At 39.9% G+C, this 1,080,898-nt stretch overlaps 9 protein-coding genes, 1 non-coding gene and 4 pseudogenes across 21 annotated transcripts; 6 read left to right on the forward strand and 8 right to left on the reverse strand.

Annotated features, from left to right (window-relative positions):
• Nucleotides 1–23,848: 23,848 nt before the first annotated feature.
• On the reverse strand, nucleotides 23,849–34,815 carry FASLG (Fas ligand). Its single transcript, XM_028123036.2, has 4 exons — nucleotides 34,294–34,815; nucleotides 33,677–33,722; nucleotides 29,043–29,099; nucleotides 23,849–27,784 (listed from the first exon to the last, which is right to left on the reverse strand). Exons 1-4 carry the CDS (start codon nucleotides 34,627–34,629, stop codon nucleotides 27,390–27,392), a joined length of 834 nt encoding a protein of 277 aa, XP_027978837.1. The 5' UTR covers nucleotides 34,630–34,815; the 3' UTR covers nucleotides 23,849–27,389.
• A 29,558-nt stretch (nucleotides 34,816–64,373) lies between these two features.
• Nucleotides 64,374–154,305, reverse strand: SUCO (SUN domain containing ossification factor). 5 transcript variants are annotated; one of them, XM_088017021.1, is made up of 24 exons: nucleotides 153,940–154,305; nucleotides 131,216–131,324; nucleotides 129,075–129,185; nucleotides 126,798–126,952; nucleotides 125,062–125,199; nucleotides 124,685–124,835; nucleotides 116,877–117,000; nucleotides 115,977–116,113; nucleotides 114,859–114,926; nucleotides 101,980–102,087; nucleotides 100,273–100,378; nucleotides 98,125–98,145; nucleotides 97,883–97,938; nucleotides 97,304–97,395; nucleotides 96,757–96,822; nucleotides 90,693–90,761; nucleotides 89,824–89,914; nucleotides 86,089–87,252; nucleotides 83,152–83,239; nucleotides 80,159–80,263; nucleotides 78,415–78,569; nucleotides 77,878–77,969; nucleotides 67,369–67,424; nucleotides 64,374–66,402 (listed from the first exon to the last, which is right to left on the reverse strand). In XM_088017021.1, exons 1-24 carry the CDS (start codon nucleotides 153,999–154,001, stop codon nucleotides 65,959–65,961), a joined length of 3,768 nt encoding a protein of 1,255 aa, XP_087873147.1. In that variant the 5' UTR covers nucleotides 154,002–154,305; the 3' UTR covers nucleotides 64,374–65,958. The 5 variants fall into 5 exon arrangements, with proteins under 5 accessions (XP_087873147.1, XP_027978828.1, XP_087873148.1 ...); XM_028123027.1 differs by having other exon boundaries at nucleotides 115,977–116,101; nucleotides 153,940–154,091; XM_088017022.1 differs by lacking the exon at nucleotides 98,125–98,145 and having other exon boundaries at nucleotides 115,977–116,101; nucleotides 153,940–154,304.
• A 55,837-nt stretch (nucleotides 154,306–210,142) lies between these two features.
• On the reverse strand, nucleotides 210,143–210,244 carry LOC148162809 (U6 spliceosomal RNA). The gene has a single exon (XR_015766591.1). It is a non-coding gene; the product is annotated as a U6 spliceosomal RNA (small nuclear RNA).
• Nucleotides 210,245–216,858: 6,614 nt separating this feature from the next.
• Nucleotides 216,859–239,980, reverse strand: CUNH1orf105 (chromosome unknown C1orf105 homolog). The gene is made up of 7 exons (XM_028123011.1): nucleotides 239,906–239,980; nucleotides 239,560–239,645; nucleotides 236,242–236,332; nucleotides 229,061–229,135; nucleotides 223,095–223,162; nucleotides 220,111–220,178; nucleotides 216,859–217,004 (listed from the first exon to the last, which is right to left on the reverse strand). Exons 1-7 carry the CDS (start codon nucleotides 239,978–239,980, stop codon nucleotides 216,859–216,861), a joined length of 609 nt encoding a protein of 202 aa, XP_027978812.1.
• Nucleotides 239,981–240,631: 651 nt separating this feature from the next.
• PIGC (phosphatidylinositol glycan anchor biosynthesis class C) lies at nucleotides 240,632–243,278 on the forward strand. 2 transcript variants are annotated; one of them, XM_028123034.2, is made up of 2 exons: nucleotides 240,632–240,715; nucleotides 241,889–243,278. In XM_028123034.2, the coding sequence occupies exon 2, from the start codon at nucleotides 242,046–242,048 to the stop codon at nucleotides 242,988–242,990; it is 945 nt and encodes a 314-aa protein (XP_027978835.1). In that variant the 5' UTR covers nucleotides 240,632–240,715; nucleotides 241,889–242,045; the 3' UTR covers nucleotides 242,991–243,278. The 2 variants fall into 2 exon arrangements, with proteins under 2 accessions (XP_027978835.1, XP_027978836.1); XM_028123035.2 differs by having other exon boundaries at nucleotides 240,683–240,786.
• Nucleotides 243,279–265,456: 22,178 nt separating this feature from the next.
• On the reverse strand, nucleotides 265,457–840,860 carry DNM3 (dynamin 3). 3 transcript variants are annotated; one of them, XM_028123033.1, is made up of 21 exons: nucleotides 840,565–840,860; nucleotides 751,720–751,793; nucleotides 703,766–703,915; nucleotides 702,330–702,533; nucleotides 631,371–631,469; nucleotides 630,623–630,783; nucleotides 626,161–626,303; nucleotides 622,986–623,121; nucleotides 620,385–620,452; nucleotides 616,910–617,048; nucleotides 594,694–594,780; nucleotides 589,601–589,671; nucleotides 568,402–568,453; nucleotides 521,712–521,825; nucleotides 418,820–418,929; nucleotides 360,614–360,725; nucleotides 352,938–352,949; nucleotides 295,419–295,583; nucleotides 287,300–287,526; nucleotides 286,246–286,494; nucleotides 265,457–265,526 (listed from the first exon to the last, which is right to left on the reverse strand). In XM_028123033.1, exons 1-21 carry the CDS (start codon nucleotides 840,723–840,725, stop codon nucleotides 265,457–265,459), a joined length of 2,604 nt encoding a protein of 867 aa, XP_027978834.1. In that variant the 5' UTR covers nucleotides 840,726–840,860. The 3 variants fall into 3 exon arrangements, with proteins under 3 accessions (XP_027978834.1, XP_027978833.1, XP_027978832.1); XM_028123032.1 differs by lacking the exon at nucleotides 352,938–352,949 and adding an exon at nucleotides 567,553–567,582; XM_028123031.1 differs by lacking the exon at nucleotides 352,938–352,949.
• LOC114223962 (small ribosomal subunit protein uS5 pseudogene) lies at nucleotides 799,187–800,244 on the forward strand (annotated as a pseudogene).
• A 6,756-nt stretch (nucleotides 840,861–847,616) lies between the features above and the next one.
• LOC114224001 (ubiquitin-ribosomal protein eL40 fusion protein pseudogene) lies at nucleotides 847,617–848,081 on the reverse strand (annotated as a pseudogene).
• A 38,837-nt stretch (nucleotides 848,082–886,918) lies between these two features.
• Nucleotides 886,919–905,407, reverse strand: METTL13 (methyltransferase 13, eEF1A N-terminus and K55). 3 transcript variants are annotated; one of them, XM_088017024.1, is made up of 8 exons: nucleotides 904,980–905,407; nucleotides 902,806–903,565; nucleotides 901,130–901,329; nucleotides 899,564–899,759; nucleotides 898,530–898,697; nucleotides 897,061–897,276; nucleotides 894,150–894,281; nucleotides 886,919–888,809 (listed from the first exon to the last, which is right to left on the reverse strand). In XM_088017024.1, exons 1-8 carry the CDS (start codon nucleotides 905,130–905,132, stop codon nucleotides 888,598–888,600), a joined length of 2,037 nt encoding a protein of 678 aa, XP_087873150.1. In that variant the 5' UTR covers nucleotides 905,133–905,407; the 3' UTR covers nucleotides 886,919–888,597. The 3 variants fall into 3 exon arrangements, with proteins under 3 accessions (XP_087873150.1, XP_087873151.1, XP_087873149.1); XM_088017025.1 differs by lacking the exon at nucleotides 886,919–888,809 and adding an exon at nucleotides 891,732–892,870 and having other exon boundaries at nucleotides 902,806–903,370; XM_088017023.1 differs by lacking the exon at nucleotides 886,919–888,809 and adding an exon at nucleotides 891,732–892,870.
• Nucleotides 894,707–895,142, forward strand: LOC114224023 (large ribosomal subunit protein uL15 pseudogene; annotated as a pseudogene).
• A 63,929-nt stretch (nucleotides 905,408–969,336) lies between the features above and the next one.
• Nucleotides 969,337–980,238, forward strand: LOC148162810 (eEF1A lysine and N-terminal methyltransferase-like; annotated as a pseudogene). Its single transcript, XR_015766500.1, has 5 exons — nucleotides 969,337–969,439; nucleotides 971,335–971,500; nucleotides 973,304–973,519; nucleotides 975,682–975,813; nucleotides 979,353–980,238. The product of XR_015766500.1 is annotated as an eEF1A lysine and N-terminal methyltransferase-like (transcript).
• Nucleotides 980,239–993,948: 13,710 nt separating this feature from the next.
• Nucleotides 993,949–1,022,077, forward strand: VAMP4 (vesicle associated membrane protein 4). 2 transcript variants are annotated; one of them, XR_003612274.2, is made up of 9 exons: nucleotides 993,949–994,118; nucleotides 997,069–997,188; nucleotides 1,003,775–1,003,821; nucleotides 1,007,166–1,007,216; nucleotides 1,011,757–1,011,857; nucleotides 1,013,108–1,013,187; nucleotides 1,015,805–1,015,856; nucleotides 1,017,968–1,018,116; nucleotides 1,020,229–1,022,077. XR_003612274.2 is itself a non-coding variant. In XM_028122966.2 (8 exons), the coding sequence occupies exons 2-8, from the start codon at nucleotides 997,123–997,125 to the stop codon at nucleotides 1,017,994–1,017,996; spliced, it is 426 nt and encodes a 141-aa protein (XP_027978767.1). In that variant the 5' UTR covers nucleotides 993,949–994,118; nucleotides 997,069–997,122; the 3' UTR covers nucleotides 1,017,997–1,022,077. The 2 variants fall into 2 exon arrangements, 1 of the variants encoding a protein (XP_027978767.1); XM_028122966.2 differs by having other exon boundaries at nucleotides 1,017,968–1,022,077.
• A 24,402-nt stretch (nucleotides 1,022,078–1,046,479) lies between these two features.
• On the forward strand, nucleotides 1,046,480–1,059,066 carry MYOC (myocilin). The gene is made up of 3 exons (XM_028096967.2): nucleotides 1,046,480–1,047,041; nucleotides 1,056,644–1,056,769; nucleotides 1,058,282–1,059,066. The coding sequence occupies exons 1-3, from the start codon at nucleotides 1,046,480–1,046,482 to the stop codon at nucleotides 1,059,064–1,059,066; spliced, it is 1,473 nt and encodes a 490-aa protein (XP_027952768.1).
• An 11,614-nt stretch (nucleotides 1,059,067–1,070,680) lies between these two features.
• On the reverse strand, nucleotides 1,070,681–1,072,671 carry MYOCOS (myocilin opposite strand). Its single transcript, XM_028097033.1, has 2 exons — nucleotides 1,072,577–1,072,671; nucleotides 1,070,681–1,070,822 (listed from the first exon to the last, which is right to left on the reverse strand). Exons 1-2 carry the CDS (start codon nucleotides 1,072,669–1,072,671, stop codon nucleotides 1,070,681–1,070,683), a joined length of 237 nt encoding a protein of 78 aa, XP_027952834.1.
• Between the last annotated feature and the right edge of the window lie 8,227 nt (nucleotides 1,072,672–1,080,898).

Here is a 1,080,898-nt window from a genome sequence, read left to right on the forward strand (position 1 = left end):
ATTCTAAAATTCTATTTTAAACTACCCTCAGACCACCTCTCTTAGGTAAAGTTCTCTGGGAATAGACATCAAGAGAGAGATTTGAGGAAGATCTATTTATTGAGATTAGCTTTCAGGAAGAACACCTTTGTGGGAGTGAAAGAAGCAGAACTATACAGAGGGAGAAATCGAATGCAATGAAGTTTCAGCAAAGGTCACTGCCCACCCCATGGGGAGCTCTGGAGGTGGGATGGCCCTTCAAAGCTGTGTTGTGATGAGCACTCGGTGTTATACGCAACTAATGAATCGTTGAACACCACATCAAAAATTAATGATGTGCTATGTGTTGGCTAATTGAACATAATAAAAAAAAGAAAAAAAAAGTTCTTGTGGCAAAAAGACAATGTACCATCTCGTTAACCAGCCCCTGGATGCAGATGCCTACAAAGAAGGTGTGAAACCTTGCACAAAGCAACTTCCTTCTGCTAAGGGCAATTTTCCTCAGCTGTGAACCCTCAGTGGCCAACATTTTCAGCTGCTGGGAAATGATTATCTAGGTCCTGACAGGAGAGGTGGGCAATGCACTGCATTATCCACTACACCTGTTAAGTAAAATGTAAGTTTTGAACAGAATCAGGTTCAACACTGTTTTTTGTATTGGGGGAGGGGAGTGGAGGGCATGTGACATCAAGACAGTTGAAGTACATAATACCTTGCCCCACCCTAACAACCTTTTATCTAATGCAGTGGTTCTTTACAGGGTCAATTTTGCCCCCATCAGGGGACATATGGCAATATCTGGAGATATTTTGGATTGCCATAACTGGGGAGAAGGTTGAGTGCTACTGACATCTGGTATGTAGAGGCTAGTGATGCTGTTAACCATCCAGCAGTGCACAAGGCAACAGTATCCCCAACAAAGACTGATCATGCCCAAAATGTTAATAGTGCTGAAGAGTGAGAAAGGCAGAAGGCCTTGTTGGCAGCGTCAAAGAGACTCTAACCCCAAAAGCTGGAGGACAGAAAAGTCTGAGCATCAGGCCCACGTCTAAATTAACAGGTCCCAGAGAAATTTAAAACCCCAACTCCAGCAAGTCCACTATACCAGAGTAAGGACCCAGGTTGGAAAAAGAATGGCACCCTGAAACGGAAACGGGACATCTGGGTCAATGCATTCAAAAAATCTTGAAACACCTGATTCCCAAGATCTTTTGGGCCTGCAGAAGAGGCCTACTCTTCCCTGTTAAAAGTTAACATTCCCCTTGCTTGAAGATGATACAGAGGCCTCTGCCTTGGAAGAAAATACTTTCAAATACAAAATTTACTTCCACCTCCCTTCTTCCTAGCCACCTGGCCAATAATTAGGGTCATTTGCAACATAGTGCATTATAGTGGGAAGACCAAACTCCTTCAGCCAAGACAGTAAATAAAAAACAATCTTGCATGCTGGGAGGAATGGCAGGGGTGATAGTCCTCATCTTATTTCCATTGAATTCGCCAGTCTGACTCTTGAAGAAACCATGTGGATCCTGGAGGATGACAGTGGACTACTATAAACTCTATCAGATACTACCTCTAAGTGCAACTGTGGTGACAAACGTGATGTCACATGGCTTTGATAGAGCACATTAGTTGGCTACAAAGTACAAGCCACGGATCTGGTCAATGAGTTATTTTCCATCTTATCAAGACAACAGATCAGAAACAGTTCACATTCACATGGAAGGGACAACAGTCTTCATCATGGTCTTGACCTATATTAACTCTCTTCCTCTGTCATAGTCTGAAAGGATTTGCACCATCTAAGCATCCCACAGAACATCACTTTAGTCTATCCTACAGATGACTCCAAGTTAACCAGCCAAGAAATGGCAAGTATTTTGGAAGCCTTGGTAAGACACATGCACTGCAGAGGGTGGGAGAAGTATCTCATGAAGACTCAGATCTCATCAGTAAAGACTGGAGGGGTCTAGTGGCCTGGGGCATAATTTACACAATTCCTTTACCAGGATCTCCCATCTCCCCTTGTACTCTTATCCTTCTACCACGATTCATGCAGACTTCCAATCACCCATCTCTTTATTTCTTGAGTGACACCAAAAAGTGCATATCCAAAACTGAACTCATAACCCTCCCCAGAGACTCTGCTCCTCTCCTGTTTTGTATCTCTTGGTGAATGTGTCTACCACCCACCCAGCTGCCCTAACAGAAAATCTGGGCATATGCCCAGGCTTTATTTCTCTCTTTATCCCCACATCCAGTTAATCACTGAGTCCTAAACATCTCCCATGTCAGGCTTCTCATGTTCCTCTCTACTACTCCTCTAATTCAGGCCTTCAGCATCCCTTCCCTGGACTGACAATGGAGATAATATTTGAGTGGAAAGAATAGCAATTTTGGAAACTTTTTGGTCTCCTGACTTGGGTTTCATTTCCATTTTACCCATTCTCTGTGTTTATTTACTTGGACAAGTAAATTAACCTCTCTAAGCCTCAGCTTCTTTATCTGTAAAATGAGATAACAAAAAGCCACCCCATAGGGTTGGTATAAGGATAAAATGAAACAAATGTGTAAAGTGCCTGACATAGAGGTAGAAGTTCATAAACGACAGCAATCTGCAGCACTGCTAGTACTAGTAGCAGTACAAAAACTTTCCCTGCTGATCTCACTGCCTTTAATTTCAAGTCTCTGGTTTATCTTGCCAAAGTGATTATTTCAACAGGTGGGTCTGGTGATGGTGCTACGTTGCTCCCTAACAAAAATTTTTCATTGATTTCTATCTAATGAAATGAAATTCCTTTGTAGCATTAACGAGTTCCTTTGTGACCCGCCGTGCGTTCTTTACACGTGCCCCACCCTGGGCCACCACCCTGACATTCTTCACTCAGACAACACGAATAGGTTTGTACATCCTCAACAACCAATACTCTCTCATGCCGCATTGCCTTTGTGCATGCTAGCCCCTCCGTCTAAATGTTCACCTGCCTGGCTCCTATTCATCTCTTATGTTTTGGCTTAAAAACTCTTTCCTCTGAGAAGCCACCACTGAATCCCTCTAGCAGATTTAAACACTATCTGAAGCTCCCATGAATTTTATACTCTGCTCCACTCCTGCAAGACCCCACTGTACTCCCCTGTGACTAGATGCATGCCATTCTCCCCCACTTTACTATGCAACCCTTGAGGTCAGGGAGTCTGTCTGATTCATATTTGTACCCCACCCCACACTCCACACCTGGTACCTAGTAAAAGCTGAATGAAGGAATGATGGCCACCATCTTGTGCATAATTAAATCCATATTTAATAATATAATAAATATAGAAACCTCAGCCCCAAAATTCAGGAGTGTACAAATACAACTTTCTTTATTTTGTTATCACTCATCTCAATCTTTATCTCGTGTTCTCATTCCAGTGCTGCAGGAAATTTAATCTTAATTTAATTCAGAGTTTTCTCAGTTAATTCAGGACTTCTTTCCCACCCTTCCTCCTGGATACATCTAAGTATCTCAGGTTGTAAAGTATCCCGAGGCACTGAGAAGGGGAGGAGAAACACCTGGTCCTTCGACTTCACTTGGCCCTATTTAGCATCAGCTCAGACACCATCATTCCCTTCTGGGTTATATGGGACACAGCTACATTCTCCCTGCCCCACCCATTATGTCCCCCCAGGATGGTGTCTGTCTGTCTGGGGTGTGTATGTCTCTCTCTCCCAGCTACTTCCATCCTGTTCTTGGGCATCCAGAACATATTCAGTTGTTTCACATGCTTTATTGGAGTGAAAGGAAATTCTGCAAGCTCTTTCTGCTTAACTATCACATGTGGTCCCATCTACTCCACTACCCCCCTACCATGCAGGGTAGAGGGAAACTTCTTCAAAACTGTCACCACTCCTGGCTCCACTGAGATTATAAGTATAGTTACCCTCTGCTCTCTTATCACCCAAATTCATGTAGGATTCTTACCATATGTTCCTCCCATCTCCAGACTGTGCCTGAAGGAGGGTGTCAAAAAGGAACCCACATCAGCATTTAGTGTTCCAGTTCACATGACTGCTTTCCATCAGGGTGCATCACTTCCTCAGAGACAGAATGATCTAGTCCGGTATAAGTAAAATTAGCTCTGACTCACCTGCTCTTCCAAATCTATTATATTTCTCTTTAACTTGAAGACCTGTGCCTTTTGGGACTTAGGCTGTTGAGACTCCAAAACATGGGTCTTTGTAACTCAAAATAAGCCTCTGAAATGCAACCATCAAGAATCTGATTCTTTTCTTCATTAATTCAACAATTATTTATTAGGTACAAATAGGGACTGTTGCAGGTTCTAGTGACACCGGAGATAAGTCCTTTCCTTAATGAGATTAGAGTTTGGTGAAATCTTACTTTCCTAAGTGTTTTTAGAAAGCTCTTTCCTAAGGCAGTAAACATAGACAATCCTAGCTGACTGTAGTATGGGAGGATGGTTCCCAAGCTACAGAAAGGGGGAGGAAAGTAACACATCAGTTAATTTGTAACTAAGTGCTATCTCACTACAGCAGGCAAAACCCTTCATGAGATGCCCCACTTCTAGATTACCTTCTGTTTCCCCACAAATATTCTATACTCCAGCCTTACACAATGCAACAATAGCCACAATGGGTCATGCTCTCTTACCCCTTCATGCTTTTACCCTTTCTTTCCCAAGCAACTTTTTAAGTAGCTTCAGTTGGACCTCCCTATTAAGCCTTCCCTGCCCACTAAGTTAAGGGTCCCTTATCAGTGTTGCTACAGCATTTGTGTTTACTCCTTCCACAGCATGTGTCCCAAGGAATTTGCTGGGGGCTGGATTTTAGCACCTCGTCATTAACCTGTGAACTCCTTGAGAATAAGGACAGTTTCTTTTATCTCTGTATCTTCATGTTTAACATACTGTAGATGCTCAAAGAATATTGAATGATACGTAGCTTTTAAAATGAATATATTTTCCATATAAAAATTTAGCATAGGTTGGAATTAAAAAGAAAATAATTGCAATGGTTCAGGAATGGCTAAATAAAGGTACGAAAGGGAAGGTGTCTGTTAAAGTAAACTATGACAGGGGCACCTGGGTGGCTCAGTCATTAAGTATCTGCCGTCGCCTCAGGTCATGATCCAGGGTCCTGGGATCGAGCCCCGCATCGGGCTCCCTGCTCGGCGGGAAGCCTGCTTCTCCCTCTTCCACTCCCTCTGCTTGTGTTCCCTCTCTCGCTGTGTCTCTCTCTGTCAAATAAATAAATAAATAAGTAGTATTTTTTAAAAAAAAGTAAAACTATGACAAATTCAAAGATGAAGGACCACTGGGCCTGCAGTAGTATCACAAGTAACCTATAATGACATCTGCCTTCCTCAGCCCTCCAGTCTCTCACCAGTGCCACAGAAACCCAGGCAATGCAACCTGCAGGGGTCAAGGCAGAGCAGAGGAAATGTTAGAACTCAGCGTGAGGGCAAACAGGGTAAGAAATGAATGCCATTAACTAACTTCCCAGTTGCCAGCCAACACCTGAGTTAATGGCTAATATTTTAATATGTGTTTCTGGATAATCTGAGAACAAGACCCTTTGAGAAAGCGTTATTGGAGGGTTGGAGGTAAAGGAGAAAAAAAGGCATCAAAGAGTAAGAGAAAAAAAACTAATATTTTTAAATTTAAATTTTAGGTAGTTAAGATACAGTGCAATATTGTTTCTGGAGTAGAATTCAGTGATTCATCACTTACATGTAACACCCAGTGCTCATCATAACAAGTGCCCTCCTTAGGACCCATCACCCATCTAGCCCATCCCCGACCCACCTCCCTCCACCAACCCTCAGTTTGTTCTCTGTCATTAGGTCTCTTATGACTTGTTTCCCTCTTTCCTTTTTTTCTTCCCCCTTCCCATATGTTCATCTCTTTGCTTTCTTAAATTCCACATACGAGTGAGATCACATGGTATTTGTCTTTCTTTGATTTATTTCATTCATAACACACTTTAGCTCCATCCATGTCATTGCAAATGGCAAGATTTCATTCTTTTTGATGACTAATAAATAGTCAATTAGTAATAATAGTAATACTAAATAGTAATAAATAGTTTTGATGACTGAGTAATAAATAGTATACACACACACACACACACATACACACACAAATACACACCCCACATCTTCCTTATCCACTCATCAGTCAATGGACATTTGGGTTCTCTCCATAGTTTGGCTATTGTTGATAATGCTGCTACAAACATCACAGTGCATATATCCCTTCAAATCTATATTTTTGTATTCTTTGGGTAAATACCAAGTAGTGCAATTGCTGGATCATAGGGTGGTTCTATTTTTAACATTTTGAGGAACCTCCATACTGTTCTCCAGAGTGGCTGCACCAGTTTGCATGCCCACCAACACCTGTTATTTCTTGTGTTGTTAATTTTAGTCATCTTGACAGTTGTGAGATGGTACCTCATAGTGGTTTTGATTTGTATTTCCCTGATGATGAGTGATGTTCAGCATCTTTTTGTGTGTCTGTTAGCCACCTGGATGTCTTTTTTGGAAAAGTGTCTCTTCATATCCTCTGCCCATTTCTTAACTGGGTTATTTGTTTTTTGGGTGTTGAGTTTGATAAGTTCTTTGTAAATTTTAGATACTAACCCTTTATCAAATATGTTGTTTGCAAGTATATTCTCCCATTCTGTAGGCTGCCTTTTAGCTTTGATTGTTTCCTTTGCTGTACAGAAGCTTTTTATCTTGATGAGGTCCCAATAGTTCATTTTTGCTTTTGCTTCCCTTGCCTATAGTGATGTGTCTAGTAAGACCTTGCTACAGCCAAGATCAAAGAGGTTGCTGCCTGTGTTCTCTTCTAAGATTTTGATGGTTTCCTGTCTTACATTAAGGTCTTTCATCCATTTTGAATTTATTTTTGGGTATGGTGTAAGAAAGTGGTCCAGTTTCATTTTTCTACATGTTGCTGTCCAGTTTTCCCAACACCATTTGTTGACGAGACTGTCTTTTTTCCATTGGATATTCTTTCCTGCTTTGTTGAAGATTGTTGTGGGTCCATTTCTGGGTTTTCTATTCTGTTCCATTGATCTATGTGTTTGAAAAACTAATTGTTTCAAGTCTAGCCCATTGAGAACTAAGGTTTCAATAAAGTGGCTCAATATAAAACTATAAAATATATAGAAAAAAGTTAAGAAATGCACAAAACCTATATAAAAACTTCAGCAATCATAGTATAAGACATAAATGTATCCTTACACAACTCAATATCAGAAACAAGTAAACAAACAATCCAATTAAAAAAATGGGCAGAGGACCTCAACAGACATTTCTCCAAAGAACACACACAGATGTCCAACAGATACAAGAAGAGGCACTCAACATCACTCGTCATCAGAGCAATGCAAATCAAAACCCCAATGAGATATCACGTCACACCTGTCAGAATGGCTATTATCAAAAAGACAAGAAATAACACGTGTTGGGGAGGATGAAGAGAAAAGGGAACCCTGGTGCCCTACTGGTGGGAGAGCAAAACAATGTAACCACTGTGGAAAACAGTATGGAGGTTCCTCAAAAAAATTAAGAATAGAACTCCTATACAATCCAGTAATTCCACTAGTGGGTAATTACCCAAATAAAATGAAAACAATAAGTTGAAAAGCTATATGAACCCTTATGTTCATTGCACCATTATTTACAATTGCCAAGATACAGAAGTAATCGAATGAAGTGTCCACTGTTAAGAGTAATGGATAAAGAAGATGGGGTATACATATACAATGTAATGTTACTGAGCCATAAAAAAGAATGAAATCTTGCCATTTGTGGCAGCATGGATGGACCTAGAAGTTATGATGCTGAGGGACATAAGTGAGAGAAAGACAAATGTATGATTTCACTTATGTATGGAATCCAAAAAACAAAATAAGACAAAAGAGAAACAGATTCAAAGACACAGAGAACAATCTGGTATTGACAGAAGTGGGTGGGGAGATGGAGGAAATGGGGGAAGGGGGTTAAAAGGTACAAACTTCCAATTATAAAATAAATAAGACATGGGGATGCAATGTACAGCATAGGGAATATAGTTTATGACATTGTAACAACCTTATATAGTAACAGATGGTTGTGGTGATCACTTCATGATGTATATGCTAAATGCTAAATCACACAGCAAAAGTGATATAATATTGTATGCCAACTACACTTCAATAAAACAAATAAATAAATATATCGAATTAACATGTTATACACCTTAAATTGACACAATGTTATATGGCAAATATGTTAATAAAAAAAGAAAGAAAACTATAACTTTTCTGAAGGAATATAAAATAATCAGTAAACACTGACTCCATATCATATTCTCCTAGAAAGGTAGACTTCACAGTGTAGAGTGGTAAATTCCCCCTAATTAAATTATAGTAAATTTTCTGTAATTCCAACCAAAAGTCCAGTACGATTTGGCAGGGAAGTAGGTGGGAAGAACACTGAATGAGTTGATTAAGTCTATGTACAGAGTAAATATACCAAAATTGCCAACATTTTGAAGAAAAAAAGTCACAGAGACAGTTATTAAAATAGTCATGACTGCAATACAAAGAGATCAAAAGAACAGAAGAGAGAGTTTAAGATGAAACCTAAGCATAAGAGGAGGCTTAGTCTAAGACAGTGCTGTCGTTTTGACAGAATGGGAAATTAAAAGATGGTGTTGCTTATGTTATCAGTTATCTATCTTGAAAAAGTTATGTTTACTACCTAACTCCCACTATATAAAAGTGGGTTTTTAAATACATTATAGAGCTAAAGCACAATGAAAATTTTATATTAGAAAAAATAGAGAAATACACAATTTAATAGGGTGAGGGAAGACTAAGTGTGACAAGAAGTTGAATAAGAAACAATAGATTTGGAGGCAGAGCAAGATGGCAGAGGAGTAGGAGACCTGGATTTCGTCTGGTCTCAGGAATTCAGCCGAATAGGGATCAAACCATTCTGAACACCTACGAACTCAACAGGAGATAAAAGAAAAGATCACCAACAACTCTTTGAACAGAAAAGCGACCACTTACTGGAAGGTAGGACATGCGGAGAAGTGAATCCGAGGCGATATCTGGGAGGATAGACGGCGGGGGGAGGGGGCCTCCGTCGGCTGCTTCTGGCAAGTGATAGAGCCACGGAGCACAAAATCGGAACTTTTAGAAGTCGGCTCCGCTGAGGGACGTCGCTCCAGTGGCTAAGCGGGGGGTGGAACCCTCACGGGACAGTGTAGTCTCAGGACCCTTGGGGTCACAGAAAGACCGGGGGTGCCTGAGTGCGGCAGAGCTCCTGGGTATCGGAGCGGGGAAGCTGGCTGCAGAGACGGAGCCGAGGCACAGGCTCTCAGCTCGGGGTTGCCATAAACTGTGATCGGTGACAGTCGGGCCACTGCTCCTCCAGCAGGGACCCAAAAAGCGGCAGATCCGGGGAGACTCCCCTTCCTCCTCTGGGAGGAGGGGTGGGAGAGTGCACCGCAGGGATCTGCTGGGTTTGGAAACTCCACACGGAGTCAGGCGCCAGAGATAGAAACGCTCGGTCACATCCCGGGTGAGCACGGAGTGCAGCCGGAGACCGGGGAGACGGGAGTGATTGGCTGCTTTTCTCTGGGGGCGCACTGATGAGTGGAGCCCCGAGTTCTCAGCTCCTCTGGGGCGGAGATTGGAGGCCGCCATTTTCACCCTCTTCCTCCAAAGCTGTATGGAAAGCTTGCAGGGAACAAAAACTCCGGAGAGCAAACCAGATCAGATTACTTAGCCCGGACCCGGCAAGGGCGGGGCAATTCCTCCTCCGGCAAAGACATTTGGGAACCACGGCAACAGGCCCCTCCCCCAGAAGATCAACACGAACAGCCAGCAAGCCAAGACCAAGTTTACCGATCATTGAGAACGGGAGAACTCCAGCGCTAGGGGAATACTGCACATAGAATCCATGGCTTTTTTACCATGATTCATTAGTCTTTCAAAGTTAATTTTTTTTAACTTTTTTTTTGAATTTTTCTTTTTCCCTTTTTCAACCAACATCTTATCAATCCCTTTTAAAAAAAAAATTATTTTTCATTTTTAGAGTCATATTCTATCCCTTCATAGTAGTTACCCTTATTTTTGGCATATATATATATATATATATAAGTAGTTCTCTCTTTAAAATTTTGAGACACAGTTTCTTCTAACAGATCAAAATATACCCGAAATCACTAGTGTATGGCTTTCTTCTAGTCTCCTGCCTGATCACATTCTCTCCTTTTTTTTTCTTTTTTTTAAATCTTCTTCTTTCTTTTTTCAAACAACTTCTTATCTTATCAATTCCTTTAATAAAATCTTTTATAATTTTCATCTTTACAATCATATTCCATCCCTTCATTGTATCAACCCTTATTTTGTACATATATAATTCTTTCTTTCTTTAAAATTTTAGGAGGCACTTTCTTCTAACAGACCAAAATACACCCAAAATCTAGTGTGTGGCACTGATCTATACAACAGCCTGATCATACTTGATCATATTCTGGTTTTTTTGTTTTGTTTTGTTCTGTTTGTTTTTATCTTTATCTTTTTTTTCTCTCTTTCTTTTTTCTTTCTTTCCCTTTCTTCTGCCCTGGTTTCAGGTCTTTTCTGATTTGTTTAGAGTATATTTTCTGGGGACGTTGCTAACCTGTTAGCATTTTGTTCTCTTATTCATCTATTCTCTTCTGGACAAAATGACAAGACAAAAAAATCACCTCAACAAAAAGAACAAGAGGTAGTACCGTCTGCCAGGGACCTATCAATACGGACATTAGTACGATGTCAGACCTAGAGTTCAGAATGATGATTTTAAAGATACTAGCTGGGCTTGAGAAAAGCATGGAGGTTATTACAGAAACCCTTCCTGGAGAAATAAAAACTAAAATCTAACCAAGTCGAAATCAAAAAGGCTATTAATGAGGTGCAATCAAAAATGGGGGCACTAACTGCTAGGATAAATGAGGCAAAAGAGAGAATTAGCAATATAGAAGACCAAATGATGGAAAATAAAGAAGCTGAGAAAAAGAGAGATAAGCAACTACAGGATCACGAGGGCAGAATTCGAGAGATAAGCAATACGATAAGACGAAACAACATTAGAATAATTGGGATCCCAGAAGAAGAAGAGAGAGACAGAGGGGCAGAAGGTATATTGGAGCAAATTATAGCAGAGAACTTCCCTAACGTGGGGAAGGAAACAGGCATCAAAATCCAGGAGACACAGAGAACCCCTCTCAAAATCAACAATAATAGGTCAACACCCCGACATCTAATAGTAACACTTACGAGTCTCAGAGACAAAGAGAAAATCTTGAAAGCAGCCCGGGAGAAGAGATATGTAACCTATAATGGTAGAAACATTAGACTGGTAACAGACCTATCCACAGAGACCTGGCAGGCCAGAAAGGACTGGCATGATATCTTCAGAGCACTAAATGAGAAAAATATGCAGCCAAGAATACTATATCCAGCTAGGCTGTCATTGTAAATAGAAGGAAAGATAAAAAGCTTCCAGGACAAACAAAAACTAAAGGAATTTGCAAACACGAAACCAGCCCTACAAGAAATATTGAAAGGGGTCCTCTAAGCAAAGACAGAGCCTAAAAGCAGCATAGACCAGAAAGGAACACAGATAATATACAGTAACAGTCACCTTAGAGGCAATACAATGGCACTAAATTCATATCTTTCAATAGTTACCCTGAATGTAAATGGGCTAAATGCCCCAATCAAAAGACACAGGCATTCAGATTGGATAAAAAAACAAGATCCATCGATATGCTGTCTGCAAGAGACTCATTTTAGACCCAAAGACACCCCCACATTGAAAATGAGGGGGTGGAAAACCATTTGCCATGCTAATAGACACCAAAAGAAAGCTGGGGTGGCAATCCTTATATCAGACAAATTAAATTTTAAACCAAAGACTGTAATAAGAGACGAGGAAGGACACTATATCCTACTTAAAGGGTCTATCCAACAAGAAGATCTAAAAATTGTAAATATCTATGCCCCGAACATGGGAGCAGCCAATTATATAAGGCAATTAATAAAAAAAGCAAAGAAACACATTGACAACAATACAATAATAGTGGGGGACTTTAACACCCCCCTCACTGAAATGGACAGATCATCTAAGCAAAAGATCAACAAGGAAATAAAGACTTTAAATGACACACTGGACCAAATGGACTTCGCAGACATATTCAGAACATTCCATCCCAAAGCAACGGAATACACATTCTTCTCTAGTGCTCATGGAACATTCTCCAGAATAGATCACATCCTAGGTCACAAATCAGGTCGCAACTGGTACCAAAGGATTGGGATTATTCCCTGCATATTTTCAGACCACAGTGCTTTGAAACTAGAACTCAATCACAAGAGGAAAGTCAGAAAGAACTCTAATACATGGAGGCTAAAGAGCATCCTACTAAAGAATGAATGGGTCAACCAGGAAATAAAAGAAGAATTTAAAAAATTCATGGAAACCAATGAAAATGAAAACACAACTGTCCAAAATCTTTGGGATACAGGAAAGGCAGTCCTAAGAGGAAAGTATATAGCAATGCAAGCCTTTCTCAAGAAACAAGAAAGGTCTCACATACACAACCTAACCCTACACCTAAAGGAGCTAGAGAAAAAACAGCAAATAAAGCCTAAACCCAGCAGGAGAAGAGAAATAATAAAGATCAGAGAAGAAATCAATGAACTAGAAACCAAAAGAACAGTAGAACAGATCAACGAAACCAGGAGCTGGTTCTTTGAAAGAATTAATAAGATTGATAAACCCCTGGCCAGACTTATCAAAAAGAAAAGAGAAATGACCCAAATCAACAAAATCATGAATGAAAGAGGAGAGATCACAACCAACACCAAAGAAATACAAACAATTATAAAAACATATTATGAGCAACTCTATGCCAGCAAATTAGATAACTTGGAAGAAATGGTGCATTCCTAGAGATGTATCAACTACCAAAATTGAACCAGGAAGAAATAGAAAACCTGAACAGACCTATAACCACTAAGGAAATTGAAGCAGTCATCAAAAATCTCCCAACAAACAAAAGCCGAGGGCCAGATGGCTTCCCAGGGGAATTCTACCAAACATTTCAAGAAGAATTAATACCTATTTTCCTGAAACTGTTCCAAAAAATAGAAATGGAAGGAAAACTTCCAAACTCATTTTATGAGGCCACCATTACCTTGATCCCAAAACCAGACAAAGACCCCATCAAAAAGGAGAATTACCGACCAATATCCTTGATGTACATGGATGCAAACATTCTCACCAAAATACTAGTCAATAGGATCCAACAGTACATTAAAAGGATTATTCACCACGACCAAGTGGGATTTGTCCCTGGGCTGCAAGGTTGGTTCAACATCCACACATCAATCAACGTGATACAATATATTAACAAAAGAAAGAACAAGAATCCTATGATCCTCTCAATAGATGCAGAAAAAGCATTTGACAAAGTACAGCATCCTTTCTTGATCAAAACTCTTCAGAGTATAGGGATAGAGGGTACATCCCTCAATATCATAAAAGCCATCTATGAAAAACCTACACCGAATATCATTCTCAAAGGGGAAAAGCTGAGAGCTTTCCCCCTAAGGTCAGGAACGCAGCAGGGATGTCCACTATCACCACTGCTATTCAACATAGTATTAGAAGTCCTAGCCACAGCAATCAGACAACAAAAAGAAATCAAAGGCATCCAAATCGGCAAAGAGGAAGTCAAACTCTCACTCTTTGCAGATAATAGGATACTTTATGTGGAAAACCCAAAAGACTGCACCCCAAAACTGCTAGAACTCATACAGGAATTCAGGAAAGTGGCAGGATATTAAATCAATCCACAGAAATCAGTGGCATTCCTATACACCAACAACAAGACAGAAGAGAGAGAAATTAAGGAGTCGATCCCATTTACAATTGCCCCCAAAACCATAAGATACCTAGGAACAAATTTAACCAAAGAGGCAAAGGATCTGTACTCAGAAAACTATAAAATACTCATGAAAGAAATTGAGGAAGACACAAAGAAATGGAAAAACGTTCCATGCTCATGGACTGGAAGAACAAACATTGTGAAGATGTCAGTGCTACCTAGAGCAATCTACATATTTGATGCAATCGCCATCAAAATACCATCCACTTTTTTCAAAGAAATGGAACAAATAATCCTAAAATTTGTATGAAACCAGAAGAGACCCCGAATAGGGTGCCTGGGTGGCTCAGTTGGTTAAGCGACTGCCTTCAGCTCAGGTCATGATCCTGGAGTCCCGGGATCGAGTCCCGCATCGGGCTCCCTGCTCAGCAGGGAGTCTGCTTCTCCCTCTGACCCTCTTCCCTCTCGTGCTCTCTATCTCTCATTCTCTCTCTCTCAAATAAATAAATAAAATCTTTAGAAAAAAGAGAGAGAGACCCCGAATAGCCAGAGGAATGTTGAAAAAGAAAAGCAAAGGTGGTGGCATCACAATTCCAGACTTCCAGCTCTATTACAAAGCTGTCATCATCAAGACAGTATGGTACTGGCACAAAAACAGACAAATAGATCAATGGAACAGAATAGAGAGCCCAGAAATGGACCCTCAACTTTATGGTCAACTAATCTTCGACAAAACAGGAAAGAATGTCCAATGGAAAAAAGACAGTCTCTTCAACAAATGGTGTTGGGAAAATTGGACAGCCACATGCAGAAGAATGAAACTGGACCATTTCCTTACACCACACACAAAAATAGACTCAAAATGGTTGAAAGACCTAAATGTGAGACAGGAATCCATCAAAATCCTAAAGGAGAACACAGGTAGCAACCTCTTCAACCTCAGCCACAGCAACTTCTTCCTAGAAACATCACCAAAGGCAAGGGAAGCAAGGGCAAAAATGAACTATTGGGATTTCATCAAGATAAAAAGCTTTTGCACAGCAAAAGAAACAGTCCACAAAACCAAAAGACAACTGACAGAATGGGAGAAAATATTTGCAAATGACATATCCGATAAAGGGCTAGTATTCAAAATCTGTAAAGAACTTATCAAACTCAACACCGAAAGAACAAATAATCCAATCAAGAAATGGGCAGAGGACATGAACAGACATTTTTCCAAAGAAGACATCCAAATGGTCAACAGACACATGAAAAAGTGCTCAACATCGCTCGGCATCAGGGAAATCCAAATCAAAACCTCAATGAGATAACACCTCACACCAGTCAGGATGGCTAAAATGAACCAGTCAGGAAACGACAGATGTTGGCGGGGATGCCGAGAAAGGGGAACCTTCCTACACTCTTGGTGGGAATGCAATTGGTGCAACCACTCTGGAAAAAAGTATGGAGTTTCCTCAAAAAGTTAAAAATAGAGCTACCCTACGATCCAGCAATTGCACTACTGGGCATTTACCCCAAAGATACAAATGTAGGGACCCAAAGGGGTATGTGCACCCCAGTGTTTATAGCAGCAATGTCCACAATAGCCAAACTGTGGAAAGAGCCAAGATGTCCATCAAAAGAGGAATGCATGTAGAAGACGTGGTATATATACACAATGGAATATTATGCAGCCATCAAAAGGAATGAACTCTTGACATTTGCAACGACGTGGATGGAACTGGAGGGTGTTATGCTGAGTGAAATAAGTCAATCAGAGAAAGACATGTATCATATGACCTCACTGATATGAGGGATTCTTAATCTCAGGAAACAAACTGAGAGTTGCTGGAGTGATGGGGGGGTGGGAGGGACGGGGTGGCTGTGTGATAGACATTGGGGAGGGTATGTGCTATGGTGAGTGCTGTGAATTGTGCAAGACTGTTGAATCACAGACCTGTACCTCTGAAACAAATAATGCAATATATATTAAGAAAAAAAAAGAAGATAGCAGGAGGGGAAGAATGAAGGGGAGTAAATCAGAGGGGGAGACGAACCATGAGAGACGATGGACTCTGAGAAACAAACTGAGGGTTCTAGAGGGGAGGGGGGTGGGGGGTTGGGTTAGCCTGGTGATGGGTATTGAGGAGGGCACGTTCTGCATGGAGCACTGGGTGTTATGCACAAACAATGAATCATGGAACACTACATCAAAAACTAATGATGTAATGTATGGTGATTAACATAACAATAAAAAAATTTAAAGTAAAAAAAAAGGTAGAGATAGTCAAAATGAATAATAAAGCAAGACTCAACTATAAAAAAAAAACCAATAGATTTGGTTTAAAAAAAATTAAACATTTCTACAATGAAAATAACAGACAGATGACCCAAGGGGAAGAAACATTTACAATACATGTAAGAGTTACATTTGTACCACATAAAGAGCTACTATAAACCAGTAATAAGACAATAGCTTAATTTTTAAAAGAGTAAATCATATTACGTAATTCACTGGAGAAATACAAATGGCGATAAATAAAACTAGTGAAAGAGTTTCAATTTCAAAAATATTTTTTGAAATGTAAATTATAATGAAAAGATTTTTGCCTGCTAGTGTTATAAAATTTTTACAAATGATAATATATATAGTGCTTACAGTATAGAGAAAAGGCACTCTTCCATGGTGTTGGTGGGAGTGTAACTTGTACAGATTTTTATTTTCTTTTTTTTTTGAGATTTTTATTTATTTATCTATTGGAAGTAATGCAGGAGCATGGGGGAGGGACGGAGCGACAAGAAGACTCCCCGCTGAGCTCTCTTCAGAGATAATGACCTGAGCTTAAATCAGATGCTGCTATGCATATTGCTATGTACATTATAGTCCCAACCAATAATGCATCGTTTTATCCAAAATAACATGAACAGGCTCTCGTCTCTGCCTGGAACCTCCTCAGCTTAATCTTTGTATCCCTGGCTCTTGTTTATATATATATATATATATATATATATATATATATATATATATATAATATACTATATTAGTATATACTACCCGGGTGCCCCTTGTACAGCTTTTTAGAGCCCAATTTGACAATACCCATCGAAAGTTATAAGATAGTTTAGGACTATCCCTTCCAATTCTACTTTTCTATGCTAGAGAAATCCTAGCAGAAATGCACAGATATGTATATAAACAGTTTTACAGCGTTTTTTGTTTTTTTGTTTTTTTTAGATAGCTGAACTCTGGGAACAAAGTACATGTCCCTTAGAGAAACAACTGAAGCAACATGGTGATGGTCCCTGCACACAGCCATCAAAAAGAAAGAGGTACACCTGTGTTATGGAGCTAAGGAGGTGTCCCTGGTGTTTTGTTCAATCACTTATTCTACACTTTTATTAAGCACCAGAATAAAAGTCGACATGGATCTAATTGGAAAAGTACACAAACAGGAGAAAAAGGACTAGGAAATAATTACAGTAGGTGCCGTAAAGGAAACAGAGTAGAAAATAGTGGGCGTAATCCCTGATTCATCTCTTTTCCACACACCCAACACCCAATCAGCCGAACTGAAAATTCTTAATTACTAACACGTAGATCAAATTTTTCCACTTCCCTCCAATTCCCCTGCTATGATGCTTTTCAGTATCTTCCCTTAGTCCTAACAATAAACTCTAAAGCCCCCAGCCCAGTTCAGAGAGCCCTACCTGATCCGGGCTCAGTCTACCTCTCCAGCACCCTCCCGCCATCCTCCGCCACACCTGCCCTCACTCTTTCCCTGCTATGTGTGTGCCAAGTTCGCTCTGGCTTAAAGCCAGGCACCTGCCAGGGTGACTTTCAACACGGACAGAGGAAAGAGCCACCCCCAGTGGCAAGTTTGGAAATGTAGGTAGGACACATCTGGTAGCCCGAAAAGATTTCAACCTCAAACTGAACAAAAGAATACAGAAACAGGGAATCTCATGCATGCGCCCTCAGAGCCTAACACCCCGCGAGACTGATTCCCGTAAATGCCTGATTTAGGGGAAACTGGCACTTATCTCCTCACCAGTGAATATCTGCCAAGAATCTCTCCCCATCCTTAAGCCAACGAATTTACTGCTTGGACTCTGGCTGGTCTTCCCCCTCTTTGTGCTCCCCGCCCATAAATAAAGCCTGACTAAACCCCTCCAAGGGACTGCTTGGAGCTTGGTACAGCATGCATCTGCCAATAGCAATTCCCTGCTACTCGGAAATCAACTGAATTTCTGCTAACTCAGGTTTGCCTCAGTTTACCTTTTTATTTAAATTGACAGTTGTCTCAGTAATGAGGGAACATATGGCCCTTAAGCACTTAAAACTGCTATGAATATTGCTATGTGCATTACAGTCCCACCCAATAATGCATTGTTTTATCCAAAAAAACATGAACAGGCTGTCGTCTCTGCTTGGAACCTCCTTAGCTTAATCTTTGTATCCCTGCCTCTTGTTATATATATATATATATATATATATATATATATATATATATATATATATATATATTATGTAATCTCTATGCCCTCAAACCCACAACCCTGAGATCAAGAATCAGATGCTCTACTAACTGTGGCTCTTGTTATTTTAAATGACACCCCCTCAGAGAGGCTTTCCCTCCAATGTAGTTATCTTAATACTCTATTTTAATTCTCTATCTAGTGTTTATCATTATCTGATAATTTATGTATTTGATTTATTTGCTTGTTTTTTATTAAATTTTCTCCATGACTACCACCATTCTTGCCCTTAACTAGGCTGTAAATTTAAAGGAACAAGGAACTTATCTGTCTTGTTCACCACTGTATCCCCTAAACAAAGCTTGGCACCTAGTGGGTGCTTAAGAAATGTTTGTAGAATGAATGAAGAATATTGACATTATCGGTTCTGTCAGAACATAATTCTCCACCTGCTGAAAAAAAAGGCATATAGCTTGTGATAGTTTTCTACTACTTTTTAAAATATTGATATATAAGCGTATATATTTATAGAAAATTAAAAACAAATGGAAGTACTATCAAATTATTGTTATAGAAGTAACCATTATAAATTTTGAAGTGTCTAATATCCATCTCAAGCTTCTATCAGGAAAAAAAGCCAAATCTCTAAAACAAAGAAGATGGAGAAGAAAAAAAAAAAAAAAGGAATAGCAGTACTGAAGGGGTACCTGGGTGGCTCAATCGGACTTTGGCTCAGGTCATGATCCTGGGACCCTGGGATTGAGTCCCACGTAGGGCTCCCTGCTCAGCGGGGAGTCTGCTTCTCCCTCTCTTTTTGCCTCTCTCCTCCACTCATGCTCTCTCTCTTTCTCTCAAATAAATAAATAAATAAATAAATAAATAAATAAATAAAATCTTAAAAAAAAGAATAATAGTACTGAATTCATGATCTTGGTATCTATTCATGAAAAACAGTCACAGTTTTTATTATGAAATAAAATGTATTGATTCAATTCCAGAGTCTAAAAAAAAAAAAAAGAATACTGACATTATAATGGTGGAGTATGAATCTGTTTTAGGTATGATTCCTTGTATCAGAAAAGCCTGGTCTTGAATCCTATTTCTGCTACGCTTTGACCTTGGTAACGTTACTTAATCTCTCTAAACCTAAATCAGTTTTTTCACTTACAAAATGGAGTTAGTAACGCTTGACTTATGGAGTTGTGAGGATTAGTAAACATAAATGTAAGATGCTTTGCATTAACTTTACAAAAAAAGAGTCAGTAAATTACAACTATTATTGCTATTTATCTAGTTCATAGCTTGACTTAGGGAAAGAATAAGTCCTGTAATAAATGTCCCATTATTTTTAAGTAAGAAGTTGATATTCTTACCTATTTTGTAAGCCATAAAATATGACAATGTGGGCTTGGCTGTAGGGCAGAGAAAACCATACCCCAAATTCACCTTCCTTTCAAAAGTGGATCCAGCTACCTGGCTGCCTCCCTCCACTGATCGCACCCCCACTCCCTTCCCAGAGCCGAAAAGTCTTTTCACATTCTTTGGGAAAGTTAGAAAGAGCCAATTAGCTATCCTAGGCAACACCATTGAGTAACCCAAGAACAAAATGCTAAAGTTTCCTGCATTACAATTTTCTCTTTGCCACCCTCCCAGACCTTTGTAGGAGCCTCTAGACTTTCTTAGAAGCCAGAACATAACCCACCCTAATGAGGCAAAGAGGATGCTGAGGTTTGAGATGTCTTCTCTTGCAGCTCACACCTCAGAGTTCTGTTTAACACCTTTGTGTCTCTTTCTCATCACTGAGTCAAAGCTGTTTTTTCTTCTCAATGAAGACATGGGGTGAGGAGAATAGAACACATTTCATGTTCCTGGAACCTCCAGTTTCTTCAATCTACAATCTTTAGTCTCTGTTATGAAGGTCTAAAATCTGAGTTCATTTATTTAAGGCCAAAGACTGTTGTAGCTTCCTGAATCTTCCATCTGCCTTCTCTTCCAGTCAGGAACAAATTCTAAAACCTTCCCTTCCAGAAAATGTGCACCAAGTTCCCTTCTGCAGACTGGAAGTGGTGCACGTGTGGTGTTAGGGGTGGTGTATGTGAGAAAACTAAGACCTAAACCAAGTGAAACTAAAAGACCCTTGCCCAGAGAAGCATTTGAGACACCGACAGATGCCCATCCAACTCTCCAGTCTCCTTTGCAAGGGTGCTTCTCTTGTATATGGTGCTTTACATGCGTGGACACTTTCAGAGATCGATAATATCAAAGATGACTCTTACTAACTCACATTATCTTTGAAGTGGTTTACCCACAGAAAGCCAGGGCTATGACATGAGAACCAAGAAGTTCTATCCCTTCTGTGATGAGCAGCTGGAGGAGGGGGATTCCCTCAACAGCTCACATCTCCTGAGACAACCCTGGGTTAAGTTGGGGGTTTTAGCTATATATAAGGACAACAAAGAGCGTAAAGTGTTCTATCTCCCGAGTCAAATGTTTAAACAGCACCCTATTTAATTACACTTCATGATTTAAAAAATAGGCACCAAAATGGCATCACACTAGGCTGTGAATATAATGAGTACAGAAAATATTCAATATATTCAGTTAATATTTATAGAGAAGCTGACCACAAGCCAAATGCTTTTATGTGTATTACATCAGAGGGTTTAAAAAAAAAAACAATTAAAGCAAAAGACAAGTGAAAAAAGTTTTAAAGGCTATGAAAATGTAAGATATTATTTTTATATCTCAGAATATTTACCTATCTGTTGCTCCTAATTAGTGTTTTTACATTTGATGGGATTCATACATAATATGGTAGGGTTATGGAAGATCAATTTTGTAGAAACTAAACCGCAAGTAAGAATTTTTTTTGACAGTGACTTTATCAGGAAAGTTGCTGAGGAATATAACTCCACTGACCTACCTTCAGAAGTGTCATTCCTAACAAAGTGGCTTCATTCCATTTGGCATTAACAATATTCCTATAAAACCACAAGAATAGGAATCAGTGTCCTCATTTTACAGAGGACACAACTGAATCTCAAGATATTCCCTGTCACTTACTCAAGGCCACACACAGAGCTAGTTGAGTAGCAGAAGTTGGACTCAAACCCAGGCCCTCTGACCCCAAGTTCATTCTCTTTCCTTCTCACTTTGTTAAGACTAGGATGGACAATAAGGGCAATTCAGTTAAACACAGTAGAGAGATGAAATGAAAGAAGAAGAATGTAAAAGCAACTGTCAACTATGAAACTCTATGACCTCTATAGGGTTGTGATATCAAATATGTAGATTATATTATATTATTATATTATATTAGGCAGAATGTAGATATTAATCAAAGTGAGACTTAAACTAAAATGCAAAGAGATGAGGAATCACTGAAAATTAAAGGGGTGAGGCTCATGTTGAGTGCCATCACACAAGGTACAGTGCTAAGAAATCTCTGCACTTGGAAAGAACATCAGATGTATGGTTAGATGACTAAGGTTTAGTCCCAGTTCCGCCATTTATTAGCCACGTCACCTTAAGCAAGACTCATAAATTTTCAGTGTCTCAGTTGTTTTTGTGTATAAAATGAAGACAACAATCTACCTTCCAAGGTTGTAATGAAAATTAAATAAGATAAAGCATATAAGAAAGCTTTACAATCTATAAAATACTGCAGGAATATTAAGCAGAAAAGAACTATATCCAATGTGTGGAAGTTACAGTGTAGAGGATTTCAGTCAAATTGAGAAAGAATTTTCTAAAATGTAATACAGTCCAGTGCAGATATGGGCTCCATCACAGTTCAGTGAGCCCCTCTCCAGGAAGTTTTCAAATTAAGGATGTGTTGGAAATGGAATCCCACCTGTTGGAAATGTGGTAATGAAAACTTCGGCCTTAAAAGAGAGGTTGCTTTGTATGATTTCTAAGAGGCCCGTTATAATGTGGGCTGCCCAAGAGAATGAGGGTGCTCCCTGAAATTTTCAGGAAACTGGAGAGAAGACTTGACTTTCCACAGAATATGACATTGAGTTCATGTTATTCAATCGAGAAGCAGAAGAAAAGGTGACCCCATAGAGCCAAAGGAGCTTCCAAGTGGGAGAGGAGGGATATCTGCCTTGTGCTCCTCTCCGAAGACGTACAGTTAGAACTGTGGAGAAATGTCTCCCAATAAGGATGATGCTTTGGCAATAGTGAGAAAGTCACCACTGAGGTGAACTCTAAGGAGCCGAATACCCACTTAGCTGTCTATATTTCCAAGGCATGTTGGCTTTTAGGTGAACCCCAAAGGCTCCTGGCTACCAACTACAGTTATGACATTTCCAAATAAGGTTTGTTTCTGAGTCTGAAGACCCTAAGGAATGGGGTTCTGATTCTAATTTCCCAAGGCCACCTCATTCTGCCTCTGGATGATCCAAGTGCGGGGAGGGAGGGGAGAAAAGAAAAAACAGAAATTTTTACAGAAAGTAAAAATTTATCCCTACTAATACCAGAACATAAGCAGACCCCTTTGAAAAATATAATTTAACATATGGCTGGCATACTTTTTAGATAAAGACAAGGGAATGTCTATGGCTTAACCCTAAGGAAATCTTACAGTCCAGCTCAGAGAAGTCAGTCTTCTCTCTCCAATTCCCGTCTTCCAGTGATCTGTTGGTTCAGATGAGTCACACTCATAATGTAGAACTAATTTCCTAGTAAACTGTGGTAAGTCAAAACCTACTTCAGAGAATATAAGGTCACCACCTTGGGGGTGCTAAGGAAAAACATGGGTTTTGTATGTTTTTGGTTGTTTGAAAAGAAAGAAAACCTCAAACTACTGAACCAGCAATAATCCTCTCCTTCTTCTTTTTTTCAAGTGTTCACTTTGAGTTTAGCATTTCAAAAGTAATGATGGCAGATCCCACTTTTAATGAGCTCATCAGAAAGTTTTGATTTTTTGGCATTCTTCATGTTCCTACTGAGGCAAAGTAAGTCAAGTTTCCTGAAGGAACTGTTAACGTCTCTTTCCTAGAGCTTAGTAAGTTATGGACCTATCTTCAGAAAATCCCAAAGGCATCCTAGTAGAGCTCAGACTTAGAGAGATAAAAGTGTCGGTAATAGCACTGCTAGCTGATTGCTATGTCATCTCGGGATGCCCCAGTGCCATTCCTACTTTCTTTTTGCTTTGGTGCCATTATCTAGAAGGATCTATTGATTTAAAAAAAAAGGTCCAGAAAACTTCCCATTACCCTTAGAACCGGTATACTTGATGGTTGGAGCCAAACGGGGAGAAGAAGGGTGAGGTGGACTTCATTGTGAGGTCATTTAAATAAAAGTGGTCATTTAAATAAAAGTGATTTTTTTTAAAGGTCCATAATACAGACAAGCAGCCAGAAGAAGGGTGAATACCTCCCTGACTTTCTCCATGAGGTACCTGGTCAGGAAGCAGATGAATCAACAGAAGAGTTTTAAGGAGAGCAGGTGACACACTCCAGCCTGGACATTTGTTTTGTTAATTAATTTATTCAACAAATATTTATTGAATATCTTCTAAGTGACAAGTTCAGCTTTAGTTACCCAGCAGTTTCCCTCAACAGTATCCTGAATAATTCCTGGTAATGCCAGACACCAAATAGATTTTTCTTGCTTTCCAGTGCTAAGAATGAGGATGCACTATTTTTTCCATCTGTAGCCTCCAATTCCCATTAGATAATCTACTCAAAGCTGGAGAAACACACACATATATTCATGAGGCAACACTACGACTAGTAGTGAATATATTCACTACTCTGAGAAACATACACACATAACCCAAATTAAGAAACATTTGTTTTATAATTAAGGTTATCCAGTCAACAGATATTTATTGAGTTCCTAATATATGCCAAGCACTGGATTTGGTGTTGAGGATACAGTGGTAAACAAAGCAGAAAAGGTCTTGTTTGGGGAACTTTATTTTAGTGGAAAAACATTTTTAAGTGGTCAAATAAATAATATAACCACAAGTTATGCTAGTTACTAATAAGGAACTAAAAAGAAATAAAATAATGAGAAAGAGAGGAGCTCTAAGAATGAGGAGGTGACATTTAAACTAAGGCCTGAAAGATAAGAAGAAGCCAGGCACATGAGGAGCCTGAAGAAGACTATTCCTGGCTAAGGAAAGAGCCCATGTGTGTGGAGACAACCTTCTCAGATGTTTGTCTCTACCAGGAAAATGAGAAATGCAACCATCACTGGAGAAGAGGAAAGGTAAAGAAAGGTTTGGGATTTTTTTTGGTTTGGGCTGGGCTGTCTTTTATTGAAAAAGGATATTTGAACATATGTTCATGCTGATAGAAATCACTTCATAGACAGAGATGATTTGACAATCCAGAAGAGAGAAGAACAATTTTAAAGAGGCAAAGTAGGGGAATAGAAATGGATCTAGTGCACAAATGAAGAGATGGTCCTCTTCTTCCACTATAAGGATAAAAGAAAGAGATCGTGCAGATGTGGGTAGTGTGTTCTGGTGGTATAAGTGAGGTTCCATAATGGGAGGAGGGGTTTGCAAAAGGAAAAGTTATGATGTAACTGTCTCAAACAATGGAAAAACATGGTTGGCAGGGAACTGAAGAAGAAGTGGTAGGCAGCGCTGAATGTCCATTTGAGATCTGTGATCACTAATACAAAGCAGTGTTTCTCAAGCAGGGCTGATGTTTTTCTTCCTATCCCCAGCCTGGGCACATTTGGCAATGCCTAGAGATATTCTTGGTTATCACATACGGAGGAGAGGACAATGCTACCAGCATCTAGTGGATAGAAGGCAGAGACACTGCTAAACATACTACAGTGCACAGGACAGCCCCCACAACAAAGACTTCTCCAGCTCAGAATGTCAATAGAACCAAGGTTGGGAAACCCAGATGTAAATTGATGTCATACATATAGACCATCTCTGGAACCCTACATAAGGAGACAGTGATAGTCTCTGTGGGCAGAAATGGGGCCATGGGAAAAGTGAAAAGAGGACTTACTGCCATCCTATATCTTTGTGTGCCTTTTAAAATTTGTACTATGTACATGTATTACTTATTCAAATCAATCAAAAGATAGAAATAAATCAGTGATAAAGAGTAATTGATTTAGGTAGATGATAGATAAAAATAAACTGAAACCAGTCTGTCTGTTTGGCTAATTTTTCTCTAAGCAACATCCAGCTTGTAGGACGCCAGCTTAAAAGAAACGGGAGTTTTGCAAGGAGAATACAGTGAAGGACACAGAATATTCTGGAATTGAGAAATTTTCCAAGATACTGATTGTAATGACAGAGGGTAGAATCTAAGCTTGTCAGAGAGAGGAGTGAAAATAAGACGGAGCTGATGGATATGTAAGGAAATGATAAAGGAAAAGGTCATTGTGAGGGAAGAACAGGAGTATCTAAGAAACCAGGTGTTTGGATGGATGCCTCAGGTCAGTGGTTTCTTCTGGAGCAAGAAGTGACTCTCATAGAGTGGCTTATTAAAATGATAGACGCCATGTATCAGATACTTGATATACATATCAGTCATTTTTGTCCAGGAGAAGTCAAGTGACTCACCCAGTGATTGCATTTAGAAAGTAGAGGAGCAAAGATTCAAGTTCAGGTTTTTCAGTCCAAAGTCAGTGCCCTTTACACTATGCTATGGCTCTGCTCCTGGAGGAGCCTGGGGGAAGTTGTCATCAAACCTGTTGAAAGTTGGGTGAGCTTAGCATTGGCAATAATATAGGTAATAAAAGGGGCTCCTGGGTGGCTCAGTTGGTTGAGCGACTGCCTTCGGCTCAGGTCATGATCCTGGAGTCCCGGGATCGAGCCCCGTATCGGGCTCCCTGCTCGGCGGGGAGTCTGCTTCTCCCTCTGACCCTCTTCCCTCTTGTGCTCTCTGTCTCTCGTTCTCTCTCTCTCAAATAAATAAATAAAATCTTAAAAAAATATACATAGGTAATAAAAACTCTGGATAATGGAAAGAGACTGGGGGAGAGATGTGTCTGGCAACAATAGATATGCATCACAGTTCTCACTCCAGTGAATTCTTAACGTGGCCTTAAGGCAAAAGGAGTGAAGAAGCCATGGAGGAAAGAAATAATAAGGGAAAAAAAAAACCCCAAATTTTAGTGATTTCCAAAAAGTACATTCATAATGTTGACCTGTATTCTAAAATATAATTTTTATTACACATATTCTTTTTATTAAAATACACAAAATGTATATAAATACTGATTATATTATAGGAAAACAGCATCAACAGCTGACAATTAAAGAGTCTTGAGGACTATTTTGAGGACAACTGAGTCAGTTGCCAAGAAGTATTCAAAATCTACCACTAAATGCAACCCATATTTTCCTAACATATCCTTCACAATCTCCACATTGTCTCTTCTTACGTAACTCTTTTAGTCACATGCACACACACACACACACACACACACCCCGAAAATTGCACTGGAAATGTACACGCTGTGTGGGGAATGGAACAACTTCCCAAAAGATCCCCCTTACTTCTGTCTTAGCATCACCTGGTGGCTCAAGCTCTGCCTTTAGAAGTAAAGATGCTTCCAGTGCGACACTGGCCTTTGGTCTCTTTAAGCTTATCATGCAAGACTAGTCCTCTTTTTCCAACCCTTATACACACACGTCACATCCATGGATCTGAAAGACAGCCTCCCCTGAGGTAGATAGTAGATAGTAGACCCACCCCAAGAGGTGAGTTAACAGGTGTCCTTTTCAATGTGCCAAAATGCTTTTGGACACTTAAAATGAGTGTAGAACACTCTGGTAGCTGCTTCTTCCTGCCTCTGCATCTTTCACACGGCAGCCCAGAGTCTCAAGTTCTTCAGTCATACTCCCCCTCCTGGCTGGCCCATGAGGTGAGGAAGTATGGACCTGCTGGACCCTGTGGTCTCTAGATACTCTTGGCTCATGTCTTCTCACTTGACCTCAAGTGGGCTTAAGAAGACTCTCATTCAAGACCATATTTTCAGTGCCTGTAACAGGGAACCATATGGAGAGAATTCCCAAAGTGCTTTTCTTAGAGCTTATATAAGCCAAAAAATGTCTTAGATTCCTCAAAACTGACCAAAGACAGTTCAGATACATTGACATATAAACGGTCAGCGCTGGTGAGATTGAATACCGCCCCCAGGTAGCTGCTACGGGCCCACATCTGGCCAGTAGTGCAGTAGTTCATGATCTTCCCCTCCATCAGCACCAGATCCTGGGGATACTTAGAGTTCCTCATATAGACCTTGTGGCTCAGGGGCTGGTTGTTGCAGGACTGACCCCTGAAGTACACCTTGGAATACACAAAGTACAACCCAGTATCATTGATCACAAGGCCACCCTTCTTATACTTCACCCCAGAGACAAGGGCAATTCCGTATGTGTCTTCCCATTCCAGAGGGATGGATCTTGAGTTGGGCTTGCCTGAAATCAAACCAGAGAGGAGCTTTCAGCCAGGAATGCTCATGCACCCAACAAATGAAGCTTCCAAGGCAAAACTGTGGGCCTTTCCTTGAGCAAATAACCAAAATGACATAGCCCATACAGAGCTGGCTAATGGATCAGACTCGATCCATCACTGAATTCCTGTGACACCTCTATCAAAATTGCTTGCTTCACTTTTATCATCTACACAACTGGGACAATAATATATACCCTAATCAATTACAATGAGACATTATTGAGATTATTTTAGTTCTCTGGAACAGAGATTCTATGATCTTCAGAACTAACACCAAAACTTCTAGGTTTTGAGGTCTCTCCAAAGTGCAAGTGGAAAAAAGTGAAACCCAAGGAAATTCTAAAGTTGGGAAGAACCCTTAGGGATCATGTGGTCCACTCCTCACCTATACTAAAGAGTCTTCAGTACCCCCACTTTGGGCTAAAATCCCCTTTCTTTTATGTCCCCACAGCAGTATATTCATACCTTAAGCAGAGAACACTCTCCAGTACTGAAATTATCACTTATGTACCTGTATTTCCCTATTAGACTTTAAGTTCCTTGAAGGCAGGAACCATGTATTATTAATCTACATGTCCACAAGGCTCGGCACACAACATGTGTTCAATAAATATCTGGTGATCCAAACTGGATCATTCCACAGCCTCTGACTAAATAATTCCAGGGACAGTGGCATACCACTTTCTGTGATACTTATCCACTTTTCAGATATTCATGGACTGTACCCTGGGAATGCTCACACCACAATGCTTTCAAATCACTTCACTCCACTACCTGGCCACATGCAGGAAGTCCACCAGTGCCAGGACTGGGTCCTTCTTCTCACTCCTCCATCTACTCATGCAAAGCAGAGTGAAGCTCTTCCAGAAAACCAGAAAAACACTGACTAAAATAATTGATCACTTCCTATCTTTCCAGATCTCACCTCTTGAACCCATGCCCCAAATCCTCTAAGGGTCTTTGGAATGATTGAAAAGAGTGAGCTCCTCCTGGGTGGGGGTCATGTCATAATCAGCTCCATTTTGCCAGTTCAGAACATGGCCTAGACTAGCACAGGGGCTCAGTATGGGTGCGAGGTTGACTTGACTAGAAAGATGGGACTATTCTTGGGTGTTAAATACTGTCACCAGAAAGTAGCAACTCTCTCTGAGCACAGTACCCAACCAGCTACTCTTCCTGTCAAAGGCTTTCCCAAGCCCCATGTACCTTCCAGATACAGACCTGTTAAATGGGCCACTTTTCTCAGCTCCCTTTTTTCAGAGGGTGGATTGGGTTGACCTGTATCATAGAGAGATGAAAGATATATGTAAAAATGAGATACTAACTATTCTTTTGTTGGGACTCCGAACTGGTCATTTAAATAAAAGTGATTTTTTTTTTAAAAACATAAATGACAACAGTCTAACATATATATACTAATCATTCAAGTCCAGACTGTAGAACTCACAGCAACATGTACTTCATAATCAAAGAGGTAAAAAATAAACCAAATTGAGACAGACATATGCACAATTATGTCACAAAAGAACAATAAAAAGTTTGATTGATAAAGAGCTATCATATCAGTTACTGCATTTGAACTTGCCACAGTCCTGTGAGATAGAGATTACTGTCCCACCTTATAGATCGCTAAATGAGCTTAGAAGTTGGGTGATTTGTCCAAGAAGACCCAGCTACTCAATGTCAGGATAGGATGGACACTCAAGTCTCCTGGCTTCAAATTAGGGTTTTTTCTACTCCAGTTCAGCTGCCTCTAGGACTCCACAGGATAGAGGCCAAAGAAGACTATGATTTCACCTCCTGGCCCCTAGATCTTCCCCCCCAGTGGCATTCAACCATCTGCCCAAATTAATCATCCTCAGATCTCAAATGCCTTGAATAGCTCCCCATTGAATGTATACTTGTGTAAAAGTTTCCCCAGCCACATGATCTCTGCCTGTCTGTCCAGCCTCACCTCCTCTGCTTGCTCACGTCAGCCAAGGCTGCACAACACTAGTTCTGATGTAACCTGAACACACCCAGCTTCCAGCCCCCATGCCTTTGCTCATGCTGTTAATCTGCCCAGAATGCCCTCCAAACAGATCTTTGTGGCAAATTCCTATCAACCCTATACATACCACTTGCAATACCTCTTTCTTGGGGAAATCCTCCCAGGACTTTTTAATCGAATATGGTTTTTCCCTCCTTTGAAACCTAGAATCACTTTGCCTTTACCTCTTTTGTCGGTTCTGGCTCCCCATTTCTGTGGTAACTGTATAGCTTGCCTTATCCCCCACCCCAAATAAATGGCAAATTTCCTACTATATGTTTAATCCGCAAGAGTACTTAGCTCAGTTTCTAACTCAGGGCATGTGACCAGTAAATATTTGCTAAATTAAATTGGAGGCATTAAAATAGGCAATAGCTCCCAAAGTAGACATTATTTCTCTGACTTCAAATATGTTAACCAAAGAGAGCCACCACTTAGCTAATGAATTCAGCTAAGACATTTAAGAAAGATTCACAGAAAAGCCCTCATCCACATCAAGCTCATTGCGATTAGCCTGCAAAACTCCCCTGTGGCGTGAGATTGCCTCCATCAGCTGAGAGCATGACCTGAGCAATCATGACCTCTTTAGCCACCCAAGACCACCCACCATGAATGAGGTGTTAGCGAACAGGAAAGGCAAAACTGAGTCTCCTCTACATTCCTATACCACAAACCATTTGTGCAACTCGTCTGGCATTCAGCCATGTACTGACAGGAAATGGAACAGAGAACCACAGGTTGCATATCTTTCTATCCCTCGCAGAACCTTGCACAGTGTGATTCTCATAGAGGGTCCTCAGTAAAAATATCTGCTGGATAAATGCTGAAATAAACTGGAAATAGATACTACACTTCCGTGATGAATGTTTCCTACCCCCGGGGCCTTTGCACATGCCATTCTCACTGCTGGAATGTTCTCCCCTATCCTCCCACACCACCCCACACACACGCACGCACACACAACACCTCCTTAGAGGGGACTTTCCAGACCACTCTATCTTACATCCCGCTTAGTACAATTTGGAAATTATATTGTCTGCTTGCTTGCTTTTGTTTACCCTTTCTTGCACGCTAAGAGCTCCCTAAGGGCAGGACCCTTGTCTCTCTTGTTCTCAGTCATCACCAACACTCAGCACCCAGCCCGGGACAAAAGAAGCACTCAAGAACATTTGTGAATGAATAAAAGACTTAATGAGTTAACTGTAGAAAAATGGAAAATGAAAAAAGAGCAAATAAGTTTGTTTAAATAATCTATGATAGTACATCCCAGAGAAAATCACTGTTAATTTGTTGAAGTATAAATCCTTCTAATTCTTTACTAAGAATATAAAAATATGCACATACACTTATATAGTCAATTTATACTAAGCATACTGTTTTATAACTTGTCTTTTTTATCTAACAATATAGAACACACAATCTCCATGGCCTTAAATGTAATTATATGGATTTCATTTGCTGCATATGATGCCCTCTGAATATATCATGATGTATTTAATCTCCTGTTAAGAGGCATTTAGATTTCTTCTGACTTGTTTATTATAAATAGCCTTATAAGAAAATGATGAACACCCTTATTTATGAGTTTTTGGGTATATCTCTGATTATCTTATTAAGAAAAATTCTTAGTGATGAGATTACATGGTAAATTAACACTTTTTATTTTAAAGATTTTATTTATTTATTTGACAGAGAGAGAGTGTGTGTGTGAGCGCGAGCGGGAGGGGCAGCAGGCAGAGGGAGAAGCAGGCTCCACAGGCTCTAGAGGCTCCCCTAGGAGCAGGGAGCCCACTCTGGGGCTCCATAAGGGGCTCAATATGGGGCTCAATACCAGCACCCTGGGATCACGACTTGAGCCGAAGGCAGATGCTTAACCAACTGAGCCACCCAGGCGCCCCGGTAAATTAACACTTTTAATCCTTTGGTACATTTTTTCCAACTGGTCTTCAGAAAAGTTATAGCAATTTACATGTTCCCTGGCTGTCAACTAATGTTTAAGCAAAATTTTTCTCTCACATTTTTGCCAATCTGTTTTTTTTTTTTAATCTTTACTAACGGGATGAATGAAAATGGATATCCCTTTGTTTTGATTTGCATCTCTTTTCCTATTAATAAAGTTGCTACTTTGTTCTCCATGGAGAAATTCACCAATCTCTGGTCCATCCGGGTTGGTAAGAAGATACTTGTTTACTGGAAGAGGTAGACCTGACTCATCTGTTCACTTGACTTTTAATCGCTAAAATGATCCCAGAGAGTGGGTGAAAGATGAGTAATTAGGGACCTGTTTCACCAGCCACATTCCACTGATTTTCAAAGCTATTTTATTTTAGAAATCCTCCTAAGGTTTTATTTTTCTAACAAGTATTCCTACCCTGCTTGAATACATCTGGACTTTCTAACACTTAGGGACTTGGACCTAGAACTAGAGACCAGAGCATCCAAGGGATGGCTCCTCCAGAGCTTACATTCTGGAGCAGGAGGGTGACTTCGGTCACCTACAATAGGCACATAAGAGAAACTGGAACAGGCTCCCCCACCAATGGATGGCCAGCGCTGTCTTCCATTTTCTTCCCAAGATTAACCTATTGTCTTTGCAGAGGCATCTTGCTTCTCATCTTTATTTCTCATTCCATGGACATCATAGACAGATGGAAATTTCCCTATTTCATAGGGCACCAGTCTATATGCTGGAAAGCCCTGTAGGCAACAAAGCACCAGGAGCCTGTGCTTCTAGCTCCAGTTCCACACTAGCAGTTTAGGGCATATCCCCTAATCTGTCTGGTATTCTGTTTCTCTTCCAAAAAGTGAGATGACTGAACCACGTTTGCTCCAAGCTCCCTTCCAACTCTTATCAAATCCAAAGTTCAGTGAATCTTAGTTGAATGAACCAGAGCATCCTAAATCTACCAGCCCATAGTTTCCAAACTATGACCTGAAACTTCACACAAGGTCAGTGTTCAACATTTTCATCTCCTCCCTAGTCCTGAATCTCATAAAAGGGCTTTCTTTTATTATTGAAGGTAGCTCATGATTGCCTTTGTGGGGGAAGCTGGAATAGCCCTTGAGAAATGGCTAAGGTCTTGCCCCCAAGACTGCCAGTGAGTGCAAAAGAACAACCTTAATGTGGATGATTAATTGCATACTTTTTAAAAGCTTAAAGGGGCACCTGGGTGGCACAGTCAGTTAAACATCTGATTCTTGATTTCAGTTCAGGTCATGATCTCAGGATCGTGAGATGGAGCCCTGCATCAGGCTCTGTGCTGGGTGTGGAACATGCTTAAGATTCTCTCCCTCCCTCTCCCTCTGCCCCTCCCCGCCAAATAAATAAATAAATAAATAAATAAATAAATAAATAAATAAAAGCTTAAATATATCCTAGAAAAATTTTTTAAGTAAAGCTTGACTCCTGAGTAATCTCTCAGAGAGTTTAAAGAAGAGACGACTTTTCCCGGAACATCTGTCTTTGTCCCCTACACCCCCCATCTCCCTGGGAGTTACAGCCACTGCCCTGTTCATGGAAACCAGGAGGCCTGAGGAAGGGACAGGCCTGGAGCCAGCTGTATATGTGTTGTCTCTTTCCAAAGTCGAATGGAAATTATTTGAATTGTGTGCAGTACTCAGTTACACTGATTTTAAATGATTAAATTCACTTCGATGTTAGGGCAGCTCAAGGAATGAAAATGAGCAAAGATTCCGAATTAGCCAGGATTTGTTTTGTAGTATACATGTGTCCAAGAATGGGATGGAATTCAAGGCATTCAACCAACATGGTTCAGCAATGAGGACTGTCTTTAGAAACTCAATATACACGCATAAAAAGACTCACCTATTTGCTTCTCCAAAGATGATGCTCTAGGACTTTGGCTGGTGGACTGGCAAAAGAGAGAGACCAAAAAAAAGATGCATAATAAATATGAAGTTCTTTAAGCTAGAGGAGGCAAAGTTGTCAAACAAACCAAATAAACCTGAGAAGGAAATGGAACCTCAGAACCTCTCCTAACTCAGACTCTGGTCATGCAATCATGTCTCACCATGCCCTGGTTTTGTGATTTGGAATAGTTATAATATTTTTAAGCATTTTCAGGGAAATTATTTTGCTCATTTAAACAAATTCACTTCTAAGCAAGACTCCAAATTCCTTTTCTTTCTTGAATCACTAACCTCTAGTAGGGGTTCAGCAGGTGGCCTTGCCCACCGAGAAAGGAAGAATTGTTAAGTGCCATTCCTATCTGGGCCCTGATCCTCTACAAGAGAGCAAATACTCCTTTGACTCATTTGAGCCTCCGTTTCTCCGCCTCTGGAATAGAACGACTAGAATGATCCATTTCTAAGACGGGGATGGGGGAAAGAACTAGAAAATACTTTGCAAGCGAGGCCACGGCCCCTCTGGGCCTCGGCATCCCTCGGGCCTCCGCTGCAGCAGAGCTGTCTACACTAGCTTACCTCTCTGAGTTCAGCCAGCTCCTTTTGTAGGTGGAAGAGCTGAAACATCCCCAGCCCCAGCCCCACCAGGGCCGCCAGAACCATGAAAAACATCACAAGGAGACACAGGCCTGTGTTGTGGTCCCTCCGTGTCTTCAGCGGCCGCAGCGGCAGCTGAGCTAAGGGCGCCGGCGGTGGTAGTGTTGGCGGCGGCGGCGGCGGCGGCCTCCTCGGCCCAGGCCTTCCCGGCACAGAGGACGGACACGGGAGGACCGAGCCCGGAGAGGCCCAGGGAGAGCTAGCACTGCTGTCCACCCAGTAGATTTGGGGGTACGGGTAACTGAAGGGCTGCTGCATGGCAGCCGGTTCCTCGGGCTAGCCCCCAGCGAAGGTGTCAGGGCCAAGGCTGGCACAGCTGTTTTTCTGGCTGCTCGAGAGAAGACAAGCCGGCTCTCTCTTTATAGAGTTTCCATCGCCAAGGGAAACACCTCTCTTTCGTTCTCTCTTTCCTTCTCTCTTTCTGCTTCTCAAAGAGACACCCACTCACTTTGCATCTGAAGCTGAGAAGCCTCAAAGGCAAGACGCTAGAGCAAACCCCGGGAAGTTTCCGCCCACAATTTTCTGATGAAAGCCTGCAGGGCTGAAACGCTGGTGGGGTCGCCTGATCTTTCTCAGGCCCCCGCGAGCGCGGGGAAAGCTGGGCGCAGCGCTGTGGGCTCTGCCCACCAGCCGGCTGCCGGGAGAGGGGCCGGCGGGGGGTGTCCAGGTCTTAGGGGGCAAGACTATGGAGTCGCGTCCACATCTCACCTTTTGCATGAGGCAATCAATCCCTTGCTGCTATCCTTTGCCCACACCCAAGTACTATTTACCCTTAACACTGCAAAGCACTGTAATTTATGGGGTAGAAATCTGCCCCACCCCCTCTCCAGGGATTAGATCAGAGGTTGCAAACCAGTGGCTGATATGCCCTATGGAACCCATGGACCTCACTATGTTTTTTCTCTTCTCTGTTGCCCCCTTTTAAAATGGGGATAGTCCACATTAAAATATATCTATTTCATCATATTTTTGAAACATTAGAATCCTGGACACCCTAGAGGCCAGCCAAACCCCTGCACCCAGAGCTGCCCCACCCTGCACTGTGCCTCACACACCAGGTCCTCCAGCAATGGCCCTCTGGTCCCTAAAGGCCTTTGTTTGCAGCCTGTGATGTGGTTGTCAGGTGTAACACATGGTGCTCAGTTAAATTTGAATTTCACATAAAGAAATCATTTCTAGGATAAGTATGTCCTAAACATCAGGTGGAACATGCTAAAAAGTTATTTGTCATTGATCTGACATTCAAATTTAACTGATTGTCCTATTGGTTTGTTTTTTTAGTAAAAATGGGAACTCTATTGTCCTATTGGTTTGTTTTTTTACTAAAGATGGGACCTCTATCTGGACTGACCTCACCTTTTCTCTGGCTTCGAATACCATTTATATGCCAGTAACTCCCAAGTGCTTGGTGGCAGTCCCAATCATGCTCTGATACAAACCCTATAAACCTCTCATTAAACTCTGTTTTCCATTTTACCGGTGAGCCCTACTTTTCAGATTTCATTAGCATTTCCCTCATGCTGTGGCATTTCTGTGGCTGTCATTCTGGCTCCCCACCTGAGCCAAAGCAACACCAGATTTATTTCCCGGCCACCTTCTTCCCCCCCCCCCCAAGCCCCTCCTCCCCCCATACTACCTGTTTCACTTGCCATCAGTCTCTCTGGTGATGGCTTCAACTCCTCCCTCTTTCTCCCGCAACATTGAACCCAGGCCTGTTGATCTTTCCACACCTGTTTCTCACATCAGCACACCCTCTCCATTTCTATTTTTCCTGTTATTGTCTTAGGGCAGACGTTTATTACCTCTCACCTGCCCTAGGGCAATGGCACCCTAACTGCTCTCCCTCCCACCAGCCTTCCCGAGCACAGATTACCCTGCAGAATGACGCCAGAACCACCTGATAAAAACAAACTCGGAGGTCTCACTTTCTCGCCTAAAAACTTGTGTTGGAGGGTTTGAAGCCTCAAGTCATCCAAATTCCCTAGCGTGACGGGGCCCCTTCCCGTTAGACTCCAACACCTGGCACTGTCTCCTGTCCAGACACTTCTGCCCACATCCTACTCTGCACTCAGGAGACAGCGTGACAGATGAGAGCAGAATGACTGCATGAGCTTCTCACTATCTTTTCGAGATGTGCAGAATGAATGTGCTTTTTGAACTCACATATGGCTTTACTCATACTTACGAAAAATGGCAAGTTTAAAGTTCAGAAGTGATCATAGGAATGTATAATTTTAAGAATTCCACCATACATACAACCAAAAAACTAAAACAAAAAACACCTTGAAAGTATCCTGAAATAACTCAGACAAAAACCCTATAGAGTCATCTTTTTTAAATAAAAATTTTACTGAAGTTGGCAAAGATTCAAATGAGTGAAAAAACACACCACATCGAGGATGGGGAGGAGAGAAAGTGGTGCATGATGCTTAGGGGTTTCTGGTTCTTAAGTTAAAGTGCCTGGGGTCCAAATCCCAGCACCTCTACTTATGAGCTGTGTGAACTGGACAGGCCACTGTCCCTCCTCGGTGCCACAGTTTTCTCATCTATAAAAATGGGCCCGATCAGAACAGTATTTATTTCACAGGGCATTGTGAGCACTAAGTGAGTCAAAGCCCTTGTTACACTTAAAATAGTCCCGAGTTTCAAAGTAAGCTCTTAGCAAATGTTGTGCTTGCTGTTGTAAATGCAGCAAATCTTCCCACATGTAATCCATCTGTAGACTTAACATACCTGATGGTCTTCCACTAAAGATAAAAGAAGGTGCAGAGGGGAGATAGGTTGCAGGAAGAAGTACAAGTCAATGCCCAACAGCCAGGATCCGCAGAGATTCTACCAGTGGACTGATGGACTGACGGGCCCCTCTGTTCCAGGCTAAGATCCTCCCTGCTTTTCTCTCTCAAACTCACACAGAAACTTCTAGCATTCTTCAGTAAGAATTATGCTATACTTTCACATGTCCCTCTGCCCTGCTTCTTGATTTAATCCGGGATAGGAGGAGTCAGGATCCTAATATCTGCCCCCAACCCATCCAGCGCCCTCGGATCCTGGGGAGAATCTGAACAGAAATAGAGACAAAGAGCAGTCTTTAAACACCAATATTGCTCTTTGATAATGCCACCAAATATCATATGTTGGCTAAATCATGGAGAAATAAACACTCTAGCAGATAATAACAGGGACTTGTCCTAGTCTGGGGTACTACCAGAACCTTGTTCATTAGCAGAAATAATCTTTTCAAACAAGATGTTAGCTCTGTGATTGCTGGGGGGTGTGGGGGGAAAACACATATATTTGCCTTCGAAAGATGCACTGAGGGGGCTCCTCTTTCTTTCTGTCCCTCCCATGTTTTAGCAGGGGAGTGGCCTCAGTGGACTGTCGTGGCCTGGAGCTCTAGACATGACTCGGCAGTCGCCCGGAGTGGTGCACGATGGAACCATTAAGATCCTTCTGCTTTCTCACTCAGTGATGCTGAGCATGCCATCTTCGGAGGACACGCTGCAGATGCCAGTGGCCCTGCTGCCGACATGGGGAAGCACACAGCATTGCACTGTCCCCTCCTTTCTCTGAGGCCAGCACTCCTTCCGTCGCCACCAATGCATTTCCATTGCCATTGAGAATAAAATCTGAAATTTTCAGGGTGACTTCCAACCCCCTCGTTATCTGGGCGCTTCCTTACTCTGCAACTCGCTTTCTACTCTCTTCCTTTTGTGCCACACTGCAGTCACACAGGCCTTTCAAATATGGCATCAAATATGGCAAGTTTTTGCCCACCTCAGGGCCTTTGCCCGAGTGGCTGCCATTGACCGGAATTGCCCCACGTCGGCCCTACTTTTATATGACCAGCTCCCAGAATCCTTCAGTTCTAAACCAAATATCACTTCCTCAAAGAGGTCTTCACTGGTCACTCCATCTAAATGAGATAATCCCAGTTAGCATTCTCTCTCATCATACTCTGTTTTTTTTCCCACAATTTCATAAATAGATATCATCAGATATAGATACAGAATCATGTCTGTCTTCTGCACTCTCTTGTACATGCAGCCGAACACAGTGCCTGACAACTAATGTGTAATAAATATTGAAACAATTCTTACCAGACTCCCCATACAGTAGTTCTATAGCACTCAAATCACAGCTCATTCACTTTCTCAGTTTCTCATCAAATTTTGGCTCTTAAACCCCGAGACAAGTCAGAAGGCATTTGAGAGGAACCTCACAGGCTTACACCCAAAGGCATCCATCCCATTAATAATCCAGCTGGGTGCCAGGTTGGTCTTTCCCACCTCCAGATGACCTCCTTGCCACTGAAGAACATCCCAAGAAGCCAGGGAGAGACTGTCCTCCCTCCTGACTCAAAAGTCTGAATACCATTCAGTGCAGTCACTGTTTCTCTCAAGAGGCTTATCAAGTTTTCTTGTAGTTAGAACCCTGGTGGCTGACCCTGACATGATAAAGTTTAGGTGGTGACTCAGGAGATTGACCATCTTTATATTTGATTTTTTTTTTTTTTTTTGGAAGCCTCCATGCCCAGTGTGGAACCCAATGCGGGGCTTGAACTCACGACCCTGAGATCAAGACTTGAGCTGATATCAAGAGCCGGATGCTAAACTGACTGACCCACCCAAGCACCCCCAAATTTTTGTATTTTTATTGAAGTACAGTTGACACACAGTGTTATATTAGTTTCAGGTGTGCAGCATAGTGTTTCAACTTCTCTATATATCATGTTGTGCTCACCACGAGTGTAGCTCCCATCTGTCACCATGCAACACTATTACACCATTGACTATATTCCCTGTGCTGTAGCTTTGATTCCCGTGACTTAGTCATTCCATAACTGGAAGCCTGTGCCCCCCACTCCTCTTCACCCATTGTGCCCATCCCCCCATCCCCTGTCCTCTGGCAGCCATCAATTCATTTCCTGTATTTAAGGGTCTTTTTCTGCTCTTTATTTGTTTTATTTTTTAAATTTCCCATGTACGTGAACTCATACAGTATTTGTTTTTCTCTGTCTAATTTATTTTACTTAGTATAATATCCTCTAGGTTCATCCATGTTTTAAATGGCAACATCTCATCCTTTTCATGGCTGAATAATATTCCATTATGTATGTATGTACACACACACACACACACACACACACACACACACCCCCAAGGGTGCATATATCTTTTCAAATTAGTGTTTTTATTTTCTTCGGGTGAATACCCAGTAATAGAATTTCCGGCTCATTTCTATTTTTAATTTTTTGAGGGACCTCCATACTGTTTTCCATAGCGGCTGCACAAATTTGCATCACTGTCAACAGTGCACACGGGTTCCTTTGTCTCCACATCCTCACCAACACTTCTTATTTCTTATCTTTTTGATTCTAGCCATTCTGATGTGTGAAGTGATCTCTCACTGTGATTTGGATTTGCATTTCCCTGATGATTCGTGATATTGAACACTGTTCCATATGTCTGTGGGCCATCTGTGTGCCTTCTTTGGAAAATGTCTATTCGGGTCCTCTGCCCATTTTTAATTGGGTTATTTATTTTTTTGGTGTCACATTTAGGTCTTTAACATTTTGAGTTTATTTTTGTGTATGGCGTGAGAAAGTGGTTGTCCAGTTTCGTTCCTGTGCATGTAGCTGTCCAGCTTCACCATTTATTGAAGAGACTGTCTTTTCCCTATTTATACTCTTGCCTCCTTTGTTCTAGATTGACCATACAAGTATGGGTTTATATCTTGGTTCTTTATTCTGTTTTATTGATCTATGTGTCTATTTTTGTGCTAGTACCATACTGTTTTGATTACTACGGCTTTGTAGTATAAGCAGATTGACCATCTTTTCTTCTGAGTCCTCATATGCAAGCACAATAATACATTAGGACCACTGCAAACAGCACTGAGGTCAGATGCTGGTTATTAATCATACGAATAATCTAACTGTCTGGATTTCTGCCAGTTAGAGAAATGGCTAACTGTGAATTCCAAATCTAGAATAGTACCTGGTTTTAAAGGCACTCATAAATATCTATTGACGAGATGAATATAAGTGAGGAAACTAACATGCAAACAATTGCAGCGACTTACCTAGGATCACAAAGCCCGCTGATGCTTGAGCCAAAATTCTAACCCGAAGAGGGCACAACATGAAAATGATTAGGAAACAAGAGTGCTTAAACCTACCCCGTGAGCAGCATGCCCAGGTGCACAGGGCTGGGAGCGCGCTGCCTCCAGGGCGGTGAGGAGGTAGAATAGGGTGTGGGGCACACCCCTAAACAACATCTTTTAAGAATGGAAATGCCTGAGTCTTGTGGGCTCTTTTATGAGCCCCTTATTGATGTTTGAAATGCTTCATTGCAAAAGCACATGTCATGGTGGGTTTGTGGGAAAGTCAGAAGCACCGAAGATTGACTCAAATGTCAAAGTCGTTGTCTTTGTCACCCACTGTTTCCTTTGAGTGTCTAGCAGATGTTGGTGAGGGCTGTGCATCTGGATGCCTCGAGAGTCTTCCAGCCTGGGGGTCTCACGAGAATCAACTTTTGGGCGCACAGCCTCTGAGTCTGGGATATGGTTTGCTGTCACGGGCCGTGGGGCAACAGGAAAGACAGCCTCAGCCCAGTGAGTGAAGAGTCCAGAGTTCTGTACCAGTTTGTTAGTAAACAAATGAGGCTCTCACCTCTGAGCCTTGTTTGCAAACCAGGCGCAATATGGTCATATCAACCCCACACCTTCCCGGGTTCTCGAACCTCATCGCTAGAATAATGTGGAGATCATCCTGCCGCGCCCCTTATTTCACAGATGTGGACCTGAGCCCCAGAGAGGTGAGAGGATTCTCCCAGGGCCACAGCCAGAGTGTGGAAGAGTTAGGAAGAAAACCTATCTTGTCTCCCAGTGCTTCCCCACCACGTCGTCGTAAGTATCTGGACAGAAAAACGCAGCATTTATTTCTGTCCAATTCCATCTCTACGTTCTCGAGCACCAATTCATGCAAAGCACCATGGAGGGTGCAAAGACACGCCCTTGGCCATGGCGCGTTCCTTAAGGAGTTCCCAGTTGGGTGGGATGTCCCTGTATCTTCTACACATTCCCTCAAATCCATAGGCCTTTCCTGTCCCTCGCAGTCAAAATGCTGACTCGGTGTCCTGTTGGGTTGGGTGGGGAGGAGAGGGGAAGGAAAAAACATTGATTCTGCGACCACTATATGCCAGGCACTCTATACATTCTCTTACTTGACTCTCAAGCAGCCTTCTGAGGTAAGTAGTATCTGCATTTTGAAATGATTCAGAAAAGCTGAAGAATTCATGAAGTGGCTGAGCTCAGATTTGAATTCAACTTCCCACCAGACCACACTGTCACTCTTTAGCTTTCTCTTCTTCCCACAGCCATCCTCTTGCCCCGCAGAGGCTCAGGCACCTGGAGAACCTTTGACAGGTAAGTTCCCCTCCCCCAACACGTAACCTCAAAATCCTTCCCGTCATTCTAGGGAACCTGAGTTCTAAGTTGAAGGTCACATTCACGCTTTTCCATCCCCACACTGCCCCCCTCCCCCTTCCCTGCCCCTCCTGCTTTTATAACACCTACCTGCTTCACTCTCAGCCATTAACTATCCTCACCTCCCTAAAGGCACTGTGTTCCAGGCCCTGAGGCTTCGACAGACTCCGCTGTCCCCCTCTCCTCACCCGCACCTCAAGACAGGCAGCCCAGGTATTGCCACCTCCTCTGTTGACAGAAGAGGGCACAAGAGCCCAGCCAGGCTGTCCTTCCACCAGGAATGCCCGGACCAGCCCCCACCTGCGCTCCTCAGGGCTCCTGATCCTAGACCTCACTGCGCTGCTCTGTGTGCGTGGCTCCCACATCATGGTACAAGGGATTTTCGTCCCCTTTTCCTGGGAAGAGCTCCATCATTCCAGCCCTTCGTTTGGTTTGTACCTTCCTTCACAGTTAATCCTAGTCATCTTCTAGTTGCCTAGCTTAGCCCAGGATCCCCAAGTTACACTTGGGAATAGCCTCTGCCCACAGTGCCCTTTGGTCTTCCTGATGAACTTTTCCTTCCAAAGTCAGCTCAGACAACACCCCGTTTGTGAAAACCTTCCCCAGGTACAATGAATGCCTCCTTCCTCAAGGTTCCTGTGGCCTGTTGATTATAGCACTTAACCCACCAAGTCACTGGAAATCTCTCCTATTTCCTAAACTCAAACATCTTCACTACAGGGACACTCTTGTGTCCATTTTGCAATCACAATCTCTAGCCCAGAGGCTGGCACACAGGAACTGCTCAATAAACATTTTCTGAGTATTGTTCAACCAAAGAGACACTATGGGGTAAAACAAGAACCAAACAGTGGAAGGTTCTGCTCCACTAGACTCTGAGCTCTGCAAAGGCAGGGAGACAACTTCTTCCATCGGTGGATTCCCACTGTGCCGACAGAGTGCTACAAACACAGAAGGAGCCGCCGTGGGCTACCGTCAGTTCCCGGTTCCAGGAGCTAGCTAAGCACTGGATCAATGATGCCTTGGCAGAGATTTGGGGCAAGGGGTTGCACTAGATGATCCTGAGCTCCCTTGTAGCTCCAAAGAGCATGGTTCCATGGTGAGCAAGAGGTTGGTTAACAGCTCAAAAGACAAACAGGAAAAATGGAGGACAGAGGAATGGAAGTAAAAGAGGCACAAGGTGGGAAATAAAGGGTCAGTGAGGAAAGGCAGACTGAGCACTGGAGAAAGGGAGGAGATTGGAAGGACTGGCAAGAAGAGGAACGTGGGAGAGCGGGACTCCTTAACCACGAGGAAGTGCTTGCACACCAGCATGGCCAGACTCAAGAGAGCCCTGCTAGCCCGGAGGTCAGAGTTGTAGAGAATATTAAAGCTGACGTGCTAAGGGCGCCTGGGTGGCTCAGTTGGTTAAGCGACTGCCTTCGGCTCAGGTCATGATCCCGGAGTTCCAGGATCGAGTCCCACATCAGGCTCCCTGCTCAGCAAGGAGCCTGCTTCTCCCTCTGACCAACCCCCTCTCATGTACTCTCTCTCATTCTCGCTCTCTCAAATAAATAAATAAATCTTAAAAAAAAAAAAAAAAAGCTGACGTGCTAAAAGCTGCTGCTCCTGGAAACCAGCCAGAAATGGACTTGATGCCCGTTCCACCCAGGCAGAAACCGAAATCCTAGAAAATCAGCTGCAACGAACAAAACCAAGCCACACAGGAACACAGGGAATGCCCTTTCTGCCCTGTGCCATCTGGCCATACTCAACGGGCTGCAGCCTGGCCAGCCCCGAGCCAACACACTGAGCATCGGTCCTCAAGCAACAGAACTCGCAGAGGGCAGCCTGCCTCCAGCTCTGGTCACCCGCTGGCTCTGTACCCCATCCATCTCCTTTCTCCAAAACATATTGCCCGTTACAGGTGGTGCCACTGTAGGCCGAGCTCTGGGACCAGTCCAATTTCCTAGGCCAGCAAGAATAGGAGACCCGCACTCATGTCACTTTTGCTATGCGTCCGGCTCTAACTTCATGGTCTGTTTTTTTTTTTTTTTTTAAAGATTTTATTTATTTATTTGAGAGAGAGAGAATGAGAGACACAGAGCACGAGAGGGAAGATGGTCAGAGGGAGAAGCAGACTCCCCGCTGAGCAGGGAGCCCGTTGTGGGACTTGACCCCGGGACTCCAGGATCATGACCTGAGCCGAAGGCAGTCGCTTAACCAACTGAGCCACCCAGGCACCCTTCATGGCCTGGTTCTTATCAGCACACAGCCCCCTGCTGCCCCCAGGGATGTTTGCAAATATCACGAGTGTTCACGTTTACGGGGTACCCAATACGTTCAGATACTGAATCAGATCCTCTGCATGGATTCTCATGTTGATTCCTCTAAACAAGCCAATAAGGTTAAATATTCTTCTTGGCAGATCGGGAGACTAAAGCTCAGAAAGGTTAAGTGGTTTTTCCAAAACCACACACACAACTATTAAGGGGCAGAGCCTGGATTTAGACCAGTTCCAGGGCGCATGACGCAGGGCCATCCAGGAGTGGAGACTTGCTTCCGGATCCTAGAGTCCCTGCCCACATGTCCCTTCCTCGAACACTCAGGCTCTGCTTTGCACCCTGCTGTCTTCCGAGGCCCGCTCCCCTGCCCCAGGCTCTCCTCCCTGGCCCCTGTGCTTGAGCCCCCCGAGGCAGCCCGCTGACAGGTGCCCCGCCGGCCTACCCAGGTGCCTCCTAGCCATCTCCTGTCCTACGCCTCACTGCTGTGGGGGGCCAGCCTGCCTGCCCTTTTATCATCAGCCTCAGAAACCTGCCCTCATCACCACTACAGAGGTTAACCTTTGCCTCGTGCTGTCCACATCTAGTCTGTCCTTCCTCCAAAAGAACTGGTTTGAACACACGCCGAGACCTGAACGCATCTCCAGAGAGCGACTGACAAATGGCTGAATCAGCTGCTTCTTTGCTGTAATCTAACCCGTGCGTGCCCTTGATCCTACGCTGCACCTATCCTTGCATGTCTCACTGTTCACCTTTTATCATCAGCCTCAGAAACCTGCCCTCATCACCACTACAGAGGTTAACCTTTGCCTCGTGCTGTCCACATCTAGTCTGTCCTTCCTCCAACAGAACTGGTTTGAACACACGCCGAGACCTGAACGCATCTCCAGAGAGCGACTGACAAATGGCTGAATCAGCTGCTTCTTTGCTGTAATCTAACCCGTGCGTGCCCTTGATCCTACGCTGCCCTTATCCTTGCATGTCTCACTGTTCACCTATCAAGGTTACTTGACAGCAAGGAAAGGGAGATGTCAGCCCTGGGCCTGGCACTCCTCGGGCTCTGATCTTCTAAGGGGAGGTGGGGGTCGGATTTCAGCCGAGGGAGCAAAGGTCCCTTCACCTTGCAGCTCTGGATTCACTTACTTCTCGGCTCTGGGCCTTCCTCACTGCTGCACGCCGAATACTTCTCTCACACCAGCAGCCTGACGTGTGCACACACGCGTATGTGACCTCCTGCCCAGGTCTGCTCCTCTCCCTGTGCTCGGTTAACCAATACCACCACACGGGGCGGGGGGCGGGGAGGCTGGAGAGGATGCGTGCAGAGAAGAAAGACACAGATGACCCACAGATGACTGCGGTCGCTAAAGCAGCTCGGTCTTCCCAGCACTCCTTGGCCTTGTTCTCTTCCAGCTGCAGCTCCACAGAGTGAGGTGGGTGCTGAGGAAGTGCTCAGTGGGCGGCAGAAAGCACTTCTTTTCACGCAAGGCCCCAGGGCCCGATGCAAAGCGTCATCACATCTCCTTCCAAAAATCTCTCCTCCCCGCTTCCCCTTTCTCTAGTGGACAGGCACATTGTTTGTGTTGCCCATTTTTTACGTTCTCTGATACCTGTGGTGTGCTGGTTGCCGTCATGGTGGGGGATCCCTGTGTTCACGTTCAAGGTCAGGGGAGTTGGCGCTGGAATGCCTCTTAGCACTGGGCTATGTGTTCGTTCACGTACTCACTCAGCATCCGCGCGCCCCTGTGCCAGGCATGGACCCTGCCCTTGGCCTTCACGCAGTGTGCCCATCCAGTATAACCTCCCCATCATCCGTCCAGCTGGAAGTCTGGGGTGAAAGACCTTCCCAGATATGCTGAGCATCTTGGCTGGCAGCATATGATTTCCAAAAATAAACTATGTCAAAGCAATTACATATTAAAAGTGTTATATTCAGAGGTTTCTCGTGCATGGATGTCTCCTTCCCAGCCTCCTGATCTCCACAAGTCAGGCACGCAAGGGGCGTCTGCTTGCAGTTGGTGGTGAGCAGCTTTGTGCACAAGGTCAGGGCACACCTGATAGTTGATTGACTCTGTCCCAAGAAACGAAGTCTGGTCCACACTGAAGATATATACCACGTCCTAAGTGACATCTCTCATCCCGAAAGAAAGGTTAGACGTTATTGTCACTGACACTCCTCTTCTTGAATCAGACAGAAAGTCTCTTTCTTTCATTCAATCCAACTTTTGTCCCCGTCTAAGAGCAGAGATTGTGCTTCTTGATTGCTTCGCTGGACTAGAAATAGTGAAATGGTATTTGCCCTCTTGGGGATTGTCCTCCACAAGAAAATAGCCAACTTTCTAATAAAACAAAACAGACAACCCCCCCCCCCCCAAAAAAAACCCAGCTCCTGTGTGGAACTGGAAGGAAGTGGGGAAGGGGAACCCAATTTAGGAGCCCAGCCCTTAAGGCTTAGATAGAGAGACATGAGTGTTTTTATATGAACACTTAAACGCAGGGAGGATGCCAAAATCCTCATCAGTGACTGCACTTGTTCGCTGCAGTGGAATCTTGCCCTGCCACCCCTGCCCCATATGTGGTAACAACAGTCTAGTTTTCTTTGGTGGATCACCTGCCCTCCCTCTTTGTCTATGTGGTTCAGTCACAGCTAATCCCACCTGGATACCCTCCATGAAAACCACGAATCCTGCTGGTCCCAGTGATTGGAACTGAGAGATGGACAAAGACAGATACTTGGTGACATCACTTGAGTCCATCAGGGCCTTAATCTTGGAGTTCTACCACTATGTTTTATAAGCTGTGGAAGCCATAACTTTCCTTTTCTTTTCTTTTTCTCTTTCTTTTCTTTCTTTCTTCCTTCCTTCCTTCGTTTCTTCTTCTTTTTCTTTCTTTCTTTCTTTCTTTCTTTCTTTCTTTCTTTCTTTCTTTCTTTCTTTCTTTCTTTCTTTCTTTCTTTCCTTCTTTCTTTCTTTCTCTCTTTCTTTCTTTCTTTCTTCTTCCTTTCTTTCTGAGTGTAAGCTTATTTGAGTTGGATTTCTCTCACTTGAAACCAAAAGAGACCTAATGAACACATAGTAAGGACACTGAGTCACTGCTCAAGGAGAATGAGAGCTTCAGTAAAGGGCAGTGACAACATTCTGGGCACCTGGCCTGAGTCTGCCGCTCCTGAGAAGAGGAAAGGTCAGCCCCACCCAAACAGGGGTGCGGGCCCTAAGGGGGTGTCCTGGTGCCCTAGCAGAGCTCACCAAGATGACAGAGCTCATCTTGAGTTGACATCTAGTTCTCTACCCACCTAACTTTCCAGTGAGATTCAATGTGAGAATATGAAACTGCTTTTGATAAGGTTTTGTCTCCTCTGACTCCCACAGTGCTTTCCAGGTCCTCAGAATATAATTTTTAATTTAAAGGCACCCAAAGATGCCCGAATCAGGATTCACCACCAGCCATATTTTTTTCTGTTGCTTAAACCCACACTTCCTCCATTTATAATAGACACCTGATCCAAAGTCCTTCTTTTTCCATGATGGCTGTCCTTCTCTATGTTCACCTGGCACAAACAGGGAGGACATCAGTTCTTTAACAAACGCACAATATTAGACCTTCATAACTGACTGCAGGTCCTACTTTTTGAGTAGCTGCTTTGATTTCTTGCTGCCTTTCCTGGCTCATTTCCTGCAAATCATCAGTCCTCCCTTCCCATCTGGAGTTGGAGAGAGGCGGCAAGTTACAGACTCATGCGTCACAACCAAACCAAGAGCTACCCAGTCATTCTCCCAACTTCTGCTGAGCATCAGGCCTTGCATACCACTGTGGGGATGCAATGGAGCACAAGAGATCCTTTGTCCCCAAGGATTCTACCCAGCAACCCATTAGTGAGGATCTGATTTGTGGCTCCTAGATTACAAAATGGCTGTAAAATTATGGGGAGGCTAAAGACATAACACAATTCTGAAGCTCATGCTGTGCTGTGTGCTCTACCAACCTGACCTGATCTACTCAAAACACATGCACAGCATCTGGCAATTCCCTTCCCACAATGTGACCAGTGCGGGCTGTCAGTCACCAGCAGTGGGCAAGGGAAAGGGGTGAGCGTAGGTGTCCTTGATTCTAACCTCCATCTCTGAACTCCTGGTGCCAAGCTCTGTGCTGCACTCATCAGGGAGGCAGAGAGCAGGCCAGTCCTCATGCTGGTCGCCCAGTTAGAAAGATGGCCCTAAAGCTGAAGAGTCTCCATGTGACAGTCACTGCATTGCAAGACCAAGGGTGAAAAGCACTCTGGGGGCCTCCAAATGAGTACTGGGAGAGAAGTCCTGTTTGGAGTGAGTTTGGGGGAATGGACGGTGAGGGGGCTTGACAAATCAGCTCCTCTTGTTTATTTTAGCTTTATGTTTAACAACACACAAGCATAGGAATGAAGCTGGCAAACAAGTCATGAGAAGTTGTAATCAGGTTTCTGACCAAATCTCCACTGCTCAGTGTGCTCAGAGCCCCAGGGAACTGTCCCTGAGCCACAGCCCCATGGTCCTCCTCCTCCTCCAAATGACCCGCCTGGGTTGCTCCTGGGAGCCCTTCCCCACAGCCGCCCCTCGGGGCACACACTCCCCAGCAGCTTCCTGCTGCCTGGGCTTTCCTCTCCCCACGCGGCTCCAAGCCCGGTCACTTTCTTTTGGGGCAGCTCTGACACAGCCTGAAAGTCAGGATTTCCAGAGATGAGACACATCAGAGGCTGTGCGGGCTGGGCTGAGAGCTCGAGCGTTCCGCCCGCAGTGGAACACATATGCTCTGCCCGCCAGTGAAAGACAGTCAGCCCTCCCCTTGTTCCACAGGGCGGCCACACGGGCATAGAGGGAGCCTCAGCCCCGGGTCTTCTAGAAAACCGAGCCCGGGCACTGGCTGGTGGCCCACTCGCCGGTGTCCTCAGAATCTGAGCCCAAAGGAGGCTTTCCCCACTGGAAACTCAGGCAGCAGGAGCCAGATGGAGGAAGCACGGCAAAGAGCCAGTCAGAGATACGGGTCTGAGATGCGGTTGTGCCAGGAGCAGCTTCTGGCGTTTGATGCTTGTCAATCGTAAATCTGCATCCTGTTTGCCTCAGTGGCCCAGCGTAAGTGCACATGGTTCAGTCTGTACACACAGGGGACGTGTTTTTCACCTGATGTGTATGAATGTGTGCATGACTATGCAAACACAAACTGCAACTATAAATATATGAGTATGCAAAGAAAATGAGTACATCAGGATCTTCTCATGACCAGGTAAAGTTAGCTTTGGCTCATTGACTCACTGATAATATAAGACAATATTTCACATTCATTAATAACTTGTCCCTAAACCAAAGGATATAAACGATGACCTTTAACCTCATTTCCCAAGTAACCACAAGCACAGTTCTGGGCTTGAACAGCAGAGGGAAGCACTTTTCTTACTGGAAAGGGAAAGAAGAAAACAGGTGGGGAACATTTCTCTCCCACCCAGCAGCTTCCTCCCTAAAGATCTTCACAAAGAGGATGCTCCATTGATTGACAAAGATTTATAGAAAATTTAAGGAAATACAGAAGCCCTCAATTTAGTACTATCTGGTGGTAGATACCAAAAAGTAAATACTAGCTTAACAAACAGTTATAACCTCACAGTAAGAGTAGGCACAGTGCCTTGGGAGCTAGGAGGAGGGTCACCAACCTTACAGGGCAGAAGGCAGGGTCAGAGAAAATACCGCAAGATTGTGATGCTCAAGCTAAGCCTCCAGTGATAGGCAGGTAGGAAGCAGCTAGGCGGCAAGGGAGGGAAAGTCATTCAAGGCAGACAGATGAGCATGACAAAGAAAGCATGTCCGGCAACCAGCCTGCTTTATTTTTCTCGCTGACTCAGGGCCATCTGACATGTTATACCTTTATATGTGTATTGCCCATCTCTGCCAACTAGAATATCAGCCCCCAGAGGGCAGGGACTTTGTTTTGTTCTCTGCTATATCCCCAGCATCTAGAACTTGCTTAGGATTTAGTAGGAATTGATAAATCTTGGGGAATGCATGGCTGCTGGAGAGGAGTGAGAAAGGAAGCCGGGAAGTCAGGTAAGGTGGCCCCACAATCACAAGGGCATTGTGTGCTGCACTGGCGAGGGTGAACATTACCTTGGAGATCCAGCACATGGTTTATAATCTGGAAGCCCACAGACCAAACACATGAGTGTTTTGCTTGACCTATAGCATGTTTTTAAAATTAGGATATTATATATATATGTGTGTGTGTGTGTATATATATATATGGCTTCCCTTAAAATGTGGTAATTTGGGCTCTGAAGTCTTGCAAGACAAAGTTGCTGGTGCTGATAGCAGGTGGTCCTTTAATAAGGCCTGTGCTCCAAAGGATACAAACATAGTGATTCAAAGTGGCACCTGTACCACAATGTTTATAGCAGCAATGTTCACAATAGCCAAAATGTGGAAAGAGCCAAGGTGTCCAACAACAGATGAATAGATAAAGAAGATGTGGTTCATATATACAATGGGATATTACTCAGCCATCAAAGAGAATGAAATCTTGCCATTTGCAACGCCATGGATGGAACTAGCGGGTATTATACTAAGCGAAATAAGTCAATCAGAGAAAGACAAATACCATAGGATTTCACTCATATGCGGAATTTAAGAAACAAAACAGATGAACAAAGGGGAAGGGAAGGAAAAATAAAATAAGATGAAAACAGAGAGGAAGACAAACCATAATAGACTCTTTTTTTTTAAAAGATTTTATTTATTTATTTGAGAAAGAGAGAATGAGAGACAGAGAGCACGAGAGGGAAGAGGGTCAGAGGGAGAAGCAGACTCCCCGCTGAGCAGGGAGCCCGATGTGGGACTCGATCCCGGGACTCCAGGATCATGACCTGAGCCGAAGGCAGTCGCTTAACCGACTGAGCCACCCAGGTGCCCCCATAACAGACTCTTAACTATAGGAAACAAACTGAGGGTCGCTGGAGGGCAGGGCATTGGGGGATTGGGGTAACTGGGTGATGGGCATTAAGGAGGGCATGTGATGTAATGAGCACTGGGTGTTATATGTAACTGATGAATCACTAAATTCTACCCCTGAAACTCATAAAAAAATGAAAATAAAAATAAAATAGAAAGTCAGGCCTGTGCTCTCCAGTTCCCCTCAGTCTCCTCCAGTGGCACGTGTCTTGCATCAGGCCTTCCTTCCTCATATGTCACCTGCTTGCTCCATTTAGATACTTGGGTTTGCAACTACTAGCCTAGGTTCAGAATGCCTGGTTTAAAAATCCCACCATGATAGCAAGTTTCCAAAATAATCCCCCAATTTTATTTATGTATTTATGCCCTCCACATTGACTATGAGCTGGTCCTGTGTAGCTAATAGCGTGTGAGGGAAGTGACACTGTGTGACCTCCAAGGCCACTTCATAAGAAGCCAGTCACCACATGAGAAGTCTGACCCACCCCGGGGCCTCCATGCAGTGAGGAACCCTACACTAACAATGTGGAGAGGCCAGAGAGAGAGATGGCTGGACAGTCACCAAGTGTAGTAGCCCTCCCTTTGGAAATGCCAGACCTGTGAAAGCCACCTGGGACACCCAGGCCAGCCGCCACCCACCTGCAACCATCCACAGCCGTATGAGAGCCTCCAAGAGAGAGCCATGTAGCTGAGCCCATTCAACCCACAGAATCATGACAAATGATAACAAATTATCTTAAGCCACCATGTTTGAGGTGGCTTGTTACACAGCAATAGATAGCCAAACACCCACATTACCACTTACTAGGAATGTGGCTTTGGGCACATTATTTAGCATCATTAAGCCTCAATTTCTTCATCTTTAAAATAATGGTGATAATAGTACTGACTTCAGAGTTTTTTGAAATTCAAATTAGACCATGACTGGAATGTACTTAGCTTTAAAAGCCGACACATCTTAGGTGCTTGATAAATGCTAATCATTATTTTGTTGTAGTTGTCAGAGTTGTTGTTGCTGAAGTCTCTGTAGTGGGTAGTTATCTCTCAAAACCAGCATGCCAAAAAAGGGAACAGAGGCAGGGAAGGTGCTGAGGGAATGATCAGGGGCAAGGAGGGTGTCCACGCAGAAGACAGTGTGGTGCATATATCTTGATATCCTAAACCCTGAGACACCAGGCAGTTGGCCATTTCCTTCATTTTTTGTGTCTATACTAAGGATTCTGGGAACTCCTATCAAATCACAATTGATTAACTCAAACCCCATTCAAAAATATTTATTGAACACTATATGTCAGGCACTGTTCTAGGTGATCTGGGGGTACAGCAGTGAACAAAACAGATAAAGACCCCTGTCCTTGGGGAACGTCCATTCTTGTGTTAAGGAACAAATACCAAACAAATAAGAAGTAAAATATGTAGTACGGCAGATGGTGATAAATACAATGGAAAAAAGTAAGAGTGATAATGAGTGTGACCTGGAAGAAACTGGGTTGTAATTGTATGTAAGTAGGTCAAAGAAGGCCTTCCCGAGATGGTGGAAGGTGAGAGACAATACTGGGGTGGGGAAGGACCATCAGAAGGATCCAAAGGTAAAACAAAAACAAAAGCAAAAACAAACCCTAGAGGCTCATATTGTTATACCTGATGATCATCAATCACATGGATGGATATACATGTTTTCTCCCAATGATTCTCTAAGGCAAATGTTATCCTCAATTAGTCACTTTTTTATCCTAGGGTGCTATATATCTCTTTAAGCTACTTTTAACTTCTTTTCGGAACAAGGGAAGATGATGTATTAGTCAGGTTAAGTGAGGTTAAGTAACAAATAATCCCCAAAGCACATTAGCTTAACAAAATAATAGTGTATTTCTTAGTCCTTAGTGGCTGGACTCCACAGGGCCTTCATTCAGGGACCCTGACTGCTGAGGCACAGTGGCACGTTGCCAATCACTGCAGCAGGAAGGAGGGAAGATGGAAAATGCTGGAAGACACAGGTCACTACTTCTCTCCTAATTCATTGACCAGAGCAGGTCATGTGTAGCTCTGTGTGTGTGTGTGTGTGTGTATGTGTGTGGGATCATCCTAAATGCCTAGAAGTAAAAGGAAATAAATATTAATGAATACTTTAATATCTACCATAGGTGGATACCTGCATAGATAGAAATGATAGATAATAGTAGTGATAAATAATAGAGAGAGAGAGAGACAGAAAGTAAATAAAAGGAAACTGAGTCTTAGAAATGCTCAGCAATTTGCCTAAGGTCAAGCAGCTTGTAAATAGCCAAGTCAAGATCAGAACTCAGATTCCTTTGTATTTCAAATTGACCTCAGTGAGACTGCTTGGAATCTATGGCACTGAACGGAGTTCTTTGATATCCTGTCATATGTTAGCAACTGAATGTGCCTTTCTGACTGGGTGTTAAGTTTCTCTCTGAATTTTGTTTTCATGAAGCACAATTTGAGAACCTCTGCCCTTTTTCCAGCAAATTTTAAAAACTATCATTATTCAACTATCACCACAAAGAACCTCAGTCATCTCAGCAAACACTACTGTTTCGTGGGATCAGAGTTTGAGAATCACTAAGATGAAAGTGAGACTCCGGGGTATTTCCCAAAACGAACAACCAATTCTCCGGTTCTCCAGACACCAACTTGGTGTTCCACAAGTGAATTCAATTCTGACACTAACTTTCCAGAGTTAGTGAAGACCTCATAGCCTAAGGGCTCAGCCCCACAAGACTGCCCCCCACTTCAGATGCCAGTGGAAAGGTTGGGATCCCGTTCTTCTGACTGACTATAAATCAGGGGTTCAAGCTTCCATGCCTTGCTGGGGCACACCACCTGCCTAACACCTTGAAGTGTTTACAACGCTGTGATCTCGCCAAACTCTGATGTTTAGGGGTTTTATGAAGGTTTTATTATGTAGACATGATGAAGTAAATCACTGGGTCATTGGTGACTCAATGTCAAGCTCCTCTCCTCTCCCAGGAGGGAGGTCGGGGTGGGGGCTAAAAGTTCAACCCTCTAATCAGTCACCTCATTAGCATACAAGAGATATTCTTTTTTTTTTAAGATTTTATTTATTTATTTGAGAGAAAGATCGAGCGAGAGAGAGAGTGAGCGACAGAGAGAGCAGGAGCAAGGGGGAGAGGCAGAGAGAGAGAGAGAGAGAGAGAGAGAGAGAAGCAGGCTCCCGGACGCTGAGCCAGGAGCCCAACTTGGGACTTGATGCCAGGAGCCTGGGATCATGAACTGAGCTAAAGGCAGACGCTTAATGGACTGAGCCATCCAGGTGCCCTACAAGAGATATTTTTATCACTCTGGAGATTCTAAAGTTTTAGGAGCTGCACACCAGAAACCCAGGACAGGGCCAAACATTTACAGATCATCCCCAACTTATGATGGTTCAACTTGCCATTTTTCAACTTTAAAATGGTATAAAAGTGACATGCATTCAGTAGAAAGCATACTTCGAATTTTGAGTTTTGATCTTTCCCCAGCCTACTGATATACAGTACAGTCCTCTCTTACAATGTTGAGTGGTGGCAGGGACCCAACTCCCAGTGAGCCACGAGGTCACAGGGGGAAACACAGATACGCTTACAGTCATTCTGTGCCTGTACACCCATGCCATTTGCCACTTCCTGTATGGTATGCAATAAATTACATGAGACATTCAACACTTTATTATACAATAGGTTTTGTGTTAGATGATTTTGCCCAACTGTAGGCTAATCTAAGTGTTCTGAGCACGTTTAAAGTAGGCTAATCTAAGTGTTCTGAGCACGTTTAAAGTCGGCTAAGCTAAGCTATGATGTTCAGTAGGTTAATGAATGACATGCATTTTCCACTTAATGGTATTTTCAACTTGCAATGGGTTTACCAGGCTGTAACCCCTTTATAAATTGAGAAGGATCTGTATTTTTTTTTTATCATACTACATTCACCATGCTTAGACTAATTTCATTCCAAAATATCCCAAACTTGCTGCTTTGAATGTGGAGACAATTTGTAACTCTCCAGAAATGGAAACTAGGAGTGGGAGATGTCTGAGAGAAACAAATTTTAAAAATTATTCAATTAGGGGCTCCTGGGTGGTACAATCAGTTAAGCATCTGACTCTTGGTTTTGGCTCAGGTCCTGATCTCAGGGTGGTGAGATCAAGCCCCACATTGGGCTCCGCACTCGACATGGAGTCGGCTTGAGATTCTCTCTCCCTCTCCCCCTTCCCGCACTCATGCTCTCTCTCTCTCTCAAATAAATAAGTCTTAAAAAAAAAGTTGTTCAATGGAATTGAAAACGGAAATTACTGAAACTGGACATTAATACCTGGAAAACTTCAACGATTTTTTATAGGTGGTGTATCTGGGGTGCCCCAGTTGGATGGGGGCCTGCAGTGCAGATGGTAAAAGAATTCACCCAAAGCAGAACGAAAGGGATAACAGTGTGTAAGACGGCAGAGGAGAGGCTAGGAGGCAGTGTGGGGGGGGGGGGGGGCTGTTTTTAAAGGGGGAAGATGAGGAGGTATGGCGACATATGGAATTCTCCCTTTTTTGGTAACTATGCCTGGTTGTAAGTAGCCCGTTGGTCAACTAGGGCCTATGGCTACTTCGAGGTGGGCCGCTTAATGAGCTTGACTGCATTCAGCTCTGTGGGCGCAGTGGGCCCTTTTGCCTTGCTGAGGATTCCATGGCTCAAGCCTGTTGCCTAAAAGCAACCTCTACAGTGTGTGCATGGTTTCTATGAAATATTTCACTTGTTGAGTTGTGGAGATCTGTATATGTATATATAATACAGACCTACAGTCCCTCTTCCAAGCTGGAAATTTTTCAAAACTCATTAGGCCCTAAATTGAATTCATTTGGTGACAATATTTGACCTAAATGGTCATGAGGCTACTTAAGAGTCTTTATAGAGTCTTTTTTTTCCCTCTACTAGTGTGAATATTCAAAGAACTGTCAAAATGTGAATTTTGATCATGTCAACCTAAAATTATCAGGAGGCAATAATTAAGAGTGTTTATTTTGCATCAAAATATTGCAATTTGGGGTACACAGATTTGGGAAGCAACCCCAATAGTGTCCCATTAGGAAGCAAAAGTCAAGTGTTTTTAAAGCAAAAAGGGAATGCTTGCATACATTGTTTACAAAGAATTTTTGATTGGCATTGGCGGCAGAAAGCTGACTTAGACTGAATGTAATTGGTTGCTAAGGCTATCATTAAGTGAAGTCTCTTACTATAGCAAGTTGCAAGTGTTCGGGCTGAGTCCTGGTAATTTTTGAGGTTTGGCCCAGTTCAAAAGTTCATGGTTCCACCCGGTGAGGACGTGCAGAAGGCCCACCTCCTTGATGGCCTCTCGGCTCTATTGTAAAACCCCTTGACATAAGTGACCCCGTTTCATTTCACCTTTCCCAACCAAATATTAGTTTGATCAAGGAAAGCTGATCCAGAGTGGGTATTACATCATAGCAAGATATGTACTGTGTTATCTTTGTAAAATGGAAACATTTCAAAATTTTGAAGCACATTCGGCCCCCAGGATTTGAATCAGAAATGGTGACCTAGATGGTCATCTGTCCTGCTGATAAAACTGTCCAGGTACTGTGCCAGTTGAACCAGTTTGGGAGCCAGTACTCTCCCCCTTGTAGGGATGTCTTTTCTTACCCACCCCCTCCTCCAAGGCTGAGACAAGGGGGGATTATCCTGCCTGCTCTCTCACATCAGTCAACGATGTTGCTGACGTCCTTATCTCTTATTTATCTTCCTCTAGGGAAAAAAGAGGTCCTTGTAATTCCCTGTTGCGGTTTTACAAGCTCGGCCTCATGGTTTCCTCTTTCCGTTGGTCTCTCTTTTAATAAGCATCCTTGTTTGCGCCATTCTTCTCTGTCCCGGCGCGGAGCCTCCTGCCCCACAGACTCTCTTTGTATCTGAGCCAGTGGAGAAGGATGGGTCTCTGCAGATGTTGTCTTCCCATTTCTTCCTCACAAGAGTAATCTGTGATTTATTGCCAGAATTTTTTTAAATAGCCAGATGGAAAGGGTTCTGATGTGACTTTTCCTGTGTCCTTCGGATCCCTCTTGAGAGAGATGTGACAGCATCGAAGGGAGGTTTCACCTCTCTCTTCCCCTCCCCCAACCCCGCTTGCCCCCTAAGATGGAAGGACTTCAAACACACTGTATGACACTCGAGGTTTTAGGAATGACAGAGCCCTCTGTGAAATGATGAAAATCAAAGACCCCTAGACAAAGAACAAACTTGGCATTTTGCATAGAGCTTCAGGTTTCTCAGACACCCTCTGCCAGGCCCAGATTAAGAACTTCCATCCTGACCAGTGATTCTCAAAGGCTAGGGACCTTGGGAGGTCCCTCCGATCTTTGGGCAGGGAGGTTCAAGTTCTACACCACACTCTCTCCCACTCTGAGACACACACCCAGCACGACCAGCTGAAAACATTTTGAATAACAAGAAAGAGATCCCACGTGTGTCCTCAGTCTCACATTATTCAAGGAAAATAATTCCTCCAGGTGGTTTGCCTTTTTGATGTGAAATCTTCTTTCTGTAGAGTCATTATAGAAGATGAAAATTTTCTTGAGATAAATTCACCTTATCAGGACTGATCCTGTCTTGACTCAGACTTCTGAACTCAATCTCCTTGGTCATTTGTGTCCTTAGTTTCTTGCATGCTGATCACTATTTAAAAACTAAATTTTTCTCTTATATTTACTTCGGAATTTTTTTCTCTGTCCTCTCTGGAGAAAGGCAATGAAGAAAATGAGAAGGGACTCACTCTTCTCCATCCTTTGCCTAAAAGGGATTTAAAATTCCTACAGCACCCAAAGATTTTAGAAACAGAAGTTAATTCAGTTGATTCATCCAGAATAGAACCAATAAGGACTCACAGGGGTCCACAATCACAGCCAAGTCTCCTTCATTAGTCCCCAGTCAACCATCCTCTCAAACATAAGTCTACGGTCACAATAAGGACCAGACGATACTTTGGAGGCCCCACACCTACTAATGAATCTCCAAGAGCAGAAAGCTCTATGATGGTGGTTAGTCATATGATAAGAGAAAGCCAAGAGGAGATACAAGACTCTGATGACATTTATCCTGGGAGAGAAATTGAAATCCATCTGGTCAATCACCAGCTGTGGCTACGAAGATCATTGCACTCTATGCCTCTGGGCTTTTTAGGGCTCTTTCTGGAAGAAATGCCCTCCTGATGCCTGGTCCTAACTCCTACCCTTCCTGACAATGTCTATCACCCCTGCTTCTCTTGCCTGGTAAACTCCGACTCACTCGTCACAACCTAGCTTATAAAGGCAATTTCTCTGTGAAATGTGCCTTGCTCAGGCAGAATTAAACCCTCCTCGTTTAATACCGCTGCTAGAATACTATGATATTATATTGATGGCCATATGTTTGCACTTCTTTGTCCACTCTGCTCATAGACCCTGAAGTTCCTGAGATGAGGAACTCTGTTTTTTCCATGTAACGTAACACTTAAATTAGCTTGGCCTGGAGCGTCTGCATTTTGTTCTTGGGGAAGTTTTGTAACTACAAAGTAACCCAAATGAAGATGTTTCTAACAGAGATCTTAATTGGGAATACATTACCTATGATTTTTGAGTGAACTATGCATATCTTTTGGCCTTATTCTAGAACTTCAATTTATCAGGAACTTTACAATTGTAGTAAGGAGTCGACATAAGCCAATGGTCATCATTATAATATTATGATTAAGGTGAAATAGGGTATGAGTAGAGAGAGGACGATGGTTAGAACTTGTTTTCTAAATGTGCATTTGACAGTCTTTGAGAGGTATGGGTTGGTTTTTTTTGGAAGGCACATGCACATGCACAAGCATGTGGGTGAGCGTGTGTGTGTGCAAGCACGTGTGAGCTTGTCCCAACTGTGCCTTGGGAGATGGGAGCAGAACCAGACCAAGGCAGGAAGCCAAGTCGGTTTGACCGGCTCTTCTTCCCAGGCCACACCTCGAAGAAAACAGAACGAGACTTGACACAGCCCAGCGGCTGCCGGACCGGGCCTGTTGGTTCCCCTACCACCACTGCTACCACGAGGGTCTCTGTATGTGAGCATGTTTTATTGGACTGTGAAGATTTTAAAGGACTGGGTTGTGCTACTCAGGGAAAGTTTTGAAATGGGTCAGGCAAAGATCTTCTGTTAGGCCCCTTTGAACTCAGGGTTATAAATGAGTTACTAACAGGTAACAGTTACTGGATCCCCCAGAGAAAGACCTCTAGGACCTAAAAAACACATGATGAAAGTCAGCAAATGACAGATTTGGGGGAAACTAGTTCACCTAATTACTAGTGGAAGTTTGTTCATCTGTAACTCCTCTTACAGGAGGTAGGAAATCTATTAGCAATTAATGTTCCTCAGTAGAAATCTTGAGAACAAGGAATCATTTCCTTAAATTTTATTGTCTTTTAGTTATGTGACTCCTCTTTAACAAATACTGCAGAATGGAAATGCAAACCACAGCCACTTTTCGAAGATGGGTTGACAATTTGTCATAAATAACAGTTTGTGAATCAGTTTAGTCACCATAGGATCAACTAAAGGCTTGGACTCTCGCTCCTGGTAACATCCGAAGAGGCTCACTAATCTTTACAATCAAAGAACCAGAGGAGATAGCTCTAATTGATCTTTGCTATAGTGAACATAATAAACACTCTAAAATGCCCAGTGTTATTTGATAGAACTATAATTAGGCAAATCAGCAATGTGACAGAGTGAGCCTTGGATAGGCCATATGGCCCTTGGTAAATATTTCAGGTATTTCTGAGCGACTCAATGAGCTCAGTGGCTCTCGGATACAGAGACAAAACGATCAGAGCTAATGAAGCCTGGGTAGGGCTCACACAATACATGCGAAGGGTGTTCTGGAGCCGTGGGGGGAGTCTTGGGGAAAAAGGAGAGCCACAGCTTCCGTTCTCTGCTAGTCGTTGTTATTTTTAAAGCAGAGCGTCTTTGATGTGATGTACATTAGCATTTCATGGTCCTTCAGTATTCTTTTTCATGTGGGGATTTTGAGTCATTTTTATATTTCCTCTTTTAAAGTTCCTTAAACCCCAATAAATAAGAATACTGATTGCCTGCTCTTGGAGAAAACAGACTTTACCACTGATATAAATACTATTCGTTTCTCCTCATTGTTCCCTGGTTCTTGGAATTGGACTGTATAGACTTCCGGACCCCTTAAGGTTAAGGGCTATGGAAGTCCCTGCCTAATGAATCATGTTCATAGAATATTTAGTTTACCTCATTGAACAAAATACCTCCTTGAAGGAAGGATTCACATATTCTTATCTGATAACTACATGCTAACATATTCTTGGCATATTTTTTTTTCTAAATTGGACCTTTCTCTTAAAGAATTTACTTCGGGCCCCCAATTTCCTGGCATAAATAGAAAAAAATTTAAACCGAGGTATACTTGACATATAACATTATATTAATTTCAGGTGTACAGCATAATGATTTGATGTTTGTATGCTTGTAAATGATCACCACAATAAGTCAAATTAATGTCTGTCACCTTACAATAAATTACAATAAATCAAAAATTTTACAACTTTTCCATTAGGAAATTTGGTACCCATAATTTTTTCAAAGAGTATTATGGATTTGTTCCCCCCAAGAACTATTGCAAAACATAACCTTGGAACCTTTATGGTAACTACTTTAGCTATCATAAAAAATTTTTTTAAAGGAACACTGAGAGGACGGATACTAAATGCAACATTCTGTCCCAAATATGTATAGTTAATACATTTCTGAGTCTTTGGTCTCACCAGGGTGTGACTACAAAATAAGGACTTTACAGGACAGGTCCAACCAGCCTAATGCCAGGAAGTGGTGCTTCTGTGAGTTCCTCAGAGGGCTCTTGGGCATTCTCGGGTAGTGTCCCCCATGTCTCCACCAGGAGGCATTACAGCATGGTGAAGAGCCTAGTCATTGAAACCCTACAGAGAGATATGGGCTTAAATGCCTGCTCTTCCACTTACGAGTTTTGTGACCTGAATAAACACCATGAATAAACAAAATGAATAAACTGAGGCACAGTTTATTGAATGAATGAATGAATGAACTGTGCCTCAGTTTATTCATTTTAAAACTGGCACAATAACAGTACTTATATAGATTGTTAAATAAGAGGCTATGTATACAGTGCTTTAGCATGGTGTTGGCACCTAGTAAGAGCAACTTCTATCAGATGGGATGCTTTTGGTGTAACAAAATACATAACACAAAAACCAGTTGAGAATGGCTTAAACATGAGAAGGATTTATTATCTCATTTAACAAGGAGTCCCAAGGTATGGTGGCTCCAGGATTGGTTGGTTCAGTGGCTTAGAGTGAGGCCATGAGCAACTTCTCTTTCTACTCTACCCTCTTCACCGTGTCAGATTTTCCTCAGGCTGCCATTGTGTGTGAGAAATTTATGTATATCATCCAGACAAGAAATTATCCAGAGGGAAAACATCTTTCTCTTACTACAACTTGATTTTTAACAACAAAAAAAGCCCCTCTCTTGGCAGACTTCTCTTCATTTGCCACTGGTCAGAATTTCACCACATATCCATACCTAAACCAGTCACCAGTAAGGCGAATGAATGGATTTACCATGATTGATTTACACTGACCAAGATTTACATCGGATCTAGGAATAAGATCACGTCCTCCAGGAGTATATGCCCATGAAGTTGGGGGAAGAAGGAGCACAAAAGACTGGTGACTGATTCCCACATAGAAAACGAAAAAGTTGAGAGACTGGCTTGCTAAGTGCTCTGATGGTATGAGCAAGGAGTCTGCAACCTGTTGGGACTGAGCAGCATTCCCAGGGTTTATGGCTGAAGATGCCTTTTTTCCCCCTAAGGGAAGGGAGGGAAAACTGAATGGGAAGGAATTAGAGAGGGAGACAAATCACAAGAGACTCTGGACTGAGGGAAACAAGGTTGCAGGAGGGAGGGGGGTGGGGGAGTGATGGGCGTTAAGGAGGGCATGTGATCTGATGAGCACTGGGTGTTACACAACTAATGAATTATTGAACACTACATCAAAAACTAATGATGTACTATATGCTGGCTAATTGAATTTAAATTAAAACTAAAAAAAAGAAAACACATGCTTAAGTATTTAGGGGTGAAGGGTCTTACTGTCCCAACTAACTTTCAAATGGTTCACCCAAAGAATGTGTGTGTTGTGCATGTATGTATGCAAATAGACACACACAGACACACACACAGAAAAAAAAAAACAAACTAAAAATGTTAACTGCTGAATCTGGGTAAAGCTGCACAGATATTCAACTGAAATTTTTCAAATTGAAAGGCTGGGGAAAAGCATGAGGTTCTTTTCTCCCCCCCCCAAATAGGACGAGTTTATTTTCAGTATTAAAGAGATTAACAATAGTTCTCATTATTCTGACTTACCCATATTCAAACTCACCTGTTCAAAAAGTTGCAGGCCCAGTTTCTAACAAGTCCTACTGGTCATTAAGAAAGGACTTACAATAAAGTTTATGTGCATAGGAAAGATCAAAGAGTAGAAAATGCCAAACAGAGGTATCCAGAGAGAAAGAAGGCTTTCTGTGACTGAAATATTTTGTGTCCATGGTTCAGGAATAAAATGCTTCTGCTGGGAGCTGAGAAATCAAGATGAGAAACCTTTGGCATCCCAATTGGATGTCGGAGTTCTCTGCGGTGTCATTTGTGGCTAGTTTAATGCAAACAGTGGGAGAAAGAGACCTGAGGAGGAGGAGGAAGAAATTCTCAACCTCTACTCAATAACCAGGGTTAGGACTGAGAACCGACTGCGAATACACTCAAGGCCTGACCTTGAAGGGCACTGGGACAACTCAGAAAATGAATCACAGTACTCAAGTCAAGCCTGTTGTGAATGAAGGGCCAGCTCAGTTGCAGCCCAGGGCCCTTGTACTGGAGACCCTCAGAAGAATGCGCACCAGAGGCGAGGATGACGCAGCTAGTTATGTGATTTAAAAGGTAGTAACCCACAAGGATGGAAGTAATAGCCCTCACCACTATTCTGCAGATAATCGACAGGACTCCATTCTTAGGGCAACAGGACTGACTAAATCCCTAGTAATTTCATGTCAGGGAGGATTGTGGGTCATAGCTCTAAGTAGAAGCTATAGGTTCTACTCTATAAAAATCGATGTACGGTATAGATCCAGGAGGCTGGGACACACAGAGTGTGGCAGAACACATGGTCTTCAAAGATCTTCTCTTTTGCTGGGAAGGTCTTGTCACAAACTGGACAATTCAAACAAAGGGTCTGCATGAGGTTCTTAATAAATCTGATGACTGACATTACTTCATATGCCATGCTCTTATGTAGATTTGTTCGAGTAGGTTAACAAATACCTATTTCGTATTTCATATATGTAAGCGTGTATCTTCATATTGGGAACACCTCTAAAACTGGAAAACCAGTAGGTGGTAAAAGCAGCACACCAACTGGGGACAAGAGTTGCAGGCTGCTGTTAAGGAGCAAATAGTCCCTGGAGGGGCCCCCCCCGGGGGCAGTGGCAGATAGAGAACTCCTGTTTTCCCATATAAGGCTTATCAAAAAGCTATTTAATTCCTCAAATTATATGTAACACAATATTTTTAAAAATCCAACTAAAAGAACTGTTTTACTTGGCATCTTTGCTCTTATCCCTCAGTTTCCTTTTATTTTATGCTGTTTTAATGCTAACGTTTAGAAGAAAGAAAATGAGGCCAACTATCAAGCAACACTGAAAGCCTAATTTTGTATACGTAGCTTCGCTTCGTACCAGGCACACGTCTACAACTGGCAAGAACTCTTTTTTTTAACTCCTGTAAGTATAATCTCAGAGAGGAAAAATAAGCCCCAAATTGGAAAATGTTATGCTCTGGTTAGATGTTTAAAAGTTGAAAAGTAAACTGAAAAGCATTACACTCTATTTAGATGTGGAAAAACTCAAAAATTAGTAGTCCTCAAGATGACACCTGATAAGAAGACACATACATGTATTCTACTAAATAAAGATCAAAAACCCTCATTTTAGTGTTTGAAATGGTGAAATTACAATTGTATAGGGAACAAAATGTTTACGTTTAATTTCAATTTAAATGTTTAAGTTCAATCAGTTTAGAGTTGGTTGAAATGTGATCAATTATGTAATGAGATGTTGCTGTAGTTTTTAAAGTGGCAAAAACTTCATTCTATGTTCCAAGTAATATATCTGTAAGTTCTCCTTCAAAGAACAAAAGAGCCAGTAATTAATAAAGACAAGTGTTCAGATTTATTTGGAAATTCACAGTTTCTAATGGCGCTACAGCTCCGTAGTTACAAACTGAAAGTCATCTTTCCACAACACTGGGTGCTGCACGCAGATTGTGTAACTCCCGTTTTCCCTCCGCTCTCATCTGGACCTCTTCTCAATGAGTTTCCATACAATCGGGCCCTCTTGCTCTGAATGGCTAATTGTACAGACTGGAAAAAAATTTAAATCATCTAAAACATACTGTTAACCTAAAAGCAGCAACTTAAACAAACAAAAAAAAGGCTTTAAATAGGTCACATTACAAAAATACCCCCAGAAAGGTATTAGACAAGTTTAAAAACAGTTATTACTAAAAGTGCTCAATAAGTTATAACTTAAATCTTACAACACAAAATGGTCAATTCTCTCCCTTTCAAAAAGAAACTTCCCACTTTCACTCATTACTCTACAAACACACACTAAGAAATCATTTTATTCAAATACAGTCGCTGCCCATTATTTTTAAAGAAAACAAAAGACCAAATGAAGACAGACACATTGACATCACATGTATAACTCTGCACATTTGTAGCCAATACAAAGCAAACATCAAGGAATAATGATCCCTTTAGACTTGACCAATTAGACGAGGTATGGCAAACTCACTGGTTCCGTGCATATGTACATAGGCAGTGATTATATCATGAGACCTGGACTCAGGTGACAAACCTTCAGATGTTCTACTTGTAGTAACAGGAAACAATTACCTGAAAGTCTGGAGGATTAGTGCTTACTGTGAATGTTTAAAATGTAATGTAGCTAATGAAAACCCTTACAAGTGGTTAAATGTGTTTAAAAGGTGAATTTATAAAAAAATTTAGTTGCAAATACCCGTCATTTGCAAGGAAAAATCTTGTAGGCTTTTTTCTCATTGAGTTAGTAACTAGAGAAAAATGAGTGCGGGTAAGTTAAATGAAAATATCAGTATTGCCGTTTACCCAAAAGCACAGAAAAAATTCCAGCAAGTTTTTGTTTCAAGTGAGTTTGCTACACAGAAGTCTATTTGGCAAGTCTGCAGGATCTTTACACTGACCCACATTACTGAACTTCAGGTGCAGATCACCTTAAAGCCTTGTAGTGTTTGCAGCTTCAAAAAACTAACAAAGTTATAAAAGAAATCAAATGACAGAAAAAGTTCTCCCTCCTCTTCCAGTGGCATTATAAATAGACAAAAGGCACATAAATATGGGAAGGTGCAAGAAATAGGAACAAAGCTAAAGGAAGAGGTTTAGGCTTTCATTCCTATCCCACCCCAAGGAACTGGGCTTCCAAATTACGTTTGTCCCAGTAATTAATCTGTGAAAAAACATCTTTATAAAATGTCTACCATTGTCCTTGTAGGACGTGATCAGCCTTGTAAAACTGTAGCTCATTAACCAAGATTGACACAATCCCACCTACTTTTTTAAAAAGGCAGAAACCATAATTTCTGAATACTTTTCCCATTAATATTTCTCCCTCCCCCAAACCCTTCAAATACCACAGACTGTTCTTCAAAGAACAACAACAAAAAGTCTCCAGTATGAAAAGTTCTATTCATTTTAGATATGTCCCGAGACCGCTGTGACACCAAATGTTCCCACGGTGATCTCTTTGTTTCCTTTGATTATGTCATGCAGGCTCGGCAATGATCCTGACTTAGTCTGTATTAGAGTTTTTATCAATTTTCCTTGGTCTTGGACTTTAGATCGCCTTCGTTTTAAAGCCCTCTTCTCAGTTTTTGTCTTTTGGGACTGTCCATTGCACAGACTTGTGCAAGCGGAAATGCCACAAAAGTAAGACTCTTCTGACTGTGATGATGTTTCTGAGCTTCCTTCAGACGGAGGACCCTTGTAAGAAGAATGATAAACTTCGCCCATATTAGAAAAATCTCTCTGGTTCATAAAGGGCTTCCTTCCTTTTAGGTCCCCATTGGCTACAGGGTGCAATGGATCTGCTGGCTTTATGGTTTCAATTTTTTCAGTCTTGTACTTGCAGCGTTTCTTCTATAACACAAATTTTAAAACAAGGTAGTAATGAGACCTCCAACAGTTACCTCATCAAAACATCTAGAGAGCTGAGCTAATGGAGGAAAGTGCCAACTCCCGGTGAAAAGTAAAACAGTATTATGAACAGCATACATACTGTTATGTTCTGTATAGATATTACCATTACCTTTCCATTCTGTAAATGCTACTCAATCAAAACTCTTTCCTTAGCTGCCACCTCTGAAAATAGATTTAGGGAGTGGTAACTAACATCTGAGTACTTACTACGCACCAGGTATTATACTATTTGCTTTCATGTGTATCTTACTTCCTGAGAAGTGAGTATTTTATCCCTGGTAAGTCCAAGTTCTTTCACCTAGAGATCATTACCTCTAATCAAAATGAGTACAACTTACTTTGAGAGGCAAAATGGAAAAAGCACAAACTTTGTAACCAAAAAGCCTAAGTATATTTTGAGTTTTACCATTGATTTAATGAATCATTCAAAGACAGACGACATAAACCCTCTGAGTTTCAGTTTTCTCATATCAACTCGGGGACACTACCATCTCCAGGCTGCTGTGAGGACAACAGGAACAGCACACACACACACACACACACACACACACTGTGCCAAACACACACTGATACTCAATAAATAAGGACTATTAGCCAGAGGTCAGCAAACCTTTTCTGTAAAGGGCCAGGCAGTAAATATTTTAGGCTTTGCGGGTCTCTCTTGCATATTCTTTTTTATTTTGCAACCCTTTAATGATAGCTCCAGGCTCATACAAAACAGGCCCCAGGCCAGATACAGCCTGTGGGTCATAGTTTGCTGACCTCTGTAACATTTATATATCATCATTACTATGATTGGAAATAAACAGTAAATTTAAGGACCACTTAAAGATCATATCAAACCTTTCTACTCAGTTCTTCATCTACTATCACATAACACAACAATACACTTAATCAAAATATTACCTTTTTTTCTGGAGAGAACTTGAGGGGTTCTACGATGTACAAATCATTTGGGTCTACTATAAGTAAGAGAAAATAAAAAGCAGATGTAAAATGTAAAGTAGGTTATGCTATGATAAACACTATGAAAATATTATATATTGTCCCTTAGTGATTATTTTCCTAACAGATGCAATGAATTTATAATTATACCAGATTAAGCATATATTTACGCATTTTAAATTAGTGCAAAGCAACAAGGTGGCTCTTATTTTGGGCTTGACTGGTCTCCTTCAAATAATTTCCCTAAGATTTTAACTGACAGCTAGCCATCAGCCAACACAGTAAGCATCCTTCTTTGGGCCCAGCCCTACCCTCTTACCTGATGAGAAGGACACCACCACCGGGTAAGCTAATAACAAACCTAGAGATTACCTGAGTATTTCCCTAAAGACTGAACTACACTGTGTCACAAATGTGGGTTAATTATGTGCAACAAGCAGTTGTGACCAGGTACAAAAGCCAGTTAAAGGAACATACACATAAAAAAGAGATTTAAGAAGTGTTTTCTAATTGTATTTTACTGTGACCAAAACTATGAACGCCAAAATCTAAAAACAGCTTGAACATGCAATATAAATGACAAAGCAATAATGCATAAACACTTCTGGCAAGGTGAGTAAATTCGAAATATTCGCTTTAGGTTTCTAAGATTTCATTATTGTAAGCACATTAAAGACAGCTGTATACCACTCCCACACTGACAAATGTCTTCACAAGACATCTGACTGACAAGATAAATGAGATTTCAGTCCTACTGAACCCATTAAAAATAAACAATATGTGGTCTGACAGAGCCAGAAGTTTATAAAAGCTGCAAAATTCACTATAAAACTTTATACTGCAAATTTACTAATAACATGATTCCACCAATTATAATTTTTTTACATTATGTCCTAGAAATCTGTTGAGAAAGTCATCAAATATATAAAAACATCTAAACATTCCTCTAAATAGCCATTTCTATCAGGTTACTAATCTCGCTCAAATTGATTTAAAAAAAAAATGACACTTCTAGGAATGGTTGTTAACTGTTACTCAGATCACCCTCTCTACTGAAAGCAACTAAATATGGATTTAACAAGTCAGGAAACAACAGATGTTGGCGAGGATGCGGAGAAAGGGGAACCCTCTTATATTGTTGGTGGGAATGCAAGCTGGTGCAGCCACTCTGGAAAACAGTATGGAGGTTCCTCAAAAAGTTGAAAATAGAGCTACCCTACAACTCAGCAATTGCACTACTGGGTATTTACCCCAAAGATACAAATGTAGTGATCCGAAGGGGCACCTGGCACCCCAATGTTTATAGCAGCAATGTCCACAATAGCCAAACTATGGAAAGAGCTGAGATGTCCATTGACAGGTGAATGGATAAAGATATGATATATATACACAATGGAATATTACACAGCCATCAAAAGAAATGAAATCTTGCCATTTGCAACGATGTGGATGGAACTAGAGGGTATTATGCTATGCAAAATAAGTCCATCAGAGAAAGACAATTATTATATGATCTCACTCATATGTGGAATTTAAGAAACAAAACAAAAGAGGAGCATAGGGGAAGGGAGGGAAAAATAAAACAAGATGAAACCAGAGAGGGAGACAAACCATAAATGACTCTTAATCATAGGAAACAAACTGAGGGTTGCTGGAGGGGTGGGGAGTGGAGGGATGAGGTAACTGGGTGATGGACATTAAGGAGGGCACGTGATGTAACGAGCACTGGGTATTATATAGGACTGATAAATCACTTCTATCTCTGAACGCTACCTCTGAAACTAATAATACACTATATGTTAATTAATTGAATTTAAATTTAAAAAAAAATCCCTAAAAGCACTGAAGAGCAGCCAAGATTAAGTAGGTAATCTCTAGGCCAAATCTGAAGTAAAAGTAGGAAGCCAGACAGTGAAATGGAACACAAAAGTCATTTTTGTCCTGACAGCATTTGCCAAAGCAGGAGTATGTGAACTTTAGCTCTGATGGTAGAGTCAGAAATAAAATCTCCAGACCCACCCAAAGTAGTAGTCTAATAAGAAACCTTCACTCTCCCCTCTGTAAGCTAGGACTCTAAAGAACTACCCTCAGAGAAAGAATTAACCCATGCAATGCAGGAACTTACAGTTCAAATTCCCATCATCTGGTGATCCAACTAACCTCATGCCATAAGCATAAAATATTCCTGAATATAAAGCAAACACAAATTTTCTCTGGAATAAGGACCTACCTCCTAGCTCTCTAATTATCTCTACAAATAATTTTCCAGAGAAGGACCAACACACAAAGGTAACCAAGCACAGAAAGACACAAGGCATCTTGAGCAAGAGCCTGCAGACACAACTAATGAACAGATTCACAAAGACTTAAGATATCAGACTTATCAAACATAAGAATCTATAAAGACAGTTATACTTACTATGTTTAAATAAAAAGCTTGAAAATATCTGCAGGAAACATCAAACAAAAAAGGGACCCAGATGTTTAAAAAAATACTAAAATAACTCCTAGAAATGAAAAACGTAGTAACTGACTTTAAAAACTCAATGGAAGAATTTAATAGCAGACTACAGATAGCTGAAGAATGTGTGGTCTGGAAAACAGTTCGGAGGAAATCACCCAAATACAGCACAGAATGGCAGAAAGAATGGAAATAAGAGTTTAGGGGGATAAAGTGAGAAGGATGGTAACATACTGAATTAAATGGGGACTCTAAAAGAGAACGAGGTAGAGGGAATGTTTTGGGGGAAAAAATAATGGTTAAGAATTTTCCAATACTGATAAAAGATATCAATTGAGAAATTCAAAAAGCCCAACAAATTTAAACAAAATTTAAAGAAAAAAAGATAAATGTTTCAGTATGAAGGGAAGTAATGGCATATGAAAAGTCTCAGAAAGCAGACCTGAAGAATTAAGAAATCGGTATATATGTGGATAAATGTAAATGAACATTAGTGTAATGTTATAATAATAATAATAACAGTATATCTTGTTGAATTACAACTAAGCAAAAAAACAGAATTTAAATACACAAAACATTAACATGTAAGTCAAGTTGGGGATAAAAGATCTTGGTACTGTCCAAGAATAGGAAAAAGTACTGATTAACTGCAGACTTTGACAAGTATTTGTAAATTCTGAAGTATGAGATGTCAAAAATAATGCACAACTCATGACAGAAAAAGAAGAATCTCTTCCTAGCTCCAACAAAAAATCTCTTTAGGAAAGGGAGGAAAAATAAAAAGAGTTAATAGGTAAAAGATATGTGAATACCTTTATGCTAATAAGTTTTAACATTTAGATGAAATGGAAAAATTAATGGAAATTTTTAATTTAAAAAATTTAATTTTTAATGAAAAAAAAATCAGGTTCCTATAACCAAAACTCCTCTTACAAAGACAATTCTGGACCTATGTGACTAATAATACACTTGGCATTATACTCTCCAGGTCCATTCATGTTGTTGCAAATGACAAGCCCTCATTCTTTCTTAAGACTGAGTAAGGTCCCGTTGTGTATGTATATATATACACCACATCTTAATCCATTCATCTATGGATGGACATTTGAGTTTGTTTCCATATCTTGGCAATTGTAAATAATGCTGCAATAAACACAGAGGCGCATATATCTTTTCAAATTAGTATTTTCGTTTTCTTTGGGTAAATAGCCAGTAATGGAATTACTGGATCATACAGTAATTCTATTTTTAATTTTTCTGAGGAACCTCCACACTGTTTTCCCCAATGGCTACACCAGTTTGCCTTCCAGCCAACATGCATGAGGTTCCTTTTTCTCCATATCCTAACACTTGTTGTTTCTTGTGTTTTTGATTTTAACCATTCTGACAGGTGTGAGGTGGTTATCTCATTATGGTTTTGATTTGTATTTCCCTGATGATCAGTGATGTTAAGCATCTTTTCATGTGTCTGTTGGCCATCTGTATGTCTTCTGTGGAAAAATGTCTATTCAGGGTCTCTGCCCACTTTTAATCGGATTTTTGGGTTTTTCTGGTGTTGAGTTATATAAGTTCTTTATATATTTTGGATATTAACACCTTATCAAATAGATCATTTGCAAATACTTCTCACATTCAGTAGGTTGCCTTGTCATTTTGTTGATGGTTTCCATTGCTGTACAAAAGCTTTTTATTTTGGCATAGTTCCAATAGTTTAATTTTGCTTTTGTTTCCCTTGCCTAAGGAGACATATCTAGAAAAATGTTTCTATGGTCAATGTCGAAGAAATTACTGCCTAGGTTCTTTTCTAGGAGTTTTATGGTTTCAGATCTCACATTTAGATTTTTAATCCATTTTCAGGATCTTTTTTGTGTATAGTGTAAGAAAGTAGTCCAGTTTCATTCTTTTGCAGGTAGCTGTCTGGTTGTCCCAGCACCATTTGTTGAAGAGACTGTGTCCTTCCCCACTGTGTGTTCCTGTCTCCTTTGTCATATATTAAGTGACCATACAGGCATGGGTCTATTTCTCGGCTTCCTACTCTGTCCCACTGATGTATTTTGTAGTGTATCTGTGTGTCTTGAAATCTGGGAGTGGGGTACTTATAGCTCTGTTCTTTTTTAAGACTGCTTTGGCTATTTGGGGTCTTTGTGGTTCCATACAAATTTTAGTAGTGTTTGTTCCAGTTTTGTGAAAAATGTTGGCATTTTTATCGGGATTGCATTAAATCTATAGATTGCTTTGGGTAGTATGGACATTTTAACAATGCTCGTTCTTCCAACCCATGAACGTGGACTATCTCTCCATTTGTTTGTGTCATCTTCGATTTCTTTCATCAGTGTTTTATAGTTTTCGGAGTACAGGTCTTTCACCTCCTTGGTTAGGTTTATCCCTAGGTATTTCATTATTTTTGGTGCAATTGTAAATGGGATTATTTTCATAAGAAACCCACTTTAAATATAGATATAGATGAAAAGTACAGGGATAAAGAAAGCTATACCATGCTAACACAAATCAAAAGAAAACAGGATTAGATATATTAATTTCACACAGAGCAGATTTCAGAACAAAGAAATTATCAGGGATAAAGAGCATTTCAATACTCCAAGAAGATGTAACAATCTTTAATGTGTATGTGCCTCACAACAGAGTGTCAAAATATGTGAGGCAAAAACTGATAGTACTGCAAAAGAAGGAAGACACATGAATCCATTATTATGGCTGGAGGCTTAAAATGCCCCTCTATCAGAAATGGATAGATCCAGCAACCAACCTCAACAGCACCAAAATCTATTGTATTTCTACCTACCATCACTCAACACAGACTCACACACACACACACACACGCATGCCCGTGATACCATTTACAACAGCACCAAAAAATATTCCAGGAATAAAGCTCCCAAAAGTTTGACCTTTTTGGAGTAAACAGAGATATGCTATGTCCTTCCCAGATTGATATGCAGTAGTCAATGTAATCTCAATCAAATTTTGTTTGTGATGAAACATTTAATAGATGATTCTAAATTTATACAGAAACATAAAGAGCCAATAATGGCCAAGAAACCTGAAAGAACTGAAAATTCATATAAAATTTTACACTGGAATTCCTAACACCAAACACAAAAAAATAAATTCCAGGTAGCTTAAAGACCTAAAAATAAAAACCAAAGTAAACATTTAAAAGAAAATATAAGAGAATATCATCCATAAACTTGGAGCAAAAAATTCTGTTTAAACAGGAGATAAAAAGCACTAACCATAATTGCAGAAAATTTATACATTTGATTACACTAAGAGGAGCTTCTCTTATTTAAAAAACCCTATATAAAACACAAGTTTCAGAGCAAAATAAGATATCTGCAACATATTTAATCAATGACTAGGATCGAAATCTTAAAAATAATCATAAACCAGTACAAAAGAGATAAACAACCCAACAGAAAAACAGGCAAAAACCTTAAAATTGCCCAGGAAGGTCATATGACTAAAAGGCATAAGTAAATGTGTTCAACTTCATTAGCAATCAGGTAAATGCAAACTACGACCACACTGAGGTTAATGAATACCTTAAACCTGAGAATCCTAAGTGTTTGTTGGCAAGAATGCAGAATAATGTAAATTCTCACAGCGCTGGTGGAAGCACAAACTATTTTATGACCACTTTGGAAAAGCTTGCCATTATCTGATGACTTGCAGATAAGCATACTCTACAACCCAGCAGTTTTACATCTAGGTAATATTCCTAGAGAAATTCATACAACTATGTTCCGGTATACAAACAAATGTTTACAGCAGCATTATCTATAAAGCCCCAAAGTGTAAGCAACAGCAGAATGGATAAATACACTGTGAATTAGCTACTGAAATAGGATGGGATGCAATCGTGTATATCAATCTCCCAAGAGAACGCTGAAGAAGAAAAAAAAGTTTACATGTGGTATGATTCTATTTTATCAAAAGCTCAAAATCAGGCAAAACTTATACTGTGAGGAGTCCAAAGACCAATGGTAAAACTATTACATTTTTTCAAAAGTCAGGATAGCTACCTCTGGGAGAAGCAATACCAAGAGTGCTGATCTTGTTCTACTTCTTGATCTGAATGTTAGTTACACAGGCATTCACTTTATAATTACTTTGCAAGTTGTACATTCTAGTTTATGTACTTTTTTGTTTTTTTGTTTCCCTTATATTTCACAGTAAAAATGTGTCACAAAAATCAAAACTATTTTGATCCACCTAGTTTGTCAACAAAAATGAGAGTTGCAAATCAAAGCGTAAACCTGAGGAAAAGAGAGGACACTAAGAGAAGAAAACTTATAATGAATTAAATGTAAGTTACAACATGAATTATCTAAGCACCATTATTACCTCAAATACTTAGCAGGCAAGAGATTATGTAATTTGTCAATTTTGTATTAATTCATATCAACTTTGTACAAAAGTCCTAGCTTTATATAAAAATAAGACATGGACCATTACAACCAAGCCACAGAAAAATTATTATAAGAGACTACTATGAACAATTGTACTCCAAAAAATTGGAAACCTAGAAGAAATGGATAAACTCCTAGCAACACACATCAAGAATGAATCACGAAGAAAGAGAAAATATCAACAGATCAGTAACAAGTAAGGAGACTGAATCAATAATCAAAATCTCTCAACAAAGAAAAGCCCCAAACTAGACAGCTCCATCAAAGAATTCTACCAAACATTTAAAGAAGAATTAACACCAATTCCTGAAACTCTTCCAAAAATTTGAAGGGAACACTTCCAAAGCTCATTCTATATAGCCAGAATTACACTGATACCAAAGCCAGACAAAGGCACTACAGAAAAACTACAGACCAGTATCCCTAATAAATACTGATATGAAAATCTTCAACAAAATATGAGCAAAGCAAATTGATAGCACATTAAAAGGATATTACACAATGACCGAGATTTATTTCTAAAATAACAAGCATGATTCAACATATGAACATCAATCAATGTGATATACATTAAAAGAATGAAGGACAAAAGCCACATGATCATCCCAACTGATGTAGAAAAAGCATATGACAAGATTCAACACCTTTTCATGATAAAAATACTCAATAAATTAGGAACCGAAGGAAACCTCAACATATTAAAAGGCCATCTATGAGAAAGCCTATAGCTAACATAATAATGATAAAAGACTGAAAGCTTTCCTCTAAGATCAGGAACAAGGCAAGGATGTCAGCTCTCATCACTTCTATTCAACTTCGTAGTGGAAGTCCTAGCCAGAGCAATTAGGCAAGGAAAGGAAATAAAAGGCATCCAAATTGGACAAAAGGGGGAGCACCTGGGTGGCTCAGTCAGTTAAGCATTGTACTCTTGATTTCGGCTCAGGTCATGATCTCAGGGTTCTGAGATTGAGCTCTGTGTTGGGTTCTGTGCTAGGCATAGAGCCTGCTTGGGATTCTCTCTCCCTCTCCTTCTGCCTCCCCTCTCCGCCCCCCCCAGCCAACTGGACAAAAGGAAGTAAAATTATCTGTTCAGAGATGACATGATCTTATATGTAGAAAACCCTAAGAATTGCACAAAAAAAACTGCTAATGGATTCAGAAAAGTTGCAGGATACAAAATCAAAGCACAAAAAACCAGTTGCACGTCTATACTTCAGTTGCACGTCTATACTTTTAACAATAAACAATCCAAAAAGGAAATTGAGAAAACAATTCCATTTACAATAGTACCAAAAAGAATAAAATACTTAGGGATAAGCCTAAGAAAGTGTAGGAGAACTACAAAATATTGATGAAAAAAATTAAAGAATATACAAACAAGTAAAAAAAAAAAAGAAGACACAAATGGGAAAACATCTCACTGGTTCATGACTGGAACACTTAATACTGTTAAGACGTCCATACTACCAAAATGATATACAGATTCAGCACAACCCCTATCAAAATCCCAACAATATTTTTTTGCTGAAATAGAAAAATACATCCTAAAATTTATATTGATTCTCAAGGGACCTCAAATAGGCTAAACCATTTTTAAAAAGAAGAATAAAGTTTGAGGACTCACACTTCCTGATTTCAGAACATGTCACAAAGCTATAGTCATCAAACAGTGCAGTACTGGGATGACTGGGTAGCACAGTCAGTTAAGCGTACGACTCTTGGTTTCCACTCAGGTCATGAGGTCAATCCTGGCGTCGGGCTCTACACTCAGTATGGAGTCTGCTTAAGACTCTCTCTCCCTATCCCTCTGTCCCTCCCCACCACTATCTCTCTCTCTCTCAAATAAATTAATCTTAAAAACAAAACTAAACAAAACAGTGTGGTACTGGAGTGCCTGGATGGCACAGTCGGTTAAGCATCCAATTCTTAGTTTTGGCTCAGGGTGTGATCTCAGAGTTGTGAGATCAAGCCCCGCATGGGGCTCTGCACTGAGCAGAGTCTGCTTAAGCTTCTGTCTCCCTCTCCTTCTGCCCCCCCTCCCCGTTTCTCTCTCTCTCTCAAATAAATAAATAAATCTTTAAACAAAACAGTGTGGTACTGGTATAAAGACTGGTAAGTAGACCAATGGAATAAAGGACCCAGAAACAAACTCTCACACATACGATCAAATAATCTTCAACAAAAGTAGTAAGACCAGTCACTGAGGAAAAACAGTTTCTTCAACAAACAGTCCTGGGAAAACTGGATATTGACATGCAAAAGAATGAAGTTGAACCCTATCTTACATGATATACAGAAGTTAACTCAAAATGGATTAAAGACCTAAATATAAGATATAAAACTATAAAATTCCTACAAGGAAACAGAGGAAACTTCATGACATTGGAGAAATTAACAACAACAACAAAATTAAATAAAAAATCTTTTAAATTGGGCAAAGGACATTTCTCCAAAAATAATTTACAAATGTCCCCCAAGCACATGAAAAGATGCTCAACATCACTATATCAAGAGTCAGCGGTCAAAACAGTGGCTATCCTGGGAGGGGGTGGACAGTGACTAAAAGAGCACAAGGAAGTTGCTGGAATGCTGGAGCATGTTCTCTATCTGTCTGGGTGTTGGTCACACAGGTGTGTTCATTTGGTTTATGAAAATTCATCAAGCTTTACATATAACGATTACACTTTTCTTACATGTAACACTTCAATTAAAAATTTCAGTTATAAAAGAAAATCAGCCAAAAGAAGAAAAAAAGAAAGAAATAAGCAGGAAGGAAGAAGAGATTTACTAGTCCTAAGCAAGCACAATGTAATGGGTTAAACTTGTGAAGCTTTGTGATAAACAGTAAACAGTAAATCATGCTCAGCAATGATTACTCGAATTATTTAATCAACTGAAACATGCTGCTGTTACTAAATCCTGAAGAAAGAGAACCTAATAATTATTAAGAAAGCAATCCTAATTGAAATATATAATTAACTTGGTTATTTTAAAACTGCTATAAAGTTAAGTCTCTCAGTAAGTGCTAATTATAAAAGAACTAATATAGAAAAAGAGCTACTCGGTACAAATTCATTCATTTAAGTATTCATTGAGTATTAGACAATGGAATGCTATTATAGACCCTGGTCTATAAAAAAGAGAGAGACTAGATCTTTTTTTTTTTTTTAGAAAGTGCCTCACAGTCCTAAACTAGAGACAAAAGGGGTCCCACCTGTACAAGAGAGGAGGCAGATAAGCACAGGATGCTATGGGAGCACATTCAGGTTTTCCAAATCTGTTGAACTTTCTCAAACATCCCTTTCTAAAAAGAAATACTTCTAAACAGGAGCATGTGCAAACAAAGCTACCAATGGCTAATTAAACTAAGCCCTCCTTCCCCACCCTCTGGGCTTTCAGGAATAAAGATAGATATAAAGTGTGAAAATGATAAGGTGGCTTTGGCATAGCACAAACACAAAGGTTACTTATACCCATTATTCTGTTGCAGATGGTTTTGAACACAACACTGACATTCTACTTCTGCCAGAAGTAAGCTTGATTCCTGTTTATATATATGTATATTGCACAAAAATCTACCTTCTTTGCCAGTTAACTGTAGAGACTTAGATCTGATGAGTGGGAATGAAGTTCTCCTTTTCAAATTCATATCATCATAGGAAGAGAAACACCTAAAACATGAAGAAAAATCAACATCGGGCACAATGAGTAAACTACATATAATTTACTCTGCAGCTGGGGCTTGATGGAAGCTATTGAGAACTGAACATGCCACAGAATACTAACCTCTAATGTAACACACCAATTATTACTATTACATGTAAAAAAAAAATTAAGGATCATTCTCTAAAAGGTGCTATATTAAAATACCTATAAATCCTCTCCTTTTGAACTCCACATTCAAGCATCCTTCACAACCAAAATATTTCAAGGGTTTATGCACTTCCTATTAATGTTTTCTTTATTCCAGTCTACAGAACCTCCCAGATACAGGGCTATCTTGTTAGTTCCAATGATGTTTTAACTGCAATTTTAAGATATCATATGGGGAAATATACAAATTTCTCAAAAATATAAAAAAACAGTAAAAAATGTGAACTAAAATGCTGATATTACCTTTTAGGGCTTGGATACTGATTATTTTTAGGAAGTTTTGAAATATAATCTCCATCAAATTGAGAAGTGTTTCGACAGCGTTGCATACAAAGCATCAGTCCCAAGACAACACAGAGAACCAAAGATATGACAAGATAGCTTTGTCGATCTGAAACCTGAGAGGAGAAAAGGATTTAATTATTATATATTTTATATATTATAGTAATATTAAATATTATATTTTGTTATTATAATTTAAGAATTCTATTAGGAAAAATATAGTGGGATATAAAATTCAAAGGACAAATAATTTTAAACATTTTTTCATGTGTTTCAAAACCATAAAATGCAGGGCATGCTCTTAGAAAATGTACTACTGAGGTAATGTCTTACTCTGTCTTCCTTTCCCCCCCTAAAATCTTTGAACATTTTCAAACCTATGGAAAATTTTTAAAAATAGGAATGAACATATTCATGACTTTCACTTATGTTTACCAATAATTAACATTTTGTCACATTTGCTGTGTTTTTCCATCTGTACTACCTCCTACTTGGGGAGAAAAAAAAAATCTGGCTCCTGCCTAGTCTTTGCCATCTTGTAATAATGAACCAGCAATCACCCAGTTATTTAAGCCAAAAACATGGGGGTCATCCTTAGTTCCACATCCCACATATCCAATCTTTCATCAAGGCTTGTCTTTCTCTTAAATATTTCCTGAATTCAACAACTTCACACTGTTCTCCACTTCTAAAACCCTAGTCCAAACCAACATCACCTCACCCAGGTTACTGCGACTGCATTCTAGTTGGTCTCCTCCCCACTTCTGCTTTTGCAGTTTCTTAAGAGGCAATTCTCCACAGAGCGACAAATGGGGAGTTTCTCCAAGCAGCATCAATGAGATGACTCCTGTCACTTCTTAATTCTTTCCAATGAGTTGCAATGATTAGAATAAAATTCAAACTCTAAATTGCCTACAAAGGCCTACAAGACCCAGTCCCCATCATATCCTGAAGGTACTTCTTACCCTCCTTCCCCTCATTCTGCTCCAGCCATGCCAATTTTCCTTCTGCCCTCAGATATATTACACTGTTTCTAATCGTGGGTCCTTTGCCCTAGTGCTGCTAGTAACAGGTTTGTTCTGACTCTAGGCTGCATGTAGCTGCTCGCCTCTTGAGCAGTCAAGTTCTAATGCCACTGCCTCATATAAGCCTTCCAAAATCACTCTAGCTAAAGGAGCAACTCTTACCAAACCACTCCACACACACACATTTCATCTTCTATCCCACTGTCCTTCACATATATTTACTATATGTATTCCCTCTCTCCCCCAGAAGAGAGGCTCTGTGTGGCCAGGGACTACTCACTGCTGTACGCCCCAAGGACTGTACAGCGCTCACACCCACATACAATGGATGCTCAATAAATACTTACTAAATCAATAAAATTTCTGCTTTGTTAAACAACTCAATAAGCCTTTGTGAAGTGAAAATGAAGTATCAGTGCTTTGCAAAAGGCCTAATAGAATTGCTTTATAACCATATTTTAGGTAAGCCCTAAACTATGAATGCCTTGTTTTCCAAAAAATTATCATAATTAGTATATTTCCAAAACTTTAAAATGCCACATTCTGGTATTCTAAACAAGTTCTCTATAAATGACCATTTTGTTTGGTTGAAGTTCTTAGATACCATGTTCTTAACAAGCCTGCCTTTATGACAACCTCTATATATGCAGTGTGTCTTAAATACCAGCAAATAACAATACCTCGTGTTTTAATTCTGCCACTGTTGTTGATAAGTTTGAAACAAGCTGTGTCATGTTGGTCAATTGTGCCTGTAGTAACTGGATGGCTTCAGTTTGCCGCTGATCCTATCATAAAGGAAGCAATATTATTTTTGTGTGTGTGAAAGTTTCATCTGTACATTAAATACACTGTAAGTTCCAGTAAAATTACTAAGTTCCTCAAGAAAAAAAAATATTAATAGGAAGCTTCTAATGAATGAAGTGTGACCAGAAATTAAAAAAAAAAAAAACCAAAAAATGAATCTGAGACTGTTGAACCCTCCTCCCCTACCCCTCCAAAAAACCATTTTGCCATTTACTGCTACCATTTGGATTACCATCTAACAGACGTTAATAAATTCCTTTTCAAGTTAATATGGGCTCTACATGTATAAACCAGCATATAGTCAGCTGTATGCAAAACAAGCACTTTGTCACATATGTATTTTTAAACCAAAGCAGTCAGCACAAAAACATGTTGAAAATTTTTGAAAAATGTTTTTGGATATAAAGCAGGCTCATACCAAGAAGCTTTAAAAGTTCTAGTCTATTGTACACTAGGATGGAACTTAGGATGTCCCATAGTCAAAAATCTGCAACAGTTTATCTAGTCAACGTTGGATATCATCAACGAAAATAAATTAATCGAAAACATCCTTCTTTCCAGCTCTAGATTTTTAACTTTTATAATCAACAAATATGCCTTTATGTAAAATATCTGCATGCATATTTTAGGGAATTATGCATCATACTCATGGTCAGGATCCTATATTAATAGGGAGACTGTATTGAAAATTTCAACTTACTACTGAATTTGGGGAGGAGGAAGAGGGCAGAATGTAAAGAAAATCTAACACTCTATTTAGGATCATTACAAAATAGCTATATAACCATTTATCACTTTAGACCTAAGTTTTTCAAATTTAGATTTAAATAAGTTTTAGGGGCACCTGGGTGGCTCAGTAGTTAAGCGCCTGCCTCTGGTTCAGCATGATCCCAGGGTCCTTGGATCGAGCCCCACATTGGGCTCCCTGCTCAGCAGGAAGTCTGATTCTCCCTCTCCCTCTGCCTCCGGTCTCCCTGCTTGTGCTCTCTCTCTCAAATAAATAAATAAATATCTTAAAATAAATAAGTTTTAAATCTCAACTGTGTGTGTGTGTGTGTGCATGGGCCCACGCAGGGTTGGGGGGTAGGCTGGGGGGAGATGGATACATAAAACTGTAACAAAAAGTTTCACTTACTTCACTTACTGCAATACTCTGTGATACTTTCTATCCTACTTCATCTGTTTCAAATGCTGAACCTGACTCATTAAACTTTCTTCTGACTCACATTTGACAAATACTGAAAAATTCCAGATAGTTATAAACATTTGAAGAAAAAGCTATGAAATTTAATAAGTTAGTCAACACTTCCAATCAAGGTTTACCTCCAATACTGTTAATAACACACAAATTATTTAAAAGTATTTAAATAAGTCTTTGAGATGAGAAAATATAGAGGGGAAATCATTTTAACCATTAAAATTAATGAAGAACTAAATAACTACTGTGTTCATGGGTCAGAAGACAATATTGTTAAGATGTTAATCCTACGAACTGATATATAAATTCAGTAAAATCTAATCAAGATGTAAACAGGTTGTTTTTTGTAGAAATTGACAAGTTGATTCTAAAATCAATATTAGCCAAAACAATTTTGGAAGAGATGAACAAAGTTGGAAGATTCACACTATGTGATTTCAAGAGTTCCTATAAAGCTACAATAATCGCAACAGTCTGGTATCAGCATAAAAATAGATGAACAGAACAAAAGAGAAGCCCTGAAACAGACATATGTAATATATATATATACACAGAGAATTGATTTATATTTATCAAAAGTACAAAGGAAATTCAGGGGGGAAGGGTAGTCTTTTCAACAATGATACTGGAATAAAGGGAAATTTACTCATGTTTTTCTATCCCCCTCCCCACCAAAAAACTTTGAGCCATACTTTAGAACATGTAAAAATTAAAATAGATTATAAATCTAATGTAAAACGAAAACTATAAAACTTTTAGAAGAAAACAGGAAAAATTCTTTGTGACTCTGGGTTAGGGAAAGATTTTATAGAGCAAAGAGAAAATAAACAGGCTTTAACAAATTAAAAACTGCTCTTCAAAAGGCACTTTTAAGAGAATGACAAAACAATGAACTGGGAGAAAATATTTGCAAAGTATATCTCTAATAAAGGACTTGTATTCCGAATACATTTTAAATAACTCTCAAACTTCAATTAAAAAAAAAAAAAAACTAAAGGAGGAAATCTGTATGGAACCACAACTGGATTGTGTTAGGAACTAGCAGTAAGATGCAACTAAACTCTGAAACCTCAGGCCTCCTCACTTCATCTCACCATCCCCTAGTCCCAGATAAACTTTTAGAAAAGTATAAAATTTCTTCATCATAGTAACACACTGTAAAAACTTTCATCTGGATATTTCAATACTGAAATTGTGCAATACTGAAATTGTTTCCTTAAAATCAACAAGACAGGCTAATGGCCAATATTACCAGTCATATTGCATCACAGGCAAGAGACAGAGGGGGGGAAAAAAGAAGAAAAGGTGTAAGGATTAAAAAGAAGAAACAGAACTGTACTTATTTGCAATCAATTAGATTATCTGTGTAGAAAATCACAAAAGATTTGATTTTAACAAAGCTGCTTAAAAAAAGGCCACTGCATTTCTACCACATATACACACACAAACTTAGGAATGTAATAGGAATAATGCTCAAGAAAATTTTCTCTAGAGGAGATGTAGATGCTAATAGCTAGGTAATTTCTCAAACATGACATCATATAATAGGCTTATCACCACCTATCAGGGGAAAAAAATGAACCAACACTACTTATCCTTCTTACCAGCAAGAGCCTACAAAATTCAAAAGAAATTTATATAAAAAGTAAATAAGGGTTGAAGATGACCAACCTGCTCCTCTGCTATTCTTGAAGTATTCTGAAGTTTTACTATTGTTTTATTAAAAGCCTTTTGCATTTCTTCCATTTGTTTTCGGTACCTACGGAGTAAGAAAGGATTTATTAAATTAGCTTTAATTTCATATTTCTTAACTTATTACTGGAAACACACTTCTGATTGCAATATAGGAGATAAATCTACTTTTTTTTGAAAATGACTCTTATCGAGGCCTGGAACAGTTACACAGGTAAATTAAAGAGATCCCTTGAGGTATTTGCTACCTTAACATCAATTCTACACATCTCACTACTATTATGTAAGATTAGTCACATATATGATCAATCAATTTATGACAAAGGAGCTAAGAATATAAAATGGGGAAAGAACAGTCTCTTCAATAAATTATGTTGGGAAAACTGGACAGCCACATTCAAAGGAATGAGAGTGGATTGCTATCTTACACCATACACCAAAAATAACTCAAAATGGATTAAAGACTTGAATGTAAGACCTGAAATCATAAAACTCAGAACACAGGTGGTAAGCTCCTTGACTTTGATCTTGGTGACGGTTTTTTGGACTTGACAACAAAAGCAAAAATAAACGAGTACATATCAAACTAAAAAGCTTCTGTATAGCAAAAGAAACCATCAATGAAATGAAAAGGCAACTTACCAAATGGGAGAAAAACTTTGCAAATCATATATCTTATGGAGTTAATATCCAAAATACATAAAGAATATATACCTCTCAATAATAAAAAATTAAAGAATCCAATTAAAACAGTGGCACAGGATATAAACAGGCCTTCTCCACAGTCATACGATGGCCAACAGGTACATGAAAAGATGCTCAACATCACTAATCATCATGGAAATACAAATCAAAATCACAATGAGAGATCACCTCACATCTGTTAGAATGGCTGTTATCAAAAAATATAAGACATAACACATGTTGGCAATGATGTAGAGAAAAGGGAAGCCTTGTTGGTAGAAATGCAAATTGACACAGCCACTCTGGAAAACAGTAGGGAGGTTCCTCAAAAATTAAAAATAGAACTACTTTATGATCCAGCAACTCAACTTCTGAGTATTTATCTGAAGAAAATGAAAAACACTAAGTTGAAAAGATATACGTACTCCCATGTTCACTGCAGCATTATGTACAATAGCCAAGACATGGCAACAACCTAAGTGTCCATCGAATGATAAATGGATATAGTAAATGCGGTATCTGTACACAGTGGAATATTATTCAGCCACAAAAAAAGAAGGAAATCTTGCCATTTGCAATAACATGAATGGATGGACTTGAGGGCGTTATGCTAAATGAAATAAGTCAGACAGAGAAAGACAAATGCCATACGATCTCACTTATATGTGGAATACAGTAATAATAATGATGACAGTAATACCCTCAAACTCAGAGATACAGAGAACAAATTGGTGGTTATCAGAGGTAGGGGATGGAAGATGGGAGAAATGGGCAAAGGGGGTCAAAAGGTATAAATTTCCAGTTATAGAATGTATAAGTAATGGGGATGTAATGTATAGCATGGTAACTATAGTTAATAATACTCTGTATTTGAAAGTTGCTAGGAGAGTAGATCTTGAAAGTTCTTGTCGCAAGGAAAAAATCTTGTAATCGTGTGGTAATAAATGTTAACTAGACTTATTGTGGTGATCATTTTACAATATACAAATATCAAATCATTATGTTGCATATCTGAAATTAATTATATCTCAACAAAAAATTAAAAAGAATCAGTAATTTCTGTGGTTCCCTTAGGGGGGCAATTAGGGTAGAGAGAAGCAGGTAGGAGGTACTTTTTTTTTTTTAAGATTTTATTTATTTGAGAGAAGAGAGAGCACAAGTGGGGGTGGGAGGGAAGGGTAGAGGAAGAAGGAGAAGCAGACTCCCCACTGAGCAGGGAGCCCGATGTGGGGCTCAATCCCAGAACCCCGAGATCATGACCTAAGCTGAAGGCAGACACTTAACTGAGCCACCCAGGTGCCCCAGGTAGGAGGTATTTAAGTGGGCATGCATGCACATGCACACACAATTTGCCAATAAATTCTGTGGATTAGGAGGAAACCCATTAGTATATAATGATGACCTTAGTGCAATCTCAGTAGTGGCATTTTAATTTAAAAGGAGTAGGGATATGGTGATTAACATAACAATAAAAAATTTTAAAAAGAAAAAAAAAGGAGTAGGGAAAGGTGGTGTTTCAGACATTCTGGACACTTAGTGCCTAGGTGGTTGCAAAATGTTGGAGAAGCCCTGAGGACACTGGACACTTAAGGGATAAAAAAGAGTAAACAGGTATAAAAAAATGGAGAATTGTGCCTGGGGTCCCTAATCACTGCATAAGCACACTGGCACTTATGAGCACAAGAGCATAAATTATCACAACGAGAACTAGGATTCTAGGACTTCTTTGAAAGACTGCAAATGTTGCCTAATCATCCAGTTCAGTCTACTCTCGTCTTCACTGATTTAAACTCTTACTTGTTATCTTGTCTAGTTCCACTAAAAGCTTCAATATCTAATATTTTTATAGATATTACATATACAGTGTGTGTGTGTGTGTGTATATGAATGTGTATATGTATGTGTGTATATATATATATGTTATATAATACTATAATTTTCAGATGAGTAGTGTGGGAGCCAAACAGTAAAAGTGGCTAAAGTTAAACAACAGAAGAAAGGAAAAACTGATTAAAGATAATTCAAACTTGTGATAAAGATATTACATCGCTTAGTACTTCTAAAAAAGAAAATCAATTCTTTAAGTCACTGATCAACATCTAAGTAACACTCTCTCCAGCTAAAATGGTACTGACTAGTACTAAATCATGAGATAATTAATCCTCTACCCAGAAAACATACTATGCTACTTACGTTGCAAAGCAGAATGTGCTAATTGATAATAAAGCTTACCTTTGGCTAAGCTCCTCCAGATAGCGGCCACTGAGAGACATGTTAACTTCTAAGGCTTTTATACGATTATTAAGTCTCATAAATACTGACTCCTTTTGGTTTGATCCATGTACAAGATTTCCATTAGTGTATCCTAGATCTGTTGAATTTTGCAATTCGGCATAAAAGTCTGTAGCTGTCCTCTGTAGCCCTCTTAAAAGGGCATCTTCCGGAGACTGTTCTTCCTCTCTCACTTCAGGTAACGAAGAAGAATCCATAACAGGAGTCAAAATTTGCTTTGGTGTGTCAGCTATGTTCATTTTGGCTTCCCCATCTTCACCGTCTGGCATAGTAGCTGTGTTTACAGGTGGCACTACTGTTTCAGATAGCCTTGTGATAATGTGCATGGAGTTTATATCTTCTTTTACAATATTATCCATTACTTCACTAAGTTTATTTGTTTCATAGATCACAGCTGGCTTCTCTATAGAACTAAAACTCTCAGACTTTTTTTCTGTTTCATTATCAAACTCAACAGAATTCTCCTGAGGGATCACTTGAGATGGTGTAGGTCCTGCCTCATATTTACTAGGCTCAGATACTTCTGTTTTAGGTAATGAATGGATTTCTGGAGTAACATCTAAGAGAAGAGACTGAGAAAGAGTTTGAGGATGGCTTGGTTCAAGTTCAATTGCATCTGCACTGTGATTAATCAAATCACCTTGGTGCATACTACTTAAGTCACCTAGAACAATAGTTTCAGCATCCTTTTCCTTTCTCTTACTGTCCAATTCTCCACTCGGAGGTTGCAATACTAAAACATCCACTGATTCTGCAGGAAGTGGTAATGGTGGTTGAACCGACATGAGATGATCTTTTTCTTTACTCACAGCAGTTCTGCTACGTTGCCGATAAAGAGCAACTCTAACTGAACACCATTTATATATGTATTCCGAAAAACTAGAAATACAACAAACTGTGGTCAGTTCACTGCAAAATATTTGTGTCTCTGACTCAAACCAGGGTGATGATTCATCCTCCTGTTCACCGCTACCCAGAAGGGTCACTGTAGATGGACTTGCCTCCTCTTCTTCCTCTTGAACCAGCTGTACAATTGGACTCTCTTTTGGAGTATCAGGTGATGATAGCTCTGTATCATGTATGTGTCCTTTGGTGGTTACAAACCTAGAAATACATACCATAATTACGTATCACTTTAATTAGAAATCTAAAGTTAAAATTATGCTAAAAATCAATGTATCATACGTCAAATAAAAGGAAGACTAGAAATATAGAAGAAACTGAAATTTTTTTTCGGATGAATTTTTCCCCTTCAAAAGTCAGTTTCATTATAAAAACAAGTATTATTCAGAAATGGTAACAGAAAGACCATTTATCAAGTGATCAGTCAGATGACTCAAATCACTATTTACTAAATCAAACTTGCTTTTTAAAAATATCTATTTAAGAATTGCTTACATGTGGATTCTAGGAACTAGAATCTGGGATTCTTAATATATGAATGCACTTTGTATTTGAATATCATACTTTTAAAAGGTAGCTAGATTTCTCAAAGAAAATTTTTCTGTGGATGACTTGAGGAATTCCAGGGCAGCATTACACATACACACACGATTATCTGCATCCCTCCCTCCCCAAAATAATCTTAACATCATCTGGGCTAATTTTCTATTATTTAAAGCCAAATACTTAACAACTCTAATGAAAGTCCTAGCTAATAATAAATAGTGCCCCATCTGTAACTTAATACCATCTGTAGGATCTAGAGTATGTATGTAAGGTAGGGGAGTAGGGGGATGGAGCTGGTAGGAATAGTGCTGTAAATTATAATGTCTGTGGTTCATTCCAAGATAAAAATACATTTCCAGGTGCAGCCCTTACAGTACAAAAGGTACAAACTGAAAAAATAAAGTCACTTGAATACCAGAAAGAAACATCTTCATATATAATTTTCCTACTCTGAAAAATTACTAAGAATGCCAGGAAATGTCTTTGAATAAAGACTAATATCATAGCAGCAAAGGCAGGAATAAAATAGTATCTAAAAGCTAGATTTTCATCTTGACAGTAAGTAAATGGACAAAACTAAAACATAATTAGACTATGCTTCTCTAAATAGATGATATATAGATATATGGTCTCTAATAACATTTCTTACATCTTTATTGCTTACTATCTACAACATAAATTTAGACAGTAAAAAGGAGCAGTGTCTGAAGAAAGGGAGGGAGAAAAACTAAAATGAATTAATTTGGTACAAATTAAGTTATATACCATCTATATATACCCTAATCAGAGCTATACTTTAAAAAACTCAAATGTGGGAAAAGAAAGTAAGTCATCTTTTCATAGTAACTTTAACAGTGACACCCTATCATGGATTCTTTCATTTTCATTTATTTTCTTCAAAGGGTTGCCATATAGTAATAAAAAGAATTTAAAACAAATATAAAGAAACATTAAACTAAAAAGTAAGCAATTATATAAAAAATCTATTAAAATCAAACTAACAGAGAAAAGTAAAAACTACTATATAAGCCTGATGTGGTATCTTCCAATAAATATTCATATGTCTATATGGAGGAGAGTGTGTATATATGTGTATGTGTGTGTGTGTATATACACATATATAAAGTGAAATCAGTTTCCTTTAGTTTTGAAAAATAAGACATACTATGTGTTGTTAACTGAAGAAGCCTAGTCCTAAAACTGGGACTAGGAGGCACAGTTCCACATAATTAGAGACAATACCAAGAATGTCCCTATCCTAAACAGATTTCTTAGGACCTCCTAGGACTCAATGACATAGAATGCTATATTTTCTCTCTAGTCATCCAATAAACAAATATCTTTAGTCATTTTACAAATAAACACAGAATACAAGTATGTCACTGTGCCCTTCAAAGCACAAAAATCTCAGTTTTTATTTAGTATGGTATTTAGGAATTACAGCTCAAACCATACCCACTGCACGTTTCATTACATATTTCCCTGTTCAAATATCTCATCCTGTTAAGCAGAGTTCTGAGACAAAAGGCTTTCAACATTTTACAGAGTATATCTATGAAATACACATAAACTTACAATAACTATACCCAATTATCCGGTCTATGAGCTTAGCTGTTATAGATAAGAAGAAGTGGCAAAAAACCTTAATCATCTCTGGTAGAAAAAACTAAAGAAATGAGGACATTCTATTTTAACTACATGACAGACATTCCTGTCTAAAGTGCCCCACTGCAGTCCGGGAGAAGACGTCTATCTAATTCAATTTAAGAAAGTGAACACTGTAAGAGTTTGTTTCGAGACAAATACATAATTTAAGAATCACCGCTCTAGGAATATCAGGCACCTTTGTAGCTTTTGAGGCACAGCACAGGTACTTAATCAATGCTTTTAAATTTGAACTTAATAAATGCAAGCTTTTAAAATTTGTCCTCAAACCTACACCTGCAGAATTAGGCCAATTATTTGCAATAAGAAAAAGATTCAGTATTGTGAATAATAGAAGTAATATATAATATCAAAACAACAAACATCTGGTCTGAAGTGAAGTGCATTCCTGGTACCCAAGAAGCAACTCAAAGATATTTTAAGTGGCTGTGGAATGCTTACCCTATGATTCAGAGCTTTCTATAGATAATTATTTCACACATAAACCCCAAGTACCTTTCTATGTACTAGTACATTCGGCTCTCCATTTTAACAGAACTCTAATATCACAATATAACTTACTCAGGTGATGGAACAGGAGTTGAAACAGGAGCTAAGTCAGGCATTTTAGGTGCAGCTGTGGCAGTGGCATTCTCAGATATACTTTTATTTCCTATTTTAAGAAAGATACCCATGTTGAGTTTAATTTTAAAAAGCTATGCCGTGACAATATTTCACTATAACAAATAAGGAACTTTAGTTTCTGGGGGAGAAAAAAAGTCAAATAGGTTTGCTACTGCAGACTTTATTTTCTTCATCAAGGTTCTTTTAGAAAGAAATGACCATTTGTGTACAAAGTCAGAACTACAAATTATGCATATTCTCAACTTCTCAGATAATTAAAGCAACTCAAATGACTATAAATTCTGTGTAATCTTAAGTGATTAACATGCCTTCTAGACACCTAAAGGAGTTACTAAAGAGAATAAGAAGAAATGTATGGGTCATTTTAAGTTCGCACTTGGAGCTAAGTATTTTCTAAGAACAAAAAAAGGAAGATGGTTTCTCCTTGCTGTTAATACTCATATTTGGCATTCTGTAGAGGGGGAAAAAAAAATCACTTTGTAAATTGAGTATTTATTTGATAAATAAAAGCATGCATGAAGTACCACTAGAAAACTTCAGGAAAGAGATAAGGGATAAAATTATTACTTCTACAGCAGGAAGAGTCAAAAAAGAAATTCATGAATTTTATATAGACAGGATCGTATTATGAGAGAACTTATGAAATTCAAATAAACAATGAATAATAGAAGATTAGTAAGTCCCTTTGATTCACTTCTATATTTCTAAATGAAAAATTAAGTTCCTTGGCTTATTAATTAATTTTCCTAACTAGAATGACCCTTGGAGTATCAGATATTTAAAAGACCCATAAAATGATTAGGTACCTTCTGTCAGGTCTTCAGTTTTTGCTCCCAGAATATTAGCGGCAATATTCACCATATTTAGAATGGCATCTAAAACAAAATTCAATCAGAAAAAAATACCAATACACCTAAAAACTCTTATATAGCTTAGTATCAGATAGTCAAAAAACCATTTATAATGGTCTTTTTGTATTTTTTTGGACTAATTACCTTTTTGTTCATCTTACTATGTAAGTCCAATATAGGACACAAATTTCAGCCAAAAAGTATAAAACATAAATCTGAATTTTTATGTTCAGAAGGAATTTAAAACTTAATTATACTTTTTTGGTTAACCTTCCCCAAACCTTTTGCTAAAACACTATCTTCAACATATTACAAAATTTAAGTAAAATTCAACATATAGCCTCTACTGGGGCAGGGAAAAATATGACAACCAAAATTAGTATTTTACAGAAAAGCTTGTTTTTCTTTAAAAAGTTTCTACCGTTTAAAACAAAAACAAAAAAGTTTGAAGTAGTAGTTTTTCCTAAACAGGTGATTTTTATAGATATAAACAAAATGGGAAGATTATTATCCAAAGGAGAGCAGGAAAATTTTATTTTCAACTATAAACATATCTTAGGAGAGCAGGAAAATTTTATTTTCAACTATGAACATATCTTATTTATTGATAATATGGTTAAATTCCAACTTGATACTGCACAGAATCAAATTTCTTTGGTAACTTTTAATGATGTTTAATGGATAACACATGACACAAAATCTTTTGTGAATTGGGTGGGTATGGGCATGGGCAGGTTAAGTTAAAGTCATAAAACTCTCAGTGCTGTAGGTAAAGCAATCTGCATACCTGCAAATTCTGCCTCTTTCTAAAGAGGATACTTGGATGATGAGTAAAGTGGTAGAAACTTTAACATCTGAATAAATAGCCAAAGGCACATGAGTATCACAAAATACCTAACTCCATAAAAAGCTGGTGCTGAGAATAGGAGGCTTCCTTCTATGATGTAATTTTAAGGGAAATTAATTTCCATCCCCAATCTAATCTCTAATATTCCACTAGAAGTTAATTAACCAGTTGTCAGGTATTTCTCCTTTTAAAATATTAATATCTGGCAAGGGCTACATATTAAGTCTCATCAGTTATTTCTGTCTTGTTTTCCTTTCCCAAGAGATCCACAGGGTTTTCATCACACTTCCAGTGAAAATCAGAGATGTGAAAAGTAGGAAAGGCTAACACCCTATCCAGAAAATTGAGAGGAAGCCAAGCACTGTCACCTGGAGCTGATCCCGTAGATACATGTTTTACGGTAGGAGAAAATAGTAAGAAATTTTAGACATGTTTAAAATGATAACTGGTAGTCCTAAATTTTGATATTTACAAAGTACAGGAATGGTACTTTGTTCCACTCATTGGTACAACACACAAAAGCTTTGTACTTGCTTTGTAAATGTCTAGGATTATAGGTCAACCTTGCCCTTCCTTTGACCAGACAAACTGGTAAACAAAGAAGCAGTGTTGATTCTTAGGCTAAAGCATGAGATAAAAACAAGAATGGAAACACCATATTTCCACACAAACCAAAATAAAGTAGCAATGGAAACTCTTTTATTTCCACATAAATCCACTTTTAATGTCAACCAATACTGCAATAGGATCTGACCTTCTACTTAGCCTGCTAGCTGAAGTTCAGTCAAAATGGACTGCTTCATAGAATCCAAATTCTGGAATCAAATCTATACTCTGAAGTCCTTGTGCTTCAAAGGGCAATCTGACCTCAGATAACAAATTTTTTGGCATTTAAATTTTGGGGTATTTATTGTTAAAGAATTCAAGAACAGAACACATCTATGGATCTGTGTAAAGAAAGCAGGTTTAGAGTATTACGTTTTAACCTAAACATAAAGAAGATTTACACTATCCTTCATTTACAAATACTATTTATCATCATTTCAGGGGGCTACTTGGTAACAAAAGCAAAATTTGGCAAATTTCTACATTCTCAGTCCATCTAAAAATTAATTTTGCTTCTGTTCACAGAACACTGCCAAATGTAGTCTTATTCTGTCTTTTGAGAGAAAGCAGCTTTGTGTATATTCTATTCTGACCATTCCCAATTTGCATCCAAACACATGATAGTTTGTCACAATCATAATGTGGCCACTAATACCTTCTGAATAGGCTAAGGTAATAATTTGGAATACAGTACCAAGCTAGACATTTGTCCTCAATTTCTCCCAGATTAGCCAACTCCTTTATCTTTGAGCTGGGCACTATTCATCCAATCTCATTCTTTTAGGAATGAAATTCTCCCCAGGGACCATCAACATGTTACACTCAGTCTCCAGCACACTAAGGCTCCTTTTGATATGGAAAACAAACTACCTACGCTACAACATAACAAGACAAACCAACAAAATAACTATTTCCTACCATTTGTATTTAGATACCTCTGCTGCATGCCCACCCTCATTCTCACTTCTCCTTCCAGATCTATAAAATACAGACATTCATAAAAAATACTTTGATGTAAGAGAACACAAAAACTGTATTTTGTCTTAAACATATACACAGAAACCTGGCCTTTAAGCGATTCTAACAAAATGCAGACCATATTTAGAAGTAAAGGCAGACTTGTAAGAATATCAAAGTAGAAAGTGGTCTGGAATATCCACATGACAAAGTACAAGGAAAGCAGAATGATATTAAGAATTTTTTGTTGAAGTAAAATATTTAAATGTTCTGGTTAAAGAATGTAAATAAAAGAATCAAGCAGAAGAGCTGCCATAACTGGCATATATACGAAGTCAAGAATGCTGCTTTCTCTAACATAGTAGTTTCTCCCTTTTTGGTAGTTAAGAAAATTACATAACGTCAAGAATGTCCAAACATTCAGTATGTATGCTCTTTGACAACCAAGTTCCAATAGAATCAATGTACTCTGGTGACATGTATTTCCTGTAACTACTAACTGCTCAATACCAAAAGGAAAAGGGAGTTTGTATTAATATTAAAGCCACAGGGAAAAAAGGGTGGGGGGCCGCCTGGGTGGCTCAGTCAATTCAGAGTCCGACCCTTGATTTTGGCTCACGGTTGTGAGATCGAGCCCTATGTTAGGCTCTGTGCTGGGCATGGAGTCTGCTTAAGATTCTCCTTCTCCTCAGTTGGTTAAGCGGCTGCCTTCGGCTCAGGTCATGATCCCAGGGTCCTGGGATCGAGCCCCGCGTCGGGGAGCCTGCTTCTCCCTCTCCCTCTGCCTGCCTCTCTGCCTACTTGTGCTCTCTCTCTCCCTGTCAAATAAATAAATAAAATCTTAAAAAAAAAAAAAAAGATTCTCCTTCTCCCTCTGCCCCAGCTTAAAAAAAAAAAGATTAAAGCCACAGAATTCTTTTTTTTTTTTAAAGATTTTATTTATTTGACAGACAGAGAGAGAAGAGCACGGGGAGCAGCAGAGGGAGAGTGAGAAACAGGCTCTCCGCAGAGCAGAGAGCCTGATGCAGGACTCGATCCCAGGACCCTGAGATCATAACCTGAGCCGAAGGCAGAAGCTTAACCAACTGAGCCACCCCAAGCCACAGAATTCTGTTTTGGTGCCACTATCTAAATTTAAAAAGTAAATCAGGTTCAAAATTGGCCAATTTCAAGCTAATTCATAAAGTGTGATGATGATAATAAAATTCAGATATTTCAGTGCCAGAGACTAGCTCTTTGGCCTGATTCCACTCTGTTATTTACTCCTTAAATATTATACCACCTTGGAGGTGGGAGCAAAGTCAGGCTCAGAAACAGTCCCAGACTCTTCAAAAGGACAAGTACAGAACACAGCTGTGTTAGGTCATGTCTATAACCTTTATGACACCAAAGTCTTATCACTGCCAGCTACTATGGCCTCTTTTTCTGAAACTTCAAGAGATGGAGATCTTTTTAAACCCTACTGTATTTAGGTTTAGCTGACATCTTCCCACCCTCCCTCCCTCTCACTAAACAAATTTTTTCAACACTAGAACACTGAAAGGTAAATAGAAGATCCATAAAAAGAAAAATAAATGATATGTTACCAAAAAAGACATCTTTGAGGAAAAAGATCCCAAAAGTGGGATATAAAGAAGATTCTTTATCTAATTAATAAAAATAATACCTTGGTCACAGAAGTGATTACAAACAGGGAAATGCCCTCCATTGTGATATAAACTAGGTTTTGTCTAGGAGTTAATACCGTAAGAATACAGAAAAAGAAACCAAGAATATTAACAGGAATTTCCTTTACCTACAACTATGGTAAGGCATACACTTCCCCAAGGTGCCCCTTCCTCTCCAGCAACCATCAGAAGCTAGAGATCTTTCAGTCTGGGGCTATTTTCTGACTCCATAAAATAACAATGCTTACACACAGCTAACTAATATAACATCAGTGAGCTATGATGATTACTACATAGAACAGAATTTTTAATACATATTTAAGGACATGAACAATAATATTAATATCCAGAGAGATAACACAGCATGTTTTCACTCCTAAAAAACTATATCCCATAGCAGTGAATGAAGTCATCAACTAGATAGCTAAGAATCCTACTTAAAAGTAGTCACTAATATATAGACAGTTGACTAGCAATAGAGGGAAACAAAGTATATTGAGCTAATATGCAACAAAGTTACATATTATATAAAGGGTTCCTCTTCTACAGGTATTTTTAGCATTCTCCCTATGCCTTAAAAAGCCCACTGAATACATTGTATGTTAAAAAAAAAAAAAAAGGAAAAAGATAGTAGGAAGGGTAAAATAAAGGGGGGAAGTTAGAGGGGGGGACGAACCATGAGAGACTATGGACTCTGAGAAACAAACCGAGGGTTCTAGAGGCAAGGGGGGGTGGGAGGATGGGTTAGCCTGGTGATGTAAAGAGGGTATGTATTGAATGGAGCACTGGGTGTTATATGCAAACGATGAATCATGGAACACTACATCAAAAACTAATGATGTAATGTATGGTGATTAACATAACATAATAAAATTTTTAAAAAAAGCACACTGAGGACTAGTTTTCTATGGAGAGGAAAAGGGGAAGAAGGGAACAAAAAAAATAAAAGATGAAAAAAACCAGAGGCAACTCCTAGCTCCATATACTGTAGCTCTACAAAATATCTACCTAAGTATATATACCACTGATTGATTAAACCTAAAAAGGTGTAAAGACAATGTACATCATGAGACTGGGATTGAAGCAACTCAACTCACTAAGGGCAACAAGGGAAAGGCACAAGAAATTAGTCATTGATTTTACAAAGATTTACTTTTATTATAATCAATCATTAATCTCCAAATAAAAACAAAACCCCTTCCAGTATTTTATGTTCTTTACGAATAACCAAAAACAACCATTAAAATATACCTACCTGAATTATAACAATAAAAATTAAGTGTCAGTTGGTAATGGTCTCTCCAGGAGTCTCCTTAGCCAGCTTACCACTAGGTTCAGAATTTAATAGGCTGGCATGACAAAAACTAAACTACTAGTATCTTAGACATTATTTCTTTAGTTTACAAAGAGTGTATTATTATTATTGTTCCTGCTTGAGAATCATTATTATTATGGATAAGAACAGCCTTTATATTTGTAATTAATTAGGAAACTAATCACATCCATAGATCAAGGATTTCTTGTTTGCTAAGACTTCACTGATGCCTACTACCTCTGAACTACCATTCGAATTCCCTTCCCATCTAGAATGACTACCCAGATACTTCTACTTATATGGTCTGGAGCTCTTTAATAATTCTTTCCCCAAGTAAATTCATAGCCCATTCTTCTAAGGAATCTGCTTAAAAATATAAGCACTTAGGGTAGAAGAACCAACTTGTGCTTGCATTTTTTCCTCTCCTCTTTCTTTTCATTCACCATTCCTATTTTATCCCTAAGGAAATACATTTCAATGCTAGTATCTTTGATTTCAACTCAAGTTAAACATTGGGAGGAGGAGCTTCCCAAACCATATACCGCAACAAAATATCCACATATGTCAGGGGGGGAAAAAAGGTTGGGAAATATTTTAATAGTGTCTAGAAAAATCCCAAATACTCACTTGTAGCAGAACCAAGAAGATTTTTTGAGGATTTATCCTCCACAGTATTATAATCCAAAGGATAATCTGTTTAAAGAGAAAATGAAGGTAATTACACTGAGAACTATCTTCAATAATATGTTTAAAAGCTCAAATTATGTCCTGTCAAAGTCAGCTGTTGTTTAAAGCATATTTTATAATAAATATTCACTACACATCTAAAACATGTTCACAAAAAGAAAATGAGATTCAGAAGCCATTTATCAAACAGATGTTTTAAGCCAAGGAAAATAATTCCACTGCTTACCGAATTTTAATCACATTTATAAGACTTTATTAAGTTTTCCATGTACTTTACCAACCCCTGATAAATGTCTTCATTTCACTTATAGGAAAATTGAGGAAGGGGAAAATTCTATTTTTCAGGCTATGATTTAAGATCTTTTAAAACAAGGACTTGATAAAGTAGAAATGGAGGGTGTCATAAAACCTTCTCCTATCCCTTCAGGCTATTACTTTAAAAAACAAAAAAATATACATAATAGTCACATGTCTTAAAGTCACTTACCATAGTCCTCATCAAATAATTCTTGACGTTCTGACTGATACTGGGAATCAGCAATCTCTTCATATTCTTCAACCATACTAGTGCCAAATACCCTATTAACAACATTGCATTAAAGACTTTCAAAATAAAATGAAATTGTTAAGACTCATCTCTTCATAATAAATGACAAAATACATTAACTTTGGTCATTTTTTGAGGGCCATTAGCTTTTGGACTCCAAAATAATGACTGTTTCTTACACTGTAGTCATCCATCCACTGTTTCCATTAAAATTTTTTCTATTTAAGGCATTTAAAAATTTGATGGCCAGTTTTATGTCTAAGAATTTTCCATATACTATCATCATAGCAAAACAGCAAGCAAGCTAGGCCAGACACGCATAATAGTTATTTTTTCTTAGAGCAAATTTTTACATTTTTCTAAAACAGATTCAAGGACAAGAAGGGTTTAACAGCTTATGTTTCTTTGGTATTAACTTCACACAGGAGAAAATTATTTCTTCACTTTAAATATCCTGGGATTTTTGTGTATCACTTTAAAAAAAAAATCACTCAATAAGTGTCTGTTGTTCTGTATTACCTTATAAGGCTTAATGGACAAAAGTGCTCTGATCCAAAATGTGATACCAACTCTACCTAAAGAATAAAAGCACAGTGCACATGAGATTATCTAACAATATATGCAGTTTCTTTCATTATAACATTTCTAAAAATAAAGTCCTCATATCCCCAAAAATCAGTAATTGTAAAGTTTTGCTTTTTTGCCATGCAGTAATATGCCATGCCCTGTTATTCAATATTGCAAAAGAGAAGGTTGCTAACCTTTATGTACTTGATGAACATCTGAAGCAAGAGAAAGGAAAAGAAAAAGAAATCAGTTCCAAAGTCTGGATAACATGCTATAGGCAACATTTAATATTTGTAAATTATATTGTTTAACTATAGAAAGCAATGAACTGTGATGGATAACATTGTAGTACTCTTATTTCTTTGCAGAAATCAAATCAATGGTTTAAATTTTTACCATCACAGCTAGAAAGTATAATCTAACTGTAAGGAAATTAACTTTAAGGTTAAGCTGAATAACCTAAAATTCATTGCTGCTGTTTTATCTGTCAGGAATAAAAACATTCTAAAAGTAATAAAGAGTAACTAGAAACAACCTGTGTCTTATACTAATTCAATTATTATAGATATGTATCACATATATGCCTATATATATATATAAATACATATGTGGATATACACATGTACATACATATTGATAAAAGATTAAGTAGCATAATATAAAATAGTATTTATTCTTGTACCATACTGTATACAAATTTTTTTAGGGAAAGCATGAATTTTTTGGATACTATATTATTTCAAGTATAACTTACAGAACTAAAAGATATATATCAATCCACTTTTAAAATAGTAAAATCAATCCACTATTAAAAGTAGACCGTATATCTGGGTTTAGTTTTGGGATAAGGAAAACCCACATAAATTTACATATTTATCGACATTAGAATTAGAATTAAATGTTTTTTCCTTTTAGAATTAATGCTACCAAAAAGAACTTTTTAGAATAGTCATCATCAAGATGCTCTATAGTGTCCCACCATAAAAAGAACCAAGTAGGAAATGACACTTTTTATACCACCAATAAATTATGTTCTGCCATTATTAATAAAAGATGGTATGAAGAATAATTCTTGTAACTATTTCATTAACAGGTGGGTTGCCTTAATTGTAAAATTAATTGTATCACCTGCCAAATAATTTAAAAAATTTTTCCTTATCACAGTGTAGAAACTGCCATATAAAAAGGTCATGAAACAATTGTTTAAAAGAAATGGAAAATATACCTTCATTTTTCTGAACACTGTTGAACCATTAACTGAGAATATCAACTGTATTTTAAAAATAGAATTTAGCATTTTTATATTGAGACTAGGAATACTACAAGTTTACCCATTCATAGAAGCCAATTTAATACATGCTTAAAAAAGACACAGACGGTAAAATCCCAGAGGACGATCAGGTAGCTATAAGTTCTCACATTTAAAGAAGACAGAAATCAGAGCTGCTATCATTCCAAAACACAGTGGTACTTTAAGGTGTGCTATTATTTTAAAGAAAAAAAGGGGAGGAGAGGAGTAGGAAATTCCTGTATTTTGTCTAAAATCCAATTCGAGAGTGATAATTCTACTTTGGTAGATAATTCATTCTCTACATTGGTGGAGGAAGCAGCAGAAATACTGAATAAAAGTGTTTAAAAGTTTACTTGAAATTGGTATTTGGACAAAGAATATTTCACTTGAATATACAACAGAAAAGGCAATAGGTGTAAGACAAATAACTGGATATTAAAATTAAAACGATCTAAGAATCAGATTCTAATAAAAAAATCAGACCTGCTTTAAAGACTTCAGTGACTAACAATGATTTGGACTTTGAAATACAGAAAGACATGATACCATGAAGATGACATTTTACATTAAGACTCAAAAAAATACTAAGACATAATTTGAAATTTCAGGGATGCCTGGGTGGCTCAGTCAGTTAAGTGTCTGCCTTCAGCTCAGGTCATGATCCCAGGGTCCTGGGATCGAGTCCCGCATCAGGATCCCTGCTCAGCAGGAAGCCTGCTTCTCCCTCCCTATGCCTGCTGCTCCCCCTGCTTGTGTCCTCTCTCCCCCCCACTGAGAAAATAAATAAAATTTTTAAAAAATTTTGAAATTTCATCAGAGCTGCAAATATCAAAACAATCAGCCTCAGTTTCCAGTTATACAAAAGGGAATGTATTAATATTTGTTTCATAAAATAATAAATGCAAGTGAGAATCATTTTATCAAAAAGAATATTGCATTAAATTTCCTCTTAAGTTTTATGATTTCTAAAAAGGTGGGGTGAGGTATAAAAACGTATGAATAATAGGTATGTTTTCATTATAAAACATAGTCCTGTAGGTATAAACATTACCTTCACATATTTTGCATACATCTGCTCATCTAAAGGGAAACTCTGGACATTCCTCTCATCTCTACCATGAAAAGTACCCAGCTTAATCCACTTATTTGTGGGATATCTAGGAAATATAAATATAAACATTCTTTTTAAAATTCACAAACCACATATTGAGAGGTTCCATCACATCTTCAAAATACATCCTGTTTAATTTTTTCCTCTCCAGGTGCACACACTCACTTAACAGTTTAAATAGTAAACTATTGAGTTGAAGAAATGCATTTTCTTTTCCAACTAAACTCTGACAAGTTCCTCTTTACAGGGAAAGAATATCTTGCAAAACTCACACCATTATCAAAGAGAAAACAAGAAAAGGAGAAGACAAAAAGTAGGACCAAAATGGCTTCTTGGGCTTCCAAGTAAACTGGAGGTTTTAAAACAGAGTAGCCAAGAGATTGTTTTGGAAGCAGGTACTACACTTCATGTAGTAAGAAGTGTGTGATGATATAAAATACAAATAAAAGTGCTGGTGGAAAGGGAAACAAAAAATCCTTTATCATTAGACTAGAATTTCACAGATCTTACATAGCTGTTTCCCCATCTTTAAAAGAAAATCAAACATAAAAGCCTTAAAGTATTATTTTTGTTTACTACAGTGTTTTAAAAATCCCTCAAAGTAATGGAGTGCTATTAAAACAAAAAAACACTTTGTTAAAGCTGGGTATGTCCACTTGACATATAAGAAAATTACAGCTTAGAGAAAAAGAAGTGATCTGAACAAGGTTATTAGGTGAAAAATGGATGGAATTCAAGAGGTCTTGAGAATTAATTTCAATAACTGCATATATGCAGTGCAGAGTGTGAGGTGGAAGAAGAGCGTGGGTAACCATTAATGATCAACAACAGAAGAATGGTTAAATAAATAACAGCATTCTACATGCCACATCAGAGACACTCAAAAAGTATTTATTGCATGAGTAAATACCTCCAGTGGGGGGAAAATATAAACCATTCATTAAAAATGGTATACTTATTGTAGAGAATTACTGAATCAATATGTTGTACACCTGAAACTAATGTAACATTGTATGTTAATTATACTCAAAAATTTTTAAATGGTGTTTAAAAGGCAAAAGGATATTATCAGGATATAAGCAGTAAAAGCTGATTTTTTTAAATAGGATTAGTAAATATATGAATATATAGAAAAGCCTGGAAGGAATATATTAAGATGCTAAGTTATCTTTGATTGAATGGATTGTGATTCTTTATCAAATTCCTTATGTTAATTCTTTCATAATCACACACACGTAACAAATTTTTAAATTATACTTTAACAAAAATATGCCTCATGATATATAAAATGAAGTATTCATGAAAGTTTTTAATAACTTTTTAAAGAAATGTTTGGCAGCAACAGATCATAATAATTAAAAATAAGGACAGATCTAGGTTTGAATTCTGATTTTCCAATTCACATATTATGTGACTTTTCCTCATCTGTTTCCTCACCTTATAAAGGAATATCATGTGATTATAAACACTATATGATTTAATGAAAGTAAGTTGATTAGCAAGTGCCTAATACTACAGTATTATTACATTCTTACAAATTGATATATTAAAATAAAAAATAAAATGAAGTTTTAAAAAGTGACCCATCTTAAAATTTTTATTCTGGAGATCCAACATAAACTTGTAGAAAGCAGCTTTAGCATTTACCTGTCACTGATAGAAACCAGGAAGTCTTTAGGAGTTGAAGAAAATAATTCATAATTTGCAATATCAAGCTGTTTTACTTGAATTGGTTCACAAAGTTCAATAACAAACCTTTAAAAAGAACACAAGACAATTACTGAGATAAGCCAACCAAAATAATAGTTCGTATTAAACATAAACAGTTTGCATAAACTAGACTTCCATTAAGTCACTCATTATTTCCCAAGCATATCATTAGTTGGGGGGGTGGGATAACTATAATAACACAAGATGTTGCTTTTGTCCTACAATACTTTTTTAAAGGTTTTTTTTTAATGACAAAGAACATTCTTGGAGAAGGAATGACTTCACTAAGGAGAGCTAGCAAAAATGTAAAGTGACTAGTCTAGAGGGCAGTTTGGCATATACATGGTCTCAAGGGGTACCACAGTCTTTGATTTAGCAATACACTTTTAGAAATTTATCCAAGGACATATAGCTCCAAACATTCACCCTTGTATATACATTGTAATATAGCAAGGCACAGTTTATAAGAGCAGGGAGAAATAGTCAACCTACATGTTTATTAGCATAGAGGATTCAAGTATGGTCCACCCAAACAATGAAATACCAAAAGGCATTAAAAATTTTACTAGGAACTATACATTCCGGGGCACCTGGGTGGCTCAGTCCGTTAAGCATCTGCCTTCAACTCAGGTCATGGTCTCAGGGTCCTGCTCAGTGGGGAGCTTGCCTGTCCCTCTCCTGCCCCTCCTCCCTGCTCGTGCTGTCTCTCTCTCTCTCAAATAAAATCTTAAAAAAAAAAAAACTATACATTCCATTTATATAAAAATCTAGAACATGTAATTTATAATGATAGAAAACAGATCTGTAATTGCTGTAGGGGCACAGGAGTTAGGAAGGAAAAGTTACAAAGGAGGATGAGAAAACATTTTAGGAAGGTGGATATGTTCATTATCTTTATTGTGGTGATAATTTCATAGATGTATAAATGTCAAAAATTATCAAACTGTACATTCTGACATGTTGCAGTTTATTTTACATGTGTAATATATTTTTATGTCAATTATGCCTCAATAAAGCTATTCTATAAAAATGATGCCAGAGACCTATATTTATGGACACAGAAAAATGCCATAAAACACTGCTTCTTAGGAAGAATTACAAATATGGTGCCATGTGTGTAAAATAAAACTGCACACAGTGTGGCATTTGGGAAAAAGAAATACTCATATCAAAAACTAATGATGTAATGTATGGTGATTAACATAACAATAAAATTTAAAAAATGTAAGATAAGTAACAACAAAAAAAGAAATAACTCATGACATCTAGCACTCTAATCAATACTTTCAAAAAGTAGTTACTGTACCAATATATTGACAATGAAATAAATCAAGAGCATTAAAATTAACATATTATGTTTAATTTATGAGAGCAAAAGAACCAAGTTCTAGCGGATGGCAAAAACAATCAGGTTTCAGAGAAAAGCTCATGAAGAGAAGCAAACTAACATTTGCTGAATGCTTACTCTGGGTCAGATACTATGTTAGATGATTTATATCCACTCTTTGACTTAATTCGTACAACCAAACTGCAAAGAACATTACCTCCATTTTATAAAACAATTCAATAAAAATTAATTGGTTACTTCACAGTCTCCTCTTCTGCCTTTTAGTAAGAGGCCCCCTCCCACCACCTCCCCAAACGTAGCTGAGCTTACGGCCACACCTCAAAGACTGTGCTTCTCAGTCTTGGCTGGCTGTGCTATTTAGTTCAGGGTGAAGGACTGTGAACAGAAGTGTCAAGTGCAACTTCCAGGTCAAGCCCTTAAAAGGGAGCTGCTACTTCTCCATTTGCTTTCTCCCACCTTACAGGTTGGAAAGAGAATGTGGTAGGAATAAATCATTTCAGCAATGCAGGCAGGGACAACACCTTTAGAGGAGGCAAAGGAACATGACAGAAAGTGTGTAGGTCCTTTAAGTGTTCTATCTATCTGGCTCCAAAGCTTAAACATATCCCACACCACCAAAACACCTTTGGGAGAGGGAACTAAAGAAAATCAAACTCAGACTTTGTTTATTATTAACAACGAAGAAAATAAATCTAAAAGAGCATTAAGAAGAAAATAAAATGCTAATTCTCCCCCACCTTTCTTTTGCATACAATGTTCTCCATTTCTAAGATATGAGCTATATATCAGAAAAAATGAGCTTTCAAACAAATGTATTACCAAGTATAAAAATTGAATTCAATGTGATGAGCACTGCATGTTATATGCAACTGATGAATTATCGAACTCTACATCTGAAACCAATGATGTACTGTATGTTGGTTAATTGAATTTAGATTAAAAAAACACGAAAAAAGGGAATTCACCAAGATTTAACAATTCTAAAACTTGTATGCACTTAACAGCCTCATAATATATAAAATATAAGCAGGTATGTAATTATTCCTCAGTTAGTTGATTTTAAAGTGCTCTTTCATTTTTTTGCCTCATTTTTTATGTTTTCTTAGAAGCAAAGAATATTCTATGCAAATTAATAGAACTACATATAACAGTTGACAAACCCAATTTCAATATGCTTCTTTTAATTATTTATAGGCCAGGAATTTTAAAAGATCAGAGATCTAAACACAAGAGTAGCATGATGAAACACCATGTATCAAAATTTAGTTGATACAATTAGGAAGGAAATTTATAACCTTAATGTATACACAATTAAGTTCAATAGACTGAACTTAAAGAAAATATAAGATACTAAAGTTTCAAGCAGAAATCCACAAAACAGAAAAAAAAGACATGATAGAGGGAATCAATAAAGTCAAACTGGTCTGTGGAGAGAAGACATAAATTAAAATATTAGGAATTTTTTAAAAAAATCATTAAAACAATAAAAGAATACTACCAACAACTTTATTACAAAAACTTCAAAAATGGATTAAAGATAAATTCCTAGAAAAAAATTATTTACTAAAACTAACTCAAGAATAGTAAACCTAGTCTTATAACTACTCTTTTTAAATTTTATTATGTTAATCACCATACATTACATCATTAGTTTTTGATGTAGTGTTCCATGATTCATTGTTAGCGTGTAACACCCCGTGCTCCATGCAGAACGTGCCCTCTTTAATACCCATCACCAGGCTAACCCATCCCCCCACACCCCTCCCCTCTAGAACCCTCAGTCTGTTTCTCAGAGTCCATAGTCTCTCATGTTCGTCTCCCCCTCCGATTTCCTCCCCTTCATTTTTCCCTTCTTACTATCTTTTTTTTTTTTTTTAACATATAACGTATTATTTGTTTCAGAGGTACAGGTCTGTGATTCATCAGTCTTACGCAATTCACAGCACTCACCATACTACATAACCTCTACCGTACGACCCAGCAATTGCGCTACTGGGTATTTACCCCAAAGATACAAATGTAGTGATCCGAAGGGGTACGTGCACCCCAATGTTTATAGCAGCAATGTCCACAATACCAAACTATGGAAAGAGCCAAAATGTCCATCAACAGATGAATGGATAAAGAAGATGTGGTATACATATACAATGGAATATTATGCAGCTATCAAAATCAAACCCTATTTTTTTTTTTAAAGATATTATTTATTTATTTGACAGAGAGAGACACAGCGAGAAAGAGAACACAAGCAGGAGGAGTGGGAGAGGGAGAAGCAGGCTCCCTGATGCGGGGCTCAATCCCAGGACCCTGGGACCATGACCTGAGCCGAAGGCAGACGCTTAACAACTGAGCCACCCAGGCGCCCCAAACCCTATTTCTTTTAAAAGTAGTTTAAAAACATTCCCATCTACTCACACCAGTACAAAACAGTACATGCCCAAGCTTATTTATAAGTAACACTGTCTGCCACAGCAAAAGATTAAAACACCAAATATCCACCATCAGAAGTCTAGTTGAATATTGGTAAAAGCATATAATGAAATTTTATACAGCTATCAAAAAGAATGAAAAAGTTTTCTATGAACAAAATAAAAAGATGACCAGATGGTGATCCCAAGGTCCCGGGATCGAGCCCTACATTGGGCTCCTTGCACAGTGGGGAGCCTGTTTCTGCCCTGCCTGATGCTCCCCCTGCTTGCTTTTACTCTCTCCCTCTCTGTGTATCAAATAAATAAATAAAATCTTAAAAAAAAAAAAAAAGGAAAAAGGAAACAAAGAAAGATGACCAGATATTGTTAAGTTAAAATTCAACTCTAGGTGAAAAATAGTGTGTATAATATACTAAGTTCTGTGAAAAGAGGGAGATCAATAAAAATTTACATTTACATTTGCATAAAGAAACTAAAAAGATAACTAAGAATTTAACACTGAATAAGAAGATGGATGACAGAGATTGGAAGAATATCTCTCATTGTAACTCCCCTACCCTTCTGAAATACCTTTTTGGGTTTAAACCATGTGAACATATTACTTAGTTTTTAAATTACACCCTTAAAAGAAAATTAGTATCTTCCCATAGGCCGGGATGGTTTTATAATTGAGTTCCAAACTTAGAAGATACCTAATGGTACAAGATTAGAAGCAATGCCTCCAAAATAAGGAAGATGATGACACTGACTACTATCACTGTTTCTATTCACAATTTTCTTAGGGACCTTGCCAGCATGTAATGACAAAAAGAAAGTAAAATACAATGAAAAGGATTAAAATTTTTTTAAAAAAGAAAGATTTGTAGGGAAGCTATAATTTTCTACATAGAAATCCCAAAGTAAATCTACATATTATTAGAAAAAGAATATAAAAAGATATCTGGATATAAGATGTTTATAAAAAACTGGACATTTATATACAACAAAATGTAATTTTTTAAAAAATTTTATTATGTTAGTCACCATACATCATTAATTTTGATGTAGTGTTCCACGATTCACTGTTTGCGTATAACACCCAATGCTCCATGCAATACATGCCCTCCTTAATACTCACCACCAGGCTAACTCATCCCCCCACCCTAAAATGTAATTTTTTTAAAGATTTATTTGAGAGAGAGAGAGAGCGTGCACATGAGTGTGAGCACGGGGAGGGCCAGAGGGAGAGGAGAGAGAATCCACAAGCAGACTCCTCAGCTGAGTACAGAGCCCAAAATCAAGAGCAGGCCAATAACTGACTGAGCCACCCAGGCGCCTCAAACCCAGCTAGTATTTTTATGACTCTTGTTCTAAATTCTTGTTCAGATACACTCCTTATTAACTGTTTTGAGCAAATCCCTGGCTGTGATTTCTTGATATTCCTTTTGGGGAAAATTCCTCTGTCTTGTCATTTTGTCTAGGTTTCTGTCTTTTGCATATTATGAAAGCCTGTAATGTTTCCTGTTCCTGAGAGTAATGCTGTATTAAGGGGTCATACACTGTCTGGGGCCTGGCACTTCAGGAAGTGTTTCTGGTGTATGCTGTGTGCACTCTGCTGCTGTGTTTGGCTGCTCTTTCCCACAGGTCAGTCCTCTGCAGAGTTCCTTCTTGCTTGCAGTGGGGAGTGCTTGGACCTTTAATTAGGTGTGCTCTGATTTGTTTGGTAAGATAAGCCTGATTTAAAAAAAATTATCTAACAGAAAAATGAGGAGGGAAGCATGAATCCCTCCTACACACCATATAGAAAAAATTCCACTGGGATCAAAAACCTAAGGGTGAAAGGCAAATTTTCTCTAGAATTTAAAAATTTAAGCTCTCTCTCTTTTTTTTAAATGTCAGAGAGATCTGACATTTTTATTCAGTAGTTCCACACTTTACCTCTAATTTACAATGTACCTTTATCATAAAGTTTCCTTATAAGCATGGGTTTGTTTCTGTACTCCCTGTTCTGCTCCACTTGTCAGTTTATCACCACCTGCAGTAACACCACACTTTCATTAGCTTTATGGACCACAGTATCAGGAAGGGCAAGTTTTTGCATCATATTCTTCAGGACCATCTTGGCTATTCTGCTTCTGCTTTTTTCTTATTAATCCCAGACTTAGCCTGAATTCCCCAAATGTCATGTCGAATTTTGTTTGGGATTTTACTGAATATTCAGATGACTCAGATATTGAGTTTTCTTTTGTATAAACAGGACATATCCTTTTGTCTTTTAATGTCATTCAGTTAAGATTATTTTTAAAAATTTTCATGAAAGTAATATATATCTTGTTAAATTCATTTCTGAGCAGCTATTTATTTGTTACAATTGTAAATATGTTTAAAAAAATTATATTTTGTTGGGACGCCTGGGTGGCTCAGTTGGTTAAGCAGCCAGCTCTTGATTTCAGCTCAGGTCATGATCTCAGGGTCCTTGGGATCGAACCCTACATTGGGCTCCATGCTATGTGGGGAGTCTGCTCTCTCCCTCTGTCCTCCCCCCACTCCCCTGTGCCTTCTCTCTCTCTCTCTCTCAAATACATTAATTAAAAAAAAAAAATACTAGGTGGGCTTGAAAAAGCATAGAAGACACCAGATAAACCCTTGTGGCAAAGATAAAAGACCTAAAAACTAGTCAAGCCGGAAAAAAATGCTACAAATGAGATGCTGCAAAACTGACTGAATGTAATCACAATGAGGATGGAAGAAACAGAAGAACTAGCAGGTGGTAACAGAAGATAAAATTATGGAATATAAGGAAGATGAAAAGAAGAAGGAAAGAAAACTAGTAGATCATGAATACAGACTTACGGAACTCAGCGATTCCATGAAGCACAATAATATCCGTATCATAAGAGCAGGAGAAGAAGAAGAAGAGCAGGAAAGAGGAACAGAAGGTTTATTTAAAGAAATTATAGCTCAGAACTTTCCTAATCTGGGGAAGGAAACGTATTCAAGTCCAAGAGGAAAAGAGAACTCCCCTCAAAACCAACAGAAACAGGTCAACACCAAGACATATCACAGTGAAACTTGCAAAATACAAAGATAAAGAGAGAATTCTGACAGCACCTAGGGACAAAACGTCCTTAACCTACAATGGTAGACACATAAGGTTAGCAGCAGACCTGTCCACAGAAACTTGGCAGGCTAGAAGAAAGTAGCATATATTCAATGTGCTAAATGGGAAGAATATGTAGCCAAGAATACTCTATCCAGTAAGGTTGTCATTCAGAATAGAAGCAGAGATGAAGAGTTTCCAAGACAAGCAAAAATTAAGGAGTTCATGAACACTAGACTAGCTCTGCAGGAAATATTAAAGGGGACCCTCTGAGCAGGAAAAAGAGACCAAAAAGCAACAAAGACTATAAAGGAACAGAGATAATCTACAGGAACAGCGACTTTACATGTAATACAATAGCACTAAATTCATAGCAATAATTACTCTGAATGTAAATGGACTCAATGCTCCAATCAAAAGACATAGGCTCTCTGAATGGATTAAAAAAAAAAAAAAACCATCAATATGCGGCTTACAAGAGACTCATTTTATACCCAAAGACACCTCCAGATTAAAAGTGAAGGGGTGGAGAACCATCTACCATGCTAATGGACATCAAAAGAAAACTGGAGTAGCCATATTTATATCAGACAAACTAGATTTTAAACCAAACAGTGTAATAAGAGATGGAGAAGGGCATCATATCATAATAAAGAAGTCTATCCAACTAGAAGATCTAACATTTGTAAATATTTATGCCCCCATCGTGAGAGCAGCCAAGTATATAAATCAATCACTAACAAACTTAAACTCATTGATAATAATACAATACACTATAGTAGGGGACTTGAACACCCCCACTTACAGCAATGGACAGATCATCTAAGCAAAAGATCAACAAGGAAACAATGGCTTTGAATGACACAGTGGATCAGCTGGACTTAACAGATACATTCAGAACATTTAGTGCTAACGTAGCAGAATACTCATTCTTCTCAAGTGCACATGGAACATTCTGCGAATACATCACATACTGGGTCACAAATCGGGTCTTAACCAGTACATAAAGACTGAGATCATACCATGTGTATTTTCAGACCACGACATTATGAAACTTGAAGTCAACGACAAGAAGAAATTTGGAAAAGACCACCAATACATGAGGTTAAGTAACATCCTACTAAAGAATGAATGGGTTAGCCAGGAAATTAAAGAAAAAATTTAAAAAATACATGGAAGCAAATTGAAATGAAAACATGACAGTCCAAAACCTTTGGGATGCAGCAAAGTCGGTCGGTCATGAGAGGGAAGTATATAGCAATACAGGACTTCCACAAGAAGCAAGAAAAATCTCAAATACACAACCTAACCTTACACCAAAAGGAGCTGGAAAAAGAACAGCAAATAAAGCCTAAAACCAGCAGAAGGAGGAAAATAATAAAGATTAGAGCAAAAATAAATGATACAGAAATTTTAAAAAATAGTAGAACAGATCAATGAAACTAGGAGCTGGTTCTTTGAAAGAATTAACAAAGTTCATAAACCCTTGCCCAGACTTATCAAAAAGAAAAGAGAAGGGACCCAAATAAATAAAATCAGGAATGAAAGAGGAGAGATCACAACCAACACTGCAGAAATATAATTATAAGAGAATATATTATGAGCAATTACTTAACAAATTGGGCAATCTGGAAGAAATGCATAAATTCCTAGAAACATACAAACCCCCAAAACTGAACCAGAAGAAATAGAAAACTTGAGAAGACACATAACCAGCAAAGAAACTGAATCAATAATCAAAAATCAACAAACAAGAGTCCAGGGCCAGATGGATTCCCAGGGGTTAATTCTACCAACCATTTAAAGAAGAGTTAATATCAATTCTTCCGAAACTGTTCCAAAAAGATAAAAATGGAAGGAAACCTTCCAAACTTATTCTACAAAGCCAGCATTACCTTGATTCCAAAACCAGAGACCCCACTAAAAAGGAGAATTACAGGGGCGCCTGGGTGGCTCAGTTGGTTAAGCGACTGCCTTCGGCTCAGGTCATGATCCTGGAGTTCTGGGATCGAGTCCCACATCGGGCTCCCTGCTCAGCAGGGAGTCTGCTTCTCCCTCTGACCCCCCCCCCATGTGCTCTCTCTCTCATTCTCTCAAATAAATAAATAAAATCTTAAAAAAAAAAAAGGAGAATTACAGAACAATATCCCTGATGAACATGGATGTAAAAATTCTCAACAAGATACTAGCAAATCAAATCCTACATTAAAAGAATTACTCACCATGATCAACTGGGATTTATTCCTGGGCTGCAAGGGTGGTTCAATATCCACAAAATCAATATCATATGCCACATTAATAAAAGAAAGGATAGGAACCATATGACCTCAAAGATCTTCTCAAAAATCTCAAAAGATTCCATCCCAAAAATTGCTAGAACTGATACATGAATTCAGCAAAGTTGCAAGATATAAGATCAAAGTACAGAAATCTGTTGCATTTCTATACACCAACAGTAATGAAGCAGCAGAAGGAGAAATCAAGGAGCTAATTTCATTTACAACTGCACCAAAGACCATAAGATACCTAGGAATAAACTTAACCAAAGAGGTAAAAGATCTGTACTCTAAAAGCTATAGAACACTTATGAAAAAAATTGAAGAGGACAACAAAGAAATGGAAAAATATTAGATGCTCATGGATTGGAAGAGTAAATACTGCTAAAGTATCTATACTACCCAAAGCAATCTATACATTCAATGCAAACCCTATCAAAATAATACCAGCATTTTTCAGAGCTAGAACAAACAATCCTAAAATTTGTATAGAACCAGAAAAGACCCAGAATAGCCAAAGTAATACTGAAAAAGAAAAGCAAAGCAGGAGGCATCACAATTCTGGACTTCAAGCTGTGTAACAAAGCTGTAATCATCAAGGCAGTGCGGTACTGGCACAAAAACAGACACATAGATCAATGGAACAGAACAGAGAACCCAGAAATGGACCCACAACTATCTGGTCAACTAATCTTCGACAAAGTAGGAAAGAATATCCATTGAAAAAAAAAAGACAGTCTCTTCAACAAATGGTGTTGGGAAACCTGGACAGCAACAGCAGAAGAATGAAACTGGACCACTTTCTTACACCACACACAAAAATATATTCAAAATGGACGAAAGACCTAAATGTGAAACATGAAACCATCAAAATCCTAGAGAACACAGGCAATAACCTCTTTGACCTTGGCTGTAGCAACTTTTTACTAGACATGTTGCCAGAGACAAGAGAAACAACAGCAAAACTGAACTACTGGGACTTCATCAAGATAAAAAGCTTCTGCACAGCAAAGGAAACAATCAACAAAACTAAAAGGCAGCCTATGAAATGGGAGAAGATACCTGCAAATGAAGTATCAGATAAAGGTTTAGTATCCAAAACCTATAAAGAACTTGTCAAACTCAACACCCAAAAACCAAATTATCCAGTTAAGAAATGGGCAGAAGACATGAATAAATAGACTCTTTTCCAAAGAAGACATAGAGATGCCTAACAGACATATGAAAAGATACTCAACATCACTCATCATCAGGGAAATGCAAATCAAAACCACAATGAGATACCACTCCACACCTGCCAGAATAGCTAAAATTAACAACACAGGAAGCAACAGATGTTGGTGAGGATGCTGGGAAAGGGGAACCCTCATGCACTGCTGGTGGGAATGCAAACTGGTATAGCCACTCTGGAAAACAATATGGAGGTGCCTCAAAAAAGTTAAAAATAGAACTACCTTATGACCCAGCAATGCACTACTAGGTATTTACCCAAAGGATACAAAAATACAGATTCAAAAGGGTATATGCACCTTGATGTTTACAGTAGCATTACCAACAATAGCCAAACTATGGAAAGAGCCCAAGTATCCATTCAACTGATGAATGGATAGAGAAGATGTGATACACACACACACACACACACACACACACACACACACACACACACAAATGGACTATTACTGAGCCATCAAAAAGAATGAAATCTTGCCATCTGCAACAACATGGATAGAACTAGAGTGCATTATGCTAAGTGAAATAAGTCAGTTTGAGAAAGACAAATACCGTATGATTTCACTCATGTGGAATTTAAGAAATAAAACAGATGAACAAAGGGGAAAGAAAGGAAAAATAAGATAAGATAAAAACATAGAGGGAGGCAAACTGTAAGCCACTCTTAACTATAGAGAACAAACAGGGTTGCTCAAGGGGAGGTGTTTTGGGTGGAGATGGGCTAAATAGGAGATGGGCATTAAGGAGGGCACTTGTAATGAGCACTGGGTGTTATATGTAAGTGATGAATCACTAAAGTCTACTCCTGAAACCAATACTATACTATATGTTAACTAACTTGAATTTAAATAAAAACAAGAATAGTGATGAAAGTTTTGAGGAAGATGAGGTATAAACTTACTCTACCAGATATTAAGACTTATAAAACTACAGTAAGACTGCATGGTCTTAATATACCTTAGGAGGATTAACCTACTTAAATCAAGTGAAATCAGTTAAAGGTACTCTGAAGTTCAATTACAGTGAAAAGACACATATGTAAGTGAGCAAAAACTAAATATGCAGTAAACACATATACAGAAATGCATGCTGTTTGGGAGAAATGTTAAAATACAAATGGGCAGCTATGACTACTTCATGGAACTTCATCCCAGCATGTCTCTGCTTAAAATACAAAATTTTGGAGAATAAAAACTTGAGCTGTTACTGACTACAGAGGCTCTTACAAATAAAAACAAAACTTCAAAATAACACTTTAATTATAATCTCAGATAATCATTTCCTCAAATCCAATTTATGACATAAGGAAAAATACACTTTTAAATTATCTTTAATACCCTTAAATAATTTGTGGTGTAAATGTGCCAAAAGGAGTGAAGGGCCAAGAACAGAAAATAAGCATTATCTTTAAAGTTTAAAGAGTTTCTCCTCAAATTAAAAAATATATATATATATATTTAGTAAATCAATATGATGGCAGTAATTTATCTCAATTCTTTTTTGAACAGCTGCTTTTGAGCAATTAAATCAAATAATCTAATAAAACTGTTGGTATATCACACATTATTTTCCTCCATAAATCTGTTCCTTTGCCTGTATTCTTTCTTAGTTAATGGCAGAATTATAGATCCAAGTACGAGTCAAAATCCTGGGAGATTTCCTAGATGACTCTCTCCGCATCCAATTACTAACCAAGAGCTGCCAATTTTATCTGCTATAAATATCTTTCATAACCCCCTCTCTTCTGTATCTATACTGCCAATGCCTTAATTAAAGCAGGTTCCTAACTGGTTTCCCTGTTCCCAATTGCATTCTGGTGTAGGCCATCCTTTGAGGACAAGCCTTCTTAAAACACCAGTGAAATCATGTCACTTCCTACTTAAAACAAACACTTCCCTCCATGGTCTTTAACAAACTTCAAAAAATTGTAAACTAAGTATACACAGCATTGGATGGCCTGGTTATTGGTAAACTAAATCTCCTGTCTCCTCTTCCATGATTACTCTAGTTATACCTTTATTCTTATCATGACTAAAATAACCTCTTCAGGCTGCTTCTACTTACAGCTGCCCATAAGAAATATGTTTCTTTTAGCACTGTTCCCTTATTCTTACAGTTCCTGAATACTTCTCCCTCATTTGTGACTTCAAGATTCAGCTCAGGAATTACTCTCTCACAGTTAAATATCATCACTGTTCCTATCATAATCTTCCAGCAATACTTTTTATACTATTTCATAATTATTTGGCTAGACCTATTTTTTGTCTGTGGCTGTGACCTTTTCAAAAGGAAAAGTATTTTGTCTTCAATTCTGTATCCCAGGACCTAAGGTAAGTACAGTACCAGCACCTATCAATCATAAATGCTTTTTAAGTGACTATAGGAACAAATCAATCTAATCCTAACATAAAAGCTTAACATAATATGTACACACATAGAATGCACTTTACTTACCAAATTTTAGTGCTGCAAGGATTCAACATATAAAGATCCATATTTTCTATAAGAATAGCAGATGTGCTCTATTTTAAAAAGGGGGAAGGGAATAAATTACTTAAGGAAAAATATTTCAACTCTAAAGATTTCTAGGATTTCTACATTTTTAGATCTTAAATACTAAGATTCTGAAACACTCATTTGAGAAGAAGGCATAAAAATGGCTAAAATTTACTGGTTATGTCTATAGTGTTAAGTTAGCCTTATAACAAAACATTTTAAATTAAATGTCTGTTCCTATAAAGGAAAAGTGATTTTCTATTAGCTATTTTCTTTTTAAAATTTCAAACAGGTTTTAAAAGTTAAAAGACAGGATGAATGCCCTTCATTGGATGAAGAGATAAACTGCAGCACATCCAGACAACAGAATATTATTTAGCACTAAGAAGAAATGAGCTATCAAGCCACAGACGAAACTTAAAGGCGTATTTACTACACGAAAGAAGCCAATTTGAAAAGGTTACATACAGTATGAGTCCAACTACATGACATTCTGGAAAAGACAAATCTATGAAGATAGTAAAAAGATCGGGGGTTGAGGGGAGGGAGGGATGAACAGGTGGAGCACAGAGGATTTTTAGGGCAGTAAAAATACTCTGTATGATACTATAATGATCGATACGTGTCATTACACATTTGTTTAAACCCATAGACCATATGGTAAGAGTGAACCCTAAGGTAAAGTATAGACTTCAGGTGATAATAATGTGTCAGTGTTAAGTTATCAACTGTAACAAATGTATCACTCTGGTGGGACATATGTTGATAATGGAGGAGGCTAAACGTGTGTGAGAGTAAGGCTTATGAAAGAAATCTCTACCTTTCTCTCAATTTTGCTGTGAAACTTAACGGCTCTTAAAAAAACAAAGTCTTTGAAAGAAATAAAAAAGGTGCAACGTATCAACCAATATAACTAAGAATTCATACAAGAAAATGTCTTTAAAAGCATAATCCTACATTTATCAGTGAATCAGAAAAATAGCTCATGTTAAAATATAGTTATCAGCAAACTGCTACCTTTATTTAATAAAGTTACTAGTGTCCTACAAGTATAGAAGAATTTTATAGTTAAGTACCTTGGCTTCTGGATTAGCTGCCAAAATTTTGGCACCACATTCTACTGAAGCATAATTATTTCGATTTTTCTGCACTTTTTTTGTTGCATGTAGACCTCCATTAGAAGATGGATGCATTGACTGACCTGCAGACAAACCTTATTATAAACATATATATATGATGATTATGATTAAAAATACTCCCAACAAACAATGATCTCAAAAGCAGTAGCTGATGTGTACTGAAGAACAGGTTTTAATGCTTAAGAGAATATTTTAAAAAACCCATTAAGAAATTCAAAATGCTTTACCTCATTGGCTTTAAAATACTCCCCCAAACCAAATTAACTACAAAAATCCCCATTATTTGATTTATGTCTAAGTAATATAATTCTCAAAATAAAGTTTATCCATGAGAGTCAAAATATTGTATATACATATTTTATTAAAGATGAATGCTATCCTAACATTAAGAATTTTTAACTGAGACGTTAAGTTCTTTACAAAAAGAAACTAATACCTCAGTCCAACTCTATTTACAGTTCAAAGCTTTATGACTCAAAAGTTTCATTCATATCCCAGACAAGCCCCCCCAAAAACAAACAAAAAAACAACAAAGTTTCTGTGCAATTTTCCTCTTATAAACTGAAATGAAAACTACTGCTCTGCCTACTTTATCTTATTTTTTCCTCATTTAATAATTTACAAAATGGATTTTAATTAAGATTAAAACTATATAATTGTACACAGGTAAGTTACATAGGTTGATAATTATACATTTTAGTAACTTTCACCTTTAAAAAGTTCAAAAGTTTTATTTTATTTTACCAACTATGGAGAGAAATGCATATTTAAACCAGGCCCCTCCCCCCAAAAAATAATAATAATAAATAAATAAATGGAATCACAGTGTTTCATTACTTTTTTCTTTTTCTACTTCCATAACTTTCTTCTTCCATTCATCAAATGTTGGTATATCTTCTGGGTCTTTGGGACTTGTTACAGATATATGGTCAATTTCCCCTGGTTTTGTATAATCAGAACTCTGAAAGAAATGTGAAAGAACAGAGAAAACAGATTAATAAATTATAAAAGTATATACAAATGTTTATGTGAAATTAAAGTCCAAGTTTATAGTTGACAGATAATATTTCAAAAAAAATGAAATGTAAAAACTTCTGGTTTACTTAAAAGTTGAGTTTCTCTTGAAAAATTGAAATCTTCTACCTAAGCACGACAAGATATATTCCTTCACATTAGCAATATAAGCATAGGTTGTAAAAAAAATTATATCCTAAGCAAACAATTACTTACACATAAAACTGTACAAATTAATAAATACTATAGTTGTAATGCATCCATCTTAAAATTTAAGTTAAAATAATATATGCATTAAAGAAAGCGAACTAATTTTAGACGTAGCATATAATTTCTAAAAGATCCTTAACACGAATTACCATTCACATAAAAATTTAAGGTGGATTTAAAAACATAAAGAAACAGTCTAAAGAAAAACAAAGCTTTTTAAAGAAAGTATAGAAAAATCTTCATATATAAAAGGATTTAACAATGTGAAGAAAGAATAAATTAAAAAAAAAAGGCTGATACATTTGGCTGGATTAAAATTTAAAATTAAATGTATTGAAAGACCATAAACTACATCGTACAATAAGCCACAAGCTGAAATAAGTAGTTGCAATATCTGCAACCAATAAAGGATTACTACCAACTACAGACTACCTATAATCAATAATGCAGGAGATAAACAATAAATTCAGCAAAGAGAAAATACAAAATGCTCAATCTCAGTAATAATCAGGGGATTGCAAATGAAAACCAGAGATGCTGAATAAATTATACCAATCTGATGGAGTTTGAAGTGTGGCATGTTTGTTGAACCATGGGACATCTATTAGACTGCTGAAGGGGGTTCAAAATTTAGCAATATTAAGGGTGCATGGCTGGCTTAGTCAGAAAAGCATGCAACTCTCATCTTGGGGTCCTGAGTTCAAGCCCCAAATTGGATGCAGAGAAGTTAAATAAATAAACTTAAAAAGATTTAGCATTATTAGTAAAGATGTGCTTTACTTTAAGCCATCTTAAAGGTCACAGGTATGACCTTTGACCCAATGACCCAATAATTCTAATCCTATGTATGAGTGAAAACATGCACATGTGCCTAGGAAAATATGCATGAGAATGCTTACTGCATTGTTTTTAACATCAAAAAATTAGAAAAAACCTAAATACCCACTAATTGAAGACCAGATAAATTGTGGTAGTGAAATACAACATTGTAAACAATGAACAGACAAATCTCAAAAACAATGGTGAGTAAAATGATATTTAAGGCAAGAATGATACCACTTTATATTGCTTCAAAATATGCTAAATGATAGCATGTACTGTTTATAATAATGCACTTTTGGAAAAAGTCTAAAAACACACTCTTATATATACACACACACACACACACATACATACACTGAATTTGACACAGGTGTTCTATCCGAAGAGGAGACAAGAAATATAACTGGGAAAGCAAAGAAACACATTGACAACAATACAATAATAGTGGGGGACTTTAACACCCCCCTGACTGAAATGGACAGATCATCTAAGCAAAAGATCAACAAGGAAATAAAGACTTTAAATGACACACTGGACCAAATGGACTTCACAGACATATTCAGAACATTCCATCCCAAAGCAACGGAATACACATTCTTCTCTAGTGCCCATGGAACATTCTCCAGAATTGATCACATCCTAGGTCACAAATCAGGTCTCAATCGGTACCAAAAGATTGGGATCATTCCCTGCATATTTTCAGACCACAATGCTTTGAAACTAGAACTCAACCACAAGAGGAAAGTCGGAAAGAACTCAAATACATGGAGGCTAAAGAGCATCCTACTAAAGAATGAATGGGTCAACCAAGAAATTAAAGAAGAATTAAAAAAATTCATGGAAACCAATGAAAATGAAAACACAACTGTTCAAAATCTTTGGGATACAGCAAAGGCAGTCCTGAGAGGAAAGTATATAGCAATACAAGCCTTTCTCAAGAAACAAGAAAGGTCTCAAATACACAACCTAACCCTACACCTAAAGGAGCTGGAGAAAGAACAGCAAAGAAAGCCTAAACCCAGCAGGAGAAGAGAAATCATAAAGATCAGAGCAGAAATCAATGAACTAGAAACCAAAAGAACAGTAGAACAGATCAACGAAACTAGGAGCTGGTTCTTTGAAAGAATTAACAAGATTGATAAACCCCTGGCCAGACTGATCAAAAAGAAAAGAGAAATGACCCAAATCAACAAAATCATGAATGAAAGAGGAGAGATCACAAGCAACACCAAAGAAATACAAACAATTATAAGAACATATTATGAGCAACTCTATGCCAGCAAATTAGATAACCTGGAAGAAATGGGTGCATTCCTAGAGATGTATCAACTACCAAAATTGAACCAGGAAGAAATAGAAAACCTGAACAGACCTATAACCACTAAGGAAATGGAAACAGTCATCAAAAATCTCCCAAGAAACAAAAGCCCAGGGCCAGATGGCTTCCCAGGGGAATTCTATCAGACATTTCAAGAAGAATTAATACCTATTCTCCTGAAACTGTTCCAAAAAATAGAAATGGAAGGGAAACTTCCAAACTCATTTTATGAGGCCAGCATTACCTTGATCCCAAAACCAGACAAAGACCCCATCAAAAAAGAGAATTACAGACCAATATCCTTGATGAACATGGATGCAAAAATTCTCACCAAAATACTAGCCAATAGGATCCAACAGTACATTAAAAGGATTATTCACCACGACCAAGTGGGATTTATTCCTGGGCTGCAAGGCTGGTTCAACATCCGCAAATCAATCAACGTGATACAATACATTAACAAAAGAAAGAACAAGAATCATATGATCCTCTCAATAGATGCAGAAAAAGCATTTGACAAAGTACAACATCCTTTCTTGATCAAAACTCTTCAGAGTAAAGGGATAGAGGGTACATACCTCAATATCATAAAAGCCATCTATGAAAAACCTACAGCGAATATCATTCTCAATGGGGAAAGGCTGAGAGCTTTTCCCCTAAGGTCAGGAACGCGGCAGGGATGTCCACTCTCACCACTGCTATTCAACATAGTATTAGAAGTCCTAGCCACAGCAATCAGACAACAAAAAGAAATCAAAGGCATCCAAATCGGCAAAGAGGAAGTCAAACTCTCACTCTTTGCAGATGATATGATACTGTATGTGGAAAACCCAAAAGACTCCACCCCAAAACTGCTAGAACTCATACAGGAATTCAGTCAAGTAGCAGGATATAAAATCAATGCACAGAAATCAGTGGCATTCCTATACACAAACAACAAGACAGAAGAGAGACAAATCAAGGAGTCTATCCCATTTACAATTGCACCCAAAACCATTAGATACCTAGGAATAAATCTAACCAAAGAGGCAAAGGATCTGTACTCAGAAAACTATAAAATACTTAGGAAAGAAATTGAAGAAGACACAAAGAAATGGAAAAACGTTCCATGCTCATGGATTGGGAGAATCAACATTGTGAAGATGTCAATGCTACCTAGAGCAATCTACACATTCAATGCAATCGCCATCAAAATACCATCCACTTTTTTCAAAGAAATGGAACAAATAATCCTAAAATTTGTATGGAACCAGAAGAGACCCAGAATAGCCAGAGGAATACTGAAAAAGAAAAGCAAAGCTGGCGGCATCACAATTCCGGACTTCCAGCTCTATTACAAAGCTGTCATCATCAAGACAGTATGGTACTGGCACAAAAACAGACACATAGATCAATGGAACAGAATCGAGAGCCCAGAAATGGACCCTCAACTCTATGGTCAACTTATTTTTGACAAAGCAGGAAAGAATGTCCAATGGCAAAAAGACAGTCTCTTCAACAAATGGTGTTGGGAAAATTGGACAGCCACATGCAGAAGAATGAAACTGGACCATTTCCTTACACCACACACAAAAATAGACTCCAAATGGTTGAAAGACCTAAACGTGAGACAGGAGTCCATCCAAATCCTAAAGGAGAACACAGGTAGCAACCTTTTCGACCTTAGCCGCAGCAACTTCTTCCTAGAAACATCGCCAAAGGCACGGGAAGCCAGGGCAAAAATGAACTATTGGGATTTCATCAAGATAAAAAGCTTCTGCACAGCAAAAGAAACAGTCCACAAAACCAAAAGACAACCGACAGAATGGGAGAAAATATTTGCAAATGACATATCAGATAAAGGGCTAGTATCCAAAATCTATAAAGAACTTATCAAACTCAACACCCAAAGAACAAATAATCCAATCAAGAAATGGGCAGAAGACATGAACAGACATTTCTCCAAAGAAGACATCCAAATGGCCAACAGGCACATGAAAAAGTGCTCAACATCGCTTGGCATCAGGGAAATCCAAATCAAAACCTCAATGAGATACCACCTCACACCCGTCAGAATGGCTAAAATTAACAAGTCAGGGAACGACAGATGTTGGCGGGGATGTGGAGAAAGGGGAACCCTCCTACACTGTTGGTGGGAATGCAAGCTGGTGCAACCCCTCTGGAAAACAGTATGGAGGTTCCTCAAACAGTTGAAATTAGAGCTACCGTTCGATCCAGCAATTGCACTACTGGGTATTTACCACAAAGATACAAATGTAGGGACCCGAAGGGGTACGTGTACCCCAATGTTTATAGCAGCAATGTCCACCATAGCCAAACTGTGGAAAGAGCCAAGATGCCCATCGACAGATGAATGGATAAAGAAGAGGTGGTATATATACACAATGGAATATTATGCAGCCATCAAAAGGAATGAGATCTTGCCATTTGCAACGACGTGGATGGAACTGGAGGGTGTTATGCTGAGTGAAATAAGTCAATCAGAGAAAGACATGTATCACATGACCTCACTGATATGAGGAATTCTTAATCTCAGGAAAGAAACTGAGTGTTACTGGAGTGGTTGGGGGTGGGAGGGATGGGGTGGCTGGGTGATAGATATTGGGGAGGGTATGTGCTACGGTGAGCGCTGTGAATTGTGCAAGACTGTTGAATCACAGATCTGTACTTCTGAAACAAATAATGCAACATATTTTAAGAAAAAAGAAAAAGAAGATAACAGGAGAGGAAGAAAAGGGGAGTATGTCAGAGGGGGAGACGAACCATGAGAGATGATGGACTCTGAGAAACAAACTGAGGGTTCTAGAGGGGAGGGGGGTAGGGGGATGGGTTGGCCTGGTGATGGGTATTGAGGAGGGCACGTTCTGCATGGAGCACTGGGTGTTATGAACAAACAATGAATCATGGAACACTGCAGCAAAAACTGATGATGTAATATAGTGATTAACATAACAATAAAAAATAAAAAGAAAAAAAGAAATATAACTGGGAAAAGGCACATAATTTAATTTCTAATTTTTTCCATAAGCTGAATAATATATGTAAAGATGCTCATTCCATTATTTATTTCTGTATTCCTAAAACAATGCATAACATATTTATTAACAGTTCCCTGAGAAGTGTACAACATCTATTTAGACAGCTTACTCCGGTAAATAACACAAGTCTCATATAGTGTACATGTGCTATAGATAGTGTAGGGCATAATACTCGCTATATTAAAGCACACAGGTTTTTTTTTTAAGATTTTATTTATTTTTTTGACAGAGAGAGAGAGAGACAGCAAGAGAGGGAACACAAGCAGGGGGAGTGGAAGAGGGAGAAACAGGCTTCCCGCAGAGCAGGGAGCCCGATGCGGGGCTTGATCCCAGGACTCTGGGATCATGACCTGAACCAAAGGCAGACGCTTAACGACTGGGCCACCCAGGCGCCCCTAAAGCAAACTTTTAAGGACTGATACTAGTATATTAGAATTACACTAACACACTAGCTTATTAGAATTACATGAATTACATGAATACACGAATACAAATACCCATAATCTCCCTCTAGGAAGACAGCAAATTGGCTCCCATACAACCTCCGTCTTGGAGTGTTTTGCAGAACAAGCTAACCGACTAAATAATGTGGCTATTAAAAAAAAAATACGTAACAGAAAGTAAAATTAAAGAGCTAGTATTACAATTAATTAAAAATTTAAATAAAAACCCAGTTTGAACACGAGAAAATAAGCAAAAAACATTTATTTATAAAAATTAAACTGAGTACTTAAGAATAAAGCCCAATACTAACAGAAACACAACAAAAAGTAGAGGAACATACACACAGTTTTTGAGGCCCAGGCAAAGCAATCACTATCACCTCTTAGCAACAAATATTATGAGAACTAAACAATACAATAAAAACACTTGGTAAAGCACTGTCTCTCAGTATGGCAAAGACTGTCTTCCAGATTCTTGAGATAACAGGGATAACACAAAGATCTTCTTGCATCAGAAAAAAAACTCTCTCCAGTCACACAAACTTAACTGGGAAGAATTATCCTAAACTGGACAATACATAAAACTACTGGATATTTCATAATGCGCTTATTATCTGATAATTTTTCCAGGATATTAATAGTTAAAAATTATACCATTTTGCCTATTAGCACAAACTCAGAAACCATTTTTATATACTAGGTAATGAAGGCAGTTTCAGTCTGCTAATGGTTAAGGAGAACAAGCAAAACTGGGACAAAACTAGCTGCCATGTAGTATCAGAGAAGTCTATGTAGTATCAGATGAATCTTAAATACCTCCAAAGAAGATATTTTTGTAATGTTTGTCTAATTTTATTTATGGCTGTAGACAACTGAACTATAACATAAGCTTGATTTGGTTTCATTGGGAAAATTAGTTCCTTCAAGATGGTGGACTACGAAATGTTGAGCTCCTGTAATTGTAAGAAGCATCATAAAAATAGCTGGTAGTGATAGTAAAGTCTCCAGAAGGAAATTTAGTTAGTTGTGAGTACAGATTCACTGAAAATATATGACAGAGAAGGTGGAGAACAGAAGATCCAAATTAAAAGGGAACAAATGTGGACATGGCACTCGGTACTTTGAACCTCTCTTTGATTCCGCATATTTTACTTTTGTTAAGTTCATGGAGTGGACCTCATCTCTGTTACTCAGTTATTTCTTACCTGAAGGAGGCCTAGACTTCTCTGTCAACATTTCTTCAGGAAATTCTGCATTGGCCTCTATATTAAGTCAAAGCAGAACTCAAAAGGAGAAAGGAAAGTAAAACTGCTACATGGGGCTAGTATAATTGTAAAACTCACACTCTTCAATATAAGCTGTATTCTGCACACAAATAACAAAAGGTGACGATGTCTCTTTAAAATAATTCTGGTTGAAGAGTCTAAATTTAACATTGTATATGGAGTTAAACTTATATTCTGAAGATACCTGAATTTAATAATCATAACTCCAGAAACTTCTTAAGTAAGGACTTTACATATCTGCTATCAAACAGTTGATGGTAACAGAAAACCACTTAATTATATACAACTAAAGGCAGTTCATACTTGGAACAACTGTATGTATAAATAATATACTGGTAAGAGTACCCAGGAAGTAACCATTTGCTCTCAGGAATTACAGCTCACCTCAGTTCCGTATTCCTCATTAACTATTTAATCCCTAATTTTATGGCAAATATGGTTAGCAAATTGCAAAATTAGCTAATAATGAAAATGCATGTAATAAAGTAGGAAACAGTACAAGTTATATACCTACCTCATTTTTTAAATTATCTGAAGCGTTCAGTGCAGATTTTGGATCACCACTAGCCTGATCACCTGCTGAAACTTTTGATTCAAATTCTGATTTTGTTATTTTTCCTTTGCCATGTGAAGATGACACATTTTCTATATGCTGGCCAACAAGGCTATTTGAAACCAAAAAGACATATTAAAAAAAATTAGCTGAATAACAAGTTTATGTAATCTAAACTGTTAAAATTATCATGTACAAAATAAACCAAGAAAAGAGCACAAAGGGATTAGCTTTCTCGCAATCATAAAGTGGAATTGAGCACACACCAAAGTCCATTCAAACATGACACTGCTATTATTACAGAATTATACAAAAGGCAAACAACAGCTCACACCCACCTTTCAGGTGGACTGACAAAGGAAGGCTGATCAACTGGAGCATTCGCTTCAAGGGCCTCACCAACATCACAATCAGTTTCAGATTGCTCAGTTTCACTTGGCTTGGCTATAGGAATAGTACCAGAGTTTTCTATTTCACTAAAAATAGAAACAAAAAAAGACAATCTGGAAATGCAATGAACATAATGTGACATAAGTTAAAAATTGTATTAGTGATTTTCAAACATAATCTAAACCAGAGAAGAATGCTTTACAGTTCTACAGGCTGTTTTCAAGAATTTACTTATTTTAAATCATATAAAGTTAACTACTGACTCTTGATCTGTTCATGGCTTTGGCTGTTAAATAGGTAATTACCAAATTTTAAAACAAAAGATCAAAGCTTAGTATTTGATCTCATAAAAAATAAAATTTTAAATTTATTTATGTATGTATTTATTAGAGAAAGAGAAGGAGAGTGCACTAGCACATGCAAGTGGGGACAGGAGGAACAGAGGGAGAGGGAGAGAGAATCTTAAGCAGGCTCCACACTCAGCGTGGAGCCTGACTTGGGGCTCAATCTCATGACCCTGAGATCATGACCTGAGCTGAAATCAAGAGTTGGATGCTTAACTGACTGAGCCACCCAGGTGCCCTTAAAATTTATCTTAACTGTATCTTCTCTAATGTTTCCTTTCTGTTAGTATTATCTACCAGTATTAGAGTTGTTGCCTATAGTTATCAAAAAATAACCTATTATCTTAAAACATTTCACTAAGTTCTTAAGACACTTTTAGAATTTCATTTTTAAAAATACTACCCTAATATTCTGTCCTACTCACTTCTAATTCACTAAGCAATCATGTTCAGTATAATGGGAAAATAAGATGTACTATTCAGATTTGTAATACCTAGCCTTAAATTCTTTCTGGAATAAGTATTTTTAAATTTTTAAATACTATCGTTACTTCTAAAAATGTCTTGTTTCTTTATTCCTTACCTAGGATAAACCCCTAAATGGCAACTCTAACATCTTTGAATACATCTCCTCTACCCCAGTCCCTTCCATTCTTGAGAAGAGTGTTTAAAAAAAGTGTTTAAAAAATAAATAAATAAATAAATAAAAAGTAGTGCAGATAATAATAATATTAACTGACACATATATTATTATGTGTCAGATACTGTTCTATTCATTTTTAATATATATATATTAACTCATTTGATAAAGGAAATGCTTAATGTAGTATGAGAGAAGGGAATTTTGTTCTTTGTAGTGTTGCTGTAAGGACTAGGAAAGTACACAATAGATTTTCTAAATTAAGGAACTCTTACAGCTACATATTCTGAATATTATCAAGTTTGAAAAAGGTAGCTATTCACAAAAAGACACAACTATGAATGGAATGCTGCAGTAATACTTGATAGAAATGAATAATCTGACATCAAATCTTTGATAATTATAGGGAAGATTATTCAAATAAGTAGTTACTTAAACAAATAGAACCTCACTTTATGTGATGTACAGATTTCATGGCTGAGATCTAATCAACCTCACTGGGTTTGGAAACAGAATAAATACTCCTTATATCAAAAGATCATTACATTAAAATAAAATAAAAATGCAAAACACAGGCATCATAACTTTAGTCTGCTATATAGCTAAACTTCAAATCTGAGTTTCAAGCTGCCTTATCTTCTTAAGACATTTTTCTATCATTACCTAATTAGATTCTCTTTTTTTCTTTGTAATAACTTACTCAAGCTTTGAGATTGGAGTGATCTCTGAGGTAGATGAGCTGGAAATATTTTCAATGTTTTCACTGCCCACAACTCCACTGGAAGAATCTTCATGTAGATCAATTGTAGGGAGTGTCTCAATTACAGACGGACTTAACTTTTTTGACTCCATATTCTGTTTAAAAAAAAAAAAAAGTCAGTTATATTAAATGTTGAGATTAATAAATTATCTCTTTAGCTATACAGGATTTTATAAAAGTATGTCTCAAAAGTGACAGTATCAAGAATGTACTTTTATAAAAATCCTATCTTCCAACATTACCTCCCAAGGAATATATTTCATATTAAAATACAAGCTCTAGACATTTTTCATGGCATTTCACAAACTAGGACAAAGGAGCTTGCCTTTCTTCTTTCCTATTTTCTATCAGGACCTACATATATTTCCCTCTTACTTTAATTAATGCTAGTAGCAACACGGAAATTATATTTAAATATACAAAACAGTACAACACATACTTCTTGACCCAGAGCAGTTTAGAAGATAATGTACATCAATAAACAACAACACAGGGCATGTACAAGTAACATTACAATACAATAAATGATTCTCACTGATCCTTCAGTCCTTGGATGCTCTGGGCCATTCACTCCTCCAAAACACAATCCGAAATCTACATAATACCACTCATATTTGAAACCTCTATCAGCACATTCTCCCCCACTACCAATCTTAAATAGAATTAGACATTCCTCTTCCTCTATGCCTCTACTGTTCTCTGTATAGACTTAATAGAGCATCTGTGAAACCTCAATTGCCTTATTCAAGTCTCCTTCTCTTTTTCAAGTATACTATAAATGTCTTGAGTAAAAACTATGTTCTCTTGATTTTCATGTGCCCTGGCACATAGTAGACACTTAATGCTTATTAAGTGAGTATCAAGTGAGAGGTACTCATGCTCAGTTCAAGGAAAAGAGAAACTATAGACTACTATGGACTAGAAAAACTAGGACTTTGAAGAAAAAAAGGACCCAGTATAAGAACAGAAAGAAAACATAAGATACAGAGTCAGTGGAATATAAAATATGATCATTTGGGGAATTATTTACACTGAAATGAAAAATTCACAAAGGAATACAAACAGTTTGCATTTTATGGTGAAGGCCTTGAGAAAAGGAGTTTATATTATTATCAGATATTATCATTTTAATATGTATTCAATATTAAAAAAAATCAATGAGATAGTTTATTTTTTTTTTTTACTAAGTCTCCAAAATCCAATATGTATTTAATACTTACAGAGAGTCTCAATTTGGACTAACTGCATTTCCAGTGCTCAATAGCCAAATGTAGCAGTGGCTACTATACTGAACAGCAAGTATCTATAAGACATGGTAAGCACTTCAAAGTACTTGAGCAAGAGCATACCATGATAAAAATTCTAGAAAATGAACAATGGCAGGACTGTTCAGGATAGTCACATTAACTAGAAGGGCTACAGAGAACACTTTCTTACTCTTACGTACAAACATTTGACAAACATATTCCAGGATCCAATAAAATGAAACTCACTATTTGTACTTAGATAGCCCAATTAAGTCATTAAATAGCTCTAACTGTATTTAAAAAAAGAATTTTCCCTCATTTTGAGCTGAAGTTTGTTTTTGTTAATATTTGAGATACTCAGTTTTTCCTTAGTTCTTCTTCCTCCAGATCAAATATCCCTAGTTCCTTCAGCTATTCCTGATATTAAATTGGTTCCAGATGCTTCAGCATTCTGGTCAGCTTATAGTCTGGTCTAGTTTTTAACATCTTTCATAAAAATCTGAAGTACAAAATGGAAAATAATATTCAGAACGTAATATAAGAAACATATAAAACATATTTTAACCTATTATTAATTCATATTCCACACTGAGTGACAAAAGTTTGGTATCAAAATACTTTGTTTTACATACAAATACCTTCTTTTGTTGTAAGTTAGAAAAAATTTCCTGACATCTAAAAATCTGGAGACAAAGATCCATTATAGTGAGCCAAAATGGAATCTAAGAAGAAATGAGAACTTACACCCAAACTTTTACTACAAAAAAATAGTCACATTTATTATTAAATCTGTAATTTTACATTTTCTCAAAAGCAGTACTCTTAGCAGGTGTACAGTATTAAAGCCAACTGCACAACAGTTCAAAAAGAAAAAGTAACAATATACAATATGGTGACCAAACAGAAGTTTTCTGTCTTGTGAAGCGGTTTTAAAAGACATATCATTAAAAATCAAAGCAACATAGCTTACCTGTACATCCACAATGTAGTCATCTTTTAATCTATGTTCTTCTGGAGGAATAGGTAAGTTTGAACCCACTTTTTCTGATAATTCGGCATTGATAGGTCCCTCTTTTTCATCCTATATTGCAACAAAGATAAAAGGGTAACTGATAAAACTGTTTCACAAAACAGTCCTAAACAATATTATATACTTTATAACACATTTGACTCTTTTATTTGTTTACATGTTTACTGTCCATCTTCCTGCATTCCCTTCCTTGCCACCACTTAAAATGTATACTGAATGAGTTCAAGACCCTCATTTGATTTCTTAATAAGCACCTTAGTCCTACCATGTAGCACTATGTATTAGGCACAAGGCTTCAGGAAATATCTAATAAATGAATGTACATACAGCTCTTTGTATCATCTCTCTTTTGACACTGACTTACAAGTTAAGATTTCAGACACCTTCAAGTTTAAATGTATCTCCTAGTATGTAAGTTTCATAAAAGCAAAGTTCATATTCTTTGTTTACCTAAGTCTTTATAACATATACCAGATACTTAAATATTTGCTGAAAGAATATGATTTCCCCCCTGAATACTTTGCTTAAATTCATTCTCACATTTAGTCTTCAAATTTTTCAGCAGAAATTAGATCAAAGTTTTACAGACCGTGGGTAAAAGTATAAAACTGTATTCTTTTTAAAGAGATATTCAGCAACAGTCTTCAAATTGCTCCAGCCCAGAAATAAATCCAACATAACTCCAAAATTTGAATAAATGTAATGCCAACCCCTCCAAGTATGTAATTATAAACTTATGTTCACACACATGCACACACACAAGCCCACGTGCACACACACAGCTGAGAAACAATGCTAAAGTCTGTCAATAAATACATAATTTATACGATGAAATAAAAATGTAACCATCACAAGAATACAGCAACACGAAAAGGTGTCAATGAGATATTATTGGGCCGAAGGGGGAAGTCATTTGTAGAATATTTATAATATGACATTTTATGGAAAATAAAATACTAATTTGTGTGCCATATATAGATAACTAAAAAAAAAAAAGTCTCAATGTTTTCATAAGAAACAGTAAATTGGGGTTCCTCTGGGGAAGGGAAGAGCATATAAATATGAATATTTTATAGTTAGTATAAATTACTTCTATACAGTTGATCCTTGAACAATGCAGGGGTTAGGGATACCAAGCCTCAGCACAGTCAAAAATCTCCATATAACTTCTGACTTCCCAAAAACTACTAATAGCCTATTGTTGACTGGAAGCTGTACCAATAATAAGAGGTCAATTAACACATATTTTGTATGTTATATGTATTATTATACTGTATTCTTACATTAAAGTAAGTTAGAGAAAACAAAGTGTTAAGAAAATCATAAGAGAAAATACATTTACAGTATTGTACCATAAAAAAATCTGCATATTAATGTACCCACACAGTTCAAACCCATGTCATTCAAGGATCAACTGTATTTTAAAATACATATATTGATGGGGGGGAGCCAAATCTTGTCAATACTCACCTTCTATTATTGAGTGATTGATTTTACTTTCTTTTTTTTTTAAGTAGGCTCTATGCCCAATGTGGGGCTTGAACTCATGATCCTGAGATCAAGAGTCGCATGCCCTACTGATTGAGTCAGCCAGGCACCCCACATTTTATAATTTAAAATGATAAAATAATAAATGATTTAAAGACCATCTGGTCTGGTTTTTTGGACTGTGTCTATTCACTCCACCCAATTATATAAAAAAACTACACAGCCACTGATTGCAGGGTCTCCCTATAATCCTCAGTTCTAAGTGTTTACTTATAAGGGTTTCTTTTGAAACCTTTTAACTATTTAGAATATTAAAAAGTGAACCACTAGTTTTCAGTTCTCTGAATAGCTACTGTTTTTTTCCCTACTCTAGGACTAAAGATGTTACAACATTCCAAGAATAAACATATAAATATCTCAAGGATACCTTACTTTCAGAATGACCTGAGTAACTCTCCAGATTACAGCAAAGAGAATTACAAATCACCAAAAACTATATCATAGTATTTTTGAAATTACTTTTACCCCAAATGTTTTGAGAAAGTCTTAAAAAGCTGACACAGAAATTACATTGTCAACTTTATTTAAGGTACCTTTTTCTGGAACTGTACATCTTCATTTTCTAGTGCACAATTGTCATCTTGAGAGTAATATGATGAAGCTGAAGAACTCTCTTTACAACATACACGCCAACTGGGAAGCCTGTAAAACATTCACCATCACCAAAAGAAAGAAAGAAGGAAAAGTTGTTAAGCCAACATATTCCCTACTATGGGCTAGAATTTTAGGCAATAAATAAATAGATGGCTCCTACCCTAATGCCCTCAAGAACTTAACAATTTAATGAAGACAAATGTACATAAGACAAGTATTTTTATTTAATGCCCTAAAAAAAAACCATAAACTGTGTTATCAGCATTCCAAGTAAGGCATTATGAATTTCATGAAGGTAAAACAATAAAGATCTCACAAAAGGAGTATCTGATAATTATCACAGAAAGAAAAGTTTTCAAGGAGTTAACCTCCTCAGAAAGTACCAGATGCCAATAATATTCTAAATTTTACTAAATATTTAAGAACAGAGAATTCTAAAGCTGCCTAAACTATTTCAAAGCATAGAAGCTAAGCTTCCAAGTAATTTTGATATAGGAAACAAAGCCGTGATAGCCAAAATTAAGAGAAATAGCACACACAAATGAATACTACAGGTTAATACAAACTATGAAGTCAGACACAAAAATTCTAAATAAAACAATAAAAAAGAAAGTCTCAAGAACACACCAAAGAAATAATATGCCACTGTTATAATCAAGCAGTTTAGTTCTGATATTCAAAAGTGGTTCAATATAATAAAATCTATTTATTTAGTCTACCATGCAAAAATATGAAGGAAAAATATCTTATGATTATTCCACAGTCACTGAAAGACATCTGATAAACTTACACATCCATCAAGATTTTCTTAAAATAGGAATAAGCAGATGTTTACCATGGAAACATATATGCACAATACACAAGCCTAAAAGTCAGTACCTCAAACTTAGTGATGTAATCTAAAAATAACCCTATTTAGATCTGAAACAAGACAAGAATGTCCATTACTGTTAGTACTATGTAATATGATAAAAGGTATAAAAATGGAAAGGGGGACAGAAAATGATCATTAATTGCAGATAATGACTTTATATAGGTGGAAAATTAAAAAGAACCACCTATTAAAAGAAGTCTTGGATATAAAAATTATATTCCTAGGTATAAAATTAGATTCAAATCAACTCTACTCAAACCATCACCACCTGTTACAAGATGAAACAGAAGAAAAGTCCCCATTTGCAAAAGAACAAAAAAAACTAAAATACAAACTTAGCAAGAAATGTTCTATTTGGTTCACCTGTTTGAAATCGCCAATATATTTGACAATTCTTTAACATGGAAAAGTCAAATTATACAATTTAAGCTAATATATACAGAAGATTTGAAGACATAAAGAAGGAGATTTTTAAGTAGGTAGGCTGACTCTAAAATTTATATAAACAGTAAGAATAATCAAGAAGATTTTAATATGAGGGAACTACATGTCTATGAAACCATAGTAATCACAACAATATAGTATTGAGATGAGAGAGGGAAAAGGAATCCCCTTGGTGACTGGAAACAGAAATCCTAAGATGACAGCTATACAGAGAGAACAGGGAGCAACCAGTCTAAATTGGAGGTTATCAGAAACTCTAGAAGAACCTTCTTTCAGAGGATGATATTGACAGCACATCAGATAGGTCTTTGAAAATCTTAAGTACAAATTTATGTAACTGGCAGATAGTTCGTAATTAAATTAAAAAATAAGCATACTTAAGTCAAATATTAGTTCCAGGAGAAAAGAAAAGTAGTACAGAAAAGGAAAAGTAATCATGTTTTACTACATGGCTCAGCTGTGAATAGCATATATATGTCAATAATTATATAAATAATGAATACTGATCTAACCCAAATTATGACAGAATTGTATTACCAGCATGTAGTAAAGAGAATCTGATCATCTGCACTAGAATACCTAAAACTGACATTAAAGCAATTATTTTAGAGACGAATATAAAATTAATCAGCCAAGAGATGAAAGTGGTTTCTTTCAAACCAAAATAAATAAATAAATAAATAAATAAATAAATAAATAAGTCTTTTAGAGCTATCTTTCATATGGATACACTATTTTGATAAAATTAAAACTAAAAAAATAAAGGAGAAGAGCAAGGTACATAATAATATATACTTAGTAGGCTATCATGTGTACATGTGTACTAAAAGTATTTGTGTATGCATACATTTCTTTGAAAGAATTTTTTTTTTTAAAAAAGCACTACCTTGGTTGCATCCAAGGAGGAAAATGGGTGACAGAGTCACAAGAAAAATACAAGAGCATTTTTTACTAAATACTCTATGTCTTTTTGAATTTTGAACCACAAGAATATATTACTTTTCAAAACCTCATACTGCTACATCATTATTTATTACATATTTCTTTATTGACAGACTTTTACATTGTTTCTCAGCTGTGTGTTGGGGGGGGGCGGTATTTGGGACAACCAAAGTTTCAGATATCCAAAACTGTGGACATTAGCGTTTTGGTGGTGATACCCCCTTATTTTCTTATCCTTTTCTATAGTTTCTAAATTTCTACCACAAGCATACACTAGTTTTATCATCAGGAACTACGTATGTGTGTATGTGTAATTCCTAATATCCACAGTTATTGTGAAGACCAACAGATCCTTGTTTTTAATATCATAAATCAAATCCTATCACCCCGAGTTCTGAGTTTTTTGGAAATGAGATTAGCATTACCATCAGTAGACTCAGTAGACTGCCCTCCCCAATGTGGGTAGGTTATGTGAGATTTAGCATTCAGGGAGGCTGGGTGAAAGGTATATAGTTAACTCTTTGTACTACCTTTGCATATTGTCTATAAATCTAAAATCAATCCAAAATACAAGTTTCTTTTAAAAATAAGCACAATCCATGAAAGAAAAAACTGAGAAACCGAACTTCAAAATTAAAAACATCTGTTCCACAAAATACACTTATTAAAATGAGAAGGAAAGTTACAGACTGGGAGGAAATATTTGCAAAGCATATATGTGGTAAAGGATTTGTATCCAGTGTAAAGAACTCTCAAAACTCAAGTAAGAAAGAACCCAATTTTGGGGTTGCCTGGGTGGCTCAGTCAGTTAAGCATCTGCCTCAGCTCAGATCATGATCCAGGAGTCCTAGGATCTAGTCCTGCATCGGGCTCTTTGCTCAGTGGGGAGCCTGCTTCCCCCTCTGCCTGCAGCTCTTGTGTGTGTGTGAACACGCATGCTCACTCATGCTCTCTCTCTCTCTCTGGCAAATAAATAAAATCTTTAAAAAAAAATAAGAAACAACCTAATTTTTTAAAAACAGGCAAAAGATTTTCACCATCATATCACCAAAGAAGACACAGGGATGGCAAATAAAAGTGAAAGATGCTCAACATCCTTAGTCATAGAGAAATGCAAATCAAAACCATAATGAGATACCACACATTAAAATGGCTAAAATTTAAAAGACTGGCCATACTAAGTGTTGCAAAGAATATGGAAGGACTGAAACTTTCATATATTGTTCGTGGGAATATAAATGGTGGAAAACAATTTGGCATTGCTTTAAAAGTGAAACACACTTATATATGATCCAGCCATTCCACCCTTAAGTATTCACTCAAGAGAAAGGAAAACACAAAAGGTCACAGCAGCTCTATTTATAATAGTCAAAAACTGGAAAAAACTCTCAAATGTGCATGAACAGGTACATAGATAAACAATCTGTACTACAGACATGCAATGTAATACTATTCAGCAATGAGAAGGAATGAACTTGAAACACACAACACCCTCAAAATAACTCTTCTGTTAAAGAAGCCAGATCAAAAAAAAAAAGTATATAGTGTATGATTCCGTTTACATAATACAAAAAATGCAAACTAAACTATAGCTACAGAATGCAAATCAGTGGTTGCCTGGAGGAGGAAGCCAGGAGGAAGGGATTACAAAAGGGCATGAGAAAATTCCTGAGGATAAACGGGATATGTTCACTAATTGCTTGTGATAGTTTCATGGATGTATACATATGCCAAGATGTATCAAATTGTACAATTTATGTTGTTTTTTGTATGCCAATTATGCCCGATAAAGCTGTTTTAAGAAGTGTTTTAAGAAGCTGTTTTAAGGGCGCCTGGATGGCTCAGTTGGTTAAGCGACTGCCTTCGGCTCAGGTCATGATCCTGGAGTCCCAGGATCGAGTCCCGCATCGGGCTCCCTGCTCGGCGGGGAGTCTGCTTCTCCCTCTGACCCTCCCCTGTCTCATGTGCTCTCTCTCTCTCTCATTCTCTCTCTTTCAAATAAATAAATAAATAAATCTTTAAAAAAAAAAAAGAAGAAGTGGAGCAGAGAGAAATAAGATTGGCAAAAGGCTAATCATTATTGAAGCTAGGCAACAGGTACATGCCCATTACACTTTTCCTTCTATACTTTTTGGCATGTCTTTAAATTCCCATAAGAAAAAGTTTTAGAATTCCATCCATTTTTAAATACAAAATAGTAATTCAATGTTGTATTTACTTTTTACATATATTATTTTAATACCTGTCTGGGTACAATTGCCAGAATAGAATTCTTTAAAATGGACAAAAAGCATATGGATAAATTATAAACTGTATGCGCTTAAAAGCAATAGAAATATTAGCAATTGTTGAGCACTCCATTTTAATTTCGTATTTATATCATTAATGTTTATCTTTTTTGTTCACTCTCCAAAAAATAGGCTTACCATGTATTAATAGAATAAATATATATTCATCTATTTTAATGACAAATATTTGTTATTTGCCTATTATTTCTACAAAAGCTCTTCTAGATATGCTCTTAATGGTTACTAGATTCTAAAAAAAAAAGTACCACAGTGTGGAAGGAATGAATGTTCGTATCCAGATGGCACTAACAGATTTTCTTGAAAGAAGGTTTTCAACTTGAATGGATAGTGACTTAAGTTTTTCTTGCAGTGGGAACCTACTGCTGGGCACTATGCTGTTTTAAAGGGTATGTTAAAACTATATATTTCAAAAAATAGTGGTTAAAATGTAAATGTTAAGTAAAAGATGTATTAATTAGCTCTGACTGAAGGGAACAGGAGAAGGACTCAGGAAATTTTTTCTAGAGGATATAGCAACTGAATCAAGCCTTGAAGTGACAAAAAAAAAAGATTTCATTAAGAGAGAAAGTATTCTTGGGGCACCTGGGTGGCTCACTTGGTTAAGCGACTGCCTTCGGCTCAGGTCATGATCCTGGAGTCCCAGGATCGAGTCCCGCATCAGGCTCCCTGCTCAGCAGGGAGTCTGCTTCTCCCTCTGACCCTCCCCCCTCTCATGCTCTCGCTCTCTCTCATTCTCTCTCTCAAATAAATAAAATCTTTAAAAAAAAAGAGAGAGAAAGTATTCTTTAATGTACAAGTGATTGAGGAAACACCATTTTTTAATACCAATGGCTTAGAATGAGAGTGTTTTACAACTGCTAGCTCAAAAATACAGACCTAGCTACCTTAAACAATTACTTTTTATAATCTTATCAAAGAAACTTAGCAAAATAATGCAATAATAAATTCCAAGACACATTAATGTGCAATAAAGAATATGCTAATATGCAAATGAGCCAAGCCTAATAATTGCAGGGAGAGGGCAAAACTAAACTGGAGTCTGTCAAACTTTCAAATGAGTTAATGTTGTTTCCCTCTGAGTTATACTGAAAAAACTATATAAGCACTTAAGACTACCAATATTTACCAGATATCATGTTACATACAGAGGCTTGTTAGGAACTATTAGCCATACTTTTCAATTCATTAAAAATTTGAGTAAAGATACATTGAGAAAACATGAAAAAAAATAAGTAGCAATTCTAATTAAAACTTAATTAAATTGATAAGCATGTCACTAAGAGATTTTAGTAAAAAGATATGATTATAAACATATAGGCACCCAACAATATCACTTCAAAATATTTAAAACAACCAAAGCTACATGTGAAAACAGAATAATCAAAAATTATGGTAGCTTTTTTTTTTTTTTTAAGAGAAAGCGTGGGGGTTGGAAGGAATGGGGCAGAGGGAGAGGGAGAATCTTAAGCAGGCTCCATGTCCAACATGGAGCCTGACGCAGGGATCAGTCTCAACCCTGAGATCCTGACCTGAGCAGAAATCAAGAGTTAGACCAACTGAGCCACCCAGGTGCCTTGGTAGCCTATTTTAAATTATCTCTTACAAAATAACAGATGGACAAAAACTAAGGGAATATAAGATTTATAAGAAACAAGCTTGATCAAAAATACAGAACTTTGTAACAAATCAAATTAAACATTCTTTTCAAGCACACATGGACTATTTCCCAAATACTGATCATATACTAAAACTTCAAAAGAGGACTCAAATTCCAAAGACTGAAGATCTAATACACTACGCTCTCCAACCACATGGCAACAATATTTGAAGTAACAAAAAGCCAACATTCTAAGCCTAGAAATACAAATGATGCAGCAAAATAATCCTTCCGTTAAAGAGGAAATAATAAGGAACATTATGAAATATTATACTGGAAGACTACTGGTCAAAATTGGTGGGATGCAGATAAGACAATAGCAGGAAAACTATGTTTCTAAACACATTGGAAGACAAACCCTGAAAAAAAGAGCTAATCTTTCAACTCAAAGAGGTAACAGTGTAAATAAAATAATAAAATAAAATAAAAAGGAAGGCTGTAAGGACAGAAAACACTGAAATAAAGAAAAAGGCAGATTCAGAAAACCAAAACTTTGTTCTTTGAAGAAAATGTTAAAAAGATAAATCTCTGACAAAACCGATCAAGAAGAGTTGGTGATGTGAATTAACAAAATATGGTACAAAAACATGAAATAACCACAGATAAAACAGATTTTTAAAATTATAAAATATTACAAATTATACAAATACCAATATATTTCAAAAAGAAGAAATGGATTTCTCTAGAAAAATAGCAAAACTGGCATAAAGTATAAAACTAATGAAAATTAAAGAAATTTGAGTGGATTAATCAATACCTCACATAGAGAAGGGGAAAATCCCAAAACAGGTTTTTTGTTTTTTTCACTTTTTATTTGGGAATAATTTCAAAGTTTCAGAAGAATTGCCAGCATAGTACAAAGAACAAACCATATCAAAAGTACAAACCATATCAACCTATTGTTAACATTTTGCCTCATTTGTTCCATCACTTGTCATTTGCTCATAGCACACTCTCACATCTTCCTTCTCACTCTTTCTCCCTCTCCATTTAATTTATCTCTAACTACCTTACCATGTATTTCCACAGAATAAGGATATTCGCTTACATAACCACAGTGCAATTATCAACTTTAGTTACACTGACATAATACTTTAACCTATCATCCATACTGCAATTTTGTTAATTAACCCAATAATATCCTTACAGTATTCCCCCTCCACTACTCCCAACTACAGAATTGAGTCCAGAATCATGTCCTGCATCTATCATGTGTCTTCAGCCTCCTTTAACCTGAAATAGTTTTTAGCCTTTAGCTTATGTGGCATTGGTATTTTTTAAGAACATGGTCCTTTAATTTTTTAAATAATATGGTCCTTATGTGAGACTTGTCTGATATTTCTTCATGTCCAGATTCAGGTTATATATTCCTGGATGGGATCATTCATAAGTGATGTTGTGTCTTTCTCAGGGTATTATATCCAGAAGCGTATGATATCCATCTGTTTCAGCACTTGCAATTCCACTTTTAGGTATTTCTCAACAGAAATGAAAACTATGTCCACAAAAAGGCTTGTATGAAAATGGCCCTAGTACCTTTTATTTCTAATAGCCAAAAACTGGAAGCAGCCCAGATGTCCAACAGCAGAATAAACTATAGTATATTCAGAAATGTACTAAATACTCCCAATAAAAGTAAATGAATTACTGACTAATGAAACAACATGGATAAATCTTAGCAACATTATGCTGAGTAGCCAGACACAAGAAAATACTGTATAACTCCATTTAGATGAAGTTCCAGAATTAGCAAAACTAATCCACAGTGATAGAAATCAAATTACAGGTTGCTTCAGGGGATTCACTAGTAAAGGACATGAGGAACATTCTGGGGTGATACAAATGTTCTATATCTTGATGGGGGGGTAGGTTACACAAATATACGTATTTGTCAAAACTGATCCAACTACATATAGAGCTAATATATGTGCATTTCATTGTATGTAAATTATCTCAACTTAAAAATTTAAGAAACAGAAAAGTTTATATTTTCCTCCCAGCAGTAACCGAAAAGAAGCTATTAGCAATAACAAAAATTATAAACAATTTAGAAATTAACCTAAGAAAAATAATACACAACCATTTATAGACAAAAAATTTTAACTCTGGTCATGATCATACAATAAAGAAATACACAAAAAATCTAATGTTCATAGATGGAATACTGATGACAGCAATGTAAAGACTCAAATATAACTCTTATCAAAATACCTGAAGGATCCATTTGTTCTCAATATGATACAAAAAAAAAGTGGCCCATAAATAGCTAAATTAACAAAAAAGCAAAGGCATGTGGTTCCCCTTGCCAGATAATTAAATTTATTACAAAACCATTCTAACTAGACTACAGTACTGGGATAGCAAAAGACAAGCAAATGGAACAGAATACACCCAAATGCATTTATTAACATATAGTCTCTCATTAGAAGCAGCTACGCACAAAGTGCTGCTCAATGAATAAATGATATTATGAGGCTTTCCTGAGGGCATCTCCCACATCATTAACTACTTAAAATTCATTTTAATGATGACTCTAATAACTAAAGCAATTAAAAATAAGTGTTAAATGAAAAGAAGTAGAAAGAATGAGATTAATAGCATTATACAATTTATGTAAAATTTTATAACATATAAGCAAAACAAGACTATTTGGGAAGAAAACACATCAAATAAATACATGCAGCCTGACTAGAAAGGCTCAAACATACTCTGGGGTAACTGCCTAAAATGGGAAAAAGAATGACACTGAAGACAGAAGATAAAAGAATAATCATGTAAAATGGAGTGAAAAAGGGGACCCATGCAGAACTCTGCATCGAGTATGAGCAATGCAATCGTAAGCACCTGATGTCTTGGGGAAAAAAAAAAGTTATGTTTTTATTTTTTTATTCAGACTTTTAGAAGAAAATCTTAATCTAATTTTTACAAATAAAGAAGCTAAAGCTCAGAAATTAACTGGCCTAAAGTCATTCAATTTGTGACGGCAAGCCTAGATTATCTCTCTCCAAAGCCTATGATCTTTCTGTATTGCTATACTTCATATTTAATATTCTCTGGTCAACTGATCTGTTCACTCAAGAATTGATGGTATTAGTCAAGGCTAGTTATAGCATAACAAAAATATAAGAACTATCACAAAAGAAGAATAACATTTACCTCAGATTTAGATAGTGGCAACAACAATAGAAATAATGAAGTTTTGTAACATAGTGGCTAGGACATGGAACTTCAGAGTCAAGATTCCCAAGTCCTCCATTTATAAGTTGTATGTTCTTGGGTAAATTACAAAACCTGCATGCCTCAATATCGATACTCTAAAATGGAGTTACTTCGGGGCACATGGGTGGCTTGGTCAGTTAAGCTTCTGACCCTTGATTTTGGCTCAGGTCATGATCTCAAATGGAGCCTGGCATCCAGCTTCGCACTGAGGGTAGAGCCTGCCTGAGATTCTCTCTCCCTCTGCCCCCCCCCCCCGGCTCATGAACCCACCATGCACACTCATTCACTTGCTTGCTCTCTCTCTCTCAAATAAATAAAATGGAGTTATTATGAGGAAAATAAAATGATGCATGCACTGTGCTTAGTCTGACATAAAATATGCACTCAAATGTTAACTACTGTTACCAGCTATTGTCCTTTCTACCTTCTTTTACTTATCAAATTCCAAATTAGCATATATTTATAGTCTCAATTTCTTCACCTTCTACTTAGCCCTCAGCCTGCTGAATTCTAATTTCTGCCCTCATTAAACTACTGAAATCAGTATGGTAGTAGCAGGATTTACCTTTTTTGATTTCTCTGCTGTGTGTGGCACCTCTGACTACTGCTTCCACTTGAAACCCTCTTCTCCTTTGGTTTGTCAAATTACACAATTCTGTTTCCCATCTCTCTCAGAGTCTTCTGAGTCTCCTTTGATATGCAGCTTCTGTGGACTGCAGCAGATTAAATTTCAGTGCTTCCAGGGTTCTGCTCTCAGTCTTCCTTGTATACCTCATTTAAAAGTTGAATCTCCCCCACTTCATGTTCCAAGATATCTCTAAAACAACTAAATCCAAACTTGAACACAAAAATCTTCCTTTTCCAAATCTCCGCTTCCTATATCCTTGCTCTCATCATGTGATACTCTTATCCACCCAGTCCTCAAGTTAGAAACCTGAAAAACATCTATACTACTCCTTTTCCTTCATCCTCCCTCCACTATTTACAGTTTACTTTACCTCAAATTTCTGTAACCCATTTTTCCATCCTGTTATGATTGCCTTAGCTCAAGCCCTCATCTCTTACTTACAGCAACCTCCTAACAGAGTTCCCTAATTCCTATCTTACCACCTCTGCAAATCAACCCTTCACACTGCCAAGAACCTAACTATAATTGTCAGAATTACTGTTCTCCTTCTTAGAACCTTTTATCAACTCTCCATGACAAAATTCAAGCTTCCTTACATATTTTAAAATATCTAAAATTTTCTTCTATTGCCCTAAGTCTTCAGTTTCATATTTTCTGCCACTCCCTGCCTCCCACTTCATGCTTCAGTAATACAGAACTACTTGTAGTTGCTCCCTAAACACATACTATGCTGTCTCATGCTTCCAAGCCTCTGGCTCATGCTTCTCCATCTTCCAAGACTATTCTGACCCTGCTCCCACTCCTCACCATCCAAAACCTGACTAAATTCTTATTCTTTTTTCTGGGGGCAGAAACATGTTAGGGACTAGGACACATTCCTGATTTCCACAATCTGGGGTTTGGCCACAACCCTTTGGCATATCTGAGCACTTACTACAACGCTGAACTGAAATTAATTGTTTATATTTCTGTTCCTCACACAACACTGAGCACCTCTACGGCAAAGAACTTACTGCCCTGTTCTTAGCATGGTGATCTACTGAGCTCTTCCTTTGACTATGGATTGGAACAGCTTGGATAAGAACTTAGGAAAGGGAGAGAGCCCAATAATCACGGAATTTATGGTAAAAGAAAGAACAGAACTGGGCAATGAAGAATTGCTTCTTAACCAGAAGTACAAATCTAATCCATAGTATGGAAACATAGCGTCAGCCATTCAATTACAGCAGTGTGGTTAAAGTGATGCCCTGCCTACCTCCCCCTTCACAAACAAACAAAAAAGGCCATCCAGGAAAGATACCTATGAAACATAAAGGTAGGAAAGTAGAAATTAACTTTCAGGTAAGAGTGAAAATTATGCTCTTTTGGACATTATTGTCCAGAAATTTGAAAAAATTGTAAGAAATTCTATGAAGTACACGGAGATTTGTAGGAAATGGGTATAATAGAAGCCACTTTGATCAAAATCCAAAAAAGACCAAAAGATCACTGGGCCTCCAGTGCTTTCACTTCATAAGCCCTCTACTTTCTTTAATCACAATGTATTAAAAAACAGATATTCTTCTTTATCTATTATCAGCTTGGGGGCTCCTTTAAGGTTGCTTCTCTCTGCGAGGTCTACCTGCTGATCCATCAGAAGAGGTCACACTGTGCTCATTTCCCTCCCCAGTTTTTCTTCTTTTCGGCTGCCACAGCAGTCTCCAATCAAATCACATGGAATTGCAGAGCTTAGCTGAAGAAAACTGAATTCTAGTGTCTGCTTCTAATCAAACCTTTGAATTTTGAAAGTTCTGATCTTTAATTTTCAGTCTGATGTAGGACTGGTCTTGTATTCTCTTAGCTTAACTATTCCATGTATCAAAATCTATTAGAGGATTGTTTCACTAAATTTGCCTAGAATTTCAAGGATCCAGCATAGGGTAGCACTTATTAAACAATATGGTATGTTCTGTTTTTACATCTTAATACACCATTAGAAATTCAGCCAATACAATTGTTCTCAAAGCTGCTGAAGATAAACATATACTAAACTTACTTGATAATGACATAGTTTAAGAAACTGCATCAGGTGTATTTAGCCTATAAAACCCAAGTCACAATACCTCGTGACCTTAATTTTCAACTCAAAACTACAAAGATGGTCCCCAAATAAATTACTAACAGGCTAACAGGTTATTCATGCTATAACAGAAAGCCTATCTAAGAAGAGTGAAAAATAAAGCTAGAAAAGTAGGTTTGGGCCAGACTTCAGGCCTTTAAGGTGAGCATTTACATTTTTACTCTTCAGGATGACAGGAGTCTTTGAAAGATGTTTCAGCAAGAGACTGACATAATCAAAATTGTGCGTTAGTAAGATAAATCATGGCATTGTATAGAATGGGCTGAAGCATATAAGGGTGAGATTACTCTAGCCTCTTCTATCTCTCTGGCTGCCAAACAAATGTGTAAGAACTCATGCCTACCAGCTCTTCAAGTATCTTCTCTTTCCACTCCCATAAGCTTTTACCAATTACTTCCCTCTTTTGAAAACAAGGCCCTTTTCTCAGCCTTATCTGAGACATTTTAAATTGCTGCCACTCAAATGACCTCCTTAAACCTCTTCCCATCTTTCATTTCAAACCACTCTCCTTCCTTCAGAGCTTTACTTTGCTTGGCATCTTTCTTTATTCTAAGTATCTGCAGAAGCTCCACATTCAAACTTCTGTTTCAAAAATGATCCCTGCTATGAGGACAACTCCAGCCCAATTCTTAAATGCACTGAAGTCTGCATTTAAAAAAAAAAATTTAAGATTTTATTTATTTGACAGAGAGAGAGAAGAGAGAGCGAGAGAGAGAGTGAGCACAATGGGGAAGCAGCAGACTTCCAGCTGAGCAGGGAGCCTGATACAGGACTGGATCCCAGGAACCTGGGATCATGACCTGAGCCGAAGGCAGACACTTAACCGACTGAGTCACCCAGTCTGACTGAAAATTAAAGGTCAGAAGTCTGCATTTTTAAGTGCCTATATAATGTCTCCACTTGGATCATTCCACTTGGATCATTCCACTCATCTCAACAGCTTCTCCGATTCAAATCCTCTGCAACTCTTCCATTTCTTTTTGAACCAATGTCCAATTCTTCTAGTTGCCTCAGTTAAAAACAATTAACTTTTCTTCTCTCTTTCAACTTTATTGCACAGGTTTGTAACTTTAGATCCTAGCATTTATTCTCTCAACCAGTACACTCCAAGAAAGCAGCTAACTTTGTTTTATCTACCAGATTCCTATATAGAACGAACCACACAGAAGCCTCAGTAAATATCTCTCAACACTGACATGGATGACAGAAAGGGAGTTCTGAAGAACAAGAGCTTGTTAGAGGCAAACTAAAACCAAGTTCTCGGGGCGCCTGGTTGGCTCAGTCGTTAAGCGTCTGCCTTCAGCTCAGGTCATGATCCCAGGGTCCTGGGATCAGGCCCCGCATCAGGCTCCCTGCTCAGCGGGAAGCCTGCTTCTCCCTCTTCCACTCCCCCTGCTTGTGTTCCCTCTCTCGCTGTCTCTCGATCTCTCTCTCTCTCTCTCTCTCTCTGTGTCAAATAAATAAATAAAATCTTTATAAATAAATAAATAAATAAAACCAAGTTCTCTTCTGAATCCTAGACCAATGCTATTTCTACTATATTGTACTGTCAACGGCTGATCTATGTCCAAACCAGATCATTTACTTCCTCAAAACTTTGCTCAGTGCACCCTCTCTTCATTTTTACTACCAAATACTTGTTATGATAAATGTCAATTATTTCAACTGCCTTTTTTTTTTTAAGTATTTATCCCTCCAAGTCTCTCTCTCCTGAAATATTTCTAGCACAATGATGTTAAAATAACATTCTTGGAACACCACTTCTCTTGCTGGATCTTTACTGTCTAATTCCTTGGGTTAGCTTGTAAAACCCATTACAATTCCCAAAATACAGCTTTTAGTTTCTATGCAAGCTTGTCTGCTTACTATCACTCCCACCTATATCAAGTACACTATCTCTTTTATTCTCTTTCTCCTTGACAATTAAGTACTATCTACCCACTACAGACAGACAGATACACACACACATACACCCCACACTAGGAAAAGACCATTATTCATATTAGCAGCACTAGTACATCTTATTTCAGTTCATGAAACATCTACATTCCAAAGAAGCAAAGTTTATAAGCCACACATCATTTTCTCTTAAACTTAAGTCAGGTCTTTCCTGACAACTCCAGGCCTAATTTTTCCCTTCTTTAAGCACCTGCTGAACAATTCAGCTTTTTGTATTGTTCATCAATGTTCAAACCAGGTATCTTAGAATGCTAAATGTACAAAAAAAAAAAAAAAAATTCAGAATTAATCTAATCTAGTAGTAATGACTGGAATGAACAAGAATATCCCAAGCCTACTGAGACTGAATCCCCAAGGTAAGAATGCTAGGCATGTGTATTTTTTTAAAGCTTCATGAATAATTCTAATGGTCATTCCTAGTTGAGGCAATCCAGTCTGCCCATTTTCAGATAAGAAAACTGACACACAAAGAAAAGGTAAAGAAACTTGCCTAAGGCCATCTATCAGACTACTGGCCGTATAGAGTAGTGATAAAAACACAGGCTCACCAGATGTCCATTGACAGATGAATGGATAAGGAGGATGTACACAATGGAATATTACTCAGCCATCAAAAAGAATGAAATCTTGCCATTTGCAATGACATGGATGGAACTAGGGGGTATTATGCTAAGTGAAGTCAGTCAAAGAAAGACAAATACCGTATAATTTCACTCATATGTGGAATTTAACAAAACAGATGAACATAGGGGAAGGGAAGGAAAAATAAAATTAAGATAAAAACACAGAGGGAGGCAAACCATATGAGACTCTTAACTATAGGAAACAAACTGAGGGTTGCTGGAGGGGAGTGGGTGGGGAGATGGGGTAAATGGATGATGGGCATTAAGGAGGGCACCTGATATAATGAGCACTGGGTGTTACATGCAACTGATGAATCACTAAATTCTACCCCTGAAATTAATAATACACTATATGTTAACTAAATTGAATTTAAATAAAAAATAAGAACAAAACACAGGCTCAGACTCAGCCTACTTAGGCTTTGGCTCATTGCTTACTAGCTGTGAGGACTTGGGCAAGTAGGTTAACTTTTTTGTGCCTCTCTTTTTTTCATCTTTAAAATGGCGTGGCTCTCATAAGAGTTGTAAAGAGAATAAAATAAGTTGGTGGACATGAAACACTGAGAATATAAATAAGCACCCAATAAAGGCTCACTATTAATATTGCAAAAAAAGGGTTATAACCAAGCTCTGAGTTAGTTTTATACCCTTTCCACTACCCTAGTATGTATGTGTATTTGGACAACCAGCTTGTATACTCCAGAGGACAGAGCTCAAGTCTCCTGCTTCTTCAGTATTCCCCACCACAACAAATACATTGTTGGTAACTAAATAACATTTTGAATGAATTTTATGGATTCCTGTTTCTGAACCCTGACACCTCTGCCCTCCTAATTATATCAAAGCACCCAGAGGAAATAAAAAGAAATCTTATAACATTGCTTACTATGAGCACAGCATTGTTTTAAGCACTTCACATATTTTCTCCTGTTAGATTACAAATACTCTATAACAAGAAATACAAAATTAGCTCAGTACCTACAAGCCACAAAACATTTTCTAACAAAGCTAGGTGTTACTTCTACGTAAAATATAAAACAATTTTAACTAGTGATTCATCACAAAAATAAAGTCCTAAAATAAAATCAAGCTTTCAAAAAAATCTGCATTTATGAAATAAGTTTATCCCAAGGGATTAACATCCTTATACTGCAAATACTTGAAAACAATTTCTCATATCCTTGCAACATGTACAATTTTATTTTTTGACTCTACTTTAAAATATGGCCTTAAAAGCAAATCAACATACAATTGGCACTAAAGTACAATCTGCAACATGTACATATTATGCTTCAAATAAAGTTCCATTTATGTATAAACTACTAAAGTATTTCATACATATGTTTCTACTTGAAGATGGCTTGAAAGAATAATAAAGCACTTAAATTTTTTATAAATTTTTCTCTTCCCTTTCATTACAAGCCCTAGAATGTCAGCTATATATATTGACCTATTTCTCTATTCATACAGTTGAAAAAAGTGAAAGAATAATTTCGGAGTTCATGAACAATAGAAAAATGAAATAACCGATGTCCAAAGGTATGTTTAGGTGTTAGTATCTTTTGTTTTTTTTCATTACCAGCCAACCCAACTCCTGCCTCCATTCTGATATATCCTCAAATGTTTAATAATCTAAAGAGGTTATTATAAAACACATCCAACTCTTTTAAAAACAATTCAAAGGATATTATAAATAAGTAATTTGCCACTTTTTTATTGAACACAAGTGTTGGAGTTTTACACAAAGATGTTGTACCTCCCTGTCATACCTTCTTTCAGACCTTTTCCTACTTAATAACTCAACACCTCTTTTATGTACCATACACTTTCTTTGGAATGTATATCCCAGGACAAAGATAAACTTTTCTTCCCAAAGTTTTTCACGTCAAGTTCCAGAAGAAAGACTTTTTTAAAAAAAAATTGAGATACAACTGGCATATTATGTTTATTTCAGGCGTACAAAATAGTAATTCAATATTTGTATATATTGTGGTATGTTCAGTACATCCATCACCACAGCTATAATTTTTTTTCTTGTAATAATTTTTAAGATCTGCTCTTAGCAACTTGAAGATATACAACACAGTATCATTACCTAGAGTCACCATGCTAAAAACTGCATGCCCAGGACAAGAAAGACTATTAAAAAAAAAAAGTCATCAAATGATTTAAAGAAGAGGGATTACTTTATTATTTTATTTTGAATATTTATTTTATTCAGAAAAGAGATTTGTGGTCTTAAAAAAAAATTACAGAAACACAACAAAGAAAATCATTTCTCCAGACAAAAGACAGAGTTAGGATTTTCAAGGATATTTCCAATTATCTTAAAAATGATAAAACTGCTTATATATTTTTCTTGTTTCTTATATTTCTGCTCACTTAGGCATACTGACAAATGAGCAAGAAACCAGCAAAATTATCAAAGAAAAAGCAACATAAGGGCTATAGAAATAAAATCACAAACCAAGAAATATTACCTCTGAGGTCAATGAAAACTAGGTAACATACTCAGAGAAATTACTACTAAGGACAAAACAGCAAAGAAAACCGATCCACCTTGATTTAGATATCTATCAAGTATCTCCAGTGTGACTGCCACTTTAGGGCTTCCAGCCTCCAAAGCCTATCCCTTCCAATCCACTCTATCCTCACAGTGATCTAATTAAAAGATCAATCTGACCTCATGCTCTTGCTTAAACTACTGCCCTGGCTCATACTCTCAGCCAGGCTAAAAAATCAGAGTTCATTTGCATAATTATCAAGTCCCTTCAAAACCTGGCTCTAGCCTCCCTTCCCATCTCTCCCCACATATACTCTAGGAATCTTGGCCTCTACCTGAAACAAAATTCTTCCACTTTGAACTATCCATCCTGCAAACCATTTATACAGATGAGTACTGAGACTCATAGAAATAACTTGTCCAAGGACATACAGCTAGTGATAGCCATATCTAGAATACAAATTCTACCCTTAGTGTTCCTAAAGATCTTTGTAATTATTTTTTTGTGATTATTATACTTGTCAAATGTATGAGAATTGTTTAAATGTCAGGTTTTTCTCATTAGCTCTAAATATGAGCTTCTCCAAGATGATCCTATTGGGTGCAAGAATATTTTTTTTTTAGTCTTAAAGAAATAAACCACTCTGATAAGGGATGATGATTAATGAGGGGGCTATACAAAGGTGGGGACAGAGTATATAGGAAATCTCCATAACTTCCACTCAATTTCAATCTTGCTGTAAACATAAAACGGCTCTATAAAAGTCTTTTTTTAATTAATTAAGCTTTACTAAGTTTAATATAAGAATTTATACTTGTTCTGAAGCTCAGCTGGTCACACATCAATAACCCCAGGGACTATGTAGTCAGAAACCTGTGGGAAAATGTGGAAGTTCCACAAAATGGTGTTTACTTCCAGCACATTGTGAGGCACTGGCATTTGTGTGTGCCCAATTAAGTAGACTTAGGGATTATATTACTTAGTTTTAACTAAACTGACTCTCACAACATGGAGAAGTAGCTTTGAAAAAATTCCTGCAAAGACTGCAAACATAGTACCTACACAAGCACGAGTCAACAAGAAAACTGCAGGGCTATTCATCAATCACATCATGATGTAAAATAATCTAGTGGGTCAACCACAAAGCTCTCACCAGAAATTATTATTTGAGAGCAAAAAAAAGTACTATTAATAGAAAGTATTAGACTGTTCATTTTTCTCATCTTTTTTAAACATCTCTGTATTATTATACTATTATACTAATATCATATTGGCACATGCACATAACTTATAAACAACTGAGCACATATTAAAAGGTGCATACACATGGTTTTACTGACTGAGGGGGGACACAATCAAAAAATTTTGATTATCCACTGCTTAAAGCACAGACCAAATCTTTTTCCTCTTTAGGATGATGCTCAATCTTCCCAGTTTGCCAGGACTGAGTGGAGTATATTAGGCTGCATGATGCCTTCCAGAGATGTCCGAGTCCTAATCCCTGAATATGTTACATGTTAAAACAGTCTTTGCAGATGTGATTAAATGAGGGATTTTGAGATGGGGCTATAATCCTGGATTGTCTTGGTGGGCCCAATGTAATCACAAAAGTGCTTGTAAGAAAGAAGCAGGAGGATCAGTCATTTAGTCGATGTGAAGACTGAAGCTAGAGGTTAGAATGATGTGAGGAAGGAGTCACAGACCGCACACAGGTAGCCCTAGAAGCTGAAAAGGTCAAGAAACAGATTCTTTACCTCAGAGACTCAAGGAGCCAGCTCTGTTGACATCCTGACTTTAGCCCAATTAAGACTTATTTTGGACTTCTGACCCCAGAACTGTAAGATAATAAATGTATGCTGCCACTAAAGTTTTGGCAACTTGTTAGCAGCAGCAGTAAGAAATAATCCCCAGGGGATTCCTGGGACATGGGACTTTCACTGACAAAACCAGGATAAGCTGGTCACCCGATTTTTAGGTTTTCAATGCCCATAACAACATATGATACATAATAAGCAGGAGAAAAATCCTTGTTGAATAATTTTATGATGAAATATATAGATTATATACCCTATTTATATTTTGTGAAATATAAAGATAATATACCCTTACTATTTTATAAAGACCTGTCATATGTATTATCTCATTTCATTCTCCTAACAACCCAATGAGGTGTGAATCAATTAGTTTTCCTACTTTCAGGATACAAGAATTAAGATTCAAAGAAATTACATACCATGTCCAAGGACACATACCTAGTAAGTGATGAAGCCACATCTAGAATACAGGCCTTCCGACCTTTGACAACAGTCAGGATCCTCTGCCACGGATCAGGCTGCCTAGATTCAAATCCAAGCTCCTAAACTTAATAGCTGCTTAACCTTGACAAATTATTTAATTTAACTACTTCTTTAACTATAAAATGCACAATAAGGTTAACAATAATACTTACCTCATAGGGTTATGAAGATTGAATGTACTAAAATATGTAAAATACACACCACAAGCTAGATACAGAGACAGAGGACAATATTAATTATTATTACTCTGTGCTGCAGCTACAGTATGTTTATGCCTAAAATACTCTGTACTACTTGATAAAGATCACATAAAATATGTAAAAGTAAAAAGTAGCAACTAGAATGACTAATAAGATGGAAGAATGGGTTTTGTGTGAAAGCAATCTAAGGTTAGGACTCTAGGCTGAAAAGACAAACGGAGAGAGGAGACATAATCAAGATCTATAGAAGTGTGAGAGTATAAAAAAGGGGATAAAAAAAATCTCAGTAATACCGGTAGGAGGGAAGAGAACCTTAGAAACTACACAACTGTAGTATGAACACACAGCATTCATAAATTACAAAATGATACAGCTTAAAAAAGAAATGGATCACAAAATTTGGGGACAATTTATAAACGTCAAAGAAGACAAAAATGGCTACTAAAAGGAGCTTAACTACTCTTCTGTAAACATCTAACCTTATAATGGTTTAACATACCCATTATTGGTAAAGGGAGAATGGAGATGTTGGGAAATAACATACAGACCAGACTATAACAAGGATTAGACCTCCAGTTGAATAACTGCAGTAATTTCAGTATTTCAATTCCCCAAGGAAGAGTGTCTCAAAGACATTAACATACCCTCTGCCAATCACTACCATGTACCACTCCTCTTCTCCAATCTCATCATCACCCTTCCAAGAAAATCTCAAACCTAAATATCTTTTTCTCAATGCCCTTTAGTGGCTTCAATAAAGAATAATTAAAATGTCCCTAAATTTGGCAGTCCAAACCAATCCCAAAATATACTAATCCAATTATTTAAGCCGAAGTTTCTTAAACTTTTCACTCCTTACTTAAACCCTCAACATCCATTCTTCACTGTGAGTCAACAAACTTTACAAAACTTTATGACTACTACTTTCAGTACTAGGTTGACTGATTTTTTTTCCTAACAGGTCGTGATCTTCTCACTATTACTAATGAATAAAGCTGAAAAACCATATTTAAGTTAGCCTAAGCAAAAGACAGCCAGAAGTTACACAGAGTAATAGAAGCATGGTTAATTTAAATTCACAAGTGATTTTAGGAAACACATCGTAATGTTTGATTTCACCTCCACCATCTACTTAAAATTAAAAAAAAAAATGTTTAAGGGTACAAATTTTCAACCAATAGATAACTAAGTCCTGGAGTGCTACGGAGTATAGTGCATACAGATAATGATATTGTATGACAATCACTAAACTTCCTATAAAAGACTAGGTTTTAATTATTCCAACCACAAAAAAGAAATGATAATTATGTGACATGATAAAAGTGATAACTATCACTACAATGGCAATCATATTACAATATATAAATATATCAAACCAAGATGTTATACATCTTAAATTTACACAATACCACAATGACATTTACACAATGTCAAATATATTTCAATTAAAAAAAACAGAGATACTGGTACATTTTAAATTTGAATGAAAAGTGTAACCTCTGCCCTATGAGCCATTTCAGAAAGGCTGGTGAAGAATAACATAATCTAAAGTTGGGCAAGATCAAAGAGAAAGAAGAAAGAAATGATATGTATCCTGTAAATTACCAAGCAGCCCCCAGGAAAAGGTGAAAATGAACACAAGGTTTTGGTATCTCACCTACAAATTTAAATTTAAAATGGGGTGAGTGGACTCATCTCCTGCATGCACTTCTTTGTACCCAACATGATACTAAAAAGTAGAAAGGGTGACAGCGGTCCTAGTAAAAGAGTTTGGAATTAAAGTCAAAAGGCCAAATATCTTGTTCTCCAAAACTTCTATCAATCTTCCAATTAAAATTCCTCAGCTAGGCAAGTGTTCTCCTTTTCCTCTCATTTATTATTTTATGTGAGCAACAACTCCACAACTTCAGTATCTTTGGAATCTGTTAAGCACAGAAAAAATGAACACATTGTTGGTGTTTTCGGAAATATACAAGAGACTTAGTTATCTAGACTTTAATGAAGAGCAAATAGCTTTGACTAAAGAAGCATCTTTTCAGTCAGCTCAGGTCACACATCTCTAAAGAAATTCCCTAGGAGGGAAAAAATGGCTTTTCCCAGTATAATGACACCAATCCTTTTACTGACAAGGTCTCTTTGCGCCTCAAAGATACCCAAATGTGCCAGGGATCAACAGAAACTCCATAAACTTTATGAACAAAGCATTCTTCCCGCCTTCAAAATACAGGACTTATGCTCCCATTACTAAGGGACATTATTCAAGCCACACCACCTGAACCTACTGTACACACTACACCTAAGACACTCTACTAAAACAACGGCTTTTCATCATCTACCCCTTGAAAAAGTGCTTCATAACGCCCCCCAAAGTTTCCAAGAACAGCAACCCCAAGTGTACTCGAGGCCAAAGACAGTAAGACATGCCCAGAACTACTGCTTGTACATTACTCTCACCCTCGTGACAATCACGTTTTTTAAAATCGCACCTCTGGAACACATCACATCCGACACTCTTTCTACCCTTATCACACTATGAAAGCGAGTGGCTGGCAGTAAACCCGAGCAACTTACCTAGCATTTATCTGAGAACTACCCCAACACCCCACCGACCCCAGGGGGCAAAGTAACTGAGTACAAAGCCACTCAGGTGGTCCCTTCCACTCAGGCACCTTTCCCTCCCACTCAGTCTCTGTAAATGCCAAAACACACCATGGAAACCGCAGAGAACGCAGCCAGGCCAGTCAGCGGGACAGCGCGAAGTAATCGGTGTGTCGCTCCGTAAAGGCCTGGGAGATCCGCACCCTGAAAGCCAAGATGATCTGGGGGTGTGACCTAGGCTGCTCCCTTCTCCCCTCTTGGGAAACTCCCGTATTGTCGCGGCGACTCACCAGACCAGGGAGCACAGAGACAGGCAGGAGACCAGGGCCAAGGCCCGGCGGTACTTCTTCATCTTCTCCTCCTTCTTCCCCCTGCCAGAAGGCGGCACATCCTCCCGGCAGCAGCCACTGCCGAGGCCAAGATGGAGGAGCTGGAGCAGGAGCGAGAGGATGGGACCGAGAGTCCCAAGGGCTGCGGCGCTGGGGGAGCGGCTCCTCAGCGGCTCGCTTACTGGCCACCCTCTCCGAGGGGCCCACGGCGACGCCGACAGGGGCGTTTCACAGGAAGACTCCGGGGACTGCCGCTGCTGCCGCAGCCGCTGGCTCGTTCGCGCCCGCCTCCTCCAGCCGCCGCCGCCGCCACAGCCGTCCCATATCGCCCCCGCCCGCCCCGGCTCTCCCTCCGTGCTGCGGGCGACCAACGGCCGCGACGTACTCCTCTCTCAACAGCCAATCGCCGGCGGGGCCGCGCCACCTCACACAGCGCTGAGCTGGAAGAAGACGCGTCACCCACGTCCCGCGGCGCTCGCGCCCCCACCAGGCTCCGCGCGGGCCACGCCCCCTCCGACGTCTCAGGCGGAGGAGCGGGGAGGACGCAAAGCGCGAGAGCCGGTGTTGTCGCCGCCCTGCCCACCTCAAAGTTCGCCGGGTCAGTGGCTCATGCTCAGGAAGTGAGAGAGGAGCCCCATGACCCTCAGCGGTCTTCTTTGCAATGGCCCGCCCCCTCGCCCAGGGCGTGCCGGGTCCGCGCAAGGCCCCTTGGGAGTTGTAGTTTGTTCTCCGGAACGCTCCTTTCCCTTTCCCTATACCTCCTAGAATCACAGTTTTGATGGGAGAGGTCTATCGTTTCGCTTCACACCGCCAGAATGACCAGCTTTGGAATTTTTATATTCAGTTCTCCACTTTTGAGCACAGTTCGTGGGATGGATGGCCTAGAATGACGGTGGGGGAAGAAAAGCTATAACTAATAAAATTTAAAAGGTGTTTTCCCGGTGTCGATGGGCCCGGCCCATCGAGTTAGGTGCTGATTGGTAAGCGGAAAGGGGTGTGCCAAGATTTCCTCTCACCTGATTGGTTGGAGCGGAAAGTCTCTCGCTGCTTCTCCATAGTCTCGGGGAGATTTTCAGCGCCCCTGATTCCTGTGTTGGGGTTGCCGGGTTTGGTCTGCATTCTAATGGATTCGTGCTTAGGGTGCACAGCAAAGGGGGAGGAAAGGAAAACTTGGGTCCCGTTGAGGGAGCCTCAAGTCCTGGAGTTCACCGAAAGCGAGGAAGGCGGTCACGTACACACGCCTATTGCTACTGTGTGGAGCAAAAAAGTGGTTCTCAATCTTTAGTAACCAGCGGTGTGCCCACTCTAGATTTTTATGCCACTGGGGTCCCTAAAGATCTCTCGGAAGCGGTTTCTGCCTGAAATTCCAAAGTGCTTCACCGCTTTTCTTCCCAAGCCCCTCTTGCAGCTCTCTTAGATGGTCGAGAGTATAGAGGAAGAGGCATTAGCTTCTGTTCAGAGAAGAGGTTTGGCCTCTGCCTCTGGTGATATATTCGTTTCAGACCCTGACACTAAGTCTCTACCGAGTGATGCTTCTTTTATTAGATAAGAAATATAAAAGTATAACTCAGTGGTTTCCTTTTTTTCTGTCTTGACTGTCGGGAGACTCAAAACTCTCTTCCCCAGAAAGCAGCCGGACAAATGGGGGAATAGAGGCTCCAATTGTCTGTGCTGTGGAACATGGGATAATGTTTAGTGGAAAAAAAAAATGTTTGAAGCATGTTAGAGCATAGGTCACGTATTGCCCATGTGGCCGTAGGGGAAAAAATAAAACACCCTAGTAAAATTCTTAAATTTGAGACAAAATTTCCTTATGAACTTTTAAAGTTGAATTGATTGGTAATTGTATTCCCAGGGACCTGAATGATTTGACCCATTCTAAGAGGCTTGATATAAGTCAACTGGATATATTTTTAAAATTCTGTAAATGATGATATGGAAACTAATTTTTCTGGCAATAATTAGGTAACAGTTCCAATGATCTGCTGATACCACTCTTAGTATATAACAATAAAATCCTTTCATCTCTATTTATCCTCGCAGTAGGCAAGCATTTGTCCTACTCAAGAGCAGTAGCAAATGATTGATACAAAAGTTAAAAAGAAGATAGGGACAATAGAAAGATGGGGATTATTTGACATTCTTGACCATGTTGAAGCACACTTTTTTTCCTTTCATTCTAGGAATTACTTTATTCAGGATAAGGAACGCCCAGTGCTCCATTCAATATGTGCCCTCTTTAATACCCATCACCAGGCTAACCAGCTCCCCTGGTGATCCTCAGTAGATTATAGCCAAGGAAGTCTGATTAGAATACATGCTTATCTCAAGGCTGGCAAGTTACCAAGCACCTTTTCTATTCCCTATCTTTCTCACTCCAAACCACAAGCCCACCCACTACTTTTCCACAAGTCCCTGTAATGATCTTCTGAAATATACAACTGGTAGACAGAAGTTTTCTTTCTTTCTCTTTTACTTTCTCTCTCTTTTTCTTTCTCTCTCTCTTTTTCTTTCTTTCTGTCTTTCTCTCTTCTTTTGTTTCTTCCTTCTTTCTGACTTTTTTCTACCATTGGGTTTTATTGATACCCCTGTGGCAAGGTTGTCATTCACCTATTCAATCATTAGCTTTCACTATTTCAATCAATAAATATCCTTTTTTCTTTCTGTTAGCTTCATTTCCATAGTTTCATGTTAAGCTTTAGTCTTCAGTCCTCTGAGCTTTTTCATTTTTCCATGGGTACTTCATAATTTCAGTTCATAACTATACTTTGACTCCCAGGTCTATAGCCCAACCTCTCTTCAAGCAGTTGCTTGACACAACATTTAGATATTCTACCATCACTTCAAATCTTCCCTGAATATAATAGGACTCATCTTCCCCCTAAATTAGCTTCCTTGCCTGACTTTCTATTTGTGTTAGTTCTTACTTGTTTTAAGACTTCAGACAGTGAGAATAAGAGAAGTTCCATGGAGTTGACCTTTGAAAAAATGGATGTTTTTCTACATGCTTGTTAAACATAAGGGAGGGAAGTTTGTTATAACTCAATAGGTAAATATAACAAGAAAATTAGTTTGAATTACAAAATAAATGTAGTATAGATAAATGCAACCATATTTAAAGTATAACATATGCCAAAGAATGGCAAGAAAGAATATAGAAAATCTTTAAGACATGGGCTAAGAAACTACCATCCACCACCTCTTCACTATACCACAGTGGTTCTCAGCCAGGGGCAATTTTTCCCCTTGGGGGAAAAAAATGACAATATTTGGAGATATTTTTGGTTGTTACAGCTAAGGAAGTGCCACGTTTAGTGGGTAGAAACTAGGGATGCTACATCCTACAATGCACAAGACAAAAAATAATTTTGCCTGGAAAGTCAAAAGTACAAAGCTTGAGGAAACTCTGCTATAACAGAATCTCCTAACTCAATAAAACCTATAAACCTATAAATCACTGACCACACATTTGCACTGCAGAACCTAGGATTATTCTGGAAGTCACCAAGGACTAAATTGCCTGATGAACATGAGTTCTTCATTCCTAAATGTTGTCCAGAAACTCTGGACAGGTCAAGTCCCTGCCCTGATAAAGATCAGATACCTGGGTGGCTCCGTCAGTTAAGCATCTGCCTTCGGCTCAGGTCATGATTCCAGGGATCGAGTGTTGTTGCGTTGGGCTCCTTGCTCAGCTGGGAGCTTGCTTCTCCCTCTGCCTGCTGCTCCCCCTGCTTGTGCATGCTCTCTCTCTCTCTCTCTGACAAATAAATAAATAAAATCTTTAAAAAGAAAAAAAATATTAGATACTCAGCTGATAGTGAGAAAGAACCTGCAGATCTCAGAAAAGGAGCCAACTCCTCTGGCCACCTCATCTCTTTGTCTTTTTTCACATGTAAATCATATTCAAGAAGCCCCAGAGGGGGGGGGAAAAATATTTGTCTGATTTAAGTTGGTGGTATTTGATAAGCAAGCCTTGACATATTTTGAATTAATCAAAATGTTATCTGCCTCTTTCAGTGCTGAGATTCTATGTATCTTTAAGAGGAACAGCTGAGACTCAATGATATCAGATGTTTCCAAGGTAAAAGCCAGTTAGGACAAAAGTTCCCTTGAAATATTTGTGAAAGAAAGGTCAAGGAATTGAGAAAGACAAATAGACAATAAAGGGGAGTAACCAGATGAAAAGAAGGATGAATGTGGCAATGAGCACTTAAGATGTTAACTACATGCACATATAGTACAAACAGAGCTTGCTTCCTATTTGTCCCCACTCCATTTGTTGTTGCTTCTTTGAGTGTGTGTAACTATATGCACAAAATAGCTTAAACCTGTTTTATTTATTATCCTTATCTATAGGGATCCTAAACTACAGTGTCAAATCTACCTTAACAGAGCACTGATAATATGGCCACTTCAGGAGGTAAAGGTAGAACTTGGTGATACGAAAATAAACTTCTTCTCTAGGACAGCCTGAGAACTCAGTCCCTTAACATATAGAATCAAAACCTGCAGTGTTCGCTTGTTCACTTCTTTTTATACTGCAAGCAACAAAGTATAACATTTCCCTTTAAAAAATGTTCTACTTTATGATCCCAAATTTAATCTTCTATCATATATGTCTATTTTGAGGATACATGAGTTTAATAAGCTATTAATGGAATCAGCCAGAGGAAGGATAACTCAGGAAGTGGGTGATAGGAAGAAATTAAAGATGGTCTCTAGGACAGAGTGTGGTCATTACATGAATAGGAAAGTCAGGAGTTGCAGGTTTGCCGGCAAGTTTTGGTTGGAGGTATAGTATTGAATTTGAGGATCTGGTACAAGTATCTAGCAAGCATTTACAAAGACAAGATTCCAAATAGGAAGAGAAAAGCAGCAACTGAAGACAACATGTTAGGTTTTCTAACTGCTGTGCCCTTCAGTACCTGCTGAATCGTGGTCTCAAATGAAGCTTCCTAAAACATTACCTATATCATATCCTTGTTTTGATGGAAAAATCTCCAAAAGGACTTAAATCCTTGTTGAATAAAGTCTTGCCTCCTTGGGCTGGCATTTGAAGCTTTCCATAATCCAACCCAGCTGAGGTTTCAAGACTTAGTCCCCACTATTTCCTTTCATGACTCAACCTCCTCACCAAACTATACTGCTTGCCATCTCCTGAAACACCTGCATTCTCTGTCCTCATGATGTTCTGTCTCTCCCCACAGTGTATGAATTCCTTATGCAAGATGTCATGTTTTGTATATATAAAACCCAATGGATTGTTTTTTTATTACAGGGGCCCAAGAAGTACATTTTAACTTAGCTATTACTTCATGTGTCTACTCATACCGAATTACAATCTGCCCTATAATTTAAATTCCTGGGAGTAGCAAGCCCCTAGGACAGGAAGGTTTTATGCAATTAACTAACCCCTGCCAACTATCTCTTCCACTACAAATAGCCAAATTAGTTTTTTTAGCATAACACTGTTTGACTTTAGCTAGAATTTTTCAGATTTAAATTACTCCTGAATAACCTGGAGAAATAATGTGTTCAACAAATATTTGTTGAGCCTTTCTTATATGAAAGGCACTGCAGCAATAATTTGCCTCCAGGAAACTCACAGCATCTTAGCAGGTTTCTTAACCTTCTTCAAGCAGACTGTACCCCTTTGGTGATCTGATGCTGCCCATTGATCCTTTCTCAGAATATTTATAAAGGTATAAAATAAAATAATAGATTACAAAGGAAACCAACTATAGTGAAACACAATCAACTATAGTGAAATACAATCATCAAAATATTACAAAGTAAATTTGTGATATAGTAACATATGTATTTTTTTAATGCTTTAAATAACAAGACTTAGCAGCAGGTCAGGTAACTTCAATAATTCCAAAGCACTGATGAGTATAAAAGATATTTCAAGAATCCTATATGTATAATGTGATATGAAAATATCTGAGTTTTTATTAGTGACAAAGTTATATTGTTAATACTGTTAAGATTAGTTATCTTATATTCATAAGAGGTAATTTTAAATTTCAGTAAAAGGTTGGTGAAAATAAAGATGTAATTATTTTTCCACCCAAGTTCATGGAGCAATGAGTTGTATACATGGATCACAAGGTTAAGAAGCACTGCACTAGGGCAATGTTTTTTTAAATATTGGTTTATTTATTTGAGAGAGAGAGAATGAGTGGGGTGTGTGGGGGAGGAGCAGAGGGAGAGAGAAAGAGAGAGAATCCTCAAGCAGACCCCCTTGAGCACAGAGCCCACTCTGGGGCTCAATTCCAGGACCCTGGGATCATGACCTGAGCCAAAATCCCGAGTTGGCTCTTGAAACGACAGAGCCACCCAGGCACCCCCCCAGGACAACGTTTTTTAAATCGTGGGTCACAGTTCATTAGAGAGTAAAGAAATCAATGTTTTAGGTAGTCCATCAGTACCTTTTAAAAAGTAAAAGATTATAATTTAAAAAATATCAGAGTGTTTCTCAGTAAGGGGAAGAATTTTTCAGGTACTCTTGTTTCAGTGACATATATGTGTGTGTACACGCATGCCTGTGTATATAATATAATATAAATTGTGGGTGTCACACAGTTTTAGAGGAAAAGAAAATTCCTTTTTTTTCTTCTGAGGAAATTATCAGGGGAGACTTCAAGGAGAAGGCAGATTTGAGGTGGACCTTAACAGATGACTAGGATTTTCACAGAAATGTGAGGAGAAGTTATTTCAGGTATAAAGAACAATAAATCCTAGAGTCTAACTAAAAACTACCTTAACAATCATATGCTTTCTATTTTTGGTCTGCTTGACACTTACTTGGTATTCTATGTATGAAATAAACAGTGATGGTGAGCTCTAATCAAATAGAATAAATATATGTTTATTAAACTCATATAAAACACCTCACTTTAAGTCATGTGATGATTTTAAAGAGCAGTCAAGGCATTGAAGAACATTAAAATAACAAAATGTGGTGCAAGTACAAAGTGATCGAAGAGAGTTCAAGATAATTAACTTGGATAGAGATAATGCAAGTGAACATATACCATTACTTCTACTTACAAAACCCCATAAGACAACAGGAAAGGGTTTGCAGATAAAGCCACAAGAATGGGGCAAGCAGATGAAGGGACTAGAACACAGCTTTGAAGTTGGAAAGCAGGTAGAAAATGACTTCCTAAAGTAACCATTTGCTCATCTTCCAAGGACAGTCCCGGTTTACCCCTATTAACAGTGCTGGCATAATTAATAATAGTATCAACTTTTACTTCCTTTTTTTTTTTAAAGGTGTATTTATTTGAGAGAGAGAGAGAGACAGTGGGAGAGAGAGAATTTTACTTTCAAATGTGTTCTTGTTTGAAAAATAAATAATATAACCATCCTCAACACAGCAGACATGAGAAAACTAAATCCTAATTTAGCAATAGGAAATGGCAAAAAATGACCCAGTTTGTGATACAGAATCCTCAAACAGCTCATTCAGGAAATGACACCAAGTACTCCTGGAAGTGACGTTAAAGGTATACTTGTTTGGTGGTGGTGATAGTGGGGAAGGGGTTGCAAATTAAGAAATAGAGACCTTCCTCTACTCTACATGGCTAGATAACTACTCCTCTCCTACCTCTAGCAAAAGACTGGATTTATTATCAGGAGAGGATTGATTGGGGATCAATCCCCCGGATCAAGGAACACCTAGCATAATTTAAGGCAGGAATACCTGCAAAAAAAATAAGAATATGTGGTTGGGGAAATTTGAATAAGGACTGATCATTAAATGATAAATTATTGTTATTTTTATTAGCTATAATAATGCCATTGCAGTTATATAGAAAATGGAAATTTATGCTGAAATATTTGAGTGAAATGTCATGATAACAGCATCTTACCTTCAAAGGTTCAGAGAGAGGGGGAGAGCAAGAAGAAATGTGGCCAACTGTTAGCCATTGTCAAATCTAGGTGGAGGAGATACGTGGTCATTGTACTATCCCTTCAACTTTTCTATATTTTTTAAAAATTGTATAATAGCAATTTGAGGATGGAATGAACACACACTTGATTCTGAGACCCCAGCCCTTTTCCAGTACTGGCAGCCAGTCTCTCCCTCTCCAGGCAGAAGATTGGAAGAGTCTTCTCTGGAGAATGTGATTATTCTAAGAGGGACCTAAAAGATACCGACACCTGAGTTTTCTCAACCAATTCACGCCATGGAAAGATCATAGTCAAGTCCAGCCATGTGCTCAGAGTATCCAATAAGCTTTTTAGTGCCCCGCTCTTAAAAGGAACAGACAACTAATGATTACCAGCCAAAAAGAAAATGATTACAAGCTGAAAAAAAAGAAATCTAAAACAAACACAGAAATATAAACTTGGAGTAGAAGAAAAATAATATGCAGTGAGAAGAAACCTTAAAAAAAGAAATTCTATGGCTAAAATTAACAAGTCAGGAAACGACAGATGTTGGCGGGGAAAGGGGAACAGTCCTACACTGTTGGTGAGAATGCAAGCTGATGCAACCCCTCTGGAAAACAGTATGGAGGTTCCTCAAACAGTTGAAAATAGAGCTACCATATGATCCAGCAATTACACTACTGGGTATTTACCACAAAGATACCAATGTAGGGATCTGAAGGGGTACATGCACCCCGATGTTTATAGCAGCAATGTCCACAAAATAGCCAAACTGTGGAAAGAGCCAAGATGTCCATCGACAGATGAATGGATAAAGAAGAGGTGGTATATATACACAATGGAATATTATGCAGCCATCAAAAGGAATGAGATCTTGCCATTTGCAATGACGTGGATGCAACTGGAGGGTGTTATGCTGAGTGAAATAAGTCAATCAGAGAAAGACATGTATCATATGACCTCACTGATATGAGAAATTCTTAATCTCAGGAAATAAACTGAGGGTTGCTGGAGTGGTTGGGGGTTGGGAGGGATGGGGTGGCTGGGTGATAGACATTGGGGAGGGTATGTGCTATGGTGAGCGCTGTGAATTGTGCAAGACTGTTGAATCACAGATCTGTACCTCTGAAACAAATAATGCAATATATGTTAAGAAAAAAGAAAAAGAAGAAGATAGCAGGAGGGGAAGAATGAAGGGGAGTAAATCAGAGGGGGAGACGAACCATGAGAGACGATGGACTCTGAAAAACAAACTGAGGGTTCTAGAGGGGAGGAGGTGGGGGGATGGGTTAGCCTGGTGATGGGTATTAAAGAAGGCACGTTCTGCGTGGAGCACTGGGTGTTATGCACAATGAATCATGGAACACTATATCAAAAACTAATGATGTAATATATGGTGAGTAACATAACAATAAAAAAGTAAAAAAAAAAATGATTGAGTTGGCATAAATAAAATTGAAAGAACAACAACAACAAAAATCTAACATTGCCAGACACTGCCACCATAAGATAGGAACAGGAGACTATAAAAAAGGAACCAGTCAAAAACAACAACAACAACAAAGTTCTTTTATAAAGATGTGAAAACAAATAAAAAAAACTCAAGAGAAAAACTGGAAGATAAAATTAAAGAAATTGCCCAGAAAGTAGGCAAAAAGGCAAAGGACTAATGAAGGAGGTCCAGGGTAGCTATAATAGAAGAGTGAAGGCATAAAAACTTCAAGACATTTTCCTAGAGTTTCCAAACTGAAAGTGCCCTAGTACACAGGATAAAAATGATCAACACTGGGGCGCCTGGGTGGCTCAGTTGGTTAAGTGTCTGCCTTCGCAGATCGGGTCATGATCTCAGGATCCTGGGATCCAGCCCCACCTCGGGTTCCCTGCTCAGCAGGGAGTCTCCTTCTTCCCTCTCCCTCTGCCCCTCCCCCCGCTTGTGCGTTTTCTCTCTCTCTCTGTCTCTCTCTCTCACACACACACACACACACACACTCTGTCTCTCAAATAAATAAATAAAATCTTTAAAAAAAATGATCAACCCTGAGGCACATCTTTGTTAAATTTGAGAATATTGGAGGCAAAAAGGAGATCACAGAAGTTTTAAAGATAGGGGAGAAACAGACTATGCCCAAAGAACAGCAATGAGAATAGTTTAGGACTTCTCTACATTTAGACAGGAAGTTGAAAGGCAGTGGAGCAATGTCTTCAAAATCCTGAAAGAAAGTCATTTCCAACCAAGAATTCTATGTTCAACGAAGCCATCAATATTAGGGGAATAAAGCCATTTGGAGATAGGAAAGATCTCAAGAAGGTTAACAGCTATGCACCATATCTCATGACAGGAGATTTTGCTCTACTGAAACAAGATAGGAAACTGAAAGAGAAGACACTTGATACAGGAGACATGAAATCCAACCCAGAAGAAAAAGGTGAGGGGGATCCCCATGTGATAGTGAAGGAAGAACCCAGCACGGCTGCTGAGTACCCCGAGTAGGAAGCAGCCACTGAGGATTAGAGCAGATCAGAAGGCAGTTGGATAGACCTTTTCAGGAAGATGGCATCGATAGAACATCTACTGCATCTGAGAGATTTGTGAGGAAATTTGGACAATTGTGGAAAGACAGCTGATTAGCGAAAATCATTTAGAGGGCGCCTGGGTGGCTCAGTCGGTTAAGCGACTGCCTTCGGCTCAGGTCACGATCCTGGAGTCCCGGGATCAAGTCCCGCATCGGGCTCCCTGCTCGGCGGGGAGTCTGCTTCTCCCTCTGACCCTCCTCCCTTTCGTGCTCTCTCTCTCTCAAATAAATAAATAAAATCTTTAAAAAAATAAAGGAAAATCATTTAGAAAACTAAAACAAAACCAAACAATTTAGAAAACAGAGCTATGCAGGACAGATTCATCTATGAATAGTGTTTGCATGATCTCAATAACGATCAAAACTAATGTAACCAAAATTCTGATATAACTACATCAGAAGGATGGGAGGATTGGAAGGATTACCAGGTCTCTGGTAGTTGTTAACCGTCAGGGAAAAGGAGAAAGAGCAAAATCCTCAGCTTCCATGGCAGAGCGTGAATCAGTATTGCCTAAAACTTGGAAAAGCCAAAACAAAGAATAATAACACATGCAATTTCGGGCATGCAGGTAAACAGTGTAACAATTGACTCTAAGAGGGGAAAGCAGTGGGATTTTCTGAACAGAGAGAAGGAGGAGGAGGACAGCAGGGAATCGCTATTTTTCCTAACTTTGTCTGAACTGTCCGACTCTCTTGTGCGTAGGTAACTTTGAACTTTAAAATAAAAAAAACATCGGATGCTTTATCATAATGTTGGTGACTTGTGGCAAAATAAGTTCATATTTTAAATGTTTTAATATTTTCTCCTTTCTGTTCCTCTATACTGAATATATGGCACAAAGGACACAGTCTATTGGGATGTGTCCATTTTCCAATTGTTCCGTTCTGTCACGAGACTTGAAAATCGGAAGAGAATGCAAGGAGATAATAAAATGAGGAGGTGTAGGGCGAATGGACACTTTACTAAGGATTATTTGTCTCTGAGAATCCGAAAGTGTTCCTAGAACTCTCTTTGCTGCCCCTGCCTTCAAAACCATCTAGTCAGGTTTATAATCTTTCCCTTGCCTGATATGTTCTCCTTCCCTCTGTTATTTGCATCTATTTTAAAACCATATTTCTAGTGGTTCTACAAAGTGAAGCAATTATGGACAATTGAGGAACACTTACTTTATCTCAGTTATGCAGTCATTATCCTGTTTTGAGGCCTGAATCATGAAAATCATTATATGGATCGAGTAATTTTCCCTCTTTGTGTTGCACAGGGAGATCATGTGATATTAAAGTGTATCAGTCTGGAAATCGTTAAAGAATCCACATGACCCGACATTCAGGTAAACTGGTATCCAAGAGCCTTTGTGTTTCCTTCCAATGTGCACCTCTCTGTTCCTTACACTGAATTCACTCAAACAACTTAGTTGAGCTCACTAGGAAAGTCCGTTCCCTAGGAAAGCATTAAACATGAATCATTTCACATCACAAATAATTAAGGAAGGGTAACAGTGATGCTTCTAGGGGAGGCTGAGAAACTGTTGAGAATATGGAGTATAGACACGTTTTGTAGGCGAGCTCCAAAGCCACTTTCTCCATGAAGTCTTTTCCCATTGCCCAACCCTCTGCAAGCCCTCAGCTTTGTGAACTTCCCGAGCCTGGATGATTACCTTTTTGCTTGCACCACAGTTAGTGTGTCCTTCCCTGGAGGGACGGGAAGTGTATCTTATTTCATCTCTGTGTCCTCCACAGCATTTGGCATTATTCTCAGCACAAAGGAGCTATTCAATCAAGTGTAACTGTGAGGGTGATCATGACGGTGATGGCGAAGATTCATGAAATGCGATATTTAAATGTCTCGAGCATCTTCTACACAGAGGTCGAGGTTTATGTGCATTCTTTCATTTAACACTAAAACAGACCAAAGAACCCCAAGTCTAGGGGGGAGCAGCACAATCCTCATTATATAATGTGTGAGATGGGATATGAAAATCTGACTTGTTTGGAATGTTTGTAAACATTCGGCCTTAACTGAACTTTAAAAGGATTGTCTAGTATAGTCCCATTTCCCAATGGGAAAGAAAACTAAGGACTTTGAAAGGAAAAATGCTTATTTTGAAGAATAGGGATGAAGAAGAAAGTGATTTGTGATCACTATAAGTAGAATTTAAATTTTACATTCTTTAAGGTAATTTTGGTTAATTCTAAATATTACATGTTTTCATTTTTTTAAAGTAGTCCCTACACCCAATGTGGGGCCTGAACTCACAACCCAAGATCAAGAGTCAGATGTTCCACCAACTGAGCCAGCCAAGCACCCCGAAACATTACATATTTTTAATCTTACCTTTTTTTCAGAACCTAGTTATAGACTAAAAAATTAATGAGGTTCATTTATTTGCACAATTACAATAAGCTATATCTACTTTTCAGTCAGAGACTCACATTTGCTGAAAAAAAAAAACCTTAATAGGTGGACAAAATATTTTGAAATAATTTCTTTTTTGTTAATTTTATTTTATTGATTTCTTTTTTACAGTGCAATGTTGTCAGTGTGGACTCAACTTGTGAAAGGTGCACAAAGTACCTAGTTAGTTGTGCTTCTATTTTTCTCTTACCTGCAGGAGCAGTTCTTTTGGTTTTCACTTCTCTTTGGTCAATTGCAATTTCTCCTAAATCTCAATTTCCCAAATTTTCCTTTTAATAGAATCCTCTGTGAAAGTATAGTTTCCTAAGCCTACCCTAGATAAAAAGAATCAGAATGTTTAGGAGCAGGGCTGGGAAATCTGTACTTAATAGATGACTTTTATTGTCAGATAAATGAGGAAACACTGTTCTAAAACATTCCTCTTGGGGCGCCTGGGTGGCTCAGTCGGTTAAGTGTCTGCCTTTGGCTCAGGTCATGATCCCGGGGTCCTGGGTTTGAGCCCCATGTCAGGCTCCCTGCTCAGCAGGGACCCCTTTCCCTGCTCGTGCTCGCTCTCTCTCTTGCTCTCTCTCAAATAAATAAATAAAATCAATTTAAAAAAAATAAAACATTCGTCTCTGGGCTCCTTGAGACATGTTCACAAGACTAGATAAACATCTCCATTGTTCTGTACTAAAAGTGTGGCTGCAGGAAAACTTGGTAAACATTACTTATTCTGATCTCATTCAATGTTTAAGCTCTACCACTGCTCTGACAACTCACATTCACATTTTAGGGTGAAAAAGTGAAATATATTGTATATATGGTTCTCCTTTGACTCCCTTGCCCCGACAAGGACTCTTTGTGATAGCAGAGTATTATGTTTTCATTTCACCTATGCTTCTCACAGACCTAAAGTAGGCACATAATAAGTGTAAAATACATATTTCTTGAGTTGAAATTAAGCACATTGTATATTAGTGACAAAGCAGGAAGCAGCTGATAATTATGGTGGCTTAATTCATTTTGTTGTTACTTGGAGGTTATTCTGCTATCTTCTGCCCACCAAGACCCAACTACTGTCATCTAAGATTTCTTACATGGCAAAGGTGAATGGAAGATACTAGAAAAGCTCCTGCCACCAGTCCTCTCTCCTGCATGTACTAGCATTCCTTCTCTCCTGCTTTTTTTCCCAAGTTCCCTATGTTGAGTCCATTTTGTCCTCTCACACCCAAGTAATGACTTTCTAGCTTTATTTAGAAATATAGAATGTCAACTTCAATGAGACTGTCTCAGCAGAACTTTCTTGCCTTGGTCAGCATATTAATAAAATAAAGAGTGGTTCCCAGGCTATAAACCAAACCATTTCAATGATGAAGATGGGACTTTACTTTCTCTAGTGGGAAAGCCACTTGCAGCAAACTCTTGGTATCATTCAACCAAGGAGTCTCTTGCCATCTGAAATAGCTCTGGGCCTGAAAAATCTGTGGCTCATCTGCCCTTTTCAGCAATAACTGGGGACAACTGACTTGGTTGCAGGAGAAAGTGTGACAATGGCTGCGGTATATTGTGTTTTCCAAAAAGTCTCACCAGAACTTATCCAGTCCCATAACCTCTTCTGGAACCTTGTCACCACGACCACCCCCTCATCAAGAGACAGAGTCTGTTTCTACTCCCCTTGAAACTAGAGGGGGGCAGTGTGGGCTTTGTGACTCCCTTGACGAATAGAATGTGTCAAAAGTAAGGCTGTGTGATTTCCAAGGCTTAGTCACAAAAGATACGGACTCTGCTTGGATCTCTCTCTTTCTTGGACACTCACCCTTTGAACACAGCCTCCATATTATAAGGAGGCCCAGATGACATGGAGAGGGGGTATTCTGACCGGTAGCCTCATTTTTTATTCCAGTCAACAACCAATGAACCTTCAGATATTTCCAGCCTCTGTTTGTCAAGTTACCCCAGACCATTTAATCTTCGAGCTGAGGGCTCAAACATTACAGAGCAAAGACAAATCATCCCCATGTGCCCTTCTTTATACCTGATCCACAGAATCCATACACATAATAAAGTATTGGTTTTACACCACAAAGTTTTGGGATAATTTTATCACACAGAAGATAACTGGAATAACGGCTATTTTGATAAAAGAAACAGAATACAAAGGCTACCTAACATACCGAACAAAGTATTGATCATGGAAATTTGCCCCCACATTTCTGTGAGAAAAACAAAAATAATAATCTACTGGTCTCTTGTAAGCATAAACTAGGAGAGATAATCCTGTCTTCCCACCAGAAGGTTTGTGAGCAGAATGCCCATAGGAAATTGATGCATTAATTTTTAAAGGTTATTAGATATCATTTTTTAAATACTAGTGATACTTAATTTGGAAAATACAAACACCAAGAAAACATTAACTCAAACAATACTTCAAAGCCAACCACAATGAATAAGTTTTTCTGTATTTCTTTTCTTTCTCTAAGCATCTGGTTTTAGGCATTATCAAGATTCCAATACTGATACATTTTAATCACACATACAGTCTTTTCATCTACTGCTTAGCTTAGTTCCCTCCTTCAGAAGGGTCTTGTGCTTCCCTTTCCTGCCCAGCTGAAGCTCCTTCTCCTCTGGGAAGCCTTCCAGGACCACCCAACTCCCAGGATCACCCAACCCACAGAGACATCTACCTCAAAATCATAGCACTAAATGCCAACACTTCTCGCTATATAATCACATATTGCCTCATGACATTTTATGTATTTATCTTTTAATGTCTGTATCATTCATATAATCTTTGCCATTACACCTTATCTCCCCAACTAGACTGAAAGTCACTTCAGGGCAGAGGCCAGTTTTTTAACCTTTCTATTCCCTACACCATTAAATATATATGTAACAGATACTAAATATTTGTTGAAAGAAAAGAAGAGAAGAAGGAAGGTTTTACTTCTAATACTTTCCATATTTATTTCAAAATTCTTTCATCTCATAACAACACAAGTTGTTAATCCTCATAAATTTGACATGTGTGTGGCTATGAATATATATACGAATATCTTTCAGATTTTATCTGGAAAATGTGGTTTATAATTTTTCCATTGTCTTTCACAAATATTTATTTGTTATATATCATAGAAGCAAGCTCAGGTATTCACAATCGCTTTTTAACACTCATATTTCATCTACAGAGCATATTATTGCAACATTCTAAAGGTCTGTATGTACATGATGAGGCAACAAAGGCTCTTGGAGGTTTTGTTTGATGTATCAAAGGCTTCAATGTACACAACAAACTGCAGGATGAGATGGAGACTGTCTGAAACTGTTCTGATACCAAGTTAGAACTTTCAGGAAAAGGCTAGAGAAGGGAAGGGAGGAGAATATAAACCATTCAGCTTTTTGTTTTGGTCAAGGACATACAGAAGGAGCCCAAAGCAGCACTTAGGAGGTTAAATGCAATTTAGGGGACATTTTGGCGTTTTGGATGTAGAGTGTGTGTGTGTATTTGTGTGTGTGTATTTGTGTGTGTATTTGTGTGTGGTGCTCTCTCCAAATTGAAAAGCTGATTTGTAAAGATTGAACTGGAGTTTGGGAGTGTTGGTGAGTTTCTAGCCTCTGTAAGACTGACAGTTGCAGGATAAAGGCCAAAATGGAAAGAATGGAAAATTAACACAGCCGTGTGAGAGGCCTAGTGGAAATGGGTTCTGCAGGATACATGATCAGGACCAGAAGGTGGTATTTTTTTCATCACCGCACTTTATTATTGTCTCTGTATGCACCATCTCTGCTTCCACCCTCTGAGTCATGCTGTCTGCCTTTCGCTTCACTAACACACACACACACACACACACACACACACACACCCCACTTTTTCAAAGCCCTGTTCAATTTATCAAAAGCATCATATCTGGTTTCAGCTCTGTGTTTTCATGATGGAGATTAACTCTTGCCCAACTCTTGTAGGTGTTGAGAGGAGAAAGGGAGGGATGGAGCAAGTTGAGCTCCTCAAGGGAAGCAAAGGAAGGATGGGCCTAAGCCTGGACCTCTAAAGGACAGATCCGTTTCTTGACACAGGAGGCAGCTGAGCCGCTGTGTGAGTGCCTGTCATGGTTCAGGTGCAGGATGATGCCTTCTAGACAGTGGGAAGGGCAGACAAGCTAAAGTCTGGAAGCATGCCCCATTTACCAAGAGAAAAAGAAGTTCCATTTACCTAGAGAGAAGGCTACACACATGTTAGGGGGTTGAGGGGGTTGTAAGACAAGACTAAAAAGGCAGTTTGGGGGCAGATCACAGAAGTCCTTGACTGCCCCATCAGCTCCTCATACTAGTCCTGGTCTCTCCTTGTCCAGGGACAGCGCCCTTGGAAGAGCTGTTTCTCTTTCCTTCTAGGGAGGAGCCAATACAGATTCTCAGCAGAAATCTTGAGAAAAAGCGCCTCATGACACTCTTACCTCTCAAAGACCAGCAGATGGTTACTGTGCTGGAGGAGAGCTTATTTGCCTGACTAATGAATGGTTTCCTCCCAGAGAAGAAATTAGTCATCAGAGAACTGGGAAATCCAAAGAACCTTCCTCTGAGGTCATCAGAAGACTCAGACATTATTTCTTTAATCTTAATATCCTCACAACATTAAAAACCTGTCCAGATGAAAGGACAGAGGGACATAGGGGTGGCGGGGGAGTATGAGCAAGGTGCAAGGAGAGAGAGAGAAGGAGGAGCTGGGGGAGGGGAGAGAGTGATGAGGAACATTGCAAGTCCTGCTGCTTTGCAGTCATCGTGCTGACCCCCATGAAGCCACCTCTCTGTCCTCCCTCATGTTCCAAGAAAATCGATATTTGAAGGGTTGACCGATAGTGAAGGAAGCCCAAAGAACAGTGGAAGAGATCCTATATCTTTCTCCTTCCTCGTGGATTTTAATGGCAGCAATGAATGTGCTGTTTTTGGTATAAAAAGGGATTTATTAAAAATGTAAAAGCGAGAAGCTGAGTTGTGATAGGGGCAATGGGCTGATAAACATACCACATCATAGGAAATAGGCCTAGTCCCAGCCTTCCTGCTGCTGTTGCTTAAGAAACTGAAAATGTGTAATCAGGAAGCAGTCCCTGGGTTCTTCCTTTTGTATCAGAAACGACTGGGGGGGGAGCCAGGCCTGCAGAAAAATGGTCTTCCTTAGCACACTTACTTTGTTCTTACTGTTTGTTTGAACACAAAGACACCACCAGGGAGTGTATAAGAGGACAAACAAACACCATGCAATCATGCTCCTGAGGGCCATAGTCTTACAAAATAAAATGTGAACTCAGGTATTCCAACTCTTACAAATTGTCATTTATCAAGAGACCAATGGAACCAAAATGATGCATTCTAAAGACAGTGCTGTCCTCAGGAAAGGTCCAGACAAAAGTGAAATTAGCCTTATTAATAGGGTGATGTATTTAGGGATAATTGATGTTTGTTCTTTAATAATCCACTTGATTATTTTAATTTTAGGTAAAAATAACAGCATGGGTCCATCCTGTGTTTCCCTAAGAGAACCTTTATATTTGCCAAAAGTTCATTTCATGTGAAGCTGGCAAATAGTGTACTGATTGGAACAGACTGTGCAAGGGCACTTCTTATCTTTAGGTCCCACATGGGTGCATGACCCTCTGATATCACCAGTGTGACATTGCTTCTGCCAAGACATAGTTGTCTTTGAACACATACTACATAGGGCTTTTGATGAAATTCCATGAGCTGGGGGACAGCCCACACCTATTTTCTCTGTAATTCTAATCTGCTGTGTTCACCTTTCACACCTTTCTGTCACACAGTGAGCTTGTTTACACTGCAAAAAGGAAACACTCACACACATAAAAGACATGGGTTTTATATCATGCCATGACTCATGACCACTCAAATTATGGGTTGCTCTATTCTCTATTATTTCTATGCAGCTGCTTATTATTTGTTTATAAAATTAAAATTAGCAAAGAAGAATATTTTTCTTCTAACCCTCATTGCTATTTATTTATTTTTTAAAAAAGATTTTATTTATTTATTTGAGAGAGAGAGAGAGAGCATAAGTGGGGAGGAGAGGGAGATGTAGGCTCCCCAGGAGCAGAAAGCCCGATAAGGAGCTTGATCCCAGGACCCTGGGATCACCACCTGAGCCAAGGGCAGACGCTTAACAGACGGAGCCATCCAGGTGCCCCCTTCATTGCTATTTAATATCTAAGTGTTGGTAAGATTCATTAATTCTGATAAAATGGAAACAAGTGTCAACAGTAGGAACACAGGTCATGGTATCAGAAAAAAAAAAAAAAAAAAACCCAGACTACAATGCCAGAACCTAGCCCCTCACTCAACACTTATGAGGCCTTAGGTAAGGCTCTTCATTTCTCCAAGTGTCTGTAAAATGAGAACAGTGAGACTCCTCTGGAGGAGAAGCAGGAATCAAATGAAGTAATAGGAGCACCCGGCAACGTGTCCGGACACAGGGCAGTCACTCATGAACATTAGTTGAATCTGATTCTGAACCAGTGGGTGGAAGAGAACACAAAATACTTCAAAAACATCCATTAGGACTATTTTTAGTCCTAAAACCAGTTCTGTTAGTTGAGGAACATATTTTCTGTGTTGTACTTACTAATCTGGAGGTCACTAGTAAAGTCCCTTCAATTTTCTCAACAATAAACCAATGAATTGTTGAGTTTTTTCCCATGAATCTTTTTGGCATTCAGGCTAAGATCTGTACACAATAAATCAGACATAAGCATTATTCTTTAAGTCCATGTTGCCTTCCTGCATGTATGTATACTTCCGAGAACTCTGTCTGTGTGATCATCCTTATGTTCTGCTTTACTTCTAATCATTCAATAACTTTATTGAACAAAAATTCAATAAAAGTAGTTACTTTTGCAAATTCCTTTCATTAATGAGAAAAATATCCTTAAGCTGTGTGAAATATGCGAATTCCTTTAAAATAGTTAAAGTCAAGAGATACAAATTGAACATATGATATCTATATTCTAGGGTGTCTAGATGTCCATATTCTCCGGGCCAGGGAGGAGGCAAGTCCTCACTTTCAATGAACCATGGAAGATGAAATGATAGCTCAGAGGCTGTGTCAGCTGACCAACTGGAGTGCAAGTTTCAAGTTTCCGGTTTCTTAGCTCACTCACTCTGACTCTGCAGGCGGGGCTCTCTGAGATCACCATGAATAATCCAGGTGAAGACAGGCCTGAAGCAAGCAGTCTTGCTGCTCCAGAGTAAATTTGTTATGACTATTTCCCTATCACTTTATGTGGGGAAGGGAAGCTGCCCCTCGGGAATGCACCTAGAACACTTCTAGTCTAGCACACTGTTTGTTTACAAAAAATAAAATTGGAGAACAGCAATAATTGCAACAAAACCCAAATCCAATTCTTAACACAGTAACTGTTATAATTTAGTACCAAGATCGGTAACAGAACTGTATCAGTTCTGACTCACACACAGTCTATTTTCTAATGCCTCTGTGCTTCGCTCCCCATCGGTAAAAGAACTGACTCCAGTTATGTAGATTTTTATTATTTGTTTCTGACCATCAGGCCTTCTTTCTTCTGAAATAGCATTCCCTTTTTCTCGGGAGTCTGAAACCCCCCACTTGGCACCTTGCCCCAAGTGGGAGCTGACCTTACCCTCCTGGTGAGTGGTTAGTCCCATGTGTGGGCATGTGACCTGGTTGGAACTTTCTGAACCTTTCCCTGGGAGTTTGGGAGAAGTGGCTTTTCTTGGTTTGTTTTTTCTGGTAGAGAAGTGATGGCGACTGACATAGGGGCTGCTTGTAGCCTGGAGTAGGAGGGAATGAAGTCAGCAGCAGACAGAAGCAGAAATAAGGGATGGAAAATCCTGCTGAGAGTCCAGCTTGGGGTTTCAGTTTTCCCTAGGTGGTTACATCCCTCTCTTTCCTAAGGTCTACGTGTACAAGACAAGGCAATCTTCTCTTATCTGAGTAGTTCAAGTTGGGTTTCTGACCTTTGAAATCAAAAGAATTTCAATTTACATGCCCTACCTATCCTGAAACAACCTGAAGAATATAATTCCTCAGATGAAAGGAGCAATGAAAATATTTGACATGATAGAGTACTGATAATTTTTTTTGGCATTATAATCCATTTCTCAAAAATAATTGGATTAGAAATGATGAGCCATGCTGTTGTTGACTCTTCTTGACAGGGTGCACAGCTCCTAAAAGAAATAACTGAATATTCGTTAACTGACTTCCTCTGCAAAATCCAAGTTTTCAGCTATTTCAAACCAAATTATTTCCTAATCATTGAACCCAGTGACTATTTTCTTCCTTCTCTTGTTTCAAGTTAACTTGTCCAGCTGTGTGTGTAGAGTCCTTTCTGTTCCATGAGAAATTTTATCCCATCAGCTGCAAGTTTCCATCCACTAGGCTCATCGTTTGTATCTTCAGCCTCCACCTCCACTGTTCCTTTCCCATCTGCTCACATGCATCCTTACATCTTCCCTGCTCTAATAAATGTTCCCCCTAATCACATTCTCCACATGAAAGTCAGATGAAACTATTTCCTTCCTCTGAATCAAACAAACCTAGAGTAAGAGGCACAATAACCTGAACAGACCTAAGTTTGAAACTGAGCTTCATCAGTTTCAGATTATCAGTAATGGGATGTAGTAAATTAATGTGCATAAACTATTGTCCAGTCTGTGTCGCAATTTGCTCATGGGTAAAATGGGGATAATAATAGTACCTACTTAATAGGGTCTGTGCAAGGAGGTAAGACATGCCAACTGTTTAGTGGAATTCTAAATGCACAGCTACGCTCCCTGATAAACATTGGTTATCAACATTATGATTATAACTTGATCTCCCATTTCTTCCCACACTGCTTTCTTCCCTTAACATGCTGCCCTCTATCATTTCTCCTCTCAATCTGCTCTGCCTACCAGCTCTAATCCCCAAACCCAGCTCTTCTCAGCTGTCCCAGACCTCTCTCCAGCGTTTGGTGTCCTGGTTCACCATCTGCTGTTTGAATTCAACATCTCCTTTGGCTTCTTTGGCTCTCTTCTTAGCTCTTAAAAACTTCTCTGTCTCTTGACCAGCTCCATTTTCTTCTTCAGTGGAAGCTTTACTGTGGTTGATTCATGGGTTCTCTTCCTCAGTGAAGAGCAGGGCCATGTTGAAATTGGATCCAGAACCCAAGTGCTGAAGGTGTGTGTTAGGCAGGGAGAGGTTTATGGACACAGGTTTTTCACCAGGGTGGCAGGTTTTGTTTGGTGCCCAAAGATATAGTGGAGCAAATGGTTAAAAGGGGCTGTAGAAGAAGGTGACAGACAAAGCTTTATCCATTCAATATGCAGTATCATCAGGCTTAGTCTTGACCAAATTATAACTAGACACTATAAAAGAAGACTTAAGCAAACTTAATAACTCACTGATCAAAAACTTGAGAACCATCTAGTAGTTAGCTTTTTACATCTTTTACTTAGATCACCTTCACCCTAATTAGTGACATAATTGCTGCAAAGTGAATACCTAGCTTATTTGTTGAGTCCATCCCTCATTTGTTGATCTATGGTCTCTCTTCCATTACAAATCCTCCTGAAGTTGCCCACCCATTTCTGTTATTTTCCAGTGTTCTCTCTATATTTTTAATTTCTTTTCTATGTCTTACTTCAACCTTGATTATTCTTAGAACCTCACATCTGAAAAAGTTTGGGAATGAAATCCAAGGCATCTCCTAAGTGGGCAAGGAGATCACCCATTATTCTGGGTGATCTATTGTTTCACTCTATGGGAAATGAGGCCTCATGTATCTTGTCAAGTGTTGGGAATAATCATTCAGCCTTTGTTTAAACATGTCTTCTCAAGTTTCTGAATTAATCTTCATCCTGATACAATGGACTAATAAAGATCTTCCTTCCTCCATTGTCTATCTTGTGAACTATTTCTCCTTGAAGCCTCTGTTAGGAGTCACTTCCCCTCTGCAATTTTCCTTGAGAGTAGGGATTATACCTTTTCCATCTTTGAAGCCCAGTGTCTTTCATGAGATAGACATTTCATACGTGTTTGATGTTTGATGTTCTAGGCAGAAACAGGGAAATATGCTACATGGTTTCTTAAAAACCTGCTTCTGTTGTAACAAAAAGCTAATGAACCACTGAGACTTGCACTTAGCAGGACAGTGAGCCAGTGAAACCACCTTACCTACCTCTTCTTCCTCTCTCTTCACAGGGAGTTACCAGAATAAAGCAGTCTTCTCTCCCTCTGAACAGGAGGTGGGGACACTGATTACCAGGTAAGGGGAAAAGACAGTATCTACATTGTCAACTCTCAATCTCATTTGGTCATCTCTACCACTTGGTGAGGTAAGTAGATTAGATATAACCTCATTTCATAAGCAAAAAAGTCCAGAACTTAAGAAGATCAAGAAAATTCCACTAGATGACTTTTAGTGGCTATAAGCTCAGGCCTCCAGACTTCTATCCAATCACATGAAATTCCCACTGTCGTAGATCTTTAGAGGTCAGTGTGTAACAACAACAGTTATGTTTTCCCTTTACAAATGTAAAGGTACTTTCATAAATATTATCTACTGTCAATACAGAAATAAACCATCAAGATTCTATGCCACCAACTCTACCAATTCTTTCTAGTAAGTAGACATGCTTACCTGATGTATTCATTCTGTATCTCAGTAATTGCTTTATAATTTCCCTAAAATTTTAGGTGAACTTCTTTTATTTTCAAATAAATGTATTTGTATCCAAACTTCACAGTAGGAATTTGATCCTCCAAGTAGGCAACCTCAGTGGTTGGATATATTTTGATTTGAAATGAAATCAAATGACTTTTTAAAATTGAAATATAATTGATATATAACATTGTATAAGTTTAAAATATATAATGTATTGATTTGCTGCATTTGTATATTACAATATGATTACAACCTTAGATTAGCTAACACCTCTATCATGTCACATGATTATTTCTTTGTTGTGGTGGGAACAATTAAGATCTAGACTCTTAGCAACTTTGAAGTTCAAAAAATAGCACTGTTGTCTATAATCTCTATGCTGTGCAGTAGATCTGCAGGACTTATTTACTAGTTGCAGGTTTATACCCTTAAACAACATCTCCCCAATTCCCCCACTCCCCAGCCCCTGGTCACCACCAACTAACTTTTTTTTTTAAAGATTTATTTATTTCGAGAGCGAGAATGAGAGAGAGAGAGTACATGAGAGGGGGGAGGGTCAGAGGGAGAAGCAGGCTCCTCGCCCAGCAGGGAGCCCGATGAGGGACTCGATCCTGGGACTCCAGGATCATGACCTGAGCCGAAGGCAGTCGCTTAACCAACTGAGCCACCCAGGCGCCCACCACCAAATAACTTTTAAAGTAGAAATTCCACTAAAGTCTCCAGTAGGCTATAACCCCTTCAGAGCAGAGAAATGTTTTATTTATCTATATCCTCAGCCCCCTAGTACTCTGCCCAGCAATACTATTTATTCAATAAATGTTGAATAAATGGATGAATAATTTTAGTTATCTTCTATAAAAGTTCACTCCCAGATTCACCAGTTAACTACCTAAGTAATTTCCAAGCTTGGGGTTTTATAATTGTCTGTAATTCTGGAGCCCATGTGTAAGATTATTACAATTCAGTAAGGAAAATCTAAGAGAGACATAATGGCAAATTTCGGGGGCAATATATTAGAACACCAAGAAAGATTTCATCTCTAACAAAGACCATGGTCACAAATACACTTAGGCTCAGCTATGACTAGAAAACATGTAATTTATCTAAAGCCAAAAAGCACCAAGGGAAGTGTCCTGCCTCCAGAGAAGATTGGAAAGAGAGGACAAGCACCATAGCAACTGGTATGCTCTGAGATTGGTGTGTATTTTCTGCTCAGGAAGAATTGGGCAGTTTTAGTTAGTACATAACCTCTTATTTTGCCCAAGTGGGAAAAATTGCATTTTTGTGAATTTTGTTAGTACCTATTTGTGCTTAATTTTGATGGAAATCAGTGCTAAAAGGAGGTTTGGGACCCAGCCAGAATGGGAAATTCAAATTCTGTGAAGAATCAACAAAGGTATATTTCTCTCATATAGGAGGAATTTCCCCAAGGAACAAGAAGAAACAATTTCTTATTTGCTCAACAAAGAAGCTCAGGGATCTTGTTCCTTGAGCTCTGCTCTCTACAGAGAAGAGCCATTGTGTAGAAGGTGAGAAGAACTTGGCGGAGCTGGTAGATTCTAGTTTAGACACTGCTACTACTCTTCTGATGGCCAGGGATGGTTTACCAGGGGTGGCTGCATGACATAGTGGAGAAAATCAGACTTGTGTTCTAATCCTGACTCTGACTCTTAATAACTGTATAAATGTGGACAAAGCCTTTCTAGGTCTCTTTCCAGGTTCTTTGAAGAAAGTGACCTATTTTTCCTCCTTCTCCAACAGAGAAACTGATTCAAACTTGTTCTGAGCCCCAAACTACTTTCTAAGTAGCCTGCCTGGCTGAGGTTAGCTTGTACTGGGGACCACTTGTTTATTGTGCAAATAAGGCCAAGGTATTAGCCCAAGGTCCTGCCTCAGCAGAATGTTAAACTCTGTTGAGCCCTTTGTGGGAGTTTTGGAGGTAAATACAATTTATCTGTATCCATTTCATCACTGCATGCTTGACCTCCTTTTTATAACTATCTATCCCAGTAACTCAGCCCAGTCCAATTATGTCTAATATAGTCATAGCCATGTTACAAAATATTCTCTTGCTCCTGTCCTTGAAGTATCTTTTTACTTCAAACTTAACTGATCCTCCCAAATGATTATCTAAGGCCAGCAAATACATATTGAGATTATCAGGATTGAGTTAAGGCTGACTAAAATGACAATTCATTGCCAATCATTCATCGATTTATCAAACACATTACTGAGCACTGCTACAAAGGAGACAACACGTCCAAAATGAAGTCACTTGTGCTAAATCTCATGTTTGCAAACCCAATTGCAGTTCCAACCCACCTCCCCCATCCTCAAATGTAGCCTTTAATCAGTCACCGTGGAACAACCTGATCAGCACCAGTGAGATAATCCGCCCAATGGACCCCTTCTGTTCCTGTAGGAAAGCAACTTTGCTTGAAACAATGCACTGCTTGCTAATAATTTCCTTTTCCCACCCACTTTCTGCCTTTAAAAAACTTTTCTTTTCTAGAGCTTTGTTGAACTTCTTCCTATTGCCAGGGATTCTTCCTGATTCATGAATCATTGAAAAAAGCCAATTTGATCTTTAAAATTACTCAGTTGAAAAATAAAACAAAATAAAATAAAATAACTCAGTTGAATTTTTGTTGTTTAGCAGCATCAACAAGGAATTACTTTATTCCAGGCACTGTGCTAGACACAGGATACAGAGATGAAAGGTGTGACCCATGCCTTCAAATTGTGTACAGCCCAGTGGGGAACTGCATGTAGTGGTGAAAATCATGGTGTAGTGATGAAAAATCAGACTTAGAGTCAATACACCTGTGTTCTAATCCTGACCCTGCCTCTTATTAATTGCATAAATCTGGGTAAAGCCTTTTTGAGCTTCATTTTCACATCTACAAATGAGAATAATACTACTTTACAAGGTTGGTGTGATAATTAATGACATCAAGTATGACTGTGGAACATAGTGAGCATTCAATAGATGGTATCCATATTATCATTGTCATCACCATCCTGGGGACTGTCAAGAAAATTGACAATTACAATATCACATTTGAGGATAGGGAAAAGGTACTATAAAAACATTATCTGGGATGGCAATTAGGAAAAAGATTCATAGGAAGAGAAGAACTGATACCTCACTGAGCCCAGAGGATAAGTAGCAGGAGGTCAGGCAGGGGAAGGCATTCTAAGAAGATAGAATATTAGCTTGTACAAAAGCCTAGAGGAAAAGGAAAAGCAGGCACTTTCGAAAATTGCAAGTTGTTCTGTATGTCTGGACCTTGGAGTATACATAGAGAAATGGTGGGAGAATAGGGAGGAAGGGAAGGTCCATGCTGTCACCCTTGCAGTTGCCAGAGGGCCGTGTGCTGTGGGTATTCACCCAGTGCTCCCCCATCTAAATACCAGATGGTCCGATGGCTCTAAGGACCATCTTATCTGGGCTTAGGCTTTAGAGATATGGGTGTTTCTTTCAGTTTTTCATTTCTTCCTATGCCAGTCAATGTAGGTGTCATAAGGGAGGAGCAGAGCTCTGATATAATCTTCAGAGGTTTCCCTAAGAGGTGTGACCCACGTTCCAATACCAGAGCAGCCTATAAGTTCATTCAGCTCCAGAGGTAGGAGGAAGTCCTTACATCTGGGAGAGCCGGAAGAAGAAAAGAAGTATCAACTAATGTTCAGCTACTGCAGAAACCATTCCTACAGCCAGTGTCTTTTTCTTGCTGATGCCTTTGACCTAGATACCACTTGGAAGGATGAGCTTTAACCTTCCTAAAATGTCCTAGGGGCAGGTTCAGTCAAATCAAGTCAACAGGTATTCATTTTGCATGTACTTTGCGTCTAGGACTCTGCTAGGCACGGTAGACAAAGACTAAAACAGTGTACTGAGACTCAAAGCAGTTACCTAAAGGCCAAGTCCATGGTCCCAAACAAGTAGGCATAGCAGTACTGGCAACCCAGGTCTGTAGTACTCCACAGTCCATCCTGTTTCTGATACATTATACTGGTCTTTTGGCATTAAGCACAGCCAGTCTAGCTCAGGGAGAGCTAGGAAATAAAGTACAAGCCATGGCCAATCATGGTATTGCACATTTGAACCTGAATGAGCCTGACACTATAGAGGTCTATATCCAATCAATGGGAGGAATACTGATCGGCCTTGCAAAGCAGGAAGAGGTACAATATGACCAGGGCTCCTGGCAAGCTCAGGTGACCTTGAAGTAGTCAAAGTATAGGCTGCTAATCACCTGAGGTCTGGGCAAATCAGGAGAAACCATAACTGACCCTTGCATCTGCCCTCAGGGTAAGTAAAATGGTCTCTAGGGAGCTCTTGGGCAGGAAATCAGTCTGCTATGGTAGGGAACCTGCATTAGACTAGAAATTTACTTTAAGACCCATGTGTCATTTGGCTCTATTACCTTTAGACACAAAGATTTCATTTCCAGTACCAGTGAGAAATACTTGTGTTAACACTAAAAGAGAAGATATAACTGGTCCATCTTACCAAGGAAAAGGTAAAATAGTTTGAAATCCAGTTAGTTTCCTGGAAGTGATCTACATCTACAGACTTACACAGAATGGGAACTGGGACACACAAGGATTGGCTGTAGAAAAGATAGCTGAGATGGAGTACTGCATTTCGGACCTAGAACTCCAGCTGGTTCACCATAGGGATATGGAATTAAGACACTCTTACTCCATTTTGGTTTCCCTACCTATATAATGGAGATGATAGCTTCCCCAACCTGCCTCATAGAATTATCAAGAAGATGAATGATGCAGCATATTAACATGATTTGAGATCTTTCAAAGATGCTTTTTGTAAGTGCTGGCTATGATTTTGTCATTATCATTATTACCTTATCATTGCAGAAATTCATGCTTAGAGAAGTGTGTTGGCCATTCGACATCAATTTATGGCCAAGTTCAATTCCTCCCTGAATTTCTTCCCATGCCAGTGGACCTCAAGCCAATCTAACTGGCCTACTCAACCTGCCTAACATGTCATGAGCATCCTGACCTTTGATTCTCTGCTCACGTCATGCTTCCTGCATTTTCTCTCTGTTCCTCTCCATTTTTCTAAAACATTTTCCCCAAGGTCTAACTTGGGTTTCCTCTCCTTTGTTAAATGACTCTCTCTTTTTCTTATTCTGCTTCTCTAGAGAAATAGCACCTGTAGCATATACAAGAATACAAAGAAAGAGATTTATTGTGAGGGACTGGTTCATGTGATTACAGAGACCGAGAAAGCCCACAGTCTGCCATCTACAAGCTGGAATGCCAGTAGTATAGTTCTAGTCCAAACCCAAAGGCTTGTGAACCAAGGGAGCTGATAGTGTAGGTACAGGTCTGAGTATGAAGGCCCGAGGACCAGAGGTGTCAATGTCTAGGGGCAGGAGAAAATGGATGTCCCAATTCAAGCAGAGACCAAATTCACAACCCCTCCACCCCTTTAGTTTTATTCAAACCTTTTTTTTTTTAATTTTTATTGTTATGTTAATCACCATACATTACATCATTAGTTTTTGATATAGTGTTCCATGATTCATTGTTTGCATATAACACCCAGTGCTCCATGCAGAACGTGCCCTTTTTAATACCCATCACCAGGCTACCCCATCCCCCCACCCCCTTCCCCTCTAGAACCCTCAGTTTCTTTCTCAGAGTCCATCGTCTCTCATGGTTCATCTCTGCCTCCGATTTCCCTCCCTTCATTCCTCCCCTCCTGCTTATTCAAACCTTTAATGTATTGGATGATGCCCACCCACTCTAGCCACGGAGATCTTTACTCAGTCTACCGATTCAAATGCTAAAAACTTTTGAAACACCCTCACAGACATACCCAGAAATGTTTTTACCAACCATCTGGCATCCCTTAGTCCAGTCAAGCTGACATATAAAATTAGTCATTAAAAGCACACATAGTCAACAAACATTTGTTGAGTCCCTACATATACTTAGGTAATGCTCTATGCACTGGGGATACAGCCCTAAAAAAGGACACTGTCACTGTCCTCAGGAAGCTCATGGTTTCCTTTAGTCACTTTCAAAATTTCTTGAGGTAAGAAATATATTTTACATCAAAATCCACCACACAATCTTATATTTGTGTCTGTATACACACACATTTCACAGTACAGTATTTATGTATGCTGCCTTCTAATATCTTCTATTTTGTTTTAAGTGATGCTGGTTGTGACCCACTGCTATGACTTTACAGCTTCCTAATGAGTCTTGACTCACAGTTTAAGTAACATTGGTCCCACTGAGATATAGACAGGGAAACAGTCATATAAATAAATGATGAAGGTATTGTGTTAGAAGATTATACTTCTTTTTATTGTTCACCATTGGATCTATGGGACCCATGTTAACTATTCCAGTAGGGACTGTGGCCTATATATCTTTGTATGCTTCTTCTTTCTTTCAACCTTGGTATAGTACCCTCCACAGGGAACGCAGCTCAGGTCCTCTTAGAAGCAGCTCCAAGAATGAATTATAGGTGTAAGAAATTTATTGGGGTCAATGCCTATGAAGGATTAAGGGGGAGGTACAGGAGAGCTTTTCAGGAGAGCTCTCAGGCCTGACAACTGGACTAAAGCACAGTTCCAAGAAAGGTTTCGCTAAGCTGATGGGGTGTCCTTGAGCCAGAGTCACCTATTGGAAGAGTCCCAAATGTTGCAGGAATGGGCCTGTCTCAATACTCCTGTGGTTCCTCGGTGGCTACCAGCAGCTATAGGCCTCAGTGTGAATGTGTGGGCAATCAGGAGGGTCAGGAGCTGGGGTTGTCGGTCAGTTTTGCTCCCTACAGTTATGAGTGATGATAGTTCTTTTTTTTTTTTTTAGGATTTTCATTTATTTATTTGAGAGAGAATGAGAGACAGAGCATGAGCGGGGAGGGGGGTACAGAGGGAGAGGGAGAAGCAGGCTCCCTACCAAATAGTGAGCCTGATGTAGGGCTAGATCTCAGGACCCTGAGACCCTGAGATCATGACCTGAGCCAAAGGCAGGTGTTTAACTGAGCCACCCAGGGGCCCCATGAGTGATGATAGTTTTGATATCATGGGCTAAGTTTTCCTTTTCAACTGGAAGCGAATGATAAAAAAGTTTTAGATAAGTATATGTCATTTTCTAGCTGTACTTTGTTGTTGGTCCCTCCCTCCCAGCCCCTTTTGGCCCTAGAGATGAGGCCGTCTCTACCTAGCCATGCCCCTCTCTAGCTGCCCTGCCATGGGAGAAGTTTTAGGAGTTTTTTCCCAACCCTGTTGTTCCAGATTAGTGTTCCTTAGAGGTGAGGTGGGGAAAGGGAGTTGGGACTTAAGGAAGCAGGTAACGGGGGAAACCTGAGAAAAACTGCTGACACCAGTGGGTCCTACACAAAGAGGCTGGATTTTTAAAGCCCCAAACCCAGAGACTCAGATGAATTATCCCCAATTAGTGACTCAGTTCTCTCTCTCTCCACTCCCTGTCCCTTACATCTACTGCAACTCACGTGGCAGATTTAGGGACCTTGAAGAGGCCTCTCCACACATTTTAACTGAAACACTGCAATTTGTACAACAAAACTTTCTTGTATCTTCAACAGACTGTGAAGTTCCTGGGGAGCTGGGATCAGCTCTATTCCTTCTAGTCTTTTCCACTGTCCTGAGACAGAGCTTCCCAGGTTGGGCCACTGCCTGAACACCATCTGATGTCTTCTCCCCTGCCCACTAGGAACAGGACATCTTAATGATCTGAACTTAAATGTAATATAGCTTATTCATAACCGTCAGAGCAGACTGGCAAGATAGATCTATGTCTGTGCCCGCATTTTTAGGTAAAGGAGCACTCACTGACTTTTATGGCTGGATAGCTCATAGCTGTTCCAATTTCAGGCCTAGTTCTCATGATATCACTACTCGTGAGTTAATTATGAAAGGAAATGTCAGCTGGGTTAAGTAATGACTGTACTCTGTTTGTTCAGCATTCTACTTAGCAGAACTCAAGCCCTGTACAAGGAAAATCTCGTTAACCCTCACAACAGTTCTTTAAAAGAATTGGCAATAAGTCCATTTTGCCCGTCTGGGGAAAGGAGACTTGCAGATTAAGACTGAATCAGTCGAATAACGGTCAGGCACGGTTAGTGACAGTGCGGCACTTGGGGAATGGGAGGCAGAGACTGAGTCTGTGAGTACATACATCCCCTCCAGGCCCAATCAAGTTAGCAAATGCTAGACTTTGCCCCTGGTCATTTAGAAGACCATCAAACCAAAATCTAATCCATACATTCTTCACTTAATTTTGATAGACAATCAAACCCTCTGTCTTGCTACCTCCATCAGTCAGAATTGAAACTGCGTATACCGTGTGCACCATTGTGATAGTAACGGAGTGGCTTTGGGGACACCAAGCTTCAGAAGAATGGCTGATCTTTTTAGATGTAGATAATGGCTGCTGCAGAGTAGAGAAGTCATCTGAGCTACCTTCTTCTTCCTGAAGTTGGACAATATCCTAGCTTATTGTACCCCAGGAAGTCTGCAAGGACCTGTTTCAGCCCAATCCAACTAAATCTCAACTTGGACTTATAGGAAATAAAGTGATTTGACATCAGTGGACTAAAAAACTCTATTCTATTCCTTCTTTTCTCAAAGATGGCCAGTTTAATGGCCATGGACTTCCTAAAAACATATCCCAAGATTTCTATAAGACCCGTTCTACACCACATAGGCTGCAGCACACAAGGTGATTCCCAAATTGCATCCTTCGGAGACCTGAGCCTGAGCTAATTATCATCATACCAGCCATTGGGGAATTTATTGTTGGTTCCAGTTTCACTATTTGGAAACACTTACTTTGGCTTTGCCCAAATGCCACTGAGGCTTCGGCAGTTCATTGGCCTACACTCCCCTGTTGTTTGCTGCCCAAGTGGCAGGCGGTGTAGTGTGAGCTTTTGCTGGAGTCTTGGATAGTTTCTTATTGCCCCTGAAGATGATGACCTTTTGACTTTGTACTCAAATGTCATTATAAAAGGTGCTTTACATCTGTCTGTCACATTTGGAGGAAACGTCCAGCCATTACATGGAAGTGCTAAGAAAGGATCATTCAAGTTCACAAGACAAATGCAAAGATGTGTGACAAGAGTGAGAGTTGGAAAAGGTGGTCCATCTTTTAAAATCCTATTCTTCTCCCAAGATCTTTATCCTCCCTAGCTAAGTTGATTTCCCTCTCCTCTGTATTTCTATATACTCCATACTTCTTTTATGAAATTTACCAAATTTGTTGTATCACCAGTAATTTAATAATTTATTAGTAATTATAAAAACCTTGCATTTACATGATCTTTTTTGGTCTCTGAAGCTTCCATAACACATGCTATCTCATTTGACCCTTCTAATACCTTGGACAAGTTAGTTAATCTCCATGAGCCTCATTTTTTTTCCTTTGTAAAAAGGAGTTATAACACCTTTTCTTAAAAGGATTGTCATATTTTGTCAATGTGGGAAAATAAGACTCATCCAAATAGACTTACTGAATCACTTAATCAAATAATGCTTTCCGGGTCATTGTAAGGAGCAGATCAACTAAGGGATGTAACAGCTGATTTGTCAAATGCAAAGGCAGATCCAAGTATTGAACAACAAAAACTAAAGTTTCTAGCTTTTGTAACTGAGTGCCAAAACAGAGACTTGAAGCAAAACATGAGAGAGGGAAGATTTACATGTTATAATTGGCTTTCTGATAGGACACCTGTCAGGCCAGTCAGACTTTTGGGCTGGTGCTCAGGGAAAATGTCAGGCCTAATAAGTGTGCAAGTCAGTGGCATGTAGACAATAATTGAAGACAGGAGCATGGATTACACCACCAGGGAGAGGGTATAGCATGAGAAGAGGCCCAGAAGAACCCTCGGGAAGGTCTATGTGGAGTACATGGAGAGGAGATGGCTGCGGAGAAGCAGGATTGGCAGGAAAACCAAAGAGGTGAGGAAATTCCAAGACAGATACCTGAAGTCAAATGAATGAAAAGAGACTTTGTGTTGGCAGTTTAATAGGACCCTGGCAAGTTTAAAGAGGGTGATTTCAGTAGTATGTTGAGGAATGAAAGAGACATGAGGAAGCAGAGGCAATTAATGGAAAGTCTGCAGTGTGAACCACTCTTTTGAGAAGTTTGGTAATGAAAGACAATGGACAGATTGGATGTTAGTTCTAAGAAAGAATAGGACCAAGGAAATGAAAGAAATAATAATAGCTAATTTTTAATATAATTTATTTACTTCTGTGGCATGTCGGCACTGTCCTAAGTGGTTCACAAAAATGAATTGATTTAATCCTCAACTCTACATGGTGACATAGTCATTATTGTTTCTATTTTACAGATGAGGAAACTGAGGCACAGAGTGGCTAAATAAGTTGTCTGAAGCCACAGTTAGCAACAACAGAACTGATATTTAAACTATAGGCAATCTGGGGTGCCTGGCTGGCTCAGTCAATTGAGCATGAGACTCTTGATCTAAAAGTTCAAGACCCATGTTGAGTGGGGAGATTACTTAAAAATTAAAATCTTTAAAAAAATTTTTTAAAGTAAATAAATAAGAGTAATAAAGGAATCCTTGACTTAAAAAAAAATAAACTGTAGGCAAACTGGTTGAAAAGTCTTTATTCTAACTCATTTTCCCCCCCTCTGGAATGGTTTGGTAGTAACTTAAGGAAAAACTATCAAGATCTTTTCCTATTTTTAATGGGGAAGACTTCAACTTAATTGGGTACTAAGAAAAGGAAGCCAATACTTCAAAAGAATAAACAAGAATTTCTGGATAATGAAAAAAACAGGATCTCAAAGCATATGAGTGGCCATGATGAGCAAGTATATTGGACAAGAATTGGCACAAATTCTTCTTAAATAGGAGGGAGATGGGGAAAATAGACATTGGGATGAGAGAGAAAGGATGAGAGAGAAAACTGAGCAAATTCATTTCAGATGGACCCTAATAAAGTTTCTACTGAGAGAATAAGGAGGGGCGGTGGCTCATGGCTCAAGAAGAGAAAGCTGCAGCTTCCTGGAACTTCCTAGAACCAGGAGTCAGCTCTCGCCGAATTGCACTGACGCTTGCTGGTCTGATTGCCTGGTTTGAATACAGGCGTCCTAGATTCAAGGCCACATGCTGTCAGCCTCCTCTGTCACAGCTCTCAATTTGTTGAGAATGCTACAGAAGACGAGATCAGTCAGCACTTGTATGGCTTATTGTTTCTATGGCACCCAGAGAAGAGAGAGCTCTGTATCCCTTCGAGGAGGCACGAAAAGACTAGGCTTGAGCTGGACCTCAAAAATCAGGAGAATCGGAAGACTAGAGAAAGAGGCAAAGTTTTTGGTGGTGGAAGGAGTGAGAGGAACAGAAAGATCAAAAGACGAGAGGCAGACATAGAAGGAGTTCTTGGTCACAGTGTAGGGGCTGGGCGTGAGGGGAGCGATGGCGTTCTTGTCAGAAGACAACCCTACCCAGGGACCTGTGTCCTGATTTAGGTCCCTTTGGGTCCTCACATCTCTATCAGCCTTCTTGGTTATCTCCTACCCCTGTTTTGCTCTTTTCCAAAGTAATTATCACTTCCTAAGATGCCATATTTAAAATTTGTATTTTATTTATTTATATTTATTAGAATATAGGTAGGCTCTCTGAGAGCAAGGATTATTGTCTGGTTCACTAGTTTATTTCCAGGGCCTAAATCATGCAGTTTCAGGGTTAACTGAGGGTCCTTTCAAGTGTGAGCTCGGGATCTGGACTCACAGCCTGACTGTGAGGAAAAGGCTGACAGCCTGCTTCTCAAATGGGTGTTCTTCAACATCCAGGTGAAAAGCCAGCTCACAAGAATTAAAGGCAGAAACTTCCAGGAACTGAGGACTGAGGAAAATGTCTTCCCTGAGGAGGTGGGAAAGGGGGTTTAAGAACAGATGGATTTTAGGCTAACTGATCCGGAATGGGTTAGGTGGAAGGATGAAGCCCCTGGTGCGACTTGACAACTTTGGGAGGCCCCACAGGTTGTGCGGAGCCCTCGGCTTTTATTAATCTGTTCCTGCAGCTCTCAGTGGGGGCTGTGTCAGCCCCGATAAAAGGGACAGTGTATTCCAGAGTTCTTTTCTGGGTATGGCGTCTTTCCTCAGATCCTGGTCCGGGGAACAAGGGTTCTTTGTATCCGTGCCAGGTTTTTAAGATTGTCCAATAGGGAAAAACATGATTCTCCCGGGCCCCTCCCCCGACACACATTTAAGTTTAAAGTTGGCTTTAAACAAGGTAACAAAACACACATTGTTCAGAGGCTGGGAGTTACAGGTCTGAGCCCTGTCCAATGATGGAGTTGACCCGGGGTAGGTTTTCCCCTGTGCAGAAGCATCAACAGTAACCACAGGTCCTGTGCCCACTTCAAGCTGCGCATTCCCTCGGGTGTTAGCACAGCCGTGTGAGTCAGCCCCACTGTGAAGGGGTGACCCAACTCTCCTGTCAAATGGGAATGAGAGCCCTCACTTGCTCTCCAAATTCCTGCTTCTGCAGAGGGGAGGAGATCTGATCCCACCTAGGAAATAACCTTGTGCTCCTTAAAAAGAGGCAATTTACATCAGAAAGGAGAAATGTTTACCATTTACATCGATGTGGATGGAACTGGAGGGTTTTATGCTGAGCAAAGTAAGTCAATCAGAGAAAGACAACTATCATGTGGTTTCACTTATGTGTGGAATATAAGAAACAGAGCAGAGGATCCATAGGGGAAGGAAGGGAAAACTGACAGGGAAGTTATCAGAGAGGGAGACAAACCATGAGAGACTCTTCCCTCTAGGAAACAAACTGAGAGTTGCTAGAGGGGAAATGGGTGGGGGATGGGGTAACCGTGTGATGGGCATTAAGGAGGGCACGTGATGTGTTGAGCACTGGGTGTTCTATGCAACTGATAAATTATTAAACTGTACATCTGAAACGAATGATGTACTATATGTTGAATTTAAATAAAAAATTTAAAAAATAAACAGATGTGTTAGAAAAATACAAACAAACAAAAAGAGGCAATTTACTTCTAGTCAGTGGCACTGCTGTTCTGAAAGTCAATTGGCCACTTGTCAGGGAAGGTTATTTGTCAGGCAGGGTGAGCTGGCAATTTCCTGGGAACCCTGGCATATGCTCCCAATCTCCCAGGGTGAGAGACATGTTGGCTTTTCCTTTTCTTCCTCCAGAGAAATCTGCAAGGCAGTCTTCTCTCCCTTTGAAAATGCCCAGGAGGGAAGACTCAGAGTGAGAAACTTCTGCTTGCCTGCTAGGAAAGGGTGGGCATGGGGGAAAGCCCAGTTACACCAGTCAACTTGGCCTCCTCAGCTGAAAGAAGCACCGTGGACCAACACATTCCTCCTTCAGGCCAGGGTGCCTGCTCTCGGAGCTCATGTCCTACGGAGCAGAGGGGTAGGCAGGGCCTGAGCCCAACTCCTCATGGCCAGGGAAGCTCTGCTGGTGCCCTCTGGAGCTCTGGTCTCTGCGGGTCTGTGCACCACCGCGCCGACAGAGGACTATATGTGTCATTGCTGCTCAGCTCTGATAAACGGGCTGTGGGTGTCACCCTCCAGCCCAGGAGACTGATATGGCAGAGTTTGGCTGAGTGAATCTGGCTCCAGAATCAGCTGAGGGTCTTGTGTTTCTGAAAACATTCTCCCTGTTCTCCCTCTTTTCTTTCTCTCATGCCGTGGACATGACCCCTGACGAAGAGGCAGAATTGCATCAGGAAGCCTGCTCAATTCCAACAAAGCCAGGGTTCCCACCCCAGCTCCATCACTGGATAGCTGTTTGTCTTGGACTGAGCCAGGTAGAAGGCATGAACGAACACGAAATTGCTGAAGTACGTTATGTAGCCCCGTTCCCCACCCCTACCCAGGGGCCATCATTTTCCTCCCGTGATCCTTGGGGAAATTGTGTGACTTATGTAAACGCCTGTATGAAACCTCAGAATCGTTCTCTGACACTATAGATCTCCTACCTCACCCACTTTTAAGGCTACAGTGGCCTGAGATGTTCATCTGCCCACCCCCACACCTCACAGATACATGCTCCAAGGGGCAAAATTCATTTGATTGCTTTTCAGGTTTTCTGGCCCTTCAACTCTACTTTCAGTTGATTTGGGTCAGGAGTGTGGGGGGGGGGGGCGGAATCCAATAACCACCACTGAAACCCAGGTACCAAATCTATTTTCTCCACCTGTGACCTAGTGTTTTCAAACACTGAGGCCTCCACATGAGGTGGCTGTGAGGCCTAATCAATTCCATTTTTAGATGTCTGTTTCTTCAGAGGATTGTTTAACTACTGGAGGGAATATTGAAGAAGGTGAGGCCCCAGAAAGTCCCATTGCCATCTTCTCCCAGAAAAAAGATTGAGGGCCTGCTATGAGACTCTCCCCAATGCCTTTTCTAAACCTCCCTCCCCAAGTTGGGCGAGAGAGGGGTTGAAGAACATCATTATGTGCTGGAAACAACTTGCAAGTCCTATTTCTCTCTGGAGCCTAAGCACATGGGAGCTAAGAAATAACGAGAGCTGAGAGCCTAGGCCCATGCTCCTGGGATTTTAGTGTACTTCGGAATCACCTAGAGGGCTCCCGAAAACAGTATGCTGGGTCTCATCCCAGTGTTTCAGCTTCAGGAGAACTGGAATGGGGCCCGAGAATATGCCTTTCTAATAGGTTCCTGGGAAATGCCAAGGATGCTGCTCCAGGACCCACTGATTTATCCAAACCAAAGGGTTTCTCTAGCTTCTCTCTAGCAACCCAAAGTCACCATTCTTTTTCTACTTAATTCTTCTGCAGAGCAGAGGAGCTGGCTGGATAGTGCTGTCATTAGGAAGTCAGGCTGCCTGGGTTTGAATCTTGGCCTCCATTTATCAGTTATGTAATCCTGGTCAAATGACTTAACCTCTGTACACCAGATTCCTCACAATAATAAATACCGTTGACCCTTGAACAATGCAGGGTGTAGGGCTGCTGACCCCCCACACAGCTGAAAATCCATGTATAACTCCCCAAACTTAACTATTAAGCCTTCTGTTAACAGGAAGCCTTACTGATAACATAAACAGTAACACATAATTTGTATGTTGTATGTATTATAGACTGTAACCTTACAATAAAAGAACCTAGGGAAAAGAAAATGTTATTAAGAAAAGCATAAGGAAGGGAAAATACATTCACAGTATGGTATTGTAAAAAATCCATGTATAGATGGACCCATACAGTTCAAATCTGTGTTGTTCAAGGGTCAACTACTAACATCTTCTGAGAGCTTGCTATGTGCCAGGCACAGTCCTAGTGTATTTACTATTTATTTAAATCCTTACAAGACCATGGGGTAAGTGTTAATATTATCCCCTCTTTACAGATGAGTAAATTAAGGCAGAGAGGAATAATAATAATAAATGCCTCAACATAAGGTTATTGTTTGGATTTCAAAGAGATAATCCATGTCAAACTGTCATTCGAACATCTAAGAATGTTAGTTACTTTTATTACGGAGCCAAGGATCTGAAGTTCCGTTCTCTTCCTTTGAGATTTTTAAAGATTTGCCCAAGACCGTGAACCATCCCTCTTTCTTCCGGGTCCTAGGGAAAAGATCTACAAATCACACCCCGCCCCCTATCCCACATTTGGGTCCTCCCACAAGAGATCATGCTCCCCTCTTTCAGACTTTCTGTCTCCCGAGAGCTGTCACAGTTCCAAGGGCCCCAGGGCATGCGTGGGTAGAGAAGTGGGACTGGCGGAGGTGAGGAGGAAGTCTGCATGAGAGTGATGGCGTGTGTGAGCCCGGTTGAGCAGGGAGGCCCTTATGAGACCTGACAGGGACGGCTCTCGAGAATGCAGACGGTTTGCAAGCTCACCAGACCAAAAGAGGAGAGAAAGAGAGAAGAGAGGGAATGCCCCAAGCTCCTGAGCTGCACCAGCACATTCCAGCATGGTTGACACTTGCTAGTGGCCTTTGTTTTTGTACCAGAGCTACAGGGGAGGGGATAGAGACTGGACCTAGGCTTTTCCTGACCTCAACACATTTTAAGCTTTCTTTTCACAGATCTGGACAGAGAGTTTTCATTAAACCTAGGCTGAATATGAATACTAATTGGTATTAATCACAATCATTAAATGAAGTGAAAACTGATGATTAAACCTTCAACACTTCCCAGCTGTAAGAAAATATTCTGAGATACGAGGGCTCATCGTTTAGTTCTAACCCATGATCTATCACCTCTCAGCAGTTACACTGGCTACTGAGCCTCCTCTCTCTGTCTTCACACCCTGCCCTGTCTCTGAGTCAGCTCATGTCTGCTCAACCCTTGGGATGTCACCTCCACTGGATGGTTCCTGGTTCCCTCTCCCAGCCGCACCCTGGCCCAGGCTGGATGAGGTGCTCACTCTGTCACAGCCCCCAGCCCCCCTCTTATCCCATTGTTGCCCTATGACTCCCTGACTTGCCTGCCTCCCTCCATCACCATGAAGACACTAGCATCTTATTCACTTTGATTTTCCAGTGCCAAGCACAGCACCAAGCTGGAGTAGATAACCATTAAATATGGTTTATTTAAATATTTAAATACTTTTGTTCATGCCTACCCTCTCCTTGCCATGCTAAATGCAAAGGGAAGTCTTGATTCCTATACTCTTGAGAGAACAATGAAAGGCAGGAAATGCTCACTGACTAACCCAGTTTGCTTAGCGGTAAACACTGAGGTGAAAACATGTTTGACCTGCACCACCTTAAACCAAGGGAGAATTGGTTGAGTTGAGCAAACAAGAGGTGTCCGTTCATTGTGTGAGCTGGTCCTAAGTAGACAAATGAATGAGAACATGCTCGAGCTGAGACAAAAGAATGTGAGCTCACAGAGCAGGCCTCACTGTCCAGTTGGATGCCTTTCTAGATACCTAGTTCCTCCTGTGGTTGCAAGTCTGATAAGACCAGCTTTCCAGAGAGCCTTCACCATGACGAAGGGGTTAAGAGCGCCACAGGCTGGTTAAGCAAGACTTTTTGGACTTGCCATCTTGTAGGGCTGAGCATTATTCTGGTCTAAACATATCTCTGGCAGACAGATCTCTCTGGGTCCACTCCTCAGACCCCTCCCCACCCCTTATGTGCAGACTTTCTTTCCTACTCCAGTCAATTGATCCCAAATATGAACACTTGGTCATAAGGGGAGTCAAGATAAAAAGGTATTTGGGTGGGTGGACAAATACCGCTGGACCGATATCTCTAAGGTCACTTCCTAATAGGTCAACAGGTTCCTCTTTTGGGAAGGCAGATAGTCTGTAGAGGGTCCCCACGTGTGCACTTGCTACAGAAGAACTCCATGGTCCTTCGTGCCGTCCCTGGTGACCAGTTACTCTCTGCCACAGTCTTATAAGTTTTGTATTCTTACTTCATTAGTATGAATACATGCCCATTGAGGGCAGGTACATATTCTGGTGCTTCCTTTGTATTTTAGTACAGTTCTGGGGCCTGGGGAGCGAAGGAGGAGGGGAGGCAATACTTACTGAAATTTAATAAAAATCAAGAAAGGCATTGGGCACAAAGCTCCAGGCCTATCCCTTGTATTTCCAATCCAAAAGCGGTGCTCTTAGGTAAAAGTCTGTGAGAAACTTCTGTAATATGGAAATAGGCCCCAGCAAAAAACGTGTTGCAATCTATTAAGAAAGCTGGTAAAGCTTTTCTGAGGCTGCTAGGGAGCTCATGTGTCCCCTGTCAAGGGGAGCCCCCCTTTCCCTGCCCTCAGGCTACAAAGTTAACAGAGGCCAGGACTACTTTATTTTGGAGTGAAATCTGGCTCTACCAATCACCACACTTTATGGAGCAGTGAAGCCCAGATTCAGCAAGCTAGCACAAGGGCAACTCATCCCTGGGACTAGTTCCTTTTTTACACAAACACTAAAATTAGTTTTCTTTTCCTCTAGCTCTTCAAGCTGAGAGACCTGACATAGCAAATGCCCTTTCTGGCATTCAAGAAGAAATGACTGAAGGAAAGGAAAACGGTTGTCTTCCAATATCTGGAAAAAAAAATTGATACTGGAGAGGGGTGGACTGGTTCTGTCCTACTTACTGTGAGGGACGGTTAGAAGAGCAGAAGCCACATGGAGACTGATTTCAGCTCAGCAGAAGGGACAACGTTCTACCAATTCCAGCCATCTAAAATGGAATGGTCTGCTTTATCTGGTAATGAGTTTCTGCGCACTGAAGGCATTTTTGAAATATTTAATTTACCTTTTTTTGAACAGGTAATAAATGCAAACAGGACGGAATTCAAAACTATATATTATGAGAGTTAGTCTCCTTCTTAACCCTGTTTCCCAGACATTCCTTTTCTTCTGAAGAGGCAATCTCTCTTACCTGTTATTTGACCAAAGGCCAGATAACTCTCTGTGGGGAATACAGTAAATGGGCCATGGTTTCTGGCATTGAGCAAGATGACCTCTGAGAATCTTCCATCTCCTGGATCTCCCCCTTTATGTTTCCAGCTTATAATCCTTAAAGTTGTATCACAAAATTGAGTTTGAATCTGTAAAATACACATTCACTGCTCAAGAACTGGGTGGAGGACTTAGGAGCTGACAGTGGGGATACTGGACCAGTTCTGAACAGCCCTTACAGCAACAGACAGATGCCAACATGTGACAAAAGAAGTATCAGAGGGCAATGGACCATAGACCCTATGCCAGGTTTGTGGGAACTCCTTTGCCAAATGTAGTCCTTCCCCCATTTGAAACTGAAGAAAACAAAACTATAGGGAGATTGGGGAAGGGGCGAGATTTAGAGGAAGGGGCTGGGGGTGGGGCAGGAAGAAGACAGGCTGTGGATAGAGGGGAATGGAAGGGTCATGATGTCATCAGGGACCACTGGGGACCTGGGCAGTGGCCTTTCCTGTCATTGGAAAACCACAAGTACTCTCTTGACCTTTCTTCCTGGCTGTCTCCTACCTTATCCAGTTTCTCAAATGCCTCTACAGTCTATTGTCAGAGCCCCTAGAAAATATGGTTTCATCTGCTGACACACGGGCTACACATGACTGCATGCATGGAATCCCTTTTCGTGTACTTGGAAAATTCAGAGGCATTTTTGATCTTGAAGTTAAGCTCAAACCTCTGATCCTGACAGATGAGTCCGGCTGCAGCATTCAAGGGCATCCAGACCTGACAAATCCAGGCGGCATCTGTCCTATTTCAGGAGCTTGGCTATTTCCCCAGAACGAATGGAGGAAAGTAAAAAAAAAAAAAAAAAAAAAAAAAAGTTGGGCTTTCAAGCAGGACTCCAGACTCCTCTAATTATAAGAAATACAAGAGGCCACCTTGCCTATCCCTGGTTCAGCTTCTTAGAAGGGAAGCAAATGATAAAACCATTTCATTATCATCATTGTTACAATGACCATCATTCATTTCAAAGGCTAAGCAGTAAGTGTTTATCAAATGTAAATTGAAGAAAAAGCATATATTTTCTAGACATACTTTCATATCAGCAATAACAGAGCACATGGCAAACAAAATAAAAGAATCTTTAAGGATCTTCTTATCCAAAATAAACTCACAGGACATCTCAAGGGATGGATTATCACACAATTTTGTGTTTGGAGGTATGTTTGGCCTCAGTTCCACGAGCCCAGGGACCTGGGCCATGGGAATCTCTGGAGGTAGAGTCAGGCTGGGGCTAGAGTGTGGGCATCAGCCAAGACGTTCAAGGCAATGTTGTGCCATGAAATGAAAACAGTACTACTTCTTCTAATGAAATGAAACTTCTACTTCTACTTCTACTAATGAAAACAATAATATCACCAATAGAAGTAACGTTAAGGAGAGCTAATGTGTTTTATATGTCTACCACAGAGGTATTTGCTAGGAATTTGGCATGTATGTCCTCATTTTTGCTTCAAAACACTTGTAAGAAAGGGACTCATGGTAACCTTGTTTGGAGGCTTAGAGAGGTCAAATCACTTTCCCAAGGTCACACAGCCAGCAAGTGAAAGGGTCAAGGGGCAAACCCAGACCACTTGACTTCTCAGATTCTTCTGTTATCTCTTATGCTGAACTGAGAGCCACCAACCCAAACATGGCAGGGTAATTTCAAAGAATGATCTTAGGAAAAAAGGAAAAGAACAATTAGCAATGTGAAAGCCAGGAAAACCAAGAGCAGATCTCCAGGGATCAAGTGACATGCAAAAAGTAGACTGAGATGAGCAATGTAGAAGTAAATCTAGAAATAGAAAAGTCTGAGACCTGTGTGTTTTTGCTTTATTTATTTATTTATTTATTTTTTGAGTTGAAGTATAGTTGACATGAGACCTGTCTTCTACATGATGCCTGTTTGTGTGGTAGGGAAGGTGTGTGCCTTAAGAGAGTCCTGCTGGTGTGGCTCTCACCTTTCCCCACCCCATCCAAGGCTCCCACCTCCCAGACAGGACAGAACTGGGGAGGAAGTACATGTGCTTCAGGTAGAGCCTGAGCCCAGGTGCATTTCTGCACTCCATAACCAAAACCCCTGTGTCAAGCTCCAGATCCATCCAGTGTATGGTGGAGAGGATGTATTGGCTGAAAGGAGTCACATTGGCTGAATATGTGTGTCTCTAACAAACACATATCACAGAACACTCATCCTAAGCTCTCATGAGCAAGAAACCCTATTAATTTACAACATGAGGAATGGAGAAACTTTTAACAAAAACTACATGAATGATGTAAATTGTGGGAGAATGGAAACAGTGAACTATTTGTCTTAACAAAGAATGCTTATTACCAAATACGCACAAAAGGTATTCCTGGTATTGATACAGTGTTTGGGTAACAAGAAATAACCTTCTTTAGTCTAATCTCCACATTACAAAGACCTCTTAAATTGGTAACTCTGATTTGAGCACACGCCTACCTGGATTAAGGTTTCTTACCTGTTCACATGAATCTTAGCCTTGTTGAAAGGGTTTCTTTCCCCTTTGCTTAGAGCACGAGGCATGCAGCATACAGAGGAGGGGTCTATAAGCACTTCTTCAATTCTTCATGGTAGGCTAGAGACAGAAAACTATTTTGGCCCTTGGCAGTTTCCAGAGGACACCACTCATGTGCTTTTCTCTGCAAGGGCCTCATCACATTGCAGAGTATCCGTTTCCAAGCTACCTCCAACTTTACCCATGACCCCCTTTTACCCTCAGAGAGCTAAATATATTGAAAACAGTACCACCCTACTTGTGTGTACAAAGAAAGCCAAGAATGTATTGTCCCACGTGTGCTGGAGTCAACTCCTACTGGTCACAAAGGGCTGATTGTTAGATTTTTAGAAAATCGATGAGCTTGTTGTTAAGCTTAAAATGGCCATCCTTGGAGTATTTACACCACAGCAATTGGCAAATGCTATAAATCAGGGCTTTTTTTTTTTCCTTTGAGAACTAAAAATAAGAGACCATGATTCCTTCACTGGACATGCCATGCATTCACAATTTTTTCAGCCAAACTTGATGAGCATCTACTAAATGACAGATCTTGTAGCAGGTATTAGAGCTCTAATGATAGGTGATACATGATTTCTGGAGCAGAGACACCTCATTAACTTTGAGTCACTCCCTGACCATTCTTCTGCTTATTGCTAAGACAGGTGAAAACTTTGAGTCTATTTGCACTTGAGATTGAAATAGTCTGACGTCTCTCCCACTTGTCATGATCAAATATCCTAAGAAAAGTATTTCAGAAGCTTGTAAGCAGTTCATCTCAAAATGAAATCTTTACTAAATGGCAGAAAAAATCAAGCCCCTGGCCCATTAGAAATATTTTTCTTCCTCTATCTCTTTTCCTAAATTTTACCCTGGATCCTCAGGGGATTTCATGCCAAAGAAAAGAACATAGTATGGAAATTCCCTTGGGTAACTCGGGGCATTTGCTTTTGCTAGAGCCTTTCAGATTGCTGGAAGAGATTCAAAGGGATTTCATAAATGCTACTTATCTTTTGTTTATTTTTAAATCTTGTTCAAATACATGATTTTCTCATCATTAGCTTGCCCTCTGCTCATGGTTATGTCCAGAATGAAAAATGCCAAAGGGAAAAATAGACTGACTTGAGTTATGTGAGCCTCATTCACCTGTGGCTGGAGCTGGTCTGACCTCCTGGTTCTGCTGAATGACGTTGAGCTATCACTTTCCTGATCAGTGTGCAACAGGATGGCATTTCTAACCACAGGAACATTTAAAGAACCGTGGCCCCCTAGCATTCTTAGAAAACGTAAAGGCAATTAGTTACTACTTATCCAGTACTGGCTAGTTTAAAAGACAGGGCCTGCATTGTCTAGATTATGGAAAGCCTTGGATCCCTTACCTCTAAGAACCATAATCAGCTTGAAAAGACCTGAAACTGTGACTGCTCAGAATTTCCTGTTGAAGATCAGAGCTGGTGCTGTGGTTGTTCACAGGAAATGAAGCAGGATCAGGTAACAGCCTCAAAGACCTGGGTCACCGGAGAATGTGACCCCTGACATTCTCTTAAGGGGACCTTGAGAATGGAAAATGATAAAGGAGAATCCCAGGGCCTCAAGTGTGAGGGTACAGAAATGGGGTGAGAGGTAAGGGAATTACAGATTTTTTCCCCTCTATTTCCATCTTTCGTGGCTTCAGTTCTTTATCTTTGCTGATCTTTCTAGGGTATTTCATTTTTAAGGCTCCTCTATTCTAAAGAGAGCAAGCATTTTTTTGGAATACCTTTTGTGTGATACATGCTGGAGATACATACATTGAGGAAGAAGATGCCATTTCTTCCCCTCAAGGAGCACACAGTCCATGGGGGAGAAAGAGAAGGAAAGATTGCCAGCAGTGTGTGTTAGGAAACAGGTTGCAGTAGAACCACTGGTATTTAAGAGCTTATGGAAGGGGTTCCTAAGCCACCCTAGTCATGTTAGGGGAAGTTTCTGGCAGAGGTGATATCTGGGCTAATTTGGGACAAATAGACATTATCCAGGCAAGTGAGTGGGGAAACAGTATTTCAAGCAGAAGAAAGAGAACACATATAGAGACATAAGAGAACAAGATACTTCAAGAAGCTCTAAGTAGACCTGGAGCTTAAGATTTGATCAGGGAGCAGTGACAGGAGATGACAAATTGGAGGCCAGCCCTGGAATGTTCTGGAATGTAGGTCATGCTAAAGAACTTGCAGTTTAGCTAGGGGAATAACAAGTAGCCACTGAAGTATTTTAGGCAGAAGGATGGCCTTATTAGAACTGTGACTTAGAAAGCATTTTTAAGTAAGAATAGTTAAGATTAGTCAATAGTTATTGACCACTTATGATGTGCCAGACAAATTTGGAGCATTTTTCTTGATATAATGCATGTCAATCTCACAACAGCCTTGCATAAAAACCATATGGCAACAGTAAGGTATAGTGTCAGGATTCAAACCCAGCCAGGCCACCACCAGAGACTCTCTTCTCAACCACTAAGCTACAGACACATCTTATGTTGTTGTTTCTCAATCACTAAAGTAATGTAATTCTCATTGCTTACCTTTTTCTGGTTGCTTTTCAATTTTAAGCCAGTTTACCCCAGCAATTGCCATGCACACACAAGAGGTCTCACTTCTTGAAAACCCCAGATTTCGATTATATAAGGTCTAGGGAGTTTACAGATTGGAAGGAATGCACAGAGAAGTTCATGTTGACTAGACTGTTTTGGCCTTTCTTCAATGATCAAGTAGCTCCTCAGTGAAGATAACTCTGCAAGACATTTCCCTTAGTTTCAATTCTGAACGTGGCTGGGAATCCCCAGGAATCCCTATCCTATGCTCAGTTTCTAGGTCCCAGAATGAGTTACTCCTCCTTGTCTCTATTTATTTCACTTGGAGCTAGTTTTTTTGGAACCGAATTCCCAGTTAACAAGGAGCACAATTAAGAAAAATCAAATCAAAGTTAAATGAGAGATAGTTAAAAAAGTAAAAAGTGGGGTGTCTTTCATTCCTAGAAGGCCAATCTTATACTTTTAGGAAGCACCAGATTATGCATAGCTCCTGAGATGCTTGCAAATAATCAAATGTCACTTTTATTCTGTTACCAATCCAAACTTACCAGCACCTGCTATGTGTCAGGCACCATGCCAGTTAGCTACGGAGAGATGGTTAGGTGATGGTTTCCTCCTTCACGCCTAATGGAGTTGCTCAGTCAGTCACTGATACTCTTACAATGTGGGTGTTTATCATCTTCATCTCCCTGAACACCTCCATCTCCTCCGTGACACTTGCCACATGCATCTTTTGACTTGTAGGAAATCCTAAGACACTCCTTTCCCTGAAATGGTCCAGTTCTAGACAGCCACTCTAGTCCAGGGAGATGAGAGATGGCTCCTGACATGCGTCATCTGGCTGAACCAGTTCTCACCAATTCATTACTTAACTTTCCCACTTTAATAAGTGACTAGGCACACTCTAGCCTGTGATGTTGTTATAGGCCTAGCTGGGAGTTACTGGGCTGTGGCCATTTTGTTTTTTCTTTTTCTTTTTTTCTTATTTAGTTAAATTTTATTTATTTACTTATGTATTTATTTATTTATTATTTTTAATAATCTCTACACTCAACGTAGGGCTTGAACTCATAACCCTGAGATCAAGAGTCACCATGCTCAGGTGCCTCGGTGGCTCAGTTGGTTGAGCGCCTGCCTTAGGCTCAGGTCATGATCCCAGGGTCCTGGGATGGGGTCCCGCTTAGGGCTCCCTGATCAGTGGGGAGTCTGCTTCTCCCTCAGCCCCGTCCCTCTGCCTCCCCCCTTTCTCGTGCACATCCTCTCCACCTCCCTTGCAAAAATAAATAAATAAAATCTTAAAAAAAAAAAAAGAGTTACATGTTCTTTGGACTGAGCCAGCCAGGAACCCCAGGCTATGGCCATTTTCTAAAGGGAAAAGTGAAGAGTTTTGATTTCAAGTCATCAGGAAAGAATCACTATCACTTTAAGCATTAAACACAGAAATACCTCTAAAAGAAATGTCAGCCTTTTGGAAAATCTCTGAAAAGCCCAGCTATGTGACCATAAGCCAACTCCATCCCTTTTCCAAATGTACAAATTTCTCCTTGGGAAAGTGTAAGTTATAAGGGTCGAATGCAAGGCCTTAGGATCAGTTGTCATGGAAACAAAGCTCAGACGTGAAGAGCTCATTCAGTCTCATACCTCCTTTCCCACCAGGTACTGCTCTGGGGAAAATGCTGGGCAGACACAGCCTCCCAGCAGAAGGGACAGTCTGTGATCAGAGAGTCCCAGATCAAAAAGCTTTACCCTCTCAGAATTTTTCTGGAAAGCCTGTCGTTCTCATTCCCGAATGGAGGAAGACATGGGGAGCTGTGAGGAAGTGAGCTTTCAAATTCAGTTTACATTAATTTTTCATGAACTTCACTAACAACACTCCTCCTGTTTCCTCTCTTTCTTCTCTTTCTCTCCTTCTGTCCATCTACTCTGCTTATTTCCTATTTCATCCAGGTCATCCCCAGTACTGTCTTATTGACCTCTTTTCCAGACTCCTAAGAGTGGACAAACCAGTTCCTCAACTATCCCCTTCAGCTCCCCATCATCACTAACTGTAAGTGACAGGTCAACCTTCTGAACCCTAAAGACAGCATGTGCCTTTTATTTTTTTTATATATTTTTTATTTTTTTAGAAAGTGAGAGAGAGAGCACAAGCAGGGAGACTGGCAGGCAGAGAGAGAAGCAGTCTCCCATTATCAGGGAGCCCGACATGGGGCTCGATCCCAGGACCCTGGGATCATGACCTGAACCGAAGGCAGACATTTAACTGACTGAGCCACTCAGGCGCCCCAGCATGTACCTTTACAAAGAAAATGGGGGTAGCCTTCTCGAAGACATGCTGGTTTCAGCTGCTCCCAGACACAGCACTTCATTCAGACTCTCTGAGGAGATCGCGGACAGCATTTTTGTGTCACGCAAAGTTGATGACACCAGATCTTACAGGTATTAATGTTTAGTCACCTTTGTCTCACCAGTGGCTAACCAGTGGCTAACCAGTGTCTAACACAGTGCCAGGACATAATGAGAGTGTATGGTGTTGCCTGGTCAGCCCCACCCACTACCCTTGAAAATTGTGTCCCTCTTTCCCCACCACTTCATCTTTATGGCGTTCTTATTTAATCTCATCCCAATGGTCCTAACTGATTGCTTGATAAGATTCCTTTCCAAGTTGGGCTAGGTGCCTTATCCTGGATTTTGAAGCTTGGAACTACAGTGGCTGAAAGCTATAAAGGTAAATATTGGAAGATGTTCATAGTCAGGTTTTCTACCACATGGAAATAGATGGTCTGTAACAGGAAAAGGCAACAGACAACCCTCAGGAAGGAAGAGATGGAGAGAGAATTCACACCATATTAGGTCCCTGGCTTTAATGGTTCCTGAGGTCTGCTGCATCACTGCCCTTCTTGTGGCTTGGTTGCTCTGGGAGAAAACCCAGGATCTTTCAAGTGTGCTCCCATTTTTTTTAAGGTATAAATTGAGGTTTTGTCACTTGCCATCAAAAGGATCTTGACTATTCCCTGGAATTTAGCAGGCACTTTATGTAAATCTTTGCTGAATGATGAATGGGCAGTTTTTCAACATCCAAATTCAGAATACCATAAGGCTTGAAGATGTTGGAAAGGCCATTTGGTTTATCCCTCATTCTGGGGGGCCAATCACAGACACTCCAACCAGGGAGAAAGTGCTCTTAGTTGTAAAGCCCTGGGAAGAAGATTTTAACAAAGGAGATCAGAAGAGCATGAACAACCATAACATCCTGAACCTCTCCTTTTTACTTAAAAGTCCTCCTGCATTCCATTCTCAGTCTTGATGATCTTCCACTTCTCATTTTTAAACTATTTAATTCTTTCATCACTTTCAAGTTTTCATATCATCCAAAGTCTATTTGTATTTCCCAACCTTTTGTTGTTGTTGTTGTCAATAGTGTCACATATATCATTGTTCCCTGATGATAAGAGAGAATTCCTTTTCCACAGAATTAAAGCAGCTCATCATTAAGGGGCATATGATATACATTCTTTCATTCAGCAGACATTTACTGAGAGCCTTGTATAAGACAGGTACTATGCTAAAGACTGGGATACAGAAATATTACAACTAGATCTTTCGTGAAATAAATTAAAGTTTAGTCTAAACCTGATACAGAATTTCATTTGTCTGAGATTTAAATAATTACAGACACTGTCCTTATTTTTTTCATTGATTCATTCACTGTTCAGTCATTGAACAAATATTTTTGAGTTTCTATTTTGGGCTGGGTACTATTCGGGCTCTGGGTTTATGGAATGAACAATGTCCCTATATTCTAATGGGAGAAGAAAGAAAAAAAGCAAGTTCACAATTAACAAATTATTTCAGGTGGTATTGGATAGCGATAATTGTTATGACTAAAAGAAGCAGAAAAAAGGGTTAAAAATCCTGGCTTATAGGCAGGTTATTACAGATGAGATAGTCAAGGAGGTCTTCCCTGAGGAGGTAGCGTTTAAACAGAGACCTGAATTACACAAAAGGTTGAACCATGCAAAGACCTAATGAGATAGCAGCCCTGCCAGATGGCCCAAAGAACTAGACTAGATGGATTCTGGGGTTCCCTCTCCAGGAAAACTTAGAATTTTACCCTTTCTGCCTAGTTTCTGTTTTACAACAGCTTTTATGCTTTCTCTCAAAACTTGCCAGCATCCATAACTTCTAGTTGTAGAGCCCAGAATTAGTCTCCAGCAAGATTCTGTCAAAAATTCAGACTCCTGGCAGCTTATACTCATACCTGTAGATGCCAGCATAATACCATGTAGCCCTCCCTCATTTCAGAAAGAGCCCAAGATGCCAGACACAGACAGGTTCTGATCTTTCAGGGAAAAAGAAATGATTTTGCGGAGCATTGAACAGCATCCCAGTGCCATGGTTAATGTGCTGTATAAACCCTAATTTCTCCACCTATAAAGATTTTATTTATTTATTTGAGAGAGAGAGAGTGCACAAGCGGGGGGAGGGGCAGAGGGAGAGGGAGAAGCAGACTCCCCGCTGGGTGCAGGGCCTGATGAGGGGCTCAATCCCAGGACCCCGAGATCATGACCTGAGCCGAAGGCAGACACTTAACCAACTGAGCCACCCAAGCACCCCTAATTTCTCCATCTATAATTTTTTAAAGATTTATTTTATTTATTTGAGAGACAGAGTGCGAGCAGGGATGGGGCAGAAGTGGAGGGAGAGGGACAAGCAGACTCTGCACTGACTGCGGAGCCCAACCCAGGGCTTGATCTCATGACCCTGAGATCATGACCTGAGCTAAAACCAAGAGTCAGATTTTTTTTTTTTTTTTTAGATTTTATGTATTTATTTGAGAGAGAGAATGAGATAGAGAGAGAGCACGAGAGGGAAGAGGGTCAGAGGGAGAAGCAGACTCCCTGCTGAGCAGGGAGCCCGATGCGGGACTCGATCCCGGGACTCCAGGATCATGACCTGAGCCGAAGGCAGTCGCTTAACCAACTGAGCCACCCAGGCGCCCCAAGAGTCAGATGTTTAACCGACTGAGCCACCTAGGCGCGCCTCTATCTGTAATTTTGAAGTGGTCACACTATACAAAATATTGTCTTTATAATTTAAACTCACAAGAAAGAGACCATAGGCTAAAACCCTATGCAATGAAGTCTACCAGATGCCTGGTATCCTTTGGTTGCATTAGAACTGCAGACTTTGACTATTGCTAGAGTAGGTGGGCCATCAGACAGGCATTGTGAATCTTGGTTCTGAAGATTTACTTTTGCTTCTGCCAGTCACCCTGAGATCACTTCAAATTACATTCTCAGATGAATATTTGGGCCACTCTAGTCATGTGAACTTTGGCCACGTGTATGGGTGTAACTTCTCAGATGAGATGTTTCTCAGCCTTTCTCCACCACTGCCAAGATGGAAACCCGCAAGATTTTTTGCTGTCTCTCCCTGTGTGGTAAGTTTATTTCTCATTTACCTCTGTAGGGAAGGTATAGCCCTTTGGTGTCTCAAGTTTATGTAGCGTTCTCCCATTAGATTCCTTGTCTTGGGCCCTTTTTCTTAATAGGTGTACAAAATGATGACACATTTTTAATTGATGGCATCCTAGATGGAGTAACATCTAGTAATTAATTAGAAAGACTAGCACTTTGGGAATAAAACACATGGTGGGCATGTGGAATGAGGGGTGGCACAGAGGGAGAAAGCCACTGAAAAGGGACATGGGGACAAATGAAGAGCTAGTTCATCATCTACAATCAGTCAGAAAGGAATCAGAATCTGACTCGACTGATAGAGTACTGTGATCATTAGCTACTATTTGGGGTCGGAATGCCTGAGGATGTGGTACGACACCAGCGAGACCCTATACCTTAGGGTAGCATATCAAAGGCCCAAGCACAGCTAGGAGAGTGGCTCTAAGAGTTTACACTGAACTACGTATGGTTCAGTGGGTGGGGGCTCAAGTTATTTTCCTGAAGGGAAGGTGACTGGGGACACTTGCCCATCATTTCTTTATTCTTTATCTCCCCTACTATATGTAAATTCCAGTAAGATCAGGAACCTTGGCTTTCTTCTACGTCAGTGTCTTCCAGTGCCAAGAATAGTCCCTGACTCATACTAGGGGTTTAACAAGTGTATGTGTGATGAATGTATAGGAGATGGGTCACTGTTGGCACTGCCAGTGGTGTTCTGGGGGCTCAGGCCTGCATTCACAGTGCTGAGGAAGCCCAGTTACCAGGCCCAAAGCAAGCAGACAGAGCTACAGAGACGCTAGAAGTGGGAGCCAAGATGCGAAGCCAAGTGGGTCAGGAAGGAGAGGAGCTGATATGTGAGGAGGATTAGAACAGGCAGAGGGAAGGATACTGGAGGAGTGCCCTGAGCTGGAGGGCAGGCTTCTCTTCAGGAGAATGCTTAGGTGCCCATGGGCTTGGCTCACCCTAGGCTCCTTTCTCTCCCACATTAGGTCTCTTTTCTTCATCTTTGCATCTCCTCCTCATCACCAAACTTCTTTCTTTCTTCAACTCAATGCAATCCCAATTCTTTTCAAACCCCTAGTACTCTGACTAAGCTTACCCCCAATATCTTAATTATATCTGGTAACTTCACTACTTTCACGTTTGACTCCCCTGTGTTATTTGACCCCATTGGTAACCTCCTATTTCCTAAAACTCTGCCCTTGGTTTCTGGGATACTTTCTTCTGGTTTATTCTCAGTTTAATTTGAAACCTTCTCTTTCTTATCCCCTGTTGACATTCTCTAGGCCTGCCCCCTTGGATCCCTCCCTTTACACACTACAATACAACTCCATCTCCTTGACTTATCTCACTGATATCTGTAGCTTCAAATATCACCTTCAGACTGTTGACTCAGAAATGAACCTCCAGTCCAGGTCTCTCTTCATAGGGTCCAACCGTATATTCAGCTAGAAGTTGTACATCCTTGTACCCTTGTACCATCATGTACTAAGATGGAAGTGCCATCCTAAGGGAACTCAGCCAACATAAGTACAAAGACCAAGCTTGTAACCTCCATGGTCCATCACCCCTTTGAGGCTACCCATTTGCACTAGATCCAGTACTAACTGCTCTTTAAAATTAGCTTATGGACAGTTCTTCTAGGAAACCCTCTAGTCCAGGCTAGAGACCCCTCCTACTACCCTGTGCATACCTCTGTCATAGCACTTCGAACATCTCACCGTGGTTATCTGTCAGCCTACCTCTACTGCCCAATTAGATCACAAACTTCTCAAGGACAGAAAATGATTATATTCATTGTCACATCCACAGCACCCAATATGATGCTTGTTGCTTAGTAAGTTTTCAGCAAATATTTATTGAATTAAAGTAAACCAAATGGAGAGAAGCTCTAAGCTAACTGGTGCCTCTAGGGGGCAAAGACGCCTGCTCCCAGTATTGGACTCCTTCTGTTTTTCTTCTGCTTTCCAAGGATTTTTCAATATTGAAACTGATGCCCTCTTTGTTTAACATAAAAATTTCACAGCCCCCCATAGTATCTTTACTATGCAAAAGATAACTAATAGTTTTTAACGAGAGTCGTTTCTATACATCCTCACCAGCTAAAAAGACTTTGTTCAGATTTATTTTCATGATTTTCTATTATGAACACAAGTGTATCTTGTTTTAAATGCATATGTGTATATGCAAAATATTTCAATATTGAATGCAATTTCTAACTGTACCTCCCTACCCCCATAGATTGTGATATGGCTGCACTGAGAATCCCTGGGCTTCCCAGTTTTGCTCTGGCCAGACTCACTTCCTCAGGGAGCCCCTTGCATCTTTCCAGTGACTGTTTGTTTCAGACTTCCAAGATGGTGAATTCCTGCCCTTGACATTTCCAGGTACCTCCTTCCCTCTCCACACACACATCTTTACCTTCCTCTCTGCTGCTGCACTCATCCACGTTGTTAGGGCTTCAATTGCTGACCAAAATTCTAGGGCTGACAGATGTAAGACTTGTTCACTGACTTTGCCCCACTCTTGGGTCTAGTCTGCCTTCCTACCCTCTACCACCCACCTTTTAAGCCTTGTCTAAACTGGTGGGCAAGCTTCGGGCCAGGACCTGCCTCCTCTGCTCCTCCCCGTACTATCATTCCAAAGATATGACACATTCCAATAACCTAGAATGTCTACCAGGCTGAGAGAAGAGAGGCCTCTGCCTGGAGCCAGTGCATGTCATTTCCCATCCTGGGAAAACTCAACAAGGTGAGGCTTGGCTTTGTTTGGTTTGCAGCCAGTTTTATCCCTCAGATGGCAGAGGACTCCATGGAAAGAACTGCTATTTTGAACATAACCTTTAACAAGGTTGAGGTGATTGGTTGATAGGAAATCTTAGACATTATGTTGACCAAGAAAGGGACACTGTTCCATAATCAGAGGGAAGGTAGGAGAGTAGAAAGAGCTTCAGCTACATGCTCAGAAAGACCCAAGTTCCAGTTCCAAGGTATGAACCTAGGCAAGTTATTCAGCCTTTGTGAGATCCACTTTCCTCACTCATATTTGGAGATAACAATCCTACCCATTTTGAGGGGTTATTATAAAGACGAAATGTGGCCTCACTAACTGTGTTGTGCATGTGGTAGGGAGCACAGTAAAAGCTCATCCAATCACCCTCTCTACCAGCATCGCATATGGGTTTGATAAATGTTAGTTCATCAGGTTTCCAAATGTTAAATGAAAACATGTCTTTGCTCCTATGGCCAGAGACTAGGTGGAAACCTTGAGTGCAGTTGTATCATTTCTTGTAAGATTTTTTTTTTCCATTTGGATAATTAAGTATCTTGTTCTTTAAAAATTAATGGGTCAAGATAGCAAAATAGGTTTAAAAGCTAAACAATCACCGAAATATATATGAATAACCCTTAAACATATGAAAACAAGTGCAATCTCGTAATTAGAGAAATACAAATTTCAGTTGTACAGAGATATTTTTCATCTCTAAAATTAGTTTAAAAGTGAAAATCGTTACAGTCATTGTTGAGGCTGAGGGTAACAGGCACTTGCATACATTTGTAGTGGTAATATAAATTAGAAAACTCTTATGCAGGGACATTTTGCAATTTCTAATAAATATACATATGAGCTTAGCTTAACAAATACGGAACACTTCACGAATTTGCATGTCATTCTCATGCAGGGACCAGCCTAATCTCCATCCTTCCGATTTTAGTACATGTTCTGCTCTTACTGAGACAGATATGTTTATTCTCATTATACAGCACAGGAAACCCAGACTCACGGAGGTTAAATAAATTGACCAAAATGACACAATTACAAAACATCACAATTCTGGGTTTATCTCTGCAATTGCATCAGCCCAATACAGTAGGATTGTTATCTCATGCTTATCAGAAGCTCTAGTAGCTAATTACATATAAATTTGATGAACAAAAAAGAAAAATAATTACTCAGCAAGTGGCCCTTCCTTGATAGCAGCAGTTGAAGCGAATGATGTGAAGAGGAGTGGTATTTAGAGAGGTTTTGGCATTCTATAAAACAATTATCTTGGTATCTGCAACAGGTCAATATCATGAAAAAGAAAGTTGGGGTACAGTGTGTTTAGATTAAGAGAGGCAAAAATGCAAAGTGTCATCCTTGATTTTCTTTGGCTTTGAGCAAACCAGCCATAGCGGACATGTTGCAGACAAATTGGGGAACTTGAATATGGATGGAGATAAAAATAAGGAATTATTATTCATTTTTCCTTATGTGTGATAATAGAATTATCCTTTGAAGGAGTTTTTTTTTTTTTAATTTTGGAGCTGCATACTGAACTCTTTAGTGGTAAAATGTCTTAATGTCTTTATTTTAAAATGATTCAGCCAAACGATTTGTAGATAGAGGAAATGTGGCAAAATATTGGCAATTGCAAACTCTAGGTGGAGGATACATAGGTGTTCTTTGCGGTAGTATTTCTGTTTGTCTGTCTATTTGAATGTTTTCATAATCAATTATAGATGAAGGAAGAGGCCCTTGGGAATCCCTGACCTAAAGTGAGGGCTCTCGAGCTATGCCATGGGGCTTGGTCCCTGGCCCTGTTACTTACAAAGACTGACAGGAAGACAAGAAGACCAGATAATCACATTTGGGAGGACTAATGACTGCTGGAACATAGATTCGGAAAGATGGTCACTGGCTGAATCTGGCTAGAGGAACCTTAATAAGGAAGAAGATAGAATCACCTGTACAGGTTTTAAAAAATTAATAGGCTAAGGAAAGCTGTTAGAACATCAATTCTCACCAAAAGGACAAAAAAGCTTTAGTTGGTGGCAAGTCAAGGTGAGAGAATGAGGTGACACAACTGCCAGGAAAACAAATTTCCTGTTAGTCTACATTTCTGGAAGCAGGTAATCCAGAAGGCGGGAAGTTGAATCTCACAGTCACGTCTAGCCAGCATGCATCTGGAGTTTCCGATTCTACTCGAGGTGCCTTGTTTTGAGTGGCACTGGGGGTGGGTCCAGAGAGGGTGACTGGGCACTGTCATATTGGCCAGAGCCTGGGGATCACAAGTTTAAAAAAGACTAAGAGGAACATGAGAGATGCCATCAAATACTTCAAGGGTTTTGTGCAAGACGGACTAGCCCTGTGTAGGCAGCTTCATAAAAAAGAACCAGATACACTTGTTACAATAAAATGAATTTTTGTAAAGATGCCAGGGAAGGACTGCGTTTTTAAATGGAGAGCATTGTGTGCACCATTAATTGCTCCTGTTTCCCTGGTAAGAGAACAATGGTAAATTTGAGACAAAAAGAGTGGAAAAACAAGTAAAACTGCCTTGAAAAGTTTAAAATGCTTCCTAAGCTGAAGCATGTGTTTCTATTTGCCGGTAACATTTCAAGAGCAAAATTTCCAAGGGCCGGAGATAAAATTTATCTTTGCGCTGGATGCTTGCCTAAACTTCACCGTATTCAAGGACCGTGTTGTCCGTGTTCACAAAGACAAATAATTATATTGACAGTTTATCAGGTTTACAATCCCAAAGCTAGATAGCCCCCTGTTGACTTTTTAAAGTTTTTATTTACTTATTTGTTTGGTCTTGTTTTGTTTCTGAGTCAGTGAAACATTCATGTGGTTTAACATTCAAAGAATAGGTAAGGAAATACTATGAAATATTCCCTTCCTCTGCCAATTTCTGTCCTCCAGCCATTCAGTTCCACTCCTCAGAGCCAACTAATGTTAACCAATATCTTGTTTCATGCACACCTTACTCTTTACCCAATTTTCTCAATGTGAGAGTCTAGGAAGCAAGGGTTTCCTGACTCTTTGGCTATGTGACCCATAGGATGCTCTCCTTTACACAAGACTAGAGTGGAATCCAACCCCAAGGGGTTTAGGAACAAGTATTCCTCGAAACAGCAAACATCTGCCAATGCCTAATTTCACTATTCTGCACTTCACTGGCCAGGCAGCGAAATGCCTCGCCAAAGACTTTGTGAGGGGGGAGATAACATTCTGTGAGGGTAAATACGGCTATTTCTCCTCCAGCCAACTTTACTGACAAGGTCACACAACTGCATCTTTGTTCCTGTCCAGAGAGCTCGGCAGTTGGTGCTACAGAAAACCTTATTGCTGATATCACTGGGGATTTATAGCGGAGAGTAACTCATGCTTATTTACATATTGGCCTGTCCACATGCTTTTCATTTATGTGTATGTGTGTTATTTCTCCAGCCGAAATAAGTTCCTAATACCTAAATCCTTTGTACCCTCACTGCCCCCGACACCTGGAACTCAGCTCCTGTTTTCTCACATTGCTTGACAACCTAGGAATGGACTTTTCTTCTAAGTATCTTTCAAGTATGCCTCTGGGTAGCTCCCGTGGAGATATGCTGTTAGCATGAGATATCATTCTCATCCTCATTAAGTTAGACATGTTTCTAGAGAGATAAGAATTACATGTATTAAACAGGGACTGTACTTAACAAAGTGCTAAATTAAGGTGGGCTTGAGGAGGATGTGGTTGAAAAAAGATTGATCATCCCTGTTTTCTCTAGAGGTTAAATTATAACCATTTCTAAATTTTCTAATTATCTTGATTCTTAAGGCTTTAGTTTATAGGTTTGTTAATATTAGAAACAAATTCTGTGCTTCTTCCTTTTCTTGGAAATCTTGTAGATTCTATTGGACAATACCCTCCTCATCCCTAAGACCTCCTTCAACCTGAGTAACTACACCCAAACAGGACATTCCAAATAGGGCTTTCCTTAGGAGGGGACAAGGCAGTTCTGCCAACTCTGTTCTACTTCTATTATCTGGAAGTCTTGGTTCCTGGACATAGGCAGGAAGCTGGGTGGCTCTGATGTGTAAAACCATGAACTTTGACAGTCAGGCACCAGGAAAGAGATGGGTGCCCCTGAGCAGAGCACATGGCAATAAAGGCCTACAGGACTTCCTAAGGTTAAACTGGGGACCTGAAGTGACAATGGCCTTGTGATATATGCCTGATTTTTTTTTTAAAGATCCAGCATGTGTTTTCCTCAACACAGCATTTCTCTCCATTCTGGAGGGAAAGGAATTGTGCTGATTGTTTGATTTTTAAGTTCCCTGTTAGAATGAAGGAGGATGGAAGAGTTGTCTATGAATTTTTATTATAACAAGAGTCATTTATTTTTAAAACAGCAAAATCAAGCATTAGCTTTGAATTAAAAAAAATCCACCCAAGATTATCCATTAAAAAAATTAATCTGAACTCTACATGACTTTGAAGCAGGAATAACATGATGACTGAAGAGACTGTCTGGGCCCATTATGAAAGGTTTTTGGATGAAGCTTAGGAACATGCAGTAGGTAAAGTAGTAAGTGACAAGTCCACTTTATTACCTCCAAGGATCCAACTCAGCACAGAAAAGATTGCATCAAGATGATGGCAGAGTCAACCATTTGACCCCCATAGTACAAAAAGAAACGAAGGTTGGTGTGCTTAAGATGATTTCTTATAAACATTACTAATGGTGAAAAATTCAGGCAGCATCCACATAGATCTCTTTGCAAGTTTAAATTGAAATGGTGGCATTGGGTTGGCCATGTGGAGAAAGCTATCAAGAACTGGACTTCCCAACCTTCCCTCTCAGTGCCACTACTCTCCAGGATGTGGTTGCAAGAGTAAAGTAAAAAGAAATTTTGCCAGCTGGCTGACTGTTCAACAAAGCTGCTGATGGGACATCACTAGTATGCCAAGGTCACAATGGGTCCAGGTTTAGCTCTCAGATTCTGGGAAATGAGTTCATACTAGCCAAAAGCAAATAAACTAGCATCCAGAGAGAGAGAAATGGAGAGCTCAGAGGGAATGAGAGTTCTTGTGCCAACCAGTCAACTCACTCTAGTCTCACCAGGACACTATTTGAGAAACCAAATTAAGGTTGTTAAGTAAACATTGTGAGCAAAGGGAGGCAAGGGATGCCAAAAGTTAATATAACCACACTTGGAAAGCCTGCTGCTGCCCTCTCTTGAAGACCTCTGCCAAGAGACCAGAGTGCTTGGGTGGATGAGTTAAAGCATCCTGGCATCCCTTTCCTTGCAAGGCCAGGGATGGAAGCGTATATTTAGACAAGAAGTCTCAAGTATAGTCTGGAGACGCCTGGGGGTCTCTGATATCCTTTTGGGGTGTCTGTGAGGTCAAAATTATTTTCATAATAATACTAACATGTTATTTGCCTTGTTACTTTTCTTCTCTCCCAAGGCTACGGTGGAGTCTTCCAGAGGTTATATGACATGTGATAATACACAATGTGTATTACTGTGTTTATAACTTTCTCCATTTTAATTTCGAATGCGATAAATATCAGTAGATATAACCCACATTTTTAAGAAAGATCTTTAGGGGGCACCTGGGTGGCTCAGTCAGTTAAGCTTCCGACTCTTGATTTTGGCTCAGGTCATGATCTCAGGGTCATGAAACTGAGCCATGCATCGGGGCTCCACACTGAGCATGGAGCCTGCTTAAGATTCTCTCTACCTCCCCTCTACCTCTCACTCTCCCCTTCCCCGCCAGCGCTCTCTCTCTCTCTCTCTCAAAAAATTGGAAAACTTAAAAATTTTTTTAAAAAACTTAAAATAAATTAAAAGATCTTTAAGTCTTTAAGAGTTTAAGAGTGTAAAAGTTTCCTAAGATGAAAAAATTTAAGAACCACTGATACAGACCATCATTCTCAGTCACCACACTAGAACATTGGCAAACACCAGGATGTTATTCTTTTTGATGAAATTTTAGAAATACCCTTGTACTCCAGGCGGGGATTTTTTGAGATTTAGGAAGCATTCTATCTGACTAGGTATATAATATTCAAATTACCTCAAAAGCTCCAAATAATTGGGGCGCCTGGGTGGCTCAGTTGGTTAAGTGACTGCCTTCGGCTCAGGTCATGATCCTGGAGTCCCGGGATCGAGTCCCACATTGGGCTTCCTGCTCAGCAGGGAGTCTGCTTCTCCCTCTGACCCTCTTCCCTCTCATGCTTTCTATCTCTCATTCTCTCTCTCTCAAATAAATAAATAAAATCTTTAAAAAAAAAAAGCTCCAAATAACTGTGCTTGGGACATGTATCTCTCCCTAATTCAGGGGTATAGGTACCCCAAATCCTTTTACTGGATACATTAATTTGCAAAACAAAAAAGAAGAAACATTTTTATCTATGATTTGTCTGTCCTTCAGCAATGATCTGAAGTGGGATCATAATACATGCGTGCCCTGAGAGGAAGTACATACTATTTTTGGAGTTATTGAACTCTAACTGAACTGAAACCAAGAATCATAACCTACCATAAATATAGGGCCATCGAGCGAGTTTTCCTAGTTTTGGGGGGTTGTTTTTAAATGTGTGTGTGTGTGTGTGTGTGTGTGTGTGTGTGTGTGTGTGTGTATAAGAAATGAGGTCAATTTAGGTACCAGGCCATTTGTTAAAGATTCCTGAAGCCCATTCTTCAAATACAGTCAGCACAGAGGTTGGTTCTCACATGTGGGTCCAGTGTCCATTTAGCCAGGATCCTGTGATTCCGCAAGGTCACTGCATCCTAAAGAATGGAAGGGATCTTTTTTTATAGGAGCCCTCCTGAAGCTGAGTATGGAGCACTTGTGCCTATAAATATAATATTTGCAAGCCTAGAGTTTTCCTCTGTCTCCTTCACATTGCTGACACATGGACCAAGACAGAGTTGAAGGTAGACATTCTCAAACCAAAGTAACGAAAGAACAAAATACAAGCATGTGATTTAGATATGAATGAGCAAAGATCAGATGAATATCTGATAATACACAGGACACTAAATGAGGGGGACAAGACAAGGCATGTTTTCTGTCCTTGAGAGTTGCAATCACTAAGCACTTGCCATTTTCCCATTGTATCACAGTATCCTGTCATCTACCAGTGAAACTGACAGAGATAAGGACAGGAGGGTGACCTCCATTTCTCTCCTGTATTCATAATAGGTTGAATTCATGAGAGACCTCCAGGAGCCATCTCTAGCCCCCTGCCCTGAAGAAGAGCTGAAAGATAATTCAAGTCTTAGAAACAGAAGGATGTTGTCTATTATAACACAGTTAAAAATCTTAAGAAAATAATAAAATTAATGACACCCAAAATGTTCCATTTTAATCAGTAAATCCTTATAATCATGGCAATTAAATCACTTGTCTTTAGGAAAATGAGAAGACAATGGCAAGAGCTAGAATTCGAGCAACTTACAACAAGGGAAAAGTGAGTCACCTTTTTGGTGACAGGAGGGAATTAGGCTAATATGCCTGAAACTGCCTTGGTTAACTTGTTTTCTCTCTGTGAGTCTGGAAGGTGAAGCTCCATAGTGAGCTCTGACCACTCACTGCCTCATTGTCTTGCCCTTTGGCTCCTTTCTGGGCAAGGAAGAGAGTTGTGTGTCCCGCAGAGTTGCGTAGGTATCTGCCAACAGTCCGTGGAAGACAGCTGTCCTGGGGCCCAGAATGGGCAGTCTGTAGTGAATACTCTCTGGAGGACAGTGCAAGAAGAAGGAAAAACAAGGGCTTCTTAGAATCTATTTTTAAAGAAGTTCAAAATATCAAAAGGTCACCAAAGACTCTTTTTCAACCTTATAAAACAGATTCAAAATTCACCTAAGAATTCCTTTTAATAGAACCATTTTATCCTGTACAAGATTTAAGCTCCTATAAATCTTGTTGAAGAGGTCAGAAAAGAGAACCTAGAAACAAAACTCAAGAATTAGGAGTCATTGCCAATTAAATAAAAAGTGAATATAAAATGTGTCTGGAGTTATAATGTGAGTTGAAGGGAAAAGAAGATTCAATTCTCAGGATAAGGTAACTGGGTGATGGACATTAAGGAAGCCATGTGATGTAATGAGCACTGGGTATTATATAAGACTGATGAATCACAGACCTGTACCTCTGAAACCAACAATACTTTATATGTTAATTAATTGAATTAAAATTTTAAAAAATATATTAAAAAAAGAAGACTTTTCAGGGACACATATATGGTTCTACTTTCAGAAAACAAACATGATCTTACGAAAAGTCTACAATAGTACTTGTATTTCAAAAGGAACCTTCATTTTATGAAATAATTTAAATTAGCGTTCTTTAAAATCCTCATCATCCTGACCTCTTCTTCAAATGTGATTTTATTTACAAAAATGTTGGTTAATATTCAGCTTTTCCAGAAGACGCATTGCTTGAAGGATAACGTCTTTCTATTGGAAGTCACTGAATGGAAGGGAACTGGAGTCCTGAATTCTCTGGAAAAGCCCCTCACCCAGCTGGATGAGAGCTAAGAGATGTCACAAGACCACAAACCTAGGATCTGGTTCGGTCTCATCACTGTAATGAAGAGGAAACAGAGGTCCAGGGTCACAGGCACCGATGTTTATTGACAACAGGAGCCTGTACATGTCATGGAACTCTGGATTGGAAGCCAGAGTCAAGATAAATGAATCCGGAAGAAATCCCCATAACTTATGGAGATAGGCTCTTTCTGTTTACTTAGTTCTCACTAATAATTACTGATAACATATAAGGGTTAGCTGAATCCAGAAACGTACTAGAAGTCACTGTTGTGATCAAGGAGAGGAGTTAGACAATGATTGGCAGTTATGTTCATTGGGATGAGTCAGCCATGTGGTATTTGTAGGATGACCACAGGCAAGGCAGCACAGGTGGGTGGCAGCTTCAGCAATAAGCAAGTGCTGTAGCAGGGACACGTCTAAGCTGCAGAAACCTGTGGGGCCAGGGCAGTGTCAGCAGTTTTTCTGGGTTGATCAAAGGTGAAGACTTCTCATACTGAGTGTCTGGCTCTCAGGGGCGGGGGAGGAGGAGCACTGGGGAGACGGGCGGGGGGGGGGGGCAGCGGGGCGGCAGAACGTTTCTCTGGCTTTACGGGTGGGAAGCCAGAGGCCCAGACAGTTTAAACAGTTTGGCCAGTCCTGTAGAGCAAGACTAGGACCTGAACCCACGTCTCCTTGCTTCTAGGCCCTCACCTCAGAGGGCACCTGCAGGGGCAAAGCTCAGCTCAGAAATGTCACAGCTGGAACTGATAGATCTGCCAAGCTTCAGCTCCTAGTCAGCTCCATAAGCACTCTCCCCGAAGTCCTACCTCTAAGATTGCTCTCTTGGATGGACTCTATGGGCAAGAATCATAAGATGTCCAAGAACATAATGTGCTGACCTTATGTACACAAAGTCTAGTTCTTATATTGGTGACTGAAATACACTCCCATGGTTAATAAATTGATGAAAGGCATCTTATCGCACTGCCCTGTAGAATCACAAAATAAACATTCTTGCTGAGGGAAGGGCATGTAAGTGTGTGTGTGTGTGTGTGTGTGTGTGTGTGTGTGTGTGCGCGTGCGCACGCTCTACTCCTTTGTGAGGCAGGCCTGAAAAAATCCAGGTTCAAGGAAAACTCAGAATGAGCATGTGACTGGAAATGAGAACACTGAAACCAAGAGCACATGCATGTCACCCAGTGTTCTCTTGGCTTCCAGAGAATGAGGTGCTCACACAGCAGCGAACAGCGGAGGGGGAGCTTTTCTTGGATGGATGTTCCTAGCTCTTGGCTCTTTAGTTTCACTTTGGCTAAATGAGAGCCAGGAGGTAGGCCAATATTTCTGGATACCTAAGAAGGGATTCACTGGGACTGGCGGTCTTTTCCCTCCTCTCCAATAATGTGAATATCTGCATGCTTCGGCTGTTTACCGGAGCCTGTGGTCCCCCCTTTCAGCATCCCTTCCAGATATCCCTTCTATCTTCACATTTTCTCTCTGGATGCCTTTTCAGCAATTCTGGATCTAGCTCCCCTGTCGATGGAGCTTAGACTCTCCCGTTTGTATAAAGCAAAGAAAGGGATCTCGATTTTCCTTCTTGTGTATATTAAATGAGAGAAAAGCCAGAGGTGGCCTCAGTTAATATGGGAGAAATGAGAAGATGGATAAACTTACTAACATAACAGCCTCTACTGCACCAACCCCTTGATCTGTATCCCCCCAAAGAATGACCTGCACCCACCTTCACCAGCTCAGTGGTGACATCTCTAAAAGATGAGACATAGGTCGATGCTGAAGCTGGAGCTGGAGCCGATATCCTTGTCTATCAATAGCAAGTGGACATAAGAATAGTGCTGGGCAGCTGCCAGAAGGCAGGTGGTTTAGGAAGGCTGTGGGGTGGGAGGTTCAGGGATTTGGGGAGGCCATTCCAAGGATGTGGGGATGCACTTCCTTTCCCACCTTAACTGCCTGAAAGGGAATTACCTACTTTGTGCCCCATTTCCGTGAAAATTCTTCAGCAAGTAGATATGAGGCTCTTTAGAAAGAATGAGGCAGATCCCTGTGGCATGGAGAAGACCTGGGAAGGAGCTTGGCACAGATGTAGGTCAGTGAGGCCTGGAAAGGGGCCAGGTGGGGCTGGCCTGAAGGGAGGGCTGGGGGGCAATCAAAACAGGCCATAAGCAGTATGTGAAAAGAGAAAGGGGCAGACAGAGGGAATTTGTTCGGAAAATTTAGAAACTATCTTAGGGATTAAACTTTTCATCCTACTACTCTGGAGGTAGTATGTCCCCCACTACAAGTACTCCGAACACAAACCTGTTGAGATGTCATTATGGGAACATTTGGATACAGTCTGAGTTTTTGGTGGAGGAAGACTCATCATTCTGTTTGGAAGAAACAAGAAAACACATCAGTCATGTGGCTAAGGCTTGGTGGAAAGGAATGTGCCTTTATACATTTTAAAACACAGATGCTTTCTTGAAACCAGCACCTGTTAACCTGGTGCTCAGACCACTTTGCCACAGTCTATGATGATGGGGCCAGAGACCACTATATCCCAAGCTCTCTCACTTTAATGAATTTTGATAAAAACTTCTTAAAAAATATTTTATTCACTGTCAGAACATGTGTGGTCTAAATAGAAGGAATCAAGAATCCTCCAATTTCCAGAAAAAAAAAAAAATGAACAACTCTTCCAGATCAGTAATCTACCCTGCCAAGTGCAAAACAGAATATTCTGGTTCAAACCTTCTTATTTTATTTTTATTTTTTTGCCTTAAAATCTCTTCTTTTATTCCCATCAATACTATTCTGTGAGACTAGTTTCTCTACTGTTGAATGTTATTAAAGCAAGACAGAAACCATTTAGAAATACTTTGTTGTCAATCCAACTTTGATTAAAGAAATTTTTAAAAATCTTTATTTAAGTAATCTCTACGCCCGACGTGGGGCTTAAACTCACGACCCTGAATCAAAAGTAGCATGCTTTTCCAGCTGAGCCAGCCAGGTACCCCTAAATCAATTTTTATAAAGATTATTTTTATTTATTGAAATTTTTTTTAGTTTTTATTTTAATCATCCAGTGCTCATCACAAGTCTACTCCTTAATCCCCATCACCTACTTCACCTTCCAATTTTAGAGAAAATGTCTTGACCACATCTCCTATTTCTCCTGGTGGCTAAGGCTGTGGAAGTGACCCTTGACCAAAATGGTATGAGTCCAAACCATTTCTACATTAAATTGCTTAATTTCTAAAGACTGACAAATCTGCAAACTTTGATGGGATCTGCACTCATTTCATTGTTTCCATTTCTTTTTTTTTTAAGATTTTATTTATTTATTTGACAAAGAGAGGCACAGTGAGAAAGGGAACACAAGCAGGGGGAGTGGGAGAGGGAGAAGCAGGCTTCCCGCTGAGCAGGGAGCCCAAGGCGGGGCTCGATCCCAGGACCCTGGGATCATGACCCGAGCCAAAGGCAGACGCTTAACGACTGAGCCACCCAGGCGCCCCTCATTGTTTCCATTTCTACAAAGATTTTTCAAGATTATTTTTACTTTGCCACCAAAAATATGGCGCATCTGGCCAGTTTATCTTACTCAGTTGCCATTGGAGGAATCAGTGGGACTAAGGAAAAGAAAAACTCCTATTACCCATGTTGAACAAACAGGAAGGTGGTCTTTCTAAGACTGAGAAATTAAGATTTGTTTGCACTGTAATTCAACAAATATATATCTCTCCACTCATCTTTTCTTTCTCTCTTTTTCTCCCTCCCTCCCTTCCTTCTTTCCTTCATTCCTTCCATTCAACAAACATCACTTAATTTCTACAATGGTTACAATTAAAGTCACTTTTTAAAAACTCTTATTTCGGTAAGGACAATTCTTCCTGCCCATACATAGAGAGAGACTCAAAAACCGTGAGGACAGATTTTTATAAGCTACTAACAGAACCAGGACGTTACTTTATAGTCACACTAGCTAAATCTCAAACAGAAGTGGTCTGTTTTCCTTCATTACATTGAAAAAAATGACCCATCTAATGATACTTCAGGTTGGTGTAGACATGATTTTAGGATTGGTTCAACCCTTAGTCTAGCTCAAGGAATTAAGAGTTGTTTGTTTAAAACCCGCTAATGATTCTGGAATTTGGGACTTTATTTAAAATACCAAACTTGCAAGATAAATGAACTGGGGCAACAAATTTCAAAAGTTTCTGTCATAGAGGAAACTTTTGCTCGGAAATCCCAGACTTTAGATAGTTCCATTTTCTATTTAAAGTCTGTACAGAATACTTATTTGAATTACTTTTATTATGATCTGATAGAAGCTTTGAAAAAGTTGCAGGTAAATGTTATCAGTGCTGGAGCGTGTTGTCCTCAAACACACTACCCATTCCTCCTTGACCCTGTCTCTCTGGGCCAGGCACCCAGCACATGGGTTCCATACATCTGAGTCTACACTGCAGCTTGGAGCAAATTTCATAAAAGGAATCCTAACATCTACTGCTGTCCAACATAAGGTTACAAAAAGACCTATCTATTTTTCAATATTTTGCTTTCTCTATGAGGAAAAAAAGTTGAAGATTGCCATTGGATCACATATAACTTTTTTGATTAGTCACATCAAATCTGACCATGTCTGTTTGCCTACATTCCAACCATCTACGGTTAGGGCAAGTCTACCTACACTGGTGCTTTAGCCAGGGTGAGTCTGCATTTCGAGTTTTTTAATGAAGTAAAAGCTTCTTTAAAGTCCTTTTTCCCTTTCTGATAGTTAAATATGGGGGAGGGGAACCCTGAAATCCAACTAATCAAAATTCTGACTGGATTTTATTTTTTATATACTTGATCTTGATAAGAAAGCAGCAAACGACAACCAAACTGATGACAGGAATTTTGGTTACTGAGAAGTAGCAGAGGATGTCCTGGGCTGAGAACAGATTGTGTGTGAGGTCCCATACCTTCTGAATTACGTAAGTCATCTACATGGAGAATGCGTACTCGGTTCTGCCTGAGTTACCAAAGGAATCTTGTATCCTCTTCTTTGTACTGTTCTTGGGAAGGTGGAAAGGTAGATTATACTTTCTACCGTAATTTTTATAGCTGTTCAAGCAAAAAGGTGAAAACAACTTTTTTTTTTGTCTCTCTCGTTTAACCAGAAAATGAAACCACTCAAGAAGCCCATTCTCTAAGCATTCCCTGAACATTCTACTTATTATGTTTCTCAATCCACTGTCCTGTGCCCCCAAACTGATATAAACAGAATTAAAATAATGTCCTGATTTAAATCTTAGACTTACCTATGACTCATAAAATTCTCAAAGGATAATTTCAGATTATGAGGGATTATCATAGTTCTTGGTTGTACCTGAGAAAGAAAGTCTCATTTAGAACATTGCCCCAAACTGTATTCCAGTTTAAATAAATAATGCACCACCTTAGCAAACTCAAGTTGTATTTAATATTAGAATCATTCATATATTCTTTTGTGATATGAATGAACAAGAGGGGATCGCCTGCCCATAAGTCATAGAGTCTATGTTCTTCCCTGGTTATCAGATTTTGAAGTTAGAAACCTCAAGATTGGTAAAGCCTCCAATTCTCTTTGTTTAGCTCACCCCCCAACATTCTTCAGGTCTCAGATCACCTGTCAGCCTCTCGCGGACACCACTGACTCCTGGACCACTGTTAGGTAGTCCTCTGCCTTACGTTCTCACCGTTCCCTAGGCTTCCTCTACCAACATACTCCTAAGGTTTTTATTGTAATTACTTGCTTGATGTCTGGTTTCCCTCATAGACTTTCAGCTTCATGGGGGCAGAGACCATGTCCCTGTTTTTGTATTTCCAAGTTCTAACACAGTGCCTGTTCAAGAAATATTTGTTGATCAAATTAGTGAATGAATGAACCCACTCTGAAGCACACTTGAAAGTTTTAAGTGTGCCCTTCCTAGTGGACTATAATAAATTACACAGTTATACCATTCCTGATTAAGACATTATTTTCTTGAACTTTTCCAGATTCGTTACTGGCACTAGATATTGGTTTTCTTTAGGAGCTCAGGCTTTCACTAAGAATCACTTTTCCCCCCAACATTTCTCAAAAGATATCATAGCCATGGCAGTGAAAAGATAATCACAAATGTGAGTGTAGGTGTTCAGTTGGGCTATTCATTGAGTGACTTGTGATTTAAATGTATGACACAATGAAGCTGCAAATTACTATGTGGTAAGGGCCTTCAGAGGTGCTTGAAAAGAGAGAAGAATCTGAACATTAGGTCTATAGAAATGCCAATCACTTACAGTATTTAATCAGATTGTTGCAACTCATCAGCTGAGGGGAAGCATCCAGGGGGAGGAAAGAAATGATCCGATAACAGTAGCATATGGGAGTAGCGAGGGCAGCAAAGGCTTTGATGAGAACCTGGTAAGAGGCTTCTAGATACATAAAAGGGATGAGAATAAAGGAGACACACTGCCTTTCTAAAATTTCTTCTGAAATTGGCTCTGTTGCAAAGAAAGATGGTGGAAACTCTCTACCTTCTCCTGATTATACGACCCCTTTTCAAAAGCCCCTAAATCCAGCTAGTGCTATTGTATGCATGAGTGGGCTATCGGGGGCTACCCCAGAATAAAGCTACCAAAGAGAGCAGTTTTGTCCCTGAGAAGAAGTGTGTCCTGTGGGCAACTCCTAGTCAGTCTGGAAAACTATGCATTGTCTTCCTCTGGGAAGACTTCTCTGATATCTACTTCTCATGCCTGTTCACATCCTACCAGCTCTATTTCTATTCCTATTCATCATTTTATTATCATTATTTGCTTACCCATTGGCTCCTTAAAGGTAGGGCTTATGTCTTATTCTTTTATTTATTTATTTTTCCTCTGTAGCTGAGCTATTACTTAAGTACCTGGCCCATGGTAGGCAGTCAATAAATATTTATTGAAATGAACTGATGTATGTAAATAGATTTTGAGACCAATGAACATACATATGTTGGAGAATGGCTCCCTACAGTATGTCCAGCTTGACATCCTACTTTGAAGGGGCTTGCAAGTGTGTATTAGAGAGCAATGCACATAACAGAAGGACTACATAATAGATGTTTTAAGGGGAAGATGAGCTGTTTGGAGCAGACACATAATAAGAGACAATTTACATAAAACTAAGGTGGCTATCCCTGGTGACTCACAGCCATAACTTTCAGTAAGTAATTTCTTCCACACTAAATAATTGAGCTCCTGGACCAGGGTACTCATATCCAGGAGTATGAGTAGTCATACAAAACAGGTCCTACTAGGATTTTTCTTTTTTGATATTCATCCACTTTATGCTTTTATTTTTTTTAAGATTTATTTATTTATTTATTTCAGAGACAGAGATAGCAGGAGAGAGCATGATTGGGGAGGGGAGAGAGGGAGAAGCAGGCTCCCCACGGAGCAGGGAGCCCGATGTGGGGCTCCTTCCCAGGACCCTGGGATCATGACCTGAGCTGAAGGTAGACGCTTAACTGACTGAGCCATTCAAGCACCCCATTTATGCTTTTATTTTTAAAAATATTTTTCTAGTGCTAATCTTTTTCTTTTTAATTCAGACACCTAAGATTCACCATCTCAACGTACAACTCAGTGGTTTTTTAGTAGCATCACAAAGTTGCACAACAATCACCACTATCGACTTCCAGAAGATTTCCAACAGCCCAGAAAGAAGCTCTGTCCTCATTAGCACTCATTTTCATTCATTCATTCCCCAAGTCCTTGGCAACCACTATCTATTTTCTGTTTCTACAGATTTGCCTATTCTGGACAATTCATATAAATGAAATCGATATAACATGTGGCCTTTACTGTCTGGTTTCTTTTATGTAACAAAATGTTTTCAAATATTATCCAGGTTGTAGCATATATAAGTACTTTCTTTTCATGGCTGAATAATATTCCATTGTATGGATCACATTTTGTTTATGCATTCAACAGTTGATGGATCTTTGAGGTATTTTCACTTTTTCGCTATTATGAATTAATGTTGCTATGAACATTCTTGTACAAGTTTGTGTATGGACATGTTTTCAGTTCTCTTGGGTATATATCTAGGATAGAAATGCTGGGTCATATGGTGACTCTATGTTTAAGTTTTTGAGGAATTGCCAATTGCTGTTTCCTAGAGCAGTTGCATTGTTTTACATTCCTACCAGCAGTGGATGGGGATTCCAGTTTCTCCATATCCTCGTCAACACTTGTTATTATCCACTTTTTTATTATGGGTATTCTTTTGGGTATCAAATAATGTCTCATTATGGTTTCAGTCACATTTCCTTAATGGTTAATGATGTTGAGCATCTTTTCATGTGTTTATTGGCCATTTGAATATCTTCTTTGGAGAAATGTTTATTTAAATTTTCTGTCCATTTTGAAATGTGTTTGTGTTTTTATTGTTGAGTTGTAAACTTTCTAAAAGTATATTTTGGATTCTAGTCCCTTTTCAGATATGTGATTTGCATTTTCCCCCCTTCTGTGGGTTGTCTTTTCATGTTCTTGATGGTGTTCTTTGCAGCAAAAAAGTTTTTAATTTTGATGAAGGCAAATTTAGGTAGTTTTTGTTGTTGTTTGTGCTTTTGGTGTCACGTCTAAGAAACCATTATGTTATTCAAGGTCATGAATATTTACACCTATGTTTTCCTCTAGGAGTTTCATGTTCTAGCTCTCACAATTAGATCTTTGATCTATTTGTAGCGATTTTTTGTATATGGCATGAGAGAGGGGCATAACTTCATTCTTTTGCATATGGATATACAATTGTCTCAGTACCATTTACTGAAAAGACTGTTCTTTCCTCATTAAATTGTTTTGACACCTTTGTCAAAAATCAGCTGTTCAGGACCTCTTATTCTTATGGAGATCCCATAGTATATAATTAAATTTGAGTTTCTCCTGTTAAAAAATTTTTTTAGTTGTTCACAAATGTAAGGTTTTATTTCTGGACTCTCAATTTTTTTTCCACTGATCTATAGGTTTATCCTTTGTCAGTACCACAAAGTCCTGATTATTGTAGCTTTATAGTAGGTTTTGAAATCAGGAAGTGTGAGTCCTCCACCTTTGCTTTCGTTTTCAGGATTGATCTAGGTATACTGCATCTCTTGCATTTCTATATGAATTTTAAGATCTGCTTGTCAATTTCTTCAAAAACATCATATGAGATTTTTAGAGGAATCACACTGAACATGTACATCAGTTTGGGAGTATTGCTATCTTAAAATCCATAACCATGGTTTTTTTTGCATTTATTTAGGTCTTCTTTAATTTCTTTACATGATGTTTTATGGCTTTTGATGTACAAGTTGTGTATTTATTTTGTTAAATTTATTCCTAAGTATTTTAATTTTTTGATGCTATTGCAAATGGAACTTTCTTAATTTCATTTTTGGATTATTTATTGTTGGTATATAGAAATAGAATTGATTTTTGTATATTGGCCTTGTATCCTGCAACTCTGCTCTACTCATTTATTAGCTTTAATTGTGTTTTGTGGGTCCCTTAGGACTTTCTAGATGTAAGATTATGCCATCTGAAAATACAGCTTTATATCTTCCTTTCCAATCTGGTTGCCTTTTATTTCTTTTTCTTGTCTTAACTGCCCCACCTAAAACACACAGTACAATGTTAAGCAGAAGCAGCAAGATTGGACATCCTGGTCTTATTTCTGATCTAAGGGGAAAATATACAGTCTTTCTTCATTGAGTATGATGGTAGCTGCTGGTTTTTCATAGATATGCTTTATTGGGTTGAGGAAGTTCCTTCTATTTTAGGAGCCTTTTTATATCTTCCCCAGCATCTGCCTTCAGCCCCCTGCTAAGAAATGAGGGGTCTCAGTGACTACAGCAGAAATGCAGTACTCCAACCCCAGGAGGAATCTGAAGCGTTGTTGTACATAGTGAAGTAAGTGTATTTATTTCATGCTCATTTTCTAAATTCCTATAGTTTCCTACCAGGCATATGCACTGGTTCTGACTTTCATGTTTGAGGTCTTTCTTTTGGGGATCTGCAATGAATGGTAAAACCACAGTGTGTGGTTCTACTCCAGTCAGGCCTGGGCAAGGGCAAAGGTCAGAGAAGAGGTCTTGAGAAAGAGAGCAGCTGCTGAAGTCCCAAGTGAGCCATCTGGCAAAAGTCAGCTTGGGCCCAGGGTCAGTGCATTCTAAATGTGGATACAGGAATAAGACCAGGAATAAAACCAGGAGAAATCCCAATCCCAGTTTCCCAGATTCCAGTCAATGCTAATATTGAATGCTGTGATCTTAATTAAGTAGAACGTGAACATAGATTGTAACATTCAGATACATCTTTGTCCATAGCTTCAGTTAAATTTCCAAATCCCACAGAAAAATTTCACAAAACTGCTGGTCTCTTTCATATCCTATTAGTCAAAGCACTTTCACCATTAACGCATCAGAGGCTCTCTTACGTCTCCTGATTTTCTTCTACTCCTTGCCCTTCCTCTTATTGCACATAAGTCCAGAGTCAAAGGAGAATCATAGGATATCAGAATTGTAAAAACCCTTCCTCAACTCCTACCCTAAACCTAACCGTTTAACTAAATTAAACTTCAACCCAAGCCTGACTGACCCTAACCCTAATCCTCAACCTGACCCAAGTCCTAACGCTGACCTGTACAGCATTCCTCCAGACGCAGGCCTCTTTCTGCAGCAACTCTGATGGATGGCAGAGCTTCGTCCTTGTTTCCTCCATAACCCCTTGTTACCCTTCATCCCCCACCATTCTGCACCACCAGGTACAGACACCACCACCCCCGGCTGGAAAGCGCTATAGGATGTCTCCTTAACTTTTATTCTGAGGTGCTGATTGAATTGATATACCCAAAGATCAAGCTGCTTGTTTCATGACTGCAATGGTAGAAGCAGGTTGTGTTGTATGGGTGTGTGTTGTGTTGCGTTGTATTGGGGAAATGTAAAGGGGGGAGAATTCCACAATCTCCTGAACCTCTACAGCAGTGTAGCTACTTTAGGCTCTCAAAGTAAAGTGGTTCATCTCATCTCTACCCCTCTGACTCACCTACCCTAACTCATCTTTTGGTTTCTTGAAAATGGAGAGGGTTTATTGCATTGTGTCAGATAATGATGCTCCCAGGGCCAACAGGTCCTTTTTTGCAGCCTTCCCTGCAAAAAGTGTTGTCTCTCCACTGGACTCTGGTGGGGGAGGGGTAGTGCTGTGCCCTGGGAGGCCCATGCTCATCTCTGCCATCCCGCTGACCTACCATTTTTATTTCTTGACATATGGAGCACAGCTGCTTGTTTCTGATCAGCATGGGGTTACTCTGGATCCTCCTGGCCTGAGGGGAGAGAGAAACAGAGGGAGGTGAGGAAACAGTGGGGGTATTCAGAGCAGCAAAGAAGGGGGACAGGGCTGGAGGAGTAAGAGAGGTAACAGTTATTCCTTCCATAAAACAGAGGGAGTCTCTGGTCTCAGGAGGTGGGATGGTGGATGCTGAGTCCTAGGTGGATGCTGAGTCCTAGGCGGATGCTGAGTCCTAGGTGGATGCTGAGTCCAGGCTTGGCTGCCGGTGGGAGGTTCAGAAAGAGTTTAGGCAGGAGGGGGTGAACCACAGACTAATCGGTGTCTAATATAGTGGTACAGGTGCAACTCACCCTTCTTCGCTCACACTGACATCAGAGCCATGAGGCATGTTCATAGGAAGAGTATAATATAGGGGAGAAGAGGGTTGGAGGGACAGACAATAACTATCACTTAAAGCCCCCGCCCCCGCCACTCGATTGTCTGCTGACCTCTTACTACATGTGTGTACCCCTGTGACCTGACCTGTTCCTGCTGCCCTGTGAGGGGTGGGGAACCAGGAGAGGAGGAATATGTCTCTGCAGTGCAGGGAGTGCCTGGGGTGTGCTCCCAGGGTGACCTTCAGTGGACTGGTCTGTGAGTAGCTTCATCCTCTGAGAGACATAAAGCATTTGGGTGAGGCACTATTATTGAAGGTACGAGGACTGAAAACTAGAGACAAAGTTGGATTCTTTTGACAAATATTTAAAATACACTTCATCTTTATAGGCCATTTAAAGAGAATCAACTGCATACTACAATGTTGTGGGTTGGTATGTTAAAACATGAGTGTGAACAGCTCGATTCATTCATTCAGCAACGGACAATTATTGTGAGGCCACCTTGTGGGGGGTGCTGGGCTGGGGCCACAGAGATAAATAAGACATTTTCTGGCCCTAAGGCAGGCCAGGGAAAAATACAAATTCACTCATTTGCCCATTCATTAGGTACTGGCGTCCCTGATCTGACCGCAAGCCGCTTACCACTCAGCAGACTGCGTACAAGGAACTCCAATGGTGTGGAAGGTACTATGACAGAAGTATGCCGAGGCCACTGTGAAATGGAAAAAAGCCACAGAACTCACCTGGGTGGGCGGGGGGCATAGACGGAAGGGTCTGAGAAGGGCTACTGGAGCCGGCAATGCCTGGGTAGGTGTTGGTGGGGTGAACAAGTTGAGGGAGGGGAGGACATTCCAACCCCCAGGAAACACTGCAGCAGCGCAGAAGAATGACCTAGTGCATTGGCATCAGGTAACCGAAGTTAGCTGTCTGGTGAGTGGAGTGGGCAGAGAGGTCAGAGAGGCAGAGACTCCTGGGCCTTTGGCAGATTCTACCTTCTGCCAGATCTTCCCTGATCTCCTGGGGGTGGTATCTCCCGGGGTTTGGCTCCTCCTCCCATCCCTCACCTCTGTGAGTTCTGAGACTAAGATACATCTCTGAAACTGTCATCCAAGGCTGGATGCACTAGATATCATAGAAGCAGCAATGATATTTCTGGGCCTTCAGAAAAGAGAGACTACGTCCCATTGCAGGATTAGGAGAAGCTTCGAGAAGTGGCATTTACACTGAGTCTGAAAGGATGCAGAAGGCATAGACAGGTGGAGGTGGCAGTGGGAGGATCCTTGGGCAGATTTGGTTTTGGTGGAGTTACCAGCAGATTCTTGTTTTTCCTGTAGTGGATTCCTTCTCCTTTTCCAGATTTCCGGTTTCTACATAAGAATAAGAGTTCATTGCAAATCAAGCAACAGACATATCTGAGAGGCCTTCAGGCTGCATGGCAGGATCTTGCCAAGTTAATGATGGCTGCAGATGTGACCCCCGAGTTGCATAACCATGATGACCGGCATCCTGTGGGACCTGAAGACAAAATGTTTTATATATTGTCCTGGCCAGCTTTGTTAACTCCTCATCTGTTAAGACACAACTTCGCTATTACTTTCTCAGAAAGTCTTTTTCCTGGCCCTCTTATCATTTTGCACACCCCTAACCTGATTTGGGTGCTTGCCATTCTGAATCCATCACAGACTTGGTATAGCGTTTTGTTGTATTTTGTCCATTATTCTTTCTCCTTCCTTCCTTCCTACCTTCCTTCCTTCTTCCTTTCTTCCTTCCTTCCTCCTTTCTTTCTTTTTTAAATGTGTTTATTTCCTCCACCAGGCTGAGAGTTCTTGAAAAGCAAAAACACATCTCAAACATCTTTGCATCCCTAGAGCCCATCAAGAATCTGGCACACAAGAGGCATTCGAGCTGAGGGGGAGGGGCAGAGGGAGAGGGAGAAGCAGGCTCCCGGCTGACCAAGGAGCCCGACGTGCAGCTCAATCCCAGGACCCCGGGATCATGACCTGAGCCGAAGGCAGACACTTAACCGACTGAGCCACCCAGATGCCTCCGTAGTAAGCATTTTAAACTATCACACATAACATATACTTATATGTGTATACAAGGAAATCGAAGCAAACAATTTGGGATTCCATGTTCTGTAGACCTCCGCTTCCCCCCGCGCACCCCCACCCACCGCCTTGCTTTCTTTCCTAGCCCTGGAACCAAAGGTCTTCCCCTTCTGCAGCATTTGCTGCTCACTCTTGGTTTCCCCAAGGCCAGCTCAGCAGCAGTAGCAGGGATGGCAAGTGAACTGGCTGGGGCTTCAGAGCACAGGCCCCTGGTGGTAACATCTGCAGAGTCAGAGCCACCAAGAAAAGCAACTCTGACATGGTAAGTGGGGTTCTCATTTTCCAAGCAGCTGTCCCCAGGATGGCAGATGGCAGTTGTGATGAGAAAGTGAGAGCAACCTTTTGTAGCCCGGCCAAGGTATGCTGCACAATGCAGCCAGGCCAGAAGCCAGTCTGCTCTTCATATGTCACGATGGGAGAAGTCTTAATATTTGAGGTCAATACCTGCTGAGGTTCGTAAGGTCTGGCTCATGGCCCAAGTCCTTGGCCTTCTTGAATCTTTGATAAAGAAACAGAGAAACATGTTTCTCTCCTTCTCCCCCTCTCCACCTCTCTCTCTCTCACACATACACACATACCTCTCCACATAACAAAAACTGAAAATGTAAAAGCACCAGATGGTGATTTTAAAAATAGCCCTCATGAGCATGCTGAGGAGCACTGACAAATTTGCCTCCATCTTCCCTGCCCTTTGACACCTCTGTTCCTTTCCTCCTTTCCACTCCTGCCTTCAGTGAGAGACACCTAGTGTGTCACCTCTAGTTCAATCCTTTCTGTGAACACAACAAAGAAATTGTGACCCAGAAGGGTTAAGAGATTTGTCCAACCATACATGTATTTAGTTTCAGTGAGCCAGAAACTTCCTTGGATAAAGGGTCAAAAGAAGATTACCTTTCCTCAAGGAGAAAGTGGATTCTTAGGATCCATATGAGGGCATAATGATTCCTATATCCCTTAGAAAAAAAAGTGGTGATCAGAGAGCTATTTTCAATATTCCAAAAAAGAACCCTCTGAAAATTACACATTTTCCTGCGATCTGAAATACCAGCCATCTCCATTAAAGAATAAAGCTGAATATAGTTTTTTTAAAAATACTCATACGGTTGACTTAGAAACATTTCAAACCTGCACAAAGTGTTATCAACAGTCATGCATTTACCGTCCAGACTTATTTTTTTTTTTAAGATTTTATTCATTTATTTGAGAGAGAGAATGAGACAGAGAGCATGAGAGGGGGGTGGGTCAGAGGGAGAAGCAGACTCCCCGCCAAGCAGGGAGCCCTATGTGGGACTCGATCCCGGGACTCCAGGATCATGACCTGAGCCGAAGGCAGTCGCCCAACCAACTGAGCCACCCAGGCGCCCTACCGTCCAGACTTATTAAACTTGGGTTTTATTACTGTCAGATCAGTGGTGGTCATTATTACCTCCCTTTTAAAATTGTATCTGTGGTTACATGGGTCTGGTCAATAGACAGAGGCAAAGGACTGAGGAGTAGGCAGGGTAGTTTCTGTGGTGGTCACGGGCTCTCAAAAACAGAGCCAGTGGGAGAGAAATAAGGAAACGAGCTCTTGGTGGTGAGACAATGGGGGGTTGCCCTCCTGTGCTTTTTCCCAGCCATGTCTGGGCCCCTGCAGCGTCTTTAGGCAAAGCTCTTTGTCACAGGTCTGCTGAGAGCGAGGTAAGTCCTGCTCTCCTCAGGACTCTGACTCCTGAGACTGGAACAACAAACCCAGATCAAAGAGAGGAGAGAGGCGGTGCGGGCAGGAGCCGAGGGAATGGGGCAGCGTTTTCGACTCCATTAGTTCCTGAGTAGCTCTTGCTCAGCGACACCCAACCTGCCAAGTAAGCCAAGGGGTCCCAGCGTCTCCCGCTGCAGGCCCCACGTGGCCCCCGGCCGCGCCGCCTTGCTGAGGAGCTGGGAGCCAGTCACCGCGGGGCCTCCCTTGTGCCTCCTGATAGCGCCCGGGGCTGTTTCGCGGCATCTGGAGGAGTCCATGCCTGTCACTGGCCGGTGAACATCCTTCCTGACAAAGGAGCCGCTCCGCAGGGCAGATGTCTAAACGGGGCAGTGGAGGCTCCATTTCTTCGTGTTCATTTTCTGTTTTTCCTCTTTGTCAGCTCTGCCTTTCCTCTGGTTTCCTTTTTTTTTTTTTGTATTCTGTGCCCCTACCTACTTCCCTGTGTCTCTCTCGGCTTCTGCCTTTGTGTCTGTCTTCCTCTCCCCATCTTCCAGTCTCTGAGCCTCAGTTTTCTTTCTGTCTCTCTGTCCGTGGTTGAACAGTGCTGCAGACACCCAGACACACCTGCCTCTACCACAGGACGGCTCCGGGGCAGGGCAGGAAGGCCACTTGGAATGTGAGTGCTCAAAGTTCGGCCCTCTGACCTGTGACTGGGAAGGGGAAGGGAGCCAGGTGGCGGGACCTTCGCACCTGTGTTCAGAGGCAGCCTTTTGGCGGGTCCCTGATTTAGAGGATAAAGGAAGAGATAGGGTGTCCACAGTGCACTCCACTCCCACCACATACAGCACAGTTTCTTTCCAGAGAGGAGCAGGTCCCTGCTGAGCCCACGTTTATCTCATCGTGTCCATGGGCAGGCCTTCGTGGTCACAGCCAACTCTGTGCAAATCTGCACACCCAGACTTTGTTAAAATAACGTTTATCTTCCTTTAGCCGCCCCGTCTATTTTAGGGACTTTCCCACCATTGCCTCTCTTTGTTCAGCCTAGCAAAAAAAAAAAAAAACCATTCAGGTCTTGCCACTTCTCTGGGTCTTCATTTCCTTTTGAGGGCTCCTGTGTCACGTAAAACTTATCTTGAATACACGTGTATGTTTTTCTGCCGTTAATCTGTCTTACATCAATTAATTCTCTGGCGCGGCCAAACACCCTAAGATGGCAAAGGTAAACTTTGCCTTCTCTACACCTGCTTGCCTTTCCTATCTGCAGGGACAACTGTTTTTCACACACAGGCGCAGAGAGGGGGAGAGAGAGGTGGAGGATCCGGCCCCGGCGCGGTGAGGGTGAGGGCGAGATCCCGGAACTCTCCTCTCCTTGCAAGAGTTAACGACTGGCGGATTCCTGGGCCTGCCCAGAGACGGGCCTCCTCGGCTCAGCCTACTGGCCAAGCCCCGGGAAGCCGTTGCTCTTGGCTGCTCTCTAGTGGTCACCCGGGAGTATTGCAGCCATGAAATTCTAAGCCCTGCGGAAGACGGGCCTCTCACTCGCCCTGGCCGTTATTAAATGTTTTCTTCTCCCGCCGCCTCCTGCCCAGGGGGTCTGGGGCCTAGAGTCTTAATGCCTCGGAAGGCACGATGCACTGAGACTCAGAGCTCACCTGGGATGAGGAGGTGCTCAGTGGCATGGGAGACCCTGTCTAAATCGGAAGTTCAAAGAGACAGTGACCGGAAGGCTTCCAGCTGGTTCTGCAGCAACTGCCCGGCGGATCCTGTCCGGGCTCAGCCCCCTCGGTGCACGTTACGGGGACACTCGCCCCTACAAGCCTGTCCCGGGGGTTGGGGGATTAGTGCCGTGACTCAAGCACAGCCCTGCCCCTAACTGTCCTGCGCTGAAAACCTGGAACATCTCTCCCCGCCGCTCCTGGCCCCTGGGGTCCTCTGCGCTCCGGCTGGGCCCACCCACCCGCGTGGTCCCGTCCCCGTCAGCCCGCAGGTGTGGCCTGATTCCTCGTTTTCAAGCCCTTTCTGCACGCTCAGGCTCCGCGTCTTTGCTCCCCTGCTGCTTCCCTCCGCTGTGGAAATACCTTCCAGATCGCATGCGGGAGCCGCTTCCTCTGGAACCGTTCCCTGGTGCTCCCTGCTCACCCCTCCTTTCCCGCCCATCGCCTCGCTCGACCGCTGTGCACCTGTGCGGTCCGCGCACCTGTTCTTGGAGGTGCATCGGACTCGCCCCTCTCCCTATCGACGCTAAACCACAGAAGGCCTCCCTAAGCAGGGGTCTACCTCCTGTCACGACGGCCGGCCCCCTGGTGGCTCGCAGAGCGGAGCTGTCCCCATGATGGGGCGTCCCCGAGCGGGGAGCGGGGCGCTGTGACAGTGTTTAGGAACGCCGCCCAGGCCCACCAGCAGCCGGCCTGTGTACTTCTCAGGTGAGAAACTGCTCGTCCGCCCGGGAGTTCCCTCCCTCTGTCTCCCCACACTGCTGACTTCCTCCGGCACCTCTAAGATAGGGAACCCTCTGGGCACTGCCCAGGAGCCAGTCACGGTGGATTTCTGGGAGGTGGAGGGGATAGGCGGAGGACAAGAGGAAGTTCCACAGGTGTAGGATCTTGTACGTGGGAGACATAAGGGATCCAGGGTTGGTGATGGGACAGGGTCAGAGGCTCCAGAAGCTAGGACTGGCTCAGGACACAGGCTGAGCAGCTGTCCCTGAAGACCTCGGGGCCTATTTCTCCAGAGGATTGTGTTTGTTTGTTTTCATTTTTTGATGATTGTAACCTTTATTCTTAGTGCTAGTGCACCGTGAGCTTGAGTGAGCCTGCGATGCTCATTCTTTTCATTCAACAACTATCTATGGAACAGTGATGATGTTCCAGGCCCACGGCTCTGCTAAGAGATAGGAAACACTGTTACATTTACCTTCAATGTCATCCTGGAACCACTATGGGTTTCTTTGCAATTAAAAAACAAAACTGCGTACCTTAGATAAGACATCTGGAACTTGAAACAAAATAGGCAAATTCCTATCCTTCTTGGATGAAATCAGAAAAGTAGCAGAGGCATGAGGATATCTGAAGTAATCAAAACAAAGCAAGTTAGGACCACAGTCTCTGGTTTGAAAAGCCAAGCCCATGGTTGTTTCAGAGATGTAGGGGTCAAAACGAACAGGCCCAAGATGTACCACTCTGGCCTGCAGATTATTTTGAGCTGAAAACAATCAAGGCCCAAAAGACTCAGGAAGAAACTTTGACCTTCCCCTTAACTGCCTAAAAGAATTTAGAGGACCTGCTCCAGGAGGAGAGCTATCCCATAGATTATATGTAATATAATATCAACTAGGTAATGAAGACAGGAAGGAACTTCACAAAGTCTGTTGAAATTCATCTCTGTGTCCCATTGTTTCTGGATGGCCCAGCAAACATTTGTTTACCAAACTTTGACACTTTCCATTCTTCCTGTGAATTGTTTTCCTTCCCTTTGAAGTCACCAACCCCTGTCCCCTTCTCCTTACTTAGTTCAGGATGACATATATATGACATTTGGCATGACTGTCTTTGGAATCTCATGTGGGTTCCTGTATGTACAAAATTAAATTTGATTTTCTCTTAGTAATGCGTCTCATGTCAATTTGATTCTTAGACCAGCCAGAAGAAACTTGAAGGGCAGAGAAAAATTTTTTCCTTTCCAACAGAGATAACCAGGGGACACCCAGAAGAGTTGTTTCCCACCCCAGTCCTGAAGGGCACAGACCATTTGGCAGCTTCCAAAGGATGGCTTTGCCCTCTTAAGTGATTCTGGCTTCTGTGTCCTTTTGTTTTGAACTAACCAATGCCAGTTGTTAATTGTTGGGAGACAGTATACAAATTAAGGCAGGAAAAAAGTTGTTCATAAATGTGTAATGGGTGAAATGCAACCAGATCTCCTTGAAAAGACCTGTGTAGAAATTATTCATATTTAATAAGTGCAGGTTTTTTTCATGCCTGGTCTGCTTTCTTGGGAGTCTGTGTCCTTGGGCACTGAATCCACTCATTTCTTCCCATGGAACATATTCTTCCTCCAACCACTCTAGAACATTCTTTCTTTCTAGTCAGGGGGTGTAGCAGTGAAACTGCGGGGACAATATCAGTTCTCCTCACAGGGTGTGACCTGCCTCGCAGCTGTTGTGGCTCATTTCATCACAATATAAGGGGCCAAGGCATTCAGGGGGCCTGGTCATCATAAACTGCTTGTGTGTGCAATACTCTGCATGTCCCTGGCATTCCAGAAATGGAAACTTGGCATGCCAGGAACACCTCTCCTCTTTAATGAGGAAAGATTTCATTGTTCATTGTTCATTTATAACTCAGGCATGTGAAAGGAGTTTGGTATTCCTGAGGCATTTACAGTTTCATTTCTCCTCACCATTTCCTTGGGCCCTGGTAGAACAGGGGCAGTGGGTCTGACCCAGCCCCTTCACTGCCTTTATCTTTGATTTGTGAACAGCCTGCCTTGGACTTGACACCCAAATGCTGACCTAGGGAGACCAGAGGCCACTCTAGAGCTGCTTCAGCACTCAATAATCTCAAATCAATAGGGCCTCAGTGTGACCTGTGGGCTTTTGAGACTGACGATGAGTGTGTCTTCCATGTAGCAGGGCAGTCTTCTTTGAAGAAGGAGGTCTGTGAAGGCCCCGGTGTTCAGAGGTGGGCTTCACTCGTCTAGCCCTGTACGTGTGTACAGGGGCTTGTAGTTGGGGGTGCTCTGAGTACATTTCACTAAATGTTTCTTTCTGTTTTTTAGACTGTTCTGTGTTAGAACTACTTGTCCAAAACCAGGTAATACTTAAAGCACATTTATAACTTTCTTACTGAGGTCTTAGAAAAAGTTTTTGCCAAAACAAACAGCTTGGAACCCAGAGTTTAAACCAGATGAAGAGTTTTTAGTCGTTAAGAATTGTTGATACTTAAACCATCCTTTCAAAAGACTTTGCATTCCTATGTCGTCTCCCCGAAAGCGCCAGGCACCACCCTGGTGCATATCCAGTCAGTGTCTTTTGAGGTAGAGAAGTGCAGTTTCTCTTCACAAGGGCTGAGATTGCTGCCCAGATACTCTGTTTAGAAATGAGTAGAGCTCCACTGACCACTGAGGTAATGTCTCCTTACGACTAGCTCAAGGTTAGCTGGCCAGAGGGAAAACTACCCCTTCCCTTCTGACTGTTAATAGTCTGTCCTTTCTGATACTCCAGGACCTGGCTGTCAGTTGTGTTCTGGGTCTGCCTTCTTCAAGCCCTCATCCTGTTCCCCCTCCCTACCCCTGACCCCAAAACTGTACAATCAGGGAACAAGAGCACCATGCCCAGTGCTGCTTTACTTTTGGCTGCAGGGGCAGGTCTAACGGGAATGGGGCTAAGATGGGATAGCAAGCTGTTACTCTACTTAGATGTCAAACGCTAGCCGTTTCACATTAGCTAGACGTGAGCTAGAGTTTAGATACAAAGTTAAGTAAAAATAGCAGAAAAGAGCAACAGGCACTTCATAGGTGCTCTGAAAATACACAAATCTGTCTAGCTGTTTACTGAGAATGTGGCTTTTAAAAGGAGCAGCTGATAAAGCAAACATCTATGTTATTGAAGAGGGGATGTGGGGAGAGCGTCCCTCACGGAGACTCACTTATCTATGGGCAGGAGGGTATGTGTCTCCCTTTTCCCCCTCTGATTTCTCCCATTTGCCCCCACATTACCTCACATTCCCCCTTCCTTCCATTTCCCCTCCCCAGAGCAGGGCTATATCACCATAGCCGGGGACCAAAAGTAGAGGAGGAATGAGGAAGCCCAGTTATTTCAAGTGTCAGCACTAAAACGCTACTAACACACAAAGACCTCCAGTTTTGAAACACAGATTCATGTTCCATAGCAGTTTGTCTGGAAGTAGCAGGGCTGGTGAGATTGGCGGAGATCGTCTCAAAGGGATATACGGGCAGTCACTACTCTCTAAAGACAGGAATTTATGGTTCTAGACTTTTGATGGTTAAAATTAGTAAGTTTCAAATTGGAAGTGATTGGATAGGCAGCATCCAGGGACAAAATTCTTTTGTATTATTGAGTGGCGGTTGTTGAGAGGGAGGTTAATTGAGATCTCATCCCCCTGCCAAGCCTATACTCAGCGCCCACTTTTGTCTGAGAAACCCGGGCCATTTCTGGTTTTTGAACGCTCATCTTGGGTTTCTTAACTGACCAGATTTGCCCCTGATAATTGCCCCCAGAAATCATCTTCTGTGATGTCTTTCTTGCAACCTTTGCCCTCAGTGGCTGAGCTGTTACCTTTTGGGGATGCTGAGCACTAATGGCTTGTTTATGAGGCTGGCCTCACTAAGCCAAGGAATCTTGCCAAATGTTGGAACAGAAACCTGGAGAGAAATGGAAAGAGATCATTTTGCAGACTTTATTGCATTTGAGAACTGCCATCAAAACAATGACCAAAGTAAGCTAATGGCAGCTATATAAAAGCCAGCACTTTACAAAACATTTTTATTGGAGCTTTTTGAGTCCCCCGTAAAGTACCCAAGAGCAAACAGAGTTCTCTCCACTTAACAGATGAAGAAATCAAAGCTCAGACATTGTGATTTGTCAAGTCACACAGCTAATAAGTGGATTCAGGTTTTCTGACTTTTGTGCCCACTGTATCTGGCGTTCTACTATATCTATCCCTTTGCTTCTTTATTACTTCCATCTGTTTATGCATCTATGAAGTCAGCTGAATATTAGCAACCTCCTATTCAGTCTCGCACTGTTTTCGGTCACAGGGCCCTCCACCCCAATTCCTTCTAGGCAGCAAAGAGGAAAGAACCACACTTTGAAGCTACAGACAACTGGATGTTTATCTCCGTTGATCACTTTCCAGCTGGTGGCTTTGGACAACTCACAACCTCTCTGAGCCTCAGTTCTGTCCTCTATGAAGATATCATCACTTTACAGGTCAATGTACAAGACAGAAGGCTCCAGGAGAGCAGGGATTTTTGTTTGTTCCAGTCACTGCGGTATCAGGAGCCCCTAAAACAGTATTTGCAGGTACTCCCTGAATTGGTGTCCAGTGAATTCACGGATGCATGGGAAGTCCCCAGTTGAGCGCCTGGCTTAATAACAGGAGCTCAATAAAGTAGGCTTTATAGTCTCTCTTTAACAGCCCAGCCTCTATCTCTGGCGTTCGGATGCCAAATCCCGTCTTTCTGTCGGGCATTCGCTTTTTCCTAGGCTCTGAGCCTGCGCCCTCCCTAGAGGAGCCGGGAGGTCCTCCGAGCCGCCGGGAGAGGGCAGCAGCGACCTCGCAGTCCCGCCGGCCGGGAAAGGGCGCTCCTGCCGCGGAGGTGGGGGCGGACCCGGAAGTGCTCGGCCGCGCCCGCGACCCCGGCGCCCCGGATGGGGAAGGAGACGGGCGACCGTCTTACCCCGGCCGCGCAGCCCCAGGAACTGCGGGCAGGTGGGTTACGAGTGGGAGACCGTCTTTCCGGGCCTCTTTATCCTTCGCCATCGCCCGCAGGCCCAAGGCTGGTGAGGGGCGGCGGCGGGCGGGGGAGGCCGGGGAGGGGGAGTAGGGCGCCCCCGGGGACACCTGCCGGACCCCACGGAGCGGCGTTGCGCTTTTCGGCTCCGCGGACCCTCCAGCCCGGGCGGCGGCCGGGAGCTCCCTGGGTTGGGGTCCCTGCTGCAGTGAGGGGTCTCCCAGAGTGTCTCGCTTGTGCAGCAAAACCTATCGTGGTCTCCGTGGAGGAAATAAGGTCGGGCAGTAAGAATTTTTTTCGCAGACTTGTTGGATGACCCCGGTATTTCTGACTCTTTTAAGTTTTCATTGTGAAAAAGGAGAAAACGTCGTGAGAGTCTCCCCTGTAGAAGTAGAATGATAACCCTTTAAATGATGTTAAACTCAGTTAATGGGTTAAGAATCTTTAGTTTTTCTGAGTCCTTGGTTTTAGCCGAATAAACTGTAGAACTCATACCTTTTTGTATTGTGCAGTTTACTGTGGTCTTTAGACTGGTACCTTTTTTTTTAAATAATAGATGCCTTTGAGATCTCAATAAATAAAGGCTCTGGATCCTATCCCTAGAAATTTGCATTAATCGCAGCTGCAAGGATACAGTGACAGGGAGTGTTTTTGGATGCTCTGAAGCCCATCCACAGACCTCAGGGATATATGAATCCCTGAGTTAACTGGTTTAGAGGTAGACATGATGTGAGGCCCCGGCTTTGGGGTCAGACTTTGGTTTGAATTTGGTTCCATTGTTTACCACTGTTAATTTGGGCTAAAGTTATGTAAGCGGTTTGAATCTCAGGTTTTTTGGTTTTTGTTTTTGTTTTTTTACTAATTAAAGTGGAGCTAATGCTAACTTGGAAGGTGGGGATTAAATGAAAGAAGCTGCAGAAGGCACTCAGCACATAGCAGGTACTGAGTTAAGTAATAGCTAACAGGTGTCTTTTATTATCCATGGGATTATAACTTAAAGTCTGAAATGAAATGTTAATGTCCCCAATTATAAAATGGCCACCACGTATATTTTGCTCCAACTTTTAATAAACTGAGTTGGTTTGATTTTAACTGGGTCCTTCCCTTGACCTTTCACAGCTTTCATACGTTCATAGTCTCTCTTTTTCTAGGAACTTGGCTGTATTGTCCTGCCTCAGAGAGCAAACTCATCTACTGCAGGCCTGGCCTGGGTTGCTGCCTTTGAAACTCGGAACAATACCAACCACAACACAGCATGGAATTTCTAGAGAGGTCTTATTTCAAAACTTTATAAAGAACAAGAACCACATGGACTTGTGCAAGGGAGGTGGAACTGGCCTGTGTTTGAGGGAGAGGATCATGTGTGCCCAACCTGGAACTAACACGAAGGAGGCCAAGTGGCAGAAGATCTTGTATGAACGACAGCCCTTTCCTGATAACTATGTGGACCGGCGTTTCCTGGAAGAGCTCCGGAAAAACATCTACGCCCGGAAGTACCAGTACTGGGCGGTGGTATTTGAGTCCAGCGTGGTGGTACAGCAGCTGTGCAGTGTCTGTGTTTTTGTCGTTATCTGGTGGTATATGGATGAGGGTCTTCTGGCCCCCCTGTGGCTTTTTGGGACTGGCCTGGCTTCTTCACTGATTGGTTATGTTTTGTTCGATCTCATTGACGGAGGTGAAGGACGGAAGAAGAGTGGGAGGACCCGGTGGGCTGACCTGAAGAGCGCCCTCGTTTTCATTACTTTTACGTATGGTTTTTCGCCAGTGCTGAAGACCCTGACGGAGTCTGTCAGCACAGATACCATCTATGCCATGGCGGTCTTTATGCTCTTAGGCCACCTCATTTTCTTTGACTATGGCGCCAATGCTGCCATTGTATCCAGCACGCTGTCCTTGAACATGGCCATCTTTGCTTCTGTCTGCCTCGCGTCACGCCTGCCCCGGTCCCTGCATGCCTTCATCATGGTGACATTTGCCATCCAGATTTTTGCCCTGTGGCCTATGTTACAGAAGAAACTGAAGGCGTGTACTCCCCGCAGCTACGTGGGAGTCACACTGCTTTTTGCATTTTCAGCCTTGGGAGGCCTGCTGTCCATCAGTGCTGTGGGAGCCATCCTTTTTGCCCTTCTGCTGGTTTCCATCTCTTGTCTCTGCCCTTTCTACCTCATTCGCCTGCAGCTTTTTAAAGAAAACATTCATGGGCCTTGGGATGAGGCCGAAATCAAAGAAGACTTGTCCAGATTTCTCAGCTAAGTTAGAGACTTCCATTCTGTTATTAAGGCAAGCTGATAGACTAGCCTCCTAACTAGTATAAGATTTGAATCTTACAAGAGTCCCATTCTGGAAGCAACGTACCAATGTGGGTCGGGGAACAGAGATCAAAAGAAAAAACTAACCAAAGGCGTGGGTGGTGAAGGTGCTTGCCCTTTCTGTTATTTTGTGGATGAAAAAGCTTCCTGGGGCCCTCTTGAATTCTTGCCTGTCATCCACTGTAACAAATAAAGTGATGTGGTTTCTATTTATTAAATAACAACACATCCATTAAGTTGTCTCACGATTTTTCTGTAAGCAGAAGGCTGACGGGGCGTGAAGATTGAAGAGAGAATGAAAATATGTGTGTTGATGAGTAAAGTCACTTTGCTCTACCTTTATCTAGAGCTCAAATGCTAGAATCCTGGATGCTGTGCTCTCTTATTGGCTAAGATCACAGAATCCGTCACTTCACCTTGACTCCCGAGTTTCTCCTTCGTTCTCAGTGAAGCATGGACACACTACAAGGGAGAGTGTGATGTTCATAATACATAATCAGAATGCCAGGGCATTCAGAGAGGCTGAAGTAGTTAGGAACTATTTGGTAGAGGAGGTGGCATTTGAGCTTGGTCTTGGAGGTTAGGCGGGATTTAGGTAAAAGATGGTTTTAGGGCAAGGTGGCAAAGGCCTTTAGGAACCAGGTCAGTAATAAGAACAAGTGAAGCCAGCAGACTTCGTGTGACGAATGGCAGCTGAACGCTGAATGGAGTGCGCCCTGGCCAGCGAGGGCAGCCGCCGCTCCCCCTGAGGGTTTCTAGCCAGAACGTAGGCCTGGCTGCAGATCTGGAAAAAGTTCTGAGTAAAATCCAAAATGAAATCTCAGTATCACAAATGTGATTTTTGTCAAATTCTGTCAAATTTAAATCTGGACAGAAACCACACTTGGATGCAGCCTGAGGCCACCATTGTGCCACATCTGTTGTTCGGGTGAGCACAGAGGTGAGGAAGTGTTTCATGGGGGTTCAGGGTTATGGGGATTGGAGGAAAAGTTGGAACAGGAGGTTTGCGTGACAGGAACTTGGGCTTTATACTGTGGGTCATTGGGAGCAATCCAGCTTATCTAAGCAGGGAGTAAATGATTAGATCATGGGCTGATTATGCAACTGCTCCGTGTCTTGTTTTTCATCTGTAAAGTGGGAATGGAATCTGCAGAACGCTCTGAAGAGCCCTGGACATGTGGCACTACGTCCGTGTCGGCGGCCGCTGTCACCAAGTTGATCAGTAGGAAGGCTGGAAGACGACAAAGTACAAAACGCATCAGGTGCTTCCCAGAGGAGCTGGTGTCTCATGAAATAACTCACTTGGGGCAAGTCCCTGAACCATCTCACTGGAGATTAGCCTCAAGTCAGAAATTTCTTCAGAGGTAGTCGTCTTCCGAAAGAGTTCTGCTGTTTTTCTCCGAACATAGATTTCTCAATGTCTTGAACTAGTGTGTTCAGTACTGTCACCTCACATCATTCTTTTTCTGATTTGAATTTGGACTGATGAGTATAGTGTTTCATTAAAATGGGTAGTTTTCCCTAAGGCACGTTGGATTTTTTTCGCAGCCCCAAGGACACTGGCTCATGGGGAGAGATGATCTTGGAAACTGACTTGAGCTCAAAGCATCCATCCACTGCCTGTGTTGGCTGTGGCCTTTTCATGCCTCGGGAGAGGCCAGAACTGGCTCGTAGTTGCTATATGGTTCACATCAGGAACAGGGCCAGGTGTTAGTGGTTGAAGGTAGTAAAGAATTGTTTAAAATTGTGCATTATTTCTATCCTAATACATTTGCCTTACTTGAATGGTTTCTGATGATCAACTTTAGGGAACTCACGTAGCAGCTGCATCCATGTCGATGAACAGAAAGTTCTCCAAATTTGAACCACTTTCAAGAGTAGTTTCAGTGGGATGAATTAATGGGCCTGTGCTGTCATTTTCAGCTCTTCTCCATCACGCTGTATGTAGTATGTGGAGCGCCCCCGGCCTGATCCTCTTCAGTTTGACGGTTGTAGTTCAGTGTGGAGGTGGCTGGGGGATGGGAAGTTGAGGGTTGGATGTGAGGGGGTGGAGTGGGGCAGCCAGCTCAATTCAGGTAGAAAGGTGGCAAAAAGGATATTCCAGCTGGAGTGAATAGTATGTTCAAAGCACGCAGGGAACGGACTCATCCTGGCAGGGGACAGAAGCACAGAGCTGTGGGGAGAGGGCTTGAGGTCTGAAAGTGCTGAATACTTGGAGTTATCATCACCTATACTCAGCGCAAACTAAGGACGTTTAGAAAAGGGATATAAGATTCCCACCAAACGCAATGTTACGCATAAATATGAGATAGCTCAGTTTTCAGGCTGAGCTAGAGAGGCTGAGGCCGGAGAGCCCTGGATGAAGGGTGGGGACGACGGTGGGTGTGGGCATGAGAGGCCTGATGAGAGAGATTCTCTGAGATCTTGGGAGACTCATGCTGGGAAATGGGAGGGACTGGAGGATGACTGGGGCCTCTGTCTTGAGCGGATTTGTGTACCACTCACTATTCCATGAAAAAACAGGTGAGAACGGGTTTGGAGGTGAAGTAGATAAGAAAATAAGAATGGGACCCATTAAGTTTGAGGTGCCTGAAATGGTACACTCAGGCTAAGGTGTTCCAAACGTAGTATCTGGAGGACAGTGGCTCCAAATTCTGGGCGTATTCTAGAAGGGTATTGAAATCTAAACAGAATCTAGTGCTTTTGTACTTGGAATTCTTTGTATAGGATTGGTTGCCTCATAACCAGGCTGTGGTGGAATTAGAGATGGATCACAGAAGGAGAATTAAAAAATCAAAATGATAACCAAAGGGAAAGAATGCCCTATGAAAACAGATTAGAGAATTGAACACCACGCCCTGGAAGGAAGGCTCAACAGATACAGAGTCATCACCTATAACACTGAAAAGGGCCAAAGTGAATGTTGATTTGTTTACCAAGTCATGAGTGGGAGAGGACACCCTTTGAAATTTGAGCTGGGCGAGTTTCAGACAAATGAAAATATAATTTTATACACTTTCTGCCTGTAACTCCAAGAAGTTCCCCAGACCAAGAACATAAATGGATTCCAAAAAGGTTTGGGAAAAAATACAAATAAGCCGTAAACACTTTGTAAGAAAATGTTAAGAAATCCCAAGCTCGTACATGGTACTCCCTGAGGGATGATGAGGCTTCCTCAGGGCACGCTGCTTGTTGCTGCTGACACAGGGATGCAGGCCCAGATGATGATGATGGGTATGACCTGGTGTGACAGTTGTTGGGAATGCTACTCCTCACTAAAGGACAGTGATGCAGCCAGTCTCTTAAATTTAAGCTACGCTGAAAGAGTGCAAGCAGAATATTAAGGACTTAGATTTTTCAGAGAATATTATGGTGTGTGTGGGAAAGGAAAGGGGAAGGCATTACCATAGCATTGGAATTAAAATCCCAAACCAAATGCTTGCTTGCATAGGCAAATGTTAGCCCTCCCTTCTCCGCACCCCTTTCTCCCAGCCCTGCTTCCTGTCAGTAGGTAAGGCTGGATGGAGAGGGTGGTGGTGGCAAGTGAGAGCAAAGAGGGAGGAATGAGGAGGCAGCTTTGCCTGTGCCTCCAAAATGGCACCAGGGCTTGCAGTTGGGATAGACGGGGTCAGGGGAACGCAGAGCTATAGAGCAGTGGGTGTGCTTCGTTTTGGGGCATGATGTGGCTTAGAGACGATTGGCAGGGAGCTAGAAGGCTGTCGGGGATCTGAGGATAGCAGTACGTTGGGTCTGTGCGGCGACCAACTTGGTTGTCAGTGTTAGGCCTCTGTACCGTGGCATAAACTTTTTGAGTGAGCCTTTGAGCAGCTGGCTTCAATTGTGGATTTAAGAATCCATGCTGAGCGTATTCAAGGAAGCCTGGAGCCACTCTACAAAAGCCAAAGGCTCAAGGTCAAGACAAAGAAAAGCCAGCAGAGGGCATCAGTCACACAATTTTACAATATTCCAAACGCACTGGATGCAGGGAAACAGGGCTGGGACACAGTGCCATCCTGTGGAAGTTATTGATACTCCTTTTTGTAATGAAATTCAGTGGAATTCTTGATGAATTGTAGTTTGAGAAATAACTACATGGTTTGAGGTCCCCATAAATTCAGGAAATAAATAGCACGTTGGGATTTGATAAATTATAATTGCTACATTTTCAAGCACCCAGTGTGTACCAGGCACTGTGTTAGACACTTTTTATGCATTATCTTATTTACTTGTCATAACAATCCTGTAATACAGGTATTATTTTCATTTTACAGCTGAGGTGACTGAGACTCGTAGTGAGCCAGGAACTTGCCCAAGGCTGTGTTGCCAGTTTTGGCTGATACTTTGATTTTCTGACAGCTGAATTGCATGCAGGGCTAAAGGCTAACTGGTAGGCAGTTGCTTTTAATGCTTTCTCAAATCCCTCACCACCCCCTTTATCCCTTATTCCTACTCCCAACATCTAGCAAAATATTTATTGTCCACCCAGGCTGATGTCTACTCACATTCTGCCATTCACATTTTATGATGTTTGGCCTCAGGAATGTATTCATTCAGCAAATATTCACTGAGCACTAACTGTATGACAAATACTGTTCTATGTGCTTGAAGTACATCTAGGGACAACGTGGACAAATGTCCTCGATCTAGTAGAGCCCACCTTCGAGCAGGAGGAAACAGACAATAAACATAAGTAGAAGATAATGCTATGGGAAAAAAGGGGGAAAAGTGTCAATGGTATTAAATAAGGGGGTCAGGGTAGGTTTCATGGAAAAAGCAACATTTGACCAAAGACCTGAAGGAGGTGAGCGAATAATTCAGATTCCCAAGGGACGAACATTCCAGGCAGAGGGAAGAGCTGCTGTAAACGTGCCGGCAGAAGACCCCAGGCTGCCTGGCATATTTGGGGGAGAGCAAGGAGGGGCTGACATGGAGTGACCAAACGGGACAAAAGACGAGGCCAAAGAGGTAATGTGGGGTTCTAGATCACGTGTGACACTACAGGCTAGTAAAAGGACTCTGGCTTTTACTCAGAGATGGGAGCCATTGGAGGGGCTTGGAGAAAAAGAGGGATGTGATTTGGCATACATTTTGGAAGGCGCATTCCAGTTGCTGTGGGGCAAGACCAGAGCAGAAAGAAGCATTAGGAAGCGCTTGTAGTCATCCAAGCAAAGGTTGATGGTGCTCAGAACAGAGTGATAGCAGAAATGGCAAAAACAAGTCACGTTCTGGATATAATTTGAGAGTTGAGTCAAGGGCTTCTTGACATACTAGTTGTGGGGTATGAAAACAGAGAAGAAGCGTAAGTGACTCTTAAGGGTTTTGGCCCATGCAAATTGAAAGAGATGTGATCAATTGAGCTGGGTGCCAAGGGGATATGGGTGGAGATTTTGGGGAAGAAAATCAGTTTGAGGCATGTAGGATATGAAATGTAGACATAAGGGCTGAAAGGTTGAATAGGGAGTTCGATGAGTTTGGATTTTAGGAGCAATGTATGGGATGGAAATGTACATTTGGGAATTGTTGGTATATAAATGCTATGAGACTATCATCAAGGAGAGAGATCATCAAGGAAGTTGATATGAACCAAGAAGAGGACCAAGAACTCCAAATTAAAAGGTTGGAGAGAAGAATAAGCAAATTGATTTGGAAGTTGGAGTCCTGGGAACCAAGTGCAGATGACTCGAGGGAGAGGAGATGATCAACTGTGATCAGACGAAAATCTGGTAAATCAAGTAACATAGGGACAGAATTTACCATTGGATTTAGCAGGGAGGGAGTCATCGGTGGTGCTGAAAAGAGCAGTTTTTGGTGGAGTGGGGGGGTGGTAAGAACCTATTTGGGGTGGGTTTAAGAGAGAAAAGAGAAGGGGAATTGGAGCAGCAAGTACAGGCAACTTTCTAGAAGTTTTGCTTCAAAGGCGGTCCAGGAAACAGGACAGAACCTGAAAGGGGAGGTGAGGACAAGAAACTTGTTTTTTAAGATGGGAGAAATGATACCAGGTTTGTATGCTGATGGCAATGAAACAATAGAAAGCAGTAGTTGATGTGAGGACAGTGAGAATATTCTTGAGCCTTTGAGAGGAGAGGGGGTCTCGTGCCCGAGTGGGGAGCCTGGCTTTGGCCAGAGGACAGGACCGTTACCTATGGCAACAAGTGGAAGGTAGATACATAGAAATGCTCTGGTGAGAGGGTAGATGGTGACTGGGTCGATGAGGTGATGGGGATTTTTGGAAGTTCTTTTCTGATTGCTTCAATTTTCCTAGGGAAGTAGGAGGCAAAGAATCAGCAGCGAGTGAGGATAAGGGAGGAAGTGTTGGGGGAGCGAAGAGAGAAAAGGTAGGAGATAGTTTAGGAAGTTGGGGCAGTGAATGAACTAGGGATGGTTAGTGTAATTGCTCGGCAGGATTAAAGGCTCACTTGAATGTGGTGATCATGACTTTAAAGCGAAACTAATTAGTTTGGTTGTATGTGTGTGTGTTTTCCAGACCGCGTACACGTACACGGGTGCAAAGCGGAGGAGGTGGAGAGTTGAATATCCTCAGGGTGGTGGTTTTATCAAATCGAGAGGAGGACAAGGGAGAAGAGTACACACACATGGGCATGATTATAGTGATCGACCATGGCATCTAGTTGGGTAAGAAGGAGAGTGAACCGTAATGGGGGTGAAGGGCAGGGAGAAGATCAATGAATTGGAGTCCAAGCAGTTAGGAGCTTAGGAAGTGAAGAGCAGAGAATAAAGACAAGGCTATCAGTCTGGGAGTGAGTAGCTGAGGTAGAGTTGGGGGCAGCATCACTGGAGAAGTGAAGTCCAAGAAAATAAGAAGCGGGATGGATGGGCTGGGATGTTGGAAGGATAATTTATACCTCTGTGAAATCCCCGAGAATTAATGACAGGGAAGAGGAGCTAAAATCATCAAGGAATGAGGGAACGTGAACTAGGGGTTGGTGGCTCAAAGCAACCGCGAGGGGTAGTATGTGCTGTTGTCTGAGGCTCAAAGCTGAGGGTTTTAGGGTGGACGGAGGAAGAATGGTCTGAAAGCAAAAGTGAAAAGAGGAGTCGGCCCCTCAGGTTCAGCAGTAGGAGGGCTGTGGGGCACAAGCTCCCACCTTCTGAGACAACTGCAGGGGGAGCGGTGCCCCGAGAGGAGATGCAGGTGGTGTCAGAGCAAGAAGGCGAAGGACACATCCGGACAACAGGTTGAAGATACAGGGGATTTTGCTGATGGGGGAAAGTAGATTACAGAGGGCCCGGGGTAAGGGTTCCAGAAGCCGGGGAGGGCAGCTCAGCATGAGCGAGTCCAGAACCGTGTGGCGAGGAGGAGCGGGGAGGAGGGGGACCTAGCGGTCTAGGGGATCTTGGAAGACGGACATAGGCTGGGGAAAGGGCTCATCATAAAAGTCCCGGTGGGTTCAAGGCAGCCGGCAGGGAGAACTCAAGTGTCGGTGGGCAGGAGGGAGGTGGGGTCTGAGTGTGCAGGCTTCCTCACGTCATCACGAACCTGCTACTATTGCTTGCTAATGGGATTAATGTGTTAATTCTCTGGGTGATGCACATTTTAGCAAGAGCCTTTTGGGGACACCAAATTCCTGAGAACTGTGCAATCTTCCATCGGTGGGGCCGTGCCACTTGCCGTCTTCTAGAAAGTTTAATTCTGGGTAAAGAGATCAAAGCTTCGATAAGAGGCAGGGTTTGGCCAAGGTCCTGTGGATGGTCAGTCCCGAGGAGGCACGCTCCCCTGGCCATGGGGACGGCTCTGGACAGCTTAGCTGCAGGGGAGACCCGCTGGGGCTGGGCGAGCGAGCTTAGACCATGCTAACGTTCTGGGCTGTTTTTGTTTTTTTTGTCGTCTTTCTCGGCTCACAGGTGTGATGAATGTTGGTCTATTTACCTCGGGAAACAATAGCCATCACCAACCAAACCCAAACACCATTTTCCTCCCAGATACATTACTGTGAGTAACGGGGGCTCCCCCGGAGAGGAGGTGGTTAGGAAGCCTCTGCTTCCCAACTGCCCAACATTTCCTCAGTACTGGGGGCCTGGCAGCATCGGGGTGTTGGTACCTCCTCACGCCCATCGGGTAATGCAGGGGCCCAAGTGCCAGAGGAAGGGGCTTAGAAAGGCAAACGGCCTTTTCTGCCACCATCTGGCACCAATTGGTGCCCGGGTTCAAATGACACCCAGGATCAGCCTGAGGTCTTGTGCCCTACACAGACTAGCCCTACAATCCCTTGACCATATGTTGCTGGGACAATGGAACAAATTGATTTTGCCAATGCAGAGGTCGAGGGAAGCGGTGATCCCTCGGGGCCCCGGCAAAAAGCTGGCCCCTGCTTTCCCAAGCCCTGCTGGCTCCCTGCTCCCCACTCCGGGCCGGCCCTGTGGCCTTGTGCAGAGCCCAAGTAACATTTGGACGCTGCTCAGTGAGAACACTGTGGGCCTCCCACTCCTTTTAAATTGCAAAATAAGCAGATGCTCAGGCCCCGGGCAGCTTTCGCGTGTGCAAGCTGTATTTTTGTCTTTAAAAGAGAAAAAGCCAGCAGGCAGAGGAGCTGTCTCCTTGGCTCTAACGCCTTCTCTGCTGCCTTCCAAGAGGCTCCCTTGGAGATGAGAAGTGGGAGCAACAGATCCAGCCCAGAAGAGCCACAAAGCCTAGGCTTTCCAGAGTGTTAGGTGAAGCTTGAGAGACATACTTTGCTAGGAGCTGTTTTGAGCGGTAGAACCCATGTCGGTGACTTCTTCATTCCTGTCTTGAGGATCCTTCGGTCTCCCTGAGGCCCGGGGAGTTTGCTAAGGCTTGGTTTCCTCTGTGCCTGCTCGTGGCCCCTGTTCATGAGGTTCTCCAACGATGTGATCGGGGCTGAAAACCGGGACCTGATATAAAATACTGTGAAACTTGATTTGATTAAAAACAGTACTAGAGTCGCAGATTAGTTTCGGCTCATCCCACAGCCTGCCATCTAATCTGATTCAATAGTAATTTAGAGTAAAAAAAAAAAAAGCCCCCAAACAAGGGTGTGAATTGTGGTGGTGGAGGCAGCTGGTTTGTCCTGTCAGTGGGGACGTAGAGTGCAGGGGTGCAAGCTCCATCTGATTTATGCAGATAGACTGTAGTATTATAAAGGGTTATGGAAATGATTTTTTTTCTTCTTCAGCAATCTTATCTTCCTGTAGGTGAGGTTCATTTTTTTTTTAAAGCTTTATTTATTTGTCAGAGAGAGAGAGAGTGCGCACAAGCAGGGGGAGCAGCAGAGGGAGAAGCAGGCTCCCCACCAAGCAAGGAGCCCGATGCGGGACTCCATCCCAGGACCCTGGGACCGTGACCTGAGCTGAAGGCAGACGCCTAACTGACTGAGCCACCCAGGTATCCTGAGGTTCATGTTTTTAAAATGGATTCACGGTTACAAAGGTTTACTTCAGAATCTCACAGAACTGGACTAAAGATTCCAGTATCATTGGATACATTTTTTTTTTAAATCATACTTAATGCTGAGCTATGAAATAGATACTGTAACAATTTTCAAGCTCTGGGATCCAGACTTTCAAAGTATATCCTGCTCCAAGCCCACCGACAGTGTCCATGTCTGTGAAGGAAGAGCACAGGTTATCTCCTTTTCTTTTGGCTTTCAGCTTCTAGGATGTTGGTGGCAATTTCCATCTGTGTATAGGTGGTCCCTGTTTATTTACCAGTGAGGCTCCCTAAGGGAAGGATTGGAAGTTTTGTTTATTTTTTCCTACCTTTAGTTCTCTTTTCCCCATCTCTCGGATGTCCTGGATTTTTCTAGCTGGAGACTGTGGAACCCCCCTCGCTGCTTGCCGGGGCAGAGTGCTGCAGAGCGCCTTCTGATTCAAAGGCTTTCTGTTAGAAGCCAACGTAAAGTTCATGGACTACTTCAGCCTCAATTCCACTGTCTTTTCCTCAACCAGCACTTACATGACTTGGAGTCTGGTATTATGCTACTCCATTAGAAATAAAACATCTGGTTTCTGATTGGCTGAGATAAGTTCTATTGTTCCTTTCTTTGTCAGAGGTCAGAATCACCGTGCTCTGGAATGTTAGCATGTGTTGGGTCAGATGGATAATTTGGGTTCTAGAACTTAAGTGGCTTCGTCAGCACTGAACTCAGTAACAGTTCTCTCTGGGAAAAGGACTCAAATTTTCTCCTGTCAGAGCACCATGCAATTGCTTATTGTTATTTTGTAAGCTACTTTTTCCCTGTTCCTTCTCTCTGGGTGCTCCCAGACCACATAACAGGACATTATGATGAATTCAAGAAATGCCTGATGCATAAATAATGGGATGAGAACATTTAAGAAATAGTACTTTTGTTATAGGTATAACGGTTTCCTCATGATGATCCAGAGTTACAGTCAAATCTGAAGGATGCTGCACTTGTTCAACCCTCTCAAATATTGACGGTGGAGGTGGGGGCAGGGAGAGCTGGGGAAGAGTACATTATGCAACACAGAAACCACGATGGATACTAAATAAATATGAACCCACCATAGCACAGTTTAATGCTGCTCCAGGCAGCTTCTTCCCCCCTCCCCCGCCCCCATCCCAATTCACCCCTTCTTCCTTGCCTCGTCAACGTGAGGAAGGGCTGGCACTTTTGTGGAGACTGTGCAGGGTTGCTGGGGAATCATTTCATTCTTGTGCGATTTGGGCTTTCTTTTCTCATTGTTCATCAGGTCAGTTTAAGCTTTAAACATTTAAACTGTGTAACACTAGATGAAAATAAGATCATGTTTAAGACAAAGTGGAAAAGAACCAAACACCTAAAAAAGATGAATTGGTGAAAACCTTCCGGTGGACAACCTGTTCTTTTGTTTGGGGAGGTGGTATGACATAATCCGGGAGCATTGTCTCTGTTGGGATGGCAATGCTCTCAGATGAGAGTGCTGTCCAATAAGAGTATATCCAAACACTCAGGTGGCTGGGCTGGAGGTGCAGGACCAGCAGGATTGCACGCTGTGCCTTATTGTGCATCAACCCAGTTGCCCCCAGGAATACTTGAGCCTCAGTTGATCCCCTGCTCTGGTGCCTTTGAATTTTCTTAGTGACCAGTGCTTCTAACTCACAGTCACGGGACCTGAGATACAAGTAAAAATTGATGTCATGTGCCGTATAAAAATTTTAACCGGAGAAATAAGCTAGTTTAGCATTCTTGGGTGGAGAGCGTAGTCCTTATAAAAGATTTTTATGATCCAAAGTGAGAGCATGTGAGTGAGGGTCTCCATGTTCTAATTGGAGGGTCCTGCCCACAACTGCCACTTTGCCTGTCTTTGTGAGGATATGCCTAGGTCAGACAGGAGGTCCATGGGACCCCGATTCCTGATGAACAATCTTTCATTGTCCTCTCCTGTAGTTTCTGTCTTACTATGGTAAAGTGATCACAGAAGTGATCTCACCCAATAGAAGATCATTTTAAATTGTACTTTAGATCATGCAAACCTTCGAGGAGAGAATTCTGAATTAAATCTCAAATCTTCTTTTAAAAGCTGAGATTGCAAATATGGCAGATGTCCTACCTTAATAATAAACATTTTGTTTGGATAAATGTTTGGATTTTTTTTAATGGTACCTTAAAATTTCAGTTTTGGAGTTACCATTTGAGGATTAAGGTATAAAAAAAGTTCTCTGTTCTTCCAAACTCATACAGATTCCATTCTTCCGGTGCTTTACTGACACATAAAGAATCTTTCTTCTCAAGGTGGTAACATTTCCTTGTACTTTTATTCTGAATGATATGTTTTCCCCTGAATTTGCTGAATAGAATGTGTGAGGTTTGTGTGTTTCAGACCCATAATATTTTCCATGATCTTACATAATTTATCTCCTACAAGGAGTGTTTAGAAAATAATAAAAACAGGAATACATGTTTTGGTGCAATAACAGTTATTAATAGGATCCCTGGAGCCTGGTTGAAATTATTCAGTCTTCTGTGTGTTTTCTAGATATCTAGAATTTTTGCTTCAACTTTTCTCACTTTTTAAAAAAATTCCAGTATAATTACCATACAGTATTGTATTAGTTTCAGATGTACAATATAGTGATTCAACAATTCTATACCTTACTCAGTGCTCATCACGACAAGTGCCCTCCTTCGTCCCCATCACCTGTTTCACCCACCCCCACCCACCTCCCCTCTGGTGACCATCAGTTTGTTTTCTGTAGTTAACAGTTGGTTGCTCAGTTTGTCGTTTTTTCTTTGTCCATTTGTTTTGTTTCTTAAATTCAACATGGGTGAAATCACATGGTATTTGTCTTTCTCAGACTTACTTCACTTGGTATTATACCCTCTAGATCCATCTATGTTGCTGCAAATAGCAAGACCTCATTCTTTTTTAAGGCTGAATAATATCCCATTGTGTGTGTATGTGTGTGTGTGTGTGTTTGTGTGTATCACATCTTATTTATCCATTCATATCCATCAATGGACACTTGCATTGCTTCCATAATTTGGCTACTGTAAATAACACTTCAATAAACATAGGGTACATATATCTTTTCAAATTAGTGTTTTTGTATTCTTTGCATAAATACCCAGTAGTGGAATGAGTGAATCATACGATAATTCTATTTTTAACCTTTTGAGGACCCTCCATACTGTTTTCCACAGCGGCTGCACCAGCTTACGTTTCTACCAACAGTTCACGAGGGTTCCTTTTTCTCCACATCTTCGCCAATACCTGTTTCTATCTTAACATACTTCTATTGGACAGACATTTCAATTGAAGCTAGATTATCGTTCTCCACCAAATAGCATCTTAAGTCACAATGCTTTAATAACTTAACTATTTTTCAAGTTAAGCTCCTTACAAGATCAAATTACACATTTTCCCCCTTACCTGGTTTTAGCTGAAAAAAACTATTTTGATTTGGGTTTTCTTTAGAAAAAGAAACAGAACACATTTCATTTCTATATAGAATAAACTTTGTTTTTATTATAGACATGGATCAAAAATAAAAGTTTTTATGTACATATGACATGTAGTGCAAATGAAAGGCTTTGAAATACCATGGATAGACATGTTGTTGGAAACAAAGGGAGATGAATCATGGGTGTTAGGATGGTCGTCCTGGAACTGCAGGAGGGGGTCGCCTAGTGAAAACAAAACAAAACAAAATAACAAAAAGAAAAACACAGATGCAGAGGAAGAAAACAATGTTTAAATTATAAAACAAATCCAAATAAAAGCATGCAAAATGATCCCACGAGAGTCAAATTCAAATCAGACAAAAAACATGCAGACATGCAGGGGAAACGAGAGAACCACATGGCAAAGTGAGCAGTTCCCAGGACTCCTCCTGGCTACGGGCAGTGCGCTAGCTGTGAGCTACGCGAGCCCACTCCAAACTCTTATTTTGTACCATGGGACGATAAATCCATGTAATCATATGCAGGAGGCTTGGAAATAGTACCAGAGCCAAATACCTTCATGGCCTTGAGTATTTGTTTCTGAGCCCTGATTTTGTGATGTTCGGTTACTTCCAAAGATTCCATCAAATGTTAAATCTCCGTAGGGAGAAGGAGTTGATAGAGAAATAGAACAGGTGAAAAATGTTTTTCAGGTGAGGGAAATTAGAAGGTGTCACGAGATCCGATGAGCAATGCAATCATAATGCAGAAAATGTCAGGGGTTGAGCTTGGAGAAAAAGGATTTGTAAATAAGAATCTGCTCCACGTGAATATCCCGATATGATAGCCTTTCCAGGCCCAGGGAAACTACAAGGCTAGCCCTGGTCCACGGGAGCCTGGGAGTCTGTCTCGGAATCGCGCACAACCAAAGTTCTGATTCATTCAGAACTGGGTGCAGGGTGAAGGAGATTGAGTTTGCTGGATCTTTCTCCATATCCCTACCCTGGCTTGCATCTTGTCAGGCCGATGGTTGTGAAATAAGGGTCCAGAGCCGTGTTTCATTTTGACATCAGCCTCTCTGGATGACTTGTTGCTGGAGGAGTAAACTCTACGTTGCCATGCACGGCTGTGTAAGTAGGAAAACAGCATGCCAAATGAAACTTTCCCACTGGTTTCCAGCAGCCATCTGTATTTTAATTTCCTCTTTCTAACCAAATTGGTAATGAACTCAACACTACAGCAAGCCATGGAACACGGTGAGGTTAGCTCAGTACCCTGCTCCCTGTGGGATGTCTTTTTGGCTGTTCATCCAGGTGTCCGACAACACACTCACTTCCATCTTATAACACTTCAGAGAGTGGAGCAATGAAGTCCACCAAAAACAAAAACAAAAACAAACTTCTTTTTCATCTTCTGTGAGATGTTAATGGAGCCAAACTGACGGCGCTATTTCTGAGCACTGGTGAAAAACCTTACCTTTTCTTCAGTCCAATTTAAGCTGGCTATGCTAAGGAGGCCTCTCATCCATTTAAATGATGAAGAGCTTGTTTTTGGTAACCTTTCAACTGCGGGGGGTCTGCAAGGCTTTAGCTTTAGAGATCCAGGTAATGGGTATCCCTGGTGTTTTCATGAAGAAAGTGTAATTAAATTCCTGTCAGGCTCAATGAGATTTATCACCTGCCCAGCAAACAGAAACTATTTTGGAGTTCTGAAGGGGCTTTAGAACACTTTAATTACCTCAGCAGGGTGGGGAGGTGAGCCATTAACCTGAACAGGGAGTCCACAGTGCTGAAGAGACATTCTGTTAGCATATGCCAAAGCACTTTCCTGTTTGAGCTCGTTCGGTGTTCTAATCCAGAAACAGGATCAGAAACTCTATGTCTTAGAATATATTTCACCTGATAGGTAGAATGTTTGCTTCAAACATCAGAGTGACATTTATTCCCTCAGGCAGCTCCTTTCTTTTCCTCTTCACTCTCCTGCACCAACTTTCCTCTCACTGCCAAAAAAGCATTGTTGAGGATGACACCACGCAGTGGCTCAGAGATAGTTCTAGCATTGGATCTTGGCGGTTTGGGTTTTCACTATTTCTTTTCCAGAACTTTCTATATTACTTACACAATGCTGAAGTGCCTGAAGGCAAGTGCTAAAAATATTTGGGCTTTTCACATCTTCGAAGAGCACCTGTAACTGTACCTCATACTGTTGCTGCCTCTGACTTGGAACACTGAGTTGAAATGCTGAGTAGGTTTTGCACATACATAAAATCTGCTAACAAATTTTAAAGTTCAGAATGCCACTATTCCCCATACAAGCAAATCTACCTAATCAAGATTCTAATTTCAGGTTATACCTTCTTAAGTTTTCTGAAAAATAGCTTCAAAGAATTGTTTGGCCAGAACAGGAAGGGAAGGAAGCAGGAAAAGCTGTGTATGGAACACAGGGATTATTCACACATAAAAGATTCAATTATCAATAAGAATGATGGATTACCCACATTCTTTGGATCTACCTCCATACTGCGATCTGCTCTTATGGTGAAATTCCTCTAGCACGGTCCCTGGGAAGGTCTTATGACTTTTTTCTTTTCTGTTACAATCTCACAAAACATTCTCTGCTTGCTTTCTTTGCCCATCATTTAGATAACTTAGTATCTCAGATCAGCAGGTGAGCCTGAAGGCTTGGGAAAGTGAGGCAGGAATGGCAACAAGGCCAGGCATTCCCTTCTATTTTTGTTTGGCAATCTTTAAACGTTAAATCAATCTGGATCCATTCCTTTACAGGAATATAACGGGGTAATGGAATTAATTTAAAGGCGCTCTTCTTTGGAGAGTGAGAGAGAAAAGGTCGTGTGGAAAATTATCTGTGTCCTCCACAAGGCTTACTAAGATTCACTGCATGTATGTCTCCAATCTGCTTTCATGTCTCTGTTCCTCTGTGCTCTTCCACCTCGGGTCTAGTACAGTGCTGTGACACCAGCATGGTAGTCCAGGAAGACTGTCCCCAGTTGGGTGCTCTGGTTGCCCTTACATTTGATTTTATCACCTGACTGTGTACAGTGACAGTCTAACTGGACAAATCTTGCTCGAAGCCTTTTCTCTCTCACCCAAAGCCCCCGAAGCAGTGTTTCCTCACAACACTAGACCTGTAAGCTGCTTTATGAACAAAGCATGGACAAATAAGTCTGAGAAACATGTAGACAATGGCCCTTCCTTAGAGATTCACAATGCAATCTGCTATCAAAGCTTCTATGTCTTCCAGTAAAGAAACATTTAATTTTTAATCATTTCCCAAGTGTATTTCATCAAGAAACCCATGGTATATGTATGTGCAAAACTGACTAAAATCTCATGGAATGAAGTTTGGGAAACTCTGGATTAAGACTGTCATTTTAGCCAACATCTCTTGCGTGTATTCTAATTATTAGGCTGCCACAGTGGGAAAGAACACCAACAAAGGGTTATCATAGTGGCAATGCCAGGTGTGTGCTGGAGTACTAAGAAGGAGGGTCTGAGAACCATCTAATCTAAACCCTGGAGATTCCAGCAGAAAAACAAGAATCTTGACAAGTGAAAAGATACACTGATGCCAGAACTATTTTAAAAATACAAATGGTAATCTGCCAAATAGTTACCAAATAAGTAGTCTGCCAAATAAGTTCCTTTGGTTTGGGTAATTTCCATTAGAAACCATTCTGAATAAGGAATCACGCGGTAGAACTCACACACATGCACGCGCACACACACACACACACACACCACACCACACAAGTGTACAGCATGATTCTCATCCTGTCTCTTCTAGTAAAAACCTTCCTTTGAAGGCATTAATGGCTCCACTCATGGAAGATGTACAGATATGAAAAAGAAATGATAAGAGGAAAGCATGAATCAATACATACAACAGTCTTTGCAATTCATCTTTTCCCAGTGAAATGTATCCTGAACACAGAGGGTAAGTAAACCAATGTTCTTCTCCTCCCATTCCCTTCTTGTCTTCTGTTTTTGGATGGATGGCTCAATCTGGGACTACGTACATTGATAAGGGACCTACCATCAAAACTCAGGAAGAGTCTTTCTCTGTGCTCTGCAAACTGAGGATAAGGATGTGTGTAGTTACTATTTAGCACTCTACTCTCCCATCTTCTTAATATTAGGCAAAGTAAAGGGTTAACTTCTCCCCTTGATGCCCAGTGAGTAAATAATGAAGGCCAACTGTTGAGTCAAGAGCTCAATTACTTTCTGTAAGAAATGCCTTCTGTGGACCTAACATTTGGGCAGAGTGTTCTTCCTCCTTCTGCTTCCCAGGGTTTTTCATGAACACTTCCTCTTCAACAGCGAAATAAGACGGTACCTCTTAGCTGTCACACTGCACCCTCCAACTGTCTAAAGCTTGTGCCCTTTTTAAACCTAGTCCAACACTGAGTTTGAATCAGAAATAAAATGTCTCCCACTCTCCTGCCTTTGCTTTGTCCAATTTGTTCCCCTTAAAAATGTTGTCAATAAAAAAAAAAATTAAAGAAAAAAATAAAAATCTCGTCCTCCCCCAAATTAATGCAGTAATGCCAAATGCTATTATTCCCCATTTTGGTAATTTTGGGCCAATTTGATCAAAAGAGTTGTAAGTATTCAGAAGTCTCAGATCTTACTGATATGCATAGATACAACTCAAATATATTATACAAGAACGAGGAAGGGGGGGGAGTCCTTCAAATGTTAGCATTTATTTCAGGTTCAGAAATACAGCTTCACATTTTCACAATAGGTACATGTGACCTTCAAGAATGATACAAGCTTGAGGAACTTCCTTCAAAAATTCCATTCACAGAGTCCATCCATATATCAGCATTAAGAAATCCTGAAAGTGTCAAGGAGACAGTGGAAAGTATTCTGGATCAAATTAATTAAAGAATCAACAGAGAAGGTAAGATTTTGCCTCTACACACTGCTTCTTCATAAAAAAGCAAAAGGGGAATTTGATTCAGAAAAGGGAGAAAAAAGAAACAGATGAGCGAGCAACACAAAGGCTGCACACATGAAATTAAACATGAATCAAGTTGCGGTGAAATTTCTGGAGGAATCATTGTTTTTTAATCAAACTGGCAACAGACAGTGCAAGAGGTCGACAGAGTAATTTTTATCATATTTTTCGAAAACATTACACAATGAGCAAAGTTTAAGGAATTCAAAGGGTCAAAATTTAAAAGAAACTAATGCCTCGAGCTGAGCCATGTGTGAAACCCCAGACCAGAGAGGTGAGAAGTCCCACCCATATACCAGTATGAACAGGTCTTAAGACAAACAGGAGACTCTTCCTTGAGTTTTCTCTCTCTCACTCTCACACATATACGCATTCTTACACATATATACAACTAGCAACACATATACGACACATGCTTCAAAATATCCTGCAAGGTTCACAATACAGAACACCACACGATTTTAAGCATACCAACAAGACAGGATGACTTAAGAGTATCTAGGAGACACGTTGGAACTTTTAAGAAAGGAGTAAGTGATCTAGTGAACTAATCATTGTTTCTCTACAATCATCTAGCTTTATTCACATTAAACTCTGAGCTCACAGCTAGCAGTCCTCTTGGTGAAACAGATCTAAAACTCAGCTTGAGTCTCACACCTTCTCTCCTTTGACTGGATTCTACAGGTCAGAGACTTACTATTTAGGTTTTATCCTCAGTGTTAAGGAGATTACTGTCAATTTCAAATACTTATCTTGTTTACCAAATGAGAAATGTTTACCTAAAACAAGGGATGGATGACCTGTCTCTGAGGTATTAAGTAACTTCTTCCCTGCATTTTTAGCAAATTTACTCAGAAAAGTCCACTCTTTGTATTATATTGCTGTATCCCTCCAATTTATTTTTTGACATTTACTATGGAGAAAAAAATGACTATGTAGACCAATGTAAGCTTTTTAAGATTCAGCTCAGCAATCCAAGAATCATTTATAATTCCAATCAGAGTTCTTAAAAGTGGGTTTCCAGATCTTACACTATATTTGGCAAAGGTCATTTCTTCTTAGATAGCAGTGCTGTGGACTTAGGTACAAATGTCTGTGGATGTTACTCTATTGTGTTGTCACAGTAATTCTGAGTGTTGTGCCTGTCCTGGAAAAAATTTTGTAGACCTCATGTATGTTATCACTGTTCTATGAACCACCGTTACCGTGTATTATATAAGACCCTCCAGAGTGAGCTCTTGAATTAACACAGTTTAAAAAATATATTCAAACCCACACACACAAATCACATGTATACATAAATATTTACACCCATACATAGCATATATACACAATGCACATACAATCACACTCATGCTTGTGGTGTTTTAACAAGGGTTTTTAAACCTACCTACCCAAAGGGGCACAAAACACGTGTACTTACAGAAATGAATTTACCATGTATATACTGTATACACAGAGACACATGCATTGAAAATATGTTTGTACACAGAAAACGTCAACATTTATCACATACTGGTATTAGGTCCCATTTCATATTTGAGAATTATGGCTACAGTCTATACTAAAAAGTCATAAAATTAATCTATATGACTACGTTTAAATTCTAAGTTTAGAAGGCTTACAGTTATATCACAGGAACTGGTTCAATTATGTTTTGGAACAGAACAAATCTGTATCTGAACAAGTAGGCAATGTGCTAATAAACAGACCCTACTGCTCTTCTGTGTTATAAAAGACAGCTAAAAGCAATATTCAGAAGAGTAATCTTGGTAGGTGACTTCTGGAAATGCAATATATCTGTTCTAAATCAACACTATTTCAATAATCTGTCCACAATTGAGTAAACAGTTATTCCAATTAGTCAATAAGCATGCAAGATTTAGCATGTGACAAGAAACAAACAAACATATACAGTTAATTCTTCCAAATCCTAAAAATACCGTATGTTTTATTTTATTTTGCTAGACATCTATTGTGTAGACAACATCAGAGCAATCAGTTAGGAGGAAGCTACACAAAAGATGAGAGGTGGTATGGGAAACTCTTAGAAAGCTCATGAAGCTACATTCCCACCTTAAGGCCTGGCACGAACAACGCACTTCACACACATCTTAGAGCTTCCGACTTCATTCACCTTGAGAGCTCCTTTCAGCAGGATGCAAACCCTTTGGGAAATGGTATTAATGCTAATCATAGTACTGCAGCAAACTGAAAGTATTCTCCAACATGACTTCTGGAATTCCAGGGGAGGCTGGGTTCTGTTAGAAATAACTGAGAAGAAGTAAGAGAACAAAAATGTGCCTACAAACAGAGACAACTGGGACAGTGAAACTATAGGATTATAATCCAAGAGCAAAAGCCAAAGACGACAAATGCCATTGTTTATGACTACATAAGATCAGTGGAAAGAAAGTTGGAAAAACATCTCCAATTTTCTTTGACATGGTTTGTGCTGATCTAAGAACACACCAGTGGTTATCCACAATATTTTCCTTTAACAGAAGGAAATTTTTGAAATACAGCAAAATGCAAAACCACATTTAGCACAAAGCCAAACCCTGAAGTATATAATCCGTTAGCTGCCTATTTTAGAGAATTCAAAGGAAGAAGCAAAGGGAATCCTAAAAAGAGGGAATTTTATGAGAAGATCTCTGTAGATAATTTTGTTTTACTATGGACATTTACGTAACACATTTCCATTTAGCTGCAGCACTATTTTAAAAACACATTATGTATCTTGCACATCTGTTCCATTCACAAAGAGTTAAGGTTTTTTTTTTTTTTCAAATGAGGGGGGAAAAGTTGTGAGAAGATTTAGGGTGGTGATTTAGGGTTGTGTTCTTTATACAATCACTTGTAACTTAAAAGTTGAAATGTTCTTTTTGTAAATCTCATAGTCTCTGATTTTTGCCTATTATAAGTGGGCTAGCTGCGGAATAACTTCAAAACAATGCCATTCAACTTGGCAAGTTCTCTTTTTAATAATGGTTGAAAGTTTTTACTTCATACTTTATGGGTGTCTGCCTTGGGTATAAAGTACACAGGAAATTAAAGTTAAGTTAACATACAAATCATGTTTGCTGCTTTCAAAGGGAGACATTTCAGTTGGTGAAACCTGATTTACTTCTGTGGAATATGAAATGGTGTCATGGGACGCCACTATTCAGCGAGGACTTGCTGTCTGGGAACAGTTAGCAGACAGAATTCCACTTGGCTTCTGGCTGTTTCCTACATGCTAATCATCTGGTCCTACGTCGTCTACAACTCAGCCTCAGGACTGAACTATTAACCCCCAGGCTAAACCGATTTTGTGAATTTTTGCAATGTTAGCATTTGCCAAGTTGCTTTAGATCTCAATGTCTTAATTCCATTTTTTGGAATGACCTGTGCAGAGGTTGTGAAGTTACACAGCTGTAAACGTGTGAGCTCCTGCTCTTAAACCATGGCATCTCTTACGAAATGACTTTTATTTTCTTTCCAGGGCCCCCTTTAAAAACGGTTATCCCAGAGTAAGGCTCAAGATGTATTAAGAAAGCCTAGAATGGATGGAAAGTTACATTAAACTGGTTTTAAAGGTAGGATGAATTCTTATGCGAGGGAATTACAAATTAGCTTGGAAAGAGAGAAAAAGTCTTGCTCCAACCAAATAAATAAATAAACTGGAGTTAGTGTCAAACTGTAGTTAAGCCATGCTCTAAGATTGGATCAGTTTGAAACATTAAATATTTTCCATGTCAGCCTTCACTGTAACCTAGAAGGAGGTGAATATATATGTGAATAAAGAAATTACATATTTCCAGACACTTCTAGAGATCTGATATTTTGCTTCTTCCTTGAACTCTGAAACTAACTAGCCAAATCTCCTGACTGACTACCAGAAAATTAAGCTTTGATTTGCTGTTGAATATGCTTCTAGCATGAAGCAAAACACACTGGGATGAGGAGAAGCTCTCTAGAGCAAGCAATGCATTAACTTTTCCTTTGCAAACTACCTTGTGCTTCTGGAAAAGTTTTATTCTTAAGGAATCCTAATTTTTAAAAAAAATCACTTCCTAGCAGTCCTATGAAATAAAGAGGAAGGATAGAGGACCTAAATAGGTAATTACAGAGTAGGAGGAAACGTTAATAATAGACAACATAATTTTTGTCAGCCAAAACAGAATGTGGGAAAATAAATACACAAATGGCTTAGGTCTAAGCCCACCACCTCACAGCTCTTAAGAATTATACTTAATGGGCTACCTGGTGGGTAACCTGGGAACTTGTCCAAAGCAATTTCAAATATATGCCAGGGTAGGCAAACGGTCTCCAAAATATAGGGCTGCTATACAAACCTACCCTTGGTCAGTATAACATACAAAGAAAGCCTCGAAGGGTCAGCAGTTTTCAAGAGTCAAACTCCAAAGGTTTGATACACCATGAGCGACGAAGATGAGTGATGAATGCATTAGTAAAACTGGTTACTTGCCTACTGATGTCCACACATGCGACTACTCATGATTTACTGATCAAATATGTTGCTTTTGTATAATTCATTAGTAATTAATTGCCATGCCAGACACTTCACTTAGTCTAACAGGGAGGATTCTAGTGGACGGATTATAGTGGGACGAGTTGGTGATGGGGGTGGTCTCCGGCTAGAAAGAGAGAAAGAGAAAGGTAAAGAAACAAGTAGAATCTCTAGCAGAAGGTCGTCCCAAAGACACTGGGAAAGAGCCAGCACACACATGCCCATGCACAGACAGGCTAGCAGCAGGGGCTGCCATCTGTAATGATTTTAACACTGTCACCTTTCAGGCATCCTGCATTTTGAGACAAAAATGAAGTATTTTGTCATATGCAAATCTTTCTCAAAACAGAAGCTGCCCTCCCAATACTAAACAAACAAACAAAAAATCAAATCATTTAAAAGCCACCTGAAATGTACTGCGCATTTCTCAGCCACCAGAGAATGGTTACATAGAGTGAACTGTGTTATGCTATGCCTGCCCCACGCACTTATTAGGTCTATTAGGCCTCAGAGAATGATGGCCTTTGAATGTTTATTTCCCCTTATATAATATTCTTCCTCTTTTTTTCTTACTGTCAGAATATTATCACCTCTCATTGCCTTCAGCAGTAGCTTTCTCCAATTTGTTCTACATTTTACTTCTAATTTGCAGCGCACTAGAAAACCAGAGAATCTGGGTTTTAGAGTCCTCTACGGTAAGTGTAAACAGGTTCAGGAGGAGGGCTGCTCGCTTTCTGGTTGGTCATATTTCTGAGAGCTGAGGTGGCCGAATACACAAACTCCAGATAATGAAATATTACTGTACATGAGAATCTCAACACCACCAAGTAATGCTCTTTATGTCCTGAACCCCTACATTTATTTCCTAAAAGTATTAGGAACTTTGTGTGTGTGTGTACCTGATTTCATATGTAGTTTCTTGGGGAGTAATTTTTATAACCAACAAAATTCAAAAATTCTACAAATCGTAACCTTTCTTTTTGATAAAACTCTCCCTTTGACTATTTCAGAATGATCCCTTTTGGAAGTATAGTCATGTCGTGCAATTTTTTTCTGTATTGGAAACAGTAAAAGGATTAAATCAAATGTCCCTTCTCAGGTATGAAGAAGTGAAGATAGAAAAATTAAGGAAAACAATTATGAAATGTTAAAAAATCACAAAACTATAAAAAGGAAAAATCAATGAGAAAGAGGTCTTCTTGATTAATGGTACAAATCCTGGCCACTTAGGCACAAACTCACAGATACTAGCAGAGTTCCTTTGGCCCCTGCCGCTGAAAAATGTCCAAGAGGCTTTAGAGGAAAGGTTTCCTTGGGGAGGTACATTCCAATTTAACCTCTTATGCTAGGCTCGTTATTAGGTGGGCACTGAAAGTCTTAAAGTCTAACTAGACATAATTTAGAGGCGCAGTAACCAAACTAAACCATCAATACTAGTTGTTTAATATGAGTAAACAAATAAGTCCTCCTTTTGCAGAAAGGCTACTGACTACTGTGGCCATCCGGAAATGTTTTAGCTATTCTCTGCTGCAAAAAATCCTCTCTTCATTCCTCTTTACTTGTGACCGTGCAAAAGCACTGCCCTTCCACTAGCATACTGCTCATTTTCATTTAAAACGGCCATATTTGGGGCACCTGGGTGGCTCAGTCGTTTAAGCGTCTGCCTTCAGCTCGGAAAGGATCCTGGGGTCCTGGGATTGAGCCCCACGTCGGGCTCCCTGCTCAGGGGAGCCTGCTTCTCCCTCTCCCTCTGTCCTTCCTCCCTGCTTGTGTTCTCTCTTTCTCTCTCTAAAATAAATAAATAAAATCTTTAAAAAATTAATAAAACAAAATGGCCATATTTATTTAGCTTATGTCCTGAATCTTGAAGCTGCATCTTCTCCTTTGTTGTGAAGTTTCTAGAGGCCAGAGGTCACACCCACTTAACTTGTCTCATGCGGCCCTTAGCGTGATGTTACATGCAATTAGGTTCTCAGTGCTGTTTTGTTCATCTGCTAGATAAGTGCTTTCCATCCTTCAAGACTCACGTCTGTGAAGTCTTCCCTTCCCTCTATCTTGGATACAGGTGCTTCGAAAGCATCTCAACGTACTTCTATTACAACCATCACACTGAATCCTAATTAGGTGTATATGTTTATCTCCACTGATGAGAAATGGGCTGTCTTACTCATCTTCCTATTCTTGCAGTGTGTGCTTATCATTCGGCCACTGAACACCTGAACACTGACAACTGAATAAATTAAAGTTATTCCTAGAAGTAAGAAGCAACTTATAAATGCTTATGATATTCACTGATCTTTACATTACATAAAGGTATTTGTTAGGAAATCATTGCTGTTGCAGAAAAAAAAAAGCTACAGTGACATGTAAGATTCTGACCCTTGGAACTGTTACCTATAACATATTTGCTCAATTCTTTAATAGATGTTTGAAATAAATATTAAATAACAGGCCCCTGTGCTCAGCGAGTTTGATAAATAGTCACATAACCCATAGAATTGTATTCTTAGCAACTAAGCAGTTGTGGGTCAGGAGGAGGAGCGGGTCAGAATTTGAACTCGAAGGAAGGAAACTCTACCAAAGGATTTAATATTGGGTTGGATTTTTTTTTTTTTTAAGTGGATCTTAAACTACAAATTCAGTGAAAGGCAGGATACAACATGGCATGGTGGGTTGGAAATTGTTTCATGCATACATGATAGCTTGGACCAAGGATTGTAGCCACTAGAGAAAGGAATACAAACAAGTTCTCTGCTGATCCTTTTGTTCTTGGCTTAAATGTCATTCTTCAGTCCTTCCTGACCATCCTATAGTTTCCAACCACCCCGCCCCCAAACACTTTGTGATATTTGTGTATTTCATAGCACTTAACCCTGTTTGTAATTACTTATTTATTTACTAGATTATTGCCTATGTCCCCTGATAGATTCCTAAAGAGCAGAAACCACATATTCTGTATTTATTATGTGTATTTAGCATTTAGTATAATGTGATTAGAAGGCAGTGAATAAATATTTATTAAATAATGGACAAATGAGTGACTGAAAAGTGCCTAAACAGAGATGCTTGGCCAGGTTAGAATACAGGCCAGATCAAAGGGAATAGATCCAATGGGACCAGGAATATATCTGAAGTGTTTATCAGAGGCTACTATTGAGGCAGTGAGTTTACACAGAGAGAGTACTAGATCAAAAGTCAAAGATGTGGATGCCTCCAGCTGCCAATTAGAACAGTCAGTCACCATCTGAGGGTCTCAAAGCCTCAGGTTCCCCATCACAAGCATTGGAGATTCAGACTAGATGATCTATAACACACCTTCTAGTTGTGCATGGCATACATAATTTATTGAGCATCTACTATGTGGACTGAATTATGCTGCATGATTTTTTAAAAACTCAGAATCTATTCAGAGTGGAAGATGAATGGGACAGACAAGTATGCAAGTGGTTTTTACTACTGTATCCCATTTTAAGTGGAAAAAACAGGGCAAAATTTTGTAATTCAGACTCTAAGAATATATTCTAGGAAGCTTGAAAATACAATGTGGTCAAAGCAGGAGCAAATATGATTTTAACTGCAACATATTAAACTTGAAGACATAAGAGAATGGTTATATAATGAGGTTATAAGAAACCAGAAACCAAGTGATGAGGATGGAAGGGAAGAGCTCAATGGAGAGAATGGAGAGATTTAAATGTTCCGATGACACAGTTGCTTCTCATTAACCTCCTCCCCAGTTTTGGACCATGCTGACGGAACTAGAAAAGGACAATGGTAATGCACAAGTGCAGAAAGAAAGCAAGGCAGGAGACTATGGGAATGGAACTTTCTACTTTGTGCTAGGGCTTTTGTTTGTCTTATTCACCACCATCTCTCAAAACTAGTATGATCCTGGGCTCACAGCATGCTTTTTTTTTTTTTTTTTTTTTGAGAAAGAGAGAGAGGGAAATTGGGAGTGCACTAGCTGGGGGAGGGGTAGAGAGAGAGAGGGAGGGAGATAATCTTTTTTTTTTTTTGAAGATTTTATTTATTTATTTATTTGACACACAGAGAGAGAGAGAGAGAGAGAGAGAGACAGCGAGAGAGGGAACACAAGCAGGGGGAGTGGGAGAGGGAGAAGCAGGCTTCCCGCTGAGCAGGGAGCCCAAGGCGGGGCTCGATCCCAGGACCCTGGGATCATGACCCAAGCCAAAGGCAGACACTTAACTGATTGAGCGACCCAGGCACCCCGAGGGAGGGAGAGAATCTTAAGCAGACTCCCGGCTGAGCGGGGAGCCTGATAAGGGGCTGGATCTCATGACCTGAGCCAAAATCAAGAGTTGGATGCTCAACCTACTGACCCATGCAGGTGTCCCTCATGGCATGCTTTTTAAATAAAGAATTGGGAGAGGGGCGCCTGGGTGGCTCAGTTGGTTAAGCCTCCAACTCTTGATTTCCTGCTCATCGGGGAGTCTGCTTCTCTCCCTCTGCCTCTCCCCCTGCTCAAGCATGTGAGCACTCTGTCTCTCTAAAATAAATAGAGAAATCTTAAAAACAACAACAACAACAAAGAAATCGGGAGAATCTATCCATTAGGGCTCTTTAAAAGTGTCCCTTAGCAGGGGCGGCTGGGTGGCTCGGTCAGTTAAGTGAATGATTCTTGATTTTGGCCCAGGTCATGATCTCAGGGTCATGATATCAAGCCCCATGTTGGTGCCATGCTGGCCATGGAGGCTGCTTAAGATTCTCTCTCTCCCGGGGCGCCTGGGTGGCTCAGATCGTTAAGCATCTGCCTTCGGCTCAGGTCATGATCCCAGGGTCCTGGGATCGAGTCCCGCATCGGGCTCCCTGCTCCTTGGGAGCCTGCTTCTCCCTCTGCCTCTCTCTCTCTTCCTCTCTGTCTCTCATGAATAAATAAATAAAATCTTAAAAAAAAAAAAAGATTCTCTCTCTCCCTCTCCCTCTGCTCCCTGCCTCCCACTTGCTCTTGCACACTCTCTCTATCCAAAAAAAATAAATAAATAGGCACCACACACCTGCATGGTGAATGAATGATGGAAAGAATGAAAGACAAAATTGCTATCGTTGTCCTCTCAAAATAATTATGACATCTTTAAAATATGCCCAGTTTCAGGTTAAAGTACCCCATATATGTACTCAGGAATTAAAAATGCTGAATGATCCTCCTCCCCACCGTTCTGGAAAAAATGAGCATCATTTCATTTCTAAAACAATAAAACTCTACTAGAAAGCAATTCAGGAAGAGCATTAAGTTGTTCAGTGTGATTTTCTTAATAAGCAATGCTGTTTGCCAACTTCAACACCAGAAATACATTTAAGGTTTACTGTTAAAGTTCATTTCATTGGTCTAGTTCCTAATCATTCAAAGAGTTTCCAAAGACATTCACCTCATAAGACAGTTTGTTTTGGGCAAAGTTATTTGTTTTGTACCAAATTTTCCTCAGTTGCTTTGTTTAGTGATGGGCTTCATTAAGGAACCCATTACATTGAAATGGAGCATCTTGCATCACTTAGTGTTTATTGAAACACTGTGTTGTGTGTGGGCGGTTTATGGTTATGATAGAAGAGCCATGTTTCTGCTTCCAAATCAAAGGGAGAGATGTAATACTTGTAGTTGCATTTGTAGCTGCAGGGATGAACATTTTACAGTCTTTTGGACAATGACAATTTTTTCAAGAAAGTCCAATGCTCACACAAGGTGGGTGGCATTGAAGGGGAGGAACGGGCTTTGCTGATAAGAGAGAGGAATGCATTATTTGTCTTACTGTCTCTTTCGATTCTCTTCGAAGAACAGAAGAACTAAAATTTCATCTGCTCTGCTTTGGGTTAGTTGGTTCTGAGTGTTCATGGTGTGAGGCCAATCTTAGGGGTTGAGTGTGTGTGTGTGTGTGTGTATATATATATATATATATATATATACAGAGAGAGAGAGAGAGAGAGAGAATATATATAGAGAATTCTTTGGGGTCAGTTGCTTACAGGGTGCATCAGCATGTGGGGAGGTGGTGAAAACTGCCATTCCTCTAGTTTCTTGCTGCCAGGTAGCATAACACTGTTGAAATGGTTGCTCTTTCTGCCCCTGCCCTTATTCCTTGTCAGGGTGGGAAGCGGGAATTATGAGACTGGTAAATGTGTGAGCTAGACTGGGTCTGTGTAGCACAGTCTCCTTCCTTTTCTCTGTTGACACCAAGATTCTGTGACTCCCAGTCCAGGATTCTTTCTATTGGACAGTTACATTCACACGTTCTGGGGCAACGGTTCCCAGATTGGACCATGCATCAGAATTCCCTGGTGGGCTTGTTAAAACTCAGATTGCCAGGCACCACACAGAGTTTCTAATAGGGTGAGACATTTCTAGCAAGTTCCCAGATGCTGCTGATGCTGCGGGTCCTGGGACCATGCTTTGAAAACCATTGTCCTAAGGCATAATAAGTGATTTTCATCTTGCTTTATTAGCAGTTCAATTCACTTGCCAGATATAGTGCAAGCAAAAAGAGAAAGTACTGGAAAAAAATCTCAAGAAGAAGAAAGAAATGGTTGTAGAAATACTTTGATGCATTTGGGAATTAGACTTAAGTATGGGTCAGATCAGTTTTAGGTTTATTTCGTAAAGACCAAGATACTATCCTACAGTAGTGTTCTTGTTAATCATCACCAGAAAAATAACTACTTGCTTAGGGAAGCTTGTACTTGCTTATGAAAATGGCAGTAAGTATAGAAAGGAAACATCTATACACATGCAATTCCAAGTTCTCATCTTTGGAGAGGGTGTGACTGAAGTCCAACCTAATTAGCTAGGCGAACCCCTCCCCCCACAACAAAAAAGAAAAGAAAACCCTCAAAAAAGATAAAGTTGAACACATCTAGAGGAATGATATCTGCCTACCAGGGTAGTATTTGCATAAAAAAGGATATTCAATAGGCTTCTCTTATACCACAAGTTCAACTTATTAAATATAATTGAGGCTTTAAAATACATGTCTCAAAAATTTAATTTACATATAATTACATATTACATGTAATTACATTTAGGATGATGGGAGAGTTATACATCCCAGGTTTCTAGAAGCCGCAGGGATCTGATAGCAACTTGCCCAACTTGTTTATCTTATTGATGAAATAGGTAAAAAAAACTTTTTTTAAATGAAGGGTTTTGAGTACTGAACCACAAGAAGTAAGGCTACAGCTGGCGAATTTCTTAGAAAACAGAACAAACTAGAACTAAAACAAAAAACTGCTTCTGAGTTTTCTAAAATCATAAAGAGCATCTGCGCAGTGGGCTGTGCTGGACACGTTTTTAAAGCAGCCCTGGGCGAGAATGATTCTGGTGGCATCACTAAGCTGGGCTGGGGGATTGCCCAGCAAACGTCCCCCTCGGGAACTATAATGCCTTGTTTCTCCACGATCCTCTTGAATTACTTAATCCTCGTCTCATTTTTCAAAGTTTAAGGCATGCATGTATAGTTTATCATCTGAATGACATTATAAACTTCCTATGAACCCAGATTATTTCTCAGCCTGCTTATAGTCTGCCACAGTGGAAAGGCAGTGGATGGGCAGTGTCCCCCCATCCGGTGGCTCAGTGTGCAAGAATGCAGACGCCCAAGGACAAATCAGGAGCACACCTCCAGGTGAAATGGAAGGGCAACTCACTCTGATCCAGGACTTTGTCTTGCAAATGTCTGCACTATCAGATAATCAGACACAGCATTTTAAACACGGTTATGCTTATGCTTTGCTTCTTATTTTGAGCATTTATTAATAAGACAGATTTTACATATCTATAAGCTAAGAGGCTAAGTTTTAAAAAATGCTACAGCGGTCAGGATATTGTCCACATGGAAGATAATAGTCTGTAATTTATTATTAAAAATACTATAGGCTGCTCTCCAGCATATTTTTGGCCTTTTCAGCTTTAGTAACAAAATGAGCCAATACTGTCCAAGAATAGTTTACAGTAGATGTTGGAAAGAACATAGGACTTGGAGTCCAATTAAAGGCTCTAAAGAATTCTTTAATATGATTCGTGCTACATATTAGAGCCAGCATTTCTTTCCCCTGTGAAAACGAACCCATGATTTTATAACATATGTCACTGGGAAAGTATGAATCAATTGATGGAATCTGAAGTAAGAACACAAGGGGAAGAATAGTCCATAATTGTTATTCGATGATACAAACATCTAATATCCTGTATAAATTAGTCTCTGAGCAAAATGGTAATATAACCTCCCTTGCCACATTTTCTTTACATAATCTTAAATATCTGACTTGGATTCATTCAGAGGGATGGTACAGATACACCCACTTCCATGGCTGCAGCAAAAAGGCAGCCTGAAGGATGATTTGCCCACATTAACTCTGCTCAGTTTGTGATGTGTAAAAAAGAATTTTATAATAGCATTCAGCCAGGCAAGCTTCTCAGGAGACTAGAACAGGAGAGAAAGTGTTTGCGTTTAAATTGTTTCTTCAAGTACACTAAGTATTGGGCTAATTCCAAAATAAGTTTTGATTAAGCGCTGCGCATCAACTCATTTTGTATTCTTTCATTCCTTCAGTAAGCCCTGCTTATGTGCTATGTGCTGGATTAAGAGTCAGATGTACAGAAAGACGTGATCACTGCCCAGGAGTTTCTGCTGGAGATGGGGAGAGAGACAAGCACACCGTGCCGACAGTGGCAGATGTGGTGTTCAGCTTCAGGGGCCCCTGGAGTCTTAGCCTGGGCCAGGAAGGGTTAGGAGGACTTGGTGGGTTAGAAGGACTTCCAGAAAACAAGGGAAGTTGAGGGGACTGGCAGTCCAGAAACAGTAACTAGTATGTGTGAGGGAAAGAAAGCTAGAAAAAGTACTGTCCGTTTGAGAAACCAAGTGTTGTCTGGTTCTTTATCACACGTGTCAAAATTATGTGTTTTGCTGGAGTTCTAATTCATAAAACAGATAACTTACAGGGTTATACTAAAATATGATTCCTAAAAAGCACTGCTTTTGAGATTTTTAAAAATGTGGTAGCCTCTGCACTGTATCACTGACAGCAGATAAGCTGGGTGGGTGGAGGGAAAGACGAAAAGATACGCAAAGCAGCAGAAGGTCAGAGGAATACAGTGGTGAGAAGATTGTATAGAGAGAAAGGATGTGGCTTGAAAGGAGCTTTAAGTGCACATGGCTACTGAATGAAGTTAAGCAGTGTCCCTTCCGACGATTTTTTCCCCCCATTTCTCTCCCTTTTTCTCTCTCTTTTTTCTCCCTTCCTCCCTCCCTGCTCTCTTTTGAGAAATCCCCAAAGAGATCTCCAAGAACTTACATGATGTAGAAACCTAGTCCCATTGATGTTGCTGGGGCACAACTATTTCTAACCCTCTTCATCTTCTTCTGCCCTTCCCCTCATTCCCACCCCAGGCACCAGGGGAAGGGGTTGGCCAACGCCGCCATTTGGGGGAAGGAGGAGAGGTTAGGAAGGAGGTGCTAAGAACCAGCTACTGGGAGAGGCAAACGTCCACTTCCGAGATGCACATTCCTCTGTCATCTCAAGTCAGTGAGAAGAGGAAAAAGAAGCAAGGATGCGGAGGAAAAAGACGACACTTGGAATCTCTATATAGAACTGTAACATTCATTTCTGGTTTGGAAAGACAGAAAAGACTTTTCGTCCCTCTCTGATAGACAGCAGGAACCTTGCAAGCACGAGTATCTGACGTGAGGCTTCACCTCATACAGGGCAAATGTGGAACTAGAAATTATGGATGGAAAAGTTAACTTTCCAATTCCTTTTATTTTAGTAACAACAACAACAACAACAGAGCACGAGGAATTTGAAGATGTAGAGAAGATTTATGTTGCACCGATGTTTCATATCACCTGATCGTGATACCTGGTGAATTCAAAGGCCCGTTTTTAAACGTACCACGTGACATTTTTCTGGCCACTTACTTCTATCCGTCCAAGTGGCAAAAACGGAGACAAAGAGTTACCGTTTACTAATTACAATCCCAGTGATTAAAAAAGAAAAAAATCCAGCAGGAGGAGCTCTAACCTGCCTTAGAGCTCAAATTTTAAAAACGAAACCGTTGAAAGCAAACAGAGGCAAACAGAGAGGCGGTTGTGCCTTGCAAGCTGCCATGTCAGTGAACAAACATGTGACTAAGTCCCATTAAATGCTCCGCGCGCAGCCAGGGGATGATACTGGCGGGGGCCGAAGGGCCACCATCTCCCCCCTTGCACGAGTCTCCTTGTTCTGATGCAGCGAACCTGGGCTTGGATCTGTGGTGTCTGTTCTTACAAAAGAGGGAGCAAAAGACTGATTTCTCGGCAAGTCTAGAAGTCAGTCTTTTCCTCTCAAAGTGTCCTACTGTTTCTACACAAGACTTTGACGATCGCTCAAACACAGCATTTAAAAATGGAATTTTTATCAGTGGTGGACGGTACTAGAAACACTCCCAAATGTTCCATCACCTTCACTCAGTGGCTTGATGGGCGTTTTTTTTAAAATGAGGGAAATGCTGGGTTTGTAAAAATTGGTGCTAAAAGGGCAAGGACTCATATGTCCCCTGGGCCACGTAAAGAGTCTGCAGCTTTCCTAACACACACACACACACACACACACACACACACACACACACACACATCCACTGGAGCACAAGAATTTGCTCAGGAAAACAGTGGGAAATATATGAATTTAACAGTTATAGGATTTGGGGGATAAGCCTTTCCATTTTGGACAGTGTTGTGGGAGTGGGACGGACGAGTGGGCATACAGGATGGTCAGAATTACTTAACCTGAAGGAAAACTCTCAACCAATCCCTTTTAATCTACTGCCAATAAGAAGTCAAACTTTTTGTTTTACACTTTAATGGTATGCCCACATTTTAAACTTTTATACAAGCTTCTACAGAAACTTTAACTAGACCAATTCAGACCAAAAATCACTAAATAAAGCTAGTCTAGACGGAAAAATCTATGAAAACCATATGTCTTTTAGGCATCTGTCTTACAAAAATGGCCATCATCCTGGAGAAATAGTTCACAAGATACGCTTTTAGGAAAACTCTGCTGTAATGACCGTGGGGGCTGTGCTTGAGAAGGCGGCTTGCCTAGCAGAAAGTCATGCCAAAATGCTGACCAGTGAAAGGCTCCCATTTCTGCATACGTCTCTCTGTAAACATCACTAAAAGGGCAGGCAAAGGCAGGGATAATTTATACTTCCATTATCTCAGAAGGGATCAAAAAATTTTGTTCCTCCACACTCCTACAGAATGTTAGACCAAGGGATCTCAAAGCCACCCTGTTCTCACTCACAGAAGACTGTTTTGGATAATGTTGAACGTGGATGAGGCCAAAGAACCAGAACATTTTCTTCTGATTATTCCCTCATCCTGCTGGCCTGCCAAACACAGCGAGAAGGCAGGTGTCCGACATAAGTAACTAAAGGAAGACCGTCCTCTATAATTGGATGGAGGGCCCACCCGAGAGACCAGGGGACTCAGGACTGGGGCCCAAAGCAAGAGTGCACTGAGAATGCAGAAAAGGGAAATGTTCTCAAACCTTGCTTTTCCAATTTAATATTGCTCTCTGAACTGGAAACACTGCTACCTTCATTATTCTGGCTACGTATTTTTACATTTTTTACCTCTCAAAATGCACATTTATTGCCTGGTGATGGGTATTAAAGAGGGCACGTACCTAATGGAGCACTGGGTGTTATATGCAAACAATGAATCATGGAACATTACATCAAAAACTAATGATGTAATGTACAGTGATTAACATAACATAATAATAAAAAATTTTATTCATATAAAATAAGAGCACATCATTTACAAATAAAAAATGAAATACTCTTGATTATAAAGACAAAAAAAAAGGTAGCATGAAATCCACAGGAAAAAATAATAGAAAAGCAAACTTTAATGGTCAAAAATCGTAACATTTTAACTGAAAGCTGAACAGTCTATGGAGATTATGGAAGTATTTGTAAGTTGCAAAGACTCCCTGTGACCCTTGAGAATATTTTCTTCTCGCTCAACAGGGAAGGGGACTTTGGAAGAACACAGTAACACTGGCTATTAGCACGAGTACCCCATCGTGCTGTGCAGTCACCTAGAGGGTTGGGGATGCACAATATATGTCGAATAGCTACATATGGAGAAGAGGTCCTGGGGTGGAGGAGACAAGGATAGTACAAAAGAAGGAAATTTACAAGATGTAGTCAATCATACACCAAAGTTTTAAGCACAGGGAGAAACACCATTTCAACATGTTTATTCAAAGATACCGTGCTTTAAAATGAGTTTTCAATATACTTAGTTTTTAAGTAGTAAGCTGGTGATGGGGTAATTTAGAGTGTTTGAAATATTAAAACAAATCGAGCAATCATATCAACATCCCTCACCATAGACTCCTAAATTGAACTATAGGGCATTTAAGTAAGTTAAAGTCTGATGACGAGTCACAGGGATTTCTGTGGCCCATTAATTTCAGTTCTGAGTGCTTCCATACTACTGTTGTTGAGCTAAAACGACAAGTTTGCTTCCTTTCAAATAATATGTGTAGCCTGGATTTTATTTTGACTTTAGACCCAGATATTTGGAGGGAAATTACCGCAATGGTTTATCTAGTTAACACATTTACTAATGTTTCCTTAATTTTCCACCCCAAGAGGCAATAATTAAGGTAGAATTTGCCTCACATGAAGTTTTATTATTTTAGTTATTAAAATATTTTCCAACACTACCAAGAAGCAAAAAGAAATTCTAGTTGTTTTAAAAATAAGTAGATGTCTTCCTCAGGTTTTATAGCTTTTCCTCCGTGAATGGTGGTCTAAAGGTGGAGCAGCGTATAGACTTTCTGGCAAAGTCCCTTGAGTGTGATGCTAAGGGTAGATTTATTTGAGGGGAAAATTTCATTCACTCTTAAAACTGGCTTTGAGAATAATCCTAATATAAACTTAAAAAAATACACATGGTACAGAATATATCATACATAAATAGCCACTCCCCAGTGAAATAATTTCATTTTAGACTTTCTGGGCTGCAAAACACCTTTGAAAGCCTTTCTCATCTGCCCTCCTAAGAGGTCTCATTCTAGATCAATGGGATATACACTAACCAAGATAAATGTAGAAAATGCTGCCTCATGGAAATCTGAAACCAAAAACAGGTAATATTTACATGGTGGAGGCGACTGGTATATTTGATTGTAAAATAAAAATCATTTCCCAGATCATATTCAAAACCAGCCGAGAACTTCTCCTCACACTTCTCACTTCCTTTTGGTTCTGCAAACTGCCACAGAAGCCTGAGGTCTCTCCTGTGGCGGTCTATGTACTTTGTGCTTATCCAGGCCTTCATGTCTTTCTCCCTTTCCGTTGGCTCCTCAGCCCTTCCACAAGAAAAGCGGGGATGGAATGGAGCTTATTTCTAAATTTTATATTAACTCGCACACTTCCTGGGTTCCCAGTATTTACACCACATTTAAACTAATCCCAGTGGAGGGAAATGTCGACCCTATGAAGATATGGAACTCTCCTTGTGTCTGAGCAATTGAAGTCAGGAAGGCCCAGCCTTGCCACTGACGATGAGTGAAGGAGAATTTTGCTATCTGCCATTTTGATTGACCATTTTTTTCTGATCCTCGGATGTTAAGTGTTCTTTCTACAGTTCATGTGAGCTGATAATTTTGGCCGGGACACAGGAATGGACATGTCCTAGTGTTTATGGGAATCGTTACAAAAATAATTCCAGAAATTAGAGCACTTGCTATTTGTGGTTTTGCCTATCATGTGGCTCTGATGCCTGGAAGGAGAAGAAAGTACCACGCTAGGATGAGGCTGCCTGAGTACCTTGTGGTTTCAGACTTTGCCCTAGGTAGAAATTCTTCAAGTTTTGATCAGAGTCGCCATTGACCTAAGCTTTCCTCTAAATACAGGTAATGTGGCGTCAATACACCTGCAGATTCTCTCAAACCCAATCCCTTCCAACACCACCCCCCTTCCCCCGCACTTAAAGATACTGGCCAGACCAGAAGTGTAATATTCTTTTGGCAACAGCATTAAGTAAGCCAGATGGATTTCATTTGGCAACTAAAGGGTGTAAATATGTGTTTAGATTCAGAGGTTCCCCCAGGCAATGGTTACAATATGTTGGCTCAAGCAAGCTAAAGGATTTCAATGTTGGGCATTTAAAAATTCTATGTTCAGGCAGCAATAAAGTTATGAGAAGCAGACAAAAGCCATCCAGCCCTCAGCTAAATCCTCCTCTCCTTTCTCATATTGCTGGAGGTAAGCATTTAGGGCACATTCTGAGCAAAAGATGCAGCATTTACAATTTCATGTTTAATTTCCTGGCTGTTTATCGGCCGAAGCAACTCCGGTAAGCTAAATTTCACTTCTACTCTTTCACAGTAGCTGCTAAGTCAGAGGGAAAGAAGACGCGCCCAGCAGCTCCTTCTCCAAGCAAGCTGCTTGGATAGAATTTAGAGGTGAAAGAGCCACGAATCGTGTTGTGCTATGAATCTCTGAAGTCACTGAAAAACATGCCCTCTAACCGTGACTGCCTGCCTGTGAAGGTTTTCCCTGTAAAATCCTTCTTTTCTTACAGCGAAGGAGACAAAGGGGGGCAGTGAGGAAAGAGAAGGACTAGCTTGCGTCTCTCTGCTTACACTGGGCGGGATTCGATTCTCTTTGCTTTTCCTTTCTTTTCCTTTTTGAGCTGACATCAACTTGTATATAGGAACATTCAGCAGATTCCAGCTGGTGACAGTTTGCTGCTGACTGGCCACAGGAAGAATAATAATCATTTACTGTGCATTTTTCACTGGTCAGTGGCTCCCGTGCCAGACTCCCGTCTTGGCTGTCTTCCTCCATCAATCAGGTGAGACCCAGGGCAGGGCTGGGTATCCTGAAACTCAGAAAGGCTTTCCCTGCAATGGCTGAAGCTTAGCAATTTAGAACCCCGGAGAGAACAATGACAGAGCTATTTGCTATTATTTGTCATGGGATGTGGAAGCAGTTGTATTTGGTTAACTCACCGCCAGTTACCACTGGGCTAACAGCGGCATATTGTATTTACTGCTGCCTGCCACCTGTCTGCATTTATGTTGCTTGTACTTTGTCTCCTGTAGATCCTTTCTTATTTTCCTTTCCCTTCTATCCTCCTACAGCCTCGGGTATTTGGAAAGGGAAGATAAGGGACACACTGAAAACAGAAAGGCAATCTGAAGTCTACCTTGACGCATCTGTAAAAGTCCCAAATTCTGACCTTCAGAACACTTGCGGTTCTGTTCCTGGGCCTCCCCTAAACAGACTGCCAGTCATTCCATACTGTGGCGGGATGAAGATGTTTGTGTAAAGTAGACTCAGGTTCGCTAGACCCAAGAAGGAAACCACCAGACTAATTTTACCTTCACTTAAACCGGACTGAAACCAAGACTGAAGAATGAAAAACCTTGTCATTAACCATCGATTCACCTCAGTGAAATATTATGTTACAACCAGAATCACTGTGGAATTCGAATGATTTTGATGGGATGTTTAACCGAGGGGCTTAAATTAAATTGAATATTTTCTTTAGTGAACAATTTCTGGCCAAATTTCTATTTTCATTAAAATATATGAAGCATCATATTTTCAACTCATGTTGAACCTGCAGCAAATTATTAATTACATTTGAGATTTCAGTAACAAATGTTATAACACAGCAGCCTCATGAAATGCCTTAAATGCTAAGAATCAGAAAGAATACCTCAAAGTTGTTTCCATTCTTGGCATTTAGACTTAAAAAAAAAATCTTTGCTTGACTTTTAAATCCAGTTGCTAAAAATAAAAACTGTTTCCCTGAAAAATCAGAATACCTAGTCATAAATTTATTTGTTTTTTAAAGAGGAAAGGCAGTGAAGAAAATAAAAAACTCATGGCTGAAGTCAGAAATCACAAGACGAGTTCATCATATGTCCAAATGACACTCAGTTGCTAAAGGAAGTCACACGTTTAGAGGGCTCTTGAGGAGGGAGTAAGTCAGGATGTTTCCAAGACATGATTTCGGGAGAATCAGACACACAGGCTAGTCACAAAAGTCGCTTAATTGTCCGTGTACCCTGAACCCATGACTTCAAGACTCAGCAGCTTCATCCTTCATGGCACCAAACCTTCATGTGAGGGATGCAAAGACACACTTTTAAGAATCGTGGGTTTGTCTTTACTCAAAATTTGGGGGACTGGCTGAAAAAAACAAAACAAGGAGACCTTATCCCTCAGTGAAAGGGATTCTGTGTTAACTGTCAACTAGATCAACATATAAAATATGTAAAAGAGATATAGCACAGCAGTGTATCAAGGTCAAACATCTAAAACAAGATTCCATTGTAAAGAGAACCAAATGGCTTTTACCTCCTTAAAGAGCCCACAAGTGCACCAATTATCTCTTTATGTAGAGAGATTTCTGTATCTTTTGCCATGGTTGGTTCAGGAGTAAATGACTGAGAATGTGGGACTGTGATGAGACTCTCAAAGGGTGCCATGTAAAGTCGGGGAAAATGAATATGTCACGGAATGGGTGTAAGTGGGAAATCCTGTGATAATCTTGATGATGCTCCAGGGCTGTCCATGCAGTGAGGGATGTCAGCTTTGCTATGGGGTTCACCAGAGAGGCTATAATGGAGCATTTCTTGATTTCCATCTTGTGTCTCTGTCATGTGGATGGCTGGATTGAAAGTCAAATCCTCGCCTATGATTCAGTTTTGCCATTTTTAAAAGACACCATCAGACTTGGTGACAAGGCTGGTTAAAAAAAGTACTTCAGTTTTTCAATATTTTTTTTTAAACAGAGGATTGAGTGATGAGGTAAATGAAGTTTGCTTTTCCTTGGATAGAGACCCTTCCTCCCACCCTTATCCCCTTTTGACCGTTGCAAAATAGCTTAGTCCAAGGAAAGGGGAGAAGACAAATGAGTCAAATAATGCCAGAATCAGCTGTTGCCAGGAAAAACACACTCTGATTCAGTTAATTTGTTCTGTTAATGTCAAAGGCTGTGATTCCCAATTAACTAATTTTAAGAAGCTATAACCGAAAATAGCTACATCAGCCCTAAAGTTAATATTTGATGAAGATTAGGATCTTCAAGCAAGAAGAACAGGGCCCCCAAAGAGGTGCTGATGTCTGCTTAAGATCATCTTGCTAAACAGGAACACAACTGGCTGGGATTTTCAAACTGGGTTTTAGCCCCGTCAGAGAAGTTGAGTGGAGTGGGAGGGCAGGGGGCAAGCCAAAGATTTTGGCAATAGAAAATGTTCCACAAATCAGATTTGCATACACTCAACTAATGGCAGAAGCATCCCTACTGGTGAGTCTCTCTGGGATAGAGATGCTCCCCTGGATCAGGTGGAACTAATTAGAACAGGCATGTAGTTTGCAGGATTTCCAGCTCTCTCGCTGAAAGGCTCCATGTGCAGAAACCAGAACAGCTTGAGCAGCTGAGAAAAGCTGGGCCAAAAATGACTCCACCCGCCCCTCTCCTTCCTCTTCCTTTACATTGGAATGGAAAGATAGAATAATAATAAATTAAAAAAAAAAACAACCCAGAACGCTCATGGTTTCTGTCCAATTGCAAGTGCCTTCATTACATTTGAATAGGTTTAAAACAAAGGCATACAAGTTCTTAAACGTCAAAATCCTAACTTGCTAATGAAGTCGCAAATTATCCAGAAGAAAATTATGTACAGGCACATGCCGAATGGCAGAATATTTTGCCTCTGAAAGTTCAGTTATTGCCTTTGTGATATTAAAGCCCAACAGGGAGTCAGTGGGACACGGCTTGTACTGTCTTGTCACGTTATGAGTTTCTGGTTTCAGGTAAAAGGGGAGAAAGGGCCCTTAAGAAAGTAAAGACCTAGGAAAAAAAAATCAAACTTCCTTCTTGAAAAGTTATGGGTTGTTTTCCTGGAGATGATGGGTAATGGCATTTCAATGTTTTTTTTTTTTTTTTTAGTTTTTAATAGAGAAAATGGAGGCAAATCACAGAGGGAAAAGAGAATATATAAATAAACAGAACAAGGTGAAGTTTCAACAAGAGCTTCCCTCAACTTTTTTCTTTCTTTTTCCATCTTTGTCTTTCTTTTTCTCTTTCTTTCTTCTTCTTTTTTTTTTTTTTTTTTTTTTTTGAAATCTTAAACCCCATTTCTGGCTTGCATTTGGTAGGATTCCTGCTCTGGCTTTTATTAAAAACAGACTTTATGTGGTCAGAATTCTTCATCTTAAGCTAAACTTTAATAGGCATAAGGATCCTGACAGCTTCTCTCTTGGTCTCTCTCAGGTGACCCCCCCCACCCCCCAGAGGGGTTTCCCTCCCATTGCGCTGAACTGGCGCTGAAATTTGAAGGCTCAGCACAAAAACCAACTTTCCTCTTTTACTCCGAAGCCTCATTTCTGTTTTACATTTGAGACTCTTTTCAAGGCCAGGGCGTTAGGTCTGGCTCCAAGTGGAGAATAGTCTAGAAATTTTGAATAACATAACTGGTGTCCTATAAATTCCCCAACACAGATGCATTAAACCTGGCAGTTCTCCTTCTCTAGTGTGAGCTACTGATTCCTGATTCCTGCCCGCTACCTTCTGTGAGGGAGCTTGGAAATACCAAGGGCGACTCCATCCCGCTTAACAAATCAATTTAGCATTCAACAGTATCTCTGAAGGGTATTGGCAAGCCAGCTTATCTGAAACCGAGAGGTAAAGCAGCCAAGCAAGCAAACAAAGACATGCATGCTCATTCCTGAGGAAAGGCACCACCAGGTTGCTCTGGTTCCTTCTTGTAGCTAAACAGACAAAATAGCCCACTTCGAGGCTCCTGTATGGGACTCCTGCCCGCCCCCTCTCCTACCCTCCCCCAGGGGCCTCCATACCTTCCTGGCACAATGGCAGATACATTACCAGTCAGTCTGAGGTTTCCTAAAACAATCATTTAATCTTGTTTGTAGTGGGTGAGGCTCAACGCTGACATTTATTTATTTATTTATTTTTCACGTGGAAGGGAAAATCTCTGCAATACTGTAGTGCAGTGGTTCTCAAGGGGAGGCAGATTTTACACCCCATGCCCCACCTCCCCAAATACACTAGCGATGTCACAAGTGGGGCAGTATGACTGACATCCAGTGGGTCGAGGCCCGGATGCTGCGAAACATACTAAAATGCAAGGGCCAGCCCCCCACGACAAACATGGCAGTAGAGTGCCAAGGTCGAGAAACCCTGGTACTGTGATTGGAAGACTGGGCTCTGGAGTCAGACTGCTTGGGATTAAAGCCCAGCTCCGTTAGGGTCTGGCTGAGCAGCCTTGGGCGAGCTCTTTGAACCTCTATGCCTCATCTGTAAAATGGATAATCACCTCTCCTTTTGGGCTGTCGTGAGCAGTAAACACAAATGTACCTGCAAAGCACTTAGGACAGTGCCTAGCATACACTGAGAGCACAATAAATATTAGCTATTGCTTTTACTATTATTATCAGAAATGTAGCTCTGTTCCAAATAAATTGTAAAGCTGAATCTTCGTTTTAGAGGGAGAAAATATAGGTTTGAGGGTACATGTATCCTTTTTGATTAGGACCCAAGTGATGATCATCCTGACAGCCACAGTGCTTTACAGTTTATCAGGCTCATTACATACGACTGGGTAACAGCCTTGTTGAAACTGTTCTTATTTCATAGATGGGGAACCCCTAGCTCAGAGTTCAATGAGCTGTGCAAGGTCTGTAGCAAACCAGGCCTTCTGAATCCACATCCCCTGCTAGTCTTGCTCGTCCCCCCTTTGTTTATGAGTTTAAGATGCCCATTCTCTTCATTACACCCAACAGCCCGAAGATCAAAATCAATGTAAGCCCTGTAATCAGAGAGTGAGGTGACTCAGGCTTCGTGGGGGGGAGGAAGTTACCCTTCTTTCATGGTACGTGCATAGCAAGGTTTTTCTTTCTCAAGCATACAAATATTTTAATTGCCTGAACTGAATACTTTTAAAAAATTAAATTTCTGTATGAGCTAATTTCCTTTCCTGTTAAAATTTCTGATGTTGAGGAAAAAGCCTCCCAACTCCTTCTATTTTTAAAATCTGTAGTTATACACATTGTACATATTTGGCTGTAAATATGTACAGTTGAATATAGCTTCAACTATGTACATGTTTCACGTTTCATTTATTCACTATTTTGTTTCACAAGTAAGCCTGAAAAATCTGCTTCCCTGTGCCCAAATGTATTATTCAAATGTACAATGTTCCATCTCATATATGGTTAGCAACTGCATGCAGCAATCATCGCGTCTGTGTTAAAATTTCTACGCATAGTTTTTAAAAATATATTGCAAACTAATCAGCCCAGTTTTTACTTAGGCTACAGTAAAGTTAATAACATTGGGTTTAAGGGTTATAGTTCAGGGGGCAAATGGATACTATTCCTCGAAGTTAGTGGTTTTCCAGAATTCCTCTGGTAATAGAGGTGAGGCCTTAGCTCCTGATACTCCCTCATGACCTACGAAGCACGCAGCTTGCAATAACCCAGCCATGGCTCTTTCTTTCCTTTCAAAGTGCTCTTTCAAATTATACAAACAGCTGCCCCGATGTCGTTTATTTGGACCCTGTTTTCTTTGGTCCCGTTTAGTTTGTGCCAGTGGATAAAGGAGAGGTTTGGACTACATACTGGTTTTTAAATGGTGTCACAGGCTCCGTGGTTTTCCCATGATACCTCTCTCCTGGGTGAAAACTGCAAATGTGTATGATAATATCTTTGCAATTTTATTTTCCAACTAGATTCTGTCTGTTAGGCTAGAAGAAGAGCACCGAAGAGCATCCCCCCAGCGTGCGTGGCCTGCAGAAGCACTCACCTGGGGACGCTGGGCGGGGCCCTCGTGGGCCTGGAGGGAACTTGCGGGGGCGCCCCGAACCAATCGCTGCTGCTGCTGCTGCTGCTGGGGAAAGGGGGGAGCGGGCCGGGCCTGAAGGGCACCGGGGGCGCCCCCGAGTGCGGGCCGGGGGAGGGGATGGCGGGCGCGGGCCCTCGGCCGGACGCGGGCCGCGTGAGGGGAGCACTCAGCGTTGGCCGCCTCTGGGTGGTGGGGCTTGGCGGGGGGGACCTGAGGACAGACGAGAGCAGTTTCATTCCGAGCTCATCTTCAAAAAAATATTTTATGACTTCCGGGCTGCTCTGTAAAAACTATACTTTTTTAAAAATTTTATTGTTATGTTAGTCACCATACATCATTAGTTTTTGATGTGGTGATCCACGATCCATTATTTTCGTATAAAACTATACTTTTGACGGAGTAACTTGGGCCGTGTCCCGAACGTTGGAAGGCATAAAAGGGAGGGGCGCCTGGCGGGGTCGGTCCGAGTCGCTCGGGGGGCTCCTGATCTCCAGGCGTGGGTTTGAGCCCCACCGTGGGGGTAGAGGTTACTTACATGAATTTTTTTTTAAAAAGGTATAAAAGGGGTAAATGGTGAAAAGGAAGTTCCCCTCCGCCCAACCCTTCACTCTGTGGAGACAACCAGTAGTCGTTTCCTGTGTATCCTTTTCAACTGTATCTTAGGCTACAACACAACACAATATTCTCACTACAATATATAAATTCCTTTTCTTTTGTACATCTTAGAACATAAGGTTCTACAACTTACTTTTTTAAAACTTCATATTAAGTTGACTATCTTTTCATCTCAGTATAGAACCGTGTTATTCGTTTTGAGGGCTGTATAACGTTCCACTGTAAGGGCTGTATCGTGTTCGTTTCTGAAGGGATAATCTGACCTTCTCTCTCTCTCCTGAGCTTAAATATCTTTTTTCCTCTTTATTCCTTAGGTTCATATTGGTTTAGGGAGGCACACTCAGAAAATGATACTGGACAAGCCTGGCAGGCCTCGGGGGACACGGGGCCATTTTCCTACCTGCGGGAATGCTGTATCCAGGAGTCATCCACAGGAGGTGGTGCAGGGGTGAACGTGGTGGCAGTGTTGATGTCGCCAATGATCACCAGGGCTTCTTTAAGGGCTTGGTACATTCGAAGCATCTCATCCCGGCGCTGAGCCTGCTCAGCAGATTCCTCCATCAGGGTATTTTGGTCCTCTGAGGAATATAACTGTGCTAGGAGCTCTGAGTTTATGAAATCTTTAACCTGTCAGGTCACCACAGAAAAGTGAAAATGGGAATACATGAGTGATCACATGGTATAAACTGGCTCAGAGCCCGTAGACCAAGTCCATAACCACCCACTCTGGGAAGAGATGCATGATGCATGATGTACGCAAGATGTATGATGCGTATGCTTCTGTTTACTCTTATTTTCTTCATTGTCCTCCCAATCCTCCGCACCAGTGCAGGGACACTTTTCCCCTCTGTCTTATGACCGTGGACTAAAGGAAAACCTGCATCAGTTGAAAGAGGACTAAACCTTGCCATCACCAGAACAGGGCCTGTTGGTTATGCACAGCATTTCCAGCATTTCCACATTGTTGTCTGAGGCCGCTTGGCATAGAGATGAGGGCAGGTACCAGGAGGTAAGCAGCAGTATTTTCAGCAGAAAACAAGGATATAAAGAAACCTAGGTAATACCGCAAGTTATCCATTCCTTGGTATTCCCAGTCCTTTACCTCGCTTTTACCAAAATCACTGGAATACTATTAAGATCCCAGGTTTCAATGTCAACGCGAAAGTGGAATGAGCACCAATAAGTGAATTTTTATTAAATACAGAACCTCAGATAATCATGCAAGTTGATTTACAAAAAATAAAAAAATAAAAAAAGGATATACTTTCAGCTTTCTAGAAGTTTACAATAGAACTCCTTCACAGTAATGAGGACTGACATGGGTTTCCATAGTTAACAGATATAGGGAAACAGACTTAAGTATGAACAACGTGTATAAGTCTTAGGGGAGTGGCAGTTTGTAGCAGAATGAGAACAGAGAGGATGCATACATTGCACAGCACTGAGGGAGGGAGCACCAGCTGCCATATTTCATCAAATCAAAGATACCAGTAACTTTAAGACACACCATAATTTTATGTGCCACTAAGAAAAACACCATTAATTAAACTATGACAGAATGCCAAGATGCGATTGAGTGTGACATGCATCTTCATGTCAAAACTATTAAATATGAAACAAGTGAATGTGGGAATCAATGAAAGATGGTATGTCCTACATACCTTCACAAGTTATCTGATTGGATTCTCACCACATACTTACGAAATGTATTATGATCTCAATTTTACAGATGAAGAAACTGAAGTTCAGAGAGTTTAGTAATTTGCCCAAAGTCACATAATATTAAGTCAAACCCCAAGTCTTTGGACTCAAAGTCTAGTGCTCTTTCTGTTACCTCCTTATCCCACTTTGATTGAGTGCTTAGCAAAGACAATTTATGTTTAAGCATCATGATTGTAGAGTGGTATTGCAAGTATGCTGATTAACTTAGCCTACAAAAATAAACCAACTCGGATTTTTCAGTTTCTCTGTTAAATGAGACTAATGCTTATCTAGAGTCACTGGATCTTTTTAGGAAAGACCAAAGGCCAGCATATTTAATTGTTACAAATTCAGGCAGACAGCAGCATAGCTGTCAGAGGCTCAGAATCCCTAGGTTGTAGTGAAATATGTAACCAAGAGATGACAACAGTCGAAAACACATAGCTTTATTATTTTTTAAAGGTATCAAACTATGTAAATAATTCTGCTGATCAGAAAATTCAGCTGAGTCACAGCTTCACTGTGGTGAAATAAAGAGTATTCTCTCCATATTTTGCAAACCAAGAGTGATTAAAATGTGGAAGTAATCTAGTAGACGAGATGTATTTGGGCAACTGTCTAGTAGGGTAGAAGGTTTATGTGTGATAGCTGTGGAAGGTAAGTTTGGCCAGGTAACCTGAGGCCAGATGTGAAAGCCTTGAACGCCAAGGAAAAGTGTTTGAACTGTATCCACTTGGCAGTGGGAAGCCATGGAAGACTTCTGAGCAAGTAAGTGAAACAATAAAATAGAGTTTTAGGAAAATTAATCTGTCTGTGATTGGAAAAGAATTTGTAAGGGTGGTAGCAGAGAGAAAGAAATCTGATAGAAGACCATTATAGATCATTTCTAGATGGTAGGGCTTTCATTTAGCGAGACTGCAGTGTAATAGAAAAGATGGGCACATATCAATTACACGATAGAGGAAAAACCAGGTGGGCATAGGCTGGTTTGATGTGAAAGGGCAGGAGCAAAAGGAACAAGGACACTTCAAGCACTGAGGTTGGGGTGAGTTGGAAAACAGAAAATCAAAAGTCAGGAAGGAGAGTTAGAGGAAAGACAGTAAATTTGGCTTAAGGAATGTTTCATTCCCCCCCCTTTTTTGGAGATTTAGTCACTTTTAAAACATACTTGCAGGTACCCAAGGAGTCAGGGACATTTGCGTGAATCTTCTGCCGCTGGGCATGTGCATGCACTCAGATAGATGATGCAATGCAAAACTCAAAACCAGACAATTTTCCTGGCATTGAACAGCAGTTGGGCTAAGCTAGTCTGAAGCTTTACATCTAACTGGAGTATCACTTAGAATCTATTAAACACAATTTAAAAGAAGGTCCTTCCAAGAATAGATTTAAAGCAGATCTGAATTAAGAAGCGACTGTCAAACAAACCACGAAATAAAATAATAAGGGCTTATTTCAGCATTCTGATCAAAGATCTGCCTTGAATCAACTCTTCCACATCAGAACATGACACGCTAAAACTTGCCTACTATCCCAAAGATTTGGCAATGTTGTGAATTAACAGGAGCATCACTACTGGCACAGGAGAAAATGGCAGTATGGCGCAGTGGTTAAGAGCTCACGCTCTACAATCAGACAGCTCTGAATCTGAGTCCTAGTTCCCACACTTAACTGTTCTTGAGCAAACAAGCACCTCCTCCAGTTTCAGGCTCCTGATCTGTAAAATGGGGACAGTGGCAGCAGCTGTCTCAAGAGCTGTTGTGAGGATCAAGTGAAAAAATGATTATAAGTTGCCTCACGCAATGCCTAGCATTTCGTTAGTGCTCTGCAAGCAGAAGCTGTTCTTTCTAAAGCATGCAGACAAAATTGGTCTGAGGTATTTAGAGGGAGAAGAACACACAGAAAGCTATTGCAATGGTGCAGGCGTTCAATACAGAGTAGAGGTTAACGTTTTATTTTGCACTGAAACAAAATTTTAGAAAGACTCTTCTCCTGCTTGCCTAGCTTTGGGATGCCACAATTGGAACAAAGGTAGAGGGATGTCAGGGAGTTTCCAGACACTTCAGGGACTTTCTGAGCAGTCTGTATGTCCGTGGTGCAAATACATAAATTTCAAGGATTCTGCGTGACAATCGAGGCCCAGTAAGATCCCTTGGAGGTGATGGTATTTAGAATACACCTCACAGAACATGACATAAACGAATTATACTTGGATGCAAGACTTGAAATAATATTTATGCTTTTAATTATAACACCTTATAACCTATACATCTTGGTATGGCTCACAAAAAAATTCTCATACACAAAACCTCATTCCAGTTCAGACTCTACAGGCTAGATAAACAGGCATGACTGCACCATGTCGTTCTGCTCAGTGTAAAGGAATGTGAGGTCATTAAAAACGTTCCACATGTTTTCCTCTCTTTCTTACTTAACCCTTCTCTATCAACCTGCAGTAGTTTTGGATCTTAAGCCTTCTTTGTCTTCATAATTAAGACCATTTTAAAGCCTTCACAAATAGAAGGGACATTCCTCGAATTTTCACACAATTCTGTTACTAAGGAGGCCATTTCGAGACGGGAGTCTGCAACACAGTGATCACTTGCATTCACGTGAATATACAAAAAATGTAATTGAGCAGTTTAAATTTGCTTAGTTTGGGAAAGGGGCTTGGTTAGAAGCTTGTGATTCTCTGATATCTCACAATTCTTTCATGTCTGCTCTAGCTTCCTTTCCATTTCTCAGGGACGTATTTCTGCTAAAGACCAGTGCTGTTTCCCTTCTTGAAAAAGTGACATCCTTTGCGCCGCACAAACCTAATGTCAAGCCAAAGAAGTTAGACACTGAAAAGCACCCACTATACGATTCCAAAGTTCAAGAACAGTCAGAGCTAAGATAAGCTATGCTTTAAGAAATCAGTAGCGGTACCCTTGCTGGGGAGTGATGGGAGGTGGGAGCACACAGGAGGGGGGAGGGGGGGACTCTTCTGGATCCTGGCCCCGATCTGTTTCTTGAGCAGGATGCTGAATTCTTGACCCGTGGAAACAAATCAGTGCCCTGGTATTTAAGGTGTACTTTCCCCTCAAATAATGAACATTTGAAATAACACTCGACTTCATACACATGAAAGTTACAGTGAGTTTTGAAACGAGGGCACATGTTACTAATTTTCCAGCAAAGTGCCACTGGCCAAGGAGAGTAAATGTGGAGCTCCAGGGGTCCAGGGGTCCAGGCAGCAGCACGCACTCCAAGTGTGAAATGCCCCCGGGCTTCATATCTGATCCTTTAAAAGTTTCATAAAAATTTTACGTTATATTTTGTATTTTCTGGGTTTGAATTACTAGTTAAGATTTAAAATGTTGTTTCACATATTCAAATAAACCCTAATGAAATCTTCCAGGAAATGAGCCTTCTGGGAAGATACACCAGGTAAGTGCTATGGGCAGAGCAGCCCCCTAGGTGGAGAGGGCTGAGCTCCATAGTTTGCCCATCCTTACTATATGCGTTAACTGACTAAGGGTGAGATCTGGGTTTTAATCTTGACTCTGCCAGCCCCGGCTATGTGACCCTGGGTGAGTCCCTTAACCTCTCAGCACCTCAGTTTCTCCATTTATAATCGGGGCAAAATAATGAGTGCCCCGTGGATGGCTGTCCTGTGGGTGCCAACACTGAACCATGTACTGCCCTGCCATGCAGATGTTCACAATAAAGCTCGATTCTCGGACAGAGAATCTTCTGGTGGGGTGGGCTGCAGAGCAGAGGCCATCAAACTGTGCTTGCCCTGGGGGGCTAGGTGTGTGTGAACATTAAAGTCCCGACCAAAACTCCGCTGCTTTGGCTGTAGCCGGTCCTGAATGGCCGGCTGTCATAAACTTGCTATTTCTTTGTGCCGCTGTTCCCCAGCGCACTTAAGCACTGCAACAGCTGTTCTGCTTCAACAAAGGCTTACAGTATGTCTGAGGCAAGGCATTTATTGCTGGCTTTAAACTTCTTAAATAATTCCATATGGAGACCTGAGTGGCAGAACACTTAATGTAAACTTTCAAAGGAAACTGCCCACCAAATTCTGAACTTTATAAAAGTTGGCTGAAACATATTCTTTTTCAGAAGGCAGGGTAGCCATTCCCATTGCAAAGAGGAAAGGCCACAGCACTGCTTTCGACGGTGACTGTCCACCGACAGAGGACCCTGTTGCAGGCATTCACTGGTGCTGGAGAACCAGGGTCCACCCAGCGCCATTTATAGAAGCAGCAGGGTTAAGTGGATGGAATTTAGCTTGAAGAGGCAGAGTATTTGTTTTCTAGCTGTGATTCTATGATGGATTCTCTACCTTGAAGATCTCTTAACATCGAATAAACAACCGGCACATAGGCATGACACGGTGCTCTGTGTTCAGTGTGTTTCTGGTTCTTGTAATCAACAGGGCCCTTCCGGAGTGAACACAAAAAGGGCTCAGGTGCTCTGTCCAATAAGATGCCCTGAGAATACGGCATTTAAAAGAGCAATTTATATTTTTACATCTATGTAATTATCAAATATACATATATATAACTATGTATTTTGACATATCTAGGAAAAAAGCAAACAAAACAATACTCCAGGAGAAGTGGTCATCCGAGATATGTAAAACTATTTTCTGACAGATACAAAAAGTTAAATTTCCAACAACGATAACCATCATTTCGTAAGAATCCAAGCATCACGTGATGGTTCTGTTTTCTCCACATTCCTGTGAGTCTCAGCGTCAAGGTCCTCTTTCTCATTATTCTTGTGCAAGGTCTCTCTCAAGACAGCTTGCAGAGCTCTACCTCCACGGAGAATTCCCTGGGGGGGCGGGGGTTCAGCCATTTCATTAAAGCCAACAAGCACACTAGTGAGGGGTGAGGGCAATTACTCCCGTGTTTCTTTGTGTACGTGTGTGTGTGTGTTTCTTGAAAAGGTGAAAGTAGGATAGATTTGTAAGAGGGTCTTTTTTTCTTTTTCCTTTTAACTAATTAGTGTCAGGCAACTCCTCGTGCTCTAGACAGTAAGTGCTATTTCCTGTGCCGATGATTTAACATAGTGCAGAGCAAAGCAGGGTTTGAACTGATGGCCACACTAATGACTTGCGATAAAACAGTGAAAAGATAAATGATACTTAATCAGGAAAATGTTTAAATAAGCAAGTGCCTGGATATACCACAGCAAAACAACCTGAACTCATTTAAGGAAAATTAAGAGGGTAATTTTAAAAATACATAGACTATTTGTTTAGTACTCTGTATTTTTCAAAATGGCATATAGTTGCATTTATTATGTTCTCTAACAATTCAGTGAGGCAGCTCAGTGTTCTTACCGTAATTTTAGAAGTGACTGACTTCAACTCAGAGGGGGCCAAATTTGCTTCAGGTCACACAGCAGGCCATTGACGAAGCTTAAGAATACAATTCATGGTTTCCAAATTTCCAATATATTGCTTACCTACTGCTGATACTTAAAAGCATCCTAGTAGCCTTGTTTAATTATGCAAAATCTTGCATGGGAATAGGGTTAAAAACCATGGGTGCTTAGAGCTTCTTCAAGAAGGGTTTCCTTCAAGGGGTTTCTTCCAGGAAACCTTTCTTCAAGGAATGAACACACCATGAACCACAAATAGAATGGCATATTTACAAATACAATTTTGAAAGAAATCTTGAAATATGGACAAGGGCTCTTTATAGTTCTGAAATAGGCAGGCAGCCACATTGGTTTCTTACATTTTTTATAGTACTACCATATATGCTATCTTCTGAAATAAATCCCTAAGCCAGGTACCTTTTCTACGATTCGTATTTTACATATGGAGGAAACGAATGCAAAGAAGTTAACCGATTTGTCTTCAGGTCAACAGAATCTGTAGCAGAACCAGGCTCAGAATATAGGTTTCTCCTGAATTCGAGTGTGTTCAGTACCTTTGCCAGCTAACTTGTATGTGTTACAAGCAAATGCTCATAATATATCATCGATTTAAATAAAAAGGTGTCCCGAGAAGACAGCTAGAACTAAAAATGCTGGTGTCTCCTTGTCAAGAATCAGAAAAGCCTGTTTTAAAATACTGCATTATAGCCTATCTTATCTAAAAGACAGTTTCTCAAATAACTTGTGATATTATTTGTCCTTTAATAAAGTAGCTGTCAAAAGAACCGAACTAGATCATGTAATTTAAGTATCATATCCTGACTACTGTAAAGTAACCATGAAAAGGGAGGGATTCTGTACAATCCAGATCAACTGAGGGTTCGTCTAGAAGGCACTTTAAGATCTGTGGCAATATCACCATTACCTTAGAAAAGAGAAGTTGACTGACTCTGAATCCAAGGGGATAGGGCAAAAAGCCATTGCTCGGGTGAAAATAGCATTCCGTAGTTTTTAGAAAGTGAAAATAATCATATCAATGTATGTTATGTGTTTGTGTGTAGAAAAGAATAAATATTTTTTGCTTTTAATCTCAAAGTCTAGGAGCTGGGGCATCTGGTTTTATTGCTAGTTTTGCAATTAACTCACACCCTGAGCACAGCTGCAGTGTATTTTTGCTCTGCTTTCTTGCGAGCAAATGCACACTCTTCAAGAGCAGATAGGCGATAGGGAATTCCACAGTACTGTGGCTGTAAGTTTCATGTTGGCTTCCCTAAATACTCTTTCACTGGTCAGTCACTTGCCACTTGTAATAGAAAATGAGGAATCTGGGTAATAGGTATTCAACCATCCAGAAAATATCACAAAGAAGCTGGTGAGAATATGAGCAGTTTCCACACTAAGATGGGTTAGAAGTTAAAATGAGACAGTTTATAATCACTTACATTATTGATCATAAGGTGCATTATTGTTTTTGGAATTAGATCTCGGATACATTTGTTGATGATAGACATGTAGGAGTCTACGAGGTTGCGGATGGTCTCCACTTGCCTCTCCAATTGTGGGTCCATGGAAAAGTTTTCTGCTTGGCCATTCTCATCATTTTCAGTCTAACAGAAAGGAAAGAAAACATGGATTATTTCACATTCGTTCAGAAGAAAAAAAATACCATACATTTTCAGATGATCAACTTCTCACTCTGTATGGAGTTCTATTACTAGATGGTTAACATCTTTATCTTAAACATACCCATTAATTCTGAAAAGAGATCAGAACCAGGCAGTTATTCCTCTACTTTTAGCGACCCACAACCTAGGGAAAGCAACTATTCTGAGCAAATGCTGAGATGAATAACCAGATAAACAGTGCACCTAACAACATACCTCTAGAGAACAATCTAATCTTCAGCCATTTGCAAGCTGGCCAAAGAACTGAATCCAAGCAAATGATGCAGATGTAAACCTCTGGGAGAGGTCTCCAGGGATTCTATAGATTAGAAATAACCTTGGTGTTGTTCTGGAACTCCTAGGTCTGTTCTGGAATGGATCAGCATTTGGATCAGCCCAGGTTTTAAAACTAAATCTCCTAGGCTTGGCCTGGAGCCAAAATAAGAGATATAGAGAATAATTCATCTTTCCATGCACTTGCTGGAATTTGTTCTGTAAATTCATGCTTCTGTCATCACTACTAAAGGCTGGCTCCATTGTGGAAAACTTACAATTTTAACTTCCAACTTGTTATTCTTTGAATAAAACAGAACACATCTATACACAAAGAATTTATTTGTGCAACATGAGAGAAGCATCTGTTTTCTATACTTTGGGACTCGAGTTAATTAATTTTGGCTTATCCACCAGAGGCTGGGCTGGAATGGCATCTTCATCATTAAGGGCTGACCTATTGGCTTGGCATTGAAATCAATTTAGAACAAATGGTCTCCATTTCAAGTCAGGTTGAACCATCTAAGCCCCAGAACATGATACAAATATTGTTAGTGGTCTGGCTACTTTCTAACATTTGGAAAGATTTAATTACAAATGCAAAAAAAAGGGGGGGATAATTTATTGCTTCCATTGTAGACATAAAGTACTTTTCCTTGGAAATGTACATACTTTGATCTGCCAGGTTTTCAATCATCCTATCAGTTTTAGGCAAAGCCCCGTGCTTAAATGGATCTATAAATGACAAACTTTTCCTTTGAATCAATATGCATGTGTGAAAGGCATATCTGTAGGCCTACAAAGTCAATAATAACAAAGAGAGAAATAGGTCCTAGTCATTTATATAGGCTTCTCTTGCTCAGAAATATCCAATACTTTTTAAAAATATTAAAATAATGTGCTCACTCTAAAACACAACAGTCGTTTCTCCAATCCTGAGAGTATGGCCCCATGCTTCAGGGCAATAGTTTGAGGACATTTCTGAGGCATCTTACAGCTACTCCAGCAAGGTAGAGGAAGTTTCAAAAATGACAGTTGTTTGAAATGGTCTTTGGTCACTGAGAGAAAGAACTAAATCAAGTCTTCTGTAGTAAAGAACTACTTTTATTCTTAATTGGTGATATACAAGCACAATAGGATCTAGGACAAATAGGTATAAAGCTGAAGCCATAAAGTGGTAGGTAGAGGGAAGGTAAGTCACAGCAGTGAAAAAACAATCATGTTTCCAAACTCCTTCCTAGGGTATAAAAACCACTTCAAATGTGTTCCATGCTGAGCCCAAGTTGTAAGTCAGTGGTAACTGCAATGTTGTTTTAAGGATAATGTATTTGAAAGTGAAAACTTCAGGTTCAAATTCAGACTCTATTGTGTACTGGTTGTGTGGCCACATTTAAGTTACTTGATGTGATTTAAACTCAGCTTCCCTATCTTTAAAACGGGGATACATGTCCCTGGTGAGCTTGTGGAAGCTAAAGGAGATAACACATAGGAGCTGACCTAGCCAAGGGCCTCAATAAATGTTAGCTGCTTTCTTTCCTTTCTGAATATTCATGGAATAAGAGTTAGAAAGCTACTTGACTCTCAACATACACTATGAAAATTTAAGGTGAAAACTTTGAGCATAAAACATTTTCAATTCAAGCAATATAAAAATGGCAAGTGTATTTTTTTTAACACCTCCACGTTTTCCTTTGAATCAATATGCATGTGTGAAAGGCATATTTGTAGGCCTATGAAGTCTGCCTGGACCCTCCTCCTCCCACCCGTGAAGATCTTTCATCTTTCAGAGCCTTCTGGACAGGCTCCTGATGGCCCCCAGAACCCCTCACTTCCCTGCTCTGTACTTCCTCTGTGTCTTTTATTCACTTTTTAAAAATACCCAGCCTCAGTTTATGCTCCTCTCCTATTAGATTCTGGTGTCTTGTTTCTCTCTCTCTTCTCAGCACCCGGCACAGAGCTTGATGCACGGGAGAAGGAGTTAACAACTCCACAAGGGGTTTACCTAAATCAAGGAAGCTGCTCTGGTGCATTCAGGGGTTCCAAGTGTGCCTGCCTATGTGTCAGAGACACTAGAGACCAGAGAAACCCCAGGGTGGTGAGTTAGGACCCATGACTACTTGATAACAGTGAGAATGATAAAATGATTATGAAATTATGTATACAAATGAGAATAGATGACCAACAGCTTTGGGAGGAAAACAGCTTTTATACAAAGTGACATAAACCTCCATAATGGATAAAATACAATTCAGTTTGTCTCTCTGATCTGAAATATACTGAGGTTTTGCTATGGTAGTTAACAGTCGGGGCGATGACATTTCAGTATCAATATTCCACCTGTCCCAGGAACACTTTTTGAGCACTTGCTGTGTTCTAGGTACTCTGCTAAGCACTTTCTGTAGAAGATCCACACTGCGACCTTGTTATTGTCAATCCACAGAAGAGCATGTTGAATCTCTGAGAGCTGAAATTTGTTCAGTAAGTGTAAGATGCATACAATTTTAACAAATTTCTTTTTCTTCCGTAAGTATAAAAAAATCAAGTATTATGAAACAGTGAAACATTCATAAAACATCAAGTCAGTTTCATAGATAAAATAAATGTAGAAAGAGTTTCCAGAAAAAAGATGTCATTGAAATATTGCTATTTGTAAAAAAAAAAAAAAAGACTGAAACAAAAGAGAAAAGCAGAGTAAACAGTATTTTTAAAAGAACCCCCAGAAATATAAAACACCAAGAAATTATACCATCATCTAAATGTTTACATAGAAACACTGAATTTTCCCATTTCACACTACTTTTAACATTTAGCCTTACTTTACTTTTTGCTTATCAAAACATGCAAAAGACATTCACTTTCACTTTTCAAAACCAGATGCAAATAATAAGGAAAGTGTCAGAGTGAATGGAGAACACCGAATGGATTCTCAACACACACACACACACACACACACACACACACACACACACACACACACACACACAAGTATTCCAGAGTAACCCATAAAACAATTTGAAGTTCTCTTTAGCTTTTGGAAATAATATGTGGTCACATGCAAACTTTAACTACTCAGATAATACCATGGACGTGACGGGGAGTCACAGAATTCAGAATGCAAGTTGAATTTCTTTTCTGATTTTAGAAAGATAGAAGAAATACTTGCCTTTTCTAATATAGCTAAGATAAATGGGGGAAATATGCATAGATGGACTTTTTCTTTTAACTGAGTAATTTCAGAGAGCAAATGTTCCCTTTTCTCTGACCCAGTTCTAACCAAATTCTCTGTCGTGCTTTTTTCTGTATGTATACTGTGTATGACTATGTATTTTTTCTTTGTTTAAATTATAGGATTGCAATAGGATTCTTTGCAGTCTAAGCACTGAAGTGACAGCTGTTTATCATTATCCTCATCAAGGGAATGTAAAATAAAAATAGTAATTTGTCTCTGATCTTTGAGGCAAAAAAGAATGGTCTGCAAACATTTAACCTTTTATGTGCAGGTTCATTGATGCTGTTTACAAAATGTGAATAATATTGTGAAAACCAGCTTTCTTCTGAAAAATACAATGGACAGGCCTTCCTATTGCAGTTTTGTTCACAAACAGCTTTTGTGAAATCTAATGCAACTTAAACAATGAAAAATAACAACTCAGCACTGTAAATGGTTTATAAACAATATTGTAATTTTCTTTCTTATGAAACTATTTGCACGGTATTCAAGAAACAGTCTGTTTTACAACATTTTAATTTAAAAGCTTTCTCCTAGAGACTTAATACTTTAACAGGTAAGAGGACGAAATAGTCAAATCAGAAATAATTCCCACCATACCTTAAAGCAACCATTATAGGAGATCTGGGCTTGATGGGGGATGTCTATCTTTCATGTGTTTTGTTTTCATCTCTTTTCTTTCCTTAAATTTCTTTTTTTTTAAAGATTTTATTTATTTATTTGAGAGAGAAAAAGAGAGAGCACCAGAGCGGGGTGAGGGGCAGAGGGAGAAGCAGGCTCCTGGCTGAGCAAGGAGCCCAATGTGGGGCTCGATCCCAGGACCCTGGGATCATGACTTGAGCTGAAGGCAGATGCTTAACAGACTGAGCCACCCAGGTGCCCTCTTTCCTTAAATATCTTATTGAATTATGTCATAGGCTTCTTGGAGGATCACTGAAATCATCTATATAAGATTATTTTCTTAAGGTGACTGCAACTCTTTAAAAGTGGAACGACAGAAATGCAAAGTATTCTGGCAAAAATACATACATAAACATACTAGCTAATTGGTGGGGGGAAGTTTGCTGCATCTCTTCTCACCAATGGAGAGCATTGCACTACAACCTACAGATCTACACAAGTGATTTTTCCAGATAAGCAACACTTGCCCCTTTCTAAGCACCTTATTATTATCATACAATTTCTCTACTACCTTAAACAGTAAAAAATATCATTTAACTTTCTCTTAATGAATCAGGCCATCATTATGAAAATAGTGTTACCATGGTAACGCAGCTTTGAATTTTCCAGCCCCACATTATGAAGAATGTCTCACTGAAAACCTTTCCCCACTTTCAGTTATGTACTTCTTCTAATTTGCAGAGGCCAATTAGAGACTAATTTGCAGAGGCAGGCAACCAACTTGTAAAAAAACCAAAAAACCAAAAAAAAACTATGGAAGAAATGTGCTCCAGAAAAGCCTTTGAGAGGAGTAGAGATTGTAGTCTGCTGCCTTGGGACAGGTATTTCATTAATTAATTAAAAAAAATAGTTGTTTAGTGTCTTAGGTGAACTGTGAGGGGTACAAAAGAAGTTGAAAACCTTTGATACTTTGGTGAGCTTCTCCTCTGGCAGGGGGGATGCAGGGTGAGATGAATCAGTGAGTCCAAGGATAAGCTCAAGCACAGTGGGCTTCAAGGGGAATCCTTAGGGTTGGCCACACTAGAGACGAACCTTATGAGTTGGGTGAGATTTCAGACTGACACTGAGGGAACATGCTCATTGTTCTATCCTTAGGACTTAGCCCAGTGCCCTATATGTAGCAGGAGCTTCATAAATATGTGGACTATTTGAAGACAAAAACTCACCCAGGCCATCTCCTGAAGGGTTAGGTTTCTGTTTTGGATGGAACCTAAGAGACTGAGCTCCAGGTAACTGAGGCGTTGCTAAGATGGTAAACGTGAGTAATTGCCTGGATTGCTAGGACGGAGCTTTCCATGCTGAGCTCCTGGTCTGGGCAGGATAAATAACGATCTGCATCCAGAATGATGTCAGTCGATATAAAGATATGATGGTTCTAAGGATGTCTACAGATTGGAGCCGCGACTGCAGTCCAATGCTGGCATCTACTTACGTCTCCAATCGGCGAGAAACATCCATAATACAGGACAAAACACTGAATCCCCCCGATCCTGTGAGCGGTGACCCACTGGACAGAGCAGGCAGGACCCAACTTTGTCTGCTTCTGTCATTTTCATCACTATTCTTCCTTCTTCCTTTACCTGCTACTACCCTTTTTATTCTCCCTACAGCTCTTGTTCTCCTTCCATCTCCACATGGTATCATAATAAGCATTATAAAACTATGTAAGATTAATGTGAAATTAATCAGCCATTAAAAAAAAACCACATAGGATTTAAAAGATATGTACTTCACTCAAAACAACAACAAACCTATGTCAATGGGTGGCTCTTTTTTTTTTAATGTAGCTCTTTTTTTTTCTAATTCTCACTCAGCCCAATAGCTGCTAACAGTCTGTGTGGGGCCAGTGTATGCCTATGTCTCTAATAAACAACTTGAATGATGACAGCAATGAATAAGTAGGATCTGGAGGAGTAAGGGGAAGGAGGAGTTCCCTCATATAACTGACAGTCACTGCATTTGTATTTAAGATGCACTGAAACAATAGCTTTTATCTGCAGCTGTAAAAACAAATGTGGATATGAGGATTCTTACAGAAATTTGAAAACTTATGTGCTCTGTCCTGAGGTTCTCCTAGAAGTTATAGTAATTCCTTTTTTTTTTAAAGATTTTATTTATTTATTTGAGAGGGACAGACACAGATAGTGATAGAGATAGCAAGAGAGGCACACGTGGGGAGGAGAGGGAGAAGCAGGCTCCCCGCGGAGCAGGGAGCCTCACATGGGGCTCGATCCCAGGACCCTGAGATCATGACTTGAGGCGGAGGCAGATGCTCAACCGACTAAGCCACCCAGGCGCCCCGAAGTTATAGTAATTCCAATCTAGTTTTTAATCTATCTAAAGTCCTATATTGCTTTATAGTAACAGTTAAGTTTATGAATATGTAATATTCATATATTTTAAACACATTATTGAATATTGCTATTTAAACAATCGAGAATTTTTTCTAAACTTATGAATATTTATTTTTGGAAAATTTTAATCTTTATATACTGAGTTTGCTTGCCACAGCATAACAACACTTTGTCCAAACAATAAACGGTCTAAGCAGAACAATTTAAACCGTTTCTTTAAAAATAACCACTGGTCTCACCACCTTTTTTGGTTTCAGATAATATTAGTAATTTTAAAAGGGCCAAAATTATTTTTCAAGTATTGACTCTTGGCAAAAATATCTGTTTAAAATTTAACTTTGTTAAAAAGAAAACCCTTTTTCTAAAGAGAATTAGAATTAGAAACAACTGATACAAATTTCCTTTTTAGTGAAAAAAAAAATCACTACATTTCTTTGGAGTAGCAAAACAGGAAACAGAATATTTCCAAAAGAAAAATTTCCAGAAAATAGGATCAAACACAATAGGGTAAACATAAAGACAATTTGTTATGGTTAATTTTATGTGTCAACTCGAGTTGGTACCCAGATACACGGTGCAAACCTTATTCTGGGTATCTCTGTGAGAGTATTTTTGAATGAGATTCACACTTAAATTGGTAGACTCTGAGTAAAGCAGATTGTTCTCCATAATATGGGTGGGCCTTATCCAATCAGTTAAAGGCCTGAATAGAACAAAAAGACTGTGTCTCCCCAGCAAAAGAGAATTCTCCTGCCGACTGACTTCAGACTTCATCTGCAATATGGCTCTTTCTCGTTCTACAGAAGACTGCCTTTGGACTGGAACTGGAACACTGGCTCTCCTGGGTCTGCAGCCTGCCAGCCCACCCTGCAGATTTTGGACTTGCCAGTCTCGATAATTATGTGAGCCAATTCCACATAAAAAAGCATCTATCTATCTATCTATCTATCTATCTATCTATCTATCTATCATCTATCTATCTATTTACCTATCATCTGTCCTTGAGCACGTGCACACACACATGTCCTATTGATTCTCTTTCTCGGGAGAATCCTGACTAATACATACACAGTCTCACTATAGATCACAAAACAGTATGTGATTCAACATTACATTGCTTAGTGGAGCTCACAGGTGCTGTAAGAGTTCAGAGAAGCAGAGAATCAGGAAGGGCTGTGATGGGAAGTAACACTGGTCCAACTCTAATGATTCACCTTTATTTCACAGTCTTCTCTAAGAAAGAGAAAGAGTCAAAACTAATCCAACTTTAGTCTCTCCAGTCTATCACAAGGTCTTGCTATGCCTCCCCTGTGGGTAGACTAAAGATAACTTTGGATAGCTTCCTCTCCCCGACTCTCAGTCCTGTTGGTTGGCGCCCTGATGGGGCTGCAGAGGTCAGGCTGAGCCACTCTCTCCGCCCATCCAGCCTAACCTCTGTGATGACGGAGGTGGCACATGACCACACAAAGCCCATCACTGCACATTTGTCAGAACTATTAGGAAGGAGAAGCTTCCTTTCATTTAGGAATGACAACTTTCTAAGAAGTAAGCCCGTAGGCAAGTCAGCCTCAGAGTGAAGAGGTGTCAAACCTGCCTGCAAATGGCGTCAACAAAGAGAACGGCAGAGTTGAGAGACAGCAAGAGGTGGATGTTTGAAGACATTATTCTAGTGTGTGGATCTGGCTGCGACAGACCTGTCTATGGCTTCTGCAGTTACACCAGCCAGTAAACAGTTTTTTTGTTTTTTGTGGGTTTTTGTTGTTGTTATTTTAAAAGTTGGTTTGGCTAGACTTTAAGTTCTCTTGCCCCTATCCTGAAGAGTTCAGATGAATAAATCACTTATTCAGGATGTTCTCTCAACCTAAAGCTTTGTCTTCCAACTCTACCTCTAACCCCCTTCGTGGTTTAGTGCATCTGGTGCATCTCTGAATCTGCAGCTGAAACACAGCCCCTCTTTTCCCTGTATCTGAACAATCGGCCTTGACTTCTCAACCTTTGTCATGTATCTCAATTAGGTGTAGACATGTCCATTTCCCTAGCCAAAATGAAAGCTTCTTGAGGTAGATAATCCCTCAAAGTGAAGTGCAAATACAATATCCCTTGCTTTACGTGCAAAAATTTCTTATAACAAAAGAATGCAATGGATTAAAAACACACAAGGGTAAAACTGTGGGTAGAGTCATGACTTGTTGCACGAGTAGAGAAACAAAATGACGAAGCTTTTAAAGAAGTAGCTATAGTCAAGGGTTTTACATCTCTCCAGGCTTCCCTGAACATTGTCGTTGATAAAGCTGTCATCTGGATTTAACTGCAGAATTCCCCAAAGGACTCAAGATAACTTTTTCAGCCATCACTACACGTGAATTAGTGTGTACACCTTTGTCAGGCATTCCTGACATGCCAGGGCCCAATGGCCTTACCAGATGATCCAGATAATGAATCTATAAACTGTTCTAGAAAATTTAGGTTCATTTCTGTTAATAGGAGAGATTAAAGTAAAATCAGAACCAATTTGCCAAGTTGAGCTGTTGTAAATCTCTTGTTCCCAATCTTTAAAGATAGAACATTTCTGGTGATCACAATGGACCACGTCTGTCCAGACCACCAAACAGACAGCATGCATGTTCGTGCCCTAGAACTGGAAAGGTACTTCTAAAGATGCCCCAAATAGAACTTCTGTCTCTGTAAATACTCGTTCCCAATTAAGAGAGAAACTAAAATGTAGAGGACTTTGTCTCAAGGTAGGCAAACCTCCAGTGTGCAGAAAATAGAAATTCATGAAGATGATAATAATACAATATACTGGAGATGCTAAAAATTCTGATATTGAAAACTTGATTGATTCCATGGAGATCTATATGCCAGAAGTAATAGCCATTGTGTCTGTAGTTTATTTTCTTTTGTTACTTCTCTCTATTCCTTTCCTGAAATTGTGTGTATTGCCTGCCTCACAATATGGAGGAAATAATATACAGAAAACAAAACTTTCTTTGCTTCACCTTGATCATGATATTTGCTTCAAATTTTGCCTACCCCTCACAGAGTGGTAAAAACTAACAAAGCCAAGATTGCTTAAAGATCAGCAACTTATGGCAGCATTTATAATAAAAATTAAAACTATTCTAAGGTAAATTTGATAGGGGCAATTATTATTAGAAGAAAATCTGTAGCATTTTAAAATTTATATATATGAGATTGTACTGAGGGCTGTGTTAATAAGGTTTGTAAATATGGCTTGAGGTATAAGAGAAAAAGTTGAAGTGGTTTCTTAAAAACTTTCTTTCCCTAGACTGTTTTTAAAGTAGTTTAGAAGCAGAAATCAGTCTATAACCACTAATAAACACTGATGAGATTATAATTTCAAATAATGCTTTTTATGACCAGATCAAGATGTTCCTTTATAGAATAACAAGGTAACTTTAGATTGGATATGTAAATATTGCTAAGAAAACATATTACTGCATGTATTCACAATTTCCCCCAAATTTCTTTTTTCCTAACCATGGCTTCAAAATTCTTAGAAATGTTATTATTAGTGAGTACTATAATATCCCCCTGCCAATTGTTTATGTCTACTCAATTCATATAAATACTTTCAAATTAAAATAGGTATAATGATTTCTGAATTAAAGAGTAAAACCTCTTTGAAATTATCATCATGAAGTTTCATTCTACATTGGTGGCCAAAGGCATCAAAAAAGAAATGTGACAACATTATCCATCTAATTCAATACAATTTCTAGCAGTATTCCACAATCACTTATAAAATATCTGGGAATATACAAAAAATGGAAAACGCAAGACACCAATTTTTAGAGGGCTCAAGACTGGAATGCACATGGCTTAGGGAAGCATATAAAGATAGCTTTATGCAACATCAAGATGGTATGTGTGATTAAAATTTAAAGGGTATTAAAATAAATCAATGAAATAACTCTGGATGGCAATTCTTACCATTTCAACAGAACTCTTGTTTCATTTAATTATATCTTCCATATTCCTGTAAGTAATATACTCTATTAAGTCTGTAGGAGAACCCCTAAATCAAAGAGACTATAAGGAAAATACCTGGATCAAACACACATTTGTAGAATTCCTCAAATACAATAAAAAAAATCTACCTGACTCTAGTAGGTTACCGCATGTTCCCAAACCACTTCAGTTTGAGCAACAATTTAGAATAGCAACTAAGAGTATGAAGTATGGAATCAGATGAACTATATTCATATCTTGTTTCTGTCACTAATTAGCTTTGTGACTTTAGTGAAATTAAAGTTAAGAAGTCAGTCAGCCTCGCTAGGCCTTAATCTCTGTGCCATATGAGGGGGTAATATTAGCATCTTAAACATTTTATAGGGCAGGTCAAGTGTAGAGACCAAATAAAGTATCATTGACAAGGCACTCAAGCATGGTGCCTGACAGATAGTGAGTCTTCAACAGAAGTTAATTGTTTGTATTGCTTGAGATAACTGATGTTTTAAATGACATAAATGATTTAAATAAGTTTACAAAATTCATAAATACAAGCTTGGTTAAAAAAAATTCAAAAGGTCCCTTGCAAACTTTTTCTTTGAGAGTGTTTCCTGAAACAGAGAAAGAAATTGGGCTACAGTCTTACCAATAAATATTTGTGGGCTTATGGCACTAAATGCATCAGGTCCTTCACTGCCTACCTGAGTATAAGAAGCACTGACTTAATCTCTAGAGGCCCTTTCAGCTCTAACGTTCTATGACCGTAAGAAAATGAAGGTGCATTTAAGCTTAATATAAGCAGTCAGAGCCATTCAGAAATATCATGTAACTGGGGAGCACCCATTTACTACAAGAATTCCAGCAAAATCTTCTGGGCATGCTGGAAAAAAAAAAAAAAAACAAACTAGAGCTACAATGAGCAAGAGGGTGAGCTAAAACTGTTGACTTTCTAAGAATCCTTCCAAAGATTTAGTGATTCAATAATGTGTCAAAAACACAGACACAGTCCCTTCCTTTAGCTCTAAAATCACTAGGCTGTCAAGGAAGACAGGTAGATCTGCTAGTCAAAAGAGAAAAACAATAGCTTTATCTGTAATATTTCTAGGAAAAGACAAAACAATTAATGGTCAACAATTTTTAAATGCATTCACATACACCATGTCAGTTGGTCCTCAAAACAACCTTGTGGGACAGAAGCACATGAGGGAATAAAGGATGTGATAGTGAGACCACTTGGTTCCACTACTTACTAACTCTGGGAACTTGGGGAGGTTAATTAATCTCTGTGTACTTCAGTTTTCTGTCAAACAGAGTAGTAACTGTACCTATTATAATTATTACCTTTCAAGCGTTATTGTGTGGAGGAAGTAAAAGGCTCATGTAGACATTCAGAAGAGTGCCTGGCACATAACAAACACTCAATAAATGTCAGCCATTACTATTATTTTTCTTTAGGAAGAGGGAATGAAAGCAGAGAGGGCAAGGGATGTGCCTGAAGATCATAAAGATAGTAAGACTGAATCAGGACCCTGACCTAACTTGCCTTGTGTACACTTCCTGCCCTTTATACACCACCCCACTGCTTTCCCTCATTAACCATACCTCAGTAGAACTGAGTACTAAAAGTGAAATCAAATAGAAAGTGAGAAATTTTTAAAAATTAGAACTTTTTCTTACTCCTCCAACAGGTGATACTCCAGTGTTTTAACATTCCAAAGAAATCAAACACAGCACTGTCCAGTAGAAATAAAACACAAGCCACATTTCTGTAGCCATGTCAAATAAAGCCAGTGAAATTGCCTTTTAATAATGTCTCATTTAAGCAGACATATCTAAAACATTATCACTTAAAGAAATACTATCATTTTGATGTGTTTATAAGCCGAGTTGTATCCACCCCAATTTGTTTAAGTCCTAACTCCTAGTACCTCAGAATAGGACTATATTAGGAAACAGGGTCTTTTAAGAGGTAATTAAATTAAAATGAGACCATTTGGGTGGGCCATAAGCCCCTGTGACTGGTGTCCTTATAAGGAGTGGAGCTTAGGACCTGGGCAAACACAGAGGGAAGGCCACGTGATGACACAAGAAAAGGCAGCTGTCCACAAACCCAGGAGAGAGGCCTCATATGAAACCAACCCTGCTGACACTTTGATCTCAGGTTTCTAGCTTCCGGAAATGTGAGAAAATAAATTTCTGTTGTTTAAGCCACTCTGCGGGACTTTGTTATGGCAGCTCTAGCAAACAAATGCAACATGTAATTAATATAAAAATCATTAACGAGATAGTTACATTCTTTTCTGTTTTTGTACCAAGTACTGGACTCCAGTGTGTATTTTATGCTTACAGCATGTCTCAATTTGGACTGGCCACATTTCAAGGGCTCAGGAACCCCATGCAGCTAGTGGCTACTACACTGGACTGTGTAAGTACAGAGTAGGTCCATGGTATTATATCTTTCATATAAAGTGCTTTTTTAAGTTCTAAAAAAACCACATGCTTATTTTTTAAAACTTTATAAAGGATTGCTTATTAACAATCTTATTCTTAAGTGCCAATTCCACTGCTAAAACAATATTGCTGATTCATTCTGATAAAAATGTTTACATTTGATTCATAGTCTCAGAATGGCCACCTGAAAAATCCTATGTTTCCTAGCTAAGTGTTCAAAGTTTTATTTCCTTTGGTTATAGCATCAAATGAGACTTTGAGAGAGCATAAAATGATTTCATTAAGTTAGTAGGTTGTACAGTTATCAGGATGAAGTTCAGTGAGCCTTTATGGCTTTAGGATGACAAGAAGAGAGAGCTATATGCTTTACAGGAATCCACTTGAAATGATGAAGGTCTTGGTAGCACACTTAATTCTTCATCCACGAATGATTTTTCTAACATAACAGATTTTCTAGGCCTGCAGCTGGGATCCAGTATTAGCTTAATGATCATTTTGTTGCTCATGAATATCTTAATCACAGACACAAGATTCTCCTTCTCCAAATCAGATAATTTTGCTAATACTCCATGTTTCATTGAAAAGTTTGTTAGAAGGCTAAGAATGAACCTACTGATTAAATTGATACCGGGGAAAGCCTAAAGATTTTAAAAAATCTAGGACTGTTTAAGCATGTCTCAAAGCATATCCACTGAGGGCTGATGTTACCTGGAATAAAACCAAATAGTTTTTAAAGCTACTACTCTTGTGACAAATCGTGTATCTTAAAGGACTAAGACTACTCACAACCCAGTGTTTGGTTATTTTTACTCTTCTGTATGCACTCATCTACTCACAATACCCCATAGATACTGGGGTAATCTTTTGGTAAAAGCAGGTAAAACACAAGGCAGGCCTTACATAAACTAAAGTATTTTTGTTTCTCAACTTTTGCGGTTTAGGGATGTATTCCTGGGGATAAGAAATTTTTTCAGTGACAATGTAAACATTTTGTGTTTTTGCTTTACTATAATTTTTTAAAACCACAATAACTTACATGTCTATTTTTTTATCATTTCACACATTAATATTTCAGTTGGTATTTCTAAAAGATAAAGACTCCATTTCAAAAAACATAACCATGATACCACTGTCACAACCAAAATATTTAACAAGACTCATTTAATATCAGTGACTACTTTTTAAATCCTTTCATTTGGGAAAATTTAAATATATGTAAAAGTGGAAAGGGTAAAAAGAATAACAGAAATTAACCTTGAGGTGCTCATTGCTCAGCTTCAACAAATGGCCACGTGGCTATCCTTGCTCCATCTACATTCCCCAATGACTTTGAGGCAAACCTCAGCATCATGTAATTTTATCTGTAAATATTTTAGTATGTATTCCTAAAAGAAAAGGACCCTTGGAAAACATAACTGCAATACTATTATCACACTTAAAAATAATAATAATTTCTTAACATGACAAATACAGTTGACCCTTGAACAAGATGGGTTTGAACGGTGTGGGTGCATTTATACAAAATTTTTTTCAATAAATACAGTGCAGTACTGTAAATGTATTTTTTCTTCTTTATGGTTTTTAAATAACATTTCTTTTCTCTAGCTTGCTTTATTGTAAGAATAAAGTTATAACACATACAAAATATGTGTTAACTGACAGTTTATATTAATGGTCAGGCTTCTGGTCAACAGGTTATTAGTAGTTCAGTTTTTGGGGGCTCAAAAGTTATACTGCACAGGGCAGGGGGCTCCCATAAGCCCTACATTGTTCAAGGGCCAACTGTATTCCGTGTTCACAGTATACTTTCCCAATTGTCTCTGAAAAAATATTTTTAAGTATACGTGTTTGAATTGAAATCCAAATAAGTCCATATTCTGTGATTGGTAGATATATCTCTTAGGTTTATTTTAATCTATAGGCTTCTCCTCCATCTCATTCTCTCTCTCTTCTTTTCTTTGAAATCTGTTGTTGTGGTCATTTGTCCTATAGATTCCATCCCATTTCCCAGTTTGGATTTGGCAGATTTAATCACCTGTATATCATTTAATAGGGTCTTCTACCCCACTGTATTTCCTATAATTTGGTACTTAGATCTCTAGGCTCAATTACTACTTCGTAACTGACTCTTCTTGAGTTAGGAAGAGGCAACTACATCAAAATTGATATGAAGACTAGATATTAATATTGTAGAGTAGAAAATGAGCCCCTTACATACAGTATAAACACTATTTCCTGTTGTCCTCTTTGTAGAGTCTTTATCTTGGTCTAAACCAGTTTACCGAAGAATAATTATTACAATTAATTCATGCTATATATAAAACATATAACATAGGATGAGAAATGTACTAGGTGCCCTGGGAGGTTAAAGGGAGGAACACAACACAATTTGTGCTCTTAAGAAGTTTACCATCTATTTAGGGAGGAGCAGAGTGGCAGGCAGGAAACAATGTGTCATAATCAGAGCATGCAATAAGTCTTAAGTACTATGATAAAGCCTCTAAGTCTACTCAGCTTTCCAAGAGAGGAGCGACTTCTAGAGTTTTCAGGAGCCACAGAGAGAAAGCAGGTGAGACTTGGCCTGGTTGTACTGGGACACGCAGACATCAAGAAGGCGTGCATGCAAGGGGAACAAAAGGAACAGAGGTAGAAAACAGCTTGATATGTGGGGGGAAATATTTGGGAGTGCATGGTGACAAGCATGTTGAAAGGACACGATCAGATGATGTTTTAGGAAGATTACTATGGCAGCTGTTTTCAGGCTAAATTTATTTAAGGAGGTAAGACTAGAAGCAGGGAGACCGATTACCGTCTGTGGTAGAGATGGCATGGTGTGTATCAGGATACCAAGGTCACAAAATGTTTCCTATAGGGCAGGGAGGACATGTGTATATATGAAGTTAAAAAAGGAGCCAGCAGACAAATGGCCAAAGAAGGCAATTGTGTCACAAGATTTTAGATGATATCAAAAACAAGTGAGATTCAGTGTGTTGGAAAAGGAGAAATATATAGAGACTTACCTTCTATGCCGTATTCCAGCTCTACCTAGCATTCACTGTTTCTAGATCAAGACATGCACATCACAACATGGCCTTTGACCATGATGCCCCCTTGAATATGAATGCCGTTCTGCCTAAAACCTGATTGCTAAAATCTTTTCATTATTCAAGGCCTGGCCTATATGTCACTGCCCCGGTGATATAATCTTTCCTAGTGAAATTAATTAGATTTGATCTCTCCTTTCTACATATTCATAGCTTATTTAAATGTTTCTTCTTCTTAAAAATTTACATTTTTTTTCCATGAATTATTATTAATTGCTTCCTACTAGGCCTTTCCCACTGTATTTTAATGCATTGCAGGTACTCTTCCACAGTGGTTAATACATGAAAGCAGAATCTTTCCTCTTGAACATTCAAGGGAAGGCTAAAAAGAGAACAGGGAAGAATGAAGATAAAGGTACCGGCAGCTTCATCCAATTGGGCCTCAGTGTTCTCCCAGAGAAAGAGGTGACATGCTTGCCTAGAAGGAAAGTGAGGGACTGACGTGAAGGACGATTTTATTTGGAGCAGGTGCTAGGTTAGTCAACCAAGAGGTGAGTAAGAGGAAGCGAAGTTCCTTTAAGTGTTGGGTATCATAAATTTGCAAGGGCCAGATTTTTGCAGCAAATTTTTCTTTTACTAGGAGTTCACTGTTGGAAGGACAGAGAAAGCAGACAACAGAAAGACCTGGCATCATTGACTGGGGCAGTGAGCTTCACCATCATCAGTAGGAAATGTTGAGCACAGGATGATGGGAGAGCAGTAGAACCGTGCCTCAGAAGAAACTGACATAATGTGCAGGGTGCTCGGGTTGAGGAAAGAAACTAACACAACCTGTGGGGCCAGGCTCTCAATTCGGTTGCCATAAAGAGCCTGGGATGATTTTTGAAGGATACCGATGCTTGGGCCCCACCCACAGAGACTTAAAGACTAGTGATTTAATTGATCTGGGCTGACGCCTGGAGTGTCTGTATTTTAAAAATGTCCCCAGGTGATGGGGCGCCTGGGTGGCTCAGTTGTTGGGTATCTGCCTTCAGCTCAGGTCATGATCCCGGGGTCCTGGGATTGAGCCCCACATCGGGCTCCCTGCTCCACGGGAAGCCTGCTTCTCTCTCTCCCACTCCCCCTGCCTATGTCCTCTCTCTCTCTCTCTCTCTCTCTCTCTCTCTCGCTGTGTCACTCTCTGTCAAATAAATAAATAAAATCTTAAAAAAAAAAATGTCCCCAGGTAAGCCACCCTGCAGTAAGGAGATACAGATAGGGAGGAGCAGAAGGGGTTAGGGGACTTAAGGGTGTCCTGAGGATAGAGTACAGGATGAAGCAAAAATGCTATTTATGGTCTCAGGTCTGAAAATTCCCAGGAAAAAGGGTCTGACTTTACATAAAAGAAAGTATCTATGTTTTAGGATCCAAATGTGATCTCAGCTAGTTTCCACTGGACAGACGTCATTATTCCCTGACAGTCATAATTGGCGCCGTGGTAGGCAGATGGCTGAACGGTAAAGGAAAAAAAAAAAGTTATTTCAAAAAGAAAGTTGCCTATCCCAGAACAGACCTGGAGGGTCTTTCTGCAACGCAGTGGGACAGAGAAGAGACAAATGCTGAGGACACAGGATGCTTGGGAAATCTCATGCTGGCCAGACCCAAGGTCAGCCATTTCAACCACCTCCTGTGGGAGGAAGCCTTGGAGCCACTCTGACTCCAACAGTAAAAATCAGGCATAGCCCTGGTTTTCTTAGTAGCCATTTATGGCTCTCATTCATAAATCTGGCTAAGAGGTTTTTTGAATTCATTTACATTTCCGGCCAGCACTACCTTTTGGGACTAAAGAGTTCCATAAGTTTAGAACCTGCTATGTGAAGTAGATTTCCTTTCATTTTCCCTAAACTTATTTCACTCTGTTTTAAAGAGTGCCCTCCTTGTCCTAAAAAGAAAAAGTAAACAGGATTATAGGATGAGGACAGACTGGCTGAAGTAAGCAGGGCAGAAAAAGAGCTAGGTGTTATAAGGAACCGCAGACTACCTTAAATCCGTAGTATAGTTTTAAAAGACAAACATGGCTGGAATGCATGACCAAGGGGGAGCTGAGAGCTCCACACCACAATGGCTCCATTGTTCTCAGAGCTGGGTAGAAACCTTCCAGGGGCTCTGCGTCCTGTTTGGGGCACCACTGCTCAAATGAAAGGGGAACTGGAATGGTTAGCAGATATCAATAATACTGCTTAAATCACTGGAAGTAGATCTGAAAGAAAAATTAAACAAATTTGTATTTTTCAGGTTGGAGAAAAGAAAGTTATTCTATACAAAAATACCGAGGCGATTATGTATAAAATGGAAAACAGTTGTTCTATATTTGAATTAAAACACAAAGAGCCGGAATAAAAAGGCATCAGATGGCTGTTCAGCTTTGCCATAAATAAGAAGGAGCTTCCTGATGCTGGCAGTTATATGTACGACAGAGAAAACTATGCATTTTTTAAAAAGTTCTATTTCCAGAACAATTTGGGGCTCATCTTGCCCTTGTACCTGCCTCAGTGGATTTTAAAGGCAGCCCAATGAGTTATTTACTGGGAGGCATAAAGTAATGGACTAGGGAAGGGTATAAGAAGAGGAGGAAATAAGCACCTTAGAAAATAAAGGAATCTGTGGTTAAAATATTAATACGAATAGTTTTTGGAACTATAAGGAAACAACAAATATTTCAAAAACCTATTAATTTTAGTGGGCCATATAGTAGACCAAAGTATCTGTTGCATTTTTTCCTCCAAGGTCTTGGTACAAACTTGATTAAAGGAAAGTTTTGTGTTTTAATGGAAAATAGGGCAAAGGTTATGTGTAACAGGAATCCAGTCATGTGGAGCTTGCAGAACGCAGGTTAGGCTCATAAAACTGCTCATTAAAATGCTCTGTTCTGAAGCAAAAGCAAATAAATGAGCTCAAGGAAAAGAGCCACAGAATTCGTCTAGAAATATTTCCATGAAAGACTGTGAAAATAGTCCTCCCTAGTCATAAGAAATGTTCAGTTATTGCTTATACAAACAGCCACACTTAAAAGACTTTTAAATACCTTCCCTGCAATGCTGGTTTTGACCTTCTGCCAAGAGCTACTTAGTGTTTTTTCTTTTTTTAAATTTTTCTGAATAGACCATATGACGAGCAAACAATAAAAAGGCACACACACCAGAAGTTTTAAAAACAGCATCAGCAGAATACTTTAGTCATTAACCCCACCCCCACCCCCCCAATACTGGTTTAAATTTAGCAAATTTACAACTTCTCCGCTGGCTTAAAATCCTAATCCCAAATTACAGAAATGAAGACCAAAAGAATCTTGAAGATTTACAGTGCAAGGATTCTCTACACTTCATTATCTTAGAGAGTACAGAAAACGTAGAGTGAGGGAATTTAAATTAATAATAGTGATGGCTTGCCGGCAAAATAATGAACAGCAAGAGAACTTCTAAGAAGGCAGTTAGCCCCAGAGCAATTCAGACAGACTGTGCTTACACAACGGCTGGCTGGTCTATAAGGCCTCCAGCCAAAAACAGCACCACTGCCCAGGGGCGCCCAATCACTTACAGAGGGATCAGCACAACGTGATGCTGATTAAATGTGTGTCAGGGGCAGGGGAGGGGGGTGCCTGTCCAGACATGTATCTTATTTTTAATGTAAATTCAGGGATGCCCCAGACTCTGTCTGAGTCACAGAGAGGCAACCTGGTGGAATCTTGGTGTGCCAAGTGATCAAGCGGAAGGAGGCCAGCTTACGGAAAACAAAACCGCTGCAGAGAAAGCCTCATAAGAAGTGAGGCACGCGGTCTGAATTCACACCCTAATGTTCCATCTGCAGCCCCATTTCCATAGCCGGTTGCACCCGGGAGGGAGTCAACATTAGCATGGACATTCTGCCCACTTTTTTTTTCTTTTGTAAGTAGAAGGAATTACCAATGACAATCTTGTTTTTTCACTTCAATCTATCTTAAGAGAAAAGCAGCCTGGAGCTCACGGGGGAGACACAAGGCACCAAACTGAGAGATTCCTTTGAAAAAGCCAGGCTGGATTGCCACGGGCTTCCTGCCAACATTCAGTCGGGGTGTTGTTGTTGTCCCTGTTGCTGTTTCACTTTGGTGGGAGGGAGCAGACGGAGAGCCTTGCAGAGTTTGGCTAAAATAGAAATACAGAACTCTTTTACGCGGCTAAACCAACTCTCACATCCTGTGAGAGCCTAGACATTTGATAAACATGTCTTGGCAACAATAGCTCAGCTCTTTAGGGTTAGCTATGAAAAGGGTATTTCCTAGTTCACCCCGAGCTAAACAACAACATCTGCTGTCCTTTTTCCCCGCCGGCCTCTGATACACCTTATTCTGGAATAATGTTTTCCTTTGCTTTAGTAGATTTTGAAAATCAGCATTATTCTTTCCACAGTGGTAGTTTACATTTTTACCTACACACACACACACACACACACACACACACTCTTGCACAAGTTAGCAAGATTTAAAGCCTCTCATTTTTTATTCTTGAAACCCCGAAAGGGAAACTGTTCTTCATGTGCCAAGGAATACAGCCATTCATTATTTTTTCTTTCTTTCTCCCAGTACATCCTCCCAATAGGATTAAAAGCAGTCTGCAGAGTGAAGGATAGGGGTAGAGGTGGGGGAGGGGGGTGGGTGGGAGGGAGAACAAGATGGCATTTTAATAGCCTCTACTACGCTGATTCAACATGGTAGGGACCTTGTGCTTCAGACTCAAACTCTTTCCTTCCTTCTAAGTCCTGTACTCAGTCTCTTCGACTGAAGCCATCCACTGGTGTCTCTGGACAGAGGAGACCTTCCTGACAATGACGGAGGATGGAGAGGCCCAGGAAAACTACTGTAACCCTCTTTCTGATTTTTTAGAACAATTTCATCTTGAAATAGTTTCAGTTTTATAAAAAGGTTGCAAAATTAATACAAAGAATTCCTGTATGCTCTTGACCCAGATTCCTCAACTGTCAGCATCTTATAAAACCACACAATCATGGTCAGTCAGGAAGTTTTGAAGACTACTGGCCAGTTCCTTCATAGAGTCTCTCAATTTGAGTTTATCTGATGTTTCTTAATTGAATTTAGGTTATGTACTTTTTTTATTTAGTTAGTTAGAGAGAGCATGAGCAGGGGTGGGGAGAGGGCGAGGGAGAGAGAGAATCTCAAGCAGACTCTATGCTAAGCTCAGGGCCCGACGTGGAGGCTCAGTCTCACAACCCTGAGATCACGACCTGAGCCGAAACCAAGAGTCGGACGCTCAACCGATGCAGGCATCCATAGGTTATGCATTTTTTTTTCAAGGAAGCCACATAAATGATGTGTCCTTCTCAGTGCATTATACCAGGACATATGTGAGATCAGTCTGTCCTAGTGCTAGTGATGTTAACTTGATCACTTGGTTAAGATGGTGACCACCGGGTTTCTCCACTGTAAAGTTTCTATTTCTTTTCCCTTTTGGAATTAAGAAGTATTTTTTGGATGATATTTTGAGGCTATGTAAATATCCTGTTTCTCATCATACTTTCAGCTACTTATTTTTGTGTCCATTGATGAGTCTTGAGAGAAACAGTTACTACTATGGTGTTCTGCAAAGGGTGATTTTTCTATCTTCTCTTCTAAAAGTATCACTTGGATTTATATTCTAAGGAAGAGCTTTCCCTTCTTCATTTACTTGTTCAATTATTTATTGAAGTATAGCTTCTTACTTTATTCTATGGGTTATAATCCATTACTATCATAATTTTGTTGCCAAAATGGTCTCAGATTTAGTCCCTGGAAGCCTCCCTCAAGTCCATCTCCTGTATCCTTAGACATGTCCCCATCCTTTTTTTGAGTACTTCTTTACTTTCTGGAACCATAAGGTATTCTGTACTCATTTTGTACTTTGTCCACTCCAGTCCTAAGTTCTCCAAGGAGCCCTAATTCCTTTAATTGGAGAATATAAAATAACTCTATCTTTTCTTGTTAGTTGGAGTGAGTACATAACTCTCCTAGTGGTTAAAAATCACCAGCATGTGCGTAGGGAGAAACAGAGGCTCTGAACTTCCAATGTTTTGGGGGTCAACCTTTTCACAATCATAAACTGCAATATGTCTTTCCCAGTTCACCCTAATTTGGAAATCTCTGGCAAATAATGACATGGAACTCACATAACTGAACTCTCAAGATCAACAATATACATATTTTTTGAAATCTGAAGTATCGTGACATTGTGATTTATACTAAGAAATATATATTTAGTCTTGGTCCTGTTCTTGGCAGAGCTCCTAAAAACCTTGGAATTTTCTAAGTGATAAGAGTTAGACAAAAAAGTGTCTTTCATTACTGATGATAGCCCCTTCCAACCACACCTGAGTTTATATTAATGAGGGGACTTTTGGAAAGCACCTAAGGATGGGGGCTGGTTGCCAGTGGAACCAACCATGTGACTGATGAGAGGGTTGGAACTTTCAGCTCCATCCCCCTCACCTCTGGGGAAGAAAGAGGGGCTGGAGATTGAGTTCAATTGCCAATAGACAATGGGCAATGATTTAATCAATCATGTCTCTGCAATGAAACCTCAATAAAAACAAAAGGGTGGGGTTTGGAGAGCTTCCAGGTTGGTGAAGACAGAGAGGTACTGAGAAAGTGGTATGCCCAGAGAGGGCATAGCAACTCTGTGCCCTTCCCACCTACCTTGCCCTATGCATGTCTTCCATCTGTCAAATCCTTTTATAATAAACCAGTAATCCAGTAAGTAAACTGTTTTCTGAGTTATGTGGACTGCTCTGGCAAATTATGGAACCAAAATAGGGGTTGTAGGGACTTCTCTCCAGCAGGTTGGTTGGAAGCACAGGTGACAACCTGAATTTTTGATTGGCATTTACAGTTGGGTAGGGGAGTGCAGCACTCTTATAGAACTGAACACTTAATCTGTGGGGTCTGACCACCTTTTGGTAGATAGTGTCAGAATTGAGTTAAATTGTAGGACTGAGCTGGTGTCACAGACTGGCTTAATGGGTGGAAAACACACACACATCTACTTTCAGATGTGCAGTGATGTAGTGGAGTGTGAGAGTAAAGGACATACACAGAGGACTGTGTTTTCTTCTTAGAGATATTTATGGATCTTTCACTACAAACTAAAAACCCGCCCCAATTTTTGTTATGTTTAACACAGTATAATTTGGACTAAAACAAGGAAATCTTTTACCAAAATCCTTTAACATTTTTTTTCTAATTTTTATATAAGTCACAAATGAACAAAAGATGATTAAAACTTCTGAGTGGTAATATAATTAAACGCATAATAAACTGTTTAGTTTTTGTGGGAAAATAAAACTCACTATTCACGTGGCTTTTAATTACCAGACATTTTTATTGTGGTTGTTGTTTTTGTGTTGGTTTAGATTTACCTAAATGTTTATCCATTTCTTTGTCCATAACCCTTATGGATCATTTTCCTTCTTCCTAAAATACCTCTTTAAGTAGTTCTTTTTGTGTGCATCCATTGTGGTAAACGTTGTTTGGTTGTTTGAAATGTCTTTATTATGCCCTCCCTTTAAAATAATGCTTTAATTAGGTTATGCAATTCTAGGTTAACAATTCCTCTCTCTGTACTCTGAAAATTACTCCATTATTTCTGGTTACCATTGCTGCTCTTAAGAAGTCTTAATTCTTGTTCCTTGGAAGTTGATCTCTCTTTTTTCTCTGGATGCTTTTAAGATTGTCTCTTTGTCTTAGGTGTTTGGCAATTTCGTTACAATGTGTATCTGCATGTTATCTGTGGTTCTCCTAGATCTTAGAATTCATGACTTACATCAATTTTGGAAAAATTTTAGTTATTCTCCTAATCGCTTCTAGAGTGATGATTAAACATATGTTAGAATTCCTCACGCTATCTTTCGTGTCTCATACATTTCCTATCTCTCTCTCTATGCTGCATTCTGGGCAATTTAGTCAATTATACAACCAGTCATTGTAGGAACTGGAGCATCCAGGAACCAACTGAGAGCATCTCTTTCCAATTCTGCATTCACTGTCATCACATTGATAGTTTAAAATTGGCCATGGTAGAAGTAGGTGCAGCATAGAAGCTGGCAAATATTACATAACAGGGGCTTTCTTCTACTCCCATGGAGAGATAGTTATTAAACATTTATCAGCATGCAATCAGTATACGATCTATTTCACTTAGTCTCTTCAGCTGTTTAATCTATTCATAAAGTTTTAACTTCAATTAAGTATTTTCATTTCTAAAAGTTCTATTTGGCTCTTTAAAACATATGTGTTGTCTTTTTAAAAAGGTGTTCCTTTCTCAAGTTTGTGATTTGCTCTTATTTCTTTAAACATTTTAAACATAGTCCAGGGCACCTGGGTGGCTCAGTCAGTTAAGTGTCTGCCTTCAGCTCAGGTCATGATCCCAGGGTCCTGGGATGGAGTCTTGCATTGGGATCCATGCTTAGCAGGGAGTCTGCTCCTTCCTCTCCCTCTGCCCCTCCCCAACCCCTGCTCTTGCTCTCTGTCATTCTCTCTCAAATAAATAAAATCTTTAAAAAAAATAAACATAGTCCAAATTCTTTTCTACTGTTTTTCTCTTGACACACTCATGATGGTTTCTTTTTCTTTCTTTTTATTTTTTGAGTACTTTTAAATATTGGATTGTATATTTATGTACAGCTGGGCTTTATTTGTGTGAATCCTATTAGGTCTGATGTGAGGGTGTGTACCTTCGGAGAACATTTATGTTTCTACAGGCTCCCAGAACTGCTTCCAACCTGGACCACTTTAAGTTAACATCTCAGTTTTCATTCTGCTTGACCATGTAAGTGGTACAAACTTGAACCCCAAATCATATGGATTCTCTAATGATGGATTCTCAAAGAAGATTTTTCTTTCCTTCTACCCAGAGCTTAGGCTGAGATAAATAGCTTTCTTTGTTTTCCTCCATTACTGGCAGATACATTCTTCTTGAAGGTGTACATCTTTGAGGGTCCTGCTTACTGCAGAGGGCTCGGCTTCAATTTTCCAACTTGTTCTACCTGACACCTCTTCTCCTATCCCCACATGACCACGGAAACCCAAAGTTCTTGAGTACAGTGATGGCAAATGCCCCAGGGACAGCCGTGGCTTCACCATAGTCTTAACCTCCTACCTTCCTGTTCCCTCTCTATGTTGGCACCACAGCGTTTTCTTCTTTCTTGTGAGCTCAATTAGAAATTTAAAATAGCACTTCTCACAATATTTCTAGATGTTTTGCCATTAAGATAGCTAGTTAAAAACTGCTGGAAATCAAAGTCCCCATGCCTTAAAAAAAAATCCTTTTCTAAGATTAGTACAGTTTAAAATAATAAAGATTTGAGAACTCTGGTGCTAAGTCTTTTCTTTTACTTCAGAATATTCTATAGCAAAATGTTTTATAGACCACAGACACACACACACAGACACACACACACATATCAACACACTATGTATTAAGTACTATTGTGTATTGATACTGTAATTAGACATTCAGAAGAGCTACTGATCCTTGCAAAACAGTCAAAAAAGAGGTGTGCTTTTTCTAAGGCCATACAATATGAGTTGAAGAGGTAGAACTGAAATTCAGCATTCAAAGCTCTAAGTTCAGTGTGATAAGTACAGATCAATCAGAAAAACTGGGGCATTTTCCCATCTCTATGGGGAAGAAGATCCTATTGGAATAGAAGACTCTGTGATTAGGTCAGGTTGCCACACGGATATCTATAACTAAAACAGTGGCTCAATTTTAGTACAGTTTTAATTGTTTATACATTTTTGAGGTTTTTTTCCCCCCCTTGAGGTAACCCTCAGAAATGCTGGAGTGATTTAGGGAATCTTAAGTTCAAAGAAGGCCTACAACAGAGACACCTGGCACAGTGGACTGGTGTGGTGAAGGCCTGCTCATTCTCTGCCTTTCTATTTTCAATTAACATTCACATCAAAAAATCAGTGGTTTGCTCATTAAAATGATTTTTCCATCTATAATGCAATAACAATTTCAAGACACAGTCTCTCTACCTTCATTGGCAAATCCTTACAAATCAATAAACTGGGACTCTTACGGAATTCTTGCACTCTCAGTGAGATTTGTAGTGACAGTTTTCGGTTCAAAAGTGCATTCTTGTTGTAACTGGACTACATGGGATCATCCAGTGGAATGAAGTCCAGTGTCACACCACACAGCTGTACTCTGAGAAGTAATTTTAAACGTCAAGATAATGTATGTCGAAGCTGTGCAAAACCACAATCCACCAGTGGATCACGATGCCTTTTGGCAAATGCTGTTTATTGTGTTAGTCTCTGGCTGTACAATGATCTGGAAAGCTGAAGGATTGGAATTTGTCACTTAAGCCATTCATCCTCAGCTGCCAAGAGGTGGGCACATTCTGACCTCTGGAATTAAAGCTGGGCAGAGTTCCATATACTATCCTACTAAGAATGTGGTCACTATAGTTCCAATAAAGACATCCTGTTTCAGCAATACAGTGTGAAGAAAACTTCACGACCATTAAATTGTTTAGATATTTTCCATTCGTTTTAGTTGGGTAGAAGTCCATTCTCTTTTTACCTATGTATAAACTAAATGTGTGTCTTGGTATTCGATTTTTTTTCTATAGCTCTAACTTAAAAACAGCTGAAGTTATTTTCCTGATTACACATAAAAACTCCTGAGCTGAGACCTGATATATCAAGTTTCAGCCTGAAGAATTTTTTTGAGCCGATGGTTTATGCTGAAAACGCTGACAGATGTCGAACAGCCTCAGCAAAGCAATCTTTAAGGGAGTTCTGGGCAACAGCCCATGTGGCTGCTTTGAAAGTGCTAAATTCTTGTCGCTAAATAATTTTATTTAAAAAAAATCCTATGATTTATTACATTAAAATTTTAACAGATATTTGGAGAAAACCATCAATTACTCTGTTGCTAAATTTTGGAACTTGCTAGTTCCTATTCTACATTTTCTCTGGGCACAAGAAATTCTCTATTTATCATTCAAAAGGCTCAGATAAGAGCCAGAGTTCTCGAATTATGACCTTTAGTATGTGTGCTGCCAGAGAGAGCACTGAAATTATGACCTTTAAAGCATAGAGTAGGTACAGAAAACTTTAAAAAATGCTGCAGGAGGTCCCTGGAACCAAGAGAATCTAGATGGTAAAAATTTGCTCCATTTGTGGCAGGGACTTGTCTTTGTTGGTATACTAAAATATGAGTCAGAGGACTCAAACTACAAACTACAAACTACATAGGTCTGATCAGAAACAACTGAATTCTTATAAATATCCTACAGGGGGTTCCGGGTTTCCCAGGAGGGTAATATTTTAAAGGCTATCAGTGGATGCAAATGAATTTCAGCCGTAAGAAAGAAGAGGTGAATAGTACTTTTGTCTCTGGGAGACTTGGAATTTCAAACAGACTCCATTTTGGATGATTTTAGTTAGCCAGCCTACATTTGCTGATGCTGTTTCAGTCGGTAATGGGAGAATGATACTCCTTACCCCGCGTCCCGAACTGTTCAGCCGTGTTATGCTATGCCGTTAAGAGCTGGCAAGTCCCGTGGATCTGCAGATGGATGAGTTCCCCGCTGATATAAAAAGATCCTGTGAATCGTGTCTTGTGTAAAAGAGAGCAAACTCCTTTTTACAAAGTCAGTATAACATGAGTAAGAACTGCAATGTTTTTTTCTTCCCCTGTCGGTCTATCCAGCAGACTCTGGTCTCGGACAGTCTAACGGGTAATCTAGATACTTTATTGCATTGCTCTGCTCTGTGGACTGTTTTTACATTATTTTTCTCCAAAGCTAAGCACTTCCTTTCTTCCTTTCCAGTTACCCCATGATAGTTAGCAATCTTCTAAAAGTCTGAATGTTGCATAACTAAGTGGCACCGAATGTGTTGTTTTGCAAAGTGAAAAAAATCCACATATCTAGATTCATGAGCATATTAGGTCATTAGCCAGAGAAAGAGTCCACCTACAAGAAACACACACACTAATGAGATAAAATGGAAGGGTATGAAAAATGTGAGCAACTTCACAATGTTATTACCATTCCAGAAAGCCCTAAAGAAGAACGGAAATGCCAAGTCAATGCTCACTAAACATGTAGAAGAAAGATGTTCTATAACAGCTTTTACTTATCTTCCTTGTTTGAAAAAAAATAATAGATTAGTTGGAATGTAAAATATGAAAATTCCTGCTCTTAGGTTTAACATTTGCACAAGGTGAGAAAACGGGTTTTTTTTTTCCCAGAAATCGACACCAATTTAGCATTTTGTGTGTATCATGTACAAGCATCACCAATGTACATGTTTACTGATTTAGAATAATGTTTTTTCCACCTCTCCTCCCTCTTCTAGCCTCAGGACGAGCTGTCTATCTACATGTGGATTTAGTGCTTTTGTGTTTCTAACTGCTGACACTATAGTAATCCTCTTCACATATCACTGTATCATTAAAATGATTGTGCATAGCCACTTCATTCAGTATAATAAATCCTGAGTGCATAAATAGTCTTTGGCCTAAATGCCCTATATAATGTGGAATTCTTTACAAGTTTAGTGAACATTGTCTTCATGTATTCCATTCTAGTGAATTAGACTCAGGAGATGAATGGGAATTTTTTAATCTCGATTAGAAAATGGGTATTTGGTAATGTATTCCTATATCCATTTATATTACCTTTATGTGAAATTCAAAACAGAATATCTTATGATTATTTTCTTATGAAAATAATCTAAAGTTAATGACAACTCGGTCCAAGGCTATATCAGAACACAACCAGCAGACTAAGTAAAGATGGGTCACTTATTCTCAGGCAAACTAGGAAGGGAAAATGAAAAGTGTTGAGCTTTTATAAGCTCTCCCTGTACCTGCAACAGATTGAATGTTAATAGCAGCAATCACTCACTCACTGAGAACTTCTAAGTGCCAGGGACAGAACTAAGGACCTTATTGATTTTATTTTCTCATTTAATCATCACACTAATCCCACACTAGAGCCACTCAGCCATCCCTAGTCAGTCTACTTTAAATGGATAACCAAGCATGTGGTGGAGGAACTGGTGAAGTATCCGAGTGTGGGAAAAAGGTCTAGAGAAGTGCAAAAGAAGAAACAATATCTCTCGGCAAGTCTGCAGGGTCAGGAACCCTGATATTGGGAGTGGTGGTATTGGAAGGCTATCCAGAAAGGGTTCCATCTGGTGACACCAAACAGTTAATATATATTACATTATTCCTTTATTAAAAATGCTACTGAGGGGCGCCTGGGTGGCTCAGTCGTTAAGCATCTGCCTTCAGCTCAGGTCATGATCCCGGGGTCCTACGATCAAGCCCCGCATCGGGCTCCCTGCTCAGCAGGGAGTCTGCTTCTCCCTCTCCCACTCCCCCTGCTTGTATTTCCTCTCTTGTTATATCTCTCTCTCTGTCAAATAAAGAAATAAAAATCTTAAAAAAAAATGCTACTGAGAAGATGGGAAGGTTGGGCAGGGTTGGATGGCACCTCTCCAGAGTTTGAATTTACCATTTACCAGCTCTGTGAAATTGGGTAAGTTAGTTCATCTCTCCAAGCCATGATCTCTCCCACCACAAAATGGAAATTAGAACTACTACCCATAAATATCTGTTGTGAGAACTGAATGACATTTTAAAAACACTAGCACAATGCTTGGCACATACTTAAGCATTAAACAAATAATATTTCCCCCTTATCTTCTGAACCTAAATAAGTCCTACTGAAATTTTCCTATGTTAAACAGATTATAACTAAGTTTTTTCCAGCTTTTCAAATTTTTGAGTTCCTTGATTCTGTTATTTTTCTGATTTGCATTAAAGACTATGAACAAAATATTCCATACAAGGATATGTGATAAATTTTGATAGAATATTAGAAAAAACATGGGAATAGAAATCAGAAGATAGGAACCTGAGTCCTGGCTCAACCATTTATTCATGCAATGATGCTTACAGGTTAACTGATCAATAGTCAGGATAACTCCACTTCCTTTGTAGGTGATCTATCCTGGTTTCTTTTAAGATCTCTTTCTCCTCAGTGTCCCATGGTTTTACTATGATGGGCCTTGGTATGTATTTATTTATTGTTTAATCCTATTTAGGACTTGTTACGTTTCCTGAATCTAAGAACTGGTAGACTTCAACAATTTTAGAAAATTCTCAGGCTGCCCTGTCCTCAGTGTAACCATAATCTTTGGTTCATGGCACACTTTCATCATTGGTCAATGGGCAGACCAATTTTATTTCCTTATTTATTTAGATTTTTAATTAGTTATTTTTATAATGTAATAAGCACCAGTGAATTCATTACCAAAATCAAAAGCTGAGACTTTTTAAATAAGTCCCATCTGTAACTACTCATATGGTACCTTCCACCAACCAAATCATCACCTCCCTGCCTTTGCCACCCAAGGTAATGTGGGTGGACAAAACAAGCATGAGAACAATCATCATTACCTTACTTTCCTTCTATTATTATTTTATTGCATCTGTGTGTAGTTTTAAAGAGTTGTTTTTATCAGTTATTTTTAATTTCATAAAAAGAATATACTATAGACAATCCTTTTCACTTATATTGCTAATTAGTTAATTTTCCATGGCATACAGAGCTCAGCAAGATTTGTCATCCATGTACACCCACTTTCCCTCAGCCTCCCCTGCACATCTTCAAACAAACTTTATGTAGTCATAGTCATCCACCTTCAGTTACTTCAATACGCTCTCACTTCTCTAATTTTTACATATACTGTTCCTCTGCCTGGGATCCACTCCCGTTTCTCCAGCCTTCTCCCAGATTCTTACTTATAGCCTTCAAAATTCACCTCAAAAGTCACTTCCTTTTCAAAGCATTTTCTGATCTGCGTTCCTGCTTGTCAGGAAAAATAATTAGGCACCTCTCATCTTTACTTCCTAACGTAACTATCACAGCAATTATCATACACGGTGAGATAAATGATTATCTTATCAGTCTTCCCTACTAGACTGGGAGCTCTTTGAGAGCAAGGATTCCTTCATGTATACCCAGCAGTAAGCACAAGCACCAGACACATGAAGGTGCTAACTAAATGTCAGGGGGTAATAAGTGGATTAGGTGGACACAACTATACTTAAAAGTTTAGTAACTCTGACAAAGAAGACTTATTCTAATGATTCACAGGCTGTGTGTATGTGTGTGTGTGGTTTAGATTACCTGCTCTTTAAAATGATGCATGATTTTCTGACTTCCCATCAATAAAGAAAACTGAGAGCTAAATTTCCATTCACTCTGCCCTATAGATTTTAAAAAGCTTGACTTAACTACCATACCACCCCAAATGCCTTTGGAACCAAATTAACAGGGAGAAAAGTAGTTCACTTGGAAAGCTTTTTACTCACAGTTGTCTGAGACTGTTTTCTCCACTCACATTATTTTCTCTAGCATAATCAATTTCTCTTTCTGAAGGAAACTCAAATAAGAAAGCAAGATATAGCTGAGAAAATACTTTTTGAGAAACAAACATTTTTAACCGTGATGAAACTAAACCTTTGTGTTCAGGTTTTTAAAGGATGCCACCCCAGCAAATATTCTAGGCACATCTGATTTGGACATGAGACACATTAGTCATCAATAGGCAATGGAATAAAAGCTTTATAAGGATATCAAATGTGAAGTATTCTGAAGGCTTTCGGTATTTGTGTACTTATTGGAATATAATTAAAAGAATGCCAATGTCTTTGGAAAAACAATTTTGTGATATGTTTACATATGTCCTTTTGTAAGCTTACACACACACACACACACACACACACACACACACCCATATGGGCAACGAAGTTAGAATTCCATGGCTATTTTTCTCAAAATTTAAGCCACCGGCCATTAATATTTTGAAGTAATTCCTATTCTATTTCCATTTTGAGCTGAGTCCATCATAAAAACACTGTGAGAAAGGAAAGAAACTGCATAGATTCCATCTGGCAAATCAGGGGCCTGTAGATCTGACTGTGGTTCAGCCTCTGGCGCCATCAGTTGGGCTCAAAATCAAAAGCTGTGGAAGGAGGTAATTAGCAGGGACTCTAGACCACTCAGTTGGCAAAAGCAGGCTTCTTATAGCCACGGGAAAGTGGGTGGGAAGGGGTTCAGAAATATTCTCTAAAATAACATCGTTCTTTTAGAATGGATGATTGCAATATAGAGCTATTTTCATGGAGGAAAAGTTGATCTTGACTAACATTGACACATTTGTTAAGGTGTCAATATTTAATTGGAAAGTTCAACTACTAGCAAGGACAATGATTACAGATTCTTATTCTATAAGAAGACAAGAATTGAGGACAATACTTTCTCACTCACTCACAAAGGTAAAAGGCTAACAGGGCCTGGGTGCAGTGACCACCAACAATTCTTGGTGAGAAAGGGTGAAATTCCGCATCCCATGAATTCCAGCACAAATTAAACCAAGGAGAGGCACTTTGCCAAAGCAATGAAAATATAATTATGTAGGTCACATTCAGAGGATAGTGTCCTCTGAATCTTGCCTGACCAGGCTGTTGATTTCTTAAACTTAAGCATTAAATGGAAAGAAATTGGCTATGTTGAAGGCACTCGATTTGGCTATAGACATGATCATTTACAGATGAAGGCAAAGCAGCCCTGATGTGAACAGAAGATGAGAAGACTGTGTTCCAAATTGACCAGCTGAAGGAAAGTTTATATTTTAAAAAAACAATCACTTGGTCAGTGACTCATAGGGAAAGAATTCTTAAGCTTTCTTCAGGGAAACCCCAGTAAATAACATGTATAATAAAATGGAGATGGTGTTGTCTGTTTTGTTGGGCTGTTCAGTCCACATAATAAACCATTTGGCAAAAAAAGGAACATTCTGAACACGATTCTCTCTGGGAAACCCCCAAACAGCAAGAACTACTGTGGCTTCCTTACAGTTTTACAGAATATTTTGTATCTCAGACTTGCATGTGAAATAAAAACTTGGAAGAAATGTGGAAAAAAATCTGCTTTTTGTTATAGAGTTGAGGATTTTTCAGTTGGTTGCTTCCATGATTCACACTGTACTCCACTCTTCTGAAACTCAAAACCACATATCATAAAAAGTAACATTGGCTCGAGTTAATTCTTCCTGCTTTGTCCCTAGGAGAACCAACTGCTCTAAGTGTGCCCCACATGACACACAAGAGAAATGAATGAGAAGTTCTCGGCCTGCATCAATTTACTGGAATATGGTGTAAATCATATACTTTAAAAGAGATCTGGAGTCTTACTTTTTTTTTTCTAATTTGGGGTTTAGCTGACATAATCTATAACAGTTTCAGTTCCTCTCATTTTAATTAGCAAAAGCTTTTGGAATTTTGTTGTTTTTGGTCTCCAAGAACATCGTGGAAGGAAAAAAAAAGTTGAGCAAAATGAAATGTGCTTCTAAATGATTAAAGAAAGCCCTGTTTGTTGGGGATAGGAATGGTCAGAGTTCTCTATTCCCCAGCCCCCTGCCCAGAATGCTTTGTTCAAGCCACACGGTGCCTAATCAGCATGTCTTTAGATTATTTTATGTTAATTAAAATTATGGTTAGTTTTAGAGGTTAATGTATACATGTGCATGTGGCTTCAAAGGCTTCCCAAATTACTGGCTGAGCTCCCTTGCCTTGGGCAGGCCTGATCTGTGATAAAACTTACCACATTAAACCAAGTTTATTGCTATGGAGTTGTTTTTTTTAACTCAATGGAGAAAATACATTTTGTAGGGTTAAGGAATTTCCCATTTTAAAACACTCTCTCTGGATCCCCCAAAAAGGTAAGAAAGAAAAAAAGAAGAAGAAATGTAAAAGGAAAGGAACAAAGGAACGGGCACATATCAGAAATAAAACAGCTTTACAGATTACTGAGAGACAATAGATAGGACACAGAACATGGCTGACAGATCACAACTTCTCCATGCTTGCTTTTTTTTGTTGTTGTTTTTTAAACTACAGAAATGTTCCAACGCATTGATTTAGTGAGAAGAAATCCTACCAAAAAAATCACTGACAAGTGGTTACAACAATTTATTCTCATTTATTTGTCATTTTGTGTCATAGGGATGGTAAAGCCCACTAGTGTTCAATGTCCGTCAGTGACTGGAATCAGGAAGAGTGCATCAGAATGGTCAACATAAACCTTGATGGTCATGCTGTGGAGCAGTCCAGGGGAAGCGAGGCAGGAGACCAGTCTGGGAGACAGGAACACACAGAAGCTGGGACCAGCAATGGGGACAGAGTGGAGCTTGCTGTCAACCCACGACTTAAAATGCAGGGGAGTGTGTCAACCTCCATCTCATGCTGATCACTAAATTCCCAGAATAAAGCTAACCCAAAAGATTGGGAAGGTGCACATTTTTCATTCACATCATCATCTATTCCTTAAAACTCTCCTTGGTTCAGGCCCTCGCCACCTTTTCCTTTGACTCCTATGAGAATCTCCTGATAGGTCTTCCAGCCTCCAATTAAATTCACCTTCACCTGACTCAACAGTCTAAAACACCACTCTGATTTGTTATAGCTTCTGCCTGATTAGGTATAATCAGGCACCACGTCTGACCTCAACAAATCAGGTGTTACCCTTCCCTATCCATGCTACAGGCAGCCAGGTGCTCCTTATGAGCCACTGAACCCTGAACATACCTTTTATCACCCTCTGTTAGAAGTTTCTGTGAGATAGTGGGCTCTTTAAAAACAGAAATCATGGATGACACAGTAATTTTTGCATTTTTGGCACCTAGTTGAACCGAACTGATGTGAAATGAGAGGAACAATAAATAACATCAAACTGCAACAGAAAGGACAAGCAGGAATGATGTATGAAAAAAGGCTGGCTCACAGATTGCCTTCAACTGTCAGAGACTGGGAGGTTAATCGAGGCAAGTAGAGGAGCTCCCTAAAGTGGGGAAAGATTCAGGAAGTTGTTGCCATAAAATATGGCTGAACACCAACTGTTTGTTGTTCCTTTGGGTGCTTTGACCCCTAAGCACAGCATGGCATAATCAAACCACAGTATTTTGATTGAAAAGATAACCTGCCAGGCCAGGACATCATTGGTTTCTGAGCAGATAACTAATGCTGAAAATAGGGCAAGGGCAAGAGTGATCGACAGAGATGAGGTTTCTTTTTTTTTTTTAAAGATTTTATTTATTTGACAGGGAGAGACACAGCGAGAGAGGGAACACAAGCAGGAGGAGTGGGAGAGGGAGAAGCAGGCTTCCTGCGGAGCAGGGAGCCCGATGCGGGGCTCGATCCAAGGACCCTGGGATCATGACCTGAGCTGAAGGCAGACACTTAACGACTGAGCCACCCAGGCGCTCCAGAGATGAGGTTTCTTAAGGCAATATGAGCCAATGCAAAAGTTCTAGAAACAGACTGGTGGAAAAATAGATGGAAATAGATAATACAGTTTGGGTCAAAATTTTCAAGAACGGCATCTTTTCCCTGTCCCTATTGCCCAAGGGTAGCAAATGCAAATTTTCCAATACCTTCACAAGTCAGGAAAGAAATTTAGTTAAAGGTAGACTCAAAAATAGTTCCAATAATGAAATAGTTTCTTGCACATTGAAAAGGAACAACTTAACATACCAAAATATTTCACAACCAGAGGTTACCCTCAACTCCCCTTTAAAAGCAATCAAACCTTATTTTCTATTTAGAAAAACAAATGTCAATGAACATCATCATGGTCAAACTTGGCAGGGTACAAAGTATGGAAATCACCAAAGAAGGAAAATGTGAAAATACCTTTTAACAAGTTAATATTATATAGCAGAAGAGTTCTAAAAAGCTAAAAGATTTTAAAAACCCTAAAACTACAAACCTATACAAATAAACCTTCTACCATTTATATGTCTTAAGTTCAGATCTACTTTCACTCCGGATTTAAAACCAAAATGAAGTACTGGTTATACACTTAGGCTCATCTGAAAAACTCCATGGAAGTTTTCAGAGCTTCTTAGCACAAAAGTACAAAGGGATATGGTAATGACTTCCCTGAACAAACAAATATACAGAAGAAAAGTGAGTTGGTTTGAGCTCTCGGGGCACGCCCGGTGGCCTGTGGCTGCTCTCATCTTGTGCCATGAAGAAATGTATTAGGGCCTCTCTAGCTCTTCCTTCTAGCCTGGGGACCGCCAACAGTTGTTTTTAATGAGGGAAGGGAATGATTCTCCACCAGCAGTGTCAGAGTTGTGAACAGAATCCATTCACAGGCTCCCTGGCTACCAGCAAAATGATTTGCTATTGATCACAGCTGACAGGGGCTTGAGGGGCAGGGGGAGGGGTATGATTGGAAAGCTGAGTTTCTAATGAACCCAGACACAGGGCATGATTCTTAGCATTACCTCAACCTACCTCGCAGTACAATCAAAGGCCACAGGTATAAACTCTCCCCCAATGGTGATGGAAGGGATATGTTAATAGTTTTTGTACCTTACTCCATGCCTAGTGTTAGTACCTAGAGTTGTAATTATAAAACTGTAGAGGTTAGCAAAATAACCCTGGCAGCTTATTTAAAATGCAGATTCCCAGGAGCCATCCTCAGATATTTAAATTTAGAAGACTTGGGAGTGGACAGAGGGGGAGTTTGCATTTTTAAAAAACAGCCTGGGTATGTGTGATGCAGGTCAGATGGACCACACTGAGAAACCCTAAGCTAGAGGCTGCTCCTCATCCTTTTGCCTATTCTGCAAGAGTGTTTCCCACTGAACACCGATATACTAGATGGTGACAGGCATTATTTAAAAAAGAAGGGGGGATATTATTTGATAAAATAAATTCAAGAATTGCAGTGTCAAATTCACATTCACATTCCAGGACTCTCAAATTTAAAAAAAAATGCTAATGTGCTGTGTCTCACCAGAAGCAAGACAGAGAATACAATGTATCTCAAACATTTCTGATAATCAAATCTTCTCTTTAAATAGGCTGAGCATACTTTGGAAATGCTTCTATATAGACTTTTATGTAAGAAAATGCAAAAGCAGAGAACTACTGAGGAGGATAATCCATAATACCTAGATGGAAACGATTTAGTAGTAGGGCACGGAAGAACTCTCTGGAGCAAAGATGCTAGGTTATAGACAAATCCTGAATGTAAACGTCAAGCAGGAGCTTAGCAATAGGTAGCTCAATTGATGCCTTTCAGAGTGTTAGCAAATAGCAAGGTCCCTGTAAACAGTAGGCTTGGAAACAGATGATATTTGGAGAATGAGAATGATATTGGAAGTCAGAGCAACTCTTGGGTGCAGAACCATGGCACTTCAACAAAGCGTAAGAGACCATGCAAGTATTAAAACTAATGATACTGAGGATAGCCAACACCTTTTCAGAATCGACCTTGTTCCTGGCACTGTTCTACATACATCATAAGGATTAGCTCATTTGTGAGGTAGAGATGATCATCAAGGTCCATTTAATAAATGAAGAGGGAGACTTGGAGTAACTTGCACAAAGTCGACTTATTAAGTATGTGATCTCTGGCTAGTCTTCTACCTTTACTAAGCTTCATATTCTTCATCTCTAGAATGGAGAAGATAATGTTTACTTTACAGCAGGGATTCTCAACAGCCAGTACTCTTGACATTTAGACATTTAGTTCTGAGCCTTATATAAATGATGTTTAGTTAGTAACATCCCTGACCCATTAGATGCCAGTAGCTCCCCCCAACTCAACTGTGACAGTCAGAAATGTCTCCAGATATTGCTAAATATCCCCCGTTGAGACCCACTGTCTTATGGGATTGTTGTGAGGATTAAATTAACTAATTTAAAGATACTTGGTGGTGAAGGGAAAAAGAGGAACAAACAGTTTTCTGAATGGGAAAGCCAGTTACAGAATATATATATGTATACACACACACACATATATATTTATATGTATACAAAGGCAGGGGAGATAAAGCTAGTAGAAGGAAACAGAATGAAAATCCAAGAGGAAATCAAAACCACAATGAGATATCACCTTACACCTGTCAGAACAGCTAGTACCAAAAAGACAAGAAATAACAAGTGTTGGTGAGGATGTGCAGAAAAGGGGACCCTTGTGCACTGTTGGTGGGAATGCAATGCAAATTGGTGCAGCCACTGTGGAAAACAGTATGGAGGTTCCTTAAAAAATGAAAAATAGAATTACCATAAGATTCAGTAATTCTACTTCTGGTTATTTATCTAAAGAAAATGAAACACTAATTCAAAAAGTTAATATAAGCATTATTTACAATAGCCAATATATGGAAGCAACCTAAGTAACCAACAATAGATGAATGGATAAAGATGGAATATTACTCAGCCATAAAAAAAGAATGAAATCTTCCACTTGTGACAACATGGATGGACCTAGAGGGTATTATGCTAAGGGAAATAAGTCACACAGAGAAAGACAAACACCATATGATTTCATTTATATGTGGAATCTAGAAAACAAATGAACAAACAAAACAAAACAAAACAGAAACAGACTCATAGATAGAACAATCTGGTGGTGGCCAGATGGGAGGAGAGATGGGGAAATGGGCAAAATAGGGGAAGGGGGTAAAGACAAACAAACTTCCAATTATAAAATAAATAAGACACCAGGATACAATTTATAGCATAGGGAACATAGTCAATAATACTGTAAGAATTTTATATGGTGACAGATAGTAGCTATATTTATTGTGGTGATCACTTCATAATCATATAAGTGTGGAATCACTGTGCTGTACACCTGAAACTAATGTAATATTGCATGTCAACTATGTTTAAATTAAAAAAAATCCAAGAGCATGGAAATTACTTATTAAAGCAAAGTCCTAAAATATGCTAAAGAGATGGCCTCATCAGAGAGGGGGACCATCCCTCGAACTGGGAACGCAGGGACAAGAGCGAAGGAAATGAAACAATTCTGAGAGTTTTCCTTCTACACTGTTATTATCCCTATTTTGAAAAAAAGATTAAGATATAAAGAGATCTTTTTCCCATGGTACAAAATAGGTTGATAGAGCTGAGAGTAAACCTCAATCAGATTTAAGTTACACATATTGGGAAAAAAGCCCAATAATTAATTTTATTAGTATTCTATTGTGCCTAGCTCTTAAGAGTGAGGTGTGTAAGCCGTCTGGCAATGTAAACATTTAAATGTATGTTGGAGAATTGGTTACAGTAATTTCAGATGGACCAATCATGGTGACCAGGTTAATGGCTAGAGATTTTGGAAGCTATTTTTCCCATCTCAATGTCACTCCCTTTCCCTTCCCTATTCCTACCATTCCCCAATTTCCCTCCTTTGCCCTGTCACCTACCTCTCCCCTGAAACTATAGTTCAATGAAACCTAAGTTCACAGTTTCTGGCTTGTTTCTTCCATTTATATTCATTCATTGCATGGTTCCATAAATATTTACTCACTACCTATTATGTTCTAGGGATATAATAAGTTAACAAAACCATTGGGGGAAGCACAGTTGAAGTACAGTTAAGAAGACAGACAATAACCAAATAAGAAACAGATGAATTAACCATACACCGTATTATACAAATTACCAATATACAAAATTCTGTTCTGTCAAATCTGTGCCTAATGTTCTCTGTCTAGTATTAAAATTTATATACTGCTTTCTCACCATCTGGGAGGACTTCCTATTTATTAAGCAGTTGTAATACAGTGTCTTTGTTAAAGATCTATTCCAGGACCATAAGAACTATGCCATTTTACAGAATCCAAGCTGAAACTTAGACAGCTACCACTCCCTGATGTGATATTCATATTCTATAAATCTATATAATACCATAAATTGTATACTTTAACACTTTTATCATTCATCATAATTATAAACTTCTCAGCACTCCACATGAATTAGAAATGTAAAATTGTTAAAAAGCCTTCATACTTGGCTTCTACAACTGACTCCAGTAATTTTGTCACGTTTGAGGAAAATCAAAGTATCTAGGTTGATATTCCAATACCTAAAAAACTCTACCTCTAAATGAGCTGAGCAAATTGATGTGGGTGGCCTTACCTTTGGGTCTAGGTGTACTGGCCATCTTAAAGTGACATAAAAAAAATTGATTTGTAGACAATACATTCCATACTTTGGTCGAGAAAGTTTCCTCTTTGACAATCTGTGAGTTGAATTGTTGGACCATGTGGAAAGGGCTGAATGATGATGTTTAGGTTGGAACATTAGAAAGGTTTTTCTTGATAAAGGCTCAGATTTTAACTCTACCTAACTGAGTCTATTTTTATATCTTGTTATAATGCTTAAATATAGAAACATTTTAATTTTTCTGTTTTCACAGAATTCTAATTTTGAAATTGGCTTTTAACGGAAGCACATAAAAGTTACCCAAATTTATAAAAATTGGGTTTTACTTGGGGGCGCCTGGGTGGCTCAGTTGGTTAAGCGACTGCCTTCGGCTCAGGTCATGATCCTGGAGTCCCGGGATCGAGTCCCACATCGGGCTCCCTGCTCAGCAGGGAGTCTGCTTCTCCCTCTGACCCTCTTCCCTCTCATGCTCTCTATCTCTCATTCTCTCTCTCTCAAATAAATAAATAAAATCTTTAAAAAAAATTAAAAATTGGGTTTTACTTATTTAATGAAAGACGTATGTTCACAAAAAAGTGTTAGTAAAGGCAATTCTTTGTAATACCCATAATCCTTGACCCTGAACCTCTTGACCAAGTATGCAAGTCTAAGTATGCAAATCTCTTCAGTTATTGTCAGACTTTGTAAGGCAAACCAGCAAATCAAAGGACAGGGAATATTTTTCAAAGGAAGCAGATACTGGTGAGGCATGATGGGCAGTGTGGACTGCATGTGTTCACAGTTGGCAGTCTGAACGGATTCCAGGTCTTCAACCAATCCTAAGTAAATTGGGCTCAGTTAATGAAGATCAGAGGTTTAAATCTTCATAGGTTAGATTTTAGTATAGGGGGATCTTACATACTTACTTCAAGCTTGGTCAGGGTCTCTCAACCTTGACACCATTGATACATTTGACTGGATAATTCTTTATTATGGAGGCTGTCCTGTAAATAATAGGATGTTGGCTTCTACCCACTAAATGCCAGTAGTGCCTCCCCAGTCTGACAATCAAAAACGTCTCCAGATATTGCCAAATGTCCCCCGGCGAGCAAGATCATCCCTTGTTGAGAACCAGTGAGCTAAGTGGAAATAACACTTTTTCCCGGTTTCTTATATGAGGGAATAATTGTAGTGATAGAAAGATTTCAACAGGTTAAGCCTTTTTTTAAAGCTATATTTTGCTCTTTGCACCAGATTCTTATTTTTGTTTTGTTTCGCCTAATTCCTTAAAGTGTCACCAATTCTCTTTGAAGCCACGTAAAATAAAAAAAAAATTGTGTGACTAATGACTAATTACTGAAATGACTAAAATGAAAACGCCCCAATTAGAACTTTCTTCACTTAAAATTTTGTCAGAAATAGCAATATATGCTGCAGAAGGTGTGTTGTTATTATGTAAAGTTGGTTTTTAATATTCCATTTTGTTATACAATTAGATAGCCCTAAAGAACATTAGTATTTGAATTTAGGGCTGATTCAGTTAGTTGGTACACAACGGAATATATTTCCTAAAGCCTTATTTATATACTATTCTGTTTTCTTTTTAGAACTTTGTATACTAGATTTTGCTTACCCAATAATTAAAAGAAATCCATTCCTAACTTTGTACTAAAATAATATGCATTAAATTGGGACAAACAAAATAAAATGCTTTAAAAAAAGACAGTCATAAGTTAAAATATGCTAGTCCCTCTTCGCAGTTTCTTAAAAAAAAAAAAGAAGTCCTAAATAAGTGACTTATTTTAGGTTCCATTCTGGGATACCTGTCTATGGGCTCCATCTATTCAGATTGTTTAATTTGTAATATACAAGTGTATGGCTTTTATGTAACAATTACCATTTACTGAGTTCAGGCATATGTTCAAATGGCCTTCTAACTTCTCATGAAGTGCCTCATACCCACTTGTTCAGCCTCCTTAAATGTTATTGTCCTTCCCACCTCCCCTCCCCACTTGAAAACAGTTTTTATATAAAGATTTTCCTTACCTTATTGGATTTCTAAGTTTATAAAAATAATATAGGAGTATATTAACATATCAGTTAATACATGGGTGTCTAAAAAAGCTACAAATACCCCAAACTTTTCTTCCAACCCATTTCCTACACCTTTTTCTCTGTGCATATAAACACATACAGAAACATGTGGATGTGCACGCACATGTGCACACACATACACTACAAATTAGAGGGCTGTTTGTTGCAGCAGTAGAACCTAGCCTATCCTGACTCAACACTGATGTGTCTGAGGCATCCCAAATTTAACATGGTCAGAACAATATGACCGATCCCATTTTCTCCTTTCCCCATATTACTCACCTTTTTAAATGTCACTAACATGTACCAGTTGTCTAAGACTCAATAATCTTTTTAAATTTTATTCATTCTCTCACTTTCCATGTCTAATCCATCAGTAAATCTTAAAAGATTGGCTTTACCACCAAAGTATATCCCAAATCCAACCACTTCTCAGTATCTCCACTGCTGTGACCTTAACCCAAGCCATCATCTTTCCTTGGGACTGCCACATCAGGATCTTGACTTTCCCTATGAACCCTGCTCCCATTTGTTATTATTACTGTCTTTTATTATTAATTTTAAGAAATCTTTAAACTTTGGCAAATAAAATATTAATTCTGCCTATCATATATGTTGAAAATGTCATTTCAATTTTAGCCTTCTTTTTTTTATATAAACCTGGCTCAATCTTTAGATTTAAGTCACTGGTTTTAATGGTCACTAGCCTTAATCTGTTTAGTTCTTGCTTAAACGAGAGTGTCTGGTAGAGTACCTAGCAAATACACAGTTAATATTGTTCAATAGCCAGCATGACTCAAACCAAAAGCAGGTTTTTGCGTTTTTTTTTTCTCCTCAAGAGAAGCATTTCTTAGTAGAGACTATAATTCTGATCCCAAGACTTCAACTGTCATCTGCTTTCCAATTTTCAGATTATACATTTAATGCATAAATGAATGAATTCAAGGTAAATGAATCAACTTTTGGATTTATATTTTGCAGAATTCTTTTCATTAGCTTCATATTATATGTTATCATCTTTAAACTTCAATTAGTCTTAAAATAATAGAAGATACTGGGCCAGAAATTAGGCCATGAAATGGCTCCCTGCTTATCCTCAGATAATATATATATTTTTTGTACATTATGCACAGCATCGTCATAGTGGGCAATGGTGCTGACAGGTACAAACATGGAATTTAAGGAAGAAGGATTGGTCCAGGAAGATGGGGAGGCTGGGTACCATGGAATTGGAGCATGTGAAACAAAGACACTATTGAGAGCCACAGGTGATGAGGGGATGTAAGCGTCAGAGTCTCATAGCATGATCCTTCAACAATATGTAATTCAGTGAAAAAAAAAATAACATATTTGTACAGACACAGTAAAGGGAAAGAAATTAACAAAATCTACATATTCACTACAAATATAATAATAATAGGATTACACAATTATACCACATTTGTAGAGTGCTTAATTTCCATTATTTATATTATTATCTTTGACTTTCCTATAAAGTTTAATCTACTTATGTTCTATATTTTTCCTTCTGAATATTATTTTAAACATTTTATATTCCTTTCTTCTCACTATCCTCCACTTAAATAGCGTTCTCTTTTTCATTAAAAAAATTTTTATTACTGAAGCATAGTTGACATACAGTGTTACAGTGGTCTAAGGTTTATTTAAAACATTTTTTTGAAAACTGCACAAAAGACAGGTATCAAGGAAAATGAGAAAATGATACAGGAACAAAATTTTATTAAAACTGCCTATACTATTAGCATTTTGGTGTGTATCTTCTCAGGATTTCTATGTGCAAATATATAAATATAAATATCCTGTATAAAATTTTTAAAGCAAAAATGGAATTATGTTATTCATGATGGGTTTTTTTTCCCAGCTAATTTATCATGAAAATCTCCATTGCAGTCAATATATACTTACATTTTTAAAAATAAAATTGCTTCAAAGCATTTCATTGACGTACCATACTCTACTAAACCAATTATCTATGATAGATATTGATGCTGTTTTTAAACACTGGTAACTGTGAACAATGTGTCAAAGTGATTTTTGAACATATACCTTTGCACAATTATTGAATTATTTGATAAAAATAAGTGTTTAAGAGTAGAACTGCTTGGCCAAAATGTTGGCATATAACCAAAGCATTCGATACACAACACTAAACTGGCCACCTTCCAGGGGGGCCATGTATACACTCTGCCACATCTGGTACACAAGAAGGACAGCTTCCTCATTACTACATATCATGACCATTCTTTCACATTTCTCATAACCTGAAAGGTCAAAAATGATGTATACCTGGCTATTTTAATTTACAATTCTTGGTTGCTAATGAAACTGGACTTTATAGCAGTCCTTTTTCTTTCTTTTATAGTATTAAATGAATGTCTATTGATTTGGTCAGCTTTCTTTTTTTCCTAATAGGTTCTGTCTTAAATTAATCATTTTGAGGATATTTAATCCCTTGAGTGTCATACATGCTGAAATATTTTACTAATTTGGCATTTGCCTTTTTAACTGTTTACTGTCTTCTTACCATACAAAAGCTTTAAATTTGTATGTAGCTTAAGCTCTCATATTTTTCTTTCATTATTTTCTAATTCATTAATCTTTAATCACTAATTTCTTTCTTTAGATATTTTTGTTGCTCACTTTCCAACCTTTTAAATTTATTTACTTCAATTAAAAATAATAATTCCATTTAAATTTATTAGTTTTTCTCTGTGTATAGCATTGGCTCTATCTTACAGTGTTTCCAGTTTAGTGTTTTCATTGTTATTATATCCCAAACAGTCTGTTAAGTATTGATTTCCATTTGGATCCATTTTGGAGTCCATTTTCTTTTCCTGAATAGATCAGCTTTTACACTTAAAGTTTGCTATGTATATCTAGTTTTCTATAACTTTTGTAGCTTATCAGATATCCAATATTTATATATTTAAAAAATAAACACACACCTATTTTTTGAATCAACTTTATTTCTCACAAAATAATCACATTCTTTTTCACTTTAGTTTTGTCCAGTTGATCTGCCAAAGATAGGGAGAAAAATTCTAAACTCTTACAACTATAATGATTCTGGTATGATTTCACTATACAGTATGATAATCACATGAAGATAAATTAAGAAAAACTTAATTTATACTTTTTGATAAAAATGCTTCTGTAAGTTCTTAAATTTCAACCCAAAACTTATCACACTGGAATTTCTAAAATCATACTTGATCATAACATATTTTCAAAAGAGAGGTATAAAAATTTTCCATTCAGGGGCACCTGGGTGGCTCAGTCGGTTAACTGTTTGCCTTTGGCTCAGGTCATGATCCCAGGGTCCTGGGATTGAGCCCTGCATCAGGCTCCCTGCTCAGCAGGGAACCTGCTTCTCCCTCTCCCGCTCCCCCTGCTTGTGCTCGCTGTCTTTCTCTCTCTCTCTGTCAAATAAGTAAATAAATAATTTAAACCATTAAAAATTTCCATTAAAACCAATTCCATTAAAAAATATCCATTAAAAATTTCCATTAAAACCAATTCCATTAAAAAATATCAGCATACAAAAAGATGTTTAAAATACTGTCAGAGAGACTATTGAGAGGGGGCCAAGATGGCAGAGTAAGAGGACCCTAAGCTCACCTTGCCCCATAGATACAACTAGGTAACACTCACAATTAGTGCACATAACCCAGAAAACGACCTGAAAACTGGCAGAACAAACTGCACAACCAAAGGTAGAGAAGAAGCCACATCAAGGAGGGTGTAAAGGGAGGAGAGTGGTGGGGACCAGAATGGACTCCAGGAGACCATCCATGGGTGCCATGGAGCCTCAATCAATGGTGGCGAAGGGAGAGAAACAGATTATCACACCAGGGAACCCACCTGGGGAAAACGAATCTCCAAAATATTTGGCTTTGAAAACTAGAGGGGCCAAATTTCACGAGTTTTTCATGAGTTCTTACAACCAGTGAGCCATAAAGCCTGGAATTTTAAAAATCAGAGGGCTTGGCTCTGGGAGAGCTCAGACAGCAATAGGAAGCTGAGTCCCTACCTTTAAAGAGACAGCATAACAAAGAGCCTTTGGGGATACAGTATAGAAGCAGCAGTTTGAAAAATGCCTGGGGCATATGGGAGAGAGAGTTACTCACTCATCTCAGAGCTCAGAGAGGCAGGGATTTCAGGGAGAACCCTCCAGAAACAAAGGAGCTAGCAAGGTGCCATTTCCATCCCCTGACCCCCAGCATAAACACACAGCTGCCTCACTACCTAACTTGCTTACACCAAGCCCTGCCCACTGCACTTCAGTGGATCCACCCTTCCCACTCATCTGTGCCTCAGTTTGGACTCGGCGGGTTCCCTCCTCCAGAAGACCAGTGCAAATCTTGCCAAAACCAAATCTCTGAGCAGTGTTTTGCAGGTCTTGGTCTTGGCAGCAGCAGTAGTGGCTATTGGCCCTGTGGAAGGGTGCACCTTCTTAAAATTGCCTGCCCTCCCCACACAGCCCCAGTCTCTGCAGCAGCAGCTATAGATCTCATTTTGCAAGCAAACCAGTGAGTGCCTTGTTAAAATTACATGCCCCAATCCAGCTAGGGATCAAACACTGCCCACAAGAAGCAAAGAAAGCCTGTACAGATGACTAGACTGAAGGAAAAAGCATCCGAGACATGACAGCAAGTAACATACAACAAACATAGGAGACACCCCCGAAGCATGAGTTTCTGGTGAACAGGGGACACTGCACTGCTGGGCACTACAGGATTTCTTCATGAGACCATTATTTATAAGAGCAGGAAATGTAGCTGACTTTCCTAACACACAAACAGACCCTGGGAGTTAGACAAAATTAGGAGACAGAAGAATATGCCCAAATGAAAGAACAGGACAAAACCATAGCAAGAGACCTAAATGAAAAGGATATATATATAATATGCCTAATAGAGAATTTTTTTAAAAGATTTTATTTATTTATTTGAGAGAGAGAGAGAGAAGGAGTCTGGGGGGAGGGCAAATGAAGGGGGGGAGAGAGAGAGAGAGAAAGAAAGAAGAAGACTCCCTGCTGAACAGGGAGCTGAACACGGGGATTGATCCCAGGACCCAGAGATCATGACCCAAGCCAAAGGCAGATGCTTAACTGACTGAGCCACCCAGGCACCCCTGATAGAGAATTTAAAGCAATAATCATAAAGATACTTACTGGACTTAAGAAAAGAGTAGAGAGCATCAGTGAGACCATTAACAAGGGATAGAAAACATAAAAAAGAAACAATCAGAGATGAAGAACAAAATAAATTAAATTAAAAATACACTAGATGTAAGAAATAGCAGGCTAGAAGAAGCAGAGGAATAAATTACTGACCTGGAGGACAGAGTAGTAGGAAGTAATCAAACTGAGCAGGTGTAAGAAAAAAAAATTATGCAAAATGAGAACAGACTTAGGGAACTCAGTGACTTTATCAAGCATAATAACATTCACATTACAGGGATCCCAGAAGAAGAGAGTGAAAAGGGGACAGAAAATTTATTTGAAGAAATAATAGCTGAAAACTTCCCTATTGTGGGAAGGAAACAGATATCCAGATATAGAAGGCAGAGATCCCCTACAAAATCAACCCAAGAAGGTCCACACCAAGACACATAGTAATTAAAATGGCCCAAAGGGGTGATAAAGAGAGAATTTTAAAAGAAGCAGGAGAAAAGAAGATAGTTACATACAAGGGAAACTCTATAAGGCTATCAGCAGACTTTTCAAAGTGCTGAAAGGAAAAATCTGCAGCCAAGAATACTCTATCCAACAAATCTATTATTCAGAATAGAAGAGAGATAAAGAATTTCCAGACAAACAAAAGCTAAAGGAGTTCATGACCACTAGCCTATAAGAACTGTTGAAGAGGACTCTTTGAGTGGAAAGGAAAGACCATAAGAATAAAAAATGTAGGAAGCAGAAAAGCAGTGAAAATAAGTATATCTGTAAAAATCACTCACAAAATAAAAGGATGTAAAATATGACATCATATACCAAAAATGTGGTGGGGAGAGGAGTAAAGAATGGGCTCAAACTTAAGCAACCATCAACTTGATATAGACTGGTATATGCAGATGTTATATACAAACCTAATGGTAACCACGAATCAAAAACCAGTAATACATATGCAAAAAAAGAGAGAAAAGAATCCAAGTATAAGCATTAAAGAAAGCCAGCAAACCATGAAAGAGAGCAAGAGAAGAAAGGATCACAGAAGAACTAAAAAACAACCACAAAACAAGTTACAAAATGGCAATAAATACATACTGATCAATAACTACTTTGAATGTAAATGGACTAAATACTCCAATGAAGAGACATAGGATGACAGACCGGATTAAAAAAAACAACACTCATTTATATGCTGCCTACAAGAGACTCATTTAAGATCTAAAGACATAGGCAGACTGAAAGTGAGGGGATGGAGAAACATTTATCATGCAAATGGATGTCAGAAGAAAGCTGGGGTAGCAGTACTTATATCAGACAAAATAGACTTTAAAACAAAGACTGTAACAACAGACAAAGAAGGACAGTATATAAAAGGGATAATCCAACAAGAAGATATAACAATTGTAAATATTTATGCACCCAACATGGGTCCACCCAAATACATAAAACAGTTAATAACAGGCATAAAGGTACTAATTGATAATAATACAATAGTAGTAGGGGACTTTAACACCCCACTTACATCAATGGATAGATCATCCAAACAGAATATCAACAAGGAAACAGAGATTTTGAATGACACACTAGACCAAATGGATTTAACAGATATATTCACAACATTCAATCCTAAAAGAGCAGAATACACATTCTTTTCAAGTGCACACAGAACATTGTCCAGAATAGATCACATATTAGGCCACAAAACAATCTTAACAAATTCAAAAAGACTGAAGTAATACTATACATCTTTTCTGACCCGATGCTATGAAACCAGAAATCAACCACAAGAAAAAAATCTGGAAAAGAGCACAAATGCATGGAGGTTAAACATGCTACTAAACAACGAATGGGTCAACCAAGAGATCAAGGAAGAAATAAAAATTACATGGAGGGGCACCTGGTTAGCTCAGTTGGTAGAGGATCTGACTTTTCATCTCAGGGCTGTAAGTTTGAGCCCCATGTTGGAGGTAGAGATTACTTAAAAAATTTTTTTTTAAATTACATGGAGAAAAATGAAAATGAAAACTCAATGGTACAAAATCTCTGGGATCCAGCAAAAGCAGTTTTAAGAGGAAGTTTATAGCAATACAGGCCAACCTCAAGAAGCAAGAAAAATCTTACATAAACAACCTAACCTTATGCTTAAAGGAGCTAAAAAAAGAACAAACATAACCCCAAACCAGCAGAAGGAAGGAAATAATAAAGATTAGAGCAGAAATAAATGATAATAGAAACTAAGAAAATGATAGAACAAATGAAACCAGGAGCTGCTTCTTTGAAAAGATCAACAAAATTGATAAATTTCCAGCCAGACTCATCAAAATAAGAGAAGAAAGAGAAAGAGAGAGAGAAAGCGCTCAATAAATAAAATCACAAATGAAAGAGGAAAATAACAAACACCAGAGAAATGCAAAGGATTGTAAGAGAATATCATGAAAAATAATATGCCAACAAATTGGCCAACCTAGAAGAAATGGATAAATTCCTAGAAACATATAAACTATCAAAACTGAAGCAGGAAGAAACAGAAAATTTGAGCAGACCAATTACCAACAGTGAAAGCAAATCAGTAAAGAAAAAACTGCAAACAAAAATCCAGGACTGGATGGCTTCACAGGTAAATTCTATCAAACATTTTCTTCTCAAACTTTTCCAAAAAATAGAAGAGGAAGGAAAACTTCCAAATTCACTCTGTAAGGCCAGCATTACCCTGATACCAAGACCAGATAAAGATACTACACTAAAAAGAGAACTACAGGCCAATATCCCTGATGAATACAGATGTAAAAACCATCAACAAAATATTGGCAAACAAAATCCAACAATACATTTTAAAAAACCATTCACTAGGGTCAAGTGGGATTTATTCCTGGGATGCAAGAGTGGTTCAATATTCACAATTCAATCAATACATTATATCAATAAGAGAAAGGATAAAAACCATATGATCATTTAATAGACACAGAAAGAGCATTTGACAAAGTACAACATCCATTCACGATAAAAACCCTCAACAAAGTAGGTTTAGAAGGAATATATCTCAACATAATAAAGGCTATATATGAAAAACCCACAGCTAACATCTTACTTAATGATGAAAAACTGAGAGCTTTTCCCCTAATGTCAGGAACAAGACAAGAATGTCCACTCTCACCAGTTTTATTCAACATAGTACTGGAACTCCTGGGCATAGCAATCAGACAACAAAAAGAAATAAAAAACATCCAAATCAAACTTCCACTATTTGCAGATGACATGATACTATGGGAAAACCTTAAGAGATTCTACCAAAAAACTGCTAGAATGTATAAATCAATTCAGTATGGTTGAAGGATACAAAATCAATGTACAGACATCTTTTGTATTTCTATACAGTAATAATGAAGCAGTGGAAGGGAAATTTTTAAAAATCCCATTTACAATTGGATCTAAAATAATAAAATACCTAGGAATAAATTTAATCAAAAGGTAAAAAACCTATACTCTGAAAACTATAAAACACTGATAAAAGAAATTGAAGATGACACAAAGAAATGGAAAGACAGTCCATGCTCATAGATTGGATGAACAAATATTGTTGAAATGTCTACAATGCCCAAAGCAATCTACATATTTAATGCAATCCCTATCAAAATATCAACAGCATTTTTCACAGAACTAGACCAAACAATATTAAAATTTCTATGGAACCACAAAAGACCTGGAATGGCCAAAGCAATCCTGAAAAAGAAATACAAAACTGGTATCACAATTCTAGACTTCAAATTATATTGCAAAAGTGTAGTAATCCAAACAGTAGGGTACTGGCATAAAAACATACACATAGAACAACAGAGCAGAATAGAAAGCCCAGAAATAAACCCACAATTATATGGTCAATTAATCTTTGACAAAGGAGGCAAGAATATGCAATGGGCAAAAGACAGTCTCTTCAACAAATGGTGTTGGGAAAACTGGACAGCTACATGCACAAGAATGAAACTGGACCACTTTTTTACACCATACAAAAAATAAACTCAAAATGGATTAAGGACCTAATGTGAGACCCGAAACCATGAAAGTCCTAGAAGAGAGGACAGATACTAATTTCTCTGACATCGGCCACAGCAATATCTTGCTAGATATGTCTTCTGAGGCAAGAGAAACAAAAGCAAAAATAAACTACTGGGACTACATCAAAATAAAAAGCTTCTGTGCATCAAAAGAAATGACCAACAGAACTAAAAGACAACCTACTAAATGGGAGAAGATATTTGCAAATGACATATCCAATAAAGGGTTAGTATTCAAAATATATAAAGAACTTATAAAACCCAATACACACAAAAAAACCCTAAATAAACCAATAAAAATTGGGCAGAACACATGAACAGACATTTCTCTAAATAAGACATCCAGATGGCCAAGAGACACATCAAAAGATGCTCAGCATCATTCATCATCAGGGAAATGCAAATCAAAACCACAATGAGATATCACCTCACACCTGTCAGAATGGCTAAAATCAAAAACTCAAGAAACAAGTGTTGATGAGGATGTGGAGAAAAACGAACCCTCATGCACAGTTGGTGGGAACACAAACTGGTGTAGGAACTGTGCAAAACAGTATGAAGGTTCCTCAAAAAATCAAAAACAGAATTACCCAGTAATCATGCTACTGGGTATTTACTCAAAGAATACAAAACCACTAATTTGAAGGGATATATGCACCCCTATGTTTATTGCAGGATTATTTACAATAGTGAAACTATGGAAGCAGCCCAAGTGTCCATCAATAGATGAATGGATATAGATGTGGTGTATATACAATGGAATAGTATTCAGCCATAATAAAGAATGAAATCTTGCCATTTGCAACAACATGGATGGACTAGAGAGTATAATGCTAAGTGAAACAAACCAGTCAAAGAAAGACAAATACCATATGATTTCACTCACATGTGGAATTTAAGAAACAAAACAGCAAACCAAGGGAAAAGAAGATGGAAGCCAACAGATAATAGGGATTAAGGAGCGCACTTATGATGAGCACCAGGTGATGTATGGAATTGTTGAATCACCATATTGAATCACTACATTGTACACATGGAACTAATATAAGACTATATTTTAACTACACTGGAATCAAAATTTTAAAAAGTATAATACTGAGACTATGTCAAAAAAACTACGAAGTAAGACAAAATTATTCTCATTATTTCTCATTAACTAGAGTGAAGTCACTTATTTTGAAAACAATAGAGGAAATAAAATATATAAATAAGCCCCAAGAATCCTTCAGAAGTCCCCATTCTATCACCCACTGTGAGCTTTCTGAGCAACAGATCAATTCTTGCTTTCTTATAGAGTCTATTTGGTAAGATTAATAAATTTGCAAACATAATATAGATTGCAACTCACTTTCAAAGTTTTCTGCCCCAACTGAACTGCCCTTTGTTCCAACTGATTAAGATAAAAGTCAGGGGGGTCAAAAACTAAGCATTAGGCAATGGTCTTTTAAGATAGGTTTGCCAAAAAAGAACCAAAGGTTTATCGGTGTTGCAAAGATTGAGACAAGACAATTCATTTCTATATGCACATGGAACTAAAATAACACTTTGAGGCCAGTAAGTTTTCATCCTTTCTTTTCACTTTAATGATATTCTTATTGGGTTATGCATAAATTAAGCAAATCAGATGGACTCTCCTTAAATCCCAGGGAAATACATTTTCTAAGCTTCTCTAAGAAAATCAAGGAAAGCATATACATTATTCAAAGAAAATAAAAAGCCCTAATTGAACTGACTATATCTAAACTGCTTAGAATGTTCTGATTTGCACTTACACATATTTTAAATGTTAGAAAGGAAATATACATTATGACACGGTACTGTCTGGTTCTTTACAGGTTTGGTGATGGGTTTTCAGTGTTATCTGTAGTCTCTCACCTTCAACCAAGGGCAAGAATTTAGGAGTTGAAGGCCTGGCATAAGAGACAAGACAAATTATCATGCATTTAACATCTACGTTCTTCAGTATGATATATTTTGGTGACATTTGATCTGGCACACTCTATCTTTGCAAATGACTTCTAGAATCCAGTGGATCCCCAAAATAAATACTCTAGGTAATAACTGCTTTTCCCATTAATGGAGGCCAACCATGTCCCCTTGTCTTGCTGAATATGTTGGGAAATCACTAGACAAAGTATTTTTTAAATGTAAAAACAAGTGTTTAAATCTGACTTTCCTTTCTTTTCTTAAACAGCAAAGCCCTCCAATATGTATTACATTTTTGCATTTAACTTAACCAGAACTTACTAGTTTTTTTTTAAAAAGGTTTTAGCATGTTTCAGTTCTATTTCTCTTTTTCAAATGTTCTTTCTCTCTAATCAAGGTGGTCAACTTAATACTTCTGCCAGAAGAAATATAAGAATCCTTTACTCTAAGAAGACTGAATCTTTCTTTCAAAGGCAATAAAATATTCAGAAAAGGAAAGATTAAATGTAGTTTTTCCCCATAACTTAAAATTTTTTGAAGCATTCATTTCTGAATTCATCAGGATTTCTTTTTTTTAGTTTTCATTTATGTTTCTGCACCAACATCATTAAGACACTTGAGAGCTTTTATTATAGAATTTTATTCCTTATTTCAAGTATTTCTCTACCTTTAATTTGCCTAATATCAAAGATATTTAACAAAAAATAAATATTTATTTAATAAATAGATAAAATGAGAAGTCTATTGTATTCCTAGAAATGCCTACCAAGAGAGGGCATCAAACTAAATAAGGAAATTAAATGTCTTCTTTCTAAGACAAGAAACATGGAGATAACTTTTTACCTGAAGGCCTCAGTTCTGCAAATGACATTCTTATATTTGTGTACCACAATTTAAGAAAAAGCACAAAAACAACCTCCCCCGACCATACCCCATTTCTGTATATATTCATTCACATTCCCCAAACTGACTCATGAAGTCCTAGACTCTGGTCTTCCTTATGAAGACATGCACTTGGAATCCACGGTTCAGGGAAACCCCTCTAAGGAGGAGACAGACTCTACCCTAAGCAATTTATAGTATCACTATGCCAACAGAAAAACATTTTCAAAAGGAAAAATAAGTAATGGGCCTGAAAGGAATTTTTTTTTAACAACTGTGATCTCCTCAGTAAAGGAAAACTTGCTTTTTAAGGAAAAATAACAAAATACATACAATTATTCAAAGAGGAATGTGAACCTGGAATGTTTCATTCCATCGGAATACAAATCTAAATGTGCATCTGTCATGAAAGTTTGTTTCCTTGGAGTTGAGAGGATTAGATGCCAAACCCGAAGTGTAATCTAAAGGTGGCTGAAGCAGATCAGCTTAGTTGTTACTGAGAAAATGAATAGTAGGCTTGTTCCATACACCTCAGAATATAATGTATGGGTGTGTGTGTGTGTGTGTGTGTGTGTGTGTGTGTGTGTGTGTGTGTGTGTGCACGGCATTTAATGTATGTAGGAAGATGAATCCATTCATACTGCTCACCTAAAGAAACATTAATTAGCAGATTTCATTCTCTTTAGAGTCTGGTTAATATCATAAATAATAAAATGCCATTCCCTAAATAAACAATTAGCCATTGTGAGTCTTAAATGAGTCACCTTTTACAGCTGGCTCACGTATATGGCAGGCAACAATTTAGGTATGTTGCCTTGGGGACAATTCAGAACAAGCATTCCAGAATTGGAGGGAAAAAGAATCTCATATTCTCCTTTTGAAGACTCCAGATCTTTACTCTGGAGACAGCACAGCTTGTATTCCAGTGTTTTCCATTTATACTGAAATTCTAAGCTAAAGGAAAATAGCATGCAGATGTGCTGTTTGTGATTTCAGGAGGCTCTTTCGTGCCAGAGTACATGGTCCATATAATGATCAGATTTTAAAAGTATTAGCATTATATTTTTTCACCATTCATAACATAAACAATGAAAAATTAAGGCATAAGGGCAATAAATACCAACACCTCCAAAGTGGCCGCTCTTCAATTAAAAACCCAAACAATCAGTGCTTGCATCTTTAACACTTGTCAACTGACACTATGGCACCTGAAGATATCCCCTCAGCATTGTACCAAGTTTTCATTATGCAAAATGGTGGCTCCTGGTGCCTGAAGACTCTAGAAGATCTTCTGCATCATCCTAGAGGTACCCTTATGAGCAGCAGCTTAGCTTTTTGGGGTTTTATTGCTCATTGCATTATAATTATCTGAAAATCTGTAAACTCTATTAAACTGAATATGCCCAGAAGAACTTGACCAAGCAAGACACAATAAATGGATGACTCCTATAGAGAAGTGTTTTCTTTTGGGAATTTTACAAATCCCTGTAAGTCATCAGTGAATCACAGCAAATCATTAATGCTTTTCAAGTAGTCTAAGGATTACACTCCCCACAAAATGTCAGTAGCTGGTTCCCTGATCATCAGCATACACAGACTAGTTACTAGTGCACTCACAATTAGCTCATAGTACTTAACAAACAAACAAGAGATGAAGCACATGAAATTCTAGACAGAAACTCACTGTAAATGACCAGATCAGACATATTTACTACTCAAGAATTGAAATACATCATATGGCATAAGAACTAAAATATGGGTTTTTATATTTTGTCCACATGTTTTTTCTAATAGTGGCAGTATTAGGTAGAAATATTACCCTTTACTTTGAATAAGAAATCTCTAACTAATTTTATAAGCTACCTGCTGTTTTTAAAAAGTGGATTGAATTCACCTCCTTGCTTCCTCACAAATGTCTATCTTGTACTTTTCTTGTAGTACTTTAACTTTATTAAATATTATTACTTGGGTCATAAGCAGTTCTATCCAGATATAAATTCATAAAGTGACACATTTTCAATACCAACCACGACTTCAACATATTCTATAACGGCACATTCCATCAAATTAAACTGCAAGATTTCCCACATTTGTTTTACATTCTATATGTATGGCTTATGAATAGCAATTTTGATGAATTCCAGCTGGTTTAAATATGCAGGCAGCCCCTTATAGAACAGATTCTTTTCAATTCTAATTGTATTCAATGAGGCCCATTTTAAGTGGGCCACCTGGTAGGATGAAACACTAATAATTCTCCATAGAAAAAAGGAAAAACAAATCACCCTGCTAAACTTAAGACCATCTTCCCTAACTATGCTACTATTATAGAACTAATATAACTGAGAAGTAGTTCTAATCTTTTGGAAGAATTGAATTTAAATTCAAACAAGCCAGCAGCCCTATGAATGACTAAATTGCTCCTTTATCTAATGACAATAACAATATTAAGATCATTTTCCCCATTGGTGTGTGTTGCCTGGTCTCACAAATCCATCATGCACATTCAGTCTCCTCCTCCATCCCCCACACCCTCCCGCTTCCGTCCAGCTGGAATACATCAGGGTGCAGAAGCCAAGTCAAATGTGGACCCCACCCTCCTCCATCCATTTTAAGGCACCTTCAAAGCCAGAGCACTGATCTAGTTCAGTTTCACCAGCAAAGCCAGCCATCCTGCTATTTAAGACTCCAGTTTGGGGTTTTTATAACTGCACATTAACATGAGAGCTTTGATTTTTGGTCAAAAACTTCGCTGCACTGAGTTTCATCAGATTGTCATACCCTTTCTGCGGAAGAGTCCTTATTAAATCTTCATAATCTGCTCTCAGTATCAACCTCTTTCCTTATATTATCAACCTCTCCGAACCACCCAATAACCAACCCTAAAGAACGTTAACACTTCCCTTCCAAAAGGTCAAAACGGAGCAGCCGTTAGGGTAATCCAAATGTATGTTTTCCCCGGCATTTGCAAGCCCTAGATCATTGGTGTGCTGTCACAGACAACAGTCATTTCAATGCGCCCAGAAACACTCTTGCCAAGATACATGCGGCAGGGGAGTGGGGGCCAGAGAGAGAGAGGAGCTGCAATAGGACAAAGAACTTACTTTGTTGTTCCCCTGTGCATGTAGCCGCAAGGAAAAAAAAAAAAAGAAATATGTTAAACATAAACTTATTTAAAGGTTTTCACGCTAGAGCAAAATCAAAACAAATAATTTATTCCCTGACATCCCATACATACATACAGCACCCAGAGCCCATGGGCAAGTCAAAGAATCCACTTATATTAAATGAAATCATATATTTATAACAGCAGAAAATTATGGCAGAGATTTCCCCCTTTCTTCCTACCCGGAATCCTTGGAGTATGGGAACCTGGCCAAAAAGCACTGGTTTGAATTGGTAATAAGTGAACTGTTAGCATGAAAGGCAAAATAGTTAGTATGTCAGCTTGCCCTTTCCTGACAACCCCTCCCCCAACATGCCAAGCAGTGGAAAATTTCATCAGCCAATGCATTTTTAAACAAACACTGCATCCTTGGTTTCAAAGAAGGTGGAAAAAGAAAGGAAAAGAGAGCAGAGGAAAGGAGTGGGTGGTTCTGGGGAGACAGGGCAAGCAGACCGAGTTACGACCTCCATCTGTACCATTCCTCTCCTTCATAAATTATGAGTTTTGTCTCGGGTTGGCATGGGAAGCGAAAGCTGTATAGTGGGGATGCGGCCAAAGTAAACACTGGTCCACATTCAAGAAAATGGGTCTGGAAAGGTTAGTCACCAAGAAATGCAGTCATTTCTACAAGAGACACTCTGGATAGAGACACAGCAGCCAGCGACAGGCGGCGGGCAAATGGCTCTCCTGTTTCAAACTGGAGCAGCAAGAGTATGATTCATATCAAACAATTTAACTCACATATGGCTTAAAAAAATAAAATGGTGATTCATTACTCCCAGGGCAACCCGAGTCCTTGCAAGGTCAGATCCTGTGGGGAAGACGTGATGGGATATGGGCCGGGAACAGATCTGAACTCTTCTCACGAGGGGCCCAGAAGGAATTACTCGCTGCAGTGCCGAGTTGAGGAGAGCTGTTAGGAAAGTGTGCACATCTGTGGAGGAGGCTGAGCAAAGGGTGGAGTAACAGGTTGGGCTGGAGATCTGGCGTTTAGTTTTAAACGAGGATGTGCAGGGAGAAACACTACATACCGAAATTTTCTGGAGAGGGGCAAGGCAACAATCACAGGAGAAGATATCTTCTTAAAAACAATGCCAATTGGTGACTCTGGGGAAATGTCTAATCCAAGGACCATCAGAGCCATCATATTTAATAATAACATAAGTTTGAAGACACTGATAAAACAGTGTAGAGAAGCTTCTTGGCATTGGGAGTTGCCATGATATCACCATTAACATCACTGGCTTCTGTGAGACATAAATAATGGTATGAGAATGAATGAAGGGTGGGGAAGAGTCTCTGTAAGGAATATGCCAACCATTCAAGAAGGCAATAAAGATCCCCACAGGGAATTTTATCAGGAGTAAAATACTATTTTAGAGAATAACAGGACCCTGGTTCTCCAAAGAAGTTCTCCAAAGAATTGCTGAAAATACCTCAAACAGATGGAGTTTATTGAATTCCACAGCAGTGCAGCTTTTGATCTACCAAATAAGTTTCAGGAGTTCAACCAAGTATTTTTTGCACATTAGGGAATGACTGGCTTCTCTGCTCCACGGCAGATGGTTCTGTTTGTAGTGGCAACAATGATGTCACAGAGTAGGGGGCCTTGATCCTTAAATATGAGAAACATCCAAGTGGAGAACATGGTGTGGCTTTGCCATTTCTTGTTTCCTTCAATCATTTCCCAATTGTCTATTCTGAGAGAGGCATAACAGTCATGAATGGTGAACTGTAAATGTTTTATAATTCCCTCCACTACTCTGCGTGGCAGCGATTTATGTTTAGATCATGGCAAGTACCTCCATTGAAGAAAAATGAAACTCTTCAGAATTGGTCACGTGGCTGCTTGACATTGTGTGGGAAGCACTGCTGAATAAGTTAAGAATAAAGTGATGTGTGGCCGGGCTAAGAGTGGGCACTGTCAGTCTTGTATTTTTAGATGGCTGAATAAATAAATGCATGTGAGTGGTCATCCCATATTAAAAAATATTTATGGAGGTCTCTGGGCATTCTTCTTCTCCCCCCTCGAATGATATAGAGGCCCTCCCCACCCCCCAGTTGCTATTTGCCACAGAGATACATTCAGTTTTAGAGTCTATCCACAGGGAATTTCTGAAGTCCCCAAAGACTTCATTGATAGAGGGGTTTCAACTTCCAAAGTGGTCCTAAAAGCATTCACTATGACCAGGCAAGTCTTGAATTCAGAGGTGTAAGTTCTGGGGTGTTTCACATCCTACTGCCATTTTTCATCACTTAACTCATACCCTATAGGGGAAGACCATCCATCTCTACAGCCAATGGAAATTTCTTCAGAAATTCTGAGGTGTGTAATTTAACAAATAGGCAAAACTAAATTTGCACCAAATTTATTTCCAGGGCACCCACTATTCTGCAGGCTACTTCTTTCAGATAGTCTATAGGCCAGCATCGGAGGGCAGGCTTGTGAATCCTCACTTTCCCTGACAGACAGCCCCTTGGGCTCACTCCTGATGGACGAACGGAGCCTTCCAAGCCAGCCTGGCCACAGGGCAGCACAACCCAAGACACCCCCTAAACAATTCTCCCTCCTCAGCCAACAGTTAAGGAAATTCTCCCTCATGTGCCCAAGTGTCACTGGTAGTTGGCAAAGGAAAACGTAACTCCTAAACTGGGAATTAGGGTTTCATGGACCATTAATGATTTTCATTAATAATAAAGGCTACGTGATGAGGGATGATGGACTCTGAAAAACAAACTGAGGGTTCTAGAGGGGAGGAGGGTAGGGGGATGGGTTAGCCTGGTGATGGGTATTAAAGAGGGCACATTCTGCATGGAGCACTGGGTGTCATGAACAAACAATGAATCATGGAACACTACATCAAAAACTAATGATGTAATATATGGTGATTAACATAACAATAAAAAAATTTAAAAAAAAATAATAAAGGCTACGTGGCATTGAACACATTCACCCAGTTGCAGCACCAAGCTAGAGGTAATGTGCAATAGTTCTCACTTAACCCTATAAAATCACGCAGGGTAAGGTAGCATTACTTTGAGTTTAAAAAAGAATATTAAAAAAAAAAAAAACGTAAGTTGCCTGAGCCACACAGCCAATAAATAGAAAGGTCAGGATTCAAATGTGAGTAGATCTGACTTAAAGTCTACCTCATTTCACTGCACACAAAATGTTCCAAGGAATTGGAACATGTTTATATACAATTTAAGTCAGACTGTTAGCTGACAAAACTGCCAGAAAAGTCTGTCATTTTTTATATCACACTCTTTACATATTTAATGAAATTCACATTTATTTGTATTCACACTTACTGATGCATGTACATACATTTTTTCCTGTAAAATAATCTTTTAAAAGTTCTTTAATTGTAGCCTATAATACTGGTACACACACACACTTTTTATCTCATTTTCATCAGTAAAAAAACCCCTAAAATACTATGAATTAATTCCTTCAGAAAAATCTTTACTTCAAAATTGTGTAACAATTCAATTATTTAACAGTATAAAATTTTATAGTGGTTATAATTTTAATTTAATGGCCAAAGGAAATAGAAGTTAAAGAAATAAAATTCTGCTAAATCCAAATTCAGATTTACACATATTTTTAAAGTACTGTGGCTGCTCAGAAAGATGAGGTAACTGGTAGAAGGTTAAATTTGTGGCTCAGAGAGGTTATGTGTAAGTTCATGGAGTATGGCAGTGTCATAGTGGGAAACTGGATCCAGGACTTCTCATTTCCATGTTAGGGCCACACATTACACTGCTCAAATGTGAAGTCTACATTTTGCTTTGGATCCAGAAAGATTAAGGGACTAAAGGTAATTAGAAAATCCACATAGAAATATAGTTGGGCTGTTGCATTTTATAGATACCCACTGTGGTTCCTACCATATTGTAATTATTTATTTGCATCCCTCACTTCCACTAGACGTTAAACTCCTATAAAGTAAGAATTGCTTCTTTTTTCTATTTGAATTTCTAGAGTCTTCCATAACAGTGATGGATGAAGGGAAGGAAGGGAGAGAAGAGGGTGGAAGAGAAAGAAAGAAAAAAAATCTATAGAAAACTCCAAGAGAAACAACCTAAGAGATAGAAAACACCAGGTAGCAGAACAAACGCTATGATATGAGTGACATAAAAATATTCCATCATGTGGACATGATAGAAAAAATATGATGGGGAAAAGCATGTCATAAAAAAGTGGGCAATCTTAGTTGAAAAAAAAGTTTGTCCAAAACCAAAATGGGGGTGATGGCTATTTACCAAAATGAAGCCAAAATTACACAATTTTAAAAAAACTATCTTTGTAGATTTTTTTCCCAGTCAAAATAGAGGTGTTTTGTGTAGAAAGTAGAACTTCTTGAGTCTAGACTTATGTCCATGTATGACAATAAATGTTTCATTTTTAGAGCAGTGATTGATTTGCTGTCAACTCAGTGGTTTATTGATACAAAACCCAAATGACACACCAGAAGTCCTAAAAATTTACTTACAGAGAGACATCTGTTATTAGGTTAATCTGACTTTTTCATCAACTCTTTCTAAATTAGGAATAACTGTACCTAAAAGTATCCATTCCCCCAAATCTAAGCATGCTCACAAAATGAATGTTTACACAAGCATTCTACTTAGATTGCTTTCAGTAGTTAGCTGCCACTTAAACATCTGAAAGTCAAGCAATTGTGTAATATAACCTCCAGAACTACACGGTGCATAAGAAATGCAAATATTGTTTATGATGAAAACTGAGAAAAGCAATGTTCATGGCATGCTGCCAAGTTTAATTTCCTGTCATGTCTTTGGCATATAGTAAAAAACCCTTTTGTCTTGACCTTCCAAGCAACTGTACCAAAAGTGTACCATAAGCAAAAATGATGTGAAAAGAATCAAACAGATTGTGTAGGACAACTCTAGATTTGCTTAAAATTGAGTATTCTGATCAAAAATGTAAATATTTCATTGACCGTTTTCTTTGTGCAAAGCTATGGAAACATGAAAATCCAAATTTATACATTTGGATTCACCAGAGATAAGAAGGTAATTTTGCTTTTCCAAGACAGTTTTCCCTCACAAGAGATGTATTTACATAATTCCTTTAAATAGCAAACTTGTCTAGAGCATTTAAAATAAGTCTGACAAAAGCATGAATGAAAAAAAATCTTCACAAACTTTACACTTGCATGGTAGGAAGACATACATCCACACACAAACATTCTATACAACCAAGCATTATTTGGAAATAGAAAATAGCATAAAGTATTTATGGTCTCATTGGGCTACATTATAATATCCACATTGTTTTAGCTCTCATCTACTTGTTAAAGCAGTCTGTGACGAAAATGATACTTATCATCATCATCATCATCATCATTATAAATAGAGTGCTCACTTGTGCCCACCCCATTTATGCTTCCCCTGCATTCTCTCACTTAATCCTGTCAACCAAACTATAGGGGACTCCTGTTATTCCCATTTTAGAAATAGGAATTTTGAAACATAAAAAGGCTAGACATCTCACAGCTTACGTGTGAACTTCTGGAATTTCGGTCTCGGGAGTTTGGCACTAAAACCTCTGCTTGAACACACTTGCTGCACAGCTTCCTGTAATCCCTGCCATATAATCTTTTAGAAAATGTCCATCTCATCATGTCACTAACTGGCTGGAAACCCTTTAATGGCTTCCCATCTCACTTAAAACTCAAATGTTCACCACATCCTTCAAGACCAATATAATCTGCCCTGACTACCCTCTTGGAAACTATCAAATATTTTTGTCCTCCCTCATTGTGTTCCAGACTCACTGATTTTTTTGTTGCTCTTCTGAGACACTGAGCTGGCTTTGCACTTGTTAGTCCTCTCCACAAATATTCTTCCCCTCATTTCATTTTCTCCTTCCCTTCCTTCAGGAGCCTACTCAAGTGGCAACTCTTCAAAGGGGCTTTCCCTCATCACCTTCACTAAAAGAAAGCTTACCTGCCCCTCTGTGATTGTCCGTCCCTTTAATTTTCTTTATTTTTTATAGACCGTATCACTCCCATAAAATCACACTACATAATTAGAGAGTTATTTGTTCACTTGTTTAATGTCTGTTCCTTGGGGATGGGACCTTATTGCTCACCTCTGTGGCACTAGGGCTTAGAACGGTGCCTGGCAAAAAGTGTGTGCTCCACAGGCTTTTGTGGACTGAATGAATAAAAAAATTAAACATATGTACATTTTTAATATAGAATGTCTGGGAAACTAAACACACTACCATCAATGGAGAGGGAAGACTAATAAATGATTAGAATTAATAACAAAAGTGTAAGTGGTACTCTTAGTTTTTAAGTGATTTTCTTATGTGCAATTTTTGGAGTGGTATATAGCTATGTAAATATATATGTACACAAATGATAAAATTTGGACAAGTATGGAAATCATACAGATACCTCTGTGCTTGGTTATCACCAGGAAAGGGTCTTGTTTCACCTCATTTGGAGGGCACAGGGTATGTTGTGGGGGGTTCGTTGTTTTAGGTGCTGGCCAGGCAAGGGTAGGTTGGGATGGAGTTAAGAGGTCTATGTAGGAGCTAAAATAACAGCAATGAGAAGAACTTTTTGGCACAAATCCCTAATCCTTTACCTCTGGAACTCTGTTAAATTCCAGTGCAACCTCAGGGATGATGGGGTCAAGGCTAAAGTTCCTCCAGAGATGCTTCAATGATCCCCCACTCTGCACCCATATTTCAGACTTTCTCTTGAGAAGACTCTTCCTACTGGGAGCCTAGAAATGACCTGACTTGTGCATGATCAGTCCTATAAACCAACCTAGAGCCAAGTAAGCACCACAAGGGTCAAGCTGGACCAAATCCCCAAGGCTCAGTCTCAGCACTTGCGTTCTGAGGAGACACCTGGACAGAACATCTTAAGCGGACAGGAAGTAAGCAGCAAGAGCCACTCATTGGCGGCATCTGTCGAACGGTGTGTGTACATGTTGGGTGGGACCCCTGAAATTTAAATCCAGACATTTTCCAAAGAACACAAACAGAAGTTCTGTTTATTAACCTGAATGCGAGAAGTGACTTCAAACACTTGAAGTATATTTATAAAGATAAGTAGGAACGGCAATATAATGTTTTTCTTCTTTCACACTCCAAATGACATTAACCAGAATTTGAATACAGATGTAATTTTGGATTCAGGTACTACAGACATAATGAAAGGAGGTAGATTTTTATAAAAATAAGTACATTTTTAAGGATATGAAATAGTGTGATGACATGATATATATACTATGACTATATGAAGAATGTTCTAAACAGCTGTATGAATACTAGGACAACTGTGAAATACCACATAAAGGAAAATAAAATTTTAAATCAAAACAAATTCTCTCTTGGTCTGAGATTACATATATTATGCTTTATGGCAGAGTAGGGCATTTTCTCCAACAAATAGACTGATAAACTTCTAGAAACTAATGGAGAAAAAGAAATATGAGCGAAATATTACTTAGAACTGTTCCAAACTAATTAAATCAAAAGAGAACTAGTTTCTCCATTATATGGCATATAGAATTATGTCTTTTCAAGCATGGTTAATAATTATAAGATAAGAGATATATCCAACTTACTAAAGACTTATCAGGATAAACCCCAGCTCTTAGCAGAGATGCCTTCCAGCTGTCTACATCCTCCTGTGAGTCACATGCCAGCTCAAGGAAGCGATAGTCTTTGTATACATTCCTGGAATTAAAAAAAAAAATCATGCTTTTAGTCTGGAACCAAATTCAAAATGATTTTATATCACTGCAGACAATGATGACGCAAATGACAGTCCAAATGGATAATTCTCGGACAGTCACTGGAGGAAAACAAAAACAATTCATTGTATTTAAAATAATTGGTAAATTCCTATATTTATTATATAATCTTTTTAAAACTTCACATTAAAGAATTCAGAGCCACTTGTACTGCTAAGCAATAAGAAAGGAAGGAAAGAGAAATGCTCTCAGGATGATACACTGGGTGCCAAGTCAGAGTGGTGCCAGGGGAATGGATCTGCTGCTGCCTAGTAATTAATCAATTCTCTGAGACCATTTTATAAGCCTAAATGGCTTATAAAACTTTAAAAGGTATGGCAATAATCTTACAAACTTAAAATACTATCCTAAATTAAAACAAAAATCCTCATTGATACCGTGAAAAGAAAAAAACATTAACCAGTATTCAACAGAGTGAAATGCCAATAAGTGCATATTGACAACTGGGACAATACTGTAATTTTATTTCTTTTCCTAACAATAAAATAATACATAAGATGTAATACATGCCCATTTAGAAAGATTTGGAAACTAGATAAAAGAATAAAAATGGTGACAATCATCCACTTTCCATGGTTTACAGATAAACTTATTTCTTTATACTCTTGTTCTATCCATCTTTTACACAGTTGAGGTCTCCTCAGCCCCCTTCTCTCTCTCTGTCAACTTTGAGTCCTTTTTTTACTTACTATGATATTATGCTCATTTACTTAGGCCATTACATCTTCATAAACATCAAATTAGAATGGCATGATATTCATTAATATAAATGTATGATAATTTAACCTCTTCCAGATATTAGATAATTAGGTAATTTCCTTTATTTTTATAATCAGAAATAATGCTTAAGTGAGTATTTTTATCCATAAGCCTTTCACACTTACTCCTCTTATTTTCTGAGGATAGATTCCTATAAATAGAATCATACGATCAAACTTACAGTCATTTTTTAAGACGCTGATACGCATTACCAATCACCCTTCCAGAAAAGATTTAGACGGATACTAGCAGAATACCAGAAATTATAGTCTTTTTCTCTTCTTATTCTCTTCCAGGGTATTCTCATTCATGCCCAAGAGCCTTAGTTTACACCTAAACTCAGAAGGCTCACAAATTTGTATCTCTTGCCCAGGACTGCCCCAGATTCACAGTGTTCACTGACTTCACTTGACTGTCTCAAAGCCACCCTGACATGAACAACTGAATCGGTGATTTTGGCTTGCCCTTCCCTACCTTCCACTCTCATACCCGCTTTCATCTGACCACCTAAAAGTGCACTTCCTGATCACACTGTCACCCTCCCTGAAACCTCACTGTGCCCTCCTCATGGGTCTCCCCACATCACATGGTTCCTTTAAATTTGCTCTCCACACGGAATCCTCATGATCTCCTGAAATGTGAATCAGATATTTTTACCCGTGGAGACAAACACTCTAATAGCCACCTGCTTTTAGGGAAAGACTACACTGTCTACCATGGTCTTTAAAACTCTGTGTAGTCTGGCCTGTAACTGTTACCTCCCTCTCCAGCTTCTTTTCACATTCTACTTTCCCTTGCTTTTTTGGCTCCAGGCATGCTGTTCTTCTTCTGCCTCCTGAAATGTGCCATGCCTACTCTCAAAGGTCTCTGCCTGTAGCTCTTTTCTTCTTCCCTCATTGCACAATTAATGCCTACTCTTTCTTGGAATCTTAGATCATATTTCTATTTACCTTTCCTTCATAGCACTAATCACAGTTGTGAATTCAGTATTATGTGTGGGTTTCTTTTTCTTTTTTATTTCTTATTTATTTATTTATTTACTTGCTTACTTACTTAGCTATTGTCTATCTTTCCAACTAGCCCACAAGCAACATTAGGACAGGGAATATGTCATTTTTATGCTTATCATTATATCCCCCAGGGGATTTGGGGAAGATGATGACTTAATTGTGCTCTGCTTCCTCTCCACTTCTAACTCAGGTCAAACACATCTTCTTTTCTTGAGTCAAGCCAACTTTGGGACTGGTACTTGGGTAGAGGATGTGAGCTAGAGAGTTTCTTGCTCTGGGCTGAACAGAGCTTTGGGACCACAGCAGGAAAACTCAAAGGCAAGGACCAGCATGTAGCAGACCTTGGTAGGGCTGTCCCTCAATGATCACAGGACTCCTGGGTGTGCCTGATCCTCTGGCTGTAAGGAAGTATGGGGGGGTGCTGAGTCTTCTCTACCCTAATGCAAAAGAAAGGCTCCCTCCTGGTGCCTCAATAAGTAAATGGCAACTTGCTTATTTTGGGCCTGTGATGATGGAGATGTCTGTGCCTTCCCGCCCTCACAGGACCAGTCCACTTAAAGTGTCCAGCAGCTGGACCTATGCTACAATGAACAAAGGAAAATAAAAGGACATCTAATAGGAGGTCTCATAGCCAGAGAAAGCAAGAATGAAGAGAGCAATCAGAACAGCTTATCAATAAAGAACTGTTGGGGGAAGCAGAAGAATAGTATTTGAAGTGGTACAAGTAAAACATTAAGAAAAACTTCCTGAAACGAAAAAATAAGATTTTTAAGTCAAAATATTTACTAGATAAGTTGAAGGAAAGGATGATGAATGTTGAGCCTAGAATTAGTAGTTTTCAAGATCTAGTGGGAGAATTTTTAAAAATACAAGGATAGAGAAGTTATGAAAGTGTGGAGGAAAGAACATCTAACCTGTAAATAATAGGAGTTTCAGAAAAGGAAAAGGAAGGTGGGGGGAGAAAAGTAATTATAAAAAAGAAACTACTGGGCACCTGGGTGGCTCAGTCATTTAGGGTCTGTCTTCAGCTCAGGTCATGATCCCAGGGTCCTGGGATCGAGCCCCACATCGGGCTCCTTGCTCAGCAGGGAAGCCTGCTTCTCCCTCTCCCACTCCCCCTGCTTGTGTTCCCTCTCTCACTGTCTCTATCTCTGTCAAAAAAATAAATTAAAAATCTTAAAAAAAAACACTACTTTTTAAAAAAGGATCTTATTCTCATTTTTAAAAAGATCTGAGTCTATACATTTTACATGCTATGTCATGTGTACTTGATGAGAAAAGATACCATGTAGACATTCATTTATACAATTCTTGAGCTCTGAAATAAAGAAAACATTTAAGAGTCTTCTGTAAAGAGATAGCAAGAGATAGCAAGTTGCTTAGAAAGGAGAAAGAATGAGACTGGCCCTGGACTGAACATTCAAAAGGTAGAAGGCAATGAAGTAACATTCATGGACTCTTAAGAGGACTGTAGAGACCCATATCCAGCTGGGATACCGCCACACCCCTGACCTGAGGGAGTGCCTACGCAGGGAGGAGATTACAACAGCACCAGATGAATCTGCGGAGCATGTTCAAGGTGAGGAAAGATTAAGAGGAAAAAAACAGTGGTGAGCGACAGAACTTGCAACATCCACAGAGTTAAATCAAAATAAATAATGATAGACCATCTAAGAATATGCAATATAAGGGCTAAAGAAAGACTCTTACAGTAAAAGAGACACACTATTCAAACAGTCTAAAAGTTGGGGAAGGGTAGGAGGAAATAAAAATGCTCCCCAGGTCTTCTCTGATGGGTGCAGGGGCAGACAATGGGGCAGCAAAGGAATCCCAGAGGTCTCACCTTTAGGAGAAGTGGGCATGGGGAGAAGCAGAAGAAGAAAGGGTTTGGGGGAGAAATATTTGATAATTTGTCTCATGGAATGATAGGGCTATGTACTGGTGATGAATGAAAATGTTAATGAAATTAAATGTACAGTAGAACTCTCAAATTGAAAAAGAAGAAAAAGGAGAAATTAATAGCCTTTGGTCAAGTAAAAAAATAAGAAGAAAAATAAAAAGAAGGAACAAAATAAATTTTAATAAGATGGCAGGAATAAATTTATGTATGTTAATCATGAAATTAATGACAGTGGACTGAATTCTCTCAGCTAGTCAGTTAATTTAGGCTTAAAAAAGTTACATATTATTTGGAAAAATAAAGGAACAGGCAAAGAGAAATCACACAAGCACAAAACAAAGAATATAAATTCAAGAATGGTAATATTAATAATAGACGAGATAGAATTTAAAAGTACTGAACAAGATAAACAGTTTAAAAGCCCTAAATAGAATAAAGAGAAATATTATACAATGGTATAAAGTATAATTTGTGAAGATTGGAAAATACTCATAAAACTGTACCAATTACATGGTAGGGAAGGAAAGAAAGCAAATGCTACTAAAATTGCAAGAACTTGTAATAATTATATGTATGTAATCAGTTAAAATATAATAATAGAAAAAATTTAATATGACTTTTCAAATTGGACAAAAATAGTGGACAAAAGTAAGTTAGCAAATAGAAGATAAAGATTTTTCATTATCCACAAAACATTTACAAAAATCAGTCTTACACTTGGACCTATACACATACACAATACCAGCCTTAAGAAACTTAAAAAAGATTATATAGATCATATTCTTTAATCACAAATCAAAAAAAAGAAAGAAAAAAAATAAATTTCTAAAAAAAGAGACCAAAAACCCCTTAAATATATTCTTAGATAACCCTTGTATTACAGAAAAAAGAAAATAAAAATTACAAACTATTTAGAAAACAATAAAAAATATAAACACACCATATCCAACCAATGGAACACAGCAAAGACTGTAGGAAAATTTATGGCCTTAAATATGTTTATTATTTACAGAAAGGAGAAAAATTGGTCAATGTTCATCTACAGGGATTATAAAACTATGATTAAAAAAAACAAGCCAAGAAGAAGGAATTAACATAGATTAAAAACAAAATTAATAAAATAAGAAATATAAAAATAACATAAAGGATAATAAAGACATCCACAAATAATTTTTCCCTTTAGAATTAGACAATATAATACTAATTAAGGGAGAAAACAAAAGTATACAAGACCACAAATGAGAAAGCATAGGATACATAACCACAAATATAGAGAAGATGGAAAGAATTTAAAATCAAATATTATAAGCAATCCTATGGCAAAACTAAGAACCCAGAGGAAACTAATAATACCCTAAAAAATATGTTACCAAAATTAACTCAAAATCCAGTGGCTTTTACAAAACATTACTAGGCTATACTTCTAACTTAGATATAGGAAAATGTTCCATTCATATTAGGAGAAAGCCTACAAAATACATAGGATAAATTTTTTTAATTGAGAAAATGATAAAATCTTATTGAATAACATGAAACAAGATCTTCATAAATGGAAAGGTATATTTGATAGTGTTTTGATTAGGCTATATTCTTAGGTCTTACAAAGTGACTAGTGCTAGTAGGTATTCAATAAATATTTACTGAATAATGAATATCATCACACCCATAAAAATATTGACTATCATCTTTAAAATACCTTTGTAAATTTTATAATTTAAAAATGATTTTCCATCAAAGCTTTAATATTTTTGCTAAAGAAGTGAGCATTTAACATGTTTATAGAAGTGATAGTCTTTGTTCTGATTTCATTAAGACTTTTTTTGTGTATTATTAGAATGATTTCTCACTTTTTATTTACATTAGCTCGACACAGCTTTGTCTCTTCTTTTACTTTTTTACTTTTATCTATTTGTTTTACTTTTTAAAAAGACATATTGGTTGTAAATGCCAACAATATAGCTGGGTTTTATTTTTCATCCCAATCTGAAAAGTACTGCCCATGATTAGGAAAGTCTGAATCATGTTTATTTCTTGCCATAGCTGTATAGCTTGGTTTTAGTTTTGTCATTTTGACATAAGCTTTTTTTTTTAATGCTCCCTACTGTTTCCTTGCATATGTTGATAAAAGAACTATCTTTTTGACTTCTATATTTTTTAGTGTTTTTCAGTTCTACAGGTAAATGATTATTTTTTAAGAGAATTATCTTTAAGTTTTCCAAATCATCCCTGAATTCATTTTTGTATATATGAAATTCAGAAATAAAACAATAATTCCTGACTTCTTAAGGAATTTAAAAGCATTTACTTTTTGCCACTTTATCTCACACATTTGCTAATCTGTCTAGAAATACTGACCTATAATATTATTTCTGAATTATTGTTTTCACATCTCTTTAAGAGTCCACTTCTTTTTAGTTTAGTATGCAATTTTGTTACACTTGCAAGCAATTATTTAAATGGAACTCTGTATGTTTTACTTGAATAAATACTTATCATCAGGTATTTTCTATCTGGATTTTCCCATCAGTAAATTCTTACTTGGATTCATTTTTTGAATTGGCTTCAAAGTAGAGCGGGCTATCTGGATTTCTGGTTGGCACAAGTATCCACATTTCTTGCATTGATTCAGTGAGGAAATATAGAAGTTTCTTCTTGTTGTCTTCCTATTTAGCTTCATTTTTCTTAATCAGGGTAAAGCATGCAGTGGCCACTCATAAAATTTCAATCCAGTTCACTCCATGAGTTTTGCAAATAGTTGATTAACATTGTTACTTTCTAGTGCTTGTAAGACCTTCCATCTCTGTTGTATGTGATCTTTTGGATATAGCAACAGATGGAGTAGGGTAAAAGAAGCTTCTAATTTTCCACCATCTTAAAAGAGAAATCATCTCATATAATCATTAGCGACCCTGCAAAGTTGGTAGCAGAGCTGTTTTACATTGGGAAAACTGAGATTTTAGAGAGATCAAGTGACTCTCAACATCACATAGCAAATGAACGGTGCAGTGTGGGCCTACCACAGTCCTTGGGATATGGCCTCCACAAAACAAATATTTGTCGAATGGAGCAAATGAATGAATGAACAAATGAACGAACAAAAGAACTATGGAATGAACTTGAACTGTGTTTATTTTTAAAACCAACTATTTTTATTTTTGATAGAATCCTTAATTTTCCACAGAAAATCTAAGATAAAAAAAGTCTGAAAAGACAAACCACAACAAGCTAAATAAGTACTTTTAATTAAAAGTGGGACATATTTAAAGGAAATATGTTCTCCAAGTAGGAAAGTTTATTGTTGTCAAATTTGAAAGGTCATATCTTTGCTACAGAGCAGAAAGGGTAATAGATTATCTTGATAGAAATCAAAACTCATCAGCTTTTAATTATCTAATTACCTCTACCATAGCTTTTAGCTACCATTTAAGTTTCCATTTGAGGCATTTCTAGTGCACAGTATGAGTCCCTTTAAGATGTAAAAGGTATGGGGAAGGCAAAGCTGGACAAATGCCAGAGGAGTTCTTGGCCAGCTGGAAAGCATGAAAAGTAGCGAGGGTACAGACTTTCCACATTCTCCAAGCAGATCTGAAGAATTCGGCTTTGGCCCATTCTCACTGACCTTTCTCCAGAGTATTTTCTTTCAGGGGCTCTTCACATGGAAAATCTTGATTTTTTTTTTCCCCCTCAAAGGATAGCCAAATTCTTGAGAGGGAAAATAATTATCTGGTTGAAACATTAGAAGAGGGTCAAAGGCTTCTGGTGGCTTTGGCTGCTTCATTTTTACCCATTTTTGAAGCCTCATCTTAGGCTGTGTCTAGACATCCAAGAAGAGTTGGATACAGGTCTAAAACACTGAACTGAGCTGATTTACTGGAAGTCTCATAAATTCTGTGGATGTAGCTTCCAGGTTCTCACCACATGCTGTAGTTGTATAGATAACCCGCAGCAATTTGTACTGACTGAATTTTTTTGTTTAGTCTATTTCAACTGCAATCACGCAGATATGAGCTTCTGAATGATTTCACTATGAAATCAAGCTCAACTACGTGTTTTATAGTTTGAAAAATAAAAGTTACCTCAACATTAAAAATGAGCATGAGAAATTTTATCCCATAGGTAAAAGGTTTTTAAGTGCTACACTGAAGAGAACATGACCACATGATGAGTCTGTGTTTTGATTAGATGTATAACTTTCATTCACATGTCATAAGAATATCTTTAGGTATTAAAAATGTGAAGTCTAACTTGTTTACCTATGACAGCTCTTTAAATATCTGGGATCAGAGAGACTATGGACTCTGAGAAACAAACTGAGGGTTCTAGAGGGGAGGGGGGTGGGGGGATGGGTTAGCCTGGTGATGGGTATTAAAGAGGGCACATTCTGCATGGAGCACTGGGTGTTATACGCAAACAATGAATCATGGGACACTACATCAAAAACTAATGATGTAATGTATGGTGATTAACATAACATAATAAAAAATTAAATAAATAAATAAATAAATAAATAAATAAATAAATAAATATCTGAGATCAGACATTATCTGTCCCTCAAGTCTTGTAAGTCTCCAAGCCAATTTTTTCAAACGTTTCTCATATGAAGATGATTCTAGATAACATCCTTCTTACCCTTCCGTGGATTTGCTCTACTTTAAAAGGATTTTCTGAAAATGACATCCCAGCAACTGATCACAAATCCCCAGAGGCAATATTAACCAGATGCAAGGAAGAAATTTGGTGAAATTTTTGCCTACTTTTTAAACAGTAAACTTTTACTAATGTAAGGAAGTAACAGGTAGTAGAATAAAGACCATGAATAACACCTGTTGAAATCCAGACTGTTCCATTTATTATCTTATAGGACATTGGGTAAGAAAACCTCTCTGAATTTCAGTTTACTCATCTATAAAATGGGGATAATACCAATATCTATCTCAGGCTTACAACGATAATAAAATAAGGTCACCTTTCTTATAGCAGAATGCCCAGCATCAGGTAAATAAGCAAGTAAAATATGCAAAATACAAAATTACTATTATTCATTATTCTTACTGCCTTTAGATCCTTTGGGCTTGACCTCCTATAAAACGAGATCTCTCCTGTACTATTTTAAAACAAAGTAAAATTTATATTTAGCATTATTATATTTCATCTAGTTAGTCTAGCCCATTTCCGAATTTGCTTAGATGTTCTGAATTCCGATTCTGGCAAATATCATATTCACAATTCTTCCTGTTTTGCATTATCTGTATTACTTATAATAACATAATATTCCCACGTCATTATCAAAGATATACTAGAGAACTAAACAGACCTCAAAAGATCCCATACCAGAGTTACATGTTCTATTAACTGGTACCCACTGGGTATCAACAGTAGGACTTAAGACTTAATCATAAATCTATCATATATGTACTATCAAGTCATGTCCCTCTATTTCCCTCACGTATATTCCAAAAGACTGTATCAAGGTCTAAGTATATTATATCTGCTCAATTCTATTAAAAAATTGAAGTCAGTTCAGCTGAACTTGTTTTTCAAGATTCGAAGCAAGTTCCTATTGAACACTGATATCCTTTCTAAATGCATAACCATCAATTTTACAATTAATTTTAAACTTATATAGCAGAGTATCAATGATAAACTCATCAATCAAAATTTCCTTTTGGTTATCCTTTTTGACACCTGAAAAACAGCCTCCAATGTGGACTTTTACTGATCCACTGATCTTACCATGTTCCCGCTCATCATCACATTCCTTATGTCTTCACTTCTATGAAGACTCAGTTTAGTACTATAACGACTACCTTGCAAACCTTCAACTCCCTCTCCTTTCTTTGCCCTCACCATTTTACTTACCTAATAAAACTCTGACTGAATTATTTCCTTAGTTCCTCCATCCACGTTTCTAAGTAATGCAAGAGAAAAAATATACTATTGTGCTTACTGCACTCCAAGTTTATAACTACAAATATCAAATGGACACCTAACTTTCCCAGGCATCCATCCTATATTTCTACAGTCAAAATGTTTTATCACTGTACCAGGTACTTACTTCATACCTTTTCTTCCCTGAAATCTATAAAACACACTTTGCCACTAACACTTGGCTAATAATCTTGCTTCATACTTCACAGGAAAAACACATACAACGAGATGAGAATGATCTATCTTCTTCCTAACAAATACACCAGACTACCTACATTTGCAACCGCAGACTCTGCCTTCACTTGTACAAGGAAAGTCCAAACCCTCAACTTAAACACTGAGTCTGCTCTCTCCTAATGTCTTTATGAACTTCCTACAATCATTCCCTTTTTTTTTTCACTTCAACAATTTCTTCCTTTCTACTATCAGATAATTCGTATGGCATAGTAGCATGCCTTAAAAGCAACTATCTTAAAACACACACACATACACTTTCTTTTGACCTTCCCCATCCCCTAAGAACCACCTCATTTTTATTTGCTTCTACAGCAGAACTCCCTGAGTTATCTTGAATCATTTTCTCCATTCTCTCCTCTCCCATTCTTTCCTTTATTCACCCCAGTGAGATATGTGATCCTGTTACTCTACAGATAGAGGTCTTATCAAGGTCATGTGATCTACATCTTCGCACAGCAAATGTTCAATTCCTTATCTACACATTACTTGGCTTCATTGCAGCCTTTGACATAGTGACCCTTCCCACTGTCTTCAATCATTTCCTTCTCAAGACTTCTGTGATACCACATTCTCTTGACTTCCACACATCTACATCACTGACTACAACTTTTTAATCTCTTTTGATGTTTTTGAGGTCTTTGTTAGACCTTTAAATTCCGGAGTGCCCCAAGCTTCTTCAATGGTCCACCTCCCTCTATCTGTGCTTTTGGCAAGGTGATCTTTCCTGTCTGGTAATCCTAAATACCATTTAAATGCATGTAACTCCAGATGTTTACACTGAACTACAGACTCCTATATCCAAGCCACTATCTTATCTCATTTGGATGACATCTCCTTGGCACCTTTCTTGCTCTACTCTCCACACAGAAGCCACCATAATCATATATTACATCCCCACCCTGTTTAAAATCCTCCAATGACCGCCAACTATAAGTAGGAAAAAATTCAAACTCCTTGCCATCACTGGTTTATCTTTCCAACCCTCAGTTTCCCTTGTTTATGATCCTCTGACTGCAATATAAGTTCAGTAATGGAACTTTAAATGTTCATCAATGTATTTCTGGCATTTCTATCATATAGTAGGTACTCAATAACATTTGTTGGCTGACTGACTACCTTTCAGCCTTTTCTCAGCATCTAAAATTCTTCAAAGACTATTGACAATTAATCAATGACACCAAGATGGTACATTATCATAAATTAAGAATTAAACCTGTGACTTCAATCATGTAAGTTTCATAAGCTAGGACTATGAATTATTTTTACATCTTAAAGAGAATATTCCTCATTTCATGTATTGAAGATAAAAAGGCAATGCACTAAAACTAGAAATTATGATAAAAGTTAAACAGAAAGAATTACAAAACCACTTAAAATAAAATAAAACTTCCCCCAAAACTTGTGTCAAATAGAAACTCAAAACTATAATTATACACTATTTACTAAACAGGCAAAATAACATTACACATCAGATTGAAACCCAGAACACGCAGCCAAAATTTTATTCAGAGGCAAAATCACAGTCATGTATGTCTTATTATTTTTAAAAAATAAGCAAAAAAACCATTGCCAACATTGAATTTAAGAAGTTGGAAAATTATAAAACTAATCAAAGCAGAATATAGGATATAATAAAGTTAGGAAGTAATTATGGAAAATTGAACTATCATTGATAAATTTAAGAGTCCATTCTTTGATGAATCAAACAATGAAACAGAGCTCTGTACTATCTAGTAAATATAAGATGAGAAAAATAATCGAAATCATAGATGATATATATGATTTAACAAGGAGAAGAGCAAAAATTTTTTTTTAAGATTTTATTTATTTATTTGAGAGAGAGAAAATGAGAGCTAGAGAGCACGAGAGGGATGAGGGTCAGAGGGAGAAGCAGACGCCCTGCTGAGCCCGGAGCCCGATGTGGGACTCGATCCCAGGACTCCAGGATCATGACCTGAGCCGAAGGCAGTTGCTTAACCGACTGAGCCACTCAGGCACCCCAAAAAAATTTTTTAAGAGATGCTGAGTATACTACTTTTATGATAGTAAATTTGTAAGTATCAATGTTGGATACAAGTTCTAAAAAATAGGAAATCAGAATCATAAAATCTTGCCTGACCAATATCCACAGGATAAATTGGAAAAAAATTAAAACTTTTCTTCAAAATAGTTCTGATCTCAGAGAGTTTTATAAGTCTTCCTTTCCAAATTTTACATGACCAAATTTTAAGAGGAAGATTCTTCTATGCAGGACATTTCAGAAATATTAAAAGACTAGTACACATTGTAAATCTCCAAGCAATGAACCTCCTATGCATGACTCTCCAAACTTACTTGACCCTAGAATCTTTTTTCTTTGAACTTATCAGAGGGCCAGTATTTTAAAGACCAAATTTTGGGATATGTTTCTACAAGCCAATCTCACTTATGAATACAAATACAAAACTTAAAAAAATATATTAGGAAATTGAATGTAACAAAATTTTTAAAAATCTGACCCCGAATAGTCAAAATAATCTTGAGAAAGAAGAACAAACCTAGAGGCATCATGCTCCCTGATTCCAAACTATATTAAAAAGCTATAGTAATCAAAACAGTTTGGCATTGGCATAAAAACAAACAAGAGATCAATGGAATAGAATAGAAAGCCCAGAAATAAACCCACACATATATGATCAGTTAATTTATGGCAAAGGAGCTAAGAATATACAATGGAGGGAAAGGATAGTCTCTTTAATAAATGGTGCGGGTAAAACTGGACAGCTGTAAGCAAAAGAATGAAACTGAACCACTATCTTACACTATACACAAAAATTACTCAAATGGATTAACACTTGAAGGTAAGACCTAAAACCCTAAAACTCCTAGAAGAAAACATAGATCATAGTCAGCTATTGGACACTGGTTTTGGCAAGGATTTTTTGGATTTGACACCAAAAGCAAAGGCAGTAAAACTACATCAAACTAAAAAGCTTCTGCACAGCAAAGGAAACCATCAACAAAATGAAAAAGCAACCTAACAAATGGAAGAAAATATTCATAAATCATGTATCTGGAATGGGGTTCATATCCAAAATATATAAAGAACTCATACAACTCAATGGCAACAAAACAAACATCAAACAACAATCTGATGTTTGAACATCAAACAACAATCTTATTAAAAAATGGTCAGAAGATCTGAATAGACATTTCTCCAAAGAAGACATCCAGATAGCCAAAAGGTACATGAGAAAGTGTTCAATATCACTAATCATCAGGGAAATGCAAATCAAAATCACCAGGAGGTAACACCTCACACATGTTAGAATGACTATAATCAAAAAGACAAGAAATAAGTGTTGGCAGGGATGTGGAGAAGAGGGAGCCCTTGTGCACTGTTGGTGGGAATGTAAATTGTTGTAGCCACTATGGAAAACAGTATGGAGGTTGCTCAAAAAATTAAAAATAGAACTATCATATGATCCAGCAACTTCACTTCTGGTATTTATCTGAAGAAAATGAAGAAACTAACTCAAAAAGATAAATGCACATACATGTTCAATATGGCATTATTTATAATAGCCAAGATATGGAAGCATATATTTCCCTGCACAGGGAATGGGCAAAGGGGGACAAAAGATACAAACCGATATTGGATTGCTTATTTGGGAGTTGCTAAAAAAGTAAATCTTAAAGGCTGTCAACACAAGAAAAAACATTTTGTAACTATATATGGTGACAAATGTTAACTAGACTTGTGATCATTTTGTTATAATTTCAAATCACTGTGTTGTACACTTGAAACTAATGTAATGCTATACATCAATTATACCTCAAAAGAACAAAAATCCAGTCACGACAACAAGTAGGGTTTTTCGTAAAAGAGTTTTCTACAAGGAGTACTAAAAAGAGACCACTTGCATTCAGTACCATGTATAAACTGACCACTCACAAATCCCAGAGTTTCCTTCTAAGCTATAGTTGCATTCTGGATATTTCTATTTTCAAACCCAACCTCATCAACAGCTCCTCACTGCATTAGGATAAAGACCAACAACCTTAACATGGCCTATAGGATTGCAAGTGATTTGGACCTCCAGTCTTGCATGCCAGCCTCTAGCTATCAGTTGCATGAACACACAAAGCTTCTTCCTACCTCAGGGTCTTGGTATATGCTGTTCACTCTGCCTGGAACAATCTTCCCTTCCCCCTTCACCCAGTCTATGTTTACAGTCTTCTAGTGTTAGCTTTAACTACTCCTAAATTCCCAAAATGGTTAGCTCACTCTCATATAAATTCTCACAGAAATTGTCATTAACAGTTGTAATTCAATAATTATTATTTGCTATCAGTCTCCTTCCTTGTACTGTAAATGCCATGAGATTAGAGAACATGTTTCTCTTGTTCAGAGAATTTAAGTAGAGCACCCAGCACACAGAATATACTCAGTAAACAACTGTGAGTGCATGAATGACTGACTGAAGCAACCACCAGTGACTGAATAGCTCAGTGCCCTTCATTTCCTTAAATTATTTGTCTTTGTCTTTCAAGATCAGCCTCAAAGATCAATGGGACAATTTTAAATTGGAGGTTGGCTATTGTCTATTGACTCAAAGTGTCATGATTCATTGCCAAAGGAACAAGTTTCTTTGGCCTGAATTGATTTGATATTCAGTCTTTTGATATTTCCTTTTCTTGACATAAAAGAGTTAATTAGTTAATTAATTAAAATTTGAAGAATTTTTTTTTTAGTTTTTAGGAAAAAATATTTTAAAACATAAGAGCATTGCAAAACACATTTACTGTAAGTGCATTTGCAGAATCAGCTGAGTCACCATCAATTCTGACTTTCTCTGGCTGCCAATGACCACTGTGCCAGGTCCATGTCAGCGTTAATCACAGTCATGAGGAGAGAGCTGAGAGTATGAGTTTTGGTTATAACAGTGGGGGTCCTATTTATGATGAAAAAGATCATAAAGAAAGCAGATTACAATTTAAATGGTGGAAATTCTTACCATATAGAACATTTAATACCTAAATATTCTTCCTCATACCCAAATACTAATTGTAATCTGATGTAATATAAATTAAAAAGGTATTCTAAATAAAAATAGAAAAGTTTGGAGTGCCTGTTAGTGGGAACTGATCTCCTGGCTTCTTGTAGGGCTTTTGGCTCCTGGCCCTTTTTCTCCAGACTTCATTGTTTCCTCCCCAAAAGAGGAGGAGAACTGACTGATTTGATTAGCGTGTTATAAAAGAGAAATTGAGCAAGCTTGCGCCCGCAGGACACATGCATTTCTCTCCCATTCCAAGAAGCTCTGGGGCGTGCTGCCCTGCGGTGGAGCCCTGTGGTTGCTCTGCTGTGGCCATGATCGCTGGGGGCTGAACTATTAGAAGACATTTGGCCACAGATCTATACCCATTTGTTCATGCCTTCTCTGTTTGTTTCCTGTGCTTCTGAAAACAGCAATAACAACAAATTTTAACGGGGGGAGGGGTAGGGGGCAGAAAGTGTGATTTATTGGGCCCCCTTAAAATTCCAACAGGGAGGGGTGGCTTTGAAGAAAGGGTACCGGTTTGGGTTTTGGATGGATTAAAGAGGAAGTGACCGAAGGCCTTATGAGTGAAAATGCCCAGCAGGCAGTTGGAGATGTGGAACTGGTGTCTCGGGATAATAAATAATAACCATACTACATGTGGCTGTGATGCTGGGTGCCATGTGAGTTTGTTTATTTTATTTTAATACAGCTTATTAGCTTCATTAAGCATTTTCCCATAGGAGAACAAGCCAAACAGCCACAGGTCATGTGTCTACTTGGGCATAACCAATAGCAGGCAAATGAGCCAATATTACAATATCATTTAAAAAAAAATATTGTTGCAATCCAAACTGCATTTAGCCTAGAGCAATGAAAGACTTTAGAAGGGAATAAAAGGCAATTGGTAAAGAACGCAGAGAGAGAACCACAATTATTCTCAGTCTGTCTCATTTATTAGGTCAGAAGAGGTTGTGGTAATGATCTGCTTAAGCTCAGCATTTCTAAAATCTGAGGAATAAATAGAGAGTGGCTACTGGCCCCTCCAAGCCATGCCTTATCATGTGGTAGGAAAAAATGCTGCCCGGGCTACACTAGTCTGGCCTCTCTCCCTTCGGCATTTATTATTTGAAAATCACCTTCTGTGGGATCTTTCATTTGAGTTAATGACTAATAGTAATTACTATTTTATAAACTTCTTAAAAGCTCATTTTGAAAGTTTTAAGGAATAAGATTTATGAGGAACTATCAACACAGGAGAAGCAACATCTGATTCCAGAAGGCCTAGTGTTGATCAACAAGCCAAAACAATAATTGTGAGATAATATGTAGTTATGAATTCATGCTAGCCCCCTAACACCTACAGAGAGTTTGAGGAGAATTCTTATAGCCTGGGATTAAGGTGAGGATATTTGTGTAAATTTATCAGTATTGAGATACTGTTAAAAAGAATAGGGTAGAGGAAAATTTTAAAAGAATGCAAGGGGCTGGCATGGTTGTGGTATGAATGCTTTTACACAATGGCTCCCCACAAAATTAGCCTTTCAAATTATTTTTAAATGATTACTTGTTGACATTATTATTATTATTTTAATCAAGTCAAGTTATAGCAAAGTCAGTTCCTTGAACTCATTTTGGAAAGTTATGTATGTATCTTTATCATGTGAAAACACAGGTTTTCAGGCCTCTGTTCTGAGGCTACAAAAAGATGTCTTGGGTACATGAGGGAAATTTGGGCTGCTCTGTGAATAGGGCCACCTAAGATGGGCTCTTACGCTCTGCCCCACCCGGGGAATCAGCACTGTCTACATTCTGGCTCTGTGGCACCTCACTGGTTCCCCTCAGTGAGACCAGGATTGGGGTGAACAGGGTTCAACTAAAATCATTGAAAAGTGTTTAGGGCCCCAAATCCGTACACACACATCAGTCTCCTAGCAGGAAAAAGTCTGTAAAAATCTGGTCTGCAGGAAGCTTGACTATTCAGTGACTTGTATGGGGAAGCCATTTTAGGTATACTCAGCATAAGGGATATAATTGACTCTTCAAAGAAAAGAAATCAGATTGAAAAAAAAATCAAGCCCTTCAAAGGCAACCTATATCTTGTGTGAAAGAGTAACATTTGAGCGGAAGGTGGTGGTGATGACAGTGGTGATGGGATGGTAATGGCCCTATGGCCAGGGGTCCCGCGGCCTGCCCTTCCACTGTCAGGCCTTTCCATGCATGGTTACCATCGCCCCTTTGCTTTCCTCACCGTCTGACAAACTTCCACTCATCCCTGCAGCCTTGATTCAGACATCCCCTCCTCTGAGTCTTCTCCCAGGTAGCACTAAATGCCTAAGTCATTCTCTCTTCTGTGCTCCCATAAGGCCCTACTTATCCATCCTTTGAGTTGAACTACCACTGCCTTCTATTTGTGAAACTTTTTACTCCAAGAGGTGGTGAAAATATAAACAGTGTCAGAGTTAATTTACATCAAATCATGGGTGAAAGATCCATAATGGACTAATAATAACAGCAGAGATTTTGAAATATATCTTCAACCTCAAAGTTTCTATTAAGGAAAATTTCCTTGCCAGGTTATCTCCATAAAAGATAACAGAAGAATGGATGAATAATGTGTCTGGTTATATGACATGTCATTCTGTACAATGGTACTTAGGGTATTCATTTATTGATTTATTGATTTAATAAACATTTGTTGAGAAGCTACATGCCAGGTATTGTGCTAGGCCCTGAGGGACACATGGTGATTAAGACAGACAGTTTCCCTATTCTCGTGAAGCTTATATTCTAGCACTATGTATAAAAGTTGATGGTGAAGCGAATGCTAAGACACTATCATTTATTTAGACTTCACTGTCAAAGTATCGATTAAGTCCTAATATCCCAATGGCATTTCCCTCTTCCCCCTAAACAACAAAACAAAAAACAGACATCTGTTTTATCCCAGTAAGTTTCATCACTTTAACAATTACTCAAAAGACTGAAAATAATTCACAACCCAGATAAAGGAAATCTTTACAAAGCTCCTAGCAGTTTTTAAAAATTGTTTAAAAATGTACACTACAAAGAGGTTTTTGACCAGACAGCTGTTTCAAAGAACAATGATTTCATGTTTTAAGACTAACTTTAAAATTGAGATGTCTTTGCCTTCCAGGAAAACTCAGCAGCTGTGGAGATTACAGCACTTCTCTTTCTTTCACATTTCACTGAATTTAATTTTAAGGGGGGAAAAAGATATAAAAGAGAAAATTGCATGCAACACAGAACAAAACCTATTGCAAAACAAGCAACTGCACATTTTTTTAACTACAGGAAAACACAAAGGCAACCCCAAATCTCTCTTTAGCTAAGGAAGGGGACAACTTAGCTCTTTTTTAGTGAAATTTGCCTCTTTCCTTGCTAACCTTAGAAAATACCCTCCCCACACATCCAGCCCAATCTCAATAAAATCAAGGTAAACTTGGTTTTCTATAGGAATAGAAAGTATTAACTAAAATGGCTTCGGAAAATAGCAATAGAGAATCAGTCACAAACAAAGAGTATAAGTAATTGCTGCCTTGTACTCTTTACTGATCACGTCCTGCCAGCCACTGTGTTCAGTTCTGGAATCCAATGAAAGAGATGGGGCCCATCCATGAGGGGAGCTGGAGACAGCCTCCAAAGTAACTAAAAAAGAGGCAGATGAGGTTAAAAGGCCAGGGAGGTGAACCTGGCAGAGAAAGCACTGCTTGGAGACAATATGAAGCCCCTTCCATTTTAGCCATTGCCACTGAGGGAAAAAACTGAGCCAAAACTGACAACATGGCACAGAGACAGGAGGACAAATTTTCTGGTAATTCAAACCCTTTGATAATCAGGTCTCCCACAGTGGCTAGCAAGGATCTAAGGTGGCTGGTACCTGGGAAAGAAGCTCTGGAGCGTACAGGTGCAGGCTGATGCCAGGCTGCTGAGCTGTGTGGGCATAAAGACAGTTCTGACCCAAGGGTGAAGCTGAAGTCTGAGACAGCCACATGAGCCCTCAAGCTGGAGGACTGGACTTTTCTTCTCTCTCCATAGGAGGGACACGTGTGGGTTTCCACAGGGGAGATAGTTACCAGACAAGAAGGATGAACTGTGCATAAATAAGGAATCTGAGACTACCTCCAAGTAGAGTTACGCCTGGCACCCAAAAGAAGATGCTTCCCGATAAATTCAGAATGACTTTTAAGATGTGGAGCAGATGAACAGTTATAGCCTACCCAGAATATCCTTATCGCCTATCAAAACTTTCACCAATCAATACTTCTGGCAGTTTCATTCTTTTGAGTGTTGAGAGCTTTAGATTTCTACAAGAATCTGCATGATATGACAGAAAGAACATAGATTTTGGAATCAGAGAAATTCAAACTCTGGAACTCATTAATTATGTGTTAGTTTTATGACTTTCGGCCAAATTACTCAAGTTCTCTGAGTCTTGATCTTCTTGTTGATAAATGAGGGTATTACTAGCTAAGAGAGGTTTTTTTTAAAGATTTTATTTATTTATTTATTTATTTGAGAGAGACAGAGATACAGACAGAGACAGAGAGAGCTAACAGGAGGAGGGGCAGAGGGAGGGGGACAAGCAGACTCCCCAGTGAGCAGGGAGCCTGATGTGGGGCTCAATCCCAGGGCCCTGAGGTCATGACCTGAGCCGAAGACAGACACTTAACCAACTGAGCCACCCAAGCACCCTTCTAAGAGGGCTTTTAGGGATTTGATATACACAGAGCATTTAGCATGGTGCTGGGTAGGAATTACTATTAAAATGCAAATATTTCTGGAAGAAGTTATTAGCTCACAAGGCAATTTTCCAATGATGTAACTAACTGAGAAAGTAAGATTAAAGAAGGAGGTGAAAAAATTTAAGCAATGAGGATGAGCAATGGACAAGATCAATCACAAACTCTATCTTCTCCATAGTTTTGCCCTGAGCTTGGTAAAAACAGTGGGATAGTCATGGAAGCAAGTATAACAGATTTTCATCTTGCTAATATATTTTAGATAAGGTCTTGTCTAGAGGTGAAATATGACATCTCTGGGTCCCTTTCAATTCCAACACTATATTATTCTAAAATTTCAGAGCAAAGAAATGGGATGATCAAAAAGTATCTTAGGTTTTTCAAAGTATCACTGAGGAAGAAACAAGCACAATACTGCCAAACAAAAAAGCTAACATTTAAGACCAGAACAGTAAATTATGGAGTTGGGCCTGCAAACCAGCTTGACTTGTAAACAAAATACTAAGATGAAGCTTGTTTATACTTTCAAAATGAATACTAATTGCTTATGTTAAAGACAATAGCTATTTATAAAGTAATAGGCACCAACACTTTGGGCTTCAAACCACTTTGTGGGAGCAAAGAGCTGACCCAGGGAATGTGTCACCTTCTAGCTCAGCATGTTTGAAGCATGCTTAAATTGAGGAAAATGGGGATATTGGCTCACAGGTTACCTAATCTCTATTTGGGGGTACCATTTTCCTCGTGCCTTTCTTGAGATTGCCATTGCAATGATTAATTTGTAGACCAGGGAGAAAAGAAACCCAATTTCAAGTGGATGGTTCATCTTGAACCCTGCCATTTTACCTTCTCTTTGAACATTTCTATAACCTCCCAGGCTTCTTTCTGTGTATCTCACCTCACCTCCTTTTAGTCCCATTGTGGTTCTTTAGAAACATATTCCTCTCCATACTGCTGCCCGCTCCCTTCTACAAATCTGGAAGAGTTCCTTGTTCTTTAGCTTCAAAATGTTTCAGAGCAGCTCCAAAACTTCCCATAATTTAATTCTGCTGAAACATTCTCCATCACCACACACAGAAAAAATACTCAGTTTTCATAACTTGCGCTTATAAATAATCTCCATCACCACACACAGAAAAAATACTCAGTTTTCATAACTTGCGCTTATAAATAATCTCTTTCTATAGAAACAAAACCTGCTGTTCCCTGAACACAATTTTCTGTCTTTGGCTGTGACTTCCCATATCGCGGTCTTCATGAGCAGAATGCCACTCCTACCTACCTCGTCCTTTCACTTCATTCACAGCAATATTTCGGGATAACTTGATACTGCTTGGATTGAACTACTCTTCTCATCTCTCACTGTGTGTGTGTGTGTGTGTGTGTGTGTGTGTGTGTGTGTGTGTGTGTGTGAAACTTGGATACTATTAATTTTTGTAATTTTGAGTTTAGTGCCTCTCCTTTATTTATTTATATTTTTTTTATTAAAGGTTTATATTTATTTGGCCGAGAGAGAGAGAGAGAGATACCCAGAGAAGGGACACAAGCAGGAAGGAATGGGAGAGCGAGAAGCAGACTCCCCACTGAGCAGGGAGCCTGATGCAGGGCTCAATCCCTAAACCCTGGGATCATGACCTGAGCCAAAGGCAGACGCTTAATGACTGAGCGACCCAGGCGCCCCAAGTTTAGTGCCCCTCCTTTTAAGCTTTCATGAATGTTTTTCTTGTTCCCTCCTAAAATTAACCTGGAATCTCTTCTGGATGGCTTCCTAAATGTTTAACACAAGAAAGTAATATATGTAAAAATGAACTGTAATGTACAGTAGTCTCCCTCCCCTTATTCTCAGGGCATATGTTCCAAGACCCCCAGTGGATGCCTAAAACCACACACAGCACTGAACCCAAGATATACCATATGTTTTCTTATATATACATGCCTATGATAAAGTTTGATAAATTAAGCACAGTATGATACTAACAACAATAACTAATATTAAAATAGAACAATTTTAACAATATACTGTAATAGAAGTTATGTAAATATAGTCAGTCTCTCTTTCTCTCTTTCAAAATATAGCACTATACTCACCGTTCTTGAGATGAGAAAATCCCTTCATGAGGAGACGAAGTGAGGTGAAGGATGCAGGCATTGTGACCTAGCCTTGGGTTACTATTAACCTCTAATGATACATCAGAAGGAGGATCATCTTTTTCCAGACTGTGGTTGACTGTGGGTAACTGAAACCATGGAAAGTGAAACCATGGATAAGGGGGACTACTGTATGAAGTTCTATATGATTATTCAGTACCATTTTTTATATCCTTCCAGAACATGCAGTTACCATTAAGTAAATGTTGACTGAAGCTTGAGACTGGGGGAAGAAAAAATCCAGCAAGCAGCCAGCTCAAGGATATTAATAAGCAATACCAAAATTCATTCACTCATTCACACACTTTTTCACCCAATCATTCCTGAATAACTACTATATGCCAAACACTGAACAAAAGTGATTAAATTCTTGCCTTCACAGAATTTACACTGAAACAGGAAAGAGAGAAAACAAACATATCAGGAAGTAATAAGTGTTACGAACAAAACAGAGCAGGAGAAGGGGACAGAATGATACAAGTGCCTTGTTAGAGAGAACAGTCAGAAAATGAAGTGGTGACATTTGAAAAGAGACAAGAAATGAAGACAGAGCATGACTCATGAAAGTTTCTGGGGGAAGGACATTCCTGGCAAATGAAAAGGCCCTCGGATAGGAACAAGGTCAACATATTCAAGAAACAGTAAGGAGGCCAACATCACTGGAGCAGGGTGAACAATGAAGAGCCGTCGGAAATGAATTCAGAGAAGTAGCTGGAAGCCAGATCATGGAGGGCCTCACAGGACACAATAATAACTTTGGATTTTTTCCTGAGTATGCTGGAAAGACACTGAAGTAGTTTAAGCAGAGGTGTGTAACAGGATCTGATTTACTTCTTTTGAAATCGCCCTCTGGTTGCTCTGTGAAGGGCACACTCACCGTAGCACGTAGCGTGGCAATAGCAAGAAAGGGACCAAGGAAGAACCTGCTGCAGAAGTCCAGGCAAGAGATGGCCAGACTGGGGAGGTAGAGGCAGTAAGAAGAGGTCAAATTCTAAATATATAGCTCTCTTCCATGGAAGAGCAATCCTACTTTTCTGAAGAACTGGTTGTAGCAAGTGAGGGTACAAAAGGAACCAAGGGTGACTCTGAAGTTTCTGGCATGAGCAACTGGGAGACGGAGGAGGGGAGATCAGGAGTTACAGTTCTAGGCTGGGGTTGGTAGGTAGGTAGACTGGATACAAGTCTGAAGCCTGGGAGAAAGAGGAGAGTTGGATGTGTACATGTAGGATCCTCAGCATAGAGTTAGAGCAAGGGCACTCTCTTAATATTTTCACACAGTGATACTGGTGACAGAGGCATTCAGGGTCTCACTGAAGCTCAAGCCTGATCTGACAACAGCAATCAATGTAAACGGACCAAGGTAATGAGTTTGCTAATGGTTTTGTGCTGATTGGGGAATTATCGGAGCACAAATACCCACACACTATATACTGTGCATATGTGGAGATATAAAAGACCCTGCACTGGGTATTTATTTTACTAGTCTACTATCCAAAGTTACTCAATTAAATGTTTTATAAGTGTGTGTATTTCAAACGAATAAGCTTTGAGGATAAACATCAGTGTAGTAAAAGGAATTCAAGACGCTCCCAATTTTTTTCCAATCCGATATAAAATTATTATTTTTCAAGCTTTCTCCTAAATGAATTGCACCCTTCAAAGGTGATGAAGCATTGGTCCTTTCCTGCACACATCATTCATTTCCTACTCTGAAGGAAGAATAATGACATACGGCCTGGCAGGATTATGTTTATAAAACCAGATTGCTAGTGAAAATAAGCAAAGCAAATTTCAGCAACAAGAAAACTGGACTACCTCCCTGGGTTAAGCACGGGGAGACTGACTTCATAGCCTAGGAAAAGTCACACTGATAGCAGAAACTACCAGAGAAAGAACATTTTAACTTCCAAATCAGATCAATCACTACAGTCTGCGGGGTTCTCCTCCAGTCGGCACGTGCTGGGGTTTGCCCTGGAAACATGGCAGAACGGTAAAGGCAATGAAGTCAATTGTTCAATGTGACACAGGCTGTTTGTATACTCATGCAATAAGTCACATGCAGATACTCCTGATTTTTAACTGAAGGCAGGATAAAGCACGGGTGTTTAGGAGGAAAAGGACTAATGAATCACAGCAACATGGCTTCTCTTCCATGGCGTGTCAAAGAATGAGGAGTGAACGTCTCCCTGAAGGCAACTGTATTTGTTACCTATTATAAAACACTAACGACAACAGGCACCCACGCAAAATGGCTATAAATCATGAACTATGATAAAAATTTAGGAAATATTGACTCTGGGCAAAGAAAAGAGCCATGTATGTATCTAAGGAGAAGAGATTGTAGAGGACTTTTTATGAGCATTTTGCTACTTTAATTCTATTTTACTTTGAACAGAGTTAAAAAAAAAAAAAAAACTATAACTCTGGGTCAAATCTAGGATCCACCACAACAGTATTCCACATGTGAGAGAGAAAGCAAGAAACATACCAACAAAGGCGAAGAGGTCTTCCTTGCAGTCAATCTCTGAGCTCAGAGATGCTTTCCTTCAGGTATAGGCTAATTTTTGATGCAGCCATATAATTCCATATAAATTGCTGGAGAAGTGTCTGCACCACCTCTCGGGGTTAATGTAACCTATAATGACAGAACTGCAGTGCAGCCTCTATTTTAATCCAAGGGTCCCTCCTCATTCTAGTAGTTTAAAATTTCATGGGGCAAAATCATAGTCATATAGTTTAATGACATTAATACTTTAAAAACACCTCTCATTTTTTCAGAATGAAATATCCTAATCCTTTTGCTATGATCATGCAAGGTAATCCTCTTACCTCATCAATTATTTTAATTTTCACCTTCAGAATCTGCTCTGGTTATATTATACCTCTTCTTGCAATTGACTGAGGGGTTTTTAATGTAATGTTCTAGGTGGTAAAACACCACAATTTTGTATAAAAGCAGGATGCTTTCTGTTCTTGATGTGTTCACTGGACCACATCAACACATTGGGTAGATACTCTCAAGTGCCAGTCTACAGAGACCTCTAGATCTTTTTCACTCACTGCACTTAACTAGATTCTGACTCTTAAATAGAGTTTGGACCATTTTCATCTAAATACATGACACCTCATGTCTTTCCACATTGCAATCAGTTTGCCACTTTCCTACTTACTACTAAAAGCCCTGTGAAGTCTTCTGAAGATTGTCTTTGCCTGCCCAAAGGAAACAGACCTGCAAAGTTTGAGTTTTTGCAATGTATTTATTATTATTTACACAGATGTTAAGACTAGCTTGTGTGTTGAGAATTTATGAAATTAGAATGCTGGGAAATCTCACTTATTATATTATACCATTGACAGAAATACCCATCTCTTCCTATTATACTATGAAAGCTATGAATGCAGACTGGCTCTACCTCAGACCCTAGCACATAATACTAAACTGTTTATAAATTGGATTGAAGAGAACGTCCTACCCACATTAAAAAAAAAAAGTTTCAATTCCATAAACTTCATAGTAAAACTCTGCTAATGGATATTTGAAAACTTAAATATGTAGGTTTCCATTGATTATTCTTTATTGCCATACATTTAGCCTCCCAAAGAGTTCACAGAATAGTAAGGGCATGCTTTCCTCTCAAAGAACTATCTTTCTTCTTAAAGAAACTTCTCACACCGCTTATTATAATTTACATCAGTCTACCCAATATGAAAATAAGAATCCTCGTTTTTGATTCTGGAAATATGTTGATCCTATAATTCATAAAAAGAATCCCAGAGACAAGTTGGAAGTATCAATAATAAATAGTGGTATCACATTTAAGACTGTGTTTATAAGTAACACAAACTCTTACTCAAGGACAGTTGGGGAATGGGCTGTTACACTAAGCAATTTAATTTATATATAAATTAGAATGTGTGTGTGTGTAATTTCTGTGTTTACAAGATTTTTAAAAATTACAACACAATTTACATGTTGTAAATCTTGCCAAACAAAATTTAAACTCTAATGCTGAATAATGCACTTCAGACTTCACCCTATTTGGGGAATATTAGCAAAAAAAAATAATCATAAAGAAGTGTAAAGAAACAGTTGTGCATAAAACAGGTTTTATATGATTAAGTTGGAATGTACTATAGCGGTCACCCAAGACAAATTCCCCCATCAGGACTCTATAAATTCTCCTCAGCAGGACTCTCCCCTATGACATCATAAGCAGGTAAGATTCATCCCTTTTTGCCTGAATCATCTTAGTTTATTGTCAAGTATTTCAGCATAATTATTGATACTGCTGTTTTACTCTCAAAAATAAATTATAAATTATGATCGCCCTACCAATAAGTTGATATCTAGCTTCTGCTCAAAATGCTCTGGTGATGGGGGAGGCTTCATAACTCACAAGTTGCTCATTCTATTTTTAAAATGGTACAGTAAAAATATAGATTAAAATATAAAAATATTTTTAAAAATCATTCTGACAATGAGCTTATTATCTTTTTTGAGTCACTTTTACTCATTACAAATTTGACCCTCTGTTAAGACACTAGAGAATGTGGGAGGACCCAATGCCCCTCGGAGAGCCAGGGCTGCATTTCCAGCAAGTTCTGCAGCCAACCCAGGGAGAACGTGGGCCCTTTGCAGCAACTTGGTGCCTCCTGAGGTGTGACGGAAAAGCTGCCTTGTTGGCTGAGTGCTGAGCAGGGGGCTCTAGGGTGCATCCCAGGACATGCTGATGCAGGCTTGTTCCTGGGGAGAAATCCTGACCCAAATTCAGAGGAAGGGGAGCTGCATTCAGTTGGAACAGGAATACAGGCACTGCTGACTCTCAGGACCTTCTAAAAGGAGAAGCTGGGATCCCACTTCCCAGGTTCTGCTGGAACCAGAGCCCCAGGTTTCTAGGGCAGAGCAAGATGGCAGAGGAGTAGGAGACCTGGAATTTGTCTCGTCCCAGGAATTTGGCTGGATAGGGATCAAACCATTCTGAACACCTACAAACTCCACAGGAGATCGAAGAAAAGAATAGCAGCAACTCTCTGAACAGAAAAGCGACCACTTTCTGGAAGGTAGGACATGCGGAGAAGTGAATCCGAGGTGATATTAGGGAGGATAGATGGAGGGGGAGGGGAACCACTTTCTGGAAGATGTGCGGAGAAGTGAATCCGAGGCGATATTCAGGAGGATAGATGGCGGGGGAGCGGCCTCCGTCGGCCGCTTCTGGCAAGCGATAGAGCAGCGGGGCACAAAATCGGAACTTTTAGAAGTCGGCTCCACTGAGGGACGTCACTCCAGTGGCTAAGAGGGGGGTGGAACCCTCCCGGGACAGTGTGGTCTCAGGACCCTCGGGGTCACAGAAAGACCGGGGGTGCCTGAGTGCAGCAGAGCTCCCAGGTATTGGAGCAGGGAAGTTGGCTGCAGAGACGGAGCCGAGGCGCGGGCTCTCAGCTCGGGGTTGCCATAAACTGTGATCCGCAGCACATTCGGGGCACTGCTCCTCCAGCAGGGACACAACAAGCGGCAGATCCGGGGAGACTCCCCTTCCTCCCCCGGTAGGAGCGGCGCAGGAGCGCACCACAGGGATCTGCTGGGTTTGGAGACTCCACACGGGGTCGGGTGCCAGAGATAGAAATGCTGGGTCACAGGCCGGGTGAGCATGGAGTGCAGCCGGAGTCCGGGGAGATGGGAGTGACTGACTGCTTTTCTCTGGGGGCTCACTGAGGAGTGGGGCCCGAGTTCTCCACTCCTCTGGGGCAGGGATTCGGGGGGCCAGATTTTCACTCGCATCCCCCAAAGTTGTACAGAAAGCTTGCAGGGAAAAAAAGCTCCCGAGAACAAACCCCAGCAGATTACTTAGCCCCGACCAACAAGGGCAGGGCAATTCCACCTCTGGCAAAGACATTTGGGAACCACGGCAACAAGCCCCTCCCCCAGAAGATCAGCAAGAATAGCCAGCCAAGACCAAGTTTACCAAGCAATAAGAATGGCAGAACTCCAGAGCTAGGGGAATACTGCACATAGAATCCGTGGCTTTTTTACCATGATTCTTTAGTCTTTCAAAGTTAATTTTTTTCACTATCTTTTTTTTAATTTTTCTTTTTCCCTTTTCAACGAACATCTTATCAATCCCTTTTTTAAAAAACATTTTTATTTTTCATTTTTAGAGTCATATTCTATCCCTTCATAGTAGTTACCCTTATTTTTGGCATATATATATATATAAGCTGTTCTCTCTTTAAATTTTGAGATACAGATTCTTCTAACAAACCAAAATGTACCCTAAATCTCTAATGTATGGATTTGTTCTAGTCTCCTACCTGATCACATTTTCTCCTTTTATCTTTTTTTTTAAGTCCTCTTCTTTCTTTTTTCAAACAACTTCTTACCAATTCCTTTTATAAAATCTTTTATATTTTTCATCTTTACAGTCATATTCCATCCCTTCATCGTATCAACCCTTATTTTGTACATATATAACTTTTTCTTTCTTTAAAATTTTGGAAGGCACTTTCTTGTAACAGACCAAAATACACACAAAATCGAGTGTGTGGCACTGATCTATGCACCAGCCTGATCATATTTGATCAATTCTATTTTTTTTGTTTTGTTCTGTTTTTGTTTGTTTTTATCTTTTTCTTTTTCTTTTTTTTTTTCTCTTTATTTTTTCTTTCTTTCCCTTTCTTTTCCCCTGGTTTCAGGTCTTTTCTGATTTGTTTAGAGTATATTTTCTGGGGACGTTGTTACCCTGTTAGCATTTCGTTCTCTCATTTATCTATTCTCCTCTGGACAAAATAACAAGATGGAAAAAATCACAAAAAGAACAAGAGGCAGTACCGACTGCCAGGGACCTACTCAATACGGACATTAGTACAAAGTCGGAACTAGAGTTCAGAATGATGATTATAAAGATACTACCCAGCCTTGAAAAAAGCATGGGAGCTATTAGAGAAACCCTTTCTGGAGAAATAAAAGAACTAGAATCTAACCAAGTTGAAATCAAAAAGGCTATTAATGAGGTGCAATCAAAAATGGGGGCTCTAACTGCTACGATAAATGAGGCAGAAGAGAGAATTAGCGATATAGAAGACGAAATAATGGAAAATAAAGAAGCTGAGAAAAAGAGAGATAAACAACTACTGGATCATGAGGGCAGAATTCGAGAGATAAACGATACCATAAGACAAAACAACATTAGAATAATTGGGATCCCAGAAGAAGAAGAAAGAGAGAGAGGGGCAGAAGGTATATTGGAGCAAATTATAGCAGAGAACTTCCCTAATGTGGGGAAGGAAACAGGCATCAAAATCCAGAGGCACTGAGAACACGTCTCAAAATCAATAAAAATAGGTCAATACCCTGTAATCTAATAGTAAAACTTATGAGACTCAGAGACAAAGAGAAAATCCTGAAAGCAGCTCGGGAGAAGAGATCTGTAACCTACAATGGTAGAAACATTAGATTGGCTTCAGACCTATCCACAGAGACCTGGCAGGCCAGAAAGGACTGGCATGATATCTTCAGAGCACTAAATGAGAAAAATATGCAGCCAAGAATACTATATCCAGCTAGGCTGTCATTGAAAATAGAAGGAGAGATAAAAGGCTTCCAGGACAAACAAAAACTAAAGGAATTTGCAAACACGAAACCAGCCCTACAAGAAATATTGAAAGGGGTCCTCTAAGCAAAGAGAGAGCCTAAAAGCAGCATAGATCAGAAAGGAACACAGACAATATACAGTAACAGTCACCTTACAGGCAATACAATGGCACTAAATTCATACCTTTCAATAGTTACCCTGAAAGTAAATGGGCTAAATGCCCCAATCAAAAGACATGGGCTATCAGATTGGATTAAAAAACAAGACTCATCGATATCTGCTATCTGCAAGAGACTGCAAGAGACTCATTTTAGACAAAAAGCCACCCCCAGATTGAAAGTGAAGGGGTGGAAAACCATTTACCATGCTAATGGACACCAAAAGAAAGCTGGGGTGGCAATCCTTATATCAGACAAATTAGATTTTAAACGAGAGACTGTAATAAGAGATGAGGAAGGACACTATATCCTACTTAAAGGGTCTATCCAACAAGAAGACCTAACAATTGTAAATATCTATGCCCCTAACATGGGAGCAACCAATTATATAAGGCAATTAATAACAAAAGCAAAGAAACACATTGACAACAGTACAGTAAGAGTTGGGGACTTTAACACCACCCTCACTGAAATGGACAGATCATCTAAGCAAAAGATCAACAAGGAAATAAAGACTCTAAACGACACACTGGACCAAATGGACTTCACAGATATATTCAGAACATTCCATCCCAAAGCAACAGAATACACATTCTTCTCTAGTGCCCATGCAACATTCTCCAGAATAGATCACATCCTAGGTCACAAATCAGGTCTCAACCGGTACCAAGAGATTGGGATTATTCCCTGCATATTTTCAGACCACAGTGCTTTGAAACTAGGACTCAATCACAAAAGGAAAGTCAGAAAGAACTCAAATACAGGGAGGCTAAAGAGCATCCTACTAAAGAATGGATGGGTCAACCAGGAAATTAAAGAAGAATTTAAAATATTCATGGAAACCAATGAAAATGAAAACACAACTGTTCAAAATCTTTGGGATGCAGCAAAGGCAGTCCTAAGAGGAAAGTATAGAGCAATACAAGCCTTTCTCAAGAAACAAAAGAGTCTCAAATACACAACCTAACCCTACACCTAAAGGAGTTAGAGAAAAAAAAAGCAAATAAAGCCTAAACCCAGCAGGAGAAGAGAAATCATAAAGATCAGAGCAGAAATCAATGAAATGGAAACCAAAAGAATAGCAGAACAGATTGAAACTAGGAGCTGGTTCTTTGAAAGAATTAACAAGATTGATAAATCCCTGGCCAGACTTATCAAAAAGAAAAGAGAAATGGCCCAAATCAACAAAATCATGAATGAAAGAGGAGAGATCACAACCAACACCAAAGAAATACAAACAATTCTAAGAACATATTATGAGTAACTGTATGCCACCAAATTAGAGAACCTGGAAGAAATGGATGCATTCCTAGAGATGTATCAACTACCAAAACTGAACCAGGAAGAAATAGGAAAACCTGAACAGACCTATAACCACTAGGAAATTGAAGCAGTCAAAAATCTCCCAACAAACAAAAGTCCAGGGCCAGATGGCTTCCCAGGGGAATTCTACCAAACATTTAAAGAAGAATTAATACCTATTCTCCTGAAACTGTTCCAAAAAATAGAAATGGAAGGAAAACTTCCAAACTCATTTTATGAGGCCACCATTACCTTGACCCCCAAAACAGAAAAAGACCCCATCAAAAAGGAGAATTACAGACCAATATCCTTGATGAACATGGATGCAAAAATTCTCACCAAAATACTAGCCAATAGGATCCAACAGTACATGAAAAGGATTATTCACCATGACCAAGTGGGATTTATCCCTGGGCCGCAAGGTTGGTTCAACATCCACAAATTAATTAACGTGATACAATACATTAATAAAAGAAAGAACAAGAATCATATGATCCTCTCAATAGATGCAGAAAAAGCATTTGACAAAGTACAGCATCCTTTCTTGATCAAAACTCTTCAGAGTATAGGGATAGAGGGTACATACCTCAATATCACAAAAGCCATCTATGAAAAACCCACAGCAAATATCATTCTCAATGGGGAAAAACTGAGACTTTCCCCCTGAGGTCAGGAACGCGGCAGGGATGTCCACTATCACCACTGCTATTCAACATAGTATTAGAAGTCCTAACCACAGCAATCAGACAACAAAAAGAAATCAAAGGCATCCAAATCGGCAAAGAAGAAGTCAAACTCTCAGTGTTTGCAGATGATATGATACTTTATGTGTAAAACCCAAAAGACTCCACCCCAAAACTGCTAGAACTCATACAGGATTTCAGTAAAGTGGCAGGATACAAAATCAATGCACAGAAATCAGTGGCATTCCTATACACCAACAACAAGACAGAAGAGAGAGAAATTAAGGAGTCGATCCCATTTACAATTGCACCCAAAACCATAAGATACCTAGGAATAAATCTAACCAAAGAGGAAAGGATTTGTACTCAGAAAACTATAAAATACTCATGAAAGAAATTGAGGAAGACACAAAGAAATGGAAAAACGTTCCATGCTCATGGATTGGAAGAATAAATATTGTGAAGATGTCAATGCTACCTAGAGCAATCTACACATTCAATGCAATCCCCATCAAAATATCATCCACTTTTTTCAAAGAAATGGAACAAATAATCCTAAAACTTGTATGGAACCAGAGAAGACCCCAAATAGCCTGAAGAATGTTGAAAAAGAAAAGCAAAGCTGGCGGCATCACAATTCCAGACTTCCAGCTCTATTACAAAGCTGTCATGATCAAGATAGTATGATACTGGCACAAAAACAGACACATAGATCAATGGAACAGAATCGAGAGCCCAGAAATGGACCCTCAACTCTATGGTCAACTTATTTTTGACAAAGCAGGAAAGAATGTCCAATGGCAAAAAGACAGTCTCTTCAACAAATGGTGTTGGGAAAATTGGACAGCCACATGCAGAAGAATGAAACTGGACCATTTCCTTACACCACACACAAAAATAGACTCCAAATGGTTGAAAGACCTCAATGTGAGACAGGAGTCTGTCAAAATCCTAAAGGAGAACACAGGCAGCAACCTCTTCAACCTCAGCTGCAGCAACTTCTTCCTAGAAACATCGCCAAAGGCAAGGGAAGCAAGGGCAAAAATGAACTATTGGGACTTCATCAAGATAAAAAGCTTTTGCACAGCAAAGGAAACAGTCAACAAAACGAAAAGAAAATCGACAGAATGGGAGAAGATATTTGCAAATGACATATCAGACAAAGGGCTAGTATCCAAAATCTATAAAGAACTTATCAAACTCAACACCCAAAGAACAAATAATCCCATCAAGAAATGGGCAAAAGACATGAACAGACATCTTTCCAAAGAAGACAATGGCCAATAGACACATGAAAAAGTGCTCAACATCGCTCGGCATCAGGGAAATCCAAATCAAAACCTCAATGAGATATCACCTCACACCAGTCAGAATGGCTAAAATTAACAAGTCAGGAAATGACAGATGTTGGCAGGGATGCAGAGAAAGGGGAACCCTCCTACACTGTTGGTGGGAATGCGAGCTGGTGCAGCCATCCTGGAAAACAGTTTGGAGGTTCTTCAAAAAGTTGAAAATAGAGCTACCATACAATCCAGCAATTGCACTACAGGGCATTTACCTCAAAGATACAAATGTAGGGATCCAAAGGGGTACGTGCACCCCGATGTTTATAGCAGCAATGTCCACAATAGCCAAACTGTGGAAAGAGCCAAGATGTCCATTGACAGATGAATGGATAAAGAAGATGTGGTGTATATATACAATGGAATATTATGCAGCCATCAAAAGGAATGAAATCTTGCCATTTGCAATGACGTGGATGGAAATGGAGGGTATTATGCTGAGCAAAATATGTCAATCAGAGAAAGACATGTATCATATGACCTCACTGATATGAGGAATTCTTAATCTCAGGAAACAAACTGAGGGTTGCTGGAGTGGTGGGGCGTGGGAGGGATGGGGTGGCTGGGTGATAGACATTGGGGAGGGGTATGTGCTATGGTGAGCACTGTGAAGTGTGCAAGACTGCTGAATCATAGATCTGTACCTCTGAAGCAAATAATAGATTATATGTTAAAAAAAAAAAAAGAAGAAGAAGATAGCAGTAGGGGAAGAATGAAGGAGGGGAAATTGGAGGGAGAGACGAAGCATGAGACTATGGACTCTGAAAAACAAACTGAGGGTTCTATAGGGGAGGGGGGTGGGGGATGGGTTAGCCTAGTGATGGGTATTCAAGGGAGCATGTTCTGCGTGGAGCACTGGGTGTTATGCACAAACAATGAATCATGGAACACTACATCAAAAACTAATGATGTAACATATGGTGATTAACATAAGAATAAAAAAAATTTTGGGCGCCTGGGTGGCTCAGATGGTTAAGCGTCTGCCTTCGGCTCAGGTCACGATCCCAGAGTCCTGGGATCGATTCCCACATCGGGCTCCCTGCTCCTTGGGAGCCTGCTTCTCCCTCTGCCTCTCTCTCTCTCTCTCTCTCTCTGTCTCTCATGAATAAATAAATAAAATCTTTAAAAAAAAATAAAATAATTTTAATGAAAAAATAAAATAAAATGCTATTTTAGAATTTAATAACTTTTCTGAAATGAAAAATGTATTTATAATATAATTTTCTTATGTTTAAGGATGGTTCATTGGCTTAAAAAAAAGGGATATTTGAAGATTCAGTTTCTCTAACTTTATCTGCAACAGCTCCATCTAAAGATGCTAAAAAAGATGAAGACTGACATGTCACAAAGTACCCTGACTCATGGAAGGAAGGAACGTAATGCAAAGAAATAGGACAAAGCTATAAGTATGAAACAAAAATAGGATGAAAGCTCTTCCTTTCCCTTGGCTTTATATATGTTCATAATGTCCCTTCTTGTCCAGTGTAACTGAGCACTTTTGAATAGCATTATAATGCCAGTTAAGTCACACCATCATTTGAGACCAATCATTGAAGATTTAAAGAAACAGGAACCACACATTTTAAACAGAAATATAATGTATTCTTTGAAAGCCCAATATTCTTTGTTAGAACTCTTCAAAGTAGAAATGAAAAAACGCTTGAATCATCTTTTTAAAAAATATTTTATTTCTTATTTTTAGAAAGAGAGAGAAAGACAGAGCACGAGCAGTGGGGGGAGGCAGAGGGAGAAGGAGAAGTAGACTCCCTCCTGAGCAGGGAGCCAGATGCGCAGGAACCCAGGTGCGGGGCTCAATCCCAGGACCCTGAGATCATGACCTGAGCCAAAGGCAGATGCTTAACCAACTAAGCCACCCAGGTGCCCCCAAAACCCTCGAAGTATTTTATGGGATAAGTTGTTGTGTTATAGTGGCTGGAGAAGTGCATACTGTAGCTGAGAAATTAATGAATAAAACTTTTTTTACACTTGACATTAATGAATACCTGCTGGATAAAAAGTCAGTAAAAAGAAATTACTGTTATTTTCCAATGATAGAGTAACCTGTCTAATTAAAGATTTAGTTGCTAACATGAGTCATGAGTTAAAAATCTCATCTGCAGAATTACACTTTTACCTTAAAATGGAAGAAGTCTAAAGAATGACGATACTTTTTTAATTGTATTTGTCTAGTCCAGTATCAGTACTAATACTCAAAGACCATTTATAAGAATGCTTACCAAAAAACACAAGTGTTACTAAAATAGTCAAAGTGTAGAATATTTTTTTCATTTCACAGTTTATCTTTTTTTTAAGATTTTATTTATTTATTTGACAGAGAGAGACACCGCGAGAGAGGGAACACAAGCAGGGGGAGTGGGAGAAGGAGAAGCAGGCTCCCCACTGAGCAGGGAGCCTGATGCAGGGCTCGATCCCAGGACCCTGAGATCATGACCTGAGCCAGAGGCAGATGCTGAACGGACTGAGCCACCAGTCGCCAGAATTTCACAGTTTATCTTGCAGCAAATGCATTAACATTTGCACCAATGGTGCAGAAGCAAAGGTGGGGGCTTTAGCATCAGTGAAGACAGTGTCATTAAGCTGTATTGATAGTCATTGTATTCTTCACTTCCATGCACTCACAGTTTTTCAAAAAGTCACTTTCACTTAAGGATATCTTGATGAAGCAGTGAAACTAATAATGGTATTAAACCTAGAGCCTGAGGGCACACATCTTTTTAATATTCTGTCACAGAGTGATAAGTACACATCAGCACTTCTGCTGCATACTGAGGTGCTTGTCTTGAGCAAAGGCACAATTCCACTGTTAGCTGAAGTACCAGCTTTTTATATGGGAGGCCATTTTTACTTGAAAGTCTGACAGACAGCCAATCTACGGTTATGCAAACCTGAGTTCTTGGCAGACATTTTCTTAAAAATGGACAAAATGAGCCTGTCACTTAAAGGAAGACAACTGACAGTACTCATGACCAATGATGAAATATGGACTTAGAACTTTGGAAACCTTGTATCTCCCATCATGGGCTTGAAACCATCCCCCTTTCTGATGAGATTGGTGGTAATATTAGGAATGTGATTTTTAAATATCCATTTTATAATGAAATGTGTACACACTATGTAGCAGATCTATGTAAATCAGTGAACCAATATTTCCAAATGACAAATTATGATGCTACAAAATCGCTAAGGTCATTTAAAATGCACGAAAGACCAATGAATTAATGTAGCAGAATATGAAAAGTTCATTGATACGATTTCAGGTTCCAGACTGCAACTAACTTTTTGGAAACTCACTTGTTGAGTTTTAGTGAGGTATCAAAGAAGAAAATCTATAATTATCTAAAAAGACTACTAAAATACTTTTTCCTTTCTAACTACATATCTGTGTGAGGCCAGATTTTCTTCAGATACTTCAACCAAAACAACATATTGCAACAGATTAAAAGCAGAAGCAGATATGAGAATCCAGCTGTCTTCCATTAAACTACACATTAAAGTTTTGCAAAGTTGTTAAAAAAAAAAGCCACTCTTCTCACTGATATTTTAAAATATATTTCCCCATAAAAACATACTATTTAAGTTAGCATGAAATAGATTTACTACTATTATTTTAAATGATTTAATAAATGAATATTTTTTAAATTTCTCATTTTAAATTTCTACCAATGGATATAATTGGCAGTATGCTAATAAATGCTTAACAACTAGCTATCCAGAAAAAGAAAAAAGCCATGGTTTGTAGAATTTGCCAATTTCCATGGTATTAGTATCTCTCACTATAGCCAATTGTAAGCAACAATGTGAAGCCAACTAGCTCACAGAATTTCTGATATAATCCCCACAATCCACATAAACAAAAGCTCTTTAAATTCCTCAACAATTTTTAAGAGTAGAAAGGGGTCCTCAAGCCCCAAAATTTGAAAGCCATTGGTATAGATCTTATGTGGCCAATTTATTTTAAAATTCACAGTATAAACATCAAAACACAAATATTTTAACTACCTTACTGCTCTGACAGACTGAACCAAGTGGCAAGAATTTATCTACTTTCTGAAGCAAAATTATTCTATAATATTAAAACACGTGCAGACTAATATCTAGTAGAATAACATAAAGCACTCATGCTTTGGCCTGTAACGGATTTCTAGGTATGGAGTGAGGTATGGATTCAACAAACACACTGACAGCAAAAGCAGATACTGTGTTCGAATAGTCAAACTACTCTCGGCAATTGCATTTTTTGAAACTGTTCCTTTATATAAGCAGTATTTTCCTCAGATTCTAAGAAATAAACACAGGCAGTTTCAAAATTAGAAAAAGAAAAGAAAAGGAAAAAACTCGCTCTGGTTAGGCTCTGAAAATATTTTCTTTATGAAACCATGCATCTGCTCAGAGTTAGCTGCAGAGTGTGACTAACATTTTCTACCAAAGCTTGTGCCGTGTCAGTTCCCCTTACTGATGCTGCTTGTGTTAATTAAAATTAATTACACATGCCAGTAAATAGTTTCCCTCTGAACGCAGCAAATAGAAGCAGAATAATATAATTTATAATTTATATACAAGGTATATAATTAAAACCTTCATAATATTTTCTCTCATAGGTATAGTCAATAAGGACATTCTTTAATGGGTAAGTTGGTTGCACAGCAAATCAACTGAGGAAAAATAAAAATAGATCACACATGCAACGTTGGGTCCCCAAAAGATTTCTGATTTGTAAATTGATACTGTAAAAAGCCAGGCTTATAATTAATATTCTTGGCTGCATGATTTGAGGGAGTTCAGTGATCTTCATAAAGGTTTATACATCTGTGTGTTACTTTGATTTAAAGGCCTTTTTTTTCCTCCCAAACTCAGGAAGTCCTAGGCAAGGTGTTACTGCTTTAGTAATAAATCAGGATAGTACCTGGTTACACTGGTAATAATGGAAAACACTGTGTCAGCCAGAGAGTGCCATGGATACATTGTTCAGTATAACTGGATTTAAACAGGAACAGATTTGAATAATAACCCTCTTTGGACTTTTTCAATTTATTCTATTTTATGTAGAGTTTTTGTTTGTTTGTTTGTTTTGGTCAACATGCAGATTGTTTTACAATATTCTATAAGTCATCTCCAAAACCCTGATTATTCCAATAGGCAGTAAAACGTGCCCTTAGTTTTCTTATTTTTGCTCTTGGGAGGCCTCTTCGACTGCCAACTGAAACTTAGGTGTTTAGAAATTTCCTTCAGGCTAGACCCAGCTAGGGAAATTTTCACACCCCTGCTTAATTCATTTCTTAAGAGCTCTTCCCAGCAGGTTGCTGACTGAAATACCTGATCTCTTGGCTATTTCCCTGCTGGCTTGGGGAGGAGGGGGAGGCTATGCTGACACAAAATCACCACCACACCACTGAAGCCGTAGCACACAACTCACTTTAATTTTATCCTCACCACAAATAACCAAAACGTAAACCCATTCTTTAAAAGCCTGAGACTGGCAGTCAATATCTTGAATACAGTTCTTTAGAATGACTAGTTAGTTTTCAAAAAGAAAAACTAATTTTTAAACAAAAACTAGTAATACGATACTATTTATAAACAAGCACATATTTAAAAATATTGGATCATCTGTACTAGTCTCTTTTAATGATGACCCGTCAGACTTTCTCTTGCAACTTAACCACTACAGCGTCTCATTTAAAGACTGCATGGTAGAACAGAGCATTTATTTTTCTGCAGCATGTTTGCAACTAGTGATTGTTCCCTATCATTAATGAACACAGCGGGGGGCCCTTTTATGGTCCCCAAATGGAGGCTGTCCCAAGCCACAGTGTTTGTCTGAAGGGGCAGTGGGGGAGGGGATTGCCCATCAGCAAACAGTCGTTCCAGGAAGTAGGTGGGGAGCGGGCAATGTATTCGTTCTGAAATCCTAGAAGAAAAGTAAACTTGCTGTGAAGAACAAAATTTCTTTTTGTTCTTGAACTTTACACAGCCGTATTGGGCTCATTCATCAAGACTGCCCTTGGACACAAACCTCCAGAACATGAATGCCTCAAACACTGACCAAAATCCCTGCTGGTGCTACTAATGGCTTAAAGTCCAACCCCACTTTAAATCCTTGGGAAGAAAGGAACTGAACTGAAGTTGCTGATTCTATCCTATCAGTCTCTTTGTTTGAAATACTCAAAGGGAGCACAAAGTCTAATTCCCCTAGAAAAAATGGATATGAATTACACACAGGTGTTTTAAGCATGAAGAATTTCTCCAAAGCCTTTTAGTGACATTTGAAAAAGTTAAAAAGCATCAACTTGCCATTTTTCTCCCTCAGAAAAGGCAGAAACAGTCATCCAAGTAGGGCATCATACTCCTATTTCACTTCAGAGTTTAATTTGAAAACCAATAAGAGAAGAATTTAAATTGATTGCTTCAAGCCACAGACATTTCATACCCAAGCAATTATGTTGGCTTTCATGAGAATTTATCTTAGCTGTGAAATCAATTGTCACAGACTTAGTTAACAAAAATATTACCAAATCATATTTGATTTTTGTCTTGGTGTAGCTGGTGAATCAATTCAAATGGGCAGACAATTTTAGCTCTTTAATCCATCTCTCCCCAGACGCCCTCTTTGAAAACATTTTCACCCCTCCTCTCTGGTGTACCTAGGGTTTCCTAATGATGCTATTTCACAACCAGAGAGACACTCAACAAGGGGAAAGATAGAGTAGTGAGAGCTGGGAAACTATTGTAATATGCAGGATCAGAACCACATGACAACAAATACCTTTGCAGTTAGAAACCGGAACGAAGGAGGAGAGCAAACAAACAAACAAAAAAACAGATTTGTATTTAACAGCTTTCAAGATATAAAGTGTCCTTTTACTGACTTGCTGAACATGTATTTCTATCCAAATCCTCAACAAGGAAAGCACAGGGTTTATCTTTTTAGATTTATAGTGGGAAATAAACATTACTGTCATATTGTGAACTTTGCAATCAGTAACTCTGCAAAAGTCCTCAAATCTCTGTCTGACCCATGTGACCCTAATAGTTCTAGCAGAACCAAGAAGGACCCAAAACTCAGCAACAGAAAACTAAAATCCTGTCTTCTGGCTCTCTACCTCCCTTACTCTCAAAATTCTATATATAACAGAAAACCTGAAATTAGTTAATACTTTGCTTGAGCTAAAGAAGTGAAGATTTAGAAAGCTGAATGGAGATACCTACAAAACATTTTTGAATAATAAAGGTAATATGAGAACACAGACAATTTACAATAAAACATCTATTCTCTATATTTTTTTCTTACAGGACAATGACATGGAATTCTGTTCAACTAAATTCAAATAAAACTTATGTATACAGTTTGTACAGAACTGAAAATTCTCAGGTTCTTACTTTTTAAATGAAAGATTCCTTTTTGTGTTCATTTCCTCTAAGCGTTTTCATTTATATTTCCATTTTCAGCCCACCCAGATCTGAGGCCATAGGCTTCTAGAGCTTGCCTACAGAATGCTTTTTATTGGCAATGGGTGTTATTTATATCTTCTCTATATAACAGGGAAGAAAAGTTTAATATCTATACATTTATTCATTCCCTCATGTTATTGAGCTCCCACAATTACCAGGCACCCTGTTAGGCCCTGGGGATAATGCAACGAACAAGACAAACACTACCTCCCCCTCACAGAAAGTAGTCCAGCAGTGGAGACAAATGTCGGTTATGTGATTATATTTAAATTAATTTATGTGTGTTAAAACTAGAAAGTAGTACAAGGTGTTAAAATGTTGACTTAGCACATTCCATTACTTAAACACATTAAGTGTTCTCACAGTAATACCACTGACACCTGATTAAAACCAGTTTGCTTACGTGCTCCTCAAAACAATGCATCAGACTTCAGTTAGTCTCATACTGGTGCCATTTTTTGGATACTAAGAATAGAGTATGGGGAAAACCAAACATTCATATCATACCTGAAGTTACAGGGATGATACTATAAACTGGATAAGATAGTTGAAATTGTCAAAGATTTTTTACTGTCAAATTGATTTTTTTTTAATCTACCAGGTACTTCTAGCTAGAGAGTATTACAAACACCCCTACACACAAAGATGACCCATCCACACTCCATGGGGAAATGTAGGGTAACACACATTTCATTATTCAGCTTGTACTGGAAGACCAGTTACTAACTGAATCTTCATCTGACAAAGAAAAATTCTCTTGAATCAGAGTATTCAAAAGAGAAACAATTCTCACTTAGTATTCTATGAGGCAAGAAGAAATGTCTGAAACATTCTTTTGACAACTCTGGGGTAAAATGAAATAAAATAACTTCTCCAGGTATCATGTTTATGTCCCAAAACACAGGCTTCATTGCATTGTATTCCTTACACAATATTTCATTTCCGATTATAAAACACTACATGTTTTTACTCTACTGAGTTTCCAATAAATTTGAGCCTCTGCCATCCCCATTTATGGAAGAGTAATTGCTTCCCTTTTAATATAGATTTGACACTACACCACATCCGAGTGAGACATGACCTTTTAGACAGGGCATTGTATACCACCTTTTGCCCAGCATACTTAATTATGCACTTTTTCAAACAACTTAGACTCCAAGTGCGTCTTAATATAGAAACACAGCCGTAAAGGTATATAAATGGAAAACCTGACTCCAATTTCTTTCCAGCTAACAAGTGGAAAAATATACCACTCAACAATGAGAATAAAGAGCCATTCTTTTCAGAATGCCTAAAGCGCATACACAAGCTATAACGTGGCATTATTTGACATTTATTGAGTGTCAGCAATGTGCTGGGGACTAAGTGGAGTAGTGAAACATCCTCAAATCACTTTCTTTAGGAACAGGGGGAGGAGGTGAATTGAAACACTTGGCAATGTTGATAAACCATATCCTGAATTGAAGCTACAAAGCAGCATCAAGGGGAAAAAAATGCCTTATTTTAAAAGAAAACAGAGCTGGACAACCCCCAGGGGTACTCAGAAAATACCATGTGGCTGCCCTACAAACCCCCTGGACAGACACAGATCTCTGCTGGTTACCAGAACTGACATACCTTGGACCAAATGGGCCTTAGCGTGACCTTAAAAGTGAAGGCCTGCCTGGGGAGAGCAAAGACCAGCACAGTGAAGCCATTATCTAGACATGCTTCTACCAGAGAAAACGTGGCATTTCTAACAAAATCAAATGGAACAAAAACCTGGGGGAACATTCCAATCTTAGTCCAGGTCCTGCCACAAAGAAGTTTAGAAATCTTTTAACTTAGATTTCAAAATGATTTGGTGATGCAACAAATGTGAGAACAAACTATTGCAATTTAATCAGTCTCCCCAGGTATCTAGGGTATGTTCTTTGAAAGACCCAGAGGAGACCTGGGGGATGCATACTCTTACCTGGAATTTTTGTAGGTTAAATCAGTCTAGGTGTGAAATTCACTCTCCTCAAGCGCTGAAGTCACTGCAACTAGTAACAATTCCTTCCATTTATAAAAATCTTAGCACTAAAACACTGTTTAGAATGGCTCAAAAATCTGGTCACCAGACTCATAAAGATCATATTAATTCACCAGGACACTGAAGGCTTTTTAAAGAAGGATGTTAAATGTATCAATTCTCACACACCTGATGATTGGGGATTACAGAATAACTTTTAAACTTTATAGTGGAAAGTTGAAATAGCAACTGTATGAGCTCTTAGGAACAATGCTGTGGTAGAAGTGGCAATGACTAATAAAGTTTTTAAAGAACTGTAGCAAGGGTACTGGTCAGTTCTATGTTGGGCTTTGCAAAAGAGACTGAAAACATTTCACGGAAATTGGTTGGACCTAAGAACAAACTGAAATACCTCCACAAGAAGTTAAAAATCTTTTCCTTGCTGCTCTTTGGGGAACAATTCCAATTAAAATATTAGGTGGAATTCCTGTTCCATGGTCAATATCAAAACTGTGGCATCAGAAAGAGCCCTGGGTCAGGAGACATCTGGTCTGGGATCCAGTTTTGCCTGTCATTAACCTGCTTTTGTGACATGGGGAAAGCATTTAACTGTTATAGGTGTCAACTCTTTAACCTGTGAGATGAGGAGACAGACAAGATTATCCCTAAGGTCTCAGAGAACCCTAGAAAGCCATGACATTTTACAATTACATTGGTGACAACCCCAGTGTTCACACAGGAACTTTTAGCCCCAACCCAATGCATCTCCCATGGGTCTGCTGAATGGCTAAATATTCTGATCCAAAACACTGCAGTGGAAGACAGGGATGAAGCATACAAATCAATAGAAGCATTTACAAACTCTCTTCTACATCTCTTCTGAAATGGATAAATTACTAAAGGCAAGAAAAGAACTTTTCTTATAAGATCTTGTCTCAGAAGAAAGAAAAAACTAGGAATGTAGCCTTAAAATCAATGTTAAGTGGTATATATATATATATATATATATATATATATATATATATAAAATCTCCAATGGAATATTATGCAGCCATCAAAAGGAACGAAATCTTGCCATTTGCAACGACATGGATGGAACTGGAGGGTATTATGCTGAGCGAAATAAGTCAATCAGAGAAAGACATGTATCATATGATCTCACTGATATGAGGAATTCTTAATCTCAGGAAACAAACTGAGGGTTGCTGGAGTGGTGGGGGGTGGGAGGGATGGGGTGGCTGGGTGATAGACATTGGGGAGGGGATGTGCTATGGTGAGCGCTGTGAACTGTGTAAGACTGATGAATCACAGACCTGTACCTCTGAAACAAATAATACATTATATGTTAAAAAAAAAAAAAAGAAGAAGATAGTAGGAAGGGAAAAATGAAGGGGGGGAAATCGGAGGGGGAGACAAACCATGAGAGACTATGGACTCTGAGAAACAAACTGAGGGTTCTAGAGGGGAGGGGGTGGGGGAATGGGTTAGCCTGGTGATGGGTATTAAAGAGGGCACGTACTAAATGGAGCACTGGGTGTTATATGCAAACAATGAATCATGGAACACTACATCAAAAACTAATGATGTATGTATGGTGATTAACATAACATAATAAAATGAAAAAAAAGAATCAACGTAAGTGGTGAAAAGAATATCATTTAAGTATAGCTGATAGAATTATGCTAAGCATATGGGCTTTTGAGAGATGCAGGGTTTTCCCTCTACATAGACTAGTAAAATACATAAACTTGTATGGGTAAGGCCAGTTCAATAAACCCCAGGAAGAAAAAAAAGGGATGTTTTTATTATTTTTTTTAACTAGGGCTCATCTTGCCTTTGAAATTGGCTTCTTCTCATCCAGAACAGGCTACAACAGATTAAGCAACATTTCCCACCCATTTGCTTTGACTAATACTATTTCCTCTTTGGGATATTCCTTTCAATCTCCTCTCCATCAATTCATGCTAAGACCCAACAGGAGGAGTCACCTTACATGCTGCGAAGGACTGCTTGTGGGACTTAAGTACTAGAATGGAATACACTACCTCAGATCCGGTTAAATGTTACCTTACACACTATAACCCATTTGTTTTGTGTATAATAGTCTCTCAATCAGACTACCTTTTTTCCTTTCTTTTTAAACCTCTTCATTGATTCTTAAATTTTCTGTCGTAAGATTAGTGAGAAATGAATCCTGTATGGCACTCACTGGTGATTACAAGTGTCATGCAAAATAAGATCCATCTTGTATTTCATTTAGAGTACCAACACTGACATGCATACTGATAATGCAGAAATGCCTAATAAATACTTTGGAGTAAATAAAGAATAAATATTTTTTACTGAGAGAATAAATAGGAGAATAGGAAAATGATAGCTGTTTTTCTCTAATTGGTTTGTAAAACATTATGTTTTTTTTTTTTTTTAAAGATTCTGTTATTTTTAAAGTAATCTCTACACCCAATGTGGGGTTCAAGTTCACAACCCTGAGATCAAGAATCATATGTTCTACCGATTGAGCCAGCCAGGTGCCCCAAACATTCATGTTTGTAAACACAGAGAACCCCCAGGCTATCCTTCTAGGTATACTTTTATCATAATCTTCACTTCTGGAGGAAGTCAGGAACATAGCTTTGTGTTTCAACAATGTAATGCTAATGAAAGGCCATTTCATTTTAACTGAAAGGGCAGAATAAAAAATTTAAAAACTCTTTCCTACAAGAAGTCTAGAATTGCTGGAAAACATTATTTTAAATGCCTAACCTCTTTCTGAAATGAAACAGATCCTTAAGAGTAAACAAACAAACAAAGACTGTCATTTTTGACACTGAACGGTGTCAGTTTCAGTAACCAAAAGGCTTGAGTTGTAGTAGCCCAAAAGAATAGGCAACAAGAATCTTGGGATTTAAGTGACAGCCAGCACTCTCCAATGGCCACATCCTCAGAAAAAGCATGGACTAAGAAAAAAAAAATCTGTTTACTAACAAAAAAAGATGACAGGCAAGTTTGTTTTGCCCTGGTCACAGATGAAGAGGGTACCAGAAAACTGGAAGATAGCACTAAAGAAATGACCCAAAATGAGGCACAAAGAGACATATATGTATAAGAGAGTTAAACATATAAAGAACAGGATAAAGTGGTTTAATATGTGTCTAATAGGTATTCTGGGAAAAGCAAAAAAAAAAAAAAAAACAAAAAACAGAGAAGAGACAAAAGTCAAAGAGATAATAATACACAGTTTTTCACTCTTTATGAAAATGATAAATTCTCAGGTTTAGGAAACACAATGAATCCCAAGCAGGAGATATAAAGCAAAACACACATAAACACATCATACTGAAGCTTCAGTATACCAAAAGCAAAAGAGATATTGAAATCACCCAGTGAGAAAATATAGATTAACTTTAAAAAGAAGCAACAATTAGATGATTTCTTAAAAGTTGAAGCCAGATGTGCTACAGTGAGCGCTGTGAATTGTGTAAGACTGTTGAATCACAGATCTGTACTTCTGAAACAAATAACGCAACATATGGTAAGAAAAAAGAAAAAGAAGAAGATAGCAGGAGAGGAAGAATGAAGGGGAGTAAGTCAGAGGGGGAGACGAACCAGGAGAGATGATGGACTCTGAAAAACAAACTGAGGTTTCTGGAGGGGAGGGGGGGGGATGGGTTAGCCTGGTGATGGGTATTGAGGAGGGCAGGTTCTGCGTGGAGCACTGGGTGTTATGCACAAACAATGAATCATGGAACAGTACACCAAAACAAATTATGTAATATATGGTGATTAACATAACAATAAAAAATTAAAAAAAAAGTTGAAGCCAGAATACGGGAAAATAATGACTTCAAAGTTATGAGATAAAAGAACCATCAATATATAATTTAATATCCAACTGAAGTATTATTCAAAAATGAGAGCAAAATAAAAACATTTTCAGGAAAACAAATACCAAACTGAGAGTTACAACCAAGTAGTGCCCACTGAAAGGATTTCTAAAAGGTATACTTTAGTGTGAAGGAGAACGAATCAAAATTAAACACTGGGATACAAGAGGAAAGTGAACAAAGAAATTGACAATCATGTTAATAAATCTAAACAAACATTGCTTATGTGAACCAATTTGAAAAAGGTGGTAAGAAAGTAAGATGGAATGCAAATACTGGTAACAACAGTATGAAAATCAGGAAAGTTAGTGGAGTTTAAGTGTTTCAAGGTCATTTTGGAAAAAGAGTAGAAAGACTAACTTCAAATTTTAAGTCAAAAATGAGTAATTAAAAAGAATAAAAATAAGGTATATAGAATAAAAATAAAGTGTATAACTGCTAAAGTATATAAGGAGAAAAACAAATTAACTTGAATTTTAAAAAGTCAGGAAAGAAGTGGGGAGGGTAGAAAACAAGTACAGAAAAGGCAGGATAAGAGAAAGACTAAGATAGGTGTTCAAATAAACTCAATAAATCAGTTATAAAGATATAAATGGACTAAACTCACTAGCTAAAAGAAAAAGGACTCACATTAGATTAAAAACAAATAAATCCAGATGCATGCAATATAAGAGAAACACCTAATAAAAATACAAAATGGAGGGCACCTGGGTGGCTCAGTTGGTTAAGCAACTGCCTTCGGCTCAGGTCATGATCCTGGAGTCCCGGGATCGAGTCCCACATTGGGCTCCCTGCTCAGCGGGGAGTCTGCTTCTCCCTCTGGCCCTCCCTCCTCTCATGTGCTCTCTCTCTCTCTCAAATAAATAAATAAAATCTTTAAAAAAATAAAAAAATAAAAAAATAAAAAAATAAAAATAAAAATGGTTGGGGTGCCTCAGTGGCTCAGTTGTTTGAGCATCAGACTCCTGGTTTTGGCTCAAGGTGTGATCTCAGGGTCATGAAATCCAGCCACAGGTCAGGCTCCGCACACAGCGGGGAGTCTGCTTGAGATTCTGTCTCTCCCTATGCACCCCTACCCGCACTCTCTCTCTCAAATAGTCTTTTTTAAAAAAATGTTTGATAGCAAAAAAGGTAAAAAAGATAAGCCAAGCAAATATTAACTAAAAGAAAGGTAGTACAGTTATATTAAGAGCAGACAAAATAAATTTTAAGGCAAAGAGCACTGTTGGGATTAAAGAGGGTTATCACAAAATTATATGTATATGTATATATATATATATATATATCTTCAGGAAGATAAAGCAATTCTAAACTTGCAAGAATCTAATAACATAGACTGGCCTCAAAAAACATAAAGCAAGGGGCGGAGCAAGATGGCGGAGGAGTAGGAGACCTAGATTTTGTCTGGTCTCAGGAATTCAGCTGAATAGGGATCAAACCATTCTGAACACCTACGAACTCAACAGGAGATCGAACAGGAGAGTAGCAACAACTCTCTGAACAGAGAAGCGACCACTTACTGGAAGGTAGGGCGTGCGGAGAAGTGAATCCGAGGCGATATTCCGGAGGATAGACGGCGGGGGAGGGGCCTCCGCCTGCCGCTTCTGGCAAGTGATAGAGCCGCGGAGCACAGAATCGGACCTTTTAGAAGTTGGCTCAGCGGAGGGACGTCGCTGCAGTGGCTAAGCGGGGGGTGGAATCCTCCCGGGACGGTGTGGTCTCAGGACCCTTGGGGTCACAGAGAGACCGGGGGTGCCTGAGTGCGCCAGAGCTCCCAGGTATCAGAGCAGGGAAGCCGGCTGCAGAGACGGAGCAGAGTCGCGGGCTCTCAGCTCTGGGTTGCCATAAACTGTGATCTGCGGCCCAGTCGGGGCACGGCTCCCCCAGCAGGGACCCAACAAGCAGCAGATCCGGGGAGACTCCCCTTCCTTCCCGGGGAGGAGCGGTGCGGGAACGCACTGCAGGGATCTGCTGGGTTTGGAGACTCCGAGCGGGGTCGGGTGCCAGAGATAGCAACGCTCGATCACAGGCCGGGTGAGCACGCAGTGCGGCCAGAGACCGGGGACACGGAAGTGACTGCTTTTCCCTGGGGGCGCACTGAGGAGCGGGGCCCTGAGTTCTCAGCTCCTCCGAGTGGAGATTGGGAGGCCACCATTTCTGCCCTGGTCCTCCAAGGTTCCCTGTTCCCTTGCAGGGAACAAAAGCTCCTGAGAGCAAACCGGAGCAGCTTCCTTAGCCCGGACCGACAAGGGCGGGGCAATTCCGCCTCCGGCAAAGACATTTGGAAACCACAGCAACAGGCCCCTCCCCCAGAAGATCAGCACAAACAGCCAGCAAGCCAAGACCAAGTTGATCGATCAAGGAGAATAGGAGAACTCCAGCGCTAGGGGAATACTGCACATAGATTCATGGCTTTTTTTTTTTTTTTTTTTACCATGATTCATTATTTCATCAAAGTTAATTTTTGTTGACTTTTTTTTATTTTTCTTTTTCCCTTTTTCAACCAACATCTTATAAATCCCCTTTTTTAAAAAAAAAATTTTTTTTATTTTTTTTTCATTTTTAGAGTCATATTTTATCCCTTCATAGTAGTTACCCTTGTTTTTGGCATATATATATAAGTTGTTCTCTCTTTAAAATTTTGAGGTACAGTTTCTTCTAACAGATCAAAATATGCCCTAAATCACTAGTGTATGGCTTTGTCCTATTCTCCTGCCTGATCACATTCTCTCCCTTTTTCCTTTTTTTTTTTCCTTAAATCTTCTTTCTTTTTTCAAACAACTTATCTTACCAAGTCCTTTTATAAAATCTTTTATAATTTTCATCTTTACAGTCATCTTCCATCCCTTCATTGTATCAACCCTTATTTTGTACATATATGTCTTTCTTCCTTTAAAATTTTAGGAGGCACTTTTTTCTAACAGACCAAAATACGCCCAAAATCTAGTGTGTGGCACTGATCTATGCACTAGCATGATCATATTTGATCATATTCCGCCTTTTTTGAATTGTTTTGTTTTTGTTTTTATCTTTTTTTTCTTTTTTTTTCTTTCTTTCCCTTTCTTTTCCCCTGGTTTCAGGTCTTTTCTGATTTGTATACAGTATATTTGCTGGGGACGTTGTAAACCTGTTAGCCTTTTGTTCTCTCATTCATCTATTCTCCTCTGGACAAAATGACAAGACGAAAGAAATCACCTCAGCAAAAAGAACAAGAGGTAGTACCGTCAGCCAGGGACCTACTCAATACGGACATTAGTACGATGTCGGACCTAGAGTTCAGAATCATGACTTTAAAGATACTAGCTGGGCTTGAAAAAAGCGTGGAAGTTATTAGAGAAACCCTTTCTGGAGAAATAAAAGAACTAAAATCTAACCAAATCGAAATCAAAAAGGCTATTGATGAGGTGCAATCAAAAATGGGGGCACTAAATGCTAGGATAAATGAGGCAGAAGAGAGAATCAGCGATATAGAAGACCAAATGATGGAAAATAAAGAGGCTGAGAAAAAGAGAGAGAAACAACTGCAGGATCACGAGGGCAGAATTCGAGAGATAAGTGATACGATAAGACGAAACAACATTAGAATAATTGGGATCCCAGAAGAAGAAGAGAGAGAGAGAGGGGCAGAAGGTATACTGGAGCAAATTATAGCAGAGAACTTCCCTAATGTGAGGAAGGAAACAGGCATTAAAATCCAGGAGGCACAGAGAACCCCTCTCAAAATCAATAAAAATAGGTCAACACCCCGACATCTAATAGTAAAACTTACAAGTCTCAGAGACAAAGAGAAAATCCTGAAAGCAGCTCGGGAGAAGAGATATGTAACCTACAATGGTAGAAACATTAGATTGGCAACAGACCTATCCACAGAGACCTGGCAGGCCAGAAAGGACTGGCAAGATATCTTCAGAGCACTAAACGAGAAAAATATGCAGCCAAGAATACTATATCCAGCTAGGCTATCATTGAAAAATAGAAGGAGAGATAAAAAGCTTCCAGAACAAACAAAAACTAAAGGAATTTGCAAACACGAAACCAGCCCTCCAAGAAATATTGAGAGGGGTCCTCTAAGCAAAGAGAGAACCTAAAAGCAGCAAAGAGCAGAAACGAACACAGACAACAGACAGTTAACAGTCACCTTACAGGTAATACAATGGCACTAAATTCATACCTTTCAATAGTTACCCTGAATGTAAATGGGCTAAATGCCCCAATCAAAAGACACAGGCTATCAGATTGGATTAAAAAACAAGACCCATCAATATGCTGTCTGCAAGAGACTCATTTTACACCCAAAGACACCCCCAGATTGAAAGTGAGGGGGTGGAAAACCATTTACCATGCTAATGGACACCAAAAGAAAGCTGGGGTGGCAATCCTTATATCAGACAAATTAGATTTTAAACGAGAGACTGTAATAAGAGATGAGGAAGGACACTATATCCTACTTAAAGGGTCTATCCAACAAGAAGACCTAACAATTGTAAATATCTATGCCCCTAACATGGGAGCAACCAATTATATAAGGCAATTAATAACAAAAGCAAAGAAACACATTGACAACAGTACAGTAAGAGTTGGGGACTTTAACACCACCCTCACTGAAATGGACAGATCATCTAAGCAAAAGATCAACAAGGAAATAAAGACTTTAAATGACACACTGGACCAAATGGACTTCACATATTCAGAACATTCCATCCCAAAGCAACGGAATACACATTCTTCTCTAACGCCCATGGAACATTCTCCAGAATTGATCACATCCTAGGTCACAAATCAGGTCTCAACCGGTACCAAAAGATTGGGATCATTCCCTGCATATTTTCAGACCACAATGCTTTGAAACTAGAACTCAACCACAAGAGGAAAGTCGGAAAGAACTCAAATACAGGGAGGCTAAAGAGCATCCTACTAAAGAATGGATGGGTCAACCAAGAAATTAAAGAAGAATTAAAAAAATTCATGGAAACCAATGAAAATGAAAACACAACTGTTCAAAATCTTTGGGATACAGCAAAGGCAGTCCTGAGAGGAAAGTATATAGCAATACAAGCCTTTCTCAAGAAACAAGAAAGGTCTCAAATACACAACCTAACCCTACACCTAAAGGAGCTGGAGAAAGAACAGCAAAGAAAGCCTAAACCCAGCAGGAGAAGAGAAATCATAAAGATCAGAGCAGAAATCAATGAACTAGAAACCAAAAGAACAGTAGAACAGATCAACGAAACTAGGAGCTGGTTCTTTGAAAGAATTAACAAGATTGATAAACCCCTGGCCAGACTGATCAAAAAGAAAAGAGAAATGACCCAAATCAACAAAATCATGAATGAAAGAGGAGAGATCACAAGCAACACCAAAGAAATACAAACAATTATAAGAACATATTATGAGCAACTCTATGCCAGCAAATTAGATAACCTGGAAGAAATGGGTGCATTCCTAGAGATGTATCAACTACCAAAATTGAACCAGGAAGAAATAGAAAACCTGAACAGACCTATAACCACTAAGGAAATTGAAACAGTCATCAAAAATCTCCCAAGAAACAAAAGCCCGGGGCCAGATGGCTTCCCAGGGGAATTCTATCAGACATTTCAAGAAGAATTAATACCTATTCTCCTGAAACTGTTCCAAAAAATAGAAATGGAAGGGAAACTTCCAAACTCATTTTATGAGGCCAGCATTACCTTGATCCCAAAACCAGACAAAGACCCCATCAAAAAAGAGAATTACAGACCAATATCCTTGATGAACATGGATGCAAAAATTCTCACCAAAATACTAGCCAATAGGATCCAACAGTACATTAAAAGGATTATTCACCACGACCAAGTGGGATTTATCCCTGGGCTGCAAGGCTGGTTCAACATCCGCAAATCAATCAATGTGATACAATACATTAACAAAAGAAAGAACAAGAATCATATGATCCTCTCAATAGATGCAGAAAAAGCATTTGACAAAGTACAACATCCTTTCTTGATCAAAACTCTTCAGAGTGTAGGGATAGAGGGTACATACCTCAATATCATAAAAGCCATCTATGAAAAACCTACAGCGAATATCATTCTCAATGGGGAAAGGCTGAGAGCTTTTCCCCTAAGGTCAGGAACGCGGCAGGGATGTCCACTATCACCACTGCTATTCAACATAGTATTAGAAGTCCTAGCCACAGCAATCAGACAACAAAAAGAAATCAAAGGCATCCAAATCGGCAAAGAGGAAGTCAAACTCTCACTCTTTGCAGCTGATATGATACTGTATGTGGAAAACCCAAAAGACTCCACCCCAAAACTGCTAGAACTCATACAGGAATTCAGTAAAGTAGCAGGATATAAAATCAATGCACAGAAATCAGTGGCATTCCTATACACCAACAACAAGACAGAAGAGAGACAAATCAAGGAGTCTATCCCATTTACAATTGCACCCAAAACCATTAGATACCTAGGAATAAATCTAACCAAACAGGCAAAGGATCTGTACTCAGAAAACTATAAAATACTCAGGAAAGAAATTGAAGAAGACACAAAGAAATGGAAAAACGTTCCATGCTCATGGATTGGGAGAATCAACATTGTGAAGATGTCAATGCTACCTAGAGCAATCTACACATTCAATGCAATCCCCATCAAAATACCATCCACTTTTTTCAAAGAAATGGAACAAATAATCCTAAAATTTGTATGGAACCAGAAGAGACCCAGAATAGCCAGAGGAATACTGAAAAAGAAAAGCAAAGCTGGCGGCATCACAATTCCAGACTTCCAGCTCTATTACAAAGCTGTCATCATCAAGGCAGTATGGTACTGGCACAAAAACAGACACATAGATCAATGGAACAGAATCGAGAGCCCAGAAATGGACCCTCAACTCTATGGTCAACTTATTTTTGACAAAGCAGGAAAGAATGTCCAATGGCAAAAAGACAGTCTCTTCAACAAATGGTGTTGGGAAAATTGGACAGCCACATGCAGAAGAATGAAACTGGACCATTTCCTTACACCACACACAAAAATAGACTCAAATGGTTGAAAGACCTAAACGTGAGACAGGAGTCCATCCAAATCCTAAAGGAGAACACAGGTAGCAACCTTTTCGACCTTAGCCGCAGCAACTTCTTCCTAGAAACATCGCCAAAGGCACGGGAAGCCAGGGCAAAAATGAACTATTGGGATTTCATCAAGATAAAAAGCTTCTGCACAGCAAAAGAAACAGTCCACAAAACCAAAAGACAACCGACAGAATGGGAGAAAATATTTGCAAATGACATATCAGATAAAGGGCTAGTATCCAAAATCTATAAAGAACTTATCAAACTCAACACCCAAAGAACAAATAATCCAATCAAGAAATGGGCAGAAGACATGAACAGACATTTCTCCAAAGAAGACATCCAAATGGCCAACAGGCACATGAAAAAGTGCTCAACATCGCTTGGCATCAGGGAAATCCAAATCAAAACCTCAATGAGATACCACCTCACACCCGTCAGAATGGCTAAAATTAACAAGTCAGGGAACGACAGATGTTGCCGGGGATGTGGAGAAAGGGGAACCCTCCTACACTGTTGGTGGGAATGCAAGCTGGTGCAACCACTCTGGAAAACAGTATGGAGGTTCCTCAAACAGTTGAAATTAGAGCTACCGTTCGATCCAGCAATTGCACTAACTGCGTATTTACCACAAAGATACAAATGTAGGGACCCGAAAGAGTACGTGTACCCCAATGTTTATAGCAGCAATGTCCACCATAGCCAAACTGTGGAAAGAGCCAAGATGCCCATCGACAGATGAATGGATAAAGAAGAGGTGGTATATATACACAATGGAATATTATGCAGCCATCAAAAGGAATGAGATCTTGCCATTTGCAACGACGTGGATGGAACTGGAGGGTGTTATGCTGAGTGAAATAAGTCAATCAGAGAAAGACATGTATCACATGACCTCACTGATATGAGGAATTCTTAATCTCTGGAAAGAAACTGAGTGTTACTGGAGTGGTTGGGGGTGGGAGGGATGGGGTGGCTGGGTGATAGACATTGGGGAGGGTATGTGCTACGGTGAGCGCTGTGAATTGTGCAAGACTGTTGAATCACAGATCTGTACTTCTGAAACAAATAATGCAACATATTTTAAGAAAAAAGAAAAAGAAGAAGATAACAGGAGAGGAAGAAAAGGGGAGTATGTCAGAGGGGGAGAGGAACCATGAGAGATGATGGACTCTGAAAAACAAACTGAGGGTTCTAGAGGGGAGGGGGGTAGGGAGATGGGTTAGCCTGGTGATGGGTACTGAGGAGGGCACGTTCTGCATGGAGCACTGGGTGTTATGAACAAACAATGAATCATGGAACACTGCACCAAAAACTAATGATGTAATATATGGTGATTAACATAACAATAAAAAAAATAAAAAATAAAAAATAAAAAACATAAAGCAAATAACAATAATCAAGCTCATAATCACAAAGTGAGGTTTTTAATACCCCTCTGATGAAGTGAGATTCTTTATAGCTTTTATCTGTCTCCCTGCCAAAACCCCCCTCTCGAACATAATCTAAAATGTATCATCATTTTTGTCTATTTTATTCACAAATGTATTTTAAGTATATAGAGCAGGTCCTGGCACATATGACTGCCTAATAGAAACTCACTGAGTGTTTGAATTAATTAATATGAAAAAAGATAATAACTATAGAGACTGAGTAGTACAATGAACGAGCATAATCCAATGGACTCTCATGGAACCCCACACTCCCAAATCAATATATTCTTCTCAAGCACACATGGAATATTTATGAAAATTCACCATATCTAGACTGTATTCTTTGACCACAATACCATTAAGTTAGAAATCAACAACAACAAACCAATAAAAGTCCATGCACCAAAAAATGTAAAACATACTTCTAAATGAGTCATAGAAGAAATCATAATGAAGATTATAGAAATAGAAGATGAAGAAAACAGAACTTAACGATAACAAAAAATATTATATTTCAAGAGTACCTAGAGGGAAATCTATAAATTTATATGCATATATAAGAAAAAGAAAGGACAAAAATTGATGAGATACACATCTAAATTAAGAAGTTAGGAAAAAAGACCTACAAAATAAATAAAAAGAAAATACAAGGAAGAAAATATTGAAGAAAAGATCAGAGATTATTGAAATAGAAAAAAAATATACACAAAAAAAGAATAAAAAAGTCAAAAGCTGTTTCCGTGAAAATAGATAAAAGTCTGGCAAGAATAATTATATTTAAAAAGATAAGGTTTAATATTAGAAATAAAAAGGTCAAATTTCAGATACAGCAGGAATTTGAAAAAATAGAACATTAAGAAATACTTGATCCTAATATACTTAAAAGAATAGAACAATTTCCTAGAAAAATATAATTTATCCAAAATGACCATGATAAAAATAGAAAACCTAACAAACCTATAATTATTAAATATTAAATCACTAGCTAAAAGTTTACTTAACAAAACTGCCCCCCAGGGCCAGCTGATTTTATGGGTGAGTTGTACCAAATAATCAATTAACAGTTAATCCCTATCTTAAACAAAGTGTTCCAAAGAATAATAAGGACTTATTCCCACTTCAATTATAAACCTAACAGAAAGATATGAAAACCAGGCAGGGTCAGCACAAAAAAAGGACATTTATGGGCCAATAACCATAGATGCAAAAGTCTAAGCAAATTCTTAGCAAAAAAGCCAGGAATGCATAATAAATAATACTGTATAATGACTTAGTTTAATCCCAGGAGATCAGGATGGTTTAACACTAGAAGGTCTATTAATCTATTTCAGTACATGAACAGATTAAAGAAGAAAATTATACAATTTCTGTAGGGACAGAAAAAGCACTTGATAAAATTCAACATTCACTCATGATTCAAACAGAAACAGAAACCTTAGCAACTAGGAACACAAGGGGCCTTCTTTACCTGATATCAGTTACCTATCAGAAAGTACTTAATTATAAAATTATGAAATAATTCTCCTTAAAATTAAAAACAAAATAAGGATGCCCAATTGTATTCAGCATTGTACCGGGGGTCCTAACCAGTACAAAAATAACTGAAAATAATCAAGATTTCAGAGGAAAAGACAATGGCAAATATGCCTATAGATGGAACATCCTTGTACTCACAGAGGTCTCTGAGAAGTGCTTGAAGAGTTCACTACCTTCTGAGAACTCTAGGATTCCAGAATACCTACCTAGAATTTTAGAAGTCCAGAGTTACCTTATTTTGGTGTCTTTTGCTCTCTTAAACACCCACAGTTGTATTTCATCTAAAAAGATACTCTACCACTGTCTGATTTTTTAAATTTTGAACCAAGCCCTTTTATAACCTGAACTTTCGAGGTTGACCAAGAACTCAAATCGACTACTTATGTAGTAGTCATACTTCCAACTCTGCATCCAGGCAGGAAGGCGGAGCACATCTGTGAAGATTCCTTTGGGACCTGCCAATTACCCACTGCTTTGAGGAAAGTATGTAAACAGTACTAAGTTGGCCCTAGTACGAGGATACACTACTGCTCTCTCCAGGAAATCTTTTTATTCTTTATCATCACAGTGTTTTTTTCATAAGCTACTCTCAAACAATACTAAGTCTTTAAAAACTCCCATCTCAGTGTTCAGTAGGGGAATTACATTTAATTTTCTTTCCCCTTGATTCTTTAAATGATTTGTTCTTGTGGTTTTTCTAAGTATTTCTGTATAATGAGTCACTCTGAGCGACTGACTGGGAATGTAGGAAGAAGCCTTCTTTTGCTATTTTAATTTACTGTGTGACTGACCCTGGGCCGGTCATTGAACCTAATCAAGGAACTTCATTCATTGCTAAGATAAAAGGCCAAAGAGATGGGTTAAAATTAGACCCTGCCACCTAATGACTCAGTCTCTTAATAACTGACTCACAGAAATTAATTAGCTTCTTCCTAGAACATTTCCATTTAGAAAAGGTCTCCGTGTTATCCTCACCGCATTGTAACCCTCTGAGATATCTCTACGCCATGTTCTATCACTTCAGTAAGTAACCATGGCACTCCATGATAATTAGCCCCAAATTAAGTTTGATGTTGTAGGTGAGGGACAGGAAAACAAACAAACAACAGCAACAAAACAAGACAAAAAACACAAGTGGAAGGGAAAGGAAGGACTTAAACCCAGAAGTCCTAACTCAGTTTGAAGCTTTCTCATGTACTAATTTTAGGATCTGAAGAAAGTCAGTTAACCTCTCTGAGCTACAGTTCTAATTTATAAAATGGTCACCAAGCTACTCTATCTTTCAACCTCATGGGAAACTGATTAAAAAATGACTGAGTATAATGCTTTGAAAAACTGTGAAGTACTACATATTTGTATTCCCATTAAGTGAATAATTCTATTCACCAATGCTAAAATGCCATCCTGATATAAATAAGAAGGTCTTGGGTAATATCCATCCATGCTGGATAGATACTATTAGAAATTATGACGGTAATTTGTAAGTATGTACATAATAAATTCAGGACAAGGAAGACTTTAAAATAATAAAATGTACTTTAAGAATGAAAGCAGCATGATTTGGGTGCCTGCTGAAAGAGCAGGGAATAATTAATAAATATTTGAAGATCCTTCTTACTCTAAGTTTTAATCTTTTGAACCCATAACCTATGGTGAGAGCTAAACATACAAGCTAAATGAAAGGAAAACTATAGAGTTAACAAATTTCAAGTTGGGACCAAAGGAACTCTTGTAAATATGATCTCTAGATCACATAGAAATTCAAGTAAAAAATATCTGAAGACAGAAGCTACTCCACTTTCTTACCTTTGTTCTGTATTAAAAAGTGCAAAGATGTGCTTGCTAGACATAAAGCTCTTTTCCACATCTCGAACTTTCAGGTTGTCCAAGGGGAGCATATACTTCTTTTCTTTTTCCTATTGAGAGAGAAAGAGAGGGAGAGAAATTGGCTTTAATAAAAGATCTTGAAGCCTGCCAATGGCAACACATCACCTGAGTTGGCCAACAATTGATTACAATATTTTGATACCATCACGCACTATTTTAATACCAGCTGTCAATAAATAAAAGCTATCTGAGAAAAGAGACTCCAGTGATTCTCAACACATGGGTCGGAAGGATGAAGGGAGGAAAAGTATGGAGGAAGGAAGGGCTCAGTGATAGAGAGAACACATGGTCCTCTATCCTTTCTTCCTCATGTGGGTCCCCTTAGATGTTTTAAAATGTTAGTTTGATATTAAGAATTTAGCCATCTGTTAATATTTAACAAAAATGTTCTGGTCCTAATTCAATGAGAAATGCCAGATGGATTTCATTTCATATTTTATTTGCAGCCTAAGCAGTTTTGATAGCCAGTGGTGGCAGGAGCCTGGAAGCACAGGACCCCGGTATGAAATACCCCCCTATAAACCGGGAGAAAACACAGCAAAATACTTCCTTCATTTGGGTCTAGAAAAAAATGTGGGTCAAAAAAATGTGGGTCCAGAAAAAAGTGATTCCATTGTTGAGCTCTTTGAGAAAAAAAGAACCCATTAGAAGTGGACTGATACTAACTAGAATAAATTCTCTTTTAAAATTAACAATTCTTTAGGAAGAAAATGGAAATTGGGGAGGGAGGTCTGCAAATGGGACTAACCTGGTGTTAGTGAGACATACTGGATGCCAAAGAATTATTAGAAACATTTACTATTAGGGATTGGCCCAGGGACAATATTATCGTATGTATAAATGCCTAACAATCAGTCTAATAGAGAATCAAACACTCAGCTTAAGAAACCTAGTCAGTGTCTATTACCAGGGGCATTTTAGCACAGTCCTTGTTCAACGGTACCCTGTGTATCTTTGTTCAACAGTACCCTGTATCTCTGGTGCTGGTCCTGAGAAAAAGCAGGACTAGACTCCAGAGGAGGGAAATATGGATACTTAGGCATGACTTTTAATAAAACTACTATTACTGTATTTCCTGTCGAAAAATGCATGCACTGTACAGACATGTTTGATATAAATCTTTTTGTTCCTATAGCCCCTATAGCACTAGGCTCAGTAGAGTGGAGCAGAACGTGTGTGTGTGTGTGTGTGTGTGTGTGTGTGTGTGCGCGCGTGTGCGCACGCACACACGCGCGCACAGATGCATGTGTGCACACTTGTGCACCCTAGCCAGTTTGTGGGGGCCATGTTGTCTGCAGACCCCATAGAGAGTTATTGCCCAGAGAATCACTGGCTTTGCCACTTCTTAGCCCCAAATTAATTAGAGAAAAGTTGGGCAGAACACATCAGAATAAGAAGGCAGAGAGAAATAGAGGACTAAATCAGTTGAAGGAAGTTGGTTGGAGAACAAAATGGCTGTCCTGGCAGACAATGTCATCAGAGCTCAAAAACATATAAAAGAAACTAAATGGGAGTGAGAGAAGCCTAAGAATAAACATGAAAAAGCAAAGCACTGTAAGAAAATTCCAATATTTCTTGTGCAAAAATTAATAATATATTAGCAAACACAAGGATATTCTTAATAACAAAATACATAATTTAAGTTAATGAAGTATCATAGTTGAGTCTAACTTGTTTGAAACACTTGTCAGGCTATTTTAGGATAGAATTCTAAAAGGCAAGATCACAGATTGAATAAAAAGCTATCCAATACATAATCAAATGAAAATGCTTGAAATCCAGGGAACATTTTTTTTATTGGATGTTTTTCAATGCCCTGAATTTAAGCAGCTGGATTTTTTTAATGCACCATCCTATTCAACCTTTTGAAATGATGGATTCGCCTTTTAGTGGGAAATCTGCATTTCATTGTAAAGATGGAACACAATGTCCTTGGCGTGTTTTCTATAGAAGTAGGCTCCCTTTCATACTGCGTTCTTTAGCATATAGTGAAGACCAAAAATCCAGCGAGTTTATGTCAGACATTAAATGCTGGAGAAATACACACATATGCAGACAGGGGAACATGAAAAATGTAGTTTCATTTCCAAAGTACTAAGTGTCATTTACCCAAGGTTTTTGAGGACATATTGCTAAGTTATTTCATAATCAAGAGTTTTAAGACGGAGAAAGGGAGAAGAAAAAGAAGATTCAGACTGACTTGTTTAATTAAAGTTGTAAGTCAAGTGGAGAATTAAGAGAGCAACGAAACAATCTATCAGGGATATTTCTAAAATTCTTGGTGCTTTGGGGAAAGAATGATGTTCTGTTAAAGATGTTCATCTTGAATATGAAGTAGCTAAAATAAACAAAAGAATAGAGGAGGAGAAAGGATAAACAGAATTATAATTTCCAAAATACAGTGAATCTTAGCACGAGCTTAATTGAAACATTTGCTACATAATATTTGTTAGTTCTAGTAAACTGGCCAATAATACCCTGTCCAATATGGTAGTCACCAGCCACAGTCACTACTGAGCACTTGAAATATGGCTAGTTAAATTGGGATGTGCTCTAAGTATTAAATACATACCAGATTTCAAAGACAGTGTGAGAAAAAGAATGTAAATAATCTCATCAATATTTTTGTATTCATTATATGTAAAAATGATAATATTTGGAATATATTAAGGCATATAAAATATTACAAAATACAATTTCATCTGTTTTAGTGTTTTGAATATGGCTGCTAGATAATTTAAAGTGACATTCTGTGGCTCACATTAACTTTGTATTGACAGAGTTGGGCCCCATAACCTCTCACCCATCTGATTTTTCTTCTTTACTTACTATTTATTTATTTATTTATTTATTTACTTATTTACTTATTTTTAAAGTAAGCTCTATGCCCAATGTGGGGCTTGAACTCATGGTCCCAAGATAAAAAGATCACATGGTCTACTGACTGAGCCAGCCAGGCACCTCTCCATCCATTTTTTTTTTTCTCTTCTGACCTCCCTGTTTCTGCCATTAGGTGTATTTTGCATCCTCCCAGTCACCCAATCTGAAACGTCACTACCACTTCTAAGGTCTTGTTTTCCTTCACCCCTCTGAAGACTATGGTGCATTCTGTTGGAAGCATTAGTCAGAGCTCCTGTTGTCTAACATCCCCACCATGTTAGTCTGGGCCTCTGGCATCTCACAAGGCTATAAATGGCCTCCTATCTAATCTCTTTGCTTTCTAATTCCTTGAACATTACCAGGGAGGGGCTAATTTCTAAAACTACTCTGTCAAATCCATGACAGTCCTTCCAAATTTTCATAGCTTTCCATTATTTCTGGAAGAAAATCCGTGAAATTCCTTAATGTGACATCAGTCACTTTCGTCACATGAAAGACCTACAAATTGGTCCAATCCTGATTGGTCAGTATATTTTACTCTTCTGTAAAAAGTCTCCATTTCAACCGAATACAACTTTGTCAACAGTCTTTTCCCAACTTGAGGTACCCTTTCAGCTTCTCCCTACCACATCAGTTTATTACTTACAGTCAAGTTCAAGTGTTACCTTCTGTGCTAAAAGTGTTCCCAAGTTTTATGACTGTCTCTTTGTCACTCTCCTATCTCTCTCCTTTCAACTCATATAATAGGTATTGTTTATGCTTTTCATTTTGAATTATACACTATATGAGGCATCCTCATCTTATAAATGCATTACATTACAAAATTTGTATGAAGATTGTTCATTTGGAATTCAGAATGTTCAGTCAATTCTATTGTTCAAGTAGGTTACATTTGCAAAGAAGAATAAAAAGCAGAAAATGTTTTTGCAACATTTATAAATAAATAAGATATAATTTGATATTTTAAAGATCTTGTACTAAGACATTTTAGAGGAAGCAATTGTAAAATTTTAGAGGAAGGTTTATCTTTCATGGATATTCAGAAAGAAACTTCTGCATATTTTCAAAAGCTTTAGAAGCTGATGTCACTAAATCAACATTTTTTTTTTCATTTTTAAACATAGTACCTTTCTTTTCTTCAATAAAAAATGGTTACTAGCACTATTTGTATGGGAGACATCCAGGGATTCTTTGTTCAAAGAGAAAGGGAACATAAGAGAGTTTGTGTTCTTTCCTTCCAGTAACTTGACAAGTATTAGAAGAGGAGAAATAAGATAGGCCCCCAAAAGGATGCATTAAATGTGTGAAAGGGTGTTGTCTGAAGTGGAAGTATCTGAACTGTGAGTGGCAAAAGGCAGCTGAATCAAGGTAGAGGGAGGTGGTAATTATATGATGGCTACAGGACGTGTTCATTGATCTTGTAAGAAAACAAGAGGATCAATGAATGACAGATGTGGGTTCAACAGGGGGCCAATGATGGGTTTCTAGCTGGCAGGGCACCATCAATATAACTTGGTTGCAGGAAGGAGCTACAGTGGGTATGAGAGGAGGGTTGGGTGTGTAGAGGAATAGCTCCTGCATATGCAAAGGATTGGAAAGTCTTTATACACCTGGTGATTTATATGTAGGGAGTTTCAAAACTTGGGGAATGTTTGAGTGGCCTTGGTTTGATGACTACCTTGTGTCTTATTTATACATACATTTTCTCACCAACAAGGCAACAAAATATTCAAGGTTGAGACAATGAATTCTTCATTTCTATATATTATAATGCCTAGCATAGCTTGGTCATTGAAATTTATATACCATATTATAAATATTTGTTGAATTAATTTGAAAATGTCTGATAAAGCCAAATGTTGAGTAAGATATTTGATAGTCACATATATTTGAGAATCAAATAAAAATTCTGTAGGAAAGAAAAAAATCTCTAAAAGATGCTTAATGGATTGGCACTGCTTTTGATCATGAAATCTTTAAAATGTTTAGGTTGACTGTCATGTGTATTTCTCTTTCTGCCTCTGTTCCTATGACTTCTACTTGCTAGGAATGTCTTCTTCCTTGCAAGAAGGCACATGCTAATGGCCTTGAAATTAAGGTCAAGTGCCACCTCCTCCAGGAAGCCTACTCTGATTACAGCATGTCAGTTATCTTTTTTTCATTTTTCTATTTTTCAAAAGATATATATTTATTTATTTATTTTAGAAAGAGAGTGTACTGGTGGGAGTGGCAGAGGAAGAGGAAGAGAGAATCTGAAGCAGACTCCGCACTGAGCATGGAGCCTGACACGGAGGCTCGATCACATGACCATGAGATCATAACCTGAGCTGAAACCAAGAGTTGGACACTTAACCAACTGTGCCACCCAGGCACTTCATATATATCTTTTTTTAAGAGCTCTCAGATTTCCCATGTCTTTTGTCCTAGGCTACATAGGATGCCATTTCTTATTTATGCTCATCTCGCCTCTTCAAATAAACTGGAAGCTCTTTGAGGGCAAGGTTTATGTTAAAATCCTCTCGTGTTTACACTTACCAGTTATACACTGCTGCACATACAGATACTGCTTACTATACAGTTGGCTGTAAATGATGCAGCATAAATAAAATTCCAACATGATGAAATGTTACCACTATGTCATATTTATACCATTTTACTACTGTGTCTACCTCTCTATGCTTACGTTTATTGTTTATACGATTACGTTAACAAACAGGGGTGATAAAAAATCTTATTTTAATGCCTGAAAAACTGATTTTGAATGAATTTGTAGCTTTTTGCTAGTATCCTATTAGGTGAAATTTTACAAGCCTAGGCCAATATACTTGATTTTATTAATGCAAACCTCATGGCTTAAACACATGCACGCACATTAACATTTCAATACACTTCAAAACAATGAAAAACCCAAACCAGGAGATACATTGTTCTGATGAGGTAAGAACAGATGTAAATTTTTAAAAAAACAGGAGAGCATAAGAAATTAGAAGAGACAATAAAAATGTATGAAAAAGTCAGTAATGGCACCAAATATATTTTTGAAATATGTAATAATAGCACTGAATTTATTTTCTAAATATATATTTATTATAATTCTTCACTGGCTTTTTTTAACATTTCAAAAGATTGTGATAATATTTCACAGGCTAATAGATAATCAGAATAGAATAAGGTTTCATGACAGATTAACCGAATATTCCATACTGCTGAGAATAGCTGAGCTTCACTGGAGCAAAGATTCCTAGTTTTGACCACTCCTCTTCTCATACTCACATAATGATATCCCATGTTTATTCTCTGTTACTGCATTTGTCATGCCATATACTTCTAATTTGTTAAATGTCTGTTCTCCTATTGAGAAACTGATACATATCAGTCCTCTCTCAGTGCTGCACCACCCTGCTAGCAATGAATGGAACATTCCTATGACCCAACCGTACAGCAATGTGTGTAAGCCACATGGATGGTACCACTGCCCCAGCCAAAGGAAGAGACAGATTGTGCCACCAAGAACCTGGTCCAAAAACAGGGCAGTAGCCCATACATTAGTCCAAGTTGAAAATTAATCCCCCTCATCCAGGGATCGTAAATGTTTTTGTAGAATCCTGGAAACTCATGAGATACCAGGGGACACCCTTATTATTATAATTTGCTTGTTGCTCAAGAGATAATAATGCTGATCAATATTTTTCCTGACAAAAGTTTCTTTTCTTCTTGATACATGTGGCCAGAATGTTTGCGAACAGGGAAACTAGAGACATTATCCTGGGTTTGGGGATAGGTACCTGGGCCAAGAAAAATGTGATGCTCCATAAAATAATGCTAGCCTTTCATCCTTTGAGTAACTGACACAAGAGTTATGTAAGCATACATTTCCATCATGCTCCTCACCCCCGCCTCATTCTCCAAAATGACACTGTACTGCCATTCAGAGTAAATTCAAATTCATTGACATACCCATTGTGCCAAGCACAGGACTCCTGCCTTCCAGGAAAATCAATGCATTTTTATTTTCCACACAGAACACATCTAACCATATCTTCTTGTCTTTGTCTATATTATTTTTTTCCACCAGAAATACCACTGCCTATTTGCCACCCTGCAGAGCTCTTGCAAAAGATGACTCCATCTAGTTCAGACTTAATGTGCATTTTTTTCTTAAAGTATTACAGGTCTCATGTTTCCGTCTTTTCCTTCCCCATCCCACTTGCAGACTTATTATTTTTAAATCAGGAGGCTCCTTTAAAAAGAATTCTGACACCAAAGCTCATTATATTGGGTAGATTAAAAAGTGATGCTCCTCTGACTGAGGCAGGAGTAGGGCTATGAGAAAACCTGCCCAGTAGACTCAACCTTTTGTTCAGATGTTGCCTCTAAGAAATGCAGCTGGAACACCGAAGGACTCCAGTACACAGGCCTGGATTTCCAGGTCCCTCTTCCTGAGCCTGGTCTACCTGCCAGTCTTGTTCTCCTGGTGTTCCCATGGTGCCAGGGCTCTGCCCTCCCCCAGTCTGCCTGGAACTTGATGTGCCTTATCTCTCTAGGTCTCCTACACCGAGCAGCTCCGTCTAGCTCCCTGCGAATTCTAACTGAGCAAACAGATATCTCCCAGAACCATGGATGTGATTTAGCAAATCCTTCCGGTTCAAACCACCCCTGCCATATCCTGCCTGACTGATTGGGCACTTTGATGCCTCCTCTACCATTTCCAGAATTTCTCTCAACCCAGTCCAATCCCTTGACAGCATTTCTGTGCTTGGTTTATCCTCCATCTTATTTCTAAGTGGCTGAGTGTTTCACCAAAGTGTGTGTATGCTCTGCCTTTTCAACTACAAGGTAAACTAGGGAAAGAACAAATCTGCTACTATTATTACTGTTATTATTGTTGTTGTTAATCATTCTATGTATCTTGTTCCTCTGCTATTATGTAACTATGTCCTGACTTCCCTATCAAAGCATAAACTCTTTGAGGGAAGCAACTGTTTCTTAGTTTTAGCAGCATAGTTGACACTCATCAAACACATGTTGAATGAACATATGATTGAGTCCTGCATGGGCTGGCATAGTGCTTTGCTTAGATTAAGGACTCAGAGATGATGAGTGACTTAGAAATAATCAAAATATCAAAGAAAAGAGAAAGGCCATAAAAATATTGAGAATACCAGAATACTAGATCCACATGCTGTTGAAAACTAAAATCTGGTGTTTATTGCTATTAAGAAGTTATAACTAAAGAGATGTACAAGGATGAAACTCATAATACAAACTGCCCATCTTTTCATGTAAGCTCTAATTCCCTGCTTTAATCAGAATTACATCTTGAGTAGTAAACAGCATCTGTGAGCCAGGAGGCTGCTAGTAAAAAGTACTTCTTTAGATTTTTCATCTTGGGCACTGAAGAAATTGCCCATGTGTAGGCTTGATGGGCCGTCACAGTAGGCCCAAGAAAACTCTATGGTTTATATGCCATTGCCTTCATGTCTGCCCCCGTGCACTCACTCAGATCCTTAAATGGAGCTACACACTGGCATATCCCCACTGGGTAAGGGAGAGGCAGCAATGCTTGCCATTACCCAACTTGAGACCTTACTCTTTTCCTGGCTCTTTCCCTCTCTTCAGAGTCCAATTCAATTTCCACCTCCTCCAGGAAGCCTGCCTGGCCATAAGAGCCCACTGGAGGGCTCCCTCCTCCATTCTCTTTGCATTCTTAGACAGTACCACTTTTGTTTTGTTTTGCACTTAGTATATATTATATTTCCAGGAACCTCTAATACCCTCAAAATGTGCACTCCCCTCTCCACCCAAAAAAAGGACTTTTGTAATTTTAAAGTGAGAAAATTAGATTTTATTCTCAAATGTTTATATTTAATCTCTATATGAATTCTTATATTTAAAGAAATATTCATGAGTATGTACACATACAAGACTGAAAATGGAGAAGGCTGATAATGATAAGCATACCAAAGAATAAATTTAAAGGACTTATGGCTAAGCATGGCAGACTGACCACATCTCTTCTCCCTCCCCCAAACCCATTATAATGATAGTAAAAGAATAAAAAGATACTGACTCACAAGGATAAAGAAAACGGGAGGGGAGAAAACATTAGACAAGAAATTTCCTGAAAGCTTTGGAAGAGAGAAGGCAGAGGAGTATTCATTAACTTAGCGTACAGAAAGGAGTTATTCCCCCAAATTCCTCCAGAGGGAGAGAATGGAGGAGAAACCACCCCAACTGGGCCCTGTCCTGGTCTTTGGAGGCACTTGATACCCTACGCAAGGGAATGGTTGTGGGGCTGAGACAGCAAGATCGGATATATAGAAGTACACAGAACAACTAATGACACAGGGTTACCTCCTCAAACACACAGCAGCGCATTCACACCCCTAGCAGGAGATCAGAGGCTTTTTCTCTAGAGATAGAATTATACGAGATAAGTTCTGGGACCCAGAGATACCAGCAGGGGGAATAGCAAAAGCGGAATAAAAACTCGAGAACTTAGTGAAAGTCTTCATGTTGAAATGTCCCTCCTCCCCTTTTCCTGCCCTACCCCAGAGTGCCAGCAACCAGATGTATTTCTCTGCCTCCAACCAAGCAGGACTATCAGACTGCTCTTCTCGAGGGAAGAAACAGTTTCAGAGAAAATGCTCTGTTTTCTAACATTGCAACGAAAAGAGCAGCTTGCTACCTGATCACCTTACAGAGAGATCCTATATTCTGCAAGCCTCACCCACACATAGAGTTTCCAAGTAGCCGAAGGGCACAGAATCTTAATAGACTAGATGCATCACAGCTATTAAGTGGATTCTGAGGATGGGCTATGTCAATGCCCATTCCAAACTCCTTATAATGCTTACGTTCAACTCAAAACTCTCCCTTCCCAATCTTGCTCTCGTAGCTAGGGCTCCAGATGAGATATAGTTTCAGCCAGTCTGATATATTCCTATTTATGCCGGCCTTTGATTCAGAAGTGAGTCACACCGGTAAGCTACAGAGTACGTGGCACCTGCTTCATTGGCCCAAATCATGGCAGAGGTGGGATGGCTCTTGATCCACAGGCTGTAATTTGGGGCGGCGGGGGGGGGGGGGAGAGGAGGGGTTCCCGACTGTGTGGCAGCCAGTTTGGCAGAGGCAGCAGCTCCCTGGCAACCCCAGCTCTGAACTCCAGTTTGGAGAACCAGTCTGGGAAAGTTAGCCCAATTCTGTAATTTTGCCCTCCCAATGGTTCTTTGAGCAACTTATCTCCCTTAATAAATATTTTTCTACTTAAATAACTAGCATAGATGCTGTGGTTGACAACTAAGAACTCTGAACATACAATATCTATATCTAGTCATTATATATGCTTGTTTTAGAAAAAATGAATAGTCAGTAAAGCAGAACAATAGCATTTCTCAACAATACATGATTTTTTAAAAAATGAACTGATTATTAGCATGTGTGTGAGAGAGAGAGAGAGAAAAAGAGAGAGTTGGAGGGAGATGGTTTATGCAGTTATGAATTTCCAGGACTTTTCACTCAAGGAAAGAGTCTTTCACCAGGAAAAAATTTCTATACATGAGAAATCTTAAAAGGGTAGATAAAAAGGATAGCATGTGAGCAGCTCTGCAAGAAATAAAATAAGGCAACAGATGTAAATAAAACAATGAATTCCAGTGGCATATATGTTCATAGACTATTTATAAGCTACCTCTGTAATAGCAGTGTACTTCACGGGTTAAATTTTTTCCACTAGTAAGCTAAGTACAGGGACTTAGTTCGTGTTTTATACTTTTTCAGTTACTAGGAAGGAAAAAAATTTACTCAGCATGGCAAAACATACTGTAAGCACTTTAAAATGAGCATATTTCAAATGCTTAATGGTCTCATTTCTTCATTTCCCTCTGTTTCAAGGCAACACAACTTACATTTTTAAAATGAGTACCTTTCAAGTTTGGAATAGTGACTGGTTTACTTGAAAAGGTGTGTGATATGATACAGATTTCTGGTAGTAATATCCCTCAACTCTGACTTCAGTGGTTACACATTAAATTACAAAGTGAATTTAAGAGACTCCACAAACTCTGAAATTATGCTTACTTTGTAACAGCTTTCAAGTGCATATTAATCATACAAAATTCTACATGTATAGCCCTTTGAGTATACTTGTATTAAATAAAAAGTGTTACTTTGGCTAAGTATACCATACATTCGTAAAAGTTCAACTCAATAAAAGTACATTGTTTACAAATGCAGCATAATTTTTACTTATCTGAGAAAATGGGGGTCAGGAAGGCATATACAAATAAAATCCTCTGACAATTCCCAGAACTTAGTAGATGAATGGTTTAAATTTTACCCCCATCATTTGTCACCAAGCTACAAATAAAAATCAAAGCTGAATTTTCCCCTCTCCTCTATCATTTTAGCAAAGAAACACTAAAAGAGGCAGCACTATGGAGAAAAGCAACAGGACTGAGCATTCAACCCAATTAGTGAGCTTTTGTGCAGTTCTCTGCATTGACTGGGAAGCTACCCACCCCCCACCACTGATATTAACATAATTCTTGTAGGGTTCTTGTTGAGGCTGATACAGTGTGTTTGCAAAGGAGAGCGGAGTACCCTGCCCTTTGTACTTCAGTGAGAGCCCTTCTCCATGTGTTTCAGGGAATGCAGACTCCAGATGGATTAGGGGAAAAAGGGGCCCCCTTCCATGCACCTTCTGAGTTGCAGCCCTGGACTTAAGATGACATTTGGCTGAATTGCTCCAAGCACAGCTGGTGGTCTGCGTACCGTTATTGGCTCAAACACATGTTCACACAGAAACAGGGCTTTGGAAAAGGGAAAAAGAACTGGAATAGTTCTTCTCCATCAATCCTAATCATGTCTGCTGACTGCTTTCTGAGGAAAGGGTGAAAAAGAAGAAAAGAGCACAGGGAAGGAGAAAGGAGAGGGTGGAGGAAGACAGAAAGGATGAGTGAAATGACTGATTTATAAGAAGGAACTAAAGCTACCCAAGCTAAAAGTGTTCTCTGCTTTCATTGCATGCTCAGGTGTCCCCATCCCGTCTCCTAGAGACAAAGACCATCAGGAGAGGACTTCCAGGAGAAGCCGTGTGGTGAGGGGAAAGGACACATAGTTCGGGGGTTAAGACACGAGCTCACATGTGAGCTCTGACACTAGCTATGTGAACCTAGGCAAGTTACCTTATTTTTCTAAGTCTTATCTCTGTATGAGGTGGTAATTCATGCCTCATAGGGGGTATGTGGATTAAATGAGATTATGTGCATTACATATTAAATGAGAGGGCTGTCTATTCAGGGACCCCTGATAAATGTTTCTTTACTTTTCCTTGGAGAAACTCTTTTTTAGTCATCCACTTCCTACCCACAAACGCAGTAAGGTTTTCTCTCTTCACCGTAGTTTGTAATAGTCAGCTTTTACACTTGTAAGCCATAGAACTATGAAGGGAAAATTGCAAGTTAATTACATGCCCACCAGATAAACACACATTAAGCATGAACAATATCGAGCCAGTAGGGTGGCAAGCAATGAAACAACATAAACAAATTTAAACTATGGTTTCCTATTCAAGAGAGATTTGTAAGAAATCCAGAATTGTGGAACTGTGTCAATAGCCATGGAAAGAGTCTAGTCCAAGGAAAGGACTATAGGCTAAGAGGTAATATTAATTCCTCTCCCTCACTTCCACAGTGGACTGCACAGAATATATCAAGGGGAAGTATCTGAGGGGAGATGAAAGTTTTCAAGGAAATATACAACTGAAAATTCCATAAGTAAAGAATCATCTACTTTTTATTACAGATATGTTTTTACACTTGTAAAAAATAAACAAGAGCTTCAAGACTGGCTAAAAAACTAAAAGGCAGGGAAGGTTTGTTTTCTTTCTCCAAACTTCTTCTATCCGGGCAGTTTCACTTTTCTGCTGGCTCCAAACCAAGATGGCCTTGAGTTGGCGGCTTTTGCTGCTGCGTAGTTTGTAAGTTTCTCCCTCTGCTGCATCCAAGGAAAGCTCCCCCTCTCACTCCATTTGTCTTATATTACCAGTTGGATTTTAAAAACCAAGAATGGGGACTCTGTTTACCTCTTCAGAACCCTGATACTAGTGGGCACTTAATACATGATGATTTATGGTATCAAACTCACCTATGCTATGTCCCATTCTGCTAGGCTTTGTTTCATGCAAAATTACATTTATAATAAATCGTCAGCAAGAGAATCAATTGCTGTTAATTATTCTCCTCAGGTAATATATTTGCATTTAAATCAGGTCCTTCAATCCTTCTGCCTGAATTGACGGAGTCATTCTAGTGCTTTAGCAAACTGGTAGGGGTGAGATCCTTAGGTTGCCCTTAAATCATCCCAGTAGGTAGCTGTCTAGTCCAAGGCTGGACTTGAAAACTCTGACTGCTTCTCCAAGTCTTCAAGAAAAGTAAGTTTCTCCAGCTACAGCTTCCTTATCCCCAGAGTTTCTGAGGTCTTATGAGAATTCAAAAGAAATTTTGTGTTGGTACTTAATAAAATTAGTATAAGGGATTTTCTGAATTGTCTAGGGAACCACATTATAAGTAAGCACCGGCAGTCAATTTTAGTGTCCATGTTTGTGTTTGCACCGAGGAGCAGTACTCTGTTCATAGCGTACTGATAAAGAAAAGAGCAGAGAGAGACATCCATGCATCAGTTATGGACTTTCCTCCAATGACATCACAGTGCCCTGGGTGGAAAGTGGTTTCATCCCAATAGGATAGAAGTGGCAGGAGGGTGGTGCGGTCATACAGCACAGGTCAGCCTGGACATGCCAATCTCAAAAGACCCTATGCCTGGAAGCCAGAATATATTCCTCTTGATTAGCTAATTATGTTTCCTAAAAGGACATCATCTCTTACATTAATGTTGCTGATCAGTGAAAGTTTCTTGGTAATATGAATTTGTTTGAATTTGACATGATTTGTTTTTTTGAATGACAAGTATGACATGTTTACGTATTTGTAGATATATTACATAAATTTTGTTTCTAAATATTTAAGTAATATTATGAATTAAAATAGTTTGCCTATGCTCACAATTGACAAGGATCCTTTTCCTTTAAAAGCTGTTTGCATATTATCCAAGTTTGAAAAACACTGGTTTAGGAAGAGTATATTTGGAATTCTCTTGAAAAAGCTGACATTGTCAAAATAGGTACAAACAAATGACCTTGACTTACAAATGATTTGGAGCAGAGCTTAGAAATTGCTTCAATTTCTAAATGCCCTCAGCAAGACCAGGAGAAAAAACGCAGGTCTGGCTTTCAGAAGCTGGGAGGCCCAGCCATGCCTGGAGCATATATTGAGGGTCCTTGGGGGGACTATTTTCCTGCTCTGTGCTTCAGTTTCAACATATGTAAAGCAGGGATAATAATACCCAAACTCAATCCTTAAATTGAAAAATGAAAACAAATAAACCTAACTTTATGGGAATAAAAAGGCAATAGATGCAAAAGCAGTTTCATCTTTTGAGAAAAAGAAGGTACTATTTAAGGGAGGAACTCTTGAAAATATCTCAACAATATGTGTCTAATTCATACTGACATGTGTAATTGAACCTATGTTTAATTTTTGCTGCAAATTATCTCCTTCCTTTAAGAAGCTGGGGTGGTAAGATGCTGAGTTGTATGGTTCAAAAATAGAGCTGTGGAAGAATCAGGGATACTTGGGATAAGACACAATAAAGTTGGACCCTTAACAAAATAAGAACGTGTGAAAGAAGGGAGAGCAGCAGGAATTGTGCCAACGGTAAGAAAAGATATCATGAAGTTGGTGGAATATAATAGCAAGGACATCGGGATAAGGGAGATTTTCACACCCAGATCTCACTAATGACATAGAAAGTATTTAATATAGACAGGACCCAGTGAAGTCCCCAATGTTAAGACCCAGAGCAACTCAAATAGAGATAAACTACATACATAGGAATATTGAGTTTTATCCCACTTTAGATGACAGAGTTTATACTCTCCTCTTTCCCCTTCTTTTTTTTATATTCCTTAAGCTTAAATGCTTACAATTAAATCTAATCAATTCCTTTTTCATTAGTTAGAATAATTATATTTCAATATGAAAATCTTAATGGTTATTAAACTAAAGCTAGAATGGTGAGAACCGTGCTGGCTTTCTAGGAGTGCCAGTCCTCCCCACTCCCAACCTCAGTTCCTTAAGTATCACAGAAATGTTGCAAAACATATTTTGTAGGTTCATCAGGGAAGCCTTCCTTGATATAAGGAATGCTACGTATGATTTAAAAGATCACCTGGCCACCCTGTAGAGTATGAGTTAGGGAGGGCCAAGAGCAGGAACCCAACAGGAGACTGATGCAGCCGTGCAGGAAAGAGACAGCGGTCATTCCAATGAGGATGGTAGTTGAGCGAAGAAGTGATTGGGCTTGGGAACAGGTTTTGGAGGAGAGCAGTGGTTAGCAAACTATAGCTCCACAGGCTAACTCTGGCCTTAGCTTATGTTTATATGGCCCAAATAGCTAAAAATAGGTTTTACTGTTTTAAATGGTGATAAGAAAAGAAAGAGAAGAATAAGTGAAATACATCATATATGGCCCCCCAAAGTCTCAACTATTCACTATCTGTCCCTTATAGAAAAAGTTTGACAACCCCTTGGAGTAGAGTCAGCAGATCATGAAATCAAACTGGTTAGAGGGAGGGATGAAGGGAAGAGAAGAATGAGGGAAGGCACTCGTGTTTTTAGTTCAAGCAGCTGTGTGACGGACATGCCCTCTCCATGCGGCCAAACATACCCTCTTGGGTACCTCTGCTTTATCTTATTCATGTCTTTGTTGTTGTACTTCTTTTACTATCAATTTACTTATATGTCTGTCTCCCTTGCTTGGCAGTGAATTCCTTCAGTAACTCTAATTTTTCTCAATATTTATGGCACCGAGCTTTGTACAAGTCACATGCTCCATAACTATTGGACATAATTGAACTGATGATATATTAAATTCATTTTTAGTGGTGCTAATAACATCAACTTCTTAATAAATACAAAATTATAATCACTTTTTTTGTGTGCATGAGCTTATAAATCATTTTTGCAACCCACCTGTTCCTCACTACAACCCTACATATTGATATTACAGTAAACTTCAATTATAACTACCCCTTATGAGAAATTATATTTTGTGCTGATTTGCTGATATTTAAAATTTTAGGAACTATAAGCATTTCTTTAATGTGAATTGAAATCCATCCCTTTGAGGGAATGATTTTAAAAAGGACAGAATGGGACACCTCAGTGGCTCAGTTGGTTGTGTCCGACTCTTGGTTTTGGCTCAGGTCATAATTTCAGGGTCCTGAGACTGAGCCCCCAGTGAGGCTCCACACTCAGAGGGGAGTTTGCTTGAAGATTGTCTCCCTCTATCCCACCCCCCCTGACTCGCAAGGGCATGCATGCTCTCTCTCTCTCAAATAAATAAATCTTAAAAAAAAAAAAAAGAAAGAAAAAGGACAGAATGAAAAGACAAACCTGCCAGTGGAGATTATGAAAAGTCAAAAAGAGAGAAAGAAATCTGGGTATTGCAACAACAAGTGGGACATTGAATTGGGTGCGAGAGGGCTGGTGAGGAACAAAAGGAATCAAAGGTGGATTTTCACATTGTGAATTTAATGGTAGTGCCTGCTGCTGAGAAGAAGAAGACAATGGACATAAAGGTTGAGTTCTGTCTTGGAAAGCTTTATCTGAGATGCCAATTAGACATTTAAATATATATGTCTAGAAGGTCATTGGATATCCAAGTCTGCAGTTTAGAGTTGGAGATACAATGGTGGTAGTCATAGAAATAGGGCATGCAGGTAGTATTTAAAGCCAAAGGACTAGATGAGTTCAGCTAGAGAGTATGTGTGTGGACAGAGAAGAGCAGAAGCCCCAGCCCACTCCAACGTTTAGAGGTAGAAGAGGAGAGAGAAAGAGAACCAAAGGAGACAAGGAAGAAGAACTGTGAGGGGGGGAAAAAAAGGAAAAATGTGTTCTAAGATGGAGGGAGAGGTCAAATATATCTACTCCTTCTAAGCAATACAGTACAATGTGAATGGAAAAGTAACCATTACATGTGTCCAGGTATAGGAAATTGATAAGCATCATAGGCACTGTTTTGGTGGAGGGTGAGAGCAGAGCCTGCTTGAAGTAGGTTGAAATGGGTTAAAGAGACAATGAGGAAGTACTATAGACGTGTCAAGGAGAGATATTCCCATGGAACATTTAACCCTCAAGCTGTAATAAGACAAAAACTGGACAAAGAAAATAACATGCACTGAAAAGAACATTCAAACTTTGTTAAAACACTCTGTTAGTACTTGTATTTTTCCCACTTTTCAAATAGCCCATGTCCTATAGGACAGTGGGAGTGAAGTGGTTAAACAAAGGGTCCTTTTCTGGGGTCAATACAGCACAGAGGGGGTTCCACGCAGAGCCAGCAGTTTCCTGAAACAATATACCATGAGCCCCTGCTGTGGTGAGGAAGAGGGGGCTGTAATTCCTTCTTTTTTTAATTGAAGTATAGCTGACACACAATGTCACATTAGTGTAGTGATTGGACAACTCTACATTATGCTATGCTCACTGGAAGTGTAGTTACCATCTGTCACTATACAGCGTTATTATAATACTATTGATTATATTCTCTATAGTGGGGACAAGAACTTAATCGAACCTCATAGGCATGTTATCACATGCACAATTTTGTCCAATGAAGAAAAAGCATTTTTTTTAGCTTGTATCCCATTCAAGAGCTTTGCCCCAACAGAAAATCTGGCTCATTCTCACCTGGGACAGAGCTCAGCAAATGCAATATTGTCAGAACAGAGACCAGCCAAGAAACATCACAACATGGCAAAGCCATCAGCAGGGTGACAGGTTAAGCAGGATCACAGTTTTGACTCCCCCAGTGAAAGAGTTAAAGGACAAAACAAAACTCTAACAGCACCAGAGAGGGAGCTTTGAACAGTGCAAAGGCAAGGATAAGAATTTTCTACACAAGAGTATGATGTTCCTAGCACAGACCAGCATAGGATAAGGTACATATAGTGAAGAATCAACACAACTTGGACAATGAAAAAAGCATTCTCCTTACTAGTTCTTCTTACATAAGAACTCAACCATATATGCCAGAGTGTGTGTATTTCATTACACTCTATTGTAATATACATATATATATCTATGTAATAAAAAAGGATATATTTCTTACTCTGTACCATGGACTCAATCATCTATCCCCCCTCATATTTTCATTAATCACTTGAGTTTTAAAATTCCAAAAGCTATTGTTAGAGTTAGAACTTATAGTGTAGGCCTAACCTGGTTATTACTGTCAACATTTTTGTACATAGAGTCGACAAAAGAATTAACGATCACACCTTACACAGAAACCTGCCTTAGCTGGACATATTTCTGTCTAACTGTGCTATTCACTATAAATAAATGCTACTGATGCAGGCAGACACACACGCACATGCGCACACACATACATTAGGTGTTTGCCATTTGATTATGAACTCTTGCTGATTTTGTCAGATTTAATTGTTTAGAACATGTATTTCACAATTATTTGGTTCAAATATCTCTTTCCTATAGACAGTAAGTCACTGGTGAATAGGGAAATGTCTCTACTTCTAGAACTCTGAACATGATAGGACTCAATAGTTGTTTGCTGAATGAATAAATTAAGCACAATAGTTGTCTGACTGACTTTAGAGTATTTATTAACCTTGGTGAGTTTGTATACACATAGACTTCCCAGTTGTATGATTCCCTTCTTTAGATAAGACAAGAAACATAATGAAAAACTAGCCCTTTGAATAATTTATACCAAAATCTTGGCCAAACAAGCTTTTTATGGATACTGCATATAGGTGAGAGAGATTATTCAGAGATGATCTATTTTTTAAAGGATTCTGAGGTACAGTTTGAGCTGTGTAGGAAAACTGTGCTCCATTTCAGAAAACGGCAAAAAGAGATCTTCAGTGACAACTGTTGATGGAAAACATTTTAGAATTTATATTCACACAGCACACTCAAGTTGTGGGATTATACTCCAAATCAATCATTAAATGAAGTTAGAGTATTCGCTAGAAACTATCTGGGAATAAACCTAGCAGGAAATATGCAGTGCCTACATGAATATATTTATAAAATTATGCTGAAGGACAAAACTAAACTAAAATGAGAAACAGATCTTGAATAAGAATCCCACTATTTAAAATTGTAAATCCTCCTAAAATTAAATAACTATAACATAATCTCAGGGAAATTTTTCAATATAATTTTGTGAGCAGTAACTTGACAGAATGATTCTAAATTTCACTTAACAGAATAAACAGATGAGATGAGCGAGGAAAATTCTAAAAAAGAAAAAAACAGTAACACATGTAATCAGAAGCATTCAAAAATTTAAATTTAATATAAAAATTATAAAGTGACAAACATCAGAAGCCTGTTGAAAAATCCCACTGACAGATCAGTTGAATAGAAAACAGCATAGAAATAATGAAACAAAAAATGATAATTTAGTTTGTGATAAAGGTAGCATTACAAATCAGACTTCTGAATAAATAATTTTATGAGAATTGGCTTCCATCCCTCCTTTCCCCCCCAAAATAAATTTTAGATGGGTCAAAACTCAAAATCCCAAAATAGAATTTAGGTGATTTGGGTTAATATTGGAGTTAAAAAAAAAAAAACAACTTTTGATATTTGACACAAAAACTGAAGCTACAAAAGTCTCATGGAGGGCGCCTGGGTGGCTCAGTTGGTTAAGCGACTGCCTTCGGCTCAGGTCATGATCCTGGAGCCCCAGGACCGAGTCCCGCATTGGGCTCCCTGCTCAGCAGGGAGTCTGCTTCTCCCTCTGACCTTCCCCCCTCTCATGTGCTCTCCCTCTCTCTCATTCTCTCTCTCAAATAAATCAATAAAATCTTTAAAATAAAATAAAATAAAATAAAAAATAAAATGTATGTTTAAAAAAAAAGTCTCATGGATAGGGGATGCTTCATGATGAAGTAACAGACAAAACTGAAACACAGAAGGCAACTAGAGAAAAAGTGCTTGCTGGCAACATATATGGCTAAAAGTTAATAACCATAATCTCTAGAGAGCTTTCTAAAAATCTGCTTATAAAAACAAATCAACACTAATAGGAAAATGGTCAAGGATAGTTTTAGTAGTTCTCAGATGATAAAAGACAACTGGTCAAAAAAACATAAGACACCAAACTTCCCTAATAATCCAAAGGAATGCACAGCAAAACTGCATGTGTGTGTATATTTGCATATCAGACTGAACATATCTCATGTTGATCAGATATGGAGAACTGGATATTTTTACGCATTCTTGATTGGAATGTTAATTGGCACAGTCTCGGAGGAAAGGGAATGTGAAAATATCAACATTTTTAAATGTATCCATCCTTTGACCAAGTAATTCCATTTTCCATTTTTAGGAATATAGCCTAAAAAAATCCTTGCACCAGCGTAGATATATAAAATGTTACTTTCCTCATTATTGTTGAAAAACTGAACTGTCCATCAACTGGAGACTAGCTGAAAAATTATGGTACATATTAGTAATAGCTGATATTTATTGATGCTTTTTTTCTAAGCACTTTATCATATATTTAGTCATTAAATCCTCCCAATAATATTATGAAGTAGGTACTTCATTCATCACAGTTTAAAAATGAGTATATATGATAAATCCAGGGACACCTGGGTGGCTCAGCTGTTAAGCGTCTGCCTTCGGCTCAGGTCATGATCCCAGGGTCCTGGGATTGAGCCCCGCATGGGGCTCCCTGCTCTGCGGGAAGCCTGCTTCTCCCTCTCCCACTCCCCCTGCTTGTGTTCCCTCTCTGGCTGTCTCTCTCTCTGTTAAATAAATAAAATCTTTAAAAAAATAAAAAATAAAAAATATATGATAAATCCACACAAAAGAACACTGTGTGACTATGAAATAAAGTGATATAACTAAATTCAGTGGAAAGAGCACCAAGATTTTTCTTGATTGAAAGAATCAAGTTGTAGAATAGCATGCATAGTATAATTATATTTATATTACATTGTGTAAATTCATATATTTATATTCAAAAGAGAGAATTCTAAAGGAAGGGTTAATAGTGGTTCTTTTCTGAACAATGAGACATTGGATTTTTTTTAAACTTCCTATTCTTGAACTTTTTACATACAAGGTATGCTTAAAATGAGGAAATTAGGCACCTCATAAAGGTTCTGTGGCTTATTTCACTTAGTATAATATATTCAAGTTCATCCACGATGTTGGAGATTGGATTTCCTTATTTTTTAAGGCTGAATAACATTCCATTTTTTTTTCTATTTAGATGTCAATGGACATTTAGGTTGTTTCCACATCTTGGCCATTGTGAAGAGTGCCTCAATAAATAGGGGTGCTGATATGTTTTTGAGATCTTGACTTCAATACTTTTGAATAAATACCCAGAAATGGGATTCTGGATCCACATATATAAGGTATGTAAAATAGTCACACTCATAGAATTAGAGTAAAATGATGGGTGCCAGAGGTTGGGCGAGGAAGGACATAGAAATCACCAATCAACAGACATAAAGTCAATTATGCAAGATGAATAATTTCTAGAGATCTACTATACAACATTGTGCCTACAGTTAACAGTACTGTATTGTACCCATAAAATGTATTAAAAGGGCAGATCTGATGTTAGGTGTTCTTACTGCAACAAAACCAAATTTTGAAAATGAAGTATTTTTTCATTTTGAGAAATGTAAAGTTAATAAAGCTTTTTCTATGTTCCATTTGATTCTCTTATACAAGTCCTAATAGATCTCCCCTCTTTTTAAAACTTTTTGGGCCTCAAAATCAAATTCTTAGCCCTTTCCCCTTATTTACCTTTATTATCCCAAGATTCCCTGAATGTGGGATGAAACAGAGTTCTCAGAATTGCCGGTCAACATGCTACCAACTCATTAATGCATTTTTATGTGAAAATACAGTAGTCTGGCCATTTAGGAATAGTTGCTAATTAAAGAGCTCAGAGTAGAAGCTATAGAAACCCTCAAAGAAATTCAGGAGACCTTTTTGTTCATACATGCTGCCACCAGAAAAAATAAAGACAAAGTTGAGGTGACTAGAACAAAGTATGTGAAATCAAAGAAAACAGCATGATGTAATGGGAGGAGAACAACCTAAGTTCTAGTCCTGGCCCTGCCACTGGCCAATACTGTCATTCTGGGCACGTTCCGTTTCCTCATGTAAGAAACTAGAGGTGAGACGAGTTCACTAGCATCCAAGGCTTTTCTCTGGATGTGCTTCAGGAGCCCCCACGAAGCTGGAGAGTCCCAAGGCAAGCGGGCTGGATCCTGGGCTCCCACCCTGCCTTAACGAAAATAACTCCATTTTTATTTATTTCATATGATGGGATTTCATGGAAGATTCTGATTGAATAAAGAGTTATAATGCTTAAAAACAAAAAAGAAGAGAGAAAAGTTTGAAAACCGCAAACTAAAGCTGATATCTGAGGTTCCTTATAGCTTTAAGTTCTTGTTTTGAAATTAATCTATGCTTCAGAATGTATGGGAGTGAGCAGTGAAAATGCAGTTTGCCCTGAAGAAAATTTCCAAGTCACTAAACATCAATCATGAAGAGTCTCTGTTGCTAACATGTGGCAAGTTGATTTTTTTTTTTTTTTTTGCTTCCCTCGGGTCAATTTACCATCTGCCTCATCTTCATGAAAACATTAATTTCAGCTTAATCCCCTTTCTTCCTCTCTGGTGGTAAAAGGACCTGGCTCACTTTGAAATAAAGCAAATAAAGTGCAGCTATGCTTTCATAGGCAGGGTGTTTTCCATGTGATTATTATAGAACTCCAGAATACTAAAATGAATACAGTAATTTAGCTCTTTTCAGAGACTCAAAGTCTTAAAAATCATTCCATTAAAATAAACTAAAATTCATTAAACATATAAAGTATTTGCCATATGCAAGGGACAGTGCAAGGTGTATCTGGTGATAGAAATGTGAAAGACTTTGCTCTCAAATCTATACTCTCTGGTAAGAGAGGACAGCAGAAGGATGTGAGTTCAAAGGAAAGAAGCGCCTCCTCATCGGTGGAAGGGACGTCTGGAAATGTTTTAAGAGTCTTGAAGGTTGGGCAGGATTTTGATAGGCATAAGTATGAGGACAGGGTATCTCTGGTGAAGAGAATTCTAAACTAAGAAGTTTTAATAAGCAATGCAACATTTGGTGAATATGTTCTTAAAAAGATTAAGCTGGTATTAGAATGGAGTGTAGATAGAAGAAGGCAGATACAAAAACCTGGGAAGGCAATTGGGATGCTGGGTGCTTCACTGCTCAGACAAAAAGGTGATGGAATAGGATGATGGCAGTGGAAATATCAAGAAAGTGATTGATGGAGCTACACCTAGAGCAAGCTTCCAAGAACTCAGAAAATGGCCAGAAGTACATGGTAGAACAGGTAGGAAGCCATTACAAGAGTCAAGGAAGAAGACAAATGGTAGCTGGGACTAAGGTGACTGGAGAGTAGAAGGTGAAGAACATGCATATTGGAAAACTATCTAGAAGTAAAACTAGCAGGGTTAAGTGATGGATTGGACATGGAGATGATGTTCAGGAACAACAGATGGGAGATGAGTCATGGGATCAGAGAGGCTGTGGGTTCCATTTTGGATATTTCATGCTGAGGAGTCTGAAGCATCCAAAAGGAGCTAGGGTAATGGGGAGTGCTCTCTATTTGACATATGGTTTTCTCAGAGGAATGTGAGATTTCAATGAATGCAAAGAACTGTAAGGATTAATGGGTTAAAAGTTACAGAATATATGGGAATTTTTCACAGAAGAAAAGGTATACAGTGGGGCCTACAGATGTGTCTAGAGAGGCAAAATTTAAATTAGGTAATTTGAGGGGTGCCTGGGTGTCTCAGTTGGTTAAGCACCTGCTGTCTGCTCAGGTCACGATCTCAGCATCCTGAGATCGAGCCCCACATCGGGCTCCCTGCTCAGCAGGGAGTCTGCTTCTCCCTCTCCCTCTGCTCCTCCCCCCTGCTTGTTCTCTCCCTCTCTCAAATAAATAAAATCTTTAAAATAAATAAATAATTTGATTATACTCTGCTGATAGAAATAGAAATTGGTACTCAATATGAAAAAAACAAAAGGTCTGTTTCTAGATTTTGTTTGTTTACTAATGCTTAATGAATGAGGGAGTTGTGTCTCTTCTGAGATCTTTGATGAGTGGAATTTTCTCTCCATCCCATGTTTGAATGTTTAGAACTCTGTTAATGTTCTATTTAGTTCAAGTGGTTGTATGTTGGTTCTTTGGCGCCATTGTCAATAATAAAATTCAACAAAACAAAACCCTAAATATGGCTTTGTTTTTCTCTTTTTAAACATATCTGATTCTCAGCCCAAACCAAGATCCAAGTTTTTCTTCTCATGTGGGAGACAAGTGTAAGTGACTGACCACCATTAAAATTACTTTATTCACTAGACCTCACTGACCTTTTGCTAACCTACCTCTCTATTCAGCCTCCCAAATCCTGCCTTTCCCTATTGTCTTTGTTAGCTTCCTTGATACAGACCTCTGCCCCTTCAGCAACTGCCTGCTATATTCTTATTCCTTCCCATGCGAGAAACCAGGGGAACCTGAATTTTTAACAAGGGTCCCACGTGATTTGATTTGTGAGATTAGGTAAATTTGAGAAAATCTGTGCAGAGCCTCTTCAGGGACCAACACAAGGGCCATGTTCCTTTTACCTGCTATACCCCCAGCAGGTCTGAGCTTTACTCTTTTCATATGAGGCTTCAATATGTTTTCATCTGAAGCAAATATCTTATTGCTCAAAACACTTGAAAACTGTGGTCATGGATCCATTACCACTTCCGACTTTCCTAATCTCTTTATCCATTCCCACGTCAACAATGCACTCACAACCAGTCTAGAATCCTTCAGCTACTTGATGAAGCATTCTTGAGGGCCAAATATGTGATAAGGCTTATTTTATGTGTTAAGTGTAACTGAACAAAACAAAATTCTTGCCTCATCTTACGTTGTAGTGGGGAATATAAGTAACAAAATAAGTAAGTTGTGTTTAAGTCTGTTTTCCTCCTAGAAGTTCCAAAGAAAATGGAATTTGTTAAGTTAGTGGGAAATCATACAACATTAACACAGGGCCAGAGAAAAGTTTACTTTCGATTTATTCTCTAAAGAAAGCAATTTCTAGGCAAAGTGAAGAGGTATATGAAATATAGGAAAGAGATTAAATGCCCTCAAATAATCTTCAAGTACATTGAAAGTACCATTCTAAACAACTGCTATTCTTCCTAGCGTGCATCTTGAGGGGAGGCAAAAAGTAGGCAATACTTTGTTAGTGTAGGTCTATTTACTGAGCACTCTTCAAGCTAAATAAACAAGTGAAATCAGAAATTCTAATTTTAATTTAAATTCTAGTATTAGAAAATAATGACTGTTATGGAGAAAAATAGAGCATGAAATGGAGAATAGGGAAATCCAGAGAGAGCAAGAAAAGAGAAAGAAAGAGAGAATGCACAATTTTAAATACGGAAGACAAAACACTCATGAAAAGATGACCATTGAATGAAGACCTAAAGGAGGCAAGAAAATGAGCAATGTGGGTATTTGGAAGAAAAGCATTTCCAGACACAAGAAATCACAGCAGACGCATAATTAGCATTAGTAGAGTGAATGGATATAAATGTAGGAACTGTTTTACCATGGTCACTTTCTCCTCTGGGAGCCATCCCTTCTCTTCCCATCCTTACAGCAAATGCCATGTGCTTTAACTAGAATCATCACTTGAGACTATGGTATTCCAACCAACAAGAACATTTATTACTGATATGATCCAAGGTCCTCTCTTCAGCTGAAGAAACTAAGGTAGACGGGCGTGTGACTTGACTGATATCAGAGTGCTCATTACGAGTAGGATAGAGCTAAAACTCAGGACTTCTGAAGTCCAGCCTTAACTTCTTGCAGCTGAAAAGATCTTTAATATGTGAATCAGAAATCTAAATGATTACATTTTTTCCAGTTACATTTTTCATATAAATGTTTTATTAGTGAACAGATACTCATACTAATGGGGGCAATATCCTTAACAGTGAATACTGCTTGTGAGTTCCCATACTTCCACATGTCTCAACAAAGAGAAAAGATGATGAAATAAAGGGAGAGAAAAAGAAGTGGGAGGAAAAAATGAATGAAAAGCAACATAATGTAATTCAATCATCTTTCACATACACGCAAATCTTTCTAAATCCTAGCTCTTTCCAATATATTGCATCAATACTTTCAATTTCTCACCAAAATTCTGAAATGGAACAATATACATATCCAAAAATTAAAATTTTTAATTTTCTTCTCCTCTATGGCACTGTTTTATCAACAAAGGAAGCATCCATCGTTGTCATCAATTAATGGAATCCCAACCAGTTATACTGGGATAGCTTGATGTTTACTGTTTTAATAGGATATCTCCTCAAACTTCAGATCCAAATTCCACCTGGTCATTCCATCCAGTCCCACTCGACACACTACCTTCCCTTCTCGTCTTATTTGGTAATGCAATCTCCATTTCCTCTACCATTTAATCTTCCTTGAGAAGCACTTCTGTTTCTGACATCTGTGCCCTTCCCATCCGTCCCTGTGAACTCGGAGATAAAGACAAAGTTTTCGAGAAATGTAAAGCTCATCTGTCAACGGACTTCCCCTGCCACCTGTCAGAGGCCTCACTGCCTCTCCCATGTGCACTCTTAACTTGATACCAACTTTTCTTGTTGAGCTCTCTTTGGAGAGTTCTCCTCCTTCTCTATTTTTTTTCCTAGTAAGTCTTTGTATATTGTATTTTATTCACAATGTATCTGATTACTCACTATTGTCATCATTTTGCATATAGCTCCTATGATATCATTTCTGCTGTATGAAAAGCCAAGCCGGGTATTTTAAGAAACTTCTATCTAGTCCTAAAACTCAAAGGCTAAACTTTAGGGTTTAACCTATAATCTTGGTATTTGAAGAGTTACCACAGCTGCTACAGCTGCCAAGATGAGTATGGAAGCAAACAATCCCTTCTCTTCAATGACCTCACCATATTTGTTCACGCCCTTAAAATAATTAGGCTGGATTAGTGCAATGAATTCTGGGTTTAGGGCGATCCTTCAAGACCACCTGTGAGATTTAGTTAGCCTGCCTACTTTAGGATCCTGGTCAGATGAGCAATGTTCTACTTGCTCCATACATCTAATTTGTAATCTAGAAAAAGTTCACCTTATAATGAATTTCTGGGGAAAAAAATTTCTGGCTCATGTGTATTTTCTCAGCATCTTTTACTTTGAGAGTAAAATGAAGACATAGTGTTCTTACATAAAAGGCACTTCTTCCCCTTCCATCCTCACCCACTAGAAAAAAACAAAAAACAAAACAAAACTGTCTGAACAGCTTCCTGTTTGCAGGGAAAATGGGTCAAAATGAAGGAGCTGTAGGTTAGTTTTCCCTGACAACAGGGAGGACATGGAAAAGTGTTCTCTGTTATGAACTCTTCTATATTTTCGCCTCCATTCCCATCTCTCTTTTACTTCTCTTGGATTGAGGCCTTTGGGTTCTGACCAGAGACAGCACCACTCTGAGGACTTCTCTACCTTTCTCCTTCCCCCGCAGTTCATGGGGCTCATCACCCCCCTATGCACGTAGACACATGTAGTCATTCCCGTCTATTTACACTCTCTTAATTCTAGAAAAAAGTAGTCACTCTACTCTCTGTTTGTATAGATAATCACTTATTTTTTTTGCATTAGGCTTTGTTGTTTGCAATCTATTTTCCACATTAGAATTCTTAAAGGTTTTAATTTTTAAACTTCCAGATACAGTACCTAGCACACTGTACAAACTCAAAGGAAGTTCACTGAAATAATTAATTTAACTTATTTAAACCAAAGTAGTATGTGCATGTGATAACAGTTCAAAGGGTTTTGACGAGTGTGTGATGAGAAGCAGATATCCCACCCCATCCCTCTCCACTTCAAAAAAAAAACCTTCTTTGAATTTCTGTGTAGATCTTTTGGTGCATAACTCTATATAATATGCTTAGAGTTTTACTTCTTGATTTAACCACTTTACAAAATAGCTACCAACTCTCCTTATTAAAGGAGGCTTTAGCTCACTCCTAATTGCCCTTAACGGTTCTCCTCCCAATGGTTGATGGTTGGATAAGTCCACAATTCCTGAAGTTCTTGGAACTACATATGTTTCAGAATTAATTTTTTCAGAATTTACAAAGGTAATACTGTGTGTATATTATCTGCTACAAAACCCACACGAAGTGTTTCCACAGTAAAACATCTCAACAGTCACGTTCAGTGGGATATAAGAAGATTATAAAGAACTTCATATTAGTGCAAATCAGGTTTTACCAGCAAAAAAATTGCCAAAATTTATCTTCGTCGGCTTGTTACAATGAACCCAGAAGTTACATCAATTGCTTAGTCCTCTTTACCCTAATTCAGATTCATGAATATTACCAGAGTAACAAAATTCAGTTCTCTCACTTTTTAAATTTCTTCACGTGCTTAATCAAAGGCAAAATATCCAATTATTTAGTTTCTATCAATCTCACTATTTCATTCTGATTGGGCTACACAGTTGGTTTCTTTTCAACTGCTCTTTTTAAGTAAGAGCTCAATGCTACTGTGCTTTTTTTTTTTTAACTCTCTTCCTACTTGATTGCTCACTAAGGTACCTCTGTAATGGTACGCCACTGCAATTATGTCTACAGAAAACAAAGAAACTTTCAGAGGGTCAAGGATACCTCTGATGCCCTCAAACATGCAGGAATCATTTCAATTTCAATCAAGCAGATAACCAGATGTTATAATTATTGTTTACAATGTTTCTCAGCAATAATAAAAATACTCTAGAAAATTTCCCCAGTCCATTATCTAAAAGATGCTGAACAAATATAAAATATTATTCACTAAAAACTAGCTTATTATAATTCAGGAAATATATAGCTGTTGACCATTCTAGTTTAAAATATGACAAAAAAAAAACCTATGAAGACAGGTAGTCTGTGTATTTTCCCAAATGCAGTCACTGTGAACTGCTCCCAGCCCCTGCACCGCCAACACGTCACACATTTCTTCAAAAAGATTTGCCTCTTTCCCTCAGAATTTTTCTCAAGGAATAGTCAACGACAGAACAAAATTTCGTTGATAGGCTGTGAGGAAAAAAGCCACGAGAGAATGGAATACTGCCTGGCATACAGTATATTCTAAAATAATAGTTGGACTGAATTTTCAGAAACAAAATTAGTCAGGACAAGCAAAAGAAAGAATGAAAACAAAACAAACAAGTGGTGTGTAATAAGCAATAAGCCTAAGAAAATAAAGTAGGAAGCCAAAATTCAACCAGACAAGTCATCTCTAATAGAAATGAGGTCTCCAGCATATTTAAAGCTTTGTCCCGTTGACTCTGCACTGGCTTCTACACCAAAGGAGCCACCAGGGCTTTCAAATATCTCCAAGAGTAAAGGACTGTGCACGAGTAGTTGGCAGGCCCTAACCCCACCAAGCACATGGTGTCCCACCATCATGTTGGCTGTGAGTCTCTGAAAGCGGCTTTAGCACCGCTGCTCGCCTAAGAGGGAGAAGCAGCAATGAAAGAAGAGTCAGTGGAAGCTCTCGAGCTTAGAAAGAAGTCTCTACCTCTCCCTATTTCAGTGATGATGCTGCAAGGATGCTGGAGTCAGAACATCTCTAAGTATCACTATGCGGGTGACAGCGCTTGTGCACCGGAATCCTAATCACAACACTGCTTCTCTTGGAAGGAGGCCATTTCCGCTGGAACAAATAATCATAGATGTGCCACCTCAATTAATAAAGTGAGACTCTTGTGAATCTTGGAAATGAGCTGGCAGAAAAAAATAATAAATTATGGCTTTCTAATAGTGGAATGACATTTTAATGTCATCTTCAGAATCCATTGCTGTATCTAATTACATCTCTAATTACAAAGGGAAAATATTTAGATGGGAAACTTGTCTTATCCTGGACTTGAAATCTGAGCATAAACCATGGTGACAGACAAAGGTTTCACCTCATCAGATTATACCTGAAGCTGAAAGTTTTATCTTCTTAGTCTCCAAATTTAAAAGTTAAAGTTACTCAGAGATACTCAAGATCAAATTAGAGACAAATGATTAATTCCTGTCAATAAATGTTTCTTTCTTATAAATGGAACTTAACTTCTTAGGCAAATGTACACACACACACACACACACACACACACACACACACACACAATCTCATGCACCTATCACACAAATCAGTTACTGAATATGCTTTTTAAAAGTTCAAGTGAGGGCGCGTGGGTGGCTCAGTTGGTTAAGCGACTGCCTTCAGCTCAGGTCATGATCCTGGAGTCCCTGGATCGAGTCCCGCATCGGGCTCCCTGCTCGGCAGGCAGTCTGCTTCTCCCTCTGACCCTCCCCCATCTCATGTGCTTTCTCTCTCTCTCATTCTCTCTCTCTGTCAAATAAAATAAATAAAAAAATCTTTAAAAAAAATAAAAGTTCAAGTGAAAATTATTACGAACTCCAATGAAGATTAGAAAAAAGACTCTGAGTTAGCTCGAATTTAGAATTCCCATAGTGTGGGAATTCTAACATCCCATCTAACAGCTTTTGTTTTTAAATGATTCTTTTAAGATTTTATTTATTTATTTGAGAGAGAGAGTGAGACTGAGAGAGCCCAAGTGGGTAGAGGGAGAGACTGAGGAAATGGGACAAGCAGACTCCCTGCTGAGCAGGGAGCCCGATGTGCGACTCGATCCCAAGACCCTGGAATCATGACCTGAGCCAAAGGCACACGTTTAACTGACTGAGCCACCCAGGAGTCCCATTAAATGATTCTTTTAAGTAGTTACACAGTATGAAGGAGAAGACCCAGGATCCAGAAAAACTTTCTACCTGAAGAAGTAGATTAAATTAGCTTTACAATAAAAACTCTGGTGATGCCAAACAACGATGACAGTTTTTGCTTAATATATTGTCTTAAATTTCAAAAATTAACTTGCAAAATAATTTCAAGAGGTATTTAATCTCTTTGATGCCAACCGGCTTTCTTTAACAATGAATTTCCAATTGCTCTGTGAAATTTGTTAAACTTTTCTTAAGTATCCAGAAATGCACAGCTCACAGAATCTTTGCAAACCAAACATTCCCATGGAACCAGCACCAGCTAAGGAACAACATTATCAAGAACTCCAAATATCACCCACCTTGTGCCCTCTTCTCAAGATGCCTTTTAACTCACCAGGTCAAAGTGGTTTCCACAAAATGTCATTTCTGGAGCAGGTATAGAGTGAAGCAAGACTACCCTGCCATTGCCGGTTCTGTTGGCCTGAAGCGTAGCTAGTTTGTGCGAAGCAGGCTCCTTCTGAAAGTGGGTAGTGCCCTGGGCGGGTGACCATGGAGCAGCTGCTGCTCTCCCATCCTTCAGGAGAAGAGTTAGGTGAGGGAGACAGTGTGCGGGGGGAGAAAAGGACACTGGACTTGGAAGGCTGTAAAACCAGCCTCTTGAGATTCAGATTTTCCTCCTCCAAACAGTTATGTGACCTGGGGCAACTCAGCTAACATTTCATGATCTTAGTTTCCCTTATCGATCAAAAAAAAAAAAAGATGTTTGACTGTATGGTCTCTAAGTTTTGTTACAAGGCAAAAATGTTAAGGTCTCCTATTGGAAGGATGCTTGGATGTGCAGGTGAGGTATAAACAGGTCAGAAGATAAGGAAGTAAGTATTCTCTCCATCAGAACTGGTCTGACTAGAGGGCCTTCTACCATTTACCTTCCTGTTTCTGGAATCATATGTTCAGCCTGGATTAGAATTATTTGATTATCCCTTCTTATGTATTTATGATGTTAATAAATAATTCCTAAGACCGTAAGTTAAGTGTACAAATTTACTGTTTCCTTTTTAGTCTCCTGTGACAATATAAAGTAAAATGCCTGGGCTTCCATCGGCCTGGCCTCTCCTGAGCCAGTCAGAGATGAACGAGTCCAGCATATCCACAGCATCTCACACCTCCTCCTGGGGTCACCTGTGTACCGTAGGCATAGGAAGTTCACCACACATATACATGAAACATGAAATACTCAAAATGTGATGCCCATGAATGAGCAGATGATTTCTGAGCTGAGCCTTGCTCAGAGATAGGGAGTAAGTCGATTGTTTTGCAAAACTACTTTATACCATATGAAATATCTTTAGTGACTGTACAACAGTAAAAGACATACATCAGCTTCTATTTAAGAGCATCAAAACCCCTGACAATTGGTTCACATGAATCACTGTCAGGGAGAAATCTTCCAGCAGCAGTGACTAGCCTCAGTTTGCTATCTGGCTGAGATGCGACTGATATCAGGATCAGAGTAACCTTCTAACTTCAAGCCAGAATATAGAAACTGCCATGAAAACAAGAATTAGAAATCTCATAACTGACGTCCCTCCCTCCTGTCCTTTCTTTCTTATCATTCCAATATCTTCCCTGCACTTTCCCTTCTCCGATTCATCAGACTTTTCTATATGACATTAGAATAAGCCTGGCCAGGGGCGCCTGGGTGGCTCAGTCATTAAGCATCTGCCTTCAGCTCAGGTCATGGTCCCAGGGTCCTGGGATCGAGCCCCGCATCGGCCTCCCTGCTCGGCAGGAAGCCTGCTTCTCCCTCTCCCATTCCCCCTGCTTGTGTTCCTGCTCTCGCTGTGTCTCTGTCAAATAAATAAATAAAATCTTTACCAAAAAAAAAAAAAAGAAGAAGCCTGGTTGAACAGCTCTGCTGCAATTGTCTGCGTGAAATGAATGCAAACCAAACCAGGGCCTGTTAGCTACAAGTTCGTTCCTTTGCTTCACTATAGTGAATAAACAGAATTAAAGATCATGAACAATGTGATCTCAATTATGTAGAAACATTACAACAGGCCCTCCAACCTCCTCCCCTGGGCTCATAAATACCATCCGTGAAAGGCAGACAGACTCACAAAACTCCAGATTCCATTTTCTTTTCAATTTCCACCTGTTGCTTAAAAAAGCCATTTCTTCACAGTTTTCCTCTGACTTTACTTCAGTATCTACAGCAGAATTGGACAGAAACTCAAGTTTTAGTAATGAGTATACAACTTTGTATGATGTGTAGTCTCCATAGATCTAGAGTTTTTCCGTTTTCCATTCACCCAACCCATCAATTTCCAAAAAAAAAAAAAAAAATTGTTTAAACTAGTCATCGTGTGACAAACTCAGAGCAGCAACTTTCTCCAGTCATATTCAGCCCACATGAGATACTTAAGGATGTAATAAAATATAAAAAAGCATATTTTAGCAGCTTGCTATTTTGAAAAAGGAAAAAAAAATCCCTTCAGACAGTAATCAATTGCATTGTGGTGGAGATTTCTGCAAAATACATTAAGCAGTTCGCGCCTGTGGCAATGGTCACTGCACATATTTTGGAATGTCTCCCAGACTCTAAGACTTTTTCCAGACGTCCAGGAGGAACTTTAGTATGAGAGAGATCCTGCTCTGGGCCTTGAAAAAAAAAAAAAACTGTAGAAGGAAAACTTTTGAAGGTTCAGTTTCAGCTGGATTTTGTTTCTTAGACAGCCCAGTTGCCGGGGTTATGGAAAATACTAGTAATTATGGAGTGACGATAATCAGAAAAGTTTCCCCCTCTGTCTTTTTTGTCTGCAGTCTTAATTAGTTAATCGAGGTTTTGGTTAAGCAATAATGCAACTTCGCTTCCTAAGTGTCTTTATGAGCAGGGGAGAGTCTATCCCACCCTAGACACTGAAATCACCAAGAGATATTATGATAATATTTTCTAATTATTAGATACAAACCATAAGATATATCTCTGTTTACTCTACTGCCCTTTTGCTGTAAGAGCAATCTTAAATTTGCTCAGGAGTTATGCCTTAGGGGAGGAAATCACTGGATTTAACAAGTGCTCTTTAACCATCTCTTTCCTCTGTCATGTTTAGATTTAAACTCTTCCCTCATGAGGGGCTTTTCCTATGGTTAGGAATGAAATCTGAGTATAGAAACTGACATAGTTTATATCTGAAAGGACATATTGATGTATGCTAGAGCCAAACATTTTCCACAGACATCTATTACCCTTTCTTCTCTGTCCCAAAGGCATAACTTTTTTTTGAGGAGGAGGGGCGCATTTTGTGCCTCCTATAAATTGAATTCATCTTACCAATGAAATAAGTAAATGAAAGAAAGAGTTTTCCTAGTCTTCTTGTTTCATGTTATATCTTGGTTCCCTTTATAGTCTTCCTGATTTGCTCAGATCCAACTTTGTTATTTTTTTGTTATTCTTATGTTGGCTTAATAGTCCCATTTTGCTTAAGTTCCAGATCAGTTTTACTCTGTTCTCCAATCCATACAGCTCCTGGTGTGAGAAACAGGTGCTTCTTGGCCTCCTTTCTTCAATTCCAGTCCTTGCCGCAAGGGCTGAAAGTCAGTGGTCCTTTAGGGAGGCAAATGTCATTTTCCTCATCTTACTGATTCTCTCATTTATTTGTTTCAAATCTAAAGAGGCAAAGAAAAGCATGCTTCCTTGCTCCTGATTTTATATGTATTTTATATATATATATAATGTAAAATATTTTATGCCATTTACAAGATAGGTGGTTTGGAAAAAGCACTAATTTAGGAATCCGAAGAACTGGGTTATGCTTCAAGCTTTGCCATTTATTGGCAGGGTGACCTTGAGAAAATCACTGAATTTTCTTAAATTTTAATTTTCTCATCTGTAAAATAGGAATAATACCTGCCTTGCCTAACTTACAAGAGCCAGATGAGATAGTCTATGTCAAAATACTTCTAAGGTAACATCTGTAAAGAGCTCAGAATGGTGTGTGGTGCATGGTAAACACTATAGAAGTGTAAGCTACAATATTAATATCATCATTATTATATAATTACTATTAAAACTGCAGAGCACCAGACAAATAAGTAATCACTCACTAGTGCGTTTTTGATAGTTGTATTATACCATCTCATGATTAGTAACATTTTTAAGTGTTTTTCTTATTATTATCTCATGATTAGTAACATTTTTAAAAATTGTAATTTTATAAATCTATTTAGCTATTTAAAACAGACTTCAGTAATGCATTTTCCAGGTGATGAAAAAAAATGGCCTCTGAAATATTAGGATGAAAAAAATCACTAAGCTATATGAGATGCTCATTGCCTGAGCTGACAAGACTTTTCTGGAGCTCCAGCTGTGAATGGGCAAGGACCCAGGCAGGAGCACCGCAAATATAGTACTATGTTACTATAGGGCTCTTGGAAAGGGTGTCAGAGTCCCCTCCCTGCTTCAATCCAAGAGCAACTCAGCCTGGCCTCTCTGAAGCCAGTCAGAGATGAGTGAGTCCAGCATATCCAAGGCAGTTCTTGAGATCCACTGTCTTGGCTTCTGGATGAACAGAAATGTCTAATGCACCCAAATCATGTCCAGCCCTAGGCAGAGTTGAAAAGTCATCAGTGTTCACCCTGGGGCCTGTATTAGTTTGCTAGAGCTGCCCTAACAAAATACCACAGACTGGGTGGCTCACACAACAGAAATTTCCTTTCTCACAGTTCTGGAGACCCAAAGTCCAAGGCGAGGTGTCAGCAGATTTGATTCCTCCTGAGGCTCTTTCTTTGACTTGCCGATGGTAGCCTTTTCTCTGTGTCCTCACATGGTCTTTTCTCCATGTGTACCCCTAGTGTACCCTTGTATGTCCAAATCTCCTCTTCTTTTAAAGACACCACTTACAGTGGATTCGGGTCTGCCCTCATGGCCTCGTTTTAACTAAATCACCTCTTTAAAGGCCCTTTATCCAAATATAGTCACATTTTGAGTTACTGAGGGTTGGGCTTCAACGTTTTGGTGGGGTAGGGAGGGACACGACTCATCTCATAACAGGGCCCTCTCTCCTGGTTAGTTCTCCCACCAGTTACTTCCTTTCCACCAGGGTCTATGTAGTTCAACATATTTTCTTTTCCCCGTGGATCCCTAGAGCTCATTGCTCCTGATTACTTCTAGAGAAATTTAATTATGCACAAATGTGCAAGTGCTTTGAAATCTATATTGTAATCTGAAAATGTTACATTATTATGACTTCTTTGAGCCTAAGCCTGGCAGTGTCAAGGACTAGAGAGTCTGCAGGACAGCATCTTATTCCTTGGACTAACATAAGACCAAAAATGTGGACAAGCCTGCTTTATCAGTCAGGGTTCTCTAGAAAGACAAAACCAATAGAGAGAGAGAGAGTGTGTGGGTGTGTGTGTGTGAAAAAATAAAATATGTAACAGGATGAACAAGCTTGCTGCTCATTAATAAATCCTGAGATCTACCAGTCATTGTAGGGTGGTGAAGAAATAAGACTCAGCCGCTACCAGTAATACTTCATGGACAAAGGAAATGTGATAAGGGCTATCACAGGAACTCACAGAAGTGACAAATTAGCCTAGGGTGCTTTGGGAGGCTTCACAAAGAACAAGACTTTTGAGCTTGATTTTACGATTTGAATATAAATTTTCCAAGCAGAAAATGAGCTTAGAGAAGATTTCAAGTCAGCAGTTCTCAAAGTGTGGACCATGGTCCCCTGGGAATCAGCAATACCCTTTACAGGGGGCCCACATGATAGGCCCATGTGGTGAAAATTATTTTTGTAACATTAATGCATTATTTGTCTTTTCCACTGTGTTGACATTTATCTTGATGATTCAGAAGTAATGGTGGTAAAACTGCTGGTGCCACAGATCAAGGCAGGGGCATCAAACCGCCCTAGTAGTTACAGTCTTCAATGTCAAGCTGCTGCAGTTAAGAGAAGGAGAAGGAGAAGGAGAAGAAGAAACTGCTGCCAGATTTGCTTAAGAATATCCTTGATAAAAGAATAAAAATTATTAATTTTTAAAAAATTTTTTTTAAAGATTTTTACTTATTTGAGAGAGTGAGAGTGAGAGAGATCACGGAGGGAGAGGGAGAAGCAGGCTCCCAGCTGAGCAGAGAGCCTGATGTGGGACTCGATCCCAGGACCCTGAGATCATGACCTGAGCCGAAGGCAGACGCTTAACCAACTGAGCCACCCAGGTGCCCCCGATTTTTAAAAATCTTCACCTTTCTATATGTGCCTTTTTAATATTCTATGTGATGAAATGGAGAAGTACACATAAAACACTTCTGCTATATCCTATAGTTCAATGGTTGTTTCAAGGAAAAGCACTTGTGTGATGTTGGAGTTGTGCTTATTTTGTGGAACACTATTTTTACTTGAAAGAATCACTAACAGACAAACTACGATAATTCAAATAGATCACATACTCTAAAGCTACACTTCCATGAAACTGATTCAGTTGTTTGACATTTCAAGGGAAATAACCAATAGTATTAGTTGCCAGTCATAAAATTAGAGATTTTATGTAAATATTAAAATTTTGGAAAACTCGCCAGCTTCCCAATACTTAAGGACTTAGCTGATGCACTCCGTGGCAATATTAGTCAATGTGATTTTTAAATATTATTTAATGAAATTGATAAACCTTTGGAATATCTACATATCATTCAAAGAACCAATATTTCCCAAATGGCTAGTGCACAATACTACAAAATCATGCATGCATAAAAGATCCATTTAAAGTGCAAACAAGACAGAACACGGACTTTAATGTCATAGGCTATGAAAAGTTAATTGATATGATTCTGGATCTACATTGTAACTAATCTTTAAGAAATTATGACTTGTTGAGTTTTGGTGTAGTATTAAAGAAGAATATCTACAAAATTATCTGAAAAGTTTATTAAAATACTCAATCCTTTTCCAACTACATCTCTGTTAGAATCTGGATTTTCTTCAAATCCTCACAACAGATTGTAGCAGCAGATATGAGAATCTGTCTGTTTCTGACCAAGCCAAACATTAAAGAGATTTGCAAAATTGCAAAATAATGTCACTCTTCCATTTTATTTGTTTGGGAAAATAGTTATTTTTCACAAAAATTTATTACTTAGGATAACATGCAATGGGTTTATTATTTTAAATAAATTGATGTATATATTTTTTATGTTCTCCATTTTAAGTTCTAGTATGTTATATGTCAATAGAGATAGGCTATAGTCCATATAAACAAAGGCTCTTTGTAAGTATTTAAAGAATACTTTCAGGGGCACTTCGGTGGCTCAGTCAGTTAAGCGTCAGTTAAGGCTCTTGGGTTTCCTGCTTGGGTCATGATCTCAGGGTCATGGGATCAAGCCTCACACGGAGCTATGCACTCAGCATGGAGTCTGTTTGAGATTCTTTCCTTTCCCCCCTCCCTCCCCCTCTGCTCCTCTCCCTACTTGTGCTCTCTTGCAGTCTCTCTCTCTCAAATAAATAAGTAAATCAATAAAATCTTAAAAAAAAAAAAGAATACTGTCCGAATTTAAAGGGATCCTGAGACCAGAAAATCTGAGAACTGTTACTTCATTTAAAGGAACTCGTTTGTATAAAAGCAAAGATCACGCAAGGGAAACATAGTGAGTTTCTGAAGTGAAAATTGGCATAGGTTTTTCTGAAGACTTGGCTGGAGATGAGGGTAGGAAGGTTAACCAGGCAGATTATAAAAGAAGCTGCATGCCCTGATTAAAAGTTTGAATTTCATCCTTTATACAATGGCTTTCAAACTTTCATGACTATAACCCATGGGCAGACATACATTTTACATAAAACAGCACCCAAACACACACATGTTTATATAGATAAATATAACTAGAGCAGAGTTTCAGAAAACAATACTTTACAAGACGTGATGTATTCTATTTTATTTTCCATCAAATTTGTAAAAGTTCAATGCAAGTCACTAATTTGAATTCACTATTTATTAATAGCTTGCAACCTGTAATTTTTAAAGTACTGCTCTATGTAATGGAGAATCAAGGGGCAGCAGATGTTTTACCCAGGGAAGTGACATGATCACATTTGTGCTTTTAGAATCACAATGTGGCGTGGAGGGTGAAACATTCAGGAGACTGTTGTCATTATCCAGGAGAATGATGGTAAGGATATGACCTAAGCCAGAGGACTGAGAGGAGGCACTATATTTGAGAGAAAAAAGGACTAGTAGGATTTGAAGACAAGATGATGTAAGGTTTGTAGAAGAAGATATATCCATGATAACTCTGAGGAAGTTTGTAATTTGGGAGAATTGTACAGCTGCTGAGGCTATTAACTAAGATACAACATGCATGAGGGTAATAGGTTTTCAGGGCATAGAGGTGAAGGTGAAGGCAGAAATAAATAAATAGAGTTTTGGATGGGCTGGATTTCAAGTTATTCAAGTAGTTGCCCAAGATGGGAACAGAAATTTGATTCCATTGAAGTAGGAAGAATTCAAGTGTGAAAATAAAGAAATAATTGGCCATAGGTTTCCATACTGCCATTTCAGGGACACTGTGGTAGTCCTCTCAGTCTAAGAACACACTATCAGGTGTGTTCTTTTGGAGCACAAATTATACATTGTATCAATTTATGCGATCTACCTCTAGTTCTAGAAGACACAGTATCACTAAAAATAATAAAACAAAAAACATGCCAGTTTTAAGTTTCAAAATAAATTCACAAAGGCCATTGTATTGTGAAATTTCCTCAACATGGCTCATTATACAAAAAAAGAAAGAAAAAGGCAGCACATATGGTCTGTGTCAACATGTGTCATAGCACTGGGAGATGTTACATACTGCTAAGAAAATCTTTTTCGTGACAATAAAACCTCAGCGTGCAGAAGGATATAAATACTTTATGATCCAACTGTAAGAAAGTGTTACACTCATTTTTTATAAAGATGTGGGAGAAAGGACACAAACGTCCATATCATATGAGTGGAGAAATGTTAAATTTGTAAGCATTCAAAATTTGGGGCACAAACCCCCATTCAATTAGTTTCTTTTTAAAAGCCTCATGTCAAACTTACCTATTATTACTGAATACGTGTTTCATGGCAACAAAACCCTTGGCACAGATATTTTGTTGAAAAATATCAAAGGTCTCTATGACCATTAAAAATGTGGCACAATATTTTATCCAGTTTATAGTAATGGAAATCAAGGAATCAAATTGGCTAAGCAGCCTTGCAAATATCACACACTACATAAATAACCAAGTTAGTAATCAAACTTATATCATAATTTATCCACTATATCACACAGCCATGCAACTGAGGAATTGCACACATTTTGCTCTAGTACCAAGCCCATATAGAACACTATTATTTAATAAAATACTGGGACTAAACATTTTCAACATGCATGGATTATTAAAAATAACTCACTGTTATACAAAAGCAAACTCCACGCACTATACAGAGAAGAAATGCAGATAAATAATGTGATAAATTCTACTAGAAATAACACGTGTCAACTTCACAAGGAAATCTGATTGTTTACCATAATCATCAAAAATCTTAAAAATAGATTCATATAGTGTTAAACACATGCAAAATGTCTAGGATCAGATATCATATAAACAACTTGCTGCTGCTGCTAAAATGTTGTTCCCTAATAACCTGGTTGGGCAGTTCAGCAACCAAAAACCGCTTCATGACCCGGACTTGTCAGCACAATGTTTATGCTTCGGTTTCTCTGACCAAAAGAGCCTGAACACATCAATGAAATGCAACACTGAATCTCAGCGGATGTAGCACTTGAGGGCTTGCAAGCAATCTAAACATGGGGTCTGAAGAAAGCAGCCTGTGGCTCACCCTTTGGGGAACACAAGGTACCTTAGTTACACAATAGCAGTTAGCAGGTCAGAGCAGAGATTAAAGAGACCCACCAGCTCATTCTTTGTCCGGAACATAATATTTAATCATAGCCAAAGACTAAGCAGAAGTTTAAATTACAAGCCCAACTTCCTGTTTTGTAATTTTTAATCATCAGTTCTCCCCAGTGGGGCTCAGCTTATTTGGTCATTGTCTCTATTCAGGTGTGTTCTGTTTTATGCAACAGATAATTTCTAGAAATAGGGAAAGGGGTGAATCACATTCTTATAATTGGATTAATACTTCCTCCAATGACAAATGTCATCATTTTAGATTTAATCCTTTAACTTTAGATTTCTCTGACTCGCTATTGCTCAGCCTTCTCTCAAACAGTAAAGTGAGACCACAGTTCAACATTAAAATTCACCATAGAACAAAACCAGTTAAAAGGACTAGGTAGATTAGTCCTTTGTAAAGTAAAAAAAATTATAACATTTATAAAAAAATATTATGTTCTTCTTCTTATAGCTGTGGTATTGTTATATTTATGTCTCATATCCATTTCATATTTTGAAGAATTTCAGTTCATCTCATTCAACTTCCATGAAATACCCCAGTCACTGTGTAAAGTCTTAGTGATACAAAATTTAAAAACATGGTCTATACCCTCAAGACCTCCACCATTTAGTAGAAGAAAACACACACACACACACACACACACAAATTATGAAATATGCCACATAAAAGTAGATACACAGTTTACAAACAGAACATTTGAAAAAGTGATTAACCAATTCCAGGAAAGACACGATCTAGCAAAACTCACACAAAAAGAAATAGATAATCTGAATAGGCCTATTCTGTTAAATCATCTGAGGAATAGCCTTCCAAAAAAAATTAATGGTTTTATTGGTGAATTCCACCAAACGTGTAAGGAAGAAATGATATTAGTTCTCTACAATCTCTTACAGTAAACAGAGGCAGAGGTAACACTTCCTAACTCATTCTATTAGGATAGCATTACTCTAAAATAAAAACCAAATAAAGTCATTACAAGAAAGGAAAACAAAACATCAATATCACTCATTAACATAGATGTAAAAATCCTCAACAAAATATTAGCAAATCAAATCTAACGATGTATTAAAAAAATTATGCACCATGACAACTGGGATTTATTCTAGGTATGCAAGATTGGTTCACTTCTCAAAATCAGTTAATATGAGGAACACCTGGGTGGTTCAGTAGGCTAAGAGTCTGCCTTTGGCTCAGGGCATGATTCCAGAATCCTGGGATCAAGCCCCATGGTGGGGGGGGGGGTCCCTACTCAGTGGGGAGTCTGCTTCTCTCTCTCCCTCTGCCCTTCCTTGTCACTCATACTCTCTCTTTCTCTCACTTGCTCGTTCAATCTCTCTCAGATAAAGAAAATCTTTAAAAAAGTCAATGTGATCCATCACATCAATAGGTTAAAGAACAATAACAAAAAAATCATATGATTATATAAATAGATGCAGAAAAAATATTTGACAAAAATCCAACACCCATTCATGATAAAAACTCTCAGCAAACTAGGAATAGAGGGGGAACTTCTTCAACTTGATAACATATAGCTACAAAAAACCTAGAGCTAACATCATACTTAGTGAAGAGAAACTAGATGCCCTCTCCTAAGATCAGGACCAGGCAAAAATGTCCCCTCTTATTATTCCCTATTCAATATCATGCCAGAAGTCCTAGGTAATGCAATAAGAGAAGAAAAGAAAGAAAAGATGTACAGATTGTAGAAGAAGAAATAAAACTGTCTGTTTACAGAAAACATGATTGTGTAGAAAATGCCAAAGAACTGACCCAAAAAACTCCTGGATCTAGTAAGTGATTAGAACAAATTTGCAAGATACAGGTTAATATACAAAATTCAATTGTATTCTTATACACCAGCAATGAATAACTGGAGTTTGAAATTAAAAGTAGAAAACCATTTATATTAACACCATAAAGGGAGAGAAATACTAAGGCATATATCTAACAAAATATGTATAAGATCTATATAAGAAAACTATCAAACTGATCAAATAAATCAGAGAACAGCTAAATAAATGGGCAGATATTCCATGTTCACAGACAGGAAACTAAGTATCATTAAGATGTTCATTCTCAATTTGATTTATACATTCAATGCAATCCCAATCAAAATACCATCAAGGTCATTTTTTGGACAATGAAAAACTGATTCTAAAACTTATGTGGAAAAGCAAAAGACCCAGAACAGCCAACACAATACTGGAGAAGAAGAGCAAAGTCAGAGGACTGATCCTACTCAAATTTAAGACTCACTATAAAGCTACTATAATCTCAAGAGAGTGTGGTATTTGTGAAAGAATCGACAAATAGATCAGAGGAACAGATAGAGAGCCCAGAATATAGTTAACTCATCTTTGATAAAGGAGCAAAGGCAATTCAGTGGAGAAACAATAGTCTTTTCAACAAATGGTGCTGAAATGACTGGACAGGCACATTAAAAACAAAAACAAAAACAACAACAAAAAAAACCCTGCATCCACACACTGATCTTACACATTTCACAAAAATTAACTCAAAATGGGTCATAAACTTAAATGAAAAACACAAAACTGTAAAACATTTAGAAAATAAGATAGAAAATCTAGTGACCTTGCTTTGGGCAATGAGTTTTTAATTAAGTTAAAAACCTCTGCTATGTAAAAGACACTGTTAGGAGAACGAAAGGATGAGGCACAGACTGGAAGATAATATTTGCAAAACACTAATCTGATAAAGGACTGGTATCCAAAATATGCAAATAACTCTTAAAACGTAACAATAAGAAAAGAACCCAATTTAAAAACAGGTGAAAGACATGAACAGGCACCTATCTAAGAAGATTATACAGATGACAAATCAGCATATGAAAAGAGCTCCATAGCATATGTCATCAGGAACTGCAACCTAAAATAACAATGAGATACCACTACGGTATTAGTAGTGGTATCAAACAAAACAAAACTGACAATATCAAATAGTGGTGAGGATGTGGAGCAACAGGAACTCTTCTTCATTGCTGGTAAAAATGCAAAACAGTACAGTTACCTTGGTAAATTCTTAGAAAACTAAACATACTCTTACCACACGATCCAGCAATCATGCTTCTTTGCATTTACCCAAATGAGTTGAAAACTTATATTCACACTAAAACCTGCACGCAATGTTTATAGAAGTTTTTTTTTTAATAATTGCCAAAACAGGAAACATCTGTGATGTTCCCCTATCAAGGAACTGGAAAACATACTGTGGTACATCCATATAATAAAATGCTACTCAATGATAAAAAAAAAACTATTAAGCCACAAAAAGACATGTGAAAACTTAAATGCATATTGTTAAGTGAAAGAAGCCTGTCTGAAAAGGCTACATACTGTATGATTCCAAGTATATAACATTCTGAAAAGACAAAACTAAAAATAGCAAAAAGATCAGTGATTGTCAGGGGTTAGAGGAAAGAGAAAGGAGAGAGGTGAACTGGTGAAGCACAAGGGATTTTTAGGGCAATGAAACTTTTGTATGATACCGTAATGGTGAATACACATCATTACACATTTGTCAAAATCCATAGGATGGTACAACACCAAGAATGAACCATAATGTAAACTATGGGCATTAGTTAATAATACTTGCTAATAATATAGCTGATAATAATAATAAACCAATATTGGCTTATCAACTGTAACAAATATACCGCATGTGAAAAATATGGGAAACTATGAGCAGGGAAAGTGGATATATGAGAACTCTGTACACTCTGCTCAACTTTTTCTGTAGATGTAAAACTCTTCTAAAAAGTCTATTAATTTTTTTTAAATGTAAATACATGGTTCAAGAGTAGAATCTTTAGCAGAGTGTTTAACTCTTCAGGAGAGGGAGGAAAGGGCTCAACACAGGGACAGTAACAGAGACTGCCGAGCAGGATTTTGAAGGGCAAATTGGAGTTTGCTATTCATTTGGCAAAGGACATTGCAAGTCAAACGAATAAGAAATTGGACTCTAAATTTGAGTAAATATTTCTACATTTATAACAAATTAGAAAAAGAATTATACTGCAGAAGATTGGAGGCATAATGAAAAGCACACCCGCTTTCGAGATTAGAATCCTGTTTTGGCTAGTGGGAGGTAGCATATTGAATCTGGCACCAGGCTACTGGGATTTGAAGTTCCTTCCAACATTTACTAGCTGAGTGATTTTAAGCAAGTTACTTAACCTCTTTAAGTCTCACTTTCCTCACCTATGGAGTGAAGATATGGAGTTTGTGCCTCAAAATGTAATCATGAGTTAATTTACATAAAGTTCTTAGACCAGAACGTGGTACCTGATAAGTGCTATAAAAGTGTGAGCTATTATCACTGTCATTATTACTAGGAATAGTTACTAGCCATGACTTTAATCAATTCCTTTTACCTTTGGAGCCTCAGTTTGAGTAACTGTAACACAGGATGACAAATCATCTAACTTGAGTTGATGTAAGAATTGGTGGCAGTGTAAAGTGACCCAAACAATATCAAATCATCCAATAAGATTAATAGCTGCTATTCTTAAAATTTTACTATAATAATGCATAATGGTGAGGTGAAAAGAATGGAAATCTAGAGACTTTGATCTTGCCCCTAGCTCTGCTACCTGAGATGCTGATTAGCTTTCCTAGCCCTGGTTTCCTTACCTGTGAAGTGGAGGGTAATATCAGGACTGCTAAGAGGGACAAAGTAATGAATCTTTGAAGTGTATAAACACATCAAATAAAGTAACAATATTTGGGGAAAAATGAATTTACCTTTTAGTCACATATTACACATACATTTTATACTACCTGAATAAAGTTCAGGGTGATCTAAAGCAACAGTATTTCCCCAATCCTACAAATAAATGAACTGAGACACAAGGACTAAGAACCATGCTTGTTAAAAGGAAATGGGAGAAATGAAGAGCAAAAGAATATCCAAAGGAATATAAAATTTAGTATAATCTGAGTTTTCTTCTCCAGAAAGAAGAGAAAATAATAGAAAATGAGAGAAAATGGTTTTCTGAATTTTTTGAGAGATGCAAAGTATCTTTGAGGGACAAGAAGATGGAGGAGAACCTTCAAGTGAAAAAGTGCCAAAAGCTAAGTAACCCCACTTTATGTATCTAGAGTCACTAATACATGACCTCTTGAGCAGCACTCAGCCAAACATTGTGGAACAAACCAGAAGAAGAATAAGGCTATCATCTGTTTGCAAGAAATCACAGTATCATTGGAAGAATCATATCTCAGGATAAAAAAAAAAATTTGAATAGTAAAATAGCATGCCTCAAAATGACAGTAGTACCTATTGAGAAAGAAAAAGAGAAAGGGGTTCCAAGGGCAGTGTAGAAGATTTTCATTACAACTGTAATTATTATTTTTAAGGATCTGATGTAAATATGTCATAATGCTAAGATTTTGTTAAACAGGTAGTATTTCTATTCTCCATTCATATGTATACATTAAAAATATTTCATAGTAAAAACTGATTTAAAAAGAAGCAAAAAGAGAATCATGAACATCATATGGCTGGTACCAAGTGTAAGTGGTATTATTAGAAATCACTAGGAGAGTGGTGAGGGAAGGCAGGTGGGAGAGAATACAGCAAGTTATGAGAATGGCTAGGAATCTGCTATAAAGAAAGGAGGAAGGAAAGATGTGCTCAAACTTAGGACTGGAGCTTGGAAAAGACAGAGACATAAAATGGTTAGGTCCCTCTGGGGAAGTCTTCTATCACCTCTAAGATGGGCAGGATATGAACAAAATAGATTACACTGTACTGAATTAACCGCCAAAAGGAGTAGCTCCTTGCTTAGAGAAGGGCAACCTGGATGGTAATGTTTTCAGAGCTTAGGGAAATTAACCCTGTAGAACTAGGGCTTACAACCCATGGTCCATGAATGGGCTCTGGACTAGAAAACTTTGGGAAGTCATTTTGCAAATGTGTGCAATACTCTGAGGAAAGGTCAATAACTCTTACAATGTTTTCACATGGGTTTAAGACCCCAGAAACTGAAGAACAACTGGTCCACTGGTATAGACAGAGTACACTACAAGGTTGACAAAGGCTACCCCAAAAACTTTTAACAACAACTGATTCTGATTCCTTCAGATGGCTTGACCTTCACTAGAGGGCAAGAAATCCCTTGGAGAGGCATGAGGTAGCAACATTTGCATCAAAAGACACAGATGCCTGGAACCTGGATCTCTCAGAAATGGTTAAAACTTTGCTGTAACCCCATATCATCTTCAGAAGAGAGGGGCATTGTCCTTCCATATTATTCCCCAGAAAAACAGAAGTAAGTATGCTCCATTTTATTCTGTGTTTGGTACTACCTCAAGGGGGTCAACAGAAGCTGTATTTCATCACTACAAAGTTAAAAACAACAACAAACCCCCCCCCCGAAAAAAATGACACAAGGTCAACATCAGAGTCCACATTCCCAAACCCCTGTTCAGGTCATGTTGTCTTTCTGGTTTATATCCCCACATTTCTTGGAATTTGTAACCGACATTTAAATGAACTCTTATGCACTCTGCATTTTGAGGTAAATTTGGTTATAAGCAAAAACAACTTCAGAAGTCTGAAGTCCTTACTCCCTTTAGGACCTGAAGAACCCAAAAGACGTTCTGTCATCCCCCAAACTCTGGAATGTCTTCCCAGAAAGTGAGTTAAAATGACATTTGTGCTTATTCCTATTTTGATTGTAATTACTGATGAACAACTTTTGGTTTCCTTGCTTCTCACATTTTGCCCTTTTACCTTGCAAATGAGCTTCATTAAACAGCAGAGCTAATTATAAAACAATGTAAAATTCAACAACTCTTCACAATAAGATCGCTTGGAATTAAAGCACAACTTTTATTGAGGATGGGCCAACTTCCTCAGACCAAAAAAATAAATAAAAATAAAAATATGGCTTCTTAGGCATTTCTACAAATTTATTATGATAGTGGAACTAATCAATAAACCCTTCCAAATTATTTTCTTTTTAGTTTCAAAACCAGCTATAAAATTAACTGAGTTAACTTGATTAAATTATTTAACAGCCTTTTTTATCTAGCTATGAAGCAGTTTTTGCAATACATTTTTAAGAGAACCTCACAAAATGGCTAAACAATTACAATATTCTAGAAGAATGATTCCTAAATGCACAAACACATTAAAAATCCTCTGTTCAGGCCAGGTTGCTGTATAATTCTGAATGCAGTATGACCTTGCTTCCCTTAGGGACCCTTTGGAATTTGGCTCTTATTTCAGCCTTTCCTTTGCCAAGCATATAGAATGAATTAGGTGAAGCTCTATTACAAACGCTCTCCACCCACAGTGGTTTCCAATAGAGAGCTGAATGTTTTAAACCCACAGTTTTAACTTAAATGTAAAAATGGTTCCACTTTCAAAACTGAGTTTCACTTCCCTCTTGCATCTGCTCGTCTTTTCCCCCTTCATTCCAACTTTACTTCCCAGTGAGAGAATAAAATTGGAACAATGTAAACAGGAAATCTAAAATAAACAGTCTAAATGCATATTTGTAGTCTTTTATTTCAGGTATTCACATACTGAAGGGGCCTTTGGATCTCATTGCTGATGCAAATAAAGAAGGACACATCAGGAGTTTCCTTCAACATCATTTTAGCTTTGGTTCCCAGCCCATCCAAACCTCTGGAGGCAGAAAGCAAAACCCACAGATGAGCAAGACCCAGAGGAGCTGCTCCTAGGTAGTAACTAAAGGGCTCTCCAGCCTCCTTTTCCTGCTCTCTTGTCCCCTCTTTTATCACTACTACTTCTCTTCCAGATTCTTTTTTTATTTTTTTTAAGACTTTTATTTATTTAAATGACAGAGAGAGAGAGACAGAGAGAGAGGGAACACAAGCAGGGGGAGTGGGAGAGAGAGAAGCAGGCTTCCCACCGAGCAGGGAGCCTGATGCAGGGCTCGATCCCAGAACCCTGAGATCATGACCTTAGCCGAAGGCAGCTGCTTAACCAACTGAGCCACCCAGGTGCCCCCCAGATTCTTTTTTTAAAAGATTTTATTTATTTATTTGACAGAGAGAGACGCAGCGAGAGAGGGAACACAAGCAGGGGGAGTGGGAGAGGGAGAAGCAGGGTTCCTGCGGAGCAGGGAGCCCGATGCGGGGCTCGATCCCAGGACCCTGGGATCATGACCGGAGCCAAAGGGACGCGTAAGGACTGAGCCACCCAGGCGCCCCTCTCTTCCAGATTCTTAGCACACTCTTGTGCCTCTGATCCCCAGCTTTTAAGAGAAAAGCATCCCATTAATTAATTACTATAAGATGTAGAATATGTAAAGGAAAGAACGTGAGTTTACAGGCAGACCAGCTGGGAGGTCAGATAGCTCTATGATAGAGCCACATAAAGGAGGGTTACTAAACCTCTCTGATACAGTTTCTGCATTTGTGAAACAGAAAACACAGGAGAATGTACATACCAAGTTCCTGGCCCAGATTCAGTACTCAGTAAATTCTAAAATGCTTTCTCCTCCTCCCCTATGTCCAGACTTACACCTCCCAAAAGGGTTTGCCTTTTAAAGTGGACCATATGGAGAGAGCAAGGTTTAACTGGAAACAATGAATTGGTAAAAGAGGGATTTTAAGCCCTTAGTACCTAGCCTGGGGAGATGTTCTGGGGTATTGTTATGTTCTCTGAACATCCTGCTCAATACTGTGTTGAGGGTAATGTTTAGAAGGGAGAATAAACATTTCCAAAATTCTTAACTTCTAAACAAAATTAATTATAAATTCCTATTTTTCATTGACGAGCTTCCAAATTGCAGGAAAAAAAAAAAAAACAAAACTGCTGCACCTCTGCAGTTGGGTTTTATTTTATGTGGTGGGTATGTTTTAGAAAAGCTTTGCGGGGCGCCTGCATCGCTCAGTCTGTTAAACGTCCAACTCTTGTTTTCGGCTCAGGTCATGATCTCATGGGACCTGGGATGGAGCCCAGCACTAGGCTCTGTGCTCAGCAGGGAGTCTGCTTGAAGTTTCTTGCCCTCTGTCCCTCCCCCCACCCCCCGACTCATGCAGGCACATGCTCTCTCTCTCTCACTCTCTCTCTCTCCGGTCTCTAAGAGAGAGAGAGAGAGAGAGGGAGAGAGAGAGAGAGAGAGAAGCAAACAAACAAAAGCTTTGCAATTTAAATTGTTAAAAATGTAATGATATTTGTCATATTTGTTTTGTGACCATTTTTCTCTATTTGTGTAATAATTTAGGTTGTCTGATGCTAAATTTGGACTACATATCTAAATCCCACATCAGTGCGGTTAAAATCATTTGGGTTCTTAGACATTTTTAAAATCCTTTAGTGGGAAGATTGTGAAAGATTTCATATAGCTGTGTAGTTTTAGCCACTTCTCTCTATACACACTTTATATTGGAAGAGATGACTCTTCAATCTATTCTTTCTATCCATTTCTATATCCTATATCAGATTGCAGCATCTCCCCTTATACCCTGCATTCTCTTTTGGAACTCTGCAGAGATTCTGGAAGCCAGAGAAACATTCACCAAAAAGTATGTTTTCCCCCTAACAGGACAGAACAGTCTAGATAGAAATTTTATACACACCTAGATACGCATATAAATGCACACCAAAAAAAATGAATAAGTAACAAGAAACCCTTAATACAAACTAGAAATTTTGGTTTAATGGTAGATTCCACTCTAAAGATATAATGAAGACCCCGTGTATACCAGTAGTAACCCATTAATGACCTGGAGTGTTAATGCCCTCCCAATGAGAATACTTCTGTATGATTGCTTGAACTACAGATTCTTTTTCCTGATCCTAAAAGTCATTTTTAAAACTCTCTCTGAGCTACAGAATGATTCCATCTAATTTTGTTCATCTTTTTCTTTCATGAAGTGACTGTAAGCCACTAGAGGCCAGGGACTAAAATTAACTTCGCATTCCCAACATTTGGCAGAGTGCCATCCAAGAGCTTTCTGTATGCCAAGGCATCATCTCTGTCATCTGGATTCAGCAGTGAACAGAAGCGATAAGGATCCCGGCCTCCCACGGAATAAATATACAAATAGATACATAACTATATATTGGAATAAATGGTCCAAGGACAAAGAAGAAGGTGCCACTACAGAGTATAACAAGAGAAGGTAATTTAGACTAGAAGGGAAGTCAGAGAAAGCGTCTCTGAAAAAGGTCCATTTATGTTGAATCTTAAGGCCGAAAGAATATAGGCCCTAGACTGGAAGGAGCACTCCTCGAAGGAGTAGGGGTAAAAGGAACTGTCTGATCAGAGTGGAGTCCTCAGTGTAGGGGGAGGGAGGGGCAGAGAAGCAGGAAGGGACCAGGGGGTGGGGGCCACATTTAAGATTTTATATTGTAGGGGCACTTGGGTGGCTCAGTCTTTAAGCATCTGCCTTCGGCTCAGGTCATAATCCCAGGGTCCTGGGATCGAGCCCCACATCGGGCTCCCTGCTTAGTGCAAAGCCTGCTTCTCCCTCTCCCAGTCCCCTGCTTGTGTTCCTGCTCTCCCTATCTGCTATCTCTCTGTCAAATAAATAAATAAAATCTTTAAAAAAAAAAAGATTTTATATTGAATCCTGAGTGCAACTGTTGGCCACTGGAATGTTTTAAGTGAGAAAGTGACAAGATCTGATTTATGCTTTTAAAAGATGATTCTGGGAGTGGCATGTGAAAAGGTGCAAAGGAGTGGAGGGGGACAGTGGCAGGGCATTGTGGCCTCAAAATGAACAGTGACAATGACTTGGACGAGGCTAGTGGCAGTGGGACTAAAGAGAAGGTGGAATTGAGATCTATTTTGAGATAGAATTAGCAAGTTTGGGGATGAATTGGAAAGGGTGTAAAGAAGATTATTCCTAGCTTTTTGGCTTGAATAAAAAGACAGATAAAGGTGGTGTTTTCTAGGTGGATAAGAATGAAGCAAGAGCTGATTTGGGAGAGAGTAGTGGGGATTGGGTAGGGAGCATTGCAGGAATGTAATAATGACCTTCACAACATGCAACATGAGAAGTGAGCAGAACAGAGTCCTAATCCTATTATATAGAGAGAAAATAGGCTCACAGAGGTCAAGCAACTAATCGAGGGTCAAACTATTACTAAATGGTACAATTGGGTCAAAAATGCAGATTTTACTATTATTGTTGTGGTCATGGTTTTAAGTACTAGTCTAGTAATTCCTACTACACAGCTCTTATTCTCCAGCAAGAAAATGTTTAAATCTATTACCAAATAATTTCAAGCAACTGATGAGTTTTGCTATTCTAATAATTGAGGATTTTATCATCTGCCAAATCAAGTATACCCTTTACTTAAAAAGTCCATAATGTTTACAGTGTTTGCGTTTTGAAACCCAAAATCATTGTATTTTCCTTAAATGACCACACAAATAATTCCAGAGTATCTACTAAGTTTTTGCTTAAGACACCAAAAAACAAATTTTTTTTAAGAGAGGGAAAGAGAGGTGGGGTGGGGGAGGCTGGGGGTTGGAGCGAGGGGGAGAGAAAGAATCCTAAGCATGCTCCTTGTCCAGCGCAGAGCCCAATGCCAGACTCCATCTCACAACCCTGAAATCGTGATCTGAGCTGAAATCAAGAGTTGGACACTTAACCGACTGAGCCACCCAGGTGCCCCAAGACATCAAAATTTATGTTAATTTAACTGTTTTTTTTAAACTTTGGATAATACAGAATATTTTCAACATCATGAAATTATATATTCATAAGGTGGGTAAAACCAATATATTTAACTTTCCCAGAAATGAATTGCATTTGAAATTAGAATTAGCTAATTGAAATACAACTCTATTGGGTATTACATGGAGACAAGATATGGAGGGGAATAACAGTCATAGCATAGAGATAGTGCTATCTGTGTATATATATTTATAAAACAAGGTATCTTTTCATCAGCGCTGGGTTCACCACTTCTCATTAATGCCTTGGCATCTGACACAGGATGATTCCTTTCTCCACCCAGTTGCCTTTGGTAAAGGAATTGAGAAAATAGACTAATTCCTTTTTTTTGATGGAAATTATGTCCAGTAATTATGATATGAAAATTAGGCTTTAAATTGAATAATTATCTGCACAAGTAGAAGGGTACAAGAAAATCAGTGCTTATCCTCAAAATGAGTACTGATAAATACTATGCTACCATTGAAGTTTTATAATAAAAATTTAACATAATAAAATAAAATTTTTTTAAAAAGACAATTTTATGAAAAAGAAAAAAAATTGTCACCAATTATAGTAGGAACATTGAGATTTAGGGTCTTTAATCCTTCCTTAAGTGGGCTAAAAGATTGGGTATTTTCAATTTCTCTACTTTTGTTTTCTCTTCCAGAATAAACAGAAATCCAATCTTGAGACTTTGCCTAATGAGGCTCAGAATTTTAATCCCAAGGAAAGTCTCTGTGACAGCACAGGCAGACTAAAGGGGCAAGAGGTCTTTGTATGCGGGGCTCCTGGGTGGCTCAGTTGGTTAAGTGTCTGCCTTCAGCTCAGGTCATGGTCCTCAGGTCCTGGGATCAAGTCCCACATCAGGCTCCCTGCTCAGCAGGGAGTCTACTTCTCCTTCTCCCTCTGCTCCACCCCCCCCCCCGCTCGTGTGCACTCTCTCTCTCTCACTCTCTCTCTCAAACAAATAAAATCTTAAAAAAAAAGAGGTCTTTGTATGCTCTACCTTAATGAGTACATTAAAATTTAATTTCATCTTTAAAAGGTTCATTAAAATTTCATTTCATCTTTATTTTTGTTTTTATGCAGAGCAAGAGAAAAACAAGTCTATGGAGAAAACTTTACTGAAATTAGTTGGATTTATTGTTGGATTTGGTTATCTTGTTTTCAAGGAAGTATTTTTTGCCATTTAAGCAAAAAGTGTGTCTTACTGTTTCTTCTCTGTTACATTTAAAATATATGTGGGGAAAAAAGAAAATAAATAATAAAATACATATGATGGTTGGATGCCAACATGAAAGGTTCTTATTCAGCACCCTTGACCTCTAATTTCTCATACCCCAATGATGCCAGGTCCAAATTAACTTCACACATCTGAAGGCAACATTATCACCTTGACTTTTATATTTTATCTAGTGAGCTAAAGAAAAAAAAATTTTTTTTTTTAGTTCTTCAGGCTAGTCTTGGACCAAAAAGAAAAAGAAATAAAAAAATAAATGTTCTCACACTTCTTTTCCCTCTTAACCAGACTTCACTTCCCATCTTAACAACTTCTTCCATACTAGACAATTTAATGTTTTCCATTTATAATAGTAAAACTTTATAGTTCATGACCACCCAAAACTCAAGAAAACTGACATTCCGGAAAACCCGTCTATGTTATGTTCAAATGCAGTGTGTCATGTTGTGGCCAATCAGGCAGATTGATTCATCAGCACTTGATGAGTTAATTAAAAAACAAAGACCCCAAGAACATATAGGATTATGTTCAATCTGGGCTTTGCCCAATTCCGTTTCAGTCAGAGACCATTGCTTCTTTCAAATAACTCATTTATTTTTGAGAAAAAAAAATCCTGTCTTCAGACAGGATATGGGGGAGGAGTTAAGGGGTGATGTTTTACACATGCACATCTGGATACAGTCCAATTATTTCCCTTAAACATTCCCCCAGTTGTTTTCATTTTGCTCCATGCTTTGGCATTCATAAATTTGTGAGATTAATTGTGTGTCAGCAGTCTGCAGGCCTGGAGCTGGGCACTACTTTAATAGCAATACAGCTACAAAACAACTCTATAGAGAAATACATTCACATTTTTAAAAAGGAAAGCATAGCCACATACTTCATTTCTGTTTAATGTTGTGGCACTGACATTGTACATAAAGAAAGTAGTGTAGTCTTTTAGAGAACTGCCCTGCCAGCAAGATACACACACACACACACACACACACACACACAAATCCAACTATTTCAAACATAGGAAAGGATTCATCAGTACAGCGGAGAGTTCGTGTGGCTGGGCATTTGTTTCCTGTTTTCATCTGATCACTTTAAGAGGAGTGTTCCTTGTCCTGGAAAGTGCCAAAAATTAAAATCACCTTTGCCAAGAGAACAAATTTATCTCAGACATGGCGTAAAAGCATCTTTTTTTTAATATTTATATTTTGAGAAGTCTCACATGCTTTCCAAACTACTGTTATAAATTAAATGTTTATGTCCCCCCAAATTCACATATTGGAACCTAACCCCCATGTGATAGTATTAAGAGGGTGGGGCCTCTGGGAAGTGATTGGGTCAAGAGGGGGAAACCCTCCCAAATGGGACCAGTGCCCTTATAAAAGAGACTCCAGAGAGCTTCCTTACCCTTCTGCCATGCAAGGGTACAGAGAGATGGTGCGAGTCTGTGAACCAAGACACAGGCCCTCACTAGACACTGAATCTGCTCTCCCTTAATCTTGGACTTCCAACTTCCAGAACAATGAGAAATACATTTCTGTTGTTGATAAGCCACCCAATCTATGGGTTTTGTGCTAGCTAGACCAAACACACTGAGACAACTACTATACATGAAAGTAAAACTGGAAGCCCCTTGCCTTGATGTTCAGACCTCACAATCTAGAGTATGAGCCAAGGAAGGAAGATCTGTGTTCCTCAGCTTGGCACCGCAGCTGCACCAGGTAGGTGCCTGGTAAACGCTGCTTAATAATAAAAGAACTATTTTTAAATGTTGGTAACAAGACAATTTATTCTTGTTTGACATAATCTTGCATTACAGAATTAACTAGGAAACAAACCTATCAGATGTTGTGGCTTTTTCACAAGTAAACACCACAAGCCACAGGAAGGCAAATTTCCGTGCGTATACATGACCCAGCAGAGTGTTCGGGGTCAAAGTTCTAGGATCAGCAATATCATTATAGGAAGGATAGGAGCAGCTTCTCTTTTAACTCTCCACAAAAACACACCAGTGAAGAAGCATGCAGCACTCCTCCAGGTAATAACTAGGGCTAAAATAAGTGGTATGATATCCCTCAAGAAAAAGAAAGAAGAAAACCTTTCATATTCCTGTTTATCTTCAAATATGCTATAGGATGAGAAATTTTACCTAAATCAAACTATAATCTAGCAGTAAACTCCTAGTTATAAAAGCAACAAGATGTACCATGGTCATTGCATCGTATCTACTTGCCCTTAAGACTATTTATCAGAATCTTTTTAACGTGGATAATATTTGAAGTTTGCTGAAAAAAATCACACACTCTCCTTTGGCCTTGATTTCTTCTCCTGCAAAATAAGGTGAATAAAATCAGCCCTATCTGCTTCACAAGGTGGTGGTGAGGATCAAATGGATAAGATAGAGAATGGCTAAGCAATCAGTAAACCATGAAGCACAAACAAATGTTGGAGTCCCTAAAACATTACTAACCATCTTATATCCTACCCATGGCTCAACACTGAAAACCTAAAATACATAATAGCTTATTCCTTATATACATTAGGTTACTAATCTCAAGACTAACTGGAGCTAGTTCCCATAGACTAACTGATAACATGTTGACACAGATGAGCAAACTTGTGTGTTCGTGCTAGAGTAACATGAGAGATGCCTGTCAACAGAAGGCAATGCTGCTTTGAAAACAGTGTAAATTTGACTCAGAGATATGATACAATATTGGTACAATATTTACAGATGCAGTCAGGCTTTTTCTAAGCAAACTGATTTTCCTTGCTCAGCTTATATCCAAGTAACTGTGGTGCTCGAGTTGTTTATTCAAAATCCTGCTACAGACACCATAGGCAAAAAGCTAATCTCTCAGAGCCATAGTTTCCTTATACATAAAAGGATAATAATACCTCCTGATGAGGCTATTGTGAAGATTAAGAGTTAAGGAGTGAAGAAGTATTTTTCACATACAGGTCACCCTATATTTCCTGGTTATATCTTAAGAATTGTTGAATTCACTTAATCTCAGGAAACAAACTGAGGGTTGCTTCAGTGGTGGGGGGGTGGGAGGGATGGGGTGGCTGGGTGACAGACATTGGGGAGGGTATGTGCTATGGTGAGTGCTGTGAATTGTGCAAGACTGTTGAATCACAGATCTGTACTTCTGAAACAAATAATGCAATATATGTTAAGAAAAAAAAAAAGAAGATAGCAGGAGGGGAAGAATGAAGGGGAGTAAGTCAGAGGGGGAGATGAACCATGAGAGATGATGGACTCTGAAAAACAAACTGAGGGTTCTAGAGGGGAGGGGGGTGGAGAATGGGTTAGCCTGGTGATGGGTATTAAAGAGGGCACATTCTGCGTGGAGCACTGGGTGTTATGCACAATGAATCATGGAACACTACATCAAAAACTAATGATGTAATGTATGGTGATTAACATAACAATAAAAAATTTAAAAAAAAGAATTGTTGAATTCATATTTCCAAAACTGTGCTTGGAAAATAAGTCCAGAATTAAATAAAGGCAAATAATCCAAATGCAAATGATTAAGTATAGCATCATTAAAACATATATGTATTTATATATATTGCCTGTGCATATGTTTTTCTTAGGAAGTTCTGGTAAGTTCTACAGAAGCTGAAATAAACATAGCAAAAAACTTCTCCCTCCTCTTTTCAATCTTAAATTCAGAAGTTGTAGTATTATTTTAATAGAGTAATAGTTTCAATTGTCTTAATAATGATGATAAACATAATTAATACTTACATGATTCTTTATCTTTTCAAGGCATCCATACCTATTATTTTATTTTGGTTTCCTGAACGACATTGTAAGAGTACTAACATCACCCTAAATTCTACATCTGATTAAAACCTACTAGGAGAAACAACTTGTCAAAACTGAGACCCAGCAGGGCTGGTCAGAAAAATTTGTGAGACCACAACTTACCAAATTCTACCTCATCACACAAAAACCAAAGGTCACAAATGATAGTCAGGCACCACTAGTAATAAACAAAAATTTTGAATTCCAGTCTAGACAGGGGGATGCTTTCTATAAATACAAAATTAGAGGTGACAGTCTGAAAGTAAGCTCCACAAACCAACCATGTTGGCAATCAGCCCTCAAGTTCAATTTCATTCATAGTACATACTGATAACTGCTGTTGGCATCCTGGATTTACACTGAATTCCTATCCGGCAGCTTAAAGTACTTTATATTTTAGGCTAGAAGGAGATCACTATTTTTGCTCTACTTTATGGACTGGGATATAAAGTGATATAGCCCAGTAAGCAGGAAGAATAACTTAGATTCTGCTGATTCCGTTTCATCTCCAGAAAAATCACTCTTCAACCCACTGCAATCTCGCTTGTGTCCTTACCGTCATATCGACAATGAAATCCTAAATATCACTGGTGATCAATTAATGATAAAACCCAGTGACCTATTCTTACCTCTCATTAAAATTATAGTGATTACCATAGATAGGGTAATGCTGAGAATGTGTGTACTTAAGAAGAGCCAAGGAAGACATTTCTGTCTGCGTTAGTCCTACTGGTACTGAAACCGTGTTGTTGTCAGTATTTCCCCTGGGTTGGCTGTGAGAATGTAGGGGCCAAAGTATATGGGGCTCTATACATGCAATTATGTACCCTGTAAGGTCATATCCCTTACTCTTACTGTCTCAGGTCCCAGTTTGATCCTTCACTTATATTTCTAACTCTCCACAAGGAAGGTAATGAAGTTTTTTATCCTAAATTTGTTTTTGAACATTTTCACTTACCCAACTAAATTTCAAAGAGTGTAAGAAACTTTTACAAACTGATTCTTATTGTAAATATCCCATTCTTAGAATTATACCATTGTTCTTGCAAACTCAAAACACCATCAATCGTCCACACTTTTCAATTTCCCTCTCCCTTGAGTCCATTCAACCACCTTGTCCTATTGAGTTTCTTTTGTACCTTTATTCTTTGCTGTCCCTTCCTACATTCACAGACCTAGAGCAGGCTTTCAGCGTTATATCTAATTTTACTATCCCTAATATCACATCTATTTTTCTTCCCTCTGATCTCCCTATTTTCTAATATATCAAAACAAGATAAATATCATTATTATTTTGAGTTGGTTAGTTCCCAGATCAAAAACTTTCAAGGGTTCCCTACTGAGAAGTGAATTAGTATAGCATTCAAACGTTCCACAAGCTCCCCCAAACTACCATTTTGACGCTGTTTTAGTCATCTTTTGTGGTATAACAAATTGCCCTCAAATGAAGCAGCTCAAAATAATATACATTTATTATCTTTTAGTTTCTGTGGGCCAGGAATCTGTGATTGGCTTAGCCAGGTCATTCTGGCTCAGGGTCCCCCATGGGTTGCAATCAAGCTGCTAGATGGAGTTGTAGTCATCTGAAGGCTCAACTGGGGGAGGGAGGGTGGTTTCTGCTTCCACCTTCACCCACATGGTGACTGACAGGTCTCATTTCCTTGCCGGCCATTGGCTGGAAACCTCAATATCTTGCCACATGGGCCTTTCCCTAGGTTGCCTGTGTATCCTTATGACATGGCAGCTGGTCTCTGCTGCAGTGAATGAGCAAAGAAAAAAAGAGCCCAACACAGAAGCTGCAGCGTTTTTATAATGTAATTGCCTCAGAAGTGGTAAACCTTCATTTCTGCCATAGTCTTCTGGTTGCTGTGTTGGTTTCCTATTGCTGCTATAACAAATTACCACAAACTTGCTGGCTTAAAGCAACACCAATTTATTATCTTACGTTCTAGAGAACAGAAGTCTAAAATGGGCTGGAAGTGCTGTATTCCTTCTGGAGGCACTAGGAGACAATCCATTTCCTTTTCATTCCAGATTCTAGAGGCCACCTACGTTCCTTGTCTTGTAGTCCCTTCCTCCATCTTCCTCCAAAGCCAGTAGGGTAGCTTCTTCTCTCCTCTCTGCCATTTGCTTCCATCCTTATATATCTTCTTCATAATGCTAAGTCTACTAAGTCCCTCTTAAAGGGACCTGTGATTACATTGGGTTCACCCAGATAATCCAAAACAATCTCCCTATCTCAAAATCCCTAACTTATTCACAAATCACATACTCAAAGTCCCTCCTGACATATAATCTAACATATTTATAGGTTCTGGGGACTAAGACATGCACATCTTTGGGCTAAGGGGATGGGGTACTTACTAAATCTACCAAAGTCACACAACTCTACCCTGGTACAATGTTGGGGAGGGATTATACAAGGATGTGTAGAGATATCACTGGGGACTGGCTACCACAAAACCTACCTTCTACATTTTCCCAACCTTGAGCATACTTTGATCCTTTTAGCTGGACCTGTCCACGTTTCATTTATCATTAAAATGTATCTTATTATAAAAAGTCAATTGTATTCATAAAGGGAATACCAGTACTCACCGTAAAACTCCTTTATCTTTTAAGTTTGAAAATTTTCACAATAAAATGGGAGAAAATTAAGCCTCAGCTTCATGAAATATTTCTCACTATTAGTCCTCAGAGGATTCTCTTTCCTCCAGTCTCTTATTCATACTTATTATACATTACTCATTTGGTTTCAAATTATATGACTTTACTAATGTCACTGAAATTAAATATATGAGTGGATACTTCCATATGATACCATTAGATCTTCAGGGAAGGACTACATCTTATATCTTTACTCAATTTTTCCCATGGAAACACCTATAGGGGCACAACCTATGAGTATAAATCATCATCAATAGGTTTGAGTCAGTAATATAGGATTTCCTTCCTATATCAGTTTACTTACAATCACTTTTAAAAGTTAAAGACAAAAATCAAGGTGCACACTCATGGGTAAGAGGATTGTTGTTTGCAAATGAAGATAGTACTGATTCACGGTCAGTATATTACTATTTTTCCAAAAGTGGAAATACATTTGTGCTGATCCAGTCATGCTCTTTACCCAGTTTCCTGTGCAAACAGTGACAAGATTTGGAAGATGCCTGAGCAAAGACAGGAGTGAGTGTGTAGCAATGAAACAGATATAGATTGTTATTAAGGATATAATTCCCCAGTAGTTGTCTTATTAGAACACACCATGCCTTAGTTAACTAAATTTACTCCATATGGAATAAGATAATTTTTAAAAATCAGTACTTCCACAAATTAGTGGTGACCTCACTGTTTAAGTGTCTCTTCTTGAAAGATATGAAGCAATTTAGACAAATAGAATCTTTCTGAGACTTTTTGTGATATCTCATTCAGAACATGCTTGTTATTGTCCATAATGAATGCTTATTTTAAGTACCTTTAATGTTAGAAAATAAATCTGAAGCACAGCAATATCCTTCACCATTTATGAAAACACAAAACAATAAAAAATAAATTATTTGCAGTCTATGTATCATCCATAGCATAGTCTACCAACCTTTCATCATTTCTTACCAGAAACCTAAGCAGTCTTTCTCTGATATAAGCTAAATTAACAAGTTATATTAAACAGTAAAAAAAGGAAATACTAAGCACGACACCAGCTCTAAGTATAACACTAAGGCATTTGTTCAGAAATGTCAGCCAAGGAAGATAAATTACCAAGGTGTAACTTGTCAGGCCCTTCTAAACCAAACAGTAAAAATCAAGAGTTGGTGTCCAAGTCTTAGATGCTGCCAAGGAAAAAAGTGTTTTTGGTCTCAAATCTTCTCCATTCACTTATAGACACATTTGTTTCAAAACAGAACATATTCACTTGACAATGGACCCACAGTTAAGCAGGAAAGGTCTCAAAACCTAGTATTTAAAACTTAAACTTACACTCCATTAATTTATATTTCCTTCCTGAGTTGATGGACTCAAGCCCAGGAAAAAAGAAAAGAAAAAAACTCATTCTATATTTAATCATTACATTTATTTAAGGTTCAACTACAGTACTTAGACTATTAGAAATATTCTCTAATATTTGAAAGTATAATAGTCTCCCTTCATTTTTCATGGAGCATACGCTATAAAGAATTGCATCACTTTAAATATTTTTAGTCAGTAAAATCAACAGATTTAGTTTTTCTCAGAACATAAGCTTATGGGCAGCACTGTTGCCTCATCATGATTTCAAATTGAGCATTTAAGATGCTAATTTCCTCTTTGTATGTGGACTTTAAATACTGTTGTGGTAGCTTGGTCCTAGCCATAAGATCTAGGAGAGTTAGTCTGTAGGTGTCTTCACTTAAGGATGAATACACTTTTATGTTCATCTTATAAAATTGGAAGCCTAACAAAATTAATGCATATTAAAACTGTGATAGGCAAACATATAGGCTATAATCATCTTAACTGTTAACCCTAAACTTGACTACTTTTAAATACAAGTAAATCTAACCACAGTTTTACTCCTTTCTAATTTACCCTGAAATCATTCCTTGGTTCAAGGCTTCTCCCTGATTAACTTCAGGATCAAAACACTCTCTTTTGAGACCAAGTCCTCTATTTTCAATTGGACATCTTTGCCTGCATGGCTCACATATTTGTGAATCTCAATATATCCCAAACTGAAATAATTATTATCCCTAGCATTCCTATTACCTGCACCTTCTCTTGGGTCCCCTGTTTGATTATTGATATTGTCATTCTGCTCATTTGCTTAAACAAAACCCTTGGAATCATCCCTCTCTCTCTCAATTCCCTCATCCAACTGCTCAATCAAAAGTTTGTCAAGTCTATGACTTTACCATCTCTCTCCCTTCACTTTCTCTCCATCTTCACTGCCAGTGTCTTAGTTCCGGCATCCATCATCTTTCACACATAAAACATTAACTTCTCCCTGTCTCCAGTTTTTCCTCATTTCAAGCCACCCTCCACATCTCTACTAGTATAATGTCTCTAACACACAAGCCCATTCCCTTCAAGAACTCTCCACCACCTATAACCATAGCTCACCGTCTTTCTTTATGCATAGTTGTACCCTTCTATTCACAACTCAGTTTCACAGTGACAGGCATCAGTAGAATAGCATGTATTCACAGGTAGAACAAGAATGAAAGAGTGAAATCTTGGAAGCTCACCTAGAAGGGGTTTGGTGCTCCTTATGAGGCAGCAGCAATACCCCAGTTATGAACCACTTAACCAGAAGGACCAGGTTTCAGCTCCACAGCAGGCTCCCTACTCTGTGCCCTTTTATATTCCACACACATTTCCCATCATTATTCTCAAGTAACCCTGTTTATTCCTTCAACAAATATTTACTCATTCATAAATAGCAAGCACCTCTTAATTCACCAGGCATCAGGCACTGCTCTCTGGTCACATGTAAAAGTTCCCTAAATACATCACTCTTTCAGACTCCCAAACCTCTACACTTGAGATTTCTTGTGTCTGGAATACAAGTCCACATCCCCTCTTCTTGGCCTCCCTCAACAACAGAAAGAATAAAAATTCAAGGACTGCTATTTACAGATTTTGTTTTGTTTTGTTTTGGCATTGCCCTATTTATTCATATCTATCATCTGGAAACAGAAATTGGCATAACTCAAGAGGACTATACAATAAATATTAGTCAAGTATTAACTACTGATATTAACAAACATAGTTCAATATTGTCATCAGCCTAACTCTTCCATCTAAGGGTGAAATCAGCACATTTTCCAAAGAATGTCTGCATCCCCTCACTCACCACCAAGAGGAAGCTGGCACTGAGGTCTTGCAGAGCAGAGTAGACAGTATACAGCTCTACTGCTTGATTATTTTAAATGGAAAATAAGAAGTGAGTAAGAATTTCAGACAAAATATACACTGATCTATTTCCCTTTCTTGTGAAGTCATACGTCCCCAAGAGGTGAATTTTGACTCAGGTAGCCTCATTCTTACATTCTTCTCACATACTTTTATCATATGACATTAAATTCTATTTTTTTAAAAATATAATAAATTATTCACTAACATGATCATAATGACTAAAAAGAAATCATTCTGTTGCATATTTGTTCCCAGAAAATCAAAATAGTTGAAGATGAATAGGAAAGACAATACAGAATAAGTATAGGAGGGGTAATAATCAATATCACTAGTTAATTCATACCAGTTACAAACCTGCCTCTGCTTGAAAGTATGTGCTATTCCTCACAGCTTCCTTTGGACTCATTAGAGCAACTGGAAGTATGTCCTTTGAAGCACAAAACTAATAATCTCTATTTCTTAGAAGTTCTGTTGAAAAGGATCCAGGATATAGAAAGAGACTGTGAGTTCAATAATGGGCAGAAGTTAAAACTCCAAGCCGATGAAGAATAACAGCAGTATTCCCAACAGTGTAGAAATATCACCTTGGTTAGATTTTTTTTTCTAATTTTAGTTTAGCATAAATGAAGACAGAGCTGGCATGATCCCCAGTAACTCAGAAATTCAATTTTCCTTCTTTATGATTTGGCTACCAAGAGGGACTATGCACCAGCTCTCTTCAAACATGGACTCTAAGAATTCATGTCAGGGTAGATAGCCAGACTAGAGGAGGTCAGACATAAAGAACTTTGACCCAAACGTTCCCTGGCTCTTTCAGCCAGAAAAAAACAAAAACAAAATCAAACAAAAAACAAATACAACAAAACAAACAAACAAAAAAAACACTGTGGTGTGCCATCCATAAATTCTAAGCAAATTATCCCAAAGTGACTGTCTTTAGAAAATAATTATAACAATATGACAATGACAACACCAATTAACCTTGAAGTCCTTATAGCATATTCCAGGTTCTATGTTATGAGCTTGACATATATGCATTCATTTAATCTTATTTTCATTCACATTTTATAGATATGAAAACTGAGGAGGAAGAGAGAGATTAAGGCCCCAGGTCTCAGAGCTAGTAAGCGGCAGCCTCCTTGTAGAGTCTGCCCGTTCACTTCAGCCCTCCCAGCCAGTTGTTAAAAGCTTGAGTCCCAACACACCTTTGTTCAAATAGCAGCTCTGCCATTTATTAGCTGTGAGACATGAAGCAAGGTACCTGACCTCCCAAGCCTGTTTCCTCATCTACCAAATGGTATCCCTACTTGAAAAGGCTATTGTGAAGATGTATGACACAATGCATTTAACATATACCCTATGCTTAAAGTATATGAACTTAAAACATAAACAGAACAAAACCAAAAAATTCTAATTCCTCTTCATGAAATCTTCTTCTACTGTCTGATCCTTTCCCTTGGAAAACATTTATGTAAAAGCTAATTTGCTTTTACAGTGCCATAGATTTCTAGCTCTTTGCAGACCTGCTTCTTAAACATACTTAGAAAAAATGCAACTAAGTTTATAAACAGAGCTGCAAGGGATTTTTCTTCACATACTGCAAAACCCAACATTTTGTTATGAGTTTTGCTCTCAGTTCTTTGATGATGCTACTAAAACAGGAAGTCAAATTTCTTCACAAGAAGAAACAGAAACAAGATGATGGGTATTTCATTTAAATATCACAACAAACCATTTCCCGGTTACAGAAATTGATGTTCATATCAAATAACTAGTCCAATATCACCCAGTCAGAAAATGGAATGGGAGTCTATGTCCAGAGCTGCAAACACACTTTTTAGTAAGTCAGGTTTGCCTGTGAAGTTTTCTTTTAAGTCACCTAAGATCTTTCTAAGGTTTTTTCCCATCCCCAAGTTCAAATTAACTATTTCCAACCAAGTTAACTTCCAGTTCCTAAGACTCAAGCTAACCAGAACAGTTTTACCAGAATAGTTTAAAAAGACAACTTGGTCAAGGCTCATTGGCCATTGGTCATTAGTGGTCACTTTTAGAGAGCTCAACAAGCCAAAAAGTCGGTGAATAGCTCAACCACTTGTAAACTAAGCACCCTTAGGCAAAAAGTTGTTTTTCCTGAAACCTAAAGCCCAGAAGAGAGGATGAAAAGATTATATGATTCTGTAGGATTTCATGAAAATAACACAAGCTATTTTTCTTCTGGGAAGCAGCAGTCACAGAAATGTAGCTAGGAAGGCTGGGCTTTGAGCAGCCCCAGAGCCCAAATGACACATAGAGGAAAGAATACTTGAACCCATTCAAGTTCTGGGAGGGCCTAACCTCAGCCCACTCTGGTTGATGGAGAACTGGTAGAGGCCTTTCTTCTTAAAAGTCTCTGGAGCGAAGGGAAATGCCGCTCTATATGGAATTCCACCCCAGACAAAGTGCAGAAACAGGGAAGGAATTTGCTTTATGACAGGAGTTGAATAGTGGCAATACCTGAGCCAGACACACTAGGGGGAAACCTTGTCAGTTAGGTGAAACCTGAACCATGTGAACCATTGTTTAAAAGAGAGAGCTAATGTATGTATCTAAACACTACTACTATACCCACCACCCCTGACTTTTTATCAGTCACTAATAAACATTTGCACCACTAGATCTTTGAAAATTCAAATGCAAAAGGACCATATTCAACCCAAAATATATGCCAAGTTTCATCTCTTGAAGCGATAGCGGAAACCCCTTATTTGTGGATCCATCCACCTATGCTGATTACAGTTTGGCTTATAGGATTCGATAACCTATACATGATTTTAAAATGTCTAAGTGCTCATCAGTACAGGTCTCCTCCACAAGCAGTAAGACTGAGGGAGGGGCCCATCTCATGTGGAGCTGGCCAGGGACACCTTGCAAATCTAATGTCTGCATTAGGGCTTCATGTGCAGAGATCCGCTGTGCATTTAATACTTCCAATGAGGCAAAGGAGGCTAGAACAGGAAGAGAATACTTTCAACTAAGCCATGTCTCTCAGGGATCCCATATACTTCAATTGCTGTGTGGAGACAAGCCAGGGCATTTGGTTCCTCATGAGCAATTCTAATCACTCCAGCACCCTGTGGTAATCCAGACACATACTTGGAATTTTTCCAGAGAGCTGTTCTCAATCAGGCAATTGTCTTGATAATAGAACAACTGTATACTCAGCCCTGTTTTAAGTGTCCATCCTGCCACAGCCATTGAACCTTTTGTTAAAATTTGCAAGGTTCCTTCTATCCTCTGTGTTAACATATACAGGAAGAAGTAATGGACCATAATGAAGAAATAGGTGTGCTTCCTTACTTCCTTACTTTTCCATTATCATGTAGTTATCCTTTTCAAGAAAAGGCTGGAAAAAATGATAGGGAGACTGTGTAGAACAACGAATAGTCAGAAACGACATTCATTCATTCAACAAGTATTCACCTAGCACCCACTGAAACTATTGTAAAGTAAATTATAATATAGGTAGTTAAAACCATAAGGGATTTTTTTTTAAATTCTGAAACAAAGCAATGTGCTAATGTTCAAGAAAACTACATAACATCCCTGAAATTTAACAAGTATAATTACTCCCGGAGATGTGTATGTTCATGTTTTCCCTTTGTAGTCTTTTACCTGAAGAACCTAAACCCTCAAAGCATCAGGAATTAATCTCCACTTTGCAGGAAATTGTACTTAAAAAAAAAATCTTACTGTGGTAAAATAAGTTATCAAGACACAGTTTAAAAACCTACAAGTCTCTCTACTTCAACTTCTTATGAGATATTTTGGAGAAATGTGAGCTAAGTAACAGTAGCTAGATTCAAATTTTTAGTACACTGATTTTAATAAATTCTTTAAAGATAAACTCTGTGCCTGTTGTTTCATGTAAAATGTGTGGATCTCAATTATGTAAAAGAATCATGAGGTTTTCTTTGTTAAGTAAGTAATGAACAATTTTCAGTTTAAAATTCTGTATGAAATTAATCCTCTGCCATTTCCATAGACCTGAAAATGAACTTCGAGACGACATAAATCTTTCTTGTTCCTTTTCAGTCTCAGAGCTCCCGCTTTTAGCCATGTCAGGATTTTAGAGCACGAAGGCAGGGAAAGTAGAAAGAAATTCAAATCAGTTCTATTTTTTAGCAGCTCTGATAAAACTGTAAGATATTAAAATGACTAGCAAAAAAAAGAAAGAGATGTTGGGTTGGGAGAGGAACTGTAATTATTCCTATTATTAATTGCATAAACATTTATTAAGCATATCCTCTGTTTATAATAATAAACATTATTAAGCATATCCTCTGTTCATATTATTAATTGCATAAACATTTATTAAGCATATCCTCATATCTTGCTTGTGCTAGACACTTGAAATACAAAGATGGATTAGAGTCTTCAAAGGTATTCAGGTCTAAAGGTGACTTGATTCCTGTTGCTAGAGATTACAGAGTTGGCAGCACATATTCCCGGAATTCAGAAAACTTGTATCTATGTATATCTGTAGACTCTATGTGTGAAGGAGTCACTATGATGGCAGATGTCTTCATTACAGTACACATAAATCCTATGTCATGAGGTGCGTTAGCGATGATGCATACATCATGATTAAAAACACATATTGCTTGGAGAAGAAAAAGAACAATAACAACAAAATCACAAGAATGTGATTCGCAGGCAGCTAATGACCTTTTTAAGTGAGGGCCTCGGTCATAATTATCCCACGAATCAACCATAATCTTCAGCTGCAGTTTTTTAGCATTTGTCTCATTCAGCACACATACGTTGAGCACTACTGTATGCACTGTTCTGGGTCCTAGGGATATGATGAAAACAGACCAAGTGCCCATCCTTACGGTGCTTGCAGTCTAGAGGAGGAGCCAGACACACAGGCCAACAAACAATACAGCACGGTATCGCTGAATAAGATAGTGGTAAGGCCAGGATGCCATGGGAGCCCAGATGAGAGACCCTCTGACAAAGTTGCCCAGGAGGAAACAAGAAAGGCTTACTTAAGAAATCTTTTGATTTTGCTTCATATTCCAAGCACCCAGCACAGTGCCTGGCACATAAAATGTAACTGATAAAAGCTGATGGTAGGAATAAATATTTTAAGCAATGTGGAGAAATCAGAATTATAGAAATATAAACTCCTGGCTTGGAGCAGCTTAAAAATTTTAGTAGAGAGATGCAACAAAGACACATAAAACTAATATTAAAAATAGGGGGTTTACTAAATAGAAGCACTGAAGGTTTATATGCAGTATTTGCTTTAAGGCATACTACACCTTGGGCTGGCAGTGGTTAGGGAATACTTCATGGAAGGAACGAGACTTAAGGTGCTTTACAGGGTTGCTGTAGATTTCATGAGGTAGAAGGATGGAGGGCATCCTGTAGGGAGATCCCTGTTGAAGGTTAGTGAGGATAGCAGTTTGGCTAGAGATGTGGGATGGGATAGATGAGAGTAATTTATAGATGGAGGCTGGACTTAAGAGATTTTTAAATTCCAAGGCTCAAGTATTTGAACTGTATCCTATAAATTACAGGAAGTCACTGAGAGCTTTTGAGCAGTATGGTAACATAAAAGCTACACATTTTTTATGTATTAAACATCTAGAAATACATTTTTCCCCTAAAAACATAGACTTTCATTTATGTTTTTCTGAAACACATTATTGTCTTGGTCTTTGGTTTTTGACTCTTTAAAAAACTTTTTACTTTGACATAATTTTAGACTTACCAAAGAACACAATACATAGAGTTCCCATCTATTTCACCCAATGAAACCATATTTTTGAAAGATCAATCTGGTTAAGGACCAGTTAGGTCTTTAACACATACATACATATAACCTGATTTACTAAGATTGTGTATTTGGATGGACTGAAAATGGCTAACCGCTGAAACTGTGTCATGAACCTACATTGTAAACTTGGTTGAAATGACTCAGTTGCATTTGTGCCAAATCCTCAGCCTCCGGACAAAGAGCTGCATAAACACAAGGGATACAGGCCCTGGACTTCGAAACAAGTGCAGAGCAGAGCTGCAGTGTAGTTCATCCACTTCTCACCACAGCCTGTGTGGCCAAGCCAGGGGTCCTCAGGAGAAAGTGCCCTTCAAAGACCACTCTGCCTACAACCTTCCCCACACACTGCCCCTGCCCTGGGAGAAGGAGTGGCTGTGGCTTGGTAGATTGGGCCACCCTTGCTAAATGGTGAACAAGGACCCAGCAGTGTGCACGGGTGTGGCTCTCCCTCTGTGCTTGACATCCCAGCCAAGGCTCCTTTCTCCCAGGACCAAACACATCACTCCAGCTTGTGTCTTTCTTACATGGGGCTGGAGTGTGAGAGGAAGCAAAACTGTAGATATGGATGTTAGCAGAGAAGAGGCTTCCTTCAGTTTGATGCTATCTGGGCCTCCTCACCTCGGGAGAAGTGTCAGCTCCATATAGGTGGTCTGGCCCAGCCAGCCAGAGTTCTCTGCACTGGGGTTTGGGGCCAAATCCCCCGCAAATAATGAGGTGCTATTTTCCTTTTCTTTGCCATTATTCCTTCTTCGGAAACCACGAAGAGAGTGGTGCTATAGTCTCCAGAGGATTTGGGTATTTCTGGTCCTCTGGCCGTAATACCAAGTAATAGCATCCTAAGCTGATCACAACCCTTAACACTGCCTATTGCTTTAACTTGCATTTTATTACATTGTACATAGTAGCTCTTAAAAAAAAAGAATGCTAATTCTCCCCCTTGCTCCTGTATCATGATAACAGAAAGTAGGAAGCTACTGTTCAGTTGTTTCTAATGGTATTTTTTTTATTTGAAAAAGTGGTTAATTCAATATAAAGTCTCAAGGACACCTGTCTGTGTGAAGGGGCAGAATCCTACCAAATACCCACTATGTACGTGCTTTAAAAAGGATACATGCTTCTCTATCAAAAGAATATTTAAAAGATTGGTATTCATTCTCAAAATACCCTCTATATCCATTACTCAGGTCACCTTACTTGAAGCCCTGAAAACAATGAAAAGAGTAATAAAACACTCTCATGTAATGATCTGAGAATAGTTTTAAAAAGATTGAAGTAAATTATTCTGGGAAACCTGACTTTTTTTTCAGTTCTAAAAAAAGAACTGTTTAGTATTAAAAGGTTAACATCTAATAATGGGCAATACATTGTTACATAGTTTAAAATTCAAAAAATACAAAAAGGTCAAGGAAAAAGTATCTTTCTCACCCCTGGTTGGAGTATTTTTAAAACAGGAGAAATACTTTAGAAAGACATCTTTTATTTTTGGTCTGTTCTGCATGTGTATTTGTGTTTCTGAGTAATGGTCACCATGACAACATCTTACAATAAGCTACCTAACATTAATCAGATAAGAATTTATTGCCAAATGTTTGGAACGATACTTTTTGAGCTTACAAATCATGAATTCTCTAAGCGAAATCTCAAAGCTAATAATCAAGCAACAACAGATATGCCATTGTATTATACCAGGTCTGAAGTATGTTCTTTATATAAAACTCCACATAAATAATCAAAAGCAGAGATTAGGCAAGAAATTATGCATTGTTTTTCAATGACAATAATAGCATGTATTGCTGTTTCCTACCATTATAAAAAATTGACTAACATAAGTCAATGCCCTCTATGCAGTGGTTGAGTGAATTCTTTGAAGTGCCTGAATAGCAAGAAATTTCACAAAATGATGCAGATAGAGCGAACTAATTTTTCAATTCCTTTGCAAATATACATTAACCAAAATATTGCCTTAGAGAATCATGCTTTTAGGAAATAAGATAACCAATCATCCAAGCAAAATGGATAAATCCCATTTTTACAAGATAATCACTGAGAGAAAATCCACAACCTATCATGGTAGCACCTCCTGGAGTTTAACAGCAATCAGCTCCACGGAGCGCTTTCTTTTGCTCAATCTAGGTCTCTGGTAACAATTTACACTAATTTATTTTGCTTACTTTCCTTTGGAAGATGAAGTGTGGCTGAACATCCTTCTTCCACTGAAATCTAATTTACTTAAAGACAGTTGATTTTAAGCTTCTTCCTCTATCAAAACCCCACCTTCTCCCTGCCCCAATCCCCCTCTCCCTGCCCACCATACCACCAGATTCCAACCCCAAATCATTTTAGTTGCTCAAACTAGGGTACCCTCCTTAAATTTTTCACATCTCTCATAAAATCTGAACATTAAAATGGGATCTAGTGTCATTAAATAAGTAGGACCAATGCCAAGCAGAGGGGAAACATTTTTGGTTGATATATATCGGATCTCTCCCTCATCCAATTCCAGCAACACTCTTGATTTAGTTCACATCTCTATTATTTCCCTCCAATGTTGTGGTAAGCTTTTTTTTTTATAATTCTTAATAAGGAAAAAAAATTCTTAATAAGAGCCCTACAATACTGAAGTTAAGTTGAGAAATGGGTCATGATAACATTTGGGTCTCGGTTTGTTCTCTTTAGCCCTGTATCATTCATCTGTTCTTCCTGAACTGCATTCTATATTTTATTCATTGTTTGATGGCACAGCAAATGCCACTTTGTATTTGGATCATACAGGACAGTTAACATCACTGCCTAATTTAGTGTCATCCAAAACTAATGAACTTATTCTGAAGTCTGTCATCAAAACCACTGATGAAAACAGTAAATAATCCAGTCCCCAAAGTTAATAAATTCATACTGTTTTATTTATTTATTTATTTATTTATTTTTAAAGATTTTATTTATTTATTTGACAGAGAGAGAGAGACACAGCGAGAGAGGGAACACAAGCAGGCGGAGTGGGAGAGGGAGAAGCAGGCTTCCCACGGAGCAGGGAGCCCAATGTGGGGCTCGATCCCAGGACCGTGGGATCATGACCTGAGCCGAAGGCAGATGCTTAAGGACTGAGCCACCCAGGCACCCCAAATTCATACTGTTTTAAACAGTGTGTTTCAACCTATTAATAGAAGAATTGCTCTGATTCTTAAAAGTAATTCACATTTTATAGCACATACCAGACTAATTGCTTTGCAGAGTCCCTCAGTGAAAATCGACTATGCGCATTAGCTGATATTTTGCATCAATTTCACAGAGATGCTCAGGAAACTCATCAACAGGGAGCATACACATTGCCGAATTCCTGCTGCAGGATAACAGTGAAGTAGAAATAGAGTCAAAAGTTTCCTAATAGTATTCTGTGCAGTAGCACTCAACTGATGAGAACATCATCTATTTCTTAAAATAGATTTCATTAGAATCACCTTAAAACTGAATCTTTTTTCCCTTTTGGAAGGTAAAGAAACATGTTTATACATACTGCTACACTTCTAAGGAGGAGCAATTCATGTGAAAAATAAGTTTAGTTCCCTGTGAGGCAGGCTACATTCAGCATGGCAGTCTTGGGCTGAAACTCACTGGGAGAGGAGCTAACTGTCTGGCAGAAACTCAGCAACAGAAGTCATTTGATGATGGAAACTTATTTTCAAGTAAAAGCTTGTCTTCTGAAAAGATTATGTTGAAAAAAGCATGAGCCAATGAGGACATCTGAAAGTCTGATGAATCTAACAGGGTTTAGCTTGACATTGAATATAATGCAAAAAAAGCAGGAATCAATATATAAAATCAATATACAATGCTAATAGATCTCAAACTGGAAGACAATTTTCCAAAAGCAGTTGTCACCGTTTAAGTGAATTGAGTCATTTGTCTCACTTATTTCTGTACCGTATCTGTGAGTATGTGATCATCTATACATAGCAGCCAACACAACAACCCTTATGTTTAAAGCTTGATCATGGGCATAAAGAAGAGAACCATTAGAACAAGATCCCTAAGAGGGTTGGGGGGATGGGTTAGCCTGGTGATGGGTATTAAAGAGGGCACGTACTGAATGGAGCACTGGGTGTTATATGCAAACAATGAATCATGGAACAGTACATCAAAAACTAATGATGTAATGTATGGTGATTAACATAACATAATAAAAAAATGTGCATGCCTCTCAAAAAAAAAAAAAAAAAAAAACATAACCTAAGACCAAAAACAGAGTTACTAAAAAATAACTTAGCATTTTTAACTGGTTACATTTTAATATGAGACTTTCAAGTAACAGGAACCTGAAAAATAAATCGGATACTGAAGCTAAGGTAAAACTATTATATTTAAAATGGTTTCCAGTCTTTATGATCATCTTGATACACTAATTGTTCTATTGATTAATTTTATAAATGTTATAATATATATTTATAAAATTAGTATATACTAAAAAAAAAAGAACAAGATCCCTGATTTCTACCAACACCGAGATTATTCATCCAAACGATTATGATTTTAATATTTAAAGCAATATCTAGTTTATCAAATCACGATGCTTATAACTGTAACTTACATAGTACAATGTTAGGATATCTTTTATTTAACAATAAGCACTTTTTAAAAGAAAGATCAATATTTTTCTTTATTATATATCAAAACTATCATTTACATTTTCTATTTTTTATTTATCTCTGAAAACAAACCTCAAAGAATGTTATATATGTAGGGTATACTTGGATTTTAAATTTGGACTTAAATATCTTATCACTGATTTGCTTCTATTGACTGGAAACTTTTTTTTTAACCAAAAGTCCTCTGCCCGGCTCTCAAGGAGTGTCATCATCCAATCCCACTCTATTTATCCGATCTTGTGTCTCTCCCTCTCCCACTAGTCACCCTCTATTCTGGACAGGCTATCTTGGATACATTCCAAGCCTACCTCTTCCACTGACTGTTCCTTTCCTGCACGTTCCCAGTCTTCCCCATAATAGGAATGTTCTCGTTTTTCCGTATGTTTCTCCATAGCCTATTTTCAAGATCTACCTTCTCCTCTAAGAAGCCTTCATTCATTGGTCCCTGATATCCTCTCGATGTTCATCATTGTATCACTCAGATCTTAAGCAGGTCTCTGGTACCAACCTCACCTCCTCCAACTCTTCCTCTCACCCTATTCCAGTGCCACTGGCCTCCAGGCATACTCTTGCCTCAGGGCCTTTGCATATGTTATCCCCTCCATCGAAAAAGGCTCTTTAGCCAGCAGTCTACATGTCACACCCTTACCACCTGCAAATATTTTCTTAAACATCATGTTTCCTAACCACCCTATTTAACTTTGCAACCCCATTCCCAGATTCTCTACTCCCTTTTCTTTATTTCATTTTATTTGTTTCATTGCACTGGACTGTCACAAGGACAGGAATTTTTATCTGTTTTATTCACTGCTATATCCCCAGTGCCTATAGTAGTGTCTGGCACATATAAGTGCTTTAAATATCTGCTGAATAAATTCAGTGAATTTGTTAAATGTTAATTACATCCTAAGACCTTAAGTATAATAAATTAAATAACTTTATTGAAATGTTATGTTCTAAGTGCTTATTCTAAGGATTACCTTGTTTAATCCTCCCAACACCCTATGACAAAGGTTCTATTATCACTCCACGTTTACAGATGGGAAAATGTAACACAGAGAGATCAAGTAAATTAACTACAGCTAAGTGACCAGTATAAGTAGCAGCAACTACAACAAACTCTTTCACACCTCACATGTCTTTTAACTTCCCCCAAATGCTCTTACATCGGTTCTATCCTTACCACAAACTGTTGGCCACTTACTGTAAAGAGTGAATTGATGTATGGTATATACCTCTTTCTAAAAAAGAACATGAAGCAATTTGCTTTAGATATTATTTTTCTTCTTATATGAAGGAGGAGGAGAGATGGGAGAGAAAGAAGAAAGCCTGTACTATCACGATTACCAACCGACATCAGGTGAAAGAAATAGAGAACTCAGGGTTTGGCTCTACTGTCTTCTACAAGTTATTCGCTAAGAAAAACATCCTGAATGATCTGGAACGTGAAAATAAGTCTGTACTAAGTCTAGCTACTTACAAATAAAAACACAAATTGCAGCCCTTAGAAGCCCTGGGTCTGTGAGCTCCAAAGAGCCTGGCCCACAGGATGAGGTGGGAGTGAGGCATAAAACTTGGTTCAGAAATTCTAAATAGAAACAATAATAGCAATGAGGCCAACAGAGCTGACATCCAGCCCATACACACTGGTGTGGTCATATCCACAGGTTGTTATAGCCAACAGCAGTTCTAACTGGTTGGTGCCCCTACTGTACTTGTGAAGTATCTTGAAAATCATCCCTAAAGCTAACATTTACAAAGTGCTTAATAAATGCCAGGCACTATGCCGAGAGCTTTCGCAGATTAATTCATGCAATCCTCATTAACTACTCCAAAATCACAAGGATGGCAAGTAATGTTCCCAAGGTCACACAGCCAAGTGGTAGAGCTAGACACACACTCAGGCCACCTAGCTCCCTAGTCTGTTACTGTTAGATGAACCTGAGCATCTGTGTAAGTACATATTTATCCAAATCGCTCTTTCCTCTCAACAATTGTTTTTGCCCTTTAAGTCATCCCAAACAAACTTCTTGAAGGTGCAAATTCAGTGTTATTTATTTGTCTCTGGCACAGTGTCTGAAACATGGTAGGAGTCTGACAAATGTTTATGGAATGAATGAGTGAATGAGAGAACAAATGAATGGAGTGACTAGAAGTTTATTTTTACATCTAATCTGAAAAATGGCACTTTCTAAGACAAAAGACCCCTTGGCTATGAATGCAGGCTTAGACAAATTATGTATTAGTTAGTAAGAGAAACCAGCTAAAAGTTTTCAGACTGGAAGTTAAAATAGTGAAACAACAGCAACAAATAAACAAATCCGCCATGTGAATTGAAAGTAATTAAAATAAACCTTAAATAACTCCACCTCCCTTTTCTACCGTAAAGTAGGAATTAAGCTGTGGAAGGAAAAGTTTTAATCCACTCGAGTATATGATGAATTAATTTTATAATCTTCTTGATCTCACAGGCTTTTTCAAAGCACAAGGCCTACTGAATTTAGACATGCATGCCTGTTACTCCTAAACATGGGCATACACAATCTGGTTACGTTTATTAAAGGGAAATCACAACTTGAATGATTGGTCTTTATGTTTTAAATGTTAACGTTTTGTTATTCACAATCCATTTTATCTTAATTGGGTTCATTCCTCCTTAAATACCAACTTGATAACATATTTAAATTGTATAAGGGCCACTAAACAGAAAACTGAAAAAGAAACCTCCAGAATATTTCTCTGGAAATAAAAAGTTTCAACTCTTTTCCTTCGATCTTACCCCACTCATATACCTTTTCATACAGTTTTTAAAAATAGCTAACTTAAAACATTAGAGTAAAATTCTCCTTTCCCTAGAAGGAATGATCTAAAACCAACCCCCAAAAAGACAGTTTTCCTGCTTCCTTCCCTTTTCTCACTCTGAAAATAATGTCTGCCCCTAAAGACTAGAATGAGACTTTCGTTTTAATTTCAACTGAAGCAAATGTTATGGCTGTATTACTACTCATCAACAGGAAGCAAAATTACTCATCCATTCCACAGAGATATCTAAAACTAGAAGACTCAACACATTTTCTCCCTTCTTAAAGGATCCTATGTGATGGGATTAAATTTCACAAATTCCAAAATACATTTACGATATGGGATTTTAAAATTTAATCCCTTTGCCATTCACTTTAGTTTTAAACAGCTTGTTTATCTTCTTCCTGCTAAGCACCAAATGCAGCGCAGAAATGGAAACCAGATTTCTTTATGTAGTGAATTTCATGTGGTTTCCACATTTCTCCTGGCAGTAGCTTCCCAGCAGACATTCATCTAAAAAAATTCCTCCTTGTGATTTTTAAGTAAGATGGCATCTGTAGCATTTTGTGGCACATTCTAAGCACACTCTAAATGTACTACAAATGGCCTACGTATTATAGCATTCTAATTAGAGTTTATATTTTAAGACTTTGTAAGGTAAATAAAAATGTCACGAATGTAAAGTAGAAAGGAGATTTTTCATGGTCTTGATTCTTACTTAAGAAGGACTCCCCTTTTTTTGACCCTCTCATTCAGGATAATCTCAGATTAGTCACCATGTATTTACTGACCCGATTCCATGTGAGAAGCCATTGTGAAGCAGACAGAAGCTACGGGCACAGCCCCTGCCCTCAAGGAGCTTATAATCAAGTGTGAAGGGCGATAAATATCAGAACAAGCCAAACTTCTCAAATGGATGAATGAATGGATGAAACAGACAATAAAGTCTATACGGTTATCTGTGAAAATATTTAGTATACAATATTCTTTGGAGCCATGAGAAAGCTGATTTAAACTAAAACAGTGTGAATGATCTAAAACTCTAACATTCTCTCTCCTCCCTTCCAAAGACATTTAATGTTTTGTTTTGTTTTAAATCAAAAGTTGCTGGCTCATAAGAGAATTATTTTAAAGGCCACAGGAAGAATAAAAGCAATGAAATTTAGTTTAGGAGTTATTTATTTTTAAGCAATGCATACATCAGGTTAAATTCATCTGATTGAAAATGTAAAGAGAAAAAAATCAAAAATCTTTTTAAATAGTTGAGTACATATCTTCACTGGTTCCTGAAGTCCAGTCCCCTGTTCTGAAGGAAAAACAGGAAGAGGCAGGGCTAGAGAAAAGAGGACAAAGCAACAGAAATTCTCACACTGATCAAGAGAGGGGTGGAGAGGGAAGACAGACAAGTAGGAAAGAATAAAAATGAGCAACAAGACCATTTTACTGAATGCCTTTTGGTCACTTGGTGGAGGTATATTAACACATACCAGATGGAGGGACATTAACTCATGTCATGGCGTTTTGATACAACTAGTTGAATTAATTCTCTGCTTTTCTTCTCTTTAAACATTCAGGGCCACCACAAAAGTCACCAAGGGTAGAAATATTTCTGCTACAGCACTATAACCATCTGCCCCAAGGCACTGCCATGACAATTCTCCAAACTGTTGCCCTATGAACTGTTGCAGAATATTTTCAAAAGTATCCCAATTTATTTTATCTGTATCATTTAATTCAGGCTCTCTCCCAATGACCGCCTCCCAACTACCTCTCGTTTGACAAATTAGAAAATAGCAGAATTGAACTAGAACCAATCAATTCTGGTGCTCCTTCTCTAATAACCTCAGTTGTAGCCAAGAATACAAAGGCTTAACTATACTGTACACCTGAGACTAATATAATACTGCATGTTAACTAACTGGAATTAAAACAAAAACTTTTTTTTTTTAAGTAAGCTCCATGTCCAGCGTGGAGCCCAACATGGGGCCTGAACTCACGACCCTGAGATCAAGCCCTGAGCTGAGATCATGAGTCAAAAGCTTAACCGACTGAGCCACCTAGGTACCCTTAAAACAAGAACTTTTTTAAAAAGGTTTAATTTAACTTCAAAGAAGTGGAATTTCTTCAAGAAAGATGAAATTTTGAAATCAAATAGAATTAAATCTGTACAAATATTAAATCACAAAACATCTTGTGCCCCAGGCACTGAGCGACTTGGCTTTAGTGTTTTCACTGTGAATGTTAATTCAAAACGTCCATTTCATGGTCATAGTATACACTAGTAGTTAAAAGTGGTTTTCAGCATGGCCTTTCCAGTTCCCAACAGCATGCATACACACAAAAATTCACTGAAACTCTCCTTTATTGAATGTGAAGAAGATATATACCATGTACTGCGGGAATGGTAGTCATAAGTGGAGAATTTGATATACTCAGGAAATTCTGCTTATACATAATACACAGAGAAATACACTGAAAATGATCCAGTAGAGGAATGCGGCAAAAGTGGTTCTTCATCTAAATGAGTCTGAATATACAACATATGATCTAAGCAAAATCAAATTAAACAATAATAAGGTTAGAATCGACATTAACAAATTGGATCCAACCTAACCAGTTTTAGCATTACTGCGTGACCAACACTGATTATTTTATGATCTGAATGCAAAGATGGAACTAAAATTAAGATTGATTCAGAAAACAGATAGGACAAAATTTCCCTGGCAAATCACCTCCCACTAGCTTTCTTATATTTTGTTAAAGGTTAAAAAAAAAAAAATGAGGGGCTAAACTTTCCAAAAATTAACCAACTGAAATGTGGTACTGAAAATATCATGGTCTGGAATTATGAAAAAAGGGAGGGAAATCCACTAACCTCAGCCTGGCTTCACTACTGACAAAGGTAACTCTACAAAAGTCAAAAGTTCCTCTTAGGCCACTTCTTATGGCTTCTGTTTTTTCTGTTCAGAAAACGTAAAGAAAAAAAACAACAACAAACTTTAAGTTCTTTTGGTTCTTTACTGAGCTTCTCAGTAATAATTCACTAGGCCTTGAAAATGCCAGTTGAATTCTAAGCATTGGTTCCAGTAGTTGACACGCCCCTGGGCCAGGTAGCACCTGGGGCCACCCCCAAACGTTTTCAGTGGGGTCCAGATCTCTTAAAGAAAAAAAAAAAAGAAAAAACTATTTAGAATTCTACTAGTTCTCCAGTAAAACAAGCCAGTATTTTAAAAGCAATCATTATCCACTCTGGCCAATGAAATCTAAGACCAGTTCTTTCTTGAAAAAACCAAGATGAAATGGAAAGGAAGTAAATTGTACCAGAGGAAAACATTCTGTTACAAAGCAGAGGTTGGAGGTAAACTGTTCCCTAACAAAACTGAACCAACAGTACACAAAGTGTGTGTGCAGTTTTTTAAATGCAAGCAGCAATAACTCCCCCTCTGTGGAAATCAGTCCTCTTAAAATGTTGTACTTGCAAAATTATGAACACATTTCCTATCTAATTTACACTTGTTAACCTTCAGTTGCTCCTGTAAAGCTCTGACAGGCACAATTTTTTTTAAAATGACTGAAACGTGCACACACTAAAACTAATGTCTAAGATTACAAAAAACACTGAACACACTCTAGCCTAAAAAAAAAAAATAGGTTACTTTAAAAAGGGGAAAGGATTTGATTTTGATGTTGGTAATTCTCACATAAAGATCTGGTTTAGTTTAAAAAAAAATGTGTGTATATACACACACACACACACACACTCATTTGTACCCACACACCCATACACATTTATGTACACACATGTGTTTTAATATATACATAAAAAACTATAATAAAAGTGGATAAACTCAAAAGAGAGTAAGGTCATTATGGGCTTTTCAAAAAGGTTATCTTATGGGGCCAGCTACCACTGCAGTGTTTTCAAAACAATCCTGTTGTCTTTCTTTCAGAATCAAGTATTTTCTTCTATTTTTACTCATTTTACCCATACATGATTTATTAACCCAGTGAGATTATAAACACCTTGAGGAAAATAACATATTTTGTCCCTGCACAGTACTTGTTGCTTGGGCTTTGGAGTCATGGTACCCAGCTTTGAAACGAGGGTCAGTAACAGGAGCAAGGTGGGGATCTGGCTGTGCCCTCAGAGCAGCACCTAACCTGCATGAGGCCCACGTCTGGGCCAGGCCCTGTTCCAAGCTTTCATCGCACGTTGTTAGGCTTTTTAGTCCTCACAGAAACCCTATCTTAAAGATAAGGAACCCGGAGCCCAGAACAGTTAAGTAATTGCCAAGGTCACATAGCAAGTTGTGAGGCCAGGATTCAAACACACGTGGACTAGCTCCAGAACCCTCCCACTGGACTGCCTCCTGGAGCCTCCACTTCTCCATCTGTAACCATGGGGAAATCCTCTCTTCGGGGTTGTTGGATTACATTACACCACATGTGAAAAGAACTAGCACAGGGGGCCTGATATAAAATAAGTGCTCAAAAAAAAAAAAAAAGACTAAGGAAGCAAAACAAACCCTTAAAAATGGAAAACCGTACACTTTCCTTTCTCCACAGCTTCTGCACTATAGTCCTGAAGGTCAGGGAAGTTACATGATCTGATTCTGTTTGGTGAATTGAAGCCATTTTTGGTTGATTAATATGCAAATAATGTAAGTGTTTATAAACATATACAATTAATATTCATCTGCAACATGTAAATAACCTTTCAACATGAACTAATTCATACACTAAGTGCTTTTTTTTTTTCCCTGTAAAAGTAAAGTAAATTCCCATGGTGGCATGAATAGAAGTATTTTAATATGGTCTCATATGTCCCTTGAATAAATTCTCTGGAGTCTGAACAGAATTAAGAAGCCAGTTATTACAATATACTCAACTAAACAGATGTATGTGGGATCAAACCATTTTAGCAACTCATATAATTTGTATTTCCACTTTTGAATATACCAGAAGATTATAAATCCTAAAATAAAGATACTGTGCCATGTATTGCACAAGGATGCCTATCAGCACTTTAAAGACTTGGAGCCTCTAAAATGACCTACCATGTAACTGCAGGTATTTTGGGTAAAGCAGAAAGCTTCCTTTCACACACAGATTGCCTTGTAGCCAATATGCTTCACTTGAGCCCCCAGCCACAGAAAGGACACTTTCTATAGCCCTGTAAAAAAGTGCTTTCTGAGTCTTCATGTGATACACACACTTTTTTTTTCTTTTTGATATCATGCATGCTCATTTCTGAGTCATACTAAGGAAATAAAATATTGGTGATGCCAAAAGACATCAGGAGGCAATATTCTAAAATTGTCAGTGACCCGAGGACACCATATTTCTCTTGTCCAAGCGAGCCAGTGCTCATTTTAAAGTCCGATTGTAACGTGGAATTCAATGGGAGCTCACAGTACATAGCATTCAGATGATGCTCGTCAGCTTTTGGGGGCTGAAGCAGGCAGCAGACCGCATTCCTAGTACGCTCTCACTTAAAAATCTGCCGGGAAAGGCCAGCGCTAATTTTCCTATCCCTTTATCTTGCTTTCCCCTAAAGATTTCAAGACAGTGCTTGAAATTTTGCTGGAGTCATAAATCATATATTTACCTTCATGTGACTGGTTTTCAATAGAGCCAGAGTTTTTAAGGTTTATCTGCCGGATGTATTATGTTACTGAAATAGAGAAACGGCTGCTGTGCAGGACAGTGGTTAGTGAAACTCAAAGTCGTAACAGTATCTTCCTCAACTGATTTGAGGAAAGACTGTTCATAAAATATATACTGCTTTTGGTTAGAGGCTGATTTCTAAATAAACAGACTCAGCAATGGAAAGTCTACAGACAGAAAAAACAAAACATGCATTAGTAAATGTACGTTTTAAAATCAACTCTCACAATCTTCGCTTTTCGCAAGCTTTTTGAAGACTGTAAAGTCGGTTGCATTAAATTTATGATTTATAGCTGTTCTAATTTTACTTCTTTTTCAGTTGCTGAAGGAAAATCTGTTGACTCTTCTGGACTATTTCTCCTCCATTTTACAGCCTGTGATGTTGCATCTCTGCCTGAGAGGGCACCTCACTACAGTGATCTGAAGGCAGCCATTTGAGAGTCAGGGAAGGAGAGAAAAGGGGAAAGCTTTGCTACAACAAATCTCCCAGTCCTTTTGGGACCCAACAAAATAGGAAATGCTGGTGATTAGGGGATTGCATTGTTTCCAATTAAAAAAAAAAAACACACACACACACAAGTGCTAATCCACACAACATAAAGGCAAACTTAAGTGGGGCTATCTTCCCTAATTTGCAGTGAACTGGGGTCAACTAGATTTTTATCTCAGATACAAACTGGAAAGGAGAAAACAACAAGAAAGGAAACGCCACAACTTGGTTAAATCCTGCTTTTCACACAAGATTATATGAACGATAGCTACACAGGATGCTTCCAGAAGATTACAAGGCCAAAAATAAGCAAGGAAATATGGCTGGCCCAAATATTCACATTTATTTCTAAAAGAACAGTGCAATCTGATACACAACTGCAGTACACCTATATCCATGTTTCCCACTTAAGATTAAAAAATAAGATAGTTTTAATTCTCCAATTATTATCATGCTAAAGGTCTGATCAGAAACTGCATGGGTACTATGTAGCTTTTATTCATTCTTCAACCGTATACTGAATGGTCTGCCACAGGCCAATTAAAGTATAAAGATAGCATCCCTGCCTTCAGTTAGCTTATATTCTATTTGGGGAAAAATCCAAATATGTGAAATATTTGGTAACATTTCAGTATAAAACTAAGAAGGCAGCAGATAATTAGCAAATGAATAACAGGAAATAGAAGCACCCTTAAGAATTCTGTAGGGGGAAAAAACCGTCTCTGCAATATGCTTCTCGGTACAGGTGTCTGAGGTAGAAAAAAGCTGAGTTCTGCCACTTAGTGTAATTCCACGAAGGAATATGCTTAACTTTGAGCCTCAATTTCATCATCGATAAAATGGGAATGATGATAATATCTACCACATAAGATTATTACAAGAAACTGTTACGTTGCATGTGGAAAGATTCTGTACTCTGTAAAGAACATATAAATGGCCATTGAGAAGACAGTAAAAAGAATCACACAAAACTGTTACCACTAATTTGGGAGAGCGGAAAGGGCTAGGAGATTAGAAGGAAAGATGATTAACTTTTTTCTTTACATACTTTCTATTGTTTTAACTTTTATAATGCCCGTGCACTGATTTTGTAACAAAAAAAATTAAAGCTATATAAATACTATTTGAAGTAGAGAGTATAAATACTACCTGTGACACCGTATCTAGAGGTCACAAAATACTCTATTGTAAACACTAGTAACCCTGTTCCTTCATGAGTACAAAGAAACAAGACTCAGTCCCGGTTTCAATTTGAAAATTTCTAAAAGTCATAAAAATGTGCCAAGCTTCGGAATGATAACCAACTGAAACAGTGTTTTCTTTCCATGACATTTTAAAATAGAGCAAATTTTATAGTCACCCCAAACTATCCACTGATTCAAACAATCACTTTGGTCAATATGTTTGGAAATGGCAAATTTACTTAAGCAAAAAGCTTAAATAACATTAGTTCTCAAAGGCGAGTCTTTGTTGGGTGTAACCGTGCTTTCTAGAGCCCATCACACATCAGGTATTTAACTGACAACTTTACAGACATAGAAAAGGTCCTCAGGCCATTTACAAATGAATGCCAAGGACTTCCCACAGAGGCATAGAAGATTCTGTAGACTGAATTTGATCACAGATTAGCATTCTTAACATTATAAGTGTGAGCCCTTTGAGGGCAGGAATCATATCTTCTCAATGATAATGCCCAGTCCTGGGCATTGTGACCAGCATATGAGTAGGCAATAATAAATATTTGTTGAACTATTTGAAGGAAAGATAACTCTAAAACATTTTAGTCAACTAGAAGCCCAACGAGACGAGCACATATGCTAAGAACAAAACCTGTATAGCTGTATTCTGTAGAAAATCATTTAAACTGCTTCAAAAACAGCAAAGATAATTATGAATTTGAATTCCTTGAAGAAAACTTCATAAAAGTCCCTTTTTGAGAAAGGTTCTCTCCTACATTTGAGAAACTATAGATGTGTGAACTAAAATGAAATCATGGAGCAGTTTGATCAGAACCACCTTTCATCTGCCTTACCCAAAATTTCCAAGGCATGTTTCATCGATATAAATAGAAGAGGGCAGAGGAAAGACTTTCACTGTTTGTGGCAGAAACAAGCCCACACCTGGAATGCTGGATTCCTGGCTCACTACTGTCCCACTGGCTCATGGCCCCTCTATGATGATTTGTGAATTAACATATAGACACTGAGAAGGGACAGAGTTGGTATCCACATGTAATAAGACTATGAGATTGTATATAGTCACACTTGTCTATTTCCAGTATTATACAAGCAGTGATGGGGCGGGGGGAAGGGAGCTAGAGCATACTGAGCTTGTTCAAGTATGGGATAGGCCCTATAGATATAAGTATGGAAGCAGAAATACAGTGATAGGAAGTGATCCCTCAGATTTCCATTGATGGTTTAAATCCCTCTATGAATGATGTACCCATTGCTAATCTCTCTGTTCCATCCTAAACTCCTGGATAATTCATTTTTATCTTATTTAATCTTCCTCCCAAGGTGACCGGGGCTTGTCAAAACTTTAGATTCCATTAGTGGTATATGTTAATTCAAGAGAAGTCATTTCACAATTAGTGAAGGCTTCAAGGCGGCTCTCACTTGAAACTTTTTGAAATATCCAACCCAATATATTAAAAGAGGTAGATTTTTCTGCTTCTCAAAAGTATTGCATAAGGCCAGTAGAAATGAATTGCTTTAGTTGTAATTCTTTAAAGATTACTAAGTTTCATAGTTTGGCTACTCAAATTATATTTGGAAGCTACCTAGGAATTTTCTCACATTTTGATTTCTGGAAGGGCAATTAATCAAGCTCTTGTTTGAGGTAACCTGAACTTTAATCAGAATTCTATGGGGGGACAGTCGCAGGGCTGTATACTCAGATCAACAGTATACATATAATTGAGAACAGCAACAACAGGAAAAGAAAAGGAGATGCCAGTGGGTTGATATCTTATAACCTTTGGTCAAGCAGTACTTGGCAAATTTCAACAGATTTAGTTAATCAGGGATAAAAAACTAAGCAGTGGAATACCATTAAAATAAAACAAAAGTATTCACACAGAATCAAGAATTACCAGTGAAAAAGAATGCTGTCCCTAAGAGCATGGATCTACCAGAGGCAATTTGTTAGAAGCCTGAAGTCGTGATTTCGTAGTGGAGGTTTGAAATGAAAACTTTAAAGTTTCTTTAGGTCAAGCTATAGCACAGCATTCAGAGAGCCAGCCAAAATCGCTGAGGGAAACGAGGAAGGCCACATGTGGAACTAATTACTCATGTAGAGGCCATGACAAAGAACATTTCTCCAGACTTTTCATGGGGGCTTCACTTTCAGGAAGTTGCTATAATTACTGTTCAAGTCTAGAGCAGCCTGCAAGCCGCTGACAGATCCAACAGATGAGGAGGAGGAGGGAAAGAGAGAAAGAGAGAAAAAAATGAACTTATCTGCCCTTTTTGACGAGTGAAATACCAGAAAATAAAGTACCACAGGAAAGCTCAAAAAAGTTTGCAAATGAGCCCTGACTTCCAGTGTTCAACTTTCTGTTTACTTTTTTTTTTTTAATCTACCCTCTATCTTCAAATTACTTTTCTAGCCTGGACCGGACAGCAAATTTGTACTTCTACACTAACTCACTTTCAGTTGGCCACAGCAGAACTGTACATCTCGACTCTTTTTTTTACAGCTTTTCCATACTGAGGCCCACTTCCTGCCCAGTTGAGGAAAAAAATCTGGCCTGAAGATGAAATGACTGCTTAACATTACACTAAAACATCTGGTACCATTTTATGCACAGACCCATGTCTGAGAGCAGGCGATTCTAGCGGTCTCTCCAGCGGCACAGCGCATACCCAAACCTCCCCAGGGTGACATCATCCCATATATGGACTCTCCAGCCCAGCCCTCCCCCTTTTCCTGGTCCTAAATTCATTGCCAGTTCCCCAGTCTGCAGCAAATGTGCCACGTCAAGACTGGAAATCACAGCCCTTGAGTGTGTCTCAGTCAGTGCAGCAGAATTCAGGGGGGAAAGCTGAATGCAACCCCTGGTGCAGGAAGGAAGGCTTTTCCCAAAGACCGGGAGAGGATTTTAAGTACATAGATGGAAGCTTCTGGAGATCCTGCTCCGTCGCCCCAGTGTTCAGACTACCTGTTCAGGACAATGCCGTTGTACAGTAGTCTGCACATTGGTTAGACTGGGCAAGGGAGAGCAACGCCATGGACGGCTGGGGACAAAAGTGGCTGTTTCCAAGGAGAAGACTTTTGTTTGCTTTTTCAAATCTCATACCCAATGTTTTTCTTCACAGGTTTTGCACACTAGGGACCCAGAAGCCCTCGGGGACACTGCTGAGAAAGGACTACTCGAAATAAGACCTGTGGGTAAGGCCTTCCTGACTGCTCACCTGGTCTGTGCCCAGGAGAGCTGAGGTGGGGAACCAATGATTTGCGTTCACGTGCGAGAGAAACAGAGGGATATGTGTGATGGAGAGCTATGGTTTACTTCTGAAAGAGTAACAATATGTGATATAGAGTGATTTACTGTATGTTATTTGATTTCTGAAGATTTATAAGTCAAGTATTTTCTTAAGTGTAAAGTTTTTCCCACTTCCAAATAAAACATGAAAACACTCTAAGCACTTAAGGGTAATTTAATGAGGCTAGTTTTTAATTGTTGAAATTAATAATCCAAGGACCTAAAAACTTACTTGAGTAAGGGCTGTAGTAGAACTTTTAACATCCCAGGATTGAATCCGTTTTGCTTCAAAGTAAAGAATATTTGCTATTTTTAAAATGCTATCCGAACAGTGCTTTTTTGAAAATTTACGTACATAATATAAATACCAGGAATAGTAGTATCTAACAATAAAAGAGGCTGCCAAGTTTTTGCCCACCAGACAATGCAGATGGGACTGACCCAGAAAAGAGCGCCAACCCAGAACTCAGTGAGTCAGCAGCTGATTAAGTCGGAGAATAGAAGAAACCTCTGTCCTCAGATATCCCAATATATATCTCTGTGTTACAGTTTTGTGTTTTTTTTTAAATCCAAAAATGGTTGATAATTGCTGGTCAGCTGAGACCTCATGCCTATATTTTACAATGCTTCTATTTCTCCGAGCATTTAAAATGATAAGGTACTTTGTCTAGAAACCCACTGATAAAAAAGGAATTTGTAAACGAAGGCAAAGTTTTCTTTGGTCAGTTTCCAGCTGTCCTGGAGGTGAAGGGGGGTCGGGGGGAAGGTGGGAGGGAGGAAAACCCTCAAGCTGAATGAAATCCCAATAGAGAGAATAATAGAGAAAGTCTGGGTTGCAATATGATCCATGCTGAACTTTAAAGGTGGGCCTCTTAAAGAAAGTTCTGGAAAAATGTTACTGCCTCAACCCTAATTCCCTCAACCCCCATTTATATCTACCCCCAAACTATTCTATATAATGAAAACATCTGTTCTATAGCTTTTATGAAAAAAATGAATGTGATCTCTTTTGTCCTCCTTTAAATTCTTTAAAATTACAGTGGTTCCTGAACAAATCCTTTTCTAAATTGTACATTTTGCAACAATGCAAAAATTGTCACAAGTTCTCTTTTGCGAAACATTTTATTACAAAAGGTTCCCCAGGTTTCTTTCGTGAAAACAATTTACTTTTTAAATTACCCTTTGGATTATCCTCAAACTGGTATAAAGAACATATAAGTTCTCTCTTCTATTCAGTTTTTAGTTAAAATATCAAAAGCAAGGGTAAATTTAGTTATTTTTTCCACTTAGATGATATAATAAAGCCATCCTTTGTTTTTTCTATTGTGACTTGGAGGCTTGCATATTAATTATTTTTAATAGAACAAGAGATATTTAAAACCTATATAGTTCCTTTTACACAAGGAAACTGAAAAAAAACTATGAGGTAATTACGGAAGCTTACTTTCTCAAGAAATATATTTTTACTAATTGATGCACTTACTAAAGAAGAAAGAGAGCTACAAGGGACTTTGGCAATGTTTAAGTTTTTCTGAAATTTTTTTTTAACTCTGTATAAATGACAGAATTTCACAACTTGCTTTCATTTCATGTATATTTAATTTAAATGCCTTTCTTCACATTTAATGGTCTTTTTGATTCTAAGAAACTAACCACCACTGCTCGCCCACCAATTTTCTCCCTCAGGATGACTTTTAGTCTGGAGATAGAGGGGACCGATGATGTCCTTGGCTTAAGTACAGGACTAGGAACCTTAAGAATTAATTTGTAGAGGGATAGCCGAGGAGTGCCTGCAAGTGCTCAGTGGAGTCCCGACAACCCATTTTTGATGCAAGCTTTTAACAAATGAAAAGGAATCGTACTTATTTTTAAATTCCATGAGCTAAATTAAGGATCAAAAGTAAAAGCTCCCTTTATAAACCCTTGCTGACTGAAGGCAGGATAGGATGGTCGTTTATACACTGGTACATAATGCCAGCATGTATACACACATATCGTAAAATAACCTTATCTCTTTCCAGGGTAATTAGAGCAATGTTTAACTTGATTTTGATATTACTTTATAAGGAGATATACAAATATTTTAGAGATCATGGGATCTATTCCAGAGGAAACTAACCAACAGTGACATCTTCAACTAAAACTACCCCTGGATATGACGGTAAGTATTAAAATTAAACATTGTGCATTGTCAGAAAGAGAAAAAATGTTTGCAGGGTCTGTCCAAACTGCATTTCATAGAAGCTTTTAGTTATTTTTTGTTTTAGTGAGTGGATGACTGGTAAGTTAGTCTAGGTACTGGGTTAAAAGGAAAACTTTTTTCTGGCATCCAAGAGAAAGGAAATTTAGGGCCTTAGCTTTAACACCATCAATTCTTAATTGGAAGAGGATCAATATAAAACAGTTTTCAAACCTCACTCCCTTTTTTAAGCCACGGATCTCAAAATCAAAGAAAGTTTATTTACAATGAGACAAAATTTCAAACTGATCACTTTCTTGCAATTAGTCAATAGGTTAACGTCCTTCCTGCTTCGCATTTCTGTCTTTCGGCCCATATAATGGTGTTTATGTTTTTAAAAGACCAAAATATACTGTCTACCCCCACCTCTCGCCTTACAGACCACCCAAGTCTTTCATGCCGTGGGAAAAAGGTTAGGCATAAAACTTCTAATGAAAGAATTTTTCCTTTTTTTTTTTTAAAGGAAATAAAAGGAAAATACAACTTGATAATGTGAAAAAGTTCACTCATCCACCAGCGTCCATCCTTACTAAAGAGAAGCCAAAGCTTTCAATTACTCTACAAGAGATCTGCTCTTTAAAAACAACCCATTTTCCTCTTTTCTAAGGAGAATATCCCACCCACCACAATAATGTCCAAATAATAACTAAGCGACCATCATTCAGAAATCCCAGCTTAAAATAACTAGAAGGTCAGGCTTTCACCTGAAAGGAGACAGGAAATTGTCTTTAGTGAAGACAGAAACTTTCTTACTTGGTTTCTTCTATCTTTTCACCTTAGCGTGCTGCAAACTATGTAAATAGAAATATTTACCCAGGTTTTGAAAGTCTATTAAAACCTTTATCAGGTTTAATAAATAGAAATAATGAAGTAAATTAAGGAAAATAATTAAATCTTCATTTTGAATTTCCTGACCTATCGTGACAGCCAGTTTCTGAAGTTGCTTTGGCTTAATTTTGCTCTAAAGGATTCAGAAGATAATTCTTTCATTACATTTTTTTCCTTAAGATAATAAATAAAAGACAAAGGAAAATAAGGTGTAATAACCATATTAAAAATTACATGGTATGATAATAATGTAAATAGCTCCTTTATATTTTAGCTAGTATTTTAAGTGGTAATGAATTGGGAATATCCATTCATTGGGAGATGGAAAAAAAGTCTTAAATGTATTTTTCAGCCTTCTGTCTTTTTAACAAGATTAAGGGCAGGTTCAACATAACTATGAAGTGTGCATATGCCACATACTTACTATAATTGTAGTTTAAAAAGCTATTAGAAACATAAATTTTCCAAAAGTCTTATGAATAGTCATTTTTCAGCAAGATTTTTTTCCCCCTGAAAAAAAGTTATGGTTTTTCAGGCTCAAATATTTTTGGATTATCTTGGTTTAGTAGAACTGTTCTGTATTAAAATATAACAGATTAAACTCATAAATATTTCTTTCTATTTTTTCAGGTTGCATGCATCATTCCTTTAATTGAGCAGAGTTAACTGGATCAAATTATTTATGGGAGAGAGAGGGAAAGCTATACAGAATTACAGTAATTTTTAATTTCCACCAATATATTCTTTGTAAGTGAATCACTCTAAATATTTTCTGTTACACTGAATGCAGCAACAACAAAATAGTTTCATAAGGTATTTGTTTTTGCATAATCTGACCTTGTGATTATCTAAGTAGCAGCCAAGTTTACTGACGTTTTTGATTCTGTCAGAAAAAAAGAAAGTTCTCTACTCAGAATGTTGACCAGAAACAGAATCAGACATTTATTTTCTTGAAATCAAATAAATAAATGGAAAATTGCTCTTATCAACTCTTTGTTAAAACTGTACCATATCTAATCAATGCATAAAAGTTCAGATGTGTAGAAAACTATAATTTTTTCAGTCTCTAAAAATATTTTCCTCTCCATAAAGTTTCTATTTGCTATTTTCTCAGAATTTTATAATTAAAGGGAAATAACAAACTATGTGTTTTCTTTAAAATTCTCTGGAAAAAGTCCCAAACTACACACTCCTTGAACAATAAGATTTTGTTTTGTTTTTGAAGAAATCTCATTTACTGGAATTCTATCTAAATGTTTTGTTTTTTAAAGGGCAGGGGGATTTATTAAATACCTCTATGGATGTGAATGATCATTTATATTAAAATAGTCAGTAGGATTATCCTTGAGCAACCAGAATTACATTTTCTACCTGTGTATTTAACACCATTAACTCTTTCTTGTATACATTATAAGAAAATTTTCTAAGGGGTCTGGTTTTACTTTTTTGGATATGAAATAAAGTTTCCTTTCCTACGTTTAAGGTCCTATTCTGTAACTGTACTGTACCACCAATGTCCAAAACACATTCTGAGCATCACTGTGGGTAACGACTTTTTAGTTTATACCCTTCTGGTTCATGGCCCAGCGCTGTAGTTAATTAAGAGGAGGAGCACATAAGCTCACAACTGTTTCTTATTTGGTTTTCACATCCATACTTAAAATCTTTGCCTTAAAAAGACTATGAGAAATTTAAATAAGTTCCCCTCTGCTTTATGAAGTATTGGCAAAAAATGCATCCCCTTGTCAAATCCCACTATCAAAGCATTGGATACCAAAGTTGGCTGGTTGAATTGCCAAATATATTAGGCTTGTTAATTATTTTGAAAATGGCTGCCGTTTCCATGTAAATGACAAGTTTCTTTTTCATGGGCAAGGCTGTGGTACTTATCGACTGCAAGAAACATGTATAAACATAGTCTTTATCTTTAACTTCAGTATGAAAATATGCAGAGTTTTTGTGAAGAGGAAAAACATCTGGCTCAATGACTCTGAACTCTGACTGCATGTGGGCCAGTAATAATAATAATACGAATTGGATTTAAGAATAAACCTTGTGTTTAATCTTTTTGTTTTGTTTGTTTTGTTTTGTTTTTTTCCTTGAAATTTCGATGTGAGTGTTCTGTTACGTCCATTATCCGTGTTAGCGTGTCTGGAAAAAATGTAAAAGTGTACTTTCTGAATAAAGTCAAAAGTCTCACTTGTTTTAGTTCCATAATGTTTTAATGTTTAATTCTATTGTGTGTTTTTCTCCCTACCCGCCCCCCCCACCCTCCAAAACCACCAAATCTGGAAAACAGACTGATTGTGTCTGCCCATGAGCAAAGGAGACCCGAAGGAAGCAAGGGCCTGGCTGGACGGCGTTGTCACGTGACTGCCTGTCTACACTTGCTGTGCAGAACATCCGCTCACCTGTACAGCAGGCACAGACAGGCAGTCACATGACAACCCAGCCTGAGGGACAACCAGCCACTGAAAGAGAGCAGCCCTCACACCATAGCATCTACACCAAGAGCTACGACCAAAATGAGGGGCGCGGGGGCCTGGGGGCTGGATCTGTTGGTTTAATACTGAATTCGTATGTATGATTTTATTATATTATATTTTGATTCAAATACTGAAACCCACCAAAAAGTAAAGTGAGTGGTGCCGATGAAATACAATAAAACCCATTTCTGAAAATGTTCCTGTGCTTTCTATAGTTCTCTGTTCCTAATTGTTGTCAGTAAATTCCTACCCATGACATTTATCGTACACAGCTTTGCAGCACCCCGTAATCAATATGACAAAACAATATAACTTCTGTCGGATGCTTGGCAGAGAATAAGTGATTCTAATAATTCTACTACAAAAACTAAGTTTAGTTTTCTAGGTCATTATTTTTTTAAGAGAGAGAGGGAGGAAAGAAAACGAGGGAAGAGATAATGTTCTCTCAAGGGGATCATGTATTTTGAGTTAACTCTACCAGTTTGGGTGAGGGCAAAACATAGTGAAAAGAGTATTTTGAACATAATGTTCATATGTATTAGAACAGTTGCTTCTCCTCTGCTGATACACAGAAAATTGAAATAGAAGCTCCGATATTCCTAAGTGTCATGATACACAAAGATATATTACTTTGTTATTGTTTAATTAAGAAGGAGATTTCACTACAGTTCTGAAGGTGTAGTTTCCAGGCCAATGCATTCACTTGGAAAACATGCTCCCATTCACTGTAAACTTTGAAACTTTTGAGATGTTCAGGCAATTTGATTATTTTCAAGAACAGCAAGGAAAGGGATCAATGGTAATGCAATGTATATTTTGCCATATCTCTTGAGGAAATGTCAAAATTTCAGTTTATACACTGTGAACTGGGGTGAAATGATCAGGGGTGGCTTGTGTATATGAATGTCTCAAACACTGATGGGTAAAAAAGGTGGGAGACAGATAAAATTAGAAAATTGTCAACTTTGACTCAGTTCACTAAAATGTTTTAACGTCAGTCTTTAAAATTAATTTCATTTTTCTGAGATTGTGATGGAAAGTTCAAAAACGTAGCACAAGATTACATAAAATTTTCTGGTTTCTTCAAAACTTAATTAAATATTTCAAATATATAGTTTGGACTAAAAAAACTTTTTATTCAGATATTTCATTTTTAAAATGAAAGATTTAGTCTTAAAGCTAAAAATCCTACAAGGTTAAAAATTTCCAGGATTTTGTGCTATTTTACTAGACCTGACACTATAGTTTCTTTAAAAAAAGAAAAAAAGTGATTGGGCAAAACCACAAAGTAAAAATATAATTAAGGCTAAATTCTTGCATTTAACAATCTGGCCTTAGGAAATACGTCCTCTGCAAAAATATACTTCTGCAAAACACATTGAGCAATGAAGGTTTTCACCTTAAATGAAAGTCCCATGACTAGCAAATAAAGTACTAAACAATAGTTCACAAAACGTAAAATATAAACAGGAAGATGATATAAAAATGTCTCACAAAATATTTACATATAACCACCCAATTTTAAATGTTTTATATAACCCGCAGCAAATGCCAACAGGAGTCCACATCTGGATCATTCTACTGGAACCTGCAAGGCAGTCCCAGGACAGTGCTTGAGACCTCTCCGAATGACCAGTAGCAGGTCAGAACATAAAGAAGACTATTCTATTCCAGCAAACTCTAAAGGGAAAGCTAGGAGGCCAGCACAGTCATCCTTAAGTGAGCCACTCCAGGATAACATTTCAAATAATATTCCCATAAAATTTGAAATTAACATTTTGGTTTTACATTTTTTCACTTAGCTCTCAAAAAATGCCTGAAAGAATATTATATATATTTAAATTCATTAAATGAAGCACATTTTAAAATTTTACTCTTCTGGTAAATAATATTATTTTTCCAGAATAAACTTTTGAGTGGGACAAAAAAATACATTTAGAAAAGTGGGTTTGGGCCTATTGAGTATTTTTCATAAATTTGAAATAGTATTTGCCATTATAGGTTGTTGTATATATTTGTCAAAGTTATAAGCTTTGGATAATACTACAATGTAGAAATGTTTGTATGAAATAATCCTACATTAAAAAGCATAACCTAAGATATATATGTGAAAAAACACAACTACAATCATGAAGAATTTTAAGTAACATAAATGTTTTAAAGTTCAATATTTATTAGGACCTCTTTGGCAAAAAAATTTCTAAGTTTTGGCTGACTAAAACAACTCCACAAGGAGTGTAAATAGTGTTCACAGGGTCAATCCTAAACTCATCACAGGGAACGTGGGGACCTAGCAGGAAACAGGCAGACTCTTGAAAGTATAAGTGAAACTGGAAAGAGCTGAAGATTTCTAGGACTTCTTGGTCTCACAGTTTTGGCCCTTCAGGGAGATAGCTGCCATTTTGTTTTCTATTACCTACGTTACATTTGTCTTCTGTTACAGCTACATAATAAAAACAATACTTAAGTAAATATCCCTATAAGGGAATTATATAATCTCCTTATCAAGCTATCCAAATACTTCAACCCACAAAAATGAGGCCTGTAATTTTTTAAGAGTCCAAAGAATGTCCTTCTTTCAATGCGGATTTTGGATTTTCTTCAATATTATAAGGTTAGTACATTTTCACTGGGAGCATTTCTGTTAAATTATGCTTCTTTCCTATGAGTATTCCATAATGATTTTGATCTTCATGTTGGATGATATAAATAGAATAAATATTGGCTGTATGCTACCATTATACATAAACTAGCAATCCCCTTCAGAGATTTTAACTATCATTCACACATTTCTCATTGATATTAAGAAAAATAAGGCTTTTTTCTCCCTTTATCAGAATATCCTATTTTCTAAAATTCATATTTTATACGTATTTTAAATAAAAGCCATCCTTTTCTTCCAGATCTGATTTAAAGTATTAATATAAAACTATATAAGCCCCAAGTCCTTCTTGAAATGATAGTTTCTATTTTAATTCTACACCTGGCCCTTTTCTAAATCCTAAGATTTGTACAAAATATATTTACAATGTGTTAAAATAACATTGGGAAATTTACTTTCTGCTTAAATGATCTTCAGTGCAGGAAGCTATAGAGTCAGGGGAGAAAAAAAAACATTAACCTTCAATGATGAAAATTAAGAAAATGTTAAGACAATCTACCTTAAATTGTAAGTTTACCCTGTAATGAAATAATTTGGTTTAGGTACCCGACGTAACAGGACATAACAAATTACTAGGTTGCATTTGTGTATTTATTTGCTCAATCATATCTTCACTCAACCAATATTTACTGTCACATGCCAGTGCCATGTTCGCTGATGGTAGAACAATGAATAAGTCAATGGCTCCTGGTCTCAAGAAGCTTACAATTTAGCAGGAACACTCAACCAATACATATCACGTGTGATGAGTTGTCAGTTTTCACCACCTGAAATAATCTCTTAAATCCATCCACTTCTATCTATTTCCATCAACCAATCCACCCAGCCCAAGCTATTATTATCTCTTACATAGCCCATAGCCCATAGCCTTACCTCCCTAACAACTCCCCCTCTCAGTTCTGTCCTCCTTCAATCCATTCTTTACAAGGCAAGCAAAAGGATCTGTAAAAAATTCAGATCTTATTATGTGAGTTTCCAGCTTAAAAACTTCCAAGGCTTAAGGTCAAAATCCTTAATCTTTATGTAGTTTTTTCCTCTCTTTGTTCTCTGTGGCCTTAATTCAGTTTCTTCAATTCATCAGGCTCAATCTTGCCTCAAGACATTAACACAAACCTCTGACCACCCAATTCAATGTCCCCCTCATGCTATGATCCCCACCCCAGATGCTCTTTAAGTTAAATACATCACTGGATTTATTTTCTTCATAGCTTGTAATCTGCATCTGATAGGTTTTCCTGCTTGTTTGTATGTTTTCTTTATTGGTAAATATCCTTCATGAGGGCAGGTACCATGAATTCCTTGGTAACCATTTTATCCTTAGTGACTAGGATAGTGTGTACTACATAACAGGTGTTCAGAAAATATTTGTTGGGAAACGTTCAGGCAGTTAAGAGCACAGCACCAACACTGAGCAGCTGGCTAAATTATTCTCTTTGAGTCTCAGTCTTCATCTCTAAAATGGGAAATGTAAATAAAATACTTAGCTCAGTGCCTGGGAAACTATAAATACTCAATAAATGTTAACTTTTAGGATGATAATGATCATCATCAAGATTATCGTTCAGATAGAAAGCTGGCCTTCATGACTTTAAACAGGTAGAATGACTAGTGGAATACTATTTACAACCACAATTACTGTCAAACTAGGGAGCATCTTGCTAACCGGAAGTCCATTTGGTTTGGTTTAGCATTTTGACTAGTCCGAATATGCAAAACTGAGGCTGGAGCAAAGGCTGGACTAGATGCTGAGAAGAGCTGACTGGATGTATACAATAGAGTGAGAAGCACCTTGAGTTTGGGGCAATCCAGATTAACAGCATTGAGAGAAGAAATAGGAGGGGAAAGAGAAAGAGAGCAACTGAGGTACTGTCCTTGGGCTGGGCCAGCACAAGGCTAGAACAGCACTGCCACACCCAACCAAGTAGGGTGTCCTCTGGATAAAACAACTGTGCAGAGGGGTATGTAATATTCTAAATGAGGTTGTTTGAATTGCTGTAGTGCTTGCCCAAATCCTTAGTAAAGTACCAAAAATATCCTTATGTTATTATTTTGATAGAAATCAAAGGATCTATAAGATCAACCATCCCAAATACAAGGGAATGTATGTGGACACACAAGCCTGCATGTCCAAACTCTGCCTTCACCCGCATAAGCAGATCCTCCTTGACTTGGGGTACACACACTGGCAGAATGCCCTGGGAAGGATGAAACTAGGAAAAGGCCTTTCAAACCCCTAGAAAAGAGCTCAGGGCCACTTGTATAGGGAATTTCCTAGTCTGGGGTACTAGAGCATGATCTAGAAGGTCAGCCACGTTTGGGCAAATCCCCTTGGTGGTTAGTTATAAACTGTCTAACCCTGCAAGAAGACAGTGTATTTCTTTTTGTGTTACAGAAAGCCCCAGTCTTAAAGTAATGTTGGAGAATAACATACAGTCAGGTAAATAGATTAATTATGTCTACTATAACCACATTGTATTATAAAGACTCTTTGAAGATAACATGTAGAAAAAAACACGGTCTGGGACACAGGGGGAAACCTCTCTATTAAGCTCATCTATCAGTAACATTACAGATAACATTATTGTAATTTAGAGTAATGGTTCAAAAAGTGCAGTCCACAGATGCTCGAGGGTGTTCATGAATCCATCTAAAATTCAAGGGTGGGCTAGATAGATCTGTTCAGAATAGGGAGAAAGCAAGAAAAATGCTGGGGACTTCCCATTATAGTCATGCCAACTCTAGTTTTAAATTATTACACAGTGTTATCATGCTATTGCCTCTGCCAGCTTTGTTAGGAAATCACGTGTTTTTGTATTATCACCTCCAATTCTTGGCTGAGGTGTAAGAGAACCCAGAGGTGGAGGGGAGGCAGCATGGCAAGTCTCACTGAAGTAATGGGCTCTGAGTTCCCTCTTAGAATCTGAACCTTACCATTCCCTGCTTAAAAAACAAAACAAGACAAAAACCACCAGGTACCATACATCCGCTCTCACAATATGAAATGACAAAAAACTGGAAATTAGAAGACATGCAAGTCAAAGAATGGCTTTACAATGGGAGGGCACAGTTTTTACTTGCAATGGCAACCATGAATATATAAATGTGACACCTAAAAGTTTATAAAAGCACTTATTTATATAAGATTTCTTAGAGTCCTAGAATATCTCTTTGAGGTGATTTGGTCAGCAAAGGTCCCCATTCAACAAGTGAAAAGAAAAGAAGTGAGGCCCAGAGAAGACTGACTTGTTTCAACACTGGCATTAGTCATAGCAAATCCACATCCTCCACACCTCACCATTTTCACTGTACCAAGCGTATGGTCTATAGGGTTTTTGTTCAATTAACGTAATCCTGGAAAACAGTTCAAGCCATTGTTCTTCAATCTCAAATATATGTCATAAGTCATTTATATTTATTACAGACTTAATAAGTTCCAAAAAATCATATCTATTCATATGATATAATATGCTATTTATTCAACAGCCAATTAGATATAATGAAAACATACCAACCTAATTACACAAGAAAGCAGGAAGATGGCAGAACACAGAAAAAGATGATAATCCTCTATGAAAATTTGAATATAAATTTGTCATTGAATAAATGAATGAAAATATTACTAACTTAATGATATTTACTGTGTCACATTTGCTTGACTAAGAAAGATAAATTATCCCATAAAAGGATTTCCAAGTACATGCTGGTGCATGTATTAGAGAGATACACTGGGAACAAAGAACAAGCACTTAATTTAACAATAAATTGTCTCCAAAAGTTGAATTAGAATTCAGGCTTATTTTCACAAAGGAATATTCTAAATTGGGGGGTTTTGAGGTTACCCACAGAAGCGTGTTCAGGCCACATGTACTTGAACTATAGCAGTAAGACCTTTATGGAATCTCAGTATCATTTAAAACATTGCTGCTAAAAGATGGGAGTTTAGGGTACAAATTCAAGAGGCCAGAGACTCATCAGTACTTCTAAGCCCTACCGTCTGATGTTTCTTCTTGACCTCCTTTCCGTGTATCCTCCCTTCTGGTCTCTGCTCCCAGCCAACACTAATAACTATTTGTTGAATACTAGCAGAAAGCAAGGAACAGTACTGTACCCTCCCTTTCACCTGGACAGCAAGTTCAAAGGTGGTCTGCAGTGGTAGCAAACTCTTGGACAAGAGAAACAGAGCAGAATAGAGGATGACAGTGGTGGTGGCCAAGGAATGATGAGGTGGCTCCAGTGGAAAAAGGCTCTGCCCCAGTAACAATTTAAAGATAGGGGTCATTTGGGAGTCAGGCATTAATATTTTGAAAACTTCCTATCTTGTTTCTTGAGCAGAGTTCTAATGAGTAACAGTAGCTAATGGCTGCAGTGTGGCTATATGTGGCCCATCAATTTGCTACCCTGAACTGAAGAGTCCTCTCAAGCCACCCAGAATAAGCCACCATCTTCTCTTATCTGGACCACTGCTACAGTCTCCCAGCTGGTCCCCCTTCTTCTATTCTTGCCACTCCCCTCCTTCCACACACCCATTCCCTCCCACACATCACGCCCGACCCAGCAGCTGGAGTGATCTTTCTAAAACATTAATCCAATCATGTCACATCCTGTTGGAATAAGCCAATGGTTTTCAATTACCCTTGAAATAAAATCCAAATTATTGGCCGGAGCCTCGATAAGGCCCCATCCACTAGTACCTCTGATTTTATTTCCTACCTCTCTCCCCCATGCTCTTACATTTTGGCCACAGGATTCCTGCTGGCTCCCACCCTGGGAGGGGAGGTTATACTTATGGTTCCCTCTACCTGGAATGTTAGTCAACAAAATCTTCTACACAGCTCATCATTCTAGCCTCTGTTCCAATGTTACCTCCTCCCAAACACCCAATCAAAAGGTTCTTCCTCCATCACTTTCTAGCTCACTACCCTATTTTATTTTCTTCAGAGCACTTAATATCTGATATTGTATTATTAGTCTCTTTGTTAGTTCCACAAAGCAACAACTTTGTCATTTTTTTTTTCTTGAAATGGTCTAAACTAAGCAAACAACCCTCTCCTAAACTTCTAAATCACTCCATTGTATTTCAAGGGTCATTCCTATACACCCCACCCCATGCCCAAACACCCTCTACACATATAACTTTAATAAAATGGTCTCTGACACTCAGTTAATATTATAACTGCACACATTTATTTTCTGTTTATTGTAATCAAGTGCTCATGAGGGTGCTTTAGCAGCAGAGGTTTTGTAAAAAGTTATCCTGATTTTATAGAGGAGAGGAAGGGATGACCAGTGATCATAAGCTTACCAAGCTCTCAAAGCTTCTTCCTTCCCTATAGGGGGCACCATGTGCCTTCCAGTGGCCTTCTTTCAGTGCCCACACAGCCTGATAAGAGAACCCCAAAGCCATATTCCAACAGCAGCAGCTAATCCTATTGTCTTCAGAGCCCCTGATACTAACATCCAGAAAAAGATCAATGCCAAAATGCCTGGAACTTGTCTTAATAAATCCTCTGTGGGATGAAGCTGACTTGGACAAATCTAGCATCTCTGGGATTCTTGCCTACATTTGTGGTTGAAGACATAAACTCTGGAGCCAGATAGCCTGAGTTTGAATTTCTGCTTTGCTACCAACTAGCTATTTGACCTTGGGAAGTTAATTATCCTCACAAACACCAAGTAGTCTGCAATAAGGGAACCTGAGTCCTGTAGAAATGACTTTTCAAAAAGTTGGGTTTTTTTGTTTGTTTAGTTTACTTCTCTGAAAAATGGGGATCATAATAGCACCTATCCTTAGGGTTCTAATGTGGATTGAATGAGTTAATCTATATAAAACACTAGCTATTATTATTATGAATCCTCAACAAAATATTTTGCTTTCCCTAGAATAACTAATAAAGGCCTCCAAACTAGTATGTATTTAAATATACATAAATGATCCTCTGAATCCTTGGAAACAACTATATCTAAAAGAAGATCTCTTAAGGCAAATGAACACAAAAGAAGGTACTCTACTGATTTTCTGTCTAGGGAGGCATCTCAGAGCCCCTGAAGCTGTGGTGTTTAAACACTGGAGCTTCCCACACATTGACGGGGATTTCTGAGCAGCCAGCACAGGAAAGAAACCATTGCTAATCCTCAGACTCTCAACAACAACAACCAATTCTACATTTGACTGAAGTCAGTGAAATATATGACTTAAAGATTTTTAAAAAGCTTCTTCTTTGCACATTTCTATAAGATTTTATTTCTCTTACTAAAGAAAACTTAGTGGTCATCCACTGATCATCTGATTAACACACTATTATGCACAAAGCACTTGGGAAACAGAACTATGTAAAACATGAAACTTTTAACTCCAGTAACCGACAAATGCACCTGGTAGTGCTTTCAAAAAAATATCAAGCCAGGATTGGAAGAACTTTTAACTCCGAAATACGTGTCCTTTAGAGCCAAATAAAATTGAAATAATCTCACCTGTAAATAGCTTTGCGATCATGAAGTACTCTTATTTAATGTTTGTATACTGTGTTATAAGCACCCAAAACTGCTCGGGTCAGACCAGAGCTATTAAAATTTCATCCATGATTTCCCAAATTTAGCAGTATCATTTTAGCATTCTAATGGCTCCAAAAGACTGATACAATTTTTTGCGCTTTTATAGCTATCAGATTTAAATGAGTAGTAAGTCACAGGACCAAAATTATTAACATCTAACATGAACCAGAACAGCATAATTATCATAATTCTTGCTTTTACATAGCTATCAAATTTTCAAAGAACAACATTCGTATAAACAATTACCTAGGACTGGCTTGAAGATTATGCAATTTGGACATTTTTCAAAAGCCTGCCATTTGAGACAGACATCACAGCACCAATCCCAGAATTCTTTATTAACTTTGCATCAGTGCTATTAATTTCATTCTTAAGATGCTCTATATCCTTGGGTATATAGAGTTTCAACACATTATTTAATGAAAACTGCTTTCCCTCTATCAGTATCTCGCCTTTATTACAAAGAAGGAAATTTCCAACAACTGACTCCTAACTCCATTTCTTCAGGTTAAGGAACACATGATTATACAAAAGAAATAAAAGAAATTTGAGGGGGATGTTATAAAATTAAAAAAATCTATGAGGAAAAAAACAATCCTTCTTCAAACAAACACCCCAAGCTAAGTCTTACTGAAAGAGAACCAGTCATGTCTTGAAATTGTATATCATAATACTTTCAATTAATTTGAAATTAGAAACACTTTAATAAGAAAACTCTGTCATCCTCTGTGGCTTACCTCATCATCTTTGTACCAGGACAAGCTTTCAGCAGTAAGGACAAACCAGTATCCCTTAGAGCCTCCTTTCATGATGCCGATGTTGCTGATGGTTAGCCACCCCTTGCGAATCACCTACAAGAGAGCACAGATTGGCAGAGATGTTTAGTTTAACATGAGCCAATGGACAGCACAGGTCTTGTACCAAGTGAAGTTAAAAACAAGATATAAATTGCAATAAGAACAATACTGTTTCCCCAAAGCCCAACTTCTAGTAAGCTACTCAAGATAATTTATCTTCCCAAACTACAGATAACCAGAGGGAAATCTCTCCCATCAAATGAACCAAGTTAAAATTGCAGACTTAAATGGATGGTAGAAGCAAAGCAACTGAAATAGATAGGAATTAAATGAGGCAGACCAGTAGGCTTGTGCTGAGACGATTTATGGCATTGCTGCTACAATTAAAATGCATTTAGTTGATTGGATGAATAATAAACTCTCCATGCCCAGTGACTGTTCTCCTTCCAGTCCACTGGTCCATTTGTTTGCCTGGTTTGCATCACATTATTATTTCCACCAGAGACTGGCCACCAAATGGTGAAAAGAAGAAACTCAAGTCAACCAATTAAGTTCCTTTTTAACAGCTCACAGCTCTGAATAAAACTGGATGAGGGAGAAAGCTGAAACAATAAGTGAAAATTAAAAGTTTGGAGTTTCTTAATGGTCTAGATTTATCCCTCTACTTCTGGTTGTTATTTGTCATGCTAAAAAATACGGAGCATCTTCATGAAAATCTTTAAACTGCTTTTAAATTTTAAAATATTAATAACTTGGATTACAGCTTTTATAGAAACTATTTATAAATGCATTTAAGTGAAAATCTATTTTTTTCTCATAGTTGCAAAGTTAAATTCAATTTTTCCACATGGCATAGTTTACTATCTCCCCTGGGCTAGATAATTTTTGTTGTCATAGAACCCAAAATGAAATACTATATAGAATTATATGATACTATTCTAAATACTAAAAATCATCCTATACCTAAAGTGTTCAATATCCTAGAGATCCTGAATTATCAAAAAAATTTACTTACTGAATGACCAATGCGTGTCAGTTCCTAAATGAAGATGAAATACCTGAATAATTAGATTTAAAAAAAAATACTGATAGTAAATTTTCTTGCTGAAGAAGGTAAGTCAATACTAGGGAAAATTGTGAAATAAGCCAAAGTTGTCTTATTGATCTTCAAGACTCTCTCTACACCCTCAGTCCCTGACACCCTTGATTCCCTGTTTCAACTTTTCCCAGGTGTCCATTCTCCTTTAGAATGCTCCGTAACTTCTGTAGACCTCTATATAGAACCTCATTTTAGACTATGTAAGCTACTGACTAAGGCAGTTCTCTCAGTTATTCAAAATTACTCCTTCCTCTTCCTCTCTAGTTCAGAAAGAAGGAAACAACACTTCTCAGAGTATGGTTTCTATCAGCTATATTATAATCACTGTGGTGATTTCTAAAAATACAGATTCTTGGGCCATCACCAGTTCAAATGAATCAGAATATGTACATATGAAACCCAGAAATCTATATTTAAACATGTATCCGAGGTGATTATCATCCATACTGAAATTTGATGGCCATTGCATGTACACATACAAACAAAACATCATTCTGCTAGAGCAAGTAATCTCATCTAATTTCTAGGAAGAAGCAAGTGGACAATTCATTTCACGCTAACATTGTTATCAACCCTATGAGCTTACAAATAGCATACTAATAACAGTACTAAAATGAAAGTACACTTATTATTTTATCATGTATCTTTAGAGACAAGGGAAGTCTCCCAGAAACTCCATAAAGTGCAACGAGCAAATCACTATTTCATTCACTGGTAAAACAGGCGGGCTCCAATAAGGAGAGCCATGAATGTAGTCCAATAAACATTTCTAAGGAACCTATCATATGTCAAGATGAAAAAGGCATGATGATGCTGTAATCCCTGCCTTCATGAATCTTATGTTTTAGTGGGGAATGCAGATCAATAAAAATATAATTTCAGTCTAATAGTGTAATAAGAAATGTATGTCAGGCAAGGAGCACTTGACATAATTCGGGAAGTTGTCATAGGCTTTCTTTGAAGAGATGGTACCTCAGAAGAGCCTAGAAGAGAAACAGAATTAGTCAGGTCAGGAAGTAGTTTGTTTACCTATTTGTTTATCTATATGAAGAAGAACAAACAAGAACAAAATATGAAAGAGCCACTAAATACAGAAAATGTGAGGGGGGGATGAAGAAGAAGTTGAGGTTGGGAAGGTAGGTGAGGGAAAGTCAGAGTGGATCTGGGTCCATGAGACCCCAAATTTTAGTGATCTCACTCCCCCTGGCAGTACTAAAACAAATTTCAAGTACACACGTAATTTTATTTTTAAATTATATATGACTACTGTGTTAATAAATTATGTACATCATATAGAAATATACAGAGAATTTTTTAATTCTCCATGAAGATAAAATAAGTAATATTAATTTTTTTATTTTGTGGGGAAAATATATTTTATGTCTTATAGTTACACTTTACTATTGACTTCTCAGAGCAAGGGTGCTGGCATCAAAGGTATATTAAATGTTAATAAGTCTGAATTGTTTTCTTATTTTCTAGATAAAAATACATATAAGTAGATGTTCTACTATATCCTCCTTTATTCTAGTGAATCTTACACACTCTCTAAGGCAGAGAAACCAGATTATGTAAAGCCATGATACAGTAGGATGAAAATAAATAAACTTACTGGAGAAATACCTCTGAGATAAAATCAACAGGACTAACAGCTGGGTAAGAGAGAGATTACTGGAGATAAAGACTCGAAAACTGCTCTGTACAGAAGCCACTAGCCACACATGGTCACTGGGCCCCAGTGAATAGTTTCAATTCAGGTGTTCAATAGTGTTAGATGAAACCTGGATTTTGAGAAGTTAGTACCAAAAAAATGCAAAATACTTCATTAAATGTTTGCAGATTTATCATAGTACTATTATATTAGATATACTGGGTTAAATAAAATCAATTTTTAGTAATCATTTCACTGTTTCATTTTTTTAATGTGGCTGTCAGAACATTTTAAATTACATATGTGGCTTATACTATATTTTTATTGGACATTATGCTGTTCTAGAAAGATTCTGAAACTCTTGGGACTACCACCTCAGAAGGAAGAGAAGAGAAGAAGAACCAAGTTTTGTAAAGGAGGGGAGTTGATGACGAATTCAGCCAAGGCCATGTTGAAAATGAGGTACCTATGGGAAATAACACATTCAAGTGACCCGACCTCTGAAGCAAAATGGGTATGTCAGGACTGGAGATGAAGACTTGCAAGTCATTAGTGTGTGTGTGTGTGTGTGTTTCAGTTAAAACTTTGAGTGAAAGAGCAGCGGCTCACAGTGGAATCCAGGGAAATACCAACATTTAAGAGGTGGTCAGAAAAGAGCCTGAAAAGGAATGTCAGAGAAATAACAGCAATGAGGTCATAGAAGCCAAAGGCAAGGTGAATTTTAAGGACAGTGTGGTAGGGAGAGTCAAATTCAACACAGACAGGGATGTGTCAAGTGCAACACAGACATCATAGTGTCTTCAGCTATGCCAGTTGCAGTGCAATGCTGGGAGAAGTCAAAGCTCATTGGGTTGAAAGGTGAATGAGAAGTAAAAAATGGAGATGATGATTGAAAGAGCTCTAACCATAGGAAGATGAAAGACAGTTAAATCAGAATAGACACAGGACCAAAGGAGGTGATGGTGTTGTTGCTGCTATTTTGTTGTTGTTGTTTTGGGGTTTCTTTTTTTTTTTTTAGTATAGAAAAGAATTGAGCATATTTATGATTTGTGGAGAAATAACAGTACAAAGTAAGAGACTGGTGATAGAAGAAAAATGATAGAAGGATAAAGAAGATAGGAATGAAAGATAGAGTATAGAAAGGGACTGTCCTTGAACAGAAATAGAGCTGCCTCATCTTATGAATCTGGGGATGTTGGGAGAGTAAGGGCAGATATATGTCCTTTTTGGGGAAAAGGATAGAAAGTTTTTGGAGAGGTTATATTTGACCTTTCCATTTTACTTCATCGGAGCAGAGACTAAATGATCTGTAGGAGAGTAAGGGTGAGAAGTTGGAAAGAAGGCTTAATGAGAGCACTGGGACCATCGGTCACTGAAAAAGGGGGGGCACCTGAATTGCTCAGTCAGTTAAGCATCCGACTCTTGGTTAGGGCTCAGGTCATGATCTCAAGGTTGGTCGTAGTTGAGCCCACATTGGGCTCCATGCTCAGTGTGGAGTCTGCTTTGGATTCTTTCTCCCTCCCCTTCAGCCTCTCCTCACACTCTCTCCATCTCTCAAATAAATAAATAAGATCTTAAAAAAAAAAAAGATAGAGAAAGAGAGAGGGAACATAACAAGAATTAATAAAAAATGGCTGGCACATCAAAAGGAATGAGATCTTGCCATTTGCAACGACGTGGATGGAACTGGAGGGTGTTATGCTGAGTGAAATAAGTCAATCAGAGAAAGACATGTATCATATGACCTCACTGATACGAGGAATTCTTAATCTCAGGAAACAAACTGAGGGGTGCTGGAGTGGTGGGGGGTGGGAGGGATTGGGTGGCTGGGTGATAGACATTGGGGAGGGTATGTGCTATGGTGAGCACTGTGAATTGTACAAGACGGATGAATCACGGATCTGTACTTCTGAAACAAATAATGCAATATATGTTAAGGAAAAAAAAGAAAAAGAAGATAGCAGGAGGGGAAGAATGAAGGGGAGTAAGTCGGAGGGGGAGACGAACCATTAGAGACGATGGACTCTGAAAAACTAACTGAGGGTTCTGGGGGGGGTGGGGGGATGGGTTAGCCTGGTGATGGGTATTAAAGAGGGCACATTCTGCGTGGAGCACTGGGTGTTATGAACAAACAATGAATCATGGAACACTACATCAAAAACTAATGATGTAATATATGGTGATTAACATAACAATAAAAAATTATTTTAAAAAATGGCTGGCAAAACACAACACCATAGAACTCATAGACGATAACATAGAAAAAAGTCTAGAAGACTTTGGGTATAATGACATCTTTCTAGACGCAGAACCAAAGACACAACCCATGCAATAAATAACTGATAAGCTGGACTTCATTAAAATTAAAAACTTCTGCTCTTCAAAAGACATATCAAGAGAATGAGAAGACAAGCCACAGACTGGCACAAGACATTTGCAAAAGACATATATGATAAAGGACAGTTATCCAAAATATACAGAGAACTCTTAAAACTCAATAATAAGAAAACACACAACCTGATTATAAATGGGCCAAAGACTTTAACAGATGCCCCATACAGATGGCAAATAAGCATATAAAAAGATCTTCCATATCATATGTCATCAGAGAAATGCATATTAAAACAATGAGATACCACTACACACCTAATAAAATGCCCCAAATCCCAAAAACTGACAACACCAAACGCAGGATGTGGAACAACGGGAATTCTCAGACATTTGCTAGTGGGAATGCAAAATGGTACAGCCACTTTGGAAGATGGTTTGCCACTTTCTTATGAAACTAAATATATTCTTACCATGTGATCCAGAAACCATGAACCTTGGTATTCACCCAAAGGAGTTAAAAACTTATATACACACATGTATGTTTAAAGCAGCTTTATTCATAATTGCCAAAACTTGGAAGTAACTGAGATGTCCTCCTACTGGAGGATGAGTAGATAAACACACCATGATATATCTAGATAATGGAATATTATTCAACAGTATAAAGAAATGAGCTTTCAAGCCATGAAGAGACATAAAGGAAACTCAGGTGCATATTGCTAAGTGGAAGAAGCCAATTTGAAAAGGCCATATAGTATTACATTCCAACTATAGAATATTCTAGAAAAGGCTAAACTATGGAGACAAAAAAAATCAGTGGTTGTCAGGAGTGACGGTGGGGGTGAAGAAGTGATGAATAGAGCACAGAGGACTCTTAGGTCTAAAAATAATCTGCATGCTATTAAAATGATGGATATATATCATTATACCTTCTTCCAAACCCATACAGTGTACAACTCTGAGTGAACCCTAAGGTAACTATGTACTTTGGGTGATGATGTGTCAATATAGCTTCATCCTCGGTTAAAAAAAATTCTGGTAAGTTATGTTGGTAATGGGGGAAGGTACGCATATATGGGGGCAGAGAGTATATGAGAAATCTCCATACCTTGTCTTCAATTTGTTGTAAACCTAAAAGTGCTCTAAAAAAAATAAATCCTTTAAAAAAAATGGTTGAAAGCTGAGAATGAAGGCCACAGTTTTCAGGAACACAACTGGCAGAGTTGAGTAATTATTGCCAACAGAGCTCTGCACACTAGATGTAGAAAAAGAGAAGATAAATGGGAATTGATCCAGGGTTCTGAATTACAAGGCCCAAGTAACCTAAATACATGGGTGTAAAGATGTTGAATGTTTGGAGCAAGGGACTAATTCAGGTTATCATCCATTCAGTGTAGGCCAGGCAGAGAAATGAGACCAGGAGGAGTCTAATAAAAAGGTAGAAAATGAAAAGATGAAGAGATTGGAGATGCCTGTGAGGTTAAAAAAATTGCAGAAAGTATGTAAGTGAAGACAAGAATGGAGTCTTGGGGACTTAAAGATGATATGAAGCAATAAGGTGCCTGATCCTACTGGCACCATTGTATTAATCTCTCAAAGATGCACCACTATGTCTAGAAGTACTGAATGTTATACCTAAATAGGATATTTGGTAAACATGATTTAGTCCAGTGGATATATTCAAATGCACTATATGGAAATTAGGAGTTACTAATAACAGTTAAAATGAAATCTGCAAGGAATTGGCAAAAAATAATTAGATATTACATTCTATGAAATTACAGTCATTTGCATTGCAACAGGCTTTCTCATTTGGAGAAGAGAGTGACAGCTAGCATGTTGTGAATGCACATGGCCACATCCCTTCACAGGCACCCACAGAAGTGTGTTCAGCACCGAATGCTGTCAGCAAGTTAAGTTGCTGTCATAAAATACTTAAGAAGCTCTGGCCTACTCCCAGCCCTTTCTGGAGGAAAAAAAAAAAGGAAACATATTTGCCACAAATGGGCTTTTTGTTTTCCCAATGACAATCAGTGCAAAATAAAAATCAAGAAAAAACAATTCCTAATGTACCTTTTCACAAAAGAATTGAAGGGGAGAGAGAAATCATGAAATCAAGGTAAAACAGTGGAATAAGATAGAAAAAGGCAAGCATTCAGGAAAAATGGTGAGAATACAAGAGGTAAGAATGCTGAGGGGAAGTTTAAAAAAATGAGACAAAGGAAAATAAGTGTGAAAAAGAAGACAAAGACTAATTAAAATAATAAAATTTGAAAAGAATGATGAGACAAATGGGATTGATAGTAGTTTTTTTCATAGAGAAAGATAGAATATAAAATGTTAATTCTGCATTCAAATTTAAAATTACCAAAAAGAAAAAAAGCCACCAATATTCAGTAGAATAAGCATTTACAGCCTCTTGGTGTTTGAACATCAAATTGTTTTGAGTGTCCAAGTAAACCAGAGCAAGCAAGCTCATAATTACATGACTAGAAGGGACCTTCAGAACTGAAAGGGCATGTTCATATTTGTAAGGCTTGAGGCCAACCATTTTAAAAAATTTATTGCCATAAAATATCACGCAAGCTTTTTTTTTTTTTTTTTTTTTTTTTTGCCAGGAACAGAAACTCTAAAAGCAACTGTAAGACCAGGAGGGGGAGAGTAGAACAGCTCTCCAACTTGCAAGTCTGCCAACAGAGTGGCAAGCCTTCTCTAAGGAGTATATGTTCTAGCTAGTTCCCTCAATGCTATGAGAACCTAGGGATGGTAAAACCTATATGTTAGGAATGAGTTTGGATCTCAACATCTGGCCAGCACATTGGATCATAAAATTAATACACAGACAAGGAATAAAATTATGGAGAGAAAAAAATACATGTGGAAAGTTCTAATGTGGCCAAGGATTTGGGCCTTGAACTTTATTTGTGAGCAGGGCGTTTTAACCTTGGCCTTGCTTATGGTAGACCATACAAGTTCTTCTCAGCTCTGCAGCTGGCTTTTAACTCTTGCAGCCTAAGTAGAGGTTGTAAATCATAAATTGCTTGATATTTTGGTCTTGGTAGATTATAAAAGCTTATACATAGGCTTAATCCAGAGATGAGCAGCTGCTTCTATAAAGGTAACTGACATACTGCATGGCCTCCATGGATAATTGCTGCAGAACTGCATAGGCCCAGCAAAGTCAGTTGGGCAAGCCAGTCACTTGGGAGAGACCTACCTTTGGGAGCACAGGCATTCTCAGAATATATTCTTCTCCTGGAATTTGGCTGGCAGAAAGTTTTCTAAGCGGGTGTGCCTGAGGCAAGGATTCAACTATAGGGAAAAGGGTCTTTCCATCTACAGGCCTCGTAGGCCTCAGGAGGGAGAATTAAATTTACTACTTTTAAACTGTAAGGCAGCTGAGGCGTATGTATCACAGAGCCCTCTTGAGGTTCTAGCTTTAATTTATTAGATCCAGGCGCAGGTGGAAGGTAGAAAGGGTTAGGTGAGCTTCCCTCAAGGCCGTTGTTTATCTGGGCCCAGGGCAAAGAGAGAACCGTGGAGAACTAACCTTAACTCATGTGGCTTATTTACAGACTCGAGAGTCACCCTCCGCTGCAGTTCAAGCTCTAAAGCTGGCTCTGGATTAATTATATAGGCAGGAGGAAGTCTCCTTAGGAGGCCTAGGCTTTTAGATCAAGAAATTATGTAACAAGAGGCAGGAAGAGAAACACAAAGGCAAAGGAAAAATTAGGTTTTGAATATGCCGCACAGTGGAGGGAGGGAACTCAAACAGGACCTGGTGACCAGGGCCACCACCACTGCAGAGTTCTAGACATTGCAAAAGACAGCAACGGTTCAGCATTCTTCTCCCAGACCACGTGTCTAGATGGCTTTCCCCCTTGGTGGTTAAGTGCACAGTCACAAAAATAACTTCTTAGGGAGAGAATCCTCCCAATAAATGTATAGTTCACAAACACCTAAAAAAAAAAACAAAAAAAACTGTTTGACAGCCTGGTAGGACTAAAACCGGGAAGGTTTCCTCTGTCTACCCTCTCTCTTTCAGATACCCCTAAATGTCTGCTGTAGTCGATGGCCACACCTACAAAACAGTACAAGAAGTGGTGACTGAAACAGTACGGTACAGGCACAAAAATAGACACAGAGATCAGTGGAACAGAAAAGAAAGCCCAGAAATACACCCATGCTTTTATGGTCAATTAATCTATGACAAAGGAGGCAAGAATATACAATAGAAAAAAAAGCAAGAACAAAAACAGTCTCTTCAACAAATGGCATTGGGAAAACTGGACAGCTACATTTAAAAGAATGAAACTGGACCACTTTCTTACACCATACACAAAAATAAACTCAAAATGGATTAAAGACCTAAATGTGAGACCTGAAATCATAAAAGTCTCCAAAAGAGACCACAGGTAGTAGTTCCTCTGACATCAGCCATAGCAACGTTTTTCTAGATATGTCTCCTGAGGCAAGGGAAACAAAAGCAAAAATAAACTATTGGGACTACACCAAAATAAAAAGCTTCTGCAAAGCAAAGGAAATAATCAACAAAACAAAAAGACAACCTATTGAATGGGAGAAGATATTTGCAAATGATATATCTGATTTAAAAAAAAAGAAGATAGTAGGAAGGGAAAAATGAAGAGGGGGAATCTGAGGGGGAGATGAACCATGAAAGACTATGGACTCTCAGAAACAAACTGAGGGTTCTAGAGGCGAGGGGGGTGGGGGGATGGGTTAGTCTGGTGATGGGTATTAAAGAGGCCATGTACTGAATGGAGCACTGGTGTTATACACAAACAATGAATCATGGAACACTACATCAAAAACTAATGATGTAATGTATGGTGATTAACATTACATAATAAAATTTAAAAAATGTAAAATAAAGAAGTTACTATTCAAAATATATAAAGAATTTATACAACTCAAAACCCAAAAAACACAAATAATCCAATTAAAATGGGCAGAAGACATGAACAGACACATGAAAAGATGCTCAACATCACTCATCATCAGGGAATTGCAAATGAAAACCACAATGAGATGTCACCTCACACCTGTCAGAAGGGCTAAAATAAAAAACTCAAGAAACAACAAGTGTTGGCAAGGATGTGGTGGACTGTTGGTGGGAATGCAAACTCGTGCAACCACTGAGGAACACAGTATGGAGGTTCCTCAAGAAATTTAAAATAGAATTACCATATGATCCAGTAATTACACTACTGGCTCTTTACCCAAAGAATACAAAAACACTAATTTAAAAAGACATATGAACCTCTATGTTTATTGCAACATTATTTACAATAGCCAAGATATGCAAGCAACCCAAGGGTCCACCCATAGATGAATGGATAAAGATGTGGCATGTATGTACAAGAAAATACTACCCAGCCATAAAAAAAGAGTGAAATCTTGCCATTTGCCCCAAGATGGATGGATCTAGAGGGGTAAATGCTAAGTGAAATAAGTCAGCCAGAGAAAAACAAATACCATACAATTTTATTCATATGTGGGATTTAAGAAACAAAACAACAAATAAAAAAAAAGAGACCAAAAAAACCAGACTCTTAACTATAGAAAACAAACTGGTGGTTCCCAGAGGGGAGGTGGGTGGGGGGGGGGGTGGGTGAAATAGGTAAAGGGGATTAAGAGTACACTTATCATGATGAGCAATGAGTAATGTATAGAACTGTTGAATCCCTATATTGTACATCTGAAACTAATATAACACTATACATTAATTATACTGGAATTTAAAAAAATTAAGTACCTAGAACCTTCAAAAAAAAAAAAGGAAGAAAAGAAAAGAGCACAGGAACATAAATGTAGCCGGGGATAAACTGCTTTAAAGATCAAAGAGTCTATTTGTCTTAATAGATTTGGTTGATTTGGAACTAGTGCTGGGACTATCTTTCGTGGCCCACTTTTGCTTTATTTCTGAAGTAAGGAACACAGAGACTATTTCAACTTCAGAAGCCCACAAACAACAACCCATTTTTGTGGAGGCCAGCTCAGGGTGCACTTGCTGAAGGAACCCCAACTCCACTGGGGCAAGACTCTCTTTGCCCGAAGCTGAGAGATGTTGAATTGGGGGCGGACTTTAACTTGATGTTCCACAAGTATCTTAGACTTCACAAACTCCTGTGGCAATATAATCTGTGGACCTGAACTTCTGACAACTTCATGGTAGGAGGGGGTTCATGTTTGCATTAAGGACATGTCTATTTTGTTGATGTTTTATTACTGAGTCTTAATATATTAGAATATATTATTGATGTCGTATAATCATTGCAGAATCTCCATAGGCTACGGGAACAATATGACTGGACATAATTTGAAACAGAAAACAAGGTAAGGACAAAACATTTAACCTTAAGTACAGACTGGCCTTGGATTGAATTTTACTGATGTACTGTTTTGACCCATTTCAGAGCCTTCTATCCATCAGAGGTGCTTGGAGGATGCCCAAAGGAGCCATGGTTGGCTTGGGAGGAATGGCTTCAAGAAGCAGGAGCAGGACTGGTAGACTGTTGATCTGTTTCCACAAAGGGGGCTCACCACGCTCCTGGTGAACCAGTGGCTTAACCATTTAACCCAACAGAATAAAAGGTGGTGGAAAGCTCAAGAATACTGCCAAGAGCAGGGAACGCTACTCCATCCAGGTTGCTTACTCACTCATTCCCCCTCCAGGAGGAGTAGTGACTTCTCAGATTGGAAATCTAGAAGGACAAATAAGGAAGTGTCGCCAGGACTATTCTCGCCCCCATTCTCTCACTTATTCATCTTGGGAGCTAGCCTGACCATAGAGAACACACAGCCAGGAGAAGAAAGAAGGGGCTTATGCCTGTGGTTTTAAGAGATAAGTTAAATTCAGGAAATACATTCAAAGATCTTTCTCACCTAAGACACTTGATAAGTCAGTCGACTGGTATTTACTGAATGCCTCTGATGGACCAGGCTCTGTGCTAAGGACCCTGTCCCTCTGATCACAAATGAGGGCCACCATGACTATGCCCAGATGTGTCTTACCACGGACTGACATAATGTAAAAAATTGATTTTCGCATCCGAAGAACTAATCTTGTGACTGGGATAAAGAAGCTGTGAAAACAAGCAAATAAGGTGAAGCATATCTAAGCTAATTGAAACAATAATCAAATTAAGACACAAAATTATCAAATATTTTATGATAAATTGTTTTGTTTTCAAGACTTTACAAAACACCACTATGAAGGAATTGGGTAAGTGACATTTGTATGCTTGGATGTTCCTTTCATGGTTTTACCTTTCTAGGAAATCAGAACACAGAGTTTCATAAGTATCTAAAATAGGCAAAGGTAAGAATACAATTTAACAGGGGCGCTTGGGTGGCTCAGTCATTAAGCATCTGCCTTTGGCTCAGGTCGTGATCCCAGGGTCCTGGGATTGAGCCCCGCATCGGGCTCCCTGCTCAGCGGGAAGCCTGCTTCTCCCTCTCCAGCTCCCCCTGCTTGTGTTCCCTCTCTCGCTGTGTCTCTCTCTGTCAAATAAATAAAATCTTCAAAATAAATTAAAAAAAAAAGAGGAATACAATTTGACTCCATTTCTAGGAACTCCAGGATAATAAAAATAGCTAACATTTATTGAACACTATTCTAACCCAGACATTGTGCTAAAAGTACCATGCATATTATTTCTTTTAATCCACAATAATCCTTTGAGGGAAATAGTATTTTCTTTATGTGACAGATGACGAAATTGCAATCAGGCCCCCGTTTCACTGCCAAGCACCTCCTTGTAGCTAACAGGCCTTCCTTAAAGGAGGAGCATAAATAAATAAACAAACAGACAAATAAAATTTATTTATCATGGGAGTTGGCCACTTTGCTCACTTTGATTCAGCCTCTTAGTATTTGCATAAAAGAAAACCTCGCTGGTGGTCTGATATCAGAGCCCCAGCCCTTAACCCACAACGGATACAGGGATGCTGGCTGGCAGCACTGTTTCTAATAGTAAGCAACTGGAAACAACCTATTTGCCTAAATGGAAACTAATAGATTATGTCTAATGTCAGATAACCCTCTGACATTAAATTAAACGGAGGGAGTTGGGCAAAATGGGTACAGGGAAATGGGAGATACAAGCTTCCAGTTATGGAATGAATAGGTCATGGGAATAAAAGGCAGAGCATCAGGAATATAGTCAATGATATTATAATAACAATGTAATAGGACAGGTGGTAGCTATACTTGTGAACATAGCATAAGGTATAAACTTGTCAAATCACTAAGTTGTACACCTAAAACTAGTGTAACATTTTGTGCCAATTATACTAAAAAAGAAATAGGAATAGGGTCATTGTCCAAGGTTCAGTCCATATTTAGGCCAATGGCTTCATTCTGTTCTGTGATTGCAGAATATACCCAAGCCCGGTTAGTCACATTACAAAATAATAAAAAATAATAATAATAATAATAATTTTTGCACTTCCTCTAGGTATTAATTAAAAACAGAGAAGATGATATTTGAAGTTTTTCTATCCTCTATTGATTTAGAAATTTAATAAATTCTCAAGGTTTCTTATGGTTAAAAAAATGAGCAGAGCAAAAACACCTAATGCATGACATGAGAAAATATTTTTGCCAAGGACTCATAATATTAAGCAGGACTCTAGAGTCAGACTGTCTGGGATTGTCTCTTAGCTCCAACACCTGCTAGCCAAGCGACATTGGGTGAGTCTCTGCCTCAACTTCCTCACATGTAACATGGGATAATAACAATAGCTGTAACAGTTTTTGTGAGGATTATGAGTTAATAAATGTAAAGGACTTAGATCAGTACCTACTTGTATCACTATGTATGTATTATTTCAGTTACATTTGTTAATGTAAAGACAGAAAAAAGACTAATATATACACCAACTGTTTAACTATGATTAAAAAGTAGTGGTAAGATAAAAAGTTATATTTATTTCCTCCAATCTTCCCGGATTTTCCATTTTCTCCTAAAATATTCATGCTATTAAAAATGCAAGGTGCCATCATATTACTGCTTGGTTAAAAGAGGCAATTTCTTGAGATTCCCTTAAATGTGTAATGAACACAGCATGATGGAGGACTGAGGCAGATTATAAACAACTCAGTAGTGAAATAACTCTTCAGCACAACATAAAAGGAAGTAATTCTGGATTATTATATGGGAAATCACCATAATGAAAGAAGCCTGACTATTTTAAATAAGGAACTGACTGGGCTGGCAGAAAACATATTAATAGTATTCAATAAAACTGACTGAAAAGAAGGAAATGACATTTAAGATCTGTATCAAATCCCCTTTTTATTTGAAGATACAGCTGCCAAAGAGATGACTTTCTGGTTTCTCTATAAAATCCAACCTTTACCTAACAAAACTGACATGAATTTGGATCATGACCACATAAAAAAATTTTTTAAGCTGAACTCCAAGTTATTGTTTCATGAAATACCCTCACAAGGGTAGGGGGCGGAGCAAGATGGGGGAGGAGTAGGAGACCTGGATTTCGTCTGGTCTCAGGAATTCAGCTGAATAGGGATCAAACCATTCTGAACACCTACGAACTCAACAGGAGATCAAAGAGGAGAGTAGCAACAACTATCTAAACAGAGAAGCGACCACTTACTGGAAGGTAGGACGTGCGGAGAAGTGAATCCGAGGCGATATTCGGGAGGAGAGACGGTGGGGGAGGGGCCTCCGATGGCCGCTTCTGGCAAGTGATAGAGCCGCGGAGCACAAAATCGGAACTTTTAGAAGTCAGCTCCACTGAGGGACGTCGCTCCAGTGGCTAAGCGGGGGGATGGAACCCTCGCGGGACAGTGTGGTCTCAGGACCCTCGGGGTCACAGAAAGACCGGGGGGTGCCTGAGTGCAGCAGAGCTCCCAGGTATCGGAGCGGGGAAGCCGGCTGCAGAGACAGAGCCGAGGCGCGGGCTCTCAGCTCGGGGTTGCCATAAACTGTGATCCACGGCCCAGTCGGGCCTCTGCTCCTCCAGCAGGGACCCAACAAGCAGCAGGTCCGGGGAGACTCCCCTTCCTCCCCGGGGAGGAGCGGTGCGGAAGCGCACCGCAGGGATCTCCTGGGTTGGGAGACTCCACAGGGGGTTGGGAGCCAGAGATAGAAACACTCGGTCACAGGCCGGGTGAGCACGGAGTGCGGCGAGAGACCGGGGACACGGGAGTGATTTCTTTTCTCTGGGGGCGCACTGAGGAGTGGGGCCCCGAGGTCTCGGCTCCTCCGGGCAGAGAGTGGGAGGCCACCATTTTCACTCTGGTCCTCCAAAGCTGTACGGAGAGCTTGCAGGGAACAAAAGCTCCCGAGAGCAAACCCGAGCAGATTGCTTAGCCCGGACCGACAAGGGCGGGGTAATTTGGCCTCCGGCAAAGACATTTGGGAACCACGGCAACAGGCCCCTCCCCCAGAAGATCAGCAGAAACAGCCAGCAAGCCAAAACCAAGTTTACCGATCAAGGAGAATGGAAGAACTCCAGCGCTAGGGGAATACTGCACATAGAATTCATGGCTTTTTTACCATGATTCATTAGTTTTTCAAAGTTAATTTTTTTAACTTTTTTTTAAATTTTTCTTTTTCCCTTTTTCAACCAACAACTTATCAATCCCTTTTTTAAAAAAAAACATTTTTTATTTTCTTTTTTAGAGTCATTTTATCCCTTCATAGTACTTACCCTTATTTTTGGCATATATATATATATATATACACACACATAAGTTCTCTCTTTAAAATTTTGAGATACAGTTTCTTCTAACAGATAAAAATATACCCTAAATCACTAGTGTATGGCTTTGTTCTAGTCACCTGTCTGATCACATTCTCTCCCTTTTTTTTTTTTTAAATCTTCTTTCTTTTTTCAAACAACTTATCTTATCAATTGCTTTTATAAAGTCTTTTATAATTTTCATCTTTACAGTCATCTTCCATCCCTTCATTGTATCAACCCTTATTTTGTACATATATAAGTCTTTCTTCCTTTAAAATTTTAGGAAGCACTTTCTTCTAACAGACCAAAATACGCCGAAAATCCAGTGTGTGGCACTGATCTATGAACTAGCCTGATCATATTTGATCATATTCCGTTTTTTTTGTTTTGTTCTGTTTTTGTTTGTTTTTATCTTTTTTTTTTCTCCTTTCTTTTTTCTTTCTTTCCCTTTCTTTTCCCCTGGTTTCAGGTCTTTTCTGATTTGTATAGATTATATTTGCTGGGGACGTTGTTAACCTGTTAGCATTTTGATCTCTCATTCATCTATTCTCCTCTGGACAAAATGACAAGATGAAAAAAATCACCTTAGCAAAAAGAAAAAGAGGTAGTACTGTCTGCCAGGGACCTACTCAATATGGATATTAGTACGATGTCGGACCTAGAGTTCAGAATCATGACTTTAAAGATACTAGCTGGGCTTGAAAAAATCGTGGAAGTTATTAGAGAAAACCTTTCTGGAGAAATAAAAGAACTAAAATCTAACCAAGTCGAAATCAAAAAAGCTATTAATGAGGTGCAATCAAAAATGGGGGCACTAACTGCTAGGATAAATGAGGCAGAAGAGAGAATCAGCGATATAGAAGACCAAATGATGGAAAATAAAGAGGCTGAGAAAAAGAGAGATAAACAACTACAGGATCACGAGGGCAGAATTTGAGAGATAAGCAATACGATAAGATGAAACAACATTAGAATAATTGGGATCCCAGAAGAAGAAGAAAGAGAGAGAGGGACAGAAGGTATATTGGAGCAAATTATAGCAGAGAACTTCCCTAATGTGGGGAAGGAAACAGGCATCAAAATCCAGGAGGCACAGAGAACCTCTCTCAAAATCAATAAAAATAGGTCAACACCCCGACATCTAATAGTAAAACTTACGAGTCTCAGAGACAAAGGGAAAATCCTGTAAGCAGCTCAGGAGAAGAGATATGTAACCTACAATGGTAGAAACATTAGATTGGCAACAGACCTATCCACAGAGACCTGGCAGGCCAGAAGGGACTGGCATGATATCTTCAGAGCACTAAACGAGAAAAATATGCAGCCAAGAATACTATATCCAGCTAGGCTGTCATTGAAAATAGAAGGAGTGATAAAAGCCTTCCAGGACAAACAAAAACTAAAGGAATTTGCAAACACGAAACCAGCCCTACAAGAAATATTGAAAGGGGTCCTCTAAGCAAAGAGAGAGCCTAAAAGCAGCATAGATCAGAAAGGAACACAGACAATATACAGTAACAGTCACCTTACAGGCAATACAATGGCACTAAATTCATATCTTTCAATAGTTACTCTGAATGTAAATGGGCTAAATGCCCCAATCAAAAGACAGAGGCTATCAGATTGCATTAAAAAACAAGACCCATCAATATGCTGTCTGCAAGAGACTCATTTTAGACCCAAAGACACCCCCACATTGAAAGTGAGGGGGTGGAAAACCATTTACCATGCTAATGGACACAAAAAGAAAGCTGGGGTGGCAACCCTTATATTAGACAAATTAGATTTTAAAACAAAGACTGTAACAAGAGATGAAGAAGGACACTATATCCTACTTAAAGGGTCTATCCAACAAGAAGATCTAACAATTGTAAATATCTATGCCCCTAACATGGGAGCAGCCAATTTTATAAGGAAATTAATACAAAATCAAAGAAACACATTGACAACAATACAATAATAGTGGGGAACTTTAACACCACCCTCACTGAAATGGACAGATCATCAAAGCAAAAGATCAACAAGGAAATAAAGACTTTAAAGGACACACTGGACCAAATGGACTTCACAGACATATTCAGAACATTCCATCCCAAAGCAACGGAATGCACATTCTTCTCTAGTGCCCATGCAACATTCTCCAGAACTGATCACATCCTAGGTCACAAATTAGGTCTCAACCGGTACCAAAAGATTGGGATTATTCCCTGCATATTTTCAGACCACAAAGCTCTGAAACTAGAACTCAATCACAAGAGAAAAGTCGGAAAGAACTCAAATACAGGGAGGCTAAAGAGCATCCTACTAAAGAATGGATGGGTAAACCAGGAAATTAAAGAAGAATTAAAAAAATTCATGGAAACCAATGAAAATGAAAACACAACTGTTCAAAATCTTTGGGATGCAGCAAAGGCAGTCCTAAGAGGAAAGTATATAGCAATACAAGCCTTTCTGAAGAAACAAGAAAGGTCTCAAATGCACAACCTAACCCTACACCTAAAGGAACTAGAGAAAAAACAGCAAATAAAGCCTAAACCCAGCAGGAGAAGAGAAATCATAAAGATCAGAGCAGAAATCAATGAAATAGAAACCAAAAGAACAGCAGAACAGATCAACGAAACTAGGAGCTGGTTCTTTGAAAGAATTAACAAGATTGATAAACCCCTGGCCAGACTGATCAAAAAGAAAAGAGAAATGACCCAAATCAACAAAATCATGAATGAAAGAGGAGAGATCACAAGCAACACCAAAGAAATACAAACAATTATAAGAACATATTATGAGCAACTCTATGCCAGCAAATTAGATAACCTGGAAGAAATGGATGCATTCCTAGAAATGTATCAACTACCAAAATTGAACCAGGAAGAAATAGAAAACCTGAACAGACCTACAACCACTAAGGAAATTGAAGCAGTCATCAAAAATCTCCCAACAAACAAAAGCCCGGGGCCAGATGGCTTCCCAGGGGAATTCTACCAAACATTTAAAGAAAAATTAATACCTATTCTCCTGTAACTGTTCCAAAAAATAGAAATGGAAGGAAAACTTCCAAACTCATTTTATGAGGCCACCATTACCTTGATCCCCAAACCAGACAAAGACCCCATCAAAAAGGAGAACTACAAACCAATATCCTTGATGAACATGGATGCAAACATTCTCATCAAAATACTAGCCAGTAGGATCCAACAGTACATGAAAAGGATTATTCACCATGACCAAGTGGGATTTATCCCTGGGCTGCAAGGCTGGTTCAACATCCAGAAATCAATCAACGTGATACAATACATTAACAAAAGAAAGAACAAGAATCAGAGGATCCTCTCAATAGATGCAGAAAAGCATTTGACAAATTACAGCATCCTTTCTTGATCAAAACTCTTCAGAGTATAGGGATAGAGAGTACATACCTCAATATCATAAAAGCCATCTATGAAAAACCTACAGCGAATATCATTCTCAATGATATTGAGAAAGCTCTCAGCTTTTCCCCTAGGGTCAGGAACGCGACAGGGATGTCCACTATCACCACTGCTATTCAACATAGTATTAGAAGTCCTAACCACAGCAATCAGACAACAAAAAGAAATCAAAGGCATCTAAATCAGCAAAGAGGAAGTCAAACTCTCACTCTTTGCAGATGATATGATACTTTATGTGGAAAACTCAAAAGACTCCACCCCAAAACTGCTAGAACTCATACAGGAATTCAGTAAAGTAGCAGGATATAAAATCAGTGCACAGAAATCAGTGGCATTCCTATACACCAACAACAAGACAGAAGAGAGACAAATGAAGGAGTCGATCCCATTTACAATTGCACCCAAAACCATAAGATACCTAGGAATAAATTTAACCAAGGAGGCAAAGGATCTGTACTCAGAAAACTATAAAATACTCAGGAAAGAAATTGAAGAAGACACAAAGAAATGGAAAAACGTTCCATGCTCATGGATTGGAAGAACAAACATTGTGAAGATGTCAATGCTACCTAGAGCAATCTACACATTCAATGCAATCCCCATCAAAATACCATCCACTTTTTTAAAGAAATGGAACAAATAATCCCAAAATTTGTATGGAACCAGAAGAGACCCCGAATAGCCAGACGAATATTGAAAAAGAAAAGCAAAGCTGGTGGCATCACAATTCCGGACTTCCAGCTCTATTACAAAGCTGTCATCATCAAGACAGTATAGTACTGGCACAAAAACAGACACATAGATCAATGGAACAGAATAGAGAGCTCAGAAATGGACCCTCAACTCTATGGTCAACTAATCTTTGACAAAGCAGGAAAGAATGTCCAATGGCAAAAAGACAGTCTCTTCAACAAATGGTGTTGGGAAAATTGGACAGCCACATGCAGAAGAATGAAACCGGACCATTTCCTTACACCACACACAAAAATAGACTCAAATGGTTGAAAGACCTAAACGTGAGACAGGAGTCCATCAAAATCCTAAAGGAGAACACAGGCAGCAACCTCTTCGACCTCAGCCGCAGCAACTTCTTCCTAGAAACATCGCCAAAGGCAAGAGAAGCAAGGGCAAAAATGAACTATTGGGATTTCATCAAGATAAAAAGCTTTTGCACAGCAAAAGAAACAGTCCACAAAACCAAAAGACGACCGACAGAATGGGAGAAAATATTTGCCAATGACATATCAGATAAAGGGCTAGTATCCAAAATCTATAAAGAACTTATCAAACTCAACACCCAAAGAACAAATAATCCCATCAAGAAATGGGCAGAAGACATGAACAGACATTTTTCCAAAGAGGACATCCAAATGGCCAACAGACACATGAAAAAGTGCTCAACATCGCTCGGCATCAGGGAAATCCAAATCAAAACCTCAATGAGATACCACCTCACACCAGTCAGAATGGCTAAAATGAACCAGTCAGGAAACGACAGATGTTGGCGGGGATGCGGAGAAAGGGGAACCCTCCTACACTGTTGGTGGGAATGCGAGCTGGTGCAGCCACTCTGGAAAACAATATGGAGGTTCCTCAAACATTTGAAAATAGAGCTACCATAAGATCTAGCAATTGCACTACTGGGTATTTACCCCAAAGATACAAATGTAGGGATCCGAAGGGGTACGTGCACCCCAATGTTTATAGCAGCAATGTCCACAATAGCCAAACTGTGGAAAGAGTCAAGATGTCCATCAACAGATGAATGGTTAAAGAAGATGTGGTATATATACACAGGGGAATATTATGCAGCCATCACAAGGAATGAGATCTTGCCATTTGCAACGACATGGATGGAACTGGAGGGTGTTATGCTGAGTGAAATAAGTCAATCAGAGAAAGACATGTATCATATGACCTCACTGATATGAGGAATTCTTAATCTCAGGAAACAAACTGAGGGGTGCTGAAGTGGTGGGGGGTGGGAGGGAGGGGGTGGATGGGTGATAGACATTGGGGAGGGTATGTGCTATGGTGAGCCTTGTGAATTGTGCAAGACTGTTGAATCACAGATCTGTACTTCTGAAACAAATAATGCAATATATGTTAAGAAAAAAAAAGAAGAAGATAGCAGGAGGGGAAGAATGAAGGGGAGTAAGTTGGAGGGGGAGACGAACCATGAGAGACGATGGACTCTGAAAAACAAACTGAGGGTTCTAGAAGGGAGGGGGTGGGGGGATGGGTTAGCCTGGTGATGGGTATTAAAGAGGGCACATTCTGCGTGGAGCACTGGGTGTTATGCACAAACAATGAATCATGGAACACTACATCAAAAGCTAATGATTTAATGTATGGTGATTAACGTAACAATAAAAAAATTAAAAAAAAAAAAGAAATACCCTCACAAGGGTAACCTTGAGGAGCCCCCTTCCCACCATGTTTCTGGACTCCCCAAAGCTACAAGGACTAGTTCTCGGTGCCTTCACCATCTCCCATTCATTTTGCCCCATAAAAGCAACTGAAACCTCTTTCCACCGAGCCTTGCTTCCAGAGCATTAGCCCATGCTCACAAAACGAGTGCATTTTTCATGCCTCTGTGGCTCAGCAGGCTATTGTACTTAGTGTCTCGATTCCCACAATTACTCCTGAAGAATTTCTTCCCTTCTCATTGTGTCCCTGAATTTGCTCAGTTGCCTGTTTATGCATTTTTTCTGCCACATGCACTATTATTTCTGAAGAATTCACTAAGAGTCAGCTGTTTATTCTCCGAGTTGACTCACCCAAACTTCTGTGAGATCCAGGCCATTAACCGGGATGAAAATCAGGGCTCTACTTTTTCACTTTTTTCCTGTGGACCTTTTCCATGTGCAGAGCTTCCTTTGAAGTTAATAGGAACCCTCCATGTGGAAAAGATTCCAAATGATACAAAACAGAATGAGAACTAAGCTCATCATCTATTTCTCACATTCAAGTACAAAAATATACACACAAAGGAAAAGACATCGCATAATTAGCAAGGTCTGAGTAGAATACGGATCTTTTACTAAAAATAATTCAGAGCTTCTTTAAGAGAGAAAAGAAAACACATTTAACAGAAAATTAATGAGTAGCTTACATGTGTCAGCACAGTGAAAATACAAGGATAAACACCCAAAATAAAAATAAAAAAGAGGCACAGTCCCTGAACTTCAGGGAGCTTATGGACAAATGGGAGAATAAACACGAAGCAAAGACTCACACAAATAAATGTGCAATTATAGCTGTGGCTGATGCTGCCAAGGATCGGGTCAGTATATTAAGAGAGCTCTAACCTGCATGGGGTATAAAAAGAGGTGTGCTTGAAGATTTTTAACACTTGCACTAAAATCTGAAGAGTGTAGGGTGGGAGTGGGGGGATCAGGTGGCCACAGCACAGAAAGCAAGAGTGGGTCCTTGCAAAACAAGTCTGGAGAGGAGGCAAACCATGCATGGAGGAAAGCCAGCATGTCAAGTCTGGGAGGGGAGGATGAACCTACAAAGCAGACATGAGTGGCAAGGAGCCAGGAGAAAACAACAGAGAATAAGTCAATAGAAGTGAATGTTTTAATAAGATGAATGGACTGAAAAGGTCAAACACCACTGTGAGGGGAAGTGAGATGCAAAGTAAAAAAAAATATTCAAAAAAGATCCCCCAAAATTGATTTGGGTAACAGGGAGTTTATTGAAGAGATAATATTCAAAATATTTAACAACTAGTATGGCATCAACTGGACCAATCTGAAAAGGTGTGGGGGTCACAGTGCTAGAGAAGAGCCCTGGAGGCCCCCTTCTGCACCAGACCTTTGCCTTTAATTTCTAACTAAGGGGGGAGCTGGGAGGATTCTGAGAAAGGAGCCTCAGGGTCTCTGATAATAGGCAGGCACTGGTTGGTTAAGTACTAACTGGCAGCCAGTTAAGTAACTGGTATAAAAGCATTCAATATTTGAACAACCACTGTGGTTCCACTAATAAATAGATGCTGGCTACCCAACCATACCAAGCATTGGTTCTGTGGCTTGACGGAAAGGGCAAGCAGCCAGACTGGAATACGTGAGTGACAGAGCAGAAGGTCTCCCAGGCAACTCTGATTCCATATTGATAAATCAATACCTTTACAACATCTTCTAGATGCAGAAAAACATCCTTCCAAAATTAAAAAAAAAAAAGAATTGGCCAATGAAGAAACCATATATCAAACAGATCTATTAAAAAGATCCTGGCAATTTTCTCATGAAGAGAAGCAACAAGATGAATTGTTATTCAATCAGTCAGGCTAAAGTGTTTTAAGGAACAAAGTACCTAACACATTGCCTGATTAAAAAACAAACAAACAAACCAGCCACTCAAAAAGTGGTAGCTGTTATTATAATATGATGGTTAAAACATCAAATATGCCAGAGAGTGATAGGTAGAAGTTTAAGTACATACCACAATTTCTGGGTAATATAACACTTTATGAAAAAGAAATCAATCTATGTATGATACTATTTTAGTGAATAATAAAGAGGCTCCAGTAGGATTTCTTCCTTCTCTGGGCATTGATTTTGTTCATTATCTTAATTTATTTAGCACTTATATCATCTTGTTCTGAATTACTTGCAATTGTGTTTGCTTTGCTTCCATTTTCCCACTTAGATTATAGCTTGGTTGAAAGCATGGGCTTTCTGAGTTTGTAGATCAATTCTGCCTTTTACCACCTGTATCAACTTGGGCAAGTTACTTACTCTAACCAATCCTCATTTTTTCTTCATCTGAAGATTGGAGCTAGTACTCCTAACTGAAATACATACTATGAGTATTAAGTGAGATGAACGTATGTAAACCACTTGGTAGAATGTTTGGGAACTGGTAAATGTTCAATAAATAGTACGAATTATTGTGAAGTAAAGACTATCACCAGCCTGATCCCCAGAATTCAGGAAACTTCTAGTGGAAGTTTCCACCTAAGTGTCAGTCTCACCTTTTAGAAACTAACTAATGAACTGCTAGAACAGAAAAGTCAGTATTTGAGGATGATGCCTGTGCAGATAAATCAGAAAGTGCCAGAAGTGCCTAACAAGTTACCCCAGGCTAATTATAATGTTAAAATACCCCTATGGATATTCATCCCAAACCCTAAGAAAAGGACCCTGCTTTTCCCCTGTTGGGTGAATCACAGCTTTGGACATTATTTCCCCATGATCTCCTTGGTGGTACAATTAATCTCAGGAGGCAACTCCATCTGGTATGGTCTATGTCTACAGCTCACCAAGGAACAGACCCACTCTGGTCGACCCAGTTAACGTAATTGGGCTTTTTGCTCCTTTGGAATAATTATACTTCCCCTAAATCACAGGTTAGTCAATAAATTATGGGTACAATGGCTCTAAACCAGGGGCAATACCAACACCAAGGGTTTTTTGTAAACACATAGCAGGCATACTGTACAATCTGAGAGACATCTACTAAATAAAAGTCAAGAATGATAAATGAAGAACTCTTCTCTCTCAAATGACAACAGCACCTGCTGGAGTCCAAATAAAATTTATAATTGGCTGAGTAGCTCTAAATGTTAATCAAGTTTAAATCATTTCCATTATTTTTCTGGTGACGTATTTAGGTGGGGAACTTGAGTAGTCACTATAGGCAAGCCTGAAATGACAACTGTGAGTAACAACTACATACGTAAGATCCATTTTTCCCTCCTGGGTGACAAAAAGAAACATACAAAGTTAATGAGCAGTTTTAATATATTCTAGATGTTCCCTCCTGAATGTCAACCTCACAGTTTTTAAGTCATTATTTTATAGGCAATTTACATATCTGGCCATTTACTTCTAGATTTTAAAATATGTCACTTTTCCTTTCATTCAACAGTTATTTTTTTGTACAGCTATCATGAACAGGCTCTAAGTGAGACAATTTAGCAGAGAAAATGGCAACTACCATCCCTGATCTCAGAGCCAAAGGGCAAGTGAGGGAGAAGATTAAACAAGGGAATACACACACTGAGTGAGAAAGGTACACGTTCTTATGGGAACATAGAGGAGAGAGCTGAAAATAGTGTCGAAGTCAGGGATGGTCACTCCTGAGGGAGTGATGTTTATTTTTTTTTTTTAAAGATTTATTTATTTGACAGAGAGAGACACAGCGAGAGAGGGAACACAAGCAGGGAGAGTGGGAGAGGGAGAAGCAGGCTCCCCGCTGAGCAGGGAGCCCAATGCGGGGCTCGATCCCAGGACCCCGGGATCATGACCTGAGCCGAAGGCAGACGCTTAACGACTGAGCCACCCAGGTGCCCCTGAGGGAGTGATGTTTAAACTGAGGACAGTAAGATGTTATTCAGGCAAAAAATGGAAAAGATGTTCAGGAACAGAAAAGGGCACATCAACAGTCCCAGCTGAGATAAGAGTCTGAACCACTGAGGGCACTGACTGAAGGTCACTGTTGCTACAACACAGAATTCAGGAGTGCAAGGGGCAAGAGAAGGAGCTACAAGTAGATAAGGAACAGATAAATGGATGCTGAAGTTTGGTCCTTATCCTAAAGGTAAAGAAGTACTTTTGAGTGGTTGTAAGCAAGGGAATGACATGTTCAGATTTTTTTGTTTGTTTGCATCAAAACAAAACAAAACAAAGCAAAACCATATCAGATGTTTTACTTATTTGTAATTTCAGCAAAAAGTTTTAGGCGAGTGTTCGATTCTGGATAAAGTGTTTTAATTATTTGTGGATTTTAATTAACCCATATTCTTCCTGTTCTCCTTAATTATGGCTAATTGAAAATTGGCTGAAGATACTCTGTGAGAGAACTTAATAAAATGAGGTATCTAACAGATGAAATCCTGATTTGTACTAAAAACCAAAGAACATATGAGTAACAGGCATTTTGATTTCTGATGGGAAATGGAGAGGCCCTGGTAAGTATCAGTCATCCAGAGCAGCTATTTTGCTTAATCCCATAAACTAGTTGCAGATGTTGGCTCAAACAGCTAGGCTTTGCATCTGTAATTTTAAAATTGTCTCATATTTCTAAACCTGACTCCGTATGCACCGGAAATCAGTGACATGAATTATGAACTTCAGGAAGAGGAGAAGTACAAGAAATGCCAGAAGTGATAGGAGATAATATTCGGAGCAGTGGTGGAGCTATGTGCACAGGATAAGTGAAGGATGACATGGTTCCTTCCTCCAGGACGTGGATCCTGCAACCAGGCGTTTGAAAATGAAACCCTGCAAGTGGATGTACCAAACAAGAGGAAGTCATTTATAGATAGTTGAGTTCTCGAAAACAAATCCTCCTTTTCCTTTTCCCTCCTCTTCTTCACAGCAGGTCAACAGGAAGACCAGACTTGCTGGAGAAGTTAAAGATTTCTGAAGAGAAAAAACTGAGAACACACAAATGCATTCTAAAACTGTCTTACCTTAATTAAGAAGATCATTTTTAGTAGGCGGGGGCAGAAAACAAAGTGACTTATACTCTTATATTAATGTTTTATTTATGTTAGTGCTTACTCAGAAAAGACAATTATAAAAAGTCAATAAGGACTTGAATTAGAAAAGGAGCTGGAGGTAGCAGAACTCCATAGACAAAGAATTCATGTTATGTTGCAAATAAAGAATAATCACAGGCATTAGAAAGGACTTAAATTATGATGATGACTGAATTTCATATTCATATTTATATCTCCCAAGCTCATTTTTATTTATGTGCACTCTTCCCAAGTAGTGCTCCATCCAAGCAATATAAAAGGCAGCACATCAAATAGTCTACCCCCAGGAGCATCCATCACTGGCTAAGAGTGTAAATAACCTCATCAGAAATCAGGACAAAAACTTCAGCCAATTATTTGGTGAGGCGAAAACATAGTGCAAAACTTGAGGAACTCAGGTTCAATTATGAAACTAGGACACTCATTTCACGGAAAGGGAACATTCATCCTGTAGAATTCAGCCTACTGGAATTCCCTGAGGTGGGGAATGGGTTGGTTTCTGAATCAAAAAAATTTCATAGTAACTTTAGGGGTAGGACATTTTATTTCTTAGTTTTACTAAAATTCTATATGTCTACATTTTGTTTAAAAGATCACCTCTGAGGGGCACCTGGGTGGCTCAGTCACTTAAGCGTCTGCCTTCAACTCAGGTCATGATCCTGGGATCCTGGGATCAAGTCCCACATTGGGTTCCTTGCATAGCGCGTAGTCTGCTTCTCCCTCTGCTTCTCCCTCTGCTGCTCCCCCTGCTTGTGCTCACTCATACTCTCTCTGTCAAATAAATAAAATCTTGATAAAGAGAGAGAGAGATCACCTCTGAAAAGTCTTATTTTCTGTTCTTACATAATCACGGAATATATACTGTTAGGCAAATAAACCACATTGGTCTTTCCAGGATTTTTCAAATAAATCTGAGACCAGCATTAACTCTTTCAAACTATTAGGACTACTGCAATTAAATCATAAGGACAATAGATAGTATTAGGAATTACTATTAATTTTCTTAGATGATAAAATGGTGGTGTGGACATAAAGCGCAATGACCTTTTTCTTAAGAAACGCAGCTGAAGTATTTAGAGATGAACTGTCATGATGCCTGCAACTTACTTTCAAATAGTAAACACACACAGAGATACAGCAAAAATGACCAAAAGTTAACTGCTGCCAAATCTAGATATGGTAAGTATATATGGTCATTCACAGTACCATCCTCCCAGCTCTTCTACATTTTTGGCAATTTTCATAATATAATGTCAGAGTAAAAACCCAGCCCCATCACTTGCATGAAGTAACCTTGAGAAAGTCACTTTAAGACTGTGACTCTCCATTACTCATCCAACAAATGGGGACAATGATAACCAAACTTTCATAAAGCTCTTGAAAGTATTTGATGAGACAATCTATGTAGAAACCTTGGTTTTAATGCTTGGCCCCTAAAAGCATTCAATAAATACTAAATATTAGCACCATTAGAAGACAGTGAACTGAAACACTCCCTGTTCTTTAAATACATAAACAAAGTTATGCCATGTTCATGTTCGGAATTGCTCTGGCCTTTCACAGAATACAAACTACGTGAGAGACCAATGTGTGCTATTAAATCTATGCCCACTGACTTCATGTAAAGATGAAATTTCAGTATAAAAAAAAATCACAATCACATGCAAACTACTCCCAAGGGAAAGTTAATATGATTCCACAGAAGCTATGAGAGACCTGCTCATTGAAATAAATGCTGCAGAGAAAAGATAAAGAGGGACTCCATGAAGGGATGAGGGATTTATGGTGAATAGAATTTTGAACTGACATGTATAGCTACAATCTGGGAAATCTGAGACCCTAACATTAGAAGATATATACTTTTTTTTTTAAAGATTTTATTTATTTATTTGACAGAGAGAGAGAGAGATAGCGAGAGCAGGAACACAAGCAGGGGGAGTGGGAGAGGGAGAAGCAGGCTTCCTGCCGAGCAGGGAGCCCGATGTGGTACTTTTTTGAGAAAAAAAATAAAATTGTTCTCAAATGTGATTATCCCATTACAAAACAAAATTTTAAAAAATAATGATAGGGCGCCTGGGTGGCTCAGTTGGTTAAGCGACTGCCTTCGGCTCAGGTCATGATCCTGGAGTCCCGGGATCAAGTCCCGCATCAGGCTCCCTGCTCGGCAGGGAGTCTGCTTCTCCCTCTGACCCTCCCCCCTCTCCATGTACTCTCTCTCTCTCATTCTTTCTCTCAAATAAATAAATAAAATCTTTTAAAAAATGATAAAATGTCCTGGCAATTTACACTAATGCTGGGATTAAAGCTCTGACATTTAGATGCCTTGACAATGAGCTTTGAGATAAAGCAAATCTGTAGTGATGCCTAGAAGAGAGCCCATAGGCTGACCACCAGATCCTCCCCTACTAACGGACAGCATCAACATAAGCTTTCTTTTCTATGAGTAAATATCTCAGCATTCTCTTGGGTGAAATATCTTAAGAATGTAAAGATGTCTCTGTATTTTGAGGATCCTGGGCTAAACATTTTGATTCAGGAAAAATTCTGAGATGTTATGCATTGAGCATGAAAAGATTCGTGCTTTAGGGACAGAAACCATAATCTGCCTTGGTCATGGTGAATTGGGGACATACTTATGTTGGGTGGATTTGATTTCAATATGGGAAGCAATGAACAAAAATAACAAAAGAGCTCTATCGGAAATACATAGAAAAATTTCTCAGCTTCCTTTTCTACTTTCACTGTGATAGTGAACCAGTGACATCCTTTCAAAAGGACCTTCAGGTATAGAACTCGGACTTCATCACTAACAAAAAAATATCCCATGACACCTTTTGTAGTCACTGAAATTGTCTAATTTGTCTTTTGCTAATCTCTTAATTTGCTAAATTGAAGGAACTGGGGTTCTCTCAGTATAACAAATACAGAATTTAGCATCTCTACACTAGTCTCAGCACGTGACCTGGCCAATGGCTGAAAGCCCTTTCGCTTCTCTTAACAATTCCATTTGGTAAGGACACTGAATTTCATCATCTCCTTAAGGCTCCCATGTAACTCCCACTCCCAGGTGATAAGCAAACATCCCAGGCTCCTGTTTTATCAAGCAAATTGAGATGATCAGGAAGAAGACATACAATCTCCTTTACTCCTCAATTCCTGTGACGTTTCTCTTTCAGTAGTAATTTTGATAGTATTGCATATTCATTTATCTTCTATTTCATTAATTTATAAATATATTCATTTACTTTTAAAAGAATAACTTTATGTCATAAGCAAAATATACTAATCTTCAATTAAATAACAGAAAAACTAATTCACTGGCAAAAGAATCACCCCCAGTGACCAAATAGGATTAATACTAGAAAAGCAAGGATGGTTAGTAAATCTATCAATATAACAAATTACATAATTTGTTCAATATGTAAGAGCATAATCATCTCAATTAAATGCTGATTTCTGAGAGAGAATGTCAGATACAGAGGAATAGACTAACTTATTTCTTTATCACAATAAACATATTTTAAACTAAAAGCCAACATCAAATGGTAATAAACATTCATTCCTATTAAATAAAACATTCCCACTAAATAAAAACATTCCCATTACAAACAGGTAAGGTAAAAATTATAATTAAATGAAAAACTATTAGAGAAACTGGTCAATTCCACTACTACAAAATAGGTGCTTAAAAATCAATAGTTTCACATTGTAATAAAGAATTAGAAAATATACTTAAAAAACACCCCTAATTACAACATAAGGGTATTTCCAAGTTATTTTATATTTTAACAATAAATGTGAATTTACTTATGTAAGGGAAAAATAGGAAATTATAATAAACTGAAGGAATCACCCTCTGATTGGACAGAATAAACGAATATAAAAAAATATGACTTCTCATATTAATTTATAGGCTTTACAAATATCTTATCAAAATTCAAATAGAATTATAGTTGGAATATGACAAGATTTTAATCTTCAACTGAAAGAATGAGTAATCTACAAAAGCTAAATACACTTTTGAAAAAGAGGAGTAATGAAAGGAAATGACCTAGCAGACATTAAAATATATTAGACAGCTGCAATAATTTAAAAGTGGGTCGCTGTACAAAAATCAACAAATGTTGGGACAGGATACAAAACCCAGATACAGATCCTAGGATAAGAGTTCATCCATGACCTGGACTGAAGTCAGGATTCTGCCATTTATCCACTATATGACCTAGGGTGGACTAGTTAACTTTTCTAAGCTTCAGTTACATCATTTATAAAATGGAAGAAAGAATGGAACCTACTTTATAGGGTTGTTGTAGAAATGTAAGGAACGCACTTAGCGTAGTGCTTAGCCACAGAGTAAGCTTTCAAGAAATAAGAGCAACTATGATTATTACTATTATTTTGACATTATTATATGATCAAGAAAGTGCAAATCAACAGTGATGGGATGGATCATTCAAACAACGATATTTTTTTTTAAAGATTTTATTTATTTGAGAGAGAGAGAATGAGAGATAGAGAGCATGAGAGGGGGGAGGGTCAGAGGGAGAAGCAGACTCCCCGCCGAGCAGGGAGCCCGATGCGGGACTCGATCCCGGGACTCCAGGATCATGACCTGAGCCGAAGGCAGTCGCTTAACCAACTGAGCCACCCAGGCGCCCTCAAACAATGATATTTTGACATCTGCTCCCCTGGAATAAAATTTTAACAGTAACTATTTATTACTATTATCACTGTCAATAATCACTGTTCTCAGTGCTTTACACACACAAATGCATTTAACCACATTACTTCTAAGAGGTAGATACAACAATCACATCCCTTTTGCAAATGAGGAAACTAAGGCACAGAGCCATTGAGTAGCTTGCCCATGGCTGGCAAGTAGCAGTCAAATATTGAAGCCTGACAGTCAGGCTTCAGAATCCATCATGCTCTTAACACCTACACTCTGCTCCCCAAGTTAGTGCCTTACCTTCTGCTATGATAAATCCCAAGTGGATTACAGAGACAAATGTCAATAATGGCTTCATAAAAATGCTATAAATACATGGGTAAATGTTTAACTGTTCTTGAGGTAGACACCACCTTCCTAAACATAAATGCAGCAGAAAAAAATTAGAGAAAAAGAGCAATAGATATTACTACAAAATATGTTTTAAAACTTTACCTCAAAAACCTTGTAAGTAAAATTAAAACATAACAAAAGTTAATAGGAAAAACAGTTGTTAACAAAACCACAAATGATCAATATCATAATTAAATAAAAATTCTGTTACGAATCAAAAAAAATTCTGTTACGAATCAAAAAAGAAGAAATTTCAAAGAGAATATAAGCAAAGGCATGAACAGTTCATTCAGAAAAAAGAATACTAGTGGTCAATACACATGAAAAATATTTCTCTCTCTAGTAAATTATAGACATAAATGACTGAGGTTTAAAGGATAGAAGTATGTGAGTAGCAGGAAAATAATTTCATTTTCATATAGCTAAATATAAAAATCTCTAAAACTATCATTAGAAAGTACAAGCAAAATAAAATTTAAATGCTGCAAAAATTGAAAAATTTGTCTAGATCAAAATTATAACTTTTTGTGTTATACAGTGAGGTTAAAGTCAAGTGACAGACAAGCAGAAAATACTTGCACCATATATAATACACAATATCCATACTATTAAAAAAAATCCTAAAGCCAGTAAGAAGATAATGTAACAGTCCCTTCAAAAGGGGCAGAGACACAATCAGACATTTCACAGGAGAAGGGATACAAACGTCTCTTAAATATTCCATTTACTTATTTTTTAAAGATTTTTAATTTTTTAATTTTTTAAAGATTTTTATTTATTTATTTATTTGACAGAGGGAGAGTGCAAGCAGAGGAAGCAGCACGCTCCCCGCTGAGCAAGGAGCTCGATGTGGGATTCGATCCCAGAACCCTGGGATCATCTACCTGAGCCGAAGGCAGTGGCTTCATTGACTGAGCTACCCAGGTGCCCGAGATTTTCTATTTTTAAGTAATGTCTGCACCCAATGTGGGGCTCAAATTCACAGCCCCAAGAGCAAGAGTCACACACTCTCCCGAATGAGTCAGCCAGGCACCCCGTCTCTTAAATATTTTAAAGGCTATATAACTTGTAATAAGTGAAATGCAAACCAAAGTAATATATTATTGTTTTCATCAAATTATCCAAAATTATATAAAATATAATTACCCGGTGCTAGAAATTCAGGTTCTCACATATAGAGTTGTAGGGTCTATAAACTGGTTCAGCTGTTTTAGGAAAAACTGGAAACAAAATAATCCTATCCTCAGGGGGATCATTAAATTAACAATGGCACATCTACACTGTGCAACATACAATAACACTATAATCGCTTCTCGGCCTTTTGGCTAAGATCAAGTGTACAGTACCACTATATACCAGTAAGAGTTTAGTTGTCTTCTCTCTGTGTATTTACATGGAAAAACCTCTAAGACATATCATTAAGTGGATAAAGTAAGTTCAAATATATTTGCTAAGCGTCTACTATATAGCAGGTTCTAAGTGTTACAGATCCCACAATGAACAAAAAAGACAAAAGTTCTTGCCTTTGTGGAGCTTATAACTATAGTGTAAAATATGTACAGTATTTGTGATCATTTTTTTAAATCACAAACTGTGTGTGTGTGTGTGTTTGGGTGTGTATATGCGTATGCATATGTACACTCTAAAATGGTAAGAGAGGTTATATCTATGGAGGTGAGTGGGATGGAGTGAGAATCAAAGGTATATCTACTTGATCAGCATTAATTTTTTCACAATGAAAATGTGTTCATATCTTTCTTGTATAACAAATGAAAATTATGGCCTCAAAATCATATACTACATTGAAACTTTGAGCTAAATTAGCTATAGAGGCACCTGGGTAGCTTAGTCAGTTAAGCACCCAACTCTTGATTTCAGCTCAGGTCATGATCTTGGGGTCCTGAGATCGAACCTCATGTTGGGCTCCATGCTCAGCAGGGAGTCGGCTTGAGATTCTCTCTCTCCCTCTCCCTTTGCCCCACCCCTGCACATGCTCTTTCTCTCAAATAAATAAATCAATCTTAAAAAATTAGTTATATAGTGCACATAAGGGAAGGCTTGAACAACAACAACAAAAAACAAAACAAAACAAAACACTTGAGGAGCAATTTCTGCCTTTTTATTTTTTCCAATCTTTTTTTAATTTTATTATGTTATGTTACTCACTATACATTACATCATTAGTTTTTGATGTAGTGTTCCATGATTCATTGTTTGGGTATAACACCCAGTGCTCCACGCAGTAAGTGCCCTCTTTAATACCCATCACCAGGCTAACCCATCCCCCCAGCCCCCTCCCCTCTAGAACCCTCAGTTTGTTTCAGAGTCCATAGTCTCTCATGGTTCATCTCCCCCTCCGAGTTCCCCCCTTCATTTTTCCCTTCTTACTATCCTCTTTTTTTTTTTCAACATATAATGTATTATTTGTTTCAGAGGTACAGGTCTTGCCATTTGCAACGACGTGGATGGAACTGGAGGGTATTATGCTCAGCGAAATAAGTCAATCAGAGAAAGACATGTATCATAATTTCTGCCTTTTTAGAGTAATAGCTCTATCCTGACAAACTACTTAAGAAGTCTCATGGCCGAGGCACCTGCGTGGCTCAACCGGTTAAGCGTCTGCCTTTGGCTCAGGTCACAATCTCAGGGTCCTGGGATGGAGCCCCACATCGGGCTCCCTGCTCAGTGGGGAGCCTGCTTTTCCCTCTTCCCCCCTGCTTGTGCTCACTTGCTCTCTCTCTCTCTCTCTCAAATAAATAAATAAAATATTTTTTAAAAAAATTTTTAAAGAAGTCTCTGTGGCCAAGAGACCAGATGATGAGCTAACTGGTGAGGAATGGGAATGTGAGCAACCTTACTGAAATGAAGCCTCAGTAGATGGGGGTGAGCTAAGCACTGGTACTCCCCAGGCCTGGAATCAGGAGCAGTAAGGGATGGAGAGTGGGAGGGCAGGGCAACCAGTGCGGGGCTATCACAAGCTTGGCTGAGGAAGAAAACCAGCAACTTCTGGTGTTGGCTGAAGGAGCAACGCTTGTAGAACCCCTCTACCACTCAGGTGCCTATGTAGGAAAAGAAAAGTAGAAACTTTTCTGAGATGTGGAATGGAGATTAAAGGAGTGGAAATGAAAACAGTGAGAGCTACTCATTCAGATCCCAATGTCCATAAACATTGTAAATAGTCATAAACAGGAAGACACTAAGATGTCATTTATCTGTTAATTCAGGGGAACATTCAGATCCAAAATTAAAGTGGCTAATAAAATAATAGTGAGAGAAAACAAAGTGTTTAAATGTTATAAAAACTCCAGAGAATTCAAATCAACCAGGCATTTAACTTACTGGGAATCAAACACATCATGCTTTGTTAAAAAAAGGGGGGGGTAGAGAAAGGCAGAGGACAAAAGAGACAGGGAGGAAAAAAGGGGACGCAGGGAAGGAAGGGGTAGCTGTCAGACAGCTAGTGGGAGAGAGGAAGGAGGAGAAGCACTTAGTTTACTCAGGTGCCCTTTTCCTTGGAGAAACAAGACCAAGCCTCTACAGCCCCAAGAAAAGATCACAGCTGAAATGCAGGGCTAGATTCTGCCCAATGAACGCATTTTTCAAGGTAATTTTGAACAGATAGGTTTTTCTCCTCACCGATTTTAAGACCTAAACCTTCAATTAAGATGAACCTTGACTGTAAAAATACAGTAAGGACTCTGTATATTTTCTGGAAAAGATTATGAGGCACACATTAAATGCTATTCCAAATAAAAGTCTAGATAAAGATGCAGAACAAATTAGCAGACCATACGTTTCACTAAGTGTGGCTTTCACAGATTCCATTCTCTATTTTATTAAAATAAAAATTATTGTATTTTATAAGCTATTGATTGGCCCCTCTGGAGGTATTTTCATTGAATTGAAGGAAAAGAGGAAACACATTCTAACAGCTATTACAGTTTTTCATTGTTAATCAGTGCTATGAAGTGAACATTAGTATTCCCCCAAAATATATATATTGAAACTGTAACCTCTGATGGGATTGTATTAGGAGGTGGGGCCTTTAGGAGGTAATTAGGGTTAGATGAGGTCATGAGGGTGGAGCCCCCAGGATGGTATTAATACCCTTATAAAAAGAGGAGAGGGGCACCTGGCTGACTCAGTTGGTAGAGCATGTGACTCAATCTCAGGGCCATGAGTTCAAGCCCAATGTTGGGCATGGAGCCTACTTTAAAAAAAAAAAAAAAAAGAGGAGGAGACACAGGATCTATCCATCTCCCTTCGTGTACCAAGGAAGGGCATGTGAGAACATAACCAGGAAGAGGGCCCTCACCAAGAACTCGACCACAATGGCACCTTGGCCTCAGAATTCTAGCCTCCAGAACTGTGAAAAATAAATGTTTGCCGTTTAAGTCACCCAGTCTATGGTATTTTGTTACAGCAGCCCAAACAGACTACCACAATCAGATTAATTTATACAAACCTAAGTTCATTCTATTCGGGATCAATCAGTTTTAGTTGAAGAACAAATTTAAGGAATAAATAACAATGAATAGATTTAAGTGATGTGACTTGCTATAGTTGAGACTGAGATTCTTGATGCAGTTTACAACCTGTTAGAAGCAGTGGTTAAACACTACAATGAAGAGAACAAAGACTAGAATCTAATTGCCTGGATTTGAATCCTGATGTTGTCATTTAGAAACTGTAAGACTGGACACATTACTTGGCCTCTCCCTGCCTCAGCTTCCTTATCTGTAAACAGAGATTAAAACGGAGATAATCAGAGCACCTACCTCCTGGGGTTGTTGGGAGGAGTTAATGAGTTAATGCGTGAAATACCTAAAACCAAACCTGAAATACTGTAACTAATCCATGTTAACTATCATGATTTCTACAGAACTAATAGGAGTGCACAGTCATTCATCCCTTTACTTTTTTTAGTAAATACAACTTTCAGGCTTGGTAGGTTTTGAAAATGCAAATTCCCAAATCCCAAGATGGATTTATAGCTCCACGCCATATTTGTCTGTCTCTCTGTCTGTTGGTTTCCCTCTGCCCTCCCCTTCCCCCCACTCCTGCCCTCTCTGGAGGGGTGGGGTAAGACTGGGGAGAAGATTAGCCAAGGCAGAACATGAAATGAGGAAAAGGGAGTTTGTGTATTATCACTTAAAAGTGTTCAATGTTTCCTTTTTTTCCCCTCATGACGAATTCCTTGTATGCCTCATACTTTTGAGAAAAATAAATTCTCAAGAAGCAATCCTAAAAAAAAAAAACCCAATTAATCAAAATGATATTTTAATGGCACCATGCAGAAGGATAGAATAGCACTGTTTTATCTCAATAATACAAAGTTACTATGTTCTCCAAACAGAATAATAAAGAAAATAGCTTTTAAAGCTCCAATGGCCCAATTTATAAATTCTTAGTTTAATAAACTATTAAAGTACATCAGCATCCTGTATAGCTAAATCCCAGGTAAAGTCTTATTATAATAAGCCATAAAAAGAAGAAAGAAAGAAAGAAAGAAAGAGAGAAAGAAAGAAAGAAAGAAAGAAAGAAGAAAAAAGAAAGAAAGAAGAAAAAGAAAAGAAAATCTGCAAGTGGCCAAAGTGCAGTGAGTTGAATACTGTCTCCCATAATTCGCATCCATCTGGAACCTCAGAATGTGACTTTATTTGGAAATAGGGTCTTTGCGGATGTAATTAGTTAAGGTGGGGTCATACTGAATTAGAGTGGGCTCCAGATCCAATGACTGCTGTCCCTAGAAGAGGAGGGGGCACAGAAACAGACACAGGGGGTTAGAAGCCATGAGAAGATGGAGGCGCAGAAGAGTCAGGCTGCCACAAGCCAAGGAGTGCCAGGAGCCGCTAGCAGCCAGGAAGAGGCAAGAAAGATTCTCTAGAACCTTCACGGGGAACATGATCCTAAAGACATTTTGATTTCGGACCTCAAGCCTTCCAGAACTGTGAGAGAATACATTTCTCTTGTTTTCAGTCACTCAGTTTGTGGTACTTTGTTACAGCAGTCCTAGAAAACTAATACACCAAAGAAAATGGCAGTCTCAGAATTAGTTTATAAACTTAAAAATTTAAATATCAGACTAAGTGGCAACAAACAACACTGTGTTCTCCTGACAGGAAAGAAACACAGCTTGTAACAACAGATCTCATTTTACATATATGATACATGCTAAAACAGTTGTGATATATGCATGTACTGGCATAACAAGTTATATTCCCACTGACTTGAACTGCTCAATTTTAGAAATGCTTCCTAAAATGCAATCTACTGTATCTAATAAAATTATACTTACATTTCTTTGCTGATAAGGGGCATCTATCTAATGTATAATAAATCCAGATAAGCATCATACATTCTTAAAGGTATATATTCTATCTTGCCACAAATCTTTGATAATTTTTAATTATTGAGTTTTTTCTTCTAAAAAAACAACAAAGCACTAAAACACCAGTATAATATTGACAGTTTTCATTAAAACTGGCCACCTTGAAAATCAATAGAGCAAAAATTCAATTCTTCCTACAAAAAATGTTTTTTAATGTACTTTCAATTAAAAGAACTTGATAAAGAAGTACTCACTGGTTCTAAAAATTTATAATATCTATTTAAAAATACATTAAACTGCTTATTAGAATATTGGGGTGGCAGGTATTTTTCTTCTTCTATACTCAGAAAGCTGTCCTCAAAAATTAATCCATGAACCATTATGGATGTGCAGAATTCATTGTTGCTTTGTAGCAATCTTCCCACTTCCAAGGGAGGAGAAGGCTCAATTAGAAAATAAAAGCAATTATTTTACTATCTTGAACGCTAACAGAGTAATACAAATATACAACAACAATAATAATAACAGGCACTTTATACAGGGCTTACTATCAGCCAGGCCCTGTTGTAGGTACCTAACTTGTATTATCTCATTTAATACTTACAAAAAGTTCATGAAGCAGTTACTATTTTTATCACCTTATTTAGAAACCTCAGAAACAGGAAGTTACATCATTTGTTCCTGGCCAAACGGTGGCTTCAGAGTTCCAGCTCTGAAGAACCGCTGCACTATACTACCTCTCAACTGAATATGCCAATAGAAAAGGTTTTTGGTTTTTGTTTTTTGTTTTGTTTTGTTTGGGGGGGGTTGTTTTTTTTTTTTTTTTTAAGAAAGAGGAAGATGAAGGGGGAGAGAAAGTAAGAGGATGAACTGGAAAAAAAATCATTAATCAGTAAATGAACCATAGGGTTTTAATAATGTGGTTATATTTCTTTAAGAAGACAATATACCTAAGAATCCTATTATCCAAATTAAACTGCGGTTAAGACAAACAATGCTCAACAAAGTACCCGTAGCCATCACCTCTGATACACATCCTCCAGCGTCTATTCTTTCTTCTTCCAACAACTCTGATTATTGTCAGAGGAGCCCAGCCCATCCCCACGTCTTAGCACATGTGATCTGGCCTAAGCCAATCAGAACACTTCATTCTCTGGCCACAGTAATTGCCTCAGTAATGGGCTGAGATGCAAGTTTGTTCAATCAGAGTGAACCTCGGGAGTTTTTCTGAAACCTCTGGGGGGAAGATTCATTTATTTCTGTTGAATTCAAAGTAGGAAATCCCCTAGGGGCTGATAGCTGTCATATCGCAGTCCTGTGGGGCCCAAGAGCAGAGCAGACAGCAAAGAAGCAGAAGCAAAAAACGGAAAGGGTTCATCCAGTTCATCATGGTTCATGAAACCAATTCATTCTGACACTGTTTGAACCATAACTTAAATAGTACTTAACTTTATTTCCAAAATATTCAAACATGTAAACTAATTAATTCACTTTTTTCCAAGGTCGTGTAAGTTAAGTTTTTCTGAAATTTACACCTAGAAGAATCCTGATCTAGATATTAATACCGGGAAGTCAGGTGAGGGTGGGAGCTGAGTGGCAGACCCTGAAAGGTAGAATTAGCTGAACAGAGGGAGGAGGAGAGAGGACTGGGCTGTATGTTCTGCTGTAGCCTAGGAAGATGGCAATCTTTCTTAACCAGTTATAAATTAGCTGAGCAAACTCTCACCTCTTTCAACATTGGTCTCAAATCATGTACTTACAGAGGTTGAATAGCCAGGGGACTTGGTAGGCATATTTCAGGATGTTGGGATGTGTTGACAACTGTTTGAGATCTCGAGGGGGTCCTACAGAAAAGAGACTAGCTTTCAAGAAAGTAGGGAGGAACAAAACCCTGTTCTGATAGGAAAGGTCTTTTCTGCTTGCAGCCAACAATTCAAGAAGTTTGGGAATCCAGTTATCTGGAGACCTGTAAATTTGGGAAAGCTAAATTTCAGACTCCAATCTAAAGTTAGTGGTAGAAGGCACATTGGTGGAAAACAAACCAGACAAGCAGCCCAGGACTGGGAGGTATCATGATATTCAGGCTCCTGCAAGCACCTGCTCTTCTCCCTGCCTAAAGAAAAATTCTTCCTAATTGTATAATTCTTCCTAAGTCCTTCCTAATTGGATGCAGTCTGGGCCAATGAGCATGTCAGCTGTGTCTTCCTGCCCTAGATTCTTATAACTAAAGGAATGGATTATCAACCATGTAATCCTCCTGGCTTCAAAATATACTAGACCTTGAATCTAGGAAATTGCATCCCCATTTCTCTTCCGCTGCCCACACCTTCTGAGGACAAACAATGTTCTACAAGTATCTGTAGTTATCATTTGTCATTTCCCTCCCCTGGTGTCTGTTCCTTCTAATAAACTCTCTGACCTTCAGGTAGCATTCTCTTGTCCACCTTGAGATACAACATCCCACTCACTCACTTCAACCTCCAACTACCACCTTTTCCCCTTCATCTTGGTATGTTAAGTCCTCTCTTATCTAAGGTTTCACTTTCTGTGGTTTTGGTTACCCGCTGTCAACTGCAGCCCAGAAGCAGATGATCCTCCTTCTGACTTATCATCACAAGGTCAGTAGTAGCCAAATGCCACACCAGAGTGCCTGTGTTGTTCACCTCACTTCTTCTCATCACATAGGCATTTTTTATCATTCCACATCAGCATGAGAAGGACGACTACAATATAAGATATTCTGAGAGAAAGAGACCACATCCACACAAGTTTTATTACAGTATGTTGCTATAATTGTTCTAATTTATTATTAGTTATTGTTGTTAATCTCTTGCTGTGCCTAATTTATAAATTAAACTTTATCACAGGTATGTATGTATAGAAAAAAACATACGTAGGGTTTGGTACCACCCACAATTTCAGGCTGGGGTTCTTGAAATGTATCCCCCACAGATAAAAGGGGAACTACTGTACACTTTTTCTCCAATTTCATTAAACTCCCCAGTGCTGTCTTGCTCATTTCCATTCAGTTTTCAGTCAACCCCATCTTTTTTCATTTCTTTATCTGGGCACAATTTCAGATTACATGTTTCTGTTTCCCGTGCAGTTAGGTGAGGCCAAATGACTGAGCTCTGGTCAATCAATGGAATGGGAATGCAAAACGTGTGACGCTTCCAGGCTGGTCCTTAAAAACTTCCCTCACTCAGGCTTCTTTCTCTTTCCCTTCTGCTGGAAGAATAAAGAGGGTTCTAAAGTCCATGACTGACCATGTAAAGCAGAGAAGTCCCCCATCCCTGCCACCAGCATCTCAATGACCTTCATTGGAATGACCTTCATGAACTAAATTGTTATTATACTAAGCCACTGGAATTCTGGGTTTGTTTGTTACTTGGTTGACCTGTCCTGACTAATGTCCTGACTAATACATCAGTCAAAACTATTCATATGAGATTATACAATCCTTTATTTCAACCTCTCTTTTCAAAACTTTTTATTCTCTTGATTTTATTTGCTGTTTCCCTGGAAAAAAAGCCCAGCTCAGGATATCAATTCCATCGTCTGGTTTCTCAGCTTTATGCTACCTTTTAGCTGTAACGTACAAGAGTAATGCTACCTTCTAGCTGTAGAGTAGAAGAGCAATTCACAAGACCAAAAGGACTGGTACAGCCTCAGGTCATCCCCAGTACTGCACAGGACCTTCTATCACTCCACCTATTTTGACAACTTCCCCAGTGTTTCTTGAACTCTAGGAAACATCTATTACTAATTGGCCATTCCCTCCTTGAAATGATTTCTTCCCTTGGCTCTCATTGTGCTATTCTCCAAGTTTTCCTACCTCTCTTTCACTTCGTAGACTCCTTTTCAGTTCCTCAGTCTGTCCCAACTCTTATTTCTCCATTATCCCATATTTTCTTCCATACTTTTCTCCATTGGAGGCAATTTCATCTACTCCCTTGACGTCAACTACCATGAATACATTGACAGCTGTAAAACATATCTCCAGTCTAGACAAGTCTTGAACCTCAACCCTACTGAAGTCTCAATAGGCACAAAAAATGTAATGAAACTGAAATCACCACCTTCTCCCATCTCCCCTGAAATCTGCTATTCCTTCCCCTGCATTCCCTTTGTCAGTGGATCCTCTTAGCCATAGCCTGGAAAGAGAACTCCCTCCTCCCAACTCCACAATTGTTTATAACTCATCCCACCCTCTAAATGTATTTTGGATCTGTCCCTTCTACATACCTGTTGCTACAAACATTTGTATTTTACCTGAATTACTTCAAAAACATCTTCACCAATTTCCACATCTCTAGTTTTACTTCCCCAAATCATCCCATGTGACTGATACACAGATCTTTCCACCATACAAGTCAGATGATATCCCTTCCCTACTGGGAATCCTTCAGTGGCTCCCTACTACCTTTGGAATAAATAGTTTTCTGTCTCTTCTCAACTCTAGACACTTCTATACAACATCCCTCTGGACATTTTTACTCCTGTCTCCCACGGTGCCTCATACACAACATATCTACCCTTCCTAACTCTGAATCCAAATCTGAGTTTCTCACTATATTTCTTTCTCCATGAACAGCACCACTATGTCACCTGTGCCTAGATCATATATCTAAACAGCATTACTGGCGATGCCTGGCCCTCTCCCCAACATCCAGTTCATCACAAATCCTCCTGAAAGCATCAGCTTCTCCTCAAATCTAGCACAAACATCCGAGCCCAGACCAACATAATCTCTTGTCTGCAATAGCCTCCTAACTCGTCTCCTTTTTCTAACCTTGCCCTCCCTTCAAAACCTTTCACATATAGGCAGAATGATCCTGCTAAAATGTTATGATTGTGCTTAAAACCTTAAAATGATACTCCATGGCTTTCCATATCACAAAAAAAAAAAAAAATAGCTTTAATGGAGCTTAGGTCCTGGTGAAGGAAGATGAAAAAATAAACATAAGAAGATAATAATGTCAAGACACTAGGGAGGGAAGGTGATTTTAGATCTGATGGCCAGGGCCAGTCTATTCCAAAAGTGACATTTCAGGGAGACCTGAAGGATTAGAAGGAGCTAGCCTTGACAAAGGAGGCAGACATCAATTTGCTTACTTACCATCATCCCCACTGAGCTGTGAGGTCCCCGAGGACAGGACCCATGATTTATTTATCATTCTGTTCTAAACATCTACCACAGTTTTTCATACTCTTAGGTTTTGAATACATATTTGATGAGTGAAGGGATGAATGAAGGTTACCTTTAAATTATTGGGCAGTGCAACTTTCAACTAATTGTGTGCTCACATTTTTTTGTACAGATGTTGACACCCACTTGTGGAACTTTCAAGCTGACAAATTTCTAGGCAGCCAAAAATGAATGGGATTGTCTTTAAAGAGTTTTGCTTTCTTTAATTCCTTCTAAAATATTTCAGAGCAGACTCTGTACAGCAGAATCTCTTACAACCAGGAGCCCTAAGGGAATAGCAGAATGGATGAACCACCTGTGGGATAGCAAAGGGTATTTCAGCCCCACCAACCATAAAAGCCAGCATCAGTTAACAGACCAGGCTCCAAGGGCCCCCAGCTTTGAGCTTCTTAATAGGCAAAAACTTTTTATACAAATTCAAATCAACCTCAGACATTCAGATTCATAAAGAAAATGATTTCAAGTAATTATAGTTTTCTGCTAAGCAGCAAAAAATAAATAAAAAAATAAAAGATTCTCTAAAATATACTATATTGCATGTAATTACTGAATTTGATCTTGGAATATAAGATATTCAGGTTCATAACCCCTTACTTGCAAAGTAAAAGGTTTTTGTTTTTTTTTTAAACAAACAAGTAGGGGCACCTGGGTGGCTCAGTCAATTAAATGCCAACTCTTGATTTCGGCTCAGGTCATGATCTCAGGGTCGCCCCTCCCCCACCTCTCTCTCTCCCTCTAAAAAATTTAAAACTAAATGAATAAAACAAATAAACAAAACAAAGATTTAACAGCAAAATCTAACCCGACATGAAAATGTTTATCTCTCATTTAATCTACTTAGTGTGACTATTCATTTGTTTTACTGCAGAAACATGAAGTGTTTAATTAAAGGGTGCTGCCTCTGACTCCATAGGAATATTAAGTAATATAATATGATATATGCAATATTTTTTTTCTAAAATCCAAAAAGTTCTGATATTAAAGGTACATCTGGCCCCAAGGGTTTGGAGTAGGGGTCTGTGCTCTATTATGAGACTCACCCAATTCTATTATCTTGACTTTTAAGACTTCCATAATGTGTGGGCTTTGAAGTACTCAGGGGAAGTTAAGTCATGGTAACACAATTAGCATTATTTCAGCATTTGGAAGCAATATATAATTGAAAACTGTTCTGAATTTCCTTTCGATCTGATTTAAAATATGCACTTAAATATGCACTTATGCCACTATACTATTGCTTTTCCAATAAGTATAAACTTCTATGAGCTACAGCCTCTGATCATGAGGAAAATTTATAGATAAATCCATTATACATCAAGCCTTAATCTGGGCATTGCAATCTTCACAATAACTTGCCATAGCTTCTAATTTTCCCAAATGTTTCATTGTTCTCATTTTATAACTTTTGTAATTTTCTTATATTTTATATTTTTTCTCCCAAAAGTTTCAAGAACAGCACCTGCCTGCTAAGAGCAAGGTAAATACTGTTTGCAAGGCACACATCCAGTACCCAGCTGCAAACCTCATTATGAAATTATTTCTGATTTTTACAATCATCTTACGGATATATTTTCATCCTTCTCATCACATAACTGAGCAAACTCAGGTTCAATTTGTCCCAGGCCACATGGCTACTAAATGACAGCGCAGAATTTTGAACCCAGGAATGTCTAGTTCCCAATGATTGTTTCTTCCAAAACATCATGAGGCAAATAATTGGCCCATGCTCCAATCTCATTCTCAACTTGAGCACAATTGGAAGAAAGACTTTAAAGCTGCTTCATTTGTGGTAGAAATTAGAGTGTAATGTTTTTTGTTTTTTTAATGCCTATGCCAGTAATTTGACAGTATCTTTATACTTCCATAAAGTGAAGATATAGTATCTGGTTTTAAAAGATTCAACTTTAAAGCCATGTAAGATAGCAATTGATGTAATTTGGATTTTATTTTTTTAAATAAATACAAATAATTGTAATTGAGTAGGCTTATCAACAAATACATCAAAATCAGATGTTTAATATTCACCCACCTTTTAGAAGCACCAACTACGTTTATTGGAAATATTATCATACAAGTTGTAGAGAAAGGCTTACACCTTGTAACAACATAGCATAAAGGGACAGAGATGAAGATCATTAATGATTTTAATTATTTTAAGGCCCATTAAAATTAGAGAAATATCAAAGCACCCACAGTGTTAAGGGTTTATTATTACAGCATTTTAGAGTTTACTAGTTCATACCTTTCAATCACAGCAAGTTATTAGCAGTGAAGGGATGAACCCTCTAAAGAGGATTTTTATTTCAATGATACAGTGTTATGGACAAGACAACCTAAGTTTAAAAAAATTAGTAGCAAGCGCTAGTTGAGTTAATCAGTTAAAGACAAACTGTGCCCTTGGGAAGCTAAATGAAAAAGCAACAGTAAAGCTTACAGAACTTAGCTCGTACAATTTGCCTTGAAGGCGGAAGATTGGTTCCCTGAAATAGCAAAGAATTATATGCTTTAGTTCAGAAAAAAGTTTTTAAAATAAAGTCTGTTATTACCTCTTCTCCTTTCAAAACAATGGAAAAATTTCTAGAGCAGAGGTTTCAATTTGTTCAATAATTGTACCTCTGAATTTAAAAAAAAACTATAAAATCATCATTGTTTTGACTTGAAAAGAAGTAACAATGCAAATATTCATTATCACATAAAACATAAAAGAAACAGCAAACTGTCAGAGTTAATGCAATCTCTGCAGAGCGCTATTAGTCAGAGACAGCCGGTCAGCCCAAAACACAAAAACTCAAAAGATCACATCTTCTTAGGAATTAACATCTTCGTTAACCAACAGGAATTTGGTGTGGCAGAGAGTAAATCCAACAACTGCCTTCTTTATGAGCTGTCCCTTCACTGTTACCAAGCTGTGCAAATGTGTGAACTAGTCAGCAGCACCAGAAGCTCATGCAAATACTCACCATATTTTAACCTTGAACTGACTCATAGATTCCATGTTAGATCAAATTTAGGGGTAACATAAGCAAGCAAAGTACGACACAAGGAGTCAATTTTGAAAAGCAGAGCAAATAGCAGAAAAGTTATTTAAAATAAATCAATAAAGCTAAATGCATAAAATAGCAAAAAAAAAAAATGCAACGCACTCCAGAAACCTTACAAGCAAAAACAAAACAAAACAAAAAGCTGCATTTTCAGCAAAATTTGCACATGATTAATTTGCATTAAAAAATAATCAATCAAGCGACTGAGTTCAAATTCTTTGGGGCATGCATGCAACTGATTATTTTTAAAATGCCTACCTGATTTCCAACTGTGTTTTTCTTGTGAACCTGACTGCTCCTCTGCTGAGCACTGAGAAAAGCAAAGGAGACCAGCACTGAAGAAACGCATAATACTTTTTTTGGGAAACAAGTAACACATATTAAAATATATACAGGCTTTCAAAATGTATCAACAACTGAGGCAGAGCAAATTCCAAAAATCCAGGCCAGTTTAATTCTGGAAGCAAAACCAACTCAGGGGAATTAGTACCAATTAACCACCCCAAACCAAAAATATAACATCAGGGGGTAGAAAGCTGTAGTGCTACATTAATCACATGAGTCCGTACAAGTATTTGTGATGTCCTAATAGATATACAGAATAGTTGCACTGAAAATTAACAGTTAACATTTACTGAGTGTATGTTCTAAGAAGTATTTTACAGGTATTGGTGATTTTGATTTATATTTTTAACTCCATGAGGTAGTTACTATTATTCCTCTCATTTTACAGGCAGATAGAATGAGTCACAGAGAAGCAAAGTGGCTTTCTCAAAGTTACTCAGCTAATAAGTGGTGGTACCAAGTAGTCTGATTCCAGATCCCAAACTCTTTGTGATATTACCCAATCTCATTGCTTTGAATTCTACTACATTCTGACAACTCCTAGAATGATCGGATCATCGGGTCAAGCTTGGACCCATTTCCCCAATTCCAGACTCAAATGTTTTTGACAACTCACCCTCTCACATGGAAGTCTAATGGGCATCTCAAACTTAATATGCCAAAACTGAACTTGTGATGTCCTCCCTAAAACCTGCTCCACCACAGTTTTCCCCTCTTCAGTTAGCGGCAATTCCTTATTTCCAGGTGCATAAGCCAAAATCCTTGATTCCTCCCTCTCTCTCACAGACCCCATATCCAGTCATGAGCAAATGCTATTGACTTTAAGATGTATTTAAAACTCGGGGCACCTGAGTGGTTCAGTCAGTTAAGTGTCCGACTCTTGGTTTCAGCTCAGGCATGATCTCGGGGTAGTGAGATCGAGCCCCACACCCAGCTCCGTGCTCAGCAAGGAGTTTGCTAGAGATTCTCTCTCTCTCTCTCCCCTCTCTACTACTCTGCCCCCTCCCCCGCTCATGCACACATTCTCTCTCTCTCTCTCTCTCTCTCTCATAAATAAATCTTTAAAATAAAATAAAATGTATTTAAAATTCAACATCTTGGGTTGCCTGGCTGGCTCAGTCAGTGGAGCATGCAACTCTTGATCTCAGGACTGTAGGTTCAAGCTCCATGCTGGGTGTGGAAATTATTTAAAGATAAAAATCTTTTTTAAAAAATACATTAGTTAATTTAATCAAATAAAATTCAACATCTTTTTACCACCCCCCATGGCTACCACATTTGTCCAAGCCATGGTTATCTCTTATTTGTATTGTTATCACTTACTGTGGTCTCTGCTTCCACACTTGTCCCCCTAATATCAATTCTCAACACAGAGGCCAAAGTGATCCTTTTAAAAAGGGTATCCTTGCCATGCTTCTGCTCAAAACGTTCTATACTACTATGCAATGCCATTCTACTCAGGGTAAAAGTCCTTACAATGGTTCACAGGCCCTACTCAACTGACCCCCAACCTCTGCCTCTTTGAATCATCTACTCTCCCCACCTTGTTCACTGGGGAGGTCCAGCCACAATGACTCCTTTCTTTTTTTCGAACCTACCAAGCACAATCCCACCTCAAAACCTTTATGCTGCTACCTGTTCCCTCTGCCTAGAATACTCATCCCCCATACAACTGCATGGCTCTTGACATCACCTTCTTCAAGTCTTTGTTCAAATTTATCTTTTCAGTGAGACCTACCATGATGACCCTATTTAAAATTATATCCCTCCTTTTCTCCAGCACTCTTATCCTCTTTATACTGTTCTATTTTTCTCTGTGGCACTTTACACTTTCAAACATACTGTATAGTTTACTGATTTTTGTGTATATCTATTTTCTGTCTTCTTCCATTAGAACATAAGCTCCTTGTGAGCAGAGCTTTTTGTCTGTTCCATGTCCCCAGTGCCTAGAAACTGCTCAGCACATAGTTGGCTTCAATGAGTATCTGTTGAATGAAAAGTCCAATGAGATTGATATCATTATAACACGAGCACAGAGGGATTAAGAGTCAGATTTGACCTCAACAATTTAACTCTGGAGTCCAGATATTTATGTGCTATGTTACTCTATCTCTCAAGAGAATGAAGGCTTTCTTTCAGTGAATTCATGAGTAAACACGTATTGATACAAGAAAATAAAAGTCACTGTGGCAATTCTGAAAAGCAATCCTGAACCCTCTCACTAGTTGTTTAAGAGTTTATAGAAGCTGTTTTAAAATTGATGAAATAGTCTAAAATAGAGAAAACATAAAGTCATCAATCAACCATTTAAAGTGATGGGATCTTGTGGTTCAGTAGCACATCACAAATCACACATTTAGAACAGCTGTTGAAATTAGCAATCTTTTATAATCTACCGCGATGTATTTAAGGTGCTTCTCTTCATTCAATCTCAGGAAGAAACAAACACTACATTCAAATGAGGTTGGGGAAGGCATGAGTGGTAAAAGGGCAAACAGTATTTGATTACTAAAGATATTTTGTGTATATTTTTTTTGTTTTTCAATTTGCTAATTTCAGGGTTTGAGCTTCTTCTTTCCTCATTGTTTTTTGTTATTTTTCTACTTGTTAGTTAAATGCTTGCCTCCCTAATCACTATGAAATTCATCTCTCTCCAACCATTTCTCTACATAATCCAAATCTACTTTACTAAGGTTTTGTGGTGAGGTTGTAAATGAGATAAAAGTTTGCGTCAGGCTATGGCCAGGGGTCTGATGCACCCACACTGCCCTCTGGCTACCCACCATGCCCTGAACCATGAAGTGTGTCTAAAGTGTTTCTCTTCTGAGGCTTCAGATCTTGGCCATCCTTTCTTTCTCCACGCCTGCAGGTTCCCCCTCTTCAGAGAAGAACTGGGACCAGCTACAACTGTACTATAATCATGCCACCTTCATGGCTATGGTCATCCTTTCCAAACCATAATTTTGTTAGGGTTTTCTTAAGGGGAAATGTTTTAAAATAAAGCATTTACTAGTAGTGATAATTTTAAACTATGATAGATCCACAGGTGTTTATAGCAGGCAAACTATTGGGGACCCTTGAATTATGTGTATAACCATAACAGAAAAACAGTAGAACATAAAAGTGAAAGATTGTTGATGACTCCCTGTGCTACCTTAAGCAAAGAATATGGCCCATACAGACCTCAGTGCCTTACCTATAAAGTGTGAATGAGTGAGTGTGTGTGTGTCTGTGTGTGTAGACAGAGAGACAGAGACAAGGGGTGGGGAACTACCCTACCTGTTTCTTAGGTTGCTCTTAGATCCAAGATTCCTTGAGAGGCAAAGTTATTCCCAGAAGCTTATGACCTATACTACGTAAAGAGACTTTCCACTGACAGAATCCTTATCTACTAAATAATCATATTTAGGATCTACCATATTCTAAGAATATGCAGGAGGAAAAAGATTTACTTTATAACCCAATATCAGGTATTAGTGTTAAAACAAACACTATGGGGTGCCTGGGTGGCACAGTCGGTTGAATGTCTGACTCTTGGTTTCGGCTCAGGTCATGGTCTCAGGGTTGTGAAATCAAACCCTGTGCTGGGCTCTGTGCTCAGCACAGAGTCTGCTTCAGATTCTCTCTCTCCCTCTCCCTCTGCCCTCCCACTAATGCACTCTCTCTCTCAAATAAATAATAAATCTCTTTTAAAAAACCCAAATACTAAAGTGCTCAACATCGCTCGGCATCAGGGAAATCCAAATCAAAACCTCAATGAGATACCACCTCACACCAGTCAGAATGGCTGAAATTAACAAGTCAGGAAATGACAGATGTTGGTGGGGAGACAGAGAAAGGGGAACCCTCCTACACTGTTGGTGGGAATGCCAGCTGGTGCAGCCACTCTGGAAAACAGTATGAGGGTTCCTCAAAAAGTTGAAAATAGAGCTACCACATGACCCAGCAACTGCACTACTGGGTATTTACCCCAAAGATACAAATGTAGGGATCCAAAGGGGTACATGCACCCTGATGTTTATAGCAGCAATGTCCACAATAGCCAAACTGTGGAAAGAGCCAAGATGTCCATCGACAGATGAATGGATAAAGAAGAAGTGGTATATATATACAATGGAATATTATGCAGCCATCAAAAGGAATGAGATCTTGCCATCTGCAACAACGTGGATGGAACTGGAGGGTATTATCCTGAGCAAAATAAGTCAATCAGAGAAAGATATGTATCATATGATACATGATATGAAGAATTCTTAATCTCAGGAACAAACTGAGGGTTGCTGGAGTGGTGGGGGCTGGGAGGGATGGGGTAGCTGGATGATAGACATTGAGGAGGGTATGTGCTATGGTGAGCGCTGTGAATTGTGCAAGACTGTTGAATCACAGACCTGTACCTCTGAAACAAATAATACATTTTATGTTTAAAAAAAAAAGAAAGAAAAAAAGAAGATGGTAAGAAGGGAAAAATGAAGGGGGTAAATCGGAGGGGGAGACGAACCATGAGAGATTATGGACTCTGAGAAACAAACTGAGGGTTCTAGAGGAGAGAGGGGTGGGGGGATGGATTAGCCTGGTGATAGGTATTAAAGAGGGCATGTACTGAATGGAGCACTGGGTGTTACACACAAACAATGAATCATGGAACACTACACCAAAAACTAATGATGTAATGTATGGTGATTAACATAACATAATAAAAAAAAAGACATAAACTCAAATGGTAAATTAGAGCATGTGGGGGAAAAAAAAAACCCAAATACTAAACTAACTTTACTTTTGACCAAAAGAATAACCTTTTCATAGCAACTGGCTCCATAAAGACAAAGATACTTATTAAAGATATATTTAGATACTTGAAGTTACTACATAAGCAACATAATAAAAAATAAACTTCTAGTTAGAAAACATTCTTTATCATAATTCTTATATATGCAATGATGATTGAACTAAAAGTATTTTAAAATATTATTTAAAAATGGGAGGACTTCTAGGAAGATAACAGAGTAGGAGGATCCTAAGCTCACTTGATCCAACGAACATACCTAGATAGCCACATCAGTGCAACCAAAGCAGAAAATGACCCAAAGACTGGCAGAATAGACTTTCCACAGTTAATCATACAGAGGAGGTCACATCAAAAAAGGTCAGAGGTGCAAAGGTGGTGGAGAACCAAACTCCTGGTGAGACCAACCACAAATGGAAGGGACACCACAAGAGTGGAGAAGACCACATACCAGGCACCCCAGGCACAGGGGACCTGCACTAGGAATACAAGTCCCCATAACATTTGGCTTTGAAAGCTCGAGCTTAACTTCATGAGATTTTTACAAACGGTGGGGCTTAACTCTGGTACTTTAAAAATCAGCAGGCTCAACTCTGGGAGATGTGGAGAGGAACAAGAAACTAAGTCCCTGCCCTTAATGAGACAGTACAGCAAATAAAACCACCTAGATACAGAAGCAGCTTGGAATATATGGGAAGGAGATTTATTTACCAATTTCAGAACGAATGCTAGAGGGGCAAATATCATTAGGAGAATTCTCCAAGAACAAAAGAGCTGGCAAGTTCCATTTCTTCCCATGCTCCCACCCCCATCTCAAGCCTAGACAGCCAGATACCTGCGGGAGGCAGCTTCAATACCCTCTACCTATCTTGTTGACACTGTGTTCCCCACCCCCACATTCTCCTGTGGATTCACCCCATCCAACCTACCCCACTCTGCAGAGGTCCCCTCAAAGTGGCTCTTATTGTATCTCATCCTGCAAGCAGCCCCAACAGGGACTGACACCACTCCAAAGTGACTCCTGCCCTGATGAAAGGGGAAAATAACCACACATACCAATTCTATTGGTATATTCATCCCCAGCAGCCAGGCCTTATAACTGGCAGTGCAGAGAGAGTCCCCTGCTGATCAGTGTAACTGCAGTCCCAGCAGACAGTATGGGGGCAGGTATCTTGGTCTAAATGCCAGCCCCACCCACCAACGAAAACCTCCTGGGAGGCAGCACAGGGAGAGAGCCCTGCAGTTTGGGGTCACTTTGCAGTCCTGGCAAATAGGCTGAGGGCAGACGTCTAGTCTGCCCCATTACCCAACTACAAGCCCACAGGGGCCCCTGGCTGGCCCCTTAACAGCACAGGGACTAAATCTTGCCCACAACAGGTAAAGTGAGCCATTGCAGTTGACTGGACTGAAGGCAAAGAAAGCTTAGCCACAACAACAGGGTACACGAAACCCATACAGGACACACCCCTGAAGTGCCTGGTTCTGATGAACAGAGGACCTTGTGCTACAGGGCACCACAGGACCTCTTCCTCATAAAACCACTACTTTCAAGATCCAGGAGACGTAACTGCTTTTCCTAATACATAGAAACAAACACAGTTAGACAAAATGAGGAGACAGAGGAATATGTCGCAAATTAAAGAATAGGACAAAACCACAGCAACAGAACTAAATGAAACAAAGACAAGAATATGTCTGATTTAAAAAAAAAATCAAAGTAATGGTCATAAAGATACTTAATGGACTTGAGAAAAGGATGGAGGATCTCAGTGAGACCTTCAACAAAAAGATAGAAAATATAAAAAAGAACCAATCAGAGATGAAGAACTCAATAAATGAAATTAAAAATACACTATACGAATCTAGTAATAGTAGATATGAGGAGGCAGAAGAATGGATCAACAAGCTGGAAGACAGAGTACTGAACAGCAAAAAGAAAAAAAATTAATAAAAAAATGAGAATAGGTTAAGGGAACTTAGCAATGTCATCAGGTATAATAACATTTGCATTATAGGGATTCCAGAAGGAGAAGAAAAGGGGGCAGAAATTTTATTTGAGGAAATAATAGCTGAAAACTTCCCTAATCTATGGAAGGAAACTGGTATCTGATTCGAAGGCACAGAGAGCTCCCAAAAATATCAACCCAAGAAGGCCCACACCAAGACACATAATAATTAAAATGGCAAAAATAGTGATAAAGAGAAGTTTAAAAGCAGCAAGAGAAAACCGTTACATACAATGGAAACCCCATAAGGCGATGAGCTGATTTTTCAGCAGAAACTTTGCAGGCCAGAAGAGAGGGGCATGATATATTCAATGTGCTGAAAGGAAAAAACCTGCAACCAAACATACTTTACTCAGCAAGGCTATTATTCAGAACAGAAGGAGAGATAAAGAATTTACCAGAAAACAAAGGTTAAAGGAGTTCTTCACAATTAAACCAGCCTTACAAGAAACATTAAAGGGAATCCTCTGAGCGGAAAGAAAAGGCCATACTCAGGAGTAAGAAAATTGCGAAAGGAAAAAATTTCACAGTTAAATACAAACATAATAAAAGTATTAGATTAATCACTTTTAAAACCAGTATGGAGGTTAAAGCACAAAGGCAGTAAAATCAGTTATATCTATGAATATCATCAAGAGATTCACAAAATAAGAGGATATAAAGTATGACATCATATACATGAAACATGGGAGGGGGGAGAAAAATTTAGTGCTTTTGGAATGGGTTCAAACTTAAGTGACCATCAACTTGATATAGACTGCTATATGCATAAAATGTTATATATGAGCCCAAGGGTAACCACAAATTAAATACCTGTAATAGATATGCAAAAAATAAGAAGAAAGCAATCCAAGCATACACTAAAGAAAGACATAAAACCATAAGGGAAGAGAGCAAGAGAAGTAAGGAACAGGGAAGAACTACAAAAACAACCATAAAACAAGTAACAAAATGGCAATAAGTGCATACCAATCAACAATTATTTTGGATGTAAATTGACTAAATGCTCCAATCAAAAGACCCTGAGTGACTGATGGATTAAAAAAAAAAAGCAACACCCATCTATGGGCTACCTACAAGAAACTCACTTCAGACCTAAAGATACATGCAAACTGAAAGTGAAGGGATGGAATAAGCACTTACCATGCAAATGGAAGCAAAAAGAAAGCTGGGGTAGCAATATTTTTATCAGACTATATAGACTTTAAAACAAAGACTGCAACAAGAGACAAAGAAGGACACTATATAATGATAAAGGCAATAATCCAACCAGAGTATATAACAGTTGTAAATATTTGTAGGCCCAACATAGGAACAACTAAATACATAAAGCAACCATTAACAGACATAAAGGAAGAAACTGACAGTAATACAACAATAGTAGTGAACTTTAACACCCCACTAACATCAATGGATAGATCAGCCAGGCAGAACATCTACAAGGCAATAGTATCTTTGAGTGACACATTAAACCAAATGGATCTAACAGATAAATTTGCACATTCTATCCAAAAACAGTGGAATACATAATCTTTTTAAGTGTACATGAAACATTTTCCAGAATACATCACAATTAGTCCACAAAACAAGGCTCAACAAATTCAAAAAGACTGAAATCATATCATGGATCTTTTCTGACCACAATGGTATAAAACTAGAAGCCATTCACAAGAAAAAAAAGTAGAAAGAACACAAATACATGGAGGCTAAATAACATGCTACTAAACAATGAATGTGTCAACCAAGAAATTCAAAGAGGAAATAAAAAATACATGGAGAGAAATGAAAATGAAAACACATGGTCCAAAATCTTTGAGATGCAGCATAAGCTGTTCAGAGAGGGATGATTATAGCAATACAGGCTTACCTCAAAAAGCAAGAAAAATCTCAAATAAGCAACCTAACCTTACACCTAAAGAAGCTAGAAAAAGGAAAACAGAGCCCAAAGCCAGTAGAAGGAAGAAAATAAAAATTAGAGCAGAAACAAATGAAATAGAGACTAAAAAAAGTAAAAACCAATAAAACAGATGAATGAAACCAGAAGTTGGTTCTTAGAAAAAATCAACAAAATTCTTTATCTGTAGCCAGACTCATCAAGAAAAAGAAAGAGGTCTCAAATAAATAAAATCTGAAATAAAGGAGAAGAAATAACAACACACACCATAGAAAGAGAAAGGATTATAAGAGAATATTATGAAAAATTATATGCCAACAAATCAGACAACCTACAAGAAATTCCTAGAAACATATAACCTTGCAAAGCTGAATCAGGAAAAGACAAAATTAGAACAGACCCATTACCAGCAGTGAAATTGAATCAGTAATAAAAAAGAAAAAAAAAACCTCCAAACAAATAAAGGTCCAAGACCAGAGGGTAGAGTTAACACCTATTCTTCTTGAAATATTCCAAATAATAGAAGAGGAAGAAAAGCATCCAAATTCATTATGAGGCCAGCATTACCCTGATACTAAAACCAGATAAAGATACCACAAAAAAGGAAAACCACAGGCCAATATCTCTGATGAACATAGATGTCGAAATCCTCAACAACAACAAAAAAAAGAAAGAAAGAAATCCTCAACAAAATCTTAGCAAAACAAATCTAACAAAACATGAAAAGATCATTCATCATGATCAAGTGGGATTTATTCCAGGGACGCAAGAGTGGTTCAATATTCGCAAATTAATCACATTGACAAGAGAAAAGAGACAAACCATATAATCACCTCACTAGATGCAGAAAAAGCATTTGACAAACTACAACATCCATTCATGGTAAAAACTCTCAACAAAGTAGGTTTAGAAGGAACATACCCCAACATAATAAAGGCCTTATATGAAAAACACATAGCTAACATCATAGTCAGTGGTGAAAAAACAAGAGCTTTTCCTCTAAGAACAGGAACAAAATCAAGATGTCCACTCTCACCACTTTTGTTCAACATAGTACTGGAAGTTCTAGCTACGAAAATCAAACAAGAAAAGGAAGGAAAAGGCATCCAGATTGGTAAGGAAGAAGTAAAACTGTCACTATTTGCAGATGACATGATACTTTATATAGAAAACCTGAAAGAATCCACCAAAAAACTACTAGAACTAATACATCAATAGTCTCAGGATACAAAATTAATATGTGGAAATCTGATGCATTTCTATATGCTAATAATGAAACAGCAAAAAGAGAAATTAAGAAAACAAGCCCATTTATAATTGCTCCAAAAAGAATAAAATCCCAGGGCACCTAGGTAGCTCAGTCAGTTAAGCTTCCGACTCTTGATCTCAGCTCAAGTCATGATCTCAGGGTGATGCCTTGCATCAGGCTCTATGCTAGGCATGGAGCCTGCCTAAGATTCTTTCCTTCTGCTCCTCCCACCCCCCTCAAAAAATAAAAAATGAAATTAAATACCCAAGAATAAACTTAACCAAGGTGATGCTCATGGATTGGAAGAACCAATACTTTTAAAACGTCCATAGCACCCAAAGCAATCCTACATGCAATCTCTATCAAAATACCAACAGCATTTTTCACAGAACTAGAACAAATGACACTAACATTTGTATGAAATCATAAAGACCCCAAACAGCCAAAGCAATCTTCAGAAAGAAAAACAAAGCTGGAGACATCACAATCCTGGGTTTTAAGATATACTACAAAGCTGTAATAATCAAAACAGTATGGTACATGCACAGAAACACACACATAGATCAATGGAACAGAAAAGAGAGCCCAGAAATAAACCCATGCTTTTATGGTCAATTAATCTACAACAAAGGAGGAAAGAATGTACAATGGGAAGAAGATAGTGTCTTCAACAAATGGCTTTGGGAAAACTAGAGTGCTACATATAAAAGAATGAAACTGTACCACTTTCTTATATCATACACAAAAATAACCTCAAAATGGTTTAAAGACCTAAATGTGAGACCTGAAACCATAAAATTCCTAGAAAAAAAAACATAGGCAGTAATTTCTTTGACATTACAAAATCAAACTATTGGGACTATTAACAGCAAAGGAAACCAACAACAAAATGAAAAGAAAAACTACTGAATGGGAGGAGATATTGCAAATGATTTATCTGATTAGGGGTACATATACAAAATATATAAAGAACTTATACAACTCAACACCTGAAAACCAAATAATCCAATTTAAAAATGGACAGAAGACCTGATTAGACATTTTTCCAAAGAAGACATACAGATAGCCAACAGACACATGAAAAGATGCTCAATATCACTAATCATCAGGGAAATGCAAATCAAAACCACAATGAGATATCACCTCACACCTGTCAGAATGGCTAAAATCAGAAACAGAAGAAATAACAAGTGCTGACAAAGATGAAGAGAAAAAGGAAACCTCATGCACTGTTGGTGGGAATTCAACCTGGTACAGCCACTGAGGAAAACAGTATGGAGGTTCCTCAAAAAATTTAAAATAGAATTACCATATGATCCAGTAATTCCACTAAAGGGTATTTACCCAACAAAAATGAAAACACAATTTGAAAAGACATATGCACTTTTATGTTTATTTCAGCATTATTTACAATAGCCAATATATGCAAGAAACCCACCTGTCCACATGTAGATGAATGGATATGAAGATGTAATATATAATATTTACAATATATAATTATACATATTATATTATATATTATATTATATATAATTATATTATAGTTGTGTATATATATATACACACACACACACACACACACACACATACACATTATGGATTATTACTCAGCCATTAAAAAGAAGGAAATCTTGCAATTTGCAACAACATGGACAGACCTAGAAAGTTATTACATTAACTGAAATAAGTCAATCAGAGAAAGACAAATACCATATGATTTCACTCATATGTGGAATTTAAGAAACAAAACAAATGAACAAAGATAAAAAGACAAACAATAAAAAACATTCTTAAATTAAAAAAAACAACTGGTGGTTGCCAGAGGGGAGGTTGGTGGGGGCATGCGTGAAACAGATAAGGGGATTAAGAATACACTTATTTTGATGAGCACTGAAAAATGTATAGAATTGTTGAATCATCATATTGTATACCTGAAATGAATAGAATACTGTATGCTAATTATACTTGAATTTTTAAAAAAATAAACTAAAAAAATAAATTTAATTTAAAAATATAAGTAAGTAAAAATTAAAATGTATTCATGGGAAACCATGTAAGGACTTGCAAGTTAATCTGAGCCCTTGGACATATTCTTGGTGATAGATACTTAGTTGGTTATATCTGCAATATTGAAAACATACCGATATATAATGCTTTAATTTGACATAAGTCAAAAATTTTAGACCACCAGTTATCTGGAAGGCATTCTGTAGAAGATATAAACACAAATAAGTACAGTTCTTGTAATCAGAAGCCTCCAATTTACCTAGTACAGGTAGTGAGCTACACAAAACACAAATAACATAGAAAGAATAAACTCCATACGAATAAGTATGTGAAGATGTAACAGAAAGCTAAAAAATAAAGTGCTTCTGTTCCAAATGTAGGATATAATTGCCTTACATCTTATTCTGTGTGTGTGTTTGTTGTTAATTGTATAAATTCCTATTACACACAAGTCACTGTGGAAGGCTTTGCCAAAGCACTAACACACAGAAAACCAAATTAGGTTTATTTAGTTTAATTTTCTGAGACCTAATGATTTTAAAAGTATGTAATAAGAGGCTTAAATTTTTGTAAAAATAAGAACATGATGAAATTCATTCAAAGAAAAAAATATTATCTTTTAGCTCAAATTATTTTTTGCATATTCATTTCTATCCTTGTCAGTGTGCACACATAACAAAAGATTCAAATAACAAAAGAGTGTGTCAAGGGGGTATGTGACCATTTTCCAAATAAGCCCTATGCATGGTAATAGGTCCGAATGTTCAGAGAAAAAAGATTATTTTGGTCTGATGTGATCTAAGATTTTCACAGAAAACTTGAAAAGAGGTTAGACTTTAACAAAGGAAGATAAGCAACTGCATTCCAAGAGAATGGAGTAGTATTAGCAAAGCCAGGAGGTAAAAAATGAGGCATGTAGGGAAGTTGTGGAAAGTAAAACTATTATGGCAAAATTATATAATCATAGATTCAGGTTTGTAATATGACCTTAAGAGCCATCTAGTACAATAACTGTATGTTGAAGTCAATTATGAAGAATTTGGCCACTATATTAGAGGCAGCAAAAAGTATTCAAAGTTTCTGAGCCAGCAAATGGCATGATCAAAGCAGTGTTTTAGTAAAATTACCTCCCTGAAATGGGTAGTATTGACTCTGAAGCAGGGAAGACAGGAAACAATCAGCCTAGACCCCCTCCCTCTGACTGTTGGAATCCCACCCAGCCTTCAAAGTCAATCGACTACCATTTCTGGATTATGCCTTCTTAGAAACCTCCAGTTATCTCTCTTTCGCATGAACTCCCAAAGCTCTGGGCCTATGCCCGCATTATATAAACAGGACTTTGTTATAGGCTGATCTCAACTCCCCTCCAACTATGTCTGCTCCTTGATGGCTGGTGGTGTGCTACATTAATCTGGGTATCTTTACCTCTCTCACCACCAGCATTACCTAGCACAGTGTTTATAGTAGTTTCTTAAGAAATAGTTATGAAATTATATTTTGATACCAAGGTTATTTTTAACTAGATTATTAAAGTTATCTGCAATAGGAAGTTTAAATATTTTGAAGAAGTCTGCCATAGACAGGTGCTGCAGCAAGAGTATGGCACATTGAGGGATCCAAAAGTGGTCTGGCCAGAGCACAGGGCTAGGGGGTGAGACAGACAGAAATAGTGACAACAGAATAGCTGAAGAGGTAAGCAGAAGATGGATTCTACAGGACCTTAGAAACCATACTAATCAGTTTAGACTTTACTCTGAAAGTAATAAGGAACCCCAGAAGCAATGAGAATGAACGTGACAAGAGGCAGGGAGACTATTGTAGTAACCCAGGCAAGAAAAGACTAACTTTAGTAGTAGTAATGATGACAGGAAGAAATAGACAAGCTCAAAAAATATTACAGAGGCAGAATCAAATGGAATTGATAAAGCTGGAGGGAAACAAAGAAGGGGAAGAAGGAGTAGAAAATGATGCCCGGGTTTCTGGTTTGAGCAACTGGGAGTTCCCATCCACAGAGAGAGGGAACGATGGAGAGGAGTAAATTCTAAGATCACATGATGAGCTTAATTTATAAATATTTGGTTGTGGCTTCTATAAGGTATACAAGTAGAGATGCCTAGTATGTAGTGGAATATGGTACACAGTCCAGGACAAAGTTCTGGAATGGAGGTCTAGATTTAGAGTCATCAGATAAAGATGGTAACTGCAATCATTTTAGTGAGAGGTATTGGTCAGGGATAGTGCAGTTAAGTGAGAAAAGAAGAGGATCTATGAAAGACTCATGATAAAAAACAGCTGTTAGGCAATGATCAGAGGATAAAGAGCTCCAAAATAAAACTGAGAAGGTGAGGCTAGAGCAGAAAGAGGAAAACCAGGAAACAGTGGAGGGGTACTGAAGCAAAGGAACAGATCTCAACAAGAAACGGTTATGGTGTAAAATGAAAGACTCAGAATTGTCCATTGGATTAATGGTTCTGTCTCGACCAAAAGCAGTCTCAGTAGAGTAGTGTGGAAGAAACAAGACTGCAGTGGGCTGGATGCCTGGGTGGCTCAGTCGGTTAACTGCGACTGCCTTCAGCTCAGGTCATGATCCCAGGGTCCTGGGATCGAGTCCTGCATTGGGCTCTCTGCTCAGCAGGGAGTCTGCTTCTCCCCCTGCCCCTCCTCCCTCTCGTTCTCTCAATCTCTCTCTCTCAAATAATAAATTTTAAAAAATCTTAAAAAAAAAAAAAGACTGCAGTGGGCTGAAAAGTGAAAGACAAATGAGAAAGAAAAAAGTGGAGTCTAAATCTAAGGTTGACTCTAAGTCAACCCATAGGGGGCTCAAGTGAATCAAGAAAATAGAGTCCCTCAAAGATGCAGATTCCATGGCAAATGTTAGGGTGTGCCTCTCCCTCCACCACTATGTTTAGTTCATAGAGATTTGAAATTAAATGAAACTTTAGTAGTAACCATGATAGAGAAAATACTAACAAAATGGTAACATATACACTAAGGCAGTATAAGGAAAAGGCCCATCCTCTATACTTTGGTGACAGAGCATTAGCCAGAATGGCTAAAATTAATAAGTCAGGAAACGACAGATGTTGGTGAGGATGTAGAGAAAGGGGAACCCTCCTACACTGTTGGTGGGAATGCAAGCTGGTGCAGCCACTCTGGAAAACAGTATGGAGGTTCCTCAAAAAGTTGAAAATAGAGCTACCCTATGACCCAGCAACTGCACTACTGGGTACTTACCCCAAAGATACAAATGTAGTGATCCGAAGGGGCATGTGCACCCCAATGTTTATAGCAGCAATGTCCACAACAGCCAAACTATGGAAAGAGCCAAGATGTCCATCAACAGATGAATGGATAAAGAAGATGTGGTGTATATATATATATATATATATATATATATATATATATATATATACAATGGAATATTATGCAGCCATCAAAAAAAACGAAATCTTGCCATTTGCAATGACATAGATGGAACTGGAGGGAATTATGCCAAGCGAAATAAGTCAATCAGCGAAAGACAAGTATCATATGATCTCACTGATATGAGGAATTCTTAATCTCAGGAATAAACTGGGGGTTGCTGGAGTGGTGGGGGGTGGGAGGGATGGGGTGGCTGAGTGATAGACACTGGGGAGGCTATGTGCTATGGTGAGTGTTGTGAATTGTGTAAGACTGATGAATCACAGACCTGTACCTCTGAAACAAGTAATACATTATATGTTAAAAAAAAAAGAAGAAGAAGATAGTAGGAAGGGAAAAATGAAGGGGGGGGGAATCGGAGGGGGAGACGAACCATGAGAGACTACGGACTCTGAGAAACAAAACTGAGGGTTTTAGAGGGGAGGGGGTGGGAGGGATGGGTTAGCTCCGTGATGGGTATTAAGGAGGGCATGTATTGAATGGAGCACTGGGTGTTATATGCAAACAATGAATCATGGAACACCATATCAAAAACTAATGATGTAATGTATGGTGACTAACATAACATAATAAAATAAAATTTAAAAAAAATAAAGACTTGACTGCACATTCCTAAGCCTTGGGGTTTGCTTAGCAGGAACTAACAAAGTTATCTGCTTTTTCTCTTCTAGTAGCTACCACTGTAGGTTACCACCAAGCAGTCAGTAAAGTATGGCTCACCAATGAAGGACTCAGCAATCAGCTGGACTCACCATACTCTAGAACTGTGTTGTCCAATACAGTTCTGGTAGCCAAATGTGGCTATTTAAATCAAAAATTTAATTAATTAAAATTTAACTTTCATTTCATTACATTTCTTTTGTTTTACTAGCCACATTTAAGCTACTCAATAGGTATACGTGGCTAGAAGCTATTGTATTGGACAGCACAGATTATAAAATATTCCCATCCCTTCAGAAAGTTCTATTGGACAGCACTGCTCTGAAGTTAAGAAGCTCTTTCAGAATGTTCTTTTATATTACCCCAAGAAGATTATGAACACTCGTCGAGAGTCCCAAGAGTGCAGCTTATCACATGCTGGCTTGGCTCCGTCCAATCAGATTGATGCCAAAAGGGGAAGAAAACTACATGATGTCAATTCCCCCTGCAAGATCTTTAGTGAAGTCACAGGCTAAATATTATGCAAGAAAACCCTCTAGAACTTGGGGGCCTATCAAAGAAGGATGACTCACCTCCTAAGATCCATTTTAAGGATGAAGATAATATTCAAAATAACAGATTTGAGAATGAAAGAGAAAAGTACAAGTCTGCTTATTTTTAAAATGGTGCTTAAAACATTAGAATTCATAACTTATTTGAATAGGTGACACCAATGATGCCCTTGCAAGTTGTTCAACCCTATATTTCTACCCAATACTAGTCCCAGTAAGCAACCAAGCATTTAATTCCTGAATTTGCATGAGTCAAAAGAATAATCTTGTTATAATACCTAAAATTTGATTCCACAAGAGAGAATATTCTCATGTAAGAATAGGAATTTGAAACACTGCAATAATAGAATATAATTATGTATTGGGAAAAAAAAAAGGAGAATGCAAAGGGAAAAACCAACATTGCTCTAAAATTTGGTGCCAAGGCTCCCATTTACCACCTTTCATAAAATGGCAACAAAGGCATTCCAGAGGATCAGGAAAGAGATACAATGAATATTACAACCAATAGAATTTTCATGGTACTCATATAACAAGAACTGAAATCTGCACACTGTATCATTTCAGCTATGAGAAAACAGGTGTTGAGACTGACCGAGCAGATTGAAAAATGGACCTTGGTCTGCTGCTCGTGGCACAGAGATAATTATTCTAATGGTCTATATCTGGAGCCTATTTTTCTCTTAAACCACTGGACTGCATAAGTCAGACAGAAGGCAAATTGTGCCCATGGAACAAATGAAGAAGAGCCCAAGAATGTGAAAGTTCACTTCCCAAGGCATTCAGCTAACAAGCTTGCCTTTCTATTCAAATACAGCAGGATTACAGGGAAAGAGGGGAAGTGAACAAAAGAATAATTGGACTAGCTTTTGTTTTCTTACATAACAAAAACTAGTATTGTATAAAACAAATAGAATGTAGGGTTGTTGTTTTTTTCAACAGAGAAGAATGATAAATTAAAATCCTTAAATCATGAGGAAAGTGGACATTTTCTTCTGAAATATTGGACTGTTAGATTCAGAAACTATATTATAGTTGAAAGATCAAGCTTTCAGAAATCAAGAAATTCCAAAGCAAGCCTACAGCAATGCTTTCTTGGACACATTACACGTGGTACATATTTTATGGTCCATGTTTAACAAATAGCTGGGAAATGAAAAAAAATTTCCACACATTCAGCATGGCGGAATACAGTCTACAGCAGAAAGGACAAGTTTGAGATGTCCTGAACACTACTTTGAGAATTAATATTCTGTTCCTCTAATTTTAGCAATTTGTTTTCTTTTTTCTTTTAATTTTTAGAACAAAAATCATCCCAGGTGAAAAAAATATATGTGTGTGTAAAATGCTATGTCTATCACCATCCTATAAATCTGAGAAGTGGTCCCCCTCTTTTGGCAACTCTCTAAAAATTTCATGAAATAAATGCTTCCTTTCCTCAACTCCAGACCTTAATTTTCTATCTTTGGAACTTAAAAATACTTACATAATTGTCTTCAAATATGGCTTGACTTTTCTTCTTTGATGGAAACAGCATTCCTGCCAACTTTAAAATTTATAGCTACAACCATATTTTTTTAATTTTTAAAAGCATAAAAAAATACCACAACCCCTTAAGTGATTTTGAAATGAACATTTCTTCATATTCATAATTGTCCCATGTTACACTGAAATGCACTCCAACTCAGCATACAAATGGAAAGAACATTCGCCTCTGAGTCTCATTTAGAGACAATATCAGCAACTAAAAAAATATTCCAGTGGCAATCATACCCAAGTCATCATAAATTTCATAACAAAGTAAAATGGTACATCTAGTAATCAAATTCCTCTGGGTATCTGTGTGTGTGAGTGTGTGTGTATGTGTGTGTGTGTGTGGCACTTTCTCACTTTTACAGACTATACCACAGTTTGCAAAAGCACTTTCCCATAACTTCATTAATTTGATCTTCCAACAATCCTGAAAAGTACACAAGACAGGTATTATTTATTATTCCATTGGATAGAGCAGTAAACTGAGATACAGAAAGGCTAAATGACTTGCCAAAACCCAAAGCTCACCAGTGACAATCCTGGAAAAAAATATCCAGACTGCTGACTCCCAGGCCAGCCCTTTAAAAGAAAGTTTAGATGTGCAGTTTTAAATTCGATGAAAAATGTGCATAGTTGCTAAGTTTCTAAAGCAGTTTGAACAATGCTTCTTTTTTCTCCCCCAACATCATAAAGGTTCATAGTTTTATCTCACTGCTGGAAAAATGGGGCAGTCACCTGGATTACAGAGAGACTGAATCAAAAAGCTGAGTTTGAAAGTATTTACATTTGCAAAATTATGTGCCTTTGGAAACCAAGTCAATATAATACTGTAGTTGAACAGCTTCTGAGGTAGAAAATATTGAAACTCTGGACTATTTATCTTTAAAAATAAATAAGTGTATGGGGCGCCTGGGTGGCACAGCTGGTTGAAACTCCAACTCTTGGTTTTGGCTCAGGTCATGATCTGAGGGTCATGAAATCGGGCCCCACATGAGGCTCCACTTTCAGCGGGGAGTCTGCTTGAGATTCTCTCTCTCCCTCTCCCCCTAACCCTACCTGCCCTCCCCCGCACTCACGCATTCTCTCTCCCTCTCTCACTCTCTCTCTAAAATAAATAAATTTTTATAAATAAATAAATAGGTAAGTAATGGGGGGTATGTTCCAAGAAGACTATAGAGGTGAAATTAAATTGCAGCACTGATTATAAAACTTGTTCAAAAAAATATGAATCCTTTCCAAACTCCTTATGATTCTTTTCTGTTTCTTTCTTAAATCAGGTACCACAATGGGGCAATGTTGCAACATCCTTTTCACTTTTAAGTTATAGTGTCAAGTTTATATCTACAACAGCTACATTTTTATAAGAACCTAACGAGCATTTGTAACCAATAAAAATCAACATTAAAGGCAGCATTCCTGTTATTTCAAATGACTCAAGGATTTGTTGTTCTTTTAAATTCCTCAAAGAAGCAAGTGAAGTAAATGGAGAATGTGTCAGCTTAACTTTTTACATGTGTTTCTCTCTACTTTTTAATTATTAGGCAAGCTCCTAAAGACAAAAATATTTTTTTTCTTTTTCTTATATATTTTCCCCCATAGCAACTAGCGTAATGCTTGGCACCAGCACATGGAGTTCACTGACTATGCTGGAAACTGGGCAGAAATTCTCAAGTCCCACCCCCAGCTTCCAAGCCTAGGGATAGAGAGAAATATCAGAGTCTAGGTGTCTTTCTACTGGTGATTTTGCAGAAGGAAATGAGCAGTGCAGATGGTGAGAGCCACGGAGGCTAAAAGAGGGGGGAGGGCAGGTCTATGCGAAATGCCTGTGGAGAAAAGACCTATCTAGAAGTTGGAGTAGGTAGTGTGGTGAAAAAGTCAACTGACCAAAGGAACATATTCATTACTGTGCTCTAACAACTTTATACATAAGTCACAGACAGAAAATAGTTGAGAAAAACTAATCTACCACACAATGGATGCAAAATATACATACACCGTTGGTTAAGCCATCACGACAACAGCCAAGTTTAGAATGAGACAATTTTCTGTTGGATAATTGGGCCTTTGCTCCCTAACATATGCCTACAAATTCCTCAGGCCACTGTGTAGTTTAGCTTACGTGACCTACATACCTGTTGCTTCTAAGTCAGAGTATAATTAAATAAATTTGTAATATATTTTGTTGTTATATTTTTTTACTTGTCCCTGTTCTTGAATATGCAGTTCAAGTAATGGTACTTGGCCCCTTTACTACCATGTACATGCCACAAATACATTTTAGAGTTAGAATCAAAATTCCTTTTTTCTTTTCTTTTTTTTTTTTTTTTAGCAAAGGAAAGTTGGTTCCACTAAAGGTCAGGAAAAAATGGTGAACTCTTGAAAATGTCACATGATGAATAATCAACCCTGAATAACTAAGCATATCTATATGACAGTATCCGTGAATATAGCAATAGAATATTAGAATATAACAGAATACATGTATGACAGAATAGCAATATAAAGACAAGCTTATACAAAATATATACACTTTGTAGAAAAGAGAATGTTCATCCAAAAAGATTCCATCTAAGTTAACAAAAGATAGTTTAAAAAAAAATAGACCTCTATATTCTTATTTAGGGTTATTAAAATAGCTTGGATCCTGTGAATTGCATTTGATACTTCAAATTTATGTGAGAAAGTATTCCCAAACATATTTTAAATGTGCATCTGTTACTGCTTATCTATGAGAGTTCAAGTACAAACTGCAGATCATCATCCAAAAACAATGAATATCTAAGACACATATGACTTCATATGCTGCACAAAGAAAGAGCCAACTACTTTATCGAGAAAACATGGCCTCATGGCTGTGAGGTTCAGACCTCCTACGTGGTCGACTCAGAGTTAATCCTGACACAGAATGTGTTCTCAAAAGTAGTAGGGTTGTAGCAGAAATTCACAATGTGCATTCTAACCAAACTAGCAGGAGGAATGCATGTGGCAATCAAGTGTTTCACGTACTTTGCAAACCCAATGAAATCTTCGTGGTTGGTGTTGATGTAGGAGACTTGGATGTCAATCAAGAGCAGTACCTATAAAGCAAAGAGAAACACTTCAGTGAAAACTCATTGCAAATACTCTCAAACACAAATGTCAGTAATTGCCTACAAATTATTTATCTTCCTCTGATTTTTAAAAAGATGGTTCAGTTAAAATGAAAAGCTGCATTAATTTTTCTCATTAGACTCTCATAATTTTTACTTTAAATTCAGAGTAAAAGTCTACATCAAAAGTCTGAGTCCCACATGAAGACAACAGCATTATAGTTTACAGGCATGTACTCTTTGCCTATTTAACACCGAACCTAGAATTATTCTAGTCTTCTAAAATGTAGGCATAATGTTCAAAAGGACATGCGTGTACCAGTGAGGGGCTGCTCAGAATATCCTGCTCCTGCAGACACTGTATATTAGCCATGAAATAACAATATTATCTCTTGTTTTTCCTCTTCTCTTCTACCTCTTTAAGCTCCTTCTAGGCAAGCAGAAGAAACATCTCATCAACCAACTCAAAAAGGCAATATACAAATAAATAGAAAACGTCCTTGAGATCACTGGCTTCATTATCAAAGCAAAACTTCAGTCAGGTCTCTGCTAAAAGATCACCTCCTCAAAGGGATCCTCCTTGCTAATTCTATCTAAACTAGCAGTCTCTTTATATCCTATTACTCTGCTTACTTTCCTTTGTAACACTACCACTAGCTGACATGGTAAGTTTCTACATATTCCGTATACAGACCCCATCTGCCATATCCACTGCTCTATCCCCAGTGCCTAGAACATCATGCACATTCAATCAAGATTTGTCAAGGAATGAACTGAATGCATGTTCCAGTAAACATGAAACATGAAAATGTTCGAACCACAAGATACTTATAAACTCTAAGTCAGAGATTTGGAAAGTCCCTCTGTAGAAAATATTCTTCAATAGGAGACAAGAGGGCTTAGAACAAGAGAGAGTGAAGCAACCAACCAAAAACCAGAAGAGAGTTTTATTCCAGAGATATTCAAAACTGAGTTCCCCTTCCTGTTTCCTTGTTCTCCCAACTGTGTCCCTTGTTTTTCTAGAATGCTGAGACTTGTTAATAGAAAAAAATACTTAAGAATCCCTGCCCACAGGGGCGCCTGGGTGGCTCAGCATCTGCTTTGGCTCAGGTCATGATCCCGGGGTCCTGGGATCGAGCTCTCTGCTCAGAAGGAAGTCTGCTTCTCCCTCTCCTTTTGCCCCACCCCCATCCCCACTTGTGCGCACTCTCTCTCAAATAAATAAATAAAATCTTTAAAAAAAAAAGAATCCCTGCCCACATACCTCCAGAACTCTGTACTTTGACTTTGTTGAATGAACTTTTGATAAACACAGTAGGCTTATTCACGCCGCCTCCTTCCACTGAAGATGACATTTGAGTGCATCAGAGCCCTGATGATAATGGTTCACTAACATGGTCTATATAATGCTTCCCAGAGAGTACTTCCTCAGGAAAGCCTTATCAGATCCTCAACCTGTACCCTCATCCCAAACCAGACTGGATCAAGCTATTATTGTAATATAAGACTATATATCATATTATATTTTACATGTACATTGCACCTTATGCTTTTTATTTGTTGTGTATACCACAAATGTAACTAATTATCTGTATATATTTTGTTTGATGTTTTGCTTCCCTGCGAGAGTACAAGTAAGCTCCATGGAAGCAGGAATTATACTTGTCTTGTTCACCACTTTATGCCCAGAATGTAGCATGATACACATAGTAGGTGCTCAGTAAGTATTTGTGGCTATAAATTTATAACTTCTACCAGCCTTGAAAAATACTTTACTTTAAAGGGAGCAATTTATTACCATTTTATAATTAGTACATGGCCACTTATTATTGTTTCTCACTACCCAATGCTATGAGCTCTAAGGCTTTGCTTTCATGGCTAATCTCGGCTGGTCATCTGGCCAAATCTTGCTGTGAATCCCAAGGGGACCTGGCAAAAAGAATAAATGGATCACCCCAAATCCATCCCCACTACCAATCATAAAGCCAAGGTACAGGCACTATTAGGTCAATAACATCGTACTTGTATGAAAAAGTTTCATGTCATCAGATACAGTTTCATTTCTTCTTTTAATGAATAAAACTAAAGAGTTAGGAGGAATCATCATTATTAGATTATCTGTGGTATTGCCTCTATTCTCCCTACAATGAAGCCAGATTCTGTTAAATGTCATACTCCCAAATCTGTTTCGCCAAGGGTTTGTATCAATAAACCATAATGTTTAAGCACAAATAAATTGTTGCCACCATAAAGAGCAAAATATCTACATAATTCTCAACACTGCCTAAGGTTGTCATGAATATCTTGGCCGTTCATGCACATTAATTTGGACTGCACTATAGGAAAAAAGTAGAAAAAAAATAAAAACTATGGCTGCTCTCATTCATATTCCTGGAAACTGGGAGTCTGTGTTCATCCTAGGAAAAGAGCCAGGTTGCATGTGGGGGATGAAAAGGAAAATAGTACATTTTTTTCTCATTTTTTCACCTTCTCAGAGTTTCTCACTGCCTTTTCACCCGCAGTTACTGAGTATTTAAAGAAAAGGAAAGCTACCCCTGCTAGCAGTAATTGCCCACAAAGTCAGCCACTTTCACACGCAATGGCATGTATGGAAGCACCTGGATTAAGAGCAGGCACACATAGATGTTTGAAAAAACTGTTTAAGAAAAAAGTTCACAGATTTATGGTTTCCCATATTTTTTAATTTTGAAGACTTTTACCCCCACACAAAGCTTCCAGAGCAGAGGCTGGTAATAATTTCTTAAAAATCTTTTAAAACTGAAAATAACTGCAAAAATACCTCAAAGCATTTCTGGTACAGAGGCTGGAGGAAATGGGTCACTCTCTGACCAGCTACTTCAGAAGCATCATATGACCCAAAGCAGCACAGAGTTCAGAACTCATATGTGAGATCTATACAAACTGATATATTCAAATACCAAGAACATGCATGATTTTACTATGCTACACAGGTCCATATTACAGGTGTCAAGCACCAGCTTTAGGTGGTTAATTGATTAACTGTCATCATTACATCAGAGTTGCAGATGGAAGACAATTTCTCTTGAAATCAGAAAAGGCAATTCTTTCTCACAGATACTGTGTCATAGCTCTTCAGGAAAAACAATGAAAACAACTTAAAATTAATGAAGAACTAAGAGCTGTATTTGGATTACTTCATTTCATCCTCACAAAATGCCTCTGAGTTAACTAACATTATTACCCCACTTTAAGATGAGGAAACTCAAGTATAAGATGTCGAGTACCTTTTTATTTACACAGAAAGTAATGGGAGGGCTTGCATTCAAACTCAGGCAGTCTAAACTGGAAGCCCACAATCTTAACAACAATGTTAAATTTGAGAATATCATTTTAGGAAAGCAAAAACTCTAAAACATGAAACATAAAGAAGTTAACAATTGCTTATAATTAAGATAATAATTGTACTACTTTTTCCTCAACATTGTTTTTACATAGGATCCCTAAGAGTTAAGTAGGATATATTATCCCTTGAATTTTATAAAGATACCAAATTAAAATGGTTATCATATTGACTTAAAGTCAGGAGTATGGCTAATACAAGAACTTAAGTTTCCTTGGTCCAGCAGCAGCCATGACATTAGATGTGCGGGGGAACTTCTGGCGGCGGGATTTTATATCTGGGCCTGGGCTTCACTTCATTGGTTCATGAGTTAACACTGATTTGTTTATCTCCACTAAGTCACAAAGCCTGTTTTTTCCCCTTTGGGCTATTGTAGCTATCCAAGGGTGTGGAAGCTGGAAAACAAGTGAAAACTATAAATAATGGTTAATTAACTTTCAAAGCACAATGATAAAAAGTAGTAGCAATGAATCCCATAGCTCAAGCAGAGAGCAAGCTGTTACCAAGTCAAATATCCCAACCTATTGGGCCTCCATCCTGTCTCTTCACTTCCTCCTGCCACCCCTCCCTCTCCACCCCTGCCTACACCCTCTGTGGCAGGTTGCCTGCGTCTCTCTCCTTGCAGTTTGTCTCACTCTTCTATTTTGCCTTCCTCCTTTTTTCCCCTGGCTGTCCCTCTCCACCTTTACAACTCACCTAAGAAGCACAAAAATCTTGGAATTCCAACTTATAGAGACTTCTGAGATCATATGGACCAACATCCCAATGTTGTACATGAGAAAACAATAGTCCTGAGAAGGGATTTTCACAAGAACATGCTGTTATTTTGTGGAGAACACATGGCCTGGATCCAGTGTCCTCTCCGTGCTGTCACAGGGGTGTCCTGGAATCCAAGAGCACTTGAAAACCTCCGTGCTTCCCATTATGTTTTCTAAATAACTAAGAACAAAATCCAACTAAATTTAAGAAGCTTTTATTATTTTCACCTAGTCCTTAGCTTTTTTTTTTTAATTAAGTATCGTCACATAAAATAATCTTTTGAATTCACAGAGCTGAATAGGATTAGAAGATAATTTTAAGGTCACGCCTTACAAGCCATAGGCATTTACTAAATAGAAACGTTTAAAAGGGCTGTTCTTAAGGATAAGCACCTCAGAAAAGAAACTGCAAACACCAAACACTGTGCATAACATTTTTGGAATTTATGAATATCCTGATACCCATCTGTGGGCCCATTAAAGGTTAAGAACCCCTGCCTAAAGAAAAAATGTGGTATGTTTCTGGATTCTTGGTTTTCAAAGTGGGGTGTGTACATGCTAGGGGTACACATGATGATCCATGGAACACTGAGGGAATAAAAAAAGTAATGGAACTCCTATTACTGCTTTCAAAATGTCATCCTTCTGAAGTTTTTAGACTTGTTTATATTTTTAACGTACACAAGATGTTAGCATAGCAACACATGGATAAAATTCATCAATAAGTACAAATAAACCTATGTGGTTGTGTTCGCAGCTACTTTTTTCCATTCAGAGACAGGCCAACTGCTGGAGACCACCAGACAGCCCCAGAGAAGAGACCTTCCGCTCCCCACAAGGACCCTGCCTGCCAAGGAAGCCTCCCCTCACCTGGTCCTTTGTCTTCCCTTCTCGTTCGCGAATGTGGTTGGCAACAATCCTTTCTGTTTCCTCACAGAGTCTGGGGAAGTTTGCCAGCTGTTAAGAGAAACAGACCTGAGTGTTAATACTCAAAAAGTTATGTTTCAAAAAAAGAAGCAGAGAGAAATTATTTTGTCTTATAGAAGGTACATATAGCAAATCTGAAAGCAAAAGTAAAATATCCTAAAGAAGAATGGCAGAGGGACAGAAGGGGGACCACAAACTATAATCAAAATAACTACGTTATCTGAGAGGAAACACTTTAAAACCAGTAGAGAAATTCCCTGAAAACAACAACAACAACAACAACAACAACAAATCCAGAAACCCAAATACCATCTACTACTATGCTCTACAGAGTTGGCACTTAATAAAGTTCAAAGATAAAGAAGATGGAAATGAGCATGAAAAGGAGAATAATAACTCACATTTATAGAGTACTTACCATGTGCTGTGTGCTAAATACCTCATGAATTATCTCATTCAAAATTCACAATAATCATAAAAGATAGATTCTATTATTAACCCCATTTTATAAAGGAAAAAAGTGAAACAGAGAAGTTAAGTGACTGGCCTAAGAGTAAACAGCTCAGAATTGGTGGGTCCAGGATTCCAACCCAAGTCCTCAGACTCCAGGGCCCATTATCTTCTCCACTACTCTTTGAGAATGATTCATTCCATGAACCACAGAGATATTTTTTTAATTCCTTCCTAACAGATGTGTTTGTGTGTACACAAATAACTCATTTCAATCATTCATCCCATCTAAATTATGCAGGTAATTGTCAAAAATTTAATTTACAAAAGGGAATGAATTAATCATAGTTGTTTTCAATGTAAGGAAGAAGAATGGGATGTTATGAGGATGTTTAAGGAGGCCTGTCCTAGAAGGACTTCGTCAGGTAAAGTTGTGTAGGAACAGTGGTGGGGAAAATGAAGCTCTCCAAGCATAAGAATGTGTGTGAAGGCAATGCAGGACAGGGACAATGAATGGTAAAAGAAATAAAGGAAGATCAGAGCAGAGAGTGAGGAAGATGATCCGATGGCGAAGCTAGAAAGATAAACAGGGATCATATCAGGGGGATCCTTGCAGACCTGCTATGAATTTTGGCTCCTGAAGCAATTCAGATGGGAAATGATGGTGAGTTGGCCTGGGATGGCAGGAATAGAATGGAGAGAAGGGTGCAAATTCATGGCTTAGGACAGGCCAAAGGTTAATTCCAATTCTTATTTAAAGCACTTGCAAAAAAAAAAAAAAAGCACTTGCAAATTAATAAAAATAATACTAATATAAAAACAGGCAAGGTAAACAAGGGCAAAAATGAACTATTGGGACGTCATAAAGATAAATAGCTTTTGCACAGCAAAGGAAACAGTCAACAAAACTAAGAGGCAATCCACAGAATGAGAGAAGATATTTGCAAATGACATATCAGATAAAGGGCTTGTATTGAAAATCTATAAAGAACTTATCAAACTCAACACCCAAGGAACAAATAATCCAATCAAGAAATGGGCAGAAGACATGAGCAGACATTTCTGCAAAGAAGACATCCAAATGACCAACAGACACAGGAAAAAGGGCTCAACATCACTCGGCATCAGGGAAATACAAATCAAAACCACAATGAGATACCAGCTCACCCCAGTCAGAATGTCTAAAATTAACAAGTCAGGAAACGACCGATGTTGGCGGGATGCGGAGAAAGGGGAACCCTCCTACACTGTTGGTGGGAATGCAAGCTGGTGCAACCACTCTGGAAAACAGTATGGAGGTTCCTCAAAAAGTTGAAAATAGAGCTACCCTATGACCCAGCAACTGCACTACTGGGTATTTACCCCAAAGATACAAATGTAGTGATCCGAAGGGGCATGTGCACCCCAATGTTTATAGCAGCAATGTCCACAATAGCCAAACTATGGAAAGAGCCTAGATGTTAACAATGAATCATGGAACGCTACATCAAAAACTAATGATGTGATGTATGGTGATTAACATATCAATAAAAAATTTTTTAAAAAGAGCCTAGATGTTCAGCAACAGATGAATGGATAAAGAAGACATGGTAGCAATACACAATGGAATATTAGGCAGCCATCAGAAAATGAAATCTTGCCATTTGCAATGACGTGGATGGAACTAGAGGGCATTATGCTAAGCGAAATAAGTCAGAGAAAGACAATTATCATATGATCTCACTGATATGTGAAATTTCAGAAACAAGGCAGAGGATCATAGGGGAAGAGAGGAAAAAAATGAAACAAAACAAAACCAAAGAGGGAGATAAAACATAAGAGATTCTTTTTTTTTTTTTTAACATAAGAGATTCTTAATCTCAGTAAACAAACTGAGGGTTGCTGGAGTGGAGGGTGGCGGGAGGGATGGGGTGGCTGGGTGATGGACATTGAGGATGGTATGTGTTGTGGGGAGTGCTGTGTATTGTGTAAGACTGATGAATCACAGACCTGTACCCCTGAAACAAATAATACATTATATGTTAATTAAAAAAACAGGCAAAGAATATGATTTTATTAAAAAAGAAATTTAATGATCAATAAGCAGAAGAAAAATATTAAACTGCACAAATGATCCAAGTAATGCAAAGAAAGATAATAACTATCATGTTGTCAAATTGCTTTAATTATTTTTATAATCCTTAATACAGATGCAGGTATACCAAAACTAGCACAGTTTAAACTTGCTAAAGTAGTGACAATGAGAATAATCTTTCTGGAAAGCAACTTGGCAATATGTATCAAAAAATCTCAAAGCCATCCATTTATATACCTGTTGACCTAATTATTTCACAGGATTCTGAGATAAAATAATAAGGACATTCATCACAGCATTACTTGGAATAGCAATAATAAGACGAATAAACAAAACTCTTTAAACCACTTAAGTCTCTAACTCTAATAATATTAAATAAGGTAGACCCACTTATGGGATATAATTGGCCACTCCAAATAATATTCAATACCTAATTTTTTATCCTATCCAATTCCTAAATATTATCTAATAACATGGCAAAGTGTTTATAATATGACACTAAGTGAAGAAAATCAGGCTACTAATTATATAATGTGATTACACACAAGCATACACATACATACACATAGTCACAGGCCACCATATACCCTTGATATCCTTCAAGGACACAGCCCGAGACCTAACAAATCTTAAAATTCTTGAGTAATATTGTAGCACCTAATATTCTCCTAACTTTAAGCAACTAGAACTAGGCCTCCCTGAGCCATGGCTGCTCCATGGTCAAACAAGGTCACTGTACACACCAACTTAATAGTATACATGATGCACACAGTGTCTTAGCTAGACAATAAACTGCAATTCTTCATGGAACCATCATAGTCACAAATCACAAATAAATATTAAACCTCCTGAAGCTGCAAATCTACTGTCTGTACACAGAAAAAGATCTACACAAATACTACAAAATGTTAATAGGCATAACTTCTTTGAATGATAGGATTATGCATAATTTGCTTTTTTTTCTATATACATCCCTATATTCTCCAAATTTTTCTACAGTGACCATAGAGTACTTGTATAACATCATAATAAAAGCATAGAAACCTGGCTGCCTTGGTTACCTCAAAAATCACAGCCCAGTGTCTATTCATGAGATCACCAAACCATTACCCTGTTACTGAGACCCCAAGCTGAATCCTGAGATGTATGCTCATTTGGGAGCTTATTTCATGAATAACTGCAGGATACAAATGGAACTTCCACTTCAAGTTTTGGAAGCATTCTCCAAGAAAAGTTCTATCATCCCAGAAGCCCTTTTATACTCTGAGAGTATTGTAAGTTATTTTTTGTGAGGCCTGTAAAAAGTTTTAAATGTAGAAGAGATACTCAATCAATACCAGTTGTTCTTCCTGACTAGTGCAAACCTGGGTGGTATATCTGACCGTAACCACTAGCCTGCCCTAGGCCACCAGAGTAACTGCTGTCTCTCCTCTGTGCTCAGGGCATCCCAAGCTAACAATGCACCTTTGCTTTTTGACAATAGCCACACAAATATAGAATCGTACTCCTGTAGAAAAGTGGCTACACAGCAATAGTGGTCTACTGAGGAGGACAGGCATGCCTTCAACAGCATTTAGAAAATGGATGATAGCAGAAGGTTATTTTTAAAACACCAAATAGTGGCACTATAAATATTTATTCAGAAAAAAAGTATTTGATAATTGAAGGACCCCAGGCTAGTACGCAGCCATCATGAAGTCAGAGAAAGGCCGAAATGGCAAGAATATCCCAAGAAGTAGAATCACCCAAGAACCCTCCCATCTCCTGGCCTTGACAGGAGGATTGATCTTGTGTGCGTGCGTGCGTGCGTGCGTGTGTGTGTGTGTGTGTGTGTGTGTGTGTGTCTCCTAACCTTTCCAAGCTTACTATCCATGGGCTTAATTTCACCAGGAAAGGAGCCCACCAGAGCTATAACTTTGTACCTATAATTGAGACAACTGGAAAGTAAATGAGTCTAAATTCTAAGTGGAACAAAAGGGAAAGAGAAGACGCTGGAAGAGGCCCCCCCATGGAAGCAAACGAAGAGAAATACTGAAGGGGACACTGAGAAGTTCAGGGCCTAGGCATTGCTGAAAGGCAGTAATGCAGCTGGTATGGCTTCTATCTAGCTGGTTGGTCTGGAAAAACTATAGAAGTGTTTAGAACCAAAATGTTGGCTTGAATTGCTGGCTCTCAAATGCAACACTCCAGTCCCAATTCTTCTCACAATATATATAAGAAGAAGGCAAACATCCCACTCACATTCTGAATTATTTTGATCAGGCTTCTTGTCACTCATTTCCTTAGCTCATTCAATGGGAGTTCCTGCTCAGTTTGCATAACCCTTTTCTTTGTTTTAAAAAATACTTGACTCTGGGCACCTGGGTGGCTCAGTCGTTAAGTGTCTGCCTTTGGCTCAGGTCATGATCCTGGGGTCCTGGGATCGAGCCCCGCATTGGGCTCCCTGCTCCATGGGAAGCCTGCTTCTCCCTCTGCCACTCCCCCTGCTTGTGTTCCCTCTCTCGCTGTGCCTCTCTCTGTCAAATAAATAAATAAAATCTTTAAAAAGAAAAAAATACTTGACTCTGAATGCTCAGTTCAATTCCTTGCCTCTCTTCCTTGTCTCTTTTTTAAGGCACAATCAGTTTCCTCAACTATTTTTAACCATTATAATTTCCAATCTCTTTTGCTCTGAATACCAAATTGAAAGGCTGCAGTTGTTAAGAATATATTTACTTTGTCAAAATCATCAAAATTGTAATCATGTATGCCAAAATAATATTGATCTAGAATACACCATCGTTAGACATTTATTCCCCTATTAACTATTTAAATATTCTAGAAATTTATTTATATAGAATCAAGGAATTAAGATTTTGCTATTGGTTATATTAATTTTATATTCCCAAATTCATTTCACGACCATCATTCATTTAACAAAGATTCACTGGGCAACTGCCATAAGCCAGCTTGATGCTCAGTTTTTGTCAAACTACCTGATATTAAAAACCAGTCTTGTGGGGCACCTGGGTGGCTCAGTCAGTTAAAGTGGCTGCCTTGGGCTCAGGTCATGATCCCAGGGACCTGGGATCCAGCCCTGTGTCGGGCTCCCTGCTCACCAGACAGTCTGCTTCTCCCTCTCCCTCTGCCTGCCAGGGAAACAAACCATAAGAGAGCCAGGGGCAGGCAGAGGGAGAGGGAGAAGCAGACTCTCTTGTTCTCTCTCTCTGTCAAATAAATAAATAAAATCTTAAAAAAAAAAAACAGTCTTGAGTGGCAGGTTGACTATACGGATAAATTGTCATACCAGAGAGAAATATTTTATAAAAATCAAGGGAAAATGCAAAAAAATAAATGGCCAAACCTGCTCTGAGAAGGCCTCAGAAGATTTGATGCTGAAATCATGACAGTGAAGCTTCCAGACAGAGCTGGACATCGACCAAATGACAAATTACTTCTAAAGAGCTTATTGTTAAAATTACACTAAATACGCTTAAGTAATAAGGAATATTCAATGTAGAAAGAATGCAATATATATGATGTTAAGAAGCAAAAACTTAAATATATAATTCCAAGAAAAACTTTTAATTATGGTCTGAGCGAAAGTAGTATCAGATATTTTTTAATACAAAAAATGTTTTAATAAAAGCCAATATTTTAATATTTTGGTGGCACCTCAATATAAAAATTTACTTTTAAGCATGGACCACATTTTTCGCTAGGGGGAAAAAATAACACTTGAATGGCCTTTTCTAGCCAATAAAACAAAAATTATACACTTATAAAAGTTACTAACTATTGATTAATCAGATCATGAGAGCCATGCTATTAGGTTTCTCTTGGAACAAACACAAGATGAGGCAAGATTTCCACACCTTCAAGAGTAACTAGTTCACTGCCTTAAGCAAAGACTCAGGTTATTAGGTACCATCTGTTCATAGTTCCATACCAAACATAAATCGAGAAAATAAACCGGAGACCAGAACAAAATTTTTTTATGCACATGACTTGAGTTGATTGGTTTGGCTAACCTAAAGGTATGGGCTCTGCTTTGATCCAAAAGCCATAAACTTCCCAATGTTGGCCACTCATTACAAACTGAGGAGGAATAATGATTTTACTGCTCATTAAAGCATACAATAATTTTATTCCATTTCTGTGAATTAAAACCTGCCCACAAATCCTAGTAATCCTTTATTTATGTACAGCATAACGCTGGATTCATTCAGGAAATGAGAAAATATTTATTTATTATTATGAAATAATCACATTTATTATGAAAAAAGGGAAAAACAATATTCACATTTACAAAGGTGATCAAAGATGAGAAACAATTCTAATATAAAAAGGTCAAGAAATTGCACAAGGGTAAATGGGAAAATTTTTTATTGAGTGTTCTGTATTTTAGGAGTGGTATGGGAAGTCTCAGAAGACCTAACTGAAGATGGTAGAAGGGGAAGGGAGCCAGGGCCATTGAGGCAGCCTTGGGTAAGTGGTCAGGGAGAGAGAATATGTTAGCCCTCCTTCTCCAAGCAGGCAAATCCCAAATCTCTACACCCTGAATATGTTCTACAAATGGTAGAGTATATGATGGAAGAACATGTATGGTATGTTGGTAGGTTCTCACCATAACATTTCTTCTAAGCAGAGAAATGGGAACTCTAGTGTCAGCTGGCAAATGTTAAGGAATAAAAATAAAATTCCAACCTTGGGTGAAATAAAGCTGAAAGGTAGTCAGAAGAGACAGCCTCACTAAGTAATTCAGAGCCCACCCAAATAGGAGGTCAGCGGTAGGGTTGACACTGTCTCAAAACAACACCTGAAGATAATAATCAGATTTTCATTTCCTTTCTTTCCAAGCTTATCTCTGGTAGACATATTAATGAGCAGTTTAAAAAGAAAAATCAAAACAGAATGTAAAGGGAAAAGTGGAGGCTGGCGCAAATTACAAATTAAGAATTAATTATAAAGACTGTAAATTCTTTAGTGAATTATGAGATGAAAAGGTGAAAATTCTGGAATATTATTCAGCCATTAAAAAGAAGGAAATTCCATCATTGGTGACAATATGGATGGACCTCGAGGGCAGAGGCTAAGTGAGAAACGTCAGGCAGAGAAAGACAAATCTGCATAATCACACTTAAGAGAATCTTCTGGAAACTAAGAAGCAGTAACAACAAGGGAGCTCAGACACTGAGAACAGATTGGTGGTTGCACCTTGGTGAGATGGGTGAAAGGCGTCAAAAGGTACAAACTTAAAGAGTTATAAAATAAGTCCTGGGGGCGTAACCTATGTACAGCATGGTGACCATAGTTAATAATACTGTACTATATATTTGAAAGTTGCTGAGAGTTGATCTTTAAAGTTCTCATCACAAGAAAACATTCTTGTAACTGTGTGTGGTGATGGATGCTAACTAGGCCCGTTGTGGTGATCATTTCACAGTATATGCAAATATTGAATCATTATGTGATACATCTGGAACTAATATGTTATATATAAATTATAGCTCAATAAAAAAAGTGGGGGTCAGGGTTAAAAACAAGTAACAGTAACAAAAAGGTGAAATTCCTATCCCTTAAAAGCCAAGTCCCAGACCTGAATTCCCTATAATGCCCGATGAAAGGTTCAAACTTTAATAATCAGCCTGATTTGAAACCTGAGTTATGTAAGGCATCTATATGCAAAACACAGCACAGTTTGTTAGACTGGACAGCTAGCTGTTAGAGGAGGGGAAATGTGAGTCTTTTTGTATAGAGTAGAAACCACAGCAGATCTATCCAGACCTAAATGAAAGCCCTACTTGAGCAGGATGCTTTGCAGCTATTCTCCTACAGACTTTCATGGAAGGTAATCAAGTGGCTACTTCAGTCAAACTGATCACCACCTGCCACATCAATGAGACATGATTCATTTATCCTTTCAAGTACTCATACAATAATTACCATTGAAAATCTGGCTGTTTTAGGGTTGTGAATACAGTGTTGAACAAATCAAGTCCTTACTCCCGTGGAGCTTATATTCTCCAAGTCCCTTTATTGTCCAATAAGAAAAACAAAAGACATACATAGTTTAATTCATGTGGTCATATGTGCCACAAAGAAAGACAAAGTTTGGTAAGTAGATGAAGAGTGATGTGTGTGTGTATGTGTATGTGTGTGTGTATGTGTGTTTGAAAGGAGGCATGTATAACTGTAGACAGAAAAGTCATAGAAAGACTCTGATTAGGTGGCATTTGAGGAAAGACTTGAAAAGAAGCAAGGATGTGATCCACACAAATACCTTGAGGCAGGGCATTTCCAACATTGAGAATGAGAAGGACAAAGGCCCTGCCATCTTCTCTCCTTGACCTGTTGAAGAAACAAGGAGACCAGTGTCGCTGGAATGGACCAAGGGGAAAGTGGGAAGAGCCTAGAGATGAGAAGGAATAAAATCATGTAGGACCTTAAAAGCCAAGCTAAGGACTTTAGAGTCACTTGAATAGTATGTGTACTCAGAGCAAGATATTTATTCACTTAACATGCCACAGAATTCAGCATTTCTTCTAACAGCACTTTTTAATGAAAAATTTTCCTTGTATTTCTAACAGCCAACTAAGGAATCTTTTCTATTTCCTTGCAAAGCTTTTTTTTTTCCTTTTTCTGAGCAGGGTAAAAAAAAAAAAATCAATTAATTGGTATGATGGCAATCCAAGAATGTGGTTTCCCAAGAGGCCAATAAATGGCACAGTTGCTAAACTGTGGTTTAAAAAACAAGATGTTCCTCTCAGTGCTTCCTGAAAGAACCTCAGGACCCTGCAACGGTACACTGGAGAACTGGGGGTAAAGAAAAGCAGCTGAGAGCCGATGCCCATCACAAAAATTCTGAAATTGACATTTCCCTGGAGTGAAGCCAAACAGCTCATAAAGCTCTAATGTTCTTGTCTTGTCCCCCAGTGCCCCAGACACAACAGTGAGAAAATATCCGAGAAGATTGCATTCCCCCAGCTTAGAAGTCTAGCTTTGTGTTTTGTTACTTGAACAAACATAAATCCCATGTTTTTCACTGAGGTTTATTTATGTGGCTTAAGGGGAAAAAATTAAATATTTTACACATAAGACACTCAACATGAGAAATATTGTAAATGAAAATACTGTTTTAAGAATATACGTGCATATGTATATATATATTCACAATACAGCTAGGGTAACTATGCCCTTCAGATTGCCTGGGGCAGTCTCACTTTCCTTCTACTATTCCCGTGAATTTATGAATAGCTCCCACTTTCAATCTCAAAAGAGTCCTATTTTGGATGATAAATTACATAATCACGTTATCTATGGCTCATGTGCAAAAGGGGTCAAGTAATAAAGTCCTGGTATAATCAACTTTAATTAAGATTATTTTGCTTTGCAAAAGATTTTAATTAGACCAGTTTTAAAGTAAAAGAACTTGGAGGTAGACATTATGAGGGCAAAAGTCAAGAACAAAATGAGAAATAAGGAAAATTAAAGAAAACCTGATCAAATTTTATTATTTTAAAAGGAATGACCAAAATATTCTTTTAAAACCAAGTACAGATTTCTTTAGCATCAGGGTAACTTTAGAATATCTAAATTGTTAAAAAGTATTTATAGAATGCCTCTGCTGTAGGGTTAGTCATTACATTAGATGCCAAGAATAAAAAGATAAAAGACACAGCTTTTTTTTTTTAAAGGAGCTTACAATCAACAAGAGGAGACATCCAGCTAAATAAATAAATTACAAACAAACCACAATGTAGGACCATAAATGCTGTGATAGAAGTAAACACAGGGTGCCAACTAAAGCACTGAAAAGGGAGTAAGGAGAGAGATTAGGAGAGGACTCACAGAGGCCCTCTAGGAAGATTTCTTAGGTAAATGATGATGATTGAGCTGGATCATAAAAAATGAAAGGGCAGGTGAAGACCAGAGGAGAAGGAGACATTCGAAACAAAGAGAATCACGTGTGTGAATGGTAAAGGCATGAAAATTCCACGAGGATGGCGCAAATCACTTGGAATGGCTGAAAAAAGCACAAAGTGACAATAGATGGAGCTAAAGAAGTATATTCAGGGATCACATCTGAAACTAAAAGCAACTGTAAATGATTTGTACCTTATTCTCAAGATACGAGAAGCCACTGCACAATTTTGAGGGAACAGGCAAAATACATGTCCATATTTTAGAAGGGCCACTTTGACAGCCGTGGGGAGGATGAATTTGATGGTGGCTAGACTGGAGGTAGAAAGATCAGTTAGGAGGCCGCTGGAGTAGTTTAGTTAAAAAACAAAAACAAAAAAACTGTTCAGGGCCATAAGTTAGGAGAGAGTAATGGCAGTAGACTGTGGAGTAGACCATTTTAGTAAAGAGGCTTGAGCTGGAGCTATGGATTTGGGAACCAACAACCTTTTAAGCTGTAGCTCAGCTATGGCAAATATGATCTGGCAGGGAGAAAGGACAATAAGGAAGAGAAGAAACCAGGAGCAAGCTCTGTGCGACTCTGGTGTTCAGAGGCAGGAAAGGTAGATAAACTCTTAAAGGAGACAGAGGAGGGATCATGAGAAAGATGGAAGAGAAGCCATGAGAGGGGGTGTCAGCTTCAAAAAGAAAGTGGTCTACAGCATCAGGAATGAGTACGCATTACATTGGGCAATCAGGTCTCTGGTCGACCTGTACCATAATTACTCAATAGAGTAGTGGCATGGAAGCCACATTTCAGAGAGTTACGAGTTAACTGGAGATAAGAAAATAAAGACAGCAAGTGTAAACTACTTTTCTCCCAAAAAGGTTTCACATGAAGAAAAGGAGAAGAATAAGGTAGTAGATAGGTTTTTGTTATTGTTGCTACTGCTTTTAAGTTAGGAGAGATTTTTTTTTTAATGTGATGGACAAAGTGACAATTTAAAAATAGAAGAATCTAAAGAATAAGTTCCTTAAGACGGTAAGAGTACATATAGGAGCCCAGCCCCAGTCAGGGAAACCACCTCAACAGGGACAGAGGGAAGGAGGAGCAGGGTTGGGGATATCAGTAAGATTGGAAAATTATTGTTCTCATTTATGGCCCCTATTTTCTCTGTGAAATCATTACTTAAAATAAGAATGAAATTGTTAAGCAGAGAGTAGTTATAGGGAGAGCAAAAGAGAGAGAACTGGAAGGGTAAGAGCTTGTGACAGAATATTAAGCATAGGTAAGGAACTTCCCTCACTTTCTCCTCCACAGCACCCTTCACACCTCACTGATAAAGTAGGAACTCTCATCAACACTTCTGCCCTCTTGGGGAAGTCCTATGGAAGAAACTTATATTCTTTTCTCCAGCTCACAGAAAAAAGGGCGGGGGGGGGGGGAAGACATGTTGACTAGTAACATGGTGAGAACCTGACATGCATCAGTCCTGAGCTCTTTGTTGGGTAGGGTGGGCACATTAAGTTACTGCTCACATGTGGCTCTCTTTTACTGGTTTACATTCCCGCTGATGTAAGGCAAAATACTCTGTATTTCTTATGGGTGCACATCTAACTCTCTCCACCACTGTTGGCTTTAAGGTTTACTGTTGGAAGGGGAAGTAACAGGAGGCTCCCACTTGAGCAGCAAGTCCCTGACACACTTTCCAATCTAAATTTATCAGCAGCAAACTGGATACTAAATTTCAATCCTCCTCTAAGCTTTTCTCCTGATTTTCTAATTTAAAACCTAAAGAAGTTACAGGGGTGATCAGCATTCTGAAAACCTTAGATATATAGTTTCAATTTCTGAAGGGGGGCGGAGCAAGATGGTGGAGGAGTAGGAGAACTGGATTTCATCTGGTCTCAGGAATTCAGCTGAATAGGGATCAAACCATTCTGAAAACCTACGAACTCAACAGGAGATCAAAGAAAAGAATAGCAACAACTCTCTGAACAGAAAAGCGACCGCTTTCTGGAAGGTAGGACGTGAGGAGAAGTGAATCCGAGGCAATATTCAGGAGGATAGATGGTGGGGGCCTCCGTCCGCCGCTTCTGGCAAGTGATAGAGCCCCAGAGCACAAATTGGAACTTTTAGAAGTCGGCTCCGCTGAGGGACGTCGCTCCAGTGGCTAAGCTGGGGGTGGAACCCTTGCTGGGACAGTGTAGTCTCAGGACCCTCGGGGTCACAGAAAGACCAGGGGTGCCTGACTGCGGCAGAGCTCCCAGGTATCAGAGCAGGGAAGCCGGCTGCAGAGACGGAGCCGAGGCGCGAGCTCTCAGCTCAGGGTGGCCATAAACTGTGATCCACGGCCCAGTCGGGCCACTGCTCCTCCAGCAGGGACCCAACAAGAGGCAGATCCGGGGAGACTCCCCTTCCTCCCCTGAGAGGAGCAGCGCGGGAGCGCACCGCAGGGATCTGCTGGGTTTGGAGACTCCACACGGGGTCAGGTGCCAGAGATAGAAACGCTCGGTCACAGGCCGGGTGGGCACAGTGTGGCTGGAGTCCAGGGAGACGAGAGTGATTGACTGCTTTTCTCTGGGAGCGCACTGAGGAGCGGGGCCCCGAGGTCTCGGCTCCTCTGGGGCAGAGATTGGGAGGCCGCCATTTTCACTCTCATCCTCCAAAGCTGTACGGAAAGTTTGCAGGGAACAAAAGATCCAGAGAGCAAACCCGAGCAGATTACTTAGCTCGCAGGGACAAGGGCAGGGCAATTCCGCCTCCAGCAAAGACATCTGGGAACCATGGCAACAGGCCCCTCCCCCAGAAGATCAGCAAGAACAGCCAGCCAAGACAAAGTTTACCAATCAATGAGAACGGAAGAACTCCAGCGCTAGGGGAATACTGCACATAGAATTCATGGCTTTTTTACCATGATTCACTAGTCTTTCAAACTTAATTTCTTTAACTCTCTTTATTTTTTTTGAATTTTTCTTTTTCCCCTTCTCAGCCAATATCTTACCAATCCCTTTTTTAAAAAAAATTTTTATTTTTCATTTTTAGAGTCATACTCTATCCCTTCATAGTAGTTACCCTTATTTTTGGCATATATATTTAAGTTGTTCTCTCTTTAAAATTTTGAGATACAGTTCCTTCTAATAGATCAAAATATACCCTAAATCTCTAGTGTATGGCTTTGTTCTACTCTCCTGCCTGATCGCATTCTCTCCCCCTTTTTTCTTTCTTCTTTTTTTTTAAATCCTCTTCTTTCTTTTTTCAAACAACTTATCTAATCAATTCCTTTTATAAAATTTTTTATAATTTTCATCTTTCCAGTCATATTCCATCCCTTCATCGTATCAACCCTTATTTTGTACATATATAAGTCTTTCTTTCTTAAAAATTTTGGGAGGCACTTTCTTCTAACAGACCAAAATGCACCCAAAATCTACTGTGTGGCACTGATCTATGCACCAGCCTGATCATATTTGAACATATTCTGTTTTTTTTTGTTTTGTTCTGTTTTTGTTTGTTTTTATCTATAGTTTTTCTTTTTCTTTTTTTCTCTTTTTTCTTTCTTTCGCTTTCTTTTCCCCTGGTTTCAGGTCTTTTCTGATTTGTTTAGAGTATATTTTCTGGGGACGTTGTTACCCTGTTAGCATTTTGTTCTCTCATTCATCTATTCTCCTCTGGACAAAATGACAAGATGGAAAAAATCACCTCAACGAAAAGAACAAGAGGTAGTACCGTCTGCCAGGGACCTACTCAATACGGACATTAGTATGATGTCGGACCTAGAGTTCAGAATGATGATTTTAAAGATACTAGCTGGGCTTCAAAAAAACATGGAAGTTATTAGAGAAAACCTTTCTGGAGAAATAAAAGAATTAAATCTAACCAAGTTGAAATCAAAAAGTCTATTAATGAGGTGCAATCAAAAATTGGGGCACTAACTGCTAGGATAAATGAGGCAGAAGAGAGAATCAGCGATATAGAAGACCAAATGATGGAAAATAAAGAAGTGAGAAAAAGAGAGATAAACAAGTACTGGATCACGAGGGCAGAATTCGAGAGATAAGCGATATGATAAGACGAAACAACATTAGAATAATTGGGATCCCAGAAGAAGAAGAAAGAGAGAGAGGGGCAGAAGGTATATTGGAGCAAATTATAGCAGAGAACTTCCCTAATGTGGGGAAGGAAACAGGCATCAAAATCCAGGAGGAACAGAGAACACCTCTCAAAATCAATAAAAATAGGTCAACACCCCGACATCTAATAGTAAAGCTTAGGAGTCTCAGAGACAAAGAGAAAATCCTGAAAGCACCTCAGGAGAAGAGATGTGTAACCTATAATGGTAGAAACATTAGATTGGCAACAGACCTATCCACAGAGACCTGGCAGGCCAGAAAGGACTGGCATGATATCTTCAGAGCACTAAACGAGAAAAATATGCAGCCAAGAATACTATATCCAGCTAGGCTGTCATTGAAAATAGAAGGAGTGATAAAAGGCTTCCAGGACAAACAAAAACTAAAGGAATTTACAAACACAAAACCAGCCCTACAAGAAATATTAAAAGGGGTCCTCTAAGCAAAGAGAGAGCCTAAAAGCAGCATAGTTCAGAAAGGAACACAGACAATATACAGTCACAGTCACCTTACAAGCAATACAATGGCACTAAATTCATACCTTTCAATAGTTACCCTGAATGTAAATGGGCTCAATGCCCCAATCAAAAGACAGAGGCTATCAGATTGGATTAAAAAACAAGACCCATCAATATGCTGTCTGCAAGAGACTCATTTTAGACCCAAAGACACCCCCACATTGAAAGTGAGGAGGTGGAAAACCATTTACCATGCTGATGGACACCAAAAGAAAGCTGGGGTGGCAATCCTTATATCAGACAAATTAGATTTTAAAACAAAGACTGTAATAAGAGATGAAGAAGGACACTATATCCTACTTAAAGGGTCTATCCAACAAGAAGATCTAACAATTGTAAATATCTATGCCCCTAACATGGGAGCAGCCAATTTTATAAGGAAATTAATAACAAAATCAAAGAAACACATTGACAACAATACAATAATAGTGGGGAACTTTAACATCCCCCTCACTGAAATGGACAGATCATCAAAGCAAAAGATCAACAAGGAAATAAAGACTTTAAAGGACACACTGGACCAAATGGACTTCACAGACATATTCAGAACATTCCATCCCAAAGCAACGGAATAGACATTCTTCTCTAATGCCCATGGAACATTCTCTAGAATAGATCACATCCTAGGTCACAAATCAGGTCTCAACCAGTACCAAGAGATTGGGATTATTCCCTGCATATTTTCACACCACAATGCTTTGAAACTAGAACTCAATCACAAGAGGGAAGTCAGAAAGAACTCAAATACAGGGAGGCTAAAGAGCATCCTACTAAACAATGAACGGGTCAACCAGGAAATTAAAGAAGAATTTAAAAAATTCATGGAAACCAATGAAAATGAAAATACAACTGTTCAAAATCTTTGGGATACAGCAAAGGCAGTCCTCAGAGAAAAGTATATAGCAATCCAAGCCTTTCTCAAGAAACAAGAAAGGTCTCAAATACAGAACCTAACCCTACACCTAAAGGAGCTGGAGAAAAAACAGCAAATAAAGCCTAAACCCAGCAGGAGAAGAGAAATCATAAAGATCAGAGCAGAAATCAATGAAATAGAAACCAAAAGAACAGTAGAACAGATCAACGAAACTTGGAGCTGGTTCTTTGAAAGAATTAACAAGATTGATAAACTCCTGGCCAGACTTATCAAAAAGAAAAGAGAAATGACCCAAATCAACAAAATCATGAATGAAAGAGGAGAGATCACAACCAACACCAAAGAAATACAAACAATTATAAGAACATATTATGAGCAACTCTATGCCAGCAATTTAGATAACCTGGAAGAAAGGGATGCATTCCTAGAGCTGTATCAACTACTAAAATTGAACCAGGAAGAAATAGAAAACCTGAACAGACCTATAACCACTAAGGAAATTGAAGCAGTCATCAAAAATCTCCCAACAAACAAGAGCCCAGGGCCAGATGGCTTCCCAGGGGAATTCTACCAAACATTTAAAGAAGAATTAATACCTATTCTCCTGAAACTGTTCCAAAGATTAGAAACGGAAGGAAAACTTCCAAACTCGTTTTATGAGGCCACCATTACCTTGACCCCAGAACCACACAAAGACCCCATCAAAAAGGAGAATTACAGACCAATATTCTTGATGAACATGGATGCAAAAATTCTCACCAAAATACTAGCCAATAGGATCCAACAGTACATTAAAGGCATTATTCACCACGACCAAGGGGGATTTATCCCTGGGCTGCAAAGTTGGTTCAACATCCGCAAATCAATCAACATGATACAATACATTAACAAAAGAAAGAACAAGAATCATATGATCCTCTCAATAGATGCAGAAAAAGCATTTGACAAAGTACAGCATCCTTTCTTGATCAAAACTCTTCAGAGTATAGGGATAGAGGGTACATACTCAATATCATAAAAGCCATCTATGAAAAACCTATAGCGAATATCATTCTCAATGGGGAAAAACTGAGAGGTTTCCCCCCAAGGTCAGGAACACGGCAGGGATGTCCACTATCACCACTGCTATTCAACATAGTATTAGAAGTCCTAGCCACAGCAATCAGACAACAAAAAGAAATCAAAGGCATCCAAATCGGCAAAGAAGAAGTCAAACTCTCACTTTTGCAGATGATATGATACTTTATGTGTAAAACCCAAAAGACTCCACCCCAAAACTGCTAGAACTCATACAGGAATTCAGTCAAGTAGCAGGATATAAAATCAATACACAGAAATCAGTGGCATTCCTATACACCAACAACCAGACAGAAGAGAGAGAAATTAAGGAGTCAATCCCATTTACAATTGCACCCAAAACCATAAGATACCTAGGAATAAATCTAACCAAAGAGGCAAAGGATCTGTACTCAGAAAACTATAAAATACTCATGAAAGAAATTGAAGAAGACACAAAGAAATGGAAAAACGTTCCATGCTCATGGATTGGAAGAACAAATATTGTGAAGATGTTAATGCTACCTAGAGCAATCTACACATTCAATGCAATCCCTATCAAAATACCATTGACATTTTTCACAGAGCTGGAACAAATAATCCTAAAATTTGTATGGAACCAGGAAAGACCCCGAATAGCCAGAGGAACTTTGAAAAAGAAAAGCAAAGCTGGTGGCATCACAATTCTGGACTTCCAGCTCTATTACAAAGCTGTCATCATCAGGACAGTATGGTACTGGCACAAAAACAGACACATAGATCAATGGAACAGAACAGAGGGCCCAGAAATGGACCCTCAACTCTACGGTCAACTAATCTTCGACAAAGCAGGAAAGAATGTCCAATGGAAAAAAGACAGTCTCTTCAACAGATGGTGCTGGGAAAATTGGACAGCCACATGCAGAAGAATGAAAATGGACCATTTCCTTACACCACACACAAAAATAGACTCCAAATGGTTGAAAGACCTAAATGTGAGACAGGAGTCCATCAAAATCCTAAAGGAGAACACAGGCAGCAACCTCTTCGACCTCAGCCGCAGCAACTTCTTCCTAGAAACATCGCCAAATGCAAGGGAAGCAAGGGCAAAAATGAACTATTGGGACCTCATCAAGATAAAAAGCTTTTGCACAGCAAAGGAAACAGTCAACAACACCAAAAGACAACCGACAGAATGGGAGAAGATATTTGCAAATGACGTATCAGATAAAGGGCTAGTATCCAAAATCTATAAAGAACTTATCAAACTCAACACCCAAAGAACAAATAATCCCATCAAGAAATGGGCAGAAGACATGAACAGACATTTTTCCAAAGAAGACATCCAAATGGCCAACGGACACATGAAAAAGTGCTCAACATCGCCCGGCATCAGGGAAATCCAAATCAAAACCTCAATGAGATACCACCTCACACCCGTCAGAATGGCTAAAATTAACAAGTCAGGAAACCACAGATGTTGGCAGGATGTGGAGAAAGGGGAACCCTCCTACACTGTTGGTGGGAATGCAAGCTGGTGCAACCACTCTGGAAAACAGTATGGAGGTTCCTCAAAAAGTTGAAAATAGAGCTACCCTATGACCCAGCAATTGCACTACTGGGTATTTACCCCAAAGATGCAAATGTAGGGATCCGAAGGGGTACGTGCACCCCGATGTTTATAGCAGCGATGTCCACAATAGCCAAACTGTGGAAAGGGCCAAGATGTCCATCGACAGATGAATGAATAATGAAGAAGTGGTATATATATACAATGGAATATTATGCAGCCATCACAAGGAATGAGATCTTGCCATTTGCAACGATGTGGATGGAACTGGAGGGTGTTATTCTGAGTGAAATAAGTCAATCAGAGAAAGACATGTATCATATGACCTCACTGTTATGAGGAATCCTTAACCTCAGGAAACAAACTGAGGGTTACTGGAGTGGGGGTGGGGTGGGAGGGACGGGGTGGCTCGGTGATAGACATTGGGGAGGGTATGTGCTACGGTGAGGGCTGTGAATTGTGCAAGACTGTTGAATCACAGATCTGTACCTCTGAAACAAATCATGCAATATATGTTAAGAAAAAAGATTATAGCAGGAGGGGAAGAATGAAGGGGGGGGAAATCGGAGGGGGAGATGAACCATGAGAGACGATGGACTCTGAAAAACAAACTGAGAGTTCTAGAGGGGAGGAGGTGGGGGGATGGGTTAGCCTGGTGATGGGTTTTAAAGAGGGCACGTTCTGCGTGGAACACTGGGTGTTATATACAAACAATGAATCATGGAACACTACATCAAAAACTAATGATGTAATGTATGGTGATTAACATAACAATAAAAAATTTAAAGAAAAAAAATTTCTGAAGGGTATCCTGGTAGAACATTTGTCAATGATGATAAAGACCACAAGAGGTCATGGCAGTATCATACCAGTGTGGAATGAATGGAGAGACACTGGAGTCAAAGATCTCAAAGAACAGTAGCTACTAGATGCTGGACACGATCTCTACATGGATCTCTACTGAAATCATCCACGTTGAAGGTGAATTTAGGATGAAGAGGAAAAATGTAAGTGAGGTTCTAAATATCCTGACAAATTCAAGGGAGTGACTAGGATGTGATGGTGACAGTGAATAGAAGGGAAAAGCAGAGCTGGTACCACTGGGGCCTTTACTGAAGAATTTTACAGGATGTTGAAGGCATAATGTTTAGAAGCCACAGAAGGAGAAGTGGGCAGATGTCAAGCCTGATGCAGGTCCTTAGATTCTTCGGGTTTGAGCCAATAAGAGAGATGCAGCGTAAGCAATAATCTCAGGGAGAAAGCAAGGTTTTAGTTAAGACAATATATACAGTGTTTTCAGAAGGCAGTACAAATATACAACTACCATTGATCCAGAGAGCATAACGGAAAGGGAGGTTCAAAGGGTGGACAGCAAAAGAATAGAAGCCAAAAAGTGTCCAGGAACAAGCTGTCTCTTCCCATGTCATCAGGACTGACTGTTGGTTTTCCTGCAAGTTGAATACAATGGGAAATGATAAAAAAAAAATGATTCATACATACCATAAACAGTCTATATAACTTAAAACATAAATGTACACACATGTGACAATCTTCTGATGTAAGGCCAAGGCCTGTTCTCTGCATATGGATCTGCTGATTGGAGTTATGCGTCTTCTGTCTTACATAAACCACATCCTTCATCTATGATTTCTACTTTGGCTTTCTTTAAAGCAGAGGGAGAACCTGAAGACACTTGTAAAATAATCTGAATGCAGAGCCCATCTAGATTTTTATAACTCTCCCCACCTTCTTTCGGCATTGTCCTGCCTACACCTCGTCAACAGAAAAGCTTTTATAGCTAATGTTTATCAAGTCTTTCCAAAGCTGTGTTTATGGAAACAAAACTCAAAGTCTTTTCTGTGTTTGATCAGTTCATTTGCTCTTCATTTCAACATGATTAAAATAAGAAATACAACTGGCTAAATAGGCTTGAGGACAAGGACAACACAATGGACTCTTGGGAAAAAGATAGCTTTCCTGGTGGGAACAGAAGCACATGGGCAATCTCAAGGGAAGCTTTTGGCTGGAAACATCTATGTGCTGAGGGTGGTGACCATGTGGCTAACAGAGAAGGCAACAACAGCTAATTCAGCATCACTTCCAAGGTGGCCCATGAGGAGAGCTTTAACTATACAGGTGGAAAGAGTGACCACACACTGAGGTACAGGCAAGGACAAATAGGAATGTGAAGTATTATCGATGGGCTTCGAGTGTTCAAATGGAGAGCTGGTGTAGAGATTGCGGTTTTTTTCTACTCCACGTGCATCCTCTTCCATTTCCTCAGTCCCTTAACTCTTACGGCTTTTCTCATTTGGGAGGAAAGAAACTAGGACATTAAGGAACAAGGTAGAAGAATAATAAGAGGTCTAGAGAAAAAGTCTGAAGCTCCAGGGCCACTTCTGGGCCCCAAGCTATTCCCCTCTTATCTCCTTTTCTTTTAGCATTGGCATCTAGAGATTTAGCTGGCTCTCCTCTTTCACTACTTACATCTTTCTTCATCTGAATTTTTCTGCCAGGTAACTGGAAACCAAATTCATATTCATCTACATTATCTGTCTCTCTTCCCACTGGTTCTTCAGGGAGGTTACTCATAGTAACCATACAGAAAGGGAAGGGTAACAAAACCTACAAAACCAGAACAATTATACTTTCAAGAAATAAGTACCAGTGTTGAATGCCATGGGGTTAGGCCTGCCCTACCCTAAATATCACCACTAACTCCCTTCTTACAGTTTCTAACACAGGGTATCCCTTTCATGCCCCCATAGAATGGATGGAATCCAGCACAATTCCTCTATGTTCCTCAGTGAGGAGTCCCCCACAGGGGAAATCTCTCCCCCACTACTCTATTTCATAGATTCAACAAATACCACAAAGTAGAGAGTACTGGGTGCTACTAAAATGGCCCTTTATAGACTAGCAACCAGTTCCTGAGCACTTGCTATGGTTAATCAATGTGTTAAGTGCCCCATGGGTTTGAGGCATCATCATGCTTAATTCTCATGGAGGTAGTATTGTTATTATTACCATCTTCTTTTTACAAAGAAATTTAAAAAACTATAAGGGACTAAGTATGATACTCAAGGTCACACAGAAAGTAAGTAGCAGAGCCAGGATTTGAATCTAGGTAATTGGACCTCAGAGCCCGGCGTCTTTATTACTACACTAACTGCTGCTTCCCAAAATGTCCAGGTTCAAATGGAACTCATTTAAAATTTAGAACATTTAAAATTTTTTTTACTGATATACACAATGTCAATGATTCCCTCCCCCGACAATTACCCCATCCATACACCATAAGAAAAATTAGTTGAGGGCATTCGCCTAATTGTTCTAAAGTGATATTTATCTGCCTAAGAAAATAAGGAAAAAACAGCTGACTAAAATATACTCTTTCTGGTTTAAGCAACTCTATTTGGCACTGGGTGATAGAAGACAGTATCCCTGCCCATCTACCATGAAAGCAACTTCCACTCAATACTTTTCACAATCCTTCCCCTAGGGCAAACATACTACCTTTTACAACAAAGTGAGGGGTCAGGGAAAGAGAGGCATGTAGCAGGGTAGGAAAGATGGGTAAACCAAAAAGTTAATTGTTAGAAAGTTAAATAATTCAAACTTACTTTTTTGGTACACTTCTTGACAGTGTTGATTAATTCTTGTATGACCAGATCTACACTCTTCAAGGAAGGTCCTTTCAGCTTTACGATTTGCTTTTTGACTATCGCTTCAAATGCCATGTCTGGAGTAAACAACCCTGTCCTGAATATAAGAAAGAAAGCAGGACATTAGATTTTTTTAAATTAAGTATTATCCAGTACTTTTTTCAAAAAGGTTTTAATTGACATGCCACCTAAAGCAAGCATGTAATACCCAAGTTTAAAAGTTACATAGTGATTTATTCTATCAACAGTATCATTTTTTATTACAAATGTACAAATTATGATATCTTCACTACTACTATTTCATAATGAATTTCATTCTATAGATGATTAGCATTACCTAAAAACAGTTCCCAAAATGTTTTCATGGACTGGAATAATATGACCTCTAACTAATGTTTAACTGTAATTCATCTTATCTCACATCATAGCAGTAAACACCAATGATACAATAAAAATGGTGTCCTAAATTTCCATTTCTCTGTCTAAAGTATTCCAAAAGCAAGCCCCTCTTTTCCTTCATAGAGCAGAAAATAATCCTCATTTTGTCAACAGTGAAATAGTAGTGTTCCTGACTATGCAATCTATTCTTTCCTGGAGAAATGTATTCTGGTAAGCTCAGTGGTTTCCGGGTGCTAGAGAAAAAGGAAGGTCCTGGGGTGCTAGAGGAAAAGGAAGACAAGTAAGTGGGACTAGCCTGGGACCCAGGATGCCTAAATTGTTAGTTTACAAAAATAACAAATGACAACCAAAATAGCAAGTATCTTTTCACTTGGCTAGAATTAATTCAAATTGGTGTCATAACAATGCTTTTCTCATGCTGGGCAGGAGCTCAGGAAAGCAGGTGTGTGTGTGTGTGTGTGTGTGTGTGTGTGTGTGTGTGTGTGTGTGTGTGTGATAAAAAGTGAAAAAATGATTACGTCTAAATAAAAGGCCATTGGAGAAAAGCTACCATAAGAGGGACCATGAACCCCAAGTATCATCACGCCCAAAGCCCTGCAGATGCCAGATGCTGGTGCTTGACCCTCGCCATCCCCAGGCCCTTCTCCCTCCCTCTTCTCAATTCTCCTTCTTCCATTAACTTCTCCTCCTTCACCACTCAATTCTGCGGTGCTTCTTTGGGGAAATTTCTTCCACAGTTCCCTTACAGCAGCTTTATTCTGGTCCCTTCTAATCATTTACTTTAGCACCCTACACGCACCTCTCTTTCTAACTGTAGTGATCATACTATATTATAACTTGAAGTTTCTCCACATTGGATGCAGAATAAAATCCACACTGTTTGGTCTAACATTAAAAATTTCCCTGCCTGACCCTAATCTTCCGTTCCAGTTATTTGCCTCCTCCCTTTCATGCACCCTATGTTTCAGCCAAACCCAACCATTGGCCTTTCCACAAACACACTCATACTAACGTTTTCTTTCTTTGCCTCTGTCCATGAGGTTCACTTTGCCCTCCCCACACTTTCAGCCTGTCCAAGTCCCACCTGTGCTTCAAAGCCCAGATCAGAAGCAACCACTTCCTCAAGCTCGCCTTCTCCAGTCCTGCCCCTGACAAGGTCTTCCTTCTCTGAACCCCAGCATCCTATTTTGCATTGCAGTGGTCTCAGCATGCATAGTCCCACTACTGCCCTGGTAGAAAGGTCATGACTGCATTTATCTTGTTTGCCCCACAAGGACTGTCTTCCTCCCTTGCTCCTCATTGCCACACAGTGCCTGCCGCACAAAGATGGACCATTAGGTCTGCAGTGGACAAAGATGGCTTCTATTATTCAAATATCTAACAATCAATTGGAAACAAAACTTTTCATATTAAGTGTATTTAAGAGCCGAATAATGCCATGAGTATGTCTTATTCTCAGGACACTGTGCCCTTCTTATCATCTTACAGGCAAATTAATTCCAGAATAATAAATGACAACCAATCTCTTCTTTTGGTATGCATGTAAATCAGAAATCTTCAAAACTGAATTAGTGAGCTCTTGCAGTTGCATTCAACAAAAATGTATATGATAAGAAGTTTTAAAAGCCAAGTAAAAGTACTGTATTTTACTTTTACAGTAAAGTAAGTACATACAAAAATACTTCATGACCCAAAAAATGTGATTTGGTTTCACTGCACTTATCACATTGACATGTTTGAATACTAGTCCCACCCAGCTCAAGAGCAAGACACAGTTTCTATACCAAATGTATCCTAGATTTCAGGGCAACAGAATAGAATTAATAAGGAACTTAGAAATCCTACTGACAGAGAAAAATACTGGATTTGGTTATAGAATGTTTCCTCCCTTTTACTTTGTGAATGCATATTTACCTATCGTATTTGCAACTTGCAGAGCAGATTGTCTGAGTGTTAAAATGACAGAGAATTCAAATGTCCTAACTCCTTTCACATATACATTCATTGTCAAGCTTTGCCCTCTCACACTCTGCTCCCAAAATAGTCTCATCTTGACCTATGGCAGAAGCTGAGACACAGTGGCCAACAGACAGGGGACACCTCCTTCATATGAGATCATCTATGAAGTACGCAACCTAAGTTCAATACCTTAAATTCAGGAAATTTAATATATGCTCCATTAAATTCTGTACATGAACTCAAGAAACGTGTGTTTTAAATTCATTTTTTTCTTTTTTTTAATTCATTTTTTCTTATCATAATGCTTTAAAGAAAGTAAATGAAAATAATCCCATTTTATACAAGGGAAAATTCCACACAAACTTCCACACAAGGGACAAGCTCCCCTCGGAGCCTCAGGTCCTGCTGCTCTCCTGTCCAGTCAAAATGCGCAACTCCCCACTCCATGAATCCCTGCTGCACTTCACCACCCCTATGCCTTTGCTCACACTACTCTTTTCCACTTTAAGCCCCTTCTCTTATCTTCTTGCCTCAACAATTCCCAGCCTCTCATGTTTCGCGCACACACACATACACACACACGCACGCACGTGTAAACACACAGCACACCATTGCCTGTTGAAATCATTCTTGTTCTCTATACAGGCAAGGTTCAACTCAAGAGTCACGACCTTCATTAATCTCTCCCAATCTTCCCCCACAACTGCGGCCAAAATTTATCTGTCCTGTCTCTGTGTAAGTAATGATTCCTTATGAGCATGTCAGGCCTCCGTCCCTAAAATGCAAGGCTCTGGAGAACAAGGTCTTGCTCACTGGCAAATCCCTAATTGTGCAGAGCACAGTGCTGTGAGTGCAGGAAGTGTTTCTGCTTTTTTTAATTGAAAAGTCTTTTCTTTTGTGAGTATGACAATACAGGAAATTACCATTAAACTCAAGCGAGAGTCTCCTATTTCTTTCTCTCACCTCTGTATTCTATTCTGCTCCGATGATGAAAAGTCTACTTCACTAGCCATTTATAAACATTAATTTTCTTTTAGTAGCTTGAACTGAGACAAGGAAAATGTGAATCACTTGCCTGATACCATGTATGTTTTTGATTGCATAGCTTATTTCTCTTCGTAATTCTTTTTCATTGAACTCCATCTGCAGATGCAAAATGAGCCACAGTTATGACACTTAATTCCTCTGAATAATAATATTGTTGAATATTAAAAAATGAGAAGAACTTGACTTCGTTATTAATAAATAGATACTCATGTCTTTCCTAACTTAAACCCAGATGGTCAAAACATCTGCTTATATAAAGTTCAAGGCAACATAGAACATTGGGGATTTCTGGGAGTTTTAGTGTAGTGGATTTTAACTCTATTATAGATAGGAGCACTATGCATAAAGGATGCCTTCTGGACATAAATCTGGCCATTCATATGAAATATACAATTCTTCATTCTTTTGCTGAATGTAATAAATGTATTCACAGACAAATGCATAAATAAGAGTGTCACCTGACATGCAACAGCGGTCCAGCTGTGCTGAGATTAACAATGGCTGTCTTTTCTCCCTGGCCGTTTTAACCACCTGCATTCAAGGCCTCTTTACAAGAGGAAATTAATAATATTTTTTTACCAATCCAATGTAGGATAGATGGCTGCAAAAAAATTTCCCAGAAGTTCTAGGTACTTTAAATTTATGTGGAATTAGGATCAAAGTGTCATGGAGCTTAGACCTAAAAGGGATATCAAGAGCACATTTGGTTCAGCCCCTGACTTCTGAGATTTGGCCTCTCCAGCTTCACTGTCTATCCATTTTCCCCCCTCACACTTTATACCATAGAACAATGAATTGCTTTAGTTTCCTACCTACACCCTGTTGCCCAGAGCTCAGCCTTTACTGTTCCTCCTTCTCTATCTGGAACAACCCCAGGCCCCAACCCCCTCCTGCTTGACTAGCTGCTCATCCTTCCAAACTCAGCTCAGAAGCCAGGCTCCCTCAAGCGCTCAGTCTGGGATTCGGGTCTGTAGGCCGTTTCCATAGCACCCTGTGCTGAAGTTTATCACTTTACTTAGCACGTTTTAATGAAACCATCTATTTACCCATTTTCCTCCCACACCAAGACATAAGCACCCTCCTCTGTATGTGAAACAAGTAGCAGAGTCCCTAATACTACTTAGCCGCCTAATGGGCAAGCCAACCTAAGCAGAGCTGAAATAAAACTCTCTCAGTTCATACCTCTACACAAACTCAGCTTTTGCTCAGTTTCCCTCATCTGATGGCCACTAACACTTGCTGTTGTACAAGCCAAGCCTTAGGAATCATCCTGAATCTTCTTTCTTGCATCCCCCATATCAACCCAAGCCCTACTGACCCTACCTCCAAAATCACAAATCCATCCACTTTCTCCATCCTCTCTCTGGGGCATTTTTAATGTGAAGCTAAAGAAGATTAAGGTTCAGGGCTTCTCTCTTACATAAGGACCTTCCAAGACCCCGTGCCTAACTGTGTGTTTATAATTTTGTATTCTTCTTCTTTAAGGCCGCCCGCCCCCCAACTGTATAAACTTTAGGCCCCACAGAAAGTGGATTCACTCCTGCTCTGGCCCTACTGTTTAACTCACCTTACTTGTCTCCCAAAATCAACTCTTGCCCCTTTAAGATCCAGCCTGCAAAGCGTTCTTTTAAAATCATCCACCAAATCAGGTCACACCTTTTCGTAAAACTACCCCCTAACTTCTCATTAGTAAATGCAAACACCTCACTGCAACCTGGAACGCCCTGCGTAAACTGGGCACTTCTTTCCTCTGAATTCATGGTGGACTCCCGCCCCCTCATCAGCTCTGCACCAGCCTCATCTGTCCTTCACCCACTGTACAGATGCTTGCTGTACAGCCTCGCCCTCAGCTGCTTACCCTGAATGACCCTCTTCCCCAAGATCCTTACAGCTGACCTCTTCATGCCATTCTGGTCATGCTTTAGATGTCCCCTACTCAGAAGGACCTTGCCTGAAACATCCCATCAAAAGTGGCTCACTCGGGGCACCGAGGTGGAGCAGTCAGTTAAGCTTCTGACCCTTGGTGTCGGCTCAGGTCATGATCCCAGGGTCCTGGGATCCAGCCCTGCATCAGGCTCTGCACTCAGAAGGGAGTCTGCTTGAGATTCTCTCTCTCCCTCTCCCTCTGCCCCTCCTGCTTATGCTGTCTCTCTCTCTCTCTAAAACAAATAAATCTTTAAAAAAAAGAAAGTGGCTCCCTCAACCCCTTTCTCTAACATTATGTTACATAATAATGTTTTATGTTTTCTTACTTTGTCTATTTGTAAAATTCTCTGTCTTTCCCCACCAGACAGTGCCTCTTTCTTGATCACTAGCACCTAGAATTTTGGCACAGAATAGGTGCTCAAGAAATATTTTTAAATTAATTAGACAACAAATAAACTTCATAGGAACTCAGTTAGTATTTGTTGAAATAATTTGAAATGTTGTTAGATCCCACTAAATAAATAAGATCAGAACCATCAGTAAGAAAATACTTCTCTCCTAAATTTTATCACCTGAGTATGAAGATTTTTGTTCAAAGATCTATCTCAGTCCTATACCACTCCCATAACATTTTATGAACAGTTATATAGAACAGAACATGGAAATGAAGTGAAAGGAAAAAAAAATAACATTTGGTACAAACCTTTACTATCTCAAAAGGAAAGCGTTCGTGGAATATACGATTGATTTTAGCCCCTCCTGAGAGCTCCAGGGTATCTACTTGATCCCCTGACCCTTCAATTCTCTTCTCGAAGTCCACAGCAAATTGCTGAACCATCCTATAATTGTGAAAGAGAAGTAAATTCTAGTTACAAGGCTTTGCATTTTTCATTTTAATTTACTATGTGAGCCCTTAGAATCCTTTTCCTAGTGTTCTTACTGGCACCTACTGGCAGAATGAGCACTGCATTCTATTCAGCACTCGAAAATGTAATTATATGACATAGATGTTAGGAAGATTTATTTTAGGCAGTTAATTAAAATACATAGCATAAATATCTGTGTCATTAGATGCATTCTGTCCATTTAATTGAAACCATAAAGTGGTATTTAAAAATACTTAAATTAGGAATTAAAGTTAAACAGTAAAACTTTACATAAAAGAGTCAAAATGCCCCTCGGTTCCTATGACACCACATTCGCCTAGTGTTCTAACTGCTCCCGATGAGCCCCCTCTTACTCTGTGAGCTCCTCTCCTCCCCGCCCCCAGCATCACAGACAATGCAAACTGGTGACCCCCATCCCCCTCTACAACTAGCTCTAGCCTTCTTTTTCAATGATTCCCCACAATTGGATAATAAAATTAAAACTCCTTAACCCATCACGCAAGATTCTCCATGGTCTGGCCCTGTATGCTCCATCTCTCACTACTCATCCACACACCTTCTAAGCCAACCAGAAAGAAGCTATGCCCAGGTCCCTGCATGCACCATGTCTCTGTGCTTGTACATCTGTTTTCCCTTCTGCCCCTTGCTTCCCTGCCTGGCTAATTTTTATCTGTCCTTCAAGACCCAGTTCAAGCAATAGTTTTTCCAGGAAACTTTCCACGGTCCTATCTGCCACACTCCTTATTGCTCCTTGTTCCTTCAGCTTATTTTCCTTGTTCCTTCAGCTTATTTTCAGCACAGCACTTAGCAGAGTCCATCACTCTTGTTCACCTATCAGTCTCTCTCCTAAGGGCAAGGACCACACATTTTATTTATCTCCCACTGCCTAATATATGAAAGGTACTCAGTAACTTCAATGAAGGGATGAGTTGCCTTAAAGTAGTTGGTAAAAACCAAAGAAATATCTTACAGGGGGAAAATAACAACCTACTTGCATTTTCTATTGTTAGATGTAGAAACTCTAATTTTGGCATGCTGGTACTACTTTCAAATTCAAAATTCAACAGGAAAAATTTCAAACCATCTAAGATTTGTATCCCTGATTCTCTTTCATCAAAATCCTGGATGAATTAAAACTGCAAATTAGGCCAGAAAATTCAGAATACAATCTGATGTAGCTATGTTTATGCCTGTGCCCATGTTAATCTAATTTTTAACCACCTGAGAAGGTATATACAAGAGAAAGCACTGAAAGACTGGGAAATTTTAGGAAATTTACCTCCAGCCTATACTCCAGCCTCCAGGCCCACTACAACAAGCTGTAAACAATCTGACACTATTCTCTTGGCCTCCTCATCCACCTGACAAACTCTCCCCATACATTAGGTTCTCATTAAAGTATCTTTTCCTCTGTGAACTCACAACCTTCCTCACCTGTAACTGCTTCCTCATCTGGGCTCCCTTAACAGTTTATACTTACCAGAAACATAGCATTTATCAGATTTTAATACAGTTAGTTGCTTATATGTCTGTTTCCCTTGCTCCTCTGTGGCCTCTTCTTGAGGGCAAAAGTCTTATTCATTGTTGAATCTCTAGTAGATAGCACAGAGCCAGACACAAGTCGAACACAAAGAGCTAAGAGGAAGGCAAGAAGAGAGGCGGGTGGAAAGAGGGGGAGAAAGAAACCAGAGAGGGAGGGAGGAAGAGAGGAAGGAGCTGATCAGCCCCCTACAAGGGAAGAATCCAGATGTGGAAAATTCTGTAATCTGAATCCAATGGAGTCACAGAGGCAAGCGTAGTATTTGTAAGGAGAGTAGTTTCAGTTGGAAGTTAAGATGATGACCTAGGGCCTAAACAGAAATAGCTTTCTTTTCTCTGTAACTTGAAGAGTTTTTATAGGAGCTTAACCAAAGCCAAGAATAAAAAGATAAACTAGGGAAGAGTTGAATCTAAGAAAAAATTCTTTCCTCTGTATGATTCTATATTTTTAAATGAGGAAATGTAAGATGTTACATTAAATTTTTACTTAAATAATTTGAGCATTTAGAAATAGCTCCACAAAGAAAGGAATTTTGTCATGCATTTTGAACACCAAATTAAGGGCACCTTGATTGCAAGGCTGCACAGGAAGAAAGGGACCATAAGAGGTGGCAAGCACCATCCCTGGAAGTGGATTTGGGATGCCCTGGAAGATCAGCTGGGCGGAGGGTCTTCTGGTTGACAGGGACCTGAGGTAAGCTGCAGCAGAGGGGTAGAGGGCAGATAAGGCTGGGAGGGGCAAAAAAAAGGAAGAAAGATAAAAGACATAAGGAGCTGGCAATTCTCTAACGACTCTGCTGTCCTACCAAGACCCCTCAGGGATACACCTAGTAATCCAAGGATAAGATGGGAAGATCATGGAGGAGTAAGAAGATACTTGGTAGTTTTCACATTTGTGTTTTTAAAGAGCTACATTAAAATCATTACCAAAAAGGGTAAAAAGATACTTAAATGTGGCTTTATTGTCCATTCTTTAATTATGAAAGCCGTGGTTCTCATTCCCCTGAAAAATGTACACAGATAAATCCCATGAAATGACTGACACAAGAAGATAATAAGAACGAGTGACCTTGGTAGAAACAGTTGTACAAGACAGATGACACTTTTGACAGGAGCTGTGTCCACTTCTAAAGACTAAGAGCAAAAACCCTGCTGAGTTATCACTATTGGGTATTGGTGATATCACTATCACTCATTTACGGAATCCAATTATCAAAGCGCAAGGAAACTGGGCACGGGGATGGGCAACTGGTTCAATCTATAGTAACAGAATAAGATCAACGATGATTCTTCAAGAACACATAAAGACTCGAGGTTCATTGTATAACATAAACAAAGTCTTGTACACATTACGTGCTTTTTCTAGAAAATAGCACGACAAAGAGGCTAAGGCAAAAGCAAACTGAAGAAATGAGTTTCAAATGCTGAACAAGGGAGGGCAAGAGGACTCACTGCAGCAATGCCTTGGTCTTCCTGGTGGGGTCCTCTGGCTTGAAGTTTCTGTAGGCTTCCACTTCATGTTCTATGGAGAGCAACTGTCCCTGTATCTTGTTCCTGAAGTTTGGCAGGGTATCTCGAATATGGTTGGTAAGTTGCTGAATAAAACAAAACAAAATCGTGTAGATGTAACAGATGAAAGATGAACTCAGGAGACAAAAATTGATGTTCCCTGTTTTCCTAATCGTTTAAAACTTAGAAATCATATGCGTATATACATTTGAGACTGACTAACTGTGTAGGGAAATCATGAGAAGCAGCTCCAACTCTCTCCTGGCCTTAAGGAGATGTTCAAAATTCCTTCAACTGGAGTCACTCACTTGGGCTACCTCTTTATGCCTGGCTAGAAATACCCTGTTAAAATGCACCTACTAATGTTACTCCGAAGGCTGCCTAATGACACTTTGGCATGAATTGATCTATCAGGTTACCTAGACTGTAGAAAGGAGCCTTAAGTTGGACTGTGGCTAGAAATGAAGAAATTGGAGTTACAGGTGCTGCCGGACATTTCAGGACCACCCTATGGAACTGTAGGTACCTGTCAGCTGTCCACTTCCTCTCCATTCTGCAGCTCAGACAGATGCTTCCTCTTGCCCTGCCTCTAGGCATCAGTCCAGCGGTGCTGGTTCACATCATGGGCTTATTCCTTCAGCAGTTTGCATATGAAAGTTCCATGACTAGCAAAGGAAAACACTCTCTCTCTCTCTCTGCTGTTGACATCTCTACTTAACCATCCACTTGGCAATTCCACTGAGATCATCTGCTGGCGCCTCAAGCTCAGCAGGATGAAAAATTCTCTAAGAGATTGTCTACAAGTACATGATTAAGAACAAAGGTGGGGGCGCCTGGGTGGCTCAGTCAGTTAAGCGTCTGCCTTCGGCTCAGGTCATGATCCCAGGGTCCTGGCATCGAGCCCCACATTGGGCTCCCTGCTCAGCGGGAAGCCTGCTTCTCCTTCTCCCACTCCCCCTACTTGTGTTCCCTCTCTTGCTGTGTCTCTCTCTGTCAAATAAATAAATAAAATCTTTAAAAAAAAAAAAGAACAAAGGTGGGATATAAACCCAGATTGGCTAGCTCTCTGCCGTATGTTCTTTCTATTACAATGCAGTTAAACAAAAGTCTGAATTAAAAGAAAAAAAGAGAAGGAAAGGAAGGAAGGAAGGAAGGAAGGAAGGAAGGAAGGAAGGAGGAAGGAAGGGAAAGAGAAAGAAAGAAAAAGAAAGAAAGAAAGGAAAGAAAGAAAGAAAAAGAAAGAAAGAAAGAAAGAAAGAAAGAAAGAAAGAAAGAAAGAAAGAAAGAGAAAGAAAGAAAGAAAGAAAGAAAGAAAGAAAGAAAGAAAGAAAGAAAGAAAGAAAGAAAGAAAAGAAAGAAAGAAAGAAAGAGAAAGAAAGAAAGAAAGAAGAAAAGGTAATCTTCTTGAACTGGTGAAGTAATAAACTTGAATCAAAAGAAAGAGAACATAAACTTCACAGAAATGCATGAAAAAGAATAATAAATTAAAAGGGGAATAAATACCCAGACTGACTGAAGAAATCATTCTAAATCTTTAATGTTTATCAGAGATTACCTGGATGTATCTATTCAATATATCTATAGTTATTTAAATGTTAATAGTTCATAACTATATTAGACCTTCACCCACAGTTATGACTTATGTTATTCCCCAGCATGCTGTTGTTATGGCTCTGAAGCAGAAAACAAAAGAATGGAGAGGCCTGCATTCCCAGTAGCAACATCACAAACCCCCAAGTCTAAGAGCAACAGTAACCATGAGAAACCAGTAGCCACTTGTCTGCCATATGAGGGGTAAATGATAAAAATACATGGTTTCCACCTTTTGCTTCTCAGATATCTCAACAGCAAAGCAACACTGCGGACCACTCTTGGCTTTCTAAAATAGTTCTTTCCTCAGCTTTCGTGACCCTAGTTCCTCTCAGTTTTCTCCTAACCTTTTGGATGTACCTTCTACATCTCCTTTGCCAAGTCATCCCCCTCCACCAGACCTGTAAATATCAATATTCCTCCAATCTGAGTCTTAACCTTCTTCTTCTTTGTTCACTCTCTGTTCCTCCTAAAGTAATCTTATTCCACTCATAGCTTTAATAAATATTCAAACGCCTGTAGCTACCAACGTGTTATCTACAGACCAAACTTCTAATCTTTGCTGCAGGCATACATATTAGACCATGGACTTTACTTCTCTTACATGTGCCAATGACACCTCAACCTCAGCAAGTCTGAAATCAAACACCTAATCTTCCTTTCAGGGTTCTCCATCTCGGTGACTTCATAACAATATGGGAACTCAGAGTGCATCCTTGACTTCACCTCTCCATCACCCACCAGAGCTAATCTACCATGAAGTTCTCGATTTTCCTAAACATTTCTCAATTCTGCTTTATTTTTCATCTTCACTGGCCCTAACCAAGACCAAGCTACCATTATTTCTCACTTTGACTCCTAACTTCTCATGTCTAGTCTTGATTTTTTTTTAAGATTTTATTTATTTATTTGACAGACAGAGACACAGCGAGAGAGGGAACACAAGCAGGGGGAGTGGGAGAGGGAGAAGGAGGCTTCCTGCGGAGCAGGGAGCCCGATGCGGGGCTCAATGCCAGGACCCTGGGATCGTGACCTGAGCCGAAGGCAGACACTTAACGACTGAGCCACCCAGGTGCCCCTCTATTCTTGATCTTATCTGCAACCACCATGAACATTTTTAACACACAGATATGATTGTGTAATTCCCCTATTCAGATGCCTTAAATGACTCACTCCCCACTGCTCTTAGGATAAGAACAAAAATCCTTAACTTGCCTACAAACATTATAGGATCCAGCCTCTGCCTACTTCTCCAAATTCATCTCTTATAACTCACTCCCTCATTCCCTGCCCTCCAGCCATAATGACTCAAAAATGTCATGTTCTGTTCCAGTTTTCGCCATAGAAACTGGCCTTCAGGGCCAGAGGTATTGGTGCACATTGAATCAGCCATAAAAGTATCCTAGTGTCAAACAGTATGAAGATCCCTAAAGCAATAAAAAAGAAAGTGATTATCCAAGAAATGAGAGATCTTCAGTACAAAATCCATTCAGTTTTCAGTCAACCAGAATCCAATTATGTCATAATTTAGGGGTCATTTGTATAACCAAATGGCCAGTCACATTCTTTCTATTTTTCTAGTATTCACAACCTAATTTATTTCCAACTTTATCTTCCTAATCATCTTAGTGATTTTTCTCTAAGAATTTTTCAGTTTATTTGTGTTTTTCTTAGACCAATACAGGCATGAGAGCAGTAATCTAAAAAGAGTTTTACCAATACTAAATATATTGGTAGAATATTATGGTTTTTGTGTGGCAAACCAATGTTCCTTCTCTAAAATATATTCATGTTTGTTAAATGACACAACCACAGCACCACCTCATGGCTTCTAAATACTCATCTACCCTAATTAAAAAGCACAAACTTTACATGAGTTTGTGTTATGTCACATAAAATAGAAGTATAATACTGCTTTTTTATTTTCTAAAACTTCTTCAATTGTTTTGCCTAAAGGGTTCGGGTCCAATGTCACAAGTAGCCTGCTATTGTATTAGTCTCTACTGATACCTTCTAGGAGCAAACAATCAGAACATTCGATAATGACTTGATTGGTTGACTGTTAAAGTTCATAAATAAAAGTTAAAGCATATCTTATGATTCTATTTGTGAGAAAAGCTGCTGGCCACTTTGAGTCAATATAATCAAAACTCAAGGAGTGGACCTGCATACACTGAGGATGATGCTTAACTTCCCTAGGAGATGAAAAATATGTTACCAAGTAAGTGCACTGAGGTTTTATGCAAGAAGGAAGTAAGGGCATGGAATGTGGGAAGACAAAGGCCCAAGTCTTGTCTGTGCAGGGAAAAGGGTTATCTGGAAAAACTTCTTAAATGAATGGAGATCAATGATTGCTTATAAGGATTTGTTATTTTCAAGAATTTAAATTAAGGAACAAATCGATCCTAAACAAAACCATAAAGAAATTTTAAAAAGAAATCTTACCTAACCATAACAGATGGACATTTTAAAAACAAATCCCAAGAAATCAACCCTTCAGAGACACACAACCTTAATTTCTTAAGATAACTACATATTCTGAGTAAAATGGGTGCTAATATATACCCTTATTCACTGTTCCTAAATAAGCGTATTTCTGCTCTGAGCAGTGTACTTTCAATAACATTAAAGTAGATTCTACTCACTGAGAATAGTAACAGTGTGCAACTAAGTATTCATATTCATTTTTTAATTCCTATCATTTAAGCTGAATGTCTTATTTTGGAAAAAATGAACATTAAAATGAGAAATATGAATTCCAATAGTCACTTGTATATTTCATAACTGTTCTTGTTGCTTGAGAAAACATCTTTACCTGATTAAGGACCTTCTGCAGGTGTGGGGTCCCCATCCGATCAGCAATATGTCTATAAGCCGGGTGCGAGAGAAAAAATTTCCTTTCGGCCAACATGGCGGCCTTAATGTCCTTCTTCCCATCTATATCCTTCTGGCTTCTGTTTACCACCCCCACATAACCTGAAACAGAACACATACAATGTGGTTTGGGACCCTTGTTGTTTATTCTGGGGAGATTTCAAGGCTCTCAAACAGGCTGAATAAGAAAAGCAAAATTATTTTTAAGGGCTGAAGAATTGAACCCTTTATAAAACTCAATTTGAGACATCAGTATTTAACAAAGGCTGGCTGATGTGGCTAATGACACTTTTTTTAGCATTAACACAATAATGTCTTTTGCCCGTTAAAAAGCTCTGTACATTTTAATACAGTGTGTCCCTTACCAGCTGTGTTATATGATGGGCAAGTTAGTCACACTTAAAACAGCACAGTATATGTTTATGCAGTCTGTGATGAATATTTATATCCTCTTCAAGCTCCTTCCTTTTCCTGCTTTCTTATTCCTGTTATTTTAAGGAATAGTTCTCCCTTTGGATCATTTTTAACTATATCATTTGGGAATGTTATGCCATTCCAGAAAAAGTATAACTAATCATAAATACATTCCTCATAACTGTGAAGGCATAAAACCAAGCTTCGCATTGGTTTCCCAATTGTTTCTCTGCCACATCATCAAAGGAAGTCCTGTATAGGACACGGTACGTTACCCCTGCGAAGAGGCAGCAGCTTGTTCTCTAGAACCTCCCTGGCATCTGTTCCTTCATCCATAAGATCCAATTTGGTGATGACTCCAATGGTTCTTAAACCTGAATCAAAAACAAACCCAGTATTACATAGTTTGCAGAAGACTAACAAATTTTAGAGACATACATGTCCCCATGCTAAATGCAGACACTCATATTTCTGGTCCTTTTCCTGCTCCTCTCTGTCTCACTTTGTTTTCTAATCCGCTGCTACCCCAGTCTGGTGAGTTTTGATGTGATGAGAAGGAGAGTTGTAAAACCACCCATACGTAAGGTAACTTTCACTTCAAGAGAGAAAAAACCAAATAGGTATATCACCACAATAATTTTAAACACATGCATTTATTTTTGTACCATGCATACATGGAAATTATACCCTTAAAATTTTCCTCCAAGGTACTGTACACAATATGGGTGCTTTAATTTTTTTATGTATTACCTTATTGAAAATAAATAAACAAGTAGGACCAATGAAGAGAGTGTGTCATAAACCAAAGCTTATTACTGATCCAGTTCTAAGCACTTGACAAATAAGAAGAAGAAAATTAGGTATAGGATAGTGTCATCACCAAAAACAAAGTTTCAAGTCTCATAGCATTCACTGTTCATTAGAAAAAGATATATGACTTAATGGAAGAAGACCAAACTAAGAGTCCTGACATTTGGATTCTAGTCTCAAGGCAAGTCACCTAACTCTCTTCTCTGGGCCTCAGTTTTCCTATCCATAATATAAAGAGTTGGAAACGATAATCTCCAAGGTACCTTTCAGTAATAAAACAATATAAAAACCTAGACACTTTATGTAGCACATCAGATACCTCACCTTTGCCCATTGTTTTCTTCAGTAGATAAAATGAACAACGTTTGCCTAGTGATTCATCTTTTTTTTGAAGATTTTATTTATTTGACAGAGAGAGACACAGCAAGAAAGGGAACACAAGCAGGGGGAATGGGAGAGGTTGAGAAGCAGACTTACGGCTGAGCAGAGAGCCCGACGCAGGGCTCTATCCCAGGACTCTGGGGTCATGACCTGAGCCGAAGACAGATGCTTAATGACTGAGTCATCCAGGCGCCCCTCGTGATTCATATTTTTAAGTGCATTTCTTTGGACATGATAAATTGAACACACACCTTTATCTTTTTACCTGAAACCACTCTAAAATGGCTAATATTTATTAGGCCAGCTATGGTTTTACATGCTTTACATGTCTTAAATCATTTACTCTTAAAAAGGTTAAATCGTTTAATCTTAAAAAGGACTCCAACTCTATTTTTTTTTAAGATGAGGAAACTAAGGCAGAAAGAGATTAAGTAACTTTCCCAAGGTCATACAACAGGTGGGTCTAGGCATCCAGAGCCCATGCTTTTAACCAATATACTGCCTACTGAAATACAAAGAATTTTAAAAATAAAAAAGGCTTAAACCAAGAAAGTAAAGAAAATGGGAGAGGACTGAAGAAATATGTTGAAACTGTAAACCCAGCAGGATAACTGCTAACTAAATTAACAGACTAGAGAAACAGAAAAACTGCATCCAAGAAAGCCAACAACCAAAGCCCAGAAGCTGGATAATTTACATCACAGCCTCTCTAAAAGGTTGAGGGAGACCAATAGCTCTGACAATAATGGACAGTAGTGGGGGCAGTTGAGGTTGAAAACAAGAGCGCTGGATGAAAGCAGTGAGATTTCCATGGATAACATAGCTAGGAGTCACCCTGGCTCAACCTGGCAGGAGAGTGCAAGGTCTACTCTCTGGAAACACTGAACTATGGAAAACTGCACTAATGGGCACCTGGCCCAGTTAGAGGGCATCAGGTATTAAAAGAGAGTGATTAAGTGAAATTCCACATACTGAATAGCAAGACCTCTCTGCCCAGTCCAGTTTAAGAAAAAGCTGGCTGGTAGAATTTAACCCTCCAAGCAGGAGATTGGAAAAACTCTGTCTGGGGATATTAACCATTCTTAGAGGGAAACATAGATATTAAAATTCAGAGGAACTCCAATTAAAACAGCCCAATAAATCAACATACTGTGAAGCCTGTAACTCATTTAGTCAAGCACACCCACATAGAGTTTCCTGTTAATATTTCACTTTTAAATATAAATCAGTAAGTGCAGATTACCAATTGTTATCATACAAAATTATTACAATATTAATATAATATAAATAAAATACTATATTCCCCATAACTGACTTATTTATTTTAGCATTCTGTGATGTATATAATTGTAGAACCACTATATTGTATACCTGAAGTTAATACAATATTGTATGTCAACCATGCTTCAGTAAAAAATAAAAATTTTTAAAAATTATTTTAAATGTGAATGGATAGCCAAGGAGAGTCTCTGAGACCAAAACAAATAAATATTGTAAAACAGAACTGAAGAAAACAAAAATAATACAAAATATAGAAAAAAACTTTATCATTTTTATTAATATCCTCAGAGAGAAAGGAGAGGTCATTGCATCCATGGAACAAGAATAGAATGTCATAAAAGGAAACATTCAAACAAACAAAAGGAATTCTCGGTAACAAAATATGAGAGTAGAAATTTTTTAAAAAATGTTAGTAAAATGGGTGGAGTACAAAGTTAGAAACTCTTCCAGAAAACAAAAGAAATAGAAGTAAATAACAGAAAAGGAAAAACTTGTTTGAAACTAGAGAAATAGGGGCACCTGGGTAGCTCAGTTGGTTAAGCATTCGACTTTTGGTTTTGGCTCCGGTCATGACCTCAGGGTCATGAGATCGAGCCCTGTGTCAGGTTCTGTATCCAGTGCAGAGTCTACTTGAGATTCTGTTTCTCCCTGTCCCTCTCCCCCTCCCCTGTTCTCTAACTCATTCTCTTTCTCTCTCTCAAATAAATAAATAAACCTTAAAAAAAGAGAGAGAAATAATGCAGAAGATCCAATATCTGAATAATTGGCATTCCAGAAAAACAGAGAAGATGAAACAGAAATAGTTGGGGGGCAATACTATTCAAGAAAATATTCTATAAGTGAAAGATTAATTTATGTATTGAATAAATCCATCAAGTGTCCAACGTAATATGAAAAACACACACACAATATGGCATAGCAGTATAAGATTTCAAAACACTAGGAACAAATAAAATATCCTAATAAGCTCCCAAAGAAGTTAAGAAAAGAAAGTGACAAAAAAAGTTTGGAAAATCATTATAGCATCAGTCTTCCCAGCAACAAACTAGAAACTAAATTCAATAGAGTGCTGTTTTCAAAATTCTGAGTGAAAAAATTATTTCTAGCCTAGAATTCTAAACTATCGATAAATGTGACAGTAGAAAAAGATATTTTCAGACTTGCAAAAATCTCAAAATATTTTACCTCCCTTTCTCTTTCTTTGGAAACTACTAAAGGATGTGTTCCACCAAACATGGAAAGCAAACTAACAAAGAAGTAAATAAGAGATCCAGGAAGCAAGAAATGTAATAACCAAAAAATGAAGGGAATTTTCAGGATGGTGTAGATCTCAGTACTAGGCCAGAAGAACAATCAATATCTATTTGAATGAGAAGGCACAGATTATTGAAGAGATATATTTCCCCACTAAGAAAAAAATGAAAGTGCTAGAACACCTAATGCCTAAGATTTTTGAAGATATTAAGAGATTTAGACTCCTAGAGGAGAGGCTGAGAATGCACTGGTGATGAATATTGAGAAGACTGCAAACAGAAAGAAAGACAACTATCAACCTCAAAGACAGCAATATCATGTAAGAAGGAAAACGTAATCATAATTTACACAGGACTCAGCTGCGAATGATATCTTCAGAATCATAAATATTTAAATATAATTATATTAGTAGAACATGGGAGGGTAAGTGTATATATGTATGGTTAGTATATGTGGTTATGGGAGAGAGATAGAAGACAGCTAAATTCTTCTCTACAGTAGGAAGTCAAAAGTGAAAATAAAAAATAAAAAATCAAGAAATAGTAGTATGAACAGGTTACACAGAAATATGGAGGTAAATACCAAAAGAAAGCCAAAAGTGATAGCCTCTGGAAATCAGTAATCAAGAGTCAGGAGGAGTGCGTAAGGGACCAATAGTTTTTGTTAAAAGCCTTTGGGACTGATTTTTAAGCATGTATGTTTATAACATTAATAAAAATAAAAGTTCAATTTTAAAAGTGTTCTCTTTACTACTCCTTTATTTCTGCAAAGGCAAAGAAATCTATGCTTAGTGGTATACCAGAAATGGCAACAGAGATTATTTTCTTTTCACATTTAGTTATACAAATAGGCAGCTTAAAATAATCAATGAACTCCTGCTGGCATACTAGAGACCTACACTGACAAATCTCAAAAAGCCATTGCCAGAAGAGATTCAAAGGCAACGTGCTTTAAAAGCACTTCACTGGTAATCTAAAGACTCAGATAAATATAATAGAGACCATGTATTGAGTCCTGATTATGTACTGGGCATAAACTTGAAACAACTCTATGAGTGGGTACCCTTATTTTCTCAATTACACAGACCAGGAAAGTGAGATTTGGAGAGGAAAAGCATGCTTACCTAAAAGCTTGCAGCCTGTAAGGTGTGGAATCCAGGCAACCTAATTCCATTTTTAATCACTATATTTTTCTGCCACCCAATTCTTAGCTAGATTCTACAAGTGATTAGGTCTGTTATTTGGCAAGTTAGTTACATCATCTGGGCCTGTTGATCTACATATAGAACCAAAAGATTAACTAGATGTCTCTTTCAAGTCCAGAATTCTGGGAAAGAAAACAATTTCCAGATTTAGAAGAGGTTTATACAATAAGTAAAGAGTAATTTAATACAATTCTTGTCCTCCAACTAAAAGGAAAATAAAAATAAAGAGCTAATAAATAATGTGTGATACTGTATTTCAATTATGTTTCTTCAGCAAAGAATAGCCAGAAATGATGAATGCTGATGAATCCTGACAAAGACCTTGAAAAGACATACAAGGCACTTCCAAACTGATTCTTATATAGCATAGAGGCTAACAGCACTCACTCGAGGATCAGATTTTTTCGGTTCAAACCCATCAGTGCCTCTTATTAGCTCCAAGACATTAGTTTCCTCATCAGGGCATGACAGGGTGGCTCAGTTGGTTAAGCATTTGCCTTTGGCTCAGGTCATGATCCCAGGGTCCTGAGATCGAGACCCCCCTTGGGCTCCTTGCTCAGCGGGGAACTGCTTCTCCCTCTGCATGCCTCTCCCTGTGCTTGTGAGCTCTCTCTCTCTCTCTCTCTCTCTCTCTGACAAATAAATACATAAAATCTTTAGTTTCCTCACCAGGTGTAACCACATCAATAGCATAATCATCCGTCACAGTTTATATTTGATGTCTGGGATAATTATTAATTGCATCCCCTTTAACTCTCGAAAGACTTCCAGCAGAAGAATAAGTTATACGTTCGCTCTAATTCATCAATAAAATGAGAAAATAACAAATCTATGTTTTAAAATTAAATAACAGACCTTCCACTTACTGGTGCAACATGTAAGAAGATTTGAAGTTTCCCCTGTGTCTTAACAAGTAGACAACTGAAAAACTCAACAACCCTTCTTAGATTCTTCAGAGAAATGAGGTCACAGGACAAACCACTGCTCCCCAAATTTGGAGAGGCATATAGGTAAATCCAGAAAATCATAACTTATGGAAGCAGAAACACACAAGCAGGAATTCCTATGGGAACCAGCGCCTAAGAAGGAAAACCTAAACTGTAATTGATAAATTTCTGGAAACTCAGGGAGTTAAAAAGTCTAGGAGGTCCAAGTCATAGGGAGCATCCATTTTTTTGTGGGTTTGGTCTCCAGGAGCTCACCCCACCCAGGTTCTCATAGTGAATATCTGAAAAAAAAAAATCCCCTTGTGCTTCAGACAGGGGGATGAAACAAACAACCTGATTTAAAAATGGGTAAAAGACCTGAACAGGTACCTCAACAAACAAGATGTACAAATGGCAAGTATGTATATGAAAAGATGTTCCACATCATTGTTCAATAGGGAATTGCAAATTAAAATAATAGTGAGATATCACTGAACACCTATTAAAATTGCCAAAATCCAAAACACTGACAACATCAAAGGCAGCAAGGTTATAGAGTACCAAGAACACCCATTCATTGCTATTGAGATTGCAAAATGGTACAGACATTTTGGAAAATAGTTTCTTACAAAACTAAATATACCCTTACCATGTGATACAGTAATTGTACTCTTTGGTATTTACTCAAAGGAATTGAGAACATGTCCACACAAGAACTTGCACACAATTGTTTATAGCGGATTTACTTATAATTGCCAAAACTGGAAAGCCACCAAGATGTCCTTCCATACATAAATAGATAAATAAAACTGTGGCACAACCAGACAATGGAATATTATTCAGTGCTGAAAATAAATGAGCTATCAAACCATAAAAAGACAAGGAGGAACTTTAAATTCATATTTCTAAGTGAAAGAAGCCAATCTGAAAAAGCTACAAAGTTTATGGTTTCAACTATATGACATTCTAGAAAAGGCAAAAGTATGGAGACAGTAAAAAGCTTAGTGGCTGCCAGGGGTTAGGGAAGGCAAAGATAAAAAGGTGGAGTACAGAGTATTTTTAGGGCAGTGAAAATTATTCTATATGGTATTACAATGATGGATACATAACATTCCACACTTGTCAAAACCCACAGAATGTACACCACCAAGAGTGAACCCGAATGTCAACTATGAACTTTGAGTAATAATGATAGATCAGTTCTAGGTTCATTGATTATAACAAATGTACAACTCTGGTGTGGGATGTTAATAGTTGGGGAGCTTGTGCATGTGGGGACAGAATGTACATGGGAACTCTCTGTACTTTCCACTTAAAATTGCTCTAAAAAATTAAAATCTATTAATTAAAGACAATTAAATAACATTATACATGTAAAGTACTTGGTACATAAAAAAAACACCCAGTAAATGAAAGTTGCGATCTCATTAACTTTGATTCTCACCATGCCTCCCACTCTACTCCAATCCTAAACTCCAGTCACACCCAACAAGTTGCACTTCTCCCATGTAACCATGCAGTTCTTGGGCTATCTTTATAACAATGCCGCTCAGCTCTAAATATCCTTTCCTTCCCTTCTTTTTTTGATCAACTCAAACCCATTCTTCCTTTTTTCATCATTTTATTTTATTTTCATCATGATAAGTACACTCTTTAATTCCCATACCCTACTTCACTCATCCCTCCACCCCCCTCTCCTCTAGTAACCATCAGTTTGTTTTCTATAGATAAGAGTCTGATTCTTGGTTTCTCTTTCTTTCCTTTGCTCATTTGTTTTGTTCCTTAAATTCCACATATGAGTGTGATTGTATGGCATTTGTCTTTCTCTGACTGACTTATTTCACTCAACATTATACTCTACCTCTATCCACATTGTTGCAAATGTCAAGATTTCATTCTTTTTTATAACTGATTAATACTCCATTGTATAGGGGCACCTGGGTGGCTCAGTCGTTAAGTGTCTGCCTTCGGCTCAGGTCATGATCCCAGGGTCCTGCGATCAAGCCCCACGTCGGGCTCCCTGCTCAGCAGGAAGCCTGCTTCTCCCTCTCCCACTCCCCCTGCTTGTGTTCCCTCTCTCGCTCTCTCTCTGTCAAATAAATAAAATCTTGAAAAAATATTCCATTGTATATATACACCACATCTTCTTTACCCATTCATCAATCAGTGGACACTTAGGTTGCTTCCATAGTTTGGCTATTGGAAATAATGCCACAAAAAACACAGGGGTGCATGTATCCCTTTGGATTAGTGTTTTTGTATTTTGGGGGGGTAAATACTGAGTAGTGAAATTACTGTATCATAGGGTAGTTCTATTTTTAATTTTTTGAGGAAACTTTAAGCTGTTTTTCACAGTGGCTGCAACAGTTTGTATTCCCAAAAACAGTGCACAAGGTTCCTTTTTCTCCACATCCTCACTGACACTTGTTTCTTGTGTTTGTGATTTTAGCCATTCTGACAGGTGTGAGGTGATATCTCACTGTAATTTTAATTTGCATTTTCCTGATGATGAATGATGTTGAGCATCTTTTCCTGTGTTTGCTGGCCACTTGTATACCTTCTTTGGAGAAATGTCTGTTTGTATGTTTTGTCAATTTTTTAATTGGGTTATTTGTTTTCTGGGTATTGAGTTGTATCAGTTCTTTATATATTTTGGATACTAAAACCCTTTATCAGATATGTCATTTGCAAATATCCTCTCCCATTCAGTAGCCTGATTTTTAGTTTTGTTGACTATTTCCCTTGCTGTGCAGAAACTTTATTTTGATGTAGTCCCAAGAGTTTATTTTTGTTTTTATATCCCTTGCCTCAGGAGACATATCAAAAATTTTGCTACAGTCAATGTCAGAGAGATTACTGCCTGTGCTCCCTTCAAGGATTTTTATGGTTTCAGGTCTTTAAACCATTTGAAATTTATTTTTGTGTATGGTGAAAGAAAGTGGTCCAGCTTCACTCTTTTGCATGTGGCTGTCCAGTTTTCCCAACACCATCTGTTGAAGAGACTGTCTTTTTCTGATTGTATATTCGTTCCTCCTTTATCAAAGATTAATTGACCATAAAATTGTAGATTTGCTTCTGGGCTTTCTGTTCTATTCCATTGATCTATGTGTCTGTTTTTATGCCAGTACCACACTGTTTTAATTACTACTCCTTTGTAATATAACTTGAAATCTGGAATTGTGGTCCCTCCAATTTTGTTTTTCTTTTTCAAGATTGCTTTGGCCATTCTTTTGTGGTTCTATACAAATTTTAGGATTGTTAGTTCTAGTTCTGTGAAAAATGCTGTTATTTTGATAGGGATTGCATTAAATCTGTAGATTGCTTTGGGTAGTATGGACATTTTAACAATATTTGTTCTTCCAACCCAAGAGCATGGAATGTCTTTCCATTTTCTTGCATCATCTTAAATTTCTTTCATCGGTGTTTTATAGTTTTCAGAGTACAGGTCCTTCACCTCCTTGGTTAAGTTTAATCCTAGATATTTTATTGTTTCGGGTGAAATTGTGAATGGGATTGTTTTCTTAATTTCACTTTCTGCTGCTTCACTTAGCGTGTAGGAATGCAATAGATTTCTGTACGTTGATTTCGTATCCTGCAACTTTACTGAATTCCTGTTATCAGTTCTAGTATTTTTTTGGTGGAGTCTTTAGTATCATGTAATCTGTAAAGTGACAGTTTTCTTCTTCCTTACTAATGCAGACGCCTTTTATTTCTTTATGTTGTATAATTGCTGTTGTGGACTTCCAGTACCATGTTGAATGAAAGCAGTGAGAGTGGACATCCTTGTCTTGTTCCTCACCTTAGGGGAAAAGCTCTGTTTTTCAACATTGAGTACGATATTGGCTGTGCATTTTTCATATAAGGGCTTTATTATGTTGAGGTATGTTCCCTCTAGACTCTACTTTGCAGAGAGTTTTTATCATGAATGGATGTTGTACTTTGTCAAATGCTTTTTGTGCACCTATTGAAATGATCATTTGGTTTTTATCTTTTCTCTTCTTGATGTGACATGCCACATTGATTGTTTTATAAATATTGAACCTCCTCTGTATTCTGGAATAAATCCCACTTGATTGTGATATATGATTTTTTAAATATATTGTTGGATTTGGTTTGCTAATATTTTGTTGAAGATATTTGCATCTATATCCATGAGAGATATTGGCCTGTAGTTCTCTTTTTTTGTTGGGTCTTTATCCGGTTTTGGTATCAGGGTGATACTGGCCTCATAGAATAAATTTGGAAGTTTTCCTTCTTGTATTTTCTGAAATAGTTTGAGAAGAATAGGTATTAAGTCTTCTTTAAATGTTTGGTAGAATTCATCTGTGAAGCCATCTGATCCTAGACTTTTGTTTTTTGGGAGTTTTTGATTACTGATTCAATTTCATTGCTGGTAATTGATCTGTTCAAATTTTCCATTTCCTCCTGCTTTAGTTTCAGTAGGTTTTATGTTTCTAGGAATTTATCCATTTCTTCTAAGTTGTCCAATTTGTTGGCATATAGGGTTTCATAATATTTTGTTACAGTTGTTTGTATTTCTGTGGTGTTGGTTGTTATTTCTCCTCTTTCATTAGTGATTTTATTTATTTGGGTCCTCTCTCTTCCTTTTTTTGATGAGTCTTCTTAAAGATTTATTGATTTTGTTGATCTTTTCAAAGAACCAGGTCCTGGTTTCATTGATCTATCCAACTGTGTTTTTTTGTTTGTTTGTTTTAGTTTCCATTTTGGTTTTTTTCTACTCTAATATTTATTATTTCCTTCCTTTTGCTGGGCTTGGGTTTTATTTGTTATTCCTTTTCTAATTCCTTTAGATATAAAGTTAGGTTATTTGAGATTTCTCTAGCTTCTTGAGATAGGTCTGTAGTCCTATAAAATTCCCTCTTACAACCACTTTTGCTGCATCCCAAAGATCTGGGACCACTGTGTTTTCATTTTCATATGTTTCCATGTAATTTTTATTTCTTCTTTGACCCATTCACTGTTTAGTAGCATGGTATTTAACCTCCATGTATTGATGCTCTTTCCACATTTTTTTCTTGTGCTTGATTTCTACTTTCATAACATTGTGGTCAGAAAAGGTGCATGGTATGACTTCAATTGTTTTGAATCTGTTCAGACTTGTTTTATGGCCTAATACATGAGATTAGGATTCTGGAGATTGTTCTATGTGCAGTCAAAAAAAAATGTGCACTCTGCTGTTTTAGGATGGAATGTTCTGAATATGTCTTTTTTTAAGATTTTATTTATTCATTTGAGAGAGAGAGAGAATGAGAGAGAAAGAGAGAGAGCATGGGGGGGCAGTCAGAGGGAGAAGCAGACTCCCCGCTGAGCAGAAAGACCGACATGCGACTCGATCCTCGGACTGCAGGATCATGACCTGAGCCGAAGGCAGTCGCTTAACCAACTGAGCCACACAGGCGCCCCCTGAACGTCTCTTAAATCCATCTAGTCCACTGTGCCATTCAAAGCCATCGTTTCTTTACTGATTTTCTGTTTGGATGATCTGTCCATTAATGTAAGTGGGCTGTTAACAACCCCTACTATTATTGTATTACTATCGATTATTTCCTTTATGTATGTTATTAACTTTTTATTTGGGTTCTCTCATTTTTGGATGCATAAATATTTATAATTGTTATATCCTCCCCTTGGATTGTCCCATTTATTATTGTATAGTGTCCTTCTTTGTCTCTTGTTACTAAATTCTATTTTTTTTGATATAAGTATTGCTACCCCAGCTTTCTTTTGATATCCATATGCATGGTAAATGTTTCTCCATCCCCTCACTTTAAATCTGCAGGTGTCTTTCAGTCTGAAATGAGTTTCTTGTAGGCAGCATATAGATGGGTCTTGTTTTTTGTTTGTTTGTTTTTACCCATTCTGTCACCCTATGTATTTTGACTGGACCATTTACTCCACTTGCATTCAAAATAATTATTGTTAGATATGTATTTATTGCCGTTTTGTTACTTGTTTTATGATTGTTTCTACACATTTTCTCTGATCCTATCTTCTCTTGCTCTCTTTCATGATTTGTTGGATTTCTTTAGTGATATACTTGGATTCCTTTCTCTTTTTTTTTTTGCACATCTATTCCTGGTTTTTGATTTGTGATTACCATTAGGTTTGTATATACCTTCTGCATATAGTAGTCTATATTAAGTTGATGTTGCTTAAGTTAAACCAAATCTTTACTCCTCTTCCAACCCACCCCAACATTTTAGATATACAGTGTCTTATTTTACATCATTTTATGTTATGAATCCCTTGACTGATTTTTATAGAAATATTTATTTTTATTGCTTTAGTATTTTTTACTTATCATACTCTCATTTATGGTCTTTCCTTTCCACTCAGAGTCCCCTTTAATATTTGTTGTAGGGCTGGTTTAGTGGCCATAAACTTCTTTAGTTTTTGTTTCTCTTGGAAATTTTATCTCTCCTTCTATTCTGAATGATCACCTTGCTGGAGAGAGTATTCTTGACTGCAGAGTCTTCCCTTTCAGCACTTCCCTTTCACCATATTATGCCTTTCCCTTCTGGTCTGCAAAGTTTCTGTTGAAAAATCCGGAGGGGCGGAGCAAGATGGCGGAGGAGTAGGAGACCTAGATTTCGTCTGGTCTCAGGAATTCAGCTGAGTAGGGATCAAACCATTCTGAACACCTACGAACTCAACAGGAGATCAAACAGGAGAGTAGCAACAACTCTGAACAGAGAAGCGACCACTTACTGGAAGGTAGGGCGTGTGGAGAAGTGAATCCGAGGCGATATTCCGGAGGATAGACGGCGGGGGAGGGGCCTCCGCCGGCCGCTTCTGGCAAGTGCTAGAGCCGCGGAGCACAAAATCGGACATTTTAGAAGTTGGCTCGGCGGAGGGACATCGCTGCAGTGGCTAAGCGGGGGGTGGAATCCTCCCAGGACAGTGTGGTCTCAGGACCCTTGGGGTCACAGAGAGACCGGGGGTGCCTGAGTGCGCCAGAGCTGCCAGGTATCAGAGCAGGGAAGCCGGCTGCAGAGACGGAGCAGAGTCGCGGGCTCTCAGCTCTGGGTTTCCATAAACTGTGATCCGCGGCCCAGTAGGGACACGGCCCCTCCAGGAGGGACCCAACAACCAGCAGATCCGGGGAGACTCCCCTTCCTTCCCGGGGAGGAGTGGTGCGGGAACGCACTGCAGGGATCTGCTGGGTTTGGAGACTCCACACGGTGTCGGGTGCCAGAGATAGCAACGCTCGATCACAGGCCGGGTGAGCACGGAGTGCGGCCGGAGACTGGGGACAAGGGAGTGACTGCTTTTCTCTGGGGGCGCACTGAGGAGCGGGGCCCCGAGTTCTCAGCTCCTCCGGGTGGAGATTGGGAGGCCACCATTTCTACCCTGGTCCTCCAAAGCTGTACCGAGAGCTTGCAGGGAACAAAAGCTCCTGAGAGCAAACCGGAGCAGCTTCCTTAGCCCGGACCACAAGGGCGGGGCAATTCCGCCTCCGGCAAAGACATTTGGAAACCACAGCAACAGGCCCCTCCCCCAGAAGATCAGCACAAACAGCCAGCAACCCAAGACCAAGTTGATCGATCAAGGAGAATGGGAGAACTCCAGCGCTAGGGGAATACTGCACATAGATTCATGGCTTTTTTTTTTTTTTAACCATGATTCATTATTTCATCAAAGTTAATTTTTGTTGACTGTTTTTTTTTTATTTTTCTTTTTCCCTTTTTCAACCAACATCTTATAAATCCCCTTTTTTAAAAAAAAAAAAAACATTTTTTATTTTTCATTTTTAGAGTCATATTTTATCCCTTCATAGTAGTTACCCTTATTTTTGGCATATATATATAAGTTGTTCTCTCTTTAAAATTTTGAGGTACAGTTTCTTCTAACAGATCAAAATATACCCTAAATCACTAGTGTATGGCTTTGTTCTAGTCTCCTGCCTGATCACATTCTCTCCCTTTTTCCTTTTTTTTTTTTCTTAAATCTTCTTTCTTTTTTCAAACAACTTATCTTATCAAGTCCTTTTATAAAATCTTTTATAATTTTCATCTTTACAGTCATCTTCCATCCCTTCATTGTATCAACCCTTATTTTGTACATATATGTCTTTCTTCCTTTAAAATCTTAGGAGGCACTTTTTTCTAACAGACCAAAATACGCCCAAAATCTAGTGTGTGGCACTGATCTATGCACTAGCCTGATCATATTTGATCATATTCTGCTTTTTTTGTATTGTTTTGTTTTTGTTTTTATCTTTTTTTTTCTTTTTTTTTTCTCTTTCTTTTTTCTTTCTTTCCCTTTCTTTCCCCCTGGTTTCAGGTCTTTTCTGATTTGCATACAGTATATTTGCTGGGGACGTTGTAAACCTGTTAGCATTTTGTTCTCTCATTCATCTATTCTCCTCTGGACAAAATGACAAGACAAAAGAAATCACCTCAGCAAAAAGAACAAGAGGTAGTACCGTCAGCCAGGGACCTACTCAATACGGACATTAGTACGATGTCGGACCTAGAGTTCAGAATCATGACTTTAAAGATACTAGCTGGGCTTGAAAAAACCATGGAAGTTATTAGAGAAACCCTTTCTGGAGAAATAAAAGAACTAAAATCTAACCAAATCGAAATCAAAAAGGCTATTGATGAGGTGCAATCAAAAATGGGGGCACTAAATGCTAGGATAAATGAGGCAGAAGAGAGAATCAGTGATATAGAAGACCAAATGATGGAAAATAAAGAGGCTGAGAAAAAGAGAGAGAAACAACTACAGGATCACGAGGGCAGAATTCGAGAGATAAGTGATACGATAAGACGAAACAACATTAGAATAATTGGGATCCCAGAAGAAGAAGAGAGAGAGAGGGGGGCAGAAGGTATATTGGAGCAAATTATAGCAGAGAACTTCCCTAATGTGAGGAAGGAAACAGGCATTAAAATCCAGGAGGCACAGAGAACCCCTCTCAAAATCAATAATAATAGGTCAACACCCCGACATCTAATAGTAAAACTTACGAGTCTCAGAGACAAAGAGAAGATCCTGAAAGCAGCTCGGGAGAAGAGATATGTAACCTACAATGGTAGAAACATTAGATTGGCAACAGACCTATCCACAGAGACCTGGCAGGCCAGAAAGGACTGGCAAGATATCTTCAGAGCACTAAACGAGAAAAATATGCAGCCAAGAATACTATATCCAGCTAGGCTATCATTGAAAATAGAAGGAGAGATAAAAAGCTTCCAGAACAAACAAAAACTAAAGGAATTTACAAACACGAAACCAGCCCTCCAAGAAATATTGAGAGGGGTCCTCTAAGCAAAGAGAGAACCTAAAAGCAGCAAAGAGCAGAAACGAACACAGACAACAGACAGTTAACAGTCACCTTACAGGTAATACAATGACACTAAATTCATACCTTTCAATAGTTACCCTGAATGTAAATGGGCTAAATGCCCCAATCAAAAGACAAAGGCTATCAGATTGGATTAAAAAACAAGACCCATCAATATGCTGTCTGCAAGAGACTCATTTTAGACCCAAAGACACCCCCACATTGAAAGTGAGGGGGTGGAAAATCATTTACCATGCTAATGGACACCAAAAGAAAGCTAGGGTGACAATCCTTATATCAGACAAACTAGATTTTAAAACAAAGACTGTAATAAGAGATGAGGAAGGACACTATATCCTACTTAAAGGGTCTATCCAACAAGAAGATCTAACAATTGTAAATATCTATGCCCCTAACATGGGAGCAGCCAATTATATAAGGCAATTAATAACAAAAGCAAAGAAACACATTGACAACAATACAATAATAGTGGGGGACTTTAACACCCCCCTGACTGAAATGGACAGATCATCTAAGCAAAAGATCAACAAGGAAATAAAGACTTTAAATGACACACTGGACCAAATGGACTTCACAGACATATTCAGAACATTCCATCCCAAAGCAACGGAATACACATTCTTCTCTAGTGCCCATGGAACATTCTTCAGAATTGATCACATCCTAGGTCACAAATCAGGTCTCAATCGGTACCAAAAGATTGGGATCATTCCCTGCATATTTTCAGACCACAATGCTTTGAAACTAGAACTCAACCACAAGAGGAAAGTCGGAAAGAACTCAAATACATGGAAGCTAAAGAGCATCCTACTAAAGAATGAATGGGTCAACCAAGAAATTAAAGAAGAATTAAAAAAATTCATGGAAACCAATGAAAATGAAAACACAACTGTTCAAAATCTTTGGGATACAGCAAAGGCAGTCCTGGGAGGAAAGTATATAGCAATACAAGCCTTTCTCAAGAAACAAGAAAGGTCTCAAATACACAACCTAACCCTACACCTAAAGGAGCTGGAGAAAGAACAGCAAATAAAGCCTAAACCCAGCAGGAGAAGAGAAATCATAAAGATCAGAGCAGAAATCAATGAACTAGAAACCAAAAGAACAGTAGAACAGATCAACGAAACTAGGAGCTGGTTCTTTGAAAGAATTAACAAGATTGATAAACCCCTGGCCAGACTGATCAAAAAGAAAAGAGAAATGACCCAAATCAACAAAATCATGAATGAAAGAGGAGAGATCACAACCAACACCAAAGAAATACAAACAATTATAAGAACATATTATGAGCAACTCTATGCCAGCAAATTAGATAACCTGGAAGAAATGGGTGCATTCCTAGAGATGTATCAACTACCAAAATTGAACCAGGAAGAAATAGAAAACCTGAACAGACCTATAACCACTAAGGAAATTGAAACAGTCATCAAAAATCTCCCAAGAAACAAAAGCCCAGGGCCAGATGGCTTCCCAGGGGAATTCTATCAGACATTTCAAGAAGAATTAATACCTATTCTCCTTAAACTGTTCCAAAAAATAGAAATGGAAGGGAAACCTCCAAACTCATTTTATGAGGCCAGCATTACCTTGATCCCAAAACCAGACAAAGACCCCATCAAAAGAGAGAATTACAGACCAATATCCTTGATGAACATGGATGCAAAAATTCTCACCAAAATACTAGCCAATAGGATCCAACAGTACATTAAAAGGATTATTCACCATGACCAAGTGGGATTTATTCCTGGGCTGCAAGGCTGGTTCAACATCCGCAAATCAATCAACGTGATACAATACATTAACAAAAGAAAGAACAAGAATCATAGGATCCTCTCAATAGATGCAGAAAAAGCATTTGACAAAGTACAGCATCCTTTCTTGATCAAAACTCTTCAGAGTATAGGGATAGAGGGTACATACCTCAATATCATAAAAGCCATCTATGAAAAACCTACAGCGAATATCATTCTCAATGGGGAAAGGCTGAGAGCTTTTCCCCTAAGGTCAGGAACGCGGCAGGGATGTCCACTCTCACCACTGCTATTCAACATAGTATTAGAAGTCCTAGCCACAGCAATCAGACAACAAAAAGAAATCAAAGGCATCCAAATCGGCAAAGAGGAAGTCAAACTCTCACTCTTTGCAGATGATATGATACTGTATGTGGAAAACCCAAAAGACTCCACCCCAAAACTGCTAGAACTCATACAGGAATTCAGTAAAGTAGCAGGATATAAAATCAATGCACAGAAATCAGTGGCATTCCTATACACCAACAACAAGACAGAAGAGAGACAAATCAAGGAGTCTATCCCATTACAATTGTCCCAAAACCATTAGATACCTAGGAATAAATCTAACCAAAGAGGCAAAGGATCTGTACTCAGAAAACTATAAAATACTCAGGAAAGAAATTGAAGAAGACACAAAGAAATGGAAAAACGTTCCATGCTCATGGATTGGGAGAATCAACATTGTGAAGATGTCAATGCTACCTAGGGCAATCTACACATTCAATGCAATCCCCATCAAAATACCATCCACTTTTTTCAAAGAAATGGAACAAATAATCCTAAAATTTGTATGGAACCAGAAGAGACCCAGAATAGCCAGAGGAATATTGAAAAAGAAAAGCAAAGCCGGAGGCATCACAATTCCGGACTTCCAGCTCTATTACAAAGCTGTCATCATCAAGACAGTATGGTACTGGCACAAAAACAGACACATAGATCAATGGAACAGATTAGAGAGCCCAGAAATGGATCCTCAACTCTGTGGTCAACTTATTTTTGACAAAGCAGGAAAGAATGTCCAATGGCAAAAAGACAGTCTCTTCAACAAATGGTGTTGGGAAAATTGGACAGCCACATGCAGAAGAATGAAACTGGACCATTTCCTTACACCACACACAAAAATAGACTCCAAATGGTTGAAAGACCTAAACGTGAGACAGGAGTCCATCAAAATCCTAAAGGAGAACACAGGTAGCAACCTTTTCGACCTTAGCCGCAGCAACTTCTTCCTAGAAACATCGCCAAAGGCACGGGAAGCCAGGGCAAAAATGAACTATTGGGATTTCATCAAGATAAAAAGCTTTTGCACAGCAAAAGAAACAGTCCACAAAACCAAAAGACAACCGACAAAATGGGAGAAAATATTTGCAAATGACATATCAGATAAAGGGCTAGTATCCAAAATCTATAAAGAACTTATCAAACTCAACACCCAAAGAATAATCCAATCAAGAAATGGGCAGAAGACATGAACAGACATTTCTCCAAAGAAGACATCCAAATGGCCAACAGGCACATGAAAAAGTGCTCCACATCGCTCGGCATCAGGGAAATCCAAATCAAAACCTCAATGAGATACCACCTCACACCCGTCAGAATGGCTAAAATTAACAAGTCAGGGAATGACAGATGTTGGCGGGGATGTGGAGAAAGGGGAACCCTCCTACACTGTTGGTGGGAATGCAAGCTGGTGCAACCACTCTGGAAAACAGTATGGAGGTTCCTCAAACAGTTGAAATTAGAGCTACTGTTCGATCCAGCAATTGCACTACTGGGTATTTACCACAGAGATACAAATGTAGGGACCCGAAGGGGTACGTGTACCCCAATGTTTATAGCAGCAATGTCCACAATAGCCAAACTGTGGAAAGAGCCAAGATGCCCATCGACAGATGAATGGATAAAGAAGATGTGGTATATATACACAGGGGAATATTATGCAGCCATCAAAAGGAATGAGATCTTGCCATTTGCAACGACGTGGATGGAACTGGAGGGTGTTATGCTGAGTGAAATAAGTCAATCAGAGAAAGACATGTATCACATGACCTCACTGATATGAGGAATTCTTAATCTCAGGAAACAAACTGAGTGTTACTGGAGTGGTTGGGGGTGGGAGGGATGGGGTGGCTGGGTGATAGACATTGGGGAGGGTATGTGCTACGGTGAGCGCTGTGAATTCTGCAAGACTGTTGAATCACAGATCTGTACTTCTGAAACAAATAACGCAACATATTTTAAGAAAAGAGAAAAAGAAGAAGATAACAGGAGAGGAAGAAAAGGGGAGTATGTCAGAGGGGGAGACGAACCATGAGAGATGATGGACTCTGAAAAACAAACTGAGGGTTCTAGAGGGGAGGGGGGTAGGGGGGTGGGTTAGCCTGGTGATGGGTATTGAGGAGGGCACGTTCTGCATGGAGCACTGGGTGTTATGAACAAACAATGAATCATGGAACACTGCATCAAAAACTAATGATGTAATATATGGTGATTAACATAACAATAAAAAATTTTAAAAAAACGAAAAAGAAAAATCCACTGATAGCCTTATGGAGGTTCCCTTTGTATGTAACTGTCTTCTTTTCTCTTGCCGTTTTCAAAATTTATTCTTTATTGCTTTTTGCCATTTTAATGACTACGTGTCTTTTTGTGGACCTCCTCGGGTTGAATTTTTGGGAGGATCTCTGCGCCTCCCGTATCTTGATATCTGTTTCCTTCCCCAGATTAGGGAAATTTTCAGCTATTGTTCCTTCAAATAAATCTTCTGCCCCCTTTTCTCTCTCTTCTTCTGAGATCCCTATATGCGAATGTTATTATGCTTGAAGAAGTCACTGAGTTCCATAAGACTATTCTCAATTTGCATGATTTTCTTTCCTCTCCTTTGCTCAACTTGGTTACTTCCCATTATGTCTTCCAGGTAATTAATTAATTTCTCTGCTTCATCTAGTTTATTTATTCCATTAAGTGTATTTTTTAATTTCATTTATTATGTATTTCATTTATTATGTTCCAGATCTTGATTGGTTCTCTTTTATCTATGTGTTAAGGATCTCACTGATGTCCTCCACTCTTTTCTCAAGCCCAGTGAGTATCTTCTATGATCATTAAAGAATCATTAAATTCTCTATCAGGCATATTACTTGTATCTGTTTCTCTTTGGTCTCCTGCTGTAGTTTGGTCCTGTTCTTTCATTTGGGAGAGATTTCTCTGTCTTCTCATTTTGTTTGACTTCCTGTGTCTGTTTTTGTCTGTTGGGAAGGTCAGCTACTTCTCTTGCTCTTGAGGATAATAACCTTATGATGAAGAGGTCCTGAAGTGCCCTGTAGTGTAGCGCCCCCTGTTCCCTAGGACCTGGCACTTGAGGGAGTGTCTCCTATGAGTGTTGTGTGTGCTCTGCTGTTGAGTCTTGGCCTTTTTCTTTCAGTCCAGTTGTCTGCAGAGGCTCTCTTTGCTTATTGTGGGCAGTGTTTGGTCCCCAGCAAGGTTAGGGCATGTTTTAACAAGGTGTGCAGTGGTCTCCTTGCTAAACAAAACCTGCCCCTACTGCCAGAATTGAGGTCCTACAAAACAAACAGGTAGGGAGATAGTGTTGGCAGGGTTTGCACTGATCTTCCAGGGGAGGAAGCCTGCAGCACCAGGACTAAGGCCAGCATGACTGGGAAGGGGAGATCCACTGAAGCACAGTGGGGCAGGGCTTGGTGCAAGCAAGTTAGGTAAGGAGTGTTGAGGCTGTGCTGATTCCCACAGGTGGCTCAGTTTTTTTATGCTGGTGGGTATGGGAGGGAAATGGTACCTGCCAACCCCTTTGTTCCTGGAGGGGTCTCCCCATGATCCTTGTCTTTCTGGACCATGCTCTTAAATGAGAAAATCAGTCTCCTTACCATCTGCCCCTGGTGTTTTTCAAACTGCTGATTCCACAGTGTATCTGCACAGGTTCTTTGCCATGCTGTGTCTTTAAGGGTGAGCACTCTGCTTCCTAATGCCCTCCAGGCTCTCCCAGAGCTGAGCTGCCAATTTTTTTTAATTCCTGGGTTTATGTCCTGCTGGTTGTAAGAACTCATGAAATTTGGCCCCTCTTGCTTTCAAAGGCAAATATTATGGGGATTCATCCTCCCCATTTGTGGGCTCCCCAGTGTGAAAGTCTGTTTTCTGCCTTTTTCCATGCCACCAGCTCCCTCCCCACTGTGGGTGGACATGGTCTGCTTTTTTCCCAGATCATATCATCACCCTTCCTACTTTCTTTGGTGTGGCCTCTTTAGCTTCAGTTGTGGAGTTTGTTCTGCCAGTCTTCAGGTTGTTTTCTGGGTTATTTAGGCTGATGTGAGTATTATCTAGTTGTATCCATGGGATGAGGTGAGCTTAAGGTCCTTGTTCCCAGCTGATGACTCCTACCCCTGCAGGTCCTTAATCAGGCTCCCACATGCAAAAGTTTGGAGCCATTTTTCTATGCCTTCAGGCTCTCTGTGTACACTGAAATTATAATTCTTATATGAAACTAGGGATCTGCTTATTTGTACGTATCACTCACTAGAACATGATCTCTTCTATAATAAGGACTACCTCTACTCTACATATTCCAAGCAATTCATATAAGTGCCAAACACAGAGTGGGAACTCAATCAATGTTTATTTATTAAATGAATAAATAGGGGAAAAATAAGCATATTTATTTTTCTTAGGTTCAGACAAGAATTGAAATACATTTCAAAAAAGAAATATGATACCATTCTACCATATTACCTAGGTTTGTTGTCAACACAATGATTTCCCTATAAGAGCACTGCCATTTCTTTCATTTATATATGCAACTAAATTTGAGTAGTGTGTTGTTTCACCTAATTAGGAAATGGGGGGAAAAAAAACAAGCCACAAACCACATTAGCAGTTGCCAGAAAAGTAATCTGGAACATGGTGTACACTAAAACAACAGCAATGAAAAATAAAATCAATGAAGAGCTTAGTGTAAACATGTATACTGCAAAATTAAAAACAGACTTAGGAAATTAGATGTCCTTCAGTTAATGTATTTTTGTTGTTTTGGGTTTGGGTGGGATTTGGGGGAGTTTGAAGTAAATGTTTCTGTTTGGCAAAGATTATGGGATATTTTATTTCTGAAAGCAATCAGTGATGAACAGGAATAGTTTCATCTTTTTTTCCTTAACATTATTTTATTGTTACTTTCAACAATCCCGAATAACAGTTTTCATTTTCAAAGCCATCAGGTAATATTATTGCATATGATACTGGGTAAATGTATTAAGTTAAAAATAGAAAACACAAAAATTACTGTTGCTGTAATAGCAGAGACTCAATCTTGCTCACCAATATATGCCCAGAATCTAGCAAAGTACTTGAAAGATTTAATAGTTGTGGAAGGAAGGGAAAGGAGAAAGAGAGGGCAAAGACAGAAAAAAAATAAGGGAAGGAAAGGAGAAAGAATTACTCCAAAGATAAGAAAAGAAAAGGTACAGAGTGGTTCTTTCACTGAGATTTTGTACTGCAAAATAGACTAAGGCATGAAGAAACAAAAGAAAAAGAATCCATATATATATTTAAATCTCTCTACTTAAATCCTACTTCTACTTAAATCCATTTCCTTCTTCTTCCTTGGCACATAGTTTAACTATATTTCTAAATCTCCCTTACAACTGAGTTACAATCCCCTTTATAATTTGCCTGTGACTGAGTTCCAGATAGTGGAATGTGAGCAGAAGTGATATTTGCCACTTCTAGGCTTAGTCTATATAATTTCTCATATATGCACCTGCCTGCTCTATCACCTTCCACTTGATGGATCTAACCATAGTAAGTTCCTAAATCCCTAAGGATAACAAATACAAGTATCTGGGTAGCTGAATGATGTCACAGACAAGAAACACCACACTACCCTGAGAATCCACACAGAATGGACCTTTCTACTGTTTGCACCATTACGTGTTTCACTGTACTTCTTTCTGTATAATAGTAAAAACAGTGGTACTTTGAAGAAGAGAGCTGCTGTAATGAAAACCTGGCTTACCAAGCAAGGAAACAAATATAGCAAGTTCGAAAGATCAAGATTCACGTCACACAACAGCTATATATTTTGTAAGCCTGCTTCATGTGATAACTTGTAAGGCAGACTAAGTGCCTACTGAGAAAAGAAGCTATTGGAAAGAGTCAGAGTATTAATTCATCTTGATTGTTCCTTGCTGTTTAAAGTAAGGTATTTAAGAGATGAGTGCACACAAGAAATTTATCATTTTGCAAGCAGAAATAGCAAGGATTAGAGAGAAGGTAGAGATTTGGGTCTTTCAATGTTTGAAAAAGTCAACTGTTCTTGTAACTTGAACAATAGAATAGACTGAAAAGTTTCTAAGAATAAAAAAGATACATTAATTATTTTCAGTTAAGCTAAGGAACTCATTAATTTCTGTTTCAGACAGTAAACAACAGGTTGCACAGGACTGTGATACTTGAGAAGAGAAACAAATAACATAAGCCCTACAATTAACCAATTTCTGCTTGGAAAAAAATTACTGGGCTATAGTGCAAGGAGAAAACACCAAGAGATCCCAGCAGTCATGAATCCTTGAGGACACACAGACTGGATTTCAAGAGGACCAAGACAGCTGGAACATACAGGAGAGTGTACCAGATAAAAGGGAGCTCTGGACAGAAAGAGCTCTAGAGATGTGCTTAGGGGTCCCCTTGAGTCTTTGAAGTATGCATGCATAAGGTAAAATGCTATGTGGCTGAGAAAAAAACAACTTCCAGGGAGCTCTAAACCAAACAATTCCAAGAGCTCACACAGGGCTGAGAATCATTTGCATTCCCACCAGCTAGAGTGAAGAGACCTGTTGAATTCAAGGCACCAAAAGGGTCAAACTTCAGTACAGGTTACTCCGGACCAACTTTTTAAAAAACCTAAAAATGAGCTTCAAAATAATGTAACTACCCACTAAAATAAAGTCCAACACATTTTTCAAAATACAATAAAACTCAGCAGTCAACAAAGATACACAAAGAAGGAATATGTGACCACAATCAGGAGGGGAAAAAAATCAGTCAACAGCATCTCACTTAGAAAACAGTGGAATTCACAGGTTATGTTAAAATAGCTGTTATAAATATGTACAAAATGTTCAAGGATATAAATAAAATGTGAAGATAATGAGTAAATAAAAAGAATATGTGAAGATGTCTATAAAACTTCTGTAGAACAAGCTATTCAATAACAATGTAGAATATACATCCTTTCCCAATGTACATTGGTCATTAATCAAAATGGACCATGGGTGCTATGAACAATCAAATAACTATGAATTTAAAAGGAATAAAAATCATGTCAGAAAGTTATTTGGAAAACGCCAAAAAATTAGGAAATTAAACAACGTATTTCTAAAGTACTATTAGTCAAAAATGAAGTCAAAGGGAAATTTAAACATACTTTAAACTGAATGAAATAAAAGCAGAACATATCAAAATTTGTAGTACACAACTAATTAAATATTTAGAGGGAAACTTATAACTTTAAAATATTACTATTACCAAATAAAAAAGATTCAAAACCAATGATCTAAGCTTCAACCTTAAAAAGCTAGAAAGAGAATAGCAAATTAAATACAAACTAAGTAGAAATAAAGAAATAATAAAAAGTAGAAGTAGATGAAATAGAATACAGGCAATAAATATAATCAATTAAACTAAATACTGATTATTTGAAAAGGTCAGTAAAATTGTCTACTCTCACACTCTGACTAAACGTTCTACTGGAGGCCCTAGCCAGTGAAACAAAGACAAATTCATTCAATTGTATAAAGTTTATAAAGAAAAGAGTAAAACTGTTTATTCACAGACAGCAACATTGTATATGTAAAATATCTTTTAAAATCTACAAAAGTCTACCAGAAGTAGTAAGTGGATTAACTGAGATCACATATTAAAAGGTCAAAATACAAAAATAAATTGTACACATCTATATATTGGCAATAAAAATTGTCAAATATTTATTTAAATACTACTTAATATTTTTTTAGAGAGGGAGGGAAAGAGAAAAAGAGACGAATGACGTAAGGGTCAGAAGGAGTGGGAGAAAGAGAATCATAAGCAGGCTCCATGCCCAGTGCAGAGCCTGATGCAGGGCTCAATCTCACAACCCTGAGATCATGACCTGAGCCAAAAACAAGAGACAGCTACGATTAACCAACTGAGCCACCCAGATGCCCCAATACTATTTAATATTTTAATAGTATCCAAAAACATAAAATACATAAGGATAAATTTCATAAAATATACGCAAAGACATGTGTGCTGAAAGCTATAATATACAAGTGACCTAAACAAATAAAAAGAAATGCCCTATCACTGACTGAGGCAGTCAATACTATTAAGTCAATTCTCTCCAAATCTATAGCAGCACTGTTCAATAAAACTCACTGCCATAATGGAAATGTTCTTTATGTAGTTTTTCCAATACAGAAGCCATTAATTACATGCGTTGAGTTAGCACTGGAAATGAGGTGTGACTGAGAAACTAACTTATTTTATTTTGTTTTAGCTAATTTTAACTTTAATTTGAATAGGCACATGTCGCTAATGGTTAGCATATTAAACAGCACAAGCTACACATTTAATGTAATACCAAACAAAATCCCAGTAAGTTTTTTGTAGAAAGTGACAGGCTGATTAAGAAATTCAAATGAGGGGCACCTGGGTGGCTCAGTCGTTAGGCGTCTGCCTTTGGCTCGGGTCATGATCCCAGGATCCTGAGATCGAGCCCCGCATCAGGCTCCCTGCTTGGTGGGAAGCCTGCTTTTCCCTCTCCCACTCCCCCTGCTTGTGTTCCCTCTCTCACTGTGTCTTTCTCTGTCAAATAAATAAATAAAATCTTAAAAAAAAAAGAAATTCAAATGAAAAGGCAAAGTACCTATTATAACCAAAACAATGATGAAAAAAATTGCACTATCTGATTTCGAGGTTTATTGTAAAGCTACACAAATTAAGATAGTGTGGTATTAGCATAGGAATAGACATATAGATAAATGAACAAGAAAAGAGTCCAGAATTAGAGATTACACACACACACACACACACACACACACACACACACACACGTATACACAATTGGTTTTGGACAAAGATACCAGTTCAATGGAGAAAGTATAGCCTGTTCAAAATAAATGGTACAGAAACTACTGTATATCCATATGGAAAATAATGAACTCTCACCTCCCTCACTTCACACCATCCACAAGAAAAGGATCACAGACCTAAATTTTTTTTCAGACCTAAATTTAAACCTAAAACTACAAAACTTCAAGGAGAAAACATAGGGCAAAAATCTTTGCAAACTTGGGTAAGGCAAAGATTTCTTAGAAAGGATTAAAAAGGATTAAAGGGGAGGAGTTAAGATAGCAGAGGATTAGGGGAACCCTAAGCTTGTCTCCTCCCTTGAATACAGCTAAGTAGTTATCAAATCATTCTGAACCCCCAAGAAATCAATTGGAGGTCTGAGAGAACAAAAACTGCAAGTCTACAAGTAAAAAACTGACATTTTGGAAGACAGGAGGTGTAGAGACTTGAATTCAGGGAGATATTGCTGTGGATATGGCCTTGGAGAAAAAGCCTGATTATGGAGGTTATGGCAAAGTATTATAAGCATCAGAGCACAAAATCAGAACTTTAAGAATTCTGTTACAGTGGCAGACATTCCTGACTTAAAGGTGCTCAGGTGGAGAAGTAGGGTGGAATCCTAGGTGCGACACCATGGTCTGAGGATCCCCTGGGTCACCAGAAGGATGGGTGGCACCTAAGTGCTACACTGTTCCCAGGCATAGGAGCAGGAAACCAACTGAGAACAGGGAGTGTAGTTGCTGGCTTTCTGCTCTGTATTGCCATAAACTGCAACCACTGCACGTTCCTGTCACCACTTTCCTGGGACAGGCCAGCAAATGGCAGAAGCATGGGGAGACCATACCAGGGAGAAATAGTGCAGGTCCATGCCACAGGAGTCCCTAAAATTTGTAGTTTTGAAACTCAGTAACATGCCTGAGATTAAAAAAAAAAAAAGATCTCAGACACAAGCAAGGTGAACACAGAATTCTGACGGAAACTGGGGAGGCAAGAGTGATTGATCACTCTTCTCTAAGGGCTCACTGAAGAGCGGCGGATGTGAATTTTCAGCTCTGGGGCTGGAGAGCTGAAGGCCGCCATATTCATCCCACCCATCAATGCAGAAAGCCTTCAGGGAGCAAACCAGTCCCACCTAATGGAGTCCAGAGCTGCTTACACCAAGCTCTGCCTCCCTGCACCCTGGAGGTGCATTTTCATTAGGGCAAGTCCACCTGAGAATCAGTGCAACAGGCCCCTCCCCCAGAAGACCAGTAGAAACAACTAGCTCATACAAAGTTTACTGATCATAGAGGGCTGCAAAGCTTCAGCTCTAAGGGAAAGTAGTATCTAGGATCCTTTGTACTTTTAGTCTTTAGTTTTTTATTATTGTTTTTTCAGTTTTTCTTATTTTTTTCAATTATTAATTTCTTTAATTTTAATATATACACTTTTCAAAAAAAAAAGAAGATAGCAGGAGGGGAAGAATGAAGGGGAGTAAATCGGAGGGGGAGATGAACCATGAGAGACGGACTCTGAAAAACAAACTGAGGGTTCTAGAGGGGAGGGGGGTGGGGGGATGGGTTAGCCTGGTGATGGGTATTAAAGAGGGCACGTATTGAATGGAGCACTGGGTGTTACATGCTAACAATGAATCATGGAACACTACATCAAAAACTAATGATGTAATGTATGGTGATTAACATAACAATAAAAAATTAAAAAATATGTATATACTTTTCATATATTTTTTGTTTCCTTTCCTTTTGTTGTATTTTATTTCTTTTTTTTTTTCTTATTTTGGGATCTAGATTCTTTTAACAAACAGACCAAAACACACCCAGGATCTAGTTTCTTTGGTTTGTTGCTGTTCTTGTTATTGTTGCTTTTGTTTCTTTGTTAGTTTCCCTTCTTCTTTTCTTCTCTGGACAAAATGACAAGATGGAGAAATTCACCCCAAAAGAAAGGACAAGAGGTAGGTAGTACTCACAGCCAGGGATTTAATCAATACAGATATAAGATGTCTAAACTAGAATTTAAAACAATGATTATAAGGATACTGGCTGGCTTTGAAAAAAGTATAGAAGACCCTAGAGAATCCCTTACTGCAGAGATAAAAGAACTAAAATCTAGACAAGCCAAAATTAAAAATGCTATAACCAAGATGCAATCCCAAGAGGGGGGCCATAAAAACAAGGATGGATAAAGTAAAGGAATGAATCAGTGAAACAGAATATAAAATTATGGAAAATAATGAAGCAGAAAAGAAGAGAGAAAGGTAAGGGACCATGAAGGTAGACTTAGGGAACTCAGGCACTTATTAAAATGTAATAACATTCATATAATAGGAGTCCCAGAAGATGAAGAGAAAAGGGGGCAGAAGTTGTTGGGTTTTTTTTAAGATTTTTTATTTGTTTATTTGACAGAGAAAGACACAGAGAGAGAGGGAACACAAGCAGGAGGAATGGGAGAGGGAGAAGTGGGCTTCCCGCCGAGCAGGGAGCCCAATGCAGGACTCGATCCCAGGACCCCGGGATCATGACCTGAGCTGAAGGCAGATGCTTAACGACTGAGCCACCCAGGCACCCTGTGGGCAGAAGTTTTATTCAAACAAATTATAGCTGAAAACTTCCCTAATCTGGAGAAGGACACAGATATTAAAATCCAAGAAGCACAGAGAACTCCCATTAAATTCAACAAAAGCCATTTATTGCCAAGGCATATCATAGTCAAATTCACAAAATACACATACAAGGAAAGGATCCTGAAAACAGCAAGGGAAACAAAAGTCCTTAACCTATAAGGAAAGACAGATCAGATTCAAAGGTGATCTGTCCACCGAAACCTGGTAGGCCAGAAAGGAGTGAAGGAAATATTCAACATACTGAATGGGAAAAACATGCAGCCAAGAATTCTTTATCCAGCAAGGCTGTCATTCAGAATAGAAGGAGAGATAAAGAGTTTCCCAGCCAAACAAAAACTAAAGGAGTTCCTGACCACTAAACTAGCCCTGTGGGAAATTTTAATCTTTGAGTGGAGAAAAAAATTAAAAAAAAAAAGACCAAAAGCAACAAGGACTAGAAAGGACCAGAGAAAATTACCAAAAACACTAACTCTACAGGTAACACAATGGCGCTAAATTCATATCTTTCAATAATCACTCTGAATGTAAATGGGTAGTGCATCAATCAAAAGACAAAGGGTTCAGAATGGATAAAAAAAATAAGATCCATCTATATGCTGCCATCAAGGGACTCATTTCAGACTTAAAGACACCGGCAGATTGAACATGAGGGGATGGAGAACCATCTATCATGGTAATGGACATCAAAAGAAAGCTGGAGTAATCATACATCAAATACACTAGGTTTTAAAGCAAAGACTAGATATAACAAGAGATGAAAAAGAAGGGCATTATATCACAATTAAGTGTTCTAGCCATCAAGAATATCTAACAAGGGGTGCCTGGGTGGCTCAGTCAGTTATGTGTCTGCCTTCAGCTCAGGTCATGATCCCGGGATCCTGGGATCGAGCCCCGCCTTAGGATCCCCGCTCAGTGGAGAGTCCGCTTCACCCTCTCCCTCTGCCTGCCACTCCCCTGCTTCCCCTGCTTGTGCTCTCTTTCTCTCTCTCTCTGTGTCAAATAAATAAATAAAATCTTAAAAAAAAAGATCTAAAATTGTAAATATGTATGCCCCCAACTTGGGAGTAGCCAATTATATAAATTAACTAATAACAAAATTAAAGGAACTCATTGATATAATACAATAATAGTGGGGGACATTAATACCCCACTTACAGTAATGGACAGATTATATAAGCAAAAGTTAATAAGGAAACAGAAGCTTTGAATGATACACTGGACCAGATGGACTTAACGGATATATTCAGAACATTTCATCCTAAAGCAGCAGAACACACATTCTTTTTCACTGCACATGGAACATTCTCCAGAACAGATCACATACTGGGTCACAAATCAACCCTCAATAAGTACAAAAAGACTGAGCTCATACCATGCATATTTTCAGACCACAGCGCTATGAAACTTGAAGTCAACCACAAGAAAAATTTGGAAAGAACACAAATACATGGAGGATAAAGAAAATCCTACCAAATAATGAATGGGTTAACCAGAAAATTAAAGAAGAAATAAGAAAATACACGGAAGCAAATGAAACTGAAAACACGACAATCCAAAAACTGGGATGCAGCAAAGGCAGTCCTAAGAGGGAAGTACATTGCAATACAGGACTTCCTCAAAAAGCAAGAAAAGTCTTAAATACACAACCTAACCTTACACCCTAAAGGAGCTAGAAAATGAAGAGCAAATATGGCCTAAAAACAGCAGAAGAAGGGAAATAATTAAGATCAGAACAGAAATAAATGATATAGAAGTCAAAAAAACAGAACAGATCAACAAAACTAGGAGCTGGTTCCTTGAAAAAATTAACAAAATTGATAAACTAGGCAGACATATCAAAAAGAAAACAGAAAGGACTCAAATAAGTAAAAGCACAAATGAAAGAGGAGAGAACCACAACCAGCACAACAGAAATACAAACATTTATAAGACAATACTATGAAAAATTATATGCCAACAAACTGGGCAACCTGGAAGAAATGGACAAATTCCTAGAAAACTATAAACTATCAAAACTGAAACAGGAGGAGATGGAAAATTTGAACAGACCCATAACCAGCAAAGAAATTAAATCAGTAATCAAAAATTTCCCAACAAACAAAAGTCCAGGGCTAGATGGCTTCCCAGGGGAATTCTACCAGACATTTAAAGAAGAGTTAATACCCATTCTCCTCAAACTGTTCCAAATAATAGAAATGGAAGGAAAACTTCCAAACTCATTCTATGAAGCCAGCATTACCTTAATTCCAAAACCAGACAAAGACTCCACTAAAAAGGAGAATCATAGGCCAATATCCCTGATGAACATGGATGCAAAATTTCTCAGTAAAATACTTGCTAATTAAATTCAACAGTACATTAAAAGAATTATTCACCACGATCAAGTAGGATTTATTCCTGGGCTGCAGGGGTGGTTCAACATGCACAATTCTATCAACGTGATACACCACATTAATAAAAGAAAGGATAAGAACCATATGATCCCACCAATAGATACAAAAAAAAAAAAAAAAAGACATCTGACAAAATACCGCATCCTTTCTTGGTAAAAACCCTCAACAAAGTAGGGAGAGATGGTACATACCTCAACATTTAAAGGCTATATACAAAAGACCCACAGCTACTACCATCCTCTATGGGGAAAATCTGAGAGCCTTGCTCCTACAGTCAGCAACAAGACAAGGATGTCCACTCTCACCATTACTATTTAACATAATACTGGAAGTCTTAGCCCCAGTAATCAGACACCAAAAAGAAAAGAAAAGGCATCCAAATTGGCAAGGAAGACGTCAAACTTTCACCATCTGCAGATGACATGGTACTCCTTGTAGAAAACCCAAAAGACTCCAACAAAATATTGCTAGAACTCATACATGAATTCAGCAAAGTTGCATAATATAAAATCAATGTGCAGAAATCTGTTGGATTTCTACACACCAAGAGCAAAGCAGCAGAAAAAGAAATCAAGAAATTGATCCCATTTGCAATTGCACCAAAAACAATAAGATATCTAGGAATAAACCTAACTAAAGAGGTCAAAGATATGTACTCTGAACACTACAGAAAACTTATGAAAGAAATTGAAGAGGACACAAAGAAATGGAAAACATTTCATGTTCATGGATTGGAAGAACATTGTTAAAATGTCTATACTACCCAAAGCAATCTAAACGTTTAATGCAATCCCTATCAAACCACCACCAGCATTTTCACAGAGCTAGAATAAACAACCCTAAAATTTGTATGGAACCACAAAAGACCCCGAATAACCAAAGTCCTGAAAAAGAAAAGCAAAGCTGGAGGCATCGCAATTCTGGACTTCAGGCTATATTACAAATCCGTAGTCATCAAGACTTATGGTACTGGCACAAAAACAGACACAGAGATCAATGGAACACAGTAGAAAACCCAGAAATGGACTCAGAACTATATGATCAACTAATCTTCAACAAAACAGGACAGAATACCCGACGGAAAAAAGACAGTCTCTTCAACAAATGGTGTTGGGAAACTGGACAGCAACATGAAGAAGAATGAAATGGACCACTCTTACATCATACACAAAAGTAAATTCAAGATGGATGAAAGACCTAAATGTGAGACAGGAAACCATCAAAATCCTAGAGGAGAACACAGGCAAAAACCTCTTTGACCTCGGCAGTATCAACTTCTTATTAGACACATCACCAGAGGCAATGGAAACAAAAGCCAAAAATGAACTACTGGGACCCCATCAAGATAAAAAGCTTCTGCACAGCAAAGGAAACAATCAACAAAACTAAGGCAACATATGGAATGGGAGAAGATATTTGCCAACAAGATATCTTATTTAGGGTTCGTATTCAAAATATATAAAGAACTTACCAAACTCAACACCCAAAAAACAAATAATCCAATTCAGAAATTGGCAGAAGACACGAATAGACACTTTTCCAAAGAAGACATCCAGATCACTAACAGATGCTCAACATCACTCATCATCAGGGAAATACAAATGGAAACCACGATGAGATACCACCTTATACCTGTCAGAACAGCTAAAATTAACAACACAAGAAACAACAGGTGGGAATGCAAACTGGTGCAGCCACTCTGGAGAACGGTTTGGAGGTTCCTCAAAAAGTTACAAATAGAATTAACCTATAATCCAGCAATTGTACTACTAGGTATTTACCCAAAGGATACAAAGATACAGACTAGGAGGGGTACATGCACCCCAATGTTTACAGCAGCATTATCAACAATAGCCAAACTATGGAGAGAATCCAAATGTCCATCAACTGAAAAGTGGATAAAAAAGATGTGATATATATATATAATATATATATATACACACACACATATATGTGTATATATATAAAATATACATATATTATATATATATAAAATATATCATGATGTATATATCTATATACAAGGGAATATATATGTAGATATATATAATGGAATATTATTCAGCCATCAAAAAGAATGAACTCTTGCCATGTGCAACAACGTGGATGGAACTAGAGTATTATGCTAAGTGAAATAAGTCAGTCCAAGAAAGACAAATACCATATGATCACACTCATATGTGAAATCTAAGAGAGAAAACAGATGAACATACAGGAAGGAAGGGAAGAAAGAAAAGGAGAGAGGGAAACAAAGCATAAAGAGACAACAATAGAGAACAAACGGGGGTTGATGGTGGGAAGTAGGTGGGGGATGGACTAGATGGGCCACAGGTATTAAGGAGTACACATTGTGATGAGCACTGGGTATTGTATGTGAGTGATGAATCACTAAATTCTACTCCAAAAACCAATATTGTACTGTATGTTAACTAACAAAATTCAAGTAATAAATAAATAAATTAAATAAATAAATGAATGAATGAATAAAATGGCTTAAAATGTGGAGGATATTTTTAAAATTTGTAAGTTGCACATCATCGATTTAAAACTTGTTCTTTGAAAAAATGAAAAGAAAGCTTTAAGAAATAATAAATAAAATTTATTCTTTTAAAATATAGTAGGGGGTGGGAGGGATGGGGTGGCTGGGTGATAGACAATGGGGAGGGTATGTGCTATGGTGAGCACTTGAATGTTGAATCACAGACCTGTATCTCTGAAACAAATAATACATTATATGTCAAAAAAAAAAAAAGATAGTAGGAAGGGAGAAATGAAGGGGGGGAAATTGGAGGGAGAGAAGACCCATGAGAGACTATGGACTCTGAGAAACAAACTGAGGGTTCTAGAGGGGAAGGGGGTGGAGGGATGGGTTAGCCTGGTGATAGGTGTTAAAGAGGGCACGTACTGAATAGAGCACTGGGTGTTATAGGCAAACAATGAGTCATGGAACACTACATCAAAAACTAATGATGTAATGTATGGTGATTAACATAACATAATAAAATTTAAAAAAACAGAATAATATTTTAAAAGTAAGCTATAAATGGAGAGAAAATATTTACATTACATGGCAAAAGATCCATGTCAAAATATATTTTTTTAAACTTCATGGGGCGCCTGAATGGCTCAGTCGGTTAAGTGGCTGCCTTCAGCTCGGGTCATGGTCCCAGGGTCCTGGGATGGAGCCCTATGTCAGGCTCCCTACTCAGCAGGGAGCCTGCTTCTCCTTCTCCCTCTGCCTGCTGCTCTGCCTACTTGTGCTCTCTCTATCTCTCTGTCAAATAAATAAATAAAATCTTTTAAAAATAAAAATAAAAAATAGGGATGCCTGGGTGGCTCAGTCAGTTAAGCGTTTGCCTTAGGCTTAGGTCATGATCCCGGGGTCCTGGGATCGAGTCCTGCATCTGGGTCCCTGCTCAGCAGGAAGCCTGCTTCTCCCTCTGCTTGTGCTCTCTCTCTCTCTCTCTGACAAATAAATAATAAAATCTTAAATAAATAAATAAATAAATAAAACTTCATAACTTAATACTAAGAAGACAGATCATTTAAAAATAGGCAAAAGATCTAAACAACACATCACACAAAAAAATTTATGAATGGCTTACAAGGACATGAAAAGATGCTCAGCATCATGAATCATCAGAGAAATGCAAATCAATACCATGACACAGACATTACAGTGATTGCAATTAAAATAAAACTAAAATAAAAATACCAAGCATTGGTGAGTATGTGGAGCAACTGAAACATTCATCTATTGCTGCTAGGAATAAAAGTTGTACATCGTTTTGGAGAAGAGCTTTGGGGTTTCTTAAAAACATTAAACATACACCTACCCAGCAATTCCACTCTTAAGTATTTTCCCAAGTGAAATGAAAACATATGAACATAGAAAACTTGTATAGAAATATTTATGGCAGGGGTGCCTGGGTGGCTCAGTCAGTTAAGCATCCGACTCTTGATTTCAGCTCAGGATATGACCTCAGGGTTGCAACACCGAGCCCTATGTTGGGCTCTGGGCTGGGCATGAAGTCTGCTTAAGATTCTCTCTCTCCCTCTGCCCCTAACCCCCTCTAAAAAAAAAAATATATATATATATATATATAATAAATATATATATATTTATGGCAGGTTTATTTATAATCGCTTATTAGAAAAAAACTAAAATTCTATCAACAGGTTGAATGGATCAACTCAATGTAGCATATCCACACAGTGAAATAACCATTCATCAATTTAGAAGAATGAACTACTGAAACATGCAGCAGCATGGATGAATCTCAAGAAACATGCTGAGAGCAAAGGAAGCCAGGCATCAAGAGTACTTTCTGTATGATTCCATTTTTATATGAAACTCTAGAAAAGACAAATCTAATTTATTGTGACAAAAAGCAGATCAGTAGTTTCCTGAAGCAAGGAGTGAGGGACCAGGGTGAGACACTGAAAAGGAACACAAGAAAACCTTTATGGGTGATGGAAATGTTATCTTGGTTGTGGTGGTAGTTGCATGAGTGTATATATTTGTCAAAACTTACCAAACTTTACACTTAAAATGCATACCTCCCTACCCAAGCCTATAGTCTCAGGTAGCCTCAAGGTAACCCCGGTAAGTTGAAAGAGAGAGAAGAGGGTTGAGGAAAAGGTACTGATGGCAAAGAAACAAAGAAATAGAATAGATTTAAGACCTATGTCTGTGGAAAAAGTTTTGTACACACAATTAGCTGTACATGGAGTTATTAGAAGCAGAGAGTTAAGCTTACGGAGTTTTTTAGGAAATTGTATTCCCAAAGAAACAAAAAGCTTGGCCGAAAAAAGACTTTGACCGTATGAGTCTTTAAGCAAACTTTATGGCCCCAAGTTTTTACAAGTAGATAGCAGGCTGTAAAAGCTATGCATCTCCCAAGTAGGTCAAATCCCTTGTTTCCACTTCAGATTTGTCAGATTTGTCATAGAGCGTAACAGACAAGGAACAAACTCCCGGAAGCAGTCCTGGGAGAACAATGGACAATGGACGAGGGCGTTCCTCCAAGAAAGCACACTTAGGATTTAATCAAGAAACTTCTTTCACTGCCAGTGTAGGACCTGGAAGTCTTCACAGTGCCTGCCCAGTAGGATTCTATCATTGCTATGGATCTGGGATGTTACATATTTCCCACTCTCACCTTTCTCATACAGTTTTCATTGTAGACAATAACTAATCATGCTCCTCACACAGCCCTCAGCAATCTATTTGGCATCCTGAACAGATAACTCAGACTGCTGACTGCTGACCACAAAATGTTCTGGCCCAGATGTAATGTATGGTGATTAACATAACAATAAAAAATTATTAAAAAAAATGTTCTGGCCCAGAACACCATCCAGGGACACTGTTGGCAATAGCCTGGACTCTCTTTTAACTGGAATCCTAGCTGGTTAACTTGGGATTCGTTGAAAGCACCAGATGGCTCTTTTTCAATGTCACCCTTCACTCTCAAACCAAATTCAAGTTCCTCTGGTCAGCTATTCTCTTCTGAACAAGAATTTCTCATACAGCAAAAGTTTCCATTAAGTCCTTCAGCTCTGCTGGGACCTACTAAATAGGGAACATGATTTGCATTACATTGACAGCTACAGGCACCATTACCAGAAACTGTGGTTTACACACACACACACATATACACACACAATTACATAGGTAATACAACTGCTTTTTGAAAAGGTGGCTCTGGCTTTGTGCATCATAATGGGTTATAAAGATAACAACACATGAACAAAGAACCTTGGGCAAGTGATATTGTTGGCAACCCTAAGAAAAGACAGGCAAGAAGGAAGTGGAAAGCAAGGGTTAACACTGCTGAGTAAGGTTTAAATTTAGCATCTATACACTTCCTGAAAATACTACAACTATCTATTGGTTTTTTTAAGGTCTTTTATAACAGAAATTCCTGCAGGAAAAATGTTTGTAAGTCTGAAACTCGATAGCCACAAACCCACTTTTTAACCAATGAAACAAATTAATCTTATGTAACACTTTTATAGAGCTTATTACGTGACAGGTACTTTTCTAAGTACTTCACAGACATTTACTCATTTAAATTCATAATAATCTAATAAGGAAGGTATTATTATTATTATCCCCAATTCACAGATGAGGGAACTCAGACATAGATTAAGAAATTTGCCTAAGATCACACAGCTTGTAAACTGTGGAGCCAGGATTCAAACCCAAGCTGCTTGGCTCCAGAGTTTCTGCTATTATCCATTAGGCTGTACTGTTTGAAAATGTAATTTTTATAAGTCTTATGCTTCTATTAATGCAATTTCTTCTTAAGGCAAAATTTCTTAAGAAGGTTTCTTGATTATCTCAGCGGAACAGCTTGCACCTTCATTCCAACATGCTGTCCACTTCTTCCCCTTGCTGCCTTTCTGCCAGTCCTTTCTACTGTGCCATCTGGAACCATCTTTATTGACATCAAATTACTCCAACACACTCAGTGCTCTGGTCTAAACAGTCTCTCTCACATCCTTGCCTTCATTTAAACCCAGATCTCTCCTTCATGCCTCTCAGGTGAAAACTGCAAACTGCATATTCTCCCAGGCTCCAATGACCCGAGGGTTGGAGGAAGACAGAATGAAGGTTAATAAAGTTTTCTTACCCTCAGTGCTGCTCCAAACTAAAATCTTCTACCTTCACATAAAAAACATTGCTTTGGAGCCTCACATCATCTGGTTATATAGCACCCTCTATTCTTCCTTGTTGCTGTCATCTACCAAATGCTGGGACGCCCATCTTCAACACACACACAAATACACACACAGACACACTTTATTGAAGGTTTTAGAATCGTACTTCTCACTACCCTTATTTCCACCATTATCTGGGCAGCATCAGTGTATGTGAGGATGATGCATCCAGTTCTCTTTATGTATTGAGTCTCTTGACCTCTTCCATTCAATAATTTTCACCTATATGCCATTTTTAGCAATTTCCTCCCATGACCACATCCTGGACATTTATAACCTTGACTTGTTCCAGCTGTAAATCATAAGCTCCAATATTCTACTCTTTAACCACAAATTCCTATTCTTCCAATTCCTTCATTCACCTACTATGAATAGTGCATTGCTATTCTCCAGTCTCGTCCAGAACCCCATCCCTGAACCATCCATTTCCCCAAAAATTTATAGGTCTTTTTTGGCTTCATTCTCTTCCCTTCTTGTGAGATTTTACAGTCCATCTCCCCAATTATTATTTTTCCAATATCCTCAACTCTTTTGCCCATTTTGTCTTCTACTCACCTAATCCAGCAAAATTCTAACCCAAAAGCAATCAAAGCTTTTTCCTCTTTAACCCCCAACTGCCAAATGTTTCTGGGAATTACACAAGCCTGAAGTCTGGTGCGGATGGACTCTGATCTCAGTGGAGTTCTTCAGAGTTGGCACACTTTCTCCTTCTCCCTTTCTCCACAGAGGCTGTTCAAAATACCTCTCTTCTCAAAGATCTTACACAGCCCTCGTCTCTCCTATACTCCTTCTGCACCCCACTCTCAGTTCTTTCTCAGCCAGTAGTCTTGTTCCTACTTGAAGAGAAAAACCTATTTTAACAGGCAATAAATTCGTCAAATGCCTCTCCAGATATCTATAAATTAACCTCTATCTGCATGTACTCTCTTACTTCACTCTTGCCTCTGTGGAAGAAATAATTCTTCTACTCAATGATCATAGCAAACATCCAAGAAATGTTGGAGAGGAAGAACAGAAAGAAGAAGAAAAAAGGAAGGAGAGAGAGGGTGGGAGGTAGGCTGGAGACAGGAAGGAAGGAAGGAAGGGAGGGAGGGAAGGAGGGAGGGGATTCCTGAAAAACAGGGAAAATGAAAATCTTATAAAAATTTAGAAGAGTTTTGGGGCGCCTGGGTGGCTCAGTTGGTTAAGCGACTGCCTTCAGCTCGGGTCATGATCCCGGAGTCCCAGGATCGAGTCGCGCATCAGGCTCCCTGCTCGGCGGGGAGTCTGCTTCTCCCTCTGACCCTCTTCTCTCTCTCGTGCTATCTCTCATTCTCACTCTCAAATAAATAAATAAATAAATCTTTAAAAAAAAAAATACCCAAGCAAAACTTTAAAAAAAAAATTTAGAAGAGTTTTGTTTTGATTTAATGATCATATTTGATTTATAATGCCCACAAAATAACTGTATGGATCTGGTTTGGATGGACATTCTGAGAATGGCTTACAGAATATGTTTCTATAGCAACTTTTTTAAAAAGCTACTATGCAAATGGCAATGTCAGATGCTTGTACTTTAGAATCGTACTTCTGCAGAATTCAGGAGTAAGATTTCATTGCATAGATAACTTTATTGTGTTTTAAATGTCTCTGAATTTTGAAACAAGGAAGACATGAGAATACAACTGTTCTATAATACTAAAGTCACTTTAATCAAACACTTCCACCTTGAATAGCATTGCAACACTTACCCATATGTTAATATGAAGAGAATTCTTGAGCAAAAAAGATTTGTATCACCAATATGCAATTATAATGAAGGGAAAAATATGTTTTATTGCTTTTTTCTTTTTTATTGAAGTATAATTAACATACAGTGTTATATTAGTTTCAGGTACATAATATTCAACAATTCTACAATACTTAACGCTCACCACAGTAAGTGTAGTCACAATTTGTCACCAAACATTATTGCCATCTGATTGACTATATTCCCTATGCTGGACTTTTCATCCTTGTGACCTATTTATGTTGTAACTGAAAGTTTGTACCTCTTAATCCCCTTTATTTCACACACACTCACACACACTCACACTCACACACACACACACACACACACACCTGCCTCCCCTCTGGGTAACTACCAGTTTGCTCTCTGTATTTAAGAGTCTGTTTTATTGTTTGTCTCTTTCTTCCTTTGTTCATTTGTTTTGATTCTTAAATTCCACACATGAGTGAAATCACATATTTGTCTTTTTCTGTCTGACTTATTTCATTTAGCATTGTACTCTCTAGGTCCACCCATGTTGCAAATGGCAATATTTCATTCTTTTTTTTGACTGAGTAAATTCCATTGTGTATATACCACCTCTTCCTTATCCATTGACAGACATTTGAGTTGCTTTCGTATCTTGGCTATTGTAAATAATGCTGCAATAAACAAAAGTGCATCTATTTTTTTCAAAAGAGTGATTTTGTTTTCTTTGGGTAAATACTCAACTGTGGAATTACTGGACCATATGGTAATTCTATTTTTAATTTTTGAGGAAACTGCATAACATTTTCCACAGTGGTTGCACCAATTTGCACTCTCACAAACAGTGCATGATAGTTCCTTTTTCTCCACATCCTTGACAACAATCGTTATTTGTCTTTTTTATTTTAACCGTTCTTACAGGTGTGAGGTGCTATCTCACTGTGGTTTTGATTTGCATTTCCCTGATAATTAGTGAAGTTCAGCAGGTATCTGTTGGCCATCTGTATGTCTTCTTTGGAAAAATGTCTGTTCATATCTTTGGCCCATTTTAATTGGATTATTTGGTATTAAGTTGTATAAATTCTTTATATATCTTGGATATTAACCCCTTATTAGATATAACATTTGCAAATATCATCTCCCATTCAGTAGGCTGTGTTTTCATTTTGTTGATGCTTTCCTTTACTGTACACAGCTCTTTATTTTGGCAAAGTCTTAATAGTTTAATTTTTGCTTTTGTTTCCCTTGCCTGAGGAGACACATCTAGGAAAATGTTTCTATGGCTAATGTCAAAGAAATTACTGCCTAAGATTTCTCCCAGGAATTTTAAGGTTTTAGGTCTCACATCTAGGTCTGTAATCCATTTCAAGTTTATATTTGTATATGATGTAAGAAAGTGGTCCAGGTTTATTTTTTGCATGTAGCAGTTTTCCTGACACAATTTGCTGAAGATACTATCTTTTTACCATTTTATATTCTTGCCTCCTATGTTCTAGATCAATTGACCATAAAAGCATGGGTTTATTTTCAGAGTTTCTGTTATGTTTCATGATGTTTGTGTCTGTTTTTGTGCCTGTACCATACTGTTTTGATTACTACAGCTTTGTAGTGTATCTTGAAATCTAGGATTGTAATACTTCCAGCTTTGTTCTTCTTTCTCAAGATTTCTTTGGCTATTTGGGGTCTTTTGTGATTTCTCTCTCTTTTTAAACAATTTGTTTATTTGAGAATGAGAGAGAGAGAGAGAGCACAAACGAGGTGGGGAGGAGCAGAGGGAGAGGGAGAATCAGACTCCCTGCTGAGGAGGGAGCCAACGTGGGGCTCGATCCCAGGACCCTGAGATCATGACATGAGCTGAAGGCACACACTTAACCAACTGAGCCACCCAGGTGCCCAGGGGTCTTTTGTGATTTCATACAAATGTTAGTAATATTTTTTTAGTGCTATGAAAACTGCTGTTGGTATTCTGACAGGGATTGTATGAAATCTGTAGGTTGCTTTGGGTAGTATGGACATTTTAACAATATTGGTTCTGCCAATCCATGTGCATGCAGTATCTTTCTATTTGTGTCATCTTTAATTTCTTTCACCAATCTTTTATAGTTATCAGAGTACATGTCTTCCACCTTCTTGGTTAAGTTTATTCCTAAGTATTTTATTCTTTGGGGGGCAATTCTAAGTAGGATCATTTTCTTAATTTCTATTTCTACTACTTCATTATTATTGTATAGAACTGCAACAGATTTCTGCATATTAAGTTTATATCCTGAAACTGTACTGAATTCATCTATCAGTTCTAGTAGTTTTTTGGTGGATTCTTTAGGGTTTTCTATACACAGTATCATGTCATCTGCAAATAGTAACAGTTTTACTTCTTTCTTACCAACTTGGATGCCTTTTATTTCTTTTTTATTATTGGATTGCTGTGGCTAGGACTTCCAGTACCACAGTGAATAAAAGTGGTGAGAATGGACATCCTGGTCTTGTTCCTACTCTTAGAGGAAAATCTCTTGGTTTTTTTTTCACCATTGACTATGATGTTAGTTGTGTGTTTTTAATAAATGGCCTTTATCATGTTGAGATATGTTCCCTCTAGACCTACTTTGTTGAGAATTTTCAACATGAGTGAATGCTGCACTTCATCAAATGTTTTTTCTGCATCTAGTGAGGTGATCATATGGTTTTCATCTTTTCTCTTGTTAATACACTATAGCATATTGATTGATTTGTGCATATCAAATCACCTTTATGTCCCTGGAATAAATCCCACTTGATCGTGGTGAATGACTTTTTAAATGTATCGTTGAATTTGGTTTGCTAATCTTTTGTTGAGGATTTTTGCATCTATGATCATCAGAGATATCGGCCTGTAGTTTTCTTTTTTTGTAGTGTCTTCTCCGGTTTTGGTATCAAGGTAATGCTGGCTTCGTAGAATGTATTTGGAAACTTTCCTTCCTTTTCTATTTTTTGGAGTACTTTGAGAAGATAGGTATTAACTCTACTTTAAATGTTTGGTAGAATTCACCTGTGAAGTCATCTGGTCTTATACTTTTGTTTGGAATTTTTGGATTACTGATTTAATTTCATCATTAGCAATGGGTCATTCAAATTTTCTATTTCCTCCTGATTCATTTTTGGAAGGCTATAGGTTTCTAGGAATTTCTCCATTTCTTGTAGGTTGTCCAATTTGTTGGTACATAATTTTTCATAATATTCCCTTATAATCTTTTTTATTTCTGTGGTATGGGTTGTTATTTCTCCTCCTTCATTTCTGAGTTTATTTATTTGAGACCTCTCTCTTTTTTTCTTCAGGAGTCTGGTTAAAGGTTTACCAATTTTGTTGATCGTTTCCAAGAACCAGCTCCTGGTTTCACTGATCTTTTCTATGTTTTTCTAGTCTCTATTTCATTTATTTCTGCTCTAATCTTTATTATTTCATTGTTTTTACTGGCTTTGAGCTTTGCTTGTTCTTCATTTCCTAGCTCCTTTAGGTATAAGACTAGGTTGTTTTATTGCTTTCTTACATACTTTTTAGTCATTCTCATAAATAGTTTTTCTCCACATTAAAATTTCTACATTCAAACTCCACAAAGAGCAACTCTGGGAAGGTGCAGACTTGTTCAAGCAATGTCTTTACAGTGACCCCCAGTGGCAAAAGGAATGAACGTGTCACTTTTAGAAATCCACATCTCCATGGCTTTTCACACTGATAAAATCTTGATGACAATAACAAGTTCCATTTTAACAGCACGTTCATTTTTGCCAAAATGCCTCACATTTTTCTCTTTTGTTCCTATTTTTTAATTTCAAGTGTTACATATACATATGCATATTCAAGTTCTAAATCTATTCTATTCTCTTTGATATTTGATAGTAAATTTTATAACCCAGGCCATTTTATTTTTCCCAATCATAATAACATATGAAAAATATATACTTTAAAAAATATATATTTTAAAAAAAGCTTTTTTAAGCTTTATTAAAAAGCTTTTTTTAAGCCTATAAGATGAATATTTTTATGGTCATGTTTCCAATTCTAATATTCAACATACTTTTTTATGATATACATATAGTTATAAAGAATTATATATGACATATATAAACATAGGAAAATCTTAGATATAATTTTAAGACTCAAGATACTTTTTTAAAGCTCAAATGGAAGTCCTCTACTTTGACAAACCCATTTGCCAAACTACAGATGAACTACTCTCGGCAAAGGGGCTGATTTCTAACAGAAGATTAACAAACTTACTTGAATTGCATATGCGTGAAACTCTTAAAATTGAAGTACATACAATGTAAACTGGCAACATGAATTTGAAATGTGCATCTGTAATTCTCAGACTTCAGAGTATAATATTATGATGATACATTCCATAAACCTCCTATCAAAGTCTTGATCATACACAAGATTGCAGGATCACATGTACCTGTGGTCCCTGCTTTCTTTTTTTTTTTAAGATTTTGTTTATTTATTTATTTATTTAGAGCATGATTGGGGTGAGGGGCAAAGAGAGAGGGAGAGAGAGAATCTCCAGCAGACTCGGCACTGAGCATAGAGTTGGATGTGTTAGAAATAAGCTCAAAAATATATCCCTTAAGGGTGCTTGAGTGGCTCAGTTGGTTAAGCGTCTGCCTTCGGCTCAGGTCATAATCTCAGGGTCCTGGGATCAAGCCCTGCGTCAGGCTCCCTGCTCATTGAGGAGTCTGCTTCTCCCTCTCCCTCTGCCTCTCCCCCCGCTTGTGCTCACTCTCTCTCTCTCTCAAATAAATAAAATCTTTAAAAATAAACAGGGGCACCTGGGTGGCTCCAGTTGGTTAAGTGTCTGCTTTCAGCTCAGGTCATGATCTCAGGGTCTTGGGATCAAGCCCTGCATCGGGCTCCCTGCTCAGCAGGGAGTCTGCTTCTCCCTCTTCCTCTGTCCCTCTCTCTCTTTCTGTCTCTCTCAAAATAAATAAATAAAATCTTTGGAATAAATAAATAAATAATATGTCCCATAAGAAGTTAAAAAATGGCTTCCATGAGTGATGCACTGAGTTATTTCTTCTTAAAGAATGATATCTTCACACATATTAATTGATCCAATTAATATCAGGTGGGATTTGGACTCAATGCAATTATTTAAGATCTATTAACTTTTTTAATATGGTCAAATATTTATGCTAGGAATTTCAAGGTAAAGTGAGAATCTAGTTGGGGGAAAAGAATACCTGCAAAGACAGATATACTGTCTGAAAAACGGGATTTTCTCCTTGGATTGCTCTTATATTTGCAGTTTATAAATATATTCACCATATTCTGAATGCTGATTTAATGCCTAAATGCTTGAAGCTTCTACTCAACTTAACAGCACCTCCAGCACCTCCATGACCAGACAGAAAGGTAAATGTCTGCTAAGTGTTAACAAAGGTCAATAAATATCAGCTTATATCACCCATGGATTTTAACTTTTTCCAGACTGAAGAGGGAGACTTGTTGAATGGCAAAAGCTTCAAGAGGTAGGTTGAACACACCTCCATAGAACAAATAAAGCAGTCTGCCTCCAGCTTCATGGTAAATTCTGACCCAATTCACAAATTTCATCTCAAGAGAAAATGGTACTCTCTTCCCAACCAGGGGTCTTACAGTCCTCGTGGAGTGTTTTTATACTCTAAGAAGACCTCTGGTCATGCTAGATTTAGAAATGAAATTCGTTTGCCGTAAAATAAATCACCATGAAGGGAATTTCCAGACACATTTGCCTCCCTTAGTGAGGCCTTTGAACAGCCCTCTATTGTAGATGACAAACTTGATGGGTAATGCTAAAATACTGCTGTGCCCAGAAAATAAAAGACACAATGAGAGTCTTCATGGGTAATGAACTCATGCTCAAGTAATAAATCAATACCACTGCTGGGACTGACTTATCTGCTTTCTATACAGAAAATGTGAGTGTCTCTTTATGATGAACTGCTCAGCTAGGGTATAGCAGGGTCTATAAAACAAGCAGATGTTGAACAGCAGTGTAAACATGGTGTCTTTATTATATGACCATCACAATCTATCAGGATAAATGAGTATTACACTATCATAAATAAACTCAACATGAAAAAAGCTATCTCCCAACCAATCAGTCTAACCAACTTCATCTGCATCCATATCCCTGCCTTCTGTACTGTTCTAATTCTCTCCTGTCTATGGCAAGGACTCCCACGGGTGCCCTACATTATATCTACACTCCCTGAAAAAATCAAGGATTTTTCTCATCTATTTCTCCTGTCTTTTTCCTGGTTCTCCTACATTTATCTCATCTCTGTCCTTCTTTACCAATTTTATCTCTCTTCTGGATAATTCTCATCAACACACAAACATCCTATTAGTATCTCCCATCTTTCAAAAACATTCTCTTGAACTTACATTAGTATCCTACTTTTCTGCTCACTCTACAGTGAAACTTGAAAGAGCTGTCTATATTCTCTCTACTTCCTCACATCCAAGTCTCTTTTGAACCTTCTTTAAGGAGACTACCCTACCAAGCCCTCGTTATCAAAGTCACCACCAATGACTTTGATGTGGCAAATCCAATGGTCAGTTCTCTACCTTCATCTCTATTACATGAAAACATAAAACTCTGGTTTAGATACAAAGATTGGAGGTAACGATGAATTAGACCCAGGTCAAGGCTGCTTTCCTTCACCTTACTACTGAATCTTCCAGCAAGCAATGGAAAGGATTCAGGGCTAAGAGTATAAGTGACTGAATGGATGCAGCATTCTAGCACCTCCCTGGTTCCTCACAGAGGAGCACTGTCAGTTTGAAGTTGAATACAGCCTGTAAGGACTGGGTAAACTGCCAAACCAGAGACGCAAAGAAATATGGGTGCCCTGCCTTTTATGCCATTAGGTTGGGTGTACCACTTCATTACAATTTAAGGGAAATCTTACTACCCCATAGTTACCAAGTCTTGTGTTCCATTTCTTACTGTGTTATTGGGCTTCCTCACAGTAGGCTCAGCTTTGCCCTATCAAATCATCCTTCTTGATCTCTCAGCAGCATTTAGCACAGCCAATGTGCTAAGCCACTCCCATGGCTTCTGGAGTACCATGCTCACTTGGTTCCCTATCACTTCTCAGTGGCATCTGCTTTTTCTCCTCCCCTCCACCTATTAATATAGCCCTGGAGAGCCCCAAGGCTACTTCCATGACCTTCCTTCTCTTCTCTATCTACATTCATCTCCTACATGATCTTATCTAATGTCTCCAGGAATTACTATCTGAATTAGTTCCCTATGGCTGTTGTAACAAATTACCACAAACTAATGGCTTAAAACAATAGGAATTTATTTTCTCATAGTTCTGGAGTCCAGAAATCTGGAATTAGAGTGTTAGCAGTGCCACAATCACTCCCATAAAAGGCTCTAGAGGAGGATCCTTCCTTACCTCTTCCAACTTCTGGTGACTGTTGGAGTTTCTTGGCTATGATAGCATAGTTCCAGTCTATGCCTCCGTCTTTACATGGCCTCCCCTGTGTGTCTCTCTCAAACCTCCTTCTCTTTTCTCTTATAAAGACACTAATTACTTGATTTAGGTCCCACCCTCAATCTAGGATGATCTCATCCCAAGATTCTTAATTACATCTGCAAAGACCTTTTTCCAAATAAGGACACATTCACAGTATGGGAGGTTAGGCCTTAGACATATCTTTTGGAGGAAAAAGTTCAACTCACTATACCACATCTAGGCTGATGTTTACCAGATTCATAACTCCAGCATGAAACTCTCCCTTGAATTCTAGTCTCTTAACATCACCACCTACCTGTCTAATAAACATCACATATTTTACATGTTCATAATAGAACTCCTGATTCCCCCAAACATTTTCCTTTCTTAACATTCCCAATCTTAATAAACGGCATCACCATTTAACCTGTTCCTTTGGCTAAAGCCTTTGAAGTGATCCTTGACTTTTATTTATTAAGAGCAAAACATCAGTACACTGTCAGCTCTACATTCAAAATATATCTTGACTCTGACAGCTTCTCCCCACTGTACCATTTACTCTCTTATTCCAAACCACATCATCTATCTCCCCACAGGACCTCTTTGTAGGAACAATCTAACTGATCTCTTTGTTTCTATTCATGCCTTTCTTTTAGTCATTTCTTCTCACAGCAGCAAGACCGACCTATGAAAACATAAATCAAATCTTGTCCCTCTACACTCAAAACCATGCAACTGCTACTCATCATACTTTGAAAAAATACATGACCTGGGCCCTGCCTACCTCTCTGAATGTAGAAGCTGCTGCCCTCTTCTCACTGAGTTCCATCCTCAATGGCCTCCTTGCTCCTCCTTAACATGTTAAACCAGCTCCACCCCAGTCCTTTGTGCTTGTTCTTTTCTTTGCCTGGAATGCTCCACCTCCAGATATTCACAGAGCTTATTCCCTCATTTAGCAATTCTCTGTTCAAATGCTGTTTCCATTGTCTAAAATAGCATTCCCAATCACTCTCTCTGCCCTTATTCTGTTTTAGTTTTCTTCATAGTACTTATCACTGCCTGGTATTATATTAACCTGATAATAAAATAATTGTTTATCTGTCATCTATTTCTTCTGTCAGCATGTAAGCTCCATAAGGCTAAAACTTTTGTTTTGCTTACCAATTTATTCATGATGCTCAGAATGGTGCCTGGCATGTAGTAGCTGCTCGTTAACCATGTGTTGAATAAATGAACAAACAACTAAAATGATCCCTCAAAATTAAAGCAATGTAGCCATATTAAAAACTAATAGGAAAAGTGAAAATCACATTAAACCAGTTGAAGATAATGCTCACTAAGTGCTTTGGGGAAATAATGAAGAAGCATTCACATGAGAATGTAAACATGAACTCTTCTAATTCTTTCTTCAGCATTTATAATATTTGCTCTAGAAGTTCAGTTTCTAAGTTTGCCAAAGTGTCTTTCTTATACATGTTGATGCAGAGATATTCCAATAAATCTGTCTTACAAAAGAACTAAAAGGCAAAAACCCAATTCAACATAACTTTAACAATGTTTCACTGTGTTTAGTACCATAAAACTTCATTGAGCAGGTTTTACTTCAATTTTATAAAATTCCAACATGTAGTCATCTTATCCCTGACTAAAGTATTTATAGCACAGTTGGTGTGAGAAAGATAGATGATACAATGGCAAACCAGACCTGTTGATATCATAGATATGTGGGCTTATATCATGCTTCTGCTACTTAACAAGCTGCTGTTTGACCATGAGCAAGTTCTCTGAGCTCAGTTCCTCCTATATAAAACTGAATAGTGCCACCATTTGTGGTTATAACATATGACACAGTGTTATTGCACAACTGATTGCACTTGAACTGATATATGCTGTGAGTCAAATCACATCCCCTAAAATATGAAAATGTTCATTTAATGAAGCAGATCTTCAAGAATACCTTTCTGGGGATTTCAATGACCTCACACGTAAGAAAAGATGCCATGCAAACAAAAAGCTTATTTTTTTTTTAAGTAGTGAAGAGTCACAGCAATTATCAGAAATATATACTGAGCATGTGTCTAGTCTAGTTTCCTACTCGGTGGTTCAGCACATAGAATTTACACTACTGACCATGAGCACTTTGTCTAGTTCAAAAGATGAATGATAATGTTTGTTGAACAAGAAATTAACAAACCAACTAACAAAGGAAGTGACTGAATTCTTAATATATCTGAATAGAAATTCTTAAAAGCTAGGGGAAGTGATCCTTAGAGAAATCAATGTAGTCTCCATGGTGAGACTATGCTGAGAATCTGAGTCTGCCCTCTTATTCTAAATCTATGAGTGTGGGATGGCACAATGCCTTAAACCCATCAAGTCAAAGTAAAAACAGCCCTCTTTCCACCCTACCCTAGCCTCAACCTGACCCAGCTAAAATCTTCTTTCACCTACAGTTATTGCAAATGAATCTGAAATTATTTTTATTTTTATGATATATTATTAAATATTTGAAATAATTCTATTATAATTCTAAGTGTTATCAAGCTTCATTAATTCATACTAGAGTAGGCAACAGTATGGATTACAGAATGCCAATGAGTGTTTTATAGGTTTTTTAATCCCTATAAATTATATACAATACAGTAGCAAAGCAGTGTCCTTTGACTCTTTTCAAGGGGAAAATAATTGCTAGCATTTGGTTAGCCATTTAGAATTAGAGTTCTCTTTACAGATAAATTTATCTTATTTAATTATTATAGCAAGCTTTTGAGGTAAGGTTTATTATAACCTCATTTCATTTTCTAGATGAGGTAGTAAGTTTTAAAAAAGTTAAATAACTTTCCCAAGGACACACAACTGGGAAGTGACAGATCTGCTTCCAAACCCTGTGTTCTTTATGTACACCACTGAATAAAGCAATTAATTGAGAAGTGGTCTGATAAAGTAGAAAAAACACTAGATGAGGAGGGAGGGGCTGTCACAATGCACTGTGTGGTTGCAGCCATGTTATTCAACAGTGTAAATCACCAACACCTAAATTAACATCCTCACCCCAAAAATAGGACCTCTCAACAAATAAACCTTACAGTATTCTGGTGAAACTAAAACCAAAGTATGTAAGAAAATTTCAAAATGTTAAGACCATCATACAGGGAAAAATATATCTAAAACATACAATTCCAATGACTAGGAATTTGACCTTTTAAATAGTATAGCCATTCCCCTTGAGGTTTTACTAAAAATCCTCACTTAGTCAGGAAAAATATTTTTCACAAATGTCACAAAAGATAAACTTGAGCTTTCTCAAGCCACAAATGGGTAACATTCTACATATACTGAGAGAATAATTCAGCATTAAATTTCTTTTAATACAAGACATATATAAATATATCCCAGCACTATAATAATATTCATTTTATAAAAGCTTTTATTTTGAGTATCATTACACAAACATAAACCTCCCAAGTATATATTCAAATATACCCTGCCTAGTTGAAAATGGCCTATCTCTGTCAAAGAGGCTTAATTTAGTACAAAATCACGACTGCCTAAAATAGACCACCTCTCAGAAAACTATACAATTACGTACCTTGGTGGATAAGATTATATTTCAGATACCTTGAATAAAGAATGGCCTTCTATTATCTAAATAGGTCATCTTCATCAGCTAAGGGCAAAATTTCAGTAAAGATGAACATGTAGTGATGAGAACAGGCCATTTGCATAGCCACTGAAATCAATCCTGAAGACCAACAGGGTAACAGATGTCACAACCAGATTGCCCTCAGCATCCCAATTCAAACGTCTTTTATTTGAAAATTTCCCAATTATTAAAGTTACACAAGATCAGAATGAGGAATAATGGAATGGAATAAGGATCTCTGAGAAGGCTACACCTCTAAAAGCAATAAGAACACTGGCAAAAATTGTAAAAATCAACTTTTTCATAACTTTTTCAGAACTCTCAGAAAATTGTAAAAATCAACTTTTTCACAACCCTCAGAACCTCTAAAAGCAACAAGAATACTGGCAAAAATTGTAAAAATCAACTTTTTCAGAATTCTCAATAAACCAGTCTTGAAACAAAATGAGAAGCATTTATTCAACAAAAATGGCTGAATCTCAGTAAGAACAGTGAGATTTGTGGTGTTTGAACTTTTCCAATTCCCAGTACTGTCTCTGTAGTGCAATAGTAGTCTTGAAAACAAAAATCGCAGTGAAAACTAACAGCCAGGAACCATCAGAAGGGACAAAATATGGTTGGAATACACCAAAAATACCATTTTCTGAGAAGTATAATTATTTAACCTCTCTAGCAGTTCACTAAAAACACCTATTCATAGGGCTTTTCCTTATTCAATCTGACTCAGGGTATACTCAGCACAAACAGCCTCTTCCACAGGAAGCACGCAAAAACAATCAGGGGCAATTACTTAACATCACAGCTACTTCGAGCAGCAATAAGAGTTGGGGCAGAAAAAGCTGACCAAAAAACTTAAAAGGAAAAGCTGGGGAGTGAGATGGTCATAGGATCTTTGAGATTTGAATATATGTACAATTTAGAATCTAAAAGGCCACATGCATGTGTAAGGCTGTACACATTCTCATGAAAGATCTGAGAAGGCCCCAAACTCTCACCTCTGGCTAACATTAAGGCTCTACACAAACAGGAAGTGAAAGCTAAGGTAGAACTGTAAACTGCCTGCCTGAGTACTGAAGGCATATTCCACAATGCACACCACACCCTTCACCAAATGCTGGGAGGCTTATTGGCCCTGTACACTTAGGAAAACCTCTGTCCAATTATTAACTGACCAATAAGAAAATTGAGCAAAGTCTCTAATGCCCACACACAACAAAGAATACAGATTTTACAGATTTAGTTCAGGAAAATTACTAAGCAAATACCAACAGCAACAACAACAAATAGCAACAAAAACAAACATTGGAGGAGGAGAGGAATCTGATTTTGAGTGTTGCCACATTATATTACTTAAAATGTCCCATTTTCAATGAAAAAAACTACCAGATAAGCAAAGAAAGTGTGGCCCATACACAAGAAAATAAGCATTCAACAGAAACTATCTCTGAGGAAACCCAGACACTGAACTTACTAGACAAGGAATTTAAATCAGCTATTTTAAATGTGTTCAAAGAACTAAAAAAGCCAAATCTACATAATTTTTAAAAAGTACAAGGATGATATCACACCAAATATAGAATATCAGTAAAGAGACAGAATTAATTTTTAAAAGAACCAAGTAGAAATTCTGGAGGTGGAAATTAAAATAATAAAAATTAAAAATTCCCTAGACATACTCAACAGAAGACCTGAGCAGGCAGAAGAATCAGCAAACTTGAAGATAGGTCAATTAGATTGTTCCTCACACCTGAGAAACAGAAAAGAAAAACAAAAAAACCCATAAAGAAAATAAATGAACAGCCTCAGAGGCTTCTGAGACACATAAAGCATACCCACATACATTTCATGGGAGCCTCAGAGAGGAGAGGGAAGAAAGAATAGTTGAAGAAATAATGGCTGGGGGAGGAGGTAAGATGGCAGACTAGTAGGGGGGACCCTGAGCTTGCTTTGTCTTCGAACACAGCTAGATCAACATCAAATCATTTTGAAAAAAAAAATTTTTTTAAGACTTTATTTACTTATTTGACAGAGTGAGAGTACAAGCAGGGGGAGTGGCAGAGGGAGAGGGAGAAGCAGCCCCCCGGCTAAGTAAGAAGCCCAAAGCAGGACTCCATCCCAGGACCCTGGAATTATGACCTGAGCTGAAGGCAGACACTTAACTGACTGAGCCACCCAGGCGCCCAACATCAAATCATTTTGAACAACTAGGAAATTGATCTGAGGATTAAGAAAACAATCTCTACAATTGGAGGGAGAGAACATGGCAGATGCATGGTTCAGAGATGAGAATTTGGGGAGAGAAAAGCCAAAATGCAGGAAAGGGGAGGGTACAGAGAAGTAAGGGAGAGAGTGGGAGGTTCACACAAGATGCCCCGGTGTGGGGATCCTCTCGGTCTCCCTGGGAGAGAATACTCCCCTTTCTAGACTATATTTGGAAGAAGGTATTTTGCCTCTCCAAGGACAAAAGACCCACCAGGCACCACTGAGTGGCCATTCAACAACAGGGGACAGAGGTGCACACAGAGGGCAGACAACCTGGTCACAGCCTTTCGCTGTACTTCGTCACAGACTCCAGGCACCTACATGGGCCTGCGATTGCTTTTCCAGGACAGGGTGCAGACTGTGAGGCTCTCCTCTGGGGGAGGGGACTGGGTCCGCGCCTTGCTGAGTCTTTTAAGATTTGGAGTTTTGAATACCAGCCGCAGGCCAGAGATAAAACACAGAAGAACTGTGGCGCTGGGCATGCCGCTGGCCAGAAATGGACAGGTTTGAGGGCAGGGATTTGATGAAAGCCTGGTACACAAGAGGGGAGACTGTTCGCTTTTCTGTGAGGGCCTCCTAAACACTGGCAGCTGCAAGTTCCCCTCATCAGGGTTGAGAGGGTGGGGTAATGCCATCTTCCACCACCTCTTCCTAGCCCTCCCAGCCCACCAGCATGGTGGGACTTCAGAGAAAAACACAGCGACTTGAGTGGAGGCTGGAGTTGCTTACACCAAACCATGCCCTGCTGCGCGTGGCAGGGACATCTTTAATAGGGCAGGTCTGACTGAGCCGGCACAGCAGGCCTCTCCCTTAAAAGACCAACACAGGTTCCTTGCATGTACCAAGTCTACTGATCACAGAGTGTTCCAAAGTGACAGTTTCAGTTCTGGGGGAAATAGGACCGGGCTTTCGTTTTTTTTGGGGGGGAGGGGGTAGGGGGGGTTAATGTTTTTTTTCTTTTCCTTTGGAATCAGGCTTACAGTTTTCTGTTGGTTGGTTGGTTGGTTGGTTTCCTTCTCTCATTTTTTGGATCAGGCTATTTTTTTTCTTTGTTCCTTCTTTTATTTCCTTTGGAATCAGGATGATACTTTTTTATCTGTTTGCTTTTTTGTTCCTTTTCCTTTTCTCTTTTGTGGGATCACTTTTTTTTTTTAATCAGGCTTATCTTAACAATCAAATCAAAGCAAACATAGTTAAAAGTCCAAACACTCACCACTGCAAGCAAGGAGGAACGCTGTAGAGGACTGACCTCTGGGAAAGAGCAGCAACAATACAACAGCAGAGTGCACACAGCATATGCAAGAAACACTTCCTGAAGCACTAGGCCCTAGACAGTGTATGATGCTTTCTTAATACAGTATTACTCTAGGAGCAGGAAACATAGCAAGCTTTCATAATACGCAAAAGACAGAAACCTGGACATAATGACAAGATGGAGGAATTCTCCCCTAAAGAAAGATCAAGAAGAAATCACAGCCAGGGACTTGCTAAAAACAGATATAAGCAGTATATCTGAACAAGAATTTAGAAGAACAGTCATAAGAATACTAGCTAGGCTTGAAAGAAAAAGAAGACACCAGAGAAACCTTGGCTGAAGAGATAAAAGACCTAGGGCACCTGGGTGGCTCAGTTGGTTAAGCGACTGCCTTTGGCTCAGGCCGTGATCCTGGAGTCCTGGGATCGAGTCCCACATCGGGCTCCTTGCTCAGCAGGGAGTCTGCTTCTCCCTCTGACCCTCTTCCCTCTCGTGCTCTCTATCTCTCATTCTCTCTCTCTCAAATAAATAAATAAAATCTTTAAAAAAAAAAGAGAGATAAAAGACCTAAAAACTAGTCAGGCAAAACAAAAAATGCTATAACTGAGATGCAAAACTGACTAGATGTAATCAGAATGAGGATGAAAGAAACTGAGGATTAAATAGGTGATATAGAGATAAAATTATGGGGCGCCTGGGTGGCTCAGTTGGTTAAACGTCTGCCTTTAGCTCAGGTTGTGATCCTGGGGTCCAGGGATCAAGCCCCACACTGGGCTCCCTGCTCAGAGGGGAGTCTGCTTCTCCCTCTGCCCCTCCCCCAGCTCATGCTCGCTCACTCTCTTTCTCTCTCTCTCACAAAAATAAATAAGTAGAATCTTTAAAAAAAGAGAGAGAGATAAAATTATGGAAAAATTATGAAGCTGAAAAGAAGATGGAAAGAAAACTATTAGATCACAAATATATACTTAGGGAACTCAGCAATTCCACAAAGTACAATAATATCCATATCATAGAAGTCCCAGAAGAAGAGTGGGAACAGGAGGCAGAAGGTTTATTTGAACAAATTACACCTGAGAAATTCCCTAATATGGGGAAGAAAAGAGGCATTCAAGTACAAGAGGCACAGAGACCTGCCCTCAATATCAACAAAAACAGGTCAACACCAAGACATATAGCATAGGGAAACTTGCAAAATACAAAGATAAAGAGAGAATTCTGAAAGCAGCTAGGGACAAAATGTCCTTAACCTACAAGGATAGATACATAAGGTTAGCAGCAGACCTGTCCACAGGCCAGGCAGGCCAGAGGAAAGTGGCATGATATATCAACATGCTGAATGGGAAAAATATGCAACCAAGAATACTCTATCCAGCAAGGCTGTCATTCAGAATAGAAGGAGAGATGAAGAGTTTCCAAGACAAGCAAAAACTAAAGGAGTTCATGAACACTAAACCAGCTCTTCCAGAAACATTAAAGGGGACCCTTTCAGTGGGAAAGAGAGACTGAAAGCAACAAAGACTAGAAAGGAACAGAGACAATCTATAGGACAGCGACTTTACAGATAAAACAATGGAATTAAATTTGTATCTATCAATAATTACTCTGAATGAAAATGGACTAAATGCTCTAATCAAAAGATACCGGGTATCGGAATGGATAAAAAAACAAAATCCATCTTACAAGAGACTCATTTAGACCCAAAGACACCTCCAGATTGAAAGTGAGGGAGTGGAGAACCATCTATCATGCTAACGGACATCTAAAGAAAGCTGAAGTAGCCCTACTTATGTCACACAAACTAAATTTTCTACCAATCTCCGTAATAAGAGATGAAGAAGGGCACTATATCACAATAAAGGGGTCTATCCAACAAGATCTAACATTTGTAAATATTTATGGCCCCAACTTGGAAGCAGCCAAATATATAAATCAATTAATAACAAACTTAAAGAAACTCATTGATAATAATATAATAATAGTAGGGGACTTTATTTAGCACCCCACTCACAGCAATAGATTATCTAAGAAGAGCAACAAGGAAACAATGGCTTTGAATGACACACCGGACCAGATGGACTTAAGAGATATATCCAGAGCATTTCATCCTAAAGCAGCAGAATAAACATTCTTTTCGAGTACACATGCAACATTGTCCAGAACAGATCACATACTGGGTCACAAATCAACCCTCAATAAGTATAAAAAGACTGAGATCATAACATGCATATTTTCAGACCACAACGCTATGAAACCTCAAGTCAACCACAAGAAAAATTTTTAAAGAACACAAATATATGGAGGTTAAAGAATATCCTACTAAAACATGAATGGATTAACCAGAAAATTAAAGAAGAAATAAGAAAATACATGGAAGCAAATGAAAGTGAAAACATAACAGTCTAGGGGTGCCTGGGTGGCTCAGTCTCTTGAGCATCTGATGCTTGGTTTCAGCTCAGGTCATGATCTCGGGGTTGTGGGATTGAGACTCAAATCAGAGTCTGTGCTCAGCAAGAAGTCTGTTTGAGATTCTCTCCCTCTCCCTCCACCCCTTTCCCCACTCACAGGCTCTCTCTCTCTCTAATAACTAAATGGATCTTAAAAAAGAGACAAAAACCCAAAAAACACAACAGTCCAAAACCTTTGGGACACAGCAAAGGCAGTTCTAAGAGGGAAGTATACTGCAATACAGACCTTCCTCAAGAAGCAAGAAAAGTCTCAAATACACAACCTAACCTTATACCCTAAAGGAGCTGGAAAATGAAGAGCAAATATGGCCTAAAACCAGCAGAAGGGAAATAATTAAGATCAGAACAGAAATAAATGATATAGAAGTCAAAAAAAACAGGGGTGCCTGGGTGGCTCAGTCATTGAGCATCTTGCCTTCGGCTCGGGTCGTGATCCCAGGGTCCTGGGATCGAGCCCTGCGTCAGTCTCCCTGTTCCGCAGGAAGTCTGCTTCTTCCTCCCCCACTCCCCCCACTTGTGCTCCCTCTCTCGCTGTGTCTCTCTCTGTCAAATAAATAAAGAAAATCTTAAAAAAAAAAAAGGAAGTCAAAAAACAGAACAGATCAACAAAACTAGGAGCTGGTTCCTTGAAAAAATTAACAAAATTGATAAACACCTAGCCAGACTTATCAAAAAGAAAACAAAAGGACCCAAATAGGTAAAAGCACAAATGAAAGAGGACCAACACCACAGAACTACAAACAATTATCAGACAATACTATGAAAAATCATATGCCAACAAACTGGGTGACCTGGAAGAAACAGACAAATTCCTAGAAAATTATAAACTATCAAAACTAAAACAGGAAGAGATAGAAAATTTGAACAGGCCCATAACCAGCAAAGAAATTGAATTGGTAATCAAAAATCTCCCAACAAACAAAAGTCCAGGGCTAGATAGCTTCCCAAGGGAACTCTACCAAACATTTAAAGAATTAATACCTACTCTTCTGAAACTGTTCCAAAGATTAGAAATGGAAGGAAAATTTCCAAACTTGTTTTATGAGGCCACCATTACCTTGATCCCCAAACCAGACAAAGACCCCATCAAAAAGGAGAATTACAGACCAATATCCTTGATGAACATGGATGCAAACATTCTCACCAAAATACTAGCCAACAGGATCCAACAGTACATTAAAAGGATTATTCACCACGACCAAGGGGGATTTATCCCTGGGCTGAAAGGTTGGTTCAACATCCACAAATCAATCAACGTGATACAATACATTAACAAAAGAAAGAACAAGAATCATAGGATCCTCTCAATAGATGCAGAAAAAGCATTTGACAAAGTACAGTATCCTTCTTGATCAAAACTCTTCAGAGTATAGGGATAGAGGGTACATACCTCAATATCAAAAAGCCATCTACAGCGAATATCAACTTAATGGGGAAAAACTGAGAGGTTTCCCCCTAAGATCAGGAACACGGCAGGGATGTCCACTATCACCACTGCTATTCAACATAGTATTAGAAGTCCTAGCCACAGCAATCAGACAACAAAAAGAAATCAAAGGCATCCAAATCGGCAAAGAAGAAGTGAAATTCTCACTGTTTGCAGATGATATGATACTTTATGTGGAAAACCCAAAAGACTCCACCCCAAAACTGCTAGAACTCATACAGGAATTCAGTAAAGTGGGAGGATATAAAATCAGTGCACAGAAATCAGTGGCATTCCTACACACCAACTACAAGACAGAAGAAAGAGAAATTAAGGAGTCGATCCCATTTACAACTGCACCTAAAACCGTAAGATACCTTGGAATAAATCTAACCAAACAGGCAAAGGATCTGTACTCAGAAAACTATAAAATACTCATGAAAGAAATTGCAGAAGACACAAAGAAATGGAAAAACATTCCATGCTCATGGATTGGAAGAACAAACATTGTGAAGATGTCAATGCTACCTAGAGCAATCTACACATTCAATGCAATCCCCATCAAAATACCACCCACTTTTTTCAAAGAAATGGAACAAAAAATCCCAAAATTTGTATGGAACCAGAAGAGACCCCGAATAGCCAGAAAAATATTGAAAAAGAAAAGCAAAGCTGGTGGCATCACAATTCCGGACTTCCAGCTCTATTACAAAGCTGTCATCATCAGGACAGTATGGTACTAGCACAAAAACAGACACATAGATCAATGAAACAGAATAGAGAGCCCAGAAATGGACCTTCAACTCTATGGTCAACTAATCTTTGATAAAGCAGGAAAGAATGTCCAATGGAAAAAAGACAGTCTCTTCAACAGATGGTGCTGGGAAAATTGGACAGCCACATGCAGAAGAATGAAACTGGACCATTTCCTTACACCACACACAAAAATAGACTCCAAATGTTGAAAGACCTCAATGTGAGACAGGAGTCCATCAAAATCCTAAAGGAGAACACAGGCAGCAACCTCTTTGACCTCAGCCGCAGCAACTTCTTCCTAGAAACATCACCAAAGGCAAGGGAAGCAAGGGCAAAAATGAACTATTGGGATTTCATCAAGATAAAAAGCTTTTGCACAGCAAAAGAAACAGTCCACAAAACCAAAAGACAACCGACAGAATGGGAGAAAATATTTGCAAATGACATATCAGATAAAGGGCTAGTATCCAAAATCTATAAAGAACTTATCAAACTCAACACCCAAAGAACAAATAATCCCATCAAGAAATGGGCAGAAGACATGAACAGACATTTTTCCAAAGAAGACATCCAAATGGCCAACAGGCACATGAAAAAGTGCTCCACATCGCTCGGCATCAGGGAAATCCAAATCAAAACCTCAATGAGATACCACCTCACACCCATCAGAATGGCTAAAATAACAAGTCAGGGAACGACAGATGTTGGCGGGGATGTGGAGAAAGGGGAACCCTCCTACACTGTTGGTGGGAATGCAAGCTGGTGCAACCCCTCTGGAAAACAGTATGGAGGTTCCTCAAACAGTTGAAATTAGAGCTACCATTCGATCCAGCAATTGCACTACTGGGTATTTCCCCAAAGATACAAATGTAGGGACCTGAAGGGGTACATGCACCCCAATGTTTATAGCAGCAATGTCCACAATAGCCAAACTGTGGAAAGAGCCAAGATGTCCATCGACAGATGAATGGATAAAGAAGATGTGGTATATATACACAATGGAATATTATGCAGCCATCAAAAGGAATGAGATCTTGCCATTTGCAACAACGTGGATGGAACTGAAGGGTGTTATGCTGAGTGAAATAAGTCAATCAGAGAAAGACGTGTATCATATGACCTCACTGATATGAGGAATTCTTAATCTCGGGAACAAACTGAGGGTTGCTGGAGTGGTCGGGGGTGGGAGGGATGGGGTGGCTGGGTGATGGACATTGGGGAAGATATGTGCTACAGTGAGCGCTGTGAATTGTGTAAGACTGTTGAATCACAGATCTGTACTTCTGAAACAAATAACGCAACATATGTTAAGAAAAAAGAAAAAGAAGAAGATAGCAGGAGAGGAAGAATGAAGGGGAGTAAGTCAGAGGGGGAGACGAACCAGGAGAGATGATGGACTCTGAAAAACAAACTGAGGTTTCTGGAGAGGAGGAGGGTGCGGGGATGGGTTAGTCTGGTGATGGGTATTGAGGAGGGCATGTTCTGCATGGAGCACTGGGTGTTATGAACAAACAATGAATCATGGAACAGTACACCAAAACAAATTATGTAATATATGGTGATTAACATAACAATAAAAAATTTAAAAAAAAAACTCGCCAGGAAGACATTAAAAAAAAAAAAAATGAACTACTGGGACCTCATCAAGATAAAACCTTTTGCACAGCAAAAGAAACAGTCAACAACACCAAAAGACAACCAACAGAAGGGGAGAAGATATTTGCAAATGACATATCAGATAAAGGGCTAGTATCCAAAATCTATAAAGAACTTATCAAACTCAACACCCAAAGAACAAATAATCCCATCAAGAAATGGGCAGAAGACATGAACAGACATTTTTCCAAAGAAGACATCCAAATGGCCAACAGACACAGGAAAAAGTGCTCCACATCGCTCGGCATCAGGGAAATCCAAATCAAAACCTCAATGAGATACCACCTCACACCAGTCAGAATGGCTAAAATTAACAAGTCAGGAAACCACAGATGTTGGCGGGGATGCGGAGAAAGGAGAACCCTCCTACACTATTGGTGGGAATGCAAGCTGGTGCAGCCACCCTGGAAAACAGTTTGGAGGTTCCTCAAAAAGTTGAAAATAGAGCTACCCTACAATCCAGCAACTGCACTACTGGGCATTTACCCCAAAGATACAAATTTAGGGATCCGAAGGGGTACGTGCATCCCAATGTTTATAACAGGAATGTCCACAATAGCCAAACTGTGGAAAGAGTCAAGATGTCCATCGACAGATGAATGGTTAAAGAAGAAGTGGTATATATATACAATGGAATATTATGCAGCCATCACAAGGAATGAGATCTTGCCATTTGCAACAACGTGGATGGAACTGGAGGGTGTTATGCTGAGCGAAATAAGTTAATCAGAGAAAGACATGTATCATATGACCTCACTGTTATGAGGAATTCCTAATCTCAGGAAACAAACTGAGGGTTGCTGGAGTGGGGGGGTGGGAGGGATGGGGTGGTTGGGTGATAGACATTGGGTAGGGTATGTGCTATGGTGAGCACTGTGAACTGTGCAAGACTGTTGAATCGCAGATCTGTACCTCTGAAACAAATAATGCAATATATGTTAAGAAAAAAAAAAGAAGACGATAGCAGGAGGGGAAGAATGAAGGTGGGGAAATTGGAGGAGGAGACGAACCATTAGAGATGATGGACTCTGAAAAACAAACTGAGGGTTCTAGAGGGGAGGTGGGTGGGAGGATGGGTTAGCCTGGTGATGGGTATTAAAGAGGGCACGTTCTGCATGGAGCACTGGGTGTTATGCACAAACAATGAATCATGGAACACTATATCAAAAACTAATGATGTAATGTATGGTGATTAACATAACAATAAAAAATTTTTTTAAAAAGAAGAGTTAATACCTATTCTCCTCAAACTGTTCCAAATAATAGAAATGGAAGGAAAACTTCCAAACTCATTCTATGAAGCCAGCATTACCTTAATTCCAAAACCAAAGACCCCACTAAAAAGGAGAATCACAGGCCAATATCCCTGATGAACATGGATGCAAACTTTCTTAGTAAAATACTTGCTAATTAAATTCAACAGTACATTAAAAGAATTATTCACCACGATCAAGTAGGATTTATTCCTGGGCTGCAGGGGTGGTTCAACATGCACAGTTCAATCAACGTGATACATCACATTAAGAAAAGAAAGGATAAGAACCATATGATCCCACCAATAGATACAAAAAAAAAAAAAAAAGACATCTGACAAAATACCGCATCCTTTCTTGGTAAAAACCCTCAACAAAGTAGGGAGAGATGGTACATACCTCAACATTTAAAGGCTATATACAAAAGACCCACAGCTACTACCATCCTCTATGGGGAAAATCTGAGAGCCTTGCTCCTACAGTCAGCAACAAGACAAGGATGTCCACTCTCACCATTACTATTTAACATAATACTGGAAGTCTTAGCCCCAGTAATCAGACACCAAAAAGAAAAGAAAAGGCATCCAAATTGGCAAGGAAGACGTCAAACTTTCACCATCTGCAGATGACATGGTACTCCTTGTAGAAAACCCAAAAGACTCCAACAAAATATTGCTAGAACTCATACATGAATTCAGCAAAGTTGCATAATATAAAATCAATGTGCAGAAATCTGTTGGATTTCTACACACCAAGAGCAAAGCAGCAGAAAAAGAAATCAAGAAATTGATCCCATTTGCAATTGCACCAAAAACAATAAGATATCTAGGAATAAACCTAACTAAAGAGGTCAAAGATATGTACTCTGAACACTACAGAAAACTTATGAAAGAAATTGAAGAGGACACAAAGAAATGGAAAACATTTCATGTTCATGGATTGGAAGAACATTGTTAAAATGTCTATACTACCCAAAGCAATCTAAACGTTTAATGCAATCCCTATCAAACCACCACCAGCATTTTCACAGAGCTAGAATAAACAACCCTAAAATTTGTATGGAACCACAAAAGACCCCGAATAACCAAAGTCCTGAAAAAGAAAAGCAAAGCTGGAGGCATCGCAATTCTGGACTTCAGGCTATATTACAAATCCGTAGTCATCAAGACTTATGGTACTGGCACAAAAACAGACACAGAGATCAATGGAACACAGTAGAAAACCCAGAAATGGACTCAGAACTATATGATCAACTAATCTTCAACAAAACAGGACAGAATACCCGACGGAAAAAAGACAGTCTCTTCAACAAATGGTGTTGGGAAACTGGACAGCAACATGAAGAAGAATGAAATGGACCACTCTTACATCATACACAAAAGTAAATTCAAGATGGATGAAAGACCTAAATGTGAGACAGGAAACCATCAAAATCCTAGAGGAGAACACAGGCAAAAACCTCTTTGACCTCGGCAGTATCAACTTCTTATTAGACACATCACCAGAGGCAATGGAAACAAAAGCCAAAAATGAACTACTGGGACCCCATCAAGATAAAAAGCTTCTGCACAGCAAAGGAAACAATCAACAAAACTAAGGCAACATATGGAATGGGAGAAGATATTTGCCAACAAGATATCTTATTTAGGGTTCGTATTCAAAATATATAAAGAACTTACCAAACTCAACACCCAAAAAACAAATAATCCAATTCAGAAATTGGCAGAAGACACGAATAGACACTTTTCCAAAGAAGACATCCAGATCACTAACAGATGCTCAACATCACTCATCATCAGGGAAATACAAATGGAAACCACGATGAGATACCACCTTATACCTGTCAGAACAGCTAAAATTAACAACACAAGAAACAACAGATGTTCGTGAGGATGCAGAGAGAGGGCAACCCTCTCATACTGTTGGGGGGGGTGCAAGCTGGTGCAGCCACTCTAGAAAACAGTTTGGAGGTTCCTCAAAAGGTTAAAAATAGAACTACCCTATGACCCAGCATTTGCACTACTAGGTATTTATCCAAAGGATATAAAATTTATCCAAAGGATACAAAAATTCAAAGGGGTACATGCACCCCAATGTTTAGAGTAGCAATGTCCACATTAGCCAAAATATGGAAAGAGCCCAGATGTCCATCAACTGATGAATGGATAAAGAAGATGTGGTATATTTATACAATGGCATATTACTCAGCCATCAAAAAGAATGAAATCTTGCTATTTGAAACAACGTGGATGGAACTACAGTGTATTATGATAAGTGAAATAAGCCAGTCAGAGAAAGACAAATCTGATTTCACTTGCATGGAATTTAAGAAGCAAAACAGACGAAGCAGAGGAGAAGGGAAGGAAAAATAAAATAAGATAAAAACAGAGAGGGAAGCAAACCCAAAAGACTCTTAACTATAGAGAACAAACTGAGGGTTGCTAGAGGAGAGGCGGGTGGGAGGGATGTGTTAAATGGATGACAGGCATTAAGGAGGGCATTTGTTGGGATGAGCACTGAGCGCTGGGTGTTATATTTAAGTGATGAATCACTAAATTTTACTCCTGAAACCAATACTATGCTATATATTAACTAATGTGTTAAGCCATAAAATAAGTCTCAATAAATTTTAAAGGACTGAAATGTTACAAAGTACATTAAAAAAAAAAGAATGGCTGAAAATGTCCCAAATTGGATGAAAAACATTAATCTACACTCCCCAAAACCCTAAAACTCCAAAAAGGATAAAATCAAGGAGATTCACAACTACACATATCATAATCAAACTCTTAAAGATAATGAGAAAATCTTGAAAGCAGCAAGAAAAAAAGATCCATCATGTTCAAGATGGTCCTCAATGAGATTAACAGCTGATTTCTCTTTAAAAAAAAAAAACCTTAGAGGTCAGAAAGTAATAAGATGACATACTTGAAAAGTGGTGGTGGGGGGGGAAGACTATCAACTAAGAATTTTCCTTCAAAAATTAAGGAGAAATTAAGACTTTCCCAGATAAAAACTGAGAATCCCACACTAGCAGGCCTGCCCTATAAGAAATACTAACTGGAGTCTTTCAGGCTGAAAGAAAGGGCACTAGAAAGTAGTTCAAATCCACACAAATAAAGAATACTGGTAAACGTAGCTACATAGGTAAATATAAAAGAAAATACAAATGTATTATTATTAATTTGTAACTCTTTTTTTCTCCTCTCTGATTTAAAAGACAACTGAATAAAGAAATAATTATATGTCTGTGTTGATGGGCATGTAATATATAAAGATGTAATTTGTATAATTATAATAGCACAAAGGAAGGGGAGGAAATTGAGTTATACAGGAGGAAAATTTTGTACACTGTTGAAATTAAGTTGTACTGGTCTGAACTTTATTGTTATAAATTAAGATGTTAATTTTAATTCCATGGCAACCAGCAAGAAAATAACCTTAAAAAAAACATTAAGATAAATGATAAGAGAATTAAAATGGTACAGATGAAAATACATTTTTAACAAAGAATTATTTCTCTATTACTTAATAGAGAAATACACAAACAAAAGACATAACAATACAGAAAACAAACAGCAAATGAGATATGAATTCTGCCTTATCAGTGATTACATTACATGGAAATGGATTAAACACTGGTCAAAAGGCAAACATTAGAGAATGGGTTTTAAAAAATGATCCACCTATATGCTGTCTACAAGAGACATATTTTATATTCAAAGACACAAATAGATTGAAAGTAAACAATGGGAAAAGATATACCTAGAAAAAAGTAACCAAAAGAGAGTTGGAGTAGCTATACTAATACCAAACCAAACAGGATTTTGATACAAAAATTGTTACTAGATGCAAAAATGACATTTTATAATGATCAAAGGCCAATCCATCAAGAAGACATAACAAGTACAAATTCACCCAACAACGGAGTCCCAAAATACATAAATCAAAAACTGACAATTGAAGGGAAAAACAGACAATTCATCAGGAATAGTGGTAGACTTTAATGTCTCAATTAAAGTAATAGAACAACCAGATAGAAGAAAGGAAACATTTGAGTAACACTATAAACCAAATAGACCTAACAAATATCTATAGAACACTATACCCAACAACAGCAGAATATACATTCTTCTCAAATGTACATGGAACATTCTCTAGACAGGCCACATGTTAAGCCATAAAATAAGTCTCAGTGAATTTTAAAGAACTGAAATGTTACAAAGTATGTTCTCCAACCAAAATTAAATGAAACTAGAAATCAACAACAGAAGGAAGTTGGGGGAGTTCACAAACATGTGGAAATTAAGCAACACACATCTAAATAACCAAAGTTGATGTCACTGCTTTTTTACCAAAGCTGTAATTATAAGGAAAACTAGACTTCTGAAACAGATATTTAAAACATACTCACAGAATGACTAGAAGGACACAGAAAGTAAATGAAAGTCTCTATTTGTCAATCCCAATTCAACATATCCCTAAATACCAGATTCTAAGTCCTTTCCAGCTTCTTCCTTTCTCTGTCTTAATTCTCTCACAACTACTGAAAACACACAATGTGAACTCTATTGGTTTGGGAAAGAATCCACCCTCTTCCTTTGGTGCTTCAGTGATGTCCAGGACCAGTCAAAGCCACAGGATAGCAACACACCAAAATGGGTCTCTGGAGACCTGAGCACCATGCAAACCCTTTGGATAATTTTCAGGATTCTCAGGCATAAGAGTGTTTAGGAGTTTTGGAATTTAAACTGGGATATGAAAACAAATGACAAGCCTTGAGATTAGCAAGGACCTTTTATTAATGAACCCAAAATCATACTTATTAAGAGTCTTCAGGCAATGGATTAATTGTCCTCCTTACCAATCACCATGAAGGAATCGGTCAGACAAGTAAATGGTACACAGTGGCACTGAATGTTTTCTCTTTTCTGCAAAATTATCTGCCAATTATCTGCAAAACTTACAAAAATCTGTTCTCAAAACTATCATATATAGGATATTAAAAATTGGAGTAATGAGGGCCTTTCTTTGACAAAGCAGGAGTTCTACTGATCCACAAGAAATTAGACCCATTTTGGGTAAGTTCATGAACATTCAGATGGCAACTTCTAAGTAGCATTGAATAACAATAGGCTTACTAAAATAAGCCAGGCCTACATTAGGAAAAAACATTCAAATTTAACTTTCTGCATACAGATTTGTAGCATAGTATTACAAATCTATGACTGAAACTTAATGCTATATTTTATTTATGCTGTAACAACACACTGTAAATACTGTCAGTGAAATTGTAAAGACTGATTCCTTTCTGGTAAACTGACAATTCCCTCCACCAACATTAATTACTCCCACCTAATGATATGCCATTCACGTGAGAGTTATTGTTTTGGTAGTTATTTAGCTACTGATAAATGAATCTTCTATTGAGGAGCCCGAGGAATGAGATATAGTCACTACCATTAATAATCCCTTCCAGGGCGCCTGGGTGGCTCAGTCGGTTAAACGTCTGCCTTCGGCTCAGGTCATGATCACTGTCCTGGGATCGAGCCCCACATTGGGCTCCCCACTCAGCGGGAAACCTGCTTCTCCCTCTCCCACTCCCCCTGCTTGTGTTCCCTCTCTCGCTGTCAAATAAATAAATAAAATCTTTTTAAAAATTTTTAAAAAATGATAATAATCCCTTCTAAACAAAAGGAGTAAAATATAACATGAATATGTTAAACCAATCTCAAGAATTAACTGTATATATTTTATAGGATATATTAGCTAGCCAATTTTCTTTTAATTTATATTTCTTATAAAATTCAGAATTTATAAAAATAAAAGATTCTCAGGATGCCTGGGTGTCTCAGTCAGTTAAGGTCTGCCTTCAGCTCAGGTCATGATCCCAGAGTCCTGGGATCGAGTCCCACATCAGATTCCTTGCTCAGCAGGGAGCCTGCTTCTCCCTCTGCCTGCCACTCCCCCTGCTTGTGCTCTCTCTCTCTCTCTCTCTCCTGACAAAGGAAGGAAGAAGGAAGGAAGGAAGGAAGGAAGGAAGGAAGGAAGGAAGGAAGGAAGGAAGGAAGGAAGGAAGATTGATTCTCCATTGGCTATTCTTTCACTATCTTTGAAGATGTGAGGATGTGTGGCTGAGACAACTGCAACCATCTTGTCACCTGTGAGGAGAGTCTATCTGAGAAAAGAAACAACTCCAAGGAGACAGAACCAAAGACTGAATCAGAGACTCAGAGATACCATTTGTACTCCTCCATGAAGCTTCATGGACTAAGTGTGGACTTTTCAGGAACATGATTGTGCTGCACCTCCTAGAATCTACTGATAGAAGTGCTATCTGTCTCTGTTCCCATCAGATAGCCATGGCTTTGTCTCCTGTGGGACAAGAAGGCTGCAGAGACAGGGGTGTTTTAGCATCATTTTTATAACTAGACTCTAGCCCCAACCCTGAATCAGGCTCTTCTATCCCACTGATATCAGAGAGAGAATCCTGGGGATGGTCCCCATCTAGCCATCTGTAACTTCCACCTGCTTTGTTTCAAGCACCAATGTCAGGGATATTAGAGGAAGCCAAAAAGAAGTTAAATAGTTACTAGTGCAGAACTGTGGAAAGGTTTAAGAACTAAAGGCACCAAGGCCAGGGTGTAAGAGGAGTTGAAAAATAGAAGAATTGACTGAAAATGTATATGCAATGTTGATAGGTCTCCAGACCCTTTTTCTCATGTTGCATAACCATGTAGTTACTCCTCCTGACCTCAGCAGAATATCGAAGATTTACTTTCAAAAGAGGATGAACCTCTTTTGAGGGACTCTGGACTCAAGAAGACCTTCAGGAATGCCATTATGAAAGCAGAGGGATTAATTAAAGGTCTACATGCTGAACAGTGAGAACCACCCCACACCCTTGCCAACTCAATTCTTCCTCTTGATTCTGAGACCACTGGACATCAGGTTATACCAGACCAGCGCAAGTGGAAATACTCATAGCATCTAAGAGTAGCTGAGGAAGTCTCCTCACAAAATGGCCAGCCCCATCACCCTATGATAAAGCCCATTAGTCAATGAATCCCATTCATACACATATAGAATTTCCATCAGCTTGTTAGTGCTCTACTCTTCTATCTGAATGAGCAGCAAAAGATCACCAATCACTTGAACAAAAGGTCTCTGACATCAAAGATGATGACCAAGAAAGACCACCAGAAAAAAATGGACACTCAAGAGACAATGTAGATTAGGAAAAGGAAAGCCTCAAAAGATCTCTCATTAAAATCTTTAGAGAAGACACTGTACTTGCAAAACCAAGAGAATGATGTTATTTTAAAAAACAAAAATACTCCTGTTAAAAAACATAAATAAGAAATAAAGAAATAAATTAAATAAATAAGTAAATAAATAAATAATAAAAATAACATTCACAAAATGAGAAAATGCTGTTGGAACTTTTTAAATGATATCAGAAATGAAAAATTAATCAGAAGAGCTGAAGATAAAGTTGAGTAAATTTTGCAAAAAGTAGAACATAAATACAAAGAAACATGATAAAAGAGGAGGATTTTTTTAAAAGAGGGTTAATCCAGAAGTTCTAACATGCTAATAATAAGGATTCCAGATAAAGACAACAGAGAAAGTAGGGGCAATTAATTATCAAAAAAAAAAATTTTCCTAGAATTGGAGAACATGCATCTCTATATTGAACAGACTCATCACTGAGTGCCTTTCCATAATTACTTTAAACACACACACACATACACACACACACACAAAGCCCCATTTGGGGGTCTCTGAAGATAAACTATTATTACTCAGCTCACAGAAAGAAAAAAAATCAAAACATCAGCAGAAATAAGGTACTTTTCTGGTTTCTGAAATGCTAATAACATAAAGTCCCTGCTTTTATAGTATATGCTTATGTCAAATAATTATAAATTAAATATTTTACATGCATTAAAATGTTTTATTTTTAATTCCTATTTTTTAATTTATTTATTTAAATTCAATTAGCCAACATACAGAACATCATTAGTTTCAGATGTAGAGTTCAGTAATTCATCAGTTGCATATAGCACCCAGTGCTCACCACATGCCCTCCTTAATGCCCGTCACCCAGTTATCCCAACCCCCACCCCCCTCCCCTCCAACAACCTTCAGTTTGTTTCCTATGATTCAGTCTTTTATGGTTTGTCTCCCTCTCTGATTTCTTCCCATTCAGTTTTCCCTCCCTTCCCCTATGATCCACTACACTGTTTCTTATATTCCACATATGAGTGAAACCATATAACTGTCCTTCTCTGATTGACTTATTTCACTCAGCATAATACCCTCCAGTTCCATCCATGTCAATGTAAATGGTAAAATTTCATCCTTTCTGATGGCCGAGTAATAGTCCATTGTATATATATACCACATCTTCTTTATCCATTCATCTGTTGATGGGCATCTGGGCTCTTTCCATAGTTTGGCTGTTGTGGACATTGCTGCTATGAACATTGGGGTGCAGGTGCCCCCGGGATCACTACATTTCTATCTTTGGGGTAAATACCCAGTAGTGCAATTGCTGGGTCGTAGGGTAGCTCTATTTTTTTAGCTTCTTGAGGAACCTCCATACTGTTTTCCAGAGTGGCTGTACCAGCTTGCATCAGTGCAATCCCCATCAAAATACCATTGACATTTTTCACAAAGCTGGGACAAATAATCCTAAAATTTGTATGGAACCAGAAAAGACCCCAAATAGCCAGAGGAATGTTGAAAAGGGAAACCAAAGCTTGTGGCATCACAATGCCAGACTTCAAGCTCTATTACAAAGCTGTCATCATCAAGACAGTATGGTACTGGCACAAAAACAGACACATCGATCAATGGAACAGAATCGAGAGCCCAGAAATGGACCCTCAACTCTATGGTCAACTAATCTTCGACAAAGCAGGAAGGAACATCCAATGGAAAAAAGACAGTCTCTTCAACAAAGGGTGTTGGGAAAACTGGACAGCCACATGCAGAATGAAATTGGACCATTTTCTTACACCATACACAAAGATAAACTCAAAATGGATGAAGAACCTTTTAGGAAGACAATGCTTCTTATTTTAAAAAAACAAAACACACATGAAACAGAAGGAGTTTTCACTGCGAGTATATTTGGGTAACTCTTTTAATAACTAAAGGGGACTGTCTGAATTCTGTACCAGAAGTTTATTTTGTTGGTTTTTTAAAATAAGTAGTTCATGGGGATTAGAAATATCTGTTTGCTTAGATCTCACTTAATCTTATTCATATAGGTTCAGACTATATCCCCTAGTTATTTTTCTTTCAGCATCTTAAATTCAAAAAAAAAATCTAACAATATTAATCATGGCTAATTAAATTAACAATAAAATTAAGTTATGAGAATTTGTGTTATCTTGAAATATACCCAAACCCTTAACATTTTAAACTAATTCTCTTTCATCTTAAAGACCACACACTCACCCTGAGGATCAACTTCTTTAGCTAGCTTCAATGCATCTGAGTTTGCAAGATCGGTGTTGGCTGGGGTAACAGCCAAAATCAGACAGTTCTCCCGCATGATGAACTGCATAATCATTTCTCTGATCTGATACTCAATATCTGGTGGCTGATCTCCCACAGGCACTTTAGTAATTCCAGGTAGGTCGATAAGTGTGAGATTTAACACTGTGTGGAAAAAAAGAGTTTTACTTATACCCTCAATGCTAAAAAATAACAATGCAAAATCATCTGTCTCTTTAGTGGAAATAAAACAAGCTCAGCTTTACATATTGTATATTGACCTAACTCAAACTTGTGTGTAGAATAAAAAGCATAGAATACAAAATGCCTTTGTTAGTTTTCTCTATTTTTATGATATGATTGTGCTATACCAAATGATCATTTTAACCCAATTTGAAAGGCATTAATTTGCATAGCTAAGAGAGAGCTGTCATATCTGTAACTAGTGTGTTATAATTCAAAAACTGAACAAGAAGTGTATATGCTGTCTGCCAGTCTTGTACATTGCCCTCAACTGGCCTAAAATTCTTAGGGTAAGATCTGTCCTTCGCTTCAAACGCATCATATACTATCTAGTGGGGGGTTAGACACTTAGCCTATTGGAAAGCTGTGAGCCACTGTGGTACCACGAGGTTACTGTGTAGGGTAACCAGCCAGACTCATGGTGTACCATCGGGAGAGCAGGGAACTACCCCTGCGTCAGCTACTCCAGCTGTGACCTGGCTATCGTTCTCTGCACACAAGAGAGTTGGCACCAAATCCTCTTGGAAAGTCATAATTGAGCTTATTTCACTCATGCTCCATTTTAAAAGCAACAGAGCTGAGTAGAAGATTAGAGATTAAAATCTGCCCCACTGAAAATTTAGTCAGAATAGAGGCTACTCCATATCACATACCATGAACTGGTTATCTAATTTTTAAGTTTCTGCTGATAATCTAGAAAAAGTCATCGGTGGTTCCTCAGGAAGAGAATAAATAGAAATATATGGGGCTACAAGAAAATCCAATAGCAGAAGACTCAGTCACAGTACCAGGTATCTCTAAGATTCTTGCTGAGACTGAAGATGTTAAAAAATGGAATTTTTCACGCATACCTCTTGAAATTCTAAAAGTTTAAAATAAACTTAAAGAAAAATTTTTAAGTGCCATACTCAATTCTGACCTTTTTACAAGTCATGTCCTCCTGCCTCCCCATAAATCTGTGAACTTTTTGGACCATCCCATTTATGGTAGTACCCAAACACAATCCTAGAAACCCAGTACTTTCAGAGAGAACAAACCATCCTCTGCACAAATAATGTATGTCAATTAATGTAAAAATTTTTGAGGACAAAAAAGTTTGTCAAACTTTTTTGACAAACCTCAAAAAAATTAAAAAATTTTGTTATTTTACTTACCATGTGGAGAGTAAACTCGTAAATTAATGGGTATGGAGGAAATGCCTTTATTCATTCCAGTCACTCGATCTGTTTCTGCTTCAATCTCATGGCGAACTTCATCAAAGTCTGTAAATTTTTTTCCTTTGCAATGTAGAAATTCAGCATATTCTACAAAAGACAAATTAACACAACTTAAAATCCATGCACTCTTGCAATAATTGTAAGGAAAAAATGTTTCTTTAATACAAATCAAAGTATCCCATATTGTCTCCTCAGCCATTAAAATGAGAGAATACAGTAGTTACTAAGAAACACAGCTAATACTTTAGAAATATTAAACACAGTACAAATGCTAAGAATGCTAAATTTGCTAATTTTCAGAGGAGCAATTAAATACTAAAAGTACTAAAATCATCCAGTCTATTAAATAATTTAAAGAGAATTCTGGCCCTCCAAATGATAAAGCAAACAGCATCTGATTGTTAAAGAAATTAAGTCTAGGGTACATACAAAGTCTACCTAATCCTATTAGCATGTCCTTTTTCAATATCCCCACTTTATCAAGAGGGAATTCTAAGTTATATAAATATAGCTTCAAAAGGCAAGACAATTCAGAAACAAAATTACTTAATTCTTTAAAAAGAAATAATATATGGAATATCTTAGCTTTAAAATATACTATTCAAGATACCACACCAACTTGTATAGTTAAAAAGATAATTTCTCCAAGAAAAAAAGAGTTTTAGATCAAAGAAAATATTACCTGCAATCTGAAAAAAAAATCAGTATCTGTGGAAGTAGGAAAAACTATATATAATAACAGAAAATTAGATTAAGTTTCAGTAACATCTTACTCACTGTTGTGCTATCGATTTCTATTCCTGCTTCCAGAAGTATCAGGTATATAACACAACTCAAAAAGGAAGCTGATACTATTAGACTTAAAATTACAATCTTAATAAGAGAATGAATCTTAACAAATATTTTAGTTTTTCTAATAACTAGCTGAAGAATTGTGGCACCAAACTTAGACTAAGGCTAAGTATCTGGAGCCCAGTTGTCAGCTGAGACAATTATTAGTAGTCTTTCTGCCATTTCCACCATAAACATTTAACCTTCACCCAATATGACAAAGCCAATAGGGAGACAACTATAAGATGTCTTCAAGCAGCTTAGCACCAGATAACACAGGCAGCAGGAAATGGTGCTGATCTGCATTTAAAGAAAAAGGAAAGACAGAGATAGGAAACATGGCTTCAAGTTGCAGTGCCTAAAAAAGAAAATGTGGTTTGAACCAGGTACTGAAGAGCGGGGAGGGTTTCAGTGTGTGCAGAGAAAGCAAGGTCTTTCAGGGAATCGAGAATCTTAATAGTCCAACATATCCTGGGCTGGTTATCATCCAGCCTCTGCTCAGAAACATCCACTGATGGGAAACTGAGGCTTTGATGTCTGGAAAAAAACTCTTACTGGGGAAAAAAAAAGAAACATTTTTTTTTTTAAGTAGGCTCCATGCCCAGCATGGAGCCCAGTGTGGGGCTTGAACTCCCAACCCTGAAATGGAGACCTGAGCTGAGATCAAGAGTCTGACGCTTAACCAACTGAGCCACCAAGGCACACTGGAATGTTTCTTAACAATGGTCTGAAATCTGCTTTATGATCATATTTCCTTGGTCCAACTTTTGCCCCCTGGAGCTACTCAGGCAAAGTCTTCCTCCCTGTAAAAAGTCCGGGATTAATCTGAGCCCTGGCACAAGGAGTCCATCTTCTTCCCAGGCTTTTCCCAAAGAACTGCAATGACCTAATGTTTCAAATGTTAGAATGCAGAGACTTTACTTCATTTTAGTCTTTCCTGTCAATGTAGGTAGACATGAATATTTTTCTTTCTTAGTTTTTTCATACAGTATGTGCTACTTTCTGAAAAACGGCAAGCTAAGACTCCCACAGTTCACTCCTCAGTGCTGCAAGTATACACAGTAAAGATTCATCAGGCTTCAGAATTATGGCCTGAAGTGACGACTGCATCTTCCGGCATGTTCTTTTCACATGTTTACCCTCATAGGTGCTGTTTTTATTAGCATCTAAATTCCCAGAAGATACAGCCTTGATTTTATTTACCTAACCCAGTGGATTGGCCAGAATCATGGGAACATAAGAGTTTAAAGATAAGTAGAAGATAAAACAATAAGAAAAATAAAAAGGAACAAAGGCTGTCAGATCCCAGAAAACAAACAAAAATATATAAAAAGAAGTCATAAAATAATTTATAAGAAATGGAACTGTACTTTTTCAGTTCAGTATATTTTGTGGAAATGCATAGTTGAGGACTTATAGCTATCATAAATATTACTTTCATAAAATTAATAAGCTTCTGGATCAGAGAGTACATTTTGAATTATGTTGCCAATCAATAATTCAAGTAACACAAGCGTAGACTTCTCTTGTCGCCACTAGATGGCGCCTACTTGCTTTCTCTGTAGGAAACCAGTGCCCTTCCAGAAAGCTGCAAAATCAATGCAATTTTTCCAAATTATATTTAAATTCATTCTTGGTCTCCTAAAAATGCTTTTATTTTGAAATTGAGAGATTAGAATTGTGCAAGACCATCTCAAACCTTTGTGTCTTTTTAAGGATAGGGTCCCGCAGAGAGATTTAAAGATGCTGGTATTCATTTATTTATTCAATTAATATTTTGAGCTCTTACTATTCACCACGCACTATTTTAAAAATTGCAGAGGAGAGGGACGCCTGGGTGGCTTAGTCGGTTAAGCATCTGCCTTCAGCCCAGGTCATGATCCGAGGGTTCTGGGATGGAGCCCCGCATCGGGCTCCCTGCTCTGCAGGGGAGCCTGCTTCTCCCTTTGCCTGCTGCGCGCGCGCTCTCTCTCTCTCTCTCTGACAAATAAATAAATAAATCTTAAAAAAATTGCAGAGGAGAAAAAAATAAGTCCCTAACCTCATGAAGCTTAAATTCGCATGAGATGAAACAGTAAACAATGTGGGTGTTGCCAGATGATAAATGCTGTGGAGAAAATTGAACAGTAGGGGGGATATTAAATGCTAGGGCAGGAGGATTGGTTTGTTATGTGCTTTGGTTGAGGAAAGCTTCTCTGATATGATAAAGTGACATCTGAGCAAAAACTGAAGAGAAGAGGGAGCAAGCAATGCTTTACATAGGTGCATCTGCAGAGTCCCTGAACCTGGAAGCATCAGGGAAGGAGAGCAAGGCCAACATGTCTGGATCACAGACTTTGTGGGGGAGAGGGGCAGGAGATGAGGTCAGAGCTGTGGCGCAGACCTGGATTGTGTGGAGCCTGTGGGACTTTAATTTTTACTCTGAAAGAATGGTAGACCACTCGAAGGGTTTGGGGTAGAGACATGATGTGACCTAGGTTTTAAATAAATTACTGTGGCTGTCATGCTGAGAACAGACACTGAGGAGTAAGATAGGAAGCTGGCTACTGGGATAATGGAGGTGAGAGATGATGGGGCTTGGACCAGGGTAGCAGCAGTGGGAGTGGTGAGAAGGGGCTAAATCCTAATGTATTTTGAAGGAAAAACCAATAGGATTTGCTGATGGATTAAAGGAGGGGTGCAGGAGAAAGAGAGGAGAGTCAAAAACAGTTTCCCAGAGTTTGACCTCAGCAATGGGGAGAATTTTGAAATAGAAAAGACTGAAAAGAAGAGGTTGGGGAGATGGGGGTTGCAGACCTACTACACTTGTGATGCCTACTCCATACTTAACTACACAAGTGGAGAAACAGAGCTGCTGCTAATGGTTGAGGATTACACAGCTGTAAGAGATACCACTCACATCCCCAGTCATCTGTTAAGTGTTTACTTATTCTGAAATTTTTCCAGAAGACGGCAGTCAAGTGCTTAAGGAAAAAGGCAGCTTTTTCTAATTAGCACAAGAATGCCTTTGGGGCTAGATACACTAGTCTTTCATCTAGGGAGAAGTACAAGCTAGAAATATGTATTTGGAATTCATTAAAGTCAGGCAAGGGGATGAGGTCACTAAGTGAGAGAGTTAGTTGGGGAAGAGTCAGAGCACTGGGCCCTGGGTGTTCCAGGGCTTAGAGGTCAGGGGAGAGTGAGAAGGAGTGGTCCACAAGACAGGGGGTAAACTCAGAAAGAGGTGACCCAAAGCCAAGTAGAAAGGGTTTTTCATGAAGGTAAGAGACTTCCACTCCATCCAATACTGCCAACATGTTAAGGAAGATGAGAACTAGGAATGATCATAGAATTGGGCAACTTGAGAGTCCTTCAGGACATTGACAAGAGCTGCTACAGTGGAGTGAGGCAGCCTGATTGGAAGAGATTAGGAGAGGAGGGGAGAAGAGGAAGTAGAGATTAATTGCAGACAATTGTTTTAAGTTTTGCGTAAAGAAGAGCAAAACAGTGAGAGGCCAGCTGGAGAGGGATGTGAAGTCAAGGGAGGGTTTTCTAAAGATGGGCAAACTGATAACACATTCACAGATTGATGGCATTGATCCAGTACTAAGGGAAAGGTGACAATGCAGAACTGAGAAAAAAGCAAGTGCTGAAGTGGCATCTTAAGGCCGAGGGGACGGGATGCATTAGAAAGGGGCATACCAGCTCCTCCGTAAGAACAGAAAGGAAACAGAACAACGGGAGTTGACAAGACAAACTGGTGAACTGATGGTGGAGGGAGCCTGTGGAATTCATCAGGTGAGAGCAGGGATTTATCATATTTGTCTGAAGTCATTTTATGTCTTTAAAAAACATTTCTGTATATATTCTCACTGGTTAAACCCTACAAATACTATTATTTCTACCACCAAATACATCACACACACACACACACACACACACACACACACACACACACACACAGTAGAGTGATCCCAAATGACTGACCTAAGGGTAACCATAGGAGGGATGTCAACTAGGTCTAATCTACGTCCATCATTGGGATTCAGACCTGCCCAGCACTACAGAAGAACCAATGGGGCAGAAACCACAAAATCCATTTCTTTATGGTCCCAAAGTGCCTCTTAGAGAGCAATTCATCCTACAGGATGGAATTCAAGCAAAACCTACTTCAAGTTGCTAGGACCCATCCTCTACCCAGCTCTGTAGACTCATAGGTCTATGTCCCCTTATCTCTAATAGTATAGTGATAATGGTCAGACCACACATTCTACTTTCTCATTAGAAAAACATGTTATAATTTATAGCTACAGGATTATATTGCCAATAAGGTGTGTCTCACTAGCAACAAGGTAAGCCAGTCCTGTTAGGGGATCCCTGCCCCCTATCGAGTGGAGTATAAATGACAGCAGAGGTGGCACACATATTTTTGAACAACTGACCACAGTTGCTATTGAGGAGAATCATCAATCAGTTTATATCATCACACAATCCTAAATAAATCTTTATTAGCAATGCAGAATTTAAAGATGACTGCTTTACTTCTCTGCTGTCCAAAAATACAATTATAGATGAAAATCCTGAAAAGGATTATCACAAGAGTAATGCATCACTTACTATACTCACCCCTGAAAGTGTTCACATGAGTTTGGGGATGAAGGAAAATCTAACACCTAAACCAAAATCTACAGAACAGGGTATAGCAGATGATCAGTAGCTGCATTTTTAAAGAGCTAGTAAATGTGTGCCTTCTGAGACTTTTACACTATGGTAAACTAAAATGTCTGAAGGTCTAACAATCTCATCTTATGGTTGAGATATATGCTTTTTCATAGAAAGGCAGAGTTTCCAGTAGCACAACTTCTCTTGGCATGTTTTTAATGTTCCTTTCATTCTAAATGCTTGGTAGTTGGGGACATGAAATGGTCTCTTCCTCAAACAATTCCAGACTTCAGCCCAAGTCCAGTCTGAATAGAAAGTGATTAAATTTCTTAGCCACAGGTTCATATAAAGGATGAAGGCTATGTGCATATTAGCACTGAAGCCCCGATAATGCATCCTTGAAATTCTATTGTGTGGCAGTATAACCTGTCTTGCTAAAATTCATATGTTTTCAGTTTTGCAAAATAAGACTCCTAGTTTTAAAAATCATCCCTGTTTCCCCAGTGTTAAAAATAGTCTACATTTGAAGCAAAGGTTATGACACATTTTTATATCAAACAATAATTGGGGGGAAGACGTGTATTAAAAAAAATCAAAGCTATCACTCTTTTTTATTTTTATTCCTCTGTAAAACATTTTAGCACTGTCATTTCTAACGGTCATGAAAAACAAATTATGCTAGGTTAAACAACTGACAAGTTGTTTGGGGGAAGCATGGGATGGTTAATGCCTGGGCAGCATTCCAATCATCTGTGAAAAGCACGGCATGACCATAAGAATTTAAATATTTCCAATAAGCCCCTTCCATGTGGAAAAACATGCATATGTTTCAATTAATCAAGGTTAAGTAAAAAAGAATAATTATGGAACATATGCACATAACCTCTTGTCAATCTTTATTCTAAGAACTGGGGTCCTCAATACTGTAGCTGAGGTCTTATTTCTGAAGGGTTTTAATAGCAGTGTTTTGTGAGCACAGGGCTCCAACAAAAATAGAGTACGTGGGTCGCATAAAGAGGGAATAGTTTTCAATGCAACTAGCTGAATTCACTGGCTATAAAGTGTCTATGTATGACTATATTTAAAAACATTTTCTCAAAGAAAGAGGCTACATCTTACTCATCTGTGTTTCCCCAATGCCTATCATATTTAGAGTAAAGAACATCTGTGGATTTCTTCCTTCTTCTTTAAAGCAGGCCACTTTGCATACCATTGATCAATGTTAGTTTTGGGAGGAAAAAATGCTTCCCTCAAGCCTTCGAGTCATCCCAACCTGAAGGCAAGGTCCTAGAACTGTGGTTGAATAAGCAACATAGTGAGTTACATATGAATTTTATAGACCCAGATTTGAAGTAGAACTCAATTGTGTCCCTAAGGTAAACACGGAAAGTCTAGTAATCAGAAGAAAAAGAAAACAGGAAATCTTAAAAAGCTAACAACCTGAGAGAGTCCAGCAGTGGGTGAAAGGTCGAAGTCTCAGCACGAGGGTTAAAAACAATGGGGTGGGATGGGAATAAGGAGGGCCAAGGTTTCATAGCAGACAAAAGGTGGGTGCCAAGCAGGTATCAGAGACCAGACACAAATGCTAGCATTTAGGATAGGATTCTGATACTCCAGAGGCAGAGGAGGAGATCAAGACAGAATTCCAGACCCAGGTGAACCAGAGGATAACCAGGCAGAGACCAAGATGCCAACTCGATCACAGAATGGAAGACAGAGACTTTTTCATTGGTAGCCGAAGCCATTTATGCAGGACCTCGGGGTGAAGAGAAAGGACTATCAATGCTGCCTTGAAATTTACAGCTCAGCAATGTCCTTTACAGTTTTCTTGCCTAAGAGCTGGGCTACTTCTAGAGCCTGGATTGGGCTGAGCCTGCATGTGAGGGTTACGTGGCCCCCAATCACTGAAGGAGTGCTGGCACATGAAACCAAGGCCAGCACTTGACAGAAATTCCTCCAGCAATAGGAATCTGTATGAATATTCCACCACAAGTATCCAAAAAAATCAGAATCAGCAGCTATCATATCTAAATAGCTGGACTGAGTTCCATATTTTTTCAAAGGATCTCGAGGAATATAACAAAAATCAACTCTATTTCATCCTCATAGCTTCCATGTAAAACACAATCAAGAGATAAACTATATTCCAAATACAGAAACCAAGTAAGAAGCATATCAAACACTTGGCCAAAAAATTGCAAAGCGAATAATTATTCTAAGTCTCAGCAGCCTCTAACATGATTTTCCTCCTCTACCTCAAAACATCCTCTTTTATGGACTCCCATTATTCCAACTTCCCTGACTTTTCTCTTTCCTCACTGATTGTTCTTCCTCCATGTTCTTCGCTCATTGTTCCCCCCTTCCTCTTCTATGCTTCCAAATATCGAATACTGCTAGACTTCCTTCTAGACCTTCTTTTCTTCTTTGTCACCTCTGTCCTCTCTCTAGTTGATCTCATCTACTCTAATGGCCTTAAAAAAAAATCTGTGGATTTCTTCCTTCTCGGAATGAATATATATATAGATATATAGATATATATATATATTCAAATTCATCTCAAGCACTCATCTCAAGCACTTATCTCAAGCACTCAATTCTCCCCTGAACTTGACTTCTCTATATCCAATTCTAATGCTTAATTGGCATTTCCACTTGGATGTCTAACAGACACCTCAAAATTAGCATGTCCAAAACCAAACTGTATTTTCCCACTTAGTCCCCCTCCCATCATCCACACTTGCTCCTCCTCACAGTCTTCCACATCAGTTATTGCTACTGCCATTAAATCATGTGCTCAAGTCAAAAACCAGAGCTATTTTTGCATTCCACTTTCCTCAGCTCTCTCCCTGCCTCACTGCCTCCACTGCGGCCATCCTCCTCCTAAGCTGGAACCACCTCTTACCTGGACTACCATAAAAACATCCTAACTGGTCTTCCTGATACCACTCTTGCTCCAATTAACCCATTCTCTACCAAGCAGTTATAGAGAGATCATTCTAAAATCTTATGTCAGACCATGTCTCTGCCTTTTTAAAACCTTCTGTAAGTTTCCTAGTACAGTCAGAAATATCCAAATTCCTCATCCTGGTATTCCAAGTCCTAGGCAGTCTGACCCCTGCTGACCTCTATATCTAACACTATCCCCACCTGCCACGTTCAAATTACTTTAGCTGCAACAGCCTCGTTTCTGCTCAAGCACACCAAATCCATTCCCACATCAGGACCTCTCTAGAAACTGCTCCTCTTCTGGAATGTACTTTCCCAAGACTGTGGCATGTGTGGGGTCCTCCCTGTCATTGACTTCTCATCCAAAACATCACCTCTTTAGTTAGGCTTCCTTGACCAGGCAAAGAAAAGCAGCAGCTCAGTCACACTCTATCACATCATCCAATTTCTTTTCTTTAATGTACATAATCACAATCTAAAGTTTTTCTTGTTTGTTTTTTATTGCCTCTCTTTATCCACTCGAATATAGTTTCCATGAAAACTGGAACATTAGCTGCTAAAATCCCAAGTGCCCAAAACACTGAACTGCATCTACTAGGCAGTCAATACGTATTTGTTGAATTAATGAACAAATAAAATGAATGAGTAAGTAAGTGAATGAATCAACATATAAACACTGGAGGACATGAGGTTTGTGGATGTGGTAAAGAAAATGATCATAAATATGGCTTTTGACAAACTGAGTTTGATATATTTGAAATATCCAAGTAGAGAGTCGGGAAGTCAGCTGGAAATGTGGGTCTGGAGTTTTATCCCAGGAGCTATAAATGTGAAAGTCACAGGTACATAAGTTGTACACACAAGAGTCTGTCTAATATCAAATGACACGGAAATGATCCTTGGGTAGGTTCAAACTTTATGGGCCAGGTAGAAGATAATGTCTGTAAAAGAGACAGAAAGAGTAGCCAGAGAGATAGAAGGAAAACCAGAAGTATGTGGTATTATGGAAGCCAAAAGAATATTCTTTTCACATGTTTCAAGAAAGAGAAGCAATGGATAATGTTAAAAGCTGTTGAAAGGGCAAGGTAAGTACAAACAAATGGTTATAGGAATTTACATAAATTGAGCATGTGTTATGTAGTTTCCTGTACCCTTAAATAATGTTCTGTAAGTAATTGAAATATGTATCATTTCAATGATTTTTGCTATAGATACTTTGCTTAGTTAAAAATTATTTTATCTTTTTTTATTTTATGTTTTTATTCTAATTCCAGTATAGTTAACATACAGTGTCACATTAGTTTCAGTGTACTGCTTTAGCTTTCTTACACTTTTTCTTCTTGTGTCTCTTCGCTTGCAATCAGGTTTATAATTGTCACTTCTTACTGTTAGCAAATTCTCTGTTTTTAAGAACATTCCCATTCTAACTTGTAGCTTTATGTTTTTACTCTAGAATGAAAAGTCCAGTAACCTAGTGTGTATGGTCTGAGTCTAAAGAAATGAAAAAGTCCAGAGTAAGCCCACAACCGTATAATACAAGAGCTTTAGATCATAGACTTTGCAATATTAAGTTTAACTACCCAAGGATCTTTTTGCCTCCTCCCAATAATCAGTGAAGTTTAGAAACTGAAAATATAAAAAAGAGGTTTTCAAGTAAGTACATTATTATAATAATATTTAAGAATAATTGAATAGGGGTGCCTGGGTGGCTCAGTCAGTTGGGCGGCCAACTCTTGGTTTCAGCTCAGGTCATGATCTCAGGTCCTGGGATCAGGCCCCACAACAGGCTCTGAGCTCAGCAGGAGTCTGCTTGAGGATTCTCTCTCACCCCCTCCTGCCCCTCCCCCCACTCGCAGTCACTTTCTCTCTAAAATAAATAAAATAAACCTTTAAAAAAAAGAATAATTGAATATAAAAATTCAGAAACAGCAAATGATGCAATGTCATTCCTTGTTTTAATAACACAAAAAATAAGGTAATCTCCCAAGTAAAAATTTGTAGAGTAATTAAAATTGAAATGACTAGACTTCATCATGAAAATTCAAGTAATCAAATTTCGATAGAAAAAATACAATCCAAAGTCTAATTTGCAAAATGAAATTATTTTCACCTAAAATCTTATATACAAGGAATGAAGTTTATAAATGAGATTTTCGTAGTAATCATATCAGAACTACAAGTACATAAATATGTAACTAAAAAAATATTCTCAAAGAAAATATCTGAGCTACAATATACATTGCTAGATACAATATATCTTAACTGCTTGACCAAAAACCTTTTCCATGAGTATGCACTTCTATGCACAAGTTGTAAGCACACCATCTAAATATTTTATAGATCTTAGGGGGGCGCCTGAGTGGCTCAGATGTTTAAGCGTCTGCCTTCCGCTCAGGTCTTGATCCCAGGGTCCTGGGATTGAGCCCCAGCAGGGAGCGTGCTTCTCCCCCTCTCTCTGCCTCTCCCCTTGCTCATGCTCTCTCTCTCTCTGTATCTCTGTGTCTCAAATGAATAAATAAAATCTTTTAAAAAAAAAAGATCTTACTTTATTAGATAAGCTCCTCAAATGTCTTCATGACAAATTTATTTATTTATTTATTTATTTATTTATTTATTTGAGAGAGAGAGTACAAATGAGGGGTGGGGGGAGAGATAGAGGAAGAAGCCAACTCCTCGCCCACCAGGGAGCCCCTTGCAGGGCTTGATCCCAGGACCCTGAGATCATGACCCAGCCAAAGGCAGACGCTTAACCAATGAGCCACCCAGGCGCCCCTTCATGACAAATTCTTGAAGGTCATGAAGCTCAGCTAGAAACACAGCCAACTTAACTTTTCCCCATGGTAAAAGATATGAATAGAAGTTCACTTTTTACATATAAATTTTCAATTTATCCAATACCATTTGTTAAAAATACTACTCTTTCCAATGAATTGCTTTTGCACCTTTAACAAAAATCAGTTGTCTGTTTACCTGTAGGTCCAGAACTTTATTCTGTTCCACTGGCCTATTTGTCTATCTTCATGCTAATGTCACACTATCTTAATTATTGCAGTTTTATAATCATTATTAAAATCAGGTAGTGTTTATTCTCCAACTTTGTTATTATGTTTTAAAGTTGTTTTGGCTATTCTGGGTTCTTTGCATTTTCTATGAATTTTAAAAACCACCTTGTCAATTTCTACAAAACAATCTAATATTTTAATCTCTACCAATAGCAGTCTTCACAATATTACTCAGGAAAGGTTTCCTCCTCCACCCCAAGCTTGTACATACACACACAACATGTTGAGGTAAAAGCATAAGAATTTTCCCGTGGATGTCTGCTCTGCTAAATGCATTAAACTTTAACAAAATTACAGATTCTTATAACAGGGAGGTACATCTACTCTAAACTCCATTTCATTAGAGCAATCAGTTCAATGTTGTTGGGGATCATACAAAAATATTTATCAACTCTGGCCCAAGCATTATCTAATCAGCCAGTATGGTATAGCTCGATAATAAGAAGACATAGTTTTACAACAAAAGTCTGAACAAATAAAAATAAATATTGTATCTTGAATTCATGAAAATTCCTGGACATGATACAAGAATACTTCATTTTATTTTGCTTTGCTTTACTTCACTTTGCACATGATGTTCTATTTACGAATGAAGTTTTGTGGCAAAACCTCTATTAAGCATGGCCATTGACACCACTTTTCCAACAGCATTTTCTCACTACATGTCTTTGTGTCACATTTTGGTAATTCTCACAATATTTCAAACTTTTCTTTATTATATTTGTTATGATGATCTGTGATCGGTGATCTTTGATGTTACTATTGTAATTGTTTTGGCATGCCATGAACCACAGACATAAAAGACAGCCAACTTAATCAATAAACATTGTATATTATGACTGCTCAACACGCTGGCAGTCCCCCGTGTCTTTCCCTCTCCTTGGGCCTCCCTATTCCCTGAGACACAATATTGAGATTAGGCCTCTATAAGTATTCAAGTAAGAGTCACATATCTCTCACTTTAAATCAAAAGCTAGAAATGATTAAACTCAGTGAGGAAGGCATGCCAAAAGCTGAGACAGGGCAAAAGCTAGGTCTCTTGCTCCAGACATCCAAGTTGTGAATGCAAAGGAAAAGTTCTTGAAGTAAATTAAAAGTGGTACTCCAATAAACACATGAATGGTAAGAAACCAAAGGGTGGGGAGCCTGGGTGGCTCAGTCATTAAGCATCTGCCATAGGCTCAGGTCATGATCAGGTCATGATCCCAGGGTCCTGGGATCGAGCCCCACAACGAGCCCCACATCGGGCTCCCTGCTCAGCAGGAGGCCTGCTTCTCCCTCTCCCACTCCCCCTGCTTGTGTTCCCTCTCTCGCTGTGTCTCTCTCTGTCAAACAAACAAACAAATAAATAAATAAATATCTTTTTAAAAAAAGCAAAAGGGTGTGATTGCTGATATGAAGAAAGTTGTAATGGTCTGGATAGAACATCAAACCAGCCATTACATTTCCTTAAGTCAAAGCCTCATCCAGAGCAAGGCCCCAACTCTGGTGCACAAGAAAAGTCTGAAGCCCGCAGAGGTTGGTTCATGAGATGTAAGGAAAGAAGCCCTCTCCATAACATTCAAATGCAAAGTAAAGCAGCAAGTGCTGATATAGAAACTGCAGCAAATTATTCAGAAGATTGAGCTAAGATAATTAATGAAGGTGGCTTCTTTAAACAACAGATTTTCAGTGTAGATGAAGCAGTCTTCTATTGGAACAAGAGGCCATGTAGGACTTTCACTGCCAGAGATAAGTCAATATCTGACTACAAAGCTTCAAAGGACATGCTGACTCTCTTATTAGGGGCTAATGCAACTGATGACTTTAAGTTGAAGCCAATGCTCATTTACCATCCTGAAAACTCTAGGGCCCTTAAGAAGTATGCTAACTCTACTCTGTCTGTGCTCTAGAAACGGAACAACAAAGTCTATATAACAGTACATCATCTGTTTACAACATGGTTTACTGAATGTTTTTAAGCTCATTGTTGAGACTTACTGCTCAGAAGAAAAGATTCCTTTCAAAATATTACTGCTCATTGACAATGTACCCGGTCGCCCAAGATGTCTGATGGAGATGGACAAGATTCATGCTGTTTCCATGACTGCTAACATAAAATCCATGCTGCAGTCCATGGATCAAGGAGTCATTTTCACTTTCAAGTCAAAATTTAAGAAATACACTTTGTGAGGCTAGAGCTGACATAGATAGTGCTTCCTCTGAGGGATCTGGGCAAAGTAAACTGAAAACCTTCTGGAAGGGATTCACCATTCTAGATGACATTAAGAACATTTGTGATTCATGGGAAGAAAACAAAACATCACCATTAACAGGAGTTTGGAAGTTGATTCCAACCCTCATGGATGACTTGACGGGTTAGAGACTTCAGTAGCAGAAGTAACTGCAGATGTGATAGAAATAGCAAGAGAACTACAATGAGAAGAGTTTGAAGATGGGACTGAATTGCTGCAATCTGATGACAAAACTTTAATGGACAAGGAGTTGCTTTTTATGGATGCACAAAGAAAGTGGTTTCTTCACTCCTGGTGAAGATGCTATGAAAATTGTTGAAATGACAACAAAGGACTTAGAGTACTACATAAACTTTGTTGATAAAGCCACAGCAGGGGGCACCTGGGTGGCTCAGTCGTTAAGTGTCTGCCTTCTGCTCAGGTCATGATCCCAGAGTCCTGGGATCGAGCCCCACATCGGGATTCTCTCTCTCCTTCTCCCTCTCCCACTCCCCCTGCTTGTGTTCCCTCTCTTGCTGTGTCTCTCTCTGTCAAATAAATAAATAAAATCTTTAAAAAAAAAAAATAGCCACAGCAGGGTTTGAGAGAATTGACTGCAGATAAAATGCTACAGAGCAATTTTTCCTCAAAGAAAGAGTCAATTAATGTGGCAAACTTCATTGTTGTCTTATTTTAAGAAATTGCCACGTCCACCTCAACCTTCAGCAACCACCACCCTGATCAGTCAGCAGTCATTAACACAGAGGCTAGACCCTCCACCAACAAAATGATTACAACTTGCTACAAACTCAGATGATGGTTAGCATTTTTAGCAATAAAATATTTTTAAATTAAGGTATGTACACTGTTTTTTTAGATATAATGCTACTGCACACATAACAGACTATAGCATAGTGTAAACATAACGTTTATATTCACTGGGAAACCAAAAAATTCATTTGACTCACTTTATTGTGATATCTACTTTACTGCAGTACTCTGGAACTAAACCTTGCAATATCTCTAAGATATGCCTATATTCACAACTGATGGCATAAAACTAAAATGAAAAGTAACTTCTTCTGACAAGATGCTTTTATGTGATGTGATGAGCACTGGGTGTTATACGCAACTGATAAATTGTTGAGCACTGCATCTGAAACTAATGATGTACTTATGTGTTGGCTAATTGAATTAAAACATAAATAAAGTGAAAAAAATAGTGTTCTTTCTTAGAGTCAAAAAAAAAAGATGCCTTTCTTTCACAAATTACAAAAATTATTCTATGACTCAGACAATAGTCAATTCAACCAGTTCTTAAAAACTCAAAAAAAAAAAAGAAAAACTAAGTTGTCCCTATGAAGAAAACTCAGTAGAACAGGTTGATTAGTGTATTAATTATCTAAATGAAGATAAGAAATGTTAAAATATTTTAAGGTCTTCTTTGAATGATTTTTGTTTTAATGCTAAGGGATTTTGTAAGAACATCCAGCACTTAGCAAACCCAATGCATTATGTGGTCAGCTTAAATGATGCTAACAGAAATATACCTATACAGAAAAAATAAAGTTCTGATCTGAAACTCTGTACTACAGTTTTTCCAAGTTAGATTGCATGTAAATTAATACTTAGCTACAACAGTCACCAATTATCTCAATAGGAACTTAAGTAATAGAAAACTTTTCCACAAGGACACTCACCTCCTTTATTTTTTTTAAAGATTTTATTTATTTATTTATTTGAGGGGTGCTTGTGTGGCTCTGTCGATTAAGCCTCTGCCTTCAGCTCAGGTCATGGCCCCAGGGTCCTGGGATCGAGTCCCATATCGGGCTCCCTGCTCAGTGGGGAGTCTGCTTCTCCCTCTCCCTCTGCCCACCCCCTCCTCATGTTCTCCCTCTCTCTCTCTCTCACTCTCAAATAAGCAAATAAAATCTTTTTTAAAATATATTTATTTATTTGAGAGAGAGCACAAGCAGGGGGAGGGACAGAGGGAGAAGGAGAGAAAGAATCCCAAGCCAACTCCGTGCTGAGAGTGGAGCCTGATGCAGGGCTTGATTCCACAACCCTGAGGTCATGACCCAAGCCAAAATCAAGAGCTGGACACCCAACCAACTGAGCCACCCAGGTGCCCCATTTTTTGTTTTTTGGGTTTTTTTTTTTTTAAGATTTTCTTCACTCACCTCCTTTAAAATGAGCTCAGGGGCGCCTGGGTGGCTCAGTTGGTTAAGCGTCTGACTCTTTGTTTCAGCTCAGGTCATGATCTCAGGGTCGTGAGATTGAGCCCTGCATCAGGCCCCAGGCTCAGTGGGGAGTCTCTTGGTTTTCTCTTCTTCTCCCTCCCCCTCTGCCCCTCACTCTCTCACTCTCTCTCTCTCCAATGAATAAATATTTTTTGAAAAATAAAAAATAAATAAAATAAAATGAGCTCAAACATGGGGATAATCAATAACTTTTACAAAACAAAATTAAAGGAGTTGGAAACTAACAATCAGTAAAAAATACATGAGAAAAAAAACTATCTGGCTTGGAAAACAAGAGCACTCATTTTAGAGGGTCTTGAAATATGAATATATTTCATGGATCACAATGAATAATGCACTCTCAATAACAATGTATTAACTATTTGACCATCCAGATGTGTCATCATACTGAAAACTGATTTGAAAATATGCTCTATTATTTGATAAGCCCTCTTAGTAATTTCGTTATGTTAGAAGAGCCCATCCAAAATAACTGCATCCTGGGGCACCTGGATGGCTCAGTCAGTTAAGCGTCTGCCTTTGGCTCAGGTCATGATCCAAGGGTCCTGGGATCGAGTCTCGCATCAGGCTCCCAGTCCAAGGAGAGCCTGCTTCTCCCTCCCCCTCTGCCTGCTTCTCCCCCTGCTTGTGTGCACACTCTCTCTCTCTGCCAAATAAATAAATAAAATCTTTAAAAAAAAAAAAAAATAGCTGCATCCTTCCTCTTTAAACCAAGTAATCTACATGTAAATCATCCCTAAGGTAAAGTAGGTTTCCCCTTGTTAACATTTTCACAGTTATCTATGCCTGTACAGTATTCTGTAGTCAAAAACATGACTGATTAAGACTCTGGAGTCAGACCTGAGTTTGAAGGTTCTGTCATTTCTTCATCATGTGACTTGGAAAGTCTTTTAACTTGCCCATACTTCAGTTCCCACCTCTATAAATGGAGTCTCTTTCATAGGTTGCGGTGAGGAAAAGAACATGGCCAATTCTGCTTCTTTTACCAAAGTTCTCCCAGTGGCTGGTTATATGAGCTCAAAAAATTTATATTACATCAAAGAATAAATGAATTAAAGGATTTAACACATAGTAAGCTCTTTTTAAAATATTCAAAGAAATCTTAAATAAATATTTAACAGCTAACCTAGATAGCAAGGTCTTAGTTTCAGAGAGATTAAATAAATTCCCTAAGGTCACACAGTTAAGAAGGTGGTAGTCTAGGATTTAAATCCAGACATTCTGATATCTTATACCAATTGTTTCTCATTACTTCAAGCTCCGCCCTCCTTGGAGCTTCCAATTCTCAGATTTTCATTTCTTTATTTTCAACAATTCCCTCTTTCCACCTAGGTGGGCATTTTTCAAAGACCAGGAATTACATGGGCTACCCTCTCTACCATGGTTTGTGTTTCTGGAGACCCTGGAACCTTTATAACTGGACCCTCTTCCTCACAGTTTTACTTAAAGTACCTAGTATTGGCTCCTGTATAACAAACAAAAAATGGTTTATATCATTATCATGATTATAATCTGTACCTATCAAAACATTACCTAGGGGCGCCTCGGTGGCTCAGATGGTTAAGCGTCTGCCTTCGGCTCAGGTCACGATCCCAGAGTCCTGGGATGGAGTCCCACATCGGGCTCCCTGCTCCTTGGGAGCCTGCTTCTCCCTCTGCCTCTCTCTCTCTCTGTCTCTCATGAATAAATAAATAAAATCTTTAAAAAAAAAAAAAAAACATTACCTAACAAGTTCCTATATAAATATCATTTCTACTAAAAACTTTCTTTGATTACTCCTTGACTGTGAGAAATGCTTTTCTCCTCTGAATTTTTTAGGACTCTGTGGATGTACTACTCATGTGATTTTACAGGCAGAAAGAACCTTAGATTCTCCATTCAAAGTAACATGTTTAAGAACATTCACATAGCATGTATTACATAGCACAATCACTGTTTATATATCTTATCTCCAATGCAATAAGGAAAGTATCTAGAGAGTAGGGACTGTACCTGCTATGTAACATTCCTTAAGGATACAGGAATGATTTTTTTAAAAATGAGCGAAGAATGGATGACTCTGAGTTAAAACTGAACTACTATTCACTATTTTTCAAAGACTCATGAGGCCTTGAAAGTCTCTTTGAGCATTTTAGAATTTCCAATATCTTTTCCTCATTCAGTATGAATCAGCACCGTGGAGCAAAATCTTTTTCTGCACAATCTATGTAGGATCTTTTTATAAGCCATCTCCTCCCATTCTAGTCTAATCAGTAGCTCTGGATAACACTCTTGAGAGTATGTTATTGCTCCCTGGACTTCATTTTAGTAAGAAGTGTAATACCACAAAAATATATTTTCAGTCTCCCAAAACCTGTTCTAGCTTTTGTGATAAGGTTTTCTATTTCCTTTTGAACAGCTTTCAATTACACATTATGCTTCTTAGGTTACAAAATTGTGATTGTTTTCCATTCTGTAATATAATATTTCCTTTCAAATGAGAGTTTAGTTTTCTGGCCAGATAAAAAATCTATTACTTATTAAGACACTATAGGGGACATGAAGTGTTAAGCTATCATTCATAATCTTGAAGAACTTACCCAAGTTAGAAAAAGAAGACAAAGTTGTGAAAATTAAGCAAAAGATTTAAATAAGATTTCAAGATAGAAAACATGGTCATAAGTAATTGACAAATAAATGGAGTACCTTGTGCTATGAGGATTTAGCAAAGGGAAGAGTCTTTAGGCTGGGGTGGTCTGTAAAGGATTTCTGGAAAGAGCTGAGTCTGAGTAGATTTAGGAGGATAGATAGAACTGGGCAAAAACCAACAAGAGACAAGAGAACATTTAAAGTTTTCTACAAACAGGGACACCTGGGTGGCTCAGTCAGTTAAGTGTCTGCCTTGAGCTCAGGTTGTGATCTCAGGGTCCTGGGATGGAGCCCTACATCAGGCTCCCTGCTCAGCAGGGAGTCTACTTCTCCATCTCCTTTTGCCCCTCCTCACCACTTGTGCTTTCTCTCTCTTTCTCTCTTCCGCTCTCTCTCAAATAAATAAATAAAATCTTTTAAAAAATGATAACAAAAGTACCAAAGTGAAAAGCCAAATGAGAATTGGGGGTAAACCAGCTGGGCAAATAATAACAAAATACCCAATTAAAAAAAATATTTATGGAATGAATGAAAACATAAAGCATTTATGGAGGAGTATAAGAAACAGAATGCACCCCTCTTTGTGGATAAATGTTAAATGAGATGTTGCACATAAAGCATTTGCACAGTGTCCATTCCATACTAAGCATATAAAGAATGTAGGCTATTGGGAGGGGAAGATGGCAGCAGAGTAGGAGGACCTTAGGCTCACCTTGTTCCATGAACACAACTAGATAACTATCAAATCATCCTACATACTCCAAAAATCAATCTGAAGACTGGCAGAACAAACTCTACAACTAAAGGTAGAGAAGAGACCACACTGAAGTAGGTAGGAAATGTGGAAACCCAGTTTGGGAGAGAACTAGATTGTGGCTGTGGTGGTGGGGAGGGCACTGCAGTCACAGAGAAGGGCAAGAGACAGACTAGCACAAAGGGAGTGCATGGGGAAAACAAATCCCCATAGCAATTGGCTTAGAAAGCAAGAGGGCCTGAATTTCGTGAGTTCTTGCAACCAGTGGGGCTTAAAGCCTGGACTTTTAAAGGTCAGCGTGCTTGGCTCTGGGAGAGCTCAGAGGACAGTGAGGCTGCTCTTGGAGAAAAGGCAGGGCAAACAGCCTGTAGACATACAAGTGTGGAAACAGTGATCTGAAGATCACCCGAAGCACACAGTGGGAAGGTTATTTACTCTTCTTAGAGCATGTCCCAGAGAAGCAGCATTCACAGAGAGACCCCTCTGGGAACAAAGAAACTGGCAGGCACCATTTACTTCCCCTACCCCTCAGCATAACCACAGAGTGACCTGTGGAAACCAACACAGCACCAACAATAGCTACCTAACTTGCTTACACCAAGCTTCATCCCCTCATTCCAGAAGAACTGCCCCTTCCAGTCACACTTACCTCAGTCCCAGGGAGGCGGGCCTCTTCCCCAGAAGACCAATCAAACCCCTGCCCACACTACATCCCAACCCACAAGTTTTGCAGGACCTCAGTTCTGGCATCAGTGGTGATACTTCTTATTTCACAAGCAGACCAGTACACACCTATTAAAACTCACCACATTCAGGCTAAGGACAAACACTGCCCACAACAAGCAAAGAGAGCCACAGACAACTGGCCTGAAGGATAAAGTGACCAGGACACAAGAGCAGAGTGCATACAGCACACTTGGTAGACACTCCCAGAAGCACCAGGCCTGGGGAACAAGGGACACTATACTGCAGGGCACTACAGGACTGCTTCTTCAGAAAGCCATTACCCTCAAGAACAAGAGACATAGCTGACTTTTCCAACACAGAGAAACAGACACAGAGACTTAGATAAAATTAGAAGACCAAGAAATTTGTCCTAAATGAAAGAACAGGACAAGGTTATAGCTGGACATCTAAGCAAAACAGATACAAGTAACATGCCTGTTGGAGAATTTAAAGCAATGATCATAAGGATACTCCCTGGACTCGAGAAAAGAATGGAGGACATCAGTGAGACCATTAACAGAGATAAGGAATAACATAGCAGAGATAAAGGACTCAAAAAACGAAATGAGAAACACACTTGATTGAAAGAACAGCAGGCTGGAAGAAGCAGAGGAATGAATTAATGACCTAGAAGACAGTGATGAAAAGTAATCAAGCTGAATAAAAGAGAGAAACAAGAATTATGCTAAATGAGAATAGACTTAGGCAACTCAGTGACTCCATCAAATGTAAAAACAAATTCATATTATAGGAGTCCCAGAAGAAGAAAAGAGAGATAAAGGAGCAGAAAATTTATCTCAAGAAATAATAGATGAAAACTTCCATAATCTAGGGAAAGAAACAGATATCCAGATACAGGAATCACAGAGAACCCCAAACAAAATCAACAAAAGCAGATCCACACCAGGACATATTGTAATTAAAATGGCAAAATATAATGATATCAAATATATTAAGAGCAGCAAGAAAAAGGAAGACAGGTACATACAAAGGAAACACCACAAGGCTATCAGCAGGTTTTTCAGCAGAAATTTCCCAAGCCAGAGGGAGTGCCATGATATATGCAAAGTGCTGAATGGGAAAAATCTGCATCCAAGAATACTCTATCCAGCAAGGCTATCATTCAGAATAGAAGGAGAGACAAACAAAAACTAAATGAGTTCATGACCACTAAACCAGCCCTGCAAGAAATATTAAAGGGGACTCTTTGAGTGGAAAGGGAAGACCAAAAATGACACTATGAAGGTAAGAAACACAAAAGCAGTAAAAATGAATATTTCTGTAAAAAAATCAGTCTAGGAACACACAAAATAAAAGGATGTGAAATATGATATCATATACCTAAAATGTGGGGAGGAGAAAAGAAAAGAATGGGTTCAAACTTAAACAACCACCAACTTAATATACAGAAGAGGTTATATATAAATAATGGTAACCAAAAATCAAACATTACTAATAAATATGCAAAGAATAAAGACAAATCCAAATATATCACTAAGGAAAACCAGCAAACCATGAAAGAGACAAAGACAAGAAAGTATCAGAGAAAATCTTCAGAAACAACGACAAAACAAGTAATACAACGACAACAAATATATATCAATAATTACTTTGAATGTAAATGGACTAACCACTCCAATCAAAAGACAGAATGACAGAATGGATAAACAAGATTCATCTACCAGGCGCCCCAAGATGCAGCTATTTCGGATGGGTTCTTCTAACATAATGAAATTACTAAGAGGGCTTATCAAATAGTAGAGCATATTTTCAAATCAGTTTTCAGTATGATGACACATCTGGATGGTCAAATAGTTAATACATTGTTATTGAGATTGCATTCTACCATTCTACCCTTCTATGCACTTCCCCATTCCATATCCTTTTCCTCATCTCCCCTTCCATGAAAAATAACCATTATCCTTTATTTTGTTTTTAGGTTTTCCTTTCCTATATTGGTTTATTTCATATGCATGTACTTCTAAACATTGTTTAATTTGGCTTGTTTTTGAGCTTAAAAAAATGAAGTCCTGGGGCGCCTGGGTGGCTCAGTTGGTTGGGCGCCTGCCTTCGGATCAGGTCGTGATCCTGGAGTCCTGGGATCGAGTCCCACGTCGGGCTCCCTGCTCAGCGGGGGGTCTGCTTCTCCCTCTGACCCTCTTCCCTCTCGTGCTCTCTGTCTCTCATTCTCTCTCTCTCTCTAATAAATAAATAAAATCTTTAAAAAAAAATGCAGTCCTTTCCCTGGGACTTGCTTATTCATTCAACATTGCACTTATAAGACTCATTCATGCTAACACACAGAGGCACAGTGCACTAGATATACTTCCACATAATATTCTATCATGAGAATTAATTAGAAAACATAATTTTAGAAATATATAATTTATAATATTAACAGAAACTACGATGCCTAGAAGTGAACCTAACAAAAGATATGTCATATAGGTATATCTATCTGACTTTACTTTCTAAAAATTTCTTGCCATTTGCAACGACGTGGATGGAACTGGAGGGTGTTATGCTGAGTGAAATAAGTCAATCAGAGAAAGACATGTATCATATGACCTCACTGATATGGGGAATTCTTAATCTCAGGAACAAACTGAGGGTTGCTGGAGTGGTCGGGGGTGGGAGGGATGGGGTGGCTGGGTGATAGACATTGGGGAGGGTATGTGCTACAGTGAGCGCTGTGAATTGTGTAAGACTGTTGAATCACAGATCTGTACTTCTGGAACAAATAACGCAACATATTTTAAGAAAAAAAGAAAAAGAAGAAGATAGCAGGAGAGGAAGAATGAAGGGGAGTAAGTCAGAGGGGGAGACGAACCAGGAGAGACGATGGACTCTGAAAAACAAACTGAGGTTTCTAGAGGGGAGGAGGGTTGGGGGATGGGTTAGCCTGGTGATGGGTATTAAAGAGGGCACATTCTGCATGGAGCACTGGGTGTTATGAACAAACAATGAATCATGGAACAGTACACCAAAACAAATGATGTAATATATGGTGATTAACATAACAATAAAAAATTTAAAAAAAACATATTCTTAAAAAAAAAAAAATTTCTTGCCTCCCCTCAAATCCCAACCACCAATGCCAAGTAAGGGAAGCCCTCATCATCTCTCACCTGGGCAGCTTACTCCACAATTGTGCCCTGAGTCTTGCTCCATTCAGTCTACTTTCCCCATTATCATCACAGCAATCCATTCAACATGTAAAGCTAACTATACCATCCCCTTGCTCCAACACCTTCGAAAGTTCTCTTTTGTCCACAAGCTCCTCATGTACCCCACCCCAATCTCTCACACACACAATCACTATACACTCCAGCAAATTCAGTATGTTTCTCACCTCCAAGCTTTTATTCCAACTCACTTCCCACCCCTTTCCTTTGTTCTTCCAAACACACAGACACCTCCACACACATTTACATGCATGCCTGCACAAAATACATACACACACACACACCCTTTCACCTGGCTAGCTTCTATTCATTCAGATTCAGCTTAAGCATCTCCTCAACAAAAAGTTTTCATTTGGTGCTACCCATGTCCCTCACCTCAGGTATCTCTCCTCTAAAATCTCCTATTAGATATAGTTATGATTACTGTTATGATTGTGGCTATGATAGTAGCTTTCTCATTTTATTGGCCACATTTGCTATTTAAGTCTCTGACTCCCCTTCTGGTCTATGTGTTCCTATAGGTCCAAGATTATCTCATATTCATCTCTGTTTCCTCTATATCTGCCACATCGACTGAAATAAAAAATGCATTCAGTATATACTGAAAAAATTAGTTCTTTCATAATTGTTCTCTGTAACTATGAAAATTAGGATCTTATTTTAGAACATGATTTTCTTTTTGAAATGATCAGATGCACCATGTTTTATAAATGAATATGTGTCAAATTTTCTTAAGTACAGCTATACATAGCTTCCATGCCTTTAAGCAGTTCATTACCCAGTGCATTCATGCAAATAATACATTTATGGTAACTCCTCCCTGGCTAAGAGATAACACTTATTCAGCAACTCACCTATTCAAAGAGTGTAAAAACCTAGAGTCTACCCAACTAGAACGACAAAGATGGAGGTTGCTATTACATAGTAGTATTTCCCATATATGCACTTCAAAAATTGTTATTTTAACATGCTGAGCCACCCGTTTAAAAAAAGATAATATCAATTTAAGCTGTTCTAACAGCTTGTGTCAAATTGTGGTGACATTTTATTAGTAAGCTAAATATCCCTAATTAAAACCAAACTGCTTAGCATCAAATTACTATAATTCATTAATACTCTGCTGAGAACATATTTTTAGCTATCTCAAAAAAAATTACATAACAAAGTATTGCCCCAGTTTTTTCAATTGTAGTCATGCTACTTGAAATGCCACAATATGAGAATATGTTTTTATTAAAAAATCATCCTTCTTCCAGTGGTGTTTTCTACTGGTGTGGTTTAGAATTTTCTGGACTCATTACCAAGGACTAAACTCCCCTTGTAGAAATGAGCAAGCACACTAATTGAAATAGAAGGTGATCAGATATAAAATGTCACTGCCCCCAGAGGGAACTGAATTTCAACAGTGAGAATACTCAGCAGCAAAGTGATTTAAGAGCATTAAGGCTGACAGTCACTTTGCTATCTTAAAAAGACTTCAAGGAATAATATGAGGCACCCAGAAACCAAAGAAGGTTACAAAATGCATGAGGAGCAACAAGGTCCTTTGCTACTTCAAAAGGTCCCAGACCCTGTTCTGACAAGCACTACTTTCCCCCATGATTTGGGCGAAATAAAATGGTAAGCTTATTACCCAGAAGAGAAACTACACAAGCTGGAAAAAAGAATCATAACCCAAAATTCTCAATAGGCTGAAGTCATCAGTGAAATTTAACAAAAGAAATGTGTTATCATAATAAATATAAAGTCCTGCTCTTAAATCAGTAACACAAGTAGAGAATCCAGGCAAGTACAAAAAAGAAAAGAGTTGGCAATTATAAAGGATGGCAAGTTCAATATAAACCAATAATAAAATATCGCTACCAGAAACTAGTGTGACCTAAGACTACATTAAATGCAGTTTAGTGTCCAGAACATGAGGGGCAGCCTGTCCCTCAGAATAATGTGCTGTGTAAACCATACAGGTATTCGGTGCAGTTTTGGAAACCAAGCTTCAATGTGTTTACTGAAAAACTGGAATATATGAAAAAGGATGGTGACCACAACAGTGAAGAAACACAACCCCACACCCAAAACTTTCCTAAAGAAAATTAAAACAAAAGTTTAATAGGGATTCAATGCTTTTTATTCTGAACACATTTCTTTCAAAGCTGCACCTTCTGGACATCATTCCTGGCTATTAGCATTCCTCTAGTTAAAAAATTTTTAAATGAAGTAAGAAAACTGAAGATGCAGAAAGGTACTGTAAATAAAAATAGAGTTGAGCATAGGGTACACTGAATGCTTCCCTAAGTTCTCATCTATTTAAAGCTCAGATAACTGGCTTCACTGAAAGTGCAAGATAATTTGCCTAAACTTCTAAAACCATAAATAATTATAATTGAAGGTGTGAATATGGCATATAATTACAAAGAGAAAAATAACAGCCAAGTTTGTGATCTGTAGATAATAGCAAATATTACATTCAGCTATGATATATTTGAAGAAATACATCTTCAGGAACTAGATATGAGTGTGAGAGCATAAATATGTTAGTCCTCTAGATATCTGCATCTAATACAAACTAAATAAGTAGACTACATCTTATCTGGCAATTTTTATTTATAGTTAAAATTTGAATGTTTTAAAGCTTTAAAGTCCTTCTCTCCAAAAAGGCCATTTTTTGGGCGCCTGGGTGGCTCAGTTGGTTGGGCAACTGCCTTCGGCTCAGGTCATGATCCTGGAGTCTCGGGATCGGGTCCCGCATCGGGCTCCCTGCTCAGCGGGGAGTCCGCTTCTCCCTCTGATCCTCCCCCCTCTCATGCTCTCTCTCTCTATCTCATTCTCTCTCTCAAGTAAATAAATAAAATCTTTAAAAAAAAGACCATTTTTTTAAAGATTTTATTTATTTATTTGACAGAGAGAGAGAGACAGAAAGCACAAGCAGGGGGAGCAGCAGAAGGAGAGAGAGAAGCAGACTCCCCACTGAGCAGGGAGCCAGACATGGGGCTTGATCCCAGCACCCTGGGATCATAATCTGAGCTGAAGGCAGATGCTTAACCAACTGAGCCATCCAGGCAACCCCCCAAAAAGGATTATTATTAAATGCCTAGAATCAACAGTCATTTCTTACCAAAAGCCATGATATAATAAATACTTCTATGAATGAAGAGAATAAAACAAGTTAAAAGAATAATGTTTTATTGACTATGTTAACTATAAAATTGGTGCTATTAATGACGATAAATACAAATTATAGCTCCCTAAGAGAAAAGAACCATAATTTTAAAATGTAGATGTATTACTATTAGAGTTGTAGAAACTCCTTTGCCTTCTACAGAAGCAGCAAAGAAACAACCAATAATTCTTTTGATAATTCACATTGTAAAATAACTGTCTTCAAAATAGCCAATAAATTTACTGGTCCATTTAAGTTGCCTGTACTAAATTTCATGTCATTAAATTTTTGCGGAATACCCACTTCTAATGTATTTTCACCCACTAAAGTTTATACTGGGTAGGATCTCACAAGATCTCAAATTCAGTGGAGATGGAGAAGGACCCATTAATTCATTCAAGGATCAGTTATACAATTGTCTACCATTTTACAGGAGTTACACTTAGGTGCTTGGCTACAACTATAATGGCCTCTGCCTTCAAGAAGCTTACTGATTAACTGGGTGATGGACATTAAGGAAGACATGTGATGTAATGAGCACTGGGTATTACATAAGACTGATGAATCACTGACCTCTACGTCTGAAACCAATATATGTTAATTAACTGAATTTAAATATAAATAAATAAAAGCTTACTGATTGCTAGGTAAGACAAAAAAACAAGTTACAGAACAAAGTGATGGGTATTATTAGAGAAGTCTATGCAAAGTCTATGGAACATAAGGGAAAGCACAAACAATTAAGGGAAGGAGGATGTTGGATAAGGCTTATAGAAGAAGTGGCACCTGCCTGCAACCTTTTTCACAAGAGAACAGAAGTACATCAGGAAAAGAGAATGACTGAAGGAATTTCAGACAGAAAGAACAGCCTGAGAAATGCCATGCTGAAATAGAGGGTTGAGTGAATAACACACACCAAAAAAAAAAAGAGAGAGAGAGACTGGAAAGATGAAACCAAACTTTGAAGGATTTGGGGAAAAAAAATAATATCCAGGAACCTAAGCAATCCTAAATTTTATATATATATATATATATATATTTTTTTTTTTTAGGTAAGACAGCTGCCCACTACCTTGTCAACACCTCTATCACTTGATCATTGCAGTAAGTCCTCCAGATAGGATTCTTAAAATGTTTTCCTAACACCGGTATTTCCCTGCTCAGAAATCTATAATGGCACTCTGTCTCTCACCACAAAATTCTAAACTCCTCTACCAAGTTTTCAATGTTCTCTATAACCAGGCCTTACCCTGTACCAACCAAACCAGCCTCATCACCAAAGTGGAAGTAGAGGTCTGCTCACTGTGTGCTGTGTACCCCACTCTCAAGACCTAACTTCAAATCTGACTCTCCATGTAGATCATCACCCCGCTTGCCCTCTGTTTCTTAAGTTTACATCACATCTGGGCCTCCACTACACCTTCTTCAATACTCAAACCGACTTTGATCTCTCCTTTCCTTGCACTCGTCTGCACTGAAAGTCACAAGTGCACAGCTTATCACTAAATTGTCAATCCACCCCGTGCCTCCCCAGTACAGGAACTATGGCTTTTACTTCAACCATACGCCCATCAAGCTTTGCAAGTACTGTGCAAACTGTACAAGACGTAGGTGGTAATGTATCAAATAGACAAATAGTTTTGATTGGCATGGGGAGCAGAGAACACAGCTTTTAATTTTTCAAAAAGCATGAAAATCTTGGGGCACCTTGGTGGTTCAACTGGTTAAGCGTCCAATTGTTGATTTAGGCTCAGGTCATGATCTCAGGGTTGTAGGATCAAGCCCCACATTGGGCTCCATGCTGGGCATGGAGCCTGCTTAAGATTCTCACTCCCTCTACCCCTCCCTCTGCTCTAAAACATAAATAAAATAAAATAAAATAAAATACATGAAACTCTTGATTCTTGTATATTAAATTTTAGGGCATATCAAATTTTTAATTATTTTAATATCATCTTTCTAGTTAAATATCACCATCATTATCACCCAAGCCATCCCTATTACAGTACCACATGAAAAGAGAGACCTTTCTGAATAAAGAATGCACAATCCAGCAATGAAAGAATTAAAGAAGACTTTGGGAAACTTCTACCTAGGGATTCACAATGTCAGCTTATAGTACTATTTTTATGTCAACGAAGAAAAAAACCAAAGACCAAATATGCTATATACTGGCCAAGGCCATACAATAAATCAGCAATACCATTTACTTACACTGAGTTTTAATGCCTGAGCAGAAAATCTGCCTCTTTAGAAATATGATTATTCAAAACTATATTTCTTCAGAAATAAAACTTTAGAGCATGAGAATGCTTTTGCCAACCATAAGCACACTATAGGGAAAGAAAAGCCATGTAGATGACAAATTAGGCTTTTATAATGCAACATGTAAAATATTTCAAAGTCTGGTTTCTATTTTAATACTTTGCCACTTGATAACCAAGTAGGCACCAAGTCCTACATTTATCAAAGAGGTCGAGATATGAGATTTGCAGTATTTCCCTGCCTTGAGATCAAAATGTATTATCAAAATTACCATCATGTTTTAAGTAGAACAAGAGGGAACATCAGTCACCAGGATCATTACAACTGAAAAAGCAACCACCAAGTCTCATTATCTGAACTAAGGACTCAGCAAATATGAAGTTAGTAGAGTTTACAATACCTTAAAGAGAATTTAACCCTAGGAGAATGTGTATGTGATTAGCACATTGAGTTTATTATCTAACACCTTTGGGAAACAGAGCACCAAAATTCATGCATGAGCAGGATGGCATGGCACATCCTCATTCCCCTACCCCCAAAATAAGCAGCAGTTTCTGCATATAACTAAGCCACAACTTCAGAGCAGTAGATGGACAAATGGTATTTTTAACAGCCTTACTGAGGTGTAATTCACATACAATTGTATTACTCAGGGTTTTCCAGCGAAAAAGTACCAGTAGGGTGGGTGGATGGATGGATGGATGGATGGATAGATATAGAAATACAGAAATATTTACATGTATTTAACATGTATATACACATATATAGAAAGAGATTTATTATAAGGGATTGTTTCACATGATTATGGAGGCTGAGGAGTCCCTCAATCAGCCATCTACAATCTGGAGACCCAGGAAAACCAGTAACGTAATTCCATTTAAGCCTGAAAAACCATGGAGGAGAGGGTAGCAGGTAGCTGATGGTTTAAGTCCCCATCTGAATCCGAAGGCTTGATAACCAGAAGCACCAATATCCAAGGGCAAAAGACGGATGGTTCAGCTGAAACAGAGAAGGCAAATCCACCCTTCCTCTGCCATTCATTCATCCATTTAATTTCAGGCCCTCAACAGGTTGGATGATGCCCACAAGCACTAGTGAGAGGGATTTTCTTTACTCAGTCTATCAATTCAAATGCTAATCTCTTCTGAAGACACGCTCATAGACACACCCTAAAATAATGTTTTACCAGTTCTCTAGGCATTCCTTAGCACATAAAATTGACTATCACAACAATAAAACACACATACTTAAAACATACAGTGTGATGTTTTGATACATGTATACTGTGAAACCATCACTATGATCAAGAACATATCCGTCACAACCCTGATGTTTCCTCATGCCCCTGTGTAATCCCTTCCTCCTGCCACTCTCCACCCTCCCTCCAAAAACACCGATGTGCTTTCTGCCACTACAGATTAGTTTCCATTTTCTAGAAATTTAAATGATCCGTGTCACTGAGTATATCAATTGTTCATGCCTTTTAAAACTAAGCTGTATTCCATTGTATGAATGTTCCACAATTTGTTTATCTATTCACCCACTGATGACCATATGCGCTGTTTCCAGTTTTTGATTATTTGTGCACAAGTCTTTGGGAAGACAAATGCACCAACTTCTCTTGGGTAAATGCCTGAGAGTAAATTGGCTAGTTATATGGTAGGTGTGTGTTCAATTTTTTAAGAAATTTCCCAACTGTCTTCCAAAGTGGTGTGCCATTTTACATTAGACATCAACAGCGTATGAGAATTCTAGTTCCTCTACATCCTAGTTAACACTTTGTACAGCCAATCTTTTTAACTTTAGTCACTCTAATAGGTATATTAATTCTCTGGTTATGGTTTTAATTCACACTTCTCTAATGACTAAGGATGTTGAGATTATTTTCATAGTACTTAACTGCCATCCCTCCTTACTCCTGTACCAGCAGTCCCACTCTCCCTTTCTCACCTTTAGTAAACTATTATCTTTGTCCCTGGATGGAGAGCCCATATCTAACATTTCTATTCACACATTCACATAGGGAAAAGTATTGTGAGGTAATGTGCTTCCAATACTGGTATGGTTAGCAATATTTTGTTGAAAATATAAAATATATTCATTTAAATAAAGTTTTAAAAATATGAAGTATTTCTATCATTCCCATATTAATAACATTGTATGAATGGCACAGCTATTGATTTCATGAAATGAGTAAATTCTTGAGGTTTCCCTATAATTAAAAAAATAACGTGATTTGGTTTTTAGTAACTTTTATGCTTTTCCCTTATAAAAAATCATAACAGATAAGAATATTCTCTTTAATATAAAAACAGAAAAGTCTGAGATAGGTATATTTCCAGCTCCTACCCAGTATACCTAAACAAATTACGTAATTGAGGAAGTCACATAATACTGAATTTTTTTACAGAGCTCTTAAATGCCTGAATACTAGGAAGTAGAATAGTTTTCATAATTTAGTTGTAGTTTACAAATCTTGACCTTAGTGCTTCCTCTATCTGGATTCTGTTTTAACCACAAGAGTCACTTAATGTTTTGGTTAGATTATCATTTAAGAATTTCGCTCCTTCAGGAAACTCATCTGTTTGAGGAAGTATGTTAGGGGTTCCAGCAGAACCAGTAACAAGTAGTAGCTGTTTCCCTTGGCAGCACTTCTTTCAATTACCCGTGTTATCAGTGAAGAGCTGCTTTCCTTTTTCTCTCTAAAAGTGATAAGATCAATGAGAAGCTCATTCAGATGTGAGCATATATATATATATATATATATATGTTGGACATCTTCAACTTGGCATTAGCCATCTGGCAGTCTATTATATGACCCTTCCATGACCAAACACCAGAACCCTAAAAAATAAAAATGACAGTCTAACTTAGGTCCTCAAGTTAAGAAATACCACAGTTCTTAACCCAGCTCATTCTTAAAACATCTCAGTATTAACTTCTCCTACTTTTCTTATCCATTATAAATTAGTACCTTCATCAAAAATTTAGTGAGACTGCTTAAATTGTCAGGTCTTAAGTAATTTACCAATAAAAATTTGCTCGTATAATGCATGAACACTTTTCACAGTATTTTCAAGGACATTATTTTATTTCTCTACAACGTTGTATTTGTTCCATCAGCTGTCAACAGATTGAAATGCTGTCTGTTCACTACAAATAGAGTGTTTTAAAGATTAGAAGTAATTTATAAAGAACTCTGAACTTACTGACAATGGAATTACGTTAAGGTACTAACTTTGGGTAGAAGCAGAGCTATAACCACCTCAGTGGTCTGGTTTTAAGAGCTTGAAAAAGACGCTACAGATTCAAGATACACAAATAAAAACCATCCCTTTCCCAACAGAAAACTCCACTAATAGAGATTAATTTCTATAAGTAAGGTTTCTCACTTTTTTGTTAAAATGCAAAGGGCTGTGGGATATTAACACTTCAAACTGTATCAGTTACTTGTATCTGAGTGTAAATGAACTTATTAGATGCTCTTGGAAAGGCTCTCCAGGTATTAAGAGTACATGAAAACTCAGGGGCCTAGGAGAGATGAGACAGCATACAGAGTAAAAATCAAAACAGATATGGTAGGTTGGAGCCAAAGGAAACAAATTTAATTTACTTAACTACTTCTTATCTTACAGAAACCCTAAAAATTCTATACAAATACTAAGGAAAGTTATTGTTATTAATACACCTGAAATTATTATTGATAATCTCTTGAAAATAAAGTCAAATAGAAGTGTTCCATTATTTACTATGAAACGCTGATTTTTCTCAGCCTGTTATTATGAAATTAAAAACATTTAAACTATGAGTAATGCTTTTGAAAAATATCTAAGTCCAGTCAAATTAGAAGCCTTGATGGATAATACACATCCTTTTCCCTAACATGCATACACACAAAACCTGCTGGAAGAAATTAACCTAAGGACAGTATAGTAGACACACACACACACACACACACACACACACACACACACACACATACACGTCCTATAGATTACAAATCTTATGAAGCTCATGATAAAGCTAGAGGCATAACGAGAAGAAATGAAGCCTCAGTCCAAATGCAGCCGCCTGATCAACAGGAACCACAAACCCCACCGGGTCTACCTCCATGCTGCCATCAGAGTAACCAATAGCTGCTCCCTATTCCTCTTGTCTCACTTCTGATAAATGTCACAGCATGGTGATCCCACCACTGCCACCAACTGAAATGTAAATGTAAATGGATACTTCACCAAACCACATAGCATTGAGCATATTCGCACACATACTTACCACAACTTCACAAATACCTTATCATCCAGCCAAAGGCAAGTTAGCAGGGAAAGGACGCTTATCAATCATCATTAGCTAGGCACAGTTCCACTAGTCTCCCTCAATTCTATGGAAATATACAAGTTATCAATAGCCTACACAAGATGGCTCTTATGAAGTCTAAACGGTTATCCATGGCTTTGTTGGTTATTTAGTTAGAGATATTTAATGAGGGCCATTAAATTTTAACTTAAAATTATAGATCTGAATCCACACTTCTATAATGTGTTCACACCTTTAAATAACTATCCTTGTGAGGTTCTCAGACTTGGCATCATCTAACATTTAACTTCCACCAGTTAGAATAATTGAAGCAAAGCCACCTATTTTGGGTACATGAATAATCCTCACAATGAGAAGATGGCCTCATGAACTAATTTCACTTTCCTTATTATCCCTGACATTACTCCTTTTAAGACCAACATGAAGATTTTTTTTTTTTTTTGCAACAGCCAAGAACCAAAGAAGCAAGTAAAGGCAAGCACCAATAAACAGTCCTGACAAAATTCTTCCTAAGACTCTTCTTGAGAAGCGGTCATATTAATGGTAACCACTGATAATGGTGACATGGTCATATCAGTGGTAACTATCTACAGAGTCTAATGCAGATGGATTTTAAGATTAAGCTCTAAATGTGACAACTACAAACCCAAGTCTTGTAAATTCATCTAACTTGCAGCCAGGTAACTTCCCTCTATTATGTAAAAATGTCTGAATTTCACATCCCTATAGTAGCTAAGAGGCACCATCAGGATTTTAGCAAATCTGGTGGTTTTAACTTGAAAAAAAAAACGCCTTGCTCATCTGGTATTCCATATTTCTTTGGTAGCTTCTATAAGTGGGAGACATATTACAAAAAAGAGAGAGAGATGTGAAAGAAACAGTTTGAGGTAAACTCCTTATCTAGGAGGTATAATTGTAAGGTTGTTTTCATCATCTCAGAGCCATAAACCAATGCCCAAAACCCTGGAAATGTTTTCATGAGCAGTGAAAACCAATGTGATTTCAATGCTGATCATTAACAATCAGAGTAAAAGGTTAACTGAGTCTTACCTCCACTCCCAGCCATAATAAAGTATCAGGCATTAGATGTACCCTCCCACATTAAAAAATTAGAAAATAGGACCCAGTATATAAAAGAACAGTGTTCCTACATTGAACAACAGGCAATGCAAGATAGTAATTCCCGAGAGAAGGGAAACCAACAAGGTGAGTACTTCAATAGTTCCAGCTCAAGGCCTAGAGAAAGCATCAATGTCGCAGCTCAGGAAGGCAGACTCCATACAAATGTCAACAGCCTCACTACGATGAAGGGACAGAATTCAGAGTTCAAGGAAGCCAAGGCAGGTAGAATTTAGTGTAGCAACATTCTTCAAGTATTGAAGAAAAGGGAGCTGCATAGAAATAAAGTTCCAGAGACTAGTGAATGCACGTAAGGACACTACCAAGACTGGGGGAAAGAACCACCAAAAGGAGTAGGAGGAACAATGTCAGCTCACAACAGGCTTGGAATAGTTGGTGTTCCAATAAACCAGAGTGGAAATACTTATTAATACCTGAGACTTCAAGTAGAGTCAATAAAGAAGTCAAATTTGCCCTTGACTAAAGGCTGCTCTGGACCATCCCAATAAATTTTAAAAGCAAGCCTCAAAGAGATCAAACTGATGCCTATTAATTTACTGCATATCAGAACAAAGCCCAAAATTATTAAAACAAAATCCAGCACAACATAAAATTCACAATGGCCAGTATTCAGTTACTGTAGGAGCCGTAACAGGATAAAAGTCATTCAGCAGGAACAGACACAAAACTTACAAAGAGGATGGAATTAGCAGACAAGAATTTTTTTAACATATGGCAAATTTTATAAGTTATATATTTATATTAAATTAATATAATGGGGGCACCTGGGTGGCTTAGTCATTAAGTGTCTGCCTTCAGCTCAGGTCATGATCCCAGGGTCCTGGGACTGAGCCCCGTGTTGGACTCCCTGCTCATGAGAGAGTCTGCTTCTCCCTCTCCCTCTGCTACTCTCCCTGCTTGTGCTCTCACTCTCTCTGTGTCAAATAAATAAATAAAATCTTTAAAAAAATTTTAAAAAATAAATATAACATGTCATGATTTAATTAAAGTATAATCATTTAGTGATCACTTTGATGCATTTTATTTTTTTATTCTTCTTTTAAATTGAAGTATAGTTGACACACAGTATTACTTTTCCCCTGCAGAGTATCCTCCAGGACCAACCTCTGAACGTTCACCTTCATTATTCTCGCTCATTTGGCGGTTGAAGTACATATACTTTCCTCAGTGTGATAATCCCTTCATTATCACTCCCATAGTTTTACCCTCTGCTATTATACTATCCAGGAATTATTTATGGGCATGGCTATTCTCACCTATTGGACACTCAGTACCACCCTTTTAATGTAGGAACTGTGTCTCATATATATCTTCGTACACCTTTCAGTAAGGTTTTCATATGAGAAAAAAGGCGCTCGATAAGCTTTGAATAAGTGCTCCTTACATATGTACTTTTCTGAACACTCAACTTTAACAATCTCAGTAACATAGACACAAAATAATTAAAAGATTTACTTAAAAGGCTAGCAATACTTTATTTTTTTAAAGATTTTATTTATTCATTTATTTGACAGAGAAAGAGAGAGAGAGCACAAGCAGGGAGAGCGGCAGAGGGAGAGGGAGAAGCAGGCTCCATGCTGAGCAGAGAGCCCGACATGGGTCTCGATCCCAGGACCCTGAGATCATGACCCAAGCTGAAGGCAGATGCTCAACCGACTGAGTCACCCAGGTGTCCCAAGGCTAGCAATACTTTAGACAATAAACAATTTAGGCAACATCTCAAGATTACACCTACCTTGCAAATCAAAATAGACCTGCATTATATTTAAGTATGTTGATGTTTATTCTGAATCCTGCACTTATACTTGGTCAAGGAAAAGCCTATACAAGCCTAATATGAACACTGGTAGACATGTACACAGAAAATAAGAAAAATGAAACATTAAGACACTGATGAAGAGTCAGATATATCATGTACATGTCAAGAAAAAGGGTTTTGATGAGGAATAAGAAGAACAAGAGTAAATGGATATTCAAAATGGAAATCACTTGGGGCGCCTGGGTGGCTCAGTCCTTAAGCGTCTGCCTTTGGCTCAGGTCATGATCCCAGGGTCCTGGGATCGAGCCCCGCTTCAGGCTCCCTGCTCAGCGGGAAGCCTGCTTCCCCTCTCACACTCCCCTCGCTTGTATTCCCTCTCTTGTGTCTCTCCCTCTGTCAAATAAATAAATAAAATATCAAAAAAAAAAAAAAGGAAATCACAGTTGACATGCCTTAGATTTGAGACCCTCCAAAGGATAGAGACTCAAATTGCTTTTCATATGCCTTACAGAGGTATAGTAGTTTCTAAGCCCTAATACTTACAAAGTATTGCATGACCCCAAATTCCTATATAATGGAACTATAAAAACTGAAGTCCAGTGAGAGAGGCAATTCCATCCATATAGACTCTGTTATGTATGTAGAGGTTTAAAAAAAAAAAAGCTTCTTTAAATATTAGCCAAAGTAATAGTAACAGGAAGACAGTTGAAGGAACATGGCATACAGGACACACACTGGCAACTTCTCTGTTGTGTCGCACACTTGTAGGTATTTAAAATCTATTTAACGAACAGATGAACAAATGCAAAACATGAAGATAAAAATTGACCAAACAAATACACTTTGGGAAAATAATGAGAAGGAATCCCATCAGGCTTGGAGGATATTGTTCATATTAAACTAACACAATCACTTTAAAAGTACTTAATGTGAATTTACCTCATTTTGCAAAATAAATACCTTTGGTTACTACAAAACTATCTTGTAAACCAGCAAAGTAGTTCAATGATGGTCCATTCTATGCTGTTCAGACAACAGAACAACCAATCTCTTAAATTTGTAGGCCGTATCATTCAACAGATGCTATAATGCATCCTACCCTGCTGGCCAAGTGACCACTGAGGTGAATGTTTCACAGAAAGGAGGGTGCAGGCTATGGCAGTAGGGGAAAATTAAGCATGACCCACAGAGGAGAAGGCAAAGAAAATGATTTCCAGACTACTGCAACTTATCCAACAAATGCAAATACAGGGGACATCTATGATCTACAATTTCCACTGTTAGAAGCCCAAGTGGAAACAATGAGAGTAGGAAGGAGGAGTAAGTAATAATTATTATTAGTCATAGGCATGATGTAAAATAAGTCTATTCATTTTCTTACAATAAAAATCACACCTCCCCCTCTCAGATTTAAACAGATATTAACAACTATACAGCTTATCTTCTTCAATATCAATTATTTCCAGACAACCCATTTTTAAAAACTGGGAGAACAAAGGCTTATAGAAGGAAAAAGAAGTCCAAAAATGAAGAAACTTGTTATTACCCTTCCATTCAGCCTCTTTAAGCAGACATAATTCTGGAAGACATTAGATGGAGCAAAAGGTCAGATAAATATAATTTTTGGCTTGGAAACTTGAGGCCAATAAAAACCTCAATGCCTTCTTTTTTTAAAGGGATTTGTTTTTCTGGGGGATGCTTTGGGTTATTATTCCGTGAATATGGGGCACAATGTAATAAAGGAACTCTCAAAGGTCTTAAATAGGATAATATTCTTGTTAAATGGATAGAAATGTAGACTATATACATGTATTAAGGTAAGACTTTGTCCAAATGTTCCTACATTTATAATCTATTTCATGGAGAGGTCAAATGACTCTCAGGATTCTTATAAACCTTATTTTTGAGGAGGGAAAAAGAGTAGTTTGTGCACTTTCATCCAGCATATTTTAAATCTGGTTTTGTTGTATTTTTCAGGTCACTGCTCTTTTAATATTTTTATAACTCAAGAAATTTAACTTGTCTTCATTTTATGTTTGGTTATTGGGATCCTACTTTCAATTACTAGTTATATACATTTTTCTTACCCCCACTTCTTCTTTTTGCTGACAACACTCTAAAACTGTTATTTTTTACCATTTTCCTTTTGTTGTCCTTTTTTCTTAGCTTAAATATTGGCTACCCATTGATTAATAGAATTTCTAGTTAGTTGCTCAGTTATATATCTTCCATTTACAAAGTCCACAGCAATTTTTGCTCAACTCTCAAAATTTTGAGAAAAGTCAAAGAACTATTCTAAGCAAACCTGTCTTAAATTTTATTTCTTCACAGGTAGGTGGCTGCCCTTTAATGCCACATTTATTTCCATTTAGGAAGGAAATGACTAAATTAAAGGTATTATGTTTCTCTTGTAAGGAAATGAAGAAATATGTATTTCAGTAGAATTCTATTGCTGTTTGTGAGGTTAAGATGACTTTTGAGTTGGCAATAATTTGTTGTTTTTAAGGTCTACTTGTCTCTATTTTATTTTAATTAATTAATTAATTAATTATAAATAGGCTTCACGCCCTGTGTGGAGCCCAGTGTAGGGCTTGAGTTCACAACCCTGAGATCAAGACATGAGCTGAGATCAAGAGTTGGACGCTTAACCAACTGAGCCACCCAGGCACCCCCCGTCTATTCTATTTTAGAAAACCCAACATCCTCATTGTCCAATATCCCAACAAATATATTCTAATGTATTTTTGATAGTTATATTTTCCAGAATTAAAATTGTGTGCTTGATAACCATGTGACATTCCAAGGGGTCAAAGGGACTTCCTGGGCTTATCAGAAATCAAGGAAGACCCCAGCTCTAAGGGATGGGTGGATATGCACTTGCTGAGATTTCACTTGGATGGTTTTTTTCTCTCTACATTTATGCCTGGAATGTAAGTCAGTTATATAACAACAAAATTAGATGTTATTAGAATATCAACCTCTGACAGTCTATGAAAATCCTCAGATACACATATATCACATTATTACATCGTACACCTTAAGCTTACACAGTGTTATATGTCAATTATATCAAAATAAAGCTGGAAAGAAAATATCCTCAGGCTCTTCAAATTCCAGGGCCAAATGTGCTGGTGTCTGAGCTAGATGCCCTGGCAGCAGGAGAATACAGTTCAGAACTGAATGAGTGAGTGCCTCTTATGTTCAAAGCACAGTGCTTAGACCTGTCTAAAGACTCCATGACCAAACATTTAAGACAATTTTTAAAAGAATAATAGGTAATAGCTCAAAAAAGGGAGCTATTAAAAGGAAGAAGGAAAGATATCTAGAAAAAGAAAACAACAGTAAAACAATTAGATGGAATTGTTATGAATGTTTCTCAAAGTGTTTATCAAAGACCAACAGCTATCTCCCAGGGCTTTTACGCCAGACCTGCTGAATCAAAACTTCTGAGGATGATTCCCAGAAATCCTCAGGAAACTTATGCACATTAAAATTTAAGAAGAGCTATATTCAAGGGACTTTAAACTATGAATCTGCACTTTATATGGTAACCTGCACTTTATAAGGAAAGCCATAGGAAACCAGCACTGGGGCAGAACAAGGTCAAAGCTGTAGTCAAGAAAGAATGTTTTCAGAATCGCATTTGTTTTCACATGAGGTTAACTTGTTACAATGAAAAGAAAATAAACATTTAATCCTGCAAAAACAGACTATCTTATTCTAAAATATCCGTTTTAATTAAATTCAGATATTTAAATATAAAACAAATGACATTTAGTTTTAAAATATTTTCAATGTTGTTATTCAAGAAATACTTGAATGTTTCTACTAAACATGTAGCAATCTAATTTATGAAACTAGAAAACAAGTCCTGGTCATTGTACATACATCAGGATTTAAAGTCTAAGTAATCTGTAAATTTCTTTAAAATATCTCACCTGTGAGAAGGTGACATTTCTCTTTAGAATTAACTATCCTTGACTCTTGTGGAAAGAAGCAATCTCCTCAAACACACTCTGGCTCAGTTCCACCTAGACTCACAATTCTTTGAAAGCTGTTCTGAAGAGACCTCATTGTGCAGCCCCTCACTTAGAACACCTTCACAGCCTTCCTGCTGCTTCTCAGACCTGCTGCCTGAACTCTGTTCCTCACCTGTTAGTTATCTGGTGCCTCAGAAACAAGTGTTCCGACTTCTGTTACTGAATAACTTTATTCAAATGGTCACTTAGAGCAACTCAAGGACCCCAAACACTGAATAGTAATAATTCTCTAATAAACTATATCTTATGCAATTATTGAAATATGGACATGTTACATTGTGCAGTAAATGCAACACAAAGGTGGTAAATCAAATTTTGAGGAATTAATAATATATTTGACATGCATGAAAGGAGGAAATGCCAAGGAAGTCTTTCACAAGAGAAAGAATACTTCTGTAATGTGAACAATTAACTTTAATTTATCCATTTTGAAAGCTCTAATTTGTAATATCTTTCTTTTTTACACTAATGACATTGAAATAAAGGCGCATCAGGCAATATAATAGCATTTAGAGAAGTATTTTAATGTAGAAAAGTTCTCTAGGAGACAAAACCACTTATCCTTAACCATGACCTACAGGCTTTACTTTTTAAGTTCTTAACAGTAACTTTTAATGCAAAGAGTGACAGATTCAGTCCTTCAGGAGATAGATCAGACTCCAAATGGATTATTTCCTAAAGCAGTGACACTTTCAATATACTCAGTAGTTCGCCAAAAATATTATACTCAGGCACATTTGCTTTCTCAATTTGTCATGTCACTAAAGCAGTAACAGTGAGACCAGATACTGAGAAGAAAGAAACCAGCGGCAAGCTGATAAATGTTTAACAACAGTTGGCACCCTAGGGGGGAAAGTCCTGGTTTATAGCATTTGCCAATTTCCATACTGAGAATACTCCCACCGTGACCAGCTTCAGGTTACCTCCATGATGTCAGTGAATACAGGGAGGAGAAGAGAGTTGCATTATCGGGTCTCAGGAGCTGACACGAGCCAGTTACAACATGGTACCAGAAATGCCCAAAGGCATTGAAAACTGTCCCCTTGTTTTACCAAGACCCTCTACCTACTCCCTTGCTCTTGACACAACAGTCCTTACCCAACACCTCATCCGTGCTTTGTCCAACTCTTGTCCTTTCAAGCAAAACCTTCAGAAATCCTTCTCTCTAAATCCAAACTATCACGACCTTATGACTTAAAAATTTTACCCTTATTAATAAAATCACGGACATAGTGATTTTTCTCACCTTCTTCACAACACTGTGATTTTCTGGAATGATCTCCTATACTAAAAACTAAATTTCCTTTAAAAAATTACACAGAATAAGGCTTAGGGTCTGTAATTAATTTCTTGGCTTCGTTTAGGAACTAATACAGCAGCAGATGGGGACAAGCAGTTAAATATTAGTAAACGAGCATTATGTTGCAAAGTAAATGATAATTATGAATTAGCCAAATAATTTCTATATTTACTATTCACATATTGATGCTCCCTTACATAAAATATAACCCAATAAAAATATAAAGTGTATCCTGAAAATATAAAGCAAGCAGTTCAAGGGGCACCTAGCTAGCTCAGTTGGTAGATCATGTGACTCTTGATTTCACAGCTGTGAGTTCAAGCCCCACATTGTGTGTAGAGTTTGCATAATAAAAAATATTTTTTTAAATAAATAAAGCAAGCAGAGTTTCCTATTTTTAAAATGCAATATTATCAGTGTCAGAAAGATACTAGTAATAACCCCTACTCCTACCAACAGTGTGGCCTCTGACAAATTGCTTAACCTTGCTGGGGCTCTTTTTCTAAAAATGGGAATCGTAACATCTATCTCAGAAGGTTCTTGCATAGTGCTGATACATATCTAATGCTCAAAAATAGGGCAACCAGTCAGTATTATAGTTTTCTAAATAGTAACTGTCCTGGGCTTAGCAATACTTTTATAAGAGTTTCTTATAATTGTAAAAGGAAAATCTCTGCATTAGAACAGGAAGTATCGGGGCACCTGGGTGTCTCAGTAGGTTAAGTGTCCAACTTTTGATTTTGGCTCAGGTCATAATCTCAGGGCTGTGAGATCAAGCCCCACGTTGGGCTCCACACTGGTGTGGAGCCTCCTTAAGATTCTCTCTCTCGGGTGCCTGGGTGGCTCAGTTGGTTAAGCGACTGCCTTCGGCTCAGGTCATGATCCTGGAGTCCTGGGATCGAGTCCCACATCGGGCTTCCTGCTCAGCGGGGAGTCTGCTTCTCCCTCTGACCCTCTTCCCTCTCGTGCTTTCTATCTCTCATTCTCTCTCTCTCAAATAAATAAATAAAATCTTTAAAAAAAAAAAGATTCTCTCTCTCTCCCTCTTCCTCTGCCCTCCCCCCACTGCACCCCACCCTCTCACCTCTCACCCCCACGCACGCACTCACTCTCTCTCAAAAACAAACAAACAAACAAAAAAGAACAGGAAGTATCCACATGGTTTTGAATATTCCCTATATGCTCTGACATCCCATGTCTCTGGACCCAGTGCAACCACAGCCTCAAGTCTACCTCTTCCAGGCTCTTACTGCCCACAGCTGCTGTCTCTGAACCCCTGAATCTAAGACATAACCCTTTGTAAAAAGCCAGGCTAGCAGCCATTCTTAATTGGAAACAAAAACTAAAATGCATCCCTGGGTTGTTAAGAATTTCAAAAGGTAGTAAAAGAAAGTCAAAAGAGACAGAAAGAGAGTTACTCAATTTATTTTATGCTGACCAGTACAGATTTCATTCAATAACTTGACAATGATATATATATAAAGAAATGTAAATAACCTAGATAAATTAGTAGAATTACTTTAATAGTACAGTAAAAGAATAAGTTACTAAAATCAAGTATACCTTGGGAATGCAAGGATGCTTAAATAAGAAATCTATAAATGTAAAGGTGAACTTATCAAAAAGTTTTTTAAATGATCACCTCAATAAATGCCAAAATGCCATTTATTAAAATTATATATCTATTTATTAGGGATTTTTTATATTTTATTTAGTTAGTTGAGAGAGACAGAGATAGCAAGAGAGAGCACGAACAGAAAGGAGGGGGAGAAGCAGACTCCCCGCTGAGCAGGGAGCCAGCCGCAGGGCTTGATCCCAGGACCCTGGGATCATAACCTGAGCCGAAGGCAGATGCTTAAGGCACCCCTCCATTTATTAGGTTTCAAAATATTTTTAAAATTAGGAATAAAAAGTTCCTTACCAGGAAAAACAAATAATAAATAATATTTGCATAATTTAACACAAGAGGTATTTTCACCAAAACTAGGAGCAAAGGGATGCCTGAGTGGCTCAGTTGTTAAGCATCTGCCTTCGGCTCAGGTCATGATCCCAGGGTCCTGGGATTGAGCCCCGCATTGGCCTCCCTGCTCAGCGGGAAGCCTGCTTCTCCCTCTCCCACTCCCCTGCTTGTGTTCCCTCTCTTTCAATCTCTCTCTCTGTCGAATAAATAAATAAAATCTTTAAAAAAAAAAAAGAACTTGGAGCAAAACATGGTTCTGGAAGTCCTGGTCAATGTAAGAAGACATTAAAGAGAAATAACATACAAATGGAGATAAGAAGATAAAATGATCATTATTAGCAAATATCTTGGCTCCTTCCTGGAGAAAATAAAGTCTTCAAGTGAAGAATCCCACAACTCTCTACCACTAAAAGCACCGACATACATTTTCCTCTTTCCATGGGGTTGCAATAGAAAAGGTATCCCTTCATCCTCCTCACGAGTAAAGGAATTATCCTAACCCACTATCCAATCCCTGAACCACTCACTGTTTCGTTCTCTCACATTCAGTGGCACCTGCTTTAAGGCCTTCATCATACTATTATATTCTCTTTCAAGGTACCTGGCTCACAAGACCCTCCCCAAGCAACTGTTTGAGCAACACTGTCTCCCTTTACCTCATCTTCTATTGTCCCTCCTTTCTCCACTCCAGCCCTAGTGGCATCCTTGCTACATTTCAAACACACAAGTAGTTCCCATCATAGAATCTTCTAACTTCCCTCTGCCTACATAAATAGCCGCATGGATCAAATGCTCACTTCCTTCATCATCTAACATTCTATGGTTTGGGGGGTTTGTCTTATTTCATTTTGTTTTGTTTTTTGGTGGTTGTTGGTTTCTCCCCAACTAGAATGTAAGCTCCATGTTGCCAGGGTTATTTGCCTGATATACAGGAATCACTCAATAAGCACTGGATGAATGAATGAATCTATCAAGAGAAAGTAGTATTTATGGAACTGATCCCAATTAGAATCCAAAACACAAGTAAATTACATAAGCAGTGACATATATCCCAGCTTGCTTCATTCAGCCATTTGTTAACTATCAACCCAAGCCTATAGTCATATATAGGATTCCCTATGAACAGTTCACTTAGAGTGAAAAAATAAATAAATAAATAAGCATAGTTCGCAGCTGGCATCAGCTAGAGGGCTGATATATAAAAACGCCTTTTTGGGGTCATGAATGGTTATGAAAACAGTAAATTTTCCCTGAAGAAAGAATTTCTAGTCTACTTTGCATGAAAAGAGAGGTGGTATGTGAAGTATGATTCTCACTAATTAATGAAAAAATGGTCAAGGTCTTAGAAGTAACAAGACTGGGAGGCTGTTGACAAAAGGGTATAAGAAAAAGGCATATGGGGCGCCTGAGTGGCTCAGTCGTTAAGTGCCTGCCTTCGGCTCAAGTAATGATCCCAAAGTCCTGGGATCGAGCCCCAGGTCGGGATCTCTGCTCAGCAGGAAGCCTACTTCTCCCTCTACCACTCCCCCTGCTTGTGTTCCCTCTCTGGCTGTCTCTCTCTATCAAATAAATAAATAAATAAATAAAATAAAAGGCATATAATGTACCTTCTCAATAAAGCTCAACACGTAACAGAGTTTTTCCCATGTCAGTACTCACCCAAAAATCCAGTGCAATTTGTTTCTCAGCCATCTCAGTATTTTCAGGATAAGTATTTATTGAAAAAAATTAAGAAATGCTGATGAAATCATCATATAATAACTAAAATATCCCAGAGAGTCAATTAAAAATATTTTAATGTCAAATGTAGAAGATGGTTAATTTAAAAAATAAAAGTAAAAATAGCAGCATTAACACAGATCTGCAATGAGAAATTAGAAAATAGAAAAAAAAACCCTATTCAAACCACAAGAATAACAAAAAAATAAATATGAATACCTTAACTAGAAACACACGAATGATATATAAAGATCATCAAGCATTTTAGTAAGGAATACAGAGAATACATGAGCAAATGAAAGGATATAGCATGATCCCTGGATTGGAAAAAATAATGAATATTTAAAGATATCAATTATTCTCTATGAATTTATAGGTTTAATATAATTTTAGGGGCAATAGCTTTGCCTTTACAAAAGTATCCTAAACTTTGCCACACAAATAGAAGAGAACCCCTAAATAAAAATAAGCAAAGGCAGAGGGACTATAGACACGACAGACAGATATTAAAGCAAATTATAAACCCACAAAAGTAAAACACTGTAGGGGCGCCTGGGTGGCACAGTTGGTTAAGCATCTGACTCGGTTTCAGCCCAGATCATGATCTCAGGGTTGTGAGATCGAGCCCTAGGTCGGGCTCTGCACTCAGCATGGAATCTGCTTAAGACTCTCTTCTCCATCTACCCCTCCACCCCCCACCTCAAATAAATAAATAAATCTTTAAAAGTAAAACACTGTGTTATTGGCACAATAAAACAGAAAAGATATTCAGAAATAAATTGCAGTAGGAATGTAATAGAAGATAAAGGAGATTGGGAAATAAAAATAGTTCACATACATGAAAATAAATTTCAGATAAATAAGGAAATAAATGTTAAAAAAATTTTAAGTATGAAAAGGAAGAAAATTGTGCTAAGTATTTACTTTTTGTTAAAGATACATATAGAGAGAGAGATTTTACAACCATAAAGGGTAAAACTTCAATACATCAAAACTTTTATAAACAGAATATAAATCATAGGATGTTTGTCCAATTATTTAGATATAATTTAATTTCTTCCAACAGTGTTTCATAATTTTAAGAGTACAAGTTTCACACTTCTTTTATTAAATTTAGTCCTAAGCAGTATGTTATGTTTGATGCTATTATAAATGAAATTATTTTTTTAATTTCATTTTTTGATTGTGCATAGCAAGTTTATAGAAACAACTGATTTCTGTATATTGATCTTGTATCCTGCAACCTTGCTGAACTCATTTATTAGTTGTAATAGTTTTTTGGTGGATTCCTTAGGAATTTCTATGTACTTTATCATATCATCTGCAAAAACAGATTATTTTACTCCTTCCTTTCCAATATGGATGCCTTTTATTTCTTTCTCTTGCCCAACTGCCCTACCTAGAACTTCCAGCACAATGCTGAACTGAAGAGGCAAAAGTAGACATCTTTGTCTCGTTCCCGATCTTAAAAGGAAAGTATGCAGTCTTTCACTATTAAGTATGATGTTTCGTTAGCCATGGGTTTTAGTCCATGCCCTTTATCAGGTTAAGGAAGTTCTCTTCTATTCCTATTTTGTTGAGTGTTTTTATAATGATGGAATATTGTCTGGGGTGCCTGGGTGGCTCAGATGGTTAAGCATCTGCCTTGGGCTCAGGTCATGATCTCCAGGTCCTGGGAGGGGGCCCCACATCAGCCTCCCAGCTCAGCGGGGAGTCTGCTTCTCCCTCGCCCTCTGCCTCTCCCCCTGCTTGTGCTCTCTCTCTCAAATAAATAAATCTTTTTTAAAAATGATGGAATGTTGTATTTTTTCAAATGCTTTTTCTGAGTCTGTTGAGATGATCCTGTGATTTCTTGTTTTTAATTATAGTGATATGATACAATACATTAATTCATTTTTAGGTGTTAAACCAACCTTGCATTGCTGGGATAAAATAAGCTGATTCTAAGATTCATACAGAATTTCAAGAGACTCAGGATAGCCAAAATCATCTTGAAAAATACAAAACAGTTCTCACACTTCCTAATTTCAAAACTTACTACAAAGTTAGAATAATTAAGACTATGCAATACTGGCACAAATATAGAAATATAGGTTAGTTGAAAAGAATTGAGAGTCTCAAAATAAACACATATATTTATGGCCAACTGATTTTTGACAAGGGTACCAAAACCATACAAATGGTGCTGGAACAAACCAGATATTCACATGCAAAGAAGAAGTTGGACCCTTTCCTCACACCATATACAAAAATTAACTCAAAATGGATCGAAGACCTAAACATAAGAGCAAAATTATAAAATACTTAGAAGAAAACATAGGGGTAAAATTCCATGACTTTGGTTTTTGCAATGTATGAGGTGCGGATTTTATAAGTACTTTCAAAGAAATTAATAAGAAAATAGTAAAATCCACAAAAAGAAATAGGGAAAGATAAAAATGGCCAATTTATAAAAACAATATAAACACCAAATAAGCACACAAAAAATCTAACATCACCAGGTGCTAAGAAATAAGAATGAAAACAAAGCTCATTTGCCGATCAAATTATCATGGTGTTAAGGATAGGGGCAAGCATAACACATTAGATGTAGATACAGGTAAACGTACACTGTATATCTGCATATAGATATTAGATGGATGTTGAATTGTCACTTAAAAAAAATTCTGAAACACATACACACATGCAGGAGGGAAGTAAATCAGAGGGTATGTAGTTAAACTGTACTGTAAAATTATATAGATGGATTACAATGAGAAAAATAATATTTTCTTAGCATAAAAAATAGTAGGTGTTTAAAAACCTATATGCAAAGGAATTAAAAGAACAATGAAGAAGAGAGCATTTGGAGAGAAATACAGGCTGCTACCCAGAGCAGAGGGATCACAAAAAAAGTTTCTGTAGCTACAACCCAACACCCAGGAATGGAGGTAACAGGCACCATGGGAATGTGCTTTGCTCATGTGGCAAACATCCTCATTTATTACCTGCTTTGGAAGTAACAAGCTGCAGCACAAGAGGCCGTCTGGTTACGATGCCCGACCCTCGAGGGAGAAAGTCCCTAAAAAAAAAAAAAGAAAAGAAAAGAAAAGAAAAGAAAAAGAAAAAGAAAGAAAGAATAGATTAAAGCATTTTATGTAATTCTGGTTACCTACAAATTTGTAAGTCAAGTTCCACTGTAATTCTCCTAATTCCCAACCTTTCAGTGCATCACATGTCTAAAGAATGTTAGACCCATCTTATAAAAAAAGCATTTGCAAAGTTAAAGAAAGGGGGGTAAAGGAAAGGCCCCTTATATTGAATATTAATCCATGTGTATTGGGACCCCTGGGTGGCTCAGTCATTAAGCATCTGACTTCAGCTCAGGTCATGATCCCAGGGTCCTGGGATCAAGCCCCACATCAGGCTCCCTGCTCAGTGGGAAGCCTGCTTCTCCCTCTCCCATTCCCCCTGCTTGTGTTCCCTCTCTCGCTGTCTCTGTCAAATAAATAAATAAAATCTTTAAAAAAAAAAAATCCATGTGTATTATCACAATGACCTCACTAGAATACATCCCTCATTCATTTATTCAGCTGAAATTAATAAAAGTTTGTATTATTTTGTATTTTCACTTTATCTTTATTTTCAGAGAATCAGCATTTATAAAAAAGCACATGATGTAGAAATTAATCCTTAAACTCTTTTTGTAATTAAAAAATTCATTATTCTGTCCAGCTTCAAGGTCAACATGGACCATTATTAGAAGTATTAAAGGCATATTAGATTGTGCCTTCTAAAAATCCTGAAGTTCTTTTCCAAAAAAAGTCATACATAAAATGTAGGATAAGTAGGGGGCCTGGGTGGCTCAGTCGTTAAGCATCTGCCTTCAGCTCAGGTCATGATCCCAGTGTCCAGGGATCAAGCCCAACATCAGGCTCTCGCTCAGCAGGAAGCATGCTTCTCCCTCTCCCCCTGCTTGTGTTCCTGCACTTGCTATCTCTGTCTTTCTCTGTCAAATAAATAAATAAAATCTTTTAAAAAAAGTAGGATAAGTAGAGATAAATACTGCATATGTAGAAATTAACAGCAGAGAAAACACTGAAGTTTGAGTTTTGTTTGTTCTCATTCCTGATAAGTGGGAGTTCATTTAAAAAGGGAGTTTTTAAAATAAATAAAGATTGTATTTTAAATGCATGTTAATATACACTAGACCAATAAAACTGCAGCTAAGAAAGTATTTTATAATTACATCTGCAATGTCACATAAAACATACTGATTGTGCAATGTCAAATTCATTAACATACCTATGACACAGCTTTTAAATGCAATTAGAATGCCTTACAACTCTGGAAGATTCATCATTTTAAAAATCACGAATAAATTTGGCTCAATGGCAATGTTTCTCAAAAATGGTTCCAGGACCACCAGAAAGTGTCATAACCACAGATGCCCAGGATTCATCCTAAACCTACAGGGGAAGGTGTGCAGTATCTACTCTTAACAAGCTCCAAGGGATTCTAATGTTCACCATGGTTTGAGAACCACTGACCTCAAGTCAGGATACATTACTCAACAATTCAGTGGGTGATAATGGCATGGGTCATATTATGAGTTTTGTAGAAAATCTGGTAGAAAGAGCTTCAACACAATGAGATTTCAAAGAAAACAGCTTATACAAACGGTAAGGTCCAGTGAGAATGCTGCAGAACCCAAGCCTTTAGCTCTACTGATCCTTTAGGATAGAGAGTTGCAGAGATAAAATTTTAAAAATTTCCCCATACTACAAACAATTTATTTTGCAAGTGCTAGTGTAAATTCTAACAGAGGAAATAATACTGAACAGCTCCTTAACTAAATTAAAGCTTTCCTCCTTGATTCCAAAGGCTGTTTCATTTGGAAAGTCACTGTATGCAACTAAAATAAATAATAGTGAAATTAGACTTGTATTGCTCCAAAAAATGCCATCTGAAATAAAATAATGTTATTTATTCATCAAAAAAATTCACTGAGAAACTAAGAAGTGCTAGGGAGATGCTGAGGGCATCATCCAGCACTAGACACCGGAAGTTTGAAATCTAATGGGAAGATAAAAGACATGCACATAGAAGACCATTAAAGGAGGGGACAGATAAACTACATTGGAGTTCAGAAAAAAGATACTCTCCTTTGAAAACATCTAAATACATATAATTAAATACTCTTAATATTCTCCAGAAACTATATTAGAGTACTCACTAGTTTTAATGGTTTCAATAATCACTTAAAACTCAGAACAAGGAGAGCATCTACTCTATGTCTAAAACCAAAAAGAAGAAGTTAACTTGAGAATCAATATGGATAAAGGGAAAACAAAACAAACTCCAAAGCAAAGAGTGGGAGGGAATCTGTTTGAGCTGTGAGAACTCTGAACAAGATTTTATGATGTATAGATAGATGCCGAAGAGAAATATTCACATTTTATTTTTTTAAAGATTTTATTTATTTGAGAGAGAGAGAGAGCACGAGAGGGGGGAGTCAGAGGGAGGAGCAGACTCCCTGCTGAGCAGGGAGCCCAATGCGGAACCCGATCCCGGGACTCCAGGATCATGACCTGAGCCAAAGGCAGTCACTTAACGAACTGAGCCACCCAGGCTCCCGAAATATTCACATTTTAAATGACTGAATAATGCCATTTAATGAAATCAATAAAATACTTTCTTAAAAAATTTTAAAAAGGTAAAGAAGGGGGGAAAGGAAGAAGGAAGAAAGGAGGATTAGTTACTTAATACCTTCATGCTGGATCTGTTTCAACTCATGTTTATGACTTATATTTATAATGTAGATTTAGTAACAATCCCTTTGAACATTATTAAAGTGAAACATAATGTATCAAACATTTTAAATAACAAATAATTATCATGTGTTTGGCTAAAAAGTTAGCCCACAGATACATCTAACCTCTTTCTCTACTTTTTTATTAAGCAAACAGCTTTGCATTAAAAGTAATAAATGGATTCAGGAACCCAATCCCCTTCTTACTAACTCACACTTACTGGCCCCCTTCATGGCTCTCACCAGCTCTACTTCCAGCACATATATTCTCACCAAAATTCAAAAGATTTGGTAACCAAATCCTGCTACTTGGAAGTCTCTCCTGACTTAACAGGAGTATCTATGTGCAACAAAGCACTAGAGAGAAATTTCTCTCTTCTGAAGAGTCAGTGACTAACCTGGCATCCTGAAGATTCATGTCATTCTGATGATCCAGCAGCATGAAAACCATATGCCCAGCACACTGCTGTTGTGCAAGCTAGGGGGCGAGCCCTCAAATGAAACCCAGAGAACCTTGCTTTGAGTCCCATCTCCACCACTGAATGGACAAAATTCTCTCTAAATCTTAGTTTCTTTTGCTACTAAACTGAGAACCTTATGGATCAAATGAAATGCAATATATGGCAACTTTTAAAAACCCAACCACCATAGAAAAAAGTAGTACTATTACTAGTGCTGTAGCCACAGCATGTTTTCCCTGATATTGCAGTATTCTCTCATCTCAAAAAAACAAAAACAAAAAGCCTCTACACACAATAATTTAACATTCATGAACGGAATTTAAAGATGAGGAGCCACAGACCCCACCTGAACCCCTTGGTGTTGACCAGCCGCAATGGTTTGGAAAGCTCATTTCCTTATATCTGCCTCCAACAGGGAGTCAAGGCCCCGACACAAATAATCATGAATAATTCATTAGCCACTGTATGCAACCATCCATTTGAATTTTATTCTTTTCTATGCAATAGGTGGTTGGTTCTCCCATATGTACATCTTATGGGAAAACTACTTTGCTAAATTAATGCAGAAAAAAATGACTATCCCTTTAGTATTACTCTGGATAAACTACATATTTCTGTTTATGGTCATGCATCTAAAAATATAAAATTTGCATGCCATTTTTCTCCATTTTTTTCTCATTTGCATGAACCTTCAACGTAAAAAATAAGAAGAGTAATCTGAAGACTCAGCATCATCTAATTAACTCCATTCTATTGCCTGAGTGTCTTATTTATGTATTCATGGTTGGATTTTAAGGCAGGAGGAGTACTTCCCTCTCAATGCCACAGAGCAGCTACAACTCAAATGCTTTTCTTCTCTCTGGACCCACCTCAATAAAGCATTAATCTACACAGTCTTAACAGCTGGTCTTCAGGCAGTAAGTCAATGCTCTATCATGGTTTCCTGACTCCTGCCAAAAAGTAGAGAATAATTCCCACACTATGGTCCAAGAACCATCTTGATAATATTTCTTACTGGCTCTTCCAGAAACTTCGGTAACAAGAAATATTACTGGTCCACTAGGAAATGACTGACCTTTGGAAGCCTAAAAAAAAGGAAAGCATACTTGCTATATCAATGAAGCTAAAAGAAATTTTTCCCTTAGCAACAAATAAAGCAAATACAGAGATGTTTTTTAAGATAGATGTAAATGATCAGTAACCAGATGATCTGTTCAGTAAATAAATGTTTAACATCTGCCCTTGACTAAAGATAAGAGGCATAACTTATACTCTCCAAGAAGTTAATTCATATAAATGATTCATTCAAAAATAAGCTTAGTGTTAGAAGAGAATGGCATGCAAATGACAAGCGTGACTGGCATATGGTTAAGCTCCACACAAGGCGAAATATTGACATAGGTCAGGGAATAAACTTTCTGCTTGGGGAAACAGCCAGAAACTATTTCAGAGAGACATGAGGTAGAAGGTCCTCCAAAAGGGATCAGGGTATACAAAGACATGGAAGACCAAAGTAATACAGAATATGGAGGAACTGTAAATATTTAAGAAAGGTCAGAATGGGGTGGGAAAGAGTCTGAAGAAAAAGCCAGGACCAGACCTCAGAAGCCTTCACTTTTACTTTTTTTTCTTCCTATAAGAACAGAAAGGCACTAAAGAGTTTTAAGTGATAAGATCTGCATTTCAGAAAAAGCACTGGGGGACTGTATAGAGAATGTTGAAAAAAAGATAAAGACAAAAGACAGGGAGACTAGTCACTAGCCAGTCTGGGTCATTGAAGAAAAAGAAAATAAAGATTAAGTTCAGAATAGTAATGGCAGAGATGGAGAGAAGACATCAGAGAGTGGACAACTGATGGGACAAAATTATCATTCTGATGTGGAATGGAGTGATATGGAGAAGTCAGGATAAATCTCACAGTTCTGGATTGGTTTGCTGGCTGAATAGTGGTACCATTAACCAGAACAGGCAATACAGGAAGATCCAGTTATAGCTGTTATTTATATAGTGTTTATCGTGTGCCAGGTACCATTCTTATTTGATCCTCAGGTATGTGCTCTTGTTATTCTCACTTCACAGATGAGGAAGCTGAGATACAGAAAGATCATATAATTTTCTGAGTCACAAAGCTACTGACAGATCTAGGACTCAAACCTAGACAGCCTAACTCTAGTTTCTGTGCTAATGTGACTATTGGACTATGCTACATTGTAAAGGAAATGGGGAAGAAGATAAGGGAACCAATTGGATATACTGATAGATATCTGGAGAATATCCAAATGGAGACAAGTATACAGTTAGACTGAGCAACTGGAACTCAGGATAAAAGTTCTGTCTGGAGATAATAATCTGACAGACATTCATGGACCAGGTAGCTAAATCCAAAAGAATAGACGAGTAGAAATGGAGTGGAGAAGAGTAATGAATAAGGACTCCGGAAAATACCAATATTTAATGGACACTGAGAGAAATAGAACTAACTGAAAGACCGAGAAGAGGTCTCCAAAGACGTAAACCAAATACTCTAAGTCAGAGGTATTCCCAAAGTCACACTAGCCTCTTAGTCATCTGCACCTAAATGTCTCATACTCAAGCTCTATAGTTCAACTCATTATCATCTACCCACCATGTTTTTCCTCCTTTATTCCCAATCATAATACACATCATCAGCATCCATACATGTCAGCCAAACCAAGTACATGGGAATCATCCATCCTCCATTTTCCTCTGTCTTCATTCTCAAAATTGGTCACCAAGTTCTGCTGATTCCACCTTCTTAATATCTCTTAAATGCAAAAAGCTCTCTTCTCTATTTCAATCACCACCACAGGTACCACCAATGCTCATATGGATCATTATAATAATTTCCCAATTAATTTCCCTGCATCCAAATTGAGCATACTTTAATCCAACCTCAACAGTGATATAAGTCTCATCACATCATTTCCAGACTCTAAATCATTCAATGACTCCCCATTGTCTTTAGCATGAAATCCAAACCATAAACAAAGCAGATAAAAAGTCCTGTCCTTTGTGGAAGTCTCTGGGTGCACATGCGCTCTCAGGCTCAGTGCCTTGGCACATTCCATGTTCCCCTCTTGGGATGCCCTCCCCCCACTTCTTCCTCTAGCCAACTTCTACTTGATCTTCAACACTCACCTCCACATCATCTTCTCTGAAAAGCCCTCCTTGAAATCCCCCATGCATGCCTCTGTCTAAGCTTTCAACACATACTTGTTACACTGGTCTAATTACCTGTCGGCTCCCTCACCCCTGTGTTCCTCCCAGTGCCTCCTTTAGTGCCCAAGTATTAATATTTCTAATACTTTCTACCTACCTTGTCAGGAAGATTTCCAATAGCCCCATATATTCATATCACGGAGGGAAAACATTGTCCTATATTATTCCCCAACTGGCAGATAGCTAAGTGGGATTCTGCATGTACTGAAAGAACAGGTAAGATGACTTTCAACTTACCAATAATTCGTTGAGGTCATTTAAGTTAACATTTTATTGTGAATGTTTAAGATCCAACAGTATATACCAAAGTAAAAAATAGGAAATATCAGGTGGGCCAATATTACTGTCTATCTAAAGACAAAGAATAGAATTTGAAGGAAACAATTTTTTTAAAACTCCCAGAGCCAAAATATTTTTTAAAATTATTCCTTAAAAACAGAAAAGCCCCTTCTAAAAAATTATCTTCAAAGTATAATTTTACGTGCTCCGAAATAATCCCTGTAGGATTACTATCTCATGGTCCTTTAAAATGATAACCCAACTAAAGAAAGAGAGAGAGAGAGAGAGAAAGGAAGGAAGGAAGAAAGGTAAAGAAGGAAAGGCAAGCCAGAGAAACAGATCCCTGCCAAATACTGCCCACCTCCTACCCCAAGAAGCACTGAGGTCATGTATTCCACATGCTAAACACAATGGTGCTGTTAAAATGGCTTTGTGCTTCCGTGCCTAATCCCAGAGCTTTGCCAACCATTACAATGCCACTTTAACTGTTGAAAGAAATAATTATGCCAAAATCCACAGATTTAATTGGAAAATTTCCAAAGAAGTTTTCTTTTATTCCCTAAATTCACAGTAAGAATATCAGCATTTACAGATTTGTAAAAGATCACATTTTTTTTGCTATCAGTTACTCTATAATTTGAGGTATTCAATAAATAGCACCATCATTTTGTTTGAAAAACATAGTTACGAATCCATTTGCAGGAAACACTGTTTGTATTTTTTTACTAACATCTAAGAAATTTCAATTCAAACTTACCATTCATTCACAAAACTCAAAATTTCTAAGGAAAATGCTTTCATTAAATCTAATCAATCAATAATTAAGGGTTTCTACTGCAACATTCAAAATGCAAAATTTCTGAGTCCAAGATCTGAAGAAGCCAGCTTTAGTTTACAAATACAATGTGTTCTCCCCACCAGGAAATTCTCAAGAACTTAATGCCTTCATACTTAATCCATGTTATTTGCTTATTCACAAAGCCAGTTTGTTCAAAAATTTAAAGCACCAGATTAATGAGTTCCAGCAGAAAGGAGAGGTACATAGCTCTTGCTCTATTCCAAATCACAGATCGTACCTTGCCCCCGGTAGCTGCCACAGAAATGGATGATAAAAGGGACAACTAAAGACACTGCTAGTTGCCTGCCCAATATCCATTTCCCCTTATTTCTTATTAACAGAATCCCAATTTTGTTAAGAATGGCAATGGGTCCAATTTTAGTAGGTAAACAGACAAATAAATAAATCTATATTTTCTAGCTTCATTTGCAAATGGGATATCCACATAACTAAGTTTTAGTCAGTAAAATATAATTAAAGGTTGTTAAGTAACATCAACTTTAATGGGGTGCCTGGGTCACTCAGTCAGTTAAGCGTCTGACTCCTGGTTTCAGCTCAGGCCATGATTTCATGGGTCATGGGATCTGTCCCCACGACTGGCTCCACACTCAGTGGGGAGTCTGCTTGAAGAGTCTCTCCCTCTGCCCCTCCCCCCACCCAGGCACACTCCCTCTCTCCTTCTAAAATAAATAAATAGATCTTTAACAAAAAAAGAAAGACTTCCTTTAAAAAGGTCTCATTTAGCTGATGTATACCTTTTGCCCTTCCCTCTTCTTTTTTCTCCCTGTCAATTATACATGATAGCAGAGCTACAGAAACCATCTTAAGCCACAAGGCAAACTTGAAGATAAAAGCTATGGCCTAAGCAGAGCAGAGCAAAAAAAGGCAGTCTAGTATAGTGATGGCATTATGAGTCCCTCCCATCCTTGTATGCACTGCCTAACAGAGAAAGTAAGGAAGAGAGAGATACACACTACATTTTAGAACAGTGTTTCTCAACCTCGTTTTTTTTATTGCCCCCTAAGGGCCTTGTTATACATTTTTCTCCATTAAATTTTCCCCATTAAATTTAATAGCACAGATTTCCTGTAAATCAGTAAATGTACTGTATATACATCTGTGCTTTATACATGAGAGGAATATGCTTACTTTTGTCCCCCAAGAATTAATTTTTGCCCCCTTGGGAGGAATCTCACTCCCACTGAGAATATGTGCTACAGATCAAAGAAGAATAAGAGAACCCAGAATGCCAAATATTCATCCTGTCAGCCATCCCTGCCTACAGGGTTTCTAGAGAGATATGTGTAGAAAAAAAAAGGTCAGACAGCTTTTGCCTCAAACCCTTACAGATTCCTTTCCGTATCCTGACAAAATGAGGTTGGACCTTTGGAAGCCTGATCTGACCTAGTTATGAGGCGGGCTTAAGGCCTAGTACCAAAAAGGCTGAGAGGCCTCCAGTGCCCCTTTTCCATGAAGCCCATACATGAATCTCAGACCTTTGTACTTTGATACTACAATGGATAGGAAAGGCCCATGTGTGGAAGACCACACCCCATGAGAAGAAGCTAGCCCAAGAGAACAGTCATCCAATGACAAGGGGCAGGGCTGATGTAGGCAGCACTTCAACCGTTCCCTGAAGACCTGACTCGGAAAAGTATGACCCAATTACTGTCTTCGTCCTAACTTTATTGCCAGTTCTTGCAGGGGGCTAGAAGAAAAGAGTATGGATTAAGAGTAGAAGTAAGCTTCCACAGTCAATATTATGCTCACCTGTTTCCACTTTTCCTAAGATGTTGGAAGAAAAAATAGGTATTTAATTGGAAGCCAAAAAAGTATATAGGTCAGTTTCTCCACTAAAACAGAATGGAGAGCCATAGACACACAGTTTATTTAAAAAGAATGGGAATCTGATTTTCTAATTATCAAAGAGGGATTTAAGTGGATCCTTGGATCTAACTCCTCCCTAATACTCTAAAAGTCTCATCCATTATTCGCCCATGCAAACCTTTTATTCCCAGAACATCTGGGTCCCAAGTGACTTCACACTAATTTCATGCCTCTGTGTTGAGTATTTTACCATGGAAGCCCTTACCCAAGGCATCACCTTTCTTTACCCATTTCATTTTAAAGACAGAATGTTGGTACAGCCTCCTATGGAAAGCATTTCTTGAAATGCCAGTATATTTAAATGTTTCTCCTCTTTATTCCAAGGTACCATGAACCTCAGTCACATCTCCTCCCCTAGACAAGCTCTCTTAGGACAAGGACCTCATTTCTAAAAGGCCAGTATTTGGCATAGTACCTGGCACAAAGAAGGCGCTCAATACTGATTTGGTGAGCAAATAAAATCAGCAATAGAGGAATTAAAACTGTGACTGTATTGGAAATACAAATTTTAAGGGTTAATTAGAAAATAAATATGCAAACATTCATAATTAAAGATGTAGGTATCATGTATGTGGTCTATTACTGTCTTACCTGAAAAGGTTTGCTGTTTTGTTTTTGTTTTTTGTGGATTTTTTTGTCTATTTAATTGACTTTTTTTTCTGCGATCCTGTACAATTGACTGGAAATTTTAAAGAGCAAAAGGAAGAAAGAGAAGTACTCAGTATCTATAGATGATATATAGGTATATAGATATATAAATATATGTATATATATTTTTAACATACACATTATAAATACCTAGCTATTTCTTATCTTAAAAGTTACCCTTGGGGGCACCTGGGTGGCTCAGTCGGTTAAGCGTCTGCCTTCGGCTCAGGTCATGATCCCAGGGTCCTGGGATCGAGCCCCACATCAGGCTCTCTGCTCAGCAGGGAGCCTGCTTCTCCCTCTCCCACTCCCCCTGCTTGTGTTCCCTCTCTCGCTGTGTCTCTCTCTGTCAAATAAATAAATTTTTTTTTTAAAAAGTTACCCTTGACTCTATATTTCTAATGAAAGTTTAGGAAAAATATGTTTATTAGCTCCAAGCCCTAAAATGTATTAAAGGTAGCCAGTGGAAACACCTAACAGAGTTCAATAAATTTTGCTTATTACGTAATAGATTCAGCTGACCAAAGAAGGCATACTAATGAGTAAACTTAAGAATTACTTTCTCTATCTACACCTCTCTAACTACAGCAATTAGACTATGTTACCCAGCTGTATATGTCAAGAATAATACGTAAACTACACGTCCACCAACACCAGTAAACTGATAGTGTGTAACTAAGGTTACAATTTTATTTATAGTCCAAACTGTCTATTGTGCTAAAATGACTGGTGGCTCCCTTCTTTCATTTAGAGTAGATAGCATTTCAAAGCACATGTGCCTCAGCAGTAATGTTTACTCTTTTTCCTGAGACCTAATAGCATGTTTTATAAACAAGCACAGAAGCTTTTGAAAATTTAAGAAGTCCAAAGGAGAACAGACCATTAGGTTGAAAATAAAACAATCAAGACTGGGGGTGCTTGGGTGGCTCAGTCGGTTAAGTGGCCAATTCTTGATTTCACCTCAGGTCATGACTTCAGGGTCTTAAGACTGAGCCCCACATTGAGCCCCAAGTTGAGCCCGCCTCAAGGCCCACAACTGGCTCCGCACTCAGTGTGGAGTCTGCTTGAGAGTCTCTCTCTCCCTCTCTCTCTGCCCCTCCCCAACTCATGTGCAAGCTCTCTCTCTCTTTCTCTCAAATAAATGAATAAATAAATAAATAACAATCAAGAGTGGCAGGAACTACTAATAAATCATGGCCATGAGAGTTTAAGATAGTATTTAACATGGGAAACAGAACACAGAAATATTAATAGAGTAACTAACTTTATTCAAATCTGAATTTTTTCAACTTTACCAGAATTTTATTAGATAAATATACAATATTTATAGCTGTGAAGTGCTTTTAAAAACTTCTTTTTCGGTATAGCATGGTGGTTAAGAGGACAGATTCTAGCACTGAAATGCCTGGGTTTGAATTCAGGATCCACTACTTTTTGGCTCAGTTTCTCATCTGTAAATTGTGAGTGGGTTGGGGGTAGAATAATAGGAATAATATAATCCTTAATATTCTGGTAGCACTGTGATATGCAACTCAAATTTTCTTCAGATTTGAGAAAGGTAAAATGATGTCTGAAACTTGGGGCACCTGGGTGGCTCCGTCGGTTAAGTGTCTGCCTTTGGCTCAGGTCATGATCTCAGGGTGCTGGGATTGAGCCCGCATCAGTCTCCCTCCTCAGCGGGGAGTCTACTTCTCCCTCTGCCTCTCACTCATGCTCATTCTCTCTCTCTCTCTCTCTCAAATAAATAAGTAAATCTTTAAAAAAAAATGATGTCTTGGGGCACCTATGTGGCTCAGTTGGTTAAGCAACTGCCTTCAACTCAGGTCATGATCCTGGAGTCCCAGGATCGAGTCCTGCATCAGGCTCCCTGCTCAGAAGGGAGTCTGCTTCTCCCTCTGACCCTCTCCCCTCTCATGCTCTCTCTATCTCATTCTCTCTTTCAAATAAATAAATAAAATCTTTAAAAAAAATAAAAAAGTCTGAAACTTAAACTGTGTAATGGAATCTGAAGTAGCACGTGGAATCAAACATACTATTTCTGTAGCAAAACAAATGAATATTCACAGTAGCAGAGATAAAAACATACTATGAACAGCCTCACATCATTCAGGTCAAGTTTGACAGTAAATGAGTTTAGGTCAGTCAATATAAGTTTTGCAAAATGAGTTACAAAAATAATACTTAATTGCTTTTTCGCAATGGGTTTGCTGCCAGAACACAGGTGTCGTGAAAACCACTGCTCAACCTAAACCAAAATGGGAAAGGAAAAGATTCACATCAACATCGTCATCATTGGACACGTAGATTTGGGCAAGTCTACCACTACTGGTCATCTGATCTACAAATGTGGTGGGATCGACAAAAGAACTATCAAAAAATTTGAGAAGGAGGCTGCTGAGAGGGGAAAGGGCTCCTTCAAGTATGCCTGGGTCTTGGATAAACTGAAAGCTGAACGTAAACATGGTATCACCACTGATATCTCCCTGTGGAAATTCGAGACCAGCAAATATTACGTGACCATCATTGATGCCCCAGGACACAGGGACTTTATCAAAAACATGATTACAGGCACATCTCAGGCTGAGTATGCTGTCCTGATTGTTGCTGCTGGTGTTGGTGAATTTGAAGCCGGTATCTCCAAGAATGGGCAGACCCGTGAGCATGCCCTTCTGGCTTACACACTGGGTGTAAAACAACTAATTGTTGGTGTTAACAAGATGGATTCCACTGAGCCACCCTACAGCCAGAAGAGATACGAGGAAATCATTAAGGAAGTCAGCACCTACATTAAGAAAATTGGCTACAACCCCGACACAGTAGCATTTGTGCCAATTTCTGGTTGGAACGGTGACAACATGCTGGAGCCAAGTGCTAACGTGCCTTGGTTCAAGGGATGGAAAGTCACCCGTAAAGATGGTGGGAATGCCAGTGGAACCACACTGCTTGAAGGTCTGGATTGCATCCTGCCACCAATTCGTCCAACTGACAAGTCCTTGCATCTGCCACTCCAGGACGTCTACAAAATTGGTGGTATTGGTACTGTCCCTGTGGGCCAAGTCGAGACTGGTGTTCTTAAACCTGGGATGGTGGTCACCTTTGCTCCAATGTTACAACTGAAGTAAAGTCTGTTGAAATGCACCATGAAGTTTTGAGTGAGGCTCTTCCTGGGGACAATGTGGGCTTCAATGTCAAGAACGTATCTGTCAAAGATGATCGTCATGGCAATGTGGCTGGTGACAGCAAAAATGACCCACCAATGGAAGCATCTGGCTTCACGGCTCAGGTGATTATCCTGAACCATCCAGGCCAAATCAGTGCTGGATATGCACCTGTGCTGGATTGTCACACGGCTCACATTGCTTGCAAGTTTGCTGAGCTGAAGGAGAAGACAGATCGTCGATCTGGAAAAAAGCTGGAAGATGGTCCCAAGTTCTTGAAATCTGGTGATGCTGCCATTGTTGATATGGTTCCTGGCAAGCCTATGTGTGTTGAGAGCTTCTCTGACTATCCTCCTCTGGGCCGTTTTGCTGTTCATGACATGAGACAGATGGTTGCTGTGGGTGTCATCAAAGCAGTGGACAAGAAGGCAGCTGGAGCTGGCAAGGTCACCAAGTCTGCCCAGAAAGCTCAGAAGGCTAAATGAATATTATCCCCAATACCTGCCACCCCAGTCTTAATCCGTGGTGGAAGAACGGTCTCAGAACTGTTTGTGTCAATTGGCCATTTAAGTTTAATAGTAAAAGACTGGTTAATGATAACAATGCATCGTAAAACCTTCAGAAGGAAAGGAGAATGTTTTGCGGACCATGTTCTTTTTGTGTGTGTGTGGCAGTTTTAAGTTATTAGTTTTTAAAATCAGTACTTTTTAATGGAAACAACTTGACCAAAAATCTGTCACAGAATTTTGAGACCCATTAAAACAAAAGTTTAATGAGAAAAAAAATAAAAAATAATATTTAATTATCAGATCATTTTGCATTCTGAAATTGTAGACAAAATTGAAGTACATACTTAGCACATAGTAACAAGTCAAAAAATTTCAGCTGTCATCATCACCATCATCATCATCATTAACACAATTTTTAGAAGAAATAGTCATAAGTTATCCTGAAATTTACTTATAATTAATCACACAAATTTGTTCCAAAATGTAATATATCTCCATAGCAATAAGTAGTGATTATCTTTTGCTAGCCATAAGTATGTGACTTTAGGGTAAGCTAGATCTAGTTTTTCATACTGTATCTCAACTTTTGAGTGATGTGAAAAGGAAAATATATCAAAATAAACACCTATAATTTTAACTTTTTCATCTGCTTCCTAGAAAGTCATCAGCTACCTAAAGGCTTCATTCTCTACGAGCTCTCACTATTGTTCTGCTGCCTTCCATGAGAAAAGTTAATACAAAACATGGAATGAAAGCTTAAACCAACAAAAGAATCAACACACATTCCAAACACAGTGTGCTCAATTCAAATACAGAATGAAATGAACCCCCTGGCATCTAGAGTATTCCACAAGCGTGTGGCAAGTGTTATTTCTAGCCACTTAAAAGCACCAGTGAAAAGAGCGCAAATGCTTAGAAAAGAAAAGATCCCCATTCCCATGAGGAGAGGCATTTATTAGCACTTAATGGCCTTCTTTCATTGCCTTTCCACTGACACATCTCTAATTGTTCCAATTATAATTTCAAGTAAAAATACCAATAATGCAAAAGCCTATAGTTCAGTGTATGCATTGTGAAAAGAGAGTCTTTAACAGCACAAATCAGATATGACAACATGGGATCTGGGCAGGCAGTACACAATAAAAAGAAAGGAGGTGGTAGAGAATGAGCACTGGTCAAGAACCCAGCTTAGGCTCTAGCTGTGACCTCAACAGGCCATTTAATCTATAAGAGATTCAGTTTCTTTTTTTGTTTCTTTTTTCTTCTATGCTAATTTTTTATTATGTTATGTTAATCACCATACATTACATCATTGGTTTTTGATGTAGTGTTCCATGATTCATTGTTTGCGTATAACACCCACTGGTCCATGCAGAACGTGCCCTCTTTAATACCCATCACCAGGCTAACTCCTCCCCCGACTCCTCTCCCCTCTAGAACCCTCAGTTTGTTTCTCAGAGTCCATCATCTCTCATGGTTCATCTCCCTCTCTGATTTCCCCCCCTTCATTCTTCCCCTCCTGCTAGCTTCTTTTTTTTTAACATATAATGTATTATTTGTTTCAGGGGTACAGGTCTGTGATTCAACAGTCTTACACAATTCACAGCGCTCACCATAGCACTCAGTTTCTACATCATTAAGATGTGTGAACTAAACTAATGTCTTCCAATGCCTCTACCACTTCCAAAATTCTATTAATCTCTGAATCCTGGAAGTAAATCAAGATACACATTCTAAACAATCTAAGGCTTCTTGTTTTCACTTTCATAACTGGGAATGTTAGTATCCAGTTTAAGTCCAGTGAATGCAAGGACTATGTTTTATATAATCCCCACTACCATGCATGGCATATAGCAGGTGTTCAAAAATATTAGAGAGAATAAGAAAAACAAAGGCAGGCAGTAAAGCAAGAAGGCACAAAGGCACAAAGAAAGCTTGGATATGGGTTTCTTACTTTTAAGATCATATTAGGGGGCGCCTGGGTGGCACAGTCATTTAAGCGTCTGACTCTTGGTTTCGGCTCAGGTCATGATCTAAGGGTCGTGAGATCAAGCCCTGCATCAGGCTCCATGCTCAGCGTGGAGTCTACTTAAAACTCTCTCTCCCTCCACCTTTCCCCGACCTCGCACTCTCTCTCTCTCAAAAAAAAGATCAGACAGGGCGCCTGGGTGGCTCAGTCGTTAAGCGTCTGCCTTCGGCTCAGGTCATGATCCCAGGGTCCTGGGATCGAGTCCCACATCAGGCTCCCTGCTCAGCAGGAAGCCTGCTTCTCCCTCTCCCACTCCCCCTGCTTGTGTTCCTGCTCTCGCTGTCTCTCTCTGTCCAATAAATAAATAAAATCTTTAAAAAAAAAATAAATAAAATAAAAAAAAAAGATCAGACAGAAGAGAGACAAATCAAGGAGTCGATCCCATTCACAATTGCACCCAAAACCATAAGATACCTAGGAATAAATTTAACCAAAGAGGCAAAGGATCTGTACTCAGAAAACTATAAAATACTCAGGAAAGAAATTGAAGAAGACACAAAGAAATGGAAAAACGTTCCATGCTCATGGATTGGGAGAACCAACATTGTGAAGATGTCAATGCTACCTAGAGCAATCTACACATTCAATGCAATCCCCATCAAAATACCATCCACTTTTTTCAAAGAAATGGAACAAATAATCCTAAAATTTGTATGGAACCAGAAGAGACCCCGAATAGCCAGAGGAATATTGAAAAAGAAAAGCAAAGCCGGCGGCATCACAATTCCGGACTTCCAGCTCTATTACAAAGCTGTCATCATCAAGACAGTATGGGACTGGCACAAAAACAGACACATAGATCAATGGAACAGAATCGAGAGCCCAGAAATGGACCCTCAACTCTATGGTCAACTTATCTTTGACAAAGCAGGAAAGAATGTCCAATGGAAAAAAGACAGTCTCTTCAACAAATGGTGTTGGGAAAATTGGACAGCCACATGCAGAAGAATGAAACTGGACCATTTCCTTACACCACACAAAAATAGACTCCAAATGGTTGAAAGACCTAAACGTGAGACAGGAGTCCATCAAAATCCTAAAGGAGAACACAGGTAGCAACCTCTTCGACCTCAGCCGCAGCAACTTCTTCCTAGAAACATCACCAAAGGCACGGGAAGCAAGGGCAAAAATGAACTCCTGGGATTTCATCAAGATAAAAAGCTTTTGCACAGCAAAAGAAACAGTCCACAAAACCAAAAGACGACCGACAGAATGGGAGAAAATATTTGCAAATGACATATCAGATAAAGGGCTAGTATCCAAAATCTATAAAGAACTTATCAAACTCAACACCCAAAGAACAAATAATCCCATCAAGAAATGGGCAGAAGACATGAACAGACATTTTTCCAAAGAAGACATCCAAATGGCCAACAGGCACATGAAAAAGTGCTCAACATCGCTCGGCATCAGGGAAATCCAAATCAAAACCTCAATGAGATACCACCTCACACCCGTCAGAATGGCTAAAATTAACAAGTCAGGGAACGACAGATGTTGGTGGGGATGTGGAGAAAGGGGAACCCTCCTACACTGTTGGTGGGAATGCAAGCTGGTGCAACCCCTCTGGAAAACAGTATGGAGGTTCCTCAAACAGTTGAAATTAGAGCTACCATTCGATCCAGCAATTGCACTACTGGGTATTTACCCCCAAAGATACAAATGTAGGGACCCGAAGGGGCACGTGCACCCCAATGTTTATAGCAGCAATGTCCACAATAGCCAAACTGTGGAAAGAGCCAAGATGTCCATCGACAGATGAATGGATAAAGAAGATGTGGTATATATACACAATGGAATATTATGCAGCCATCAAAAGGAATGAGATCTTGCCATTTGCAACGACATGGATGGAACTGGAGGGTATTATGCTGAGTGAAATAAGTCAATCAGAGAAAGACATGTATCATATGACCTCACTGATATGAGGAATTCTTAATCTCAGGAACAAACTGAGGGTTGCTGGAGTGGTGGGGGGTGGGAAGGATGGGGTGGCTGGGTGATAGACATTGGGTAGGGTATGTGCTACGGTGAGCGCTGTGAATTGTGTAAGACTGTTGAATCACAGATCTGTACTTCTGAAACAAATAACGCAACATATTTTAAGAAAAAAGAAAAAGAAGAAGATAGCAGGAGAGGAAGAATGAAGGGGAGTAAGTCAGAGGGGGAGACGAACCAGGAGAGATGATGGACTCTGAAAAACAAACTGAGGTTTCTAGAGGGGAGGAGGGTAGGGGAATGGGTTAGCCTGGTGATGGGTATTAAAGAGGGCACATTCTCCATGGAGCACTGGGTGTTATGAACAAACAATGAATCATGGAACACTACACCAAAACAAATGATGTAATATATGGTGATTAACATAACAATAAAAATTTTTTAAAAAAGATCATATTAGGAAATTTCAAATTTAGAGAATATCTTAGAGAAGATTACAGAGATGATATCTATTAAATGTTTTCTGTCCTCAAAAATTAAGAAGCCAAAAAACAAATGTGTGATAGAATATGCAGGCCTATCTATTAATTATTGTGATACTTTACGCCTGGGTGTGCCGGTTGGTTTAAGCATCTGCCTTTGGCTTAGGTCATGATCTCACTGGGATCGAATCCGGCATCGGGCTCATTGCTCAGCAGGGAGCCTGCTTCTCCCTCTGCCTGCTGCGCCCCCTGCTATGCTTTCTCTCTCTCTCTCTCTTTCTCTGACAAATAAATAAATTTAAAAAAAAATTATTGTGACACTTTAGAATAATAGCACAAATTATGCTTTTTATTCTTGGATATTTTTCCTCATTCTTAGTATTTAATACTAATAAAGACAGAAAAATAAACGCTAATCAATTAAAAATAAAAATACTGAGGGGTACCTGGGTGGTGCAGTTGGTTAAGCATCTGACTCTTGGTTTCAGCTCACATCATGATCTTGGGATCTGAGATTAAGCCCCGTATCAGGATCCATGCTCAGCACGGAGTCTGCTTAAGATTCTCTCTCCCTCTCCCTCTACCCTTCCCCCCACTATAAAATAAATAAATCTTTTTAAAAAATGAAAATACTGAGATTTGGGAGTGAGAGAAGAAAAAAGATAGCAATCTCTTGATTCACTGGATGAAAAGCATTTCTAACATGAGTTCTAACATTAGCAAACAATATTAACAAAAGAGAAGCACTTTAAATTAATTACATATTTATAAAAATAAATCTGTATTACTTTTGTTAATCTGAATATTGTAAATATTCACTAATAGTCATATGTCAAAATTCAAAAGTAGAGTGAAACTTCATTTGTCATTGTCCACAGTTTATATTTTCATGAAGTTAACACACAAGACTCGTAACTTATCTCCTGAGTCAACGAGATCTGAGATACAACAAACCAATTTTAAACTATGGAATATGACCAATAAGTAGTTATGAAATCAATTTGTAGATAATGACTAACAAATTTTTTATAATGGAAAGGAATAGAATTGAACAGAAAATATGAGCATATCGGGGCACCTGGGTGGCTCAGTCGTTAAGCATCTGCCTTCAGCTCAGGTCATGATCCCGGGGTGCTGGGATCGAGTCCCTGCTCAGCAGGAAGCCTGCTTCTCCCTCTCCCACTCTCCCTGCTTGTGTTCCCTCTCTCGCTGTGTCTCTCTCTGTCAAATAAATAAATAAAAATCTTAAAAAAAAAAGAAAATATGAGCAGATCACATACAGAAATGCAAAATAGTTCATAAAACTTCTGTTTCAGTTTTATAAACATGCAGTGGGTCACAATGCAAACTGTATTTCTTACAGTGAGATACAGTCAATGTTTGAAAAACACTAGATGAGTCTTCTCTAGTCCACCTAAGACTGGGTTTGTTTGTGGTATTTTAGATATATTCCAATTCTATATTTCAACATGAAAAAAATTGTTGTCACTTAATATAGAAGCAGAGAATTTTAGAGTTTTAAAGAGTTTTATCAAGAGCTTGAAAATCCTAGATTACTGTATTTGAAGTCCCACTGGGATTGCAGTTTTAAATAGCGGATTAGTGTAGGCCTCAATGAGAAAATGAGATTTGAGCAATGACTTGAAGGGTTGAGTGAATTAGCGATCCCTTGAAGATATGTGCCTGGCATGCTAGAAAGAAATGAACAAAGGGAAGAAATCAAAGATTAGGTCAGAGGGAGAAAAAAGTTTCATTGTAAGGACTCTGGCTTTTTTCTCTGTGAAATGGTGAGCTACTATTCTGACTTTCAAGAAGAAAGAGATTTCATGATAATAAAGGCCATATATGACAAACCCATAGCTAATCTCATACTCAACAGTAAAAAGCTAAAAGCTTCTCCTCTAAGATCAGGAACAAGAAAAGAATCCCTCCCTCCCAACTTTTATTCAACATAGTATTGGAAATCCTAGCCACAGTGATTAGTCAAGAAAAGGAAAAAAAGACATCCAAATTGGAAAAGAAAAGATAAAACTGTCGCTATTAGCAAAGGACATGATACCATATATAGAAAACCCTAGATTCCACCAAAAAACTTTTAGAACAAATGAATTTGGTAAAATTGCAGGATACAAAATTAATATACAAAAATCTATTATGTTTCTATACACTAATAAAATATCACAGAGAAACCAAGAAAACAATCCCATTTACAATCTCATCAAAAAGCATAAAATACCTAGGAATATATTTAGGAGTAAAAAAACCTGTACACTGAACACTATAAGACATTGATAAAAGAAATTGGAGAAGACACAAATAAATTAAAAGGTATTATGTGCTCATGGATTAAAAGAATTAATACTGTTAAAATGCCCATACTACCCAAAGCAAATACAGAGTCAATGCAATCCCTATCAAAATTCCAATGGCATTTTTCACAGAACTAGAACACATTATTCTAAAATTTGTATGGAATCACAAAAGACCCTGAATAGCCAAAGCAATCTTGAGAAAAAACAAAGGAGGTATCACAATCCCAGATTTGAAACTGTACTACAAAACTGTAGTAATCAAAACTGTATGGTGTCAGCATAAAAACAGACACTTATATCAATGGAACAGAACAGAGAGGTCATAAATAAGCCTGCACATATATGGTCAATTTATATACACTGGTCAATGTAAATGGTTAATTTACAAACAGGAGGCAAGAATATGCAATACAGAAAGTACAGTCTCTTCAATAAATGGTGCTGGGAAAACTGGAGAGCTACCTGCAAAAGAATGAAACTGGACCACTTTCTTAGATCATACACAAAAATTTAACTCAAAATAGATTAAACACTTGAATGTAAGACCTGAAACCATAAAACTCCCAGAAGGAAACATAGGCAGTATGCTCTTTAACACCAGACTTGGCAATGTTTTTCTTGCACCTGACTCTAAAGATTAAATAACATGTAGAGAGTACACAGCAGGACTTCAATAAATGTGAGCTTCTTTTCTTCCTATTATTGTAATTATTTTGTTAGAGACATATTAGTGTTAGAGACATATTTTGTTAGAGACATACAGAAGGCCCAGAAAGTCATTATGTGTTGAACATTTCCTGGAAGTTAAAAATGTTTGATGAAAATGACTTCGATTCCAAAATAAATTGGGTATCTATAAAATACAAAAGATTTGTGCCTTCTTATAAAAAAAAAAATAGAAGATTCAGAATCATGCCAGACCCTTCACATTCGAGGACATCAGCAATGAGATTCTGTGCAAAAGTTTCTTGACAATCTGGCTCAGCATTTCATGATGGTGGAACATCAAGAACAGCTCTTGTGGGCAAGAGAGTCTGTTGGTCTTTGAAATGAAAAAAAAAATGTTATTTAAAAAGAAACCATCCTAAAGAAGGAATTAAAAGTATTTTTTTTACAGAGGGCAACTGAACTACAGCTAAAAAGCCTTAGTAATATTTGACAAGGTACTTCATTCATCTCTTCAGCAAATCTTTGAAAGCTATGTTGCAGGGACTGGGAAGAGATTGAACAATCTAGAACAGTCCTTTCCCTCAGTTCACAGTCTAGCGCATCCATCCCTCATTCAGCCATCACATACTGAAATCACACTCTACCTACAAACTAAGGAGGTGGGTCACCTCCTAAAATTAAAAACTCTACTTCCAAAACCACCCATTATATTTCTATCTTGAGACTCATGTTTTCCACCTGTACAATTTACTTGTATCCATGCTGATTTTCCTGTCTGAGCAGCCTCTTCACTCTTCAATAAAATTAATTTTGTGTATCACAAATTAAAATCAACTCAAAATACCTCCCTCACTTACTAAGAAACTGTTTCCTAACAACCACTTCATGTTTTAAAGTCCTCCTTCCTAGTCAAGATCCCCTCCTAAATCCAGTTCACAGTAAGTAAATATTGTATGGCTATTCTCATCCCTACCACATACACCAAAAAATAAAAAATAAATCCTCAGCTCCATCAAAACAGGTCTCCCTAGGGATCCTGCCTCGATGTATACCAGATTCCCCAGCTCAACGCTTTTGCTTACTGTGGCTCTCCCAACCTTAAATATCTTCTGTCTCTTTAATAGAAGTCATTTCATTCAACTCACACAACCAGTCTGTGATTTAAGCAAGGCCAGCATTATCTCTATATTCCAAATTAGGAAGCCAAGAATTATTTTTAGGCTTCCTCCTCTCTGCTTATTCAAAAAGGAGAAGTGATATTTGACATGAATTTTGAATGATGAGTAAGCATCTTCCAGGTGGTTAGACAAGGACGAGGGCATTTCAAGATGGATGCATAAAGGCAAGGGAGGTATGAAAGAGAAGTACATATACATGTATGCACACATTCGTGCACACATTCGTGTATGCACACAAGCTATGAACTGCTCCACTATATTCAAGATCAAGAAATGTCACATCTCTTTGTTTCTCAAATTCAAACCAGTTCAGACTTCAAGGCCAAGATCCATTCATGTCAGTAAGAAATCTAATATCAGACATGTTTAAGGACTCTTCTTTCAGCCCTTGATTTGTATCAGACCCCAAAGGTGATACAACAAAAATGTAGTCAAGGCCTTTGGTCAGTGGCCCATGGTGACCCCTACAGGAGATGCTCACTGTCTAAACCCTTGTGGCCCTGTTGACTTAGCCCCATTGGTAGCATCCAGTGCTTACCCTCCATGCCACCGTCTCCAGCCTCTGTACCAAGTTAGCCACAGGGACCTTCACAATGTTCATCAAAGTCATCCCAGTGTTCAGTCTTCCCTAGTACCCACATAACCACCTCCACTTCAGAAGCTCCAAGGCACCGCTTCAACTAGAGTACCAGCTTCAACTATCCATAAAAATGCACTATTTCTGTTTCCTACCCCTGGAAATTTCTTTTTTCTCTGGGAGAAGTCCCCCAATCTTCTAAAGACAACCAGCATTTCTTTCAATAATAATAGAGTTTAGTTATTCTCTCAAAGACTTTAGAAGTAGGATGGTCCTAAAAGCTTCTACCATGGATTCTAAGACCGTCAAGAATGTATTTACCTTCCTTGGGAATAAGGAGGATTCCATCTTTAGGAATGGAGTACAGAGTCTCCCATTCCCAAGAACACAATATATGCATCTTTTAATGATGCAGAACAAACAATAGTGTTGTATTTTCCTATCTTGCTACAGTAAATTCTTGATAAGTGACCCTGTTACATATCTAACCAATTTTAAGTCTTTTCTTCTCCAATTAGATCACAGGCACCTAGTATAATTGCCACAGTAGACACTCATACATATTCTGCATATATTATAGCTGATTATTATAGAAGCCATATTTTTGACATATCACAAACCAAACTGTCCCTTAAAGTATAACTAGGTGCAACAGATATAACAAAGCTTATAGAATAGATATAAGGATTATCTTTTTAGCCTAGCATTAAAAGGCATCACATTATCTCTAAGTAAAAATTAAGTCTATGTTGGGGCACCTGGGTGGCTCAGTCAGTTCAGTGTCTGACTTCGGCTCAGGTCCTGATCTCAGGGTCCTGGGATTGAGCCCCACATGGGGCTCCACACTCAGCAGGGAGTCTGCTTGTCTCTCTCACTTTCCTTCTGCTCTCCCTCCCCCCAGCTCATGCTCTCTCTCTCTTTCTCAAATAAATAAATAAAATCTTTTTTAAAAAAAATCAAGTCTGTGTCTCTGACAGATTCTAAACTTGGTCAATAAAATATTTTCTACCAAGCACCAATGTGTCACAATAAATGCAGGACCCAAGAACTCAAGTCTAGTGGAGAATGAATCTAGCTCTGAGCTTATTTTTCCCTTACTAGAACACTTTAAACATACAGAACACTTAAAAGAGTTTAAACAAAAGTAAAAACTTTAAAACATTTAAGGTCTATGTAGAACTTCCAGCTATTACCTCTTTTCAACTTAAGATTACTTAAACTCCCTTTTCTAACAGTAAGTTACAGGTCTACAAGTTAAATCTTCAAGTTCTAAGCTCAATTAAAACCTCCAACCAAAATGTCTTCTTCAATCGATTCCCACATCAACCGAGTGCTCCAATGAAAAGACAACAGGTTACAGGAGAAAAAAAGAGTCCAGTCCCGACACTAGCTCTAGGGCCTTAAACAAGTTACTGAACCCCCTTTTACCTGTTCTCTCATTTGTAAAATAGCAATAGTATGCTGGCCTTCCTCCAACATAGTTGTGTCATATTTTATTAAATACGACAGTGTCTTAGGAAAGCTCTCTACAAATTGTAGCATTAAAAAAAAAAAAAGCAAGGCGGTAGTATTGTCAACAACCATCTGGGAGCATAAATTTAACAAAAAAAAAGTTATCTCCAGAAAAATAAAATTCAGAAAGACAGCACCAAATACAAAGGAAAAATAAACAATAAAGTGATTTTTAAGTTACAGTATTTGCTACTCTCCATTCTGTGACATCAAACAATATATATAAGACATTTCTTAAAAATTAGCCACACTATACATCTTGTTTCCCTCAGTGAGAACTTCTCTTTATGGTATTACCCGATTTTCACCCCAGTTCAACCCTTTAAAAAAGTTTTCCTAACATACCTGTTGTAGAAAATTTTCACTCAGAACACACACACACACAAAAATACAAGTAGTTCTTTACCAGTAAGAGTACTTTTATATGCCCAGTCCCTGACAGACACCTGACAACCTGTCACTGAACCAATTGTTGATAAAATAATAAGAGATTTAACTCTTTGATCAATTTTTAAAAAACAGTTTCTCCTTTTAACAAAGATTATCACTCCTGAACACATTTCTACAGTCAACAACACTCCAGGTCATGACTTTGATTTTAAGCCATTGTCCAGATTTCAGACTCTTGCCTGTAAAAGACAAAAACATTTCTCACATCAGGAATTTTGGATCTTAGAAGGTTTCAAGGTTTGTCCTTCCTGAATGTCAACAGGGCTACCACAATTCAATAATGAGCATTTTTACTTTCAATTTACCATAGTCTGATTTTGTTCCCTGGCAATTCTGAAAGGATAATTAAAATATTCCTATCTTTTAAGTGGTAAAAGAAATATACTGGACCTTTCATATTTGATTTTTAATAATTTCTATTCTAGATTACCATTTCAATTAAAGGTATTAGATGGAAAAAATACTATACATCAGAATAAAAAAATGAATATTTGCTACTCCAAAGCTGATAAAAATTAATGTATTCTCCAGGGTCAGAGGACAGTCTGGGATAGGGTTGTTTTAATCGTTAAAAAATCCTGTCTATTAATTAACCTTTTTATGATCCCACAAGGCAATAAAGACTTAAAATGTTTAAAATGTGCTGTGGAAATACAAACTTGAACTGACAACAAGAAGCTTCCTTGACATTCCCTTCCTCTAGCACCAGGTTTTCTATCCCATCCACACATCACAGCTCTATCTCAGCAATTTCTGTAAGAAGCACTAACTCTGGGGCATCCTCCAAAGAGATAATAACAGAGTGAGAGACTCTGTGGGAAAGGCCCCAGCTAACACTTTAATTGCCAAAATTTTATTTTAATGGAAAACTATAAAATATAGTATTTTCTTGTTGGCATTCTTAACACAAAGTATACCAAGTATTTAAACATCTCTCGATAAATTTAAAATGCCAATTATTATATTAGGCTAAAATGTAGTGATGCCCACAGTGGATACTAAAGAGGCCTGAAAACCCTGCACAAATTGTGAGCTCTTTTTATGACTATTATTGTGTCCTTCGGAGGCATTTTACAACGTGCCTGTCTTTCCCTTTGCTACCAGAACACTGGGTGCCACTTTTCCCTACCACCAGTGCGCCCGGCGCCCGCTCTTAACCATGAATTCCCTGTAGTTCCTACTTGGTAGTGGGCGTCAAGGTCAGATAACCCCAAGTTAGGAGAGTTGCCTGAAAGCGATGTGTTCTGGGCAGCAGCCAGCATTGTTCACCTAAGGGCAACCCAGAGGGGCTTTGCTATGTTACCTGCGTTACTCACAGCCTATTTAATTCACCTCTTGTCTCCCAGAGCTGTCTTTTTTCAGCGTTATATGGAAAATCAAGGACGTGAAATGCTTTCTACCACATAATACACCATATCATTAAACTGTCAAAATTATAAAATTGAAGACAAAAGCATTTTTGCATTTCTGCATTCCAGCCAAGTGAGGTGAGACTACAATGATGCCATCTCTTATATACACTGAACTCTATACATTTCAAAGCAATGACAATATATGTATATATATATCCACATACTATGGACTTCAGTTCTCCTGACAGGAAAGAAGCTAAGTACAAGGGCTCTTAGTACCCACCTGCTACAAGGGAAGAAAGAGACAAGGAGGGGTTAAGGGACTCATGTGCTGTCACAGGAGCTCACTAGTGACCGAGTTGAGGCTATAGCTTGATATGCTGATATCCCATCCTAAGCTTCTTCTAAAGAAAGAACTGCCTCCCAAAGAAGTTAGTTGCCTTACACGTCAAGTCCTCTCTCCAGGGATCCCTACCACTTTCGAAATTCATGTCACAAACACATTAAGAGGAATATATCAAGAAATGTTATTTTCTACTTTTTATAGAGGTTCATCAGTTTACATTAGGAAAAAAAATATTTGTTGAGATCACAGTTTAAGCTAGAGTGAGGAAGTTGGAGTGAGAGGGAAAACCAAAAGGCTCAGATCTTAGACTTTTGAGGGCAAAATAGAAAAAGTAAAGAGTTAGAAACAGGATAACTCTATAAATGCACAGAGACAGAGTTAAAGCCCCATTTAGAATAGTCTGCATGCTAGTAGATATACATGTAACATCACTCCAACATCTTTGAAAGAAAGATCTTGGTACAGCTATGCATTTGTGCTGAGAACCCCCTTCCTTCTTGCTCTGAGACCTCCTTGCAACCAGACTCTCTACCACATTTTCAACCTCCCCTCTTAAGTGGTTCTTAGAAGAGTGTCCCAGGTCTTCATCTGTAGGGAGAAGAAACAAGCAAGCAAGAAACAAGCAAACAACCACCACCCTTTCCCTCTATCCTCATTTCACTCATCCCCTCCCACTCACTGTCACCCCTCACTGCTCCCTCTACAGCCAAGTTTCTCAGAAGAGGATTCTAAAATCATGCCTCCTTGACTTTTTTTTTTTAAGATTTTATTTATTTGACAGAGAGAGACACAGCGAGAGAAGGAACACAAGCAGGGGGAGTGGGAGAGGGAGAAGCAGGCTTCCTGCCGAGCAGGGAGCCCGATGCAGGGCTCGATCCCAGGACCCTGGGACCATGACCTGAGCCGAAGGCAGGCGCTTAACGCCTGAGCCACCCAGGCGCCCCTTGCCTCCTTGACTTCTAACACACACCTCCACCACTGAAATTTAGGCCAATCTCCTACTTTACCCTTGAGGCTGCCCTCACCAACAACCCTATTTCTAAAAGCAGTGGGGCTCCCAGAATTTATCTTCCTTTGTTCTTTCAGCAAACTTGATATGGCTGACCTCTCTTCCTCTCTCCTCTCCTCTCCTGATACTTTCTCAGCTAACCTCCCTCACTCCATCCCCTCCCACTCTTCCTCCCCCTCCTCCTCCTTAGTGTTCCCCATGGTGCACTCCTTGGATTCCTATCAGCCATCTTCTCACTCCACCTGTTCTCCCTCAGGGGTTTCATGGACTCCCTGCTAGTAGTTGCCACTCACAAATCTGCAGTCCTGATCTCTCTTCTGAGCTCCAAACTTCTACTTGCTATATCAATGTATCACAAGCACTCCAAACGCATCATGTCCCAAATGGAACACACTGCTTTCCCAATCTCTTCCTCCTTGATTTTGGTTGTTGTTCTTTTTTTTTTCCTATAATAGTGAATGGCACCATCACCCAAGCAAAAATTTGGAAGTTCTCCTTGATTTTCTCCCCATCCCTTATTGTCTTAACGCAAGCCCTTGTAAAGTATGTATTGCCAATCCTCCTCCACTTGGCAATCTCTTCTTTTGCCATACACTGAACTCTCAGCAGCACCCTGGAGATTCAGTCTTCTTTCTTACACCCTTGTTTTTGCACAGTCTCCTCTACCTGGATTCTCCTCTACCTGGAGAGCCCTCCCCACCAGCCCCCATGTCCTTCAAGACTCAGCTCAGCGATCAGCCCCTACAAGACTCTGTTACTCTGCCGAGGCTCAGCGATGATATCCCTACTCTGAATTATATATTATTTGTAGAAACCTGTATTATAGAGCCAACTATGTTATGTCTGTCTATTTTCCATCTTCCCAACCATCCTGTTAACTCCTAGAAAGCAGGAACCATGTCATCCTCATGTATCCAAATTTTAGTGTAATTCCTGGTACATCATAGTCCCTCAATTAATGTTTTACAAATGAATAAAAAATCAAACCCTGGGTAACTACCATTGTCCACATTTCTGTGCTTCCTTGTCATTTGTTACTATTGCAAAATCGAACCCACTCTTGATTGCCCCATTCAAATATCATCTCACTTATGAAACCGTCCCTGATTCCCACCCCCTCTCTTATTTCTCACTTCTCTTATGGTGATTAACTGCATTGCAAAGTAGACAAAGAAATCTGAGCACTCACTTTTCTATTATGCTACTGTTCTATTATAGGAGGCTTCAAGTAAAGGATAATTTAATTCATCTTTAAGACTAGTGCTTTCCTTACTTGGGACTCTTTAGAGGAAGGCACATTCACATTTGAAAGAACCCAAAAGCAACACACTAGCAAAAACCTCCCCTGCACTAAAACTCAGCAGCATCTCACAATAGAGCTTTCAAAAGGAGTTACAGATCCTGTGTGTAGTGCTGCTTACAAGCCATCACATGGCAGCAGCGGGCCCAACACACCAGCACCAAATCCGAGACAAAGAGCAGCGATGAAGCCAGCTCTGTTCCTGCTGACGCCACGGAGGCCGCCGCTCTCTCAGCGGGGCTACCAACCACCAGGCAGCCCAGCCAGGCCAGTGAGCAGAGGAGCGTCCCGGGGCAGGGGTTCACCGCACTCGCGGGCACTGCTGCCCTACTTCACTTTAGCTTCAAAGACACCACATCATCCCTTTCCCCTAAAAAGTAAATAGCATAACCTCCTCTTCAATTAACAAGATTAAAATGAAACTGTGATTGGAAATAATACAGGAGTCCCTCCCTTATCCACGGGAGATACATTCCAAGACTCCCAGTGAATGCCTGAAGCCACGGATAGTACGGGACCCCAAATATACTGTTTTTCCTACACATACATACCTACGATAAAGTTTAACTTATAAACTAGGTACAATAAGAGATTAACAACAAATAATAATAATAAAATAGAATTATAACAATATACTATAGTAAAAGTTGTGTGAATGTGGTCTCTCGTTTAAAATATCTTGTACTATACTCACCCTTCTTCCTGCGATGTGAGATGATAAAATGCCTACATGATGAGATGAAGAATGTGACTGATACAGGTATTGTGACATGGCATGAGGCTACTATTGACCTTCTGATGATCTGTCAGAAGGAGGATCATCTGCTTCCAGACCACGGCTGACTGCGGGTAACTGAAACCGCAGAAGCAAAACTATGGATAAGGAGGGACTACCGTATAAACATCCAAAAAGAGGGAATGTATCATACAATGGAATACTAGCAATCATTAAGAATGGTGTAACAGAATAATTAATATGAAAAAAATCACTCTCTACTATTAAGTGAAAAATCAAATTAGTAAGCCTAAATGTATAATGTATCTAATACATGTATGTATATACATATATTACCTTTTCAAATCATATAACAGTATAATATAACATAAGTCTATGCCTAAATATTAAAAGTGGTTAACTTCTAGGTGACTAGATTATGGGTAGTTTTTATCTCCTTATCATTTTATCTGTTTTCTAAATATACTTCAATGAACATGTATTTCTTTAATAAGGGAAAACAAGTTTCTGAAAATGAAATCATCTCTTGATTAAATTCTAGAAATCTCTAAACCTTCATAAGCATATTCCATTTTTTATTTATATCCTAAAGACTTAAAATAATTTTTTTTAATCTCAGTCTTACTGGGTCTTAGAGGTGATGGAGCTAGATTTATAGGATCACTAAATCCACAAAATGTCATGGTATGCTCTATAAAAAGCTTACTTGTGAAACATGGTTCAAAATGAAAACAATAATAAGAAATGTCCTGATTTTAAAATAATTTCTTATTCAGAAAAATGGTTGCAACAAAGTCAGAAAACCAAGGTTAAATTCTACCACTGGCCAATTAGAACAAAGATCATATTTTTATTATGTTCATCTATAAAATATAGAAAATGCCAGTTTGTTAGCAGTAAAGGAAGTTCCTGTCAGATGTTAGATCTATCTTCAAATTAATGAATGAGATGATTTGAAAAGATTCATTTTTTATTCATTTAGCAGATATTTATTAAGCAAGCATTCACTATGGAACAGCATGCGCTAATTTAGGTTTCTAACCAAAGAAGCAATTCTCCACAGCATTTCCCTTACTTAGAATCAAAAGATTGACAAAAGATAGACATGATTATTCTCTACTGTCAAATCTCTGACATCTGTTCTACTCATTAAAGGTCTACCCTTAAAAAAATAAATAAATAATAAATAATAATAAAGGTCTACCCTTGACATCTGTGGAGTAGGATATATCTTAAGTTGGTGAGGAAAAAAAAAAGTCTTCAAATAAAGGATTGGGGTAGGGGAAGCTTATATTAATTAGAGAAACGAACATAGTAAGAAATTTAAATTAGACATTTGGAAGGGGCAAAACAAATCCTACTTAATGAAAGTCTTGTTTGTTGTTTGTTGTTCATTTTTAATGTACACACTTGACAAAATAAAAAAAGATGGCAACTTAACATCCACTGCCAAAGTCGGGGGGGGGTTGTTTGTTTGCTTTTTAACTGACTTATGAAACTCAGCAGTCTGGGAGCTGTTGGTTCTGAAAGCATTTTAGCCACCCATTTTGGCTGATCTATAATCTGGACCCCTGCCCCTAACACAATGTCACACATATAGAAGATGCTCAAAAATTACTTGTTCAATGAAGAAATGTAGCCCTGTTTCATAAAGAAGTTATGGCTTGGGGACCAACTGAAGATGGTCAAAAAGAAGACTTGAAGAAGGTTTGAAAATGAATCAAGAAATAAAGCAATACACTAAGATATAAGTAAGGGAAGCTGACCCTAGAGAGCAAGATTTCCCAACACTGCATACTAGTTTGTAATTCATTGTTAACACTACCTAAAATCCTAACACCAGGGTAGACATATTTGGATGAATATCTACTCTTCTTTGAAAATGCAAATAATTTGGAGACTGTCTGACATGACTGTTGTACCAGAAAAATTATAGGAATTTTGTCATAATGCTTATTAAATATGTAAAATATAATTATATATTTAAGATTATGACATATCCTTATGATAACTTAAAACTTAGCTTACTTAGCTACTTTATGTACCTGCATATAAATAATACACTGGCTTACATTTCAAATTATATTAGATTGACTCTCCAAAAACCATTGGATTTTTTAATCAAAATTGGTCAAATATTAAACAATTAAAAATAATTTTGGGTATATGACACTGTAGTGATGAATACATGACACCACACATTGTTAAAACCTATAAAACTTTACAGCACAAAGAGTGAACCTGAAGGCATGCATTTTTTTTTAATCAATGACCCCAGAATGGAATGCAGAATGTGACAAAACACTCTAACTGTATTACAAATGTATGAAACAACCTCACTGAAAGGTGTAGAGGGGGAAAGTGCTGACCTAAATAAGTGGAAATGAGTGAAATCTGCAAGAGTAAAGGCAAAAAGTAACTGCATATAACCACTATATTCTGGCTGATAAAGCTGGAAACCTCCCCCACCACCCGCCCCCAGGGATACAAGTTAACAATTCTGTTACTGCTATACATGTGTACTGGAATGAACAATTAAGTAAATAAATGGATGGCAGGAGCCAAGTTTCTTACTGTTGGAATGAGAAATTACAGATCATCAGGAAGAGTAGGCTAGAATTATCCATGTGGTAATGGATTAGAGTTGGAGATATCAATATGAACTCATTTAATTTAACATAAAAGCAGATGGGCATATACAGAAATATTTATAAATATATGTATATACACAGATTTTATATATACAGATACATATACACATATATATCTCCCTGCTCTGTCAACTGAGAGGGCCTAGAAGCAATGAGCACCCTATCTGGATCTTGGTTTCTAATACCATTCTCCATAAAAGGAACCAGGGCTCCTTGGAGAAATAGCTGATTCTGGGACTAGGGCAGGAAATATAAAAGATGATCCTGGAGCATCTTACAGTGATAGAAAGCAAAGAAGTGCTCAAAACACACACATGCACACGCACAATGATGGAAGTTTGTCAAAGGGATGGAGGAGCCAACTGAAAGAACTTCCAACGGAACAGTTTGAGTGACAAAATAAATAAAGTACTGTTGGATTATAACCCAAAGTATAAAATAAATATCCATGAGTCCATTTTGATATAAATGACAAAATAAATGAATGAATGAAGAAGAAACAAATCTGCCATGCAGAAGAATTCCAAGTAATTTGCATAAAAAATCTACCCTCTGGGAAGAGGAGCAGAACACCCACTCTGTAAGTGTAGTTGACTTCTGCCCAAAGAATACAGTAGGGACAGGAAGAAACCCGGCAAACACTACCTCAGGGAGATGCTAATGGTCAACATCAATACTAACAAGTCATGCTGGGCACCTGGGTGGCTCAGTTGGTTAAGTGTGACTCCTGATTTCTGCTCAGGTCAAGATCTCAGGGTCATGAGATCAAGCCCCACATCGGGCTCTGCACTCAGTGGGGAGTCTGCTTGAGATTCTCTCTCTCCCTCTCCCTTTGCCCCTCCCCCCTGTGCACATGAGCGTGTGCGTGCTCTTGGCCCTCTTTCTCCAAAATAAATAAATCTTTTAAAAAAATACTAGTAAGTCGTGCCGATAGTATGTACCTTTGATATGTAATGAAAAGGGCAATTTCCCTCTGTGGTCTTTCACCCAAAAACATATAACCCCACGATAAAAACATCAGACAAATTCCAATTAAGAGACATTCCACCAAATGCCTGATCGGTACTCTTCCAAAACTATCAATATCATCAAAAATAAGAGAAGTCTGATAAACTGTCATAGTCAGGAAGACCCTAAACAGACATGATCACCAAGTGAAGTATGCTATCCTGGATGGGATCTGGGAATAGAAAAAGGCCAGGAGGTAAAAAAAAACAAAAACAAAAACAAAAACAAAAAAAAAACAAGAAAATATAAATAAAATATGGACTTTAATTAATAAAAAAATACATCCATATTGGTTTGATAATTGTAACAAACGTACCATATTCATGTAAGATTTTAATAATAGTGGAAATTGGGTGTGGGGTATATGGGAGCCTTCTGCACTATCTTTGTTGGCCATCCCAGCATTTTAGCTGCAAAACCATATAATAAAGTCAATTACATGGAAAGATTTTCAGTAACTAATGTATTTTTAAGAACCAGATTTTTTCCCACTAACAGTGTAAGAGGGTTCCCCTTTCTCCACAAGCTCTCCAACATTTGTTGTTTCTTGCCTTGTCAATTTCTGCCATTCAACTGGTGTAAGGTGGTATCTCAATGTGGTTTTGATTTGAATTTCCCTGATGGCTACTGATGATGAACATTTTTTCATGTGTCTGTTAGCCATTTGTATGTCTTCTTAAGAAGTGTCTATTCAGGTCTTCTGCCCATTTTTTGACTTGATTATTTGTTTTTGGGTGTTGAGTTTGAGAAGTTCTTTATAGATCTTGGACACCAGCCCTTTGTCTGTAGTGTCATTTGCAAAAATCTTCTCCCATTCTGTGGGTTGCCTCTTTGTTTTGTTGACTGTTTCCTTTGCTGTGCAGAAGCTTTTTATCTTGATGAAGTCCCAAAAGTTCATTTTCACTTTTGTTTCCCTTGCCTTTGGAGACGTGTCTTGAAAGAAGTTGCTGTGGCCAATGTTGAAGAGGATACTGCCTATGTTCTCCTCTAAGATTTTGATAGATTCCTGTCTCATGTTGAGGTCTTTCATCCATTTTGAGTTTATCTTTGTATATGGTGTAAGAGAATGGTCAAGTTTCATTCTTCTGTATATAGCTGTACAATTTTCCCAGCACCATTTATTAAAGTCTTCTTTCCATTGCATATGTTTTCCTGCTTTGTTGATTATTTGACCATAGAGTTGAGGGTCCATATCTGGGCTCTCTATTCTGTTCCATTGGTCTATGTATCTGTTTTTGTGCCAGTACCATGCTGTCTTGGTGATCACAGCTTTGTAATATAGCTTGAAATCAGGCAATGTGATGCCTCCAGCTTTGTTTTTCTTTTTCAGCATTTCCTTGGCGATTTGGGGTCTTTTCTGATTCCATACAAATTTTAGGACTGTTTGTTCCAGCACTTTGAAAAATGCCGTTGGTATTTTGAAAGATGGCGTTGAAGGTATAGATTGCTCTGGGCAGCATAGACATTTTAACAATGCTTATTCTTCCGATCCAAAAGCATGGAATGTTTTTCCATCTTTCTGTGTCTTCTTCAATTTCTTTCATGAGTGTTCTGTGGTTCCTAGAGTATAGATCCTTTACTTCTTTGGTTAGGTTTATTCCAAGGTATCTTATGGTTTTTGGTGCTATTGTAAATAGGATCAATTCTCTAATTTCTCTTTCTATGGTTACATTGTTAGTGTATAAGAAAGCAACTGATTTCTATGCATTGATTTTGTATCCTGCCACATTACTGAATTGCTGTATGAGTTCTAGTAATTTGGGGGTGGAGTCTTTTGGGTTTTCCACATAAAGTATCATACCATCTGTGAAGAGAAAGAGTTTGACTTCTTCTTTGCCAATCTGAATACCTTTTATTTCTTTTTGTTGTCTGATTGCTGTTGCTAGGACTTCTGTGCTATATTGAACAATAGTGGCGAGAGTAGGCATCCTTGTCATGTTCCTAATCTTAAGGGAAAGGCTCTCAGCTTCTTCCCATTGAGAATGATACTCACTGTGGGTTTTTCATAGATGGATTTTATGAAATTGAGAAACGTTCCCTCTATCCCTATACTCTGAAGAGTTTTAATCAGGAAAGGATGCTGTATTTTGGTGGGAATGCAAGTTGGTATAGCCACTTAGGAAAACAGAATGGAGGTTCCTTAAAAAATTAAAAATAGAGCTACCTATGACCCAGCAACTGCACTACTGGGTATTTACCCCAAAGACACAGATGTAGTGAAAAGAAGGGCCATATGCACCCCAATGTTCATAGCAGCAATGTCCATAATAGCCAAACTGTGGAAAGAGCCGAGATGCCCTTCAACAGATGAATGGATAAAGAAGATGTGGTCCATATATACAATGGAATATTACTCAGCCATCAGAAAGGATGAATACCCAACTTTTGCATCAACATGGATGGGACTGGAGGAGAATAAGTCTAAGTGAATAAGTCAAGCAGAGAAAGTCAATTATCATATATGGTTTCACTTATTATTATAAGGAATAGCACGGAGGACATTAGAGAAGGAAGGGAAAAATGAAGGGGGGGAAATCGGAGGGGGAGATGAACCATGAGAGACTATGGACTCCGAGATACAAACTGAGGGTTTTAGAGGGGAGGGGGTGTGGGGGGATGGGTTAGCCCGTTGATGGGTATTAAGGAGGGCACGTATTGTATGGAGCACTGGGTGTTATACGCAATGAATCATGGAACACTACATCAAAAACTAATGATGTACTGTATGGTGACTAACATAACTATACACACACACACACACACACACACACACACACAGATTTTTTTCAACAACCATGTAGAGTGACTTTTAGAAACTATGTCCATTGTTACTTGACCTTCAGTTCAGGATGCATCACTGCTTACATTTTACTTCTATAATTAATGTCTAATAATCAAGACTAAAAAGATATCCTCCTAGATAGATTTATACACACCCTTCCCCTCCATACACACACATACAGAATTAGGAGTTATTACTATTCTAGCGTGAACTAAGGCCACTCTATAAATCTCAAATTTATTTTGCAGAACCAGTGTCAAAAAAAAAAGTGCCAACTTAATGATTTCTTTCCCCATTGGAAGTTGCTTATAAGTTAATTCAACTGACATCTAAAACTTCATATGAATTCTTTTTAATCCAGAGTCAAGGAGTAGCTGGTAGCCATTATTCTAACTTTGAATATGTTATGTTAAATGCATGTCTTAAAGCCAGCTTTACTACAGGAAAGTCATCAAGTCAATTTTAAATAAATTTGATTTTGTTTTATCTCTAGGAAAGCATCTGTTAGTTTTCTAGGAAAATGAATCAACTAGTCATTTTTTTTTCTACTTGGCCAGAAATGCTACTTCTATATAAATTCATGGAATAAGTACTTCCATACAAGGCTAAAGATAGCTTTAAAAAGCCAAATCTTAAAATAAAACTGGAAAACAGATTCACTATGAACATTATTTTTAGCATCCCTCTTACAGTACAATATCAAACTAAGCTTTAAATATGGCCTTACAAAAGGGGTTGCTGCCAGGCTCTATTCTTCTCTTTTGATATAAGCTATAAAGAATTTGAACATAAAATGTAAATGAGAATGCACAGCCAAATAAATAGCTCATTTTAAGGTGCTACATATCATATCAGCTTTGGAAGAGAGGTTTAATAAGGGATCCCCAGGCATTATAAGTTGCTCTTAATGTTCTTTCTGGTCCGTTACCCCACACTCAGAACAGATATCTGAAGAATTGTATCCATGATCATCATTTGATTCATTGATCTTACTACAAATAATTAGGGATGATTTGTAGACTAGAGGCTGGAAAACATGTAGTTTTTCTCATCAATTTTTTCTTATACCCTCATTCTCAGCATTCAGTATCACTAAAAATCTATAAACTGTGACTGGTAAATCCTAATCAGAAGAACACAAAATGGGGCTTAAATTTAGATGAGGATGGACTACAACACACCCAGACATCCATGCATGCACAGTGGCTACACCAACCGAATACATTAAACAGTAACGCTAAAAAGAAAGACACTTAAACCCAAATGTTTCACTTCCTACAACTATCCCTAGTGACTATTCAGTCAGTCTCTGCAATGTATTTCCAGTAAAGAATAGTTTTTAAGAGGCTTTTCATCTTCCCTAATCAGCGACCTCATCCTCCACTATCTTCTGGAAAGAGCTTCAATTTTAAAAAACAAACAAGAGTCCTCTTCTCCTGTCTTTACTTGTTTTTATTGGTTTATTTGCCCTAACCTTTTCATAAACCTCAGCTAATTCCCAGTTTTAGCCTCCCTAACACTATCACACCTAAACTTTCATTTGAATTCTTTTCCAGTCATAACCAGGGAATAGCTAGTAGCCACTGTTCTAACTTTGAAATATGTTCTGTTAGATGCATATTTTAAAGCCAATTGTACTATATGGGAAAGTCACCAACTCCATTTTAAATAAACGCTACTCTTGTATTTTTCCTTAGTTACATGCTCCTTCCTTGATATTTTGTATATTTCCTGTGACCTTTGCGCTCAGAGAGTTGTCTATATCGCTGGGTTTGTTAGATAAAATACCTTGCCGGCAAACCTTTCTCTGCTGTTTAGATCATTCACAAGTAAATCATCAGAATTTCATTTTTTATTATCACCATCTTCATAGGTCACAGTTCCTTTAAAATATCTACTTTTTCTCTAAACTTCTTAAAATCTACTTTTTCTTTTTTTTTTTTTTAAAGAGAGCTCAGGCGAGGGGTGGGGCAGGGCAGAGGGAGAGGGAGAGGGAGAGGGAGAAAAAGAATCTTAAGCAGGCTCCAGGCCCAGCGCAGAGCCCCAGGTGGGGCTCCATCTCACGACCCTGAGTTCGTGACCTGAGTGGAAATCAATAGTTGGATGGTTAACTGAGTGAGTCACCCAGGCACCCCAAAATCTACTTTTTAAAAAATGATATGCAGTACCACCTTGCCTTGACATTATAAACTCTAATAAGGTCACCTTTCCCAGAATTCCTTTTAAGGCTATACCACCAATATATTCTTTGATAGTCATTAAAAGATACAGAATTGTAATTCTCTCCACTGGCTTTGTCCACCTTCAAAGAGATGACACCGTTGGCAAGATAAAAGGAGAATGCATCAGATGCTCTGGCTTAATGCTAACTCACATCTGTATAGCACTATATACAAAATATTTTCACGTGCATTATCACATTTAATCCTCACAATTGCCTTAGAAGTTTGGAAAGACAGGTGTTATTGCCTGAAGGCTAAAAACAATTAAATTATTTACTTAAGGCCACTTAAGGCCACTTAAGGCCAGGCAAATGGAAATTGACACCTATTTTGGGGTCCTTTCATTATAATGCCTTCCTCTTCTTTTAGCAGAATCAGACTTCCAGCCAACAATAAGATGCTAGAAATTCCCCGTACCTATTATTTCTTGCATCTCTGCCAGTATTATAATCTAAATTAAGAACTCTTAATTGGTTTTTTTTTAGGATTTTTAAGCAATCTCTCCACCCAACTTGGGGCTCAAACTCACAACCCCAAGATCAAGAGTCACATGTTCTACAGACTGAGGCAGCCAGGTGCCCCAGAACTCTTGTTTCTAATAGCTACAGAGTTCGTTCTCTGGGGAAGTGATGTTATTTCCCATCCACTAAGAAAAATGAATCTCATATGACCTTGGTTTTATTCCCAGCTCCACTATCTTTTTTCACTGTGTAGCCCTGGGAATTGGCTTCAAAACTCTATTGCAAATATAACATTACTATTTTTTCACACTTCACAAGCAAATGTTTTTCCTAATCATAAAGAAAAACAAAAATCCCCCTACATTCTTAACATATAATGATAATAACGAGCCGATTTCTAACTATGTTAATATAATAATAAAAAAAGAATACTAAGGGGAAAAAAAGTAGAAGATAACCAAGAATTTCTTGACCGCATGAGTGTTAAAATATAAGACAGATTACAGAAAGCATAATAGAGTCACACTCCTTTTTAAAATTAATTAGATTGTAAGGATTGGTTTATTTATATATTCTAAAGGTTCCATTTGTTTCGATTGGGAAAAAACTACATTAGCATGACACACCTTAAAATAACTCAATACTCTGGTTTAATATATTAACAGCAAATGAAATAAATCTCAAATCTTTTCAAATACTGACAAGATACATACATATTTATATATATGTAGGTTGCATAAATGTCTTTATAAATTATCAAAGAAATGTTAAAGTAGAAATTTTGTGAAAGAATCACCTATTTAAAAGTAAATAAAGGGGGCGCCTGGGTGGCTCAGTTGGTTGAGCGACTGCCTTCGGCTCAGGTCATGATCCCGGAGTCCCGGGATTGAGTCCCACATCGGGCTCCCTGCTCAGTAAGGGAGCCTGCTTCTCCCTCTGACCCTCCCCCCTCTCATGTACTCTCTCTCTCTCATTCTCTCTCTCTCAAATAAATAAATAAATCTTTAAAAAAAAAAAAGTAAATAAAGGGGCACCTGGGTGGCTCAGGTGATCCTGGAGTCCCAGGATCAAGTCCCACATCGGGCTCCCTGCTGAACAGGGAGTCTGCTTCTCCCTCTGACCCTCCCCCCTCTCAGGCTCTCTCTTTCTTTCATTCTCTCTCTCAAATAAATAAAATTTTAAAAAAATAAAATAAAATGAAAGTAAATAAAAGTAAATAAAGCACAGCAAAAATAAATACAAGATTTACCTTTTTTATGGGTCCCACAATTCACTGGGAAAAGATCCATAAAGAATGGAATGATTGGTAGAGCATAGGGACTAGAGTTGATGGTACTGTAATAGCATTGCATGGTGACAGACAGTAGCTGATGAGGAGAACAAAGGCAAAAGAAGTGTAGATAAAATTAAATTTCCTTACAACTTGCAAGTACTTGAGACAGGCAGAGTGACATTCCTCAAGGAACTCACAATTTCCTTAATGTTAATGCTTTGCTAGCAGCAAAAAGCAACCTTAGCTTGCCAAGGTTGATCCCTCAAGGATCCTGTAAGTCTTCTTTAACATATGAAAATCCTTTTGAAAACTTTCTTTATCTCTGCCCCTCCCAACTTAAAGGTATACAATCAATTGCTCCTCACAATCCCAGGGCAGCTCTTTCTGCTCATGGGTCCCGTCCCCAGACTTTCATAAAAAAACACCTTTTTACCCAGAAAACGTCTCAAGAATTCCTTCTGGACCACTCACTCCCAGTCCACTTCACATCAATAGCTACACTTGTGGTGAGGATAGTCTAACGTTGAGAGTTGTTGAATCACTATGCTTTATAACTAAATCTAAAGTAACATTGTGTGTCAATTATACTGAAAAAAGAAGAGGAAGAATGGAACGATTTTGCTACTCTGATACACCCTGACAATAATAAAGGTAAATCAAAGAACTTACTTTAAAAAAAGACTAAGACTTGGCTTTCTAGTTAATGCATCCATGAAAACTATAGAAAACCTTTTAAATATTAGATGTAAACAAAATTTTTTTTTTTTTGTAGATTTTATTTATTTAACAGAGAGAGACACAGCGAGAGAGGGAACACAAGCAGGGGGAGCAAGAGAGGGAGAAGCAGGCTTGGGAGCAGGGAGCCCGATGCGGGGCTCGATCCTAGGACCCTGGGATCATGACCAGAGTTGAAGGCAGACGCTTAACGAATGAGCCACCCAGGCGCCCCAATGTAAACAAAATTTTAAAAGATTCTGCCTCCAGTATGTATAAAGATTTTATTTATTTATTTGACAGGGAGAGAGGGAGAGGGAGAAGCAGACTCCCCGCTGAGCCGGGAGCCCAATCAGGACTCGATCCCAGGTTTTTTGTTGTGTTTGTTTTTAAGATTTTATTCATTTATTCAGAATGTATACCTTGTATAAACAGAGAAGAGACACTCTGTATTTAGAAGTAATGGTCAGGGCTATTATGGTCTTTGGGTTCTGACTCCAGTGTGACTTTGAGCAAGAGACCTTTCACACAAATAACCTTATTTTTAAATGAGGGTGTGTGATTAGATAACTTCTAAAGTCCTAATATCTCTAGAATCTTGTGATTCTAGGAATCACAGCATAAGTCGACTAGCCTGAATGTAATCAATTTTAGATCTCCAATAGGAAACGGGAAGTTCCTTGTCCACAACCCAGAGGTAATTGGGTTTTCCCTTACAGCAATAACATCTCCAGTAATTCAATTGCCTGATAAATCTACCTTCTCCTGCTTTTGATGATAATGTGTTACTAACCAATCATATCACATTAAAATATAATTCTACTATAACAAATGGGAAATAACTTTCTAGTAATAAGATATGTAATGAGTCTTTCAAATATTAAACCAGAAAAGATAACTGTGTGCCAACTTGCAAAAACAATTCAGCTTTAAGAGAGCTATGTGAATCTGAACAAATGTTTACAGTGTAGTCATTAATCAAATGGCTTGTAAATGAAATTACTAGACATATGTTCATTGCTAATGACTTCTTAACTTAATCCTCAGATCATAAGACTACAACTTTTATGTTTGCCCTTTCTTATTCCAAATTCAAGCCATAGCCAGAATGCAATAAGCTTTGATTCTAACTCTCCTGTCAAGGACTTCCATACCATTCCAAAACTCCTAAAAACATACTGTAAATAAAAAAGCAAAGGCAATTTTCCATGTAACAACTTATTGACCAATGGGATTCTTTAAAGAAGAGGGAGGTGGGCAGAAGAGGGGAGGAGACAAAAGAAAGTATCTCTGAAATTCATTTTAGCCACAGTAACACAAGTCCTCCCAGTTGTTTCTTATACAAGCATACCTCCTTTTAATGTACTTTACTTTGATGCACTTTGCAGATACTGCATTTTTTACGTATTGAAGGTCTGTGGCAACCCTGTGTCAAGGAAGTCTATCAGAGCCATTTTTCCAACAGCATTTGCTTATTTCATGTCTCTATGTCACATGTTGCTAATTCTCAAAATATTTCAGACTTTTTCATTGTTATTATAGTTGTTACAGTGATCTGTGATCAGTGATCTTTGTTGTTACTATTGCAATTGTTTTGGGGCACTAAGAACTGCACCCATATAAGAAGACAGCAAACTTAATCCACAAACATCGTATGCCTTTTGACTGCTCCACTGACTATTCCCTGTCATTCTCCCTCTCCTCTGGCCTCCTAATGCCTAAAACAAAACAATACTGAAATTAGGCCAACTAATAACCCAACAATGGTCTCTCAGTGTTCAAGTCAAAGAGCTGCACATTGTTCAGTTTAAATCAAAAGCTAGAAATGATTAAGCTCAGTGAGGAAGGCATGCCAAAAGCTGAGACAGGCCAAAAGCTAGGTCTCTTGCTCCAGACTGCCAAGTTGTGAACGCAAAGAAAAAATTCTTGAAGTAAATTTAAAGTGCATATATAAATACATAAATGATAAGAAAGTGAAACAGCTTGGGGTGCCTAAGTGGCTCAGCTGGTTAAGTGTCCAACCTTTGGTTTCAGCTCAGGTCATGATCTCAGGATCCTGGGAACAAGCCCCACGGTGGGCTCCACGCTCATCAGGGAGTCTGCTTGTCTCCCTCTACCCCGTCCTCACAGTGTGCACACATCCACACACAGTCTCCCTCTCTCTTTCTAAAATAAATAAATAAATCTTTAAAAAGAAAGAAAGAAAAGAAAGAAAGAAGGAAAAGAAAGAAAGAAAGAAAGAAAGAAAGAAAGAAAGAAAGAAAGAAAGAAAGAAAGAAGGAAGGAAGGAAGGAAGGAAGGAAGGAAGGAAGGAAGGAAGGAAGGAAGGAAGGAAAGAAAAAGAAAGAAAGAAAGAAAGGGAAAGAAAGAAAAATAAAGAAAGAAAAGAAGGTGAAACAGCTTTATTGCTGATATGAAGAAAGTTTTAGTGGTCTGGATAGAAGACCAAAATCTTCTTAAGCCAAAGCCTAATCCAGAGCAAGGCCCTAACTCTCTTCAATTCTGTGAAGGCTCAGAGAAGTGAGGAAATTGCACAAGAAAAGTCTGAAGCCAGCAGAGGTTGGTTCATGAGGTGTAAGGAAAGCAGCCGTCTCCATAACATACAAATGCAAGGTGAAGCAGCAAGTGCTGATGTAGAAGCTGCCGTCTCCATAACATACAAATGCAAGGTGAAGCAGCAAGTGCTGATGTAGAAGCTGCAGCAAGTCATCCAGCAGATTGAGCTAAGATAATTAATGAAGGTGGTAATGATAAGGGAGCAGAAGGCTAGCTGAAGAAAGCATAAACTGACACCGTGCAACCTTCCCCCTCCCCCTCTACTCCTGGGTGGGACATGTGTGACATTCTTCCAGGACGCTCCCTCCCAACTGTCTTAATGTTAATGCTTTACTAGGGTGAAAAACAACCTTAAATTGACTATGGCAAGGCCTCTAGAATCTTGTAGGTCCTCTTTAGCATATGAAAGTTCTTTTGAAAACCTCCCTTTTTCCTTACCTTCCCCAGCCCCATGGTATATAATCAATTGCTCCTCACAACCCTATGCAGCTCTTTCTGCCCAGAGGTCCTGTCCCTGGGCTTTAATAAAACTACCTTTTTGCACCAAAGACAACTCAAGATTTTTTCTTGGCCTTCGGCTCTGGATCCCACCCCACCAAACCTCACCTCTATTCCAAAACTACATCATTTACACTAAACAACAGATTTTCAGTGTAGATCAAACAGTCTTCTTCTGGAATATGCCATCTAGGACTTTCATAATTAGAGAAGTCATTATCCGGCTTCAAAGGACACGCTGACTCTCTTATTAGGGGCTAAGGCAGCTGGTGACTTTAAGTTGAACTAGAAATGGAACAACAAAGCCTATATAACAGTACATCATCTGTTTACAACAGGGTTTACTGAATATTTTAAGCCCACTGTTGAGACCTATTGCTCAGAAGAAAAGATTCCTTTCAAAATATTACTGCTCATTGACAGTATAGCTGATCACCCAAGAGCTCTGAAGGAGATGTAAGACATGATTAATGCATCCATTCTGCAGGCCATAAATCAGGCAGTCATTTTAACTTTCAAGTCTTCTTACTTAGGAAATATATTTCATAGGGTTAGAGCTGCCATAGATAGTGATTCCTGTGATGGATCTGGGCAAAGTCAATTGAAAACTTTCTGGAAAAGATTCATCATTCCAGATGCCATTAAGAACATTCGTGATTCATAGGAAAGGTCAAAATATCAACATGAATAGGAGTTTGGAAGAAGTCAATTCCAACGCTCATGGATGACTTTGAGGGGTCCAAGACTTCAGAGGCGGAAGTAATTGCAGATGGGGTGGAAACAGCAAGAGAACTGGAATGACAAGTGGAGCCTGAAGATGGAACTAAACCGCTGGGATGTCGTGATAAAACCTGAATGGATGAGAAGTTACTTCTTACAGCTGAGCAAAGAAAGTGGTTTCTTGAGATGGAATCTACTCCTTGTGAAGATGCCATGAAGATTGTTGAAATGACAACAAACGTAGTTGATAAAGCAGTGGCAGGGTTTGAGAGAATTGATTCCGATCATGAAAGAAGTTCTACTGTGGTGAAATGCTATGGAACAGCATCACATGCTACAAACTATGGTGAAATTAAGAGTCATTTGATGCAGGAAACTTCACTGTTGTCTTATTTTAAGTAATTGCCACAGCCACCTCCACCTTCAGCACCCTGAGCAGTCAGCAGCCATCAACATTGAAGCAAGACCCTTTACCCGCAAAAAGATAACTTGCTGAAAGCTCAGATGATACTTAGCATTTTTCAGCAATAAAATATTTTTAATTGAGGTGTGTACATTTTTTAGACATAATGCTATTTCACAGTTAATAGACTACAATATAGTGTAAACATAACTTTTATGCACCAGAAAACCAAAAAATTCATTTGACTCAAGTTACTGTGATATTCACTTTATTGCAATGGTCTGGACCTGAAACTGCAATAACTCAGGTATGCCTGTATCTGCTTTGCCCTTCAGCCTTCCATCTCTTAAAACTATTTTAAATGCCTCACTATGCTGAACTTCTACTACGATCCCCTCTAGTCCACATTAAATTTATAAACACTAAAGTCCTGTGTAAATTGGTACTCATTTTTTTTTCTTTTAAAGATTCTATTTTTAGGTAATCTCTACACCCAATGTGCAGCTCAAACTCACAACTCTGAGATTAAGTCGCACGTTCCACCAACTGAGCCAGCCAGTCGCCCCGGTACTGACTTTATTACTATCCAGGAGGCTCTGTAGACTAATCATTTAGACTACAAATAAAAGACTTCACCATTTATAGAGGAAAAATAGCTTAACAACTTGACACATTTCCTAAAAGAGAGATTATAATCTCACAAATTCGCCATATATTGACAGGAGCCAAAATTTCAGTTCATAATCTCACAAAAGAAGCACCACATTCATTTACTGCCACAAAATATAGTAAATTAAACAGCTATTTAGCAGTTTTTTAGCTCAGTATATTCCTGAAGTCATTTGATTTAATCAAAACTCCCAGAATTCAGGCTAAGACCAGTCCAGCCCCTAGAAGAGTCCCACTACTGTCAATAGCCTTTTAAGATCCCTGGTTAGGCTGCCTCCCAACCTCTGCAGTCCAAGGCAAAGGGGACCCTAGCCTGAAGCCTATACATGTCTCATCCTACCCCCAGTTCCATTCCACACCCTCTGGAACCTCCAAAGCAAGGTTACAGGTACCCCAACCCAAAGTCCAATGTCCACCCACTCTAATCTTCATTGTGCAAATGCTACCCCTTGGCCATCTCTTGGGCCTAGGAGGTACACATTGGTGCAGTCTTCCTTTAGTAGAAAAAAAAAAAGAGAGAGAGAGACCTACACAGGTCCTGAAAGCAACTTAAGGCCATTTAGGTAGAGAATTTAGGAGTCCATTTTACTTGGAACAGGATTTAGAGGAAGGTAGAGCATAATCTCTCGGTGGGACATCTCTGGCCTGCTGGCACATCCTTGACCTCTTCAGCTCCTAGTCAGCCAGCACCAGAGTCCCCTAAAGCTCAGCATCCCAGAGCACTGCCTTAATGCTCACTCTGTATCCCAAAGATTACTCAAATTTGGGGGCACACTAATGGAGTCAGATAACTGTACACATCAGTTCAGCATTTCCCATGCACCTACCTTAAACCAAACACACGTTACAAGCTAAGGATATAAAGATGGGTACGATGTAATCCTGACATTAAGGAAACTGTAGTGGACTGACTACAGGAATGGCTCCATTTGTTCACACATCCTCTATCCATGCCCTTTGATAGTGCTCTTCCACACTGACCCTGGGGTTGGCCATATGACTTGTTTTAGACAATGAGATAGTAGCAATTGTATCAGAAGCAGAAATTTGAAAAGTTCCTGCACATTAAGGTTTAGCCCTCTTGATGCTCTTGGGAACCCTGTAGCCATCATGTCAACAAGTTCAAGCAGCCTGCTGAAGAATTAGAAACCACAAGAGAATAACTGAGGTGTCCCAATCATCAATCAGCCAGACTCCTCTGACCCAGCAGCTGTCCATATAAGTGAGTCCCAGCAAAAATCAGCTGAGCCCTGCTGAGCACGGCCCAAACTGCTGATTCCACAAAATCATGAGCTACATAAATGGCTGCTACTCTAAGCCACTAAGTTTTGATGTGAATTGTTGCAGTGCAAAGTCTAACTGATAGAAAACTCAAAGCCTTGTAGGGAAGCCAGGCTTATATACAAGAGAACACAGTACAGCATGAGGGCCTCAATATGTACCTAAGGATAAGATTCATGGATAATTCAGAGGAGCAGGTGATTAACCAGGCTGGGTCCAGTGTGGAGGATTACAAGGCAGTGTTAGGAAAAGAATCACAGAGAAGGTAATGCATATTCTTTTCCTTTATTCTGAAGGAAAGAACCACTTCAGGAGGTGATAGATTTAACCAACCTCTGCCTCTTCCATCATTAATATGAATCCCCCAGAGGGAACACCAGAACCAAATCACAATCCATGGGCTACCGTTTCTACCAAGAAACCACAGAGAATTCTTCCAACCAGAAACTCTCTCTCTCAAACCTCAAGGAATTTCACTGAGACTGAAACCAGCTTCTTCTCTGAGAAAACACCAAATGGTGGATGATGCCAGTGGTATGGAAGGGCTCAGGGGCCCCGGCATGGAAGGCCACAGCAGCGGCATCTGGGGCCAGAGTTGCAGCTATGGTCGGGGGAGGGTGGAGGCCACAGAGCTTCTGGAGCTCTAGGAGGCAAGGCCGAGGACAAGGAGTGGATCTCCGCCATCAAGCTGGGCCGCCTGGCTAAGGACATAAAGATCAAGTCCCTGGAGATTTCTCTCTTCTCCCTGCCAATCAGGGAATCTGAGATCATTGACTCTTTCCTGAGGGCATCCCTCAAGGATGAGGTTTTGAAGATTATGCCTGTGCAAAAGCAGACCTGTGCTGCCCAGGAGACCAGGTTCAAGATGTTTGTTGCCATCGGAAATTACAGTGGACACGTCCATCTGGGTGTTAAGTGCTCCAGGAGGTAGCCGATGCCATCCATGGAGCCATCATCCTGGCTAAGCTCTCCATTGTCCCTGTGCTGTGAAACTACTAGGGGAACAAGATCAGCAAACCCCATACTGTTCCAGGCAAGGTGACTGGCTGCTATGGCTCTGTGCAGGTGCACCTCACTGCACCCCCAGAGGCCCCAGCCCCTGTGCCCAAGAAACTCCTGATGACTTGGGGCACCTGGGTGGCTCAGTTGGTTAAGCGTCTGCCTTCAGCTCGGGTCATGATCCCAGTGCCCTGGAATGGAGCCCAGAATCAGGCTCTGTGCGCAGCAGGAGCCTGCTTCTCCCTCTCCTTCTGCCTATCTGCCTACTTGGGATCTCTCTGTGTCTAAGAAATAAATAAAATCTTTAAAAAAAAAAAAAAGAAAGAAAGAAAGAAAGAAACTCCTGATGACTTGACGAATGCTACACCTCAGCCAGGGGCTACACTGCCACCCTGACAACTTGGCCAAGGCCACTTTGGATGCCATTTCCAAAATCTACAGCTGTCTCACCCCTGACCTTTGGAAAGAGACTGTGTTCACCAAGTCTCCCCATCAGGGATTCACTGACCGTCTTGTAAAGACCCACACCAGGCTCCTGCTATGGCCACCACATAGTTTTATACAAGAAAAATAAAGTGAATTAAAGCTTGTTTAAGGGACACCTGGGTGGCTTAGTCAGTTAAGCGTCTGCCTTCAGCTTGGGTCGTGATCCCAGGGTCCTGGGATGGAGCCCTGCATTGGGGTCCCTGCTCAGTGGGGAGCCTGCTTCTCCCTTTGCCGTGCTCTCTCACTCTCTCTGGCAAATAAATTAATAAAATCTTCCAAAAAAAAAAAACTGAAACCAAGCAAGACCTTGAAGATGCAGCCAAGTTGAACATCTGTTTAACTCAGCTGTATTCAGCTCCCTGTGATCTCCCAGAAGTCAGGCTGAGAAAATGACAATGCACTGTCACTGCAGATGGTATGACAAGCACTCTGAGCAGACAAATACATTGGCACATCGAGAGAAAGCAAATTCTTACCCAGGAAGAGGCCCCAAAACTCAAGACTGGAATGTCCTGAGCTTCTGAAACAATTTAAATGCCCAACAATAAGAGAGTATTTAAATATATGTTAGTGTAAGTGTAATAAGGAATATAAGGAAGCTACTAAATATATGCTTTCAAAGAGCCTTCAATGACATGGGAAATTCTCATAAAATCAGATACAAAAATTACATATACAGAAGGATCCCAATTATGTAGAAAAATAAATTCATAGGGGAAAAAAAGGAAGTCTGCCTAAATGTCAACAGTATCCTTGGGTACCAGGATCATGGGTGAATGTTTTCTTTCTTATATATTTCCATGTTTTTGAAACTAAAATATAAAGTCATATGCTTAAAAAATTGAATCATACAACCCAAAATTAAGAGTCTATAATACAACGGGCCTATATTTTTCAAAAACATCAATGTCGTGAAAGAAAAGGAAAGGCTAGTAAATTGATTGTTTTTTTAATTATTTTTTTAAATAGCTATTTATTCTGCCTGTGTATTTTGAATAGAACACCGAGTTAATAATTCATGGAAGAAATTTTTGGTAATCATTTTCTTATAATACAAGTGCTACATGCTCATTTGGATAAAAAAATTTTTAAATATAGTACATCATGAGTTTTTGATGTAGTGTTCAAAAAGAAAAGAAAAGCTATGGAAGAGCTTGCTTATGAGGTGATTAGGCTGGGAGGTCTCTGAGGGCAAGGCCCATGTCTGTCTGGTTTGCTGCTGCACCCTCCAATGTCTGTTACATTTCATGACACATAACACGTGTGCAATAAATATTTATCAAATTTTTTAAAAATGTTTTTAATATAAATAAATTAAAAAATCAACTCCAATTCCATCACCCAACAATGTCTTAATATTTTATCTTCGACTCTTCCATTTTTACCCATATATTTTTCATAACAACACTGTCACACTCTACATAGTTTTAAAACTTCTTTGTCCACTTAACAGCACAATATTATTCTTTAGTAATAAAAAACCTGCCCACAGTAGAAGCTAAATGCCCACTGGAGGCATCTCTTCCTACAGTCATTGAACAAGCACGTTCAATCAACTACACAATAGCTGGGTAGGCCACAAACAATGAGGACTTATTTTTTAGGATAAAAATTACAGCATATGGTATGGCAAAGCATTTTTTCTTCTGATTTGTGATTTTTGTAAATAAGAAATCTTGTAAAAGTATAAGACTAACTCACTATATAACTGCTATTTAATAAATTGTGCTTATAGAGAAAAATATTGTCTCATTCAAAACACGTGGTTACTATACATTAAGCATATGTTAATGTCAACATTCTTGAATAAAGGCAAATTTTATGTCCTCAATTAATTCATTTTATATATAAATAAAAATTATGGAATGCTTAACTTGCTCAACAGAACAGACCACAGAAAATTCTCCTGGGGATTCAAAACAAAAAATAAAAAACTAAAACACAACTAACCTAACCAAAGTATATATAGATCTAGGATCACAGAATGTTAAATCTAAAAGGGGACTTAAAAGGGCACCTGAGTGGTTCAGTTGGTTAAGCGTCTGACTCTTGATCTCAGCTCAGGTCAGGATCTCAGGGTGGTGAGATGAGCCTGGTGTTAGGGCCTCCACGCTGATCGTGGAGCCTGCTGAAGATTCTCTCTCTCCCTCCTCCCACTCTCTCTGCCCCTCCCCCTCTGGTAGGGCACACGTGTGCTCTCTCTCTCAAATAAATAAATAAATAAATAGGGACTTAAAGATTATCTGATCCCTCCCTTCATCTTGAAATAAGGAAACTAAACACAAAAAAGGTCTAATGGCCAGAGTCATGGTTAGTTAATTTACTCAACAAATATTTATTAAAAAATCTTCTAGGTGCCGAGTCCCATGCTCAGCTGTGTATATACAAGGTTTAGCAGGACAGATATTATCTCCAACTGCACAGAACATACAGGCATCATGCTGACAGGCAGTTAGTCTCCTGTTTTTATGGCTGGATCCTCTGATTGTTATTCCAATGCAGTTTCCCCTTTCATTCATTTGTCCCAATATCCAGTACCCACTACGTGCCAGGCTGTCGTAAGTTCTGAGGGCAGTGAACATGGCAAAGCACTTATCCTCATGCAGCTTACATTCTAATAAGGTACAGAGACAGACACATAAACAAAAATAAACCAGATCATGATAAGTGCTATGAGAATATTTAAGGATGATAAACAAAACAGACAGTCCCAGGGAAGAGGGGATGCACCTTTAGCTAAGGCAATCAGAGAAGTACCCTCTAATTCCAGAGATGAAAGTAATATAGTAGTTACATTTATAGCAATTAGGTCTACAAATCTTTCTCCTCATTTATAAAAAAGATATTCAACAGATAGCCTCAGAAGTCAGGACATTTAACAGTAAGGCCTATTCATTTCAAATGTTTCATTTTATCATAGTTTATTCTGCTTTCTGACTTTGGGGTAGGCCAGTTGTCCTGACAGTATGCACCATGGAAAGGAAAATTCACTTCATAGAATATTCAAGAGTATGCTATTTAACCATTACAGACTCTTTAATTTATTGTTTCCTCAACCAATGTTGCTTATGCTCCATTTGCTCTACTTAATGCTCTTTATGCCAAAAAAATAATAACTAAATGCACTAGCATAATTACCAGTGGGAGAAGTTTTAATTTCAAAAGATAGCCAAGTTCTAAAGAGAAGACATATGGAATTTAAACTATAAATACACATAGATACCTGAATTATTCCAGCTGGCACATCTGACAATGTAATTAATGATTACTAATGTTCTTCTGCAGACTTAGATAATAAAAACAAAAAATCTATTTTAAAAATCTACATGGAGACCTAAATGCAACATACATGGTCTATATCTGAAAATTGTTTCCTTCATTTAATCAGTCTAATTCTAAATTTATTTTCTAGCAATCACATGGAATAACAAAAGAGCATTTGTAGTTCAACCCAGCAATTGCACTACTGGGTATTTATCCCAAAGATTCAAATGTAGTGATCTGAAGAGGCACCTGCACCCCAGTGTTTATAGCAGCAATGTCCACAATAGCCAAACTATGGAAAGGGCCCAGATGTCCATCAACAGATGAATGGATAAAGAAGATGTGGTAATATATATATACAACGGAATATTACACAGCCATAAAAAAAATGAAATCTTGCTATTTGCAATGATGTGGATGGAACTAGAGGGTATTATGCTAAGTGAAATAAGTCAGTCAGAGAAAGACAATTAACATGTAATCTCACTGATATGTGGAATTTAAGAAACAAAACAGAGGATCATAGGGGAAGAGAGAAAAAACCAGAAGATGGAGACAGACCACAAGAGACTCTCAATCATAGGAAGCAAACTGAGGGTTGCTGGAGGGGAGGGATGGGGTAACTGGGTGATGGGCAATAAGGAGGGCACAGGATGTAATGAGCACTGGGTGTTATGTAAGACTGGTGAATCACAGACTTCTACCTCTGAAACCAATAATACATTATATGTTAATTGAATTTAAATTTTAAAGATGTTAAAAACTAATAATAATAATAAGAGCATTTCTAATAGATATAGCAACTGGCTAGCTCAACTTCTGTTCTGCATCTCTTTATTTGCCTTCCTATACTGCAGACACTAGAAAGCTAAAAAACAAACAAACAATAAAACTTCATTTCCCAGACTCCCTTAGTTACTAGCATTCTCCATGCATTTCAGTTTTCACTATTAGATGTACTTCTGTACAACCTGAATTCAGAGTCAAATTAAATGAGACAGAAGCAGTACTCAAGGTGTTTTGCTGGTGTAGATCTAGCAGGCAACAGAAAGCTTTGAAGCTAACAGTGCTGACAACAGTCTGATCATGAATCACAGCTATGGTAGAATATTCCAGAACACAACAGTTGCTTCAAGACTCCTGGAAGTGGTGAAAGCAGCCGCAGACATACACATTTCCTAAGATTTCAGTTTCCTAAACTAACTACAGTAGTAGTTTCCTTGATGGCCAGTAACGCAGTGTCATTCTGAAGCCATTCCTTGAAGGTCAGCCTGGAGTCTAATCCTCCAGCCGTTCCAGTGATTAGCAAGCACCTAATTCCTTACGTTAATTTTTTTCTTCTTAAATAGCTAGAGTGGTTTCCTTCATCTGCAACCACACCCTTGAGTGATACAGTAGTAAGACAATTACATGGAAACATAAACTGTCTGAACACTTTAATGTTTTCAAATATTCGAAGTAATCTAAAGTGGTCTGGACTCTCAATAGATACCACTGATTGAGGTACATCATATAATTCTTCATTTTTTTCTGAGCAGTAAGAAAGAGAAGCCTGGATTTTAAAAACACAGCTACTCTGTGACGTCTGGGTGGCTCAGTCAGTTGAGCATCCAACTCTTGATTTCTGCTCAGCTCATGATCTCAGGGTTGTGAGACAGAGCCCCACACTGGGCTCTGAGCTCAGTGGAGAGTCCGCTTGGGATTCTCTCCCTTTCCCTCTGCCCCTCCCCGGCTTGTGTACATGCCCTTTCTCTCTAAAATAAATAAATCTTTAAAAATAAATAAAATAAATAAAAACACAGTTATTCAACACATTAAGTCATTTTTCATTTGAACTCATTATGATTTGATATTTGAAAATTATACTAAACAAAAAACATTCTCTTTCCAACCCTTGCTACTTTGAACAACTAAATCAGTACCTTTCATATGGTGGATGGTGAATATATGTAAGCAACTGAGTATGGATGGAATGATATAGATGATTCAAATTAATGGATAAGCCAAAAGTATATTTGTTTTGACTTCGGGGCAACAGATTGAATTATGAAAATGTCATAGATAAAATTAAATGCATTATCATAAAATCCATTAACTTTATTGTAAAACTACACACTCTGACAGAAAATATAGGGGAGGCTCCATGTTAAAATTTTAGGAAATTTCTATAAAGGCTGGAATAGTATAATAATTTCCTAGAGTGACAGAGAAACCAATCAGATAGATAATTTCCTCAGCATACCTGTTTTTTCATATATTTATGGTTTTTCCATTTTAAAAAAAGAAAAATTGAACTAAAGGTCAGAAATCTATTCACTGAGGTAGATAGAATCTACTTGATAAAAGGTCCCTCTAGGACTCAAAAAAATACTCTTATTTCCTAAGGGTATTAATGACATACCTTTTCATGAAAAAATATGATGTAAAAGAAATAAAGCCATGGCCACCTGACTTTCCCCTGAATGATGAATAGTATGGCCTGGATTCCCATCTATGAAGAAAAGTAATGTAACAAATTGAGGCTTACTTTTATCTCTGTCACTTAATACTAGTCTGTTCTCCAGTTCATGGGAAAAATAGAAGTGGTTCAGCAGATCCTCCTACCAGGAGCATGTCTACTATAGGAAAGAAGTCAGCCTCAGCTGCAAGCCTTTTTCATGAATAAATTCCCACAGTCCTATCAATTTACAGATTCAAGTTCTTCCCAACTTCCCCCCAAAAAATTAAAAGGAATGTAAAAATAATATTTCCTGATGATTCAATTTGTGGAAAATGTGTTACTAGTTGTGGAAAGATACAACAGAATAGAAAACAAGGTCCCTATCCCCAAGGAAGTATGAGATTTTTTTTCAATCTATGTAAAAAACAAACCAAAACAAAAATTATTAAAGCCTCTGGAAACTGTTAATGATCCTTATTTGGGGGAGTTCTTGGACATCTTTTCTTTCATACCTGCCCCTTCAATCTTCTCAATAATTCCATGTGGCATATGGAAAATTTTACTTTTTTTAAGATTATATTTATTTATTTGAGAGAGAGAGAGCACAAGCCTGAGCAGGGGGAGGAGGATGGGCAGAAAGAGCAGGAGAAGTAGACTCCCCACTGAGCAGGGAGCCTGATGCGATGCCAATGCCGGGTGATGCTGACTTGGGGCTCGATCCTGGGACCCTGACATCACGACCTGAGCTGAAGTCAGAAGCTTACCCAACTGAGCCAACCAGGCACCCCGAAAATTTTCATTTATTTTTAAATTCTCTTAGAACCTCATTAGTCAGCTAAAGATGGCAATGATATGTCACAATGACTACATGGAGAATCAGTGTCCCCAGTGCTATGGAAAAGCTAAATGAGTGAATGAAATAATACAGCTTAGCAAGTGCAGATCCTCACTAAAGAACATCCACTCTCACGCCTGTTCATAATCACACACCCCGCCTAAAATTTAACCATGATTCGAACCTTGCAGATATGAATGAGGCAATTCACTTCTTGTGAATTTGAATTCTTCAGTGCAGTAGCTAAAGGTCAAGAAATTGGGTTAATGAGAACATGCCACTGGGGTGGCGATGGAGCAAGGGGAGTGGAGAAAATCAAAGGCAGAGACTATTTATTCTCCACTGCTAGTGGAAAAGTCATGGAATTATGTCTTTAGGCAATATAACCCTGTTGGTGATTTTTTTTTTTTAAGGAACTTGATTGTCTAGCTTATGGATTATCTGTGTCCTTTACTGCTTCTTTTTGCTTCTAATGTCATCTCTTAACTATTTCACTGGTGATTAGCACCCCTACAGAGGATGTAAATGGAAAGGAGATTGAAGTGAATGAAACTCAAAGGTAGCCCTTGAGTTTATATCTCACTACTAGGCAATAAGTTCAGGAAAAAAGATTTATTGTAAAGAAAAGACTAAAGTGAGTGGAATCTTCACCTCAGCTAAATTCAACTTATAACAAGCAGATTTACAAAACACTTAAAGGGTTAATTATAATTCTTTGCTTTATAACAGTCTCTCTTTTTTAAAAATTATCCCACTTGTTACTATGTTTAATAGACATAAAATTCTTGGGTTCAAAATAATGCTTTAGCTTACCAAAATGTGTTTTACATATGGTTTCAAGAATACACCTAAAGCAGGGGCACCTGGGTGGCTCAGTCGGTTAAGTGTCCGACTTGATCTCACCTCAGGAGTTGATCTCAAAGATCATGAGTTCAAGCCCAACAAGGAGCCCACTTAAAAAAAAAAAATACACCAAAAGAAAACTTACTTGCATTATGGGGGATGGCTGAGTGGCTAAAATTATGGTTGTTTTAATTTATTTCCATGGTTTCTGGGCCTATGCAGAAGTGAAACAAAGTTCTATGATTTAGGTTTTCAATATTGACTTTTTCCGATTTCATACTAGACTCTTCTTTGTATCATTAAAATCTATAAATGGAAAAAAATGTGGGTCCCCAGATGGAAAAAGAAAATCTTATTTTCCATAACCATAAAATAGAAAACAAGTGTTACACATGTTCAGATTCTTAATAAGCCAGAATTAGACAGATATTTCAACCTGGAACAACATTAATTTTCCAAATGAAGTCCTTGAAAAGATAAAAGGAAATGCCCCAAACAGCAAAAATACTTCAATATAAAGCCACAAGTATTCCTGTGTGGAATTACCACTACAAAATCTTAATAATACTCCTTCATCCAGAAACATGATACTTTAGTAACAACTGTGACACAAAGAAAGGTTTTGTGTTTTGTTTGTTTTGTTTTTGGCTCTTTCTAGATTATAGTCAACAAATTCCATTTATTCAACAAAGATTTGATGTGCAACGTGTTTGCTATGAGAGTTACAGAGATGATCTTGCTCCCAAGGAGCTTAATTAAGCCTGGGAGAAGAAAAAGCACTAACAGGAATAACGACAAAGCCACACAGTTTGCATACAAACCCAAGAAAGGGCCCAGGGGCTAAATCGGTGACTTCACACAAGGTGGCATTTGAACACCAAAAAAGACAGAAATGGTATGCCAGATTTAGATAAGGACTGATAAGGAGGAAAAGTAAGGAAGAATAAGAGGATAAGACAGGGTAAACAGTCTTTTTTAATTTTATTTTTAATTTGGAAAATTTCGAGCTTACATAAAAGTAGAGAGAAGGGTGTAATAAATCTACATGTACCTATATTCCACTGCCATAATTATCAACCCATAGGCAATCTTGTTTTTTTTTTTTTTTAAGATTTTATTTATTTGACAGAGAGAGACACAGCGAGAGAGGGTACACAAGCAGGGGGAGTGGGAGAGGGAGAAGCAGGCTTCCTGCGGAGCAGGGAGCCCGATGCGGGGCTCGATCCCAGGACCCTGAGATCATGACCTGAGCCGAAGGCAGACGCTTAACGACTGAGCCACCCAGGCACCCCGGCAATCTTGTTTTATCTCTCTTCTCACCCACTCCACATCTCTCTCTCCTACTAGATTATTTTGAAGCAAATTCCAGATAGTACACTATTTTTATCAGTAAAGATTTAAGTATGTCCCTTTTAAAGGTAAGGGGTCTTTTTTTAGACTTACTGTGGTATTTATTTTTATATTAACTTAACACACACTGTCCTAAGTGCTTTACAAATACCAACTCATTTTATCCTCAAAACAACCCTAGAAGGTAGTTTATTATATTATTCTTATCATTTCACAGATGTGGAAACTAAAGACCAGAAGGTTAAGTAACTTGCCCAAAACTGCCTAGCTAGTAGTAAGCAGCAAAACAGGATTTGAGGTGCTCAGGCTTAGCTCAATGGTCTTAAACACTATACTACATTATACTGCCAGTAAATATTTGGTTTACTCCTTCAGTGTCCAAACATAACTTACTCAAGTGTCAGTTTTCCATCCTATGTTTCAACTTGTCTTCAAAAAGAGACACTGTTAGTCCTTCAACCACAAAGGAAAGGTACAATTGCACACATTCCAATGGAATAACGTTGGCTTTTCTAGTAGCCTTCATACATGCAATTCAGACAAAGTAATCATGAACTCTAGAAGTTCTGAATAAATGCAAGTATTCTGGGCTCACAAATCACACATGTGCATTTGACAAATCATGAACTATTTGAATGTCATATTTTGATGATAAAAACAGAGTCCTCACATTATTTTCAAAAATACAATTTCAGGGCGCTTGGCTGGCTTGATCAGAAGAGCATGCAACTCTTGATCTCAGGGTCGTGAGTTTGAGCCCCTGAGTGGGTGTAGAGATTACTTAAATAAATAAACTTAAAAAAAAAAAAACCACTTCAATTTTATCAACTAGACACTGCATACCTTCTGACTGTAACATCTAAACATAAGAACTCTCATAGATACCACTGAAACACTGAATTATTTTGTCCTGCACAAACACCACAATTATTTAATTTTAAGTAATCTTTAATTATGAAAACTACTTGTTTCCCCAATTCTTTCAAATAATTATGAAATTAACCAAATTAACTTAATCACTAAAATATGCTTGTGTATATATAGATATCTATATGTGATATATACACATATTAATGGCATCCAATTTTAATACCTGAAAATCTAGATATCTGAAAAATACTCATGTTTGTATATATGTTTTTGGATTTGACATCCAACTTTAAAATATAGAAAAACTACCATCTCTGACTAGGAATTGAAAAAGCTGACTTTCGGGGCACCTGGGTGGCTCAGTCAGTTAAGTGTCTGACTTCAGCTAAGGTCATGATCCCAGGTCCTGGGATAGAGCCCCACCAACGCTGGGAGCCCGCTTCTTCCTCTCCTTCTCCCTCTGCCCCTCCCCCACCCCTGCTCGCTCGCTCACTCTCTCCCTCTCAAATAAATAAAATCCTAAAAAAAAAAAAAAGCTGGGTTTATATTACAGTAAGTTTTCAAATGAGTTCCAGGAAAAGAATTATCTATCATTTACTAAATAATGTACTTTAATAGACACTTTACCTGTAGCAAGAGGCCGTCTCACATTCCTATCCTACAGCCAAGTTACACTTGGAAAATAGAAACGTTCTTATTTTTGAAAACACTCACGGTTATAATATCACATAATGACAGACTCAACATAAATGTGTCTCTGGTTTGGATTAGAGTTATATCCATTAGGAAGTAAAGGAAATAGTGCCTAAGGAAAGATTTGATAATACCATTAGGAATGCTTATTTTATTGACATTGAAGGAAAAGATAAAAGAACATCATTTACTTACTTTCTGGAGAAAGGAAAGGAAAAAGCGTATAACCTTCCACATATTTTAAGCCTCACAATGAAGAATATCAGGCATTTTCACAGCTTCTAGAGCATAACAGCTGTTGTTTAGAACAAAGGGGGTACTGAATACTTCCTTAAGAGATATCTGTTTCTCACCCCCAAAAGCCACCTGTCCTTTGAGACAAATTTCTCCCAATTTAAGTAATTTATCTTGTCAGTTGAAATACCAACTCCTAACTAGGAAGGAGAGACACAATTAATGTGACAACATTAATCTCCCAGTCTGTGCCTCTTCTCCCTGAACAGTCCTGATCCTCCTTGACCTGCTTTCCCTTTCCTTTGGTCCAAAACCCTAATCATCCTGTACCCTGCCATATAATTTCCTTATTTATTATGTCCATTGTTTATCAAACTCCCCAGTTAGAATATGAGTTCCTGGAGGACAAGAATCTTTGATTTTATGGGCTTTATTCTCTTTTAAAATAATGCCTGACACATAGTAGGTGTTCAATAAATATCTATTGAATTTGGGGTTTTAAAGTAATACTTTGAGGCGCCTGGGTGGCTCAGTCATTAAGCGTCTGCCTTTGGCTCAGGTCATGATCTCAGGGTGCTGGGATTGAGCCCCACATCCGGCTCCTTGCTCAGCAGGGAGCCTGTTTCTCCCTTTCCCTCTGTTGCTCCCTCTGCTTGTGTTCCCTCTCTTGCTGTGTCTCTCTCTGTCAAATAAATAAATAAAATCTTTTAAAAAAATAAAATAAAGTAATACTTTATATACTTTATAGCAAACATTAATGAAGATGGAGCACCTACCACAGGCCAGACACCATGCTGTGTCCTTCATGTCCATTTAAAAAAATCACAACAACCCCAATAAATAAATAATATTTTACTTATGAGAAATGTGTCACCTACAGAGATTAGGTAACTTTGCAGCCAGTGAAGCTTATTCAAGATTTCTTCATCTTAATGTATGATTTGACTTCACTTTTTTTTTACTTGACTTTTTAAAGGACTGACACAATAGATCTTCAAATATTCAAACCTATCCAACAACTACAATAATAAAATGTGAGTTAACAAAGCTGATCAAGTATCTTCACAAATTATGTCAAACACAAAATTCAGACCCTAAGAGTAATTATGGAATGATTTTGCTCCTCCTTGCTATAATTATACTACTCCCTTGATCTACATAATGGCAAAAGAATAATGATTTCCATAATATTTTCCAGTTCATAATATGCTTTTACAAATATTATCAAAATTGACATAAACTTAAAAAAATCTATAATTTTGTTCTTCAACTGATTCTAGAGACAAAAACATCCTGTCCAAATTAGACCTGAATGAGACACAGATATTCAGAAAAAGACCTCCTGAATGGCGAGTTCTGTAATTTCCAGAGCAGATAATAGCTTTCCGAATTTTCTCTTCCCTATCAAAAGGGACTAGGAGAGAAGCAACATGGCTCTACACACTCAGAGCACTTGGCCGGGCCACGGTGCCAGGAGTGGGGGCAGCCGTCCTCTTCGTCCCCAGCACTCTCAACCTCACTTTTCCTAGAAAATGCTAATGGAGAATAAACAGAAACAATCTCCAACTAGGAATCATTCATTTGTAAAGTATTTTGACAATACTTAAGATCCAACATTCACTGAGTGGTCACTCCATGCTCAGCACTATGGGAGATCCAGTTAAGTATAAGACATAGTTCCTACCACGAGAGACGATGGACTCTGAGAAACCAGCTGAGGGTCCTAGAGGGGAGGGGGGGATGGGTGAGCCTGGTGATGGGTATTAAGGAGGGCACGTTCTGCACGGAGCACTGGGTGTTATACGCAAACAATGAATCATGGATCACTACATCAAAAACTACGGAGGGCGCCTGGGTGGCTCAGATGGTTGGGCGTCTGCCCTCGGCTCAGGTCATGATGCCAGGGTTCTGGGATCAAGTCCCACATCAGGCTCCCTGCTCCTTGGGAGCCTGCTTCTCCCTCTGCCTCTCTCTCTCTCTCTCTCTGTCTCTCATGAATAAATAAATAAAAAGTTTTAAAAAAAACTATTAATGTAATGTATGGTGATTAACATCACATAGTAAAAAAAAAAAAAAAAAATAGTTCCTATGCTCAAAAACTAGCTGGAAAAGCCAGATACGAAGATGTAAAGATAAACAATGGAAAAGTGAACTGCGAAAACAAAAAAATCTAGAAACTGGGAGATAGCAAAGAAGCGTTATCATATCAAATATGTGGCATTTGGTAATTCATTGCAAAGTCTGTATTAGTAATACTATTTCAAATTCAACTTTCTGTCACAAAGCAGTGCACTCTTTTCTTTTTAATTTTATTTTATTATGTTAGGTTAGTCACCGTTCATTACATCATTAGTTTTTGATGTAGTGTTCCATGATTCGTGCTTGCATATAACACCCAGTGCTCCATTTAGTACATGCCCTCCTTAATACCCATCACTGGGCTAACCCATCTCCCCACCCCCCCACCTCTAAAACCCTCAGTTTGTTTCTCAGAGTCCATAGTCTCTCATGGTTCGTCTCCCCCTCTGATTTCCCCCCCTTCATGTTTCCCTTCCTACTATCTTCTCTTTTTTTAACATATAATGTATTATTTGTTTCAGAGGTACGGGTCTGTGATTCAACAGTCTTACTCAATTCACAGCGCTCACCATAGCACATACCCTCCCCAATGTCTATCACCCAGCCACCCCATCCCTCCCACCCCCCCACCACTCCAGCAACCCTCCGTTTGTTTCCTGAGATTAAGAATTCCTCATATTAGTGAGGTCATATGATACATGTCTTTCTCTGATTGACTTATTTCACTCAGCGTAATACCCTCTAGTTCTATCCACGTCATTGCAAATGGCAAGATTTCGGGTTTTTTGATTGCTGCATAATATTCCATTGTATATATATATACCATATCTTCTTTATCCATTCATCTGTTGATGGACATCTAGGTTCTTTCCATAATTTGGCTATTGTGGACATAAAGCAGTGCACTCTTAAAATCCTGTTAAAATTATACTTACTCTTGGGGCACCTGGGTGGCTCAGTCGGTTGAGTGTCCAACTCTTGATTTCAGGCCAGGTCATGATCTCCAGGTCACGGGATCAAGCCCTACGGCCTCCACACACAGTAGGGAGTCTGCTTGAGATTCTCTCTCTTTCTCTTTCTCTCTCTCTCTCTCCCTTTCTCCCTCTCCCTCTGTCCCTCTCTCCGCTCATGCTTTCTCTTTCTCTCTCTCTCTCCCTCTAAAATAAATAGACAAATCTTAAAAAATATATACTATTTACTTATTCTTTAAGACCTAACTCAAAAGTGACAATCTCTGCCATTTTCTCTGCCCTTCCCTCAATGCTCCCAGGTTTTGTCATCTCTCAAATTTTCTACACACCCTCTATTAGGGAATTACACTTTAATGTTCTCTTTGGCAGGTAAAAACAATCAAAGGAACCAAACATCTAAACAAAAAAAGGAAATTAGGATATATAAATTACACAAGTCACTGAAACAGCAATAGAGCAGTGGTTATCAAGAGTTACTTAGAACTCCGTGTGTATGTTTCACAGTGATTGTAGAACTAGAAATGTTAAACATCCTGAATTCTTGGAAGAGTCTTCACTGAACAACTATCTTGCATCCTGCATGATTTTCCAATCTTTTGCTACACATTCACGTAGGTGAAATTATCTGAGCTGGAGCCTAATTCTGTTTTATATTTTAACAAGGATTTAGGCAATACATTGAATTTTCAGGGAATGAAACTACCATGTGAATTAAGAAAAGACTGTACTTCATTTTGCTTGGAACTTGAGGAAGAGTTGTTCAGCATTTTGGAAAACCAGGTCCCTGACAGCAATGTATCCATCTGTTCTTATAGCTCTAGACACTGACATATAGAGTGGTAAGTAAATACATGGTTATGTATTGTGTTGCTCCATTTCTCAACAATGTATACTGCTTCCTCCCTGATCTCCCTCCACTCCAAATGGCCCTCTCTGCCCCATCACTTCTGACAATGTCCAATGCAATTTTTTTACTTCTAGCATTTGAGGTCATTTAGAATCTTCCCTCCTTAGTGCATACTCGACACTGTGACTAAGCTATTCCCTATAAATGCCAGACTTTTTCATGTTTTCAAGTGTTTATTCATGCCATTTCTCCTCCAGATACACCTTCCACCTTTCTCTGTCTTCCCAAATCCCATCATCCTCCAGGGCTCACCCAAGGGATCCTTCTCTGATAAACTGCCTAGATATTATCTTTCAATATGGTCTATTTCTCCTTAAATTGCCCATTACAAGACAGGCTGTTTTGCTACCTGATTGTATTCAATTGAGCATTTTATTTTACAGCCTTATGCTGTTTTCTCATTGTTTCATGTCTTATCTTTCCCCAGGAGAATATAATTTTGAGTGCAGGAACTCTTCTATACCTCTTTTTGATACATAATCTATTTTGCAAAGTGATTGGGAATAGAGTACGTGTTCAACAGAAACCTATTTAACTGAAGATCAACTTCACTTTTTATCTCAGGGAATTGGCGTAAACTTTTTGCAGAACACTGAACAATGTATAAGAGACTTCAAAGGCTTACAAGTCCCAAATGAGTAAAAGATGCCCTGATCATCAGCTGGTTCACAATGAAAAAATAAACACATTAGTTTTCAATTGGTCCCACCTAAAATTTGTCTTCTTAATGAGGATATAGTAAGAATCCATAAAAATTAGGTATGTTACCAATTTTACTTTATATCAGTAAGGAATACAAGGGGCAATTTATATCAGATATCATTTCTTAATATTTTTACAATAATGGAAAACATAATAGTAGGACACGAGTATTTAAACAGGTCCTGAGACAAGCCAATTGAACCCTGATTGCAAGGTTTGTTCTTCAATGGGCATTTATATCCTGCTAGGCACTATATCAGCACTTCCAGTAGCTTCCACCTATGGTACCTAATTATGCCTTTACAACCCAAATTACTAGTGAAGAAAACTGAATGTGAGATATGAGCTACTATAATCAAGTTACAGAAAAAATCAGAACTTCCAGTATTTAAGAATTAACTTGAGGGGCACCTGGGTGGCTCATTCCGTTAAGCTTCCGACTCTTGATTTCAGCTCAGGTCATGATCTCAGTGTTGTGAGATCAAGCCCCTGTGCCCAGCTCCATGCTGGGTGTGCAGCCTGTTTAAGATTCTCTCTCCCTCTCCCCGAGCCCCTCCCCTCCTCCCCTCCTCCCGCCCTGCCCCCAGCACTCACAGGCACACGCACAATCTCTCTAAAAAAAAAAAAAATTTGTGAGTTCTATGTAAAAGTTATCCATCCCCACCTTTAATTAGTTGAAGGTTTAAACTGAAAGTAACTGGCAATAAGTTGATTTCTGTCTCGAGGTATTACAAAATATTTATTGCCTATGAGCATTGGTTTAATTTTTGAACAATAAAAATAAGGCAGAGCAGTAAAATATTTTAGTAATAACTCAGCATCATACCTCACTGAAAATTCATGATTATCAGTCATGACATGAATCCATATGCAATTAAGTAAATGGAAAAGGAAAAATGAATAGCCAGAAATTTCAGGTCAAAAGCTTAAGTTTTTACATGGATATGGATACAGGAAAAACATGATGAGGATCAACTAGAGAAGAGGAATTCTAGAGTAAACCAGCACAATTCAACAGTGAACTACAAATGACAGCTATAACTATACGCTTCCCTTATGAGGAAATGCCTCTGAAGAGACAAACTTGAGCAAGAATGAAAATCACACACAAAAGATCTCAGGAAACTTGAACTCTGCTAAGATCCTAGATGGCCAAGCTATGAGCAAGCAGATGACAGTTCCTCAGGCATGGGGAGGGCAGCACCAACGGGGAGGGCAACGGAAATAGCACTTGGATTATGTGCCAGGTGTCTTCACATACCTTAATTCAAAGAGAAAAGTAATAGTTTGTGCCCAAAAGCATTCACAAAATGGTTTTCTCCAAAGACCAAACATATGATGCTCAGATACACAGCCTTGAGAAAAAAGCACATGCAAGAACAATTAGCCTGCAAGTGTAATTTAAGAAACGGTATAAAGAACACCAAGAAGCTTCTTTTCTCCCTTCTCACATCGCAAATGTTCTACCAGTGAAAGAGAGAAAATAAAAAACAGTTTTTCAATATACTGAGGCTACTCCTTGCTTAATAAAGCAAGCCAGAGTTGCCAAGAAGCCCGGACTTAGAAGACAGGGAATTCTCCTTTCTGCCTGAAAAACTTTCTAAGTTGTGACATCACTAACTCAATTATGCATGTCTGTGAAGATGGCATTAAACAGGTGGATCTGAGCATTTCAAATAGATCTGGCATGAAGCTATTTCTTGCTCAAAAATTTCCACTCACTCACGCAACACACAAATTGCAACGCTGAGGTTGAAAACAGGAAAAATCACTTGGCTTAACACCAAGTACTTAGGGCGTTGCAGTTTCTGCTCCTGGCCTGTACAGACCACAGAGCAGACATGCCCGGAATGCCACAAGCACAGCTCGGGACACCACTCGACACCTTCACGAGGGAGAGTAAGTCCCAGGGCATGAACCAAAGAATTACAGAACTGGTTAGTTCTACGAGATCCTGTCTGTTAGAAAATAATGCTACAATCGCTTAAGCAAGAAGCACCTTAAGAAATGCTTTACCATCGACATTCTTTATAGCAGAAGGATGATATTGGGTGGAAAAACACAGATGTCAACCAATGCTTTGAAGAGTAGTTCATGAGGCCAACCCAATGTGGGCAAGTTTTAGGAATAATTAACCAATTTATTTCATTTACATCTTACAACTTATGCATGCATACGAGTGACATATGACAAAAATCTAATTCTAAAGTCTGAGAGTTTTTCCAGTGTACAAAACAAAAATTCTAAGTGATAAGAAAGCATTGTGTTTAATTAACAGTGGTTTTCTTTTTCTTTGTTAGGTATATATAAAATAATTGGTGCATCTTAAAACTATGATATCTTTGATGGATAAAATATGGTAGGCTACGGTAAATACAGATATATAAACATGTATTTATGATACATGACCACCGAAGTAAACTCCACAAATACCAAATACTAGAATGATAGGGATTCCCTTTGACACTCAAGTATGTAAACTTGGGTCTGTTAATAATTTGTAAAGTAGATTATAAACATGAAGTATACACCATTCCAGGAAGACATTAGGTTTAAATAAAATTAGAGTCAAAGGAAATGCAGAAAAATTTATGTGACAATACCATAAATATAAGAAAAATACTTTGGTTGCATCTAACCTTAGTTTAGGATTAACATCTGAAAGGAAAATCATATGCCCTGCATCTGTCTCCCCATGACACATTACTTGGGTACCTATTAGCAAAAGAATCATGGACTGGATAAACCCCAATGTTACCTATCAGAGCCTAGTATAGATGTGACTTCTACATTCCAAATATTTTAGATTCAGAGCATGAACAGCCACATTAAAATACAGGTTTTTTAGTGAAGTAAAGTAATCATAATAGAGACAGGGAAAGGCGTATTCAACCACTTAAGCAGTAACCATTTCCACAAGACTAGACAGAACTATACCAAATTTCTAAAGCCATCATCTCTCACATAGTTAGAAGTTTGCTTCAAATCTGTTCCAAGCCTGATCTTCAGCGCACTTATCCTTTGGGGAGGTCTGCACTCAAAGGTCTGACTCCTATCCCTGCCCAAACCATTCCAGGCTCTTCTCAACATGCTGTGCGGAGTCCTGCTGACTTCAGAGGCTGGGCTCCATGTGTGGTTACACACATGGCTGAAAAGTTTAAAAATGCTCGGCCTTTATTAGAAACTCACATGCACCTAAGCATTTTTTAAAAAGACCTTAGAAAGGCTTCGGAGAGGAAACAACATGTAAACTTCAACTTACTAATCAATTCCTCTGAATACTTGTGTGAGATTTTTGAGAGAAAGGATAATCATTCCCACCTCAGATTCCACATTAGCTAGTACAACCCTCTGTATACAGCAAACACTCAGTAAAGTTCTAATGAATTGAATTAAAATGGGAGGAACAGGAAGAGCAAAAGCATTCTAGATGGAAGAAGCAGGATGGGTAAAGACACAAGGGAGAGAAAGCACAAATGTTCCAGAAAATGGTACCTATGGTGTGTGAGTGGGAGGAAGAGAAGACTATGGTGAAAAGTAGTTGGTGGCCAGATCATGGAAAGCTTTCAATGTCATGCCAAGAAGTTAGGAGTTTATTATGTAAGAAAAGGGAATGGTGGTGATTAGGGGTGTGCAAGAGTATTTAAGATGATTTAGAAGGGGGTTAAATAAGCTGTTGTGATAGAGAAGAAGGATGTAAGTCCTGAACTGGGGCAACAGCAACAGAAATGGAAAAGCACCATCAGAGAGCAAAGGTACCACTCAAGTAGAACCCACAAAATTTAGTAGATATGGGGAGAGGAGAGTTGAAGAAAATATGAAAGTTTCAAGGTTTATTGAATGTGACAACATCAATACACATAGGAAATGAGCTATCTGGGGAAGATATGAATCTATTAGTACAAGTATGAGCATTTAAGTTGAAAGAAATCTCAGCATACATGGAGACTGATGTGAGAATGGGATCCAGGCTCAAAATCCCGAAGTCACCTGACCAGCTCAACCCTGATAATGGGTGAGATCAGAGGAAAGAAGCTACTATTGGTAGTTATAAAATACGAGAAATTGTTTTTGTTCTGTCCTAGAGGAAACTGTATGAATGTGAATGTTTCTTCCTCCTTCCTGATAACGAAACTGTCTAACTGATCTTTCTCTTTTCCCCCTGACTAGCAGGGTGCTTACACGTGTTCAATTCTACAATTATGTTAAACTTTATGTTTGGAAATTTTCTCTTGTCCATTTCTTGGTCTAATCTTAGTTACTTTACTTTTCTTGGCCCTGCCTCTTTACTTCTATTTTATTGTTTTATTTTATATGTCCAATACTTCCATAAATATTTATTACAAAAAAATGAATAAATGAATGAATGAATATGGTTGGTAGGAAGCCACCTCAAATCCTTTGTGGAAAAGCAGGATTTAAAATTTAAATTTAATTTAATTTAAATTAAATTAAAAAATGGTTTTATTTGCAGGGATGATAGCTAACTTCTTATGAATTACAGGAGTGTTTCTCTCCAATTAAGAAAACCTGATGGATATTAAATGTCTGTTTTTTAAAAGGCAAATTAAGGGATGATTAATTTCATTATAAAACAATTTAGGCACACAAAAATTCTTGCTCTTCTGAATTAGAACTTCCAGCGACATAATAAAAAATTTTTTCTTCAAGCAAGAATTAGAAACTTTTGGCAAGGGGAGCCTGGATGGCCCAGTCGGTTAAGTGTCAGACTCTTGATTTCAGCTCAGGTCATGATCTTAGGGTGGGGAGACCAAGTCCTGTTGTGGGGTTTGCACTCAGCGCAGAGTCTGCTAGAGATTCTTTCTCTCTCTCTCTCCCTCTGCTCCTCCCCCCACTCACGCATGTGCTCTAAATAAATAAATAAATAAATAAAATATTTTTTAAAACTTTTGGCAAGCAAAATCTGACAAAGCATCTCTAATAGAATAATGTAAAGCATTAAGAAAACACTATTAACTAATGTTCAATTTATATACCATTTTTTTAATAGAGAGGTAGGGGTGGTATGGGGACTGGTGGGTGGGAGAGGGAGAGAGAGAATCTTAAGCAGGCTCCACACCCAGCTCAGAGCCTAATGCAGGGCTCAATCTCATGACCCTGCGATCGTGACCTGAGCCAAAATCAAGAGTTGGACACTTAAACCGACTGAGCCACCCAGACACCCCTATATACCATTTTTTAAAGAGAGAAGCTACTGAAAAAAACAAGTCACACAACGACAATTCAACAATAAACGTTGTACCCCATTCCAAAGAGAGGTGTTTGGTGTGTGTGTGTGTGTGTGTGTGTGTGTGTATGTGTATGTGTGTGTGTGTGTGTGTGTGTGTGTGTGTGTGTATATATATATATATATATATATATATATAGTATCTAAATTATAATCTCTTTGTGCTTGTCTTGGTTCTAGCCTAATAGGAGAGGCCCCTTTCCAAGCTCAGAGGCCTCCACTTAATACACTATGCTTCCACAAGTCCTATCTGTTCTCTAGATAAATGAGTTTGTCCTCTACCCGGCAAGCCCTAAAGTAAGCTCTGTTAGCTCCTTTTAACCACAAGACCAGTTACCAGGTTCTTGTCCTCCTCACTGGCACAACTCCTTAATGTTCAGGCAGTTGATGGAAAATATACAGGGTAGATCTGAATTTTACATATTCTCCTTCTATATTTGGTGTAGAATTCACCCACCCATGGGTCTAAACGAAGAAACATACAAGTCATTCTGGAGAAATATTAACCTTTTAGAAAAAAAAAACCTTCAGTTATAGGTCTGCATAATTTGTCTTAAATGTAATGCCAAAAAATGCAGCATTTTAAATAGAGCAGGTGTCTCTGCAATCCTTGCAATGGAGATGATCTCTTAGGCATGTTTTACTATTTTTTAAACTATCATTTATTGAGGAGTCTATGTACTAGACATTTAAAACCCACTTTTTAGACTTTGTAAAAGGAATTGAGATAATGTATATTAGTTCCATTCTGCAGACAAGAAAACAAAGATAGAAAGCCATGTAAATACAAAGGCCCTTGGCTTTTTGTGCTTACAACACTGTCTCTCTGGATAATTCTGTGTTCAAAGAGATCATCAGTTCAACAGGGCTCTGAGCATCCCCAGTCTTTCAACATATATTCAGTGAACACCTTCTATCTGTGGGCTTAGTGAAGGCTTCTAAGAAAGAGGTGATAGCTGTGTCTTGAAAGGTAAATAGAGTCAGGCAGAGAGTTAGTTATTCTAATAGAGAGTTGAATATCAAGAGTATGGATTTGTGGGCGCCTGGGTGGCTCAGTTGGTTAGGCGACTGCCTTCGGCTCAGGTCATGATCCTGGAGTCCTGGGATCGAGTCCCACATCGGGCTCCCTGCTCGGCAGGGAGTCTGCTTCTCCCTCTGACCCTCTTCCCTCTCATGCTCTCTATCTCTCATTCTCTCTCTCTCTCAAATAAATAAATAAAATCTTTAAAAAAAAAAAGAGTATGGATTTGAGTATGTTGGAACCTCTGTGGCTACTAGAAAATTCAAAATTATTTATGTGGCTCACATTATATTCCCATTATTGGTAGATGTTGTGAGGAAAATGGACTGGAGGCAGGCAAAGGAGCATCAGGGAGATGGGTTAGTAAGCTTTTGCAATTGTCTAGGTGGGTGATAATGACAGCTTTGATTAGGATGTGGCAGTGGAAATGGAGAGAAGTGTAGATTCTACATGTATTTTGGAAGTAGAGTCATCATGACTTGCTGATGGATTAGATAAGGGAAGGGTGGGATAAAAAATGACTTACAGGTTTTTACTTTGTGACTAGATGGACGGAGTTGCCCTTTCCTCAAATGGGGGAGACTGAAGAAAATGCTGGGAGCAGAATATCAAGAGTATGGATTTGGGCATGTTAAGAGCCTGCAAGATATCCAGATGGCTGGATATGAGAGTCTGGAGCAAAGGGGAGAGTTTAGCTAAAGATATTAATTAGTAGTTGTATTTTGTTGATATTTAAAACTTTAAGATTGTACAGCAAAAACTATAAAACATCAATGAAAGAAATTTAAAAAGACCTAAATAAATGGAAAGACATCCTATATTCATGAATTAGAAGACTTCTAATTGTTGAAATGATAATATATCCCAAATCAACCTGCAGATTCCATACAATCTCTATAAAAACTCCCTAATTCCAAAACTTACTACACTACTCAAAACAGTGCAGTACTGGCATAAGGATAGACATATAGTTCAGTAGAAATAAACTATTACAGGGGCGGCAGGGTGGCTCAGTCATTAAACGTTCAACTCTTGATTTTGGCTTAGGTCATGATCCCAGGGTTGTGAAGTCAAGCCCAAGACAAACTCTGCACTGGGCATGGAGTCTGCTTGAGATTTTCTCTCTCTCCCTCTGCCTCCCACCTCTAAAAACAAAACAAAATAGGAAAAAACTATTACATTTATGGTCAGTTGATTTTTTTTTTTTTTTTTTTTTTTTTTAGAGAGAGAGTGTGAACATGACCTGGGGGTGGAGGGAGGGGAAAAGGCAGAGGGAGAGGGAGAGAGAGAATCTTAAGCAGGCTTAAGCCCAGCACAGAGCCCAATGCAGGGCTCAATCTCATGACCCTGGGATCATGACCTGAGCTAAAATCAAGAGTTGGACACTTAACCAACTGAGCCACCCAGGCACCCCTACGGTCAGCTGATTTTTGACAAGAGTGCCAAGACAATTCAATGGGGGAAAGAGTGACCTTTTCAACAAATGGTACTAAGACAACAGGATATCCACATGCAAAAGAATTTGGACCCCTACCTCAAACCATATACACAACTCACTCAAAATGGATCAAAGACCTAAATCTAAGAACTAAAACTATAAAACTCTTAGAAGAAAGCACAGTGTAAATTTTGGTGACTTTAGATTCAACAGTGGTTTCTTAGCTATGATACCAAAAGTACAAGCAACAAAAAGAAAGATAAATTGGGATTCATCAAAATTGAAAACTTTTGTGCATTTTCAATGGGCACTAGTAAGAACATGAAAAAATGATCCAGAGAATAGGAGAAATTTTTTGCAAAGCATATATCTGATAAAGGAATAGTGTCCAGAATATATATGGAACTCTTATAACTCAACAATAAAAACATAAATTACCCAATTTAAAAATGGGCAAAGGATTTGAATAGACATTTCTCTAACATTTCATGAACAGAGGATGCCTTTCCATCTACTTAGGTCTTCTTTAATTTCTTTCAATGATGTTTTGGAGTTTTTGCTATACAATCATAAAGTTTTAAATGTCAATGAAATACTGACAACTACTAATTAACATCTTTAGTTAAACTCTCTGTGTTCCACATTATAAAAAAAAAAGAAACAAGTAAATTTAACAATTCATTTTAATTTAACCCAGTCTCTCCAAAATATAAATATTTCAATATGTAATCAATACAAAAAATTAATGAGACAATTACATTCTTCTTTTCATACCAAGGCTTTGAAATTTGGTGTGTATTTTTCATTTATAGCACATCTCTACTTAGAAGCTTAATTTTCATCAGAAATACCTGATCCATATTTAATGTTATAAACATATAGCTGAAAAAGTATTAGAACATACTTAAAAGTTTTCCAATGACTGAATCAATTATGCTCTTAAATTTAAGTTCAAAATATCATAAAGTTGAAAATTCAGTTTCTCAGTAGCAGCCACATGGGGTTGTGACTACAATCTTAAACAGCACTTACCTAGAGTAATCTTTTTTAGATATAAAGAGTATGTCACTATCCTGATTAAAATCCTTCCTTCAGTTCCTTTGCAGTCCAGGCAAATTTAAACTATTTTTACACCAACAAAGTCTACCTAAACTCCCTTCTGCTGCTTTTCCTTGCCATAATTCCCCCTAGCTCAACTTACCTTAAATTCCTTCAACACACAGAGCTCTTTGACACCTCAGAGACTTAACACATACTATTCCTTCGGCATGGAATGCTTTTTCCTCGCTCTTCCCATACCTAATTCCTTTTCCTTCAGCTGAAATATCACATGACCAGACAGGCTTCCTTGATCAACCTATAAATAATGTCCCTCTCTGTCATGCACTAGCACTGTGTCATGGTCATTTCTGTCATGGCATCTATACTAAGTTATAATTATACACTTTTTATTTGCTTGTTGTTGATCTTTTCACTATACCACATGCTCTTCGATGACTGGGAGTATGCTTGTTCACTTATTAATGCCTTTCTGCTGCCTAACACAGTGCCTGGCACACACAGTGTTCAATAAACAACATCATATGCTGCAGATAAATCAGTATGACAGAGGTTGAAACCTCTCTATTGTATTTGTTGACTCATTCACCCAATATTTATTCAAAAGTTCCTATGTGCCAAAACTGAACCAGGCTCTGCCCTCAAGAAGCTCAGAATTTAATGACAGTAGATAAATAATTTAATACAATGTAATAAGTATAACATCAGAAAACTACTCACAGTTATGATGACTAGAAGAGGGACAAGTAACTTGGGAAAGATGAGAAAGCGGAAGGTAACTGAGGTACCCAAGAGAAGAGGCGACAGGAAACTTGAGTTAAAGATAACAGGAGTGGGGCGCCTGGGTGGCTCAGTTGGTTAAGCGACTGCCTTCAGCTCAGGTCATGATCCTGGAGTCCCGGGATCGAGTCCCACATCGGGCTCCCTGCTCAGCAGGGAGTCTGCTTCTCCTTCTGACCCTCTTCCCTCTCGTGCTCTCTATCTCTCATTCTCTCTCTCTCAAATAAATAAATAAATAAATAAATAAATAAATAAATAAATCTTAAAAAAAAAAGATAATAGGAGCTAGCCTGGTGAAGGATCACATTGTTCCTTAAAAAGGGACTCATGTGAAATAGGCAAAGAAATGTGAAACAGCATGGTGAATGTGTGCAGGGCATGAAAAGCAGCTGGATCCAAGCATAACAGATAACCTGGAGAGGCTGGGTCATTGCAGGGCCTTTTATGCCATGCCAAGAACCTTGGATTTTATGTGGTTGACATTAAGACCTGAAGAGTTTTCACCAAGATAGTGACATCATTTAATTTTAATTCCATATCAATCATGCTATGGCTGTGTGGAAGCTAGGTTGGAGGGTTACAGATGGCAAAAGCATAAAGTCCATTGCTATAGTCCAGAAGATGAACGATGCCAACCTGAACCCAGTGGTTGTAGGAATTAAGCATAGGTGATCAATTTCAGAAATACTTAGTAAAATAAGCTGTTTAAAAATCATCAGTGACCTTGGCAAGGGCAGTTTCAGTATGCTGATGGGAATGGAAGATACATTTCTATTTTTTTTAACTTTATTTTATTATGTTATGTTAATCACCATACATTACATCATTAGTTTTGGAAGATACATTTCATTCCTTATCCACAGCTGCAGAAATCACAGGAATTGTGGAAGTGGTAATTACAAGCTCCCAAATCTGGTTGCTTATTAGGAGCACCAGGAGAACTTCTGAAAAATACAGATTTTGCTGGCTTAACTCCAGACCCACTGAATCAGTCACCATGAGTCAAGCCCAGGAACCCTTATTCTGATAAGTCCCTTTAGTAAATCTTACACAGATATCCACATATTTGCCTTGGGAGATGCTGGGATGGACCAGTCTTTCAAGTATATTTAAACCTTGTAATTCAAATCTATTTGATTCCTGGGTTCAGAAAGTAAGAGTTCAGAAAGTAAAGGCTGTGAAGATAAGGAAGGAGCTAAGCCAACAGCAGAAAAGGGCAGAGGTTAAAATGGGAGAATCCTAAGTAGATTTATAGCATTAAGACAATGGATAGAGAAGTAAAGGTGAGAGAAGGGATAACTAAAAAACTAAGGCACATGGGCTAAGAACATTAGTTTATCAAGCTAAGAGCATTAGTCCATCAAACACAGTCAATTTTAACTCATAAGTATAAAATATAAATCTCTTGAGGTGCCTGGCTGGCTCAGTCAGTGGAGAATGCAACTCTTGATCTCAGGGTTGTGAGTTTAAGCCCCATGTAGGGTGTAGAGATTACTTAAAAATACAATCTTAAATATATATATCTTACTAAAAGTGAGTGTGATCTTTCATTCCCAGTCATAACCCATCTGAAGTCGGGTCAACAATTTAATTAGTGAAGACTCAATAAAAATTAAGTACCTAAGACAGAAATGTATAAGATACTGTGGGGAATACCAGTAAGGAATTTGCAGTGTGCCTCGGGGACCAAAAACTAATGTAAATCAGAACCTTGAAGTGCCCAACAGCATGCAACCAACCCTAAAGTCATCAAGAGGTCAGAGAAGGCTACAATCTGGCCTCTGACCTCTGCCTCTGGCCCTATCTCAACTTATCAAATTCTTCCTCTCTAATGCTCATTTCAAACCCTACCTCTTTCATGAAATCTTTCCTGGACTCTCCAAAGAGATGTGCCATTTTCTTTTAATCATCCAGAACACTCTGTAATTCTAAAGGCACCCAAATTCTGTCTAAACTTCCATCCCCAGTAATAAACACAGAACTGTTGCTATGTGATAGACACTGTCCTAAGTGTTTCACATGTATTAACTAATTTAATCCTCACAGCTACTCTATGAGATAGGTCCTACTATTACCCCATTGTACAGAGGAGGCAGCCAAGGCACCAAGAGGTTCAGTGATTTCCTAAGATAACAGAACTATGTAAGTGGCAAAGTTAGGATGTGAATGCAGGCAGTCTAGCCCCAGAGACTGCATGTTCTTCAGTGCAACCCTTCACGAGTTCTGAAGTACTCTCTATGTTAGTCTACATTAGATTCTGTTGAGGGCAAATACTTTTTAATTGCCTTTTCATCCCAAAGAAAGCAAATATGTGTTGATTGCTGGAACTCCTTCTGGTCACAAAAGATCATGCTCTGCCCAGCCATGCTCGTTCCTATGTAATCAGAAATGACCACTTTATAACAGAAAAGATGAGAAAAGTGAGAAGAAAACACACTGCAGAGGAGTGTAAAACACAAGTTACATAGGTAAAATGGTTTGAAAATCACATAGAGATTTGAAAAGGTGGGTGGTAACTGCAAGTTCCTGTGGACAGTGACATGAAAGTTGTGTGCTGGAAAATTAATCTGAGAGCAGCAATACTGGCATGGAACAGATGAATGAGAAACAGGAAATGGGAGAGCAAGATGCTGTCAAGAGTTCTCCAGGTGGAGGGGAGGACCTGGACTAGAATGTTCTGAATAAGGAAATTCCAATATGTATTAGATTTAGGAAGAGGATTTTAGAAATGAAAAAGACAGATTTTTTTCAAGAGTTTTTAGGCTAGTACAACACCACTGAAAAAAGGTGGATTGTTAAAGGAGATTTTAAAATCAAGCTGTTATTTCCACTTTTTTAAAGATTTTATTTGTTTATTAGACAGAGAGAGAGAGAGAGAACGCAAGCAGGGGGAGCGGCAGGCAGAGGGAGAAGCAGGCTCCCCGCTGAGCAGGGAGCCCGATGTGGGGCTCAATCCCAGGACCCTGGAATCATGACCTGAGCCAAAGGCAGATGCCCAACCGACTGAGCCACCCAGTCACCCCCACGCTGTTATTCCATTTTTTTCAAAGAATAATATAATTTATCACTAAAACAATTTTATTCATAGCTGCTTCATGGAACTAGCCACTCTGTGAGGGATTCCAGTTTTTTTTACATCCACAACTATTTTTTGAAGGCCTAGAAAGGTTGGACCCTGGGAGGTCTTAACCCTTTTATATGTCTGACACTTTTTATCTACTTAGAAATAGTCTATAGAAAACATACATTTTTTTGAAAGCCAGGTTGCTCTCTGACACCCAGCAAGCTAAATCATAGACTTTAAGTTATAAAGGAACTTCAAAGTCCTTTTGCTCAACCTACCTCCCATCTACACCTTGCCAAGGAGCCAGTCAGTCTTTAATCCCTGGCCTCTATCCTTCCGGGGATGGAATACTTACTGCTTTACAGGGACTCATTCCATTTCTTAACTCTTCTGTTGAGCAGTCTCCCTTAACATTAAGTTTAAATCTGTCTACCTGTAACTTTTACCCATTTGTTCTGTGTCTTCTAGGGACATACAGTCAATCTAATCCCTCTCCAATTAACAGCTCCTCAAATATTTGGAGACAACATCATGACACCACCAACTACTTTCTAACAAATGCCTCACATTAGAATCGTTAGCCTGGTTACCCTAATAATAACAGCACAGTGCATATCAACCCTTGTACCCTACTGGGTCACCAAGTTCTTTGAAGGAGCTGTTCTATACAAAGAGCCTCACATAGTTTCTGGCATATAGTAGACTCTCAAAACTATGACTGTAAACGACTCAGTGAATGAATAAATCCATCTGCAAATAGAATTTTCAAACATATTCTTTCTCAACTGGTTTTATCATCTACCTACAACCAAACAAGTTTATTAAATTCTCTCTGTCCTCAAAAATCAAATAAATGTCATATGAAGAAAATATAAACCCAGAAATAATCTGGCAGGTATTCAGGTAAATGAAACATCTTAACAAGTAAGAAACCATGATGGGGGAGACAATTTTTATCATCTTTTTGAAATGTCTGAGTTTTTAACATATTACCTATTCTTTTTTTCGATTAAAACATAGTTAATTTAACAAAATAAAAATAATAAAATTATCTCGATTTTAGGTCACCTAGTAAAATAGTATGGTATAGTGTGAATTGTGCCTTCTATAATAAAAAGATCTGTCCTACCACACAAATATAGAATCATCAAATAAATGACCAGAAATAATATTAGACTTAATCTAGTCCAGACGCATTCAACAATTTTGAGAACAACTATAGTAAGAAATAAATTTCATACTGCCACATGATATATATATACAAATACATGACTAATACAAAAGTTTCCCAATAATGTATGGTACTTATCATTACTACTTGGGATGTACTCTGATATTTTTTAAAAATTGTCACAACCCATTAAATTGATATCATGCCCTGCTAATAAGTCATACCCACAGTTTGAAAAACACTGATCTAGTCCAACACCAATTTATTGGTAAAGAAGGTACAATTCAGCTTGGATAAGTGGCATATACAGAATCACACTGCAAATTCATACAGCATTAAATGAAAATGAGAAATGAAATGCAGCTCCTGACTTCATGGAAGCTGCAAAGAGTTGGGCAGACAGACGAGGCAACCAATTATGCAGTAAGATCCCTGTGCAGGAAGGTATGAACAAGGACCCGAGGAGGGGCCTCTAAATCAGATAGGAAGAGCTGAGGAAGACCAGCAGGGTGATGGATATACTGGACTAACCCCAGCTCTCATTGCTTTCACCCATGGTGCCTCAGCTTACCTGAGGTAATCCTTTAACATCCATCTCAAACTAAATAACTCATCAATACTCCTAATTCCCTCAGCAATTAAGAGTTCATCTGTTTTTTCTTCCTATCTCCCTGCAATATAGTAGACACTCACACTCACACTAAGCAAGACTTCCTCCTTCCCATTCCTGCTCTTGTTCTTGAAGTAAGAGACTCATAATCCTTCTACCATTTCCCTTCTCCAACAACTTAGAAAAAAATCCCTGAGGAAAATATAATATTCATAGTAGATAAATCAAATCAAGTATTCCCCCCCCACAGTTTCACATGTTTTTTGTTAGGATTAAGTAAACAGACCATGTAAAGTTTCTTAAATTGAATCCACAAGGACTGCAATCAGTATTCATAAAGTTATATTGGTATTTCTAGATGAAAATGCAAAAATCTCACCACACAATGGTTGCTGTCCAGGAAGGAGCATTCAGAATCGTAATGCTAGGATCCATGAAAATAGACTGCGGTCCTTTTCCCCTCTTTTAAATATATGAAAAGGATGAATCTCAGTTTTATTAACCAGAAAACAGAAAAACACACACACACACAGATCTCTAAGGTTCCTCTGGATAAGACACCCAAAGCTATTCTTACACAGATGTTCTGAGGCATACCTAGTAACACAAAGATAATGTCATTCCAAATGGAACGAGTTAACTAGCTCGAAGCTGAAATTGGTTAGTAAGCTGTGAGAATGTCAATCAAGTAAGAATATGAGTTTTTCCACTGAAAATAGTCACTGGATATTACTTCAACTTCTACTATACAAATTGCAGTACTTCTCTAAGGTCTAATAACACTAGACACAACTATTTCTCTGCCTTACCTCCTGATCCCATGGCTATAGATCTTTTCTGTTCCTTGGGCTTAGCTCATACTCTTACTCAGTAGTCCTTCTTCTCCAGTTGGACTCCAATGTTTTTCCTACTCCTACCCCCATCTTTGCCTATAATTTCATCTAATATTTCCAAAAGCTACAGATATGCTATGAATGTTTTACTCCGTATCATCGAATCAAATACTTTCCTTAAAATTTATTCTCTGGGAAAACGAAGGAAAATTTCAGCAAAATTCATTTTAATTCTACTATTGCAATGTTATTAATTCTATTGCATTCATTATCTCTAATATCACCATTTAAACCCTAGCATGTCACTTAACTTTTTCTAGCTCTATCTTCCTCTTTTCTGAATTGAAGTTAATAAAACAAGCCTTTACTCTCCTTTCAGGGATATTGTAAGGACTAATAAAAGAATAAATGGAAAAGTGCTTTGGAACTCTTGGGAGAAAAGAACACACAAACTGGATATAGGTCATTTTACGCTGTTTAACGAAAAAAATACACTACGATAATGCTAAATGTGGGCAATACTTTCTCTAAAGAAGGCCCATAAATACTTTAAGTGATTAAGATCTAAAAGTTAGTATTTTGATGCAGCTGTAATTTTCCAACATGCACAAAACAGAGAATTTACAAATATGCATTAGTATCTATCATCTCTCCTAAATTTATTTTTGTTTTTAAAAATATTCAGAAAACCTCCAGTCTAGATAAAAGACTTAGACTAGTAGCCATTAAATGGGTTTTAGTACCAATTCCAATGTGAGGAGGGGTTTCCCAAACCAACAAGCAGTGCTCTGGACACTAGCTGGGTGTCATACAATTCAACTCAAACCTGACACCATACCCAGAGATAGCATCAGATTCCAAAGGCTGAGGACTCAGTCTCACAAGGCTGTACCCCAACACCTCAAATGCCAATCTAAACCTCCTTGGGTTCAATTAATTTGCTAGAGTGGCCCATAGGACTCAGAGAAACATTTAACTTACTAGATTACCAGTTTATCATAAAAGGATATAACTCAGGAACAACCAGATGGAAGAGATGCATAGGGCAAGGTATGGGAAAATGACAAGGTGCTTCCATGCCCTCTCCAGGTGATCCAGACTCCCTAAATGTCCATGTGTTCAACAACTCAGGAGCTCTCTGAACCCAGTCCTTTGGGTTTTTATGGAGGCTTCATTACATAGCTATGACTGATTAAATCATTGGCTATTTGCAACTGATTCAACCTCAAACCTGTCTCCTCTCCCAGGAAATTGGGGGATAGGACTGAAAATTCCAATCCCCTAATCATAGGGTAAGCTCCACTGACAAGCAGCCCCCATCCTGAGGTGTTTTCCAAGTCACCTCATTAACATAACAAAAAGACACCTTGCTCACTGGCAACACAGGCAATTCCAAGGGTTTTGTGAGCTGTAAGACAAGAACCATGGATGAAAACCAAATAAATACGAGAAATATACTTTGGTCATATGAAAAAAAAATTTAAAAAGGGGGGGTACCTGGGTGGCTCAGTCAGTTGAGCATCTGACTCTTGATTTTGGCTCAGGTCATGATCTCAAGGTTGAGAGATAAAAAACCCCACACTGGGCTCCACACTCAGCAGAGTCTGCTTGTCCCTCTCCTTCTGCTCCTCCCCCCCAAATAAATAAATAAATAAAATCTTAAAATTAAAAAAAGAAATATATTTTGATCATATGAATGATCAAAAATATATTTTTCTTATAAATCATCATATCACAGTCATCATTCACTGAGTGCATATTATGGGCCATACATTATACATTATCTTACTTAGAACTCACACGCACATAAAAAAATAAAGTCTGTATTACTATGTCTATACTGCGGATGAGGAAATTAAGTCCCAGGGAGGTTCAGTGCCTTGCTGAGGAGCATGTTACTAACAAGAGTCAGAAGTGGGACTGAAACACCAGTGAGCAAAGCCTGCACTCTCTTACCAGGATATGATGAGTCCTTTTCAAATATTGGCTTTTTGAGATTGAAGAAAAAAATACCATAAATAAGATTAGTTACCCACCAAGTTACTAATTTAAATGGATTTGTCTTTTCAATTCCAAGCCACTGAAACAATAGACAATGAGGTCCTTCAGAAGCCCTACCCACTTCTAATAAGTATGTATGTGTTATTCATGGGTATATCATGACCTTGAAGCAGTGGGATAGGAAAATGAGACCTGTCACAAAAGAGCACTGAGGCACACAGTTTAAACTTCTAGAAATAGAGGCCTTTCAGCAGGGATGTCAGAGAAAAACAAAATCTAAACCTGTCCTGTACCATTCACATAATTCATGGATCAAATATATCCTCCTTCTCCTCAACAACTATCTTGCCTTTCTAATCAATTAACATTAAGGATTTAACACAATATTAATGCTTGTTGAAATTAATTATTAAAATAATTTCTATGATATCAATGGGCTTCACTCTAAGAATACAAACAAAAAAGTAAAATATGAAACAGGCAAAATTGAAGGGGAGAATTCGCTACCCAATACTTATCTTTTATTTTACCAAAAAGTTCACTCGTTTCTTAAAATAGCAACCTTTCCAGATTTATATTATTTACTTATCCTCAACTTTTCAGAAGCTTTCCTTGGTTTTAAGCAAGGTCTATCAGTGACCATCCCAGGCACAACGTTCTAGATATGCCCATCTGATGGGAAAACATTAATAATGTGTGAAAACATCCACTATTTCATTTAATCTCTCCCTGGGCCTGTTTCCTAAAAGTCACAAATATACTAATGTATATTATCTCAGCCAAATTACCTGGTCTAAGTCTAAATCTGACAAAAATCCTGCTCCCTGTTTCCTTCTACTGTTGTGTACCGGGGCATGGGAGGGTGAATTATCACTGCGGGTCTGCTATCAAGTAAAGTAATGGAGGGAAAGATCAAGGAGGAGGAAAGACTGGTCCAGTGGAAAGGAATGGGAAGAGGAGGAGGCAGAGTGAGGGTAAGAGGGAGGCACTTTAAAACAGTAAGATGATGACCTGAACAGGGCTCCCAGTTCTGAACACCAAGTTCCAAACTCAACTCTGATTCTGTTTCCGACCTTGGGCAAATCTCTTGGTTTCTCTGTATCCTAATGTAGATCCAGGAAGTTAGCAAAGAAATGAAGACAGAAGAAAGTTTCTTACAGAACCCAGTGAGATGCCTGTCCTTGCTACTGATAAAAGCAAAGCTAAGCTACCTAAGACAAAACAAAAACAAAAACAAAACAAAACACCAACTTGGTATTAATAAACCCTCTAGGGGCACCTGGGTGGCTCAGTCGTTAAGCGTCTGCCTTCGGCTCAGGCGTGGTCCCAGGGTCCTGGGATGGAGCCCTGCATCGGGCTCTCTGCTCCGCGGGAAGCCTGCTTCTCCCTCTCCCACTCCCTCTGCTTGTGTTCCTGCTCTCGCTATCTCTCTCTCTGTCAAATAAATAAATAAAATCTTTTTAAAAAATAAATAAATAAACCCTCTAATTTGCCAGAACAATGTTTAACTCACGAAATGCAAATCGTTTAGTGTCAACTCTCTTCCTTTACCCTCCCCCACTTCTAAACAATATCAACACATTCCACTCTCAGGTTTGCCTTTATTTATTTATGTATTTTTTTTAAAGATTTTATTCATTTATTTGACAGAGAGACACACTGAGAGAGGGAACACAAGCAGGGGGAGTGGGAGAGGAAGAAGCTGGCTCCCCACGGAGCAGGGAGCCCGATGTGGGACTCGACCCCAGGGTCCTGGAATCATGACCTGAGCCAAAGGCAGCCGCTTAACAACTGAGCCACCCAGGCGCCCCTCAGGTTTGCGTTTAGAACATTTTCCCTGACATTTTGTCTTCGATTTACTTCATTACTTTAACTAAATGCCTTATTCTAAAAAATAAAAAAAATAACAATAAAAAGAATAGAATTCCACTCCCTTCAGCATTAGCGCCTTAGAGGTCCTTTTTTATAAAGCAGTTGGCCTAATCCAACCCACTCTCGCTTAGCCTTCACTGCATCCAGTTATATTTTTAATCTCTCCAACCTTTTTTCTTTCCTCCTACTCTTCTCTCAGGCCCTCTCCAGTACATAGTATCTCTTCATGATAAAGTGATAGTCTAAATTAAATGCTTTGTTGTGGAGTCAGACACTGAGACACAGATAACCACCTCCCCACTTTGACATCGATACTTCAGTACATGCAGCCTTGAGTTAAAATGATACCAGCTGCCAAATGACACTGGAAACTCATATACCGTCTACTTTCCTCTTATATCCCAATTCAATTTCAGAATTGTGGGTTTTCAAGGTTTTTTTCTCTTTTTTGTAAAAATAAATTGACATAGTATAAATTATTTTGTCCCAGTTTGCATTATACCCAACTGCATTTATTTTACAAAACCACTTGAAAGTTGAGATCTCATACCTTATGTTGTCAGTTCTCTTTTTATACATACATCAGCTTCTGGGCATTCATACTTCCTACTATATTCTTACCCAGCATACTCAGAACTCAATAAATACATGCTCATTGACTTGATTTGCTCATATTTCTCAAGAGTACCAACAGGAGTCATATCCAAGGCTAAACCTCAGCTTGGCCACTTACGAGCCATGTGACCCTCCACAAATTACTCCTCTCTAACCCTGAGTTTCTTCCCCTATTGACATGGGGATGTGAAAACAGGTAAAGTAAGGAAAGCATGGAAAGTATATTAACAGTGCCCATGCTAGCAACCCAGTAAGGCTACACAAACACTGACCTCCTTCTTCCTTCCACTTTATATAAATGTGTTTAGTATTATATAATCCATTGGGATTTTTAAATTAATGCTGAGGGGCACCTGGGTGGCTCAGCATTAAGCATCTGATTCCTGATTTCAGCTCAGGTCACGACCTCAGGGTTGTGGGATTCTTTCTCTCCCTTTGGCCCTACCCCCTCTCTAAAAAGAATGTTTTTAATTAATTAATTAATCAATTAATGCTGAGAGTGGGAGAAATTACAAAGCAGACTTAGAGGTAGGCAAAACTTTGGCCATACAGGAAAAAAAAAAATGGATTCTTCTATACAGTACATTAGTTCAGGGCTCTCTCCACTTGGCTCTGGTGGGAGAGAAAAAAAATCATCTATTTCCTTCAGCTGCTTATAGTACCCTCAATATCAAATAAATTATATTAATAAGTAAACCATCATAATTTAATTCCATTTACTAGCCCTAATAAAAGGTACTACTACCTAAGAAAAACACCTAATATACTAAATGTAGATAACCTAATAATCTCTAGCATAATAGCATAGCTAACTATTAACTTTCCATTCCTCAAAAGTTCTGGATGACTGCCTATCCAAATTGATTCTTAAAGAAGTTAATCAAGTGCATTTTTTGATATCTGTTAATCAAAAGTAAATTTCAAAACAGAGATATCCTATCCAGGACAGTTTACCTGGTTGTATTGCTTCGCAGATACTATTAATAAAAAAGAATTAAGTTGATTGTGGTACTTAAATCCTACCAACTGTAGATTTGTGAAAACCTGAAGTACATTATGTATGTTGATTCAGCAAAAATATCTTTGTAATTTCAGGTTTTAACAATTCATCGCTGGATGAAAAAAAGTTCATGTGTCTGATTCTTTATTTAAATGGACTCTTGGGAAACATAAAGCACAATTTTCAAAAATTATCACAACTTAATTGTTAGCATCCATTTACCTAATAATTTTAACACCTGGAAGGCATTTGTTGAAAAATATTCACTAATTCAGGTGCTTTGATGTTTAAAATATTTTCCCTCAATACAAACCTATTTCTGAATTAAGAAGTTTTACTAATATGAATGCTTCTATGCCTAATCTCATTTGCAGTTGGAGAACTCTTCCCTCCTCAATTTTTAACTACTCTCCTGAAATCAGTCAAAGGACTTAAGAATAGTGTCTATCTAAGCCATATAAATGCCTTACGGATTTTTTTTTTTTAATTATCTGGTTATGTCCATTGCAACAACAGCATCAAATGGCTATTAAGGTTCTCTCTCAAAAAAACTTTAATTAGATAATCAACATATCTGTCTTTCAAACATCATAATTAAATAAATATACATTTGACATTTCCACATTGAAATGCACTCCCTCAACATAGTCACTTTTAAAAAAGTCTTTTTTTTAAGTCTTTTTTTAATCATTAATCACAAAACCTACTCTACTTGTACAAAATTAAAAGTCTATTTACCACTCAGACTAGAATAAAATAATGTGGAATTCTCTGCCTATATAACTAGCATTGAAGAACTAATGTTTTTAACAAGTATATCATTACAAAACATTTGCACATTAGCAACTAGTACAGTTTTCATTTAACACCTCCATAAACAAGTTATATGTACTCTAAACACATACTTAAATAAACAACCCGATTACATGCTGGAGCTCCCTTCAAGAATGTCTAATATAGTAAAGTACCTATCTTTTAACTAATATTGTTTCTGCCTAAGGGGTTGCCTCAAATCTGTGAAATGAGGCGAGGTAGACAAAAATTAATATGAATAATACTATTAATATGGCAGCTTCTTGTTCATTTAGGTGGTGCTTTTAAGTGTTATCAAAGAAAGAAGTTAAAAGTATTTATCAGAGGATTTGGTAAATCTAAGTATGGAGGGAGCAATATGGCACAGAGGTTTTATAGTATAGGTATAGAGCCCAGACAGGTTGGATCCTAGCTCCACTGTTTTTATGTTAAATTAAATTAGCCATCAGCAAGTTACTCAAACTCTCTAAAACTCAATTCCTTCTTCCGTAAAATGAAACTCGTACGAGTACCTTCCTTTGTGAGGTTTTATGAGTATTAAATGAGATTACCCATGTAAAAGCCTTTAGAATACACCTGATGCATAGCAAGCTCTCAATAAATGTTAACCACTATCATCATCATCTCACTGCACTGTAAAAAAAAAAATGGATATGAAAGTAGTTGAGTAAATTCAGTTCTTCCATACACAAACCAGACAAATGGGCAGACCCCCACACCAGATAATGAACCCCTATATTCACACCATGGGTCTCAGCTTCTACTCATTAGACCTTACGCTGCCTCTCACTGCCAGTCTATATCTCATCTGAACAACCAAAAGAACAATCTGGTTACTCACACTATATTACATTAATATGTAAATTCATCACTTCAGAAAGAAAATCACAAACAAGTAGTTCATTCACGACTCATTTTATTCATAACAATCTCAAACTTGTCACTCCAAAATTGGATTTTACAGCTAGTTAAATGAAGTAAACACATTCACAACCAAATTCATTCAGTGGTATCAAAAAAAAGTCAATATATATCTGAGAGAAGAAAATAGTCCATTAAGTACGGATTGTTAAATATTGAGGAAAATGCATCATTATTTTGAAGAGAACAAGCTTAAATGAGAGCAAACACAATTCACACAAGCAATGACCCCTTGTTTTATGACTACATTCGATAACTGCACATACGCCAGAGTCTTAAAATGAAAACAACTACATGTAAAAGAAGAAAGTTTCATCCTTAAAGGAAAGGACCTTACCTTTATTGCAAAATTGCTGGATAACAAAAAGATAAAAGGTTATAGTGGAATATGAGTAGTTTTTTTCTGCCTAGGACCAATCTCCTTTCAAAATTGAGAACTCCTTTTTCCCTAAGGTTGGTTTATAATTAGAAATTAGATTCCTCAATAATTCAATGACAGAAACCTTTATTAAAGTCAAATGACCTTTTTAATTAATTTTTTTCCTAATATATAAGCTCTGCAAGGCAAGTGTCATCTCCACAGATAATAAAGCCTTTATATATTTATTAAATGAGTTTTGCCCTCTATGTTCATCCTTTGATTTGATATTTTAACAGTAATTAATTATTGGTAAAACTTTTTTAAAAAGTATAACAAAATACTAACGTATTTTGCTAAATGCTCTGATTTGTATAATGCTTATAATGTCCCTATTTTTCATTCTATCATAAAAACATTTAAGCTAAAATAATTTACTCTTCCATATCTCTTTTTTTGAAATTCTCATTTTAAACGACGATAGCTAGTGAGGGGAAATGTATACAATTTTATTATAGCATTAAGAAGTGTGTCGGGACAGAATTGAGATACGTGCCTAAAATTGACATTAGGTTCAAAAGCTCTTGACACAAACAATGCATTTATAATACGGCCCATCCAAGTAAATATATGAAAGATGCATAAAAACATGGTAATGGCATTTGAATTACTATTTTAATCTTTAAGTATTTGTTTAAAAAATAAAAGTAGTTAAATGACTATTAGGGTACCATGTTAAATGTCCTGGAGTTTGAAAATTCAAAAATACATTGTCCTCAAGCCTCACTTTCCCTATGGATCCCACTCTAAACTTAGTGAATTTCATTGACAATAAATCCAAAAAAGTAAAACCCTTATTAAGTTATATGACTGCCCCATGTATGTTTGAAATCACATTCATCCATCACTTCACCATTAGTCTAAGACGACATATGTAAAATGTTTTACCATCACTTTCTCATCACTCAAAATGGTAAAACAGAAGTGATTAAGAGACAGGCAAAGATACCAGCCAACTGTCAGCAATTTTACTTTTTTATTAGGATTCTAAGCTTTTCTAGTTCATACAAGGAAAAAAAGAAGACTATCAGAGCATCAACTGAGAAAGAAGAATATGCACTTTATAGACACTAACATTCCCAAAGGAGCTGTGGGAATATCGAAATTTTACACACGACCAAACACTAACAAAAAAAGAAAAAAAGGAACAGGAACCTTCTGAATCTAAAATCACTTAACCAGCCAAATAAAAAGAGTAAAGTACAATCTCTGGATTGTCCCCACTCCGGCCCACTGTCTTACTGCCGTACATTTCTACCTGGTTTACTATAGGAAACAGATTTCAGCTTTCGTAATGCTTTTAAACGGGCTTTTCTTGGCAAATGTCTGCACTCCTCAGGCGAGGCCGTTAAGGTAACTTAATCCCTCACGAATTGCTCAGGGGAAAGAAATGCTGATTCTCAATTCAAAAAAATTAATCCTTTCGCTTTTTCTGTGTTAAGAGTCACGATGAAACCCATAACTATAATTTAGATTCAGTATTTTATCTTGAAGACTCGCAGGACAGATGAGAACGTAGGGAACGGAAGATGATGCTGGGGGAGGGGGCGCAGAGAGAGTGCGAGAAAGATGCTGGTCAATTCCGAGATGATGCAGGAATGACATGGCATCTGGGCAACACAAGTCCACGTTCACCCCACTCAGAGTCTGTGCCTCCGTTTCTCTGACATAAGCCTGGAGCTGTGAATAGGTGCACACGCGAACACACCACCTTTTATTCTTCGACTCTTAGGGAGAATGGTGGGGAAGCGTGGCTGGATGAAGCTTCACCACAACAAACGGTTTCTTTCTCCTCGCACCCCGCCTCTCCTGCTAGGGGCAAGGGACGACTGTCTCGAACAGTAGACAGCTGAGCGGAGCCGAGAACCGGGGCGAGAAGGACAGCATCTCCGTGGGGGGCGGGGGGGATAAAACCCCAAAGCCTCACAGAGAGCCTTGGGGAGGCTGACAGGAAAAGGAGGGGGATGTAGAGCCGGGAAAACAGAGGAGACGGGGACGGGGAAGCTCCCGGGCGCGCTACGCATCCAGGCTCCCCGAGGCTGGCGCGCCGGGCGGGGGGGAAGTCGATCCCGGGCGGACCCCCTCCCCCGACTCCCCAACCGGAGGACGGAGAGGAAATGGCTTTGTATCGCAGGATGAAAGACAGCCAGGAGGGCCACCAGGCGCGGGGGGCGGGGGGGGGGGGAGACGGAGGATGCCCGGAGCCGGGACGACCCCGCCCGCCCCACGGACACCGCCGCTCTGCCCTCCATTCTGCCTCAGCCCCCTGTAGGTCCTCCGGCTCCCGCCGCCCGGGCGCGCTCCAACGGCCCCGAGCGGGGTCGCCAGCCCCGCCCCCCGCGCCCTGAGCTCTCACCTGCCCACGAAGTTCTCGAGCACCGAGCTCTTGCCCGCGCTCTGGCCGCCCACCACGGCGATCTGCGGCAGCTCCAGCAGGCAGCTCTGTCCCAGCGCCGAGAAGGCGTCCTGCAGACGGTTCACCAGCGGGATCAGCTCCTCCATCTCCCGGTTTCCCATCCTGCCAGCGTCGCCGGCCGCCCGCTGGTCCCTGCTCTCCTCTGTGACCTGGCTGGGGAGCCGAGGCCGCGCCGCCCTTGTCGCCCCTGCCGCGCTGGGTGCTGTCAGCCGGTTCCAGCGCAGACGTTGGAACCCGCCGCCAGCCAGCCGCTCGGCTCCTGACAGCTAACGGCTCGCAGCGCGCCTGCGCGGGCGGGAGGGGCGTGGCCTGGTTCCTAGGCCGCCCCATCCGCGCCCCGCCTGGCTGCAATTCCGCGCGAGGGTTCCCAACCCGACACCTCGGCCCGGCGCGCACGCAGTGCCTCCCAGCTGCAGCCAGATGCCACGACCTCTGTCTCCTGCTACCAAGGCTCAGACGCACAGTTACACCGCTTGGCCAGGGAATCAGCCTCAGCTACAAAGCCAAAGACCAGTGGCAAGCCCTGATAACCACTCAGCCCCGTCACCAGCAGTAGCAGTCGTACCTCCGTCGCCGCCAGTCACTTCCTAAAAGCAAATCTCATGTTCTCACGCCCTACTTCAGAACCCAGCTCTTCTCAAGGTGGCCGGCCTGTGGAGTCTAAATTCTTCCATCTGATATCCACTTCGGGACCTGCGTAGTTTGACCCTACCTAATTATTCAACTCTAATGATTCCATCTCCCAGCCCCGTCGAAGCAAAGGTGGAGCTTGTCGTGCTTACACCGCACCACTCCCTCTCTTCACTCTACCACACTCATTCGGGCCTTTGCGACTCCTCATGCCATTTCTCCTGCCCATCTATCTCCTCCTCTAGGGTCTCTCAAAGAGCGTATACTCTGCACACGTTCTGTTAAATGTAGCAAATTGAGACGTGCCTGGGCCTCGGGTCCTGTGCCTGCTGTTGGAGACACAAAGATAAGTGGTCGTGCTTGCTCAGCCTCCTTTGAGGGTTCCTCTTTTTTTTTAATTTTATTATGTTAATCACCATACATTACATCATTAGTTTTTGATGTAGTGTTCCATGATTCATTGTTGGAGTGTAACACCCAGTGCTCCATTCAATACCTGCCCTCTTTAATACCCATCACCAGACTAACCCATCCCCCATTCCCCCTCCCCTCTAGAACCCTCAGTTGGTTTCTCAGAGTCCATAGTTAGAGGGTTCCTCTTTACAAATAGATACACATGCTCTCCTGGATTTAATTCATGGGCCTTTCCCTATCTCACACTTTATACTCTACCCGAGGATTTTGCCCTGGGTTTAATTCCACATACTGACTAGCGACTACAGAAATCTAAATTGCTAGCCCACCTCTCTCCCCTTTACCATAGACTGAACTCCAACTGGTCCTGGACCTCACTATCTGAATGTCCCACAAGTACCTTTGACTTAACTTATTCAAAACTGAAATCATCTTTTCTAATCTCAGCATTTAATCCTATAAAGTTCCCTTTAACCCTAATAAGACTTATGTAAAAAATGTCCAAATGACCAAAACACTAAGAATAACCCAAATGTCCATCAAAAGATGAATGAATGAGCAAGTACGGTCTGGGCATACTTCTAAGCAACAAAAAGGAGTGAACGTTTGATACAGCAATAACATAGTTCAATCTCAGATACATTATGTTGAGCGAAAGACACCAAAGAGTACATATTGTATGCTTCCATTTATAAGAAGTTGTGGAATAGGCAAAATTATCTATGTTGATAGAAATCAGAGTACTGGTTGCTTTGAGGTGTAGGGACTGACTGCGAGAGGCGCCAGAGATCTTTGTAAAGTGATGGAAATGTTCTATATCTTGATTTAGATATGAGTATACATTCGTGGACTCATCGAACTAAACATTTAAGATCTGTGCATTTCACTGTAAATTGTATCTCAACTTTTTTAAAAAGCAAAAGAGCAAGACAGACCTGAATGCATCATCTCCTCCACTGAAGTGTATCCCTAGTAGGATATCTGCCTAACATACTTTTCCAGGAATCACCCCTCCATCCACCACACGGTTGTAGTCAGAGTAGTCATGAAGAGAGAAGGGCAGGAAGAGCAACTAACCGTGCCCTCCAGCATGCTTCCAACAAGAAGCCTGCCCAGTCCCAATCCAGGACCTGGAAGTCATTCTACTCCTTTTCTCTCTCTCTCCCTCATCCCCTACATCAAGTTGGAACACAAATTATGCCCATTCTACCTCCATAGAACCCACCTCATCCTCTTCATCTTTGCTGCCAGTGCCTCATTTATAACTATCATTTGTTAACTACCTTCTTGTACGCTTCCCATATATACATACCCTGAATAGATCTTCATTGTTGCGTTTGGCACATTGCATTGAATCTCCGATTTACATGTCTCTTTCTTCCACTAATGTGATAGGCAAAATAATGTCCCCCTACCAATGATGTCCACATTTAAACCTCCAGAAACTGTGAATATGTTACCTGACATGGCAAATGGAACTTTGCAGATGTGATTAAACTAAGGACCTTGTGATGGGGAGATTATGCTGGATTGTCCAGATGGGCCCAGACTAATCACATGGATCCTGAAGAACAGAAAGCCTTACCTGGCTCTTTCAGAGGGAGATGTGACTATGGAAGAATGGTCACAGAGACCCAACTTTGCTGGCTTTAAGATGGAGAAAGAGGGGGCCAGAAACCAAGAAATGCTGACTGCCTCTAGAAGCTGGAAAAGTCAAGGAAACAGATTCTCCCTAGAGCCTCTAAAAGGAACACAGCTCTGCTGACTCCTTGATTTTAGCTCAGTGAGATCTGTGTCAGACTTCTAACCTATAGAGCTGTCAGATAATAAATTTGTGTCGTTTTAAGCCACTAAGATTGTACTAATTCATTACAGCAGCCATAGAAAGCAAATACAACTAATGATAAGCTCCTTGAGGGCAAGATCCGTCTTTGTGATTTTCAATGCCTAGCACAGTGCTTAGCACCTAAGGACACCATAGTCAATGGGGGATAGACATAAACAAACTATCACAGCACAATGTAATAAGGGCTCTGATCCAACGGTGATATGGACTGACCTGTGTCTCCTCAAAATTCATATGTTGAAGCCCTCAATGTGGCTGTATTTAGAATAAGGTTAAATGAGGTCATAAGGATGGAGCACTGATCCAGTAGGACTAATGTCCTTAGAAAAGCTTGCTCTGTCTCTGCCATGTGGGGACAAAGGGAGAAGCCAGCCATCTGCAAGCCAAGGAAAGAGTCCTTACCAGGAACCGAATCAGTCAGCACCTTAATGTTGGACTTCCCAGCCTCCAGAATTTTGAGGAAATAAACTTCTGTTGTTTAAGCCAACCAGTCTATGATATCTTGTTATAGAGGCCTGAGCAGACTCAGACGCCACGTTTTTTTAAAGGAAAAAAGGGAAAACAAGATGGGACTCAGGGAGTAACAATTCCATCTGGGGAGGCCTTGATGATCTGTCTTGCACTCTGCTCTGTGCTGTGAGGAATACAAAAAACTCAGAAGCCCTTGCCCTGAGTATCCCACATTCTAATGTAAAAGACAATGTTACCATGCATTAGACAGAGAATGTACAATCATTATATAAATTTGCATTTCATGTGCACTGAAGCCATGCATGTCATATCTATTCTCCAGAACTTCTTCAAATCAGTCCCACCCACCTACTTCAAGAAACCAACCTGAACTACTTTTGCTAATTGATTTCCTTCTTTACTTCACATTTCCAGAGTCAGTTCTGCAATAACATGGAACCAGGAGGAATTTAATACACTCAACACGCTTTTCACATAAATTAATCTAAATAAAACAAATAGCAAAGAAAACGAAAACTCAAAGGGGAAAATCTAAGGGGAATTTTTGACACAAAGACTATCTATACCTTTGAGGGTGGGTGTAAAGCTGAAGAGGGGAGCCTGGTCAGCCACCCCTGCTTCCTGACTGCATCACATGGTCACCTCAGCCCTGCTCCAGCACCAAGTGATGAATACAAATTCCTGTTCTCTAACACACTTGTTTCCACGCCACAAGACAGAAGATTCCTAAAGGTTAAGGGCCGTTTTCAGGTGTGGCTCCCTATCTAAGAAGTTAACTTTTCTTTTGTTTTGTTTTGTTGTTTTTGTTTTCAAAGATTTTATTCATTTTTTTGTCAGAGAGAGAGAGAGAGCACAAGCAGGGGGAGCTGTAGGCAGAGGGAGAAGCAGGCTCCCCACCAAGCAAGGAGCCCGATGTGGGACTCCATCCTAGGACCCTGCGCGACCATGACCTGAGCAAAAGGCAGATGCTTAACCGACTGAGCCACCCAGGCATCCCAAGAAGTTAACTTTTTATGAACACATCAGAACTGTTATTGAAATGAGTATTTTCCTTCAGAGTCATTTTGAGAAGCAACAAGCCTATTGCAATAATGCTGCATTTCATACAGTATCAGTGGAACATCTCCTTTGAAATTAATAAACCTTATCCAAAAACTCAGACTCAGTATTCTACAGTCACACATCATTTCAGATGAACAGAATATTATCTATGTTGATTTCCTACCAGATTCATAGGACTTAGTACCAAATAAATTTTGGCTAATTCTAAGAATTAAATATATATGTTTAAATATATGTATCTTACATAGACATACATTTTTAAAATACGCTACAGGCTGTGATGGAACTGGAGGGTGTTATGCTGAGTGAAATAAGTCAATCAGAGAAAGACATGTATCATATGACCTCACTGATATGAGGAATTCTTAATCTCAGGAAACAAACTGAGGGTTGCTGGAGTGGTGGGGGGTGGGAGGGATGGGGTGGCTGGGTGATAGACATTGGGGAGGGTATGTGCTATGGTGAGTGCTGTGAATTGTGCAAGACTGTTGAATCACAGATCTGTACCTCTGAAACAAATAATACATTATATGTTAAAAAAAAAAAAAGAAGAAGATAACAGGAGGGGAAGAATGAAGAGGGGGGGAATCAGAGGGGGAGACGAACCATGAGAGATGATGGACTCTGAAAAACAAACTGAGGGTTCTAGAGGGGAGGGGGGTGGGGGGATGGGTTAGCCTGGTGATGGGTATTAAAGAGGGCACACTCTGTGTGGAGCACTGGGTGTTATGCACAAACAATGAATCATGGAACACTACATCAAAAACTAATGATGTAATGTATGGTGATTAATATAACAATAAAAAGTTTTAAAAAAAAAGGTTAGGGCGCCTGGGTGGCTCAGTTCATTAAGCGACTGCCTTCGGCTCAGGTCATGATCCTGGAGTCCCGGGATCGAGTCCCACATCGGGCTCCCTGCTCGGCAGGGAGTCTGCTTCTCCCTCTGACCCTCTTCCCTTTCATGCTCTCTATCTCTCATTCTCTCTCTCAAATAAATAAATAAAATCTTTAAAAAATAAAAAATAAAAAAATAAAAATAAAATTAAAAAAAAAAAGGTTAAACACAGACTTACCATATGGTCCACCAATCCCACTCCTAGGTATCAGTCGTAATTGCCCAAAACCGGGAACACTTTTAAATGTCTTGCAACTCCTGATGGCTACAAACCCAAGGCATACACATACAATGGCATTCTACTCTGCAAGAAAGAGAAACAAACTGTTTTGTTTTGTGAGAAAGAAACTATTGACACACTCAAGGACTTGTGTGAATCTCAAGACGTGATGCCAAGTGCAAGAAGCAGTGTTAAAAGTCCATGTACTGTGTGATTCCTTTCATAGGACCTTCTCAAAAAGGCAAAACGATCCGGTTGCCAGAGGTTAGGCCTCAGGGGAAGGTTTTCCTGCAAAGGAGAAGCAGGAGGAAATCTGGAGGGAACATAATATTGTTCTGTAACTTGGCTGGTGGTGGTTACTCGGATGTGTATGTGTTACAATTCCTAGAACTGTACACACACACTTTTATTCCACTCTGTACATTTAGGAAAATTTAAAATATAATTTATAAGGTATAAAAAAAGGAGATGCATTCCAAAAAATAAATAAATAAATAAAATAAAATACGCTACAGGCTGAAAGCAAACTCTAAGGAGTTAGAAAAGTTTTGAGTAATGACAACATCTCTGGAAAAATATTTAACCTCTCAAAAAAGAGCACATACTTGAATATATGATTTAGGAATTTGTGGTTTTTAAAAAATCAGTCACATTACTGCAGAGCCACATCTCGTATATCTCCCACGGTGCCTAGCTCAGTAATCAATAAATATTTATGAAACATCTGAACCAAAACTTTAAGCATTTGTCATGTCAATCTTTGTGAGTGCCACTAAGTAAATTACAGTAGTACTCTGTGTACAATTTAGGACCTATTCAAGCCCTACAGCTCTTTCTCCAAAGGTTATCACTTGGACAGATTTTAGATCTTTCTGCAAATCAGTTTGTCTGCAGGCATCTTTTGAGTTCTGTGAAAGCCAGTGAATGTCCAGTATAGACACACAGACCTTCAATACCATAGCCATCCTAGTTGGCACTTACATCTCTTGGGGCTTCTCTCCTTCAGCCAAAAGCAGGGGTCAGAAAGTAAAGACTCCCTATTGCCCATATTTTTCCTTAGCTGTCATCAGGGAGCAAAATAACTCTGGAAGAACCACTCCAGTCTCCTAGCCTTACCACTCCTGTCAATTTGAGATCTGACAGATGGAATCTCACCAGTAGTCCCATGGAAGCATGGCTAAGTCTACACACCTGCAGGGCAGAAAATACCAATTGGCAAGCTTAAGGGATTAAAACAGAAGGGTTAGGAAGCACTCTCTACTCACTTAAGTCTGATTTAGCAGCCAATTTGTGCCTCCTTCTATCAAGTAGGTATAGTTGTGTTCTGCTGTAAGCATAATCCACACATACCGAAGTAGACCAGAAATTACATAGGATTCCTTTTTTTTTTTTTTTTTTACTGCTCCAGTCAATGGAAGGGAAACTTTATTGAGGGCCCAGGCCCTTGGGGCTCGGGCAGGAGGCTGCCCTGCGGGCAAAGGAAGAGCCGGTGGAGGGGCCTTATTTGACCTTCTTTTTGGGGCGCAGGTTGTTGGTGTGGCCGCACTTCTTCTTGCGGCAGTTGACAGCACGTGCAGGCAAGCGTAACACTTGCGGCAGATCATCTTGTCGCAGTTGTATTTCTGGGCCAGTTGGCAGAGGGAAGGCTCGATGATGCCACCCCAGAGGCGAAGCACCAAGTGCAGGGTGGACTCTTTCTGGATATTATAGTCTGACAGAGTACGGCCATCTTCCAGCTGTTTGCCCGCAAAAATCAGATGCTGCTGGTCAGGCGGGATACCCTCCTTGTCTTGGATTTTGGCTTTGACATTCTCAATAGTGTCACTGGGCTCGACCTCGAGGGTGATGGTCTTGCCCGTCAGGGTCTTCACAAAGATCTGCATCTCTGCGTCTGGCACGAATCCGCAAGGCCGCCACCACCAAACCACTCGGCCACCTCATTGAAGAGAAAGAGCACATAGGATTCCTTTTAAAAGGAGGGACCCCTAGTGTTTTTTAATTCTCATTTGTTGAATTATGAATCTTATACAGATAGAGATATACAGGGATAATTATATATTAATTGTATATTATATATAATTTTATATCATCAATATAATAATATTTTATGTATATAGGTAAGCTATAATGGCCATTTAAAACATGCTTATAAAGATTTTTCATTGACACAGACCAATCCTATGAATAAAATATTAAATGAAAACTGCAGGATATAAAATTTTATATATAGTATTATCATATGTGCATGATGGACTCTCTAGGGGGGAAAAACTAGAAAGAAATGTGCCCAAAAATTTAATGTTAGTCTCCATGAGAAAGCATGGAAAATTTTTATTGTCCTCTTCCATTTTTTTCCTCAAATTTTCAATTTATAATTGAATAAAAATGCCATTTGCCTGAACCATAATTGGTTTGCATACACACCAGCTTGTCAACAACAAAAGTGTTGTGTAATAATATAAGGTGAAAATAACATGGCAAATAGATTAAGGAGACTCCCCGAGCTCCTTAATCCCCAAGACTTTGCCACTCACTGGTAGCTAATAACTGGCAAGTGATAACTAAGATTTTAAAATGGGAAACATTTCTTTCTGACTGTAACAGCAGAAATGTTACAAACTCAGGCCACTACAGTCACTGGAACTATCATTAGCCAAGTACACCAAACTGTAGACTAAGCAAAACTATAGCAAAGTAGGTACCGGAGTTGAATTTTGTTTGCTTAAAGCATATTCCATAATCTATGGCATCAGTAAGCCAGACATAAAAGACTGCTTCCCGTACGAATACATTTATATGACATTCTAGAGAAACCAGAACTAATCTGTGATGACAGAAAGCAGTCTGGGGCTGAGAGTGGGGACAGGGCATTGACTGCAAGGGTGCACGTGGAATCTCTATCTTGACTGTGCTCATGGTTATGTGATTGTATATGTTTGCCAAAACTCATTGAACTGTAAACTTAAAGTGGTGCATTTTGTTTTATGTAAATTATACTGCAATAAAAATAATCCATGGCATTTATGACACACACCTATATGACATGTAATGGTAATACAGAGTATGATAGTCTCAGTCTGGGGATAACCTTAGTAATGGGCAGCCATAATTATGCTGTGTTTTGAGAGGACAAAATTAAATATACCTACTCTCCAAGAAGCTTGTGATGACTCCAAAATTCTGCCAATATAGAGTTATTCTGTTGGGCTCTCTGAGTATTACATTGACAGGAAAACATCACTTACAGAAGGAAAAGACACACCTTACCATTAAAAACTATCTCTTCAGGGGCACCTGGATGGCTCAGTCAGATGGCATCTGCCTTCAGCTCGGGTCATGGTCTCGGGTCCTGGAATCGAGCCCCAGGTCGGGCTCTCTGCTCAGTGGGGGGCCTGCTTTTCCCTCTCCTACCCACTCATGCTCTCTGTCGCTATTTCTGTCTCTCTCTCTCACTCTCTCTCTCAAATAAATAAATGAAATCTTTAAAAAAAACAAACAAACAACTATCTCTTAGCGAAGATTATATTCCAGCAACGTCAGCTCAGGAAGGGGGGCTGGCACAAGAGTGGAAAGGGTCCCATAATCACACCAGAGTGAGAGTGTCCCAGGAAAACTTTCTCCATTTCACATGGTCTCCTCTCTTTCATTTTATAGGAGAAATGTAAACCTTGGAAAAGTTCATCCCCTATGCATCCCTGTGAGGCCCAATTGAACCCTAGTTCACTCCCTCCTGGATCTTTTGCCTTATATCTGATGTATGTATACTGTATAATGTATAATGAACAACATTGACAGCTTTTGATACTGCTATACACCCACAAACCATTTTCATGTCACAGCTCCTTCTGAAGTAACAACTAACAGAAAGCAATAGAATTCCCCTTTCACAATTAAGAAAATTGAGAGAAATCAAAGAGGTTAGCTGACCTGACCAATGTCACATAGGCAGAACTACTACAGATGCTCCCTGATCTGCTTCAGCATACCATACTTGGATTATCCCCATAAGAAAACCTTGAACCTTGTGATATATAGTGCCTACATTTGCCAAACCTATATTGAGACTGAAAAATGCATAGTAAGTTACTTTTTGTGAAGAAGAGCAGGTTTTATCTTTATGTAAATTATTTCAGTTGTCATGACCTAGAGTCAGCAGATTGGGATTCAAGTTCCTACTGGCTGTGTGATTCACTCTCCTAGCCCTTAATTTCATCTGTAAAATGGGAATATTAGTATCTGTTCTTCCTAATTCATGGATCTATTGTGAAATCAAAAAAATAATGAACACTAAAATATTCTATAAATTACATGGCATCAAATGACTATTAAATGTTTTATTTATAATTATCCAAACCTACCCAGGAACTGGAAATATATTTTATTAATTACCCAAAGGGTTTTCTTGATCAACTATAATTGTTACATGATTTGTGTGATAAATATGTGACAAAAATACCTTTAGGGCGCCTGGGTGGCTCAGTTGGTTGGGCGACTGCCTTCGGCTCAGGTCATGATCCTGGAGTCCCGGGATCGAGTCCCGCATCGGGCTTCCTGCTCGGCGGGGAGTCTGCTTCTCCCTCTGACCCTCTTCCCTCTCGTGCTTTCTATCTCTCGTTCTCTGTCTCTCAAATAAATAAATAAAATCTTTAAAAAAAAATACCTTTAAGCATCTTACTATTCATATATCTCATCAATTTTAGGATCCCTTCATCTGGTAAATTAGAATTGAGGAAAAGTTCACTCTTGAGCCCAGAAATAACCAAACAGAAAGTGTAGTTGAAAGTAACAGTTCCTAGGAATCAAGCATGACAAAGTCATAGAAAGCAAGACACGTTTTCACAAATAAGCACAAGCAAGAACATCCAGAAAGCAATGAGTTAAGAGGAAGCAAAAAATGGACTGAGATTGACTTTGATGGAGGAATTACAATTAAGCTTAATTCTTTTACAACTTGTGTTGTTCTCTGTGTACAGTTTGAAAAGAATTTAGAATAGAGTCAAGGTAGTCGATGACACAAGTATGATTTCGAGATTCTCTGGCAAAATTATGCAAAGGAAGGCAGTATCTCTGGAGCCAAGGGTCTCCAAAAATGCCCACTCCCTGCGGGGTCCTCTTTCGACTTTCCTCAGTGACTGTTCCAGCAGAACTCTCACTCCTACCCTGTTCCCCTCAGCCTGCTAACCCTCCCCCTGGCTAGCATCCTCATTTGCCTCGAAAACTATTTGTAGATCGAAGAGTGAGTCTTTATCAAGACTGCCAAAAAGCAATTCATTGTGAAAAGTCAATACCCCGAGGTCTCATAGACAAAAGGTCAAAACCGAAGACCCTTGATTCTTTTTTTTTAATTTTTTATTGTTATGTTAATCACCATATATTACATAATTTGTTTTGGTGTACTGTTCCATGATTCATTGTTTGTTCATAACACCCAGTGCTCCATGCAGAATGTGCCCTCCTCAATACCCATCACCAGGCTAACCCATCCCCCCACCCTCCTCCCCTCCAGAAACCTCAGTTTGTTTTTCAGAGTCCATCATCTCTCCTGGTTCGTCTCCCCCTCTGACTTACTCCCCTTCATTCTTCCTCTCCTGCTATCTTCTTCTTTTTCTTTTTTCTTAAAATATGTTGCATTATTTGTTTCAGAAGTACAGATCTGTGATTCAACAGTCTTACACAATTCACAGCGCTCACCGTAGCACATATCTTCCCCAATGTCCATCACCCAGCCACCCCATCCCTCCCACGCCCGACCACTCCAGCAACCCTCAGTTTGTTCCTGAGATTAAGAATTCCTCATATCAGTGAGGTCATATGATACATGTCTTTCTCTGATTGACTTATTTCACTCAGCATAACACCCTCCAGTTCCACCCACGTCGTTGCAAATGGCAAGATCTCATTCCTTTTGATGGCTGCATAATATTCCATTGTGTATATATACCACATCTTCTTTATCCATTCATCTGTCGATGGACATCTTGGCTCTTTCCACAGTTTGGCTATTGTGGACATTGCTGCTATAAACATTGGGGTGCACGTACCCCTTCGGATCCCTACATTTGTATCTTTGGGGTAAATACCCAGTAGTGCAATTGCTGGATCCAATGGTAGCTCTAATTTCAACTGTTTGAGGAACCTCCATACTGTTTTCCAGAGGGGTTGCACCAGCTTGCATTCCCACCAACAGTGTAGGAGGGTTCCCCTTTCTCCACATCCCCGCCAACATCTGTCGTTCCCTGACTTGTTAATTTTAGCCATTCTGACGGGTGTGAGGTGGTATCTCATTGAGGTTTTGATTTGGATTTCCCTGATGCTGAGCGATGTTGAGCACTTTTTCATGTGCCTGTTGGCCATTTGGATGTCGAAGACCCTTGATTCTACCACCACATCACTATTCCATCCACCTGTCACTCTGTTTGATGAAATGGTTTCCGTGCTTCCCAACATGACCTTCCAAACCTTCTCCTTTTACAGTAGCCTGAGGAAGTTATTTTCTTCCTGTTTTTCTTCCATCCACACATAAATTATTTTAGGAGTGTAAATGCTGAAAGATATGTGCTGAGAGAATAGAAAGAGAAAATTCACAGAAAAGGTAATAGGCAGGTTCAACCCCAACTCCCTTTTATGTAATTTATTTATTTTTTTCGTGGTGAAAATTGCTAAACACCTTATTGCTGAAGAACTATGTTCTGAAAAAATGGGGCACCTGGGTGGCTCAGTTGTTAAGCATCTGCCTTCAACTCAGGTCATGATCTCAGGGTCCTGGGATCGAGCCCTGCATCGGGCTCCCTGCTCCGCAGGAAGCCTGCTTCTCCCTCTCCCACTCCCTCTGCTTGTGTTCCCTCTCTCGCTGTGTCTCTCTCTATCAAATAAATAAATAAAATCTTTAAAAAAAAAAGAAAAAGAACTATGTTCTGAAAAAATAAAAATTCAGCTGCAAAAACTGAGCTGTAACTCCAGTGTATAATGCCTCTGAATCCATTAGGGCATGCTCTACTTATATCCTGCTGCAGAACAGGAATTTTACACACACACACACACACACACACACACACACACACACACACACACACACGGAGAGTCCCTTTCAGGCCATTGACATCTGCAAAACAACTCCACCAAGGAGGCCATGATAGCAGCAAGAAAACAATTATGTTTTCTATGAATGAGTGTGCACATGTTTCAGATGAGCCATTTATCATCTCTCCTAATAAAAATTCATTTTCTTTTTTTCTTCCTTTTTTCTATTTTTTTTTTAAGATTTTATTTATTTGACAGAGAAAGACACAACGAGAGAGGGAACACAAGCAGGGGGAGTGGGAGGGAGAGAAGCAGGCTTCTGGCTAAGGAGGGAGCCCGATGCGGGGCTCGATCCCAGGACGCTGAGATCATGACCCAAGCTGAAGGCAGACACTTAATGACTAAGCTACCCAGGCGTCCCTCGTTTTTCTTTTTAAAAGCCATTTTCAGCAGTGGCTGTTTTGAGAAGGATCCGGTTGAAATGTTGGCACAGCCCCCTCCTCCACTGACACAAATCCCTCATAATCTGAAGGGGTTACGATGCCACAATGAGGCAGAAATTTCCCACTTCCAGGTTGAGATGGACTCTTCACAATTTTTCTGTCCTATCCAGATGTCTCCATCCAAACAGAATGAGAAAATCAAGAGAAGTCTCTGTGAGGGTGATCAGTTAGAGGTGACCGACAGTTACGGCTAATCTTGCAGTGTTGGCTGAAGGCTCCATGGTTACCTGCTTCTCCTCTCTGTTCCAGGAGCTAGATCCATTTTAGACAGATGAGAACTAGGATACATGACCTGCTGCATGCAGAGCCCCAATTTGTGGGAAAGTCAGTCAGAGGCAGGCAGGAGAACAAACTACCCGACACCATTGTTAATAACGTGTACCTCACATATGGGGCCTTCACGATTTCCATAGGCTGCACATCTCTTCTGTCTCCATCCCCTCGCTCCTGCAACACCTCCACTGTGCCCTCTGCACCCCATGATCTTTTAGCAATAAATCCTCTTGTATCCTCACCTCTTCTCCAAAGTTACTAAACGGAAACCTCGTTCTCCCCTGAGGAGCCTGTTGCTACTGGAGTATTTAGTTACAAATGGTAGCTGTCATCTCTCTCATGCCTCCTGAATCCTAGGACTAAAAGTGGGGTAGGTTTACTCAGTGCTCCTCGCTGCTGCTTCTAAGCCATTCTCTCTCTAAAATTTTCCAGCTTTGAGTCTATGTCATTAGTCGTTTGTCACCTCTGCTTCTCCTTGTTGTCAACATCTGCCAACCTCTTGCTCATTCTCCTCGGGTTTCAAAGATTTTAGTTTGTGACTCACTCCAACAACATGCTTGTCTTAATTCTTAGTGATTTCAATTCCATGCTGATGATACCTCCAACACTGTCCTCTTTGCTCTTTCACCCTCTCCCCTCCCTTTCACCCTATCTCAGCCTATCTCCCCAGGGTCAATCCTTAGTGTGTCAGTACCACAGTCTACAACCACCCGTAATCTCAAAACCAAACATCCCCCACTCAGAGCTCCAACCATTCTCTTTCAAGATCACTCTCTATAGTGCCCACCCGCAATAACCCGTCAGCCCCATTAGGACCTACAATCAACTAATTCTACCATCTGTTTACTGTCTCTCACCCTTCATGTCCTCACTTCCCTCGTCTTGTTTAAATAGCATGATCTATCATTATAAGCACTCCCTTGAGTACACCCTACACTTCCCTCTTCTCTCTCAATTTATCATACTCAGCAAAACCCAGGCTTGGGAAAATCCAACTCTCCTACTCTGCGCCTGCACCCAAGAAGCTGAACATAGCTAGGAAGAAAAGAAACCCTATCATGTTGACAGGAACCATTTTAAGTTAATAATCCTGAACCTCAAATTGACCTGATAATACTATTGCTTTTCCATAGTCCATTCACTTTCGAATTCTCCTAGATGATAATTTCATACTTTGTCTTCTCTCCTCAGACCTCCATGTCTCTTCCCTCATCCTCATTCCCAAATGGTGAATTGTATCCTATTTCACTAAGAAAGTAGAAACAATCAGAAAAGAAATTCCACCAGCTCCCATCATCTCAAATACCAATCTACCAACTTCTAGATCATATACTCTGCCTTCTCTAGTGTTTCTGTAGATGGACCATCCAAACTTCTAGGACAGGATGTCCACATATGCAGTGAATTCTACTCTCTTCTTTATTTGATTATAGCAATTCTCTCTTCTTCACTGCATCATTAACTATTTTTTTCTTTAAATTTTTTTATTGTTATGTTAATCACCATACATTACATCATCATGCATCATTAACTTTTCCCCCTCTACTGGAGCATCCCATCAGCATATAAACATGCTATCTTCCATCTAGCACTTAATCTATTATTTTTTTGTTACCTACCTTAGTTAGTGGAAAATCCATACTTCCAGCTGCTCAAGCCAAAAAGCATGGTCATTCTTGACTTCTTTCTCTCACACCATACAATCAGTCCATCAAGAAATCCTACTGGCTCTATCTTCAAAATATATCTAGAATCTGACCACTTCTGACCACCTTTGCTGTTAAACTGTGGTCTAAGCCACCACCACCTAGTACCTAGATTATTACAATGGTTTCCCATCTGGTCCTCCTACTTCCATCCTTACCTTCCTACTAACTATTCCCAATACAGAAGCCAAAGTAATCCTTTTAAACATAAGTCCCACCATAACACCCCTTTATTCAAAAAGCTCTCCACTGGTTTCCAATCTTACTCAGACTAAAAGACTTAAAAGACCCTACATTCCTGGTCCTCCTCTCCACCTCCCCATCCTGTTTTTACTCTGCTTTTCTCTCCAGCAGACTCCTTTGTTGTTTCTTGAAAACAATCAACACATTCCTTTATGGGCGCTTTTTCACTTGCTCTTCCCTCTGCTTGAAACACTTACCCTTCAGATGGTCATGAGGCTCATCCTCTCACCTTCTTTATAAGTCTATGCTCAAATGTTACTTTCTCAGGAACACTTTACCTGATTATTCCACCCCCTCAGGGCACTTGGGGGGCTCAGTCAGTAGAGCATGTGACTCTTGATCACTGTGTCATGAGTTTAAGCCCCATGTTGGGCATAGAGCTTACTTGAAAACAAAATTGCATCCCCTCACACACAATTTCTATTCACCTCCCCTCTTTTATTTTTCTCCATAGCATTTGTCATCTTCTAATAGCCTATATAATAAATTTTTAATTTGTTTGCAATTTGTTACACACACACGCCTGAAAGTAAGCTCCATGAAGAAAAGGATTTGTCTGTTTTGTTCATAGTTATAAACCCAGTGCCTAGTAGAATACACTGTGCATAGTACATGCTTAGATACTTGTTGAATGATTTTAACAACATAACTAGGTTTTCTATATGATTTTGTCCCTATCCATGTGTGCAAGTCTAGTAGTATTGTAAGCTTCTTTTTTTTTTAAGATTTTATTTATTTATTTGACACAGAGAGAGACAGTAAGAGAGGGAACACAAGCAGGGGGAGTGGGAGAGGGAGAAGCAGGCTTCCTGCAGAGCAGGGAGCCCGATGCGGGGCTCGATCCCAGGACCCTGGGATCATGACCTGAGGCGAAGGCAGACACTTAACCGACTAAGCCACCCAGGCACCCCGTATTGTAAGCTTCTTGATGGTCAGAATCATGTCATCTACTTTCCTGCACAGCACAAATCACAGCTTCCACCAAATGGGTTTCCACATTAAATCCCCATTCAACTGAACTGCACTATAAATGTTATCCTGATCAGCCAAGTTCTTCCCAAATTCCTGACTTTGGGAACCTGAGAGATTAATAAAATGATTGTTATTTTAAGCTACTAAGTTTGAGTCACTTATACACAGCAAAATCCTACTGGGGCACTTATAGAGCATTGCTTTTGGGAACTTATAAATAATTCCCACCTTATGAAGTTACCTGTCTCATGCTAAGTTTTCTCCCTACCTAGTAATTTAGTTACCAATAAAAATGACTTAGCCCACTGACATATTTATTAAGTAAATTACTTACGTAACAAAAATAGTAGATCACAAAATGCAAAAGAGCTCAAACACAGTAAAAAAAATTTTGGCTTGTATAGTACAAAAAAGTAAACAAGTTAATGGGGTAGTCTTCCTCCATGCAATCAGTCCTGAACTGAAGCTCTGCCAACTTAAACATACAACTTTTAAAGTCACCCTAGAATTTGTCTCCATTCTAGCCAACCACAAAGGGAAAAGAACATACAGGAGCATACATGGGAGGTTCTTATGGGCCAGTCCTAGAAATAATACATCACTTCTACAAATATTCCACTGGTAGAACTCAGTCACAGAGTCACATCCAACTGCAAAGAACACTGGGAAATGTAACCTAGCTAAATGTCCAGGAAGAAGAGTTGCCAGATTTGGGGGAAAAAACAAAAACAAAAACACAGACCACCCTATATTTATCTGCAATCCTACCAGCAATAAGAAGAGAACATTTCTGTTGAACAGATAATATTCAAATAAGATGGAGGAATGAGAACTCATTATATATTCTTAATATATGTCCCAGTCCCATGATGGCATCTATCTCAGAATACTCAAGACCAGTTTCCAACTACTCAAAATCAGTGTGATTGCAGACTGCAGTTGAGGATCTTATAATTCATCCATCTAAAGCAGATTCATCCAGTGACTATTTACTGACAGGAGATAGAAGATGGCAGACAAGAGACAACAGATTTCAGCAACTTTCTCATGACCTTCCACCTGAAGACCATCAACTCTCCTTAGCCGTCTTCTTTCCCTACCAAAATAATCATTTTGATATACCCTTACCCCCAGGAAAAACAATTATCCTGACAATCTTCATCCAGGCAGGCACTGCTTATCTATCTACAAGGGGCCTCCAGCTAGGACCCTACCAACTAGGTAAGTCAGGGAATGCTGAGTATGGTTGACAGAATGAGAAGAATATCATTATTCTCAAGAGTGGGATGGAATTTTTTTATATAGATTCAGTCTCAGCTCTCAATTAAAAACACTCTAGAATTTTCCCAATAGTTGGAGGCATTTAGAGATGGGAAGTTAAGATTTAGCAGTAAGAAAAAAAATATTACCAGCAAGAAAAACCGAAGCAGAACCTGGTCACAGACAGGACCTCAATACCCAACTCAATAGCAGATCAGCTGAGGATGCTGGTGTTATATTATTTAGTTTATCTCTTCTAAACTTAAGAATTCTAGAGAGCTAACCTACTTATCAAAAAAGGTAGCACACAATATGGTTTCTATTTTCATATCATTTTCCACATTTCTCTATTTTTTTTAAAGATTTTATTTATTTGAGAGAGAGAAAATGAGAGCTAGAAAGCACGAGAGGGAAGAGGGTCAGAGGGAGAAGCAGACTCCCTGCTGAGCAGGAAGCCTGATGTGGGACTTGATCCCGGGACTCCAGGATCATGACCTGAGCCGAAGGCAGTCGCTTAACCAATTGAGCCACCCAGGCGCCCCCACATTTCTCTATTTTAATGTAGATCTATTTTTGCAGCTAACAAACTTTACTGTGATATGAGACTATTCTGGGGACGACACTCAGTCCTCTCTTTCTCTAATTGGAGAAACATTACCCTGCCCATTTGCCTCAAGAAGTTGGCATAAAAAGGGCCATTAATGGCCTTAAAGAAGGAGAAATCCAGCCCAAGCCAGGTATATCGAAATGGATGGCTTCCATGGGAAGAGCCTCACAACATCATCACAATGAGTTCAGTTGTGGGTTTCTTCTTGGAGTTTCCCAAGAGCCCTGCCAACACTGGTAGGAGCTCATCATCATCCTCCACAGTGGAACAAGTGGAAAATCAAGCACAGAAGGATGTCTTAAATAGTATATGAGTGAGAAGTCTTGTCAAAGGTCAGAGGTCACACAGCAATGAAGCAGTATGGAAACTCATGAGTTTGGGCTGCTCCATTTTAAGAGATACTCAAGCCCATTAAGTGGGAGATTTGTTATTTTTCTAGGACAGATATTTTTAGGGCAGATTTTAAAATAAAACTTCAGAGCAAAAAAAATCAATGCTCTATTAGTAGTATAGTTTTAATAAATATTGCTTCTGAAAAAGTTCTTCATTTGTTTCCATATCTATACTGTTGCCCAAGAGTGTTTTTTAGGCTCTATTTGCAAACAATAGCTATTCCACATGATGCAAAGACAGTTAAACAAATCTACCTATGAGAATTTGCCATCTAAATCATACTACAGGTCCACTCAAGGGCAGAAAAGTTTAGCTTTAAAATACTTTCCTTGAGTTAAAATTCAATAGGGAATAAAAAGATGCCCAGCATCATTTGTTACCAGGGAAATGCAAATCAAAACTACAGTGAGGTAATACTGCACACAAACTAGGATAGCTAACATTTTTTTTTTAATGGGAAATAAGTGTTGGCAAAGATGTGGAGAAACTGGAACCCTTGTACATTTGCTGGTGGGAATATAAAATTGTGCTGTCGTTGTGGAAAACAGTTTGGTGGTTCCTCAATGAGTTAAACATAGAATTGGCATATTACCCAGCAAGGAAATCCATTTGGTATACACCCCCTCCCAAAATTGAAAATAGGTATTCCAAAAAACCTGACATAATTTCATAGCAGCATTATTCACAATAGCCAGAAGGTGGAAACAACCCAAACTTCCATCACCTGATGAATGGATAAACAAAATGTGATATATACATACGCTGGGATATTATTCAGCCGTAAAGAGGAATGAAGTACTGATCCATGCTGTAACATAGCTGAGCCTTGAAAATATTGTGCTCAGGGAAAACAGCTAGAACATAAAAGGCCACATAGTGTATGATTCCATTTACATGAAATATGCAGAATAGAGAAATCCATAGAGACAAAACCCAGGTTGGCAGTTACCAGGAACTGAGCAGAGGGAGGAAATGGGGAATGCTTAACGGGTCTGGGGTGTCCCTTTGGGATGATGAAGTATCTTGGAACTAGAGAGAAGTGATGATCACCCAACATTGGGAATGTACTAAAATACCACTGAACTGTACACTTTAAAGTGGTTAATTCTATGTTATGTGAATTTTACCTTGATAAAAAAATGTGGGAAAAAAATCCAACAGGGAGGGTGCACCTAGGTATATATATACACCCCATCTTCCACAGCCCTTGGCCAGGTCTGGGCAGTCTGTGTTTTAGGTTGACATTCTTTGGTCATTGAAAGCCTGACTTCAGCTTTGCACACCCACAGCCCTGAACCCTAGGGGAGAACAGGGCTGAAACAAGCCTTCTCTTTGACCCTCAGGCTTCGGAGCAGGTGATGATGTTCTCTTCTGCAGGAAGGTGAAAGCAGGGGCAAGCTGTGCTTTTTATCCACAACCTTCAGCCTGTTTCAAGAGCTCCTACCAGTTCAAGACTGCTCTCAAAGCCCAAGAAGCTTTGACATTGTTCCAGGGCTCTCTTCTCCGGGCTATCCCCCACGGGCTTAGAGCCAGTGATTTCTGCATCCAGAGCAGTGTTTCTGAATAGTCCCACATCTGTATCATTTCCACTGATATTTGCCCAAAGAAGTGTGGACGATGTTACCGTAACATTCCCTTTCATTGTCACACTCCGAGTCCTTGACTATTAACATTTATGCAACAGTACTTGAGTGCTAAACACTGTTTTTTAAACTTTGCAATAACCTAACAACTATTTGGGGAGATTATCACCATCCTTACTCATCTCTTTCACTGTGCCCAGAAGCAAAGGATCGGAGAAACATGTCTGGCATGTCATAGGCTCTTAATAAATGAAACATCTTCCAGAGAGCAGTCATTTTCTGTCTGGAAATTTCTAAGACTGCACACACTAATCTTATGCAAATCACTTATCAAAAGCATATGCTAAACTCATTCACTGGGACTCATCTTTTGCATGCAGTGGTATTTCCAACACCCTCAGAATTCTCAGAGACCACCACTCAAGGGGGACACTGTTATCATAGGTATTCTCTTCTCTCACTTAATGCGGTAGCACAAATACCATATGCTATTTTACAGATTCATTTTAAAAACATTTCCTGAGGACCTTCAGAGTACCATATCCAGCATTAGAGATAAAAAGAAGAAACAAAGATAGAAGGTCAAAGAACTCAAATAGTTCAACTGCTATTCAAAAAGTTCTAAGAACTCAAATAGTTCAACTTCTATTAGAAAAGGTCTATTCCTAGATCTGGAAGAAAAATAACAAAAAAACCTCAACCAGTCAGCAGGCTGGTACCTCAAGACTCAGTTTCCAACTCAGACTCCTTCCTTCCGAACCTTTTCTGATTGTCCCTGTCCAACTCTAATCAACCCTTAGGTATTGCCTCATTTGTGTATGTGACTTCATTACCTTGTGAGAGTGTGTGTGTGTGTGTGTGTGTGTGTGTGTGTGTGTGTGTACTCACAGAGGTATCTTCACATCTTTCTATACATTTCATATATAGATATAAGAATATACACATACCGGGGTGCCTGGGTGGCTCAGTCATTAAGTGTTTGCCTTCGGCTCATGTCATGATCCCAGTGTCCTGGGATCGAGCCCCACATTGGGCTCCCTGCTCGGCGGGAAGCCTGCTTCTCCCTCTACCCCTGCTTGTGTTACCTCTCTCACTGTGTCTCTCTCTGTCAAATAAATAAAATCTTTAAAAAAAAAAAAAAGAATATATACATACCTTCTTATCTTTCTTTCCAACTCTATTACAAGCTTTTAAGGGAGTAGTGGCTACGGCCTGTATCACCTTTTTTATATAGCCCACCCACCTTTCTTCCCATGCTCACCCTCAGCATCAGGTATGAGCGATATACATAGTAGGGTCTCCAGAAGGGCTGGTGAACTAGCTGGGAAGGGATTTTTCCTGATGACGTGACACTGTAGTTCCCTCGTCCTTGAAAAGCAGACACTATTCAACAACTTCATACTCAACATTCACAAAGCCTTCACAACTTTTCAAAACTTTCTACCTATAGTATCTCGTTCCATTCTCACAACAATGTAGAGTGATTTCCCCATTTTATGATGAATGAAACTAAGAATCGGAGAAGAAATGAACTTGACTAGTTAGCAAGTTGTGTTACAAGTTTTCTGTTTGCCCCCAGATCCAATTTCTGCCCTTTCCACTCTGCCCTTTTCCCCAGGAGGCAACCTCTATGGCAGGCATCAACAGCTCCTTTGCTCTCTGCCTTCCAGTTGGATTTGGCCAGTAGAAGGATTACGGAGGGAGGGAGAAAAGAGAGTGAGGTCGGGTATTTACTCCTCTAGCTCCCTTCCCATTGGTTAACTTTAATTCGACTGTGATCCTTAAATAATTCAACAGCTCCTCTCAGGTGACCTCCACATACTTCTATTCTCTCCTGCCCCCTGCTTCTTCAGCCTAGTAATGGCTCCCCGTTCTGGCTTTCCTGGGGGCTCTGCACCATCCATTGTTGTTTCCCTGAACCCACCACTCCTTTGTAAATAGTCTTTCTATTAAGCATTCTTCAATTGCCCAGTGTAGATGTGCCACCTGCCTTGCTAAGATCCTGAGTCATATATATTAGTCCTATTCACACCTTCTAACTTTTGCTCAATCCTTTGGAGTCCCAATCTAAACACGTGCTCATTGCATTACCAAATTGGAGGAAAGAGCATTGTCACATCACACTGGGCAGCCCCTGCCTGTTACACTTCAAGACCTTCCAGGAAAGCAAATGCTCCCAAATCAAGCCTACTGGCTCTGCTGGTGAGATCTGGAGCACATCAGTCTGTACCTGCAGACAGCTGTAGCTTGCTCTCAGTAAACAAGTCAGACCCAGCTGCTGGGACGTTAGTGGAGACAAGACAATGACTCATCAGAGAAGCTGCAGTCACTTGACCCCCTGTGACTCAGACACATATTGTTGTCAACAGGGCGCTGAGCTGAATCAAAGCTGAATAAACCAATGCTCTGTCTCAGCCAGGTTCCTGGCAATCAATGAGTTAAAAGGCACTAGAATATTAGTCTGTTTGGTCCTATCCTCCAATATTCTCTCCTACAGTCCTCCAATGTCCCTCTGTCATCCCACCTCTTTCCACCTCACCCACACACACAAAAAAAAGCATATTGCTGAAAATGAAGGAGAAAAAAAGTGCACAAGGGCTGCACTTCTGAGATAACAAGTACACGGCCACCAGCCAACACTGCACTTTGCTTTAATCATTTTGTGCTGCACAGTATTTATGACTCCAAAGCCTCATTTCTCCTGTCTACCAATTCTGGCTTTAGCAAAGAACTCAATTTGAGAGGCAAGTATCCTCAGCTGACTGGCTTCTAATCCAGTCTCTTCCCCAGTCTCTCTCTTAGTTGAGATTCCTCCAGGTTTTTTTCAGTTTAAGAGTTGTACCATTGACCTGGCCTTGCAAAAATTTTGGTATAATAGCTGGATATCATATTGAGCAATAGCGTGTTCAATGAAACAGCACTGAGTAATTACTAGGTGTCAAGCATTGTGCCAAGGCCTTTGCTTTGGTTATCCCATTCAACTGTCTTAGTCATCATCTGAGATTTTGTGTGCATGTACACATGTGTGTGTTTTACAAGTGAAAACAGGCTCACATTTAAGTGATTTAGCCAAGGTCACACAGTTACTGGTGAAAAAGGAAATTCATCTAACATCTGCCTGTTCCTCGGTTCCATACTCTTAACCATGTTCCTGCTTCTGTGTATATTTAATCATTTAGTTTCCAAAATTCAGAGTTCTTCACCTCCAGACAAAAACTCTCAAGAGAAGGCAAGATATGCCCTGTTATTATTTTTTTCAATTAAGTTTAGCACTTGCTTATTAAACACCTACTCTGCACCAGCCACTTCGCAAGGTACCAGGGCACAAAGGTAGAAAATACAGACTCTGCTTTTCAAAAGCTCACAATCAAATTAGAGGAACTTCTGAATTTCTTTTAAGGCTCTTGATTTCCCTTTGGCCTTAGTATTATATAAGAGTGAATTTTTGCCTTTGCTTATGTTAATCTCATAGCTAAGGGATTTCTGCTTCTTACTCAACAACTGTAACTAAGAGACCAGGATAGGTGATAACCTGTCTGTATATTTATTCAAGGAAGAAAGAAATGAAGGAAAGAGAGGAGGAGGAAGAAAAAAAGGAGAAAGAAGAAGAAAAAGGAGAAAGGGAGGGAACAGAGGAGAAGGAGGAAAGGAAGAAAGGAAGGAAAAAGAGAGAGAAGAGAGGAAGGAAGGAAGGAAGGAAGGAAGGAAGGAAGGAAGGAAGGAGAAAAGAATCAGTACATTGGCCTGACTAATGCCTAAGGGAACAAATGGACAAATGTTTGAAATAGGAGCTATCTCCAAAAGTCCATGGCATGAGATCACTACACATACATTGCAAAATCATTCAATAAGCATTTCTTGAACACTTATGATAAGCTGTGAGTAGTGTCTGGTGCTGGTAATACAGTCACAGAAGACTCTCCTCACTCTCAGGACTCATGGTGTCATGGGCAGAAAGACAGCAAATTAAATTTACAGCCCAAGGGACACCTGGGTGGCTCAGTCTGTTAAGCATCTGACTCTTGATTTTGGCTCAGGTCTTGATCTCAGGGTCATGAGTTCAAGCCCCACATTAGCTCCATGCTGGGCATGGAGCCAACTTAAATAATAATAATATTAATAATAATTATAGCCCACTGGAAGAAAAGCCATAGTTACAGCTATCAGAATATCCCATGCAAAAAACAGGAGAGGAAAATCTAATAAATAAGGGGGGTAGCAAAGAAAAAGACATAACAGGAAGGAAGTGATGCTTGAGCTAAGACCTGACGTGAAGTGGGAGTTGGCACAGAAGGGAAGGGCAGGTTTGGAAGACAATTCTAGAAAAGGGGTAAGTTATACAAAGGCAGGGAGGTAAAAGAGCCTCAGGACTTTTGGTGGAACCCATTGAACATATGTCTGAAATTCACATCATTAGTCACCCCAGGACTTAATTTTTTTAATTTAGTATTTTAAAAAGGTAATACAGTCATGGTTCAAAATTAAAACAATATAAAATGGTAATATATGGTGATTAACATAACAATAAAAAATTTAAAAAAAATCTTGTTCCCATTCCTATGTCAAAATTAAAACAATATAAAATGGTACCTATTAAAAAATCTTGTTCCCATTCCCTTCCCAGTTCTCATACGCCCATCTCCATCTCTTAGGTACCTACAGATCTTCCTTGACTTCTAATGGGGTTACATCCCAATAAACCCATTTTAAATCAAAAATATTATAAATTGAAAATGCATTTAATACACCTAACCCACTGACCATCATAGCTTAGCCTAGCCTACCTGAATGTGCTGAGAACACTTATATTAGCCTACAGTTGGGCAAAATCATCTAACACAGAGCCTTTTATAGTAAAGTGTTGAATAGCTCATGTAATTTATTGAATACTATACTGAAAGTGAAAAACAAAATGGTTGTATGGGTACAGAAAGGCTGTAAGTGTATTGGTTGTTTAACCTCATGATTGTGTGGCTGACTGGGAGCTGTGGCTCATAACTCAAAATTCAAAAATATGCAAAGTACATAGTCAAAATTCAAAGTACAGTTTCTACTGAATGCATAAAGTCAAAAAATCATAAGTCGAACCATCATAAATCTGTACTCATATAATCTGTTGTATATCTTTCCACTGCTTCTTTATGAAATACAAGGTAATACAACTAAACATACACAAATAAATAAGGACTGTCTAAAGATGCATGTACTTTTTACTAAAGCATTGTATTACTTAGGAAAGGTAAAATATTATATACATTTTAACATCTGAAGGGATGCGTTTCTTGGATTATTATTATTAGCTTTCATGGATGGAGTGCCTCCTACATACCATCACATCTAATGGTCACAACAGTTTCATTTACAGATGAAGAGAAGTGAGATTTGGAAAAGTCAAATAACTTGTCAAGTTCAGATTATCAGTGAGGGGCAGAACCAGAAGAATGTCCCCTCCTCCAGCATCCTATTTTGGAAAAATGGCCCTACCACTCATCTAATTACTTGAGATAGAAACCGGAGTCTCCCTCGCTGCTCATATCCAGTTAATCCAAGTCTTATTGGTGTGAACCCTTCATTATCTTTCAAATCCATGCCCTCCTCTCCATGCCCACCACCAGTTCCCTTACGGTCTTCATCATCTCTTATCTGTCAATGACACTGGCTTTCTAACTGACCTTTTACTCTCTAGGCTGATATCCCCTCCAATCTGTCCTCCATTTCCATTTCACTGCTAGAGCAATCTTTCTAAAACACAAAAGTGTGCTAAAAAGTATGAAACCTAACTCTTGTGCATGGCATGGTTGGGTCCCAGCCACATTCTCCCTACAGTCCCCTCACGTATGTTGTGATACATAAAAACCAAACCACTCCAAGTTTCTAGAACTTTCCAGCTCTCTCTGGCTCTGGGCCTTGCCCTGCTGAGTCCTCTGCCCAGAACACTCATCTCTTTCTTGGAAAACTCCACATCCTTCAGCTCATGTGATGTCTTTTCTGGAAGACTTTCTTGCCTTCCCCAAGCAAACATGGACATTTTTTTCCTGTATTCTCAATGTTTTTTATTCATACCTACACAGAAGCAGTCACTTCATAGTGACAAGTGGTTTATTTTTGGTTTTCCACACTAATCTTTACATTCTTTAAAGTAAGAACAGCTTACCTTCTAATTTTAGATCCACAGTGCCTACCATAATGTCTATCATATAATAAGACTTCAATAGGTATTTTTGAGCATTTATTGTATGGATGATTCCAAAGCCCAAGCTCTTCTCATTCATTATTCCAGACTGTCTCCCTATGTAGCCCATCACTACCACAGGGAATTACTTGAATTATAGGAGCATGATACACTCTCAGCAGAGGGCAGTGGGGGGGGGGTGAAGGAGGGTCCTGTGTAACCCTGAGTTATTATGAGGGCATAGTAAGCCTTCAGGAGGAAGAGAACCTAGTGACCCTGAAACAAGGGAAACAAGATCAAAAAAGATAAATTTTACATAATTCCTAATCTTGCCTTTGGCAGTTCCAGAGTCAGGAAGATGTATTTGAAATTCAGGCTTAATAAACTTGAATACTAATCATGAGTTGACTAGACTTATACTACTATATGCAGTTTAAAAAGGAACTAAACGTTAAGAGCCCTGAATTCTAGAAAAGATTAGCACCACAAGTTTTGGTTATATAGGGAGAAATTCCTCTATTCTAAACTTAGTTTCCAAACTTAGGTAAAATTTTAAATTTTAGGTGAGTGTAAGAATCACCTAGGCAGTTTTTTAAAAGGTAATTTTCAGGGCCCCATCATGGAGTTCCTGATTCAGTGGGGCCCAGAAATTTCCTTCTCTAACAAGCAACCCAAGTGATGATGATGTAGGTTAATACTTGCTGTAGTCTCCAAACCTTTTTTATTATGTACCCCAAGCATTTAATTTTTTTTAAAGATTTTATTTATTTGAGAGAAAGAAAGTGTGCACATGAGCAGGGGGAGGGGCAGAAGGAGAGAGAGAACCGCAAGCATAATCCATACTGAGCCCTGATGCAGGGCTCAATCTCACAACCCTGAGATGACGACCTGAGCCAAAACCAAGAGTTGGATGCTTAACTGACTGTGCCACCTAGGCACCCCACATTTATTTATTTTTTTAAGATTTTATTTATTTATTTGACAGAGAGAGACACAGCAAGAGAGGGAACACAGCAGGGGGAGAGAGAGAGGGAGAAGCAGGCTTCCCGCAGAGCAGGGAGCCCGATGCGGGGCTCGATCCCAGGATCCTGGGATCATGACCTGAGCTGAAGGCAGACACTTAACGACTAAGCCTCCCAGGAGCCCCCACATTTAATTTTCTTATTTATAAATTATATCATGTATTTCTATACTTATGTATAAAATGTACTCAAAGTGGAAATGTTAAAAAGATGAAAATAAATCTAAATAGAATTTCTAATATTGTCTTTTCACACACCAATGAGTCATCTGTGCATCCCTACTATGGAGTCTGCCCATCAATAACATGAGCATCCTTTCTAATTGTCTCAAGGTCCTCATTTGGAAAGATATCCAACTACAAAAATCAAAGAAATATCTATTAATGTCCTTCTGTGTACCAGGCACTGTGCTGGACCCCTTCATCCGTATTATCTCTAATCCTCCCCCAAAATCCTGTAAGATTCATGCATTATTCATGTCAATTATAGATGAGATTGGCATTCTAAGAGATTCATGTAACTTTCCTAATATACCATAGATAATAAATGATGAAAAAGAAATCTGAATCCAAGTCATGTTTTTCACTATATTCTACATATCAATTAAGAGTGTAATTGGCTGCAAGTAACAGAAATTCAATTACAGTGATTTAATTAGGGGGTGATCTATTTTTTCCTATAAGAAAAAGTCCCCATGTATGGAATCAGGGCTGGTAAAGAGGATCTAGGATGGGGCCAGAGATACAGGTTCCTTCTCTTTTTCTGTCCCACTATCTTTAGCAAATGTTTCTTTCACCAAATGGCTATCCCACCTCCAGACAGAAAATAAAAATTGGAGAGGGGACAAAAGGCAAAATGTAAAAGCTGAAAAGACACTTACCAGATGACTCAGCTTGAACAAGCTTTCCCAGAAGCCCCACTTGGTGATTTGCTCCTGCATCTCACTGGTCAGATCTGTGTCACAAGGCCACCCTTGTGCAAGCTGCAAGCTGAGTATTTTAAGCTGAACATAATTGGGACAAAGTTGGATTTCTCTTAGTAAAGAAAGAAAGGATGGATTTGGGGGAGGAAGCCAGGAACATCTGCCACATTGCTTCTTTTGCCTTATCCCCACAACTACCACAACATTATAGGTGCTGCATTAAATAATGTAGTCTTAGCATCCCAGGAAGAGAATATTTTCAAGTCGTAGAGTCTATGTCAATACCCAATGCAATAATCCAGTCACAAACAAGTTGTTATTCAGAACCTGCTTGAAACTTCTAGAGACAGAAAAACTCATGACTTTACTTTGCAATCAATTCTAATCGAGGGAGGTTTTGGGGTTTTTTTTATTTGAGAGAGTGAGTGAGAGAAGAGTGAGAGAGAGAGAAGGAGCAGGGGGAGGGGCAGAGAGCGAGGGAGAAGCAGACTCCCCACTGAGCAGGGAGCCTGATGTGGGACTCAATCCCAGGACCCCAGGATCATGATCTGAGCTGAAGGCAGACGCTAACTGACTGACCCACCCAGGCGCCCTCAAGGGAGATTTTAATTGTCTGAACTTCTATTCTATTCATAATCATAATGTATCACATTTATATTTTTACATTAGCTCCTTAGGACTAGGGGTTTATTCACCTCTGTACCCCGTACAGTTGATTACCGTAAAGAGGTGACTTAAGAAAAAATTTGAGGGGGGTGCCTGGGTGGCTCAGTTGGTTAAGCGACTGCATTCGGCTCAGGTCATGATCTCAGGGTCCTGGGATTGAACCCCACATCGGGCTCCCTGCTCGGCAGGAAGCCTGCTTCTCCCTCTCCCACTCCCCCTGCTTGTGTTCCCTCTCTCGCTATCTCTCTCTCTGTCAAATAAATAAAATCTTTAAAAAAAAAAGAAAAAGAAAAAAAAGAAAAAATTTGAGGAATAAATTGAAAAATCTCTTCTTCATATTGAAATTAATGATCCTTCTATCCATTTAAAAAAAAACAAAAAAACAAAAAACTTTTCACTTGCAGGCCCATTATATTCAACTACACTGTCATGTTCAGTTAATAAGCGGTATGAAGAGTGAAATATTAGGGTCACATCCCAGGAGATGGTCAGGATGTTTAAGAAGCCCTGCAGAGCTCTGGAAATAAGCACTGATCCAGGAAGAGGTGAGTGTGCTTCAGGGAACAGCTTGTGATCTTGATCCACATGGCTGAGAAGAAATGGGGCTCCTGCAGGGCAGTCCCCAACACAAAATTCACCACCCTCCCCCTTCCCTCTGCTAATCTGAGCTTCCAACACTGCCTTTTGTAAATTTTTGCTGCCACAATGACCAGGGAATCAAAGAAAATGAGGTGTGTGTGTGTGAGTGTGTGTGTGTGTGTGTGTGTGTGTGTGTGTGTGTGTGTGTGTTTCTGTCCCCAGGGCAACACTTCTGTCCTCCCAGGCAACCTCCCAACCTGGACCACGATCACTGCACATCTTGGTGTGTTCACATACACAAGCAGTCTTTACTCCAAAGTGAAATATTTAGAGGGAAACAAACTAAGTGGAGATGTAAGTTCACAAGTTTCAAGAAAGTAGGACACAGGGGTTGACAGGAAGGATCTGCAGTAGGGCAGAACGAGAACGGGTCTTGTGATGACTTCACTTCCCTAAGCACATGTTTCTTCACCAACAAAGCAGGGACAGCAGCACCACCTACCTGAGAGCCGGTTGTGAACGTTAAATGAGATACAGCCTACCAGCTACTTACCACCACGCCTGGGATATAGTATATCTGGTAAGTATCAGTAATCACTGTCACCATCTCCCCACTGGGACCCTTGGGTTGGCACCAGGTCTACTCCTTCCATGGCTCTTTCTCTAGCTCTGACCCTCAAGATTGTACCTGTTTCTTGTTCTACCTCACATCCCCCAAGCCCATGCTTCACTGGCTCAGTACTCTAGGCCTCTGAAAAAGGAAGTTTTTTTGTTTTTTTGTTTTTTTTGACTGGGACCATGCACTTGGCTCATACACTTGCCAGTATCCTCAGGTGCCCTTCCCAGAAATCGTCTCACTCACTGTTTTTCCCTGACTCTGGATGAGCACAATCTGGGTACCTCCAAGTTGGCTCTCTTTTTGTTTCCTCTGTTTTACTCTTAACTTTTTCAAATAGTGAAAACAAGGATCCAAATCCTTCTTAATAAAAAGGATCTTTTAAAAAACCTTTTATTGGGGCGCCTGGGTGGCTCAGTCATTAAGCATCTGCCTTCAGCTCAGGTCATGATCCCAGGTCCTGGGATGGAGCCCCGCATTGGGCTTGCCGCTCCGCGGGAAGCCTGCTTCTCCCTTTCCCACTCCCCCTGCTTGTGTTTCCACTTCCCCTGCTTGTGTTCCCTCTCTCACTGTGTCTCTCTCTGTCAAATAAATGAATAAAATCTTAAATAATAATAATAATTAAAAAAATAAAAAGCCTTTTATAGGGGTGCCTGGGTGGCTCAGTCGGTTAAGTGTCTGCCTTCGGCTCGGGTCATGATCCCCGGGTCCTGGGATCAAGCCCCGTGTCGGACTCCCTGCTCAGCGGGGAGTCTGCTTCTCCCTCTGCCTGCCACTCACCCTCCCTCACTGCTTGTGCTCTCCCTCTCTCTCTCTTTCTCTGTCAAATAAATAAGTAAAATCTTTAAAAAGTTAAAAAAACCTTTTATAGCATGTTACCATTTATTAAACCCTTCCCCATAATAAATCTTATTTTATCTTTACAACAGCACTGCAAAGGACTATTATCCCCATTTTAAAGATAAATAAACAGATTCAGAGAGCTGATGAAACTTGGTCAAAGAGCCAAAGGCAGTCAGAATGGATGTGAGATTGAAACTCTGATGCCATGAAACTCATGGTTTAGTCTCTGTGCCACCTTGACTCAGTTTTTAGGTCACTCTGGGTGAGGTAAGCCAGGGAGGAGGTACATCACCAAAATCTCCACTCTTGCTATAAACAGGTGGGCTGGGACCTATAAATTCTGCCTTCCATCTTCTCACTATCTCTATAACAATATGAGCTAGACATGTCAGTACAGGCCAGTGGCACTGGAAAAGCCTGGCTTCTATTTTCTACCACGATTACAGGAATTACTCCCCACAGAACCTAAGCCATCACACTGCATAAAGTGTGTAAAAGTATGTATTGCATACTTAGAATGTATTCAACAATATACAGAGAACTCAGATCTACTCTAACAGCTCCCCAAAGCTTCTGATCTAGTCAGGGACTGAGACTAAGAACATAGAACAATATATAATTAATTGTTAAATAGGACAGTAGAGGTTTTAAGTGCTATAACTCAGAGAAGAGATGGATTTATGAAGCCTAAAATAATAAGGGAAGGATTTACGGAGGTGAAGCTTCAGCTGGAATGAGATGCTGCATCATGAAAAAAATGAGAACTGTATGGCTAGTAGTAGATAATTCAGTATTTAGTGCACCAGCCATTTAGATACATAATCTCTCAGAATATTTAAAACAACAACCCTGGAAGGCAGATACTTTTATCCTCACTTTATAGGTAAAGAAACTAAGAGTCAGAGAAGTTAAGTAGTTTGCCAAAGTCACAAAGCTTTTAAGTGACAGATCCAGGATTTAAAATGAGGTTTATCTAATGCCAAAGTTAGTGCTTTCTCTTCTACCTATGCAGTTTACTACTGACCGGTAAATACAACCATTGGCTCATAAGGAGGTCCTGTTGAGAGAAAGGGCCATGGTGAAAAGACCATGGAACTAGAATCAGCACAGCAAATTTTACTTAAACTTCAGTTTCTGACTTGTCTGGCAAATGCCTCAACCCTTTCCAGTTTCCACATCTGAGGGAAATGGAGAAAATGCTAGCATCTATCTCCAATAACTATTATAAGTATGAAATGAATAAACATGTGGATATGACTAACACATATCAAACACCCACTTTTAAGTGTGAACTTTAATAAGCAATTAAAATGCAAATTGAAGCACCTGTATCATATTACATATTTCCCTGGATTTACCTGAACTCAATTCCAAACACTGTAGCATCTCCAAGTCTTGCAGGGGGGTTGGGGGGAGGATTAGAAAGGGCAGAGAACCTTCTGGCATTCTTAAAACTATCAGAGGTCCATAAGCCTTCAGGGCTGTGAGTCTCTCTCCAAAGCTGAACCACCCAGGCCACAAAGTGTTACCTCTCAGTGTTCTCTCCTCAGACCTAGGAGTCAAGGAGTGAGACCTCCGCCAAACAGAAAGCCAAAGACCACCTCTGTAAGAGCACGCAGCTGGGCACAGAGCACATGTTCCATAAACAGCAGTTAAATTTAACTGAATTCCCAAGGCCCTAAAAGCCAACCTCTAAGACTAATCTCTCTGTGGAATCAAGCAATAAATGGGGATGTCCCCATGCCTGAAGACATAGACACATACGTGTGGGACTAGGGCAGAAATTCTATTCTGGCCCCTCCTCTTGGCTCCATGGCCCACTGCGCTGCACACGGCCTCGTAGGAGGAAAGCACTCCGGCATCCTGGTAATGGCAGAGTGTGCCAGAGGAGAGGTATCTTAGGAAGAAATGTGTCCTTTTATGAGATTCATGGCTTTCTTGCTAACAGGTGACATTTACAGTCCAAAACTAGTACAATCAGAATTTTGGTTTTTGACTTGAGGGAACAAAAGAATTATCACCTTCTATTTATATAATTATAGTTGGTGCCTTTTTCCCCACAACAGTTCAAAGTATTTGGTAGTTATTCTTTCATGAATTCTTAAAAATTCAGAAATACTGTTACAGAGTGGGGGAAAAGAGTTTCAAGAGACCTAGAGGTCAGGGTGCCTGGGTGGCTCAGTCGGTTAAGCATATGCCTTCGGCTCAGGTCAGGATCTCAGGGTCCCAGGATCGAGCCCCACATCCAGCTCCCTACTCAGCAGGAGCCAGCTTGTCCCTCTCTCTGCTGCTCCCCCTGCTCATGCTCTCTCTCTCTCTCTCTCAAATAAATAAACACAATCTTTAAGAAAAGAGAAAAAAAGAGACCTAGAGGTCTTGCTGGAGCTAGCAGAGCCAGACACTGGATCACTGATGCTAGTGTGATTTCACTGGTGTCCAGGGACTGCAGAGGCCTACGACCCTCCTGCTGTGGTTGTTGGGGAAGAAGCAAGGAAGGGACACCCTTCTCTTCAGCCAACCATGTATGCATTCATTTATTTATTCATTCACTAATCATTTATCAAGGAACTTTTTGTGTGCCAGGAACTGCACTAAGCACTTGGAGGAGAAGGGAGTTTTAAAGAAAAATAACTTTAAAGGATGGGGTTATTACTTTTAAAGGGGACAGGAAATCAGTCTGGGAAATGTGGTTAATAGGAAGAAAAGTCAGTCATGTCCTAAACAGAAGTCCTGGAACAGGGCAGTTGAAAAGTTCTCTTAAGCTCCCTGGCATAGTAAATTTGCATGACTTGATGAAGTCAATGATATATATATAGCATATATATGATATCATATATATCATATATATATCAATGATATATATATATCATTGAAGTCAGAGACTGGCCTAAAACCCAGCCCTGAATGCCTTTCAGAGAACTCCATGAGCCCAGCACAGAGAAAAGAACTCAGGCTTTGGAAGGAAACATACTTAGATTGAAACCCTGGGTTTACTTTTAATTAGTTTAGAATTAAACCTCTCTGAACCAAAATTTTCTCATGTGGAAAAATAGAGGTTAAAAAAAAATACTCACTGAAAAACGAGGCTATTAGGATCAAATGACATGCTGTATTTCCATTTCCAACAGAATGGAGTAATAGGAATCAGATTTTCCCTTCCACTTGAAACAACTGAAATACAAGACAAAATACAAGAAACAATAATTTTCAAGACACTGGACATCAGGCAATAAAAGGACAATGAACCCTTGAGAGATGGGAAACAAGTGAGGTAGGCCTACAATTGAGCCAGTTTAGTATCTTGAGAGAGTTTCTGGCCCATGAAACTGACATGCAGCCTGGTAGACTCTGAGTTAAAGATACACAGATTAGAGTCCAGACAGATCAAGTGACTAGAATTTGCAAGGCAGAGGGTGCCCTCAAGTATTCAGTAGAGGACTATAAAGATTAGTAAAATAATCCCAAGAGCTGACACAGGATCGGGAAGAGTCAATTTATCTGAGTGGAAAACAATAATCCGTGGGACATTAGGTAGACCACTCAGGAGGATTTTGCCTCAAAAGTGGTGCTCAAAATCAACCTTACACTAAACACTCCCCTGTGTTTCTGACTAACAAAGCTCCAAAGCAAGCCTCAAAAGGATCACACTGTTTCCAAGTAACTTAATTATGTCCTGGAATAAAGCTCAAGAATATTTATAGGTACACAAATGTATCCAGCACCCTAAAATTTTAAATTTACAATGTGAGGCACCCAATCAAATATTAACAAGCAGGCAAAGAAGCAGAAAAAAACAACCCATGACAAGGAGAAAAAAACCAATCAAAACCAACCACAAAAAAATACAGATGGACAATTAATAGACAAGGACATTAAAAAGTCATTATAACTGTATTTCACACATTAAGAAGCTAGAATGAGATTAAATATATTTGGGATTTATATGATATTCAAAGACCCAAAACAAACTCCTAGAAATGAAAATTAAAACTCCTGAGATGAGGGGCACCTCGCTGGTTTAATCGGTAGAGCATGGGACTCTTGATCTCAGAATCATGAGTTCAAGCCCCATGTGGGACATAGAGCTTACTTTAAAAAATTAATTAATTAAAAATAAATTAATACAATAAATCAATAAAACTCCTGAGATGAAAAATACAGTGGATGGGATTAATGTCAGATTAAACATTAAAGAAGAAAACATTTGTAAATTTGAAGATACAACAAAAGAAATTATCAAAAAATAAAACAGGAAAAGAGGATGAGAAAAAAATGAATAGAGCATCAGTGAACTGTGGAACAATCTCAAGAATTCCAAGTTATATTATCACTGGAGTCACCAAAGCAGAGGACAAAAATTCCTTTAAAGACAGAAACTACCAAAGTTCACTCAGGAGGAAAATTTACATCTACTAGAGAAATGAAATTGGTAGTTATAAAACCGTAACACAGGGGGTGCCTGGGTGGTTCAGTAGGTTAAGCGTCAGCCTTCAACTTGGGTCATGATCTTGGGGGTCCTGGGATGGAGCCCCACATAGGGCTCCCTGCTCAGTGGGGACTCTGCTTCTCCCTCTCCCTCTGCTTCCTTCTCCCCCCTGCTCATGCTCGTGCTCATGCTCCGTCTCTCTCTCTCTCAAATAAAGAAATAAAAATTAAAAAAAAAATGTAACACAGAAGAAGGGCACCTGGGTGATGCAGTCGGTTAAGCATCAGACTCTTGGTTTCAGCTTACATCATGATCTCAGGGTCGTGACATCGAGCTCCCGAGTGGGCTCTGCGCTTAGCGGGGATTCTGCTTCTCTCTCTCTCTCTCTCTCCCCCTCTACCCCTCCCCCACCACACTCTCTCTCTAATAAATAAATCTTAAAAAAAAAAAAAATGTAACACAGACGAAACTCTCGAGACTCAGATGAATTCACCAATGAGTTGTACAAAGATTTAAGGAAAGAACATTTCCAATCTGTACAAATATTTCCAGATAATTGAAGGGGCAAGAATATTCCCAACTCATTCTACCATTACACTGATACCAAAACCAGCAAAGACATTTCAGGAAAGAAAATTACTGATTCACGTTCCTCACAAACATCAATGCAAAAATTCTTTTTTTTTAAATAAAGATTTTATTTATTTATTTGAGAGAGAGAGCGAGAAAGAGAGAGAGCACAGAGGGAGAGGGAGAAGCAGACCCCCGCTGAACAAAGAGCTGGATAGCTGGATGCAGGGCTGGATCCCAGGACCCCAAGATCATGACCTGAGCTGTAGGCAGACGCTTAACTGACTGAGCCACCCAGGCACCCAGTCAATGCAAAAATTCTTAAGAAAATTTCAGCAAATCTAATCAAACAATATTTTAAAAGGCTAATACATGCTTATGTGAGTTTTTCCCCAGAAATGCATGATTGACTTTTTAGAAATCAACTAGTGTATTCACCATGTTAACAGAAAAAAAACAAAAAGGAAAAAATCTCAATACAGAAAACATATTTGACAAAATATTTCTGATTTTAAATATATATATATATACATACATATACACACATTCACACACACACACACACACACATATATATATACATATATATATATATATATATATATACACCTCTCAATAAACTTGGAATAGAAGGCAAATTCCTCAACCTGATAAAGAGTGGCTATGAAAAATTTACAGTTAATATCATTAATAGTGGTGAAAGACTGAATGCCTTCCCCTAGACAGGAACAAGTAAGGATGTGTGCTCTCACCATTTTTGTTCAACCTTGTACTAGAGGTTCTAGTCAGTCTAATAGGGCAAGAAAATCACATGAAAGGTATAAAACTGAAAAGGAAAAGTAAAACTCTTAATTCACAGGTGACATGATTGCTTATGAAGAAAATCCTGTGGAATCTGAAAAGAAAAATGCTCCTGGAATAAATGAGTTTAGTAAATTTTCAGTGTATAAGATTAATGCACAAAAATCAATGTATGTCCCTATACTAGCAAGAATCATAAACTGAAACTTTAAAATACTATTTACAATAGCATTAAAAATATGAAGTACTTAGAAATAAATCTGACAAAAGATGCATACTACTTATACATTAAAAACTATTAAAGATCAATGAGAGAATTAAAGAATACCTAAATAAATGAAAAAGATATACTGTGTTCATGGATCAGAAGATTCAATATTTTGGGGAGCCTGGGTGGCTCAGTTGGTTAAACATCGGACACTTGGCTTCAGCTCAAGTCATGATCTCAGGGTCATAAGATTAAGTCCCACGCTGGGCTCCCCATTCATCGGGAGTCTGCTTGGAATTCTTTCCCCCCCCCGCCCCTCCCCCTACTAATGCTCTCTCTCTCTTTTTTAAAAAGAAGATCTAATATTTTAATTATGTAAATTCTCCTCAAATTAATCTATAGATTTAATGCAATACCAATCAAAATTCCAGTAGAACTTTGTGTGTGTCGATATTGACAATCTGATTTTAAAATTCATATGGAAGCAAAAGACTTCTAGTGGAAAACAGAGAAGACAGTCTATGTGACCTTGGGTTAGCCAACGATTTCTTAGGTATGGGTCAAAAGCATGGCCCATAAAAAAATAAAGTGATAAATTGTACTTCATCAAAATAAAGAATGTTTGCTTTTCAAGAGACACTCTTAAGTGACATGCCACAGACTAAGCGAAAATTGCAAATCTTATATCTGATAAAAGACACAAGTCTAGGATATATAAAAAACTCTCAGCTGAATAATAAGAAACAACTCAATTTTTTTAAATAGGCAAAAGATTTGAACAGATATTTCACCAAAGAAAATATACAAATGGCAAATAAGCACATGAAAGGATGTTCAATATCATTAGCTATTACCACTACATACCTATTACAATGTCTAAAATTATAAAGGCTGACCAGAGTAAATACTGGCAAAGACATGGGCAATTGGAGCTCCCTATAGTGCTGGTGGGATGGAAGATGACACAACAACTTTGGAAGACAGTTTAGTAGCTCCTTAAGAAGTTAGACATACACTTACCATAGAACACAGTAATTCCACTCTTAGGTTATTTACCCAAGAAAAATGAAAGCATATACCCATTCAAAAACTTGCACACAGCAGCTTTCTTGTTTTATCAGTCAAAACTGTAAAAGACAAATATTCACCAACAGGCGGATGGATAAACAACTTGTGGGGTATACAAACAATGGAATACTCCTCAGCAATGAAAATGAGTGAAGTATGGATAAAAACAAGAGCATGGTGAATCTCAAAGTAATTATGCTGAGTGAAAATAGTCAAATAAAAAAAGAGTAGATACAGTGTGAGTCCATTAATGTAAAATCCTAGAAAATGTAAACTAATCGGGGTGCCTGGGTGGCTCAGTTGGTTAAACATCTGCCTTCAGCTCAGGTCATGATCCCAGGGTCCTGGGATCGAGTCCCCACATTGGGCTCCCTGCTCAGCAGGGAGCCTGCTTCTCCCTCTGCCCCTCCCCTCCACTTGTGTGCACTCTCTCTTTCTGAAATAAATAAATAAAATCATTTAAAAAAAAAAGTAAACTAATCTATAGTGACAGAAAACAGACCACTGATTGCCTGAGGACAAGTATTGGGATACAAAGAAATGTGACCAAGGGATTACAAAGAGACATAAAGAAATTTTTAGGGTGATGGCTGTGTTCATTATCTTGAGCATGGTGATGGTGTATAAAAATGTTAAAACTTACCAAACTGTATGATCTAAACACGTGCACTTAGTTGTATGTCAATTATACCTCAATAAAACTGCCTTTTAAAAATTATGTAACAATATGGCTTCACATATCAATTCTACCAAATATTTAAGGAAGAATTAACACCAATCATCAAATTCTTTCAAAAAATTGAAGAGGAGTGGCTCAGTCGTTAAGCATCTGCCTTCGGGTCATGGTCCCAGGGTCCTCGGATCGAGCCCCTGATCGGGCTCCCTGCTCAGCGGGAAGCCTGCTTCTCCCTCTCCCACTCCCCCTGCTTGTGTTCCCTCTCTCGCTGTGTCTCTCTCTGTCAAATAAATAAATAAAATATTTTTTAAAAGAATTGGAGGGAATAATTCCTAACTCATTCTATTAGGCCAGCATTATTCTGATACTAAAGTCAGATAAAGACACCAGGAAGAAGAAGGAGAAGAAGAAAAAAGAAGAGGGGGAGGAAGAGGAGGAAGAAAGAAAAAAAGACAATAAAGAGATGAAATGGAAATTAAAACTAATATCCCTTAAAAATATAGACACAAAAATCCTCAACAAAACTTCAGCAAATTAAAAATTATATAACATTTGTAAGGTACCTCTCACATAGTGGGTCCTAAATAAATGTAAATTTTTCCTTTTAATAAGTATGTTTTACAACCATAAACTAACAGGATCTTAACTCCTGGCTAGGGGAGCTCTTTCCTCACCAGAAAAAGTATAGGGACAAGTTTTGAAAGCTAAACTGCTTCATCATCTTTGCGTTCAGTTTTCCCAAAGCTCGTAGCTACCCGCTCTCAGCAATGCCCTCAGAGAGGCCGGCGAAGTGAGAGAGGCTGGGCTGGCTTCACTCCTCACTACCTTCATGTCTCAGAGCCATTATCTTTGGCAACCTAACCCAACTTAATGGCTTATCAAAAATGCAAGGTTCTTGACTTCTGTACCCCCCACTGCCCCAGAGTAGTATTTGGCATGTGGCCGGTGCTTGATAAATGCTGAAAGAAGGAAGAAATGAACAAAAGCAGCAAAGTTTCCACTCCTGTTCCTGTCTGTCTGCAGCTCCCTGGCTAGTGTAGGTCCTAGAAGCCCCATACAGAGGATTCTGTGGAGCCCAAGTATGTGTGATAAAGGCCAGCAGACGCCGCTTTGCCTGCGAGAGAGGAGTAGAAGACCCACGAGGGTGAAGCTGGGGCCTCCTGAGACCATTCCCGGCAGAAGCTGACAAGCCCCTGAGGCCAGGCCTGGCCCCCATCAGCACTGTTTGAGAAGAGCAGGAGAGAGACAGGCATCCTCCCCATTTCTACACAGGGTCCAGTGAGGTTCTGGGGCAGAGAAGGGGATGCATTTCCATTTTGACATCTTGAGCGCTTTGCAGCTTCCGGAGTGCAGAGAGACAGAACAGTGCTCTCAGGGAGAGAACAGGGAGGGTGGTGCAGGCAGCCTTCAGCTGACAAACCTGGGGGAGACCCGAGCAGAAGCCTGAGAACTGTTGCTCAAAGCCAAGACTGATGGGTGTGGGGGTGGGAGGAGGGGATGCAAGTGGGAGCAAGAGGTTTAGGACATCTGAAGGATCACGGTTAATGTGGCCTCATTCATACCCGCAGACTGGTGGGAAGGAGGAAATCTGGGATATGTCCGTTGGAAAAAGAGCTCTTCGTGACAAGCCCGCCGAAAACAATGATCTCTAAGCATTATCTATAAGACAGGAATCTAAGAGCATACATTAGGAAAATATAAGTTATCTTGTGATCCTGGCTCCCCACTAGCTTTAAATGCTGGCTTTTCAGAGGGTCGCCTTCACCACTCATCACTTTCAGATATGCTGAAAGTTAAGATTACCTACGTGTTCTTAGCATGTTCATAAAAGTCTCCCTCTAAAATGCCTCACAAAAGACCCCAGGGTTCTTTAGGCACAGTTCAAATAAGTTCATTTCAATGATCTGAATGGGGTCTTCAGGCAAATCCTAACTTTAATGATGAAGGAAGAAGAGCCTTGATATGCTTCCTGGATGTCTTAGCTCTGGGAGGGCTGAGCTCTGCTCTGAGAGCCACTGCAGCTCTGGGTCTTAGTATCACCCGTGATTTTTGCACCGATGCCTTTCCACAGCTGTTTCACCTCTTAGGCACTCTGCTAAGGCATCAGAACCATTCTCAGTTCCTCCATCGTGATTTGCTAGCAAAACAGAGATTATATTTTAAGATTGTCATGTTGCTAGGGTTCCAAACTCTTGTGCTCAAAGAGAAAAGATGGACAGCATGGAATGGTAGAAAGAACTGGATTGGGAGCCTGGAGATACAGATTCTAGTCCTGGCTCTGCCCTTTCTTATGAGTGAATGCCCTGGAATCAGTCTAATTAACTTGTAACTCATTGGTCAGCCTTCCCTACCACGACTGTGCTGTGCCAGGGGAGGCAGAATTGAAAAGGAATGTCATTGTATCATATGACCTCACTGATATGAGGAATTCTTAATCTCAGGAAACAAACTGAGTGTTACTGGAGTGGTTGGGGGTGGGAGGGATGGGGTGACTGGGTGATAGACATTGGGGAGGGTATGTGCTACGGTGAGCACTGTGAATTGTGCAAGACTGTTGAATCACAGATCTGTACTTCTGTAACAAATAATGCAACATATTTTAAGAAAAAAGAAAAAGAAGAAGATAACAGGAGAGGAAGAATGAAGGGGAGTAAGTCAGAGGGGGAGAGGAACCATGAGAGATGATGGACTCTGAAAAACAAACTGAGGGTTCTAGAGGGGAGGAGGGTAGGGGGATGGGTTAGCCTGGTGATGGGTATTAAAGAGGGCACATTCTGCATGGAGCACTGGGTGTTATGAACAAACAATGAATCATGGAACACTACATCAAAAACTAATAATGTAATATATGGTGAGTAACATAACAATAAAAAATTAAAAAAAAAAAGAAAAGGAATGTCATTAACCTTGGGTCAAGGGAAGACCTGGATCTTCCATTTGATATCCAGATGGGTTGAGCGGCCTAGCCCATTCCAAGATCTCTTTGTTTTGATTTGTTTTTAAAGATTTTATTTATTTGTCGGGGGGGGCAGGCAGAGGGAGAAGCAGCAGGCCCCCCTCTGAGCAAGGACCCCAATGTAGGACTCGATCCCAGGACCCTGGGATCATGACCTGAGCAGACTCTTAACCAACTAAGCCACTCAGGCGCCCCTTCAAGAGCTCTCTGTAGGAAATTTTTCTGTTATTCAGTTTCCAAATGGCCTGGGGCTCATCCATTCTCTCAGCAGAGACGTATATGCTGAGGTGGCCATAAGAAAAATATCCCTTGTAAGGCGAGAACTAGGTAAGCAAACATTCAGTTGGTGCTACCCCTGAAACTTAACTTGAAAAATTATACTTCCTGGCTTCTGTGAATTAATAGAACTCAGGGAGAGATCAACCTTGGTTTTCTGCAGGACATATTGGCATAAGTGCCTTAGCAATTAATAAGTTAATATAACCCACATAACATGCTTTCCATGAAAAGCACCCACCACATACTAACAAAGCTATCATTTCATTTTTCATCATCATATATAAGGTTTGCGAGAGCAGAGACTTATTTTTGCCTTTCTTCACTGTAATATTTCTAGTGCAATAGAACAGTGCCTGGCTCATGGCACTGAATGTTTATCCATAAATGTTTCTCAAATAAAGGAATCATTTAATAAGATACTTGTGAATTGAATCTGTATGCAATGCTTTGGAGAATCACCAAATGTATGTAACCTGCCTTGATCAAAATAATGGTAGTTTCATTTTGCCTAACAACTTTCTGTGAATACCCTCACATTTCCTTACTCATTCCTTCAGGTGGTCTACTAGCATCCTCGGGAGACTGGTAGAGACCCCAGCTTTCTTTTAAAGAAGAAAGCTGGAAGTTCATTATTTCACAGTTGTAGATTAAATCTCAACCTATCCAGTGCTATGCCTACAAGATGGTGCTCTTCAGACTCCATCAGCAGGTTAACAAGCCCTGTAGACCATCTTTGCAGCTTGCTCCCATCCACCATTAAAAGAGAGAGAATAAAGTTTTTATGAATAGATTGCCTAGATAAGTAAAATATATCACTATAATACTCATTTAGTGCTTTTATGATTTCATTAAAGGAACTACCTGGTTTCGATATTCTTGGTTGATAGATACCTAAATAGAAAGAATCTAATGAATTGAAACCTTGTATCCACAAAATAATGCAAATCATTCCAATTTTCTTGAGAAAAGATTTTTTAAATGTAAATTTATTTAAATTCAATGAATTAACATATAGTATATTATTAGTTTCAGAAGTAGAATTCAGTGATTCATCAGTTGCATATAACACCCAGTGCTCATTACATCAAATGCCCTCCTTAATGCTTATCATCCAGTTACCCCACCCTCCACCCACCTCCCCTCCAGCAACCCTCAGTTTGTTTCCTATGGTTAAGAGTCTCTTCTTCGGTGCCTGGGTGGCTCAGTAATTAAGCGTCTGCCTTCGGCTCAGGTCATGATCCCAGGGTCCTGGGATCGAGCCCCACATCGGGCACCCTACTCCACGGGAAGCCTGCTTCTTCCTCTCCCACTCCCACTCCCCCTGCTTGTGTTCCCTCTCTCGCTGTCTCTGTCAAATAAATAAATAAAATCTATAAAAAAAAAATGTCTCTTATGGTTTGTCCCCTGCTCTGATTTCATCTTATTTTCCCTTCATTCCCCTATGAGCCTCTGATTTGTTTCTTAAACTCCACATATGAGTGAAATCATATAATTGGCTTTCTCTGACTTATTTCACTCAGCATAATACCTTCTAGTTCCGCCCACATCGTTGTAAATGGTAAGAGTTCATTCTTTTTGATGGCTGAGTAATATTCCATTGCATACATGTACCACCTCTTCTTTATCGATTCATCTGTCGATGGACATCTATCTGGGCTCTCTCCACAGTTTGGCTATTGTGGACATTGCTGCTATAAACATTGGGGTGCAGGTACATCTTTGGATCACTACATTTTTATCTTTGGGGTATATACCTAGTAGTGCAATTGCTGGGCCAAAGGGTAATTCTATTTTTAACTTGAGAAAAGGCTTTTTAAAAACAATATACTTCAAAGATTTCCAGTGGGATAACAAATCCCCACTGCCTCCTGTTCTTAGTCCTAGAAGATAATGCCCTCTGGCAGCTGGTCTAAGGCCTGTTTATGATCAGAATTGCTTCAGAGCTTTTAAAAATGCAGATTCCAGGGCTCAACCCCTGGCCACTCCATCACCCCATACGATACCCAAGATTCTGCTATAGTAGGTCTGGGATATGGTTTCGAATCTGCATGTGGAAAATGGTCCTCAGGTGGTTTTGTTGAGCAACAAAATTTCAAAACCACCGTATATACTGTGCTGCCATATGCAAATCTCCCCAAATCACTGATTATAAAGTCAGGGGCTCCTTTCCTCTTATTCGAAAGGAAAGGACTGTGTTTCTTAACCTTCCAGTCCTGGTGCGAATACAGGAGCTCCAAACTCACACGCCTGCAGGCCAAGGTATATAACATAACTGCATGAAGGAGGCAGAAAGGGAACACTGGGGCCTGTAGCAAACATGACTGATCAAAAAGAGACAGATACTTACCAGTTCTAACCAAGTGTGAACATGAGCCCAGCATTGCCAGAGCTTCCAAGTTTTCAAAAGCAGCTAGAAACCCAGATTTTATGAAAAATGTCCTATGAAGGCTGAAGACCTCTGTAGGTAGCATGTGGCCCAGAGGTCATACAATCTCAGGCTCTGTACAACAGCGCAGACAAAACCCTTTTAGGCAGCGTATTCATCTCCTGAGGCTGCTGGAATAAACTATCACAAATCAGATGGCTTAAAACAACAGAAATTTATTCTCCTACAATTGTGGTCAGAAATGCTCAATCAAGATGTTGTCATGACTGATTGCTTCTGGCTCTGAGGGAGAATCATTCCAAGCTGCTTTCCTTGCTTCTGGTGGCTGTTAGTTATTCTGTTTGTGGATGCATCTCTCCCATCTGCCTCTGTGTTCAGTGGTCTTTTCCCCTGTGTGTCTCACCTGTCTCTGTCTTCCCTTTTATTCTAAGATCTTGTCTTTGGATTTAAAATCCAGGATGATTTCATTTCAAGATCCTTAATTACACTTGCAAGGACCCTTTTTTCCAAATGAAGGTCCCATTTACAGGATCCAGGGGTTAAGATTTGGACATTACTTTTTTGAAGCCACTAGTCAAACCACTACAGGTGGGTTGGCATTTAAAAAAATCCAAATCCATTATTTCAATCAAAGTATATTTTTTCCAACCTTTCCCACATGTACTATTTTACTACTATGATAGAAATTACTTACACCCTGGCAGAAAACTTGATTGCAAGCTCAGGTATATTTTTATTTCTTACATGCTTCCTAGATTTACGTTCCTTTATATTCTATTAGCATCATCCCATTGCCCTGTTTCCACCATTGCTTCTCAAGTCAGGGATGGGAGGCAAAGGGACCTCTGCCTCTCTGCAGTATTCCACCATGGCGGATCTCCTTGACTGGAGAGAATCATCTCTCCATATGTATGGGAAGGCAGAAAGGGTGATAGTGGAAGAGCAGAATGGATAAGGTATTGAGTGAAGAGAGAGAAAAATAGGCAAAGTAGGAGTCTGGGCCCAGGCATGAGAGAAAAAAAGCAGGAAATATGATTCATGTGAAACAGCTCCTTGAAAGAATTCTGTTCTTCCAAGGGGAATTTTGTAGACACCCCAAACTCCAGTGTGATCTTTAGTGCCATCTACTGTGAAGCATGGAAACCAGCTCAGACCTGAGCTAGGAAAACAAAACAGTGGGTCCCACCTTCAATCTAAACTTGAGGGGCATTTTTATTGAGACTAGACCCTTACCTGTCTAATAAGGATCCAAGACTCCCAGCAAACCCCTGACCATCTTCTGTGCATTCCTCACACTTTATGCACATGTGGTTCCAGAATTCATCCACGTGTTGCAACTTATCTCCCAAGCTAGTCAGTGAGCTCTGTAACATCGGGAACTCTATCTCTTTCCTTTCTATCCTCAGCACAAGCATGGAGTCTGGCACAGAACAGCATCTCCAAAACTAAACAAACAAATAAAAGCCTATTGAATATAAGGGAAACTCAACTTAAGAATTCTATTTCTTGGGGCCCCTGGGTGGCTCGGTCCGTTAAGCATCTGACTTTGGCTCAGGTCATGATCCCAGCTCAGCAGGTAGTCTGCTTGTCCCTCTCCCTCTGCCCCTCCCCACACCCTCTGTTGCTCTCTCTCTCAAATAAAATCTTAAAAAAAAAAAAAGAAAATTCTACTTTTTATCAACCATTACTTGACATATTTGTAGAAACCAAATGGCAAAACAAACCACAAGAGAAAAACTGCATTACCTATGGTTTAACGAAGCCTTTGGGCTTTCTTTAGCCCTCAGGAAGTACACTCAGGGCCCAGTCACAGTGGGGAGTGGGCTGCTGTGCTCCATGGACAAAATCACCCTATGCAGCATGCTGATCTTGCCCTAATGTCATCCAAAGGGCAAAGAGGTAAAGTGTGCACAGGTGTATAGATGTATGAAATAATACAAAATACCAATTGGTTTCCTTTTTTTTAAGATTTTTTATTTATTTGAGAGAGCAGAGGGAGAGGGAGAAGCAGGGTCCCTGCTGAGCAAGGAGTATGATGCAGGACTTGATCCCAGGACCCTGGGATCATGACCTGACCCAAAGGCAGAGACTTAACCGACTGAGCCACCCAGGAGTCCCCCAATTGGTTTTTGACCCCAGTTCCTGACACAGAGCTCTGGAAATTCCTTTAACTTCCTGGGTGATAGAAGCATCTTTTGTTCTGATGAGGTGACTCTTGGTAGGTTCTTGGATGGGAACTGGTCACCAGAAAGATGAAGCCATGGTTCAAGACGAAGCTTAGAATTTTCAGCTCCCTTCTCATTCTCTGGGGGAGGGAGAGGGGCTGGAAATTGAGTTAACAATCTGTCATACCTACATGATGAAGCCTCCATAAAAATCCCAACAGTACAGGTTCTGAGAGCTTTCACGTGGGTGAACACGCGGAGGTGCAAGGATGGTGGTGTGCCCAGAGGGCATGGAAGCTCCACACCCCTTCCCAGACACCTCGCCTTGTGCATCTCTTCCATCTGCTTGTTCCTGAATTATATCCTTTTATAATAAACTGGTAATCTAAGTTAACAGTTGTCCTGAGTTCTGTGAGCTGCTTTAGCAAATTATCAAAGCCGAGTAGGGGCCATGGGAACCTGTGACTTACAGCTAGTTGCTGAGAAGCACAAGAGACAACCTGGGCTCGCGATTTTGAGACGAATATGAAGCGGGGTGAGGAGTCTGTAGGTCTGCACTAACCTCAGGCAGAAGTGTCCGATTTGAATTGAACCGTATGACACCTTGTTGGTGTTAACGAGTTGGAGCATTGCTTGGTATGGAGGAAAAACCCTACACAACTGGTGTAAGAGTGTTGAGTCTGAGTAAAGGCAAACACAGTGTGTTTTTCCTAGACAAAGTGGGAGGAGAGCATATTCCAGCAAGTGACTGTTGCTGCTTGCATCTCAGAGCTAAGCCAGTAATGGAAATAGCATAACCTAATAACACAACCACGCACATAACCTTTACCTCAGTGGTCCTCAACTTTGGCTGCACATTATCACCTAGAAAGCTCTTGGTAAGTCTGATGCATAGGCTGCCTCCCAAACCAATTAAATGAAGAATCTCTAGGGGTGGTACCCAAACCTAAGTATTTTTTTAGTTTCCCAGGTGGTACACTGTTGGTGGGGATGTAAAATGATGCAGCCACCGTGGAAAACAGTATGGCGGTTCCTCAAAAAATTAAATACAGAGCTACCTTACGATCTAGCAATTCCACTTCTGGGTATTTATCTGAAGAAAATTAAAATAGGAACTCGAAAACATATGTGTGTCCCCCCATATTTACTGCAGCATTATTTATAATATCCAAGATATGAAAACAACCTAAGTGTCTATCATTGGATGAATGGATAAAGAAGATGTGGTACATATATACAATGGAGTATTATTCTGCCATAAAAAAAGAATGAAATCTTGCCATTTGAGACAACATGGAGGACTTTGAGGCCATTATACTAAGTGAAATAAGTCAGAGAGAGAAAGACAATTATCATATGCTCTTACTTCCACGTAGAATCTTAAAAAAACAACAAAGACCCCAAAACCAAGCTCACAGATAGAACAGATTGAGGGTTGCCAGAGGTGCAGGTGGGGTGGGGGGGGAAGGTGGGTACAATGAGTGAAGGGGTCAAAAGGTACAAAAAAGGTATAAAATAAGTCATGGGGACATAATGTACAACATGGTGACTATAGTTAATAATACTATATTGCAGGGGCGCCTGGGTGGCTCAGTCATTGGGTGTCTGCCCTCGGCTCCCGTCATGATCCTAGGGTTCTGGGATCGAGCCCCGCGTCGGACTCCCTGCTCAGTGGGAAGCCTGCTTCTCCCTCTTCCACTCCCTCTGCTGTGTTCCCTCTCTCGCTGTGTCTCTGTCAAAATAAATAAAAAATCTTTAAAAAAAAATACTATACTGCATATTTGAAAGTTATTAAGAGATCTTAAAAGTTCTTATCACACACAAAAAAATTCCCCAGGTATGTTAGTTTTCTATTACCGCTGTAAGGATTTGCCATGGACTTCATGGCTTAAAACAAAACACATTTATTATCTTTTATGTCTATAGCGCAGAAGTCCAAAAGAGGTCTCACTGGGCTAAAATCAAGATGTTGGCAGATTTGCATTCCTTATTGGAGGCTCTAGGGGAGAATCAGTTCTCTCACCTTTTCCAGGTTCTAGAGGCCGAAGAGTTCTTTATTTTTTTAACATTTTATTTATTTGAGAGAGAATGAGAGAGAGCACATGAGAGAGGGGAGGGTCAGAGGGAGAAGCAGAACCCCGCCAAGCAGGGAGCCTGATGCGGGACTCGATCCCAGGACTCCAGGATCATGACCTGAGCCGAAGTGAAGAGCTCTTTAAATCGTCAAAGCCAGCAACCATCAGTGGAATCTTGCTCATATTAGGTCACTCTGACATTGACTTTTCTGCCCCCTCCTCCCACATTTCAAGACCCTTGTGATTGTGTTGGGCCCACCCAGATTATCAAGAATAATCTCCTATCTTAAAGCCAGCTGATTTACAATATCAAATCCATCTGCTACATTAATTCCCCTTTGCCATGTAATGTAACATATTCACAGGTTACCAAGATTAGGGCATGTCAGGCCATTATTACCATATCAGATGACTCCAATGTGAAGCTGAGAACTACAGGTCTACCCATAAGATGGACTCAAGAAATGGCTCAGTTAGCAAGCTGAGCCATGATGGAAGATTGGAGGCACACTGAAAAACTGGAGTGTTGGGGGAGGGTGGAGAAAGGGGCAACAGCTAGCCTCACCAATTTTACATTGTTGCAGAACTTGTCTTGCAGTAGGAGGGGTTTGTCATATGATTTATCATCCCTCAGCCTCTGAGAGTCCTGGGAGGTTAAACCGTACACTATCCCAAGGATGGTGGGACTACCTCCACGCTGGAGTAGCCATTGAAGAAAACGTAGGTCATTTCACAAGATGGGGCTTTAGCAGACTTTGGGGACCGGTAGCTAACAGCTTCCTCCTTGTTTTATGTTCACTCAGAGCCTGGGTGTATGCCAGATTCTCAAGTGCTCTGGAGCTTTCCCCCCATGGTGGAAGATACAAATTACCTATCCACAGGTTGATTATGGCTTGAAGATACTTTTTTAAGATTTTATTTATTTGTCAGAGAGAGCACATAAGCAGGGGGAACTGCAGGCAGAGGGAGAAGCAGGCTCCCTGCTGAGCAAGCAGCTGGACATGGGACTCGATTCCAGGACCCTGGGATCATGACCTGAGCAGAAGGCAGACATTAACTGACTGAGCCACCCAGGCGTCCCTTGAAGATACTTTTTGACTGGCCAATATTTTTAGTCACACACAAACATTCAGGATTTCTGGCTTTTCTTCAAAGACCTAGCTTTGCTGGGACAGCACTTCTGCAGGACAGCTCTCAGCTGCTGCCTTTTGATGGAGTCCTTATTCTCTGGTTTGCTGCAGGCTTCATCCTAACCTCTTTGTTTCATGCCTGCTCACTTCACACATTTATGTTACTTGCCTAATCTGGAAGGTATTTGAGTTCACAAGATTCCCCCTCCTTCACAATTCCTATGCCTAAAGTTAGACAAAATTCTCATAAATACCCATTTGCAAGTCATCAATACAAAAGTGAACCGCTCTTAGATGTTAACTAGACTTATTGTGATCTTTTCATAATACATACAAATAACGAATCATTATGTTGTACTCCTGAAACTAAATGTTTTGTCAATTATATCTCAATAAAAAAGAAATAAAAAGAAAATGGAAACTCATCCCCACTCCCCACCCCCAAAAGAGGGAACAGTTCTCCACTGGGAAAGATGGGATACAGGCCAAGGGCATGGCCTGAACACAGAAAACCCTTTCCTCACAACTGAGGGAGCGCACCAAGGGGAGCGAAGACCAGCATCTGAGTAAATGGCCTGAGTCACCATGTATTCCAGTGAGCAAAGTTGGTACAAATCTCTTTGTAGGAAATGAAGCAGAAAGCTGCCCAACTGTAATTTCTGTCCACTGGCCTTCCTTCAGTCTTTGGAGACACACAATCAACTTCACTCTTCTTTCATACCCACAGACTTCCAAAATTTTGAACACAACTACCATTACCCCTGCCAGCCTCTTCCCACTTCCAAAGGCTTCTTTCCAATAAGCCTAATTCCCTGGACAACTCTAAGATATAGTTGGGACTTCATCTTCATTCTGACAAATCCCTAGCTTGGCTGTGCCACCCAAATGTGCTATTCCAAAGTCAGCAGCTTAAGAGAGTGAGAGGACAGAAGGGCAGTCAGAGTAGATCTTCTGACTCAGACCCTGGTCCTCTAACACCTGTCCTAACACTGCATGAGCTTACAGATTAGAAGACAATTGAGGATTCCCAAACTGAGGCCCTTTGAGGTACAGGGGCATGACAAGACATAGCCTTCCCTTTCCATGGCTCCAGGGGAAGATCCTCCCTTAAGGAACACACCAAGTCTTTGTAATGGATAAAATCCAAAAACCCTACTCTGTCCTTATATCCTTTCTCCTCAATGGGCTGACACAATTTTGTAAGGATGACACCCTACCTTTAAAATATGCTTCGCCTCAAGAGGTTAAGAGTCCATTTGAAAGGGCCTGTAAAGTAAGCTGGGGTGGTGGATGGTGACAACTTGTTTCTTTTCCATGGCATTGCTCATTAAGTCAGCTTTGGCATAATAAGGAGATGAAATTCAAGCCAATCTGTGAACTGCTGGTTTTACAGTTTTAATAGACAGGATTGATGCTGCTGGCTCAAATGAGATTTGAGGTTAGATGTAGTTTTGGTTTAACGTTCCTTTATTTCATTAAATGAGATAGCGTATGTAAATCACTTAAAGTTACTGGAACATGTTCATTTTTATTACTAATCCATGTTTTCTGGCCATTCTTAACCATCTTTACATCCACCACAGTCTTTACGATGGTTCCCACACGTAGCTGTCAGTCAATGAAGGAGAGTAAACTGATACTGGAGACGTTAGTTGGCTGTCTCCGACATGCAGTTATGGGGCCACTTACACCCATCCCTTCCACAGAGACCAGAACAAAGAGCTTAGGCTACAAGGTTTGGGTAGCTGAGGAAAGTTGTTAAAGTGGGTTAGCAGGTTCTTAAAACTTGGGATCATGTCAACAGCAGTTCCATCTGGAGGGAGACAGAGTGGATTAGATGTTCTCTCAAATCTGACTCACGTCTATGGATATCCTACTCTCTTTACAGTCTTTTGGCACAGAATGCTATGCTACCTCACTTGAGATCATTCCTACAGAACCAATAGGAAGATAAAGTGAAAGCAAACCAGTGATCAAATTTGATTGTCTTCCATCCTAAGGAGCTTGGTGTATAGTCTTTAAGGCATCAGCATCTGTCAGGGGCTCCAGCTGGGAATCCTATTCAAGGACACAGCATAAGAAGCACAGAGAATCAACCCAAGTGGTACTAAAGAAGACAGGATGGGAGGACATTTTTTATTTCCCCAGATCTTCAGGCAACCTCACTAAGCTGGAGGTCGCATGCAGCTGAGTATGAAACCAAGAAAAATATGAGGCTTAAAAAATATTGTGCATTATAATTCTTCAATCTCTGGAAGGCTAGGAGCCCAAGGTCAGTGTGGCAGGAAGCAGTGCAGATTCCCAGCCCAGCAGTCACACAATCTTCACGGTCTTGAGCATATCTGACAGTATATATGTGTCATCCCAACCCTTCCCAGGCTTCCTCAGGGTCTGCTCCAAGGCCTGGGCCATTTCCAAGAGCTCTGGCGTGGCAACTTTTTGCTCCGGGTGCAGCTGACAGAACAGGATCTCATTTACTTCACCCTCAATTCGCCGGACATACAGGAGAGGGAAGACTGCTTTGAGCCCAGTCAGCACTGAGTCCTTCAGCCCCAAGTCCCGGCACACAAGGTTGAGGATAAAGACACCTACAGGGTGGGAAGGAAAGAGTCATGTCTCGCAGATCAGGGGACATGTTGGAGACAAGGTTCAGCTCTGAGGAATACACCGATTCCTGCCACAGGGAAGCTGGTAGCCTAAGAAAACACAGCTGCGGTGAGTTTGCAGAGAGCACAATGCGTATGAAGGCAGGAATATGTGAACTATGAGAAAACTTAAAGCTAATTTCTTGCTCTTCTGTGCTAACAATTTACTTTACCATTCTCCATGCCTGTTTCCCAAAGAAATGCTTTGAGAAAGAAGTAATTAATACCCCAAGAAAAAAATGTACTAACTCCAGAGGGGTGTTACATTCTTGACATATACATTACGGAGTATTTATCTGCCAGGAAGAGGGCCAAGGTTACCCTGACCTATGACAATGAAGGGTCCCAAAAACTGTTCACCTAAGTACCTGACACCAAATCAAAACATCTGGAAGACTGTCAACATAAGGACTAAGAGCTCTAGCTTCCAAGTCACAAGGACATCAGTTGGAGCCCCAGCTTGTTACCTTGTGTCACCCTGGCAAAGTTTCCTTACTTCAGTTTCCTTATCTGAAAATGGGCTGCTATGAAGATGAAACAGCATTAACACCTAGGGCAGCCCACATGGAAAGAAATCAAATGGTAGCTAGCATGACCAAGTTGGGGGAAATGTAAATTACTACACATTGTAAAACTGGTAACATCTAGGAAACCCCAGCTTACAAGTAAACTATGATCCAGTAATTACAACCCTGTCTATATGCCCGACAGACCTGCAAATATATTTCACCAAAAGCCATCTACTAGAATGTTGATGTCATTACTGCTTCTAAAAGCCCAAGTAGGAAATGACCCAACACCAACAGCAGAATAGAGAAATGAACGCAGTATAGACACACAATGATACTACACAATAATATAAATAATAATGTAAACACAACACTATGGATAAACCTCACAAAGATCATGTTTGGTAAAAGAAAAATAACATGTAACATAAGGTTCCATTTATACGAAGAACAAAAATGGGCAAAACTAAGCTGTACTGACTGAGGTTAGGATACAGGTTATCCTTCAGAGGAGGAGGAGTTATTGGAAGGAGGTAAGAGGTGACTTTCTGGGGGGCTACAAGTGTTCTGTGTTTGAGGAAAGTAAACGGGTGTGTGTAATTCGGGGAAATTCATCGAGCTACACACTTATGACAGAACCATTTTTCATTAAAAAGAAAACAATTTTTAAAGGACCCATCCCTCCTCCCTCCCCAACCTTTTGTATCTCCTACCTTCAGGAGTCAAGATGCTTTTGACCTTCTGCAGGAAAGGCTGGTCCACAAAAGCTGGTGGTGGACAACTCATTCCCAGTGTTGGGTCCTTACTGTCGACATCAAACATGACGGCATTGTAGCGGGGCCGTGCTGGGAAAGAGAAGCAAACGAGTCTTTGTCTAACACCATCTACCTTCCTACACCATATGTCCCCTGTGACCTGTGGTGGCCGCAGGTGAGGTAGCTAAGTCAGAAGGATGACATGGAGGTTGTGGTTTGTCTGTAAGGGCACTGATGTCACTGTCCAGGGGAGTTGCTGTCCTTCGGGGTTCTGCTGTGAGCACCCCACATGACAGACAGGGCTTTTACCTGATCTTTTCCTCCACATTTAAAAGCACCTTCCATAAGCACACACATTCATGGGATCCGTGCTAGTACGATCACTTCTTGGTTAAGAGTCCATCTATAGGCCGGAAGTGAGTCTTGTTGGCTCCGCCCCCGTTATCGGTACCTCGCGAGACTTCGCAAAGTCCTCCCTTTACCGTCTGAGCTGCCGACATGCCGTCTAGACTTAGGCAGACCCAGAAACTTCGCGGGCCACGTGAGCCACGGCCACGGCCGCATCGGCAAGCACCGGAAGCACCCAGGAGGCCGGAGTAATGCTGGTGGCATGTATCACCACAGGATCAACTTCAACAAATATCACCCAGGTTACTTTGGAAAAGTTGGTATGAGACATTACCACTTAAAGAGGAACCAGAGCTTCTGCCCAACTGTCGACCTTGATAAACTGTGGACCTTGGTCAGTGAGCAGACACGGGTAAATGCCGCCAAAAACAAGACTGGAGCTGCTCCTATCACTGATGTGGTGCGATCGGGCTACTACAAAGTTTTGGGAAAGGGAAAACTCCCAAAACAGCCTGTCATCGTGAAGGCCAAATTCTTCAGTAGAAGTGCAGAGGAGAAGATTAAGGGTGTCGGGGGCGCCTGCCTTCTAGTAGCTTGAAGCCACGTTTGGACGTTTGGAGGGGTTCATTAAATGCTAACAAGTGCTAAAAAAAAAAAAAAAGTCCATCTATACCAGTAATTTTCAATCCCAGCTGAACATTAGGGTCACCTGGGAATATTCAAAATACTTTTGAGAACCTGAGCTCCATTCCTGACCACCTGAATCAAAAACCTTGATGTGGGAAGGAATAGGTAGGAGAGGAGATAGGAAGCCACGGATATTTTTCTTAAACTCCCAGGTAATTCGAAATACAGGCAGAATTGAGAACTGTTGATTTAGGCAAAGCAGCTGCCTAAGTCTTTAGGGGCTGACCCAGCAAATGGTTGCAGGAGAAAATGTTCTCAAAGTTAGTGTATCTTTTCTAGTACTTGAACAATAGCTGGCTCAAGAAGGATTCTGCTAAATGGGTGAGAAAGAACGGATGAAGCATCAGATGCACTCCTTGCTATAACGGAAATAGTTTTTACAAGGGCTAAGCAATGCTACTGACCTTCAGCAAACTCTGAGACTATGATAATGATTATCCAATAATTAACAAGGACTACTGCATGCCCATTACTGTGCATGGCACAGATCTCGTTTTGGTTTCTTAGAGAGCAGAACATGTTGGCTCATCAAAGTCCAAGGATAACCACTGCCCACATTTGTAGCAGTGAGCCCTCCAATCATCTGGAAGGTGGCTGTTAGAGACGATTGCCAGGCTGTTCAAAACTGACTGACAGGCAGTAACGATGGCAACACATCACAGACTGAGTGCCTGCCATGAGCCTAGTGCAGTTTTAAATATTTCCCATGTACTAGCTGTGTTGGGTCTGGGCCCCCACACTGGCCCCAGCCTCAGAGAGGTAACCTGTGAAACTCTTGATATACTTAAGTTCAGTTTGCAATTAAAATTCCTGCACCATCTGTCCATCCCAGCACCAAAGTACTCACCCCGGGCATCCTGCTTTGCTATACCCTAACTGGGAGATGCTCTGATCCAGTGAGAACGAGCATCAGTTATGGAATGGGCAGACCAGGAAGGGTGGGTGGCCCAAGTTCCCAGGCTCACTTAACTGAACCAACCTGACTGACTTCTCCCTGAGGGACTCCTGCTCCGGGAAGCACCAGTCCCCAGGAGCCTACATACAAAGAGGCAAAAGAAGCACAGGAGCTATTGCAGAACATTAATATGCCTTTTGTCCTAAGTCTGAGACAGGAAATATTAGAGCAAAATGGAGCCTTAACTCCAGCAGCAGCACGGCCACCAGAACTCCTGCTGAGTAGCATCTGCTTCAGGGTTTCTCAACCTCAGCACTACTGACATTGGGGACAGATAATTCTGTGTTAGGGGTGGCTGTCCTGTGCACGGTAGGATGTTTAGCAGGATCTTTGGTCTCTACTCACTCACTGTCAGAAGCACCCTCACCCCGCGGTTACAAGGACCAAAGATGTGTGTGTAGACACTGCCCGATGCCCCCAAGTGTACAGCCACTGATCTACACGAATGCTGTTTGGCTCTCTCTCTGCTTCACCCACAGCTCAAAGACTAAAAAAACAACTCCCAACACACACCCCAACTTTTCTTCCCCTTTTCCTCACCTGGCTACAGACCTTGGGTTCCTTGGGAGGATGAGGAAGTGGCAAGGACACAGAGCCAGAAGAGAACCAAGAGAAAAGCCCACTGAGCTGTCAGCACCCCAAGGGCAGAAACGGTCGGTTTTATGTGCTGCTGTACCCCAGCCCCTAGCACAGTGCTGGGCACATGGCTGGCACTCCAGATTTACTGAATCAATACATCAACCAATGAATGAACAAATCAACGGGTGAAAGACTGGGACAATGCTAATTGTTCAAGATGAATTCTAGAGGCCCTTGTAGGCCTGCTGACTCTGGATGACTCTTCTCTCAACAACCCTCCAAATTCCCTAATAGCAGTACCTTCTCTTCCCGCCAGGCTGGTAATATAGTCCAGTCCATCTGCAATATGGACCTTCATCCGGTCACTCTGGGAGAAGCCAAACCACTGGGTGGCCACTTCCAACATGGAGGGGTCGATCTCCACAGCATCAACGCAGGACTTCGGGAAATGATCGTGGACAAACAGGGGGAGGCTGCCCCCACCCAGGCCTACCACCAACAATGCCAGTGGGGTCTCTGCAATAAAGAAATAAAGCATCATTTGACAATCTGCTCACTGAAAGTTTTGTACCAGCCTTGGGGAAGGCAAAGGAGGGAGTTGGATTATTGGCTCTGCCCAGGGGATACAAGATTTAGAGGCCCAGCCTGTCTCATCCCAGAACTTTAGGGCCAGTCTGACATCTGAAAACTCAACCGTGGCCTCACAATCCTTCCTTTACTAGATCCAGAAACTGTGTGTTATTATTACAGACGCTTAAAGATCCCAAAGCACTCAGCTGACATCATACCAAGAGTCCCCACCATAAGCATTATTAGATTTCCCCTAGGAATTGGGAGGGACAATGGCCAACATCTCGCTCATGATCACAAGGCAATGTAGATGCAATGCCCTCTGCCCACCTTTCAACTCAAAGGCCACAGCTGCCCTCTCAGAAACATCAACCCACCGACGGCAATCCATCCAAGTTCCAGAAATCACGGGAAAACAAAGGCCCAAAACCTAGTCCTAAGTACAGAGAAACCTCAGCAATCGCAGGCAGACAGAAGAAGACAAGAAATAAGAAAGAATCACCGAAAGGAGACATTAAATGTAAGATTAATATCTGAGGATTAAACCTAAGAACTGAGACTCCAGGGACATACATCAACACCAAGATAGGCTGGGAGTACAGGATGTTTCAGTAAGACATACTCAGGACTTTGGGTGAACAGTTACAAGCCCAGACAGAAAAATGAACATTTTTGCTACTATGGTCAGATCCAAACCTGTTATTAGTAATAAGGCTATGATTGTTCTACCTATAATACAGATTTTTTAATTAAGTAGAAATTCAAGAAAGAATTGCATCTGGTGCTCAAATAATACATTACTGAAAGCCAGAAATTCTTCTCAAGTGCACAAGAATTTCTGGAGTCATGATTTTAAATGTTCCATCTGGTTACATGGGTAGACACATATACAAACACTCATCAAAATGAACAACTTAAAATCTGTACTTTATGTATCTCACTGAATACATTTTATACTTTAATATTTTAAATAAATGAATAATGAAAAAATTTAGACACCCACATGTGCAGCCATTTTGAGATTACAATCTGAGTTTGAGGGAAAAGCTACTGGATGTTTATTAACTTAGAAGAAGAATGGGAAGAAGAAAACTATGAATATATGTGCATTTGTTGGTCTGTAATCGCTGTGCTCAAACCACAAGACAGCTGTCGTCTTACACGCCCCCTCCTGTGGCAGGCAGCGGAGTCTCCCTCACCTAGGAGCAGCTCCGGGTTTCTGAGCAGGGCAAGGCCCGCAATCATTGCTTTGTGGTGTTCACAGCACAGGTAACTCTTGTCAATGGACTGCCCTGGGGCTGTGGGGAGGTCCTCTGGAGCATCAGCAGGCCGCTGCTTCTTCCTGTCCTTTTTCCGTTTCTTCTGGGCTAAATGAGAGAGAGAGATGATGAGGTCCTGTGCTTGGCACTCGAAAGCAAGCCATACCAACAGCACTGTGCTGTTGTGAGCTTGATCACACTCAAGAACCCACGCCACGAGGCACGGAGCCTACTTTAAGGAAAAAAAAAAAAAGGATCCTAGAGGACATGGCCTAGGTCTACACTGTCCAATACTGTAGCCACTAGCCACTTGTGGCTATTGAAATGTAAACATAAATTACAATTTAAAAACATTAAAGATTCAGCACCTTACCTGCACCAGCCACATTCTATGTGCTCAGAAGGCACATATGGTTAATGGTTACCATATTGGGCAGCTAAGTGGATATTAAACATTCCCTCCAATGCAGAAAGTTCTACTGAATAGCACCGTACCAGGTGACCTCTAAGGTACCCACCAACTCTAAAGCCCTTCTGAAACATATGCTAGTGGCTGGCAGTATGGAGGAGATGGGGTTCACCTGCACCTGTAACGTTTCTGGCTCACCTCACAGAAGTTTACTGAATTAACACAAAACAGATGCATATGGAGCAACGTACAAAACGGATGGCCTCTAAACTGAAGGCATTAAAGTGATAACCACATCTATTTGGTAAACCATCACCCCAGCCCCTTATCATTTGAGACCCAGGCTTCGCTCAAGAACAACATACACCTCCTTTCTGCTTATTGCCGTTTACACTTGAAGAGCCCAAATGGTAACAGGACAACTTGCAGAGCCATGTGCCTCTGATCACAGGTACCCAGGTCTGTCCTACATCTTGGCCAATCTCCCAGGTCAGTCTGGCCACCCCAAATGCAGAGTCCAGACCACGTCCACTTGGGTCCCACCAGTGTGCAGATGATACCTCACCTCTGTGAGACACATCCTTCAGCAACCTGGCTTCTGACTGCACCACATTCCTGTTGCTGAGGAAGATCAGCCGTCGGAAGTAGTGCTTGTCATCCCCCTGCACGTCCTCGACCACATAGCTGCCACTCAAGGGACTGCAGTCTTGGTGCTGAACGGTCCGGACCCCGATGTCCCCACCCACAGACAGAAAGGGCACCTGAAGATATAACAGAGATGTGGTCAAACACCAGCTCAATTAAGAAACAATGAGAAATGATTGTGTGTGTGTATGAGGAATCCCCATACCAAGGTTCAGGACAGCAAGAATTTCCAAGATTTGCCATTCTATTAAAGAACTTTCCTGGGGCCTTTCAACAGATCACAAAAGGTTTAATTCACTCTTTGGAAAACCAATTGAACACATAAAGATCTCCCAAACCCTTAGTGAAATGCAAGGGTTCTCCCTCAGAAAAACATGATGTTCTCCTTAGGAATCCTCAAAGGATTTTCCATAAAAGCTACAGGGAACCCTTCGGAGGGAACTACAACTTTGAGAGAAGGAATCTGAACAGGGATAAAGAGAACAAAAATCCAGAGAGAAAGCAACCATTCCAAGTTTGGAGAAATCTCCCCCTTCCCCCAATTACTCTCATCTTTTTCCCCATTTTTCTAAACGGGAGAAAAAATTAGGAGAAAAATACATTTTTCCCCTAGACTTTTCCATTTCCCTTCCCAATCTTTGCTTCTATTTCTTTTAAAGACCTCCAAGAGTATTTAATAATCACCAGGGACCCCTGACTTTGCAGAGACGCAGGCACTGGAGAGAAGGTCCCAAATGACCTCCCCACAGGATCTACATCTCTTTGATGGACACCAACCCCAAAGTCTGCCAGAAAGAATCAAACACACATTCATCTGCAAACACAAGACAGCGTAGTGGGCAGAACCACAGGCTAGAACCTGGAAGTCTAGGTTCATCTTTTCAGATCTGTTACTACAGCAACAACCCCCAGGGACCTTGGCTTTCCTATCTACCACGGATAAAGTACCTGTAATGCACTCACCTGTCAACTGCCATCAGCAGGATGGAATGAGACAATGTCAGCAAAAACCTTGTTTCCTTCCCAGGAAAATACCAGACCAGCAATGCTAATATCCTGAAAACTAACCTGAGCTGTTTTGCCTCTTTTCCATTCTACACTCAGATGATGGTTCTAAGAAGCAAAATGCTCAAGGAAGGTCTGCACAAAAGAGGGTAAGGAGAAACAGAGTCTGAACAATCCAAAGTATTGTTGGCTCCAAAGCCTGCAAGGTGGAGAGCATTTCATCTCTGTGGAGTCTCAGAGGCTCCACAAACACAGATGCTACTGGGGGTCTCAAAAGAGCAACCTCTCTCCTTCTTCTCACTGTCTGGGGCAAGAGAACGTAAGTACTGCCCACTTAGTTCTGAGCTGCTGACATGCCCTCCAGGAATAGACTAGAGGCAGAGACCCTCATCCTAGCTCCTTCTAAGACACTGTCTGCCTTCGTGGCTGCTAATATGACTTCTCTAGAGATCCATGAAAGCTGTTGCCAGAGCTCTGTTACCTGCTGTTGGGCGGGCATCCCGGCAGGAGCCAACTCCATGACTCTGGCTGACAGCTCAGCCTGAATGCTGTCCATGCCTTCGTACCGCTGGCCTCGGTGGAGGGCCACTGTGATCAGCCTCCTGAAGCCTGCACTGGCCGCCAGCTGCTTCCGACCCTCCTCCATGCCAAAGAGCCACTCAGTCTCACGACCCTGGGGGACTGGAAAGAGGCACTTGGTGACACGGAGTCCAGGGAAGAGTGTTCAAGCCCCAACCAATATGACCTACATGGCAGAGTCAGCCCCGGCGTAGGCCCAGCATCCCTTCCAACTGTGACCCACTGAGGGCTATCAATTCCCTAGTGCACAATGCCCTGAGCAAAGCAGCCATCAGACACATGGTAGGACCTACGTGACCATATAAGGGGGAGAGGCAGGTACCTAGTGCAAGAAAAATAGCAGTAATACTAACACTTATTACATGCCAAGCAAAATTCCAAGAAGTTTACAAACAGAAACTAATTGAATCCTCACAAGAGTCTAAGATGCAGGTGGTATTATTGTTCCCATTTTATAAACGAGGACATTCAGACACAGAATGGAATTATTTACCCAAGTTCATACAATTAGTAAATGGTGAAGCTGGGGCTCAAACCCAGGCAGCCAAGCCCCAGGCTCCGTGCTTGTATCGACTTTACTATTTGTTCCCCCAAGTAGACAGGTAGGCTTATGGAATACTTGGGAAAATAGCTCACTTGTCAGCAAATTACCAGCATGATGATTTCAACATCTTGCCTTTGTCTAGAATATCCTACTTTTGAAGATTTTATTTATTTGACAGAGAGAGACACAGTGAGAGAGAGAACACAAGCAGGGGGAGTGGGAGAGGGAGAAGCAGACTTCCCACTGAGCAGGGAGCCCAAAGTGGGGCTTGATCCCAGAACCCTGGGATCATGACCCGAGCCGAAAGCAGATGCCTAACGATTGAGCCACCCAGGCACCCTAGAATTTTCTACTTTTGAAAGCACTTCATCATCTTATTTCTTTTGATCATTACTGAGGTAAATCGGGTATCATCTATACCCTTCACTAATGTCATTTCTGTTTATTAAGCACTTATCATGTGCAAGCACCACTCTAAGAGATTTTATACTTCTCACACCTACACAACACAGTTAACAATCCCACTTTATAGATAAGGAAACTCAGGCACAGAAAGAAAAGGAACGTCCAAGGTCACACCACCAGGAAGGGACTGAGCTAGAACTGGAACCCAAAGTCACTTTTTTAGCTACTACTCTGTACTGTATCCCTAAATTCAGCAGAAAAGCACAGCCAACTTCCCCCAAGTCGTGCAGCTCACAGGCTACAGAGCTGAGACCCTGCTGCTTCCATGACTCCATGTTACAAAGTAACTCTCTACACTGTGAGACTTACCTAATTTATCCCTCTCTCTCCTCCCTACCAAACCCATTCTCACACCAAGCCTTTGCAATGGAAGATGTGAAGAAATAAGCCTCAAATCTTAAGCAGGTAGCTGGACAGCTCTATTCCCCCTTCCTCATGCCTGGGCTAGTCTAACCTCTGGAAGTGCCACCCCCTGCAAGATAAAACCAGCCACGGTGTACCCATCCACCAAAGCCCCAGCCCCTATGAGCCAGCCCCTCCAGGGAAGAGAGGGAGCAATCCCAACTCACTGATGAAAATGGCAAAATGATTGTCCCGCGATGGTTTCACAGTGGGGCTGTCCACCACGTGGAGTGTGTAGCGTGGCTCCCCCGTGTCCCCATCGCACAAGTCCAGAGAAACACTCCCCAGCCCGGCCTTGCGGTACAGCTGGCTGCACAGCCAGGCATACTGCTGCCGCTCCCGCACCGCCTCGGCCAGCCGCTCGGCACTCTCCAGCCGCACAGGCTTGCCCTGCTCCTGAGCACATAGCTCAAAGATCTGAAGGGCAGAGCCAGGGACTGGCCTGAACTTGGTCATGATGAAGGCAAAGACAGGTAGGGAGAACCGAGGCTCTGCTTCCAACACCTGGTCCTGGCTGTTGGCCACCTGGTGCACCCTCACCATCCACCCCTCCCGGGAGAAGTGACCCACTGCTTTCTTCAGGATGTGAGCCTGAGCCAGGGAGATGCAGAGGTAGCGACCGCCCACCTGCAGGACACGGCCAACCTCAGCCAGCATCCTGTCCACTTGGTGCAGGGTCTTCTCCTCCTCATCTGTCAGGACAGCGTCCAGGGTGCCCTTGTCCAACACCACCTGGAACGAAGCATCAGGAAACTCCATCTGTGTCATGTCCATCTTCAAGAAGCTCATCTGGGGCCGTCGGCTGGCATTGCGTTCCTTCATCTGCTTGATGACCACCTCACTGATGTCGATGTTCACTATATCCTGATAGCCCACATCATACAGCTGTTCACTTAGCTCTGAGTTACCGCACCCAATCACCAGCACCTGAGGGGAAAAAGCCAACAAGGTAAAGGTGATCAAGGCAAAGGAATGACCTGCAGACACTTCCAGGAAGTCTCACCTTGGCTGTTAACTTTTCAAAAGGTGTAAAGGTTATTATCAGCAGAGAGCACCATTACAGAGGTGATTCAAGGTTCCATCCTGAAACACTACTGCTTAGAGAAACTCACCAGTGAAAACCACATTCAGTCACACAATACAAGGTATGTAAAAATGGGTTTCCATACAGCAAAAACAAGCGAATCCTGGTTGTTCTTTCTCTGAAGCAAGCACTGATTACTCATGAAGTGATAGGAAGTCACAGAATCCAAATTGTTTTACTATGGAAAACCTACTTGTGGCATAAATCTATTCCACTCATACCTAAAGGCACACCTCATGGTATTCTGTTTTCTTTTTCTGTTTGTTTTGTTTAAGTTGGCTCCACCCCCAGCACGGAGCCCAAGGCAGAGCTTGAACTCACAACGCAGAGGACAAGACTTGCGCTGAGCTCAAGAGTCAGACACTTAGCTGACTAAGCCACCCAGGTGCCTTTATTCTACTATTTTGTAAAGCCAAACTTAAAACACAAGTTGTTGCCTCCCTCTCTGTGGAGCAATCGCCCATTGAACCTTCAAACTTCGGCCCCACTGTCACCATCTCTGGAAAAGCTGGTGGGAAATGCATAAGCCTTGGACTGAATGGGGCTGAGTTTAAATTCCCATGTGACCACTCACTACATGTATGATCTTGGACAAGAAACGCGCTCAGAGCCGCAGTTTCCAAATCAATACAATGAATGAACCGTACAGAGTTATTGAGATTTCAACCGTTGAAGGCACATACACACACACAGCACTCAGCATAAGTCTTGGCACTTAGAGCATCCTCCACGAATGTCACCTTTCTATCCTTCTTTCTTCCCCACCTCCAGTACACTCCATCTCCATCAAACCCCTAGCATTGTACTTAGCAGTTGTCACTCCTGGAACGTGCCTTGGGGTTCTTGTTGCTGAGGAGCTGAGCACAGTGCCTGAAACTCAGTGTGCCAGCAACAACCACTCCGTTAACAGACTCAGGTATCAGTAAAGCCACAGGTATTATCTGCTCTACAGAGACGGACAGTGACAGAAACGCACACCACTGCTCGAGGAGGCGATAGCTAGGTGGGACTACTAAAGTCTCTGTTCCAGTGGGATTACTAATTCAAGGATGAGCTGGGAGCAGGAGGTCTCTTACCTGAAAACCTTTAAAAGAACATTTTAAAACTGCCTTTTAGCCGAGTGACGCATAGAACCCGGAAAATACGGGCCCCGTTTGTTACTAAAATACGGGCCTGTCGCTCTCCACCGACGGCAGGATTAAAGCTCTCGTTCCCACATTCCCGAGCACACACTCGGGACCGCCAGGCCGCGCTCACCTTCTCTCTGGGTTTGATGTATTTGTGCAGCACCCCGCACAGCTCCAGGTAGCTTCCATACCACTCGAAAGCTCTCCTTCCTCGCTGCTGGAAGAACTTCTCCCAATAGTCAACGGAGCCGAACTCCTGGCAGCTTTTGGGTAAGAGGTTCATATTGTCACTGTCCGAGCGGCGCCTTCAAGACCCTCCTACTCGCCCTCTGAGGTACCATCGGTTAGGCTTCCACTCACGCTGGCGCCGGCCCCCTGCAGTGGAATTCTTCCCAAGACCAATAACCACACTGATTTATCCCCCGCTCAAAACCCAAAGAAAACACGTCAGCCCCACGCGCGAGACATTGAACCCAACACCGTCACCCGTCCTCCCGGCTCACTGCCCCCGCCCCACGTGCGGAGCCCCTCACACTCCCTCAGAGGGAGGTTTCAGAACTCGCAATCACATCCGGGTGCCAGGCGTCGCGATTGGTCGGCCACGCAGACCCTCCCAGCGTCTCATTGGTCACCGCTTTTCGCTCCTGGCACCTCATTGGCCGACACGCGCGCGCCACACGCCGGCGGAGTCGTCGCGGGCGCGGAGCGTTCCCCGGCGTGCGGCGAAGGGGGCGGGGCCACGAGCCGGAGTCCGGGCGGAAGAGGCCCCGCTGCCTCATCTGCAGATTGCGTCCGAACGCCGCGCGAGGGCAGCCTTCCCGGTTCTGAGCTTTTGCTCCGCAGCGGAGGCCGCCCTGACCTCTTGAGATCTGTGTTCGCTTTCGGGTCGAGCGGGCCGAGCGGGCCTCGTAGCCACTTCTGACCTTGAAGGGCCGAGCGCGGCCGGCGGGGCAAGCGGGGAGGACGAGGCCCGGGAAAAGAAAAACCAGTAGAAGGACGTGAGGCAAGGAATGAGTAGAGCCGGTCCTTAGCAAAAGAAAGCCATCCTAGCCAGGTTCTCTTCTGCATCTCCCGCCCCACCCTCCCGTAGTTCAACCGCTTGACTTGGATAATTGAGGTTTATTTTGGAGAAAACTGGCACTGGGCGGTATTTTTTCTGAACTAAAATGCAGGATTCCACTATTAATGTAGTGACGTGAAAAGTCACAAGAGGAAGAGCAACCACGCATACAGAGGTGCCTCCTCACTTTCTTCTCCCCCCAAAGCACAACATGCAAATTTCAAACTCATCTTGACAATCAGCCTCCTTGGGTTGTCATTGCGGTGTCATCTATCAGTAGTTGCTACTACTGTTGCTACTGCTTCCTTGATGTGTTTAATGAACAAACTACTTTCAGATGCCCATCTTATCCTAATACCCTAAGGAAGTTCCTGTGACCGGCACATGTGCCAAATATGAGCATCGCTGGGCTTTTCACAACACTATGAATTGCGGAGGGAATGTACACACCGAGCAGGACACATATGCGTGGAATGGGCATCTCTAGTCTGGGCTATTATAGACATCAGGAGCAGAGGTAGCCAAAAGGACTATTAATCGTTAGAGTGGACTTAAACTTTGGTTTAAGAGAGTAGTTCTCAAGTTTTGGCATGCATCAGAATCACTTGGAAGACTTATTAAAAGAGATTGCTGAGCCCCACTTCCAGAGTTTCTCCTTGATCAGGACTACCCTGAGGTCTAAGGATTTGCATTTCCAGCAATAGTGATACCAATGATTGGTCCAGGACCACATTTTCCGAACTACCGACTCAAAATATAAGAGAAGAGTCACATCGAATTTAGTTCCCACTCCCCAACTTTGACAGGTTACTCTAAGAGCCCTCTACAAGTGACATCAAAGAAAATCTATCTTCATGTACCACGTGTTGAGTTCGTATTGTTTCCTTTCAACAAAGAAACTGGAAGGAGCCTCTGAGGTGGCTTCAGCTAGTACATCATGTAGAGTTCCTAATGAGTGAGATATGGGTCCTTTCAGAAAACGCTGATTGAGAGCTGAGGACACTGTTTTTGCCTGAAGTGCTTCACAGTACCAAAAGTAAAAACATTTAAACAACAAACAAACAAACAAAAAGCACAGCCTCTGCCCTCTCTGCTGAGGTTTTATTAAATTCATCAAACATTTAAATTGCCTAGGATGAACCAATCTTTGTGATAAAGCTAAGGATACGGTGGTAAGCAAGGCAGTCACCTGGTAGGCACACATCAAACAATTACAAAAATAATGTGTATGAGGGTTGTGGTGAATGCTGTGAAGGAGAAGTATAAGGTTCTGTAAGAGCAGATACCTTCCAGACCTCTTCTGCTCTGGAGGTGACCAGAGAAGGCTTTCCTGGGAAGGGACAAAAAGTTTCTCTAATCTGTCAGTTTTGGTAAACACTGCACATCTGAACTTGTTCTAGTAGTATCAGCATGACATTGGTAAGAACCAAGTATTTCACCCCCTGAAGATCTCTTCAGGAGCCTTTGGCTCCTGCTTTTCCCTCTGTCTCTAGTGTCCTTTCTCTTAATGGCTTGATATTGGAAAGATAGTAAGAAGTGATTTCTGTCATAGCCCAGGCACCAGCCCCTTATTTAACGCCTTTATTTTTCGCACCGTGTTTCAGACTAAGAGGATAAGTAATTTACCTATCGTCGCCTCTGTCTGCTCCCTTCTTAGAGCCTAAGGAAGCAGTAACAACCACAGAACTTTAAGCTAAAAGTCGCTACGGGTCCTAAAATGTAGGAATGGCTCTTGCAGAAATGATTTACATATAGCATCAGACTCTGTCTTTTAAAATACTTACATTTGAAACATAGTGCTTTTGACTATAAAATATAATTAAGCAGTATCATTAGTATAGTTAGTTTAAGCTAATTAGATATTAAAATGGTTTGTGTTTTAGGGGCGCCTGGGTGGCTCAGTCGTTAAGCGTCTGCCTTCGGCTCGGGTCATGATCCCAGGGTCCTGGGATCGAGCCCCACATCGGGCTCCTTGCTCAAAGGGAAGCCTGCTTCTCCCTCTCCCACTCCCCCTGCTTGTGTTCTCTCTCTCTCTCTCTCTTTCACTGACTCTCTCTCTCTCTGTCAAACATACACAAAATCTTAAAAAAAAACATGGTTTGTGTTTTATTAGGATCTCCAGAGTGGGGACCAGTGTGCTTTATAAGGCAAAGTGAGCATACATATGGCCATTCAATGTCATGGTTTTTTTTCCCCAAAAATATAAATCCAGACCTCTAAATATGTAATTTGCAACTACTAGTCTTACTTAATTTAAAACATAAGGTTTTAGGAACAACATTCAATTAATTGATTTTGCCAAAATAATTGCAAAATGAGGCATAATAAAAGCATTTCCTGAGTATGGGGGAATAGAGAATAGGATAGAGCTTGTGACAGAATAACATTTCCCCATAGATGTGTATGTCCTAATTCCCAGAATTGGTGAATAAATCAGGCTACGTGGAAAGGGGAATTAAGTTTACTAAGCATCTGACATTAAACCGGGAGACTAATCTAGATTATCCAGGCAGGCCCAATGTAATCACAAGAATCCTTCAAAGTCCTTAAAAGTGGAAGAGGGAGGCAGAAGAGGGAGAACCAGAGAGGTAGCATGAGAAGGATCGGTGCAACATCACTGGCTTTGAAGATGGACGAGGGGGCTGGGAGCCAAGGAAAGGGCCTGCCAGCCTATGAAAGCTGGAAAAGCCAAGGAAAAGTATTGTCCCTTAGAGCCTCCAGAAGCAACTCAGCCCAGTACACACCTTGATTTTCGTCCAGTAGGACCCCATCAGGCCTCTGACCTCCAGACCTGGAAGACAATGAATTTGCATTAAGATATTAAGGTTCTGGTAACTGGCTACAGGAGCAGGAAATACTACAGAGCATATACAAGAGAGGGTATGGGTGGTTGGGCAGAAGGTTACACTGGGAAGAATGCAGCAGAAGATAAAACTGGGAACTGAGGTGAACAGCACATCAGTTTTCAGAAGTCTTCCGTTCTGAGCATTTAGATTAAAGCTGTCAGGCCTTAAGAAGCCAATGGACAACTAGGGTCATGACAGAAAGAACTGATATGAGAGAAGTTTTGAGGAAGAACAGAAGCATCTCATGTGTGATCCTGTCTAGGGAATAAAAGACCCGAGGACTCAAAATGGCATCCACATTAGCCTCTGGATGACGGGGGTAATTGCCTATACAAAGGAACAGGGAAGGAGAAAGGAGGTCATTTGTAGAACTGTTGCTTGAGAGGAATTTAGGAGCTATCATGCTAGCCACAGCTGGCGACAAGCCAGTCTCCCCGCCCTGCAGGCCTGTCCCAGGGCTCATACCCTTCCAAGTGGACTTAGCGGTCCAAGCCATGAAAATACTTCATGCGTGGGGTGTAAAGCTATTTAAAGGGAATCTCTCCTTGGTGTCCAGGGAGCGGCTCATCCAGGGCTGGAAGTAATTTAAGACTGGAAGTCTTTGCAAATGACTTTGTTTTCCACATTTGAGAAGTTAAGAATTGAATGTCTCCTGTGTCTTAGAAGACTGGAAGGCAGGCGTGGTATTCTAGGATAATGTACCATTTTATTAGCTGGCATCGGCACTTGCTTAAAGGTATTCTTGACCTGAGAAGTATTGCTCAAGCTGACACTGGATTCCTAAGATCGGGGTAATCCTAATAGTATTTTTTAGTTTGCGTAGCACTTGTACTTTACCATGAATTTCCTCGCACATTACCGTGAATTTGCAGGATGGACACACGTGGACACACACACATCATTGAGGCAAAACTCTAATTGATTAAAAATAAATTTAAGGGCACCTGGGTAGCTCAGTGGGTTAAGCGGCTGCCTTCGGCTCAGGTCATGATCCCAGGGTCCTGGGATCGAGTCCCACGTCAGGCTCCCTGCTCGGCAGGGTGTCTTCTTCTCCCTGCCCCTCTGCCTGCCGCTCCCCCTGCTTGTGCTCTCTCTCTCTGTCAAATAAATAAATGAAATCTTAAAAAATAAATAAATAAATAATTAAAATTTTTTAAATGTTACATATGATGGAGTGATTTTATCCAGGCTGCCTCTGGGTGTCATATTTGATTACCCAGGATTCTCTTTGTTCAATAGTTTCTTCTGTCCGTGTGGACGTCTCTGGGTGCACTGGTTTCCTGATAACGGGTGGGCTGCCTATCTACTTTTATGGGAGAAAGCAAAGGCCATAGCAGAACAGGCAGGTTGTTTGCCTTTGGGGCCAGTGGGCAATAACATTTTGGAAAACTAGAGGGAATGCTGCCAAGGGCGATGGCCTGTGCCTGGTGTGTCAGACCCCTACTGAGGAGGCTCCCAAGGCCTCTTTTTGCTTCTCATCTTTGTTTTTTTGCACCCTGGACATCGGGAAAGATTACAGGAGTACACCATCACAATGTCTTCTCCGTAATTCTATTCTAAACTTCAGTTCCTTTGCGGGAAAAGAAAGAACAAACCTTGGAAAACCCAGCTGTTTTTTTCTAAACTCTAGCACTCAGCACATCTACCATGAGCATCTCATGTATCCCATTTTTATTGAATATTCTCTGTCCTCTGCCCATAACAAAATATTTTTCTACCACCAAAGAGAAGGACTTTAAAATAGCACTTAATGAATAAAAATCCCTAAGTGCTCCACCCAAGATAGATTTTTTTCCTAACTTTCAGGTTGAGAGCCTTGAAAGAAACCTGGAGCCCAAAATTCCCGGTAGTCCAACAAAGGAGTCGTACATAATCCTTCTGTAAAAGTGAAACACTTCTCCTGCCCTGACAGTGCAAGAGAGGTCTTCTCCTAAGAAGAATCTCAAATTCTGGGGCCAGAACTCTTCAGGGCCCTTACTCCATCTTGTCTTTCAACGGTAGATCTTTATGCTGATTGTTCTGACACAGAGAAGGAATGAGTTTTCCCCAGGATGTGGCAACTGCATCCAAACCGCAGCTCTAGCGTTTGAAGACTCAACAGAGAAATGGCCTCAGGAAACGTGGCCTGAGTATTTCCGGAGCTAGATGGCAGGAAGGGGCACCTAAATGGCTAAACTTAAGCCCCTTTCTTTATGCCAAACTATACAGCATAGAGGTAAGAACATGGGATTTGGAATCAGAGATCTAACTGCTTCTCAGGGTGTGAATTTGGTCAGACTTACTGCTGCCGTTCTTGTCTAATGGCCTCTACTGTTCCTGCCCAGCACAATCCATTTACTACTCAGCAGCCACGATGGATTTTCAAGTATATATGTAATAGCATTTTTTCCTCTGAGACAGACCTCACAAAATTCACCGTTTAGAAATGTACAGTTCACTATGGACTCTGAGAAACAAACTGAGGGTTCTAGGGGGGGACTGGGGGGATGGGTTAGCCCGGTGATGGGTATTAAAGAGGGCACGTTCTGCGTGGAGCACTGGGTGATATATGCAAACAAGGAATCACGGAACACTAGTGATGTAATGTATGGTGATTGACACATCAAAAACTAATGATGTGGGCGCCTGGGTGGCTCAGTTGGTTAAGCGACTGCCTTCGGCTCAGGTCATGATCCTGGAGTCCCGGGATCGAGTCCCACATCGGGCTCCCTGCTCAGCAGGGAGTCTGCTTCTCCCTCTGACCCTCTTCCCTCTCGTGCTCTCTATCTCTCATTCTCTCTCTCAAATAAATAAATAAAATCTTTAAAAAAAAAAAAACTAATGATGTAATGTATGGTGATTAACATAATAAAATTAAATTAAAAAAATAAATGCTCTCCCATTGAAAAAAAAAAAGAAATGTACAGTTCAGTGGTTTCTAGTATATTCAGTGATGTGTGACCATCACCACCGCCTAATTCCAGAACCACTCCATCACCCCGGAAAGAAATACTCTACCCATTAGCAGTTAGTTGTATTTTTCCCTCCCTGTACCCTCTTGGTGGGGTCTTCGAATATAGGTGAGGTTCGATGGGGTAGGAGTCCGGAGCTGACAACCAAGAAAGAATTCTTGAGACGTCTTTGGTGCCAAATGGTGGTTTATTAAAGCATGTGAACAGGACCTGTGGGCAGAAAGAGCTGCTGCACCAGGGTTGTGAGAGGTGGCTGATTGTATGCTATGGGGTTGGGGGAGGTAAGGAAAAAAGGAAGGTTTCCCAAAGAACTCTCACATGCTAAAGAGGACCTACAAGATACAGGAGGCCTTGCCATTGTCAACTTAAAAGGCTGTTTACCCCTCTAGTGAGGCATTTACCTGAAGATAGTTGTTGGGAGCTCCCTGGAAGAACAACACTCGGCCTGCTTCAATTATCTGTCAATGGGCTGCAGGTTATAAGGGCACTTAATTTCCTTCTGGAAGCTAGGTTATAGATGATAGGAATGCTTTGTTCTTGTAGATTGCTAAAACATTTGTAAACTGAGGGAGACGAGACTATAAATTAACTATTTGTTTTTCCTTTAGGGCAGCCAGGAGTGCCTGAGGAATGTCACATTTATCCCATGGGCGGGGGGCGTTGTGTGGCGTCAGCTTCTGCTTTGTCCTCAGCTTGCCTTCTGTTCCCTCATCACTCTCTCCACCACTAATCTACTTTCAGACTCCATAGATTTGCCTATTCTGGAGGTCTCATGAAAAAGGAGTCCTATAGTATGTGGTCTCTTGTGGCCGGCTTCTTTCAGTTAACAGTGTTTCCAAAGTTCCTCCATGTTGGAACGTGTAACAGTGGCTCATTCCACTTCTTGGCTGAATAATAAATATTTCATTGGATGGATAAAAATGTGTGGTGTATCTATTCATCAAAAGATGCACATTTGGGTTGTTGACCCATTTGGCTACAAGAGTGTTGCTATGAACAATCACATACACAAGTTTTTGTACGAATGTGTGATTTCAGTTACCTAGAATACATACCCAGTGGAATTGCTCAGTCATATGATAATGTTGTGTTTGACTCTTTGAGGAAAACAATGATTATTTAAAAGTCTAAATCTTTTATGTCACTCTCCAGTGGCCTCCCAAAGCACTGAGAATGAAACTGAGACTCTTGGCATGTGCTATCAAGATCTTTTATGGTCCAGGCCCTGCCTGCATCTCCAATCTCCCCTTCCACCACTCACTCCAATTACCAAATCACAGACACACTGGCTTGCTCCCTCAGCCTCAGAAATGCCAAACTCCTTGGTGCTAGGAAAGATAGATATCTACACGCAAAAGAATGGGCCTGGACACTTCACATTTATAAAAATTAACTCTAAATGTATTAAACACCTCAGTGTAAGACCTGAAATTATCAAACTGGAAGAAAACATGGGGGAAATCTTCATGACATTGGATTTGGCAATGACTTCTTGGGTGTGACACCAAATTCACAGCAACAAAAGCAAATATACACAAGTGGGATTTATTCAAAGGAAACACTAAACAGGGCAAAAAGACGACCTGGGGGATGGGACAAAGTTTTGCACATTATGTGTCTGATAAGGGGTTAATATCCAGAATATGTAAAGAACTACAGCTTAACACCAACCACAAAAACCCAAGTTAACATGCGCAAAGGACTGGAATAGACATTTCTCCAAAGAAGATCCTCAAATGTCCAAGAAGCATAGGAGAAGATGCCCATTCATCACTGATCACTAGAGAAATGCAACTCAAAACCACAATGAGATATATTACCTTATACCCCTTAGGAAGGCTGCCTAAAAAAATGAAATAACAAGCAACAACCATTGACCACCAGCATAGCCTTGAGGGTGGAGTGAGCCTATCTCCTCCCTGAAAATCACCCTGAGGCGGTGCTTCAAATTGGCAATAGTCAGTCCCCAATTGGACTAACCGCTTTATGAGGCCTTGGGTGTCTACAGTACTCTGGGGCTCCCAAGGAGGCTTTCATTGAAAATTTCAGCTTGGGGAGCGCCTGGGTGGCTCAGATAGTTAAGTGTCTGCCTTCAGCTCAGGTCATGATCCCAGACTCCTGGGATCGGGTCCCGCATCGGGCTCCCTGCTCCTTGGGAGCCTGCTTCTCCCTCTGCCTCTCTTTCTGTCTCTGTCTCTCATTAATAAATAAATAAAATCTAAAAAAAAAGAAAAAAGAAAAGAAAATTTCAGCTTGGGTGCCTGGGTGACTCAGTTGGTTAAGCGACTGCCTTCGGCTCAGGTCATGATCCTGGAGTCCCGGGATCGAGTCCCACATCGGGCTCCCTGCTCAGCGGGGAGTCAGCTTCTCCCTCTGACTCTCTTCCCTCTCGTGCTCTCTATCTCTCATTCTCTCTCTCTCAAATAAATAAATAAAATCTTTAAAAAAAAAAAAATTTCAGCTTGCCCCTGCTCTGCCCCAGTAAAGCAGTCCAGTATCCTCGTTTTCTGTTTGTGGGAATACCCACATCTGCATAGTTTGTGATGAGACCTAGGCCTTGTCCCCCAAAGCCTGCTCCCATGCCAAGCTTGCGGACTCTTGCTCTGCTCTGGATCCCTGGCAACCCTGAACTACCACACTGCATGCACAGGCACAAAACACACCACTTCAGCAAGCCCTGGGCAGTCAGGCCCCTCCAAGGTGGAGGGAGCCCATTCCCGCTAAACGTCACTCTTTAGGTAGCACCTACTAATTGGCTCCAGTCAGTCACCACTTGGACTCCACCACTCGATGGAGTCTTAGGCATATCCCACCACCAGGACTCCCAAGTCTCTCTTATTGAGGACTCGCCAGCCAGCCAATTGGCTAGCAGTAGACTATCCTCCAGCCCTGCCTTCAAGGGGAACATGCACATCTGTGTACCCTACTGCTTGCAGTTGGGCATAGGCCTTGTCCCCTGAGAGTTGGCTTCTGTCACCTGCCCTCTGCACACCCGTGCCCTCTTCCAGATCCATGGCAGCCCCGGACTGCTCCACCGAGTGAGCGTACAGTAAGTAACATTCTTTTAGGAAGACTTGGGCAGCTGGGGCCCTCCAGATCTGTGGAGCTAGGCCCACGCAGCACCACCTGCAGAGGCTTAAGGGTAGAGGGAACCCATTCCTGAAATCATTCTACGGTAGCCAGTGAAATGGGTGCAAGTCAGTCCACGTGTAGCCTTACTGTCTGTTCAAGCCCCTGCCTTTGAGTGTAGACCAAGAAAAGAGGCAGAGCTAAAATAAAACAAACAAACAAACAAAAAACAAAAACAAAACAAACAACATTTATTTGGGGTCTCTGGATTGTAATTCAAGGAACACAGTTAGGGTAGCAACCCAAATTGTGTCCCCCACCAGGGAATGAACATTAGGGTTTTTTTAAGACAAAGGCAATGCTTTATGTGTTGCTTTAAAGAATTTTGATTGATGCTGGCAACAGGAAACTAATCTTGGCTGGATAATTGGCTGCTAAGGCTGTCACTAAGCAAAAGCTCTTACTTCAGCGAATTGCAGGTGTTGGGCCCGAGTCCTTGGAATATTTGCAGTCTGGCCTAGTTCAAGGTTTATGGTTTCATTCCATGAGGGCATGTAGAAGGTCTATCTCCTTAATGGTCTCCCATTTCCATTGTAAAACCCCTTGACATAACGGCTCCATTTTACTTCACCTTTCACATTTCCCCTTTTGTTCAAGTCCTTGCTCTGAAAGCACTGCTGACCAGCTTAGGCCCAAGTCACTGAGATGGACCAATCCCAGAAAGTCATGTCCCACGTCAGAGGGTATTTTAAGTCTCAGATAGGTATTTCAACGTCTCACTGTCATTAGGGTTAGGCCACATTCGAGCAACAAGGCAGAGGTTGGAAAATGGTCCTTAGGCAGTTTTCTCCTCTGCAGCTTTATTAAGCCATCTGGGGGTTCAGATGAATCAACCTGTTGAGTGGTCGTAATCTTGGTGGTTGTAGAGGATCTGGATTCCAAAACCACCAGCCTATTAAATGGACCTGTCTTACCAAGGTGATGAGCATAAGAAGAGCGATTAGCAGAAATAATGTTCTAAAAACCTCACAGACATTATGCATATTAATCTGCATAATGAGTAAATTTGTTAAGAATGTCGAATTAAGTATCTAAGGGGCTTAAGAAATTTAGCAGTGCAACAGAGCTGATCTAAGGCAGTAAAAAGTAAAACTTATATCAGTTTATCAAGAATTGAGATTGGAAAAACAAAGAACTGAGATTGGAGGGTAAGTTTATCTGTTGCAGTTCATTCGTTGATCAAGGACATTTCATTCACTACTAGGAAAAGCATCGTTTCTACAGTCCACAGAAAGTCTTTTTTAAGCAAATAACTTTTTTTTTTTTTGGAAATTCAGGAAGGTCAGTACAGTTCCATATTTTTAACAAGATGGAGTCCAAAGTACAAAATGGGAGTCATTGCTGACAACTCTTTTTACAAGGTATGTGGTGGAGCCTGTATGGTTGTGCCTGGGAAAGGTTGAAACAAAGTATGGGAACAGCTTGTCCTAACAAGTTCACGTGATAGGTAACATCTATAGGCTGTGGGGCTAATCAGCAGAGGCGCCGGGGACTAGAGAGAAATTTGTTACAGGGAAGACCAAGGGGTTTCCAATACCATGAACGAATTGGAGTTTCTGGTGAAGGATATCTAACACAGAGCTCTCCCCCTTTTGTAACCCACTGAGAAATGCAGATAAGAGTGTCATCTCTACCAAACAAAGAGGAAAAACAACAACAGCAAGGCAAGCAGCAGCAGCAGCAAGGAAAGGGTTCTACAAACCTGGTCCAGTCATCTTGGGAACATTCAGCTGTTGTCCGCTTCAATTCCGGAAGTCTACTCTCAGGTCAGCTGTTGGTGGGCATGTGCAGTCAGGGCTGGTGCTCTCTGTAGAGGGGACACGTGAATCCCACGGGCTATTCCTTGGAAGTTGGTAGCACAAGGATTGGTTAACAGCTTGATAGGGGTCTTTCCAACAGGGTTGAAGAGAGTCTTCTTGAAGATCCCTTTTCCAATAGGTGACGTCCCCAGGTTATAAGGTGTGGTTTTAAGGTCTTTATCTTCTGGAGGCACACCGTGGAAAGACTGCTCTACCAAAGCATGGTTATTTTGAATAGAAGCAATTAGAAGCAGTAGAAGCCTTCATAATGTCGAAATAGATCTCTTTTTATCTACTGTGGATGAAAGAAGCAGGGGTTAGGGGTATTGGGCAACCAATAGATACTTATTGGACTTATGCAAATACATGCATTGTTATGAAAAATAAGGAGACTTAATAAGAGTCTCAGAATTCTGGAGGGATCAGGCTGGGAGAAAAAGATAAATGTTTCAAACATCATTATAAAAAACCCCTTTAACCAAATTGATGTAGGTTATAGATAGCTTCATGAAGAGAATTGGGGTCCTCTCAGTCTGGAGAAGAAAACATTAAAGCAGGGGTGCCTGGGTGGCTCAGTTGGTTAAGTGACTGCCTTCAGCTCAGGTCATGATCTCAGGGTCCTGGGATCGAGCCCTGCATCGGGCTCCCTCCTTGGCAGGAAGCCTGCTTCTCCCTCTCCCACTCCCCCTGCTTGTGTTCCCTCTCTTGCTGTCTCTCTCTCTGTCAAATAAATAAATAAAAAATCTTAAAAAAAAAAAAGAAAACATTAAAGCAATCATTTTTCCATTAGTGTTTTAGAAATGTTGAATTATGTGTTCCTAACTAAACTCAGTGTTATGATTTTAAATGTATAATATCTGTGTTTTAGCATATTTATCTAAGTCTTTCTCATGAGTCACTTTGAAGATGAAGCACTTAAAACAGTAACTACCTGTAAAAGGCTCAAAATAGCAGTGGTTAGAGATCTCAAGAGAATTCATTATGATGTAATTGACAAAGAAATTTGGTTATTTCTGTGACACATAACATTCTAAGATACTAACGAAAATTGTGACTGAGAACATTCTATCAAGACATATCAGAATTTTAGGAATTTTACATAAATTTCTGGAACACTTATAATATATACTTACAGAAATTCATCATTAGGTGGGGCGCCTGGGTGGCTCAGTTGGTTAATCATCTGCCTTCAGCTCAGGTCATGATCTCAGGGTCCTGGGATCCAGCCCGACATCAGGCTCCCTGCTCAGTGGGGAGTCTGCTTCTCCCTCTCCCTTGGCCTGTCTCCCCCTGCTTGTGTACACTCTCCCTCTCTGAAATAAATAAATAAAATCTTTAAAGAAAAAAAAAAGAAAAGAAATCCATCATTAGGGCACCTGGGTGGCTCAGTGGGTTCAGCTCAGGTCATGAACCCAGGGTCCTGGAATCCAGTTCCGCATCAGGCTCCCTGCTCGGCGGGGAGCCGGAGTCTCCCTCTCTCTCTGCCTCTCCCCCTGCTCGTGTTCTCTCTCTCTGTAAAATAAATAAAATCTTAAAAAAAAAAAAAAAAGAAATACATCGTTAAGGCTTAGGATCGCTTTTTATTTTATCACTTAGCATCACTTTTTGTTTGACAATGCTTCCATGTAATTTGATATATCAAATAATCCCAATTAGTGTAAGATCTCCCTTTCTATACAGAGAGGGAACAACTCTTTTGAGAAGTTCCAGGAGGTCTCTGAAAATTCTTGTTTACTTTTAGGTAAAAAAGTCTTTATTTAGAAAAGGTCGGGGCGCCTGGGTGGCTCAGTCGTTAACCGTCTGCCTTCGGCTCAGGTCATGATCCCAGGGTCCTGGGATCGGGCCCCGCATTGGGCTCCCTGCTCCGCGGGAAGCCTGCTTCTCCCTCTCCCACTCCCCCTGCTCGTGTTCCCTCTCTCACTGTGTCTCTCTCTGTCAAATAAATAAATAAAATCTTAAAAAAAAAAAAAGAAAAGGTCAAAAAGTCTTTATTTAGAATTTGATTTGGGGAAGTCTGCTAAAAATCAAAAGGTTTTGGATACTTGATCAAACAGGATTATAGATGGCTATGAAACAGTTTTTAATTATCTAGTTGACCAAGTGACAAGATTTTGAAGGCAAGTACCTGGGGTCACATAGTTGTAAGTGAAACTTAGGTCTCTTAATATCCAGAAGACTCAGTGTGTTTGGGTATTCAAACGTGATGGAGACAAAACATAGAATCTTGTCTCACAGGTAGATTACCTAAAGGTAAATAAACATTATTCATTATTTCCAATTTCTTATTTAGAGCAGACCAGTATAATCCAAGAATACTTGTGCTTTTAACCGAAAGAAAACCAAACTTTAATTATGCACCAGTGTACTTTCGGGATTAAAACTCTCTCTTCAGCTTCAGTAAATCTATTCTAGTCTTGACTACATTGAAATTCCTTTCTCGATATTCTTTTAACCTTACACTTTTTGGAAATTACAGTGTGAGATTCATTTGTCTCTAGATTCATCCTGACACTGCTCTGTTAGCCTGAGAATAAAAGAACAGGCAGGGGCAACAGGATCCCCACAGTATTGTTGAAGAGGGCTGCTCTAAGTCGGGTAGACAGAATAAAGATATGACAAATGGGACATCTTCTGAATGGTGGGCAAAGCTCTAGATATCTGGGGAGCCATCGGCAGCATCCCCAGCCTTGCAGGTAGTTACAAGAAGTGGAAGAAGCTATTTTAAAACATGATTGCTGCTTGGCTGCAAACCGGAAGAGACAAGGCAACGAAGTCTGAGCCTGTCGCCTGGTGAGTACAGTGTGGTCTTGAGAAGTCATCCCCGTGTGTGTGCAGTCAGGAAGGGTGCTTGCGCTTAGATTGGACTTCCCAGCTGGCTGCGCAAAGTCCTGTTGATCAGTTTACTGTGGTGTCAGAGTAGTGACTTTCAAGCGTGTTGGATCATTCCACAGCAAGAATATTGCCTATTTCATGGCCGAGCACACACACACAGACACACACACACACACACACACACACACACACTTGTTTGTGTGCATGCCCTTATAAGTAACTGAAATAAAATTGCAAATTGTGTTTCTGGCAGATGGACTAAGTTAGTTGCTTGGTCAGATGGCCAAGTGTTTTACTAAAGACTGTTTTATTTGCATGCTGTAAAGCTCCTTTAACACTGTTTTTGAAGTCATTTTGTGTTTTACAAGCTTCTGCATATCAATCAAAGAATGGATTCCACTGTCTCCAAGAGCTCTGAAACAAGAGCTCTGAAATCCCCTTTTTTTGAAGGGTGCCCCTTAAGGTGGACTCATCTAAGTTAAAGCTTTCCCAGCATGGCCTTTACCTACAGGCACGTGAATAAGTTGGTAGAGGTCAGAATAACCTCTGTTATTTGTAAGTTTGGCTTTGTAAGTGTGGGCGATCAAGTTAAGTTCCTTAGCAAAGCCTAGAGGATCTTCAAGGGCATCGGGAAATTCCTTCATGATAGTTTGCAGTTCAGCCCAAGTGCAAGGGCTGCAAGAAACAGAGGAAGTTCCTAAACCTCCTTCATTAGGTTTCACCTTATAGGTGCTTGAATGATGAGGGGATTTGGGGGCAACTTCAAGGTTGTTGTTATAGTTTGAAAGTTCAGCTCAGCTGGGCTCGAGAGGTGGGAAACAAAAGAGGTGGGCAGAGGAGTAGTGACTGTTGTCACAAGGGTTAGTGCAGCATCTCAGGGAAGCTTTCTACCTTGGAAAGTCTCTGAGGAAGGTCAGAGTTGGCTTTAGAGAGCGTGTGGTTGTTTTCTTGTCAGGAAGCTGTCACCAAGCCCGCGCGAGCCCTCTCCTTGGTGAGTTACAGACCCTGCAGCAGGTGAGCTGTGCACAAAAAAAACTTCCTTTGCAGCAAATAAAGAGATGACAGGGAATGGTTTCCAAAGCCCTGACTCCCCCAGCAAGGGTGGATGGGTTCCTTTTATTTAGGGTGAAGATGAATATTCGGGTAGGGAAGCCTTGTCATTGGATTGAGAGGAGGGTATGAGGTCCCACATGTGTGTTAAGGAAACATGCCTATACACACATTGTATGTTATGTGAATGAGGCTGAGGCTCCCCTTTGGGCCAAGATTTTAGTATTCTAGTGAGGTAAAGGTCATTGTCAGTCATTCTAGAAGTCACTCCGTGGCCCATCTGTGCAGGTGTGAGTCAGGGGTTAAGCTCAAACTGGTCTGGGTGGTCTTGGCTGGCTGGAAGCCTTATCAGGGCAGTCCCTAATCTTTGAGGGGTTGGTTTCACTTTCCATTTACCTGAATTAAGAGAGAAGCTGGAAAGGAGAGCTTAAGGAAAAGTGTGGGACAAAGGTCTGGGTACTGTCAGCTGGGCTTTAAAAGTCAGGTCTTGCGGGGGGGCGGGGGCTGGGGTGATAGGTTAGCCCGGTGATGGGTATTAAGGAGGGCACATACTGCATGGAGCACTGGGTGTCATACGCGAACAATGAATCATGGAACACCACCTCAAAAACTAATGATGTATGGTGACTAACATAACATAATAAAATAAAATAAAATAAATAAAATCTTGTCTTGGAGTCTAGTTGGTGACAAAGGGAGTTTCAAGTCACTTGATTGCTTGGAGGCCTGAAAATACCAATGACAATACGCTTCCCATTCGTTTTGATTCGTTTTATATCCCTTTTCCTTTTATGCATGCAAATAAATAACTTTTAGAATTTCAAAGGATGCCCAAAGTGGCCGTTGTAGTTTTATTTTATTTATTTATTTTCTAAAATACAGAAGATTTTATTTGTTTATTTTTATTTTTTATTTTTTTAATTAAAGATTTTATTTATTTATTTGAGAGAGAGATAGAGAGAGAGAGAAACAGCATGAGAGGGGAAAGGGTCAGAGGGAGAAGGAGACTCCCCGCCTAGCCGGGAGCCCGACGTGGGACTCGATCCCAGGACTCGGGGATCATGACCCGAGCCGAAGGCAGTCGCCCAACCAACTGAGCCACCCAGGCACCCATTTATTTGTTTATTTTTAAAGATTATTTATTTATTTATTTATTTATTGACATTGAGAGAGGGAACACAAGCAGGGGGAGTGGGAGAGGGAGAAGCAGGCTTCCTGCCAAGAAGGGAGCCCGATGCGGGGCTCGATCCCAGGACCCTGGGATCATGACCAGAACCAAACGCAGACGCTTAACAACTGAGCCACCCAGTCTCCCCAATACAGAGAATTTTAAACTGGTGATTGCCAGAGGGGAGTTTGGCCATTGCAATTTTAAATCACTCTTAGTAATATAGATCCATGCTGACCGAAGCTTACCGGAAGAAGTACCATAATACGTACCTGTAAAACTACCCGGAGTCCCAGATGGGGGCTGCCCTTTAGGTAGTAATTTTTTTTTTTTAAGATTTCTTATTTATTTATTTGAGAGAGAGATAATGAGAGATAGAGAGCACAAGAGGGAAGAGGGTCAGAGGGAGAAGCAGGCTCCCTGCTGAGCAGGGAGCCCGATGTGGGACTAGATCCCGGGGACTCCAGGATCATGACCTGAGCGGAAGGCAGTCGCTTAACCAACTGAGCCACCCAGGCGCCCTAGGTAGTGATTTTTGACATTGAAAATTCCAGAGCGTCCTCACTGGATAACTCCAGACATGACAGTGTTAATCTCCTGTAGAAACTGTATAGTCAGAATAGTGTCAGTCTTCTGTGAGAAGCCCTACAGGTTAGAGTCTAGACAGGGAGGTGTTCCTCCCCCGTGAGGAATCGTATGGAACAGAATCCGGACAGAGAAGTGTTACTCCTCTATAAAAGCTGGCACTAAAAGACACCCAGGGAAAGGCTAGAATCTCAACCAAGGAGGAAGTTTCAGAGCCTACAGGATCCCGGAGCCATGGGGAAGGGCAGAGAGCACAAAGTGCTCAGGCAGGTACCAGGTGAGAATCTGGCGGCCGCACCGAAGTTGAAGCCACGTGTAGCTTGATACCACTTCTACTTTGATGAGAAACGTCCCCCGAGAACAGAAGCAGAGCTAGAGTAAAACAAAAACATTTTTGGGGAGAACAGATCTGGACAGCAACCCAAACTGTAGCCTCCCCTAGGGAACGGAAGTCAAGGGCTTTTAAAGCCAAACAAAATGTTTGTATGTGTTTTTTACCACGAATTTTGATGGGTGTTGGCAGCAGAAAACGATCCTTGGCTGAGTATAATGGGTTCCTCAGGCTGTCACTAAGCAAAGACCTTACTGTACCAAGTTGCAAGTGTTTGGGCTGAGTCCTTGGGACATTTGCAGCTTGGCACAGTTCAAAGTTCATTGTTTCCTCCAGTGAGGACCAGCATGAGGCGCATTATGTAATGTCCCCAAGTTTACATGTTAAAACCCACTTGACATACAAGCGACACTATTTTCCTTTACCTTTCTCAGCAGCAGTCAAGGGTCACAGGGTCTCTTATTGGAGATACCCAGCCATCCGGGCCAGTCCAGCTGTGGCAAGGCAGAGCAGATTGCCTTCAGGGGGAATATAAGCATGTAGGTAACTTGGGGCTTGGCATTAGGCAGGTGCCTTGTCACCCCATGGCCCCTTCCTGAGACCAAGCCTCTTGGGATGCAGGTCTGATCCAGGTCCCTGATGGCCCGGAACCTATAGACGCTGCCCATGTGTAGTCCAAATCCTGAAAGCCAGACATGGGCTGCCAGGGCCATCCAGGAATATGGAAACCAGGCTGCTCCCCCAATACCCTCCAGCCTCAAGGGTGGCTATCGGCCCTCCTAGAATAACTCATTGAGCTTCCAGCTTCAACTGGAACTTCTGGGAGGTGTGTTGCTAGAGAACACAGTGACCCAATCAGGTAACCAGTCCAAATGTGGGAGGCAAGTCAACAGTTGAGGCCAGAGCATCAGAGAGTGTTTTGGGGTTGACTCTTTCCATCATGAGGCCATTCAGGTCATTGGGATCCTCTCTGAAGCCCATGGGCCAAGAGACCCTCTGGCAGTCCAAGGCCGGCTGCAAAGAGCACAATGCTCATGCACAAGCACTGGAAATATGGCGAGCAAGACATCTGAAACCAGGTGGTGTAGGGAGAGGAGAGGTCACAGCGCAGGCTACTGGAAGAACCTGGCACCTGCCTTATTCCAAGTCCTAACCTCCACAAATGCCCACAGTCCCAGAGCGCCTGGTGGTTCAGTCAGTAGAGCATGTGACCTTGATCTCGGGTTCATGAATTTGGGTCCCACATTGGGTGTAGAGATCACTAAAAAAAAAAAAGAAAGAAAGAAAAGAAAAGACAATCTTCAAAAAAACATGCACATAATCCCTGAAGAGAGACCTGAGGACTCTGGAAGCTTTGTAGGGGTCGACAGAGGCGAGGGAGGCACAGGATGGACAAGGGATCTTCCAGTAAGAGACACCTGGGAGCCTGGATTGCTGGAGAAGCCCAGGGCCCCATGAGGCAGGCAGTCCAACTGGAGACTGATTGTCTCCAGTTTAAAGCTGTGGCCTCCAAACATTTCACCCGTGTGGATTCCCTCCAGCCTGAGGCCATTCAGGTGGTCAGGGTCCTCTCAGAACCAGAGGGGCCTGCAGCGCCCCCTGCAGGCCGAGGCTGGTTGAGCGGGTGTGCCATGCACCTGCCCAGGTCCCCAGATCTGGTGAGTCAGGGGCATGGAAGGGGGCAGCTGTGTGGAGAGTCTGGGTCACAGGAGCAGGCTATGTGGGGTCTCTGGCCTCTGCCTCATTCCAAGCCAGATACCACATTCCCCCGAAGGGCAGAGCTGGAGGAAACCGGTTTGCCTTGCCAGGGTCAGGTGGGGTGGTGCTGAACTCTGCAGGGACCTCCTGCCTGAGCCATCCTCCACCACGAGACACCTGGGAACCCTGCTGCTCGAGAAACCCAGGAACGGGTCAGGCAGTCAGACCCACAGTACGATGACTGCCCCTAGTTTAAAGATGCCACCTCAAAGGATTTTCAGGTGTGGGATAACTCTACCCGGCGGCCTGTGCCGGTGCTCTGGCGTCAGGAGGTCCTCTATAGGCATAAAGGGCCCAGACTGAGGTCTCTGGACCCAGAGGATGAGTGGTGGGTATGCATAAGCCGCGCAGTTCGGGGAGCCAGGGACCCAGACCAGGGCAAGCAAGGGTCTAGAGAAGCCCGGTTACTGTTTCATGTTGTCTGGGGCTGGGAGCATGTGCCTCACTGCAAGCACCAACATTCCCAAATGCACAGGTGTCTCCTGAGATGGGAGCTGCAGGAGTCTGGACTTCCTTTTGGGGAGGGGGAGGTTGTGTGGGATGTGGGCTAGTCTCTAATACAGGACACTTGGGAACATTGACCGATTTCTAGAGGAACTATGGACACCATACAACATGCTGGTCAAAATGGGGACTGTAGGTAGGTCCCTGGTAAAGAGTCTCTGAAAAATTTTTGATATGTGGGTTTTTCACACCATGAAGGCACTCTGTTGGCTCTCCCAGGATCTGCCAGAGTTTTGTGTGCCTCGGGTGCTCCATGCAGGTTGATGTCTGCTCAGGAGCTACAGACTGTGTGGAGGGGCAGTCTCAGCACTGGGGATCCAAACAAGAGTCCTGGATCAGGACTGTTTCATAGGTTGGGGCTTTGGTGGATATCTACCAGCTGCCTCACCCCAGGCTCCTACCTACAGAGTGCATATTCCCCCTGTTAGGAAGCCTGAGGGGTGGGGAGTCCTGGACTCCTTTGCCAGCGCAGCACAGCTAGGGATGATCTGTGTGTTCTTCAGTAAGAGACCCCCGAGAACCTTGTGTGGTGGAAATGTGTGTGACACGATTGGGCAGTCAGCCCAAGGAGGGACTTCATGTGGCAAATTTAAATCTGTCGCCTCAGAAGGATATTTTTGGTGTGGACTTTCCTTTCTCTGAAGCCATTCAGGTGGTTGGGGTTTTCCCTGAACCCCACAAGCCCCGAGCACCTCTTGGAGGCAGTCAGCTCAGCAGGTGGGGCCTGCTACGGCTCAGGCCCCCTGACACAGTGGGCCATGTATCTGGAAAAGGGCAGATGTAGGGAGAGCCTGGTCACTGGAGCAGGCCATTTGGTGTCCCTGGCATCTGCCTCATTCTAAGTTTTGTCCTGTATTTCCTCTGAAGGCAGAGCTGCAGGAAGTTGGACCGCCTGCCAGGTTGTGTTGTGGGGGTGCTGTGCTGGGCTGACGCAACTGGCCTGGGTTTCATTTAATAAGAGACATGTGGAGGGACACCTGGGTGGCCCAGTTGGTTAAGTGTCTGCCATCGGCTTAGGTCATGATCCTGGGATCGAGCCCTGCATTGGGCTCCCTGTTCAGGGAGGAGTCTGCTTCTCCTTCTCTCTCTGCCCCTACCTCTTGCTCATTCTCTCTCTCTCTCTCGCAAATAAATAAATAAAATCTTTAAAAAAAAAGCTTTTTGGATATGGGTTCCCTCTGGCCTGGAGTCTTGCAGGAGTTATGGGGCACACCCAAACTCCATAGGCTTTGAAGCACCCTCAGTAGGCTGAAAGGTTGCTTACTTCCCCCACCAGAGCTAGGTAACTCAGGGGAGCCAGGGATGTGGAACTGGGCAAGGGTCTGCATTGGCCACATCACCAGTATGTCCCTTTGGGGCTTTGATGCATCTGCTTAATTTTAAACATCGACCTGCAGAAATGGACATCTTGCCTTTACAGCCTGTTTTGTTTGGGGAAGCAAATGAATGTTCAGAGAGTTAGCTTCTCTTTGCCAGCCACTATTTTAACCCTATTTCACAAGCCATTTCCATGCAGGATATTATCTTTTAATGAAGCAATAAACAGATAACATACTCCAAACTAACGTTAGAGTTCAAGGCAAGTGGAGATGGAAGGAATAAAATCCATATTAAGTTAATGTGTATCATTATATGAGTTCATACTGGGGAGACTTAGTTTAGCCAACTGAGCACTCATGTCCAGCTTCCAGTACAAAAGTGAAAGTGCCATGTTGGTAAGGCACGTTGCTATTGGCCGTGGGAGGTGGTGTTGGTGGGCAGGTTGATCCTTTTCATGAGGTGGCTGCTTGGCATTCTCCACTGCCAGTAAAAGGGTCCCCTTTACCAGAGCTAAGGATGAGAGCTGATAGCCTCGAGGTCTTCGGACAGCTATTTTAGAAAAGCAAAATGGACCCCTGCCCAGACTGAACATGACTGAACACTCTTGGAGAATCCTCAGAAATTTGCCATATTTCTAGTCTACATGTTCCCTTGCAACGGTTGCTTCTACACGGTCTTGTTGGTAAGTTCCCAGCGAGGCTTCTCAGCACCTGTACTCCTGTGTTCTTAGGGGTTAGAGCAGATGAGATTATGTCATCCTGATACAACTTTCTTCTTATATCCGAACAACTTTACTTTTTTGTGAAGATAGATTTATTTATTTATTTATTTATTTATTTATTTATTTATTTGAGAGAGAGAGAGCACTATAGAGAGAGCGCAAGCATGAGTGGGGGTCAGAGGGAGAGAGAGAAGCAGGCTCCCCGCTGAGCAGGGAGCCCGATGCAGGGCTCTACCCCAGGACATCAGGACCTGAGCCAAAAGCAGACATTTAACCAGCTAAGCCACCCAGGCACCCTCAACAACTTTACTTTTATTTTTTTTTAAAGATTATTTACTTATTTATTTGACAGAGAGAGAGAATTAGCAAGAGCAGGAACACAAGCGGGGGGAGTGGGAGGGGGAGAAGCAGGCTTCCCACTGAGCAGGGAGCCCGATGCAGGACTCAATCCCAGGACCCTGGGATCATGACCTGAACCGAAGGCAGACACTTAACGACTGAGCCACCCAGGCGCCCAACAACCTTACTTTATCTAGAGTATATGAGATGAAATATCATAGTATTTTCTTTTATTTGATGGGCCCTACAGTGTCTATTGTTGCTGTATTTTTTTAATAACCAGTGGACAATCAATTATAAACTCTAAGCTTATAAACCCCAGATTTCATGTCCAGCGAGAATTAGATATAAAACTGCCCAGCTGATTTTCTGACTTGGTTGCCTAATAGACTTGACGGTAAAAAAATTCTAACCCTAAAATTTTGGTCCTCTTCTTCCTTGCCTTGGACGTGCGCCAGACTTCCCGTGTGAAGGGATTGTGCCTCTGTTCACCTAGTGATCATGTTCTGACCTCTAGAAGAGTTTCCTCGTTTTTGTCTCTCCCTTTCAGCCTTCTATCTCATCCCCCTTCTCCTCCTCCCAGGCCTCTGTCTGTCCTTTGTCATTTGGTCCTCTTCAGAGGGTGTTTTGCAGAGCCTAGGTTTTTAATTTTGATGATTTCCTGTTTCTTTTCATGGATCATGTGTCTGGTGTTAGCTCTTAAAACCTCTTTGCCTCACTCTAGATCCCCAACTTTTCCTCTTGGAAACCTCCCTCCATCCTGCTAAAGTGTATTCTAGTTTCATTTTCCACTGAAGCGTGTGATCCACTTCAAGTTCACTTTTGTATGAGGTGTGGGTATTTAGGTAAAGGATTTTTGTTTCTTTGTCTGTGTACCTGCCTGCCTCCCTGCATGCTTGTGTGTTTGGCCTGTGGATGTCTGATTACTGTCCTCCGATCTTGCCATGGAAGGAGCCAGAAGGCAGGAGAGGCTACAGTGGTTTTGTTTTTTTAAAAGCCCCTTTAGTTTCTTAGAATTTTTTTTTAAAGACTTATTTATTCATTTATTTATTTGAGAGAGAAAATGAGATAGAGAGAGAGCATGAGAGGGGAGAGGGTCAGAGGGAGAAGCAGACTCCCTGCTGAGCAGGGAGCCCGATGTGGGACTCGATCCCGGGACTCCAGGATCATGACCTGAGCCGAAGGCAGTCGCTTAACCAACTGAGCCACCCAGGCGCCCTAGTTTCTTAGAATTTTAAGAGTAAAAGGAGATCCAGTAATCCCTGTCCAGTGTCCTCTCTATTTGTGACCGACATTCCTCGTTCTCTGGGTGTATGAGTTTTCTCTTGTTGTTATAAGAAATGACCACAAACTTGGTGGCTCAAACCAGCAACAAATTGTTTTACAGTTCTGGAGGCCAGAAGCCTGATAAGTCTTAGGGGGCTAAAATCAAGGTGTTAGTAGGGCTGGTTCCTTCTGGAGGCTCTATGGAGCTCTGTTCCTTACCTCCTCCAGCTTCGGGAGGCTGGCTGCATTCCTTGGCTTGTGGCCACAGCACTCCAGCCTCTGCTTCCATTATTATGTGGCCTTCTCATTTTCTCTGGCAGGTCTCTCTCTCTCTCTCTGTCCCCTCCTTGTAAGGAGTCTTTGATTACACTGGGCTCATCTGGATAATTTGGAGGACAGTAATGGATGGAGATACAGGCCATCTTTCCTCCCCTGAATGGCCTTGGCACATTCACCAAAATTTAGTTGGACTTGGGCAATCTGTTTGATTGCACTGATCAACGTGTCTCTCTGTCTATCAACATCACAGGATCTCTATCACCTCTATAAATAAGGACAAAGCGACTTGATTCCCATTTTTTCTTTTTTTTTTTGAAATTGGTATAGCGAGTCTAGTTCCTTTTCCTATCCATATACCTGGTTAAAGAGAAATACATGTACTTGAAAAACAATTTTTAACACCAAAGGAAGTTCTATATCTTGCTTTTTATTTTTTAATTTAATAGAACAGTTCATCATTGACATTTACCTCTTCTCAAACACATACATGTGCATTTGCACCAATGTTCCCCATACCTGCTTGTTGTCTTTGGACTTCATTGCGGCATACGCAGAGACGGATTTTGTCTAAGCTTTTCTGTGGTCAAATGTATTGATTACCCCCTTTCTGTCTCCTGAGCTTTGTTTGCACGCCTCAGAAAGACCCCCTCCGCTTGAAATGATAGGATAAAAACGATTCCTCCACGGCTGTTCTATGAGTACTTCCATAATTTCGGTTTTACAGTTCCTGACTGCAAAAATGTTTCTAAGTCGTCCTGGGAGCCCAGGGCCTGCTGATGTCTTTCTTCTGGGAATTTTTTGCGCACGTCCGCAATGGCCAGCTTGGAATTGTGTAGTCTGCCCTCAGACAAGCAGCTGCCCAGATTTTCCAGGTCTCCCTTGGGCTGCTGGGGTCACGCTGTGCCAGCCAGGAGCTCCCAAGGCAGACGCCCCGAAGCCGCAGCAGATGCCTTCCACCTGCCCTAGGCTGAGAGAAGGCCTCCAAAGTGGGCCAGGGTAAGATCGGGAGTCGGGGCCGCAGACTGTGTGCCCTCACTGGCTGGTGATCTTGATCTGTCCCCCTGAAGTTCTTTTTTTTTTTTTTAAAGATTTTATTTATTCATGAGAGACAGAGAGAGAGAGAGAGAGAGAGGCAGAAGGAGAAGCAGGCTCCCAAGGAGCAGGGAGCCGGATGCGGGACTCGATTCCAGGACTCTGGGATCATGACCTGAGCCAAAGGCAGACGCTTAACCATCTGAGCCACCCAGGCGCCCCCTGAAGTTCTTGCTGGTTGTCAGGCGCCACCTGGCGACCGCTTTTATATATAGTTTCTCCCCTCCGGAGCGCCAAGGAAAGTCGGCGAGGGATGGGATTTGGACGCAGTGCACAAGGTGGGGTTACAGAAGGCCGGCGACACTAGGGTGATAGTTCTGCTCCTGCCAAGGTGTCGGCTCATCATCTGCTTGCCAGAGATTGGATGTCCAAGATTATGAGGGAACGGTGTCGCGACCACCCGCCACGCTCCCAAGGGTGGACCCCGCCCGCCGGTGCACCTTCTCCTGCAGGGACCGCGGGGACCGACAGGAGGCGCTGCGGAGGAATGGAAGAGGGTGTCGGGCGCCTAGGCGCCATCCCGCCGTGGCCTTGGTGGTCAGGCCTTCGGTGTAACCTATTTTTTCCCGGCGTCAGTGGTGGGGTCCGGCCTGAGGCTTTATGGGAGGCCCGTGGAGGGCGCAATAGGGCTGGCAGCCGGCACGCATGGGGTCCCGGTGGTGAGACTCTATTTCTCACCAATTTTTCTGAGTCCTGCTGCGGGGGTGGGGACCGGCCTGGGCGTGAACGGAGGCCCAGACAGGGCACCACCCAGCACAGCCAGGATCCGCCGTGAGGTCAAGTCCTCTGGAGGTGCCTCGGCGGAATTTTTTCCAAGTCTCAACCCTGAGTCGGGACAGGCATGGGCCATTCGGTGAGGGCCAGGGAGAAGAGTCCCCAGTCCCAGCCATGGTCCCTGGCGATTGGAAGAGCCTCCGCGGAATTGTTTCCAATTTCCAACTCAGAGATGATCAGCAAATGGGTGAACCGGGAAGGGCGGACCCCGCCCGCCCCACCTCCCGCGAGTCCCAGTCCCATTTGCCCGTACGGTCGATCAGAGGGCCCTGGGAACTCCAGGGCTGGCGGTGATGGGGTAAGGCTGGGGGCCAGTAGCTGGGCCACAGTCCCAGGAGGGTCTGGTGATCGGTGTCTAGGCCCTGTTACCCTACGGAGTAATTGTCTCCCCTGAAATTGGCGTTTTTGGCTGCCAGATAGCTCACCTTTAGTGATTGTCTCCAGAGAAAGGTGGACCTCTGGATACCTGGAGGGCTCTCAGCTTGACCACAATGCCAAGCCCCACTCTGCCCTTGCTTGAGCCACCTTCCCCGGGCCTGTGTGCTGGCTCATATGCATCCAGGCAGTCCAGGCCGAAGTGCCACCTGGGGTCTCCAGCACCCAGCATGGGGGAGGGGGGGTGGTGGTGGCATGGGTCCTCTACCCTGTGCGCCCCTGGCATGAGTTGCAGTCACGACAGCCCCACCCTGCAAGACTTCCTGCCGTGTAACAGGTGTCCTCCTCCCTGGGTTGTCCACTGCTGAAGCAGGCCCTTCGGGTTGCTGTCCTCGCTGATCTCACCTCGGGGCCTCTTGTGTATGCACCAATTGATGTGGTGACCTTGCTCTCTTGGGCTGGGCCGAAGTCCCATCAGGCACCGACAGACATTTATGGTGAGTGGGACCGTGGGACCGCTCTTCTCGCTCTGCCCTGGGCCCCTCACCCCTCCTCCCTGCCCATTGGCCCGACCTTGCCCTCCCACACTCTGCCCCATGGCGTCAGCAGGACCAGGTCCCCAGACACAGTGGACACTCTCGTGTGCCTTTTGTCTTGTGTTACATGTAGCCCTCCCTGTGGCGGGAGGGCTGTTCCACCACCACACTGCTCGTGGCCTGGGTATGTGAGCACGTTGTGCCTGGCCCTCTGTGGTACCCCTGGAGCGCTCCAGGTTGTCCCTCAAGTGCCTGAGGCTGAGTGATGGTGGTATCATTTCCCATTCCCGGTGACCCCTCTTGGGCCACTGCTGTCGGTGGCATATCCGAAGAGTGAAGGTGGAGTTGGTAAGGGATGCATGCCCACCCCCTCTCCGGGGGGTGTGTGTGCCTCATCCTCTCACTGCGTACCAGGGGGACTGACTTGGCGGGGAGCATGCTATGTGTTACCTCAGCTCCCTTGTGCGCGGGTGTGTGACCAAGTGCGGTGACATGGCACTTGGCCCCCTGAGGGCTCCTGTTTTGTGACTAGAGTGTGTGAGCCTTAGTCCCCCTGTGCTTGCTAGAAGCACGAGCCCTTCCGGGCAGCACGGGCATTTTGCTCTCATAAGATTTTGACACACGCAGTGAAATGAATGGGCAAGGCTGTGGCATCATGAGCCTTGTGGCCCCGAAACGTGAGTGCTCAGGATGACCCATGCTTGCCGTGCTGCAGAGCTCCCCAGGCCCTGGTATCTTTGAAGGCATTTTTACAGGCCCAATGGGCATACAAATGGTTGGGGATGATGTGCCCTCAGGGAGGGAGCCTTCTCTAGCAATCCCAGAGGGTGCCTTGGGGTACAGAGCCCCCAGCTGCTGCTCTGCCTCCCCGGGTAGCAGCCACTGATGTGAACACCCTTGTGGCCCACGCCACCCCACTCTGAGTCAGGGGAGGGTCCTGCCGGACCAGCAGGGCCTGGTTGGCCTCAGGTGTGGGGCCCCTGCATGGGAGTGCGCACCAGCGTTGCCCGCATCACGTGCCATGGGCAGCGGGGCCTGTCCCCAACGTGCCCTGTCCCACTGGCACCTGGAGCAGCTCTCTCCACCCGCTCCTGCCCCCGGCTGCAGCCGGCAGTGACACAGACGCAGGTCAGGCCGCCTCGAGTGCAAGCATTTCCCCTGGGTGTCCACTCCGGGACGGACCGGACAGATAGAGGTTCAGACAGCCTTCACCGAGGGTCACATGGCAGGTGGGGGGTGTTCTGTATGGCTGTTTCTATGATTTGTCCCCCTTAACCGACCACCTGCACCTGCACATACACAGGCAGCCTAAGGAACTTTGTTTGTGAGACTCCTGCTGTGTGAAAAACCTTCAGAGCCTGGTTGTTTGAAAATTTGTTATCTGGCCTCTAGGTCAGAACTGGCCCTTCTGTTCTGGATGCCAAGAGCTACAAATCTTGTCTCACATCCACTCTGCTCCAGGCTCTGCTGCCCACCCCCAGCCCCGAATGGAATCTGGGAGGGGAGGCAGACACACACAGCCCAGGCTCCTTGAAAATATAGAAATTTCTGTGATAACACAGAAATGTAGCTTGCTCCAAACTGCATGTAGGTGAACAAATGTTTAATTTCTTTTTTTTTAAAGATTGTATTTATTTGAGAGAGAGCGAAAGTGTGCACAACCAGGGGGAGAGGCAGAGGGAGGGGGAGAGGGAGAGGGAGAAGGAGACTCCCCGCCGAGCAGGGAGCCTGATGTGGGACTCAATCCTAGGACCCTGGGATCAGGACCTAAGCTGAAGGCAGGCACTTAACCAACTGAGCCTCCCAGGCGCCCCTTGCACAAATGTTTAATTTCAAACCCTGTCATGGTTTGACATGACATGACCATCCTTTGCGCATGGTCAGTTGGAAGTCTCACCTGAGGGGAGGACGCTCCACCCAGGCCTCTCAGTCGGGACTCCAGCCTGGCTGTTTCCACCGGGCTTCCCCAGCTGATGAGGTTGGATGTTGCAAGTACCCGATTTGATGTAATTTTGCCTTATTCTCGCTTATTGTTTACTATTACCTTCATCTATGTGTAGATTCCTCTTCTGTTTCTACTAGGTTTCTATAATAAATAATAAAGTTTTCTTTCCTTTTTGAAACTGAAACACGGCTGCTGTGAATCTTTGGTTCTGAACAGGGAGCCAGAGGTGGGGCTGGCTGGAGGGAGGCTCAGCAAGGGTGCCGAGGCTGGCTACCATCCCAGGGGCCGAGGGACTGCCTTGTGCTTGTGGTGGTGGGATCCTGTGTATGTTTACCCGCTGGTCCAGCTGCGTCTCCATTGCATAAATCAACCTGTGTGCTGGAGGCCCTCCCCCTGTGTGTGCCCCTTCCCATCACCACCGACCCCCCCTCCCCTGCCTGCTGTGACTGGTGATAGGCAATCCAGGTTTGATTCCAGAGAGGAAGGCTGAAAAACAGCGACCACATCCAAAGCAGGCAGCAGGTACACAAATTACCCCACCCGACCAGGAGATAGCGATGATAAATAATACAGGAATCTTCTGAGGCCCTGTAATTGGAATGAGGCCACTTTAAGTCCTTTAACTAGGGTCCATTGGAGGGCAAGACTGGTGCAAGCAGCCGAAGTAATTCCAGCTCCAGTGGATCTTGGGAGCAGGTGGGCGGTCTGCCACAAGGTGAGCCACGGCCTGTCCCTGCCCCTTGCCATCCACCAGGGATGGAGCCTGGGGCTTAATTTGACTCCACATGGGAAACCTCTCCTGGCTGGACATGGACAGGATTGACAGAGTGATAGCTTTTTCTCTATTCTGTGGGTGGTGGCGCATGGCCGTTCTTAGCTGGTGGAGAGATCTGTCTGGTTAATTCCAGTAAGGAATGAGACTCTGGTCTGCTAACTAGTTATGCAACCCCCAAGTCTGTGTTTTCTGACTTCTTCGAGGGACAAGTGGTGCTCAGCTACCCAAGATTTAGCAGTAACAGGTCAGTGATGCCCTTAGATGTCAGGGACTGCACATGCTCTACATTGGCCCAGCACCTCCCTACGCTATGCTGGCCGATGCGGGTAACCTGTTGAACCCTGCTAGGGGGTGGAGATCGGGGATGACCATGGGATCCCCATGAATGAGGAATTCCCAATAAGTGTGGATCAAAAGCTAGCATTAGGTCCCTGCCATTTGTACATACTGCCCGTGGCTACTACTGATGGGATGGTTTAGTAAGGCTCTCGGATCAGCCCTGCCAGGGTCAGGCCACGGCCTTGGCAAAATGCTGAGAAGACAGCAGAACTTGAGGAAATAAAAGTCATAACAAGGTTTCCACAGGTGAACCTGCAGGAGGATTATGAACGAGAGCCCCAGCGGCAGGCCCCCAGCCCTTGGTTTATCGCTTCCCAGTCACTCAGCCATGCCAGCCTGCTGGTCCTGAAGGAGAGAGCTCTCAGGAAGGGAGGCGGGGGGAGGGACCTGGGGGCATACGGGAGCCCGTGTCAGGGCCTCCACAGCTGATAGTGGTCATCTGGAGGAAGAAGGTGGCACCATGCCCCTCTCCTCTGCTAGTCTCCCCTGGGTCCCTTCAGGGTGCCTGTCTTGTCCGCCCCACCACCCCCTCATCTTCCCCAACTCAGGTCCTGCAAGACGGGCAAGGGCTTGGGAGGCACGTCCTTGCCTTGGCCTTTGGTGCGGGTCGAGGCTGAGGGGGAGGCAATCCAGAACACTGCTGGTCACTGCCTACACCTGCCAGTCAGCCTGGTGTCCCACAGCCACATGCCTGGGGCTGAACCACCCCCTCCCAGTCTTGCCCTGTTGTGGTGGTTGGCCATGCCCTGGGGATGTGTGCTCCAGTGGTGACCCGTGGGATGCCTGGACGTCATCCGCCGCTATGCACTTTCCCCTGGGTTGTGTCCCTGCCATGCTGCATGCCCTGAGCCTATGTGTATGGGGGTGGGGAGGGTTACAGGGCAGAAACACTGCATTCCTCCCTCACTGGGCTGTGGCGGAGTATGGAAGATGTGCAGGAAGGGGTCAGACAAGAAAGGCCAGCAGTGGGGGCTTCAACCCCACTCTCTTCTCCCTGTGTGCCTCAATGCCTCTAGGTATGGCAGCATGTTCTTTCCCTTATCATCCCCTCCAACCCCTGCAGAGCCCCTGACTGTGCTGCTGGTTCATGCTCTCCCCACCAGTGCCCCTATTGGGAGGGATTGGGGGAGTGGTCACACCATGGGAAGGGCACCACTAGGGCAGAAATGCCCCCTGGGGTGACAGGGTGGGGATGGGTATAATAGAATTTTCTTGACAGTTGTGCTCAATGACCCTAGGAACACCGTAGCATCTTTCCTAGGAGCCCATGACTCCTGCATGTGTTAGACTCTTTGATCCATGTTTCAAGATGGATCAGGTGGGTGGCCCACATCGCCACTGACCCCTTGCACTCACTTCGCTATGCTTGTCACATATGCTTGTCATGGCATGCCTCCTTGGAAGCCTCCCAGGTTGATGGCGGACAGTCTACCCCAGTTTTGCCTTTTAACTTTTCTGACACCTTCTGCTTAAACCCCAAAAGGTCAGAAGAATCCTGAGGCCCCACTGTCACGATATTTATTTCCACTGAAAATCAAGATCCATGCCAGGGAGCCGGGCTTCTTACCCATTTAAAGTTTGAGAATAAGTTGGTATCGTTTTGGCCTCAAAACCTCTAATCATTCACTTTACCAGATAAAACTGCATGGGTTTGCCTGTGAGAGAGCCCGTTCTCCTAAGGGAAACTTTGGAGGGAACCAGCTACTGGATGGTTCGATTAGGCTTTCACCCCTATACTCAGGTCAGACAACAGATTTGCATGTCAGAACTGCTATGGACCTCCACCAGAGTTTCCTCTGGCTTTACCTTACCCAGGCACAATTGGCCCTCTTTCAGGTCCTAATACCGATGCTCATGCTCCCCCTCCCCATTGGTGGCAGCCAAGAGGGGCTGAAGGTGGTTCCTCAGCAGACTGAGAGGCCTCAGGATCCCACCTCCCCTGGTGAACAGCACCAGCCTGCACTGCACAGCTAATGAGGGATAGAAGCAGAAAATTGTTCACCTTGAGCCCAGAAGGCTGAGCTATATAGCCTGCCTAGTTCCAATAAGGATCAAATGCGTGCTGATTGTCACATTCTTAAAGGATCTCCTGACTGCCTATATATCTCAAGGATAATTAATATCCAGCTGAATGATAAGCACCAGAGAAATCTTGCAAAAGTATTTTTACGAGTAGAAATTCAGAGAAGACGTTTATGATCTAATACTCCCTGTGTGTGTCTTCCCTCTTGAGCACTAAGCATAAAACCACCAGCTTCACACAGCAAAACTGCAGCCCTGTCTGCCCACAGGTCTTGTCCCTGTGCTATAATGAAAGCACCTTTTTGCACCCAAGACATCTCAAGAATTCTTTTTTGACCATTCACTCCCGGCCCCACATCAACGAACACAAATGTTTCTAAATTCATATGATTTGAGATCATCTTTTTTAAAAAAGATTTTATTTAGTTATTTGAGAGAGAGAGAGAGCATGAGCAGAGGGAGTGGCAGGCAGAGAGAGAAGCAGGCTCCCTGATAAGCAAGGAGCCCAATGCAGGACTCAATCCCAGGACCCTGGGATCATGACCTGAGACAAAGGCAGACTCTTACCTGATTGAGCCACCCAAGCGCCCCTTGAGACAATCTTTGATTTAAAAAATGCTATTTTAAGTTTGTTGGCTTAATAAAAACAGGCATGTCTTTAGAGTTATCAGCATTAAATATAATGCAGATAAGCAAAGCAACTTTTTCTACCTGGGTTTACTAATCAAAGAAGATCATGCTATTTTTTTTTTTTTTTTTGAGAGGGTGGAGGGGCAGAAGGAGAGGGAGAGAGAGAATCTCAAGCAGACTCCTCACTGAGTGCAGAGCCTGTCATGGGGATCAATTTCACAACCCCAAGATCATGACCTGAGCTGAAATCAAGAGTTGGACCCTTAACCGACTGCGCCACACAGGCGCCCCTATTAATAAACATGTTTTGTGCTACATTAAGAAAATATTATTACAAAAATATGTTTCTAAAAATTTTGACATAGGAGGACCTGGCTGGCTTAGTCAGAAGAGCATGTGACTCTTGATCTCAGGGTCGTAAATTCAAGCCCCAAGTTGGGTGTAGATATTACTACAAAAAAAAAAACTAAAAAAAAATTTTTTTTTACATATGAGTTTGCTCATCTAGTACAGGAGGATAATATATATGTAAGATAGTTCATATATGTCTGCTCCCTGGAAAACAGAGTTTATATAGTTTAAAATATTGGAAGAGAGCTGAGAATATAAAATGGGCCCCCCAAATGGTCAGAACACTGAGTGTTATAGGCGGAAATTGATTTTCCAAGAACTGTATGCATTAATGTTAAAAGAATGCAGACAAACTAGCAGACAGCCCTTTGAAGGATGAGAAACAATGGAACTCCATGAGATCTCTCTCCTACCACGGAAGGACTTAGTTATCAAACCTTTTGGTTTTCAAACCATGGTCATAGACCATTGATGAATTGAGATTAACATTTATTTAAATAGAAAATATGCATTTCATTGGGGCTCCTGGGTGGCGCAGTCGGTTGATCATCTGACTCTTGGTTTCAGCTCCTGTCCTGATCTCACTGTCGTGAGATCAAGCCCCGCATCAGGCTCCATGCTCAGCGGGGAGTTTGCTTAGGATTCTCTCCCTCTCCCTCTGCCCCTCCTGCCCGTGCTCTCTCTCTCTCTCTCTAAATAAATAAATCTTTTTTTTAAAGATTTTTATTATTTATTTGACAGAGAGAGAGACAGCGAGAGAGGGAACACAAGCAGGGGGAGTGGGAGAGGGAGAAGCAGGCTTCCTGCCGAGCAGGGAGCCCGATGAGGGGCTCGATCCCAAGACCCTGGGATCCTGACCTGAGCAGATGCTTAACGACTGAGCCACCCAGGTGCCCAATAAATAAATCTTTTAAAAGAAGAAAATAGGTATATTATCTATATTATCTCTCTATACAAATGAATAATACATAAGTTCAATTATATCTATATTATATAATTGGTTTATTATGAATGTATTATGTATATATAAATTTAAAAAGGAATAATTTCATAAAATGCAAAATAGATGCATCTCAGTATATTAAACTTTTATTTCAGTTACTTATGTGATTTTATATATGTAGGTATGTGCTGGGCCATAATACATGCTACATTCCTGAGGAATGATCCAACATGCTTGAAAGCCACTGTTATTATATCACAGTAAATTGAGCAATAAAGTGTCTGTGCAAAAAAAAAAAAAAAAATGTCTGTGCAGCCAACTGAAAAGGCAAATACCAGGACCAGCACTCTTTCTATTTTGTACATACATTATGATAAGTCCTCAAGGCCACACTGTAATCATTCTTTGATAGGCTCATACTTTGTTGCCTTGTCTTTTCAGATTTGTGGTCAGTCAGCAATTTTTCAAAGATCTTCTTCCATGTCTTATAACTATTTATAAGACTGGGAATTCTGTGGCAGCTTCCCAGATATTTATAGTTCTGCCATCAGTTAAAAAGTCCTATCTTTCAAATCTTTATTCTGTCAACTCAACTTAGAGCAACCCTCTTTGACAATAATGTGGGGATTCAGTTGCCCCTGCCTGTTCTGTCATTCCCAGCCTAACAGAGCAATATCAGAATGAGCCTATAGACATGAGTGAATCTCATTCTGTGCTTTCCAAAAAGCATATGGTTTATTATAACTATATTATATATAATATTATATATAAGGAGTTTACATTCTTTTATTTTAATGCATGAGGAATTATACTAACCTCTCAGAGTAATTTGTAATACTCTATAAGAACTGCTTTCCATCATTTCTTTTCTAGATAAGCTTTGTAAGGTTTAGAAATTGAGAAAATGGTATTTGAACTAATAAAGTTCAAATTGTTATTAAAAATGTTTGATTTTCAGAAAACTAGAAATTATAAGGGTGAAAGAAATTGACTGTATATGAAAAATATATAGAATTTTTCTAAAATTTTAGTTAAAAAAGTTAAGTTTAAGTTAAAAAAAGTTTTATTATCATACAATGGTGCATATCTAGAATTTGATTTTCTCTCTGTTAACAAAAAATTCTTAGATTATTGATCGGCTCTTAATAAGAAATTGTAGGGGTGCCTGCGTGGCTCAGTCGTTAAGGGAAGCCTGCTTCTCCCACTCCCCCTGCTTGTGTTCCCTCTTTCGCTGTGTCTCTCTCTGTCAAATAAATAAATAAGATCTTTAAAAAAAATTGTAAAAGATTTGTCTTTACCTTTAATATAATCTACCTAGAAAATAACAATTCTCTGTTTTGTCTTTGTCAGGTCTTTGATGACTCAAGTAAACTGAGTCTTCTGAACATTTAGAGAGCTAAGTTTTGCTTACAGCTATGTGACCCTTTGTATTTGCCTTTGAAATCTTTTCTTGTCACTTAGGTCAAATAGATAATTAAACAGAGCTCCATAATGATCTGTGATCCTATTTGGTCAAATGTACAAATCTTTTGATATTTTTGACAAACTGTCCATAATCAAATTCTAAATAAAGTCTTTTTGGGGTGCCTGGGTAGCTCAGTTGGTTAAGCATCTGACCCTTGATCTCAGCTCAGGTCTTTTTTCTTTTTTTAAGATTTTATTTATTTATTTGACAAAGAGAGACACAGCGAAAGAGGGAACACAAGCAGGGGGAGTGGGAGAGGGAGAAGTAGGCTTCCTGCAGAGCAGGGAGCCCGATGTGGGGCTCGATCTCAGGACCCCGGGATCATGACCTGAGCCCAATGCAGATGCTTAACCGACTGAGCCACCCAGGCACCCCAAGAAAGAGAATCTTAAGCAGGGTCCACACCCAGTGTGGAGCCTGACTCAGGGCTTGATCCCACAACCCTGAGATCATGACCTGAGCTGAAACCAAGTTGGACCTCTCACCAGCTGAGTGACCCAGGTGTCCCAACCCCTGCTTCTTTGACCTACAGCTGATAAAAGGAGATACACTTCAATATTTAAAGCCTAATGCTTCTCTTTAAAATAACAATGCTTTAGGGGCGCCTGGGTGGCTCAGTCGGTTAAGCATCTGCCTTGGGCTCAGGTCATGATCCCAGGGTTCTGGGATCTGGTCCTGGGATCAAGTCTGGCATCTGGCTCCCTGCTCAGCAGAGAGTCTGCTTCTCCCTCTCCCTCTGCCCCGCCTCACCACTCGTGCTTTCTCTCTCAAATAAATAAATAAAATCTTTAAAACAAAAAATAGTTTTTTTTTGTTTAAAAAAAAAAACAAAACTTCCTTGCCTGTGAAGAGGTGAGAAAATATTCCAGTGACCCACCTCTGCCATGCCATGCCTCAAATCCCTACTTGGACTAAATGCCATGCCTATTTGTAGCAGAGGAGTGCCCTGTCCACCCAGCCCACTGTCTTTAGAAATGGGGTTGCTATTAGGCCCTGCGGAATATATAGATCTTCCAGATGCCCTGCCTCCATTCCTGAAGCCTGTAAAAAGGGGACAAGGGAAATTCCCACTGATGCCTGGTATACAGATGGGTCTAGTCAAGGAAATCCATCCACCGGGACAGTAGTCACTACGCAGCCCAACACTGGCACCATCTGGATGGAACCAGGAACAAACCACAGCCCCAGGTGGGCTGACTTAGCTCCAAGTTGGTCTGGCTGCTGCTTACTCATGGATCTTGGCCATCAGCCCTTTGCACTGACAGCTGAGCTGTTTGGGAGGGATTAACACTATGGCTTTAACAATGGGAAGCTGAAGGGTGGATGATCATGAATAAACCCATATGGGGTCTGGATGTGTGGGAAAACATCTGGGGGCATCTGCAAGAGCCCGAGACAGTCCTTGCTGTTTTCCACAACCCAGCTCATGAGGCGCTGACACCCCGCGGCAGTCAGAAAGCTAATGTCTTAGCTCAGGTACAAGCCCCGTCGCTGACCATTCAGTAGATAGATACAGCATATTAGATGCACAGCAAAAATAGCCACTGCACTGCTCAAGTAGGATGCCATGTTGTCAAGGATGCCGGACTGCTTTTGAAGCACAATGACTTGGTTAAGGCAGTAGCAGCAAGTTCTAAACAATATCCAAGGCAACTGCCAACAGAGTCTGGTACCATCTACCAGAGTTCCCAGTTGGTGAGAGACTGACAAATTGATTATATCAGCCCCCTCTCTCTGAGTGAGCATTTTACATATGCTTTGGTTTGTGTGGAGACTGCACCTGGCCCCCGCCAAGCTTTGCCCTGTCACCATGCAAATGAGGTTGCCACCATTAGGGAATTATAGGAGCTGAGTCCCCAGGATGGATACCTTTGTCAAATAGACAGTGATAAGGGATCACATTTCAAGGGTCATGATACATAAGACCAGGCAGAAGACATTGAAGGGAGGTCCCGTCTTCCCTACAACTTGTGAGCAGCAGGGTTGGTGGTAAAAGAAAAAAAATTATAAAGCAGCATATTAAATTACGAACACCTTGTCCGGGTAGACTAAAGTACTGTCCCTACCTTTAATACACTTGAATGACCAACCATAGGGCCTGTTGCCCATATGCCAGACTGATGACTCCCATGGAGGCAGACAACACTGTATGGACATTGTGAGAAAGGGCCAGTACCCAGACTCTCACTATGGATCAATGCACGACGCTGCTGAGAACACCAAGCCCCATCACCGCTGGGAAAGGAGTTATCTTTTGGAGTTTGCAATAGGATATCTCACTGGGATGTGTGTTACTTCGCACCACAGGTGATGGGGAAGTACTCAATCTTCACTGGGATCCTGTTGTCCTCCTGCAAGCTGGGCCTGTTAAAATATACTATCCTTGGAATGAAATATGCACCATTCAAAGGGGAGAGGGTAAGGCCCTTGTCTAACATATCCCATCCCCAGTCCATCTACTCACGCACGGCAGGGCTGCCTCCCCTGGCCATCATGTATGGCATGAACAACTGTGTCAAATTTCTAAAGCTGCCACCCTCTCTCTCCTCAAGGCCAGGTGGGCACATTCTGTTTCCCATTGAGATGGTCATTTGGCCCCTGTCTTTATTTCTTCCATTTGCATGGAGGATGTTATAGCGCATCTAGAAGCCCTTACTAAATTCACTCAACAAGCCTTGAATAATGGAAACAAAGTCAATCTTTATGGATCATTAACATGTCTCTAATGAGAAAAACTGTCCTCCAAAATAGGATGGCCTTGGACATTATTATTGCTCCACAAGAAGACACTTGTGCCATTATCCAAATAATCTTGTGTAGGTGTGTGTGTTCATTCTTGATGAATCTGTTAATGCATGGTCTTTGTTAAATTACATGAGGACAAAAGTGAACACTCTGACCCAAACCCCAGCCTCGTGGACTTAATAAATTCGTGGTTTGGATCATGGTGCTCTTTGTGAAAAATCTGTCACTGATCTTATGAATTGTGGTCTTACGCTGGGATTTCTCTTGCATGTGCCGGTATTTTGCTGCACCATATGCCCCCCACCCATGGGGCCAAAGCAGCCACTTCCATGGTTGTGAGACCCCTTATTCAACACACAGAGCACAGTGCAGAAGAGAGGTTCGTGTGAGATTGGAAAAGTGAGTCATGAGGGGTGGAGTACAGGGATAGTTCATCAACAAGCTGTGACTGTCACATAACCCAGGAGCTGGACCTGGGTGATCGGAGGCTCCTCATGCCCCGCCCTATTTTTGGAATGTGGTTTTCACTTGTTTTCTCCACTTTCAGGGGCTGCTCCAAAGACACAGCCTTGAGACAGGGATGTGGTGTTGGGACCATCTGGGTGGTATATGTGACTGAACCGAGGGAAGGCTTCTACAGAAATGTTTAAGATTTGGCAGGTGGGCACCTGGGTGGCTCAGTTGGTTAAGCGACTGCCTTCGGCTCAGGTCATGATCCTGGAGTCCCTGGATCGAGTCCCGCATCGGGCTCCCTGCTCAGCGGGGAGTCTGCTTCTCCCTCTGACCCTCCCCCCTCTCATGTGCTCTCTCTCTCTCATTCTCTCTGTCTCAAGTAAATAAATAAAATCTTAAAAAAAAAAAAGATTTGGCAGGTGGGTAGAGAGATCTACTCCTCTTGCTGCTGCCCAAGAAAGGTCTTGTATGTAAGTTCCCTTTGCTTATGAAAACTGCCACTTACCAAGCTGTAGTGGCCTGCTTTTCTTTTTGGACTCTCTCTGCTCTCAGTTTCAGATGACACCTGGGACATTTCTGAGTAAAGATTTTCAGGAACGGAAGGAGACGATAGCTGAAGAAGACAGCTTTGCCAAGACCCTTGACCAGGTCTGTATACCCTCTACTCACTTCAGCTTCTTAGTTTGTTTCTTTCCCCTCTTAGAGAGAAAACACTGTTACCTGCATTTCTCAGCCTACTGCAAAAGAGGGAAACCCTTCTAACTATTGGACCTGTCACCAGAAACTCCAATCTGCTCATGATGTCAGAGACCTCTGGGTCTTCCCTGTAACTACTACTTTCAGTCCCAGATGCCACTGTTGGTTAGTCCTGCAAGCCTATGGATATTACCTGTCAGGTTAAGTTGTTACAACCAGCTCTTCCCATACCTAGTTTCAACCTTTCCCCAGTCATAACCCGTCCTAGCTCAACTGAACACTTCCACCCCTGTCAATCGTATAACCCCTGCTTCCCCACGATCTTTTCCTTTCCTAAATACAATCTGTTTCACGAAACCCAAGGTAAATACAATTAGGATTACACCTCTTTATGAGGATTTTAGAAAAGACCCCTTTAAGAAATAATAGCCTTTTACAGAATGTCATCCCATTTGCTCTGACCTATGGTTGGCAAGGGTTCAAGAAATTCCAGCTGATGAATCTAACGATAACTAGACTGTAGCTGGAGTCCTTCTATGCTCCATCTAGTTCATTTTTGTTTGGGGTGGACAGCATTTTCCAGGGGCATAAATGTTTAGATAGCTGTGAAATCAGAGGTCAACGCATATTGATATTTAATTGTCCCTGTTAAAACCCATAACAAATCAAAAGGCTCCCACTGGCCCATCCCATTGAGCCTCTACAGCTGCCTTAAATGGGAACTTCCATGAGGCCCACATGACTCTGGGTTTGCCTCCATAGGGAGAGCCTCTCTCCCACAGAGTGAAGCATGTGTCAGTGAATGTGTGATAAATAATGTCTTCCTCATGTTAGGAGAGCTAGCCATAACCCAAACAGTGACAGCCTAATAATGATCACTTGCGGGCTAAAGGAATTTCAGATAATCACATGGCCCTTGATTATCCACTGACTGAACAGGAAGGTGCTTGTGCAACAGCAAATACCACGTGTTGCACATGGATAAATTCCTCTAGGAAGAATAAACCCAACTGCATAAAATTGGAAAACAAGCATATTGGCTACATCAAATCCCATGTAACGATCCATGGTCTATTACTCTACTTAGCTGGTTCTTCAGGTCTGGGCTCCTAATTTAAAACATTAACTAGGGGCACCTGGGTGGCTCAGTTGGTTAAGCATCTGCCTTCGGCTCAGGTCATGATCCCAGGGTTCTAGGATCGAGTCCTGCTTCGGTGGAGGGAGAGTCCCCTGCTCAGTGGGGAGTCTGCTTCTCCCTCTGCCCCTCCCCCCTCGTTCTCTCTCTCTCAAAAATAAATAAAATCTTTTAAAAAAGGATTATTATCTAAACTGGGGTCATTATTCTGCAACTTATTTCATTTTGTATAATCAATTTTAAACTGCTGCCTGCCAGATCTCTGCAGAAGTGAGGCACCAAATAGGGTGATGCTGGCTCAGGGCTTTGAGATGATCTCCAGTGCTTACAACCTTGATAAGAAATAGACATCAGGTGGAAGATGCCTGAGAGTTCTCCCTGCTCCCCTCCCTTGTTATTCAAACGTGGCTCCACATTTTCCAGTCTGTACACATTCCCTCCACTGTGAAGCATGACATCCAGGAGAGGAGCTTCCTGGCACTGAGGCACAAAGCAACTGAATGTGGAAAAACTCTTGATCAGCAACGCTTTCAAGGAAAGATGTGGGTCAAAGGGGGAAATGTGAAAAAGATCAAAGAAAACCTCATGAAGAATGGAGTCGGGAAGCCCTGAAGGGGGCGCTCGCATGCTCTTACCACTCCTCGCAGCCTGTGTAACCAGTAGGGAAAAGGGGAATAATAATCTTATCTTGACAAGGGAGGACACATTTCACATAGGAATCTATCTCCTCTTTTTATGAAAAAAGGAAGATCTCTCCCTGCCCTGGCAACAACACACTAACCATCCATTAAAGCCAATGAGAAACCACCATAATCTCAAACTCTTGCTCTCCAATGAGTTATGTACAAAACAACCCTCTCCAGTTTCCTCCTAAAACCTTTTGGTTGTCTTTTTAGACATGCCTGTGGTTTGCCATGTTTTGCTGTCCTGAATTGCAATTCCTCTCCTATCCCTGAATAAACTGATTTTACTAAAAAAAAGTAGTTGGCTACTTGGGGCGTCTGGGTGGCTCAGTAGGTTAAGCATCTGACTCTTGGTTTTGGCTCAGGTCATGATCTGGGGGTCATGCTCAGGGCAGAGTCTGTTTGTCCCTCTCCTTCTGCTCCTCCCCCACTCTCTCCCTCTCTCTCTTACTTATTTATTTTTAAAGAATTTTATTTATTTATTTGACAGAGAGACAGCGAGAGAGGGAACACAAGCAGGGGGAGTGGGAGAGGGAGAAGCAGGCCTCCCGCCCAGCAGGGAGCCCGATGAGGGGCTCCATCCCAGCACCCTGGGATCATGACCTGAGCTGAAGGCAGACGCTCAATGACTGAGCCACCCAGGCACCCCTCTCTCTTATTTATATAATAAATAAATAAAATCTTTAAAAAAAGAGAAATAATTAGCTATTTTTAAGGTTAACAACCCTAGTAGCCCCCTCCTGTGACCCAGCCTGGCATGAAATTGCCCTGCCAGATCCCTGTCTCTCACGACCTGAGTGAGCAGCAAGTGCACACACATCCATACACCTTCAGCCACTCTTGGGCTGCAGGGGACATTCCAGACCCAACCACCTGCACGGCCTCAGGGACCTACACCCCCATGAACCTTTATGAGGCGGAAGTGTGTAACTGGTGACAGACTGTCCCCATTTCGACTGGCTGCCTGGGGGCGGTCCTAGGCTTCTCCAGCTATCAGGGCTCACAAGCCTCTATTATTGGAGTGTAACCTGGCCATCCCACCAGGCCCCACCCTGGAAAAACAATCCAGATTCCTCTAGCTCTGCTTTCAGGGGGAATATATGCATTTGTGTAGGTTATATCTTAGAATTAGGCAAATGCCAATTACCCCAAAACTCCTTCCTGTGACCTGGCCTTGCCCCAACATTGCCCTGTACCAGGTCCCCGGCTACACTCTCTGCACAGCCCACCCCATGGACAGTCTGCATCCTGTCAGTAGGCCCTTGGATGGGGGGCCCTCCAAGCCATTGGGCACAGGCAGGTCCCCGGCCACCTGGCAGTTTCCAGGATGGAGAGATCCCACCATTGAAAAACGTTTCTGAGTTTCCACCTTAAACAGGCTACTGTCACTACCCTTTTAGACTGGCTACCTGATGGTGGACCGGCTTCTGCCGCAATCAAAGCTCCCACGTGTCTCTTATTGGAGGGTACCTCGGCCACCCCACCCAGGTTTACCATGGCAAGGCAAATTCATATTCTTCCAGCTCTGCCTTCAGCGGGAATGTGCCCATTTGTGTAGAATCACCATTGGAATTAAGCAGATGTCAGGTCCTCCACCCTTAGCCCTCTCATGTGATGTGACCTGACCTTGCCTAACATTGCCCTTCCTGACCTGGAAGCCTTTCCAGATTCCAGACAAGGAATCTGGAATCCCTTTCCAGATTCCTCCTTACTTTGAGCTGTGTTGCTTGAGCATGCACAGTTCATCCCCTTCAGAATGCCTGAGACAGCCAGGTCCTGGAGGCTGGTGAAGCTGCTGCCGGGTCCCAAACACCTGCGTAGGCTCCAGTATAGGGTGGGTCCATCATTAAAATCACTCTGAAGGACCAGCTATGTACTGGGTACAGTGAGTCCCCATTTGGACTTGACTCCTGAGGGTTTGGGGGCTGCTCCAGCAACCCTTGCTCTTAGGAGTCCCTTGTAAGATGATACCATGGCCAGCCTGGGGGGGCCCCACCCTGCCAATGCGGTCCATTCATTTGAGCTCTTCATTCAGGTAGAACATAGGCCTTTGGGTGGTTTAGGGCTTATAAATACACACATCCCTTTTTCCCAAGAGCCGCTCTTCTAACTCAGCCTCTCAAGACCATTGTCATGTTTTAGGTCCATGGCTATCCTGAACTGTGGCACACATGCATGGAAATGATATATTTCTGAATGGGATGTATAGGTGGAGGGAAGACCCTTTGCATTAATGAAATTCCAGTAGTGGAATTGCTGGAATTTCCGAGGTGAGCCTATCCAAATCAAGCAGTTGGGCATTGCAACCACTCTGGTCCACAGCACTCAACAAGGCATGCTTTACAGTTGGATCAGCCTCCATGACACCATTTGGAGTACACAGGCAGGCTGCGACCTTGAAGTCTAATCATGGCCTAACAAAATCAGGTTCAGGAGAATCAGAACAATATGCTGAACAAATAGCCATAAAATTAGCAATTGAATAATCTACTAAAGAAAATCAGAATGAGGTATATCTTTTCTTGGGCTCATTGGCTAATGCAATAGCTCCTTGGTGGGAACATGGCAGGCTAATGACTAGAAAATAGGAGGTAAGAACATGTGGGGTAAGGATACATGGCAGAAAATAGAACTGGATGACATTTCCATATTCATCACACATGTCTCTGCACATCAAAAGGACTACTCTGAAATAATCAAATTTAATAACCAGGTACACAACCTCACTAGAAAAATGAATGAGGTAAAGATTCATAAAATTTAACTTAAAAAACACAGTGATTCATAGCTGTGGAGGAAACCAAAACAATCATACATAAACAAGAAGGACAAGGGAACCTAAAATCTGCACAGACAATTATGCCAATTGATAGAATCATCACGTGGGCACATCACCAAACAGGTCATTTTGGCATAGGACATGGTTAGAGAAAAGAAACATGTATATACCTACCAAATACATCCGATTTCAAATTTAAAAATGAGAATTGCTGAAGGTTTTAAGTCTTGGAAGTCATTAATGAATAATCCAGATTAAATCAAAGCTGATGGATCCTTCCAAATTATACAAATGATGATATAGAACCCCTGCCTACATCCAAGAATAAATTGTATGTATGCACTATTGTAGACACATGGCCAGGAATAGGATTATCTTATCCTCATAGAGAAAAAAAAATGATCAAAATCTACCATCAGAGTCAGGAAACGACAGATGTTAGCGGGGATGTGGAGAAAGGGGAACCCTCCTACACTGTTGGTGGGAATGCAAGCTGGTGCAGCCACTCTGGAAAACAGTATGGAGGTTCCTCAAACAGTTGAAAATAGAGCTACCATACGATCCAGCAATTGCACTACAGGGTATTTACCACAAAGATACAAATGTAGGGATCCGAAGGGGTACGTGCACCCCAATGTTTATAGCAGCAATGTCCACAATAGCCAAACTGTGGAAAGAGCCAGGATGTCCATCGACAGATGAATGGATAAAGAAGATGTGGTATATATACACAATGGAATATTATGCAGTCATCAAAAGGAATGAGATCTTGCCATTTGCAACGACGTGGATGGAACTGGAGGGTGTTATGCTGAGTGAAATAAGTCAATCAGAGAAAGACATGTATCATATGACCTCACTGATATGAGAAATTCTTAATCTCAGGAAACAAACTGAGGGTTGCTGGAGTGGTGGGGGGTGGGAGGGATTGGGTGGCTGGGTGATAGACATTGGGGAGGGTATGTGCTATGGTGAGCACTGTGAATTGTACAAGACTGATGAATCACGGATCTGTACTTCTGAAACAAATAATGCAATATATGTTAAAAAAAAAAAAAGAAGATAGCAGGAGGGGAAGAATGAAGGGGAGTAAGTCGGAGGGGGAGACGAACCATGAGAGACGATGGACTCTGAAAAACAAACTGAGGGTTCTAGAGGGGAGGGGGGTGGGGGGATGGGTTAGCCTGGTGATAGGTATTAAAGAGGGCACATTCTGCATGGAGCACTGGGTGTTATGCACAAACAATGAATCATGGAACACTACATCAAAAACTAATAATGTAATGTATGGTGATTAACATAACAATAAAAAATTATTTTAAAAAAATCTACCATCAGAGCCTTAAAGCTCAAGCAGGTCGGCTTGGAGGAGACCTCGCCCATCCCTCTTGGCCTAAGCAGTTCATACAGATTTCTTCAGCTTTGCCTTCAGGGGTAACGGGCACATTTGTGTATGTTAGGTCTCGGAAGTCGTCAGCCGACTGGCAACTCCGAGAGCTGACAGCAATGACCAGGTCCCCCAGACCTTGCCCTCTCTCAGCCCCCAGCACCCCTGGTGGACATAGTAGGCAGAAGGGCCTTAAGCACTTAATCAGCCCACCCATGGCAGCTGGGGCTCTCCAAGGCTGTGGAGATCAGGTCTGTCTAGAAACTCCTGCAAAGCCTCCAGCCTGGAGCTAGCCCACCCCTCAAGAAACTTTTGGAAGTGCTCTTTGATCTAGTAGCAGTCAGGCCCCATTTGGATTGGCTGCCTCCTGTTCTCAGGCTTCCCTGCAACCCCTGCTCACAGGCCCTTCTAGGTCACTGAAGCACCAGCCACCAGCCAGGCAGGTCAGATTTCCGCAGCGTTCCCTTCAGAGGGAAGAGGGGCATTCTTGTAGGTTAGGGCTTGGAATGAGTCATAAGCCTGGTCCCTCCTACAGCCCGCTTGCATGGCCCGGCCTCTGCAGACAATTGCCCTGTTCCAAATTTCTGGCATCCCTGCTCATACCCCTTGTGCATGTTCAGGACATGTCCCTCATCCAGTATAGACCAGTCGGGGCCCTGTAGGCCTACAGAGCTTCTCCTGACGCCAGAGCACTGGCACAGGCCGCCGGGTAGAGTTATCCCACACCTGAAAATCCTTTGAGGTGGCATCTTTAAACTAGGGGCAGTCATCGTACTGTGGGTCTGACTGCCTGACCCGTTCCTGGGTTTCTCGAGCAGCAGGGTTCCCAGGTGTCTCGTGGTGGAGGATGGCTCAGGCAGGAGGTCCCTGCAGAGTTCAGCGCCACCCCACCTGACCCTGGCAAGGCAAACCGGTTTCCTCCAGCTCTGCCCTTCGGGGGAATGTGGAATCTGGCTTGGAATGAGGCAGAGGCCAGGGACCCCACATAGCCTGCTCCTGTGACCCAGACTCTCCACACAGCTGCCCCCTTCCATGCCCCTGACTCACCAGATCTGGGGACCTGGGCAGGTGCATGGCACACCCGCTCAACCAGCCTCGGCCTGCAGGGGGCGCTGCAGGCCCCTCTGGTTCTGAGAGGACCCTGACCACCTGAATGGCCTCAGGCTGGAGGGAATCCACACTGGTGAAATGTTTGGAGGCCACAGCTTTAAACTGGAGACAATCAGTCTCCAGTTGGACTGCCTGCCTCATGGGGCCCTGGGCTTCTCCAGCAATCCAGGCTCCCAGGTGTCTCTTACTGGAAGATCCCTTGTCCATCCTGTGCCTCCCTCGCCTCTGTCGACCCCTACAAAGCTTCCAGAGTCCTCAGGTCTCTCTTCAGGGATTATGTGCATGTTTTTTTGAAGATTGTCTTTTCTTTTCTTTCTTTCTTTTTTTTTTTTAGTGATCTCTACACCCAATGTGGGACCCAAATTCATGAACCCGAGATCAAGGTCACATGCTCTACTGACTGAACCACCAGGCGCTCTGGGACTGTGGGCATTTGTGGAGGTTAGGACTTGGAATAAGGCAGGTGCCAGGTTCTTCCAGTAGCCTGCGCTGTGACCTCTCCTCTCCCTACACCACCTGGTTTCAGATGTCTTGCTCGCCATATTTCCAGTGCTTGTGCATGAGCATTGTGCTCTTTGCAGCCGGCCTTGGACTGCCAGAGGGTCTCTTGGCCCATGGGCTTCAGAGAGGATCCCAATGACCTGAATGGCCTCATGATGGAAAGAGTCAACCCCAAAACACTCTCTGATGCTCTGGCCTCAACTGTTGACTTGCCTCCCACATTTGGACTGGTTACCTGATTGGGTCACTGTGTTCTCTAGCAACAGACCTCCCAGAAGTTCCAGTTGAAGCTGGAAGCTCAATGAGTTATTCTAGGAGGGCCGATAGCCACCCTTGAGGCTGGAGGGTATTGGGGGAGCAGCCTGGTTTTCCATATTCCTGGATGGCCTGGCAGCCCATGTCTGGCTTTCAGGATTTGGACTACACATGGGCAGCGTCTATAGGTTCCGGGCCATCAGGGACCTGGATCAGACCTGCATCCCAAGAGGCTTGGTCTCAGGAAGGGGCCATGGGGTGACAAGGCACCTGCCTAATGCCAAGCCCCAAGTTACCTACATGCTTATATTCCCCCTGAAGGCAATCTGCTCTGCCTTGCCACAGCTGGACTGGCCCGGATGGCTGGGTATCTCCAATAAGAGACCCTGTGACCCTTGACTGCTGCTGAGAAAGGTAAAGGAAAATAGTGTCGCTTGTATGTCAAGTGGGTTTTAACATGTAAACTTGGGGACATTACATAATGCGCCTCATGCTGGTCCTCACTGGAGGAAACAATGAACTTTGAACTGTGCCAAGCTGCAAATGTCCCAAGGACTCAGCCCAAACACTTGCAACTTGGTACAGTAAGGTCTTTGCTTAGTGACAGCCTGAGGAACCCATTATACTCAGCCAAGGATCGTTTTCTGCTGCCAACACCCATCAAAATTCGTGGTAAAAAACACATACAAACATTTTGTTTGGCTTTAAAAGCCCTTGACTTCCGTTCTCTAGGGGAGGCTACAGTTTGGGTTGCTGTCCAGATCTATTCTCCCCAAAAATGTTTTTGTTTTACTCTAGCTCTGCTTCTGTTCTCGGGGGACGTTTCTCATCAAAGTAGAAGTGGTATCAAGCTACACGTGGCTTCAACTTCGGTGCGGCAGTCGAATTCTCGCCTGGTATCTGCCTGAGCACTTTGTGCTCTCTGCCCTTCCCCGTGGCTCCGGGATCCTGTGGAGAGACCTGTAGGCTCTGAACCTTCCTCCTTGGTTGAGATTCTAGCCTTTCCCCGGGTGTCTTTTAGTGCCAGCTTTTATAGAGGAGTAACACTTCTCTGTCCGGATTCTGTTCCATACGATTCCTCACGGGGGAGGAACACCTCCCTGTCTAGACTCTAACCTGCAGGGCTTCTCACAGAAGACTGACACTATTCTGACTCTACAGTTTCTAAAGGGGATTAACACTGTCAGGTCCGGAGTTATCCAGTGAGGACGCTCTGGAATTTTCAATGTCAAAAATCACTACCTAAAGCCCCCATCTGGGACTCCGGGTAGTTTTACAGGTACCTCTTATGGTTCTTCTTCCGGTAAGCTTCGGTCACCATGGATCTGTATTACTAAGAGTGATTTAAAATTGCAATGGCCAAACTCCCCTCTGGCAATCACCAGTTTAAAATTCTCTGTATTGGGGCGCCTGGGTGGCTCAGTTGTTAAGCGTCTGCCTTTGGCTCTGGTCATGATCCCAGGGTCCTGGGATCGAGCCCCTCATCGGGCTCCCTGCTCGGCGGGAAGCCTGCTTCTCCCTCTCCCACTCCCCCTGCTTGTGTTCCCTCTCTCAATGTCAATAAATAAATAAATAACCTTTAAAAATAAACAAATAAAATCTTCTGTATCTTAGAAAATAAATAAATAAATAAAATTGCAATGGCCGCTTTGGGCATCCTTTGAAATTCTAAAAGTTATTTATTTGCATGCATAAAAGGAAAAGGGATATAAAACCAATCAAAACGAATGGGAAGCGTATTGTCATTGGTATTTTCAGGCCTCCAAGCAATCAAGTGACTTGAAACTCCCTTTGTCACCAACTAGACTCCAAGACAAGATTTTATTTATTTTATTTTATTTTATTATGTTATGTTAGTCACCATACATCATTAGTTTTTGAGGTGGTGTTCCATGATTCATTGTTCGCGTATGACACCCAGTGCTCCATGCAGTATGTGCCCTCCTTAATACCCATCACCAGGCTAACCTAACACCCCAGCCCCCGCCCCCCCGCAAGACCTGACTTTTAAAGCCCAGCTGACAGTACCCAGACCTTTGTCCCACACTTTTCCTTAAGCTCTCCTTTCCAGCTTCTCTCTTAATTCAGGTAAATGGAAAGTGAAACCAACCCCTCAAAGATTAGGGACTGCCCTGATAAGGCTTCCAGCCAGCCAAGACCACCCAGACCAGTTTGAGCTTAACCCCTGACTCACACCTGCACAGATGGGCCACGGAGTGACTTCTAGAATGACTGACAATGACCTTTACCTCACTAGAATACTAAAATCTTGGCCCAAAGGGGAGCCTCAGCCTCATTCACATAACATACAATGTGTGTATAGGCATGTTTCCTTAACACACATGTGGGACCTCATACCCTCCTCTCAATCCAATGACAAGGCTTCCCTACCCGAATATTCATCTTCACCCTAAATAAAAGGAACCCATCCACCCTTGCTGGGGGAGTCAGGGCTTTGGAAACCATTCCCTGTCATCTCTTTATTTGCTGCAAAGGAAGTTTTTTTTGTGCACAGCTCACCTGCTGCAGGGTCTGTAACTCACCAAGGAGAGGGCTCGCGCGGGCTTGGTGACAGCTTCCTGACAAGAAAATAACCACACGCTCTCTAAAGCCAACTCTGACCTTCCTCAGAGACTTTCCAAGGTAGAAAGCTTCCCTGAGATGCTGCACTAACCCTTGTGACAACAGTCACTACTCCTCTGCCCACCTCTTCTCCCTGTTTCCCACCTCTCGAGCCCAGCTGAGCTGAACTTTCAAACTATAACAACAACCTTGAAGTTGCCCCCAAATCCCCCCATCATTCAAGCACCTATAAGGTGAAACCTAATGAAGGAGGTTTAGGAACTTCCTCTGTTTCTTGCAGCCCTTGCACTTGGGCTGAACTGCAAACTATTATGAAGGAATTTCCCGATGCCCTTGAAGACCCTCTAGGCTTTGCTAAGGACCTTAACTTGATCGCCCACACTTACAAAGCCAAACTTACAAATAACAGAGGTTATTCTGACCTCTACCAACTTATTCACGTGCCTGTAGGTAAAGGCCATGCTGGGAAAGCTTTAACTTAGATGAGTCCACCTTAAGGGGCACCCTTCAAAAAAAGGGGATTTCAGAGCTCTTGTTTCAGAGCTCTTGGAGACAGTGGAATCCATTGTTTGATTGATATGCAGAAGCTTGTAAAACACAAAATGACTTCAAAAACAGTGTTAAAGGAGCTTTACAGCATGCAAATAAAACAGTCTTTAGTAAAACACTTGGCCATCTGACCAAGCAACTAACTTAGTCCATCTGCCAGAAACACAATTTGCAATTTTATTTCAGTTACTTATAAGGGCATGCACACAAACAAGTGTGTGTGTGTGTGTGTGTGTGTGTGTGTCTGTGTGTGTGTGCTCGGCCATGAAATAGGCAATATTCTTGCTGTGGAATGATCCAACACGCTTGAAAGTCACTACTCTGACACCACAGTAAACTGATCAACAGGACTTTGCGCAGCCATCTGGGAAGTCCAATCTAAGCACAAGCACCCTTCCTGACTGCACACACACGGGGATGACTTCTCAAGACCACACTGTACTCACCAGGCGACAGGCTCAGACTTCGTTGCCTTGTCTCTTCCGGTTGCAGCCAAGCAGCAATCATGTTTTAAAATAGCTTCTTCCACTTCTTGTAACTACCTGCAAGGCTGGGGATGCTGCCGATGGCTCCCCAGATATCTAGAGCTTTGCCCACCATTCAGAAGATGTCCCATTTGTCATATCTTTATTCTGTCTACCCGACTTAGAGCAGCCCTCTTCAACAATACTGTGGGGATCCTGTTGCCCCTGCCTGTTCTTTTATTCTCAGGCTAACAGAGCAGTGTCAGGATGAATCTAGAGACAAATGAATCTCACACTGTAATTTCCAAAAAGTGTAAGGTTAAAAGAATATCGAGAAAGGAATTTCAATGTAGTCAAGACTAGAATAGATTTACTGAAGCTGAAGAGAGAGTTTTAATCCCGAAAGTACACTGGTGCATAATTAAAGTTTGGTTTTCTTTCGGTTAAAAGCACAAGTATTCTTGGATTATACTGGTCTGCTCTAAATAAGAAATTGGAAATAATGAATAATGTTTATTTACCTTTAGGTAATCTACCTGTGAGACAAGATTCTATGTTTTGTCTCCATCACGTTTGAATACCCAAACACACTGAGTCTTCTGGATATTAAGAGACCTAAGTTTCACTTACAACTATGTGACCCCAGGTACTTGCCTTCAAAATCTTGTCACTTGGTCAACTAGATAATTAAAAACTGTTTCATAGCCATCTATAATCCTGTTTGATCAAGTATCCAAAACCTTTTGATTTTTAGCAGACTTCCCCAAATCAAATTCTAAATAAAGACTTTTTGACCTTTTCTAAATAAAGACTTTTTTACCTAAAAGTAAACAAGAATTTTCAGAGACCTCCTGGAACTTCTCAAAAGAGTTGTTCCCTCTCTGTATAGAAAGGGAGATCTTACACTAATTGGGATTATTTGATATATCAAATTACATGGAAGCATTGTCAAACAAAAAGTGATGCTAAGTGATAAAATAAAAAGCGATCCTAAGCCTTAACGATGTATTTCTTTTTTTTTTTTAAGATTTTATTTATTTTACAGAGAGAGAGAACACGAGCAGGGGGAGAGGCAGAGAGAGAGGGAGACTCCGGCTCCCCGTCAAGCAGGGAGCCTGATGCGGAACTGGATTCCAGGACCCTGGGTTCATGACCTGAGCTGAACCCACTGAGCCACCCAGGTGCCCTAATGATGGATTTCTTTTCTTTTTTTTTTCTTTAAAGATTTTATTTATTTATTTCAGAGAGGGAGAGTGTACACAAGCAGGGGGAGACAGGCCAAGGGAGAGGGAGAAGCAGACTCCCCACTGAGCAGGGAGCCTGATGTCGGGCTGGATCCCAGGACCCTGAGATCATGACCTGAGCTGGAGGCAGATGATTAACCAACTGAGCCACCCAGGCGCCCCACCTAATGATGAATTTCTGTAAGTATATATTATAAGTGTTCCAGAAATTTATGTAAAATTCCTAAAATTCTGATATGTCTTGATAGAATGTTCTCAGTCACAATTTTCGTTATTATCTTAGAATGTTATGTGTCACAGATATAACCAAATTTCTTTCTCAATTACATCATAATGAATTCTCTTGAGATCTCTAACCACTGCTATTTTGAGTCTTTTACAGGTAGTTACTGTTTTAAGTGCTTCATCTTCAAAGTGACTCATGAGAAAGACTTAGATAAATATGCTAAAATACAGATATACATTTAAGATCATAACACTGAGTTTAGTTAAGAATACATAAGTCAACATTTCTAAAACACTAATGGAAAAATGATTGCTTTAATGTTTTCTTTTTTTTTTTAAGATTTTTTATTTATTTATTTGACAGAGAGAGAGACAGCAAGAGAGGGAACACAAGCAGGGGGAGTGGGAGAGGGAGAAGCAGGCTTCCTGCCAAGGAGGGAGCCCGATGCAGGGCTCGATCCCAGGACCCTGAGATCATGACCTGAGCTGAAGGCAGTCACTTAACCAACTGGCCCGGATGGCTGGGATGTGGTGTATGAGCCACCCAGGCACCCCTGCTTTAATGTTTTCTTCTCCAGACTGAGAGGACCCCTATTCTCTTCATGAAGCTATCTATAACCTACATCAATTTGGTTAAAGGGGTTTTTTACAATGATGTTTGAAACATTTATCTTTTTCTCCCAGCCTGATCCCTCCAGAATTCTGAGACTCTTATTAAGTCTCCTTATTTTTCATAACAATGCATGTATTTGCATAAGTCCAATAAGTATCTATTGGTTGCCCAATACCCCTAACCCCTGCTTCTTTCATCCACAGTAGATAAAAAGAGATCTATTTCGACATTATGAAGGCTTCTACTGCTTCTAATTGCTTCTATTCAAAATAACCATGCTTTGGTAGAGCAGTCTTTCCACGGTGTGCCTCCAGAAGATAAAGACCTTAAAACCACACCTTATAACCTGGGGACGTCACCTATTGGAAAAGGGATCTTCAAGAAGACTCTCTTCAACCCTGTTGGAAAGACCCCTATCAAGCTGTTAACCAATCCTTGTGCTACCAACCTCCGAGGAATAGCCCGTGGGATTCACGTGTCCCCTCTACAGAGAGCACCAGCCCTGACTGCACATGCCCACCAACAGCTGACCTGAGAGTAGACTTCCGGAAATGAAGCGGACAACAGCTGAATGTTCCCAAGATGACTGGACCAGGTTTGTAGAACCCTTTCCTTGCTGCTGCTGCTGCTTGCCTTGCTGTTGTTGTTTTTCCTCTTTGTTTGGTAGAGATGACACTCTTATCTGCATTTCTCAGTGGGTTACAAAAGGGGGAGAGCTCTGTGTTAGATATCCTTCACCAGAAACTCCAATTCGTTCATGGTATTGGAAACCCCTTGGTCTTCCCTGTAACAAATTTCTCTCTAGTCCCCGGCGCCTCTGCTGATTAGCCCCACAGCCTATAGATGTTACCTATCACGTGAACTTGTTAGGACAAGCTGTTCCCATACTTTGTTTCAACCTTTCCCAGGCACAACCATACAGGCTCCACCACATACCTTGTAAAAAGAGTTGTCAGCAATGACTCCCATTTTGTACTTTGGACTCCATCTTGTTAAAAATATGGAACTGTACTGACCTTCCTGAATTTCCAAAAAAAAAAAAAGTTATTTGCTTAAAAAAGACTTTCTGTGGACTGTAGAAACGATGCTTTTCCTAGTAGTGAATGAAATGTCCTTGATCAACGAATGAACTGCAACAGATAAACTTACCCTCCAATCTCAGTTCTTTGTTTTTCCAATCTCAATTCTTGATAAACTGATATAAGTTTTACTTTTTACTGCCTTAGATCAGCTCTGTTGCACTGCTAAATTTCTTAAGCCCCTTAGATACTTAATTCGACATTCTTAACAAATTTACTCATTATGCAGATTAATATGCATAATGTCTGTGAGGTTTTTAGAACATTATTTCTGCTAATCGCTCTTCTTATGCTCATCACCTTGGTAAGACAGGTCCATTTAATAGGCTGGTGGTTTTGGAATCCAGATCCTCTACAACCACCAAGATTACGACCACTCAACAGGTTGATTCATCTGAACCCCCAGATGGCTTAATAAAGCTGCAGAGGAGAAAACTGCCTAAGGACCATTTTCCAACCTCTGCCTTGTTGCTCGAATGTGGCCTAACCCTAATGACAGTGAGACGTTGAAATACCTATCTGAGACTTAAAATACCCTCTGACGTGGGACATGACTTTCTGGGATTGGTCCATCTCAGTGACTTGGGCCTAAGCTGGTCAGCAGTGCTTTCAGAGCAAGGACTTGAACAAAAGGGGAAATGTGAAAGGTGAAGTAAAATGGAGCCGTTATGTCAAGGGGTTTTACAATGGAAATGGGAGACCATTAAGGAGATAGACCTTCTACATGCCCTCATGGAATGAAACCATAAACCTTGAACTAGGCCAGACTGCAAATATTCCAAGGACTCGGGCCCAACACCTGCAATTCGCTGAAGTAAGAGCTTTTGCTTAGTGACAGCCTTAGCAGCCAATTATCCAGCCAAGATTAGTTTCCTGTTGCCAGCATCAATCAAAATTCTTTAAAGCAACACATAAAGCATTGCCTTTGTCTTAAAAAAACCCTAATGTTCATTCCCTGGTGGGGGACACAATTTGGGTTGCTACCCTAACTGTGTTCCTTGAATTACAATCCAGAGACCCCAAATAAATGTTGTTTGTTTTGTTTTTGTTTTTTGTTTGTTTGTTTGTTTTATTTTAGCTCTGCCTCTTTTCTTGGTCTACACTCAAAGGCAGGGGCTTGAACAGACAGTAAGGCTACACGTGGACTGACTTGCACCCATTTCACTGGCTACCGTAGAATGATTTCAGGAATGGGTTCCCTCTACCCTTAAGCCTCTGCAGGTGGTGCTGCGTGGGCCTAGCTCCACAGATCTGGAGGGCCCCAGCTGCCCAAGTCTTCCTAAAAGAATGTTACTTACTGTACGCTCACTCGGTGGAGCAGTCCGGGGCTGCCATGGATCTGGAAGAGGGCACGGGTGTGCAGAGGGCAGGTGACAGAAGCCAACTCTCAGGGGACAAGGCCTATGCCCAACTGCAAGCAGTAGGGTACACAGATGTGCATGTTCCCCTTGAAGGCAGGGCTGGAGGATAGTCTACTGCTAGCCAATTGGCTGGCTGGCGAGTCCTCAATAAGAGAGACTTGGGAGTCCTGGTGGTGGGATATGCCTAAGACTCCATCGAGTGGTGGAGTCCAAGTGGTGACTGACTGGAGCCAATTAGTAGGTGCTACCTAAAGAGTGACGTTTAGCGGGAATGGGCTCCCTCCACCTTGGAGGGGCCTGACTGCCCAGGGCTTGCTGAAGTGGTGTGTTTTGTGCCTGTGCATGCAGTGTGGTAGTTCAGGGTTGCCAGGGATCCAGAGCAGAGCAAGAGTCCGCAAGCTTGGCATGGGAGCAGGCTTTGGGGGACAAGGCCTAGGTCTCATCACAAACTATGCAGATGTGGGTATTCCCACAAACAGAAAACGAGGATACTGGACTGCTTTACTGGGGCAGAGCAGGGGCAAGCTGAAATTTTTTTTTTTTTAAAGATTTTATTTATTTATTTGAGAGAGAGAGAATGAGAGATAGAGAGCACGAGAGGGAAGAGAGTCAGAGGGAGAAGCTGACTCCCCGCTGAGCAGGGAGCCCGATGTGGGACTCGATCCCGGGACTCCAGGATCATGACCTGAGCCGAAGGCAGTCGCTTAACCAACTGAGTCACCCAGGCACCCAAGCTGAAATTTTCTTTTCTTTTTTCTTTTTTTTTAGATTTTATTTATTTATTAATGAGAGACAGAGACAGAAAGAGAGGCAGAGGGAGAAGCAGGCTCCCAAGGAGCAGGGAGCCCGATGCGGGACCCGATCCCAGGAGTCTGGGATCATGACCTGAGCTGAAGGCAGACACTTAACTATCTGAGCCACCCAGGCGCTCCCCAAGCTGAAATTTTCAATGAAAGCCTCCTTGGGAGCCCCAGAGTACTGTAGACACCCAAGGCCTCATAAAGCGGTTAGTCCAATTGGGGACTGACTATTGCCAATTTGAAGCACCGCCTCAGGGTGATTTTCAGGGAGGAGATAGGCTCACTCCACCCTCAAGGCTATGCTGGTGGTCAATGGTTGTTGCTTGTTATTTCATTTTTTTAGGCAGCCTTCCTAAGGGGTATAAGGTAATATATCTCATTGTGGTTTTGAGTTGCATTTCTCTAGTGATCAGTGATGAATGGGCATCTTCTCCTATGCTTCTTGGACATTTGAGGATCTTCTTTGGAGAAATGTCTATTCCAGTCCTTTGCGCATGTTAACTTGGGTTTTTGTGGTTGGTGTTAAGCTGTAGTTCTTTACATATTCTGGATATTAACCCCTTATCAGACACATAATGTGCAAAACTTTGTCCCATCCCCCAGGTCGTCTTTTTGCCCTGTTTAGTGTTTCCTTTGAATAAATCCCACTTGTGTATATTTGCTTTTGTTGCTGTGAATTTGGTGTCACACCCAAGAAGTCATTGCCAAATCCAATGTCATGAAGATTTCCCCCATGTTTTCTTCCAGTTTGATAATTTCAGGTCTTACACTGAGGTGTTTAATACATTTAGAGTTAATTTTTATAAATGTGAAGTGTCCAGGCCCATTCTTTTGCGTGTAGATATCTATCTTTCCTAGCACCAAGGAGTTTGGCATTTCTGAGGCTGAGGGAGCAAGCCAGTGTGTCTGTGATTTGGTAATTGGAGTGAGTGGTGGAAGGGGAGATTGGAGATGCAGGCAGGGCCTGGACCATAAAAGATCTTGATAGCACATGCCAAGAGTCTCAGTTTCATTCTCAGTGCTTTGGGAGGCCACTGGAGAGTGACATAAAAGATTTAGACTTTTAAATAATCATTGTTTTCCTCAAAGAGTCAAACACAACATTATCATATGACTGAGCAATTCCACTGGGTATGTATTCTAGGTAACTGAAATCACACATTCGTACAAAAACTTGTGTATGTGATTGTTCATAGCAACACTCTTGTAGCCAAATGGGTCAACAACCCAAATGTGCATCTTTTGATGAATAGATACACCACACATTTTTATCCATCCAATGAAATATTTATTATTCAGCCAAGAAGTGGAATGAGCCACTGTTACACGTTCCAACATGGAGGAACTTTGGAAACACTGTTAACTGAAAGAAGCCGGCCACAAGAGACCACATACTATAGGACTCCTTTTTCATGAGACCTCCAGAATAGGCAAATCTATGGAGTCTGAAAGTAGATTAGTGGTGGAGAGAGTGATGAGGGAACAGAAGGCAAGCTGAGGACAAAGCAGAAGCTGACGCCACACAACGCCCCCCGCCCATGGGATAAATGTGACATTCCTCAGGCACTCCTGGCTGCCCTAAAGGAAAAACAAATAGTTAATTTATAGTCTCGTCTCCCTCAGTTTACAAATGTTTTAGCAATCTACAAGAACAAAGCATTCCTATCATCTATAACCTAGCTTCCAGAAGGAAATTAAGTGCCCTTATAACCTGCAGCCCATTGACAGATAATTGAAGCAGGCCGAGTGTTGTTCTTCCAGGGAGCTCCCAACAACTATCTTCAGGTAAATGCCTCACTAGAGGGGTAAACAGCCTTTTAAGTTGACAATGGCAAGGCCTCCTGTATCTTGTAGGTCCTCTTTAGCATGTGAGAGTTCTTTGGGAAACCTTCCTTTTTTCCTTACCTCCCCCAACCCCATAGCATACAATCAGGCACCTCTCACAACCCCGGTGCAGCAGCTCTTTCTGCCCACAGGTCCTGTTCACATGCTTTAATAAACCACCATTTGGCACCAAAGACGTCTCAAGAATTCTTTCTTGGTTGTCAGCTCCGGACTCCTACCCCATCGAACCTCACCTATATTCGAAGACCCCACCAAGAGGGTACAGGGAGGGAAAAATACAACTAACTGCTAATGGGTAGAGTATTTCTTTCCGGGGTGATGGAGTGGTTCTGGAATTAGGCGGTGGTGATGGTCACACATCACTGAATATACTAGAAACCACTGAACTGTACGTTTCTTTTTTTTTTTCAATGGGAGAGCATTTATTTTTTTAATTTAATTTTATTATGTTAATCACCATACATTACATCATTAGTTTTTGATGTGTCAATCACCATACATTACATCATTAGTTTTTGATGTGTCAATCACCATACATTACATCACTAGTGTTCCGTGATTCCTTGTTTGCATATATCACCCAGTGCTCCACGCAGAACGTGCCCTCTTTAATACCCATCACCGGGCTAACCCATCCCCCCAGTCCCCCCCTAGAACCCTCAGTTTGTTTCTCAGAGTCCATAGTGAATTGTATATTTCTAAACGGTGAATTTTGTGAGGTCTGTCTCAGAGGAAAAAATGCTATTACATATATACTTGAAAATCCATCGTGGCTGCTGAGTAGTAAATGGATTGTGCTGGGCAGGAACAGTAGAGGCCATTAGACAAGAACGGCAGCAGTAAGTCTGACCAAACTCACACCCTGAGAAGCAGTTAGATCTCTGATTCCAAATCCCATGTTCTTACCTCTATGCTGTATAGTTTGGCATAAAGAAAGGGGCTTAAGTTTAGCCATTTAGGTGCCCCTTCCTGCCATCTAGCTCCGGAAATACTCAGGCCACGTTTCCTGAGGCCATTTCTCTGTTGAGTCTTCAAACGCTAGAGCTGCGGTTTGGATGCAGTTGCCACATCCTGGGGAAAACTCATTCCTTCTCTGTGTCAGAACAATCAGCATAAAGATCTACCGTTGAAAGACAAGATGGAGTAAGGGCCCTGAAGAGTTCTGGCCCCAGAATTTGAGATTCTTCTTAGGAGAAGACCTCTCTTGCACTGTCAGGGCAGGAGAAGTGTTTCACTTTTACAGAAGGATCATGTACGACTCCTTTGTTGGACTACCGGGAATTTTGGGCTCCAGGTTTCTTTCAAGGCTCTCAACCTGAAAGTTAGGAAAAAAAATCTATCTTGGGTGGAGCACTTAGGGATTTTTATTCATTAAGTGCTATTTTAAAGTCCTTCTCTTTGGTGGTAGAAAAATATTTTGTTATGGGCAGAGGACAGAGAATATTCAATAAAAATGGGATACATGAGATGCTCATGGTAGATGTGCTGAGTGCTAGAGTTTAGAAAAAAACAGCTGGGTTTTCCAAGGTTTGTTCTTTCTTTTCCCGCAAAGGAACTGAAGTTTAGAATAGAATTACGGAGAAGACATTGTGATGGTGTACTCCTGTAATCTTTCCCGATGTCCAGGGTGCAAAAAAACAAAGATGAGAAGCAAAAAGAGGCCTTGGGAGCCTCCTCAGTAGGGGTCTGACACACCAGGCACAGGCCATCGCCCTTGGCAGCATTCCCTCTAGTTTTCCAAAATGTTATTGCCCACTGGCCCCAAAGGCAAACAACCTGCCTGTTCTGCTATGGCCTTTGCTTTCTCCCATAAAAGTAGATAGGCAGCCCACCCGTTATCAGGAAACCAGTGCACCCAGAGACGTCCACACGGACAGAAGAAACTATTGAACAAAGAGAATCCTGGGTAATCAAATATGACACCCAGAGGCAGCCTGGCTAAAATCCCTCCGTCATATGTAACATTTAAGAAATTTTAATTATTTATTTATTTTTTTTTTTAGATTTCATTTATTTATTTGACAGAGAGAGAGAGCACAAGCAGGAGGAGAGGCAGGCAGAGGGGCAGGGAGAAGCAGACACCCTGCCGAGCAGGGAGCCTGACGTGGGACTCGATCCCAGGACCCTGGGATCATGACCTGAGCCGAAGGCAGCCGCTTAACCCACTGAGCCACCCAGGTGCCCTTAAATTTATTTTTAATCAATTAGAGTTTTGCCTCAGTGATGTGTGTCTGTCCACGTGTGTCCATCCTGCAAATTCACGGTAATGTGCGAGGAAATTCATGGTAAAGTACAAGTGCTACGCAAACTAAAAAATACTATTAGGATTACCCCGATCTTAGGAATCCAGTGTCAGCTTGAGCAATACTTCTCAGGTCAAGAATACCTTTAAGCAAGTGCCGATGCCAGCTAATAAAATGGTACATTATCCTAGAATATCATGCCTGCCTTCCAGTCTTCTAAGACACAGGAGACATTCAATTCTTAACTTCTCAAATGTGGAAAACAAAGTCATTTGCAAAGACTTCCAGTCTTAAATTACTTCCAGCCCTGGATGAGCCGCTCCCTGGACACCAAGGAGAGATTCCCTTTAAATAGCTTTACACCCCACGCATGAAGTATTTTCATGGCTTGGACCGCTAAGTCCACTTGGAAGGGTATGAGCCCTGGGACAGGCCTGCAGGGCGGGGAGACTGGCTTGTCGCCAGCTGTGGCTAGCATGATAGCTCCTAAATTCCTCTCAAGCAACAGTTCTACAAATGACCTCCTTTCTCCTTCCCTGTTCCTTTGTATAGGCAATTACCCCCGTCATCCAGAGGCTAATGTGGATGCCATTTTGAGTCCTCGGGTCTTTTATTCCCTAGACAGGATCACACATGAGATGCTTCTGTTCTTCCTCAAAACTTCTCTCATATCAGTTCTTTCTGTCATGACCCTAGTTGTCCATTGGCTTCTTAAGGCCTGACAGCTTTAATCTAAATGCTCAGAACGGAAGACTTCTGAAAACTGATGTGCTGTTCACCTCAGTTCCCAGTTTTATCTTCTGCTGCATTCTTCCCAGTGTAACCTTCTGCCCAACCACCCATACCCTCTCTTGTATATGCTCTGTAGTATTTCCTGCTCCTGTAGCCAGTTACCAGAACCTTAATATCTTAATGCAAATTCATTGTCTTCCAGGTCTGGAGGTCAGAGGCCTGATGGGGTCCTACTGGACGAAAATCAAGGTGTGTACTGGGCTGAGTTGCTTCTGGAGGCTCTAAGGGACAATACTTTTCCTTGGCTTTTCCAGCTTTCATAGGCTGGCAGGCCCTTTCCTTGGCTCCCAGCCCCCTCGTCCATCTTCAAAGCCAGTGATGTTGCACCGATCCTTCTCATGCTACCTCTCTGGTTCTCCCTCTTCTGCCTCCCTCTTCCACTTTTAAGGACTTTGAAGGATTCTTGTGATTACATTGGGCCTGCCTGGATAATCTAGATTAGTCTCCCGGTTTAATGTCAGATGCTTAGTAAACTTAATTCCCCTTTCCACGTAGCCTGATTTATTCACCAATTCTGGGAATTAGGACATACACATCTATGGGGAAATGTTATTCTGTCACAAGCTCTATCCTATTCTCTATTCCCCCATACTCAGGAAATGCTTTTATTATGCCTCATTTTGCAATTATTTTGGCAAAATCAATTAATTGAATGTTGTTCCTAAAACCTTATGTTTTAAATTAAGTAAGACTAGTAGTTGCAAATTACATATTTAGAGGTCTGGATTTATATTTTTGGGGAAAAAAAACCATGACATTGAATGGCCATATGTATGCTCACTTTGCCTTATAAAGCACACTGGTCCCCACTCTGGAGATCCTAATAAAACACAAACCATGTTTTTTTTTAAGATTTTGTGTATGTTTGACAGAGAGAGAGAGAGTCAGTGAAAGAGAGAGAGAGAGAGAGAACACAAGCAGGGGGAGTGGGAGAGGGAGAAGCAGGCTTCCCTTTGAGCAAGGAGCCCGATGTGGGGCTCGATCCCAGGACCCTGGGATCATGACCCGAGCCGAAGGCAGACGCTTAACGACTGAGCCACCCAGGCGCCCCTAAAACACAAACCATTTTAATATCTAATTAGCTTAAACTAACTATACTAATGATACTGCTTAATTATATTTTATAGTCAAAAGCACTATGTTTCAAATGTAAGTATTTTAAAAGACAGAGTCTGATGCTATATGTAAATCATTTCTGCAAGAGCCATTCCTACATTTTAGGACCCGTAGCGACTTTTAGCTTAAAGTTCTGTGGTTGTTACTGCTTCCTTAGGCTCTAAGAAGGGAGCAGACAGAGGCGACGATAGGTAAATTACTTATCCTCTTAGTCTGAAACACGGTGCGAAAAATAAAGGCGTTAAATAAGGGGCTGGTGCCTGGGCTATGACAGAAATCACTTCTTACTATCTTTCCAATATCAAGCCATTAAGAGAAAGGACACTAGAGACAGAGGGAAAAGCAGGAGCCAAAGGCTCCTGAAGAGATCTTCAGGGGGTGAAATACTTGGTTCTTACCAATGTCATGCTGATACTACTAGAACAAGTTCAGATGTGCAGTGTTTACCAAAACTGACAGATTAGAGAAACTTTTTGTCCCTTCCCAGGAAAGCCTTCTCTGGTCACCTCCAGAGCAGAAGAGGTCTGGAAGGTATCTGCTCTTACAGAACCTTATACTTCTCCTTCACAGCATTCACCACAACCCTCATACACATTATTTTTGTAATTGTTTGATGTGTGCCTACCAGGTGACTGCCTTGCTTACCACCGTATCCTTAGCTTTATCACAAAGATTGGTTCATCCTAGGCAATTTAAATGTTTGATGAATTTAATAAAACCTCAGCAGAGAGGGCAGAGGCTGTGCTTTTTGTTTGTTTGTTTGTTGTTTAAATGTTTTTACTTTTGGTACTGTGAAGCACTTCAGGCAAAAACAGTGTCCTCAGCTCTCAATCAGCGTTTTCTGAAAGGACCCATATCTCACTCATTAGGAACTCTACATGATGTACTAGCTGAAGCCACCTCAGAGGCTCCTTCCAGTTTCTTTGTTGAAAGGAAACAATACGAACTCAACACGTGGTACATGAAGATAGATTTTCTTTGATGTCACTTGTAGAGGGCTCTTAGAGTAACCTGTCAAAGTTGGGGAGTGGGAACTAAATTCGATGTGACTCTTCTCTTATATTTTGAGTCGGTAGTTCGGAAAATGTGGTCCTGGACCAATCATTGGTATCACTATTGCTGGAAATGCAAATCCTTAGACCTCAGGGTAGTCCTGATCAAGGAGAAACTCTGGAAGTGGGGCTCAGCAATCTCTTTTAATAAGTCTTCCAAGTGATTCTGATGCATGCCAAAACTTGAGAACTACTCTCTTAAACCAAAGTTTAAGTCCACTCTAACGATTAATAGTCCTTTTGGCTACCTCTGCTCCTGATGTCTATAATAGCCCAGACTAGAGATGCCCATTCCACGCATATGTGTCCTGCTCGGTGTGTACATTCCCTCCGCAATTCATAGTGTTGTGAAAAGCCCAGCGATGCTCATATTTGGCACATGTGCCGGTCACAGGAACTTCCTTAGGGTATTAGGATAAGATGGGCATCTGAAAGTAGTTTGTTCATTAAACACATCAAGGAAGCAGTAGCAACAGTAGTAGCAACTACTGATAGATGACACCGCAATGACAACCCAAGGAGGCTGATTGTCAAGATGAGTTTGAAATTTGCATGTTGTGCTTTGGGGGGAGAAGAAAGTGAGGAGGCACCTCTGTATGCGTGGTTGCTCTTCCTCTTGTGACTTTTCACGTCACTACATTAATAGTGGAATCCTGCATTTTAGTTCAGAAAAAATACCGCCCAGTGCCAGTTTTCTCCAAAATAAACCTCAATTATCCAAGTCAAGCGGTTGAACTACGGGAGGGTGGGGCGGGAGATGCAGAAGAGAACCTGGCTAGGATGGCTTTCTTTTGCTAAGGACCGGCTCTACTCATTCCTTGCCTCACGTCCTTCTACTGGTTTTTCTTTTCCCGGGCCTCGTCCTCCCCGCTTGCCCCGCCGGCCGCGCTCGGCCCTTCAAGGTCAGAAGTGGCTACGAGGCCCGCTCGGCCCGCTCGACCCGAAAGCGAACACAGATCTCAAGAGGTCAGGGCGGCCTCCGCTGCGGAGCAAAAGCTCAGAACCGGGAAGGCTGCCCTCGCGCGGCGTTCGGACGCAATCTGCAGATGAGGCAGCGGGGCCTCTTCCGCCCGGACTCCGGCTCGTGGCCCCGCCCCCTTCGCCGCACGCCGGGGAACGCTCCGCGCCCGCGACGACTCCGCCGGCGTGTGGCGCGCGCGTGTCGGCCAATGAGGTGCCAGGAGCGAAAAGCGGTGACCAATGAGACGCTGGGAGGGTCTGCGTGGCCGACCAATCGCGACGCCTGGCACCCGGATATGATTGCGAGTTCTGAAACCTCCCTCTGAGGGAGTGTGAGGGGCTCCGCACGTGGGGCGGGGGCTGTGAGCCGGGAGGACAGGTGAGGGTGTTGGGTTCAATGTCTCGCGCGTGGGGCTGATGTGTTCTCTTTGGGTTTTGAGCGGGGGATAAATCAGTGTGGTTATTGGTCTTGGGAAGAATTCCACTGCAGGGGGCCGGCGCCAGCGTGAGTGGAAGCCTAACCGATGGTACCTCAGAGGGCGAGTAGGAGGGTCTTGAAGGCGCCGCTCGGACAGTGACAATATGAACCTCTTACCCAAAAGCTGCCAGGAGTTCGGCTCCGTTGACTATTGGGAGAAGTTCTTCCAGCAGCGAGGAAGGAGAGCTTTCGAGTGGTATGGAAGCTACCTGGAGCTGTGCGGGGTGCTGCACAAATACATCAAACCCAGAGAGAAGGTGAGCGCGGCCTGGCGGTCCCGAGTGTGTGCTCGGGAATGTGGGAACGAGAGCTTTAATCCTGCCGTCGGTGGAGAGCGACAGGCCCGTATTTTCCGGGTTCTATGCGTCACTCGGCTAAAAGGCAGTTTTAAAATGTTCTTTTAAAGGTTTTCAGGTAAGAGACCTCCTGCTCCCAGCTCATCCTTGAATTAGTAATCCCACTGGAACAGAGACTTTAGTAGTCCCACCTAGCTATCGCCTCCTCGAGCAGTGGTGTGCGTTTCTGTCACTGTCCGTCTCTGTAGAGCAGATAATACCTGTGGCTTTACTGATACCTGAGTCTGTTAACGGAGTGGTTGTTGCTGGCACACTGAGTTTCAGGCACTGTGCTCAGCTCCTCAGCAACAAGAACCCCAAGGCACGTTCCAGGAGTGACAACTGCTAAGTACAATGCTAGGGGTTTGATGGAGATGGAGTGTACTGGAGGTGGGGAAGAAAGAAGGATAGAAAGGTGACATTCGTGGAGGATGCTCTAAGTGCCAAGACTTATGCTGAGTGCTGTGTGTGTGTATGTGCCTTCAACGGTTGAAATCTCAATAACTCTGTACGGTTCATTCATTGTATTGATTTGGAAACTGCGGCTCTGAGCGCGTTTCTTGTCCAAGATCATACATGTAGTGAGTGGTCACATGGGAATTTAAACTCAGCCCCATTCAGTCCAAGGCTTATGCATTTCCCACCAGCTTTTCCAGAGATGGTGACAGTGGGGCCGAAGTTTGAAGGTTCAATGGGCGATTGCTCCACAGAGAGGGAGGCAACAACTTGTGTTTTAAGTTTGGCTTTACAAAATAGCAGAATAAAGGCACCTGGGTGGCTCAGTCCACTGTTCAGTGTAATCAATTCAAAAATCCAAATATAGAGTAGAAAATGAATATCTGGTTACTATATATTGGAGGGAAAGTAGTGGGGCCTTAATAGGATTTCTCCCCTTTGGTGAGCACCTGTGATTCTCTCCTCCTGCAGGGCTGTGTGTCTTACTGTCTGTACCCTACAGTAAAAGGCAATAGGCATTGGAGATAAGCAGTCCCAGGTTCACATCCTGACTGCACCTTGTACTATTTCTGGGCCTAATCATTAACTCTTCAGATCCTCAGTTTTTCATCTGTCTAACATGGGTATTATAAGGTTGTTATAAGAGTTAAATAACTAGAAGTCCTAGTATAGTAATTGGCATGGAGGAGGTAATTAGTGACTTTAAGTCCTTCTCTGAAAGGATTTATGAATAAATTTTTCCTGTTAGTGGCCTTCTATTTCTCAGTGTCAAGGGGCTAGGACTCCCCAGTTCAGTTTTCCCAGGGTTTTGGGTGCGTTTTTGCCACTTTTCCTTTAATTTCCTTTTCTTTCTTTTTTTTAATAATTTTATTTGTTTACTTGAGAAAGAGTCAGAGAGATAGAGAGATCGAGAGCACAAGCAAGGGGGAGGGGTAGATGGAGAAGCCGACTCCTAAGGAGCAGGGAGTCGGTGTAGAACTTGATCCCAGGACCCTGGTATCATGACCTGAGCGGAAGGCAGACGCTTAACCGACTGAGCTACCAGGCACCCCACTTTTCCTTTTCTGAGTCTTTGGTCTGCAGTGGTATGTGTTAAATGTTTAACAACTGTGTTTTCGGCCGGGGGGGGGGGGGGAAGCTCTAATATGTACTGTTTGTTTATTTCTGGGGCATAAAAATGGCCACCATTGGCAGATTTCAAAGAACCAACATGTCAACCAAGTCACAAAATATGTGTATATTTAGCAGCTGGGTTCTTGAGTCGAATCAAGCTCGCTACAGCACAGTGCTGCTGGTATGGCTTGCTTTCCACGGACTAGAGTGCCAAGCATAGGACCTCATCATCTCTATCTCTCATTTAGCCCAGAAGAAATGGAAAAAGGACAGGAAGAAGCAGTGGCCTGCTGACACTCCAGAGGACCTCCCCACAGCCCCAGGGCAGTCCATTGACGAGTTACCTGTGCTGTGAACACCACAAAGCAATGGTTGCGGGCCTTGCCCTGCTCAGAAACCCGGAGCTGCTCCTAGGTGAGGGAGACTCCGCTGTGGCGAGCGCGTCTCAGCCAATGAGGTGCCAGGAGCGAAAAGCGGTGACCAATGAGACTCTGCCACAGGAGGGGGCGTGTAAGATGACAGCTGTCTTGTGGTTTGAGCACAGCGATTACAGACCAACAAATGCACATATATTCATAGTTTTCTTCTTCCCAATCTTCTGAGTTAATAAACATCCAGTAGCTTTTCCCTCAAACTCAGATTGTAATCTCAAAATGGCTGCACCTGTGGATGTCTAAATTTTTTCTTTTATTCATTTATTTAAAATATTAAAGTATAAAATGTACACCAAAACAAATGATGTAATATATGGTGATTAACATAACAAAAAAAGGTTGATAAACAAAAAAAAATAAAGTATAAAATGTATTCAGTGAGATACACAAAGTACACAGATTGTAAGTTGTTCAGTTTGATGAGTTTCTTTTTTTTTTAAGATTTTATTTATTTGACAGAGAGAACACAGTGAGAGAGGGAACACAAGCAGGGGGAGTGGGAAAGGGAGAAGCAGGCTTCCTGCTGAGCAGGGAGCCTGATGCGGGGCTTGATCCCAGGACCCTGGCATCATGACCTGAGCCGAAGGCAGATGCTTAACAACTGATCCACCCAGGCGCCCTTGATGAGTGTTTGCATGTGTGTCTACCCATGTAACCAGATGGAACATTTAAAAATCATGACTCCAGAAATTCTTGTGCACTTGAGAAGAATTTCTGGCTTTCAGTAATGTATTATTTGAGCACCAGTTGCAATTCTTTCTTGAATTTCTATTTGGGTGCCTGGGTGGCTCAGTTGGTTAAGCAACTGCCTTCGGCTCAGGTCATGATCCTGGAGTCCCAGGATCGAGTCCCGCATCGGACTCCCTGCTCAGCAGGGAGTCTGCTTCTCCCTCTGACCTTCTTCCCTCTCATGCTCTCTCTCTACCATTCTCTTTCTCTCTCAATAAATAAATAAAAATCTTTAAAAAAATAAATAAATAAAAAATCTATATTATAGGTAGAACAATCATAGCCTTATTACTAATAACAGGTTTGGATCTGACCACAGTAGCAAAAATGTTCATTTTTCTATCTGGGCTTGTAATTGTTCACCCAAAGTCCTGAGTATGTCTTACTGAAACATCCTGTACTCCCAGCCTATCTTGGTGTTGATGTATGTCCCTGGAGTCTCAGTTCTTAGGTTTAATCCTCAGATATTAATCTTACATTTAATGTCTCCTCTCGGTGATTCTTTCTTATTTCTTGTCTTCTTCTGTCTGCCTGTGATTGCTGAGGTTTCTCTGTACCTAGGACTAGGTTTTGGGCCTTTGTTTTCCCGTGATTTCTGGAACTTGGATGGATTGCCGTCAGTGGGTTGATGTTTCTGAGAGGGCAGCTGTGGCCTTTGAGTTGAAAGGTGGGCAGAGGGCATTGCATCTACATTGCCTTGTGATCATGAGCGAGATGTTGGCCATTGTCCCTCCCAATTCCTAGGGGAAATCTAATAATGCTTATGGTGGGGACTCTTGGTATGATGTCAGCTGAGTGCTTTGGGATCTTTAAGCGTCTGTAATAATAACACACAGCTTCTGGATCTAGTAAAGGAAGGATTGTGAGGCCACGGTTGAGTTTTCAGATGTCAGACTGGCCCTTAAAGTTCTGGGATGAGACAGAGGCTGGGCCTCTAAATCTTGTATCCCCTGGGCAGAGCCAATAATCCAACTCCCTCCTTTGCCTTCCCCAAGGCTGGTACAAAACTTTCAGTGAGCAGATTGTCAAATGATGCTTTATTTCTTTATTGCAGAGACCCCACTGGCATTGTTGGTGGTAGGCCTGGGTGGGGGCAGCCTCCCCCTGTTTGTCCACGATCATTTCCCGAAGTCCTGCGTTGATGCTGTGGAGATCGACCCCTCCATGTTGGAAGTGGCCACCCAGTGGTTTGGCTTCTCCCAGAGTGACCGGATGAAGGTCCATATTGCAGATGGACTGGACTATATTACCAGCCTGGCGGGAAGAGAAGGTACTGCTATTAGGGAATTTGGAGGGGTGTTGAGGGAAGAGTCGTCCAAAGTCGGCAGGCCTGCAAGGGCCTCTAGAATTCATCTTGAACAATTAGCATTGTCCCAGTCTTTCACCCGTTGATTTGTTCATTCATTGGTTGATGTATTGATTCAGTAAATCTGGAGTGCCAGCCATGTGCCCAGCACTGTGCTAGGGGCTGGGGTACAGCAGCACATAAAACCGACCGTTTCTGCCCTTGGGGTGCTGACAGCTCAGTGGGCTTTTCTCCTTGTTCTCTTCTGGCTCTGTGTCCTTGCCACTTCCTCATCCTCCCAAGGAACCTAAGGTCTGTAGCCAGGTGAGGAAAAGGGGAAGAAAAGTTGGGGTGTGTGTTGGGAGTTATTTTTTTAGTCTTTGAGTTGTGGGTGAAGCAGAGAGAGAGCCAAACAGCATTCGTGTAGATCAGTGGCTGTACACCTGGGGGCATCGGGCAGTGTCTACACACATGTCTTTGGTCCTTGTAACCACAGGGTGAGGGTGCTTCTGACAGTGAGTGAGTAGAGACCAAAGATCCTGGTAAACATCCTACTGTGCACAGGACACCCACCCCTGACAAAGAATTATCTGTCCCCAATGTCAGTAGTGCTGAGGTTGAGAAACCCTGAAGCAGATGCTACTCAGCGGGAGTTCTGGTGGCCGTGCTGCTGCTGGAGTTAAGGCTCCATTTTGCTCTAATATTTCCTATCTCAGACTTAGGACAAAAGGCATATTAATGTTCTGCAATAGCTCCTGTGCTTCTTTTGCCTCTTTGTATGTAGGCTCCTGGGGACTGGTGCTTCCCGGAGCAGGAGTCCCTCAGGGAGAAGTCAGTCAGGTTGGTTCAGTTAAGTGAGCCTGGGAACTTGGGCCACCCACCCTTCCTGGTCTGCCCATTCCATAACTGATCCTCATTCTCACTGGATCAGAGCATCTCCCAGTTAGGGTATAGCAAAGCAGGATGCCCGGGGTGAGTACTTTGGTGCTGGGATGGACAGATGGTGCAGGAATTTTAATTGCAAACTGAACTTAAGTATATCAAGAGTTTCACAGGTTACCTCTCTGAGGCTGGGGCCAGTGTGGGGGCCCAGACCCAACACAGCTAGTACATGGGAAATATTTAAAACTGCACTAGGCTCATGGCAGGCACTCAGTCTGTGATGTGTTGCCATCGTTACTGCCTGTCAGTCAGTTTTGAACAGCCTGGCAATCGTCTCTAACAGCCACCTTCCAGATTATTGGAGGGCTCACTGCTACAAATGTGGGCAGTGGTTATCCTTGGACTTTGATGAGCCAACATGTTCTGCTCTCTAAGAAACCAAAACGAGATCTGTGCCATGCACAGTAATGGGCATGACACAGTAGTCCTGTGTCAATATTTATTAATTGTTGGATAATCATTACCATAGTCTCAGTTTGCTCAAAGTCCGTAGCATTGCAAGCTAGCCCTTGAAAAACTATTTCCGTTATAGCAAGGAGTGCATCTGATGCTTCATCTGTTCTTTCTCACCCATTTAGCAAAATGTTTCTTGAGCCATCTATTGTTCAAGTACTAGAAAAGATACACTAACTTTAATTTGAGAACATTTTTCTCCTGCAACCATTTGCTGGGTCAGCCCCTAAAGACTTAGGCAGCTGCTTTGCCTAAATCAATAGTTCTCAATTCTGCCTGTATTTCGAATTACCTGGGAGTTTAAGAAAAATACCTGAGGCTTCCTATCTCCCCTTCCACCTGTTCTTTCCCACACCAGGGTTTTTGACCCTGAAATATTGAAGTATTTTGAATATTCCCAGGTGACCCTAATGTTCTGCTGGGATTGAATTATTACTGGTATAGATGGACTCTTAACCAAGTAGTAATCATGCTAGCACGGATCCCATGAATGTGTGTTCTTATGGAAGGTGCTTTTAAATGTGGAGGAAAAGATCAGGTAAAAGCCCTGTCTGTCATATGGGGTGCTCACAGCAGAACCCTGAAGGACAGCGACTCCCCTGGACAGTGACGTCAGTGCCCTTACAGGCAAACCACAACCTCTGTGTCATCCTTCTGACTTAGCCACCTGCGGCCACCACAGGTCACAGGGGACATATGGTGTAGGAAGGTAGATGGTGTTAGACAAAGATTCGTTTGCTTCTCTTTCCCAGCATGGCCCTACTACAGTGTTGTCGTGTTTGATGTCATCAGTAAGGACCCAACACTGGGAATGAGTTGTCCACCACCAGCATTTGTGGATCAGCCTTTCCTGCAGAAGGTCAAAAGCATCTTGACTCCTGAAGGTAGGAGATACAAAAGGTTGGGGAGGGAGGAGGGATGGGTCCTTTAAAAATTGTTTTCTTTTTAATGAAAAATGGTTCTGTCATAAGTGTGTAGCTCGATGAATTTCCCTGAATTGAACACACCCGTTTACTCTCCTCAAACACAGAACACTTGTAGCCCCCCAGAAAGTCCACCTCTTACCTCCTTCCAATAACTCCTCCTCTCAAGGATAACCCGTATCCTAACCTCAGTCAGTTCAGCTTAGTTTTGCCCATTTTTGTTCTTTGTGTAAATGGAATCTTAAAAAATGTATTCTTTGTGTTTTTTTCTTTCATTAACATGATCTTTGCTTCATCCATAGTGTGTATATTGTTCTTTTATAGTATGGTGTAGTATCCTTATGTGACTATTACCACATTCATTTCTCCATTCTGTCATTGGTATTTGGATTGTTTCCCGTTTGGGGCTTTTAAAAGTAGTCCCTGCTCTGGTGATGAAGTCCAGACTCCTCCATCTCTGCCCCCAAAAGGAATCTGCGTATTTGGAAAGGTTGGTGCTTGCCATGAGCATGAGACGTGCCTCCCAGCCCCTCAGAGCCTGCACTAGTGATCTGGCATCATCAGACACTGGCCTTGATCCAGGTCCCTTTTCCCCTGACTTCCTCAGGTGGCCCAGGTGCAGTATGCATCCAGGTAGCCTGCACCTGGGGCCCTCCAGGCTTGGGGAGTTGTGGTTGGTCCCCAAGTACCTGCCAAGCCTCCAGTCCTGTAGGAGCCCACTGCCCCCAGCAAACTTTTTTTAGGGTACTGCTTTCTTTGGACAGTAGTTGGTCCCCCTTTGGACCAGCTGCCAGAGACCCCCAGGCTTACCAGTAATGAGGCCTCCAGGTGTGTCTTGCTGAACACTGCCCCAGGTGGCCACCTGGCAGTCCAGACGCCCTCCAGCTTTCCCTTCAGGGCGATTGTGCACACTGGAGTAGGTTGCATCTGGGATTTATATATATGCCTTATAGCCGGGACAGCCCATTTCCTGGCTGCTTGTCCAGACATTTGCCTTCCTCCCGGCCTCTGACTGCCCTGACTTGGGCGGCTCGAGCATGTGCACTACAGGCCGTCCAGGTCTGTAGAGCTCCTGCTTGTGCAGTTACCTGCTGATCCTTGTGGGTGTAGGGATCCCGGCCCCAAGAGGCCTTCTGAGGTAGCAGCTGGAAACTGAAGGCAGCCAGTCCCAAGCTGGGTTGCTGGCTTCTCCTCTGTGTAGTGCTGGGTGTGTCTTACTGTCCTTCCCCACTGCTTGGTGGGGCCTGGGGTCCAGGCTTTAGCCCCAGCCCAGTGGGGTAGGCCATTTTTTCCAGCTCTACATTCTGGGGAACTATGAGCATCGATGTAGGATAAGGCTTAGAATGAGGCAGATGCCAGGCGCCCTAAATAGCCCCCTTTTCTGAGCCAAGCCTGTCTTGTCATTTTGCTCCTCTCAGCTGCCACCTCCTATGCATGGGCAGTCTGCAGCCTGTTAGCAAGCCTTGGTTTTCAGGGAACATCCCAGGTCCCTAAAGTTTTGAATGATCTCTGGCAACTGAAGGGACTCAGGGTGTGAAGAGCTTATACCCTGAAAAATATTTCTTAGGCTTCTTTTGATACTGGGAACTTTCAGTCCCCATTTGGACCAACTATTTGATTGTGTCCTGGGCTCCTCCAACAGTCAGGCTTTCAGGTGTCTCTGTTGGAGGTTATCCTGTGTGACTTACTCATACCTGCCCTTGCAAGGCAGTCCAGATTTTTCTAGCTCTGCCTTCATTGGGACCTTTCATATTTTTGAATGTTTGTGCTTGGAATTAGGCAGAGTTTTCACACATCTGAAAGCAGGCACCAGCTACCTGGCCTCTGTAGGCACTTCCCCTGTGCTGGGTGCCTGGTGAGGGCCCAGTATGCACTTTGTCATCCCAGGGACTGCAGCTGTAACTTTACAGGACTGTGGGCATCTTAGTGAAGAACGATGTGCTCAGCCTCCAAGATGATAGGATCTCACACCCCAGAAACCATTATGAAACATTCAGTTCACATTTGGACTGACTGCATGATCACGTTTCCTGCTTCTTTGGTAATCAGTGCTCCCTGATGTATCCTTTTGGGAGATAGCCAGGCCACCTTACCAGATGAAGCCCTGGCATAGAGTCTAGAGTTTTCCTGCTTTGTCTTCAAGGGCAATATTTACATTTTTTGAAATTATGGCTTGGGATAAAGCAAATGTCAATATCCCCAAATAGCCCTCTTCTCCAACCGTGCTTACCAGATATTGCCTTGTTTTAGGTCTTCTACTATCCTGAGTTTGTGCTGTCTGTGCCCTGATGGCTGGCCTTGGGCTGCCAGGGCTATTCCAGGCCTATGGAGCTTTGGCCAGATCTCAACCACCTGAATGTCCTCAGGGTGAAGCAATCTCTCACCCAAAATATTTCAGCAATGGAGCTTTAAACTGGTAATCGTCCCATTGATACTTGCTGTCTAATGGTATCCCAGGATTTTCCAGCAAACAACGCTCCTGGGTTTCTGTTATCGGAGGTTACCCAGGCCATCATGTCTTGGCAGGGAAGTCCATATTCCCCGAGCTTTACTTTTAGGGGTATAATAACCATTTGTGTAAGTTAAACTCTATAATGGGCAGATCCCACGTACCCCTGTTATCCCAGTCTGTGTCCTGTCCTTTCAAGACACTTACTCTGTACCACGTTTCTGGCTTCCCTGACTTAAGCAACCTGTGCATGCTAAGTACATCCCTGTTTGCTGCCCTAGGACAGCTGGAGCCCTCCAGGCCTATAGAGCTAGGGCCCATCTTCAACCACCTGCATTGGAATGAACCCACCCACTGAAAATTACTGGAGGCAGTTGCTGAAAAGGGTGGCTGTCTGTCCCTGTGTGGACTATCTGCGAGGGCCCCTGGCTTCTTTAGCAGTCAACGTTCTCACGTATCTCCTATTAGAGGATACCCCAACAAGCCATCAGATTCAGCCCTGGCAAGGCAGTCCAGGTTACTCTAGCTCTGCCTTCAGTGGTGGTATGCACATTTGTGTAGGTTAGGTTGGAATTAGTCAGATACCTTGTAATTCCAAGAGTCCGTTCCTACAACTCAGTCTTCTGGACACTTGCCCTGTTCTAGGTTCCTGGCTACCCTGACCTTTCGTTCTGACACATGGATAGTGTGTGCCCCATCAGCTGCCTTTAGGCAGCGGGAACTCTTAAAGTATATGGGGTCTAGGACCCATTCAGAACCATCTGCATTATCGCAAGAGGAGGGAACCCATCCACTGAAAATTGCCCTGAGGAAGCTGCTAAAATGAATGTAAATCAGGCTACATGTGGAGTTGCTATTTGAAGGGACCCCAGGCTTAGAATTCTAAGAACTAAGACTCCCGGGTATTTCTTAATGGAGGATACCTTGTTCTGCCTGTTCGTGCCTCTTCATCATGAGACAGTTGAAAAAAACTCCAGCTCTGCCATCGTGGGGGATATTCCACAATGTGTAGATAAACCCTTGTGATTAGGCTGACATTTTGTACCCATAGGAGCCTGCTCCTGTCACCTGGCCTCTTCAGCACTCAATCCTTTCCGGGTTTCTGGCTGCCCTGACCTGCTTGGCCCATGGACGTGCTGACCACACTGTCTTGTGGATCTCTGGCCAAGCTCAACCACGACACAGCTTCCTGCATGGAGGAAGCCAACCCCTACCAAATCCTTCTAAGGAAGCAGCTGCAAATGGATGACAGTCCCCATTTAGACTGGCTGCCTACTGGGATCCCAGCTCTCTCCAGTGACCAGGGCTCCCAGTTGTCTCTTATTGGAGGATATCCTGGCCAGACTGCTTGGTTGCTCCATGGCAGGCCAGTTGAATAACCTTTAGGTCTGCCTTCATGGGGAATTCCCTGTTTGGCTTGTAGGGCTTTCAATTAGGCATAAACCCTATCCCCTAAGAGTTTGCTCTTGTGCTCTAGCGTCTCCCAACTCCTGTCCTGTTCCAGATCCCTGGCTTCCCTGAATAGCACTGCATATGCATATGCCACATGCACACATTCAGCAGGCTTTGGACAGCAGGGTCCTAGAGTCACACAGAACTAGGACTGGACCCAACCAGCTGCAGAGCCTCCAGGAAGGAATGAGTCCACCCCTCAATAATCACACTGAGGCAACAGATTGCTGATCGTCCCCATTTGCACTTGCTACTTGATCAGGCTCTGGCTTCTTTAGCAAGTGGGACTCTCAGGTGTGTCCTACTGGAGGTACACCTGCTAGATACCCAGCCCACAATGACAGAAGCAATGCAGTCTGCTGCAGCTCTGTCTCCAGGGGCAGTACGTGTATTTGTATAGCCTAAGACTTAAAATTAAGCCCATTCCCTGTTCTTTACACGTCTACACTTGTGTTCCTGACCCTTGCTACATTACAGATACCTGGCAACCCTGACCCCCCCCCCCCCCGCACATGCATACACAGTACACACCCCTGTAGCAGGCTGTGGGTAGCCCAGGCTGACCTGGGAAACTGACCTCCCCCAACCACCTGCATGCCTCCAGCTTGGAGGGAGCCCACCCCCAGAAATCACTCAGAGGCAGCTGCAAATTGGCAACAGTCAGTCCCCATTTGGACTTCCTTCTTGATCCAGTTGTGGGCTGCTTTTGCATCCAGGGCTTCGAGGTATTTTTTTTTTTTTTGCTTCGAGGTATTTTTTATTGGAGGATACGTGAGCCAGCTGTCCAGCCCACCCTGGCAAGGTAGTCCAGTATCTTCTGCCTTCATGAGGAATATGGGTGTTTGTGTAGGCTAGGGTTTACAGTTATGCCCATACCTTGTTCCACAAGAGCTTGATCCTGTGATCTTGCCTTTCCAGACCCTTACCCTGGTCAAGATCCCTGGCACCCTTAAATGCACTGTGCCCATATGTGCAGTACATATCCCTTCAGCAGGCCTTGGGCAGCTAAAATTCTCCACACTGGGGAAGCTAGGTCCAAGCCCCAATCAACTGCATAGCTACCCAAATAAAGAGAGCCTACCTCCTGAAAAATCACTCTGAAGTAGCAGCTGCAAATAGGCAACATACAGTCCTCATTTGACTTGCTGCCTGATCGGGCTGGGCTTCTCTAGCAGTCAGGGCTCCCAGCTGTCTCTTCTTAATGGCCCCTCCCTAGCAAGTCAGTCGAGTGACCTTGAGCGCTACTATCAGAGGAAATTCCTCATTTCTTAGGTTAGGGCTTGTCATTAGGCATAAGCTTTGATTGTCAAGACCTTGCTCTAACCATAACCAGACTTCCCCCTGGGGTTTCTTATTGGAGGATTCACCAGAAAACAGCCTAGCCCAACCCGACAAGGTGGTCTAATATACTCCAGTTCTGCTTAAGGGGGAATATGGGCATCTGTGCAGGAAGGGCTAGCTTCTAGGCATAGGCCTGTCCCCCAAAAGTCTGTTCCTGTGGGCCAGCCTCTCCAGGTCCATGCCCAGTGGCTGCTTCAGAGTGATTTTAGGGGGCTGGGCTCTCCCCCCCACAAGGCTGGTTCACAGGAGCGGGTTTTTGGGGATACAAGGTTATCTGCCTAATTCTAAGAACTGATCTACACAAATGTCCATATTCCACAAGAAGGCAGAGCTGGAGGAGTCTTGATGGTGTTGCCACATCAAGGCTGGATAGAGGTCCAGGGTACTCCAATAAGAGACAGCTTGGGAGCCTTGAATCCTGGAAAAGCCTGGGACCCCACCAGGCAGCCTGTCCAAATGGGGACTTACTGTCAACACTTTAAAGCTGCCACCTCATAAAGATTATCACCAATTTAAATCAGTCCCCATTTGGACTTGTTGCTTGATCGAGTCTTGGGTTTCTCATATTGAAGGATACCCCTGCAAGTTTCCCCAGCCCTTCCATAAGGAGGCAGTTGAGTAATTTGGACCTCTGCCTTCAGGAGGGAGTATTACCATTGAGCAGGTTACTACTGAGGGTTAGGCATATGTTGACCCCCACCCCCGGCCCTGCTCCCATGACCTGGCCTCTACAGAGCCTTGCCCTCTTCCAGATGCCTGTCACCTCTGAACTGCACTTCATGTGCATGTGTAGCAAGCGCCCCTGTAGCAGGCCTTGGGAAGCTGGGTCCCTCATAAGGGTTTCGGAGGATGTTGATAATTCAGAACCCTTGCGCACTGTTGGGAACATAAAATGTGGCAGCCACTATGGAAAACAGTATGGGGGTTCCTCAAAAAATTAATGATAGAATTACCCTATGATCAAGATATCCCATTTCTGGGTATATATCCAAAAGAATTGAAAGCAGTATCTTGAAGAGGTACTTGCACCCCCATGTTCATAGCAGTACTATTCACAGTAGCTAAGAGGGGGAGCAACCCAAATATCCACTGGTGGGTGGATGCATAGACGCAGTAGGATGCTAATCAGCCTTGAAAAAGAAGGAAATCGTCACATACGCTACAAGATGGATCATCCTTGAGGATACTGGGCTAATCACAAAAAGAAATACCATATGGCTCCACTTGTATAGGGTATCTGAAGTAGTCACATTCATAGAAATAGAAAGTAGAACTTTTCATTGCCCAGGTTTTGGGAGAGGCTAAGATGGGGAGTTGTTCAATGGCTATAGTTTCCATTTTACATGAAAAAATACTAGAGATCTGTTGCACAATAATGTGGATATTGCTAACACTACTCAACTATATACTTTAAAATGGTTAAGAGGGAGGGCACCTGCCTGGCACGGTTGGTAGAGCATGTGACTCTTGATCTCAGGGTCATGAGTTTGAGCCCCACATTGGGTGCAAAGCTTACTTAAAAATATTTTAAAATTTTAGGGGCACCTGGGTGGCTCAGTCGTTAAGCGTCTGCCTTCAGCTGGGGTCGTGGTCCCAGGGTCCTGGGATCGAGCCCACATCGGGCTTCCTGCTCGGTGGGAAGCCTGCTTCTCCCTCTCCCACTCCCCCTGCTTGTGTTCCGTCTCTCGCTGTGGCTCTCTCTGTCAAATAAATAAAATCTTTAAAAAAAAATTAAAAATTAAAAAAAACAGGAAATTAAAACAATATATATGTTTTTAAAATGTTAAATTTTCCTGCCTAACAGCCTTTGTTCCTGCTGTTCTTTTGGTCTGGAACACTCTTTCCCTTGCTTTTTGCATGACTGGTTCCTTCTCTGGTTTCAGCCTAAATGTTACCTCCCCAGAGAGATCTCCCCTGACAACCCTATCTTGAAATAGGTTCCCCTTGAGTCCCATTCTCAGCCACTTGTTTGTTGTTTTCAAAACACTTATCACAATATAGAATTTATGCTTTTCTTTCCTGCTGTACTCTGTGCTTATATTTAAGGCACACACCTAGTTTAGTAAGAGTTATACAATAAATGTCCAATATACTTTTTTGTGAATGAACAAATGAGTCCATATAAACTCGGAATAATAACATATGCCTCATGGGGTTGCTTCGAGAATCAGGTGCAGTAACATATGTGGCAGAGGGCCTGGCACATAGTAACTCTAGTTTTAGGGACAGACATTTTTGTACCAGATAACCTTTCATGTCCAATCCAACTCCAAGATTCTCAGGAATGGTACAAGGGCCCTTTGCAAGGCAGAGCTGTGTGCATATTAGTAAGCAAAACACCTGTATTCTAGTTAGTAAGAGCAACCTTACCAACAAGTAGGATCTTTCATGCCTGGGACAAAAAGGTGCAGAAGTGTCCAAAGAACTGTTTGTTCTTTGCTCAGAACTTCCCAGTACCCTCAGGGCCATCCATGCCTGTAGAAGACGATGGAATACTTAAAGCAGGAGTTCCAAATCTGGGGACCCTTGAGAATCTGTGGATAGAATTCAGAGGGTGTATGAACTTGGATGGGAAAAAAATTACATCTTTATTTTCACTAACCTCAAACAGAAATTTAGCATTTCTTTCAACTCTAAATGGAGTAAGTGGAGGAGACCCATCTCCACAAAATAAGCATCAGTAGTAGTAGCTGTACCTGTGATTTTATTACCAATTGGAATCACTAAGATTTTTGTATCACATTACAATAATAGATATCTTAAAATATTGTTTATGCTCCTTACTAATTCAAAATCATGGTAGATGTTAGGTCTGACACTAGATTTTGTTGTTTAATAAATTAATAAAGCACATATCTTAGTGTATCACAAATCTTGCTTTTAAAATATAACATGATAAATTGCCTTCCTTTGCAATTCTGTATATTTTATTTTGATGCATTTAGAAACGTTATTCTAATAAGAGGTCCCTAGGCTTCACCAGATTGGCAAAGGTTCTTGGTACACAATGCCTGTCACTTAACAGGAGTGTTGTAAATGTTTCTTCATGGTTGTGACAATTTTCCTGTACTTTTGGTATTGTCTTGAGTCTATAATTATGTAAAGAATAAACCAGAAAGGCCAGCTAGGTCCTTAGGGAAAACCTGACTACATTCTTTAAAAAAAACATTGTTAGAGAATGATTTATTATTTCACTTTAACTTTTCTTTCTCTGAAGAAAGTTTGAAATATTATTGAAGATATTCTGACGACATCATTCCATTCCTTTTTTTTTTTAAAGATTTTATTTATTTGAGAGAGAGTGGGAAACAGTATGAGAGGGGAGAGGTTCAGAGGGAGAAGCAGGCCCCCCTGCTGAGCAGGGAACCCAATGCGGGACTCCATCCCAGGACTCCGGGATCATGACCTGAGCCGAAGGCAGTCGCTTAACCAACTGAGCCACCCAGGCACCCCATTCCATTCCTTTTAAATAACTGCTCTATACTTGTGACCATAGCATGTAAAGCAGGGAACTATGATTTGTGTGTCACTTTAACTCAGTGAAGTGTGACTGTGATTCTAAGACCCAACTTTTCATGGATTGTATCTTGAGCTTTGAAATGAGTATGAGCAGTGATGCAGAATCTTCTTTGCTTAAAAAAAAAAAAGACTAAAAATGAAAAACAAAAATATTCGCAACTCTAATAAAGTAAAAGAGGAATGATAAATGTGTACATATCATACATATAAAGGTTTAGATAGAGAATATGTACATATAGAAATATAAAAGTAGATTCTTCTTATCTTTCCACTAAATCTGTGATATATGGCAGAAGGGGAGCTGGTTCAAGTATCTCTGAATAGTGCCTTCATTGCCAGAAGAAACCAGGATCCTCTTCTCACGCTTGCTCACCCTCTGGTCAGAGCCTATGAAGAATAGTGAGTTCTGACTACCGAGGTGTATCTGAAAGGACCTACGAAACTCTCCCTTTTAGAAAACCCTCTATTTTCTTGCATAGTCACTGGCAAATGAGCTTATCTCTTTATAGTACTTTTAAGAGTGGCTTAGGTATAGTTCCACTTTCAGGTATGATGGAGTAAATTGAGGCAGACCATTGCTTCTAAAAATAAATAGAAAAACCAGATAAATACCAGAAACATCTTTATGAAGCAGAACTATTTCAGGAAAGCAATAAGACTGGAAGGGCCAAGATTCCAGGGAAAGAACTGCAAAAAGGTGAGCTGACCTCTTCCAGCTGCTTTTTCCCTGAAGGTGCTTATGAATTCTGGGTGCAAGGAAAGATACTGAACATCTGGGCTTTGCCTAGGCCAAGGACCATTGCTGGGGAACAAAACAAGCAAACCACTTACACTCTGGGGTCTCACAGGACTGGAAAGACAAAACTGCAGTCTTAGAGAGCCAGGATCTCAGGAATAAGGGATCTTACTGCTGCTTGGACTGCAACTCGTGTGTTATTTCCCTTTACCATTAAATTTCTTGAAAGTGGAATCTATAATCTGCAATTCCACTAAAAATTAACTCTTACAATATGGATTCCACATCCATAATGTTACTAAAATACTTCTTGAAAATCAATAATTGGGGTGCCTGAGTGGCTCAGTTGGTTAAGCGTCTGCCTTTGGCTCAGGTCATGATCCCAGGGTCCTGGGATCGAGCCCCGCATTGGGCTCCCTCCTCAGCGGGAAGCCTGCTTCTCCCTCTCCCACTCCTCCTCCTTGTGTTCCTTCTCTTGCTGTCAAATAAATAAATAAAATCTTAAAAAAAAAAAAGAAAATCAATAGTTGTGAGTCAGCAAATTTAAGGCTTTTTCTAGCCATCATTCCCACCTTCCCCCACCCCCACCAATTTCTTTGAAGTTTTTAAAAAATTTTTATTTTAGGGGCGCCTGGGTGGCTCAGTCGTTAAGGGTCTGCCTTCGGCTCAGGTCATGGTCCCAGGGTCCTGGGATCGAGCTCCACATTGGGCTCCCTGCTCCATGGGAAGCCTGCTTCTTCTCCCTCTCCCACTCCCCCTGCTTGTGTTCCCTCGCTCACTGTGTCTCTCTGTCAAAATAAAGAAATAAAATCTTTAAAAAAATTTTTTTATTTTTTATTTTAACAGGTTTTTTAAAGTTTTGTTTTGTTTTGTTTTTTTAGTAATCTCTATATGCAACGTGGGGCTCGAACTCACAACCCCAAGATCAAGAGTCATATGCTCTTCTGACAGAGCCAGCCAGGCAGCCCTGAAGTTTTTGATGTTAATAACCATTCCTCTTTGTTTTACATTGCCCTGTCTTCATTGTTATGTTTACTGCTGTCCACTTTTTTTAATTTTTATTATTAAGTAAACACTACCCCCAATGTGGGGCTTGAACTCATGACCTCAAGATCAAGAATCACATGCTCTACCCACTGAGGCAGCCAGGTGCCCTGCTCTAACCACTTCTCATTAGCTGCTCTCCTTATCCTCTATTCCTCTCATTCTCCTAAGTGCCCTTTTCTTTGTATACATTCTTCCTTGGATGGCTTCATAGAGATGGTAGTTGGAGCTGAGGATTCCCATGCTCTGGGAATGCTAAAATACTCTCTCCAAAGAGAAGTGTATCTAAACAAAAGGGCAGACTTGACCACCTTGCTTTTGTTTTTGCATGGGGTTCACTTAGTTGGCAAGAGAGGTAGGAGAAATAGGTCTGAGCTGTCTTAGCAATGGTAGCATTCCTCTATCTATGACCATCCTGTGAGACAGCCCCTCTCCTACAACTGTGGCTCTTGCCATGTTCTGTTGACCCTTCACCTGCCTCTTCATACCTAGAAATAGTAATGGCGGCTTCTCTTCCTGAGGTATATCAGCATCTCTGCTTGATTCCCCTTGTGGTTTTAATTTATTGTTAAACTCTAATAAAGTAATTCACCTTTGATATTACTAGATCACCTTAGGCAATTCTTCTATTTGCTAAAGTATTCGTGTGTATGTGTGTATATACACACACACACATATATATATATTCCATTGTTCACTTGAATCTATAACTTTACTCAAATTTTTTTTAAGATTTTATTTTTAAGTAATCACTACACCCAACGTGGGGCTCAAACTCAACCCCGAGATCAAGAATCACAGATTCTACCAACTGAGCCAGCCAGGCACCCCTATAATACACTCAGTTTTAATAGTTGCTTAGTCTATGTAAGTTTGTGAGGTCTTGAAAGACAGCTAGCACTGTTCACCATCTTTATATCCCCAGACTTTTACAGAATGCCTGTCACTTATCTGATGGGTGAATTTATTTACCTTGATATAGCACCCAAGGTTAGTATTAACCATCTTGAGCAAGAAATTAAAATTGTAGTTGACCAACAACAGACTAAAGCCTCCTGATTCAAATGAGATTATCGCAAGACATTAGACCTGACAGATTCCATCTATACAATGCTTTAAGAATAAACTGCCTAATTTCTATTATAAGGGAAAATCACGCAGCCCATTTTGATAAAATATTGATCTCACCTTAAACATGTAGCTCTGCAGTATTTACCAATGTGCCTAGCTTCACACTTCTCTTGCCTTTGACAAGTTACACAGTTCATCTCAAAACCTTAGTTTCCACATAGATAAAATGAGGAAAATGACACTTGTTATCAGAGGGTTGTTGTGCAGAAATAAAATAACATATGCTAATCATTAAGCATAGTGCTTTTAAAAGTAGGCATTTAGGGGCACTTGGGTGGCTCAATCAGTTAAGCATCTGACTCTTGGTTTCGGCTCAGGTTGTGATCTCAGGGTTGTGGGATTGAGCCCTCAGTCGGGCTCTGTGTTCAGCAGGGAGCCTGCTTGGGATTCTCTCTCCCTCTGCCTCTCCCCTCATGCACGCATACACTCTCTCAAATAAATAAATAAAGCTTTAAAATAAATAAAAGTAGGCATTCAATAAATGGTAGCCATTTTTTTTTTTAAGATTTTAGTTATTTATTTGCCAGAAGGGAGTGTGAAAGAGAGAGTGAGAGTACAAGCAGGGGGAGTGGCAGGCAGAGGGAGAAGCCAGCTCCCTGCTGAGCAAGGAGCCTGACAATGGGGCTCGATCTCAGGACCCTGGGATCATGACCTGAGCCAAAGGCAGACACTTGACTGAGCCACCCAGGCGTCCCTAAATGGTAGCCATTTTTAACTTTCAGAGGAGTCATAAATAAATTTTTAACACAATTAGAGCATATTCCTGCACAGGTTTCTCTGTTCTTCTCATCTTTGTAGGAGGCAATTTCTCAAAGATAAAATTCTTAACAACAGGTCATATCAAATAAGAGTTAGAAGAAAAAAAGCATTTCTATGAGCCCATCTTATAATGTCACATCTAAAATTCCATGAGAGAAGCACAGAGGACATTCTCATTTTATTGCATATTTTTAACAAAAACTATAGTAGAATCTGTCTTTAAAAAACAGACTCCACTTAGCCCTCTTGCTCTGTTACTCTTTACTCTTCATTCTCTCTGTGTAGAATCACTCACTGATGCCACATAGGACATAATTGGAACCACCGGCAAATTTAGAATATGGATGCTTTATTAGAAAATAATATTGTGTCAATGTTAAATTTTTTTAATTTAATTGAATTGCAGTTATGAAAAGAAATGTTCTGTTCTTAGGAAATACCCACTGAAGTATTGAGGGGTAAAGAGACATGATACTGTAACTAAAATAATTGGGTGGGGAAGTTACATATTTCGAGAGAATAAAACAAATGAAGTGAAATGTTAACAACTCCCTTAAGTCATGTAAACTCTCTGGCCCTGTTTCTTCATCTATATGAAGGAGAGACTGGCCTGAACTATTTCAGCGTCATTTATGCTGTGAGTCATGAAATTCAATTAGGAGTTGAGACTAGCATTAGAAAAAAATGTTAACCAGTGAGTCTGGATGAAGGATTTGCAAGACTTATTTGTGCATATTCTTAAGTTTGAGATTCTTTCAAAATTAAAAGTAAAATAAGCTAACTATATTTACACAATACGAGACTCTCTGAGCACAAGAAGCTAGTAGGTTAGCTAAATGATACACCTATGTACTTCCTCACCAAAACAGTTGAGCTATATGCTTATCAAAAGTCAATTTGGGGGTGCCTGGGTGGCTCAGTTGGTTAAGCGACTGCCTTCGGCTCAGGTCATGATCTCAGGGTCCTGGGATCAAGCCCCCCATCGGGCTCCCTGCTCGGCGGGAAGCCTGCTTCTCCCTCTCCCACTCCCCCTGCTTGTGTTCCCTCTCTCGCTGTCTCTCTCTCTGTCAAATAAATAAAATCTTAAAAAAAAAAAAGTCAATTTGTATTTTTTTTTTTAAAGTAAACTCTCTGCCCAATGTGGGGCTCGAACTAATAACTCCAAGATCAGAAATTGCATACTCTTCTAGCTGGGCCAGCCAGGCACCCCTAGAGTCAATTTGTAATTCTAATATAAATATTTACACCTCTTATTATACTTCTGGACTTTAAATATTCAAACTAAAGTACAAATAGAAAGTTGTTTTTATGAAAACTAAATTGAAGGTGAACAGAAGTTACTGTAGAATTAGATGTGGGTAAGAAAAATGCATAAAACTTTGGGGAAAAAATTGTACAAAATCTAGACTGACTTGGCATTCAAACTTTTTCAAAGGTGTCTTTTAAAAATTCTTGCTGTATTTTGAAAAAAAATGAAACTGAAAATTGTAAACTATTTATTTTTTAAGATTTTATTTATTTATTTGACAGAGAGAGACACAGCAAGAGAGGGAACACAAGCAGGGGGAATGGGAGAGGGAGAAGCAGGCTTCTTGCCAAGCAGGGAGCCCGATGTGGGGCTCTATCCCAGGACCCTGGGATCATGACCTGAGCCGAAGGCAGACGCTTAACGACTGAGCCACCTGGGCGCCCTGAAAATTGTAAACAATTTAAACAGTGCAATTCATAATAAAGACACTGGGGTGCTCCAACCAACAGATTTCTTTTCAGATAAAAGGTCTTGGCCCTATTTCAAAGATTAGTGAGTAAATGTATAATGATACATTTGAGTCAAAATAAAAAGGTTAAGGTATATCTGCCTTTTTAAATGATCTTTACCACTTTTTAAATTAACCAGCCAACAACTAGTCCCAATTTCAATGGGAAAGAGAATTTCTAGTGTATTTTTTTTTTTAACTAAAAAAGTGATACCCATGGTAAAATATTCTAATGGTACAAAATACCACACAATTAGGAAAGGTTTCCTTTCTCTATTAGTCTGCTAGGGTTGTTATAACAAAATGCCACAGACCAGATGGCTTAAACAACAGAAATTTTCTCACAGTTTTAGGGGCTAGCAGTCCCAGATCAAGGTGCCATCAGAGTTGGTTTCTCATGAAACTTCTCTTCCTGGCTTGTAGAAGGCCACTTTCTCAAAGTGTCCTCACATGGCCTCATCTCTGTGCCCATACATATGAACATCAGCCCTATCAGATTAGAACCTCACCCTTATGACCACCCGCATTTAAACTTAATCACCTACATACAGTCACACTCTGGATTAGGGCTTCAACATATGAATTGGGAGGGGGTGAGGAGGACACAATTCAGTCCATAACATCACCTTCCATACTAGATTCCCAGCCCTTCTGGGTTTTTGTTTTTGTTTTCTTGTTTGTTTGTTTTGTTTGTGATGCTCACGTAGAAGCAGAGTCTACATATTGTTCTGCACCTTGCTTCTCACCTTACAGTAACAGAGATATTCCAAGTCAGTGCAGGTAGAGCTACTTCATCTTGATGGCTGTATACTGTTCTACTGAATTGGATATACCAAACTTATTTCCTATTGTGGGACAATTAAAGTTTCTTTCTTTTTTTTTTTTTTCAGTCTTGTTCCAAAAATCTTTTAAAGAATATTCTTAGAAAATGCCTTTATACAATTTGTGTAAGTTTATTTATGGGATCAGTTTTAGAAGTGGAATTATTAGGTCAAAAGGAACTTCGTATAAATTTTTGACATGTATTGTCACCCTGAACTTTAAAAAAATTTGTACCAATTTATACTTCCACCAACAGTGTTTAAGAAAGCTTGTTCTTCCCACCTCCTTAGCCTCCTACCCATAATACCACATGTACATACCTCCAACACTGTATCGTCAAACTTTTTCATCTTTGCCACTGAGCTAACAAAAGGATCAAAGTTTCAAATTAGACTCACAACTCAGAAATCAGAGATCTTACCTAATTTCAAGCTTCACTGATTTCAAAGACACCAGTAACCAAGGGTCACAGACAAAACAGGAAGAGGTCCAGGACTCTTGGTGCTGCTCCTCAGGTCCTTTCTTCCTTTGGATGCACCTCCACCCAAGATAATTGATGTGGTTTCTAAATAAGGTATGCAGTCTCCTCACTTACACAGAAGGAACCAACTCAGTTATGAAACACATCTCCATTACATGCTAAGTTACATAACTTACATGATATTTTCCAGTCATGCACCTCAAATCCACAGATTTCTGCTGTGTTTACTAAACAGTCTCAGTCCAGGGCTATCCTGCTAAAGGAATTCTATAGATATGAACTCTCCTACTAGGGGATACTAGTTTGTTTACCAGGAAGTCTTTTATTACCATATTTCTAAGAATCAAATGCTTGCTTGCTTTCTAGGAGTATTCCTCTATAATGGGAGAGAATGGATTGCAGATCTGCTGCTTAACTCCTTCCTTCCTGGTCACTGATAGATGAAAAATGGTATTTATTTTGATTTACACTTTGATGTTGAACAGTTGTTCACATGCTTATAATTGACAATTACCTTAGCAGACTTAAGAAACAAGAATCCTAAGCAGGCCATGAAGCAACCTGATTGGCATAGCTAAACCCTGCATAAGGCTCAGGAATTGGAAGTGCTAGGTAACTCTGAGCCTGATGTGAGCTAAAAACGAGGAATAATAGACAATTTGTTTAAGAATCAAATGCTCAGAATCCCTTCTCCAATCCAGTAGAAGCCCAGAGATTTAGTATTAGAAGAGGGTAAAACAAAAGATCTCTGGCTCAGAGGATACCACGCCCAGTTAAGACAGAAGGTCTGATGTTGAAAGAGAAATGATAAATTAGAGAACCAACATCTGAATAATTGAAACTCAAGAAAGAGAAAATAGGGTAAAAATAACCAAATAATTCAAGTTGGTGAGACTGGAACCCTGTTCTGACCCTATATCCCGTGCTACTTATATTCTTTCAGTTTATTGGTATATCTAATTCATAATAACTGTAAAATGACATTTTCTGAGCTTTCAAAAATGTTGGGGGTAGTCAAGGGGACTTTGTTCAGGTGATTAAGGGGTGGGACTAGCATTACCCCTCCCCTAAGCAATCATACCAAGATGGTTGGCAGAACTAAAGAATTACGGTTAAAACAAAACCAAAAAGGACGCCTTGGTGGCTCAGTTTGTTAAGTGTCGGGCTCTTGATTTCCACTTAGGTCTTGATCTCAGCGTCCTGAGATCGAGCCCCACCTCTGCTGGGGTCCCAGCAGAGCCTGGAATCTGTTTGAGATTCTCTCCCTTTCCCTCTGACCCTCCCCCACTCGGGGGCACGCGCTGTCAAAAATCTTTAAAAAAAAAATATTTATTCATAGAAGCTATGCAGTGAGTTGCCCCTACAACTCGATAATCATGTCGTAAATTGTGGTGTAAGAAGGGCTAATCCTGTAATTGCCTCATGCTCGAATTTACTAAGGCACCAAAGCAGGGAAGCACCCCATAACAAGCAGATTTACAGATATAAAATCAATTGTGGAAGAAAAAATAACTTTCGGGTCTGGGGTAGTCTCACCATCATGCCTAGGCAGAGAAACTGTAAGAAGCTTCCCTTCTAGGTCCAAGTCAGCCTGGGTCTGAGAAGTAGACTCACAGGTAGTAGTGAACTAGTCCAACACCAGGCTTTCGGAAGCTTCAGTTGAGAACCCACGGTTCACTGTTTCTCGGCATCGCCGGCCAGTTGAATCAGAATCTCAAAGTAGTGCCTGGGCATCATAATTTTTAAAGCTTGTAAAGCTTCAACTTTAGGTAATTGAGTTGAGTCATTGTCCTAGCAAGGCATCTTTTAATTTGTTACAATGTTTTGACTTAAAAATGCACTGAAACACTATCAACAAGGGACCTATAGGTATTAAATGAGAAAGATGCGTGATACAAACGATAAGGGGGGGAGGGATTAGTAAAACAGTCCTGCTGGGGCCTGTGTGGGAGGAATGGATAAGTGAAACGAGAAAGTAAAAGCAAATCTGGAATTGGTGTTCTGAATTACTGTGCCCGGCGACTTCAGTATCATATGGTGAAAGAATTCAAGGGTGATTTCCCACCTGAAACTTGAAGGCTCCGGTGTCTAGACCTAGTTATTTTAGGTTAAGAAGTCAAGGATACAGGGGAAAGAACACCGAGCCCGCATCCTAAATCTTTCCAAAACAGCTGTGCAACCTCAAGTAAATCTCCTTTCCGGATGAGAGATTCCGAACGTCTAGAATGAGGAGACGGGATTAGCAACCCTCAGTTATCTCCCTTTTAGTCTAACTGCATCGATAAACAAGGGGTCACACATCTTCCGAAAAGGGCCCCAGACGATCCGAAGCTGTCCTGGAGCTGCGAACCACCCTCCTCGTTTTCTACTCGGCTTCTTTAGCCCAGGGGCATGAGCTGCGCACAGAGTATTACCTTCTAAACGCCTCCCTCAACCCCAACCCGGAGCTTGTACCCGGAACGCCACCCTGAGTGACTTCTCAGAGCTTCCTCCACCTCCTCTGAACACCCACAACTCCTGCCCTCCACGCTCCACTCGCTCCCCTCGACTCCCTCGACCATCTCCGCGGCCTGGGCCCGCCCCCTCCGCCTGGCGCCAGGCCGCGGAGCACCGATCGGCTCGATGAGCGGGGGCGCTGCTGCGGCGGAGCGGCAGACGCCGGGTCCGCGCCCACTCTCCCCCTCCCCGCTTTCTTCCTGCGCTTCCCACTCCTTCCCCCGCCCTCCCAGCGCTGCCCGCCCCGGAGAGCGGCCCGGAGCTCCCCCGGAGACTCAGGTACTGGCGCCGGCCGTCCCGACGGGAGGGGCTGATGTGAGGAGGAAGGAGACGGAGACGACGCCCCTGTTCCGCCGCCTCCCAACGTCCGCCTTGGGCTGCGGGACCGGCCTGGGGGGGGGGGGGGTCGGGGAGGGACCCCAGACTGGGGAAACCCTGGATGCGGGCCGGGAGTCGTGGAAGACGACCAGGACTGGGGTGTGCGGATGGGGGGCGGTTGAGGAGGAGAAGAAAGGCAATTGAAGGGTGCTCGCGGGAGATGGGAAGAGAACAGTGGAGGGCGTGAGGCGGGTTTAGGAAGAGTGGGAGGTAGCCTGGAATGTGAGTGGGTATCTTGGGGTAGGAAGGACCAGAGTTAGGAGCAGATGTCGGGGGACGTGGCCTGGTGCGACAGATGGGGGTGGGGAGGCGAGTTTAAAGTCACGGGAGAAAGAACGCCAACCCTGCTGCGTTTATAATGACCAGAAGGTGAGGTGAATCATTATAGTTTGACAGTTTTTGTGAGTAACATCTCTAGGCTGTGCCCATCCAAGTCACGTATTTCCGTGAAACTGCACCAACCAAGACTGGTGATGGAGATGAGGAACAAGAGTCAGGGAATGGAGGCCGGGAAAAGGGAAACCTCTGCCCAGATTAAAGCTTCTTGTGAAACGAAATACATGGGGGGTTTAGTTTTCTGTGTAAAGCAAAAAAGAAGCCAACATTATTAAACAACAGGTTAGAAGTGTATTACATGTAAAGACTTTGAATAGAGAACTTAAACTGCCTCTTCAAAAAATATACACGAGATTGTAAACATATGATGATGAAATAAGCATATGATGTGACTTTTTTAAATGAATTATATATTGCTGTTCAACTCTCAGTTGAAATACATCATGAAAGCTGTCTTACTTACATATGTACCCACACACAAATCCCCGAATTCATGTGTATTTTTTGCAGGAGAAATTTTAGGTAGAAATAGATGCCTCATTTCTGAGCATTCTTTTTTTTTTTACTAGTTGTTTGGCACAAATCATCAGTTGCTCTCTGGTTCATCAAGCACAGTTAATCTTGCTTGATGTTTTGCTGATGTCTTTTCTGTTTGTCAGACACTGGTTTCTTGCCTTCAAGAGGCTGATCCTTGGATTTTAGGACCTGATGATGGGGTTTGCTCATCATTAAACTTGTAGCTTGACTGTGTATTTCATAAAGATGTTAAGTCTGCCTGTTTTTTGCCTTAGGGTATTAAAGCAGCCCCTTTGTTGGGTTTAAAATAGAAATAATAACATGCAGGTATAATTGAAAAGCACAGATTTTTCAGTTGCTTCCTTTCTGATCTGTTTTTTTTTTTTTTTTCTGCATGCTATAACATTTCTGTGTGAATGAATTATTCTGAAATCAAAGTATGAGGAATAAAATGGGCCAGATGTACGTGACAGAAATATCATGGAATAAAGAACTCTAGAGCTGTTACTTAGGTAGCAAGAATTTGGTTTTTGTTACAAGTGGTTAAGTTTCTGGTTTGGAAGCATTTCTTATCAAAGAAAACTATCAATTTGTTTTGATAGGAGGCCAACTTAAAATATTACTTTTATTTGGTTTATGAAACTGGCCTCTGGGCTTATATATAATATTAGCCAGCAAACCGATGTCTTATTATACTTAAAGATCTTAGAGTTGTTTCTTTTTGTGAAAAGGGGAAGAGGGCTGTTGGGTTGTTACAGAGAAGTGGTCTTTCTAGAACAGAATAGGTTCTGTTAATTTAATACATATTAAAACTGATCACGGATAGCCATTGATTAACTTGAGCCTATGTTTCTGCTATTTTAATCAGTAGAGAGACTATTAGTTACTTATCTTTACTCAGCCTTAGTTCTTAGCTTCTTAGAGCCTACTTTAAAGGAGTATCATAAAGACTAAAAGAAAATGCATGTAAATCACTGAGCACAGTGCCTACCACATAGTAAAAGATCCAGTACCTTAGCTATTCTCATTTTTCATCTATCTTCTAATCTAAGATACTGAAAACTCAAATTTGCATGTCAGCTTTTTCTCAAGAAAATTTGAATAAACTCCATACTCAAGCATTTTCCTAGAAAATCACAATGCATATTAGCATATAAAAAGCTATGAGACTTTCCTGTAGCAATAAAATAAAAACAAAACCAAAAAACCTGGCTCTGTTTAACCCACTACTTACTAAACTTGTCCCTTTTCTTGGAGCCTAGTGCTGTGCTTTGGAATAGGATGTTATAACTTACAGAATATTTTTGCATGTATTACCTGATTTGACCATCTCAACTCCATGTAGAAGCCTAAAAATCACTATTTTATAGATGAAGAAACTGAATCATTGTTTAATCAACTAACTAAAAATACGAAAACTAGGAGTGTACTGCTGTCTTCTGATTCCAGGTTAAAATCTTAAAGCATTTAATGTCTCATTTTCTCCTAATTTCCCCCTCTCCTAAGCAATCTGCTCTTGAATTTTGTAAAAACTTTCACTAATTTCCCCTACATGTTCTCTCTTAAAAGTTACATCCATTTTCTTTTTTTTTTCTTTTTTAAAGATTTTATTTATTTATTTGACAGAGAGACATACAGCGAGAGCAGGAACACAAGCAGGGGGAGTGGGAGAGGGAGAAGCAGGCTTCCCGCGGAGCAGAGAGCCCGATGTAGGGCTCGATCCCAGGACTCTGGGATCATGACCTGAGCTGAAGGCAGACGCTTAACGACTGAGCCACCCAGGCGCCCCAAGTTACATCCATTTTCTCATAGTTTTAACTATTTTTTATGTATTGAGGCCTGGCATGGAGGACAGGATTACCCGGAATGAAGCAAGCGGGAAGGCAGTAAAGTCCGAGAAATGAAGGAGGCTCCTTCATACAAGGCCTTGAACACTATTGAAGTAATTTAGCTTCTACCCCAAAGTCTCAAATCTGATGAAATTTATTTTCTCTTCAAGGTGGTGAATACTTACTCTGCTGGGAAAGAGAAGAGTACTTTTTGAGTAAAAAGTATGCCTCCCAAGTTTAAGCGCCACCTAAATGATGATGATGTCACTGGTTCTGTGAAAAGTGAAAGGGTGAGTTTAGAATCTTAATTTTTCAAACAGATCAAAATATGTCTTCATTCCTTTTGTAAATAATTTGTTTTAGAAAAATCTAAAGTTTATGGCTTTATTCTAATTCTGTTTTTTCTTCATAGTAAATATTTTAAAGTATATGTTACTTAGATGGGTGACTCAGTTGAATTCTACTTCCACTATTGATCAAATTATACTCACAGACTTTTCTAGTCTTTCAAAGTGAATTTTATACAAATACACAGCATCTTATTCAGAATTCTGGAACCAAATATGGTTGGAATTCAGAGTTTTTCAGATTTTAAAAAGGTAGTTAAATGCATATTATATAATAGGCTTTTTTTTTCTTAAAGGATTTTATTTATTCATTTGAGACACAGAGATACAGAGAGAGAGAAGAGAAAGCATGAGCAGGGAGAGAGGCAGAGGGAAAGGGAGAAGCAGGCTCCTTGCTGAGCCAAGAGCCCGATGTGGGGCTCAAGCCCAGGACCCTGGGATCATGACCTGAGCTGAAGGCAGATGCTTAACCATCTGAGCCACCCAGGCGCCCATATATAATAGGCTTTTTGGCCTCTGGAGCAGCACCTCCAAGTATATTAGTATTTTTCAGAGAAATGTCTGATTATGGGGTGCCTGGGTGGCTCAGTCGGTTAAGCGTCCGACTCTTGATTTCGGCTGAAGTCATGATCTCAGAGTTGTGAGATAGAGCCCTGAGTTGGGTTCTGCTGCTGGGTGTGGAACCTGCTTAAGAGTCTCTCTTTCCCTCTCCCTCGCTAAAATAAAAAGAAGAAATATCTGATTACTCTAAGTATATAAGTAAAACGTATAAATAAATTAGCTAACATCAATTCAGGTCATGTTTTCCTCCAAATAAGTTTTGGCTCCAAACTTACAAAACCTCTTGGTTTTCAGAACTTTTTAGATTTTTGGAATTGCAGATAAAGAATGTTAGTTCTATAATTGTCTCAGAGTTCAGAGTAGTTTTTATATAACATTCAATTTCTAATTTATCCCAGAACATTCTTTTTTTTTTTTTTAAGATTTTATTTATTTATTTATTTAGAGAGAGCACAAGTTGGGGGAGAGGCAGATGGAGAAGCAGGCTCCACACTGAACAGGGATCCCGAAGTGGGGCTGGATCCCGAAGTGGGGCTCGATTCTAGGACCCTGGGATCATGACCTGAGCTGAAGGCAGACACTTAACTGACTGAGACACCCAGGCGTCCCTATCCCAGAACATTCTATGCAGATATGTATAAATCTAGAAGTTATGCAGAATTTTGGAAGACAACATTTGATAGGAATGTTGTAAATAGATTACTTTTATAGTAAGTACTCAAGAAATATTTATTGAGGAAAGGAATTAGTGTTTTTCTTTTTTATCCAGCAACCTGAAACCCTCGCTCACTTCCTATCTCATTACTGTTCCTTTATTTACTGATGCATTTATTGACCACCTGCTATTGTGCTAAAAACAATCTCTGCCTGTATAGAGCTTATAATCTACTTGACTTCATTTTACACATTCCTTTTTTGTACAAGTTCTGAACACATATTATTCACTCTTTCCAACAGCTTATGATTTAAAAGTATCTTTTAATACAATACAGGAAACATTTGTCTTTTCCTTATTCTAACTCTCTCTCGTTTGTTTTCTACTTGAAGGGGTAGAATCCACCAATAGACTTAATTGCTAGGAAGCTTTTTAAAATAAGCTTTATGTATATACTTAAAATTATAAAATATAGTCTTAATCAGTTCTTCTGCTGAGAGTGTAACTGTGGCTCTTTCTCTTTACATTGTTGGTTGATTACTACCACAATTTATTGTAAAAATAGGATATTGAACCAAAACTGAACAAAATTGGCTGCTTAGAGACCTCCTTTTGAATGTTTATCAGATGGTGAATTTTGATAACTGATTGGTTTAATTATCTATAAATTACTTTTAAAAATTTTTTTTAAGTTTTATTCTACTTTCCTATTCTACTTTTCTTAGTAACAGCTTTATTGAGATATAATTCATATGCCATACAATTCACTCTTTTAAAGTGTACAATTCAAATGGTTTTTAGTTTATTCGCAGAATTGTGCAACTATTACCACAGTTAGTTTTAGGACATTATCATCATTCCAAAAAGAAACTCTGTACCTTTTAGCATTCATCCCCCATTCTTCTCATCCCCTCAACCCTAGACAACCACCAATCTATGGATTTGTCTACTCTGGACATTTTATATAAATGGAATCATACAATATGTTGTCTCTGTAATTGGCTTTTTGGATTTAGATCCTGTTTTTGAAGTTCACAACATGTATCAGTACTTCATTCCTTTTTATTGCTGAATAATATCCCAGTATATGGATATAACACGTTTATCCATTCATCACTTGATGGACATTTGGGGTTTTTTGGAATATTAATGACTTTTTGCATACCACTTCTGGCTGTTGGCCTTTTGGCTATTTGACTATTAAGAATAGTAGTGTTGTTGGGGCTCCTGGGTGGTGGAGTCAGTTAAGTGACTAACCTTGGTTATGGCTCAGGTCATGATTTCATGGTCATGAGATCAAGCCCTCCTTTTGAGCTCCACACTCAGCATGCATGGAGTCCGCTTAAGACTCTTTCCCCCTCTCACTCTGCCCCTACCCCCACCCCGTCTTTATGGACACACACTCTCTCTCTCTCTAAAATAAATAAATAAAATCCTTAAAAAAAAAAAATTAGCCATGCTGGGGTGCCTGGGTGGCTCAGTCAGTTGAACGTCCAACTCTTGATTTCAGCTCAGGTCATGATATCAGGGTCGTGAGATCGAGCCCCACATTGGGCTCCGCTCTGAGCATGGAGCCTGCTTGAGAGTCTCTCTTCCTCTTCCTCTGCCCCCCCCCACCGCCCTCGCACTTTCTCTTTCAAATCTTTAAAAAAAAAAAAAAGAAGAATAGCAGTGCTATGAATATTCACATACAGATTTTTACGTGAACATGTTTTCATTTCTCTTGTGTGAATACTTAGGACTGGAATTGCCAACTTAGTTATTATGTTCAACCTTTGGAAGAATTGCCAAGTTGTTTTCCAAAGTGGTTGCACAATTTTTACATTCCCACCAGCAGGGTATGTGGATTCCACTTTCTCCACATTTCTCCTGCCAGCCAGTTTCTCCTCATCACCAATTTCTCCTCATTAATTTGGTTGTTTAATGCTTTTGTCCTAAAATTCATCTTTGTATTAATATTGCTAACCCTAACATTCTTTTCATTAGAATTTGCTGATGTGTTTTTTTCCACCTCTTTTTTTCATCCTTTGTTTGACGTTTGTTTTAGGTGAATTTTTTGTAAACAGATTTGGCTGGAATTGTTGGACTCTAATCATGTGTAATTTTTACTTTTAATAGGAGCATTCAAACCATTCACGTTTGTTATGATAACTAATATATTGGGGATTTTTCTGTCTTAGCCAGTCCCTCTGCTGGCCGTGAATGCCCTTCCCCCTGATCTTTGGTTGGCCCTTTGTTATCATTTGGATCTCAGCTTAAATTTCACTTCTTGAGAGTGATTTTCCATGACAACCTAATCTCATTTAGTCACCCTGTCACTTCCTATCCTGTCACTGTTTCAGTTCTCAGCATAGCATTTGTCACCATCAGATATTTTTCTATGAGAGTTCAGACCTTGTTTGTCTTGTTTAAAGCTGGTGCTTGCCTAGAACAGTGCCTAGCACATAGAGATGCACAAACATGTTTATTAAATGAATATTAAATATATCCTGTTTTCATTTTCTCACTCTCTGTGATAATGTTATATATTATACATATATATAGTTCATTAGATTTCATATGTTTTCCCTCTTTCCCTGACTGCTTTGGCAGATTGATTGTTTTTCCTCATCTTCTCCCCAACCCTAGTATCACTAGTTAAAAAAATGTCCTTCCTTTCTCTCTCTCCCTTTTTTTTTTATTAACTTCGTATTTTAACAGTTATGTTTAGGGATGCCTGGGTGGCTCAGTCAATTAAGCCTCTGCCTTCGGCTCAAGTCATATTCCAGGGTCCTGGAACCAGCCACACATTGGGCTCCCTGCTCATCAGGGAGCTTTCTTCTCCCTCTGCCCTTCCGCCCGCTCATGCTCACTCTCTCTCAAATAAATAAAATCTTAAAAAACAAACAAAAAACCCAAAAAAAGTTATGTTTAAATCTGTGTTCTCTGTCAACATACCCAAAACAATGCCCCCTCTGTTGTTTTACTTTCTCATTCTAGCCAGCTTCCCACCTCCGCCACTCCTATATCCGGTGAGGTGTGCCTCTCACTCTTACTTCTGCACTTCACCCTTCCTCTCCCGCTTCTAGGTTGTATTAGAACATTTGGGGCCCTTTTAAAGTTTTTCCTTATACCTTTAAAAACAAAAACAAAAACAAAAAAACCCCTAACACTGGATATTTTTTTATTTTTTAAAGATTTTATTTATTTCACAGAGAGAGACAGCAAGAGAGGGAACACAAGCAGGGGGAGTGGGAGAGGGAGAAGCAGGCTTCCCGCTGAGCAGGGAGCCCAATGTGGGGCTCAATCCCAGGACCCTGGGATCATGACCTGCGCTGAAGGCAGGCGCTTAACGACTGAGCCACCCAGGCGCCCCAACATTGGATATTTATTGTTGCTTTTATACGAAATATAAATGAATAACAACATTAAATAAAAGTACATGTGTAACAACATTAAAAGGGAGTGATAACCAACACTTTCCAGGTGGTGATTGCCTCTTGGGTAGAAGAGGAGGTGAGGATTAGGGAAGGGTCCATCGGAGTCTTCAACGTTAGTATTACATTTAATTTCTTAAGCCAGATGTTGGCCTTATACCTTTTCTTTTTCAATAGCTATAAGATATAGTTCACAGTCACATTATCGTTTATTCAGATTTGACTACACATTTTATTAGAGTCAATGATTGTATCAATCTCTTAGAATGTTTCTTCTGGGGGCGCCTGGGTGGCTCAGTTGGTTGAGCGACTGCCTTCGGCTCAGGTCATGATCCTGGAGTCCCGGGATCGAGTCCCACATCGGGCTCCCTGCTGAGCAGGGAGTCTGCTTCTCCCTCTGACCCTCTTCCCTCTCATGCTCTCTATCTCTCATTCTCTCTCTCAAATAAATAAAAATCTTTTAAAAAAAAAAAAGAATGTTTCTTCTGATAATAATTGGGTTTTTTTGGCTGGTGAAATTCCTTGAGTCATTTTCTCAGAAAAGGCACATAGGTGGTGTATTTGTTTCCTATTGCTGTTGTAACAAATTACTGCAAACTCAAAACAACATAGATTTACCATCTTCTAGTTCTGGTGACCAGAAGTCCAAAGTGGGTCTTCCTGGGCTAAAATCAAGGCTTTGGCAGGATGTGTTCCTTCTGGAGGCTCTAGGGGAGAATCTAGTTTCTTTGCCTTTCCCAGCTTCTAAAGGCTGCCTGTGGTCTTTGGCTCCCGCTCAGCAGTGTAAGATCTTCTAGCTCTTCCCCTCCCTACTCTTTCCCTCCCTGCCTTCTCTCTCTCCTTTCTCTCTCTTTCCTGTGCTCTCACTCTGGCATTCTGCCTTCCTCTTTTGAGAACTCTTGTGATTATGTTGGGCCCACATGAATAATCATTGATCTTACCATCTCACAATTTTTTTTTTTAAAGATTTATTTATTTATTTGAGAGAGAGAGAATGAGAGCGATAGAGAGCATGAGAGGGAAGAGGGTCAGAGGGAGAGGCAGACTCCCTGCCGAGCAGGGAGCCCGATGTGGGACTCGATCCCGGGACTCCAGGATCATGACCTGAGCCGAAGGCAGTCGCCTAACCAACTGAGCCACCCAGGTGCCCACCATCTCACAATTTTTAACTTAATCACACCTGCAGAGTCCCTTTTAGCATGCAAGGAGACATTTTCACAGGTTTCAAGGATTAGGATGGGGATATCTTAGGGAGTTATTATTCTGCCTACAAGTTATATACTAAGTTCTTGTATGCTGGAAAGGTCTGGTTGTTGCAAGAGGGTGCGATCATCTTCATATTAAGGAAAATAGTTCCATCTTATAAAAAAGAAGTGTAAAGTTGTTTTTGTTTGGAAGTTCTAATATGTGTAGAGGGTTATTTATGAACTGTGGAGGTAGTAGGTGGACTGTGCCAATTATTAAACCCTTGTCTCCCACCTCTGAACATGTCTTCTGTGCTCCTCTCTGATGCTGGAGTCGGCTCTGCAACTACATTTCTCCTTTGCCACCTGGCTCCCTGTTAGGTTCTGCCTGTAGAGAGAGATTGGAAGAGGAAGGAGAAGGGACTTAACTTCTTCCTGATTGCCTATAGTTCCTTATTCCCACCCTGGCTTCAGTGACCTTTCTACCTTGTAGTCAGTCATAGCATCCTGCTATTATAAGCATTTTCTTTGGAGGGTGGGCATATGTGGCTCTTTTAGCTTACGTGAAGCACAGGTAATCACTCTTCCCTCTGTCTGGAACCTTGGAGTAAAAAAATTTCACCAGGATAGAACTCCCTTCATTACTCCTCCCTGACAGTTTGTAAGCCTTCTGAATCTGAAAACTCAAGTTTTGTTTTTTTTTTTTTTGACAGAGAAATCTTTTGGAAGATGATTCAGACGAAGAAGAAGACTTTTTTCTGTAAGTTTTTTTTGTTTAACAGCCTTATTGGTGTTGTAGATGTAATTAACATCGAATAAAATGCTTATAGAGTAGATGTAATTAACATCTAATAAAATGCATATAAAGTATATGAGTTTTGATACATGTACTATACACCTATGAAATCATCACCAAAATCAAGTAAAGAGCATAACCATCACTTCAAAAGTTTCCTCATACCCCTTGGGAATCTCACTCCCCCAATCCCCAGGCAACCACTGATCTGCTATCACTATAGTTTGTATTTTCCAGAATTTTTTAAATAAATGGTATCATGCAGTATGCCTTTTTTTTCCTGGCTTCATTCACTTTGCATAATAATTTTGAGATTCACCTATGCTGTCACATGTACCAGGAGTTCCTTTTTATTTCTGAGAAGTATTCCATTATATGAATGTACTACAATTCATTCATCCATTCACTTATTGGTAGATATTTGGGGTGTTTATAGTTTTCGCTATCATGAATAAAGCTACTATAAACATTTATGTACAAGTTTTTGTGTGGACTTATGCTTTCAGTTCTCTTGGGAAAATACTTAGGAGTTAGTTGAGTGGCTTGTATATTTTTACGGCTGTTTTCCAAAGTGGTGTACCATTTTATATTCCCACCAGCATTGTATAAGAGTTCTAGTTGCTCTAAATCCTCATCAATACTATATATGGTCAGTGTTTTAATTTTAGCCATTCTTACAGGTATGTAGTGGTATCTCACTATATTTTAGTTTGCATTTCCCTAATGACAAATCATGTTAGACATCATTTTTTGTGTGTATTTGCCATCCTCATAGCTTCTGATAAAGTACATGTTAAAATCTTTTGCCCAATTCTAAATGTGTCGTCTTATTCAGTTGTTTATGTATTCACGATATAAGTTCTTTGTCAGGTATGTTTTACAGATATTTACTTTCAGTCTGTATCTTGATCTTTTCATTTTCATAACAATATCTTTTGAAGATCAAACTGTTGATTTTGATGAAATCAATTTATTACAAATTTTCAATTTATTACAAATTTTCTTTTATTGTTTTCACTTATTTAAGAAATATATGCCAAGCCCAAGTTCAGTAAGATCTTCTCCTGTGTTTTCTTCTAGGAGTTTTATAGTTTTGGCTTTTACATTTAGGTCTATAATCTATTTCAAGTAAATTTTAATATATGGTTGAAGTAAGGGTGAAGAATGAATTTTTTTTTCTTTTTGGCGTATGGCTATCCACCATCTGATGAAAAGATTATCCTTTTCCCATTGAATTGCCATGATACTTTGTCAGTTAATTGATCTGATCAGTCCTTCACAGTTATGATTAGAAAGGGCTGTGTTCGTACAGGCCTAGATTTGTATTTGCAAAGTCAGGAAGGCAGGCGTATATTATTGCAGGAGTTTTCTCTGGAGATTCATGTAGAGGGGTGTGCCTGAGGAGAAACATTTGCCTCCCTCTTTGTTAAATGTTGCAGAGTTTTTGTAGAGGCTTTTGCTCCCCCAAATAAAAACATTTTATTAAATGTAATTGACAGCTGTGAAGCAGTGAACAAAAAAGAGCCTGCCAGATAGGAAGCAGATCCATTAACAGGAAATAGTATCACTTTGGCCAAGGTCAGATGAAGTGGCAAGATAATTTCCTACATGTGACAAGATTTCCGAAGAGTCACAAAGCTAATTGCCTTGGTGCCAATTATGGTGGAAAGCCTTAAAACTGGAGCAATAGCTGCCTGTCAGAAAGGAACTTAGGGTTGAACAGGAGGCCAGAAGCTTAAATAAGTGATTCCGTCATTGGAAGCTGGGTACCCTTGTGAGAAACACTCAGTCTTCAGACCAGCAGTGTACTGCTGGAAGTCCACTCGCAAATGACGGACATCTTTCAGAAGGCCTGACAGCCAGCGTGCACACTTGCTCAAAATGCAGTTTCCACACACTGAGGTTCTATCTGGGTATTGAAAGGGAGACAAAACAAATACATTTTTTAAAAATTAATCAACACCCAAGTTTATAGCAGCATTATTCACAATAATCAAAAGATGGAGCAACCTAAATGTCCATGAGCAGGTGAATGGATAAACAAAGGGTATATCGATACAATTGATTATTAATCGGTCTTTATTACTCGGTCTCAAAAAAGAAGGAAATTCTCACACATGTTACAACATGGATGAACCTCAAAGACGTTATGCTAGGTGGAAGAAGCTGATCACAAAAGGATAAATTTTACATGATTCCATTTATGTGAAGTACCTAGAGTAGATGAATTCATGGAGACACAAAAGTAGAATGGAGGTTGCCAGGGGCAGGATGAGGAGGAATGGGGGAGTTAGTGTTTAATTGGTACAGATCCTATTTTTTTCTTTTCTAATTTTAAAACATTTTTTTATTTATTTTTTAAAGATTTTTATTTATTTGACAGAGAGAGACACAGCAAGAGAGGGAACACAAGCAGGGGGAGTGGGAGACAGGAGAAGCAGGCTTCCCACAGAGCAGGGAGCCCAATGCGGGGCTTGATCCCAGGACCGTGGGATCATGACTTGAGCCGAAGGCAGACGCTTAACTACTGAGCCACCCAGGTGCCCCTAATTTTTTTTTTTTTTTAAAGTAAGCTCTACACCCAACATGGGGCTCAAACTCACCACCCTGTGATCAGGAGTGGCATGCTCTACTGAGTGAGCCAGACACCCACCCTACTTTTTAAAATTTTTGTGGTTTATGCCTTATTCTCTGTCTCAAAGGAATGATAATTACTCAAAACATCCAGAAGTTTTTATTTCCAGAATATTGAAATGGTTGAAATGATATAACACTTAACTAATAAATAATTTGAGAAATGTTGGTATTTTTGTAGACTCTTGGATTTCCCTTTAGCTTTGTTGATAAGTTTAAGATGAGTAACGAAAAAAATACTAGTGTTTTGAATGGATTTTTCTCTATATCCATTCCTGATAATCAGCATTTTATGATAACCTAATTCGAAGGTGAATTTACTTTTAGTGTTCTATAATTTATCATAAAGCTATTCCTAGTCACTGGCACTTGAGTTGTTATGGTGTTTCAGAGGTTAGTGATTAGAACAACCTGTGTATAAACAAAGGGTTATATAAACCCTATTTTCTCTGAAAATTTTAACATTCAGAAGAATTAGATTAGTTGTGGCCAGCACCAAGTACCAGTAAAGTACAGATGTGATTAAATATTATTCAGTTTCAGCAATACCAGTAAAATGTGTTTTTTCATAATAAATGACTAATCCATGTTTAGAGTTGAGCTTGATTGTGTGTCTTTTCTATTTTTTTTTTAATGCTCTCATTATGAATATGTACTTGGTATTTTGTTTTCAGAAGGGGACCATCTGGACCAAGATTTGGACCTAGAAATGATAAAATTAAGCAGTAAGTTCCTGAGATCTCATTTGCTTAAGTGATTATCATAATTCTGTGTGGACCCAGGGTTGGCAGTCTGCAGCCTATGAGCCAAATCTGGTTGCTGCCTATTTTTCTGAATGAAGTTTTATTGGAACACAGCCATGCCTGTTTGTTTTCTTATCTATGGCTGCTTTCAGACTACAGTGGCAGATTTGAGTAGTTGTGACAGAGACCTTATGGCCCAAAAATCTGAAATATCTATTATCTATCTGGCCCTTTACAGAAAAAATTTGCTGAGCCCTGATGTAGACTAACTATAACTACTGGATTGTAAAAAAACGAATAATTCTTTCTATTTTCACAAAGCTACCTCTGAATAATGGCTAAGGAAATCCAATTCCTGTGTTGGTTTCTCTTAACTTAATTACTTTATGTCAAATCCATTTATTTAGCATAATCTCAAGGTCCATTTTGGTTTTAAGTCTATTGCTTGATTCCCATTTTCAGAATAAATAGAAGTAATATAGATTTAGTTTTTTGAAGTATAATTTTTTTATATTCCTCCAGAATTTTTTCATATCTATAACTTATCCTAATTCCTATATTGATCTAAGATTTATAGCTAAGTAATTTTTAGTTTAAAACTTTTTCTGTATATGTTGGTGGTGGTAGGTTGATGGGTAATGCTGTAGTAAATGTATCTAATGTTAGAAGGATCTGAGTCCTGAGAAGAAGGGAGAAGGAATGGGAGGAGCAGTGAAATAGCCCTGGAAACTGACCGAGTTTTGAAGACTAACTGTGGACAATAACTAAATGGCCTGGATTCAGGATCTAAGGAGGGATAGTCACTGCTCTAGTTCAGTTGGTACACAGTGGGAAGGGTGCTGTAATAGGGAATCAAGTTATTGGTCAGACACTTGGGCTTTAGTCAGGTAGCTGTTGGTGTGACAAAAAATGTCCACACTTAACTGAATCCTAGCTAATGGATTCTGCAATACAGAACCAAGGTTCCCACAAACTGATTTGAGTGCTAGACAGGATGTTTTCATTTTCTCTTGCTATGTAACAGATTGCCCTGAACCTAGCACCCTAAAACAACATACATTATCATCTCACATTTTCCATGGGTCCAGGAGTTTGGTCACTGCTTAGGTGGGCCCTCTGCAACAGGGTCTCACAAGCCAGCAATCAAGGTGTTGCCAGGGCTGGGATCTCACTTGAAGCTCCTGATGAAGCTCAGGTAGTTGTTGCCAGAATTACTTTCCTTGCACATGTAGAACTCATGGTACCTGCTCCTTCAAGGCCAGCAGAAGAGAGTCCCTGCTGCTCCAAGGCTCTGATTTGGCCAGTAAAGATACAATGAGCTACTTAGATTCAGGCAGTTCATTATGTACATAGACCATAAAAGGAAGAGTAGCCAAACTCTCTGGGTTCTTGTTCTACACACCAAAAATGTTGACTCCAAAACAAAAGGGGCTGCACTGCTATAATAGGAGGTGTAGGATACCCTGTTACAAAGGAGCCAATTCTGCACTGTAGCTCAGTGGTTTTATAGTCTGCAGATAAGGCCTGCAGAAAGCCTCCATACATCCTCAGAACCTGGGAAGTTGTAAGAAATTGTCTTGTGACAGTCTTCAGGGAGATGAGTGGGAGATGGCCTCACAAGCCATTCATCTTGTGTTCTGGGAGGATTAAAAAGCATGCAGGGTCATCAGGATGCCATGGCAGAGCTGTTTCTCTACACTGAGCCAGCGTGCCTTCTGTGTCCACCCACAGTTCTTACCTAAACCACCTGGGAAAGAGGACTTCACTGATGACACACTTGTTTTTTGTCCTGTCAGTATGCTTTGTTTCCTGTCTGATAATCCTTCTGCAGAGTGAGCCTAGTACTGAGTATGACTTATTGAGTCTTTTGAATATGATTTTCCAGATGAACCCAAGCCACTGCTGGTTGTACAGAATGGTCATTGCAAACAAAGTATCTATGATAGCAAGTGCCAAGCACATGCACACATGAATATATTTATGTACATATTAATGTAATCACAGAATTTTAGAACAGTAAGGGATTATTAAGTATAATGGTTCTTACTCTAGAGCTAAAGGCTTGCCAGACTTAGAAGGTGATCAGTCATCAAAACATATATATTCACCCTTGTGGGACAAACTCATAAATGCGTATTTAACCAGGGCATGATTCAGTGTGTGTGCCCAAAATGGCCCAAGATGGCAGAGCACAACCTACCACACAGCTTGCCCATTGACAAATACCTGGCATTAGTTGAGTAACCAAAATTGGTAGCACTGGTGAGTTTCTTTAAGCTGCCTATTACTACTTAGTTTGTAACGTTTTAATACAGGGTATTTCTTAACCTCACGGATCAGTAACATTGTTGCTTTGTTTGAATTTGATTGGCATGTTGACACCAGATTATTCCCACAAAAAATACTCAACATCACTTTTTATGGAAGATTTCTTTTGGTGAGAGATTTAAAATATTCACATGCCTATGTAAAATGTATGATTCTCTTTGGAATGTTTTCTTTGCTTTTAAGTTAAATAACAGCTTTATAGATGCAGCTCTAGTGAATTACAGGCATTCTCTGTTAGGGGTAGGTAATTTCCTAAGTATAGTCTTGGTCCAGTCAGTTTAACTTCATAAAAAGGACCCCAAGGAATGTTCTATGATGCAACAGATATATATATAGATATAGATATAGATATGTATGTATATATATGTATGTATGTATGTATATATGTAGTTGCAAAAATACAGCATAACTTTAAACCTTCTTTTGTCAACACTACCTTAAAAAGCCACAAGATGGGGGTGTTAACTATGAAAATAAATATTTTCTTTAGAGTATTTGTTGCAGAGCAGGATTTTTTTTTTTTCTTAAAAGAAGGGCACTGACATTAAGTGCATGCTAAGTGTTAAGCATTGTGCTAAGTGTTTAAAAAACACTGTTACATCTAATTCTCACAAGTGAGAGATGACCATTTTCATTATAAAGGTGAGAAAATATGAGGCTCAAGGAGGCTTGCAACAGACACTACTATACCATGCAGTTTCCCTGTTGATAATTGAAATAGAGTCATTTCAGGAATACAGGTGCTGTCAAGCCCTAAGCATGATTTAAATCAACATTGAAATACAGCTTTTCCTTTCTGTATATCTTTATCTTTTTCTGGGTACACGCTCTCTTGTGTCCTTTCTTCTACCCATATGACTCTCCTTTAACCGGAAATGATACAAATCTCCACACCCTCCTTTACAAACTTGTTTTTCCTTTGAGTTCTTAATTTTCTGTTTTAGTTAATAGCATTATCTCCTGACACTCAGTTGCTCAAATTACAAATCTCTCTACCCTTTTCCTGCTTCTACCCTTTTCTTGCCTCTACTTAGAGGCAAAAAAATAAATATATTCTTTAAAGAATAAAGAATTACTTGCAAGTAATCCAGTGCATTTTAAACATTTTTTTGAGTTGTAAGAACCATGAGTTCAGGGGCGCCTGGGTGGCTCAGATGGTTAAGTGTCTGCCTTCGGCTCAGGTCATGATCCCAGGGTCCTGGGATCGAGTCCTGCATCGGGCTCCCTGCTCCTTGGGAGCCTGCTTCTCCCTCTGCCTCTCTCTCTCTCTCTGTCTCTCATGAATAAATAAATAAAATCTTAAAAAAAAAAAAAGAACCATGAGTTCACTTTATTTCTCCTTTTAAATATTTCACTGGAATGACCATTTTATGAAGTAATTTAAGGTAATTTTTGTCTAACAGAACAGAGGAAAATAAACACTTTAAATTATTAAACATTTCTGTATTTGTGTACTCAAGGTAACTCCTGAGTGAGAGTAGGCAGCTAAGAACCAATTAGATGAATGAACCAATGAAGATTTAGTCTTTATTAAACAGTCTGAAATTTGATTAAAACAGGCCCTCATCACCTAACATAAAGGAGGAAATTATATTTTCATTTTGAAAAACAGCAAAAAATGTTTCTGTTCCCTCTTGGGTGCTTCAGAATCTTCCCAGCTGTGCCCATGTCTTAAACCTATTTGTTTAAGAGAAAACTGATGAGCAGTGAACAGTTAACACCCATGGAGCATCAGCGTACATTTCTGTTTTGGAAACTGAGTATTTTCATAAGCTAATCACACGCCCAGGCAGACTCCTTTGTTAGCCTTAGTTTATAAACTACAGCAGAAGTAAGTTATAGCTGTGTCGGCGGGACGCCTCTGTAGCCTATGGAAAAGAAAAGGAAACATTATTTAGAGTCAAGCTATTTGACTAAAATCTGCAGTTACTGAACATTCTGACAGAAATTTGCAGGAACAGGGCTAAGTAAACTATCTTTAATATGACTTTTACTTACAGTATCTTTAATTTCCTGAGTGCTCAAGCCCACAAATGGAAGAACCGTGCTGCACAGCCTTAACTTAAACATTTTATAGTTGAATACTTGTCTGAAAACTTGCTATTTTCTATCATGGAAGTTTTCTGATGAAAGTTTCAAAAATTATAAAATGTTCAAAAGAAAAAATAATTTTTAAATCTTTCTTTTAAACTAGTGTTCAGAATCAGGTGGATGAAGTTATTGATGTCATGCAAGAAAATATTACAAAGGTAATTGAAAGAGGGGAGAGACTAGATGAACTACAGGACAAATCAGGTACAGATACTTCATATATTTCTCGATACTATTAATTTGTGTTTTGATAGTTTATTTCTTTTCCCATTTCTCCAGCCAGAGTTTAGGAATCTTAGCTTAGGAAAATGATATTTGGTCCTTAATTTTGTGATTTTAGTATTTTAACTTTAGCTCCCTTTACTTGAATCATCTAATTGCATTAATTATCAGGTTGAAAATGGAAAAATTTTAAATTTATTGTTGAATAGTTAGAGTAAAATTTTTTTTGCCTTATTATGTTCATGTGCACTGTATTTCTTTTCTCATGATCTCAAGAAGGAAAAGTCTAATCACTTCTTTCAACACTTATGTCAAACTTCATCTGATATTTTTATCTTAGGCTTTCTCTGATAACAGTTTACATTTCTTTATTGACAGATGTTAGTCTCTGTACTTGTAACAGTTGCTGGCACATGTTAGCTTCTCAAATATTGTTTTAGTGATGAATGGCTAAATACCTCACTCATCCTTGAAAGACTTATCGAACCACAGAACTTACTTAACCACTTTTAAAATTCATTGTTTTATTTCAGACTGTTTCACAGTTTATTTATCCATTGTCCTGTTAATGTTTGAGTTGTTTCAGATTTTTTTCACTATTAAACAGGTTTATAGTGGGCATGCTTGTACATGTGTCCTTGTGCGCATGTGTGGAAGTTTTTTCTAGGGTATGTAACTAGGAATAAATTGTTTTTTAGTAGGGGACAGATATTTTCAGCTTTACTAGATACTGTCAAATTATTCTTCAAAGTGATTAAATCTCTGCCAATTTATATCCTTACTAGCTATGTATGAGAGTTCCTACTGTTCCACATCCTCAATAAAACTGATATTGTCCCAGCAAAAATAAATAAATAAATAAAATTCATTGTTTTACTTCAAAATCAGTCACTTTTTGTATCTTCTAAGAATCTACATTTTCCACGTGTAAATTTTTTTTCCATAGGTGTGTCAAGTATTTGAATTTTTGAAGAGTTTTTTCTTACCAGGATTCATAAGTTTATGTGAAAGCATTGAGGCCCTGGGAAAAATGACCTACAGCTGTTTTTTGCCCCCCCCCCCATACAGATTGCCAGAGTTTGTGGGTGGAAGAAAGGAAAGATGTTGTTTTCATGCTTAAAAGGGAGTACATTTGCAGAAGTAGAAATTAATATTTTCTTGTCTTTGTGTGACTAGATAAAAGAATCCTGTTATGTCGTTTAATCCTTCTCTCCATCCTCTATGTGATATAGAAAGCTTATCGGATAATGCAACTGCTTTTAGCAACAGATCCAAACAACTTCGAAGGCAAATGTGGTGGCGTGGATGCAAAGTAAGTCAGAAGACACTGGATAAGTTGCCCAGCATCTCAGGTGGTCTTCAAAGAATAAAGGGCTACTAGATCCGAAGCCCTGTGAGGACAGGGACTACCACTGCATTGTTTATTATAGCTTCTGAACTTGGGACATACTGGGACTCAACAAATATTTGTTGAATTAATTAATAGCTTTGGGGACAGGAATAATTAAAGGAATCAAGCAATTCCTAAAAGGATGTTTTCATGGATTTTGTCATAGAAAGTATCCCACATTTTATTAGTCATTTAGTTACTTGTACACTTACTATCTTGTAAGAAATATAAATTTTTCATGTAATTTATTATTAGTACCTTTTTGGAGCATCTTATTACATAGAGATATTAAAAAGATGGAGTGGAAGCTAGAGAAAAATATAATTTTCTGTTGGAAGGGAAAAAATAAAAGCAGTTTGTATGTCAGACTCCATTATGAAAAATGAGGCTTAAAAAAAATCTCGCCACTATCCTTTATTATTCCAGAGAAATGTTTAACAAGGAAAAACATGAGAATCAAAATATACACTAACATATTTTTGCAAAACATTTTATAAAAATGAATTTACCTCTTAAATATGGCTACTAAGCCTTAAACAGAAAATATTTAAGATTTTATAGTGAATTTCATATCACACAGCAGTTTCTTTTTCTTCCCAATTCCATGTATCATTTTTGACTTTGTTGAAAATCTTAGACATAAACTCATTGTTTTTAAGCTCTCATTTTCAAGTTTAGTGATAACTTTCTAAACTTGACATTGCCTTATGCTAAGGATTTCTTCCAAAGAGTTGCCGTGGTTTTACTTGTTTTTATCTGTTGACCTGTTGAATAATCTTACTTTCAGAAATAGAACTGAGGGAAGAAACACGTTTCATTGTTCCCCTTGTCTAGAATTTTAATTTTTGCTTAAGTTTTTATTCTTTAAAGAATAAATTTCCCATTTTCTTTAAGTTTTCCGTTTTTATAGAAATTCTCTATAGCCTGGTTTGGAAGAACAAAGGGTTATGAGCCACTCACTTCCTTTCCCCATACATACACATGACCCATTCATGTAGCCACAAAAAGATGACCATAATGTGCATTTTGCTTAGGTTTTTTTAGCCATCTCTAAAGATTGTTGTTTTGCATTTTCTGGATTTCAGATCAGAGGAACAGTATGCTTTATTTTTTTTAACAGTATGTTTTTAAGGAGAAAAATTGAATTATATTTTTAAATTTTATTTGAATTATATTTCTAAATAGTCCCTATATCACTGCCATTTTCTGGTTTGACTTTGATGAGTTAGGAAAGGCTAAGGAAAGAGATATAGGGACAGAAAACAGAGGTTGCCAATGGCTAAGGGTAGGGAGGTGGATACTGACTATAATAGGGCATGAGGGAACTTTTTGGAGTGTTGGAAATGCCTTATGTTTGACTGATGGTGGTGGTCGACAGCTATACATTTGTCAAAACGCACCAAGATGAACTTAAAAGGGTGATTTTTATTCTAGATAAAGTATATTTCAATAAACCTGACTTTAAAAATAAGTAAATGAACAAAATTATCCAGTAGGTGAGGAGGGAGAATTTCAACATTGTTTTGTTATCATAATTAAAAATTTTAATAGGCACCTGGTGTCCAAATTGCAAAGCTTCCTTGTATTCTCTTGGTCACTTTGTTCTTGTCATAAATGCCACTAAAAATGTTACCAGTAGCTTTAGTTTAGAAACATTAAAGCTACTTCTGGTTGCTATTTCTGATACTCAAGTGTTTATAGTAGGTAGGTATCTTTTTTTATTAATGAACCATCTTTAATCAATTATCTGTGAAAATGTTTGATGAAAACAGACTTGCAAAAAAAAAGAAAAAGAAAACAGACTTGCATTTGAATTCATCAGGAAAATCAAACCAATTTATAGTTTATGGCTTTTAGGATAAATGAGGAATGTGACAATTTTATAGAGAGAGATGTGAGCTGAAAATATTAAGCAGCTAAGGACTAATCTTAAGGTTTCTCTTCTCAACTGTGAAACTGGCCAAGAGTGCTCTTAGGCAAGTTATTTATTAAATGAGGTTATTCACAAAGAATCTAAATTATATTCATCAAAATGGAGACAGAAATGCCAAGAAGAGAGTAAGGAACAAAAACTAACAGAATTCTCATATACTTTGAGAGTAAGTGCTATAAAAAACGCTGCCTTATGTGGAGACAATGATTTGTGTTAGACACCTGTGTTACTCATCATATCCTTACACTTGTGAACAGAGTTGCTAAAATGTCATACTTTTCTTGGTCTCATATTAGAAATCAGCATGAGAAATCATAGACACAATGTTCAGGCCAATGAGGGCTTTGATTCTTACTGTTTGCTGTGCAGTGCAGCCTTGAACAATAAAATCCAGGCAAAAACCCCTAAAATTTGGGAACTCTGATTATTTATAAAAAGATGCAAATAGCCAGCAAATTCACATGATAAAAAATTGGACAAGCTTTCAAGGGATGAGCCTATTCATTGATGAGTTTGTATGATGTAATAAGTAGCACAACAGATAATCTTGGCTTTATTAACAAGTAAAACATTAATACCTATCTTATGCCTTTTTGTGTGTTGTAGATAAAAGCCATCATGGCTTTGGTTGCTGTTATCCTTTTGCTAGTGATTATCAGTAAGTATTTACTGGATTAGTAATTTTGGGGGGCTATCATTTGTTTTAGAGGTCATTCTAATTTCCCTTTTAACTTATTTTCAGTTGACCTAGTATGACTAATGTCAGGTTTGAGTAATGACTTCTGACCCAAGTCAGGACCTCTTAACCCACTAGGGTCTGTGGATCTCTGAAAATGTTCTTAAGTTGTATGAAAAATTGTATGTGAATATGCATATGCACATTTTTATTGGGAGAGAGTCTGTATCTTTTATCAGATTCTCAGAGAGTCCTGCCTACTCCCCATCCCCACCCACAAATACAGGGCTAAGCTATTTGTTCCAGGCCCGTCTTCTGTTAACTTCAGGTATGGAAGCTTGTATTTCATAATACTGTGTTAGGAGGACAAGTCCAGATAAATTTTCTCCAGATGGTGGTTTTTTGTTTTGTTGTTTTGGTTTGGGATTTGAACTTTATTTCAATCATTAAAGCTTAACTCTTGTCCTTTCTTTTTTTCCATAATGTTCTTATTAAAGTCAGATCAGTTTTACTACTTCCTCCTCTCCAAGACCTCTTTACTTGTGTTTACAGGGATTTTATGAAGATTTGTAAAGTGTCTCAAAATAACCATTTGAAAAACTCCATGGTGATACTCTCAGAAAAAGGTTGTTACAAAGAAATAGTGTTAATCCTCATTGTTCGTGGATTCTATGTTTATGACTTCACCTAAAACACTGATGTGTAAACCAGAAATCAGTCCTGGAGGTGCTTCACCGCTCATTGGCAGCTGTATCCAGAGTGGTGAAAAATCTGAGTCTCCCATTGTGCACGTTCCCAGCTGACATCTAACGAGGCCATGCTTGGCCTTTCTAGCTTCAGCTCTCATAAAGTAAACAGGTGTCTTTTTAAGTCTATTTAGTGCCACATTTCTCACATTTTTGTGCATTTTGTTCGTGATTTTACTGTTTAAAGTGGCCCCCAAGCATCATGCTGACGTGCTGGCTAGCGTTGCTAAGCTCAAGAAGGCAGTGATGGGCCTTCTGGAAAACACCTGTGTTAGATAAGCTTCATTTAGGCATAAGTTACAGTGCTGTTGGCCAGGAGTTCAGTGTTCGTGAATCAACAGCATATATGAAAAGGTTATCTTTGAACAGAAAGACAAGGTTCTGTATTGATTGGTTGACAAAAATGTAGCCAGAGGCTTGAAGGAATTTAGCCCTGTATTTTCCCTAGCAACAAGGGTTTATTATTCACTAATTCAGTGTTTGTAGTGACTTTATAGAACATAACTACTGTAGATACCAAGATTCAACCATGTATTTATGGCGGATAATTTGGAAAATATGGAATAAAGCACAAAGAAGAAAATAAAATTCAGCTGTAATCCTACTATACAGAGATAGCCACTGTTAATAACTATCATATATACTTCAAGTTTTTTCCTATTAAGATATTAAGCATGTTTTTCAAAAACTAACATAAATCCTTTCTAATAAATATGTTTAATAACCTGGGAAAATATGTGTAACACTTAAAAAATATTGTAGCAGCTGTATGCTATGGTAATATCATAATCTATTTGATCAGAATGCTAATTTAGTGGCGCCTCGCTGGCTCAGTCAGTAGAGCATGTGACTCTTGGTCTCGGGGTTGCAAGTTCGAGCCCCGTGTTGGATGTGGAAATCACTTAAAAATAAAATCTTTAAAGAAAAAATGCCAATGTTAGACATTGTTTTATGATATTTTTGCTTATCCACTCCCATTTGTTATCTTTCATCTCAGATAAAAGTTCTTTCCTGGGGCTCCTGGGTGGCTCTGCTGGTTAAGCATCTGACTCGATTTCAGCTCAGGTCATGATCTCTGTGAGATTGAGCCCTGCATTGGGCTTCGTGCTCAGTGCTCAGCGGGGAGTCTGCATGAGGTTCTCTCTCCCTCTTCCCTCCCCGCCCCGCGTGCACATGTTCTCTCTCTCTCTCTCTCTCTCTCTAAAATACATAAATCTTTAAAAAAATAAAAAGTTCGTTCCTCATTACCTATTTCCAAAAGTAGACAGCTACATTTAGGAATATTGTTTTTAACATACCATCTGAATCTGATTTTGATATGTTCCATTTTTCACTTTTCTCTTGCAGTTCTTACAGTCTTGAAATATCGTGCTTGATTTGGTGACAGAGATCTTCATTACACAAAATTTGGGACAACAATAATAAAAGATTGCTGCGTAATTTAAATGAAACTTATGTATATAACTTTCAAAACTTCTTTTTCAAGAAACTAAGAGGCAAGTATCACTTCAAATTGGAGCATTGAGTATGTCCAGTTATCTTCTTCCCTTCTAAAAAAATGTGTTTTTAAAAATTATGTTTAAGGCAGAGATAACCAGCCTCTATTTTGCCATATTCCAAGGATCTAATTTGAAACTAGATACTTGCCAGTTTATTGTTTGTACATGTAATTAAACAGTGATCACAATATTTCATACTGTTAATATAAGGACTTGTATTATTGCATCGACATGGGGGTCAAACTGGGAGTCCAGAAGCCTATGTAGAGTACCAAAACATTATGCTAAAAACATGCATAGCCATTCCATCAATATTTGCAAGATTCTTCTAACATTACAACTGCTTTGCAAGCAATTTCCACATGTTTATGGGTGTAACAAAAGCTAAATGTAAATTTTGCTGCCTTCAGCTTTAACTAAAACATTCCAGTAAACCTATTTTTGACTGTAAAAGGGAATGTGTAGTAATTTTTTGGCATATGGATTATTTAAATGGAAAATTTAAACAATACAAAAGGCGTAGTATGGCACCATAAAACTGGAGATAATAAAATTATTGGAGAACATCATTGGAGTGTTTGAAAATGAACAGCATGGTCCAGTCTGTTTCCAGTTAGCCTCCAATAAGGAGGGTCCAGGCCTAATGTGAGTAAATGAAATCCACAGGTAACTTATTCTCTGATCTTATTTTCATTGATAGCTTCCCTCTTTAACTTCAACTAGTCCCTCTACCAGATGTGCTCAAAGTAGCAAAATCATCTGCTTAGCATTTGCTACTTTTGCATTCCCTGATTATCCCCCGAGAGATGCATGTTGTACAATCAAGTGTCGCATTAGCCAACAGTGATGGGTATAGAAAGTCGAGATAGTCATGCATCATTCAGTAACCAAATAGCTAGAGTCACCATTAATCTAAGTCTGTTTTTACAGTAATAAAATGTATTGTTAACGTTAAAATGTGCCAACCTCCTTGTGTTGTCTAAACAAGACAAAGTGAAAAGACAAAGTCCTCAAATGTGTTCGAGGAGGAAGCTTTATAATAAAATTGGAGGTTCTGCAGAAACTTGTGCACATGGATATGTTGACTGTATATACATATAAAACTAAATTTGAAATATGGTTAATAGAAGAACCAGTATTTAGTTAGGAAAGAAAAATGATCCTGTATAGGTTTTATTTCTTTGGTCATTTTAATTCAGAATGTCTGAAACATAGAATCTGTTTTTTGTTTTTGTTTTTTTTAATTCTACAGGATTGCTATTAAAAGGCAAAAATGTTCTGTTTAAATGGAAAGAAATATGAAGGGAGAGAGCACATTAGGAGATAACTCAAGACACCTGCAAGTTAACGCTAAATTTTATAGTCTGATAACATTTCAAAAAAGATAAAGGTCTTACATACTATGGGGTATTGTCACTGGTCTCTCTACTCTTCGTAAATGTCAATGTAAATAACAATAAATACTCAATCCTTTGACAAAATAGGATGCCCAGGAAAATGAGCATTTTTAGAATCTGAGTAGCTAATACAGTTCAGGAATGGAAACGTTTTAACGGGATGGACAGAATCAATCCTAACATACATATGTATGTCTTTTATTTGGGATTGGCACTAGATTCATCAGTGGTTATTTTTCTATTGGTTGAGGGAGAAATCTCGTTTCTCCATGATTGCAGTGAAGATGAAGATTCTTTCTCAAAAAGAATTCACGTTTCCAGTGTTTCTTTTAATAAAGTATTCCACTCTTAAATATAAAAAATAAAATTATAAAATTGTTTTTTTAACTTTAACCATAAAAAAATGAAGTATTTATATGACAATGTCGTATATATGTCATTCTCTTTGTATTTAAATATATGTGGCTGTCGGAAATACTGGTGGCAGGCATGTCTGTGTTCTAGTGGTGGCTTGGTTCAGTTTATCCTTTTGTCTTTCTTGGTCTTCATTAATCCTGAGACCCTTAAAATGGCTGGCATGTTAATGACTTTACTCTGGTAATCTTAGAGATACGAGCCTTCTTACAGTCAAAAACAAAAGAAAAATACGTTGTTCAAATTGATGTCAGGCCTACCTTCCTTCCTTCCCTTAATCATTCTTTTTCTCATTCAGCTCAGATCATCCTGCACTTGAAAAATGAAGTTTTACCACTATCAAAACTATCATTATTTAACAGCAACGAAGATCAACAGAAAAATTCAAGTAGCTTTGTAAATACTAGTTGGTACCCAGTGAAATCAGGTCACTATTTTTATAATCCCTGAAACATACCCTTATGATTTATGTTTAATTACTGAAGCCTATTGCCCTGTAGCAATTTTGTGATTATAACACTGACTGATTAACTCCTTCTGACTATAACCCAGTATCACCAGTTGAGTGGTCTTTTGGCTTCTCCATCCTGACAAAGCTCACTGAAAATTGCACTCCGATTTTATGAACTTAGGGGTTTCTTGATTCAAAGAAAGCTCAATATTGAAAATGGAACATTATCTAAAATGGAGGAGGGATAATTAGTACACGTCAGATAGAGAAATACATGGTATTTGCGCTCCTGCAGATCACTTACCATACAATCGCTCTGCGCTAGAAGATAACTTCAGCATTTCTACAGCAAAATTTGACATTCAATTCTGTGTAGGAAGAATAAAAAATTGAAATTTCTCATTCTCAGTACAGTCTTCAACATGCTTGCTGCCCTCTCAGCTTTGTCACCCACACTTACTCTATCTACACCTGTATGTCTAGACACTGATTTCTAGAAAACATGCAAGAAATTGTTTTTTCATGTTGGGAAGGGATGCCATTAGAAGAGGTCCTTAATTGTATCGAGTCAGAGTATTACGAAGTCAAGGATAGCTAACTGTTCTCTTTCATTAGTCTAATTTTGTGTTTTCACAATGGAAATGTGATTGAAGTCAATTTTATTTTTCTGTGAGTGTGGAGTAAGGGCATGAATCAGTCCAAGAGCATTTACACATTTGTTTTAGAATGCATTGTAGTGCTTATATTTGTGCAGGCACTGAGTCCTAAGGAGCTGAAAGATGCCCTACTTCTCAATCTATCCACTGCTTTTAACATGTAGACAAACAGAACCATACATCAGACGGATGTGGGGCTCGGGCTGTCTTTGTAAGTTTGATTTGGTCTTCCTCTGACTTTTTCTGAAAATCGAATAGAGTAAGGGATGGGGACACAAACTCTTTGAATCTGTCTCCTGTTTTATTATAAGAAACTGCTTGGGGGGCAGGGGGAACAAAAGAAACTGCTTGGAACAGGTCAGTAGGAATTGAACACATGACCGACCCAATTAGAGTGGGTAAGTGTAAGCTTGTGAAAGCACAGGTAATACCATATTTGTGTGTCTCCACAGCACCCAGCACAATGCTGTGGACCTGGCAGTTTCTAGATCAGTGTGCCTAGGAAACCACAAAGACAAGAGTCCGCTTCCATAGTCCTCACCACAGAGAGGACATGATCACATAATATGGCCTTTGGACTTTACCAGGAGATGGTAGTGCTCTTTGAACAATAATTGGGTATAGAAAAATTCTGATTTTATAGTATTCCATCAGGTTCTTTTCATTTGAGGAAGTCTTAAATAATGATTTGATTTGCAAGGCTACAAAGTCAATTGCATATCTCGAGATTTTAGTAAAATGTTAAAAATCAAAGTATAAGAAAATTCGATCACTTGACTTATGCTTTGGATATGTGTCGTTTGAAATTCCACGCTCTTCTATTTAACCATTTTGAAAAGTGCCTTTGCTGTTTTAAGATGTATGGTGGAGATGAGCAAATGTAAAGGTTGTGTGCCCTGTTCTTTAGCTTCTCCGTTCCTTATAACCATAACGATTCTTACCGGTGTTGCAAAGTTTAGAACCTTGTGTTCCTGTCAGCTATGTATTTGTTAGCCCCTCCATAATAAAGAGTAAAATAAACTATTTCATAGAAAACAAAATTAAGTACTTTGGCTTATTCAATATCAGTTACTTGTTGCCTTCCCTTCAAAGCGTAGCTCACTTAAAGTAACACCTGGCTGATACCCTGATTTAACCTGTTGCAGCTTCCCAACAGAGTACACGGTGGGGGGAGGGGGCGAATAAGAGAAAGAAAAAGTACTCTATCACCAAAAGCCATGCCCAGTGCACAACCCATTGATGGAATCAAGGAGGAAATTCTCTAAAATCACTGAGTCTCACCTGTGGAAAAAACAGCGGTGGAATACTTGGGCTTTACCTGTCATATCTGCTTGAAAGAGAGGAAGAAGGACACATTCTCTTAGACTTAGACATCCCAGTGAGAAAACCTGATGTAGCCCTCAGCTGCCTGGCGCTACTTTTAGAGACAACCAGAGTGGTGGTCATAGTCTTCAACCTGCCTCCACCTACCTACACACTAAATTTCATCTTTCTAAAATCCTCCAAAAAGGTGTGGCAGGGGAATGATTTGGGGGGCAGACTGTACCCTGAGATGTAAAGTGCTGTAGTTAGGAATGGAGGTGGGAAGCACCGTGGCAACTGCATTCTGAAAACGATAGTGTTTAATCCAGTCATCGAATGTGTGAGAACCAGTCAGGAAGGTCAGATCCGTTCCCGAATCCCACAGATTCGTCACACTTCGCGGATGCCTATTAAATGCTAGAAACTACTGTAGGGCGGGTGAGCAGCAGCCTGCCTTTCAGCTGCAGGTATAGGAAGGGTGCTGACTAGTCGCCGCTTGTACAACTGAGCAGGGCCAAGGGCCGTGCACTTACTTACCCTATGTATTGAGTAATGGGACAGGCCCTCGTCTGAGTCGTCTTGGACGACGCACGTGGGATCTGTGTAGTAAGGGAAAGAGGATGTCCTCTTGGATCCTCCCCAGCCACACACAAATAGGCTATTTCTACCTTCTTAATAACCCCAACCAGCTCTTCCCCCAACTCACCCTGTTAGCTTCCACCTCATCTCTCTGCAACGGTCTTTGGAAGACTTTGCCAATATTTGTGGTGTGTGGTTCTTTTTCCCTCATTCCCTTAAATGGGTCAGCTGAGCCTTTGCTCCCACCCTCCACCAGACTTACTCTTGTCAGAGTCACCATGACCTCTGCATTGCAAGATCCAGGAGTCCACTCAGGCCTCCTTGTCCCACTGCGGCAGCCTTTGATGTGATTGATTGCTCTCTTCTAATCCTCGCTTCCTGGGCTTGATGCCTTCCTACCTCCCTAGTTGCTCTTCTTCTCCCCAACTCTTAACCTTGCAGTGCTCCAGGAGTCCGCTCTGGGTCCGCTCTCAACACACATCCCCCCTGGAAATCTTACCTCATCTTAGACTTTGAAATGGCATTTATGGGCTGACGCCCCAAACTTATGTCTCCCATTTGACTTCTGAATTTAGACTCCTCTAATATTCTACTTGACATCTTCATGATTACTCATTTCAGATTTAGCAGGTCCGAATCAAACTTCCAATCTGCTCCCCCAGACCTACTCTGCAAGCATTCCTTCCCATCTCAGTTGATGACAGCTGAATCCTTCCACTTGTTTATGCCAAAAGCCATAGAGTCATACTCCATTTCTCTCACAACCCACATCTAATTGGTCAGGAAATCCTTCTGGTTTGACCTTAAAATACAGCACAAGGGGCACCTGGGTCAGGCTCTGCGCTCAGCGGGGAGCCTGCTTGAGATTTTCTCTTTCCCTCTGCCCCTTCTCTTGCTCTTTCTCTTTCCCTAAAATAAATATAAATAAGTCTTTAAAAAAGATACAGCAAGACTCTGGCCAGTTCTCATGTGTCTGCTGTGACCACCTGGTCATTGGCTTATCATCCTCTCTCACCTACAATACTGCAACCGCTTTCCAACTGGTCTCCATACTTCTACCGTTCCCCCTCCCTGTAGCTTGTTCTCAACAGACCATGGACAGGATTCTTTCAAAGTGTAATCAGACCATGTCTTTGCTCAAAACCCTCCAATGACTTTCCATCTTCTTTAGAGTAAAACCCAAAACCCCTTTGGTGGCATGTAAGTTCTCTCATGATTTATCCCAAGTTCCTTTCTGACCTCTTTGTTCTCTGCACTGCAGCCTCACCAGCCTCCTCACTGTTCCTCAAACACACCAGGCATGGTCCTGCCTCAGGGTCTTGTGCCTGCTGTGTCCCTGCCTGAAACGTCCCTCCTCAGAGAGCTATGTGAACGATTCCCAGGTTCCAAGTCCTTGCTCGTTCCAACTTGCAAAGAAGTCTCCTTGAGTCACCATCCAACCCCCCTCTATTCTTCCAGAACAATTAACCTTTCTAACGCTTTGTAGTTTATGGTCTTTCTCCATCCATCCAAATGTAAGCTTCATGAGGAGAGAGGTTTTTGGTCTCATCTGTTCTCAGATGTATCTCATACTACTCACTAGGACAGCAAGCGTCACACTGAGTGCTCAAATAGTTGTTGAATGGATGAGTCGATTATCCTGAAGAAGCAGAGGAAGACCATGATTTTGAAAATGATGTATTACAGGAACTAAATGAATGTTTAGAGTACCTCGGCACCCATGAGAAGATGTAAGATATGATCTCCGTAATTCAGAAAGTGAGAAAGAGGGAAAAGGTGAGATGAAAGAAGAATTAAAGGAGTTGTGAAGGCAGATCAGCCAGAAGGGGAGCAAGTTACAATAAGCAAGAATTGACAAGAAACAAATTGCAACTCAAATACTAAGCGCTTTACTGAAGAAGGAAGTAGAACTAACTAAAGAAAATCAGAGCTATGGAGAAGAGACTCAAGAAGCCCTCACAGAACACAGATGAAAAAGACCAAAAATGTAAATGGAGACAATGGTCGCAGCTCTAGGAGACAGAAACAGCCACCACTAAGAATGGGACAGTGTTGCTATTCCAATCAATCCAGCAAACTTAAACTTTGAAAAAGTCCAATGGGACAAAGGTTTTGTCTTATATCTAAGAAAGGACCTATTAAGATACATTGTAGCAGAGTATATAAATCATAAGTTTCAAGAGGAAAATCCTGTAAGTATCGAGGCAGAAACAAAGGCCACTTACAAGGAACGAAAAAGTAGGCTTGCCTCAATATTCTCTAACACTAAATTCTAGAAATTCTAGAACACTAGAAAAACATCTATGGAGTCGAGAGGATTGAACTATGACTCAAGGATTTTATAGCCAGGGAGTTATCACTGATGCATGAAAACCACACACACACACACACACACACACACACACACACACACACACGCCATTAGAAACATGAGGGCCCAGAAAATAAAATATTCTTGTCTCTTTCTTGAAAAAAAAATTTTGGAAAACCTACATGGTGCAGATAGCTAAGACAAATCAAAATTGAGAGTTAAAAAAAAATCCGATCATTCCACTCTTCTACTTAAAACCCTTTGATGGACTCTTCGTGTCCTTACCATAAAAACTAGACTCTTGGTCCCATCAGTTGCTGCCAGGATGGCATACCCCATTTGAGTCTCCACGGGTCACAGCCCACTCAATCCCTTTATTAAAGACTCCTTGAATTATTTTAACAAAGGTGTGGACTGGACTTAGAGAAACTACAAAGGGCAGTGCAACACCTGGGTTTGAAGGGATGAGGGAAGGGAGAGGTTACCAAAACTTGGAAGGAGAAAGTCACATGAACAAGGCTATATTGGCTTTTGGTCAAGGGAGGCTCAGCCAGCCTAACGTGATCTTACAGGGAGGAAGCCTGTTGCATAAATACCCTGTTCTTTTTCCATGTGATCTGGTGCTAGGGCTCCCATTAATTTTAAATCCAATTAGAAAGCAGAGGGCAAGGAATCCCAGTGATATAGTCCATGAGAGTCACCATCTAGACACAGGGTGGGAAGTGCATCTGATGCCCAGATCCCATTCTTCAGCTACCATGGCTTTGGCTGTTAATGGCTCAGAGTTGCCCCCTTCTCTGGAGAACTGCCCTCAGCCACTGGGAGCCACCTTCCTGGAGGTTATATTCCACCCCTAAGGGTATCCTAGAGCCAGTGACTGACTGATACTGGGGTTCAAAAGGCTGACCCCAATGTGTCAAGGTGGAACAATTCTATATTGTAATACATGCTTCAGAGGCCACACAGACACAGACACAGACACACACACAGACACACACACACAGACACACACGCACACACACCCTTAGATCAGCCAAGACCAGACTTTCCCTGACACCCACATCCTTGCTTGGCCATCTCTCCCTTCCTTATCCTGCATCCCTTAGACCCTTGGAGGCTTTCTCCTAAAAAGCACTCCCTCAGCAAAACAAGTGGACCCCAATCCCTGGGTCCAGATGTTTCTAAACAACCCGACTAAGATGATTGGTACTAGGAGTGCTCCTAGAAAACAGATTCTAAGGATAGGAATGTGGAATTAGATCACCATTGATAGGAGGACAACACAGATCTCCTCGCTGGAGGTACCAATATTGACAGTCCCTGGCATGCAGTAGCAGGTACATTTGCTAAAATGTTTGCCTCTCGTGAAGGGGGAGGGACACTTGTGAAAGACAATGCGTATGTTTATGCAATATCTCTGGCATTTGAGAGCAACAGAGGACAGAGTAATTATGAGGACTTTGGAATGGAAAGCCGACTGCTGAACAGCATCCCTAGCCCTGAAAAAGGAGAATGACAGGTGCAGGGCAACCGAGCCTGAATTTAAAGCAAAATGTGAGAATTAGAGGGTCTCTTTGGATGTAAAGAGACTTTCATTTCCTGAAGCTCGGAAGCAGGAAGAGTTGAAGACCAGGCCCAGGACTTACCCAGAAGAGTGAGAGCACTTCACAGAAGGATGAATTAGCCGAAACAAGTCTCCTACACCAGAGTCAGGGTCCTGGTAGGTGAGGAATAGGACCTAGAGATTTGGGATGGGGATATCTGCATAGACGCACCTGAGACTCTGGAGTCCTCAGATGCCCCAGAACTTTCTGGGCCTGCAGAAGTGGCCTAAGGACCTGTGTTGAAAGATAAAGTTCCCCTTCCCCCTTCACTCCTGCTGGCTTGAAAGCTATACAGTAGCCTCAAATGAGGCAAGTGCCTTACAAGACAATGCTGGCCCATCCTGCGATCTGCCCCCACCTCCCTAACCGGGCGATCAACACTCAGAGGGAGATTCACTGGCACTGGTGATGTGAGACAGAGCAGAAGCTGAAATCCCAAGTGAAACCAATCACCAGATCTTTACCTCAAGCTACAGCACCTTGCACCAGGTGGTTATCCTTTATAAATAAGTCTCTAAAATGTCTACTAAGTCTATTTTCTCCATTTCCTCAGTCAAGAGAGGTGGGCAACAGGTGATCAATATCTCCTTGCAAAGAAATACCACAGGCCCAGATTATTTAAAGTCACTGTCTGGCTTCTTTCCCCATCAACGGAGCTGGTTACATGACTTCCAGAACCCAATACAAGATGAAAATGTGGGGCAACTTGTTCAAGAACAGGAAGAAAGTGACATTAAAGTATTGATACAGGGGCGCCTGGGTGGCTCAGTTGTTAAACATCTGCCTTCAGCTCAGGTCATGGTCCCAGGGTCCTGGGATTGAGCCCCACATCAGGCTCCCTGCTCAGTGGGGAGCCTGCTTCTCTCTTTCTCCCTCTGCCCCCCACCCTCCCACTCATGCTCTCTCTCCCTCTCTCTCAAATAATTAAATAAAATATTTAAAAAAAGTATTGATATCTAAAGCCTTCTCCTTTAAAAATATTTTTATTAGTTATAAAGCATAACTGGGTCAACATCAATAACCATGGGGAGATGCAATTCAAAGCCACGATGAGATCCCACCTTACACCCAGTAGGAAGGCGACCTGAAAAGACAGAAAACAGGTTTTGGCGAGGATGTGGAGAAGCCACAGCCCTTGCGCACTGTTGGTGATGCTGCAAAATGCCGCACCTGCTGCACCAAGCAGTGTGGAGATTCCTCAGAAAATCAAAACTAGAATTGTAATTTGATCCAGCAATTCCGCTCTGGATATATACCTAAAAGGATTGAACACAGGGACTCGAACCGATATTTGCACCCCTATGTCCACGGCAGCAGCATTATTCACAGCATTGTTACCAATGTATTGCTGCTCATGAATACGCAGAATGCGGTATATACATACAAAACGATGGCATATTCTTCAGCCTGAAAAAGGAAAGCAATCTGGTCATATGTTACAGCATGGCTGAACCTTGGGGACATTATGTTAAGTGAAATGAGCTGGTCACAGCAGCACAGCAATTGTGCAATTCTGTTTCGATGAGGTACCTAGAGGAGTAACATTCACAGAGACAGGAAGTAGAATGGGGGTTGCCAGGGACTGGAAGGAGGAGAGAAGTGGAGTGTTGTTTGATAGGTACAGAATTCCAGTTTTGCAAGACAAAAAGAGTTCTGCAGATGGAACGTGGTGATGGTTGCATAACACGGTGAATGCACTTAAAGCCCCTGAACTGTACTCTTAAAAATGGTTGATGGTAAATTTTATATTATGTGTATTTTATCACAATTAATAATAAGAATAACTTTTAAAAGCATAGTGTGGGTAATTATTCTAGGTAAAGAAAAATTTAGATTTCTAATCGTTAGAATAAATCTTACCTTTCATCTTATATTATGCAATGCCCGTTTTAAATGCAAATTATAAGAGTTTTATCTTGTGGGTAGAATCACCAGCACTGCACAATTTGTCTTTTTTAACTCATATATGCATATGTGTTTCATTCTTATCGGAACAATGAAAATGCTGCGCAAAACTTTTTGTTTCACTTCCTGAAATGTGTGCCTTCTACAAACACTGTCTACGTGCTGATGAATAGGAAGGACTGGAAGGAAAAGGAACTATGAGTTGCCGTATCTTCTCATCCCTTCTGGATCATCAGTTTCAGTACAAGTGTTTGACTCATACAGAGAAATAGGAGGAGAGAAGGATGGGCTCTGGTTTCAAGGTCGTTCTTGTTTCTTTGAATGCCGTTACCTTCTTCCTGAGTTAGAAGCAAGGTCTGGTTCTAAAGGAAAGGGTGGCCTGTTGGGGCTTCCCACCCATGTATCTGTTGGGCCCAGGATACATGGGAGTTTGGGGAAACAACACAAGTGCAAGGTAAGTGTGTCATAGAAGCCAGGTAGCAATCATGAATGCTGTATGCAGATGTGTGGCAAGGCACGTGGATAAGAGCACGCTCATGGTCCCATTGGACTTCACTTACAAAACACAAGTTCAAAGATAATTCTTAAGGATTTCAAGAGAGCAACAGAGCTTTTAACCAAGTGCAGTGCCCTTCTGAGAGCACCCTGTGTGATTGCACGTGTCACACGCCCATGAAGCTGTCCCTGCTCATCAGCCACTCTCTTCTGGAGCATTTAACATGTTCTCAACATCTATCTTAAAAGATGGGGGCCCATGAAGTTTAGTAAGATGGAGGGGAGTGGGAGGATTATTTCCTAGAGCCCAGCTGCACTACTTCCGCTAATACCGGAAGCATGTTACTTTTTTTTTAATTTAAATTCCAGTTAGTTGACATGCAGTTCAATATTGGTTTCAAGAGTAGAGTTCAGTGGTTCATCATTTACATATAACACCGGGTGCTCATCATAACAAGTGCCCTCCTTAATGCCCATCCCTCATCTAGCCCATCCCCCCACCCACCTCCCTCTATCAGCCCTTAGTCTGTTCTCTGTAGTTAAGAGTCTCTCATGATTTGTTTCCCTCTCTCTTTACTTTTCCACCTCCCGTACGTTCCCCCGTTTTGTTTCCTAAATTCTACATATGAGTAAAATCATATAGTATGTCTTTGATTGACATACTTCGCTTATCATGATATATTTTAGCTCCAACCACATCGTGCAAATGGCAAGATTTCATTCTTTTTGATGGCTGAGTAGTATTCTATTATGTATATATACCACATCTTCTTTATCCATTCATCACTTGGGCATTTGGGCTCTCTCAATAGTTTGGCTATTTTTGATAATGTGGCTACCTTTTTTTTTTTTTTAAATGCCTGTGCCCTATCACTGACTTCAGTCTCTGCTCATTATCTTTTATATCCTTTAAAAAAAAAAACCTTTTTAAAAGACCTTTCTCTGGCCCATGAATTCCAAGCTGCTGACAGTTTCTCATTTCTCAACCTTCTGTTTCCCTTCTAAATTGATTAATAGTCTTTGATTGGATTCAACCCTGTATCCTAGCCTAGACCTGACAAAGAGCAAGTGTTTCACATTTGTTGCATTGATGAATGATCTTATTTAATTCCTGTGTAAAGGAATTAAGGCTTAGAGATCACTGTAACAAGGAAAACCACTATTTTGATGAAAAACCCATCAAATCTTTTGGGTCCCACCTGACTGCCCCTCTCTCCAGCTACCTGCTTTCCTGTTCACAGGCTCTGACCCCGTGCGTGGTGAGAGCTGAGGGCAACCAATTCCACCCATTTGCAAGCCTGGAAAGCATAGCATGTGCTCTGCCTTCACCACCTCCTCTGTAAAGTGCTCTCTAAAGTAGGCCTGGAAGCTACTTTAAAAATAAATAAATAAAATAAACCAGTGCCTCACAACTGGGAGTGATTTGGGGTAACCCCCCTTCCAGACATTTGTCAATATCTGGACACATTTTGATTTGTCATAGGTTGGGGGTTGCAACAGGTGTCTAGCTGGGAAAGGTCAGGGATGCTGCTAAATGTTCTAAAATACACAAAACAGCCCCCCACTTCAAAGAATTATCTGCGTCAAAATGTCAAGAGTGCTGAGGTTGATAAGCCTTGAGATAAATTAATCTTTTTTTTTTTTTCTTTAAAGATTTTATTTATTTATTTCAGAGAGAGAGAGAGAATGAGAGATAGAAAGCACGAGAGGGAAGAGGGTCAGAGGGAGAAGCAGACTCCCTGCTGAGCAGGAAGCCCGATGTGGGACTCGATCCCGGGACTCCAGGATCATGACCTGAGCTGAAGGCAGTCGCTTAACCAACTGAGCCACCCAGGTGCCCCGAGATAAATTAATCTTTTATAGGGCTTGGAAACCATGCACCAGTAAGATAAACTTAGTTTACCATTGACTCTTTTATATCAAAATTATACAATTTTAAAAAATCATTAATTTCCATACCTTGCTGCAACACCAGAACTGTTTCAAAGCATTTTTAAAAATAAGTCAAAGTATATTTTCATAAAATGAAGAGCAAAATGTACATCTTTTAGCATTATATAAAATACATTTTTTTTTAGATTTTATTTATTTATTTGACAGAGAGAGACACAGCAAGAGAGGGAACACAAGTAGAGGGAGTGGGAGAGGGAGAAGCAGGCTTCCCGCCGAGCAGGGAGCCCGATGTGGGGCTCGATCCCAGGACCGTGGGATCATGACCTGAGCCGAAGGCAGACGCTCAACGACTGAGCCACCCAGGCGCCCCTACAATACAATTTTCTGAGCAAGAAAATGTTACTAGCTCAGCAGACAATGGTTTCTTTCTTTCTTTCTTTCTTTTTTTTTTTTAAGTAATCTCTACACCCAACATGGGGCTTGAACTCACGACCCCGAGATCAAGAGTCGAATGTTCTTCTGATTGAGCCAGCCCAGTGCCCTGAACAATGGCTTCTTTTATAAGAAAACTGGAGAACTCTCATAGTTTTGCAACTTTTTCCCTTTAACCGTCAATCTTGCTGGCAAGCACTAAACGGAACCTGTTTACTATCCATTGAGGTAAAACTCATCTCTCATCTGAACTTTCCTTCAGCGGAGGGGCTCCTTCTACATTGTAACCGTGGATTTGAGAGAACAGTTTTTAAACCCCCTCTTTCAAACCAGTGTCTGCCAACAATAGCAGGAAAGCCAGCCATGCTCTGCATTTTCTTTTATTTCTGGTGTTTAACTTCATATTCTTCTATCTAATTTAGTCAGTGGAACATTTTTCTTATTCTGTACCTTATGTAGTGTCAGTTTTTTTCCTGGCTTTCCTAAAAAGCTTATGTTTTCCCCCAAAGTTTATATTATCCTGCTTTCCCAAAAAGCTTGTGTTGTCTTCTACAACATGTCTCTATACGCACAGCTTAAGTCCCACGTGTTGATGGCTTTCACACTTGAACTTTCTCCAGGTCTCCAGGCAGCTCCAGGCTTCGCCAAGTTGGCTTCGTGCGTATTATACGTGCCTAACATGGCCGGGAGAAGTACGAGTGCCAGGAACAAAATCCAGGCATTTCGAACCTCATCATTTCTTTGTAACGTCCCTATTACTTTTATTCAACAACTCCTCCTCTTCCTTCACCCCGACTTCCACACTAAATCACCTTTCAAGACAGGGTTCCTTCTAGAGCCACAAAGTCTTGTTTATCCTAAAAACTTGGCCATCGGGTCTTTAAATTCTGAACAGTATGCCCTACTTAAGGGGGAAGGTGAGGGGGGAGAGAAAATAGCTTTCCCAGAAGTATGCAGCTAAAATATTTACCAATCTTCTTTTACAATCTGGAGTGATTTCTCCCTTCCTTATGTTATTATGAGGAAGACTGGCCCCGGGGCCATTGTTGCTTGATGACTTCCAAAAGCAGCCCGCTCCTGTTTTTGTAAACAGGTTGTCTCTTGCTAAAGGCTCTCTCTCATCCTCTACCTCACCCTCAGCTCCCTCCTATGTCCATTCACCGGCAGTTCATATTATTTCTGAGAGGGGATAATGATCAGATACTGGTACTGTGTTAATTGGAAAGTACAAGTCAGCTCTAAAGAGACTGGTGATTTCCTTTTTGGCATTCTGCTTGTGATTGTAGTTGATATTCCCAAGTAAATATTGGATCCTTGTATTTGGCAGTGGCCCCCCAACTGTAAACTTCCTCCAGATGTGACTGAAATAATCAGGATGATTTAAGAACAAAAAGAATAAATATGAACATAATTCTCCCACTTTCCCCAGAACTGTTTGGCTAAATAAAAAATAAATATTTGCAGTAAGACTAGAAATATATCTGCCAAGGTAGGAGTTAGGCTCTTTTCTTTCATGAAACTCAAGCATTAAAATATCACCATTTAACTATTGTTTTTCCCATTCTTCCATAAAGATTTTTTAAAACTTCTTCCACTTAGAGTTTGGATATCAAATACCTAATCAGAGCTTCTGTTGGTCTTAATTCCATCTGCCTTCACGGCAATTATATTCTTCATTTAATCATCTTGCTATTAATTCTATTCTCTAATAAAAGACCCTTTGGGGGGTTCCATCCTGACATTCCTCAAGGCCAGCTCCCTTCTGAAGACTTTTCCAAAATGAAGATATGAGAAGAGAGAACACTCAAGAACTTACTGCCATGTAATTGTCTCTTTTCTATCAAGAAAAAACTGCTAAGGAGCCACATTTTTGGCCACAACCGACTGGGCCACCCAGGCGCCCCTAAGAGGGATTAATTTCTAAATCGTTCTCACATTGGGGGTTTCTGGACCACTTAGGTAATATCAGTTCAACCCTCAAATCTGTAAGGCGCAAGACAGTTTCAATTTCTCAGGAGACTTCTCAGGAGACAAACTCAAGCTTCCTTTCCATTTCCTTGCACTGGTGAATGTTTCGGGTTTTTTCCCTCTTATTCTTTTGCTGTTAGATGATACATTTCTGTTGTTTCAGCCACCCAGTTTGTGGTACTTTGTTATAGCAGCCCTAGTAAACTAACACATTACTCTTCAACCAAAATTTAAAACAACCCAAGTGTCTGCCAACTGGTAAAAGGATAAACATATTATGGTACATCCATACTATAGAGTACTACTCAGTAATAAAGAGAAATGAACCACTGATTTATGCAACAACATGGTTGGTTTCAAAAGCATTTATGCTAATTGATAGAAGCCAGAAACAAAAGGCTGCATATTATATATTTTCATTTATATGACATTCCAGGATAGGCAAAACTATAGAGACAGAATAGAATCAGTGGATGCCAAGTGAGAGGGGGGATGGATTAACCACAAAAGGGCATAAGGGAACTTTTTGGGGCAAAGGATATACTCTGTATTTTTTTAAAGGTTTTATTTATTTATTTGACAGGGAGAGATAGCGAGAGAGGGAACACAGGCAGGGGGAGTGGGGGAGGGAGAAGCAGGCCTCCCGCGGAGCCAGGAGGCCGATGTGGGGCTCGGCGCGGGGCTCGATTCCAGGACCCTGGGATCATGACCTGAGCGGAAGGCTGATGCTTAAGGACTGAGCCACCCAGGCGCCCCAGAAATATTCTGGATTTTGATTAAAGTGGTGGATACATGACTGTATCATGCATATAAAAAGGGCGAATTTAACTGCATGTAAATGATACTTCAATAAACCCGACTTTTTTTTTTTTAAGATTTTATTTATTTATTTGACAGAGAGACACAGCGAGAGCAGGAACACAAGCAGGGGGAGTGGGAGAGGGAGAAGCAGTCTCTCTGGCTGAGCAGGCAGCCCGATGTGGGGCTTGATCCCAGGATCCTGGGATCATGACCTGAGCTGAAGGCAGACGCTTAACGACTGAGCCACCAGGCACTCCAATAGACCTGACTTTTAAAAATTAACTCATATTGCAAAAAATGCAAAGATAAAAACCAAACTTTTGTGTATTCTCATTACCTAAATATAATCACTATGAATATTTTGCTGTATTTACCCCTAGCATTTATATATAAAACATATTTACAAACTTAGGGTCATATTGTATATATATTAGTTTTACAATTTACTCATTTCTTTAATAAAATATTATAAATACCAATATTCTTCTGAAACTTTATTTCTGACTAATTCTATTCCATGGCATATGGTTTTTTTTCACCCAATCCCTTATTGTTGAAAAGTAAAGGTTTCCCCCACAGTGTCTTTCAATAATAAACAATGCTTCAATCAGTATCTTTAAAGCTTAGTTGTTGCATACATTTATAAAAATGGAACAATGATATCTTAAACAATGATAAAATGTCATATGATATTTTAGTATAAAATTACTAGTTTATTTTTTATTTTTTAAAGGTTTCATTTATTTATTTGACAGAGAGAGACACAGCGAGAGAGGGAACACAAGCAGGGGGAGTGGGAGAGGGAGAAGCAGGCTTCCCGCTGAGCTGGGAGCCCGCGGGGCTCCATCCCAGGACCCTGGGATCATGGCCTGAGCCTAAAGCAGACGCTTAACAACTGAGCCACCCAGATGCCCCAAAATTACTAGTTTAAAAGTAATCCCCATCACTATACATTTTTGAGAGTTGTCCTCTTCATGACATATACTTTTCTGTAGTAGAATTCAGGCCACCTCCACATGTCTCATTAAATGAGAAAAACAGCCTCCATCTTTTTAAGCTGGTTTCCTGCAATTAGTAGATGAAAGCATTCCTAACTGAAGGGCCAGCTGTAGTGAAGGGCAAATGAGCATATATGGGACTGTGTTTTGGAAAATGGGAACCAACATAAACATTTCAGGTGCTATTTTGTCAGTTAAAGACAAAATTAATAACATGCTGTCTTTCCTACTTGTGATCTTTTTCTCTCTCTCCAAGGTTCTCATTCATCAAGACTTTATTATGTTTCCTAGTCTCTTTCAACATTTTTTCAATTGCTTCCTACTGATTATCTTCAGAAAATTTTTATGATCAAACCAAAATATTGTGCACACTGCAATTTTTTTTGAAAAGAAATACAAAAGATCGGTTGCTTTATTCAGTCAGATGAATGTTGTCACCAGTACCATGCCTGTGTCATTAAAAGTGGGACTAAGAGTTCCACTGTCAAAAGTAAAGGTAGAATTGCCAGGATGGTCTCCATCACGGTGGTTGAGTCAAGCCCCTTTAGAAGGGCGGTGCCCCTGGCAGCTCTCAAGAGCATCATTTTCTGAGCTAGGAATTCTCATTTCAGTTCACTAGATGAGAAGTGTTGGAAACAAGTCCTGAGAATGATTTGAGGCTGCAGAGCCCCACATTCATCATAATTCATGACAGCATGTTTAAAGAGAAAAGACGAAGACTTTGAGCAAGTCAGTAGCCACGCAGGCTCTGGTTTCTCACTTTTTTCTAAAGAGGAGATCTATCTCCCTCCCCGAGGGATACATAAGCATCGGAGTTAATGTAAATAAAGAACCTGGCATTTACTAGGTGCTTGTTAAACGGAAGCTTGGCTTCCATCCCAGCAAAGACATCTACTCTTGCATTCCAGAGCTCAGCAGTGCAGAACTCCTTTATTTATATCACCCTCACTGGGTGATATTGGACAAAGCCTTGCTTTTCTCATCTGTAAAATATCATGCTAATAACAGTACCTACTTTAAAAGTGTGTTATGAAAGATTAGTAATATAATCCTGGTAAAGTGCTTAGCGTGGCTCCTGGCACATGGATATGCTTAATAAATGTCAGCTCCTATCATTGTTAATACTTACACTTCTGCTCTGTTGGCTCTTTCCCTCTAGCATATAAACACATTAGGTTTTTCCATCTTAAAAAAAGTAATAGACTTTAGATATTACCTTTTATTTATTTTGCCCGTTCCTTTTTTTTTTTTCTCTGTTCATATCCTCCACTTTGCCTTTAACTGCATACACATAGGCTGGGTCAATGCCTAAGGAGTCAATAATGCTCACCTGACCACAGCCCAGGGTTATCCTTGATGGGGGGGAGGGGAGGTGTTGGCAAAGGAGCCACTTCTAAGTTTGCTCACGTTCCTATCAGCAAGACGCCTAGTTCCTCACCGGGTAGACCTCTCCATGGGGCTGCTCAAAACATGGCTTCCCCCCAAGGGAGTGATCCAAGTGAGAGAGAAAAGCCTGAGAATCCCATGAAGAAAGCCACAGTCTTTTAAAACCTAATCTCAAACATCACATGTCATCGCTTCTGGCAATGTTACTGGTCATACAGACCAGCTCTGATACAATGTGGGAGGAGACATAGGGGTGTGAAGACTGGGAAGCAGGATCTTTAACAGCCATTTCTTTGAAAGTTTTTATTTATTTATGTGAGAGAGAGAGAGACAGGGAGTGTGAGAGAGACAGAGCACGAGCAGGGGGGAAGGGCAGAGGGAGACGGAGAAGCAGGCTCCCCGCTGAGCAGAGAGTCTGACTTGCGGCTGGATCCCAGGATTCCAGGATCATGACCCCTGAACCGAAGGCAGATGCTTAACCGACTGGGCCACCCAGGCGCCCCTAAACAGCCATTTTGAAGGCCAGCTACCACAGGTAAGCTCTCCGAGTGACTGTGTATATTGTGAGAAAGGTAGGGGTCAGTGGAAGGAGCAGTGCCCACAGGTATGGAGCGGAAGGAAGAAAAGAACCTGGCTAAGATGGAGGAACAATCAGAGGGACACAGGAGCCCCCTGAATGTCAGTGTTGCTGCAACAAGAGGGAAGCAAGATTCCAGAAAGAGTACAGGGTCAACACAAAACGCTGCAATGATATAAACTGTAAAAAAAAGGGGGGGGGGCACCTGGCTGGCTCAGTTGGTTAAGAATCTGCCTTCGACTCAGGTCACGATCCCGGGGTCCTGGGATAGAGCCCACCTTGGGCTCCCTGCTCGGCGGGGAGCCTGCTTCTCCCTCTCTCTCTGCAGGTCACTTCCCCTGCTCATGCTCTCTCTCTCTCATGCTCTCGCTTTCAAATAAATAAATAAATAAATGAAATCTTAAAAAAAACCCATAGAGCAGTTATGTTTAACTTGGGCTGCATCATATTCTTGGTTTTCATTTATTTGTTTTTGTTTTTAGGAGATTTACCTTTTTATTCAGTCTTGCTGGTGCTAATAGTAAAATCATGCGGACCTCCCTGACCACAGGCTAGCTAGATTTTGTGGAAAAGTTGCCTGGGAGATTGAGAGTCTCTTAGGGGACCTGCTGAACCTGAACTGTATCCATAGATAATCTTCCAGGCACACAATTTCCCAGCAGGATGCTCAGGGGCCACTGACATAAGGCCATCTCCTGATTTTCCATAGTTGATGTTTTCCTGCTTTTACATAGGGCAGAAAGCCACACAGAAGACAGCTCTCTCTTTTGAGACAATTTTCCGCTCTGAGCTTTGGTTATAACGTAACAGAACTGGGATTTTGGACAGGACACACTGTTCTCACTTAAAGCCAAATTGGTTCAGTGAGGTTCAGTGAATTCGTGTGCCTGCCTCCTTGGTGCTCTCTCACCACTTAATTTTGCTGGTGGGAGAGCGCAGTTCCATCTTTTAAAATAGAAAACATTGTAATGCTTTCTTAATTAAAAACTCTTTGAATCATGCTTATTACAATCTGTTACATGGATTTAACTGACCATCAGGAAAGTGATTTTCTGTTCTCTGTGGAATAAAAGAATTCAGAAAGGAAATGAATGGATGAAAATGTTCTAGTAATGAAATCCCTCTCTTTAACAATACATGTCACACTGAGGTATTATCCATGGGTACGTTTACTTAACTTCAGTAAAATAAAGAACTAACCAGTCCCTCAGGAAGCCCAGGCTCTGGGGAAGAAGTGGGTTCACATCCCAGCTCCCACACTCACCGACTGGTCTTTCTTTGAGGCTCAGAAACTGAATTTCCTCCTAAGTAATGTGGGGAAATACTAAGCACCTAGTAGGGCAGTGGAAAGGACTCTATATGTGAAACAGCTAGGGTACCATCGGGGCACCATAAATAGTGACTCTTTTTTTTTCTTTGGAAGATTTTATTTATTTATTTGACAGAGAGAGACACAGCAAGAGAGGGAACACAGCAGGGGGAGTGGGAGAGGGACAAGCAGGCTTCCCGCTGAGCAGGGAGCCCAATGCGGGGCTTGATCCCAGGACCCTGGGACCATGACCTGAGCCGAAGGCAGATGCTTAACGACAGCCACCCAGGCACCCCAATGGTGGCTCTTTTATCAGGAAATGATTCCTAACCTTGTGCCACCGGGCAATGTGAAGTAAATTCAGGAGGAACTTTCCTCCTGATGGGGCCCCTTCGCTCCAGTAGATAGATAGATGGAGGAGGAAAGAGCATTAAATCTTCTGATGTGACACCCTAAGGGCTCTCACGCTCATTTTGTAATGTTATCTTCAGGAGAAGTTTCAGGAGCATTTTATTTTATTTTTTAAAAAGATTTTATTTATTTATTTGACAGAGAGAAAGAGAGAGAGCATGCACAAGCAGGGGGAGTGGCAGAGGGAGAGGGAGACTCCCCGCTGAGCAAAGAGCCCGATGCAGGACTCGATCCCAGGACCCTGGGATCATGACCTGAGCCGAAGGCAGATGCTTAACCGACTGAGCCACCCAGGCGCCCCTCAGGAACATTTTAAATCTGAAGAGACTGGGGCATGGCTAGTGACCCACAGAGTGAACAGACCGTGTGGAGGTATCTAGGTCCCATCCTCTTTTTGCTAAAATACACTGACCCCTAACCTAAGAGAGCAGAAATATAAGGCATAAGCAAAGGGTACAATTGGAAGAAGCTGAGTAAAATTTTAAGATAAGTTATTTAATAATCACTCAAAACAAGTTCAGGCTGATTATTAATCTTCCACTCTTAGACCAAACACAATAAAATGGGAATATTTTAACAACCTTTCATCGTTTTCTATGGAAAATCTTCTGCTTTTCTGTGAATTCTTCATTGATATCATTCTGAAAGTAAAGTCTGCACTAAGTATCTGCCAGGAAATATCATTATGAACTTAATATAGATGAGGGCTAAATTTTTACAAATCTGGTGTCATCTAGATTAGCTGGGCGTGGGATGCCAGACGGGGATACCGCAGACAGCTCCGTAAGCACTTCATTTCCTCCCTTCGTAAAATGGGGTTAGCGGTACCAGTCTCTGAGGATGGTCATAAGTTTCAAAATAAAAATGAGTTGGTAAATGTAAAAACAGGTTTAGGTATGAGGGACTATCCAAAGAGATGAAGCAACACTGATCTATTTGGGAATTTCCTCAAAAGCCAAAAGTTTGGGTTTGTAGGTTTTTACACACGAAGCTCAGCCCACGCTGGGCTCTGGTTTAATCATATTGTCCAGTGCATCACTCTGGTGGCAGGAACCTCTCCGAGACCCTTACTGCCCCTCCACTGCATACCGACCTTTTTTAATTAGCAATAGATCGGAATAGTCTTGACTTCACACCAAAGATCACAAGTGAATTATACTCCATCAGTAATTATAACTTTTTAGCTTCTGAGAAGCTATTATAAACATCAAAACATTTCACAGATTCCCCATGTGAATAGCTGCTGGGTGTGTAATATGAACAGAAGGACAAAATTTTACCCACTGACGCGTGGATCTCTGGGCAATTCGGTCCCAGGTGCTAACTCCTAGCCACCCAGACTCCACGTCTCTATTCCTCCCATTGTCCTCCAGTATAGTCTTTGAGTGTGTTTTATTCATTTTTTATTGTTTTATTTTTTTAAGATTTTATTTATTTATTTGACAGAGAGACACAGCAAGAGAGGGAACACAAGCAGGGGCAGAGGGAGAGGGAGAAGCAGGCTCCCCAGCTGAGCAGGGAGCCCGATGCGGGGCTTGATCCCAGGACCCTGGGATCATGACCTGAGCCGAAGGCAGACGTTTAACGACTGAGCCACCCAGGCGTCCCTTTGAGTGCGTTTTAAAAAGAAGTATGTTTTTCTTCTTTGATGCAAGCCATGAGAAGCACTGTCCCATAGAAAATGTAAATAACATGTAGGGTACCCCCCAAAAAACCCATAAATGTCCATTTTGCCCATGCTGTTGCTGCATGGCTACTGTGCCTTTGATTTTTGTCCTACGTGCGCATAAGAAGGGAAGCCCAAGTCATCCGGAAGTTGTCTCCATCTTCCTCTTAGCCTTATGAACCCTACAAGCTTTACCAACAATCTTCGAAATATCTTCTCGTGCCTGGCACTGTGCTAGGCACACAGAACACTCTCAAATACTTATTGAATGAATTTCCCACAATTTTTCCCACCATGGTAAGAAACACTGCCTAAACATGGTGAGGAAGAGATTACTTTGGGTGCTGAACTAGAGTTGCTCATTATTTCTTTTTTTTTTTTTTAAGATTATTTATTTATTTATTTGACAGAGAGAGACAGCGAGAGCAGGAACACAAGCAGGGGGAGTGGGAGAGGGAGAAGCAGGCTTCCCGCTGAGCAGGGAGCCCGATGTGGGACTTGATCCCAGGACCCTGGGATCATGACCTGAGCCGAAGGCAGATGCTTAACGACTGAGCCACCCAGGCGCCCAAGTTGCTCATTATTTCTTGCCAGGCCACATCTTCTAAGGAATCTTGGTCCTGTAGACTTTTCTAAATAGCACCCTCACCCCTGCCCCCAAAACACATAACTGAATGGATTCAGGTTGAGTTTCTTCTTCTTCTTCTTTTTTTTTTTTTTTTTTTTGAGCTGAAGGCAGTCACTTAACCAACTGAGCCACCCAGGCGCCCTAAGGTTGAGTTTCTATCCCAAGAAGAGAACTGCAATTGGCTACTGACTGGTGTGGTTGGGGCTTGAAAGAAGGAGCTCAGCCACCAAAACTCTCTCAGGAATGTGGTCTGGGAAAGAGACAAGAGTCCAGAAGCAGGGCTGTCATGCTGGGGGGTAGGCGTGGGCCCGGGGCGACCATAAGGGTCCAGATGAAAGCTGAAGTCGGCGGGAAGACACTGGTAAAGTGGAGAATGGACATCAAGAAGGAGAGTTGCCATGAGTGAGATTTTGCAGCTTCTGAGAAGCAGGGAGGGCGGCGGCCTTGATCATTTTTTAAAAGGTCTGTTTCAGTCTCAGTTTAGGAGAATACTTACCATATTCAGCTTCCTCTCCCCAACGCCCACCCTTTTATTTAAGTTTTTTTTTCAAGATTTATGTATTTATTTGAGAGAGAGAGAGCGTGTGAGTGAGGCAGGAAAGACAGAGGGAGAGAATCCCAAGCAAACTCCTTGCTGAGCATGGAGCCCAATGAAGGGCTCCATTCCACAACCCTGAGATCGTGACCTGAGATGAAATCAGGAGTTGGATGTTTAACTGACTGAGCCACCCAGGCGCCCTTTTAAGATCTTATTTTTAAAAAATCTCCACACCCAACGTGGGGCTCAAACCTACAACCCCAGGATCTGCTCCACAGGTGTCATTGCTCCACAGACTGAGCCAGCCAGGCGCCTTCCCACCATTTTTTCCTTTTTCTTTTTTCCTTGAGGAAACACGAAAGAGAATCTGTACCTTGAAACTAAGGAGAATTTCTTTGCTCAACCTAAGGAAAATTTGTGTCAGCCGCCCTCACACCAGTCTCTGGATGCGTCTCGGCTTGCCTTCAGGGTTAGTCCGGGACTCTCCACAATATCCCAGTTACACTGTTCATCCTGTCTGCTCTGGTCCCACCCGGGGGAGGACACATAATCCCACTCCACCCGACATCCCCACATACGTTGGGACGAATCTAGCCTTCAAGCTGCTAGTCAATAGATTGTGTGGAAGAGAAACATCTGAGGAGCCTTTGTAAAGTTCGTTCTTGAGGCTTCCCTGCAACAGGAGTAAATGTAGAAATGGGATGAAATGGGGAGGCAGAGAGTGTTCAGGTCCTGATCTGTGTACCAACCTATGACCTGGCATGAGTCAGTTAATCCCTCTGATCCCCAGTCTCTCCATTTGTAAAGGAGGGATTACCAACTTTGCCCAGTTTATCTCGGGGTTATTTCGAGAGGGTTAAATGAGCTGAGGTTCATGAAAGTGCCCTGTGAGCTCTTTGGCCCTCATTCAGATATATGTCTTTGGCAGTGTGATAAAGAGTCGGAAAGAAGGTGTGTCAGCTCTAGGAAAATTTCCAGGTTGTGTCTGCTCTTATTAGAGTAACTAATGTTGTTCCTGACAGAAGTACAAGATACCATAAGGTAAGTCCATCAGGGAGGAGTTAAAAAAACAAAAAAACCCCACGACTGCCTCATGGCACTTGTCCAAGTGAAAAATCTAGGAGAGCAAATAATGATGGAAAATAAACTTTTCTCTTGCTTTTTTTTTGGTTTGTTTGTTTAAATGTAAGCTGTATGCCCAGTGTGGAGCCCAAAGCAGGGCTTGAACTCATGACACTGAGATCAAGACTTGAGCTGAGATCAAGAGTTGGACACTTAAACAACCGAGCCACCGACACACCCCACTTGCTCTTAATTTCAGGAAAAAATTATGAGTCAGGAAAACAGCTCAAAAAGACATTTTCAAATTAATAATTAAGTATCTGGTCCTGAGGGAGGGATTTTTATGTGAACTTGAAAGAAAAATGAGAAAAAGTGTGATCTGTTCAGGTCCCAAAGTGGATCATTATTTTCAAAAACACCAACAACAAGCAGCATCACTGTGTGGGGGCGAGTTCAGGAAGGTCAGGCTAGCAGAGGACGTAGAAATAACAGCAAAACCCAAATTCTTAAGAAACTCTCAAGAGACAATTAATTTTGATCATTTTAAGAATAAAATAAATATGGAATACATCAATTTAAAGATGGGTAACAGTTTTGTAAAGTCAGGCATACAAGGATACAGTGTCCCAGCTTCTGATAGGTTAGAAGTCACTGTCCCCCCAACCCTAGCTCTTCCAGCACAATCCTTGACAGCCCCCGTGACCCAGTCCTGATGCTCTTTCTCAAACGGAGCTTTTCTTTGGTCTTGTGAATGAATCTCACTTTTTCTCTCTGTGCTTCCTTTTATTTTATTTATTTATTTACTTATTGGAGGCATCATCATTTTTATTCAGATTTTTGAGAGCACTAGAAAGGTAGGTTAACACCTATCTTCTGGAGATAAGACACCTAAGATTTCCAAGAGCCTTCAAATACGATACTCCTCCTCCAAGTACGGGGATCTGTGCTTCCTTTTATAGCTCCAACCCCCTGCCCCATGATCACTAATACCCTGTGGAAATCCTACCTATCAATAGCTGGAAGAAAATCAGCTCAATACGCAGTATAATAAGGCTTCATGGAATGTCCATGGACTGGTGGTAGAATCTGTATGACAAAAATTGCCAACAATATCCTTGTGATGATTTAAGTGTGGTTTCACTTTAATTGAATGCTAGCATGCTGTTTGCAGCTCTCAGGACTCCGCGGAAAGGGCTGTCGCTACATCCATTCCTCCCCCTTAAAAGCCTTCCTCTTGGGGTTAACAACATGCTTCTGGGCTCCACGGGTCCTGCCCTTGGAAGTCTCTCTCCTCACAGGAAGAAGATGCCCCAGTGCTCAGGACCAGCTTCCACCTGGACAACCCCAGACAACCCCGGGGGCCAGCTCTGGATGAAGAGTGTGCAGGGCTCTCCGGCTCAAGACCCTCCCCACCCCTTCCCTTCTGCTTGCGGGAGTGGGGGGTTGGGGGGAGGAGCAACAAGGAAATAGGCGTGGCTAATCTGATGCATGCCTTGTCATTGGACGGAGCCTGAACATCAGAACCCAAGGCAGACCCGGAGCCACGTCTACAGCCCCAGTGCCTCAGCCATTGTCAACATGTCACCTCATTAGGTCCCATTACAAATGCCATCTGCCCTGGGAAGCCTTTCCTGTTCACGAGGATATCTCCCTCCCCTGGGCTTCTCCAGCACTGAGGTTCCCGGAATAGCCTTACCTGTAGCTACAGCTTGACCGCTTCTGCAGGGTGGGGTCTGTTTCTGACATACTTGTATAGGCTTTACAGCCCTTAACACATAGTAGGTGCTTAATAATGAATCCTCTGAATGATGGGCCAGCAAGGACACGGATGAAAGGGTCAGGGTGGAGAACGGTGCCATGAGCTCCCAGTTCAGACTGCTTCTTCTCTGCCGCCCCTTTCCTCATCCTCATCTCCATGCTCTTAAATTACCATCTTAATTCACCATGCTTTGCAGTAAGCCTCCCGATCTGTAGTGAAATAAAGATATACATGGGACGATCCCATCTGAGGCTATGTGTGTGCATTTGGGGGGAAGTGTGACCCCAGCAAAGTTTCCTCTCCAGCTGGGAGAGCCCTGCCCCGCCCACCCCCAGACACCAGGGAGGTGCCCAGAGTGTCCTGCGCAGTCTCCAGTATGGTGCCACTGGCTTAATTTTCCTTCCTTAGGGCCTTTTTGCTTTCTCCTTTGGCTTGAATTACGTATCTATCCAGGCATCTACTGAAAATTTATTGAGCACTTATATCACCAGTCACTGGGGACAAAATGATGAGCAAAGGGATCACAGCCCTACCTTCATGGGGGTTACATTTTCTCATGGAAGAATGACTTTGTCGTTACCAGTAGAAATCGCAGACATTTTATGTTACATTATGGTTGGCGCAGATACCATGCAATAAATAGCATTTCTGCTCAGACTACTTGGAAATTAGGCATCCCTCCCCATTTTTAAAGTATTTAAAGATCTTGTTTTTTAAAGTGTTAATGAAGATGCGGCACCTGGCTGGCTCAGTGGTAGAGCGCGTGACTGTTGACCTCAGGGTCATGAGTTCAAGCCCCATGTTGGGTGTGGAGCCTACTTTAATAAATTAGTTGATTTAAAGTGTTAATGAAGAAGGACATGTATAGTTCAAATTTTAAAAGTATTTTGATAATAGTGTTTCAATATCATGTGCTTCCTTTGCAGTCCTATTTATTTTCTACATTTAAAAACACCTTCCTGAGAAGGGTTCCACAGATTTCATTCATGATGATGAAGGTGCTTTTGCTCACACAGACACACACACACACACACACACACACACACACACTCACACATGGTAAGAACTAGCCTCGAGGCTATCCCTGACAAGGGTGCCTGATACGCCGGGACTGGAATTAGAAAGTCCTCCCAAATACACACCCACACTTGTTTTAAAGCTGGGGGCAAGGGAAGAATTCTGCTTCCAACTGCTTCTACAGGATTGCTGTTCCCTGAAGCCTGGTGGCATGCTGCCCCTGTATTCTGGCTGGCTGTTATTTGTCTGTCACTGCCACAGGGACAGAGGGACTGTGTCTTAGGAATGTCTGCATCCCCGGTTTCTAGCACAGTCCACGATACGGAAGCAGGTCTCAATAAAGTTTGCAGAGTAAATGGAAATATAAACTAGAAATGCATCCTTGTTGAAATAGACATGCATGTGATCATGTTGGGTGAAGTGGGCCCTGTGTGGACGTGTGTGCACAAAATAGGAGGGGATATAGGGACTATTGTAGGGATACGGGGTGCATAAAGTGAGACATTCTTTTTGAAAAGAAACTCCAAACAGACTTCTGGAATGTCATATTCTAAGACATTTTCTGGCTGTGTAAAAACAATTCCCCTGTGCATGGCCCCGCCCAGCCTCACATGACCACCTCTTGCTCCCCCCACACAGGGGTGGTTCCCCAGTGTATATAAAGCTCTGTGCAGCCAAGGCATGAGCCAGCCGGGCCACCCATCTGGACGCCTCACAGGGTGGGAGAGCTTTCCCGGGGAAGCCTTGCCCAGTCTCTGCCCTGAGGGCCTCTGTGCCCATCACTGCAGCAGCAGGCCCAAGATGCCAGTTGCCCAGCTGCTGCTTCTGACCTGTCTTGTATGGGGTTTGGAGGCCAGGACGGCCCAGCTCCGGAAGGCCAATGACCCGAGCGGCCGATGCCAGTATATCTTCAGTGTGGCCAGCCCCAGTGAGTCCAGCTGCCCCGAGGAGGGCCAGGCCACGCCAGCCATCCAGGACTTGCAGAGAGACAGCAGTGCCCAGCGGGCAGACCTGGAGTCCACCAAAGCCCGGCTTAGCTCCCTGGAAGGCATCCTCCACCAGCTGGCCTTGGGCCAGGCTGCTGGGCCCTCGCAGACCCACGAGGGGCTGCAGAGGGAGCTGGGCACCCTGAGAAGGGAGCGGGAACAGCTGGAGACCCAAAGCAGGGAGCTGGAGGTGGCCTACAGCAACCTCCTCCGCGACAAGTCAGCTCTGGAAGAAGAGAAGAGGCGACTGGGGGAAGAGAATGCAGATCTGGCCCAGAGGCTGGAAAGCAGAAGCCAGGAGGCAGCGAGGCTGAGAAAGGGCCAGTGTCCCCAGGACCACAGCTCCTCTCAGGATGTGCCACCAGGCTCCAGGGAAGGTAAGAATGTGGGGTGAGGGGCTCCCGAGTCCAGAAGGTGACATGGCTCATAGTGACCTGTTATGGGCGGCCCGGGCTTGCCTTTCCTTGCCCTCTCCTCTCGCCCTGAGACTGTCCATCTAGCACGAGGCAGACGAATGAAAAGCAACCACTCTCACATATTACTAGTCATTTAGCTCCTGAGAGTTCCGTTTGGGCTGGTGGTTCCGAGTTCTTGTGCCTCCCATGATGGCTCCCCCAGTCATAGCAAAGAGAGAAATATAAGGACCAGGTGAGACGTATGTGTATATGATCAGTAGAAAGTTGCCAACTATCCTGCCTAGAAAAGTACCCTTTTGTGAATCTTTGGAAATTGTGATTCCTACCTTTTGTTGTTAAAATGACCTCTATTTATGAGCTAGCAATACATTTATGAAACCATGATAGGTGGTAGGGTTTTTTTTTTTTTTTTTTTAATGTGCTGTCTTGGCAAAATAAAGAGGTGGCAACCCCTTTGTCGGGTTCCTCAGTATGTTGTTTGGGAAGTTTTCTTACTCTTTGCCCAATCCGAGAACCTCTGCTTTCAAGTCCCCAGGCCACTCCTTGAGGTGGCTCTTTCTAACTGAGACGCTCTTCAGTTCATCCTGGTCCCTGCTCGAAGGTGAGTCCATGCGAGCACACTGCAAGAGGGGGCACTCTGTCTCCATTATTCGGGAGGATGGTATTTGTGTCACTTTTTGTGAAATTGTGCTCCCAAATATTCCCTGTTTCATATTAGTTTTCCGATCAGGAGGAAACAAGTGAGCAAATCTGAATGGGGGACAGTTAGTCCAGACTCTTCAGAGATGTCAACATCATGAAAGAAAGGCGAGGGGGTGGGGCTTGTTCTAGGTTGTAGAAGGCTAAGGAGATGTGGTGGCCAAATGCGGTGCCCGGCTTTGGATTGGGTCTTACATCCAGGGGAGAAGAGCCACAGGGACAGGTTTGGAATCACTGAGGAAATTTGAAGATAGACTACTTTCTTAGGTCCTATTATTGATTAATGCTCAGTTTCTTGGCCGAGAGATGGTATCGTGGTTATGAAGCATATCCTTCTTCTAAGGAGGCACATACTCAAGTACTAGGGCATAAATTCTCAGAATGGCTGCAATTTACTTTCAAATGGTTCAACAAAAACTATAAATGTATCAAAAAGGGAAAACAAATGTGGCAAAATATTAACAAATGGTGAATCTCAGGGATGAGCACACGAGGGGGGGTGCTTTATTGTATGATTCTTTCAACTTTTCAAATGGTTTGGAAATCTTCAAAATAAAATGATTATTTTTTTAAAAGGGCTTTCTAGGGTCACCTGGGTGGCTCAAATGGTTAAGCATCCAGCTCTTGACCTCAGCTCAGGTCTTGATCTTAGGGTCATGAGTTCAAGCTCCACGTAGGGCTCTGTGCTGGGCATGGAGCCTACTTTAAAAAAAAAAAAAAAAAAAAGGCTTTCTACCTGAGAGGCAAAATCTGCATGTAAATGAGACCGAAAAAACCCAAGAGTCCATGCCAGGGTATGACCTTGGACAAGTCACTTAACCTCTGCACCTTGGTTTTTTATCTGTTACGTGGTAATGAAAATTCCTCCTGTGAATGATTTTTGTGGGGTTCAAACAAAATAACTCTCAAGTGTAAAGGATTTTTAAAAATCCTGTATTTTGGGGCACCTGGGTGGCTCAGTCGTTAAGCGTCTGCCTTCGGCTCAGGACATGGTCCCAGGGTCCTGGGATCGAGCCCCACATCGGGCTCCCCACTCTGCGGGAGGCCCTCTTCTCCCTCCCCCACTCACCCTGCTTGTGTTCCCTCTCTCGCTGTGTCTCTCTCTGTCAAATAAATAAAAATATCTTAAAAAAAAATCCTGTATTTCTATAGTTGGAAGAGACTTGATTCTAAATTTTACAACAAAGAAAAATAAGGTCTGAAGACACCAAGTGCCCCGGGTGGCACAATGATCGGTGGTGGCACGAAGACTTGTTGAACCTGAGTCTCTGAGTACAGATAAAAGAATCAGTGTTAATAGAAACATGATGAAGCATTACTTATTTCAGACTGTTAAGTGATGGAGTCATATTCTCAACCAAAACCCATGTGTGTGTGTGTGTGTGTGTGTGTGTGTGTGTGTGTGTGTGAAAACAGGCAATATTTTGGTTTTTTATTGCCCTGTGGTCATTTAACAAGACTTAGGGAATTTATTAGATGTGTTTTCTAATTTTACATTTCTTTTTCTTCTTTCCAGCTTGTCTACTTTTGAAATAAGGACAACAGCCCCTTAGACTGAACTCCAAGCTTGGAAAGTCTTTTTAGCAATTTTTTTTTCCATGAGCAGGAATTACATTAGTCCAGGAATGTACAGCTGCAGAAGCAGCCTGCAGAGCCTCTGAGCCACTGGCTTGTTTTGTGCAGATGTGGAAACTGAGGCCCAGAGCTGGTCCGTGGCCACCTAGTCAGCTAGTGGCAGAGCCAGAACCGAATTCTAATTCAGTCCCTCCCACCTGAGGTCCAGTGGCCCTTCAGGACCTTGAAGTGACCTCCAGTTTATAGAACCTAAAGATAAAAGACAGGACGTTTACCTTTATTTTACTATTATTATTATTATTAAAGATTTTATTTTAAATAATCTCTACACCCAACATGGGGCTCGAACTCACAACCCTGAGATCAAGAGTCACATGCTCCACCAACTGAGCCGGCTAGGCGCTCCAGGAAGGTTACGTTTAAACATCAGGGAAAGAAACGTTTTGAACAAAAGATGGGCTTCAAGGTCCTAGATCTGAGGGTAAAGGGCTTTCTGGGCGACTGGAATTCAAGTGTGGGTGTGCTTCGTGTAGGGGCAGCAAGAGCTGGGGGGGTTTGGGTGGAGGGAAGGGCTTAGTGAGGCTGCCTCCAGCAGAGGGAGGCCACAGAAGGTGGACTTTTTCTCACTCTGTCTGTCATTCACACCATCACCACAGCTGTCTTTATTGTGTAATTGTTACCTAGAGAAAGATCTCCTTAGAAACACAGAAATCACTTGTTGACGTGTGTGTTTGTGTGTGTGTATATGTGAGAGAATTGAGATAATATATGTATATATATATAATTTTGTAGTAATCGCTTTGTAGCAAAATGTCTGGAAACCTATTAAGCCCATGGGGCGCCTGGGTGTCTCAGTTGTTAAGTGTCTGCCTTCAGCTCAGGTCATGGTCCCAGGGTCCTGGGATCGAGCCCCACATCGGCTCCCTGCTCGGCAGGAAGCCTGCTCTCCCTCTCCCACTCCCCCTGCTTGTGTTCCCTCTCTTGCTGTCTCTCTGTCAAATAAATAAATAAAATCTTAAAAAAAAAAAACCTATTAAGCCCAAAGTAGAAAAATACAGATTACCAGATGATCTTATCAGAGTTGGTTATTAGTGTTGCAAGAGAAGCCTCCCTTTCCCTTTATCTGACCTCTACTTCAGATTGGTCCTCCCAGAGAACAGAGCCTGGGATGGGGGCTTGTGTGCAGTGGTATATGTGGGCAGGGAGCAGAAGCCAGGACAGAGGAGAGTGAGTCAGGGAAGGAAGGGGATCCAATAAGGAGTGGGGGGGCATTCTCCAGTGGAGCCCCACAGTGGGTGGTGGAAGCCTGAGCCCACCACGCCCTTCTGGGGAGCTGTGTAAAATGCAGCGGAGGAAGGAAGCATTCATTCATGCATCCGATACTCTGCTGGCCCAGGATCATCGCGCCAGAGGGTATATCCCACTTCCAGTTTGTGCAGATGTGGCACCAGGCTAGCTCTTGCAGAGAGTGAGAGAAGCTGGGTCAGCGCAGCTGAGGCAGGGTCCTGGCAGGGGACATTGGCACAAGGCAGGTGGCTACACAATGACTGGGTAAAGGTGGGCAGGATATGAAGGAAGAGCACCAGAGGTGTTCAGTGCAAGTGCTGCAGATAATAATCTCTTGTGGGGGTTGCTAGGCAGATTAGAAGTAACAGTGCCCGCACAGGGTGGGCATGCAGTAAGTGGATCATAACTCTGAAGGGTTTCTTTTGCTTGAGCTGCGCTACTGTTTTAAAATGTCATTTAATGATTAAAACATCAACACGTACATAGCATTTTTGTAACACACATTGATCCAAGAGACAGTACCTGGAGCAACACCCAAGACATTAGTCTGCTAGTCAATCTAGGTTAAGCTCTCTAGAATGTGTCTGCAAAGCAAAGGTAAGGGAGATAGGGCAGAGCATGCAGAAAATTTCCAAAATTTTGTAAGAGACATGAACTTTTCAACCACAGAAGGACTGAGTTTTAATAGAAACAAATAAAAGCTCTAAAAATATTTAGCTATTCGGTACAATACAGTCCTTAATATTTTCATAACCTTTTTGTTTTCACCCCCACAGAGTGAAATATGAGTGATTTTTAAACATTCCAGAGAAATTTTAATTTTGATACATTTTTATTGAGGACATTTCATTTATAGTTCGAGCCAAGAATACTGAGGCGCAGAGAGGTTGAGTAACTTGGCGGAAGTCACACACCTGGTACAGGGCAGGCCCGACCTGGAAAGCTATAAGTTGGGGCCCAGTCCAGGCTCGTTCACACAACTGCTTCCCAGCCTTTGGGCTGTGGGCATCCTCTCCCACAGGCTTCTGTCCTCATGCCAGACAGCTCTCCTCTGGGAGCCGACCATTGCCAGGTGCTCCTGGCTGAGACAACCAAGAAGCAGCCAGCGGACTTGTCATCCACCCATCCCGTCTGCCAGCTGAGAAGGGGCCGTGCAGTCATTCCGAAAGCCATTCCCTGACATTATGTTTCACTGTGGTTCTTGTTTACTCCAAAGACGGCACATGAGGTGAGGTTCCAGCAACCGCGAAGAAAGGCAGTGAGGGTGAGGCTGGGAGAGGGAGAGGCAGAGGGAGAGGGAGAGGCAGAGAGGAAGAGACCTGGAGAGGGAGGAAGAAAAGGACCCCCTGTGCAGAGCCGCGAGGGCCTCGGTGGCCCCAGGAAAGGAACTCTGCACGAGCCAGGCACCTGGCCCCTCTCCTTTGGCAGCTGGTCCCCGGGGGGCACGGCCTGGGAGCTGTGTGCGCACGCGCAGCAGTGCGCGGGAATCCGAGCTCGGCTCCAGGAGTGGGTCACCCCCCAAAGTTCTGAGCGGCAAGCTGGAGGCTTTTGGGAAGCCTCAGGTAGCCGTCTGCACCCAGTCAGGAGACAGAATCCACACGGCAAGTTAAGTCTTGCAAGTTATATATTAAAAATATAAAGAATGGAGTACGATGAAAGAGCAACTATGACATATAAATAAACTCCACACGGCACCCGGGCCGAGGGAAGGTCCCAGAGGAAGGACAAACTTGGAAGGGGGTCAGGCCTCACTGAGGAAGGGGAGGTGCAGCCCATCGGAAAGCGGAGAAGAGCTTCTCCAGGCTGGAGCTGGGACGACCACCTCCCGAGGGCGACCGGCAGCCTGCGGCGTGGGCACAGTGGAGGCAGGGACAGGCTGCGCGAGGGGGGCTTGCAGAGGAGGCCGGCTGAGCACGGGGTCCCTGTGCAGGGACTCTGGGTTCCGTGTTGACAGGGCTGTTGGAAAGGTTATGGCCAGGCTGAGGCTGCAAGGTCACAGAGGAACCACGTCTTGGACCCGTGGCTGGGGCAGGGCTCCACGCGATGTCCTCATGCTCACACTGCCAACCCAGTCCCCGGGGGCTGCTGCCGCGGACCTTCCTCCCACAATGTCCATCCAGCGCCCTCTACCGAGAAAGCTTGACATCGTGCCCACTTTACAGGAGAAATCCTTGTTTTTCGGAAAGCATCTAGGGAAGGATGCATTTGGCACCAAGGGGCAATTAATTTATAACTGACAAACTTCCCCCACCACAGGTTGGAAAGTTTTGCAACTGCCATGGCCTTGGCAGACTTGGCTCAAGTCCCAGTCCCACCACTAACTAACTGTGTGACCTTAGGCAAGTTACTTAACCTCTCTGAGCCTGCTTCCTCTTTGGCAAAATGAAGATAATATCGTCCACATCAGGACTGTTATGTGGAATAGAGGTGATAAGCACAGGACCTGAATCATAGGAGGCACTTAATAACTAATAATTAAATTAGTGGCAGACTGCAGTCCTAAAGCCTTTTTCTATTTCTTTAAAAGTTGTGAAGGTATCCAGATCACATAAATAATTTCTATGAAACTGCTTTGAAATGCGGAAAGAGCCATAAGTACCTGCTAATCGTGTCTTTTCACAAAGGATCTGTTTTCAGTACTTCAATATTTTAGTGATCTTCAGGGAAGTCACCCTGGAAAATGCTGGTCTGGGTTTGTTTTCCCCACTTGCTTTATCCCCTCTGTGGCTAAAGTGGGCATTTTTCTTAATTTTCTTCTCATTGATTTGCAGGTGTGTACCCTGACTTTTCTCAGTATATATCTATTTCTCAGTAAGTCACTAAGCTCCATGATCATCCTAGCCACATTCACAGAATAAAATAATGTGCATCAGGGGCGCAGAAGAAGGAGCTGGAACATGGGAGGCCCTTGTATGGCAACTGTGAGTCCCGGAGCTGAAGGGCAGGGAACTGGGCTGGGGCAAGGGAATCTTCTAGAAGCTTTGTAGAAATGCCACTGCAGTATTTCTCACCTCACATTGCCTAAAACTAGCTCCGGTATCCTGAGAATTAATAGAAACAACTAAAGCAGTTTGAATTATTTGGAGGAAAGGTACCAAGGAAAAGAAACAGCTCACCTCAGGAGTTTGCTCAATGACCTGCTTTTGAGAACTTGCCCTGCCAGGCGTTGCCACGTATTTGAGCCTCTGCCCAGTGTGGGAGGCTGGGCAGGCAAGGCAGGCGTGTGTTGCTCCTGATAGCCAGGGGTCGAGACTCTGTTATTATGTTTTAGGCCTAAGACAAGGCGTGGAGACGGGAGAGGCAGACCAAGAGGGTGAAGGCCTGTACTCCAGGAAGCAGGGATGGTTACAAACAGCTCTGCTCGCCCCTTGTAGGGGAGAGGGGTCCCTCACTCTTACCTTTTCCTGGCAGCATGGAAGAGCAGGGAATCTCGGGCACCCCGCCCCTGCCATGCCGACCACTGGTCAGCACCAATTCCCGGGAGAGGAGGACGGTGGCTCGTGAGGGTCCTCAGTTCGTCTAGGGAACCTCCATCTGACCTAGTGAATCAGCCTCTGCCCTGGGTACCTACCCCCTTAGGTCGAGGCAATCTTCAGAGTGAGGAGCAGAGGAGTCTTCTCGCCTCCACAGATTTTCAGGCAGACAGAAGGAGATTCAGGGAACGAAATGAATTTCCTAGGACCCTCCAGGAGCCATTTGGATTGTCCAAGGGGTCCTTATTCCCAGAGCAGCCTGGAATGAACCCATGTTACTCCTCAGTGAGAGGACTTTGCCAGACCATGAACTCCTCAAGGGGACCATGGACCAACTGTAATTATTCACCGTGTATCTCCACACCTTGCACAACTTTGCACCGGTAGGTGTCCCAGAGGGGCTGGCTATTTAGATGGGTGGACAACTCCCCAAGGCTGGGGAGACTGAAGACGTGCCATGTTCCTGGAGGTATTCCTGATCGCCCCTGGAGTTTGGGGCACACATCTAGAATGTCCTCAGTTGGTTACACATTTTGGCTTAAGGGTCTTAACTGCTCATGCAGCCCACTCGGGACTGAGGGACATCCCAGGGTGGGAGGACGCACCCCCTCCAGGGCTGTCACTCCTGGGGAGGCCAGTTAACGCCGGGCAGAGAGCACAGCAGCGGGCAGCCCCACGCAAGCCTGAGAGCTTCTTAGCTAGATAGGAAATGTTCTCTACCTCCTTCTAGTACTATGCGTTGAAGCTAAATACAGCAACTATAAGAGGCACCTGAGTCCAGACATGTGAAATTGTGAAAAAATGTGTGTGGCTTAAAACTGATGACATGTGTGTAGCCAGAGGGGTTAAGTGTTCCACTGTCAGCTTCTGTGCCTGCAAGGTTAAACTGAGTAAAGTGAAGCAAACACGTGATAGGAGACAGAAGGTCTTCCCGACCTTCTTGGCTGTGCGGGAGCCCAGCCCCAGGCACTGACTGCCCTCGGGGACCGTGACACAGGAATCCTGAGTGGGGAGCCAGGCCACTCAAGGGGCAGACAGCTGAGATGACCAGCAAGAGAAAAGGCCAATGTTTTAAGCATCTTTTTTATTCTGAGGGTTTGACGTCTGGGCCTCGCAGGGTTAGCTGATTCCTGGAGACCCTGTATGACTCACCTACCAGCACGCCTTTCACATGCACACCCACCGACCCATAGCCCGCACCCCGCCCCACCCCGCTCCACCCCCGCGTCCCGCCCCGCCTCCACGCCCCGCCTCCGTGGGCTCTGGCTCTCGCACTCAAGGCCACTGTCCACCTGCCCGACACCTCAGAGCGGGGGACCAGACAACTAGGGACAGCCCCATGCCCCTGAGCTTGCTGAAATTATTCACATTAGCCAATCCTAAGCCTGCTTACCCGGCCTCACCCGCTCCTTCCCACAGGAAAAACAATAAAGGTTCTTGCCCATGTTTCCCCTCCCTCCTGAGTGACCCTGGTGCTGACCCATGTGGCCCCTATGGCGTGGGTGTCCCTGCCCCTTGGGAGCAGTGAGTATAACAGACTATCTTCTCATTAGCTGTCAACTCCTGATCTGTTGGCCTCATCATACCTGAATCATAAACCTACATTTTAAAACAGCTAAGCCTGTTCCTCGTGACTTTTGCTTTTTCCTTGTATTCAAGGACTCCTGTATAAGCCTAATCCTAAACCGAAGTAGCGAAGTGTGACAAAGTGTGGTAACTTCATGTCTAACTGGTGTCCTCCACACCCCTTCCCTCAACGTGTGCAACCCCCACCCTCGCCTGCGAACTCTTGTAGGAAGCCCGCACACTCTGTCCTTGTCCAAAACTGGTCCCAGAAAGGGATCTGACAGACTATTTCATTTGAGCATGAAAAGCTGAATACGTTACCTCTCACAGGAACATTTGCATCATGACAGGGAAAAGAACCTTATGTCATGCAGGGAATCATTAATTGTTGAATTTCAGGCATCCCCGAAGATGGTGAAGACCTTCTTAATATCCCTGAATCACACCTCAACTGCTCATAAATTAGGGAATTATTTTAATTGTGTACAAGTTTACTTTATTTTATTTTGAATACCCTATTCTGTGCAAGACACATCGCTGTGCAATTTATTAGTTGTGAGCTTTTTGTTATGGGAATTTTTCAAACATTCACAAAAGTAGAGAGAACAACAAGAACCCCAGTGTACCCATCACCAAGTTCCAACAGTTGTCCACCAAATCCAATCTTGTTTTATCTCCACCCCAATGCTACATATTTATTATCTTTTTAAAAAATCTTTTTTTTAAGTTTTATTTAAGTTATCTCTACACCCATCTACACCCAACGTGGGGCTTGAACTCACAGCCCCAAGATCAAGAGTCACATGTTCTTCTGACTGAGCCAGCCAGACCCCTACATATTTATTGTCTTAAAACAAATCCCAAACCATCATATCTTTGGAAGTCTATTTAAATACCATCCTCAGCATAGTCATTGGGCCGTTTGTCCTCATACTACAAGTTTGTCTCTTTCTTTTAATATAGTTTCTAAATGGAATGTGGAGACTGTGAACTTCCAGGAACTGAAGTCAGAGTTAACTGAGGTTCCTGCTTCCCGAATCCTGAAGGAGAGTCCATCTGGCCATCCCGTGAATGAGGAGGGAGACGCTGGTATGAAGTTAAATTTCTTCCCTTTTGTACACACATGGTCTTTATCTGTGACTGTTCTGTGTTCAGAGTTGGTCAGCCCGTTTTGCGGGGAGGGCGGACCACTGGTCATCCCTGGCAGCGAGGCAGGGAAGGGGGAGAGGAAGAGTCCCTCTCTGCTTCCTTTCCAGAGCTCGCGGGCAGGATGTCGGCCTTTCCTAGCAAAGCCCTGTATCTCACTCACCACCCACTTGGGGATGGTGGGCTCAGCTGCGCTGCACTGGGGGAAGAGGAGAGAGAGGTTTATTTCACCCACTTGATTGCCACATAGAAATTTGTTACATTTTTTAGTAGATCCTTCATATCTTTCTTTATCTTAGGGCCAGATGGATGCACCATCTCAGCACATAGTCAGCACATACTCAGAAAGGTATCTTTTCTGAACTTGGGTACTGAGGAAAAAGTACAGGTGCCCCTCTCCAAAGTGTTCCCTGAAAGCCAGACTTAAGGCAGGCTGTGGTTTTCAGAAACTGTGACTATCCATGTTATTAACAATTATTCCCAGCTGAAGATCATACATGCAATGGGGATGTTTTGAAGTCTTCAAAATACAATTCCCTGAGACATGAGCAGCAAAGACTCCCCACCTTCTACAAAGAAAGTGAAAAAAAAAAAAAAAGCACAGAGATCTGTTGTGTTTATTTCAGCTAAATCTAAATTTTCAACCATCTCTTCATTACATTTTTAAAAATTATGTTCGGGTTTTATTGTATTAAAATGGTGCCTTTATATGGCCCATCAGTTTGGTCTTGAAGAACTTTGTTTTACAGAGTTTCTTATAATGACTAGATTTTTGTTTCATTTTTATTTTTTAAAAGATTTTATTTATCTATTTGAGAGAGGGAGAGCACGCACAAGTGGGGAGGAAGGGGCAGAAGGAGACGGAGAAGCAGACTCCCTGCTGAGGGAGCCCAACTCGGGGCTCGATCCCAGAGTCCTGAGATCATGACCTGAGCGCAAGGCAGACACCCAACCGACTGAGCCACCCAGGCGCCCCTGTTTCATTTTAAAAAATGAAGCAAATCAGACATGAAAGTCATAAAAAGTAGTATAATGGACACCTGTGAGTTCCTGCCTGCTTCAATCAAATATTAGAAATACAGTTTGAAGTCTTCTGTGCAGCCTTCCTCTTTACAACTGATACTGAAAAGGGGAAGTTCAATTCATATAACATGTTGATCACATAATACGTCCTGGGCATTTACTCTCTACCAAGTACATAACATGTATAATTCCAGTTAACATTTACAACATCCCTACTACCCCAAAACACTATCCCCCTTTACCAATGACCAAGCCAAGGTCGAAGGGGCTGAGGGACCTGAACGTCACCCAGCCAGCGGAGGGCAGAGCCTGACCTTAACCCCAGACGCTCTGTCTCCGGGGTTCTGGCTTTCGCCGGCTCTGCCACGTGGCCACAGGGCGGAAAGATGGTGGAAAGCGTTCTGGGGTTATGCGTGTCTTTAATTCCTCCAGGATGCGGAGAACTGGTTTGGGTAGGAGAGCCGCTCACCCTGAGGAGAGCTGAAACGATCGCGGGCAAGTACGGCGTGTGGATGAGAGACCCGAAGCCCGCCTACCCGCACACCCGGGAGACCACGTGGAGAATCGACACGGTGGGCACGGACATCCGGCAGGTGTTCGAGTACGACGGCGTCCCGCAGTTCCTGCAGGGCTACCCGTCCAAGGTGCACGTGCTGCCGCGGCCACTCGAGAGCACAGGCGCCGTGGTCTACCGGGGCAGCCTCTACTTCCAGGGCGCCGAGTCCAGAACGCTGGTGCGCTACGAGCTGACCACCGAGGCCGTGAAGGCTGAGAAGGAGCTGCCCGGGGCCGGCTACCACGGGCAGTTCCCCTATTCATGGGGCGGCTACACGGACATCGACCTGGCTGTGGACGAGACAGGGCTCTGGGTCATCTACAGCACACAGGGGGCCAAAGGCGCCATCGTCCTCTCCAGACTGAACCCAGAGAGCCTGGCCCTTGAACAGACCTGGGAGACTAACATCCGGAAGCAGTCAGTGGCCAACGCCTTCCTCATCTGCGGCCGCCTGTACACTGTCAGCAGCTACTCGGCGCGGGATGCCACGGTCAACTTCACCTACGACCCGGCCACGGGGCGCAGCAAGGCCCTGAGCGTCCCCTTCAAGAACCGCTACAAGTACAGCAGCATGGTGGACTACAACCCCCTGGAGAAGAAGCTCTTCGCCTGGGACAACTTCAACATGGTCACCTATGACATCAGGCTCTCCAGGGTGTGAAGAGCCTCTGGCATCAGGAAAGGCAGCAGGACACGATGGTTAGGGCTCCTGAGGGCAGAGCCCTCCCGCCAAAGCCCCTGCAGCTTTTCTCTGCTTTCTCAGCTTTCATTATTCACCCAGAAGAATGTGGGGTCCCCAGGTCTGCCTGTGTGGGACTAGCAGTCGGGAGAGTTAGACGGCGTCACGGCCGATGGGCTCCTGTCTGGTCAGCTCTTAAATTTAGGGCTCTGTAACCGAAATAGTGCAAGTTCTGCGGTGATCTGGGGCCAAAGTTATAAGGCATAGTAGTATCTTCATGGAAACCACAAGACTTTTTATAAAAGGCCCTCACTGGCTAAAAATGGTGTGTGTGGAGAAGAGCTCGGGTAAAACAGCTTGCCCCACGTGGCACCCAGGGTCGTCCCCTGCATGCTGGGGACATGGTCACCCCACGCCACAGTTAGAAGAAGAGGAGCAGCTCCTGTGGCCTCCGTCTGTATGGTGGGCTTCTAATGCTTCACGTAGCGTCCAGTGGGGCATAGCGTTTGCCCTGTGAAATAAAACCATCTTACATACTATCCTCCTTGAACTTTGTGGGCTACTTTGCTTACGAGAAGAGTACTGATTCTGGCCATCAGATAATTCCTTTGGGTTGGGAGCTGTGATTGCAGGACGCTAACAGTGTGGGTGTGTGTGTGTGTGTGTGTGTGTGTGTGTGTGTGTGTGTGTGTGTGTGTGTGTGTGTGTGTGGTGTGTGTGACTGAGAGGCCTGCACCCAGTTTTGCGGTGCTGCCCAGGATGACCCCAGGCCAACAGTGGAAGCCACCCCTCTGCACCCCCAACTCCTGGTGCTCTTGGTTCTTCCCAAACCATCTTATCTTTCCCCAACTCACCCTCTCTTCACCCTGGCTGCGTGTTGGTTCTTTCTGGTTGTCCTGGGCTTGAGTTCCATAAACTACAACTCCAGGTGAGTGGACCTGACCCCACTGGTTTTTAGTAACTGGACTTGCTATCTTGAGGTGCCCCCGTCCCTAGCAGAACACTTTGTCTTGCCAATTCAGCTTGGACTCTGTCCCATGAGCATGTTTTCAGTCTGTTCAGGTTTCTTGTCTTCCCGGGGCTCCTCCAGGTGACATCTGTGCTTGAGAGAAGCCAGGGCCCTCGGGCGAGGAGAGAGAGGTGTCCAGGCCTGAGATTCTTCCCACACCTGGTCTCAGTCACCAGTGCAGCCTCCAGCATTTGCTGCTGACACGCTCGTCTCCACATCCGGTTCCGGCTTGGGTGACCTCTGCGTCCTGGAGGCCAGCTCCAGCAGGCTGCTGCTTTTCCCTAGCCTGTTCTGTGTGCCCTCAGGAGCTCGTGTGCCCACAGGAAACTCGGGGTGCTCCGGCCCTCTCTCCTAGATCGGTCTTGGGTCCCTTCCACTCCTCTGCTGGTGTGGGGGCAACTTCCCTTAGAACCTCACCACCTACACAGGGTTCACCTGGAAGCAAGAACAAGTAGCTTCTACCTTCTCATGCCCCAAACCATTTGTGACACAAAGGCCTGATAAGAATTCTCTAGAATCTAAGCTCTCTTTTTCTCTCCTTTTCCCTGGTTTCCCCCAGACTTCATGCAGACTGCAGGGAGGCCACAGTCGAGCCCTTCTCCTGTTTTCTTCTCAAATCTTGTTCACGGGACCAGGGCTCAGTGTTTTGATTTCCAAGAGAACCAGCACTTCAACCTCAAAACCTTGACTTTAAAGACAAATCTCTGTATCATGAGTTCTGAAAAAGTGTACTTCAGAAAGCAAAACTCCAAACATAACGTTTCTTCCCCTCTGAGAGTTATCCTCATAGAGGCTACATGCGCCAAGCGTTAGCCTGAAGAGGCTGAGATGTCTCTCCACAGGTGTATTCATCTGCTCAGGCCACCATAACAAAGGGCATGGATGGGGTGGCTAAAACAACGGAAATTTATTCTCTCGCACTTCTGGAGGCTACAAGTCTGAGATCGAGGTGTCAGCAGGGTTGTGTCTTCTGAGGCCTCCCTTCTTGGCTTGTAGAGGACTGTCTCCTCCCTGAGTCTCCGCCCGGTCCTCCTTCTGTGTGCGTCTGTTCCCTAATTTCCTCTTTTTTAAGAACAGCAGTCAAATTGGATTAGGGCCCACCCCCAGTGACCCAATTTTACTGCAGTTACCTCTTTAAAGGTCCTATCTCCAAAGACGGTCACCTTCTGAGGTACTAGAGGTTAAAACTTCGACATACGAATCTGGGTGGCAGGGACGCCATTCAGTCCGTACCAGCTGGATATCACCTTTGCACCCCACTGAGAGTAGGCTCTGAAAGACTAGAAGCCCCAGAAGTGGGAATGCATGAGCTCATTCACCCTCCTGAGCACCTGTAGCTATCAGGCGTTCGAATGAGAAGTGCAAGGTGAGGAGACAGCTTTGGGTGAGTAGGCAGGCCGTCACAGCTCACAAGCGGGTGAGGCGAATCCTCACACAGACCAGCCCATGGCTCCTTTTCTTTTCCTCTGTCAGCTTCTGCCTCTGGCTTTGGGATGGAAGAGGGGAGTGAACGAAGGAGGGAAGAAGGAAATCTTTCTGCACTTGGCTTCCAGGATATTAAGACTCCCCCTACATCACTGATGGCTCCTTTTGGTTTCTCTAGCTGGTTCCTCTTTTCAGCCTGTGTTAGTCAGGGTTCTCCAGTAAGAGGTGTAGATATAGATATGAAAAGGGATTTAGTAGGAGGAACTGGCTCATGCCAATTGTAGAAGCTGAGAAGCCCCATGATCTGCTTTCTGGAAGCTGGAGACCCAGTAGTCTGGTGGCATAATTCAGTCCGAGTCCAAGGGCTTGAGAACTGGGGGGAGCTGTTGGCATAAACCCCAGTGTAGGGGCAGGGAACACAGATGTCCCTGCTCAAGCAGGCAAGCAGGAGGCAGAGGGGGTGAACTCCTCCTTCCTCCAGCTTTTTTCTCTATTTAGGCCCCATGTGGATTGAACGATGCCCACCCACACTGGGAAAGGCAGTCTACTTTACTGAGTCCTCAGATTGAAAGGCTAATTTCATCCGGAGACACCCTCACATCACACCCACAAAACGGTGTTTCATCCGGGCACCCCTGGGGCCAGTCAATTTGACACACAAAACTCATGATCACATCACCTCAACCTCTTTTGTTTTTAAGATTTTATTTATTTATTTGAGAGAGAGAAAAAAAGAGGGGATGAGCAGGAGGAAGGGCAGAGGGAGAAGCAGACAACCCGCTGAGCAGGGAGCCCGACGTGGGGCTTGATCCCAGGACCCTGAGATCACGACCTGAGCTGAAGGCAGACGCTTAACCAACTGAGCCACCCAGGCATCCCTAGCCTCAACCTCTTAAGGTTAAAGTGCTTCAGGGCTCAACGGTTTCCTCTTTACCGGCTCATTCTTCTGGTCTCACCTAGCATTGTGGCTCTGAATGCTGCATCTATGTTGATAACCCCCAAATTTATACCTCCAGCCCACATCTTACTCCTAAACTCCAGATTCATATATTTATTTGCACACTTGACCTTTCCACTTAAATGTCTCTTAGGCGGGGGCACCTGACTGGCTCTGTTAGTGGAATGTGCAACTCTTGATCTCATGGTTGTGAGTTTGAGCTCCACGTTGGGTGTAGAGATTACTTAAAAATAAAATCTTAAAAAAATGTCTATGAGGCATATCCAATCAGCAAAACTAGAATTTCTGAGTTTCTCTGCCTCATCCCGGTCATACCTGCCAAATCTGCTCTTCTTGGAGCTGGTAGAAACTCCATTCCTCTAGTTGCTCAGGCCAAAATTGGAGTCATCCTTCACTCCTTGCTCTCAAACCCCACATCCAATCCATCAGAAACTCTTGTTGGTTCCATCTTCAAGTACATCTGTGCAGAATCTGACCACATTTCTCACCTCGCCAACGGCTCTTTGCTCAGATTCCCGTTGTCTTTTTCCTGGATTGCTACACGGCCTCTGAAGTACTTCTGCTCCTTGCCCCCACAGCCTATTCACCATCGCGGCCAGAATGTCTCCCTTAAAATACAAGCCAGAACGTGCCTCTCTGCTCCAGAAAACCCCACATGGCCTCCCATCTCAAAGTCAGAGTACTTACAAAGTCCCCCACGATGTTTCCCCCACCCCTGTGACTTCGACTTTTACTCATGTCCCTGACTCCTTCTACTCCAGCCGGGCCACATGGGTCTGCTCACCCTCCTCTGAAGGCTCCAGGCACACTCTTGTCTTGAGCTCTTTGTGCTAACTCTTCCCTCTGCCCCAGATGTCCACACACCTAACTTCCTCTTGAGTCTTTACTCAATTGTCACCTTCCTAGGAGGCCGACCCAGACCACTGGGACTATTTAAATTTGCAGGTGACGCGCTGTTTCGTCAGCAACTTCCAACCTTCCTGACCCTGTCTGATTATTTCAGAATTTCCTTTCCATTACATTTATTGTCTCCTGACATACGGTATAATCCACTGATTTTAAATTGTCTATACTTTTCATCACACTTCCCTCTCTGGAATGTTGTGGAAGGTCATTGAGAAGACATGACCGCCAGTTGACATGTGAGCTGGATGCTGGCAACTGGAGGCTCCTCACCTCCTCCCCTGTCCTTGGATGTGGGTTCCCCTTGCCTTTCCTGCCCCCAGAGGCTGAGAGAGTGATGTGGTGTTAAGAACACCTGCACCATTCACATGACTGAACCCAGTTAAGGGCTCCTTATCAACTTTTAAGATGTGGTGGGTGGGTGTGGGGATTCACTCACCTTGCTGCAGCCCAAGACAAGGCTTGTGTGGAAGTTCCCTCGCTTATTAAGCCTGGGACCTACCAACGGGGAGTGGCTTGTTTCCTCCTTCAGTCTCTCCCTGCCTTTTGAGTGCAGGGGCCAGTTTCAGATCACACCCAGGAAGCTCCCAAGGGACTCATGAGGCAACACCTGGCGAGCCAGCCTGGAGACAGAGGACATGGGGCCCTGGGAATGAGGCATCTGCGGGGGAGATCCCGGGTTGCCACCGGCCTCTGTATGTGTGTGTGTAGTGGGGGTGGTTGCGGGTCCTGGTTTGTCAGATGCTTGTGGACTGCCATGTAAGTACGGGGACACCCCCCAAAACACGGCTGATATAAAGGGCTTATTTGAGAAAGTGAGCATCGCTCCCTGCAGCAAAGCCCAGAAACAAACGGGTGGCGCAGTGGGCTGGCCTCTCCTGTGGGCAGTTCGGAGGGTGACTGATGCCCAACTAGAGGCTGAGCTTGAGTTAGGAAGTTGGAAGAGCTGAGGTTAAAGAAGAGCATGGGAGCGTCTGCTGGCTCACAGATGGATGAGGGAGCAGGAGAATAAGCTAGAGAGGCCTTAGCAGATCGCTCTGCAAAGCTAACAGCTGGGCACTTGAGACAAAGCCTGGTTAGGACACGAGGAGGTGGGATCTCTGGGAAAGTGATGAGAATGAAGAGGAAACGGACAAAATGCCCCATGCTGTCTGACCCCTAAAACAAAGGAAAATTTTAAACAGCCATTTCCCCCAAGGTCCTAGGAGAAAACTTGCATTCTTTCTCTGCCCCTTGGGGTTGTAAATCTTGTCATGTCTTTGAAATGCACAGCCCCCAGGAAATAACCAAAACATGGCCCAGAGACTGGAGAAAAAAAAAAGGAGGGAGTAGAGGCTTAATAGAATGCAGACTCCCTTGCCCCAAATCTAGCCCACGAGCTCCATAGATCACAAGTGTCAGTGAAGAGCCATGTGAGTGGGTACCTGACTCCTGGTTGGAGTTTTGGAACAAAAGCTGAATGGATACAGAAAGTTATGGAAGGTTTGTGGGAAAGGAATATTCAGAAAGGAATTTTATGTGTCATCAAGTTAAGACGGGAATGGATTTATGCACTTTTTTTTAAAGAAAAGTTTTAATATCCAACAAACACTGGTGAAAAAATAGAATTTGTTTTTCTGTTAAGAGGAATAAGTTTTCTTATATTATTGGTTTTTTTGTAATAAGAAATGGTAAGGTTTTTCTTTACCTTTAATGTCATCTGCCTAGAAAACAGAGATTCTGTCTTGTCTTTTATCAGGTCTTTGATTACTTAAGAAACAGAGTCTTCTCTATTACAAGAGCTATGTTTTTTTTATAACTATGTAACTTTTTGTATACACAAAATTTCATGGGAAAAACTGTCAAATAAGAAGTGATGCTAAACTCTAAGCTATAGTTGTATGAAATTTCCAAAATCCAGTATGTCCTGGTATAATGATATCAGTATTATTTTAAAATGTACGTCACAGAAATGACCAAATTTCCTTGTCGACTACATGATACTGATTTTTTCCCTTGTCGACTACATGATACTGAACTCTCATCGGATCTTTAACCATGGCCATTTTTAAAGTCTTTTGTCATTTGCAGACAGTTACTATTTTACTCTGATGCTTTGGGGGGGTGGGTAGTATTCCTGTGAAAGTGCTTTATCCTCAAGGAAATTCAATAAAAAGTACTTTGATGGGTTTCTGATAACTAAGATCAATTGGCCTCATGTGGGAGGGAGAAAATAAGCCTTTCAAGGGCTCCCCCAAGACCACCTGCACAGCCTGAGACCGTCCCTGTTGTCCTTCCCCAGAGAAAACTAGGCCCATTACATTGATGATGTAATGCTGACCTGTGAAGGTTGGCCTCTGCCGGGGGACACTCTGCAGGCTTTGCTGGGACATCTGTTTTGTGTTGTTGTTGTTGTTGTTTTGGTAGTCTCCACACCTAACATGGGGCTCAAACTCATGACCCCAAGATCAAGAGTCACATGCTCTAACAACTGAAACTGCCGGCCGTCCCTGCTGGAGCATCTGTGGGGAAGGGGATGGGCAGTGAACCCACAGAAAATCCAAGGCCCAGGCACTGCCATAAGGTTTCGGGAGTTGTCTGGTCAGATAGACTCGGGTTGTCCCACACGCTGTGATCCATGTGGTACACGCTTATCCGATTGCTAAGAATGTGAAAGAGGTGCACATCTTTGTAGGGATTTTGGAGTCTGGAGGACTTTTATTCCCCACCTGGCACAGAGCCTCTGACCCTTACACTGTCTGGTCAAGAAAGGGCACACGTGGACAGGGGTCAGAGCAACAAGCCGCCTTTGAGAAAGCAAAACTATGAGTGAAGCGGATCAAAGCTCTGGGCGTCTCCCAAGCAGGGCTGCCAATGAGTTAGATGTGTCTGGGACTCCAGAAGGTATGGGCTGGGCACTGTGACAGAAAAAACACCCAAGGAGAGAGCACCCCTGGGATATGGTTCTCAGCTCCGAAAGGGGCCAGAAGCCCAACATACCCGAGTAGAGCACCAGCTTCTAGCAGGTGCACACAGCACTCCTCCGGGTAGAGCCTTTCACACAGCACCTGAGGGCTGAGCTCAGAGCCACGGTCTGGCTAGTGATCACTCATGAGCCCTGGCCGTTAACCTTTTGCACTGATGACCCCGACAGTGGGAAGCCAAGGGATGGATGATCATGAGTACGGCTTTGTGGGGTCAGGATATGCGGCAACACATCTGGGGGCATCTGCAAGAGCTTGAGGCAGTCCTCGCTGTCCTCCATGTCCAGGCTCATGAGGCGCTGACACCCCAGGCAGCTCGGAAGCTGATGTCCTAGCTGGGTAAGAGCCCTAACTACTGCCTCTTCAGTAGATATGGTGGGTTGGGCGCACAGAACAAGTGGCACCGCAGTGCCCAAGGTAGATGGCGGATTGGCAAGAATGCTGGCTTGCCCTTGAAGTACAGTGACACAGTCAATGCAGTAACCGCATGTCCGTGTGTTCTTGACGATGCCCAAGGTAACCACCAAAGAGTCTGGGGCCATCCACCAGAGTTCCCAGCCCATGAGAGACTGGCAAGTTGGTCCTGTTGGCCCATCCTTCTGAGTGAGGGCTTTTAATATGTCTGGGTTTGTGGACCTTGCGTGTGGCCTTGCACCAGCTTGCCCCTGTTGCCACGCAAACCAAGCTGCCAGCATTAGCAGGGAAGAAAAACGACTGTCGATAGATGCCCTCATCAGCGAGACAGCCATCGGGGGCCATGTTTCAAAAATCATGACATGCTAGACTGGGCAATAGAACATGATGTTGAACAGAGGTTCCATCTCCCCTATAACACACAAGCAGCAGGGCTGGTAGAAAGAAAACATGGAATATTAAAGGAGCAGATCAAGTTAGTAACAATGGTGGGGGGGACTAAAGTTCTGTCCCAGTCTTGCACACGCTTGAATGATCAACCATAGGGCCTGTTGCCCAGATGCTAGCCCGGGGAGGCACCCGCCGCTGTAAAGGTACGGAAGTCGTGGGAGACGGCCAGTACCCCAACTCTCACCAGGTGTGACTGCACTGTGTGCTGAGAACACCAAGCCCCATCACGTCCGGGAAAGGAGTTACCTACTGAAATGGGATATCCCGCTGGGATGGATGAGTTACTTGGCACTGCTGGGTGATGGGAAGTACCTGATCTCCACTGGGATCTGTGGTCAAGGCCTGTTGAAATGCACCACTGAGGGCGCCTGGGTGGCTCAGTCGTTAAGCATCTGCCTTCGGCTCAGGTCATGATTCCGGGGTCCTGGGATCGAGTCCCGCATGGGGCTCCTTGCTTAGTGGGGAGCCTGCTTCTCCCTCTGTCTGCCACTCCCCCTGCTTGTGCTCTCTCTCTCTCTCTGACGGATAAATAAATAAAATCTTAAAAAGAATAAATTGCTAGAAAAAATATGGACTAAAAAAAATTAAAAGTATTGATATCTACTGTGTGAGCCAAGCACTGCTCTAGGGACTTAACATTGAACAAAACCATCAATTCCTGACCCCATGGAATATATTTGTTGGTTTGAAACCACCTAGGGAGCTTCCCAGGTGAAATCTGAAGCCATCCCACGCATGCAGAAGGCAGGGGAAAAGAAGAGGAAGGCTGGGCACTCCAGGTTGGTAGGTGGCACATTTGCAAGCACAGGGGACTCACACACAGGCTTGTCTTGGGTGGCAGCAGGATGAGTGGATCCTTGTACTACTTGCCACATCTCAAAAGTTTATAGAGAGGCCTTCACCAGGCTCAGGCGTGTCTGCAGTGCAGGTGTTTTCCTTTTTTAAAAATTTTATTGTTATGTTAATCACCATACATTACACCATTAGTTTTTGATGTAGTGTTCCATGATTCATTGTTTGTGCATAACACCCAGTGCTCCACGCAGAACGTGCCCTCCTCAATACCCATCACCAGGCTAACCTAACCCCCCACCCCCTCCCCTCTAGAACCCTCAGTTTGTTTCTCAGAGTCCATCTCTCTCATGGTTCATCTCCCCCTCTGATTTACTCCCCCTCATTCTTCCCCTCCTGCTGTCGTCGTTTTTTTTTGTTTTTTTTTTAACATATAATGTATTATTTGTTTCAGAGGTACAGGTCTGTGATTCAACAGTCTTACCCAATTCACAGCGCTCACCATAGCACATACCCTCCCCAATGTCTATCACCCAACGTGCAGGTGTTTTCAATACCACCTCCCGCGTCAAGGCTACGGGGCGGGGGAGCAGCCTCTGGGAGGGGGAAAGGCAAGCACGAGCCACATTCCAAGCCCAAGGAGAGAGGGGAGGAGCCTCTGACTGCACTGGGTCCAGCTCCCAGGCAACCCGCGGTCACCTCTTGTGGATGAGCTTCCCCAGCCCCCACCCCTCGTGACCATTCTTACCGTCTCCCCAGCCCCCCACCCCCATTCCGTGAAGGGCCCTGAGCCGTCAGCAGGGGTTTCACCGCCGCGCGGCCTCCGGCCATTGGAGGCAGATTCCGCAGCCACAGCTCCCGCACACGCAAGAGAAATCACTGATTCAGACGATGATTCCCAAAAGCAGTGACACGTTTTTCTACAAGAGCCTCTGATCTGAATTGCTGATTTACAAGCTGGAGGTCGGATCATTCAGGGTGTTCCTTTGTGTCACGTGATTTAATAAAGCTGGCACATTAGCAGACTCATCAGATACACACACACAACTTTCTATTTGGATAACGTAGTCATTTCAGTGTTCAGTAAGGACAGGCTTAGTCCGCTAGTATTTAAGACTTGCTGGGTGAACTTATTTTTTTTCTTAAAGATTTTATTTATTTGAGAGAGAAAGAGCACGAACAGGGGGAGTGGCAGAGGGAGAAGTATACTCCCCGTTGAGCAAGGAGCCTGATGCCGGACTCGATCTCAGGACCCCAGGATCATGTGAGTTCAAGCCCCATATTGGGGGGGTGTAGAGATTACTTAAAATCTTAAAAAAAAAGAACTGGAAATAAAATACCACAAGGGTTAGTCTTTCTCACTTTTGCCCTCCTGGATTCTATTCTTAACCGGCTGTTTGACCTTAGGCAAGTCACTTAACTTCTATGTTCCAGCATTGTCTCATAGAACTTTCTATAATGTTAGTCATGTTCTATATCTGCAACATTCAATATGGTGGCCACTAGCCCAATGAGCTACTAGGTATTTGAAATGTGGCCACCGCAACCGAGGAACTGAATTTTAATTTTAATGAATTTCAATTTAAGTAGCCACATGTGGCTAGTGGCTATCTTACTGAACAGTGTAGGTTTGTTTCATCATCTGATGGAGGGGGAGGTCATGAGTATATGCAGCACCCAGCTAGCAAGGACGGGCACTCCATGTCTGCTCCCCTCACCCCTGCCCCGTGCTGCTGCAAGGAAGCCGACCTCATCAAAGGCAGTCAGGTAGGGGGACCAGAGTACATTTTTAAGGGCAGGTTTGGAGAAAGGACAGCCATAAGGACCTTATGAAGTGGATGAAATAAAAGCTAGCACTCAGGATATTTCCCATATGTGGATTTGAATGATCACATTTTTTTAAAGAATTTTATTTTTAAAGATTTTATTTGACAGAGCACGAGCAGGGAGAGCAGGAGAAGAAGACTCCCTGCTGAGCAGTGAGCCTGATGCAGGGCTCGATCCCAGGACCCTAAGATCATGACCTGAGCCGAATGATCACATTTTTGATGCTTTCTAACTGCTCAGAAGAGCCTCGGAAATCCTTAGAAGTGCTTTGGGATGGGTGCAGAGCCTTGCACATGGGATCTGAGCAATAGACTTCTCTCCCACTCTGCACTTGGCCGCTTTTCAGGTCGGGTTTCTTCTGCTACAGAGTTTGAAATTCACTTAGATCTCCTAGAAGCACACCTTGGAAATACTGTCCATGCATGTGAACCACAAACAGCCTGGCACCAGCAGATAGGATGCAGCTCAGTTAAACTAGTGCACAAGCCCATAAAACTGTAGTGTCCCAGGCTGAGTTCTGAAAATCCAAATATTTCATGGTTCTCTGGAGCTCAAATCTTTAAAGTCACAGATTCCTGCACTTTTCACTCATCCAGATTTAATAACATTGAAGCCTCATCTTTTTTTTATTCGAATACAATTGACTATGTTCTATAGAACGACACAAATTAAAGATCAAATGTGGACGTATTTCAGAGACTTGACTTGAAAAACCAAAGACTGCTCTAAGTGCATTAGTGAGGCATAAACACCACTCAGCAGTGATCGAGAGAAGAAAAATAGGAAAGAACAAAGACATTCCAAGGCAGTCTTCAAAGACACCCCCAACTTCTCTGGCGTGCTGTAAAAGCCTGCTTAGACTCTGTAGTCCTCCACGGGCGAAGGAGGAGGGGCGGGGGGTTCTGCAGGGCTGGCCACGCTAGCAGGGACTTGCTCCAAATCCAGAGTGGAGGGCATCTCCCTGGCTTCATCACTTTTCTTGGTAAATCTCTCTTCTCTGGGAGGAAAGGCACAGTGAATGTTTTTTAAATACACATAGGATTCTTTAAAAAAGAGAAAAGAAAAAAAGAAACCCTCAGATCCCAGCACCTAAAGAGAACCACTCAACATGTTGAAGGACATCCTTCCTGACTCCTCCTCCCAGGCTTACAGACCTATCAGCTGGCAAAAGGGAGATGGACTCTGCTCATGCTTCAATTGTCAGCTCTTCTCAGAGCTCAGCTGTCTCCGTGGGTCCAGCCCTACCAGTCCGCGCCCTGTAATTTCAGCTGAGCGCAGGCGCTCTCTCTCTCTCTCTCAAGATTTCATTTGCATTTCAGCTATTCTCTGGTCAGCCTTTTTTTTTTTAAATAAATATTTTATTTCCTTATTTGGGGTTTGGAGGGGCAGAGGGCGAAGAGAGGGAGAATCCGAAGCAGACTCCCCGCTGAGCACAGAGCCCAATGCCGGGCTTGATCTCATGACCCTGAGATCATGACCTGAGCCAAAACTAGGAGTCACATGCTCAACCGACTGAGCCATCCAGGCACCCCCTGGCCAGTTCAGCCTTAAGTTCACTTTGCCTCTCCTTTCTGCCTAACTTACCCCTGTGCCCCCCCAACCCTGCAGACTATCCTACCCTTCTCTGGGGTCTACCAGGGTGTTCCCATCCCCCTCAGGACTGGGCTAACCCCGTCTTCAAGAGGAGAGGACTGGCCTGTCAAGCGCTGAAAGAGTCAGGAACCTGGAGCTGGAAACTTCTGACCTGCAGATTCGCAGCCACACCTGACGTTAAGCTTCTCAGCTGAGGAGGCTGAGATAGAAGGGGATTTACCCGGGTCACGTGGCTAGTAAAAGGCAGAACTGGAATCCAGTCTCCGATCTCCTGACACAACTCCACCACTGCATCTCCCAGTCAGAGCTGACCCCTAACTTTGCTGAAGGGATAGGAGGTGCTGGGGAGGGGGGTTAGGGGAGGCTTCAGAGTTGTGGAATCTCTTCCTTCTTCAGCAGATGCTGCAGCAGAGTGACCACAGCCCCCCAGAGACAAGGCCCACTCTCACGAGATCAACCAGGGGAGTCAAATCTGCCATGTACCCGTGTCTGTGAAAGTTTGCAACATCCCATATCTATGACAAGACATTGTGCCTAAGGTGTTTTATCAATTCGCCAATGTCATACATCCCCCCAGACTCTAAGGTCAAGAAGCATTGTAATACTGGACGGAGGTCCATATTTCAAGTCAATTTTTATTTTTTGGCCAACTACATCAGTTTTCATAAAGTCATTATTCTTAAATTCATACTGTACCTGACAAAGAACTCAAATGAAAAGTGTCAGCTCTGCCAATTTTTGTTGCTTACTCACACTTGGCATTATTAGAATGATTTCAAGCCAGGTTTCTTGGCAGAAATTTCGTTAGGCTTCCTCTTTTGAGGGTTCCATTCATTGAGACTAGATAACATAACTTAACCAACACAAGAAGTAAATTGCAACATATTGGCATTTGCTGCAAGTGGAGTGAAGAAGCCCGACACCACCCCCCGCCACCCCCGGCTTCCTCGGGCTTGTAGCTCCCATCCCCCCACAGGAAAGCCTCGGACTTGACCCCTGAGCACCTAACACATAGCAAAGGAGCTGCAGCTAACTGGACATCAGTATCAGTAGAGTTCAGTTTTCATAGAAATCGGGAGTCCTAATCTTTCCTTTCTTCGCCTTACGCTCCATCCCCCCACCCCGCGCCCCCAAGTGAGCCAGAAAGCTCACAAGTACCTGGTGGCCATGGTGACTCTGCGCCTGGTCACCTCGGAAGCCAGGTCTCTGTAGGGCAGGTTATTGCCATTGACCGTGGGGCTCTTCTGAGCCATGGGCTTGCACTCAGAGGACTCAAGGAATTTGGGTTCACGGCAACTATGACTCTAAAATACAAGCACCAGTGAACAGACTGCAGGGGGCAGATGTGGGTCCGGCACAGCATGTCCGCTGCCCCGTTCTCAGTGGGGCCTCCCTAGAGCCCCGGTCCCACCCCACACTCCCCCAGCCCCCACCGGTCAAAAGGCAGATATTTCTTCAAAATCGAGGGCAGTTACCCTGGCCCCCCAGGGTAAAAGCTCAGGGCACGGAGGCCCAGAAAGGTGCCGGCTCGCTCCCTACGTCGCACAGCTGGGCCCTGTCCCGTACTGCTTCCCCCCTAACAGGTGCTCCTCCCATGGAGCCCTCCCCGGCCCAGGTCTGTTTGGCATCTCTGACACGTGCGGGGCTTCCTTCCCAGAGCGCTTACCTTCTGAAGAGCAGAAAACTATGTGCTAATGGAACGTAATAATAAAAAAAAAGAAAAAAAAAGAACCCCTGTGCCAAGCTGGGGCTGACAGATGTGCCCGTGGGAGACACTGGGGGCTTGATGCTGACAATAAAGGTTATAGCAGCCACCCAGTTAGGGCCGGCTACCTTGGGGTGTCCTTTTCCGTTATCTTATTGGAGAACCACAGTAACTGTGCAAAGGAGGTTCTGGGACCCCCACTGAAGGAAAGGGGAAACTGAGCTGTGGAGGAATGGGGTAGCTTCCCTGGGGGCCCAGAGCTGGAATCTGAACCTAGGCCTGACTGGCTTCAAAGACTCCACTGCAGAGCCAAGCGACCTTCAAGTTCTGCCCCCGTGACCAGCCATCTCTAAGGAAGAGGCGAGGTGTCTCCGACCCTGGACCCCCAGCACACTCTCGAGGTGACCCTGTGGCATGAATGGCGAGCGCCTGAGCTCCCCAGCCTGATCTTGTGGCTGGAAAAGTTTGTTCTTAGGAGGACGCCCGACGGGTTTACCTTTCGATCCCCGCTCAGCTCAGTTTGGGGCCCCTTCCACACTTGAGCTCATGGCCTCGGGAAGAAATGCCCCCGTTATAGACTCTGGACCCACATGTCAGCTATGCCACCTCCTCAGAGGAGGAAAAGACCAAAAATGCCACCACCGTCAGCTCCCGCTTCTTCTTTTATCCCCGTGGAGTCAGGCTTTCTCGGGAGCTGGCGTTAATGGGATTGATTTGCCCCTTGGAAGGTCGCAGCTGACACAAATTTTCCCCGCAGACGTGACCTCGATGAGGAATCCCCACAGATGTGGAGAGAAGATGGGTCTTGAGTGCAGAGCCGGGAAGGGCGACGAGGAAGACCCCACCTTAGACGCTGGTAAGTGTGACATCTAATGGCCACGGTTCCAAAGGTGAAGAATTCCCCAGGCACCCCCCTCCCAGCACCATCCTTGCTCCCGCCTTCCTGATGATTCACAGCACGTCTGCGGAGGGAGCAGGTGCTTCGGCTTTGGAACGGAAGGGACTGATTTCAAGACTCTCGCTTTTGAGCTGAGTGATCCTGGGTAAGTGATTTAACGTCTGTGAGCCTAGGTTTTCTTACCTGTAAAAGGGAAGTCACACTCTTTCCCCTAGGGCAGTAGTGACGGGTGAGAAAATATTTGCAAAAATCCCTCATTTTTACCTTTTTTTCCCCCCATTTTAAAATGTTTAAATATCTGCCCCAGGATATATATAGATGACTAAATATATTTAGCCCCAGGATGAATATGAATCTGTGCGTATACATAGATTGCCCCTCATATAATGCCAGGAATGTAAGCCTTTTCCTCACAAATACACTTTTTGAAAGCGGGAGCTCCACTTTTCCCCTCCGCTCCTATCCCAGGGCCTGGCAGAGCATTGAGATCCTAGTGGGAGCCCAGCAATGACTTACCCTGAGTCAGAATCTGCGACAGTATTGTGTTCCCATCTGTTTCCTTTGGCCACATGACTACCCACGTCTCTAAACTGTGTAGGGTTTTCAAAGTGTAAACAAATGTGTGCATGGTGTTTGAATATGGCAGAAGCAACTATTGCACACCGACTCCAGAAGGGATGCAGTGACCATACTGATTTCTTAACACGGTCTGTTTTGTGTTTGTTTGTTGCTGTTTTGACACAGTGGCTTTGGGGAACGACATTTCAGCTTTAGATAGGAACGTGCGGGAAGTTTGAGGTGGTTCAGATACATCTAAAGCAATTTACCACAAAGAAACCCCATCTCTGCCTCCTACACTCGGTATCCTTTATGATAACCCACACATATCTAAGACACGTTTCTGAATCCCGACACCCAAACTCGAAGTTTCCAGTCCAGATGGGTAAGAAGCAGTTTGGCAGGAGGAGGGTCTTTCTTCACACTGACCACGACAGAACCCTATTGGAAGGGGTTTGCTGCTTGCAAAGTCTGGCATCAATGTTTATAAGCTTAACAACCAGGTTGGTCCACTCACAAAACACATGGGTAGGTAAGATAAAATGAGAACATGTATTCTCTAGAAACAACAAATATACAACTACCAACATGATTATTAATTCGAAATTGGGGCAGCGAACCTTCTGCTAGGTAGCCCTCCACGTGGCAGAAGATGGACGCGAATCCACTCGGAGGAACAGGATGGGGGACCGTACTGGGCCTCATGGGAAGACGTGACCTGGAAAGTCTAGGGACTCCATTCCTTCGCCATCCCTATGACAACAGAAGCGTATGGCTCCGGCCCTCTACCGTGACTGTGACTCAGTCATGATCGCTGCGAACCTTACAAACCCGGGGTAGGACGTTTGTAGATCGTAGGAGCAGCAGCACTGACTAACATGACATCTGAGTCCCCGCTGGGTGCTCAGCTCCCTGGCCCACTCCTAAATCTTCGCACTTGCCTGGCTGGGTGTCGACCCAAGGCCCGCTCACCCCCTGCAGCTGTGGGTGGCTAGAGAGAAACAGCCTAGTGACTAGTCTCACTTTAGAGTCGTGACTGCAAACTTCAAGTGGGAGCTCATCCCAGGCCTAGGAACCTCTCATCTCAAACCTCAAACACTTCTTCCCAATCCTCATTCAGCGTGGAAAACTGAAGTGGTAAGAACCCGCAAAGCACATCTCCCCGTATTCTTTGCCTCCTCTCCTGTGCCTACAGGTGAGCCGTTGGCCCTCTGAACCTTTTTCCGAAGCTACCCTTGCACTCAGGCACCAGACCCCATCCTCCCTCACCCACTCAAGGTCTCTGCTCAGTAGTCCTCCCCTCCTGAACATCACCTTTCCCTCTCCGTTCCCACCAGTATACAGACATGTTATTTCTCCCATCTTAAAATCCCCTCTTGAACCCACTGTTTCCCACCACAAAACAAATAAGCAAAAATCTCTTGGAAAAAAGTTGTCTATATCCGCCGTCCCCAATTCCTTTCATGCTCCATCAAACCCACTCCAGTGGCATTGGAAACCATAGATCCCTCCCTCCTTCTTGAGACAGTTCCTATCCTTGACTTTCCAGGACACCACGCTTCCCCTGCTCCAAGCTCACTGGTTACACCCTCAGTTCCTGTTGCTTGTTTCTTCTCATCTTCCTAGACTCTTAACATTAGAGCATCCTAGGCTCAGTCCTTGAATCTCTTCTGTTCTCTATGCCCATTTCCCTGTTAATCTCATTTAGTCGCATCATTTAAGTATCATCCATAGGATGATGACATCCGTCTGTTTCTACGATCCATATCTGTCCCCTGGACTCCAGACTAATACATTAACTGCCTACTTGGCATCCCCATTTAACTAATAACCATTTATGCGTGACATGTCCAAGATTGAACTCTAATCAACTCCTTCAAACGTGTCCCATTTGTCTTCCCCATTTCTTTTAGTGGCAGCCCCATCCTGTCGGCTGTTTGAGCCTCAAACCTAGAAGTCATCTTTGTCTGCTCCCATGATGGCTCTGGGAAGCTGGGAGTAAGGGATCGCCCACATTAAATAAAGTAGAAATTCTAAAACAGATGGAAGAAGGGAACAAAAGGATCAGAGACATGGGCATTCTAGACTGGCTATCCTGTAGAAGGGCAGAAAACTCACCAGCGGCGTATGCTCTGTGGGTGATGCTCACTTTACCAAAGGCACAAAGTAAGTACTGTACAAAAGGGTTCCCGCATCACTGGGAAGCTCAGGGGTGGCTGTCCTCTGGAGGCCAGGGCTGACAGTGTGAGATGCAATGATTGGAATTGCCCTCACAGAGCACCGAGCAAAATAGGTAATCAAATAAGAGGTCAGCTAGTAGTGTGCCATGCTCAGAAACAGGTGGATAAAATTACCATAGTGAGCAGCAAAATCCGAGCGGCAGCTGGGTGGTTTGATCCCCACAGAACTATAGAGGTGGTTAATAGAACACAGCCTTCCCAGGAATGGTGAACAGTCAACAAATATCGCTCAGTTTCTACAAGCAAATCAATGGTGGATACTTCTGGGCGCCTGGCTGGCTCAGTTGGTTAAGCGACTGCCTTCGGCTCAGGTCATGATCCTGGAGTCCTGGGATCGAGTCCCACATCGGGCTCCCTGCTCAGCAGGGAGTCTGCTTCTCCCTCTGACCCTCTCCCCTCTCATGCGCTCTATCTCATTCTCTCTCTCAAATAAAGAAAATCTTTAAAAAAATGGTGGATACTTCTAAAAGCAATGATCAATGGCAGCCACCTCAATAAAAAGTCACCATCTCTTTGTTCAGTTTCTGGACCTGGAACCCCACCGACTAATAGAAATCAGGGGGAGGAGAGACCCTGTAAAACCAAGGTAATGACTGCCAAGAGGGACCCAGGGCCATGTACTCAAGGAGCCATACACTGGGGACACATACTCTGAAGAATTCTGGACACAGGATTCAGCCTGATGCTGATATTGGAAGTGTCAGCATGGTCCCTCTGTTAGAGCTGGGGGCAAGAGAGAGTCCCGGTCCAGGTCTGACTCAGGGAGTCCATGGGACCCACGACTTGCCCAGGTGTTCCATCCATGTTTTGAGTATGCAGTTGGAATGGACACACTTGCAGGCTGGCAGTATTCTAACATGGGGCCTGAGGGAAGAGCCGTCACCGTGGGAAATGCTAAGTCGCCTCCTCCCAGCCACCAGAGTAAATATCTTGTGGCAAGGTGGGAACAGCCCTGACTGATGCTTTCCTTAGAAACCTGAAGGGTTCAGGGGTAGTGGTTCCTCGAACGTCCCCATTTCATTTGACCCTCTGGCCTCTACAAAAACCCCCCTGAAGACCACGGCAGACTCAGCAGAGCTGTAGCCCCACATAATGGCGGCCGCCATGTCCAAAGGAATGTTTGTTAGAGCAGATGGATGTGGACCGACCCTATCAGTGAAGTTTTTAGGGATCCAGAGGTCTGGGGCATGCTGCTCCATTCCCTCCAAATTAAAGGATAGAATACTCCGCCTCCCACCTCTTGCCACTCTTCTTAGTGGAGCATAATGACCGGGAGGCCTCTTTGGATTCTGAAGCAGCATATTCCGGACTTAGGAACCTACCGACTGAGGGACGCGTTAGCGTGCCAGCTCTGAGCAGGTTCTGGAGCAGGTGCAACCAGCGGGGCAAGTGGGGTCACAGCCATGTGGGCAACCCTAACTAGAAGGCCTGATGGTATTAAAGGTATTGGTGGGGAAACGAGCTGCTTGCTGTGCGCCGAGCTCCAGCAGCAGAATAACAAAGCAAGACCATCTGCAGTGTTTTTTTTTTATTTAAGATTTTATTTATTTGAGAGAGAGAATGAGAGAGAGAGAGAGAGCATGAGAGGGGGGAGGGTCAGAGGGAGAAGCAGACTCTCCGCTGAGCAGGGAGCCCGATGTGGGACTCGATCCCGGGACTCCAGGATCATGACCTGAGTCGAAGGCAGTCGCCCAACCAACTGAGCCACCCAGGCGCCCTGCAGTGGAGTTTTATACAAGGTTCCTGGGAGAAGCCGAGCCCCTGGCCTTGGGATAGGAAGTGACAACACGGCCAGAGCTGCCTGGCTTGAGCGGTTCTGTCAGCCCTTTAAAGTCCTGAGCTGTGACACAGTCCAGAACTGTGCTGACGTAGGGCCTGAGGGAGAAGCAGGTGGCCCAGGGCCCCACAGCTTCCACGAACATCACACCGGAACCTCTCCCTAAGCTGCCCGTGTGCGTGAAGGGCCCCTGACGGTCAGCTTAGAAGGAAAAAAACTCGGGTCTGGTTCTGTCATTTCAGTAGGTGGGTTTGAGCCCCAATTGCCTAGCTGTTGCTCTGCAGCCAGGGTGGCCCCAGACGACAGCGATGAGGGGAAACGGTCTCAACGGGCGCTTTCAGGCAACGCATCTGGTCACTTACTGAGGGGGTTGGGGGGGAGAAGTGGCCCCAAGGGAGAATATAAATGGTAAGGGGCGTGGCTGGTTGGTCAGGAGCTTGGAAATAACATGACTGGAAAACCATCCCACACTTGGGTGACTGGAATTGGCACATTCTGAATATGGCTTTGCCTTTTCTGCCTGGACCTCAGCTGGTATCGGCGGAAAGCTTAGGGAGTGTGTTTCCACCCTGGTGGTATCCTGCATGTCTTGGGACCAAAGAAGCTACATGACATCAGAAGAGACATGCGGTAGGCATGTAAACAGGGAGTGTGCTGTGTCTGTCTCACCCGGAACCCCCTAGAAGCTGCCAGCCTGCGGAGGTGCCAGGTTGGAGAGAATACTCTGCGAAGAGGGTGTGGCAGGAAGCTCCTAGGACTCCCTGATGATCCGGCCTCCTGCCATTCACGACCGTGTGTCATCTCCGCCCCTGAGTGTGCAGGGTTGACTGGCTCCTAATAAAGAGAATATGGCAGAAATGATAGCTGTTTCTTCCAAGACAAAGTTACAGGAAGACTGTGATTTGTCTTGGGCGCTTCCTCACTGCCTGTTGGATTGATTGAAGCCAGTGGCCGTAACGTGAGGCTGCCCCGTGGGGAGGCCCAGTGATGAGGGGACGGAGGCCTACCAACAACTAAGAGTGATCTTGGAAGGGGATGGTCTCCCCATGAGCCCTAAAATGAGGCTGAGGGCTGTCAAGAGCTTTACGGCACTCATGAAAGACCTCGAGCCAGAGGTACCTAGCTGAACTGCACCTGCATTCCTGACCCACAGAAACAGAGACAGTATTTGTCATTTGAGCTACTAAGTTTTGGGATAATTTGTTACACAGCATTGGGTAACAGCATGGATGGATTGCCCTTTTAGAGACCAAGGGTGGAGTTGAGTTTACCATCACTCCCAAGGACCCATTTGGCGAATTTGGGTTTTTCATCCCTGCAGCTCTGGGCTCTGTGGGTTTAGAAATTCTTGCTCTAAGAAGAGGAATACATCCACTAGCGACACAGGAACATACCCATTAAAGTTTTTTTTGTTTTGTTTTAAGATTTATTTATTTATTTAGAGAGCAGGAGCAAGGGGGAGAGGGGGAGAGAGAGAGAGAACATCTCAGGCAGACTTCGTGCTGAGTGTGGAGCCTGACGCAAGGCTTGATCTCACGACCCTGAGACCATGACCTGAGCAGAAATCAAGAGTCAGACAACCGACTGAGTCCCCCAGGTGCCCCAGGAACATACCCATTATATAGCTTACAGTTATTTTGGGGTCACTTGGCAAGGAACAACAAGTAAGGAGGGAAGTTACCATTTGGCAGAGATACTGGACTCTAGTCATGAGGACATTGGACCAGGGAAGAATATGTCTGACTCTCAGACACATGTAGCTGGCCTGTTGTGGAAAGACCTGGTGGACACGGGCTCAGCCTCCCTCAGTGATTAGGACCTGGTCAAGCCATCCTGACTAGCAGAGGTGTGAGGTGACAGAGTAATCTAGAATGAGGAGAGAAGATGGCTCTTTTGGCCTAGAGACCAGCTGCAATGGCAGGGTCTATGTTTTGCACACTAATCTTCCTCCAGGAAGAAACCAGCCAGAGTCTGCAACTCTTCCCAGCACTGCTTGTCTAGAACGGTATGTGTGAGCGGTGAGAGGCTGGCTCACACTGGAGGCTGTGGTGCACAACATAGACCCTCTCTCTCCTGGACGGAGGTGCTCCGATCCCCAGCTACTGACAGTGTGGGCTCAAGCTAAGTCCCTTGTCCAGAATTGCCCTCAGCTGAAGAGAACGCCCCCTCCCTCCCAGGACTCGCTCCCTCCTCCCCAGCTCGGGGCAATAATCAGACAACGTGAAGGTGTAAGCCTGGCCCTCTTGTCTCAAGGACACAGAAAGAATGTCCTGTTTCCAGAGCATCTCACAGATCTCCACAG

This window comes from Eumetopias jubatus, unplaced genomic scaffold (genome assembly GCF_037043125.1).
Source record: "Eumetopias jubatus isolate StellerSeaLion01/CBP00866 unplaced genomic scaffold, mEumJub1_p1.0 scaffold_12, whole genome shotgun sequence".
Taxonomy (NCBI): domain Eukaryota; kingdom Metazoa; phylum Chordata; class Mammalia; order Carnivora; family Otariidae; genus Eumetopias; species Eumetopias jubatus.

Bases quoted from the DNA above. Each gene is read 5' to 3' on its own strand.
- FASLG (XM_028123036.2), bottom strand. From the start codon at position 34,629: ATGCAGCAGCCCTTCAGTTACCCGTACCCCCAAATCTACTGGGTGGAC. The intron at 33,723-34,293 runs GTAAGCTAGTGT...CTCTTTTGCCAG, and splicing joins AGCTGGCTGAACTCAGAGAG to TCCACCAGCCAAAGTCCTAG. The intron at 29,100-33,676 runs GTGAGTCTTTTT...TCTATGATACAG, and splicing joins ATCTTTGGAGAAGCAAATAG to GTCAACCCAATCCACCCTCT.
- SUCO (XM_088017021.1), bottom strand. From the start codon at position 154,001: ATGAAGAAGTACCGCCGGGCCTTGGCCCTGGTCTCCTGCCTGTCTCTG. The intron at 97,396-97,882 runs GTAATACAGAAC...TGTTGTTAATAG, and splicing joins TGTCCATTAAGCCTTATAAG to GGTATTTGGCACTAGTATGG. The intron at 67,425-77,877 runs GTAGATTTTTGT...TCTTACTTATAG, and splicing joins ACAGTTAACTGGCAAAGAAG to TAGACCCAAATGATTTGTAC.
- CUNH1orf105 (XM_028123011.1), bottom strand. From the start codon at position 239,980: ATGCATAAACAGATGGAAGTAATAAAGAAGCAAAGGGATAGATATAGT. The intron at 239,646-239,905 runs GTCAGAAAACCT...ATTTCTCTCCAG, and splicing joins CAGATACAGTGGGCACAAAA to GTTTCTGTTCCAACATTTGG. The intron at 217,005-220,110 runs GTTTGTGTTCGG...ACTGTCCTCCAG, and splicing joins CCATAATGACATCTCAACAG to AGAGTATTCACTACAGACTG.
- PIGC (XM_028123034.2), top strand. From the start codon at position 242,046: ATGGACTTGTGCAAGGGAGGTGGAACTGGCCTGTGTTTGAGGGAGAGG.
- DNM3 (XM_028123032.1), bottom strand. From the start codon at position 840,725: ATGGGAAACCGGGAGATGGAGGAGCTGATCCCGCTGGTGAACCGTCTG. The intron at 626,304-630,622 runs GTAAAGATGTTT...TGTTTTATTCAG, and splicing joins TGCAGAAGGTCCTTAATCAG to CAACTTACCAACCATATTCG. The intron at 286,495-287,299 runs GTAGGAAAATGG...GTCTGTCCTCAG, and splicing joins TGGATACAGCATTCCCGCAG to GTCCCCCCCGCCAAGCCCCA.
- METTL13 (XM_088017023.1), bottom strand. From the start codon at position 905,132: ATGAACCTCTTACCCAAAAGCTGCCAGGAGTTCGGCTCCGTTGACTAT. The intron at 903,566-904,979 runs GTGAGCGCGGCC...TTTTCCCCTCAG, and splicing joins ACATCAAACCCAGAGAGAAG to GTGCTGGTGATTGGGTGCGG. The intron at 894,282-897,060 runs GTACTGCTATTA...TCTCTTTCCCAG, and splicing joins CAGCCTGGCGGGAAGAGAAG to CACGGCCCCGCTACAATGCC.
- VAMP4 (XM_028122966.2), top strand. From the start codon at position 997,123: ATGCCTCCCAAGTTTAAGCGCCACCTAAATGATGATGATGTCACTGGT. The intron at 997,189-1,003,774 runs GTGAGTTTAGAA...TTTTTTTGACAG, and splicing joins GTTCTGTGAAAAGTGAAAGG to AGAAATCTTTTGGAAGATGA. The intron at 1,003,822-1,007,165 runs GTAAGTTTTTTT...TTTTGTTTTCAG, and splicing joins GAAGAAGAAGACTTTTTTCT to AAGGGGACCATCTGGACCAA.
- MYOC (XM_028096967.2), top strand. From the start codon at position 1,046,480: ATGCCAGTTGCCCAGCTGCTGCTTCTGACCTGTCTTGTATGGGGTTTG. The intron at 1,047,042-1,056,643 runs GTAAGAATGTGG...CTTTTAATATAG, and splicing joins GCCACCAGGCTCCAGGGAAG to TTTCTAAATGGAATGTGGAG. The intron at 1,056,770-1,058,281 runs GTATGAAGTTAA...TAATTCCTCCAG, and splicing joins GAATGAGGAGGGAGACGCTG to GATGCGGAGAACTGGTTTGG.
- MYOCOS (XM_028097033.1), bottom strand. From the start codon at position 1,072,671: ATGGCTCAGAAGAGCCCCACGGTCAATGGCAATAACCTGCCCTACAGA. The intron at 1,070,823-1,072,576 runs GTACTTGTGAGC...CTTTCCTCCCAG, and splicing joins AGAGTCACCATGGCCACCAG to AGAAGAGAGATTTACCAAGA.